This window comes from Eupeodes corollae, chromosome 2 (assembly GCF_945859685.1).
Source record: "Eupeodes corollae chromosome 2, idEupCoro1.1, whole genome shotgun sequence".
NCBI lineage: Eukaryota > Metazoa > Arthropoda > Insecta > Diptera > Syrphidae > Eupeodes > Eupeodes corollae.
In genome coordinates this window covers 128,049,470-129,100,662 of record NC_079148.1, presented here as the reverse complement: position 1 = coordinate 129,100,662, position 1,051,193 = coordinate 128,049,470, and the positions used below count along the sequence as shown (strand labels likewise).

Genomic DNA, 1,051,193 nt, shown 5'->3' with positions numbered 1-1,051,193 from the left:
TCAATGTCTAAAATGTATGAATGGTTATTTTATTTTTTTGTGTTACTAAAAATCAAAATAATGTACTGATCGATTGTAAATTAATTAATCGCAGTGTATTTCTTTGTTTGGAGGTTCATTTTCCTAAACTGTCAGAACAAATAGTTCGAAAGGATTTTAATAAGGAAAACTTTAATTCAATGATTGCTATAACTGACAAAATGTTCAAAATGTTGTCTCTGATGAAAAGCAATGGACAGGTTCAGACGACATAAGGGGTTTGAAAGTTAAGCAAGTTTCTACTATCTGATTGGCCAGCTGCCAAAAATTTACATTCCAACTAAGGCAACTTTAATGGAAAGTTGACTGGAAAGTTATTCAAGAAAAATCTCCCTAAATATCAAGTCAAGTCTACTTCTATCAATATGACAGTTGATCATGCTTTTTCTTTCAACTGAAAGCTGAACTTTATTACTCTATTTATTTATTTTCTGCACAACTTTATTTAATGCTTTCTGTAAAAGGGTTCCTTGTCAATTTGGAAAAGGAATAACTAATATTTCTTTACAATACAAAATAAAAATAAGAAGAAGACAGTAATTTTGTTGGTACTTTTTGTACTATGAACTTTAAGTAGAGATTTGCTAAGTAAAGTTCTGAGTTTGAAATTCATTACACTTGAAAAACTACCTAGTTACCTTGGTCAACATTTACGTTCAAAGAATGAAGATTGCTGTAAGTGAAGTCCCTTATGATGGCTGAACCTGCCCAATGATAGCTTCAACTTTCCCCTTGGTCAGTATTTCTGTATGTTAATGCCTGAATTCAATAGAATTAAATTTGTAAAGATAACATTTACTGAGGACTTTGAATAAACCCAGAAAATCATAGAAATCCTAAATATACTAATAATAATTAAATACTAATAAGCTCTAGAAAATTAGTTTAGTTGAGAGCAATAGACTCTTTTGACCTTGGACTAGTTTAATCATATTGTTATTTTATGTCATTCCTACTTATTGTTTCTAAAAATTAAAATTCAAAATGTCTTGAATATCATTTACAGAAAATTTACAGAAATCGAAATTGATGGTTTTTGTAGTTCACGAAATATTGTATTTTGAATGAATTACTTCAACTTATCTGAAAAATGTAACCAAAAAGTTCCATTAATTTTGTAATTTACAGAAATCTTTACCTGCATGTAATAGCACCATAAGCTGTAATGTAATCTGTTGCTGTCATAACAAAGGTTGTTTACATTTTTAAATCTCAATAGCCCGCGAAACGTGAACTTGTAAACTTTTTTAAAAATAAATAATTATTTGTATTTAAGAGAAGAATAATATCAAATAGAATAACAATGCGGCGTTCTAAGGCTCCATCAATGAAACCTTCACACTTAAGAGGAAACTCAGTTCGAGAAGTGGATGCGTCTCCCTTAGTTTCGTACAAACCTCCACAACACAATGAAATTTCTTCCTCGACTTCTTCTACAAAGGGTAAGGAAAATTTAAACACTCTTAAACATGACCCCGACAACAAAATTCTTTATAATATTGTTTGGCGGAAGATAACTACAAAAAAACACAAAAGTTGGGAAGGTGATGGGTCCCTCGAAGTAAAGAATAACATAGGTGTTCTTAAGAGCGAAACTGGTCAATTTTTGGGCACATCGAATGCAATCAAACTCGAAGAACTAATTGAAGGAGCGATTCTTGTTATCGGAGGTAAAGAAGTGGAAATCCAAGAAAAAGTTAAAGACCTCAAGGAGTTTTATGCAAATAGAAAGATGCTCAAGGGGGCTTCCGACGAATGGAATGAACCAGAGGAGAAGAAAAAGAAAACTCAGCATAGTGTCTTTTTCCCAATGTTGCACTTGACTGCACCTAAGATGTCAAAGAGAATACCTTCAACAACAAAACCACTGCCTGAGATAGATGTTGAGCCTTTGATTCTTCCCAGGCCGGAAGACGAAAAAAGGTTCAACAAACTTAATCGCCCGGTTTATGAAGTTCGAGTCACACCATTGCTGGTCCAGCATCTGCGTCGGCATCAGCGAGAAGGTGTTTGTTTCCTCTATGAGTGTGTAATGGGATTCAAGAATCCCGACTTCTTTGGAGCTATCCTCGCTGACGAGATGGGGTTGGGAAAAACTCTTCAATGTCTCGCACTCTGCCACACCCTCCTCAAACAAGGGCCCTTTGGTGGTGATAGAGTTCTGCAAAGAGTTCTCATTGTCTGTCCCAGTAGCCTAACGTCTAATTGGAACAATGAAATCAACAAATGGCTGAAGAACGAGCGTATGTATGCGTTTGTTGTGGATTTGAAACACAAACTACATCAGTTCTCTCATCAGAATCACATTCCCTTCGTAATTGTCTCCTACGAAATGTTCCTTGGCCATTCTGACGAATTCAAAGTTCTGGACTTTGATCTAGTCATCTGTGATGAAGGCCATCGGCTTAAAAACAGTGCCACAAAAGTTTCTATCGCTCTGCAAGCCATGAACATCCAAAGGAAGATCATTCTAACCGGCACACCAATTCAGAACGATCTGCAAGAGTTTTTTACTCTAGTAGACTTTGTGAACCCTGGAATTCTGGGTTCATATCAAGAATTCAGGAGAGAGTTCGAGAACCCCATCGTTCAAAGTCAAGCACAAGATGCCGACGAAGACGTTAAAATTATAGGCTATCAAAAGGCTGCAGAACTTAAGTCGATATCGAAAAGGTTCATTCTAAGAAGAACCCAATCTGTGAACCAAAAGTACCTACCAAAGAAAAGAGAATACGTGGTGTTTGTGAGGCCCTCTGAGTTACAACAATTTCTCTTGGTAAGGGCTCTAGAACTATGGGACTCCCAAAAAGAAGATTTACTCAAAAACATGAACACCCTTCAAATCATAACGATTTTGAAGAAGATATGCAATCATCCTTCATTGATTTCTCGCTGCAAATCTCCGAATCTTCTGACGAAGAGCTTGGGAAAGTTCCTTCCCGATTGGTCAGAGATGGGTCCCTTTGACTCGGGCAAGGTGGAGCTAGTCCAAAATTTCCTGACTGACATTGCATCTTTGGATGAACGAGTTGTTCTAGTATCGAATCACACGAAGACCCTAGATATGCTTCATGGGCTCTGTGATTTTCTTAATCTTGGGGTTTCTCGCCTTGATGGAAGCACCCCGGCGAGTGATCGAAACGCGATAGTTGCGAAATTCAATGCCGAAGACTCGACTTCGAGAGTTTTCCTGCTGAGTGCCAAAGCTGGTGGGGTGGGTTTGAATTTGTGTGGAGCATCTCGTTTAATCTTGTTCGACAACGATTGGAATCCGGCTACGGATCAACAAGCCATGTCAAGAATTTGGAGAGATGGACAGAAGAAGGATGTTAAGATCTATCGCCTGATCACTGTGGGAACAATAGAGGAGAAAATATTTCAAAGGCAAATTGCCAAAACCAGCCTTGGGGGATGTGCCTTGAAAAATGATGACAGTGCCGGTGGTGGTCAAGAGTTTGGTACAACGGATTCTATGAAATTCTCCACCGAGGAACTGACTGGTTTGTTTGGTCTGCCATTAGACTTCGGTGATTGCGCTACTCATGAAAATCTCTGCGATTGTGATGGAAGTGGTGGTACCAATAATTCCAGTTCTAACGTGACATCCAAGGACTCTCTTCAAATAAACGAATTGATGAAATGGCAACATTATGCCAATCCCTTTTCTGAAGAATTTCTGGATGTAAGTTTTATTTTTTTTTACTGTTTTAGTGAGCCAAATACTAATGTTGATTTGATCTTTTCAGGAAGCATGTCTTGGATCATCTTCTGAAAGTATCTCTTTCATTTTTTCTTGTCAGACAGAAGTAGACTCACAACTTGCTACATAAATGAGATCATACAAACTTATGAATAATAAATGTTTATACAAAAACCGAGAAGTTCCAAGGATTATTTTAACAATGCCTTCATCCATCCTCTCCACCGTGATGAGTCATAAATCAGTTCATTTTTCGATTCTAAGCGTTTGTTTTTTTTTTAAATTTTATTTTGGTTAATGAATATTATTCTTAAAAATTCCCAATAAATATAACGTGTGTATTAAATGTCATAAGAATGATCTGCGATTAATTCCTCTTGGTCCAAGAAAAGCAAAGATCTAATCATCGCTCTCCAGGGAAATGTTGCTTCCGAATCTCTGGTATAAATGGGCTTTCAGTTCGGCCATTTCCGCTTTGATTGCATTGGTTTGTTTCTCGATGTTTTTGACTTCTAATTGGATCTTCTCTTTAGCCTCAGCGAGAAGTTCCTTTTGTTTGAAATGAGACACAAAATAAATAAGTCACTAAACAATGAAGTATTTGGTAGGTATTATTACCTGGGTTTTCGAGAGATTTTGTGTTAAGAAGACTTCTCCGAATAAAAATGGAATCATTTCGTCTTCATCAAACAACTCAATTTCTTCGCAAGCCTCTTCCAGATTCTTTAATTCGCAATTTCTTTGTTCCAGCTCGGCTTTAAGGTCATCCATTCGGGCATTGTGCTTTGCAAAGCGATTAATTTTTTGTTGGTCCTCAAATGAGATGTGGACATCGTCCTGCAAGAATAAAAAAAGGAGGTTATTAAGCGAAATTATTTCTTTTTTAGGTAAACAAACGGCAACTATGAGAGAAAAGTTATATTTATATAAATAATTTATTTACAGCTTGAAGATTTGCAACTTTTGCGGCCATTATTTATTTAGTTATTCTAATAAATTTAATGAGAAAAAGGAGCAGATGATAGAATTTTACTTCGGACGGCGAGGAATTCTAGATTTGACTTGCAATTGAAGTTAGGAGAAATGTCAAAACAATACTCAGAGCTGCCAACATTTCGAAGAAGTATTCTCTCTTATGCATGGCAATGATGTATGGGGGCTTTGATAGAAAATGTGTTTGATTTTAAATTCGTGTTTCCTGTTTCCGATAACAATATTTTAATTTTAAAAATAGGCAGGAATTCTTAATTTTTTTTATTAATATGTATATACTGAAATACAAAAGTATAAAATGAGAGAAAAGTTGAATAATTTGTTAGGCTTATTTCTCGAATAACGTTTACAAATTTATTACCAAATTTGCAATTCCAAAATTATATTTAATCAATTGAATCTAATCTAAAAAAAAATAGTAAATCATTCTAGCTAAGGCTAGGTTAAAGTAGCTGTCAAAGATGGAAACGGACACACTTAGGCCAGTTTAATGGCCCATTGTGATGCCACATGAAACTTAAGGCTTCCTCCTAAGCTCAATGGAACCAGTTTGAGTCACTTACGAAACGTGAGAGGCTGATTATGCTTATATGATTTAGATCGTATTTAAGAATACGCCTAGTCGCGTTACGTGCTTTCCTATTAGACAGTGTCCGGTTACGACACCTATCATCGAGCTTATATGCGATCTGCTTAGAGATATCAAGATATCAATATCGATCAGCCGATATTGTGCCATCATCATCGCTCATGTCAATGAGGGCAACCACGACTTTGCCCTTCTTGACGTCACTGAAACTGACTTATTTCTTGATGGGATTGAGGGGAGCGCTGGTGTTGTGCACACGAGGCCGTTTTGTTGTCGGCATGACCCCCTCAAGACATCTTTAACGTTTAGACGTAGAGTCTTTATTGACGCTGTCAGCCCATTCGACACGAGCGATTTGCTGCGGTGTCCTTTCAGCCCCCAATGATACACAAGAGGCCTTTAGGATTTTTACAGCTTGCCGCCTTCGTCTATATAGGCGTTTTGAGAATTTCCCCTTTCCATTTCTGGACGTAGTAGTGGTAGGGCCATTTTTCACAACCCTCCCACTACTGGAATTAGGTATCGCTACCTTCCTACTCTCGTTGCTAACAACAGCAGAGGAGGGTCCATGGATTGCCACTACTCCCTTCTCTGTGTTGGCCTCAGGAGATACGGCAACAGGCTCTGACGCCAAACTGCCGCCCGGTCTTGAAAAGATACCGTTGTCATCATTCTTTTCATTTTTGTTTTTGTTCATATTTGGTTTCACGAGTTGCGAAGAAAAGAGAGACGGACGTCTGTACAAAGATTTGCATATACAGATAAGGCTAGTTAATCCGGAGGTCGTCACGTATCCGGATACTCCGTTAGAGACTGGGAGATTGGTCCCACAGCCAGGCTAATCATCGGCACGGGTCGTTTAACACCTTAGATCCAGCCCAATAAAGATAAGAGTTGATGTTAAGAACATCATTCGGATATGTGAGGAAAAGATTAGGATTTCCAACAATTCAGCTAGGTTACCTAGAGTGAGAAAGAGCATCGGAGAGAGGACGCTGTCTAGCTTTTTCGCCATTACATAGGATAGGATAGGGATAGGAGTTGGTGACATAAACGTTGGCTTGTATGCGCCTTGTTGATGTGGGAAGGCGTCATGATTATGGGAAGGTAGAAGGATAAGAACGTCCTTTAGTTTCAGGACTCATCTAAAGCAAATTCCCGAGAGTCATTGACCTTACTCAGCTTTTGCAACACAACAAGTTCGACGTTCAGATTGGAAGATTCTGGTCCTACATCAAGACCAAAAAAAATCGATAGGCTTTCCCAGGTGTATAAATTACCTTGATTCAAAATTTTCAAATTTATCAAGTATTTGCGATTTCTTTGCACACTATGTTGAATCTAACTACGCTAATTCGAATCTAAGTTCAGCATGGACCGCCGAATATTTGCCTTTTGAATGTAAGCCAGATATTGGTTGTTTAGAATTAAATATTTCAGGAATTAAAGATGGTCTCTTGAGTTTAAATGATGACAATAAACCAGGTCCAAACGAAATTTCACATGTTGTTCTTAAAAAATGTGCTGCTTCTCTTGCTGAACTGCTTTTCCCAATTTTTTAATAGCTCTTTAAAGAACGGCGAACCCTATAAGCAAATAAGGGTCTAAACAGCAAATATTCAACTACCGTCTGATTTGTAAATTGTCGTGTATTCCAAAACTTGATATATGAAAAACTAACATTTTTATTAACTTCCCATAGGAAGTTATTGTAATGGGTCCGATTTGTCAAATTGAAAATTTTGACATTTTTCGAAGTTTCAAGGTCCCTAGAGTCGAAATAAATGATTTTTAGAAAGATGTCTGTGCGTCCGTACTTTCGCGAGGTTTTTTTCGTCGTCCATAGCTCAAGAACCAGAAGAGATATCGACTTCAAATAAATTTTGTTATACAGATACTAGGGCAGAAAGATGCAGAAAGGGCTCTCAAGAAAATTGAGTGGGTGTTTTTTTTACCACATCAAAATCAAAATCAAAAAAAAACTAGAAAACAAATTTTTCACCTTGAAAATTGTATGAATACAAAATGATTTTATCTTCAAAACAATTTTGTACAACGAAAAATAATGTTTCTGGTAAAATTTTGAGAAAAATCGATTTGAACTAAAAAAAACATTATACTCAAAGTTTGTAAAAATTGAATTTCGACTCAAATATCGTTTTAAAATTTTGAGATTATGACTTCCAATTAATTTTAACTCATAAGAAATATTGTTTTCAACATTCAGAACAATTTTGAGAAAAATCTAATTGACAGTTTTCTTACAAAAAATAAAAACCTAAACAAAAAAATTAATAAAAGTTGGTGAAAATTGATTTTCGACTCAAATAACTTTTCAAAACTTTGAGGTATTGGCTTTAAACTAAAAATCGAATTGACAGTTTTTTTGCAACAAATAAAAGCCTAACAAAAACACAATGCTAAAACTTGGTACAAATTTACTTTCGACTCAAATAGCTTTCAAAAATTAAAAATATTGTCTTCAAACTTTTTTTTATTACCCAGAAAAAGTTGTTTTCGATATTGAGTAGATTTTTTATAAAAATCCAACAGTCCGTTTTTTCATAAAAAAAATAAAATTTACAAGAAATACGCAAATTTTGTAAAAATTGATGTTCGGTTCTTGATATCTCTCAAATTAATTTCATTCATCCAATTTGTAAAAATTTAAGAAATGCTACTAAAATTGGTAAACACATTTTTTCGACTAAACATCTATTATTGTTGGTAATGATACAATTTTGAAGAATAATTCAACTAACAACTTTTTTAACCTAACACGAAAACCTGCAAACTTTTAAGCAAGACAAATCGATTTATGGGAAGGGAAGTTATCAGTGTGGGTCGCATCCCAGCCTCTTTTTTAAGGAACACATTTCACCGCTCCAACATGGTGACGTTGCGGGAAGATCAATAACGACTAATCTTTCTATTTTCTCCAATTTAATTTTAAATAATCCCGAAGAAGGACATCAAATTGATAATTTATACCGATTTTTTAGAGGCATTTGATAGAAGAAATGCTTTTGAAATGCTTGGAATCTTATCTTCAGGGTCGAGTTGAATTTGTTTGTATTGACGAAGTTCTCTCAAAACCAATTTTGGTTTCATCTGGTGTGCCCCAAGGTAGCCATCTTGGACCCCTTCTTTTCCTAATTTTTATAAATGATTTACCTAGTATTTTCCTCAATTCTAGTCAACTTCATTTCGCCGATGACTTAAAGTTCGCATAAAATCTATTAATGACTGTCATTTCTTACAAGACCAACTTTCGAAACTTTCCCAATGGTGCACAAAAAAACAATTATAAATAAATGTCGTTAATGTCAATGTTTTTTTTTACCGCAACTTTTCAAATCATCTTTGACTACAAAATTGAGAATGAAGTTCTTGAAAGAGTAAGGGAGAAGACAAATCTTATTGTAGGTTTTAAACATAAACTTAATTTTGTTAAGCACATCGAATTTAGTGTGTCCAAAGCAAATTCTATGCTCGGTTTTATCAAATGCAATAGCATAGACCTTAAAGACCCTTTTGCTCTCAAATCGATTTATAACTCATATGTAAAACCAATCTCGCAATACTTTTGTGTAATTTAGAAACCTTTTTTATAACATTCAATCTAAGAGAATTGAAATTTTCCAACAAAAGTTCTCAAGATTCACTATTCAAAAATTTGGGTGGAACATCGAAACTCCATCATACAAGACTAGATGCTAACTTTAATGGCTGAATCACAAACACGCATCAGCTTCGTCTGCGTCATGGTGGGCCTGATTTGAGGTTGCTTTGAATGACATTTCTATTATTTCATCGCTCCAAAGAGCAAATGTGTAGTTTGTTGACACTTGTTTTTTTTTTTTTTTATATTATACGCGCACTCAAGGGGATATGAATACCCTTATCATGATAAATGACAGTGCGAGCAATTAAGAAGGGAGGATAGGATTAGAAAGGAGATACCGATGCACATTAGTTTTGAATGTCTGCATATTGTAATGAGTGGGAAACATTGAGTCGGTAAAGCATTCCTTATTCGTGTGGTGCGACTGAAGAAAGAATCTCTGTACTTTACAGTACGTCCGAAATTAGGCTCAAGGGTAAACTGATGAGCATTCCTAGAGGAACGGGTATTACGGTTGAATTTTATCAGAGGAGGAATGCACCTGGCTATTTTATTAGAGCATTGTTTATGAAAGTAGCGATAAAATAATGACAGGCATGAAACCTTACGACGGTGCTCGAGTGATACAAAAGTTTCAGTTAGACAACGGTCACCTATCATCTTTAGAGCTCTCTTTTGAATTCTGTCTAGGAGACTCAAGTAGGTTATAGGAGCATCTGCCCAGATATGGGAATTGTACTCGAGTTTCGGACGAATATAGGCTTTATAGATTATAGGCAAATCAGTAGGATTAAAAAAAAATTCTTGCACCTTCGAAGAAAACCTAAACACTTAGCAGCATTTTTGGCGATGTCAAATATGTGATCACTCCACAACAAGTGGTTTGTAATGCACATACCTAAGACTGAAAGCTGTTCGGTCTCCTCGATACAAGTACCACTCATGGATAGTGGCATAGGGGAAAGGATACGCTTTTGTGACAGTAGACAGCATTGAGTTTTCGAAGCATTAAATTCTACACCGTTTTTGATTCCCCATTGGACAATGCTGTCAAGATCAGAATTTAATGAGCTCATCATACGCTGCCATTGGTAGTCCACATCCGAAGAACAAGGATGAGAATCTAAAAACGAATATTGAAAGCTGAGGGTATTGTCATCAGCGAAACAATTTAGTGGGTTAGAAGTTTCAGACAAAAGATCATTTATAAAAATAAGGAAAAGTGTCGGAGACAAAACGGAGCCCTCAGGCACACCAGCGTTTATTTTGTGGATATCAGATTTGAGCCCGTCCAAGACTACTTGAATTGAACGGTCCGGAAGGTAATTTTTAACCCAAGCAAGAAGGGATTCATCAATACCAAATGCACGCATTTTCGATAAGAGAGCTTCGTGCCAAACTCTATAAAATGCTTTGGAAATATCAAGTGCAATAATCTTACTTTCTCCAAAACGATGTAAAGATTTGTTCCACTGTTCGGTGAGATAAACCATGAGATCACCAGTGGATCTATTGCAACGAAAGCTGTACTGTCGGTCATTAAGAAGCTTCCGTTCTTCTTCTATTTCTTAAGCTGAAAATTTATGAGTGTTTGCTTGACCTTGGAAAGAAGGGACGTAAGTGCAATTGGACGATAGTTAGATGGTGAGGAGGATTTGCCTTTTTTAGGGACAGGCTGGACAAATGCAGTTTTCCATCCACTCGGAAAGAGATCTGTTGCGTAGGACAGATGGAAAAGCTTACGCAGTGGTTTTGCCAGCGTTGAAGAACACCTCTTCAGAACAATAGCGGGGATACTATCCGGGCCATCGGATTTGTGAATGTCAAGATTTTTAAGTATTCTAGTAACTGAACGAGTGCGAAAGAAGATCCGTCCCATAGAATCGTTTACGCTTTCAAGTACAGGCGTAGTCATATCAGTCATTGGCAGCATCGAATTAACAGCAAACTGTGCTGTAAGCAAATTGGCTTTATCAATCGCGCTTACGTAGGGAATGTCATTGTAAACTAGCGTAGGAACTGACGATGACGTAGTGTTGCGCACATTTTTTACAAATGACTAGAAATTTTTACTACCATTGGGACATTGTAGTATTTTTTGCCGTAGTTTCTAATCATGCAATAATTTAATTCGTCGACAGCTGTTGAGCTGTCAGACAAAGCAAATGTTCAGATAATTGAACTAGAGCTTCCGTTTGGAGTCACATTATGTTCTTTTCCTTACGATTGTCAAACGAAACGTGAGGTCGAAGCTCTATTGTGATAGCATGCATTGAATTCCTATGGCTGAACTCGTAAACGTCAGGTGAAGAAATAGACGCTGTATGTTTTCTATGATATTTATAAACGATATCTTATCATGTCATCTTTATTAAATTTGTATGCTCCATCGCGCCAACTGCGAATACGTTGTTTGTTTCGAGAAGATGTACACAGAATTAATTACGCGAAAAATGAACCAATAACCCGCTTTGTCAAAGAAACAAACTTAATTTTATATTGTATTGATTTTGATTTCAATTAAGTAGATCTTCTTTGAAAAATAAACTATTATTGTTTTTTCTTTTCAATAAATTGAGTTGTCTCGTTATACATATGTATGTTAATAGAAATATGAGTTTCCAAAAGTAACTACATACTTAAATTACTTAAGACAGCAGTGTGTTACAAGGAACTCATTTCACATTTACCCACTGACATTATCACTGCTTCTTTTCCAGTTTACACTGTATTCTAGTTTTCTTTATGTATATTTATTTGAAAAGAAGTGAAAATGCAAATTCACGAAAGACAGGATTATAAAACTCGCAACTGGTTCAATAAAGTAACTTAAGCGTCCAAATAGTGAAAAAAGAATTATTTTATCACTGAGATTATTGCGTTTAAACACACAGATGCGACACTCTTCATTAAAAAAAAGAAATATGATATAAAATGCATGTATAGATATTGATTCAATTATTACAAAAAAAGTTATTTGAAAAACTTAGTAGTTGATGAAAGTAACATAAATACAATGACAAGAATTTTGACATGAAATTAGGTTTGTTCGTTAAACTTTACCCAAAGTTGACTAACTGTTATTTTGACAACCCAAAGAGCTTTCAAACAAACAAACAAATTTGTTTTTATTTTCAAAAAATTCCCAATAGATGTTATTTATATTAATGGCAATAAAAAAACTAAAAAGATATTAGTAGTTAGATATCAGTTAGTTTTCATCACGTTTCATTGAACCACTCATTGGAATTTTTTGACAGGTCGGTTAAATGATCACATTGAAAATGTCTGCCTTTTAACAAAATTCCTGATTGAAATCCACAGAAAAAAATGTCTGACAAAAGTCTGTCATTGTAATTGTGTGAAATTGAAACACAAATCAGTGCAATGACGGTTCGTTTCACTTTTTGACATAAAGAGCCTACTGGTTGCGTTCAATCTCAGACGCATATGGTATCCGGATTCCTTTTTGTTAGTGTTTTACGTGCTGATCAAAAACAGCTGATCTGGGGTATGTAGGTATCTGACAAAACAGCTGATTCAACACATGGTTAAATTTCAAGAAACTTGAAAATTGATTTCAGCTTTTTGTATTTGTCATAAACAAAAAGATACAAAATGTTAGTTGAAGTTGTACTTGAGGATGTTCTGTATATAATTGACTATGAAGAAGCTATTTGCCTCCGAATTTAAGAAGGTAATTGTGATCTATTTTTTTAAACTTTAAAATTGACTTATTTTGTTCTCGTTTTGTAGATGACCAATTTGCTAGATCTTTAACATTTAACATAGATTACAGTTTAAGATTATCTCTTATTTATTAAATTGTTGTGCACCTATCAATTCATCATCGTCCGACAAATCAGTTGAATTATCCATTAAATGTTTTAACTTGCAACAATTTTGACTTCGAAGCTTAAATGATTCTCTGTGAACAGCTGAAACTTGTTTGTATTTACTGACAGCTATCTCAATACAGCTATCCAACTCGTTCAACAAGGTATCTAAAAATCCACCTATCCAATATACCCTATCCAACACAAGATTGAACGCAGCCATTATAGCTGTCATTGGTTTTCAACATTGAAACCTATCATTCCAATGATTTTGACATGTCGGTCAGTGAAAATTTCTGACTTTGAAACAAAAATTTCTGAAATCAAGAACTTACTAATTGGAATGAAGAGTTTCAGATTAGAGTTTATCATTGAAAGTAAAACTGACAGATAGGAATATGAAAATTAAATAATGGGCTGTAGGGGCGAAAAAAGACAGACAATCAGACGGACGGAATCGGGGGACCCACTTTTTTGACTGCTCTACCATCGAAATGTTTTGTTTGTTTTAAATCTCGAGTTTGAAATTTTTTACGATTGCAAAACTGTGTATTCATTAAAACCATTCACTTTATGAAGACATTTCTAATCCTTACGCATCTTATACTTAAATGAAATACTTCAGTAATCCACGGTTGACTGAATAACAAGTAATAATGATGTGCAATCATGTTTTTGCGAGATAGATACACAGGTGATGATCATTTCACTTTTCTTTTGCATTTTATTTTTTCCATAGTGGAGTAATTTATCTTCGGTAAATGTTCGAAGATTCCACACTGCATTATGTTGGCAAGTAAAGCTAAAGATTCCTCAAGATTAGTAGTGCATTTCGCGCTCTGTAAATTTTCCATCAATATAATATCTTTTTGCACCTTCTATATACATCTCCATATAGATGAAATGGCACTCTTCCAGACACACTGCTTCAGTGAGCTGGAGTTTACGAAACAAATCGGAAATTCACGTTAAGATGATATTCCGCAAGAGATACAGCAATCATGTGCTACAACTTTGAACCGGGTGATAGTGCAGAAAGATCCAAAATACAATCCTTATTGGATTAGCTAAGCTATCTGGCGCTATATGGCTTTATTCGATTCGTATAACTAAAAGCTCCAGAAAACGATGCGGTGAGGCAAAGATAAATGCACCAACCATTTTATAAATTCGTTGGGTAACCTCTTTGAGGCTCTTGGCAACAATATCAACTGCAACACTTAAGACAGCTAAGAGATCGCAGCGCCATACGTCCATATAGTTAAGCTAAAGCAAAAAGAAGGAACATGAAATACGCGAGATCAATAAGAGACAAAACACGATTATTTGTGGTTCCGAGTCAGCATAAGTTTGTTGTCTCAGACCGAAAATGTGAACTTTACGCCGTCGAACATGAGGAATCACTGTGCTCTGTGCCGCCATCGCATATTGTACCTTGGTTATTTATATACCTTTTTCTATCTTCTGCTTCGTTGAAGTCTTATGGAAATTGAGTACACCAAAGACCAGAGTCGAGCACAACTTTCACCAATGCCAACATTCTCAAGATTAAAAATTTATATAGCTTGTATGCAGATGACACAGAGTGGAAGTGGAGTATATTTTACCGACCGTCACTTTTGTCTTTCTTTGAAATGTACTCGTATAATAGATCATTGTGTGTATAGCTTTAAGATGTGCATATTATGATCGACACAAGAGAAATGGTGTTAGTTTTCTTTGGCTTGGCATAAAGCTGAGGGTGCATCATTGTTCAAAAATATACAAATGAATACTAAAAGGTTAGATATGTCAACTTCGCACAATTGTGTTGTGTAGACTACACAGTTTGACAGTTTGTTGTCTTCTTGTTCAAAGACCTTTTCGAGATGATGATATGACGCTGCGGACGTGTGTGAATTGTTGACGCAAACAATACAAGTCCAAGTTCAAATATTGCGATGGCACGTATAAGCCTTTTAAAGTTAAACATCAAATCACTTGGATGGAACATGGAGTTTTATCTATGTCTCTTCTTGTTCTCTTGCTGATTATGCATACGAAATGGATGAGTTGTTTGTTGTATCTTGATTATGGATATAGTTTATGGGTATATTGACTTGAGAAAACATATTTTAAGTATATGTTTTTGCTAAAATGTTTTTGTTTGAGTCCGGTTTAGAAGACGAAAGTTGGCACCATGAATCTGTTTACATACTTTTTTTTAAAGATTCATACGTTGTATTTTGTATGTAAAATGTTTGGGATTTCTAGTATCAAGTCCCACCCGTTAGATTTTTGGTATATGAGACCTTTAAAAGGATTAGCGATATTTAATTACAAAAATCATACATCATTCCTTGTCTAAAAACAAGAGTTATGAAACTTTGACGTAAAGACTATCTGACAGAAAATGGCCGTTACACCACCCAATCAAAAGACGCTGTTGTTTTTGCAAATGGTGGCAAATGTCAATTCTGCTTTGACATTTGAAAAGTCAACTTATGAATACCAAACAACTCATTTAAATTGAAAGTTGCTATTTTAAGCCGTATTCCCATGATATTGGTTTTCAAAACTTTTTGTTAATTTTATACCTAAGTAAGACTCTTCTTAACATGACTCCATCGTGTTGTCCATGGACATAATTCATTAAAAATATCCCCATTCTCCATCATTTACTCATCAATTTTAAAAAGAATACCTTTAAACCACCTTCATCATGTTGTGAATATCTTTTGTTACCCAAATACCTGTATTTCATTATTTGTTACTGCATAGAAAGCGAAAGTTTTTCTTCGTCATCTTTGCAATTGATTACTGATGATAAATGTGAAGTTGGCGTTTCTATGTGTGTTTCTGTTGCGCGAGCAGTCGTTGCCCTTTTATGTACTAACAGAGTGTAACATTCATAAAAGTGCACCACAAACTTGCTACGGTGCTGTGCCTGTGCCTGTGCCTATGCCTATGTCATGTAGCTTGGTTGCATTATTCCCGAGCTAAAAATCCAGAGCCAGACAACAAGCCACGACATTATAATGGTATGACAATAACGCTGCCGCGCGTCGCCGCTGCGCAACGCTTCAAGGCACACACAAGTCTATGAAACCTACTGAGTTTACTATTTATTGCGTTCAAGGTGTAAGATGAAAGATTTCTATGGAAACCATTGTTTGGGGAGGTAGGTAAGGTACATATACATATAGTATGTTATGTGGTAAAATGTATACTAAAAAAGATGACACCTTCGAGAGGTTAACAAAAGTGTCATATTTGTATATGAAATCATTGAAAAATGACGGTGTGTGGTGAGTTCTGTCTGTTTTTATATGTATGACGACAAATTTCGAAATCATCTTTGGTAAAATGTTTGCTTTTTTTTATTTAGGTAGATTTTGTATATTCAGAGATTTTTGTTTGCAAAAAATAAGAAAAATTATCGTTTTATAATCAACACTTCCCCAGGCAGTCTGAATCTTATGTTGAATAATATTTCAAGTCAATATAGTTTGAGAAGATGTAAGATATGCGAATATTGAATGATAAATTGTTGAAACAGATATACAGTTTTTAATATTTGAGTGATTTAAATAATACAGACTCACTGACAGAGCAAATTCATTGACAAAAGTATTAGGAAGACACCAATTTTGACAGTGCTGATAATGACAGTTCTATTGTTTTTTGAAATCTTTACAGTCATACACACGAGAAATGTGACTTGTCAATCTTACTTGAACGAGTCTCGATAATATTGATCGTTCATAGGGCCATCAATTTTACGTTTCAAATTCTAGTTGTTAAATTCATTTATGAGTTGTTGGCGATAATTCAGTGCAATTTGTAAGTATTTGATGATGCAGTTCCAATCCTTTATTCCACTTAAGAGATCTATTATAAGGCGTATTTTATTGGTAAATTATATCTAGTGCAGTAATGGAAAGTAAGTGCAGTAATGAAAAGTGTGAATAAGACGTATGTTTACTATAATATGCACTCTTATTTTAAATCTCCAAGTTGGTATCTGTGCAATTATACTTATGTCAAAATCAGCTGTCAACAAAAAGAATAATTACTTAAAAGAAAAAAATTTAAATGGATAACGAAACAAAAAAGGTAAAAGTTTAATTTTAAACTTCTTGCCAAAAATATTTTTTTTTTAAATTTCAGATCTTATTAGAGTATTATTGGACGCATGATCACGCAGTGAAGAATGCAGTTTATCATCAGAGCTTGATCGCTTAATGAGCTCTGATGATTCTTCATCTGCTTAGAAGCAAGCAAGCGAATTTTATTGAAAACTATCGAGGATTATAGTGATCTCGATTTTAAATCCCACTTCAAGTTGTATCGCTTAACTGTAGAGAAATTGATAGGTAAACAACTTGTTCGTTCATCTAACATTTATTTAAAAATATAAAAACGTTTTCTATTTATTTTAAATACGTACTCAAGGGATGTGTTGAAAAAGTATTGTTGTTTTTATGTAAAGTTGAATAAGAGTTCAAGTTAATGTGTACATGCAGGTCCAGTCAGAATAAAGTTGAGTATGAATTAAAAGATTGAAATGACATAAGAGTGCCTATCTACATTAAATTTTTAATGTTAGGTGCAAGCAGTGAGACAGGTAGATTATATGTGAGCGAAAAAGAGAGAGATGGGTAGATTACCGCCCAAATGCAAACAATATTATTGGATTCAACATGAAAGATTTTGTATTGTATGAGTGAAAGATAGATAGATTTCAAGGGTGTGATATAGGGATGTGCACATTGATTTTCTCTTCATCGTATGGATACAACGAACATAATAAAACCCAGCATTAAACATGCAATGTAGAGAGGCACTAAAAGCCAAAAAAGCCAAAAGAATTGTGTGAGGGGAGATTTTGTCCTTCCCCGTAAGCCCGTCTTACCTACCAGTTCCCAGTTGCCAGCAACTCACTTTTTCTGTGTGCAAGGGGACAAATCAAAGTGAAATATTCAGCGCCACAATCAAACTTTCTCTTCTCAAAATAAACTTACAACCTTTAAGTACAAAATATTTCTGGAACTGGATGAAGTGTCATTCTATTCCGAGCATTCCAAAACTTTATCTGAACTATTTATATGCACTATTTTTATCGCCATATTTATTCGCACTATTTCCTTGTTGTTGTTTAGTGTGTAAGATTTTGCTGTGCTGCGTATACTAACTTTACCAATGAAAAACGCCTATAGTGTTCATATCAAGTAAACCACTTCCTAATGTCTCTCAGCGAATACTTCTTAAAATTGGGCAAGTTCCCACAAAATGTGCAAGGATCTCTTCTTCGTTTGAATTGCAGAGAATAAAGTTCAGATTTTCGTGTTCCATTGAGCATGATGAGCCCTGGTCTTGCTTTCAGTATCCAGTAGACATCCCAGTCATTGATCCGAGACGTAAACTTCACCAGGAGTATAATCAAGCAAATGGTATAAGCTGTGTGTTCTCGTTTGTTGTGCTCTTTGCAGAGACTCTAGGTGCTCAAGCTCGATTATTCTGCTACGCCATCCGCAACCAGCTTAAACAGAGTTTTGTTGGTCACGATCTCATCCAACTATTCTACATCTTCCCGATTGAGGCTATTTTTCCAACTTTTAAATTAGAAAATCTTCTTTTTAATTATCAGCTTGGATAAAAATGTTGGTAACCTTTTATTTATATGACATCTCATCGAGTATTTAAAGACAGGTTTCAACTGGCATTCAAGATTCAAGACATAGCTGGGGGTCACACTTGGTAGACCCAGTGCTTTTTTGCATCTTTTCCGCTTCATCATGTTGTAAGTCCCCCCATACTTGTGCTTCATAACCGAGAAGATATCGATCTTAGAAGTTAATTTGACATCTTTATTAGTGATAAACCTATTCCACGTAAAATTTAAGCTCTGTCTAGCTTGTTTAGATAGTTCTTTGAAGTGCTCCGTTAGGCTTAGTCCGGAAGTTAGCCATATACCAAGGTACTTGTATTAGCTAACAGCTTCAATGTTTGCTCCGTCGAGCTTCCAATTTTCTTGTTGGCTAAGTCTACCACTTCTTTTTCTAAATACCATCACTTTCAATTTCTCCAGGTTTATAACAAGAGTCCACCGTTGACAATATTTTGCCATCTTATTTATCATGCCTTGTAGTATGTCTGGCTTATCAGCTATTAGCACAATGCCATGCATATGTAAATATATTAGCAATCGAATTTGCATGAACTCATGGATATCATTTAAATAGAGTTCGAAAAATAGTGGACTTAGGAAGCAACCTTGTTTAGCACCCACCGTTGTTTCAAACCAGTCTGACAGTTGTTCCCCATCACATACCACAGCTGTTGTTTTATCCGAATGAGTTTCTCAGAAATCCCTTAGATTTGCAGTTTGTATAAAAGTGCTCTTCGGTCGATATAGTAAAACGCCGCTTTAAAGTCAATGAAGAAACAGTAAACTTTCTTGTTGTCATTCTTTTGAAGTTTTATGATATTGAAGAGGTTAAACAGATTATCAGCAGTGCTGTAGCCTTCTCGAAATCAAGCTTGGGACTCATTTAGGATACTATATTCCTTTTCCCATCGCTGTAGTCTTGTTAATAGAACTCTGGCAAAGCTTTTTGCAATAGTCTCCACTCCCATAAACGATATCTCTCTATAGTTTTGGACGATGTTCTGATCACCTTTTTTGTAAATTGGGAAAACAATAGTTTTTTTTTGAAATCTGGTTCCACTTTTCCACATTCAAGCATTCGATTGAATAGTTTAGCTAATATATATTTATTGCTGATTGTGGGGATTTGGTAAGGAACTCATATGATGGCACTCGGTCTTGACCTGTAGCATCAAGAAATATTCTTTAAAGTCTGCACTAGTCAAAGCATTTCCTTTCACAATTTACTAATGTACTAGTTGTGTTCCAGACATTTCTTGCACTAAAAGTTGATAAAATTTCTAATGTGAGGAGTGGAGATGAAATAATCATAGAAAGAAAGGAAACTGTCGAAATGTCTGGAACGGGTTTCGCACCAATTCGCAAGAGTTTGGACTACTTTTTTAACGTCAAAAAGTATACTCGAGGAGAGTTACCGAAGATCATTGATACATTTTAACCTACTTATTCATCAATAAGAATCCAATAAAATAAATATTAACAAAAGTAAAATTTTATTTATTTTAAATATAAATAAAATGATGCCTTCAATTATTAAACTTAGAAGAAACCAATCAAGAAGACAACTCCCAAGGATTTGGGTGTCGACACCACTCCGAGGATTGAGATCATTTCAGTTGAAGCCAGTCAAGCTGGTTCGGTAGTTCCTGATGTTGACAGTCTTGTTGCCAAGTTTAAGGAGGAAGGTTTTGTTAAGTAAAACAGCAGTAAGAACAAAGAAATATATAAGTATTGATAATTGAATATATTTTTTGTACTACAAATTTCTTCTTCGGTAAAAATTTTATAAAAAGATATACATACATCATATGAAAACTATTTTATTAATAAAAGCAAATAGAAAATATGAACAACATTCAAATTTACTAAAACCCTTAGTCAAAAGGCCAAACACGTTGTTTCTCTTTTGTCATTACTTGCAGTGAACGTCAAATCAAATTTGACAGCCAGCCCAGAAATCGCCAGAAGAAATTCCTGGAACTAAATCTGGCAAAAAGGGGAAAGTTTTTACTCTCCTGAACGCACTCTCTTTTGTAAAAATTAGCACAACTTTTGAAGTGTGGAACGACATCGAACTAAAAATGACTTAAACGGTCAGTCCAAAACTTTTACAAACTACATATGTGTGGAACATACTTACTGTCTGATTTTCGGGAATGATTGCGAGTTTTTTAAGTACATTTTTCAATTTATTGTACAAATACAAAGAAAGAATTAAAGAGTTAGTTAGTTAGTTTTAGCTGTTTCAAATAACAATTCCATAGATTTTATTTTTTTGATCTAGATTTTTAATTCGAGCGTCCATTTTATTGTCCGAACAGAAACAATATCATGACAACTTACTTAAATATGTTATTTGAATTTACCTCAATTAAAAACTGTTGTGATTGGTCAATTGAATTCCTTTCAGAATCAAGGTTGATACCCAATTCACGCTATATTGTCTTGTCAGAGTAAACATAATTGCATTAGGTGACAATTAACTTCAATATATGGAAAAATATCACAAAATCACATCATCAGCTTTATGAACAGTGAACACTTCCATAACACAAAGAGAATTCATTTGGTTTTGCCAAAAACCTAGATTATTCTTTTTTTATCCTATCACGCTATCTTAACAGAGTGCTGCTATATGTACTCTAGCACGTTCTTTTCATTAAGTAAGCGTCGTCGTCGTTGTCAGTGTTTGGTTTTCCTATCATTAACTTCCCAATGCTAATCTGACCTAGATCTCTCCCTTTTTGAACAAACCTATACAATATATGCAATCTAATTGCTATTTGCTTTGTACCTGTTAATAGATGTCTTATTCTTCGTTATACGGATTCTATCGTGCATTAAGTTCTGTTCTATGAATGGAATTTAAAACTAGACATACCTATAGATACCCGCATAAGAATGTACTAGATTTAAGAACTTATCGTTATATGAACGTCATTTTTTACAGTAATCACTGTAGCCTCTTCCTTTAACTTTTCACACCGTAAAGAGTTTGTATTGATAATACATTGTTGCATTTAAAGAAATACGAATCCATATATAATATATGATGCTTTTTTTAGAGTAAATAATAAAATGACTTAATAAAATGTGACAGTGACAGTTTTTTTTGAAGACTTACAGAAGCTGTGTTCACAAACTGAGAGTAGTATCATTAGCGTCTTTTATATTAGAGTCCTCCTGTATGAACAGGTGTAGTTATTTATTGCATAATTATATTTGTATTTACACCTGTCTAGGTTCATTTAATTAGTGGTTTCAAGTTGATTTCGCTGGCATTTGACATCTGTCAAACTCAGCTGTTATTGGATGTGTCAGTTAAATACTAAAGATTTTTGGTAATGGGTGGTACTACAAAAGTGGTGATTCCAATGCAGAAAAATGTGTACATCTATTTTATTTAAAATCAGTACAATTGTGGAGAGTTTTAGGGAGAGTCAAGATGTCATTACCGTATTGTAATATAAACGCTCGAAAAAGTGGTTAAAAACTACCTAACGAGAATCGAAATTTCCTTGATTGATATATTTTTTCTATCAATCGCTGTGTGTGATTTATTTAGCTTTACGTTCAAAACTAAGAAAAGAATGACCCTGTATATATTGTAAGACGAAGTTTTATGTGTACCTGTCTATTTTTTGAATATAGTAAGTTCGAGCTTAATGCATTGGCACCATAATCATGCAAAAAACGCCACTAAATGAGTAGCAATCTTTGACGTATTTAAAATTCTAATATTCTTATATTTCAATTCGCTAAGAGTAAAACGATATCTGCTATATAACATCTTATAATCTCCAGCAACTTAAAACCATCATTGTTCAATATCAATGACACTGGAATATAACACGCCATGTGATCATCGTTGGTTTTTCAAAGTTTACAAATAATACGTAATTACTTTTTCTGCAACGACTAATGAGGACAAAAAATAATAAAAAGAAGTTAAATTAATCAATCCTCCATAATTATTATTATAATATGACAACGAAGTAATAACACAGCAACATGTAGTAGCATTATAATTTTTAGCTATGTTCGTTATCGTTAGCTTAGTTCAATGATTTCTCCTCGCTCTAACCATGCATTACGAATTGCACTCTTGAGATTGAGATTGCGACTTTATCATATACCAGATACACTCCTTTACACTTGATTGGACAAGATATCCGTCCATAATCACAAAATTTGTTTTTACTTCATGGAATGCACTCACTTTTCACTAACAAAATGGATTATTATAAAAATATTAAGGTATAAAATTTAAATAAAAACACTTTACACTCTACTCAATCCAAATGCAATTCATTTAGGTTTGAATTATATTCTTGGAAATCATTAATTGTTTTCTTGAAAATCAGACAAACGTTTCTAAAATTTGAAGTAAATCTAATCTAAATTTTGTTGACTTTATGAGATTTTTTTCCAGGTCCTGTCAATTATGGTTTTGGGATTAAACTTGACAGATATATGAACTGAGTACAAAGAGAACAAAAACGAATTTAATGTAAATAGACAAACCTTGTACTTTTCAACATGCTTGATCTGTTCCGAAAACTGAAATCTTCAAAAAGTTCTGTTCTAATGAAGCATCATATTCAAACATAGTAATACATATGTATGTATGTATATTATTTTGTATAGAATTTTTCCGAAACCCATTTTGACGTTTTGTCATTTTATCACTTGATGATTGATGCATCATTCTTATGTTGTGTAATGTAATGAAATAAAATGATGGCGTCATCAGAGAAAGGAAACACATAGATTGAGGACGACCTATGTATATCAAGTTGCTGTGAGGAAATGGAGGTGGCTGGTCAGGGACAAAGGTGTTTAGAAACCCATATTAGTTTAGGCTATTACTTCCTAGATTTTAAGATCCATCAAAACAAAGAGGTAAAGAAATGAAATTCCAAACTTCAATCAATTTTCATATGTCTTGTTGATGTTTAGTTTGTATCACAATATTTCAAAAATAGAACTGACAATTTTTGACATTTTCTCAACATTATTGAGATTTATAAAGCTTTTTAAGCCTTTATCCATGTAATTTAGTTAATGCCTGTTACAGAAACCGTTAACAATTATTCTATTATTAATGATGACATGAAAATGTATACTTACAAAAGTGCATATGGGCTTAGTAATATCTCAAGATTTTAAAAGATATACAAAGTATTTTTGTTTTGTATTGGCTTTTTTATTTATTTAATGATTATTAACACATCAAAACATTAGATATTTCTTAATCAAGTGTCGAACTCTTAAGACTCAAGGTTACAAGTTTGTTATTAAATTAATATTAAAACTATTAATTAGAACATAAACTATTATATACATATTGTATTCTGATAACTCCGGATATGTGATTTAAAGATGTTTTTATTTGCCTGAAGAAAGCTCGTTAATATAGGTTGATTTTTTAAAGCTGAAAGTTTTTCAGAAAACAAACATAATAATTTAATGGTTAAAGATTATTTCATGCAAGCGTTGATCTTGACTGCACCTCAAATGGTCCAACCTCTTAGTCCAATTTTGGCATACTCTTTCAAACATTTCGGCCGGTGTCTCACGAATAAATGCTTCACTGTTGTCTTCCATAGCGTCAATTGTAGCGAGCTTGTCAGTATAGACATGAGCTTTAACATAGCCCCACAAAAAATAGTCTAAAGGCGTTAAATCGCACGATCAAGGCTGCCAATTGAACGGACCCGAACGTGAACTCCTTTAATAAGTCCATCCATTGTTGCGCTTGCTGTATGGCAGATGGCACCGTATTGTTGAAACCACATGCTATGCAAGTCCAGTCCTTGTATTTCGGGCAAACAAAAGTTGGACATCACCTCACGGAAGCGCTTACCATTCACAGTTACGTTATAATTACTTACTCACTTAAGGTGGCGCTACAGTCCGGGGCGGACCTGGGCCTCAACCAACATGCGTCTCCAGCCAGCTCGGTCTCTAGCTAGCTGTCTCCAGTTTTACACTCCAAGTTGGTTGAGTTCCTCTCCCACCTGGGTGCGCCACCTGAGTCGCGGTCTTCCTCTACTGCTCTGTCTCTCGGGATTGGATTCAAAGACCTTCCGGGCTGGAGCGTTGATGTCCATTCGCTCTACATGGCCCAGTCATCTAAGCCGTTGGACATTTATTCTGCTAACTAAGTCAGTGTCGATATACAGCCCGTACAGTTCGTCGTTATATCTTCTCCTCCATTCTCCATCTATGCGTACGGGACCAAAAATCACCCGAAGAATTTTTCTCTTGAAGCATCCTAAGACGCTCTCATCTTTCTTTGACAGGGTCCAAGCCTCAGCGCCATAAATGAGAACCGGGATGATGAGATGTGCTCGAGAGAGGACTTTACTTCTCAATTGCCTTCTAAGTCCAAAGAAGCAGCGATTTGCAAGAGTAATTCTTCGTTTGATTTCAGCGCTGGTGTCGTTGTCTGTATTAATGGCGGTGCCTAGGTAGACAAAGTCCGTAACTACCTCAAAGTTATAGCTGTCCATGGTGACGTTTTGTCCAAGTGTTCTTTTTTGGTGACAGCATATACTTGGTCTTGCCCCCATTGACCACTAAACCCATCTTCTTCGCTTCCGTCGCAATGCTCAAAAACGCTCCACTGACATCACGCTTTGATCTTCCAATTATGTCACTATCATCTGCGTAAACGAGTAATTGGATGGAACTTTGGAAGATTGTGCCTCTAGTGCTGACGGTTGAGTTTTGCACAATCCTTTCCAGAACGATGTTGAAGAAGTCACATGGCAGTGCATCACCTTGTCTAAAATCTGTTTTGACATCAAACGCATCGGTAAAATCTTTTCCAACCTTGATAGACCAGCGTGCATTCTCCATCGTCATTCTGCACAAACGGATAAGTTTGACAGGGATGCCAAAACTAGACATTGCTCTGTAGAGCTCTTCCCTATAGATGCTGTCATACGCGGCTTTAAAATCGATAAAGAGATGGTGGGTATCGATTTGAAGCTCCTGGGTTTTTTCCACGATCTGCCGTAGTGTGAATATTTGTTCGATAGTGGAATTTCCTGGTCTGAAGCCACACTGATAAGGACCTATCAGGTTGTTGACAAATGGCTTTAGACGTTCACAAAATACGGCAGAGAGGATCTTATACGCAATGTTAAAGAGACTGATGCCTCTGTAGTTGGCGCAGTTTAAAGGGTCTCCTTTCTTATGTATCGGGCACGCTACGCTAGGAATGAGAAGTGATTTTTTGATGGGCAGGAATTAGAAACAGTAAAGTCATATAAATACTTAGGAATAAATATCTGCTGCAACATGAATATGGAGCAAGAAGCTATCTTCATCCAAATCAGCTATAAGTGCCGCATGAAAAAGCTGTCTGGAAGATACAAATATACTCTTATCGATGAGAATCAAATACCAATTATTCCACGCAGTTTCCAAATCAATAATGCTATATGGAGCTCAAGTGTGGGGATACAAATCAAACGATACAGTAGAAAAACTGCTCCGATTTTTCTTAAAGCGAATTTTCAAGCTTCCACAATCCTCACCAAACCATAATTATGCTATTTGTTGAAACAGGAATCTCACCACTATTCATAGAAACATTGCGACTTGGAGAAAGGTTGATTAAACGAATAGCAAGTTACGTGATAGAGAAGAGAATATTGTTTTATGAACATTGGAAAGCACTCGCGGAGTTCGCTGGCCAGACTTTAAGGATTGCTATGGACAATATCCATCAATGGAAGGAAGAGTTCGATAATTGATTTAAGACGGTGGATGAAGAAATGCGAGCGGATAGCATTGAAAAAGCACTAATTTTAACCCATCGTGAAATATATGCCAGCTTAAACCATAATCTTTGAGAAACCAACTATTTTAATGAAAAATATTCAACTGACACAATATCTACTGTTTTTAAGGCCAGAGGAGAAATTATGAACGTAAACTTTGCACCCACAGAGAAGATTTGCAAATTGTCTGCACTATTTAAAAGGGAAAACATTTATCACTTCCTGAGAAGATGTCCTGTCTTAAAGGAGTTCAGGACTCATTTTTTTGGGAAACTAGAACTGGAGGAACCAGAAATGAAAATGATTTTAAATGGCACTGATCGGGAAAAACTGCACAACTATTATCTACAAGCATCGAAATATAGAAGAGCTATAATTGAAGAAAATGTTTAACATACCTTTTACAATAGTTTATTAAGTACATTTTGTTAAGCTCGGGCAGACGGCTTTTATAGTCATGTCTTAAAATTAAAGAATAATACTTTTTTGTAAACTTAAATTTGAAAAATAAATAAAAATAAAAAAAAATCTGTCTGATAATAAAATTCCACCATTTGCTAGCGTTGTTCCTTTGTTAGACTATTCATGGTTAAATTAAAGACCAAACTGAAGATGTTTGACAGTAAAACAAAACTGGAAACATGCGTCAGCTGTTCAAACCAGTGTTACCAAAAGGACAATAGCTAAAAAATCAACCTTCATAAAGGTAGAACAGTAAAGGTCCAAGAATAGAGCCTTGTGGAACACTTCGAAAAGTGAAAAGATAACTCAAGTGTTATCTATTACTAAGACATGAGAAAAGATAATTAGTAGATCAAGAGTTTTTGGTGAAGTGAATGGAAAATTAATTTCAAATACTATCAGAGTTTTGATGCTTAGGAGATAACGAGACTAAAGACCATAGTCTGATTTCCTTTGAATTTTTCAAGATTATCTGGTTTTTAATAAACATAAACAGCAGTTATCTATTTTCATTCAATGAAAATATTATGTTGCACTATCGATACCAATTTTAAACTTTCTCAAACTACATACTCGAGGCTACTTAAATTAAAACTCCTCAATTAAATCATTTCCTTCTCACAAGCTGCAACAATAAAAAAAAAGCTGAACGAATACCTCTTTAGCATAAGCAAACATTTTTGTACATCTTAAAGTTTAAAAATATAAAAGTTGCAACAAAAACAAAAAAAAAACATCAACCTCTTAAGTATTTCATAGATACTTTAAGCAACTAGCTAATGCTCCGTGCTTCCATCTCTAACAAGATTATAAGCCCTCCTCCATTCGAAAGCGAAAGTTTTTGGAAATTATATTCTTCGTCTCTATGTTAAACAACACTCATGAAATGTCCAAACGCCATCGCCACCAAGTCGCCATAATCTTCATCATTTTCAATTTCAGCTTCAACTAGCTGCTTCATAAGTCGAAGAATAGTTTACGATGCGATACTGTTGAAGTTGCCCAGTACCTATGTACCCCTCTCTCTATATTTACCGACCATATAACATTATGGTCCATACTCGCAACTCTCAGAAATCAAACAGGATTCCATGATTTGGCCATGTTGGCTTCGGCTAGTACCAGTTGACTTGGGTGGTGAATGCACATTTTTCTTTTCCTCAGTTTTTCCCATCGTTTTCAAGTTGCAGCCATTGTCGGTAAAAAAATAATTCAATATAAACAAAATATAAAAACACGCAAAGATTATTATAAAACCCGCACATCAAAGGAAAAAACATCATTTGGATAATCACTTTGCGACCAAACCGAAACCGAGGCATGCAACATTTGAGCACCATCAGGTATATGAAAATGTAAATAACGTTCAATGCAGATTGGATGAGTTAGCAGCGCAGCGGAGGAACTTTTTCTATGATTTATTGTCGAGTATGTATCTGCCTGCACATAGAGTTGGAAGCTTAAGCGGAATGAATGGCTTGATTACAAAGAAAGTGGCCATTGTGTTGGGTGGATTACAGACATTAAGCTTGGAAGCATTTCATCTGCTCCGAGAGTGCTTATACCTAGTATTTGCCATCATGGCATGGCACGCGGTCAACGAAATGTTGCAGCTTCATAGATGATTTATGCAAAAACAATTCATTTGCATACACAGATTTATGTTTGAACATTAAAGGCTTGGTTTTTTCGTTTTATTAGAAAAACTAATTAGCATAATTTCCAAATAGTTCATTGTTTGCCTAAGACGGACAGATAGTGAGAGGTCAATTCAATTGTCCAGAGTCTTTTAACTTATTACGATGAAACTTAAACCAAAAAAAACAATGTAATTAAAGGCTCTGAAAGTATAAATCAAAGACTATATCTTGTTGATTTACTGATGATAGGTATGAAATAGAAACATTTAAACACTCATTTTCGTTGTCCAAACAGTGGATAATAAACTTTGGAGAAATACGAAACAAACGCTTCCGTTTATAAAAATTGTGCTGAAGTAGCGAAAATAGTGTTTTTTCATTATATTAGCATCAATTTTTGAAGGTTTTAAAATTTGTGTGGTGGGAAACAATTGAGGAGATAAAGAAAAGACCTCGAATAACAGCTGGACGTCTTCACTAAGCAGATTTTTCGGACAATGTAATATATTGTTTAACTGACTCCTAATTTCGACAAATTTCTGAAAACAATACAAAAAAGAGACTGGGATGCGATCCACACTGATAGCTTGTCGATTTGTTTTGTTAAAAAAGGTTTGTAGGTTTTCGTGTGTTGTTAAAAGAGTTATCAGTTAAATTATTCTTACAAATTTTAAATTTACCAACAATATTTTTCAAATAAACAAATAGTTTAGTTTGAAAATCTAGTTTTGTTAAATAGATTTTTAGTGAAAACAAATTTTTACCAATTTTTTGTAGCATTTCTTAAATTTTTACAAATTGGATAATTGAAATTAATTTGAGAGATATCAAGAACCGAACATCAATATCAATACCATCAATACCAAAATTGCGTACTATTTTTTGTGGATTTTATTTTTTTAGAAAAAAACGGACTGTTGGATTTTTGTAAAAAAAAACTACTGAATATCACGAACAATATTTTCTGTGAAAATAAATAAGTTTGAAGCCAATATTTTTAATTTTTGAAAAGCTATTTGAGTCGAAAGTAAATTTTTACCAAGTTTTAGTATTAGGGTTTTATTTCTTATAAAAAACTGTCAATTCGATTTTTCTCAAAATTTGTTTGATTGTTGAAAACGATATTTCTTCTAAGTTAAAATTAATTGGAAGCCTCAAAGTTTTGAAAAGGTTTTTGAGTAGAAAATCAATTTTTACCTACTTTTGTTAAATTTTCTTTTAAGTTTTATTTTTTGTAAGAAATTTTTTGTTTGAAAAGATATTTGAGTCGAAATTCAATTTTTACCAACTTTGAGTAATGTTTTCTTTAGGTTTTTATTTTTTATAAAAAACTGTCAAATCGATTTTTATAAAAATTTTACCAAATGTTTAAAACGTTATTTTTCGTTGCACAAAATTGTGTTGAAAATAAAATCGTTTTTTATTCGTAGAATTTTCTAGGTGACAAATTTTTTTTCTTCAGTTTTTTTGATTTATAAAAGAAACCGTTGATTGGATTTTTTCTAAAAATATACTTGTTAGGTATCACATTACAATTTATGATATAAAATTTAATTCAAGTTTTTAGCGTCATTGGTTCTTGAGATATTTAGGGTTAACCAAAATTTTAACCTTTTTTTTAAACTACTTAGGTAAAAAAAAACACCAACGCAATTTTCTTGAGCGTCCTTTCTGCATTATTATCTGTAATACAAAATTTATTTGAAGTCGATGTATCTTCTGGTTCTTGAGCTATGGACGACGAAAAAAACGTCACGAACGTAAATACGTGCGAACGTACATACGTACGAACGTACGTACACACTCACGCACAGACATATTTTCAAAAATCTTTTATTTCGACTCTAGGGACCTTGAAAGTCGAGAAATTGCAACATTTTCATTTCGACAAACCGGACCCTTGACAATAATTTCTTATGGGAAGTAAATAAGACGATTTTGACAATACTTTCTGAAGACGTATTTTTACCGAGAAAACTACGATAAATTATTCAAAAAAATTAAAAAAATGGCCCAAAAATATAATTTTAAATTTTGTCAATCACTCGAAAGTTTTCGACTCTTTTATTATACTTTAATTGATTGTATCAAAAAAGTGTCATAGTTTGTTGTTATCACACGAATTACAATGTTTACTCCCAAATTTTCAAAAACATATATAATTCTCAAATAGTTGCAATAAAACTGCATTTCATTCCATTTCTCCACGCTCTACTCCAAATGTAGCCACTTTTAAAAAAGGTGCAGTGAAATAAGTCCATTAGAACTAAGTTCAATGAGGAACATTAGTAGTTAAAATGCTCCCAAAAATGACGCCAGGGGAGTCATTTCGTAATTTTCAAAACCATAATCGTCAAAACGATAACATGAACGGTGTTTTCAATAATTCGCTTCACGGTACTTTGTCACTATCGTCTCGTCTATCGTTTTTCGTATAAGATAACTGAAATGTCAAAACGAACTTAACGAAAGATAAAGCTTGTTCGATAACTTGAAAATGTTATTAAACTTGGCTTTTGTTTGTGCGAAATTGTGAAAATTTCTAACAAATTTCTTTTTAATAAACTTACCAACTATTTTGTGATATTTATTCTCACTGTAACTGTTTTTATTTTTTGCCGCTGACGACGTAACTAAAATGTCAACATATAAGTTATTTATGTCTGAAACTATTTTGGATAATGTGCTTTCGTGCAAGAGCATTGGGGTCCTCCGCCACTCAAAGTTTTTATAGTTACAGAAAGCCGCCTGGCAAATTTATTGCTTCCAATATCTTTATAAAGGCCTCTTTTGAAAAACTTTGAACAAAACTATGTTGGAAGAGATATAACGTCAGGTTTATCTCTTAACTGTCTTTATAACCGTAGTCATTTTTTCAGAGTTTTCATTTTCACTTTTTCAAAACTCAATTACGCCGAAACATTTTACTTCAATTTTCTTAGTTAGTATTTGGAAATTAATGACAGACAGACGATACCTATTTAGCTATCGTGCAAACGCTATCGTTTTGACGATATCACTTTGACGATTATCGTCTTATATGAAGTGAGACTATCGTCAAAACGCTATCGTTTGACGATAATCGTTTTACAGAATGACCCCCCAGGTTTTATAGAAAAGACCCCAGATATTTTGTTCTGCTTGACATTTTAAAAAAGGACCAAATTTTTGTATTTGAAGCTCGTTGTTTAACTACTATTGCTAGAAATAAGTTCCCTTTCATATTTTTTAGTGTGAAGTAATTACCCATAAGACAGTGAAGTTCGTTTCCACCTAGCTTTGGAAGTGAGGCCGGATAACTGCATATGATTTAGTTCAAACTGATTGCACGTGGAGACTTATTTCCATAAACCTTTAGAAAATATTAAGTTATTAAAGACGTACAAATTAGGCAAATCATGGATTTACTACAACAAAGATCATGAAATTTGACAATGTTAGTTTTTTACTTAGGAGCTTACGACACATAGAAACTATATGACAACTTTTGCATTCGTAAAAATGCATTACGTTACGATGGTAGAGAAGTAAAAAAAAGTTTGTCCCCCAATTTCGTCCGTCTGTATGTCTGTCTTTGGCCTACACCCCAAACCATTATGTCGATTAAGTTTAAACTTAGAAATTAGTTTTCCAGCTGATTCGCGTTAGGCACTTTCTTTTGTTTACATTAAGACTAAAAATAACAGTAGTTACAAATTCGTTGGTCAAAAATGTTTTTCAAAGACAAACTGATCAATTTTTATCAAATTTGCTCTAATTTTTATCTTCCCATAGGAAGTAATTGTAATGTGTCAAATTGAAATTTTTGACATTTCTCGACGTCGAAATAAAAGATTTTTAGAAAGATGTCTGTGCGTGCGTGTAAACGTACGTTCGTACGTCGTCCGTACGTCCGTACTTTTGCGACGTTTTTTTCGTCGTCCATATAGCTCAAGAACCAGAAGAGATATCGATACAGATAATAAGGCAGAAAGATGCAGAAAGGGCTCTCAAGAAAATTGCGCGAGTGTTTTTTTTACCATAGCAGTTTGAAAAAAAGGTTAAAATTTTGGTTAACCCTAAATATCTTACGAACCAAAAATGCAAAAGACTTGAATTAAATTTTATATAATATATTGTAACGTGATATCAAAGAAGTATATTTTTTAACATTTTTTTTTTATAAATCAAAAAAACTAAAAAAAAAATGTTTCACCTCCAAAATTTGACGTAAATATGATTTCTCCAAAACAATTTTGTGCAATGAAGAATAATGTTTTTGACATCTAATAAAATTTTGAGAAAAATCGAATTGACAGCTTTTTTTATAAAAAATAAAAACCTAATTAAAACATTACTCGAAGTTGGTAAAAATTGAATATCAATTCAAATATCTTTTCAAAAACTTGAAATTTAGGTTTCAAACTAATTTTATCTTATAAGAAATATTGTTTTCAACATTCTGAAAAATGTTGAGAAAAATCGAAGTGCCAATTTTTGTACAAAAAATTAAAAAATTAAAAAAAATTAACAAAAGTTGGTAAAAATTGACTTTCTACTCAAACATATTTTATAACTTTGAGATATTGGCTTTAATTTACTTTAATCTTTCAAAAAATTTTGTTGTTAACATTAAGTAAAATTTTTAAAAAATTTAATTGCCAGTTTTTTTTACAAAAAATTAAAAACCAACAAAAATTTAACAAAAGTTGATAAAAATAGATTTTCGACTAAAATATCTTTTCAAAAATTTGAAAAATTGGCTTTAAACTAATTTTATCTTATAAAAAAATTTGTTTTTAACATTCGATAAAATTTTGAAAAAAATCGAATCGACAGTTTTCTTACAAAAAAACTCTAAAAAAAACAATACTAAAACTTGGTAAAAATTTACTTTCGACTCAATAGCTTTTCAAAAATTAAAAATATTGCCTTCAAACTTATTTTATTTCACAAAAAAATATTGTTTTAGATATTCAGTAATTTTTATATAAAAATCAAATAGTCCGTTTTTTTATAAAAACGCAAAATTTGGTAAAAATTGAAACGAGTACATATAGACAAACTTTTAAGCAAGACAAATCGACAGGCGGGATGGGAATCACACATCCCAGTCTCTTTTTTTCTTAATTTGACTTCATTCAGTAAAAAAAATATTTGTACACTGCTCGAGAGGGGTACCCTCCATAGAACCGTTATTTTCTCTTTAAGCTTTTTTAAAGAAGTAATGAACCGACTTTTTTCTTTTTCTGCATATGCTCTTATATTATCTTTCTTAATAATATTTTATGATCGAATTTTAATTTCTGAAATAAGTATAAAAATATTACAATTTGTTTTTTAAATTTGATATCTCGAAAACGGGTCTATGTTTTGTATCGACAATTATATGTAAAACGTATATAAATAAGTTCTATGAAAATGCATACTGAAAATATTTATAAACTAAGATCGAAACATTACCCGTGTTTTGATGGAAAATCCATCAAAAGTATAGTAGGATTTTACACGAATAACAAAAAAAATATCCGCAGTATGAATACTACCGATAAAAGTTAGAGTAGAATCTTACTACGGATAGGTTTTTGACATTTATACGAGTCTCGAATGGATCTTATGTGATTTCATTCTAAAATGTTGGTATGATTGATTGATTGCATTCGTATCTCGATGGCAGTGTTCGTTGGGTAGTTGTACAATTGGAGTCATGTGTTTTCCATTGGGGAACAAATCAATCTGTTACTGTGGATGTTATTAAGTTTTGTTAATGAAAATGGACTAACTGGGATAATTTTGCAAGAAAAAAAAGATAATTAAGTTTTGCTTAGTTTCCACTAAAGTTTTATCTCAGTTTATATTAAATAAATGTTTTTGGTGTGTCCACAGCACAAGAAGATTTAAAAATGATAAAGTTTGACAGAACTTTCTAAAATGCAAATGCTGTTTCCATGTTTCTTATGAAGTGCAAGTAAGACTCATGTTAAACAATGAAGAACTGAATAGTTCAGTAACATATAAGAATCAAAAATAATTTGGTTAAAACAAAATTATATTTTTTGTACCCAAACATAAAAATAAACAGACCATAATGCATTCTCTGTAAAACAAACTCCTCCACACAGGTTTTTCTTCACAAATTTTCAAACGACTCCAATCCTTGACCGGAATCGATTCAAATCAAGCTTACTTATTACTTATATAAGGAATTGAGATGAGCTTCAAGCTCGCTTCAACATCACATGTTAATGTAGTAGTCTACGAACTAACCCCCTCTTGAAGTTTTTATTTTATGTCAAAGCTGCAGTTGTTAAATGAATTATTTTTATAAAATCTCAATTTCCAGATGTTTTCCTAAAATTTCTTCTTGAAAATTTTCCATTTTATTAGTTTTAGTTAGTCTTTTTTGCTGAAGTCAATTTAAACTTTTGATTTACACAAACATTTTTTTTTTTTGTTTTTATTTTTGTATTATTATTCTGACAGATTTTCTTTCAGTTGTACCAATTTTAAACTACAAAAATCTGGCTACTGCCAATGCGTGTTCTTGGGAATTTTCTACTATACTATTTATAGAATGCCAACAAAACACGGGTATTTTATATATACAAAATTTATTTAAAAAAAGCCGCTTGACCGATTTTCAAAAGAAATTTGATAAATTACATATTTTTGATTAAGTAAATGGCATTGAATTTTTTGATCACAAACGTATTTTTAAATATAAATTCTATTTGTAAACAAAATCTCTTGATACAAGATCAAGTCCGTACAATCCAGTCTTTCACTTTACTTTTCTGTGTTGTTACGCAAAAAAAAAAGATTTGAAGCAAATAATCTTCCAGACGCATTCTTCGATTCCTACAAATGCGGCCATTTATGAAAAGGTCCAATTATTAATGAAATTAAATACATGTATTCTGTGATTTTACTAAGCTTTACTTTTAAAATCGAAGAATGATTGAGTAGCTGTACAGGGTCTGGCAAAAGGATCTCCCATATTTCAAAAGGCAATGACAGATAAAAAAAAACAATTTAACAGAAATTTGTTTTGAATTTTTTAAAATGAAACCAGATTTGTTTGTGGTTCCTAGTAAACTGATTTAAGTTTGGTTGGAGGAAGGTCTCAATCATATGACAGTAGCGATCCACATTAACTGTAACTTTTTACCCATTTTCTTCGAAAAAAATACGGACCTGACACAACAAATTCAGCAACAGCACACCAAACTATCACATAAGGGCCACACCATTATGATTGCTAAAAACGGCACGTAAACCTCTATCTATCTATACCCGGAATACCATTTTCTCAATGAAAAGCTTTAAATATAAACGTCTAAAAATACGGGAGGTTTTTGTTGCCGGACCCTGTACATTAAAACACAACTCTCAAAACGTAGAACAACGCATCATTTGCAGCCAGTTCAGGAATCGAGCTAAAGATTGTATCTGATCAACTGACTCCAATACAAATATTCTATCTCGTGATAATAAATAAATTTGTAAGTATTCGTTCTTCTTAAACTAAAAACGAAAATCTAAAATTATCAACCGAGTCAACAATACAAGTCAACGAGACATGAACTATCCGAAGGCATACATGGCGTATGCGTAACATTTACCATTGCCATTGCACTTAAACTAAAACAAAAAAACGAACAAACGATTGAGTTAATGAATTAATTAAAAACAAATTTTCTAAGCAAACAATTACACCAACAATCGAACAAAAAAACTGCACAGACTGCATTTTCTTAAATGCCATTGACTATACAACAATTTAACACTTAAAAAGTATTCATTGCCATAACTTCCATACCAAATAAAACATGGAGTTGTGGCTTTTCGAGTATTGTGTATATATTAAATACATATAGAAACCATTATAATAATTGATAGCATGCAGGTACTAAACTTTAGCGTGAAATGAAATTGTTGAGCTTGACAGCAGCTATTGACTCCTCTAAACTGCAACAACAACCAGCATCATCAGTTAATAAGTTTATACTTGCTAATAAACAATTTACAATCTTATGTACTTATTTAATAATTTCTTATTTTACACTGCATGATTTTTTTTTTGATTTAAATTGATTGATTATCAAATATGAGTTATCATATACCAAAAGCAGGTTTCTGAATTTAAAAAAGTAAATTAAATACTTTGTAGAACTATGTATAACCTTTGTACCCGAAGTTATAATAAAATGCAATTTATTAATGTTAATAAATCGATTTTGATAATGTGAATAGAAAGTATTTACACGAGAAAGAGGTTTTGCTTGGAGTGGAAGAGTATCAGATATCTCATTGAGTAAATTATTACATCCCTCACTAAATTAATGCTTAAGCAGGGCCGTAGTAAAAACAAAATTATCATTTGGTGGGTCTTACTCACTCTTGATTTGTCACCCACATAAAGATATGTTTGGAGACATTTATATGATTTCTGACATACTCCAGGAAAGACTTACTACTAAGTGCAATAAAACAGGAGACCTTAATGGCTGAAACACAAACACGTTTCGTTGGGCCTGCTTCAAGGGCGCTTTGAATGACACTTCCAATATGACATTTGTTAAATAGCACTTCTGTCATTAGCAGCTGTTATTTTTTCTCAAAATAAAAGAAAAAAAGAGGCTGGGATGCAACCCACACTGATAACTTCCCATCCCGTCTGTCGATTTGTCTTGCTTAAAGGTTTGTCTATATGTATTTTTACCAAATTTGAGCACTATTTTTTGTAGATTTTATTTTTTATAAAAAAAACGGACTGTTGGATTTTTATATAAAAATTACTGAATATTGAAAACAATATTTTCTCTGAAATAAATAAGTTTGAAGCCAATATTTTTAATTTTTGAAAAGCTATTTGAGCCGAAAGTAAATTTTTACCAAGTTTTAGTAGGTATTGTTTTTTTTAGAGTTTTATTTTTTGTAAAAAAACTGTCAATTCGAATTTTTTAAAAATTTTACCAAATGTTGAAGACAATATTTCTTATAAGATAAAATTAGTTTGAAGCAAATACTTAAAATTTTTGAAGAGATATTTGAGTCGAAAATCAATTTTTACCAACTTTTATAAATTTTTTTTTGAGTTTTTATTTTTTTGTAAAAAAAACTGTTCATTCGATTTTTTTCAAACTTTATCTGAATGTTGACAACAAAATTTTTTGAAAGATAAAAGTAAATTAAAGCCAATATCTCAAAGTTTTGAAAAGATATTTGAGTCGAAAATCAATTTTTACCAACTTTTATAAATTTTTTTTTAGGTTTTTATTTTTTGTAAGAAAACTGTCAATTCGATTTTTCTCAAAATGTGTCCTAATGTTGAAAATAATATTTCTTATAAGAAAAAATTAGTTAGAACCTATTATCTCAAAGTTTTTAAAAGATATTTGAGTCGAAAATCATTTTTTACGCACTTTTGTTAATTTTTTTTTCGGTTTTTAATTTTTTGTACAAGAACTGTCAAATCGATTTTTTTCAAACATTAACTGAATGTTGACAACAAGATGTTTTGAAAGATAAAAATAAATTAAAGCCAATATCTCAAAGTTTTGAAATGATATTTGAGTCGAAAATTAATTTTTACCAACTTTTATACATTTGTTTTTTAGAGGTTTTTATTTTTTGTAAAAAAAACTGTGAATTAAATTTTTCTCAAAATTTTATCAGATGTCAAAAACATTATTCTTCGTTGCACGAAATTGTTTTAGAGATGAAATCATATTTCAGTCGTAAGATTTTTGAGGTGACAATTTTTTTTTCAGTTTTATTGATTTATAAAAAAACCGTTATATTGATTTTTTTCAAAAAGTATACCTGTTTGGTATCATGTTAAAATATATTATATAAAATTTAATTCAAGTCTCTAGCGTTTTTTGTTCGTAAGATATTTAGGGTTAACGAAAATTTTCACCTTTTTTTCAAACTGCTATGGTAAAAAAACCACACACGCAATTTTCTTGAGAGCCCTTTCTGCATCTTTCTGCCTTATTATCTGTGTAACAAAATTTATTTGAAGTCGATATCTCTTCTGGTTCTTGAGCTATGGACGACAAAAAAAACGTCGCGAACGTACGGACGTACAAACGTACGTACACACGCACGCACAGACATCTTTCTAAAAATCTTTTATTTCGACTCTAGGGACCTTGAAACGTCGAGAAATGTCAAAAATTTCAATTTGACAAATCGCACCCATTACAATAACTTCCTATGGGAAGTTAAAAATATGAGTTTTGAAATAGAAAAAAATTAAATTTATCGCGAAAAATAGCTTACACAGCCTATAATAACCAATGGGAATTCCTCCAAGGGCAAATGTATTTTGTTTGTTGACAGCTATAAAAAACAGCTGTTGAGCTGTCAGATAAAGCAAATGTTTAGCAAATTTGAATTAGAGTTTCCGTTCGGAGTTACATTATGTTATTTGTTTACGATTGTCAAATGAAACGTTAGGTCGAAGCTTCATTGTGATAGCATGCATTGAATTCCTATGGTTGAACTCGTAAACATCAGACGAGGCCGAAGCTGAAGCGTGTTTGTGTTTCAGCCATAAGGACCAATAAACCTTAAATCGACTTTAAACACGCAGTGTTCAAATTTTTATAGAGTAACAATTATAAATACAATTATTTTGCAAAACATAATGTTATTAGTTAACTTACGCAGGCTTAAAAATTCGTCACCCAAAATTATAATACCCGTACAGCTAGAAATGCCCATCAGTTTACCCTAGAGCCCAATTTCGGACTTACTGTTGAGTACAGAGATTTTTTCTTCAGCCGCACTACACAAATGTGAAATGCTTTACCAGGCTCAATATTTCCCACTCATTACGATGTGCAGACGTTTAAAGCCAATGTGCATCGGTTTCTCCCTTCTAATCCTATCCTTCTTTTCTAATTGCTCGTACTGTTTTCAATCATTATAAGGGTATTCATAACCCCTTCAGTGCGCACATAATATATAAAAAAAGAGACAAAAAAAAGAAGTTTGTTATATTTTAAATTTGTGTTAAAGATTTCTTTCAATTAAAAACTGAACTAAAACCAAATTCGAATAGACACGAGTTATTACAGAGTAGGCCCCCACAGATGATGATCCTTCTGCTTCATCTACGGCCTTGAATTTCTTTTGAAAATCTTGAAATGCAAAAATATACATAATGAAAAATCCAATAAGCATTAAAAGAAAATGTAATTATACTTGTAATTGCAGCATTATTTCCTTTTTATTTCTAACTGTGGGAATATAATTTAGTTTCCATTTCAATGGACTCTCACTGATAATATGAGGATTAGAGAGACTTAATGAGGGGGAACTATTACAATATATAAACCTTAAGAAAAGCTAAGCAAGACTCGTGATTTGGAAAATCACATCACTATTGCTGATGCCTATAGTCTATATGATGTGAAGGGAAATTGTTTATAAAGGTTGCGTTTAAATTTTTGTCATTTGATTATGAAAGTTGAGACTTTTAATGGAAATTGCGGAAGACGTTAATAGTGTTGTTGTCTGCAATTTTTGCATCTTCTGTATATTTATTATATGTACAGTGTACACTTCCACACCGGAACTGTTGTTTATGATGGCAAATGTTAGATATTGTATAAGTTATTATGTAAAAATTGCAATTAAAAAATTAACTCAGATGTTGATTTATGTTCAAAGTAAACATTTATGAGGAAACAAAATTAATAAAGTTTTTAGTACAACTTGGATAAGTAATCATACAGAAAATATCATTTGTCTTTAGCAAGGTTAAATGAGTTCCAAAAAAAGTCTTTCTGATAATATTCCTTGATCAGAATTTTTGTTTAATTTCAAAAAACATCATTTGGTATTTTGGCAGTGAAATTTAACTCATGACCATTAAGGGAAAAAAAATATTTTGATCCAAAGAGTATCTATAATTTAAGATGAAAAAATATGTACCTTTGCAAAATATGTTTGTCTTCAAAAATAGAAATACCATTTGTGGTCTTAAAAAAAAAACTTTTTTTTTTTTTGAAAATGGTTGGAGCGGTTTTTTTTCGTATTATTTTTTATATATAACATTTTTTCAATTTTGTTTAAAAATATTTTTGGTATGCAGTTATTTTTTGTTTTCAATTTTTTTTTTTTCAATATTTTTGTTATGTAGTTATTTAGAATGATGTTTAAATGGTAGACATGTGCATTCAAGAGGACACAAGGTTTTTTTCAAAGCCCACCTCTGTCTATCAACTCCTACACTCACCTCCCCACGGTGAACATCGTGTGCCTAGTACCTCAACTGGAGATTGGATTCTAACCCCAGTGGAAAGTTGTTGGTGGCAGCAAACAAGAGAAGGGGGAGAGACGTTTCTACTAACTCCTTATCCACACGGCAGCGGATGAATTCTCGAGATGGAATCAGCGGTGGCGTCTACAGTTCTAGTAAGGTTGAACTACTTAGTGAACACCTTATAGGGCTTCTTCGACTTAGTCGAAACCCAGGTCTGTAATGAGCGGTTTATCCGGCTCCCCGTCCTTGGAGTTATACTAAAGGATCTGGCCCTCCAGGTTGGGGGTTGTACTATCGGGGTGACTTCCTGGCCACGTAAAAATTTCATAATTGCGAAGCATTACCAAGCCTCGGATACGGACGGATTTACTGTTGACAACCTACGCAAACGAATTAATTACAACGAACTTCGATATGCATGTGGAATATTAGGTCCCTTAACAGACCACGTGTGGCGGAAGAATTAGCGGAGACCCTAGACTGCTATAAAGCAGACATCACGGCCATCTAGGAAATACGATGGGATGGACCGGGCAAAAAGAGGATGAAAAACTGCGATATTTACTATGGTGACTGCTACCGCGAAAACCAGCAGCACTTATATGAATGTGGCTTTGTCATTGGAAATAGACTTAGGCAAAAAGTTTTAAGCTATAGGTGCATCAACGAGCGCCTCATGACCATACGCAAAATTTGGGAACATTAGCCTGATATGCGCACATGGCGCCACATAAGAGAAAGATGACAATACCAAAGATAAACCATATGAGTAGTGTCCTAGCTACGATACGTCGACAACGTACGACAACGTCGAACGGCTACAATCGCCAGAGATCGCCAAATCCTTTTCCGACCGAGTTACAAGTAACCTCTCTCGAAGTTCTCTGCCGCCAACACAATGTATCGAAAACCAGTGGCAAGAGAAGCTGCCTCTGATGTGTTGGGTTTTAAACACCCACCAACAACCCCTGGTTTGATGAGGAATGTTGGCAGGCAAATGCAGCCAAACAACAAGCACGCAAAGCGGCGCTGCATATACGACGAGAGTTGCTCATGAGCTCTATGAGCAGAAGAGGCTCAGAAGGAAAAAGAGAGGGCATGAGAAGCGTGCGGTCGAAGATGGTGAGAGGTTTAAAAACAGGAATGAAGTTCGAAAGTTTTATGAACAGGTGAAATGAAATCACAGGTACATAAACCTAGAACCGAAGGCTGCAAAGACGAAAGTGGAAACATCATAGCGGAACCGCTGTCAATGCTGAGGATATGGAAGGACAACTTCTGCAGACTGTATAACGGCGACGACGAACTGAACTCCGCTGTAAGGCAGGATGATGATCCATTAAACATAGGCGACGAAAGCCAACACTCCCGTCCTCCCGACTTAGATGAAGTAAAGATTGCCATATCTAAGCTGAAGTCTAATAAAGCCGCTGGACGGATGGCTTGAATGCCGAGCTCTTTAAAGCAGCTGGAGATAAGTTGGTTAAGAGTATGCACCAACTTATCTGTAAGATATGGTCGGAAGAAAGCATTCCAGATGAATGGAACCTCAGTATTGTTTGCCTGATCCTGAAAAAAGAGACCCTCTAAACTGCACCAACTGTAGAGGAATCAGTCTACTTAACATCGCCTGAAAAATCTTCTCTGCCGTAATATGTGAACGTCTAAAGCCCATCGTCAACAACCTGATAGGTCCTTATCAGTGTGGTTTTAGACCAAGAAAGTCCACAGTTGATCAAATATTCACATTACGGCAGATTCTGGAAAAAACCCAAGAACACCAAATCGACACCCACCATCTTTTCATCGATTTCAAGGCCGCATATGACAGCATCTACAGCTACGAGCTATATAGAGCCATGTCTAGTTTTGGCATCACTGCCAAACTCGTATGTTTGTGCAGGATGACCATGGAGAATTTACGCTGCTCCATAAAGGTTGCAAACAACTTAACAGAACCTTTCGATGTTAAATAAAAAAGTTTTAGACAAGGTGATGCGCTGTCATGTGATTTTTTTAACATCGTGCTTGGAAGAATAGTGCAGAGCTCAAACGTCAACACTAGAGGCATTATCTTTCAAAAGTCTGTCCAATCACTAGCATATGCTGATGACATTGACATGATCGGAAGAACTCAGCGTGATGTCAATGGGGCTTTTGTGAGTATTTAGGCAAAGGCGGCAAAAATGGGTTTAACGGTTAATGAGAGCAAAACAAAGTGCATGCTGTCGTCAAAAAAAAACACCGACGTCTTGATCAAAACGTCACCATTGACAGACGTAACTTTGAGGTAGTCAAGGACATCGTCTACCTAGGCTCCACTGAAAACGCAGTTAACAACACCAGCGCTGAGATGAAACGCAGAAAAACTCTTGATAACCGCTCTTTCTTTGGGCTAAGAAAGCTATTGAGTGGTAAAGTTCTCTCTCGAGGGACCAAAGTGTCGCTATATAAGACTCGCAAATCTGTTTAAAACCTTAATTTCCAAGTTTGATCTAGCACACGGACCGAATCGGGGACCAACTTTTTCGATTTCTCTACCGTCATGTCAAAGATTGATTGAAATCATGAGTTTAAAATTTGTACGAATGCAAAAATTGCCATAATGTACTTCCAATGTGTCGCAAGTACAAAAATAATAATTAATTGAAATAGAGCTTCATGATGATGTAGTTGAATAATGCGCCAATTTTTGTTTGGCAGGACGTTTATTGCTATCATTAAAAATATCAGTCATTGAAAATAATTTCCTGATTGAAATCCACCGACAAATTTTTACTGACAGTAATCAGTATTTGACATTGTGTGCAATTGGAAGACAAATCAGTGGAATGATTCGTTTAACTTTTGAACATGCAAATATCAGCTGTTAAGGAAATGAATTTCTGTTCGGAAAATTGAATAATACATTTTTAGAGAAAAATAAATGCTTCATTACAATTTTGTTCTTTGTGTGATTTCCGATCGATTAATATATAATTTTCATTTCTAATCAAAGAGAAACACCATCAAATATCGATTAAAAAATTTGTCCGCATCGATTTCAATAATAGCTATAACTGGCCCGTAACAGAACAAAAAAAACAGGCAGTTGTAGTTAAAAGTAATCTAGAATGTTATTGATAAGATTTGTTTGTGATATAAAATAAAGGGAGTTCTCTTTTAATACATTATGCAACTATAAAACAAAATATATAAATTACAAAATAATTTGAATAGTCATTGTACTGACAATGCATAAATGTTATCAGTAAAGTTTTAGTGAAATACTTATCACTGAATATTCTGATTTGTTTCCATAAAGTTTAACATTTTAACGACGATTTAAAAAACATAAGTTTTGTTCAATGTCTACTTTTCTGTTCGGAACCCGCTCTACACTGATTTATTTAGCACATGCTTTGTCTATTTTATGTGGACTGTGCCTTATGCATGTGCTTAAAGCGACTTGTTTAGTTGCAAGTGAGACATTTAAAATTTTGAAAACAGCTTAATGTTATAAAATGTAGGTTTTTATTATCATTTTATGTTCATACGTTTGTAAAAACCACATACTGAATATTCAGTGGCATCATAATTACCACTGAGAAGTGTGCAAATAAAACTTAGTGGCAAGTTGTTAGAATGTTATGAAAACTCAAATTCCAATTTTAAATTATTCTCTTCATTTTGGCTGGCACATTATGTAAACTAGAGCCTGGGTAATCTATAGTACAGATCGTAAGTAAACGTTATCTTTAACGTAGCTTAAAAGAAAAAAGTCTAAGGGTATTAAATCACAAGATACACTGGTCAACAAGGCTTTCTTACTTTACCTTTTTAATGAGATTTGCAAGCCTTATTTAAATCCGACTTCAAAATTAGTGCATCACGTCTGGTTTTTGAGAAACCGGTTTCAAAAAAACACGTATGTATATAAGGCTTCTCGACGCAATTTAAATTTATGAAGTAGCTTTTTCCAATAAAATTCGTGCTGTTTTCCCAAAATTGTATCCTTTTCTTCAATATTCAGTTATATAGGGTCCACCATCTAACGTTCTTTTTGAAATAGTGCTTATTTTGTGAATGGTAAAACTTAGTTCATGTCTGATTTGACAGATAATTAGCTTGAACAACGCTGGGAAGAGCACTTAGAAAAGATTCCGATTTTTCCAAAAAAATCATCTTTTCAGATGAAACTCATTTTGATCTTAGCGGGTATGTAAACAAGCAAAATTGTCGCATTTGCGGTACAGAAAACCCGCAAAGCCGATACGACCAAAACGAGTCACTGTTTGGTGCGGATTTTGGTTCAGAGGCATAATTGGGCATTATCGGGCCAGGTTGATCGAATTTTTGATTACAGAAAGAGGAGGAGGATATTGGAAACATTTGGTTTCAACAGATCGATGGCGTTACGTGCCACACAGCCAAAGCTACACTCGATGTTTTTATTACATTTTCAAAAAAAAAAAGTTATTTGGTGGACCCTTCATTATTTCCTATTATATTCGAAAAACAAACTTGTTGTTATATTTCACATGTCTAACAAAATCTTAAAGAAACACCAAACCATTTTCGTGAAATAGGTTTTAACAGGAAAAGGCAAAAAGGTTTGAAAGTAAGTTTGGTTTTTTTAACGAATTTGTTGTCAAAACAATTCTATTATATCGAGTTTTTGAATGGATTGGTGATAATTTCCCCCAAAGGAAAATTCCCAAATCCATAATCCCCAAAACAACTCCCTAGCAAAAAAATTACCAAAGAGAGAATACCCAGGGCGAAAATCCCCCGGGCGATCTTTTTGGCGATCCTTTTGTGGCACGATAGAAGGAACTTCTGAAGCCCCTAGGTTACGGAAAATTCTTTCAACTAGTCCAGCGATGCCAAGCTGCTTGAAAAATGCAGAAGGCTCCTGGAAAAATTCAAGTAATGAATCGCTGAACTCACTATTGGACACTCACTTTCCTGGTAGTTCTCTTACCGAAACTTGCAACAATTATATACGTTCAAGTCCCAATACAACATATCCACAAGGTCTGATCATCAGGGACAAGCTCCAATGGGCTCTCAACAGCTTCAAACCATTTAAAGCTGCAGGACCAGATGAAATAATACCACCAGAGCTACAAAAGACTTCTGACATAATTGCACCAATCCTTGAGGTAATTTTTAGCAGCTGTCTTAACCTGGTCCATGTTCCTTCGGCATGGAGAGAAGTTAAAGTTGTTTTCATACCCAAAGGAGGTAAATGCTCCCAAGTCAATCCTAAAGATCTACAACCTATAAGTCTATCATCATTCCTTCTTAAGACCTTGAAAAGATTAATTGATATCCATTTAAGGGCACGTGGACACATCTGCACTAACATCTCTAAATGTAGAGACTTACTAGTAGAATAATTAACTCAAAACTGGGCAACTCTTCTAGTGGACGATTCGTTAGTAGAGGGACACCGCAAGGTGGTGTTCTATCCCCTCTCCTCTGGAACCTGGTAGTGAATGAAATCCTAACTGGTCTGGATGCGGAGGGCTTCAGAGTGATAGCTTTTGCGGACGACGTTGCTATAGCAGTTTCAGGAAAGCATCTTAACACCTTAAAAGAACTCTTACAAAATGCCTTAGACAGACTAAGGCTGATCGGTGTGGACTGGGTGTTAACCGACACAAAACCGATTTTGTCTTATCTTTGAGGAGATACAAAATTCCATTTGTCAACCCTTTCTGTATTAAAGGAGGCTAAATACCTGGGTCTTGTCTTAGATAAAAACCTAAATTGAAAAGGCAACGTACAGGAAAGAGTCAAAAAAGCTACTGTAGCTCTCTTTTCTTGCAAAAAAGCTATTGGTAATAAATGGGGTTTACAGCCCAGAATCACGCATTGGCTATACACATCGGTAATCAGCCCGATTTTAACGTACGGTGTGGCAGTATGGTGGACTGCTTTAGAGAAAGGTATAAACAGGGATAAGTTAAATAAAGTCCAACTTTCAGCCTGCCTATGTATAAGCGGATCGCTTCGCACGACCCCGTCTGCGGCAGTGGACACCTTGACATATCTAGCACACATATAGCTGCAAGCTCTGCTGTTCGCCTCAAAGCTTCGTCGCAGTGGACTAACAACAACTTTGGCCACTCCGTAATTTTTAGGTATTTAGAATCAATTCCAAAGCCCATAGACTACACCATCCCTTAACTGCAATTCGACAGAAATTTCCAGATTTCTGTACCTCCCAGATCTTTTTGGGAGGATAGGACATCCTTGGAGGATAAGTCAATCCATTTTTACACAGATTAGTCAAAAACAAAAGAAGAAGTTGGTAGAGGTGTGTACTCTGAACGACTGAAATTAAGTCTCTCATTCCGCCTTCCCAATCATTGTAGCGTGTTCCAGGCGGAATTTTCGGCGATTAAAGAAGTCTTGTCTTGGCTCAAAGAAAACGTGATATCAACATCTGATATCCGTATTTTCTCAGATAGTCAGGCTGCTATCAAATCCCTCGACTCGTCTCTACAAACTCTATAACAGTATTAAAGTTTGAATCCGAAATCAGCACTGAAAATTAAGTCCAAACTTATTTTCTAAAACTATTAAAGTACCAAATTAAAGTTTTTTTCGAAACTTTAGATAGATTCAAAAAAAGACTCAAATCTAATGAGAATTTACAGAAACTAAGTGAAATAATAAAATGCTTAAAATTATATCTAAAAGAGAAAGATTTGTACTTTTCACAATCATGATATTTAGAATTCTAACTTAGGCTTAAAAACCCCATTTTTTGTTGTCTTTAGCGTTTTTAAAGGGGTATTTTTTAAAATCCTGATGATGTAGTAGAAAAATGTAAAGGCGTAATTTCAATTTAAGACATCTTAATTCTTAAAAAAAAGTATTCTTTTGTTGTCCAACAGAAAAAAAACGAAATTTTGTCAACCAGTGATATCAATGGCTACATTTTCGATGAATAACATGTCATGAAACTTTTCTCTCGTTGATTTAATTTCAAATTTGAATGCACTGTTGAACAATGTATCGTTCATCTTTTAGCAATGATGTAATTTGACTTCCCAAATCTCTAAAAATGACAGCTTCAAAATTGACAGCTGCGAAAATATCTTACTATTCAAAATGAAACATCTTATTGGAAAACTTTTGTTGTTACACAAATAAATAGTTTCAGTTCTTAAAAAAATCTACACTCCTAGAAAATCTCTAAAGAAACTACAGAATGTTTGTTTAGTTAAGTAATATATTTTTTTTTCATTTTATTTACACACATATATGTATATGTATGTACATTTGTTTAAAAATCATTCACCAATATTTATGATGAATCTACTTGTTTATTTTTGTATGTTAAAAAAGAGTTAAATTATGCACACAAAACTTGTTTAGTCAGCTTAAAGCTTAGAAACATCGAATCTCAAATGACATTCCACTTATAACGTAAGTACCTACTCGTCTTCGTACACTGACACCTTGCTGTTGCATCTTTACAGAAAGGTCAACATGTATAATACCAACCCAAGACCTTTTAAAACCGAGCTCTTCTAATGCAATTGCATTTGCAACTTAGTAAACAAATTCGTAGGTCGGTCTTAGCATTTTATTCACCCACATCTTATAATCTCCAGACGACATAGAAATACTTAAGTTTATTATTTTGTATTTCAATTTGTCTTAAATAAATAATTTTCCCCTTTCATACGCAATTAGCGCACAAATCGTAAAATTTAAATCAAATCTAAAGTCGAGAAAATAAAATAAGTATAATATTTTTGCTTAATGTCAACTTCTTCTTCTATTTTCTATTTTATTTAAGTCGGTTTGGATTGGATTCCCCCTTTTCGGATCATCTTATAATAAGCTTAGAAAAAAAAAAACATTATTCAATCGTGAAATAGCCTCCAAGCCAATTGTTTCAAGCTCGATTTAAGTACCAGGTGCTTGCGTTGTACGCTTTATTTTTATGATGGTGCGACTTATTGGTGGTTTAAGTTGTAGAAGGGGGGGCATCCAGCAAACCACCTCCATATGCATAGCACAACTTCGTCGTCTTCGTCGTCGGTCGTGACGTCTCACTTATAGTTTGTTTTGTTACTTTATTTTGTGTGTTCAATTGTATACTCCCCCCTGCAACTATCAACTATAGCAGATTGGTCCAACAAACTTTTTCAAAGACCCAACTCTGTGTGGTTCCCGATTTTTTAAATAAATTAAAGGCAAGATGCAAGATTCATAGATAAAAATATAGTTTTTTTTAACAATTAGTTAACGAAGAAACAAAGCTTGTGAAAGTTGAATAAAAGTTAGATGCTGAATTTCAAAAAATGGCTGGCATGCGACCCACACTGATAACTTCCTACCTTGTCTGTCGATTTGATTCGCTTAAAAGTTTGAAGGTTTTCGTATTTTGTTAAAAAAGTTTTCGGTTAAATTATTCTAAAACAATTTAAAATAACCAACAGATATTTTGGATATGATGAAATAGATTTTAATTTCTTATGAAAAAACTGACGGTTAGACTTTTATACAAAAATTACTGAATATGGAAAAATTAATTTAAAGTATATCTATTTCTTAAATTTTTGAAAAGATATTTGCGTCGAAAATCAATTTTTACCAACTTTTATACATTTTTTTTACATCTTTATTTTTTATAAGAAAACTGTCAATTCGATTCTCCTCAATATTTTACTGAATTTTGACAACAATATTTTTTTTTAAATAAAATTAGTTTAAAGCAAACGTCTTAGAGTTTTGAAAAGTTATTAGAGTTGAAAATCAATTTTTACGAACTTTTAGCAATGCTTTTTTAGGTTTTTATTTTTTGTAAAAAAAAACTGTCAATTCGATTTTTCTCAAAATTTAACCAGATGTTAAAAAACCAAAATTGCACAAAATTGTTTTGGAAATAAAAAAAGTTTTTATTTGTAAAATGTTCAAGGTGACAAATATTTTTAGCTTTTTTGATCTATAAAAAAACCGTTAATTGGATTTATTCCAACAATATATTTATTTGGTATCATGTTACAATACATAATATAAAATTTAATTCAAGTCCTTAGCGTCAAAAAACCACCCACGCAATTTTCTTGAGAGCCCTTTCTACAACTTTCTGCATAATTATCTGTTACACACGCATGACTCTAAAGAACCTTAAAAGTCGAGAAATGTCAAAATTTTCAATTTGACAAATCGGAGCCATTACAATAACTTCCTATGGGAAGTTAATAGGGACTGATATGATATAACAGACGTTTATTAAAAATGTCCGGGTCATGTTTTGAACTTCGTTGTTAGTTAGACTAGAAATGTAAAAATTTAACTGTCAAATCCTGCTCATAAAATGACTGAGATCTTTCCGATCGTTAATTTTCTAAAAGAAGCTTTCTGTTCGAAAAATGAGCAATCTATTTTTGACTTAGCAATTTAACGATGGAGCTTTCAGGAACCCTTGGATCACCTCAAAAACAAAGTGACATATGTCAAAGCTTTTCTGTCATTTCAAAATCGATTCCGTATGTTATAAGATTAAATTTAAAATTATAGGATTTATTTATGGACATTTGATTTATAAATCATTGATTCGAAAACCCATAATTTTTGTCTGCAAGAAATTTAAACATGGGGATGCATTCTGAACCCGACAGATGGCAGTGGTTCATCAAGGAAAAAGATAAAATGAACTTAAATTTGAATTTAGAATCGATTCAGAAGCTACTTTTATTTATTTAGCTTAATTCAAGCTATCATAACTTAACTTAACTTAACACTAGCTTAACATTTTTTTTTTTTGCAGTTCTTGTTATCATGTTAGCATGTGTCAACATAAGCTGTCAAACAAAAAATCACCAGGGTACGATCTTATAACTGCTCAGGTTCAGAAATGCCTCTTATAGCCTTCAAGAAACTCCAATTTATAATAAACGCATGCCTTAAACTAAGATATGTGCCACATCATTGGAAAATTGCGGAAGTCATTGTTATACCTAAACAAGGTAAGCCACCAACAGAAGTTACATCTTACAAACCAATATCGCTTATACCAATCATGGCAAAAGTTTTTGAAAAACTGCTACTTAAAAGGCTTAACAAAATAATTGAAGAAAGAAGACTAATTCCGAGCCATCAGTTTGGATTTAGAAATAAACATTCCACGATAGACCAAGTGCATCGAATTACGGATGTTGTGGAAAAGGCACTTGAAGAAAAACAAGTATGCTCGTCTGTATTCTTAGATGTTGCTCAAGCTTTTGACAAGGTTTGGCACTTGGGACTTGAGTACAAACTGCATAGGGACTTCCCCAGGCAGTACTACGAAATACTGAAATCCTACATTACGAACTGACTCTTTAGAGTACGGTACGACCAAAATTACTCGGAACTTAAGAAAATTGAAGCCGGTGTACCACAAGGAAGTGTCCTAGGACCAACCCTGTATCTGTTATATACAAGGGATATTCCAGTGGACATCAACGCTATCATGGCCACCTTTGCTGATGATACTGCAATATTGGTGCCAGATAAATCCGTTACGAAGGCTACACAAAAATTGCAAAATGCAGTCGATAAAGTTAGTGATTGGACGCACAAATGGCGTATCAAATTAAACGAAACAAAATCGACGCATATAAACTTTACAAACAAAAACATAAACAATGTTCCAATTTTTATAAACAGTACAGAAGTACCTTACTCCAATACCGCCAAATACCTTGGAATGAATTTGGATGCAAAGCTTAAATGGAAAGAACACATAAAAAGAAAAGAGAAGAACTAAACTTGAAGTACAGAAAAATGTACTGGTTAATAGGAAAAAACTCTGACCTATCTATCCAGAACAAACTAATGTTATATAAGCAAGTATTGAAACCCGTTTGGACATATGGCATCCAACTATGGGGCTGTACAAAGAAAACAAATGCTGAACCCATCCAAAAATTCCAAAGCAAGGTCCTTCGTGGAATAATAAATGCCCCTTGGTATATAAGAAATAGCGATCTACATCGTGACCTTCAAATTGAAATGGTTACAGAAGTGGTTAAGAAACACGCTGTATCACACAATAAGCGGCTGCAAAGTCATACTAACTCTGAAATGGAGACCGTATTAAATGTACGAGACAATGTTCGGAGATTAAGAAGAACCAAGCCTCATGAGCTGATGGGCTAAAAGCTACGGGAAAGTGTTATAACCTTAAACTTCCCCCAATGCGATTTTAAAAATTAAGAAATAAAAATCATTTGTCGATCTTTCATAGATTGGTCCTGATTCACCGGTGGTTTTAGTGCGGTAAGAGTCCCACACTACTCGGTACCGATTCTTACCGAGTGTCTTTTGAAGATTTCCATCGGATATAAAAAAAAAAAAAAAAAAAAAAAAAAAAAAAAAAAAAGTTCTTGTTATCAGTTGTCAACATTAATTCATGTGGGCCCTAAGGCCCACATAAAAGCTCTTTATTGCACAAGAACTAACAATTTACAAGGGACGGGGAATTCGGGCTCAAAAAGGGAAAAAGTAAAGGGTATCTTTCAGATGGGATTTGGAAATGTTGAAATCGAAAACTACCATAGCAGCGTTGCAGTGACGAAGAATTCTGGACATTGGTTCAAAGTGCCCGTAATTAGTGTGGTGATGAGGGATATAAAAAAGGGAAACAGATCGCAGATTTCGAGGGTTAGTGTTAAGATGAATATCACTCAGGAGTGCCGGGGAATCTATATTGCACATTAACAACTGGTGAGCAAATAATATATCAGCTTTTTTGCGTCTAATATATAAGAGCTGCAAACCTATCAGTTTTAGTCGATCGGCATAAGTTGGATGTATCATCCCAGGGGAGGCCACGTAAGGCAAATCGAACGAAACGTCTTTGAACATTTTCAATTCTGAGTGAATGGTTTTCATAAAAGAGAGACCATACTTGGCATGCATATTCAAGATGAGGACGGACTAGGGAAATGTAAAGCGCTTTAGTTACATAGGGGTTGAAAAATTCTTTTGACCATCTCTTAATAAAACCGAGAGATCTATTAGCTTAATTAATAATTTGGTCAAAATGGGAATGGAAATTCAGGTGTTTGTCACACATAATACCAAGATCTCTAATAGAATCGACTACGTTGACGGCGTCATTAAGGAAGAAGTATACTCTATGAGATGGGATTTGTTTGCGCGAAAAGGGCATTTGTTTACATTCACCAACATTTAAGATATTAAGATCATTTTGTAAAAGTAAGGAATCAGATGGAGTAGAGATAATCTTAAAAATTTTCTTATCATCCGCAAACATTAGGATATCTGAGTTTTGTAACTAAGACAAATATTGTTAACAGATAAGACGAAGAAAAGGGGGCCAAGGTGACTACCTTGTGGGACTCCAGAAGTTGCATGTATCGGACTGAGTTACGAAAAAGGACTCTATAAGTTCTATTCGCAAGATAGGAGCTTATCTAGTTTATAAATATAGATGAAAGCCTAGAGCTCTTAGTTTGAGATAAATTATGTTATGGGATATTTTATCAAAGGCTTTGTTGTAATCAGTGTATACAACATCAACTTCTTTGCCATTCTCAAGAGCTGACAAAACTTTGGATATAAATTCAATTAAGTTAGTCGCAGTGGATCTACCTTTAAGAAAACCATGTTGAGCGGGGGAGAATAAAAGCTTGCAATGAAAATAAACGGAATCATAAACTAAGCTTTCAAAAAGTTTTGGAATGCATGAAAGTTTAGCAATAGGTCTATAATTGTTAATTTCAGTTTTATTGCCTTGTTTATGAATGGGAAATACAATCAAACATTTTAAAACTCCTTTTTTAAATGAAGCTAAATTTCACTTATCCAAAATGATTACAAATTTTAAAAAACCATTAGATATTGCGCGTGTTTTTTTTGCATTCCATAAATAGTATAGTAGAAAATTCAAAAGAAAACTAATCGGCAGTAGCCAAATTTTTGTATTTAAAAGTTGGTACAACTAAAAGAAGATCTGTCAGAATATTAAAAAAAAAAACATAAATTGAAGACATTTTTGTAAAAGTAAAGAGTTAAAATTAACTTAAGCAAAAAGACTAACTAAAACAAATAAAATTGACATTTTTCAACAAGAAATTTTAGGAAAACATCTGAAAATTGAGATTCTATAAAAAAAGTTCATTTAACAATTGCAGGTTTGACATAAAATAAAAACTTCAAGAAGAGGGTTTGTGGTATTGAAGTGAGCTTGAAGCTCGTCTTAATTCTTTATATGTATAACTGAATAGAATGAGCTTGATTCGGGGATCGGAGTCGATTTAAAATTTGTGAAAAAAAAATTGTGTGGAGGAGTTTGTTTTACAGATAATGCATTATGGTCTGTTTATTTGCATGTTTGTGTACAAAAAATATAGTTTTGTTTAAGTCAAATTATTTTTGATTCTTATATGTTGCTGAACTATTTAGTTCTTCATTGTTTAACGGGAATCAAACTATCTCACTTGCAATTCATAAGAAACATCAAAACACCGTTTGCATTTTAGAAAGTGCTGTCAAACTTAATCATTTTTAAATCTTCTTGTGCGGTGGAAACACCAAAAAGATTTATTTAATCTAAACTGAGATAAAATTTTAGTGAAAACATAGCAAAACTTAATTATCTTTTTTTTTCTTGCAAAATAATCCCAGTTAATCCATTTTCATTAACAAAACTTAATAACATCCACAGTAACAGATTGATTTTTTCCCCAATGGAAACACATGATTCCAATTGTACAACTACTCAACGAACACAGCCATCGAGATACGAATGCATTATCAATCGTATCAACATTTGAGAACGAAATCACATAAGATCCATTCGAAGCTCGTATAAATGTCAACAACTCTAACTTTTATCGGTGTTTTTCATACTATGGATATTGTTTTTGTTATTCGTGTAAAATCCTACTATAGATAGATAGATTTTCCAACAAAACGCGGGTATTTTTAAAAGACTACACTTGGATTATTTTAGCCTAGATTATCAACCAAAGAGTCCAAAATGTTAGGATTGACTTTCAGAAATTGAACAGAACCCAAATAAATTAAAGCTTTTTCTAAGAGTTCACAGTTCACCCAATGTCATTAAACCAAGGTACAGTTCTTTTTTGTACACAAAACACACTTTGTGATCTTTAACAATCATATTATCGGTGGTACCATCAAGTTTGCGCTACCCATTTGCGTGCTTTAATTTCAACCATTGGTACACCACAGTCGAACCGAGCAAAAGAAGCTTTTTCGGGTTTTGAATGTTGTAAATATTAGGGTGGTCATTAAAATAATATGGGCTTAGATTTATGTAGATTTTTGCTTGTGAGCTCAATCAACTCAATATTAGCTGAAAATCTAATTTACTTTAAATTTGTTAACTTAAAAACAGTGAAGTTTTATAAAAACATATTTATTTTTTGAAGAGGGGATTTTGTTAAGGAAAATTTGTGTTAAACTTTTGTATACAGAAGCAATTTGGAAAATTTTGTTTTAAGCTTGTTTCCATCTTAAAACATGGTTATCCAAGAAAATCAATCAGCATATGACCACCCTATTACAATAAACTTCGTAGATACATATTATTCGTATTATTATTATTTCTTATTTCTTTTATTGTTGGTTCGCGGTTGTTGCTGTTTTTTATTTTTTTTACTTTGTTGCTCGTCGGTGTTTATCCCCATCATCGAAATGCACGAATGTACAAACAACTTTTTCCGCAGTTGTTTAAAAATCTGGTAGAAAAATCTCTGAACGTTGACTGGCATTATCTCAGACGTCGAGTAGCAGTCGAAGTGTTAAGACGTGTTCTGCTTTTTTTCTGAAAATCACAAACCCTTTTTCGTTTTTTCTTCAGTTTCATTTATATTTTTGTGATATTTGTACTTTTATTTTTTTGCTAACTTAAAACAACAAGAGACGAAAAAAAGATACTTTTTTTAATTTCGGGAACCTTAGTTTAAAATTGGAACTATCCAGACGTGACCGTTATATAAGAAAATTTGGACTGTATTGTGATATTATTTTTTTGAAATTTTAACGCGGTGTGAATTTTTGTAACGAAAAGAAAAAAAGGACGTTGGTTTTTTTTCGTAAATTATTTTACTTTTTGTGGATAAATGAAGCCTATGGCAGAGAAGGACAACGATTCAATGGCTACTGTACAAATTAAGCCTGAATATGCTCCTAGTGAGGTTTATAGCACTGCTAGCGAACCGCCACCGGTAAGGAAGTATTTTGAGTGATTATTTTAATGTAAAATTGTTTCATATTATCTAAGTTCAATGAAATGATTAAATAAATTTAATCAGAATTGAAAAAACTGTGCTTGAAATAGTGTACACATCTTGATTTATTTAAATTTCATCTGCGGTTTTAACGAATTTACATATTTAAAAAAAAATGCATACATTCACTGTTAGTTAAAAAAATTAAAATTAAAAGAGTTTTAAATAATTCATCTATGAATTTAATTTGAATCTAAAAGTTTCCATTTATCTAAAAAAAATCCTTAACCAAAAGAGAACTAAAAATTGATAATTCTCAAAAAATCAATAAACCTATTTAAGTTTATTCAGAAAACCACAATAAATGTCTTATCTATTTCTGCTTAAAAATCTAATAATGATGTCAAATTATTCAAATTTTTACTCTAATTTTGTAAAAGTTTGCATAAACACAGAATTATTTTTTGTTGGCTTAATTTGTTAAGCTTGTTGGTTAAATTGAAGCTTTTTTTTGCTTGAGTTAGAAAACAGGAACTATACTCATGTCAAAAGGTTATAAAAAGCTTTTATTTTCTTGCCAAATTCGTCATAACTATGAACCTAGATTAAAAGTACAATAATCAATCTCAAAAATATGAAATTTTATATCTGAAGCTTTTTTTCAAACATAGCTTCAAAGTATAAAAATAATAAAATCGCAACCAATTTTATAAAGACTTTGTGTAGATTTTAAAATTTTGAACTTTCGGTCAGTACTTTAAAAAATCTTTTGGTGTTAATTGCATAAAAATCACATTGAAAAGTTTAAGGAAAATACGATATCGTCAGTTTTGATATTATAAAATGTATATATTGTGTATTGCGAGATCTTAAAAAAAAACTCTTTTCGGCGTTTTAAATGCAGGCAATCGAACGAAAAACTTTTTGAGATTAAGTACATCTGTCAGTCCTTTACAGAATTTTTTGGCACTAAAAAATGCTTGCAAAGCATTATTTGAAAGTTTTTTAGAAGCCAAAGAAAATCTATCCAAAGTATAGTAGGATTTTACAAAAATAACAAAAACGATATCCGTAGTATGAATACTACCGATAAAAGTTAAAGAAGAACCTCACTATGGATGGGTTTTTGACATCTATACGTTTCTCGAATGGATCTTATGTGATTTCGTTCTCAAATATACGATTGATATTGCATTTGTATCTCAATGGCTGTGTTCGTTGAGTAGTTGTGCATTTGGAATCATGTGTTTTCCATTGGGGAAAAAATCAATCTGTTACTGTTGATATTATTTAGTTTTGTTAATGAAAATGGACTAACTGGGATTATTTTGCAAGAAAAAAAATTTTAAAAATTAAGTTTTGCTATGTTTCCACCAAAGGTTTATCTCAGTTAAAATTAAATAAATCTTTTTGGTGTTTCCACCGCACAAGAAGATTCAAAAATGATTAAGTTTGACAGCACTTTCTAAAATGTAAATAGTGTTTCGATGTTTCTTATGAAGTGCAAGTGAGATTGATTCGTATTAAATAATGAAGAACTGAATAGTTCAGCATCATATATTGATTAAAACAAAACTATATTTTTTGTACACAATCATGCAAATAAACAGACCATAATGCATTATCTGTAAAACCAACTCCTCCTCACAGGTTTTTCTTCACAAATTTAAAATCGACTCCGATCCCCGACCGGAATCGAGTCAAATCAAGCTCATTTTAACTCGATTCAGTTATATAAAGAATTGAGACGAGCTTCAAGCTCGCTTCAACACCACATGTTAATGTTATAGCCTACGAACAAACCCCCTTCTTGAAGTTTTCATTTTATGTCAAAGCTGCAATTGTTAAATGAACTTTTCTTATAGAATCTCAATTTCCAGATGTTTTCTAGCCATTTCTTCTTGAAAATTGTCCATTTTATTAGTTTTAGATAGTTTTTTTTTGCTTAGTTAATTTTAACATTTGATTTTCATAAAATTTTCTTCTATTTGTGTGATTTTTTATTATTATTCTGACAGATCTTCTTTCAATAGTACCAATTTTTAAATACAAAAATCGTTTTGTTGGCAATTTCTCACTGTAATTTATTTGGATTACCAACAAATCTTACTATACGGATGGGTTTTTGCCATTAATACGATTCTCGAATGGTTTTTTTTGTGATTTATATTGCATTTCTATCTCTCTGGCTGTGTTCGTTGAATAGTTGTCAATTTGGAAACATGTGTTTTCCATTGGGGCAAAAAATCAATCTGTAACTGTTGATATCATTTAGTTTTGCTAATGAAAATGGACTAACTGGGGTTATCTTGAACTAAGTTAACAGATCTTGTTTTTAATTTTTGCTGATTTTTTAAAACTCTTTCAGCAATCAGAAGTAAAAAATGAGCTGTTAAACATTTTTTACCAAATTATAATTTGGACCAAGGAAATTTATGCAAACCATAGCAAAAACAAAAAATTACGCTGATAGATCAACAATAATTATATTTCCTTGTCCATTGCAGAGGATGTGTTCAGTAACCATTAATTTCTTTTCGAATTGAATTTTGTCACTATCCTAAATTTGACCTTTTTAAATCGATTATGAAAATATTTTTCTTTCGTAAACTATAATAACCCTTTGTCGAAAGCCTAGGACTTTACTTGAGAAAATGCTCCTACTCCCACTCAGCATCGAATTAAGCTTTACTTCAACAACAAAGCATTTAATGTAAACATTTTGTATTTATTTTGAATTACAAACCGGCTGCAAAATAGTACAACTTAACTTATATACAACTTTAAAATTGAATAAGATGCTTATGTAGGTTTAACTCTATACTTTGAAGCTTGAATAGGTTGTATGCAATGAATTTCTTCATCAAATAAGCACAGAAAGTAAAATCAATTGTTAAGTTCGATTTCATCAAACAATCAAAAAGCTTTGAGATCTTTCTGGAAAATTTTCAATCATGTGATTATGAATAAGAAAAGAAAAAAGAAGAAACTTAGAAACATGTTTTATAAATTAAGCAAGAAGTTTCAGATGCTAATTTAATTCAAAAAGAATTTTATTTTTATCAAATTTGAATTGGATTAGCGGTATATTAGCATCTTTTTAATTTATTTGTTTGTTTGTAAGTTTGAAATGTTGTGTTTTGATACTAAGTTATAAAGTTTTACTATTGACTTCATACAAACTCGCACTGTGTATAGTTTTAAGGTCAAACAAATGTCAAAGTTTATTCAAAACTCTATCACTGCAGTTTTTATATACTTACATACATAAAAATCTTCTCGCAACTACTTCAAAGAATAACAACTTCAATAAAAGTTTGAAAGAACCTTGAAGATATAAAATTAATTAACTATAAAGAAATACACCAAATACGAAAAAACGATAAAACAAAATTACAACAAAAAACAAAGTCCAAAGAATAATGTTGTGTATTGCGGTTACCATTTTTTCTTTTTTGTATATAAACAAGAAACCTGATTTATAAGAAAAATTTGTAAAGTTTTTTTTTCATACACATATTTCGTCATAAAAGCAGAAATAAAAACCTATCGACTGAAATTGAAGCTGAGGTTATTATAGCCACCAAAGCTGTACGTACAATATACAAGACGTATTAAGTCAATTTGAAAGCTTAGAAATGATTGAGGCTCTGGGTTTTGTATGCAGAAATTCAATACTTCCACTTCAGGTCTGTTTATAATTTTGTTGCTCTTTTTAGAAAAAAAGGTTTGTTTTTATGATGAAATTTCTTGAGCGTGTCTTACTTATCGATTGTGTATTGACTTTATGCAGATACTTAAATTGGTAATGGTTTTATTTATTTTTCATTTCTTGCGAAAAGATCAAGAATGGATGTTGGAAGCAAACAAGTATACCATTTTAATCATTTTTCGAAACAGAGACTTCAGACTCCAACAAAAAAGAGCTTTTCGTATAACTTTTTATACTGAAATAGAGTTTTTAAAATTCTTCTTCTTCTTAAGGAGACGCTAAAATCCGGGGCAGTCCTGGTCCTCAACCAACATGCGTCTCCAGCCAACTCGGTCCCTAGCTAGCTGTCTCCAGTTTCACACGCCAAGTTGGTTGAGGTCTTCACCCACCTGCGTGCGCCCCTGAGTCGCGGCCAATTTCCACTGCGCCGTCCCTCGGGATTGGTTTCGAAGATCTTTCGGGGCTGGCGTGTTGATGTCCATTCGCTCTACATAACCTAGCCATCCAAGCCGTTGGACTTAAATTCTGCTAACTAAATCAGTGCCGCTGTACAGCCCGTACAGTTCGTCGTTATATCTTCTTCTCCATTTTCCAACTATGCATACGGGACCAAAAATCACCCGAAGAATTTTTCTCTCGAAGCATCCTAAGATGCTCTCATCTTTCTTTGTCAGGGTCCAGGCATCAGCGCCATAAATGAGAACCGGGATGATGAGTGTCTTATAGATGGTAATTTTAGATGCTCGATAGAGGACCTTAATTTTTAATTGCCTTCTTAGTTCAAGCAGCGATTTGAAAGAGTTAGTCTTCGTTTGATTTCAGCGCTGGTGTCGTTGTCTGTATTAATGGCGGTGCCTAGGTAGACAAAGTCCTTAACTACCTCAAAGTTATAGCTGCATGGTGACGTTTTGTCCAAGACGTCATTGTTCAATGTCCATTTTTGATGATGGCATATACTTTGTCTTGCCCTCATTGACAACTAAACCCATCTTCTTCGCTTCCGTCGCAATCCTCAAAAACGCTCCACTGACATCATGCTTTGATCTTCCAATTATGTCAATATCATCTGCATATCCGAGTAATTGGAAGGACCTTTGGAAGATTGTGCCTCTAGTTTTGACGATAGACTTTTTTGACATCAAATGCATCGGTAAGATCTTTTCCGACCTTGATAGAGCAGCGTTCATTCTCCATCGTCATTCTGCACAAACGGATAAGTTTGACAGGGATGCCAAAACTAGACATTGCTCGGTAGAGCTCTTCCCGATAGATGCTGTCATACGCGGCTTTAAAATCGATAAAGAGATGGTGGGTATAGATTTGAAGTTCCTGGGTTTTTTCCAAGATCTGCCGTAATGTGAATATTTGGTCGATATTGGACTTTCCTGGTCTGAAGCCACACCGATAAGGACCAATTAGGTTGTTGACGAACGGCTTCAAACGCTCACATAATATGGCATAAAGGATATTATATGCAATGTTAAGGAGACTGATGCCTCTGTAACTGGTACAATTAGGAGGGTCTCCTTTCTTATATATCGGGCACGATATGCTGAGATTCCACTCATCGGACATGCTTTCTTTCGACCATATTTTGCAAATGACTTTGTGCATGCTCCCTACCAAGTCGTCGCCTGTTGCTTCAAATAGTTCAGCAGCGATGTTGTCAGCTCCAGCAGCTTTGTTTGACTTAAGTTTAGATATAGCTATCTTCACTTCGTCAAGGTCGGGTAGGCGGAATTGTTGATCTGCGTCGCTGAGGTTGAGTGGTTCTATCTCCCTTACAGCGGAATTCAGCTCGTCATCGCCGTTATATAATTTGGAGAAGTGATCTTTTCATATTCTCAGCATCGACTGCGGTTCTACTACGATGTTCCCCTGATCGTCTTTACGGGCTTCGGTTCGTGGCTGTTACCCTGGGGAGGTTTTTTTTACCTTTTGGTAAAATTTACGAACCTCATTCCTGTTGTGACATCCCTCTTTCTCCTCGATCACGCGCTTCTCATGCTCTCTTTTTTTCCATCTAAGAAGCCGGTGTTCCTCTCTCCTATTCTGCTCGTAAAGCTCACGAGCAGCTCTGGTCCTTCGCTGCGTACGCTTGTCGATGTTCGTCGTCAAACCAGGGATTTCACTGTTGTGGCCGTGTGAAACCTAGCATTTCAGAGGCGGCATCTCTGATAGCTGCAAGGCAATGTTGCCACTGGTTTGAAATGCTTAATGCAGGCAGCATAGGACTCCTTAAGAGCACTCGATCGGAAATGAACATTGCAGTCTCTACCGATTGTAGCCGTCAGTACTTCCTTGTGTTGGCTTGAATCGGGAAGTCCGTAGCCGTACCTTGGCTACAACGAGGTAGTGGTCTGAGTCAATGTTGGCCTTTCGGAAATTTCAGATATTTTGTGTGCTGGAGAAGTGTCGTGCGGCGATCGCAATGTGGTCAATCTGGTTGACAGTTAATTGATCAGGAGGTTTCCATGTACCCTTGTGGATATAAGAACGTCTCCCCCCGCAGCGAAATTGATCAGCCTGAATCCGTTGTCGAAGGTGGTGTCGTGCAGGCTGTATCTCCCGATTGTGCTACAAAAGTTTTCAAAATACAAGGTTTAATTTTGCTGCTATTTGAGCATCTACTGTAAAATTTTTACATTTTCCAATCAAAAACTACGTCAATACTAAAAACCGATTAATACACGGTTCAATAACCCATTGAAATAGTTAAAATTTACTACGGAAACGGCACGGGTGACGTGGCATAAAAGTTACAAAATAACCTCAATTTTGTAGAAAAATTGCCTCAGCAAGTAAGTTTTCGAAGAAGCGATCAAAATTTTCCACCAAAGTGTTGTGATTTAATACCTTTAGATATTTTTCTTTCGGGCTGGATAAAGGCTATGCCAATTGATTTACGAGTAAAAGGGTGAGGCTTAACTCAATAACAATTAACAATTTTGAACACTTTAATAGTTTAGGTGTGTAGCTTCTTAAAGACCAATAATTATCAAAACAAAAAATCAATTATAAATACCAAGGTGTAACAACATTTTACGTCACTTCGTGTATCAACAACGTCCGGCATGAGTGTTTGAAGTAAAATAAATCGTAATCCAAAAATAGATTCAACCCGGTATATGTAAAGTGCGATGATGGTTCTTGCAAACGCATTTCGCATTTTAATATCATGAAAGGATGAGGTAAAGGATATTAAGTACGCAGCTATATGTTAATTTTGTTGTGCTATCGCGCCGCCAGCCGCCGCGTATGACGAAAATATCAGTCTTTTATTTTATTTTCCAGTCAAACGAAAAAATATACCCGCAGTCATCGATCGCAAAACTCGACTCGCCTCAAAGTGGGTATTTTGGTTTTTCCTTGAAAATTTAATTTGTAGATACGTAGACTGCACAATTTAAATTTCATAAGTATCTACAATTTATATGCCTATAGACTTTTGTTTTAAATAAATTTCAAAATAAAAAAAGATCCAATAAAGTACACCTATCTCTGTGATTTAAATGTACATGCGATTGTTGTTTGATGATGGATCCGTGTGTGGATTGCGTTGTCGTCGTGCGTCGCGTCGGCGAGTGCGGTATGCAGGCGCATCCGCGTATTTATGCGAATATTTGGCTTTTTATTTATTTGGCCAATGACTATCGAGGTACAATTGTAGGCAGACACAATTGAACATATTTGCATTTAATTTGCTATTTGTATGTTACTTTTTTGTGTACTCTAAAATTTTTCAATTCTTTATTTTGTTTATGTTTTTTTTCAGTCTTATGTACGTCTTTATGAGAATGGTTGCAATAGAATATTAATTATTGTCAAGAAATAACTATGAACAATTTAAAAGGAATTCAAAATTATAAAAAGCTTAATGACAGTACTGGGAAATTTCTCTTCCCTCAATACACAATAAGTCAATTACGGACCGGAAAAACAAACATTTTATTCTCACGCACAGGTTTCATAATTTAAATTAAAAAGCGCCATCATTTCAATTCCTATTTGAAATACAAAGTAAGCGTAACACGCAATTTTAATTTCAAATTCAATAACAGATACAATTCCGTTTTACTAAAGCAATTGCCGTGGCGATCGTGATAACAAATTGGATGACACACGGGCCATTAGTCCATCACTGATCTGTGTTTCAAACATGCGACTTTCATTTAAACGCTTATGAATAATTAGCCTGCCTTGTTTACATTAGTTTTTTCCAAATCAAAATTTTGAATGCCGCAACTTTAATATTTTAAGTTTGACAGAATAAGTACACTGTACACATCATCACAGACGTCAGTCAAAATTGTCAGTCTTGATTGATAGTACAAAACCGTGTTTCAACTGTTATTCAATTAGAAGTTTAATTAGTATGACTTCAAGTCAGTCCAATATGCATTACGCACAGGTAAGATAAGTTGAAGTTATCAGTTCTTAATGGATTATAGCTTTCCTTGTCCCAATGGGGAGAACATTCCAAAATCTAGGGTTAAAGTCTGGGGTGCCAGCACGTAACTTGATACAACCGAGTTTAGTCGATACAATCAAACATTGGCAGCACGCATTTTGGTTCAATCGAGTGTCCTCGATTGTTTCGCAGATTTGGCAGTACACAAACTTCAAATTGACGTTTGAAACAAAAGTTTTCACTCGACAGGAATTAGTTATCGTCGGCAGTGATGTTTGTATGAGAAAAATGGAAAAACAAAATAATATGTCAATAAATATAAAACAGACTGAGATTTTGACCAATTTTATGAGTTCTCACGTTGATTTAGCGAGGGAAATTCTTAAAACTGCCCAAGGGAGGAAAAATAGCAATATGCTGTGGGTAAAACTGATTGAATCCCTAAACATAGAGGGTCCTCCTTTTGTTCTTAAAATAAGAGTACCATCAACTAAGCCCACTATTCCCGGAAGTTTAAATTTTCTATAATAATACTCCTTGCTGTCTCCAAATTGAGAGCTATCAAATTTAATCCTCAACGTTCGGCGAAAGAACTTGGAAACTTTTGTCTGTGCCATACTTAGCAACACATTTGTTCCAACATTGGTTTGGTAACTTTCACTGGCTAGAAGATTTAATGTTGTACAAAGCTGTAGAACTAGTGGAACTGCTGTTCTTCTTCTGTCTTCTGGAAGATCAACCGAGCTGTGTATCGTGTGAAAATATTCCTTGTTGAACTGCTGCATAAATCTAAAAAAAAATGTTTTACAAATGTTATACATGATTTTTCTTTTCTTTCACTCAATTCGAATGGGTTGCTATTATTTTTCAAATATCTGCTTGATTTTAGCGCAGAACACAAAAAAACTTAAAATTGAAACTAGAATGAAATGATCCGTACGTTCGTACGTTCGCTACGTTCTTTTTGTCGTCCATAGCTCAAGAACCAGAAAAGATATTGACTTCAAAAAACTTTTGTTATACAGATAATAATGCAGAAAGGGCTCTCAAGAAAATTTTTGAAAGGACTTTCAAAAATTTAAGATAATGGCTTTCAACTAATTTTATCTTATAAGAAATATTATTTTCAACATTCGGACAAATTTTGATGAAAATCGAATTGAACGTTTTTTTTACAAAAAATAAAAACCTAAACAAAAAAATTAATAAATGTTGTTAAAAATTGATTTTCGACTCAAATATCTTTTTAAAACTCTGAGATATTGGTTTTAAACTACTTTTAACTATTAAAAAAATTTTGTTGTCAATATTGAGTAAAATTTTGAGAAAAATCGAATTGACAGTATTTTTTACAAAAAAATAAAAAGTTAGAAGAAAATTTTAAGAAATTTGTTAAAAATTGATTTTCGACACAAATATCTTTTCAATACTTTAAGATTATGGCTTCCTACTAATTTTTACTTACAAGAAATACTGTTTTCAACAATTGGACAAGTCTTGAGAAAAATCGAACAGACATTTTTTTTAATAAATACCTAAACAAAAAAATTAATTAAAGTTGGTAAAAATTGATTTTCGATTTAAATATCTTTTCAAAAACTTGAGATTATGGCTTAAACATAATTTTTAATTATAAGAAATATTGTTTTCAACATTCCAAAAAAATGTTGAGAAAAATCGAATTGACCGTTTTTTGACAACAAATAAAAACAGAAAGAAGAAAATTTATAAAAGTTGGTAAAAATTGATTTTCGACTCAAATATCTTTTCAAAACTTTGAGATATTAGCTTTAAGATACTTTTATCTTTTAACAAATATTGTTGTCAATATTACGTACAATTTTGAGAAAAATCGAATTGACAGTTTTTTACAAAAAATAAAAACTTAAAAGAAAATTTAACAAAAGTTTGTAAAATTTGATTTTCGAATGAAGTATCTTTTCAAAACTTCGAGTTTTTGGCTTCCAATTAATTTTAACTTAAAAAAAATATTGTTTTCAATATTTTGAAAAATTTTGAGAAAAATAGAATTGACAGTTTTTTGACAAAAAAATAAAAACCTAAACAAAAAAATTATTAAAAGATATTAAACATTGATTTTCGATTCAAATATCTTTTAAAAACTTTGAGATATTGGCTTTAAACTACATTTATCTTTTGAAAAATATTGTTGTCAACATTTAGTAAAATTTAAAAAAAAAAATGGAGTTGATAGCTTTTTTACAAACAACTTAAAACCTAAAAACAAATTACTCAAAGTTGGTAAAAATGGATTGTCGGCTCTTATATCTTTTCAAAACTTCGAGATATTAGCATTTAACTAATTTTATCGTTTAATAAATATTGTTTTCAACATTTAATAAATTTTTTTTAAAAATCGGATTGACAGTATTTTTTACAAAAAAATAAAAACTTAAAAGAAAATTTAACAAAATTTGTTAAAAGTTTATTTTCGACACAAATATCTTTTCAAAAATTTGAGATATTGGCTTTAAAATACTTTTATCTCTTAAAAAATATTGTTGTTAAGATTGACTCAATTTTTTGGAAAAATCGAATTGACAGTTTCTTACGAAAAACTAAAAACTTAAAAGAAAATTTAACAAAAGTTGGTAAAAATTGATTTTCTACCCAAATATCTTTTTAAAACTTTGAGATATTCTATTTTAACTCCTTTTTTCTTTTAAAAAACATTGTTGTCAACATTTAGTAAAATATTTAAAAACAACCGAATTGACAGTTTTTTTACAAACAACTCAAAACCTAAAAAAATTACTCAAAGTTGGTAAAAATTGATTTTCGTACCAAATATCTTATCTTTAAGATATTGGCTTTTAACTCCTTTTTTCTTTTAAGAAATATTGTTGTCAACATTTAGGAATTTTTTTAAGAAAATCGAATTGACAGTATTTCTTAACAAAAAATAATAACTTAAATTAAAATTTGACAAAATTTGTTAAAAATTGATTTTCGACTCAAAAATCTTTTGAAAAATCTGAGATTATGGCTTGAAAACTTATTTTATCTTATAAAAAATATTCTCAAATAGCTTTTCAAAAATTAAAAATAATTTCTACAAGCTTTCCTTTTATTTCACAATTCAGTATTTTTTTTGTTTTAAATCCAACAGTATGTTTTTTTTTATAAAAAAAAATAAAATCTACAAAAAATAGTACGCAAATTTGGTAAAAATTGATGTTCGGTTCCAATGTTCCAATTTGTAAAAATTTAAGAAAAGCTACAAAAATTGGTAAAGATTTGTTTTCGATTAAAAATCTATTTAACAAAACTAGATTTCCAAACTAAACTATTTCTTTATATGAAAAATATTGGTGGTAATTTAAAATTTTATAAGAATAATTCAATTGACAACTTTTTTAACCCAACACGAAAACCTACAAACTTTTAAGGGAAGTTATCAGTGTGGGTCGCATCCTAGCTTTTTTAAATGTTTTTGTAACTTGGTATCAAGTGAAAGTGGAAACATATTTACAAATGTCGGATGAGCTAGTGTTACTGCATATTGCAATATCAAACATAATGGCAACAATTAATTCGAAATATAAAAACAGACCTTTTCAATTAATTTCCATCTAGTAGTTTTAACGTTCACAGTTGATATGGCTTAGGTAGTTGTAACTGTGTACCAGGTTGATTAAAGACCAAAAAACTTAACATAAAAGAAGCACACATTTTCACCTGGTGTTTGTATTTCATTCCACAATATATGCATGTATGTATGTTTGCAACTCGAGCATGACAAATATTTTCGCAAAAGCGGATGCATTACTCAACGCTCCAGTAAAATTTAGTTTTCCATCAGCCAACATAAGCCATCAGCCATCACTAATATTTCTGGTTTAGTTTTTGTCAAGCTGTTTTTTTTTCATTAAGTTCAAACACGATTTTTGTATTAATTTGTATTCTTTTGGAACGCAACTGATTGGAATAGCAAACGTTATGTTGTATACATATATATTTATATTTTTTTATGTTTTATTGATGTGAGAAATTGTAAAAGCTATCTAAGCCAACACCAAGATTTTTCTCTTTGTTGCACTTAATTACTGTAATCAATTGAATAAAGGTATAGAATTGTTAAGTTTAAGTTATAAAAATGTTGGCATTGAAATAAGATTTATTTCAAAGAAAAAAGAATGATGTGTGCATTTTTTGTCGCTCTATATAATGTTTCATTGGCAGCAATTAAATTGTTCAAAAAAAAATAATTGTTTAAATGGTTCGTGATGTTTTTTTGTGTATGGTTTTCATCAACGAACTCGAAATAAATCGTTTTGTCCTTGTTCTGTTTTTTTAATTTTTATTTTTACCTTTTTTTCCTTATTTTTAGTATATTTTTTTTTTGTTTTGTTATTTTTATGTGTATGTTTGTTGAATACTAAAATATTCCTTATTTTTTTCTTTTTTTTCTGTTCACCATGGTTGCAGATGGGAATGTTTAGCTACAATCAGGTTTGTCGCTCAAGTCTTTTGTTTCTGTAGTTTTGTATTTTTTCCTGCACTTTTTGGTTCTTTTTTTGTAATGGATATTTTGCACATTGCCAATTTTTTTGGTGACACTTTATCACTTGCATTCATCTTTTTTTTTATATTCATATATCTACCTACATTATTATTTCTTCTTTGTAGAATTTGTAATTTTTCGATTTCAATCTTACACAACTCGGTATGCATCAACTTCATTCGCAATTTCAAATTTAAATATTGCATAAATACACCGCCTATCTTCTTATACATATATTCTTCTTTATTTTCTTAACATTCTACATATAAATATTTTAGAACATTTTAAAGGTTGAAAAAGATTCAAATGATATGTTTTTATCACCGGATAATGTTTTATACAACAATTGGAATACAAATTTGCCGTCGGTGGTGCTGCTGCTCCTTAAATTGCTCACATTTATAGTTTCAGAAAAATGGGGGTGGATAAAATATGATGTTTGCTAAATTTTAAAACAAATTAAGAGTTCTGCGTAGTATGTGTACAATTTATGAGTTTCTTAAAGTAATTAATTGTGATTTAATGTTTTTTTTTTATAAAAAGTTCTTTACTATTAAGAACAAGGTGTGGTAAGCTGATGAGTAGGCAACAATGAATTAAGAAATTGAAAAAACAATGAAAAAATAAGAAATATGTTTTCCATAATTAATGATCCGATAAATAGATCCATATGTATATATTCATTATTTATAACTTTATTCATTTCAATTTTGATCCACGCTAGATCTGCCAAAGTAACGTTTTGAGAGAGGACAAACAAATGTAAGCAATCTTTCATTCTTGGGTGTAACTTAAATGGAAACCCTTTTTTCGAAGTCTAAATCTCATTAATTAGCAAAGTATATCGACTTTAAATATATTCTGTTGTACAAATAATAACAGAAATAATATTTTCAAAAATACGTTAAATCGTTTTGTCATAGCAATTTAAACAAAAAATAGTTTGTCCTCAAACATCTTACGTACAAATAATGTCAAAGACTTAAAAAACAACTTTTTTGTATAAATCAGCTCAAATGTACGAAAAGTTATATTTACCTACGAGTTATGAAGTAAATCAATCAAAAATGCTACCAATTTTATTTAAGGTCTCTTATCTCAAGTAACTCAAAAGAAAAAAGCTTAAACTTATATTTTTAATTGCATATTGTTTGAATAATGAAATGAAAATTTGGCTCATTACAAACAAATATCATTGGCAAATTTTTAAGGGTACCAATGGGAAATTTTTAGAATGATTTCCAGTCTCTTTTTTATAATTTGATTTAAAAAAAAATTATGATACATAATAAGTTGACTATAGTTGAATGAAACTAAAAATACATAACTAAATTCAAAACAACTTACGGTTACGGACAATTTTCTGAAAAAATTCTGCTAATGGTAATTGATAAATTAGAAGTCGATCGAGCTCTAACTCATTTCTTCGTCAAGTTTTCAAGCGTTAGAACTATGATTTTAATCTCAATCCGACATAAAATTTCGATTTAATAGACCCTCGAACTTGGGGATCTAGGATTTTAGAACTCGGTACATCAATGTCTTGACTTCTTCCAAAGAAATATTTGACTGTTAACAGTTGTTTTTTCCTGAACTCCGTTTATTTTAATAAATTTGATTTAAAATCACGAAAATAAATATAAACCAGCATAAAAGTGTTCCTATATGCATTTCACCCCGATGTAATAGTTGGGCTCATCAGAAGATGACCATAACACCTTGTCTTGGCGTATATCTTCCCGAATAAATCGAGATTCTATATAATGCGAGCTTAATAGAGCAACTGCATTGTCGATCGTCTCTTATGGAGATGGCTCAGCAATTTAACATTCACCTTTGTTGGGTGCCGGGCCACAGAGACATCATAGAAAATTGTAGAGCCGATGAACTCGCTAAAAATGTAACCGTCATGCCTATTTCACTTGAAAGGGATAAGATAGGTATACCGATAGCTACAAGTAAACTTCTACTAAAAGAAACAGCTCTTACGATTACAAACTCTAGGTGGCACAATTTACCAACATGCGCAGCCACAAAACTCATATGGCCTTCACTGGATCTAAAGCGCTCTAAAGACTTGTTATCTCAAAGCAGGTGTACTTACGTGACACTTTCTTATAGGCAGACACGCAATACGACTTGGTGCAGCCTCAAATGACTTCTGCTGGAGCTGTATAGTAGCTGACGCAAACTTCATCTGGGAGATTACTCTTTTGACAATCCCAGTGAACTAGCTAAAAAGTATATCAAAAATTTTCTTCGCTTTGTACAAAGCTCAAAATGGTTCGACTAGTGAGAAGTAATTCTCTAGATTAATGTGGTATTACAATGGGCCTTTTCTTTTAGCCTAAGTGTGTGGATTCTGTATCCGCAGCCACTTTAACCTAACCTCAACTATGGACGGACAAAATAACCAGATAAAAGTGTAGATACAAATGTTTCTAGAAGACAAGACGCCCGTTTTGACATTATATGCACCTGAAAAAATATTTAAAAATTCTTAACTCTTAACAAAATGTTTGCATTTTTCTTTTCCATCAACAACAATAATCTTAAAGCTGAATCTATTAAACAAACGACTTCGTGCAACTTTTCAATATAATAGTTTCCATCACTTTAAATGACATTCATCATATGATATTGCATAGAGATTGGAAGACTTAATACATATTAATGGTTCGAGTTTTCAAGAAAGTAAAGATGTTCAAAAAACAACAACTTTAAAGACACCAATCTTAAACAAAATCCATTGAAACACTAGAACACAATTTTTACTTTAAAAAGTGAGAATATCAAAATTAAATCCTAAAATAAGGCTAAGTTTATTAATGCAACAAAAATGCAGCAGTACTGCAAGATTTGCATTCATAAATGTAAATACACTACATTACTGCAGTCGGTAACTCTTTTCAAAAAAACAGTCTGACAGCTGAAATGCTATCAAATCAAACCTGCAGTCATTTTATTTCTGTTGCCGGAAAATGTCAGAACAAGAAGAGTAGGAATTGAATATTTATAAAATTTGTATTAATAAGTTTAAATATAATATTTATACTTCATAGAAATGAATGAATGAATGAATTTGTTCCATTCAAAACATTTAAAATAAGTCCTAATAAAACATTTTTATTGGATATTTTGAAAGAATTTCGTTAAAACACTAAAACACCAAAACCCGCGTAAGTCAAAGAAAAAACTTAATTATTTATATCATATTTTTTTATAGGCGCCTACCTTGATGACATTTATGAAATGGTTTTTGATATTGGCGCATTCTTGCAGTAGTTTTTCTGTCCATAAATGTATTGCATGAATTTTGACTTGTGCAACTAGTTGCATTTTTGAACTCAGCCTAAATGTCTGCTATAACGAAAACTGACAGATGTTTTGAATTTTGTTACTAAAGTGTCAAAATTTTGAGTTCAAAATAGGGTGTTACAAAAAAATTGCAAAAAGCATATAACAAGTCAGTTCCATTAAACTGAGATCTACAGATATTAGGTCCGTTCGCGTTTCCTCCTAACACAGTTCAATTTTACTAACAAAATACAAAATTTAACCAAATCCTGTTCGCGTACTAAAAAAATTCGTAGTTTTTTGTAAAAGAGAGTAAAACATTTCTCCAACCTTCGAATTTAGCCCAAGAAATTTCTTTGGGCTAATTTGTGAAAATTGTCAAATTTGATAGAAATTCAAATAAATTAAATATTTTGCTGTCAGTTATAAAATTAAAGAAAAAAACTTCAAAGAACAGCAGACAGTAATATTTTGTGAAAAAATTGTTAGTTTTCCGTTCGCTTACTTTTGTTTGTGTTTTATTTTTGGTGAGAGAATTTTACCCCCACTCCTTAAAATATCTCTTTTTACGAATTTTAGTGCAGAAAGTACGCGAACGGAGCTATTGTTATGTATATGTGAAGAAATGCCCAATTTCAAAAGATTTTTATAACGAAGTTCTAAAGAAAAACGGAGAATTACTAGATCGAGTTTAAAATTTATTTTATAACTTTTTCAAGAAATTGACCGTTAAAGTTTGCATAGTGGACACCGAATTTTCATCAAAGGATCATATTATATACCAAATATAACACCCAACAATGTAGTATAATGTTAGTTTGAAAAAAGGTATAGACCGTCACAGCAGTTAGCTTGGAGCAGAGTGCTGTTTACACATCATGTTAATTTTTCCAATTCAAATGAATTTAGAAATCTTCACAATCTTATCGATACTTTTTAAATCATTCAAAATGAGTATGTACATGAAATTAACTTTCACTAATTTCACAGTCAATTAAACAATCGGAACCCCATTGGTTTTGAGTTAAAAAAAAAAAACAATAACTTAATTGTTTTCGTTCTAAGAACTTGCTTAGAATAAAAAACAACAAACAAAATATTAGCACATCAATGCAGTTTCTGTATAACCTCTCTTATCATCATACAAAACATTATAATTTTAAAATAAAAATATACGCTTATAAAAGCTTGTCTGTTGATAACCTCTGCCATATGGTTTGATATTTTAAATGATCTTCAATCTTCAATGAGAATAAGGTGAAAAAAAACAAAACAACATCACCCAAACAATAATACATGTTTGTTTACTTTTATTATTTATTCTTAAAGTTAGTTTTATGTAGTTTTTTTTTCTTTCTTGGCCTTATTTTATTTGTCAGCACGTATTAAAAAGATACTAGAGCAAGCACGTACACAAACAATGCCATTTTCACCAAACAAAACTTTCTTTTAATAACAATAACAACAACAACTACGAAGACAGCACTGACATTGAAACAAATTTGCTTGGATCATTAAATTTGACACGAATTGTTTGTTTGCATTGATTTTGACATATCTTATGACACTTAGACTTAATGCATGGCCTATATCATTGCAATATTTTGTGTATGAAAATAAAATGTAATTGAGTCGGCTTTTGTATAAATATTATGCTTCAGCAAATAATTTGCTATTGAAACTCCCACCAATGCATTGGCGCTGCTAGTCGTAGTCTCCCACTCTGAAAACGCTATAAAATCTTTAAATTAAATCAGGTGAACCGACCTACGACAGACACTCTTTTTGCATCAACTTGTATAAAATTGCAAATAAATCTGACATTAGTATAAAAAATAAAAGCACACAGATGCCGCGTGTTGCAATTTCCATGAAATGCACTTTCTCAATTTGTTTGCATCACCAAAGGCTACGACAAATCAAACGCCATAATAAATGCAATATGCACTTAAATTGCAGTTGGTTATAGTTTACTATAATTTAAAAGTGTTCTTCTTTCACTAGCTGTCTCTTTCTAAACATACGTCCATGTTCACATTACGAGCAGTTTGACATTGAAACTGTGTTTTTTTTAATCATAAGCAAATTTAAACTATCACTTTTCTTTGATTGGCGTCGGTCTTGTCGGTTGAATGCAAATGTAAACTTGAGTTAGTGAAATAGAATGTGATGCTTTCTCAAATAACTTTCTGTTAGAAAATATTTACATATATATCAAGTGCTCAACTCTAATGGTCAAATGGGTTTATATTGCAAACGTGATCTTTGCTTCGATATACTATTCTAAAGTTCTGGCCATTTTGTTTAATAGGTGTGATGTGACTTTTTATGGCCAGTTCGAGTTCATGACAAAATGAGATCATATCACAATAAGTTGAGTGTATCACGTTTATTTTGTTATTTTAAATGATATACGTCCAAGTTCAATCAAGGCTTTAATGTAAAGTTCAGAAAGCTGTGTCTGGGCATTAATCACATGTTGTCACGAATATGGGAATTAGATTATAGAAACACTAGGAAATCTATAATAATATAATTATAATTAAATTAGAATTAAGTTATAGTGTTTTGTTGTTATTTTTTGTAAATATTTATTATTTCCTGAACAATTATGCAAATATGTTATTGTTCTCATTCTTGTATTTTATCTGTCAAACTTACATAATTCAGGTCTCTCAATGTTTATATCGAATTTTTCTACAAAAATATGTTAAGCACTACACACATGAAAGATAGTCCATTTTTATTTACGAAAATAGTTTCATGAGGATGGTTCTACAGGCAGAGGGCGCGAAGAAGTCATTATCCATTCAGAAGATGCTATAATTATGGCAAATGGAGGTAAAAACGCCAATTCTACTTTGACGTTTTTAAAGTGAACATATAAAAAACACTTTACAAGACAGAAATTGCTACACTCCAAAAGTGTTTGCGGACTTATTTGTCGGTGGGTAATAATTTTGTGCTCATGCCGCGACCGGATGACAGTTATAGGAACACCTTGTATACTATTTACATTTGTAGGAAGAGGAAATAATAGGCTTTAGAGAAAGAAATCTATTTGTCTGTTTCAATTACTTAAAAGTTAATAGAGCTTTATGTGTAAGAAAAGTGAAAGCAAAGTTGATACACACGACTATTTTGACATTATTAAAGACCAAACCAAAGTCTGTAAGTCCACCCACATATACTTTCTACCTTTAAAGTGTGGACATAATGCAAAGATAAAAAAGTGAGATTTCTTAATTTATTTAAGTAAATTACATTTAAATTGCAAGAAAATATACGTACAACTTTTTAACCATTTTCTTCTCAAACAAAAGTTGGAAGTAGATAAATTGCTTACTTAATTTCTGTTAATATCTGTACGCATACAATGTCCTCGTGCATAAGTAAACATTATTCAATGCTGTAAGCCAATCAGAAAAAAAAATCATCTATCACTATTTATCATAGGCCTGTGATGTTATCCAATCATAGTATATTTATTTTTTCTCAATTTTGCAAATTTATGCTTCTCAGCCAACTAACATACTTTTTACAATCAACTCTGTCAACTTGGCAGCATATTTGTCAATTACGTAAGACTAAACGTCTGTCTACAAATAACTGACAATATTTTATTGGGTAACTTTACAATGTTGTTGACTTCAGGTGATGATGGTAAAATGTCAACAATAAATTTAAAAGAAAAAACAGATACTATATTATTATATAGGGGCTATATGATTTATGTACATATATCTATATAAAGAAAACCGACCATTGGTCGGTGTAATGATGAGACTTACTACTTTTTTATATAATTTAACCCGATAAACGATACACACTATGACGGACGTTACAGACGAACGGGAAGACAGCGTTTGTTGAGTGTTATTTCGTAAGTTTTTCATTTATTTGAGTGCCAATTATATTTGTGTACTTTCAACTTTTAAGTAGGTAATCTATTCAAAGTGAAGTTGATTTTTCTTTTTTATTTAGCAAAACTGGTATTACGCAATCAATATAGCCGTTGAAATACTGTTAATATTTTTTTTTTAAAAAGATTATTATTATACTCCTTTTTGGAAATGTTTATATTTATGGAGTTGATAAAAATGAAGTTTTGATAAAGAATAAAATATGGTAAAATGACATTTCTGGCAGCTTGTACAATTTTCGAAAAATGTTTAAAATTTTACTGGTTTTAGTCATTTAGCCTTAGACGTGTGTACATAACCATTGAAAAATGTAGTTTGTTTATTATTCAGTTCCATAATTAACACAAAGATAAACATTATTGAAGATGATTTCCGATCCGATCTTGCGAAATTTGCGAAACTTTAAACTTAAAATAGGCCAGGCTTTCCAGGTTTTATGAATAGAATTCTTCTAGAAAAATATTTAAAGCATTACACACATGTAACATAGTCCATTTTAACATACAAAAATATTTTCATGAGGATGTTTCTACAGGTAGCGAGCGGTGGAGAAGTCAGTATCCATTCAGAAGATGCTATAATTATGGCAAATAAAACAAACTGATGTCTTAACTTGCCTTGTTTCGGTCCAAACGAAAAATTTGAAATGGGATTCAGAATAACTTAGTTTAACAATAAGATGTTTCAGTTTGATGTATACATAGTATTTTATTATAAAGAGGAAGTTTTTTAGTTAGTTTTTTATAGCTGCATATCCTTTTCATGAACAATTCTCACATCTCAAATTGTATGACCACGACCAACGACCAACGAATGAACGAATATTCGTCGATTTTGACATTTCTGAGAGTTTTTAATTTGTCGCGAATGAAGTTTGACAAGGAGCCACAGCCGAACACCATTCACCACCGAAACCAAAACAAGAATGAATTTTTTTAGGTTAAGTACGCGCAATTATTTTATTCGCTGCGGGTGTGGATAATGTTTGACAATTCGTATCAACTACAATTTTTTTGGCGACGAATAAATTTGTTTTCTTAAATCTATTAATATATGATATTGAAAAATAAAGTTATCATCATAAATCAAATAGAAACTATATTGCTATCGTTTTGTTATTAATTTGTGTGGAAATATGTCATCAAAAGTATATAAACTGACATTTTGTAATTAATTCGTCGTTCGTTGCGTTGGTCGCGCTCATGTGAATACTGCTTAAAGCATGTTGCTAATGAGCTATGAACTGCGAACTGTGGATGTTCGCATATTTTGACTTTTCTTTCACATGAGCTTTATTTCTATTCGCAGACACCTACGAATTGTAAATTTATAATTACCCTTTTCAAGAAACAAAACAAGAGCGCTATAATTTTGAGGTTAAGTTGAGCGCGAACAATTTATTCGTTGCAGTGTGGATGGTATGTGGAACGCGAATAGAGTTTGACAGTTCGTAGCAACCACACTGCAATTCGTTACTACACAATTGTTTCTACAAAATTGGGCAGGTTCAGGCAACAGAAGGGACTTCATTTACAGTCAACTTCATTCATTAAACGTAATTTTTGACTAAGGCAACTAATTAGTTTAGCAAGTGTCATGAATTTCAAATTCAGAACTTTACTTCACAAACGTTTACTTTAAGTTCATTGTACAAAAACTACCAAACACATCGTTGTCTACAAAACCCTCCTTAGATAAGCTACAAGTCCATTAAGATTTGTCTTTTTTATTGTAAAGAAACATTACTTATTTCTTTTTTAAATTTACGAGGAACCCTTTAACAGAAATCATTAAATGAAGTTATATGCAGAAAATAAATAAATCATAAAGTAATAAAGTTCAGCTTTCAATTTAATGAAAAAGCATGATCAACTGTCATTTTGACTTGACTTAATAGTTAGGGAGATTTTTCTTGACTCACTTTCCAGTCGACTTTTCATTAAAGTTGCCTTAATTGGATGGTAATTTTTTGGCAGCTGGCAATTCAGATACTAGAAACTTGGCTAACTTTCAAGTCCCTTATGTCGTCGGAACCTGCCCCTTGTCTTGTTTTAGAGAACAAATTTTATTAACGTTACATAAGTGTCAAATGGTATCTTATAATTAAAATGTCTTTATGTTTGAAATTGACTTTTTGAAATGTGTAAAATCACGTTTGTCTGTCCATTCGTTTATTCGTTGTTCCCTCTCATGTGCAAGGCCCTTAACTTCACGAATCGCATCAAGTTCCTTAATCAATTGCAAAGCATTGGTATAAACCGTATATTTTACGGTGATCTACCCCAGCTAAAAACTCTAAAGGGCCGGTTATAGCTATCAGTAAAATCCATCAGTAAAATTTGAAACAGGAGGAATCTGAAATGTTTTACTGATGAGCGTTTATAGCAATCAGTAAATTTACGTCATTAAATGTTGTTTTCTTTCGATCATAACATCGAGCTTCGTGTCTCATACATTTTTTGTATTGTTGCTTTTATCAGTACAATTGTTAATGATGTAATCGGAACAGTTTAAAATGTTTTTGTTGAGTTTTGACACTCAGCTGTTCAGTAAATGAAATTTCATCATTAAAAAAGGTAAAATAGATTTATAAATTAAATACAACTTTAAATGCATTGTTTCTTTTTGAAAAAATGCTTGAATATAGGATTTATCTTATTGCATCAATCTTTTGCTAGAATTATATCTGTAACATGTTTAAAAACTAAAATTTTACTGATAGCTATAACCGGCCATTAACGGTGTTAGATAACAAGATGTTTGTGGCTAATTGTGATTGCTTCTTCCAAAAACAACATGGACTTCAAAACGGAATAGCTTCCACCATTTTCTAGTTAATTTTTCATGGGCAAATCGTTCCCGTTTTAATAATGGTATAGTTTTTTCTTGCTGATTGTCCAAAGATGAAAGCTTCAAAAGTGACAGTTCGCAAAATAGTGAGTTATTAAAAATGGCATTTCCGGTCATTGAAATATTTCCTTGACTTCTATTGTCAAAATTGGAATTGGAATCTTTAATTTCTTAAAAAAGTGTATTTTCTTAGTTCGTGAGTTTATAAAGGTTCCTTTCTCCAGTCTCAAAACAATATTTGAATCATATTTGTTTACCTTGTATTTTAGTTAACTTTTTTAAAAACCAAATAACATCCATTCACTAATCTCGCATCCATCAAAATCCAAAACTTTTATAGTTAAATAAATGTAGGCCTGCGATGTTATAAATAATCATGTCCCATCTCAATTCCGTCCACTTTCAAAGTTATACAGTACAGTAGATTTGTATACCATCTGTGTATAATTTTTGCAACATTTCAATTTTATTTGAAACTCTAAATCGATGCATGAAATTTGGGTCAGATTAGAGAGGCATATCAGCTTTTTCTTCTTCATCTTAATGCGACTGCTACGACGCGACGAACGGCGCGGCGGGAGGTAGTGCCGGCGCGGCGTGTGCGGATCAGCAGCGGCGACGAGACGGTGTGACTCTGTCTGTTTTGTATAGGTGCTCTTCAGTCGTTGCACCGGAGATTGTCATTCACTTTATATATAGGAGGAGAAAAAATATTATTCAAACTGATATCTCTTTTGCATTTTTATATAGATGGGTTTTGGTTACTGACACTGTTCTGTTTTTTTTTTTTTTTCGTTCACATCAGCGCACCATCATTGTCACGTTGCGTTGAGTCGTTGGCGTTGTAGTTGTCATTTTCGTGTCGCGTCATTCGGGCGGATGATTCAAAAAGATTTCCATTTCACCATCATCATCACCGTAAACAATACGAACAAAAATTACACTGAAATGAATGGCGTTCTAGTAGCAGATGCAGAATTTAATACAAATGTAATTTAATTTCTCTTTTTTTCAAAAGAATGGAGTGAATGGGATTTTTGATGGGTAGACTGATTTCCATTCATTTCATTCTCACACCTTCAAAAAAACTCAGTCATTTGTCAGCGAATAATTAGAGAAACCCACAGTGTAAACGGAAGAGATGCTAATACTTTCTGCCAATTCATTTATTAAACAATATTTAGCTATCTGAGTTTTCACATACAATTGGGCAGGTTCAGACGCCTGATTGGCCAGCTGCCAAAAGAATTACCTTCCAATTAAGACAACTTTAATGGAAAGTTGACTGGAAAGTTAGTCAAGAAAAATCCCCCTAACCATTAAGTCAAGTCTACTTCTATCAAAATGACAGTTGATCATGCTTTTTCATTCAACTGAAAGCTGAACTTTATTACTCTATGATTTATTTATTTTCTGCACAACTTCATTTAATATTTTCTGTAAATGGGTTCCTTGTCACATTGGAAAAGAAATAAGTAATATTTCTTTACAAAACAAAATACAAAACGTGATGGACTTGAAGCTTTCCTGAGGAGTGTTTTTTAGACGATAATGTTTTCGGTAGTTTTTGTACTATGAACATAAATTAATAATTTGCGAAGTAAAGTTCTGAATTTGAAATTCATGACACTTGAAAAACTAACTAGTTGCCTTGGTCAAATTTTACGTTCAAAGAATGAAGTTGACTGCAAATGAAGTCCCTTATTTTATTTGAACCTGCCTATTAACAGACCCAAGCATTTAAATGCGAAATCTGTCATCTGAATTAACAAATGAGAACATTTAAAACATAATGAAATGACGATATAGTCATTGAACTTAAAACTACCAGCTTCACAAATTCATCAGAACGTTGAACGCGCTTTTATAGATTTCCTATTGGATATGACAAATGAACTCACCCTTCAGAATTGACAATATCACTTTATTCTTTTCATAGAATTGGCATCAAGTTCATTTAAATTAAACTATCATTAAAAAAAATAACTTTCTCTTTATAATGGCACTAAAAATATATTTACACAAAATCTACTATTTTATTTAAATCTTTTCAAATTACGTAATTTGGTTCAATTTCATATACAAATTTATCTAACCACTACTATTCATAATAATAATTTAGGACAGCACAAACAAATTATAATTATGTTAACCTATTATTTATTTTGTTTTTGATTTTTTATTACTAATTACTTAATTTTATTGTGTAACTTATTTTGTTTCTTTTTGTTTTGACCATTTTATAGGCCTACAAACGTCAATCGAGTTCAGTGAAAATTGCTAAAATTACAGCATTCACCATTATAGTATCGTCATTTATAATTGGATCTTTTATTTTGGCATCAACATATTTGCAAGCTCGAGTCTCATGCGATCAAGTTCAAGCTCTCGACTCTGTTCTCGAAAAAGAGCTGATGTTAGAGACCCTGCAGCAGGTGAATAAGGTGAGTAATATATTAAAAATCACATGAGTCTTTATTTTTAAATGCTTACATGGAAATCAGAAAGTAACGAACAAATAGTGTGATCTTTTAAACAATAGCCCCATTATCTGTACAAAAAAGAATAAAACACATGTATCTATTATTTTGCATTTAGTGTAATAGTTTGGAAGTATTCATAGTGAATAGGAAATTTTATTTAGTTAATGGTTTCGATTAATTTTATACAGAAAACAAAAAAATTGATAAACATTTAGATTTAAATAAATAACTTCCCCGACGAGGTCGTGTATTTTTTTTTTGTTGATAAGAAAAAGAGATTGGAATTGGAATTATGAGGTTCACTGAAGAAGTGTGCTATGAATAGCTGAGATTATATCAATTTATATTATTTTAATCGTTCTCGTTGTTCATTGAATGGAATTGATTATAATATTTATGTTATGTTTTAAATATATTTAGACGTCCATATGTTTGGTTTTGAAAGCAATTAAAAGTATATCATACCTATTTTTAACTTTATAGCAAGTGGTTAGGAATAATTTGAGCCAATAAATCAGCTTTAGGGATGTTTTACCTCACAAAACTTTATTTTCAAAACAACATCCTGTTCCAAATAGCCAATAGCCATATTTATCGAAAGTTTTTGAAAAAAATTATGAACACACAAATGCGGCAATATCTAAAACGTGACGACATGCTATGTCCCAATCAATCCGGTTTCCGTCCCAAACACAGTTGCACTACTACCCTTATAAATTTGGTCGAGGAAATAAGGGAAACTATAGATCCGAATGTTGTGTTCTCACTCTTTTGGATTTTTCCAAAGCCTTTGACACTGTTAACCGCCCTAATTTATGCATCAAATTAAGGGATCAGTTTCAATTTACGTCATCATCAGTGAAACTCATTTTCTCATATCTTAGTTCTAGACACCAAGCAGTAGTTGCTAACAACCAAACTTCAAGTTTTCTTCCGCTAACACGTGGTGTTCCCCAAGGGTCTATTTTGGGCCCATTACCTTTTACCATGTATGTTAATGAGCTCCCGTCTCTAAGCTTTAACTCATCCATACATATGTATGCCGCTTAGGTACAGTTGTCCACTGGGGTTGGTTGAAAATGGTATTTGGGAGATAAACGAAGATCTTAATAAGATTTTGCTCTGGTCTCAATCAAGCAGACTTTGTTTCAATCCCACTAAGTCAAAATGCTTAGTCATTTAAAAAGACTCTACAGACACATATTGCTTTTCTCCAATATTACTCAATGATAACCCTATTCAGTTTCAGACAAATCATATACAACTTATCATAGGTAGAGTGTGCGGAGGCTAACGTATGTTATGGACCACCCAAAGAATCACTCCAATAAATACAAGAATGATTCTTGCTAAGTCGCTGCTTATTCCGCTTTTATTATTCGGGTGTGAACTATTTAGTAATTGCGATTCCAAGCACAAAAGGAAACTTAATGTTGTCTATAATAGTGTGACAAGATATATTTTTGGACTACGGAAATATGTTCACATTTCCTCACATGCAAGATTAATATATGGTTTTTCTCTTGATAACCTTTTCTCGTTTAGGACCTTGATAATGCTCCACAATGTCATGCAAAACACGACAACCGACGTACCTTTACAACAGAATCATTTTTCCACACTCTAATCGAAGAAGCGATCTGATACCAATACGCTACTCCTACCTTGTTTCGAGCCGTCAATTTTTCGTTCTCGCGGTTCGGTTGTGGAATTCCCTACCTTAAACTATAAGGATGATAGGCTGCACTACTCGGTTTAGAATAAGACATAGACAGTATTTTGAGGCATTGCGATGATTTGAACTTTTGTTTTTTTTTTTGTATACTTTAAGTGTGTTTTATAAGGTATTATAATAAAGTCCATGGATCAAATCTTTTTCATTAATTAAATAGTATAAAGTAGTTTTGTTTATATTAATCTTTTTTCAAGTCAACTTGTTTAAAATGTAGAATTCATTCATCTTTGTATTACTTTTCGTACGATGCGACAAACAATTGATTTTGAGATATTAAACATATCTCCAACGCAGATTTGGAAAGATCCTGTGGCATGAAATCGTAAAATAATAAGCACTTGATTCAATGTACAGACGGCTTTAATTTGGTTAGTTTTTTGCTCCAAATGATGACCAAATAAACTCAACAACTGATTCACAGATGCTTTGGAAAAATGGAACCTCATTTTGAAGTCAAAAACATCGTAGTTTGAAAATGGATTCTTTTTAACACGGAATACTCTTGAACGGCGGTTAACTATGGAGATGACCAATCTAATATTCTAATTAAAAAATAAAATCATAAAAATGATGTTAAATTTGTTTACCTATTCATTCTGTATCTCCAAATATTGAAAATACAAATTTTACAAAACAAAACATCGGCGGCCAATCTGTCATTTTCATTTTTTAATGACAGTTTTAAAATTTAATGATCCTTTTAATTTTAAAAGGTGTTTAAAAGCTTGTTTACTTTAAAAACGCTTGGTGAAACCTAAATATCCTATTTTACAGTATAAAATCCTGTTTAATATATAAAAGTTGTTTATGAAATTGTGAATTACTATTTTTAATTAAATTAACTTCCTCAATTTTTGTCATAAGAAATTTTATGAGCACTATTACAAATAATGCACAAAGGTTCAAGTAATGCCATAGGTTATGGCAAGCTTCCGTTTTCTTTTTTTATTTGATAATAATAAAAATAATACTCAACGCCCACGTTTTAATGCTTAATTTTTTGTAAAATCATTATTTTTCTCCCATCAAACGTCATGTTTATTTCATGATTATTTTAATGAGCAAAAATCAAAACAGAATAATGACAATTTAATGAATACTTTACAGCAAGTCATGAATTTTGATTGTTGATACACCTTTAATATATCTGTCTTCATTATAATCAATTCAATAATTTGAATTAAATCAAAATCAAACAATACAGAAGTCTAAAATAAAGAATGAAAATTTTATTCTAAATTGGTTTTGGAAAAACCAACAATTAAAATAAACAGAGAAATAAATATTTCATATTCATAAAATCAACAATTTTATTTCATACAATGTTGCATTGTTTTCTTACGTAATTTACCTACTTATATAAATGCACATATTGAATGTGGACTGAAAAAACAGTTTTTGTTTTTTTTATTCGCAATACCTCACAAAAGTTGTTAATTACCTATCCAAATAAAATAATGTTTTCCGTTCGTGCTTGCATTCAAACTTTAAAAAACTTGGGAAAATTTGCTGTTTTCTTTAATTTAAAAAGAAATACAAAATGTACGTTTATCAAAACACAGAGGTCCTAACTATAAGTTCAAGGCATGAAGAAAAAACAAAAATACAAGGAATTTAATAAATTTTTATTGTTAAACGTTCACGCAAAGCAGTAAAATATTACAATTTTTCACAAAAATTACCGATTTTCCATTTTACTCAAATAACTACGAGTATAATTAGAACAAAATAAATTAATTAAACAAAAAACAAACAATTTTATTAAATAGTTTGTACTTTAAAGTTCTATTTTGTTAAAAACTCAGGCAGATGGTTTTTATCAAGCCATCTCTTGCGTCTACTCCACACACTTTTTTTGATGCTTCAGAAACGAGCTTTACACACCGTTCTACTGCTTGAGTTTGACAAGGAAAATCATCAAAATCAGGTGCCAGAGATGTGCCAAAACGTATCAGTTGTTTGATTTCTTCATCCGTGATCCTCCTGATCTGAAGTAACGAAATGTGTCCTCGGAGTGTTGAAATTTTGAATTGGCTTTCCCTTCATAAGCGATCGTGCTTTCAAAATTTGGCGCAACCCTAGTTCTCTGATGTATCTACTTTCATCAAATCATTGCAAGAAGCTATCTTTCAGGAGGAACGAAAAATTCGTTCCGCTCAATCACAGGGTCAATGACTTACAGCAAGTTTGGAGATAGATACAGTGATGTTCTGATGGTTTCAAAAACAGGATCACCGGTCACCAAATCTTCTGAAATAGTACCTGTATTGATGGCAACAGAAATGACAAGTAGGTACATTTGATCCTTGCTCAGGACTTTTCTGTCTATAATAGGTATGGGGTAATCCACAGGCTCAAATTCAAACCGCAGCTTTGGTGGGAGAGTGAAATAAGCGGTACTTAAACCATTACTAGTTTTCTTCAAAATTAAGCATAAAGTTGTAAAAACACCATGTTTTACACGATTTGCGAGGTCAGTTAACGTTGAAGAACTACTGATTTCAATTTTTTTTAGGTTTCTCATACGCTAAATTCAACATTAGGACCTATTGCGTTTTGATAATAGTGAATTTAGTTATTAAAAAAAAGTCAAAGACGAGCAAATTTTCACAACTTTTCTAAAGTTTGAATGGAATGCGTGAACGGAAGATATTTTTTTTATTTAGAAATCTTTTTCAGACATTTACTGGGATAGGCAATTTTTTTTTATTTATATCTTTATTATCGCGTAAATCAATTACAATGCTAATACTTTGCGAGCTTTAGCTACCATGACTAAATGCTCGGACTCATATAGGTAATTAATAACTTTTGTGGAGTATTTTTTTTTTGTTTGGTATTGCTAATCAAACTAAAAAAATTGTTTTTTTTTTCAGCCCACCCTAATGTACATATGTACACATGAAATAGATTTTAGGAAGTATAATATAAGTTTTCACATTTGAAAACCATATTAGAAGAATTAAAAAGGCTAGAAATACGCATTGAAAAAGTTTCAAACCAATGTACATTAATTTATATTGTTCCATTGTCAAAAAGCCACAATTCATAAATAAAATAACTTTGATTTCAATGCTTAACTACTTATGTATGTATTTATCAGTTAGAACGCTAATTTTGAAATCCAAAATAAAATTTTTACTTTAAGGAAGAGTTTGGTTCTCAACTTTTTCTTAAGTATTATAAAAATTGTATTAGTGCTATGGACTTATTGACTTCATAGAAAAGCTCATTAAAAAAATTCAAAACACCCCACCGGCACATGAAAAATAAATCCATGTTGCTAACTATATGGAAATGCTAAAGAAACATTCAGTGGGAGATAAAACAAGTAGTCTTTAAAAAAAAAAAGCTGATTTAACAAGCAATGTGCAATCAACGAACGAACAAACTCCATCTAAAGTGAAAGCAGTTAATGTAAAATAATATAACAACAAAAAAATTATATTTCTCGACAGCAAGATGCGGATTATAAAAAGCACTTGCAATGCAACAACCTATATGCCAAGCTAAAAAAATATAAAAATGTTAAAGATCACGAATGTTTCAGAGAGTGGAAATATAACCGACCGACACCATCAGATGGAGTTATGGTGGCGTGCGGTTAATGCGAATGAAACATCTCTAAGTCGAGAGTATGTTTTTTTTTTAATTTTTATATTTGCTTGTTTATTCATTTGGTACACACTCGTGCTTGGTACGAAAATTTACTTTACGGCATATATAATATAATGGCAAAGTGGTTTTGCACTCAGCTCTTTCGTTTTGGATGATTTCTACCATCAGTCGATTTGTGCGCCCCCTGTCACACAAACTACAACAAAAACTACAAAAAACTCGTCTCGTCAAGATGGTGACGTTAATGTTTAGCTTTCAGATTATGTAATTATTGTTTGTTTCAAATGAATCAACAAATATAGAAACGCCTAATTGATGTAAATGGTAAAAGATGCCATACTGCAAGTTTGATGGAACTTCTTTTATATTTTGTATTCATAAGGTATACGAAGTAGAGATTGTATTTAGACATTTTTTATTAAAAAATGCAGGTTGTGTGCATTTAAGTTATGTTGCAAAATATTTATGGTACGTATAAGAAATGATGGTATACGGGCCTTTTGAAATTAGTTAGATAATACGGTAATTGACAACAGGGATAATGGTGGAAAGAATGAAATAAAATATACTTTAATTGGTAAATGATATTTTTTTTATATACATCCATAAATACATATATACATACATAGGTAATTTAATTAATTTCAAAAACCATTTGTAATTAAAATTCGAATATTTTTGATGGAAGTTAGCAAAAATATGTACATAGATAAACATTAGATAGATAAGACAAAAATTGTTATTTATGCATAATTATTAATGACAGAAACGTTTAAACTTTTAATGAATATCAAAAATACAAATCACGAAATAACATTAATAAATTATAATTATTTTATATATTTTTTGACGTTTTTGATACTTCGTCGTAGTAGCAAAATTATTTTGCTACCAAATCGAAAGAACCATTAGTACAAATATGCTATTGAGTTAGATAATATCTTTCTGCAATGTGCTAAACTGTAGGTATTTTTGTTAAATATATTATTGTAAATTTATGTACCTATACATTTTCTTATATTTGTACATATCTCTAAAAGTAATGAGTTAAATCTCACTGTTAATTATCGTTCCTAGGCACGAACGGCACCGGTCTAACCAAACAATTACACAAAGCATCCGCCATGACCAAATGTTAATATAACCATACAATAAGTAGCTACCTATATTTGAAGTTTGTGTTTTGTTTTTTGTATATAATCGAATATATGTATCTTTCATCACGTCATATCATTATTATTATCGTTTCTTTTTTTTTTGTTGTGTTTGCCTGTTGTTTTTCCTTTGAGATAAGCATTTGATTGAGCCACACGTTAACCAGCCATAATGATAGTTATGGCTACTTTAATGATGATCAGTAAGCCTTGAAAAGATTTATTAAAAAAAAAAGTTCTCTACGAAAATTTTCAATGCCAGGTTTAAAAAAAAAAACTGAAGATTGATGTGAATTTGATAAACTTTAATTATGTAAAAAAATATTATTGGTACTTTAGTATCTATCAAGAGACGACGATGTGATTACTTTCAAATGCTCCTTTTTATAGAATGTTCTTACCTGCTTCTATTTGGCATATGAATACGAATCGCTACATGACTTCATGTAGGAAGATTAAGATACATAGTTTCATCTTCAACATACTCATGTTGTTATGTCATTTTTTGTCAACTTTGCAAAGCTAACCCCAAGAAAAAATTTAAATAAATAGCTCATCCATCAATAACAATTTCCTAGATAGAGTAACTCTATAGAAGTATATGTACAAGATCTTTTCAATAGCATAATGATTCTGAGCAAACATAAATTTCATTGTTGAACTTTAGCTGAAGCTGCGTGTGTACTTAATCATCGATTAACATTGAATAGAGAAGTAGAGGTAGCCTTCACATCTTTTTTAAAAATTGCATGCAAACAATAGAATTGTTGGCGTATACTTAGTATTTATTGCAAGTTTATTTAAATTTGAAAAAAAAAGAATCTTTTGCATATAACCTCCTTTTGCAATGGCATTGACTTCAAGATCGTATTATACCCTCTAGTCTCTATAGTCTTACATTGCAATAGTTAAACCTACATTTGTGTTTATAATATATGATGAAGATCTATATCATTTCGCATGGTTCAGTAGTTATAGTTTTGGTCGTATATATGAATGTTCAAGTACACTTTATGAACCTTAAAAAAGACCTCGTATAGTCTTAAAAGAGATGGGATTTTTGTGTATATATTCTCCAAATGGAATGGTTTTTTTGTTTTTTTTTTTTTGTTTTATACAACAAAGTAAATTGCAATATAAAAAAGGTTCATAAATTAAAGAGAGAAAGTTCAGAGAAATGTTTATTTGTTGTTTAATTTTATTTTTACAAGAAACAAATAAAAATTAATGACCCACCATATAGTAGGTGATGGTAAATACGACGCCCAACAATGCGAAAGAGTAAATTGGAAGTTTATGATGTTTCCTTTGAACAAAACGTAAAGTTTATTGGTAAAAGTTGAAAGTAAATGAAAACAAAAGTTAATTATTTTGTTTGCACTGTGACACTGTAGATTGAGAAACATTATTATGGCCTTTTTCTTGTGAACATTTGAACTCTCTTTTGTGAATTTGAAGGAATAAAAACAGTTTTTAAAATAGCTTACATCACATTATGTTAACTTTCCATTATTTCTGATTCCAGTCTTTATTTGGTATTATTAATAAACTGACTTAAATTTTTAATTTAGATTGCATATTATAGTCTGCTGAATTTGAAGTATTATTGCTACAAAATAAGTATATAGATAGATAGATTTGGATTTTATTGGATCAACATTTGAATTTAACAATAGAAACGTTTTTATATTTACATTTACAAAAATCATTATGACATGGCATTTGCCGTCTGCCAGATTGACAACTATAATATATTAATTTAATTACAAAGATATAACCGTTTTAAATAACATATGTGTTTAAAATAAGGAATTATATGGAAACCAATAAAATTTAAAATTCAAATAAGATACAGTTAAAGGTTTGTTTAATCAAAAATCTTCGTTAATTATTCTTGCTCTATATCTGAGCGCAATTACACAATATTCATAAAGTCTATTAACGTTCATTTGATTCAATTCGTCCAGGACTTGCTCTTCAGATAAAACATCGCTTCCAAGAACGCTTCTTCTGGTTTCTTTCAAAGTTGGGCATCTTCCCAAAAAGTGAATTACGTCTTCTCTTTCTTTCATGTTGCAAATGCTGCATTCTAATGGTAGATCAGGTCTGTGAGGCATGAAGTTCAGATTGATAAGCTCGCTGCGAAGTCTGACCATTGTAGCGATAACATTAACCTTATAAGAGTCATGAAAATAGTTTTTCTCTGCCAAATTGTGATTTAATCTACTGTAAACTGTTCTGTAGATGGAACTGGAGGCTTCAGCTATATATTCAGCTCTACATTTCTCATCCACCTTCGAGATTACATTGTAGAAGAGAGTCTTGCAACTACCAATGTTTTCCAGGTTTAAATCAAAGCTTAAATTGCATTCTTCAGCTAGTTTTGACCACTCTCTATAACAGCTGTTTCGTTCGTGTATGGCACTGATAGCTACCTTCTTGACTAATCTGGATTCTGATAAATTGAATATGTACTGAAGAAAATCGGCTTGCAACTTCAATGTCTTTATGTGTAAAGGTGATAGTCCTGTTTCGAGCATTACCACGTAATTTGGTGTGTTGACTGGTAAGCTAAATATCCTTTTAATATAGTGTGTCAAGAGTTTTTCCACCGTTTGAAATCTCATACATCCCCAAACTTGTGCGCCATATAAAAGTATGCTCTCCGATACTGCTTCAAATACCTTGTGTTTACTGCTATGCGCAATGTTTCTGTTCATGAAGCATCTTTTCCATGATATGTTAATGGCTGTTTTCGCCTTTTCTAACTTCACAGTTAAATGCTTCTGCATGCTCAAACTTCTCGTAAAAATTACCCCTAGGTATTTGTATTCGGTTACACACTCTAAGGCTTCTCCGTTAAATGACCATTTCTCGTTAGAAGCATTTCTTCCACCACCGTTTTTAAATATCATCACTTTAGACTTTTGCGTATTAACGATTAAGTTCCATAAGCAACAATAATTATATAACCTGTTTATCATGAGCTGTAACGCTTCCGGCGAATACGCAAACATGACAATATCATCTGCAAATAATAAGGCTTTCATATGTGTTCCTGCGAAATCCACGCCACCAGGAAGATAATCAATCAGGTCATTTATAAAAAGTGAGAACAAAGTGGGGCTCAATGTGCAGCCTTGCCTTACTCCGGATGAGGTCACAAACCAATCTGACAACTCTGCACCATTCCATACAGCCGCTCGTGTTCCTCTATAGAGATTCTCTAGCGCACGTCCAAATTTCATCGATAACCCCGCGTTATATAGCTTGTAGAATAAGGCACCTCTATTAATTGTATCGAATGCCGCTTGAAAGTCGATGAAAAATACATATAATTTCTTTTTCTGAGCGATAAAGCTTTCTGCAAGACTTCGGAGTACAAAAATATTGTCCATTGTAGAGTAGCCTGCTCTAAAACCTGCTTGAAACTCTTTCAGTATGTTCTGAGACTTAATCCACTTGTTGAGTCTTTTCTGCATCATCGTTGTAAGAATTTTATATGTTGCATTCAAGAAGGAAATGCCCCGATAGTTTGAAGCATCCGCGTATGATCCTTTCTTATGTATTGGGAATATAACAGCTTCTTGAAATTCATTCACTACCAAATTCCCCTCTATGACTTTATTGAACATCGTAAGAAGTCGATCATTAAGTGCAGAAGTGCCATATTTGTAAAATTCGGCTGGGATACCGTTTGCGCCTGCTGCTTTCCCATCTTTCAGAGTACATAACGCTTGCTCCAATTCTTGTGCAGTAAACTGCGAGTCCAATATTTCATTGGTTATACCAGGTGTTGCATATTGCCAGATCGATGGCATCATTTCTGGGTTGAGGAGTTTCCGAAAGTGTTCGGCTAGCATATTTGCACACAGATTTTTGTGTATTGGCGGTTTTTTACCATTTAGCTCCCACGCAAGTTTCCAAAACGTTGATGCATTATTACAGGAGGCCAACCTGGCCGCTTGTCGTTCCTCATACTCTCGCTTTTTGCTTTTGCACAGTTTTTTATATGTCGTATTAGCTTCGATGTATATGTTTCTAAATTGACCTTGAGGTGAGTTTCTGAAATTCCTGAGCCATGCGAATGAAATTCTGCGTGCCTTCTGGCATTCTTCGTCAAACCAAGGCTCTACCCTTATTTTGTTTCGTGTAGTACTAATCTGCTGCTGTGGATAAGATGCCTTAACAATTTGATCTAGCAAGCGAAAGTCCGTATTTTGGCGGTTGTGTAGATTCGTGTCCAAACGTTGTCTGTATAATGAGGCTTTTGAGAGTTTCCAGTTGAGTCTAGGAAGTAATTGGTCGATGTTATTTACCACAGTTGAATGCCCAGTCATCCGTAAGGTAACGACTATCGGCAGATGGTCTGAGTATGGAAGTTCTCGCACCTCGAAATCAGTCACAAAGGGTTCCCAATCTTCGCCTATCATTGAATAATCAATAGTTGATGAACCTTGACCACCAACAAAAGTAAAATCACCAGAAACGTCACTGGGCATTGTTCCATTTAGAATTCTCAATCCAAACGAGTCACACAGTTCAATTATTCGTTTTCCTCTTGTAAAATGTGTGTGGTCCCTAATCTCGCACTTGAAGGGTTGGCCGCGTTCCTTAATTGTGGTACAAATATACAGATACCCTAATTTGCAGGCGTAATATAAAATGTAAGCGTAAGCTTAAAAACGAATCGTACGATTCAACAAATAAGTATATATTTGTTTGGTGAAATCAATAGCCATCCATAAAATGATAAAAAAAGCTTTTTTTAAAATTCTTTAATCTTTTGATTTTTATAAAAAATTATTATTGATTTACATAGATAAAGTCATTAAATTATTGAAAGAAAAAAAAAGTTACAAAAACGTTTGGATTCATTTTCTAAAGTATATTTAAATAACAATTAAGTTCTATTAGACAAAATTGTTGAATGGTTTAAATTATTGTTGTTTTTCTTTGAATAAATTTGAAATAATAAATTTGTTTCCATAAAATGTAAATTACTTATTTGTAAGAAAATAAATAAAAATGACTTTAGATAAAGACACATTAATTTCTTACACTGACTTTGCATTTTAATTTGTATAGGTTTGTGGTAGGTCTTTTTTATTACCCGTGTTTTGTTGGGAAATCTATCCATAGTAAAGTAGAATTTTACACTAATAACAAAAACAATATCCATAGTGAGAATAACAACGATAAAAGTTAGAGTAGAATCTCACTATGGATAGGTGTTTGACATTTATACGAGTCTCGAATGGATCTTATGTGATTTCGTTCTCAAATGTTGGTACGATTGATATTGCATTTGGATCTCGATGGCTGTGTTCGTTGAGTAGTTGTGCATGTGGAATCATGTGTTTTTCATTGGAAAAAAATCAATCTGTTACTGTTGATATTATTAAGTTTTAATGAAAATGGACTAACTGGGCTGATTTTGTAAGAGAAAACAATAGAAAAGATAATTAAGTTATGCTACGTTTCCACCAAAGGTTTATCTCAGATAAGATTAAATAAATCTTTTTAGTGTTTCTAAAATGCAAATGGTGTTTCGATGTTTCTTATGAAGTACAAGTGAGATAGTTTGATTCGTATTAAACAATGAAGAACTGAATCCTTCAGCACCATATAAGAATATCCGACCTACTCCATGTGTCATTTTTTAATTTGATTAAAACAAAACTATAGTTTTTGTACATAAACATTGAAATAAATCGACCATAATGCATTACCTGTAAAACAAACTCCTCGACACAGGTTTTTCTTCACACATTTTGACTTGACTCCGATCCGCAACTGGAATCGAGTCGAATCAAGCTCATTTCAACTCGATTCAGGTAAATAAAGAATTAAGGCGAGCTTCAAGCTCGTTTTAACACCCCATGTTAATGTAGTAGTCTACGAACAAACCCCCTTCTTGAAGTTTTTATTTTATGTCAAATTGTTTCGTTAAATCTCTGAAATCGACTATCAAATTACACAGACGTATTTTCTTGATTTTGATAGTCAACTATTAAAAATCAGCTTACCCGATTTCATCCCTGGTTTGAATTTCGCTCTTTTTTGGAATTTTTTGATTAATAATTCTGGCAAATGTAGTACCCGTGGCATAATGGTAAGTGCGATGGACTGTCATGCGAGGGGTCTTGGGTTTCATGCCTGCCTATGCCAACTAAAGTTTTTTCACGGGTACTGCCTCTTGCGAGGAATTCACAAATTATCCAAGAGTAACTCTTGTCATGAAAAGTGCTTTCTCAAATTTGCCGTTCGCATTCGGCTTATAAACTGTAGGTCTCCTCCATTCCTGACAACATTACTCGCGCACAAGAATTGTTGAGAATTGTAAGTCACTAGGCCTTAGTTGTCAACGGACTGTTGCCTCACCCAATTTATTTTTGTTTCTTTCAGTAAGAAAAACATATTTTTGTATTACTCCGGAAAGGTACCGTTATTTTGTTTTTTAATTTTTTCAGCAATTTATGGACCGATTTCAGTAATTTTTTGAGCAAGCTCTTATATTGCCTCAACAATATTTGATTATCAAAAGTTGCACTTTTGACAAAAAGTTAAATTTTTTTTAAAATTCTATATCTCAAAACCGGTTCAACATTTTTTTACGAAATTCAAATGTTGAGCGTATATTTACAATCAAAACAAATGAATACCACAAATATTTTTGGAACAAAATTGAACAAATGTATTTATAAGAAAAATCAAGTTTTTTTGTATTTATGAAATGGAATTTAAATTTTAGCAGTATTATCTTAGTACCTTTGTGTATATGATTTCAAAATATTATTCTTTAAGAATTTGGTTGTTGCACACATATTTTACTTGCCTTTGCCTATTTAAAAGAATAAATACTATTCTTAGTACAAGTTAAAGAAACGGGCCATAAAGAGTATATGTATTTTCTATTACAACCACTTGTTTAACCTATACACATTATATTTACACAGGTATTACGTACAACCTCTACAACTACTACTTACGTGTTACTTCATAACTAAAATCATAAACGCACAAGAGCCTTTGCGTAACAATTCCATGTTTGCGCTGAAAACTTATAGGAAAGAAGGAGTGTGATTGGATTGTAGTAGGTACTTTCTACCTACCAATAACATTCTTTCACTATCATCATAAACATGTCATGATCTTTCTATCTGCATAAAGCTGAGCACCCCAAGTGAACTATTCATGTTCGTTTCAGGCACCTACATAACTAAACCACACAACCAATAGGCGATCGCTTTACAATTAAAACATACATGTTCTGCCTCTTTTTACTCTTCAGATAATTTATTTTCCATCCTTGTTCTTCTTATATTAAATTTTAAAAAAAACTATCCAAAGGAAAAAGCTTCGAACGAACTAGTTGAATACACAAACAATTGTTTTCGTTAAGTATGCTTACAAGTATTTTTCATTTCCGGGATGAGTTGTCCTAGGATGAGTTGTGCCTTGGGATGAAACTAGCTTACCGACAAAAAATGCTGTGTATTCGATAAGTTCATTCAAATACACAAACCATTTCTCTTAACATAATATTTTCCAAGGAATTCATATTTTAGTTTTAACAAATTATCAATTAATATTCGAATAGTCTACGAAAAATTCTCTTTGTTTTGGCACCTTATATGTTAAAATTAGTCCCGTATGAGAGCCGAAAAAAGGGGACATACTAACGAAATAATATATATGAAGATGATTCGTACAGACTTAATTTCTATTCAATCATTAAACAACTGCATAACAAAAATATTTTTAAGAAAAAATGGAAAATTAATTTAAATAAAACCGGTCTAACAATTTACAAACAAAAAAATTGAAAAATGGAAGTTTGACAAATAAAATGGCATTTATATCTTTGAAGTCAAACTTATTTTACAGGTATATTTTTAAATCTCATATAGGTAATTTTTTAAACAGGCTCTTTGCATAAAGGAGTAAGTTCGTGCGATCAATAATTTTGTAATTGCATGTGTGTGCTTCAGGTAGGACTGTTTAGACGAATAGTCCAATTTATAGATTTATTTAAACTTTATCTTGCTAATTCATTCTTGTTAAAATTCTTGTTTTAATATGTTAAAATATATCAAAGTCTCTATTTAATAATGAATAAAATAAACCCAATATGTGTTTGATTTTGAAAAAGAAGATGAAATTAACTTTTAAAATATAATAACAAAAATCAAAACAAAACAAATAAACAAAACATTTTTGAGAGGGTTCAGTGATTTTCCATAGTTAAAATTCAAAGTATCCGGTTTAGTGGCTGCAGATATTTTTTTATAGACATAGATACAAATCCAAACATACCTACACAACACAAACTCTTGAAAGTTAATTATAATAAAAGAGAATAAATCAAAGAGTTACGAAACCATTAGAGCTCTTTTGTATTGTTGTTATTGTGATCAATGGATCAACATCAACTCTACCATAAAGCAAGAATAAAAACTTAAATAAAGGGTGTTTCTTTTTAAATAATTGTCATATTTTATCATTTTGAATGTCGTAATCGAATTTTTTTCAGTTTCGATAGTTTATTTTTTAATGAATGAATTTTGTTCATTAATGTGCATTGAATTAAATTTTGCATATTGAAAATCAACACCTAATAAAACACCCACTTCACATTTTGTAACTATTTTTATAAATAATGTAAAAAATTATTTTAAGAAGAAGAAAAATCAACCACAATTAACGACTTTGCATATAAATGGGCTATAAAATGATTGAATTAGAGATTGTTTGCCAATTCAAAGCACGTATTGCAAATATTATACAACAGAAGTCATAGATATTTTTAAAGGAACATTTTTTAATTAATTTTCATTTTTATTATATACACAAGTACATATCTATGTACATTCACATAAATATTACGATTACTTTTTGATTTATGCTGAAAATGGAAAGTATGCACGTTTGTTTTATTTATGTTTATTGTTAAGGAAACGCTGTTAGATTATCACGTTTTATGCATTTTATATTAGTTTTCATTTTTAAATGATGATGAAATGAAAAAATTCCGAAACATAGAAAAACTGACAGGAGGTGTTTGAAATGTGACAGAGATTCAGCTTTTGATAGGTATGAGATGGTTTTCTTTAAGTGAGTCATAATCACGACATGGCACAGGTGGGAATTTGAATTCAAGCAGACACAGGAAGCGTTTGTATGATAAAGAGGGTGTTTTTTGATGTTTTATAATTTTTAGAAAAACGTTTTTTTTTTCCTTTAAAAAATTAAATTTATAAAGATTACAAGAGGATTAATTCGATAATTCAGCTTGTTTTAATAATCTTTACTTATTTTATCAATGAATCCAAAATAAACAAATTCGTTTTGAAAATAAACAATAAAAAGTAACAAACAAAATAAAAATTTACTTAATATAAATGTCTCTGGTCAATAAGTGAAAGTTTTTTTTATTTCACTGCAAATTCAACATCAACAAATTAATGTCTGTAATTAATCGTGAAGCAACCATTTGTTCAGATATAAAGTCACATTTTCAGAGAGAGAAATGAAATTTAATCAGCTGAAACATTGATTGCCTATAGCAGCAACAGCACTCCCCCTTGTGTAATAAAGACTTACAAAAGAATTAAGAAAAAAAAAATACTTCGGACCCTATATTAAATAAAAGATTACCTTAAAAGCTGCGAAAGCTATTTGTTCGTTTTATAATTAAATACCTACGTATTTTTCTTATTTAAAATAAGAAACTCCTCTAACTGCTGCACGCTTTGTTGGCTTTTGATTCGGAGTGTCTTTAACCGACTTTCCATATATGTCCACGGTAAACACGGAACGCGATTGCATAACGTTTTCCCATAACAGATTGCAAGTCCAACAAACAACACTATAACTTCCTCAAGCCATTGAACTCTTCCATATCGCCAACACGGTTATGTAATCGTGTACCATTAAGACATCATTATGGCTTGGCTAACTACCTAAGGTATGATGTTTTTCGCCGTCCGTTCCGTATCTCTATATCTTTAGATCATAAGCATAACCAATCAAGCCAACCATACAATCTTTTGTAATTTTATGTTTAAACTCTTCCTCTTATTGATTTGTTTTTTTTTTTTATTATTATTTTATTTTAACAGGAACTTCCACGTGCCGATGCATTGATTGGTATTGATTCCAACAATGATGAAATTGACTTGCAAAATCTGGACAAAGACGAACCAACAATGGTTAAGAAAGTGGAACAACCTAAAGAAACAGCTGCAGCACCAGTAGATTCTCGCAACGAACCAACAAATGAAAGTGAAACCGATTCATCTTTCTCGGACAGCGAAGAAGCCGATGATCTGCAAAAAATTTCAAATAAAGTTCCTCTTGAATTAGATTTAAGCGACTTGGCAGCAGCTCTTTTGCAAAATAACAAGAAGTACTATTTGCAGTTTTTTGTATTCTTCTTGACTTGAAACTAACTTCGATTTCGTTTTTTTTGTAGATCCCGCATGAATTGTGTAGTCGAACGTAAGCACGCCGAAGAAATCGTCGATAGCCCCTCAAAGACCGTTAACCTTCCTTTCGGAGTAAACCTTACAACTGACCCTAAGAAGGCACGCATCACCGGTGAACGTATTTCAATTTTCTGTGAAAGCGGAAACGAGGATAAGGAACAACAACCACGACCCAATTTGCGTGAGGAAGTCGATGATGTTGAAGCAATCCGCCCAATGTTCATCCCATACCAACGCGTTCCAATTCCATTCGGTCAGACTCCAAATCAATTCCCATTGACCCACATGCCACAACGCATGATGCCGCAACGCATGAACATGATGCCACCAATGCCCCAACAACAGCAACAACCCCCCATGATGGTCCGTCAAATGCCACCACCATTCCAACATATGCCAATGCCAACAATGGGAGGACGTCCACCAATGCCACCACAAATCATGCAGGCTCCACACCCAGAACCCATGCAGGAGCAACACGTACGCATTCATGTCCAACAGTTGCCATTCCGTGAAATTCATGTTAGCGATGAAATGCCCGTTCAAATCCCATCCGGAAACCAAGAATTGCCACACATTCAAGTCCAGAGGGTGCCATTGGGATTGGCTCTACAACGTGCCGGTATCACTGCTGAGGATTTAAGAAATATTCAACGTGCCGCTGAAGAGAGAATCACCGACGAATTGAGACGTCTGGCTGCTGAAGAAGCTGCTGAATCGAACTCTGAATCCGATAGTAATAGCTCCGAAGAAGATGACTCACAAACTCAATCAAACGAACAAATGCATAACCAAGAACAGCAACATCAACTACAACAACAGCAACAACAACAACAACAACAGCAACAACAACAGAGACAACAAGAAGAGGAACAATTGACAACTCAACAATTACCCATGGAACCACGTGACACCATGACTCCTCCTATGCCCGATCAACCACAAATTCTTCAAATCGGACGTAATGCTTATGGACGCAGCTTGATGAGCCCAGTTAACATTCCTATTCCAATGAATCAAGCTCAAGCCGATATGAATCAAGAAGCAATGGAACCAGAAAGGCCACACTGTAAGTTGGGAATGTTTTTTGTATTTTAAAAAAAAAAAGTTCTTGAATTTTGTTTGTTTTATTTTACTAATTCTATCTTTTTATCTTTGCAGATGTCCAACCTCGTTCCATCCGTAGCACAGACAATATTTTCAAATCAGAAAAACGTGTCAAGAAGTGCGCCTGTGATTGCAACTGTTAAATCAATGATTTTTCTTTAAACAATATGAAAAATCATAAACTAAAATAAATTTAACAGCCAGCCAATAATTTCTTTTTCAACAAAAATAAAATTAAAAAAAGATACAAAATTTCTTTTATTATTATGTATATTATGTTAATGTAAACAAAAACGATGAAAAAGAAAAAAACAAAAGATATTTGAAACAATAAATTCAGCAAATTGGTATTATTTTGAGATATTTAATCTTTTTAAAAGAGTATATATAATTTTTATTTTTTGAAAGAGGATACATAAAAAGTATATTTTCTTAAATGTATAGTATGAAACCAAATTGATGGAATAAAATTGTAAATAAAATTAGTTTTTATAAAAAAAAATATATCTGGTGTTATTTTACTTTAAAATTAAATAAATTATGACTATTTTTCTTTCAAACTTTTGCAGTTCGGCAGCTACACTAGCTGATATTTGATACCATAATAGAAAGCCTTAAGCCATTAGAGGCCGGATTTAGGTTTTATACATTAAGTTTGTAGTTTTGGTTTCGACTTGTTTAGAATTCAAAAGTAGTTTTGAGCATTGCTGCAGCTGTTTTGCTTTTACCCAAGGCCATCCTAGAGTAGAAGTTCATTTTGAGTCTTTCTTGCAGATGTACTCCTAGGTGTTTGATATTTTGATTCAAAGGGATTAGGTTTCCTTCAATGTTAAGTCCGAGGTTTTTGCTCTCGCGCACTGCAAGATGGTGGCCTCTACCAGAGGCATTTCTAAAGCAGATTAGTTCGCATTTGTTATATTTTAGGTGGATGCTCCATTTTTTGTAGAAAGCAATCACAGTATTTAGATGACTTTTTAGGTTATTGAGGGCTTCATGGTAGCTAAATAGTTTATAGTACAGTATCGTCTGCACAAAGTAGAGATTCAGAGTTGTTGAAAGTGTTTGGGAAATCGTATGGGTAGAGATTGAAGAGGAATGGTCCAAGGATCGAACCTTGAGGGACTCCTGACTGTATTGGAATAGGTGATGATTTTAAATTGCCAAAGTTAACGCATAGATATCTATTTGAAAGAAAGCTTTTAAATTGCCAAAGTTAACCGATAGATATCTATTTGAAAGAAAGCTTTTTGATAAAACAGGGAGGGAAATTAAGTAATTTTAATTTGTATAGTAGACTGTTGTGCCGAAATGCATCGAAAGAAAGGAGAGATATTGGATAGTTGGATAGAGTATGGCACTATTATTTTTTTTATGGGAATTAGATTTGCATTTTTCCAGGACAAAGGGAAGTAGCAGTTATTAATATAACGGAGTTATGCATTTAGCTAGAGTGTTTTTAGATTTTCTCAAGATAAATGTAGATTCCGTCAGGACCGGTTGACTTTTTGTTGTTTAAGCTGCTATTAAAGATTCGATAGTTGAAGCAAAAAATTCATTGGCAACAGAGTTAGATTTAGACTGTGATTTTGAGGTTCAATTTCCAAGAGGAAAATGCATTACAAAAGGTGTTTACTTCAAGTAGGTTCACCTCATCTGTTTCAGGTATTTTGAGCTAATAGAGTTCCGTGTAGAAAGTTTTAAACGCCTCTAGCTTTTCACTAGCTGTGCAGAAGATCGTGCCATTATGAGTTAAATTGAGAAGGAAGGAACCTTTGTTTTTGAGACAAGTAATCTGATTTATCACTCTGAAGATGTTAAATGCAGACTTAAGACTACTGAGTTTGAGTATAAACTGCTCGTTGATTTCCAATCTAACCCTATGTCATATAATTTTGCTGAGACAGCGTACACGTGACGATAACTCAGCGTATACATCTCCAGTACGGTCCCCAAATCTGTGGAAAATTCGTTTCAGCTTAACTTTCCAAGCTTTTCTGATTTTGAACAATCTCAGAGTTGCGGCAGAAATTCTTAGATGATTGTGATGCCTTGAATTATACTGGCTAAATGAGTCAGCACAATCAATTCAATTCTTGTGGTAGGAATGATTATGTCATCTAATTGAATGTTAAGATAACGGTTGAAGTTTACCCGATTTGTGTTTTTAAAGCTAACATACGGTTGAGGAATTGTGGAAAGAGTGGAATTATTTAGAAGTAATTTATTTAAGGTTAAACATCGGAAATTATTGTCAGATCTAAGATTAGAAGATATCATAAAGAATTCTATATGTGAACCAGAAGATGGGCGGGTGGGACCTGGGGCAGCAACTAGATCGAAATCCAAGAGGTGATTATCTAAGTATCATTGTGCAAAGTGGGAACTGTTAAGATTAATTTTTAAGTCACCCCAGAGGGTGTGCGCGAGTTAAAGTCACCACCTATGATGATATAATCGTATAATCGGGATGAGATTGGAGCCGATGTTGCAAGGGATGTAAATGGAAACGAGAGCAAGTTGTTTACATGTATTATGTAAATAAATGGGTATGAACGCTATTGTGGCTGAGATTACTTGACAGGAAAAGTAAATTTGTAAAGATTGGAATGAATTCTTCAAAAAGATTCCGGTTCCTCTTCCGTCGTTGTTTCTTATAAAGTCATAATGATCATTGAAACGCAATTTTGGTTTGTTTTTTGGTAAACAGGTTTCCTGTAAAGTATCTTTTCGAAGAAGAACGATTTCTAGTTGTTTGTCGTATGAAATAAAAGAGTTTATATTGTCTGTTAAATAAATAAATTAGGTGGCGCAACAGTCCGTAGAGAATCTGGGCCTAGTGACTTACAACTCACTAACCATCATGCCACGGATATTACTTATATATATATTGGCTGCTATAAGATTTAAATTCATGGTGAAGGAGTGGTGAGGGAAGCAATAAAACACAGGTAAGCACCTGGTTTTTTGTGTTCTTCTAGCTTTACATAATTAGACCAGACTTCTCTTATTTTGGAAATTAATTGGTGAATGGGTACACCAAACATTTTTACTTTGTATCCCCCAGGAAACATTGAAAAGGGTCTAGTGGAAATTAATTTTCTTTTGACCATTTGGTCTCGAATTTTTAACAATTAGATTAGGTGAGGGGTCCAACCTTAGGAGTTCTTCTTGAACTTCAAGAGGAGTGAAATTTCCTGATAACCCTCTCAAAATAACGTTGTGTTTTTCTAATTGCTTAGGCGTGAAGGAGAAAGCTTCAATCTTACACTCCGTGAAGTGTTTCATAAAAAAAGACCCAGGGAACTTTTCATTTAGCTCGCGGAGAGTTGACTAATAACTCTTGACATTCGATCTTTTTGAAAGTCACTCGCAAGTGGACACATGTGTTTACTACTATCCTAAATAAGCTCGTGGAATACCAACACAGTTCGTATTTTGCGAGTAGCTGTCGTTGGTAAACACGCCAAAACAGTGGACATTAGAGGAAACCAATCAACTCATTTAAAAATATGATTCAGTTGAATTATTGGGGAGAAATTGTACATACTGGAATCCGAAAAAGGTACTGAAGGCTACCGTATGACTCACCTACACAGATCATACAATTAACTTTTCGTTTTTCCTTCGAAAATGATTTGCGATTCATATGCTTACCGGATGCTACAAATCTAAGTGTTACCAGTATACGCTCGCGTACTGGTATGGCTTCCCTTAATTGGGTATCTTAACTCAATTTGACTAACTGACAAACGGCAACAATTTCAAAATTGTTGAGGATCTTTAATTTTAAGCTCTCTTGAAAGAGCAGAGAACTCGCCGATTTGGTAATCTACAGACGGTTTGACACAACATTTTTTTATTCTTTTTTCTTTTTTAAGAACAGTGGTCATAATTAAAGCAGCTGCAAAGCTCTGCTTATAAGAATACATGACCCACTCATAATATGCTTGCAGAAGAAATCCATCAAGTGGACACGATTATGAGAGAACCCTCAGCAAGAAAACTCTCAATATTCTAGCAGAGAGCTCGCGATACCAAAATGTCTTAAATTTGGCTCTCAAATGGACAGTCTCTTGAGAATTGCTCTCGAGAGTTTACTAGCAGAAGTACTCTCGAATGGACTTACTTACTTACTTAAGGTGGCGCTACAGTCCGGGGCGGACCTGTTCTTCAACCAACATGCGTCTCCAGCCAGCTCGGTCCCTCGCTAGCTGTCTCCATTTGCTCTACATGACCCAGCCATCCAACCCGTTGGACTTTTATTCTGCTAACTAGGTCAGTCTCGCTGTACAGCCCGTACAGTTCGTCGTTATATCTTCTCCTCCATTATCCATCTATGCGTACGGGACCAAAAATTACCCTAAGAATTTTTCTCTCGAAGCATCCTAAGACGCTCTAATCTTTCTTTGACAGGGTACAGGCCTCAGCGCCATAAATGAGAACCGGGATGATGATGAGTGTCTTATAGATGGTGATTTTAGATGCTCGAGAGAGGACTTTACTTCTCAATTGCCTTCTAAGTCCAATGATGCCTAGGTAGACAAAGTCCTTAACTACCTTAAAGTTATAGCTGTCCATGGTGATATAGCTGTCCTTTTTTGATGACAGCATATACTTGGTCTTGCCCTCATTGACCACTAAACCCATCTTCTTCGCTTCCGTCGCATTGCTCAAAAACGCTCCACAGACATCACTCTTTGATCTTCAAATTATGTCAAAATCATCTTAATTGAAGGTTGAGTTTTGCACAATTCTTTCCAGAACGATATTGAAGAAGTCGCATTACAGTGCATCGCCCTTTCTAAAACCTTTTTTGAGATTAAATGCATCAGTAAAATCTTTTCCGACCTTGATAGAGCAGCATGCATTCTCTACCGTCATTCTTCACAAACAGATAAGTTTGACAGGGATGCAAAAACCAGTCATTGCTCTGTAGAGCTCTTTCCTATGGATGCTGTCATTCCAAGATCTACCGTAGTGTGAATATTTGGTCGATAGCGCACTTTCTCCGGAAAGCAAAACCAAAATAATAAATTCTGAAAAATTAAAATTGTTAAGGTATTGGGTGTGTCAACAAAATTTGATAAAATGTCAATATTTGAAAATGTTTTCAGAGACAAAGAAAAAATAGGGAATGAAGTTAGAACCATTAAAGAATTACATTTTTAAGCAAATTAACCCATCTACTGTTCTTTCCTGTTTTAATTTAGCTTACTCCCAAGTTTGCTTTATTAAACCTAAGACTTGGGCTCAGCCAATCGCGCTTGCTACTTTTTAAATTCCAGGATTGAAGAAGTGAATCGTAGCGTATAACTGTTGTGCGTTTTCCTGTAATCAAAACAAACGTTATTTCTATTTATTAAAAACCACACCATTTCAAACTTCAAATCATTACTATTTTATCGTTTATTTAAAAATAACTTATCGCTAAAAACCAATATAAATCATAATCATACATACATAATTATTTAAATGTTTTACAAGTTTAAGATCTATGTATAATAATTAATCAACCGCAAATTTTCAAAGGCGTGCTACATTTTACATGTTATACTTCTCTGGCGTCTATTAGTTTTGTTTTCGTTTTTTTTTATAATTTTTGTTTTACAATAAAAACTTTGATTATTTATATCGATAATTTTCATTAATGAAAGCATTTTTTCATTTGATTTATTCCCTAACAATATTTACAAAAATTCGTTAATACAACAATAAATTAATCAAACGAAAAATTGTATGCAGAGCTCGTTTCTTTCGTACTAAATTGGATCTATTTAGTTCTACTACTAGCATGAGAGAGAATCGAATAAAGTTTATATTTAGTTATTAAGACTACCAGAAAGCAGGGAATCCCTCGATATAAAACAGGTCACAAATCTTAAGTAATAAAATACAAAAACTTATTTCACTACAATAGCAATTTACTCGTATAAACATAAAACACAATCAAATTTAGATACAACTGATTAAAATTAGTTTTCTTTGAGTATTACACATTTTTCACTCTTTTTCTTTTTCTTTATTTGTATTTTTATTTTTATTTTTATTTAAAAATAAATATTCTCTCAAATTTATGTAAATATAACAAAAATTCCAATTTAGCTTTCGGGTATTTTTGGTATTTTTAATAATAATTTTGTTGCGCTGGCATTGGAGAACCAGGCGCGGGCAAGGGCTCAGAGAGTCAACACAGTTCGCGGTAGTTGATAAGTTTTAGATAAGGTTAAGATTACTAGTTGCTTAGGTAGGTAGATGTTGATGCTCTGCATGAGGGCTCATCGAGTCAATTCGCACTTGATTCGATGATTGCGGGTGTTGTCTTCTATCCATTGTCGCACTGGTGACCCTCGCAATTGCCCCAAAAAATGCAATTTCCCACTCCACTGTAGCATATCAAGAATACGGCTGTGAGGAACACCAGACTACAGATGGTACAGGGCTTACGTTCGAGGAAGAAACCAATTAGATAGAGAACAATGAACATGACATGGGTTTGCATTAGAGCTGGATTCGTTGGTTTTGGAATCAGGAGCACTGGGATGAGGCATTGCAGGCAGTACATTTTTTACAAATAAAGAAGAGTCTACCAAGTCTTTAATAAATTTCAATGCCACAGGTATTGTTGGGTGTTGTTTTTATTGAACTGCAAGGCAGTTAATGTTAACAAACTATTTGGGTCGCCATTAATGTTAATTTTATTTATTTAAAATATGAAAAACAAAGCTTTTGATATTTTTCGCGATTCTCAAGCTCCAGAATGAAAAAATCATTCAACTGTTTGACAGCAGCAGGAAAATACACTTCACTTTAATTGCGGCAAATTCAATCACATATGTCAAATATTTTTTCCCAAACAGGGTGATAAGAACGCTTGCATGCCGCAAAAGGAAATAAACAAACCAGTAAAATATAATTTAAGAGATTTTTTTTTATAAAGCCCGGTGTTTTGGATTTATCTAGTTAAAATAAGCTAACTAAAATTATTGCATTACAATTGTCAACAGACATAGTTTCAGAGACAACTATTTTTTAACGGCATCAAAGATAAGAGCGCAAATTTTTAACCAACCTATTGTTAAAGGTTTAAAAATTTACGAGGTACTAATTATCTAAATATTTAGCAATTTTCTAAGGGATTTTAAAATTTTAAACCTTTATTTTCGTTTTGCTAGCTAGTAAATTACTTATTTTCTTTTATTAAAAAACAATCATGCAAATATTTCTATAAAGTGACAGCTCGTGAAAATAAACAAAGCAAATACGTTTAAACGGAACTTTTAAATGGAATTCCTAACCGTTGACTAGACCATTCCATCCACTGCTCTTATAAGAATAATTGTACAGATCTATTCAAGACCTTAAAGATAGAATCCGTTAATTTATTGAAGACAATTACAGCCCAAAATATACTATATGGTCATTTTAAATGGTATTAAAAGGATATATTGTGAAGTAGCCAAGTACAGTGATTCGTTCTTTAGCCGAACCATGATTTACCACCCTCTTTTTTTCCCTGTCATTGCAATATTCAGTAATTCAAAACTAATGTGCACCGACACCTCCTTTAAACCCCTCTCTCCCTTTCCTAGTGCTCGCACTGTGTCTTTACATAATAAGGATAGTAATATCCACTTGAGTGTGCGCTTATTATAATAAATAAATATCAGTTCATTCAAAAAATACTCCTTTTTTCATATCGAAAGAAAACCTCTCATTAGAAAACCTAATATTTCTGTGATTTTTGACAATCAGGAAGTTGTCAAGTTCACCCTTTTCTATGTATGTCAGTATCAAATCAAGTATATGACTTTATTTAAGTTAAGAAACGGTCTTAGTTCAAACAAGAATTTGAGTTCTATATAAAATATTACAATATCTCTCTTCTTTTTCCATTTCCAAAATGAAACACCAAATTATTTGGAAATTCATTATTTATTTTAAAATCAATTTTTTGTATATAATAGAACCCATAATTGCATTTTTAAATCTTAAATAATCATAAAAAATCACTAGCAACTAGTTTTTCTCTCGAGAGGAAGAACTTACGCAAATCTAAAACAGACATTTCATCACTACGAACAGGCCCAATAAACTAAACTGCCCCAATGTTTACTTTTTTGTCAACGAGTCTCGAAAGTCGGCAATCGCTATCAGCTATCGAGAATTTAATCTTTGCTCTTTCCTGACAGCTTGTTTTTATTATTTTTAAATTTTTATTTGAGGGCACTGGCACTTACATTTATGTACTTTAAAGAACGGCTAGAATTGCATTGAAGTCACTCTTATCATTGCATTTAATAATCTATCTGTTCCTAAACGCCTTTAACAGGAGGTCAAGTGTTATAAATTAATAATAAACATCGCATTTTCTTAGAAATAGAAAACACATTTGTTATCCGATCATGGCTCTTTCCAAACCAATGTACACAATCCTTGGTGCGTACTTAGAACAACTCTTCAACCACCCAGTTCGCACAAAATCCATTACTAGGTAAGTTGTTGACTCTTTGTTAAGGTCAATAGTTGAATAAATTAACAATTTTGTTTGTTTTTATGCTTTGTTTTTAATTCAAGTGCTGTATTGGCAACATCAGCCAACTACACTTCCCAGAAAATCGCTGGTAATAGAACAATCAGTCAGAAGGCATTGCTGGCTTATGGATCCTTTGGGTAAGTTATGTTTGACATTAGGTTGTGTTAAAGCAGCAAACCAATCAAGGAAGAATAGTTAATATTGAAAGATGGTAATTTTTTGACGTATTTGATTTCTAGACTTTTATTTGGAGGCACTGTGCCACACTTTTTCTATAAGCTTATTGATAAGATATTCCCCCATAAGATGCCCATGAGAAAGATTCTAGTTTTTATGGCAGAGAGACTTATATTTACACCCTTCTATCAAGCGCTTTCGTTGTATTTTCTTTCGAGATTTGAGGTGCGAACAATTATTCTTTAGGTGGTTATGTTTACCTTTTAATCATTCGTTACAGGGTAACACTCACGAGCATGCTGTTCAGAACTTTAAAAGACTTTATGAAAACCTTCTTCAAAAGAATTGGATGTTCTTATCGATTCCGGTCTTCCTTAACATGAACTACGTGCCTCCTATGGTAAGTTAAACAAATTTTGAATTCCTAAGAAACTCTCAGTTAGATTCTATTCTTAATTTTCTTAACTTTTTAATGACAACTTTAATCAAATAGGTTCGCACACTTACGTTCAACATGATATCGTTTATTTGGGTTATTTATTTGGCTGGGGTACGTAGACGAGCTGAAGCAAAAAAATCTGATGAATCATCTACTTCCAAAGGAACAAGCAATATTTCAAAATAATTTATTAATAAAATTTATAGCATTTTGGAAATTTGTTTAAGAAATATTTTGATAAAACAAAGATAATAAGGTTTTGTAATGAATGAAGGGTAGTTTGTAGGAATATTATCTTGGCACGTTGGTTCTTTAAATATTTAAGTATACATAGTTTTAAGCTTAACAAGTTGGTGATATGGTTTATAAACGTTTTTTTTTTTTGCATTCCACTTGATATCACTCTAATTTATAAGTTTCATTATTTCGAAAATAATATGAAAATATACTTTATTTTAATAATGCAATCATGTCTTTCAAATTAACATTTTTATCGTCGATCGTAAATAATTGATTTGCATGCAATCGGCAAAGGGAAAAGATCTACAAAAACAATGAAGGCGAAGAAGATTATTCACTTAATAGATTATAGGAATAAAATAAATGGCGAAAGCCACAATCTGGAAATCTTTATATTTATTCCTAGAGCCTTGAGCAAATGGTTTTGAGATTTTCCGGGTCAAGTGTTTAAGTAAATGCAATAGCAATGAAATATTTTTAATTAAATTAATTAATTTCAACTCACAAAGGAGGCACACCCGGAGCAGAGCCTGTTCATAAGTTCTACCCTTAGATAATTTTATGTATTTATTATTTTTATTTATAAATTATTTTTACAAAGGCATCGGGGTTGCCAGACTATATGATGCCGTTTTAATTGAAAGTGAAAAAAACAAAAAAAATGTATTTCATTAAATTTTTGGTGAGCGGATGTGGCATCTTTTATATACTGAATGGATCGTTCATCTGATGGATTCAAGATATCGGTTATGTTGTCTGGTGATACTTCAATTTGGCGAGATATAGGACATTCGACAAGGATATGCCAAACAGAGAGTATAGTTCCACAATTCGAACATTACTCAGGATCTCCAGCATTATAGTATGTTGAATGTTTAAAATAGCTTTGCCAACTCTTATTCGGAAGAGTTGTATGCTCTTCTCTGTTTAGAGACCGAATGTTTGGTATACCCGCGTAAGAAGGTTGATGTTTTTTAGAAAAGTTTCAGAGTCTTGCCAACTTTCGATGAGCTCTTTCTTATGATCCTGAATTAAAGTTCTGCGTAGGAACTTATACAATTTGCGATACTCTACAATGAATGGATAGTTTGTAGCAGTTTTGCTGCCTCAATTCCTTTGATTCCGGAATGTCCAGGTATCCATGTAAGAATAATATTTTTATTGGCGAATAAACATCTTCTTATAAGCTCCAGAGAAGGGTATTTATTTGTCTCATTTTCAAGACCCATGAGGATACCAAGATAATCGGTTACAATGAGCTATCGGTTAGAGTATTTTTGGGCAACAGATCTGCCTTTATAAATTGCTGTTAGCTCTGCAATGTAGCTGTTCGCAGATTCTGGTAGAAGAGCTTGGTGAATAATAGATGTTTCAGAATTTGGTTGTAATTGAATGACTGCGTATGAACACCAATTGTGTTCTTTGTACGAAGCGTCTGTGTATAGAAGATTCTATCAGCGTTATAGGCAGAGATCATTTCCTGGTGAAGCATTCTGAATATATCGTCAGTAGTATTTTCCTTTTTGTATTTAGCAAGATTAGTGTTAATGAGAAGTATATGTCTTTTCCAAGGTGGTAGATACCTCCTAATGTCTGCGTATTATTGAATAAAAAAGAGCTAAGATTGGGAACTATATATGTCATTTTTATAAAGGCAGATTTGGAATATTTCTTGATCGGTTTTGTAGCGTTAACCACATCTTCAGCAGCCTTGAAGAGCGGATGGACTGGATCTGTAAGTGTTTTGCTGATTAGGTTAGTTGCCCTCAAAGACAGAATTTGCTCTCTTTAATGACATTATATCGACTGGGACTTTTCCACACGACTGGAAAAGAGCAAAACTTAAGTTGATTCCGAAAACCTCGCGAAATCATCATGATTTCAATGAATATCGCCCAATTTCTTCCTATTCTCTCACAAATTTTTGAAAAAATTATTGCTAGACATATTGGTTGGTTAATGGAAGAGAAGGCTAACCCAGGACAGCATGGTTTCAGACCTAAAAGAGGAGTCTCAACTCTCCTTCATCTGCTAAAGCACACACTTGCTGGAAATTTATCGAACACCAAACACAGTGTTATCATGTCATCTGATTTGGAAAAAGCTTTTGATAGAGTTATGATAGTGCCAATTATTAAACAGCTTTATCAATGGGGCATTCCTAAAGAAATACTTGCAGTGATCATGTCATTTATTAGTGGTAGAACTTTTCGAGTTAATGTTGACGGCTAAAACTCCTTAACCATGAAAATGGACAATGGAACACCACAAGGATCTCCGCTCTGATTTAACGCATATATTGACTCGCTAATCGTAAAACTCTCCCAGCCGCTTCAAAATCTCGACTTTATTGAAGTACATGCTGACAATATTTACGTTGTTGCTTCTGGAGAACCTACTCACGTAAAAGATACTTTGGAAAAAGCTAATTTAACAATGTTTAATTGGGCTAAAGAAGTTGGTTAGATTATTCCTTCATAAAAAATTGAAGCGTTGCATCTATACCGAAATAGAAAATGCACCCCCATCCCACTTGCTTTACGGGAAACAACACATTCCTCTTAAAAGAGGAATAAAAATAATAGGAGTAGGTTAGGTTGGAGTGGCTGTCCAGATGTCATTGACACACGTAGACTTCAAGGGTCCATTGTGATACCACTAATGAGGTTACTCATGGGAGTAATGAATTTAAACAAACCATTTTGTACTTTTAATAAAGTTAGAGAGACGTTTTGTGTCAATCGTTGCCAGTTCACTGGTGTTATCGAAGAAGGGATTACCGAGAAAGTAATTCCTTCTAATGGAGAGCGCTGGACATGTACATAGAAGGTGTTGGACTGTATCCTCTTCCTCCTAGTCCATGCAGCTTTTTCAGAAGTCATTTGTGTAGACCCCTAGCCTCAGAACATGTCTTCCTATGAGGCAGTGTCCCGTTATTACTCCAATTGTAGAGCTTATACTTTGTCTGCTCAGTGATATCTAGCTATTTGACCGCTTTGCAATTTCCCGGAATGTCTCTGTGGCCCGGCACCCAAATGAGGTGAATGTTAAACTGTTCCGTCATCTTATTCAGAGATGATTGACAATCGTGGACTGTTTGAGAGTTTGTGGAGACAGACGCGAGAGATTTAAGAGCGGCTTGGCTGTCTGAGAAGGTTCGTATATCCTTACAAGATATAACGTTTTCTTTGAGCCAGGATAGTGCTTCTGCCTGGAATACACTACATTGATTGGGAAGTCTATAGGATAGACTGAGATTCAGTTGTTCTGAAAAGATACCACTCCGTGATCGGTCTTTGAACCGTCAGTATAGAAGTGTACCGCATCGTCTTCCAGGGGTCTCTCTTCTTCCCAGGAGGATCTTGAAGGGATGGACACATGGAAACTTTTACCAAATACCATTTTTGGGGTGGAATAGTCTAAGCGATCTGGGATAGATCTGAAATTGTCTAGAATAGTAGTATGTCCAGTATTGTTACTGGTCCATTGAAGGGTGGCTCTAAGCCTTACGCATGAGTTGGCAGCCACCTTTTTAGAGAAGATGTCAAGTGGTGTCAGGTTTAAAAGCACTTCCAGTGCTGCGGTTGATGTTGTGCGAAGTGCTCCTGTGATGCACATACCTGCTCACCGCTGGACTTTGATGAGCTTATTTAGATTTGCCATCTTGTCCAGTGCAGTCCACCATACGACGGCTCCATCGTATCGGCCTGATTACCTAAGTGTATAGCCAGTGGGTTATTTTTGGGGATAAGCCCCATTTTGATCGTATGGCCTTTTTACAAGTAAAAAGCGCTACAGTAGCCTTTTTGACTCTTTCATCAATATTTGCCTTCCAATTTAGTTTTTTGTCTAAAATGAGGCCCAAATATTTAGCTTGATCGGAAACCTTAATGGTATCCCTCTAATCTTGGGTGGGCTAATCTGAGGAATTTTATATCTTCTCGAAAAGAGTATTAATTCTGTTTTGTGTGGGTTGACGTCCAATCCACATTGCTTAGCCCATTTAGTTAGCCTGTTTAGGACATTTTGTAGGAGTTCCGAGAGAACTTGGGGGTGCTTCCCAGATACGGATATCGGAACGTCGTAACTTTTTCTGGAAATCTTAAATAGGACACACATGGAACAATGCTTTAAAAATGATCTGTTCAAAGCGAAAAGATCCACACCTTGAAACTGCACTGTAAATTGTAAAAACTCTAGTCTGTGGTACCCTCCAACACGGTGTAACTATTTATTATGTGGACCACGTTAAGAAATATTAGCAATATTGACTTAGCCATCATCGATTGTTTCCGAACACAAAAATAGAAGCCCTACCCTTAGATAATTATTGTATAATCCTAATTTTATAAAGTCTCTTAGCGTCATAATATCAAAAAGCTGCGAACCTTTCATTCATTCATGCAATTTTTTACAGAAAATAAATATTTTTTTATTCCTGCAGTTTCTTATCAGTTTATGTAATGAATCTATCTATTTATAAATAGATTAAACGCATTAATCACAACTTTAAATCTTATCAAGCAAATACCACAACAATAACCGTGATTAAACTTCCCACAGAGTGACAATGCAAATTAATTTGTTTCAATCAAATTTGATTATTATTTTGATTATTTCAAATATAAAAAAGACTCACCATGCATTTCCACAAAACACCTTCTAATCGATCTTAAAAAATATATATCACTTTTTACTTCCACCTCATATAGTTTGCTTTTTTGCATTATAATAAAATAGAACGGCCTTTATTTTCAAATAGGATTTTTTCTCAAAAAAAAAGAATAAGAAAAATGTAAAACAAAAATACAGAAGAATAAAATGTTTAAGTAAATTATTATCACTAACGAAAGCTAGTTTGCTAGCTAAGCAAAAGCTGACAAGGACATAACCGACGTGTTTCTCTCATCTCACAAGCATCTACATATCGCATCTACTCTAATCGTCGTCATCTCGATCCCCTCCTGCCACGAAGAGGATAAGCAATATCAAGTTAAGGAGCAAAATTGATTATCAGTTATTGTAGTTTTGTCTTCCGCCAAGTTCCAGAAGATATCTATCCGGATGATCCATCCAGTCTGCAGCTGTTAGTTTGACGGTGCGCTGGCGTTCGGCTTCTTTGATTTGCCATTTCTTGATATCGAGCTGAACTTCGCGGGAACTCTTATCACCACATCCCCAGATTTCGATGGAAGTCAGGACGGCGGCAATTCCTTTGCAATCGATGCTTTCGAAGTGCTCGTCCACAGCTAGAATAGGCTTCTTTGGGTCTGCCCCGGCTCGCAAACCCTTGGGGTAACCACGAACGCAGGTGTTTAAGTACAGTATGTTTGGTTTCTTTTCCAAAATTGCGAACTTGGGGAGCAGCTGTATCACAACACTGCCCTCTGCACCTGTGTACAAGTGTGTTTCCTTCCATTCGTTGGGAGAGCCGATGCAATAGGTCTGGTCGTCCTTTGTGTTCAGCAAGATGAGAGTAGGCCCACGGTAGCCTAACAGATGATGTAAGAAACGATTCGAGCCAAGTCCGTGTTCATTGGAGTCATAAAGTAGGGTCCAATGCGAGGGCAGCATCGACAGTTTGTCTTTGAAGATCTGTGCAGCCGAAGCTGATTTATTGGCACTTTGTGAGACCACGGACTGTGGCTTTGAATACAGCGGTGGTAGGGCTCCGGCAAGTAGCCAGGCCTGAGACAGAGGCATCAGTGTGTTTAGTTCTGAGTCGGATTGCTCGGGGAATGGAGTTCGTTGTTCTAATACTGGTGTGGACAATTCTATGCCCGATGATTGATCGGTCTGTTCAAGTCCGCGGTACGCTGTGGATAGCGTATGGAGACAGTACTTGTGCACCAGCAGCACCGATCGAATCAAATTGTCCTCGAACCATCGACAAACAAAACCTATGCTTAGGCTGTCCGACTGGTTGAAGAAGATTGACTTAAGCACAGAGTCAAAAGTTCGATTTATAGCAGGGCAGAGAACAGCGTTCCCCGAATGGTCCATTGCAATTGTGTAGCAAGTCAATAGTAGTCTAGTAACACCCTGTTTATTGATAAAATCAGGTCTATCAGCCTCGGCGTACATTCTAATGTAACACTCCAGGATTTTAACATCGTCAATTATGCCAAGAAAACGTTCACACTGTTGACGAAACGCCACTGTTCCAAGGTACTCGGTTTGTGCTCGTGAATTGTGATGCAAGTGTTTGAACAGGCGCTGCCCCAAATCGATATAACGCGGAAATACTTGACTCACAAAAACATCACCCACAATTCCATTGACATTGTATTTTAATGATTTTTCTTGCAGTTTCTGTGCCAACTTCTCCACAGGCACAAATTGGGTGAGATATTTTTCGCTTATTTCCGCTCCCGAAGCTGATCGGGACATTGTTGTTTTACTGTTGGTGCTTGTTGTAGCTGTTAGATGATGACCATTATTTGTGTTCTGACCCTCTGTATGATGTGTGCTGGACTTCGAGTCCGTAGAACGAGAATTCGAGTTCCCCATTTTAAAAAGGCGTAGTTGTGTGAATTAATTTTAATGATTGATGGTTGCACTTGAAAAAAAAAGTTTTTCTGCGATTTGTTTTTGCCAAGACGTCGCTGTCATGTGTCAAGTTCAGGTGATTAACTAAAAGTTAAGTCAAATAAATGGCTGCATTCAGATCAAAAGTGAAATGATATTCAGTGCTGTCTTCCTTTACTCTTTCTAGGTAAAGAAGTAAATACCTCAGGACTTGAATTCAGAATCGGTGAGAATAAACTCGATGACACTTCATTTTTTGGAGACAGATTTCTGTTAGAAACAAATTTCCAAACGAAATCCAATTGATTTTGTGCAATGGGTAATGGTCAGATCGCATAAAAGACTTCACTTGCAGCCTGATATTTTGTTTAGTGAAAATTAGATCAAATCAAGAGGATAATTTAACCCTTTTAAAAGAAATGTAAAGTAAAATTGTGCAGCATATACATACATAAATTAGTCACTGAATTATGAAGCTCAGCTTTCTGTTTAATAAATAAATATGATCAGCTCAAGTTTACATAAAAGTGTACTTGACTTTTTAGTAAGAGAGAAAGTTTTTCAGATACCATATGTATATCATAAACTCATATGTACATCATAAACTCAGATAGTTTTTCAGATGTCATATGTACATCATAAACTCAGAACTTTACTGTACTCACCTTTACATTCAATTTTTCGCAAAGAAAATATCAAACTATTATTATTTCCAAAAAATTGCACATACTTACTTAGTTAGGTCCTGAGACCTGTTAAGTCCGTTGGGAACCCTTTAAGGGGCATAGCGCATAGGGACTCTACTAAGCGTACGCGCCATCGTGTTCGGTTTCACGAGATGTGTTTCAGCTCCCTCCAACTCTTGCCTGGTGACGCTAATTCCGCCTCGACTGTCCCGCGACATGTGCTTCTCAGAAGTCCAGCTCTTCTTCCTTCAATGTGAGCGGATTCCACTGCATTGCTTGGCCTGCAATGCAGTCATTTCGTTTTCGAAGCGTATGTCCAATCCATTGCCACTTACGTCTTCGTATTATAGACTCTATAGGTTCCTGACCTGTCCTTCTATGAAGGACCTCATTTGATATACGATTTGGCCATCCTTAGGATATTACGAATGCATCTATTGACAAAGGTTTGCAGCTTTCTTGTTATGGCTGAAGTAACCTTCCAAGTGCTACACCCATAAAAAAGCACAGTTTCGACATTTGTGCGAAACAGTCGTAGCTTTGTTCTTATGCCGCAAATGACGTCTTGTTCGGTTCCGCCTTCGATGGGAACGATACTTTCAAGGTATTGAAAGCTCTCCACTTTTTCCACCGGTTGCCAGAAAATATTTATTTAAGAGGTTGGTCGGGTTCTTCACATGCACGCTAATAATCTATTATTTTTGTATGGTACTGAACAAGTACTTATTTATTTTCCAATTTGAAAAGGAATCTTTACAAAGTTATGCAAAGAAATTAATAACAAATGAAGTTACGCTTTAAATTAAATGAAAAAAAATGTGATAAGATGATGTTTTGACGCTAAAACACTTAATTTGAGTAACTTTCCAAATAGTTGCCTTGGAAGCACATTTTTAGGTAGCTGTCCAATCAGATACTAGAAACTTTTTGTCTTCTCAAAATGCCCAATAAAATCTATTACTGGCCTCACATAATTAGAAAGATCTGTTGAAATCGGTCCATAGTTTTTTCTTTTCATTGTCTTAAGTCCCAATCAAAAACGTCAAAGTTCCAGAATTGGGAAGCCTTTTAACTAATCTTTCTGCTTTTACTTTGATGTTTCTGTTTTCTTTTCTCAAAAAAATAAAGATTTGGCCAGTTTATATTTTATAGATTTCTAAGAATTTTTTTAGATGGGTACTGAAAATCAGAGTTTAAGTCTTAGGTAAAGAATGTCCACAAGAGGAAAAACAAAAAATAAAAAGGTTGCTATCATAATTAGTGAAAAATCGTTTTAAGCCTTCGTATGCCCAATAATATCGAACTCCTATTTTAGTACATTTTTGACAAGCGTAATTTTTGTAGCTAATCCTGCAAAATAAGTGTATAATAAATAAAATAAAACTTTAGTAATTAAATAATTAATATTTATTATTTTAACATTTACTTATTAAGCTAAGTGTTATAAATGGATTAAGCGTGCATGCAAATTTTAAATTTCTCTATTTTTTTAATAAAACAATTTTTAGTATAAACATTTTTTTGTTTTAAATTATAAGCAAGTAAATTTCTTAAAACTGAGAATATGAAAATTATCTTACATTTTATGTTTTTCTCTTGTGATTGGTCTACAATTTCAAGTATTTGTATCAAATTATAACTTTAAATTAATAATATCAACATTAATTTAATAATTTAAAGTATTTTAAAATAATGAGTGTTAATCTTATTATAGGACTAGAATACAAGATCATTATTAGACTAGAACTGCACAGGGTTTCCTTTTTCTATTTCTGTTTATTATGACTTACAAATATGTGTATAGGAATTCGGTTATAATTTTAAACTGGATTTATTGGACTTGGGGTGCGACTTCTTGTTGGAGAACGAAACGATGGTGGTGAGCTTCCTCGGCTATCAAAACTAGAGCAGGTCGATGCATCAGAAGGTGTTACCCGATGATATGGAATAGGTCGTTTTCGTGCACTAAGATTAGTTTGATTAGTATAATTTTATCAAAAATAATAATTTCATTTTTCATTTATAAAGATTGAAATAAACAGTTCAAAAAAAATAAGTAATGAAAAACAATAATCCAAAATAAAAACTTACCAAACAAAATAAACGTAAGAGGAAACTTTCTAAATAAAAATAAAATGAAACAATAAATCATCAAAATGTGAAATAAAAATATTAAAAAAAAGCAATTGTTTTGTGGATTTCTCTCCTCCTGTTTATTGCGAAACATAAAAATGTTCTCCAATTCAATTTTGAGGTATTTCTTCGTATAAATTGAAATGAAAATGAATATTTTTTTAACAATATATTACTACATGTTGCAGTATCTGATATATAAGAATAGTAATTAAAATAAAATGCAAATTATTATTAATCGCTGTGATCTAAAAGCGATAATTACTGTGATATATTCAAGCTCAAATTACTTATTCTCTTAACTAATTTTACAGTAATGATTCATTCTTTTTTTTTGTAAATTAAAATGATTTTAGAGTTCTATTACAAAAAAAATTATATAAACATAATTATTTATGTGGTGCCTATCTTCGATATCTGGGTTTGCTACAAAAAGAAAAGAAAATTATAGTTCTTTTTAGAAAATGGTTAAATAAAGTCTTCAAATAAAAAATAAATCAACATAAAAACAAATTAGAATATGTGTATTTTGATGAAGATAATAATGTAGTGCAGTTTCGTGGTGTGTTTTGCTGTAGACATCTAAAAGGGGCTGAAATATTACCTGGTTATCCTACGACGATCAAGGAAGCTGGGAGAACCACGGCGTCGGGGAATGGAAGGAGATCGATAGCGGGATCTGCTATGCGAATGTTTCGAGCTAGCACTGGAATTAATAAATCAAATCAGTTGAAAATCAATATTCCCATTTGGTAACAGAATTAATCTTACCTAGATGAACTTCTTGAGCTGCTCCTCGACGATCGGCTAGACCTAGAAGAGTGGCTTCGTGAACGTGACCTGGAACTTCCACTTTCACTGCTTGATGACGAATCATGCCTGTAGTAAAATAATTTTAATATAATAAAACAAATTTGAAATGAGTGAAAATTCCACAAAAAAAAAAACAACTCACGAAGATCTCGATTGGCTTGTGGACCTCCTGCCACTTTCATCACGTTCACTTCTACGTGAACGACTCCTGCTTCGTCTGGCTAGGCTTTCAGCTGCAGCTACAGTTGCATTCGAGACCTTCGCAACAATGGTATCCACTAGTGTGCTATCGCTCAACGCCGACACAATTGGCTGGGGGTCTTGAAGCTTAAAAGGTTTAATTACAATTTTTGGTTTAAAATAAGCTGCACTATGATGATGGTGGTGATGGTTATTTTTACTGTTATAATGATTGTTGTTAGTAGCAAGAATTATTTGATTGTTATTATTGTTAGTAGTAGTGACTGTCGTTATCTGCAAAGGCCTACTAGAAGACATAGACATCGAAGCTAACGTTGTCACAGCCGACGAAGAAATCAAACTTGAGAGATTTCGACGAAAGTCTCTCCTTCGGTTAGTGTTATTATTTAGTGAGTGATGGCTGTTTACTAAAGGCATTGGTGTCACAATTACAGTGGGAGGCTGCGGATATAGAAGCTTCCCCGCTGAATGTGGCGGTGGTGTAACACTTATTAAAGGGAGGGTTGATATTGTAGGACTATTATCCACTTGACCATTTGCTGTACTGAAAACAGGCGAGGCCAAGGGGAGGCTGTCCACGGTTAGGAGCGGATTATTTGCGGGCAACGGAGCAGCAGGGTAGATACAACCACTGCCTATGGCCGCTACCGTTGCAGCGTTATTAGCTAAGAATTTATTGAGAGAATTTGTACGCAACAAATCGCTCTTGGGACTTACTTCGTTGGCCATCTTCTCGATGGTTTTGATTTTCTCTTTTGCCTTCGCAGCTATGCCTGATTTAAGTAGTTCAAGCATTTCAATCTCCTTTAATTCGTCTTTGCGGTCATCTTGAGTTAGAGACTCAATAGAAGGTCCTCCATTTTCTTCGTTTTCGCTTTCACTTTGACTATGCAGCCGCACAACAGGCTGTGGTTTCTTTGTAGTTGATGAAGCGCGGGTATTTTTTGCTGTTACGCCGTATGATCGAGATCTCGAACGTTGCGATGAGGATTTTTCTCGTTTAAGATCTTTTGGCCTTTCCTTTCCTTTCTCCTTATCCTTTTCTTTTTCGAATAATTTTTCTTTTTCTTTCTCCTTTTCTCTTTCTTTCTGCTTTTCTTTATCTTTCTCTTTTTCCTTTGCTTTCTCCTTCTCCTTTTCTTTTTCTTTCCCCATTTCATTTTCTTTCTTCTTTTCATTCTCTTTTTCAATTTCTTTTTCCTCAGACTTTACATCATTTTTGTTTGCTTTATATTTGTCACGTTTTTCTTTTTTTATTTGATCAAGGATATCTTGGTAGCGTTCGGGATTGCGTCTAGCTGGTGAATAACTTAAATCAGAACCTGAATCATTATTACTGTCTGAGCTAGATGAACTAGATGGGCTTCGATCCGATCGACTAGTTCCTTTTGTTTTCGGAATCGACTGCGCATTTGACGGCCCCAATTTTTCGATAGGGTTTTGTTCTAATTTGGGTAAAATCAGAATGGGGGGCTCTTCTGTTCCAGGTGCAGGTGGTTCCTTTGAACTTCTTTCCGAGTTAGGCGGTGATTTTAGAAATTCTTTTCTCCGCGAAGTAGACTTCCGAAAACGAGTAGATCTACGGTCCGGGTAACTTCCACTTCTGCTTCGGGATGCCTTTCGACGACTTGTGTGAGGCCTTGGCGATCTTTGACCAGGGGAAGATGCTTTCTGTACCTGAGGTGCTGGTCGCGAATTTCGTCGGTTGCTACGTGAACGACTTTTGGTAAAGGATCGTGGGCGTCGAATCTTTTCACGTAACGGAGAACGTGAGCGCTTTATTTGTTTTCTAGGTGAAGGAGAACCCCTTTTTGTAGTTCTCCTAAGCGATCTCGATCGAGGTGATCGAGACCGTGATCGTCTTCTTTCCACTGATCGATTTCGTCGGCGAGATGATGAGCGACGAGCACCTCTTTGGGAAGGAGAAAGCTTACGATCTTTTGAGCGGAAAGATGGTGATCTCCGATTATAACGCGACCGTGAACGTGAGTTCGATCGACGGCGGTCTCGTGACCTTTGCAGCGATGATGATCTTTTAATACGGGATCTGTCATGGGAAACAGGTTGACGTCTTCTCCTCTCAGTAGTAGATGGTGACACAGACCTACGTCTTTCGCGTGATCTTGATGCAGAAGTCGAACGCTGACGTGACGGGGGAGACAGTTTTCTGTCTGCCAAGCGTCCTTTTGAAGTGCTCTTTATTGGTGATTTTGCCGATCTTGACCTTCTTCTTCTACGATCAACGTTTCTTGAACTTGACCTTCTTCGTGTTTTTAATGGAGAACGTTCCCTATTTTCCGAGCGTTTTCTCTCAATTTGTTCTCGAGAAATCGACCGTTTTCGAGATATTGATAGTTTTCTTTCGGATTTTCCACGCGATACTGATCGTTTTCTCCGAACCGGTTCCCGAGATATTGAACGTTTACGTGATGTTGGACGCTTTTGATAGGGGGATCTCTTTCTTTCATAAGAACTTCTCGATAAAGAGCGTTTCTCTTCTCGGGATTTCGAACGCTTGCGCGACAGGACTGTTTTTGTTCCTTTGGATGTCGATCGACGTCTGGTAGGACTTTTATTCGAAAGATATGTTCTTTCTTCCCGTGATACATCTTTTCCCCTAGAAAGTGAACGTTTTCTCTCTGATTGTTTTATAGATTGCTTTTCTGATTCATCTCTAAGGGGTTTTCCATCTTTGTTGGCTCTTGAACTAGATCTTCTCTCTTTTGATGGCAAATGTTTTGCCTCAGACCTAGACGGGGCTTCTTTCGATACCGAGCTACGTTTTACCTTCGAAACACTTTTCGAACGAGAACGTTTTCTATCGGTAATAGTTGAAGTTTTATGTCTATTTGCTTTTATATCCCTTGATGAAGAACGTGGGCGTTCAGAAACCTTGCTTCTCTCCGGACTTTTTGAAACAGATTTCTTTCTACGAGGTGATTCTCTACGCTTTTCCTGTTTAACAACATCTTCAGGGATTGATTTTTTTCCCTCGTTTCTATTTGCTAATTTCTTAATTTGAGTCGAAGGAGAACCTTTTCTCAATTCTTTCTCAGGCGATCTCAAAGATTTTTTAGTTGGTGGAGATGCAGATGATGAACTGCTTGAGGATACTGACGAAGATGACGATCGCGAGAATGAGCGAGAAATAGGTCTTCTGGGAACTGCTTCAGCAGCAGCGACAATTTTTGTCTCACCTGCTACAGCCATTTTAAAAGGGTTAACAAATTGCTTTTTTCGGGGAGTTGGGGAACGTTTGTCAGCCTTTGAAGAATCAATTCTCTTAGAGTGATCACCGTTTCTATCAACTCTACGAGGGGATTTCGATTGAGACCTTTCATTACGCTTTGCAACTTTGGGCAATGATTTTTCGTCGCGCCGATTCTTCGATCTATGGTCTGATGATCGAGATCTTGAGCGCTTACGACGCTTATCTGTTTGATATTCATCCCGCTTATGAACATCGTCTCGTTTGTGACTCTCACCCTTGTGGCTCTCTTTTTCTTTTTCGGGCGATGTCTTTCTCTTGCGATCACCTCGGTCAGTCGATTTGTCTTTTACCGGAGAAGAATCTCGTGTCCGAATTTTTTCAACATCCCTTTTAGATACTGGACTGGTTTTACGTTTGTCCTTACTGCTACAATTCTCAGATTCACGACGATCTCTACTTTTTGATAGTGGTGATAATCGGTCGTCACGCCGTGCTGGTTTAGATGAAGATGAAACTGGATCCCTACGCTCTCGGGATCGACTTCTAAATGGATTTCGATGTTTTGGGGGTTCCTGTATGTCAGACTTTTTCTTAGATGATGATTTTAGTTCTTTATCACGTCTTGGGGAGCTGAAATAAATATAAAATGCTTATTCACATCAAATGGTTTAATTCAGAGAAATTAACTTACCTCGATCTAGAATCAACAGACGATGCTCGATGCTTCTTCTTCTTCTTTTTCTACACAAGAATGAATCGAAAGAAAAAACAAAGAAAGTTTGAAGGTGGAAAATGCAATAAATCATCATAATATTATACTGAGAAAGAAAACTTATTTTCTTAAAATTGCTTTTGTTTTGCACCGCACAATATTTTTTTTATTAAATTCTTTTTTTTTAACGAAATTAAAATATATAGCATTTTTTTTGAAATATATATAAATATAGAGTGCTAAGTAATCGAAACAACGCAAAACCGATGAAAATTATAATTTGACAAAATGAAAGTACTTACAAAACTACAAGAGAGCCTTTCGATAGCTATCCTATTTAATGAAGCGCCAAGGGTTTTAAACAAAAAATATAATTTTTTTCTTTGATCTCTTAAGTTTTAAAATTAATATTTTTTTGTTTTTGTAATCGGTTAGGTTATATAGAAAATAAAATACAAAGAGATATTAATATCTCTCTCTGGGAGTTTTTACAAATCCACCTCAAGTTAAACAAAAAATTTAAGTTTTAAAGTAAAACACTTTTTATTTTTAAATGGATAAAATAAAAGTTCATAAAGAAACTATAAAGAACAACAACAACTAAACTTAAGGAAGACTTAACCATGATTGATAAAATTTACATAATTACTTATTACCTTCGTCGTTCGTGTGTATAGTGTTTGGGATTTTATTTTACGAAAAATGTTTAAGCAAAAATAGATTAGGATTTTGTCCATCATGATAATATTATTATTTTTTTCTTTTTTTTGTTAATAAAGTTTATCATGCGATTAAGGAGAGTAAAATTTTACGAATTATTTAATTGTTAGGTGAGGATGTGGGCTGCTTACCTTGTCTTTTTTCGATTTCTTGCGTTTTTTTACTTCTTTCTCGCTGTCAGATGAATCATCATCGGAATGGTGTTTCTCGGAGTCCGACGAATCACCGGATTCACTGAGTTTGCGTTTTCTGGATTTCTTCTTTTTAGATTTACTGAAATATAAGTAAACATGAATGAATAATAATGAGACAATGTTTTTTTTTATAAGATTATTGTTTGCAGAAAATTGAAGTGAATATAATGTTTTACGCAATCTTCAAATGTCTTTGATGAGGTAAAAATAAATTTAAAGCGATTTAATTTAATACTAAAAACACTATTGGTCTACGAAAGAAATAATTTAATGTGTTTTCGTTCTTTAAATTATTCAAAAATTCACTTCAATTTTCAATTCATACTCATTACCTAAGTCTATTGCTAATAAGTTATAATTTATTTTGTAAACTTCATACTGAATAGTATTGTGATATTAATCTAAATAATTTAAATCTTTTTTAAACACAGACATAATTTTGCACATTAGTTTTTGTTTAAATTTTTACCTTATTCAAAACTCATCATAATGGTCTGTTTTAGGGAAAAGAGAGATGAGAAAATATTTATTTTTTTTTGTTTTGTATAATTCGAAAATGTTCGCATATTTACGATGGTTAAAAAATTGTGTGAACAAAAAATAAAACACAAACTACTAATCAAACAAAATTTATAAAACATTTAAAAAAAAAACGACTCCATTTTTATCACTGCAATTTTTTTATGGACACAGTGAGGAACTAGGTTAGGTAGGGTTAGGTTACGTTAAAGTGGCTGCGGATTCAGAATCCACACACTTAGGCCAGAAGAAAAGGCCCATTGAGATACCACATGAATCTAGAGAATTACTTCTTACTAGTCGAACCCTTTTGAGCTTTTTATAAAGCGAAGAAGATATTTGATATCCTTTTTAGCTAGTTCATTGGGATTATCAAAAGAGAAGTCCCCCAGATGAAGTTTGCGTCTTAGTGAAAGAGCAGAGAAGGTGAGAGATTGTTTCCTCTTCTTCCTCGTCCATACAGCTCCTGCAGAATTCATTTAAGACTACACCAAGTCGTATTGCGTGTCTCCCTATAAGACAGTGTCCCGTAAGTACACCTATTAGGGAGCTAATAGATAACAAGTCTTTATAGCGCTTTAGGTCCAGTGAAGAACATATGAGTTTTGTGGCTGCGCATGTTAGTAAATTGTGCCACCTAGGGTTTGTAATCGCAAAAATCGTTTCTTTTAGGAGAAGCTTACATGTAGCTATCGGTATACCTATCTTCTCCCTTTCAGGTAAAATAGGTATGACGGTTCCATTTTTAGCGAGTTCATCGGCTCTACAATTTCCTGTGATGTCTCTGTGGCCCGGCACCCAACAGGGGTGAATGTTAAATTGTGCGCCATCTCCATAAGAGACGATCGACAATCGAGGGCCGTTTGAGATTTGGTTGAGACACCGTCAAGAGATTTAATAGCAGCCTGACTGTCAGAGAAGATGCGGATATCAGGAGTTGATATCACGTTTTCTCTTAGCCAGGAGAGAATATTTTTGATCGCTAAAATTTCCGCTTGGAAGACGCTATGATTAGGGAGGCGGAATGAGATGCTTAGATTAAGCTTTTCTGAGTACACACCACCACCAACTACCTCATTTGTCTTGGATCTATCTGTGTTAAAATTAATGCTTTTGTCATCCAGGAGTTTTTTGTCTTCCCATTCATCTCTGGATGGAATGGATACCTGGAAGTTTTTTTCCAAATTGGGGTTTCGTTGAGTCTTATAGCTGTACTCGCTGTCACTTGTTGGCGAGGAACTAAAATGTGTGTTTTTTTTAATAACCTGTTTGTAGTGATTCTTTTAAGAGTTTTTGGAGAACCAACAAATTATTTATACATGAACAAATTTTTTTTTTAAAGGAAGTTGCTACTTAGAATTAGATTTAATAAGAAAGGACACAGAAGCCAGAATATCGGGCTTATGGAATAAGAAGTTTAAATGGTTGTTGTCTATGGTTTGACAGTTGTGAATTTAAAATTGTGTTCTATTTGTAAGGTCTGTCAATTAATCAGTCATTTAACGATAGAATTGTGTTTAATGACATTTGTAGGCTTGCACATTATGAGTCCATAGGTATTCTTTTCGATATACAATGACGCTTAACTATCAATTTATTGCAAAATCCCTATGTTTGTGTGACTTAACGCCTTCCAAATACTTATTATCTGGCTCTATTATGACATTGTTTTATGATGACAAACCAGCGACTTCTGAAAGCGAGTATTCAAGCTACCATTCACTGAATACGGCCAGATTTATTGGAAAAAGTAGTGAGAAATTGGACTAATAAATGGAATATGTAAATTGTAACCGAACGGAATATATATTAGAAATCTTATTTAAAACAAATAATGCCATGCAATTAGGTTATATTAATACAAAATTCATTCACATAATATTTCTAATCTAGGAACCGAACTAAATGAAGAAGTTTGTTGGGTGAGGCCCTAGTTCACACAAGACTGTAGACTTAAAAACATTAGATATCTACATATATGTAAAACACAGAAATCGTAAATTTTATGTAAACTGGCTCCGAGACGTTAGAATCTGCATTTTAAATAACTAAAATACAAATATAATGTTTAAACATCAAATTATTTTCGTATTGAGTCGGTTAAACTATAAAATTAATATATATAACAAATTCACCGTGCTGAAAATCGCAAGGGAGAGAAATATGAAAAATCTTGCCTCATTCATGAATGTAAAATGATACAAATTCATACAACAACATAATCATCCTTTTGATTTAAACATTTCATTATTGTTCAACGTAAAATAAACAAGAAAAATATCAGTTATATCCTTTTAAGGGGGCAGTGATTTTAAATCCGTTTGCATTTGATTGTATTTTGTCTATTATTAAGGGGCTTAACTTAAACAAGGTTGCAACTCTATCAACAAGAATTTTTTTTTTATTCAATTAAGTCGAATACGAAAATTAATACAACAAAAAACAATAAAACAACTTTTTGCTCGATCAAACAAAATCAAAGAAAAACAAAAGATTTTTCAAAAAACATCACAACCATTTTACTTACCATTTTAAGCATCGTAAATATCGTTTGAAATTTTTGGTAATAATATTTTTGTTACCCAATAATTATTGAAATTATTACAATTGAACATTTTCTATTTTGAAAATTATTTGCTTTCATGTCTTATCCCTTATTTATGTATACATACATTATGGAATGTATATAATTTATTTTGTTAAGCACGAAGAAGAAAAAATTTAACTCTTTATTTTCATTTAAAAAAATATTTGGTTTTTTTTAGGACTTAACTTACTGTCAATAATAATTTGATAAAATTATTTTTCTTTAAAAATAAAGTCTTACCTTTCTTTCTTGTGTTTTTTGGATTTCTTCTTTTTATCCTTTTTATGTTCTGGACTCGCTGACCTAAAATTAAAAATAATAAAAAAAAGTTTAAATATTTGTATTAATTATTTAAAAATTATATAAACATACCCATCACGATTTTTCTTCTTTTTCTTCTTCTTAACTTTACCCCGAATTTCACCATCCTCTGCGACATTATCAGCTTTAGCTCCCTCTTTTTCTTTTGATGGAGTCCGAACTAAAGCATAGCGTTTGTTTTTTTCTTTTTCCGTGTCTTTTTGAGCATCTAGCTCTTTTTGCAATGCTGAACTCTTCGCCAGATCTTCTCTTGCTTTACGATCTGAATCAAAACTTGTTCCTTCAACAAAGTATTCAGAAATTCCGAATGCTTCACGGAGTTTGGCGTTTTTCTCCTGTTGAGCTTCCGCAATTTGATGAGTCTCACGAACACTGAAATCAAAATAAATACATTCTTTGTAGATACTTCAAATTCCCTCAAAAAAAATATACAAAATTGAAGATGCGTCGTGTATCGTGACGGTGACATAATAGCTACATTCTTATACTCAAGATTACAAATTTGCAAACGTCATTGAAAGTTATCAAAAAACAAACAAACATCATTTACCTCACAACACTTCTCAGCTCTTTTTGGCACACGCGATGCTGATGGTTGGCGTTGCCATAAAATGGGGTAGTGCTCAAAAATTCGATGGGAAATTGCTGCTGCAGGTTACTCATGCCACCAGCCCCTATCGGTATGGCAGAGATCCCGGCAAAATAGCGTACGTCATTGATATCAACACGCGGAGTTTTATTTCCTCTCATCGCACTACTACCACATCCACCTGCTGAGAGTGCAGAATTCAAGAGAATTCCATGCACATGGTTATTGTTGTGGTTACTGAGTGGAATCGTAGATTGACCGTTCCCTGCGCATGCACACTGAACTATATACATGGCTTGGGGTGGTGCGGGTTTTTTGCGGACTCGTTTCAAGGCGGCCACTGCCGGTTTCAGCGGCTTGAACTTTTTTCTCACCGTTTGGTAAGCCATTATTGAGACTGAACTTCGCGGTGATTTAGGAGTTGGCGTGACATTTGGGTCGCGATTATCATGCTCGAAATATTGTCGGCCTACTTTCTTTCGACGACGCCTTTTAGGTTTTGACGCTGGTTTTGTTGCTGCAGACAGAGTTGTTTGTTGCAACAATACACCACCATTTTGTGTTGAATACATTTGAGATGAAAACATGACGATATGAATTCAACCGGAAGACTTTTAGAATTTTACTTTAAACTAACTTATTTAACTAGGAAGACTTTTGATTTATGTATATAAATATTTTTTGTTTAAACTAACGCGCGAAATTAAAAAAAAAATAATACAATTTAAAAACGCGAACTACACTAACAGCTAGATGGTAACCAACTGTGGTTTTGGAAGACTTTTCAAGTGATTTTCACTTTGTTAAGAATTTTGTATTGTGCTCTACATTGTTATATCAATTAAATTTTCTTGGTTTTCTTTTTATTTTAATTTGCGTGTTCTGCTTGAGAAATAGGTTTCTTCTTAATCCGTTCGGATTATGATGGGGTTGATTTGTTGGGACATCGTCGTTATAACGATGACAGTTGAAACTACAAATCCCAATAGTTGATATCATATTACTTTTTGTCAGCTTCATAATACCACCTGTCCCACAAACACGGTGGTTGCACTATATAAGCAATTAGATTTCTTAAAATCTGTCTACATCCTCTTTTAGTTGTTATTTGTTTACACCGATTGCCAAGACGAGACACGGTTTCACATAATTTTTGTCGAGGATTATTGATTTTTCACATTTATATTTTCGCAAAATGGGTTGTTTTTTACTTGTTTGTTATTAGTTTACTTAAATAATATCCTTTTATAGAGCACAAATATCTTATTTTATTTTAGTTAAGTGTTTTATATAAATATTTTTCAATATTTTAGAATAATGTTGGTGTTTGTGGTGTAAAAAAAATATATCTAGAATGGCAAAACACAACCATTTTCGATGGAAGACTTATGGAAACTGAGTTAATACAGGGATGATATTGTTCATCTCAACCCTTATATTAAACGGTTATGCGCAGAAATGGAAGAAGCTATATATATTTATACAAAAATACAATTTTATGGAAGGAAGATTTATCTCCCAAATGATTATGAGGATGGAGGATTGGTGTTATTGATTAGATTAACTGAAAAGTTAACTATATTATATGATTTACACTATTGTTAAGTAAAACATGTTAATAATACTAGTTTGATAAAATGTATGGAAACATGTACTAAAATTCATCAACATTATGTTGCATGTTTACTCTCATAATTAAAAAAAGGTACAAAGTTAAGCATCCATTTTTAATGATTCTGTTAAATAATTTAACATGGAAAATGCAAAGCTCTGACTTTTTATTAAGCATTTTTACTTTTTAAATTGTTATACTTGCTCGTGAAAAATTTTCGTGTAGTTTTATTTTTATAAAACAGAGTATTTATAAGTATCATTGGTTATAGTTATAACCATTTGAACTGAATTAACAACAACTGGTGACAAAAACTGAACTGATAACTAACTCCAGGATCATTAAGGCGCTTTCAATAAATTCTTGCAAAAAGACTTTAAAGGTTCGTTCGAAGTAAAAGTGATAAAAGTTAATGTTAAAAACATTAGCACCGAACTTTGTTTTATTTTCTAAGGAATTTATTTGTGAAAATTGGTCCTTGCGCATTCTAATTCTTATGACCAAATTATAATAAATTTTACGAAAAGTTTTTTGTTTTAGAGAATCTTACGTTCTAAAAAACTTATTTACTCCTGAACAATGTTTGCAAATCGTGCAAATTTATTGCTAAAAATAATGCTTCGATTCCATACAGCCTAAAATGACCCTAACGTACGTCGTAATTTCATCACCATACTCTGCGTCAAAGCATCGAACATACAAAATGCTGGCTTATCGGTAGATGCTTTGCGGGGCCAAATTAAGAATGCTTACATGGAAGCTGGAACTGAAACTATACCCAGGCAAACAAGAGCTAGAGATTCCTGGATATCCCAAGACACCTGGAACAAAATCACATATCGATGAACACTTAAAATTAGAATTAATTCAGAAAGTGATGCTCAGCGGAAATTGATTTTACGAAACGAGTTTAGAGCATCTCATAAGACGTAACAAGAGGGTAAGGGTAGAAAATGCGGAAAATGCGGAACATGCTGCAGGAAGAGGGGACGCAAGGGAGCTGTATACAATCACTAAGGACGTTGTCGGACAGCGTAATACAACTAATACTAACCATCCCGTGTTATTTTTGAACGGCAACCTTTTACTGACGATAGAATATCAGCTACAAAGATGGAAGGAACACTTTTGTGCGCTGCTAAATCATTACCACAACGCAGAATTGAATCCACAATTGAACATCATGCGCAGATCTTCTAGAGAGTGCAGAGATAAACAATGTGATACATCTTCTAAAGAAAAACAAAGCGGCTGGACTTGGCGGTATTCCCGCAGAATTCCTTAAACCATACCCTGAGGCAGCTTTCCGTATTTTGCTTAAACTCGTGCAAGCTGTCAGGGAGAGGAAACCCTGAGAAAATTGTCGCTGTTATTAAAGAATCGTACAACAACGCAAGGTGTTTTTTGTTGCACAATGGACATCTTTCCGACTCCTTCGATGAGCGTCAAGGAGTGAGACAAGGAGATGTCTTGTCACCAATTCTGTTTTTTTTTTTTGACGATGTGCCAGGTGGGTACAAATGAAAGACACGGTATCCAATGGAGTCTGTTTAACAAGCTTAGCCACAAAGATTATGCTAACGATATATGTCTCATGGCTAACAACACGGCTAGCTTAAATCAGATGTGTCATTCACTGTAATTAAATGGAGAGGTGGCTGGCTTAAGGATTAAGACAAATAAGACCAAAGTAATGACCCCGGGCCAAAGCACACAAGTCATTCTAAGGCAGGGGACCATATAGGAGGTCGAGCAGTTTAATTATCTGAGGATTTTTATAGCTATCGATGTCGGAACGAACCTGGATGTTAACAGTAGGGTAAACAAAGCCCGTAGTGCATTTGGAATCCTTTCTCCTGTGTGGAACTTTAGCAAAATATCCCTACGCACCAAGTTGAAACTCTTCGAATCCAACGTCAAATCAGTGCTGTTATATGCTTCTGAAACATGGAAATGCTCTTCCAACATCTCTAGCAGAGTACAAGCTTTCGTTAACTGTTGTCTGCGCTCTATTCTGAACATCCGGTGGCCGCAAACCATTTCTAACGTTGAACTGTGGAATAGGACCGGGCAGAAAAAATTGGACGTAGACATCATGCAACGGAAATGGCGTTGGATAAGCCATACACTGAGGAAACCGGACGAGAATATAGCAAAACAATCCGTCCAATAGAATCCCCAGCGTACTAGACGCGTTGGAAGACCAAAGACAACTTGGAGGTCATCAGTTTTTAAGGAGGCTCGGTCTCAGAGTATTCAATCGTGGCCATAGCTGAGTTCAGTTGCAGGATAGGTTGAAGGATCTTGTTGCTGCTCTATGCTCCAGCGAGTTAAAACGCTGCTGTACTTGCAGCCGGACAATATATATTCCATACAGCCAAAGAAACAATCAATACATTGAAGGAAACTTGGTGAACGGCTTTGTGGAAATGTATGTGGGTGGCCTGCAAGATCGTGCGATTTAACAACGTTGGACCGTTTTTTGTGGGGTAACGTGAAGTAGCTTGCCTTGGAAGAGAATATTCGGAACATTATTGCTGACATACGGCCATAATTACTGAACAAATTTGGCTTCTCGAATATAATGTATTTCAGCCAGCCTCGGCGGCCAAATACTCTAAATCATTTTTAAAACGTAATGGAAAACCCTTATCTGAATAATTGAGTTCAATGTAAGAATCCAGACCATTCTTACATTGAATGGACGCAGAAAGTTTTAGGTTGCACAACTAAATAAAGTATTTTGAAATTTTACTCTCGTTTATACATTTTATTTATTTGGAATTAAATATATTTGAGCAATTTGAATACGTTTTATTTTGTTTTACTATTTAAACCCAAAAGTAATTATATATTTTTCCTTTAAACTTAATTTTATATTTAAAGAAAATTGATATGCGGTTTAAATAGACAAAAATGAGGGACATCAGAAAGTTCATTCTGATTAAAATCCCGAATATAATTTGGTAACAAGAAATTACCTATTTCTAGAATATAATTAATATCGCAATTTCAACGTACGATAAACAAATTCAGGTCACTTTTTACTAAATTTGTAGTGAATTTCTGATTTCGTGTAGGGCGGAGTTCTAACCAACCCATTGTAATTCACTTATAATTATGTACTACGATGTATAAACATTCCGTAAACGTGTTCACATCGTACTTCGTACTTCATGTTGTAGTTATGGTACGCCTATCTTTTTAAATCATTTTTAGATTTTATACAAAAATGAATGCTCAGCAAGGATGTAATGTACATATATATCTATAACTTCTTTGAGTTGAATAACAAACTAAATGCCGGATGATTCCTTCTAACCCAAATAACTATATAATTTTATTGCTTTGTGTTGAATAGAAAACTTTCATTCATTTCAAAAGGAATTACTGCTCCACAACACATAAAAAAAATGTTTTAACAAAAATCAATAAACCATTATAAAGAGACGCACATTTTCACTTTTTTCATTTTCCATTTTTAATCTCTGGAGTGCGCCAAAATAACAAAACAACTTATAGTAGATGTAAATAAGAGTATATAAAAAATAACTATTACGCAAGATACACACACAAAAATTGTATCGAATAAATTAAGATTCTTTAAATATACAAATAGAAGAAAAAAAACTTACACTATTCTTCCAAATTCGTCCTTAGTTTGGTCACTTTTTCCTTGTCCTGTCAATTTAAGTCGATACGAGTTAATCTTGACCGCAATCTCTTCCGCTGAGTATCTATAAGTTGATGACAAGAAAAAAAAATACAAAAATATAATAAGCCACAAAACAATTTGACCAAACTCGCGGGAGGATAAATCAATAAACGTACTTTCCCCTATTAAAAAAGGATCTTTTTTACTTCTTTTCTTTTTTTATAAAAACCGTAAAAGCCAATCCAAAAGACGAGACGGCAATTTTATGGGGAAAATGAAAATAAAATTGATTTTGTTTTCGCTTTTTTTCTTTAAGCAAACGTAAAAAAAGGTCGTAATCTTTTTGAAAGTGCAATGTTATTGGAATTTAGTCTGCATTTCTACGATTGCCTCTGCGACGACGGACTAAACAACACAATAAGCGAGGGTACTTTTGACGTGCTCTGCAACTGTGACAAAGCTTTAAGGAAGGAACATACAGCAGCAGCAACAACAACCACAAAAATTCACCCTCACTCGAGAGAGTGATGACGGCGAGTTGGTACTCTGTGACGTAGGAAATGAACACAGGAAATAGGGTGGCAATTAGGGGTTGTTGGGTTGGGAAAAGCAGGGAAGTGTTTACATATAAGTAGATATACATAAATGAGATATGACACAACCAGGACGACCACACGCAAGGCAAATCCAGAGCTCAACTCTCACCCTGATGGCGCATTGTAGATAAGAATCATGGAGTGCTTTCTAAATTGTACCTACATGTCCTTTTTCCTGATTGACTTTCATTTTAATTTTAAACTAATTATTAGATAGTAGATGATAGGTATTTATGTTTTATTAATAACTTACCCTTGTTTTTCAAGAATCTCTTCAAACTCAACACACTTGACTTCGATTTTGCGCTTGCGATCGTGATCAAGAATTTCCTGATTTGGTGGACGATTGATGGAGGCATCCAATTTTTTTATATCGTCCTCTGATTTGTAAGTCGGATTGTCCTTTTTTCCAGGTCGGACGAATGCCCAATTACGTTGTACATGGCCATTTGTGCCAGAACCACGAGGGGTCGTCAATCCAATGCCATTATACATTTTTGTGTTCTATTTTTTTAAATTTCAGTTTTGCTTAAAATATTTTTGCAATTTCAGTCAAGTTCATTTTTGTGAATATGTTAGATTTAACGCAAATGATTTCTGGGAAGAAAACCTGAAATATTTCAATTTTGCTCTGCCGGTTTTTGTGAACAAAATCAATAAGAAAATATATGAAATATTTTGTTTTACTTTTTTTAATTCAAGGATTGAATTGGAGTTTATAATTACATAATGTATCCTTTAGGCTGGTTTGTGTGTGTTAGATATAAAATATACTTTTATTTATATTTTTATGATTATTTAATTAGTTTTAATTAATGTTTTAAATAAATTAAATGACATTTTTGTTCGAAGCAAGCAAACAACACCCGCGATTTTATTATGGATGAAGATGAACGAACGTTTCGTATTCGTTTCTTCTTGATAACTTTTCCCTTTTTTCGCGTTTGACACATTTGACGCCATTTTTATTTTGAAATGGGATATTTTTTGCAAAGTGACTGAAAAGTGGTGCCAAGTGAACTTGAAATTAGTAGAAAGCACATTTTTTTAAATTATTAATGCTTCATGAATTAAAAGTGAAGTTTTCTGTGCTTATATGGATTTAGATCCAAAATTGACGATTTTTTGTGACAAAAAGGTCACAAAATAACAAGAATTCATCTTCTTTTCTCTTTTTTATTTGCGTTTGTATTAGTGGATTAAGAGCTAGCAGACATTTAACAATAAATAAATAACTTATGACAATAAAAAGATAAGAAATTATAGAAAGTTTAATAATTTATCAAAAGAAGAAGATAAATCGAGAGCTAAACTGCAAGCGAATATTGAACTCAGAATGTTTTTAGCAAATGTCACTTTTCTGTAGTATAGGGTAATTTATTTTTGGCTTCTTAAAAAAAGACATACGTTGATATATTTCTCTATGAGTAAAACTAAGGAAAACAGACAAAGAAATTGTTTTTTTTTATAAACAAAAATCATTTCATTATAAAGCTAGGACATTGGGCAGGTTCAGGTGACATAAGGGGCTTGAAAGTAATGCGAGTTTCTAGCATCTGATTGGCCAGCTGCCAAAAAATTGCCTCCAAATTAATGCAACTTTGTTGGAAAGTTAGTCAAGCAAAATTTACCTAACTATCAAGTTAAAATAACAGGTGGAAATGTTTTTTCATTCAACTGAAAGCTGAACTTTATTTATTTTCTGCAGAACTTCATTTAATGCTTTGCGTAAAATAGTTCGTTGTCAATTTTGAAAATAAATAACTTATTTTTCTTTACAATACAATATACAAATCGTGATGAAGTTGTAGCCTGCCTGAGGAGTGTTTTGTAGGCAATAATTGTGTTGGTACTTTTTGTAATATGAACTTAAAGTAGAAGTTAGCGAAGTAAAGTTCTGAATTTGAAATTCATGATACTTGAAAAACTAACTCGATGTTTTGGTCGAAATGTACGTTCAAAGAATGAAGTTGACCGCAAATGAAGTCCCTTGTATTGCCTGAACCTGCCCATTGTCATTAATAGTAAATACCTTATCTTTAATATTCCAATGGCTTTTTCTGGATTTTTTTGTCTAGGACATAAAGTCAGTAATTTTAGTTTTTGACGCGTTTAGAGTTCAGACATTTTTCTTTTTCGAATAGACTCAAATTGCATGCTTTTGGTGGCCATAACTGCACGACCAGGTAACTTTGAACGCAATGTAGTCTTAATTGATAAATGTCTATTTAAATGATGGTTTCAATCACCAACTGAAATAAAATCAGTTTAATTGCTGTAAAAACAATAAATAAGGATCATTATCGACATTTGCAGCAATATTTTTGACTGAGCCTGAATTAGCATGACACACATGTGTTAAGTCAATCTCTCCTCCAATTTTTTTTACCGGTTGTTGTGTAATCGGCCAACTGTGATGACCATAATAATCGCGTAAAGGGCGAAAAGTGGCTATGAAACTAATATCGTATCACTTCGAATAATAGCTCACTTAATTGTCAAAGATACCAGTTTGAAACCATGATTTGAATAAACTTGTGTGTGAGCAGCATTACCAGATTTGAGGTTTAAATCCCGAATAAGGAGCAGGTCCGAGATCGCAATCTTTGACCTTATTTTTTGTAGTTAAAAGGATGGATATCCACTTAAAGCAATGAGATCTTTTTTGTATTGCAAGCCCTACTTTTTATCCGATTTCATGAAGGCTTTTGAGTATAGTCAATGTGTTATGTGACCAAGTATATGCTGTCATCAAAAAAGGACACTGAACTACGACGTCTTGGACAAAACGTCACCATGGACAGCTATAACTTTGAGGTAGTTAAGGACTTTGTCTACCCAGGCACCGCTATTAATGCAGACAACGACACCAGCGCTGAAATCAAACGAAGAATAACTCTTGCAAATCGCTGCTTCTTTGGACTTAGAAGGCAATTGAGAAGTAAAGTGCTCTCTCGAGCATGTAAAATCACCATCTATAAGACACTCATCATCACGGTTCTCATTTATGGCGCTGAGGCCTGGACCCTGTCAAAGAAAGATGAGAGCGTCTTAGGATGCTTCGAGAGAAAAATTCTTCGGGTGATTTTTGGTCCCGTACGCATAGATGGAGAATGGAGGAGAAGATATAACGACGAACTGTACGGGCTGTACAGTGACACTGACCTAGTTAGCAGAATTAAAGTCCAACGGCTTAGATGGCTAGGTCATGTAGAGCGGATGGACATCAACGCTCCAGCCCGGAAGGTCTTCGAATCCAATCTCGAGGGACGGCGCAGTAGAGGAAGACCGCGACTCAGGTGGCGCACCCAGGTGGGAGAGGACCTCAACCAACTTGGCGTACGAAACTGGAGACAGCTAGCTAGGGACCGAGCTGGCTGGAGACGCTTGTTGGTTGAGGCCCAGGTCCGCCCCGGACTGTAGCGCCACCTTAAGTAAGTAAGTAAGTAAAGCAATGTGTTATTAAAAACTCAAGAACACCAAATCGACACCCACCATCTTTTCATCGATTTGAAGGCCGCATATGACGGCATCTACAGGGACGAGCTGTATAGAGCCATGTCTAGTTTTGGCATCCCTGCCAAACTCGTCCGTTTTGCAGGATAACCATGGAGAATACACGCTGCTCCATAAAGGTTGGGAACAAAAAACGTTTTAGACAAGGTGATGCGCTGTCATGCGATTTTTTTAACATCGTGCTTGGAAGAATAGTGCAGAGCTCACACGTCAACACTAGGGGCACTATCTTTCAGAAGTCTGTCCAATGACTAGCATATGCTGATGACATTAACATAATTGGAAGAACTCAGCGTGATGTCAATGGGGCTTATGTGAGTATTGAGGCAGAGGCGGCACAAATGGATTTAACGGTTAATGAGGGCAAAACAAAGTACATGCTGTCGTCAAGAACAACACCGGCGTCTTAGTCAAAACGTTTTCATCGACAGACGTAACTTTGAGGTAGTCAAGGACTTCGTCTACCTAGGCTCCACTGTAAACGCAGAAAACAACACCAGCGCTGAGATCAAACGCAGAATAACTCTTGCTAACCGCTGTTTCTTTGGACTAAGAAAGCAATTGAGTGATAAAGTCCTCTCTCGAAGGACCAAATTTTCGCTATATAAGACCCTTATCATTCCTGTCCTGCTATACGATGCAGAAGCATGGACTATGACAAAAGCGGATTAAAGCACCTTGGGTCGTTTCGAGAGAAAAATTCTTCGTGTGGTCTACGGTCCCGTATGCATCGAATAGGAGTGGAGGAGAAGATGGAACGACGAGCTGTACAGCGACTAAGATGGCTGGGTCACGTAGAGCACATGGAAACCAATGCTCCGGCCCGGAAAGTCTTCGAATCCGCACCCACAGGACAGCGCAGTAGAGGAAGACCGCGGATCAGGTGGCGCGCACAGTTGGAAAGTGACCTCAAAAAACTTGGAACGCGAAATTGGAGACATATAGCTAGGGACCGAGCTAGATGGAGAAGTTTGTTGGGTGAGGCCCTTGTTAAATTTTGCTGATATTTTTAAAGGTTCCTATTTTTAATGTGCAAACATTTATAAAACATATTTTGAAAAGTTTTTACGAATTTTATTTAAGTCTGGCGTATGGTAAAATAGTCAGGCTTATCAGGAATTCCGAAAACTGTATTACAAAATTTGTTCGTAGTGCAAAATTAAATGTTATTTACCACTACGAACGTACTTGGCAATAGTTTTTTCGGGATTCGTAAAATTTTTCGATCACGCTGGAATTCGTGATAGGACTAAGTAGGTCATAGGATTCCATTTGAAATAGGTGTAAACCATTTACATACTTACAAAAATAGAAAAGTATATTCTAGCTCTTGTATTAGGCCGTTTAGAGAAAATCCTGTAGAATACAAGTTTCGTGAAACAGGATATGAATCAATGGTTTTTTCTTTTTGGGTGGGAGTTTAGAGTTTTTCCTTGGTTCTAAATTCGAAAATTCATGTGCTATTGAATTTGTTAGTTAGTACACAGATAAAACGGACGCTTTAGGAATTAGGTCCGAAAAGCGACGCTATTCTGCTTCCCATTCAAATGAATATATCGATTTAGGTGCTTCAACAAATGTGACTCAAGTTCGTAACGTAAATTTTATGTCTTTCAGAAGTTAATTTATATCAGAGTTCTATTTTACTTTTTAATCCTCAAACCCTACCCAAGGTGCTGCATCACACTGTACCTTATTTGATTGATAATATTTGTGGAGGTCCTCAAATTAAATTGTGTACTAAATGTGTTAAATAGAAGTTTTAATAAAAGCTTTCTGATATTCTATTTAAATATTAATAAAAGTAAATAAAATAAGTATTAAAAATGTAAACGGACTTTTATTTAATTAAAAAAACAGGGTGCCAGGGACGGTAGGAAACGTCCATTCCAAATATGTGTAGGGTTCTAGTCTTAACATTGAGCAGAATATGGCTAATAAAACATTTTAACGTAGTTTTCCAGTGCCCTCTTGGTACAAGGTTAGTTTCGACGGTTAAATAGGACCAAAATTTCCTTCGTATAGCTAAATCCTATTCTTGGATTTGAGAAACAAGTTTTCTAATTGAAAACAATTTAATAAATTCAATTAAAATCCATTTGTCCTTATTTATCACAACGGTATCTTTTTCATCAGATTACTTCAACCTTTTCAAAGATATATAATTTCCATATCTTAAACTGTCTATTTTAGTTAAAAAACTTCAAAGACCACAAGCAAACTCTTTAGTTTAAAAGATATTCTTAAAAAAGCAAAAACATAAAATATTTGTGAAAATTAGTTTTTATTTCAATTAAAACATTTTTTTTTTTTCAAAATATTCTTAACTTTAAAAATTCGATAACGGCAACTGAACACCTGCAAAGAAAGAGATAAGTTTTATTACCAAAATGTAGTAAATATTTGGAATAAATTTAAGTTTTTTAATTTCAGTGGTAAAATTGTTTTCATAGTCATATAGACTCAATGAGATTCCTACTAAAAAATCATCATTCAAGTTTAAGCACTTCTAAAATTATTTTTGAAATAAGATTCTTACCTTAAGTTCAAGTACATCCAGTTGCTGAATAGAATACTCAAAAAATCCCTGCAAAGACGCAAAAACAAATAAGCTTTAGAAAAATGTTTCTGTAGTTAAAAAAACATTAGTATGCAATTTTCTAATCAGTAATAAAAATTGTTTTCAATGCTTAAGTAGCTCAATGAGATTCCTACTAAAAAATCATCACAATAAAAGCTAATAGATAGTTTAACAACTTGAATAAATTCTTACCTTTTTTTCGCAAAATGTCCAAGCATCTCATTTTAATCGCACCAAGCGCCCCCATTGTGACATTGTAATAAACCTAAAAAAGAGAGCTAAAGAAATTTCTAAAACAAACATTTGATTTTTTTCTTGTTTTTTATTTTAGTTCAGTTGTTGGAACGAACACTTGGACCACATCACTGTTAGCCCAAACAAACGCTATATCTACATATAAAAAATAACAGCAAAAACTGTTTATATGATGCCAATCTTGTTGGCAATGTCCAACGCATCGTAGTCCCTAGCCAATCGCACGTAAGCCTTCTTTTGTCCATCGGGCCTGATAAGGATGTTAACCTTGGCGACCTTGATGTCATAAAGTTTACGGACGGCAGCACGAATGTGGTTCTTGTTGGCCCTCAGATGGGTCAAGAATACCAAAGTGTTGTTGTCTTCGATCTTCTTCATTGCTGCTTCTGTGGTCAATGGATATTTGATGATGTTGTAGGCATCCATGCTAAAAATAGACAAGTACCACAATAAGTTATAGAATTATACACAACGGAGAATCTGTGAGTTCTTACCGGTTCCTGGTTGGGACAGACTTCCTTGGGTATTTTGGATTGCGGGGCAATTTCAAGGTCTTTGGTCTACGGAAGTGGACATTGGTGCGGATCTTCCTGGTACGTGTACCAAAAGCACCCTTAATGACCTAAAAATACAACAAAATTGATGATTAAAATGATGTTCAAGAGAGAAGCACCTTCCCAGGATTTTCTGGGAAGAATCAGTTGGTAAAGTTTTTTCATAGAATTCGCTCAATGAGATTCCTACATATAAAATCATCATTCAAAATAACTCACTAAATTTTTTTCCATTTTAGAATTACAAATTTGATCCTTACCTTGGTTTGAGCCTTCTTGGCCTTCAACAAAGCAACAGCCTTAGCCTTTGCGGTACCCTTTTGTACTTTTTGGCCTGGTTTGGTTGGTTTTCTGGCCTTGAGGAGAGCCTTAGCCTTGGCCTTGGCAGCCAGCTTAGCAACCATTGATTGTGGTTTGCCAGCGACCTTCTTGCCCTTGACATCCTTGCCCTTGGGCTTGGCGGCAGCCTTGGCTCCGACCTTCTTTGCTGGGGCAGCCTTCTTGGCAGCTCCTGCTGGTTTCTTGGCTGCAGCTGCTGGTTTCTTAGCTGGAGCCTTTTTGGCAGCACCAGCTGCGGCAGCTGGTTTCTTCTCAGCTGCTGGCTTCTTGGGAGCAGCAGCGGCGGGCTTAGCTGCTGGTTTGGCGGCAGCTGGCTTGGCAGCACCAGAACCAGAAGCTGCACCGGCTGCAGCAGCGGCGGCAGGTTTCTTCTCGGGTTTTTTGTCTCCCGACTTTGCTGTAAATAAATTCAATTCATTAGTTTATTTATCATCCAATGTGCACGGGAAAGAGTCGATGGAAGAAACTACGCGTGGTGTTTGATTTTGATTTTTGTCAACAAAAGAGGTTATGGTTAAAATCCACACATGATTTTCTAATAAATGCTTGAAATTCAATTTCTGTTATCGTTGTTCATCACAAAAACACATAAATATTGTGGAGAAATAAATTAAAATGACATTTACACCTCACTATCAAGTCTTGACAAAAACCACATGGCAAAATTTATTTCACGTTTTAGAACTTAAATTTAATCGAATTTAAGGAAAAAATTTCGATATAAATTTTGGCCACATTAAAACAATTCCACTTGTAGTTTATTTTAATAATTATTTTAACAGTTTTAATCTATTTTTCATAAAATTTTCCTCACCGGACTTCTCTGCTGGCTTTTTGGGTGCCATTTTTAACGAAAAAAGAAATAGAAAGGAAGGTTTTTTGTCTTTGTCAAATGCCGGAAAGGAGAAATTTCGAAAAATTCATATTCGAAAAGATGGCGGATGGTAATTTCGAAGGCAACGTTTGGAAAATGATTTGTACTCAGGGTGTGTTCAGAGTTGTTTGTTACTATTTATAAGTTGTATTTTTCAATGGTAGAGGGCGTTAAAATTTGTGAAGACAATTTTGTCGGTGTTTGACAATTTTTGATGCCAAGAGGACAGAAAATGTATGTTTTTTTCTTTTTGTAGCTATATTTTGTATATTTTGACGATAAGAACTAAACAAAAACCACCTTAAAAAATCATAATGAAGAAGCATCACTTGAATTTCTCCAAAAAACGGATGATAATAATCAAATTGGATTCTTTTTATTCGATTTATTTGCATGTCCTTTCATTTAACAGCGTTCTTATCGTTAAACTTTCCAAAAAAAAAATACGAACTATTGACAATTTCAACTTATTATAAAATATTTACTTCCAAATTGTATGACATTTAAAAATATAAAAAAAACGTAAACTAAATTTAACAATAACACAAACAAATCCTTATCAGCATAAACAAGTCCTGTTATTTGATATTCCACTACTCATGTTGCATTCAATACCACCGAGGAGACCTTTAAAAAAACCTTTAATAAAAATTGTATCATAAATGGCGACGATATTCAAAAAATCACTAAGATATTTTCCACTCACCAACTCTAACATGATGGTCCTTATGTTTTCCAAAGAAATTAGTTTCAACGATGCACTGTTTCATTGTCGAGTCAAATGATAAAGATGCAATTCTTTGAAAAAGTTCTACAATATTAAATCCTGTTCTTGCCGAAACCGACCAATATTCAGCTTTTATCACTCTAGCAAATTCATAGCCAAGTCTTTCCATCGAAATAAATTGTTCCTTTGTCTGGAAAAGTAAAAACAAATACAAATATTAGTATCTCCAGCTTACCACTCTTAAATTTCAAATAAGAAAGAAGAAGTGTGAACTTTGTACATAAAATCTATAGTATTATCATGAAACAACTAGTTCTAAAGTTCACAGTAGCTGCAATGTGGCGTTTGAGGTTTTATATAAAAAGGTAAATGACTTAATGTCACCGTCGAGACTAGAAGCCCCCATAGTAGAGTCTCTTGATGACAGTACCAGAGGTTTTATAAACAAAGGTGTGAACTCACCAGCAAATCTGATTTCGTTCCAACTAAGAACACTAAAGGTCTGTGAACACGATTTACTGCCAATGCACTCTCCAGCCATGTTGGTGTTTCATGAAGACTCTCTTCATTAGTCATGTCATAAACAATCACTATAACTTTTTAAATGAAACAAAAGAAAATGAGTAAACACAACATTTTTAAGGAAAGTAAAAATTAGTATGTCTTACTGTTAGCATTTCTATAGTATGCTTGGGCTATGCATTTAAATCTTTCTTGTCCAGCAGTGTCCCATCTGAAAGTAGAAGTTACATCAATTTAGACTGTCTTTTTAAATAAAAGGTCTGTTTCATAACTCAACATATGTGTGATTTTTGTTAGTGGTCACAGACATTCAGTTTAATTGAACAGACCTAGTAAAAAATGTGTATTTGACAGAACAGATATCAGATATTTGCCTGATGTTATAAATATACCTGATCATATGGTAAAATGGAATATAGCAACAAAACGTCACTCATATTATTATTTTAGTAGCCTCATATTTTAGCCGTCATATTTAACGTCACCTCATTCATGTTTCTTTTTAACTATTAAGTTGGAACAGTTTTAGATAAAAAGAATTTAAAATGAGTCTTGTTTACAAAAAAGAAACAGCTTAGAAAATAAAACAAGTGTGTTTGGTATCCTTTTTTCTCTAACAAGTGTCAAAATAATGACATTCCTTAATTATCGCTTTCCATAAGTACGCTTCTATTAACATTAGTATATTACTTGAATCTGTTTATCATGGATTCTCTTGACTATTGGTAATTTATTAAAATTGTGCACAATTCTTACATTTCACTGTCTACATAACTAAAATCAAATTTGCGAGCTTTTATACGAATTTTACTTTATAAAAAATACAGAATTTTTGTTATCCTTTTATTAGAATAATAATATTGTTTGCCCGATCCTGAAAAAAAGAAGACACTCTAAACTGCACCAACTACAGAGAAATCAGTCTACTTAACATCGCCTACAAAATCTTCTCTGCCGTAATATGTTAACGTCTAAAGCCCATCGTCAACAACCTGATAGGTCCCCATCAGTGTGGTTTTAGACCAGGAAAGTCCACAGTTGATCAAATGTTCACATTACGGCAAATCGTGGAAAAAACCCAAGAACACCAAATCGACACCCAAAATCTTTTTATCGATTTCAAGGCCGTATATGACAGCATCTACAGGGACGAGCTGTATAGAGTCATGTCTAGTTTTGGCATCCCTGCCAAACTCGTCCGTTTGTGCAGGATGACCATGGAGAATTCACGCTGCTCCATAAAGGTTGGAAACAACTTAACAGAACATTTCGATGTCAAAAAAGATTTTAGACAAGGTGATGCACATGTCATGCGATTTTCTTAACATCGTACTTGAAATAAAAGTGCTGAGCTCACACGTTAACACTAGAGGCACACTGCAAGCACCTTGGGTCGTTTCAAGCGAAAAGTTCTTCGTGTGATCTACGGTCCCGTATGCATCGAAGGGGAGTGGAGGAGAAGATGGAACGACGAGCTGTACGGGCTGTACAGCGACGTAGACTTAGCCAGAAGGGTAAAATTCCAACGACTAAGATGGCTGGGTCACGCAGAGCGCATAGAAACCAATGTTCTGGCCCGGAAAGTCTTCGAATCCACACCCAAGTGGCGCACAAAAGTGGAAAGTGACATCGCCCAATTTGGAGCGCGAAACTGAAGACATCTAGCTAGGGACCCAGCTAGATGGGGAAGTTTGTTGGGTGAGGCCCTAGTTCGCACAGGACTGTAGCGCCACCTTAAGTAAGTAAGTAAGTAAGATTAGAATAGCTAAACCCGCAATTAATAAATAAAAATGTTCCAACTTTACTCTTTTGATGAAATTCATCCATTTTGATGTCTCGTGATTTTGTCTCATTCTCACTTAATGTGTAAAAAAAACGTGAAACGTCAAAATGATCAAAATCCATTGTGAACACCATCAACGGCCTTATGAGTATAGATACTTACATTTGTAAACAATATTCATGACCAAGTATTCGAAAATTTTCAACTTCAAAATCCACTCCAATTGTAGCCTTATAAGTGTGCGGAAACTTGTCATAACAAAATCTGCAATAACAATTGAAACACAATGACATTACGTTAAATTGTTTAGCCATCATATCACTTACCTATTCACAATAGTTGTCTTTCCAACAGAAACGTCACCAATAAAAATAGCTTTACACGGTGACATCTTGATTGGTCTATTCAATGCCATGGCGTTTCTTACATCTTCCGAAAAATCAATCTGCGAATACGGTGAGCAGTATTCATCATATGCCAATGCAAATGAATCAATAATTCGACGATCTTGATTGACCTTTGGCATTGTCAAATTATAAGGGTCCATATTATCTGTCAATGGTGACAATTCCGAGGAAATAGGAAAAAATTGAAAACAAAACAAAATCACTCCGATCAACCGAATTTTATAATTCACCGGTCTTCACAAAATCTATTGCAATACTGATTTGCTTTTGATCTTTGTTTATTTAAATTTTTCCCCTTTTTTCGAGATTAACATTCACCACAGAAATAATGTTTTTTTGAACTTGAGGTATCAGATTACGGAGATCACTTGTTGTAGTGATATTTATTAAACCGCATGCAGAGGGCTTAAGATTATTCCCCGCGTCACGTCCGTCGTCGTGCGAAAATATTTATCGTTAAGATTGAAATAGCATAAACGTCACACACAATTGGAACGTAAATGAAATGAAACCCCCAGCAGTGTATATAAGAAACTAGACTTTCAAGCTTCGTTTGATTGATTGAAGGCATATGAGTTTTGTATCAGAGTAGCAGGAATAGATAATTTTGCTACCCTACATTTCAAGCGTTAATTTAAGTACCTTACTGATAAGAAAACTCCTGTGCACTACGAACTTTTTGGCTAATTGAAACAATCTTTATCAATGAATTGAGTATATTTCTGCATATAATTGACTTTGTTTTAAAAACAAATGTTTTCCATGACATACATCTGCACACGAGTAATTAAGAAAGTGTATTATCTGAATAAATAATTTTATAAATAAATGCATGGGAAACCTAAAAATAGTTAAAAGTTTTCATAGATAACAATAAAATAAATCCAGGTAAGCTTTCAAACATTGAGTTGCTTTCGTTCAGTCAACTTTTGGCAACTAAACAACTTGTCACTTATTGGACAATTAAAATAAACAACCTTATTTTAGTTACATAACATCTTGACAAGTCAAATTTTAAAAATTACAGCTCACTTCTATATATGTATCTGTTATGTTACCAACTTGAAGTAAGATAAAAAGGATGAGATGTCAAAAATATTCGCATTCAAAAATTCCAATGTGAACGCCACCCAAAGTTGTTCCCTCGAACAAAATTTGACATTTTTTCCACAAACCACACTCACGATTGAGTACCAAAATTCCCTTTTCTTTAATTTTCAATCTACATTTTTTTGACAGAAATTTACAGTTCCGTAAAATGTCAAAATATAAGTACTTCGGGAATCTCTGATTTTTTCGTTAATAAGGACTGTTTGTGTAAGTTCATTTTGACATTGTGACATTTAAACATTTTTAATGTTCTAATTTTGTCTCTTTCTTGTCGGCATGTAGGAGCAAGATAATATAATATGTTGTCAAAATGAGTTACCTTAAATGAGTCCAATGAGAACCCCTTCAAATGTTCTGCTAGAAAATTACAGTTTTATCATTTTTGACATTTTATGGAAAGAATTAGGCCTAATTATACTATAATTTTGTTCGGAAACTGTTAAATGTCATTTGTATATTTGAAAGGCGCATGTTTGCCATTAAGTGTGGAATATGACATAATTTTAATGCCCACCTCGGCTTCTTACGGTGGCACGGATCGGAGGAGGCTAAATTTGAATGACTCTTCAGCATAGATTCGGCTGAATTTGCAAAATGTCAATCGTGGCGTTTGCTGTGTGGCATGTAGTACCGTCCTGCTGGAACCACATGTCGTCTAGGTCCATATGGTTCAATATGGGCCATAAGAAATATGTTATCATCGTTATGTAGCGCTTGTTGTTGAAGGTGACCGCCACACTAAAGTCGATTTCAAAAAAGTACGGACAAATTACGCCATGTCGGCCCAAAATCCCAACCAAACGGTAACTGTTTGAGGATATCAACTGGTGAATCTCGCGTAGGTTGGTGTCGTCCCATATACTGCAATTCATCTAAAAATGCTCCTCGTTATAAAAGATGATTTTTCGGCCAAAATTGGACGTTGTCTATGGTCATGAACTTTGAGCTCTTGGGTCAGTTGGATCTTGTACGGGTGTATGCCCAAAACCTGACGAAAAAATCACCAAGATGAAGTCTTCCAAAGGCCTCGTTTTCTGCTCTACCCTTTTCACGGACTGCGGCTATGTTCTCAGCTGATCTTTCGTTTCTTGAACGTGCGAGTTACCACGTCTACCGTAAAATCGGTGCGATGCGGGCAAATTTTGCGTTAACAAACACTCATTTTGAAAATAAAGTTGTATTATCTAAACGAGCTGTTTAATCGTGTAACTTGTCATTATTTGTCATAAACAACTAAATGTTAAAAAAAAGATTTGACAGATGTCAACAAAACAAAATGGCCACCACGGGCGCCAAAATCTATTGATAAAGAATTTATAGCGATTGATATAGAATTTATTTTTCAAATTCTTATATTTGAATTTAGAAAATACACAGAAAGCAGATACATTAAAAAAGACTATATTTAGTTTTCATTAAATTGCATAGAATATCATAATTTAACATTTTGAAAATATAGGAAAATAATATTTAAACTAAAAAAAAAACATAAAATCAATGAAATTTTTTTTTCTTCGGATAGCCAAAATATCCGACGCTCTTAAACTCTGCACCTAAGTCTGGGTATGGCATCAAGGCATCAGAAATAGCTTTTTCCAATTCTTCATATTGAAAATGTGGTGGAAATGGCATATCTTCTAAGGCACACACAAAGGTAGCACCTTGTTCGTTTCCCACAGCAATCGAACGGCCACAATTTGAAAACCTTAAGGAATTATAAAAATAAATTATTAGTTTTTGTTAGTAAATAATTTAATTTTTAAGTTTATTTAAAAGTTGACAAACTTGGTCATTGTGTTATAAGGTCTTTCTAATCTTTTAGATGACATTGGCTTCAAAGTACTTCGTCTGATGTCCCAAATTTCTACGTATTTTCTATTTATCGACACAATTACAGTGGAGTGGGTCTTACTCCAGCAGGCACAATTTATCGGGCTAAAACTGTCCGTCAACGTTATGAGGGGTTTGAAAATTCCATCTATCCATATTCGAATGCACCTATGGAGAGACAAAAGTGGTTAATAAATTGAAAAGCTTTCACATGGCTAAAAACAAACCAATCATCACCACAAGTGAGAAATAATTTTGGTGACCAAGGTGAGAACTCCATGTAATAAACTGGTCCTTCGTGTGTTTGCCACAAGCTCAAATGTTGCTGCGGATAGTTTGTTGAGCATTTGTAAATAACACCCTCATTTGAGATCACATAAAATATATCTTCAACTAGAGGATCCAAAGTGATTCCCAATAATTGGGGTTGGCGAACAGCTTCCAAAGCGTTGGAAGGACGCTCCACTGGAATTCCCTCCGGAGAACCTTCGACTCGATTAAGCACTGCATGACAGTAGGAAAGTAGATGGGGACTGTTAATAATCCGATATTTCATCACGCTGCCATCTTGAGACACAGCAAGAAAAGGCTCAATTTCGGAGGTTTCTCCAGCGTCCAAAGGAATCCACTTAATATCAGTCACTGGTTGGTATCCGGGAGATGACTCTCTTTGTGAGATTGCAACGATACATTCGCGATTGATGGTTATGTCTCGAACTTCGACACGTCCATCATACAAGCCGATAGCTAAGAGTTGTGGTCTGAAAGGTGAAAATTCAACCGATACCACAGAGGATTTGTATTCGAAAAACTTCTCTGGATTTACTGGATTTTTGATGCTCCAAATGCAGACATAGCCTCGTTTTGGAGAATACTCCGGAGCACAACTGAAGACTCCATTGCCAACTGCCAAGATGTCTCCGTTTGAGGGACACCAGCTCATGCAACTCACTGCAAGTCGTTCTTTATCCTCCGATCTTGGCCATAATGTCCAAAGAACCTCGGCTCTATACAAGTATTTAACGTTCATTGACAATGGGTCAGGCATGTACATATTCCGGAAGCGGCGTTGTTGCTCTTTGAAGACATTCCCAGCCAAAATCCGCTGAGTCACCATCTGCGCAATATTAAACTCAGGCAACAGTCCTATCTGTTCACACGGATCAACACCACCTACTTTGTAGGTCATGACATCTAGCGATTTTGAGTCATCCATCTTGAGACTGGATTTGACCGGTTGAAACTGATGATATGTGTCAAACATGTCAAAGTTTGACACATATGATGCAGCATTGATTTTTCTAATCGTATCGGTATTAACATCTCTTGATTTGTAGAGAACATTTGTTGTCTGGGCTTCAGAATCTGCCTTACGCCGAAGACGACCCTTGCCTTTGGTGATGTAGTCGTAGGCTGTGTTTTCTTTTTCCACCCGTTCAGCATCCTCGGTACCAAAAGGCACTGTTGTGCTTCTTTGTTCGAAGAGTAGAATATCTTTGGTTTGTCTCAAGTAAATTTTGATGAATGGCGAGAATTTTTGCTTCTTCTCACCGAGTCCTTCAACTTCTCTCGGCTGATTCGATGATGACTGTGTTGAATTTTCATGCAATATAAAAAGGCCCTGAGATATCTAAGAAGACAAAAACAAAGCATTAAACTTTTAGGATTATAACATTTTGTGAAATTGTCTTACTCCATTAACAATTTCGTCCATGGAAACCCCTAAGGCTCCTCCCAAACTAGTTCGCTCCATTGCACCGAAGTCAGTAAAATCAAGTTTCTTAAGCATTATTGTTTTGAAAAATTCTTCAGCTTGTTCTTGAAGCTGCTGCAAACCTTTCTTACCTTTTTCATCAGATTCAATAAGTTTGGGGGTAACATCTTCACTGTAATCGATTACCTGCGCAGAATTTCAGAATAAACAAACTTTTATTGTCAGTTACCAAAGTATTTTATTTTTTTTTCTAATACTCTTAATTCTTTCCTGAGTTCTAGATCCTTAGCCACATCTTTTGCATATTGATCAGCTGAATCAATAGTTTGTTGGAAAATAGTTGAATTTGTTAAACGGTTTGAAAATTCATCTTCATTTTTATTGCTTTTGATAGTCTTTCTACCATCAGATTTTCGAGTTCCTTTTCGTAACGAACCGGTTGAAAATCCTGCCTTCATTTTATTTTTAAAATGTCTAATTCTTATGTTTTCTGAAACAAGAAAAAGCTAATTATGAAAAGAATTTATATATTTGAGTACATTTAAAACAGGTACAAGTATTTACTTTGCTATAAAGAAATTTGAATGATGTCTAAAACGGCTCAAAGTGTTTTTGAATTTCAAATTTATATTTTGGGACTGCATTGTTGGCAACAAGATTTCTATGATTTTCAGCCTATGACTTTTGTCTAGGTGCAAAAACTGCTTAAAACTTAAATTTGTATATGCTCCATTTGGTACGGATACGATACAGGGTTTTCCAATAACATATTTCATTTTGATATTAAAAACCAAGTATGTATATGTAAGGAAAATCATTGCACAATTATTCTATTTTAAAGAAGAAGGTATGCAATTAATATTGAAAATAAAATATCAGCCCTTTCATAAAATGTCCAATTGTCAATTTTAACGTTTACGTCAATACTAAGGGGTACATCACAACACGATTTCCTTTTTTCGAATCACGTATTTGTCCCAATAGAGTTATAAAAACCATTTTTGAAGTGAACTATAGCTATTCAAAGCATTGTTGAAGTATGCATTGTTCTAACTTTATTTATGGTGTAGCTTTCACTTGTCAAATGTCAACAGATGAAAGCTGCCCAAATAGCGGATTATTCAACATGATATCTCTTATTTAAAAACCTTTAACAATATGAGACAACAGTTAAGGGTTGAGATTCCTGGTGCCTAACACCTGAAAGATTGTGTGTAGAACAAATTAATTGGAGTAAATGCTGTATCCATTAAGGAGTAGTAGCTTCTCCATAGACCATTTGCTTGCTTGCTGATTAAAAAAGAATAGAAAGAGGCTGGGATGCGATCCACACTGATAACATCCCATCCCGTCTGTCGATTTGTCTTGCTTAAAAATTTGCAGGTTTTCGTGTTGGGTTAAAAAAGTTGTTAGTTGAATTATTCTTAAAAACAATATGCTTAACAACAATATTATACATATAAGGAAATAGTTTGTTTACATTTATGTATATCTCAAAGTTTTCAAAAGATATTTGAGTCGAAAATCAATTTTTATGAATTATTTTGTTTAGATTTTTATTTTTTGTAAAAAAACTGTCAATTCGATTTTTCTCAAAATTTTACCGAATATTGAAAACAATATTTCTTATAAGTTAAAATTAGTTAGAAGCCATAATCTCAAGTTTTTTTAAAAAACATGTTTTTGTCGAAAATCAATTTTTACCAACTTTGAGTAATGTTTTTTTTAGATTTTTATTTTTTAGCAAAAAACTGTCAATTTGATTTTTCTCGAAATCTTTTCGTGGCACAAAATTGTTTTGGAAATAAAATCATTTTGTATTCGTAAGCAAATTCGTGACGAATATTTTTTTTTCATCTTTTTTGATTTTCAAAAAAACCGTTAATTGGATTTTTTTCAAAAAACATACTTATTTGGTATAACGTTACAATAAATTATATAAAATTTAATTCATGTCTCTAGCGTTATTGGTCACGAACGTACGTACACACGCACGCACAGACATCTTTCATTAAATCTTTTACTTCGACTCTAGGGACCTTGAAACGTTCAATTTGACAAATCGGAGCCATTACAATAACTTCCTATGGGTAATTTAAAATGATAAGTGTATCTTATTTTTTCATGGGCTTTATTTAGTTAGTTCCGCAAATCACGACAATTGCAAAAACCTAATATAATAAAAAGTAGTTTTATTTATGAAGAATTTTATAAAAATCATGGCTTGAATACAAAAACTCAAAGATTTGTAATTAGAACAAGAACTCTAAATAACTTAAAAAAAAGTAGGGTTACTACAAATTAACTTACTAACTGGTGTTATTTTAGACGTGTGGTTTTGAATCTGGCAATACTTTTTTAAGAGTTGTTTTATTTTGACAGATGTCTTTTGATTTTGCCAAGTTTAGCTTCCCATTTTAGGTCCGTAAAGCTGGAAATATCACAATCGAATTTCGAAATTCTATTGATGCAGAAATGTAGGGGTCTTTTTGTGCTAATTTAGTGCTCTAATCCCATCTTGGTTCAAAAAACCCTTCCCCCTCAAACTTGTGTTGTTCCAAGCTTGACGTTAAGCTGGAAACACCACACCTTTAAATTCATAAATTTAAAAAACTGACAATGAGGGAATTTAGGGCTCTTTTTTGGCTCCTAAGTTAGTGAAACCCTTTACCCCCTTAAGGGGCCAGTCAAAGCTTTCATTAAAATCGGTCCCGAAAAATATTTGAACCGATATTTGACGGTGTTTCCTTTTGATTAGAAATGAAAATTATGTACACATATTTTCTATAAAAATGTATTTTTTTTATTTTCCGGACGGAAATTCATTTTCTTGAACAGCTGATACTTTTATGTTCAAAAGTGAAACGAATCGTTACACTGATTTGTGTTCCAATTTCAGACAATTTCAATGACAGATTTCTGTCAGTAAACATTTTTCGGTGGATTTCAATCAGGAATTTTTTTTATTGACAGAAATTTTGAATGATAGCTATAAACGATTTGTCAAAAAAAAATCCAATGTTTGTTTACAATGATGGAAACCAATGATAGCTGCAACTGGCGCCCAATCACGTCGTAAAGTTGAAATTTTTGGAGACTTTCTGAACCAAACAATGTTTTTAAAATCCTTTGATGGGGTAATTTAGGGCTCATTTTATGCTAGTTAAGTCCCCTTTCTTATTTCGGTTTCCTTAAAAAATTCCTTCCCGCTAAAAATTAATTTTAAAAGTTCAAACACTTTTTTATTGCATTATCCTGACGAAATTTCAACAATTTTTAAATTTGAAACTCAAAATAAAACTCCAGTGAAGAAATTCTCTACCCGACGTTTTAAAAAACTAAAAAAATCCATTCCATTAAAGATAAGATAATTAAACAAAAATACCAGTTTCGTGTTTTTATTACCACTGACTTGTGAATTACAGGGGAAAATTCAGTTTGTGATGACGTTACTCCCAGAAAACTGAACTCCACAGACTTAACTAATTTATATTTACTCTTATTTTATTTTGGAGATTTGTATATCAACCAATTATATTTAAACAAAACTGTTCAAACAATCAGATCAAGAATTTCTTTTTTGAAATCAAAGTAAACTTCATCGGAATTCAAAAAAATTTAAGTAATCAAATTTGGATTTACGCATATTGAGATATTCACGAAATGTGCACATATTTCAAATTTAAAATTTTAAATTTGTGGTCGGCTGAGAAAGTCTCCAAAAGTTTAAGCTTTAAGCCTAGTACATACTTCCTCGTGAAGTGAACGTTCGCCAGTGGAGAAAGTGAACTTTTGACATTGCTCACTGGTACACACTTGTGAGTACACGTTGTGAACATGAACAAACCAAATGTCAAAGCTTCACCAACAGTTCCCGTACATTTTGCACGTGAATTGCCCGTGAACGAAAACTCTCCACTTTGTTCTCCACTCAGCTTCACGAGCAAGTTCACGGGTGAACCAAAAACTGAAATTTGTATGGGTTCACGAGATGGTTCACAAGTATGTACTAGGCTTTACGACTTAAGTTTAGGGATATAGGCTTAAAAAAACAATTTGGAGAACTTCGAACTAAGAAGTCCAAAAATAGCACTTAATGACCCCATCATTAGTTCTTAAAAATGCTGTTGGTTTAGAAAGTCTTCACAAATTTCAACTTTGCGACTTAATTTAGGCGGTGCGGGGTGGAGATGCTAAGTTTTGCTAACTTAGAAGGCCAAAAAGATACCTAAAGTTCCTCATCACATTAAGCTTTTGAAATTATGAATTTAAAGGTGTGGTATTTCCACCTTGACGTCAAGTGGCGTGGTCTCCAAAATCACGCAAAAAATAACAAAACTAACATGACTTTAATTTTGTGTGTGGAGTTATGTAAAGTTGCTTGTCTACACAGATGAGACTTAGACGATTACCGTCTTGAAGGTTCGGCGCGTTATGCCTGAAACACAAACACGCTTCAGCTTTGGCTTTGCCTGACGTTTTTGAGTTCAGCCATAGGATTTCGATGCATGCCATCACAATGAAGCTTCGACCTCACGTTTCATTTGACAATCTTAAGGAAACGTAATGTTACGTAATGTGACTCGAAACGGAAGCTTTAGTTCAAATTTGCTGAACATTTGCTTTGTCTGACAGCTCAACAGCTGTACAAAAGTCGCCAAATAAAATAAAATATATTTGCTTTTGGAGGGATTTCCATTCAATTTTTGTTCGATTTCAAAACTCATATTTTGTGTATAGTATTTTGAGAAAAATAACAGCTGCTTATGACAGAAGTGCCATTTTAGAAATGTCATATTGGAAGTGTCATTCAAAGCAACCTCGAAACAGACCCAACGCAACGCAGACGAAGCCGAAGCTAAAGCGTGTTAGTGTTTTAGCCATTAGTGCCCACATACGGCTTCAAATTCTGCAAAAAGCAGTCTAAAGTTGGGAAGAATTTATTCGAGCCAGCCGAAATCATTCTTAAAACATATTTGTAAATCTTGTGTTTTACATTTTTGAACAATTTAGAACTTTATTTTCGGTAAAAGAAAAATTCAATTAGATGAATTTTTTTGTCAAGTATTTTTTTAATAATGAAAAAATGCATTTGAAGGTAAATTGTCTTCGTAAATACATTTTAAACATTTTGATGATAAAATTCAATTTTTACCGAACAGCTGACTGGAAAATACCAATAAATTTTTGTTTCGTTTTAGAGAGGTGCAAATCTGCAGGTTACTTGATAACTATGATTTAATGACTTAAATTAACTTATCAAATCCCTCCTGTTTCAATTTTTACTATTAGCTATGACAGGTCCCTAATAATCTTGGCCATAACATAAAATTATATGCGTGTTATTTCCTCTTGAAACCCATAAGTTTAAAAAGAAACGTCCTTGGTAAAATATTCTTACCAACCAGGAGTGGGTGGGGTTCAGAAAATTACAATTTATGTTTGTGATAAAAATACATACACCTACAACAGTTCGTCTAAACATTTGCTTAAAACTTTAACAAAGAAAAAAAAAAGACTTTTCGGCCCAACTTTAAAAACTTTAAAATATTATTTTCTTCATAATTATAAACTTCCTTGTAATAAAAATAATTTCTGCACTTTCAGATATGTGTACATTAATGCAACAAACTTATACATAATTTATTTAGAGCAATTGTTACAAATAATATTGTGTTCGCATATAGTAGCGAATTGAATATAATTTAAAACGCTTAAGACGATAGTGCACCGTATCGGACATGCAAGACATCGACTAATTTATTCCGGTTGCACTTCGCTGATTCGACTGAGCTGAGACTTAACTGACAGAAAAACGAAAAATATGTTATCTCCAACAGACACAACAGCGCGTAGCCCTCTGTGTCTATGTATCTAGCCCATTGTCTTCTTTGAGCCGTAGAACAATTTGTTGCTTCCCTGCTGAGTGCTGGTCTGATAGCTTAACTCTTCTCCTATAATATAGCGAGTTGGCTTTTCCGCGAATTTGTAAAGTTTGTAGTTCATTTTAAATTCACATCGTATATAAACTTCTTTGAATTTTTTTTCTTGAAGTTTTAGTTGAGTTGAAATACAAAATCTAAGTTGTTCTACTTTATGACTTCTTCTTTATGGGGGCTTAAATCACCGATGTATAAATAACTAATTTGAGCTCAGTTATTAGGATAATTATTATAAATAAAGGAATAAAACTAAGATGCCACAGATTAGGGTTTGCCATAAGTTTTTGTTTCAAGTTGTGTGTAGGTACCTTAAATTAAAGAAAAAAAACCCTAGGTGCATTCTTTTACAGTCTGAGAGACAAGAAAATATCTTAAAGAAAATGCTAAGTTATTTGCCAGGTAAAAAATATAGGCTCATGTGAACTATGGTGTAGTAAGTTTGATATTACGATTTTGGAAAATTCGTAGTTGTTTAACCGATGTTCAAGAATACAGTTGACTTTAAACTAGCTAACTTTAACTTCTAAATCAAGAAACAACAAGTTTTATTAAATGGTTTCAAAAAATTTACTCAAGATTTGCATTTGTCGTCATTTTGATTCAACTGTTTTTGGCGAATTAACTGAGGTTTCACCGAGGTTTAAGAATGTTGTTAACTTTATCCAGCTTAAAATAGGATTGAACTTAAGAAGATGCGACCCACGCTGATAACTTCCTATCCCGTCTGCCTTGCGAAATGTTGTCTTGCGAAAATGTTGTAGGTTTTCGTTTTGGGTTAAAAAAGTTGTCAGTTGAACTATTATTAAAAATTTTAAAATTACCAACATAATTTTTCATATAAAGAAGTAGTTGAGTTTGAAAATCTAGTTTTGTTAAATAGATTTTTAGTCAAAAACAAATTTTTACCAATTTTACTCGTAATCTTAAATTTTTATAAATTGGACGAATGCAATTAATTTGAGAGGTATCAAGAACCGAACATCAATTTTTAAGATTTCGGGTATTTTTTTGTAGATTTTATTTTTTTATAAATAAATGGACTGTTGAAAAAAAATACTGAACATCGAAAACAATATTTTCCGTGAAATAAAAAAAAGTTAAAAGACAATATTTTTGATTTTTGAAAAGCTTTTTGATTTGAAAGTAAATTTTTACCAAGTTTTACTCTAAGCTTTTTATTTTTTGTAAAAAATTGTCAATTAGATTTTTTCAAAATTTTACTGGATGTCGACAACAATATTTTTTAAAAGCTAAAAGTAGTTTCAAGCCAATATCTCAAAAGTTTCGAAAAGAGTCGAAAATCAATTTTTACCAACTTTTGTTAAATTTTGTTTAAGTTTTTGTATCTTGTAAAAAAAACTGTCTATTCGATTTTTTTCTAAATTTTACTGAATGTTGACAACAGTATTTTGTAAAAGAACAAATTAATTTAAAGCCAAAATCTCAAATTTTAGAAGAGATATTTAAGTCGAAAATCAATGTTTACCATCTTTTGTTGATTTTTTTGTAAGGTTTTTAATTTTTTGTAAAACAACTGTAAATTCAATTTTTCCCAAAATTTGTCCAAGTGTTGAAAACAATATTTCTTATAAGATAAAATAAGTTGGAAGCTCTAATTTCAAGTTTTTGAAAGGATGTTGTGTCAAAATTTAATTTTTACCAACTTTGTTTTTTTTTTTATAAAAAAAATTTCAATTTTATTTTTCTCAAAATTGTACCAGATGTTAAAAACGTTATTATTCGTTGCACAAAATTGTTTCGGAGATGAAATCGATTTTTACTCGTAAAATCTTTGAGGTGACTTATTTTTTTTTTCAAATGTTCACCTTTTTTTAAACTGCTATGGTTAAAAAAACCACCCACACAATTTTTTTGAGAGCCCTTTTTGCATCTTTCTGCCTTTTTATCTTTATAATAACATTTATTTGAAGTCGATACCTCTACTGGTTCTTGAGCTATGGAAGACGAAAAAACGTCGCGTTTGAACGTACGGACGTACGGACGAACATACACACGCACAGACATCTTTCTAAAAATCTTTTATTTCGACTTTAGGGACCTTGAATCGTCGAGAAATGTCAAAATTTTCAATTTGAAAAATCGGAGCCATTACAATAACTTCCTATGGGAAGTTAGTAAGTACCTACAAAAATAAATTAGGTGGCGCAACAATCCGTTGAGAATTAGGGCCTAGTGACTTATACAACTCTCAACCATTGCTGTGTACCAGTAATTGTGTCAGGGATAAAAGGGACCTTCAGTTTAAAGTCGAATCCATACGGCTAACTTAAGAAAATACTTTTCAGTACCCGTGAAAAAGCTTTAGATGACACAGGCAGGTATCGAACCCAAGACCTCTGAGAGTTCAACGCACTAACCATCATGCTACGGGTATTACGAACTTAAGATTTGTATTTGTTGCCATTTGTGTAGTAAAGTATTAGTAACTCTTAAGAACAATAATTTGACAGCTTGGACGTGTTGATGAACTTTTTTTCACGAAAAAGCAACGGAACTGAAATCACTTTGTTTCTTTGAGGAAAACTCTATTTTGTAATACCATTTAATTGACAGTTGTCAAATGATTTTTTGTAATTGGGGTCTTGGCAACACTTAATTATACAAATGGTGATTTTTCTTATTTCCATGTTCAAACATCTTTTACAAAAAAACAAACAACGTTCTGCTTTCTATTTTAATCTGACAACTGTCAATTTGAACAGACATCAAAAATTAGAATTCATAATGAATTATGTGTTGAAAATTAAACAAACATTAAGAAAAATGAGATATCTTTTTAAAATGTATTGAATTAGTTTGACAATAAAAAGCAACTAATGTTGAATAATATTCCAAACAAAATTAAAGTTTGACAGACAGTTCGAAAACTCGAGGACGGAGTATTTACTTCCTTAATTTTCAATATACGAGTAGCAATTAAAAATTCAAAAACTTGTTCAAAAATAGTTGTTTCTTTCTGTCGGTATCGACGAATTTCTTCTTCGTTGGATTAGAAATTTTCTTTCGAAATGCTGTCTTGCATCGTTTAAGCGAGATAAACCCTCTTTGATACTATCTATGAGTGGCACTTGCATCAACGAAACGAAAAATCTGGACATCCTCGGAATGTGCATCAGCAACCACCTTTTGTGGAGCGATCGCATACGCGATATTGCCAAAAATGCCGCAAGATGTTTAGGTTTTTTGAGACGTTGCAAGAAATTTTTCTCTCCGTCTGATCTGGCTACAATCTACAAAACCTATAAACGTCCGAAACTTGAATATAACTCTCATCTCTGGGCTGGTGCTCCAGTAACTTATTTAAGCCTCTTGGACAGTATTCAAAAAGGGCTTTTAAAATGATTGGTAATATTATAACATCATCAAATCGTTTACATCACTCGAACATCGACGCAAGGTTTCTTGCCTCTTGCCTCATCCTTTTTAACCGTTATTTTAACGGACTATGCTCTAGTGAAATAGCCATTTGCATTCCTCCCCTAAACAATTCAACCGTAATACCCGCGCTTCTAGGAATGCTCATCAGTTTACCCTTGAGTCCAACTTCGGCCGTACTATGAATTACAGAGATTATTTTTTTATCCGTACTTTTCGAATGTGGAACGCCTTGCCACGCTCTATCTTTCCCTGTCATTGCAATGTTCAGAAATTTAAAACCAAAGTACACCGACACCTCCTATCCAACCTTTCCCTCTTTTCTTAATGCTCACACAGTGTCTTTGGAATATTTTAGTGTTCGCTAATTATAAAAAAAGCCTTGTTTTTGCTTGCCATAAACTGAAAGCTGTCAGTGGTGTGATTTAAACATTAAATTACACAAATAATGGAAAATTCAAATATAAATAAAGGGTGTCCCAAAATTAACGCAAGATTTGAATTTGCCGCCATTTGTGGAGTGAAGTGCTGGTAACCCTGAAAAAAGCAATTTGACAGCTAACAGTATTACACGATAGAACTAGGTGTCTTCATTATTAAAGAATATTTCAAAAATAGTGAAAGCTTGTCGGCTGAAGTTCGAAAATTTCATACAAAATCAAGCAGTGACTGTTACTGGTTACTGGTGCTCGATATCACGACATGATTACACAGTTCTTTCTGCCAAAATTTAATGATATTGATGTGTCTAATATGTGGTTTCAACAAGACGGTGCCACATGTCATACAGCCCGTGAAACAATTCAATTACTGCATGAGACATTTCCAGGTCGTGTATACTCTCTCGTTTCGGTGATCAAAATTGGCGTCCTAGATCGTGTGATTTAACACCATTAGACTTCTTTTTATGGGGTTATTTGAAATCACAAGTCTATGTCAACAAGCCCACAACCACCCGTGCATTAAAGGAGGAGGTTCAACGCTGCATCAACGAAATTCAGAAACATTTATGCAGAATGGTCATGGAAAATTTCAACAAAAAAGTGCGCATGTGCATGCAAAGCCGTGGAGGCCATTTGTCCGATGTGTTATTCCATACATAACCCTATCCTATGTACTTTACGAGTCAATGAAAATATAACTATCAAAAGACTAAAAACGGCGTTTTCTATTTAACTCAAATCTTGCGTTAATTTTGGGACACCCTTTATATATTCCCTAAATTTGGAATATTTAAAAAAACCATAAAATGCTGCTTTTTTAGTTTGACAGCTGTCACTTTGAACTGGAGTTCAAATCATGATCTAAATTGAATCAAATCAAAGAAATTATATATTCCTCCAAACAACATCTTGACTTGTGAACTAGACTATAATTTCACCCACTGTATGCAACTTGTGAAGAAACTTTTCGCTTGGCTGCCCAAGGTGTTGTATTTTGTGTTTTTTTTTTCTGTTCTTACATTATTTTTGTTTATTAATTCCTTTAAAACGGCCAAAGACTTTTTAGTTGTTTCTCTCATGAATGGGTGGAGAAAAGAGTCGATTGAATGCCTAGTAGAAGACCCTATAGAAGACCACCATCCGCAGACAATACGAGGAGAGTGATAGTTGAAGCTTCTTCTATGTTTTATAGTTTTTTTTTTAAAACTTTATTTTTGTTGTTCAAAGCGCGTTTAGTTCGGTATAGCACGCTTTGCTGATTTCGTGTCGATTTTATTGTTTAATATGCAAAAGAAATTGTTGTACTTGCCCTCTGCTGATGATGATGATGGTGTGTTGTTGGTGCTTGTGGCGGTAGCATTAAGACTAACTTAAAGCGGCGCGGTCGGTGGCTTGTTGATGGTGGTACCTATTTTGTTTGTGCCATGGACACTTTACTGAGAGAGAATTCCCTCCTCCATATTAAAGGGATTGTTGAGTGTTGTCTATCTTGAAATATCTAACTAAGGTTCAAAACACACCACTGAAGCAGAAGAAGAAAAGATACAACGAAAACTACAACAAAATATAACAAAAAACTAACTACTAGCATTTTTATCTTTCCTCCAAGACTTAGTGAGGTTCACATCACACGTGTGAAATTGTATGAACCCTATGACGAAGTTAGTCGTGGTGGAATCACGGTGGCGGTGTTGGCATTCAGCTGATGTCTTATTACTCGATAATTATTCGTGAAGTCAAGTACGGCACGAGCTAAGACCGCAGAAGCTAAGTTACTCCCTCAGTCTTGCAAGTATCGTCTTTCACATCAAATCCAGTTCGAGTGCCTTGGTCATAGTGTGATTGATTTTTGTATAATATTTTTTTTCATTTGTTTATAAACACGTCGCTTGTCGTCCGGTTTGTGTCATTGATGTGTGCCTAATATCCGATGATAGAAATCAAGTATTAACGGAAGCCACGACCGGCAAAGAGATATCTCTTCTCAATTTCTAAAATTTACAAAATACATAAATAAAGTGTTATGTGCTAAAAGTTTAAATCTCAAATCTTTAAGATTGTTTTTTATCTTTTTGTGTGGGTATCTTTTAGTCTTAAAGTCTATCAGTGTCACGCAACTTGCGTAAAGAGAGTTCGATGATGTTTTTTCGGAAATTGTGTCGCAACAAAGGTATGCAGGTGCAGCAGCAGCAGCAGATGCCTGGTGCAGCAGGTCCACCATCAACTTCATCAGGTAAGCAAGAGGAGGTGTTGGTTTTGCACATACAAATCTCTTAAAATTGACGTGTCATCGATGCGGGTGGTGATGGTGATGGTTATTGCGGTGGGACATTTGTGTGGAAAAAAAGATTATAAAATGTATAAATATCACCAGATTGAATTTCATTTCAAACATAAATATTTGCTGAAAGTTGAATTTTTTTTTATTTGACAAGTGGACCTACTGACATCAATCTTTGGGTTAGTGAAGACTTGAGATAAATGCTTTTTACTTTGTGATGCTTTTTTACGGTTTTTATTTAATGTTGTTATGCAGAAGTTTACATTTTAGATTTATGTTTGAACTTATTGGTAAAAAGTTCTTGCAATCCAGTTTATGTCTTTCTAATTTTTTTTCATAGAATTTTTACAAAAAATATGTAGCTATGACATTTTTCATCTACATCATTGGTTATCCAATACCAGCTTACCTAGCAGAGTGCGAAGCGTTTTCTACATTCCGCTTTAGTGTCAAAAGCAAAGCATGAAACCCACATGAGTCTTCACTGACAGCTGTCAAGTGTCATAAAATTAGTAACTAATATTAATTAGTTTTATTAATAATGGAATAAAATTTGTCTTTTTAATTTATGAAATGTTCTTTCTGATGTACAATGTGGATATTTCCTTTTGGAATTGGATTTGTAAATCTGCAAAGTTTCAAAATCCAGAAAACACCCTGTAGTAAAAATGAATAAATTCATTATGAAATTATTATTTTTGCGTTTGATGTTAAAGCAACAAAATATTATGTGTACTAATAACTAGCATTTTAAACATATGTGAAATAGATTTTAAGTAGAACAAAAGTAAAGTAAAAAACTTTCCATAGTTTTGTATTGAAAAAAGGGAAATAAATGTAAGTGTAACGTCTTAGTCCAACGTTTTCACTACAACTGTCAGTTCAGATTTAAATGAACTATGAATTAATTGACTCGATAGTATTCGAAAATTGGATTTATTTTGTAATCCTACTATGTTCATATTTCTATTCTTTTGTTTGTTGAAATGAACCATTTTAACTAAATTTTGGTATTAACTTCCCATAGGAAGTTATTGTAATGGGTCCGATTTGTCAAATTGAAAATGTTGACATTTCTCGATGTTTCAAGGTCCCTAGAGTCAAAATAAAAGATTTTTAGAAAAATGTCTGTGCGAGCGTGTGTACGTACGTTCGCGCCTTCGGGAAGTGCTTTGGTCGTCTATAGCTCAAGAACCAGTAGAGATATCGACTTCAAATATATTTTGTTATACAGAAAATAGTGCAAAAAGATGCAGAAAGGGCTCTCAAAAAAATTGCGTAGGTAGTTTTTAACCATAGCAATTTACAAAAATGCTGAAAATTTTGGTTAACCCTAAATATCTCAGGAACCAATACCTCTAGAGACTTGAATTAAATTAAATTGTATATTATATGTTTTGGATATTTTGACATATATTTTCAATTTGAGTATTTTCTCTGGAATCTTTCCTGATGAACTTGAACACGCCATTGTGATACCCCTGTTTAAAAAGGGGAGTAAAAAAGACAAAAATAATTATTGGTCAATTTCTTTGTTGCCTTTTCAAAAATATTTGAAAAAGTAATTAAATGTAGGGTTTTGAACTTTCTCAAAAATTCTAATTTTCTTAGTTCAAAACAGTTTGGGTTTAGGAATAGGCTCAGAATTTCTAATATTCTAAGGTCAAAACAGTTTTTGTTTAGGACTCTCTACTGGGGATGCTTTGTTGGATTTTTGCTCTTTTAATCATAAAGGACAGGATGATAGAAGGTTTTGTAGTGGACTTTTTGTGGATATTACGAAATCCTTTGATATGGTAGACCATAATATTCTTTTGAACAAATTACATTATGTGGGCTTCCGTGCATTTATATATGAGTGGTTTGCATCTTATCTGAAAAACAGGGAACAAAAGGTCAAACTCGGCAGCTGTCTGAGTAACTCCAAGGGTATTAATCTTGGAGTTCCTCAGGGATCTGTTCTTGGTCCTATCCTTTTTCTAATATATATTAATTCTATTTTCGATGAACCGTTTGTTGGTGAAGTAAGGGCGTTTGCAGATGATTTGGCAATTGCATACATATTTGTTAGTTTATTGAAGCTAGTGGCTGATTTTAATCATGATGTGCACTTATTGAGAGTTTGATTTGATGCACATAAACTTTTGGTAAGCAACAAAACTAAACCTATGTTCTTTTCCCTTAGCTCAAACGTGACTCCAGACATTAATGTTATATTCCACTCATCAAACTGTGAAAGGTTTAATTTACACTTGAGATAATTTCAAATTTCGTATTACTATTTTAATGCTAATGTTTCTTGCGACGCGAACTGCTTTCAAATTGAAAATGTTGACTGATTTAAATACTTGGGTGTTCTCATCGATAGAAATTTGAGCTGGTCTGAACATATTTTAAGGCTTAAACAATATTTCCCTTCAAGAATCCGTTGTTTTTATCGCCTTAGAAAACTATTTACTATGGGATTTTTCATTCTTAAATGCAATATGGTATAAGCTGTTGGGGAGGTGCTTATCAGAACAAAATGAAGCCGCTTATTGTGCTGCAAAAATGCCCCGTCTCTCTCATTCCATGGAGCTTTTTAGGCGTATAAAGATTTTGCCTGTCAGACAGTTAACCTTTTACAAGGTTCTCAAGATTTTCTTTATAAGAGGCTGTTACTGGCAGAGTCCAATATGTGAAGGCTATATCTTACGCAGTAATTACTAATCCTTAGCTGCCATTCCATCTTTTCGTACTACAAGCTTTAAAAACTCGTATCATGTTGTCTCCTGCAAATTGTATAACCGCCTTCCAGCTAGCCTACGCAACCTAACAACTCTATTCGCCTTTTTGAAAAAAGTAAAACTGTGGCTTCTTGATTTCGATCATAATGAAATCGAAGTTTTGTTGAGCTATATGAATTTGAATTTGTTTTATTTTGTTTCTTTTGAAAATGCATTTTGATTTAATTCTTTTTAATTCTTTAACTTAACTTTCCTTTTAGTGTACACCCCACGCTGAATTTTTGTACTATGAAATGGCATTATCTCTATTTTTATGAAATACCAATGTCACTAACTATTCTGTCTTAAAATCACTATTGTAATTTTGTTAGAGCAATCTTAAGATTTATCAAATGTTACTAGTGATTAAGATGAGGATAATGATTAATACAAAAAAAAATATTTTGACGCGATACCAAACAAATATATTTAAAAAAAATCCGATTAACGGTCTTTTTTATTAAACAAAAATACTAAACAAAAATATTTGACACCTCGAAAATTGTATGAAACAATTTTGTGCAACAAAAAACAACGTTTTTAACATCTGGTAAAATTTTGAGAAAAATCAAATTGACAGTATTTTTTTCATAAATATAAAATCCTAAACAAAAATTAACAAAAGTTGGTAAAAGCTGATTTTCGACTCAAAAATCTTTTCAAAAATGGAAAATATTGACTCCAAACTAATTTTATCTTATAAGAAATATTGTTTTCAACATTCGATACAATTTTGAGAAAAATTGAATTGACAGTTTTCTTACAAAAAATAAAAACCGAATACTAAAACTTACTTTCGACTCAAGTAGCTTTTCAAAAACTAAACATATTGTCTTCAAACTTTTTTTATTCCACAGAAAATATTTTTTACGATATTCAGTAGTTTTTTTAATACAAATCCAACAGTTCATTTTTTCATAAAAAAATAAAATCTACAAAAAATAGTACGCAAATTCGGTAAAAATTGATGTTCGGTTCTTAATATCTCTTAAATTAATTTCATTCATCCAATTTGAAAAAAATTAAGAAATGCTACTTAAATTTTTAAAAATTTGTTTTCGACTTAAAATCTATTTAACAAAACAAGATTTTCAAACTAAACTATTTCTTTATATGAAAAATATTGTTGGTAATTTTAAAATTTTTAAGAATAATTCAACTGACAACTTTTTTTAAACCAACACGAAAACCTACAAACTTTTAAGCAAGACAAATCGACAGACCTCTTTTTATCATTTCCAATACGGCAGATTTGTTTATTGTCCTACGTGTTTATCAATTCAACCAAAAGTGGGCTTCATCGCTAAATTTGTTTATAATAATTGGGATAAACAGCAATTTTGTTTTGGATCCTGTGACTTTTTGGGCTTTTGTGTCCAACCAAAAACAATCCTCTTCTCTCCTTGGTGAACAAAACTTTAATTTATTCTATTACTTAATTTACAGTACAAAAATAAAGGAATTTAATTTAAAAATACAATTCTTTTTCTGGGATGTTCCAATGTGGTAAAGTGATGCGGTCTCAGTCGAAACCAGAATGCCAGCCTTTTTTTTCCGTCACAGACAGCTAACAAATAAAATAGATAATTTCTTACGGTGCTTTACTTTGGTTAGAAGAGTCACTTTGCATGACACTCTGGTCATTTCAATCTCTCCGAAAAATGTGTAAAAACTAAAATGCGTTCCGCGATTAAGTTAATTATTTTTATTGATGGTGTGTTAGCATGTGGAGGTCCGTCCGCCACAACTTCAATTCTTCAAATGCCAAACCAAACTAAAAATAAATTACTTGACAGCTTACAAAATGGCGGCCAGTTTAAACGGTGTTGCCAATTTAAGGTTTTAAATGCAAGTACTTAAATTGGCTTTGAATCAAGCCATCTACAGACGACGCATCTTGTTGAAAAACCGTATCAAGCTTATGTGAATCTTACATTTGTTTGAATTCTCATGACAATAAAATTTGATATCCCGAAGCGTTTATCATTGCTAAGTTATCAAACACACCTTTTGTTAAAAAAATCAGGTCTTGTTCAGCGCTGTTCTGGGTGCGAAAAGCTGAACGTCTTTTTAGCCCATTAAAGGTTTTTATTTTTTGGGCAAAAAAGTTCTTCCTATTTTTTTAAAAATTCAATTTAGTTACCAAACAGGCACTTAAAAATCTGGGAGAAAAACAGTTCTACTAACCTCTCCAAAATCAAATTTTCAGAATTTCTTTTTAAAGCATATTATTGAAGAAAAAGACATATGTAAGTCATTAGAATGAAAGGATTCTAGACTCTAGACAAGAACACTTTTGTAATTTTTCTACAAATCCATTGCCCGGCCTTTAAAAAACTTCCAGTGAAACTTAGTTTTTTCAACAAACATTCATTTATTTTTGTTCATATTCCAATCGATTGTTGAGTCCTTTATTCATTTCTATACTTTTGTAATATCGCTCAACCATTGAAGTTAGCAGAAAACAAACATTCTCTATTCTCCATCTCCTCATAGGTCGTATTTATAAGTAAGTTAAAAGCTGTGAAGAACTTTTTTTGCCTTTTTGTATTTCTAAATAATAAAATCCATCCCAGAATTCATCTCTGTTGTATTTCCTAAATAAGAGTGGGTTGATGAACATCCACAAAAGTTTAGTCACAAAGCGCAGCAGGTAATTGGACACGAGATAGAGCGAGTGGTTCATAATCCTTCCGCGTTTCGAAAAGTTCTCTATACCAGTGCTGGAGCTAGGACCAAAGCCAAAGCCATTGTCAAACAAAAATCGCACACTTTCACTCAAGGATGCAAGCGTGCCTTTAAATTTAATATTACAATATTAATCTAATGGCTTTGTTCCCATTTTGTTTGTATGTTTTTTCTGTTCCTTTTTTTGTCCTTTTTTGTTATGAACATACTCGTAGTAGACCAGCGTGTGTTTGAGACGAAAAGAATATTCACAATGGAAATCAACTTGTGCCAGGCATGTGGGGCAGGGGCCAGTAGCCAGGCCAGGGCATAGAATCCGAAGCTCAGCCAAAACCAGGACATGCATAGAATCTAAACAAAACAACAAGGACTTCACCAACCCCATTTTATGCCATCGTCATCGCCATTCCAATTTGAAGTTAGAGTTTATTTTATGTTTTCTCTCCAAAACAAACGCAGTTTTGGGACTTTTGTTTTAGTTCGCGAAAGCAATTGTGATTTTGCCAGTGAGAGAGCAAGTCGACTTTATATGACGATCCGGTTGGATGGGGGCTCAACACGAGGGTAGAACGAACCATGGAAGGGCTTGATATTTCGCTCGTCATAATATCGTTCTGTGAATTAAATTTTTTATGCATGTGAATTATTTTCTATTTTGGCGTGATGGTTTTTTTGCGTCTTTTCTAAAGCTATATTCTGTGATGCTTGTGGCCTGCTGGTGCAAGAAGCGGTCGGTCGCTTCAAAGGGCTCTTGCATTGAAAGTCAGATGGATAAGTTTTTGTTCATTCGTTGAAAGCGACAAAAAAGAAGGGATTTGTGAAACGGTGCAATGGACGCACCAAAATAATAATAATAAAAAAAATCCGTTTTTGTTTTTGTTTTAAATTTTTTTTGCATTGTTGTTGCTGTTGGTTTTTTTTGTGAAGTGAAGAGATTTTGTAAATGAAGCCTTGCGGAAGCTTTCTAAGAAAAGAATGTGTAGTAGACCTAGTTAGATATTTTTTTGTGTTATTTCATTCATTATGCTTAAAATGAGGTCTCTAGAGGCTTATCTTACTTTTTGAGTAGAAGACTGGAATGATAATTGTAGACTAGGAAGTTTTTTAATTGGGTGGTGATGTGGAGTTCTTTTTTTTTCGTCTGAGGTAAATAAGTAGGACTTTTGTGGGAAAAATATGAAGTAAGTAAGGATTTTGAAATTGTTGTTGTTATGTTTTAGGAAGATGTAGGTTTTGAAGTACTTAACCATATAAATTTAAACGTATGAAAGTTGGGTTTGGTTCAAGGAAATATATCCTGTTTTATATATGAAAAATAAGGTGAGATAGTTTAAATGGCGCCCAACAAAACAGACGAACGAGTTATCTAAATAACGATTTTTAATGCGAGGTATAGGAAGACGGTAGTTTCTTTGGACGCATAGAATTAGAGGCTCTTTTTTGTTTTATATTGTGCACTCACTAAAGGAGTTATGAATTCCCACATAATGATTAAAGACAGTGCGAGCAATTTGGAAAGGAGGATAGGATTAGAAAGGAGAAACCGTTGCACATTGGTTTTGAATGTTTTCACATTGTAATGAGTGGGAAATAATTGAGTTAGGTAAAGCATTCCACATTCTTGAAGTGCGGCTAAAGAAAGAATCTCTGTACTTAACAGTACATCTGAAATTGGGCTCGAGGGTAAATTGATGGGCATTCTTAATAATACGGGTATTACGTTTGAATTGTTTAAGGGGATGAATGCAACTGGCTATTTCGCTAGAGCATTGATTATAAAAATATCGATAAAACAATGACAGTCATGATACCTTGTGGCGGTGTTAAAGAGAAGAAAATGTCTCGGTAAGAAAACGATCTACTATCATTTTTAGAGCTCTTTTTTCAATTCATTCCAGAAGACTCAAGTACGTTATTGGGGCTTTAGCCCAAATATGAGAGTTATACTCGAGCTTAGGACGAATATAAGCTTTGTAAATTATAGCCAGATCAGAAGGTGTAGAAAACTTTTTGCATCATCGGAGGAAACCTAAACATCACTTAGCAGCATTTTTGGCAATGTCAAATATGTGATCACTCCACAGCAAGTGGTTTGTGATTCACATACCTAGGACTGATAGTTGTTCATTCTCCTCGATGCGAGTACCACCCATGGATAGTGGCATTAGGGGAGGGTTATGCTTTTGTGACAGTAGACAGGATTGAGTTTTCGAAGCATTAAATTCTACACGGTTTTTGATTCCCCATTGGACAATGCTGTCAAGATCAGAATTTAATGACCTTATCATACGCTATCGCTGATAGTCCACATCCGAAAAACAAGGATGAGAATCTAAACACTCAAATGAAAAGCAGAGATAACTGTTATCAGCGAAACAATGTAGTGGGTTCGAAGTTTCAGATCAAAAGATCATTTATGAATATAAGGAAGAGAGTCGGAGACTAAACGGAACCCTGTGGCACACCAGCGTTTCTAGTACTACTTGAATTGAACGGTCAACCCAACAAAGAAGAGATTCATCAATACCAAAAGCACGCATTTTCGATAAGAGAGCTTGATGCCAAACTTTATCAAATGCCTTTAAAATACCAAGTGCAATAATGTTACTTTCTCTAGATTAATTGTTTTAAACATGACATTTTATCATAGGAACATTATGTCTTAAGAAAAATATTTTAGTTAATATAGCTCCTTAAAATGTTGTTTTAACTCTCAAAAACCAACCAACCATTTTATCGGTAGAAGATTTTGTCAACCTTTTGCAAACTTATTTAAACTTTTTAAAAGGTTATTGTCAATCTCTCTTGAAATTTTGTGACGAAATTAATTACAAAAACGCTTTAAATAATGACAACTGCAGTCAAATTCAGTACATTGTATAAATAAACACATAAGCATTGAATAATTACAAATAGAAGTAGACACCGAACATTGCTCAAACGACCATGCGACTTATGAGCACCCAGTGAGTACTATTAGTAGCTTGAATATCATTTTCATGATATTGGTTTTTGTATATGCTAATTTAAATGCTCAAAAGGTTTTTGTATACAAAGTCAAAAGGGATTAAAAAAGTCCTTTTGGGATCTTTTTTGAAAAGGACACTTATATCAATGTGTACACGTTGAAAAAAAAACAATTTTAAGAATAGGCAAGGTATACCTACATCTTTGGAAGAAAAATGAATTATCAATCCAGACATATTATGTATGTTTGTATATGTATTTCATTTGTGTTTATCATATATGTAGATGACTTTTTGTTGTAAGTTTTTGTATTTTATTGAGTGCGGTTTTGTCTACGGGTCGATTGAAATTTGTAGTTAAATTAAAAATGTATTGTGATTATAAGGATTGTTTAAATAAAAAAAGTTCAGGTGTGCCGCGGTTTCGACTGCCACAAAACGAAGGTTACACAGTTGTTATTGTTGTTTTTTATTCTCTTTCTCGACAACAAATTGTGAGTAAATTTCCCATAAGAACCAAATCTGTTAAATTGGGTGTTGTATTTGATAGACTGAGATACAATAACTCGCCGGCGATACTAGCGACTTATGAGCATTTGAGAAATAAGTGTCGCCATCTAGAGCAGGATTTGCCCGGTGTCCCTTCTATTTGTAATTATTCAATGACATAAGGTAAGTGTTATTGTAATTGGTGCGATATTTCGAATTGAAAATGTTGACATTTCTTGACGTATAAAGGTCCCTAGATTCAAAATAAAAGATTTTTAGAAAGATGTCTGCGCGTGCGTATGGCACGTTTTTTCGTCGTCCATAGCTCAAGAACCAGAAGAGTTATCGACTTCAAATGAATTTTGTTATACAGAAAATATGGCAAAAAGATGCATAAAGGGCTCTCAAAGAAATTGCGTGGGTGGTTTTTTTTACCATAGCTGTTTATAAAAATGGTGACCATTTTGGTTAACCCGAAATATCTCACGAACCAATAACGCTATAGACTTGAATTAAATTGTATATTATGTATTGTAAAGTGATACCAATAAAAATATATTTTTGGAAACGTTTTGTGTATAAGTCAAACAAATTGAAAATCGAATGGACAGTTTTTTTTACAAAAAATAAAAATATAAATAAAAATTAACAAACGTTGGTAAAAATTGATTTTCAACACAACTATCTTTTCGAAAATTTGAGATTATCGCATCCAATTTATTTTATCTTATAGGAAATATTGTTTTCAACATTTGGAAAAAATTTTTAAAAAAATCCAATTGACAGTTTTTTTATAAAAAATAAAAACCTACACAAAAAATAACAAAAGTTCGTAAAAATTGATTTTCGACTCATAAAACTTTTGGAAATTGTCTTAAGTTGTTTTCAGTTTTTTAAAAAATATTTTTGTCAACATTCAGTAAAATTTTGAGAAAAATCGAATTTACAGGTTTTCTTACAAAAAATTAAAAACCTAAAAAAAATTAACAAAAGTTGGTAAAAATTGATTTTCGACTTAAATATCCTTTCAAAATTTTGAGATATAAACTTCAAATTAATGTTATTTTTTCAAACATATTGTTTTTAAAATTTAGTAATTTTTTATAAAAATCTATCAGTCGATTTTTTTTATAAGAAATTAAAATCTATAGAAAATAGTAAACAAAATTGGTAAAAATTGATCTTCGGTTTTCGATAAAACAATAAAAGACATTGACTTCAAAATCATTTCATTTCATTTGTATTTGTTTATATAAGAAATAAAAACTTTTAAGAAATGCTACAAAATAAAAAAATTGGTTAAGACATAAAAATCTCGTAAACAAAACTAGGTTTTGAAATAAAACTACTTCATCAAATGCAAAATATTGTTAGTTACTTTTAAGTTTTTTAGAATAATTTAACTGACAGCTATTTTAACAAAACACGAAAACCTACAAACCTTTCAAGCAAAACAAATCGACAGATGGGATGGGAAGTTATCGTCGTGGGTCGCATCCCAGCCTTTTTTTCTTTTTAAGATCAGAGCAGAATACGTCGACTACGTTTTGAGTAGAGTTTGATCATGACCTCTCTGATCATTATAGGCGTTTACCTTTTTTAACTTCAAAAAGAGTTCTTAACATAATCCAAACATATCGATCATAAACCCTCTGAACAAATCGAATTCCGAGCACTCAGAATTGTGTCGGAAACACACCTGAACACTTCGCTTTCACTGTTTGGTATTTTTCAATTTACTTTTTATTTTTACAGAAACAAAAACTAACATTCAAAACTTCAAGTGCAATGAATAAACTCATTATAGTTAAAAAATATCCAATTCATTTTCTGAAGAAAGGAAGGATGATGGTTCTGAAACTTACAACAAACTTTGTTTTAACAATTTCTACATGCGAATGCTTGTGTTCAGCATACAACTCGGTCTGTTCGGTTATTTTTTAATGAGCTCTGAACGAGTTTAGAAAAAGAAACACAAATTTGAGAATACAATATTTTTTATTTGACAGTTTAAGCTCTTCTCTGAATTTAAAAAAAAATAAACTTTACAAAACAAATTGGAAAACTGTACTGTTAAAATATTAAGAATTTTCGTATTTGTCATTTGTCTCTGTCATGGAACACGATAGCCGTGCTTTGGTTTTCATCATATTACTTACTTACTTAAGGTGGCGCTACAGTCTTGTCTGAAATAGGACCTCACCCAACAAACTTCTCCATCTAACTCAGTCCCTAGCTATATGTCACCAGTTTCGCACTCCAAGCTAGGTAAGGTTACTTTCTACTTGTGCGCACCACCTCATCCGCGGTCTTCCTCTACTGCGCTGTCCTGACTTTCCTTTTATTCCATTAGCTCTGCATTTTATTCAGCGACAAACAGCAAAAAAACTCGAGCGCTTTCATGCTTCGAAGCTAGAAAAGAGATATTTTTTTTGACAGCTCAGTTCTCTGTTTTAGTTTAAAAAGAAGAACACCGAAACTAGAAAATTAGTTCCAGCTGTATACTAAATGTCAGAATCTATGATATGTTTTCGAAATGTCAAAAATATTACAAATTTTTAATCTGTCAATATTTTGACATCTATTAAGGCGTGTTCAACTAGTGCATCTAAAGTTAGTACTCTGAATGCGTTCGATTTCATAATTTGATAAAAGCGTGCAACCAGGTTTAATGTGACGAAAGGAATAATGAGATCCAAAAGAAGGATATCAATATATTTTTTAAAACTCGTTAGGTTTGTTGAGATTTGTCTATTAAATCTTTATTTATAATTCAAAGAACCAGCTTAAAGAAAACCCATTTATTTCAGTCTATCCACTAATTTAAATCACATATAAGGGTAAATATACTACACATAAAATATGTTAAGTATACTCGTTTAAATATAAAATTTTGCATTTAAGGTTTCTATTTGAATAAGTATTATATTACATTTAGGGAAAAGGGCCCGTGTGCAGTTGAGAGAGAAAAGTGTTACTGTAACGTTAAACTTTCTTTAGTAAAAATTCAAGACAACAAAAAAAAAACTCTTTTGTCGTCATAAATAATTAATGAAAAGGAGTATAATAGCTTCCTTTGAAAGTACATAAATTCACTGTGTCGAATACGTGAATATGTTCATATATAAAATATGCAGTAAGAATGCTAAAAGCCTCAGTAACCACATTCTTAACAGCAGCGATATAAAATGACGTTTCCCTCTTCTTTTTTTGTTTTAATCTTTTCGGAACCCTCCCTAAAACACAAGTTGATTGTATGAAATTTTAAAAATGCAATCCTTGTTTTGCACATTATGAATAAAAAAATAAAACACAACTTTTCATATACTTATACGTACATTCAAACATATGCAGGCATATATTTTGATTTTGAAGGAAGCTTTTATTTACATAAAAGGGAGAAATTGGATATATGCATGGATTTGATATTTTTAATAAATCCTATATCCTATCGCTGCAACTGGCTGTGGAATTGTTGCCTCTAGCCCGAGGGATGAATTTGAAAATATACAAAAATAAATCGAATGCATTCCCCGAAGCAATGAAAGTAATGAATATGCGTTTTTGGCCACCCCAGGAAGAAAGACAATATTGATATTAAAACAATAAATCTGTTTCTTTTTTTTGTATTTTCAAACAAAACATACAAAAATGATTCATATATCGATAAAACGAGATTAATTATGTAGCAGATTGAGGGCTCTCAATGGATTCATTTGGGAGTAGTAGAGACCTATTCTCTATGCTCTTGACTTTTCACAATAAACCCTGTCACAAAAAGCCTATTCACTGCATGCGGATTGAAAAAGAAACAAATGTTTGGAGGCAAAATTTAATTTTATATATTGTTTTAAATAAATTGAGAATACAAACATTTTTTTTCGATTTGAAAGCAAAATAAAGTCATCGTCAGGTGTGTAGAATTGATTGGGATTAATTAAGGTAATACTTACTTACTTACTTACTTAAGGTGGCGCTACAGTCCTGTGTGAACTAGGGCCTCACCCAACAAACTTCTCCATCTAGCTCGGTCCCTAGCTAGATGTCTCCAGTTTCGCGCTCCAAGTTGGGTGAGGTCACCTTCCACTTGTGCGCGCCACCTGATCCGCGGTCTTCCTCTACTGCGCTGTCCTGTGGGTGCGGATTCGAAGACTTTCCGGGCCGGAGCATTGGTTTCCATGCGCTCTACGTGACCCAGCCATCTTAGTCGTTGGACTTTTACTTTTCTTGCTAAGTCTACGTCGCTGTACAGCCCGTACAGTTCGTCGTTCCATCTTCTCCTCCACTCCCCTTCGATGCATACGGGACCGTAGATCACACGAAGAACTTTTCTCTCGAAGCGACCCAAGGTGCTTTCATCCGCTTTTGTCATGGTCCATGCTTCTGCACCGTATAGCAGGACGGGGATGATAATGGTCTTATATAGCAACACTTTGGTCCCTCGAGAGAGGACATTACTACTCAATTGCTTTCTTAGTCCAAAGAAACAGCGGTTAGCAAGAGTTATTCTGCGTTTGATCTCAGCGCTGGTGTTGTTTTCTGCGTTTACAGCGGAGCCTAGGTAGACGAAGTCCTTGACTACCTCAAAGGTACGTCTGTCGATTGTGACGTTTTGACCAAAACGTCGGTGTTGTATGTCCTTTCTAGACGACAGCATGTACTTTGTTTTGCCCTCATTAACCGTTAAACCCATTTTTGCCGCCTCTGCCTCAATACTCACAAAAGCCCCATTGACATCACGCTGAGTTCTTCCGATTATGTCAATGTCATCAGCATATGCCAGTAATTGGACAGACTTTTGAAAGATAGTGCCTCTAGTGTTGACGTGTGAGCTCTGCACTATTCTTTCAAGCACGATGTTAAAAAAAATCGCATGACAGCGCATCACCTTGTCTAAAACCTTTTTTGACATCAAAAGGTTCTGTTAAGTTGTTTCCAACCTTTATGGAGCAGCGTGAATTCTCCATGGTCATCCTGCACAAACGGACGAGTTTGGCAGGGATGCCAAAACTAGACATGGCTCTATACAGCGCGTCCCTGTAGATGCTGTCATATGCGGCCTTAAAATCGATGAAAAGATGGTGGGTGTCGATTTGGTGCTCTTGAGTTTTTTCCAGGATCTGCCGTAATGTGAATATTTGATCAACTGTGGACTTTCCTGGTCTAAAACCACACTGATAAGGACCTATCAGGTTGTTGACGATGGGCTTTAGACGTTCACATATTATGGCAGAGAAGATTTTATAGTCGATGTTAAGTAGACTTATTCCTCTATAGTTGGTGCAGTTTAGAGGGTCTCCTTTTTTCAGGACGAATATTGCTGTCAAAATTTGGCATAAAGCAATATATTGGACGCCCTTATAAACCACAACAAAATGGAGCAGCAGAACGTGAAAACCGAACAATTGTATCGACAGCAAGTTGCCAAAATTACTGTGGGCTGAGGCATGTAATACAGCAGCATATGTATTGAACCGTACAGGACCGACAACAATCGAAAACAAGGTTCCATATGAATTATGGTATGGAAAAGAACTGCGAACTCTAAGCCATTTACGCAAATTTGGCACTGGATGTTATGTCCACATACCAAAGAAACTTCGAAAAAAATTTGATGAAAAGGCTATGTATGGATGCTGTTAGCCCTAGCAGCAACTAAAAGACTGAAAATTCAACAATTTGACGTCAAAACAGCATTTTTATATGGTACTTTTGAGGATTAAGTGTACTTAGAACAGCCCGAGACAGTTTGTATGATCTTAAACAAGGTCCACAATGTTGGCATAAACGATTTTTGCCCTTATTCAGAAAACAGGACTGAATAATAGCACAGCTGATCCATGTCTGTTATATCGAGGTAATAGTGAACATGTTCTCTATGTAGCGATTTATGTTGACGACAGACTAGTTCTTGGAAATAACGAAGATGAACTTCAAAATTTTATGTTTGAACTCAAAACTGAATTCTAAATTTCATTTGGAACTCTTGAAAATTGTCTCGGCATAAAGATAAAAATGAAAATGAAGGTTCAATTAAGGTAAGCCAAGATCGTTTCAGAATGGATGGATGTAATCCAGTTTTGACTGCAGCTGGTCGGGAGGAGGAAAATTCAAAATTTGAAGACTTGAAAGAACAAGTTCCATACCGTGAAGCTGTAGGGAGCTTGATCTATCTGGCAACAGCAACTCGATCAGATATCGCTTTTGTAGTAAGGTCTGCAGCCCGGAAGATGGAAAATCCTAGCAAAGATGACTGAAATAGTTTAAAAGAATTTTTCGTTATCTCCGTGGTACTACCGGCTTATCTTTAAGTTAATAAAGAAATAGCAAAGAAAAGTTAACAATTTACAGTGATGCTGATTATGCCGGCGATCTGAAATCCAGACGTTCAACTACTGGAATAACTTCATAGTTTGCTGGTGGTGCTGTATCATGGACGAGTCAGCTTCAAGAAACCGTGGCCTTATCAACTACGGAAGCAGAAATTATGGCTGCAAGTGAAGGAACCAAGGAAGCTATGTGTCTTAATTATATTTCGATAGTGCGAGTGCTTTAAAATTAGGAAAGAATCCCGAGTTCCACAAAAGAACAAAGCCTATTGAGGTTTGCCATTTTTATGTTCGTGAGCGTTTCCTGGAAGGTGATTTAAGATTGGAGCATATTGCAGGAGTTGACCAGTTAGCAGATTTATTGACAAAACGACTTGAACGCGTACAATATCAAAGAATTCTTTGAATTTTTTATAAATTATACTGGCAAATATTTAATTGTATCAACTTTCAAATATAAAAACCGCACTACTGCGGATCATTTTTTTATAAATTTCTCACTGGCTAATTTCTATTACCATCAGCAAATTTCAAAACTAAAGTAAAGTTTAAGTTTTTAAATTTGGCTTGGTTTAACTTAAATCTATTACGTGAGTTATGTGAGTTAAGATTCAAAAATTGGAAGGGTTTAAATTTTGTCAATTTTGTACAATTTTACTTAAAAATTTCAATTGTTGTTCAATAATGTTTTCCAAAAGATTATCAAAATTATTTATAAAAATTGCGATATATCTTTTTTCCTTTTTTTTTTGCTTTTAACCAAACATTATTGACCGCCCCTTAAAGTTAAGAGGCTTAAACTTCTACTTATGTTTTCTTCACAAGCTGCTCCTGTTAGGTTTATGAGTTCAACAGAAATAGAAATAGAACACCCATAAGGCTATTTCAAATGTTGTTTAATTTCTTGACTTATAGAGAAAAGAGAACCAACAACCGTTCCAACTGTTTGAACGAATATCAAAACATTATTTTTTATTGAAATTATGGAAACTAATATTATTTCAATAGGAAGAAAGGTTATATACAAACCTACACTAGCCATAAGGGTATTTGGGAATTCATAAGGAAAGGAGAAGAGGTGTGAACAGCAAGACTATCTAATAAAAAATAATGTATTTTATTTCGATGAGATGGTTGTGGATGGGTTGTTATGGGGTAGAAGCTATTCAGTATTCACACTATGCAATAGCTAGCCAAAAAAGGCGTTAATGAAAAATTGCAAATTACCTTAAATAAATCTTAAGAGATGCTATCTTCTGGGAATTTCTTTGAAACTTTTATACTTTACCTTAGTTGTGCGATTTGCTTACCAAAATAGGGAATAACATTAAATTTGTTAACACAAAATTTGTATTTAAGGATTAAAAAAGAGAAGAAGTTTGTTTAGCAAAATTTAAAGGCGTAAGGTAAAACAAGTTCGTCTGTACGTACCTAGAATTATTAAATTAGAAATCTTAATGAGAAAGTTTGTACAAAGCCAATTTTAAGCATTCCCTTGATCGTCACATTTAATTGAGAATTTTGAGACTTCCATATAGAAACGGTTAGAATAAGCTTTTAACTGCTTTTCATCTATTCACTTGACTGTAACCAGTTGAATGAATTCATTTGCTATTTTTATGAAATCGGTTTTTTCTGTCATGTGGTTTTTAAGAAGAAATAAAAAAAAAGCCAAACATTTAACTTTATTGTAAACATAAGGTTTTGGCATTATATTGCTTGAAAAATTATTTCGGGCGATTGGCTGCTGCAGCTGGATCAAATAATTTCCAGCCGAAACCATTAATTGTCAACCACTTTTTGCAGGAATGGGGGCTGTATGTCAGCAACAACTCACTGCATTTTCTCTTCCAAAGCGTCAATGGTCTCGAAGATATCTGCGTTGACAAGCTATTTTGCATAAGCCTATACAAAATAGTCTAGTGTGAAGTGTTAAATCGAACGATCTTGGAGGCCACCCCACATATCCACGACGGGAGATAAAGCGCTCACCAAAAGTTTTGTTGATATTTCAATGTAAATGGCAACCCAAATTGAGTATAAACGAAGTGACAGCTGCCAATAGATGTTTCCATGGGTGTTCCTCAAGGTAGCCATCTTGGACCACTTTAGTTTCTTATATTCATAAATGATCTATAATGATTTTCTCTTAAATTCCTTTTCCTTGATATTTGCCGATGATCTCAAATTTCTGAGATGCATTAAGGATCCGGTCGACTGTGTGCCTCTTCAAGAAGATCTTCAAAGCTTATTAACATGGTGTAAAATCAACAAATTCTCTAAATGTCAATGTTTTTCATTTTATCGCCGCTCATCTCCTTTTGTATATGATTATCATATTGAGAACAAAGTTTTCTATAGAGTCTCAACCAAAAAAGATCTGTGAGTCATTTTTGACTGTAAATTCAACTTCGCTAATAATTTAGAATTCATAGTTAATAAGGCCAACTCTATACTTGGATTTGTTTTCCGCAACTCTAAAGGTCTAAGTGATCCCTATACCTTAAAAACGCTTTACATTGCTTATATTACATCAGTTCTGGAGTACTGCTGTGTGGTATGGAATCCGTTTTACTCATTCTGTTAGAACTAAAAAAATTGACCTCGACGTCAACTTCTTGGCGTCCACACCTTAGAAAACTGCCGCAGAATATTTTCCATGATGTTTATTAAAGATATTTTATCCTATCATATTGACTATCCGTTTTTACTGTTTTATAAATTTGTATGCTCCAAATCGAGTGCTTAGAAATCGTTATTTATTCCATGAGGTACTTCATAGAGTAAATTATGCAGTTAATGATACAATATCTCGCTATGTCACAGAAATTAACCAAATATCTGATTTTAATAATTTTAATTTTCATTTGACTAGGAATACGTTTAAAAATATGCTCTGTCTATTCCTTTTGGTTAGAAGTTTGAGAAGCGAGTATTTTGTATGCCATTAACAATAGAAAATTATATCAACCAAAAGGCCAGCATGTCTACGATTTCAGCACCATATTATTTTAAAACCATTTTCCATAACCAATTCTCTAATTTACGAATGTACGTCTTTGATAACTAAACGAATTACATATTTTAGCTTTTTAATCGAGTGTGGAAAATTGGCATAAACCCTATCTATTATGTAAATGGGGGCAGCGAACTTTTTGCAAAAATTCGAACTTTGGCTGCAAATATTTCACCATTTCTATAGTGAATTTCTATAATTTCGTTCTATAATTGTTTCTCGAAGCGTGTTTCCATTTTTACTAATGACGAAGTTGTCAAAAGATGACAGTTTTGAAAAGTGGAAATAGGGAACCTTATTTAAAATTTAAACATCTATTAGAATTTGGAAATCCTTATATTATTTTATGTTGCTTATATCGGTCATTTCGGCATGATTCAAATTTTCCAAGCCTTGATTAACCAATGTGCCGTAGTTTACGCTAAAACAAAATTGATAGGCGGTGTAAGTCAAAAGTATTTTCCACATAGTTATCGATATGACTTCTTCCGTATTGCTTCGGTTTGTGCGAGGTTTGAGTTCTTCTTCCTTTGTCAAAAACATCAATCCTTTTGCTCGCTGAAATCCTCAATATTCAGGTGCTTCGTCTACATTCGCCTGCGAAGAAATCAGATTATTTTTAAGATCATTCAACTATTCGTTTATTACGTAAAGTAGAAAATATTTCACGTTTCACCAGTTCCTCTTATTGCAAACCTTTCGGGGAATCAAGTTGCTGTTTTTTTTTTGTTTTATTAAAAATTAATTCTTTTAATCAAAATTAATTTAAGGAGCTGCTTTTATTTCATATACCTCTTACTTAGCCTCATAAGTTCATTTAATTTTAGTAAATTTTGAAGAACTTTTAATTTTATTCAAGCCTCATAATTGTAAAATCGTAACCCTAGAGTGTGTAGGTTACGTAAAACCTGAGAGTCCTGTAGCTCCTCAACTTCATAACGTATAATATATGTACCTAGGTAGGTAGGATAATGGGAATGCAGCATTTATCTGTGCTCAAGTTTTTGTTTTACTGAAATACTATTCATAGTTTCTCTCCCTCACTCTGATGGTTATATACGTATGTACCTATAAATGCACTTACCTCATATAAACCCAGCAATAAACATCACTATCAAGGGCTGGTCCAAATTAACACCAGGGATTTATGTTTTTCTCGGCACATAAACATATCCACCAAATGCATTTATTCTCCAACGATTTCGATGATGCTGCTGCTGATGATGATGATGATGATGATGATGACGACGCGGACGGCCATGAAGATACGACATACCATATAAGCGAAACGCGATGCATGATTTAAAAAAAAAGGGAAAATCACATCAACCTGAAATACCTATGACCCTAGGGTCCTTCGTATATACTCGTATATGAAGTGAAGTGAAGTTGTCGAAGTTGGAAATAACTTGTATAACTATTACATTTCTTCCACCACAGCGAACGCTTTGCCATATCGTTCTCGCATTTGCACCCCTCACCACGCCCGCCACCTCCACCTCCATCAGACGGGAACTCGACCCGCAAAAGATAAATTATTTATGACTTTGCAGATCAACAAATTGACCAATAATTTCCATGATAAAAATTGGTTTAAGTATACCACAGCATCAGAGCTACAACCCAGATGCGTTTACAGAAGACGACCGGTGACGAGGGATAGGTGAGGCTGAGGTATTATCCGTCGTCAGCGTCGTCTTCGTCGTCGTCGTGACCCATCGTTGTCTTAATTTTTTTTGTTTTATTTTTGTTGCGTTGAACAATATTTCACAAAAATTTCAACATTCCAATGGGAAATTTCTATAAAATCCAAAATTACGACCAAAATGACTTTGTACCGTCCGCGTCCCTCAACGTCGCTCGCGTCGCATCACCATCATCAACAATATATCGACCATGATGAAGATGATGCCGGTTGTGAAAAGTGATGCATATACAAACGCTACGCATGCGGTATGGAATGATGGCAAGGTCCATATAGCACAATATGTGAGAGCAGGCGCAGTCTTACTTAGTTCCCTGCGCTCGCTCTTCCCTTCGACAATAAATTACAAAGAAAAATTGTTAAATTTATTGCACGATTTCTGTATAGTAGGTATGATAGTTTTTTGATAACCCACAAGATACAAAACCGAAATAACAAAAAAAAGGCCAGACAAGGAGTGATCGGGACTCCAAACGATGCACTACTCCATCCTATCCCGAATTAGATGGATGGATGAATTCTGGAAATCGCACGAAAGAATAAAAAAATTTTCAAACAAAAATAAAATAATATTTTTTTTATTTTACAGCAAATCAAGCGAAAAACGTTTAAACTTAAAAGTTTTATTCAGCCAACGGGCGTTAAGTGCCACTTTAGTGTTAAATTTATTATGACCGTTATTTAGTTGATGATTTATTGGTGAAATTAATGTGGCTATGAGGTGAAAATGGTATTTTAAACGTTGCTTATATTCATGACTGGATACGTAAGGGGAGAGGGGGGGGGCGTGGTTAATCACAAGAAAACTATTTTTACTTGTTTTTTCTGATTTTGATAAACCTCCGTTAACTTTTACTCAAACTTAACGTCTTAGTATTCATGTGGAACATTGTGGAACGTAGTGAAATCTTTTGGAAAGTCGTGAAATCTTTTGGAACGTATGAAAATGTTTTAAAGGCGAAATAAAACAAATTCCAATAAACAGGCATAGGTATCTACGTTATCAGAAGTTTATATAATTGATTCATACTCATTCATGCACTGCTCAAATAGGATCCACTAAGTTCCACAAGGCTGTTTAAACATGTTACAATGGGAGTAAAAAGTTGAATCTTAGTTTTTTGAAAAGCTATTGAAAAGTTCTTCAATTTGATTTCATATTTTTGGGGTAAAATTATTTGTAGGCCTTGAGAATAAGGGGTGGATTAATTATACTCCATTTTTGAGTGAATAAGAGCTGCATGCATTCATAAAGTAAGGGCTTAAAGACGCTTAAATACTGTCTTGAAAACTTTAAAGATTGAAAATGTGAAATGTCCATTCGTTTAAACATCATCCAACCACGGCCACCCCAATTTAACTCACTTTAGGATCTATGTTTTCCCGGTTTTTTCTTTGCAGATCTTGTATCTATAGAGTTGCTTATCTAGGTGAATGCGGCAATAGCTATTTTATAGGAGTTCATAAAACCCCCAGATAATGATCCAACTGATTTTTTTTCTTCTATTGCTTGCGTTTAGTTTGATTTGTTTATTGGAATTTAATTGAGTTCAGACTTTTGAAAAATATGCTACGCCATTAGGGTTTTGGTGTGGAATTGTTAATGTTGTATCAAATTTATTGAGGGTCGTTATAAATATAATTTACCGTTATGTGTTGATGATGTAATTGATATTTAAAAAACAAATTGCAACCTAACAAGTAAAGCTTATGTTAAAATCTTAAGTTTCTTTCTTTTTGTGTTTTTTCTTGTTTACCATACTCGTATATGCTCATTATGGAATTCACCGATGCGCATTAAAAACAAAACGGAAATCACGCAAGCATTTCAAAGTGTGAAGACACTTGTTCCAAGGTGTCAGTTTCCTGTCTGGCAGATGATGAGATGATATACAAGAAAAATAATATAACAAAAGAATAAAATACATATAAAAAGAATATGTGCTCCAATGATAACTTGGTTATGATGGGAATATGGAAAATAAGTTCATTCTATATGTAGCTATATAAATGGATATGCATATCTAAGGATAGATTTCTTTTTTAACACAAAAACGATATGATGGATTCATACAATGTCTCACAATATTTTTTTTATAAATTAGTTACTTAAATAATAATGATTGATAAAGTGAATGATACGATTGATTTTTTGTCCAAAATAAATGACTTGGATCTACTGTAGGAATATCAAGGACTCTTCACGTAATGCCAAAATACAAAATAGTATCATACATAAAGCCATTTTAGTCTTATTTTCACTAAAAACGACAATAATCTTAATAGTGCACCTAGGCGTATACGCAATTATTTTGCTTTCTTTTTTATTTGTTTGAAATTTTGTGTGTAAATTAAATTGTATGTCCATGTCTGTACATTAAAGTAGACACAGAGGCAGTTGCTAAGAGTAAAACCAAATTAAAACAACAACAGGCATTAGAAGTAGTTTTAACTGTTATCAAAAAAAAGTACGACTTTCTTATGCAAGGTAACATGGGTTTTATTTTGTTTGCTTGTTTGTTTGTTTGGAGATGAACCGTTTCTTAGGACTGTGTTTTTGGTGGACTTTAAAATGGAAACACATTGGAACACAGACCTTAATATTCAACTAGTATCAAAAATATTAGTTTTTTAATATTTGTTTATTTTTATGAAACAATATGTTCACTTTAGGAAGTAAATTCAAATTATTTTGATAATATTACAATTAATGGGCTTCATAAAGGAACTCATTACAGAGTTTACTAGAACCTGGACTATCTAGCCCTTCCTCTAACGCTTTGAACAGATCGCTAAAAATTGCTTGTCCACTTATACACATAAGAGGAAACCACAATGGTGGGCCTCAAAGCTTGACTCGCTCAGGAAGGAATGCAGGAAACTTTTCAACCGGGCCAAAGCTGCGAGACTAGCCTCTCATTGGGACTCCTACAAAGAATCCCTAAGAATCTACAAGAAGGCACTAAGGAAACCCTTCTGTGGCATTACAGAAGAAACTTCTGAAGCCTCTAGGTTACGGAAAATTCTTTCAACTAATCCAGTTATGCCAAGCTGCTTCAAAAATACAGACGGCTCCTGGACAAATTCAAGTAATGAATCGCTGAACTTACTATTGGAAACTCACTTTCCTGGTAGTTCTCTTACCGAAACTTGCAACAGTTTTATACGTTCAAGTTCAAATACAACATATCCACAAGGTATGATCACAAAGGATAAGCTACAATGGGCTCTCAACAGCTTCAAACAATTTAAAGCTGCAGGACCAGATGAAATAATACCACCAGAGCTACAAAAGACTTCTGAAATAATTGCACCAATCCTTGAGGAAATTTTTACCAGCTGTCTTTACCTGGTTCATGTTCCCTCGGCATGGAGAGAAGTTAAAGTTGTTTTTTTATACCTAAAGGCGGTAAATGCTCCCAAGTCAATCCCAAAGATCTACGACCTATAAGTCTATTATCATTTCTTCTAAAGACATGGAAAGATTGATTGATATCCATTTAAAGGCACGTATCGATACAAGACTTCTGTCTTCGTCTACTGTTAAGGTAAATCGGTGGAAACAGCGTTACACACTTTAGTACGCACCATCGAATATTCCCTCCATCATAAAGAGTTCACTTTGGTTGCTTTCCTTGGCATCGAAGGTGCCTTTAACAACGTGGACACATCTGCAATCACATCTGCACTGACATCTCTAAATGTAGAGGGTTTGCTTCGGGAGTTAATTCATTTAATGCTTACTAGCAGAATAATTAACTCAAAACTGGGCAACTCTTCTAGTAGACGATTCGTTAGTAGAGGGACACCGCAAGGTGGTGTTCTACCCCCTCCTCTCTGGAACCTAGTGGTGAATGAAATCCTAACTAGTCTGGATGCGGAGGGTTTCAGAGTGATAGCCTATGCGGACGACGTTGCTATAGCAGTTTTAGGAAAGCATCTTACAAAATTCCTTGGACAGACTAATACTTTGGGCTGATAGGTGTGGACTGGGTGTTAACCCACACAAAACCGATGTGGTCTTATTTTCGAGGAGAAAAACCCTCCCTATATTAAAGGAATCCAATTAAAATTCTCAGACGAGGCTAAATACCTGGGTCTTGTCCTAGACAAAAAACTAAATTGGAAACGCAACGTTCAGGAAAGAGTCAAACAAGCTGCTGTAGCTCTCTTTTCTTGCAAAAAAGCTATTGGTAATAAATGAATCAGAATCACGCATTGGCTATACACATCGGTAATCAGACCAATTTCAACGTACGGTGTGGCAGTATGGTGGACTGCTTTAGAGAAAGGTATTAACAGGGATAAGTTAAATAAAATCCAACGTTCAGCCTGCCTATGCATAAGCGGATCGCTTCGCACTACCTCGTCTGCGGCATTGGACACCTTGCTCTACCTTACACCTCTTGACATATTTAGCAAACAAATAGCTGCAAGCTCTGCTATTCGCCTCAATGCTTCGTCGAAGTGGACTAACAACAACATTGGCCACTCCGTAAGGTACTTAGAATCAATTCCAAAGCACACAGACTACACCATCCCCCAACTACAATTCGACAGATACTTCCAGATTTCTATACCTACAGATCTTTTTGGGGAGGATAGGACATTCTTGGAGGATGAGTCAATCCATTTTTACACAGATGGGTCAAAAACAAAAGAGGGGGTTGGTGGAGGTGTGTACTCTAGACGACTGAAATTAAGTCTCTCATTCCGCCTTCCCAATCATTGTAGCGTGTTCCAGGCGGATCTTTTGGCGATAAGAGAAGTCTTGTCTTGGCTCAAAGAAAACGTGATATCAACATCTGATATCCGCTATCAAATCTCTAGACTCTGTCTCTACAAACTCTATAACAGTCCATAACTGTCGATCATCTCTAATGAAGATGGCACAACAGTTTAATATGCACCTTTGCTGGGTGCCAGGCCATAGAGACATTACAGGTAACTGTAAGGCAGATGAACTCGACAGGAACGGTACAGTACAGCCCATCCTACCACGTTTGGCAAGTACTGGCATACCAATCGCTACTTGTAAACTGCTGCTAATGCAAAACGCTGTGAGGAGGGCAGGCACCAGGTGGAACAACATCACCACGTGTCAAGTCACAAAAAACATCTGGCCAACACTGTATTTAAAACGTTCAAGGTGCTTGCTCTCTCTAAGCAGATCGCATTTAAGCTCGATAATAGGTGTCATAACCAGACACTGTCTAATAGGAAAGCACGCCACGAGACTAGGCGTATTCTTAAGTAAATTACCTAAGAGAATTTTACTTTAACGATCTAAACGATCTAAATCATATCGGTATAATCAGCCTCTCAAGTTTCGTAAGGGACTCAAGCTGGTTCCATTGAGCTTAGTAGGAAGCCTCAAGATTCATGTGGTATCACAATGGGCCATTAAACTGGCCTAAGTGTGTCCGTTTCCATCTTGGACAGCCACTATAACCTAACCTAACCTAACCTACAATTAATTCTAAGGATAACATGGGCAGCGGTAAACATGGCATTTTGGATATACGAAGTGTTGGGAAATTTTTTAGGGATTAGCCAGAATAATGAGCAGATCTCTGAAGTTTATTGCAAAAGCAATTTGACCACCTACATCTAAAAAACCACATTGCCACATTGGTCATCTGTGACCAAATTTGGTCATTATTTTTCACTTGGTCAAATGGTCATTTTTTATTGCATTTTAGACTTCCGGATTGGACTTAAAGAACAGAAAGAATTATCTACCCTATACACAAGCCGCAAAAATTTTCAAAACCGGCCCTTACTACTTTAAATAAAATTATTGAAAAAAAACCCTTACATTTTTATTTAGAATTTTTTTAAATGATAGCTTCTAGTTTTTAAATTTATCAAAATTTATCGTGGACTGTTTGAGAGTTTGTGGAGACAGACGCGAGAGATTTAAGAGCGGCTGGGCTGTCTGAGAAGATTCGTATATCCTTACAAGATATACCGTTTTCTTTGAGCCAGGATAGTGCTTCTTTAATAGCCATTACTTCTGCCTGGAATACACTACATTGATTGGGAAATCTATAGGATAGACTGAGATTCAGTTGTTCTGAAAAGATACCACTTCCAACTCCGTGATCGGTCTTTGAACCTTCAGTATAGAAGTGTACCGCATCGTCTTCCATGGTCTCTCTTCTTCTTGAAGGGAAGGATACATAGAAGCTTTTACCGATTACCATTTTTGGGGTGGTATAGTCTAAGCGATCTGGGATAAATCTGAAACTGTCTAGAATAGTAGTATGTTAAGTATTGTTACTGTTCCATTGAGAGGTGGCTCTAAGCCTCACACATGAGTTGGCTGCCACCATTTTGGAGAAGATGTCAAGAGGTGTTAGGTTTAAAAGCACTTCCAATGCTGCGGTTGGTGTTGAGCGAAGTGTTCCTGTGATGCACATACCTGCTGACCGCTGGACTTTGACGAGCTTCTTTAGATTTACCATCTTGTCCAGTGCGGTCCACCATACGACAGCTCCATAAATGAGTATCGGTCTGATTACCGATGTGTATAGCCAATGGGTTATTTTTGGGGAGAAGCCCCATTTTGATCCTATGGCCTTTTTACAAGTAAAAAGCGCTACAGTAGCCTTTTTAACTCTTTCAGCAATATTTGCCTTCCAATTTAGTTTTTTGTCGGAAAAGCTTAATGGTATTCCTCTAATCTTGGGTGGGCTAATCTGAGGAATTTTATATCTTCTCGAAAAGAGTATTAATTCTGTTTTGTGTGGGTTGACGTCCAATCCACATTGCTTAGCCCATTTAGTTAGCCTGTTTAGACCATTTTGTAGGAGTTCTTGGGGGTGCTTTACAGATATGGATATCGCAACGTCGTCGTCAGCATAGACAATCACCTTGAAACCCTCTGCTTCCAATGCTGTTAGTAGGTCGTTTACTACCATGTTCCATAAAAGAGGCGAAAGGACTCCACCTTGGGGAGTCCGATCTGGTGGTAGTAAAACTTCTCATGTTAGAAATTATTGTCCTGCTTTTGAGCATGAGACTTATAAGATCTATGAGTGATATCTCTAATTCCAGCTTATCCATTGCTGTTGTGATCGACTGGTAACTGACGTTGTTGAAAGCTCCTTCAATATCTAGGAACGCTACTAAGTTATATTCTTTGTATTCGAGGGAATGTTCAATAATACGTACCAGCGAGTGAAGTGCTGATTCTACTGATTTTCCCTTAGAGTAAGCATGTTGAGCTGTGGAAATAAGACATGGTTTTAAATTATGTCTGATGTAAACTTAGAAGTGGTAGTTTTCAAATTTGGGCACAAACTTTTTTTAACCAAGCAAAACAACCCCAAGAGAAGACTGAAAGATAATTTGCACCACAACAAAAGATCCTTACAAGTCTTCAAGGGAAATAAAAAACAAACAACAGCTTACAATAACTTCCAGAACCGTTCGTAGAAGATTTGTTGAAGCTAACTTGCTCAGAAAGATCGCAAGAATAGTGCCCTTTCTAAGGAAAACAAAACATAACAACGCGGTTTAAGTTCGTCCAGGATCATTTTGACTGGAGTGGGCCAGAAGGAGGCAAAAAGTGGAGGAATGTTTTGTGGATGGACGAAACAAAGGTACCCGTGATGGCAGGCAAACCATTAGAAGGCTTAATTTGAAAAAACTGAATCCCAAATACATCCAGAAAACAGTCAAGAATGGTATTGGCAGTATCATATTTTGGGGTTAATCTTCTTGGGATTTCGTTGGACGAATACATTTTACTAAGGGTAAAATTAGTGAATATCATGGAGGATACGACGCTGCCTTATGCGGTCGAGAACCTGCCTCTGAAATGTGTTCTACAGCGAACCAACGACCCTTAAATTTACTAAGAAAATAAAGGAATGCTTGAAAAAAAAATCTTTTTAAGGGCGTCATCCCATGTGACGGCCTGTATTTTAAGGAATTTATAGGTTTTTATTTTTCAGGACCAGTAAATAGATACATTATCATTTATTAACATAGTTCGAATAATATAAAATTTGAATTACAAATATTTTAAAGAACACGAGTTACACCGGTGTGAACAACTCCACCTCGAAAAAATGGGCTCGCAATTTCCTCCACGATTCCGGCTGATTGGCTTATTTAAAACAAAAAAAGTAAACGGCGTTTTAATCTGTGAGCTTAAATGCATGGAATTCGCAATAATCAAATGAATATACCAACAATTGGACTTTTGGGAGACATTTAAAAAAAAAAGTCGCGAATTTTGCGTATTTTTGTTTGTTTTTTGCTATAAAAAAATTGAAATATTTTTGCTTGTCGATAGTTCGTTCCATGGGTTTATATGTGCTGAATCCAACCCATTAAATTTCAAGTGATTCGGTCAAACCGTTTTTGAGATACGATGGAGGAAAGTTTGAAAAACACAGTTTTGAGAAAAACTCGTTTAAGGTTTCAAGTCCTCTTAACTATGAAAATATCAACTTACCTTTCAATCGGCGATGGCTGGTCCATAGAGTATTCCTTCCTCTTTTTCTTGAAACTCTTTTAAAGAAGAATGGCTTGTTTAACCGCATCACTTACGTGCCGCTCAGAATGTGAGATTCGCTTTTTATCACGTCTCTCAACATAAGTATGGGCTTCGCGGCCTATAGTTCATCCCATAACCGACATTACTTTCGAATTACCTCCAAAACCTTGATTAAAGATGATAACTGATAAGTAGCTAGCAATTTCAACTATCTTGGAGCCATAATGGAGATGCTTAGGAGCAAAAGTCCAAATCATTGTGTTTCTGCTCCTAAACAACGAATTAAAAGTTCATCTTTCGATAAATCTTCGAAAACAGGTTTGATAGCTACTTGTACTTCTGGTATTAAAGGTGGTTTATCATGATGAAATTGGTCGAACTCATTTTTAGCTTCAGATTGACGCCATTTACACCAACTTTCTGCGCCTTCTGGACAAAATTATTGTTGAGGGTGTTCAACTGAGGAACATTTGTGATAATAAGTTGCCCAAACTTTCTTCTTCATATTTTCAAGCGGGTCTGGATTACGTCGAATAGCTAATCCGTAGAATTTCGTTATTTCCTGAATAACTTTATCAGTAAGTTTACCTGGTCCTTTTCCACCGATTCCTTTAATTGTTTTATCTTTTTTAACAGCCCGAAGTCGTGTTCCCATCGTGTTTTCTACGTGACTCACACATTTTTGTTTATTACTACAATATCTCCATACGGTTTAGCATCTAGGATCCCTTTGTAAGTTTTACTGTCACCATCGCCGATGTATGTAATATTCTTTACCCCATATTTTTCCATGGATTTCAAAAACATTTGCGTGATAGCACTTATTTCCATTTAACCGGAACTTCCGGTATGGTTTATGGTGCATTCATCTACATGCGTTTCATACCACATTTCGTACTCTTAAGGATCCGCTGTTTTTTTACTTTTCCACTTATTACATGCACCACAAAAACTACTCAAAACCATAACATCTAAGACTTTCCCGGTGTACTTTCCAATCAATGTAGAAGCTCCAAATAGAGATGAAAAGCCTCTTTTCTTCCAGGTACCAGATACAGTCAATTCATCCTTTGGTTTTCCTGCTTCTTCATTCAAAGTTTTTTCTTGCATGACAGCGAATGATAATAAAGTTTCACACAGTGAAGATGTGGCAATATGAATGTTTTTCAGTAGTGCAGTATAAGTTGAATTTCCACTTCCCGAACACATGTCCATGAAGCTGCAGAAAAGATTTATTCCTTCGTGATCAACTCCTAATAATCGCATCACAGATGCAAATCGGCGAATAGCTTCAAACGCATTCTCAATCAACGGGCCCGAGTTTATAACTGTCTGTTTTTCACACAATAATTTAATTTTGAAACCTAACCCTCGAAAACTTGATTGGGAAATAGATACATCGCTTTTACAAGTTTTGCATATAACCTTTTTAGAAATCGCAGCAAACACAGAAATTAACTCCAAAATGCAATACGCGTAATTCGAAGCGATGGGAACCTCCATGTTCATGCCATTTTTGAGTTTTTTTGCCGAAGCTGAAGTAAATTCCGTTTCATTTTGGGTGGTAAAACGGTTTCCACAAAAATTTATTTTTTTACTACGACTAGGATGAACATTTCCATTCGTACTTCCTTTACGTCTACTCATTATGAAAAAGAGTAATTTTGAGTTGTTGCACTCTTCGACGTTGAACCAAGACTAAAATAACTTAAAATATTTAATAACGGTAAAATATTTAACAACTATAGAAATTCCCGTTTAAGCCTATAGAAACTGTATGAACGTACATACATATATTCATATGGTATAAAGCCGACCGTACACAATGTCCACTGCCAACTCAGCGCTCTGAACAGCTGCTTATTCATACTTACTTACTTACTTACTTAAGGTGGCGCTACAGTCCGGGGCGGACCTGGGCCTCAACCAACAGGCGTCTCCAGCCAGCTCAGTCCCTAGCTAGCTGTCTCCAGTTTCGCACGCCAAGTTGGTTGAGGTCTTCTCCCACCTGGGTGCGCCACCTGAGTCCCGGTCTTCCTCTACTGCGCAGTCCCTCGGGATTAGATTCGAAGACCTTCCGGGCTGGAGCGTTGATGTCTATCCGCTGTACATGACCTAGCCATCAAAGCCGTTGGACTTTAATTCTGCTAACTAGGACAGTGTCACTGTACAGCCCGTACAGTTCGAGTTATATCTTCTCCTCCATTCTCCATCTATGCGTACGGGACCAAAAATCACCCGAAGAATTTTTCTCTCGAAGCATCCTAAGACGCTCTCATCTTTCTTTGACAGGGTCCAGGCTTCAGCGCCATAGATGAGAACCGGGATGATGAGTGTCTTATAGATGGTGATTTTATATGCTCGAGAGAGGACTTTACTTTTCAATTGCCTTCTAAGTCCAAAGAAGCAGCGAATTGCAAGAGTTATTCTTCGTTTGATTTCAGCGCTGGTGTCGTTGTCTGCATTAATAGCGGTGCCTAGGTAGACAAAGTCCTTAACTACCTCAAAGTTATAGCTGTCCATTTTGACGTTTTGTCCAAGACGTCGTCGTTCAGTGTCCTTTTTTGATGACAGCATATACTTGGTCTTGCCCCCATTGATCACTAAACCCATCTTCTTCGTTTCCGTCGCAATGCTCAAAAACGCTCCACTGACATCACGCTTCGATCTTCCAATTATGTCAATATCATCTGCGTATCCGAGTAATTGGATGGACCTTTGGAAAATTGTGCCTCTAGTGTTGACGGTTGAGTTTTGCACAATTCTTTCCAGAACGATGTTGAAGAAGTCGCATTACAGTGCATCGCCTTATTCATACTACTGTATCTGTAAAACGACTTCGAATTTTAAAAAATCCCTTTACTACCGTATTCTACACATATTAATCTAGCAATTTATGAAAAAAAATGGATTTTTTGAACCCATCACATGGGTCAGTAAAAAATTGAATTTTAAAAACTCTGTTTGGTGTTTCTATTTTAATGTCCATATCTGTAAGTATTGTACAAACTACATTGTTGATTGAAATTCTGATGGTGAAATAATGATCTTATGTTAATAACCACAAAAAAAGAATCCGACGAACTCAACATAACAAAATGTTTGCTTAAAAGTTTATTTTTTAATTGTTTTTTTTTTTTTTTCTTTTGTAACAACTATTTTATCGTCCACACTTTTGATAGAGATCTAAACACCTGCATAGGATCTATAGCTTCAAGGAAACTTTTTTAGAACTCCATTTTTGTCCACTTAAAAAAGTTCAATGTACTTTGTCTGCTAAAGTATCCTCTTAGACAAACATGTAGTTGGCAGGCATCCTCCATCTCCTAGGCATGTGGATGTGCAAATCCTTACGGGATGTACCTCTAGCATTTGCATAGTTTTAACGATTTTTTTTGTAAATTCGTTTTTTTTTTATGAAGGTAAACCTACTCAAGAGTACCTCCTAAAGTTTTTGTTTTTTAAATTCCAACACACACACAAAAAAAAATAGAAAACATTGTAACTTTTTAAGTGGAACACTTCCCAACTTGTTCCTTTAGGTTACCTTCCCTACCTATAGATATAGAAAAATAAATTGAAAATAATTTAAATTTCTGTTTTTTTTTTTTGCAAAACATTAATCGAATTCACTTGTTCAACTTAGTACAAAACATTCGTAAGGATGTTTGTTTTTGTATTTTTTAATTTTATAAATTTTTCTGTAACCCCTTTAAATTGTTTTTTTAATTTTTTTTTCTTACACATAATCAAATAAAAATTCATAGCTGCTTGAACATGAATTTTAAAGTAATTATTTCTACAATATTTTGTAGTAGGTTTCAGGATTCAACCATCCACATAGAGGGAAGAGAAGCCTACGCAACCGTAAAATTTAACGAAGAATTGTAGATGTGTCTATAAAACCAACCCTATAGGAGTGACTTACGTGTAATCATTAGGAACGTCAGATTTCACACAATGTAACTCAGTCTTTCATCTTCACTGACTCAGTACAAAAACAATATGAGCTTTATATATATGAACATACATCATGATGTTCATGATGATGATGATGGGACGAGCAACAGTGCCAAATGTTACAGTTCCCGACATACCCCCATCATATACGCCACATAGGTTGTGATCTTCCCGCATATACTCGTAGTAAACTCTCGAGCAAAGAAGCAATCACCTCTTTAAACCGAACCTTGTGCAACAAAAGGCAGTCAACCCTGAGCATCATATAGTCGGCACTGTGGCGGTGGTGGATGCCGCACGGTGGTGCGCGGCGGCCGGCGGTATCAGAGTCTCAGAGTATAGTGAGGGCAGAAAAATAAATACACAACAAAATACTTGAACTTTTATTTTACCTGTATCCAGGATAATTGTTTATCCAGGACTGAAAATCTATGAGAAGTACCTACCTACCTACCGTACCAACAACGCAACGACACATCACAACCCGCCTCTGCTTCCCGCATTGTGTAACAGGATGCTCTGATATCACGGAACTGCAAAAGGATGTTTTTATTGCCAACTGCTTTGGTTAAAGTATTTTTAAATTTCCATGAGTTCAAAAATTGTACAATTTTTCTAGAAATTTGTGAAAGATTCGTAAAAATATATTTTTGATTTTGAAGGGTTTTGGGATGTTTTTGAATCCTCATAAAGGGTGTCCCAAAATTAACGCAAGATTTGAATTAAATAGAACACGCCGTTTTTAGTCTTTTGATAGTTATATTTTTATTGACTCGTAAAGTACATAGGATAGGGTTATGTATGGAATAACACATCGGACAAATGGCCTCCACAGCTTTGCATGCACATGCGCACTCTTTTGTTGAAATTTTCCATGACCATTCTGCATAAATGTGGCTGAATTTCGTTGATGCAGCGTTGAATCTCCTCCTTTAATGCACGGGTGGTTGTGGGCTTGTTGACATAGACTTGTGATTTCAAATAACCCCATAAAAAGAAGTCTTATGGAGTTAAATCACACGATCTAGGAGGCCAATTTTGATCACCGAAACGAGAGAGTACACGACCTGGAAATGTCTCATGCAGTAATTGAATTGTTTCACGGACTGTATGACATGTGGCACCGTCTTGTTGAAACCACATATTGGACACATCAATATCATCCAATTTTGGCAGAAAGAACTGTGTAATCATGTCGCGATATCGAGCACCAGTAACAGTCACTGCTTGACCAGCATCATTTTAAAAAAAATATGGCCCAATTATGCCTCCAGCCCAAAATCCACACCATACAGTCACGCGTTGTAGATGCATTTGTTTTTCGACAGTCACATGTGGGTTCTCCGAACCGCAAATGCGGCAATTTTGGCGATTGACAAAGCCATCAAGATGAAAATGTGCTTCATCGCTTAGGATGATTTTGCTCGAAAAATCAGGGTCCATTTGTTGATGTTCAATAATCCATTCAACGAACTCTCTTCTCTGTCCATGGTCATTAGGCTTCAATTGTTGTGTTAATTGAATTTTGTAAGCATGAAGACACAGATCTTTGGTGAGTATACGCTGTAGAGAGGTTCTTGAAATTTGCAATTCTTGTCCACGACGTCGAATTGAGGTTCCTGGATTGTCAGGAAACTCTCACGCACTGCTTCGACATTCACATTTGAACGGCTTGTTTTTGGATGACCAGTGTATTTGGCGTATCCAACGGATCTATGAATTTTTCAATTAATCTCTTCACCGTTGACGAAGTAAAAACACTATTCCGACCATATTTTGTATGAAATTTTCGAACTGCAGCCGCCAAGCTTTCACTATTTTTGAAATATTCTTTAATAATGAAGACACGTTGTTCTATCGTGTAACGCTCCATTTTTAATAACCCTATACTGTTAGCTGTCAAATTGCTTTTTTTCAGGGTTGCCAACATTTCACTGCACAAATGGCGGCAAATTCAAATCTTGCGTTAATTTTGGGACACTCTTTAGTTTAATTCGATTATAATGGGTGTTTATTTAAGAGGCATAGAACTTTAAGTTGGCAACACAATTTCAATTGCCTAACCTTTTTTAATGCCAATCTGTGAGCTGTTAATTGATTTGTTTTTATTTGAAATAAAAACGCCCTTAATAGTTAATTTTCTTCGTTGAGAAAGTATTTTTAACTTCCCATACTAAGTTATAGTAATATGTCGGATTTGTCGAATACAAATAGTAAATTTTGAAATTTCTCGACGTTTCAAGGTCCCTAGAGTCTAAATAAAAGATTTTTAGAAAGATGTTTTTTTTTTATTTTATCAAAATCTTAAAGCTAACTTAAATCTAGACTACAATTTTTGAAAGAAACTAGCTTAAATTTCAAAAACTTACAAAATATCTTATTGGCCCTATGCGGGAGCTCTAAGTTAATCCATTATCTTATATTTACTGCCTTTTGACCTAAGAACAATTTTAATACTAAATGAGAAGAACTTAATCTACTTAAAACTAACCAAAACCAATAATACTACTAAAAAACTAGAACAGCCACAGTTATCTTTTGTTTTTGTTGTGTTTTTTTTTGTGTGTTTTTTTTTATATTATTTTTTTTGGTGCCACCCTGACTGTCCCTAACCTAATCCTCATACCTATGTAAGCCGGCCAAGACCAAACGCCCTAGATAACTTTAAATCAAAATCAAATGGGGTGGCGCAACAGTCCGTTGTGAACCAGGGCCTAGTGACTTACAACTCTCAACCATTCCTGTGTGCGAGTACTGTTGTCAGGAATGGAAGGGACCTACAATTTAAGGCCGAATCCGAACGGCTAATTTGAGAAAGCACTTTTTCATGACAAGAATTACTCTTGAAAGATTTGTCAATTCCTCGCAAGAGGCAGTACCCGCGAAAATTATTTTTTTTTTTTTTTAAATTAAGGTGGCACAGGCAGGGATTGAACCCAAGACCCCTTGCATGACAGTCCAACGCACTAACCATCATGCCACGGGTACTACTACTAGATAACTTTAAATGACATTCTCAATTTGAAGCCACGAAAACTGGTTCTCCTGCCTCACCCTATCTCTTCGGTCCCTATCGGAAACAGTCCTACTGAACCGAAGGCACTCGGTTCCGTCCAGTGCGAGGAAGTCTAGACTGTAAAGGAGTCGCGTATCTACAGTTTTACGGCTGACGTGGTAGATTAGCGGAACTGGCTCCCTATCCTCTATCAGCCCTCGATTGTCTAAATAGTGAAAAGCTTCGGACGGAATGTTGGCACTTAAACGTGCACTTTCGTAGAAGTCATTGTTGGGGTAGTAAGCCCCAAAAATTAATCTGTTAGTCGACGACATCGCTCTCGCAATGTCCTACCAAGCTTCAGCAGAAAATTATCAATTCTGTTTATGTTGGCTCTGTTGTATAGAACCTGGTTGGAATAGTAATGTTTGTACTCCGACTCTGGTGTTCTGGGTAATCCAAGGCAACGTCGCAGACATTGTCTCTCAAACACCCGATTCTTTTCCATTTGAGATGGGGCAAGGTTGAACCATACCGGGCACCGATAGTCAATCATCAGACGGATAAGGGCCATGTAACAAATCACCTTCACCCTGCTAACAAAACGGCTGCTAAAAAACAACCGTTTTGTCGGGGAAGAGGCTCCCCTAGCTCTGGCCAGAGCAGCACTCATAATATGTCTGTCGAAATACAAGTACTGATCCAACCAGATGCCAAGGTACTTTATTACACTTTTATTCGCCAGTGGCTGTCGATTTGGTCCAACGATCACTAGATTTTTCCAGTTTTTTCTCGTATCCCTTGAGGCTCCATAAAGCGGAGTCCTGAACAGAATAGTTTCGCATTTCTGAATGTTGATTTTCAACTTCCAGTCATCGCAATATTGCTGAATCTTGTCGAAGTCACCCTGCAAAAGCGTCTTGATAACCTCAATTCCTGGGGCCGTTCTGGACGCAATTAGGTCGTCGGCGTACGCTATTGCCTGAGTCAGACTTGCTATCAGAACACTGGTGTAAATGCTAAATAAGATCGGAGAGTTAACCGCTCCCTGTTGAAGACCATTTTTAATATCAAAGATTTTGGTAGATGTTACATTGCCAATTTTGACAGTAAACCATCTACCATTAAGCATGTCATAACGCATATACAACAGTGGCTTACTTATGCCGAGTCTGTTTAACTTTAGATACAGACCGAACTGATTATCCGGAATTATTTTGTTGTTCCTTACCTTACCGATACTTGGGAGCAGACTTATCGACCGGAGATTTGCCGAATTGGAGTTGTCCTTTCCCTTTTTCGGGAGAGGATGTACCACAGCGGTTTTCCAACGGACCGGATTATATGCATAATTCAGAACGTTGTATAAATGTCACAGCTTTCTGAGGTAAATGTCGTAGTACAATATTGGGTATACCATCGACACCTGCTGACTTATTTTTCTTTAATGAATCGAAGATGTGCTGGAGCTCTTTATTTGTGACTTAAAGGGTGTTAGCCCCGTTTTGCCCGGCGATGATGGCATTTGCCAAGTTTTCGTCATTTAACCTGTTAAAACCAAGGTTCTCGGATCGCTCCTGCGTTCTGTCGTTACGCAGGTAGAAGTGGTACTGCAGAACTATATTCTCCAAGTCGTGATTAGGGCGAATGCTAGGATTCACCTTGTAAACTTGCTGGAAAGTAGCCCCCACGGCCTCTGCAACAAAGTAGTCATCGTCCAAGATGGCGTCTCCTGGATCTATTCCTTCTGTCAGAAGTATGTCTCTGTTCTCTATCGTCCTCTGAAGCTTAAGACAAGGAAGGTCGTTTTGATCATTCCTCCTAAAGATCTTGTTAATTTGCGGAAACATACTCGGGTCACTAAAATTAATGGCTAGAATTTTCTCGTCCCAGTACAAATTAATGTTTAATCGATAATTTTCTTTGATTAATTGGTTTACGTTTTTTATCGACGACTTCAATGTCCTAACCTCCAGATTGTTTGGGTCAATAAATCTACGGTACAAACATTTAAGCCTTGTTAGAAGTCTACTTTTGTGTCTACGCAATGCGTTTGTAGTCGCGTTACGGTACAAGTTCGTAGTGTCTCATTTCCTTGTAAACAGGACTCAAATTTGGTAAAAATTGAATTTCGACTTAAATATCTTTCCAAAACTTTAGAAATAGGGCTTCCGACTAATTTTAACTCATAAAAAAATGTTGTTGATAATTTTGAAATTTTTAAGAATAATTCAACTGGCAACTTTTTTAACCCAACGCGAAAACCTACAAACTTTTAAGAAAGACAAATCGACAGACGAGCTTTGAAGTTGTCAGTGGGGGTCGCATCCAAGCCTCTTTTTCTAAATGGAACACAAAGCAGTTGGCAACAATAATTCATGTCATCAAACATTAGGATTGTCTTACAATTTCGCGTGGAGTTTGGGTGACGACACAATTATCGTCGTCGCCGTTTGTTGGATAGAGGTATACCAAGTTAGAGTATCTCTGATACTGGGGTATTATAACAAACCCTTATATCGCAGAAATCTCTTTACACACCCTTTACGTACATATGTACACTTTGACAGTACATCAGTTCGTCTACAAACAGTACATAATGTATTAAGGTATGTTGAATGTCAAGTACGGGTTTTGGTTACTGTTACAGTTTGAAGACCTTACCTTTGTTTGTAACGTATTTTCAATCTATATATATTGTATCCAGTAGTACTGAAGGGATGTTTGTACATATGTATATCCGAAACAATTTTTCGTATTGAAAATTTACAAGAATACAAAAGCTTCGAACGTTAAAACAAGGTACTCTAGAAAATGTAGGTACCTAGGCAAAACATAGAGTACCTAGTACTCATAGGTTGTGTGTATGTAACTTTTGGAGAAGAAAAGGAAACAAGGAGCCTATATCTACCTAACTACCTATTTATGCTATACCTAGTACATTTATACTCCCTTTCTACTTTGTTTACATTTCCATAGAATTTCTGTAATTAAATATCTTGAGGGTAAACAATTGGCATGCCAATGCCAAGGAATGAAAGTATAAGGATAAGTAGTATGAGGCTTTATTGTATATACACACATAGGTACGAGCACACAAGTTTACCCCTATAGCTACAGGTTTTCAAAATAATTTACTTTTGCATTCCATCCTGTTAAATTCTAAGAGAGCTTAGTTAAATTGCAAAATTTCTATAGAAAAAAAATACACCACACTTTTATCTACTTATTTAATACTTCTTTAAATTAAATGGGTTTTAAAGTTGTGGTTAAATAGCTTAACTTAAGTTTCTTTAGCCTCCCTATCACTAAGTGTTATCCTTATGCACACAAAAAAGAAAGAAGTTATCATATTATGGGGTAGAGGAAGGGACACTTAATGTGAAGCGGAAATTAAAAAGAAAAGTACTGAGGTCGAAATTAAATTGTTTTGAAAAAGAAAAATGCACATGGGGTCATTTGATGTTCTTAGTTTTCCTTTATTTTTGTTTCTCCAAATTTCTAAGGATTATTTTTGTAGGCCTGAACTACATACCTAGTAATATAGCCACATGTTGGTTTGAAGGGATTCATTTATTAATTGTACTCCTTTTTTTCTTTAAATTGCTTTTAATGATATCATTTAACTGTTAAGTGTTAAATTAATTGAAATATTCAAATTAACTTGATTATATACATTTGTTTAAAAGTTTCTACTATTTAAATTTTGTGCTTTTCTTTAGTACAAACATGAATTAATAAAAGCAGCTGATAATAATTTCCTTTTTTTTGTTTTTGTTTCAATTTCAAATGTAAGGAAATATCAGGTCCGTTTGCGTATCTTCCTAAAACAGTCTAATTTTACGAAACTTAACTAAATCCTTTTCGGGTACTCAAAATTTTCGTAGTTTCTCGTAAAGGAGAGCACTCACGAGTGAGTAAAATATTTCCCCAAACTACGAATTTTAGACAAAAAATTTCTTTGGGGTGATTTGAGAAAAATGTCAAATTCGATAAAACTTTAACTAAATTTAATAAATTGCTCGCCTTTGCTGTCAATTATAAAATAAAAAATTCTTTTCCCAAAGAACAAGATTGTAATTTTCAAGCTTTAATTTAATCAAGTTTTTTCATAAAAAAAAAACAATGGACCAGCATAATGTTGCTTGAAATTCTAGTTTTGTCTTTTTGTGAGAGAATTTTACCCACACTCTTTAAAATATATCTTTTCAGAATTTTAGTGCAGAAAGTAAGCGACGGTACCTTATCCGTAAACCCGCATGCTTTGCAACATTTTGATATCAATTAATCTAGTGTGTAGCTTTTTTCAATATTGCAGTTAATAGAACAAGTAACAAATTAGGTTAACCCCAAATATCTCAGGAACCAATACCAATATCAACTTCAATTGAATTTCAAGCAATATTCTGCTGATTTAGACAGTTGCGTTCAACCCTTAAACTATTTAGCCTTAATACTCGCATTTCTAGGAATGCTCATCAGTTTGCCCTTGATCTCAATTTCGGACATACTGTCAATTATAGAGATTAATGTGGAATGCTTTACCTAGCTCTGTTAAGACCAATGTACACCGGTATCTCCTTTTTAATTCTTCCATATTGTCCTTAACCTCGCACTATATTCAAACTTTTAACATGAGTTATCAAAAACCTCTTGATTGCCTGTTAATAACATAAAACATTGTGACGTAAAATCTAATTGATCTAAACTTTAAAAAGAACTCACAGTTTTTTATTTGAATCCAAAAAACTGGACACAAAATTTGTCACCTTGAATATTTTACACTCAAATATTCAATAACTTTATACAACGATAAAAATCGTTTTTGACAACTTAAGTAATTAAAAAAATTAAGTTGATAGTTTTTCATTGCAAAAATAAAATCCTACAAAAAACTTCTTAAAATTGTTTTGAACTGATTGTCAATTTAAATATCTTGCGAACGAATAAAGGTTTTGACTTCAAACTTATTGATATAAAATTAACAACAAATATTTATGAAATAAAAATGAATTGACATTTTTACAAACAAAAGAAAATTAGTTTAACGACCAATACCAGCTTAAGCTTTAAATATGTATTAATTACATAACTTTCAAAGTTCCTTAAATGACAAATTGACTTTTTGGAACATAATAACTATTTTTTTTCCTTATCCAATTTTGAAGTTTCGTAAAAAATAAATTTTGTGAAATAATGGATTTTCCAAATAGAGGTTTAAAGTCTTGAATTACTAAGCATTGTATTTTGATAAGCCTCAAAAAAAAATTACTAAGGTGTTAAATCCAAGATCTTGGTGGCCAATTGTTATCACGTCTTCGATACCTTACACCGTAAGGACACTTTTCTTGTACAAAAATTCTGCAAAATGTTCACCATTTTTGTAGTAACTTATTTAATTTAAATATTTTAATGCTTATTTTAGTAAATGAGCGGTTTTTACTTGTCCAATGTCAAAAGATGGCAGCTTCAAATTTTTTTAAGACTTAAAATAACAGCAGTCCCCATACAAATTTTGCGGTCGAAAATCCAAAATTCGCTTTTTCTCAAAAACAAACGGATAGATTTTTTAAGTTTTCTCAATTTTTTTTTTCTTAACTTGGCTTCTTTTAGAAAAAAAAGAGGCTGGGATGCGACCCATACTAATAACTTCCCATCTCTTCTGTCGATTTGTCTTGCTTAAAAGTTTGCAGGTTTTCGTGTTGGGTTAAAAAAGTTGTTATTTGAATTATTCTTACAAATTTTAAAATTACCAACAATATTTTACATATAAAGTTTTTTATTTTTTGTAGAACAAACTATCAATTCGATTTGTCTTAAAATTTTACTAAATATTGGCAACAGTATTTTTTAAAAAAGATAAAAGTAGTTTAAATCCAATATCCCAAAATTTTGAAAAAATAATATGAGTGGAAAATTAATTTTTATCAACTTGTATTCATTTTTTTAAGAATTGTATTTTTTGTAAAAATAAAACTGTCAATTAGATTTTTATTAAAATTTTCCGAATGCTGAAAACGATATTTCTAATAAGTAAAAATTAGTTGGTAGCGATAATCTAAAATTTTTTAACAGAAATTTCAGTCAAAAATAAATGTTTACCAACTTTTTTTAAATTTTTGTTTAGGTTTTTATTTTTTAGAAAAAAAATTGCCAATTCGATTTTTGAAGTTTTGAAAAGATATTTGAGTCGAAATTCAATTTTTACCAGCTTTGTTAAAAACGTTATTTTTCGATGCAGAAAATTATTTTGGAGATAAAATAATTTTGTATTCGTAAAATTTTTGAGGTGACACATTTTTTTTCAGTTTTTTTGATATATGTATAAAAAAACCGTTATTTGGAATTTTTCCAAAAAAATATTTTCTTGGTATCACGTTGCAATACATAATATAAAATTTAATTCAAGTCTCTAGCGTTATTGGTTCGTGAGATATTTAAGTTTAAGCAAAATGTTCACCTTTTTTTTAAGCTGTTATGGTAAGAAAGTCATCCTCGAAATTTTCTTGAGAGCCCTTTCTACATCTTTCTTCCTTTTTATTTTTACAACAAAATTAATTTGAATTTGATATCTCTACTTATTCTTGAATTATGGATGACGAAAAAAATTGCGAACGTACTAACGTTCGTACACACGCACGTACAGACGTCTCTCTAAAAATCTTCTATTTCGATTCTAGGGACCTTGAAACGTTGAAAAATGTCAAAACTTTCAATTTGGAAAATCGGACCCATTGCATAATAATTTTCAAGCGTTGTTCGTTTGTAAAACAATTCATGTTAACTTATGGACCAAACGGAAGATGTTTGACAATGAAACAAAACACGAAAAGTGCAGCAGCTGTTTAAACCAGTATTCCTAAAAAGATAATAGCTGAAAAGGCACCCTTTTATTAAGTTTTTTTTTTAATTTTTGAAGAATGGGAAAGTTAGTATTTCAATCTCCTTTTTGTACTACTTGCCTTTGGCTGCGCCTGCAACAAAACTCTGATCATCATCGAACAATTATGACAACTGCCTTTAAGGGACCAATTACATCAAGCTATTATTATTTTTCTTTCTTCCGTTAAAAATTTCTATCATTAGAAACACATTTAATGATTAGAATCAAGCATTTCCTGATTTAATTCAAGCATTTGAGGTTAGAGTTGATCACTTGAAGTTCAACTGACAGATGGAATCAAAGAAAATGGAACGCTTTCAGTGGAACGGTTACGTTCCAAAATGTCAGCTGTCCATTGACAACAGTTTAATGATGAAAAATTAAAAAATTAACTAATAGAAAAGTTTTTCGTTACATAGCAGACAATATCTTAAATTCATAAGCTTTATTTTGACACCAAACATAACATTAGATTTTAGCTTTAGCTTTAGCAATAACTAGCCACTAGCTAAGAATTTAAAACATTCGTTCGGGAACAAAATAAATTAGGGGATGTACAGTGGTAGGCCGAATTTGAACGGCTAATTGAACAAAGCACTTTTCATGACAAAAATTACTCTTAAGTGACTTGTCAATCAGCAGGGATTGAACCCAAAACCTTTGGAATGATAGTCCTACGGAATAACTAGAACACCTCGACTACTAGTTCGGAAATAATAGCTTTAATATATTAGAAAGGTCCAAATAACAATAATTCATGAAGTTTTATGATTGGTATCTACGAAGCAGTTTATCTTGAGTAGTATTTTTAAGAACTCCTATCGGTTTTTTTTTTTAAATAACACGCAGTTTAGTACGGAAGAATAAGGGGAGGTGCTAATATGACTATTTTGGTACAATATAAGCATATGACACATTATTTTAAGTAAGTTTTAAATTTTACGTCTAATGAAATAAATATCGAAAAAGATAGAAACAAATCTAAGAAAAGTTATAGCCCATTCTTCATCAAACAATTCAGCCGTAATATTTTCACTTCTGGGCAAGCTCATTACTTTGTCTTTAAACTCAATTTCAAACGTACTTTCAAGTATAGAGATTCTTTTTTAACCGCACATCAAGAATGTAGAATTACTCGACTCTGTTTACTGTTCTTATTTTTATATTAAAAAACTTTAAACATATTAACAGAAGTGAAAATTATTAAACAAAATGATAAGTACAATACTACGGAAAGGCTCTTTTTAATAATGTTAAGTTGTTCGCTTAAATTAAGAGCCAAAAGAGTCTAAACAAATATTTCACGTTCAAATGTATTTTTTGAGTGTTAGGGAAAGCTGCTTAACTTCTACCAGAAACGCGCTCCAAAAAATGGGATGTTTATGAAAGTTGGTCAAAATATTTTAGTATTCATGGAGTTTTTGTTGAATTTTTTAAAACAGAATTAAATTAAAGTTATGATAAACACATTCTAAAAATACTAAAAACAGACGAAGACTGTCAAAACAGCATCCATGATCCTTAAACGGTACCTTCTCCTGAGATGGGAACTTCAAAGAAAAAATCGATACAAAAAAGTTGTGTGCCTACGTTTTCAACTAAGAATCACTGGTCTACAGTCAGAAAGTATTCGGTATAATTTTAACTAATTTGGACTTGTCTTCCAATGCTAGATACAAGTTTATGAGTAAAAGTCATTTTTTAGATTAAGTTTTTGCAATACTTGCATTTTTCGGATTTAGTAATCTTTTCAGTGAATGGAGACTTTTCATAGATAGCTCCAAGTTAAGCTTTAAAGCTCTGTTGCTACGTTACCGAAATATTTTACCTTCGATTCCTATTGGTTACGCAGTTCATATGAAGGAGTGTTATGAAAATATAAAAATTACAAATCTGCGCGGATTTGAAAGTCGTAGCTCTGCTGTTTGATTTAGGCTACACGAAATTTTGTTGCTTCATTTATGAATGGGACAGTCGTAATAGAAAACAGCATTATATTAAATAGTTGTTACCTCATCGTCAGTCGCTTAAACCTGGCAGAAAAATGTCAAAAATGACCCTCTAATTTATCCACAAAAGGTGTTACTTCCACCCAAATCTAAGACTCATGAAAAACTTCTTAAAGGGAATGGACAGAGATTGAGCTACTTTTCAATACCTTTGCCAAAAATTACAAAGAATAAGTGAGGCTAAGGTCAAAGAAGATATATTCGTCGGTCCGCTGGTAAGAGATTTATTTAAAGATGTCAACTTTGACTTGATTCTAGACGGTAAGGAAAAAAAAGTCTGTGGTGATTTTCGCCTTGTAGCACAAAATTTTCTGGGAAATAAGAGGAGTTGTTGAAGGAGTATGTTGAACTTGTCGAAAATATCCTTTCGTTATAACAACAATTGGGTTGTAATATGTCTTTAAAAATCCACATTTTATATTCCCACTTGGAGTTCTTTCCGGATAATTGCGAAACTTTTAGCCATGAGCACGGTGAGCGCTTTCATTAGGACATCGCCAATATTGAAACGGTATCAAGGCCATTGGAACGCTTCAATGTTAGCGTTCTGCGACTTTTGTTGGACTATTTATAGAGATATCAACGACCCAAAATACAAGAAGGCCGCGAAAAAATCGCTTCACAGTTCTGTCGGGGATTAAAAAAAAAAAACAGAAAATCCTCTACATTTTTCAAAAAATTGTTTTTTTGTTTCATGTCAACCTAATTTTAATTAAAAGTAATTGTTTTTGTGTTAATTATATATAAATACATACAAAAATCAACTTTAAAGCCAACATTTATAGACCAGTGCAATCATTGTTGGCTTTTTAAAGTCTTTATTCCTTCTTTCAACCTTTCACAGCAGACCTTGACCATAACAACCTCTTCAACTCCGGCACAAGCTTCGCCCACATAATAATTCATTTTCGTACTCTCACCTATAGCGAAATATTTGTACTCCTCTCGTTTTCCTGATGGCATGTACGACTTAATGGTAACAATCCACTCCCTCACAATGAACGCTCTGTTGTCCGATACCGCATTAAAATAGAAAATAGAAGTTTGTTCCTTTCTCGAACCTCAAGTTCCACATCATCAGGTAGGTAAGCTCCTCATACATATCCCTTCATAAGACTAAAACGAAACTACGGAAAAAAAAACTCCATCATTATCATAAGAAAAGAACGAAACTAAACCAAAACCAATCCAATTTAGCCCCTCAGAGTTCAGAATTCAGACGTTCAAAGTCTCGGTGTTTATTTTGTTTTTCTTCTGTAAGTTTGTGTGTTAAGACCGACACCGTGTTTTTGCCTCTTATAATATCCTTTCTTGTTTCACGAACATAATATTGTTGGATGGCTTGACATTAGCCATATGTAATAGAGCGTAAATTTATTGCATTATTACGTCGATAGCTTATTACATGAATGTTATATGGTTGGTAGGTTAGGTATACATCCGCTCTCGGCCTGACGGGTTAGATGGTCTTCTGATCTGAACCCAATATAATGGTTGTTATATAAGTAAAATCCTACCATCACTTTATACGGCTACACGGACGTCGAGCGACGCGTTCTCAAACATCATAGGTCCACCATAGATACTTTAATGTTTGCCTTCGATTCGAAATCAATGATTTTCGATTCTTTATGGTTTCCTTTTTATTTTCGAGTTCTATACATACTTTAGCTTCTAATCCAACACCAACACACAAGTCAATGAGGTAATGGCAAAAGGCAAAGCGCGTACCTATTATTATTTTGTTTTGCTTTCTTTTTTCAGCAGGATATAATTTTTGTGGGGGATAAGTTATTTACAGCTGCAAGGAGTCTATCCATAAAGTTATCTATCTGCTGTTAAAATGGCCCCTGTTCGTTCATCGACGTCGTCGTTGGTCTCCGGTCGGCGGCACGGCGAGCGCGTAGTTCTTCCTCCGATAGTGCTATACTCATTTGGTGATGTCGGTACGATTGTGGATTGTTTTGAGCATTTCGGTAAAGTGTTAATAAATATCTTAAATGGATAAAGTTGGTTTTGGGGAAAATATATTATTTCAGCTAAGCAAATAAAGAAACTGATTTTCTCTCTCAACTCAAATATACTAATGGAAAAGAATGAATAAATGAGATAAAAAGGTGAAATTGATAACTATACACACAACACAGTATGTGATTTAGTTGGTTAGGGGCGCTTAAAAATGTGTCTTTAATATGTCCAATACTTTCAGAATCCTAAGCTGACCAATTAAAAATGATTTTAACGATTGTATATTGAATACAAATATTTTCTAATGCTTAGGCTTATGCTCTAGTAATGCATATAAATTAACGATTTTATGGTTTTATCAGGACAAATAAACGTACAGAAAAAAGATATAGATTTTTATAAATAGACCCAATAAAATCAATTAAAAGGGTATTTGTAACAGAATTCTCAATTGTTGCTTTATATCATTTGTGATTTACATTTTGCAATTTCTATTTTATTTGCAACGCTTGCTCCTGTATACAAAGAATCTGTTTAAAAATAGTACCAATATTTTAAAATGTACAAATATTCTTCCAAAGCAAATTTATTTTCCAAAAATGTAATGCCTTTTAAATTCTCAAAAACATTTTAATTTATTTAATTTAGTTTCAAAAATTGTTTGAGCGCTTTTTTTGACACATTAAAGTACCTATATAAGATCTAAAAATATACCTGTTAAATAAGTTTGTTTTCAAATATGTCAAAAAAACAGCGCGATTTATCCCAAGACACAACTCATCCTAGGGCATTTCATCCCGGAAATGAAAAATACTTGTAAGCATACTTTACAAAACCAATTGTTTGTGTATTAAAATTTTTGTTCTTGTTCTTTGAAAGCGTTTTCCTTTGGATAGCTTTATTTTAATTTCATATGGGAAGAAATAGGATGGAAAATAAATTATCTGAAGATAAGAAAGAGGAAGAACATGTGTGTTTAAATTGTAAATCGATCGCCTATTCGTTGTGTAGTTAGGTAGGTGTCTTAAACGAATAGGGAACAGTTCATTGGCGTGCTCAGCTTTATGCATGATAATGAAGGAGTGTTATTGGTAGGTAGAAGGTACTTACAACAATCCAATCACATTCCTTCTTTCCTACAAGTTTTCAGCGCAAACATGGAGTTATTACGTTCACTTTATTTGTTTCGTTAAATTTAAAAAGAAACAAGCATACGAATAACTACAAGAAATTGCTGTTCATGTGTTGTTTACAGTCAGGCTCTTATGCGTTTTGGATTTTAGCTATGAAGTGACACGTACGCAATAGTTCTAAAGGTTGCACGTAACACCTATACAGGTGTAATGTGTATATACGTTGAAAAAGTGATTTTAATATAAAATACATATAATCTTTCTGGCCCGTTTCTTAAACTTGTACTAAGTATTTATTCTTTTATATAGGCAAAGGCAAGCAAAATATGAGTGAAACAACTTTAAGAACAATACTTTAATATCACATATACAAAGGTACCAAGATAATACTTCTTGATAGACACTTTAAAATAGATTGATTAATTTGAATAAAAGATAGTTATGCAATTACAATCTTGTCAAAATAGTGCGCTCTTTTGGGTTCATGCAAATTTAAAATAATAAAAAAAAAATTAATTTTAGGATTCAATATTTTACCCGAAAAATAAGTTTGTCCTCAAAAATTTAAATGCCATTTTTTGAAAATCGTTAGAGTGTTTTTTTTTTTTAAATTAATTTTCTATATATAAAACTTTTCAATTTTGTTTTAAAAATATTTTTGGTATGCAGTTGCTTAGTGATTGTAAACATACGCTTTACGTTTGGATTTGTAAATAAATGTTAACCCGTTTTTAAGACATAGAATTTTGAAAAATAAAAAATTCAAAAAATAAAAAATTGCACTTCTGATAATCAAATATTGTTAAAGCAATATAAGAGCTTATTCATAAAAAAATATGAGAGAAAATTAAAAAACAAAATAACGATTTAATGAGTGGTACCTTTCCTGAGCAATAAAAAAATTTGTTTTTTCTTATTAAAAGGCGCCAAGTTAAAAAATAAAATCTTAGAGAAAATTAAAAAAAAATCTATCGGTTTGTTTTTCAGAAAATTCGAATTTTCGCTTTTTGACCAAAAAAAATTTATATGGACCACTGTTAGTTTTGAACTTTAAAAAAAAACTGAAAAAAAGACTAACGCGAATCTACTCAAAACCTTAACTTCCAATTCTGAAGTCAATCCCAATGGTTTAGGAGGTAGGAGCGTTGACAAAAATAAATTTAACGGTTTTTTTTTATTAAAAAAATCTGAAAAATCTGGTAAAATGTTGAGAAAAAGCAAATTGACAGTTTTTTTTTAATAAAAACCTAAGAAAATAGTACTCAAAATTGAATTTCGACTTAAATATCTTTTCAAAACTTTGTGATATTGGCTTTAAACTACTTTTATCTTTTAAAAAATATTATTTTTAACATTCGATAAAATTTTGAGAAAAATCGAATGAAGAAAAAAGTTGCTAAAAATTGATTTTCGGTTCAAATATCTTCTTAGAACTTTGAGATATTGGCTTCAAACACCTTTCATCTTTTAAATAATATTGTTTTCAACATTCGATAAAATTATGAGAAATATCGAATTGACAGTTTTTTTACAAAACATAAAAAAAATGTATAAAAGTTGGTGAAAATTGATTTTCGACTTAAATATCTTTTCAAAAATTGTAGATATTGGTTTTAAACTACTTTTATCTTTCAAAAAATATTGTTGTTAAATTTCAGTAAAATTTTAAAAAAAATCGAATTGATAGTTTTTGTACAAAAAATTAAAAACCTAAAAAAAATCTAACAAAAGTTGGTAAAAATTGATTTTCGACTCAAATATCTTTTCAAAAATTTGAAATATTAGCTTCAAACTAATTTTATCTTATAATAAATATTGTTTTCAACATTCGAAAAAATTAAAAAAAATCGAATTGACATTTTTTTTACAAAAAAACAAAACACTAAAAAAGCAATACTAAAACTTGGTAAAATTTTACTTTCACAAAAAATATTGTTTTCGATATTCAGTAATTTCTATATAAAAATCCAACAGTCCGTTTTTTCATAAAAAATAAAATCTATACAAAAAATAGTACCCAAATTGGGTAAAAACTGATACGAGTACATATAGACAAACTTTTAAGCAAGACAAATCGACTGACGGGATGGGAAGTTATCAGTGTGGGTCGCATCCCAGCCTCTTTTTTTAAGTAAAATTCCAACAGCATGTTTTTTCATAAAAAAATTAAAACCTACAATAAATAGTACGTTAATTTGGTAAAAATTTAATTCGGTTCTTGTATCTCTCAAATTAATTTCATTCATCCAATTTATAAAAATTTGAGAAATGCTTCTAAAATTTGTAAAAATTTGTTTTCGACTAAAAATCTATTAACCTAAACTAGATTTTTAATCTAAACAATTTCATTATATAAAAAACATTGTTGGTAATTCTGAAATTTGTAAGTATAATTCAACAGACAACTTTTTTAACCCAACACGAAAACCTACAAACTTTAGAGCACGACAAATCGATAGACGGGATGGGAAGTTATCTCATCCCAGCCTCTTTTTTGTATTTGCTTTTTGCTGAAGGAACTCATTCAAAAAATTGACGTTTGCTGCCATTTTAAAAAATTAAAGGACATCACCTTGTATGAAAAAGATATGTATGTACATAAGTTTATAAACTTCCCCCTGACCAAAAACTCGTCACTAAAATATTGGCAACGACAAATTTTTTAAGAAATCTTTTTCAGATTTGACGACTTTCAAAACCATATCCCACTGTTGAGATTTTCATTAAAGTTAGTATCAGAATATGTATAGGTTGTAAGTTTTCTCTTTTTGAAGTCTGATGGATTTGTTGAATATTGGAACTGACATAAGAAAGGCCAACTGTGATTATATGGTGTAGGTACACATGACTTCAAGTCAAGTAACACTCGAAAAGTCGTAATAAATCATTTTTATAAGATTACTTCCTACAAAACATTCTGTCAATCAAAATCACCTTCAACTATAATGACATAGACACACTTAACCTACATTATGTTACCTACTTGAAATGGACATTCCATTATTTTGTATGTTTCCTTAATAAAACACCCCAAAGGTTGCTTTCAACAAAATGTCCAAGTCTGTCAAAATGTTATTTTAACCAAAATAAAATTTACTTAAAATTAAACCCTCCTCAATTTCATGCTCCATTCAATCAAATTCTTTCTTTCTCTTGTTCTGGACGAAAAAAAAATACGTCAATTCAAGTCCTTTGGACAGACACAATAACAAAAATGAAAAAAAAAGAAATAGGCCTAAAGGCCTATAAGCAACAGTCATTTTCTTTGTTCTAAATGACGACGATTTCTTTTGCCAACAACATGCCAATAAAAATTAATACCAAAACCAAAAATTTATATTCATTATCCTTTTAAATCTCGGTGACTACGACTACGACGACCGTCGACGACGACAACGAAACGCACCACGCACGAAATCGCAGGATGTTGAGGGCGGGCGCGGGAGGTATAGCTGTGGCAAAAAGGTGGACTGGTGGACAGTATGTATGTTGCCGTAGTCGTCATGTCGCGTTGTTCGTCGTCGTTAGTCCTCATGCTTCTCCTCCTTTTCCTTCTCGTCCTCCAAAAACTAAAAACACCTGCTGCCAATTCATGAGGCAGGCAACAAAACTGTTGTATAACAACTTCAAACCATCGATTGTATAAGTTTGATTTGACACAGCTTGCGAGCGAAAACTTAAGGCGGTTACGGCAAATTAACCGAAAACGAAGTTCCTTTCATTCTTTCTTCAAAACAGCCATAGCGCGTCTCGGGCTCTTAAAAAGACCCAACGACCTATGACCGAGTTTTATGATAATTATCTGCGGCAAGGGACGTGCTTTATGGTCGTTGCTGGATCAACAGGGATCTCCACTTCAGTCCACTCAAGTCGCGGAATGCGTGGCGAAACTAATTAAATATGATGCCCTCAAAGATGGTGGAAGAATTTGGTCAAAGCAACAACAACAAAAAAAAAACATATCTGGGCGTTGCCAATACATTATACTGATAGGATGTTTTTCTTTTTTGGTTTTCTTTTATTAAAGATTCTTGAACAGGATACTGCGACTATGGTGTCCGAAATGGGTCACTCAGGCCACAGAGAGTTCCTTTTTCTATTGGGTTTCAAGCCGAGAACTTTAAGTTACTTAGGGATCCTACTTTAAGGAATGCAAAAGGTTCTACAACCAAAGAAACCTTGCCAATTATGCATGCCAGCTAATAACCGTTCCGAAGACGCCAATCATGACGGAATTCGCTGTAATCCTCCAAGAGTCCTTTATAATACCTAACTAAACTATACTCCTTAGGAGTTATATACCTTCGAGAGAATAGTTTATCCCGCACAATTGAACCAAAAGTGAACACAGTGTGATGTGAAGGAATCACAATCGCAAGGAGTGTGTTGGGTTGGGGTAAGGTACACATAACCCATCCATCTATGCATCCATAAGTCGCGGATGGATCTACACATACAGCACAGCTTCAGCATCAGCATCGAAGTCAAGTACGGAAACGCTGCCATTAAGGTGCTCTTTCCCATTTAAGAGGTGGGAATTTAATAGTTTGATCGTGAGATGCGTGACTTTGAACTGCGGTGGTTGTTAAATGAGTTTATATATGACGATGACGACGACGACTACGAGTACCTTACCTACATATCCTTTGAGCTCTCTTTAGCTGGCTGGCTGGCTGGTTGGATGGCTGACTACATGGAATGGGATGAAGTGCACTTTGGAAACTTTTATAGTTGTGTCTTCGTTAGTGTGTCTGAAAATTTGATATAGAAGGCAACTAAACATACGTACATTAGTATGTAGGCAGTTTGGTATTGTTTTAAATTTAAAATTGTTTCATTGGTTTTTTGTTTTTTGTTTTTTGATTTTGTTTTATTTTTAATCCAGAGAAACAACATAAGGTTTTTGGGTTTAAATTTTCCCACATAGTTTGAGGGATAGCAATTTTTATTATATTGGTTGGTCAGGACGAACGAAGTAATCAAACTTTTTTGTGTTTGTGGTTTGATTGTTAAAAATCGTGTAGTTTAAATTTTGTAGAAACAAGTCTTCTTACCTCGAGCCATTTACATTGGGCATGTGCTGTGCATTCCTGGGGCTGCTCTGCTCAGGGAAAGTATAGATTTATTACGTGTGAAAAAAAGTCATACTTTTAACTATCTCTGACAATGGAAATAGCAAGTGGTTTCATTAAGGAAGCTAGGCTCTAGCATAACCTTAGTTTATCATTAAATTTTGTGAACTTGTCGAAAAGCCTCTGTTAAAGAGAAATGGAAGGGTTTAAAAAAAGCGTTAGAAGCTCGAAATCAGACTCTAACAATTAACTGATTCTGTTACCACATTGATTAAATCAATAATTAGGTGGCGCAACAGTCCGTAGAGAACCAGGGCTTAGTGACTTACAACTCTCAACCTTTCCTGTGTGCGAGTAATTGCAGGGATGGGGGGACCTACAGTTTATATGCCGAATCCGAACGGCTAATTTGAGAAAGCACTTTTTCATGACAAGAATTACTCTTGGAGAATTTGTCAATTGCTCGCAAGAGGCAGTACCGTAAATAAAATTTTAGGTGGCACAGGCAGGGATCAAACCCAAAACCTCTCGCATGATAGTAAAACGCATTAACCATCATGCCAAATTGATTATTTTTACATTATTCTTGAGGACCGTAGACTAAGTAGAAGCGTTTCTGTGTAGTGCGTCGGCTTCGAGAGATAGCTTAGTTAAATGACCTCCCTTGATATTACAACTTCTACTTTGATATTGTTATCTCCAAACCTTCCTAAATATTCCAAAACCTCCCCAATAATTTTCAGTCCTCCCTTGAAATTTCAAAACCTCCTTAAGAATCTCAAAACCTCCTTTGATATTTCAAAACCTCCTTTGATATTTCAAAACCTCCTTTGATATTTCAAAAATTCCCTTGGCATTTTCAGGCCTTCCTTGCAATCTCCAGAGCTCCCTTGATATTTCAAAACCTACCTTGAAATGTCCATTCCATCCTCACAATCTCCAGACCGCCCTCGTTATTTCAAAACCTCCTTAGAATCTTAAGATATCCCTTAATATTTCGAGAACTTTCTTATTATTTCAAAATCTCCAGATCTCCCTTGATTTTTTTTATAATTAGCGTAATCTAAAAGGGTTTTGTATACCTTTAATATGCCAAAGACACAGTGTGAGCATTAGGAAAAGAGTAAAGGGTTGGATAGGAGATGTCGGTGTAGATTGATTTTGAATTCTGGAATATTGCAGACAGGGAAAGATAAAGCGTGGAAAAGAATTAAAGCATTACGGCTAAAAAATGAACTTCTGTATTTCATAGTACAGCGCGAGTATTACGTTGAAATTGCTTAAGTGGACGAATGCAATTGGCTATTTCAATAGAGCATAGTCCTTTAAAATAACGGTAAAAATGTGTGAGACAAGAACCTGATGCACATGCTGGGGATAACGATATTTTCAGTTTCGTTAATGCAAGTGCCACTCATAGGTAATGGCCAGGAGGGTGTATCTCGCTTTAACGATACAAAACAACATTGGTTTTTCGAAGCATTTAATTCCACACGGTTTCTTATTCCCCATCGACAATATAGCGTAGGTCATAATTAAATGGGCTTATCATATTTTGTTGTTGCAGTTTCACATCCGAAGAGGAGGGCTGTGAATCTAGAAAGCAATATGAAAAGCTAGGAACTGTATTTCAGCGAAACAATTAATTAGATTAGAAGTTGCAGATAGGAGATCATTTATAAAAATGGAGAAAAGAGTAGGAGGCAATACGGAGCCCTGAGGCACACCAATATTTATAATATGGGTTACAGACTTGACCCGTCCGAAACAACTTGTATTGAACGGTTTGGAAGTAAATTTATAATACAACGAAGGAATTTATAAACCAACATTTCATCGATATCAAAAGCATGCATTTTCGATAAGAAAGCCTGATGCCAGATTTTAAATGCCTTTGAAATATCAAGTGCAATAAACTTAATTTCTCTGAATCGGTTTAAAAATTTGTTCCACTGTTCGGTGAGATGTTAATTAGATCACTTGTGAAGCTTTTGCTAAGAAAGCCGTACTGCCGGTCATTAAAAAGATTTCGTCCCTCAAATATTTATTATGTTTATAATTAATCAGCGTTTCCATGACCTTAGAAAGAAGGGAAGTTAGCGCTCTTGGTCGATAACAAATACTGTTTTCTAACTTAAACTCCCTTGAAATCTCTAGATTCAAAACCTACCTAGGAATCTCCAGACCTCCTTTGGTATCTCCAGACTTCCCTTACTTACTTAGGTCCTCAGACCTGTTAAGTCCTTTGGGAAACCCTTAAGGGGCATAGGGCCTCTACTACTCCTATGCGCCATCGTGTTCGGTTTCCGGAGATGTGTTTCAGCTCCCTACAACTCTTGCCTAGTGATGCTGATTCCGCCTCCACTGTCTTGCGCCATGTGCTTCTCGTTCGTCCAGCTCTTCTTCCTTCTTCTGTGAGCGCATTCCACTGCAATGCAGTGGTTACCTTTTCGAAGCGTATGTCCATTGTCACCTACAAACGTTTTCGTTTTATAGATTCTATAGGTTCCTGACCTGTCTTTCTATGGAGGACCTCATTTGAAATACGGTTTGGCCAGAAAATCCTTAGGATGTTACGAAGACATCAATTTACGAAGGTTTGCAGCTTTCTTGTTATGGCTGAAGTAACCTTCCATAAAGAAGCACAGATTAGATATTTGTGCGAAACAGTCGTAGCTTTGTTCTTAAGCTGATAGAGTTATTCCTCTAAATTTTTGACAGCATACCGAACGCCGCTTTTGCTTTGCCAATGCGCCAGATGACGTCTTGTTCGGTTCCGCTTTCGATGGAAACGGTGCTTTTAAGGTATTGAAAGCTCTCCACTTTTTCCACCGGTTGTTGCGAGAAAATATTTATTTGAGAGGATGGTCAGGTTCCGAGGCTGATCATTTTTGTTTTGCTGGAATTAATTTTCAGCCCCACAACTTCTGCTTCTCTCTCCACACTCGTTGTCATTTGATGGAGATTTATGATCCTATGAGAGAGTTAATAGGATGTCAAAGTCCATTTGATCCCTCCGCTACCTAACAGAGCTGAGCGCAGTACATCGCTTATCACAAACAATATTGGCGATAAAATACATCCCTGTCTGACTCCACTTTGGATTTCAAAACCATCTGACAACCTACCATCGTGCAGAACATGACACTTGGATCCATCTTATGCTGGTTTAAAATTAGCAATTAGTATTTCTGGGACGGTAGGTAAAACGCAAATTCCTCTCAAGTTTTCGCACTTTGTAAGATTTGCATTTTTTGGGAGCTTGACTATAATTCCCTTCTTCGACTCATGGAGGATGCTTTCGATGGTTCAGGCTTCTTTTATGAGCGGATGAAGCAGTTCGCTCGATGACGTTGGCGCTACTTGTAAAAGCTCTGCGGGAATTCTTTCTGCTCCTCTGTTTTAATTGCGGCAACGATCTCATCTTTCCTGGGAGGTGCGGTGCGGATTCGAGGATTAGTTTCTTCAGGTGCTTGAGAAGGTATCGGCTGCACGTTGTTGTATTTTGAACTTCCAGAAAACAGCCGCAAGTAATGTAAATAATTTATTATACAAGCTTTTTCCTCCATACCTATTTTATAAAATCTTCAAAGTCAATAAGTGGCTACTAAAATATTTTATGGGAGTACCTACTTGCTTATAAGTTAAGAGGTGTAGGTTATTATTTTAACATAATTCTCCAACCATTAAAACTACACAAGGTTACCGAGAATAAAATATCAAAAATTCTGTACTTACATAAACATTAAGCGAGAGTGCACCCATTTTCCACCAACCCTTTTAATTATATACGAAACTTTCTACCCTTACATAATTTTTCAACAAGTACGAGTATTCTTACAAAACATCATGATGATGGTGTTTATTTTATTATAATTTTTATTTTTTTATTATTATTTTTATTATTTTGAAACTTTTTTTTTCTCTTTCAAGGTAACATTCCCACATTAATCTTTATTTAAATTTAACCATCCAGACCTGTGTAGACCAAAGTTTTATCCGTTCCACTGAGTGCTATTTCAACCCTAAATATGGGGAGTTATGTTAAAAATAGAAAAAAATAAAACACAAGAAAAAAAGGAAAACAAAACATGAATTTTCCAGTTGCAAGTTCAATTTCCCACTCTCAAAACAAGCAGGACATTCTCTCATTTTACATGTCCACGTTCGTTAATAGTTTGGGTAGAAAAAAAAAATATGTAGTTTAAAATTTAAGACTTTTTTGTTGTGTAATAATTCAATATGCTAAAAATGCTATGTAAGTAGTTAGAAGGAAGTCTTTAAAAACAACGAATGAAAACATATTTTTGAAATTTAAGTTGTGCATTTCATGCCACTTTTGGGAGTAAAACTTTCAACAAACATGTTACTGGCAGTTTTTGATAATAGGGTGACCATTTCTAGTATATTTGTTTTGACATATAAACCTACTTTGATACAAACTTTAGTTGTCATAAATATCTAATGGTCATAAGAGGTTAAATGTGTTTAATGCTTGAAGTGAATTTTCACAAATTTCAATACGTTATTTTTACTCATGTTAAATGCAACTTTCAAGCGATGACAACAATAAAAGTGACAGCTGTCCAAATTGCGGGCTTTTCAATATTAAACCTTTTACTGTTTCTTGAATTCAAACCGAATGTCATTTTCGTTAAATTTGAGTATATCCACTTTTCGATTCGACAAATTTTTAGTAAATATTTATAAAATCATTCGTCATACTGGAATTTAAAGAAAGTTCAAAAGGTCACTCTACTCCTACCTTAAAGTTCAACTAATTAGAGATGATGGGTTACGAGTCGAACGAACTAACAAACAAATAAAAAAAAACACAAATATTGGGAAATTTGTTGAGGTGGTTGGTTTTAGCTTTCCATGATGTGGGTTTTTCGGTTCGTTTTTTTCTTTTTTTTTCACTGGGGAGCAGTTAACTTCATCTTTATGAACCGAACTCTGTTGGGGGAATAGTTTTTGGGTTTGAATTTATTGTTATCAAACACAGAATACCTCTCTTGTATTTTTTCTTCCGAAAACAAAAAAAATATAGAAAATTCCAAACCATTATGGGCGTGAATTTTCAAACCTTAAACGTAAATTCATCGTTGGGGGTATAGGTAGAGATATATACCTTATAAATTTTATCCAAAAGAGACATCACCTTCTTTAAATCAATGGAAACCACAAAAACCTTCTTCATCCAACAAGATATGGGGAAGTTTTCTTTCTGCATCAATAGTTTTGAAACATATTTCTTCCCTTAAAAGAAAAATAAAACATAAACAAAAACAGATACAGATTCAAAAAACAAAACAGAATCAGAAACAAAAAACATTTACTAAACGGACCTTTCCTCAAGCGAATCAACCAACGTCAAATAAGATAGAAATACATCCATCTATTCATTCATCCGATAAACCAACGATCCGCAACACTGTGCGAAAAAATAACGACCAAAACAACCGTCAGACCAGACCACAAACTCTACAACTGTCCAGTCCACTCGGTCGTCTATGTTTTTATCTACGAGTAGATACTTTACCTCACCTATAGTATAGCGAAAAATGTTAAGGTTCTCTTTTTCGACGGCCAGGTCTATCTCTATACCTATAATGGTACTCCCCTGAATCCCATCATCCGTCAACAACGCCTTCCAGAGCAGGGAGTTGGTATAGTTGGCATATAGATGGGTTGTTTCTGTGCAGAACCGTGATTCCTCCATTTGTTTGGTGGTTTTGGGATAACTCGATGGATTTTTTTTTTATTTCGCACTCTTCCAAGGTCTGGATATGGACTTTTATATATGTGTAGTGTTGTATAGGACCTAGGGGTGGTGGAATATTTGTTGGTATGTATGTATTAGATAAAATGTGAATATAACTTAATATAGGTAACAAAACAAAAAGAGTTTAAAACCTCAGTTTTGTGTTGATGATGATTATCATTCTTTGGGTATTGAAACGCATCATTAGATAGAAAATATGTACAGTGTGTCAAACATTCTTTTAAACAAAAATTTTAAAAATCGCACGTTAAAAAAAATAAACATAGTAATTAGATGGCGCAACAGTCCGTAGATAACTAGGGCGTAGTGACTTACAACTCTTAACCATTCCTGTGTGAGAGTCATTTAAGGGACGGAGGGATTTACAGTCTTATGCCAAACTCGTACGTCTAATTTGAGAAGAAAAATTTTCATGACGAGAATTACACATGGAGGATTAATCAATTGCCCACAAGAGGCAGTACCCGGGAAAAAACTTTTAGGGGCCACAGGCAGGGATTGAATCCAAGACCTTCAAAATCGCACGTTAATTGGTTAAATTAAAAAAAAAATTAATCACTAAGTTTAGCCGTTTAGTATTTGTTTTTTTAACAGAATTAAAGTCCAACGGCTTAGATGGCTAGGTCATGCAGAGCAAATGGACATCAACGCTCCAGCCCAGAAGGTCTTCCAATCCAATCCCGAGGGACGGCTCAGTAGAGGAAGACTGCGACTCAGGTGGCACATTCAGGTGGGTGAAGACCTCAACCAACTCAGCGTGCGAAACTGGAGACAGCTAACTAGGGACCAAGCTGGCTTGAGACGCATGTTGGTTGAGCCCAGGTCCGCCCCGGACTGTAGCGCCACCTTAAGTAAGTATGTATTCATTTATTTTATACAAAAAAGGTAACGAGCTTTATAAAAAACACCAAAGGTATTTGAGACACTAAAGAAAAAACCCAAGCTTCCTCCGCCTTGATTTAAACATTGAGTTTGGACCGCTACAATCTAAGAAATAATTATCGCACACGGGTCAAACATATACCATTTTGTTTTAAACAATTCTAATTGCAGGTTGTTCTGAGAAAATTTTGTGGAAAATAAACTTTTTTGGTGTTATTTAATAAAATACAAACAAAATGTTTTTTTTCTTTGAGCTTGTGATGTTTCTATACCTAAAAATATTATTTAATTACATTTTTCGAACGTTTTTTAATCAAATTTTCCATCAACTTTACGAAAAAAGTGTATAGCCTTTTTTAGAATTATATGAACAACAATATATACCTTAAGGTGCTTCTTTTTGGGGACTACATATTTGTTTTCTTGATGCCCAGCTGGAAATTTGTATGCAAAAGCTAAGAAAATAATTCCCCAAAATATGAGAACTTAATTTTCTAATGCTTTGCAGAATTTTATATTATCATCTTGTCATATATTTAAATGCAAAACTAGATTACAAAAACACCTGCCAAATCAAGAAAACAGAGTTTCAAAGAATCACAGCAACCGCAATTTCGCAATGCAAGACTCGGCAACTCTGTAGAAAATGCTCAATAAAATGAATGGAAGAAAATTTAAAATTGGACTTAATATCAATGCAGCACAGATAAAAACATATTTTAGTAATATGCTGAATCCTCTCGATTCCTTACTTCAGCCTCGTTTTCAGTATGCAAGACCAGATGTACTAATTTGTACTAATTTGGATAAACCCATCACTCAAGCAGAAGTAAGAGGCTGGTTAGTAAAAAGTAAAGATCGGAAAGCACCAGGAACTGACGGCATTCCTATTGAATTTTCCAAATATGCCAATGTTGATTTATTAGAAATTCTTACCAAAGAACTAAATCGAATATTTGAAACTGGAGACGTGCCTATGGGTTCCAGCAGAGCGTAATATTTCCAATCCTTAAAAAAAGGAGACCCTAATCAGGCTGATAATTATAGAGGCATTTCATTTTAAAACTCAGCGCTAAAATTATTAATGGGGGTTATGGCAAATGGTTTTAAGAGTTGGACTTCACAAAACAGATGCTTAAGAGAATTTTGCAGGATTCCGTTCAAAACTTCATTCTGAATACAACAGCGCCGACATTTATTAGAGAAAAGAAAAAGCTCTATGAGTTTTTTGTGGACCTAAAAGCTGCATTTAATACGGTGGACAGAAGCGCACTTTTTTATAAATTGTACAATATAAGTCTATCAAAAAAATTTGGCAACTTGATTGAAAAATTGTATGAACAAACGACTTCTGCTGTTTGGGACGGTAACCAACTGTCAATTTTGTTTTAAACGGTTACAGATGTGAAACAAGGATGCAATTTAAGTCCGCAAACATTCATAATGTTTATAGACGACATTTCCGATTATTTATGTTATTTAAGAATTGGGGGAATCCTTATTAAAGTTTTGATGAATGCAGATGATTTGGTGCTCCTTGCGGACACACCAGAACGTTTACAGTGAATGATTAATCAGCTGAAAAAGTACTGTGATCAATGGAGCCTGAATATAACAATAAATAAATCCAAAACGATGATGTTTAGAAAAGGAGGTGGGTGTTACGCTAGGAAGTGTTTTTTTGATGGACAGGAATTAGAAACAGTAAAGTCATATAAATACTTGGGAATAAATATCTGCTGCAACATGAATATGGAGCAACACTTTCAGGAGAAGCTATCTTCATCTAAATCAGCTATAATTGCCGCATGGAAAAGCTGTCTGAAAGATAAACATATATCGATGAGAATCAAATACAAATTATTCCAGGCAGTTTCCGAATCAATAATGCTATATGGAGCTCAAGTGCGGTTACACAAATCATACGATACAATAGAAAAACTGCTCCGATTTTTCTTAAAGCGAATTTTCAAGCTTTGTTGTTGAAACAGGAATCTCACCACTGTTCATAGAAACATTGCGACTTCATTTCAACATCATTGCGAAAACTATGGTACTGAACGGAGAAAGGTTGACCAAACGAATAGCAAGTTACGTGATAGAGAAGAGAATATTGTTTTATGAACATTGGAAAGCAATCGCAGAGTTCGCTGGTCAGACTTTAAGGATTACTGTAGATAATATCCATCAATGGAAGGAAGAGTTCGACAGTTGATTTAAAGGGGCGGATGAAGAAATGCGAGCGGAAAGCATTGAAAAAGCACTAACTTTAACCCATCTCGAAATATATGCCAGCTTAAACCATAATCTTTGTGAAAACAAATATTTTAATGAAAAATACTCAACTGACACAATATCTACTGTAAGGCCAGAGGAGAAATTATGGACCTTAACTTTGTACCCACAGAGAAGATTTGCAAATTTTCTGTTCAATTTGAAAGGGAAAACTTTTATCACTTCCTGGGAAGATGTCCTGTCTTAAAGCAATTCAGGATTCATTTTTTTGGGAAACTAGAACTGGAAGAACCAGAAATGAAAATGATTTTAAATGGCGCTGACTGAGAAAAATTGCACAACTATTGTCAACAAGCATCGAAATATAGAAGAGCTATAATTGAAGAAAATTTTTAACATACCTTTTACAATACTTTATTATGTACATTTTGTTGAACTCTGGCAGACGGCTTTTATAGTCATGTCTTAAAATTACGTTCTGTTATACAGATAATAAAGCAGAAAGATGCGGTAGAACTCGAGTGCGTGTTTTGTTACCATAGCAATTTAAAAATGGTGAACATTTTGATTAACGCAAAATATCTAATGAACCATTAAAACTAGAGACTTGAATTAAATTTTAATTTATAAATTATAACCAAACTAGTATTTTTTTGGAAGAAATCCAATTACGCGTTTTTTTTCACAAATGAAAAAACTTAAAAAAATAATTGTCACCTCGAATATTTTACGAACAAAAAATGATTATATCTTCAAAATATGCAACGAAGAATAAACTTTTTGACATCCTTTAAAATTTTGAGAAAAATCGAATTGACAGTTTTGTAATTCCAAATAAACACCTAAAAAAAAACATTACTCAAAGTTGGTAAAAATATATTTTCGACTCAAATATCTTTTCAATAATATGAGATTATAGCTTTAAACTAATTTTGTCTTATAAGAAATGTTTTTTCAACATAAGGTAAAATTTTAAGAAAAATCAAATTGATAGTTTTCTTAGAAAAAATAAAAACCTAACAAAAAACAATATTAAAACTTACTAAAAATTTACTTTCGACTCAAATATCCTTGCAAAAGTTAAAAATATTGGCTTCAAACTAATATTATCTCACAGAAAATATTGTTTTCGAAATTCCATAAAATAAAAATCCAATACTCTGTTTTTACATAAAAAAATAAAATCTATAAAAAATAGTACGCAAAATTGGTAAAAATTGATGTTCGGTTCTCGATATCTCGTGAACAATAGGAGATATTGACTTCAAATTTCATTCATCCAATTTGTATTTGTTTGTATAAGAAATAAAACCCTTTTAAAAATGGTTCTAAAATTGGTAATCAAATTTTTCCGACTAAAAATCTCGGTAACATACAAAGAATTTTAAATCAAACTTTTTTATTATTTTCCAAACATTGTTGGTAGTTTTAAAATTTTTAAGAATAATTCAACTGGTAACTTTTTTAACAAAAACACAATACCCTACAAACTTTTAAGCAAGACAAATTGACAGACGGGATGGGTAGTTATCAGTGTGGGCTAGTTTCCAAATAAGCACTAAAGTTCAAAAAATCATTCTCCTCTGTTGCCTATAGATAAAATGATGTGATGACTATTTAGTTTTCCGATTTTAGATTTTGTAAGTTGTTTGTTAATTTTTTTTATAAACTTAATTTATACCTTTAATTTTCATTTAACAAAAACCTGTAAAGTTCTCAAATGCAGCTTGGTTTTCGAGTTACAACAAAAGGAAATAGAGTATTTTTGAAATGCAAATTTCGTTGATGTAAACTAGGCTTTATAACAAAAAAAAAATTGTTTACTTTTTAAATAAATATTCGCAACCTTATAAAGGGTTAATATTTTATAAAACGTTGCAACAACGTATGCCGTTTTCTATTTTATTTACATAAAACTTTTTATTGTATCTCCACTAATTTTGTTTGACTCACTGTATGTTCCTCCGTTATCAAAAACCTACGCAAAGAATGCAACCAACAAAAACTCTTTTTTTATAAAGAAAACAAATCTTCTTCAATGTAATTTAAACAACACACAACAAAATTGTATCATTTAATTTTCCACCTAAAGTTTCTAGTTTCTCTTGTGTATCGTATGTGGAACGTAAGTTAAGGTAACTTTGTATTTTCCCGCTTTAATGCTCCCAAAACCCCAACAGAGTAACTGTCTATAGAAATGGACTCATATTGTATACCGTATAGTAAGTTCCTAATCCTATGAATGGATGCCCAACACACTACATGCAACATCAAACCGCAACAAAAACCAAATGATGCTGCGTCTGATTGTATGAGATGGTTTGATGCTCAAAGCAGAGCAGGTTGTTAAATTTCAACAACCTCCATGGAAAGATAGATTTTCGCAAAGCCTTGCCTCGTATCGTTCGACGTTTAACGTTGTCGTGGTCGTGTCGTCATCGTCGTCGTCGTCGCCGCGTCAAGTATAGTTTTGATTTTGATACCAGTCAGCTCAGCCTCTCATAGCCTTGTGGGGGATGTGAAGAAAATTCAGTATCAACGAGTATCTTAACGCGGGTGGTTTGGTTTGCTCTTTGCTACACTTGAAATTTAAAACACAACCATAAAGCTCCTCTTGCATCAGGTTGTTGTACTATAGAGCAGGTACCTTCGTTTCTTCTTTAATATTTTTGATGGCCACTTTCAGTGTCAAGCTCAAGATAAAAATTCATAACACGCAGTGATATAATTTTTAAAAAAGTGAACCGGAAATTGGTGAATTCAACAAAATAAGGCGGTGAATTATACGAGTCGTGAAATACGCGCCAATTGTTTCGTGAAGTCGAAGTGAATCAAAGAACTCCACTTTGATGTGTGAAATTGAGCCAACACAATCTCAAGGCAGTTAATTTTCCATCAAGGTTGTTGTTTGGTGAATGCAAATTTTATTGAGACTTCGCGCTTAGTTTCAGTTTCTTTAGCCCGAAGTTTGAATTAAAAAAGAAAGAATACAAAAAACGGTATAGACAACATAATAATTCGTTGACTTTTGTATACGACGACGCGACAACAACAAAAACAACAACAAATGGCAATGTCAATAACGTCGTTTCGCTAAGTTTATTCATGAAAATAAATAATAAAAAACAACAACAACACAACTTTACCTTGGATCTTTAGGGTGAGTATTGTTTTACATTAATAGACACTCACACACTCCTCCGCTCTGCCACAATTAAGGAAATTCTCTATTAGAGTTTTCCGCTTTGAATCTCAATCAATATTTAACGAACTTTGATTGGAAAATGCAATGACGTGAGATAAAAAAAAAATTATACAAAATGTACACGAAATGTTGTTGTTTAAAAATAAAAAATAAAAATAAAAACAAAAAATAACGGTATAGTGGCGTATGGGTGGCGTGGCGTATGGGAATGGAAATGGGAATGGGAAGTGGGGTTGTTTTATTTATTGATGCCGAGTAAATCCTTGGTAATTGGGGGATTTTTGTTTGCTTGTTGTTTGTACTTTCCTTGTTATATGATTTATACGTGATTAACATACATACATATATACATTTGGATGTGTTATGCATATAACATATATTTTATTTTACTGAGGATCCGATTCTGTGGATCAGAATTTCGAACCCTTAAAATCGCCCCGAATTCTCACAGAGTCACAGAACAGAGGACGATGGCGAGGGCGAAAGGGAGTGTGAGATATTGATGTTGATGTTGGGAACTCATTAAATTTAAATATGTTGCCATATGAATGGTTATTATAATATCCTTGCCTTATTTCGAGAGTTCGATTTAACGGTTTTGATTTATGGTGGTGAAAAACGTTGGAGTAATTAAAAGAAAATGAAGGAGCATTTAATTAAAATCATCATGCAGATTATTTATTTTGAGTTGAGAGAATCAGTTTATTTTTTATTTATATTTTTTGTTTTTTGTTTTTTGTTTTTGTTTTTGGAAATGATGGAGTCAAAGTGGTTTATTATTGGTTTTTTTTTATTGTTGTATAATTTTACATCGCATATGTGCATATTTTTATTGCTTAAAATGTTTATGGAAGTTTAAAATTAATTAATTATTAAAGGATTTACTTTTTAATGTACCTACCTAACTAAATTATGGTTTATTTTTAATGAAGTTATTGGGCGCATTTATGAAATATTATATTAACTACATTAAATGGTAGGTTTTGAAACTTCCATTTTTGGCTTTTAGTGTTTTTTTTGTATTCTTTTATTGGTCCATTAAAAACCAACAAGTACAGTTTTTTCGGAGATGGAAAAATCTTAAATTTCATTAGGTTTTGATTTAAATTTTTAAAAAGAGGCGGGAATGAGACCCACGCTGATCCATTTCCGTCTGTTGATTTTTATAAAACTTTAAATAACAATGTTGTGGGAGACACAAGAAAATTAAGTCAATATCTTTATTTGTTCTCATAACAATTAAGTTGAACACCATCCTTTTTTTTGTTTTTGTGAGGTTTTGTGTTTTTTTATAAAAAAGTCGTCAAGTGAACTTTTCTTTGAAAAATTATTATTTTAAAATAGGTTCGATTTTTATATACATATGTATGTTTCTGTTAGCGACAGTCTTAGTGGAAAACCAATTTTTATCAATTTTAGCAGCATTTTTTGAAAGTTTATAATTTAATTCTTATAAAAAAAAGGGGCTGGGATGCGACCCACACTGATAACTTCCCATCCCGTCTGTCGATTTGTCTTAGTTAAAAGTTTGTAGGTTTTCGTGTTGGGTTAAAAAAGTTGTCAGTTGATTCTTCTTAAAAAATTTAAAATTACAAACAATATTTTCCATATTAAGAAATAGTTTAGTTCGAAAATCTTATTTTGTTAAATAGATTTGTAGTCGAAAACAAATGTTTACCAATTTTAGTAGAATTTCTTAAATTTTTACAAATTGGATGAATGAAATTTATTTGAGAGATGTCAAGAACCAAACATCTATTATTTTTGTAGTTTTTATTTTTTATTGAAGAAACAGACTGTTGGATTTTTATAGAAAAATCAATTGAATATCGAAAACAATATTTTCCGTGAAATGAAAAAAGTTTGAAGACAATATTTTTAATGTTTGAAAAGCTATTCGAGTCGAAAGTATACTTTGTACAAGTCTTAGTTTTTTTTTTAAGTTTTAATTTTTTGTAAACAACAGGATTTTTCTTAAAATTGTACTGAATGTTGAAAACAATATTTTCAAACTATAAAAGTACTTTAAAACCAACATCTCAAATTTTGGAAAAGACATTTGAGTCAAAAATCACTTTTTACCCTGTTAAATTTTTTAAGGTTTTTAATTTTTTGTAAAAAAAACTGTAAATTGGATTTTTCTCAAAATTTTACAGAATATTGACAACAATATTTTTTAAAATATAAAAGTGGTTTAAAGCCAATATCTTAAAGTTTTGAATAGATATTTGAGCCAAAAATCAATTTTTCCAACTTTTATTAATTTTTTTGTTTAGGTTTTTATTTTTTGTAAAAAAAACTGTCAATTAGATTTTTCTCAAAATTTTACTGAATGTTAACAACAATATTTTTTGAAAGATAAAAGTAGTTTAAAGCCAATATCTACAATTTTTGAAAAGATATTTGAGTAGAAAATCAATTTTTGCCAACTTTTATACATTTTTTTTTTAGGTTTTTATTTTTTGTAAGAAAAACTGTCAATTCGATTTTTCTCAAAATTTAACTGAATGTTGAAAACAATATTTCTTATATGGAAAAATTAGTCAGAAGCTATTATATAAATTTTTTAAAAAAATATTTGAGTCGAAAATCATTTTTTACCAACTTTCTTTAATTGTTTTTCGGTTTTCAATTTTTTGTAAATAAACTGTCAATCAATATTTCTTATAAGATAAAATAAGTTTGAAGCCTAAATTTCAAGTTTTTGAAAAGATATTTGAATGGATATTCATTTTTTACCAACTTTGAGCCTTGTTTTTTTTTAGGTTTTTATTTTTTATAAAAAAAACTGTCAATTCGATTTTTCTCAACATTTTACAAGATATTAAAAACATTATTTTTTGTTGCAAATATTTTGTTGGAGATACATAAAATTATATATAAAATAAATTTGTTTGGTATCACGTTACACTTATAATATACAATTTAATTTAAGTCTCTAGCGTTATTGGTTCGTTAGATATTTCGGGTTAACCAAAATGTTCACCTTTTTTTAAAATGCTTTGGCAAAAAAACCACCCACTGAATTTATTTGAGAGTGCTTTCTGCATATTTCTGAATTATTATCTCAATAACAAAATTTATATAAAGTCGATATCTCTACCGGTTCTTGAGCTTTGGGCGACGAAAAAAACGTAGCAAACGTACGGAAGTTCGTTCGACACCTTTCTAAAAATCTTTTATTTCGTCTCTAGGGGCCTTGAAACGTCGAGAAATGTCAACATTTTCAATTTGACAAATCGGACCTACAATCGCAAGAGACTGCCATGTCCTTTTCCAATCGAGTCTCTAATAACCTCTTAAGGAGTCCTATGCTGGCTGCATTAAGCATTGAAAACCAGTGGCAATATTGCCTTGCAGCCATCAGAGATGCAGCCTCTGAAGTGCTTGGTTTCACACGGCCAGCACAGCGAAACCCCTGGTTTGACGACGAATGCCGGCAAGCGCACGCAGCGAAACAAGAGGCATACAAAACGGCGCTGCATAAAAGGACTAGAACTGCTCGTGAGCTCTACGAGCAGAAGAGGAGAGAAGAACACCGGCTTTTTTGATGAAAAAAAGGGAACACGAGAAGCGTGCGATCGAGGAAATAGAGGAGATAGGCGATGGCGAACCAAATTCCGCTGTAAGGGAGATAGAACCACTCAACCTCGGCGACGCAGATCAACAATTCCGCCTGCCCGCCCTTGACGAAGTGAAGATAGCTATATCTAAACTAAAGTCAAACAAACCTGCTGGAAGTGACTGCATCGCTGCCGAACTATTCAAAGCAGCAGGCGATGACTTGGTACGGAGCATGCACCAACTCATCTGCAAAATATGATCGGAAGAAAACATGCCCGATGAGTGGAATCTCAGCATAGTGTGCCCGATACATAAAAAAGGAAACCCTTTAAACTGAGCCAACTACAGAGGCATCAGTCTCCTTAACATTGCGTATAAGATCCTCTCTGCCGTATTATGTGAACGTCTGAAGCTATTCGTCAACAACCTGATTGGTCCTCATCAGTGTGGCTTCAGTCCAGGAAAGTCCACTATCGACCAAATATTCACACTCCGGCAGATCTTGGAAAAAACCCTGGAACTTCAAATCGATACCCACCATCTCTTTATCGATTTTAAAGCCGCGTATGACAGCATCCATAGTGAAGAGCTCTACAGAACAATGTCTAGTTTTGGCATCCCTGTCAAACTTATCTACTACTCTATCAAGGTTGGAAAAGATCTCACTGATACACTTGATGTTAAAAAAGTTGAGCGTTTTTGAGCATTGCGACGGAAGAGAAGAAGATGGGTTTAGTGGTCAATGAGAGCAAGCCCAAGTATATGCTGTCATCAAAAAACCGACACTGAACAACGACGTCTTGGACAAAACGTCACCATGGACAGCTACAACTTTGAGGTAGTTAAGGACTTTGTATACCTAGGCACCGCTATTAACACAGACAATGACACCAGCGCTGAAATCACACGAAGAATAACTCTTGAAAATCGCTGCTTCTTTGGACTTAGAAGGCAATTGAAAAGTAAAGTCCTCTCTCGAGCATCTAAAATCACCATCTATAAGACACTCATCATCCCGGTTCTCATTTATGGCGCTGAGGCCTGGACCCTGTCAAAGAAAGATGAAAGCGTCTTAGGATGGTTCGAGAGAAAAATTATTCGGGTGATTTTTGGTCCCATACGCTTAGATGGAGAATGGAGGAGAAGATATAACGACAAACTGTACGGGCTGTATAGCGACACTGACCTAGTTAGCAGAATTAAAGTCCAACGACTTAGATGGCTAGGTCATGTAGAGCGGATGGACATCAACGCTCCAGCCCGGAAGTTCTTCCAATCCAATCCCGAGGGACGGCACAGTAGAGGAAGACCGCGACTCAGGTGGAGCACCCAGGTGGTCGAAGACCTTAACCAACTTGTTGTGAGAAACAGTGGTCAGCTAGCTAGGGACCGAGCTGGCTATAGACGCATGTTGGTTGAGGCCCAGGTCCGCCCCGGACTGTAGCGCCACCTTAAGTAAGTAATGTTGTTTTTGTGCATGTAAAACGTTGCTTCGATTTTTCGCAAAATTTGTCTAGATGTCTAAACCGTTATTCTTTGTTGCATAAAAGCATTCAATTAATACAAATTTCTGTTCGTTAATTATTGGAGGTGACATTTTTTTATTTATAATAAAACTCTAGTTAGTATATTTTTTTTTTATTTTTAATGTGGTATCATTTCCCGTAATATAATTTAAAATAATTTTAGTAAATTTGTACCTTTTTTAAAGATTGCTATCGTTGGAAAACCAACCAATCAATTTGTATGAAAGTAATTCCTGCATCTTTCGATGTTATTAAATGCAAAGCAAAATTTAGTTGATGACGAAAATTGGTATGCGGAAAGTCCGGACGTAGGAACTTGCGAAAAACCGCACACACAGACATCTCTAAAAATGTTTTAATTAATTAATTAAATGTGGAGAAATGTCAAAATTTTCAATTTGAATAATCAGACTGAGTTTGGGAATTAAAAATATTTTCTTATTGAAGTCAAAATTGATTCAAATATTTGATGTTTATTGAAAATTGGCTAAGAAACAATTTTTTTCCTTCCTATTCCTTTTAAAATGTTGACGAATTTTTAAGATATCGAAGTTTGAAACAAATTAATGTTTTTGAAAAATTCTAACAAAATTGGACAATTGGATTGTTGTTGTTCAGAAAAAAAAAATATATAAATCGGTTCATTAGTTCCTGAGAAAATTTAAAACAAAACAGTTCTTCTAGAGCAATTCAAAAATATGTTTTTTGTATCGGAAGAAACCAAGTTATGGATAAAGCCTAGATTATTATTAGCTTTTACCCGCAACTTCCTCCGCATTAGATAGTTTTTTTTGGATAGTAGTATGAAAAAAACCTGAGCTGTACTTTTTTGTACGTATGTTTGAATTGTGCCGAGATGGGATGAGGCCATAGTAAGGGTGATTGTCATAGGTTAGGTTTATACATTTTAAGAAGAAGATAGGTTACTGCAATACATTTTTTTATACCACGTTTTTTGTTTTTTCTTCCGTGGCCAGAACGTAAAAATTTTGTGAGTTTGAGACTCGTGAGCACGCTTCATATAATTGTTCACGGGAAAAACAATTTTTTTTCCAAATTTACACTTGCAACTCTTATATTGCAAATGCTGCTTTCAGAGGAAACTGCACTTTTTTAAACGGCCAATCGGTTGGAATTATCGAAATTTGTTGAATTAAAAATTGTTTTCCTTTTGCTATTCCAGTCTTGATTACAGCTTTTATAATATTTCTTCCTTGGTGAGTAATCTGTAGCCGTGTACCATTACATAACTTTGGTGCGTCAAGATTTCTCATTATTAGGACTGAACACCAACCTTCAATCTCAAGTTATAAGAAGGCACTCCTGAAATAACCAAAATCTGCGTCTTGAAACGCATCCCATGTATTACGTGTAAGGCAGTTCTTTTTTGTGCCTGACGTTCAGCGCTCAACGTACGGCTTCTTTGTCATTCATCATGTGGCTCTGACGCAATCAGTGATGAATGTCGCTCAGCTTCTAAAAGTCTTTCATCTTCAGTTTCAGTGGCTCTTTAGTTGCGTGACGCTCAGCATCTAAAGATGTACAAGTTTCACTCAGAACTTCAGTCTGAGGAGCTCTTTAAGCCCTATGTCGATCAGCATCGTAAAGACGTCGTGATTGACCCTGCTCTTTAGTCTCAGAAGCTCTATGAGCCCTATGGCTCTCAGCATCTAAAGCCAAACGGTTTTCCGTCTGTTCTTCGGACTCTTGGCTTCTAGCAATTTTCGCAGCTCGAGCTCTGCTAGAACTACGCTCTAGATTAATTTTACGTTTTCCAACAATATTAGCGTAATATCAAGCTAAACGTAAACGTAATTAGAAACGTAAACGAAACGGAGATTATTAAAAAGATTCTATTTAAATTAAGTAAATATTATAACGACTGCCTTAACTATTTACATTTTAGTTCAGGTAGACAGACTCAGTGATTTCTTCCCCCAGCGCCGAACTACCACCACCCAATATACCGCGTGCGACCCCTCTCGCGCACTCGCCCCGCGCCACAGTCGAAACAGAATTATCAGAAGTAGAAGACAGACCCAGTGAATTATTTGTTGTACCTACATGGCTCGTGTTTGGCGTGCAAGGTTGACTATAGCAAAGTTTAGGTTAAAAATTATTATTTGTGGAACTTGGTGGGAGCCACAGTTTGCGTCTAACGTTAAGGGCGCGTGAAGCCCGCGTTAATATAAGTGAATGATAAGTTTAACATGTTCGACAACTTATTTTCTAAGTGTTGGGAATGCGTTGTTTTCCCGTAATACCAATTTTATCCACATATTATTCAAATCTTTGTTAATTTATAAGTGAAAGCGATCAGATTCCCAGGAAAATAGTTTTTCCCATGGGAATGTGTTGTTTTCCCGACATAAAAAGCAACTCATGTCCTTTCTCAAGTCTCACACTATTTCCTTACCAAATTTCATTTAAATGTGTTTCAGTAGCTTAGGAGTAAAAGCGATCGGATCACTGGAATTTTCCCATGGGAATGCGTCATTTCCTGGCGTAAAATGTAGCTTATTTCTCGGGGTATCAAAACATCTCCATACCAAATTTCATGCAAATTGTTTCAGTAGTTTAGAAGTGATTGAGTAACAGACAGACAGACAGAGTTACTTTCGCACTTATAATATTACTATTTAGTATGGATTACGTTCAGAATTATTTTATACTGCGAAATATTATGTTTTGACCAACAGTAAATATCTTGAGAGAAGGGCATAATTCTTTAATTTTTTATTAAAAATCTTAAAAAGGCAATTTGACTTATTTAAACGAAACATCACTTGAACAATTTTAACAGCACAAATAAAAAGTTTTCAATGTAAAGGTATCTAAGTCCACAATTAAATTGTTTTTTTTTCGAATTAGGAATTACAAGGATTAGATTCCCGCTCTTTTGGTTGCGGCTGGCTGTGCGGTGGCTTGACAGTCAAAAACACGATAAATTTACACTTATCGTTATAAACTGTTTCCTTCTTTATAACTAAATATTCTTAATTCAACTACAATCATCATCAATCAAATCGATAAAACTTTCCATTTAAGAATTAAATTATTTCTGTTCTCGTCCTGTTATCAATAATCACCCTTCTTTCTTTTCGTCCTCCTCTTCCTTTTTATGTGATTCAAAAAAATGCTATCATATTGATCCCTATAGATGGCATTGTACAAAAAAAAACCAGAAACATCATCAAAACTAGTACCAGAACCATAGAAAAGACTTATAATTTTCCAAACAAGTGAATTCATTTGCACACCTAAACCATCATCATGATCCTTGGTGTTCAAAAGAAGTCGTCTCCTGATCTCCTCCTTCCATCAGGAACCTCCAACAGGATAATGATATAAATCCCAAACCATCAGCTTGTTTTATTATTATTTTCTTTTTGCTGTTTGCTTTTTATATCTATCCAAACCATTGATGATAAAGATAAACATAGAGTAAAGGTTTTGCTGTTTTGAGCTCAATTTTTTCACTTGCACCTGATGCAACTCTCACTCGGCGTCGTCGACGTTCAATCTTGGCATCTATACAAAAATAAAGAAAGAAAAAAAACAACGAAAAATAAAATGCTAGCTTGAAGATATCCTGGGGAAAATAAAAACACCACAAACCAAATGAAAATGCTAAGGGACGACATGGGACCTCGAGGACTAGCAATCCACTTAAGTACCTTCTTCCGTTTTACACGAATTTTCCATAACATGACGCCTCCTGTGTCATCGTTGACGTAGATAGTACGTATGTATATATGTAGATGTATAGTGTGGAACGATATCATCTCTATACACTACTGCTCTACTGCGATTTACCCTTCTTGGGCACTACTTTATGCACTGCATTGTCTTTGTGTGAAACAAGGATATGCATTTAAAGAGTCCTTATTAACATCGCATCGTACGAGTATGCTATCCAACGCAAATCACACCTTTTTTCAAAAACAGCATTGCCATTTTGTATTATCTTCATATGAAACTATTAATAAGTATAAGACCGTATTAAACGCTAGTGAACTGAAAAGTGTCAAAGTGTGATGAAGGCATTAGGTAAATTTTGGCAATATTCTAGTTGACATTTGGCGTTTTTCTTTTTTAGTTCAGAGCTCGAACTGTCAAAAAAATAATTGTGTTTCTTTTTTAGTTTGTAATCTGTGAGCTCAGAATAAAATAACAGCGTAAACGGAGTAAAAAGCTGAACACAAACAATTTGATATTTGAAAGCCGGGAAATTCAAAAAAATCATCGTCAAAACAATAAAAATTACGGAAGAGGCTAGTCGCTTTAGTGTAGAAGGAAAGATAATTTAGAAAAAAATAATTGCATATAGCATTTTTATGAATTAAATTTATTTCAGACTTCAAATGGACGAACGCTATGACTGCTTTTTTAATTAATTTGATTAAAGACAATTTTGAACGCCTTCAAACAGACGACATTTCAAATCATGAAAGTTTAGTGCTCAAGTTGTTTCATAATTAAATCAAGGAGCATACTCAGCTCAGAACTCTACTCTGTTCGCTCAGACTCTGCTCGGGCTCAGCTCAGAACTAAAAAAGAAAAACGCTAATTGTTGACATGTTCTTTTTTCAAAAATCCACTTTTGGAACAATTTTATTCGACCATTTCCCTTGAGTCATTTAATACGTAAGAACATAAAAGATGAAACTTTTGAAACAAAAGCCTAATTCTAACTTTTGATTTTCCGTAAAGATACTGGTAACTTATCTGAAATAAACTTTATTAAGTTTATTTTTCGATTTTAGACTAAACAAAATCCAGTTAGAACAATTGTGTCCTTATGTCTTATCTATTTATAAATGTGGACCTAATTTTTCACGGTTTTTATATTTATAATTTTGGGAATGAAAAACCTTTAACTTTCTTTGAGTTAAGAAAAATGGTATTGCATATCTTGTAACTTTTACCTATATTTTTAAACACTAAAAACACCAACCCTTGAATTTCTCGAAATACGCAAAAATTGATTTAAATCGAAGTGGGACATATAAATGAAATTTACACATTTCGTATGAAATTCAAAACTGTATACGAATTCACGTAAGTCCATGTTTTAAGTTTTCATAGCCATAGGAAGTGATTGTAATGGGCCCTATTTGTCAAGATTAACATTTTGACATTTTTTTACATTTCAAAATATCTAAAATTACTTAAATACTTAAAATAAAGTTGTTCTCGAATTGAACCTCACCTCATAATTTGTCCATTGGATCCAATTTTAAAAATTCGGAAGTCAACTAAAAACGATGTTTTTAAGGCTAAGATAAAACACATCATAGTTCTTAAGAGTATAAATTGTATTATGGTTTTGCAAAGTCCAAATTATTGTCTTCTAGACATTTTTGTATCTTACTAAGTTTCTAAAAATACTCATGAGTTATGTGTATTTATTTAACTCTAAATGAAGTTTTGAGAGACCTTGAAAACTAGACTTTTGTGGTTCGATATTGAAATTTTGTATTAACTATCTGCTCAAAAACACCAGTTTTCAAGGTTTTTTTATCATATTTTTGCCATATTCATATTTCAAAAATTAATGTTGTAGCCTTGTTAACAGGAGTAATTTGTTACAAAAACAAAAATCACTTTTAAATAGTTTTGTATATTGCTGTTGAAAACCGATTTACTAAAATGGTTCAGGGTTTCGTTAAGATTTATGTAAGACAGGTGAAATTTAACAACTTATGGAGAATTTTTGGAAAATTTTATGAAATACTATACAAATTTCATTTCAATATTAGAGCAAGAATTTGATCCAAGAAGAAGTTTAAAAATAGTACCTTTAATATTTCAGATTTTTAAATATATTTGTACAATATTTTTAGTATTCTTGTTAAAGAAGATATTAATAGACTTTTTATATTTGAAATGTTGAACCATTTTCGAGATTATAAATTAAAAAAATTAATATTTTTTTTTTCAATCGAAAAAATTTGTTTTGACATTTTTGATCTGTGGAAAAAAGAATATTGAAATCGGCTCATTAGTTCTTGAGAATATTTAAAAACAAAATAACGGTACTGAAGGAATATAGTCAAGTTAAGAGAAAATTCAATAAAAATCAGTTGTTTCGTTTCTTAGAAATTCGTAATTTTCGTATTTTGACCAACAAATTTGTATAGGGGCTTATGTTATTTTGAGTAATAAATAAAGCCTAACGCGACTCACCTCAAAACTTTAACTTCCAAGTTTAAACTTAATCGAGGCAATGGTTTGGTTTGTAGGGAACGGATATACAAAAAGGCAGGACGGCATCTCGGGACCCACTTTTTACGATTTCTTTATCATCGTTATGTCACGTTTGATTGAAATCTTTTGCGTTTTAATGACGTCGTAGTTAATGCGTAGCACTGTTTTGTCAGAGGTCTTGGGTTCTATCCCTGTCTGTGTCACATATAGGTTTTCCACGGGTACTGCCTACGAGAAATTGACAAATCCTCCAAGAGTTATTTTGGACATGGGAAATGCTTTCTCAAATTAGCGATTCGGATTCTTCACTAAATCCGTAGGTCCTCACACAGGTTCTCTACGAGCTGTTGCACATAACTTATTTTTTAATTTAATAAAGGGAAACATTTGGTTGACCCCCCATTTCTCAGGAACCAAAAATCCTTTTTAATTTAAATTTAATGTTATATTTAACATTGATACGTCATACCTAATATTTTCAAATAAAACAAAAAAATCTTGGGAAAAACAGTACTTGAATATATGATTAAATGTGTTGGCGAAAAATGTTTAACAACCTATTACTGGTTATTAATTTGTTAAATATTTAGCAATTTACTAAGAGAGTCTAAAATTTTGAAGCTCTCTTTTCGTTTTGCTAACTAGTGAATTGATTACTATCTTTTATTGAAAAACGAGCATCCGAACATGTCCAAAAAGTGAAAGTTCATGAAAATAAACAAAGCAAATACACTTAAACGGACCTATTTATTAAAATTCCCAAATGTTGACTGCAACATTGGGCAAGTTCAGATAAAATAACGGAATTCATTGAACATAAATTTTGACTTAGGCAGCTAGTTAGTTTTTCAAGTGTCACATATTTCAAACTTAGAACTTTACTTCGAAAACCTCTAACTTCAGTTTATCGTACAAAAACTATGAAAAACATTATTAATTAAGAAACACACCTGAGGCAAGCTTTGCATTTTGTATTGTAAAGAAATATTACTTATTGCTTTTCTAATTTAACAAGAAACCCTTCAACACAAAAGATTAAATGGAATTGTAAAGAAAATAAATAAATCATAAAGTAATAAAGTTCAGCTTTCAGCTAAATGAAAAATCATAATCAATTGTTATTTTGACATAAGTTAACTTGACTTAATAGTTAGGGAAATTGTTGTTGACTAACTTTCTAGTAACTTCCCAATAAAGATGCTTTAATTTTTTTGGCACCTGGCCAATCAGATACAAGAAACTTGCCTTACTTACAAGTCCCTTTTGTCCCCTGAACCTGCCCATTCCATCCACTGTTCTTTGAAGAATAATTGTAAAGATGTCATATGGGTATAAGAAATTGGTAAAAGTTAAAGTAGCCATTCCATGATTTTAATTTTAACAATTGTTAAAAATAGTAAGATGTTAAAATCGTTTAAAATAAGATAAAAATAGCTCAAAAATGGCGTTAACATTTTACTAAAGAATTTTGCACATGAGTTACGAACTACGAACTGTGGATGTTCGAATATTTTGACTTTTCTTTCACATGGGCTTTATTAGAATTCGCAGACAGCGACGAATTGTATTACCCTTTTCTCCTTATTTTCCTTAACCATGTTCTTAAAACAAGAGTGGTATAATTTTGAGGTTATGTTGCACGCGAACAATTTATTCGTTGCAGTGTGGATGGTATGTGGAACGCGAATAGAGTTTGACAGCTCGTAGCAACCTCAGTGCAATTCGTTACTACCAAATTATTTTTACAAAATTTTGTTATTTAGGAGAACAAAATGCAAATTTGACTATCCAAACATTAGTGCCAATTGGTTTCTTAAAATTTGAATATGTTTTTGCTTGAAATTGACTTTTTGAAATATGTAAAATCACGTTTGTTCGTCCATTCGTTGTTCGCTCTCATGTGCAAGGCCCTTCAATCGTTTAAAATTTTGCGTCATTGACTTTAAAACTTATATTACCTTTTACAAAATAATGTAGTTACATTTTAGTAAAATTGCGAAAAAAACATTGATTTATTTTTACAAACAAATTAAATCCGTTCCGAACGAAGTTTTGAAATATTTTTATTATTACTAATAATAATAATATAATAAATAATAAAATACTTTGAACCAGAGAGAAAAAAAACTCAGATTTGTTTCAGTTTCCAGAGTTTATCGACTTAATTTTGTCGATGCGAGAGTTGCAGGAAGATTGAGAGTTACAGATTGTAAAGATGGATCATGAAAATAAAACAACGCATTAACATTAGAAACATTTTTATAAACTCATCTCTTTTTTTCATTCCTATTTTTTTTGTGTGTACTCGTTGTTTATTTTCTTTTCATTACTCAAGACATATCCAAAATGCTGAAAATAAGTGATATGAGTAGAGACTAAATAAAAAGAAAATTTTCATTGCCTAAGATTTGTGAATTGGCCATAAGCAATTCTTACTGCTTTCCCCTAAGCTAGTGTGTTGGTTTTAAAGGCTTAACTACATAAGCCGAAAAGTACTTTTGTACAAAAGTAAAATTATTTGTATTCTCGCTAGGTCAATGGTTTTGTGAAAAGAATATACAAATTTGTTCTTCAACCAAAATTTAAGTCTTAAGCATCATTTTCATAAGTTTTCCAGTTCTAACTATTTATGTCTTATCTTTCAGTTATATAGCGACAAGTAAAAATCTGTGAGGCTAAGTTCTAACTACAGTTTTTCTGAAAGTGCATTGTGGCTTGTCCATAGATGTTTGCTAAACTTTTTAGGCTTTTAATAAATAAATGCAAATCTAAGTTAAGGGCTAAGCCTGAATAACTAAAAACATTGAAAATGCTGTGTTCAAGTAATTATTATCGCAGCCAAATTTCATAATTGATTTTTTTGGTGTGTAAAAAAGTTAACTTAAGTTTACACTAAGGTTCAAAAAATTTCGATTGATGCCGCAATTGCAGAAGATATGAATATTTTATATAAATATTTCCGGTAAACTGTAGAACTTTCTTATTTCCGCCATTAATAATTCAATGTAAAATAAGCAATGCAGTATATTTTAGATAATACAGTAGTTAAGTTATTAGTTAAGGTATTACTATTGAAATAAACATAACCTACATTAATAAAAAACATGTACTCGTTCATATTTACAAATTAAGTCTAGTCTAAGAAAACCTTAACCTTGTTACACACTATCCATCTATCCATCTATCTGTAACTCAGAGAAAGAGTAGGGAAAAACAAATTCACCACGATCTACCGTTATAGCGTTTACCGTAATTTATTGACAAACGAAAATTGTTTGCTAGAATTATGGCTGAAACACATACACGCTTCAGCTTCGGCTTCGCCTGACGTTTACGAGTTCAACCATAGGAATTCAATGCATGCTATCACAATGGAGCTTCGACCTCACGTTTCATTTGACAATCGTAAGGAAAAGAACGTAATGTAACGTAATGTGACTCCAAACGGAAGCTCTAGTTCAATTATCTGAACATTTGTTTTGTCTGACAGATCAGCAGCTGTAAAAAAATGTCAACAAATAAAATATTTGCTCTTTGGAGGGATGAAATAATAGAAATGTCATTCAAAGCAACCTCAAAGCAGGCCTATCGTAACGCAGACGAAGCCAAAGCTGAAGCGTGTTTGTGATTCAGCCATTAATTTGTGAAAACAAGAGAGAGATAGAAATATCAAATGTCTCAATCTCTCAACTGAAGTTTTTTCTCTCTCTCTCTGCTCTTCGAGGTGAAAACATGTATACACCGATACGAATTCAACACGCTCTAAAAACTGGATTTAAGTGGTTTCAAAGGGACGGAGGCGAGGAAATTTGGCTCTCTCCTCCGAATGTTCAATTTCTTGGAATCCAAGAAGACTGTCAACTCAATTCAACATCAAATTGTAGAGTGCCATTTTTGACATTGACAGATGTGTAAAATATTAATTTGATTATTTAAAAAGAAAATTATTTTCACCTGGCATTTCCTTAATACCACAATAAAACCAACCAACTAGCTATGATCCCTTTTGTAGGGCCATTAGCCAATGATTTTAGTTTGCTCATAAGATCTCGTGGTTTATTTTATATGTACCTATGTACATAAGTACATGTATTCAATCATACACCTATGTATGTATATACTATGTGGAACTCTTGAATGCTCCTGAAACAGGTAACTGGGCATTCTCTGATACTGGTACTGGCACAGGTACTGCTACTCGACACTGATGCTAACAGGGATGCATTTCTCCTCTGAACATCATCATTGCGATGAATAAGAAATGTCTATAGAGAGGAAGAGCTATCTGAGTTTCATGTGGACAGAAGATGCATTCAATTGAATTCAATGGAACTGAATTTGCGACACCCCACTCAACTTGAATTGGTTTAAACGGAGGATAATGTACCATAACCAACCTGCCTTTAGTACACGTGTATTCATGAGATCCAAATGATGCACGACTCTATATCGCCATATGAAGTCGTGGCATATAGTTTTTTGTTCTGGTTCTGATCCTTTTTTTGAATGAATTTTAACATAGTGGAGACTTTTAATCTGATGTAGTGACGCGTGTGAATGGTCCTGAGGGTACATCATCATCATCATACTCTTCCAAAGGCTTATCAACACCCAACGAACTATGGTATTAACATCACTATAGCGTCATCATCATCTCACCATCTGTGTTTGTTCATTATTCATTCTTTTCGATTAGTCCATTATCCGTTCTGTGAACCGTAATGGTTGGGCGTTGTTTATTGAACATTGTGGATCCTTTTGGTGGAAAAACGAACGACCCCAGCTCAACTAGCCATATTATCAGCTCAACACCCAAACGTTCCATAGAGACCTAAGCAAACAGCCCATCAATAAACGAATATACGACGACGAAGACTCAGAGAAGGTGAAAGAACTCGCGAATGAAAGATAACTACCTCTAACCTATAGTCAACTCCTTTATCCTATAAAAAGCTTTCACTGCTTTGAGAAAGTCCTAGTGTTTTGTGTAATCTTAAGGCATATCGTAAAGGTTAGGTTAAAGGAGATGATGGTTGGTGGTGGAGTTTTGTTTTATAAGACATGCAGTAAATTCTCATTATCTTGGCACTAAGGATTTTTTTGTTGTTTTTGTGTGCCTCTGCCTACCAATAAAGAAGGATAGTAAGATTTAGGCCTCAAAGGCAATAGATTATGGAGATGAAAAGAGATTTAACACCCGTTTTGTTTTTTGAAAGTGGTATAGAAGGAAGAATGAACACTAGTTCAATGATGAAGTGCATGACTCTGGAAAAGAAAGAATTTTCTTAACATTCATCGGAAGCAGGACTAGATGAAGGCGTTTGAATAGGCCCAAATCTAATTGAAGTTTTGAAGAGGGCCAATGAAGCTACTTTGTTTTAGAAGGAAGAATAAAAATTCCCTGTGAATTTTGACAATCTTCCAAAATTGGGAAAAAATATAATAAAGAAAGTCTCTTGATATCCGAACACACTTTTAATCCTTAGAACAGCTAAAAGGCAGTTTTTGAAGATAGGCCGCATGTGTGTTTCAGTGTATGCGACAAGTCGATAATTAGTTCTAGAAAATATCCTTTCAAGTTTGTTCTCGTACAAAAATTCAAAAACATAACTTTTCCACTGAAAATTTCCAAAAATTTATTAAAAAACAAACAAAAATTCACAATAAGAATGAAAGTTGTGGAATCTATGTGGATTGCATTTGTTTTCAAATAAATGAATCCATTCCAAACTACATTAAACAAATAAAATTAAAAATAAAATATTTTCAAATAGTTTAAGAAATCTTCAAGCTAAAATCGTTTTTTTCTCATTAAATTTTTCGGTTTCATTACTTTTCTGAGTGGAAGTTGTATTTTCTTGTATTTTTATTGGATCAGTTACATTTTTGATTGAGTCTGCTCCTGATTTCGGGTCCAATTTCAATGGTTCTACTCCAGAAGATTCAGCTTGAATTATAATAGTGTCTTGAGGCATTATTTTGCTAAACAAAGATTGAAATGATATAAATGGTATGAATTCTTCGAAAAAGGTTGTTTCCTCATTAAGTGCAATCTCTTGAGAAGTTTTATTGTTTAGGGTTTCATTAACTTTTGGCAAGACACCTGCTGGTGCAAATTCGAATAAAACACCATATTCTGATTCGATTTCGGATGAAATTGATGTTGTAGAGTTTTCGAACTTCTGGGTAGTTTTGAGTGTGTTTGGCGAGGGATGATGAATTGAGAAACATGTGCAATCTTCTTTTACAATTTGTACGGGCTTGCTGATAATATTCAAGATGGACATGGTTTCTGCAGGTTTAGATGAATTTGTGTCGTTGAGTTCTTGAGGATTTTCAGTTTGAAGGTTTTCTTCATCTGAGAAAGAAAAAGAATTATGATATTTCATAGTTTAACTTAATTTTTGAAGGATAATTCACCTTTGAGATCAGACTCGTTGGATTGATCAGTTTCTTCAACGAATGGATGAGATAATATTTCAGGTGCTTCTGTTAAGGGAATTAAACTCCAATTCTGTGTCATTGAATTCACTGCTATTGTTGTCTGTTCTGGGAGCCTTTCGCCTAAAGTTGTTGTTGTTTTTGGGGATTTTGGAGCCTCAAGGTTTGTTGCATTCAGCAAAACCTTAGTGTTTAGTTCCTTGTTTGAGATGTCCAATTGCCTTTTATGAATCTTATGACCACATATTTGGTGTATGCAAACTATGCTTACAAATATTAATATGCTAATTAATTTCTGTTGAAAATAAAAGAAAGTTTTCAATATGAAATTGTTTAAAAAAATATAATATTTTACCATTTTTATGTTGTAATTTGTTTAATTATACCGTGTGCCTCTCTTCCAAAACAAATTTCAATTGATTATGAGAATTTTTTTTTTTAATTATTTCTTTTTCCAGAGGTTGCTTTGTTTTTAAATATTTTAGCAAACTACAGTTGATTGTTGAGTTGTCTTTAAAGGTTTTTATTAAACTGTAGAGTTTTGTTTCACCTTTTTTTTTTGTTGGATGAACAAAGTTGAAAAACTTAATTGACTTTTATCATCGTTTCATTTTGTAATATTATCATCTACCAATTAATTTAGGTTAAAAAAAAACAATGTCCTTGTTTTTTTAATACTTGAAGAACTTAGCAAGGATAAACGGTGGTTAGGGAAGTAATCATTGATTTGTATACATTTATTGAACTTCAAACAGCTGTAGAACCATTGCAGTTATTGATTTAAAGTTTCTGAACCAAGCTAAACCACTTGGAATATGTAAATGGCTTTTTTACGATGATGAATTTTTTTGGAACGAATCCTTATATGAAACCAATTACCATTTATACACTTTCTGGCTACATTATTATGACTTATATTATAGAATTATATATAAACAAAACTTGGAGGAAACCAACACCACCAATGTGGTGAAAATTTTAGCGTAAAACCAAAAAAAAACTTAACAAAAATTAAATTTTATTCAATTCAATTTATTCAAAATTCAAAAAAAATAACAAAAATTTCCAAAAAAAAAAATTAACAACAAACAAAAGATTATTATGCAAACAATTTAGATAGACAGAATAACTTCATGATTATCAATGCTTCAATAAAATACTTCATATTAAATTCCAAATTAGAAGAAACTCCACTCGATTTAGGTTTATGTTTGCGTGGACCTTTGTCAGCTGATTTGGAAGAATCAGATCCTCCTGAATCATTTTTGTCGTCGGAGTCTGCCGTATCTGAATTTTTTTCATCAGACATGTCGGTTTTTTCTTTTGCATCATCTCGTTTAGAAATCTTATGTCCATGAACTGCATTTAAAAAAATCACACAAACAATGACCGAAATTTGAATGAATTTCTGTTAAAAGTGTTAAAAAAAATGTATGTTAATATTATTAATTATCCAGAGTTAAGAGTAACAATTTGGAAGAAAAGGAATAACTTACCATGATTGCAGTAAATAATATAGAAATAGTTTTGTTTTTTAAACTAATTTTTAAGCTGTGAGTTCCTTTGAAGAAATTTTCTGATTTATAATTGTGATAAAATTGAAAAATTTCGTAACGATAGTTTTCTTAAAAAAAAAAAAAAAATTAAATAAACGAACAAGTATGTACTGTACAGTAACTTTATGTTGACTGAATGATCTACAGATCTCTGGCTGCAGCCTGACGAATTGTCTAGCGACTAAAAGCGTAACAATCGGGGTCAAACTTCTAAGACTTATATTCTTTTCCAAAAAGGTCATCAATTCAATAGGCGGATGCAGGGGGGTGGGGATTGTAGGGGTCATGATCAACAACCTGCCGTAGGAATTCCCTTCACTTCAAAACTAATAGTATTGCATTTGTATTTGTATTTTACTTCCCTAAACATTATTGCTAAAAGTACTACTTTTACCTGAGGACCAAGAACATAATATGAATCGGAAATTAAGATCTATGCAACACAAATTAATCAATTTTCGACCAATGGACGATCCAGGAGGGGGGTCATATGAACCATAAAGCTAATACAGTTAAGTTGTATAAGTAAAGATGTCATCTAAAGATTTGTTAGTAAAAAACCACTGACATTTTTTTTTCATGCAATTTAGAATTTGGAAAATCTTTAGTAATTCTTTAAATTATATTCATAAATGTTGTTTCTAAGAAAAAGAGCAAATATCCAGGTTCTTAAAAAGAAACCTTGAATCTTATTTTTGTGAAGCACATAAATAGTGAACATTGAAGTGATTTCTGTTCTTAATTTGGCTTCTTTCGACAAGAAAAACATATTTTGGTACTGCTCCAGAAGGGTGCTGCTCATAAAACCATTATTTCGTTTTTAAGTTTTCTCAGCAACTAATGTACCGATTTCAATAATCTTCTCTTTCTGTGCAAGCTCTTTTCGATAAATCAAATCATCAAATTGATCAAAAATATTGAGAAATCACTTATTTTGCAGGTTCATTTTCAAATCTTAAAATATGACTTAATAATTTGAAACAGACTTTTTGGAAGAAATTCCTTAAATTAAAGAACTAAACATTTGTCTCTTTACAATTTTTAAGTTTTGTTGTCTCCTTTAAGATCAAAATGTTTACAAGCATCAGCTCCAATCTACTAGTAAGAAGACTGATAGCGATAGTAATAATTGATTTCGAAAAAATACGTCAAAAAATCCAGAAAATCCGAAATATCAGATTCTTTCTTATTTTCTGAGTTTTGGAATTTTGTAGCATAACTAGCGATGGTAACAAAAAAGAACATGTTATTTCACGTTACGTTTCAAAACAATTTTTTACATTTATGCGTAAGAGCAACAAAAATCCTCTAAACTTTTGTGTTTTAGCTCTTTAATATGATACATTAAGAAAATTGTTGGAATCTTGGAATGCTTTCATATGTATGTAGGAATTCGTTTAAATTAAATAGTAAGACTATACCCTCCTGAAAAACAATGTTCTAAAATAATTTAATAACTGAAGTGGTCACATTAGCCCTTGAAATGTGTAAATTTAAGGTTAACGGAACCGTTGATTACACCAAACATTTGTTTACTAGAGAGGACACTATGTTGAAAATAGAGCCTTCGAATTTCATGTAGTATCGGGCACTTAGCTTTGAAATGGTAAATGTCGTCACACTCATTTCTGTTACAGTAATTGCAAAGGAGAGGTAGATCTGACCGATGCGGAATACAATTCAAGTTCAACATTTCAACCCTTGCTCAGAAAATTGTTTCTATAGCTCTCGCAGAAATTCTATAATTGAAATAATTTATCGCATTAGTATTTAAGGAATGGCTTAGATTTCTTTAAATTTCTCTTGTTGACGATGATGATGCTCTATTAAGATGTTGAAGATATATATTTTCATCGACTTTTGAGCTCACATTTGAAAAGATATCTTCCCATTCCTTAAATGACTATGCTTCTGTTCGCAAAAGAACCTTCATGATAGATGCGTGAAGATTTGAACTTGGTTAACTTATCACTCTTGTTAGAAAATCTGCATGCAATTTCACATTTTTAACATAAATCGGCCCAATTCCAGACTCAATATGAATTGTATAGGTTGGGTTCGAACTAGGTAACCGAAATAATCTTTTGAAAAAGAGGCGTTGTATCAACTCAAATTCTTCGAAATAAGTGTGACCAAAAACTTGAATGCCATAAGTCAAGCAAGTGTTAATGGTTGCTCGGGAAACCTCGGTATTTAGATCCTTAGTCTATGTTTTTATTTGAGAAGAAAGCTGGCCACATTATTTTGCTACTTTAGCTTCTTTACTCTTTCGCTGAACATGTTTATTGAAGCTACCGTTAGCAGATGTCAACACTCCCAGATATTTGAATTCCTGTACTATTTCAATATGTTGAATGTTCTCCCAACCTTTTACAACTCCGTGGCTCAAATACTTATTATCTTTCATTGCTCTGAGTTTATTTTAGGGTCCCAGATATTGTAGTAGGTTTGGACCCAATTGATTTGTAGCTGGAGAGTAAACAGCTAAAGAAGTACTTTTATAAGGATATCAGAAAAACAAACTCCACCGGGTACATTATCTGAAATATCATCAATGTAAAGGGCAATCAAGATTGGGCTTAGGATACATCCTTGGGGAACACCTGCAGTCGTTTGAAACCAATCTGAAATTTCGGCCCCATCCCAAGTAGCATAAGTTTTACATACAAATTTTTCGAAGATATTTAGAAATTTTCCAGATACACCTCGTGAGGCCGTTTTGCAGCTTTTAAGTCGATAAAGCAAGCATACATATTCTTAATCTTTTGCATAAATTTGTTAGCAGTACTCGATAAAGCAAAGATATGGTCAACCGTTGAAAGGCCCTCACGGAAACCAGCTTGAAACCTACTTAAGCGATTGTTTGATTCTACCCATAACAAATACTTTTCTAATGGAATTTAATATTGAAATACCTCTGTAATTCTTAGATAAGCTAGCATCACCTTTATTAAATATTGAAAATAAAACGGCTTTATTAAAACCCGAGGGAACGCATGCGGAATCGTACACGTTGTTTTAAAAAGAAAGAAGATATTGCTTGTATTCTAAAGATGAGTTTTTAAGAAATTCAACGGAAATGCCATCAATTCCTGAGGACTTATTGTTTTTCATATGTAAAAGAGCAAGTTTTAGTTAATCTAGGACTATTACAGAATCAAGCAAATCATCAGCTGTGTCTGGGCAAGCTTAATGAAACGAGTGCAAGTCATCTTGACATGTTAAAATGGATCGGAAATGAGATGCCAGAACTTCAGCTTGTAATGCACTTGAAGACATACCATTGTTTCCACCCAACTTTTGTACATTATACAAACATTTTTATTAAATGCTTACACCTTTCTAAGCAAGTCGCTAAATTTAGCGTGCAATTTAACTTTTTAGCCCCGCAGACCTACTCGTATATTTTGTTAGCTTCGAGATATGCAGACTTAAAATGGTCGAAAACGAAAGATTTTTTCTGAGCCTCATACATTCGGAATCAAACCATTTATTGCTGGGTTGCACCTGCTTGGAACTATAGTACATGTGGTATGATAGTTAGTGCGTTGGACTGTCAAGCCAGAGGTCTTGGCTTCTATCCCTGCCTATGGCATCTAAAGTATTTTCACGGGTACTGCCTCTTGCGAGGAATTGACGAATTCTCCAAGAGTAACCCTTGTCATGAATAAGTGCTTTCTCAAATTAGCCGTTCGGATACGGCAATCTTCCATTTCTAACAACATTACTCGCACACAGGAATGGTTGAGAGTTGTAAGTCACTAGGCACTAGTTCTCAACAGACTGTTGCGTCACCCAATTTTATTTGTTAAGCTGCTTGTGACTACTAATACAAGAAGCAAATGATCCAACAATTTCGCTTATTTGGTCTCCTAATTGGTCAGGATAGGCTTGGGGTTGGCAGCGAACCAACGTGAAGGTTTAATCTTTATCATAGTCTCTCTCCCTCCCGAGGTATCCATTTTTAAGTCTTGGAATTTGTTTTAAGCATCGGCGATGTGTTTCATGCAAGTTGTTTGCGTTTTCCAAACTTAGGAAATGAGATGTAAAAGTTGTTAATAATACTTCAAAATCATTAACAGCCTGAAGCCAACCACCATTCACTGCACGCAGATCGATAACTGAACTTCCCTGCCCACCCACAAATGTCAGTTCACCACAAACATCACTTCAAGACCCAAAAACCGAGACTTTCAAGTATTTAAATTAACATTCTCCCGTTTCTATTTAGTGTTTCATCTTTAGAGTTTCTAGTTGAGAATAAACCCGTTTGAGTCTACAATTCTTCAATGCTTGAATTTTAAAAAAGCCCAATTCTGGGTTTGAAGTCACCGATCAACATTAAATTTTTGAATTCGAAATTATTTAAAAAATCGTACAATTCTTCATAATCGTTAACCCAATTATTACAGTTTAAATATATTAGGACAATAAAGTGAGTTTCGTGGGTTTCTAGAAAACTAATTTACTATCAACTGTTCTAAACTTTACAAAATAATTAATTTTATTTATTTTAATACCACACATACTAAGTTTTGAACGACTTTGTAGGCAAAAATGCCCCAAGTAAAAAACGAAATTGACATAGTTAAAGATTAAAAACTATTTTGTTTGCCAGAAGCCAAAAAGGACACAACAATGGTCACACAAAAAGCCATTTATCCATCAAGAGGGTATATGCCTTGAGTATTTAATCATCATCATGAGTTTACTTATCGACATTCAGAAATAAAGAGACACCCCGAAATTCGCATTCGAGCAAAAAAAGTCATAAAGCTATTAGGAACATAATGTACATAGTTATGGGGATATAAGGACTATTCGGTTAATTAGATAGACATCAAAAAGGTAAATATATGTGCATTGTATTGAGAAAGTATTTTCATTATGAAAAACCCAAACTTTTTGGTACTCTCAATCAAGATTAACAAAATCACCTTCTTACAGGTCCTTAGTTAATTAATTTACCAGCTACGTAATAATGTATTCTTATTAATACATAGAAGTCGAGAAAAAAAGAAATAATTTCCATTAATCCTTTGTTAACACAATGATTCTTAATTATCTCTCTTCGCCAAGACTGTTGTCTGTCTTTGAAGTCATCCACTCCAGAGTTCTTATTTTGTGTCTATTATACGAAGGTGTCTTCAACTTAGTGACTACTTAAAAGTATCCTATTGATTTACACCCTTTAAGACAAAGTTCCACTTATTTCGTGATGAACAACAACTCCAAAAAAAAAGTCAATAGTCTTATTGCTAAAAGACTAACTAGCAAATAATGAAAGATTAACTCTAAATAATTGAGTATTTTTCTTTTGCCACAAAGTAGAAAGTACCTAGAGCAAAGTTTCTGGATGATGATGATGATGCTGATGCCTTGAAATATCTTTTCTTCAACTAATTAATCATTACCTACTATATTATAACCGTCTCATCGTCACACCTCTCCTCCTTATACCCCCATCCAAACAAACACTACTATATTCAATATGGTGAAGTGATGCTTCGAAACTTTTTGGTCCTCTATACTCTTTTGGAAGCTCTTCGTTTTTAGGTATAGTTCCGAAGGACCAACTTATATATTCCCCACATTCTTTTTTTTTCTCATTCATTTTAAGAAGCTGAAACTTTGTTACTCGCTACATTAAGTTGTTTAAGTTTAAGCATCTTAATACTGAATTTTTTACAGAGGAAGAAATAGAAAAAAAAGGACTTAAGGAAACTTCTTCAGCTTCGACTTTTTGTTTCTGTTTGTGCGATCTTCGTAAAATGTCCGTTTTATTTAAAATTTTCTTCTCTAAAACTTCCTTTTCCGTCCTTGCCGCTGCTTCCTTGTGTCTTGTGCCTTGTGCCTCGTGCCGCCTGCTGCCTTGCCTGTGGGTATATCTCCCGTGTCCTGTGTGTAAGTTGTGTCAAATTAATAAATAGAAATAGAAAACTTTTTTTCCACACACCCTCTACGCTCGCAAACAAGAACATAATCTTTTAAGCATGGATAGAATATGTAGGTATGAAGCTCAGTGAACTTTATCTATTTCGTACATATCTCTATAGCTTGAGCCTTGCCTCCTTATTATCCCAAGAACTATAATACGAAACTTGCCTACTTTTTTTTTGTCTGTGGGCTCCTGGAACACCCTAGATCTAAAGAAGTGGGGTCATAACTTCTGTGTTGTGTTTCTTTAAGGGAAAATCCTTCCGCACTTTTCGTGTAGTACTTTGTTGTTGTTGTTGTTTCCTTCCTCCTCTACTATTTCCCCCTTGTTTTGTTTTTCCTTCACGGCTTCTTTACTGATTCTTGTCAAACTACATTGAAACTTTGTTGCATCATCGCCATCTTTATATTCCTACTACTGTAGTCTTCTTTCTTCGTTCTGGTTGTTATGTCTTGGTTTAGTTGTTGTTGTTGTTGATGTCATCATCTTAACTTAACCCACCTTATCCACCAAAAACATAACAAGGTAGCCAACTTGTAGACATGATGAGATACTTACAAACATATGTATATAGACCTGGGATGTAAAATCAAATAAAACGCAGGTGGATCTGGATATTGTTGGTGGTCATGGGCTTAGCTTAGCCGTTGGCATTTGGTTCCGAATGCAAGTTGAAGTCGTCTTTTAGTGGGAAATGTCAAAACACAGTGGAGTAAGCCAGGAATTTCAGTGGCTAGTAACAGGCTTAGTTGAAAGAAGCACTTGTTATTTTACAAAAAAAAACTATCAAATAAATGGCAGAAAGTTCTCAAGCCTTACAAAGTTTGAACTCCCTTTGCGACTGCTTAGTCTTATTTAAAGATAGTTAAGAAGGTTTTGCATTTAGCTTAGCTTTGGGATTCATACAAAAATCTGAATCTAATAAAATGTTTCAGCTTCCTGATTTGGATGACACTTGAGCGAGTTATCCACAACGAGTAGATAACTTTAACTACTTTGCAAATTACTCGCTTCTGCACTCGTTAATTAACCGGCTGCGAAAAAAAGTAGCGAGTGAAACAGTTTTAGTTATTACTATTATAAGCTTCTATTGCTTCAGTTTCATGATTATTAATTTACAATATAATTAACTAAATGTTTTAAAGCGTTGAAAGAAAAAGTAATGTTTTTTAAGTTTTAAGAATTTTAAAGAAAAAACTTACAATATTACAACTTTGCAAGTATAAATTTGAATATTGAATTAAAAAATAAATAGTTAGGTAAAGTTTTGAAAAGTTCAATCGCCGACCGGAATCAAGACAAATCAAGCTCATTGCAACTCAATTCAGGTATATAAAAATTCATGTTAATGTAATAGTCGACGAACAAACCAACTTTTTGAAGTTTTTATTTTATGTCAAATCTGCATTTGTTAAATGAACTTTTTTGTATAGAATCGCAATTTCCAGATGTTTTCTTAACATTTCTTCTTCAATATTGTTCATTTCATTAGTTTTTGTTTTTTTTTTTGCTGAAGTTACTTATAAATTTTGATTTTCACAAAACTTTCTTCTATTTGTATTTTTTATTATTATTCTGACAGGGGTTCTTTAAGTTGTACCAATTTTTAAATGCAAAAATCTGGCTACTGTCGATTGGTTTTCTTGGGAATAATTCTACAATACTGTTTATAGAATGCCAAAAAACACGGGTAATATTACAACTATGCAACTATAAATTTGAGTATTGAAAAAGAAAAAATTTAGTTAGGTAAAATTTTCAAAATTTAATAGTGTTGGTTATTGGCATAAGGGGAGGCTTTCCATGTGTCTCTATTTGTGGCTTCGTTGTACCAATTTGTGCTTATTTGTAATAGATCATCACTCCATCTTTTATTTGGTCGTTAATCTCCATTTTTTTTATATTTTTGTCCAGCTTTGCTCAGCTCCATTTCAGACTTCTTGTTCTATTTATAACGTGAATTACTCTGGTTTTATTGCGAATGTCTTCATTTCGTATCCTTTGACTTGGTCATATGTTCAGAATTTTTCTTCCCATTTTGGTCTGACACATCCTTGGGTGGTCAAATGTTTTTGCAGTCAAGCTCATTGTTTGTATTCCGTACGTAAAGATCGTTAGAATCACAGAGTCGAAGATATATTTCATTTGCACTTTCATTTTGGTCCAATTGTAAAATATGTTTAAGGCTCCAGAATTGTTTCCAGCTATTGGTGATGCGTCTGTTAATTTCTTTATTTTCTTGGTCCTTAAATGATATTAGCTATCCCAAATATATGTAATCTTCTACGTACTCAAGTTTTTCTTCGTCCAACGTTATATCGTTTTTTGTGTGATTTGTCATCATGACTTTATTTTTTGATTTGTTAATTTGAAGTCTATAATTTTTGCACAAGTTAGTTAGTTCCGTCAAAATGTCTTAAATGTATGTAGCTTTTGTAGAAATAAGAACTATAGATTGTCTGCAAATTTTTAATCGTTAAAAACTTGACAACATATCCTTATTCCATATTTTGTCTTCCAGTTAATTTTTTTAGAAAATGTCTTCCAGAAATTAACTTTTAGTTTCAGTTACTTGCTGTCGATTATTCGCTTGTTCGATGTCCTGTGTAACTAAAAAACAATGTTAATACATAGTTCTGAAAGATTCATCGTTATCTAGAACTCGTTAGTGCGGCCTGTCAGTGTAGCTGTCACACAAAAATAAAAAAAAAAGACGCTGGAATGAAAACCATCCTGATGACTTTCTATTTCTGCCCTTTAAAATAATTATTTTTCAATGTTAACCAATTTATAGAACAATTTTCTATGTTTTAAACTGTCAATTCCACGTATTAGAACTCGTTAGTGTGGCCTGTCAGTGTAGCTGTCACACAAAAATGAAAGAAAGAGCCTGGAATAAAAACCACCCTGATGACTTTCTATTTCTGCACTTTAAAATAATTATTTTTCAATGTTTACCAATTTATAGAACAATTTTCTATGTTTTAAACTGTCAATTCCACGTATCGATTTACGCAAACACACAAATCTCTCTAAAACCCATTGATTTTGATTTTAGGAAGTGGGAACCTTCAAACGTAGAAAAATTCTCAATTTAACAAATCTTACATGAAATTTCCATGTTTGTTTTACCTTGAAAAAATAAAAAAAATCACCGCAATCAATCAATCAAGTCAATCTAGTAGCGAATAGGTAAGTTGACAAGTTCTAGCTCGTTTGTTTGCAACAAATCGATTAGTTTGATCTCGAAGTAAAATATTGCTTTTAGCACGTTGATCAAAGTCTATTCTCAACCTTTTCCGAACGTTTTGAAATGCATTGGAGAATTTAAAAATCCTGGAATTGGCATTATAAAATACTCAAATATTGAACAATTTATTTTCTTTTGGAGAACAACTATCTCCTTCCACAATTTTCATTGTTTTTAGAATTTTGTTCAGATCAGGGTTTTTATTGAGAACACTCTGGCTAATTTTATCCAAGCTCTTTCATCGTCATCTGAACGAAAAAAGTAATCAACATTGGAAGCTCTAAACCAGTGTTTCTCAACCTTTTATCTGCTATGTCGCACCGGAACCTTAACAAAATTTGTACGTCCTCCTTACATTATATATATAGACCTCAAAAATTTGGAACATACAAACATCAGAAATGTTGAATAAAGAAAGCCATAGAAAATAAGTAAACACAGTAAGATTGTTTTCAAAACATGTATTCTAAAACTGAATTTCAAGTAGTATTGTTTAAAATTAGTGAAATCCTTGCGGTTGTATTTGATGTTAATTTCAAGTTTAGATAGCTTCAGTCTTAAGTATCCTCGTTTTGAGAAGTTATATCAAGACGATTTCTTTTTTTTTTGGTATCAGCAAGCCATTTATGACACTAAATCAACATTCCGTTCTTTAAGCCTACTAAATATACGAGTATCTTTGGCAGTAGTGATTTTTTGTAAAGATTTGCAGAACAGCATTTCTTTATGAAAATCAAATTTATCAATATATCTTGCATAAGTTAAAAGTATGGCCTCAGTCTGTCTTAAAGTGGATTCATCCATTTGCAACGAGATATTTCTTGTTTTTAGTTTTTCAACGAATTGCATTTCAATTCAATATCCTCATTCACAGTAAGTGGCATATTTTGAACGTTGTTTCGCCAATAAGTTAAAATAAAAGACGATCCTTTCTGTGTAACGTTAAAAAGAAAGAATATTTATTTTTCTTAGATATTATTGACATAAAGTAAGTAGAATGGTAAGTTCAACAATTAAAATGAAACATTATTAGCTAAATTGAACTTGACATTTACAATTGAGTTGTTAAGGATGCCGTTCTGTTTCTCTGCTCAACAAACGTCTGTGTCATCTTTTTCAGAACTGTCTTAAGAAATGTTGATATTGATGGTTTGATTAAATTCTCTCCTATGGTATGACTTTTTCCAGATTTAGCGATGAGTAAAGAAATTTGGTAACTTGCCTCAAAGGTACGATTGATATTTCCATGTTGAGTATTAAGGGACTTAACTGTTCTTCTTTTTCCAAAATTTGTGTTTATAGTTTTGGAAGTAATTCAAATTTGAATTTACATATATGGGCTTTTTGTTTCGCCTTCAAATGTGCCTAAAGACCTTATTTCAGCAAGCATTGTTGGCATAAAAAAAATAAGTGGAACGTTCGTCATGAACAGTAGGTATGAAACCATATTTTAAGTATTCCTCCGAATTCTTCCATTTTTTCTCTCATTTCAATATGATCTATGGATCGAGGAAAGGAAATAAAATATTATATGAATAAAATAAAAACGTTGATGTTTAAACCTATCTGTGGGGAATTTCCAGGGGGGTCATTCCGTAAAACGATAATCGCTAGACGATATCGTTTCGACGATAGTCTCACTTCACGTTAGACGATAATAAATTGATATCGTCAAAACGATAGCGTTTGCACGATAGCTAAGTATGTATCGTCTTCTATTAATTTCCATTGACAACTAAGCAAATTGAAGCAAAAAAGTTTCGTTGTAGTTTAGTTTTGTTATAAAATAAAAATAAAAACTCAAAAAAATACAAGGAATTCGGTTACTCTTTTTTTATATACAAAACATTAGTAATCTCTCTTGATTGTTGTTAAATAAATAAAACAATTGTAGTTCTGGATTTGCAAAAGAGGACTTTATAATGATATTATAAACAATAAATTTGTCAGACGGTTGTCGTTCTACATTCATAATGTATATACATTCAATATTAAACTTTGTTGTAACTATTGAAACTTTGGGGCGTAGGAACATTGGTATATCCGACAGGCATTTTTGTATCGCTCTTGCACAAAGCACTAATCCAAATTAGTTTTGGAAACATTAAATATTTTTGAAGCCAAGTTATGTTCCCTGTGGATAAAATGAAGTCTTCACTTCCTTCCCTTTTACCAAATTGGGTTTATTACTGCAGCTGATTTACAAAAATATAAGACATTGAACAAACATTTTCATATTATTGTTTTATTCTCGGCGGCAACAAATGAAAACACAAAAAGTGACAATAGCAACAAACATCACAAAATAATTGGGATGTTTATTAACAATAAGTTTTTTTTTAAATTTTCAAAATTTCCCATAGTGGAAAACCAAGTTTAATAACATTTTCAAGTTATTGAACAAGCATTATCTTTCGTTGAGTTCATTTTGACATTTGTTATATACTCAACGAACTTATACTGAAAACGATTGAACGAGACGATAGTGATAAAGTTACGTGAAGCAAATTATTGACGATATCGTTAATGATAATCGTTTTGACGATTATCGTTTCGGAAATTACGGAACGACACCCCAGGCTGATAAATCAAAGTGACAGAAAACTACCGATTCATATTTGACGAAAAGTGTCATTAATTAAAGTAAAGTTGGTAACAGTTAAGCATAATTTTCAATTGCTCCACGTTGGTAAACAATGCTCTATACACTCTGAACAGAGAAGGAAACACAATTTTGGGTTTGACAGTTCCGGATCTGTTAGTATACAAAAAAAAGCTAAAACAAAACTGAGCATAAATTTAGTTGACAGCTCATTTGACAAAAAAATTGAAAATAAAGACAATAATAATAATAAATAAGACAAAACCAATAAATAGAAAATATAATATAATGATTCACTTTACGTTACACGTAATGTTTTTTGTTTTGGAAAACATTCAAATAAAAGTTAAATTAATTAATTCGTTTAAAAAAGAAAACAGACAATAAGAAACTTCAAAAACTTGTAAGGAATATGATACTGTTCCAGAATTTCTTTTCTCTTATCTTTCTCTTGTTTTTTTAATGAATTTTTGACAATAATAAAAATTCGATGTTTTTTTAAACAAAAGAACAGACCTAATGTTAAAAAGTACACCGGTGCACGTGTCTGCAGATGAATTGGGCTAGTTTGATAATTTTGAGTACTTTTCATATTTCAATATTACAAACCAACATTTTCCAGTTTTAAATGTGATTTGAACGAGCTTCAATTTCTTTAAAAAAAAATATACTTTATCTTTTGAAAAATCTGTTTTTTACAATGAAAGTTTTCTAACATCTTTTAGTTTGTAAACCAGAAACGAGTTGAAAGGATTTGTCTTCTTTGTGTGAATATTCAAAAGATTTTAAAAGATTTGGAATAGTAAAGTCTTCAACAATTATTTTCCCGCGTCAAAGGCGAAAAAATGTTTCTAAATTTGCCAAAAAAATTATACGCATTACACTTACTGCTTTTAAATAAGGTTTTTGTAGGGAAAGTGCAAAAGTCTCGAGATGCTGTGTGTTCTTCAAAGGCTTTTTGTGTTAGTAATTGCTTAAAGAAAGAAACATCCACAAAGGCAGCACTGTGTTATTCAAGAAAAATTATTTGGCATTTATATTCAAGTTGAAGGAATAATGCGACCAGGTGAAAAAATAAAGTCTTAAGGTTTTCTTCCTTATACATACTTTGGTGTTGTAAACCTTTATTCTCCCTTTTTGGGCCCAGCATAAACATAGTTATATATTGTTATATATGAATGTGCCTGCCAACCTATGTAGGTCGTCATGCTCCTTAGAGTCTTTGGTAGAGGATAGAAACTCTGTTTTTTCTGTCCCAGAGTATAGATCTTCATTTTCTTCTTTATTTTTTTTTTTTATATTCTGTATGGTGGCCTGAACTCTTTGGGAGCATCTTTTTCTTGAGTTCCGATGTCATGTCATGTATGAACAAACTTTATTTGGTTTCTTAAAAGATAATATCTTGGAACTTGGAAGTGGAACCTTCTTCTTCAAAGGAACCACTAGCTACCAAGGTATATAGCTTTTGTGTGCCATGAACCCAACATTTTGTAAAATAGAAGACTTCTTGCTGTTTGCCCTTCCTTTGGGTTTACCATACATATATCTTTTCCTATTTTTATTTTTTTTTGTTGTGTGCGTATATATTTGTTGTGGAACCTAATACATAAAATTACTTTAATCAAGATGTTTCCTTATGGTTTTGTAGAGGAGGCAAGGAACGAGGACAGAAGTAAGAACGTTTCAATTTATATTTGCAATTTTGGGGTTAGCTCGAGTGAGGATGCGGAAGGGAACACTGGCCTGGCATAAGGCATCAGAGGCACAACAATGTTTCTAATTGAGTGAACTAAATAATATGAATACTTCCCATATAAGGATCTAAATATGTGTAAACTTTTATAGAGCTTTTATTATGATTATTATATTTTTGTATTTATTTTTAATCAAACATTAATTGAATTACAAGCTTGAAGAACCAACCTTTAAGAGGAGGTCAAGAAATTGATGTTTAGAATTTAACTTAATTTATAAATGATTCCTATTGAGTTGAAATTTATTGTGATTGAAGTCTCTGATGATTATTGGAGGATAAACTTCCAATTAGTTTTATTAGAACTGATTAGGGAGTAGGAATTGTTGGCTTGGAATACTATAAGTGTATCCATTGTGTGGTTTTTCTTCAATTTTTGATTCAACAACAACAACTTGCTGAGGTGGTAGGGAAGGTTGAACGGTGATTTGCTGTTGCTGAGGAAGTTGAACTGGAGCTGGAAGAGGAGCTTGAATCGGGATCTGTAGAGCCGGAAGAGCTGTTTGAAGCGGGGTCTGTGGAACTGGAAGTGGTGTTTGAATTGGGACCTGTGGAATTTGAACAGGAGCTTCAACCGGGAGTTGTGGGATTTGAACAGGAGCTTGAATCGGGAACTGTGAAACTGGCAGAAGAGTTTGGGCTGAGAGCTGTGGAATTGTAGGAAGACCTTGAATTGGAAGTTGTGGAATGGAAATAGGAACGTTGGGAATAGCTGGAAGCTGTGGAAGAGGCAGATTTGGTAGATTTTGTCCAGGATTATTGAAAACACCAAGATTATTAAAGAAGTCAGGATATAGGTTCAAAAGTAGAATTGGTTTTTGGCGTTGGTCTGGAATTGATACTTGGCCAGTTCCAATGTTATTGTTTCCATTCCAGACTGGAGCTTGAGAAGCTAATTGGATCGGTGCTGCTTCAATAGATGGAGGAGCAGGTTTATTGTATTCATAACCAATTTTAGAATCTTCACTTATTTGAATTGGTGCTGGAGTAACAGGTGCTTCAGGGAGTGCTGGGATTTCGACAATGGCTAAATTTGCTGGCTGAATTTGTTGAGTTTGCTGAATTTGATTATTCACTTCAGGGTTTGATGGAAGTTCCGGAATTTGAACCAAAGTTGGTTTTTGTTCTTCAACAAAAACAACATTTGAGGCTGGAACGACTGGAGCTGCTGGAAGGGCTGGAAGTCCTGATGGTAAAAGTGGAAGTTCTGGTTGAGCTTGAATTGGGATAGTAACTGGAACTTGTGGAGCTGCTGGTAGAGAAGGAAGTCCAGGTTGAAGGAGAGGAAGCTCTGGCTTAGGTGGCAAGTAGGTGTTCATTAATTCGGGTTGATAAGTTTGAGAAGGTTGTTCAATGATGATAGAATTAACTGGAACGACTGGAGCTTCTGGGAGGGCTGGTAGTCCTGGTGGTAAAAGTGGTTGTTCTGGTTGAGCTTGAATTGGGACAGTTAGCTGAACTTGTGGTGCTGCTGGCAGAGATGGAAGTCCAGGTTGAAGCAGAGGAAGCTCTGGTTGAGGTGGCAAGTAAGTGTTCGTTAATTGGGGTTGAGCTTGGGAAGGTTGTTCAATGGCGATCGAGCTTACGGGCACAACTGGAGCTTCTGGTAGAGAGGGAAGTCCCGGTGGTAAGATAGGAAGTGATTGTTGAACTTGAATAGGGCTAGAAAATGAAACTTGTGGAGCTGCTGGTAACGATGGAAGACCAGGTTGAAGGGGAATCACTTCCGCTCTTGGTGGCAGATATGCATCAGAAATATGCTGGGAACTTTGGATTGGTTGAGGAACTGATAGAGGGCTTAATGATGGAAGTGATGGAGGAACCGAGCTAAGCCCATATGGGAATAAAGGTCTTGGAGCCAGCAAGGCGTCTGACAACTGGCCACCAGCTTGAATCACTTGTAAAATAGGAAGCGACCCAATTGGAGCTGCTGGTTGAATTTGTTGAGTAAATTGAAGTATTGGTAGTTTTTGTTTCGAAAGAGAATCGCTGTTAGAAACTTCATGAGTTGCTGGTGGCAAATAAGAGTTCGATGGCACAACTACTTCAGCTTGAACTGTAGGTTCCTCTTGTATCTTAACTGGAATAATTGGTGCGTTTGGTAATGATGGAAGTCCTGGTTGAAGTAGAGGAAGTTCTGGTTTTTGTGTTATCGGTTCATTAATGGCAACTGCCCCAAAGTTCACAGCACTATCAATCAAAGGAAGATGATCAATAAAGGGTCTCGAAGTTGTTGGTTCTTGGTTGTTGATTATTATATCATCATTTGGTTTTTTGATTTCTTCAGCCTGATGATGATTTCTATCATCAGAGCTAAGCAACGGAACACCATATTGTTGATGAGGAACTGCAACTGAAAGTCCACGAAGACTACCTCCTTGGGTTTGCCCAACAAGTGCAATGCACAGGAATAATGCGGCAATGAGGAATTTCTATAAAATTTTACAAACAAATTAAAAAAGTAAATTTTGAAGAAATATTTTCTTTTTTTCTTGTATGACTTACCATCTTGGAGTTTGAGTGCTGTTTGATACTTTTTCAAATAATGTTTGACCTATTTATACTAACGAAAGTTAAATGTAGAATGTGCAGGTATGTAGGCCAAATGGAATTAGGGAAGCACCTTTAATTGCAAGGGAAGTTAAACAGGTTCCGACTTTTGGTGATAGTATGATCAATGCTAATTACCTGGATTTTGTATGAGTTAAGGAATGTGCTTCTAATGACATTTCAAGTGCAGTTTAATGGAATGTCTTGCAAATGTTATGTGCGTATTATCTGAAAATATTTGCTTTTTCCATTAATGTCAAATAAGATTATGAGATAAAAGTAATTTTTGGATCTTTAGACCGGAAGTAGTCTAAAATTTTGGTTTATTCGTCAATATTATGCGTTTGAGAAATTCTTAAATAAAGTTATGTTGGTTACAAAAATTAAAATTTTTTCAGCAAAGTAACTGATCTTAAAACTATAAAAAAAACTTTATAAGTGCTAAGCAATTATTTATTTATAACAGGAATAAAAATTAAGCAGTTTAGTTTTATCTGAAGAATAATTTTTAAGTGATGTTTAAATTAGTGTTGAAACATTCCGAACTCAGGAAACATAAATTAAGATACAATTTTCAAACCCTGAGACAGATTTTGGAATTTTAATTTGAAATCTCTTTCTAACAAATCATGGTTAAACCACACTCCTCAAAATATTTAATTTGGAAAAAGGTAAACTTATTTTTGCGAAATCTAAAATGTGTTTCTTTTTTTTCAAAACTTTAAGGATTTCTTCTTTAGGGAAAAACCTAATAAGCTCCAGGTTCAATTAAAATTACTTCATTGGATTATTTAAGTAGATTTTGGTTACAATCACCAAACAGAAAGGCAGATTTTGTACCCTTTTTGTGTTCTTTATTACTAATTTAGCTTGTTTAATGATTTTTTAATGTTTAATATATAAATAAACATACAAAAAAAAGGGTTTCTGTTGATTTTAGTTGTAGTATGTTTTTTTCTCTGTCGTTCAATACTTACAACTTAAGTATTAAGCATTTGTTAAATATTGTATTAATTTAGTCTTAAGACAGAAAAATTTATATTTATTTTAATATTAAGGTCTCAAGTTTATTAAGTCTGTGTAAATAATTTCTAGTTTTGGGCCCTTTTGACTAATGTCAAAAAATTTGATGTTGCGAAACAGAACTGCTAAGCTTTTGAGAAAAATCAACTTCACAGTCTTTTTTACAAATATTTAAATTTGCAGAAATCCTCTTAAACTAAATGTAAAAAAGAGGTTGGTAACTGATAACTTCCCATCCCGTCTGTCGACTTGCCTTGCTTAAAAGTTTGTAGGTTTTCGTGTTGGGTTAAAAAAGTTGTCAGTTGAATTATTCTTAAAAATTAAAAAATTGCCAAATGCAGTTTTGTTAAATAAATTTTTAGTCGAAAACAAATTTTTACCAATTTTAGTAGCATTTCTTAAAATTTTATAAATTGCAATTAATTTGAGAGATATCAAAAAATTAACATCAATTTTTACCAAGTTTGCCAACTATTTTTTGTAGAAAAAGCTGTCAATTCGATTTTTCTTAAAATGTTACTAAATGTTGACAACAAAATTTTTTAAAAGATGAAATTAGTTTAAAGACAATATCTCAAGGTTTTGAAAAGATATTTGAGTCAAAAATCAATTTTTACCAACTTTTGTTAAATTTTCTTTTAAGTTTTTAATTTTTTGTAAGATTTTTCTTAAAATGTTAATAAATGTTGACAAAAATATTTTTCAAAAGATAAAAGTATTTGAAAGCGATAATCTCAAGGTTTTGAAAAGATATTTGAGTCGAAACTCAATTTGTACCAACTTTTGTTAAATTTTCTTTTAAGTTTTTATTTTTTGTAAGAAAACTGTCAGTTTGATTTTTTTCAAAATGTTACTGAATGTTGACAACAATATTTTTTAAAAGATAAAAGTAGTTTAAATACAATATCTCAAGGTTTTGAAAAGATATTTGAGTCGAAACTCAATTTTTACCAACTTTTGTTAAATTTTCTTTTAAGTTTTAATTTTTTGTGAAAAAAACTGTCAATTCAATTTTTTTTTAAATCTTACCATGTAATAAAAACGTTATTTTTTGTTGCACAAAATTGTTTTGGAGATAAAATCATTTTATATTCGTAAAATTTTCGAGGTGACAAATTTTTTTTTAAGCTTTTTTGATTTATAAAAAAACCGTTGAGGGATGTTTTTCAAAAATTATTATTTTACTTATATATTATTTTATTTACTATACATAATTTTATTCAAATCTCTAGAGTTTTTGGTTCATAAGATATTTAGTGTTTACCAATTTTTAAACTGCTATGGTAAAAAAACCACCCACGCAATTTTCTTGAAAGTCCTTTCAGCATATTTTTGCATTATTATTTGTATAAAAAATGTAGTTAATGCCGATATCTCGTCAGGTTCTGTTCTTGAGCTATGGACGACGAAAAAACGTAGCGAACACACGTACACACGTATACACAGACATCTTTCTAAAAATCTTTTATTTCAACTCTAGGGGCCTTGAAACGTCGAGAAATTTCAACATTTTCAATTCGACAAATCGGACCGATTACACCTACTTCCTATGTGAAGTTCAAATTACAATCTTGAAATTTTTTGTATATGCAATTTCCTGAACTCTAACTTTCTTATCAACAGCTGCCTTAGCCAATTCGTTTGGAATTTTTTACTGAAACTGTAATAATGGTACATTTTTCATACATAGAAAACTTAACTCAATTCAAAAAGTCTTAAAATATGACCAATATAAACATTTTCTTACAATTGTAAAATTGAATTAAGAAGAATTGCGGGTTTCAAGCACCCTTCAACATAACCCAGGATTTGTTTGAATTCATGGACATTAACTTTTAATAACTGTTTAATAGAAATAGCTTTTATGCTAATTAGCAACATCTTTAGATTAGATACAATCTTTTATATCCTTATATTTTTGCTTAGAAAGAAATCTGGAGAGATTAAAATCGGCTTTTATTTGCGGTATCTCGAATTGAAAGTCAGTTGCAATCAATTTTTCCGCATCTCAATTCAGTAAACTAAGCTCATAGAAGAGTGCATGCAGAAGTAATATTATTCTGCCAGCATAGATATTTCCATACATCTTTTACTTGGTCAAACATTATAAATTTTCAATATTTCAATATTATGGTCAATTCGTCTATACAGACTTGGTATCATATCATCTCTACATTCGACTCGTATACAGATATAAATTTTCAATCAATCGCAAACAAATTCCCTTTAAGCCTGTAATTGCCAACCAAAAACAACATCCACCAGTTATGAAGGTATGCTCACTCCACAAAGTATACAGATTCAAAACCATCAGCCATCATAATCATAATCATCATCATTATCATCATCATCGAGGAGATTGAAGATTCAAATTCCTGTTTGCATATTGCATGTGCATCCGTCAAATTCATTTCGGATCAAAATAAACGTTTCATCGTAAATATACAGAGCTTGCTTTGCATTGAATATGTACTTGTACTCAAAACTCATACCCGTACTAGCTACATGAGAGTATATCCCCGTCATCAGCCCTGATTTTCTGCCATCATCATCATCATCACATATCGAATTCCTGAGATAAGCCATAATTCAACCACAAGCATGCGTTCGTCTGTCATACCATCAAGCCTTACGCATCATAGACCACAATGATGATGGCACAAAACGGCACTCCATATCCACACTCCATCTAAATCTACATCTCCATCTTTTAGAACATATCCAGATCCATCCAACACACCATATGGCTATATTCCCATCAACTCTCAAACTCAAAATGATTCCCTTTGCTCTTTATCCCTTATGTCGAATACATATACAAGAATTAGCCCGAGATTTGATTCAGGGAAGATATCCAGCTTTTTGTTTGCATTACCTGACGCCTTATGATGGTTTATGATGATGCGAGATGATCTTGATGAGCATCAAAAGATGATAATTCATGGACGAGTCCGCATGCCAGAGCATAAATATGATATGACTTGATGCATGCATAGCTTTCCCTGCCACAGCCACATATCAACTTTTAGGGATATTTTAGACAGAAAACAAAAGTCTTAGATTTTGAAAAAGAGAAGAACTGAAATAGAAATCATAAATGGCACCTTAGACTAACGCTATTGGTGCCGTGCCTTGTCAGTGTCGGTGCCGTAAAAGTAAAAAGAAATCATCAAATCAAAGTCCATAATTTTCTTGCCCCTAAAGGAATTCCTTCGTGCGCACATGCTTCATGGCAATTACGTGCTTTTTACGATTTTATTAAGATAGATTCAATTTTTATCGTCCCCCAGTGATACTGGATGATGGTCCTGGTCCAGGTCAACAATTCAAACACCAATTGCGCTAAATTGAGATGTGGTCGGACATCATCAACTCGACCCATGGAAGGGGCCTTGCTTCCAATTAAATTGCTATCGTACTTGCAATAAAAATGGAAGAAAGAACAAAGTTTTATTACGAACGCAAATATGAAGACGACTTTACCTAGGATGGTCATTCAGACATACAGACAAGGACAGGGACATGAATCCCGTTTGGGAAACTCTATAGGTCTCTACTCGTACTACAAAGCGAAACGACAGAACGCTATGAAGATGCACATCGTAATCATCATCAAGGCCAGGGCCAGGGACACTTGATGGCACGTACCATTAAAGATCTATTAGTGCGATTTTATCTAGAATCAAGTCATAGCTACATTTCCTTATATTACTTCTTTTTTTCTTAAATTTATTGTCACTTTTTTCTTGTGGATTTTTTGAGTCGTCCTCGTCCTCTAAGGACTTTGTTTAGGTTGTAAAAATTCAGAAGATTTCCATCGTTTCGTCTGCCGCTCGAGCCGTTCGTATAGAAAAATAACCTGACTTTACTCGTATATTCTCTTAAGTGGGTTATGAAGGGTGTTACGTGAGTTGCATGCTGACTTTAGTCTTACATCTTACCTCTCGGTACAGAGTATAAAAATACAGGGAACCTTATAAGATGGGTGCGCTCTTGTGGACATGTTTCTCTATTTTCAATGGTTATGGTCCTTTTGTAATTGAATTGTAAAAATTATCAACAAATGTCAAGGCAAAAGAAAAGGGCGAATACGATGAAGTGCAGAAAGTCGACATTTCTAAAAAAAATTGTCACTTCTTTGACGATAACTTGATGTTGTCTAGGAAGATTCTGTTTTAAATAATTTACACTTGGGGTATAAGAAGTGACGAAAATAGCTTGTTGAAAAAAACCTTAATTTGGTAACATAGACAACACGGGAAAATATCAAACCGCTGAATTTCTTCACACTTTTAAATTAAGGTTTTGCATGATTTTCGTAAAAAGAGACATTTAAATATCAAGTTCAGGAAAAAATGGAATCTTATTTATCTCGGAAAATATTTCAACAATAATGAAAATAAAGAAATGAAGTTAAAGCAATGGGTCCGATTTGTCAAATTGAAATTTTTGACATTTCTCGTCCATAGCTCAAGAACTAGAAGAGATATCGACTTCAAATACATTTTGTTATACAGATAATAAGAGCCAGAAAGATGCAAAAAGGGCTCCCAAGAAAATTGCGTTTGTGTTTTTTTTTAACCCAAAGCAGTTTAAAAAATATAAAAATTTTAACATGATACCAACACATATATTTTTTGAAAAAAATCCAATCAACGGTTTTCTTTATAAATCAAAAAAAAAGTGAAAACAAACATTTGTCACCTCAAAAATTTTACGAATACAAAATGATTTTATCACCAACACAATTTTGTGCAAAGAAAAATAAAGTTTTCAATAACTGGTAAAATTTTGAGAAAAATTGAATTGACAGTTTTTTTATAAGAAATAAAATCTTAAGAAAAGTATCACTCAAAGTTATTAAAAATTGAATATCGACTGATATATCTTTTCAAAAATTTAAGATTATGACTTCCAACTTATTTTAGCTTATAAGAAATATTGTTTTCATCATTCTGAAAAATGTTGAGAAAAATCTAATTGACAGTTTTTTGAAAAAAAAAAAAAAAAACTTTACAAAAAATCAACACTAAAACTTGGTGAAAATGTACTTAGTTTTTAACTTCAAATAGGAAGTTATTGTAATGGGTCCGATTTGTCAAATTGAAAATTTTGACATTTCTGGACGTTTCAAGGTCCCTAGAGTCGAAATAAAAGATTTTTCGAAAGATGTTTGTGCGCGCGTGTGTACGTACGTTCGTACGTCCGTACGATCGCGACGATTTTTCGTCGTCCATAGCTCAAGAACCAAAAGAGATATCGATTTCAAATAAATTTTTGTATACAGATAATAAGGCAGAAAGGGCTCTCAAGAAAATTGAGGAAGTGGTTTTTTACCATAGCAGTTTGAAAAAAAGGTGAACATTTTTGTAAACCCTAAATATCTTACGAACCAAAAACGCTAGAGACTTGAATTAAATTTTATATAATATATTAACGTAACGTGTTATCAAAAAAGTATTTTTTTTTGAAAAAAAATCCATTTAACGGTTTTTTTTTTATAAATAAAAAAAAAACTGAAATCTAAAAAAACTCAAAGTTGGTAAAAATTGAATATCGATTCAAAAATCTTTTCAAAAACTTTAAATTTAGGCTTCAAACTTATTTTTCAATATAAGAAATATTGTTTTTAACATTCTGAAAAATATAGGAAAAAATAGAATTGACAGTTTTTTTTTACAAAAAATAAAAACCTACAAAAAAATAATAAAAGTTGGTAAAAATTTATTTTGGAGTCAAATATCTTTTCAAAAATTTGAAATAGGGGCTTCAAACTAATTTTATCTTATAGAAAACATTGTTTTCGATGTTCAGTAGTCAGACCGTTTGTCCATACAAAATAATATCTACAAAAAATAGTACGCAAATTTATTAAAAATTGATTTTCGGTTCTCCCAAGTTAATTGCATTCATGCGATTTATAAAAATTTAAGGAATGCTACTAAAATTGGTAAAAATTTGATTTCGACTAAAAATCTATTTTACAAAACTAGGTTTTCAAACTAAACTGTTTCCTTATTATTGTTGGTAATTTTAAAATTTTTATGAATAATTCAACTGACAACTTCTTTAACCCAACACGAAAACTTACAAACTTTTAAGCAAGACGAATCGACAGAAGTAAACGGAAGTTATCAGTGTGGGTCGCATCTCAGCCTTTTTGTTTGAAAATAATATATTGCTCAAAAATGGAAAGTTAAAATTTTCTCAAAAACTACTCATCTCATAAATTGTTCTAAAATTAAATAATTTTTTTCCGAAAAAGCTCTTATCAGCTTCTAATATTTTTTGTGAATTTTCAAAAAAAATATTTTTGTTTTTTAAAAATTAAATCTTTTAAAAAGGGGTCAAAAAAATCCAAAAATTTTTACAAGCGTTTATTTACAATGCAAAACATTTTAATACAATAAATTGGAAAATTAATTAAAAAGGCGAGTTTTAAAATCCCGTCTTCTAAATACCGATTTTTTAAAATCCTGCTTATTCAAAATCCGGATCAATTACAATCCCGGTTTTTAAAATCCCGACAATCCGTTTTTTTTTGTTACAAAAAACGTACCCTAAAAGAAATAACAATAGGAGTCAAATGTTTTTATGTTAAATTACTTGACTTAAATATAATAATATCGTAGGTTGTTTTGTTTTTACTGTTCACAAACAATCAGTTTTGTTTATAATATTTATTCTTGCAAAACAATATGCATCCTACAGCAAGTCACGATAACTGTTTTATCGCAATCGTCTACTTTGTTTGATTTGAGTAAGCTTTTAAAGAATACTACTTTACTTTATATTCATATTTGTTGCTAAGTTGTAGTTGTTCAAGGTTATAATACAATCTCTCTAGAAAAATATCTTATTTTAAATTTGTTTAAATTTTTTTCTAACTTCAAAACTAGTTGTTGAGTTTAAAAAAATTGACCTATCTTTAAAAATTTAACAACTCGTTTTGATTGCAAAACCGGGATTATAAAAATCGGGATTACAAAAAGTAGGATTATAAAAAATCGGGACTATAAAAAGCAGGATTATAAAACACAGGATTTTGAAATCGGGATCTTAAGAAACGGGAATATAAAAACCGGGATATCGAACCCAACTCATTAAGAAATAAAAACGCTCCAATGATAATGGAAAAAAAAATAATAAACTAAAGCTTTTCCAAAAAATTAAATGGCATTTAAATTTTTAAAGATACGTAAGCATATTTCGCGATCTAGTGATGCACTTTATTTTGTGTGAATTTAAGCTATATTTTTTAAAAAAGCTAAACAAAAAGTATGCCCTTAAACCTTAAAAAAGATTAAAAAATTCGATAAATCAAAAACATTTTTTAGAAAGGATCTTTATAAAAGATATCAAGCAAGGGGAAAAGTGGAAAATTCAGTTGACTCCGCTGATTTATTATCAGTAATGGAATATCAAGAAATATGTCGAAGATCGAAAGCCTCTTAATGACCGACAATACGGCTTTCGCAGCAATAGGTTTACTGGTGATCTCAAAGTTCATCTCACCGGAGAAAATCTTTACATCACTTTGAAGAAAGTAAGATTATTGCACTTGATATTTCAAAAGTATTTGAAAGAGTTTGGCATAAGGCTCTCTTATCGAAAATGCGTGCTTTCGCTTTTCAAGCATCCTTCCTTTACTTTCAAAGCGTTCAATACCAACAATTTTACCTTAAGAACGATGCAATAATTTTTTCACCAATCGTTTTACTCCAAAAATTTGGGATTTCATGTATTCTTTACATTCATTTAAACTGTTTGCATTCACTTGTGTTCCTGAGTTAAACTTTACTTCACACTTTTGAAATCATTATTTTAATATCTTTAATCTAAAATCGGTGTCGAGAATTGGTGTTTGAGGCGTTTGGGCCATTTAAGAATATTTTGTGTAGCGAAATATCTCTTGAGAATGCAAAATCTTTTAGTGAATGCAAAGACTTCTCAAATGGTTGCAATCAATTGAATACTGTCAAATGATTTGAGAACAAATTATTGCATTTGTTTAAAGAATAAATGATTTGTGATTTGTAAAATTTGAAGTCCCAATCTTTAGATAAAATCAATGAATGCAATCTTTAAGTTAAATTCAATAAATGAATTATAATGATTGCATTCCCAAAAGCTTGCATTGTTTTATAAGTCGCCTACCTGTACATCTTGACAATATCTCTGCTGATTGCTGATATGTGGAGGACTTAAAAAGATATACTTAACCGACATCTTATTTTAGGTTCCTGGGATGTTTAAAATTTGAAAAATTTTAAAAATGCAATTTTACTAATCAATCAAATTACGTTAACTTTCAGTAGAAAGTTAACAACGCCCAAAGATAAAAATGACTGTCTCGAAAAATGCTGCAAAAATAATGATGTTCAAAATTTCAAGTGAAACAAGATTCAGAAAAATATGATAAGAATAGTTTCAAAAATGTGCATAATGCTTATTTTTTTTTAAAAGATCGAATCCAATTCTCTGTCGAATATTAACGCCTCAAATAAGTGGTGCAATTATTTATTTCTTAGAGTACTCAGTTTGCTGTAAAAAAAAACAATAATTTATAGATTTCTGCTTAAAGATTGGAATGATTATTTCACAGTTATTAAAATCCAAAATATTGACTGACCTAAAATATTTGTTTTGTCTGGCTATTAAAAAAAGGACGTTGTTTTCTTAAATCGGGAGATTTTTTAAATTTTTGTTTCCGAAGATTTTGTTTCGCAAACTTATAATTGTCAATTTATTATCTAATGTTTCGTTAGTTAATTTAATAGAAACCTTTTACGGACTTATACAAATTATGCAAAATAATAAACAATGTAGCTAGTCGTAAACAATGATTTGTGAAGTATTATAATGAATACAAGGGAAATGAAAGATTAAAATTGTAATATAAACATAACAAGATGGGAGTCTCAGACTGACATTTCGGTTGGCCTAAAAGTTACTGATGAATAAATGTGAGAAAGTGTGCGTGAAATGATGCAAAAACCAAACACATTCTCACATTTAGTCTTCAGGCCCATCTAAATGCTTCATTTTGAATGTTTCATGCCCTTCGTTCAAAAACGAAACAATCCTTACCAACAGAACCTGAAGTGCTGACATGGTCTTAAATTGGAAGATTTGAAAAGCTTTTAATTTTCAATCCAAATAAATGTTGTTAATGTATATTAAATAAAATAAAATTGACCAAATACATATTTAATGATTTATTAGTGCTGTATTTTGTTTACTTAAATTATTTGCAACTAGTTAAGTATAATTGGAAATGGACAAGAGTGTACCTTATTGCTTTGTAAAACAACAAAACAGACACTTTTTTCAGCTGTAGTTTGCTTAGAGCATTTGGCGAGGTTTGAAGTTCAGGTAGAAACAACAGGTGGGTGTCTCCCTAATTGTTTGTACAGACAATGCTACGTGAAGCATACTTGCCAACTTTAGCTAGTTCAGATTTAAAAATAAGTTGCTTTGTGTAAAGCATCTTTAAGGAATAGAAATAGGCAATACAGTTACACACAATACCAACTAAATGAGTGCAATAAATAGATTTAAGAAACTTTTTTTATTCCAGTATGTGGAAACCGAACACCCAATGGAATGCATACTTTTTGACTAAACAATACCCGTGTTTTGTTGGGAAATCTATCCATAGTAAAGTAGGATTTTACACAAATAACAAAAACAATATCCATAGTGAGAATAACACCGATAAAAGTTAGAGTAGAATCTCACTATGGATAGGTTTTTGACATTTGTAAGAGCATCGAATGGATCTTATGTGATTTCGTCTCAAATGTTGGTACGATTGATATTGCATTTGTATCTCGATGGCTGTGTTCGTTGAGTAGTTCTGCATTTGGAATCATGTGTGTTTCCCATTGCGGAAAAAACGAATCTATTACTGTTGATATTATTTAGTTTTGTTAGTGAAAACGGACTAACTGCATTTATTTCGCAAGAAAAAACAATAGAAAAGAGATTTATGTTTTGCTATGTTTCCAAAAAAGGTTTATCTCAGTTTAGAATAGATAAATCTCAACTCGATTCAGGTATATAAAGAATTGAGGCGTGCTTCAAGCTCGCTTCAACACCACATGTTAATGTAGTAGTCTACGAACAAACCCCATTTTTGAAGTTTTTTATTATTATTTTGACAGATCTTCTTTCAGTTGTACCAATTTTTAAATACAAAAATCTGGCCACTGCGGATCGTTTTGTTGGGAATTTCTTACTTTACTATATATGAAATGCGAACAAAACGCACGTAATGTTGTCTTCTATGCTATGGAAGTATTAATTATATTAAGAAAAATAAAATCATGTAGGTAAAACTCATTCATTTGTCTCATTATTAGCAGCACTTACTAAACATACCCTTCAAACAATAATAAATAAACTTGAATTTTGGTAACTAAACATTTTTAAGGAATGAATACAAATTATATTTTGCGTTAAACTGTGGGAATTCAGTAAAAAATACTTTACGCGATATTATTGAATGAGTTGTGCATGAATTCAGAACGATTTTAAGACGTTTTCATTTTATGTTATATGCCAAAATTTGCATTTTATTTGCTCAGCATTTATTCAACAAGTTCGCTTTAATCGTTCTGATTATTTTTTTAAAACATTGGTGTTCCTTTGATGCATAGTTTTTTTTTTTTTAGCAAATACTTGTATGCTTCTATCAATCAAGAATGTTATGGATAAGGTATTTTTCTAACTCTTTTTTTTTTTAAATTTAATATTTAGTAATCAAAATGGTATTGAAAAATAGTTGCAGGCTTAAATCATTAAAAACAAACTATAAATATACTTTGATAAATTTAATTTGAAACCGATTTTAATTACTTGCAAAAAAAACTTTTGGGCCGTTAACGAAAATTTATTAGAATTCAATAAATTGCGCTCACACCCTTAACTTTATGGTTCTTCGAACGCATCTTTGATACAATAATCCGAGATTAATTATGAAATTTAAAGAATTTCGTATTGATTACTGCAAATTAGTGAATTAATTAAAATAAACTGATGTTGAACATGCTTTTTTCAAGGCAAAAATGTGCTTTGGTTTGCTATCAACAAAATGACTGCAAAATTAAAGCTTAAAACTGAATTTTTCAGCGAAACCCCCCATTTTCATCTATTCATGGACTAATTGTCAAAACTACGAATACAACAATGTAAACAAACAGGTTTCGGAGAGTGAAACGGACGAAAGATTCCTATCTTGATAACAGGAGTATTTTTGATATAAACCTTGCGAAATAATAATTTTTCGCAATAATTATTTTTCAAAATAAAAATATTTACTCAGCATAAAATAAATTTATAATTTTAAGGATAGTGTTGCTATACATTAAAAAGTCAATAAGTAAATTTTTATTTCAAAATACAGTATTTCGAGAATCGAAAAACATACTCTTGAAATATAAATCAGTTTCCTAGGTCTCTTTACCAGTCTGCGCTCTAGCAAGAATTTTCGAATGTTTTAACTAGCTTTCCTGACACTCTTAGTTGGGATTTGTAAATTGTATAGAGAATAAATTCACAGCTTAAATTCATGAGTTAAGAATGATGTAACTTATCCGACTTTTCTTAAGTGAAGAGTTGTGTTTTTTTGTGTAACGTTTTATCATAATCTTAGTATTATCTGAGGATGATGGGATTTTGAGTAGTTAAATTATAAATTTAGAACATCGAAACACCTCGCCTTAATTTATTCTAAGAACCTGTAATTCTTTTTTCATTTAGCTTCTTAAAGTGTCACCATTTTAAAGCAAACTTAATTCAGTATTTAATCTTGGAATTCTCCCAACATGCCTATATGTATGTATTCTTAAAGCTCCCTTTATTATAGTTAAATACAAATTATATCTAACAATTTATTGCTATAAACCTATCCAGGTAACAGCAGAAATTAATTATATCATTAAGAAGCTTAAAATGCTCTCGCATTTAGTTCAGTGTTATAAATAGGACCAAACATTATTTCGCAATTAAATTTCTTTCGTGGTATTTTTTTTTGTTTGTATCCTCGATCCTTTATAGTTAATTCATCCCATAGTGTGCCATTAGACATTAAAGGAAGGTACCTTATCATATAACAATATGGGTGTATTTCTGTGTTGAATGTCGAAAGGAGCTAAAAGATTCTTTTTAAATTCACTTAATCCAAAAGTAAAAAGTCTTTTTAGAAAATTCCTCTTGTCACTTTAAGTCTTCTTTTTCTTTTGAATTTCTTTAAATTTATAAATTCGTTGATAAGCCTTCCGTAATATCTCTCAATGACTTCGCACCACATTCTATTAAGACAACATTAACATTCTCTTACGCACCAACATCATCCTGGCTAAAAGTTTTTCCAATTAAAAGAAAATTTCTTAATTACGTTTACGTTTACGCAAGTGGATAAGGATTCCCCCTTTGAAACTTTTCCCACCAGGCGATATGATGGTGGCTGCTGTTGGGTGCTGAAGTTCTGATACTGATGGCTATTTTCCCTCATCCCGAGGACATTCCCGGAAGCCATTTACTACGGCTTATATTATTCGCACCCCAAAGATGAAGAAACAAAAAAGCGTAAGAATAAAAAAGAACAGCATCCCGAACCAGCAACAACTCTGGAAACCCAGTCATGTTCGAGTGTGTAGTTATATTGCTGTAACTGGGTATAGTTCGAAAGCAAGTGAATATTTATGTTCTAAGGTCTACAAATTCTTTAAAGAGAATCCTTGTTGAACATTGACACCGAGTCGAGATCCCAGAGGCAGGAAAAATTGTAATTACTGTTTAACTGGTGCCCTTAATGTTGTATCGTTCCACAAGCAAGACAACCGACCGAAAACGACGCGATGGCGATGAGGATGAGGATGACGATGTCGATGGCGATGAGACAGAGTTACATCTAATTAAAATACCATCAAGTCAAGGCAGCTAAACTAACCGAACCGAGCCAAACCAAATTGAAGCCAAAAGATAAAAAGGCAATATTCACCTCTGATGGCGTCTGGCGAGAGGAGTCGCTGAATGAATGACACATGAATTCCTACATAAATACGTGAACCTTACACGGGAGTCATGTATGTCATGTTGAACATAAGTTTATTTGCCCAGATGTCTGTGATCCGTCTCTAGGTGAATATTGATTTTCCATAACCCCCTCTACCTACATCAAAGTAAGCTCCATCATGATGGACTTGACTCCTATATAAAGGTTGAGGATTGTCCTCATTTTGAAAACCCGGCAGAGTTATTTTGGAAAAAAAAAAACAATTTCTCCATCTGCTTCTGGTGTACTACATATATATTCACTTTATTGACATATTTCCGTGAAGTCTAAATGAATGGAATCCAATCAATCTTCCACTCTGCCTCCGTTTATAGGCCTTATTTGACGGATTTATAGGATGCGATGCGACGCGACGTCTCGAAGCACACCAAAATACAAATATTGATACAATTTAAGTTGATTGTTTACACTCTTGTCTGCTTATTCATTCCATTTGATTCGGTCTCAAGTTGTCTCACCACCAATCCCAACCCAATTCCAGTCTCAGTCCAGACCTCTCTGTCTGTGGATAGTGGATACCCCCACGATAAAGGCCTTAAAGTGGTCATCATTTTTGGTCAGCCAAATGAGAGTGATTCGCGTTAGTATCATAAAGTCTTTTCCACTAAGAAAACACAGCTTCGAAATGTGTTTCCAGTCAATAAAAGAGTAATTTTTGGCAACAATGTTGCTTCGTAATGTAATTCTACACCAAGATGCTGAAGCTGATGTTTATATTTTTGTTGTTGTTTGCTTTGCTTGGCTTGGCCAAAAAGCAAGTCGTCCGTCTTTCAGACGATAATTTGCGAATACAAACCTTTTTTTTTGTTTGGTTTGTTTAAGTCCTTTTTTTGGATCCATTTTCTTTCCTTTTTATCAAAATATAGCAACTTTGTATAGCTTTTGATGTTGGGAAGAATGAAGCCAGAAGGACACACTGAAGAGGAATAAGAAGCAGATGAAGGTGTCTGGGAATGATGGTATCTTTGTAGGAAGTTATCGCAGCTGTGATATTATTGTCAATGGATATAAACTTAAAGGTTTTTTTTTATCAAACTAACGTCCAACACACGCTTTTATAAAAGCGAAGAACAAATTGCGATTCTCCGTGTGAAGGCTTTGGGTTTTTCTTATTTTGGTTTGTTGTTGTTTATTTTTGACAAAAAGTCTTTGGAAGTTTATGAGTTTCAAGGTATAATTTATGAGAAACTCATATAAGTCAAACGATTTTAGTATATGTGGCAATGTTGTTAAGTTGGGATATATTGGTATTTTATTTTCAGTAATAACAATAACATAAGAAAAAGGAAGCATTTTATTGATTTAAACGTGACAAATGGCAAGTGTTTCGAGGAGTTGGAGTCGTTAAATTTTCTTAGTTTACAACTTTTATTTACTAAAAAGTTTCACTGTTGGAATTTTTATTCGTTGAAATAAAACTTACCACGAAACGAAATATAAGGCGAGACTTTCGCTAGTGTCGAGGTCTCGACAAAACCATAAATACTTGTGTGTTCTGTGTTTAAGTGTCGGTCTTGTGTTTTTGTCGTGAAATGTTTAAATTTAGATCTTTTTAAGTCTGGTCATCATTTTTTAACAAAAAAAACTATAGATTTTTGGTTATATCTTAATGAAATATACGATTTGACAGATAGAAATGATATCATGATTATAGATTTTCAAAACATAACTTAGTAATAGATTAATACTGTACATTTTTGCATAAAATCATGTTCTGTCGATTTAATTTTGTACATTTCCGAAAGAATGTTTAGATTTTACCGTGATTAAATTTACCCACATTAATTCTTTATAGACTCAAAAATAGCTATATTTTTAAAATATAAAGGGTTCTTAAATCTTGGCGCGTTTAGATTTTGGCTCGTTTAGATTTTGGCGCCCCGTAGCGGGCATTTCATTTTGGCGACATCTGTCAAATGTTTTGTTTATTATTCAGTTGTTTATGCCAAATCATCATGGCAAGTTACATGAGTGAAAAACACCTTCAAATGATAAAACTTTATTATCATCCATTGCACCCATTTTACGGTAGACGGTGGTCCTTCACAGTTGAATCTTCAAAGTTTGGTGTCAAAATTTGAGACGGCCGCAAGATCGGCCAAGAACATCGCCGCAAGTGTACAGCAAAACCCGAGGCAGTCTATTTCTCTGCGTGCACAAGAACTGGCCCAAATTAAACTATATGGACCTAGACGACATGTGGTCCTAGCAAGACTGCGCTACGTGCCACACAGCGAAAGTCATGATTGACATCTTGCATGAACGATTTATGGGTAATGTTATCTCTCGCAGCACTCCTGTTAATTGGCCACCAAGGTGATGCGTTTTGACCCCCCTAGACTTTTTCCTTGGGGTTGCTAAAAGTCGCAGATCTATGCAAATAAACCACGACTGCCTGATGCCCTAAAGGTGAACATAACACAGGGCATCGCTCAAATTCAGCGGGATCCAAGCGGAATAGGCATTGAGAATTGGACCACTCGGATCCGTGCCACCGTAAGAAGCCGAAGCGGGCATTTAAATGCGATGTCATGTTCCACACTTAATGGCATACATTAACCTTTCAAATAAAAAATAATGTTGTTAATACCTTACACACAAAATGTTTTAACATCTACCCGGACTTATTGAAAAGCCCTTAAGCAATCCCTGCCTGTGTCACCTTACTTTTTTCACGGGTACTGCCTCTTGCGAGGAATTGAAATTGGTATTTTGGATTCGGCATATAAACTGTAAGTCCCTTCCATCTCTGACAACATAATCGCACACAGCAATGGTTGAGATTTATAAGTCACTAGGCCCTGGTTCTCTACGGACTTTCGCGCCACCTAATTTATTTATTTTATAACTGTTAAGCTTTTTGTACTCTCAAAACATAATTTGAGAAATTCGTTCGTTTACTTCATACTCTTATGAGCTATGAATCACACAAACTCAAAGTAAAGTAACAGACAGAATGTCTGCTTAAAAAGCAGGACAATATTTATAATTTGACAGCTAAGCAGCATTGCCATATTCATTTTTTTTTAATGAAAATAACTCTTATTTTTTAATAAAAAGAGATCTACAGAAACAATATTATCTAGATTGAGGTTTCAACTTTGATTTTGACTAAATTGTATGATTTCTTTCAAAATATATTGTTATTGATGTGTCATTTATTTGTAGTTTTAAGTTCGCAGAGCTGACATTTGTTACCTGTCAAACTCAGCTATCATTTGAAGGATCATAATATTAGTTAAATATTTAACAATCGAACTTAGTTTGATGATTCAAACGTATCTACTTTTCGCTAATTATGGTTGTCATACTCATGAAAGCGTTACTGATGTCTTAAAACATGTGCATCATCGTAATGCAGGCTTTGTAGAAAATATTACAGCTTTAATTTCAAGTGTGATGATCGTGTGTCAATACTTGGACGTGGTTCCAACTATACCGATAACAAGTGGTTCCAACTATACCGATAACAAGCCCCACAACAAGAACAAACAATTATGGCTTTATTGCCTAAAAAGTTTGCTCATCTCAAAGTTTCAAGTTTAGGGAAAGTTTATTCGCCAGATCATGTGATTTGTGAACTTAAGATTTTTGTAAGTAGAGCTTAGCAAAAGGCCGTGCTTGTTTTCATTGATATTGTTTCTTACACGTATTTATTTTTCTTTTTATTGAGACATATTCAATCAGTTTTCAGCTACAATAATATTCAGTTTTGATTAAATTTTTTATATTTTAAATTTATAGTAAAACGATTTCTTAATCTAGAAATATATTGCTCTAGTTTTAGTTGCTAGCTTCCAACAACTATAGCTGCTTTGCTATATACTTACAGACTAGGACTAAAACGAAGCTTACAACTAAATAAAACAAAACCGTGATAGATTAAGGTACCGACAAGAAACCCAGTATAATCTTCTGATTACCCCGAGTTCAGCAGTTGACTGAGCCTTGGCCCACTTCCGGTTAAGAATAAGACTAGTCCTATCTATTACCTTATTATAGAATACTATGATAATTAAAATATAAGGTTTTGTGTTAATAAAATTTGTGCATGTAACTTTTTAAAATCAGGTCTATAAATCAAAGGAGACGCCTTTTCATACAACGTAATTCGGCCCAAATTTGTATCTGGTCTTAAAAGAGCGATTGACCCCTCGTTGAGGGGTCGGTAAAAAGTAAAAGTTATTATTAACACTGTCAGTGGTTTCGATGCTATTAAGGATCCTTTGAGTGGGTTTGAATGAGAGATTGTTTTGTTGGAATACCATTTTATTTGTTTTTATAAGTAGTCCGCAGGATAGTCGCAGGATCTGTCGTTCAAATTTCTCAAATTCTTTGGCAACTTTTGGTGATATATAAGTGCAGGATTTTTGCGTAAGAATGGGTCTTATTAATTATACAATAGAGTTTTGATGTTTTTTGCATGAATTTTGAGTTAAATAGTATTTTCAATAAACCAGCTGCCGTTTTGCCTTTTTTATTTAGCATCCTACCATGTTTATTAGAAAAGGAATCGGGTTTTGAAAATTGACGCCAAGATACTTTGTTTCTGAACGTAACGGTATTTTAAAATTATTTATTGTAAGGTTAAGGGTTTTACTCTCTTTAAATGCAAGGTAATGTCCTTTTCCGTTTGCATTTCTAAAGAAGGTCATTCCATATTTTCTAAGGGTAATTTTTAGTCTCCATTTTTTAAAATAATTTTCCACAAGTGGTAGTCTTTGCTTTATTTTGTGAAATAAAGTGAATAGAACTGGGTTCATCCGATGTAAGATATTAAAGAGGGAAATTATGCAAAAAAATATTAAACAAAAGTGGGCCTAAAATAGACCCTTGAGCGGCGCCTGTATTAACGTTGATAAAGGGGTTCTGTTAGTGCAAAAGTTTAATATCACCTAAATGGCCAGTTTGGAAAATTAAGTTGGATGAGTTTAAAAATAAAACAAAGTGCCAAAGCGAATCGAACGCTTTTTCAAGGTCAATATCCAATCACACTGTACACTTTTCATTCCTATGATTGTTAACTAATTTACCTAAGAAAAGAAGCAATGCATGTTCAGTGGAGTTGTCTTTTTTAAAACTAAATTGGTTTCTTGGAATGATATTTTTATCTTCACAGAACGTGTTTAAGGGACTAGCCAGTACCCGTTAAAAAAGCTTACCGATGTTTAAGGCAAGCGAGATCGATCGAAAGCTGTCAACCTCTCGACTTGCCTTTATCTTTGATATTGGTAATATATTTTACTGTTTCCATGATTTCAGAAAGTAACCATTATTAAAGAACTGGTTAAAAACAATTGATAACACAGTGTCCAGAGAGAACGGGAATTTTTTTAAAATAAAATTTGAAATGTTATCAATGTCTGATGACTTTTTGCTATTGAGCGATGATCTATAGACATTGACAATGTTTGGGGAAGTGAACGTTTATGCTCATGGAGAACAGGTGATATTATTTGATGAAAATGTTGACAAAGTTATAGAATTGGTTTCTCTAAACAAATTTACCTTGAAGATCAGTTCATTTTCAAAATTAGGGTCATCTGTTGCTGTTTAGGAATATTTAGTTGAGAAAAAGTCCTTAAACGCATTAAACTTGGACTGTGTGTCGACAAGTTCTTCCCCGTTAACGTATACCTTATCTTATAAGTAACTCCAAAAAAAGAAATCCAACGGTGTCGAATAACATGATCTTGGCGGCCAATTGACATCACTACCACGTGAGACAACACTGCCATTAAAATGTTCGTAATTGTTGTGCACGATGACGAGTTAAGGAGGACGGTTCTTCAGCAGCACTATCACGAAAAGCAGCAATATTGTCTACAGAATGAATGAGCTGTACGAGTATGTACTGTTTACAATTCCTACCGACCCGCTTTCCTCAAATTTGTACACGATTTTTTCCGATTATACGCAGATTAGAATTATTAAATTCACCTTAACCATTCTTTAAAATAAAATATTAATGTATATTTTTTGAAACTGAAAAATTAATGACCCTTTATGATTTGATTTATACGTCACTCGTTTATTTGAAAAATAAATTCGAATGAAAAAAGTGTTTTGTTTAATTCTAATTGAATTGCGAAGCCCCTGTTAGCACAGAACTCAGATGTAATCCTAAAGCCATGTGACCTAACTTTTGACGGTTGGCTCTCGACCCATTGACAGATATCAAGTTAGAAAAATCCTGGAATTATTTATCGATCAACACCGTGTAGTGTACTATACTGTAGCAAATGAAGAAAGTTTTAAAAAATTGTTTAACCTATACGAATTCACTAAGTTTAATTATGATTTGCTTTGTACTTCCATGTTTAAACTTCTCAATTTTTCCTTAAAGAAAAATTGTGGGAATACCTTGATTTTAGCACGTAAACTGGTATATTCAAATTTGCATTGCTTTTCCTATAATTTTGTGTGTCTTTCACACTTCATTAATGTAAAATCAACTTCTACTTTTTCTTAACAACAATTTTCTTCAAGTCTATCAAATTTCATTAGATTTAACAGATTCATAGGCGGAACGTTCAGTTATTTCATGTTGAAAGCAATGATACTGTCATCAAATTTCCGCGAATAAACCTTCACACTGCATCTTAGTTACGACTTGCAAGTAGTTAAATATATATACATACATATATGCGCCTCAATTACATCTGTCTTTCAATGTTTAATCACTTTGATCAGACGTTAGACCTGCTGAGACATCTTATTTAACCATAAAAAAAATAGAAGTTGAACATCACTCTGAGTCGCACCTACTTGTTTTTAAAAACTTTACATTGGCTATCGAAATAAAAGCAAACAAATTGATAAACGTGATATCGTTAATATTTTAACTTGAATAGCCTATAGCCTAACCAGCAGAGTAGAGCAACGAGTAATCCGATTAGGAGTATGTGCCACCATCTCGCTATCTACCAATTACTCGGTCTTCTGACCGAATAACAGACTTGTAAGCTTTCCTTCCTTTTTTCAAGTACCCATGTTAGACATTAACATTATACTTAAAAAAAATGAGTACTTACTAAAATTTTTCAAGTATTTGAGTAGAACTCTGAAGTCCATTGAGAAATGATGTTTTAACTTTAAGGACATTTTTAAAATTAGTGTGTTCAATATTTTATCAGAAATTGAAAATCCTTTAACAAATACTCGGAATTGCTTTAGTATTAAAGTAACTAATACTTGGATTTTGCAGTAAATTAATGAACTGTATTGGCACTTTCCATTCTCAATTGTAAATATTAGTGTTCTGAAAAACAAATCAAGTAATCAAAGGTGTCAAAAATGTTTTTCATCGATGTTTTCTTTGTCATTGTTCATTGTAGTTTTTATTTGTGACTCCAAAACATATTCCTTTAACATAGTTCTTCCTCTTTTGGAAGTTAAAAGTGCAAGCAATTCCATTGAAACACAAAAAAAAGAAAACTAATTTCACACTTTAAACTACAAATGCAGACTTGGTCTACATGGAAATCTCAAGGAAACAACAAAGCTCCCTCTTTATATATGTACATAGACAGAAAAGAAAGACAGCGTAAAAATAACAATAAAAACCAACTAAAACAACAACAAAAGAAGCCCCTCTGCTAGCTGGAGCTGGATCATCTCCTATGCTTGTCCATCTCCCTTTCGCCCCCTTAACATTGTGTTGGGGTTCAGGTATTGAGAGGTATTTCCTTGTTTACCTACCTGTCCAAAGGCGAAAACCACAATGCGCGTTCATTTATTGGTAATAGCCAGATAATAGCCGGGCAGACTCATTCGATCCCCATAACAGAAATCACCATCAGCCTATAGTGCAGTGTCAGCGCAGCCTTGTGAAACAACATAACATAGAGACAGAGACCTGATGAACCGGCAAACGCACGCGCACGTTACGGAGCACACATTCCGTACCACAATCTAGACCAACAATGGGGAATACCACAGAAAAGCTAGAAATCTGATTCCAGCAAAAAAGAAGGCCAGCGTTAGGTTGCATGGCTGGCAGAGCCTGAGATTCTGTGTCTGTATAGTTCCAGCTTCAGCTTCAGCTTCATCTTAGTGGTGTATAGATTTCTTAGCAGCATCCGAGCAAATTCTCTTGCCTATACGTGCCAAGATTGATGATGTGCTTGAATGCAAAGGGGCATATAACATGCCTTCAAGAATAAGTTGTATAATGCTCAAAGAACCGATCATCATCAATGCATTGCACTTATGTATATCCATGTGTACATTAAAGAATAGGTTCTTTACGGATGACTGACGGAATCGTGGCGTGAACCAGATGCGGAATTATTGCGTCTGTTTTATCTATTGAACTCATAATTATTTAACAATAATTCTTTTGCGCCAATTATGGGAATAACTAATCTATGGAATCCACGAGGGAAATTTAAAAAACGTTAAAGAAATAACAACAATAAAACAAAAAAAAAAACAGAAGAAAAAGTGTTTATATACTGGAGCAATATGAAAAACATAAAGGTCTAATAGACAGTGCTGTCGATTTTACACTTTAGTTTGTAGTGAATTGATAAAATTGAATGCACATTATTCTGATTATTTGAAGTATATTTGACAAGATTTGTTAATTCTAAAAGTTAATACTTTTTTAACCAAAAGAATTTGACTTAAGCGGCATTAAGTCTTTTTGCCCAAAACCATATCGGAAAAACTAAAATCGTTATAGTGCCCAAAACAATTTTGTTTAACATTTTATTGTTTTACGATTTAGGCAACATTAATAAATCTTCGGGCTTATGAAATTTCAACAAAAAGAAAGCGTTCAATCTTACTGCCCAAAAAGACACCGCTAAGATATTTAAAAGGTCATATCGCCCAAAAATTGCTCTATCACCCAAAAACTTTTCCAGAAGAAAATGCAACAAAGCCCAAAATCAATGTCCTGTTTCCCAAATCAATTTTAAAATAGCATAACGCCCAAATTACTAATTAAGTTCATTAACATTTGGGCGTTCTTGTATATTTCGGACACTAGAATACGAGTATTTTGAGTTTTTAATTGTATGGCCCATATGCAAATCAAACGAAAAAAAATATCAGATCGTCTAAAAACTCTGAACGTTAATAAAATGTAACAAATATGCTTTATTTAACTATCATAAAATCATAAAATCTATGTTTAAAACTAAAAATTCTTTTGGGCAAAATAAGTTCTTTTATTTGAAATGTATTTAGGCGTTATGGCTTTTTTGTCGATTTTTTTCAACTTTTTAGGGTTTGTTGTCAATTTTGCTTGAAAAACCTAACACCGGCTTAATCAGTTTTTTTAATTATCTATTCTGACAATTAAACGTCAACATTTTATGAGCTACTATTACGAACGTTGATGAAATGTCAAATGTCAATTTCCTTTTCAGCTAAAAATTATGCTTACTAACTAAGGAACTTATTGTAACGGGTCCAATTTGTCAAATTTAAAATTTTGACATTTCTTGACGTTTCAAGGTCCCTAGAGTCGAAATAAAAGTTTTTAAGAAAGATGTCTGTGTATGCGTGTGTACGTACGTTTGTACGTACGAACGTCTGCACGTTCGAGACGTTTTTTGTCGTCCATAGCTCAAGAAACAGAAGAGATATCGACTTAGATATCGTGGGTGCTTTTTTTACCATAGCGGTTTAAAAAAAAGGTGAAAATTTTGGTTAACTCTAAATACCATGAACCAAAAACGGTAGAAACTTGAATTAAATTTTAAACAACGGTAACGTGATACCAAACAAGTATATTCTTTGATAAAAATCGAATAAACGGTAAACGGGAATTTTACGAATGAAAATTATTTAATTTCCGAAACAATTTTAAGCAATGAAAAACAACGTTTTTAACATTTGGTAAAATGTTGAGAAAAATCGAACTGACAGTTTTTTTTTATAAAAAATGAAGACCTAAAAAAAACATTACTCAAAGTTGGTAAAAATTGAATATCGACTCAAATATCTTTTCAAATCTTGGAGATTATAGCTTTCAACGTGTTTTATCTTATAAGAAATATAGTTTTCAACATTCTTAAAAAACATTCTTAAAAAATTATGGCTTTTAACTAATTTCAACTTATAAGAAATATTGTTTTCAACATTGGGAAATATTTTGAGAAAAATCGAATTGACAGTTTCTTACAAAAAAAAAAACTTAGAAAAAAATGAAAGAAAGTTTTTAAATATTGATTTTCGAATCAAATATCTTTTCAAAACTTCGAGATATTGGTTTTAAACTGCTTTTATTTTTAAAAATATAGTTTTTAGCATTCAGTGAAATTTTGAGAAAAATCGAACTGACAATACTAAACTTAGTAAAAATTTACTTTCGACTCAAATAGCTTTTCAAAAATACTTAACTCTGCTGAACTACATGTGGCAATGAGGGAAAATTCCGCTGATAATTTTGTGTTACAAAACATTATTTTGTCAAAAATAGTTAAGTTTTTCGTTTGTAAAATTTCGAGATGACATTTGTACGTCAAAACAAATTTTGAAATAAATTCAACAAACATTTCTGTAGCGAGTTCATTAAAAATATTTTGCTATTTTTTACCAAATAATGTGTGATTTTTTAGAGGTAAAGATTTTTGAGTTGGCAACACTATTTTAACTGGTGGTCATTTTGTCAGCTGTCAAGTAATTTATTTGAAGGTAGGTTTGGCATTTTCACATGAATTTACTGACCCGTTTTGACTTTTTTGGTTGCAAAAACTGTGTCTCCTAAACAAATACAGATATTGCTTCATTTTTTTTTATCTTGAAGGAAATTTCCAAGGCTATAAAAACAGTGACTTTAAAAAAAAAATATTAATAAGGTGTGTCAGAAATTTCTGTTAAAATTAGAAATTTTAACAAAGGTCATAAACATAGCGGTATTTTATGCAATCGTCAAAATCAATTTTTTGAAACAGTAGAGCAAAAAGAGAAAGGGCCAATTCGAGTGAAAAAGTTTTTAAAAACTTTAATGATTTTTTTTTATTTTCTAGTATTCAAGAGGACATAATGTATTTTGGTGATATATCAAAAGTCAAACAATGAAAAAGGAAATAAAGACAAAACAAATTAATATGTAAACACTAAACTTCTTGAAAACTATCACCTAAGTCCGGGCAAATGTGCTATAAACTTATAATTTCTGGAGAGTATCGTTCTTTCAGATCTTTTTGACTTCTCACATGCCTTAAGGCAGAAATAAGTGTATCCAAAGAGGTTGCAAACATGTTAAATAGGTCCTCATTCTGCCGAATCCTTGAAACTTTACACGTATTCTGATATCGATATTTCTTGTAGTCTTATTTTTTGCATTCTTGGGCTTCTTCTGACAGTTCTCCAAGTGGTAGTGATTGATATTCAATGATATTTTGACTATGAACCAATATTTTGCGTAAAGGGTGTGAGTAGTTTTTCGGGATACTTATAAGTTTTAAAAGCTCAGCCGTTTTCTTAGTATACTGCCCAAATTTAACTGCATTCACTAATTCTCTGCAATTAAAAACGTTCAATATTACTTTGAGCCTCATTATAACTTCTTCATTGACTCCAGTTATTCGAGCGGTTGCATCTGATTGTTCGAAAAATCTTCTTGCAGTTTTTCCGTCATAAGTGTTTCCAAATCCTTGCTTTGGTTTATCCACATCAAGGCCAAGCTCATCGCGAAAACACCTTTGGATCTCTTGTTTTCTTCTTTTTTCCGATTGCTTGGTACCAATCGATTCATCAGTACCTTCTCCTTCTTGTCAAAGAGTATACAATACACAAGCTTCAAAATAAGTTCCATGCATCTGATTCTAGCGTGCAATGGAGAAATTCCATATTCGTAATTTTGTTCGTCCTCATTCCTCAATTGATTCAACTTAATTGAAGTTCTTTTGTGTCCTTTTGTATGTCGGACATGACCGCGTAGACTTTGTATCCGTTAATTCGTTCCTCCGATGCAAAATGACGCAGTTGATCATTTGGATTTATGTTAAGAAATATATAAGAATTCTGAATCAGTTGAGGTCTTAGCACCACTGGTTGGACCTTTTTTTTTTCTATACAATTTGAAGTAGAAAAAGTGTGCAAGAAGTAGTGTTTCCAAAAACATTAAATTAAACAATTAAAAAATATTTTTGTTTAATTATCGATCAAAATAATGGCACAGCATATTATGAAAAAAAGGAAAGCGTTTCGAAGCACTATTTCTAGTTTTTACATTTAAAGTTAAGAAAAAAAATGATCATCGTAAAAAATCTTCAACTTAAGCCTGCACACCAATAATCCAAATTGAATTATTTTTTCGATTACTCGAGCTAAAAGTATTTGTGAATCCAGTTAACTTAAAAGCTTTGCTTTATAGACCCACTCGAAAAGTGAATATTGCAAGCAGTTTTGCTTCTTTTTTTCATAAATAAATTTGGTTTAACGGTAAAGCTAATTTTTAGTTGAATGTCTACGCCAAAATATAAAACTTTTAGAGTACCTATGATCCTCAAGTATATTTTGAGACACTGTTACATCCACAAAAACTGAAAACTGGGTTGATGGAATAAGTACTTTTTTAAAAACAATGATGGCAAGAAAGTTACTTATTGGTTTGTGGCTTCAACAAGACACATAGTTTGTTCCAAAATTAATTAATTGAAAGAAAGATTTGGGAACCGCAGGTTACGGACCTGTGAATTGGTCTTCAAAATCGTGCGATCTAAGCAACTAAGATATTTTTTGTGGGGATATGTTAAGTCGCTTTTCTACTCCGATTAGCCCGAAACGATTGACCATTTGGAGGGAAAAACTCGCCGCGTTATCAACGATAATAATTGATTGAAAACACAGTTTAACGAATATATGCTTTTTTAAAAGCCTATAACCCCTCTCTCTTTAATTTGACTACATTTTCAAATCCACTTAGCAATCATTTCTAAAATGTTTCAACTGCAAATCCTTCTTACTATCCCCATATTCTGAGATGATGTCGAGAGTAGAAAAAAGAGTTATAAGACCATCGAATAGTTACAAATTGGATGATTGATGCCTACTGATACCTTCTTTGAAAAAAAAAAATAAACTACCAATATTCATATTTGATTCTTCATGGGATAAGCTAACCCTAACCAAAAGCGAGCACGTTTTCTTTTTTTTGAAAATCGGAGGTAATTTGCCTTTACAATGTATCCTTAATTATCCTCTACCAGAAACATGTCTAACCTATTTGGAAGAAGTCTTTGCATGTTGTGAATATTGGCTATATCTAATAATTCCATTGATGATATACCTCCGTCAAGTTCAAAGCTATTTACACCTTTAACAGCAGCACATCAGTTCATTCGTCGTCGTCATCGTCTTCGTCTTCGTGGTCATGGTCATGGTCGTCGCGTCTTCGATTTTGCAACATTGTAACAAAAATTCACAACATTGAATAGGAACACCACAGCATTCAACATCAACAGACACTGTGAATATTATTATATTGAAAGATTCATTGAACGCTGATGCTGAATGTTGCGCGAGTTGAGGGTAATTTATACGCGCTCTCTGGGCACGATTTTCCAATCACAATTTACTCAGCGATTTCTTCTGAGAAATAATATCCTCCCCATCCTCGAATTCACATCAAAATCACTTTAATTCCAAATCCTCGAATCTTCTGATACGTACGTATGTATGTTTGCATGAACATGAAGGACGACATGACGTGAGACGCGACGCAATGATGATTTGACTTGAGGTTGAGAATCTATCGATAGGCATTTCGATATTTTTGAAAAAATCATATCGTGCAATGGTGGAACGTTAATAATACCCGTCAATAAATTCCAACTGCTTAATTGAATAAGGAATGATTTTTGCAGTTTCCAGGATCCACCTTTCGCCGTCATCTTCGTCGGTTCCTTCGTCTATATCATCGTCGTTATCTTTGTTTCTTGAGGGTTTTTTACTTGACGTTGTTGTTGTTTTGTTAATGTTTATGATTTGAATCTTGGCTTCTTTATACGCGGTTGCAAGAATATTATATATTTCAATAATGCGATTCTTTTCGCATCCAGTATGCATAGCTTTCATTTTTCTAGCTTCCTGTTTGGGTGGTCTTAGAGTGCTTATGATGATTTTAAACTTGCTGCTCAGAGGTAAGGCCATTTAATTTGGTTAAGATGAGATGGTTGCAAGACTTTTACGAGTATATGGAATATGGCTGAGACTTTCATATGCAATATTTTTCTATATGTAAAAGTGGGAGCTACCAAAGATGTAAAGATTTTGATTTGGCAACGTGCATCAAAGAATATTAAAATTTGCTACTATTTTTATTGCTGCCTTAAGGCGATATAACAATCAATAAGGTAGCAATCAGCCTTGTATTGTTTTTCTTCTTCTTTGTAATGCGGAACTCTATTGCAAGAAAAAATTATACACATTAGTAAACGTATTTTGTATTTTTTCAAGGACTGTAAGAATTAGTTGAATGCGTTGCGACACTAAATTTGATGGTTATGAAGGACAATTTGGACTTTTATGATTTTTTTTTTAATTTTTGCATTCGTAAGATATTTAGAATTCGCGATTTTAATCAAACATGGCAATATAACTTAAGAAAAATCGGAAAAAGTGCTGGGTCCTGAAATTCCACACGTTTGTCTGCCAAAGGCCATTGGGTCAAATAGTTTTAAACTTAGAAATAAAGGTTTCAATCTCTAATTAGGATTTTTACAAATTATTACACGCAGAATAACAGTAGTCAACATACACATTTTTTGGTAAAAAATTGAAAACTCGTAATTACTGGAAAACGGCACGTTATATTTTTTTTAAAACTTTCTCTACATTCTTTTTCTACTCAAATATCCTTTCAAATATTAATTAAATTGGCTCTGAATCAGATATATATTTTATTTGCATCGTTCTTTCAATCAAATTTCTTAACCAATCCAAGTTTACTCTGAGATTGACATTAATATCACAGCTATTACTGATATTGGTACAATGGCCTTATCAGAAAATGAAATTCTCGCTACCGCGGTCAATTTAGACAATAACTTGAGTTTGCCTCCTGATAACATATCTGCGATATTTTTTTAAAAACTAAAGATTTAGTTTATCAAAACCACTTAAAAAATGTTCAATTAACCGCTTAGTTATGGTCTTTTTCTTGATGTTTGGAAGAATTCGTACATTAACCCCGTTCATAAATCAGGATCAAAACAAGCAATTGAAAACTACAGGCCGATTGCGAAAATTCAATTGATCCCTAAAGTTTTTGAATCTTTGGTAAAAACTAAAATGTATGATGCAGTTAAAAACCATATCTCACCCTTTCAACATGGATTTGTTAGTGGAAAATCCACTGCTACAAATCATACGTTGTTTACAAATTTTTGTATAAACGCAATTGAAAAAAGAAGCCAAGTGGATGTCATTTATACTGACTTTTCAAAGGCATTTGATTATTATTTGTTTATTAAAGGGCATGAATTATTATTGAATAAACTGAAATAGCAATAGGTTTTCATTCTCAGATGTTTGACTGGATTAAGAGTTATATGTTAAATAGAACTCAAATCATTAAAATCGGTTCCATGAAATCAGTGCTATTTTTAAATTACTCCGGAGTTCCCCAAGGTAGTCACCTGGGTCCTCTATTGTTTTTACTTTTCAAAATTTATTACTGAAGTTTATTTTAGATTCACAATGTTTGATTTTCGCAGATGACGTAAAGATATACAGGCTGTAAACAGCTCCAAGACGATTTAAAACAACTATCTAAATGGTGCCTTTTAAATGATTTTGGATTGAATATCAATAAATGTTGTGTTCTCATGCTTACTAGATCTTTCAATCCTGTTATCTTTGACTATAGTTTATCTGCGAGTGTCCTGCAAAGAGTTTCTAATCATAAGGATTTGGGAGTTGTATTCGATTCCAAACTGGATTTTAAAATGCATTCTAGCGAATTTAAATGTCCTAAGTCTCTTTTTATCCGTTTTGTTCGACCTATTCTGGAATATTGTTTGGTAGTTTGGTCTCCCTACTACAAAAACGCTTCCAATAGAATAGAAAGGATTCAAAAAAGGTTTACGAAGTAATCTCTTATGAAGCTTCATTGGACCCTGCCCTTACTAGCATATACATCTCGGTGCGCGTTGATAGATATAAAACATCTTGAGATTAGGAGAACCTTTTGCTTGATTTCACTTGCAAGAGACATTTTAATTGGTCATATTGATTGTACGGAATTACGTGAACTATTTACCAAACATACTCTAGCACGTTGTTTAAGGGTTCATCATTTTTTCTATACATCCCAACACTCGACTAATTACGGACTTAATGAGCTTATTACAAACGCTTGCCTACTTTTTAACAAATATGCCGATATATTCGAACTTGAAGTTCCAAAACATGTATTCAAACAAAAAGTTATCAATTATATTAAAATTAATTGAATTAATTTTGTAAATATTAGTAGATATTATGTATTCTTCAAAAACTATCAATATTATAGTTACTCTTTTTTATTATTATTTTTATCATTAGGGAAATGTGTCTAAGAAAGTAGCTTGTACTTATAGACGAATAAATAAATAAATAAACCGATTTCATCTTATACTAAATATTGTATTGTTTTAAACATTTAGTAACATTAAAAAAAAAAAACATTCAATTTTCAGTTCATAAAAATAAAATCTTTAAAATAAACTAGACAAAATTGGTGAAAATTGAAGTTAAATATCACGTGAATAAATGAAGGTATTGACTTCAAAATGATTTCATCCTGTGATAAATTTTGTAGTTAACGGAAGATATTTTTTTTAAAACTAATCTGTATTGAAATAAAAAAAATGCTACTAAAATTAGTTTTCAAGTCAAAATCTCGGGAATAAAAATAGTTTTTAAGCCCTTACTTATTTTATCATATGCAAAATATTGTTGCTAACTTTTAGTTAATTTTTAAAAAAAATTCAATTGACAACTTTTTTTTGTGGCTCAAATTTGATATATTAAAAATATGTAACTATTTTCTGACAAAATTAAAATTTATGACTTATATTTATAAACATTTAAAAGTTGCATTTAAAAAATATATCGAAAAAGCCAATTTCTGATAACTTCCCATCCGTGCCCGTCTGTCTATTTTTTTTTAAACATAACCAAAATATTAATCACAATATTTTTTGTGATTAAGAAAATTTTAAGTGATTAATTTATTTGTTTTCATAATACTTGAATCGAATACCCTTTCTTATCACATATTTTGTTTTGTAAGAAAGCTGTCAATTAATATTGTCTAAAAAATTACTGAAATTACTAAAAATTAAAATTAATGTCAGCAACAATATTTTGAACATGACAAAATAAGTTTGATTTTGTTGGAATCAACTTGTCAATACGGCAACACCGTTTATTTTTCCTTATTTATTTACAACTGTCATCACGTTCACGTCGTTCATTTATTTTAACAGATTTCAATAATTGTTTTTGTTCTTGACATTTTTAGTCTAAAACTAATGTTTATCAATCTTAGCAGCAATTTTTTGAAAGCTTTTATTTAAAAAAAAAAGAAATACTAGTTGGATTTTTCATCTATTCTCGAGAAATTCGAATCAAGCGTCAGTTTTTGGCGTCCAACTGACTGTTGGATTTTTCTAAACATTTTAATAGATGTCAAAAACAATATTTTCTATTAGATAAAGTTAATATCTTTAGTTCGTGTCGAAACTCAATTTTTACTAACTTTTTCATTTCTTTAAAAAAATAATGTTACTTCGATTTTTTTTCCAAAATTGTATCACATGTTAAAAACGTTATTTTTCATTCCATGCAATTTTTCTAGAGTTAATATCATTTTTTGTTTGTAAAACATTCAAGGTGACAAATATTTTTTCAGTTTTTTTATTAGTTTTTTTTATTAACCGTCAATTAATTTTTAAAATTTAAATGATACTATTTTGGAAATACGTCACATTATATAATATGAAATTTAACTGAAGTTGTTAGCGTTATTGGTTCGTGGGATATTTAAGGTCAAGCTAAATTTTCACTTTTTTCATAAATATAAAGTAGTGGACAAATGTGGTTGCCCCGAAACCGTTCTCTCAATTTTTGAAAACTGAAAATAACAGTAGTCCAGACACAGATTCCTTCCTTAAAGATCTAAAATTCAATTGTCTCAAAAACGAACCGATTGATTTTTATACATTTGTCAGGTTTCTGAAGAATTAATCGACCGATTTAATTCTGCACAAGCTTTTATAATGTCTCAATAATATTTGATTATCAAATGGATGAAATTCTATATTTCGAAAATGGGTTGTTAATTTAACAAAAATATTGAAATGTAAAACGTCTACAAATAAGACATTTTTAAACTAAAATTAAAAATAAATAAAAGTTTTGAAAGTTAATTTTTTTCAAACAAACTTTTTCTGCACTTCAATTTTTAAATTTAAAATACTGGAAATATTTTTAAACATATACTATTTTTATACATGAGTCGTACATTTTAATTTGTTCGATGCTATTATCTGTAAATAAAAATGTATTGGAAGTCTACACATCGACTGCCGGTTCATGAAATATGGAGATATGAAACACGAAAAATTGTATACTGAACCTACGGACGTACCAAAGTCATATGTAAAAATTATTTAATTTATAATTTCATGTAGAGTCTAAGGACGTTGAAATGTCGAGAAATGTTAACATTTTTAATTCGACGAATTGGACATTTTTCAACAACTTCCTATGGGAACTTTCTTACGTTTTTCGAAACAAATAATTTAATATAAAGGATAATCCATTTTGAGGTTTCTAACGTAAATAATACACGCATAAAATATTTTTTTTTCATTTCCTTTTTAATATAAATTTTGAACATTGACATTGTATGTGAAACAATACATCATTTAAATGACCAATATGCGAATTGTTGCAAGCATCGATTCTTTTGAGATAATTTTCGACGACTTCTTGACACAAATTGGATGATATCTCAGCCATTACTTCAATTTGAGGAATGCTGGTTTTTAAATACTCAAGAGTTAAAAAATTATCTGCATGGACACAGTCTTTTTTTGGTAGCCCCACAAAATAACTCCAGCGGTGTCGAATCCCATGATCTTGGTGGCCAGTTGATATTGCCACGACGAGAAATGACGCAGCTAGAAAATGTCTCCTGCAATAAAGCCATTTACCGTCTTGTTGAAACCACATATTATTCAAGTCGTATTCTCCAATAGCAAGGAATAAAAAAGTCGGTTATCATAATGACCATAACGGCCCGAATTGATGGTGACAATCGTTTCATCTTCGTTTTCCAAGAAGAAAGGTCCATACACACTTCCCGACAAATGAGCGCACTAAACAATGACTTTTTGCAGATGTAATGGATTTTAGGATTTTCAGAAGCCCAAATATTAAAATTTTCTTTATTAACATACCCAACGAGTGAGAAATGTGCTTCGTCGCTGAAGAAAATTTCGAAAAATCGCTGTCCCCCGCCCTTGTTCAAGCACCCATTCGACGAATCTACGACGTTGTGAACGGCCAGCTGCCTTCAGTTGTTGTGTGAGCTGGACATTATATGAATGTAGGTGTTGATCCAAATCTGGTCTTCGGTAACTGTTAAGTTCTACTTTTTTATGAAATAAAACTTAAACTTCGAATTATTTTTTCGTTTATTCATATAATAATAGTTAGCTTAGGAATAGGTATGTATATAAGTATAATTAGAAGGTTAATGAGATACTTATTTAGAGGCGTGTGATCGGCTTGACTTACTGATGAAGAAGAGATTCACTTTAAGCTTTTTCAAGCTGATCCCAGCCATAGTGATAAGAGAAAGGAAGAAAAGGAAAGAAACCATTTTATAACACTTCACTTTTGTTAACAAAACAGGGTTGGCTTAAGGCCGTTTATAACAGTAAGAAAATCTCCTCTTAAAGCACGATATATGGCTGTGACAGCATTACCATTTTTGTAGTAGTTTAGATGAGAGATACATTTTCGTAAATGTCAGACTTTTAACTGAAAAAAATTGGTTTAACAACTAAGTTTGACAGATGTCGAATTCCAGCCCTATACTTTTGAAACCGCAAAATTAATAATCCGTTATTGAATTTTTTGGAACGTATCTTTATTTTGCAGGCATATTTATAATCTTAAAATGAGCGTAGTATTTTTCAACATTGGTACTCTTTGGATTAAAGAGCAAGTTCATGCGGCCCATTAGTGTATTTTATTTTTCATTTGGAACTTTAATGCCCAGTAGAAATACCAATATATTTTTACATACTCCGTGTTTCGACGTATTACAAAATTTTACATATTTAGTAAGTTATGCTAAAATTAAAAATATATTTCGTAAGTATTAAATCATTTATTGCTTAAATTGTTCTCACAATTTGGACGTTGATGACGAGAGAGATATTCCAGTAAGGTAACAGTGTTCACTATAATGAATTTTTGAACGACACTTTATATTATTTTACTCCTACTTTATGTCGGAATGCTTAAAATAAAACTAAATTTTTGTTTCCTTATGAGACCAAAAACGAACTGAAATCGTGTTTTTTATGTAATGATGATTCTGCCAGTGACGTGGACATGAAGCCTGCAAAAAAAACATCAGTTAACAAGTAATAAAGCTTTTTAAAGGACAAGTCCTATAAAAGATAAAATTAGCTGCCAATACACCACACAAAAAACCTCAGGCTTTTTATAAAAAGAAAATGCATGAAGGATGATGCTATTTACTTTTTTCCTTAAATGGATATTAGCTATTAAAACCGTTTTACGAGCTACCACTACACCACTTGGGAAATAAGCTTTCCGCTTTTCTGATTATAAATTTCCGCTCTTCCGCCTTCGTCTATTTATTTTGTACTCTCTTGTACTCCATCATCATCGTACAAACCAACTTATATCTCTTGTAAATCCACTTTATATCTTTAGGTTCTTTCAACAGATGTTTAATGAACCAGCAATCGTAAAACCAACCAAAAATCCCTTAAGGTTAAAATTACTTGATTGACATTTGGTCGTCAAAACAGAAAATTTTGAACAAAAAACCGCACAACAAAAAAAAAGAATGTTTTTCTTTACATTTCTGTTTAATCGAGGGATATCTGATGTTTGAAAAAATAATAAAAAATAAACAACAAGCCCAAAAATAAAGGCCAAGCCAATACCTTTTACTTCAAAATGACGTAAAAGATGCTCTTTCTTAAATTAGATTTCTTTTTCTTTTAGGAGTATTTTGTGTGTGTAAATTGTAAGGCACTTGTCTTTTTATTGCTTTTTCTGCGTAAACATGGCTTTGTCTAAAACTCAAAACGAAGAGAAGAACAAACCCCCTGTATACATACTTACTCAAACCAAACCTAGGAATCCCATAAAAAAGTCCTAAAAAGACTGAAATACGACAATGTTCAAAGGACCTTGTTCTTGTAAGTAAGTAATATAAGTATGACGCGACGATGAAGACGACGCACGGGTAGGTAGGAGTGTAAGCCAATATGATGGCGAAGAAGAGCCCCTACCTTATGTACCTACATCTGATGCCACTTATATGTTGTATGCGTTCCACCAAGCACCGACCAGCCGCCATCCATATCCCCCTCCACGATTCTCGTCAGTGACTGTCATTGCCAAGACGCGATTGTATTAGGGGTTTCTTACATTCCATACAGCTTTTGTAATAAAACAATGCCCCAAAGGGACATTTTTGTATTCAAGGAATTCTAATATTAGCTTTGTGTACAGCTATAGACTTCGTTTTTAATTTCATGTGCGACTTAAGTTGTTTTTTTTTTTATTCTACGTCTGAAGGTACGAGTAGGGTAATTTGCCTCTTCGGTCCTTTTACTTACATATTTAATTTTCAGATAGGTACAAGAGATGTCGAAAACATTCACTTTCCTTTGATGTGTTTTACAACACTCTGCTGCCAACCTCCTCTTTGTGTGTCAAAATAAAAAAGGATGTTGTAGATGTACCTACTTATAATTGTGCCTTCATAAGAAAATGATGAAGGCTGAAAGATTAAGAAGAATACGTATTATCGTATCGTGCTTATTTTCATTTTTATTTTATTTTTCAATACGAATATTTTTTTTTTTCAAAGTTAGTGGAAAGGACATGATGATGGCTATACGATTAATTATGCAAAGGAAATGAGGGGCATTTAAAAGGATTTGTAATATTACATTTCGTATTTGAATAAAACATAATTTATTCAGTATTCAGGATATTCGAGAATATAACGGGAACAAGAGAGTGCTCGCCTTTCAAATATGTATTACGACGAATATTTGAGTATAGAAATATGTATGCAAGTTTGATTGTAGTCAATTTCATGTTTTTAGAAAGTAACCCTCGAGCCTCTCGAGAGTCAAGAATGGAATGGATTTGTTGTTTATTGACAAAGCTTATTGACTTCGGGGCTTGGATTTTTTTTTTCTACAACTCAAGGATATGGATGAAAAAAAAAAACACCAAGAAGATGGTTTTTGAATAATTGAAATATATTTCCTTTAAGAAGAGAACTTTGTATACCTAACCTAGTACGAGTGGGTATAAGAAGTCTAGAGGGACGAATTGAGTGGAATAAGTTGTTTACGAAAGGTGTTTTTTATTTTTTATTTTTTTTTTATTAAAAAAAGAACACCTTTTTAGGTGTAGGTGATGATTCAGGATGGGGTGAGGGGTGAGTTAATGGTGAACTTCCTTTAGACTTTTTTTATTGAGCTGATAAGAATGTACCTATTTCTAGGAAGAAATGTTATTGCACATGAATTTATATTTTTGCAAGGGAGAACATTTTAGTCAAAATATTTGTTTTATGTTAATTTTGTTTTAGGGGAATATTAAATTTCATTTGAAACAAATTATTACTTACAAGGGGCGGTCTTATTTTAATTTAACATTTTATTTCGTTCACAGAAAATTGAAAATAAAAAATAAATGACAAATTTTAAAAGAAGGCACAAACTGTCATAATTGAGTATTATTACAAATTTGTGTATGTGCTTCAAAAAAACTTTTAATTTTGTTGTATTGAAACTGGGTTTTATTTTTCAAATAAAAAGTTTTATTTTAATACTTTAAAAAACGAGTATTTCTTAAGTTAAATTAATAGAAATTTATTTTATTGTAAGGAGTATTAATTTAAGTATCCCTACAAAACTGACGCGACTTATCAGGATGACGTTGGAAAATGATCGTTGCTGCGTCAAAATTAGAAGAGACTCAACCGATACCTTCGAAACCAACAGAGGACTTCGATAAGGCGATGAGCTGTCATGTAGCTGCTTCGATATTGCTCTCGAAAGAGTGGTGCGCAACACCAACGTTAATACAAGTGGAACCATCTTTCAAAAATTCAAAAAGTATCTTGGATATGCAGATGACATCCACATTATGGGAAGAACCTTCTCTTGTATCGAGTCTGAGGCGAAGAAAATGGGTCTTGACAATAACGAGGACAAAACAAAGTATTTACTGTCATCAAATAGAGAAGCATCACACCGTGACAATTGACAGGTATAACTTCGAGGTGGTAAACGAATTTGTTTACCTGGGCACTGCTGTTAATTTATCAAATAACATCAGCGCGGAGATCAAACGTAGCAAGCAGTTGAGGAATAAGGCACTATCGTGAAGTACCAAAGAGATACTTTACAGGACTTTAATCATCCCAGTCTTGCTGTATGGTGCAGAAGCATGGACCTTCTCCAAGGTGGATGAATGATCTCTTGGTATATTCGAGAAATAGATGCTGCGTATGTTCTATGGTCCCGTTTGTGTTGAAAGGCAAAGTAACATCCGGCGGAGAAGATATAATCATGAGTTATCCGAGCTGTATAGCGACTTGCGACTGGTCCAAAAACTGCGTGTTCAACGCTAAAGATGACTAGGGCATGTCAAGCGAATGAACATCGAAGCTCCAGCCAGAAAGGCATCAACTAAACGGTGATTTTTTAAGAGCTTGAGAACTTTTAAAAACAAAAAAAAACGCATACAATTTGCAAAATCTCATCGATTCTTTATTTGAAACGTTAGATTGGTCCATGACATTTACTTTTTGAAGATAATTTCATTTAAATGTTGACCGCGGCTGCGTCTTAGGTGGTCCATTCGGAAAGTCCAATTTTGGGTAACTTTTTCGAGCATTTCGGCCGGAATAGCCCGAATTTCTTCGGAAATGTTGTCTTCAAAAGCTGGAATAGTTGCTGGCTTATTTGTGTAGACTTTAGACTTGACGTAGCCCCACAAAAAATAGTCTAAAGGCGTCAAATCGCATGATCTTGGTGGCCAACTTACCGGTCCATTCCTTGAGATGAATTGTTCTCCGAAGTTTTCCCTCAAAATGGCCATAGAATCGCGAGCTGTGTGGCATGTAGCGCCATCTTGTTGAAACCACATGTCAACCAAGTTCAGTTCTTCCATTTTTGGTAACAAAAAGTTTGTTAGCATTGAACGATAGCGATCGCCATTCACCGTAACGTTGCGTCCAACAGCATCTTTGAAAAAATACGGTCCAACGATTCCACCAGCGTACAAACCACACCAAACAGTGCATGTTTCGGGATGCATGGGCAATTCTTGAACGGCTTCTGGTTGCTCTTCACTCCAAATGCGGCAATTTTGCTTATTTACGTAGCCATTCAACCAGAAATGAGCCTCATCGCTGAACAAAATTTGTCGATAAAAAAGCGGATTTTCTGCCAACTTTTCTAGGGCCCATTCACTGAAAATTCGACGTTGTGGCAGATCGTTCGGCTTCAGTTCTTGCACGAGCTGTATTTTATACGGTTTTACACCAAGATCTTTGCGTAAAATCTTCCATGTGGTCGAATAACACAAACCCAATTGCTGCGAACGGCGACGAATCGACATTTCACGGTCTTCAGCAACACTCTCAGAAACAGACGCAATATTCTCTTCTGTACGCACTGTACGCATTCGTGTGGTTAGTTTAATGTCCAATAAAGTAAACTGAGTGCGAAACTTGGTCACAATCGCATTAATTGTTTGCTCACTTGGTCGATTATGTAGACCATAAATCGGACGTAAAGCGCGAAACACATTTCGAACCGAACACTGATTTTGGTAATAAAATTCAATGATTTGCAAGCGTTGCTCGTTAGTAAGTCTATTCATGATGAAATGTCAAAGCATACTGAGCATCTTTCTCTTTGACACCATGTCTGAAATCCCGCGTGATCTGTCAAATACTAATGCATGAAAATCCTAACCTCAAAAAAATCACCCTTTATAAGCCAATGGGAACAAGAAGCATAGGCTTAATTACGTCGAATTTATAGCTGTTCATGGTGATGTTTTGTCCAAAACGTCGTTGTTCAGTGTCCTTTTTTGATGACACCATATACTTGGTCTTGCCCTCATTGACCACTAAACCCATCTTCTTCGCTTTCATCGCAATGTTCAAAAACGCTCCACTGACATCACGCTTTGATCTTCCAATTATGTCAATATCATCTGCGTATCCGAGTAATTGGATGGATTTTTGAAAGATTGTGCCTCTAGTGTTTACGGTTGAGTTTTGCAATTTTTTCCAGAACGATGTTGAAGAAGTCGCATGACAGTGCATCGCCTTGTCTAAAACCTTTTTTGACATCAAATGCATCGGTAAGATCTTTTCCGACCTTGATAGAGCAGCGTGCATTCTCCATCGTCATTCTGCAAACGGATAAGTTTGACAGGGATGCTAAAACTAGACATTACTCTGTAAAGCTCTTTACTATAGATGCTGTCATATGTGGCTTTAAAGCCGATAAAGAGATGGTGGGTATCGATTTGAAGCTCCTGGGTTTTTTTCAAGATCTGAAATAGTGTGAACATTTGGTCGATAGTGGACTTCCTTGATCTGAAGCCACACTGATAGGGATCAATCAGGTTTTTGACGAATGGCTTCAGACGTTCACATAATACGGCAGAAAGGATCTTATATCCAATGTTAAGGAAACTGATGCCTCTGTAGTTGGCGCAATTAAGAGGGTCTCCTTTCTTATCTATATATGGTGCATGCTCCCTACCAAGTCATCGCTTGCTGCTTTGAATAGTTCGGCAGCGATGCCGTCAGTTTGACTTCAGTTTAAATATAGCTACCTTCACTTCAGCGAGGTCGGGTCGGCGGAATTGTTGATCTGCGTCGCCTAGGTTGAGTGGTTCTATCTCCCTTACAGCGTAAATTAGTTCGCCGTTATATAATTTGGAGAAGTTGTCTTGCGGTTCTACTATGATGTTCCCCTGATCGTCCTTACAGTTAAAAATTAGGACATTTTGTATACTGGAGAAGTGTTTGACAGTTGATTGAACAGTAGATTTCCATGTCGTCTTTTTGATATTAAGATGAGTGAACTGAGTACTAGCTTAAGGAACTTCTCGCCCCGCAGCAAAATCTCTGAGCCTGAATCCGTCGTTGGAAGTGTTGTCGTTTTGAAATCAAACTATTTCATCATATGCAAAATATTATAAATAATTTTAAAATTTTTTAGAATAATTCAATTGACAACTTTTTTTTAACAAAACACGAAAACCTACAAACCTTTTAAGCAAGACAAATCGACAGACAGAATGGGAAGTTATCAGTGTGGGTCGCATCCCAGCCTCTTTTTTTTTAATGATTGGATTTGAATGTTGTTAAATATTCGTATATAAGTGTATCTTAATATAACAAAGGCAAAATATTCTTTGATCGTTGATTTTGATCTTATATTAAATGAGAATGTTTTAAAACGATAATTAGAATTATTTTCCTAACACACATAAAGTCGTAAATTTCCTCTGTCATCGTTTATTTCAAATAAATTCCTTCCTACAGATTCTCGTACTTAGTCCGGTCGAAAAAAGCAATAAAATTTCCTAATCAACTAATGTGACTTCGAACCAAGCAACTGCGAATTGCAGCAATAAAATGCTTCCCATAACTATCCTATCCGATTAGAACTCTTCCTTTATATGCTACGCACTTCTCCTCGCTTGTCTCTGACTAAAAGGATGTCGAAGTGAATATAAGCCACATCACGGTGGGTCGTCCTAATAGCATAGCTATACAATAACTTTACTTACACAAATTAGTCATAAAACTGCTCTTTCCTAATCAAATTATCTCTGAACGATATTGACCACGATCAAAAAGCATAATTGAATTAAGAAACACTTAAGTTAGAGTTAGAGCTCAACTTAAGTGCCATAGCGCGCTAATCCTTTATCAGTTTCCATAATGAGTATAGGAATCGAATATACAGAACCAAATCAAACCAATTCATAGGACAGATATTCTTCCTTGCTCTTCGGGTGGAAATAAAAATTCAAAAATTATGTTGCCTATAAATTCAATGACTTAAGTGGAAGACTTCTCTGGGGCACACACCGCACACATTGGGGTGCTATGTTGCGTTGGTGTCACCGTCACCGTAATCGTCGTCGTCACCGTCACAGAACTTTCAAATCCAAGATTGTTCCTGATTTTACGACCATGTTCGCAATGATTTCTCAAAACCTTTATTGATTCGGATAGAGAAAGGCAATGTGTGTGGTCTTGAGCGCCGCCGGCCGTGCCGCTCCGCAGTGCGATGCTGCCGTCTTGCATTGATCCTACATACGGTGATTGTGCGGATTCGAAATCGGAATCGTTATTGTTAGTTAATAGCAAGCTTAATAGCAATTTACTATCGTTTTAAGTGCTTTCCTGCAGGATGACGATGATGATGACGACGACGATGATGATGATAGTTATGATGATTTCCAACTTGGTTTGGGAGTGGTTTTCTTGTGGGTTTTATTGCCGAAGCTCTTTATAACCAATTCAGCTGCTGCTGCTACTTAGGTATGTCCTGGATGGTTGGTGTGAATTTATATTTTTGTCCAAGCCAACACAACACGTACGACGACGACGACGAAGAAGTCATACGTCGTCGACGACGTAGTCGTACATATGGTTGCGTGCAGGATTTTACGATGCACAGCAGAGCCGTACATTTAAGACCGAGAAGTGGATTATTAAAATTGTGGTTTATTGGTTGTGGCACTTGTATTTAGAGCTTAGAGAAAAAAGAGCCTATATGGATTTGTGCCCACAGAAGTGTCGGCATCATCGTCAGTATTGTAAATTCAATACTTGACAGTTGTCATAAGGTTCATAGTTTATTATGGTGGAAAATTTTAGAATACGAAAACTGTCTGATAAATGGAATGGATGTATAGATTTCAACTTTTTTTTATCATAAATGAGCTAAAGTTGGAATTTATCATTTACATAAAGAGACTAAGAGCGAGTATAGTGTAGTGTATAAAAATATATACATATACATACATATGTAGGAATTTTTGGGTTCGAAAGAGGAAACCATCATCAAGAAATCAACATATTGATTAGGACCGATAGGTAGAAGAGGCAGACACACATGTGAATGGGATTTAGTTTGAAGAAATAAAATGTGCTTTTTCAAATATTTTTTTTAGATTTTTATTTGCAATACATTTAAGCTAATTTTGAATTAATAGAACTTAAGTGAAAATAAATTCATTGATTAATAAGATAAATTGTTTGAAACAATGAATTTTGTAATACATTTTTATTTATTTAATAATTAATGTATTTTTACTTTTGAAAATTTTGTAAAATACTAATTGAATTGAAACTCATATAATATTTTTTGTACCTATTAAAAAAATTCAGTTTAATTCATAAAATAAATTCATATAAATTAAGAAAAAGGTATTTTACTTGTAGACCAATATTTCTTTTCTGAATTTTCTTGCAAACTTCCTGGCAAAATCTAAGCAAAGATGAGTTCAATATTGCATATATTCATTTTCGAAATTGGTTTTGAAAAAGTTTTCTTAAAAATTTTATTGAAATTGATCACATAATTCTTGAAATGGGCAAAAAATAGGATATTTATGACTGCATGTATGTCGTTTTTCTTATCGGGTTTTTTCAATAAGAGCGCCACAATTTGTTAAAAATAAAACAAAAACGGTTTTGGATATCAATTAAATCCTTTTTTCCTGTGAAAGTACATTTGCTGTCATTTGTATGGCCACTATGGCCACACTTGCAGAAGTCCAGACGATGAATCCATTGGAGTACGTTTGAATTGATGTCTCAGCAATACCGCATATTTTGTTTATTGACGAAGCCATTAAGCCATCAGCCAGAATGGAGCCTCATCGCTCAAGATGAGGCCAAGAGTTTTTCGTAAAATTCGCATACAACGACGACGTCGCAGAGATGCTTAACGCTTGAGAACGACGTGTAAGAGACACATTTGGGCTTTCTGCAACTGAAGTCTCAGCGGCAGCAGTATTCCCGTCACAACGGGCACTTCTTTGTATGACTAGCATGGGAACATTTTGTACTGTGCCTGTGGATTAAAATTTTCCCACTAGACGCTTAATTGTTGACAATTATGACGAGCACAAATTAGACGTAGCGCTCTCACTGACTCTGAATTTCGTTATTAAATTTTAATAATTTCGACTCGTTGTTGGCTCGTTCATCTTTCCATCATAACATGGCGAACCTTACTGAAGAGAAATGTGAAAAAAGTGGCAAGAAATATGTGGTCGTTGGATGTCCCGGTCGCTCTACTTTTGTAGCGTCCCCGTAGAAAAACCCTGTACAAAACACACTTTAGAGGTGTAAAAAGAAGGCTTGTTTGGGATTTAGTTTTCAAAAATACTACAAAATAAATGGGTTTTGAAATATAATACGAATCAGTGACTAATAAAAAAGATGTTTACACAATTAATTTCGAAATGGTGACTGTACGACGTTTTTCCGAAAACTCCTCTGTTTTTAAGGTTCCACCTCTTTAGTGCTATTATATTCAAATTCCAAATCAAACGTTAGAGAATTGTTTGCGTTATTAGCCCTGCCAGTTTGAAAAATGTATTAAATCAGAAATAATTTTGCAAAACCTTTAATTTTTAAATTCAATACTCGAGTATTTGAATGGTTTCCCGTGCATAATATTCTAGGATGGGATTATACCTTAAATAAAAGTGGTTCATAGAAAATGTGAAGTACTGACTCAAAACATGAAGTTCTTGGTGCTTTGTTGTAGGAAAAATCTAAAATTGATTTTTAACTTCCCATAGGAAGTTATTGTAATGGGTCCATAGCTCAAGAACCAGTTGATATATTGACTTCAAATAAATGTTGTTATGCAGATAGTAATGCTGAAAGATCCAGAAAGGGCTCCCAAGTAAAATGCGTGAGGGGCTTTTTTTACCATAGCAGTCTAAAAATAGGTGAATACTGTGGTTGACCCTAAATATCTCACGAACTAATGACGCTTCAGACTTGAGTTAAGTTGTATATTATATATTGTAATGAGATACCAAACAAACGTATTTTTTGAAAAAAAATGCAATTAACGGTTTTTTTTACAAATCAAAAAAAACTGAAAACAAAAATTTGTCACCTCGAAAAATGTACCAACAAAAAATGATTTTATCTCCAAAACAATTTTGTGCAACGAAAAATAACGTTGTTAAGATCTGAAAAGATTTTTAGAAAATTCGAACGGACAGTTTTTTTTACAAAAAATTCAAAACCTTAAAACTAATTAACAAAAGTGGGTAAAAATTGATTTTCGACTTGAATATCTTTTTCAAAACTTTAAGATTTTGGCTCAAATCTAATTTTGTCTTATGAGAAATATTGTTTTGAACATTCGTTTAAAATTTTTGAAAAATTTAAAGTTTTTTAACAAAAAATAAAAACCTAAAAAAAAGCATTTCTAAAAGTTCGTAAAAATTGATTTTCGACTCAAATATTTGTTCATGAATTAAAAATATTAGTTTCAAACGTATTTTATCTCACATAAAATATTGTTTTCGATATTCAGTGAATTTTTGATAAAAATTCAACAGTCCGGTTTTCATAAAAAAAAAAATAAAATATACAAAAAACAGTGAGAACATGTGGTAAAAATGATGTATGGTTCTCGATATCACGTGAACAATATAAGGTTCAAATTAATTGCTTTCATCCAATTTGAATTTGTTTATATAAGAAATAAAAACTTTTAAGAAATGTTACTGAAATTGGTAAAAAAAATTTAAACGACTAAAGATCTCATTAACAAAAATATATTTTGAAATCAAAGGTGTCCAACGATGACGCGACGTAAGATAACGTTAGCTATGTGGCAAATGGCACCGTCCTGTTGAAATAACTAACGTCCACATCCATATCTTCCAATTTGATCCATAAAAAGTTTGTTATCATCTCACGAGTCACGATATCAAACATCATTCACAGTTACTGCCTTACCGGCCTCATTTAAAAAAAAATACAAGCCGATGATGCCACCTTTAGCCCATAAACCGCACCAAACAGTCACTTTTTGTGGGCGATTGATGAATGCATTAAGGTGAAAATGTGTCTCATCACTGAAGGTGAGTCGAAATAAAAGATTTTTAGAAAGATGTCTGTGCGTGCGTGTGTACGTACGGTCAGCTCCAAAATTTTAAGACTAAAATATCATTTCATTTCCAAAACAATTGTGCAACGAAGAATAATGTTTTTGACTTCTGATAAAATTTTGAAAAAATCGAATTAACAGTTTTTTTTTTACAAAAAATAAAACCCTAAAAAAAATTAATAAAAGTTGGTAAAAAATGATTTTCGACTTAAATATCTTTTCAAAAATTTGAGATAATAGCTTCTTAACAATTTTTACTAAAAAGAAATATTGTTTTCAACATTAGGACAAAGTTTGAGAAAAATCGAATTTACAGTTTTTTTACCAAAAATAAAAACCTAAAAAAAAATGTATAAAAGTTGGTAAAAATTGATTTTCGACTCAAATATCTTTTCAAAAATTGTAGGTATTGGCTTCAAACTAATTTTATCTTATAAGAAATATTGTTTTCAACATTCATTAAAATTTTGAAAAAAATCGAATATACAGTCTTTGTACAAAAAATTAAAAACCTAAAAAAAAATTAACAAAAGTTGGTAAAAATTGATTTTCAACTGAAATATCTTTTCAAAAATTTGAAATATTGGCTTCAAACTTATTTTATCTTATAAGAAATATTGTTTTCAATATTCGATAAAATTTTGAAAAAAATCGAATTGAAAGTTTTTCTTACAAAAAATAAAACTCTAAAAAAAACAATACTAAAACTTGGTAAAAATTTACTTTCGACTCAAATATCTTTTCAAAAATTTAAAATATTGGCTTCAAACTTATTTTATTTCACAGAAAATATTGTTTTCGATATTCAGTAATTTTTATATAAAAATCCAACAATCTGTTTTTTTTTAAATAAAATCTACAAAAAATAGTGCGCAAATTTGGTAAAAATACATATAGACAAACTTTTAAGCAAGACAAATCGACAGATGGGATGGGAAGTTATCAGTGTGGGTCGCATCCCAGCCTCTTTTTCATAATATTTTGTACACGATGAAATAAATTTTAAGTTAATATCTCAATATATTTGTGTCGAAAATTAACTTTTATCAATTTTGCAAACTCCTTTCTTTTGAATGTTATATAATTTTTTTTGTTGTCTGAACATTTGCGCTAAGGAACCATTTCTGTCAGTTTTTTAATTAAATACAATAAAAGTTGGTTGATTTTTTAAGAATCTTTATAACACCAATTCCATAACATAAAAATTATAATTTTTTTAAATTGCTTAAAAACCACCTTTCTATAGACCTCTATACATACTACAACATGTAAACGAATTTTATTTTAAATCAGTATTTTCTTCTTCTATAATGTTGATACTTCGCTTATTGGGTAATTAAAAAATCTGTTTCGAAAACCTTGTTTTAAATTTTAAAAAATAACACAATGGGTTTTATTTTATTTTTTAAACAAAAAACGTAATTGTTTAATAAAGCGATCACTGTTTTAATTTAAAGTGATTATATGTTCGTTAGAAATATTTTATTTAATAATTGACAAAACAAATATCAAAAACAAATTAATAGTTAAACCTTTTAATTTGTTTTAATTTCCTTCACTTTTGTTTAACCTCCTTTTACACGATTACGTTATACTATATTACGTTTTAAATGTGTGTATGTGTATTAAATTAAAAACAAAATAAAAACCATTAAAACTTTTCGCAATGAATTACTTATCAATTTTTTTTATATGCGTATAAACAATCCATTAAAAAAATAATGTTGTTTTTATTTTTGCTTTCTTTTTACACAAATGAGCCTCAAATGTGTAAGCAAAAGCAATATAAAAGATATAATTTTGAAGTGGTATGACAATAAAATATATATTTACATACATATATAGAAAAAAAAAAAAACAGAATATTCAAATAGAATCCTTTTTTACAACCCATAAAATACTATAGATGAATATTCATATAAATATGGAAGGAAATTTTTATTGATTGTTTTATATTTTATGAATATTTTTTTTATTACCTTATGTGTGCATAAAATAATGTAATTCAATTGGGCAGGAATAAAAAAAAGGTACCTATACATATATTTACATATATACTTAAAAAAACATACAATATTGTTATATGAGTTTTTAGGTAGGTACAATTGAACAAAATATGTTCTAAAGCCTTACAGGGTGATTCTAATTTTATTTTATTTAATTTATTTTTTCGTCTTTCAAGTAACATGACTTTATGGAGACTTCATTTTAATAATAAGATTTATAATACATGTTTTCAATATAATTATCTTTAAATAATAAAGTTTATGACAAATTTAATAAGTTTCTCTTAATACCTTACCTACTATTATTAAAATCAATTAAAAAATCAAATTCATTAAAAGCAATACAGGAATCTGTAATTGGCAAATTTTGTACTATGAAAAGGAGTATGAACAAAATTACCATCTCTAGGTCTTAAACTACGAGAAGGTACGTACATATTAAAAATTGATAGCAAAGTAGAACAATCAATATTTAAATTCAAAACATCGAAAGCATTGAATATAGCCTACTCTTATAAGATCGAATATCTAAATTTCGATAAACCTTACGTAAAGCAAATTTGTTAAATCTTTTCTGAACTTTTTTAATCTTAAGGTCCATATTATTCAACAAAGGTCTGACAAGGGATAAATAAAGTTTTTTTAGAGATATGGATCTTCAAAATACTTAGAAATTAAAAAGCCTAGAAATAAAAGCCAACATCACGTTAGCTTTAGAAATAACGTGGTCAAACATGTTTAACAAATTTTGTTCCAACGACCAAACATCCTTTTAGATACTGAAAAGTTGCACTGAACTATTATTTAGATTCGTGGAAATATATTTCTATATCTAATTTCGATATAAGGGCATCTTAATTTCTATCAGTCCTTATAATGTGTTCATAAATAAAGTATTTGTCGCTTCATTAAAGGAGACCAAAGACCAACTTGATATTGGTTCTAGTCATACATTTCTTAAATCGTTGAAAACACCGAAATAGTTTATTTCTATCGGAATTTTTTTTTTCATACACTTTCAGGAAATACATTTTAAAATATGTACATAAATGTTGCAAAGTTCAAATTAAAAACAATTATTTTAGTTTTATCTTCTAAAAAATTGAACGATTCCGAAATGATACCGTCGGTTTTAACTGCAACAAAAAATATTTATATAATGTCTTGTTTCAAACTTTAACAAAATATTTATAAGAATATTTCGAATATTTTTTTATCAGTTTTTTGTAGGTTTTCGTGTTTTTTTTTAAATTTTTTAGTTGAATTTTTCTAAAAGATTAACCAAAAATTACCAACAATATTTTGCATATGATGAAATAGTTTCATTCCAAAATCGGACCACCAATTTTTAGAATTTTTAGTAGCATTTCTTCAAAGTTTTTATTTATTATATAAACAAATATAGACTGGATTTTTCTAAGAACAATATCTTACGTTTACAACAAAATTTAGCATAGAATTCCATTATTTTAAATTCAATATCTTCACGATATAGCAAGAATCAATGTCTCAGTTTTTACCAATTTCGAGTAGAATTTTGTATAGATGTTAAATTAAATGAAAAAACTATCAAGTGGATTTTTATAAAAATTTAACAGGAAGCCAAAAACACTTTTTTGTATGAGATGAAACTAGTTTGAAGTGAATATTTTTAATTTTTGGAAAGATATTTGAGTCGAAATCAATTTTAATCAAGTTTTAGTGAAGTTTTGTATATGTTTTTTAATTTTTTTTAAAAAAAAATTCTAAATTCGATGTTTCCCAAAATTGAACTGATTGTTGAAAACTATATTTTTTATTGAAGCCAACATCCTCAATTGTTAAAAATACATCTAAGTCGAAAATAAATTGTGGAAAAAACTTTCAATCCGATCATAAATTTTACGAGATGTCAAAAACGTTATTCTACGTTGAACACAATTTTTTAGGATATAAAATCATATTGTTTCCAAAATATTCGAGGTGAAAATTATTTTGTTCCCTTTTTTGATATACAAAACAAACCGTTAGTTGAATTTTTCTCAAAAATATATCACTTTGGTATGACGTCAAATAATTTTTTTGAGAGTTATTACTGCATCTTTTTGTGTTACTATCTGTATAATAAAATGTATTTGAAGCCGATATCTTTACTGATTTTTGAACCATAGGCGAAGAAAACAGCTTCTCGAACGTACGGAGGTTCAAACCTACGTAAACACAGCCACACACACAAACATATCTCTAAAATTCTTGGATTAAGTAAAAATTTTCAATTTGACAAATTGGACTAATTACAATAACTTTCTCTGGGAAATTTAAAAGAATCTGGCTGCTGGCAACTTCCTATTTTATAACTTAAAAAGTTGGAAATGATTTTTGAATAACTTTAAGAAAATGTCGTGCAGGTCCAGGCTTACGAGATAATAAAGCAAATTGATATTTGTTTGTTATTTGGACTCTCATTGTAAAAAAATATATTCAACTTTTTTTTGCCCTTGACTTGCATGACATGTGGTTTCAACAAGACGGTGTCACAAGTCACACAGCACGCACAACAATGGGCTTATTGAGAGGCGAGTTCGGTAAACATTGAGCGATTTAAAGCCTTTAGAGTATTTTTTGTGTGGCTCATGTCTATACAGGCAAGCCCGTTTTAATTGACGCATTGAAAGACAAGATTGAAGCATTAATTCGTGACGGACCATTTGCGGCGCAGTTAAGGTCAACATTTGCATGAAATAATCTTCAAACATTAAATAATATGAACCGTATTATCGATTTAAATAAAGAGTTCATGCATTTTTATAAATTGTATGTGTTTTTTTATTTAGAATACTTTCCTATAGCTTTTAAAAAATCACCCTCTATATTTACGTTGAAACTAGTTATTTTATTAGTTTCTAAGGATTTGAGTTGAAAATCAATGTTTACCAATTTTACGTAGTCTTTTTTTAATTGTTTGTTAAAAAAGCATAGTAGTGGAATTTTCTTTAAATTTTCCTAACTCATTGTAGTGTAAACTTATTTTCAATGAAATATTTCTTTTACATAGCTTTTTTGACTTAAAACAAAATATGAATTTGAAAATACGTTAAAACATTAATACATGTTTAAAATATTATTGAAATAAAAAAAAGACTTTGAAGATAATTTAAATAATGAATTTTGTTGATAATTTTTTTTTGTAAACTAATATTTTTCTGGGAAATAAATAACATTTCAGTTGTTGATATTAAGTTTAGTCCCAATTTTCGTGTTTTATTAGTTTAAATTCGGATCTAATTTTCTGATGAGTTTCGAAACCTTTTTGCATAAATTATTTATTAAAAGAATATTATTTAAAAAAAAAGAAAAAAATACTGGCCCTCGATGCTACCTTTGAGGAACACCGACTGTTGTTGAAATGTTCTGTAGTAGAACTAAATAACTATTAAGAGACAAAATTTAGACCACCCTGTATTTAACTTTATTTTTATTTTTATTCGAAAATCCATTGAAATATATTTTGATACTACGACAAAAAAAAACACTGACAATTCTAGTCTGCAACGTCAAAGCTTATGTCTTGATGGTTTCAATGATTCCTTATACATTATACGTTATGTATTATCAATGTATGTATATGGATCTTTATATACATAATATCCATCAATTAAGAAACCTTAAAACAAAGCCACAAAGATAAAGATAATACGAGAGTATATAAAAACGTTCATCGTCTACCAATCTAGCTAATCTGGAGGACAATGTGAAAATTAAACCCTAATCCAAACCAAACCATCCGTCCACCCATAAAAGATACTTAATTTCAATTCATTCGAGATTTCTTTCCGTTTCTAGTTCGAGGTTTCACCCGCGTCCCCTCTTTTTTGCAACAAAACCAACCAATAACCTGATTCTTTGGAAGGGCAGGATTTGGGGATGGAATTAGTTAGATTATGAGAGAGGTGTTTTTTTTGTGTTAGGTTCTTAGGCACCAAACCAACCAACATACGTAGACTTACCTTACCTACCTAAAGAACCATTAGAGGAGGACAAGGATCTCGTATATAGGGTTTATATAGAGGGCAAAGAGTCTTTTGTTTTTATCGTCCAGTCCATCCATATAGTGGATGTGTTGAAGGAAAGAAAGAACATCTGCTAAATTTCTATCTTTTAGTCTTCATTTTTGTTTCTTCGTTTTGGTTAGATAAATCCACTGGCTTCACCATCATCATGGGTCTTCTTCATCTTCATCGTCATCATCATCATTTTGTCTTAGATGCGGTTTCAAAGTTTTTTAGTTCCTGTTTTTTTTTGTTTAACTTAGGTCTGAGGAATTTTTGGTCTTAGAATATAAAACAAAAAAATGAAAACAAAAATAAATATCGTCTGGGTGGGAGATATGAATTTGGATGACCTAATCTTAATTGCGATCTGTTTGCTTGATGCTCGGTTGAATCTTTTATGAGCGCGTACATTTTATAATTCGCGTTCCAAGATTAGAGGTATGCTATACGTGTATAACTCTATAAAGTCTATATATATTCTGGACCTCTTATAGCCATTAACTATTACCGCATAGAGTGAGATCTGAGAGATCAAATGAAAATAGCGCTTGAAGCGTTATGCTCATGATTAGAAATTGGTTTTGGCTCTTGTCTCTGGACTCTGAGCTCAAGTCTCTCTGGTGGTGGTGTAGATGTGCTTCTCTGTTTAATTGACCTAAATTGGAAATCGGTGCATGCGGGCACACACCTCCGTACCGGTAGGCTTTAAAAAAAAGACATAATAAACACACACACGAGGGCTTGAAAAAAATAAGTTTGGAATTTACTCGATCTTATGGAATAAACATACAATTTTAGGATACCAGTTGCTGCCACCCACCCAGAAAGAACTTGCTTGCTCTCTATTTATCCCGATATACCTTTAATATAAATCTACCGCAAGTACAGTGGGGTCAAGGTGTTTTCCATGCTTTCTTAATTGTTTAACTGCCGAAAATTAATTCAGGTAATATATTTAGATCACAGAAAGAAAACTACATTTTGCTCTTAAAAGGGTACACTTTCTTAGGAGGTTACAAATTTTGCTTCTATACTTGACTCCTGATTTTGAACATAGGGAAGTTCTACTTTAAGATAGTGATTTCCAACCTTATGTTTACATCAAATCATCGACATTTAAAGTACTTTTCTCCTTCTCAAGTCATAAGATTTGATCAATCAGCATAAAATTCAAGGTCCCTTCCACTCCATCCATTGCCATCACAAGGGTTAAGTTTTGATAGTTGCTATTCCCTTGTTTTAGTCTGTACTGTTGGTCTATTATTTTCTTTAAATTTTTAAAATATCCATCCAGGCGTATACGCAGTTTTTTGTAAATTCTTTTAATTTTTGGATATTTCGTTGTAGGATTATTTTTTAACACTACAATCTTGAAAAAATTTGACAACTAAAAACTCACATTTTCAAGACTCGTATAAACATTTTCTTCAAACATTTTTGTCGGCATTCAGTGAGTCTTAACTTAAGATCAAAAATATATTTAAAAAACTCTTTCTTTTTTTTTAAATTCAATTCTGTACGTTAACTTTTGAATGCTACTATTTTTTTAAAACACTGATATTAAGACCGCCACCTCTTATTTGAACCTATCATCTCAATCCCACCTTCATAGCAATTCCAATCCAAGTTCCAGTCTCAATCCGCAGCCTATGCTCTAGTCGAGCCGACATGCATGAAAACGTGACGGTATTTCAAATTCGTTAGCCGTCATTTCAGTTTGATCGAACACATCAGCATCAGTGGTAGAGAAGCCCATAGAGACAGCCAGAAAGGCCGACCAACTCTCCTGCCACCAATAATCATTCCGTCTGTCTGTCTCTTAAAACAGCGCAGATGCGAATTTGTTTTTGTTTTGTTTCATCTTTGCGTGAATTAAATTTTTTCAAGACTTGTGCTATATGTGTTTTTTGGATTGTTGTGGGTTGTGTCTTGGCTATAAGACACAAAGCATTTAAGCTTGGGCTTGCGTCGCGTTCTTTAATTTGAAATTTACAAAATATACAACCGAAGTGAATTCGAAGACGAAGTTGAAGTTAAAGTCGAAGTCTTGATGCAAGCAGTAATTTAGTGATCCCTCACGTATTACATAAGTGCATACGTCATGTAACGCGAAGTGATCTTACCCTACATGATGATCACCTAATCGCACCATACCGTCTACATATATTTTCTGCCAAGAGGTTCTTAGTTTGGTCCTTTCAAGTTAATATGTAACCTCCCCTGTAGGTTCATGTGGAGGAAAACCTTTTTCTCGATTGTAGGATGATAGTTCTTGTTGGAAAAAGGTATAGAGTTTGATTGTAAATACATTTTGTTAGACGTAAATGAAGCCTTTATAATACGAGTATATTTATATATGTAGACTTCGTGTTAAGAAGTTGTAGTTTTATAGAACCATTCGGGAGAGAAGAAGGTAATGAAAATGTTTCGCTTTGCTTTTAACAATCTAATGGAATTTACGTGAGGAGGAGTCTATGTAATAATAATTGCTGGATTTGTAATGTTTGGCGGAAAGAATGACAAGAAAAAGTTTGCTCAATACTAAGAGGGTTTGAAATTTAGTCGAAGTTCGAATAAGATTGAATGATGATTGTTTTAAGCAGTAAATTAGTTGATAGACAATGAAAATTATTAAAAACAACAACAAAACAATTTTGTTTATAATTATTGGGCACTCAAGAGGTTATTCATACCCTTTACATATTTGGAGCTTAAATACAGTGCGAGATTACGAAAATAAGGAATGGTTAAAGAAAAGTTTTGAATATCAAAACGATAAAGAAAAACAGAGTTTGGTAAGGCATTCCACATTCACAATGTGCGGTTAAAATCACAATCTCTATACTTGACAGTACGTCTAAAATTGAGCTCAAGTTTAAACTGATGAGCATTCCTAAAAGTGCAAGTACTACAGCGAAATTGTTTGAGAGGGGGGGGGGGGGGAATTCAACTGGCTTATTCGACAGAATACTGTTTGTAAATTATAAAATAACGGTAAAACAACGAAAGGCATCAAACATTATGGAGGATGCAAGTGCCAATCATGGATAGTGGTATCGAGGAGAGGTTACGCTTTAACAACAGGAGACAGCATTAAGATTTTGAAGCATTAAATTCTACACGGTTAATAATTCCCCATTGGACAATGGTGTCGAGATCGGAATGTAATGAACTTAACATACACTACCATTGAAGTTCCACATCCGAAGGACAAGAATGTGAATCTAGAAACGAATATGAAAAGCTAAGAGTACTGTACTCAGCGAAACACTTTAACCTATTAGAAGTGAAAGACAAAAGATCGTAAGGAAGAGCGTCGGATATAAAACGGAGCCCTGGGGCACACCAGAGTTTATTTTGTGGATATCAGATTTAAGCTTATCTAATATTACTTGGATTAAACGGTTCGAAAGGTAATTTCCAACCAAACAATGAAGAAATTTATCAAAACCAAAAACACACATTTTTGATAAGAGAGCTTGGTGTGAAATGCTTTTGAAATATCAAGTGCAATGATCTTACTCTCTCTAAAACGATGTAAAAAGTTGTTTCAATGTTCGGTTAGATAAACCAATCACCAGTGGACTATTGCTACTCACTTTTTTTAAATACTTTTCTTGGAAGAAATGATCTTGGAGGGATTGTCGATTCCTAGCAAGAAGTACTATTCGTAAAAAAAAAATGCTGTTTGGTGTAACAGGCAGGGCACCCAAGCAACTGGTTCTATTAAGGAAGACTAATATACAGAATTTTTACACTGCCATTGTCTTAGTGCATTTGTTGAAGTACTGCATTTTTGTTAAAAATACTAGTATTGATAAATCGAAAATCTGTCAAAGACTCACGTTTTGTTCTCTCTTGTTGTTTTTTTTTTTTAAATTCTAGATTCCATTATAAACTTGCCTTAGGATGTTATTGTAATGGGTCCGATTTGTCAAATTGAAAATTTTGACATTTCTCAACGTTTCAAGGTCCCTAGAGTCAAAATAAAAGATTTTTAGGAAGATGGCTGTGCGTGCTTTTGTACGTACGTTCATACGTTCGGGAAGTTTTTTTCGTCATACACAGCTCAAGAACTAGAAAAGATATCGACTTCAAATAAATTTTGTTATACAGATAATAATGCGGAAAGATGCAGAAAGGACTCTCAACAAAATTGCGTGCTTTGTTTTTGTACCATAGCAGTTTAAAAAAAAGTGAACATTTTGGTTGGTTGAATTTCGACTTAAATATCTTTTAAAAAATTTGAGATTATCATTTTTAACTAATTTTCTCTTATAAAAAATATTGTTTTCAACATTCAGTAAAATTTTGAGAAAAATCGAATTGATATTTTTTTTTACAAAAAATTAAAACCTAAACAAAAAAGTAATAATCGTTGGTAAAAATTGATTTTCGACTCAAATATCTTTTCAAAACTTTGAGATATTAGCTTTAAAATACTTTCATCTTTTAAAAAATATTGTTGTCAATATTGAGTAAAATTTTGAAAAATCGAATTGACAGTTTTTTCCAAAAGATAAAAACCTAACAAAAAAAAAAACAATACTAAAACTTGGTAAAAATGTACTTTCGACTGAAATAGCTTTTCAAAAATTAAAAATATTGTCTTCAAACTTCTTTTATTTCACAGAAAATATTATTTTTATACACAATATCATTTGGAAAGTCATTGAGTTTTCTAAAAAAATACATGTACAAAATTTTACAGGCAAACTTTAAAGATTTAGTTTTTCCAAAAGATTTAAGTTTTACGATAACATTTCTGCAATTGTTAAGATGGTAATAAAAAAATTCAGAAAAGCAAACAGTGATTCTAATTTTGAAATATTAACGTCGTATTCATACATTTCAGAAAAAACAACGATTTTGTCAGCGGTAGGCAACCTTTCATCATTTAAAATATTGTTCAAAAATTAAAGCCTATTTTTCATCTATAGCGTTTTTCAATAGGGACGGGTAGATGTTGTGACGTTTGGTGTGTGGCACGTACCGCCATCCTGCTGGAACCACATGTCCTCTAGGTCCAAATGGTTCAATTTTGGCCATAAGGTAATAGTAATAATCGTTATGTAGCGCTCGCTGTTCACGGTAACAGCCTCACTAACGTCGTTTTCAAAAAAAATACGGACCAATTAAGCCATTCATCATCTTGTTACTAAAGACGCTTTTTCGCCCAGAGTTCGAAGCCTAGTCAGCGAACAAACATCGTTGTCTAGGGTCATGAACTTTAAGCTCCTGGGTCAGTTGGATCTTGCACGGCGAGGAATAGACTGTCTGGGATTCTGATGCATTCTTTAACTGTCCGTTCGATGTTCTCAGCCGATCTTGAGTTCCTGGAACGTAGAGGTGTTGGTTGATTGTTTACGGAACCGGTCATCTCAAATTTTGCCACAAAACGTTAAAGAGTCGACTGTGAAGGGCCACCGACGTGGTGACCGTAAAATCTGCTTTTGCTTGCATTAACGAACACTCTATATAGTTCTCCTATAGTTCATGGAGCTAAATAAATATATCACTTCAAATGAAGAATCCTTAATCAACTTCTTATAGTACTTTCAATCAACAATTAACAGTTTATTAAAAAAAAAAAACCAATCCTCAAAACACTTATCCCTAACTCTGATCTTTCATTTTCCATTCTTATATTCCCCCTTTAGGTTAATTGGAATAGAAAACACTTTACAAATGCTTTGTGATATTTATTTCTCTTTTATTTCCTTCTTCCTATTGATTGGCCCAATTTGTGAGAAAAACACCTTTTTCCATAACTGCAAAAATAAAAGAAAAATAAAGTAAGATGAAAATACCTATCCGCTTTTTATGCATTTTCCTTGTGCTAAGTGAACCAAAGGAAAATCGCTCAAAAAGGAACAACAACAACGACAACAAAAAAATAGATAAAGACCAAAGAAAACTCTCTTCAATACTTCAACTTCAACAAGTCGTATACGTAGCTTTGAAGTAGGTAAAGGTACACATCACGTTACTTCGACTTGGAAGTTTATTTTTGAAAAATGGCAGCATCACATGGGTACTTGTGAACATCCTTTTTCTAAATGACTATATTGACATATTTTATTTTATTTTTGTTAAGACTCCGACTCCGACACCAACTTGACTCACGTTTCACGAATAGGATAGCGCACGTTTTAGTATTTTTACGCACCTTTGACAAATATATATAGAATATGAAGAAAGGTCCTATTCCTACTCCAGCTTTTTTTTTAATGGGAATCCTGGTAGCAATTTAAAAAGTTATTCCTTGATTTATTTTTGTCTAACACCATATAGAATCCTAGGTACTCTTATACAACAACAACAGTCCTGGTGTCAAGTGCAACTTTTTACTACGGAAAGGGTTTTCCTGTTTAACAGCAGTTGCTTGGTTTCTGTTTCTGGTTCTGGTTCTGTTTTTTTATTTTTATTTTTGCAATTCAGCAAAAGGTGGAAATATTTTTATGACTTTTAAGGATTCGCCCAAGCTTGGAATTTAAGTGCATCCTTCGATAGACACAGAATCGGGAAAACGGGGAAGTTTCACATAAAAAAAAAAACAAATAGCCAAGAAGGAACTCAGAGAATTTGAAAAAGTACTTTAATGGTGGGTTAAGTTGGGTATATATTTCATATTTTTCATTATTTCTGTTATAAATAAAGGGTTATTTTGTCAGGTATATTTTACCTTAATTTAATGAATATAAGTCTGGATAAGGAAACTGAAGCTTATCATCCTTCTCAGGTGGAGCGTGATGTTATTTGGGGTTTTATGGTTCATGCTTTTATTATATATTTATGTTAAAAATTTACTAATTAGCAAGATGAAAATAAACTATTTATTTATTAGTATTAGATAGTTTGATATTCTAAGACAGTTGATAAGTTAGACAATTCAGAAAAAAATAATAGAGAAGTTGAAGAATCTCCAATTATCAATAAATTAAGATGGATGGATAACAAGGCTATTGTGCATAGACAAAACTTAAGTCAACTTATACGCTATGCTGGTGGTCGCTTATCAGAAAGTATAGAATCTGTAAAAGTTACTATTTTTGAACTAATAAGATAAAGCAACGCAAAAATTTTGTCCAAAATCGAAGTGGTATGACGATAAATAAATAAATAAATTGGGTGGCGCGACAGTCCGTTGAGAACCAAGGCCTAGTGACTTACAACTCTCAACCATTTCTGTGTGCGAGTAATGTTGTCAGGAATGGAGGGGACCTACAGTTTATATGCCGACTCCGAACGGCTAATTTTGAGAAAGCACTTTTTCATGACAATAGTTACTCTTGGAGAATTTGTCACTTCCTCGCAAGAGGCAGTACCCGTGAAAAGACTTTAGATGGCATAGGCAGGGATCGAACCCAAGACCTCTAGCATGACAGTCCAACGCACTAACCATCATATGACGATAAATATAAATGGGAAAAGTCTTTCGCTTACCTAAAATCTAACAGCGAAACAAACAGGGGAAATTACACTGTATAGAATAAAATATATAAATATTTGTGTAGACGTAAAAAGCAATTATATTTAATCAAAGCGGCTAGGAAACTTGTAGACTGTAAGGACTCAAATTCATTCTGGTACAATGTACGGATTTTGGGAGGTCGCAGCAAGTCATTGCCTTTAAGTATTAGTATTGACAACCTGGCCACTATGAAGGCTTACTCCTGCCAGATCCTGGACAGAATTCCAACAGTTTTGCCCTGCAAAATGTTTCAATCGATGAGCTAGACTCTCATTTTTTCATGGTTGAGAAGAAGCAGAAAGAAAAATAACAAAGCAGCGGGTTTGGATGGCATTCCTATCGAATTCTATAAGAATTCAACTCCTGAATTTCTCGAGCGTGTGTTGGGGTTATTAAACAAAATGTTTACAGAAGAGAAATTTCCGAGCTACTTTCATTTGGCTACAATATTTCCTATATTTAAAAAGGGTAACCCGAGTTCACCAGAAATTTATAAACGCATTTCAGTTCTGACCTTGCTAAGAAAACTGTTTGCATAAATGTTGTATGTTAGGCTTGTGAATCGGATTGAAAGAAATAATTTGATAAGTCGATATCAGGCTGGTTTCCGGGCGGGATTTTCAACGATTGATCAAATTTTCGCTCTTACGAGCGTCGCCAGGCGTTTTATCGACAAAAGGAAGACACTATACACTTTTTTCGTCTATCACTTTTATATAAGCTAGCAGTTATTGGTCTTTCAACCAAATTTATTCTGATTTATAAACAACTTTTATTAAACACGTCTGCAATGGTTTGTAATGGTATATCTATGTCAAAATCCTTTAATACCGAAACAGGTTTTTCACAAGGCTGTATATTGAGTCCACTGATGTTCGCTCATTTTATCAATGACAATGAACATAAATTACCGTGAAGCGTCAACTATGGCGATTTATCTTTGAAGATTTTGCTCTATGCTGATGACCTGGTGGTGTTCTCTGATAACCCACTGACATTGCAGCTTCAAATAAATAAACTTAAACAATATAGCGATTCGAATTTATGATTTTTACACCTCAAAACCTTTCAGATAATAATGGTGGAAATTGGACATTAGATGGTACCACTATTGAAGTTTTCATCAAGTATAAATATCAAAAATCATATTAAAGAGAAACTGGTACTAGCGAAATCAGCTATAAGCTCGATGTGGTCACATTTTTTTTCAAGAAGCTTTGCTGACTCTACATCGAAATTTAAGTTTTTTGAGGCTACCGTGAACAGTTGCTTTTGTTATGGGAACCAAGTGTATGGATACCAATTTCTAAAGGACATGGAAGTTATTCAAAGATACTTTTTCAAAAGAATCTGCCAGCTGTCGCGTAGCATGCCTAATTACGCAATATATGTTGAGTCCGGGCTTCCGCAAATATATGTTAGAAATTTAAAGGCCAACGCAGACTATCTTATTAAAGTTATGCATAGACCTGATAGTAGTCTGCACAAGCAAATCCAGCTTATATCACTTCATTGTGGATTTTCTCCTTTTAGAAATTGGCATGCTCTTGCCACAGCACATAATTTATCAATGAATCTAAATGCATATAGAACAAAGAAGAATGGAGAAATACTTTTACAACTGTAATTCAATAGTTAATAAGGAAATGTACAAAACTAATCTCAAAAGGGCTAGGGAATCCCCTATAGCTGATCTTAATTTAACTTTGGGTGATTATAATTATTTCTGCTTTTGATATAAGTTTGATATTCAAAATACGGACTGAAACTCTTGAGCTAGACTACAGGCCACATAGAACTGACATAGACACAATTTGTTCACTCTACAACTCAAACCAAAACGAAGATGTTTACTATTTTTTAGCAACTTGTCCTATTTTACAAGAAATCCGTAGACTTCATTTTGATAAAAGCTTCTTTTCGTCGGAAGAATGTTTACGTGTTTTGAACGGGGAGTATGGTTGGAAATTGCTGGTAAGCTATGTCTCTTTTGAGTCTGTTTTGAAGTATCTACTTAAATAAAAAAATAAAAAAGTTTTGTTTTAGCTAAACTAAAAGCCCCAATATTCCATAACTTAAACCTCTTAGAGTTCTGTATTTGTTTACATGAGAAACATAAACTTTCAATAAAATTGTTTTAAACTGGTTTTCGACTAAAAATGGATTTTGAAAAAAATTCAACTGAGAACTTTTTAAACAAAACCCCTACAAAAACAACAAAAAACCGATTAGAAATGGTTTCGACTCAAGTTTTAAGAAAACAAGGAAAAGTATTGACTTTAAAATATTTATCCCATGCAAAATATTGTTATGAACATTTTGTTTAAGTTTTAAGCTAGACAAATCGAAAGACGCGTGTTGTTGGTCGCATCCACTCCTCTTTTTGTTAAATGTCACCGTAATTAAGATTTATGATGGAAGGCTTGATACATTTTTTTTTAAATACAAATCTGTCAAAACATAAAAAGGTTAGATTACTTTTGCACGAAAACTGATTTTTGAATAAAATTATTGTGAAAATGGACTTTTCAATATTTGTTTGTTTTATTAATTCAGACTAACGAAATTGATCTCAGATCAAAAAATACTAACTTTTGTTAATAATTCAATCTATCCTCAAAGTTGCTTTCTCAATCGATCTGAAACTGGAGTTGACAGAAATGAAATTGACAGGTGTCAGTTTAACATCAAATTTTGTCTTCATTTATTTATAAAGGGTGTTCCGTATTAAAGGTAGATTGATTTTGAAATTCAATTAAACAAGTTTTATATGACATATCACTAAGGTTTTATCCATATTATGGCGTTATGTGTAGAATATAAAATCGTTTAAATGGCCGCTGCCGGCCGTGGCTTTGCTGGATGCATTAAAAAGGTCCAGTTTTCAACTGTTTTGGAGCATAAATCCATCTGAATTTGAACGATTGCATCGTTAATGTTGTCAAAATTGATTAAATTACACGATTTTGGTGGCCTATTCACGTTGCTTCACAGTGAATATCCATTGTGTCTTTAGCAGCATGGCACACGTACCGCCATCAAGTTTCCAGAAGTATGGACCGATATCTTTTCCAGCCCGAAATTCACAACAAAAAGTAATTTTGTTTAGATGAGTTAGCAGCCTGTGAATCTCGAGTGGATTGGTATCGTTCTATATCCCACAATTTTGCTTATTGACGTACCCTATCATCCAAAAATGGGCCTCATAGCTAAAGGTAATTTTGCGATCAAAATTAGGATCAATTTATAATTGCTCTAGAATTCAATTAACTAACCCATAACGTTGAGTTTGGTTTCAGTTCCACGGGCAAATATATATTGTATGGATGCAGGCTTAAATCAAGACGTGAAGTTCGACATGTTGTGATCTCAGACACCCAAGTTCAGATATTGTGTTTGGTCGACGTACGAGTGTTGGCTAATTGTTTACTAAGTTTGAATTTGACCACCAAACTTTGAATAGTCAACTTGGATGAAAACCATGTAACCCATTACCTTATTTTTACGGTTTTTTCAACTTGTCATTTGAGTGACTGTTGTTTGTTGGACTGTCATGCCAGAGGTCTTGGGTTTAAAACCTTGCTTGTGTCATTTAAAGTTTTTTTTACGGGTAATGCCTCTTGCGAGGAATTAACAAATCCTCCAAGAGTAATTCTTATCGTAAAAAGTGCTCTCTCAAATTAGCCGTTCAGATTCGGCATAAAACTGTAGGTCCCCACCATTCCTGACAGCATCACTCGCACACAGGAATGGTCGAGAGTTGTAAGTCACTAGACCATAGTTCGCAAAGGACTGTTGCGCCACCTTATTTATTTATTAAACTTGTCATTTTAATTTATATTAAGTGGCTCACTAAGAGAAGATATTTTGACAGAAAAGTAGCAATACGGCCAACATGAGCTGTCAAAATCAACCCGTCTCTATTGAAAAACACTTTATAAATAAAGTTGATTTATTCTGTCAAAGGAAAACCACATAAATTATAAATTTAAATAAATTAATTTATTAAATTAAAATCGAATAAAAGAAAGAAGATGTTTTTGAACTGACATTTTAATTGAAATATAATTTGTGGCATTTGATTACCACGGCTAACTCAGTTGTAGTATAGTCTGGGGGTCCAATTTTAAATGACTTCTTCCAAAATTTGTGTCCGTAAATCGGCTATAACGAGGCGAATGTATTCCTCCAAATGATCAGCCCTTTCAAGCTTATCGGCGTAGAGACTTCAGATATTCCCACAGAAATAGTGAAGCGACGTTAAATTTTTTCCTTCAATGAACGTGGCACGAGCTATATGATACTCGTAAGTTGCGCCGTTTTGTTGAAACTACAGCTCCTGCACATCATGGTTGTTCAATTGTTGAACGAAGTCAGTAACGATCTCTCTTCAGGGGGCACCATTGACATTGGTTTTTAAAGAAGTACGGAACAATTATTACACCTATCTATTCAACCAAAAGTGAGCTTAATCCCTTAACAAAATTAGCTTATGAAAATTTCAAACAGAACCATGATTTTCAAAATAAAATTTCCACAAAACCAACTATAAATAAATCATTTGACACTTCACAAAATGGCCGCTAGTAAAAAAGTGTTGACAGCTTAATTTTCTAAACTTCATTCAAAAGTCATGAAAGTTCAGTTAGAAATACTTTTCAACTTTTTTATTAACACTTACTTGTCTTATGCTATTTTAATTTTTGATCTTTAAACTTATTATTCTCATCTCAACATCTGTCAGTCTTAAAAAGTTCAATGGATCCATTGAGATTTGATTGAGGTTATAATTAAAATGAAACTGCCTTTTTTGACTCGTCAAAACAAAAACAAATTATCTGTTCAACCAAAAATGAAAATCGTAACCAACTTCAAGACTAATAAGTACCATTATTACCCATATCAACAAGTTCTCATGACACTTCATTCAAAAAAAGGCAATTACTATGATTCCAAAATTTATCATGAATTCCAAGTACATAATGGAAGACATTATTTTTTATTTTTATTAAACCTCACGTCATCATTAACTCGTTAGGTTTTCCGTTTCCGTTTTGTTTTTCAAATATTCTCTAACAACCAAATAGACGGGTGTTAAATTTTCATGAAAGTGTGGAATTTCCTCCTTCTTCCAAAAAGAAAAATATAAAACCTTTTTTCCTATTTAACCCTCATAATGGTGACTAATTAGGCAATCAACTTTATACAACTTCATACTTTCCAAAGAATTTTTTTTTCTTACAACCTTTAATACTTTTTCCACTGTGTATAAAACAGTGGGAAGAATGAGGGAGGAAAATTAAAGAATTGTCTTCTAATTGGCAACAAAATGAAAATGATCTTTTTTTTTCTACAGACTTGCTTCCCTCCCAAAAACAAAGACTATGTTTGTTGATTGAATTCTAGAATGCGGATTTTAAGGATGTCATTATAAGTCCTCCCAATTAGAAAAAAAATAAGTCTTAATTTCGAAAGATTTTAACGGGACAAAGGACAATTAAAATGTTTTACTTGACTAATTTTTGTTTTTTTTCTTTACCTATACTTTCAGAACGAAACTGTTCTCGCCAACCATCAAATCCTTTAGAAATCACAAGACGTCCAACTGCTGGGGAAGTACTTTCGGTCAATTTTAGTACAGTGCCACCATTTAGGGACTATAACCCATTACCATCGACACCTCCACCATCATACACTCCAAGGAAGCCCGAGTATCAGGACCTTAACCGGTCAGAAGTAATACACAGTAATGGATATAATGCCAGGACATTGCCGCCTAGACCAGAATTGAGACGGACAGAGGCACAACTAGCTGCAGCTGGAGGCAACAATCGATGTAGAAGACATAATGAGTCCGAAAGTAGTGACAGCAGTAGGAGTCGTAGCAGAAGCAGTACAAGTAGCAGCAGTAGCACAACCAACAACAACAGCAACATCAACAACAACAACAATAGCAGCGACGAGGACGATGACATTAACAATGGACTCTCAAGGAGGAATGCTGCTCTTCGAGTAAATGGTAAGGACTAACAAAAAGAGAGCTAGTAGCATTATTATTTGTGCAGGGGGGGGGGGGGGGTTAGATGGTTAAAGATAAATCTACACAGATGATGATACTTAGAATGCAAATTGTAGGAATCTACTTTTGGAGAAAATTTTATTGTTTGTTGGATGTAAGAAGCTTTTGTCGTAGGTAGAAAATATAAGGGAAAATAAATCTGTGTAATGTTAGTTTCAAGTGTTGAACCTCTGGCTACTTGACACAGTTTAGTGCCGAAGCTTCTTCTTCTTCTTTTTCTTCTGGATTTTCCTCAGTTATATCTTTTTTTCTTCAACAGAAGAGTCTTTGAAATGATTAATAGGACATTGTTTGATGGTTGCGACAGTCCTTAAAGGGCATACAACTATATTAAAGAATAAAAGAGGAAAACTGTTCTAATGTTGGCGGTTTAAGGACTTATGATGTCCCTAGAACTGAGAAGTACCTAGGAAGTCTTAAGAGCCCTTTTGTTTCGTTTAATTTTGCTACTTAGTTGTTTTCCATGGAAATTAAGTATTGGCATTGAATTGTTCGGTAACATTGTGTGAATCAAATAAACATGAAAATACACCATTTGGTCTCTAAATGACACGATTTTTGATTCCAAATAATATTCGAAGTAAAAGAAAACTACGCAGTTGATAAAAAGCCACAAGATAACTTATCATTCAATATAGATTCTGTCCGTCATGTCGTCTCACCAAACTAACATAAACTTTTTCCATTTCTCATTTCAGGTGCTTATTGTCCAGATCTTTTATACGCCTGTTCATTAATACTGCCTTCCCAAGAGAGTGATTCATCACCTGAACGCCAAAGTACAAGTCGAACAAGACGCAGAAGAAGTCAATTCAAACGCCATCAAGTTCCATTTCAACGGCCTTCATCGTCGTCGGCAACGACATCAGCAGCAGTAGTAATTACAGAATATTCATCATCAGATTACGCTGAAATCGATGAAATTTCCCAAAATATCAACCCCCGAAGTAATGTACTCACTCCAGCAAAAAGTACTCCCACACTATATCACCAAAGAAGATCGATCAATGAAGGATGTGTAACGATATCGAATACAGCACAACAGCTGAATCAAATGGGTCAGAATTTAAGCCTACGTAGGCCACGTATATCATTGACTTGGGTTCTCAGAGAGCAACAGAATCAACATCAACCACAACCGGATCAACAACAGCTGCAAAGTAACGACCAAGATGGTGAATATCAAAATAACAATAATCCGTCGACCATCAGGCTTGATGGTAAACCGAATTTATCGGCAGGTCTGGAGTTCAAGAAAAAACTCAAAGCAAAGCAAAATAATAAGGAACAGGATAAGCTGTTCCCGGAGAAGTATGTTAGCAATCACAATTTGCAGCAGCAATTGCAGGAGAAACGAGAACCGTCCAAGGATCTCATGTTTGTGTGCACACCATCGAGGCAACCTATGTCCCTCAAGTCCGGCGATACCACGACCGCACCGGACTCGACCTTACGACGAAGGTTTGTTATTGGCGAGACGAAGAAAGTTCCCGAGAAGAAATGCTTCAAAGTCAGTGACGGAAATGTTTTAGAAAAATGCGAGAAAGAAGAAACCTGCAAGTCCCTCAAAGGCACCTACTCCGAGCCTAGTCTAATAGCTGCCAGTGAAGGCCATCATCGTCGACACAGGCACAGGAAACGTCGAGACCGGAATCGAGTTCAGAAATTCGGTTACGAAATTCGAAATGTAGATGAGTTCCTGTCGAAATGCTCACTAGCGTCTCCGGGCAATATTCCAGTGGTATTGTCATCCTCCAGCACGCTCTACCAAACCCGCCCTGGAGGTTATCAGATAGAGATTCCTCTTCCACTAGGCATGGTGGTAAACGCTGTTTTCAAAAACCAGAACTGGCTCTATGTGCAAACTCCTCATGCTGAAGAGGGTTATGTGGGATATAATGCTTGCTTGCCACTTGGCATTTTACCTCCAGCAGCACGTGGGAATTCCACTTCAAAACCAACTCCCTGCTGGGATACTAACGGCGATGTCTTTCCACGTCCCTGTGGAAACATGACAGATAGCGAAAAAGAGATACGCCTTCGGGGTGGCACAAGATCGGATGGAGCTCGAACCCCACGTCTTAAACGGATTCCACCGACCGGTACTCTTGAACACCACGTAGACAAGTTGTACCTCCGAGCTGCAAGCCAACCAAAACTCACTGAAAAAGCTTACGCCCAGTTAAAGTCAACGAATATGTATAAGAAACAAGCTGCAGCTGCCGCCGCGGCCGCAGCCGCAGCCGCTGCTGTTGCAGGTAAAGTGCTAATAACAGCTCAAACCCCTACAGCCTCTCCAGCAATAGTCAATTCATGTAATGCCTCTGTCCGCACCACAAACAACGAGTACCTACATCAACACAAGACAAAGTTACTCCAAAAACAACAAAGTTTGATGAGCCAAAAAGCTGTTTCAACAGCTTCATCGGAAAATAGAAGCCTCCGACAAACTCTCGTCGCTATCATGATGGATTATGCCACGCAGAGTATCACACTAAAAAAGGGGGAAATCGTCACTCTATGTGAATGTCGTGAGTCCAAAGATCGTCGTCAGTGGTTCTATGTAAGAACTCGAGATGGACGTGAAGGATACATTCCAGCTGAAGTGGCCGGACATGGATTTTTATAAAATATAGTTGAAGAACAAAAAAAACTTAATGTATAGCTCAAGGCTTTTAATCGGTTTTTTTTTGTCTCTATAGATATTGTAATTTTTTAAGGATGTTATATTTTATTATTATTATTACTATTATTAAATATATGGCTCTTAATATTAAACCTACCAAATGTTCGTAAATGTAACTTGAAACGATTACGATAAACAAATTACAATTTAAAGAAATAAAAGAAATGTTTTAAGTAATTCGGTGTATTTGATAAGAAAATGTGTAATTATTATAAGTATTGTATAAAATAAGAAACAAACAAAAAAATACACACACACAAAATAAAAATAATGCTAATTTATTAAATACAAATATTTAAGAGTGTTTTTTTGATTTTGGTTTCATATATATACGAAGTTGGTGATTCAAATGATGTATAATAATAAAAATTGCGTTTTCTGGAAAGTTCAATAAATATCAGGTGTAGTAAAATTTTGAATCTTGGTAGGAATTCTAACCTCTGGAACCTTGTAGCCAATGAAATGTTGACTAGTCTGGATACGGAAGGCTTAAGAGTGATTGTTTATGCGGATGACGTTGCTATATAAGTTTCAGGAAGAGGCTTGCAACCTCAAACAACGCATTGATAAGCAGACCGATTCTACAGTACGATGTGGCCATATAGTGGACAGCTTAATCCAATGGCGCACCTTTGTATACCCTACTCCATCTGACACCTCTAGTCTTAATATGCTAAGCAAACAAAAAGCACAGTGGACATTATAATAGCATTCATTCCATAATTCTTAATTATTAAGAAACAATCCTAAAGTATAGTCTGAGTGCTTTGTGTACCATAACATAACTACAGTTCGACAGAAACTTGCAGATCTTTCTTTATAATGACTTTATTTTAAATACTGAAGCCGACAAAACAAAAAACAACCCAAAAAACTTTTGGAGCTATGTTAAAAGTAAGGGAAATACTGACGGGTATCCAAACTGCATGTCATTCAAATTTTTTTTGTTTTTTCAAAGATACTTTCGAAGTAGCGTACTCCTGTCAAACGGCTGAGTCATTTGGTCCTCTCACAAAATTTCCCTTATTTGAATTCAATTAGTCTTTGGATCTCTGAAGATGAAACCGTTCGCGAAGCTTCAGAACTTGACGTTTGTTATATCCTTGGTCCAGATGGTGTACCTTCTTATATTTAAAAAAAATTGCGCATCCTATGTATTCTATCCTCTTTATATTCTTTCTACTGAATCGCTGAAATCTTCAATTTTTCCTGAAATTTGAAAGAGTTCGTCGATAACAGTTTTGTTCAAAATAAGTCAACAGTTACTAACCTCTTTCATTTCAGTTCTTTTTGTTTAGATTCGTTTGAAAAACGGAAACAAGTTGACTGTGTCTTCACAGACTTCAGTAAGGCCTTTGATAAATTGTGCCATAAAACATTAACTTTTAAACTTAAATCCCAAGGCTTTCGATAAATTTGTTAGTTGGGTTTCGTCGTACTTATAAACATATGAGCGGTCATCATATTTGTATACCAACTATGGTTTACCACAAGGTAGCCACTTAGGACCTTTACTGTTTATTTTGTACGTTAACGAAATACCTTCTATTACAAAACACTCATCTGTTTTAATTTACGCTGATGACATTTAAATGTTTAAACGTATTGACTCACTTGACGACTGTTTACTCCTACAAGATGATCTAAACAGTTTTCGCGAATGGTGTTTTATAAATAAGCTTTAACTAAACATAGACAAATGTAAATAAATGTGTTTTACACGCAAACAAAATGTTTTAACTTTCAATTATCAATTAGACTCTTCTTATTTGACTAAACTCTCTACTTTTTTTGACCTAGGTATTATTCTTGACTCAAAATTAACTTTAACAAATCATTTTGACTATATTATTAAAAAGGCAAATAAGACACTCGGATTTATAAAACGGTTTCCACAAAATTTTCGCGATCCTTATATTCTTAAACATCTTTATATATCATTTGTAAGACCAATATTGGAATATGGCTTCATAATATGGTCTCCCTTTTATTTAGTCAATATACAAATAATAGGCTTCTACCTCTGTTTTTTCCGACGGTCCAATATGCTCGAACTTTCTCCTTACACTCATAGTCTCACGCTCATAAATCTTCCATCGCTTTCTAAACCCAGAGAGAACATTCAGCTGTGCTTTATTATAAAATTAATCAATGGGTCAGTCATATCACAATCAATTTTGGAACAATTAAACTTTATTTATAGCCGTCAAGTATTAGAAGTCAAGTTCCTTTACTTCGTGTATCAAGCAGAATTGATTTCAATTTACAACAAGTATCGATGATTTTAAAAAGAAAACATTTAAAGTAAATTTGTTCAATACTTCAGTTTAGCTTTTTTTGCAAATTTCTTAAAGCATTGTAAATCTATAATCTAAGAATAAATGTAATATTAGTCGAATTACTATCGATAGTCTCTAATGGAGATGTCTCATCAGTTTAACATTCACCTTTGAAAATTGTAAAGCAGATAAACTCGCCAACAATACAGTACTACCAATTCTCTGACGTTTAGCTGGCATACCAATCGCTACGTGTAAGGTTTTGCTGAAAGAAGACGATATTAAGAAAACCATAATTAGGCGGAATAACATTACCACTTGTAAGTCGAATAAAAATATCTGGCCCTTGATATTTCTAAGCAGATTGCAAATAAGCTCTATAATTGATGTCAGAATCAAACATTGCACAATACAAAAGCACGGCACGCGATTTAGCGTTTTCTCGAATAACTTTAGCAGAAATTGAATGAACGAAAAAGAGGAAAAAACAATCCTTTAAATCTTTTTACATGTTCTGTTCTAGCTCAAAAACGTAGGGAATTCTTCTATAACGATCTCAAACACACTAACATAATTTGTCTTTCATAACTCAAAAGCAACTCAAAAATTGGTTTCATTTAGCTCAAAAAAAGGTATCAATATTTATGTGGCAATGGGCCTAAGTTACGGAAAACCACTTCAGTCTAACCTAACCTAACCTAGGCGTTCGATCTGATGCACAAGGATTTGAAAGATTCATTCAACTATAATGTTTTTGGAAGCTTCAAAATAAACCTTACATGATTCCTAAAATTGTTTCGGACCATGTATTTGCGCCATGGTTAACTGTCGCTGTGTGTCTTTCTCTCCATCCCAACTTCTCCCATGTTTTATAATTTCATTTTTAGCCCGTTGTCCTCAAGGGCCATGAGAGCAGCCCTTAGAGGACGACAAATTTAGGTAAACCCCGTTTGGAGATCGTGCTGAGCCAGCGGACGAGCTGGGGACTCACACGACAAATCGTTTGAAAGAGCGAGGAGCGCTCCCGAACACCATGGCAGTGGAGCCCAACAACCTTTTCCAACAAATGGCTAATATGCCCAGCATTTGAGAAAAAATGGAAAACGAGCGCAACACATTACTTAAGTATGGCCCTTGGGTCCACCATAACTTTCTTAATTAATTCTTAAATTACGTACAACCGAAATTGAATGTAGCGCTAAGTGTTCATCCCTAATATCCTCAATCTATAAGTCCAAACGAATTTAAGGTTATAAATTAATTTGAGTGTGCGTGAGGAGGCCTAAAAACTGGCATGATTAATCACTTTTTGGTTGGTCTCCAAGTTTAAAAGAATCAAAAAAGAAAAAATTTGAATATCGAAAAGGAAAATAGAGGAGACTAAATAGAAAAGTTAAAGTCGGAATAGATAGTGAATTTATAAGAGAAAAAACAATTAAAGATAGAAAAGAGTGAAGTTTGTGGAAGGAGTAAGAAGAAAAAAAGGATCTTAGGAGAAATCGCCAGAACGGGGAGATCTTATAAGGAAAAATTCCCACAGGATAAGTAGATTTGTATTGAAATCTGTTTCTTGCGTTCGATACCAAAATTTGTGGGAGGCGCGTTTTAACTTTCTTTTAACTCTTGTCTTTCTTTCTTGACCGAATAAAAGCAGTGCATTCAATCGGTTCCGGTACATTTGGGTTTGCATTGTTCTTTTCACTGTCTGTTTAAATTGCTTTTTTACCTTTTTACTTTCCATTGTTTAATTGTCATTTAATTTCTTTAAAAAGATTCCTAGGTTTTTATCCGAAGCCTTCTTAGACGGTTTCCTATGATTTTTTTTTAAACAAATACAATTATCAAACTCCCCATCAGGTATTTAAAACTTTTCGTTTCTTTTAAAATTTTGAAGAAACATTTTCAAGGCCCTTTGAAAAGTTTCCTGACGCCCACCTTATATTCAAGTAAGCCCCTGTACTTTTATTTAACTCAATTCAATCCGATTAATATTATTTTAATCGATTTGAATTTGTTTGATAACATCCATTTAATTCGTCATTCGTTTCCAATTTAATTCGTTTAACCTACGCCCAACTGAGCTAGTCGGTGAGCTGCACAGGTGTTGCAGTGTATTCTCTAGTCTCTTTATCCATAGTTCGCGGTTTCGGATCTTCTTTAAGTGAAAAACACTGCAATAAATTGACTAACGAATTCATAAAAATAAAATTATGCAATATGGGATTTCAGAATGTCAATGGTGTTTTTTTTTGTCAATTTGTAAGTCCATACTTATTACAACTTTAAGACAAAATAAGAAGCTTAGAACCGAAAAACTGAATATTTTGTATGTAAATATGTTTTATTTAAAAATATGAAGGTAAATACGAACTTTTTTTGTCAATACAATTCAATTTTTGTTTGTAATATTTTGTTTTTGTAAATTTTATCAATTACCTACAATAATTAATAATTATAATATGATTTCAATTTTGAAAATAAAATTTATTTATTTAAGAATAATTTCTTGCACAACTTCCCTAAGGGACTTGACTTTAATTTTGTTTTTGTATATCAAATATATATATATAAATATATTTTTTCAATTGTTATACATATTTATTTCAAAAATCGCTTAAATTTCGAACACTTATATATTTTTTTAAAACTAATTTCTTATGACCTATGATTACAATGGAGTCAGTAATTAATTTATTATTTTCATTATTTTTGAGTTGAAGTTGTATGTTCTGTGTGAGTGTGATTGGAGTGAGTAATATAATTATGATATATGTATATTTGCTTTTATGCTTTTATGACAATGTGAAAATAAATTGAATATTAAATCGATTTAAGCTATGAAATAATTCAATTTTTAATTATTTTAATTGAATATTGAAAAAGGTCTGTAATATGTATGTTTTTTTTATTATGTTTATTGTAATTATTATATCTACTTCGTACTCCTAATAATGTTACAAAAATTTATTTATTTTTTTAAATTAAACAAAAATAACAAAACTTCAAACAAAAGCAATATTTACAAAAGATTATGAGATACTTAACTAGTTAAAATAGGTTCTTATACATGTATATTGTTTTTTAAATTTGTTTTTATTATATAAACAACGGAAAGTTATAATTGAACAAGAATCAATCTTTCAGTCATATAGTTTACATTCATTTTAGCTTGAGCAAAGCAAATCACTTATTTAAACACAATTTTGGCCTCTTTATTATATACTCTAAACTACGGATTCAGCAGAAAAAAAATTATAATTATTATTGAATTTTAATATGGTTTTCATTTGAATGCCGCCGAAATTAAGAATCATTTTTTAATGAAAGGTTATCTAGAAGAAGCATAACTTAATTTTAAATATCAAGCTAACTGCCTATTTCTTAAACTGTTGGCTGTCTCGTGTTTTGTTTAAACAAATTCAAAATATAATTAACCTTTTGTAGGATACTTGACTTATTTGATTAAAGGAACAAAAGTATTATATATTTAATAATTATATAAAACAGATATTTGATAAAAACAAAAAGCGTTGATAATTTCTTTTCTATTGAATAATCTACAACTTCCTGATGGGATTTTCAGCTTTTTATGAATCGGAAATTGTTTACTTTTTACTATTAACATAACATTTAGATGAAACTGCAATGATTTTGGCTCTATACATTTTTTGTTTAACTAAAAATAAAACATAATACAGAATATGTTTTTAGATTTTGAATAAATAGACAATTTTAATATAATTTTCAGTTACATATGATTTCTAAACGTTGAATTGAAAATTAACAGATTATTGCATAAAACAGTTTTCTAAATCTGAAAACCCTTGGTGATTGATTAAGTATTTATTTTCCGATATACGGACGCGAGTATAAATCTGAGAACATGTTTTAATGATTTATTTATTTTAAAAATCTATATAAAAAAATAAGAGGTGCAGTTTTTTTTTAGAACTTTAAAATCTGTTTCATTTTATCAAACAAATTTTATAAACATAATATAAGAAAATGTAAAATTTTAAAACACAATTGACAACATCTGACATAAGTTTAAAACAAAAAAAAATTAAAATGTGACTTTAAATTATTTAAAATTTTACAGCACAATAGTTTACTTTTTCTTTTCTAAAAATAAAACATAAATAAATTATAACTCTCTTTGCTCTACTCTTTCCGTCTAACCTATTATATAATTAAAATACAATAAAAAAACATATTTAAACATACACTACATAATTCAACTTTAGTATTCGGCATCTTAGCGCGTATACAATTCACTAAAATCTACAATTAAACGACATACTTTATAAAAATTATGTTGCTTTCACTCATTTTTTTTTTCAATTTTGTTTTTCAAAACGGATATGCCTTTCTTTCCATTTCTTCACAAATCGTTGTTTTTTGTTTTTTTTTTTTGAAATAAATTCACACTAAGTTTTTACTTTTTTGGAGAAATACTTGATGAACTTGCCGATGCAGTTGATACATCCATATTATCACAAATGCTCTCATCACAACCAGCCCCTTCACTATCAGTGTCTGTTGGTTTGTCCAAAAGAACTGATATAGCCTTCAAATTACTTGGTTTCTCTTCGTCGCTATTGATGTTTAAAATGGTGTTGTCGTTCATGCGATGATAATGTGGTTTGAATGAAGTACTGGGCCGTGAATAGTCCAAGTGGTCGTACTCTCCTGGGGGAGGAAAAATATCAATTCCTGATTTTAAAAAATATGTTTGAAAACCATAATAGTACAAAAAAAGAGAATAAAGACAACGTGTTTTTTTTTTAAAGTCACATCTTACCGTCGGGGAATAGTTTCTTGCGATATTCCTTAACTGAAGATGCAATAGGTAAAAATAAGTGATCGAAATAAAGTTTTAGATAAATATTCATGCAGAAATAGACCAATACACAAATTTAAAAAAAAAATCAATATGAACAATAAAATAAAAGTTTCGCTTTAGAAATACAAAAAAAAATGGGTGACTACAGAACAAATATTACACAAAAGTTCAGGAGCAGAAAATATTTGGGCTTTGGTCAAAATTTAAACCCCTACAGTTTAGCGATCTCAATAGTAACAAACGAAGTTTCAAATATGATAAGACAGGTATTGAACATAGAACATACAATTATCTGCTGATGCGTTAAAAGGTTTAAGAAAAAACTGGCACTTTTTTCATCTCTGTTTTTGAGACCTGATGCCGCCCTGAACTCATCATAAGCTAAATCTAGGATTTGTTTGCTGGTATAAGGTAAGGCAGCTAATAAACATTAAATTTATATGTCCTTAATTATGATATACATTTTTTATGATTCGTTCCAATTTTAGTATATGTTCTGCAGACATAAATCACCCTGTTTATTCTGCTTCACAAGAAGTTCAACACAGACCAAAACAAAACAGGAAGAATTCAATATCTTCCCTTAGCAAAATAATAAGCCTTGTTTCAGCTCATGGAAGTATGCCTTTAGAAACGTCTTTGAAGCTCAACTATTCGTCCTCCCCTCCATGGAAAAGACACTTACTGCCAATCGACACCAGCCTCTTTAGTCACAAGAAAGAAAACACTCCAAATGAACTCTTCCTTATGCTTCACCGTAAGCTGATCGAATACATCAAACCAGTGAAAATGTTGTACACAGATGGATCCTATAGCGATAAAACCTCAACATATGCAGTCATCGAGCTCAAAGCGAACCACGAAGAAATTATCACCTTTCAAGGTCTCCTTCCAGACGAGGCTGGCAGCTATCTAGCAGAATTAACATCAATAATGAAAGCACTATCCGTGGCAAAAACCTGAAAAGAAAGGACATTGATACTCACTGACAGCTTAAGTATCCTTTCCGGAGTTGGAAAAACTTTGTTTACGAGTCGCCATTTCTTCACAAACGATCCCCCAGAGGAATGCGAAAATTGTAAAGAAGTTCTCTCAATTTGGCATATTTTTGCAGAATGTCCGATTTCTCGCCTAATCAAAAATACCAACTCATTGGAGGACAAGCAGAAACAGATGGGCGAAATACTAAACCCATCTGACATTAATACTTATCAACGCATAAGATCAACAACAACCCTACAGAACAAATTTAAAGATATTTGAACTTTAATATTAGTAACTTTTTTTTGTAAATAAATAACATAACATAACTTCATATTTTTCTTTTCGTAAATTATTAATATTTTTACTTAAAAAAAAAAAAAAAATTAAATACGACATCTATGGTCTTGCCACCCTGATGTCTTCAATATAAATAATCTTATATATTTTAGGTAATTTTTTGATAAATAAATAAATATTTTTTTTATGATTCTATTCTACTGCTAGAAAAGAATAGAATAGAATAGAATAGAATAGAATAGAATAGAATAGAATAGAATAGAATAGAATAGAATAGAATAGAATAGAATAGAATAGAATAGAATAGAATAGAATAGAATAGAATAGAATAGAATAGAATAGAATAGAATAGAATAGAATAGAATAGAATAGAATAGAATAGAATAGAATAGAAATTTTTGTTTGCAAGTTATAGACATTTGGAAATTGATGGATAATAATGCAAGTTAGAGCCTGATTTAAAATTTTGGAGTCCCAAACGTCCCGAAAAGTTCATACAATGAGGTATAATAATATAAATAACAAATCCAAAAACTTCGCAATCCTAATTACAAAAAATGTGAGCCTGACAACCTTTTCTTTTTAATGTCTCTGAGGGTGTCAAGAGAATCTAATGCCAATTTCGGTTAAACTCCCTTGAACTTTGGATCAAATTGTATGTAAAAAAGATTCATTAAAAAAAACCATTAGTTTTAACTTAAAAGTTAAAACGCAAAACAAAAAATTACCAAAAGCTTGAAATATATATGGAAGAAAGAAACAAGCTTAACTAAAGTCTTTGACTTGCTGATCTACATATGTATGTATGTGAAAATAATTAAAATGTATATAATTATTTTTGTGTTATATTCATTAATTGCAATCTTATCTTCACACAAAACTTAACAACTACTTTGTGCCTTCTTACCAGGATCTTTATATCCCTCTTTCTGTTTAATCTCATCATAAACATGCTCCTCTTTGAGTGGATCTTCAATACTATTATAAACATTAGGATTTGTGAGATCAGCATTAAGATTTTTCTGCAACATATCACTATTATAGTTGACCGAGTAAGTGGCAGCTGAAAAAAAAAAATCAAAAATATAAATATTTTTATATCAAGTTTAACCGGAGTCATTCTAAAGAAAACTTTTAAGACTTACCTCTACTACTTGCATTCGAATCATCTCCATATTCCGAATTGCTACGATCTAAATTATTCATTTTAGGACGTAAATTATTAAGCAATCTTGTATCGGGACCTTGAAATCCATAAACTGGATTATCGAAATTATGACGATCGGGATAAGTTCCATGAGGATCGGTTATATATTGAACATGGGCAATTTCAGTTTTAAGATTTGATACACGACGACGATAATAGAACACAATTGCAACAACAATTCCAACAAATAGAATTGCCAACACAAGACCCCAAGCCAAACCGGCACGACTAGCTGTTAAACAAAAAAAAAAAAGAAACGAAAGAAGTACGTTAGAAAGTTTGAAATGTATTCAAGCTAATATATTAAAACTTACATTCAATAACAACTTCTTGAACTCTCTGTTCAGCTGCTGGAATATCACAATTTTCACCCTTATATCCTCGACGACATACACATCCTTGTGTAATGTGACATTGGAAGTTTTGACTGGGACAGTCACATACGTGTTTGCAATGTTCTCCATAGAATCCTTCGGGACATACTGAAATATTCAAAGTGAATTTTAATTAAATCGAAGAATTAGAATCTTAAGAGAGGGATTTGTCAAAAAAATATAAGTTATGCAAAATATTTCAAAAAATTAACTTAAATACAAATATTTGCGCATGCAACATGCCAGTAAAAGATAATTAACTAAAACTGTCATTTTAATTTGAAAAAGTAACGAATGTTTATTAAATTAGAATCTTGATAACAATGTGGGAGGCATTTATTATTTTTGTCACCTAAAAAATATATACAACATACAGAAACGTATTTAAAAAAGAGCTAACGTCGAAAACTCCATTGGGATCAAAAAATTCCGTAATAAGAAGAGAATTCAAGATACCCTTAGGTTAAAAATTGATCTTTTGTGGCGAATGGATCACGATTTTAAAGAACGAGCAAGTGACTAAGACTTGCAATGAGTAAGTTACATTATCAGAGACGTTCTGAGATGAGGCAGACCATTGAGATTAATAAAAAGTTTTTCTAATTATTATGTTACACATTTTAAAAATATTTGTATTTTTTATTTTTAACCGATAATTAAATCTTTCTTAATTCTTCAGCGATAATTTAATTAATAATATTTTAATTTTTAGTCACTCCTGTCTTCAAACTAACGATATCAATCAATCGATTGAAGTTCTGTTTTCAAAACTTAAACAAATACAAACCTTCATCACATCTTGTTCCTGTATAACCTGGCAGGCAAATGCAATATCCATCGTTTTTCCTGCATTTTTCAGCAAATGCACATTGACACCGATGAGCACAATTCAAACCATAGAAACCCTCCGGACAAGATTCATTGCAATTTGCACCAGTCCAACCGGGCAAACATTGACAATGTCCATTTATGTGATTACATTCACTTCCGTATTTGCAATTACATTTCAAACTACATCCTGGTCCATATAAACCTAAGGGACAAGGATGCTCACAAGTCATACCTACATACCCAGGTCGGCAAACGTATTCTCCAGTTATATGATCACAACTTTTGTTACCTTTTGAAGAAAATTTTTAAAACATTCATTAGTGATGTTTTGCTAAAAGATAACACAACTCCGTATTTTTCACCATGAATAATGTCAGGACATTTTTCCTTGCATCCAGCTCCATAGAAACCCTTTTGACATGGCTTCGAACAATCATCGCCAGTCCAACCCTTGGAGCAGATACATTTGCCAGTTTCAGCATCACACGAGGAATTATTCATACATCTGCAAGCTTGTTCACAATTTTCGCCATAATAACCAGGTGGACATTGGGTCTCACAATGGACTCCTACACAACGTCCGTGTTTGTACGCGGTTGTTAAGGGAACCCCACCAACAACATTAACACGACCAACAAAACATTAATACAAAAAAAAAACAAAAAACAAAAACGAAACGAAACGAAAAACAATGCAAATAAAAATATTAAATCAATGTTAAATTATTATTTAATTCAATTGTTGTTGAATGGATGTTGTGATATGTTATGTAAGTGAAAATGTGTTGTGAGAATGTGAAAATTGTTTGTGAGTTATAAATAAATCATGATCATGCATTGTGGGGTTAATTTAAACTTAAAAGCTTATTTCTTAAATTCGAGGTAAATGAGTTTTATAAAACTACAATCATACAATCTCTTTAAATATATTATTTGTACATGCTTATTTAAATATGAAAATCCTTTTTTCCTTCATCCAAGCAAACAATCCGGTAAAGCGAAATATAGGAATGTACATAATTTTGTAGTTCAAGCCAAGCTCAAGCAAAAATATCTACAGTGGATCTTCGTGCATAAAAAATGAGATTAAAAGGCATTTCAAACCAGCCTCAATAACCAAATAGATAGTGAAAAGAATTTTCAACGAAAGTAGGAAGTTTAATTAACCTGTAATTAGGTAATCAATACAAAATTAAGTAAGTAAGAATCAAATTTCACTTTGTCTATAAACGTAGTCTTTAATGTTCATAATACTTTATTTTGAGACCTACAATATATTGGGTACGTTCAAATAACGTAAATGATGTTTCTAGTCTCTGATTGGTTAGCTGTCATAATAATACTATTTTGTGTAAAGTTGGTCAAGAAAAACTAGCAGTAATGGCTGCTTTCAACATTTTTTTTTCTATCCTAGATGGATTTTACTGAACTAGTTGGATAGCTGTCAAAAAATATAAACAACTCTCAGCTGTTCCCAAAAAGCAGAAAAACATTTAGATTTCAATTTCTAAAATTATTGTTAGACATGATTTTCAAATCATAATTTAAATCATACATATAATTTCTTGGTTTCTTCCAATTCGTAGAATACGCTCTTTTGTCAGATAGCCTCTTATACAGGGTCCGGCAAATAGATCTCCCATATTTTAAAAGGCAATGACAAATAAATAAACAATTTTACAGACAAAATTTATTGAATTTTTTAAATTGGAACCAGACTTTTTTTTGGTTCCTAGTAAACTGATTTTAGTTTGGTTGGAGGAAGGTCTCAATCATGTGACAGTAGCGATCAGCATTAACTGTAACTTTTTGCCCATTTTCTTCGAAAAAATACGGACCTAACACACCAAATTTAGCAACAGCACACCAAACTGTCACATAAGAGCCACGCCATTATGATTACTAAAAACGGCACGTAGATTTCTATCTATCTTTACCCGGGATACAATTTAATCTATAAATAGCTTTAAATATAAACGTCTAAAAATACGGGAGGTGTTTTTGCCGGACCCTGTATAAGACATTCTTGGATTTCTTTTTTGATAACCCACTTCTATAATATCAGCTGTTCTTGTACACGCAAAACACGTATAATACATTTTTTTTAGCTGTCAAATGCAATTAAGCGACTAACGACTTTAACCGTTTATCTAAAATTTTATCGAAACTTAACGAAAAGTATTATCTTTCTTTAAATAGGTTGTGTGTTTTCTTTGGTTCACTTATGAGTGCATAAGTGAGCTTGTTTCTATAAAAGTTGGGTCTAAAGCGTAAAAAATATTAGTAATTGCTTTCCGATTTGGCATGTAACTCTTTTACACAAACATTAAATGGCGCTGTGTAGAAAATAAATAAACAGATAGGGTATCCGGATACCTTTTTGTTAAGGTTTTACGTGTAAAATAACAGCTGATCAAAAACAGCTGAGATGTCAAAAAAGAAATCCAAAGGTATCCAAGAATTTATGGGGTATGTAGGTTTCTGACAGAACAGCTGATTAAACACATGGTTGAGCTTCAAGAAACTTAAAAATTGATTTCAGCTTTTTTTGTTGGAAAACAAAAAGTATTTGAGGATATTCTGTGCATAATAGAGAATGAAAAAACTATTTGCCTACGAATTTTATCTATGATGATCTATTTTTTTAAACTTCAAATTTGACTTATTTTGTAGATGACCAATCCTATGAATCAGTTGAATTATCCATTAAATGTTTTTTGACAGCTATCCAACTCGTTCAACAAGGGGCAGGTTCAGACAACATAAGGGAATCATTTGCAGTCAACTTTTTTCTTTGTCCAAGTGTCATGAATTTCAAATTTAGAACTTTACTTAACAAACCTCTCCTTTAAGTTCATAGTACAAGAACTACCAAACAAAATAATGTCTATAAAACACTCCTCAGACAAGCTACAAGTCCATTACGATTTGTCTTTTGTATTGTCAAGAAACATTACTAATTTCATTTTTAAATTGACGAGGAACCCTTTAACAGAAAGCATTAAATGAAGTTTTGCAGAAAATAAATAAATCATAAAGTAATAAAGCTGTCATTTTGATAGAAGTAGACTTTACTTAATAGTTAGGGAGATTTTTCTTGACTAACTTTCTAGTCGACTTTCCATTCCAAGTTGGCCAATCAGATACTAGAAACAAGCCTTGCTTTCAAGTCCTTTATATCGTCTGAACCTTCCCAAGGTATCTAAAAATCCACCTATCCAAGATAGGTACGCTATCCAACACGAGATTGAACGCAGCCAATCAAAGAGTAATAAAATTCAGCATTCAGTTGAAGGAAAGAACATGACCAACTGTCATTTTGACATAAATAGACTTGACTTGATAGTTAGGTAGTTTTTTCTCTTAAATAACTTTCTAGTCAACTTTCCAATAAAGTTGCCTTAATTGGAAGGTAATTTTTTGGAAGCTACCTTGCCTTACTTTTAAGTCCCTTATGTCGTCTAAACCTACCAATCTGCCCAATCCTTCGGTTATTCATTTTGATTACTTTCTGTTCATTACATTACTAGAAATAATCCCTAAAATCAAATAAATTATAATCAAATAGCTTAAACAATTGAAGTAAGCTCTTGCTTATAGAACTTATGCACCCATTAAATGGTTATTATTGCATCAAATGCGGCAGAATTTGTGCGTTCGTCAACTCTCAGAAGAAAAGAAAAATAATCCAATCACCAATAGTGACTTAATCAAAGCGTTATAAAAGTTTTTTCTAATTATGTAAATGAGCTTAAGAAAAAATGATTTCAATGAATGTAAATGACAATGCTACTATGTATGTATTGTTATAATGTGTAATAAATGATTGTAGTTTATGATCGAATGAGTTAAGTCTTTTTTTTCTCGTATGCAAGGCACGTACCTCCCCATTCTGATTTGCAAATACATCGCCCATCTACAGCATCGCATGCAATTGTATTATTAAAATCACAATCACACTTCTGTTCACAGCCATGTCCAAAGGTTCCGAAATCACATTTGTGTTCGCATTTTTTCCCAGTGAAACCCGCCGCACAAGTACACGCTCCTTTTTATTTTTATGAATTAATCAAAATATGTTTTATTTTGTTGGTCTAAACTTTTTTTTTAAAAAAAATAAATACCATTTTCTGGATTACAAGATGCGTTATTTTTGCAGTCACACACTCCACGGCAATCTTTTCCATAGTGATTCTCTTCGCAGGGTCGATCACATTTGATGTTCTTCCAGCCAGGAGTGCAGAAGCATTGTCCAGTTTCGGGGGAGCATTTGGCTCCGTTCTGGCAATCACAGGTCTGAGAGCAGTCCTGTCCGTATTTGCCCTCTTCACAAGTCTCTCCACATTTAGGCCCTCTGTAGCCGGGGGCACACAAACAGGTTCCATTTATTGGTGAGCACTTGGCGTTGTTCTTGCACTCGCATGCTAACTCACAATTTTTGCCATACTTAAGATAAGTACATGGACGGTTGCACTCATAGCTACTCCATCCGACGGCACAATCACATTTTCCAGTCCATGGATGGCACATTTCGGTGTGTTCCATTTCACAATCGCATGTGGCATTGCAATCAAGGCCATATTTGTCATCGGGACAAGTTCGGTTGCTGCAATCTAAGCCAGTCCATCCTGGCTGGCAGTTGCATGTCCCATTTGCTGGGTTGCAAATGGCATCGTTCATACATGTGCAATCTTCAGTGCAATTAAGACCAAATTTATTGCTTGGACATTGGTCGAAACACTTTTCACCCATAAAACCAGGTGGACATTCACACTTGCCGGTGATATGATGACACGATGCATCACCAAAGCACTCACAATTCAGTTCACAGTTTTGACCGTACGTTCCTTTGGGGCATCGATTGGCACACACTAAACCAATCCAACCCGGCGTACATTGGCACTCCCCACTGTGTGGATCACATCTGCCATCATTCTGACAGCGACAGTCTTGTTTACATTGATCACCATGTTTACCATCCGGACATTGATCTTGGCATCTTTGTAAAAGAATGTGAACGTGTAGTTTCCAGGAAGGACAAACAAAATAGAAAAGAAACAAAATTCTGAATAAACTTACAAGGGTCCAGTGTAGCCGGGTGCACATGTGCATTCACCAGATACATGGTGACAGCTGCCACCATTTTCACAGCGACACTCTTCCAAACAATTAGCACCATATCGATCAGCCGGACAGAATTCTTCACACTTTGTACCCACATAACCCTTGGCACACTCACATGCACCGGTGTAGGCTTCACATGTGCCTTTATTCATGCACTGACATTCATTTTCGCAGTTTTGACCCCAACGTCCAGGAGGACAGTCTAGAAATTCGATTTGGAAAAGGGGTAGGAGTTGAGTTTTAGTTCAAAGGTCAAAATCAATTTGGAAAACAAAAAAAAAACATAATGTTTGTTAGATGACCAAACTATTTATAAATACCCAAAGACCCGGTGTTATTACATATGAACTATTTTCCACTTTTTTTGTTTTGGTAACAGGGGTTAGTGAAGACGTCAAAAGACACACATTGTGAAGTGTTAGTTGGGGGATGGATAATTAGTGTAAAGTCCATTATTCTAAGGGGGTGTAAATATTTTAGATGTATACCTAGCTTTCTAATGACAATGAGTTTTTTTTACCTGAAAGTCTCTTAAAGGATTTTGGACGAAATACTTATAAAGAAAATTAAAGAACTATTATTATTAGGTACTTGATAAGTTTTAATAATAAATAAGATACAATAATAATTATGTGGAAGTTTTGAAAATTTACTTAAAATGACAAAAAGAAAACAGATTTGAATAATTAAAAAAAGCTGTGAAAAAATGCAAGAAACTAAAAACGAAAAACAGCATAAGAGAGTAACTTTTGGGCCCTATTGAATCGGAGAAGCATGCTCAAGCCCATTCATTAAATTCCATTTAAGATTTACTTCTTGGTGATTCTTAAATATTATGTGTCTTAATTTTATTTAGCGTTTTTGGAAAGAGAGTTGTCGTCATGTCTTTCCACCTCATCGAATAAAATTTAACAAGTTTATCAGCAACGTAAGCTTAGAGCCGCAATCCCGTCTTATGGACAAGTTATTATGATGATAATTGTCAAGTTAAAAAAGATAAAGGAATTATTCAGGACATCTTTAATGAAGGTTTTGAAGGTAATTTAAAGGTAATGTCAGTTATCTGATGCCCTATATGCCGCGAAGACCATACTTATGTTTAGAAACGTGATGATTAGCGAATCTCACGTTTTGAGCGGCGCGTAAGTGATGCCTTTTAACAAGCCAGAATTGATTCAAGAGCTGAAAAATCTGTTTTGAAAGAGTTTCAAGAAGAAGAGAAAGGAATGCTCTATGGACTAGGTATCGCCGAGGACTTAAAACTTTAAACGAGTTTTTCTCCAAACTGTGTTCTTCAAACTTTCCTCCATCATTTATTAGCTATGACTTCTTTTTTTTTAAGGCCAAATGACTTTTCTTCTTCTTAAAGAATATTTTTCTGGTTTTTATTATTGAAAGCTTGAAATGTTAAATGTTCAAAAATGTTTTTGAATTCTATTTAGTTCAACAAAATAATATCGAATCTTTGAAAAGACCGGTTTTGGTCCATATTAGGCGTTTTAAAGAATTTCATTAAGATCGTATGTTATGGAATGCAGGTTTTATATTTGTTAAACTGTTAAACAGAGCAAACTTAATGTATGAATCCAATTTTGTTTTTGAAACTTAAATTTAAAAGACTTTAAAAAGCATTCTTAAAAATTAGGTTTTGGATTTCCGGAAACAAATAAGATTCTACTTTGATATATAATTGACTCAGAATAAGAAGTAATTTATAACTAAGCAATAAATAAAGCCTCTACGAAAAAGCACTGCAGACATTTCTAATAATCGTACTTGAGGAAAATTCAAATGAGTGTCGTGTACATTTCTAACTTTTAAATGATGAATGTGCAGAAGAACATCTAAAAAAGCAGTGTGAAACATTTAAATTTAACAAAAAAGCATTTAACAAAACCTTAAAAAACTACGAAGCAACAAAAAGAACTCTTTAAAAAAACAATTAAAAGCAAATACACAAATTAAATATTAGTAACATTGGAAACTATTTTTTTCTTTAGGGAAAACCCATTCTTTTTTTTTGTGTACAATAACACGAACATTGGGTTGGAGAAAACCATTTTGATAAATAATTTGTATAGGTACTTACTTATATCACATGAGGGTCCACCAAAACCATGTTCACATTTGCACTTGTCGGGGGCAACACATGAACCATGTTGACATTTTGTTTTGCATACTGGTATGCAACTGTTACCTTCTGGGTTCAAGGTGTAGCCATCTAAGGAAAAATAAATCAAGAATTCAGTTTAATTCGGTTTTTATAAAAAAAAGTTATAAAGTATTTAAATTCTAACCACAACAATCCTTAACAATTCGAGATTTGGATAGGTTTTGAGTTTTGTTGACTTTTTTAGTTTTTAATCGGTATGTCGAACAACGTGGTGGTACATTCCAACACCAAATCGATACGCGTTCTTGGAACGATTGCATTTCTGTTGTTGTAACTTCAACATTGTAACTAAAAGAAAGAAATTTGTTATCAGTTAAATTCTTTGGAATCAATTTTTGTACTTACTTTTCAGTTTTCTTGCAAACATGGGGACCTTCTAATTCAGTTTCTTCAGAATCTAATACTTCAGCATTGACACTACAAATCGCAGTGCATAGACCTAGTGCCAGCACTAGGTAAATAAATTTAATCATATTTGTATTCATGATTCCATTAAATGATCCTCTTTTAGATTCGGAATGAATGATTTTATTTATTTGAATCTCCTAAATTTATTTTAAGGTATATTCGTGGAGATTGGAGGGATATTTAAGTGTACCTCAAATGCAAAAGTTAATTCGAATTCCAAAGTGGCAGTGTCGAATTTTTATATTTTAAATATTATTCGTTTAACATTTTTGTTGCCTTCAAAACTTGTGGGTGTTTTGCTGAGCAATCTTAAAATTGCATGCGTGAATCTGAAAAAAAAAACAAAATTGTTAAAATGTGATTTTTATAAGTAAGTGCTCAGTTTTGATTCTACAGGAATTTTAGAGTTTGAGATGGGTTGATAACCTTTTAAATTTCATTTTTAATTTATCAGTGGACATATATTTTAAGTTGAATTCTTCGTTAAGTTTCATTATACGGAACTAAAATCTTTAACCCAAAAAAATTATTGTTTAAAAACAAATTCATGATGATTGTTGCTTACTTTATTATTTCTCAGATAGTAGACCTAAATCGCATGTGTAAGGATCGTAGATCAGTTGTTTTTGAATACTATATGGGTCTTGGTTAATCTATTTCATAAAGCATCTTGCACATGAGTTTTTCACATATTTTGACTTTTCTTTCACATGAGCTTTATTTCTATACGCAGAGAGCGACAAATAATTACCCTTTTCTCCATATTTTCCTCAGCCATGATCTTTCAAATAAAAAACAAAACAAGATTGGTATAATTTTGAGATTAAATTGCGCGCGAACAATTTATTCTTTGAAGTGTGGATAGAGGTGTTTCCACTAAGGCACCTCACCTTATCCAGACGGCAGCGGAGGAATTCAACAGTGGCGTCTACAGTTCCAGTAAGGTTGAACTACTTAGTGAACACCTTATAGGGCTTCTTCAACTTATTCGGAGCCCAGGCCTATAAGGAGCGGTTTTATCCAGCTCCCCATTCTTAGAGTTATACTTAGGATCTGGCTCTCCATGTTGGGGGTTGTGCCGTCGGGGTGACTTCCTGGCCACATAAAAGCTTTCATAGTTGCGAAGCACCACAAGCCTCGGAAACGGATGGATTTACTGTTGACAACCAACGCCAACGAATAAAGGACAACGAACTTCGGATATGCACGTGGAATGTTAGGTCCCTTAGCAGACCACATGCGGCCGAAGAACTAGCTCACGCCCTAGACTAGCAGACATCACCGCCATCGAGGAAATACGATGGGATGGGCCGAGCAAAGAGAGGATGAAAAACTGTGATATTAACTATGGTGACTTCTACCACGAAAACCAACAGCGCTTATTTGGATGCGGCTTCGTCATTGGAGCCAGACTTAGGCAAGAAATCTTGAGCTATAGATGAGCGCCTCATGACCATATGCATCAAGGCTAAATTCGGCAACATTAGCCTGATATGCGCGCACGCCCCCACAGAAGAGAAAGACGACAACACCAAAGATATGTTCTTCGAGCTCCTAGATAAACCATATGAGCAGTGCCCTAGCTACGATATTTAAATAGTCCTGGGCGATTTTAATGCCAAGCTAGAAAGGGAAGACATCTTTGGTGGAACCACTACCTCGTTGTAGCCAGACCCAAGGCAAAACAGGGAGGTGCTGGGAGAAGATACAACGTCGAACGGCTACAATTGCCAGAGATCGCCAAATCCTTTTCCGACCGAGTTACAAGTAACCTCTTTCGAAGTTCTCTGCCGCCAACACAATGTATCGAAAACCAGTGGCAACATTGCCAAGATGCAATCAGAGAAGCCGCCTCTGATATGCTAGGTTTCAAACAGCCACCAACAAGGAACCCCTGGTTTGAAGAGGCACGCAAAGCGGCGCTGCATAAAAGGACGAGAGCTGCTCGTGAGCTCTATGAGCAGAAGAGGCGAGAGGAACGCCGACTTCTCAGAAGGAAAAGGAGAGGGTATGAGAAGCGTGCGGTCGAAGATGTTGAGAGGTATAAAAGCAGGAATGAGGTTCGAATGTTTTATGAACAGGTGAAACGAAATTTACAGGTACATAAACCTAGAGCCGAAGGCTGCAAATAATGCTGACGATATGGAAGGAACACTTCTGCAGACTGTATAACGGCAACGACGAACTGAATTCCGCTGTCAGGCAGGATGATCCATTTAACATAGACGAGGAAAGCCAACAATCCCGTCCTCCCGACTTAGACGAAGTAAAGACTGCCGTATCTAAGCTGAAGTCTAATAAAGCCGCTGGAGCGGTTGGCTTGAATGCCGAGCTCTTTAAAGCAGCTGGAGATAAGTTAGTTAGGAGCATGCACCAACTTATCTGTAATATATGGTCGGAAGAAAGCATGCCCGATGAATGGAACCTCAGTATTGTTTGACCGATCCTGTAAAAAGGAGACTTTCTAAACTGCACTAACTATAGAGGAATCAATCTACTTAACATTGCCTAGAAAATCTTCTCTGCCGTAATATGTGAACGTCTAAAGCCCATCGTCAACAACCTGAAAAGTCCTTATTAGTGTGGTTTTAGACCAGGAATTTCCACAGTTGATCAAATATTCACATTACGGCAGACTCTGGAAAAAACTCAAGAACACCAAATCGACACCCACCATCTTTTCATCGATTTCAAGTCCATATATGACAGCATCTACAGGGAGGAGCGTTTTGGCATCTCTGCCAAACTCGTCCGTTTGTGCAGGATGACCATGGAGAATTCACGCTACTCCATAAAGGTTGGAAACAACTTAACAAAACCTTTCGATGTCAAAAAAGGTTTTAGACAAGGTGATACGCTGTCATGGCAATTTTTTAACATCGTGCTTGAAAGAATCGTGCAGAGCTCACACGTCTAGAGGCACTATTTTGCAAAAGTCTGTCAAATTACTGGAATATGCTGACATAATCGGATGAACTCAGCGTGATGTCAATAGGGCTTTTGTGAGTATTGAGGCAGAGGCGGCAAAAATGGGTTTAACGGTTAATGAGGGCAAAACAAAGTACATGCTGTCGTCTAGAAAGGACATACAACAACGACGTCTTGGTCAAAACGTCACCATCGACAGACGTAACTTTGAGGTAGTCAAGGACTTCGTCTACCTAGGGTCCGCTGTAAACGCAGAAAACAACACCAGCGCTGAGATCAAACGCAGAATAACTCTTGCTAACCGCTGTTTCTTTGGACTAAGAAAGCAATTGATTGGTAAAGTCCTCTTTTGAGGGACCAAAGTGTTGCTATATAAGACCCTTATCATCCCCGTCCTGCTATACGGTGCAGAAGCATGGACTATGACAAAAGCGCATAAAAGCAATTTGGGTCGCTTCGAGAGAAAAGTTCTTCGTGTGATCTACGGTCCCGTATGCATCGGGAGGAGGAGGGGAGTGGAGGAGAAGATGGAACGACAAGCTGTATGGGCTGTACAGCGACGTAGACTTAGCCAGAAGGGTAACAGTCCAACGACTAAGATGGCTGGGTCACGTAGAGCGCATGGAAACCAATGCTCCGGCCCGGAAAGTCTTCGAATCCACACCCACAGGACAGGGCAGTAGAGGAAGACCGCGAATCAGGTGGCACGCACAAGTGGAAGGTGACCTCACCCAACTTGGAGCGCGAAACTGGAGACATCTAACTAGGGACCGAGCTAGATGGAGAAGTTTGTTGGGTGAGGCCCTAGTTCACACAGGACTGTAGCGCCACCTTAAGTAAGTAAGTAAGATGTGGAACGCGAATAGAGTTTCACAGTTCGTAGGAACCACACTTCAATTTGTTACTACCTAATCTTTTTTACAAAATTTTCTTGTTTTTTGAGAACAAAATGCAAATTTTATTATCCTAATATTATTGTCAATTGTTTTCTTATAAATGTAAAATATAATTATTTTTTTGTTTAAAATTGGCTGCGTTTAATTGCACAACAAGTCAATCCGGAACTGTCATATTACTGACAAATGCAAATAGATAAAATAAAACCAATTTTAGATATGGTAACTTTTAAATAGTACCCGTGGCATGATAGTTAGTGCGTTGGACTGTCATGCAAGGGGCCTTGGGTTCAATCCCTGCCTGTGCCACCTTAATTTCAAAAAAAATTCGCGGGTACCGCCTCTTGCGAGGAATTGACAAATCCTTCAAGAGTAATTCTTGTCATGAAAAAGTGCTTTTTCAAACTAGCCGTTCGGATTCGGCCTTAAATTGTAGGTCCCTTCCATTCCTGACAACAGTACTCGCACACAGGAATGGTTGAGAGCTGTAAGTCACTAGGCCCTGGTTCACAACGGACTGTTGCGCCACCCCATTTGATTTGATTTGAACTTTTAAATAATTGTTTTTGTTTTAAAATATAAGGCACAATTTTAGTGATTTATATTTGTATTTAATTACTGAACGATTAATTTAATTTTAAATTTGTATGCCCTTATCGATCAGCTGATCCTCAAACGTCAAAATCAGTGTGCACTAACTTTGTAGCTGACAAATTCAACTCATTTTTTAGTTGCATTTATGCAATCAGAATGTCTTGACTGCGTAGCCACTTAATGAATGTCCTCATTATCAGTCAAAAAAATGAAAAGTTCTTTAGTAAAATTCGAAAAACATTTGACATTTTGGGTGAATTCTTTTACATGGATCGCTAACGGTAATGTTTAAACTTACATCTGAGAAAATGTATTGGAATTCTTAAGTAAATATAGTAGGGACATAACAGATACTGTTGCAAATAAACAATAACGTCATTCATGCTTCAGTTGGTTACTAAGTTAAAACATTTTAGTGAAGTTAAAATTACAAAATGGCAGATTATTAGTCCGTAAAGTCAAAACCTAAAAATAATTTCAGAAATTATTCAAATTTAAATTTAACTTTCAAAACCTTATAGGGTCAAATTGAATTTGAGGTAATTGGCTTTTTCAAATAATTATATGACTTTTAAAAAGACTCAACTTTTGTTTTAATTTTTTTTTAATTTTAAAGTCAAACGACATAAAAAAAAGCTAAAGTAATGACTTTACCGAAGTTACGCAACGCTAAATCGATACTTTAAATTTACAATTTTGACAAACTTATCTGACATTTAAGGTTCGTTTACTTTTTTTTTGTTTTTTTCAGGAAATGTCATAGATCCAGAATATTTAACTTAAGGGTATTAATATTTTAAGAATTAACTAATATTTGGAAAATCTAATAAATTGCCAAATTGCTTAACCCTGTTTAAAGTTTGTTGCTTAAAATAAATATTAATATACGGATTTCATAATATTTAGAATGACTCATTGGAAAACACAATAAGAAACAATTGTGTGACTGCAACTAAATAGATATGTTCGTGAAGATAAAACGGAATGTTCTATTTCGCTTACAATAACAATTTTCTAACCTATAATTTCCAGACACACTAATTTCCACAACATGAAATTAACCGAACCATACACAATTAAGATTTATTCACCTAACACGCAAGAGTTTATGATTCTCGTTCCTGACAAAGGCATTCTGTCTGCCTTTATAGTTTTAGGGTCCAAAAGTCACCCAAACAAAAAAAAAAAATAATACAAGAATGCCAAGGTTGCCAGAGGTAATTACATTTATAATTATTTAAAAATATTTAAAATAAGAAACACACAACAAAATCTTCGTAAAATTAACTAATTAAATTAACAATTTCATAGGAACTTCGAAAACATATATAATAACAATATCCAAATATAAACATTACAACTAAAGAACCACTTATTGGTGCTAAATTATGCCTTAAATAATTAATCCAATAATAAAGATAAAATCTTTTACAATGAACAAATTTCAAAACCCGCTTGGCAATATCAAATGATGATAAAACTATTAAAGCAGTTATGAATATAAGAATTGTGTTAATTTGAATAAGTTTTTGATAGAAGGTACTTTTTAAAATAACATTTGATAATGTCGGTGATAGCTCATAGAGAAATAGACGATTTCTTAAAGTCTCCAAAGTATTGGAAGGTTCATCGAAACGAGTTAAATTAGTGTATTCTTCATCGGAATCAGAACAATAACTACTCAAGGAGGAATAATTGATTTTTCTTGGTGACGATGTATAAGGACCTCGAAACATTGTAATGTCACCTTCATAGTTTCCAAAATAATAATTCGATGGAGCCGTAAACGTTCTAAAAATACAAAAAAAAAAGAATGGTAAAACATTCCGAAATTGTAAAATATAAAAAGATGATAACCTGTTCAAAACTCTTCTAGGAAATCCTTGAGGGTGAGACAAGTTCGATTCATTTTTCGACATATTGGTTTATTTAAAATTGGTTGAATATAAATGTATATTTAAGTTTTGCTTTTTATTTTTGTGATTTTATTGTTTTTTTTTCTTACGGAAAACGATACGAAATTTAAGTTTCAGTGAACAAAGTATTTAATGATGAAAAATTAAATTCGCCTTCCAAGTTCAGTTGATATGGCGATTAAAAAGGACCCGCGAAAATGAAAATTCTTTGCACTCATGTAATTTACCAAAAAGGAGACTGATTTTCACGGTAGAAAATTGCTTAGAGATGGGTCTTCCCATTTGAAAAAAAGCTATTCATTTTAATAGGTGATGTTTTATCTGTTATCTTTTTGGCAACACTGGTTTAAACAGCTGACACACGTTTTGTTTCACTGTCAAACATCTTCAGTTTGGTCTATATTTTAACCATCAAAATGCCTGCTTTGTTAAGAAAGTTCATAGCCTTCTTCCCTTTTATGGTTAGGTCAGCGACGAAGCTCATTTTTGACTCAACGGGTACGAAAATAAGCAGAATTGTCAATTTTGGAGTGAATATCAGCCAAAAGCATTGCAAGAGCTAAAAAAAGCATCCAGAAAGTCACTGTTTGGTGCGGTTTATGGGCTGGTGGCATCATTGGACCGTACTTCTTCAAAGAAGATGGGAATCGTAACGTAACTGTGAATGGTGAGCGCTGCCGTGTGATGGTATCCAATTTATTTTGCCCAAAAGGGCATGACTTGCATGACATGTGGTTTCAACAAAACGATGCCAAATGCCACACAGCACGCGCAACAATTGACTTATTGAGAGGCGATCTCGGTTCGGGATTGGTCAATTGGCCGCCTAGTTCGTGCGATTCCTGAATTCCTGAAAGCTGATCCCGCCACAGCAGCTAGAATCTTGCATCCGCTTATACAAACTGTTTGGGAAAACGAAACCTATCCCAGGGAATGGAAGGATGGAGTGATTGTTAGGGTGCCAAAAAAAGGTGATCTCAAGAACTGCAACGATTGGCGTGGTATTACCGTTTTGTCGGTTTTCCCAAAGCTTATGGCAACTTTAATCCTCGAACGGATAAAGGCTAGAATTGAGACTACACTTAAGAGGAATCAGGCTGGCTTTCCGCAGCGGTCGGTCGGATTTTGAGAAGGCCTTTGACCGAGTTAACCGAGAATGTTTATGGAGGTCACTTCTTGGGAAAGGAAGTCCTACAACAATGCAAGTTGTTTCGTGTTGCATAATGGGCAGCTATCCGACTCATTCGACGTGCGTCAGGGTGTGAGAAAAGGGGATGTTTTATCGCCAATTCTTTTCTGCTGGCGATAGATGATGTTCTGACGGCCGTCGGTACAACTTAGAGGTAAGGTATTCAATGGAGAACGTTTGAAAGGCTTAGCCATTTAGACTATGCCGACGATATATGTCTCATGGCAAATAACGTCAGTGGGCTGAACGAGATGTGTCAAACTTTACGGCTAAAAGGAGAATCGTGCGGTCTTAAAATAAATAGCAAAAAGACAAAAATAATGCTAACAGGCCCCCCAACACAACATCGTATTATTCTGCATGGCACGTCTGTTGAAGAAGCAATTAAAAATCCAGTCAAGTCTCCTTGCGCACTAAACTGAGATTCTTCGAATCCATTGTGAAATCCGTGCTATTATATGCTTGTGAAACATGGAAAGTCTCGGCCACTATCTCGAGAAAATCGCAGACTTTTGTGAAACGCTGTCTGCGTCACATCCTTCGCTGGCCCCACAAACAATATCTAACCAGGAATTGTGGCGTAGGACGGGTCAGAGGCGCTTGAACATCGACATCAGAAAGCGCAAATAGCAATGGATTGGTAACACACTGAGGAAACCAAACGATGATATTGCGAAGCAGTCCTTTGAATGAAATCCTCAGGGGTCACGGCGGGTTGGAAGACCAAGAACAACATGGAAATCTACAGTGCTATCGCAAGCTAACTCCCAGAGAAAGACGTGGCCACAGTTAAGGTATCTAGCTGAAGATCGAGAAGGATGGAGACGTTTTGTTGACGCCCTATGCCCCCTACGGGGTTAGACGACCTGATGATGATGATGCTAAAGCTCATGTCTATACGGACAAGACTGCTTCAATTGGAAGACAGCATTGAAGCATTTATTCGTGAGATACCGGCCGAAATTTTGGAAAGAGTATGCCAAAGTAGTCTTAGCGGATGGACCATTTGAGGAGCAGTAAAGGTCAACATTTGCATGAAATAATCTTCAAACATTAAATTATATGGACCGTTCTATTGATTCAAATAAAGTTTTTATGCATTTTTCTGAATTGTATGTGTTTTTTTTTGTAACTTTCCTATAGCTTTTAAAAAATGTCCCTATACATTTACACCTCATAGAAATGTTACAATATATTAAAAAGAACGTGACAGCGAGATAAAATGATGAACTGTCAAACTGAGTCCTACAAAATAAATGTGTTGTAAACACAGCCTTGTATTAATTTAGCCCTTCTGAAGCGAACACCAAACAAAATTCATATTAAAGTCTGCTTATCAATTACATAAGTAATTGTTATTAATTTTGAAGTTTAAAAATTGCGTCCCACTGAAAAGAGGTCCTCTAATGTGAACACTACCTTAACGACATTACCAATAATAAAAAAACACTTACTGGCTTACGGAAGTAATAAGAATAATGTGTTTTATTTTTTTACTCTTTTGAGATTATTACATCAGATTTTCACAGACGAAAAAGTCCAGCTATTGTATTCTACGAATTGACACTTAAGTAAGTTGTAAGTCGATATGACCAGACACATTTTTTTGACACAGAAATTTTCACAGAAATTAAACACTTAAAAAAATTATAAGTTGCAAATGTGTGTGTTGTTTTACACCCGCATTTGAAGGGTATACTTTATCATCATATATCAGCGCACGCAGCTTTCAAAACAGCTGAGACCCTCATATTTCTTGTGGAAAAAAGACATTTGTATCTTCATTGTTTCATTTTCCAAATTGGTCACTATAAATTTCAAAATATAAGCGATTTAAGATTTCAAGTCGTATAGGGTTGGAAGTTGATAATTTTGTATCTAGTTTGCTTGGATTTTTAAAAAGAATATTCCAAAGACGCCCCAGAAAACTCAAATCTCTTTTTATTTAAATAAGTCCTCTTAAAATGTAACATGTAAACATTATGTACTTAAGTCAGAACTTAATCTCATAATCATACAAAATACTTAATCTTTAAGATAACAAAAAACTGGAATACCTGTGACCTGATGTGAATAGCGATAACCTAAATAAAGGGTGTTTTTTTAGAGACATAGAACTTTGAACTGAAATAAAACAAAGATGATATTTTTCAATTGAAATCAAATTTACTTTTTTCGAAAGACATGGCTGGCTCGGACGTAGTCTTACCTGCAGGTCTAATTTTCAACAACTTATTCCAACATTTATGGCCGTCAAGAAAGCTGTGAACGTTTTCCTCCTGTTGATGAACGAAGAAGATAGAAATCATGGATTACAACTGTCATTAATGACACACCAAACCATCAGTTTTTTTTTAGATGTTAGGATGTCTTAACATACACTTGAGTATTAACATTACTTTAAATATAGTAGTTTTGTTTATTGACGTATTCATTCAACCAAAAGTTAGCTTCATCGCTTATGTTCATAATTCGTGTTGGAATCATGAATTTCAAAATCGATTGGCACAATTTGAAAGCGTTGTTCAGGCGTCAGTCTATTCGTGTTGAAATGTCAAATCAAATTAAAAACAAACCACTTGACAGCTGTCAGACCAAATGGCCACCACTTGAAATAGTGTTGCCAACTTAAAGTTTTATGTCAATGAAAAAAAAAACACCTGTTAGCTAAAGCCTCAATAAATTGGCTTCTATCATAAGTCCATATTAATCAAGAATATCATTTAAAAAGAACAACCCTCTTTTCTCAGTCCATACCAACCAACCCAATCGCCATACCGCCGCCGCAGTCGTTTAGCATGAATCAACATTATAATAGGTAAGGTATTGCCTTCTTCATACAATTTGTTCTCTTCGTCTTCTTTATATACTTTAGGAAGTTCTCATTGATGGCTTCTCTTACAAGTAGTCAATTAGAGCCGTTGTAACAATTGCATTAGCCTGTTCCGTTCGCATATTCTTCCCAAGACTCTATTTAGTTATTCAAATTGTATAGAAGTAGGTACGGTACCTAAATAATGTGTACTCTGCGTCGTTGAGTTTTTTTTTACACTAACTGTACACTCTGTCACGCGTTGCAATGACCTGATTTCCTGTGACTGTGACGACTACGAAGCGCACGAAGAATGATGACAGAACGATGCGATGCATGTAAAAAGAGTGTTTTTCACCACGACTCGACTGCATAGAAAAGTACGAGTATTGTATCGTGTTGACGTTGTCACTCGTCACTGTAAAGTGTTGTTGGATGGGAACAATAAATGTCAAGACTTGAAAAATGGAATATGAAACTTATGCTAGAAATATGATGTTTCTTCTTCTCCCTTGAAGCCATTCGACCGACCGAAGACGACGAAGGCGACATGGGAAATAAAAGAAAAACAAAGGAGATTATATGATGATACTTTTTATGAGAGGTAATTATGTTAAGTTCAGAATTTCAAAGTTTAATTTGTGGATCGAGGGCGTCTTCAATTCAGATGTATGCCAATAGATTCTTCTTCAAAAACTATACCTACTTTTATCTTCTCTCAAAATGGCGCTCATGAAATTTGTGACTACATAAATCGTTTTTTTTCTACTTTGACATTTAAAGTTGACATTAGCCACAATTAGAATAAAAGAAACAGATCTATCTGCCTAGAACGTGTCATATTACACACACTTTTTTTATCATTTAATTTTTTTATATTATTATTCTCTGTTCCAATAAAATTATCAGCAGCATTCAAAAACAAAAACAAACAAACCTGTTTATGACCGCAAAGATTTAGCGTTATCGTCAGCAAAAATAATAATTGAAGAGATATCACCATTAATGCGAACAAACCTAACAAAGCATTACTCATTTTACAACATGGGGGGCAGACATCAAATAATCACACAAACTATTATAACAGTAACGATGATATCAATGACATTTTGCAGTGACAGTGACAGTTAAGCGAAAAATTGTGTTGTACCGCTGGCTGCTGCTTCTGTTCTGCTTTGTTTATATTTATGATTAAGAATTTTTATGAAGTGAATGCGAACGCGGGATACTAATGCGTGACATACGTGAGTATGGTTGTTTGTATATGAAGGAGTGCGGAAGTTAGCAATAAAATTGATAAAATATAACGTTTCGTACTTCTTTCACAGCAAGCGTTAAATGTCTGAAACAAAAAAAAACGCTTGTGTGTGAATTATTTGAAGGGTGGTGATGCTGAAGATCGCTTACAAAAATCAAATCAAAACAAACTTTAATTTTATTATTACTGATGAAACTGAAAGACAACATTGTTATGTTCACTTTGAGACAGGTTGTTTATTTTAAGTCATCGAAAATTTTTATATGTACATAACACACACTATTATATATGTACGTATAATGAAGTCTACGTTTTATTGTTTGCTTTTGATACGGATATTTTTATGATCTGATAGCAGTATTTTGACAGTTTGAAAATGATTTCGGTATAATTATATTCATACAGAAATCTATGAGTTTTTATTGCGTTAAGTTGTCAAAATGTTTGATAGTTTCAGCCATATAAAATTGAATATTATTGTGACTACTTGTCATGATTATGGCAGTAAAAATTGTATTTTTTCAAAAGTTGCAGATAAACATACCTATATGTGGGTGATCCACGGAATGAAACATAACTAAGGCATTTAAATCAGTTCGCGTTCTGTAAGTAATATTAGTTCTGTTTGTTTACTTTTTAATATTGATCATTTTTTCACATTTTTTTTTTTAATTTCCTAAACTTTTTACACACGTTTATAATATACAAGAACATCTGTCCAGTTTTGATTGGTTGCGAAGAAGAAATATGCGTATTTTTACAAGACAGATCTTCGTTTTGACACAAGAGAATTGCTCTGAATTAAATTGATGTGATTTTTTTCAAAATTACTTACTGTCAAACCTGAAGCATCCAGGTTGAGCAAAATCCTCCCCAAAAATCCAATCATGCCAAGCTGCTTGAAAAACGCATCTGTCCTCTGAACCAATTCAAGCGAAGAATCACTCAACTTGCTACTAGACGTTCACTTTCCTGGTAGCTCTTATATTGTTAATAACATTGAACCAAAAAGTTGTGACAATACATTATATCCCCCACAAGGCCTAGTCACTATGGAATAACTCAAATGGGTTATTAACAGCTTTAAGCCATATAAATCTGCAGTTCCGGATGGTATGATTCCAGCTGAACTGCAAGTTTTCTAATACCCATCCTAGAAAATATCTTCAAGGAATGCTTTAAATTGGCATACATCCCGATGTCTTGGAGACAAGTTAAAGTCGTTTTTATTCCAAAAGCTGAAAAATCCAGCCACGTTACCCCTAAAGACCTAAGACCTATCAGCTTATCATCATTTCTTCACAAAACTTTTGAACGTTTGATCGATATCCACTTAAGGGCCAGTATTGATAAGTCCCTCTTTTCAAAGGCTCAACAGGCCTACAACAAAGGGAAATCAGTTGAAACGGCTCTACACGGTATAGTACGTACGATCGAATATTCCCTCCATCATAAAGAGTACACCTTCTTAAATATAGAAGGTGCATTTAACAATGTCGACACATCTGCAATTGTACGTGTATTGACATCACTGAAGGTAGATAAGTCGATCAAAAAAAAAATCAAATGGGGTGGCGCAACAGTCCGTTGTGAACCAGGGCCTAGTGACTTACAACTCTCAACCATTCCTGTGTGCGAGTACTGTTGTCAGGAATGGAAGGGACCTACAATTTAAGGCTGAATCCGAACGGCTAGTTTGAGAAAGCACTTTTTCACGACAAGAATTACTCTTGAAGGATTTGTCAATTCCTTGCAAGAGGCGGTTCCCGCGAATTTTTTTTTTTTTTAATTAAGGTGGCACAGACAGGGATTGAACTCAAGGCCCCTTGCATGACAGTCCAACGCACTAACCATCATGCCACGGGTACTACTAGATAAGTCGATCAGCGAACTGATTAATCAGATGCTGATAAGCAGGATTATCAATTCAAAACTGGGCGATTTTTCTGCACAAAGGGATGTCAGCAGAGGTACGCCACAAGGTGGTGTCCTATTCCCCCTCCTCTGGAACTTAGTAATAAATGAATTACTAGTTACTCTAGAAAGAGAGGGATACAGAGTGTTTGCTTATGAGGACGATGTTTCTATTGCAGTAACGGGTAAACATCCCAATATACTAAAAGAACTCTTACAAAACGCTTTAAATAAGCTCACCAGATGGGCAAATCGGTGTGGACTAGGCGGTAACCCACAAAAAACCGACCTTGTCCTCTTTACAAGGAAATACAAAGTCCCACTCATTGACCCCCCCCTCATAAACGGTGTACCACTTAAATTCTCTGAACAAGCAAAATACTTGGGTCTCATTTTGGATAAGAAATTAAGTTGGAAACCTAATATTCAAGAGAGAATAAACAAGGCCACAGTAGCCTATCATGGCTTAGAGAAAACGTTATATCAACTAATGATATACGCATCTTCTCGGAAAGCCAAGCTGCGTTAAAGTCTCTAGACTCTGTCTCCACTAATCACTAACAGCCCTAAATTTTCGATCACCTCTTACGGAGATGAGTACACAGTTCAACATTCACCTTTTCTGGGTGCCGGCCATAGAGACATTCCAGGAAATTGCAAAGCTGACGAACTTTAAAAAGCGGAACAACTTTACCTCTGCTGGCTCAAAATGCCATCATAGGTATTCCCTTAGCTACATGTAAACTCATGCTAAAGCAAGATACCATAGAGAAAACAAACAAGCTGCAAAATTAATTTGGACTAATCTTAGTGCCAGGTGCTCAAAACAATAAATCTCTTTGAGTAGATTGCACATTAGCTACGTTATAGGTGTCCTGACTGGGCACTGCTTAATAGGAAGGCATGCTATTCGACTTGGAGCCCTTGCAAATGATTTTTGTAGGAGTTGCATGGAAAATCTCTCATCTTCTGTGCACATACCCTGCCTTATCAAAAAGACATAGAATCCACCTTGGAGACTACTACTTCAACGATACCAGCGATCTACAAAATTCTGACATTATTTGTCTCCTACGCTTCATTCGGAGCTCCAATTGGTTCGACGAGTTAAGCTGATCAACTGATACATGTGGTATCACAACGGTCCATACTTTGTTCTAAGTGTGTTGGACTTCCCAACCAACAGCCACTATAACCTAACCTAACCTACTGTCAATTTAATTTTGTTTTATAGAACTTGACAGGATTTTGGATTAAATAAAAAAGGAAGTGACAGAAACTGAAAGCAAAGAAACAGACCTTATACAACAAATGAAATGTCAATATGTAGTTCAGTGAAATGAAAACCGGTAAATACAACTTAAAAGCGTTTTATTGTTATTTATTTTACAGGTTTTCTTATCAAAAAAACGCCATTACACATTTCATTTCTGCATTTCAAAGTTCTTATTAAATAATCTGGATTGTCAAAGTCATAATGCACCGAAATTGATGGTTTCCTTAAACTTGTTCCAACAGATGATTATATATTTAAATATCATGTTTTCATGCTGGTTTCATAATTGTCAGGCAAATAAAAATCCATTATTTGGAAAATACCCGCGTTTTTCAAACTAGTTCCTCTTCTATGTACATTATGTATGTGTTCAATATTTGAAAGTCATTAAACTATACAATGCAACTTATTTTCTTTGAAGACTTCAATATGTGTAAATGTGCAGAAATACGTATGCACATGTACTGTAAATGCAATCCTAAAAGTTAATGGGAAAATGAAGTTGATGATTCTTTACACATGGCGGATTTTCTAATTACATTATGTACTTATGTATATATGTAGCTATGTACATAGAAAACATCAAACGTTAGGGAATTCTGAATTTTATAAAATAGAATTTCTTAATGAGGGTGGTATAATTTGTTCTGCTAAATGATGATTTTTGTTTGTGCTTTTTGTCATTCGACTTTTAATTCGATGAGGATTTTCTTCATGGTAATTAGTTCGGGTATGACAAATCTAATGACAGAACTTCCACATATAATGCTTCATAGTGGAGATTTACCTTCACATGTGTTACTGTTCTTTAAACTACGGAATTAATTGGTAGCAGAAATACTTCAAACGCAAGGATTTCCCTACATGAGATATGGTATTTCCGGTACGTTTGAATATTCAAAGCACAACAAAGAATTAAGTGGAGTAAGCAGTATTTTAATCATCTCCAAAACAATTTTGTGGAACGAAGTATAATGTTTTTAACATCTGATGAAATTTTGAGAAAAATCGAATTGACAGTTTTTTTTATAAAAAATAAAAATATAAAAAAAACATTACTCAAAGTTGGTAAAAATTGAATATCGATTCAAATATCTTTCCAAAAACTTGAAATTTAGGCTTCAAGCTTATTTTATTTTATAAGAAATATTGTTTTCAACATTCTGAAAAATGCTGAGAAAAATCGAAAAATAAAAACCTAAAAAAAAATTAATAAAAGTTGGTAAAAATTGATTTTCGACTCAAATATCTTTTCAAAAATTGTAGATATTGGGTTTAAACTATTTTTATCTTTCAAAAAATATTGTTGGTAACATTCAGTAAAATTTTGAAAAAAATCGAATTGACAGTTTTTTTTACAAAAAATTAAAAACCTAAAAAAAAAATTAACAAAAGTTGGTAAAAATTGACTATCGACTCAAATATCTTTTCAAAAATTGTAGATATTGGGTTTAAACTACTTTTATCTTTCAAAAAATATTGTTGTTAACATTCAGTGAAATTTTGAATAAAATCGAATTGACAGTTTTTGTACAAAAAATTAAAAACCGAAAAAAATTAACAAAAGTTGGTAAAAATTGATTTTCGACTCAAATATCTTTTCAAAAATTGTAGAAATTGGCTTTAAACTACTTTTATCTTTCAAACAATATTGTTGTTAACATTCAGAAAAACTTTGAATAAATTCGAATTGACAGTTTTTGTACAAAAAATTAAAAACCTAAAAAAATTAACAAAAGTTGGTAAAAATTGATTTTTGACTCAAATATCTTTTTAAAAATTCGAAATATTGGCTTCAAACTAATTTTAACTCATAAGAAATATTGTTTTAAATATTCGATAAAATTTAAAAAAAGAATCGAAATGACAGTTTTTTTTACAAAAAATAAAACTCTATAAAAAACAATCTTGGTAAAAATTTACTTTCGACTCAAACAGCTTTTCAAAAAATAAAAATATTGGCTTTAAACTTTTTATTTCACAGAAAACATTGTTTTTGATATTTAGTAATTTTTATATAAAAATCCAACAGTCCGTTTTTTCATATAAAATAAAATCTACAAAAAAAAGTACGCAAATTTGGTAAAAATTGATACGAGTATATATAGACAAACTTTAAAGCAAGACAAATCGACAAACGGGATGGGAAGTTATCAGTTTGGGTCGCATCCCAGTCTCTTTTTTAGTTTTTATAAAACTTGACAGGACTTTGGATTAAATAAAAAAGAAAGTGACAGAAGCTAAAAGCAAAGGAACAGACCTAATAACACAATAAAATGTCAATAGTTCAGTGATATGAAAACTTACTAATACAAATTTTAAAGCTGATGGTATGTTTTACTGCCTTATGAATCAAAAACGTTTTCACTTATTCGAAGTTTGTACACAATTTTTCGAAACGAGTTGGTATAAAATGTTTGTACGCTTCGTTGGTTGGTCTATGGTTAAGTAAATAAAATAGTAGCTTACTCAAGTTTCATGACCTTTTGGTTTCAACTTTATAAAAAGTTTACGTACAAAAATGTCAACAGACGTGACTCTAACTGAATACTCTCATTTTTCATGGGCTACAGAATTAAAATAAGAAACCGCATAAAAAAGGGTAAACTACAAGTTTTTTCGACACATTTCGCCATTATTTATGCGTACTTTTCTAAGAAGTGCTTGTCAACCCTTTCTTAGTTTTGTTCAAAGAACCATAATTGATAGGGGTTAACCTAATCCTTTTGAAGGGAAATTTTTGTAATCGATCTCATACACCCACAGCCATTTTTATATTTTACCGGCTAAACAAATGTCTCCGTTGTTTTTTGCAAAACTTAAAAGGTCACGTGAAATCGATTGTTTGCTGCCATAACTTAATGCGACACATTGAATTTCTTATCAAATTTAATAATGCAATATTTTTCGAGAAAACTGTCAGCATATTGCAATTAAATTTTTTCGTACATACTCGTATAAAAATACAAAACAAAACATCTAAATTCCTATTAATTAACTATTTAATTATTTATACCTGCTCGGTTTTATAAGGATATGAATTATTAATACATTTTTTTTGTCGGTAACAGATGTTTAATTTTAGGAAATTTTCTCAAGCTAAATATGGAATTCACAACTTTTTAACTTCTAAGAGAATGAGTATAATATAAGTCTAAGTTTAAGCATGATGACAATTGGTCATGACACAATGAAGAAAAAACAAAGACTTTTATAACGTCATTTTGACGTTTCAATTTCAGTATTTTATCGCATTCCGGATGATTTTTTAAAAAATTTCAAAATGTCTGCCTCGCTTCCATAATTAATTTTAGCCATCAAGTGTAAACAAACAAAATGATTTATACTTCAAAATGAGTTGCCATACAAACACACAATTGAACTGTTATTTAATCGTTTTTATCTTATTAACCTTTTAAATAGTTTTAAATCAATTTTTGTAAGAATCTTCAAGATGGTTAAAATTTTGAACAACTTTTTTGGAATACTCGAAATAAATCGTAAGTAAACGTCAATGTCATTGTCACAAAACTGTCATCGTCTGATGTAGATGTAGCTATCATATCGTTACTTGGTTAACCTCCATTTTCTTACAAACGTTCTTGACATTTTATCGATTTTTTTCTATGCGGAGCTGCGCAGCTAAGAAAAGTTATCGAAAATATTACTTTTGCAAACTGTGTTATCGAAAACAATGTGTTTGCATTAAAATTTCCTTGTGAGTTTTCAAATAGAGGAAATTAACAGTTTGCATTTAATTACTTCATATGGTTGCATTTTTGACGAAAATGATTTTTAATTTTTGTCAGATTAATAATATCAAGATTTTTAGTAAATTCTTCCAAATCGATACAAACAACTGTTGAAATTGTAAAACTACATAAGGCGCCATCTTGATCTCATTAGAGGAAACCTAATTTCAAAGTGACGGATGCATAGGTTTCAATATTTTTGTTTCAACTTTGAATTTAACTTAATCTTCCACTGAGAAAACATAACTGTCCTTTTAAAATATTATTGAATGGCTTCAATTTCCATCTTTAAATAAAATAGATTGCTGAAATGTTTTTGAATTTAAATGAAATTCAAAAAAATTAAATTAATTTAAAATATGTTGATATTTACCGCCCTTAAACATCATAATTGGCATTGAAGTAGTCATTTTCTTTTTTTCTTTAAATGGATCCATTGCATTTTCATTTGAGATATCAATTACACAAAAACATGCCTTTAAACATATTATGGATTTTAGAGTATATATAATTTTACACTGCACCTCGGATGTGTTCTACTTTTTTCTGCTAAATGACTGACAACTGTCAAGTGTGTTTCTTTTTTTGTTTTAGCTAAAAATGGTGTCATTTAAATTATGTTACTGTTTTGTCTTTCTACGAGGTGACATTCATAATACTTTCGTCTCACTGTCTCTACTCTATCAAAGCCAACCGTGACAACTTTACAACCCAAAAACACTATGCACATCAATGAATTGTTATTGTTTATTATTTTTATGAATGTAGGTACATAATATATGTATGTATGTATATACATGGCCTTGTGTTTATATTTCCATGAAAAATTAAATCAATTGACATAATTTGTTTGTTAAAAAAAAAATGCATCCAATAAGAGAAAATTGATCTGTCAAATTTGTTATAATTTGAATCAAAATGACGGTAGATGGCGTGTAGTTATACTATGGAAATACTACGAAGGTCAATGACAGCTCGACCTAGAACATCTATAATTTGAAGTTTTAAATAATTTTTGTTTGTAAATAAATAAACAAAATATGTTGGTTTTCTTTTTATTAGATTATAAATACTCAGCCTTGATAAAAACGACATTGGTTATACTATTTCTATGAAAGAAATGTGATAGCGATAAGCTAAACTTCTTAGCTATGAGTTTTAAGATAAAGCAGAAATTACAATTTCCGGAAAAGGGTTTGGCGTTTTAAAATGTCAAACATAAACATGCATTATTTACAAATAATAAATATATAATTGAGTGGGAAGATAAGAAAAAACACCTTTTGAAGTATTACAAATTTTCAACATGGGTTTATTTTTTTTGTTAAAAGTCAATCACACTTCTACTTTGTTTAAAATACATTTTAAACATAACACACAGTTGGTTTCTGGTGACTCTGTCCTTGAAGAACCTTCCCTAAACGTTCCCAAATGTTTTTAATAAATATTGTCAAAACCAAATAAACTGCGACGTATTTTTTCAAACCGGAAATTCTTTTTAACTTGAAGTAGCTTTGTTAAATTTGCTTTAATATGGATGGATTAAAACATATGTTCCCTTTGGGAGTGTTAAATATTCTCATAATAAATAGGGTGCAGTCTGGCTTTTTTCATATCATTTTGATATTTGTTTTAAATTTCGTGTTGTGACCAAGGAACTGTATAATAATTTTGCAATGCACAAAACATTCATCAAAAAGTAGATACAACACGAACATGAACACTCCTATTCATGGAAAAATATGTGTTCAGTGATTCGGAAACAGTCAAATCGTTGAATTCGAATGCATCCAGCAAAAATTACTTTATAAAATGGATTTGAATGAAACATTCATTACATTTATCGATAAGCAAAGAATCATCTAGCTGGAGAGGATATGCATTGAGTGGATTTATTTTTAATTTTCTTGTTTGTAATCAACTTGGTGTAGGTCAATATTCTACTAAGTAGATACATTGGAGAAGATTTTGAAAAACAAATTCTGACTCACACAAAATTTTGGTGAACATTTTTATTGTCTAGTGGCGTCTATGAAAAATGGTTCATTTAAAAATAGATTATTATTCATCAGGCAATTTAAAAGGTGATCAGCTTTTTTTCCAGGTTTGCTGCTGATGTGAAAAATATCATCTCAAAAATATTACGCACGATCAAAAAAATTACGAAAATGTTTTTCTGCTTCTGATTCTGATGCAGGAATTTAGAATGAAATTTGCATTTGTTAATTTACTCAATAAAAAGCAGGAGTAAGAAAAATTACTTTTATTGACTTGAAATGTCAATGGAGGTTAGTTTGTTCTCAGGCGTGTTCAGTTACTTTTAAGTAGACAGTTTACAATTGTTGGATATTAGAGATCTCTGGATTCTACGCCTTCTAAGTATAAAATAAGGTTTGTATTCTATTGTTGTGCTCTGACTGACGACTTTATTTTGACATCACATAATTGTATTTTCTTCTCATTCGAAAAAAATACAAAAAAGTGATAAAGAAACGTTTTTTTCGACGAAGTGCAAGCAAGATATAATGTCAAAATACATCAGACAGTGTAAACACCGTCTTAGAAAAATAAACCAAAGTTCAACGCCAATTAAGAGCTTTAACGAAAAATTTTCCGTCAGAATTTCTATATTTAAACAATTTTAACTCCACATGTTTTATTTTTTGTTTAATGATGTTTAGTGTTGTTGAATACTAATCTATTTTTTAGATTTTAAAACTCTTTGTTCTTTTTGCAATCACTTTTATTGGTGGAATGATAACGACAATTTTATTGCTGCACACGTCGCAAAAAAATTTTATTGCGCTAGCTTACAATTTTAAAACCTTTTTCCTTGCACCTTTGGCAGTGATAAGAGCTACAGTTATACGATTAATTATTTATTGATACAACATTCGTACATATTCAAGCGTTCGAAAATATTAAAGAAAGAAACACAATTGGAGCTATTTTAAGAATTCTATATTCGAAATTTTCAACAACTACTGTCTAAAAAAGAATCTTTGTACTTGACAGTTGCATAAATGTGTACGTCTGAATTTTGCACTAAATAGTAAATAATTTGCATTCCTAGACGTGCGAGTATTATGGTTGAGTTGATTTAGAATATATATAGAAATTCAATTGACGCTTAAGTGCTGTGTTTTAGATACAGCAGCGTTTATTTATAAAAATAGCGATAGCAAAGTGCAACTATGTTAAGAGTTCTATAGCTTATCTATATACTTTCGGAAAATAATGTATAATCATGTGAAGTGTAAGGAGATAATAAAAGATATAACACTTCAGATAAATGTATTCAAATGCATTTACTCACAATTTCCGACCATTTAAATATTTCTTAACAGCCGATTTGCATTTATGGACATAAAATTTATGAAGTGTTGAAAGCGGAACTAGAACACAGTGCTGTCGCTTTAAAAAATTGAATGGGAAAAATGCTTAATTTCTTTATTGTATGTAAAAGATTTGTCAAATAGATTTTTTTTTAAAATGCAAAAAACGGTTCTGGGAATTCGGAACACTTCCTAAAAAGTAGTTAGGGCGGGTGAAATACTGTTTTACAAACATTTCTAGGAAGCTATAAGTTTTTTTGTTATTCTGCACAAATGTTTGACACTTTTCTCGACAAATTGATATATTTAAAGAAAAAAAAACGGTCGACAACATAGACAAAGAACTGTCTACAATGCGACTCACAATGATACCACCGCACCAGTCTTCTGATTTTTCTAAAACGTTAATAAAATATTAATAACAATATTTTGTGCCAGATTGCAAAAAATTAAGTCAATATCTTTCTTTGTTTTCATAATAGTTGAGTCGAATATAATTTTTTGTACTGTTTTTGTGTTTTGTAAAAAAGTTGTCAATTGATTTTTCCAAAACAAATTAACTTAAAGTCAGCAACAATTTCTTCATATGATAAAATAAGTTTAATTTCAATATCTGTTTTTTTTTTACCCGACGTTGATTTTTATAAAAATCTAATCGGTATACGTTAACAACAAAATTTTGCATAGAATAATATATAGCGTTATTCTTATTGTTTATTATAATAATTCGTAAAATACTAACGTTAACAATTCTTATCAATATAATATATACTTAAAATCTAAAACTTAAACTAGACTGTTGAAAAATATAATTTTGCAATTTATACTTTTTATATTATCATTTGGTGAATAAATCCAAGAGTGACATATATTATAGATTTCAATTAATTGATTTAAGGGGCTATGTACACCATAGTTTGATTTGCTAAAATTTGTAGTCTTATACTTGAACGACTAAAACTAAAGTTTAAACTACTAAGAACTGATGGTGATGAAATTTGTCCGTTTATTATTCCAACAATAAAACAAACCTGCAAGTACATCCTATGATTTGTCAAAGAGGGAAGATTTAGAAGAGAAAGTCTTTGTGAATAAGGCGACAACGTTTGAATATCATGAAACCACAGAAGGGATCGTAGACAAAAACGCAAAAATCTTTTCTGAATGGCTTCGAGTCTTGTGACGTGTACGACATAGTAAGGTGACCAAACAAATGAAACAAAAACTAATTTTAAAACATATGGATCACGGAAATCACGGCCAAATCTCTTAATAAAACCCAAAACTTTATTTGCTTTTTTAACTATGCAGTTAATATGTTTAATAAATGTTAGTTTAGAATGTAAGAAAACACCCAAGTCAGAAAATACATACATATACTCTACTTAAAGGACAGGTATCAAACATATAACTAAAAACGAATGAAACCTTTTTGCGTGTAAAACTCATGGTTTTACATTTGTCAACATTTTAAACAAGACGATTATTATTTCAAAATTCCCTGAATAATATTAAGTCTTCTTGCAGAAGTAGACATTCGGATGTAGAGTTAATTTTCTTAAAAATTTGAATGTCATCAGTAGGACAGACGAATTTTGTATGATGGAAACCAAGTCATTTATAAATAAAACAAATAGAATAGGACAAAGGTGGCTACCCTAGGGGACACCAGAATTCATAACAAATAAACTATAACGCTCATTACGAAATTTAACACTAAACGTCTATCATGCAATTATGAGGAGATCTAGTTTATAAAATATTCGTTAAAACCTTGATGTGATAGTTTTAAAAGTAATGTTTTATGACACAATTTGTGAAAGGCCTTGCTGAAATCAGTAAAGATACAATCTTTACTGATTTTACGTTTTTCAAAAACATCTAAACAAAAGGACGTAATGTGAAACAGATTAGTAACAGTTGAACGCTTTTTAATAAAACCATGCTGGTTATCACAGATAATTGAACTACAGTGAAAAGAAAGGACGCTACATACGATTGACTCAAAAATAGTTTAGTTATCACAGATAGTTCAGCAATACGTTGGTAGTTCATTATTTCGTTGTTAGGATCTTTTTGTGTACTGAAATTATGAAGGAGCGCTTTCAGATAAAAGGAAACAGCGAGTTACTTAAAGACGTGTTAACAAGAACACATAACGAATTTCGTCGGGACCAGGACTAAAACATTCGTCAATTTGTAGGATACTATTAAAGACAGTATCTTTGCTTACAACGAAATTGATAGAATTTAAGCGGTAGATGTGTTTGGAAAACGAATAGTACTATGATGTACAAAAGCATTTTTGAAGCAGTTTGCAAACATGTTCGCAATTATACTCGGCTCATTACTATTTGGTATCGAATCAGACATTAAGTTAGGGTACCCTAAGGTTTTCTTCCTACGATTAACGAATTTCCAAAAACAATCAGGATTGTTTTTAAGGTTTAATTCAATGTTCAACTTTCTTGAAATCAATATATAATCTGCTGGTTTTTGAGATGCGGACGAAGAAAAATGATATCCTGAAAGTACGAACGTCGTGCTTAAAAAAAAGCACGCACAGATATCTTTCTAAAAAATCTTTGATTTAAGTTTTAGGGACCTTGAAACGTGGAGAAATGTCAAAATTTTCGATTTTATAAATCACACTGATTACACTAACTCCCTATGTTAAGTTAAAAATTGTAGAAAAATATTTTCTGTTGTGGTGCGAAGTTTTGATTTTAGGGTATTTTATTTTGTCCGGTATTTTTTTTTAAAGACGTTTAAGGGAAACTCCTTAGTTTAAGTTTAACTTTGTCGGTTTTTATTGAAAGTGAATCTCTTATTTTCCTATATTACACATACACAGGTGGTCGAAAAAATAGGTATTATCTAATTAGCGGTTGTTTTGAATGCAAGCAATGCAACCAAATTTTTTTAAAAGAAAGAACAGTTATTTTCTCTATGAGGATGCTAAATTTTTTGCATTTAAGTAATGTAATGCTAAGCAGATAAGTTATTTGTGTTGGAATAAGATTCTGTGTGTTCTAGAAGTTGGCCATACAAATAGGTTTGCTCCAAATAAAATCCAAGCTTCTTATAATATTCTTTATTTTATGGTATAAACTCTTGAGGTGGGTTGTTTAAAATCATTTTATTAGCTTCAAACAAAAGTCTTTCATTCATTACTGTTTGAATATGGGTCGTAAAGTCCACTGCTCGCCAGACGAAAGGAAATTAGCTCGTCCACCTAGAGATTAATGCAACACCTACAAATTTAATAACAAATGCTTTCAAGCCCAGAGGAATACGCGAAAATAGAGGCCGGCCGAAAAAACATGAGCTACCACTGACCGCCTCATACTATTTCGAGCTAAATCTAATTCTTTTATTTCGTCAAGGACTATAGGTGCTCAAATTGATAATGCGGTCAGTGCACGCACGATCTGAAGAAGGCTTCGGAGCTCGAATATGCCAGGAAGAATCATCGGAAAATTTCCATTCCTTAGAGCAAGCAATATAAGGTCCAGAAAATTATTTGCCTTAAACCATGCTAATTGGAACGAACCAGAGAGCGTACAAAAATGGCGAAATGTCTTGTGGAGTACCAAAAGGTAGGGACTATCACCCCTGCTGTACACCGAAAATTATTAAACACGCAGGAGGGAATATAATGGCGTAGGGCTATTTTTTTTTTGGTACGGTGTAGGTCCTATATTCCGTTTGAATAACATCTTAATAAAATACGGATAAAGTGATATTTCGGAAGGTGTAATGTTGCCCCTGTGTTGCCACTTTCACCAAGACAACAATCCTAAACATACCGCCTGACTTGTGAAAGATTGGTTTCGAGAGAACAAGTATCCGTTGTCCCATGACCAAGTCAATCACATGATTTCAATCTTATTGAGAACTTGTGGAAAGAGCTTAAGCGTTAGTTAGTGGGTCAATATTTCACTAATGGAAACCAATTGTGGGAAGCGGTTCAAAGAGTATAATATTCCATACCCCAGCAAACATGCCGAAAGTTAATAGAGTGAATGCAGTGACGACTTTAAAAAGTTTTGAATAATAATATAGGATACTCAATTTATTAAAGTAAGTACAAAAAATTGTGATAAGATACGGAAATTATTGTTTAAAACGATAATATTACTAATTTAGGAAGAGTTGTTCAAGTGAAAAAACCTCCATCTGTAGTTTTGGGGCTATATTATCTATAATTGTAATGTATTTCAAAGACTTAAAGTGTTTTTTAATTAATTATAAGAAGAGCTTTAAAAATATCTACGTAAAATTAATATTTAATATAAAAAAGGAATAAACAATGAATTAATATAAAAATTAATTACTACACCAATTTTTTTGACCAACTGTTTATATACTTATACTTAAAAATTGAAAATGAAATGGTTTAAAATAATATTTTAATTTGGATTCTTTTTTCAAAATATATTAATTTAAACTTATTTTTCTTTTGTTAACTCTTTGTTTTATTTAATAAAATGTTTTAAATAATTCAGCAGAAATAAAATATTTTCAAAAATAATTCACACGTTATAAATTTTTCAATTTCTACATTTTTTTAAATTAAAACTTATGGTGTTACTAAAAAAAATGTATCACAGTTTTCAAAAAATACTAACAAAAAGTGCATATACGCTTAAATGTACAATATATTTATATATACCAGAAAGTAGTATTTAACAGATTATGTTAAAATGTAAATATTCTTTGTTCTGTACAACTTCAATACCTAAAGTGTTAGCAACTTTTTAAGTAGTAGTAATTGATTGTAATTTAGTCACTCGACAAGAATTTTAATCAATTAAAAGTATTTTGTATTTTTTAAGTAAATCTTAATGTAATAAGTAGATTAATTAAAATTCTCAGAAACAACAAAATACTCCATAAAAATCAATTTTCATTCATAAATCATGAGATACATAGTACATTCGTAAATTGTATTTGAACAATCATCATTTGATTCCTAGAATTATTTTCCTATACCGGCATCATTCAAGGTGACTTGGGAGATTTTTCTCAATGAAAATTATACCTCATTATATATGAACAACGTTACATCGTTAAATATAAACAAAAATATGTGAACTATCACTGTCATATGGAATGATAGAAAATCGAATAACTATAGGTACAGTTTTTCAATGTTTCCATGAATTTTGAAGAAAATATTTTATGACTAATCGTGTTTGTTTGGAATTAGCACGTTTAGGCGACGAGTAAAAAATTTATTACGGAATGGACTATGGACAATGGACAGACAGATAGTTTGTTGTTTTAATCTGTTCCTATATGAATTATTTTTATAGCACAAATAAATTATTAGCACATGACAAAGTTGTTAAACTTTTGACATTCATAATGAATTATATATCTTTGTGTATTTCTCTATAGGGTGACTATGATGTTAAGAATTCATAACAAATTCTCAAATATATAACTTATAATTTAAATTAAGATATATTTTAATTCTTTTTATTCTATTATGTATTTACAAAATGTGATGATAATATAATCTATCGACTGGAATTTATATTATTTTAGTTGAATGGCTTTTATTTATACTTGAAGAAAAGAACACCCTGTGTTACTATCTATTATCTACTCTTTGTGTATATCTCTTGAAAGAAATGAATGGAAAATATAATTTTCATCTTTTAACGTTTGGTTGTGGGGTAGAATTCTTGGAATCTTTTATGAGTCTACGAGAAGTTAATTCGATAATTGGAATACAGTATCGTGTCGTCAGATTTGTTATTGTCTGGCAAATTATTTTTTTAAATTTGTATTTCTCTTTTTTTTATATAATAAATCCACCACTCAACCATGACAAGAAGAAAAAAAAAAGTAAATTTATGATATGTATCTTGTATCTTTGTACGATGTGAATTCATGCGAGGAAATATGCTTTAAAACGTTTGATAGTTCCACATCAAAGTTTGACGGATGATTGAAGAGCTTTACACATGTGGAATGGCATTGTGAATAGGGTGATGAGGAAAATATCATATATCTTTATTTATTATTGTTCATGTACGAGTAAATGTGTCAAATTATCCAGGAAGTAGAATTAACTTTTTAAAAACAAAATATAAATTGTTTAAGGTAACATTCTACTTTCACTTTACATCCATTCACCAAAAGTAATCAACCAAACAACCAAAAGTAAAAAAGTATCAAATTATCAAATTTCAACTCTCACTTAAATACAATTTGAGACACTACAAAAATTCTCCAAATATGTCTGTGATATTAATAACATTAAAATTTGAATTATGTTGTAAAAATGTTGCTACATATATCATTTTTATGTTAACCGGAAAAAAAATTAAAACATCTAGAACTCAAAACAGCGCCTGCGATATTGGACACGAGTGGTGTCGTCTTTCTCATTATTTTCAAGAACTTTCTTCATAGTATTTTATCGTAATTTTTGCGATTTAACCCAAATTAACTTAAAATTTCTGCAGACCAAAAAAGATACAAAAAAAAAAGAAATAAGAAAAAAAACTGCGGTTAAAAAATTAATGAGAAACAAAAATGGACAAAAGAAGAATATCCAAACAAAACAAAAAATTAAACCCACAAGACAGAAATATCCATAATGAGTATGTTCATACTGCGACAAGAAAATATAGTGGGCTTTTTGATAGCAAAAGTTGATAGAAAACTATTAAGCGCAGAGACATAAACCATACTTAAATAATTGTAAGTTAAATTAAATTTTATACCTTTAACATTATTTAATCAGTTCACCAAAATGTATTTAAGTAAAAAGACCTTTTGCTTTTCTGTTTTAAATAAACCTTAAATGAGGCAAGTTAGTTACTTTAAGTGACACAGGACTCTATTACTAAGTGAAAATTCACAAAATTTCGATTTTACACAAATGATGTCCTGAAAGTTTACATAAAAGTTGAATTCTGTATTTTTTTCGTCGAAAATATTTTTTTTTGTTGAAAATGATTTGTTTTCCCGCAAACATAAAATTTTAATGTTTTTTAAATGTTAATTTTTTAATAAATTCATGAACGATTTTAGATTATCAGTTTTTATTTTTTTGTAGGTTTTTGCATTTTATAAAAAAAGTTACAGTTAGACTTCCTGTAGCAAATTTGCACGGGACGACCAGAAAATTCGTTACACAGAATTTTATTGTTTTTAATTTTATTTAAAGAGTGATTTTAAATTTGGATTACATCCTTCCTTGGATTTGGATTACATGCTTGGATTTCGAACGGTTTGGTTTCCTCTCGTCCATTTATGGCAATAGGTTCGTGAAAATACGTTTTCAGTAATGTTGTTTTAAGTTCTTGATAATGCCGAAGCAAAGAGGAAAATAGGAAAGCTCACTGTTTTCCAATTATTTTTTTACATTCTTAGGATGCACCGTGCAGTTATCAACAAAAAAAAGAACCTTTCTCTTTTGCGAAGAAATTTTGTATCCAATTTTAAAAACCACTTTGTAAAAATTTCACTTTTTTGTCGAACTCATAATCTACATATAGAGATTTTATTTCTTTTAAACATATTGGATTTTTGGCCTTCCCTTTAACAATCGCTTTAAGCTATTGTCATATTGCTTGCTACAAGGACAGTAATTCTCTCTTTGCTCTCTTTCCCACCAAAACATTTCTTATTTTTAAATGCCAGCGTTTTATTTGGTAAGCATTTGAAAAACAAACCAGTCTCATCACCATTAGGAACATGACATTTTTGCTAAAATGTTTTACCAATCGTGGCAAAACATTTATAACAAACATTTATAACAAAATTAACACGATCCTGTGAGTTGACATCTGCATTTTTCCCCATATGGTTTTTTGAAGAATTCCGTGCGTTTCTAAAACTTGCCCAACTATCCTCTACTTCGAATTCTTCGCGCCCGTTGCATTGGCGAATTCCTTGGATTTTTGTCTCATCAGTGGTCCAAAGATAGGATGATTCCTACCACGAGCGGCGGTTATCCATTTCAGCATTACTTCATCAATGTCCTCAAAAAGAAATGTTCAGAGTCTTTTGTGTTTAGTGCTTAATTCCTCATCTTCTACATTTTTTAAAATCGCTGCTTTGTTTTTTTTAAATATCTATTTGTTTTAGTCAATCCTTCTTCAACTTTATTAATTATCAACAACTTTTTCTCAAGAGTAATGCAACTTCGAGACATTTTCAGTTTTATTGCTTTATAAAAAAAATCATTAATTGATTTTTTTGTTCAAATTATACTGCTTTGGTATCTTTTCACATTATATATTGGTATAAAATTTAATTGGAGTTTCTAACATTATTGGTTTTTAAGATTTTTTGGTTCAACTAAAATGTTCACTTTTTTTAATTGGTATGGGTAGTAAAAAAAACACACCTACTCAATTGTTTTTAAAGTCTTTTCTGCATCATTCTGTATTATTATTAAATATTAAATTCGACAAATCGGACCAATGATAATACATTTCTATGGGAAGTTTAAAATACCAAAAAGATGGGATAATATTTAAAAAAAAAAACTGCATTCATATTCTATTATTTGATTTCTTACAATTAGTGACTTTTCCAATTGAACTGAAGAACAGTCCAGCGAAAGTAAAAATCATTCATATTATTTAAAAAAGTACTAGATTTACGAAAATGAAAATATTTCATTTATTCGTTTTAGTCAATATTTTTGTTCAACTACCCCAATATCAAGAAACAAACAAAATATCCATTATGAGCAATTTTTTGTGCGCCAATCGAAGTGGCACACTTTCTTCATTTTATTGTATTGAATTTGTTTGGAAACATTAAAAATATAAATATATTTATATGTATTTTGCAACCATTAAAATTTATTAAGAACGAACGGTTTGTTGAACTTGCCTACCATGGCTTTGCATAGTGACCATCACTCATTGGTATCATTGCGGATATTGACATTTTAATGCACAATAATTGATTTTTTTTGTTTTCAAGATATCGGGATATTATTTTGATATTAATGATTTTATTTGATTATAATTATTTGAATTTTTTAAACTTTGAAAAAATGAGGAACCGTGTAATTAAAGATTTAACTGAAATAAAATAAATAACATTTCGTAAGACACACTTTTCTTTTTATTTGAAAAATCAAAAAACGTCCATGAATCACAACAATTCAAGACATAAAGTATTAAAATAAGGAAAAGGTACGTAGAATATAAAGCAATTGAAAATAAAGACAATTTAAACTTTCCTCGAACCAAAGAAGTATCTATTTTTAGTAACGATTGAAACATTTCCATTTAGAATTCCTAAACATCAAAACGGAAATAATTAAGGGAGTCCATATTGAGATGAACTAAAATTCTGATGTTTAGAAAATATGCTTTAGGGAAAACAAACACACACAATGTGAGAGTTTTACTTGGTTTTAATATTGTATTTGAAAATACTGATGATAAAGGAAAACTACGAGTATGATGTTGAAAGATACGTAGGCAGACATCTGGCATACAAAAGTTGATTTTTCCTTAGGGGAAAAAGTACCAACGTTTTGTTTATCAAAATGAAAGCAATTTGCAGTAACAATGACATTAATTAAGACAAAGTAATTTGATTTGTAAACAAAAATAGATACGATTTTATTTAACTTAGCTGTGTGTTACTAAAGAAAATTCATTGTATGAATTATGATAAAGAAATGGAGCAATAATTTTACATTTTTGCTACATTTAATGATATTTCTGTAATTCTACTCTGAATGTTTTTTGTCTGACATAAAATAATCTCCTTTCTAGGGTTTTTGACAACTCTAGTTTAAATTATACTTTAAAATTCAGCTGTGGCGTTAGGTTTTTAATATTTATCACAGTTTAAGCTTTAAAAAAAAAAGTGTAATGATTTTGTATTAGACTTTTTAAGACAAATGTATACAAATTAACAAGAATTAGTCAAATTTTATAAGTGTAACATCTTAAAATTTTACCTTAGTTGCTTGCATTGTGTTCATCATAAAAGAATTTGATTCAAAGTTTATCGAACAATTTCGGAAATTAAGTGGGATAACGAAGAAATCTAGAATATGAAAATTGTCACCTTAATTGATCAACCTAATCTTCAAAAAAACAATATTATACGCTTTTGTCAAGATTTAAGACTTAATGTCTCGAAGACGAATTTCTTTAATATTTGTATATTATATCGATAAATGTAAACAAAATTTTGAATTCTATTGTTTTTAACATCTCAACGAATTCATTTCACTCACTGTAGTTGATATTGTAATGGAAGTAAACTTGTTCGCCTTCACTTTTTACATGTATACATAATCGTACATATACAATAATGTTTTAAACTAATGTCTTCTAACAGTCTACCCATATTAAAACTATATAGCATTCCAACTATGCAGCTGTGTAGATTCTAAATGTAATTATATATGATATATCAAGCCTTATAGGTGTATAGCTGAGTTAACCAGTGACGATAAAAAGTCTAGAATGCATGGAGATGATTAAGAGTTAAGACTTGACTTAAGATCTCTGATGAATGCAATTTACACACCGCAGTTCAATTGATTAGGCATAATTGAATGGATAAATGATCTTGTTTTAAGAATAGAAATGATTACATTGGTGTACAGTTTAAACAGTCTAGTAAAATATTAAAGCCATTTCCGGAAACGACCAAGTTCAAAAAATAATAGTGGTAATTTTAAACGATTTTAGCATACAACTATCTTTTAAACCATCATTGACCATCATTGGTTTCAAGTCGTTAAGTCGTTTATAGCGATCGTCAAAAATGTCTGTAAGCAAATAAAAATTTAGAGGCCAGTTATAGCTATCATTGAAATCGATTCGGACACATTTTTGAATCGATATTTGACGATGATTCCCTTTGATTAGAAACGAAAATTATATACTAATCGCTCGGAAATGACATAAAGAATTTTTTTAAGAAAAAAAGTGTACTTTTCTATTTTCCGGAGAGAAATTCATTTTCCTGAACAGCTGATACTTTTATGTTCAAAAGTGAAAAGAATCGTTCCACTGATTTGTGTTCCAGTTTCACACAATTCCATTGACAGATTTCTGTCAGTAAATATTTTTGGGTTAGGCGCCAGTTATAGCTTTAATTGGTTTTCATCATTGAAAATAATCATTGGAATTTTTTGGCAGGTAGTTTATAGCTTTCATCAAAAATTTTTGTCATTGAAAAACATTTTATGATTGAAAGCCACCGAAAAATTTGTACTGACACAAATCTGTCATTGAAATGGTGCGAAATTGGAACACAAATCAGTGGAACGATTCGTTTCACTTTTGAACATAAAAGTATCAGCTGTTCAGAAAAATGAATGAATGCGTTTCGTTTTCTGTCAAAATAAATCAGCTGCCCAGAAAAGTGAATTTTCGCAGGAAAGGTGTCAGTTATAGCTATCATTGGTTTTGTTTTCATCATTTAAATCAATAATTGGAATTTGCTTTGACATTAATAAATAAAATTTCCGTACTGGAATTAACATTTGAAGTTAGAGGTAATTATTAAAAGTAAAAATTACATTTGGAAATATAAAGCAAAAAAACGCTTTTAGTGCGACAAATTTGTTCTGAAATTTAAAATACAAAATTAGCTATCCATTGAAAACGATTTAATAATTGAAAACTTGTAAATGAACTCAGAGAAAATGTCTGAATTAAATAAAGTATTTTTACAAAACAAATTCATTAGTTTTCATCATTGAAACCATAATTATCGAAATTTTTTGTTTAATATGTCGTTTATAGCGGTCGTCAAAAATGTCTGTACATTTTTGAATCGATATTTGACGTTGACTTCCTTTGATAAGAAATGAAAATTATATACTAATCGATCGGAAATCACACAAAGATTTTTTTTTTTTTGAGAAAAAAATTGTAGTTGCGCTATTATTTTTCTCTAAAAATGTATTTTTCTATTTACCGGACGGAAATTTATTTTCCTGAACAGCTGACACTTTTATTTTTACACAATTCCAAGGACTGATTTCTGTCAGTAAACATTTTTCGGTTCATTTCAAACAGGAATTTTTTTTTAATGACAGAAATTTTTAAGGATAGCTTTAAGCGACCTGTCAAAAAATTTCTAAATTTTGTTTTCAATGATGGTAACCAATGGTAGCTATAACTGGCACCTAAATAGGTTGATTATAGCGGTCGTCAAAAATGTTTGTAATTGAACAAAATTTAGGGTCCAGTTATAGCTATCATTGAAATCGATCCGGAAACATTTTTGAATCGATGTTTGACGGTGATTCCATTTGTTTCAATGAAAATTATTTACTGATCAATCGGAAATCACACAAAGATTTTTTTTTAAGAAAAAAAATCATGTAACTGCGCATTTATTCTTTGATAAAAATGTACTTTCCTATTTTCGGACGGAAATTCATTTTCCTGAACAGCTGATACTTTTATGTTCAATTCCAATGACAGATTTCTGTCAGTAGAAAAGTGAATTTTCGTAGGGAAGGTGCCAGTTATAGCTATCATTGGTTTTGTTTTCATCATTGAAATCAATCATTGGAATTTGCTTTGACATTAATAAATAAAATTTCCGTATTGGAATTAACATTTGAAGTTAGAGGTAATTATTAAAAGTAAAAATGACATTTAGGAATATAAAGCAAAAAAACGCTTTCAGTGCGATAAATTTGTTCTGAAATTTAAAATACAAAAATAGCCATTCATTGAAAACGATTTAATAATTGAAAAATTGTAAATGAACTCAGAGAAAATGTCTGAATTAAATAAAGTATTTTTACAAAACAAATTCATTAGTTTTCATCATTGAAACCATAATCATCGAAATTTTTTGTTTAATATGTCGTTTATAGCGGTCGTCAAAAATGTCTGTAAATTTTTGAATCGATATTTGACGTTGACTTCCTTTGATAAGAAATGAAAATTATATACTGATCGATCGGAAATCACACAAAAATTTTTTTTTCAGAAAAAAAGTGTAGTTGCGATATTATTTTTCTCTAAAAATGTATTTTTCTATTTTCCGGACGGAAATTTATTTTCCTGAACAGCTGATACTTTTATTTTTACACAATTCCAAGGACTGATTTCTGTCAGTAAACATTTTTCGGTTCATTTCAAACAGGAATTTTTTTTTAATGACAGAAATTTTTAAGGATAGCTTTAAGCGACCTGTCAAAAAATTTCTAAATTTTGTTTTCAATGATGGTAACCAATGGTAGCTATAACTGGCACCTAAATAGGTTGATTATAGCGGTCGTCAAAAATGTTTGTAATTGAACAAAATTTAGGGTCCAGTTATAGCTATCATTGAAATCGATCCGGAAACATTTTTGAATCGATGTTTGACGGTGATTCCATTTGTTTCAATGAAAATTATTTACTGATCAATCGGAAATCACACAAAGATTTTTTTTTAAGAAAAAAAATCATGTAACTGCGCATTTATTCTTTGATAAAAATGTACTTTCCTATTTTCGGACGGAAATTCATTTTCCTGAACAGCTGATACTTTTATGTTCAATTCCAATGACAGATTTCTGTCAGTAGAAAAGTGAATTTTCGTAGGGAAGGTGCCAGTTATAGCTATCATTGGTTTTGTTTTCATCATTGAAATCAATCATTGGAATTTGCTTTGACATTAATAAATAAAATTTCCGTATTGGAATTAACATTTGAAGTTAGAGGTAATTATTAAAAGTAAAAATGACATTTAGGAATATAAAGCAAAAAAACGCTTTCAGTGCGATAAATTTGTTCTGAAATTTAAAATACAAAAATAGCCATTCATTGAAAACGATTTAATAATTGAAAAATTGTAAATGAACTCAGAGAAAATGTCTGAATTAAATAAAGTATTTTTACAAAACAAATTCATTAGTTTTCATCATTGAAACCATAATCATCGAAATTTTTTGTTTAATATGTCGTTTATAGCGGTCGTCAAAAATGTCTGTAAATTTTTGAATCGATATTTGACGTTGACTTCCTTTGATAAGAAATGAAAATTATATACTGATCGATCGGAAATCACACAAAAATTTTTTTTTCAGAAAAAAAGTGTAGTTGCGATATTATTTTTCTCTAAAAATGTATTTTTCTATTTTCCGGACGGAAATTTATTTTCCTGAACAGCTGATACTTTTATTTTTACACAATTCCAAGGACTGATTTCTGTCAGTAAACATTTTTCGGTTCATTTCAAACAGGAAATTTTTTTCAATGACAGAAATTTTTAAGGATAGCTTTAAGAGGACCTGTCAAAAAATTTCTAAATTTTGTTTTCAATGATGGAAACCAATGGTAGCTATAACTGGCACCTAAATAGGTTGATTATAGCGATCGTCAAAAATGTTTGTAATTGAACAAAATTTAGGGTCCAGTTATAGCTATCATTGAAATCTATCCGGAAACATTTTTGAATCGATATTTGACGGTGATTCCATTTGTTTCAATGAAAATTATTTACTGATCAATCGGAAATCACACAAAGATTTTTTTTTAAGAAAAAAAATCGTGTAACTGCGCATTTATTCTTTGATAAAAATGTACTTTCCTATTTTCGGACGGAAATTCATTTTCCTGAACAGCTGATACTTTTATGTTCAATTCCAATGACAGATTTCTGTCAGTAGAAAAGTGAATTTTCGTAGGGAAGGTGCCAGTTATAGCTATCATTGGTTTTGTTTTCATCATTGAAATCAATCATTGGAATTTGCTTTGACATTAATAAATAAAATTTCCGTATTGGAATTAACATTTGAAGTTAGAGGTAATTATTAAAAGTAAAAATGACATTTAGGAATATAAAGCAAAAAAACGCTTTCAGTGCGATAAATTTGTTCTGAAATTTAAAATACAAAAATAGCCATTCATTGAAAACGATTTAATAATTGAAAAATTGTAAATGAACTCAGAGAAAATGTCTGAATTAAATAAAGTATTTTTACAAAACAAATTCATTAGTTTTCATCATTGAAACCATAATCATCGAAATTTTTTGTTTAATATGTCGTTTATAGCGGTCGTCAAAAATGTCTGTAAATTTTTGAATCGATATTTGACGTTGACTTCCTTTGATAAGAAATGAAAATTATATACTGATCGATCGGAAATCACACAAAAATTTTTTTTTCAGAAAAAAAGTGTAGTTGCGATATTATTTTTCTCTAAAAATGTATTTTTCTATTTTCCGGACGGAAATTTATTTTCCTGAACAGCTGATACTTTTATTTTTACACAATTCCAAGGACTGATTTCTGTCAGTAAACATTTTTCGGTTCATTTCAAACAGGAAATTTTTTTCAATGACAGAAATTTTTAAGGATAGCTTTAAGAGGACCTGTCAAAAAATTTCTAAATTTTGTTTTCAATGATGGAAACCAATGGTAGCTATAACTGGCACCTAAATAGGTTGATTATAGCGATCGTCAAAAATGTTTGTAATTGAACAAAATTTAGGGTCCAGTTATAGCTATCATTGAAATCTATCCGGAAACATTTTTGAATCGATATTTGACGGTGATTCCATTTGTTTCAATGAAAATTATTTACTGATCAATCGGAAATCACACAAAGATTTTTTTTTAAGAAAAAAAATCGTGTAACTGCGCATTTATTCTTTGATAAAAATGTACTTTCCTATTTTCGGACGGAAATTCATTTTCCTGAACAGCTGATACTTTTATGTTCAATTCCAATGACAGATTTCTGTCAGTAGAAAAGTGAATTTTCGTAGGGAAGGTGCCAGTTATAGATATCATTGGATTTCATCATTGAAACGAATAATTGGAATTTGCTTTCAATGAACATTTCAATCATTGAAATAAAATATCTATACTGGAATCAAGTATTTCCTGATTGGAATCAAGCAATTGAGGCTAGAGGTAACTATTAAAAGTAAAACTGACAGGTGGCAATATAAAGCAAATAAAACGCGTTCAATGCGACAATTTTTTTTTTCGAAATTTGAAAAATGAGAGAGAGAAAATGACTGGATTAAATTAAGTTTTTTACAAAGCAAATTCTACAACTCATTATGTTTATTTTAATTTCTAAAATAACATAGTTGTCTTTTCTAATCGCTTTTAAAACTCAAAACTGAATTTTCAATTGTTAAAATCAATGATAGTTATAGTCGGCACAAAAATAGAAAAATTCATTTTAAGCAATGAATAATTGTTAAATCGATCTATAAACAGCTTGTATTTCTATTCAGAAGTAAACACAGACAAATATCAATTGAATTATTTTTGCGTATTGATTTCAATTATAGCAAAAAATAGCTTAAAACGCTAACTTAAATAATTTTATTTAAACAAACAATTTATTTCCAATAAACGCTATAATCGCTAAAAATAACCAAAGATCAAAACAAATGATAGTTACGAGAAATAAATAAATAAATATAAGTTATTTAGTTTTAATTTTTAATGTTACAACTTAAGTTTAAATACTTACTTTTATATTCTAAATTTACGACGCATTTCGGAGATGCTTCTCGCATCGTAGATTTAGAATATAATAGTAAAAATTAAAACTTAAGTTGTAACATTAAAAATTAAAATAAAAAACTAATCAACTTATATTTATTTATTTATATCTCGTAAATATAAACTACAACTTGGAGACAAGTAAACTACAATCATGTACAAACTGGTTTCTTAATAACTTGCCAAACGCACTTTTTAGTTTCTGACATTTCACATTAATAGGTCAGTTTTACAAAATAAGGTTTGTTTGATTTTTTTTTATGAACTGTCCCTATTTAGATTTGTTCATCTGCACAGTCTTTAATAAAAGATTAAAATGTCAGTAGCAGACACAATTTTTCAAGAACTCTAGTTATTTTCTAATTAATTATAAAATTGTAAGTTAGTAAAATGCTAGGTTGTTTAAAATTTGGCTTCATTTAGTTAAGATATGCGTATCCATCAAAATCGATTTAGTATTGAGAAACCAACATTCTTGACAGATGTCAAATTAGGAACGTTGAAAATGTTCGTCTAATATGAAATGGTCTAATATTTTAGGTTAGGTAAATATTCAGGTTTTATTTTAATTGTGTCTAACAATGTGAACCAAAGTGTATCTCTGAAGTTGCTTTGACTTTACCATAAAATTGTTGGTAATGCATAAAACTTGATTTTCTGGATTTTCAAAATAAAAAAATATTTACTACAACAACAAGTACACTCACAGTGACACCCTTGCAAGTTGATATTTTGCTCATGCTCATGGAGGTCTTTTATTTTGATGAGTGGTCGTTTTATAAGATTACAATAGGGAACTTTTATTTTTTTATTTGTATATAATTTCTTTATAATATTCTTCTTCTCTTCTGGAATTAAATTGCAGAACAATTTGCGGTTTTATTGAAATAGATATATAATTTTTTCTTTAACTTTTCTGATTATTCTTTATCATTGTCATTCTGTTTTTTTTTTTAAGTTTTTGTAATTCATGAAAAAGAAAATAAACACATAATAAATCTTGAAAAGCGGTGTAGACTTTGTTATTGTTTTTTGTTGATATTCTTTTATCTATCCATCATTTTTCTTCTTTCTTCCGTTATTCTTCTTTAACAAGAGTATTAATTACCAACAAGTTTCTTCTTTCCTATTTTTCGTTCGTTTAAAATCCTTTTTCTATCTTTTTCCTTTGTTTGAACGCAACAAGGATTAATGCTGAGGCTCGCTACTCTGACTAAAACAATGAATGTCCTCTTCGTTGACAGTTTACCAGCAAGTTGGCTTTGTAGTTTAAAAACAAGAAGCATCTAGGATTTGCTTTAAAAAAAAAAACATAAAACAAGGACTTTTTCTCATTTCTCTTTTGCCTGACAACAACAACTCACCCTGCAACTGCAATGAATGATATTTAATTTTTTTCATGCGGAATTAATTAAAGTGGAAGCCATTGAAACGAATCCTATGCTATACCTAGGTTTTGATGTTGTGTCGAAAGAAAGAATTCCGATGTGCTCTGCTGTCTACAGGCTGCTGGATAGGTTTATTTTTATTTGTACCACCTCCTGATGATGATGAGATGATAATGATGGTATAAAAAAAATGGAAAGGATCTTGACTTGAAGTGTAAAAAATCAGTGCGGAAGGGCGGTTCTTGTACCTAAGTCCTTAACTCACAATATGAAAAACTTGGGGTGTTTAGTGTTAACATTGTCACTGGTATGGTGTTTTATTGATTTTTTTAAAAGCGCAGGTATTTAGTCTTGTATGTTACGTAGAAGTACATTATTTAGACATGCATTGTAAAAGGGCGTTTTAGAGTGTTAAATAAAGAAAGGGTTGACTTTTTTCTTTCAATTTTAATTAGACAAATAGGCAATACTTTTGAACATGTATTTCGATATGAAATATTAATTTTTTTTCTATGCCTAATTACCTTTTTAAATTGAATGTTCAGGTACTTTTCCTGTACATCCATCCGTGAGTGGTGATTTACTTAGACGTTCCCATAGTATATAACAACCGGGTTTCGTGTTCAATTGTTCATTGTTTGCCAATCAATTATACAATATTTTATAAAATAAAATTAATACATATTTTTCACATCGTGTTGACGACAACAATATTGCAATTAAGCATGCAAGTTGAAAATGAATGTAACTGCGTAACAAATGTGCAGAATCAGAAAATTGGTGTGAATAATAAGTTTTGTGGTGCACTATCGAAAGTTATGGGTTTTTCGTGACATGAGCTTCCAGTGTTTGGAGGTGTGCTTGAATATTACAAGTTTATTTATTTTTGTATTTCAAAACTTTACACAATCTACTCAAAATGTTCGTAAAACAAACTCCAAGTTCGTTTAAAATTCTTAAACTTTGGTAAAGCAAAAAAACATAGCTTTAACTATTCCTCACACAAGGTACCAATCCACTATTAGAGTTAAAATTTGTATGATAGTAAAATAGTTTGTACTTATTATTCATTTCCAAATTAAAATTATCCAAGAAAATAATTAAATAAAAGAGTAATAAAGTTCAGCTTTCAGTTGAATAAGAAATTGTGATCTGCTGCTATTTTGACATAGCTAAGTAGCCTCGACTTGATACTTTAATAGGAAGGCAATTTTTTACAGCTGGTCAATCAGATACTAAAACTAGCCACTGAGGTCTCTTATGTCATTTTACCCGTCTCAATGATAGAAATTGTCAAATGTCACAAAAAATGAAGTACAATTAAAATTTCTAGTAATATTTGGACAGTTTATATTTCTGATAATTTTGTCGGTCAGATTGACAGAGCAGGAAAATAAAATGTTAAAAAAATGTACTATTTTTTCCGAAGTAACAATCAAATAAGCTTTTAATTTATTTTCGAATTGTGCGAGAATACACGAGAACACGAATTATAAAAGTTTGACAGCAGAAACGATAAGTTTTCTATGAGAAATTTTGTTTAAAAGTATCATATCGGGTTTTCTAATAGAAAATCGAGAACTTTGAATTTAATTTGTGATCACACCCATATACTAATCATCGAACTGTCATTGTCTATTTATTCAGTAAACTTAACATTTTCATCATAAAAAAGCAACGTCTTCAAACTATTAAATTGGTCTACCTAAATTTGGAGTCGGTGAGCGCAACTTTAAGGCGCTAGTTAAATTGATTTTTATCATTGAAAACAAACATTGGAATTTGTTTTGACAGGTCGTTTATGGATATCATTAAAAATTTCTGTCATTGAAAACAATTTCCACCGAAAAATGTTTATTGACAGAAATATGTCATTGGAATTGAGTGAAATTGGAATACAATTTGTGGAACGATTCGTTTGACTTTTGAACATAAAAGTATCAGCTGTTCAGGAAAATGAATTTTTAGAGAAAAATAAATGCACAATTACACTTTTTTTCCTCAAAAATAATTCTTTGTGTGATTTCCGATCGATCGGTATACAATTTTCATTTCTAATCAAAGGGAAACATTGTCAAATATCAATTCAAAAATTTTCCGGATCGATTTCAATGATAGCTATAATTGGCCCTTGAGAGCCCTAACTCCAATATTCGGTCGTAATTCTTGCTCTAGTAGATAGGCAATAACAAGTTTATTGTAAACATTTAAGTCTTAACATTCGTTTGGACTATGGATCAATAAAACAAAAGGTTGGTCGAAAATATCGCTGAAATTTTAGCGTCAATAGCAAGCGATCTAAATAAATCAATTCCACGGCAGAGTTCTCATAGAATTGGGCATCGCCCAGACCGAAATGATCTTGGTTTGAGAACTATGGACCTTTAAAGTTGTACGTTTTCCACTTTGGACCTTTTAAATTGTACGTTCTCTGATTGGGCAAGTTTTACGGAAAAACCCTTTATCTGTGGGAGTACAGACATTTTTGAGATCTCAGAAATATAAACCGGACAATCTTCATAAGATTGTAAGACTTCTGAGATAATTTCCTTTATTGACAGATCTGTCATTCACCTGCACTTATTTTTATGCATTTGGCTAGTTTATATTTCTAAATTATTACAACATTTCTGATACAAATTTCACACTTTTATTGTCGCAGATTTGAGAAAAGAAGTGGCCAATTGTATATTATTTAAACTTGAAACGTCATTTCTTGTATCATAAGGCAGTAGACACACTGTATTTTTTTAAAGCGACTCATTTTGACGCTGTGTCATTTTATCTCTCTTTCTCTCTCTTATTGGACTTTGTATGCGCAAAGTGAATTTAAAATCAATTTACAGGGGTACATTTGCATTTTTCAATAGAATAATTAAAAAGTCAAAAACTTTTAGACAAAAATAATTGAATTTTAGAGAACATTTGCACAAAAAAAAAAGATTTTACAATAAATACACATGTAAATACATACATACGTATATGTATGTACAATTGTACATTAAAGTGCATTCAAGGAAAATAAGCTTTATTAATAAATATAAACGTTAATAAATAACGCGCGCTGAATGTGTTGTTTTATTTGTTTGATTAATATAAACTAATTGAAGCCTATTCAATTTAAAAAATACAAAATCAAGCAAAAAAAACATTGTTTAAACTATACTACAGCAACTCGTTTACACATTGAACTTTTGCGTTGTGTTAAGTTGGATATTGTTTGACAACAAAACTGTCATTTTTTCAATTATTTGCTTCATTGTCAGCAATCATGACGATTCATTGGTGTTCGCTAAATTGCAGACAAAAATCTTAAATTAATCGTGATTATGATGGACAAACGTAGGGTTTTATAAGAACTTTAGAAGTTGAAAGTGCGATAAGTTAAAAAGACTTCAGTTCTAATAAACACTGGAATATGGCCAAATTTTTGAGATTGGCCCAAGTGCTATTTTATTTTTCAAATGTCAAACAAGCACACTCAGATAGCTTTCAGGAGATCCTGATCTTTAACTGAGTTTTTGAAAATTTGGATATACACCTGACGGAATAGTTAGTTCAGTTTTTTGGTGTAACACCCTTTAATGAACATATTTTTTCAATTGCAATGCATATATACGCAAAATAAACCAGAAGTACAACAACTGATAAATGTATATTTAAAAAAATAAATGATAATAATGCGCATGAATAGAATATCTGCTTTATCTCTACACCAATTGAATTTATAATGACAACATTCAGTTTAATGACACAGCCTGCGCCTCCTGTCACTGATTATTTTTATTGAAAGCATTTTTACAACATCTATAGAAATGCGTTTATATAGATCACTTTGGGAAAATTTATTCGCAAACAAAAATCAAGCATAACAAAGCTTTTTTTTTTTTAATTTTACGACAGCCTTTGTGTCTTCAATTGATTTAATGTCACATTATCGCTGAATACTTACTTCGTAGACTTACCGGACCGACAGTTGATATTGATATTATTTAAAATTACTTACGTATTTGTCCAGGTGCATGTATCCGTTCCCCGTGAATTGCATTTTTATTTAATTTTAAATATTTGAAATATTCAAATGTTATGAAAAGTTTAATGATGTCATTTAAGAATTTTTGATTATTTTAATGACAATTTGAATTTGGAAATGAAAAGTAAATTGTACTCCAAATTTGTTGTTGTCAAGTAAAACAAAAATTGCTTTTATATTCATTATTTTCGTTGTAGTATAAACAAAATATAAACAGCTGAGTTGATTTATCAACAAAATTTCAATTCAATAATATATTTTTAAAGTTGAAAAAAAAAAAAAAATACTGAAGTAGGTACCTACGTGACTTTTTAACGAATCACGAAACAAAAATGAAATAATTATTTTTTTATTACGTTTTATCTAAAATGGTGAAAAATAACTAAATTCACACTTAAAAATTTATATTTTATAAATAAAAGATGTCGACGTTGAGAATATGTGAAAAATAAAATGAAAAAATTATAGTAATCTTAAAGGGGTAGCAAGGTCAAGAATAATTTATCCATTTTTGGTTTAGGAAGTTACGCAACATTAACAGCTTAAGGCAGCTTAAAAATATGAAAACAATAAGAAATGTTTGAAGTTTTTGAGGGGATTTCCCTTTTTTAATCATTTCCAATCGAATGCTGATAAGAATAGAAGTAAAGTATTAAAACATCTGTCATAGACAAGCAACTATCTGGAAAAAGCCATTTTGAAAGATAAAAAGAAAATAAACTGAACTAAACAAATTGTTTGTAATCCGAACTAGCCTAATTTTTTCATTCCTAATTCAATTCAAACTTTGAAACAAACTAGATTAAAAAATATCTTTCATTCTGACATATATCCTACGTTTACAAATGGAATCTGGGGTTCGAGTTGAAATAAGGTCGGATTTTCGACCCATGGTTTTCATCATTTAAAGTTAAGAGCTCAAATTGGAGTTGAGTTGAAATGATAGTTAACGCACTATTGGCGTTTTTCTTTTCTAGTTCAGAGCTGAGCACTGAACAGAGTCTGAACGAACAGAGTAGAGTAGAGTTCTGAGCAGAGTATGTTCACAGCTCTTTGATTTAATTATGAAACAACTTGAGCACTAAACTGCCATGATTTACAATGTCGTCTGTTTGAAGGCGTTAAAAATGTTCATAGAGTTGGTCCATTTGAAGCCTAAAATGAATTTGATTCATAAAAATTAGTTTTCTCTAAATTTTCTTTCCTTCTGCACTAAAGCGACCAGCCACCTCCGCCATTTTTATTGTTTCGACAATGATTTTTTAATTTATCGGCTTTCAAATATCAAATTGTTTGTGTTCAACGTTTTACTCCATTTACTCTGTTATTTTCCTCTGAGCACACAGAGCGCGCTCTGAACATGTTCAGAACTAAAAAAGAAACACGAATTTGAAGCTCTGAACGATCAGAGCTCAAAAAGAAACACAACTATTTTTTTGACAGTTCGAGCTCTGCCCTGAACAAAAAAAAAGGAAAACGCCATATGCAAAAACACTCCATATAAAGATATAAATCCTCGGTAGACATCTTGGTTTGCCCACAAGCTAAACCGGATATTAGCCTCATAAACTTTTTCATAGTAAGCGTGTAATTTCTCCTCTAATTTATTAAATTTCCCCAAAAAACTCAGTAAGTGTTTCTATGTATGCGTGAAAACACGTCAATATTTCTCGTTGAATTCTTCCACATCACAAATACAACAATGTAAACAAATGGGTTTTGGAGGGTGATACGTACAAAAGATTTATATCTTTTTATAGAGTGTTTTTGGCCATATGTTCAAAAACCTAATATGTCTGTTCCAGACATTTCTCGCATCTAAAGTTGGTCAAATGTCAATTTTGAGGAGTGGGGATGAAATGCTCTCAGACTGAATGCAAACTGTCAAAATGTCTGGAAGGGTTTTTCGAACCAATTTGCAGGGGTTCGGGCTTCTTTTTTAACGTCAAAACAAAAAATAAACACACGAGCAGAGTTACAAAAGACCAATGATTAATTTTGATCAACTTAATCATGAATAAGAATCCATTCAAAAAAATATCAACAAAAGTAAATTTATACTTATTTTAAATTAAAATAAAATTATTTCCTTAAATTATGAAACTTAAATACGTTCTTTTCTCAAAGAATCACTACAATTTTCAATAAATATTTGTTTGTACTTAAAATTTTTCTTCAGTAACAGTTTTATAAGAAGATATATACTTTTTGAAAATTATTTGATTAATTAAAGAAAAAAGAAAATATGAACAATAAAAGAATTACTTTGGCAACCCTTAGTTAATAATTTTTAACTTCCCATAGCAAGTTATTGTAAAGGGTCCGATTTGTCAAATTGAAAATTTTGACATTTCTCGACGTTTTAAGGTCCCTAGAGTCGAAATAAAAGATTTTTAGAAAGATGTCTGTGCGTGCGTGTGTACGTACGTTTGTACGTCCGTACGTCCGTACGTTCGCGACGTTTTTTTCGTCGTCCATAGCTCAAGAACCAGAAGAGATATCGACTTCAAATAAATTTTGTTATACAGATAATAAGGCAGAAAGATGCAGAAAGGGCTCTCAAGAAAATTGCGTGGGTGGTTTTTTTACCATAGCAGTTTGAAAAAAGGTGAAAATTTTGGTTAACCCTAAATATCTTACGAACCAAAAATGCTAGAGACTTGAATTAAATTTTATATAATATACTGTAACGTGATACCCAACAAGTATATTTTTTGAAAAAAAAAATAATATAACGTTTTTTTTTATAAATCAATAAAACTGAAAAAAAAATTGTGACTTATAAAATTTTACGACTGAAATATGATTTCATCTCTAAAACAATTTGGCGCAACGAAGAATAATGTTTTTGACATCTGATAAAATTTTGAAAAAAATCTAATTGATAGTTTTTTTATAAAAAATAAAAATCTAAAAAATACATTACTCAAAGTTGGTAAAAATTGAATATTGATCCAAAAACTTGAAATTTAGGTTTCAAGCTTATTTTATCTTATAAGAAATATTGTTTTTAACATTTTCAAAAATTTTGTAAAAAATCGAATTGACAGTTTTTTTTACAAAAAATTAAAACATAAAAAAAATGGATTAAAGTTGGTAAAAATTAATTTTCGACTCAAATATCTTTTCAAAACTTTGAGATATTGGCTTCAAAAAATATTGTTGTCAACATTCAGATAAAGTTTAAAAAAATCGAATTGACAGTTTTTATACAAAAAATTAAAAACCGAAAAAAAATTTAACAAAAGTTGGTAAAAATTGATTTTCGACTCAAATATCTCTTCAAAAATTTGAAATATTGGCTTCAAACTAATTTTATCTTATAAGAAATATTGTTTTCAACATTTGGTAAATTTTTTTAAAAATTCGAATTGACAGTTTTTTTTACAAAAAATAAAACTCTAAAAAAAACAACACTAAAACTTGGTCAAAATTTACTTTCGGCTCAAATAGTTTTTCAAAAATGAAAAATATTAGCTTCAAACTTATTTTATTTCACAGAAAATATTGTTTTCAATATTCGGTCATTTTTATATAAAAATCTAACAGTCCGTTTTTTCATAAAAAATAAAATCTACAAAAAATAGTACACAAATTTGGTAAAAATTGATACGAGTACATATAGACAAACTTTTAAGCAAGACAAATCGACAGACGGGATGGGAAGTTATCAGTGTGGGTCGCATCCCAGCCTCTTTTGTTCTTCTGTCATCAGTTGCCGTGAACGTAAAACGAATTTGACCCAGAAATAGTCAGAAGAAATTTCTCGGACTAAATCTGCCAAGAATCTCTTTTGTAAGAGTTAGCACAACGACTTTGGACTAAAACTGACCAAAACGTTCATTATGAAAATGTTTGAAATTAGGTGTGGAACACACTGAATATAAGAGACTTAATTTTCGAACAATTGCATTCATATTATTTCATTTAGACCATAGCAAAAAGTTTGTATTTCAGACGTTATTACCTTCAAACTTTACTTCATTAATCTCTGCCTTCAGTTGATCCATTAAAAAATACTGAAACCCTTATTGCCAGAAAAAAACTCCAAACGCAAGCTACAAGCCCATTAAGAGTTGTTTTTACCTTTTCTAATTCTAAAGAGGAAAACCTTTTACACAAAGCCTTAAATGGGATTCTGCAAAAAATGAATAAATCACGGAATAATAAAGTCCAGCTTTTAATTGAATGAAAAAACTTGATCAGTTGTCATTTTGCAACAAGTAAGAAAGATTATTTTTGACTAAATTTCTAGTAATTTTTCTAACAAAGTTGCCTCAATTCAAAGGAATTTTGTAGGCAGCTTAACAAAATACAGATTCAAACTAAATAAGGGACCTCATTTGAACTCAAATTAATTCTTCGAACGTACATTTTGAGTAGTTAGTTTTTCAAGTGTCATAAATTTCAAACTTAGAACTTTACGTTACCAACCTCTGCCTTCGGTTCATTGTGAAAAAACTACCAACTTCATTACTGTCCATACAACACTCTTCAGGAAAATAAAGAAATATAACTTATTTTTTGTCCAATTTGCCAAGGAACCATTTTAAACAACAAATTAAATGAAGTATGCAGAAAATAAATAATTCTTAGGGAAATAAAGTTCAGCTTTCAGTTGATCAACTGTCATTCTGACATAATTAGACTTGACTTTATAGGTAGGGAGATTTTTCTTGCTTAACTTTCCAATAAAGTTGCCTTAATTGGAAGGCAATTTTTTTGACAGCTGTTCAATCAGATACCTACTAGAAACTAGGCTTACTTTCAAGTCCTTTATGTCGACTAAACATTTCCGATTAAAAACAAGAAACTTAACTTACCTTCAAGTTGGTTGTGTCGTTTTAACAAAATTTACACTGTGTCAGAATAACATTTGCTGCCTATCTAGAACCGAATGTTTCAGATGAAGCAGATTTAGAATCTTAACCCACATTTTCATCTTTTCAGTTAAGAACTTGAATTGGATTTGAGTTTAAATGGGTGTTGTTGATTTGATTGCATTCAGATATTATCAGAACATTGATTTATTTGACAACGTTGCCAGACATGAAAATCGTCTGTATTTAGCTTGAATTCTTTCATTCTTTCTGATTTTTAAGAATCAGAAACAAAATGTTTCAAAGTGAATTATTTCAAAAGAGTCGAAAAAGCTTCCGGATTGCTCAAAAAACTATATACAAACAAATATCTATTTTGTTGATTGTTAAATGAATTTTAGTTAAATTTTTTAAATATAAATATTTTTCTTTAGGTAAATCAAAAATAATGCTAGCATTTTATTTCATAAATTAACAACAATACAAGTTTTTAGACTTTTGTTATTACTTTTTAAAGCTTCATGGGCAATAGAATATTAAAACTGTAAAACGCACTATAAGCACATTAATAAAAACAACAAAAGCTCATAAGTTATATATTCTGTGTGCGATAGACAAAACAAATTGAAATTAATTAAACTTCGGACCTTATGTAGTTTGTTTTTCAAATCAAGAAATAAATCAGTACCTAGGTAAGTGAAAGCATGAATCTAGCAAAAGCAAGCACGTATTTATATGTGCTATACCTTTAGTTAATTGTTAATGCGAATTTTTAAACATTGTTGAAAGACACTGACTCGACCTATCCGGCCGACAGTGGAGAATTTCTAAACACTTTCTATTCTCAAGCTATTCGTGGAAAATTGTCTTGAATTTTCAATATGATGGTTGAATCTATGCTAAAATTGAATTCATCAAATTAAAATATAATTTTGATAAAATAGATCATAGACTTAAATAGGAACCTAATAATTTTGTGAGGAAAAATATCTGCTTATGTACATGAAGGATGGGAATTCTCACGTTGAGGTAAAATTTATTTTTAGAAATCGATCGTGAAGCACATTAGCTGACATGTGCGATAATGATCTATATTGTGAAATTAACGTACGATACACGCTAGTACTGACTCTTGGTTAATACGTAATGTAAAATATACGAGTATATGAACCTACAAATGTTCCTTCGATAAATTGTATCAACAAAGTGAGAACTTTCAAGTATTATGACTTTTAATAAGGCGTTGAATGCAGGGTGTTTCAACTGCCTATAGTTTCTAAAAACAAATGCAATATAATCTCGATTTGTTTGTATTACTCGACACTTTATCAAAACTCTTTTAAATTTTGTTCGTATAGAAAAGTTTCTCATCATTATTTAGGAAATGCAAAAGGAACAAGCCTGGAAGAAAAATAATAGATTCCAGATTAAAGCCTAGTACGCTGCTGATGCGAAACGAAAATTCCCATGCAAAAATGACATGAGGAAATCATAAACGAAAAATTTCGCTGTGCTTTTCGTTTTTCAGTACGCTGCTGAACGACGAAATGTGTCATTTTAGTGGATAGCTGTACTAGATTTCTTAGTACTGCAATGTTTTCGTTCTCAATTTAATTGCCCGGCATATTAATTGCTTGCGAAATTTTGACGTTTAATTTATGTTATTAAAAAAAAAATGTTTACTCTTGACTTTTGGTGTTTTGACTTTGATTTATGTTCGATTTAAAATTTAAAATAAAATGGATTTGTCTATTGTGTTCCAACAATACTTGAATCGGAAACTCAGGATGTTGAAGATGTTATTGGTGATGTGCAAGAAGTGATGAAGACGAGCAGTGAACTTCAACTTCCAAAAAATAAACCGAAGAAAAAAATGGATTTCTCTTGGTCGAAGCCAGTGAAGCTATTTGGCAGTTAGAGCATAGGCTTCACAAAAATAATTCAGCCGTTGATAGCCTCTGGTAATAGTAATAAAGCTGCAGAAATGAAAAAACCATGAACTAACTGCTCAACAAAATGTTAATAAATTAATTTTTTTTCACTTCTGTTTACCAGCAGCTGACTGTCTGAACTTGTCAATTGTTTTTGACAGCTGACAGAACTCTCCACAAATATTTTTCTGCTGTGGTTTTCGTTTTCATTTTCCCCTGCACTTGGAGATCGCCGACAAAATTCGTTTCACTGCTGCGTACTAGGCTTAAGCTTCTTGCTAAAATTTTAATAGTTCTGTCCTAAAGTTGAACATACACGGCCGAGCCAATTAGCTCGTCTAATAAGACATACATTTTGACAGATTGATTATTTTTATATTTTTTAATAAGTTAAGTTTTTTCTTTGAGTTAGGATGGTTTTGGTTTTTTAGTGTCCTAACAAAATTGTTTTCAAAATGTCCAATAAATTAATGTTTTATGAGGACTTATTTTAAATGTTTTTAATGGAACAAATTTATTCATTTCTATGATGTATAAATTTTATATTTCAACTTATTAATAACAAATCATTTTATTTTTTTTTGCCCAAAATTGAATAAATAATCAATTATTTAACCGATTCATCTTGTTCTGACATTTTCTTGCAGAACAGAAACAGAAATAAAATGGCTGCAGGTTTGACCGCATTTCAGCTGTCAAACTGTTTTTCTTTGAACAGAGTTACCGACTGTAGTAATGAAGTGTATTTACATTTATGAACGCAAATCTTGCATTACTGCTGTATTTTTACATTAATAAACTCACCCTTCCAGGATATGTGGATTTATAGATACGTTATTGAACGAGTTGGATACTTTCAGTTGTTCACAAAAATCCATACGTTAAATCAGCTGTCAAAAGCCATACCAGCAATTCTTGGATAAGTTAGTATTCCGTTTTTGACGAACCTGCTGCTTTGGATCAGCTGTTCTTTTACAAGTAAAACAGTAACAAAAAGGTATCCGGATACAATATCTGATTGAGATTTTTGGCATTGAACGCAGCCAATGAACAGGTTCAGACAACATAAGGGATTTCATTTGAAGTCAACTTTATTTTTTGAACCTATACAAGTTCATTTATCAAGTGTCATGAATTTCAAATTCAGAACATTACTTCATAAAATTCTAACTTCAATTCATAGTACAAAAACTACTAAAAACATTAGGTCCGTTCGCATATTTTCTGCACTAAAATTCGTAAAAAGAGATATTTTAAAGAGTGGTGGTAAAATTCTCTCACTAAAAAAGAAAACTGCGAACGGGAAAACAACACAACCATTTACAGGACCCTTAAATAAAGTTGTGCAGTACAGAGTAATAAAGTTCAGCTCTTAGTTGAATGGAAAAACATGATCAACTGTCATTTTGACATAAGTAGACTTATCTTGATATTTAGGAAGATTTTTCTTGACTAATATTCCAGTCAACTTCCCATTGGACAAAAACATAAGGGACTTGAAAGTCAGGCTAGTTTCTATTATCCGAATGACCAGCTGCCAAAAAATTGCCTTTCAAATATGACATCTTTATTGGAAAATAAGCCAAGAAAAATCTCCCTAAGTATCAAGTCAAGTCAACTTATGTTAAAATGACAATTGAACTTTATTTTCTTTATAGGTCTGTTCGCGTACTTTCTGCACTGAAATTAGTAAAAAGCTTTATTTTAGTGAGGAAAAAATTCTCTCTCAAAAAGACAAAACTACAAAAAAGTAAACGAACGGGAAAACAACAAATTTTTCCAAAACTTCACTTTCAAGTTTTGAAACATCATCGTTTAAAAAACTGATTAAATTGAAACTTGAAAATTTGGAATTTTGTTGCTGTTCTTTGGAAAAGAATTTTTATTTTTATAAGTGACAGCAAATAAATTGAATTTATTTGAAGTTCTATAAAATTTGACACTTTTCACAAATCAGCCCAAAGAAATTTCTTGGGCTTTAATTCGTAGTTTGGGGAAATGTTTTACTCTGTCTTGAGCGCTCTCTTTTACGAAAAACTACGAAATGTTTGAGTACGCGAACAGGATTTACTTAAATTATGTAATTTTCGTAAAATTGGACTGTTTTAGTAAGGTACGCGAATGGACGTAATGATTTATTAATTTTTTGAAAAATTCCATTTAATATTTTGTTTAAAAGAGTTTCATTTTGAAAAGAAAATAAGTAATATTTCATTACATTACAAAATGCAAATAGTTTTTATAGTTTTTGTTCGATGAATTCAAGGTAGAGGATAGACAGTAAAGATCCAAGTTTGAAATTTGTGACATTTGAAAAACTTACTTGCTGGCTTAGTCAAAATTTACCTGCAAAGAATGCAGTCGAGCAAATGAATTCCCTTATGATGTCTGAACCAGCCCAATGTAAGATTTTTTAATATTTGAAAAAGTCCTCTTATTTGGACATATGTCATTTTTGAAGCTGTCACCTTTTGACATTTAACAAGTTAAAACGTCATTATTGGCTGCGTTCAATCTTTTTGTTAGTTTTACGTGTAAAATAACAGCTGATCAAAAACAGTTGAGATGTCAAAAAAGGTATCCAAGAATTTCTGGGTATGTGGTTGTATCTGACATAACAGCTGATTCAAAACATTGTTGAATTTCAAGAAACTTCAAAATTGATTTCAGCTTTTTGTATTTGTTGGTTAACAAAAAGGTACAAAATGTTAGTTTAAGTCGTATTTGAGGATGTTCTGTACATAATAGACGATGGAGAAGCTATTTGCCTACGAATTTTATCGATGATGATCTATTTTTGTAAACTTCATATGATCTATTTTTTTAAACTTCAAAATTGACTTATTTTGTTCTCGTTTTGTAGATGACCAATCCGATGAATCAGTTGAATTATCCATTAAATGTTTTATCTTACAACAATTTTGAATTCGAAGCTTAAATGTTTCTCTGCTTTTGTGAACAGTTGAAATTTGTTTTTATTTTTTGACAGCTATCTCAATACAGCTATCCAACTCGTTCAATATAATATATAAAAATCGACCTATACAAGATACCCTATTCAACACGAGATTGAACGTAGCCATTTATTACTTAAAGCCATACGCGCTCCAACAACGCATTTAAATTTATAAAACTTCCTACAAAAATAGGGAATATTTTGCACACTTCGCAGTTCTGCCAGAAAAGTTTCCTTCTTGTCTTCAAACGCTTGAACAGCGAGTTACCTAAAATTAAGTTCAAAAACTTGCTATTAATGAAACAAAATGCCTTATTTTAAATCTCTTGGCAATTTTTTAGTTCTTATGATATGGTATAGAAAATATGACCCTAAATTTTATAATAAAGATTACCACATTTGAGAAATGAGTAAATTGACTTAACTTAAAGAATCAGGTTACCCTACACATGAAATAATACTTGATTCACTGTACATACGTACTTAATAAGTAAATTCTACTTGTCTATATCTTCAAGCTAACTACGCTATCTATAAAAAGCCAATTTGAGGCTTAACCACTTCAAAAAAGAATTGAAGAAAATGAAAACAAGTCTACGAAAGATGTAAAAAGAAGAATAAATAAAACCCAATCGCTTTTATTTTAAGTCGAATGCAATAAAAGAATATTCATTTATTTCATTTTCTGCGTCGTCGTTTTACATTTTGGAGAAATAAAGAAACTGTTCGTTTCAGAATCAAAATATTGTGAGGAACGAAAATAAACCCAATAAATAAAACACACACAAAAATGTAGCTGCGTAGCAGCAGGTCTGGGATTGGGTCTTTAATATTAATTCTGTTATGGGACACAGAATAGAGTAACACGAAAACGAATTTAAAATCAAAACAAAATTCCTCCAATTAGAAAAAGAATTTTAATGAGAAAAATGAAAATCCTAAACGCTAGGTACACAAACTTACGCCCAACAAGAAACGCTTTTAATCCACAGAAAATGAACCAAGAAACACACAAATCCTGTTTTATGTCGAGATGATGGTGGTCATCAAAGATCAAAGTGGTTACAGCATCTGCTTCTGTGCTCCGTGTGTTGGTCCATCCAAGTAATGAACGATGTGGGTCTGTAATTTCAATCGCCTGTACTGTGAGCACTGCAAATTTTTCTTTTTTTTTTTTCTTCTTAATTTAAACAATTTTTTCGATAAAAATAAAACAAACAATAAGACAATTTCACACTCAACTACACTACGAATTATTCAAGCTTTTATTTATTTACTTTTGCACCATGTATTTACAACATTTATGTATTTTTCATTTTTAAAAACTTCACTTGATTTCGATTCTTTTATATTTGTGTTGTTTTATTGACTTGGCACAGAAATTTTGTAGGAAACCACTTGTGATGTGATGATGAGGGGATTGGGTGTTTATTTAAATAACATATGAGCTGTATTTTATTGCTACTAGAATAAAATTGATAGAAAATATTTAAATTTGAGAATTATGAGAATATTTGAGGAAAATTGCCCGAACGCCCACAGCCAATTAAACAAAATCGCACGATACTTTTTTATTTAGTCCGAGAGCAGCGTTTTCTATCGACTACTTCACAAGGCCGAACTCAATTCGAAAATGAAATGAAAAATGACGGCCGAAAATTAGAATGAGAGAAAGCGAGTGATTTTCTTTTGTGACGTTGACGTTTTGTGTGATGTTCCGATTTTCATTTTGTTCCGTTAATTAGGGGTTTTCCCAAACATCTATGGATTACAACAGGGATGTTATTGAAGAATTGAGTACGGAATTCTGACAGTGTGATATTAGGTGTGTTCCAAGGAAAATTTTAGAGAATATAAAATAATGGAATATTTATGCTGCAGAAAATTATACATGATTAAACAATAGAACAGTATCTGAATATGAGAATGAATATTAATAAATGTGTTTGTTTTAAGTTTTCCCGTTTCCACTGTTTTGTTTAAATATTTAATTTCTATTGTTTCGTTAGTAGTATTTTAAATTTAATGTCAATAGGGGAATTTATATACAAATGTATGTCAGAAGAAACCAACTGTCAAAACTTGTATGGGATATTATGTCGGCAGATTAAGTTATATTACGAATTTGACGCGAAAATTTAAAACCGATGAACTTAGAAAAAAAACTTTAATATTAAAGCAACATTTAATAACAAAAGAAAAAGTAAATTAAGAAAAGGAAAGAAATGAAAACAAAATTAAAATTAAGAGCAAAATAAAAGGAAATTTTATCTCTTTGTATGAATATAATTACATTCAAATAAATAAAAGCGAAACATTAATACCCGTATTTATAAAGACAACATAGTTAAAATTAATTATTTCAGATGCCGTGTTTACGAAAACTACACAACTAAATACAAATATTCTGGATTTAAATGGAACGGTGGGCAACTGCTTTTAGGTTGAGTTCGGAAAATTTTTATTGCATTGTGTAGTTTTCCTAAACACGGGAGCTGAAATAACTAATTTTATGTATATCTTCTTTTTAAATACGAGGGGAAGTCTTTTCAATTGGACTACCTCCAAAATGTTACTAAAACAAAACAAACAATCACAAAAATGTTAAATTAGCTAAAACACCAAACAAGATAGTTTAGTTAAGAAATAAACAACAATTTGACAAATATATTTTTAACATGAACCAAATGTTAATGTTAAATATTCTGAAAGTAATAAGTGAGAAAGTGATTACCATTTCCAACTTTAAAATCCACGAAAACTTCGACTTCTAAAGTCTTGTGAAATACATTACAATGTCAACAGCATAAAAACTAATTTTATAAGATGCTTTTAAAATGTCAAAACTATAATAAATGAAAGAAACAGGGCCGCATTTAGAGGTCCAGAGGCCTCGGGGTAACATAGAAGCAGAGGCCCCCTCGCCCCTAATTATTTTTAAAATAAAGTAAACCATTTTTTTTCACTCGAGTTTTTTAATAAATAATAATTTATTGTGAAACCAAGTAGATTCCATTAGTATTGGACAAACACATATAAATATAAAGGGAAAAAAGAATTATCTAAAATTAAATTTTAGGGCTAACGAACGGAACCTTATGATTTTTTTTTTCGCCGAAAAATCTTTGATGAATTAGTTGAAATCCAATGCTCGGAGTAAATCGCTTTCAATACTCAGGAGAGAACGCTTTGATAGACCGTTTTGTCCAATCGTGATTCGAAGCCTATTTTTTTAGTTTTCATTTTTGAAAATTATCGCTCTCCAGTGCAATTTGTTACCATCAAAACTAAACATATTCTCAATGCATTTTCGAGGGTTGGGAATGTAGCTCTAAAATTTTGATTTTCGAGAATTTGGTAGCAAAATAGTTCCGGCGATTGATCGATTCCATAGTCCTTTTCCTTTTTGTATGAGTCAATCAAAGACACAAATTGAACCAACTCATTATCAAGACAAGGCTCTAAATCATCTGGGTATACTTTCATCAATGCCTCTGTTGTAGCGTGCAATCTTTCAGGATCCATCTTGTCGATGTGATTCAGGAATACAGATCTCGAATGTACAGCGTCATAGGCATGCAATCTTTTAGTAAAAGAAACGGATAGCTGGTCAATCACTGGGATAATGGCGGATACTTTGTATTTTGCCTTAGGTGACAGATTTGCGTGTTGTGCTTTCCCGTAATCGAGCGGATTCAACCTCACATTTCTAGTTCTGGTGCGGGTGCGTGATTGTGCATATTCATCAGTATGGGATATTTTTTGGCTGCATCCTCGTATTTATCAAAATCATTTCGTTTGGATTCAACGAATGATTTCAATGGTTCTAGTGCACGCATTGCCGATTCAAGAATCATTTTCCGGGTCTTGCAACATCTTGTTTGTAGCATTCAATCGCTCCAAGATATCGTTCCAAATTGTTGCATCTTTTATAGAAGGTGCGTTGCTTCATTCCTCACGATGTTTTTTAGATCTTTATTTGAAGATATGCTGGTTAGAGCTTCTTCGATTTCCGAATAGCCGTTGACTAAGGCTTTAGTAGATTCAGCTCGGCAAGACCAACGAGTGTCGCTGAGCTTTTTCAAGACTAAAAACTTTTCTTCCCAAATGATCAATTAGAATTCGGTGCCGCTCTGTACTGGCTGTGAAAAACGTGTACAAATTCTTACAATACAATTGAACAGCCGATGGACAAATTATGTACAAATTAGTTAATAATAATTTATTTTCCAAGATTTGAAGAACACCGATTCTTCATAGCAACAAAAAAAATATACAAAAAAAAAATATCAAAGGAAAATATGTTTAATAGTGATTATTAGTTGGAATTAGAAACAATATTTTTCCGAAGTTTCTATTGTGGGGGCACCCCGTTTGTGGAGGCCCCGGTGCTTCCACCCGATTGCCCTCCCCTAAATGCGGCCCTGGGAAGAAACAAAAAGATGGTTGTCACATTTTGGATTTGGTGTTGACAATCCTGAAAAATGTCGTCTTAAAAGTGATGTGATTTGCACAGGTCTAACACCTATATCAATGTTGCTTTTTTAACATATTCAAATTGATTTAAAAACAACAGGCCTTAAAAGTGAGGAGGTTGTCAAAGTTGCTGTGTCTGTTTCTCAGCATATCATTTTTCGTTCGATAAATTTCGAGCAGAGAATTATTATTCGTTTTTTTTTTTTTTATTTTATTAATAAAACAATAGACAGTTTTATATCTTCATATTAAGTTGAATAAAATTTAATTGAAGTGAGAGATTTTCGGATACCCAAATTTTTCACGTTTTTCTTAAAATTATTTGGAAAAATGTATTGAAAGTCTCTACAGGTTCTTGAGCTTTGGTAGGAAAAAGAATAATTTCTTCCAACAAATTCTGTTAACTGAATTCTTTCAAAGATAATTCTGACCAAGGAAATTAATTAATTTTTCAAGTGTCATAAATTTCGGATCTTACTTCACTAACCTCTACCTTCAGATAATTATGTCAAAGCCTACAAAACAATTCTAAGGCAAGTAACAAGTCAATCAGGACTTGTATTTTGTATTGTAAAGAAATATTACTTATTTCTTTTCTAGTTTAACAAGGGACCCTTAACACAAAGCATTAAATAGAATAGTGAAGAAAATAAATAAATTATAGAGGCTATCAGACCATGAAAAAACATGGTCAACTTTCAATTTTAAATAAGCAGACTGGACTTAATAGTTAGGGAGAATTTTCTTGACTAACTTTTGAGTAAACTTTCCAATAATTTTGCCATTATTGGAAGGCAATTTTTTGGCAGCTGGCCAATCAGACACTAGAAATGTACTTTACTTTCAAGTCACTTAAGTTGTCTTAACTCTGGCCAATCTATGGACTTTAAAACGTCAAGAAATGTCAATTTGACATATCTAACCCATTGCATTAGCTTTCAAAGAATTTCTGATAAAGTTGAAAAAAACTCACGAAATTGTTCACTTTTTATTTAATTTAAACATTAAGTGCGTTTTTTGGTATTAAAATCCGCAGTAGACAGATCCTTGTATTTAAAAATTGGTACAACTGAAAGAAGATCTGATAACTATAACACTGATAACTTCCCATCCCGTCTGTCGATTTGTCTTGCTTAAAAGTTTGTCTATATGTACTCGTATCAATTTTACCAAATTTGCGTACTATTTTTTGTAGATTTTATTTTTTATGAAAAAACGGACTGTTGGATTTTTATATAAAAATCACTGAGTATCGAAAACAATATTTTCCGTCAAATAAAATAAGTTTGAAGCCAATATTTTAAATTTTTGAAAAGCTATTTCAGTCGAAAGTAAATTTTTACCAAGTTTTAGTATTGTTTTTTTTTTTAGAGTTTTATTTTTTGTTAAAAACTGTCAATTCGATTTTCTTCAAAACTCTATCGAATGTTGAAAACAATATTTCTTATAAGATAAATTTAGTTTGAAGCCAATATTTCAAATTTTTGATAAGATATTTAAGTCGAAAATCAATTTTTACCAACTTTTGTTAAATTATTTTTTATGTTTTTAATTTTTTGTACAAAAACTATCAATTCGATTTTTTTCAAAATTTTACTAAATGTTAACAACAATATTTTTTGAAAGATAAAAGTAGCTTAAAGCCAATATCTACAATTTTTGAAAAGATATTTGAGTCGAAAATCAATTTTTACCAACTTTTGTTAATTTTTTTTCGGTTTTTAATTTTTTGTAAGAAAAATGTTTATTCGATTTTGTTGAAAATTGTACTGAATGTTGACAACAATATTTTTTGAAATATAAAAGTAAATTAAAGAAAATATCTTAAAGTTTTGTAAAGAAATTTGAGTCGAAAATAAATGTTTACCAACTTTTATGCATTCTTTTTTAGGTTTTTATTTTTTGTAAAAAAACTGTCAATGCGATTTTTCTCAAAATTTTATCAGATTTCAAAAACATTATTCTCCGTTGCTCAAAATTATTTTGGAGATGAAATCATATTTTAGTCATTAAATTTTGGAGGTGACAAATTTTTTTTCAGTTTTTTTGATTTATAAAAACCCTGTTTGATATAATTTTTTTTAAAAAATATACTTCTTTGAGATCACGTTCCAGTATATTATATAAAATTTAATTCAAGTCTCTAGCTTTTTTGGTTCGTAAGATATTTAGGGCTAACCAACATTTTCATCTTTTTTTAAAACTGCTATGGTAAAAAACCACCCACGCAATTTTCTTGAGAGCCCTTTCTGCAACTTTCTGCCTTATTATCTGTATTACAAAATTTATTTGAAGTCGATATCTCTTCTGGTTCTTGAGCTATGGAAGACGAAAAACGCGTCACGAACGTGACTTCCTATGGGAAGTTAATAAAACACACAAAAAGAACAAAGTTTTGTGAAAATCAAATGTTTAAATTAACTTAGAAAAAAAAGTAACTAAAACTAATAAAATTTACAATTTTCAAGAAGAAAAGGTAAAGCAAACATCCGAAAATTGAGATTCTATAAAAAAATCATTTAACAATTGCTCTAAGGAGTGGGTTTGTTCGTAGACTAGAGTCAAATTTTGAGAAGAAAAACCTATGTGGCTTAACAGATAATGCATTATGGTCTGTTTAATTGCATGTTTGTGTACTAAAAATATAGTTTTGTTTTAATCAAACTACGAAAAAAAAGTTCCACATAGAGTAGGTAGCATATTCTTATATGGTGCAGAACTAATCAGTTCTTCATTGTTTAACACGAATCATAGTATCTCACTTGCACTTCACACATCGAAAATATCGGAACACCATCTGCATTTTAGAAAGCACTGTCATACTTAATCATTTTTAAATCTTCTTGCGAGGTGAGGTGGAAACACCAAAAAGATTTTTTTTAATCTAAATTGAGATAAACCTTTAGTGGAAACATAGCTAAACTAGACTATCTTTTCTATTGTTTTATCTTGCAAAATAAGCCAGTTAGTCCATTTTCATTAAGAAAACTAAATAGAATCGACAGTAACAGATTGGTTATTTCCCAAATGGAAAACACATTCATAATTCCAAATTCACAACTACTCAACAAACACAGCCATTGAAATACAAACGAAATCACATAAGATCCATTCGAGACTCGTATAAATGTCAAAAACCCATCCATGGTAAGATTCTACTCTAACTTTTATCGGTGATATTCATACTATGGATATTGTTTTTGTTATTCATTAGTAACTTTTAAATAAATTGATACAAGATCGATTTTGATAAATCACGTTAGCTTTATCTTTCTTGATTTTTCATTGTGGTTCCGATCAAAAGAAAATAACTACTGACATTTATAATTCATGACACAGGGTTGTTCTTTTGAAGTTATCGGGGTTGAAAAAAGTACAAGCTTAAAATTGTCCATGTTTTTTTTTTAAATGAAACACGTATTTTTAGTTTTTTTTTGATTTTAGAAAAGTTTTTCGTTTAACTTTATTCATATCTCTTACATTTTGTATGCAGATGTTTTGTTTAAACTTATTTTATATGAATTAAAATATTATATTCATATAAACTTAAGATATTTTTTTCTTGTTAAATAATTAACAACTTAAAACTGTGTATTTTAAATACAAACTTAATAATTTCGAAAAAATTATACATTATAAAAAATGCTTCATAAGGAAACATTTTATTCGTTAAATGATGCTGATTAATTTTTATTTTGTTAAAATTAAATTAATAAATTTTTCTGTTTTGAATAAATCTATCTTATGTTGTTGTTGTTGTATCTTTCACAAAATCAGTTTTGTTTTTCTTAAACATTAACCATTCTATCCAAAAATATTTTTCTTTTTTTAATTAAGAAGATTTTTGACAAAAAATATTAAGGATAGCTGGTTTAACATAATTTTCACTTTTGTTTTTTGTTTTATTTTTAGTTATAAGTAGGTAGTAAGATTTGTAAACTAATTAAAAAAAATCACAATGTTACGACAGAAAATAATAATAATAATATATCATATACTTAACAGGTACTGTACATTAAATATGTTGTGTTAAAACTTAAAATAGTTCTTTTTTATGTTTTGTTTTTTGTTTAAATAATTTTAATTTTTTACACAATGCTCGATGTAAGAATTTATATGAGTTTTTATTTGTATGTTTTGAAAGCTGTTAGAAGTAAGGCACCATAATTTTCTATTTTAAGTCATTACATTTTATTCTGCAAACTATTTTGTATTGTATTTGTTTAAATTTAAGATGAAACAAAATTACAATCTACTACATTTTTGTCAAAATTTACAAAAAAAAATAATAATAATGAACTTGATTAGATTCTTCTTAGAACCAGTCTAAGAAAATTCAAGTAAATTTTTCGCTTTTAAAAATTGTTCCACTTTTGTAAAATGTTTTTTAAGTTGTTGTTTTAAAGTAAAGAAAATGTTTAAGAAAAAAATATATGTTTTTATGTGTGATGTACCACGCCTATCGAAATAAAATTCTATTACTATTGGGCGTGGTGATTTTTGAAAGTACTATTCCTTGTATTTCAGCATCATCTTCGCTGTCACTGCTGCGAATTTCGATAAAATTGTTTTTTTTTTTTGGATTTTTTGTTTTTGAATGAGTGCGAGTGTTTTGTGATCGTGACAAAAAATTTCATAAAATTAAAAAAAAATATGTATATAAATAAAATTACTTAAAAAAATCACATATAAAATAATTTACATGAAGAAAAAAAGTATAGAAGAAGAAAGTAAAATAAAATACGTAACTACATAACAAAGACTTTTACAAAAAATAAAATCAGGCAAAACAACACAATATTATCGTTTTTTTCTTTTTTAAACAATAAAACTTATAATTATAAACAGAAACATTGCAAGCAATGCTATAATGCATCTTTTTTACCCCAATATTCAATATAACTGAATATTGATTATTTGTTTTCTTTTTTTCTGTATAAGTATTTGAATGGGTGTTTTGATGCGTTATATTTTGTTTTATAAATCATTCAATTTAATGCTGTCACGGACACATCAGGCATAACGGAGATGACTTTTTACGGTCTACAAATAAATAAAAAAATGGAAATAATATGATTTTGATTTTTTAATAAAACAACATTTAAAATTTAAAACAAAACAAACACAAAAAAGTAAAGCAAATCAAACGAAATATACAAAATAAAAATAAACAAAGAAAAACAAAACAAAATTTTGACAATATTAGTTTAACAAATTTTTCTATTTTTAGACAGTTTGTATCTGTCAAATTTTTTAGAAATAAATTGTTTGACTAGTACGTAGACAGAGTAAGGCTCCTGGATAATTGTATAGGAAGCTTTGGCAACAGCCCTGATCTATTAGAGATCGAAAAGTACTAAATAGTTCTCATATTTTCTCCAAAGGTCAGTTTAATAATAAATGTTGGACGTTGCAGCTAATCATCCTCAAAATCATTGATTAATATTAATAAATAACCTTTTATTCAATATTATTATAATTTTCAATAAAAATGGAATTTTTTTGTCTTTTCTCAAATTATTGGTTTTAAATTTATTTTTTATGGCTAAGAGGTGTCATTTATTTGACTACTTTAAATAAAAACAATTAACCATTAAGGATTTTTTTAATCTATTTTTTGAGATAAAAACAACATCCATCAAAAATAAAATTTAATATGGGAGCTATTGTGAATATAATTTCCCTAAAAATGTGTTTTATTTTAAAAAATTGACAACGTGAATAACTTTTCAGAACTCTTATAAAATTTCACGAATTAATTTCTGGGACTTTGGCTTTAGTTTCGTTAGACCGTAGAAAAAATTTTAATGACAAGATATTGACGTTAAAAAATCATGTCAATAGGGAAAATTCAGAGGGAAATTGTATTAACCACAGTAGATAAAATAACAAAAACGATTAGTATGAAAAGTTTATAAACGTGCAAACCAAAAATTGTTTCAAGAACAAACTCAAAAATATTTAAAAACAAAAATAAATGAAAAAAAATAAAATTTCTGAGAAATATAAATTCTCTATTGTAATTTGTTATTGTGATCTAAAAATTCAGTATAAACTGAGTTAATTTTTACTTAATTCACAATAGATATCCCTGTTTGTACTTTAAATCAGTTTTCCATAAAAATGTTAATTATCGTCATCTAAAAACTTTATTAAGTTTAATCTGTGACTTTATGTCAATTTAGTAGAAAGACTTATCTTTCAACCGTCAATTTTAAACTAAAATTTCAAATTAAATACCGTTAGTTTTGAATGAATTTAAATTAGCACAAACTAAGTTGGTACTAACTCAACCAACGGAAAACATTTTACTAAAATTAGGTTAGTGGTAACAAAAAAAGCTGAGCATGTACTATATTTAGAAATGCAATGATTTTCATCTTAAATTTAAACTTATTATGTGAGTATTTTTTATCTATATCTTTTTGTATCAATATAATTTTTAAAACCGTTAATTTTTCAGTGAAAAATGTTTATGGTGCATTCACAATGGACTTTTTCGTTTTTTTTTTTTTCTTATTTGTCATTACGTATTTGTTACAATTTTATTTTTCAAAATGACGTTTACAAAAACTGAAAAAATATCTTTTATTTCATATCATCGTAATGGAGCAGTATCCATTTTTGTTTTGAAGTTTTAGGAATCATCAATGTCAGCCATTTTTATTTGTTTATGTATGTAATATTTACAAACAGTTACATTAAGAAGCTTTTTTTTAGCGATAGATGGGGATGATGTTGTGGTGAACTATTTATATAAATATTCAAACTACAAATGAACTAAGTATAGTAGAATGTATACAAAAAAATTAATGTTAAATGTGCAATTTATCGTTTAGGTGGGATGAAAAGGCGCGCGCACAGACAGCATATAGGGCGTTTGTTTATTTTTTTTAAATTTTTGTTTAAAATAAGACAACATATTAAAATAATATGTATGTAAAAAAACAGACTCATAATATTAAAATTATGGCATAGTAATAAAAGGCATTTAAGCCAAATATTGCTTACTTTTTCATGAGCGACCGGACTTTTTTCAAAGTCCGATTGAAGAGGGTTTTCTGACTATTTGAACTTTTACCGGTGTCCTTTGAGCCGGTACTGTAATTCGATTGGGTATCTTCACGGTCATCTTCGGCCGAGCTGATGCCTTCGGGGCTTTGACGGGACACTGTGCGTTCTGGTGTAACGGATTGTGAGTCTCTGGTCGAGGACGATTGTTTGGCCAAAGTCTTCGATGGTTGTGGTGATGATGGTGACGATGATTCCGTATGTTCCAGGCACCCATTTAATTCGGGTGTTCCTGGTGTGGCAAGATTGTGCATACTTTGAGTGCCTTCGGTTATGCCAGGAACTGTTAGTGGAAAATCATCCAACAGTTGGTCTAGACTGCGAGATTTACGGTTTTGTGTATTAAGCATTGTATTGGACTTGTCTCTCTTGAGGACGACAGAATCGCAGCTTGCTTCTATGGGGGTGTCTTCTGCGTTGCTGCCATTGGCTCCAACAGTCTCGTCGTCTCCAGACCCTCCGTCTAGCAGACCACCTAGACTGTGACTCCTAAAACTCGGTGTAGGTGAATGGGGAGATGCATTTGTGATGGCCACAGCCGAACTGCGACGCCCTGATCTGTAGGGAGATACTGGCACTGAGGTTCCACTGCCGTTATATCCCGTATTTGAAGCATTTCCATTCACTGTTCTGGCAGAGATGGGACTTGTTCGATAGGGCGGAAAAAGTAGATTTCTTTTTGATCCACCACGACCACCATACGGACCAATGCCGCCGATCGAACCCGCACCAGAGATCACACCGCTACCACCGTGGTGCCCATTGCCACCAAAATATGTGCGGCCCGGACTGGATGATTTACGGTATCTATTTGCCGGATGATTAGCTGCTAGTTTGTGATTAGTATTAAATTTATCATTATTATTATTATTATTATTATTAATTAAATTAGTGTACGTAGACTTGGGGAGATCGTGTCAACAATCAGGACCTGATCGCCCCGTTGTTGTTGTGTTCGTAGGCCCACCTTGTCCGCCGTTTGTTCCTTGACAGCTGCCCGAACCGTTGCTGTTACCACTGCCCGCACTGCATCCGCCATTTGTGCCAACTGTACTGCCTCCACAACTACTCACGCCTGTCTGATAGTCAGAATCGTTGCTGTGCATTCTTTGGTAGTTCACCGAAGCAGATCCCGGTGTACTTGGAGCCATTCCAATTCGATCGGGATTCTTTTCACCACGCATGAATCTTAACAACAAAAATGAAACCAAAATAAGTACAAACTCCTTCAAAAATGTCAAAGTGACTTTTTACCTTTCTAGTTTATCGATGCAAGCGTCCTGGTAGTCATGTATCCATGTGACTCCATTGAAATGGCAAACACTGCGCATGTCTTCTGGAAGCATTTCGGCTTCTGGCCAACGGAAATTGTCTATAATTGGGATAATGTTGCAATTTGAGTTGAGAGCTGCAACAATTTCCTAGAAAATTAGACATTTTTATGAATTCAATCTTTGATGTAATTTTGATATTTTCTCATACTCTGTGCACCCAATCTTTTCCCTCGTAGTCTTCAACGCACCTCTCCAGTGCATTTGGAGTTAATACTAAAATAAAATGTTTAGCCTGTTTGATGCTGTTCAACAGACCATTATCAAACTTTCCAGCTTCAAGTCGTTCGACGTCAATAAACACCGAGAACCCTCTCAATTGTAAATGGACCTAAAATGCGACAGAAAGTTAGAAGCACATCTCTTACTTTTAAAGATAAAAAAACTCACTTTAAGAAGACTTGCCAATTGTGATCCATTCGATCGCCGATAGCTTACGAATACATCCAGAGTCTTGGCCATATTCTCTTCGGAGACGCTCTGTAACGAATTCTCAAGCGATTTGACTGCATTTAGAATTCTGAATCTGTGAATCGAGTTTTGGATGCCACAATCAGCGAGCAACATATCTTCATTCAATTGCCTCAGCGAGGACTTGTCAATTCCGGCATTCAACATGGCATAGGTGTAGGTACAGTACTCAGGTCCGATTTCGTTCAAGAACTGACACATTTTTGCGCAGTCCTTCGATGAATAGTCGGCCATCTTTTTTAAGTTTTGAAGTTCTCGTGCGAAACGCTTTCTAAGAATTCCATTCGAAATACCAATATCTTCCCGAAGGTTTTCTTCGTTAAGTTTAAGTAACAGATCGCCATCTACCTGTGACTCGGCGAACTGACGCTCAAAGGCGGCAAAGCCAATCTGTTTCACCCATTCTTGGACATCTTCCACTGACCACAATGGGACTTGTTGGGAGAGCTTGTGAGGAACCGTTTCACCAATAAGTCGCAATGCCTGAGCGGCAAATTTGGAAGCAATAGCATTCGGGCAGCTTGCGACGGTTTTCAATGGCTCTATGGCACCGATTTCCCGGAAAATCTCAGTGTTTCCTTGTTCTTTCTTGATGCCAGCTTCCATACAGAAATGGAAAGCCGCCAAGTTTCGAGCTTCTTCGCGGTTCGAACTTAAGACCGGTACCAATCGCTCAAGCCAGTGTTTGCTCTGACCATGTGCATGGGCCAAATTTGACTTAGCGAACTCGGAGGGATCATGAGAGGTTACAAATGGCTCTACCAAGTCCAGAGTTCCAGACTTCAGAACCTCTGCTTCGATTTCTTTATTAGCGACCAGCACAGCAATGGCCAAACAAGCATAATACTTAATGTTGTCATCATGATGGAAGGCCAAGGGGAACAGCCACATGGGCACCTTCCTGTTGATCATGGCTTCTTGATTCTCGGCACCACCATAAAGGGACAGATTTGCTAAGGCACTAGCACAGTGTCGTAGGGTTTCCACGTCGTTGGTTCGGCATTCGAATAGAACTGCGTCTAAACCACCCAGCCGAATCACATCATAACACGTTCCTTCACTGTGTTTGAACAGATGCTCCAGGATGCCTGTTCCAACTCTCGAGTGTTGAGTGTCGGTGTTTTTTGTGCAAACACACGCTACTTTCACCACCTTATCGAGCCCGTTGTCCACTACGTGTGTCCTGTTCTCTGTAGTCAAACACTGCTCCAGTAGTCGTGCCGATGAGAACTGTACAGCTTGATCGTTTTGCTCACAGTTCTCCATCAGCATATCCAACCCTCCACTTACTCGCAACGAATTGCACAAACTATAACCAAGCTCATGACCATGCGTCGGAACAGCCCAGGCATTTTGTATGACTTTGTTTATGGTATCCAAGTAGACAGGCTTCTCGTGGGGATTTGTTTCGTGCAGACTATTCACAAAGTTCTTGAGAAAGGTTGAATATTTACTCTTGGCATTTTCAATGTCACGCAACGAACTGCCCGATGTCAGAGATTTCAAATCGTCAAATTTCACATCAAGCCTTATGTGATGGCCATTCGAGGACATTTGTGATGATGAAGAGATTGTGTTTGTAGCTGAACTAGAAACACCTCTCGTTGTGATGGTATAATTTGATTGTGATGCTGAAGACACTTGTTTCTCCTGATTTATAATGCCACCATTTGTTGTCATTGTTTGACTTTTTTGTTCTTGGGAGATTGCCTTGCGTTCAGCACTAAAGTTGTCACTTTGGACTTTTATACTAGCCGCAGCTACATTATTGAAACTTTGTTGAGTAACATCGCCGGTGCGCAAAGACAAGGCTTCCTGAAAATGAAGACAAAACTCAAATTAATATCACAATTAAAAAAAAAAAAAAAGTACCCTTAAGTTATGATAAGTCTTGGACCAGATTAGGGAAAAAATATATACAAGACGTAAGTACATAAGAACTTGAAGAGCGAGAAACCCCCTTAATATAATAAAGGCGAGAGAAAAACAGTCATTCAAATTGTGCAATCAGAAATATCAGGGCAAAATGCACATTCAACTTTTGAGAGTATTTCAATTCCTACTAACCATTCACATGTTGCAAACAAAAACAATTTTAAATTATCACGTTCTATTTTTCACACCGCTGCGCTGCACTCCTTAAAAATGTCTATAGGCAAATATTCTGAATCATAGAAAAACCATATGGTCCGAATCGTTATCTTGAGCCAAAAATGAGTCACTTTTTAAATGTTATAACGTTTCGGTTAAAGAAAAGATTATAGGAGACTTTGAGGAACTTTTCAATTCTTTAAATAAATGTTTATAAAAATCGTCTGATATTAAGCACTCTCTGGAAAGCTTTTAAATTAAAATTATGAATATGAAGATGAGTATCGGTGATTAAAACTTGGAAAATTGAAAAAGAATTTCAGAAAAGTTAATAAATAAAATGAATGCATCATTTCTATATGTTTATGTGAAAAAAAAAACATTTTACATCTACAGATAATAGGAAGGGGGTAATTTCAGAGTAATTGTAAAGTGAATTTAAGAGAATTGAAACGTAAATTGATTACAGCAAGAGGTAAATCTACATAAATGTAAGGTTCAAGAGGTAACAATGGTCCTGATACCACACAAGTTTTGCAATTTTACGTGTATTATTATAAATTGAAAAAAGAGGCTGGGATGCGAATCACACTGATAACTTCCCATCCCGTCTGTCGATTTGTCTTGCTTAAAAGTTTGTCTATATGTACTCGTATCAATTTTTGCAAAATTTGCGTACCATTTTTGTAGATTCTATTTTGTATGAAAAAACAGAATGTTGGATTTTAATATAAAAATTACTGAATATCGAAAACAATATTTTCTGTGAAATGAAATAAGTTTCAAGCCAATATTTTTAATTTTTGAAAAGCTATTTGAGTCGAAAGTCAATTTTTACCAAGTTTTAGTATTGTTTTTCTTTAAGAGTTTGATTCATTGTAAAAAAAACTTTCAATTCGTTTATTTTCAAAATTTTATCGAATGTTGAAAACAATAATTCTTATACGATACGATGAAGCGAATATTTTAAATTTTTGAAAAGATGTTTGAGTCAAAAATCAATTTTTACCAACTTTTGTTAATTTTTTTTAGGTTTTTAATTTTTTGTACAAAAACTGTCAATTCGATTTTTTCAAAATTTGACTGAATGTTGAAAACAATATTTCTTATAAGATAAAACTAGTTTGAAGCCAATACCTACAATTTTTGAAAAGATATTTGAGTCGAAAATCAATTTTTATACATTTTTTTTATATATTTTTATTTTTTGTAAAAAAACTGTCAATTCGATTTTTCTCAAACTTTGTCCTAATGTTGAAAACAATATTTCTTATAAGTAAAAATTAATAAGAAGCTATTATCAAAATTTTACTGAAAGTTCACAACAATATTTTTTGAAAGATAAAAGGAAATTAAAGCCAATATCTCAAAGTTTTGAAAAGATATTTGAGTCGAAAATCAATTTTTACCAACTTTTATTAATTTTTGTTTAGGTTTTTATTTTTTGTAAGAAAACTGTCCATTCGATTTTTCTCAAAATTTTACTGAATGTTAAAAACAATATTTTTTATAAGATAACATAAGATTGAAGCCCAAATTTCAAGTTTTTGAAAAGATATTTGAATCGATATTCAATTTTTACCAACTTTGAGTAATGTTTTTTTTAGATTTTTATTTTTTTATAAAAAACTCTCAATTCGATTTTTTTAAAAATTTTATCAGATGTCAAAAACATTATTCTTCGTTCCACAAAATTGGTTTTAGTCGTAAAATTTTGGAGGTGACACTTTTTTTTCAGTTTTTTGATTTATAAAAAAAACCGTTATATGGAATTTTTCCAAAAAATATACTTGTTTGGTATCACGTTACAGTTCAATATATAAAATTTAATTCAAGTCTCTAGCGTTTTTGGTTTAGGTATTAGATATTTAGGGTTAACCAAAATTTTCACATTTTTTTTCAAACTGCTATGGTAAAAAAAACCACCCACGCAATTTTCTTGAGAGCCCTTTCTGCATCTTTCTGCCTTATTATCTTATAAACAAAATTTATTTGAAATTGATATCTCTTCTGGTTCTTGAGCTACGGAGGACGAAAAAAACGTCTGGAACGTACGGACATACGAACGTACGTACACACGCACGCACAGACATCTTTCTAAAAATCTTTTATTTCGACTCTAGGGACTTTGAAACGTCGAGAAATGTCAAAAATTTCAATTTGACAAATCGGACCCATTACAATAACTTCCTATGGGAAGTTAAAAAAACAATATACGTATACTAAAATAAATAAGTTAAACAATAGAAAAAACTTGATTAGCAATCATTAACAATTTTGATATGATTTGAAACATACAAAAAATCAATTTGAAAGTGATTTGAAACACAAAATTAAAAAGTTTTAAATAATGGTAACTGGCCGAATGATTAAACTTTACGTTGGGAAACTATTTCGAAAATGTAGGGCGTGCTTCAGAAATAATATAGGGTGAAGTAGGAAGAGAGTAACATTGTCGGTTTAAGCGAGATTTATAGAGTTGAACATTTTCTCATTCCAATTTAATTTCAAAAATTTGTTTGAGTTACTTTGTGAAACATTATTGATGAACTGAGATTCAATTACTATAAGCAAGTGCGCTGAACTAATTCACTAATTCCACTTTGATATCTGTAATTGTATTCCGCCAATCTCCCGCTATTGCTCCCTTGTCAATCACGGATTGTCCTTGACCACTGATAAAGATGTGACGTATCACTTCTAGATATTCCATTCAACACAGACAATCCAAAGTTTTCAAAAAAACATCTGTTAGAAGTTTACCATTGCGATTAAATATATATTCTTTGAAGTTTCTAATTTCATTAAATAAAATCGCTGTCTCTCGCAAATGCCTGTTATTAACAGAAGAATTTTGATAACAGCCAATTCGGACATTTAAATTGCCAATAATCATTAAATTTTCCAAGTCACCATTATTATCAAAATCAACTAAACTTTCAAAATCATTTTGCCATTTATACTGTTGCTTAAAATTTTAAATATAAGTCTGTTATGCATAAAACAAAGTTTGACAAAACCTAAAGTTTTGTTTACCCCACATAAAATTCTACCACTAGCCCTGCCATGTAAATAAGATCTAGAAACATGCTCAAACATTGTACACAAATTTTTAAAATACTTAAGATAATTATTTTCTTTTTGTTCTTTTAAAAAAGTTTCTAAAAGAATAATTATATCGAAATTATTTATAAAGTTAAAAAAATCAGGTTGTAAAAGTTTACTTTTAGACCTGTAATGTTGTAAGAGCAAATGTTTAGGTTTTGATAATTACTCATACTATGGCAGTTATACCCATGTCATGGCGGTTAATGAGTTGGACTGTCATGCCAGAGGTCTTGGGTTAGATCCCTGTTTATGCCATCTAAAGTTACGGGTACTGCCTCTTGCGAGAAATTGACAAATTCTCCAAGAGTTATTCTTGAATTCATGAAAAGTGCTTTCTCAAGTTAGCCATCCCTGACAGAAGTACTTGCACAAAGGAATGGTTGAGAGTTGTAAGTCATTAGGCTCTAGTTCTCAATGAACTGTTGCGCCACGGATTTTTTTTAATGGGAAGTTATTTTACTTAAGACATATAGGACTATGTGTTTTGTAATCTTAAAAAAGTTCTAACTCGAGATTTTGATCAAACCATCAATTTTGTAATTGTTCTCACCCGTACAACCTATAAGCATTAGGTCAACTGAGCTTAAATTTGGAAATTAAGATTTTGAGAAGAAAACTAAAGTTCGAATTTTCCTTAACTACAGGAGACATAAGTCTTCTTTTAGTATACGAAATACACTTTTCAGTTGCTCAAGAAATCTTTCCCTGCAGAACCGTTATTTTGTTTAACATTTCCTCAGAAACTAACAAACCGGTTTAATTATTTTTTTGTACAAACTCTTATATTGTCTAAATAGCTAATACTTGACGATTAAAATGTATAAAAATGTAATGTTTGATTCTTAAAATATGTATGCATTTTTTTTTTTTTCAAAATTCGGTATCTCAAAACTTCATGTTACGAAATTGAAATGAAAGAAGTGTATTGATAAGCACTAAATAAGAATTATTTTAATTTTTGTATGTAAACAAAAAATAAGCTTTTACATTTATCAAACAAATAAATATCCCCACTGGGTTGCACGAAATTGCTCCTGTATCCAAAGACCCTATTTATTAATAGTACAAATATTTTTAAAATTTACCTAAAATATAAGTTTTTCGTTAAATATATAAATGCCTGGGTTTTTTGTTTTGTTTTTCGAAAATCATTTGCCGTTTTTTTTTTAAATAAATTTTGTCTACATACAATTTTTAAATTTCGTCTTAAACAAATTAGTAAAATCGGTTTATTAATTCTCGAGAAAATTAACTGTACCCTTCTGGAGCAAAACAAAAATATGTTTTTGTTTGTTGAAAGAAGCCAAGTCATAAAAATTAGACAAAATTTAATAGAAATCTACGGTTCGTTTTTTGAGAAAATTCGACTTTTCGATGTTTGGCCAAATGTTAACTTTTTTTTAAATAGACTCTTTGGATACAAGAGCAAGTTTATTTTATCAGCTGTCACTTTTGAAGGTGTCATCTTTTCATACTTGAAAAAACAAAACTACTTTATTTTTTTAAAGTGATATACGCTTCAATACTTTTCAAAACATTTAAAACTCACTACACAAATTATTTAAATTCTACAGTTAAAGTTAGCGTTTCGCAGTTTAGTTAATTTATTCTTTCGATATGCTATGCACATAAAGATACAATATCTTATTTATTGTGATAGCCTTAACTTGCATATAATTACTAACCGAAAAAGAGTTGAAAATAATATTTGTATTTAGTTCAATGATTTTATTAATTGTATTAATGGTAAAAATTGCATTAAAGACAAAAAAAGTACAGTTTGTATTTGTTTTGAAAAATGTGAGCATCAACAAGTCTCCTTATATCATTTGTTAAGGAGTTCCATAGGCGTATTGCGATGATAAAAAGTGGTAATTCAATGTCTTTTAAGACCATACATAAATCTTAAAGTGCTATTTAGGGCTACTGTTTGTTTTCTTTTCCTCTCCGAATCGCAGTTACAAAAAACACAAGAATAGGAATAATCATAGTTTTGGCCAACATGATTCGGATTTCTGACAGAAACGGAGGTTTCCATAAACTTTAATAACAAATGAATTTAAATGATTTTCCCAGGTTAAGGAGCTGTTAAAGATCACTCCGATATTTTTGGCTGATTCTACATAATCAATATGTGTTATTAAGAAATAAGCGATGGAAATAAGTTAGATTAAGTGGCTTTTCAGAAATAACGCAACATTTAGTATTTAAAGGATTTAAAACAGCTCATTTTGCTGGGACTAAATATAGATGCTTGGAAGATCCTGATTAATATAATGAACGTAGTTTTACAATAAAAGTTTTGTGAGTAAACACCTTTTTTTTTGCCAAGGGGTGACAAATAAGATTTATGACAAATGCTTAACAATTGGGGCCTTAAAGTTAGTATTGTTTTCTATTGTTATATACATATGTTTGTAGTAAAATAAGTGTTTATCGATTTCCCTTGAAAATATTTTTTGTTTTCAAAATGAAACTTGTTATTGGAAAAACTTTTTTATTCAACATTTGTTTATTTAAATCGAAAGAACTGCTTTTAGTTATAACGCATCAAGCTATATGTTTTTTTGTTTAACTACTAATTTAATCACATCATTACACACATTGAACTGTTCCATGAACTGGTCAAAAATATTTGACTTTCAAATTGCTTTATTTAAAACAAAATTGATTGATATAGGCAACATTAAAAGCACGTTTAATTTAAAAAAAAAGACAACACGCACCTTATACTGATGGAGGACACTAAAAAAAACTTAATTTTATTACTCCCCAAAAACGATTTTACGACAAGAAGTGTAAGTTATTTGCATTTAAATACACTTGGTTTTTAGGGTGATAGCTCTGTGAGATTTTTATTAAGATTCAAATTAAGAGATTCTAGTCACAAATGTTTTATACTCATAAGCTCTACACAAAGCCACACAGTAAAACACATTTGTAATTTCAACGTTTAATTCACAAAAATTATTGAATGGAAAACTGTGTACAAGTATTCGCAAAATTAAGTATTTTATCTCAAATAAGTAAATATTTATTATTTTTTAACTTTCAATTTTGAATGGCTCTCAAAAAAATAAGTAAACTAAATATACTAAACGTAACACTATGTCCAGCTTAAAATCTAAACGAAGACTAAATATTGCTTCTTCTATATTTATTTAAAAACTTTACTACAACGAAACAACAGTAAACATTTTTCTGATGAATGACATACTACTCGTAAATTTGTATATTATACTCTTGTTTATATAGATATTTATACAATGTGTATAATTAAGAGACAATAAGTTTAAGATTCTTGATTAATTTATTAATTTAAATTTCTTAAGTGCTCTTATAAAGTTGTATATTTGCATAGTTTTTGAATGAAGTTTCATTTAATAATATTTAAAAAAAAAGCTTTTTTGTTGAGGTTATGTCATTGAAACAATCAAAGAATCTTGTTTATTCAGCTTATAAATTGATAACGAGACTTGAAACTTGATGTATAAAAATAATAACAAATATTGACTTTTCGAAACAAAAAACGAAATTATTGATAACCGTATCAACAAACAAATCACAGCACAAATTACAAGAATATTGCAAGTTTCTTTTATTATTATTATTTATTTATATTTAAAGTGGAATAAAACTTTTTCCTAAGAAGTGGTCTTAAGTTCATATTTTTGAAAAAAAAAAAAAAAAAATGGAAACATTTAGTAACAAAACTTTACCGATTGTTGTTCAACTTCAATTGGAATATCTCGTACGTTAAGTTTCCTCATATTGCTATTGTTACTTCCTGTAGACAATGGCGGCGATGAAGAATGCTTCCTACCGCTATGCGACGAAACTGAAGATGGCGGCGATGGTGAATCGCCCGGTGTAAATGGACTTTCAACAATTGTCACACGCGGACTAAATGGACTTCCGCGATCGCTTTCATAGCGTGACCTTGAGCTGTTGCTACTACTAAAATCAGATCCGGATAATGGCGGCGGTGAGAGTGGCATCTCAACAATGGGACTAGGTGAACGCGTCGGAATGAAATCAGATTGCCCGCTCGATCGAAAAATACCTTTTCGAATACCCCACGGAGCATTTGCTGACATTTTTCAACTGGGTGTATGTTTTTCGAAGTTTATTTTTTTGAAAAACACAAACAACAAAAAAACTAATCAAAAAACTCAAGATAAGATCTCAGAGTAAATTTTATCGGAGGTAGAAGAAAAATGATAGACACAAATAATAATTATTATAAGAATCAGGCAAACCGCACAGTATCACTGTATCCACTATATGTATATTTATTCGTTTAAACACAATTATTTAAATTTAGCATCTGTGTGAATTTTATTTTTAAACAAATTATCTAATGTTGATAAAATTTTGTTCTCGAATCGAAGAACCACCAAGAAATTAAAAATTTTTTATAAGCACCGACACACCGTTTCTCGACACTGTGAAGCTTGCAAATAACAATATTCCACTATAGTTACGACTGACAGTCGGTGTCTAGATCAGACGTTCAGAGAGTATAAGAAAAAAAGTTGTATTTTTTATTTCAACCGTACACGCAGAATAGTTCACTGCGCATAAAATATGCAGCTACAAATCTACGAAGCGATAAAATTAACATACACAGGTTTTTTTGTTGTTCTTTATTTAAGTTGTAATCGAAAATTTCTAATTAACAAATGCTTCCTAGAAGAGAAACTACACAATGCAATGCAAAATGCACACGGAGCAATAGAAATGTCAAAAGGTTTTATATTTTTATACGAGTCACACACTTGTTTGACAGTTTTCGACCATTTAAATATACCATTAATTTGGTGTTGCACTTTTGAATTAACTTAAATATGTTTGAAACGAGTATATAGAAGATGTTATTCGAAAAAATATGCAATTCACTTTTGAAGCTTATATTGTATTGTAAATGTCGTTTATTTCGTTATTTTCATATGGTTCTTTTGACGTCTCCTCTTTAGAAGGTCGAATCGTATATATTCTATTATTAAATTAACAAGTAAAGTCCGTCAAAAATGATTTTTCTTTTTATTGTTGAAGCGCGCTAAAAGCAAACACAAACGCTTTGAAGAACAACACTCGAATGGAAATAAAAATGAAAATGCCAAAAAAACATGCTCTTCGAAAAATTGTGAGATTTTGTATTTCGTTTTTATTTTTTGTTTGTTTTCAAAATAATGGTGTGTGTTTTTTTCTGTCTATTTCTCTTTTTGAAATAAATCGAGTATAGTCAAAAATAGATTAGAGAATAGAAACGAAAAATGTTTGAAAAGCTTGATCAATAATATTAAAATCGACATTTTATCAGATCAGAGGGAATTTTCGAAGAAGAGTGTACACAAGTTTTATGTATTCGATTTTGTTTAAATAAACATACATTTTTTTATTTTAATGATGGGAAAAAATACTTAAGTAAATAATTGTAGTTCTACTTGTTTAAAAGTAGGAATTGAGTGATTGAAAAATTAAACAAATTTGGCAGGAAACAGAAAAACATGTTTCAAAAACAAATATTTAGAAGAAAACCCGAAATTTTGCAATGTCGTTTGCTTAAAGTTGTTGTGACTTAGGAAAGAAATAACTTTAAAAAGTTCATTACGCAGAAAACCAATTTTTTAAATTTTGATAAAAATTAGAAAAATTGATTTTGATCCATTAAATTATTTGTTTAATGATTCCTATCTCATTATCAAAATATTTAACCAAAACTTAAGGGGAAAAAATAATTTAAAAATAATGTTTGTATTCTCTAAGCCCATTATGAGTTTTGAAGTGTGAAGTAAGTTAAGAATGTTTGTCAAGTTAAAAAATCAAATTTTGTAGGTTGACGTTGTATAGCCTGAATATAGTTTCTTATTACATTCATTGCGGATAGCTAAGAAAAATACACCGTTTCTATAAGCGGACATTTTTGGGACCAAAATTGTTGCTTATTTTTGATAGCAAAACACGAATACAATTTTATTTACAGACGTTAAAAGGTTTTTATCAAAAAGAAGTTCGGTTTGCATTTTAGTTTCTGTTTTATTTTTAACACGTTTGTTAAGCCATAGAAAATCTCCAATATCCGGATGTGCAGCCCTGATCACTGGACATAAAGTTTATTAGGGTATTTCGCCAGTTAGTTAGAAAATTTGATATTTTATCCTATGAATTTGAGGTGGTGCATGAAGTTACTAAAGGCAGCGGTTTTGGTCCCATGTTATTTAAATTTTACTAGCAAATTTAAGATATGTTTAGGGTCTTTGTTTTCTCGGAAAAAGCTTAAATTATGGCTATTTTCGTCACATTAACACTTTTCAGTAAGAAAATTGTGAATATTCTGGTGATTTCTATTTGGATCGTAGCTATCCTTCAAAAGCGTGATTTTAGTTATACATATTTCAGTTTGAAATATTAAGTTTCGCCTTGGTCTCGTCTCGAATGTGTTAAAGACAGAATACCGACATAAAACAAAAATTATTAAAATATTTATAATATACCCTAGCTTTTACCCGCAACTTGGTGCGCATTAGTTAGTTAGCTTTTTTGACATGTTTGAATTGTGCCGAGATGGTATGAGGCTATACTAAGTGTGATTGTCATTGGTTAGAATAGGTTAGGTTAATACATTTTAGGTTACTGCAATTCATTTTTATATACGAGGTTTTTTGTTTTTCCTTCCTTGGTCATAACGTAAAGATTTTGTGGGTTTGAGACTCGTGAGCACGCTACACCTGCAACTTTCAGCTTTTGCTCCTGAGCTTTATTTATTGTTATTGCAAATTCTGCTTTCAGAGGAAACTGCACTCTTTAAAACTGAAACTGCAAATCGGTTGGAATTATTGGAATGCGGGGAATTAAAACATATTTACCATTTGCTATTCCAGTCATGATTATAGCTTTTATAATATTTCGTCCTAGGTCAGTAATCTGTAGCCGTGTGCGTGAAGATTTCTCATTAACAGGACTGGACTGGACGATATTTCCCTCCACGTCCGAATAATTTGTTCGTTTATCTACTATCTTATTAGTTGGAGCTAAAATTAGCCTCTCACACAACCACTGCCGATTGCCCATATTTATATGCAGGTTTGGATAGACATTATTTTTTAATTCATCTGTGCTACCGACAATTTGAAAGAACTCATGACTCAACGTAATCAAGCCTTTACAGTCTGTTGGCATGCAATCTTCTCCGATTTTTAGAAGAGCAGCTGCATATTCGTAGTCAGACAAAACTTTTGTACATATACCCATAACACAGATGATTTTAAACATGCGTTTATTTCATCTGCCGGTGTACCTCTAAGAAAACTACCTCCCTCCCATGATAGCCCCGTTTTTCTTGATTTCTTTCAGTGTACCATCTAGTGCTCCAATTGCTTTTATGTGGGACATTGTACATTCATCCCAAACCAACAATTTACACTGCTGTTAAATTCTTCCACGCTCACTATAATTGCTGATATTACATACTGGCGTTTCCTCATGAGCTAAGTTCAACGGCAGTTTCAAAATAGAGTGCGGTGTCTGTATACTAATAAGCAGCATAGCTGCTATTCCTAAGGAAGCTACAGCTAAAGCAACTCCAATGTTCTTCCGAATTCGAGCTGACAATAGATTCAAAAGAAAAGTTTTGCCTGTGCCTCCTGGAGCATCGAAAAATAGGGAAACACCTTCTCCACTCGAAATTTTGTGTATAACCGTATGAAAAACTTGATTTTTGTTCTGAATTTAAAGGTTGAACATCCTCTGTTATTCTCTGCTCTAAAGCGACAGTATCATAATTTAATTCTCGAACTAAATCCCTGATGATTTGACAGTCCACATGTTGCTACTAATATAGCAAAAATCTCTCGCACTTTGGGAGCAGATTTGCATTGAGAGGTCTCTTCTTCGTACTGGTTGTCATTTTCTAATAACCCCCTGGCCTCACACGTCTCTAGAAATGTTGTAAATTCTTGTTTATTATGCTTTTTTGGATCATTAAAAGTAGTTGGTCCACGCATATGATGTAACAGAATTCTCAAACAGAAACATTCCATGTTACTAACATGTACCTTGTATACTCGCCCTAAGGCATCTCCAAATTTGACACCAGACCAATTTTGATCGGCACTCCTTCAACGCGACTTTTCCATTCTTTTCGTGTTGCATTCCAGGTGTAATACCTAGGTACCTCAATGTAAGAAAGTGTAGTGAAAGCGATCAGGTTCTCCGGAAAGCAATTTATGCGTTATTTTCCCGAGGCCAAAAGCAACTCATGTCCTTTCTTCAGTCTCAAATTATCTCCTTACCAAATTTCATTTAAATCTGTTCAGTAGTTGAGGTGTAAAAGCGATCGACCCACCTGAATTTTCCAACGGGAATGCGTCATTTTCCCGGGGTAAAAAGAAGCCTATGTCCTTTCTCGGGTATCAAAATATCTCCATACCAAATTTCATGCAAATTGGTTCAGTAGTTTAGGCGTGATTGAGGAACAGACAGACAGATAGAGTTACTTTCGTATTGATAATATTAGTATGGAAGTATGGATAATTGTATTTACGCTTGTTGATGAAATTTAGAAAAAATAGAATAAAACCCAAATATACAAAAAATATTAAAGTCTTTTCTATTGTGATTTGTTTTTGAACAATTTTATGAGTTTTTTGTCTGAGCAAAAGCTACTCATCTTAATGGAATGTTGACGTAATTGTTATCATGAAGCTTAAAACAAAAATTTGAGTTGAAACATGAACTAAGAGTTCATCAAAACACCCTATGAAAAACGTCACTTAAATGACACAATATTAAATTAAAAAAACGTGTTTTTTAGTATTGTTTAATCATAAAACAACTTATGCATAAACATGCACACAAATGATTCATGTAAACATTTTGAAAAGTTCTCACGCTAAAAAATGTCGAAAACAAAATGCTTTTGCTTTATTAAACGAAAGTCCTAAGAAAAACTCATCAAATATTTGTTGATGAATTTAAAGCTAGAAACGAATCAACCCGAAATACCTCAATTTAATTAAAATATTTTCGGTTTTTTTTCAACCGGTAGACAGATATTTTTGTGTGTGTTTATTTTTGTTAATTAAAATAGTAACAGTAATAATCTAATAAAAGACATGACATGTTTTTGTCAAATTTCTTAACATTTTTGTTTGGCCCTCTGCCAAAATAACAAAAAGCTTGGGAAATCATGAAATATTTAAAATAAACTAGGTTTAAGTGATTTTTTGGAGCTTTACGTCATTAATATGCATCAATGACGTGCCTATTGATTCTTCCACACGTGTTGAACTTGAAAAAGAAAAACAAAGAAATTTCTTGACTTTTTTATGAGTTAAACAGAAATATTTTAACTAGCCAAAATTGTTGTCAAAAAATGGTTGACAAGGATAAAAATAACAAGATGTCACTTATTTATTTTTGTATTGACAGACAAAATATTGTTTTAAAAATAAATCAACAATTTTGTATTTTCAACATTTTATATTTACCGATATTTTTTGAAAAATTGATTTACTACGTTTTCCTTTTTGCTGCACACTCGAAGTCGAAGGTAGAAATCTCACAGACGACGACGTCGCCGCCGGAAAACACTTGGACAATAACATTGTGTCTTAAGTCAATAATTATTTTAAACTGATGAAGAACTTTATAAAATTTCACACACACACTTTATGCAGGTAAATTAATTAAACATTTTGCGTAAAATCAATAAATTAAGAAGCTTTTGTTTGCAAAAAAAAAACAAGCAGACTAAAAAATACTCCATTTTTTGTATTTGTTGAAAAGTAAACGTGCTTGTATTGCCATCTTCATGAAACAAATAAGAGGTCATAAAGTCTCTGCAGTAGGCCTTGCCGCCGCTACCGCCACCGAATAACTTTTCAACACAGACAAAAAATCCCCATACAAAATGAAAGTGAAAGTTGTGGTTGAATATTATCTCCTTGCATGAAACATAGGGAAATCACAAGAAGGTTTAGGGGAGTTTTTTGTTCGTTACTACATAAAAGCTAAATATGTTTATAAAGCTATGTGGGGTTTGGATTTGCGCAAAATGATTTCTCTGTTAAGGACACAACACTCCTTAAAGTCTTTAAGACTATATGTTTTTAAGCACGAAGAAAGAGAGCTTCAAGTTCATGTAGAAGGTTTTTCCAGAAGCTTTTTTTGTGAGTGATTTAGGAGCTTAATGTTAAATTCCCATGGCAAGCGCGTGTTGTTATTTCATTAGATCTAAACAAAGATATAAAGTGGAAATGTTTTCTTTTTCTAAGAATCAAGGACTTTTTTCAAATGTTTAATGCATTTGTTATAACAACTATTGCAAATTACTTTAGATTTCTACAAACTGAAAAATCAATAGAATTACATAGAAAAAAAGTGTTACTCATACGCCCCATGGTACATTCAAGGTTTTTCTTGCGAAATTCCCTTCTTCTTTATGAAGTGGCGCCACTAAAATGTTATCAAACTTCTTTCTACTCATTTTAATGTCTAGCCTTGTGAGAAAAGCATTAAGAAGTCATGAAAATTAGATTTTATTTGGGCAAATGATGGGTTGTTGACATTTGAAACGATTAATTATGTAAATTTAGTGACGCAACAACATTCCAAATAACTATAGTGACTTTAAGAAAAGATGGTAACTGACAGTCCTTAGCACTAACTTCGATGCCATAATACAAAGGATTTCTTTGAATTGAAAGCATTTATGGAAAATGACAGTTACACTCTTCATATAAATTGATAGTTGTGAATTTTAAATATCACAAAAACAAACTTGTTTAAATTTCTTAAATTAATTTAGAGTCCTTGACATAGGTATAAAAGTACTTAAAATGATGCATACCTGAACAACAGCAGCATTTTCTTCTGTCTTAACTCCATCAACTTCCAGTCTATTTCTCATTGCAGATGCTGCTTTTGCCTCTTTATAATCAATATCACCGGCCTGAAGACGTTTGCTTAAGGCCATATTACTAGTAGCTTGTTCCGAACTAAATCCATCGGTAATAACTTTAGTTTTCGATTCGGTTTTTGTTCGTTTCTCTTCAAATTTCACTGTATCGACTGTTTTTGAAGATCCACTTAAACCATTTGTCAATGCATTTTTCGAAGCACCAACTAAATCCATTTTTAAATCATGATGATCATCTTCGCTGTCGGGAAATGTTACCAATGGTTCACCACTTGGACTATCAACAAGGTTTTCAATGGAGGAACGTATTCTAAAAACAAAGGAAGGTTAAAAGAGTTTTAGAATGTGTGCAAAAGCTTTTAGAAAAAACTTACTTCTTTTGAATTTGATCGAGTGTTGCTGAACTATTCATTTTCAAATCGTTTAATTTCTGTGTTGCTGTACAGCTCATTGCAAGATCATTTATTTCAGACATTGAATTTTTGATTTCACTTAAATCACGTTTAAGGGCGGTCGCTTTCATTTCAGACGTTGATGATGATGAAGACGATGAGGATGAGGATGTTACTTGATGTAAACGTTGGGATTTCTTTTCAACACGTGTTGTTGTGCTGCTGCTATTAACAACCTATAAATTGTAAAAACAAAAAGTAATAATTAATAATGAGTTTTTTGATCTTAAATAATAAACAAAAATAGAATAATTATAGTTTTGCCATCGGATGAAAGAAGACTTATTTATAAACAATGATAATGTGAAGATTGTTTTGACTGACTCACTTAAGGTTTAAATATTCTTAATGTTATTCTTATAACATCCCAAATTAATTGAAAACATATAAATTTCTTATCTAATATTTACAAGAAATAAACATTTATATTTTAATTTATTTTAAAAAAGGTAACCATCACCTTCATAATGGCTTAATAATCTGATCTGTTTTCATCAAAACAATTGGCCATGACCATAATTAGAATATTCTATTTTTAAACATGAGATTTTTAGAAATTTAAGATTGAATGGAAATTTTTCTACAGGATCTATTTAATTTTATTCATATAAGAAAATAAAAAACAAACATTTATAAAATAATATCAATTTAATTTAATGGATAGTAAAAATTAATTACTTATTATATTATTTTCGAAGAGAAAAATTACCATATAAATTGTTGCTGAAGATTTTGTTTGTTTAAATGAACGTAAAATAGATGAATTTTTATAAACTTATTAATTAAAAATGAATCGCAGAAATTTATTCAAAAGATCTAAAGCAGATATCCAGTTTTTCATTTTTTAAAAACAATTTAAACAATACCAGCTTAACAACTTAAAAAACTTAAAAACATATGTTATGTAGAAATGATTGTGATAACGATTTATGTCTTAAAGAAGTTCAAATCAAATAATTTAGGTGAGCTTTTTTGAATTTAATCAAGAACAACTATTAGTACTTATTGTTAATTCAAAGAGTTTGGTCAAGATTTTAAAAGTGATTGTTTTTAAATCTTTTTTCAAAGTTTATAATTTTTTATAAATATGCAAGTTATTTATTTTTGCATCCCATAAATTTGATCAGTCCAAATAGTATATATTTACATTTGTTGTCCCTTTAAACTGGAAAGAATTACATTTTCTTGCAAAAAAAGACCGGACCCGGCAAACATAACCGATGTTATATTTTTGGAACCAGAAAAATGCGTGGTCAAAATGAATCACCAAGTCATATGTCCATAATAGTTTTGACTTCCTTAGAAGTAGTTGCATGGGCGTTCTTAATATAAGTTATCTACATTTATTCCTCTGAACTATTAAACCCATTTATGATTAAAAAAAAATGTCAGGGCGTAGTGGTTAGCAACAAGTCATATCAAATCAATTTTAACAAACACCAAATAACGATTAAGTGTTTTCTGGATAGTACTATTTTTAAAAACTATTATTCATTCGTTGTTGAGAAAAATAATATTATCCAGAAAGCACTTAAGCTCGAAGCAAGGACACATTTTAAGGTTTTAAGTCAAATCCTTCCAGTTTATTCTTCCAACATTGCATCTACCACAGTCTTATCGGTTATGAACTATATTTATATGTTTTTAAGTTGTTCGTTTATTATAACTATAAATAAGTTTTAAAAAATAACAAGCTGCTTTTCATGCTTCGACGACACTATTTTAAGATGACATTAGTCATTTTGGAATATCAGAAACTCAAGTTTTTGTGAATCCTGTAATTTAAGTCTTAAATTTGAGGCCAGCAACAGCCGACAATTTGTAAAGGACATTTTGTTTGTATTTTTAAGAATAAGGAAACACTTAATTTTAATCGAAGACCTATAACTTTATGATTCGAGTTTTAAATTTAACATTCTGAAACCAATTGGTTAAAAGGTGATAAGTTCATAATTATGGTGTTTATAATTAAAGAGTTATTTATAAGCACGTGTTGAGGTAATTACTCACTTCACTACTACGTAAAATTTATCGACTGCTCTGCCTTCAGTGTGTCCCGGAAGCAATTGAAACTGCTGAGAGTTAACTTTTTGTAAGAATCATTATTTATTATTATTTTCATTTGTGACATATAGAAACTAAAAGACAAGTTTTGGATTTGTAAAAAAATTCAAAACCGAGATTTTTATCAGACATGACATAACGATGGTAGAAATGTCGAAAAAAGTAGGTTCTTCGACTTCGTCCGTCTGTATGTCCTGGCCCTTACAACCAAAACTATTTGATCGATTGTTTTAAATTTGAAATTAAGGTTTAAGGCTAAAACGCTTAAGGCTTTTTTTGAATTTTTTTCAAGGCAAAAATAAATCGAATTTTCTTAAAAATAAAGCTATAGATTTGTTTTAATTTTCTCTAAAAATTGTTTGGATTGATACAAAAGGGTACCCCCCATAGAAATGTTATTTTGATTTTAAGGTTTCTCAAGAACTTATGAAACGATTTCAACAAATTTAATTTCTTATACTGTCTCAACAATATTTTATGATCCAAAATGTCATTGCTTTTATTTCTGATTTTAAAAAAAATACCAACAAATTTTTTTCGAAATTGAAATGTAAAACTTTTATTGCAATTTAAAGATTGAAATGTTAAACTTATATTAATAAGCTCTAAATAACTGGACACTAAAAATATTTTTAAACTCTTATTACAAAAAACGTGCATTTAAAAATTCATTAAAAAAAACCGCTCCAAAGATTTTCAAATACAAGTTTTCAAAAATTATTTTTTTTTTTTGAGAAATGAGTGGAATTTAAATGTTTGAAGAAAATAAACTTTTTTGCAGGTATGTACATTTTTTTATCTTAAAATACAGGAAATATTTTTAAACACAATGTTTGGATACATAAGCAGTTTGTGCTGCCCAGTCCTGCATTTTATTGTTATTTAGGGCTATCTTTAATTGTTATGTTAAATGTTATGTAAGAATTAATTGATTGCAACAAAAATTATGTCATATAAATATAAATATATAAACAAATATTTTCAATACAATTAAAGTTCAGAACTTAATTTAAAAAGAGGCTGGAATGCGAAACACACTGATAACTTCCCATCGAGTCTGTCGATTTGTCTTGCTTAAAAGTTTGTAGGTTTTCGTGTTGGGTTAAAAAAGTTGCTAGCTGAATTATTCTTAAAAATTTTTAAATTACCAACAATATTTTCCATATAAAGAAATAGTTTAGTTTGAAAATCTAGTTTTCTTTAACTGATTTTTAGTCGAAAACAATTTTTTACGAATTTAAGTAGCATTTCTTAAATTTCTATGAATTGAATGAATGAAATTAATTTGAGAGAACCGATGATCAATTTTTACCAAACTTGCGTTCTAGTTTTTGTAGACTTTTTTTTATGAAAAACGGACTGTTAGATTAAAAAAAAAAACGACTGAATATCGAAAACAATACTTTATGTGAAAAAAAAGGAGTTTGAAGACAATATTTTTAATTTTTTAAAGCTTTTTGAGTCGTAAATAATTTTTTACCAAGTTTTAGTATTTTTTCTCTGTTCGGTTTTTATTTTTTTGGTAAAAAAAAACATTTATTTAGATTTTTATCAAAATTTTACTGAATGTTGGAAACAGTATTTTTTAAAAGATAAATGTAGTTTAAATCCAATATCTCAAAGTTTTTAAAAGATATTTGAGTCGAAAATCAATTTTTACCAACTTTTATAAATTTTTTTGTTCAGGGTTTTTTTTTTTGTAAAGAACCTGTCAATTTGATTTTTCTCAAAATTTTATCGAATATTGAAAATAATATTTCTTTAAAGTTAAAATTAGTTTAAAGCTATAATCTAAAATTTTTGAAAAGATATTTTAGTCGAAAATCAATTTTTACCAACTTTTGTTAAATTTTCTTTTAATTGGCTTTAAACTACTTTAATCTTTCAAAAAATATTGTAGTTAACATTCAGTACATTTTTTGAAAAAAATCGAATTGATAGTTTTTGTACAAATAATCAAAAACCTACAAAAATTTAACAAAAGTGGGTAAAAATTGATTTTCGACTCAAATATCTTTTCAAAAATTTGAAATATTGGCTTCAAACTAATTTTATCATATAAGAAACATTGTTTTCAACATTCGATAAAATTTTGAAAAAAATCGAATTGACAGTTTTTTTTTTACAAAAAATAAAACTCAAAAAAAAAACAATAATAAAACTTGGTAAAAATTTACTTTCGACTCAAAATTTAAAAATATTGGCTTCAAACTTAATTTATTTCACATAATAAGTAATTTTTATATAAAAATCCAATAGTCCGTTTTTACATGCAAAATAAAATCTACAAAAAATAGTACGCAAATTTGGTACAAAATGATACGAGTACATATAGACAAACTTTTAAGCAAGAAAAATCGACAGACAGGGAAGCCTTTTTTTTATTTTTTTTTTTTGATTTATAAAAAAAACAGTAATTGAATTTTTTCAAAAATATATTTGTTTGGTATTATGTTACAAGATATAATATAAAATTTAATGCTTTGGTAAAAAAAATCACCCGCGCAATTTTCTTGAGAGTCCTTTCTGCATCTTTCTGCATTATTATCTGTATAACAAATTTATTTGAAGTCAATAAATCTACTGGCTTTGGTTTGTAAATTGCTATTATAAAATGTATTTTTATATCTTATTAAATTATCATTATCTGCAAATCACAATGTATTTGAAATCAACATTTATAAAGGTTTGAAAGGTACGAACGAGCGTATCTGTTTAGTGTTCGTGTGTGTAACAAAGATATCTCTCTAAAAACAATACATTTAAATTTTTAGAAACATTAATAGTTTTCAATCAAAATAATAAGGCCTATTGCAATAACTTCTAATGGATAATTAACTGTAAGAAGTTACTTAGTTTATAAAAATTATGCATACAAGTTTATGTTATGTTCTTCAATAATCGAGTTTTCTTTGTAGGTAAAATTACACGCATTTGAAAATAAAAACAAAAGTAAAGCAAATATTAATTGTAGAATACTTTTTGTTACAAATCACTGCATGCCGGTTAAAGAATTTCAACAAATAAAGATTATAAATTAAGGGCATATGTTTTATCTTCAAAAGCAGTTTTGATTTTGCATAAAGGAAAATATAACTTAGAAGTTGATCAGATATCAAGGAATTTCATTACGAAGCAAGAGACACCCGGACGCCTGTTCCGTACAAAATGTAAATATTACAATATGAGATCTTGTTGATTCCAATAAAAACAACACATTTATTTGTGCATAATCAATAAAAGTACATTTATTGTAAATGACTACGAGTAGAGTATGTTACGTATCTTCAACAAGCTCACTTCTCTGATTAATCTAATCATTTTAAGTATAAAAATAATTGTATATTATGTATGAACAGTAACATATGAATAAGATACGTATAGAGTTCATCACGTTTTTCTAGATTGTTTGCTTTAAACAAGTGAATATACCTAGAACGCAAAAGATCGCCCCCTTTCTCCTTGCATTTATTTCTGAAGCAACATAATTGACATTGTATTATAATTAATCAGTCAAGCATGCATCACTTATCGAAGGAATGTTTATTTTAGAAACAAATTAAAAAAACAAACTATACAATAATTTTTTTTGAAACAAAAATACAATTACGAGAAATTTACTTTGATCTAAGAAAAACAAAACGTTGCAAAATTTACAAGTAAAAGTAAATTAAAATAAAACTAACGTGTACTGTGTATCTATTTTTGTATAAATGACTAGGTAAGTACTTTTTATAGAAGAAGACTTAAAATCAATGGGGGCTCATGAGTAAAATACTTAACAAAATATATAATATAATATTTGAATTTGTTGCAATAAATGGACAATATACAAAATATGATGATATAAAAGCCTAGAAAATTCTTCTCGTGTATCAAGATCAACCTACGTATTTGAAGATGGGACTTGTACAACTATGAAATATGAAGATTCTGTGTGTTGAACTTGATTTATAGCAATTTTACTAACCTCTTGCTTAAAGCCTTATTTAGTTTAAGTGGGCAAAGATATATTTGTACTTCTTTAAATCTCAACTTCCGGTTGGTGAATATCACTGAGTTTTTTTGTCTTTTTGTATATTTTTATAAAACTTACAAATGTCTTTTTATAGTAATAATACTTTCTTTTAAAATATTTTTAATGTTAATTTAAATTATTCGTTCGTTTTTTTTAAACTTATTTATTAATTCGTTTTTGGTTTTGACTGATCGTGTTGGAGAGCGCAAAGACAATTATTATTATAATTATTATTGAATACAATTTAAAAGATTTAATAAATAAAAATATCTACGCGCGCAACAAAAGATAGTCTTCGTTCGTTTGACTGATTGACTGAAATGAAATGAGCTTTTTCTAGTTCCATTACCATAGCTACAGCCTACAAGGGTTTGTGTAGATATTACGTTTTGTAAAAGAACGGAATGAGCTTTATTCTATTTAAATTCGCGGTGGTGGAGGTGAACTCAGCGTTTTTTCTAGGAATTCGTTTTGGCTCCATTAATTTTTTGTTTCTGCATTTTTTTCTTCTCTTCTCAAATATTTGTTTTGATTTTGATTCTGTTTTGCAGCATGTTTCATGATTCTCAAACGTGGTGATAGAGTTTAAAAATAAGCTGTTTTTGTTTCACGTTGCCATTTTCGTACACTTAATACTTCACTTATCGTAAATTATTATTGTTTAAAGTGTTTATATTTTATTTATTGTTTAATTCCAATCTTCCACACTTATAGGCGCGTGTTTCTAGAATAATATGAATGTGTTCGTTGAGGGGAATTAAACAAAGTAAACACCTACACGATCACAATTTCGATCAGGTGATAAGAAAATTGTGGTGAATTATTGTTCGAAGTTGATTTTGAAAGGGTGGTTTATTTCAGCTTAAAGCTTAGATAGGTTATAAATCATTGTTGCCGGCTTTTTATCTTGATAGGTATACAAATATAATGTCAACACGATTATCATTTTTTTTTTAATTTAATTTTTGGCCAAGTCATGCGTCGTCGGATTGATTGATGTTTGAAAATGGAATAATTTGTTTGAAATGAAAATTTTGCACATGGAATTTCAAGTGCTTCATTATGCTTCAATTATTTTTTGTATTTTTTTAAGGTTTTAAGAATAATAAATTATTGAACCCATAAATAAATTTAAAAAAGTATTTTTAGTTTTTTTTGTTTGGTTTTGATTTGAAAACAAGGTGCAAATAATTGCCTGTGAAAACAAGCCATTAAGGAATGTTTTAAATAGGCATAATGATCTACCATGATTTCCAAATGATGTGCGTCATAGGCATTTAAGTTGCTTCAATAGACCATAATAGAAGCACATTATATACCCTGTTAGAACTGTTTTAACGAAATTCAATTTTGCAAGTATTTGAATTCTATTAAAAATTGGGATACCTTATTTGTTGTGGGCTGAATTTAAGGAAATTAAAAATGACATGTAACTGTAAGTTTCATATACAAACATGATGTTGAATCAATTTCTATATTTAAAAATGTGACTGGTGATGGTGGACATTATTTTAATATAGGGAAAAGCTTTTTGATTATTTCTATTGAGCCAATTTATAAAATAAATTAAAATTCCAAGAATTTTAATATGACAAAAAAGATTCACTTAATACACAGATAAATTTCTGCATTTTTGCAAATCTTGTAGTTGTAAATAATTACGAGGAAAAAAAGAAATTGAATAATTAAGCATCATTTATTTCTACTTATTAAAAATGTTGAAGAAGAAAATTTTAATTGTATTCCAAGAAAAAATGTTGTCGAAAAAATATACCCAAAATTTAGAGTAATTATTTGTTGCTTATCTTACTTAAGAGTTTTTGTAGGTAAAACGTGTTTACTTACAATTTGAAATGTAGATTATTAATTATTAAGAAAAATGGGACTGACATATAACCAGAAATACAATTTTTGTTTATAAATTTGACACCTTTCAAACTAAAACAACCTTAAAGTTTCATAGCTAAATTAAATGCATGATTGAACTGAAAATCAATAAATCACAAAATTTCCTTTAAGTTTTATATTATGAAAATTCAATTAAAAACTCAGAAACTACATTTGATAAGAAATACTGAGTTTTTTGACAGCTGTCAAACCAGAACAAGTGAACTAAATTGTAATTTCCTTTATTTCTATTATTAAACTGCAGTTAAAATCAATGCTCAAAAACTGCTTTTTAAACAGAAATACTTTGAAATTTCGACAGATGTCAAACTGAATTGTCATCAAATTTTTGATACATCTGATAAAGTCAAATATAAATCTTCATTAATATTGTTAACTTCCCATAGGAAGTTATTGTAATCGGTTCGATTTGTCGAATTCAAAATTTTGACAGTTCTCGACGTTTCAAGGTCTCTAGAGTCCAAATTAAATATTTTGATGTCTGTGCGTGCGTATGCACGTTCATACGTCAGTTTTTTCGTCGTCCATAGCTAAAGAACCAGTAGAAATATCGACTTCTAATACATTTTGTTATAAAGATTCTACTGCAGAAAGATGCAAGAAGGGCTTTAAAAAAAATGTATTTTGTGTTTTTTATGGCAATTTAAAAAAAGCTGAAAATTTTGTTTAACCCAAAACATCTCACGAATGAATTAATAACGCCTGAGACTTGAATTGAATTTTTTATTATATATTGTAACGTCATACCATTTTTGGAAAAAATATCCAATTAACGATTTTTTATAAATACAAAAAAAAACTGATAAAAAAAATATTTGTCAACTCGAAAAATATACGAACCAAAAATTATTTTATATGAAAAACAATTTTGTGCAACGAATTAGAACGTTTTGAACATCTGGTAAAATCTTAAGAAAATTCGAGTTGACAGTTCTTTTATAAACAAATAAAAATCTAAACAAAATTAATAAAATAGATTTTCGACCCAAATATCTTTTTAAACCTTTAAGATGTTTGCTTTAAACTAATTTTACGTATAAGAAATATTGTTGTTAACATTCAGTAAAATTTTAAGAAAAATCGAATTAACAGTTTTTTTACAAAAAATAAAAACCTAAAAAAACAATACTAAAAATTTATCTTCGATTTATATATCTTTTCAAAAATTGAAAATATTGGTTTCAAACTTTTTTTTATTTTATCTCACAGAAAATATTGTTCTAGACATTCAGTAATTTTTTATAGGAATTCAAAAGTCCGTTTTTTCATAAAAAATTAAATCTACAAAAAATAGTGCTCAAAGTTAGTAAACATTGATGTTCGGTTGTCGATATCTCTCAAATCAATTTCATTCATCCAATTTGTAAATATTTATAAAAAAATTGGTTTTCGGCTAAAAATCTCGTCAACAAAAATAGATTTTGAAATCAAACTATTTCATCATATGCAAAATATTGTTGGTAATTTTTATTTTTTTTAGAATAATTTAACTGGCAGCTTTTTTAACAAAACACGAAAACCTACAAACCTTCTAAGCAAGACAAATCGACAGACAGATGGGAAGTTATCAGCGTGGGTCGCATCCCAGCCTCTTTTTTTTTATTTAAAATTTTGATTATACATATAATGAGCGGGAGATGATGTTAAAGAAATATTAACAATCTGTCAAGCCGTAATGTCATGAAACTTGTTATTCGGATTTTAAATTGATAATTTTTGAAAGAAGCAGATTTTTTTCAAAAAAATGGTTGTCTTACAATGCCAAATCTTTATCGTCATATGTAGTATTTGGTTTTCAAGATTGTAGGCAATAAAAAGTCGTTGGGTTAGAAAGAAATGAAGGATTAGAAGCAACACCAAAATTACCTTTTTTAGATCGAAGACATTTATAGAAGTTTTTTAATTTAATACACGTATGTTAATATATACGCATACATGTTTGTATGCTAAACAAAATCGAACCACATAAATTGCCAGAAAATACCAACTAAATAATTATCAATTAATTAACTTGCAATCATATAATAAATACGATAAAGCTTAATAAAATGTGGATATTTATCAACATGACGATGTTGTCTTTTATCTAATTTACATATATTACGGCTCTTGAAAAAAATACACATATTAAAATAATTGCTATATAAAAAAATACTTAAGTACTTCTCTTGAAAGCATATAATTCATAAAGATAAGATATAGCCTATATTTATCGAACTTCACATCAACAAGCAACAAGTATCAGCATTTTTCAAATTTTGTTTGAGTTTTTTTTGCAAAAGTCCTTGAGTTAATTTTGTTTATTTATCGATGTGGGAGACCTGTCTGATATACATTAAGACAAATGACTAAGTGGATTTCCCTTAAGCTTTCTATATAAACCGAGTAATCTTACAAATAGCCTATCTACATTTGTATATGAGAAATCGGTCCTCCATCATCTGTCAGATCTAGGCCCACACTAAACTTATCGAAAATGAATCATAAACTTTTAAAATTTCAGGAACTGAAAAAGTGAATACGACTTTTTGACAAATATTAAATGTACATAAGCTTTTTTCTCATACACCTTGTGTTTTCAGCTGTTCAAACATAGAATAAAAATCACCTGTTCGAGAATTTTATTCCAAAGAGAAGACAAAAACTGAAACGAATTTGAAATTATCATGAATTGAAAATTTTCAGAATAAAATAATAATTATTATTGACAACAAATTTTCGAAGAAAATTGGCTTTGATTCAAAAGTAGACATTCGAAGAAATTGTACATTCAATTTTATCATCGATATAAGTTCAGAAACATTCTGATTAATACTCTGAATGATAAAAAAGTATAAAAGTGACTGACTAGAATATTTCTTTAGAAAATAAAATATGAACAATAAAACTGTTATCGCTTCTTATAAAAAGTATTCCTAAATGGCTTTGTTGACAGAAATAACACAAAGAATTATTACGTGTAGATATGTACTTATGAATATTTAAGTACATATATTCACAGAAAGGGATTTTTCAAGTCTTTTGAAAAGCCAACAACCTGAGAAAATGTGAAGTGGTAATTGAATATTCTTTTATTTTTAGCCGCAAATACAAATAATATTTATGTACATCTTGTACAGTGGTTTTGTTTACTCTATGACTAACCAATAACAAGAAATACAAATATGATACTAAATTTAAATGTGGTTTTTAATCTTTGTTAAGTTGTAGCTTTTTAATTTTTCTGGCTCTTAATAATAGTAGATTAAAACTTTTAGATTCCACTGTGAATGCACCCTTAAACTAAATATCAATCTGTCAACTGTCACAGTATTTTCATTTTTATGAAGTATGTATGAATAGAAATAAAAAGTTATTAACAAAATTCAGAATAAATAACTTCAACTAGCCAAAACGGATTTGGTCTCATCATTTGGTTAAAGGAATGTCATACATGCTTTTACATAGATGTTTTCAAATCAATATCAGTTTTCGTTTAACTAAATGGAAAATTAGTTAATTTAATAAAATTGTCTTTAGGAAAATAAATACTCTTTGAAGCGATAAAATAACTGCTTTCATTTAAAACTAACTTGACGAATAGTTTTAATCGTTGTGTTATAGAGTTTAATTCACAATCGATTCTTGTCGCAAAATATCTAATCGAACGTTTAAAAAATATAACCTATTGTGAATACGTACAAAACTTAACGAATATATCATGCAATGCACATATTTATTTTTTTTTCTACACGTTCTTATTATTTTATTTTAAGTAAATTACTTTTATAGTTTATAGTTTAGTTTGTAAAAAAATGTAGAATATATAATTCTAGTGAAAGTGAAAACCAAACTGTCAGAAATCAATGAATATGCATTTTATAATCTCATTTAAAATGTCAAATAAAACTACATAAATAAGACCGCAATCGTGTTTGCTGATGGAATGAATGATAAAGAACAAACAAAAAAAAAGAAAACACTCCCATTTCTTATAACTAAAACTAGACACAAGGTGACGCAAAAGTTATCACTACCGGCTTATTATTTCCCAAGAAAATGTTTGTGAATATGACGTTTAACTTTTTGTGAATATTCTGTTTCATGTTTTGTTGACGTTTGTGTTTATTCTTCACACATTTTATCACTAATGTCAAAGTGACATAAGTAAAAATTGAATTTGTTTTTAATAAAATATACAATGCATCAATTTCCCGCAGGCAAAATTCAGTATACAATACCTTAAAAAATTGTATAAAGCGAATCATTTCTAAAATGATTTTAAAATTAAAATAATATTTTGACTTATGTCACTTTGATTTTCCAGCGACAACATGTCAAAATGGAATAGACATTAGCAACTTCCTATTGCAGTAAGTGACAGCTTTTGCGCCATTTTTGTTTGTTTGTTTATAAATACATAAATATCGTTTAAACTTACCTGTTGTGATGTGGATGAGGTTTCCTTAAGACTACTACTAGAACTAGAACTTGTATTGATTAAATTTTGTCTGGTATTTGATGACAGTGCACTGAGTGAACCAGTCGTTCCGCCAGTTAATGACGTTGGAGTACTTGATCCACCACTGCCACCGATACCACCATTTCCAACTGAAATGGCGGCACTGGCACTACTTGGACCAATTGTACCATTTTTCTTATGGAAATTTTCGATTAAAGATGCTGCTGCCGGGCTTACGTGCTGTGTTGAATCCGAAAAGTCAGACATCTGTAAAGGAAAAAAAAAGATTATATATAAGTTATAAGCATCGAAATCTGGTTTTTAAAACTGATTTTATGTAAAGAAATGTTAATATGAAAAATAAACTCATAAAAAGTGTTACTTCCTTATGCAAATGATATTGCTTTTATATTTTTAAATAAAATTGTGTTTGAATAAAAAGTATTTGCACTAATGAATAAATTGCAAATTTTAACAATTACTTTTTTTTTCAATACACACATAATATAAATAAAACTCCTAATTCCAAGAAACTCTTTTTAAAGGGTGTCTCAGAATCTACAAATGTTTCGAACATACCATAACAGTAACTTTAATTGTTTTTTCTTATCAAGATTTACATAAATAAACTTAGACACTTAGACCTCTTGCGTCCTCGCAAAAATAATTGGTTTAATAATCAAAAATACATAACAAGTTTTTTGAGAAATATCTGATTTATTTCTGATACTCAAAAATCAAATTAAATTCATAATCTATCAAATAATAAACTGGTGTTCCACAAGGGAGTCCTCTAAGGCCTATTATATTCTTTTATTAATTAAGAAAAATGTGTTAAATTGAATGACCTACATTTTTAATTCGAATTTTCTCATAATTACAAATTAGCCAAATGTTATTAACAATAGAACACCCTTTTAAGTAAGTTTATCTCTACCTATTCACAAAACAGAACAAAGTCTTTTATTTGCATTACAATTTAGAACGCCAGACGTGCACGCCTCGTTTGCATGCAGCTAATTACATTTTGCACCTTTATGTAAAATAAAAAAAATTGTGATAGTGCGATGGCGGCTATAAATTAGACGACAATGTTCACCACACAACACCTTTTCTATCTTTTCAAAAACGATGTAGGTACACTCTATACACCCTGAACGAAAAATAATTTCTCTGATTCTAAATCTATAAAATGTTGCAAATAGGATTGGTTGCGATTGCGACTTGTGATTGTAATGCGTAAATCAATTAAGAGGCATATTCAAGCTTTACATACCGAGCGCTGCTAGTGGTGGATCGTAGTGGCGGAAAAGTAAATGAATCCGCTCTTAAGAAATTATACAACAAACCAAAAATGATTGTCGATTTCAAACGCACATAAGACCTATTAAGTCCCAGCTGGAGAATCACAACTTACAAAAACAACAACAAATATAAACAAATACAAAAAATTTAAAAAAAGAACAAAAACGTGATTTGAATGTACTTTGGTATGATTCATTTAGTATTTTAAACAAGTCACGTGGTGGTCAGGAAATGCCAAGGCGTTTACACTCAGTAACTTAAAGAAAAATTAAAATTAAAAAAAAACACTGTTAAGTTGAACGTTTTAAATTTATTATTATGGTGAATCTCATCAACATCACCAGTGAAGTGCAAAGCAACAAATAAAAGATACAAAGTTGACTGCAATTTGAATAAATTAATAAAATTTCATAGACAAAGCCAGGCCTATTTCTATTTTCGCGCCGTAGACCATTTATTTCATTCGGTGACACTGCAAGTGATGTATAAAGTTTCAGCGAACTATTAAGTAGTCTCGAGCAAGGTACAAACGTACATTTTTGTAATTATTTGCATTTACATTACAAGTAGGTATAGCTTGAAAATGTTTTGAAGAAAAGTTGAAAACGTGGTGTTATTTATCACTGGGATAGTTTTCCCGTTGTGGAAAGATTATAAATTAAGTTTGTGGCACATTTTTGTTGATAAAAAGCAATTTTTGAAGACAGTCATGTAACGAGTTAAATTGAATGATGTAAATTTGTGTTTTGTTTTGAAGAGTTGTACCTATTGTTGAGACTGTATTTGAAAAGGGTATTTGTGGATTGGATTTATTGTTTTCCCAAATGGAATGTAGTTAAAGTCACCAATGACAACTAGCTGTCAAAATATTATGTACAAATTTGCATTTCATCGCGTAAATCGTGTCACGCTTGCTGAACGTGTAGAATTTATTTAAAATTTAGTATCGAAATTCCAGATCAGTTGTAAAATAAACAAAATTGAATTTTACAATGAGTTTGGTTACCATTCATTTATTTGTTTATTTATTTATTTAATATCAATTAAAGTTTCTCAAATAGACTACCGATATTTTAAAAATATTCATTGAATAATAAATAATAAAATTAAAGCTATATTCAAAAAAAAAAATTAGAATTATTTTTGCATTATTTAATTTGTTAAAAAATATAAGTTTAACATATTTTTGAATGAGTTTCTTGTCAAATGAAAACTAAAATCTATATTATGTGATACATTATTAATCTCCCTAACACTGCCAGTTATAGGTTCATTAAACGCATAGTTTACTCTATGAACGTTTTCCCGGAATAAGTAGGGGTCCCTAAGACCAAACGAATTACAAAAACTAAAACCCAACATAGCTTTGGCTGTGTTTACCAATAATTCTGTATGCTGTACAAAGTTTGGCTTATAATCAAAAATTACTCCAAGGTCTTTATTAATAGAAACTCTATCAAGGACATGATTTTGCATATTGTTATCATAAACGATAGGTAACAAACGACGGATAAACGAAAAACATTGACATTTGGATATTTTTAGGGCTAGTTGGTTTAATTGCACCAGATGATAAGATTGTTTACATCATTTTGGAGCAGCGTACAGTCTGTTAAGTTTTTCACAAGTTTAAAAAATTTTAAATTAATTTTAAATCACAAACATATGACGCATTGAGTTTGTAAGGACATCAGGTAGGCCATTAATAAAAATAAGAAACAGCAGTGAGGTAATCGAATCAATTGAAACAAGCTGACTGCGCCCTGTAAGATAAGCCATTTTAGTATGTTGGTATGAAAACCTATGTTCTCTAATTTTTTAAATAAAATAGAATAGGAGTAACAAAGGACGTTTTCCATTGTGGCAAAAATACACCATAAGTTAACGAACTATTAAACACAAAACTCTAGACAGAGCGACAGAACATATTTTTAAAACAATAGGTGGAATTTCATCTATACCAGAATTATTAACATTACTATAATCGATATAATTTGACTTGAAATATTTAGCAAAGGCATCGGAGATAGATGGTAGACTTGTTAAAGTCTTTTATTATATATCGATGGTTAGGTAGTACCCGTAGCATGATGGTTAGTGCGTTAGACTGAATGGTCATCGCTGATCTTCACGGAGCGAGCAAAAGTGTAGTGAAGTATCTCGGTATCTGGTTAGATCAGTATTTGTATTTCGACAGACATATAAATGCTACTCTTACCAGTGCCAGAGGACCTTCGCTATGACGAAACTGATTTTTTAGCAGTCGGCTTGACCCCAGAGTAAAAGTAATTTGCTACTTGGCCCTCATACGGCCAATGATCGTTTATGGTTGTCCTGTGTGGTTCAACGTTGCCATTTCCCAGATGGAGAATTTTGGGATGTTCAAACGGCAGTGTTTACGACGCTATACCGGCTTATATCGAACATTACTTTTCAACGAGGTCCTTTACAACGGGGCTCGAATCAACAGAATTGACAATTTCGTGATAAAACTCGTTCGAGATCACATTGCAAGAGCTATGTCTTCGACCAACAATTTAAGTTTCGGGGCGTTCTATCCGAACGACGAGTATTTAGAGAGTGCACGCTTGAGCGGCTGCATTCCACCAGAGGCATTCCTCTTTTTAGACAAATGCGGTCTGATACAGGATAGATTAGCAGTTCCGTTAATCTACCACGTCAGACGAAGGACCGTGGATAGGCGACTCCCATGCAATCGGGACGTCATGGCACAAGGCGGAGCAGAGCTCCTTCGGTTCAGTAGGGCTGTGCCCGAATGGGACCGAACTGATAGTGTGAAGCAGACGAACCAGTTTTGGTGGCTTCAATCGGAACTTGATAGTGGGTAGCCATGATGGGGTTTTAAGCCTTGGACGGCTTACATACTTGTTTTATAGTTTTAAGGTTTAGTTTTAAGTAGAATAGGCATGTTGGCACAAAACAAAAATACAAAAAAAAATTCAAAAATAAAAAACTTGGAAAATAAAAAAAAAAGAAAACAAAATTAAAAAAAACATAAAAAAAAACACAATAAAATATAAAAACAAAAAACGTTATATTTACTGATGTGGTTGTTCTAGTTTTAAGTAGTTTATAGGTAGAATATATAGTTTAAGTTAGCTTTAAGTTTTATATAAAGGACCTTTTTTAAGTAGTTTTTAAGTAAAAATTAAAAAGGATCTTGATATTAGTTTTTTTTTTCAAAATTTTCTAATAAATACAAAAATAAATGAAATTTAAATTGAAGTGAATTAGATCTTTGGGCCGAAAGGCATTAGTAGTTAGTGTTATAGTTTAACTTAGAGTGTCGGTATGGGACCATTAAGTTAGTTGTAAGTGATGGATAATTAGGCTAGTTTTATGAATTTTTGTCTAGCTTCAAGATAGGTTTAAGAATGAACTAATAAAAAGAATTGAAAAAAAAGAGGCTGGGATGCGACCCACACTGATAACTTCCGATCCCGTCTGACGATTTGTCTTGCTTTAAAGTTTGTCTATATGTACTCGTATCAATTTTACCAAATTTGCGTAGGTACAATTTTTTGTAGATTTTGTTTTTTATGAAAAAACGGACTGTTTTTAATTTTTATCGAATGTTGAAAACAATATTTGTTTTAAGATAAAATAAGTTCGAAGCCTAAATTTCAAGTTTTTGAAAAGATATTTGAATCGATATTCAATTTTTACCAACTTTGAGTAATGTTTTTTTAGATTTTTATTTTTTTTTTTAAAATACTGTCAATTCGATTTTACTCAAAACTTTATCAGATTGCAAAAACATTATTCTTCGTTGCACAAAATTGTTTTGGAGATGAAATCATATTTTAGTCGTTAAATTTTGGAGGTGACAATTTTTTTTCAGTTTTTTTGATTTATAAAAAAAAACCGTTAGATATATTTTTTTCTAAAAATATATTTCTTTGAGATCACGTTACAGTTTATCATATAAAATTTAATTCAAGTCTCTAGCGTTTTTGGTTCGTAACATATTTAGGGTTAACCAAAATTTTCACATTTTTTTCAAACTGCTGTGGTAAAAAACCCACGCAATTTTTTTGAGAGCCCTTTCTGCATCTTTCTGCCTTATTATCTGTATAACAAAATTTATTTGAAGTCGATATCTCTTCTGGTTCTTGAGCTATGGACGACGAAAAAAACATCGCGAACGTACGGACGTACGGACGTACGGACGTACGGACGTACAAACGTACGTACACACGCACGCACAGACATCTTTCTTAAAATCTTTTATTTCGACTCTAGGGACCTTGAAACGTCGAGAAATGTCAAAATTTTCAATTTGACAAATCGGACCCATTGCAATAACTTCCTATGGGAAGTTAATAAGATGCACCACAGGATCGCACGAAATTTCTTCTTGTGGTATCCAAAAAGTCACTTTAAAAATAGTAACTATAATTGAAGATTTAAAAATATAGCGGCAACATAAGTTGCTTTTAAGCAATTTAAATGACATTCGATTTAAAAAAAAATTGTTTAGAATTTTTAGAGTGTTTTGTTTTTCAATTTTTTTTATATATACATTTTTTCAATGTTTGTTTAAAATTTTTTGTTGGTATGGACTTATTTAGAATATGTTAATATTCATTTAATTTTAGATTTTTATACAAAACTGTTGAAAAGGGGTTTTCAAGTTATCGAATTTTGAGAGAAAAATTTAATATTTTTTTTAACTCCAAAATAAAAATGTTGACACTTTGATCATCAAATATGAGAGCTCATGCACAGAAAAAAACTACTGAAATCGTTTATAAGAACTTGAGAAAATTAAAAACAAAATAACGTGCTTATGATAGTCACCCTTCCGAAGCAATACAAACATATTTTTTTCTATTGATAGAAAGCTAAGCTAGGGAAAGAAATGCCTGAGAAAATTTTATAAAAATCGATCGATTTGTTTTTGAGAAAAATAGAATTTTCGATTTTCGACCAAAAAATTTGTATGGGGGTTATTGTTATTTTTGATCTTAGGGTCGAGAACAGACATCGCGGAATCCACTTTTGTCGACTTCTCTACCATCGTAATGTCATGTTTGTCATCTCTATTAGAAAAAAAGATGTGTTAAGGTAGGTTGAAGTTCAATGTTTTTCTAAAAGAAAGCGTTGATAGGTAATTACGCTGTTCTTGTGATTTTCAAATAACTTTGACATACCCTGAATACTACATACACTTCTCGTCAACTGAAACAGTGGTGGTTATATTATGCCATCTGTCGATGGTAACTATTCCCTTAAGATGTTAAGCAAATAATCCCGAAAGAATTATCCAAAAACAACCGTGAATTTTTCTTCAACCACTTGCAAAGTGTTTTATATGTAAAGGAGTTTTTTTTAGTCAACTGAATAGGTACAACTCCATTTTCTTTGTTGTTTATTAGTTTTTTGGAGTGCTTGACAGTTTAAATTAACGATTTTAGTGTTTTCAGTAAATTCCAAATTTTAAGAAAAATGGGTGTCTTAACAGTGTTGAAAAAGCTAAAATCGATTTACTTAGAGACCAAGGCCTAACTGGACGATAAAGTTGGCCGAAGTTTTAATGTAGTTTATTCGTACTTTAAAAATAAAGATGCATACGGCAAAAACATAAAGGGAGGTAAGAAAACAGCAACAACAGCAGCTGAGAGACGAAGAATTTTAAGATGTGCATTAAATTCTTCTGATACTTGTCAAAAATAAAACAAAAAGTCGGCGTAAACGCAAGTTGCTCAACAGTTTTAAAAGTAATCAACAACTCAAGCCATCTTAAATGAATAAAACTTAAGAAAAAACCACCTCTTCACGAGAGACGGAAAATGTTGCGATTAGATTTTTCAAGACTTCACATGAGTTGGAAAAAAGAATGGTATCACGTGTTTTTTTTCAGATTAAAAAAAAGTTTAATTTCGATGGCCCTGATGGGTTCAACTTCTATTTTCACGACTTAAAAAAAGAAAAAAGATTTTTAAAGCGCCATCATAGTCGTGAATGGGGACCCTCAGTTATTATGGAACAGTTGAGCTCGAGGTTGTAACATCAAAAATGACAGCAGCTGGGTATAAAGTAATTTTGGAAAGAAATGTTCCTAAATTTTCTAACATCTTTGGACCCATAAACTGGGCCTACCAACATGATAATGCGCCTATTCACTTAGCGCGCATAATAATAAAAACATGGATAGAGGAGCAACAAGTGCAGTTGCTTCCATGGCCGCCGGCCGTACTTACCTATAAGTAAGTTTTTGGTATTCAAAATCCAGATTTTTTAGATTTTTTAAAGACAAATGCCGAAAATGCAAAAAACAATGCGATTTTTGACATTCTGAAGATTTTCTTTAATTAATTGCTTAGTTTCGGAAAACTGAAAACTTAATTTCTTATAAATATTTTGTTCAATTAGAAAGTTTGTTCAACACAATTTTTGTATAAATATTATTAAACTTAAAAAATCTAAAATATCTCTAAAAAACGTAAACTTTCAAAGTTTTGTGAAAAGAATTAGAAAAAGTTCTATTTTGTAAGAAAGAATTTTCGTGTGAGTAGTGCGAATTTCGAAAAGCAGATTTAATATAAAATCAGACTTTTAATTCAATTTTTTCATTTTTCTTACGAACTGTCAACAATCAGTATTTCTTAAAAAAAAACACAACAACAAATGTTACTTTTAAGTCACTCAAAATGTCTTAGCTTAAACGTAATTTTAATTGATTGCTTTGAAAAATACCAATTTAAAAGCCTCTTGAAATAAATTCTTCACAAAGGTATTTAATAATTGTTTTTAAATTGTTTATCTATTGGAATTTTTAACACGAGCAAGCTACCAATGAATTCACTGTTTGATATGTCTTTATCTTGTTTTCATTTTTTTTTTTGAATTTTATCTTCTCATGTTTTGAATGTTTTTCCTATCGATGAAATAATTTTAAGTTTTCAATAGTTAAAGTTTTTTTTTTTATTTTGCTCTTACTGGGAATCCCCCACCGTGAGGTGCTCTAAATATTTTGTTTGTTTATGATTGATTTTTTATCGAATTTTTTAGCATTTTATTTAGAGATTTTAAATTTAGATAAAACATCATGTTTTCCATTGAAATTTTGTTTTTTCCTTTTATTTTATGAACATTTAATTCCTATATTGGAATGAGAATAACCAATGTGGGGATTAATTTCAAAATTCTTAGAAAAAAAAACAAGTTATGTTTTATTTAATTTTTCTTGTATATTAATTTATTATAAAAAAACTTCACGACAGACACAATATCACATTAGTTGTCTGTTTTTTTTATATATTTGAATACATAAAAATTGATAAAGTGATCTGTCAAAGAAAATCATTTTAATGGTCATTTGAGTTTAAAATATCATTTGTAGTTGACAGATTGTTATGAATTGATTTCGTTTTCAATTTGCATGCAGATGTCTTTTACTTATAGGTTTTTGTCTGTATGTTTTTTAATTCGAATTACCCATTGGGGTTTTTCTGTGGTTTTAAATTATTTCCAAGGACATTGCTAGCTACCGTTTCATTTTATTTGATGATTTTGCATTGAATATTGATCAAAATTAATCATAAAACTCTCGTTTTACTGGATCTTGAGATAGTTTTTTTTATGTTAAACAATTTCTGAAAAATCGGGAATTAATTCCAAAATAATAAAAACAATTTCTGGATTTAATTTCGCTCACATTTAATTTCTTGCAGGCGTACTTTACTAAACAAAAATTAAAATGAAGAGAAGTTAGATTGAAAAAAGATCAATTTTTCTTTTACGAAAAAAAGTTATTCGATCTTTAATGGTGAGATCTTTGTTACAATTTATACAGGTCGTAATTTAACAGCTTTAATCAACCAATTTGTATCCATTAAGAAAAATACAAAGTGTCAATTTTTGTGTTGTACATGTAAAACCCTTCTAAAGATTTTTTTTTTAACTTAAGTGATCTCACACGTAACGTCAAATATGAGACAAATAAGTTTGCTATTCCTTTTTATCTCAATTTATTGTCTTGATCTTTTTTAAAAGCTTATAAGATGATAATTTAAGTCACAGAAATAAGTAGTAATCAACTAAACTCAACTCCTACGTCCTACACTAAAACAAAGTACATAATATAAATAAACTAAGTTGTAAAGTCACAAAGTACCTTAACTTAGGTAATTTATTGCAGCTCATAGTTACACGTAGCTATACAATTCATATATAAGAATATTTTTTTATATCTTGAACAATATTATTGTGATTATAATAAATAACGTATAAAGTGCGATGATGTCGCCATTTATCTTAACAGCTTCAGATCTTGAAGTTGAACTTATAAAATCAAATTTAAATGCAGATTTTTATTTCTATTTAATTTTGCAATTTTGCATTTGCATTTATTTTCCATTTCAATCTATATTTATATAAAATCTAATAGATTGATGTGTGGGTTTGATGTTTACAATAATTTATAATGCTTTAACTTGAGTAATTGATTGAAGTCGAATTTGAAGTATGAGTGCTTCTATTTGTTTAACTTTTGTGGAATCAATAAATGAAGTATATCTAAGTTTGTGAAGGAAAAACTGTCAATTAATAAATCAAATCATTGTTAATGCATAAATTGCTATGAATTAACTTTGTAAAAAGAGCTTGTAAGTAAAGACAAATGTTGAGTGAGAAGTACAATTTTGCGATAAGTTGGCTTTAAGTGGGCGAATGCAAAAAAAAATAGGTAATGTTATGTAAATTGGTTGACTTTTTGTTTTTAATAAATAAACAAACAATTCATTTGAAACATGACTTAGTAGATTTGTTATAATGAACAAAATAAACGCAATTAAAATTTAACCAATACAACCGCTGTTCAAGGAATAATTTCACAATTTTAATACAAAAGCTGTGATATTATTTTTCATTCACTATTTTATATCAGCAACACTTTTGTACTTACTAATTAAAAGAATTGTTTATATTTTTTTTATTTTTCAATTGATTTATGTTTAATATTTACTTTTTTCAATAAAATTTTTGATTAGCTAACGGGTGTTTTTCTTAGACGCATGATTTTCAATCTGGCAATAATGTTTTTAGAATAGGTCTCTTTGACAGCTGACACTTGATTTATGTTTTTCATAATAAACTGCGTTTGCAAATTTTGTTAATTTTTCACAAAATATTGGTTCAGTTCGTTTGAGCAACAAAACAATAATTTATATTACGTAGGGTTTGTGTGGTACAGTGTTGCTTCCATGATCGTGGGATTAAGCATCCATGGATTATTTGTATGGTTAAATCGCTAGCCTGTGCAGATAACCCCGAGACGATTGAAGCCTTTGATTAGAATTTTCGAAAGCGATATTGCTGGCATACTGACCCAATTAATGCAAAAACAAGTCGAAAATTGGGACTCTCAGCTGGAATTTATTCCTGGAAATTGGTTAGCCACTTACCTAAAATCATTTTAAAAGTACAATGGTAAAACCGTATCTTTATTAGAAAGCAAAATTTGGGCCATACTAGTAAATAATATGCATTTCTTTTCTTTGCAAGATTTTAAGTTTGCCTATTTACCGTAGAAAGTATTTTATATGTTCTGGATTTGAAAAAAATCGAATTTACTCAATTATTGAGAGCTACACAAAAAATTCAAAAAAAAAAAGAGGCTGGGATGCGACCCACACTGATAACTTCCCATCCCGTCTGTTTATTTGTCTTGCTTAAAAGTTTGTAGGGTTGGGTTAAAAGAATATTTATTTGAATTATTCTTAAAAAATTTAAAATTACCAACAATATTTTTCATATAAAGGAAAACAATAGTTGTAAAACTCTTGTTTTGTTTAATAAATTTTTAGTCAAAAACAAGTTTTTACCAATTTAAGAAGCATTTCTTAAATTTTTACAAATTGGATGAACGAAATTAATTTGAAAGATATCAAAAACTGAACATCAATTTTTACCATATTTGCGAACTATTCTTTGTAGACTGTATTTTTTTATGAAAAAACGGACTGTTGGGTTTTTATTAAAAATATAAAAAAAAATGCTATTGAAGATAATATTTCTAATTTTTGAAAAGCTATTTGAATCGAAAATAAATGTTTACCAAGTTTTAGTATTGGTTTTTTGTTAAATTATTATTTTTTGTAAAAAAAACTATCAATTCGTTTTTTCTCCAAATTTTCCACATTTTGAAAAAGTGTTTCACCTTTTTTTTAAACCACTATGGTAAAAAACCTCCACGCAATTTTCTTGAGAGCCCTTTCAACATCTTTCTGCATTAATATCTGTATAACAAAATTTATTTGAAGTCGAAAACAATATTTTCTGTGAAATAAAATTAGTTTGAAGCCAATATTTCAAATTTTTGAAAAGATATTTGAGTCGAAAATAACTTATTACCAACTTTTGTTAATTTTTGTTTAGGTTTTTAATTTTTTGTACAAAAACTGTCCATTCTATTTTTTCAAAATTTTACTGAATGTTAACAACAATTTTTTTTGAAAGATAAAAGCAGTTTAAAGCCAATATCTACAGTTTTTGAAAAGATATTTGAGTCGAAAATCAATTTTTACCAACTTTTATACATTTTTTTTAGGTTTTTATTTTTTGTAAAAAACTGTTAATTAGATTTTTCTCAAAATTTGTTCTAATGTTGAAAACAATATTTTTTAAAAGATTAAATTAGTTTGAAGCCAATATTTCAAAGTTTTAAAAAGATATTTGAGTCTTAAATCATTTTTTACCAACTTTTGTTATTTTTTTGTAAAAAAAACTGTCTATTCGTTTTTTTTTTCAAAATTTTACTGAATTTTAAGAACAATATTTTTTGGAAGATAAAAGTACATTAAAGCCAATATCTCCATGTTTCGAAAAGATATTTGTGTGGAAAATCAATTTTTACCAACTTTTATTATTTTTTTTTTAGGTTTTTATTTTTTGTTAAAAAAATGTCAATTCGATTTTTCTCAACATTTTTCAGAATGTTAAAAACAGTATTTCTTATAAGATAAAATATATGTGAAGCCTAAATTTTAAGTTTTTGGAAAGATATTTAAATCGATATTCATTTTTACCAACTTTGAGTAATGTTTTTTTTTTAGATTTTTATTTTTTATAAAAAAAAACTGTCCATTCGATTTTTCTCAAAATTTTATCAGATGTCAAAAACATTATTCTTCGTTGCATAAAATTGTTTTGGAGATAGAATCATTTTGAATTCGTAAAATTTAGGAGGTGACAAATTTTTGAAAAAATTGTTTTGATTTACATATAAAAAATCGTTAGTTCCACAGCGAAAAAAAAAACGTTGCGAACGTACGGACGTACGGATGTAAGACCACAAATTGTATGAAAATATTAAACAAAAATCACATTTTTGAAAAATGGGATTAGGTTGATTTTCAGATTTTCAAAATGATTTTTAAAGCAAAAATTATTAAAATATAATTAGTTGCTTAAAAAGTATTAAAGCCAACATCCTTTTTTAAAAACAGATGATGAAAGTTTTTATTGTTAAAATAATGATATTTTGTTATCAATACCGGTAAAATAATTGAAGTTTTAATTAAGACAAAGTTAAATTTTTGAATACTTCTAAACAATCATCTAAATTTTGATAAAAACATTTAGTGCGGTGAAAAATGCAGTTTTATCTAAATAACTCTTAAGCTAATGTTTTTCTTTTTGAAAATAGATGTGGGAAATTTTATACATTATTCATACATTAAACATTATTCTTCGTTGCATAAAATTGTTTTGGAGATAGAATCATTTTGAATTCGTAAAATTTAGGAGGTGACAAATTTTTGAAAAAATTGTTTTGATTTACATATAAAAAATCGTTAGTTCCACAGCGAAAAAAAAAACGTTGCGAACGTACGGACGTACGGATGTAAGACCACAAATTGTATGAAAATATTAAACAAAAATCACATTTTTGAAAAATGGGATTAGGTTGATTTTCAGATTTTCAAAATGATTTTTAAAGCAAAAATTATTAAAATATAATTAGTTGCTTAAAAAGTATTAAAGCCAACATCCTTTTTTAAAAACAGATGATGAAAGTTTTTATTGTTAAAATAATGATATTTTGTTATCAATACCGGTAAAATAATTGAAGTTTTAATTAAGACAAAGTTAAATTTTTGAATACTTCTAAACAATCATCTAAATTTTGATAAAAACATTTAGTGCGGTGAAAAATGCAGTTTTATCTAAATAACTCTTAAGCTAATGTTTTTCTTTTTGAAAATAGATGTGGGAAATTTTATACAAAACACATTATTGCACTTTTTCAAACAATTTAATTTAAGTCCGCAAATTTATAAAATATTTTTAAAACAAATTTTAAATAAATTTCGGACATTTGCGGAAACGAAATTTAAATTGTTTTCTAACCAAACTTTGCGATTAATTTTGATACTTAAAATTCTAATAATCTTATTTTTTTTCAACCTTTAATAACACAAATGCATCTATATACATATGTGCCCTTAACAAATCGGAATCAGGTTCATATTTCTTAGACGACTTATTGTATAGATAGATCAGTTCTGAAAAAATAAGAGTATGTGCCTCCGACTAAGTCGTTTATTTAATTTATTTTCAATAGATTAATGCGTCTATGACATATTTTTTGACGATTAAATTTATCAAAATACTTTGAATTTTTTTTCCGACAAAGTAAAGTCTTTGATTTAATACCGCTAGCTAAGCAGGCTTGCCTCCAAATAATAAATTAATAATGAATAAACAAAGTTTATTTATATTTTATTTATTATTCACTTTTGACACACAACGTTCCAATGAACAAAGTGTGTTGGTAAGTATATTTAACTTAGTGATAAGAAGTATTAAACAAGATAAGAATTTGCAAAATTTCCATCAAATGAATAATAACAATTATACTTAAAATTAATGGCAATTTGGAAGACTTTCTTTGTCTTGTTTTTCTTTAAGCCATACAAATATACATTTGAATGTAAAAGAATTAAAAAAAGGATTAATTTGTATTGTGTTTCAAAAAGGAACAGAAATGCAAGAAAAAGTATACAAAAGTATTAAAAAATAGTTTATTAAATAATGTGTAATAGTTTTTGAATGCCTTTACAAATATTGTATTTTTCAGAACAAAAAAGGCAAGCATTTTTAAATTAAAACTTTTTGATATTCATTGAATTTAGACTTGTTTTTCAACAAATATATTGGATCTTAAACAAAATCAAAACGAAGAACATGATTTTGAACTTAAAGTTACTAAATATCAACAGTTTAACTGTTGAGCTTTTTCTTCGAGTATTGAAAAGACAGACCACATTTTTCAGGGGCTTGTCCATTAAAGACAAACTATAAACTACCTTTATATCTTTGCCAAACCCTTTTTATAGTTAAAAAATACACACACAAATCGCTAACCTACAATTTCTATCTAGACCTTAATTATATCCACAAATCAAAAAGAACTACAAACACGTACCTTTAAAGATCCTACAACGACGTTAAAAAAACAACTTTACTCAAGTCAAGGTTCGAAAACTCTATCGAAGGGCATTAGCCTTACTTGAAATTGTGTTTTTTTTTTCTTCTGATGTTTTTAGCGAGTTTCAAGGTGAATGTTTACAACAAACAAAGTGATTGCGTGATTTGAGGACATTTATTTTTCTATCATGGATAACAGTTAACCATGTAATAGTACATACATGAGCGTCGAATGGATAAAGTAAGGCATGGCAGGCTTCACGAAAAGAACAACAAAAATAAAATAAAAACTAAGTTAATGTTTTGACCTGATTAAAACTAATTTCAAGCAATCTGCAAAAAAAACACATTCAGGATTTTAACCAGCGCAGCAGGTGGGGAGTCAAATGCGAATCTTTTGCGCAAAATTTTAATGAAAATATTGTTGAAGATCAAATATTTTTCTTTTTAGTTGCTAAAAACAATTTTCTAGATATTCCATAATTTAAATCCTTTGCAAACCAGAAACTGAACACGTCTAGACAGTGACAGTTCGCGATGACAGTTGTGATTTAAATCCTTTGCAAACCAGAAACTGAACACGTCTAGACAGTGACAGTTCGCGATGACAGTTGTGATTTAGTGAAACTTTAGTGAAACTTAGAGATGGTAAAATCGTTAACGACTGAACTTAGGTAAATGAAGAAATCAGTTATTTAAAAATATAGTTGAGTTTTATCAAATATACAAAGTTCTGAACAATTCATCTTAATGATAAATTTTCTTTAAAACAAATATTTACAAACAAAAAATTATTGCAAGTATTCTTTTCAATTACCGCACTAACTAATTAACTCACCAACAAGAGATGTGTTTCATTCTTTTTGTTGAAAATTAAAACGAAAAATATTAAAAACAAGCTACGCCGCCGCTGCCGGCCGCCAATTAACGTGTATTCTGTACTTTATCAATTTGTATTTTGAGTGCTTTTGCCATCCCCAAACCGCACTGTTTCCATTTGGCATGCTGCAGTTTAACAATAATTTTTCAATTTTCCACTTGACGCCATGTTGGAGATTTTCTTGCTAGCCTCCTATGGATCGCGACCATCAGTGAGCCGCCTGACAAAGAAGCCGTCTGTCTCGAGTTAAGTACTTATGGCTGAACAAGTACATCATTTAAAAAATAAAGAAAAGATTGAAATGAAAAAAAATAAACTTCAAGATTTTTCAACTGGGAGAAAAAAAGTAGAATAATACAAAATACCAACAACCAACCAACAAATATGTTTTTGTAATGCCTCTCTAGAAGCAAAACCAAAGTCCAAGATTTTTTAGTGCTCTTATGTCTCATGGGGTTATTTTTTTTACGGAAACTTTTATAAATACTTCGATAAATAAACAAATCAGGGACCAAGTGTACTGAAATCCATTTAGCAGCAAAAATAAATTAAAAGAAAAAAATACTTCAATGCATAAATATATACGGGATTGATTTTGACAGCTTCTGGCATTAGATACGCGGAATGTTCTATACGTGCCTATTTGCAAAAGTACTCAATACTCGATAAATTCCCGAAACTTATTTTAAATTCTATATGAGTGAAAAAAATCTGTCTAATTGTAATTGCAAAGCACAAGCTACAGTAAATTTTTAGATTGAGATTCAGTATAGCAAAAGCTAAAGTTTGAACTATGTAGATAAAGCAGCTGCCAGATGAGATGAACTTGACAGCTAAAAGTTGCGTTGCGTTGTTATTGTTATGGTTGGTCATTCATCTTCATATACGTTGACATACAACACACATGTTCCGATTCGTTTGGTTTATTTTGATACAAAAAAAATCAGAACAGATGGCGTTGATTGACACATATTGAATAATAAGAACATTATTTTTTACTTTCTGTTGATACTGCATAAGTGATATCCGTATCTATGCTTTGCCATTTTTGATAAATGTCAAAAAGAATATGTACATAAAATTAATTTATTACCTTTTGCCAGACGTAGATAATGTGTGAATGGAATGTGATATCGTTAGATATCGATTTTTTTGTATGATAAATGAGTCTGGAGTTTGATTTTTAAAGGTTTTATTATTTATGAAATTTTTTTTTGAAGAAGCGTAGTAAACATTCTTCTGTCATTTATTTTGTTGATTGATTGAATGTAAGCGGATCTTAATAGAATTTGAATCTTGTTTGAAGATTCAATTGGTGCAACGTAATTCTATCTTAGCTTTAAGATAAGCTTCTAGGAATGCTAGGATGCTAGGAATGCGGTCGTACTATCAAGTACAGAGATATAGTCTTTAGCCGTACTACGCGAATGTGAAATGTCATGAGACACTCTGTCTTTCCGAATTAAAGCAAAATTCAGGAATTCAAAAATATGATGCACCGACAACTCATTTCATAGAAAATGGATCTAAAAAAGCGCTTCAACAATTTTCAAATACGAATTTTATTTTTGAGAAAATAAATGTCAAAACAAACAAACTTTTTTGCCGGTGCATTTTTTGAATCTTAAAATACAGGAAATGTTTTTAAATAGACTCTTTGAGTAAAAATAGGTTCGTGGGACCCAGTGGGCATTTTATATATATTAAGTTAAAATACTGAATTTAAAACCTTGTCGAAAATTTATTTTACTGTTAAAAATGTCCAATAGATTTAATATTACCATTATACGTTCAAAGTTTAAAAACAGCGTAAAAGTACAGAAAATTGAGAAGGATTTAATAGGAGATATCAGTTCAATGGAAGGAAAACATAGAATAAGATAAAAACATTTTACATTCTTGATGTGCTGCAGACAAAACAAATCTCTAAACTTTACACCTCAAAGTTAAAATGATGTCTAAGTATTACAACTAAATTTTTTTGGTGGGGAGGGAGGTTTTAAGCATATATAAAAATTAACAGTAAGACAGCGAAGTACATAAAACAGTGTGAAAGAGAGTTAAAGTATCATATTGTTAACTTCCCATAGGAAGTTATTGTAATGGGTCCGATTTGTCAAATTGAAAATTTTGACATTTCTCGACTTTTGAAGGTCCCTAGAGTTGACATAAAAGATTTTTAGAAAGATGTCTGTGCGTGCGTGTATACGTACGTTCCAACGTTCGACGTTATTTTGCCGTCCATAGCTCAAGAACCAGAAGAGATATCGATTTCAAATAAATTTTGTAATACAGATAATAAGACAGAAAGATGCAGAAAGGGCTCTCAAGAAAATTGCGTGGTTTTTTTTTACCATAGCAGTTTGGAAAAAAAAGTGAAAATGTTGGTTAACCCTAAATATCTTACGAATTAAAAACGCTAGAGACTTGAATTAAATTTTATAAAGAAGTATATTTTTTGAAAAAAATTAATTTAACTGTTTTTTTATAAACCAAAACTACTGAAAAAAAAAAATTTCATCTCCAAAATTTTACGACTGAAATATGATTTAATCTCCAAAAAAATTTTGTGCAACGAAGAATAATGTTTTTGACATCTGATAAAATTTTTATAAAAATCGAATTGACAGTTTTTTTTACAAAAAATTAAAAACCGAAAAAAAAATAAACAAAAGTTGGTAAAAATTGATTTTCGACTCAAATATCTTTTCAAAAACTGTAGATATTGGCTTTAAACTTCTTTTATCTTTCAAAAAATATTGTTGGTAACATTCAGTAAAATTTTGAAAAAAATCGAATTGACAGTTTTTGTACAAAAAATTAAAAACCTAAACAAAAATTAACAAAAGTTGGTAAAAAGTTATTTTCGACTCAAATATCTTTTCGAGAATTTGAAATATTGGCTTCAAACTATTTTTTTCTTCTTAGAAATATTGTTTTCAACATCCGATACAATTTTAAAAACAATCGAATTGACAGTTTTTTTACAAAAAATAAAAAAATAAAAACAATACTAAAACTTGGTAAAAATTTAGTTTCGACTCAAATAGCTTTTCAAAAATTAAAAAATTTGGCTTCAAACTTATTTTATTTCACAGAAAATACTGTTTTCGAAATTCAGTAATTTGTATATAAAAATCCAACAATCAAATTTGGTAAAAATTGATACGAGTACATATAGACAAACTTTTAAGCAAGACAAACCGAAAGACGGGACGGGAAGTTATCAGTGTGGGTCGCATCCCAGCCTCTTTTTTGTATAGCTGTCTGACAAGATTAATATAAGTAAACCTGCAAATTTTATCAATCTAATCGGAGAAACCCTTAACAGTGGTGGTCTGCAAATAACGAATCCTGAAAATGGATTACTTTTTAAAATCATCCATAAGACTTTAAAAAATTAACATTTTCAAAATAATTCTTTTTTTTGTACCAAGGGTTAAGAAAATAAACGCATTTAAAAGTCTAAATTTGTAAGATGTGGGTTTTTCTCGTAAAATGTTTTGGAGGATAATTTTATCGAAAACATGGGATATACTGTTTTTTGAGCATCATTCTGAAGGGTAAAATCGTTTGTTTTTTTTTATCAATTTGTTTTTTTTTTTTTGTGAGTTTTAAGAAAAAGAAATGTTTGTGATGAAAAGTGCTATCTCAAATTAGGTGCTCGGATTCGTCAAAAAACTGTAGGTCGCATCCAAATAGTAAAGAGTTGTAAGTCACTAAGCTCTAGTTTTGTATGGACTGTTGCTACACCTAATTTATTTTGTAGAGTATAAAAATACACACAAGTTTTAAAAACTGAATAAAACATCAAAAAAGCCGGTTTTCATTTTTACTCTTTAACAGTGATGTGTTCGAATTAAGGTGTTGTCTCGTTTTAGAGGTATTTATATTTTATGTAAGACATTTTAAGTTCAATTGCTAAGTTAAGAGTTATTGTCACTTTCAAAAACTTGCAATTTTCATTTATCTGCGCACTTTACAATCATCTACTAAATTTAATTTCTCCTAGACAAAGAATTGCCAGACAAAGAATTTATATCACAAAGTTTGAGTAACAATTTTATATAATGAAAGTTTTTTTGTATAAATTCAAATTCACTAAAAAAAACCTTAAAATGCCGGGCATTCTCCACCTTGAATTATAGCAAAAATCAACCATAACACAATCAACACATATGTTTTCGACAGCTGACTTTTTCTTTGGTAGGTAGATACGAACTCGTGAATGTTTAATTTTAAACCACGTCAATCAATTAAAATGTTTATTTTTATCATCATATCATTATATTTTTGCATTTGAAGCAAACACATTTGCACAATTTAAGTACCAAAAATACATCAAATGGTTTGTAACAAATGTTTTTGCTTTTTTTCTTTTTAATTTTATTTTCTATCAAAAGTGTTCTTCTTAGTTTTAGCTATATTCAGGTAAAAATTGGCATTCAACCAAAATGCCTTCGTTTTTTTCTAAGAATTTTTCAAAATTAAATTTAAGAGTAAATGTAAGGAAGCTTTGTAGCAGTGTCGTTCGCCTTCAAGTATTTATTCGCTTCGCTGATTATTTTATAAAAACATAAAATTTCTAATAAAAATTTAAGTTTTCCTCAATTTATCTAATAAATTCAAATAAACCTAAACCGATGAGGATGGTTTAAAATAAGTTGCACTTTATTGTGATATATTATTTGTAAAGTTCTATTCCTCAAAAATGCTATGCGACATTGATTTTGACAAAAGAAAAAATTACCTTAAACTAAGAACAATGCCAAGATAAAATAACAAAAAAGAAAACACAAAGTTTTTGGCAAAGACGCATGCTACACGAGACGACACACGGCAGTATTTTTTCAAGGCTTTTGAAGTTTATAAAAAAAAAAAAAACAGACTTCCTAACACCTAAGGGAAAGATAATAAATCATTTAATGGCTGAAGCTTTTTTGTACCTATTGTTATTAACTTTGAACAAATGAGGTGTTAATTTCAGATCAACATTTTTGAGATATTTTCAAAAAATCAGATGGATTTTTAAAACATACCTACACCGACCTAAGTTATTAAATAAATACGTATTTTCTTTTTACATTATGATAATTTCGTCGGAATCTTAAATTGGAAGAGAAGTAGACTCAAATTAATTAATTATGCATACAAATTTACAGCAAACAAAAAATAAACAAAATTTATGTTTCAAGAAGGTGAATTTGATTGCAAATTTGATTTTTGTAAAGCAGCGAATTGACGTTTTAATTCATGCGATTAATTTAAATTTGTATGGTTATCTTTTAAGAAGAGTTACTAAAATAGGATTTAAATACATGCATCTATTAATAATTTTTTGTTATGCAAATTGTATGATATTCTTTGTTAGATTTGATAAAATTGTCATTTCTTTGTTCATAAAAAGGGAAAAGGGTGTTTTACCTTACAGATAGTTTTTCTTTAGATGTTGGATTTTAGATGACTTTTTTTCATTTGAAAGTTAAATTAAGGAAAAAACACCCATTTAATTGCTCTTGAACTCTAAGATAAGTTTCATTGATGTATGTATTGAAAGGGACAGTATAATTTTAAGTTTTAAAAGCCTCATAGATATTTTAAAGGCTTTTAACACTGAAATTTCATTGGAATCAACGGGCTTATAAAAAGTTCCTGTGACAAAAAGATTTGTGTGGTACGAACAAGATTGCTGTGATCCCATTTTAAAGGTTGAAATCAACAGAAATGGCTTAAAATGGACTTTTCTGATTGTATGAATTTTAAGGATTTTTAAAGTCATGTTGACTTTATCGAAATTAGTTTTTTATAGTTATAAGTACGTACATTAATCGCAAATATCACATTGAGTAGTTTAACCCATATTAATAAACGCAAATTAAACAACAATTAGGTTAAAGACAAATGTAATTAAGGAGACACAATTATTAAAAATATAAGAAATAAAATTAAAGTTCAACACAAGTCCACAAAAATACAAATTTGATTTTAGAGTAAGCCCTTCATTAAAATATTTTATTAAAAAACTTAAAGTTCAGTTTGAATATTTTGTTGGGAACATAATAAGGAAGGTAAGATATTATTTCTGTATGGGCTATACAAATTTTTTAATATAACATTTGGATTCTTATAATTTTATGGCTTGTCGTAAATGTCTTAAAAAACATTTTACAACATTTTTGTTGACGTTTTTAATGTTATTTATAAATCATAAATTTTGCTTATCCAAAATAAAAATTAAATAACAATTAAGTAAATCTTAAGTTGAATACAAAATTCCTGTTTTAAATTAGACACAAAAAGTAACCAGTGTCATTTTGTGTATTTTTATTGGGTATTTAGAAAATATATCTAGAAAACACAAGAGAACTGCCTAAACCGTTTAGCCATATACTTATGTTTTTGTATAATAAACAAGAAATTAATTGTATTGACAAAATATTTTAACTGCCAAAATTTTACGAAATAAAAAGCTGGAAAGATTTAATCCAATTAATTTCATGGCCTTTGTTTTTGAATGTTACTTATAAAAGATCAATTTATACCAAAAAACTTTGATTTTACAAAAAAACAAGTATTATAAGAGTTAACGCCCGGGCGCCATTTAAGAATTTCTTCCTATGTCATGCAAATAATTCTTTTTGAAATAGAATTCTTTTTGTATTGAATACTTTCATATCTTTTTATCTGCCAAGTTTTATTTAAAAACTTAACTCAGAAGAAAAAACACAAACAGACTTTTTTATTATTTCAAGTTGGAAATTCTATTTTTAGAACGCATAAAACTCTCAATCGTCCCACTTCTCAATTTTCATTGCAAGCTACCCATACCTTTTTAAATATGTTTCTTAAGAAATTTCATAAGTCAATAAGTAAACAAAGGAGAGTTTTGCAATAGTCACGTATTTTTAATTTTAAGCCCACCTTTTAAAAGCCGCCACACAATTCCTGGTAATAAGTTGTGTAGGTTTTAAAATGTAAATACCTTCTGTCAGCTTCTATATCCAATTCAATTCATACAGGTTTAAGTACTGTATTGTTTAATTAGCAAGTATATTATTTATTTTTAAAACATTTTTATCACTTTTATAAAAATAACTCCATTGTGACCTTTTGAAATTGAAACGGAAACATAGTTTACGTAGTGACTTATACACAACACACACCTTCTTTTTGGTTTTGCATTCACAATTAACTCGTTTAAATAATTTTTGTTCCCGTTTTTTTTTTTAAATAAAAGGTTGCTAAACAAATATAAGCTTTGCTAATTTTTAATGACAAAACATTCAGCAAAAAACTATAGAAAAGAAGAATTCTTGTGTAAATACCTGCACACACTTTAAGAAAACACGTTTGTTGAATATTTAATTATATGTACGTACACCGCACAAGATGATTATTTTACGGGGAACAAGGGGAAAGAATATGCACGGATGCACATTAAACTGGAAATCTTTAACCACAATACAACACACCACACAACTCGGTCAAGCACTTCTCGTTCTCACCATAAAATTAAAAAATACAATATGACTCGGGACTTGATGGCGACACACTCAATATATAATATTGACTATATTATAATGACGACAACAAAGATTGTGATGGGCTTTATTGGCGCGCCTCCAATTTTCAATTCAATCAAAATATAATCAGCAGATACAAGGAAGTAATTTTGATGAAACACAAAGATAGCACCTTTAATTTTCTTTTTCTTTAATCATTGATGCAACAACAAAAAAAAGAACAATTAAGATTTAAGCTTTTAAGAAAAGACAATTTTTGCACTTAAAAAAACATATTGAACCGTAAGTCAATATATTTTGCCACTTGCACTTAAAAAACTCACTTAATCTATTGTGAACAATCTTCAGTAACAAAAGTCAAAAATGTTTAACCGACATCTTCTCTACTTTCGTTTAGGTAAATGAAGAACGTGTTCACTGTAGTGAAGTAAGCCCGAAACTGATACTGAATTCACCACACCACAGCATGAAATTGAAATCGACTTCGACTGAACGAAGTTCATTTTTGTTTTGTGTTTTGTTTTGAAAACTGATTTATTCAGTATTTAGTACCATTTTAGAAATATAATTCACATTCTCGAATATCATTGACAGCGGCGCCACATATTCACCTCACCTTAGTGCTAAAGTGCCAAATATCAACACAAAAGAAGCAAAGTGAAATAGAAACTTAGGGGAAATAAACTAAACAATGCATATTTCAAAGGAGGAATAATAATAATAGAAGTCTCTCTTTATTAAAAGATATTATAAATTTGTTTCAAGTTTAAACCATGATAAGCAGGAAGAGAAAAAGAGATGGAAAATTGTGAGTAAAAGATACAAAACAACGTGTTTAAGATTGAGATAAAGTCCCTTCGTTTGCACCGATTCTCTTGTCAAGGTATTCGCAATTCAAATAACACTAAATAAATTCACAGTCTTTACAAAAAAAACTGAATAATAATCCTTTTTGCGTACCTGTTGTAAAATTAGGGTAAATAATAAATGACAACAACGCACTGATGAATTTTATCTCAATGGTGAATTCTATAAACTTTTATCGAACGACACAAATGACAGTTAAAAAAGCAATTCGACGCATGCGTTCGGAAAATGTCAAACTATAGTGGTGTCTATGAATTAAATGTCATTTAAAGTTGTGATAGCTCGTAAATATGTATTGTTCATGTGTAAGGCAACAAATGAGCATGAGCATAATGTAGAAAAGCCGGTTTTGTTTTTTCTGTCGTTTGTTTTTGCCTCTTTTCTTATTATTCTTTGAACATTTATTTGGTAAATTTAAACAATGGAAATAACATTATTCACCTCACTAAGTAGAAAATGAAAGAAATGATGAATTGACATAAGGTATAATATCGTGGTGAATTTGTTACCAGCTGTCATTTTTTGAGAAATTGTATACTTTTAGGTGCACATTAAATTTAATGTGTCTGCTATTTGCTTGTGTGTTTTTGTAAATACGTATCAGAGTATATAAATAAAGCTCTTTTATGTCTTTTGTTAGGTACTTTGATTTTTGAAGTTTTTCAATACTTTTCGGAGACAATTTTAAAGGTGTGTTTGGAAACTAACCATATTATAAGGCGCATCTTTGCGTGTTACAAAAATAAACCTGTGTGTTACTTTAAAGTGCTGTATGCAATGAAGTTTTAAAATATTTAATATTAACGAAGAAGAAAAAGGTAAGGTCAGGTCAAATTAAAAGCTACCAATAAGATCTTGTCATTGCAACTTAATAACTAAGTTTTCTCGTTAACGTGACCAAAGTTTGTCTATTTCCTTCGTTTTTTTTGTATTTAAAAAAGTAAGCAAACGTTTTTCAACAACGTGTTTTACAACACAAAAATAGATATTTCTTTTAACGCCCGATCATGTGTTTTTATTTGTGATTTTGACGTCAGTAAATTTAAGCATGAACCTTACCTGCCAAGGAAAAATCTCTGTTGCAAAGAAGACAAAAATAAGAATTGATAAATTATATTTTTTGGCTTGGTCTTACCCCTCTGAATTAATTTAATTTGATAAAAATTGTCTGTTAATTCTATTTTCGTTGATTTTAAAGGGTGTTTTTATTTATGTTGTTTACCACGGATACCTACATTTCAGGCGAATTAAACTAAAGGTTGAAAAAATGTCAAAAGTTAAATTGATTAATAAAAAGACCACTTTTATTCACATGGATTGTGTCAAAACTTGACAATGATAAAAAATTTAAAGAACTATGACACATACAAATTTGTCCTTTCATTAAATTTCGTAATATGAGATTGTCAATATTTTAAAAATAAACGTCAAGTGATTTATTTCTAATGTTCACATCGCAGATAAAGTTAAATAAACTCATATTCCTTATCAATATTTGGCTTTCAATTATTTTTAAGAAGAGAATTATAAAAAAATAGTCATTGACAAAGATTTCGGCGGATGTCTCTGTCAAATTAATAGAACATTAATCGATTATTTGTTGATGACATTTCCGTTGGTAAGATCAATTTATGTCTTAATTAAATCTGTCAAAACGACGAATTCAAACAGTTTCGAAAACGTTTATGAATTATTTAAGTACATCGAGATCGTTGTGTTCTTTAAAGAAAGTCAATAAAAAAAATTGAATAAATTTGACAGTTTCATCGACAAATAAGAAAAACAATAAAATCAATTTTATTGTTGAAATCCAACCAGCGCATAAAGCGAATACAAAAAGTAAGGTGGAGTGAACAAATTTATATTTGAAGCTTGATGCATTTTTCTAACGAAAGATTCGTAAAATTTTAATTCTTGTTTGACATTTGAAAAGTAAAGATACGAAATGCAGCATTCATGCAACTTTTTTGACATCTTTCAGAAAATCTGAACTATCACATGGTGTAGGCAAGAGAAAGGAAGGCCGATTTACAGGCAAAATTTTGTACAATAGCAAAATTTATTAAAAATTCTTGAAGCTGCCCGAAAAAAACACCCTTTATTTTCGCTGTTTGATTCAGACAACTATGTACATATATTGCAAGCTATTTTCGTCTGAGATACAAATCATAAAAATACATTTGCTTGAACATGCGTAGGCCCACTATTTTGCTCGTCTACGTCGTCGTAGATTTAAAATTGTGATAACTACGAGAAATGAAGTATATTTTTGCTAGAACTGACCCCATAGAGGGTTGATCTGCACTTTCTCGTACATCGACACTCTATTTTATCACATCAATCATCAGTTTATCCCAAAGACAAGTAAAGAAACGAGATCACTTAATCAAATCGTACGATCGTACTAAATCAATCTTAATTAAAATAAAGTTTGCCAATTACGAAAAAACTTATAGTGTTGTGTTTTTCCAGCTCAAAATCGTCTGCAGTATATGGCATATGCATATTTTTGATAAAAGACTGGAATGTGCATCAACTAATTCAATCTTTGTGGTTAATTGACACTTTGGCTTCTGAATTGCACTTGCAGCACATGGAAGCGGCAAATATTGTTGTGTTTGATTAAAAATTAAAAACAAAAAACCACAACAACTTATAATGGGTGCAATGTGCAGTCTTGAGATAAATTTTATTGCAATGTAGGTATTATCGTACTCTGCAAAATTAGAAACATAAATTGTACATTAATTGTCAGAGTGGAACATTGTTTAATTAGTTATTTAAACATTATTGGTGGACATGAGTTAGGGTTATGATGGGGGTAAATAAATGGGTGTTGTATATTATGATGCCAAAGACTCACATGTTTGCTAAGCAATAAAAGTGTCAACATTTGTAAAATGTATTTATAAAACTATAGCGAAAGTAAAGATTGTTTAATTATGAGAAATATTAATAAAAGAGAAACATTAAGAAAAATTGAAAGTGATAAATAAGTTAGCCAAATGTAGTTTTGAGTTTAAATGGTTTGAGCTCTTATGGGGGATGCAGTATTTTTTTTAAATCTAGGTTAGGCAGAAATAGTATCAACAAATTCAAATGAATAGTTGGCCTATTGTCTAACTTTTAGAACTAAGAGCACGGTTGCCACTTGAAAAATAGTGCATGACCAAAGCAAAATAAAAATAACCAATCGCATCAAAAGGACCAAAATAATTTGTTAAAATTGTTTTTAACTTCCCATAGAAATTATTGTAATCGGTCCGATCTGTTTAACGGAAAATTTGTAAATTTGGCTTTCGACTAAAAACCTCGTTAACAAGAATAGTTTTTGAAATCAAACTATTTCATCATACTCAAAATATTGTTGGTCCATTTTAATTTTTTTTTAAATAACTCAACGTAAAACTTTTTTTAAAATCACGAACGTCTATAAACCTTGACAAATCGGTAGACGGGTAGGGAAGTTATCAGTGTGGGTCGCACCCTAGCCTCTTTCTTTAAGATAACAATATGTTAACATTATGTCAGGGGATCGAATACTATCGCTAAATAAAATTCATATACAAATAATTTTGAAAAATGTTTGCAGACCAAACGCTATGGTCATTTTTGTCATATTGACGCTCTATACAAATTAAGTCTGCCTTTCGTTTTTAGCAAACTTAATTCAAGAAATTTTCCTCTCAGTAGCAGCTGACTGTGAGGAAGTACGAGTAACATCGTAACATCAAGTTATAAAGGAACTATAAAATATTCATTTAAACCGTTTTTATGATAATTGACCTTTTCCCAACATTCTGACATATCCATTTTATCCGTAAGATTATGATCTTAAGATGTGATGACTTGGAGATGTTGAGCCATCTGTCAATAAATTGTGAAATAAATAAATGTTTACATTAGATGAAAAGAACTTTAGGTATGCATTTTATTTTTGAGAATATGAAAGAAATAGAGTCGAATTATTTTCTTCAATTTCTTAAAAAAGGACCAAATGGAATACAAAATGACCATGCGACCATGTGAAAAATAATGACCAAATTTGGTCGTAAATGACCAAACTGGAAACCGTAACTGAGAAATTATATTTGGCCACATTTGTTATAATGTTTTATTTCCTAAGATTTGTGTTTTAAACACTGTAAACTAAGATTACTGTAAACCAAAATGTATCTCAAGATTTTGTATCACTTAATGATTTTGATTCATTCTGTATTTTAACTATCGATAGAAAAAAGAGAGCACTTAAAAAAATGCATTGTGTTCTTAAAAAACCACAACAAACTTTGTATTAGAATTCAATAAAATGTCATATAGCAGATGATAAATACAATAAAACTTCTAAATGAAACGAAATATCAAACTTTCGATTTATTCAGAAAAAAAGTCATTAAAACTTGAAAACTAACATTTTTTTAGGAAATCAAAAAATAAGTGTTACCTCAATCATCCCCGATATTACTTGGAAGTAGGAATGTTTGAGAGTTGTGAATCACAAGGCCCTGGTTTTCTACGAGCTGTTGCACTACTTTAGATATTTTAATTGAACCAAAAATGTTACTATCTTACAATTTGTTGCTACATTATTCTCAAAAATGTTTTGTTTTGAAATGCTGTAAATAGGTTAAAAAAGAATTTTGATCAATCAGAATTTTGTAATCCAAAATTTTATTACATTACCCTAACTCAGTACAAATATTTTAAGGAACATTAAGAGCCTAAGCAAACCTTCTTTGCAATTTTATACGGAATAAATGGAATAATTGTCTTGAAATTTGCTACAGGGTCAAGTCCACAAGAGCCAAACAATCTTATTATACCTGTCGGAGAAAAGGAAGTGTATTTATAGAGTTAATTTTTGCTGAAGAAATGCCGCAATATTCTGTCGTAACAATACTTGAAATCAGTGAGTCATTGCGTCAAATTCCAGTGGACTTGAAGTGGTTTACCTCTCTGTTTTTTTTTCCAAAGAGTTCTACTTTTGTACAACTTGTCTTACTAGGAAAAGTTGCCACTATGTGCTGGCAGAGGAGCGTGTTTATGATCATCTTCAATAAGACAGACATCAGCTGGATTTCTTTGACTCAAAAATTCAGCTCTCAGCTCTTCGAATAGTTCATAAGAGTTTGTGGATAGTTCATACACATTTGTTGGTTTTCAAGAACATTTCTGGTTTTTAAGAATGGATCTAGTAGAACGGCGAGAGACGAGCAATGAAATATGGCGAAAAAACTCTCGACGTTGTTAAGTCTTATGTTTATTTAAGAACGGAGTTCATTTTCAATTTAAAATTAGAAAAACATCTCAAAAGCAAACTATAAATAAGGCTAAATGGGCAATATGTGTAAATTGGAAAAGAATCTATGATAACAAGCTTTAAGCGGCTGACTTAAAATATAAAGTGTTTAATGCTACTGCCCAACCTATCTTTTTTAATGGTGCCTATTACGTTTTTTCTTAACGAATATATTATTTCTGCTGGTAAATGCCCCAAAAAATATGTTTTATTTGGAAACTAGAATATTGACTACACTGTGAGAGTACTAAATATGGAGGAGCATAGGCTACCAAAAAAAAAAAACGGTTGAAGAAGATTGGAACTTGTTAGCTGAAGACGGTGGCTTGACCCTGAGTTGCAGTATGAATGCAGTTCAATTGAAGAATATGCTTTATCCGCAATAATATCCGTCACTGATGAGAATGAAAGGTATGTGCATATTGGAAAAGCTCGCTCATCAACTTGAAGGCAATATTATTCAAAGTTCTTTCTTAATCTCAATGGCAGAAACTATTTCACCACTAAATATAACAATTCTATCATTGGATCCATATTTAAGATAAGAAGAGAACTGATCAGACAAAACTTTAGGCCCCATCGTAACGAGGTTATCGATCTTTGCACCCTCTGTAATCAGCATGAGAGAGAGGATGTATTACACTTCTTAGGTGCTTGTCTAATGCTGACGGAGATAAGGCTTTGAAAAAGGCTTTCTGCAAGTTGAAGAGGTTATGAACTACTGAATGGTGCGAACTGGATGCGCCTTTATGAATTCTATAAAGAAGCAATAAAATACAGAGCCCGAATCATCGATGAACATTTTTGATTCAAATTCAAACCCATAACAGGCATAAGAATCCGTTTACCGAATACATTTTTGTTTTGATTTGACTAATCTAAAAATCCCTAATAATAATTTTAACTATATTGAAAACCCTCTCAAATTCTGTCCTAACTTCGATTAAATTCATTGGAATTAAATAAAATTACATAAAATATTTTGATTTAACTAATCCAAAAGTCATGAAAACAGATGGATGAAACAATTTCTTAGAAACTTGAAACAAAACCATTTATTTTTTTTTTTAATTTTTCTAAGCTTCCGCTTTACGTTTTCTAAGAATTAATTTGATTTCGATACAAAATTCCTCTAAAATTATATCACAAGTTTAAACCAGAAAATGTATAAAATTTTCTTTAAGGATACAAAATTTCCCTTCAAAAATTAAAAAAAAATCATTATAGAATTATCAACCTATTCAAGAATTGAAAAAAAAAAACAAGAGGAAAAACTAATTCTTGAAATATTTACCTGATGACTTCTTGGAAATATCAGCCTTGATGATCTTGTTGGCGGCATTGGATTTCTTGCCGATGTTACAACCATTTTATGACTTTTCTTTAAATCTGATGCTATTCGTTGTTGCTTATGAATTTTTAAATAATCACGATGATCTAAATCGTTAAATTTTAAAGAAGCCAGGATTACCACTTTAAATAACTACGTATTTTTTGTTGTTGTTAATTTCACAATATTATGTATATTACTCTGCTTTTTTTTTATTTCTGAACACTTTAATTTTTATTTTTTGAGAATTCACTTTATTTCACTGAAAATATTTTAAAATAAGTTTAAGATTTTTGTGGTACACTGAAAATGACACTGCAGAAAAAGCCGATGGAAGAAGACTACCATTCCTTGAGATTCTAATAACCCCAGTCACCCAGTTAAATTATTATCCCAAAAGTCAATTCTGTTCTAACGTATCCGTATGTACGAGTATAAAATGCTATTAGAAGAACCAGTCTTTAAGTGCATGACCATAATTACAATTTTATAATCCGTTAACAAACAAAATCTATACAAACTAATTTTGTTTTACGTAGCAATAAAATATAGCCGGTAACTTACTGCTCTGTCATAAATCTCGTCTTACCAATTATGGCAATTTGTTTTTTGTTTTTCTTTTTCAATCAAACCAATTTGAAGCCAATCTTGTTTATAAGACCTCATCTAAGTTGACATTATTTTTCTGACCAAAATGAAAACTAGTTAGGTGAGTTGCACATTTCGTGGAAGAAATAAATAAAAGAACTTCAATAAAAATCCAAATACACAGTGGCGTCATATCTACCCACCCAACTGTTAATAGTGTAGACTTCAGATAGATAGATAGACAGATAAAGTAGAGGTTTGTATTTCACAAGGCATGAGTATTGGGTATACTTTGCGCGTCTAAATACGCGGAAAGGTGCGTGGGTTTTTTTGTCGTCTTTATTTTTCTTCTGGAAAAATCGTGTGTCGACACACGACATAGTATCACATGGTACAATGCAGGGAAGTAAAGAGAAGAGAGACAGAGATGGTGTAGATTTAAACCTTTGCCCACCTTAAAGAAGTCACTTTATTAATCCTATGCCTACCTATATATGACTTTGGCGGAACATCTATCGCAAGAACGGAAACACGCTTGTACACACGATTAGTGTGGTGCTGGTAGAGGAAGTTAAATTCAAGAAGTTGCGGCCAGCAAAGGTATAATAATGAAGTATTATTTTATTCATTTTTGTTTTATTTTTTGTTAAATAAATTTACATCCATAAAATACTTTTAAGGTGACTCTTCCATTTGTAATTTACGTGAGTTTAATGTTCGATTAAATAAGACAGACGCACGGTCGATTGGTGCTGCGGATATGTGACGAGGAGGAAATCGTTGAATGTAGGTTGTCTTGACAACTTATACGAGTACTAATGTCAAAGAAGAAGGTTCAAAACAAGATTTTGTTTTTGTTTTAGACTTAATAGTTTTTATATTTCTATAAAATCGAAGAAGACAGTCGTGAAATGAAATAGAATATATGCAGATAGTTATTGGTGTAAATGAGTGGAAGTAGCTGTTAACTTCATGCACTTTTAACTTCGAGAAAGCTGCAGAAGTGGAGACTGAGACATAAGCAAGTACATAGGCAAATGTGGAGGTTGTGTAATATGTTCGGAAATGACATAGCAGGATGTTATGGTGCTGCTGCATCCGCCTTTTCAATCGTATGAGTAACGATAATAATGCGGACATTTTTTCGTTTCTTCTTGAAAAATTCGTTATATGGAAGAATGGAGTTTTTCACTAAGTGAGAATACAACTTTTAGAAAAGTTAAGCAATTCGAAGATGTTAGAAAATATCAATATATTAATGACATCAATTTTGACAAGGGAGTGTCTCAATTATCAGTTAAACATTGTTGAGTTCTAATCTGATATTCGTAAAATTGGTTCTGATTATTTTTTCTTTCAACTTGGTTGAATTAACTGAACCAGACTTAAGAAGAGGAAATTTCTAACTATTCAGAAGTTACATTTCATGCATTTTGCCCCCTTTTCCCCCGATTTTTTCGTGTATTGATTAATATCGGGTTGTTTGAAAAAAACGGTTTATGGGAAACGTCAGTTTTTTTAAACCTTGAAGCTGAAATATTATTGAAACTAGTAGAGCATAAGCATAAAGCCCAATGATACTTATTAGAAACTTTTCACAACTCCAAAATAAAGTAAATAAAAATAAAGAAATTCGAGTATTAAGGTGACAAAAAAAGACAAAATAGTTAACTTAGTATAGATAAAAATGAAGATCTGAGCTGTCAAAAACCTTGTATTTCTTTTCTAGATTACACTTTCTTTTAGAGTTTAAAATACTCAGCTTGTATTTTTTGTTAAATCTTAAGTAAAAAAATTAAGTAAATTTGTTGAGCACTTAAACACGTCAAAATACTATATGTTACAATTTGACAATTCTATGCCCAAAAGACACTTATTGAAAAACCGAATATTACCTATTTCTTTAATAAATTGTTATTGAATAATTCAAAACATGGGATGAAAATCCTGTGACGTTTAGTATATGAAAAATACACCTACATGAATTAAGAAACTGGATTCAGAAGTAATAGGCTTTTCACACCAAGTCCAAAAACCGGTTTTAGAGGAATTATTGGTTTTGGCCGAAAACCGTCACCGAAAACTCAAGTTTTCCCCTACATTATTGGTAAACTACAAGTTTTATATAAAACCTCCCAAAAACTAGTAGTATATCAAAGTTGAACTAAACAAAAAAACCTTTCGAAACATTCAGCGCTCAAATTATTAAAAACAAAACAGCTGATGGCTGCTGTCAAAACAAATATTTAATTTTGAAATAAATTCGTCGTAGGTAATATTATTTATACAATTTTATAACAATATAAGAATGATTGCTTTTTTTATTTACAAAACATGGAAGAGAAAAAAAGGAAACTTTGGGAGAGCTACGTGGCAGCAAAAACACGTCAAGAATAAAAGCCCGTGATTATTTGTGGCAGTGTTCTTTTATGATCCTCCGGAGTTTCAAACGATCTTTGTTAAGCGAGGAACCGGAACTCACTATGACTACTGGCGTGACGACCCCAAGGACGAGGAAGACTTGCTCATAGTTAGTAATAACGTTTCCAAGGTGTCTTCGAACTCGTCGCCACAAATATGTTCGACGGTTCCGCTTACTACCTAGAAAAAGACTTTCCGGTAACTCCGTTCAATTACAAGGGTTTGGGAGATATGAGAAAGGCGATAAGTTCCTTTGTGGAGGAGGATAATTATTAAAGTATTAAATCGTAGCGGAATAGGAAAATTTGTGCCAAAACATTCCACAATGCGGGAATCGTTGTTCCAGTAAATAAAACCACAACAATGGGCTATCACCCCTTGATGCACAGCGATGCTAACATCAAGAAGAACCTCGGTACTTTGGACAAGCTGGGCGAGTCCTCAAAGGAAGAAACCAAAACCCATCATAACAGCTTCAGTGATCGCTTTGAATGAGTGTGATTTTGGTACAAATCTGGAACTAGGAATTAACCTTTTCTTATCCGGCCATTAGGACCTAAACGAAATCGTTCAGAATCTTCTCAACCCTGCCTATAAGTTGCTCGGACGGCCACAATATATGGAGATTCTGAAGGGACATTTGGCCAACAGAGATAATAGTCATAGGCTCAGTATTTTGGATTGAATTTGTTGTGAAAGAAGATAGCTGCAGCCAAGCGAGCTTGTAGTGTTGGTTCATGTCGTGAGCTCAATTAACCCGTCCACAGAACTTCAGTTGAAACTCTTCTTCGAGACGAGCTAGTGTTACGTTAAAATCAATTTGAATTGGTTGCAATTCATTTTATTTTCACAAATAGTTTGAGAAGAACAAAACTTTTTACTCACAAATGTTTGTATCAATACAAACCGGGTTTTCGAAAACTTTTTGCCAAAAACCCGATTTTGGGTTTGGTTTGTTTCTCTTCACTGTTTCACCACCTTCAAAAAAACGTAAACAATTAACATTTATACAACATTTAAATCCTACAAATTAATGCAATTGACGTACGGTCCAATAATCAAGACCAAACATTGGCATAAGCCGGCCACACTAAGGATGAAATTACAGTTATCCATTGATCTAATAATATATCGATAGATTTAACAAAATATCGATAGATTTGATCATAAATTGAAATAATGAATGAAATTTTATAGCTTAGCGCAATTCCATTGAAACTGAAGAATTAAGAGGTACATTGGTTGTTTAGAAAATGTATGATTTAAATTAAATATACAAATTTTTCAAATTGCAAACATTGAAATCACGTCAGAAAAAATAAGTGCTATCGGAACTAACTCAAGGTTTCCTTGTCAAACTACAAGAACAAAAATATTAAATTTAACAAAACGTCAACTAAACATCCGAAAAAGTTAGCATGCCTCCTTTCATTAAACAAATGAAAAACAGAAGAAGATTTTGTGACAACTTTTAATTAAAAAAAAAAAACAAACAAGCGGATTGTGTCACACATTGACACGCAATAATATTTCAATGCAATTAATCTTATTTCTCTTGGTTTTCGAAAATTATTTTTGAATCTAGGTCAAGAAAAGTCAAAAACATTTAGGCATTTCACGAAAAAATAAAATAAAATGTGGTTGCTCTTTACCTCCATTAATTTATTCTAGAAGTAAAAATCGCACTACACTTTAATAATTTCAATGAAGACTTTTTTTTGTGTGTGTATTTCAAATATTATTATTTCTATTATCTTTTTTAATCAATCAAACTTGATAAAAAGGTCTTAAAGTCTTAAACTGTGGAGGTAGATTGGTAGGTGTGGACTTTTAATCAATAAATTTCAGAATAAAAATAAACAAATAAAAAAAGAAAAACAATATTTCTGTGAAGCAAGTTCAATGCCGGTCAAGTGTACCTTTGTACAGGTTTCTACAAAACCAAAGGTAACAATTTATTAGAACAACAAAAAAACTGTATTATTGTAATATTTTCCATGTAAACAATAAAACAATAATAATTCACAATATTTATTGTGTTTTCACGAAACGACACTACTACGCAACGGATGATAGATGATCTTCCTTCGGCACAATAATTTTAAAATCACAAGTCACAATAAGAAAATACACAAACTACGAGTAGTGTAATTTATAACGTCGAGGAATTCGGAGAATTTTTTTAAGTTTTTAAAAATAACTCAATAATTTGAAGAAGATTTTTTTTTTTATCAAAAGGATAATTTTTTCTTTTGTTAAAAAGGATCACAAAATAATTCACAATACGTCTTAAAGATATTTTTATCTTTAGTATTCACAATGCTAACTTGATAAAAGTAATATTTTTACCTTTTAATTTATTTATCAAACTAAACAACAAATTAAAAAAAAAATTGCTATCGGATATGATGGATGTTTTCCAAGAAATATTAATTTAAATCGCTCGAGATCAAACGATCACTTGATTTTTTTTTTAAATTTCTATTTTGATTTAAAGGCACAAAATACACAATTTATTTTTGTTTTCAAATTATTTCGGTTTTTAGATTAAATTATTTTAGGTTTCTATGCGCGAATTATGGAGAATTATTATTTTTCTTCTATATGTAAGATACACCGCTCGCTTGTGCTCATTCGTCTGAGATACTCGAAGTGCAACTAAATTTAGTCGCTTTGTACGTTGCGTCGTCGTTGTTGGCGTCGTCGTCGTCGTGAGTCGTTTGGATACGTTAACGAAACGTTCGTTTCCATTGAGAGTTCGAAAATGGACTGAGAGGCGCGCAGAGACCTTTGAATGAAATTCAACGGCTGCGGTCGAAAACGACGTCTACGTCTACGACGTCTCCGCTATACGATCGACAATCGACGAAAAACGAAGAACGACGACGACGCGCAAAGTGTGAGCGTATCTTTGAAGGCATATTATAAAATATATCGATAAACTCACTCACCACAGCAGCGGCTTTCAGAGATACACGTTTTTTCTAGATTGTTTTTTATTTATTTTTTCCTCTCCTTTGTGCCATTTCGTATGTGGTTTACTTATGTGGGGATCATTTGGGGTATGGAGGATGGGGTAGAGCTGATATGAGGGAGGTGTGGCGGGCGTGTGGCAAACTCAAGACCTGTTCGCCTAAATAAGAAAACCAAACATAAAATAAAAAGAATAAAGTCAAACTGTTGGGTGTATGACTTATGGATGAGAGATAGAGCAACAACGAACGTTACGAACGTCGACGAAGACGCGACGTCAAGCAAGACTAATGCACGCACGTACAGCATGCAATATTGACGCGAACGCGTATTGTGTATCGTCGTTGTTGTCGCTTCATCGTCGTCGTCGTCGTCGTGCCGCACCTTCCTTACTTATTATGTTTTTTTTTTTAACATGGCGGCTGGTGCAGTTAGCAGCAGCGTTTGCCTTAAATAAGGCCCTCTTGGGTGGATCCATGAAAATGGAAGTATAAATAAATATTATCGTCTATGGTGGGTTTTTCCTAAAAAGCGAGATATTTTAGTTTTTCATTTGTTTCTAGAGATGGGTAGAAGTTTCTGAATTGTCATTTTGTCTTGACTCTGACAAGATAACTGTAGTAGTTACGGCTGGAATGTGATGTAGGTAGTTAAAGATGATATATAGTCCAAATTTTGGAATCATATAATTTATAGGTACAAGTGTTTTTGTTTTTCTCTCAAAGACAGTTTTCAATTCTATGTACTTGATTGATGAAAATAGATAAAAAGATTAATCAAATTTTCCAGGTAGCCACATACATAAATATTGTTTTGACAAGGGTTATCTTTTCATAATAGTGTGATTTCTTTTTTATTTAAAGAAAACGTGTCAGAAAATCTTTCATGCGTCATTTTAAAGTTTTAAATTGAATTTCTAGAATTGTGTACTCTTTTTATTCAGTAAATTGGTAAAGTTAAGTTCACTGTAACACCACAATAAAAATGATTTTTATTCAACTCATATTTTTATAGAATACGTTCATGGATTTATTTTAAAAATGAACTCTTCATTACAGTATTTTTCAAATCGAAACAGTAGTTCCTGAGATAAAGCGATAAAACAAACAAACTCTTTAGCCTTATAATACTAGTAAAAGAAATAAATTTAGTTTGATAAGGCGTATACGCACTTTTTTCTTTTGTAAAATTTTTTGAGTTTAATATTTAAATGACATATTTAATCAACACTAATATTATTTTTGTATGTAGCGAATAAACTCAAAAAGTACTGGACCGATTTTAATAATTCTTTTTTCATTAGAAACCTACATTATCACCGAGGAACATAGGCTATATTTAGTACTAGACTACTATAGAAATCATAACAGTAGTCAACTATTTTTTTTTAGACGCGCCCGGTGGCACGGGTAAAACCTTTCTTGCCAACTTAGTATTGTCAATAGTACAATTATCCGGAAGAAAAGCTCACTCTACGTTTAAATTACCGTTGGCTGTTTCTTTAGATCAACAGTCTGTATGTTCAATCCGTTAAAATGGTCCACTGGGAGAGCTCTTAGAGGACACGTCGCTGATTATTTGGGATGAGTGCAACATGAGCCATAGAGCTCATGTAGAAGCAGTGGACTGCACATTAAAAGATATAAGAAACTCATGCAATATGATGGGTGACGTAACTTTTGTTTTTGATCGAGACTTTCGCCAAACTCTACCAAGTGTAACAAATGGGTGCCGACGTTATTAAAGCGTGCCTCAAATCATCACCTTTGTGGCTATCAATTAAAATTCTCAATTTGCTCACTAATATGAGAGCATTTTTATGCAATAACCGCGGCGGTAGTTTCTCAGAAAATATAATTATTTTACGAGACGGAAAATTTACTACTCCAATTGCAAACAGCTCCCAAGTACTGTTGGATATTGAATTAGCTTAACCTGTTCACAGCCTAGAAATTCTTATAGACACAATTCACCCCGACATCAACAATCTTACAATAAGAAATTTCCATTGGCTCTGTTCGAGAGCGATATTGTCACCCAGAAACGACTTAGTAAATGAGATAAACAAAATTATTAATGAAAAAGTACCAGGTGATTTTAAATGGAACAAATCTGTTGGCACAGTGTGCAATATTGAAGATACAGTGCACTACCCACAGGAATTTTTATATTCCCTAAATCCTGCTGGCTTGCCACCTCATGAACTAAAATAAAAATAGGTACGCCTGTTATGCTTTTAAGAAAATTAAGTGTAATGGAACAAGACTATTGATCAAAGAATTAAAAGATAATGTGAGTGTAACAACTATCATTACGGGTCCCGCGGCCGATCAGCTCGCACATGTTCGGCGGATCCCGATGATACCAACTGATTTGTTCATATCTTTTAAAAGGTTACAGTGCCCTTTAAAAATATCCTTTGCCCTAACAATAAATACATCTCAGGGACAAACTTTTTTCATTGTTGGTATAGATTTAAGGAAAGCGTGCTTTCCCCACGGACTGTATGTGGCACTTACTCGAGTAGGATTTCCTGAAAATCAATACGTTTTGTTGCCACCTACAAATACCACAGCCAACGTAATGCACATTGAGGCTTTAAGATAAGCATACAATTTTTTCTAATTTAGTGATTCATAGTCGTTTTAATTAGCATGTTTATAACTTAAATATCTGTACCTATCTATGTCTACCCGTGTGAAGCCGGGACGGGCAGCTAGTTTTGATATAAAATAGAGTAGTACCAGTGGCATGATGGTTAGTGCGTTGAACTGTCATGCCAGTGGTCTTGGGTTCTATCTAAAGTTTTTTTTCCACGGTTAACGCCTCTTGCGAAGAATTAACAAATGCTCCAAGATTAATTCTTGTCATAAAAAGTGCTTTCTTAAATTAACCGTTCGTATTGGGCTTATAACTATGGGTCCCCACCATCCGTGACAACATTACTCGCACATAGGAAAGGTTGAAAGTTGTAAGTCACTACGTTTTAGTTCTCAATGGACTGTTGCGCTACCTTATTAATTAAACTAACAAAACCAAGGCATCGCATCGTCTCAAACAATCAATGTGTATACTTATCATAACAAGAATTTACTTGAAGTTTTGAAGGTTAAACGATTTCAAATTGATTTTGGAAATAAGTTTATTTAATTGCTTAGTGGAAAGTATGCCATTTACAATAGAAAACTATCACTTCACGACAAAACCAGAAAATGTGTTAGGCTAATTGTGAGAACCTTCGAGAAATAACACGGTCAGAAAACTTTCAATGTAAAATTGGTACCGAATAGCCAAATATTTAAAACTCAACCTCTTTGCATTCATATGCAGAATTTAAATTGCATACAAGAGTTACTCTAATGGCCAGCTTCGGCTTTGCCAGAGGTTTACGAGTTCAGCCATATTAATACAATGCATGCTATGTTTATCCGGAGCTTTCGACTGCGCTTGACCTGTTCATCTCACTCGCAAGTTCTAATTACAAACATTCCTAAACGCGATAGATCGCCTGACACCAGGGACAATCGTTTGTCCTTGGATAAAAAACTTCGCTCCACTATGTTTCCAACAAGTGGGCTTAGTAAAAACCCTTATTATAATAAATTCACTCCCTTGCAATGCCATCCAGATACAGATAATTCTGAAATGGATGAAACTGACTTGCCAGTAATCAGGAAAGTGTATGTGCCACCAATCAAAGTGCTACAAAAATCACCAGAATATGTGCATAATCTCATGAAAAACCTACAAATATCTAATTACTCAATAAAAAAAATAACAATTGGTATCAAATTAATGATCGAATCTATTGAAGCATTTAATATTGTGTTAGAAAAACTAAAAGAAGATAACTGTCAATATTTTTCCCATGATCTTAAAAGTGCTAAAACATTCAAAGTTATGTTGTATGGTCTGGACGATATAAAAACTAATGAACTCAAAGCTGAACTCATTTCACTTGGCTTAAAATGTGTTGATGTTAAGAAAATTGAAAAAAAATATGATCAATTTACTGACTTTTTCTACCTCATCTACCTTGAAAATGGAACAATTAAATTAAGTGAACTTAAAAAAAATGTTCGTTCTATTTTTCACACACAAGTGAATTGGAACTTCCAAAGAAAAATAAAAGGTAAGCTGACACAATGCATTAATTGTCAAATGTTTGGGCACGGTGAGAGAAATTGCCACATAAAAACATATTGCGCTATCTGCGCCGGTTCACACAAAACAAGCGAATGTAACAATTCTTCCGTCAATAAATGTGCCAACTGCAACGGCAATCATAAAGCTACTGACATTTCATGCCCCAGTAGATCTAAATATTTAGAAGTTAAAGAAAGATCATCTGGAAGAAAAGCTCTTCTTCAGCCAAAAGCTCTTCTTCAGCCAAAAGCTCATTTCGAGCCAACAACTCAAATTTCTACGCATCAAGCTTGCGAAAAACCGATTTCGTTTGCTTCTTTGAGTGATTTCCCATCGCTCCCACAACCGCAGCGAGGACTGATCAATGCTCCAAAGAAAAGCTTTCCAAATTCAAGCACGGAATCTCAAACTTTACCGTCAACAATGAATACGTGGGAAAATGACTTGCGCGGCGCTTCTTCATCAAACAATAAGAACAATTCATCGCTCTTCACAATCGAGGAACTAAATTCATTGTGCATGGAAATGATTTCAAATTTATCTGTTTGTAAAACTAGAATAGAACAATTTAACGTGATCGCTCATTTAGCTACTAAGTTTTTATACACTAATAATGTTAAGTAAAATGGCAGAAACACAAATAAAAATAATAACTTGGAATGCTAAAGGCATACGCAATAAATTTCATGAATTTTTAAACTTTTTGAATAGCTATACAGTTGATGTTGCGTTAATAACAGAAACTTGGCTCGATGTTGATATAGGGCTCCCATCATCCGACTTCAAATGCTATCGTGTCGATAGAATAGATCAAATGGGTGGTGGAGTTGCGATTCTTATTAGAAAATCAATTCAACATTCGCTTTTACCTATAATTCCAACAAGACTTGTTGAAAATGTAGGTGTTATGATTAAATTAAAAAACCAAAAGACTGTAAAAATCTATTCTCTTTATTTCCCTGGTGGATCTTCATCGGATATTAAAAGGAAGTGGTTAAAGCAAGACTTCAAAAAGTTATTTACAATGAATGGTGAATATCTATTAGGTGGCGATTTTAACTGCCGACACAGAGATTGGGGGTGTGTAAGAGCAAATGCTTGGGGCAATATACTGGCTGCTCTTTCATTGGCACTACCGATTAATATTTTTTATCCACCTTGTCCAACTTATTTTCCCGCAGGTTCTCGTGGCGTCCCTTCTGTCCTCGATTTGTTTGTGTCAAATGTCCCAGGTCTTATATCAGAACCCGTTTCGTTTAGTGCTCTTAGTTCAGACCATAATCCAGTATTTTGCAATCTTTCTTGGTTAGGTGAGAGACAAACTCAATATTTCCTAGACATAAAAAACGCTAATTGGAAATCATTCAAATCAAAAATTAAAAGGAGCCTTCAGAATAGTACCACAAACCTTGAAAGCGTGACTTGTAAAGGTGATGTCGATCTTATTGTACAAAACTTTACGCAAGCTATCACTTCTTCGGTTGATGAAACTATTCCCAAGAAAGAAAAAAAAGATGTATTTAAAAAACTTCCAACACATATCTTGGAACTTATTAAAGTTAGAAATATTCATCGGAAAAATTGGCAAAATTACCGTCAACCCTTCTCTCGATCAATGGTTTCCCATTTTAATAAACGTATCGCTGAACAGATACAAATCCATCGTAATAAAGAATGGAACACAAAACTGAGCGTTTTGGATAAAAATGCAAAACCATTCTGGAACATAGTAAAATTAATTAAGAACAAAAACCGTAAAATACCATTTTTGAAGAATTCTTCTACAACTTTTGTTACAGGTTTTGAGATAGCAAATCTATTTTGTACAAGTTTTTCAAAAAATCACTTAGTTTCTCAGCATTTGGGGGACTTTGTAACTAATGAACTTGTCAGTAAAACAATTGAAAGATTCGATACTACAAACGGAATAACTCCTCTTAATGCATTTGTAGAAGAAGATAATGTAAAAAATGTAATCAAAATGTTGCAAACTCGAAAGAAAGGAGGTCTGGACAAAGTAAAAAATAGTTATTTAAAACAACTGCCTTACGTTGGAATTAAGTATTTAACATTTATAATTAATGCATGCTTTAAATTGCAATACTTCCCTCAATGTTGGAAAAAATCAATGGTTGTCCCTGTGCTTAAAGCTGGAAAACCTCCAGATAATCCTGAAAGCTACAGACCAATCAGTTTACTGAGCAACATTAGTAAAGTTTTTGAAAAAATACTGAAACAACATATTTTAAAATTTATTTCAGATAAAGACATTCTCCCCGATATACAATTTGGTTTCCGGAAATCTCACAGCACATCTCATCAGATTAAAAGAATTTGCAATCATGTTCTAGACCATCGTTCCCGTGGTCAATCAACGGGCATGATATTGTTAGACATCGAAAAGGCTTTTGATTCTGTATGGCACAATGGCATTATATATAAAATGATGCAATTCGACTTTCCTCTGTATTTGTGTAAAATTGTTCAGAGTTTCTTATCCGGTAGATGTTATCAAGTTCATGTCAATTGTGATGTTTCTAGGTTGTTATTTGTCGATATCGGCGTCCCCCAAGGCTCAGTACTTGGTCCTGCCTTGTATAATATTTATACTTCAGATTTTCCAAGTCTACCGCAATGTGAATCAGCTATTTTCGCTGATGACACTGCAGTATTTTCATCACATGAATTTTCTCTCAACATTGAGACAAATCTTAAACATGCGATAGAAATACTTGAAAAATATTATACTAAATGGAAAATAAAGCTGAATGTTGGGAAAACGCAAGCCATCTTTTTTACACGAAAAAGGAAACCTTGCTATCTTCCCAGCAATCAGCTAGATGTAAGTGGTACCACAATTAAATGGGAGCAGTCTGTTAAGTACCTAGGTGTTCATCTCGATTCAAAACTAACTTTTAACCAACATATTCAAAATACTCTTAAAAAAATGAGTATTGCTATTAAGATGCTTTACCCTTTTATTAACCGACAATCTCTACTCACAAATGAAAATAAGATTATCATTCACAAGGTTATATTCCAAGCAATACTGTTATATGGGTGTCCAGTATGGGGTAACGCTGCCAGATGCCATTTAAAGAAGTTACAGGTATCACAAAACAGGGTTTTAAAAATGATGCTTAACCTTCCTTGGCATTACTCAACTTTAAGTCTCCATAGAAAAGCGAATGTTGAACTGATTTCTGATAGAATTTGTAAGCTTACAAATAATTTTAATATCAGCTGCGAAAGTTCTGAGAGTTTTCTCATAAACCAACTTCTTGCATAATCTGTGATATAGCTATTTTAAGTAAAACTATTGTGTTTTTTTTTCTTTTTGGTTTATGTTAATGGTTTTTTATCTGTTTTGTTAATTTATTTATTTGTTTAATTATTTGTATGTTTATTTATTTATTTCTTAATTAATTTATTTTAGAATTAATTTATTGCTTATTTAATTAGGTGTTAATTTATTTTTGTTTGTTTGATAATTTATTGTTAATTTGCTTATTTGTTAAATTATTTATTTTTTAATTTATTTATGTGTTAATTTATTTAATATTTTTTTTATTTATTTATTTATTTATTCTTAATTTATTTATGCATGTATTAATTTCTATTATTATTATAATTATTATTATTATTATTATTATTGTTATTATTATTATTGTTATTATTATTATTAGTATTATTATTATTATTATTACTATTTTTTATTTATTTATTTGTTTATTTTTTTTAATTTATTATGTGTTAATTTATTTATTAATTCTTGATTATGCTTATATTTAATAATTTGCTTGTTAAATTATATAATTTTTCATTAATTTATTTGCCATTTTCTTGTATATATTTATTTATTTAGCTTATTCATTATGCTTTTACATTATAATTATTCATTATTATTCTCTAATTGCTTTATGTAAATTAAATTTACTTTTTCTGGTTTTGCTTATTGTAATATTTTTTTTTGTAATATTTTGAATGAAGGTTTTTTTCGTATTTTCCTTCGATTTTCTTCTTAACTATTTATTATATTTTTTTTTTTTTCTCCCAAGATAATGTTTCAGTTGTAAGATATAATTATCAAATCTCTGAATTGTAAAATGAGCGGTCCAAGACTTTTTTGAAAATATTTTTTACGTAATAAAGAAACAATGCATGCTATCACAATGGAGCTTCGACCTCACGTTTTGTTTGACAATCGTAAGGAAAATAACGTAATGTAACGCAATGTGACTCCAAACGGAAGCTCTAGTTCAATCATCTGAACATTTGCTTTGGCTCAGCTCAACAGCTGCACAAAAATGTCGACAAACAAAATATTTGCTCTTTGGAGGGATGAAATAATAGAAATGTCATTCAAAGCAACCTCGAATCAGGCTAAACGTAACGCAGACGAAGCCGAAACTGGAGCGTGTTTGTGTTTCAGCCATAACTGAACTTGTTAGAGAAACTAATGACTTCTAAAATCAAACTACAAATTTTGATCCAATCTTACATTCTAATGATTCAAAAGAAACAAAGTTGTTTTAAAAATTCAGAATTTTTTTTTTTAAATACAACTTGTTTTTCAATAATTGAATCCTTGGTTGATAAATTAAAGTAGCTTATCATTATTTTTTTTTGGATTAAGAACAAAACTTAGATAGAAAAGCTCTTTACTTCAAATTAAACCAACTGGAAATTTCGACAAAAGTGTTTAATTAAAGAACTTTACAACGGATCTAAGTCAGCAGTCATCAGGAATGGAACAAAAGCATCAGAATGGTTTGAAACTAAAACTGGATTAAAACAAGGATGTTTATTGAGCGCCATGTTGTTTGTCCTTTTCATTTTTATAGATGATGTGACATCTTATTTACCTGCCGAAACAAACATAGTACGAGTAGTACAGTAACAAAATCTCTTCTTTACGATGATGATTTGATACTACTTTCCGAATCACCTTAAAGCTTACAGTTGATGATTAATAAGTTGAAGGAATATTGTAATGTTTGGAATCTTATTTTCAACATAGACAAATCTAAGGTTATGATAGCGGGATATACGAGAGGAGGTGTTCACAAGGAGAGAAATGGTATTACGGTAGAGAAAATGTTGAAGTCGTCAAAAGTTAAAAATACCTTGGAATAGATTAACTCCATTCTTCAATATGAAACAACATCTTGCATCAAAACTTGTCACAACAAAAAATGCAATTAATGTTAGTTGGAATCTACTATTAAAAAAGAAAGAGGTACCGAATTCAGCCAAATACAAAGTTTATGAGGGGGTACTACGTTCAATGGTGTGCTATGGAGCCCAGGTCAAAAGTCAAAAAGCTTCAAAGATTCTTCTTTAAAAAGATATTTCAGCTAGCTAAAAATACACCAAACTACATGATTCATCTTGAATCTGGATTGGCCGCACTCTACATATACACACTAAAACTCCATGTTGACTACATTATAAAAGTTATCTCAACCTATAGTCAAGAAAGATTACAACACATTCTAGGACTGTACGCTGTTGAAAGGAACCACTTCTTTATACAAAAATGGAAAGATATAGCGGAGTCAGTTGCCTCTCCTTTGGCTATAAACCTTGAAAGACCTTTAGAACTAAAAAATCAAATGTATGCAATAATAAGAGAAATAGATATAAAACGAAAACACGTTTCATTTCATAGGTATTTGCCCAATATTGACAAACTGGAGGATTAAGTATTTTGAAAAACCAACATTAACTTTAGAAGAACTTAAATAATTACTTAATGGTCCGAATTGGGACGTTATTTATAAATACTGCGAATCAGCTTTGCACTACCGAAAACTAATTATTTCAGAATTTAATTTAATCACTTAAAATATCAAAGTATATGTTACTCACTCTGACAGACGGCTATTTGGCCATTGTCATCTCTTTTTCATTTAAAGCATTGCAACACGATCATGTAAAATATTTAAAAACTATTTAATAAATGAATCTATCTAATGTCTAATGTCTGTATTATAAAATTAGAAGTGCAAATAAAAACTTACGAAAAAGTCCGAATTTCATAAAACTTACCTGTAAAAAAAAATACAATAGAATTGTCTAAATTTATGTTGTGGAAAAGAAATACATAAAGTAATATTTTTATTTGTTTCAATCATATAATTTGTCTTAATAAATGTTGTATTAAATAAGAATTTTATTAAAATATTGGTCGATGATTAAAAAGTATGTTACTTTTATTATTATTTTATTCATCACCTCAAAAACGAATATGTTTCAAAAATTTAAAATGCATTCAAAAAAATTGTGATAATAAATTTTGTACCGCTTTATGAAATAAAATCAGTTTGATGGACTATTTGATGGTAAGAGTGGGAAAATTCAAAACCATAAAATTTCAATCTGTTATAAAAGAATATAATATAGAATTTTATTCAAGAAAACTACTTCTTCATTATTGCCAGCCCAGACAGATTAATATTTTATTGAGTAGTAGAAAAGAACATTTTTTTTTTTTTTTTTATTTATTTTCACTCCTTGTTTTTAGTCATAAATCATGAAATTAATAAATTGTATTCTCTCTCGTTAAAAAAGGTCGTAAAATCTTTTGCATAATTTTTTTTTTAATTTTTATTCGGTTTTCGTTGTCTTCCTCAACATAATCTTTTTTTTTCTCGGAAACCAACCTCAAAACCACATCCATATTGCATATACAAATTTCGAATCAAAACAAAACAAAATATTAAAATTTATTTTCCTTAAAAAGAAGAAAAGACTAATCATTTATAAATAACTTTATTTTATGAGTACGTAGGTAGTTGCAAAACATGAATGTTTTAAGGAAAAGATATAAATATTAAGACATAAGACAGTGAGGCAACAGATTGTCTTGTTGCAGGCAGTTTTGTATGAGACTTTGCAGCAGTTGCATCACAAGGTCAATGACAAGAAAGTATATTTTTTGGATGATAATTTGTTTACAATCCCTACCGGGACAAGGACAGGAATTGTTAAAATAATATACTTTAATAAAAACTGATTAATGTTAAAAAGAAAATTTGAGCCTGTTTTGAACGAACGGGTTCTTCTGATAGTTCATGATTGTTGTAGACGTTATTTATAAAATTACCTTTCTACCTGTTTTTTAATTCATACTTCTAAAATAATTGTACTCCAAGTTGAATTGGTCTTTTGTAGCTAAATTAACTTACAAAAACATTTTAAAGAATTATAAAAATAGCCACGAAAAATAAGTAATAAAAAAAACTACCGTCGCATTTAAAAAATCACTTTGAATATTTACCCACCCGGGCGCCATTTAGTGATTTCTTCTTAAAGTGACTTTTGAACTATTTAACCCAAAATTTTATAATTTTTAACTCACAGGGGTTCTTCTTATTTCTTTTTTTTTAAATAAAAAATTGTTATTGTTAATTAATGCTATAAAATATTATGTTTTTTTGGAAATACAAAACAAATATTTACCAATTTTTTAATTTGGCAATACAATTTAATTTAATTTTTGTTTTCATGTCTCTTCATAATTGTTTTTTTTTTTTATATATATACTGTAGGTGAATAATATACAAACAGTTTTTATTTATAAATCTTTAAAGTTCTAATTTTTTTATAGAACGCACGAACTTTTGCTTCTGTATTTTCGCATCTACTTAAGATTCTTCATTTTATTTGGCATTTTGATTATTCACAGCTGTTTACTTTTGCTATAAAAATGATTTGTTAATTTTGCTTTCATCAACTAGTGCTAATTTTTTTCATTTAAAATGTATGTATGTAAACAAACAAATAAACAAACAAAAAATTAAGGAAAAAAAACAACTTTGCCAAGAAAAATTTATTAGTTCCTGGAAAAGCCTTAAATCGTGTCTATTTTTCTTCTCTTTTGCATTCATTCATTTTTGAGAATAAATATTTAACAACTCTTGGTGGGTGAATCCTAAATTGTTTACTTTGTGAAAAAAAATTTAAATAAAATGTATTTCCATATTGTTCTTCATTTTCTAGAAGCAGGAGAAGAGTATGAAGTGTATTTTAAGAAAACACGAGTAAATTTTAATTGTTCATTTAAATTCTAAAATTTAAAGAAATAATTTCTATTCAAAATTTTATTTTCTTCTTAAAATTGTAATAAGTCTGATTTAAGAAAAAAAAACTCATTTTAAAATGGAGTACCTCAAGGTTGTATTTATGGGTCTATTATATTTCTTTAAAATTTTAATTATCAATTTAAAGTGAACAAAAGTCAATAATCCGACTTCCTGTATTGAAAACCACAAGAATTTAAATTACTTATGCTCCATGATGTCTATCATCATCCAGTCTGCCAGTTCATTACCACTGGCGACTAATTACTCTTTAAAAATATCGTAAAAAGGGAATGATTATCAACCATGCCATGTGGTCAATTGTACATTGTTCTTTTAGAATCTTTGGTTTTTGTGTGTGTCTTTCCTGGTGCGGTTGCAACATTCCCCAATCCAGCTTAATCTAGCTTAGGATTGATGCCACATTAATCTATATTTGAGTTCTGTAAGCACAGACGAAAAAAAAACAGAAAAAATCACTTCTGGAGACGATGGCGATGATGATGGTGAGACGTGAGACGTGACTCGTGAGATGTTTTATGTAATTTTCATTCCATGCCATTCGTCATGTCAGGAATGGTATTTTACTGTGGTTAAAAAAAGGGAGACATTTGTTTTTTTTTTTGTCAGTACTTTGTTTTTGGTTCTCCTAACTGCTCCCGCTGAGAGGGATTTATGAATTGCTGGATCTGAATTCACCAGCAGTCGAGTTTGATATTGAGTGAGCATCAAGAACATTAAGTGCTCCCGAGTGGAACGAAAATGAACAACCAACGACCAACATCCAACAACAATAACGACAACGAAGCACGCATTTGGTGTGTTTAAGACTGATGCAGAGACTTTTTGTGGTGCAAAGCAATATGGCGCCAATTGACAGTCACTTTTGGTGTGAATGACAACGAGTTCATATTTAATGTCAATTTAGAGGATATTTTTGGAAGCAAAACATTAAAAAAAAATCAAATTGCAAAAATAGTTATTTTAAGAACCATTGAAAGTAAAGGAAGAAGACTTCTAACAGGAAATTGTTGAGCTGTTGGGATTTTTTCTTGGTTATACTCTTGTGAAAATAAAAGAAAAGTGAAGATTAAAGGTTAATGAACACATGTTGGTTTAAATGTGTCAATTTTTCTTTTATATTTGCAGGACATTTTTAAAGAATGAAGTATTATTGGACATAAATAAAATTAGACCTAAAATGGATAAGAGCTTCTTTAAATACTGAAGAGTTAAAGCTCTTAAGTTTCTAGTTTTGTGTTTTAAAATTTGAACTTATATTGGAGTTCACCTGTTGAAAGCGAAAATTTTATGAACAATTCTTTGACATTAGGTAAAATGGTCTTAAGTTAATAAATTGCGTTTTAGGTATCTTTTTTTCCTTTTCTGTTTAATACTAACAACTTGATTCTAGAACAACTGTTAATTATCGTAATAATCTTGACTTCAGGCAATAAGACAGACAAATTAATTTAATACATTTTAAGTTTATTGAGTCTGTATGACTAGTTTGTGATTTAAGCTTTTTTTGCCTAACGTCAAAGAATTAATCTTTTACTTAGGAACTATCAAAGGTCCAAAAATTCGACCCAAGTTGTAAAGCTTAAAATTAAAAATGAAGTTAGACAGAGTTCACCATCTTTATGCATTATGCTTCAACATATAATAAATTAGCCGCTTTTAGACCATGGTCTCGCCATATACATTAGGATATTGATATTGCTTATCAGCTTTTACCACAATATAATCTTTGCACCAATTCCTTTTTTAATTATGTGTGGCTTAAATTTTCCGTAAATAAGCAAATCATTCACTATTGCTTCCTTTATCGAAGCCCAAATTTAGACAGGGTATCAACTTCTCGTGAATTTGATGCGTTGTCTGATTCCATCCAAAGATTTGTTTCGTAATATCCTCGCACTGAAATCGTTTTTAAGGGCGGTGTCAATGTACACAAGTCTTCAGGTATCAACATTCAGGCTAGACAAAACCAGATGTTGTGTATGCTGAAATATTCGCTGAGTTTAACCACTTATCTCAGATGGTCAACGAGCACACCCGAATATTGGACGTGAAAGATCGAGCAGAAAACACTCTTGACTTGTTTCTTACCTCTGACCCTGATAAGTACACTGTTAGTGTTCTAACTCCTCTAGGCACATCTGACCATTGTGTTATATCCTCAAATTTTATGTGTCAAAACTGTCCAGTTTAAGAAAAAGCTCCAAAGAGAACCGTTTGGCCATACGAGAAAGCCAACTGGGACGGTGTCAATAAATACTTCAGGATCTTTAACTGGTCACTATGCTTCCTCGATAGTGACGTTGATGCCAGCGCAGATATGATCACAAGTTTGATTCTCGTGGGAATGAGAACTTTTATCTCGAATAGGGTTAAAAGCAGCAGACTCAAGGAAAACGCATGGTTCGATGTGAGCTGTAAACAGGTTATTAGGGAAAACGAAGTAAGTTTCCGTTGCTTTAAAGCCAACCATACTGAAGAAAGCCGGAAAAACTTTAAACAAGCCAGAAAGGCCTGTAACGACGGACCAAATTTGTACATGACCAAAAATTACGGCAAAAAATACTGCAATGTCTCAAAGGCAATACAAATTTTTGGGCATTTGTAAAAAACATGAAGAATTCTTCCTCTTCATCAGTTTCTACGCTTGTTGTCAATGAAACTCCTTTTGTTAGATCTTTAGAGAAAGCTTATATCTTTGCTAGGCCGTTCACCGCCAATTCTACGCTGACAGTAGAAGACTCCGCCTATACTTGAGCGAGTAAGTGATTCTATGGGACCAATCTTTTTTCTCCTTAGAGATCTACAAACACCTAAATCCGCTATTATTCTGAAGAGGTTTTCTTCAACGCTGGCAAAACCACTGCGTAAGCTTTTTCATATGTCCTACTCCTCAGGATGGAAAACTGCATTTGTCCAGCCCATTCCCAAAAAAGGCGAATCTTCCTCACCCTCTAATTATTATCAACCGATTACACTAAAACCCTATTTTCCAAGGTCTTGGAAACGCTGATTAATTTTCAGCCCAAGAAATATCTTAAAGATCGAAAGTTTCTTAATGACCGTCAGTACGGCTTTCGAAGCAAAAGCTCAAATGGTGATCTCATGGTTCATCTAACCGAACAGTGGAGTAAATTTTTACATCGCTTTGGAGAAAGTAACATTATTGCACTAGATATTTCAAAAGCATTTGATAGGATTTAGCATCAGGTTCTCTTATCGAAAATGCGTGGTTTCGGTTTTCATGAATCCCTGCTTCATTGGATTAGTAATTACCTTTCGAATCGTTCAATACAAGTAGTATTAGATGGATTCAAGCCTGAAAACCATAAAATAAATGCTGGTGTGACCCAGGGCTCTGTTCTATCTCCAACACTCTTTCTCGTTTTTATTAATGATCTCCTGTCTGCAATATCTAAGCAAATACATTGTTTCGCTGACGATAGTACTCTTAGCTTTTCATATTCGTTTTCAGATTCACATCCCTCTTCTTCGGATGTGGAACTGCAACGACAAAATATTATAAGCTCATTAAATGCCGACCTAAACAGCATTTTTCAATGGGGACTAAAAAACCGCGTTGTATTTAATTCTTCGAAAACCCAATGCTGTCTTGTATCGTTAAAGCGAGATATACCCCCATTGCCATAATTCATGGATGCCATAATCATCAATGATACTGAACACCTCGATATTTTCGGTATGTGTGTCACCAACCACCTCTTGTGGAATGATTACATACGCGATGTCGCCAAAAATGTCGCAAGTTGTTTGGGTTTCCTTAGGAGATGGAAGAAATATTTCACTCTATCTAATCTGGCTGTTATCTACAAGACTTATATACGTCCAAAGCTTGAGTAGGTATAACTCCCATCTCTGGGATTTTGCTCCTTCAACTTATTTAAGCTCCTTGGATAGTATTGAACGTAGAGCATTTAAATTGATAGACGATAATATCATCATAAGTTCATTTACTTCGCTTGAACATCGTCGGAAGGTTTCTTGCCTTACCCTTTTTTACCGTTATTTTATCGGTTTATGCTTAAGTGAAAAAGCCAGCTGCATTCCTCTCCTTAAACAGTTCAACCGTAATACTCGCGCTTCTAGGAATGTTCATCAATATGCCCTCGAGCCCATTTTCGGCCATACTGTCAAATGCAGAGATTCGTTCTTTAGCCAAACTACGCGAATGTGGAATGCCTTACCACACTCTGTCTTTCCTAGTCATTGCAATTTCCGGGAATTCAAAACTAATGTCTAAAAAAAAGGAGATAAACATAATTCTGAAACGTCATCCAGTGAATTTTTTGACAGATAAACACGATAATGGCTCGTCGAAAGAATACACTGGAATCGTAGTGATTTACATTGAAAACTACGAATGAACTTGAAAACTCAGTTTGTTCATCGTACACAGTATTTATTTGAGTTCTAGTCGACAACAACACACCAGGTTTATTTTTACGACAGTGTCCCGGACACTCCAATAAAATAGTTTTAGTTTTTAAAAAATTACTCATGTAACCGATAACTTGAATATGTCCTTATTTATGCACTTTTTTCTTTTTAGGCTCACTGCATTCCACGGAAAAAAGTCTTAAAAAACTTCTAGTTTTGACAAGACGTCGGGCGTACTTTGGTACACCCCAACCGCTACGAACAAGTTTTTTTAAAGCAAATTTCCAAGACACGTTGTATAAAAAAAGGAAGATCTGTAGAAGCCTAGTCGTTCTTCCGATTAAACGGTAACAGGTTTAAAAAGTAAAGTTTATGCCAGCAAGCTCAAGAACATTGACGAACTCCAAGCTCATATACAAGGTAAAAAGCTCCTATAACGTGTGAAATGCTGACCAATGTTGGGCAATGTGCCCGCAAAAAATAATTACTCAAAACAGCGAACTTTGTCTTGAAAATTGGCTTAGAAATGATGAAATGGAGAACTGTTTTATTCTATGGGCAACTTCTACCTGAGCGTCGAACTTGTCGAGTTGTAGAAGCTGAGTAAGGTCAATGATTCTCGGGAATTATTTCCCCAGAAGAGCCCTGAAACTAAAGGTCGCTCGCCCCTCCCCTTCCCAATCCTTACCAACTCCTACATCGGCTTTGTGCTACTATGCTGGCTGATGGCTCCTTATTCCCTGACTGTATAGTGCATCACTGTCTGTCAATACCCTGTTTCCTTCCTGAGACGCTTATGGCTCAATTGCTGTTCGTCTCTCCTTTTCCAATACATATCCCTCCCTTCAACTTCCCAATTGGGCTGGATCTAAGGTGTTATACGACCCGTGCCGATGATCAGCCAGGCTAAGGGGCCCAATTTTCTAAAAATAGCTCAGTCGATAACGGAGTATCCGGATACCAGGCGACCTCCGGATTAGCTAGCCTTATCTGTGTAAGCGAATCTCTGCACAGATGGACCCCCCTTTTACTTCGCCTACTCGTGGGAATCCAAATGTACAAACTAAAACAAAAACTAAAACAAAAACAAAAAACAAACCCAAAACAAAATCGTCAAACCGGTGCCGGTACTCCAGCTACACCGGGCGGCAGTTCGGCGGCAACGTTGGCTGTCGTTGCACCTGTGCCTAACATCGGAGAAGGGATTGTGCCTAGTCACTGCCCTTCTTCGTGTGCAGTACAGGTTCTATCCACACCGGGCGGCAGTTCGGCGGCAACGTCGGCTGTCGTTACTCCTGTGCCTGACACCGGAAAAGGGCTTGTGCCAAGTCACTGCCCTTTTTCCGGTATGGCAAAGGATGTATCAACGACTAAAACTCTTTCTCAAGTCGGTAGTGGAAAGTTCGTGAAAAATGATCCTTCCACTACCAAAGAGAGTAAACCTCTCCAGAATGCTCCTAGGAGCTCCTATAAACAACGGCGCTATGCGATGAGGATTCTAAAATCCTCTGGTTCATCACTGGGGGATGGAAGTAATCCCATCCTTAGCAAGAGGCAGGAGTGGGCTAAATCCATTCTGGATAAAACCAGTCACCATGACTCCACGTCAAAACGACAAAGATCTTTGGAGGAGCCCACTCCCGTCCCTAAAAAGCCCAAAGTGCAAAACACCAGCACTCCTAACATGGCCAGAGTACCACTCACTAAACCTTTCAGTGATGTACTCAAAGAGCCTAAAAAGATCATAGTAGCGGTCATTGATAGGAGCAATATTGATGGCACGATTACTTCTGACCGTTGGCAGATGGTGAAACTGGGGCTCTCGGCTGGCTTTCTCAAAGTCATGAGAGAGCATCCGGGTCCACCACCAGTAACAAGCGATTGGGGTTGGCATCAAGGTCATGTCAAACTCATCGCTTGTAACGATCAGAGGTCGCGCGATCTATATACGCTTGCTGTCGGCATGCTGGGCGAAGTCTGGCCAGGCGCAAAACTCGAGGTCGTTGCAAAGGAAGATATTCCTTGCAGGCCGAGAGCTCGCGCATGGATCCCGATAGAACCCTCTTGTCCAGATGACATTAGCGCAATGATCAGGATCAGCAACCCGAACCTCCCTTGTCACGACTGGAAGATCGCGAAACTGGAGGAGCCAAAGGGTCTTTATAGAAGTGCGATTATCGTAATCAATAAAGACTCTGTGGCTTCTCTGGCGCGAGATAAGGGCGTGATAAGATACGGTTTCGAGTCAGTCACGCTCCGCGTATATAAAAAAGATGAGGCAGACGCTTCATGCGAGCCTCCACAACCTCCTTCGAAGGCTGTGTCGCAAGACGTAGTAAGTCCCATTGCTGCTATCACCTTCCCATCCTTGGATGTTGTTGATGATCTACCTGGGCCCTCTTCTGTCGCAGTACAGTCTTCTTCCGAAGCTGTGCAGCAAGACGTGGTGGGTCCCAGTGCTATTATCACCCTCCCATTCTTGGATGTGGATAAAAATGTGGCGGGCCCCTCTTCTGTCGCAGCACAGTCTTCTCCCAAAAACGTCAAAGGTTTATCCCTAATGGAGACCGACGACTCAATCGACAAAGCTCTTCCCAGTGAGGAAGAAGATGAACTATTAGGTTCCTCTTCGTCTGATCTGGATGAGCTGGATTTAACAGTGGTGGAGGTTGATCTGCCTATTTGTAGCCAAAATGCTGCAAATACTACAGATTAACCTCCAACACTCTAAAACGGCTTCGGCCTCCCTTCTTCTCCGCCTGACAAAAACTGGAGAAGATGTCGTTCTCATCCAAGAACCTTGGATTGTGAAATCCCTAGTTCGAGGATTGAGAACTCCTGGCTACTACATACTATATGTAACAGGAAAAGGTAACCCAAGGTCCTGCATACTAGTAAAACGTAATCTAAATGTATTTTTACTCCCCCATTTCAGTGATAAAGACGTCACCACAGCCAGTATGGTAATAGACAACCATACCTACTGGCTGGTATCAGCATATTTGGGCCACGACCACCAGGGTCCACTGCCTGGTACCATTCTTGAGAAGACGGTCGCTGAATCAACAAGACAGAAAACAAACCTAATTATCGGTTGTGATGCCAATGCGCACCATACTACATGGGGTAGTACCGATATTAATAACAGAGGTGAGTCTCTTTTTGATTATATTCTAACAAGTAATCTGGTAGTAAGTAATGTAGGTAGTGAACCAACCTTCGTCACAAAAAATCGACAAGAAGTTTTAGATCTAACTCTTGTCTCGTTAAATCTCTCAAATAAAATATTGAATTGGAGAGTATCAAAGGAGAACTCGTTCTCCGACCATAGATACATCCAATTCTCACTTATTGAAGAGACCCCAAAACCGATCCAATTCCGAAACTATAGGAAAACAGATTGGCCAAAATATAGGGCGACTTTGAAAAATCTGATTAAACCAGAACTTTCGGATCCGCCCTTGTGCGCTCCTGAACTCGATCAAAAGGTCGATGAACTTACAGCAGCCCTCAATAAAGCCATGGAAACTGCCTGCCCCCTCACAACAGTGCGAGGAAAGAAGAAACCATATTGGTGGGCTGCTGAACTAGATATACTCAGGAGAGGTTGTAGAAGGCTTTTCAATCAAGCGAAAAAGACTAGACATCCCCAAGATTGGGATTCCTATAAAGAATCTCTCAAAAAGTATAAACTAGAATTGAGAATAGCCAAAAGATCCTTATGGAGATCCTTCTGTAACTCAATAGAAGAATCCGCGGAGGCATCAAGGATAAGGAAGATTCTCTCCACAAGTCCAACCATGCCTAGTTGTCTTAAAAAATCAGATGGTACATGGACTAACTCTTGCGAAGAAACGCTAAACCTGCTACTAGACACCCACTTCCCAGATAGCTCCCAATCCGTTAATACAACATACAGTCCTGGGTCGGGTATTAACTTAATTTTTCCTCAAGGTCTGGTTACAAAAGAAAAATTGACATGGGCTCTGAATAGTTTCAAACCTTACAAATCTCCAGGTCCAGATCAAATCATACCAGCTGAGCTACAATATACCATTGATATAACTTCGCCCATCATTGAGATGATCTTTAAAAGTTGTATAGATCTGGTCTATATACCTCGGCGCTGGAGAGATGTAAAGGTAGTTTTCATTCCCAAGGCGGGAAAATGCTCTCATGTCAACCCTAAGGACCTAAGACCTATTAGCCTATCATCTTTCATTCTCAAAACTCTGGAACGATTGATCGATATCCATATACGTAACAACATTGAGAAGAGACTATCAATGTCTCAGCATGCTTACTGCAAAGGGAAATCGGTAGAAACAGCCTTGCACACTCTGGTAAGAACTATCGAATACTCCCTAGATAAAAAGGAATACACTATGGTGGCCTTCTTGGATATTGAGGGCGCTTTCAACAACGTTGACACATCTGCTATCACTTCTGCTATGACGACCTTAAACGTCGAATACTCAATCTGTGAGTTGATTAATCTAATGCTAAAAAGCAGGATCATCAACTCCAGTTTGGGAGATTTTTGCACAAAAAGGTCTGTCAGTAGAGGCACTCCGCAAGGAGGTGTTCTGTCCCCTCTCCTGTGGAACATAGTGGTTAACCAACTACTAATATCCCTTGAGCGGGATGGCTACAGAGTGGTTGCGTATGCCGATGATGTTGCTATCGCTGTCACAGGGGAACATCCTAATACACTGAGAGACCTCCTCCAAAATGCACTCAATATGCTCACTAGATGGGCTGATAACTGCGGACTTAGTATTAATCCTCAAAAAACAGACCTCGTCCTTTTCACACGGAAATACAAGATCCCAGTAATTGTACCTCCTTCGATAAAAGGTATACCACTAATTTTTACCAATGAAGCCAAATACCTTGGTCTGATATTGGACAAAAAATTAAGTTGGAAATCCAATATAAAGGAAAGAGTTAAAAAAGCTACAGTAGCTCTTTTCCTTTGCAAGAAAGCTATAGGAAGCAAATGGGGTTTTCAACCTCGCATAACCTACTGGCTATACACATCGGTCATCCGACCAATACTTATGTACGGGGTTGCAGTATGGTGGACTGCACTGGAGAAAGTCACATACTGCGACATACTCAGCAGAGTTCAGCGCACTGCATGTCTCTGCATAAGCGGGGCATTGAGAACCACACCCTCAGCAGCGTTAGACACTCTCCTCCATCTGACACCCCTCGACATCTTCAGTAAACAAGTGGCAGCGAGTACAGCGATAAGACTCGACGCCTCATCTCAATGGACCAACAACAATGTGGGACACTCTATCATTTTGAACCTCTTTGGTTCTATACCAAAGTACATAGACTACACTATACCTAAACCCCTATTTGGAAAAAACTTCCAGATATCCATTCCATCCAGAGATGAATGGGAGGACAAAAAACTCCTGGATAACAAAAGTATTCATTTTTATACAGATGGATCTAAGACAAATGAGGGAGTTGGTGGTGGCGTGTACTCAGAAAAGCTTAATCTAAGCATCTCATTCCGCCTCCCTAATCATTGTAGCGTTTTTCAAGCGGAAATTTTGGCGATCAAAGAGGTTCTCTCCTGGCTAAGAGAAAACGTGATATCAACTTCTGATATCCGCATCTTCTCTGACAGTCAAGCTGCTATCAAATCCCTTGACGGTGTCTCGACCAAATCTTTGACGGCCCTCGATTGTCGATCGTCTCTTATGGAGATGGCGCAGCAATTTAACATTCACCTCTGTTGGGTGCCGGGCCACAGAGACATCACAGGTAATTGTAGAGCCGATGAACTCGCTAATAATGGAACCGTCAAACCTATTTCACCTGAAAGGGAGAAGATAGGTATACCGATAGCTACATGTAAACTTATGCTAAAAGAAACAGCTTTTGCGATAGCAAATTCTAGGTGGCACAACTTACCAACATGCGCAGCCACAAAACTCATATGGCCTTCACTGGACCTAAAGCGCTCTAAAGACTTGTTATCTCAAAGCAGACTTCATATTAGCTCCCTAATAGGTGTCCTTACAGGACACTGTCTTATAGGCAGACACGCAATACGACTAGGCGTAGCCTCAAATGACTTCTGTAGGAGCTGCATGGACGAAGAAGAAGAGGAAACAATCTCTCATCTCTTATGCACCTGCCCTGCTCTTTCAATCAAGCGCAAACTTCATCTGGGGGACTACTCTTTTGATAATCCCAGCGAACTAGCTAAAAAGGATATTAAATATCTTCTTCGCTTTATAAAAAGCTCAAAATGGTTCTACTAGTTAGAAGTAATTCTCTAGATTCATGTGGTATCACAATGGGCCTTTCTCTTGGCCTAAGTGTGTGGATTATAAATCCGCAGCCACGTTAACCTAACCTAACCTAACCTATGGGCAGACTTATGGACTTTCTATTGTTAGAAATAAGAACTGTTTTAAGAACCTTTGTTTTTTTTTCAAAAAATATTGGACATAAAAATGAAAAAGTTAGTTTCTTTACATTATTTTAACCATAAGAATTTCTTCACATCAAAACTTCAATCTTCTTACCAAAAGCTCTAAGTTTAAATTTGATTCCAAGTTATAATTTTCGTCTCAATTCTTCTTGTGAAATTGAATCAGGGTTGACTCATAATCTATTTGGTTGTATTTTAATTTCCATTTTTAATACTTTTTTTCGATAAAACTTCCAGCTTTGCTATAGATAGTTTCTATTTCTGGGAATTTTAGTTGTTTTATAATTAAATTCCTATTTCAATATATGAGTGCAACCTCAAGTATCCAAGCCAAATAGATGTGACGTTAACTGGTAGAAGTAGACGTTAACCTTTTAACAACTACCTTCTGTAGATTTGCAATAATTAAAACCGTAAAGTATTGTAAAAGACTCTTAAAATTCCAAACGCTGAATCATTCAGCCAAAGCCAGACGGATCCGGTAATTCATCTCCATTAAAGTGACCCCCATCATCGTTCGTGTCGTCGTGTTTTTTTTAAATTTTTTAAACAAACTATAGAAAGTTCAAGTGATCGTGAATAAAAGAGTTGATAAGAAAACACTGTCAACGGCACGTCGAATACGTCGCGGTCGGTCGCCAATAAGTGAAAAGGAGAGAGAAAAATGGAATTTATGGTGAATGTGGTGCCTATTGAAGAATTCGCATTGCTCCAGCAATTGGCAGATGACTAAACATAGAGACATTTTTCTCACGGTACCCCTAAGGCAGAGTTGCATCCTGCACAGCACATTGCACAACCGTGAGAGATCCCAGAATCAAGGCTATCTTTTTTCTCTCTTTTTTACCTTGAATACGTTTCTTTTAAAAGATTTATCTTACCAACACCTTGATTTGCTTCGAGTGGTAGAGGTAAGACGTCTCAGCATTACCATCGTCAATCATTTTTGGATTCAGGATGACTAAGAGAGTTTATTTTTTCTTTGGATTTTGTTTTTAGGAGAAATTTAGATTTAACCATTTTTGGTCAATAGTTTGAGAATATTTTTTTGGATGATCTGATCGCGTAGGTTGAAAAAGACAGGTAGTAAAATAATGTGTTATGCGTCACGGATTCCCTGAACTTGAGATCAAGTATATTACTTTTGTTGGTTCTTGTTTTGGTTAATCGGATTTTAAATTAATGAAGATGTTTGTTTAATTGAAAATGAATCTAACAAGATTTGTATTGTTTTTAATTATGATATCAAAACAGTGTCATAAATTTTGGCAACAAACATTTAACTTTATGGTTATAGCTTTGAAACTGGAAAAAAACTCACAATGGAAATTTTGGAATTTAGAAATAAATTGGAACTGTAGCTTAGTCTGAAATTTTTTAAACTAATTCTTTGAGTATTGATTATTGTTTTCCAAGGAGTAGAAAACGATGAATATGTCCGTCTAATGTCACTTTCTCCACTTAATTATCTTCCCAAAGGAATTCATTGTAATGGGTCCGATTTGTTTAATTGAAAATATTGACATTTTTCGACGTTTCAAGTTCACTAGAGTCGAATTATTTTTTTTAGGAAGATTCCTGCGTGTGGGTGTGTACGTACGTTAGTACGTCCGCTCGTCTGAACGCTGGGTAGTTTTTTTTTTTGTCTACCATAGCTCAAGAACCAGGAGAGATATCGACTTGAAATAAATTTTGTTATACCGATAATGATGCAGAATTATGCAGAAAGGGCTCTCAAGAAAATTGCGTGGACGGTTCTTTTAATAGCAGTTTAAAAAAATGCAAATTTTAGTTAAATCTAACTCACGAACCAACGACGCTAGAGAATTGAATTAAATTTTATATTACATATTTTACCGTGATACGAAAAAAAATCCACTTTAAGATTTTTTTTTTAAATAAAAACATCTGAAAAAAAATTTGTCACCTCGAAAATTTTACGAATAAAAAATGATTTTATCTCCAAAACAATTTTGAGCAACGAAAATTAACGTTTTTAACATCTGGTTAAATTTTTAGGAAAATCGACTAACCATTTTTTTTATAAAAAATAAAACCCGAATTTCGACTCAAATATCTTTTCAAAAATTTAAGATTCGAAACAATTTTGAGAAAAATCGATTTGACAGTTTTTTTACAAAAAATAAAAACTTAAGAAAAAAATTAATAAAAGTTGGTAAAAATCGATTTTCGGCAAAATTATCTTTTCAAAAATTTGAGATATTTGGCTTCCAATGAATTTTATTTGTTATGAAATATCGTTTTAAACATTCGGACAAAATTTGAGCAAAATCGAATTGACGGTTTGTTTACAAAAAATAAAACCTTCAAACTCTTTAACTTCTTTTTTTTTTATAAATATCCAACAGTCTGTTTTTTCATATAAAAATAAAATCTACAAAAAATATTACGTAAATTTGGTAAAAATTGGTGTTCGGTTCTCGATATCTCTCAAACTAATTTCACTCATCCAATTTGTAAAAATTTATGAAACGCTACTAAAATTGGTAAAAATTCTTTTTCTACTAAAAATCTATTTAACAAAACTAGATTTTCAAACTAAACTACTTTTTATATGAAAAATGTTGTTGGTAATTTTCAAATTTTTAAGAATAATTCAACTGACAACTTTTTTAACAAAACACGAAACCTACATACTTTTAAGCAAGACAAATAACAGACGGGATGGGAAGTTATCAGTTTTGGTCACATCCCAGCCTCTTTTTTATATCTTGTGTTTCAACCGTATTTACATAGCTAACATCGGCCACACTTTTAATAACAAAGATTGGTTCTTTAGCCGAACAACGTGAATGTGGAAACCAAATACAAAAACCTTTGAAAAGTAAATTTTTTCTTTCCGCTGGTCATCTTCTTCGTGGAAATGTTTGAGCTTGAGTACGAATTGAGATCACAAGACAGAGATTGGTGGAAAATGAAAAACGTTTTGAGTTTTATTTTAAATAACCCGCTATTGTAACAGCTGTCATTTTTCAAAATTTCGTTTTGAACAAAAAATGCTTCAGCAATGAATTGGAATGTTCCTAATTCTCCAAACAAATAGCGAATATTTGGCACTCACTGCTTGCAAATTCTTCGTTTTTCGAGAAAATGTTTCGGACCCTGTTATTTCAGCAATTGATGATGACAATTGGCCGCCATGATCTTGTGACCTGATACTTTTAGACTTTTTTCGTTATATAATTTAGTTTGAATAGGATATGCTGCAACTATAGCCGTGGCATATGAATGATATTGTATCCTATTGTTAACAGCATACTTTTCCTTTTATAATAAAATGAACATTCATTGATTTCTCCTTTCCAAACATCGTAGTAGCTGCAATTCTATATATTTAGCATCAAAACGCTGCATACATTGTAGGTGACGAGGTAAATATTGCTTGTGACCTGCATTTAACTTGCTAAAGAAAACTCAGAAATGTCGATTTGCTGTCAATAAGTTGAGTTTTACATTGACAGTAGTCAACCTGGTTTAATTTAAGATTTACTTTGGTCTCTCATCCATATTAGAGCAAGTTCTGAAATCATTTGTCTTTTGAAAATTTCCTGAATTTTTGGCATTGGAAATGTTGACCAGATTCAGTTTTTAGCCAACAATTGATCGAAGATAACGACAATTTTAAACTCAGAAAAAATGATCATTCTTGGAACATCTAATTCAAAAATTTAAAATAAGGGAGCAGTTAACGACATCACAGTTTCATAGGAGCTAGTTTCTTTTAAAGAGGAGGGACAGAACATTGATCATCACAGTTTTGTGATAAGGATTTGACCATAAAATCAATTTCATTTCTGACTTTCCAACATTTCAACAAAAAGCCTACATCAATGTAAGCAGTAGGTTTTAAAACTCGATTTTGTTGTATAATACTACTTCCATTATTTGATCTTAAGCAACACCATTGCACCTTTGTATATAAATAATGAAATTTTCAAAATTGTTCACATTCCAATTTTATCTTACTTCATCATTATAAGGCAGTGATATCATCAAAATAAGACAGAGTAAAATTTTGTTGACACTTTTAATATAAGCTCATCTTTTCCATAAAATTTCTTAGAAAATTTCACATTCATTTCATCGCTTCGCTTTGCTCGTCGTAGTCGTTATCATAGCAATAAAGTCATAAGATACACTTTATTGTTCAAATAAACTTTAGCTTGTGTTGTTAACAAGTTCATTCTCACTTCATTTGATTATTCATTTAATTATACTGAGCTATATAACCAATTGGTATTTAATCTGGTGTTCAATTTTCACAACCACACAATATATACAAAAATACATAAAATTCTATAACCAAAAATTTGACATTTTCAGGTCGTGGACATTTAAGTACCGTTATAATATAGATAAAATTAATATTTTTGACAATATAGGAGTATTTTATCTTTGAAGTTCTAAAATTTGAAACACTTAACCAAAATTGCAATTATAAGATAAACAAAAATAAAAATTGCAATAAAAACTTGATTCATTCTTAATTAAAATTTATGTTAAGACTTTATGTGTCTGTTTTATGGGAAATGTGACAAGTCTTAAGATAATATTTTATATAGCTTGAAGGCTCGGTTAGATAATTTGTGTTTCTTATTTTGGATTTGCTTGATTGTACGAGTTCTTTAGTTACCTACTTAGCATGCTATTTTATTAATTAATGACAGTGAGGTGTCGTTTTCAGCGGAAATCTCTGTGTGCATTTAGATTTTTTGTTGGAATATTCTTAATGTTTCTTTTATTATTAGTATTATAAATAGATTTGTATGAGGTTTTGCGGGGTTGACCTTTATTTGTATTTCATATTTCCAAACAAAAATATTGACCATCAGTTTGATCATTGAGTGGTTGCTTTGGCAGACATAAGTGGGTGTGACAAAAAAGTTGGAAGTTAAAGTGTAAACAAATATGATTAATGTTATATTCGTTTTTTAAACACATGTAGGTTTGCACTTTGATTCGAATAACAAGCATCATCAGAGTGTGGTTAAAATATTGCTGTTATTCATAATTTAATCAACTAAATGGGGAAGTAGGAGCATTAATATAAAACAAAACGTAATTCAACTACAACTAATAAACTCTGGTGTTATTCCACAATCATGGAAAATTGCAACCCTTATTTCCATTCCCAACCAAAAACAAAACCCTTTTTTTACTAATAGTTATAGACCTATATCGCTTCTAACGTGCACGAGTAAATTGTTTCAAAGATACTATTTTGGTTAAAAGAGAAAAACAATTTCATTGCTCTCAATCAAGTCGCGTTTAAACACGGCCGTAGTAGAATTAACCCATCACTACACATTGACATCCCAATCTTATCCACTGATTTTGCAAAAGCCTTCGACCGTATAAGCATCCGTATTGTGTTGAACAAAATAACATAAAGGAAAATTGGCCAAATACATTCAATATTGTAAAATCCTTTTTCACGAATCGTAAATAAGACCAGACATCTACAATAGGGTGATTCATTTCCGCAAAAAAATTTTTTTTCTCGGCGCTCAAGCAAAATATTAATCTACCTGTAGAAAAAAAAATTTTCACCAAGGTAGAGCTCTTAATATCAATTTTAAGTACTTGCAGTTTAAATTTAAAGTTTTCCCATTTAAAATACATGTAAAAAAATATTTTTTTTTTTTTCAAATTTCTAATGCTCGCCCGCTTTTTACAATATTGTGAATCGGTTTTATGGACCTTATAGGAAATTTTACGCTCTTTAAAATTGTCCTTATGTTTTTTTGTGTAACTCGTAGTGGTTCGCCAGTAGGAGTCATCAAAGTTCAATTTTTTGAATGAACATTTTTTTTTTGCAATTTTTTTCAACAATTCGCAAAAAATAGTGAAAAAAAGAGCTGAATCGTAAAAAAAGTCTTTTAACAAATATTTGATGAATTTACGGCCATTTTTATAATTAGATACACTGAAAAATATTAAGAACAATTAAAACACGACACTATTAAACACAAGTAACGGCAGAAATTTTATATTATGATAGTAATTTGAATAAAGTTTATTAAAAACTTGGTTTATTTTGTTAGAATATTAGCGTTACTTTGTTGTCGGACTAATCACTTAATACAACAAACAATAAATTTTGGGGTTAAGTATAACATAAAGCATCAAACCCGTTTACAAAGACAATAGAGTCGCTAACGTCATACTAATTAACTAGAGCAATCATAAAATTGTAACAAATGCTTTCCCAATCAAATAATTATCATTATTTTTTTACTTTTGTTAAAATATGCCATCACAATATTATTTAATGCAATTATTCAAATAGCAATTTCTACTTATACAACATTGAAGCAAATAAAGTTGACAATAAAAACAATTTACTTTTTCGTTAATTTAAGAATTTTGCTCAAAAAATTGAATAACCTTCATTTATATTTGTTGCTATATTACGGAAATGTTGAAAAATTGCAGAATCTAAGTTGCAATTGTATATTTGTTGTTTTTTTATAAACTAATGTGTTTTTTTTTTATATTTAGTATAAGTCAAAAATCATTATAACTCTGGAAAAGTTTTTGTTGTAGAGAATTATATCGATAGTATACTATTATAAATAAGAAAAATTAATTTAAATAGCATAATTGGTTAATATTTATCAATTACTTACGTTTTAAGATATAAAAATGGCCGTAAATTCATCACATATTTGTTAAAAGAATTTTTTTACGATTCAGCTCTTTTTTTCACTATTTTTTGCGAATTGTTGAAAAAAATTGCAAAAAAAAATGTTCATTCAAAAAATTGAACTTTGATGACTCCTACTGGCGAACTACTAAGAGTTATACAAAAAAACATAAGGACAATTTTAAAGAGCGTAAAATTTCCTATAAAGTCCATAAAACCGATTCACAATATTGTAAAAAGCGGGCGAGCATTAGAAATTTGAAAAAAAAAAATATTTTTTTACATGTATTTTGAATGGGAAAACTTTAACTTTAAACTGCAAGTACTTAAAATTGATATTAAGAGCTCTACCTTGGTGAAAATTTTTTTTTCTACAGGTAGATTAATATTTTGCTTGAGCGCCGAGAAAAATTTTTTTTTTGCGGAAATGAATCACCCTAATCTACAACCTGAGTAGTGGTATACCTCAAGGATCACCTCTATCTGTTGATTTCTTTATTATAGCCTGCAATGATAAAAGTTATATAATTTTGCAATCCACGAACATTGATCACATCCTGTACGCTGACGATCCCTAAATTCTTTCAAAGTTTAAAGAAAACTTTCGAACGAAAATTCCTTCAAAGCAATACTTGGACGAATAAACGCCTGGTGCGTCCAATCTAGTTCTAAAGTTTCTTTGAACCAAAGCAAACACTTACACATTTGTAGAAAACATACATGTTGTTGTCTTATTACTAACATAAAAAATATTATTATTCCTTCTGTTAATAAATTAAGTATATTAGGTATTGTATTTGATTGTTATATATAATATAATAAGATATTTAGCATCAACAAATATTTTGACTAATACGAACTCAATGATCAATATTAAAAACGTCATAATATAATCAAAAATTGATTATGGTATTGTTCAAATGTGCAAAATCTAACATCCAACCTGTTTAATCAGCATATCACGTCGCAATCAGAGCCTCAAAGCTTTTCAAACAACTCCTTTAAAAAAGATCTTAGCTGAGGGAAGAAAGAAAAAAAGCCTTTCATTAAGACTTGAAGGAAAAATACTTGAATCCTTTTTGACTCTACAAAAATCCTTAAACGCTCAAAGACAACAAAAAAACATCAGCCCTATACATAAATTTGATGTTTACAAAAAAATCTGCATTTAACCAAAAATTTAAAAAGAGGCTGTGATGCGACCCACACTAGTAACTGGTAAAGTGAGCAGGTTTTCCTGTTGGGTTGAAAAAGTTGTGAAATGAATTATTCTTACAAATTTTAAAATAACCAAAAATATTTTTCATATCAAGAAACAGTTAAGTTTGAAAATCTAGTTTTGTTAAATAGATTTTTTACAAATTGGATGAGTGAAATTAATTTGAGAGATATCAAGAACCGAACATCAATTTATACCAATTTTACTTACTATTTTGTAGATGTAGATTTTATTTTTTCTGAAAAAACCGACTGTTGGATTTTTATAAAAAACTACTGAATATCGAAAACAATATTTTCTGTGAAACAAAAAAGTTTAAAGACAACATTTTTAATTTTTGAAAAGCATTTGAGTCGAAAATCAATTTTTACCAACTTTCGTAATTTGTTTTTTAAAGTTTTTATTTTTTAGAAAACAAACTATCCATTCAGTTTTTCTCAAAATTTTACCGGATGTTGAAAACAATATATCTTATAAGATAAAATAAGTTTGAAGCCATAATCTCAAGTTTTTGAAGAGTCGAAATTCAATTTTTACCAACTTTGAGTAATGTTTTTTTAGGTTTTTATTTTTTATAAAAAAAACTGTTAATTCGATTTTTCTCAAAATTCTACCAGACGTCGAAAACGTTATTTTCGTTGCACAAAATTGTTTTGGAGATAAAATCCTTTTGTATTGGTATAATATGAGGTGAAACATTTTTTTGTCAGTTGTTTTGATTTATAAAAAAACCGTTGATTTGATTTTTTTTTAAACATGTACTTGTTTGGTATCACGTTTCAATATATAATATAAAATTTAATTCAAATCTCTAGCGTCATTGCTAAGTGAGATATTTAGGGTTAATACAAATTTGCACTTTTTTTTAAACCGCTATGGTAAAAAAATTATCTGTATACAAAATATATTTGGATATCTCTTTTTGTTCTTGAGCTATGGACGAAGAAAAAAACGTGGACAACGAACGTACGTACACAGGCACACACAGACATCTTTCTAAAAATCTTTTATTTCGACTCTAGGGACCTTGAAACGTCGATAAATGTCAAAATTTTCAATTTGAAAAATCGGACCCATTACAATAACTTCCTTCCCTTCTTGTTTATTAACGAAGGAATCCATCGACCCTGCTTCGCTAGATTTAAAATTGATTCAACTCCAAAAGAGATATATCTTTATCCATTTTCTTGAATTATTGAATCCTTTCATCCGTCACAATTGGAATATCCTTTTTACCGATGGTTCTTAGTTTGAGGAAGGTACCTCTTTCGCAATCGTTGACTCAAACAATAATCTAATTTCTTCAGGAAAGCTACCGCCGTTTTTCTTTGCATTCTCAGCCGAAGCCTAAGCTGTTTTAAAAGGCACGCAATTCGCCTGCAAATCTAAGAAAAAAATAGTGATATGCACGGAAAGTCTTTGAACGTCAAAAACGCCAACAATCATTCATCCTACATCGACAAAATAAGATATTTGTAATAAACTTAAAATCTTCTTTTGGTTCCTTCTGAACAAAACATACAAAATATTTTTAAAATTTTAAATCTTTTAAATAAAAATATATTAGAGTTTATTAAAAATCTACTCGAGGAAGGTCGGAATAAGTCAGACTACTTTTATCATTTCAGCTAGAAGCCTTGGTAGTTACTAGCTGTTAAGTATTGTTGTGTACATTTATGTATAGTTCAATAAATAATAATATAAAACAGGAAAAGATGACTTAAGAATTTTACTACACCTGTGTTGCTCATTGTTTGAAGCATTATTTCCATGTTTAGAATGTAACGAAGACTTAAATGTTAAAAAGTTCTTTTTTACTTTTGTATGTATTTTTTGTTCAAAGTGCAACTTAATTAAATTTCTTTTTCTAAGGATAAACTGTTGTTAAATCTTTCACAATTAGCGCCTGCTCCTTCCAAGACACAGACAAATTCTGTCGTTCTCTTGCACACTTTATAAATATATTTTTTTCACGTAGATTTTCTTCCATATTTTGGATTCCGGTTTTTGAAAGTATGATGGACGGTCTTTCTACTGAACAAGAATGGGGCTGCTAAAGCCATGTGTGTTAAACTCAAGTCACTAATATCAACTCATCATCGATATCAACATCTCAAAATTTTACAATTTATAGCCCGAAAATAATTCGGCACAAAGATCTCAAACAATTCAATTACAAGGTCCAATTGATTTAGGAAGTAAAGGCAGGTAATAATAATACTGTATTGAGCCTTGGAACAGCTGTAAGTGGACAAGGTATGTGAATAATGATTTTTTCTGTGCTTTTTATACGTCTTCGTTGAGTAACTAAATTACCACAATGTAAGCTGGGAAACTCTACACGTTTATATCAAATAGCCATTGCATCCAGTGAGAGCTGTATGAAATAACATTTTGGTCAATTATAGGTGTATGAAAAGTTTTTAAGAACCGAACTTTAAGCCCATAATTTTGCAAAAATATTTAGAACCTGATACAAATTCGACTGTAGCCCTTTCGATTCTAGTATTTTCACTTGGATTTTTTGTTTTATGTACATATAGCAAGAAACTTATATTGATTGTGATCCAACATAAAAACCATTAATAGAACAAGTTTTTGTACTTATGTATGTACTTTCACAAACAACATCCTAATTTTACAATAAATAATAACAAATTATTACATAAACCTAATTAAAAGTTTTTCAGTGGATAATTAGATACTGCTTCCACGGATACAAATTAAAAAAATCTATTAACAAGAAGAATCGCCATTTTCAAAGTTAACATTTGTAAGCCTTTGTTTATGTCTAGAAAATTGGCTATTAGAACGAGATAGAAAATAATTCTGTGCTCTTTTCTATTTGTTTTGTTATATTATCACCGTTGAGTAACAATTCTCTCTCATTATTTTTAAAATAACAATGAATCAAATTTGAGCTGCAAAATAAACTGATTTGTTAAATCCACACCGACAAAATACAAAACGAGGTCAACAGAAAACCAATTTAACGGTATTGCGAGTATAATGACACTCATCATCGTCATCAGTCAAGGTCAAATAAAAACACCGGATTCAAATGTCGTATTACACAGACACTCTATTTGTCACTACCTACCTAATTTTTATGTACCTCCATTGATATAAATTATAGATAGTAATCAATCCAATTTGATTAATGATTCAAAATCAGCATCACATCAAATTATTAATAACAAGCAATAAAACAGTAGGCGAAAAATGGTTTGAAAATAAAAATAAAAGTTTTTCTCACCTTGTGCTTTGAATGTTCATTGACTTCTGGCACAGTCTCGACTTGAACTGATCTTATAACTTCCGCTTTACCACCACCATTTGATTCGTTTCTTTTGTCTTTTGATGATATAGTTAATGTTTTTTTACACCACAACCCATGCATGTTTCCCATGCTATTGAAATTTATAAAAATTAAATTACTTATGATTTAACAATATTAAGCGAAACAAATTTAAAACACATTTTTTTGTGCGCCCATAACTTCAAAACTACCAACGACAAACGAAACAAACAAAATATCAACAACGGCAGCCAGCAGCGGTGTCGAAAGTTGATGTCATCATGAAAATTTAGCCCGCACCCAAAGCCTGTTTGAATTAGACGGAATACTAAATGGTATTATAGATGGATAAAATATGTAAACCTCAACTGAGGACGCTATATCAATATTATAGACTCTCAAAGCTTAACTTTGAGCTTAAACGTGACACGACCGAAACCGATGCGACAACGTTAAGTAAATCGACCAAGTCACGCTATTATATCAAAAGAATTTCAAAAACTGTTTTTCCATCCCCCAAACACCTTCAAATACAACTCAACAGCTACTGACTGAATTCAAATTAAAATTAAAATTAAAAGCCATAGATAGATACTTTGTCTTTTTTACATTTTCATAGATAGATAGACGTGGATAAATATTTCTGCGGTTTAGTTTAATTCAAAAATTGATTTATCCATTAGAAGAGTGGAAAAAATACTAATAACTTTATTTTCATTTAAAAAATTTAGCTATACACGAATTGGCATGTGGAGAGATGTCAAGAGAGGGTGAGGCCAAGTTATCGTGTCTTGTTTTAAGCTTGTTGTGCTATATGAAGATGTCTATCTAGACTTCTTTTTCTAATGTTCTGAAATTTGTTGTATTTAATTTTGTCTTGAAAAAATAAAAAAGACAACAAACCAACAGAGCCGGCATTCTGACTGAACGTTAATGGAATTTGTGTTGTGACTGACGGAATTCCTTCATACAAAAATGATATCCATGATGGTTTATATACGTAAAAGAATCATATACAAAATGAAGACAGCACGCTTTTAAAATGCTTGGGATTTTTGTTTTAGCCTTCATAATGAAGAATCGATTAATTTTTAGCAGAAATAATCTTTGCAATGTGTGATTTTAAAATAGATTCAATTAATTTCTTAAAATATAATAATAATTTAATTCAATCTGCAAAGGAATTAGAATATTATTATTGAAAAATTGTATATTTATGTATAGAAGTAAAAACCAGTTTGATTTGTTGAATGAACTAATTGAATAGCAGATATTCATTTAATTCAAGATGATTCTAGAAGATAATGTTGTCCTCTTAGATGTTTCGTTATTAAATAATGCGTGTTGAATTCTATTTAAATTTTTAAATTTCAAAGAAAAAATATTTTTCTGTTGGTCTGGTATAATTCTAAAGGGTGTCCCAAAATAAGCTCGATAATTGAACTTACTCGAGAAGCAACACTCATATAAGAAATACTATAGCTCATGAGAAACTCAAAGAAAATATTTCCGAAGTTTTAAAAACAAATAAAAAATAAGTTTCTTGAAATTCAACTTTCTTGCATCGTACCGGTGTTGCACTGTACGTAATTTTGACAGCTGACAGATTATGGTTAGTACACAGATAGTGTTATTACTCATGTACACTTTGATTCCAATAACATGCATCATCAGAGTGTGGTGAAAATATTGCTTCTATTCACAATTTTCATTCAAAACTATGCAATGAACGTTACAACACCTTAATCAACTAAATGAGGAAATAAGAACATTAGTATAAAACAGTAAAAGATGATTTGAGAATTTTAACTACACTGTCAACTTTTTTACTTGCGACATATAGGAACTATATAGCAATTTTTGCATTCGTAAATAAATTCGAACTCGATATTTTAATCAACATGATATTATGATGGCATTCCATGTGGTCTGTCCTGTCTGTTGGCCCACGTCCCTACAGCCTAAATCATTGGTTCGATTGAGTTCAAACTTGGAAGTTAAGGTTTATCTATCTATCTTTATTCGTTTTAGACACTTACCTAACTTCACAACCAATAGACTTTCGCTTTACAATTTAAACTAACATGCTTTTCCTCTTTTCCATCCTGGTTCTTCCCAAGGAAAAAGCTTTAAACGAACTAGGTAAATACACAAACAATTGTTTTAGTTAATTATGCTTACAAGTATTTTTCATTTCCGGTATGAGTTGTCCTAGGATAAGTTTTGTCTTGGGATGAAACTATCTTACCGACAAAAAATGGTGTGTATTCGATAAGTTCATTCCAATACACAAACCATTCCCCTTAACATAATATTTCCCGAGTATTTCATGTTTTTGTTATAATAAAAAGTTAAGTTTGTTCAACAAATTATAAATTAATATTCAATAAAATACAATTTGCATAGTCTACGGAAAATTTTCTTTGTTTTGACACCCTATTTGTTTAAATGATGTATATGATCATGATTTCTATGATAGATCGGGCTATCTACTGGACAAGGATGGGTCTTAGCTAAAGTATTACACAAATAACGTTGTTCTTTTCATTTCATCGAAAAAGTTAAGACGCATGAATGTGTGAAAGCCATCAGTTAGAAATTCAAGGCCAGAATATAGATTGATAGATATAAGTAATACAAGTCAACTGAATCAATTGGTGATAATTTAAATAGTAGATTTCAAAAACAAGCCGTTTAAAGGTTTATTTTAAAGAATTGATTTGTAAGTATTTTGGAGAGTTGTTCGGAACAGTGACGGCGAAAATTTGACTTCTTTTGGTATATTTTATTCAATGAACAATGAAAAAAAAAAATGTATTGTAAAATTTTTTGAATAATTTATTCCATATGCAATAAAACTTGTCTGTCAGCTGTGAAATTTTTTTTCCAAATCATTAACAAAACTGGGTTTTGAAGTCATTAACAAAACTGTTATTTTAATATTATTATCTTTCGTTCTTAATGGCTGCGTTTAATCTCGTGTTAGATAGGATATCTTGGATAGGTGTATTTTTAGATACCTTATTGAACGAGTTGGATAGCTTAATTGAGATAGCTGTCAAAAAATAAAAATAATGTTCAGCTGTTTATAAAATGCAGAGAAACATTTAAGCTTCGAAGTCAAAATTGTAGTAAGATAAAACATTTAATGGATAATTTAACTGATTCGTCAGACGATGATGAATTGATAGGTGCGTAACAATTAAATAAATATGTTAAATTTACTCTTAGCTCAATTGGAATTTTATACGATTAATAATTTACTTGCGAAATCTCAGGTTTTAAACGGCTAATATTTAACATAAAACTACCCTAACAGAAAATAGATCATAACTACCTTCTCAAATTCAGAGGCAAATAAATTCTTCGTTTATTATGTATAAAATATCCTCAAAAACAACTTCAACTAACATCTTTTATCTTTTTGTTTACCAACAAATACAAAAAGCTGAAATCAATTTTCAAGTTTCTTGAAATTGAACCATGTGTTGATTCAGCTGTTCTGTGAGATACCTACATACCCCAGAAATTCTGGATACCTTTGGATTCCTTTTTTGACATCACAGCTGTTTTTGATCAGCTGTTATTTTACACGTAAAATAATTTCAACAAGGTATCAGGATACACTATCTGTCTGAGATTGAACGCAGCCAATAATATGACAATGCCAAAAGTGACATTCAACAAATTGAAAAAGTCACGTCTCTTTCTGAACTTTTTGGTGATGCTTTTTTATACAAAGTCAGTAGACATGACGACATTATTTTTGTTTAAAAAAGTCAAAATAAAATTATAATGGATTATATTAATCGTAAATCAATCTCAAAACTATATGAAGTTACCGTGAAACTAGCTGTAATCGTGTTCTTCATTTCAAAAGCAAACAAACGAAACTAAAGATAGTAAATTAAGCTGAAAAGTTAATATGGATTTTAATATCTGTGTTCTAAAAGGGATCAAAATTCAAGCCTAACGTTGAAATTAAATTCATACCTTTTGAAATAAATGTATCTTACTTGTTTTGTTATACAATGAATTTAAACTATTATCGTACTTACATTGTCTAACGCATAACTCCTGATGGATGATGGACTCAAGCTAAAAAGACGATTAAATGTTGGTGAACTTGAGCTTGTTGATGGGGATATCGATGATGCCAATTCGGAAAATATCGGTGAATCCTCTGAAATATACAGATCATTTCTTTGAAAAACAAATATTTTCTTAATAATAAAATAATTAAAAATACTTAAAAAATATTATTTTTAAATACATAGTTTACATAAGCAAAGTTTTAAGGCAAGACAAACTAATCATGGAAAAAACTTTCATTTTTAAAAAATGTTTAGTTACTGAATTTTTGAAGAACTAATAATGAAGTTTTTCATTCGTAAAATTGGATAATTATTAAAATTAATATTTACATAACAGAATTCATAAGGTGTCAAATTTAATACCTTTAAAAATTGTTCGATGTGAACACCGTCAAACAATTCACATACCAAATTTCAAAAGTGACAGCTAAAAATTTGATTGATGTTAAGGTTAAAGAGATTTGTATCAAAAAAGAATGAAAGGGTGTCCTACTCTATGCCAGACAGTCACTTCAATTTAACAACAAATAAATAGATTTATTTTAATAAATGGAAAGTTCATATTAAGGGTTTGCCAATAGGGACGGGTTGATTTTGACAGCTCATGGCTATCACATTGTTTACTTCAGTTTTTCTTAAAATATCATGTCAAGTTACAGCATCGAGCAACTCGTGCAAATGATAAAGCTTTATTATCAAGGGCATCGCGCCCTTTTTATGGGGTACATGGTCGTCCTTCAAAGCCAACGTTTACTGCAAAATCAGCCAACACACGTACTTTAAAAAAATCTTAAGATATGCCGTAAACATCGGTCTTCATGAAAATGCTTGTCCTAAATATACAAACAAAATTTAATTGAACCAGGGTCTGAAAACAAACAACTTCACACAGCGTAAAATCGGTTTGGAGCAGGTTTAATTTGATCCCAATTTTTGGTGGAAATATAATTTTAAGCGATGACGGTCATTTTTTGATGGCACGTGAATAAAGTTACTGTTTTTTTTTTTTTGAATTTTCGGCTGTTGTTGTCCTCGATCCGTATTTCTTCAAAAATGTTGGCGGCTGCTGGCTAAGCCATCACCGCCAAAGGCGATTGCCATAGATCGCTGATCACCAACTTCTTATGGCCTGAATTAAATGATATGGACATTGAAGAAATATTATTTTAACAGGATAGCGTTACGTGCCAGACAGCTCAACAACTAGCCTATGTGTGTTATACTCTATCCCGGACAGTGACTTTAACCTTATCTCAAATAATCTGATCTATTTTAATAAATGGAAAACTCATATAAAGGTTTTTTCAATAGGGACGGGTTGATTTTGACAGCTGGGCGCCATATTGGTTTTTTGGCCGCCATATTGGTTCTTTTCTAAAGAAAAGGAAAAACTGTTTGTGAAAGTGTGTATATTATCCGTGTTTTGTTCTAAAATCTATCAATAGTATAGTAGGATTTTACACGAATAACAAAAACAATATCCGAAGTATGAATAACACCGATACAAGTTAAAGAACAATCTTACTACGAATGGGTTTTTGATATTTATACGAGTCTCGAATTGGTGTTATGTGATCTCGTTCTCAAATGTTGATACGATTGAAATTGCTTTTGTATCTCGATAGCTGTGTTCATTAAGTAGTTGTGCATTTGGAATCATGTGTTTTCCATTGGGGAAAAAATCAATCTGTTACTTTTAATATTATTTAGTTTTTGCTAATGAAAATGGACTAACTGGGCTTATTTTGCAAGAGAAAACAATAGAAAAGATAATTAAGTTTTTCTATAATTCCACAAAAGGTTTATTTCAGTTTAGATTAAATAAATCTTCATGGTATTTCCATAGCACAAGAAGATTTAACTTTGACAGCATTTCCTTAAATGATGCAAATGGTGTTTCGATTCAGGCATATAAAGAATTGAGGCTCCCTTCAAGATCGCTTCAACACCTCATGCTAATGTAGTAGTCTACAAACAAACCCCCTCGTTGAAGCAATTGTTAAATTAACTTTTTCTTATATAATCTCAATTTTCTGATTATTTCTTAACATTTCTTTTTGAAAATTGTCCATTTTATTGGCTTTTAATTTTCACAAAACGTTCTTCTATTTGTGTGTTGTTGTTATTATTATTCTGACAGATCTTCTTTCAGCTCTACCGATACATTTTCTTGGGAATTTTCTACTTGGGAATTTTCGATCATATATAGAATCCTAAAAAAAACACGGGTATATTTTCCCAATTTTTGGGAAAAAAATTATCTTAAACGATAAGAACAATTTTTGGATGATTAGGTAAGTGAATAAAGTTACTTTTTGGAGTAGGTTTTGGGCTGTTTTTGTCATGGCTAGGCCATCACTCGAAAGCCGATTGCTGTGGTTCTATGATCACCAATTTCTGGTGGCCTGATTTTAATGATATGGACATCGAAGACATATAGTTTCAACTGAATGGCGCTACGTGCCACACAGCTCAAGACACAATCTTTATTCTGCGCGAGCGGTTTCATAACATGGTTATCTCATACCAAGGCGACGTGAATTGTAAACCAAAATCGTGTGATTTGACAACCTTAGATTTTTTTGAGGGACTTTCTTATGTAACAAATCTCTGGGAAATAAGCCGCAAACCACCGAATCCCTCAAAGACAACACAATCCATGCCATCGGTCAAATTCAGCTTGATTTATGCGCAAAAGGTATCAAAAACTGGATCTTTCAAATGCGCCACCCAACAAGGCTTCGGCAGCCATTTAAACGATTTTATTTCACAATAATTCATTGATATGGCTCTCAAATAAAGATAGAAACTCATTGATATCTTACATACAACTTGTTTTATTCAATTTTAATATCGACTCGGCTTTAATGAAAAACCTTTCAGTTCATATGACAAGCCACAATAGCTTTTAACACAGCAATAATTTTTGAACATTGTAAATACCAAACAGAACAACGTCTGTTAAAAAGAATCTTAGATTTCAAGACCCTCACAGTTCAACCCGAACTCTAGGTCCTTAACATCAGTTTAAAATTGAAAACAAATCAATTTGCCCGACCAAGAGAACACAAAAATGGTTTCTGAGAAAGAAATTGGTTTGTTTACCTATCCATCAAAGTTGTATCAAACATAAAAAGGAACCGTTAAAAACTCACCACTTAAATGATCCACCGGTGAACAATCCTTGGCAAAAGCAAACATTTCGTTGTTATTTGTAGCATCCGCCGAACTCAGTGTAATGCTAGGTTTTCTGACGCCCAAAAACTTTCCATTCATGGAGTTGCAAGTTGCAGTCGCCAAATCTCGTATGGGTGATGTTTTTTGAATTCCATTCATAGTGATTATCGGCGCCGAAGGTGGTTTTCCATGATGGTGCAATCCGTTTGCCGACGACCGATAGTAATTCGACGTCGGATGCTGTATCTGCGGCGGAGACACATGTGGTTGATATCTGCCACTAGTACTGTGAATTGACAAACCATTGCCATTGGTGTTGCCATTGTAACCACTCCCGAAAGTGCTATCACATTGGTACTTTGGTATTGCCAGACGCAGAGTATGACGTGAAGCTAGTCTACGTGCAGGCGCATATTTATTTCCCGCCGCAACCGAGTGAAGCGAGTCATTCACCGATGAAGCGTGGTGATGGTGAGTATGTGGTGAGTTCATTTTGAAAAGATTACGATCTTCTCTTTGAAGTTGAAACGGGAGCTTTTTTAAAAATTTCTCTTTGAATGTTTGTGTTTTTAAGTGTGTTTATTTTTTCTTTGTTTTCGTTTGGAAAGCCAAAGCCGACGCAACTTTCAAAAATACGATTATAGCGAGCCTCTCTGTTTCTGTTTTGTTTTTAAATTGTTTATGGTGAGTGCGCACTGGCACATGATGCGCTTCACTTAGGTCGTGGAATTTTTTTTTCTTATTTGCTTTTTTTTTGTTGTAATTTCCTATCGGGAAGTTCAAAAATAGACCCAACTACGATAACAAAGACACGAACTTTTGTGCAATCAGACACCGAATCAGACGTAATTTATGACTGCGGGAAATGAGAAAATAAATAATTGTTGTTGTTGTTATTTTTATGTGAAATCGTTCACAATAATTTTGAATTAAAATTCAGCAATGAAAAAAAAACGCGTAACGAAGCCGAGTGTTTTATTAAAGTGTTCATCAGTTGTTGAGTAGTGACGTTTTTCTGTATTTTTAATATAGATGGCGTTCTTAACAGCTGTGACCCATATTAGCGGTTTGTTTGTAGGTTTGGTCTTTGATGTGCTTGTTTGTCTGTACAAACATATCTCTAACGTGGGAGATCATCATCTGAGGATGTTGACGGAGTAAATGAACATAATTAGAATTTCCACAGCATGATAATTGGCCAATGGCTTTGATACCGGAAGGTTATCGTTGTTTCCTTCTTGTCTGGCCTGTAATAAAAGTGAAAACAAAAAATATTTATTAATTGAAGCTAGAAGTTATGTAGGTATAATTTTAACTTGTTTTATGCGTTTTTAAGGAAGGTAATAAAACAAAACTATCGTATAGTTAAAAGAGTCACAGACATTATCATGCTCGCGTGAGTGTGAAGGTCGTGTAGGTAGGTTAGGTATGTACGAGATTTGAGTTTTTCGTGGGTTGAAAGATTGTATTTTGTTGAAATCATGAACATGATCATGAACATCAAGTAGAGTAGGAAGAAAATAGGCTCGCGTGTTCTTTTATTAACTAACTAGATTTTATGTTATAGAAATTTACTGACACAATTATTTGATGTATGATACCTTTTAAAAGTTAACTTTTAAGTGAATTGGAATCAAAAAAAAGTTAAGTGTGTCACGTGTTTTTCAAGCGAAACATACATAAATCATAAAAACAACGAGTGCTGCCACTGGAGGTATGAATTATATTTGAATGATTTAGTTTCGTAACGATTATGTTGATTTTGAAAGAAGGTTTATGCGTGTTTTTTAGTTATTTTTAAATTTCATCTAAGATTGAATTGTAAACCTACGTTTTTAAACGCATGAGTTTCAAAGCTTATAATTAAGTTGTCATTTCAGTCTTTTGAAATTTAAGGCCTAGCTTGAGGCTTAATATGCTTTAAAAATGCAACTAGTTTTTTGAATATCATTGATGTTGTTTATTTTCGTAAGCAATGATATTAACTAAAAATACGTAACAATTTCAAAAATGAAATACAGGGACATAAACATGGCTGCTATGGTTATGCTCAGTTTACATCATGGAGCAGACATACAAGTACATATTGAAAAATGACATTTCTTCCAAATTGTCTCATTTGTGTCACATTGTCATTTCTGATGAATTATTTTGACTATCAATAGTTATTTATAAATAAACAGCTGTAGAGAGGGTGAAATTAAACGATGAAACGTCAAAACAAAATTAATACAATATATGAACGACCATAAAAATATGTCTAATCTTTGACAGTTCTTGGAAAATCCTTAAACTTTATAGCTCTTGCAACGCTTTTTTATACATTTTAAAGAAATAAAACATTCATCTGTCAAAACAATCATCCACTGTAATCGTACCTTAAGAATGGTTTTTACACTCACTAAGCACCAAGTTAAATTCTTGTTATCCAACTGCCAATAAGTCAATTATATACTCAAAATCTGGTGAATTAAATGTTATGTAAAAAAATGTTCAAGTATAATAATGTAAATATGTATCAAATTTCATTAATGCCTGCCATGTGACACATGTCAAAAGACATTAAGAAAACACAACTTTTTTTTTTTAAAAGTCCATTATAATTACCTACTTACATATTGTTGGTATATTTAATCTCAATTTGTTCATTGAAAATAAACATAAAACATGACTGTCAATTAGTCTTAAAGTTAATGAATCAAAATTACATACAGCATAAAATGTCCGAGATTGGAGTAATACCCGAACCCGTGCATATACCTTATTTTGTCATTGGACAGGTTATGTTGGTAATTTAAAATGAAACTTAAATATTTACATTGGGGATTAGACTTTTTGAATTTGAAATTCATACTTGTAATAAGAAAATTAAGTTTTATGGCAATTTACTTACATAAACTTAAAATATTACCAATGGTTAGTTTGTGGTTTTAAGTTTAAGTTCTTATAAACTTGATCGCATAAACCATAATAAACGCAACACGCATGAAAGCTTGTCAAGGTTAAAGTATTTTTCTTCTAGTAGATGGGATATCTTTATAAAAATCTGAGATTTAAGCAATAATATACTTGTTTTGAATGTTTAATTATTGTATGTGAAAATTAAATGAGTTCATAAAAATTTGATTAAATGGACGATTTACGTGAAAAATTACTTAAGCCAGTAATTGGGCTAAAATATGCATAACCTGCAAAGGTATTGGTTGACAATTTGCCATTGGAGAAAATGAAATTCATAAATTTTGATATTGTTTTAATAAATTAGTTTAATTTCGAAAAATGTGTGCTACACAATTATTTCAAAAAGTGAATAATGGGATAATTCTATTATTTATTGGAGTTGGTTGTTAATGTTCAAAGAACCTAATTAGCATTGTATATATTAATATGTAATGTCAATTAACATCTGTCATACGATTCATATACCAATAGTATCAGTAAAGTGCATTGAACGGTTACTAATTTTGACATATCATTAGCATATGACAGCTATGGGTCATTGAAATACAAAGATGTTACATTTCGAATTTGAGAATGATTTCAAACTCCTTTGGTTTACATATTGAACAGCAAAATTTTGATTTGTAGGTTTTTATGATATTTGATATTCTAGATCCCACAAATTGACAGTTCTTCTTTTTGACAGAAGTAACGTAATACTTGTGTTAAATTGCAGGTAAAATTTTCACTTATAAATTTAAAGCAAGACTAAGACTTCAATTAAATTATGGTTGTGCTTCCAACAGTTAATTTAAAACACAAATCTTATAAATAAGTCTGCAAATGGCCAAATCTTCAAAATCTTGGAAAATAGCATATAATGGTATACCACATCCACTTTAAAGAATACATATGAGCTAATTTAAAAAGAGAAACAAAAATAAAGAAGCATTTACATCACGAACTATTCAATAACTATGGACATTCACACGATGCAGTCATCATCAAGTCCACAAAAGTCGTGCTGCTAGTCAGAGGTTACAAAGTTTTTGTTGTTAATGTTGTGGTCAACAACAAATCAATTTTCAAAATCAGCCATGTCTGCAGAGTTTGGAAATAAACTTGAAAGTCTCATTCTTATATTTACCCTAAATCTGTTATCCAATCAAATCACGCACCATCGCATTGTTTAGCTTGACTTCAAAGCAAACCTACTTCAAGATAGGCATAAAGCGGATCTACAATCGGACATGCCATGCGGGAAATTACTCACGAACGCAAATACACACTAAATGAAATCCCGCACTGTCACAAAAGTTGTTTCTTTATTTGCATTTTGATTTGACAATGGTGCCAATTGTAATAGTCAACTTATAACTACTTTTCTTAAATTGGTAACTCTGCCTATAAAAGTGCATAATTCAAAGAAAACTTAACAGGAGGTTTATATTTGCTGAATGAGGTCATGAAATTGGACCTTACAATATTCCCAGCTTTATCTTTACACTGTCATCCACACGCTCAAAGTTCAAAGAAGAGTATAGTTGCTAGTGCAACAATGAATCACTTTTTATCTTCTTCTTTTTTTGCTCAAACATATGGCGTGTGAAGCCGAATCGCAAGCACCTAAAGGAGATAGACAGATAGGATTGCACGAGTCCGTAAAATCCGTATGGGGAACCCTGAGACCCTGACCAACCAAAGTGAAATTTCACGAAAATGAATAAAAAAAATCAAAAATTTGCGACTTATTGTGAGCTTGTGACTTGGTATGTAAAAGTCTGTCTGCATGTGCAGACAGCAGACACAACGACCGTCAAATATGGGCAAAGTTGTCAAGTTGTAATTTATTTTTATTGTTATTACCTTTTTGTTTGGCTCCAAAAGCTGGTTTTTAGTCATTTTTGTTAAACAGCGATGATATGGCGGTAGCGTGGTGGTGACATAGCGTATTTTTTAGCGTGGGTGAAGAAACCACAGAAAGACAAAAAATAAAATCGACGGCCAAACACGCTGTCAAGCGGCATCAACAAAAAAAATCAAGTACAACTTTTGTAAGTTGTGTCCATAAAGAGTTCTTACGAAACATCAAGACGCATTTCATCGCATCAAGCAAAAAGCCATAACAATTCTTCCCAAAAAGGTACATAAAATACTTTCACAAAACGGGACTAAAAATCAAAAAGAAACAAAACATTGATTTACAACACAATCACTTGGCCCATCAGAATGCTTCATAATAATTATCAGCGCACTCAAAACGGATGACATGTGACATCTGCCATGAATGCATAACGATTTTACGAACGAGTGTAATGATGGTAATGTCAGCAATTTTTGGCTTGCATTTTTTTCGTGGAAGAGAAAGATTGTTGTTTATCTTACAATAACTACACAGCTGTATGCATATCTAAACGAGCAGTAATAAAATTCAGATTAAATTATATAAAAATTGAAAAATGGGAGCATTAAAATGCGCAATGAAAATAAAAAACAAAATAAAAAAGTTATTAATATTATTGGCCTGGTAAGCTGATGGTAACGAGGTGACACGATTATTGCGAATTTATTTTTATAATTGAAGTCTGAAGTATAAGTTCGTGTATGTAAATCGAGCGGTAGTCAGTAAGTTGTAAAGAAAATAACAATAACAATATGAGCATTGCTTTATTGGGCACAAATCAGGTGTTTGTTTACATTTTGTATTTCTTGGGAAATTTGGATTAATATGTCATTTTCTTTTACTATGCCAACGGTTTTTTTCTTTGATGAAAATATGGAGTATAGTAAATTATGTTTATGGGTCAAGTTTTAATACAGTTTTACATGAAGATATATGGAGGTATAATAAATTCTTTATTTCCTCTGTGTTAGCGATCGATTCGATCGATCACATCAATAGCTGCAAGTTCTTTTATTCGCCTCAAATTTTCATCGCAGTGGGTTAACAACAACATTACCCACTCACTAATTTTTAAATATTAATACTTAATTCCAAAGCACACTTACTACACCATCCCCAAACTGCAATTCGTCAGAAACTTCAAGATTTCTATACCTTCCAGATCTTTATGGGACGATAAGGCATTCCTGGAAGACGGAAATTAAGTCTCCCATTCTACATTCTCAATCATTGTAGTTTCTTCCAGGTGGAACTTTTGGCGCTCAAAGAAGAATAATTGTCCTGACAATATGAGAACGTGATAGCAACATCTGATATCCGTATTTTCTCAGATAGTCAGGCCGCTATCAAATATCAAGACTCTGTCAATCCAAATTCTATAACAGTCTATAACTGTCTATCATATCTAATGGAGATGGCACAACAGTTTAATACTCACCTTTGCTGGATGCTGGATCATAAAGACATTCCTTGAAATTCTAAGACAAATTAACTCGTCAGAAATGGTACGGTACAATTTCTGCAACATTTCTGCTAATGCAAGACGTTATGAAGAAAGCAAACATCAGGTGGAATAACATCAGCTAGGCGTATTCTCAAATGACTTTTGCAGAAGCTGTATGGATGAGGAAGAAGAGGAAACAGTTCTTCACCTAGTCTGTTCATTGAGAATTCACACTTAATCAGTCTTTTACGTTTCGTAAGGGGCTTAAACTAATTTCACTGAGCTCAGAAGAAAGCATCAAGATCAATGTGGTGTTACGATGGGCACACAACTGTCCTAAATGTGTCCTGCTCTATCACAGACAACCACTTTAATATAACCTACATATTTGACTAGAAGTTTTTAAAAGGCAATAAGTTTGATATAGGAAATAGAAATTACATGTAAAGGGTCATCTATTGGAATTCGAAATTTGTCAAACTAAGTTCTTAAACTGTTGTTGTTGAAAATCTGATATTTTGATAAGACCTACTATAAAAATGGTGATTCTGCCACAGCCACATATCATGCTTTAAGAGTAAATTAGGGTTTACATAATCGTCCAACTACGCATCTAAGTGGCGAAATTGTGAAGAAATTTGATTGGATTGGTTACAAGTATTGTAAGGCCTGTGCATCATCGTTTCGCTCGTAAAACTGAAAATATCGCTGTTCAAAGTGAAAGTGTAGCTGAAGACCCGAACGTGTCTATTCCTTGTGCCTCGTTCTCAGTATTTAGGACTGTCCAACGGAACATTATGGCGTATTTTGCGTTTGGATCCACACCTACATCCATCACACAACAACTGAAGTCAGCTCAACATTCGCAATGTCGTAGAAAAGTCTAATAGGTGCTTGAAAACCGATTTTTCGAACAAAATTTTCTTCAGCGACGAAGTACATTTCTCACTCGGTGTGTATGTTTATATACAAAATTGTCGTATTTGGGGTTGTGAGAATCCTAAAATAATTGAAAAGAGCCCATTGTATCCAGACAAAAACACTATTTGGTGTGCTCTTTGGTCCTAAGGTTTCTTTGAAAATAAGATGGAACGACTGTCACAGTCAATTCCGAGCGTTATGGTCTTATGATAACTGACTGTTTTTGCCTGCTATTGAAGAATACGACTTAGAGAATATTTGGTTTTAATAAAACCGTGCTCTATGTCACAAAACCCGAGCGAATACGACTTTATGGTAAGAGACATTTCCTGGACGCTTAATATCTCGTCGTTCCATATCAACTGGCCACCAAGATCATGACTTTTTTTGTGCTGCTTGCCGAAAGAGCGTGTTTATGCAGAAAAACCGTTTGTATGCACTTAAAAACCAACATTCGTCAAGTTATGGCTGAGATACTGCCCAATATGTGTCAAAAAGTGGTTTAAATTTATCTCAAAAGATTCAATGCTTGCAACAATTCACGTGGTGATCATTTGAATGATGTAGTGAAATATCATGAAAAAAATGTGTGAGATGTGTTTTATTTGCTTTTACTTTTGAAATCACAAAAAGGATAACTATGTACATTTTGTACATCAATGAATTTCAAAAAAATTAATATTCTATAAATATATAGAATGAAAGTAACCACAGGGTTGTAGATACCATTTTAAAGTCAGCTTATTGTGAAATCAAAAGGAACGGGAATGTTGAGTAAGATCAGTTTAAGTTTTGATATCCCAAACTGGCCAAAAGTTAAGAAATAAATAAGTTTTTAAATTTAAATTTAACTTAGAGTTAAAGTTCTTATTAAAACACCAATTTATTAGTTTTTGTTGTGTAAATTGTAAGGCCACACGCAACCTATTTGATATTTACAATAAATGTCGGTTAAAAAACAAATTAACAAAAATTATTTTTTAAGTAGACAATATCAGTAATGGCTGCGTTCAAAGTTCTTTCCAATTTTGTTTGACTGTCAAAAGTGTTTGTTATTTACACATTTGTTTTATTATAACGATTGAATGATTTTTGTTAAAGTTGTTTACTGTCAAAATTTTAGTTTGAACAATTTTTGTATAGCTTAAAAGTTTCTATGTACTTAATTTTCAAAAAAAATATTTGTACAAATGTACAAATGTCAACAATAATTATTTACATGTAAAAGATCACACCTGAGGTTAATGTCAGTAAATTCGTGCTACCGAAATACATAATAGCAATCAAAATAATTAAATATTATACAAAAAGGTATATTTTTCTAATTCTCAATGAACTCTCTCTTAATACGGAGATCTTAAACGTTTTAGGATTTTTGAGAAAAACTTTTTTATTTATTGCTAGTTTATTTAAAAGTTTGTTTGTTTACTTAAATGAAGTAAAGATTGCCATATATAAGCTGAAGTCTAATAAAGCTGCTGGAGCGGATGGATTTAATGCCGAGCTCTTTAAAGCAGCTCGAGATAAGTTGGTAAGGAGCATGCACCAAGTTATCTGTAAGATATGGTCAGAAGAAAGCATGTCCGATGAATAGAACCTCAGTATTGTTTGCCCGATCATGAAAAAAGGAGACCCTCTATCAGCCTACTTATCATCGCCTATTAAATCTTCTCTGCCATAATATGTGAACGTCTAAAGCCCATCGTCAACAACCTGATAGGTCCTTATCATTGTGGTTTTAGACCAGGAAAGTCCACAGTTGATCAAATATTCACATTACGGCAGATCCTGGAAAAAACTCAAGAATACCAAATCGACACCCACCATTTTTTCATCGATTTCAAGGCCGCTTATGACAGCATCTACAAGGACGAGTTGAGTATTTAGGCAGAGGCGGAAAAATGGGTTCAACAGTTAATGAGGGCAAAACAAAGTACATGCTGTCGTCAAGAAAGGACTTACAACTCCGTCGTCTTGGTCAAAATGTCACCATCGACAGATGTAACCTTGAGGTAGTCAAGGACTTCGTCTAAATAACCACTGTAAACACAGAAAACAACACCAGCACTTAGAAGGTTTTTGGGTGAGGCTCTAGCTCACATATTACTGTATCATCAACTTAAGTAAGTAAGTAAGTTCGTTTACTTCTGAAATGTCAAAAATTGGCGCCCATTTTTTTAAAATGCTCGGTTTAAATAATTAAGTAAATATGGGTAATTTTTATATCGTTAGTAATTCTGTTAAATGCTCCTTCATGAAATTTTGTAGAAAATTTCATTAAAAAATTCTGTGTTTATACATATAGAATTTGTCACCTTAACAGTTGTCGTCAGCTAAGTAAAAATACTTATAAGATGAGTTTTATAGGGAAAAACCCTTAAAATATTGGGCCTTAAAAAGAATATCTATACGGGTTAGAAAACCAAGCGAGATATACTTATTCTGGTTTCACGTTTTATTAGAACATAAGGAAAAAAGTTTTTAAAGTTCTTGTAAATATTTGTTTAAGACCGTTACTTATAAACAATTTACCATGAACATTTTTAATTTGAAATACAGTTTAGTTTTTTAGTTGAAAACTGTCCTGTGTGCCCAATTTCTCTTAGAAATTCATAGGAAAATATAAGAAAAACCTTTGAAATCTTACATTTTTCGAAAAATTTATTTCTTAACAAATATTTTTGAAATAATGAAATTCCAATAATGTTAATTTTCATGATACTTTTTTTTTAAATTGCTTACCTTGATAGACAGATAAAAGATGTATTGGATTTTAAAATAACTTTACCATTGTTTTATATTCCAATTATTTATTTGTTTTTTTGTTGTGAAAAGTGGAAAACAATTTAATTTGTTTTCATCGTGCAGTAGTCCATCAAAAAAGATCCATTAAAATTTAAATGCTTGACTTGCACATTCCAAGAAAATGTGTGTTCAAAAAAAATATAATTTGAATTATTGTATTTGCCAAAATATACACATTTTTCTTCAATCTTCAATCTATTAAACACAAAATTAATATATGCAAGTAGAATTCAAGGTAAATTCAATTTTAATGGTTAATTATTTTTTGTATTTTTGATTACTCGTTTCGTGAAAAATTCTACATTTCATATAAGAGTGAAATATTTGACATGTTTAATTTTTCCAAAATTTGTTATAAGTAAAACAAAACTAATATTTGACACCAAACATTTTGAAGAGAGACTTTTAATTGTTAATTTAAGGATAACATTAATAAGATTAAATTAATTTAATTTTTTAAGAACATTGAATAAAAATTTAAAGAAAATGTAGGTTAGGTTAACGTGGCTGCGGATATAGAATCTACACACTTAGGCCAAAAGAATAGGCCCGTTGTAATACCACATGAATCTAGAGAATTACTTTTCACTAGTCGAACTATTTTGAGCTTTTTAAAAAGCGAAGAAAATATTTGATATCCTTTTTCGCTAGTTCACTAGGATTATCAAAAGAGTATTCTCCCAGATGAAGTTTGCCTCTTAGTGAAAGGGAAGGGCAAGTGCAGAGAAGGTGAGAGATTGTTTTCTCTTCTTCTTCGTCCATACAGCTCCTGCAGAAGTCATTTGAGGCTACACCAAGTCGTATTGCGTGTCTGCCTATAAGACAGTTTCCCGTAAGGACACCTATTAGGGAGCTAATATGATGTCCGCGGTTAAGGTGCAGGGAAGGCTATATGAGTTTTGTGGCTTCGAATGTTAGTAAATTGTGCGACCTAGCTGTTTCTTTTAGCATAAGGTTACATGTAGCTATCGGTATACCTACCTACTCACTTTCAGGTGAAAAAGGCGAGTTCATCGACTCTACAATTTTTCGTGATGTCTCTGTGGCCCAGCACCCAACATAAGAGAATGTTAAATTGCTGCGCCATCTCCATAAGAGACGATCAAAAATCAAGGGCCGTTCGAGATTTGGTTGAGACACCGTCAAGAGATTTAATAGCAGCCTGATTGTCAGAGAAGATGAGGATATCAGAAGTTGATATCACGTTTTCTCTTAGCCAGGAGAGAACCTCCTTGATCACTAAAATGTCTGCTTGCAAACATTGCAATTAATCCGAAGAAAATCCAAAAATTTAAATTTGCCAAAAACTTTTAAAAAATACTAAACTCTTTTATATAGGAAACAAATTATTTGTTAAACTGATTTAAAGTAACTTTTTTACAATAGAGTCAACTAAGGTTGTCTGCTACTTTTGACTTTAGATAAGTATCAGTTCAAATAAATCAATTAATTTTGTATCACTAAAATAAAAAAGCTAGAGTTTCTTACAGAATAACTTTTATTTTTTTTTAATCCAGCTGCAGTTTCTTCTAAATTATATTCAACTCTTAATTTTTTTAACTCAATAAGAACTAAGTAGATAAGAACAATCGTGGTTTGATTAAAACTCTAATTAAATCTGACTACGGAATTTTAAATATGTCTTCTATATGATCAAGTTTAATTTGACATTGACAGACATCTACAAGCCACTTGTTTCTATAGATTTCTTTTTGCAAAAAATTTAAATGCTTATTTCTCGAAACAAATATCTTTAAAACATTTCTTTTATCCACAAAAGGATAGATATGTACATTAATTTTAATCAAATCAAAGTTGTTCTGATTTATTCAAATTATAAGAATAAACATTAAATATTCATTGAGTTACAATATAAAGTCGTTTTTAATGCCAAATCCATCAATTTCTTCCCAGACAGAAGGTAGGTTGTATTCTGTTTGGAATTTTCCTGATTTAATATCATTATCTTTTCTTTGTATTTACTTTTTCTGCATATTATTTGTTGTATTTTTGATCGTAAAAGATCAATTGTTTATGCCAATATTATTAACGCAAATTATCTTGAGAATTTCAGCAAAACAACGAAACAAATGCAAAGTAATTTCTTTATGGCATTAACCAATTGCGCTATAACCCGTGATGCGGTTATAATTCAAATAAGTCTATAATTAGGTATATATATATATTAGGTATATACAAGAAGATCTATACCTTACCTAAGTAGATGAGAATGAAAAGTTCAGAAATTTACACTATTTATTAGGAATTAATAGATCTTGCATCTGTTTTGTTTTTATTATTTCGCTTCCTGAGACCTGGGGGTGGTAATGAAAGCGAGTAAAGATATATCGGACATAAACAAAGCCATCCTCCACATGAGTTCTAATATAAAGAAGAATATTCTAGTAATGGAACAGCCAACGCTTAGTTTGGCCTAAACAAAGCACATCGTTTTTGAGGGTCACTGATCACACGCGATCATTCCACTTTTGATTTTGTTTTTTGCACAATTTAAGATTTTTCGGCCTAATTAGAATAAACAAAAAACATGTGTTTGTTTGTACATTTAATTGAGACGTAGTTATGATTGTTTTAACTTTTTTACTTTGTGCGTAGATAACAACCAAATCGATTAACTCACATTTATGGGAAAATAATTTAGAAAAAACAACGATTTTTTGAATATGTATATATTTTTAGAATTTATTTAAAATTATTCAGCCTACGCTATGAAAACTTAAAAAATTCTTGGTAGATATTTACAAAAAAAGAAAATTGTATGACGATGAAGGGCGCAAGCAGGAAGAAATGAAAATGTAGACCAAAAGCTATAAAAAGAAACCGCAGATGAGAAGAAGCAACGAAACGAACATCAGTTGGATCACTTTTGTTTGGTATACATTTAACGTTGCTATTTTAGCCCCAACAGTCCAATGCTTTTGCAATAAATTCCTCACAGTCATTTTGAAGAATCTAGAAGACATGAAAATTTTATTTTAACAAAATTCTGCAATGAAATGCAATTTTTGTTTTTGTTTTTATACATTTTACAGAAGAATTTTGTGTTTAGGGGGAATTCCATAAGAATGTTCCGTGTAATATAATTTCTTTATCAATTCGAAATGTAGTTTTTGGTTAACAAAGCATCTCTTAGAAGAAAGAATTTGTCTGACAATTAATTATGAATAATAATTGCAATACTACGTTGCGCTGCATTCCTTGTGTAAATTTGATTAATATTTCCAACATTTGTGAATAGAATAATTTTTCAACCTTTGATTTTTCAAAACAAAAAAGTTATTTTATGTGGGGAGTCTTAAAGACAGAAAATAATTTAAAAATTTTGCTCCACTGCTCATAATAGAGTGTGAGAATTCTTGATATTAACTTTTTCAGAAACAAAAAATGTGCGTATACGCCCGAGTGTACAATTTTAATTGTATCGTTTGTTTTGCTCAAACAAAACTATAACTAATTTTTAAACTATGTAATATTAGTGTGAATAGATTGCAAAAGTGTAAAAAAACACACTTTGGCAACTTATCACGATTGCCAATTTAATTTCAATGAAAGTTCAAAAGGAGGTTGGGATGCGACCCACACTGGTAACTACTTATCCATCCTGACGATTTGTCTTGCTTACAACTTTAAAGGTTTTCGTTTTTTGTTAAAAAAACGTTGTCAGTGGAATTATTATATTTAAATATTTTGTATAGATTTTTTTCTTATGAGAAAAAAGACCGTTGGTTTTCTTTGAGATAAAATAAATTTGAAGGCGATACCTCAAATTTTTAAAAAAGATTGAGATTGAGTCGAAAATCAATTTTACCAACTTTTGGTAATGTTTTTTTAGGTTTTCATTTTTTATTAAAAAACTTTAACTTTACCGAATATTGGAAACAATATTTTGTATAAGGCGAAATTAGTTTGAAGCCATAATATTAAATTTTTGAAAACATAATTCAGTCGAAAATCAATTTTTACAAAGTTTTGGTATTGCTTTAATATTTTTTATAATACCAATTTCTCAAATTTTTGAAAATATTTTTTGAGTCGAAAATTAATTTTTAATAACTTTTTTTTTTTATTAAAAAATTGTCTCTTCGATTTTTCTCAAAATTGTACCTGAACTAAAAACCATTATTCTTCGTTTTACAAAATTATTTTCAAGATAAAATCATTTTTTTTTTCGGAAACTATTCGAGTTGAAAATTGTTTTTTTATTTGTTTTAATTATAAAAAACCGTTTAAATTTAATTCAAGCGTCTAGCGTTAAGATATTAGGGTTAACCAACAGTTTTATCAAAATTTAGTCCGATTTCTGTAGAAATATTCAAAAAATTTTACGAATTCGAAATTTTTTGGGGATATTTTTGGCAAAAAAAATAGTCAATTTAATTTATTAACTTCCTATAGGAAGTTATTATAATGGGTCCAATTTATCAAATTGGAAATTTTGACATTTCTCGACGTTTCAAGGTCCTTAGAGTCGAAATTAAAGACTTTTAGAATGATGCCTGTGCGTGTATATGTACGTTGGGGAAAGTTTTTTTTTCGTCATCCATAGCTCAAGAACCAGAAGGTATATCGACTTTAAATAAATTTTACTATACAGGAAAATGCAGCAAGGGCTCTCAACAAAATTACAAAGGTGGTTTTTTTTTACATTTTGTTTAACCCTAAATATCTCGCAAACAAAAAACGCTTGAGTTTTGAATTAAATTTTATTTAATATTTTGTAACGTGATACCAATCATGTACATTTTTGAAACAAATAAACAATTAACTTTTTTTTAAATCAAAAAAAACTGACAAAAATAATGTGTCACCTCGAAAATTTTACGAATAAAAAGTGATTATCTCTTAAACAATTTTGTGCAACAAAAAATAACGTTTTTAACATCTGGTAAAATTTTGGGAAAATTCAAATTAACAGTTTTTCCATAAGTAATACAAACCTAAAAAAACATGATTTAACGTTGGTAAAAATATAATTTCGACTCATTTATTTTTTCAAAAATTTTAGAACTTATTGTATCTTATAAAAAATATTTTTTTTAGCATTCGGTAAAATGTTGAGAAAAATCAAAATGACAGTTTTTTAACAAAAAATAAAAACTTTAAAAAAATTAATAAAAATTGATTTTTGACTTAAATAACTTTTTAAACCTTTGAGACATTAGATTTAAACTAATTTATTTTTAAAAAATATTGTTGTCAAAATTGAGTACCATTTTAGAAAAATCAAACTGACATTTTTTGTACAAAAAATTAAAAACTTAAAAAATAAGTAACAAAAATAGGTGGACATAGATTTTCGAGTTAAATATCTTTTTTGGCTTGAATCTTTTTTTTATCTTATGAGAAAATTCGTTTTGAACATTCGATAGAATTTAAAAAAAAATCGAATTGAAAGTTTTTTTTTACAAAAAATAAAACCTTTAAAAAAAAGCATTTCTAAGTTCGTAAAAATTGAATTTCGACTCAAATGTCTTTTCAAAAATTAAAAATATTGGTTTCAAAAATAGTTTATCCCACATAAAATATTGTTTTCGACATTTAGTGAATTTTAGATAAGATGCAACATTCCGTTTTTTCATAAAAAATCTACAAAAAACAGTACGAACGTTAGGTAAAAATGATGATTGGTTCTCGATATCACGTGAACAATAGAAGGTATTGACTTCAAATTAATTTAATTCATCCCATTTGCATTTGCTTATATAAGAAATAAAAACTTTTAAGAAATTCTATTTAAATTGGTAAAAATTGGTTAACTACTAAATAATCTCATTAACGAAAATAGATTTTGAATTCAAACTATTTCATCGTATGCAAAATATTGTTATTAATTTTGAATTTTTTTAACATAATTCAATTGACAACTTTTAAACAAAACACGAAAAATTACAAACCTTTTAAGCAAGAAAAATCTACAAACAGGATTTGAAGTTATAAGTGTGGGTCGCATCACAGCCTCATTTTTTAAATTGAATTTAAGGTTTCCAAAAATATTTTGTACTCGTACATGGTAAAAAATTTAATATCATTTTTGCTCTAACAATGTTTGAATCCAAAATCAATCATTTTTGTTTTTAACTATTATTTTTTCTTGGTTTTAATTCTTTGAAAAAAAATATCCATTTGTTGTTGTTTACAATTATTTAGTAGGTAAAATATTATGGCTGGACAATTTTCTTTTAGTTTTTGAGCTTTTTAGTTACTGTGAGTTTAAATTCAAACAAATTTTGTTGACGTATAGTAAAAATGTTAATTTAATATTATTTATTGGCTTTTTTATAGAATTTTGGATACCTTTAATATGACAGAGACCCAGTGTGAGCTATTGTTTTTTTATTTAGACTATAAAGAAACTTTAAAACGTGGAGAAATGTCAACATTTTAAGTTTGGCCAACGCACAGTTTTTGTAGTTATTGGTTATAATCTTAGCCGATTGTGAACTACTTTATATTTTTTCATTATCCTTCATTTAAAAAATATTTTGGAAAATTTGGTATTTTTAAACAGTTTTGTTAAGATTTCAGCCAGTCTTTATTACAAAATACATTCTAGAGTGAAGACAGACAATTTTGGAAAAGAATGTGGTATTCTTCTGAGAGCAAAAGAAACACAACTAAACGTTGACATGTGCTAATGATAGAAAATTGTGTTTCAATCTTACTTTAAAACATTACTTGAATATTGCATGGTTCCAAAAATGTTAAGCTTTTTTTCATTTTCGAAAAATCAAGAATAACTTTTTACAAGTTTAACTGTACGAAATTCGCATCTATAACAACTCAATGTTTTCAAGACCAATAAGCTTCTATTAAAAATTCATAATTCTAAGATGGAAAATTAAAAACAACACATTTGGCTTTAAACAATTAATTATTCTTAAACTGCAAATATCATTTAAAAGTCATAATCTACAGAAACAAGGAAATACAACTTTTAAATAAGTATTATGAAATATCTCATTGATAAAGTTCTTATCATGATAAATAGAAGTTAGAAATAAAATCACTTGACTTTCCAGTAATAACATTAAAGTATGTTAAGTTCAAGTGCAGAATTGAGATAAAAATGCAAACTTAAGAATCATACCCAAGAATTTTAATAATTCATTAAAAGCAAATTAAAGAATACATTATATATTCAAAATTATTAAACTTTTGAGGGAAATGGCTGTTGACAACTTGTCATCAAAATTAATCCTAATCATAATATGTGTTAAAATAAAACATATGAAGGTAATTATTTAAAATAAAATTACTATAAATTCCCCACAATGAGATTTAAAATACTTAAGTAATTAGTAATTAACGACTTTTAATTTCAACTACCTGATGACACAAAATGTCTTGTTTCCAAAAAAAAATGTAAAAAAAAAACAAAAAAACGTGCTTATAATACCTGAAATCACACGAAGACCATTAAATTAATTAAAAACGAAATCTCGAAGAAAACGATAAACATTAATTAACAACAAAATAACAAAGTAAAGAAAAGCAACGGAAACTCACAGATCTACCACAAAAGACCGGTTGTTGTTTGGATTGTACCAAATATGGTCAAACAAAAAAAAATGCATTCAATAAATGAAAAAAAATCAAACCGTGTCAAAAGATAAAGAAACCGAACAAAAGACGCAGTGTTATAAATATATTTATACAAATTTTTGACTTTTAAAGATTCAAAAAGTAACTCTTTTTCTAAATATAAACTTTCTACCTACCTTAGAACGGCTGTTCCTCTTTTTTTTTTCAAAAACACGTCAGCTGTTTATTCTATCTGTTGTAGATATTATTATTTGTTTATTCTTTAGAGAGATAGGTATTTCTTTTTTTTTATTTTTAATTCACCAGCAACGAGAATTGAAGTTCATGTAAATATTATTTCTCATTTAAAATATGATCGAAAGCAACGTGGTGAGAAATTTTCTCACATTCTCATCGTTATAGATAAAAATAAATATGTACATACATATGTACGAGTATTTATAAATATAACTTTGTTTATATAAAAACAAGATTTTTTTTTGTATTCACAAATAACCGAGTTCACTTTTATTACTGGCGATACGTGAGACTGCATACGATAATTACGGTTAGATTTTTCTGTTTTATTAACATTTTTATTATGACGGTGGCATTAAAAGATATTTCGCACACTTCACGTTCTCAAAGATAACAATTTTTTGAAAATACAACAAAATAAACTGCATTAGATTAACAAATTTCATGTAACATATTTGATCAACCACTCATCTTTCCACCCACAATTATTGATCTACACCACCTACTGTCGAAAAAGCGAATCGAACCGAAATAAGATACAAAATGTATCCATAAAATACGTCAAGAACTGATCAGAGATACACACCACAAATTACGAGCTATTTATGGAATCACCTTTGAAACTTCAGACACGATCGATCGACCCGAAATGACATGAAGTTTTTTTCCTCAAATAAAAATCAATATACAAAAAAATGTATAAGTAGATGCAGTATCTTTTTTGTACACTCTTAAAAAGATACTTTCAACCGAACCGTTTCGATTTCCAATGTTTACTGAACGTAGCCTGATGTGCCAAAACATTGAAGAGCTAACAACAACGCCACTACTCGTATATTTGTTGAATACTCTGTCTCTGAAAAATAAATGCTTAAGTGAAGGCTTGAGGCTTCTGGTGTTGCTTTGGTGGTTTTGGCTTGAAAAATTATTATTATTTGTGGTTTGGTTCTTTTCCATCGTTCACCGAAAGAGAGAATTTTTGTGTTTATTTTGTTGTTTTTGTTGGATTACCCTTTCCAATAATTTTTATAAATTTTTCTCTCTCTTTTTTGTTGTTGTTGTTGCTGTATTGAAATATCATTAAAATATCTTTAGTTTACTAATTGGAATTGAGATTGTTTATGTTTTTAAAGCTTTTTTTCCAATTTGAAAACAGTTGAGCTTTCTTGAATGTTTTTCCTTATTTTCGAAACGAATGAATGAAGTTTTAAATGGAATGAATTGATCTTAAGAATATTTACATATACATTATATATCTTTAAGTTATAATGAATGAATTGACTTTTAACACCTGCTGGGTGGATACAAGAGTTGGTAGATTTTTATTATCATTTACATATCGATTAGAATGAAAATGTATATATTTGTTAACATTATTTATGATGACATGTAAAATAAATCAATTAATACGATCGTAGATAAAAATATTTCCACCTTTTTTTTTTGTTTGTTAATTTTGAATATATTTGTGTCAAATGTTTTTTATTTGTTTTTTTTTTTTTCTAAATTCATGTGTAGAACTTGAAAAGTCGCTTGAAAATCCGTTTGAATACAATCAATGATTAAATTGTAGGACAGATGTAATCTTAAGATCAACAATTAAATAATATTGAGTTTAGCAAACAAATATCTTATTCAGTTTGAAGGTTCGAAATAATGGTGTAAAACTGAGTTGTTTTGGTTTTTATTAAGATTTAGTTTCAATATTGTAAAAAGTTCCAACATTTGGGAAAGGGAATGTCTTAATATCAGACAATGTTGAATAATGTCACAAAGCTTTGCTTAGTGATAAAATCAACACAAAAAAAATACAATTAAAATCTTTTTGCATAACATAGTCTAATTATTAGAATTGTGAAGCTTCAATTTATAAAACTTGTCCAAGTTACTTGTTTGCCAACATTTTAACGACAATATTTGCGGCATTATTACTAAGAACTTAAAGTCATTTAATGGCCTTTATCTATCTGGTTAGACATCACTTAAACTTTTCTTTTCAAATCCTCATTAATTAAACCTTTATGTCTTGGGTTCGATCCCTGCATGTGCCATCTAAAGTTTTTTTAACGGGTACTGACTGGAATTGACAAATCCTCTAAAAGTAATTCTTGTCATAAAAAAAACTTCCTCAAATTAACCGTTTGGATTCGGCTTGAAACTGTAGGTCCCCTCCATCACTGAAAAGCAGTAGACGCACACAGCAATGGGTGATAGTCTTAAGTCACTAGGCCCTAGTTCTCAACGGACTGTTGCACCACCAAATTTATTTTATTTTGTATTAACCTGGAACAGTATTATAGTAATAAATATCAACATTTCATTGGTTTATATTTTGTTTTATAATTCTTCAAACCTAAGTTTTAACTTCCCATAGGAAGTTATTGTAATGGGTATGATTTGTCCAATTGAACATTTTGACATTTCTCGACGTTTCAAGGTCCATAGAGCCGAAATAAAAGATTTTTAGAAAGATGTCTGAACGTGAGTGTGTACGTTTGTTCGTACGTCCGTATGTTCGCGACGTTTTTTTCGTCGTCCATAGCTCAAGAACCAGAAGAGATAACGACTTCAAATAAATTTTTTACGGAGATAATAAGGAAGAAAAATGTAAAAAGGAATCTCAAGAAAATTGCGTAGGTAGTTTTTTTACCATTGCAGTTTAAAAAAAGGTGAACATTTTGATTAACCCTAATATCTTACAAACCAAAAACGCTAAAGACTTGAATTAAATTTTATATTACATATTGTACCGTGATACCAAACAAGTATATTTTTGTAAAAAATCCTGGAATGCGTCCCACACTGATAACTTTCCATCCCGTCTAACGATTTGTCTTGCTTAAAAGTTTGTCGATATGTACTCGTATCAATTTTTACCAAATTTGCGTACTATTTTTTGTAGATTTTATTTTTTATGAAAAAACGGACTGTTGGATTTTTATATAAAAATTACTGAATATCGAAAACAATCTAATCTGTGAAATAAAATAAGTTTGAACCCAATATTTAAAATTTTTGAAAAGATATTTGAGTCGAAAATCAATTTTACCAACTTTTATTAATTTTTTGTAGGTATTTATTTTTTTGTAAAAAACTGTCAATTCGATTTTTCTCAAAATTTTATTAGATGTCAACATTATTCTTCGTTGCACAAAATCGTTTTGGAGATAAAATCATATTTAAGTCGTAAAATGCAGGTGACACATTTTTTTTCACTTTTTTTTATTTATAAAAAAAACCGTTAAATGGATTTTCTTCAAAAAATAAACTTCTTTGATATCACGTTACAATATATTATATTAAATTTAATTCAAGTCTCTAGCGTTTTTGGTTCGTAAGATATTTAGGGTTAACCAAAATTTTCACCTTTTTTTCAAACTGCTATTGTTAAAAAACTACAGACCTTTCTTCATCTGTCTGCCTTATTATCTGTATAACAAAATTTATTTGAAGTCGCTATCTCTTCTGATTCTTGATCTTTGGACGACGAAAAAAACGTCGCACACGTACGGACGTATGAATTTACGTACACACGCACGCACAGACATCTTTCTAAAAATCTTTTATTTCGACTCTAGGGACCTTGAAACGTCGAGAAATGTCAAAATTTTCAATTTGACAAAGCGGACCCATTACAATAACTTCCTATGGGAAGATAACAATTGTATGCAACAAAACTTTCTTGATATCTCGTAAAATTTTGAGGAAAATCAAATTGACAGTTTTTTTTATAAAAAAAATAATAACCTACAAAAAAATCACTCAAAGTTGGTAAAAGTTGATTTTCGAGTTAAATATCTTATCAAAAACTTGGGATTAGAATTTCAAACTTACTTTATCTCATAAGAAATTATGTTTTCATCATTCCGTAAAATTTTGAGAAAAATCGAATTGACAGTTAGTTTTACAAAAAATAAAAGCTTAAACAAAATTTAACAAAAGTTATTAAAAATTGATTTTGGACACAAACATCTTTTCAAAAATTTGAGACATTGCCGTTAAACTAATTTAAAAAAAAAAAAAACATTGTTTTTAAAATTGAGTACAAAACCTACAAAATAATTAACAAAAGCAATTAAAAATTGATTTACGACTTAAATATCTTTCCAAAACTTTGAGATTTTGGCTTAGATCTAATTTTATTTTACGATAAATATTAATTTAAACATTCGACAAAATATTTTGAAAAATCGAATTGAAAGTTTTTTAACAAAAAAAAAAAAAAAAGCCATTTTTAAAAGTTTGTAAAAATTGATTTTCGGCTCAAATGTCTTTTCAAAAATAAAAAATATTTGTGTAAAACTTATTTTTTCTGATTGTGTTTGTGATTAAAATTGAATAGTCCGTTTTTTCATACAAAAATAAAATCTACAAAAAACAGTACGAACATTTGGTAAAAATAAAGTTTGGTTCTCGATATCATGTGAACAATAGAAGGTATTGACTTTAAATTAATTTCATTCATCCAATTTTTATATGTTCCTAGATTTGAATTTGTCAATTTTGTCATCAATATAATTTAAGTAATTCAAACAATTTCTAGTAATTTTCACACATAACGCCATCTTCACTACTTTAAAGAAGACCTTAAACAGAAGCCTAAAAGTCTTAAGCAAAATAGATTTTCTAAGATTGAATAACACCGCAAATCTACACGAAGTATAAAAGAAATATGGCTTTAATTTTCGGGCCCTGCGTTAATTGCGTCATTGGTCTTAATACTTCTTCCAAAATGAAGATGTTTTTCTCAATCAGTGGGTTTATGTTTTCCACACCTAGAGTGTGACCTGAAATACCTTTGGATACAATTTTTGGTGTTTACTGAAATTCCTAACTGCATAGAACACTTGTATGATTTCAAAAGCGTTTTCACAGATTTTATATTAATTACTTTCAAGTTTAAAAGAACAGGACCTAAGTGCCTGCCGTTTGGAAATCCAAAAAGTTTTGATATTAAGGTTACCTTGATTACTTTTTAACTTGTTTAGAAATAACTAAAATACTTCAATAAAAAGAAAGTCAAATGCTTAAAAATGTTCAAAATTAGTTTCTTGCTAAAATTCTTTGAAACCAGTGTTTATTTTTATCTAAAAAAAACAGTAGCAATTTATATTAATTCCTTCTTAATCTTAAAAAAATATTTATAAATAATGATTATTTGATGGTCAAACCAATGGAAAATAAAATTCTTCTTATAGATTATTGGTCCAACTATAGAAATTAAGCTCTGGTTAATACTTTGCTTCTTAATTTTTCATTTACACATTTAAATTTGCAAAAAAACAGTGTGAGTTCAACTTCACTGCTAATTGGACTCATAAAAACATAATCCAGTAGCTTACGCACCTTCCAAAGAAAAAAACATGAAATCTTAATTGAAATTTCATGTAAATTATTTTGTTTTCTAATAATCTTACACATTTTAATCCTTTAATTAATGTTTTTCGTCTACTGAATAAACAAAAATCATACAAAATTTAACAGCTTAAAGAAAAAGATAATGATTTTCTCAGCTTAAGCTAACTTAATCCTCAAAAAGGTATAAATCTACTCGATCTACTGGCGTTTAAAACCTTTCGGATGTTGACCAATATCTTACTGCCTAAAACAAATAACCTTGCCCATATGAAAATACTACTATCTAACTTATACCGACGTTCATTCATATTTGCATTTGAATTGAAATTAATATTAGAATTAAATTAAACTGATTGTTACACCTAATCGATCATGTGCACGAAGCACCTCCAAATGTCGGAAATGTCAATTTTCATTTACAACCACAATCAGCTGTTATTTGATACATAATGGATAATGGTGGCGGACTATAATCTGCATAATTTACAATCTTTTCAAAAAATCTATTGTTTATGTCATTAGTTTTATCTGCATATTAACAAAATCCAAAAATTAATATAAAAAACAAATTAAGAACCCAAACGTATATTTGCTGAAGGCCCAAAAACACTTCTTCTCTTATGACAGCATCTCTAACTGTCAGAGTCTCCAGACGCGACACCTTATCTGCATAATCTGACTGAATGCGCGCATTGCCTCAGAGGCATTCGTTCACACGCAGGGGAAATGTTACAGCGAGAAACCATAAACATTTTTCTATAATGCTTGCCGCCATCTCTAACACCATAGCCACCGCCACCGCCTGCCGTAGCCGCCAACATTAAGGCACTAAAAAGCCACAAATTTTCGCAATTGATCTGCGCGGCCTGTCTGTCAGTCAATAAATCAATTTTTCTGTGGCATTCCCCAGCTCTAGAGACCGCATCAGACAACGCACGGCTCACGGTGGCGGCGGCGGCGCGGTGGTGGGTTGAGACTGCAGAGGTTATGGGGAATAAAACGTCTTCTCGCATCACAATCTTCTGTAAGATAGTGTGACTTTGTCAATTGCTGCAAGCTGTAAATGCTCATAAATTGTCAGACATCAGCAGCGCAGTGTAGAGCCACCACTCCATCACCACACCAAGTCGTAACTATGCTGCCCGCGTCGCGTCAATTGAAAACAGTGTTAAACACTTAAGATAGCGATCTTTCGCTCTCCAATATAAGATATGCCATCAGAAAAGATGCATGCTTAAAGTTAGGCTACAGTTTGATGCTATAACCATTGACAGCTTTTTTCTATGCCCGTGGTGTTGTAGGTCAGCGAGCGACTTGCATCAATTACAATCCAAAGCGGACCACCATCATTAGTTTCACATTGCAGCTTGACTGTGCACTGGCGCGAGCTGTGACTGTGACTGTGTCAAGTGATCAAGAGTGTGGATCTAGGACAAAAACACTTTGGAATAGCTTTTGTTGCATTGGAAATCTAACTTCATGGTATGCGGGGGCCAACTCGGTGCTCACATTAGGATGCCCATTAATGGGTTGTGTAAATGAAGACAAGCATTTTTTGCCCCCAGAGGGAGTTGGTATACGTCTATGAGAAAATTCTGCGTGTGATGCTGTTTCCAGCTCTCTTGCAATTATTATTATTATTTTGTTTAAAATACATGCCGCCAGCCATTATGACGGCTGTCAATGAAAATTACTGTCATGGCAATAAATGTCAAACTGAAATTTGTTGCAGTTTACATGCATTTATGACAGACGCTTAACAAATGACATATGGATTCTGAACTAAAGTCTAGTACCGCATATAGAACACTGCATCAGAGAGAGTTAAGATATGATGGTGATCGATGACTGTGACCTAAATTTATTTGCTAAGACAGTAATAATATGACTTGGCAGTATACATACAATTCTATGAGACATTACAATGTGTTGAATATTATTGTTTTATTAGAAAAGACAACAAAAATTACAAGACACTTTGACTTTGCCAGACACAATTGATTAAAAAAAAATTTTAAGCTCGAGGCTCCTTAAAGTCAATTGGCTTCTAGACAATTGTAATGTGCTTATTACGTCGCGTCATTGGTAGTTAAAGCTGTAATTGATCCATCGTACATATTGTTGCATTTAAGACACTGAATAAATTCAATGAAAAATATTCAAGTTATCTTATATAAGTCACAAAAGAAGAGTTAACAGACCAGAAAACACAAAAATGTTTAAATAACTCACCAAAATAGTCATTTTATTTACTTTCGTTAAGTTTGCCTGGTTTTATAGGAACTATTTTTGACAGCTGTGGAAAAACGTCAAAACTAATTTAAATGTCAAATTTGAAACCCATTTCTTCTTGGTGACAGAGCAATTACTTTAGCATTACATTTAAAGTTAAACAGTTATTTAATTTATTGAAAACTATTTTACCAATAGCTTCGTTCAGTTTTGTTAATTCGTTTTCGTTGGTGGAAATCGGTTACAAATGGAAAAACTGTGTTAACTCACTTAAGTTAACTTAAGCTTAGAAAGGTATCGAAACTTAACGAAACTCAACGAAACAGGAATTATAGTTTGAGTAATGTCATATAAAAGATTTTTTATTTGTACCATTGATTTTGTTTAGTTGAAGTTATAAGAATTAGGTTTAAGGCTTAATGAAGAACTGAACTGAAGCAGTCAGTGAATTTTAATTCAAAACAGTTCCTGTCGTTAAGAAAAAGATAAAATCATTCAAAATTGAAAACTTGCAAAGTAACGGATGTATTGAATCATTCAGTGACAACATTTTTATCTAAAGCTTGGATGCCATAGATATCAGTCACCAATAATAATTCGTCATCAAAGGCAAGCCCACATAAAAACAATTCTTCATCAGTCATAATATCATGACAAATTTGTATATATGCCTTGAATGCCAACCAAGGTGAAAACTTGCAGAGGCAGACTAACAAAATACATAATGATGTTGATTAACTCTCACAAGTCTGCGATTTTATCTGTAAAACTTTTATGAAATTTACCTTACGTCAAAAAATCAAAAGTAAAATTCATCTGCTGAGCTTTGTCTGACATTGAATATCTTAGTTTTTAGTAGTCAGCCAGTTAACCTCGTTGGTTCTTTAAAGAATTTAAACTTTTTAATCATGAAATTAGGGTTAATAGAAAAGAAATACCTGCACAAGAAATAAATAACAATAAATACGAATACGAAAGGAGAATAAACCGAGTTGGCCTTCGAAAAGTTCAATAGCTTCTTATTTTTTGCAAATCAAAAAGTCTACACGGTTGCCGTTTAGCATTCATATACAAAGAGAGTAGTTTGTCTCTTTGGAAAAGACGAGGCTTTACAAAAGAAACAAACAAACAACAACAAAAAATAAAAGAAACTACAAAAGCTTACGATCTTTTCTGAACTTGATTTAGATAATTCTTATTTAATCTTCGAGTATGGATCAATGTGTCTGGATGGTAGAAGATGGATAAGGCACTTAAGCTTACTCTTTAAGCTGTTAACGCTGGTTTAACTTTTGATTTCATAATCTTCCAAGTTTCTAAGCTTAAATTATGTATTAAATTGAGAAGAACTGTATTGTTTAATGACGATAATTTATACACAATATGAAATGATAGATTGGGGTAGAATACGGAAATGTGGCAACAAATAATTTGTTTGAGGTTATGTTATTTAAAGCTTTTGGTGTTCTCTTTGTTGTAATTGGGATAAGGAAATGCTTGTGTTAACCTCTCAATTAATTTCTAATATTAGTTTGACCGATTAGTTTTTGCTTTTTTATAGAAGTTAATTTTGGATAAAAATGCAACAACTGCAGCAACTCATCAGGTCTTTTAAAGAATATGAAGCAACAACACAAAAATCAATTAAATCCTGAAAAAGACTTTTTTGTTTCGTCCTATTAATTAAAAGATTCGTTCCTTGCCTGCACTTCGAGAATGTGAAGCATTTAGAATAAGTTGTTTTTTCCTTGTATTTGTATATTTTCGCACGTAAACTTTTTCTTCGAATTTAATATTTTAAACCTTGGGTCTTATTAATTTCTCGAAGTTTTGATCAAACATCGTTTTTGTAAGAATCCTGAAATTGCCCTATAAAGTACCCACATAAATGTATAAAAGAAAAAAAATGTGAAACTTTAAAAACACCGACTTAAAATAAAATCCTTGATCTATTTAACTGTTGACACTTTATATAAATCAACAATTTATCAGAAACACATAATTTTGTACTTTATCTGATCTGAAAAAAAAAAGATAGAATATTGTGTATGTACTTTTTTGTTCTATTTTAATGTCCGACTTTAAAATTATACAAAACACATAAGTCACAATATTTTAACCACTCACTAACAATCAAATCTTACAACAATAATGAAGTTTGCTTGAGGCATTATTGTTTCGTGTCGTGACAGACAAGTGAGAATTTTCTTCTATTCCATCACATCAATCATAATGTAAAAAGTTGTTCCATACACTTTAAAAAAAACGACAGAGTTTCATAAGACAAAACAAAAATGAATAGTTAATTGAAATAAACAATACTTAATAAAATAAAATTAATTTTAGTATTGTTTATTTTAAATATAAAATTACTTACTTATTTTATTAAGGTGGCGCTAAAGTCCGGGACGGAACTCAACCAGAATTGATCTCCAGTCCAGTTGTTTGAGGGTGCCCCCCCCCCCATTTGCGTGCGCTACCTGAGTAGCGGTCTTACTCTGCTGACCTGATCCTCCCTTCCAGCTGGAACGTTGATGTACATTCAATTTATATAACTCAACCATTTAAGTGGTCGGACTTTTATTTTTTTAACTAGGTCAGTGTCGCTGTAAAGCCCGTACAGTTCGTCGTTGTATATTTTCCTCCACTCAGCATCTATGCAGATGGGACCAAAAATTACCCGAAGTATTATATAAGACGCTTTCATTTTTCTTTGCAGGGGTTCGGGCTTCAGCTCCATAAAAGAGAACCGGGATTATGAGTGTCTTATAAATGGTGATTTTAGATGCTCGAGAGAGGACCCTACTACTCAATAAGACCAAAGAAGCAGTGATTTGCAACAATTATTAGTGCTGGTGTCTATGTCTCAATTTATAGCGGTGCGTAGGTAGACAAAGTTCTTAGCTACCTCAAAGTTATAGCGCTGTCCATGGTGAGATTCAAGATCATTGTCATTCAATGTCCTTTTTTAATGACAGAAGATTACGAACAGCTACAGTTAGAAGATCAAACGGAACAACACGAACCCCAAGTTCAACATCGCCAGACTAAAGGATCCCACGACCCGTCAACAATTTAGGGACCACCTGTCAGACGAAATGAGAACAATCAGCAGCACAGTTTATGACGAAATCGAACAACATTGGAACGCTGTGAAAAATGTTTTCATTTCATAGTCGAAAGAATAGTCGAACAACACTTGGCTTTCAAAAGAATCTTGGACAAGGATCAACGAACACAAACAGCTAAGGGCTCGAATAACTGCTGCACAAGAGGAAGAAAGAAACTAGCTGGAGTCCTCGTATCTGCTTCATCCGCTCATAAAAGAAGTTTGGACCAACGAAGCTTCCCCCATTAGTGGATGAAGGGAATAATCGTCAAGCACCCAAAAAAAGAAGATCGTGCAAAGTGCGAAAACTGGAGAGGAATTTGCGTTCTACCAGGCGTTGCCAAAATAGTAGCAAAAATTATACTGGAACGCATCAGAGAATACCTTGAGGCCACACTCGATGCCGAACAATCAGGATTCCGTGCTGGATTCTCCTGTATTGATCATATTAACACCCGGCGGATCATTATTAAACAGTGCGTTGAATATCGTTCACCACTACACCTGCTGTTCATCGAATTCGAGAAGGCCTTTGATAGCGTTAACAGGGAGTATATCTGGTTAGCTTTTCGGAGGAGAGGCATCCCAGAAAAACTAATTGCTATTATTAAAGCAGCATAAGATGGATCCAAGTGTCATGTTCTGCACGATGGTAGGTTGTCAGATGATTTTGAAATTCGAAGCGGAGTCAGACAGGGATGTATTTTATCGCCAATATTGTTGGTGATAAGCGATGTACTGCGCTCAGCTCTGTCAGGTAGCGGAGGGATCCAATGGACTTTAACATCCTATTTAAAGCATTTGGATTACGTGGACGATGCTTGCTTACTCTCTCATAGGACCATGGATCTCCATCAAATGACAACAAGTATGGGGAGAGAATCAGAAGTTGTGGGACTGAAAATTAATTCCGGCAAAAAAAAAATAATCAGCCTCGGAAACCGACTATCCTCTCACATAAATATTTTCTCGCAACAACCGGTGGAAAAAGTCGACAGCTTTTAATACCTTCGAAGCATCTTTTTCATCGAAGGCGGAACCGAACAAGACGTCATCTGCCGCATCGGCAATGCAAAAGTGGGTTTCGGTATGCTATCAAAAATTTGGAGGAATAACTCTATCAGCTTAAGAACAAAGCTACGACTGTTTCACACAAAAGTTGAATCTGTGCTTCTTTATGGGTGCAGCACTTGGAAGGTTACTTCAGCAATAACAAGAAAGCTGCAAACCTTCGAAAATAGATGTCTTCTTAACATCCTAAGGATTTCCTGGCCATACCGTATTTCAATTGAGGTCCTTCATAGAAGGACAGGTCAGGAACCTAGAGGCCCTATGCCCTCTACTATGGGGTCCTCAACGGGCTTAACAGGTCCGACGACCTAAGTAAGTAAGTAAATATATAATTGGTCTTGCTTTCATTCTTCTCCGCTTTCTTCGCAGGGCTCAAACACTCCACTGGCACCCCGCTTTGATCTTATAATTATGTCTATATCAGCGGCGTTTCCAGGTAATTGGATGGACCTTTTTGAAGATTGTGCCTCTAGTTTTGACGATTTTGCACAATTCTTGAAGAAGTCGGCTTGTAGGTGGCATCTTTTCCGACCTTGATATAGCAGCGCGCATTCCCCATCGTCATTCTTCACCGATAAGTTTGACAGCGATGCCAAAATTTAACATTACTCTGTAGAGCTCTTCCCTTAAGAAGCTGTCACACGCGACTTATCGATTTATAGATGGTGGGTATCGATTTGAAGTTCCTGGTTTTTTCCAAGATCTGCCGTAATGTGAATATTTGGTCAATGATAAACTTTGCTGGCCTTTTAGGTTATTGTGAAACGGCTTCAGACGTTCGCATAATACGGCAGAAAGGATCTTATATTAAATGTTCAGGGTACTGATGCCTCTGTTGTTGGCGCAATTTCATCGTCGTTACCCTTATATAATTTGGAGAAGTGGTCTTTCCATATTCTCAACATAGACTGCGGTTCTTCTACGATTTTCCCCTGATCGTAATTACAGGCTCCCTTCGTGGCTGGTACCCTTGGAAGGTTTTTTTTACCTTTAGGTAAAATTTATCTCTATCTCTCTCTCTCTCTATCTCCTTGATTGCACGCTTCTTATCCATGTGTCCTCTTCTCCTCGTAGAGCTCGCGAGCAGCTCTGGTCCTTCTGTGCAGCGGAGGCGTTTTGTACGAATATTGCTCAGATGCGCGAGCTTGCAGGCATTGTCGTCAAACCACGGGTATTGCTGTGGTGACAGTGTGAAACCTAGCACTTTAGAGGCGGCATCTTCGATGGCTCCAAGGCAATGTTGCCACTGGTTTTCAATGCTTAATGCAGGTTAAGAGGTTTTTAGAGACTAGATCAGAAAAAGACATGGCAGTCTCTTGCGATTGTAGCCATCTAACGTCGAATCTTCTCACAGTACTTCCTTGTTTTGGCTTGGACCGGGATATCCTAAGACGTGCCTTGGATACAATAAGTTAGTAGTCCGAATCAATGTTGGCCCCTCCGAGTGTTCGGACATCCTTTACTATGAAAAAGTGTCGTGCTTCGATCGCAATGTGATCAATCTGTGAATATCAATATGTGTGGACTGCATACTAGCTTCCAGAAGCCAAAACGCCTCGCCCCGCAGGGAAATTGATCAGCCTGAATCCGTTGTCATAGGTGGTGTTGTGCAGGCTGTATCTTCCGATTGTGACACCAAAGATGTCTTCTCTTCCTATAGCTCCGTGCTAAGATCTCCTAGGACAATTTTAATCTCGTAGCCATGGAACTGCATATAAGTCTTATGCAAGAGCTGTGAAGAATGTCTTTGGTGTCTTCATATTTCTTCTCTGTTGGTACATAAGCGCATATTAGGCCTATTTTGTCGAATTTAGCATTGATGCGGATTGTTGTGATGTGCTTTCTCACACTGTTGAAATTCAAGACTTTTTGCCAGAGTTTAGTTCCAACAACAAATCCACACCTAAAAGACGCTACCTTTCTTTTCGGTAGGAGTCACGTAGTTTACATTGTAGTCTTTTAGTTTGCGTTTGCCACTTCTTGGATGGCTATAAATATATGCTTTGCAGCAGTTTAGAGCGACATGAGTGAGGTCTTTTCCGACCTTGATAGAGCAGAGTGCATTATCCATCATCATCTGTACAAACGGTCAAGTTTGACAGCAAAACGATTGATTTTCAAAATGACCGCAAACATTTTGATTTTTTTAAAATCTTTCTGTAATTTATAATTTTTTTAAAAGTTGTGAACATTACTAAAATTAATAGAAAAAAAGAATATACGAAAAGGAAAATAGTTTTTCTAACTTCCGGTGCCATTTGAATTAATTTTGACCTTAAACGTTTTTATTTTGTTATCTCAAATATACAATTTAGTAAAATAAATTATGTAAAAATTTTAATCCTCACGGTCTTAAAGAGATCAAAAGTCAAAACTTCACGCCCTATCAACACTTTTTAGTTTTTTGCCTTTGTTACACCATTTTATTTGATTATTATAATTAATTTGTTCGGTGAAAACTATCAAAAGAAATTCGCCCCTAATTAATCCAATTTAATCTTAACTAAGCATTATTTCTTTTAAACAACTTAATTGTCTAATTTTTCATTTTAGACATCATAAACTCATCGTCTTCCATTGCCAGTATGTCTCGGGATTTAATATAATCAATTTCAATTTTAAAACAAGAACAACAACAAAAACAACAAAACTATCAGACAGCATTTGGAAATATATTTTTTATGAAATCAAAGCTTCGCTGATGACAAAGTGTAATACGATCATGAAATTCATTTAAAATTATTATTAATTTGTCATCGTGGTGTTTGTGGTCCGACTTAGTCTAAACTTGGCCATGCCCCTTCACGTGCCTCCATATGAATTAAAAACATCACAAGAAACATCACAAGTGGCAAAAGATAGTGAAAATAAATTTGCATACTTTACAACTTAAAGTTTTTGTTTTTCAATTCTATAAAGTTCAAATGGAAGGCAGAATTAAGCAGTCAGCTGCTGTGGAGGCTGGTACTGGAGCAAGCAAAAAAATGGGAACAACCAATTAACTTCACATGGCTTGAGAGGCTTTCTGTGGGTGGGCCACGAGCCATAGGTTCGTTGTTTTACCATAATTTATAACTTGTAATTGTAGGGATTGTTGTTAAATTGTTGTGTTAAAATTGAGTAGAGAACAGCAGACTCAATAAATTGACATTAATCGCACTTGTTTGATTGTTTTGTTGCAATATATATATTTTTGTATTGCTTGCCACCATCTGTAGACAAATATGGTTTTATTGCTTTTTAATAATTGCCTTGTTAACTTAAGATACAAGTTAGATAGGTAGATATTTTACTTATGCTTTAATGTGCTTTGCTGGTAAATAGCAACAATGTTGCATTTCTGTTGTTGATAGATTAAGGTACATAATAACTAGACACAAATAAAAGTTTTATGAAGGTTTTAAATGTTTAATGGTCATAATAAAAAAGGATAGACTTATTTGAATGTATGATTGTCTATTTAGAAGGTTTATGATATGTTTTTAAACTATAATTATGTTTTATGTCTCTTTTGAATTGTTTTTGAGTAAAAGTTGATTGCAATCAAAATTTCTTGTTAACGTCTGTTTTTAAACTATAAATAAATTTAAATTTTATTGTTTTTAAACATCGTAAAAAAATGTTGTTCAAAATCTCTTTAGAAATATAGATTTGCGACTTAAGTAAGTAAATAGGAAGTTTCTTTTTAATAGACCGCCATTTGGGTGCGCAGTTGTGAATTTTAAAACTGTCATCTTTTGACTTTTGAAAAGTAAAAAAACTGCGCCATTCCCAAAGGTTGAACTATAAAATGTCTTAATCACGCATAGTTTGTTTAAATTTACTACGAAAACGGCTAAAAAAAGCAACGAAATACTCACAATTTTGCAAGAAAAGTTTTTTGACAGCTGACTGCCAATATCTTGTGATTTAACTCCTTTAGAGTGACGTATACCTGACAATGCTTCACAATCGATTTAAGACCTTAAGTGGTCAGTTTTAGCTACCATATGGTTTCCATCATTGAAGCCATTCATTAAACATTTTTTTACAGAACGATTACAGCGATTATTGAAAATGTCTGTCATTAAAACGAATTTGTCTGCTTGAAATCAATCAATTTGAGGTTAGAGTCGTTAATTCAACCAAAACTGGCAGAAGGAAAAAACTAAAAATCTTGCAGTGGAACGATTATGACACCAATTATGAAATCGAAAATAAGCTTTTCATTGAAATTGATTTCATCCTTAAACTATCAAAATTGAACTTAAAAAATGTTCAGGGTTAAATAAAGTATTTTTCTTTGTAAACAAAAAGTCTAGAAATAATTACCTTCATATTAAACACCAAATATTACATATTTGCTTTTAAATATCGAAATTAAATGTTCTATATTAAAAACCAATGACATACCTATAACTGGCCCTTAAGGATGAAATTCAACAACTTATCAAGGACCAACAACCTTAAATGTGCGATTTAGTCATGGGAAATTTCACTAAAAGGATATAGTGGTGCAACCGTAGTCGTGGCTGACATTTTGCTGTCCGTTATTAAATCCCTTTCTACTTTAAAATAATCCAAGCATCTAACTAAATCTAAAAACAGATATCGTATATGTGCCTGAAAACTAGTTTCAACCAGGCATATGTGATGATTTTTATAGTTTGAAGGGTTTCAAAATTTTCCAAACCGATAGAAAGTTCAGTTGTGGGGAAGGTGCCGCTTTGTTTGTGTGTGACGGGATAAGTTGTAAATTAATATGCAAATCTGATGACGACTGTCCTTTTGAATATATATTTGTCAGTAGCATTTGTAACACTGAAATTGTTTAAGTTGTATTAGTTTACACACCATACAACCATATTAGCATAATACTATTGGTTACGACGTTAGAGACATTTTCTTCTGTTGGATAAGTATTCAGCTGAAAATGTATTCAAGGCGCTGAATCTGAGTCCCGTTAACTGTTCCACTGCTACCCACTTCACCAAAGAGTCTAGTTCGCTACTAGATCTGTATCGGTATTAGTAAGGTTATGCTTTAAAGCCAGCTTTCAGCACCTGGTTTTTGCAAGCACTATCTATTTAATTTTTGTATGATTGGATTTAGTTTTTCAGGTTGATCAACAATTTTTTCAATACCGAGACTTCAAAAACTTAAACACATCTGACTTAGTGCGTGATTTTGACTGCGTAGAATGGAACTCACCGTACCATATGCTTAATGTAAATGATCAAGTCAGGTTTTTACGGCATAACGTCAATCATTTTTTTGAGAGGCGATTTTCTATTAAAACCCTTTTCATTAGGCATACGGCTCCACCTTGCATGAATAGCGACATCACTGCTCTGATGTCACGACGGGATGCCGCCTACAGTCAATGGAGACGTTACAAACTGGAGCACTTCCACAAATTGTATTGCAGACTGCGTAATCAAGTTGTCGTAATGATCAGAACGGCAAAAAGACTTTACTATGAAAAAAAACCTGGTTCCGGCAAAAAATTATGGAAAAACCTGCGTGAAATCGATATTGGAAAACAATCTAAAAAGCCTGTTGGTGACATCTATGATAATGTTCTCAACACAAAGTTTACGTCCATGCCCTTAAACGTTGCCTCACCGCACCCGTTTCCCTTACTGAGGAGCAACCAATTGCTTTCAACAGCTCTCTGAGTTTTATAAGAATACAAGAGGAAGACATTGAAAGGCAATAATATCGATTAAATCTAATACTACTGGCCTGAAAGAAAAGGACCCTTAGTTCTTAATACTACAGCTTCCATATATACTGTGCTATATAGCCTACATATTTAACAGTATATTGACTACTTCCGAGCTTTCTTTAGAATGGAAATAGGTGTTTGAAAAAACTATTCTTTTGCAGATCCAAAAATATCTTAAAATCAACAACCTGTTTAGTACCTGTCAGTCTGGTTTTCGACCTAAGAACAGCTGCAAATCCGCCTTACTTTTTGTAACTGATGAAATAAGAATGGCAATGGACAGTGATCATGTAACGTTGCCAACACTGTTAAAAATTATTCAAAAGCTTTTGTTACTGTTAACCACTCAATTTTTTTTTGAAAGCTGCAAATTAACTTTGGGGTTTCTTAAGAGTCCTGTAAATTGTTCTTTCGTATCTCAGCGGAAGGCAACAATGCGTAGTGGCCAATGGATGCTTTTCCATCAACGTTTTGAGTGGAGTGCCACAGGGATCTATCCTTGGACCAATCCTCTTCTCACTTTACATAAATGAGTTACCACAAGTTGCTAAAAATTGTTTAATTCATCTTTATGCTGATAATGTGCAGATGATAAGTCGACTGTTTTTAGCTAAAAATGATGCCGTAACTTTGATGAACGAGAACCTGCTCCGCATTTCACAGTGGTAAAAAAAGAACCATCTCCGCCTTAACCCTGTCAAATCAATATCCCTCCCCATCTATCGCAAAAACTTCGATATATCGGGTTTAAGCTTGTTGAAACTTGACGACGAAACCATTGAATATGTCAGCACTGCTAGAAACCTAGGAGTAGTATTCAATCGCACTCTCACCTTAACAGTTTCATTGGTAAAGTCTATACAAGTCTCCGCCTTCTTCAAGTCACTCGAAATTTTATCCCGATCAAAACTAAACTTTTACTTGCTAAGGCCATTATACTACCAATTGTGCTGTATGGGTGTGAAATCTTTTGTAAACTAGACTGTGTGACTAGCCGCAAATTGAATGTTGCTTATAATATTATTGCCAGCTGTATTTATAATCTACGACGTTATGATCACATATCCATTTTTGCGGTACAGATTTCTGGTTGTATTCTAGACAGCTTAATAAACTTTCGCTCTCTAAATTACCTGGATGAAATCATCCAAGTACAACAACCTGATTATATATACGGTAAGCTGAATTTCGCTCATTCAACAAGGTCCTTTGCTTTAATAATACCCTTATACAATTTTAAGCCTTTGGAACTCTGAGCCCATCGCTATGAGAAGAATAAGTAGATTTAAATTTGTACTTTACCCTATTTGGCAAATAATTGATGTTATATTTCCTTTTCTTTATATAAATATGTAAATAGAAGTCGTAGGTATATCATTTTTATTCGAATTCTGAAATTGATGCAAAGGCTTGCAACACTTTTTAAGACTCATGCCATATCTTGTAAGCAATCTTTGAAATAAATAAAATACAAAATAAAAATAACTATGCTAACATTTAATAAGGTTAAAATCTTTTAGTAATTTAATAAATCCATATACTTCTGAGTTTCTGACATTTTCAAATAAAAGAACCGCTCTTTAAAATTAGGTTTGTTTGCTAAGTTGTTAACTTCCCATAGGAAGTTATTGTAATGGGTCCGATTTGTCAAATTGAAAATTTTGAAATTTCTCGACGTTTCAAGGTCCCTAGAGTCGAAATAAAAGATTTTTAGAAAGATGTCTGTGCATGCGTGTGTACGTACGTTCGTACGTTCGTACGTCCGTACGTCCGTACGTCTGTACGTCCGTACGTCCGTACGTCCGTACGTCCGTACGTTCGCGACGTTTTTTTCGTCGTCCATAGCTCAAGAACCAGAAGAGATATCGATTTCAAATAAATTTTGTTATACAGATAATAAGGCAGAAAGATGCAGAAAGGGCTCTCAAGAAAATTGCGTGGGTGGTTTTTTTACCATAGCAGTTTAAAAAAAAGGTGAAAATTTTGGTTAACCCTAAATATCTTACGAACCAAAAACGCTAGAGACTTGAATTAAATTTTATATAATAAACTGTAACATGATCTCAAAGAAGTATATTTTTTAAAAAAAACCTATCTAACAGTTTTTTTCTAAATCAAAAAAACTGAAAAAAAAAATTTTTTCACCTCCAAAATTTTACGACTGAAATATGATTTCATTTCCAAAACAATTTTGAGCAACGGAGAATAATGTTTTTGAGATCTGATAAAATTTTGAGAAAAATCGAATTGACAGTTTTTTTTATAAAAAATAAAAATCTAAAAAAAAACATTACTCAAAATTCGTAAAAATTAAATATCGATTCAAATATCTTTTCAAAAACTTGAAATTTAGGCTTCAAACTTATTTTATCTTATAAGAAATATTGTTTTCAACATTCAGTAAAATTTTGCGAAAAATCGAATTGACAGTTTTTGTACAAAAAATAAAAATTAAAAAAAAAAATTAATAAAAGTTGGTAAAAATTGATTTTCGACTCAAATATCTTTTCAAAACTTTGAGATATTGTCTTTAATTTACTTTTATCTTTCAAAAAATATTGTTGTCAACATTCAGTAAAATTTTGAACAAAATCGAATTGACAGTTTTTTATAAAAAATTAAAAACCGAACAAAAATTAACAAAAGTTGGTAAAAATTAAATATGGATTCAAATATCTTTTTAAAAACTTGAAAGTTAGACTTCAAACTTATTTTATCTTATAAGAAATGTTGTTTTAAGCATTCTGAAAGATGTTGAGAAAAATCGAATTGACAGTTTTTTTACAAAAAATAAAAACCTTACAAAAAATTTATAAAAGTTGGTAAAAATTGATTTTCGACTCAAATATCTTTTCAAAACTATAAAATATTATCTTCAAACTAATTTTATCTTATAGAAAATATTGTTTTCAACATTCGATAGAATTTTGAAGAAAATCGAATTGACGGTTTTTTACAAAAAATAAAACTCTAAAAAAAACAATACTAAAACCTGGTAAAAATTTACTTTCGACTCAAATAGCTTTTCAAAAATTAAAAATATTGGCTTCAAACTTATTTTATTTTACAGAAAATATTGTTTTCGATATTCAATGATTTTTATATAAAAATCCAACAGTCCTTTTTTTCATAAAAAATAAAATCTATAAAAAATAGTACACGCAAATTTGGTAAAATTGATACTAGTACATATAGACAAACTTTTAAGCAAGACAAATCGACAGACGGGATGGGAAGTTATCAGTGTGGGTCGCATCCCAGCCTCTTTTTTTTTTTAGTAACTATCACTTTTATTATTTAGACGTGATCAGATGCATAATCTTTAATGAAATTAATATTTCACTATGATTAGCAAAAGACTTCAAATTTTAGAATAGATACTGAATTTCAAAATCTTTACAAGTAAAAAATGCTGACCAAAAATGTTCGCCATTAAACAATAAACATTGTTTTCATCGTTTTAAATATAATTGGTTTTGTGCTATTCGCATGTTTTGAAGTTTCTATGCAGTTTTTTTGAATTGCAATGACAGAATTATATAAAAATAATAATGCCCCGGGTGAGGCTCGAACTCACGACCTTAAGATTATGAGACTTACGCGCTGCCTACTGCGCCACCGAGGCTATACCTAGAACCATTCTAATAACCATTTTATCCATATCTATATTTGTTTACAGTTATTTTAGAATTAAAGCTTAGGAAGCTTTAGAATAAATTATAATGTCAAAATAAAAAAAATCTTTTAAGTTTCCTATTACAGAAAAAATTACTGCGTAGACATAAAATTTAGGCTAAAGTTAGCTTTTTTTCGAAAAATTCTTAAAAGCTTATAAGTTTGATGTTCAGATAAAAAAGTATCCAAATGTTATACCTACATGGCCAATAAATATTTGTATTGGTTTAATTTAATCTTTTTATTTTTATTTTTATAAGCTTTGCTTTGTCATCTTTTTGAGATGCTATTGTTAAGATACACTCATAAAACAAATCTTACGTTTTCAGTGTGGAATTTTGAAGTACTTTCAATAAGATTTTGATGTTGAATCAGTGGAAAGCCCCAAACTTGAACTTTTTTAAGGTGAAAGAAATTGAATGTGAGTCATAGTCTTTGAAAAAAGCCTAAAATTTACTTTGAGGCATCGAAATTCCCTTCATCAATTTACTCGTATATCCATCAGTTCTTTGTTAATAAAACATAAGCTTTTTCTAATTTTCTAATTTATAAATAAAAATACGAAACAAAAATTTAATCTGATTTATCGTATTTTGAAAGCTTAAAACTTAGTTTGAAAAAACAAAACAAGAATAAAATGTTTTTAAGATGCGTATTGAACAACATGTTCAATAAAAACATGTTTTTCATGCTAAAACATTTAAACGAGTTCAACTCAAAAAGCTTCAAATGATCGTCCTTTTAAGAAGCATTAATAATTAATTTAACGCCAAGATCATTTTGTAAAATAAAAACAAGTTATGAACAAAATATTGAATAATCAATATCTATATTTCTGAAATCAATATCTAACCCACTTCCTTACACAGAAATTAAAAAGAAAACAAAAAAACAAGCTTTCACTTTTATAAGCCCTTTCTAACGAACACTTTTAGATCGCGAAGCACTATTATTAGTGCTTTTCGAGTGAACTTTTCAAACATCCAGGAAAAAATCATTAGGGGCGCTCTCGTTCGTTGCTCCTATTTGGTCGGATGACACTCATAGCCATACAACGGATAGCTTTCGTTTCATTTCGTTTGTTTGGCTCGATAGTGTCGGCTTGTAAAGGTATCTTACAATCTTTTTTTCGTTTTAAAACAACAACTCACACAAAAAGGATATTTCGGTTAAAATCTAATTCGAGTTTAATTCAATTCAAGTTAATCCATAAAATCGTACATAAAATTAATTGCGTATTTAATACTATAACTATTTATTAATTTCGACTAAAACAGGCGTGCTAAATCCAATAATAACAATACAAAAAAAATATATTATTAAGCTTTTTTTCATATATTTTTTGGGCTTTGTCTGAATGTACTGAAAGTTCATAAAAAAAGTTTAATTTGAAAAAATCAAACAAGAGAGAACAAAAGCTGAGCTTATAAATCTAAAAGCTGACCGCTTTAAATTTCTCTCAAATTCTCTAATTTTGTTGTTGTAAACAATTCATTACAAGAATGAGTGAGAGCAATGGAGATAGCCCCGGCGGCTGTGGAAGCGGCGATGGCAACAATTCTCAACATACCACCAACAGCTTGGAGAAAAGTTCTGATTCCATAGACGATGTTAAGGACAACAAGAAGAAATCAAGCCGACGCTGCATGTTTGGATGCACAGATGGATCGTCAACGCTTTGCCGCTTCCCCATACACGATGCTCAGAGGTGAGTAAAGCTCTTCAGTTTGTTTATAAAAAGTTTTTCTCTTTTCACTATGTGTAAAACTCAGCTTTGAGAGGAGAATTTTTGTAAAGTTCTTTACCGATAGAGGGAAAAAAAGTTTTGTTTTGATGGCTATTTTTGTTGGTACTTTCTCATCGAGCATAAAATACCAATTGTTTATGTTTGGACTCAGATACAAATTTCGAACAGCTGTTGAACTTTTCGATTTCCCCTTCTTTTCTTCGTAATTTTAGTAAGGGTAACTGAACCTTAAGCAAAAATAAAAGAGAGAAAGACAAGAATAAGCACATGATATACAAACTCGAATCAAGTTCTAAGCAAATCGTTGCATTTCATGGTTCCCATTGATTGTAAGGTATTTATATGCTTTAGGGTCATGTATTGGTTTGGTGTGAAACCGAAATTTTTGTTCGTAAATAGAGGGAACAAATACAATTGTTTCAATAATTTGTATATTAAAAAGCGGGTAATTTGGAAGAGAAATTTACAAATGTTTATTTCATTTTAATGGGAAAATTATCATACACAGCTGTCTACTCTCCAACATGTTCTTTTAATGAAATTTCAAATTACTAATAAGCACATTTGTTGCTGCTCGTCCCCAATTACTTCACGAATTCCATCTTTAAGGTTTGGCGTTGATAGTGCAGCATTGGCAACAATCTAATCTCTCACATGACGTCAAAAACCAAGTCTAAAGATGATAAATTACAAGACCTCTATGACTACCTGTAGATAAATAACACAGACAGGAAAATTCTTGCAAAACTGTATCATTTCATCTAAAAAAAAGGTTTAGGACGCGACCATCAGTAATCTTTTCGATATTTTTCTACAATTTTAACACAATATCAATAACAGCATTTACTATCAGATAAAAAACTTTTGAAATTCTTTATTCTCAAGATAATTGATTCAAAACTATTTCTTATCAATGTTTCGATTTTTGTTACAGTAAGTTGTCAATTGAATTATTCTAAAAAAATAACTAAACTTTAACAACAATATTTGTCCAATGACAAAATAAGGTTGATGTCAATATCTGTTTTTGTTTTCAGAAATTTTGGTCGAAAACAAATTTTCAACTAAAGCAGCACTTTTTTAAATTTTATGTTTCATATAAAAAATACCATTTGGATTTTTCTAAAAACACTATCTTAATTTATTTAATTTACTTTTGAAAGTAATACCTTAATCTTTCGAAATATTTGAATTGAGCATAAGTTTTTACCAATTGTGCGTAGTATTTTTAGTAGATTTGTATTTTTTATTAAAAAACTGCTTTGGATATTTCTCAATATTTTGTGTAAAACAAAACAAATTTTACTGCAATATCTTTAATTTTTGCCACGAAACTAGAGTAGAAATCAATTTTAGTAGTTTTTGTTCAGGTTTTTATGGTAGCCATAATAGTGGGAAAAAGAAATACAACCTTTTAAGGAAAGCCTATATATTAAATGTCACCTTAAATCGTTTTGAAGAAAGTAAGATTATTGCACTTGATATTTCAAAAGCATTTGATAGCATTTGGCATAAGGCCCTTTTATCGAAAATGTGTGCTTTCGGTTTTCACGAATCCCTTCTCATTGGATTAGAATTACCTTTCGAATCGTTCAAAACAAGATGAATTGAATGGATTCAAGACTGAAAACCACAGAATAAATGATGGCGCCTCCATAGCTCCGTTTTATCTCCAACACTCTTTCTCATTTTTATTAACGATCTCCTGTCTGCAAATTCTAATCCAATACATTGCTTTGCTTACGATAGTATCTACTCTTAGCTTTTCATATTCGTTTTCAGAATCACATCCCTCACCTTCGAATGTGGAACTGCAACCACAAAATATGATAAGCTCAATAAATTTTGATCTAAACAGTATTGTACAATATAGAATAAAAAAAAGGCGTGGAATTTAATACTGACCATCTCGATATTCTTGGTGTGTGTACCACCAACCATCTCTTGTGGAATGATCACATACGTGATATCGCCAAAAATGCCGCAAGATGTTTGGATTTTCTAAGGCAATGCAAGAAGTTTTTCTCCCCCTCTGATCTGGCTGTTATTTACCAGACTTATAAACATCCAAAGCTTGAGTATAACTCCCATATCTGGGCTGGTACTCCTGCAACTTACTTAAGCCTCTTTGACAGTATCGAACGTAGAGCATTTATATTGATTGGTGATAATATCATCATAAAATCGTTTACGTCGCTCGAACACCGTTTAAAAGTTTCCTGTCTCACCCTCTTTTACCGTTATTTTAACGGTTTATCGGTATACCCTTGAGCCCAACTTCGGTCGTACCGTCAAGTACAGAGATTTGTTCTTTAGCCGTACTACGCGAATGTGGAATTCCTTACCACACTCTGTCTTTCCCAGCCATTGCAATATTCAGGAATTCAAATAAATAAATAAACACCTCCTTTCAACCCCTCTAAACCTTTCCTAGTGCTCACACTGTGTCTTTGCATAATAATGGTATTAATATCCCCTTTGGTTTGTAGCAGTTATGTGACATTAAAAGTTTACTGAGAAATAAATATAAATTAAAAAAGAAAAAACGTGTGCATGTTTTTCCTCAAATTGGAGTTTTAATGAAAACAAGATGTTCAGGTTTTTTTAACCTGGCGAGTCATTTCGTTATTTTCGAAACGGTTATCATTAACGTTATGGTCAATAATTTGTTTTACAGAACTTTATTGTCTCGTCAATCTTTTTTATTAGAATATTGTTTATTACTTTGATAATATCACTTAAATGTCAAAACGAAAGTTGATTCCACTTCGATAAATTGAAAATCTAACCAGGTTCCCAAACTTGTTATTTTGTCTATGGGAAATTGTGAAAATTTTAAAGAAATTTCCTGCTACCAAACATATCAACTATTTTTTGCTTTTATAGTCAAAATTTCAAAATATTATCCATTTCCATTTGTCTGATATTATAGTAAATTAATAAATTTAATTATTATATAACATATGAATAGGCCAATAACACAAAATAAGTATCAAGTATACATACAATTTATGGATGATCACCGTTTCTTGGCTAATGGGTATAAACCCAATTCCGTCCATGGGAAAAATAACTATTTTTTCTCGTTTTGAATATTTTTGATAAAACCATTGCTTTATTTCTGACTTTTCCTAGAATATTGTTGTTTACGAAACTATTTGGGATAATGAAAAACCAATTCAAAAATCATTGGCTGTCAACCATTGGTACTCTTTGCCACCTAACGTTTCAATAGTTACAGTACGTCTTAATATTGGAGATTTATCTGGAGAACGACAAGTTTAATGTCTCCAATATCAGTAAAAAGGCTTTATTTAAAACTCAAAAACGTTGATAAAATCTATAATTGTTAAAATTATTAACTTCTCATAGGAAGTTATTGTAATGGGTCCGATTTGTCAAATTAAAAATTTTAAAATTTCTTAACGTTTCACTAATAGTCGAAATAAAAGATTTTTAGAAAGATGTCTGTGCGTGCATGTGTATGTACGTTCGTACGTTCGCGACGTTTTTTTTCATCCATAGCTCAAGAACCAAAATAGATATCGACTTCGAATGAATTTTGATATACAGATAATAAGGCAGAAAGATGCAGAAAGGGCCAACAAATGTTTTAATCAAAAAAAAAAAATCAAATGGGGTGGCGCAACAGTCCGTTGTGAACCAGGGCCTAGTGACTTACAACTCTCAACCATTCCTGTGTGCGAGTACTGTTGTCAGGAATGGAAGGGACCTACAATTTTAGGCCGAATCCGAACGGCTAGTTTGAGAAAGCACTTTTTCATGACAAGAATTACTCTTGAAGGATTTGTCAATTCCTCGTAAGAGGCAGTACCCGCGAAAATTATTTTTTTTTAAATTAAGGTGGCACAGGCAGGGATTGAACCCAAGACCCCTTGCATGACAGTCCAACGCACTAACCATCATGCCACGGGTACTACAAATGTTTTAATAAATCACAAAAAAGCTGAAAAAAATTGTCACCCCATTAAATTTTACGAATAAAAAATGATTTCATCTCCAAAACAATTTTGTGCACTAGATTTTCAAACTTACCTATTTCCTTATATTAAAAATATTGTTGGTAATTTTAAAATGTTTAAGAATAATTGAATTAACAACTTTTTTAACCCAACACGAAAACCTACAAACTTTTAAGCAAGACAAATCGAAGTTATCAGTGTGGGTCGCATCCCAGCCTCTTTTCTTACAACAATTAGTAAAAAGGATTACTTATGTACATACATATTTATGAATTATTCTTTTATTTAAAAAAAATGCTTACATATTGATTCATATCTTAATTTTCTTAGTAACCGTATTAACTGTTGTTTCTTTAGTCTTAATTTTCAATTTGTAACAAATTAAAATTACGATAATTTGGAAGCTTATGACAGACAAAACCTATTTAACTATTGTGCAAACGCTATCGTTTTACAATCACTCTGACGATTTTCGTCTTACGTGAACTGAGATTATCGCCCAAATACAATCGTCTAACGATAATAGTTTTACGGAACGACTCCCTTGTTTTCTAACTTTGATATTTATCCTTCCCATGAAGTCTTAAAAATATCAAACAAAATATTTCCATTTTAAACCATAAAATCAACTTCATACAACTCATACATGTCCCTAAGTAATTTTATGTTTTTAGAAGAAAACGAATTTCATTGTTTATAGGGTGTGAAGTGAGGGGAATAACTAGAAGGGTAATTTTGGGACTTAAAATTTCATATAGGAAATTCATCCACCATCCACGTGTATTTATTATATGATGCTTCTATGCCACACTATGTAAATACATTTGTATATGGAATAGAACAAACATTAGAGTAACCAAAAATGCTTACCTAACTAAACTACTAAAGATCTGAGATCATTGTAAAACAAATTTCATTCCTAAGCCAAAAGGGATGTTTATTGTTTATGTCTCATAGATCCTGTTTGAGTGAATTTGTTTATATTGAATTCATACAGTTATTGATTAAAGTATATAATATTCTATTGCCATATAATGTACATGCGCCGGCAGCAAATTTATGTTGTGTTGTGTGTTTGTTCTTTGGTCGCTGTCGCTGCGTAGGTATACATAAAAGATACAAGATACAAAATAAGTTAGGTTACGTATCTACCTTTCATTGCAAGGGCATTGGAAAATTGTTTTTTTTTGTTGTTCCTTAGGTCGGTAGATAGGTTTATGTATTTTTAGATGCATTTTCCGTTTGGTGTCTTTTCGTTTTCAGTTTACATTTGAATTGAGGAGGTGTAGGAAGGGGAATGAATTTTTCTTTGTTCAATCCATTGGAAGGAAGTTACTTGAGTTGAGTTTTAGTTTAGTTATTCTCGTTCTCCGCTTCAGTTATTGTTTTTTCTGTTAAGTGCTATGAATTATATTTTTATTTTAAACGTTAAATTATTTAAATAAAGAAAGCCGGCTTATAAATTTAAGCAGGTATGATTTAAAATATACCTATAACATAAATAAAATTTCTGATCAGTGGAAAGTGGAAGCATAAGATCAAATTGTATCCATGAAATGCAATTTTCGTGCTTGTTATCTACCTTTATGTATCTATACTTGTTTTTCGTCTTCTTTTCAAGTGCATAGATAATTAAACTACTAGGAGGCACCTAGACCTACCTTATGAAGGTATACCTAGTGGTTCAATGGCTTTTGTGTTTATGTTTTGTTTTTGTTTACATTCAAGTGATTACCTATATCTTGTGGATACCTTAACTATGAGTTTTATTTGAATTTTTGTACCTATTCCTGTGTATAGGTATAAAAGATAGTTACAGGTTTTGTTTTGATGATAAAATTCAAGTTTTGAGAGGAATTTTGTGTACCTACATGGGTAACTATATAGCTTAAATTGGTTGGGTGTCAAAGCGAAATGATATTTTGCATACCTATAAATTTAAATTTTGGTAAAATTAGTGTTGTTAATAATATTTCCAATTATTTTTAATGTAACAAGCTATCTAAACATGTTTCTAAAATGCATCTCATGAAAGTTTGATTGGATTTATTTAGAATAAAAGATGAGGGTTAAGAGACCAATAGTTTCTTTCTTCTATTGTTTTGTGAAGGGGTAGAGACATTTTAGCGGTTGCTTACTTAAAGTACTGTACAAAACATTTCATGCAAATTGGTAGGTAGGTATTTTTAATATCTACATGAAGTTTTAATAGACTTTTAAGTTATCGACTCTCAAAATAATTGATTAAGTTGGCACAACAATAAAATAAATATAATATAAATACTTCAGAGTCATTTAAGTTCTTTTCAATTTATTGACCCATTAACAATGTGTTACTGTTTCTTTTTCCACAACTAATTAGAATGGAAGCAATTATTGCGAAAGTGTCTGATTGTCCAGTTCAAAAATTATAACGTATAGGTATTAATTATTATATAATGTATATATTAATGGAAGTTGTTTGCTCTTTGTACATATTACGCTGTACATAAAGGCTGTGGTATTTTCTGAGAAATATTTATGTTGTATTGTTGTATAAACGCATGGACTTAGACTAAATAACAATATTGGTTTAAACACCATAAAGGACATAAGGAAAGGTTAAGCACCATGAAGGACTTCATTCGTTAACAGCATTTTTTGAATGTAAAGTAGATAATTAATTTCTTTAAATTTCAACTTGGAGCATTACTTGAATATCTTATAATTTCAGAAAGTATAAACAACTCATTATTTTAAATAAACTTCTTCAACAGGCTACAAGTTTATCACAAGTTCAGTATTGAAAAAATTCTTTATTCCTTTTCAAATACCATATAGAACTCTTTTCCATTAAATTTTTAAATACAACTGTGCTCTAACTTAATAATAAAACGAATTATGAAGTTCAGCTTTCACTTAAATGAAAAAATGAGACTTGTTGGCATTTGACACAAGTGCACTTGACTTGAAAGTAATGGATATTTTTCTTGACAGTCTTAAATTAAAGGTTTCTTAATTCGAAAGTATTTTTTTTCTACAGCTGGCCAATGAAATGCTAAGCACTTGCCTTATATTCAAGTCTCTTATGTTGTCTGAACGATTAATTTTTAGTTCATAGTTGACTCCATTACAAATAGCCATCAGAGGTAATGATTTGAAAATCATATAATAACACTGGTCGACAAATTTTTTTTTTGCATACACTTTTTTAAAAGATTAAGATGTCCTGAATTCGAATTTCCTTTTAAAAAACAAATTGTATGATGATTTTAAGAGCTAAAAATCTTCTTTTTTTTAAGATATCTAAATTTAAAATAATTTTAGTATCTTACATAGTTTCTGGAAAGTCTCCTAAGTTATGAGGCTTTATTAACTTCCCATAGGAAGTTATTCTAATGGGTCCGATTTGTCAAATTGAAAATTTTGACATTTTTCGACGTTTCAAGGTCCCTAGAGTCGAAATAAAAGATTTTTAGAAAGATGTCTGTGCGTGCGTGTGTACGTAAGTTCGTACGTCCGTACGTTCGCGACGTTTTTTTCGTCGTCCACAGGTCAAGAACCAGAAGAGATATCGATTTCAAATAAATTTTGTTATACAGATATTAAAGCAGAAAGATGCAGAAAGGGCTCTCAAGAAAATTGCGTGGGTGTTTTTTTTACCATAGCAGTTTGAAAAAAAGTTGAAAATTTTGGTTAACCCTAAATATCTTACGTACCAAAAACGCTAGAGACTTGAATTAAATTGTATATAATATATTGTAACGTGATACCAAACAGGTATATTTTTTGATTAAAAATCAATAAAACGGTTTTTTTTTATAAATCAATAAATATGAAAAAAAAAATTTGTCACCTCCAAAATTTTACGACTGAAATATGATTTCATCTCTAAAACAATATTGCGCAACGAAAAATAATGTTTTTGACATCTGATAAAATTTTGAGAAAAATCGAATTGACAGTTTTTTTTACAAAAAATAAAAATCTAAAAAAAACATTACTCAAAGTTGGTAAAAATAGAATATCGATTCAAATATCATTTCAAAAACTTGAAATTTAGGCTTCAAACTTATTTTATCTAATAAGAAATATTGTTTTCAACATTAGGACAAGTTTTGAGAAAAATCGAATTGACAGTTTTTTTTACAAAAAATAAAAACCTAAAAAAAAAAGTATAAAAGCTGGTAAAAATTGATTTTCGACTCAAATATCTTTCAAAAATTGTAGATATTGGCTTTAAACTACTTTTATCTTTCAAAAAATATTGTTGTTAACATTCAGTAAAATTTTGAAAAAATCAAATTGACAGTTTTTGTACAAAAAACTTAAAACCTAAAAAAAATTTAACAACAGTTGGTAAAAATTGATTTTGGACTCAAATATCTTCTCAAAAATTTGAATTATTGGCTTTAAACTAATTTTATCTTATATGATAACATTCGATAAAAAATCGAATTGACAGTTTTTTTTTTACAAAAAAAGAAACTCTAAAAAAAACAATACTAAAACTTGGTTTTAAAAAATTAAAAATATTGGCTTCAAACTTATTTTATTTCACAGAAAATATTGTTTTTGATATTCAGTAATTTTTATATAAAAATCCAACAGTCCGTTTTTTCATAAAAAATAAAATCTACAAAATGTAGTACGCAAATATGGTAAAAATTATTACGAGTAAATAAAGACAAACTTTTAAGCAAGACAAATCGTTAGACGGGATGGGAAGTTATCAGTGTGGGTCGCATCCCAGCCTCTTTTTTTTATTTTGTATTAAGCTTTGAGCAAACCTTGAATTTCATACTTCGCAGCTCTGAAAAAGACGTGTTGAATTTCATTTTTAGTGCTGATTTCGATTTCTAGCTTTGCTTTTAACTATACGTGTCTTAAAAATACTCCTTTTCAACATTTTTTTAAATTTTTTTTAATATACAGATATGGACATTAAAATAGAAACACCAAACAGAGTTTTAAAAATGCAATTTTTATTGACTTAAAAAGATTTGTTTTTCAAATTTGGTCTTCAGTTTCTTATTTTTTTTTTCTTTAAAACTAAAAGTACCCATTATTTGTAGTAAAATTATAACATAAAATATTTTAAATTCATAATTGTAAAAAAAGGAACAAATATCGCCTACACTAAAGTAGATACAAATATTTAAAAAATTAAATGAAAAGCTATTCTGGATTTAAAAATTATTTTTATATCTGGTAGCCTATCCCTTAGCTTTAATTACAGTGTGACATCTGTTGGACATTGAGTCAAATAATCGGTGGCATCTGTCAATTAAAATATTGTACAACTCCTGTTGAACCATCCTTCACAGGGCGGTTTAATTTTTTGTTAAATGTTTCCCAACCTCACATTTTAAATCTCCCCGAAATGTTCTATGAGATTTAAGTCAAGCAATTAGGATGGCCACTCCAATACGCTGATAACTTGGTCCTTAAAATACTTTTAGGCAGATTTCGATGTGTGCTAAGGGTCATTGTTCTGCGGTAGAACACATTTGAGAGGCAGGTTCTTGTCCGCATCGTATCCTTCATGATATTGACCTCCATAATTTGATCAATTTTACCTTCAATAAAATGTATTAGTCCAACGCCATACAAAGAAAATAACCCTAAAGTTCACAGTTGAGATTGAGTTCTTTCAAATTAAGCCTCTAATTCGTATATTCTAGCCCACTCCAATCAAAATGATCGTGGGCGAATTTAAAACGCGTTGTTATATTTTGTTTTCCTTCGAAAGAGCACCATTCTTGCGATCCTTCTGAGCAAGTTAGATTCAACAATTCTTTTACGAACAGTTCTGGAGATTTTTTTAAGCTGTAGTTTGTTTTTATTTAACTTGAAGACTTGTAAGGATCCTTTTTTGAGCTGCAAATTATCTTACAGTCTTCTATTGGCGTTATTTTGTTGGGTTTCCCCTCTGTTTTTTGACTCTAAGCGGTCAAATTGCTTTTGCAATCAACTTTAAATATTTGCTCATTATTCTGGCTATTTCCCTCAAAAATGTTCCCCCACTTCGTAGAACTAAAATTACAGCTTTCTCTTCTCGGGAACAATGCTAACAGCGACCCATATTTTCCTTAGAATTAATTGTAATATTATTAAAATAATTTGAATTTACTTCCTAAAGTGAACTTATTGTCTTATAAAAATAAAAAAGAATATTTAAAACTAATATTTTTGATACTAGTTAAATATTAAGGTCTGTTTTTCAATGTATTTTTATTTTAATGTCCACCAAAAACGCAGTCTCACCTAAAGAACGGTTAATCTCCAAATAATCAACAAGCAAACAAAAAATAAAACAATAAAATATTTTGCATAAGAAAGTCTAACATTTGTTGTTTTATTTAGTTTAACTTTTAGCAACTGTCTCTGTGTCTAGTTTAATGTCCATGTATGTATGTAGTTTAAAAACTTGACATGAAAGAATTTATAAGACTACTGATTCGTTACAAGAGCAAAAATTACTTTAAATTCGTTTTGTCTTTTTTTTTTTGAAACCGTTTTAGCACAAATGGTTCATTGTTTTTTGATTTTTTTGAGACACGCGAGAACTTATAAACATTTTTCATTCTATGAAAAATTATAACTATTTTAACTGAATATAGGTATTAGGTTCTTAAAACCAACACGAACTTATTCAAATAAAAGTCTTCATGAATTCAGATAGGTACCTACATATATTTTTTTGTTAAACAAAATTATATGAACTTAATGTTAAACCCTTTTATACCTAATGACAAATTCAATACATTAAATTCATAGTTACATTTCTTAAAGTCAGAAAACTGAAATTAATTAAACCCCTACAATTTCATGAAAGGTACCTTTAATCTTTATCTTAAATCTCAAAAATCTGTAACTAAAAGCAATGATGCAACGCCCCGAAAACACTTTCTAAATAGCATAACTTATTAAAGCTTTGTAAATACGTAAGTTATTCACGCGAATGTCAACAAAAACAAAGTTAGGTATTTATCGCATGTTTTAAAGCTAAAAAGTTTTGTGTTTATCAACAATTTTGCCTTCTTTATAAAAATGTTCAGTATTCAGTACATCAGTACAGTACCCATAAAATATAGCATATTATCATGAATACGCAACTTATTGTTCGATAAATCAGAGTCATTGCTTTTAAATCCTCTATAAATAACACCCAACTTCTGTCTCTTCTTACCTTTTTTTTCAGTCCACTTTTAAAGCGTTGAACCATCATAATTGTGTTCGTTTTAAAATAAAATTAAAAAAACAAAATTTCAGAAGAAAATCTAAAATAGATGAAAGAAACTTAATTTCAAAGCTGTAAAAAGACTTTTTTAATTTTTTTTGTTTTGCAGTTTATAACTTAGGTTATTATAGCTTTTGAGATAGTTTCCCCTTTTAGCTTTTTTCTGTTAATATTTTTTCTTCTTTTACTTAATCTCTGTGTGGTAACCTAAATAAAGAAGCCCAATTTTCTTTCAATTCAAAACAGATGCCAAGATTGGGTGGATTTCTTTCAAGTCAGCGACGAGCACATTCGCAATAATAGCTTAGTTAATTTGCGTGTTTGTATGAAACATTTCAAGGAAAAAGTTACAATGATTAACGGTAAAGTAACTCGTCATCCTTCTCAAGACAGTATAAATTCAAATCAATCATCAAAAGGAACAAAGGTAAAAACAGTTCAATATCATAAATATACAATTTTTTAAATTAATTTGAATTTATTTTTTTAGCGTTCAAGACATAGTTCGACAAGTGGATGGAATGTTGACGCCAGCAGTAGAGCATCATCCGTTCATAGTGACTGCACTTCAGATTCTGAAACAAAATCCAAGCGCAGCAGCAATGACTCATTGAAAAAGCTTCCGCTCGAAATGATAAACGGTGGCAATCGTAAGCTTTTTGTTATCACTCCTAGCGATAGCAACGCAGTACCGGGACAGAAAAGTAAAATGTTTTTGATTCTCGAAAACGGCGATGACAATGACGACACAAAACGACACCAGAAAATCACTCTTATCGCTGACAAATCAGATGCTCAAACTGCTGAGAAAATTGAACAACTTTTACCACAGCTTATTGAGAAGATTCAAAGTGCCAATGATGCTAAATATGCGGCTAAGGATGCAGTTCTCCTGATCGATTCAGAGGAAGAAGAGGTAGGTGATGAGGAGGAGGAGCATGAGGAAGAGAATGAAGCTTTTCAATCAGAAGAAGCAAAGCAACAAGACACACCAGATGAGCTCCCCATCAAAATACAACGTGTTGAAACACTAGCAAAACTTCAGCCTCCATCAAAACCATCACCAGCCCAAACTTCAGCTAAAGCCTCAACAAAACCCAAGACTAACGCTGTGAATCTATCACCAGATTTTCTGTTCCTTATGAAAATGGTGCCGAAATTGGAAGCTATTGCAGATCCTCTTAAGACACATATCAAAAACCGAATTGAAAGTATGTTGAATGAACCGTTACATGAGATTACTTTCGAAGATTCGTATGAACCGATTATGAGTGCCACAACAACAACTGCTAACGGCCTAAGCAGAACGTGATGCATTGTCGGAGCTCGGTAGTAATATTTAGTTTAAGGTTTTTTTTGTATGTCGAATAAAGGATTATTTTTGTAAGTATTGAAGAAGAAAAACAAGAATCTTTCAATGGAACGTATAGTTCTGAACTGTGTATATGGAATCAAGAAAAATTCGAATTGAATTTTAGTTATTCGAATTAGTAAATAGAAGTCTCATTTCTGCTAAAGATACTCTCGAATATCAGTAATAAGTAAGACTTTTATAATGGACGTCAAAGAATGAGAACCACTGAACGGATTTTTAAGTAATTTTAGGTCTGTTTTCGGAAAATTATTTTTAAAGGTGAACTTTTCAGGAATGTTTATTTGGAAGCTTGAATATATTTCTTTTGGATTTTATTGATTGTATTTCTTAAATTCAACTAAACAGTGATTTTTTAAGAGCTTTAGAACTTTTAAAAAAAAAAAAACGCATAAAATTTGCAAAATCTCATCGATTCTTTATTTGAAACGTTAGATTGGTCCATGACATTTACTTTTTGAAGATAATTTCATTTAAATGTTGACCGCGGCTGCGTCTTAGGTGGTCCATTCGGAAAGTCCAATTTTGGGTAACTTTTTCGAGCATTTCGGCCGGAATAGCCCGAATTTCTTCGGAAATGTTGTCTTCCAAAGCTAGAATAGTTGCTGGCTTATTTATGTAGACTTTAGACTTGACGTAGCCCCACAAAAAATAGTCTAAAGGCGTCAAATCGCATGATCTTGGTGGCCAACTTACCGGTCCATTCCTTGAGATGAATTGTTCTCCGAAGTTTTCCCTCAAAATTGCCATAGAATCGCGAGCTGTGTGGCATGTAGCGCCATCTTGTTGAAACCACATGTCAACCAAGTTCAGTTCTTCCATTTTTGGCAACAAAAAGTTTGTTAGCATTGAACGATAGCGACCGCCATTCACCGTAACGTTGCGTCCAACAGCATCTTTGAAAAAATACGGTCCAATGATTCCACCAGCGTACAAACCACACCAAACAGTGCATTTTTCGGGATGCATGGGCAGTTCTTGAACGGCTTCTGGTTGCTCTTCACTCCAAATGCGGCAATTTTGCTTATTTACGTAGCCATTCAACCAGAAATGAGCCTCATCGCTGAACAAAATTTGTCGATAAAAAAGTGGATTTTCTGCAAACTTTTCTAGGGCCCATTCACTTCGACGTTGCTCGTTAGTAAGTCTATTCATGATGAAATGTCAAAGCATACTGAGCATCTTTTTTTTTGACACCATGTCTGAAATCCCGCGTGATCTGTCAAATACTAATGCATGAAAATCCTAACCTCAAAAAAATCACCCTTTATAAATAGGGAATTTGAAATATTTATTTTATCAAAATGTGTTTAAGCTTCCTTTCTAAGAAAAGTTTGAACATTTATGAATATCGCCTGAACTAATGTTTGCTAGCCAATACTTTGGAAGGAATCATACAAATAATAAGATATGTTGGTAGAGCAGAAAATCAAAGTGAAAACAAGTCAATTTCATATCGAACTGATTTTCTAATTTCTGACCATATTATTAGACGCACTTTAGATTTTATGCAATATCTTAATTTCCAGCTATTCTAATCAGGTTTTCAAATATTGTAATGCATTTAAATTATTTTGAATGCAGAATATAAATTTCTGCCTAGAAATAAAGCAAAATATTTGAAATTATTTTTTAAATTAATATTTTCAGTTCTGTTGTTGATATTTTTGTAATTTTGTTTCAATATTTTGTTGAACCTCCTGATTTAATAAGAGCCTCAATTCTGCGCGGCATACTGTTAATGCATGATTTGACTGTTTCCTGTATTTGTGGGTGGTGATTCCACACGTGAATTACTCTTTCAATAAGTGACCGCATCTTTAGCTACTTCCCTCTTCATCAGCTCCCACACGTTTTCAATTGGGTTCATATCAGAGCTGTTTCCCGGCCAGTCCAACAGAGGGATGTTTTCTTCCCTCAAATAAGTTTTTAAGGACCGAGCTGTGTATCAAGGAGCTCCATCTTGCATAAAATGTAACCATACATCCATTCTTGAACGTTAAAAATATTGCATATAAATAATAATTCTGCAGTGCGTCTAATAATATGGCCAGAAACTGTATATTACAATAAGTTGTAAAAAAACTCGTATTTTTAGAAAAAACCTTTGTATTTTGACAGTTTATTTCATTTTAAATTTGAAATGGTCGTTAGCCGTTTTATGTTTGGGTTTAATTTTTTTTATTTCTAAAAAAGCTTTTGAAAGCTTTCAAAATAGCTCTCCATTGGGTATGTTCATAAAGTATTTGCCTAAGTTTGAATACAATTTTATTTAAATCTTATTGGAAGTATCTCATTTTAAAATTTCAATTGTTTCAAATTATCAGTGTTAGTGTTTTGGTAGAAACATTTTTTAAACTACTTCTCTTATAGAAATAGGAATCTTTTTAATACTTTTGTTTTTTTTTTATTTATTGTTTATTTTTTAAGCAAGATTACTTAAATAAAATGTATTGACTTTAATAAAAAAAACACATAATCCACATTTAAATATATCAGTTTATTTTTATTTTATATTTATATATATATTTATATCTTTATATCATTAAAATAACTTTATTTCTCATAATAATTTATTTTTATAATTATTTTTTATTTGTTTTTCTTTTTTTGTATTTTAACTAAAATTGATATGGTGTTTTTTTACAGTTTTCAGATGCAATAGCGCGGTAGTAAAACTATACAAACTACCAGAGCGTATATTTTATATTTTTAAATTAAAAATATACTTGATAATAATTTTAAATAATTTGTATTGTATAATTTTTTGTTTGCCTAGAGAGAAGCAATATAATTATATTTTTAATTTTAGTTTGTATGAAGTAAAATTTATAAAAGAGAACTTAAAAAAATTAAAAAAATATGAGAAAAAACTCAAAAATTGATTAAAACCGCTGTCTACTCTAAACAAAAGATTCAACAAAAATGTAAACAGAGAAATATTAAACCACCACCGCAATATGAAGTAAAAAATAAGATTAGGCACTGATTAGTCCCTAATTATTCAGATATTTATATTGAAAAATAAATCATATTAAAAATGAATGTAAAACTTTCAAAATACAAAAAAATTCTTAATTTTATAATTTTGTTTTTAAACATAACGGACATTCATCCAACAAGTTTGCACAACCATTTTCAGTTTTTTTTTTGAGTAACTTTTTTTGTAAATTTTATTTTTTTCTTATGTTTTACTTTGTGGCGATATTAATTCACCGACCATACCCCGTAAATTCGGCTCTTCTTTTTTTTTTAAAGTGTGTCCTTATATAGTCGCTGTTAATGCAGATATAAATAACTTAATTATATAAACTTTGTTTGTTTTATATTTTTATAATGATATACAACGTTACAAACATAATGCGTGTATATATTATATAAGTATCTAGTAATCACAACTATTGTTATATTTAAATATTTATTAATTAATTTTATTTAAATAAGTATTTGTAATTTTTTTTTCAAAGTTTTCTGATAGATGTTTTGCAAGAGAATTAATTGAGTCTGAACTCAAAGCGTAATATTTTCCAATAGAAAAATGTTCATTGTTATTTTTTAAAGTATATTCATTTATTTTGTAACTTCTTTAATTGTTTTATTATTTTAAAAGTTTCATTTTCTTGTAAGTAGATTGTCTTCAAAGATGAGTGCAAGATATTGATTCAAGTAATTTATAGAAAAAAACACAAAAATAAAAGATAAAAACAAATAAAATACACCTGTAATATTAGATAAAATAACTAAGCTTAATTCTTATGCATATTTTCTTTTTCTTTTATTTATAAACTTGATATTTTTTTCCACAAATTATACTTTTTATATATATTTTTTTTTTCATAGAATTGTTTCAATTGAAACCATTTTATTAACAAGGAAAAGTATTTTTTTCTTAGTTTTTTGTTTGTTAAAAGATTAAGAAAGTGAAGAACTATCTACGTTTTTGTGTTTTTTTGTTGTTATTTTTTGAAGTAAGAAAAATACATATTTTAACTATATATTTATGTATAAATATGCTGTAGAAGATAGCAAAATTTTTCGTTTGAGTTTTGTTCTTGTTTTTTTTTTTTGTTTAAAAATAATTTTATTTAAAATAATTAATATTCATCAGTCATTCCAATATTCCAAAATGGTAGAATCCCTAAATTTTCTACTTATAGTGCTCAGATTGTGAGACTTTTTTTTTGTATGTCTTTTCAAAACATTTTGTATACAAGCTTGCATTTTAAGTGCTGCATTAAGGAACATAGCATTTTTGTTTTAAATATTTGTTTTTTTTTTTTTAATTTTTGTATGCTTTTTAAGCTTGTATAGCTGATAATGTTTTATTTATATTTTCAGTTTCATCAGAAGATTGTCATTATTTTTATGATTTTATACATAATAATATATACTATATTTCACAACAAATATTGAGAGATACATATAATAGCTTATTATTATGTACCATTGATTATTTTAGTTATATTTTTAGCCCTTTTTTGTCTGCTGATTTTAATACAAATTCATTATTTTTTGATTTTTTTAATGACATAGTGTCCATGAATTTAAGTTCTATGGAACTTAATACCAGTTCATGGAGATTATGACCTGTTAGTCATTGCGTCTGTTTGAAAAAAAGACTAAATGTTCGTTAATTTGGACTTATTGTCTGTTAAAGAATGTCAGAATGCTAAAAAGACTGTACTTATGTCCAATTCATAGAACAAAAGGACATAATACCCAAATGAAAAAAAAGCTGTGTTAGATAGGACATTTTATCCCATTGTGTTTTTTTTTTTGTGGGAATAGTCATAATATCCATTTTTAGACAAAAAAATTAAGATCGGCGATTGTCTTCCCTAAGCGAACAAATTTTTACAAATTGAATAATACAAGATTGTTATTATTGTAAATAAATTCTCATGGCGTTTCCTCGATTCGGCATAACTTTTAAGCTACGGTTTTTATTTGTATAAAAAAAGCATCTTATTTTTTTTTTAAATCAATATCCAATAAGTTTTGGTCGCTTAACTAATATAATTTACTTTAGAAAATGACTTCTAGATAGAAAACCGTACCTTAAGAGTTCTTTCAGAATTTTATTAATTTATTAAATAAAAAAATCGGTATTAATTCAATTTGTTGAGCCCGTTTCATTCGCTTAGGGTCCTTCAATATGGGAATAGTTATTATAAAGTTTAAGGGAAATTCATTGTTTTTGTTTATCAATAAAATTAAAAAATACCTTATTCAATTTCTTAAAACAAAAGAGTGCATAATACGAACAAATGAATGCTTTTTTTCGATTTTTCTATAAAAATATAAATAAACTTATATAAAAATTTGTTGTTTGACAAAATTTACTATACAAAAAATTATTTAACAATACGTATAATTAATTTTTACTTAGTAACTTGTTAATAGACAAATATGACAAACATAACTTTGAAATATTCTTGCATATTTCTTTTTGTGCATAACTTAACTTATTTTCAGTATTTTTTGTTAATTATATTATTTTACTTTATTCTTTTTTATTTTAATTTAAATTTAATAAACAGGAATTTGTTGTTGTTTTATAATTATTTGTTCATGTTGTAAACTTAAATTATTATAAGAACATTCCATCATGCATAAATTATTAGTATTTTTATTATTCGATGAAATTTTATGTGGCAAATTAGTGATCGGTCAAGGAGAATTATCCGAATCGGAACCACCAAATGAGTGCATTGGAAATAATGGATACCAACCGCCAATGTGTTGTGCTAAATTTATTTTATCCAAATTAACTTCGGTACCGCCAAGTCCTTGATTGTGTTCAAAGCCGACACAACGTTGCCAGACCATAATCACTATGTTACGACCAAAGACATCAGAACTCTAAAAGAAGAATTTTAAATATTTGATTTAGAATACTGTCTCTAAAACGCTTTAGAAACAAATTTATTTTTTAAATGTAGTTATTAGTTCTTTAACAATATCCAAAAATTTCAAAAGTTTTGAATATCCAGATAAACTTATCTTCTCGGTTCTTACAACAAAGTAGCGGAGTATTCTAACTTGGATTCGGGACTGTTTCGGGTGTCCTTAATATTCGAATACCTTTAAGCACTTTAGGTACTTTAAATATTTTCTTAGTTTTTAAGTTAAGTTTTAACTCTTTAACTTGTTAAGTATCACCTGAATTTTGTATAATTTATATAAATTTACCTGATATTTAATTATTTGTTTGTAAATTGGCTCAGCAGAATGTCGAATAACTCTTGTCTTCTTCTTATGCCTCAGTCTGTCACCATCCTTGATATAACACTTTACATAAGTATCTGGTGGTGTTTCACAATCAACCGGTACAATATTTCTAGCACAGATTACCTGTATACAAATCCACAAATTATATAAACAATTAATCAAAACATCCAAAAAACAACCTTATTTAATTAAACTAATTAAAACTTAAGTATAAAACTATAGAATATTGATATCTTACCTCAACTTCAACAGTTCCTTTTATTTTCAAAAAGCCCATCTTCAATTCACCATAACGACCGGATGTCAATCGATATCCCTTGGGGTGTACTTGGCCCGGTCCTAGTTTAAGGTAGGGCTCTGACTGGCTTATGTTAGCAGCAGCTGACGTCATTATTGACGTCTTTTCCGGACCGATTTTATTTACATTCGATACAGACGAAGCTTGTTTAAGTATAGATATGGATTGTTTGCGCATCGGTGTAAAACCACCCGAACCCTTCCAACGGGGTACTTGTATCTTTTTACTTTCATCATCGGATGGGGGACTTGTTGCATTTGTGCCAATACCAATTGGTAAAATCTCAGGAATCTCCATGACGCTATCCTTCCTAGTTCGACTCGCTCCTGATGGGATTGTTGAATTGTAAAATTGAGTGGGTGCGCCGAGCGTGATGGAATTCAAAAGATATACAAAAAAGGATTACCACACACATAAACGCACAGAAAATATACATATATAAGTGGAAGAGATATCCCTTTTTTGAAATGGACAACACATAACACTCGCAATCAATAGACAAATTGGTGGTAAATTTAGGTAGGTCTAGAATCAAAGTAAGTGCTTACGAATGTATCACTGCTAGGATTGACACAATGTTGTTGGTGATTGAGTGGGTTGTATGTTTCGTTTGTTTGATTTTACTTTTTTTTTTTTAATTCAACCACAAATTGAAATGCGAGAAGAATGAAAAAATCTAAAATGCTTTGTTGCAAAAGGAGAATAAAAATAGACGTCATACATAAAGGAGGACGTTTGAAGTGCTTGGAGCACAATTTGGACATTCGTTACATCGACACAATTAATCGATAATTTATTTTATAAAATCTGACGTGTAACTATGTAAATTATAAGAGCTTTAGGTTTGAATTACTTTTGCATTTCTTCCCATTTATGATTCCAAAGTTTGACTTTAGAATTGACATTTTTAGTTGCTGCTTTTTTCCGACTGTCGGAAATTATGTACGTCAGAATTTTGTTGGTACAAATTTGAAATAAAAAAAATCAATTGGATTTCAATTATGAAAAATGGAAACTAAACCTACATTACACAGAGTCCAAATTTCAAGGTATAGCCATTGAAAGTTTTCTGGCGCGGAATACCCGTTTTTCACAAAAAAAGGAAACTTAATGAAGACTTTTAACAAGACAAGTTTTAGAAGTCATTTCAAGCCTTTTGTACGTTAAGCTCATAAAACGTTTGCGTAATTTTAACGCGTAGTGACGCTTTAAAATTAAATCATAAGCATGTGTAGCTTTAACTTTGTATCAAAATATCAAATATTTTTGGTTTACTTAGGATCACTTTTTTAGTTCAAAATAGTTCTCATTTTGAATTTAATCCTATACTAACTTCCAATTTCCAGTGAATTTAGAAATCTAGTAAACGTTTAGTCAAAATATCGGGTAATTTTAATTCAAATAGGTTATATATTTTTAGCAAGTTTTAGTAAAAATTTATACAAATTTTCATCATTTACATAGAAAAAAAAAATTTAGAATTTAATTGGTCAAAGATATTCTTCCACTAAAAAGATTCTTTTTGGTAAACTTATTTGTACACTTGATTTAGTTACACTTGTTATTTGAAAACTGGTTTCGAAACTAGGAAATAAAATTGTTCAATTCATTGTTTTAATACAACTTCTTTCCTAAATGTATGACCTTCTATTTTTTTTAATATTTTGTAAGGACTACTTCTTTTCCAAGTAAGATAAAAAACGAAGACCTAAATTCAGTTTTATCCTGCCTCAAAAAAACTTTCCAATAGGACTTCTTGAAATCCTTCGTCTGTTCCGATATTGCATTAATAGTTAAAATTATTCTTTCTTTGCTTGAATTAAGGTTTTAATAACTGTTTCGAATGTTTAAGAAGAAAACAACATAAAAAATGTATATTCTCTAAACCCAAAAACACGTTCAAATTGTATACATTTGTATTTAAGAAAAGTTTGATTTTTTTAAGGTTGATGATCTTGTGTTTGTTAAAGAGAAAAATATAATTTGCAAGAAGTTATTTATTCTCCTCGTATTATTATTAACAAAAAATAGCTCCTTAACTTTTCCACCTTGTTACATTCGAAATGATGGTAATTGATAAATTGACACGTAATCAATCTTAAACTGGTGTATTTTCTCCTCATATAAACCAAGTGTATCCTTCAAAGCATAAAATACGTACACTTTTTGACGAAAAAGCACTTCATTAACAATATTATGTACTCGACTCGTGTATATTGTGCTTATGACTCGAAAAGAAACAACATAAGGGTAGAAAACCATAACATCAGAAAACAAAAAAAAAAACCTTTTTGGTTGAAAGAAGGACAATGTTTTATTACTGCAGCAAGCCGGCAATATTATGGCAACGACATGCGATTGTTGATGATGATGATTACCCTCAGCGAATAAGCGAATTGTACCAGCCAAATGGTGTCTTAACCATTAAGCTTAGGTATATATATAAAAATGGCGATGGCGAAGAAAGTCTGCTGAAACTTCAACCAAAGTTATAAGGTTCTTTTTTTATCACTAAACCAAATCACGCAATTTATATGTAACATTTTTTGTTTTTGTTATGCTTTGTTTCACGGGGTAAGATACATTTTTGTGGTTGGTAAAAGAAATGAAAGAAATAAGAATTAAGAATTATTGCGTGTTGAAAGTTAGTTATTTATTTTATTTCTAAAACAATAAAAAGTATCCGGTACACTGTTGCTGACAGAAAAAAAAATACAACACTCCTAATAATTAATCGAATTGGAATGATATGGTGTTGCTTACATCGTGGGCGGGGTAGCCCGTTAGCGGTGGCGTCTTATAGCTCGTCGTCAATATCCATAACTTCAATTAGGTTTCATTTCTCACACTTTTGAAATTATCATCATTATTTAATAATAATGAAAATGATTGATTACGTGCGATATTTTGTTGGGAACTTATTTGGGGAACGTAAAGTTAATCAAATGATTGAAAATGTTTGCGGACTAAGCAATATCTTTTTAAACTAATGTTTCAGTTTTCTGAGGAGCAAAATTCAAAAATAACTTCAGCAACTTGTTTGAAATAATACTTTATAAACACGTTTTTTTTAATAAGTATTAACCCACCCCCAGTCTTATACGAAGAAGTTATAAACTTTTCTTAAAGTGAATGAATAATAATGATTCCATTTCAAAATAAAAACATTTTTGAAGTCCATCGCTAAGTTTTATGACAAATTCAAGCTTAGCATATTTGCTTAGCGATAATTTCAAAAACGATGTTTTGAAAAATCTACAGCAACAATAATTTGACTTTCGTTAAAAAAAAAACTATTATTTAGTAGAAAGGGAGTGATTTAATAAACTAAATAAATCGCTTTAGGCTTGAAAAACGTTGAAAGTATTAAAAAATTGTTTCGAAAGTGAGTGCTGTGAAGCCAGAACGCTGCATTTTTTTGAAAAGAGATTTTGATCGGCTTGAGCACAAATTGTGCCTAATATTTGGGTTTTAGAGCAATTTGAATTCCAAATGATTTTGAGTGAAAAATCATCTTTCATTCACATTTTTTATTATGATAATCGAGAAGCCAAATGGTTGTATTAGAGATGCCAATTTGACTTCTTTAGACTTTTTTTGTTGATGGAACGGGCAAGGATCCGAAAAGAGCACTAAGGTCAATATTATCCGATCTTCAAGCTACTGACCGCAACCATTAAAAAAAAGTATGGGAAACTTGACACGATAGAATAAGCTTCTGTGAAGCCAGCCAAAGAATCCACTATTATTTGACCTACTGATAAGGACCAAAAATATGGAAATTTAATTCATGTATGATATATTTGGTCCAGCCTTTATTTCCATCAAAACTTTTTACTTAGAAAACATAAAATGGGGTAGCTAAGGGTTGAATTTAAAGAAGACTTTTTGCTGACAGAAAAAGATAACCGAAAAATGGGTGGAAGATCAAAAAAGCTTAACATTAAAAAACTTAGACGTCATTAAAAATTGAGCAAGTTATTGCAAAAAAGACCAATATAATTTTCATGTTAAGTTCGTCTCTTAGAAATGTATTCAAGGCGTTATAACAATTTCATAATTTTTGTGTAACTAAAATATTTGGAGCTTTAGAATTATGTTCATATTTTGGGTACAATTTTCCATTAAATTTAAGTTTTCAGAATTGTAGGATACTTGAGTAGTTTTTTTTTTTCAAGTTTTTAAAATCACAGAAATCAATATGCAAAAACGCCTGTCACATTCACAACGTTTTGATTTTATAAAGATACGTTATTTAAAACACTTAACAATAAAAACAGTTGATACATATAATACTTAAATAACTTTAAGAAATTCCAATTTAAATTAGAGAACATGAAACATAAAAAACAGGTTTAACAGAATTCTATTTTAGTTTAAATATGTATTTAAAATGTTTTTAATATGTCTGTCTACTCTAATAAAAGTGTAAATTTGTCAAAAAAGAAATAATTAAAAATGAACAATAATATCAAATAAGGTTTTGTCTTAAAAAGTTAAGAAGAAGAAGATATAAAAACAAATCCTAAAAGTTGTCTAACTCTGTCAAATACAAATATTTAAGAGCTTGTTTTTAGTTTAATCCTTGAAATGAGAAAAAAAACTCTTCTGCTTTAAAGTTTGCATTTTTTAATTGAGTTCTCAAACTTTAATAGCTTTTTAAATTCTAGAACATATTTTTTTAATTAAAAAAATACTTTTTAAGACAAAAACACAAATATAACTGTAACTGCAACAAGTGCATCAACAAAATGCAGTACAGTAACGTTAAAAAACTATAATTAAAACAATCATAATCTTTAATTTTCCAATTCATTATAAACAATTAATTTAAGAATAATATTGAATTTTTCAATTTCAAATGAATTTTTACTTTAAATTAATTAAAATTTTAAAAATAACTTTGAATTAATTTTAAAAAATTAGAACGTGTAAAATTTAACAAAACTCAAATAATTTATGTATGAAAACACAAATCTTACCGTGAATTTTGAGCAAAATAAGGCAAGTTGTTTGTTTATATTTTGTTTAATTTTTTAATTATTTTTTTTCGGTCTGATTGTGGTGGAGAGGTATGGTTTGTGCATTTATTTTTATTTTGTTTTTTAACTTTATACATTTTTGTTTTAATTTAATATTTTTATTTATGATGTAAAATTATTTCTGTAATTAAGTGCTTCATATTTTTTTGACATCCAGGGGTGTGATAAGTCTAAGCTTTGATTTTGTGACACATAAATCGGCGGTGCTTGAGGTTTTCATTTTAATATTTTGTTTTTGTGGATTTTAAGTGAAACAGAAAAATAAAATAAAAACATTCAACAGAAAGATAAAGTGAAAAGAAGGAAATAAGTTTATTTCAAAGCCATGTAGCCATATAGAGAAAAAGAATTAAGAGATGAATTGATAAAAATGTGAACTTACGTCTTGAGCCCATTCGTTTCGGTTCAGTGTTCAAGCTCATGGCTCGTCCGAGTTCACCACGGACAGCTTTAAGGGATTTCAATATCTCGTCCGGATCTCGACGAGCAACTGATGATCTTCGTCTTCCAGTCATATACGATGGCGAAGGTGGAACCATCTCTTCTTCTTTATTCTCTCGGTCTTGGAAAGAAGACCTTCTCGACCCAGGCAGAGATCTTGAGAAATCTTTACCCAACTGATAGACTTCAACTTCTAAGGTTTCCGATTGTGAAGAACCGCGTCGTGATCCAGCAACCCATGCATGATCAGGATGTAGGAGGGAAGTTCCATCACCGATGGAATCAACATCGTCCGACATGGAACGCTGTACATTGTAGTCTCGGCGAATAAGTCGAGTCAAATCACCTCCACCAATTGAGCCACGTGGAGAAACACTTGGAGACTTAGACATACTAATACCTCTCAAACCCTTCGGATCATCTAATCGACACCATAAAGCTCGATCTTCAAGAAACGCTTGTTGCATTTCAATGTTACATTCGCCTAAAAAAATCGACTCCGTATGAGGAACCAAATCCCAGAGTTGTATCTCAATATAACGATCCATAAGACTCTCAGCCTTGACGTGTCCGAATGTGAGTGTTGCATTCCAAATGGGATTTTGTGATGGTCGGCTTACTTCGGTTTGTTGGACACAACCATCTCCACTGAAAATCAGATAACTCTTAACTAAGTTTTTAAGAAAAAATATCAAATTCACTCACGTTTTCGGTAGAATCCTGACTTTGGCATACGCCTCCGGAAGAACTCCATGTCCATAGGCTTCATCTCTAAGTGCCAGATCATCAGCTGCCATTAATGAAACCACAAGTTCTGTTCGTTCCGCATGATACCACACTTGAATCTGAACTCGTCCGGTAACCTGCTTCTCGCGGGCAATTTGTTCCTATTTTCACAAACAGAAAAATGGGGTGGACATAATAGGAATTATGGTGTCATTTCATTGGATTACCAGAGGAACAAGGATATCATTTGTTTAAATTCATTTTTTTTCTTGAGTTTTTATTTGTGTTGGTGATTGTGGTGAACATAATTAAATATGTTAAAGCAAGCATGCAAACACTAATTAGTCTATCAGACTTTCATCTTAACACTCCCTGTGAAATTATTGTTTAAAATTTTTTTAACACAAACAAGAACAATTGTTAAATATGATAAGAACAAATTTATTATACGGTCATTATACCCAAGGGTAAATTTTAAAGTCCAAATTAGGTGTCATACAATATTTTATACCATAAAAAGAAAAACAATATGTGCGGGATTTTAATGAGGGTTTAATTTATGAGATAACATGGCAATTTTGTAAACAAAGAACTCCTGAAATTCAATTGAACGTCGGCAATGTAGTTAAAGGTAAGGTTTAAAAGTTAGAAAATTAGCTTAAACTCTCAAAAACTTAAGTGAAAAATTATGGTGTAGTTTTAATTTGATTGATGATGTTCTTAAAAGCATGAAAGAGATTATCAACAAATTATTGCAAACTCTGACAATTAGAGTACCACAAGGCTGTGTCTTAGGACCTGTTTTTGTTACATCAATGCATACACTGGACTGACTGGATTAATTGTATATGGCAGTAGTAAAATAGAAGACTATTCTGGTTTGTAATATAAACTATAATTATTATTTTAATAAATGTTAATAGAGAAAACATTTAATTTTTGAAGTCGCATTCAAAAACTTTAGAAGGAATGTCCAAAAACAGAAATGTTAAATGTATGTAAGCTTTGAACTTAAGAAAGTGAAATGAACAGACCTTTAAAATTTTTTTGGAATATTGGAATAAGAATATGTGAAATGTGAACGAACTATTTTTGTGAAACAGACTTATTTATTCAAAATGAGAGAAACTCACAACTTATGCGACTTTCAAACGAAGTCCTTAAAGTTGAAAAAGAGCAATATCAAAATTTGTACCTTAATTTTTTACTTTATTTGGAAATACCATTTTTAACGAAAGTAAAACAATTGTGTGCAATTACTCGCACACAGTAATGGTTGAGAGTTGTAAGTCACTAGGCTCTGGTTCTCAACGGACTGTTGCGCCACCTTGTTATTTAAAAAGACTATAAATGATGAAAAATTATCTTGAAGTTCTTAACCAGACAGCTTTAACATCAAAACCACTTTCATTCGTTAGGGTGAACGTGACAACCCTTTAAGAAGTATCACTTTATATTTCAGGTGGTGGTATTACTGGCCTGATTTTTCATTGATATAATCACCGTCACGTTACAGTTTGTAAAAGTAATTAATTTCAAGATATCTTAAATTGTTTGTGTAAAGAAAAAACTAACTTGTGCTTTGCTCAATTAGAATGTAAAAAAATCCTCATTAAACCTTGAAAATAGCCAACTACTTCACTTAACCTTCTTTCACTTATTACTATACAAATCGGAAGTCATCATAATTTAAATGGCTTTAGAAGTTCTATAGGTACCTATCCGATAATAATCTCTTTTCAAATTTAATGGCTAGAGGTAGGTCCTTTATATTTCTTTTTTTCTTTTCATCCTTAATAATGTGCGGTTGATATTTTCATGTTGATAACGCTCAGTCGAATGCTGGGCAATAAACGTAATTTTTAAAGTAGTTAATAAAACTTTTTCCATCTTGATGTCGATAACGATGATGATGATGATGACGATGACGAGAGAGGCTTTTGAGATACTGTCAAGGACACAGACAAAAACAACAACCAACAACTTGATAACTACTACCAAGTGCTTTTTGCAGGTTTAACTTTCTTGATTGTGTTCGGAAAAGTCAGAAGTTTCAATATTGCCAAGACATCAATATCAGCTTCACTTCAGACATCCCATAAAGTTAATATTCAATGTTTTTTTTCTCTTAGAAATAGAATTATAGGCATATACAAATATGCTCTTAGATTGAAAGTTAATTTATACCTCTAGAACTCTTCTTATTATTATTGGAAAATAAAGGATATAAAGTGATTTAGAAGGACTATTTCTATAATCACATTCATTTTCAAGTTGACAGATTTTCTTTAATAATATTTTCCGAAATCCAAAGCTAATGATGATTTATTGTTTATTAGTAAAAGTTTTATTTTTTGGCAAATAGCTAAGTTTTACTGAATTTAACTATCTAATGAGTTAAAATTAAAACATCAGAATCCTTTCATAAAACAACAACTTCTGAGAAGTTAAAAAAAAATTCAATGAACAAATTAAAGAAAATATGATTTCTAAACTTTCAAAACTGTGTTCTTTTAAAGGTGAAACGAATTTATTTTCCATTCATATTCCTGTTGCTTTATAAATTTCTTTCTCCATAAATCTTTTATGCACAATTTTCTTGTCAATTTGTCCTCCTTTTTTTTACCTTGTCGTCCTGATAAATATTTTTATAACCCTTTTTGTGTGATTTTGTATTTTGTGTTGCTGTTGTTGTTAAAAGTTTCCTGAGCGAAAAAAAGCTTGTTTTTCACAATTCATTAGTGCTACCTAGTAATTTCCGCACTCTGACAAAATCTTTCATCTATCCATAACTTTTTATGATCAAACTATAAGGGTTGTACATAAAAACTAGTTCTTAACTTCTTATAAGCCATGTCATCAGGAAAAAGACAGGAATCTATCGAGTCGATATTTTTATGGGGGTGTTTCCATGTCTTTTCTTTGTAAGGATCCTTTATTTTTATTATTTTATTTTTTTCAGGAGAGAGGAAAACATTTCTTATTTTATATAATGAGAGAACAAGAAAATAGGAGGATTACAAGGCTCTTTGACAGAAAAACATAGAACTATAAAAATTGTAAGAAAAATGTGATATAATCAAAAGGCTCTCTCTATTATTCAGGCAGCCGTAAGAAGTCCAGAAGGATATTTTTATGTGCCATTATGTGTTCGATTATATGGACGTATCTATACCAACTTAAAAGAAAAAAAAAAGTAATAATAAAATGTTTTTACTTGCGGCCTTCAACAATAACCTTATTTCGCAACTCGCCTTCATCTAAAGCTCCTACTTATACTCATCCTTTTGGTATCCTTGGTCGTCTGGACCGAAGGGATATTTTAGGTATATTACATTACAGTGGATAAAAAGAATTAAAAAGAACGAACAAAATAAAACTCACGAAGGTATTTGAATGGCATGGCATCTAGTAGAATGACAATACCATGGAGAGTTAATTTCGAAATGGGGGCAAAACCAACGTGTTATCTTTCCTAAGAGTAAACGTCCAACTTTCAGGGGATGCACAATACCCTAGGGGCTGAGATTGTTCCATTAATTGCTTATTTGATTGCTTTTTTGTTCGGGGGTTAAATCGAAAAACAGTGACTCTTAGAGAATTGTTACCCTAGAAAAAAACAGAAGATAGAAAAAGATGGAAAAAAGGACAGAAATCATATCGCTCACGGATACTCATTGATATTAAAGGATTCTTTAAATACAAGCTTGTGGTAAAATTCAGAAGTAATTCTTCTATTTCCAAAATTAATAATTATCTCTTATCGAAAGTTTAAAGTTGTCGAGTCGTAATGTAAAAACAGATCTTGTTAAATTAGTTGTTTAAACAAATTTATCAAAGGAAATCAAACAAAAATAATTAATTATATCGAAGATTTGCATTCCTATCCCAAGATATCTCTTAATTGGAACAGTTAGAATATTTCGAATGCTGTCAGTATTTCGTTAAATTAATGCAATAATTTCACAGTTTAGTGATAAAATAAAATTGTCTAAAACATACTAACATCCCTCTTAGTGCAAATTGCTAATTGCAAACTTAGACACAAAAAGAAACTAAAAGTAGCAAATAATAAAATTTTATAATGCTAATAATAAAAATACAAATCAAAGACACACATTTTTATATAGGTAAAGTATAGTAGTATGTATACTTTTATAACTATAATACATTTATTTATTGTTTTATAAAATAAATATTGAACAATAATTACGTTAAAAGTTTTGAACACAACATTGATTACATCGCTAGACATTAGCATTTCATTCTCAATGCAAAATAAAAATAAATAAATATTCAAATAATTAAAGGATCACAAAAAATAATAAATATATAGATAAACAAAAAGATTGATATTTGTGTACATTTAAATATTAATAAGAACTTCTATATTAATCAATTTTTTTTTGAAATTTTTTCATCACATTCCTTTTATTTTAAAGAGTATTCTCTAAAAAAAAAACAATAAAATAAAAAAGGTAGATATATAAAAATGTTAGTATGTAAGAGGTAACCTATACATAATTGTAAATTATATATTTAATTGCAATTTTATATTTATATGCTTAGCTACAAAGGTACATTATGCATTTGTTTTTAAACATTGTATATTTTGTTTATTAATAATTGTTTTGTTTTATTTTTTAATATAGCGAAACTATTTTTTAACGTATATTACATTTTCATTTCATCACAGAACTAAATTCAAATATGCAAAAAATATTTAATAATAATTTCATAGCATAACTCGTGCCGGCTGGGATTACTTTATTTTGTTTTTAATTGATTATGTAGAAATTAAATAAAACTAAATTTCATATAGCAGAGGACAATAATTAAAAAAAAAAAACATGGAAAAAAACTTATTAAGAAAATTATAAAATTAAAAAATTAAAAAAAGATTTAAAATTTGTCATGATTTTCTGTGATTTTTATTATTTTATTGAAGATTGTGAATTGTAAAGCTGTTATAAAAAACCTTATGTAGACTTTAGTACAGTGGAATCAAAAAATTGGGAATATCTCGAGTGCCTGAGTTTTAAATTAGTAATTTTATTATTTCATGGTTATTTTTTAAATTTAATTGAAAACATTCACCAGAATCGGAAATCAGAAACTGTTTTCTGAATTTGTTTTACTAAACTATCAAATTTAAATTTTGTAAAAAATATGAACCTACATGTACGGGTATTTAAAAGTTTTAGAAGTGAATATTTTAAACAGTTCACATTGTTCGCTTCGAACAACTTAAATTTAAGACACACATCGTATAATATTAAATATTGAAAAAGCTGTTGCATTGGTGCCCTAATTGATTGAAAAGAATCTCGGTTATAAATCGAGCATTTGAATATAGTTCGTTGCCTGAACTTAATTTTTATATACATTTCTCTCTAAAAAAAATAAATATTTGTTTGAAAAAATAGATAAATAATCAAATAAGCAAAATATTATGTTATATGTACAGTACAGTCAAATACAATAAAATTTAAAACAAAAAATAATTAAAAGCAAATAATTTTTTGAAATGTAAACGATTAATGGATAAATGAAATTAAATTAAAAATGCATTGAGACTCAAAACTTATTGATTTTTAAAGAATTAAAATAAAGGATTTATTTAGACTATATAGAAATAAAATGTATCCTTTAAACATTCCCATTCCAAAACTCTTTATTATTATAATTAGTTTTTTGTTTTATTTGTGTAGGCAAAGTAAATTACTTTATATGTTTAGGCTATAAGAATTAAAGGGATAAAAAGTAGTTTACCATTATTTTTAATTTGAAAAATAGTTCCTAGCTGCATTGTAGTTCCACACAAATATGTTTATACACATATTAGAGAGAGAGAGCATCCCTATATTTATGTCCCAATTATATGCAATGATATTTAATTTTTAATCGAACAAAACAGCAACAAAATAAAAGTTAAACCACCAACAAAACAAAAAATATAATAAAACAAAGAAATAAAAAGACAATACTCATATTTTTACAACTGTTACTTGAAATAATATTTTTATTTATGTATTTTAAATTTTCACAATTGAGTGTAACATTTTTTTTTGTTTTGTTTAATATAATTTTAAAATATTTTTTTTTTTAATTTTTTGATCATTAAACTTGGTCGCATATTATTATTTTTCATATATATATTTTAGTATATAATAATTGTATGTATAGTGTAGAATAATATGTTATGTAGAGTAGGTTATAATGTAAATAGACGACTTTTTCTTTTTGTTTTTGATATTTTTTTTTTAATTTTCCAAATATGTTTCAGTTTAGTGTGTTAGTTCTAGCGTAAAATTTGTCCCCATGTTTTTAATTTTTTTAAAGTTTAGAAAAAAAGATTCTTTTAATTTAAATATTTATTTCGGAAATAAATATTAAAACAGAAAATAAAATAATAAGAAATTAAACAAAAATATAGATCACCCATCTGACAGGAGTTATGAAAATATTTGTATATTTTAAATTTTTTATAAATATGCATGTAGTTAGTTAATTATTATTTAATTTTAGTTTAGATTTAAGTATGTATTTTATTTTTTATTTTTTGTATATGAAATTGGTGGGTATATTATTTAGAACTACGATGGTTTTTGTTTTTTTTTTTTTTCAAAAAGAGAACATTTATTCAATAGTTTAATAATTTTGTTTTTTTGTTTTTTCTAATAAATTACTCTGTAACAACGTTATTTGGCTTAGCCTATATAATATAATAATTTATTTTGTTCGCTACTTTTTATTCTACTTAAATTTATATATATTTTTTTAAATTATTAAATTAAATCAAATATTATTGTACTAAATTCGAAGACATGATTTAGTTGAAATAATCCATAGATTTTAGATTCTACATAGGATATTTTTAAACATTTTTGTTTTGTTTTTGTTTTTATTAAAATAAATTATATGCACTTTTAAGATCGATTACTAAAAAGTTTGAATCGAATAAAATTATTTTTTAGATACAAATTTTATGTTGGAATGATAAAAAGTTTATAAACGCAGTAGATATTTGGAAAATTGGTGGGATTTCACTGGGTAAAGACTCTTTGTCCGTGAGTATTTTGTAATTGTATTGAAGGCTTGAACTCTATTAATAAGCTCAAGTTAAATCAAATAAGTAAAATAAAACCAATCAATAACTTGTAAGGGTATTAAATATTCCTCACAAACAACTATGTATCTTTTATTGCCCCTGCAAATTTGTCAATCTGTATTTTTTGTAGAAAGCCAAATTCTTATTTTAAAAACAAAATATAAACCTTTTTTTCTGTCAAGATATTCGAGACGTTCAATCACTTAAGATTGAAATGTTTGTCGATTGGGTTCCCATTAACAATTTTACCAAATATTGAAACCAACATTTTGTAACATTTTAAGTATTTTATTGTAATTTTTTTTGAACTCAATATATTTTTGCTGAAACAACTTCAATAACTTTGAGTAGTTTATTTGTTTTTGAAAAATCTGTCAATTGATTTTTTTTTCAAAAATATAACAACATACGAAAACGCTGTTCTTTGTAGAAAAAAAATAGTTTAAAGATAATGTCATTTTTTGTTGGTGAGATATTCATGCTAAAAATACTTTTTTTCAGTTATTTAGTTAATAAAAAAGCCGTTCTTAATTGTTTCTTACATCGTACTAATTGTTTATGACATTTTAATGAAATAAAACTTAACTATGAAATTGGTTTTATAATTGATTAGTGAGATATTTTGGGGCCGACAACTCCTTTTTAAAAAATGTCCTTGCAGACCATTTTGGTGTTATTATACGAATAGTTTCAAGAGCATGCACTTTAAGTTTAGATCTCGTTTTTTTTGAGATATGGAGGAAGAAAAAATGTATTTCGGATATACAAATGTACCAAAGAAAAAGTTTTTGTTTTCAAATCACAAGCTTTTTTTGGATTCTAGTTCACAAACTAATTTAAATAACATTCAAAAATAACCGTAAAGTTGAAAAATTACATTTCAAAAAGTGTTTATTCAAATGTGACATTTGTATCGAGAATTCCAAAAAAATTATTCGCGTTATATTTGTGTTTTTGATCCCTCAGAATAAGGCCGATATAAGAACCACAAACATTTTGGAATAACCTAACTTCTACAACACAAAAAATATTTGGTTTTTTCGTTTAACTTTTGACATTTTTGGTTTTGACAACGTAATATAAAATAGTTCCCAAAGTTCGGTAAGATTGAAATTTCGTTATTGGTCAGTTAGGACAAAGGTAACAAAATAATAAATTAATCCTTGCCTTACCCTTTTTGTGAGAAGTTATTCATATTTTTTAAAATTATTTAAAGGAATTAATAAAAGCAAGAAAGTTTTGTATAACTGATTTTTATCATTCCAAACATCATTATTTTTCTTTTGTATTTAAGATTTTATAAAGATTTTTTTTTGTGTGTGTAAATATAGATATTAATTTAGTTATAGATACAGATTTTTCCCTAGACATTTAAATTTTCTTATATAATTGATTCTGGTGTTTGGCTCTTACTGTGTTCGAAATGTTATTTTCTTTATATAAGTTTAAACATTATGTATATTTACAGAGATAAAGACAAAAAATTGAAGTAACTTAAAACTTTTAATTAAACTTTAAAGATAAAATCAAGTACAAAATAATTAAATTAAAAGAAAATTTAATTAAAAAAGTTTTTACATTTTCAAAAATGATTTTTATTTTTAAAACAATAAAAAAAAAAACAAGTCAAACCAAATCAAATCCAAACTTCTTCTTAGAATTATTTTCAGTGTTCTTGACAACTTCACAGTTTTTATTTCTGGTTTTAGTTTTGTTTTTCTTATCTTTTACCCCGACCAATTTAACCCCAAAAAAACAAAAAATCAGTTCAACTTTTTCACAACTGAGTTTACCGTACAGGACTGTGTAGTGCAGTACATACTTAACGAAGACCTAACCTCCAAAGCTACCAACATAAATGTTATCAATGATGAAACTTTAATATAAATCAAAGAATAAAGAGTGTCAGGTTCAGGAATGATGGTTCCTAATTGCAAAGCAATCAAACACAATTCTACGAAAGGTATATACCTAAATATACTTTTCCTGTTTCAGACAAGTTTTATGTAGTGGTATTGTATTTATGTACATAGGAACGTTTGTTCTTAGAAATTGTTAGAATAATTTTATAATGCAATTTAATAATTTATTATATTTTATAACAATTTGCTTTCATAGAAAGAGGAAAGCAAATTGTAGAACTCTCATAACTTGGAGTTTGTGGATAATTTAAATGAAGAGTCCACTTGAGATTTGTTTTGAATATAAGGAATTTTTGAAGTTTTGAGAGTTTATTCTAAATTTTTGGAGAAGGAACAATAAATTGTATAATTAAATTGAAATCTCTAAGTGTCTTAATATAGACTTTGCTTCACTGAAGGGTTTAAACAAAAGTAAAAAATAAAACAGAGATTATGTAGATTTACTGAGAAACTACACAAATATTACATTTAATGAAAGTCTTTTTCTCAAGGGTTCTGGATTTCTTCAACACACAATTTTAGAACTGTTCAAACTTGGCCATGAATTATTCATGTAATCGGAGTTGTCATAATGTTATGTTTAAGTAGATTTCTTTGAACTGTAAGGTCTTTTGAGAGATATGTATATATTTTAAATTGGACTAGAAGAGAAAAGTTCCGATTATTCTGGAATAAAGTAAACCGCAAATATATTGATTTTGTTTTCTATGAAAATGAGAGTTAATTTCAAGGTTTATCTTAAAGAGACGGATATTAAAGTAGCTGTCACTTCTCAAGCAGTCACATTTTGATGAGTAAAGACTACGCCATTTCTAAATACACTTTTATAACTCATTGTTTTTTTTAAATTCACTAGAAAAATGGTGAACATTTTGCAGTTACAGTTCAAAAACTAAACAAGTTTCGGGTCGATGTGAAAAATAAAAAAATGTTTGTTGTTAGAACTATTTAAAACTGGTTAAAAATCAACAAATGTGTTTCTTTATCAAGAACAAATAAAAACATTACTGTTTTATTCCGTATTGTTGACCAAAACCCGGGTTTGTCAATTCCTCGTTGATCTTTCGAATAAGGCATTCTATAAACGGAATCAAACCATATTTTCTGTAAAGGACAAATTTATCAGGCTATGGTAAAAGCATGAAGATCATAGTTAATTATCAATGTTCCACCGAGATTTTAATATTTACCCCAAAAAAGATAACCTACGTCGAATTGACGTATAAATCATGTGTATCTCTTATGGTCTATGAAATATGGTTATCTTTCTAGGGTTAATATCTTTTTACCTTTTTCTGTGGGACCACGTATAAAATAAGTACCATGCTAATGTTTCACAATCGCACCATAAATATGGAATTTGCAAAGCAATCAGAACATATCCCTACAAATATTGAGTTAGTTCGATTTTTTCTGACATCATTTTCCATTATTAACTTAAAACATATTTCTTATCATCCATTGATTTATCTTGAAAAGTACGCCCTACTTGTACTTATTTTTATTAATATCAAAATATCAAATTTGAGACCAAAAAAATATGTCTCTATTACTTTGTAGAGAAATGCTTAAAATTTCAGTGACATTGAAAGCGCAGAGACTTAAGTAAATTGTTTCTTTTGAATTTTGTGTGTACATTCGTTCTTGTTGATTCTCATTTTCCCAATAATTAAATATGGGATTATAGTCGAAAATGAAATATACATGACTGACCAAGTAGGTACATATGTAAGTGCGACGTATTAACAGTGAGGTTTTGTAGGGAAGGCATGATGTACCCTCTAACCTCCTTGTTTGGCACACCAAAAGATTTTGGGTTGGTGGAAGAGAAAATCAGATTGCGGGATGTCTCACCTATATAGCACATATTCCCAAATTGTAAAATTTTGTGTGTCTTCCAGAATGTTCAATTGCTATTTATAACATCTGGTAAAGTTAAAATAAATATTTACATTTACGAAATGACGTAGTAACTTTGGAAATATTAAACTTAGTTACAAACAAAAAAAACAGTGATAATCAAGCATGAATCAAATCTAGTTGAACTTTGAAGTCAAAAATAGTTATACGAATTTTAAAACTTTCAAATAAATAACATAATAATAATAACATACAAAATTACAATTAATTTAATTTAAATAATAATAAGATAAGATACAGAATATTTATTCATTGTACAAATTTCAGTAAATAATGTTTTTTTTTGCTAGTTCTAATTTTTTTTTCAAAGTTAACTATGTGGATTTTGTACATTATTATGTACAGAAAAGGACCAATTCTGCTATAAAATAATTGTGTTATTTTCTTTCATTCTGTTTATTAGATGTTATGTTTTTTTTTTGTTGGAAAGATAGACATAGTACAAACTATATAAAATGATTATCCACTTAAGAAAGACTTATTTTCTTCCCATTTTCAAAGACATTAATTAATGTGTTTATGTTTTTTATTATTTTAAATATTTTGGCAAAATCATTTGATAGAAAAAAGGGCACTCTGTAAAAATTAAGCCTTATTTTTTTTATCGAAGATATACAAAAAGAGTAAAAGAATATATAGACAGTCATATAGTTCTCTCCGATATAGATTTATTATTTTTTTTGTTTCTTTAATTTATTTTTATGTTTTGTTTTATTTCATTGTTTGTTTGAAAAGAATAACAAATAGGTACATATAGGAAAACAAGAGCTTCACAAAGTATGAAAATAAAAGAAGAATATTTGATAAGTTTTTACTTATTTTTTTTCTGAAAATTTGTTGAAGAAGGAAAACTTTGACATTTAAAGTTGTTTTTGTTTTTGTTTTAACTAAACAATTAAAGCGATTAAAATAACACATTATACAATAGACAAAATTTAAATTTCATACTTTTTTTCTCAGGCTAAATTTATATAATTTAAACAACATTTTAATCGCTGAAAGTAAATTATTGTAGTTTTTTTTTCTCTCGAAGAAATAGAAGAAGAATTATAGAAGTAAAAAAGATTACCGACATTAAATCTACCAAAAATTATTATTTTATATTAACAAATAACAAGAATACAAAATTAAACTAAAAGAACAAACGAAAAAATGTAAGAAAAAATATTCATGAATAAGCGTAAAATAAAATAATTCCACTGTTTCCTGATTTTCGTTTTTTGTTTTTACTAATTAAAATTTAATTTTATGTTAAAAATTAACGAGTTATGCAACAATATTGTGATTTTTGTTTAGAAAAAAAAAAACACAAAGAAAAAATAACATTTTTTTCTTTTAAAAAAATTTTTATATTTATTTATACCGGAGTTTTGGGTAGTTTCCGTCTTGTTGGTGATGCCGGAGATTTGTCTGTAGTTTCAGGGTCTATTTTTAAATTCAGAAAAATAAAACAAACAAAAAACAAACGAATTGTTTGTCGTTGTAAAAAATAAAAACCAACACTTATAATTTAAAAAGATAAAATAACAGCAACACATACAAAAAATAACAACAAAACTTACCAGCAACAAGACCCAGTCCAACAGGTCCATCACCTGATTTACGTGGCCCGCTTTGATTGCCACCACTGTTGCCAGGCGGTAAATTTTCATCAAACAAATCACACATACGGAAATCTGTTGCATGTTCAACAAGTAACTCTACAATATCTCCAGTGCGATCCATTATCGAGCAGACTTCTTCGAAACTGCGATCGATAAGAGACATGCTGTTCCATTCAAGAATCTAGAAATTGAATTAAAATTTTAACTTTCATACATTTTATGAAATTACAAATAGAGAAGTTTTTAGAATTCATATAAAACAACGAGTTATTTGGTTTTCTCAAGAAATGAGACAATTCATTGCTCGAATTTTCTTTTAACAATTTTTGAACACATATCTCGATTTGATTTCATTAAACTTTATAGAATGTAGGTTTTGGGTTAAGAGACAAACAAATTCGCTTATCTAAAAACAACATTTTTAAAATATCTCGTAATTTCTAATATCTCGTATGCCACGTAAAAATTATCTTAAATTGATAAATAACAAAAAACATTTCTGTTGGCTAACATACATCCAAAAAATTCATATTTAACTAAGTCATAACATTTCTGTTGGTTAACATATATCCGAAAACTCATACTCAATCTCAACTAATAACTTAGAAACATTGAAAATATCGTTTAAGTTGGCAATATCTCCATTTTAAATACGAATGAAGCAATCAGGCACAAAGTATATTCACTGCTTGGATAAATAAACCCTGTCAACTATAAAGTCCTAATATCTTGTTAAAAGAGATTTTGTATGTCAAAACATAATTAGATATTTTGAGTTACGATATATTAGATCAATAGATCTTTAACATCCCTATTAACTCCCCCACCTTGAATGAATTTGTCAATATCTCCACGATAAACAGGGATGAAGCAATAGACACAAAATATACCAACGCTTAGATTAACAAATCCTGTCAACTTCAAGGTCCTGATTTCTCAATTACGTAATTAGATTTTTTGAGTTACGAGATATAAGAGCAATACCGTGTAAACATCTTTACACCTCCACCTGGGCTCAATTCTCTTAGTCCAGAGCTAGAGCATTTTTTTTTTCAAACCACTTGAAAGTGTCTCTGGTAATCTTCTTCATAATAAATAATATAAAGACAAATTGATTGAAGTAGGTGGTTTTTGAAAAACCATTAACATGGGTTTCCAAACAGTTAATTCAATAGTTATTTGCCATGTCGTAATTCATCTTCTATCAACACTCAATGCAAAGTCCCTATTTACTCTATCTCTTCTTCTATGCCATCCAAGGGAGGATTACAACAACAACACAAAACAAGAATTTTGATTAAATTGATTCTTTATTGTGTCACCAGGTTGTTGTCAAGCTTCGAGGGTATTGCTCGATGGAAAAAAAAGAAAAAAAACTGCGCGTGTTTTGTACTTTTCTTTTAAGACTAGGGGTGTATTCAATTCAAACAAATATTACCTTATCACCCTGTTGTAATCCATTCTTTTCAGCTGGTCCCCCAGGCACTGTCCAAACAATGTAAGCAAAGAGTCTTCCATCAGCCCCGGTCTTGCCACCAACAACTCGCATTCCAAAGCCTCGCGCTGTAAGGACAAACAAACAAGACAATGAGAGAGAGAGAGATTGAGAAAAAAGGAAAAACAAAATGAAATATAACAAAATACATTTAAACTCATTTATTCTAACGGTGACGAGGCGTAGAGAAATTGAAGTAGCTCAAGAAGTGGCCATTGGCATTGTGTGTAAACGTGAGGGCTATCAACTTAAAGGGTTTTTCTTCATACATATATCCAAGGGACATTCAGAGTCAGAGTCAGAGGCCAGGTTAGCCAGGCGAGCAGAGGTTGAAAATATGTATTAAGAGCAAAGTCGTGCGAAAAGTTATGGTTCTCATCTCCATTTTATTGATATATTTTCAGCTCGAGAAATGATATTATACACGAGTTTATGAAATGAATGGCTTTAGAGGGGGTTTGGGGAAGGTTGAATACGGTTATTGAGGATAAGGACTAAGGACAGGATGGATATTGAGACAAGACTATGTTAAAGGGGAAAGAAAATTCGATTTCTTGTATATTTTTCTTCTTCTTCTTAATGCCATTAGCTCTTGGTGCATGTGGCACGATGATATTCAAGGGATAATATTTTCTTTTTCTTTTACTTTTATTTTTTTCTTTCTCTGTGATAATATGCAGAGAGAAAAGGTTGCTAAGAGTTATAGATAGGTATGTATGTATGTGTATATGGATTTAACGGAAAAGATGATGGTGATTTCAGTTCAATAAATATTTTTATGAAGGTGATTTGTTTTTTTATTTTGATGATGATAAAAAGACACACGTTCAAGGACTAAGGAAAAACATACAACATCATCTCAAATGGAAAAATTATGTTTATTTTTATACTCCTATAGGTATTACCTACCTTTTCTCTTTTAGTCAAAAAAAAAAAACAAACAAAATGAGAACTTAAAGCACCATGAGAAATGGTTGTATTTAATGGTATAAATGTAGCTTAGGCTATTTTATTCTTTCTTAAATCGATTTCAACAGATGAATTACGATGATTTTCTTTTTTATAAATGGCGACATAAATTTTAATACAAATCTACGTGTTGTAATTTTTAGAACTTTTTTTGAATGGTTTTGTTGAACGTATTTAGGTAGACGGATGTGAATTTTTACACAGATAGAGAGTTCAAGGGATTCAAATTTTCAAAAGACATATTTATTGAGTTCAGGGAAATTTTATTTGCGATTTAAATATTAAGGTATGGTAGATACTGAATGTAGGTTATACCTTACCAAAAGTTGTTAATTTTTCATTCGAACATATGTATATTTTTTATTGGTGTAATTATTTCTTTTGCGAAGCAATAGATCTTGGTTTTTTATTATATTGCAATATTAAAACACGTCTACTCAAATTTGTTAAGATCTCTTTTGACGTTTTTATTTTGTCTGTTATATCAGGGAAAACATTTTAACCGATTAAGTAAAATGTTCAAACCATTTTAATGAGGTAAAAATATTGCTTTGCTAATTTTAAACGATTTTGAAATAATTCACAATTGACGTTACAATAGTGGCTACTTTAAATTGATTGAAATTGATATAACTAAAAACATTTTTAGTAACATGAAAAATAATCATTTGCGCGATCTGCCAATATTTATAGTTTTTTGATTGCTAGCTCCTTGTTTTGTGCTTTAGTTTTAAATCGTGTATCTTTGAGTTCATAGTAAAATTTATTAAATAGAGTTTTAACTTATATTGATTTTGTAAACATAATTGAAGTTTTATGGTCAATATCCAGGCTAATGTTTTATGCTATAAATAAAATAATTTCCCGTTGAGAAATAAGGCCTAGTAACTTAGAACTCTCAACCATTCCTGTGTGCGAGTACTGTTGTCAGGAATGGAGTAAACCTACAGTTTTAACCCAAATCCGAACCGCTAATTTGAGAAAGCACTTTTCTTGACAAGAATTACTCTCGGAGAATTTGTCAATTCTTCGCAAGAGGCAGTACCCGTAAAAAACTTTAAATAACATAGACAGGGATCGAACCCAAGACCTCTGGCATTACACTCCCACACACTTTTTTTTTTAAATTAATTTTTATTCATTAATTCTTAAAACTATTTTAAAGATACACAAAAATTCATAAAACTAACCTAATAAACCATAACTTACAACTATTTTACTGGTCCCATAAGGACACTCTTAGTAAAAATATAACACTTAATACTAATGTATTTCGGCCTTAAGATCTATTTTACTGTAATTTATTTAATTTATTTTTGTTTATTAGAAAATAAAAAAAAATAATTTGAGTATCGATTTTTATTTTTAATTAAAAAATACTTAAAAATAGGTCCTTAAAATAAAACTTAAAACTATCTTAAACTACCTATTCTACCTATAAACTACTTCAAACTAGAACGACCACAGCAGAAAATCTAACTATCTAACATTTTTTGTTTTTCATATTTTGTTGTCCTTTTTTTCCATTCTTTTTTATTTTAATTATTATTTATGTTGTTAATACTTTTTATTTACTATTTTTTGTTTGTGCCATCATGCCTATTCTACTTAAAACTTAACCCTTAAACTATAAATTAAGTATGTAAGCCGGCCAAAGCTTAAAATTCAATCCCGATTACCCACTATCAAGTTCCGATTGTAGCCACCAAAACTGGTTCTCCACAGCCGTTTCGTCAGATCGAAGGCTTCTCTGGCTCTGTTCAAACCATCTTGAGCCAATTCTTGAACGTATCCCTCGTGGCTCCAGCCAACGGAGTCCAAAACAGAATTGCCTCCGACTTCTGGAATCTTGTCGAAATCACGCTGCAAGATAATTCTAATAACCTCAACTTTTCGAGCCGTTCTGTACGCAATAAGATCATCGGCGGATCTAACTATACGGTGTCAAAGGCCTTTTCCAAATCAAACCAGAACAGCAACTGTGCATTGTTGATTTGATTTATTCCATTGGATATAAGAAACCAGTTAAAACGCAGCATGAATTGTGTCATGACCTGCCTTGAACCCGAACTGTTTATCCGGAATTATTTTGTTGTCCGCAGTCCTCTTAGTCAGAGCCCTATTGATGATCTCTTCGAAAACTTCGCTGTCCTTTCCCCTTTTCGGGAGAGAATGAACCACAGCGGTCTATGTCATTTTGAAGGTAAAAGCTCTATTTTAAAGGTCGTGGTTGGGGCGAATGCTAACATTCACCATGTACACTTCCTGGAAAGCAGCACCCACCGCCTCCACTTTTTCCTTTGAATCTTCGTCAAAGATGGTTTCTTCTGAATCTATTTGCGCTGTCCTGAGTACGTCTCTATTCTTTGCAGTTCTTTGGGGATTGAGACATGGAAGGTCATTATCGTTCTTTTCCTGAATATCTTGTTGATTATAGGAAACATACTTGGGTCACTGGAATAACTGACCGGATCTTGCGGTCCTAGCACTTGTTAATTGATAACCTGTAGTTTTCCTTAATCAACAGATTGACATTTTTAATTGACAACTTCAGTGCCCTTACCTCCAAGTCGTGTGGTCACCTGTACATGTTTTTGAGTCTTGTCAGTAAGACACTCTTAAGCTTATGTAGTGCGTCAATAGTCGCCATTTGGTCCTGTTCGTTGTACTTTGGTATTGTCTGTTCGATCGTTCGCTTTATTATTTCGTCCATCTGTTGTAAATGTTGGTCAATTTATGTATTTGTCAGGTTTCTGTTGTTTGGTGGGGCTATGTCACTCGAACGAAGTTCTCTCTCTTAGGCGTTGGTAAACCGAGGCCAGCGCACAGTCCAACGCACTAACCATCACACTACCGGTACTACTAATGTGTTATGTTAGTATTTTTAATTTAAAAAAATTCAAAAATTGACCAAACCATTTTTTTAATTTTCAAAAATTGGTTGTGTTTGCCTTTTAGGGACAGTGTATACCTTCAAGAATATTCTATAATTTTAAAGCTCTTATACTCTCTGAACAGTAGCCTTCTAAAGAGCGACTAATCAAAGGTATCAATTCCTTAAACACGATTTGTTCGAAATAAGAGTTTCCAATTTTGCTGACAGCGTTATGATCTAATAGATTTAAAGCTTGAATATACATATATTTTCTACTTTACATTGACTAAGAATCTTTTTCACTGGCTGAAAGCTAAGAAATTAGCATTAAAAAGAAATCTATTTCAAATGCAGCAACACAAAATTAGATAAATTCGTCAATTTATTAGATACTAATATTTTCTTAAGGTGTTAAGTTATTACAAAGTTTAACGAAATTTGTATCTAAGTTCGGAATCATGTCGTCATTGAAGAAGATTTTTGTTGCCCCTCCGAAGGCAGTGCATAAGTCGCATATACATGCATATCGGAATTTTTGGCTGAACGAAATATGGAAAAGACGCTTCAAAGAATAATATTTATTTAAAATTGTTCATAAAATTAGATAAGTACTTTTCTTACATCAATTTTTTTTGAAAAACACACAAATTTCTTTCGATCACAATGGCATAGGCACTTAATAAAATCATTAGATTTCCAATTTTTGTATAAACCCCAGCAGTGCATAGGTACAGAAAAGCTCATTGGTGCTATAGAATCGTGTATTTTGTTAAAAATGTGGAATAAATTCAGTTAAAACCTGAAGTGCGAACTTAGGCGTATACGTACTTTTTTAAAATTTGAATTTATTTAATTTTGCCTATATTTATATAGGTTAAAACTCGTATTTAAATAATTTCTTAAGTCATTAAGTTACTTAACGCTCTTTGGTTACAAAGTTTTCTGCCTTATCCAAATTTTTGAAAAGTGAGAAAAGTTTGTTTATGAAATTTCTTATATTTCAATTATACTTTTTTTATATTTTTTTCAAATTAAGCTTCTTAAAAAAATAAACTCTAGGGAGAATTTGTTCAAGTTATAAACTCCAAACTTCAAGTGAAATAAAAACAGTCCTTGCATGTTTAAGTTTATTAAAGGTTATTTTGTCTTCCTGTTTGTTATATTTAAAAACTGCTCTTTGTGAGTTTACTATTATTAGTGGGATGTATTTTACTTTCCCTTATAAATATTATATTTTTTAATTTATTTATTTCTTCAACCAATTATTGTGACAGTGGCACACTAACTTACTACCGTTTCCTTTGCTTTTAAAATCAAATTAAAATTAAAACGTTCTTTGTTTGTAAGTTCTCCATAAATCAGTTTTGTTTGTTGCAAACAAAAAAATTATATGCCATTTTAAAATGTGATAAAAATAAATGATTACTTTTCAGTTGTACGCGCGTATCTCAATATTATGCGATCCTTAAAAAATGTTCATTAAAATTTTAATTACTTAAATACACAAAATAAAAAAACATAAACATCTGTTAATTTATCTATAACCAGAATCTTCTCTGAGTTATAAAATATTTTAATTATCTAACAAAATGCCCGTAACACTTTACCTATTTCTATTGTACTTGTACACACATATTTTTGGTAATTAATTCTTTGTTACTTCTTCTTCTACTTTAAGATTAATTAAATTATTTGTTAAAGCAAATCATTTATATACAACCGGAAATAAATGCTACAGTAGAATTTTATTATATCAATTCGAATTGCAAGGGAGGAGTAGAAAATTATTACACAGATATTCTTAAAATGCCCTAAGGAAAGTTACACGTAATTTATTCTATATAAATAGGGATTTATAAGAGGTGGTGGCGATTTATGTAAGAGATATAATTTCGAGAGTTTTATTGCTAGACACATCTTTTTTCTGGAAAACTGCAAAAAAACATAAGATATATTTTCCTACAGAAAAAAGCTCTACTTAAGGATATTTTTCCAATAAGTAAGTTATTTTAAATGAATAAGGGAATTTATTTTACCTTTACCTTAATAAAAATAAAGATTTGCAAGTTATAGCAAGAATTCTTACGACCTCGCTTAATAAAGTTTGATAGAAAAAATTACAACCGATACTTGGAATAAATAAAAAGAATAATAAAAACGTAGATGAATGTATTTTACAATCCTTTTATGTATTTTTAAGGAATTATGGGGGTAAATACAAAGAAGGTTGGTGGAAATATATGTTTTCAACTAACTTTATACATATTTAAATTGAACTTAAATTGAGAAGACTTATAAGTGAAGGATATTTGATTTTGTTTTACTTGAACAAATACTTTCTTTGGTTTATTAAATGCTATTTCCAGGAAAATGTATATTTAAGTTAAATAACAATTACTGCATAAGGAAGACATCACACACTTAATTTCAATCTTATTTTTTGTTACTATGCATTACGAGACTCAATGAGTTGAAGGACAAATATTACCTTATTTATCCGGAAACTGGTTCCAAGGATTGGTATGAAAAGAAAATCACTTAAACCATTAATTTTTCTGAGAAAAATAAGTATTATAGAAAAAGTTATTAACAACCAATTACTCAAATATATCGAGCTAAATAAACTTTCAAGCACAATACAATATGGTTTCCGGAAAAAATCAGACACAGAAACAGTACTGGTAGACATGATATCACACCTTCAAAGGAATAAAGACAATCGCAACCTTACAAGCTCGCTTTTCATAGGCTTGTCAAAAGCATTGGGCACCGTCAACCATAAAATCCTGCTACGAAAGCTTTTTACTCTAAGAGTTTTCATTTAATTCGTCCAAATCTTACCTCGAACATCGATGGGGTACCACAAGGTAGTGTACTTGGACCGACACTTTTTTGCCTATACTCGTATATCCAAGATTTGTATTACTAGCATGATGGTTAGTGCGTTGGACTGTCATGCCAGAGGTCTTGGATTCGATCTCTGCCTATGCCATCTAGTCTTTTCACAGGTACTGCCTCTTGTGAGGAATTGACAAATTTTCCAAGAGCAATTCTTGTCATGAAAAAGTGCTTTCTCAAATTAGCATTTCAGATTCGGCATATAAACTGTAGGTCCCCTCCATTCCTGACAACATTACTCGAACAAAGGAATGGTTGATAGTTGTAAGTCATAAGGCCCAAGTTCTCAACGGATTGTTGCGCCACCCAATTTATTTTATTTTTATCATAGAACTTACAAATTTGATTACAAATGGACATCCAGTATAACTTGCAGATGACTTCAGTCTTATGTATTCTTCCCAAACTGCTACTGAATTCGAAGAACAGATGAATATTGATCTTGATAAGATTCAATATTTGATGAATGCCCAAAAGTTATGTTTTAACGCCAAAAAAACCAAATATATCGTCTTCAGCAAATTTAATACAGCTCTTAACATTATCTACCAAGGCTCAACCGTGAAACAAGTTAGTCGGTTTAAATATCTTGGACTTTGGGTGGACTCATCACTGAACTGGAAACACCACTAACAAAACTTTAGAAAAAACTTTCATCCCTAACTGGCGTTTTCGGTCTAATTCGTAGTAACGTAGCTGAAGGTCTTAAAACAAAAATGTACTTTGCCCTTTTTCATAGTCATTTGACATACGGAATCAATGTATGGGGTACAGCAGTTCAAAGCTTGATTCAAAGTTTACAAGTTGCATAAAATAAAGCATTACAAAATTTATTCAAATTTGGATGGAATACAATAACTCGTTGGATTTATAACCAGCTACAAATTCTAATGGTTAAGGATGAAGCAGAAATGGACATTTTTCTCCACATTCAAAAAATTAAACATTCAACAGTATTCTCTAACACCGAACTATCTTCATGAAGTAGCTATCATAACCAACAAATGAGAAGTCGAAACAACATCCATCAAGCCACAACCCGCACGAAAAATTTCGATATTAGATCTACACTATATCAGATATCATTTGATTCAGTATTACAATAGATAACCTAACAAAATCAAACAAAATAGTGATATCGTAAAATTTAAAGCCAATGTAAAAAGAAAGCTTCTTAGCAAATACAATTCAGAAAAAGAGGCTGGGAGGCGACCCACACTGATAACTTCCCGTCCCGTCTGTCGATTTGTCTTGCTTAAAAGTTTGTCTATATGTACTCGTATCAATTTTTACCATACTTGGGTACTATTTGTTGTAGATTTTATTTTTTATGAAAAAACGGACTGTTGGATTTTTATGTAAAAATGACTGAAGTTTGAATATTTTTAATTTTTGAAAAGATATTTGAGTCGAAAATCAATTTTTACCAACTTTTATACATTTTTTTTGTTTAGGTTTTAATTTTTTGTACAAAAACTGTCAATTCGATTTTTTTCAAAATTTTACTGAATATTAACAACAGTATTTTTAGAAAGATAAAAGTAGTTTAAAGCCAATATCTACAATTTTTTAAAAGAGATTTGAGTCGAAAATAAATTTTTACCAACTTTTATTAATTTTTTTTTAGGTTTTTATTTTTTGTAAATAAACTGTTAATTCGGTTTTTCTCAACAATATTTCTTATAAGATTAAATAAGTTTGAAGCCAAAATTTCAAGTTTTTGAAAAGATATTTGAATCAATATTCAATTTTTACCAACTTTGTGTAATGTTTTTTATTTTTTATAATAAAAAACTGTCAATTCGATTTTGCTCAACATTTTATCAGATGTCAAAAACATTATTTTTCGTTGTACAAACTTGTTTTGGAGATGAAATCATATTTTAGTCGTACAATTTTGGAGGTGACAAATTTTTTTTTCACTTTTTTTGATTTATAAAAAAAACCGTTAAATGGATTTTTTTTTGGGTTGAACTGCCAAATGTGATTCTTCATCTCTTTGTAGTTGGCTTAAACATTATTTGCACACAAATAGTTTAGAGTCTTAAGTCACTAGGATCTGTAACTTTTGAGCCACAAAATATATTATTTATTTAATTAAATTTGTCTCAGTCTCTTGGCCAGTGCCTACACATAGTCCAAAAATCTCCATATAGCAGTATTCTTTTTGTTGATTAGAAATAAAATATTTACTAAAACAATTTATTAAAAACGGGTTTTTGAAAATAACAATCACAATTTTTTTATTTTTGGTAAAAAGGTGAAAGTGAAAACTAACTTTTTTTCAATGTTACCCACTTTGGTTTTTGTATTTATTCTTAGTACTCTTTTAAAAAAAAAAAAAAACACGTAAATTAGGCTGCTGTAAGGAGACTTTTTGGACTAAGTGTATGTTCGTGCAGAAAACCAAGTATTAGTTCTTTAAGAATTGTGACTGTTGTTTCACATTACGGTAGTAATTTAAAAATAAAATTGTATTTTAAAAATAATGCTATTTTCTTACAATTAAAATTAGACAACTCTTTTGACAGTAAACTGGTTTCTAATGTTTTTCTGCAAAACAAATAAACTTCTATCTGTGGTTGAAATTCGGTAGAAATTCTTGGGTCAACCCCCATTTGTACCAATTAACAACTTGTCTTTAATGGTTGAAAATGATTTCCTCTGTTTTCCAACATAACAAAAGTCTCTATCCTAATCTAGTGAAATTAAGTTCTTTTGGTGGAAAAGTAAAGAAGACATCGGATCAAGTTTCAAAAACCACAAATATTTCTTTGGTTGTTTCATTTCCACATCCTTTACAAAACTTTCTTAAAATAACCACTTTATGTAAACCTTGAACCGTTGAAATCTAGTTAGAGAGATTTAATTCCATTCCTGATTTGAGTTAAGTAAATATTTTATTTTAATATTCTCATTTCACAGCATTTATTCCAAATATACATAATTAATAATATGTAATTATCTCAAGCCATTATCTATATCTTTCCGTGAATTTATGTTTCATACAAATTCTTCAGTTAATCATCGACAAATAAACTCTTTGGTTCTATGATGTGATGTTATTTCCCTTGTCCTTTCTAAATAGCAGAAATTTAATTGTTAAACCTCCCATTTTAACTACCTACGCATCATTTAGATCTTCCTTATTAACTTTGATGGAAATTTGTATTCAAAGAAATCCCAATTTCCGTTTTCTAATTTTAATCAGAATTCAACTGTACTATATGTGTGTGATTATCCTGTACAAATCCTTTTAAGATATAAATCATCTGAAAGTTGTCGTGATCGAATTCCAAATAAAATCTTTGTACTTACAAAAGGATATTTACATACATAGATATATGAGAGGACTCTGTACGAGTATAGTGGCTTCATTAATTTCTAGACATATAGTAAAATGTGCTCTTAGGGGAAAATTCAAGCACTGATTGGGGGTAACTTTCTCAGCAGTAAGTGATATGTACACTTTGCTTTTATGTAAGTATGTTAAATTACACCAAAATTTACATCTCTATGTATATCTTCTACAGCATAAAGAAGAAAAAAAGAGCTTCTAATATCCCTCGAGAGAAAGAGAAGAAGTCTAAGAGAAAATAAAAATAAAGAATTCCTTTCGGCAAGGATACGATTATACAACCACACTAGAATGTTTCCTCACAATCAACAGGTCGTCCGTCTTCGACTTAATCGCTAGAGGTTTACTTTTTGTATAGCTGATGGCAGGCGGCATCCTTGAAATAAATTGCTTTTCAGCTCTTGTTTTCCTGTCATGCCTTCTGATAGTCTCTACTTGCACTCACTGATGTGTGTAACACTCCAACCTCCTCAATTCAAATTCCAACCCCAAACCCCTCTGCCTTTAAGGCACAAGAATGTCTGCAACTTATATCCACGATATATCTCCGTGAATCTGATTTTAATATCAGAAAATAAGGAAACTCCGCGTTAGCTGTCGTCGTCGAGAACGTTGGCGTCGCGCATATCTAACCTATATATACATTCACAAATGTGATAAATAGCATATATATATGTATATTACTGTGTAGGTTTAGGTATAAAATAGCGAATAAAAATGTGAATAGAAAAAAAAACATAACCGAAAGAATGAAAAGTGTGCGCGTTAGCTTTATTTTAAGGCTTGCAAGGAATTCACATTCGAGTTTAGTTAACAATTTCAAGGAAAATGCCTTGATATCCTTGAATGGCACATATAATTCCGTATACATATTTTAAGTCTTTTCCTTTTTTTATTCCGATGTTATCCTGAGCAGCAAGGACGCTAGAGGTTGACATTTCACTTAAAACATGCAAACGAGAGTTTCATACCGTCATGGGACTGAAACTGAGACGCCATCGTAACCGCAACCAAAACTCACGCCTTGACTCAACCAAAACTTGTTGCTCGATATTGAGTTGATGAACGTCCTCATTTATTTCATCATCGTCCTTAAATATACTATATTTAGGGAGGTCTATGTACTACTGATGGTCGGGGGGTGGAATTGAGATTTTAAACATTTTGATGGCATCAACATAAATAATTTTGAGTAGACACCCATCAAATAGCCTCTATCCGTGTTGATATTAATAATTTACTTGGTGCTTCAATTAGTTGCATGAGTGCATCAGTGCACAGAATGAATTCAGAGAACTCAGAATCAGAGTGCGAAGTATGTATGTGTTGGCAATAATATAGACTAGGCTATCTACAGAATAACAATGTAAATGCAAATAAGGTTTAAGTCCTTATTAATGAATGATGGACACTTTAAAATTACGAAGTACCTATAGGTTGCAGGTATTTTCCTCCATTTTCTGGTATAAATGTTTTGGCTTGTTCTCCAAAAGTGTCACAATAAATTTAACTGTGAAGTATGCTGATGTCACAGTGGGTGGTCACAAAACTGAGTTTTGTCACAAAACTGAGTTTTGAAATTGAACAGTAAATAAATTGTATAAAATAGATACAACTGTCCAAAAACATATGCCTTCAAATATTTTAAACATAATCCAATTTTTTGTTTTAGAACTTGATGCATATTTTAAAAAATGTCTAAGGTATTTTGAAAATGAATTAAGTGCTCAAAATTCTTTAAATTGTTTAAGAAGCTTTACAAATATTATTTAAAGTTCTTTATTATAAAAAGATATTTAAACTCTTAAAAAAAGAGTTCTTCGTTGTTCTTATAAGCAAATTAATTTTTTTAAAAGAAAACTTAACATATTAAAATTACGAATGAGAATGAAAAAGAAAATGGTAAATATTCAACAAAAAGATGTGAATTGAATTCTAATTTAACCTCTTTTTGAAATGTCGATTCTCCGTAAAAAGAAGCCACATGGTAAAAAAGCATTCCATAATAAAATATTTAAACATCATTTTCCAGTTTTGACCTTAAATATTTTTAGTTTGGAAATAGAATCATGAAAATGGCATTTTTCAAAGAAATTATGTGCTTTTTAACTTAATAAAAAAAAGCTAAGAAAAAAACCCCACTATCTGGAAAGCTGTTTTCAAACCCAATTATCTGTCAACCATACCGGACCCACTTTAGTAGAATACATTGTTTGAGTAAAATTATATTGATTACAAAAATAGAACCGAATAGAAAAATTTATATCTTCTTTATTTTCTACTTTCATAATATTTACCCCAAGAACTTAAATTTTGTCCATAATGTCCCAAATGTTTACTCTCCTTTTTCAAACCAATTTTCTAATTTTTTTAAAACAGAATAGCAAATAAGGAAAAACTAAATGAAAATCTTGTTCTTTTTGAGAAAATTTAAATTTTCGAATATTTGACCAACAAATTTGTATGGGGACTACGGTTATTTTTAGTCTTAAAAAATGAAAAAAACAAACATATTATGGGAATCGGCTTAAAATATTTCCAAATTGGAAGTCAATCAATAAAACCGTTTCGTCGGCAGGGACAGACAGATAGACGACCGGAATATTGGAAGACACACTTTTTTTTTTAATTTTCTTCCATGTTTGATTAAAAGCTCGAGTTCAAAATTTTTAACGAATGCAATACTTGCATTAAAGTATAGTAGTACCCGTGGAGTAATGGTTAGTGCATAGGACTGTCTTGCGAAAGGTCTTGGGTTTAATCCCTGCCTTTGGCATCAACAAGTTTTTTCACGGATACTGCTTCCTGCAAGGAGTAATTCTTGATTTCTCAAATTAGCAGTTGGGATTCGACTTAAAACTGTAGGTCCCTTCTATCCCTGAGAACATTACTCGCACACAGGAATGGTTAAGAGGTTTAAGTTACTAGGCCTTAATTCTCAACAGCCTACTGCACCACCTAATAAATAATAAGACTTATAAATAGGTACATGCCAATACTTCCCCATTGATTCAAGATCTTAAAGATGGAATTCGTGAAGTTATCGAGGACACATAGCCGAAAATGTGCAAATTGGTTATGGAACATTTTATGAAAAAAAAATATGGAGCTGCAACCGTAACCTTGGTTGGTATTTGCCTGTTATTGTTTGGATTTAAATGGCATACCTTTCCCCTCAAAATAACGTCTATTGAATTCTCAAAAGAATACTTTTTTTTTTAAATATTATAATGAAACCTCTTACTGGAAAACTCAAATTAAAAAACTGATTCAAATTTGCATCCATTTCAATTTAAAATTTCACTTGTTCTTTAAAAATAAGTTAACGAATGAAAAAAACTTAATTTATGTTTACGAAAACTCTAATTCAATCATAGAATTTATGTAAAATACATTTTTCGAGTAGTCAAAATTCAAACAATTTTATTAGACGTTACATCTAGAGTGTTCTATTATTCTACAAGCCATCTAAAATATGAGGGTAGGTAACCGTTTTTCTGGAATTAATTTATATTGATAAATCAAATTTGACTTGCAGCCATTTGGGACCAAAAAAAAAGCGAAAAACTTACAAAAAAACCTTTAACGTTTTATGTTAAGATGCCATTAACGTAATTGTTAAAAGTAGTTCAGTTTTATGATCCGCAAGTAAAAGGTCATTTTTAGTATGATAACTGTTTTGAGATCAAAAATGTATTTCCAAATTGAATTTATAATTCTATGCAAATCTCATAACTCATAGTTTTAGAACTTTCTGAGTTGGTGGAAACAACATTCAAGAACGAAGATGCCAGCTGAAATTGTTTTTTCAAAAAAATATGGTTTGGATTTACCAGGCAATATTATGCACTCCAAAAAACATACTCAAAAATTCTATCAATTTTTAGAAAAAACGATATCACCAGTTGATCGGTCCGATTTGTCGAATTGAAAATTTGACATTTCTCGACGTTTCCAGGTCCCTAGAGTCGAAATATAAGATTTTTAGAGAGATGTCTGATGGTACGTTTTTTTCGTAGTCCAAAGCTCAAGAACTTGTAGAGATATCGACTTCAAATAAATTTTGTTAAACAGATAATAATTAGGAAAGATGAGAAAAGGACTCTCAAAAAAATTGTGTTGATGGTTTTTTTTTAAAAAGCAATTTAGAAAAAGGTGAGCAATTTAACCCTAAATATCTCACGAACCAAAAACGCTAGAGGCTTGAATTAAATTTTATATTATATATTGCAACGCGATACCAAACAAATATATTTTTGGAAAAAAATCAAATGAATGTTTTTTTATAAATCAAAGAAATTGAGAAAAAAATTATGTCACCTAGAAAATTGTATGAACAAAAACGATTTTTTCTCCAAAACAATTTTCTGCAACGGAGAATACCGTTTCAACATTCGGTAAAATTTTGAGAAAAATTAAATTTTTTTTTACAAAAAATTAAAACCTAAAAATAAAACAATACCACAACTTAGTAAAAATTTACTTTCGTCTAAAATATCTTTTTAAAACTTAAAAATAAGCAAGAAATGCTACTTAAATTAGTTAAAGTAAAATCTCGTTAACAAAAATAGATTTTGAAATCAAACAATTTCATTATATGTAAAATATTGTTGGCAATTTTGAAAAATAATTCAACTGACTTCTTTTTTAATGAAACATGCAAACCTACAAGCTTTAAGCAAGACAAATTGACAGATTCTTTTGACTATGATAATTGTCTTAGGATCAAAAATGTTCTGTGGATCTATAACTCATAGTTTAAGAACTTTCTGACATAGTGGATACAAATTTTACGAACGATGCCAGCGGATTTTTTTCTAAAAAATTAAGATTAGGTTTAACAGGCAATATTATGCATTTTAAAAAAATAATCAAAAGTTCTATCAGCTTTTAAAAAAATAAATTAATCAGTTAATTTTTCATTTAAAATGTAATTCTAGGTTAATTTTTATCTTGTGGCATTATTACCAAAATATTTTGCTATAAAAGAAAATCTAAAGCTTTTGACCAAGCCACGGAATTATTTTATTTAAACTCAATGCTCTTGGGTTTCTACCATTTTTCTTAGATTGGATCAAATCATACCTTGAAAACAGATCCTATGAGCTTAAATTTAGAAATTGCCTTTCAGAGCCTTTTGTTGCTCAATCTGGTGTTCCCCATAGAAGCTATCTAAGCACTTTCCTGTTCATCCTGTCTATTAACGACGTTTCGTCATGTCTACGCTCAAGTGGAATTCTCATTTTTGCTGATGACATGAACATTTCTATGATTATAAAGTCCACGCATGATCGTATCCTTTTACAAGCCGACATTGATAGTTTCACATTTTGGTGAGGGAAAAATAGCCTGGCCTCAACCCTTTAAAATGCCAGACGATAACTTTTACTAAATAAAATGCACGACTGGGTCGCACGAACTTGCTCCTGTATGTTAAGAGTCTGTTTAAAAAAGTACTTATATAAAATTTGAAAATATACCTGTAAAATAAGTTTGTCTTCAAAGATATAAATGCCATTTGATTTGTCAAAAAAACCTTGTGATCTTTGTATATGACAACCATAGTACTCTCATGAGCATAAACTTTTAGGGCGGAGAAATGCCGAGTCTTTGACGTAAGTATCGAAAGCGGTGAAATTCAGCGGGAGCGAGAAGACAATATTATTTTCATTCCCTTAAGCAGCCAGCAGAATAAGGGAGATAAGATAATCCACCCAAAAAGTCAACACAATTTCCTTCATTTTATTTGAGTCTATCCTTGTATATGTTTTCACATAAAGAGCTTCCATATGATGGTTGATGAATTTGTTGTTGTTTTTTATATCAATGCACTTTATATACCTAAAAAAAGGAAAAGTAAAACAAAATGGCTTAATATTGTATCTAATAAGGGGATGAAAGACACTTTTGCATGCTTACGACAGCTGTTTAGGATCTTTTACCGATATTTGTTTTTATTTACATTCATAAGTCTGCTTTTACTTGAGTACGATCTTTGTATATGAAAAATGGTTTCTTTTATGTATAAAGCTACGATGGGATTCATATAGATTCAACTAGTTCCTTCGAAGCTTTTTTCCTTTTGATAGCTTTATTGTAATTTCATATTAGAAGAACCAGGATGGAAAATAATAAGATAAGAAAGAGTCAGACCATGAATGTTTAAATTGTAAAGCGATCGCCTATTGGTTGTGTAGTTAGGTAGCAGGCATATAGTTCATTGGCGTGCTTAGCTTTATGCAGATAGATAGATAAGGACATGTTTATGATGATAATGAAGGAATGTTATTGGTAGCTAAAAGGTACATACTATACATTCCTTCTTTACTATAAGTTTTCAGCGCTAACATGGAGTTTTTACGTTCAGTTTATTTATTTTGTTAAACTTTAAAAAAAACAACAAGCATACGAACAGGTACAAGAAATTGCTATTCATGTGTTGTTTACAGTCAGGATGTTGTGCGTTTTGGATTTTAGTTATGAAGTGACACGTAAGCAGTAGTTGTAGAAGTTGTACGTAATACCTTTATAAATGGGTATAATGTGTATACGTTGAAAAAGTGATTCTAAGAGAAAATACATATACTCTTTCTGGCCCGTTTCTTTAACTTGTAGGTACTAAGTATTTATTCTTTTATATAGTCGAAGGCAAGTAAATCATGTGTGAAACAACGTTATTCGTAAAGAATAATATTTAAAAATCACATATACAAAGTTACCAAGATAATACTTCTTGATAGACACTTTAAAATAGATTGTTGATTAAATATATCATATAAATGTGTACCAAATGCATTAATTTGGATTAAAGATATGAATTCAATTACAACTTCGTCAAAATAATGCGCTCTTTCGGGCTCATGCATAGTGAAAATATTAAAAAAAAATATTTTAATATTCAAAATTTCACCCGAAAAAAAAGTTTGTCTTCAAAAATTTAAATGCCATTTTATAAATAAAAAAACCTTTGATTTTTCAAATTTTTTTTTTGAAAATCGTTAGAGCGGTTTTTTTTTAAATTAATTTTTTATATATAAAATTTTTAAATTTTGTTCTAAAAATATTTTTGGTATGCAGTTGTATAGTGATTGTAAATACACGCTATTCATTTGAGTTTCGTTAAAAAATGTTGAACCGTTTTTGACCTATAGAATTTTGAAAAAAAAAAATTCAATATTTTCTTAAAAATCCAAACAATACAAAATTGCACTTTTGTAAATCAGATATTGTTAAGGCAGTATAAGAGCTTATTCAGAAAAAAAATTATTGAAATCGGTTTATAAGTTGCTGAGAAAATTAAAAAACAAAATAACGGTTCTATGAGCGGTACCTTTCCTGAGCAATACAAAAATATGTTTTTATTTTTAAAAGAATCCAAATAAAAAAATAAAATTTTAGAGGAAATTTAAAAAAAATCTATCGGTTTGTTTTTGAGAAAATTCGAATTTTCGTTTTTCGACCAAAAAAATTGTATGGGGGCCACTGTTAATTTTGATCTTAAAAAAAAAATGAAAAAAACGCCTAACGCGAATCTGCTCAAAACCTTAACTTCCAAGTTTGAACTCAATCGACCCAATGGTTTAGGCTGTAGGAGCGTGGACAGACAGACAAAACTGACCGGACGGAATCGCGGGACCCACTTTTTTCGACTTCTCTACCATCGTAATATCATGTTTGATTAAAATCTCGAGTTCGAAATTTTGCACGAATGCAAAACTTGCCATATAGTTCCTATATGTCGCAAGTAAAAACGAATCGTTAATGTATTTGATTATTGTATATCACAGCAAAAACTCTGTCGCTTCTCCACATTTAAAGATTTAGGTGTTTATTTCAGTTCCAACTTAGAGTTTAAACATCACATTAATTTTATTGTCAATAAGGCAAGTTCTATGCTTGGTTTTATAAAACGCTGGGCAAAGGAGTTCAATGATCCCTATGTTACTCTTTCTTTGTACAATTGCCATGTTCGTCCTCATCTTGAATATGCATCGCAAGTATGGACTCATTATTACGAAATTTATAGAAAACGTATTGAATCAATTCAACCTAATTTCATTCACTTTTCCCTAAAGGGTCTTCCTTGGGAAGATCCTTATTATCTGCCTGCCTATGAACATCGTATTCAGCTTCTTTAATTGCAATCTCTCCATCAAAGACTTGTTAATAATGATTTTATATTTCGTCATCAACTGATTAACGGTGAAATTGATGCACCTCATTTGCTATCTTGTGTACATTTGAATTGCAGAGGCGGAACTCATCACCTACGTTCTTTTGATTTTATACATATTGACTTCCATAGAATTAACTATGGGAAAAATGAAGCTGTCGAATGAGCATTTTATATAACTTAAACTGTTCATCGATAGATTTAAATTTAAAGAAGGTGGGATTAAAATCATTGTTTAGAACCAGTGCTCCATATCATAAACGTCTTTATTTTATCTTTTGTTGTTCTGTATTAATTCATGTTAAATGTTAATTATGTTTTGTATTTTGTGCGTGTGTTAGGCTTTAATTGTATTATTATCTTACTAATAACTAACACATGCACTTATGGTGAGCCTCTGATCGTAGTTCGAAGCTTGCTACAAGTTAACTACTTTCTGAAATTCTGAAGTGTAAAAAAAATGCGGAATATAGCAAAAACAGAATATACTTAACTAAATAATGACCAATTTTAAACTTGCACAAGAACTTTAATACAACCTACAGAATATGTATGTCGGTTTAAGTCTAATGCTTAGCCTAATCCATGAGAGTGGCTGAAAAATTCACATCATTAAATTTACTTTTAATTAAGTAAATGCTGCATAATCAAGAAAATCTTTTCAATTATACAAAATCTGCTTTCGTGGAAATAAAATTAAAGTTCATAAAATTTTCCACTTGAATTAATGGATCGAAAATTATTTTTCTCACTCTCTAACTGAATTCGTTCGTATAATCTCAACATTTTTCTAATAATGAAATCCATCCAATTGCAAAAATATCTATGCGTTAAGTAAAATCCTTTAATCTCAATTTTCTATATATTACTCCTATAGATAGATAGTAACTTGTATTCAGCAAAAAATCCTTTTGTACATAACGAAAACATACCGCACAGGATGCTCCAGAACACTTATGTAAGTATGTACATGTACATATTCTCGTAAGAATGAATTGAACATAATATATTCAATCCTCTTTCATTTATATGCAACAAAAGATAATTTTGTGCGGCATTGCATTTTGCTGATATGCTCTCGCCTTCAATTTCTGCTTTTACTTTTTTGCAATCGGATTTGCTTCGTTAACTCTAAGCACTTGAAGGCAAAACGAGCTAACTCTCATTTTTCTCCCTCTAGATCAACCCTTTCCAACTAAGTACCCCAAGGTACTCCCATCCAACAGTAAAGCTCGACACGTATATCGACAAGACAACCTACAACTACTAGTACCACACGACTCACGTTGGGCCAATATTATTCCTTCTTTATTATGCATGATGATGATGATGATGATGATGACGGGATGGAATGGTAGAAGTGGAGGTTTTGAGGCGGATTGAGGAAGCTTTCACTTCGTGTCTAGTAAAAGTGGAATAATATCCGTGTAGAGAGTGCTATAGCGTAATTTTATTCATTTAGCTATCCAGGAGATGGAAAAACTATGACGACGACGACGAGACTAGCGACGCACGGCATCGACGACGAAGGCACCGGCAATGGCAACGGCAAAGTCGACGGCCTATAAGAGTACTATTCCTGCTAAGACCAATTTAATCCTTGTGCACTTCGACTACACCTCATGACGCCTGCCAGTTATAATTGTGGGCAAAAGTGTGCTCTCTGATAGAGTTTTGCAAAATTTTCCTAGAAGAAAAGAGGTTTTGAAATTTCGTATCTGCAACTATAGAGATACATTCTCGTACATGTGTAGTTTAGATGAAGGAGGAAATTATAGTGAAGGTTGTTTTGATTTTAACAATATGTAAGAGGGGAGATGAACTTTGAATATGTGATGTGCAGTTTAGTAGACTTAATTTTCCGTAATTTATTTTTATAAGAGTTTAGAATCATCTGGGAAAGTTGATTCCCATGGAAAATGATTTGAATTTCACGACTGAGTATGCTTGGGAGGTCTTAAGGATGCGAGTGATATAAATTCCAAACAGTTTTCAAATCAAATTAAATTTCTCCATTTTTCTCTTTACTTGTAGATAGACTGTGGGTTTAGAATGAAGAAAAAACCGATAAATCTATTTCAATAAGGAAGCTTAAAATTAAATCTACCAATATTTTTCTTCTTTAAAAAGTCTTACCGTTCTTTTTAATTACTAAGCAATTCTTTTTTTTCTTATATTTTTCGTTTTTTTCATTTACACTTCCTGAAGCTTAAATAAGATGAAGACGACGAACGGTGGAACATTTTATTTAGAAACCGCTTACCTAGCTTCTCGTTTCACTCAATTCTTCATAATACAAAAATCTTAAATACTCTTAAAAGTTTTTTTGTTGAAGGTTTTCTTTATAATATTTCTACCTTTGTCTTTTTCGTTGTTGTTGTTTTTATTTTATGCTCACTAAACCTCTCAATATCCTTCAAAAGGAAGTCTTTGTCATTGTGATGTTGACGTAGAAAGACTTCGTCGTCGGTGAAGGAACAACAAAAATCCAGGACCGAAACAAAAATTTCCACTTTTAACATTATTTAGCCGCTGGAAGCAATTTTTAAACTAACTTCTACACCCAACTCCAACCTCCTCGCAAAATACATCATTCTCAGTCCTTTATTTTCTTTTCTAATACAAAATGCGTCCTTTGTTTTGCTTTTAACAAAAATCTTTTTCAGAAATCGCTGACAGGACACACGATATTGTTTCAAGGATAAACGACCAAAAACGACAAAAGGAAGAAAACAAAAATCGATTGAACAATCGTCGAGGTGTATTAACTTAGCCAAATAAAAGTATATGAGGCTCTGCTTATACTTTCTTGCCATCATCAGGTGAGCTCAGATAAAAAAAGACGTTTCATTTCCTGAAGAATTAGAAAATGGGAAGGAAGACCAACAAAAAAGAAATATTGAAAAAAGTAAACGACTTTTGGAAGATTTCATTGTTAAGAGTCATATCAGGATCCAAGCAGAAATTAGGTAGGTAACAAAATTGTATTCTCTTGCGTCCTGAACCCTCCCCAAGAAGTTGGATAGCCATATTGATTGAAGTGGAAGAAATTCTCGATTTTTTTTTCTTACTGTGTGAATGAATATAAATGAATATGTAGGTGTTTTTAACTTAACTTTGGAATTTTCAATTTCCATTTCAAAGATTTCACGAAAGAAAAAACACATTTTTTTTAACCACATCATTATTTTGTTGGAAGCTAATTTCACTTAATTTTATACTGACTTTAAGATTACATTAAAGAAGTTTATTCTTGTTTTTGGACATGTTGTGTTTTAAGGAAGTTTATTGATAAGTTTTAGCCCCCTTTAAAAGTTTTTTCAAATTGAAAAAAAAAAAAAAATACTTTTTATTATCCTGCTTATGTAAGAAAAACTCACAAGTGAGTGTGATGCCTGTCAGTAAGTCAATTTGTACTTTTTTGTAAGTTAATGAAACTCCTGTTAAAAAAGTTGTATTTAAGGAGATTACCTACATGCATCGTAGAAAGTCAAGGTTATAAATACCAAAAATATAAACCCTCAATATCGAAGGAAAGTGTTTGTAGATAGGGAAACAAGAAAAATCAATTCAATTTTTGTTGTACTATCAAAAAGTTTGTGCTTCATTTTTTTTTCAGCTAGAGCCTGATGTTTAAAGATCATTAAGTCTTTTAAAAATAGCTTTAAAATAACCTGAAAAACTTGTAACAAATATTATTTAGACGATATTTAACTTTTTTTTATCGGAAACCGAAATTTTTAAAATGCATTAACATTTTAGGTACATAGGAAGGTACAAGCTAAGGTAAGTTTACTTGAACTTGTAATATGGAAAATCTAATTTTCTCCACAAGGAACATATAGTCCAGAAAAATTAGGTAAAGAAATGGACTTACATCGAAAAACTTTGAAATAAGCTGGTGGACAGATGTAATTATACGTCCATAAAGCTCAATAAAAAATACATTTTAGGGAAGTTGAATACGGATTAATTACAATGTTTTCCAAATTACTCTAAAGCTATAGGTAACGGGTTATCCATTTCGAGGTTTCAAATTTCAAACCTCGACATCTGTCAAACTAAATTGTTGAATCAGTTTTTTTGTCAGTTGAAAGTCTGACATTTACGAAAATGGATCGCTTAACTATCGCACAACGCATAAAACATGTTCAAATTTACTAAAAATGGTAATCCTGTCCTCGAATGTGACGATTTCCTTGTCGTTTTTAGGACTGTCTTACATTATGGAGTATTTTGCATTTGAATATACACCAACATCCATATAAAGTCCAGGTCACACAACAACTTAAGATAGCAGCCCATTCCCAACGTTTCATAGATACGTCTAAAAAGTGCTTGAACATAACAGTCGGTGGACGACGATTTTCCGAACAACATTTTTTTCAGCGACGAAGCATTTTTCTTACTTGGTGGACATGCTAACTAAACAAAATTGTCGTTTTTAAATAAATTGGGTAATGCAACAGTCAGTTGAAAACTAGGGCCTAGTAACGTACAGCTATCAACCATTCCTGTGTGCGAGTACTGTTGTCAGGGATGGAGGGGACCTAGAGTTTTACGCCGGATCCGAACGGCTAATATGAAAAAGCATTTTCATGACAAGAACTACTCTTGGAGAATTTGTCAATTCCTCGCAAGAGGCAGTGCCCGTCAAAAAAACTTTAGATGGCATAGGCAGGGTTCGAACCCAAGACCTCTAGTATATATGACAGTCCAACGCACTAACAATCATGTCACGGGTACCACGAAGAAATGCCATTACATCGACAAAAAATCACTCTTTGGTCTGGAGGTGTGATTAGACCTCACTTCTTCAAAAACGACGTTAGAACGACTGCCACATTCAATTCGGAGCGTTATGGTCATATGATAGCCGACTTTTTTGCTTGAGCGAATATGCCTTTATATCAAGAGACATTTTCTGAATGCGTAATTTCTCGTCGTGGCTATATCAGCTGGCCACCAAGATCATGCGATTTGAAATTGCTGGACTTTTTTTTTGTGGGGCTATGTAAAACACCGTGTTTATACAGATAAACCTTTACCTCTTGAGCACTTTTAAAGCAATATACGTTAAGTTATTGCTAATATGCTGCCCTATATGTCAATAAGTGTTCAAAAATTATAAATCAATAGAATCGATGCTTGCAACTATTCGCATGGTGGTCATTTAATTTTGTAACCGCAAAATGAATAACTCTGTATTTTAAAAAAAGTAATATGTGATCTTATCTAATTCTAAGACTATGACGATTTCTTGTACTATTAAAAATTTGGAGAATACGGTCGCATATTAAATCAAATTTTTGGAAGAAGACGTTTATTTTTTGTTTCAAAACGTGTACTTTGCAGTTAAATCTCAAAATCCTATGGCTTGTTTCAGAAAACGCTTATAAACTTTTGTTAGTGCTTTTAAGAAACTTTGATATATCATTTAAAGTATAAAAAAGTGTGAAAATCAAAGAGCTTTCTATTTTCCCACTCGTTTTCGAAGGTTAACGTAGACTGTAATTAGGTTGAAACTGTTGAAAAAATTGCGAAATATTGTCCTTCCTGATTAAAATTTAATAGTGAATAAATATTTCTTAAAATACATCCTGCTCTTTTACTTCCGAAAAAAATGATTATTTTTCGAAGAACTTAATTTCTAGAAGAAGCCTCGGAACCCAACCATCCAACCAGCTTTCAATACCTTGGAAGAATCGTCTCCATCGAATTCGGAACCAAACAACACGTCATCTGCCACATTGGGAAAGTAAAGGCGGCGTTCGGTATGCTGTCGAAAATTTGGAGGAATAACTCTTTTAGCTTAAGTGTACAGCACCGGGAGGTTACAGCCATAACAAGAAAGCTACAAAACTTCGTGAACAGACGTCTTCGCAACATCCAAAGGATTTTCTGGCCAAACCGAAAATCCAATGAGGTTCTTCATATAAGGACAGGTCAGGAATAGACTCTATTAAACCAAGGCTTAAGTAGCAATAGATTGGGTATTCGCTACGAAAAGTTAACGACTGCATTGCAGGCCAAGCAATGCAGTGGAATCCCCTCAAACAAGAAGGAAGAAGAGCTGAACGGTCAAAAAGCACAGGGTGCAATACAGTCGAGGAGGTATCAGCGTCACTAGGCAAAAGTTGGAAGGGTTGAAACATATCTCCGCAAACTACACACGATGGCGCATAGGCGTAGTAGAGGCATTAAACCCCTTAAGAAGTTTCCAACGGACTTAATAGGTTTGAGGAACTATGTTAGTAAGTAAGTAAATAAAATTTGAAATCAAAACAAATTTTGATGGAAGAAAATTTGGCTCTTAAACAACGAAATTTTGGAACAGAACTTTAAGTAATTTATTATACACTTCTAAATGCTTTTAGATTTATAACGATAAAATAATGCAGCTCTTTGAAATTTATATTTTGGGCAATAAGTACCTTAATTTGTAGCTCGCTAATGTCTAAGACTCAAAAAAGATAAGCTCACTTATACATATATGCCTACATATTTTTTGTTTATTATAAAGGTTAGAAAAATGTATGAAGAAAATGTGTAAGGTTGTGAAAAAAAATTGTAGTTCCGTAATTCCCTCTAAATGAGTCAGTTGAATTTAATAATCAATGCTTTCTTAGAATTTTAAGCTATTTTCATTCACATTTATATATTTTAAATTCAAGAGTTTTTCAGCTAAATTCACTAACCTCATTTCGATTCTACTACCGCAAGTGTATGTTCAGTTTAAGTTACTAGGTTTTTTGTTTTATAATTAAATTAATCCCCATTCTCTAACTTTTCTACTAATCTCATAAATATCATTATAGAATTTCAACTTTGAGGAAGGCTTATAGGATAGCCAAATCAAAATAGTATTAAATCGTTCATTGGTAAAAAAACTTTCTCATTAATATTTAATATTGCTTAAAGCCTATGGTTCATCCATATGTTAGTCATCATGCCCCAAATTTCCACACCCCATGTCCCTAGCTTAAATGTGGTAAGCTTAACGAAAAGCTAAATCCGAATTGCAGAGTCCTCTAAAAATATCACAAAAGCCTTTTTAATAAATAAATTAATGAAGTTTGGATTAAGTTAACCATTTGAAAACGAAAAACCCCGCAACTTCGAAGCTGCTCAGGGAATATCTAATACAAAAAATTAAGGCTAACATATATCGTCTGTGATGTGGATATGGATGTAGATGGACAAAAAAAAAAACTTACTTCTATGAGCCTTGTCTGTGGGATCCTTGCGGAGGACGATGCGTCGCTTCGATGAGCATATTGGTCCCGAGTCGACATCATGAATAACAATCTTAATTGCCTCTCCGTCCATCGATGTTTGCCGTCGTGGAGCTTCTAGGTCTTCAAGGTTTGGTCCAGTAAACGATGCCATCGGTGGTGGGATAGCAGCTGCCAGACTAGGTGGAAGAGCACCACGGTCACGTAGCGCTGCCAAATCGGGTCTATATACATTTTGGTACGTGAAAACGATAAATTGAAAAAAGAAAAAAAAATAGAAATAATGAAAGTACTTCCAATATACGAGTAGTCGGCAGGAGTATAAGGACTTAAGGTGTTGGTTTTTATTTTAGTGATATTTTCACAAACACGTACAATTGGGATCCTCTTCGACGCATCCGCCTGTCATCGTCGATGCCTAATGTTGGAGAGCCTTTATCGGGACTGCTTGGCGAATCGTCGTTTGTTGGTATATCCATTTCGGATGGATGTGGCACTCGGAAAGATGGTCGTCTTGATCCAGGTTGGGCAATGTGTGGAGTAACTCCCTCGGCAGGGGATCTAGCGAGGGCTGATTGAGCAGCTGCCTGAAGAATTCCAGGAGCAAAGACGTCATATGCTGATTTTCTACACAAATTAAGAAACATTTTAAAATTAATGAAAGAAATATCAGATGAAAACTGCATGACTTACCTTCGTGGCATTGAAGCTGGTAGTCCAAGACCCAAGTCAGCACCTCCAACGCCTCCTGCACCTATGGCACCACCTACAAGACCGTCCTTCATGTCATCGTCGTAGCTGTGTTGTCGTGCGATGCGAGAACCCCTCCTCGAAGCCATTCGAGTCATTGGTGGTCCAAGTGCAACTTCCATATCACCTTGTCGTGGAGGGCTCGACGACCGACTAGGCGCTACGCTGCGACCACCTTTTCGCCAGTCTCCATCTCCACCAGGAGTTTTGGCACCTTTGAGCTATAAGAGAATATTTTAAATGATCGATATTTTTAGAAATCGAGGTTTTCAAAGGCCCTTTCAATTAAGTACCTTTTCCAATTCCTTTAACGAAGCTGGTGATACATCTGAATGCCTTCGCAATTCCGGACTTCGTGGTGGTGCGAGGGCAGCACCGTTACTCGGTGCCAATGTCTGTGTACTCGAACCTAATTTGGCATCGGAGTGTCGTCGTTGAAGTGCTTCTAAAACCGGAACGTCCAACATTGAATCCGTAGAGTCCTGCTGTATACAAACACGTGAGGCCATTTTTCGACGACAAACACTGCAGCGCCACATGCTCTGTGGAAAACAATGATGGTATTTTAACATCCTGTCGATAATTTCAACAATTAAGTGACACATATACGAGTACGACAACTGCAACGGCGGTAGTTCGCATAATTATTGCCTCCCAAAAAAAAAAGCCTTGAAGAAATAAACACAAACCCGCACTCTAGCTAATGACGAACAGACTCTGGTGTTTCCAATTATTAAAAGACCAGTTTTCTGGCCCACAACATGCAATATGGCGCTTGTATACATTCATTTAACAAAAAGGCTCTTCCTCTACATAGCATGCTGCAACCAGCTAGCAACAGTTAGCCATAGCCATAGCTTCATCGGCCTTAATCAGCCAACCAAGGCCCCGATCACATCATACCAGGAAAACGCCAAGCCCCACGCTAATGGATGTGGACAAGAACTATATTGAAGTTTTGGATTGGATGGGTAAGTGGAAGTGGGCCTGGAAATTGGGGTTGGAGTGTTTGGTCGAGTAATTAATATCTTGACTGTAGGCCAGGCATCAATTACCGAAAATGGTGGGGGGTTTGGTGGTGGTCATAGCGAAGCAGTTCGTGCATAATGCATGAGCTTAATGAACACACTAAAGTGGTATTCAATATATCTACCCGGACTGTACGTGAGGAATGGTATGTCAAGGGTGGATATAGCTCTTCTGCCATCATCATCATAAAGCTTCCGAGCTGGCAAGCAAACATAATTTGTGAAACATAAATGGAATATTTTTGAAACTTTCCTCAAGTTATGTGGCAAAGGAAGCCACAGGCATTAGTGGCTGGCAACTCACAGCTCGTAGCTATAGAAACTCACGGCTCGTAACTCATATAGCAGTGCGTTTAGTGTGCCCCGCGGTGAGGTGAGTTAAACAGGGGAATCAATAATAATACGGAAAAGAAAATTTGAGGTTCTATTCATAATTAAATTTGTGAAGTAATCGATTAATTGGCTATATTTATGTTTTATGGTTGTAGCTTGTAGGCATCAGGGGCTGACGGTTAATTTGTATAGGGAAGGATGGTTCTTTGAAAGCATGTCTTTATGAAACCGCATGATTGTTTTTCCTTTGAACGTGCCGTGTTTGTGGCATTATAATGTTCAAAAACAGAAGAGCTTTGCTTTTTGAGGGGATTTCATAAAAAGCATACATTTAATAAAGAGGAAAGAGTCAGGGTATTTGATATTCAAAGCTTCAGGTTGTTTTTGATATCTAAAAAAAGAATGAACGGTTTTGTATTGATTTTAAAAGCAGAGCAAAATACCAGAAGGTCAAACACATGTCCACATTCAATCAATTACTCAGGGGATGAGTCGGAAAAAAACACCTGGCCTCTACAACTTGGTCCAACTTCAAGGAAATTCGGTAAATGTAATTTTGACAGATGATACGAGTTATAGTACATTTTCAAATTGAAAAAGAAAAATCATCCACTCAGAAAATGTGTGACAATCTTTATATATGATACTGGGAATGGGCTGACAAAACCGATATGTCCTGACCACGAGTATGCACTTGTATTGACGGAAAAACTGGAGCATTTTTTTTGGCTTGAAAGTCCTTCGCACTTACAATCAAAATATTATTCATCTTAAATGTCCGTCAAAACCTTTTATTTAGTTTCTGAAAAACTGATGTATAATGGTCAAATTAGTCTTACTTTTGCAGTGGTAGGTTAGGGTATCCACCGGTATCTACTCTTAAATTAGAGATATGTATTTGCAACATACAAAGTTACAGAGTTTAAACAAATCCCAATCAATCTAATTTCGCTGGAGTAAGAAGACCTCAATAAACAAAAATTCAATTAACTCGTTAGTTCCTCAAAGGCTTCGATGTGATTACAGTAATTTGATTCGAGTAGACATTTTACCCAAAAGCTGCCAAACAATTTCCAAACCATACATACATTGAATGCAATGCATTTCTAAATGAAAACCCCATCAAAGACAAAGTACAATAGAAATGTTGAATACCTTTCTATGTCGTCAGGAGTGTGGAAGGGAGATTTATTACAAAACCCAATTGTATTCCGCCCAGCGAGTACACCTTTTACTAACCCCTTTGGCAATAGAAAATAAAACTGAGATAAAATTCAATTGGACGGGTGGTTTTAAAACCAGAATAGCACACAACCACACATACGCTATATCCGGTCAACCATTGCTTTAAAATCGATTATGTAATTCAAAAGGACCGACGCGAGACGCCCGGACTACTCCTAATATAGAAAGAGAGGACTTCATTTAAACCTCCACTTTTCATCTCCTCTGATGCTTTCGAAGTTAATTCCCCGAACACTATTGTGAAAAAATACTATTTCCGTTTTTCAAACTTACCGGATCCTCACTCTCATCCAGCTTACTATAGCTTGCACAATCCTCACAGACTCGTTGTTGGCACTCGTAACATGTTTTGCTGTAGTCTTCTGGCTTAAAGGACTTTAAACATACGCGGCACGCACCAGCACGACTTGGCGGCTTGCCCGGCTCGGCTTTGTTGATGTTATTATTGTTGTTATTGTTATTGAGTTGGTTTGTTGATTGCTGTTGTTGTTGTTGTTGCAAAGGACTGCCACCAGTTGATTCTTGAAATGAGCTCAAGGCATCTGTGTCCATTGGCACCAATGATGGACGTGGTGACATTTTATTTACTGCAAATACATTTTTTAAATTAAAAAAGAGAAAAGGGTGAGTAAGTAAAATGTAAGAAAAAATAGAAAACTAAAAGTGGATACTTTGAAAATTAAAAACAAAAAAACTAGTGCATCCACTTTAAAACACATTGTCAGTAACGGAATTGTGGTTTTCTTTTTCAATTTTCACTAACAGGGCAAATGTGTTTTACTAAAATTTTGAGAGTTATTGTAACTCCCAATGGAGGGAGGTGTCCTAGGGATTATGACCCTCCCCCTGTGAGATATTTTCTGTGTATTTTTTTTTAGAAATTACCTTCACTTCAAAACTAATCGTATCGAGTTAATGGATATGACCCCCATTATATTTTGAATCATTTATTTTTTATTTTTCATATAAACACAAACAATGTATTTTACTTCCTACAACTTTGTTGCCAAAAGTAACTGAGGAATGGACTAAGAACATTATGTGAATCGGAAATTCAGCCCTATTCCTAAAACTTAGCACAGATTCATAAAATATTGACCAATGAACGCGGTAACGTCATATGAGCCGTAAAGCTTATACAGTTAAGTTGTATAGGTAAAGACTTCATCGTAAGATTTGTTAGTAATTTAACGACATTTACCAAAAAGTGGTTTGCTGTCAAAGACAACTTAAATTGTTGTTAATAATTTTCATAATATTGTTTTCTTAGAAAAAGAGCAAATATTTAAGTATTTAAGATGAAACCTTAAATAAGAAATCATCAATTTTTAATATTAAGTTGCCTTTAAAGATTCTGAAACTAACCTTTATTTCCATCTTATTTTTTGATGCATATTCAAGTAATTTTTACTTGCGACATATAGGAACTATATGGCAAGTGTTGCATTCGTAAAAAATATCTAATGAAACATGACATTACGATGATAAAAAAGTCGAAAAATGTGGTTCCCCTAAATTCCCCCAGAGCCTTAGCCATTGTGCCGATTGTAATTAAGGTCTTCAGATGATTAGCTTAAGGTTTTTTTTCCTTTTTTTGACAATCTTTTTGGTTTAAAATCGAAAATTCGATTTTTTTTCAAAAATGAACCGATGGATTTTTTAAAATCTTTCTCTATTTTTTTTCTTCATACGGCTTCTTTATAAAAGGAAAATACATTTTGGTATTGCTTAGAAGGGTGCCCCTCCCCATGAAACATTATTTTTTTAAGTTTTCTTAAGAACTAATCGATCGATTTCAATAATCTTCTCTTTTTTTAGATTGATGATGATTTTTGATGATGAAAAATGACAGAAAGGGGTGAACATTTTTTACGAAACGAAATTTAAAAGTAAAATAAGCACTAAATGACTGCATACAAAAAATATCTTAAAGAACAAATTTAAAAAAAATTGTATTTATACAAATTAATTAAAAAAAATCCTAATCTAATGATTTTCGAAATAAAATTAAATTAATCTTGTTTTTTTTGAGAAGTAAAACGGCATTTAAATTTTTGAGGAAAACTTATTTTACAGGTATATTTTTAAATCTTAAAATATAGAAAATATTTTTTAAACTGAATTTTTTGAAGAAATTAGTATGTTCTAGCGACCCAGTCGTGCATTACAGTGGTGGTCAAGAATTTAGCACACTTGTTAAAGAAAATAAAAACCTTTTAATTTTCAATTTGTTTTCTTATTATGAAATTACTTTTTATCAAATATGTTTAACATCAGTAAGAAGAAAAAAGTATGGAATGTAGAAACATCAATTTTTCGCCTGAACATGAATTTAGCACATTCAACAGTTTCTAGATAAAATTTTACTTATTATTCGGTAGGGAAACCTTTATTTCGCAGTACAGAAGCAATTCTTCTTGGCAAACTTCCAACCAAAGGCTCACATCGTGACTTTGGAATTGCATACCAAGCATTTTGAATCGCCTGCCAAAATTGGTTGTTTTTTTTTTGCTCAATGTGATGTTCAACATCATTCCACAAATTCTCGATCGGGTTAAGATTGGGTGATTGTGCTGGCCTCTTTAAAAAGTCGATTTTATTCACCTCTAAAGCACACTTCACTAACTTTAAAGTGTGTTTAGAATCGTTGTCGTGCATGAAGCGCCATAATAACGGCAAATTGTCTTCTGCGTAGGGTATCATATGATCCAACAGGATAGCTCTGTACACGTTCTGGTACATTTTGGTTTTAATTTTTACGATGGAGCCAACGCGCCGTGCCATGAAAAAGCAGCCCAGACCATAACGTTGCCTCCACCGTGTTTCACCGTCTTAATGGTGTACGTTGGATCATATTCCTTGTTTTCTTGGACGCCATACATATTTTTTCCCATCCAATCCGAACAGGCAGAATTTGGATTCATTGCTCCAGAACACGTTTTTCCAAAAAACTAATTGGTTTGTCTAGGTGAGCTTTGAAAAACTGTAACCTAGATATCAGATTGTTTTTGATACAAGCGGTTTTCTCCGAGCAATACACCCAGATAGATTGTTTTCATTTAATCGGCGTCTTATGGTCCTTGAAGAAACATTTACTCCATAGTTCGTTGAAAGTTCCCTTCGAATGGCACTGGAGGTCTTAAACGGATCCTTGGTCGATAACCTATAAATAATTCTATCTTCATTTGTTTTTGTCTTTCTAGCCTGGGGGTTTTGTTTAACGTCTTTAATCACTATAAACTTTTTGAAATGACGAAAGGCGTTATAAACCAGCTTCCTGGAGCATTCTAACAACTTAGAAATATCTGTTACCGTCCGCCCTTTTGACTTCATTTTCAAGATCACACTTCTATTTTCTTTGAGCATCATTTTCCTTTTGCATGATTATTTATTTTTTAATTTTTTTTTAATATAGATCATTAAGGGAATATTTAAATACCTAAAAAATTATTATTTTCTTTTTAAAGAAACACAAAAATTATAAACATACTCTTTGATTGCAAAACGGGCTAAAGTTATGTCATTTCTGTCTAAAAACAACGCAAATCACAAACAGTCTTCATTTTTCGCAAAACGGTATTTTACTTTTCAATCATTTACACATTTTTATTACCATATAAGGTAGTAATAGTAACAACATAAAAATGAACCGTTACTTGCAAGTAATAAAGAATTGAAAGTAGAAAAATACTTGTACTCTTTTCAATGTTCTAAATTCGTGTCCACCACTGTATATGTATGTGTTTCAAAATTGATGTTCTGGTAAATAAAACTTTGAAGATCTTAAAATTAAGGAATTTCAAGAATATAAATGTCCCTAAAACAGCAAAAGTGACATTTTTGTCAACTTATGTATTAAAAGCTTTGAATATCTTGATAACTGAAGAGAAAAGAGATCCTGAAACATGTAATTTGTGACTTCTACACAAAAGTTTCTTTCCAACTTATCTGTTTACCTTAATATGTTTTTATTTTATATTCAGAGAAATTGTGTACTTAAATGCACCTATTTCCTTAAATTCAAGAACCAAACATTTTTCCCTCCACTATTTTAAAGTTTTGTTGACTCCTTTATAATCAAAATATTTTTTTCCAACTACGAATATGCAGATTGATAGCGATAGTAAAATAGACTCCAGGAAATTGGTCTCATATAGTTTATATTTAGAAAACTGTATGAATCTTTGAATGCTTCCATACGTAGAGAGTCGACCAAATTAAATAGTTAGACTATACCTTGCTGAACAACAGCATTATAAAATAATTTAATAATTAATGCTGTCACTTTAGGCCTTGAAATGTGTACATTTAAGGTTAAGATACACATTCTCTCACTTAAATTTTGTTAGCCTCCTTTACAGAATAATAAAGAACATTTTTAAGCGGTTAGTAAAAACTCGTCTATATGTTAAGCGTGTGACCATCCCAGTCTGGATCCGCCCTTGGTAACTTCTTTTTAGTTTGTTACCCGGAAACTAGTCATAATAGTTCTTTTTTTGATTTTCTAATTTGAACCTCTTCCCTATTTTCTTGACATTTAAACTGTGTTTTGAATATTTGGAGTAATCACAACTCTATAAAAGTACATTGTGAGCGGAATTTACTATTAAAAGTTCGAAAAGAACCGTTTTACTTACTCCTGTGTGCGAGTAATGTCATGAATGGAAGGGACCTGCAATTTGTATTTCAAATCCAATGGGTTAGTTTAAGAAAGTAGTTTTCTTGATAAACAATAATTACTCCTGGAGGAATCGTCAATTCTGCACAAGGAACCCAAGACCTCTTGTGTGACACCATGAGCAGAGCACTATTCATCATGCCACGGGTATTTGTCAAAAACCAATTGTCCTTAAATTGATTCAATGCCCATCATTTGTCCTTCTCCTTAAAGCTTTTTTCTATCTTTGAAGACTCTGTACAGTATTAAACATAGTTTGAGTAAATATAGTAAGTAAGAAGACTTACTTAATGCAAAAGAAATGTTTCACACTTTTGTCAAATATCAACAGAATCATTGAAATAGAAAGCATTGAAAAATGTATTTTTAAATGGACCTTGGTCGTAAGGATTTTCAGATTTTTCAGAATTTTCTAGTTCTCTTATCGTTTTAAAAACCTTGAGAGTAATCACAACTCCCAAAGTGCATTAGAAACTCGAATATTCGTCTCGAAATGAAATTTTAATTCTTTTCGTCAAAAATCAACAGAAAATCACTGAATTTCCTTGTTGATCTTTGTCTAAGGAATAAAAGACTCAAATCCTATTCAAAGAGCATTTCACTAAAGTTTGAAAAAGTTATCGATGCTTAAATGGAATTTACATATAGGGTTGGTATATCTGTAGCTTCCTTCATAATGTCAAGTAGTGATTTCTATTTTTTTCTACTTTTTTTTTAAACCATTTTCCGTCTTCTGGTTTTTTTTTGATACTGGAAGTTAATCTAACTCCCACTTTGTACCTTACCTCGTTTTGTTGAAATAAGTAAAAATCCATATCATAAGGAAATTTTAATTCATTTTTTCATTAAAGAACAATAGAATTATTAAAATTCGATTGGACTGTTGTTTAAATATGAGAAAACCCTTATATCTTAAAAAACGAATGAAAACTTAAAACCATTTCAACGAGCATCAATAAAAGTTGAAAAATTTAACGATGCTAAATGGCTCTGGCACGTATGGTTGTTGCTATAAAGAATACCATCCCAAATACAAAGAAAAAAAATATATAGAAAATTGATGAAATACTCATACGCCTCAGTGCACCGTTTTTTATTACTGCACCTGCATCAGAGATAATATCCTTGAATCGTTCATTGCTGTGGAACTGAAAGCCCCCATAGCAATTCAAGCATATGTCTTTACCACCAAGACCAATTTATTCTTCAAAAAGACACCAGAAACGATGTGGCAAGAGGTGGTGTGTGTTGTGTACATAGTAGAATATAGTTTACTATATATGCAACTTTGCTATATGAGAGTGTTCATGTGGCAACTATAACTTGGCCCTTCGTTTCCACAAGTTTCCCAAGTGCTAGTGCTGGTGATGGTGATAGTGCTGGAGCTTGAGCTAGTGCTAGGTTCTAGTAGGTATAGCAAGTATCCAAGGTCTGCCACTCCATTGGTTCTCCTTCATATTTTATTAATAACCTCTTTTAAAATTTCTTCGTGTTGCTGCTGCTGCAGTTGAATATGAAGAGTTATAGTTAAGGACGAAAAATGTTGCTCTAAATTTGTATAGCTATAGGTAGGTAGTATAGGTGCTTTTCCACAGAGCATGTAACTATCGTATAAATTTATAGCTCCCATAGCCACCATAATCATCCTCTGTGTTTTCCTTTCTCTCTCTCCTAAGATAGACACTATCGATTTTGTTCTTTTTTAAATTCCCTGGGATGTGAAACATGTTGCTGATGGTTAGTTGTTATGGCTCCATCGTCAAGGAAAGCGAATTTACAAAGTTCTTCTGCATTAAGCATGCGGAAATGCATTATTATCACTATGTGTACAAGTAGTTGGTTTCCCTAACACAAGAGACAGAGAAAGAGGAAGAGAAGCAACGTGATAAAGGAAAGGGAAATGGAAAATGTGACTGTGCGGCTTTGTATAAGAAAACTTATATCCTTAGAAAAAATATAAAATTTAAGTACTTTATCTTTTGTGTTGGAAGATACCTACCGGTAACGAAAAAGTATACAAAAAACAAACTCTCAAGACATACCTAGACCGATACTGAATACTGATACCTTTGCAGGAGTATCTTTATTTTTCAAGGTAAATTTACCTCAGATTTTAACCATCGGCATCGTCAGGTTACTGGTTTTTGTGTGCGTCTATTCCACTGCATATCCTCGAGTCTGGTTATAATGTTAAAGAAATATTTCGAGATAATTACAACGAGAGAACATTAAAAGACTCCTTTCTCCACACAGAATTAAGAAAGAAATATTCCAAGCTTTGGTTTGAGACTTTATAAACCCATTTCAGAAGTACCAAAAATGAATGCCATGAAAGTATTCATTTTTATGACCTTTAATGACTTTTTTTGAGACTTAAGTTTATCTGATGAGAATATAGAAAGAAAAAAACAATACATGACTTGATTCTAAAAACTTGGTCGTATAGTTCAAGAATTTAAAGTACTCGTGCATAGCTGATGGTTTTAATGATAAAATCTTGATTTGAGAGTTTTGTATAATTTGAGTGTTATGATTTTTAATAGCTCTGGGCTGTTCAAAACTAGTGTATGTTTAATGCTCATAAGCACATCGGAGCACCTTCTATTTATTTTGTTTTAAATTAAATTAAGGTATGAGGGAGCTATAGGTACATATTCGATAAAAGCAAAAGGAATTTTTTAAATCGTGATGTCAGTTGCAACATTACATATAGTCCAGTTAATAAAGGTTTTCACCTCAACAAAAATCGAACAGTTTTGATACCTGGCACACTTACTAAGGGATGTCTGGTGATGACCCAAAAAAAGTCACCAGGAATCCAACGTAAGCTCTAGCGGCAGTTAAGAGAAACATGGAGATTATTTCAGTTTTCCACTTTCATCTCAAAAACTATTTGTCGTATCAAAAAATGTTGTTCCACAAAATTAAAGCTCATTAAATTTTATAAAAAAAAAGATTTCATGATTTTTTTTGGTATTTGTTATAGTTTATAAAATAACTCCAGCGGCAGTGAAGAGAAACATAAGGTTTTTTCGGTTCTTCGGGTTTATCTTAAAAACTATTTGTCGTATCAAAAAATAATCTTCTACAAAATTAAAGCTTATTGAATTTCCTAAAAAAATATGATATTAATTTGTTTGTACTTGTTTTAGTTTGTAAAATAACTTTACATGGATTTAAGAAAAACATGTGTTTTTACACAAAAAGAAAGCTTATTTAATTTCCTAAAAAAATATCGTTTGCATTTTTTCGTGGCTGTAATTGTCCATAAAAAAAACTGTAGTATTCAATTTGTATTTCTCTTCTTACTTCTGAAACTCGTTGGCCCACTATATTGCTCATTGCCTGCATTCCTAGAGAATAAGGATTGTAGCAAGTTACTCCATCATTTCCAGCAATGCCACTAGCTATTGACATTATTTCATTTGTAACTGGAAATGGAGGATGACTTTGGAACCAATTTGGCAGCTTTGCAATGTCTGTATTATCTCTTATTTAACGTACCTCCCAAAATCTTCATGTTGCTCTCTAGTAGAAAAAAGAACGCCAGTGAATTCTTCGAGAAATGAGAAAATTGCATGAGTTGTTGTCAAGCTACTCATACTCTTCAATCCACGCATTAGAGTTTGTTCAATTGTCTGCTCCGACCATACCCCTATCCAATATCGGTCAGTTCTTCTCACAGTAAAATAACCCTGTTGCACAAAGTTTTTAAATTCATCTTGGGTCATCACAGAAGACAGTTTTATAATGTCCTGCAAATACAGGTGACATGATTTGGCGTACGAGAAGTGTCCAGCTTCATGGAAATATGGAATCATATTTTTCACACAGTTAATGTGGGCATTCCAATCGCCAGACCGCTAAGCGTGAATAAAATCATTAATCAATGTAATCATATTAAACAACTGAATCCATAAGTCCGCTGTTGGCCCATTACATTTGAGTTTTTTGAGATTTGTTTGTAGTTTCTCACTATTAGATCAAATGATAAAATCTAGTGCACATAAAGTAGGGTTCTCAAGATAATTTTTGATGGCGTTTTGGATTTCCTCTAATTCAAGTTGACTTATGTCGACTTGTTCCATTATTACATTAGCTAAAGATGTTTGTATTAGTATTAAAACACGAACTGTTCTAGTGAAAGCTTTTCCTTGCAGCATCTTTTCTGTATATAAATAAGGCAAAGTTGCTTAGTATTGGAGACATGAATGATCTGGGACGTACAACTGATATAATGCTATGCCCTGTTGCGATGCATTTCCTTTTTATATTTTCCATATCCGTTTTCTTTATTGTAAGAGTTTCCAGAAACGTCATCAACGTGATCGAATAAAATCATCACATGTTTTTTTACATGCCTATAGAGTTATTTAACAAACTAAAATAAGTACAAACAAATTAACATCATATTTTTTTAGAACATTAAATAAACCTTAATTTTGTAGAAGATTATTTTTGATACGACAAAAAGTTTTCAAGATAATCCTGTAAAACTTAAAAAACCGTATGATTCTTATCCATGCATCTAGAGTTATTTTACAAACTATAACAAATACCAAAAAAATCATAAGATCTTTATTTTATAAAACTTAATGAGCTTTAATTTTGTAGAACAACATTTTTTGATACGACAAATAGCTTTCGATATAAACGTGAAAAACTGAAACAAACACCATGTTTCTCTTAACTGCCGCTAGAGCTAATGTCGGATTCCTGGTTACTTTTTTTTGAGTCATCACCAGACATCCCTTAGTAAGTGTGCCAGGTTTCAAAACTTTTGGATTTTTTTCTAAGGTGAAGGCAATTTTTTTCGTTCATTGACTGGACTGGACTGGACTAGGTTTATTTAACGTTTGTCCATGTCCATTAATTCATAATACGTATTATTTGGCTATTACTTTTACAATATTTTTAATATTTGTAGGGTTTATCATTTCTGATTCTCGGGAATATCAATTATGATGATACTTACTTGGCAGTACGCCAAGACAAATGAGGTTTACAACTGTATTCTACTTTAGAAAAGAATGTGGCTTGCAGAAATCTTACATGTTTGAAATAATTTTAAATTTAGAAGATAAAAATCCAGCGAAAAATTATCATTGAAAACGGAATAAATTTACTATTTACTGCAATAAAAAAAAACACTTCAATTGAATTGTGAATTTCAATATTTCAAATAACAACACAAAATTTCTAAACATAATAATTTTAAAGTTTAAGATGTCCTGAATTTGAATCTCAACTTTAAATTCTTCTATCACATCAGGTATTTAAAACAAAAACATGTACAAAAACAGGGTTTTTAAGGCTAAATGAAAACACAATATACATATGTATCCCTTGGGATCTTTGTTAACTTCCCAAAGGAAGATATTGTAATCGGTCCGATCTGTTTAATTGGAAAAAATAAATTTCTCAAAGTTGGTAGAAATTGATTTTCGATCAAATAGCTTTTTAAAGTTTTAAGATATTGGCTTAAAGTTAATTTTTTTTTATAAAAAAATATTGTTTTCAAAATTTAGAAAAATTGAATTGACAGTTTTTTTAGAAAAAATAAAAACCTAAACAAAATTAACAAAAGCTGTTAAAAAATGATTTTGACTCAAATATCTTTTCCAAACCTTCAGATTATGGCTTCCAACTTATTTTAACGGGATGTTAAGTTATTAGTGTGGGTTGCATCCCATCCTTTTTTTTATATAAGTTCATAAGTCATGAGTTTTTACATGACTTTAAAAAAATTGAGTCTTGGAGTTAATTTTCATTGCTGAATCCTGACTTTGATTTAAAATACCTGCTCCATTTTAAAAAAATAACTTTTTTCAACATTATTTTAATAAAAGAATTGTTTGAATAGCGGATTTGTGGCAAGCACACAAATTAATTGCAAATCAATTCATCTTTTTCTGTGAAAAAAGTTTTAGAAAAATACTTCAGCGTTTCTTTAAAATTATTTGAGATACGTGAAGCCTAACTAGTTATGAATTTTTTTTCTAAAATAGTTCAAAATACTAAAAATATTTCGTGTGAAGAAATGTATTGTGGATTTGGAAAATCATCACCAATTTTAAGGTAAGTAAATCTACTTCATGAATATAGATAGCCTCCAAATCAGTTAGAAATGACAAATTTTATTAACAGCATCAAAACCATGTCAACCAATATAATTTGGTGTTTAAATTGGACACACAATTTATCGTTAAAGAACTTCGAATTTGCGTTTTAGACAGTAAAAATCCATTATCAATGTTATTAACATTGATAGTGGATTTTTGAAAAATGAAATTTGTTTATTGTGGCCGTGAAAAAAATCTTTAATAATCGGTTTTAGAATTTTATTTTTACAAGTATTGCATTTTTTTTTATATTATCTACTAGAAAAAAAATTCAAACGTCAATTTCTCAGAAACGCAGACTCATATTATTTTTTCAACCGATTGACTTGACACTATATAGCAGCAAAAATTCTACGTCTTTTTAAAGCAGTTATTTTAATATATTTGAAATTCTAAAAAATCATTGGCTTATTATGATTCCACCCTTTTTCCTTAAACAAAAGGAGAAGTCATCGCAAAAGTGCTGAGCAACTATCATTTTAAAAAATAGTAAATATTTTCTAAAAAATGATTGCAAGCAGTCACTGAAACTTTTAGAATTAATTATTTTAATATTAAAAGCAACTTCAGAAACTAATCAAGACTTTCGGTCGTAGCACAAAATATTGTATTGACAAATTTACTGTTCTATTAAGATTACGTTTTCTTTTCAAATTCGTTTAGGTTTGAAATAAGTCAACTTTATTTAATTTACTAATCAATCATATTACATTATACTTTATGTAACTTATTGCTCATTCAAAATTTGTATTCCACTACCTCAAAATATGTTGAATGCACATTTGTAGTTTGACAAACTAAAAATAAAGGAAACATTTTTCTGCACGCTGAATTTCGTAAATTTCATTTATCAACAAATTTTTGGAAAAAATAACAAACCACCTTTTTTCGCCTCACTAGGGTGAACAGAAAGAGGATACAAGATTGTTTTTTTAAATATTTCTATTGGAAAATATTAACGTTAAATAACAGAACAAAATCATTCGCAAAAAAAAAATACTACAATTTAAAAATGTTTTTTACTTTTATCATATTTGTTTTTTTCTGTGGAAAGCTTTAAAATGGCTGCCATTGAATTCATTAAAATGACAATTGTTTTTTCCATTATTCATTGATCAAATATTAATATAAAAATAAATTAAAAAAAAAAGTGTAAAATTTTGCTTACAGTCATTTATAAAAATGGATATTCATGTAAAGTCAATGTTATGTTCAAATTTAACATGTGATGTGAAAAAATAAATTTCAGCTTTTATTGACTTTACTATTTTTGTTTTAATTTAAACTAAAAGCTTTTTCTATAGTTTTGTTTCAAGTTAGCAAAAAAAACAATAATTTTAAATTCCTGCATTTTTTATTTATAGTTACCTTTATCTTGTGCAGTTAGCAGGGATGACGATAAAGTTTGTTTTAATTTCCCAAAAGTTCCTCCTGTGTCAGGAGCATTTTGTGTTTGTGCTTCATCCTGTGCCACCATCTAAAAACGAGATAATGTAATGAGAGTTGGTTTAGATATTACGACACTAACTGTTTTCAAACAAAAACAAAAAACAGAATAAATAAAAGAAAATAAAACAATTAAAAAATATAGTCAAATCAGTTAGTGAAACAAAAAATTGAATTAATATCCAGGCAGATGGAAGAAAAACAAGTATTGTTTTATGTCTAATTTGGCTTTAATTGCATTAAAAAAAGGACACTAAATTTTAAGGTTTTTCATTAAAAATTAAATGACTCGATTTAACGGTTTTTTTCACAGTAAGTTGACTTTCATATTTCATTATGGTTACCAAATCGTCGTTCGAGAATATTCTAACTAAGCAGATATTTGGAAAGCTGTCACATTCACTGCAGTGATCTTTTAACATTTTATGAGTAAATACTTAACTAAAAATAAAGCAATATATGTAAGCTTCAATAATACATTTAAAGATCTACAATCATAGTTCAAAAAACTAAAAATGTAAAGAACTACAACCGTGTCCTTCGCTCATAAAAAGGAATGCTGCTATAGGCTGCAGTGTTGATAAAAATCCAGGTTTGTTGATCTTTATTATTTCATATCTTTTAAAGATTAATAATTGTAGATGAACAACAAGCTCCAGAACAAAGAACTCCAACTATTTTGAACTTATAACAACTATTTCGATGAGAAACTGAAATAAAATAACCTGTCAAAAAAAGAAACTGAAATTTTTTGTAGTATCAATGAGTTTAAAAACAGTCTACTAAGTGGATTTTTAAAAAGTCTAATGACAGGTGCTTCTACCGAATATTCACCAATGAAAGCTTCCGCGTTCAGCAACCCAATAAAATTTTAAGATGGTAAATGGATCGGAAACCCGAAACAAAAAAGATGATTTCTTTGCTCTACATATTGCAAATGTCTTACTCCATTATTAGCAAATACAACTATAGATTCTTAAGAGTTTGTTGATATAAAAGAAAAATTTGAAAATCCTTTTTAGCACTCTTAACTACATAATGTTTCTGATAAGAAATCATCAGGGTACAATCCTTCAATAGTTTCCAAAACAAAAATGAAATTTAAAAATAAACTTTCTATGATAGACTAAGAACATTTAATATTGGATGTCTATTAAAGGCACTTAAAATAAGTGAGTATGCTCAGTTACATTCTTAAATGTTACCCAAGCTTTACAAGGTTTGTCACTTGGGACTTGAGCAAAAACCTTTTTAGGCAGTACTACGAAGTACTAAAATCATATGTTATTACTGAAGCTTGAGAGTACGGTATAACCAAAATTACTCAGCACTGATAAAAATTGAAACCAGTGTACCACAAAACTGTATACTAGGACCCAATTTTTTTTTGAAATAATTGTATATCAAGCTTATCAAAACAGAATCGAGACTTGGAAATTTTATAAAAAATGAGCCAATTTCTTTAAACAAGTAAGAAGACCTTACTCCAAAAGTACAAATATCAAGGAAATGCTTTGAATGCAAAGCTTAAATGAATAGTGTTCATCAAAAAAGAGAAAAGATAATCTTGAAGTACCACCGATTCTTACCTAGTGTCTTTTGAAGATTACCTCAAATAGACAAAAAAAAGTTAACACTTCCTTTAAATACATTAAAATGTTGGGATTTTTCATCAAAAAACAATCTTCTGTTTTAATTCCCACTTTCAACTCGGAGGATAAGTTGAAAGCAATATTTAAGCACTTGAGGCTTGCAAAATACAAGAACGATTGTTGAAAAGCCCCTAACGTCCATAATGTGTCATTTTTAATGTACTTTTTGGACTGGTAATGGCTTAATTATTTAAAAAGTAAGGCATCGATTCTTTTGAGGTAAATTTTGACACATATAGTAACTTCACTTACATAATTTAATATGCTATACAGATAGTCGTCTGAGAATATATTATAAAATATTCATGTTTAATAGACCGCTTATAGCTGTCACTTTTGAAGCTTTCATCTTTTGACGTCTGACACGTCAAAACTTAACTTAAAATTGAACAATACTCGCTTCGAAAGCTCATTTTTCAATTTAACCTATTTTTAAAAAAAGGTGAAATTGGTCAAGAATTGCTGTACAAAATTTTCTAATAAATCTGTTGTCACAAATTCTATACGTACGACTTACAAATTGGATAGAACAAAATAATTTGATAAGTTGTTATTAAGCTGATAGTCGTTCAAATCTGTCACTTCTGATAAGATCCTTGTTAAAAAAATGACTATATGCTTTTTTCTTTGATTTGAAAACTGCAGGTAAACAGGAAATCCCTAGTATATAAGCTTTCAGTGATCATTTTATCAACCATATTCAAAAGGTTCTACGAAAAGTTGCTAAAAAATGTTTGTGCAGCAGTCAATAACGGTCCAAAAAAATCAATTCCTTTTGCTGTTTACCCTGTTTATGTACTATGTCGAAAATCACATCACAGGGGGAGTAAAGATCGGTGATGAAACTGTCAAAATTTGTCTTTACATCGACGATCTAGTTATCTAAGCTGATTACCCACTTACTCTACAACTACTTATAGAAAGTTTTGAAAATACTGTCATACGTGCGGCACAAAAATGAAAAGCTCAAAATTGAAAATTATGGTTTTTAGGTCCCGTAAAAATTCAATCGGTTATTAGTCGTGACTGGACTCTCAAGTTCGATGCTAATGAAGCTTTTGACGAATTTAAATACCTTTGTTATTTATTAAATCATAATTTGAACGAAAAGAAAACGAAAGTGGCCTAAATAGATTTAAACAACATGTAGGTTAATATGTTCAATAAAAATTCCGTTGATCCAGCATTAAAATTAAGTATACATATAACGCTACAATCAATAGTTGCTTTTGCTATAGCATTGAAGTATATATCATGTAGATACGTGAAATTAGAAGCACTGTAAAATATTACGGGGTATTATTTGACAATAAATTTTATACTGTCAAAGAACACGTCAAGTTATTTCAACCAAATAACTTCTTTTTTTTTGAATTGTTATAAAAACATATAGTGTAGCTTCGGCTGCTTGGCACGTAGTGACGTCTTGTTTAAACCAAATGTTGCCACTATCCTCTTCTTCAATGTTTGTGAACAAACATTCGTTCAACAGGCGCGATAACGATTGCCATTGACTGTAACTGCCACTCCTTGCTTACTTTCCAAGAAAAATGGTCCAATTATGTCTCTGGACCAAAATCCGCAACAAACCATGACTCGTTTTGGGTGTATCAGTTTTTTCATATCCGTTTATCAGAAAGATAAAACTAATTATCTTCCAAATCAGACATGAACTAAATGTTACCATTCACGAAATAAGCAGTATTTGAAAAAAAAGTTAAATGGCGGACCCGGTATTTTAAAAAAACCTGAAGTCTGCCGCAATTATGTGAATGTCAAAAGCCCATCGTCAACAACCTGATAGGTCCTTACCAGTTTGGTTTTAGGCAGAAAAGTCCACAGTCGATCAAATGTTCACAGTACGGCAGATCCTGGACAAAAACCCAAGAACACCAAATCGACCACCCACTATTTTTCATCGATTTCAAGGCCGCATATAACAGCAGAATAGAGCCATTGCAAGTTTTTGGCATCCCTGCCAAACTTGTCCGTTTGTGCAGGATGACCATGAAGATCTCACGAGGTTGGAAACAACTTAAAAGAACCTTTCGATGTCAGAAAGGGTTTTAGGCAAGGTGATGCGCTTTCATGCGATTTTTTTAACATTGTACTTGATAGAATAAGCTCAACTATTAACGCAGAAAATAACACCTGCGCTGAGATCAAACGAAGTCTTACTCTTGCTAACCGCTGTTTCTTTGCGCTAAGAAATCAATTGAGCAGCAAAGTCCTCTCTCGAAGGACCAAAGTGTTGCTATATAAAACCCTCATTATCCCCGTCCTGCTATACGGTGCAGAAGCATGGACTATTCCTTGGGATTCATATATTTCAAAAGTCAATTTGAGTGACGCAAATGAAACTTTTTTATTCATTATTAATGAAGTTGTACGTAGATTTGTTCCACTCAAAAAATCTAAATCCAGTTGAAATCCAGCTTGGTTTAGTAAGTGACTAATTAATTTAAAAAAAAAGGAAAAATAAAGCATTTAAACTTTTTAAAAAGAATCACGAAAGTATTGAAATTCGGTCGAGATATTTAAATTGCCAAAAGGAATTTATGACACTCAATAAATTTTTGTCGATCCCATGTGTTTACTATAGAATCTAATATAAATAAATAATAGATGAAGCTTTTGGAATTTTATTAATTCTAATTAATTAATGGTTATCCAAGCTGTATGAAGTACTCAAATACATCAACAAGTGACTTGAATGAGATTTGCAATTTTTTGCTGTCTACTTTCAGTCTGTTTATTCGCTAAACTCACCTTCCAATCTCGAATTTTCACAGATTCCAGTATCTCTTAATATTGGTTCAATGAAATTACAGGTTTCAGAAGTTATGACAGCCCTGCTTGACTTAGATAGAACCAAAAAAGGAGGTCCTGATGGGATTCCACCCAATTTATTATTTAAATGCACATCTCCCTTAGCCAGGCCTTTGACAACCATCTTTAATTTGTCTCTTTCTCAGGGTCAGTTCTTAGAGTGTTGGAAATTGTCTTTAATAACACCTGTATTTAAGTCAGGATCTTATAAGGTTGGTACTAACTATAGACCAATCTGTAAAATTTCAGCTTTGCCAAAGTTATTTGAAAAGATAGTCTTTGTTTACCTATCATTTCAAACAAAAGACATTGTTTCAGTACATCAACATGGTTTAATATCTGGAAGAAATATGGTAACTAATCTATTATTAATGGGTAGTTATATAATCAACAATTTTGAATCAAATTTCCAAACGAATATTATATTTACTGATTTCGCCAAAGCTTTCGATCGCGTAAATCATAAGGTTCTTTTGAATAAACTTTTGCAGTTTGGTTTTTATTCTAACCTTATCGATTGGTTAAAATCCTATTTTTCGGAACGGATCTTGGTGCCATATGGTGTCCCTCAGGGCAGTCATTTGGGACCACTATTATTCCTATTATTTATCAATGACATTCCTGATATATTCAAAAATTCATCATGCGTCTATTAAATCCATTCAAGATTGTTCTTTGTTGAAAGATGATTTAAATAAATTGGTTGATAGGTGTGACAAACATTTTCAAACGGGTGGTTCAGAAAAAAATCTAGGAGTTGTACTAGCTACAAAACTTTCCTTCTTACCGCACATAGATTACATAATTAATAAATCCAATCAAATGCTAGGGTTCATTAAGAGAAACACTAAAGAATTTAATTCTTTTTTAATTCTTTGGTTAGATCAGTGCTTGAGTACTGCAGTACGGTTTGGAATCCAACTTAATAACTCGTGTGAGCGGATAGAAAAAGTACAAGAGAAATTTACAAGATACGCATTTTTTAAATTAAATTGGAGGATTGATACTCCACCTTATAAAACCAGGTGCAAGTTATTTGGAATACAAAGCCTGGAAAGTCATCGTACATATTTTGGAATAATGTTTATTAGGGACACAGTCTCACACTATGTTAAATGTCCTAGATTACTTTCTTCAATATGTATACGCGTTCTTAGAAGTAATTCTCGTGATTTCATTTTGTTTCATGAGCGTTTTCATAGAAAAAACTATGGTCGTAATGAACCAATATCTCGTTGCATCAGGGAAGCTAATTTTGTTTGCAACAGATTAGACTTTTTTGGTAGTTGCAATAGAGATACTTTTAAGCTATATGTGTGTAACTTATTAAATCTGCCTTGATTTAAACAATGAAATTTTATAATTATTTATATTTAATATAAAATGATAATTTTATTTTATTGCTAGTTTAGTTGTTAAGAACTAATGTATTAGTCTATAACTGAAAATGTTCTCTGATTGATGAAATAAATAAATAAATAAGAGGATAAAACCACCTTGGGTCGTTTCGAGAGAAAAGTTCTTCGTGTGAACTACGGTTCCGTATGCATAGAAGGGGAGTCGAAGAGAAGATGGAAGGACAAACTGTACGGCCTGTAAAGCGACTTAGACTTAGCCAGTAGGGTAAAAGTTCAACGACTAAGATGGCTAGGTCACGTAGAGCGCATGGAAACCAATACTCCAGCCTGGAAAGTCTTCGAATCCACAGGACAGTGCAGTAGTGGAAGGTGACCTCACCTAACTTGCACCTGGAGCATGCTCCCTATGCAACCTTAGTCAGGACGATAATATTTTATACTTTACAGCGTTATGTCTAATCCTAAAGGAACTCCGAAAACTCTATTTTTTCAAAAGTTTCCTTTGATTAGATAAATGCATTAATTTTTTTAATTGTATGCCTAGGCTGGAAGTCACTTACAGGACATATCTCTCATGCAAAAATAAATTCGAAGACATATGTATGAAGGCTTTGAGAGCTCAAATAACAAAATATTTCAAATCTTTCACCTTCAGTCACTGAATTTTTTAAATGCATCAAAATGATCTTCGTTTTCATCGAAAAATAATCTTCATCGATGAGGCCCATTTTCACCTTGTAGAATTAGTTGATAACCAAAATTGTAGTATTTGAGGCTTAAAAAATCTAAGAATGATTGTTTAACAGCCTTTCCGTCCCCAAAGTGTTATTTTCTTGGTCTGACTTTTATTCTGGCTATGGCATGGAAAAATTGGAATACATTTTGATCAAGTTCCATCAGAATTAAGAGGAAGACAGAATTTATATAAACAATTAGTAACTTGTTTACAATCACAAAACTTATTTGAAAATTGGGCTGGTGCCACAGTTACATTGCATGCATAACGATTTCGAAATGTCATTAATTGATGATTTCTTATGGCCAAAATTGGAATTTTTTCACAAGAGACAATTTGCCATCCACACCTTGCAACCTAACAAATTTAAGCTTTGGTTTCGTGAAATATAATATAAGGCCTCATGCTAAGACTCCACACCCAATTCAAGACCTTAAACATGAAGTTCATTAAGAAAAAATATTGTCCAATTGGGCGTGCAAAAATTCTATCACAAGTATTAAAAGTCATGTATTAAAACATTCTTCACAAATTGTCCCCATAAAATCGAAATAGAATTTATTTCGCGTAAATTTTACGGCTGAACAAACTTTCAGTAACTGACATGTTATTTTGCAAAAGGTGTAATTTGTCTTACGTCTTTCATTTTTTCACCTAACGCTATCACATGTGATATAAAACAAACTTCCTTAATAAGAACTTACAGTGAATGGTTTTTTTACGGCCTTCTACCTGTACTAAACATTTAGATGAACGATAAAAATAAAACTTTAATTTTTTATATTTTCTGTTATGTGTTTATGGTCATTTTTATCAACCATAAGACAACCAATACCCTTTCCTAGCTTCGAAGGTAAGAAAAGTGTTGTATAGGCTTTCTTCTGGTAGTAGATTGACATAAATGATAGCAAAAGGTGACATGGGTAAAAATTCAACCTCTATTATAAGGACTCTCTAAAGGCGAAATTTTCTCAGGAAGTAATAAATTTCTATTTTTACCTTAAATACCGTCTTCAATTTTTTTGTTGTGTGCTATGTTGACCATCATCCCAAGAAAAAAGTGGACAGAAAAAAATAAACTTGAGGAAAGGCTTATGTAGTGGAAATGAGTTCATAAAATAAAGATTAATCAAAAACATGTGAACATGAACACAAAATTAAGACTCACAGTGGGGAATTTATTTGGTAATGTTGGAGTAACTTCAAAAATTCATCAGGTGAAATTTTTTGTTTTGACAGCTGTCACATATTTATTTCAAGTCATTTAATTTTCCATCTTACACATTGAATACTTGTTTAAATGTGCTCTAAAAACTTTTTTCGAATAATAGAACCAAAAACACATGATCTTGAATATCAATCTTAATTGTTCCAACATTTAAGATATATACATATGTATGCATACATAAGAATAGGTATTATTCTAACACATAAATAGCACTGAAATTGCTTTTATGCACCTTCAAGAGTGACCTTGTAAACTATTGAGCAACTTTCTTCCAATTTCTTTATTATTGTGAGAACTTTGCAAATTATTTCAAAAGGTTTCTAACTTTTGCGGTTAATTTAATTCCCCTTTTACACCCTTTATTGTCCCACTGTTTGTAACTTTGGTCGGTCTTCCTATGAATGGCGATATACCGTTTAATTATGTTTGCTCCATATATAAAGTTCCTTATTTTATAAGTGAATGTGCCATAATCAACGTCGTTCGTCGTCGTCGTTATCGTTATCGGTCGTTGCTATGATGTGCGGGTAGGGTATTATATACAGTGAAAACCCCTCTTTCATAAAATAATAATGTTCAAGAAGGTCCTTCTTGTATGAACTTATGTATGTATGTGTAAAGAGCTCTATCTTCACTTTTGCTTGAAGAGGAAATTACAATTCATTTTCCATCTTATATAGACTCTACTTGATCGAGAGTACACTTCTTGTGGAGGGATTACAACGGAAATAGTTATGTATGCCATTCACATATCATCATGGTAATGAGTTAGAGGAATATTGGAAAATACTTGGGGAAATCGATTTTCTTAAACTATTTTAATAGTTTAATAAATTTTCAAAAAAAAAGATGTAATTCAATTAATTTCCATGATGAGCTTAAGATTAAGTCATTTAAAAACAGATTAAAGTTGACCTTAATAAACAGAAGATTAAAACATTTTGAATTTTTTTATTAAAGATTTTATTTTCCTGCATGAAGTCGAAGTCGCTTATTTTCCCAGGGAGTAAAAAGAATCACAGCGAATTTGAAAGTTCAAAGTGGCAAATTTAGTTTCTAACTAAAATTGGAAAAAAAGAAGTTAGAATGTGACCCACACTGATAACTTCCCAACCTATCTGTCGATTTGTCTTTCTTAAAAGTTTGTAGGTTTTCGTGTTGGGTTAAAAAAGTTGTCAGTAGAATTATTCTTAAAATACTTAAATTGCCAACAATATTTTGCATATAATGAAATACTTTCATTTCAAAATCTATTTTTGTAAACGGGATTTTTAGTAGAAAACCAGTTTTTACCAATTTAAGTAGCTTTTCTTAAAAGTTTTTATGCAAATACAAATTGGAAGAATTAAATTAATTTGAAGTCAATATATTTTATTGTTCAAGAGATATAATGAACCGAACATCAATTTTTACCAAATTTTCGTACTATTCTTTTTTTTATCGAAAACAATATTTTCTGTAATATATTTAAGTTTTAATACTTACATTTTTCATTTTTTTAGGTTTTTAATTTTTTGTAAAAAAAATATTCGATTTTTCAATATTCCACTTATGTTCATTAGAGGTAAGAGGAAACCACAATGGCGGGCCCAGAGCTTGACTCGCTCAGAATTGAATGCAGCCGTAAGTCTTCTTACAAAGAATCCCTAAGAAGGCACTAGGGAAATCTAAGCGATCTTCTGTGGCACGATAGAAGATACTTCTGAAGCCTCCAGGTTACGGACAATAATTCAGCAATGCCAAGCTGCTTGAAAAATGCAGATGGCTCGTGGACAAATTCAAGTAATGAATCGCTGAACTTACTACTGGACACTCACTTTCCTGGTAGTTCTCTTACCAAAATTTGCAACAATAATATACATTCAAGGCCTAATACAACAAATGCACATGGTCTGATCACAAGGAACAAACTACAATGTGCTCTTAACAGCTTCAAACCATTTAAATCTGCAGGACCAGATGGAATAATACCAGCCGAGCTACAAAAGACTTCTGACATAATTGCACCAATCCTTGAGGCAATTTTTACAAGCTGTCTTTACCTGTTAATGAGTAAGAGGAATATTGGAGAGAACCCTCGGTATGGAGAGAAATTAAAGTTGTTTAAACTCCCAAAGCAATAAAATGCTTGCAAGTCAATCCTAAAGATCTACGACCCATAAGTCTTTTATCATTCCTTCTTAAGACCTTGGAAAGATTGATTGATATCGATTTATGGGCAAATATTGAGACCAGACTTCAGTCTTCGTCTCAACATGCCTACTGTAAAGGTAAATCGGTGCAAACAGCGTTACACACCCTAGTACGCACTGTCGAATATTCCCTATATCATAAAGAGTTCACTGGTTGCATTCCTTGACATCGAAGGTGCCTTTAATAATGTTTACACATCTGCTCTAAAATCTCTAAATTTAGAGAGTTCAATTCGGGAGTTAATTCATTTAATGCTGACTAGCAGAATAATTAACTCAAAACAGGGCAACTCTTCTGGCAGACGATTTGTTAGTAAAGCTACACCGCAAGGAGGTGCTCTATCCCTTCTCCTCTGGAACCTAGTAGTAAATAAAATACTAACTAGTCTGGATACGGAGAGTTTCAGCGTGAAAGCCTATGCGGACGACGTTGCTATGGCAGCTTCAGGAAAGCGTCTTATCACCTTAACTTAATTGGAAACACAATGCACAGGAAAGAGTAAAAACGCTACTGTAGCTCTTTTTTTTTGCAAAAAAGCTATTGGTAATAAATGGAGTTTACAACCTAGAATTACGCATTGGCTATAGACATCGGTAATTATACCAATTTTAATATGTGGCAGTATGGTGGAATGCTTTAGAGAAAGCTATAAACCGCGACAAAAGAAATAAAGTCTAACGTTCAGCTGCCTATGTATAAGCGGATCGCTCCGCACGACCCCATCTGAGGCACTGGACACCTTACTCTACCTAACACCTCTTGACATTTTCAGCAAACAAATAGCTGAAAACTCTGCTATTCGCCTCAAAGCTTGGCGCAGTGGATTAACAACAACATTGGCCACTCCATAATTTGTAGGTGTTTAGAATCAATTCCAAAGCACACAGACTACATCGTCCCCCAACTACAATTCGACAGAAACTTCCAGATTTCTATGCCTTCCAGATCTTTCTGGGATAATAGGGACTTTCTTGGAAGAGGATTCAATCCATTTTTATACAGAGGTTCAAAAACAAAAGAATGGGTTGGTTAAAGTGTGTACTCTGAACGACTGAAATTATGTAAGTCTCTCATTCTGCATCATTGTAGCGTATTCCAGGCGGAACAAGGAGTCTTGTCCTGTCTTAAAGAAAATATGATATCAACATCTGATATCCGTATTTTCTCTGATAGCCAGGCCGCAATCAAATCTCTGGACTCTGTCCCTGAAAACTCTTTAAAAATCCATAACTGTCGATCAAATCTAATGGAGATGTGGCTAACGTTTCTTAAATGACTCGACCTGGTTCCATTGAGCTTAGGAGAAAGCCTCAAGATTCATGTGGTATCACAATAGGCCATTAAACTGGCCTTATTGTGTCCGTTTCCATCATGAACAGCCACTTTAACCTAACCTAAGCTGACAACAATATTTGTTAAAAAGGTAATATAACAAAATATTTTCTGTAAGATAAAATAAATTCAAGCCAATATCTCAAAGTTTTGAAAAGATAATTTGAGTCGAAAATCAATTTTTACCAACTTTTGTTAGTTTTTTTTTAGGTTTTTAATTGTTTGTGAAAAAATGTCACTTCGGGATTTCTCAAAATTTTACCAGATGTTAAAAACGTTATTCTTCGTTGCACAAAACTATTTAAAATATAAAATCATTTATTGTTCGTAAAATTTCCGAAGTGACAAATATTTTTTCAGTTTATTTGATTTATAAAAAAGAGGCTGGGATGCGACCCACACTGATAACTTCCCATCCCGTCTGTCGATTTGTCTTGCTTAAAAGTTTGTCTATATGTACTCGTATCAATTTTACCAAATTTGCGTACTATTTTTTATAAATTTTATTTTTTATGAAAAAACGGACTGTTGGATTCTTGTATAAAAATCACTAAATATCGAAAACAATATTTTCTGTAAAATAAAATAAGCTTGAAGCCAATATTTTTAATTTTTGAAAAGCTTTTTGAGTCGAAAGTAAATTTTTACTAAGTTTTAGTATTGTTTTTTTTAGAGATTTATTTTTTGTAAAAAAACTGTCAATTCGAATTTTTTACAAAATTCTACAGAATGTTGAAAACAATATTTCTTATAAGATGAAATTAGTTTGAAGCCAATATTTCAAATTTTTAAAAAGATATTTGAGTCGAAAATCAATTTTTACAAACTTTTGTTAATTTTTTTTTAGGTTTTTAATTTTTTGTACAAAAACTGTCAATTCGATTTTTTTTCAAAATTTTACCGATTGTTGAAAAAAATTTTTCTTATAAGATTAAATAAGTTTAAAGCCTAAATTTTAAGTTTTTGAAAAGATATTTGAATCGATATTCAATTTTTACCAACTTTGAGTAATGCTTTTTTAAATTTTTATTTTTTATAAAAAAAACTGTCAATTCGATTTTTCTCAAAATTTTATCAGATTTCAAAAACATTACATTCCGTTGCTCAAAATTGTTTTGGAGATGAAATCATATTTTAGTCGTTAAATTTTGGAGGTGAACATTTTTTTTTTCAGTTTTTTTTGATTTATAAAAAAAACTGTTATGTTGATTTTTTTCAAAAAAATATACTTCTTTGAGATCACATTACAGTGTATTACATAAAATTTAATTCAAGTCTCTAGCGTTTTTGGTTCGTAAGATATTTAGGGTTAACCAAAATTTTCACCTTTTTTTTAAACTGCTATGGTAAAAAAAACCACCCACGCAATTTTCTTGAGAGCCCTTTTTGCATCTTTCTGCCATATTATCTGTATAACAAAATTTATTTGAAGTCGATATCTCTTCTGGTTTTTGAGCTATGGACGACGAAAAAAACGTCGCGAACGTACGGACGTACGAAACATTCAGCGCCATTCAAATTAATGCCAACAAAACAGCTGATGGCTGCTGTCAATACAAATAATTCATTTTGAAATAAATTTGGACTTGGTAAGTAATATTATTTGTACAATTTTCTTACAAAATGAGAATTGTTGTTTTTGTTTTTTTTATTTACAGAATATGGAAGAGAAAAAAAAACAAAAAAAAGAAAACTATGGTGGAGCTGCGTGGACAAGAATAAAAGCCCCGGTGACTATTTGCGGCACTGGCGATTCTTTTATGATCCTACAGAGTTTAAAACGCTCTTTGTTAAGCGAAGAACCGGAATTCACTATGGCTACTGGCTGACGACCCTAAGGTCGAGGAAGACTTGCTTATAGTTCGTTATCACGTTTCCATCTTCGACCTCGTCGCCACAAATATGTTCGAAGCTTTCGTTTACTACCTGGAGAAAGACTTTGCGGTGACTCCGTTTAATCACAAGGATTTGGTAGAAATGAGAAATGCGATAAGTTAATTTGTTGAGGAAAATAAGTATGAAAGAAAATCTCTGGTCGACGCTAGGTCGCAGCGGACTATTAAAATTAGTGCCAAAACATTCCACAATGTGGGCATCGTTGTTCCAGTAGGCTATCACCCCTTAATGGACAGCGGTTTCATTTACTGGAGAATTCATTTGAGTAAACAAATGCTCAACGATATCAAGCACAAGAAATGTCGACACCAAAAATTCATAGATTTAGAACAATATTTAATAACTCCCGTGATGTCCTTGAAATGGAAAGGTTTTCGAAGAAAATAATTATTATTAAAAACTTATTGTGAACCATTAATTATCGAAAACCTTAAGATCATAATTTTACTAAATACCATATCCCCTAATGGATTTTCTGCATGACTGATTTTTGAGGGAACTTAATACTTGTGGTATTGTTTGTTTCTTAAAGTTATCTGATACCTTAATCAATCCTAATTTAATAATTGTCTTTTACTCAAATAGTTTGTGTTCATTCTGTCAGAAATAATAATTGGATTTCATTACATTTTCACTAAAGAATGAAAGTGTGATAAAGTTAATTATTTTCCAAAAATAATTTTATCTAAACCTAAAAACCATATGAAGATTGAAGATGTGTGTGAAAAGTTTTCCACCAATAAATTTAACTCCCACCACTTTTGTTTATTTCATTTGCTACTCCAGCAAAAGGACTTCCACCAAACCTAATTTAGAAGCTAAAAAGTGGATAGGTATTTCACATCCGCGTAGGTATAAACTTTGTTTTCTGATTTTTTTTAATGAATGATTTTACCAGAAAAATCCATTAACGCTTGAATTCCTGCTCAATGAATTAGATGGAGAATCCTATTTTTTCTGCATCACAAAAATAATTCACATGGACTTTATTTTTCGTTTGTTTTTGGAACTCCCACTTCAAAAACATAGCCATAAATAAAGGAACGAAATTTTTGTAGGATATTCATGGAGCGCAAACGAAAAATCAAGTTTAGTTTTAGCTTTTAGATTTTAGCTATTTTAATCTGATTATAAAGAGCGCATTCGGTTATTGTCAGTGACTGTAGCTGTGACTGAGCTGAGTTGATATCCTGATGCAAGGAACCAACATTTTTGAAAATAAGAAAAAAAAGGATTCGTTGTTTATAAGGATTTTCATTTTTTTCTTCTTTTGATTTATAAAACTCAGGAGAAAGTGGAAAAAAAGTTTTAATTAAAATCAATGGAAAACAAGATTTTTTTTTCTTCTTCGTATTCCACTGTTTGTTCAATTCATCGTCCTTTCTGGCAGAATGAATCCTTCTATATTTGAAATGAACAAAACTAAAAAAAAATTCAAACTTTTTACTAAAAATGATTGAATATTGTGAAGGTATGGATGTGGATTGTTTTTACTTTGTTTGCGTTGTTTTATTATATTTTTTTTTTTCAATTTTGTATGCTATTCAATCAAATTCTTTCTCGCCTCTCATGACAGAGGAGATATTTTTGTTTTTGTATTTTTCTTTTTAGGTTTACCTTTTTTCTCGACTGACACAGTAATTTATCATTTTCACTCCCTTACTCGGATTAGACGTTACCAATTTTCCAGGGAAAATTAATTGTATCTATAGTGATTTAAAATAGGGTTTTATTTGCTAAAACTGTAGAAAGACATGAAATTGTGCTGGAATAATTTTTTTTCTGGAATTATACAAAAAATAGAAAAACTTCAGCTTTTAAAATTTATTTTACAAATGGAATAAGGACGATAATTGTTCAAATTAACATGAGTTTCTAAAATTTAGTGAAAAATCCTCCAATAAGTGGTTTTAAGTTAGTAGTTGGTTGGAATTTGAAACTTTTAAAACTTAGCTGTCAAAATGTCAGTTGAATGTTTGCCATTTACAATTTCGGAACGCTTGAAAAACAAACAACGCTTCAAAGTTTTTGAATCTTACAATAAAAATGTTAAAATAAATGTTAACGAAATAAATGTTAACAACAGTGAAGTTTTAAAGAAATTTTAAAACATTAGAAGTGTAACAAATGTTGCAAGTAAAGGGTATTTAAATGTTAAGGGTCTTTGTTGAATGCAAACCACTCCTAAATGTCATTTTCTTTTCTGCGTTTTATTAAACACTTTTCAACTAAAAAATAAAATAGATACATAATCAAGCAACACCTTTAAGTTCTTCAGGGTTATTATGAGGGCTTTCAAATCAAAATGCATTACTTGATATTTTCGGTCATAGGGGATTTTATTTACACGCTTACAAGGTGTAATTGACTAAAAAACTAAATTCTTTTGACCATTTCAGGCTTTGTCAATAGTCAGATTGGTTGCAAAAAATGTAATAAGACATATTTTGACCTCAGTGGATTAGTCAATGAACAGATTTGCCAAACACCAATGCACCAACAAGGAGTGACACTCCATTAGTTAGCTCTATGGATAAAGTCAACTTATTTGCAGGGCAGTTCGCCAAAAATTCCACCTTACGTTTTTGAACGTGTAAGGGACTCCACCGGACCAATCTTTTTTGTACTCGAACTGTGGCGAGAGTTCTTAAGATCACAAGATTTATAAATCCGATGGCCCAGATGGTACCCCCGTTATTATTCTGAAGAGGTGTTCTTCCACGCTAGCAAATCCACTGAGTAAGCTTTTAAATTCATCCTTTTCCTCTAGGTTTTTTCCGAGTAGTGGGAAAACTGCATTTGTTCAGCCAATCCTAAAAAATGGCGTATCTTTTTCTCTCACAAAATTTTCGACGAAAGCACCAACGTCCCTTCTTTCTTAGGTCACAGAAACGCTGATTAATATCAGCTTAAGAAATATCTTGAGAAACAGAAGCTTATTAATCACAGGCAATACGGCTTTCGAAGCAAAAGGTAAACTGGTGATCACATGGTTCATCTCACCGAACAGTGGAGCCAATCTTTACATCGGTTTGGAGAAAGTATGAAAATTGCGATTGATATTTCAAAGGCATTTGATAAAGTCTGGCATCTTCCTCTTTTATTGAAATTGCGTGCTTTTGGTATTGACGAATCTCTTCTTCGCTGGATTAGTAATTTTCTTTCGAACCGTTCAATACAAGTTGTTTTGGACGGATTCAAGTCTGATGCCCATAAAATAAATGCTAGTGTGCGCTAGGGCTCCGTTTTGTCTTCGACCCTTTTCCTCATTTTTCTAAATGATCTGCTGCCTGTTACTTCTAATCGAATATATTGTTTCGCTGGCGATAGCACTCTTAGCTTTTCATATTTGTTTCCAGACTTACAACTCTCCTCTTCGGATGTAGAACTGTAATGGAAATTTATGAAAAACTCATCGAATATGAGTAGCACTTGCATCAACGAAACTGTAAATCTTGACATCCTCGAAATGTGCATCAGCAACTTCCTTTTGTGGAGCAATCATACATGCGATGTCGTCAAAAATGACGCAAGATGTTTAGGTTTTTTGAGAAGATGCAATAAATGTTTCTCTCGGTCTGATCTGGCTACACTCTACAAAACCTATATACAAAACCTCGTACGTCCGAAACTTGATTATAACTCTCATCTCTGGGCTGGTGCTCGAGGAACTTACTTAGGCCTTTTGGACAATATTCAAAGAAGAGCTTTTGATTGATGACATTCATCAACTCGTTTATGTCACTTGAACATTGACAAAAAGTTTCTTGCCTCACCCTTTTGTACCGTTATTTTAATAAACTATGCTTTAGTGAAACAGCCAGTGGCATTCGCCCCTAAACAATTTAACCGTAATAATAGCGCTTCTAGGAATGCCCATATTTATTTACAATTGAGCCCAACTTCGGCCTTACTATGAAATACAGAGATTCATTTTTAGCCGTACTACGCGAATGTGGAATGCCTTGCCACGCTCAATCTTTCCCTGTCATTGCTATGTTCAGGAATTTAAAATCAATGTATACCGACACTTCCTATCCAACCCATCCCTCTTTTCCTAATACTCACAATGTATCTTTAGCATATTAAGGTATACATGATGGTTAATGCGTTGGACTGTCATGCGAGAGGTCTTGGGTTCAATCACTGCCTGTGCCACCTGAAGTTTTATTCACGGTTACTTCCTCTAGCGAGGAATTGAGAAACTCTCCAAGAGTAATTCTTTTCATGAAAAAGTGCATTCTCAAATTAGCCGTTCGGATTCGGCATATAAACTGTAGGTATCCTCCATCCCTGCAATTACTCGCACTCAGGAATGGTTGAGAGTTGTAAGTCACTAGACCCTGGTTATCTACGGACTGTGGAGCCTCCTAATTTATTTTGTATTTCGTTGTTCGCTTATTATAAAAAAAAACTGGTACGTTTTATGGGCTGGTGGCATCATCGGGACGTATTTTTTCTAAAATAAGGCCAGTCAAGCAGTTTATGTAAATAATGTTCGCTTTCGTGAGGTAATGAATTAAAAGTCATGGCCCAGAAGATATGAGTGTGGACAATATGTGTGCCATTTGCGACTCATCTAACGAAACAATGGCTATTTTGCCCAAAAAATATAATAGCCGGTTTATCTTATTTGGTGGCGATGTCAATTGGTTCCAAGATTATGTAAATTGATACTGTTGGACGTTTTTCATTGGGATAGTGTAAAAAAAAGTGTCGTCGATAAACCAGCAAGAGCTAAAAGATGAGATATTTTTGCTCATCAATGGCACATAACATCAATTATGCCTCAGAGTCATCGAAAATTCGAGTCATCGGGTGGAATTGTGCCGCCGAAGACACGGCTGCTATTTTGTCCAATAATTTCTAAAATAAATTTTGTTTTATTAAAAAAAACACAATTGGCCCTGAAAGTTTAATCACCCTTTTCAAGTGTTGCTAATGATTCGAATTTACGGAACGAACTTAAGATGCATTACACAAATCAACATAACCCAAGATATTACTGAATTACAGGAAAGTCCACTATCGACCAAATATTCAAACTAACGCAGATCTTGGAAAAAAAACCCAGGAACTTCAAATCGATATTAAAACCGCGTAGGTCTAGTTTTGGTATCCCTTTCAAACCTATCCATTTGTGCAAAATGACGATGGAGAATGCACGCTGCTCTATCAAGGTCGGAAAAGATCTCACCGATGCATTTGATGTCAAAAAAGGTTTTAGACAAGGCGATCCACTGTCATGGGACTTCTTCAACATCGTTGTGGAAGGAATTGTGCAAAACTCAACCGTCAACATAAGAGGCACAATCTTCCAAAGGTCCATCCAATTACTCGGATACGCAAATGATATTGCGACGGAAGCGAAGAAGATGGGTTTAGTGGTAAATGAGGGCAAGACTAAGTAAGGTAGTTAAGGAGAGAAAAATTCTTCGGGTGATTTTCGGTTACGTACGCATAGATGGAAAATGAAGGAGAAGATATAACGACGAACTGTACGAGCTGTACAGCGACACTGACCTAGTTAGTAGAATTAAAGTCCAACGGCTTAGATGGCTAGGTCATGTAGAGCGAATGGACATCAACGCTCCAGCCCGGAACGTATTCGAATCCAATCCCGAGGGACGGTGCAGTAGAGAAAGACTGCGACTCAGGTGGCGCACCCAGGTGGGAGATGACTTCAACCAACTTGGCGTGCGAAACTGGAGACAGCTAGCTAGAGACCGAGCTGGCTTGAGACGCATGTTGGTTGAGGCTCAGGTCCGCCCGGACTGTTGTGCCACCTTAAGTAAGTAAATATGTTTAGGATAAATTAGCAAGAGCTAAAAGGTGAGATAATTCGGCGCATTAATGGCATAGAGCATCAATCATTATCAATTATCAATTATCGCCTAAGTTACGTTAGCCATTTGGCCCACATTTTTAACCATAACAATATTACTATCATAAAAAGATATTCAAATAATTTCTTTAATAATTTGTTTTTTATTAAAAAGAAACAACATCGTTCCTTAAAGTTTAACAACCTTTTTAAAGTAATTGACGAAATATAAGATTTATTTTATCTTATAGAAAATGTTATTATTAACTTTTAGCAAAATTTAAATGCTTGTTGTTATATAAAAATAAAATAAAATCCCAACAAAAATACCATTAATTTGTTTAATGACAAGAGTGTTTTGAATGCATTAATTATGAGCCACACAGATAATTTAAGACTTTATTTTATGGTGATTTCTTAAAATTGATAATAGTAATATACACTTCTAAAGTATTTCTAAAGTATTGTCACGGTTGTCTTAGAAAAAAAAAGTTTTTGTTTTCAGTACTAGAGAATTACTGTAAAATACACACTGTAATTTAATCCTTAACTTTTCTTTTACTCACTGTACGTAAAGGATCTTAGTCAAAAATAATAAAATTAGTTGTTTGTAGAAGAAACGCAACAGCGATCCCACTTGATTTATACGTATACTCATCCAAACTCTAATTTGATAACTTTTTATACTGTTAAAAAGTCACACTTCCCTTCTTGTAATATAATTGATTAACGTCTATTATCTTCAACTGTCATTTAGTTTGAAACTAAATGTAGAATTATTTTTGTAACATCTTTTATGTCAGACTGTTACCAAATTACATCTGCTATCTCATACTATAATTTATTTAAGTCAGAAAAATTTGACTGTAATCCATTGATTTCGTTAATCTTAGACTACATTTTTTAACATTGTTATCCCAGGCTAGTGCCTTGTAATAAATCAATAAGTGACAAGTGTTACCTCACCATTCATTACATTTTACAAGTTGTAAACTTACACTATAATCAAGTGACATTTGCGATCTTTAACTGTAATTGTGTCACGTCTTTTATCGGAAATACTTTAGGGATCATAATACTGTATTCAAAATAATGTATTTTAAAATACTTTTTGTACAAAATACTGCATGATCAAAATTCTGTATCTCAAAATCCTGTATTTCAAAATGTTGTAAATAAAAATCCTTTTTTTTTAAGAAAACATCATAATAATTGTTCATAAGCATATGATAATTCATAATTCTTTGAAATAATAAAAACAAAAATAATATAAATGGTATCTTTTATTTATTTTCCCTTTCTTGTTTTCTTTACCTAAGTTATTTGTGTCTCTTTTCAACAATTGCACCAATCTAATTGATCTGTCAACATTTTCAATATTATACAGTATAAGGAGATACAGTATTTTGACAATACAGCATTTTGAGACACAGACACACAGTATTTTAAATGTACAGTCATTGAAATATAGAATATTAACAATACTGTATTATGACCGTACAGTGTCGTACAGTATCATACAGAATTTTGAACTAACAGTATTTTAAAATACAGCATTTAAGACACATTTGTTGTAACACACTGTAATTGAGTGAGATGATATGAGCTACACCAATGTTTATAAAATTTAATACACTTTTATTTTTATGTTAAACTGTAATTTATTCATATTTAATTTCATACTGTGAGGTTTTTGCCTGTTTTTTGTTTTGTACAGTAATTAAGTGACATTTAAAAAAGCGTATTTCAGCCTAATAAGCATGTTAACTATAAAAACACATTAAACATTAATTATCGATTGTATACGTTTCAAAGTTTATTAAATTCACAGTTTGACTTATTGCAAATTACAAGAAAATAATTATTTTATTGCAACAACTCCACCACTTTTAAAAATGCATGTTTTTCATGTAATTTAATTACCTCACCACCCACAAATATAAAACGCCATCTTCTTATCGATATATTTGATTGTTTTCTTTTCAAATTCTATCCTGTCCTATTCCTGAGTAATTCACTTTCACCTTCGCCACCTTCTCTTTTTTCTTGCATTATTTTATGAACATTTAAATCTCTCTCTTTCCTGAGCCATATGCGCATGCGCTGCGTTGAGCTTTGTCATTTTCATTTAATCTCTACTTTTAGTGAGAACAACAGAAGTAAGTAAGGAGATTAAGAGAATATTAAAAGGAGACAGCGCAGCTCAGCTCAGCTCAGCTCAGTCATTATCTTGTCTGTGCATGTTCGGTTGTGTTTATGTTTAGAATTGTTTGCTGCGTTTATTGTGAAAAAAAAAATAAAAATAATATTAGGAAGTGTAATTAAAATATTAAATTAATTTTAAGTAAAAGTGAAAATTAAAATAAAGTGTTTTAAAATACTTATTAAAAATAAAATAAAATTATAACAATAAATCAAAGTGGAGTGTGGAAAAATAAAAAAAAAAAACAAAGTAAAATGGTAAGCCATTTGCATTTTGAATATGGTAAGTGATTTTTAATATTTTTATAAAAATAAAAAGTCCAAAAATGAAATTTATGTATTTTGTTGGCTTAGAATATTTGTTGCTGTAGAATATTGTGACGCAAAACAAAATTATTATGAACTTGCTTTGATATTCAAAGTAATTATTCAAAAAGGAACCTATAATTTAAGATTAAAAAATATACCTCTTAAGTAAATTTCCCTTCAATTTTTTTTTTTTTTTTCAAAAAATAAAACTTTAGAAAATTTTTCTAAACTAATTTTGTATATATAAATACATACAATTTTTTAATTTTTGTGTTAAAATATTTTTAGTATGCAGTTATTTATGATCAATTGGTAAACATAAATATTACATTTGATTTTCGTAAAAAATGTTGATTCGTTTTCAAGATATTGAATTTTGGAAGAAAAATTAATATTTTTAACTTTCCATAGGAAGTTATTGTAATCGGTCCGATTTGTCAAATTGAAAATTTTAACATTGTTCGTGTGTACTCAAAAACTAGTAACGATATCGACTTCAAATAAATTTTGTTGTACAGATAATAATGCAGAAAGGGTGTTTTTTCACCAAAGCAATTTAAAAGAAAGGTGAAAATTTTGGTAAACCCTTAATATCTCCTGAACCAATAAGGCTAGAGACTTGAATTAAATTTTAAACTATATACTATACCGTGATACCGAACAAATATATTAAAAAAAATTCAATGAACTGCTTTTTTTATAAATCAAAATATGTAACTGGTAAGAAAATATGTGTCACCTCAAAAATTTAACGAACAAAAAATGATTTTATCTTTAAAATAGTTTTGTGCAACGAAGAATGACGTTTTTGACACCTGGTAATATTTTGAGAAAAATAGAATTGACATAACTAAGTTCGTAAAACTTGATTTTTGACTCAAAAGTAAACTAATTTTTTCTTATAAGAAATATTTTCAACATTCGGCAAAAATTTAAGAAAAATTAAATGGACAGTTTTTTGTACAAAACATTAAAAACATAAAAAAACAATACTAAAACTTCGTAAAAATTTACTCAAATATCTTTTCAAAAATTGTCTTCAAAATAATTTCGTCTAACATAGAATATTTTGTTTTCGACATTCAGTAAATTTTTTGTTTTTTCATATAAAAATTAAATCAACAAAAGATTTGCTAAAAATTGATGTGCTGTTCTCGATATCTCGTGAACATTGGAATGTATTGACTTCAAATTAATAATCGACAGACGGGATTTGAAGTTATCAGTGTGTTTCGCATCCTAGCCTCTTTTTTTTAATCCAAAGCAAAAATGTTGACAGTAAGATCATCAAACGTTATCTGTTAGTTTTTTGACTTTCCCATTTGTATAGAGACTACCTTACTTTTAGTCTTAAAAAAAGTTTACAAAAAGCCTAACGATAATCTCCTTGAAACCTTAATTTCCAAAAAATTCAATCCAAACCAGACAGACTCACGGAATCGGGGGACCTACGTGTTTTAATGTCATGTTTGATTGAATTCTCCAGTTCGAAATTTTTACGAATGCATAACTTGAGGTACATATATGTATGAATACATAGTTCCTATACGGCGGCGCAAATAAAAAATATAACAAATATATTATTTCTCCTCCTTACAAAAATGATAGAAATTGTAAAAATACGACTAAAAATTACGTTTTCAATATCTATTGAAATTTTTAAAAATCAAATTGACATTTTTTTATAAAAACCAAAAAATCCACAACTAACTATTGAAATTGAAAACCATTAATTTATGACTCAAGTATCATGGGAACAAAGATGTAAAATAAATAACAAGACTTTAACAACCTATTTCATCTAATGTTTCTAAGTACTTAAAAAAACAAATTTATTCTGTTTCTTAAATATTTAAAAATCCTGCTAAAAATGTTACAAAGTATGATTTCTGGTCGCAAAATAGCTTGGGCTTTAATTTTAGTTTGCATTATTTTTGAAGTATTGATTAGAAAATACACCCACTGAGACACAAAATAGTTTTTATGTTTTTTTGCTTGCTGGAATGACCTTCGAATCCATTGTTATTTCTTAACAAATAAAAAGTTTTCGTTTTACGGTTCACTTTTGTAAAGTTTGCCACTTACAATTTTGCAATTTCTTCCAAGTTTATTGGAAAGTCATCTAGGGTTATTTATTAAACTTTTAGATTTTGGTTGAGAATCTGTTTTTAGTACTTCATCTATGATTTTTTGAAAACCACTCTGATAATATCATGCCAGAGTTCTTGGGTTCAATCCCTCCCTGTACCATCTAAAGTTTGTCTTTTTTCACGGGTACTGCCTCTTTATAGGTAGTGACAAATCCTCCAAGAGTATTTCTTGTCATAGGTTAGGTTAGGTTTATGGGCTGACAATTGATGTCTTTACCATCACACTTAGATCAATACAGATCCATTGTGATACCCGTGAGTATTGCTACTCAAGCTAATAAGAAAAACCCATGTGTTCAGTTAGTCAAGCCATTAAGAATCTTTGACGAAGTTCAGAATGTTTGTACCTGGCGTACTAGAGAGTTCTATTAAATCCCCGAAGAAATAGTTGCCAAGCTGTTTCTTTCTTTGACGGCATCCTCTGCTTAGATCATTTTTCATCTTTTTCATATGTTAACCTAACAGTCCGGTCACAAGAGATCGAAGTGATCCCTTGCGTAGCTGCATAATTCTTTCCGTTCTTTGTTTCTTGAAACAGGGCCAGATCTTTCTTATAGTGCCGCAGGTGTAAAGAAGGTTCCACCTTTCATCGGCCTTGATAGTTATTCTTTTTGAAATGTCCTGTTCTAAAAACAGGTAGGGGTGCTAACCAGCTGAGCTTGCTAATTCATCGCTATGGCATGAGACCCAGCAGAGTCTAATGTTATGATGTGCGCCAAGAACCTTAAGCTCTTCGTGGCAGCATGAGACAAACTTTGATTTTACCTCAGTTGCAGTGATCGCTTTTATTGCCACTTGGCTGTCAATGTAAAAGGTGATATCAGCTCGTGGAATCCCTATCATTGATACCTTTTAAGCAGCTATTGTCACTGCCAGGACCTCCGCTTGGAAGACACTAGTGTAGTTTGGAAGCCTAAGCGATGCGGTTAACTTGAGAACTTCAGAATAGAAGCCTGCCCCTACACCAGTGTCCATTTTAGAGCCATCGGTATAGATAGCTATTGACGACTCACTGGAGTATGGTATATTATCTATCCATTCCTATCTCCTTGGGAGGGCAGCCTGGAATGGTTTATGAAAATCAAGTTCGTTTATTTTATAGTCTGTTGTAGTACTATGACCCATAACTTTAATCTTCGTTTATTTTATAGTCTGTTGTAGTACTATGACCCATATCTTTAATCTGGGCATGTCTATGGAACTGTTTATCCAGACTTTAGTTTGACAAGTCTCAGGGCACTTTTGGCCACAGATTCTTGAACAAGGAGGTCTAGGGAAATTAGATTGAGAACCTGAGGGGTGCCCCTGAATGTGGTTAATCTCACCCTTTCTTCCGCTTACTCAGAGTTAATTTGTCTCTTTCTGAGTATACACATTATCTACTGTGTTATTGCCTTTTCGACTTTGTGGTAGTCCAAAGCTTGCAAGGGTGTATTCCTTGTCATTCAGTGATTTTTCTATGACGCTGACAACACTGTGCAATGCTGTTTCAACGATTTTTCCTTTAATTTAGGTATGTTTCAGGGTGCTTTTGATGAGTAGCCTTTCAAAAGTTTTCAAAATAAACGATGTTAGACAAATGGGCCTATAGTCTTTGGCCTCCGTATGGCTAGGTCTACCAGTCTAAGTGATGAAAACTATCTTTACCTCACGCCACGATAAGGGAACATACCCCCAATTAAGGCTATTATTGAAAATGCTAGCTAGGTGTGGGATGATAAGGTTTATGCTCTTCTGAAGCATCATAGGGATGATGCCGTCTAGACCAGGGGATTCATGCGGGGAAAAGGAGTGAATTTCTTGTCATGAAAAGTGCTTTATCAATTTATCCGTTCGTATTTGACTTAAAACTATAAGTCCTTTTCGTCCCTGACTGTAGAATTCGCACACAGGAATGGTTGAGAGTTGTAAGAAAGAAAAGGCTTTAAATATGCGGAAGAGTTATACGATTTTATTGAATAGTGGAAATTTTCTCTAAAACTCGTTTAAAATTTCAGAGTCTTTTTTGACGCGGAATCATATAAAACTGGGCCAAATTTTTTTGATTGTTTGATTTTCAAATAAAATAAACGAATGTCGCAAAGAAGCCGAAATTTCAGCCAAAAAAAAAACAGCCTTATGAATTGGGGCTAAGTTGAAGAAATATGAAGACTTAAGTTTAAAGCCGTAAAGATGGTTTGGGCATTTCGTCGCAGCGCTTTCTTGGAAAGAGTAAAAGTAAGCATGCCATTTTTCTGATGACCTAAAGCCTACACCCAAGAGTTTACAGACTTGACGAAATTTGGCTGAAAATACTTACGTTGATACCGTCCTTGCCGGCCCTTAAGTCGTGATCAGCGTGTGCACCTCCAAATATGAATTTAAGCTCACGTCTTCATATAGTTTTAACTTATTTTTGATTTAATGTGGGTTTGTTTTTTTTTCCTTAAAGACGAATTCTTTTTATTTTTGAACTAATTTTTTTCGGGCAAATTTGATTCGTTTTTAAGTTTTTATCAATAAAAATGCAGTTTTTTGTGCTGTAAGTTTAAAACGCGTTCATAATTTTATGTTGAACGGTTTTTTAATACTTTTTTCTTAAATTCTAACAAAGTTTAGTCTTGAATCTGAGAAAATTAAAGAAAATGTTCACTAAAAATCGTATAGACTCTTGGGAATGAGTATCTTAAGTTGTCAAACTCTTATAGGAGGTTACAAATTTGGTTATATAGACTCAAACAGAGATAGAACTTCGTAAAGTGTTTGTTTTTTTTTGAATTTCATTGTGACAAAATCAATGGGTACCGAAAACTCAAAAAAAAGACTTGAGTGACTTGGTTAAAATAAACTATGCAGAAGTTCAATTGTTGTGGCTCAAAAGCCAGGTATAGTAATATCATAGGTGTTTAAGCATGCATCTATGATACTAAACCGTAGTCGACAGTATCAGTATTTCAAGATAACCAAATGCAACAAAAGTTGTTCGTGCTCGAAACAGTTCCTATCAAAGAGCTTGTTTTTTTTTACAAGAAGTGGACTTTTAGGCAATACTCCATTTGAGAATTTCAAAACGACCTATTCGAAACACTTTTCAGGCGTACAAAAAACTAACAAAAGACGTCAGACAATTCTTACTCATGTGAACGCCAAGAAGTAAAACACTGATTTTTTGAAAACGTACGGACCATTATCAAAAATCAATTTCTAGACAAAAATTGTTTTCGCCAAATGAAGCTAGAATCATGTTTAGGAGACCTTTCATGCAGAGTGAAATTTGGAAACTTAAAGAAAACACATGGAAACAAGTATCGATGAACTTCTAGAATGTGGTGCAACAAAACCATTTGGAAATTATTAATATTCCATCGTATCAATAAACACTCCATAGAATACGAGTATCATACATTTTTGATGAAGACCAAAACTTATTTACACTTGGAACGTTTATAGCAAAAAGTTTTTCCTATATGCATGTCAACTTAATATTTCAATTACACTATCTATCGAACATCGGAATTTTTATCACATCGACTGAACTTTCATCCAATATCCATTAACTGATGGTGCAACATTGAGTTTCAATTAACCATAATAAAAGTCGTTATCGTATCAAAACTCATCTTCACATATTCCATTTTGTTCTCTATTTTCTACCTCTTTCCATCATAATTATCGTGATATAGGCCAATCATAAAAGAGTAAATATCTACCTATTCCAACTTGTACTATACATTTTTCGAAACTTTGTCCCAACATACCTTTATGCCATCGTAGATACATTCATAGTAAAAAAAGGACTAAAAAAAAAGGAAACACTGTAGCAAAAAGAATGTCAATGATGAAAGTTATCAAAAAAGGTTCATATGTGCGTTGTGCATACATAGTATAATATGGACACTTCAAAGCCTTCATTCCTAGAAACGCATCCTTTCGTTCTGAGAAATGAAAAAAAAACGAACTAACCCTCACCTCATAGGTAAGTAATGAAGGTGAATATGGAATGGTTTTGAGGCAAAAAAGGTTTCTTTTTTTTTATTCGATTTCATAACGATAAGGATCTCAAAAAGGGTTCAGTTTCGATTTTTCCTTTATGGGGATATTTTTTTGTTTATTGACAATTTTTCCTTTGACATAAGAAAAATGAGAAAATACCTGAACCCTTTTGTGTTGAACCGAAAATTGCCCGAAATTATTCTGATGTTCTATGGCTATGGGTCACTTTTCTATATGAATATAGATTGAATTTGTTCGAGGGGATGTCAAACTTTTTGTCATTGTTAAATTTTTTTGTCGCTTGTGTAAAATGGAGATTCAAACTATAAAGCGTTTAGCAATGTGAAATATGTAAGGGTCTTTATTAAACTTTTAGAAATTCGATTTTTCACTTATTGCAAATTAGATACCTAGAACTTATAATCAAGGAAAGTTATTGAAAAAAATTCGATAAAGCAAAATTATGAAATGGGATCAAATACCACTCTTTGCAAATTACTCGAAAAGTAGAGTTTCTTTTCGAAAAAAGTTGTAGGTACGTCGCCAAGTATTCAAATCCTAGATCTTTTAAAACTTGCTCACTTTTTTGGAAGTTGACCAATATTTTAAAATCAAACGAAACTTGATATTCATGATTAATGGCTTTCTTTTAAGGTTGTTAATTGCACAGGCAAGGGTAATAACTTACTTACTTAGGGTGGCGCTACAGTTCTGTGTGAACTAGGGCCTCATACAACAAACTTCTCCATCTAGATCGGCCCCTAGCTAGATGTCTCCAGTTACGAGCTCCAAGTTGGGTGTGGTCACTTTCCACTTGTGCGCGCCACCTGATCCGCGGTCTTCCTCTACTGCGCTGTCCTGTGGGTGTGGATTCGAAGACTTTCCGGGCCGAAGAATTGGTTTCCATAGGCTCTACTTAACCCAGTCAACTTAGTAGTTGTACTTTAACTCTTCTGGCTAAGTCTACGTCACGTCGCTCGTTACATCTTCTCCTCCACACCCCTTCTATGCGTATGGGACCGTAGATCACACGAAGAACTTTTCTCTCAAACCGACCCAAGGTTCTTTCATCCGCTTTTGTCATAGTCCGTGCTTCTGCACCGTATGGCAGGACGGAGATGCTGAGGGTCTTATATAGCGACAATTTGATCCCTCGAAAAAGAACTTTACCACTCAATGGCTTTCTTGAGTCAAAGAAACAGTGGTTAGCAAGAGTTATTCTGCGTTTGATCTCAGCCTCGGTGTTATAATAAGCTTTTTAAAAAAAACCATAGGTTTTTGAGATACCACAAAAAGTACAAGTCTTCCGACCCCCATATTAAAGAAAAAATTAAGTTTGAACAGTTACAATTGATCATATCATCTATATATCATTTTATAGTTAACACTGGTCGACAAAATTTGACAAAAGTTACAATACTTTTTAAAGGGTAAGATAAAGGTTAAAGTGGATGTCGATAATGGAATAGGACACACTTAGGCCAGTTAAATGACCCATTGTGATACTACATGAATCTTGGAGCATTCTTCTTACCTCAATGAAAACAGTTTGAGTCCTTTACGATACGTGATAGGCTGATATAATTAAGATCCATTAGATCGTTAAAAAAGAATTCTCCTAGGTAATTCTTGCATTTTTGAGCTAGTACAGGGCATGTACAGAGATGATGAAGAACAGTTTCCTCCTCTTTCTCAAAAATATGGATATTAGATAGTGATGTTACGTTTTCTTTAAGCCAGGGCAAGACTTCTTTTATCGCCAAAAGTTTCGCCTGGAACACGCTGCTTAGATTAGGAAGGCGGAATGGGAGACTTAATTTCAGTAGGCATGTTGAGACGTAGACAGAAGTCTTGTATCAATACTTGCCCTTAAATGGACATCAATCAATCTTTCTACGGTCTTAAAAAGGAATGATGATAGACTTATAGGTCGTAGATCTTTAGGATTGACTTAAAAATATTAACCTGCTTTGGGTATACAAACAACTTTAACTTCTCTCCATGCCGAGGGAATATCAACCAGATATAGACAGCTGGTAAAAATGACCTTAAAAGGGTTAAGTTATCCTTGGTTCGAATTTTGCTTCAAAGTTTTTCTATCAGATTTTTAAGCTATGCTCTTTTAAAAATTCTACAGAAAGCTAAATTGTGTCTTCAATTAATACACAAAACCTTTGATGATAATCTATTTTGTGAAAGAAGAAAACTCAAAATATTCAGAAAATGTTTTAATTTTGTTTACTAAATTTATATTTTTTGCAAAAAGTCTGTCCTTAATTTAATGCTGAATGAAGGGGAAAGGAGTCTCATATTTATTTATAACTTTTCTTTATGTGCTTAAATTTAAAAAAAAAAAAACATTTTGAGCATTATTTAAAAAAAAAATTCAATATAAGTATTTCAAAAACTTGATGTTGTAGGCATTTTTAGAAGACCGATTCGTAACATAAAAGAGAGGGTGGGATGCGACCAACAATGATAATTTCAAATCACGTCTGCCGATTTGGCTTGCTTAAAAGGTCTGTAGAATTTCGTGTTTTGTTAAAAAAGTTGTCAGTTGAATTATTCTAAAAGATTTGAAATTACCAACAATATTTTGCATTTGATGAAATAGTTTTATTTCAAACTATAGGGAGATGCTACGAATAAGTAACAGAAATCACCTCGAAATCATTGAAAATTTTGAGCCAGTCACCTTTGGATAAGCAGTATTCAATTACAGAACAATCCTGACTAGAAATGTAAAACTGCCAGTGGGATCACTTTTGGAAACCCCGTTTACAATATAAATCCCAAAATCCTCAACCATCTCAATCAAATAGTTGCCATTTGAATTTGTGCATTTATCAACCGATTTTCTTTGGAATGCAAATTGTTCAAAATTTAAAAACGAAGAATTTTGGAAAACTCCTATTCGACAATTTTAATCAATTTAGAATATTTTCATTAGTTTGGTTCACCAGAAAATTTTACAAACTTACAAATTCAACTTTAAAATTACTAAAATTAAGGTAAATTATGTATTATCAAATAATGTTTTCCGTTGAAGACACAGTCAATGTTTTCACTATTTTTAGATTGTATGTTTTTGTTAGCAATATTTAATTTAATTCCGCATAGAATACCACCGCTGGGACGACTAATCTAAAATTTCTGACGGCGGGTATCCATTTGAGATTATAGCCTTCGAAATATTTTGTATGTTGAAGCTCTTTACCTTCCTCTACAAAAGTTTCAAGTAATATAAATACATCATATTTTGACACTAATTTCAAAAAATCTGGCATTAATAATTTACTTTTTAATCCTGTTACATTATAGCAAAAAATGCTACAGTTAAAAACTTGAAAGGAATTCGGCAAATTTGAAAAATGAAAATGGTTATAAGAATGTCAGACGGCAACTCTATCCTCTGTTGAGTGTTGGAATCTAGCAGAAGTCGGACCCGAACCATATTGTTTACTTATAAGTCGTCATTTAGAGGGCTCTTGACTCGTAATGAGGTTGTTGTAGTTTCTGATCTTAATATCAAAAAAGCACGTTGAATCCTCACCAAAAGTTGTTTTGACCAATGCAAGTTGTTCGATTAGTCATAAGAAAATGTGAAATCGGAAATTCTTAGCTTCGCTCCTCTAATGAGAATTTGCGCGTTCCGTTTTTCTTCGATGAGTTGCGATTTTATTTCGAATAATGCTTTTAGTTTTTCCATTTATAGAAGAGATTGTTCTCTATGCACTAGAACTCCAGTACCTTTTAGCTTTGGTGCAGCCTTCACAATTTGTTGTGCAATGCATTTTTCAGTGAAGTTTAACACCATAGTGGTTTTGTTGTTGTGCCGGTTAACAAGTTCTCGTGATTTTAGATCGAGAAGGCTACGGCAAGTTTGTTTTGATTTATGATCCATGTCTGTTTTCTCATCTGGGGGCAAATGTAAAACAACGAAATGTTCTTGTGTTTCATCGTGTAAAAACTCTAACTGCTTTTCAAGTGACTCGCAGTAGCTCTCAACAGCGGCTAAACGTCCCGTGAGTTGTTCGTTTTGAGACCGTAACTGCTGTATTTCCATAGATATGGCGCTTTTGACAGCCTTAGTCGCAATGTCCTTTAGATGTTCTTGAAGACAACTATCTACAATTAACTTTATCTGGCTCATTTGAGATGACGATGACGATGACGAATTCATGTTTGCGCTTTGATAAAATATGGAATTTTGTTGAGTTGGTGATATTTCCCCCAATTTTCTTTTTGGTATCATATATCGCTTTCATAAACAGGGAGAGAAGCTGCCACTGCCACAATATTCGTTGCTTTTAAAAAAATTTACCTTCAGAGTTAATGTACTTACGTCCTTTTTAGATTATTTTTCACTTAAAGACTACTTTTATTTAAAATAAATATTTTTTCAATTTTAAAATTAAAATTAAACAAAAGGGAGCACTTGAAAATATTGACTTCACTTTACTCTCTCTCTAATTTTAGTAGCATTTCTTAAAAGTTTTTATTTCTTATAAAAGCAAATACAAATTAGATGAATGAAATTAATTTTAAGTCAATATTTTTCGTAGATCTTATTTTTTATGATGAAATGGACAGTTGAATTTTTATAAAAATTAAAAAAATGTCGAAAACAAAATTTTTTGTGAAAAACCAAGTTTAAAGCAAATATTTTTAATTTTCGAAAAGATATTTGAATCGAAAGTACATTTTCACTAAGTTTTAATATTGCTTTTTTTTTGGTACTAATAACAAATAAGAAAACAGTCAATTAAATTTTTCTGAATAAATTACCAAATGTTGACAACAACATTTTTTAAAAGACAAAATTAGTTTCAACTCAGAACCTCAAATTTCTTAAAAGATATTTGAGTCGAAAACCAATTTATACCAACTTTTTTTAAAACGTTTTAGCTTTTTTATTTTTTGTAAAAAAACTGTCAATTCGATCAATGTAAAAGTCAATATCTGGGTCTTTTTTTAGATAAAAAACTAAACTGGAAACACAATGTACAGAAAAAGGTCAAAGACGCTACTGTAGCTCTCTTTTCTTGCAAAAAAGCTATTGGTAATAAATTGGGCTTACAACCCACAATCACGCATAGGCTATACTATACATATAATGTATGGTGTGGCAGTATAGTGGACTTTAGAGAAACCTGTAAACCGCGAAAGAAATGAATAAAGTCTAACATTCAGCTTGCCTATGTATAAGCGGATCGCTTAGCACGACCCCATCTGAGGCACTAGACAATTTACTCTACCTAACACCTCTTGACATATTTAGCAAACAAATAGCTGCAAGCTCTGCTATTACGCTGAAAGCTTCGTCGCAGTGGACTTACAACAACATTGGAAACTCCGTAATTCCTGGGTATTTAGAATCAATTCGAAAACACACAGACTACACTATCCCCCAACTGCAATTCCACAGAAATTTCAAGACTTCTATATCTCCAGATCTTTCTGGGAAAATATTACATTCCTGGAAGATGGGTGGATCCATTTTTATACAGATGGTTCAAAAACAAGAAAGGGGGTTGGTGAAGGTTTGTACTCTGAACGACTGAAATTAAGTATCTCATTCCGCCTTCCCAATCATTGTAGCGTGTTGGAGGCGGAACTATTGGCGTTAAAGGGAGTCTTGCCCTAGCTTAAAGAAAAGGTGATATCAACATCTGATATCCGTATTTTCTCAGATAGTTAGGTCGCTATAAAATCTCTGAACTCTGTCTCTACAAATTCTATAACAGTCCATAAACGTCGATCATTTCTAATGGAGATGGCACAGCAGTTAAATATTCACCTTTGTTGGATGCCTGGCCATAAAGACATTCCAGGTAACTGTAAGGCAGATGAACTCACCAGGAACGGTTCAGTACAACCCATTCTACCACGTTTGGTAATGTTGGGATGCCAATCGCGACTTGTAAACTATTGCTAATGTGGGACGTTATGAAGAAGGCTGGTGCTTTACCAGGTGGAACAACAACATCACCAAGAGTCAGGTCACAAAACATGGCCAACACAAGTTTTACAGCGATCAAGGTGTTTGCTATATCTAGGCAGGTCGCATATAAGCTTGATAATTGGAGCCATAACCGGACACTGTCTAATAGGAAAGCACGCCACTTGGCTAGGTACTCTCAAATGACTTTTGCAAAAACTGTATGGACGAGGAAGCGGAGGAAACCGTTCTTCACCATCTCTGCACATGCCCTGCTCTAGCTCAAAACGCAGGAATTACCTAGGAGAATTCTTCCATAACGATCTAAATCATATTAGCATAATCAGCCTCTCACATTTCGTAAGAGATTCAAACTGGTTCCATTGAGCTTTGAAAGAGTCTTCAAGATTCATGAGGTATCACAATGGGCCCGTTTCCATCTTGGACAGCCAGTTTAACCTTACCTAAGTTTATGAAAAAAACGTTAATTGTTTGGTATCTCGTTACCATATGTACATAATATGAAATTTACTTCAAGTCTCTAGTGTTATTGGTTCGTAAGATATTTTAGGTTAACCAAAATGTTTACCTTTTTTTGAAATTGCATGGTAAAAAATCCACTTACGCAATTTTTTTGAGAGTCCTTTTTGCATCTTTCTGCATTATTATCTGTAAAGCAAAATTTATTTGAAGTCGATATCTCCACTGGTTCTTGAGCTATGAACGCCGAAAAAACGCCGCGATAGTACGTTCACACGCACGCACAGACATCTTTCTAAAAATCTTCTATTTCGATTCTAGGGGCCTTGAAACGTAGAGAAATGTCAAAACTTTTAATTCGACAAATCGGACCGATAACAATAACTTCCTATTTGAAGTTCACAAAGAAACTTTGTAGTTGGATTTGAATTAAAGCCATAGAAGTCCACCGTTAAAGTACAATTTCATTGTAAAGAACCAAACTTTGTGAAGAAGTCTAATTCTATCTGCATGTTGTTATCAGATCATTGTGAAGAAATAACTTCCCATCCAAAAATACGACAACCGCTGATTTGTACTTTATCCCCTTTCACCCCTCTTAAAACTGCTTTCTTTCTCCAAAAATTAATACAAAATTTCAGGGAACGCTCGGGTCGTATAATTAAACCTCTCAACCAAAATTACACTTTGTTTGAATTTTTACGAAGTGAATATTTGATTTTCCTAGACTTTTATGCGAACTAAGAAAACTTAAGGCGAACAGATAACAGATTCAAATAATATACAGTTTTTGGAAAACATTGTGCTTTTGTGTGCTAACATTTGCCTTCTCATAACTTTTTGTTTTTCCATTTCAAACTTACAACCAAAAACTCAGGTATTCTATACACAATTATGCAAAACTGAGGTAGCTAAAACAAACATCTCATACACAACACATGTTTCTTTGCTCCTTGAATATATAAGATTGACTATAAACTATAAAAATGAAAACAACTTTAAACTATACGAATCCGAGTATGTTCTAATTTACATTTTATTGATTTAGTTGGTCTACTCTCTGATGCTAAAGTTCAAAAACCAGCATCTCAAAAATAGGTATACACCACAATAAATACAAAAAACACAAGTCTTACATAGTATGATGGTTTCAATAACACAAGAAAGTTCAAAGGAACGAATATAAGGGACAAGTTTATTCGAAACGAAATTCCTTGATGTGTGATGCAGGTATGTGAGATTGTATGTGTTTGGATGTTCCCAGTTCGTGTGAGGATGAAGGACTAAAGGTTGAGAAATTTCAGGTCAAAGTGCAATTACAAACATTTGAATTAAATTCTTAGAAACAATTTAATTGGAAAATTACTTAATACCTACATATTGGAACTCTACTTCTGCTATGCGAGTAAAGGTACTTCTAAGATCGATATTCTAGAGAAAATTACATACAATTTTAAATTGCATATTGTAATTGTAGTGAAAATTGTGTGTAGTCTATATATACATAGACAGAAATACACTCACCACATTGTCTATATTCGCTTGTTGAATGTGGTAACAGATATGGTTTATTAAGTGCTTCAATATAGTTGGCTGAAAGATGATATTATAGACGGAGAACGATAAAAGGTCAATAGGGCAAGTATTGCTATTGAGGTTTGAGTTTCTGAATCAGTCAGAGAGTCTGTACTTTTTCAGGCTATCTGTCCATCTGTGAATTAACCAGGAGTTTGTAGGCTGAACTTTGATGAAGAACGATTATCAAGAGATAGTTAACAGTCAAAACTTAAATACATCTCAAGGGGCAAAGGTCCTCTTTAAAATTAGTTTTGATAAACAATGCTTAACTTTGTAGATCTATGAAAATATAGAGTCCTAATTTCTAAAGGATCTGCAAAGCACATGATCAAGCTGACTAGTGACAGAAGAATTATAAATCAAACAAACACTTTCCTGAAGTACTTCTAATAGTAGATGATAATAAAAAGAAAAGAGATAAAAATGGAAGCAGCTGTATTACTTTAATGAAACCCATCAAAACCGATGGGCTAAGGGTCCTAATAAAATACAGATGGCGATATTATTTGTTATTATATATGTCCCCTCTGAAAATATAGACTATACCGTAATAAAACCACTTAAAATGATCATAACGTTCGGACTGATTTCCAAAAAAGCTCAAAAGTCCAAGGTTATAAATTCCCTACCAAAGTGGAAACCGACAAACGAGATGAAATATCAAGCAAGGCTTGATATCTCGCTGCTGGCTGAGACAAAAAATTGTGATCTATACAATCTGGATAAAATAATCAAGGAGTCGTATCCAACTGTAGCTGCAAACCGCAAAGCCCGGGAGTACTTCATAGAGCCATTTTTTGAAGTAGACTGAAGAAAGGCACGGGAATTATTGTTTAGCTGGCTTACAGCAAACAGAAATTCGAATGACGGCTACTTAAAAAAATCAATATTTGTTAGCTAATAGTTCTTTCAAGGTTATATGTAAGCTAAATAAGGCAGTATTCTTCGAAGCTGGGTCCAAGAGATTAGTGACTTGTAAAAGCGGAAAGGAGTTTTGAAACCTGGAAAAACAGTTCAACGGACAAATCTTTCAATCCATTTTAGTGTGGGTTCTGATCAGCTGGCAGAGCAATTTCAGAATTGGTTGAATCCAACAGAAGTAACACTTGTTTTTCAATACGCTACTCCGGGATTTTAAAATGAAACTCTTGATGCTTCAATAAGACACTAAGAAGTGATTTCAACTGTAATGGAACTTAAAGATGGGAAAGCATGGGGACCGAATGGCATATCAGCAGAATTTTATAAGTATGGCTCAGCAGAGTCAATCAACCGACTGACAACTATATATAACAATGTCAAGAAAACCAAAATGATACCACTAGAATTCGAGAAGCCCTTCATTTTCCCGATTCCTAGGAAAGGGAGCTTAGCTGAGGTGTCTAATTATAGATGAATATGCTTTCTAAATGTTTCATATAAAATATTCACGCTGGTTTGCAAAAATGTTTCAAGAAATGGATAGAACACAACAAGCCTTTAAAGCAGTTTCAAACAGGCCTTAGGACAGGTTATATCACAGAAACATTCCTGAATAAAGGCAAGAAGCTATATACGTTTTTCGTTGACTTTAAATCTGCATTTGATATGATCGAGAGACATGCGCTCATCTACAAGCTGTATAGCAACGGAATGTCGTGGAAGTTCGGTAGAGTTGTTCAGGATCTATATGCAGGTACAATTTCTAACGTATGGAGTGGATAAGTGTTATCGAACTGAACTTGGTTGACATGTGGTTTCAACAAGGTGGCGCTACATGCCACACAGCTCGCGATTCTATGGCCATTTTGAGGGAAAACTTTGGAGAACAATTCATCTCAAGGAATGGACCGGTAAGTTGGCCCCCAAGATCATGCGATTTGACGCCTTTAGACTATTTTTTGTGGGGCTACGTCAAATCTAAAGTCTACACAAATAAGCCAGCAACTATTCCAGCTTTGGAAGACAACATTTCCGAAGAAATTCGGGCTATTCCGGCCGAAATGCTCGAAAAAGTTACCCAAAATTGGACTTTCCGAATGGACCACCTAAACGCAGCCGCGGTCAATATTTAAATGAAATTATCTTCAAAAAGTAAATGTCATGGACCAATCTAACGTTTTAAATAAAGAATCGATGAGATTTTGCAAATTTTATGCGTTTTTTTTTTAAAAAGTTCTCAAGCTCTTAAAAAATCACCGTTTAGTTAAGGTTTTACTAAGTTACTGTCTATAACATCAAATGCTGACTGAACAAATATGTAAATAGTTTAAAACTTTCTAAAAGTCGTTTACGATACAATTTCTTTTTGAGCTTACGATAACTAGGCGGATAGGGATAGATAAGATCCTGGATAATAATTGACGTTGCGAAAACGTGGATTAGCTTGATCAAAAAACTTTACAAGCAATAAGGTTATAATTTGTAGTGTTATCAGTTTTGGTAACACCTTCTTTTAATACCGTCTTAGTCGATTTCGGTTAACATCTATAAACTAAATCGCATCGAATTGACTTCAAGATAATTCGGAAAAATTACACTTTTCGACAATTTTAGACTGAGCATGCATAACGAAGATGAACATTACACAGATCTTACGACATTGGTAAAGTTTCCATTTTCATCAGATTTCTTCACAATTTTACCGATTGGTTGCACGAAATGCGCAAAATATGGCTAAGTTCAAATTACAACTTTTGTAGCACATTTAAATAACGTTTGTTGCATCATCATAAAGGGAAAGATTAAACCAGTATTATAACACTTTATATGACGGAAAAGTTTGGCAGGTGTCAAATGCCAATGCTATCAACTTGAACCTGTAACAGACAACAGTACTACCAGTATTTATATATTGAACCAATATTTAGTACTCCAAATTGTCAAGTGCGTTTGAACTAAAAGTCTTGAAAGGAAGCATTATGTTCCTAAGCCGATATTGCGTGTGCGTGACAATATTTGAGGGTTAAGTGCATTGATAGCAAATTGTCTCCAAAAATCGTTCACCTCTAGTGGCTCGCTGCCTAATAACGAGGACCAACTTTGTCTACAACAACTTCATTGCATATTGATGAACACTCTTAAAAATTTCTTCGAAGTGATAATTTTTAAAATACAAAAAATGTATCCCAAGGGTAACAATGTGAAATATGTGAAGCAACTAGTGTGGGTTACCACCCGTTCTCATTTTTGTATTCAGTTCTTTCTTTCTTAATAATCCCCGCGTCGTATTGAATAAATCAGCACGATATAAATATATTTTGCAAGTGATTTCAAAATTGGAGGAAACATCCTTGCCCTTAGCCTGCATTAAACCTCCATCGTACTCAGAACTCAAGCATTCACCCACCATCATCATTATCATCATCATCATCCAGTGCCATATGGTAATCGAATTTATTTCTTGAACACCCAAAAGCTCCATCCAAATCGATAACGATTCCATCAGTTAATAATCCCGATACGCTTCCGAGATTTTCTCTTTGAAAAATCAAGATGTACATATTTTCAATTATTTACTGTCAGATGTGCGCCAAACGAAAAAGAGTAATACAGAAAAAAAAACCATCGATTTATCAAATATCAAATGTACGGGAGTACCACCAAGTATCTACACAAAAATATTCGAAAAAGTAAAGTACACAAAACGACAATATCATCTTATTCTGAAAATATACGTGGTACAGGAGGCGTATGCCAAATGTTGTATGTTCCAGATCCTTTATTTGTCACTGTGTGCAATCATACAAAACGCACGAACAAAAACAACAAAAATCGGAAAAAATCAACAAAACATTTTATCTCATTTTTCTTCGTATTTTTTCGTCCTGGTTGAACTTTGTGGAAGAAAAAAAATCCTCTCTGATTTGATTGCCCTACAGGCTTCCGATTGGAGAAGGTTGATTCTTTAGGCGTGGGTCATGTGTTACAAAAAATTGAAAAAAAAATACCAAAATTCAAAAGGATTTTGTGTTGCCAAAAATTTTATTCAATGAAGTGCCTTTGTATTATTGTTCTCTCATCTGAACAACAAAATGTATAGTTTTGTCACAATAAAAGGATCCTTTTTATATATTTATTTTTGTTCTATTTTGTTGTTGTTGTTTCCTTTTGGAAGCTTACCAAAATGTACAACATATCTACATATGTATATGTACATATGTATTTATATGGGGCCGGGAGGCAAAAATTCCAGCACGAAATTCAAATTTAACCAACAGAAGCCACAACAGAAAATTTATAAAATGGGCATTTGGGAGGATACAATGTTCTGCGTTTGAGTATATATTCATGGCTCCTTGACTAAGTACATTAAAGCTGGGACTTGACTTCACATTCATCGAGTTCTTATCGAATAGATTGTATGCTATGCTGTTTGGTCAAAGGGAGTTGCCAATTTTAAAAGAAATATGTATCGAGTACCGAAGAACGGGTTTTGATTAGTTTAAAATTTGACCTTTTGTTTAAAGAGAATTGTTACTTTTTGAGATTTATTTCTGGTGCATGGGAACATTTTGGTTTGAAGCTGCGATCAATTCTATTGTGTCCATCATCTTTAGACAAAAATATATTGTTTATGTCAAATGATGACCGACTTATTCCAGATAATGACTTCAACGTCAGATCCTATAAATTGCAACACTTTTTATTCTAATGAAAACTTGCAAAAATACTAAAATACTTTTTATTTTCTAAACATCTGGCAATGCTATGTGGTCAACAATTTAGCTATACTATATACTCCCCTATATCTATGTTGTATATTCCACATTGTATTCTAGAACAAAAATATTATATTTAAAGCATTTTGCGGGTTTGACATTTTAAGTGAATTAAATGAAATGGCCAACACTTAAGGGGGTAAATGATGCTTCAGTTTCGGTTTTTATTTGTGGATGGAGCTTTAATGAAAATGACGTAATTTTTGCACGCAACACTTAGCAATCTATTTTTTGTTTCTTGTTTTGTTTTTTTTTTTACTTTTTGTACCATTTCAGTTAAATCGTTTTGAATGAGGTTTTTTTAGGTATAGATGTATATTTACACAAAAATAAAAGTCACTCTTTTGAGAGAATAGACAATAATAGGGATTTTTTGGTGTCAAATGGACTTAAAATATTATAGTTGTTAGTTGGTTGTGAATTTTTGTGATTTCATATTTAAAATACTGACAAGAATGGGACTTACACTGATAAAGTTCCATTGTGGTGTTTTAAAATGACATTTTTGGGAAAATGCAAGCCATTTGTCAGATAAAAAAACTTCGAAACCTATGAAGTCAATGGTTGCAGTTTTAGTTGTGTTTTTTATTGAAAAACTGTTAACTAGAATTAAAAAAAATACACCAAATGATATCAAAAATATTTTCTATTAAAAAGTTTTCCAACTACTTTTAAAGCAGAAATTTAAAGTTTTGAAAATTCCGTAATATTTGTTAAAAAGTCTCTCCATTCCTAATTTTAATTTTTAATAAGCTTAAAACTTAATTTCTATGCAAATGCATTAGAAATAAGGTCTGATCCAATACGCCACTATCGAGTCAATAGCAAAAAGATTAAAAAAGTAAAGATTCTTCTTAAATTTTTATTTAATAATTAGAGAACACGAAAATGGTTTTGTATACCTTTAATATGCCAAAGACACAGTGTGAGCATTAGGGTAAGAGGGAAGTGTTGAATGGGAGGTGTCTAAGTTCATTGATTTTGAATTCCTGAACATTGCAATGATAGGGAAAGATAGAGCATGGCAAGGCATAACATACATACATAAATGTCTGTACTTCATAGTACGACCGAAGTTGGGGTCAAGGGTACTCTGATGGACAATCCTAGAAACGCGGGTATTACGGTTAAATTGTTTGAGGGAAGAAATGCAACTAACTATTTTACTAGAGCATAAACCATTAAAATATCGGTAAAAATGGGTGAGACAAGAAACTTTTCGTCGATGTTCAAGTGACGTAAACGAGTTGATGATATTAATATTACCATTTATTTTAAAAGTTACTGAAGGACCAGCCTAGAAATGAGAGCTAAATTCAAGTTTCAGACGTATATAGGTTTTGTAAAGTGTAGCCAGAAGACGGAGGAACAAATTTCTTGCATCTTTTTAAAAAACCTAAACATCTTGCTGTTTTATTGGCGACATCGAGTATGTGATCGCTCCACAAAAAGTGGTTGCAGATGCAGAGTCAAAGGATGTCAAGATTTTCAGTTTCGGTGATGCATGTTCCACTTATGATAGTGGCAAAGAGGGTATATCTGACTTAAACGATAGAAGACACACGGTTCTTTATTCAAAATAGTACAGTACTGTGTAGATCGGAATTAAATGAGCGTATCATAAATTACCGTTACTGTGTAGATCGGAATTAAATGAGCGTATCATAAATTACCGTAACAGTTCCACATTCGAAGAGGAGGGTTGTAAGTCTAGAAACAAATATGAAAAGCTAAGAGTGCTATATTTAGCGAAACAATGTATTGGATTAGAAGTAACTGACAGGAGATCATTTAGAAAAATGAGGAAAAGGGTCGGAGACAAAATGAAGCTCTAGGACACACCAGCATTTATTTTATGACTATCAGACTTGAACCCGTGCATTGGACTGTCATGCGAGAGGTCTTGGTTTCGATCCCTGCATATGCCACCTAAAGTTTTTTTACGGGTACTGCCTCTTGGAATTGACAAATTCTCCAAGAGTAATTCTTGTCACGAAAAGTGCTTTCTCAAATTTACCGTTCGGATTCGGCTTAGAACTGTAGATCCCTTCCATCCCTGGCAACTGTACCCACACACAGGAATGGTTGTAAGTTGTCAGTCACTAGGCCCTAATTCTCAAACGGACTGTTGTTGTTATTTATTTTTTTATCAGACGTGAATTCGTCCAAAACAAATCATATTCAACGGTTCGATAGAAAATTTCTAATCCAACGAAGAAGAAATTCGGCAATACCAAAAGCACTCATTTTTAATAAAAGTGCAAGATGCCAGACTTTATCAAATACCTTTGAAATATCAAGTGCAATAATCTTACTTTCTCTAAAACGATGAATCATGAGTTCACCAGTGGACCTATTGCTGTGAAAGCCGTATTGCCGATCATTAAAAAGCTTCCGTTCCGCAAGATATTTCTTAAGCTGATAATTAATCATCGTTTCCATGACCTTAAAAAGAAGGGATGTTAGTGGTTTCGGTCGATAATTCTGCGGGGGAAGAAGATTCGCCTGTTTTTGGGATTGGCTGAACAAATGTATTTTTCATCAACTATTTGGAAAGAGTCCAGAAGAATAAGATAGATTTAGAAGCTTTCGCAGTGATTTTGCTAGCGTGGAAGAACACCTCCTTAGAATAATAGCGGGGATACCATCTGGACCAGCGGACTTATGAATGTTATGAAGATTCACCTTTTTTTAGGATTGGCTGAACAAATGTAGTTTTCATCAACTATTTGGAAAGAGCAAAGAAGAATAAGATAGATTTAGAAGCTTTTGCAGTGATTTTGCTAGCGTGGAAGAACACCTCCTAAGAATAATAGCGGGGATACCATCTGGACCAGCGGACTTATGAATGTTATGAAGATTCGCCTTTTTTTGGGATTGCCTGAACAAATGTAGTTTTCATCAACTATTTGGAAAGAGCAAAGAAGAATAAGATAGATTTAGAAGCTTTAGCAGTGATTTTGCTAGCGTCGAAGAACACCTCTTTAGAATAATAGCGGGGATACCATCTGTACCATCGGACTTATGAATCTTTAGATCTTGACGAACCCTCGACACAGTACTAGTACGAAAATAGATTGGTCCCATAGAATCATTTACGCGTTCAAGAACTGGGGAAGTCATGACACTATCTGGTGATGTGGAACGGCGAACTGCCTTGCAAATAAGTTAGCTTTATCAATATAGCTATTTAAATAATTGTTAATGACAACAAACGTAGGAATCGAGGAAAAGGAAGTATTTCTCATGTTTTTTACAAATGACCAACAATTCTTACTGCCTTTGGGACCTTGCAGTATTTTTTGCCATAATTTTTTGTCATGCAAAAGTTTGATCCTTTGAATTTGGTTTTACTCAGTTGAGTTGGCTCTAAAACACCTTAAGCTCACCTCGGTCTCCTTGATAACCTTTATGGAGCTCGAATCGAACCATGATTTAACCTTGGGTTTAATACTTTAAACCCTATCCGGGATAAAGGTTTTCATTCAAAGATGAATCATACTAGTAATCATATCTGCACTATAGAAACGTCGCTACCGAGGAAGCATAGTGACCAGTTAAAGATCTTGAAGTAATTATTGAGACCGTCCTAGTTGGCTTTCTCGTACTGTCGAACGGCTCTCTATGGAGCTCTTTCTCAAACTGGATTTGTTTGACACGAGAAATTAGCAGATATGACACTCTGGTCCGATGTGCCTAGAGGCGTCAATACACTGATTATGTATTTATCAGGATCAGAAGTGAGGAACAAGTCAAGTGTATTTTCCTGAGAAGTCGAAACTCTATCCAGGTTTGGGCTCTGATAAAAAAAGCTTCCTTGTTTATTGTAAAAAACATAGCTTTTACCTTTCTCTTGAAAAACTACTTGGTTTTCTTAATATCAAAATGGAACTTCTTAAGGGAAAGAAAATGATGAGAAAATCTCAAGTTAACTGAGTTTGTTTAGGACCCTTTCGTTTTATATTTGCTATGAAATTGGTGTGGCTCCAAAAATCTGAAACTATATCTATATACAAATCTATGCTAAACCTTATATTTTGTATTACCAGACAAAAAAATATCTACAAAACTTTTATTAAAAATTAACCCCGTTTCGATTTGTATCTACATCACACTCTCATAATCTGTCACATTTGATCCAAACGAACCTTTGCATAATTTGACAAGTAAAACGACCACACGAAGTTTAATAATAACACAATAATTATTTCTATTGATTTTAGTTTATTTTCTACTCTTCATAGTGTACTGTGGCGTATACGCAATTATTTTTTTGTATTTTCATATGAAATGAATTTCTTCATAGGAGTTTGTCAACATGTATTTAGGTACCTATGTAATTTCCTTAGCAAGTGTAAGACGTCTCACATCAATTTTAATAAAGTTTGCAATTAACTTAATTACACATAAGCCTCGCTCGCATGTCCAACGCAAATACAATAAGACGCCTACACATACAATACTGTAAGCATGGGCGACCCTACCATTTATGAATCTGCAACATTGCTAGGTTTTAGGTATACACAAGTAGGTTAGAGGTAATCAAAATTGCTTGTGTATATACCTAAAGAATATCCTTGGCATGTGCCGGAAATTCACAAAATATTCTGAGAAACTTTGTGAGTATATTTTGTGGGTAAGTGTAGTTGGTAATTCTTTATAATAAAAGTCAATTATTAATTCTGAAGCAAATTAATCAAACGATATAATAAATATTTTAAATGAAAACGTTGAGAGAATCTGGTTAAGAAAATTAAATAATTAGCTTTTTAACGTATCCATCCATGTATTTGTGTACGAACTTATATATTACTTATAAGTACATTAAAATGGAAAATTATAGTCGTCCAAACCAACTCAGGTGCATATATGATAAATGATCGCCACCATAACTTACCTTCTTCATAAATGACATCACGTTCGTCGGCAACATGTTGACTATAAATTTTTCTTCTTCTCACTATACGAACAGGACTCTATGTTATGTGTTATGTGATGTGAAAATGTGATGGTGAAAAATATGTTGTTGAAGTCCTTCCAATACCGATTAGAGTGCCAGGTAGGTAAGTTTATGTATTCCAACTTGCTAGAGCAAGAATTTTTTGTTCGTCTTCTTTCTATATCACGTTGCACGTGTGATGCAACGTTATGCAACCAAACGGAAGTTTCGATTCATTTAAAAATACAATTCTATTTGCGGTAACGCGTAGCAAGAACACCGCAAACTATCCATCACATGGCCGTCATCATCATCGCAAATTAAATCAGCAACGCAAAGGCCAAGCTGTCTGGAATGAATGTCCTTTTTGTGTTACTCTCTCGTCCCCTTTGGGAAGGTTGATGGTAGAGGTTCTCTGTGACAAAGTGCTTAAGTCACTTTTATTCTTTTTGTGGACTTCATTTTTTGTTTTTTTTTTTTTTTGGATAAAAGAACAAACAAACTCACTCACGACTCACGAGTCATTTTTCGTCAAGGGAATAAAGACCATGTGTTGTTTTTATTTTTGTGCTTTTTTTTATTCAAATAGGTATGCGGTAGGTGCTCTACTAGGATCTGTATCCGCCTGTGAAGTGGGTATTTTTATCCTTTTCAGGTCCTTGTTGGGAAATTTATTCAAATTACTATATGGACCTACATGCAGTACACTCGTATACATATAGTCTCAAACTGGGGCTTGCCACATAGGGGAGAGTGCATTAAAATACCATAGTGATGCCATTGCTGCTTCAAAATGCACATTTTACATACATCTACTCCTACATTTGCAAGGATCTACATTTGCTATTGGTTGTTTTTGGTTAGGGAAGCTTTATGTTTGTTTGGTGAGTTTTCTTCTTATGCTCTTAACAGACGAGCGGTGGCATTGGTCTCGGCGAGAGATTGCTTAAGTAATTCAAATTGGTCTCTGGAGCTCGAGGATGTTCATCCAACGTTATGTGTATGTGGTTTGGATGGTTATGCAAACAAAAATATTTCATCCAAATGAATATCTGCAAATAAAGCAAAATTTAAAGAAATAATTGTTAAACCATTTGTTTTCATTTTATTTCATGGATATGTTATGATTAAGGGATATTTCAAATCATTGAGACATTTTGAAATTTTAAAAGCTTAGTTTAGTTGTTAATAGAAACTTTGCATTAATGGTTTAAAGAAAACTTTTATATATTACGTTCAATTCCGAGGATTGCAATTTTGGTAAACAAATAACAGTTTGGGTTGATAAAATTAAAACTGCAAAATGTATTGACAATACCATTCAATATATTATTTTTTCCTTGTAAACATTTTTAGAGATTTTCAATAAAATTCTTGATTCAATAAAAATTGTTAGTTTAAGAAGAACAACATTTCATCAAAGTTCATGATCTTGCTGTTATATGGTTGTTAAGATAGCTTGAAGCTGAGTTCAGAAATACTGATTGATGTTCGTAGTTTATTTCATTTCAATTATAAGTAATTAGTATTTGATCTTTTCTCAATTAAAAATTACAAGTAATTTTCATTAAATAAAACACATACTTATTTATAAATGTTGTTGAAAAAATAAATATTTCAATTACTTTTAATTGTATTGGAAAAATTAGACTAGTTACAATCTTGAAGGAAAGAAATTTTAAATTATTTATTTATCAAATCAAAGCAACAAAAATAAAAGAAAAATACATTTCAGGAATTCTTTTCGTACTAATATCGCGTCAAATGTAATTACTTTTGTTTTCAATTGAATTAAAGTGAGTAAATTGGAAGTAATTAAGACAAACATACAATTAGTAATTGAAATTACATTACATCAATTACATTTCACACATCAAGTGTATGGAGATTTTATATTAGAAGTAATTATAATTTAATTGTTTTTGTAATAATTTTCTCCCAACTCTGGCTTGGATTAGACCTATATGCAGTCGTGGTCATGCAATTAAGCCACAAAACGATTGTACCATATTTTCTTCAATAAAGCTTTCCTGTATCACTTTGTGTCTGTTTTTTTTTTAACCGTTAACAACTAACATTATCTCAATATGAAAACCGTATGTCACCTACGACTCACAGATGCTTTGCTTTTAAACAAAGCTCTTTATTTGTTGTTAAGTCGCAGTGTAGGTGGTCACATAATTAACTAAGCCATTACATTTGACACAGGTACTTTTTTATTATTCTATGTAGATATTTTATCAAAATGTATTTAAGCTGTTTTATTATTAAGGAAATGTAGTATTAAAAATTATATGTAAATATTTAATTGATTACAATAGTACCCGTAGCATGAAAGTTAATGCGTTTGAGGTCTTGGATTCGATCCCTGCCTATGCCATCTAAAGTTTTTTAACGGGTACTGCCTCTTGCGAGGAATTGAAAAATTCTCCAAGAGTAAACTGTAGGTCCCCTTCATTCCTGACAACATTATTCGCACACAGGAATGGTTGCGAGTTGTAAGTCACTAGGCCCTAGTTCTTAACGGACTGTTGCGTCACCCAGTTAAACTGATTACAGTTATGGGAAAAAATAAAACCTCTACTCCATGTGAAAGAAAAATTATTATAAAATGCTTCAAAAAGTACAAACATTTTATGAAAGTAAGCAAATTACTACGATTTGCTAGAGGTTTAGTTAGGAACGTAGTTCAATATTTAAAAAAAACACCAAACATTTGAGAACCTTCCTCGAAAAAAGCCACGAAAAACGTCTCCGATCCGACTTGGATCCATTTTTAACATCCGTTCAATTAAGAGCCCAAATGGAGGAGAACTATGATAAAAAAATATTGTTCGAAGAATGAGGTTTGCTAAAGAACACCTTTATAAAAGTCCAAATTTTTGGAATTTTTTCGTGTGGAGGGACGAATCCAAGTTTAACGTTTTTGGCAGTGACGGAAGACAGTATGTGAGGCGTCCACCATTAAAATAATTGGACCCGAAATACACAAAAAAAAATCATTTAGGATTTTCCGTGATGGTTTGGGAATGTTTAACATCATCAGGAGTTGGTCCATTGGTGCAAATTCATGCAAATATGATAGGAAAAATGTACAGGGACATTTTGGACAGTCGCTAAAAAGAAATCTGGTGTTTAACAGGTGGAACAACATCACCAAGTGTCAGGTCCCAAAAACATCTGGCCAACACTAAATTTAAAGCAATCAAGGTGCTTGCTATCTCTAAGCAGATCGCAAATAAGTTCGATAATAGGTGCCATAACCGGACACTGTCTAAACGGCTAGGCAAATTCTTAATTGAGGAAGCCTCAAGATCCATTAAACTGGCCTAAGTGTGTCCCATTCCATAATGGACAGCAACTTAAACCTAACCTAACCTAGCTTGGATTTATTTGTTTGGCATAATAAGCAGAGACATCATTACAAATCAAAATCTTTTTTTTCGAGATGTTTAACAATCTTCAAGAAAGTATATGAAACATCGTCAAATTAACTTTATACCACTTTATTCAACAATTTAAAAAAAATTAGGTAGGTAGGTAGAAATAGCGATCTCTAGGCAACCTAGTCTTAGATCCAATTAGCGCTATAGTGCGCCTTTTTGATACCAAAAACTCGTTTGACCTGTGATAGAAAGGGTAAGATTTATAGAGTAGCTTTATAACGATTATGTTAGAGCCATTTTTTTGGATTGAGAAAAAAGATTAGGTCTCTAATCTTAGTCTCAGATAGCTCATCAAGTTCGTGAAAGACGGCGTTTCCAAAGTATTTCATTCTAGTGTTTGCCAAAGCAGGGCATTTGCAGAGGAAATGGATTATCGTTTCACTTTCTTTTTGGCCACTACAACTACGGCAAAAGGTGTTGTAAGAGATAACCAACTTCTCCGCATGAACTCCTATGGGCCAATGTCCGGTACAAACCGCAGCAATCCTGGCTATGTCTTGCCTTGGCCTGCATAGAAGATCGTTTGTACGGGTTTTATTATAGGTAGGCCATATCTTCCTAGATATAATGCAGTTGGGTAAATTGCTCCACCTTCGGTTTGATTCAGTTTGGTAGATAGAAAAGATTGTATCATAGCACCAAGAGGAATGTTAACCATTTCCGCAAGTGAGCTATGAAGGGCCGATCCTTGCCTGGCTAGCTCGTCAGCCCGTTCATTTTCCACGATACCACTATGGCCCGGAACCCAGATCAGGGGGACACCGAGGTTAATATTCAGGCTCGCAGGCTCATCGCGACATTGCTGGACCAATTTAGATGAGGATGTGGCCGAGTTAATGGCTTTGACAGCTGCCTGACTGTCTGTAAAGATTGCCGCATTTCGGTTTTGGTTTGGGTTTTGTTTAAGTATCTTATATGCCTCCCTTATTGCCAGCAGTTTAGCCTTAGAAACGCTAGAAAAGTAAGGAAGCCTAAAGGATTTAGCTACATTTAGGGACTCAAAAAAGTTCCCAGAACCAACTCCGCACTCCATCTTTAAACTGTCAGTAAAGATGGTGTGTCGAAACCTATGGTTGAATCAATTTCGTGGTGTCGTTGTGACAACCAGCTATTTGATTCCTTCAGCCTAATAGCGCTGCAGGAAACTATGTATTTAATAAAAAGGTTGATTTGTAGAAGATCCAAAATAACGTTTAAGGCGTCCGTTGGGCAAGTACGCATGGCCCCTGTGGTGCAAGCTGTTCTCTAAACCTTCTTTAGCTTATCAATATTATAGGCTTTGCTAAGAGCAGGCCACCATCGACCCATATGTTAAGATTTGACGTACTACGGCTGTGTACGTCCATAAAATCATCTTCGACTGAAGTCCCCACTTTTTGACGAAAGTTTTGCTGCAGGCGTAGAAGGCAACACAGGCCTTCTTAACCCGTACTTCAATACTTAGTTTCCAGTTTAGTTTAGGGTCGAGTGTAACTCCCAAATATTTTGCACTGGAAGACAATGATAGAATTTGACCGTTGAGTCGAGGTAGCGTGAAGGGCGGTACTTTAGTTTTGGTGGTAAAGAGCAACAGTTTAGTTTTACTTTGGTTAACTCCTATTCCTTACTCACGTGTTTTGTTGCAATTGTATTGCGTAGAGTGGCTCAAATCTTCCTACCATTGAGCATGGAAATAATCCATTCTCGAATGAAGTCTTCTACACCGAACTTAACGAGCGATTCTTCTATGGATTCGGTAAGGACGTTGTTAAAAGCACCTTCTCTGTCTAGGAAGGGGGCAAGAGTAATTTCTTTATAATGGATGTTTTTTTTCTACAGTGCGCACTACCTCATGGAGGGCAGTCTCCGTAGATTTGCCCTTAAGATAAGCATGCTGAGCTCTTTTGAGAGGTCGTCCAACTAGGATTTCTCTAATATGGTAATCAAGAATGCGCTCCAAGGTTTTAAGCACAAAAGATGTTAAGCTTATTGGTCTGAAATCCTTCGCGGATTCGTGACCTCGCCTACCCACTTTCGGGATAAAAACTACTTTGACCTGTCTCCACGACATGGGCACTTGTTTGGGAAAGAGGCATTCTTTGAAAATTTGTTCCAGCCATGGAGCCGCCACATCATACAACTTTTGAAGCATAACTGGCAGTATGCCATCCATGCCTGGGGATTTATATGGAGAAAAAGTATTGATGGCCCACAAAATATTTTTTCTGGTTAAAACGGAATTGACTTGCTCCACATGAGCTACGTTTAGCTCTGTGGTTTCAAGCGGCTTGGGGTTATTACTCTCGCAACCCGGAAAGTCAGTCTTCATCAGTAGCTCAAGAGATTCGGCTGGAGAGGCTATCCAGGTTCTATCAGGGTTTTTTAGAAATGAAGGATTGCAATGTTCCTTAAAGAAAATTACTTGAGATGTTTTGGGCTGTACATCTTTACAGGCAAAATTGCTGGAGCACTTTTTTCTGATTCAAATCCTGAAATTAATTTTGTCATCGAAGTGAAAGCTCGTCCTTTTCTTGCTTTTAATGATTTTATACCTGAATTGAATGAATTTATATATATAAATTATATTATATTTATATTTATATTTGTATTTATATTTATATTTATATTTATATTTATATTTATATTTATATTTATATTTATATTTATATTTATATTTATATTTATATTTATATTTATATTTATATTTATATTTATATTTATATTTATATTTATATTTATATTTATATTTATATTTATATTTATATTTATATTTATATTTATATTTATATTTATATTTATATTTATATTTATATTTATATTTATATTTATATTTATATTTATATTTATAATTATAATTATAATTATATTTATTTTTATAATTATATTTATATTTTTACTTTATTTTTAATAGAATTTTAAAGTGAATTTATACACTACATACTTTTTAATATAATTTTAAAAATGTTTTTTGAAATGTTACAGAAATTAAATTGATTTCAAGTATTTTTTGAACCAATGTTTTCTATTTTTTTCTATTGTTAACAAAACAAAATGCTTTTTCTATATCGATCTACAATAAAACATTCGAAAAAGTCAATTTTTTAAACTGTTTTGTAACACGAATCTAATTAATTAACTGCATCGCTGAATCAAATTTTCGTACGAGTTCTTAGTTCAATATATTTATCAAGTTCCTAAAATATTAGAAAAATCATGAAGTTCTTAATGCATTTAACCAGATTTAATTTTCAGTCGATTCTGATTTCAAGCTATCTATAGTAAGGAATGATAACCTTTACTTTATAATTATAATTTATAACTTTTCCAATTGTCGTTGCAATGAAATTCAGGAAAGTTATTAGTGTCCACAAAAACATGTAGGTAAAAGTTTACATTTCTAGAAAATTTCTAATAAAGCTTTTATTTTTCACAAATTTTGAAAAGTTTTTCTAATTTGACGTACGCTCGTTTTGCCTTAAATGGCAAGTCTAACTTTCTATCACGTTGATATTTAAAAAACAAAAATGTTCTATTATTTAATCAAAGAGAAATCAAAAAAAGAGAAAACAATTATAAATTCTATAACATAATAAATTTATTTAAAAACCACTTACTAACAAATACAAAAAAAGGTAAATACTTGCCAAGGTTTTCAAAAGGACAGAATATTATTCTAAACCGTCAAAAAGTCAACTAAAACAAAAGTCATTTCCGTTCGCAAAACTACACAAGAAGTCATATACATTTTTCATTTGGACACGACTGCCACGGTAACTACCACCGCTGCGCCGCAACAGTGGACTGAGTTAATCGCTTTAAAAAATAAAAATTAGAAAAAACGAATTCAAAGTTGTCTCGTTGTCGTCGTTCCTGAGATGTAGTTGAGGTAGGTTCCGAAACAATTCCCACTATGTCCAATGCCCACTTCTGAATAAACCACAAAAAATAGTTGTAACTAACCTACCCTACTAACCCAGCCACACCTCTTGTAAATGCAATTTATACTATGCAATTACTCTTGTCCGTCCTTGAGAAGCCGCGGTAGTGTAGGAGGCTTCGCAGTAAGTCAAACGTCGTGGTCGTCGGTCGTTCGAGTCAAGGATTGGAAAGGATAATGCGATATAAAAAGACACTTTAGCCTCGACGCTTAAGGCTTTTTTTTGTGTTTTTTTTTTTGTTTTTGCTTCGAAAGAATAAACTTTTCTTTTTAATTTCTTATGCCAAATGCAGATACAGGAAGGTTATGGTTAAGTACATTGTGGACCTACACATACAACGACAAAAGATGGCAACGGCAACCGAAAATGAAAACGAAAATGAAAACTCAAGCGAAAAGGAAACTTGGGAAGGATTTTAAGTCAAATCAAAGTTTATCTGCTCGCAGGAGAGCTGCAGACTTCATGGTTTGAGTGATTTCACCTGCGCCTTCATCGTGAAATAAATTTGAAACATTTTTTTATTTTATAAGTTTTACTTTCAATTTTTCTTTAGAATTCCTTTTAAAAAAAGAATTCCAACAAAAAAGCTAAAAGCTGGAAAGATTTTTTCCTATGTATGTTTTTCCTTTATTTTAAAAAAATGAAAAATAAAAAAGAAAACACAGTGAAAGAAATTGCCTGCGAAGTGGAAATAAGTCACCGTGATAAATTTGGAAAATAAACTTTGTCGCACATGAGAATTGAATTTATTTGTCCTCGAGTTCTTCAAGAGTCAGAGTCAGAGTCCGCACCAGAGCATGAGGCTAAAGGAGGTAAATTTGTCAAAAGCAAATTTGCTGCTTTTGTGCTAGCAACCAAACGGAACATTCTTTTTTTTAAGTCGTAAGTGAATTCTTATTTTTTTTTGGATTTTCAAATTGAAAACAAGGTATACCTTACAGTTTGGTTTTGAAAGAAAAAAATAATAATATTTCAAGGAGCTTTAGGGTGCGCTCAGTGTAAGAGTTAGAATGTTCAAAAGTCAAAAGATTCCGTTTTGGGGTGTTAAGTGGGTCAGGTAGGGACGTTGATAAAGTATAAATATTTTTAATCCTGTGTTATTAGTCATTTGCCAATGCAAGGTAAATTACACATAATTTTTCGATATTAGCAATAGAAATATTATAAGAATTATTCAACATTTTTGTCGGTTTGTTTCTGCAAGGCACTTTAAAAATACATCTTTTTTAAATTTTGTTTAAAGCAAAGATATGGTGTGGTACGCGGAATTAGATGATTCAATATATTACCTTGTTTATTAACGTTCACCAACAATTTCTTTCCAAACAAAATATTCAAAACTATTTTGGTTGAACATTTAACTATTTAATTTTTGAAGGCTTCATTTTGCTGGTTTAAAAAAAAAAAACAGTTTTCCTCAAGACTAGCATTGGGATATTCTTACAAAAGGTTTCAGTTTTCGAGAATATTTTGAAAATAATGTGATTTGTTTTTTTTTTTCGAAAATTGTGTTTAATTTTAAGGTTGCTTCCACATATTCTACCCTTTTATTGTGTTACACAAAAAATTATTATTTATTTTTTAAATAAAATAATAAAAACTTAAATCGATGAGATTTTACAATGCAATATAATTTATTTTATTACTCCGTAGTATTTTTTATAACAAAATGAAAAAAGTTAGGAAAGAAACAGGAAATTGAATGACTTGTAAAAAATTAATAGCTGAAACCATTCTTCTTCTCGGAATCATTAAAATTATTTCCCTTCGAAAATAAAAGGTTCGATGACGTTGTTTATAAGTTTTTGTTTTTTCACTGAAAGTCTGAAATTATTACAAAAAAGACATAACTGTCAAAAGTGTTTTATATTACAAAGTAATATCGGTACCTATTATTGAAACACAAACTTTTAATTGAATACTTAATGGGAACTGGTGCTTTTTAATTTCTAGAACTTTAAATTAAAAAAAAATGTTGAATAATCCAGGGAGTTTCGCATGGATTAAAGCTCTTTTCTTTAATTTTTGACAGTACTTAAAAACCTGTCATTCATTGTGTTGACTAAAATTTAATCAAAAAACTAGGAACAGGGACAAAGATGTTTTTAAAGTCAATTTTCTTTGTATTTCTTTTTTATCTCAATGTTGGAGTTATTGGATAACAAGTGTGAAAGGTGTCCTTGAAAATCACTTTGATAAAATCTACAGTTCATCGCCTAGTGTTCTGTCAATATTTTCAAAATGCATGTACAAGAATATTTTAAACTGTCCAAACTAAGCCACTTTGTAAAAATAGTTACAAATTTCAAATTATTTTCGCAACAGAATTTAAATCAAATTTAAACAACAACATCAACATGGGAAAACGTCGGAATAATATCTTAAAATTTAATAAAAATATATCATCTAAGAACTGTTTAACGTCATATAAGATGACATTATGATAAGTTGGTATGTGTGATTGTTAAAAAGAAATAATTCCATTTCTGACCAAATTTTATTATTTTGTCAATGTTCTCATATTGTGTTTGCACAAGTTAAGACGAAAGCTAATAGAAAATTTTCTCCCTCTTGACAATCATAATTTGGACGTTCAATTACTGGACGTATGTAAAAACTATCTTTAACTTTTACTTACTAGCTTGCCAGAAATAATCAAAAGCGGTTACATTTCACTGAAATGACAAGACTGTTTTAGTGATTTGCAAACGAAGAAATTCGAATTTTCATTTGTGTTATTCAAAAAAAATCTTTGGCAACAAAAATTGTGTACCTTGATCAAAATTTAAAAAAGAGGCTGGGATGCGACCCACACTGATAACTTCCCATCCCGTCTATCGATTTGTCTTACTTTAAAGTTTGTAGGTTTTCGTGTTTTGTTAAAAAAGTTGTCAGTTAAATTATTCTTAAAAATTTTAAAATTAGTAACAATATTTTGCATATGATGAAATAGTTTTATTTAAAAATTTATTTTTGTTAACGAAAATTTTAGTTGAAAACCAATTTTTACCAATTTAAGTAGCATTTCTTAAAAGCTTTTATTAACTTCCCATAGGAAGTTTTTGGGTCCGTTTTTCGAATTGAAAATTTTTGACATTTATCGAGATTTCAAGGTCCCAAGAGTAGAAATAAAAGATTTTTAGAAAGATGTTTCTTTTTTTAAAGAATTCTTAAAGAACTAGCGTACATTTCAAAAACTTAAAAAATATCTTACTGACCCTATTCGGGTGCTCTAAGTTAATCCATTATCTTATAACTACTGCCTTTCAGCCAAAGTACAATTTTAATACTAAATAACAAGAACATAATCTTTAACCAAGAAAATAAAAAAAAAACTTAGTATTTTTATCATTATTTTTTATTTTATGTAAAACTTAAAACTAAATAAAAAAAACTGAAACCCATTTTAATACTTAAGCTGCTTACAATTAACAAAAATCAGAAAATACCACTTAAAAGTACTTAAAAGTACTAACAAACTAGACCAGTTTTTCTTTAATAATTTTTTTTGGTGCCACCCTGACTGTCCCTAACGTAATCCTTAAAACTATGAAAACCGGCTAAGACCAAATGCGCTAGAAAACTTTAAATGATTTTAATTTGAAGCCACCAAAATTGGTTCTCCTGCCTTACTCTATCTCTTTGGTCCCTATCGGAAACAGTCCTACTGAACCGAAGGCGCGTCAAGTGGGAGGACGTCTCGACTGTAAAGGAGTCACATATCTACAGTTTTACGGCTGACGTGGTAGATTAGAGAAACCGCCTTCCTATCCTGTATCAACCCTCGATTGTCTAAATAGAGAAAAGCTTCGGGCTGAATGCTGCCACTTAAACGTGCACTTTCGTAGTACTCATTGTTGGGGTAAGCCCCAAAATTAAGCTGTAAGTCGACAACATCGCTCTCGTAATATGAGCCCTACCAAGATTCATCAAGAAATTATCTTTTCTGTTAATGTTGGCTCTGTTTTATAGAAACTGGTGGGAGAAGTAATGTTTGCACTCCGACTCTGGTGTTCTGTGTAGTCTAAGGCAACGTCGCAAACATTAACTCCCAAACATTCGAATCTTTTCTATTTAAGATGGGTTAGCGTTGAACGATACCGGGCACCCATAGGCAGTAATCGGCCGGATAAGAGCCATGTAGCAAATCACCTTCACCCTACTGTCAAGGCGACTGCTAAAAAACAACCTTTTTGTCAGGGCAAAGGCTCCTCTAGCTCTGGCCAAAGCAGCACTCATATGTCTGTCGAAATACAAGTACCTTTTCAATCACATGCCAAGGTACTTTACTACACTTTTATTTGCCAGTGGCTGTCGATTTGGTCCTACTAGATCACTAGATTTTTCCAATTCTTACTCGTATCCCTTGAGGCTCCATACAGCAGAGTCCTGAATAGACTAGTTTCGCATTTTTGAAATTTGATTTTCAACTTCCAGTCATGGAAATATTGCTGAATCGTGTCGAAGTCACCATGCAAAAGTGTGATAAGATCGGCGAGGCAACCACTCCTTGTTGAAGACCATTTTTAATGTCAAAGATTTTCGTAGACGTTTTGACAAAAACCCGTTTACCATTAAGCATGTCATAAAGGATATACAACAATGGTTTACTTATGCCAAGTCTGTCGGTGTCGAAAGCCTTCTCCAAGACAAGCCCCGTATATTGCATTTTAGATTTGTTCCACTGGATATCAGAAGCAATCTTAGACGCAGCATAGTATCATTTCCCGCCTTAAAGCTGAATTGATTATCCGGAATTATTTTGTTGTTCTCAGCTTCGCGAACGTACGGACGTCCGTACGTACTGTACGTACATATATACGCATGCACAGACATCTTTCTAAAAATCTTTTATTTCGACTCTAGGAACCTTGAAACGTCGAAAAATGTCAAAATTTACAATAACTTCCTGTGTGAAGTTAATAAGAAAAATGTTTATAGAAAGTTTTAAAAGTTTGTAATATAAAAATTAAGACATATGGACACATAATTGCAAACCCTCATCATTGCTTGAACCATAAAACTATGAGATCAGGTTCATTAGATTTTTTTTAATACCTTTCTTTTGTTTTCCTAAAATCAACCTTAATTTCGCTTTTCTCTGCCATTTCTGAAATTACATTTGGAATTGTTTTTGTAAAAAGATTTATATTTAACGCACAAACTTTTTTAACTGTGAACTAAATTATGAAAACCAGATTTGAAATTGAATATATTCCAGAATTTTATTTCCACAAAAAGTTTTGTAATTCCAACAATATGAAACTGGTTGCAATTAACAAAGCTCTCATTCGTCAAAAACTTCAATATAAGGCGCATATTTTGGCAGGTTCCTCTAAAACAAGTTTAAGTGTTTTTCAAAAAAGAGCTTCAAAAATGATAGGCAATGGAACCATCAACAAAACTTTTCCATTACTTGAACTCCGCCGCAATGTCATTTGCCTCTTGGTGTTTAACAGATATTTTAACAAACAATTTTTCGTCGAATTACACAGTTGTATTCCCTCCCTTAAGGAATTCAGCTAAAATAATCCCGCTTCTAAAAATGCTCATCAGTTTACCATTAAGCTTAATTTCGGACGTACTGTAAAATATGGAGATTCTTTTTTAACCGCACATCAAGAATGTGAAATGCCTTACCCAACTCTGTTTCTCACTCTCATGTTGTTATTCAAAACTTTGAGACCAATGTGCACCAGTATCTCCTCTTTAATCCTTCTCAAAAACTAGCACTGTATTCAAACTAAAACAACTTAAGGGTACTAATAACCTCTTGAGTACACAGGCAGGGTTTGAACCCAAGACCTCTGGCATAACATTCCAACGCAAAATAACGTGCATATACAAATTCCAAAAATTTAGGTCAATTTAGTTCCAAATAATTTAACTGACTTTAAGAAATTAAATGGAAATAATATTTCCCTAAAAATATCCTCGATTAATTTAATCTTTAACTCTTCAAAATTTAACTCATACTCTTCATACTTTCCTATTAAACCAAAATTTTGCATAACTTTGGCACAGATATTCTTCTCCGAATATTAATCAAAATGTCACACGAAGAAAAGGAAATAATTTCAGAGTTAGATATCCTTCAAGGATGAAATGTGGGAAATAACATTCTTATGTGCTAAAGCTGATCCTGATGACTGCCGACGACAAGACAAAATTAGATTAGAAATGAAAGGAAGTCAGGAAATTTGTTGAGCAAATTCCTTTATTAGATAAACAATACGCAAGTTTGTACATATTCAGCTATATGTGTATAACAATTAAAAACAATAAATAATGAGCTTAACTTCTTTGTTTTCCTTATGCAAATATATAAAACATCCTTTTACATTGAATTATATGCATTTATAAAATATACAAAAACAACATTTCATCAGCTTATAAAATGAAGATAAAAATAGAACTTGAGCCATGTACCAGTAACTATAGGAGAAAGGTAATCAAAAGCAGTCATATCATTTTCTTGTTTAATTTCATTTACCAAGAATAAACTCAGCTTTAATCCAAATCTGATTAAAGACACGTAAAGTTAAATCAGTGCTTTTCTGCATCATACGAAAATATTTTATTTCCTCAGCTCAGATTAAAGTAATTATGAAGGTAGGATAACAGAAAGCGTTCTGTAGAATTCTGTACCTTCATATAGAAGTAAGATATAATGTAATATGTGTCCTACCAATGGTTGCAGCGCATGATGCAGAAGTTTAACAATTTTTCATACCTTTATAGATACCTTCTGAGTTTAATTGAACTACAAAGTATACATATTAATTACTTAACATTAAAAAGCTTCCTCACGTGAATAATAATAATTTTCCATTGCTGTTAAAGTCTTTGACATTTTTGCTATAAATTAAGGTAAGGTAGTCAATTTATTGTAGTTATGTACTTTTTTCTTGCAGGTCTTTCGTTCTTCCTTTTTTTTACGGAAAAAGTAACTTTTCTCATTTGTATGCAACATAAATCCTGTTGGGGTATTCATTACCTCAATTAAGGAAAAGAAACTTATGCGCTATATGCACAGTAAAAGAAAGAAACTAAACAAACAAAATAGCAACAAACAACCCTAACGATGTTTTTATGTGAATTTAATTAAAGCTAAAAGGAATACGAGAGAGAGAAATTAAAAAAGAAAGCAATTGGATGAAACATTTAGTATAGCTTCAGGTTTTGACATCGCATTTAACCAAGTTTTAGAAATCGTTTTTTTTTTGTTTTTTATTTGTATTTGCTTAGATTTTTATTTTTTTATTTTTATTTCCATTCATTTTGATTTATCTCTATTTTATTAAAGAATGTTTTTATTTTGGAGACAAAACATTGTGACGGTTGCTTCATTACCAACATCATGCACCACCAAATATATTGAATTATTTTGTACTACCACCGCACCCATCTCCACACAACAAATTCAATTTATTAAAATTGTTCATTTTGGTTATAAAATAAAATGGTTTCTTGTGACTGCTTTCAGAAACACGCAATATCTCCTACCCACGATTTTTAAAAGTCTATACAGTCTACAAACAAAGTCTACACAACAATGACACATAATAATAAACATTCACATATTCCAAAGAATCTTATTTAGATGTCGAAAACTGTTCGACTCCACTCGTGCGTCGTCATCGTCGTCGGTATCACCTATCGCCACCACCATCGCCACCGAACCATTGCCACCGCAGCTTCAGCCAGCCGCCATCTTCTTCATCGTCGTCGTCGTCGCCGGATATCCTATTTAACCTGACCTGAATACCGTTATTGCATCCTTACATCACCATATTTATAAGCAAGCAGCACAAATGTTGTATATTTGGTTGTGAATGTTGTTTATGCACAAACAATTGAATTTGTAAGGCGGGTGGTGGGTTGTAAGGCGGCTGCGGAGGCGGTACAGGCTGGTGTGGTACTGTATGGTGTGGTTAGATGGTATTGATGATGGTTTAGATGGTAACGGAAGTTTGGAGGATCTTTCTATATGGATATCGTTTGAAAATGAGTCCTTCAAATTGTTCGATGTTTTTGTGCTCATGTCTTCTCAAGTATACCCTCTATACAGTATAATCTAGTGCCTAGTGCTACTTGGAATATTGTTGATGATGGCATTTTTGAAATGCTCATTCCTCGGAATTTATTTTTGTTTGTTTTTTGAAAGAAAATGCTTGACAAGGTTTTGATTTTTTTTCTGTTTGAAATCAATAGTTGGATGGATATGAAAATGAAAATTTGAAGGATAAAGCAGTTTTTGTCTTTGAAAAAAGATGTTTTCAATATTTGTGCGGAAGCAGGCCTCGAAAATCATTTAGTTACAAAATTCTTTTTAATTTAATATCACATTTTTGAAAACTAATCTGAATTTGACAATTTTGCTCTCACTACTTCTGTAGCAAAATAGATTTTCTATTGAATTGAATAGTTTTAAGAAAATGTCAGTAAGCAGAGATTGAAGAAGTTAGTGTGATAAATACAAAAATGTTGTTAATCTAAAACTTAATAATTTTCCTACATACACTTTGTTTTTATTGTTTTAAAGGTGTATTTCAACATTCTATCTCTATTGAATTTTTCATTTGCATCTAAAGTGCGACTATCCAAACATTAATGACTACTAATGGATTTTGAAAAAAGAATTGGAGTCAAAAGTAAGACCTGTGGGATACCAGAACGCTTTTCAAGATTGCTTCTTCATCAATTGAAATCTCTTTTTGTTCAAAAGGGTATCTATAATATTTCAATGTACAATTTAAAAGATCACTAGTCCCAATTAAAAAATTGTATTAACATTACATGTTTGAATTGTAGACATGTAAATTCAAGAGAACACAAGCGTTCACAGGTTTTTCTCAAAACCCACCTCAGTCTATCAACTCCTCCTCTCATCTCCCGCGGTGAACATCGGGTGAAAAGTAACTCAACTGGAGATTAGGTTCAAACCCCAGAGGAAAGTTGTTGGGTTCAGAAAACTAGAGAAGGGGGAAAGGTGTTTCCACTAAGGCACCTCTCCTTATCCAAACGGCAGCGGACGAATTCTCGAGATAGAATCAATGGTGGTGAACACCTTATAGGGCTTGTTCGACATATTCAGAGCCAAGGCTTGTAAGGAGCGATTTATCCGGCTCTCCTTCCTTGGAGTTATTCTAAAGATCTGGCCCTCCAGGTTGGGGGTTGTGCCGTCGGGGTGACTTCCTGGCCACGTACAAAATACCTTTAGTTGTGAAGCACCAACAAGCCTCGAGTAAGGACGGATTCACTGTTGACAACCCACGCAAACAAAATAAGGAAAACAAACTTCGGATATGTACGTGGAATGTAAGGTCCCTTATCAGACCACGTGCAGCCGAACAATTAGCGGAAGCCCTAAACTGCTGCAAGGAAGATATTACCGCCATCCAAGAAATGCAATGGGATGGACCGGCAAACGCAAACTAAAAGACTGCGATATATACTACGGTGACTGCTATCGTGAACAAAGACAGCGTCTATTTGGGTGTGGATTTGTTGTTGGAACTAGACTTAGGCAAAAAGTCTTGAGTTTCAACAGTGTGAGCGTGCGCATTACAACAACACCACCTCCGACAACGAATTCAGGCTGATCGATTTTGCTGGGGGGCAACACGTGTTGGTAGCTAGTATGCAGTTCACACATCTTAATATCCACAAGGGGAAATTTCCTGATCAATCAACTATCAACCAGATTGACCACATTGCGATATACGCATGACACTTCTCCAGTATACAGGATATCCGAACATTGACTCGGTCCACTACCTCGTTGTAGTCAAGGTACGGCTACGGATATCCTGGTCCAAGCCAAAACAAGGAAGTATTGTGAGAAGAAGAAGAAGCTACAATCACAAGAGACTGCCATGTCCTTATCCGATCGAGTCTCTAGTAACCTCTTAAGGAGTCCTATTCTGCCTGGATTAAGCATTGAAAACCAGTGGCAACATTACCTTGTAGACATCAGCGATGCCGTCGGGTTAACATCATAGTAGAACCACAGCCTATGTTGAGAATATGGATAGAAAACTTCACAAAATTATATAACGGCGATGACAAACCAAATTCCTCTGTAAGGGAGGTAGAACCACTCAACCTAGGCGACGCAGATCAACAATTCCGCCTACCCGACCTTGACGAAGTGAAGATAGCTATATTTAAACGAGTCAAACAAAGCTGCTGGAGCTGACGGCATCGCTGCTGAACTATTTAAACAGCAGGCGATGACTTAGTAGGAAGCATGCACCACCTCATCTGAAAAATATGGTCGCAAGAAAACGTGCCCGATGAGTGGAATTTCACCGTAATTTGCCCGATACATAAGAAAGAAGACCCTCTAAACTGCGCCAACTACAGAGGCATCAGTCTCCTTAACATTGCGTATAAGATTCTCTCTGCTAGATTATGTGAACGTGTAAAGCCATTCGTCAAAAACCAGATAGGTCTTTATCAGTGTGGCTTCAAACAGGAAAGTCCACTATCGACCAATATTCACACTACGGCAGATCTTGGAAAAAACATAGGAGCTTCAAATCGATAGCCACCATCTCTTTATCGATTTTAAAGCCGCGTATGACAGCATCTATAGGGAAGAGCTCTACCGAGCAATGTCTAGTTTTGGCATCCCTGTCAAACTTATCCGTTTGTGCAGAATGACGATGGAGAATGCACGCTTCTCTATCAAGGTTGGAAAGTTGTCACCGATCATTTGATGTCAAAAAGTACAGACAAGGCAATTCACTGTGCACTGTGCGACTTCTTCAACATCGTAAAACTCAACCTTGAACACTAGAGGCACAATCTTCCAAAGGTCCATCTAGTTACTCGGATACGCAGATTACGTTTACATAGCCCGGAAACTGGAGACAGCTACCTAGGGACCGAGCTGACTGGAGACGCATGGTGGTTGAGGCCCAGGTCTGCCCCGGACTGTAGCGCCACCTTAAGTAAGTAAGTATTAAAATAAAAAATGTTAGTCTAGTAATGGAACCATGGGGATCACTAATAACAGTAGGAAGTGTTTTGGGGTGTGGCTCTTCGAAACCATTTTTGTACGAAAATAAGGCTCCAAACTATGTTCTGATCAACGGTTTTACAGAATTGAAATACATTAATTTGGACAGCCTCTGGTTAATTTGAAATAGCGATGAATTGATCTTTTGAACACCTAATTCTAAAATCGTGTTAGTACGCCGCGCCTTGGCAATGAAACTTGGCTGTCTTTGAGCTGCAATTTGACTTTTTTGGACTATTTTATAGGCAAGCGTGAAGAATCGTTGTTGATTCAAAAACGAGAAAACGATTTAGGAACTTTACGGAAATATCATCCATTTAAATATTATTGCAATCTTTCTTCGTTGTAGTGTAGTACCCCTGGCATGATGTTTAGTGCGTCGAACTGTCATGCGAGAGATCTTGGGTTCAATCCCTACCTGTGCGATCTAAAAGTTTTATTCACTGGTACTCCCTTTGCGAGGAATTGACACATTCTCCAAGAGTAATTCTTGTCATGAAAAGTGCTTTCTCAAATTAGCCATTCCTGACAACAGTACTCGCACACAGGAATGGTTGAGAGTTGTAATCTACTAGGCCCTGGTTCTCTACGGACTGTTGCGCCACCTAATTTTATTTTATTTATTTAAGAATAATATTTCAATGTGAAATTTAAAAGCTAACAAGTATTAACCAATGTTTTGATTAACGGTTTAACAGAATTTAAAGATATTAATTTGAACAACTTCTGGTTAATGCGAAATGGTGATGAATCGATCTTTTGATCACCAAATTTCCAAAATCATGTTATTAACCGTCTTGACGTTTAAATTGCTTGCCTTTGAGTTCCAATTTGACTTTTTTTATAGGCAAAGTTGTGTCAAAAGTCCGAAAACTATTGAAAAATTTGAGGAAAATATCATCCATTTGAATATTGTTGCAATACTTAAATGTTATGTCATCATTTTACTGTTACAACTTTTCAAGTGTTTTCCCATAGATTATTTTATTAATTTCGCATTTAAGAACTTTTCATCTGAATAACACATGAAGTTCTTTGACTCTATAGACGTTTTGAGTTACCGACGTATTGAGTGACAGACGAATGCAAGTAGGTAACGTATTCAGACTGACATTTTGAGTGACAGACATTATCTATAGATACACATAGATAAATGACACACAACTTGATCGCAATTATCGCCGATATAATATTTCCATTACTCTTAACTGCATCATTAAGAGGCCTAACCTAAGCTTTTAAATATATAACTTTGGCTTATAATTCATGCAAAACAATTTGCATCTTATCCTTGCCTATGTTGCCACAAACAAAAAACACAAATCCGTCGCGTCTCATTTTGTTCCCACCGCATCTTCATCTCATTGTTTGCAATTTTCCAAGTGATGCCTCATCAACCACAATGAATGACTCCATTATGCGACTTTGTCTTTGCCATGTCACGCTACTGCCATCTAATATTTCACCTCGACTCTATGCAAGTGTCTTCATACATTAATATGAAGATCCTTGTATACTTGTACTTGAAGCGCAGCAGACAAAACATCCTGATACCTCCTCGCAACTATTTGTATAAGGACTCCGAGGAGGGCGAACACATCAGTCGGTCGTAGTCATAGCTAACGACGACGATGGCGTCATGTTGGTTTGCGCGAACTCATCATAAATGATGGCATCACTCCTTAACACTTGTTTGCACAAACACTGTATAGAGCCTTGTGTATGAGTATGTGTCATCATGTAAAGTGAAAATTAGTAACAATCTATGTGTGGCTCTCTACTAGTAGCGGACAAACAATCACTTTTGTTATCAGCAGCATCGCACTTTGGTCCTGATTCACTCGTAGTAGCCCAATGGCTTTAGCCGGACAGGACGAGGTAGGCCATACTTGTATAGTTATTATGTTGTATGATGATGATGCGATGACACATTATTACCACACCGCACCACATCCCAAACTTAGCCCCACTTCAATGACCCGTAGATCTGAATAAAGGTGCACCTTGAGGTTTGAGTTTAATTCCGTAAATTACATAATAGAGAGCCTTATTGATGTGGTTTGGTTACCTCCATATGAGGCATTAGTATCTTCATCTTTTGGTCACTGACAACGATAACGACGATATTGATGCTCGTAATAATTCAATACAAATGGAAGCATTTATGCATGATTAACTTTTCCCCGATACACGATATACGATATGTTCAAAGGATCACCTTCAGTTCATTGTGCAGAAGATGAAAACTAAGAACGTCTAATGTGGTTTAGCTTAATGGGACATCAAAGATTGTGGTTTAATTTGATAATTGAGTTAATGTTGATCATCATCGTCAGTATTGGAAAAGAGATTTACTCAATTATCAGTCCTTAAGACTCTGAAATTCTCCATATCTCTTTTCATGGATTAAAAACGACGAAGTCTTAACTCGATTTTTCTCATTTTATTATTTTACCTTAAAGGTAAGAATTTTTATGATTAAGAACAAGTATTTAATTTGTTTATAATTTGTCTTGAAAGCCTTTGTCTTTTGTCTTGAAACTTTATTGAACTTTTTGAAACTATTTACTTCAATTTAATCATATGCAAGTTGTTTCCTTGCGTGAGAATGTATTAAATACAAAACAAAAACCATATAATTTTCTCTCTCAAGGACAAATGATTCGTCATCATATCCACATACCAAATCGACATCCTTTATATACAATACACATTTATACATAAATCTATAAAACATGGAATTCTCTTGTCACCCTCAAAACCTTTTTAATTGGAAGACATGACGACGATGATGCTTTCTCCGTTAGTCGAATTGAAGAAATATTTGAGAACGATAGAGAAATTATAGGAATTTCAATGTCAAATACCATTCGGCGTCAATGACGAAGATGACGACTACAACGACGGATAACCATTGCAGAAAACCCCTTTCTACCCACTCGTGTATACATATTTTACCAACAGCCTTTATGTGCTGCTCTAAGGCATAACAAAGCATCAGGTACCTTAAGTAACCGCAGCAAAAACAGAAACACCCAAGACCCAACTCCAAGCTTCAGCTCCTAACCCAACCTAACCCAACCCAAACAAAACCAATGAATGGAGTGTACTAATGGAATTTTTTCAAATTTATGGAATGTCAAGATAGTAATAAAAGGACTCTTATAACACACAATACATACCCAGACCCACCGTCATCAAGGGAATCGTGTCCTTTGAGGGCAACCTATATATATTCAAAAATATTTTCACAACCATACGAAATAACATTCAAACCTACATAATGTCTGTATATATCTACGTACATATGTATGTATATGTATTATGTACCTAACCCATACTATAAGGGAGCAAAGGGATTCATTGATTTCGAATTTATAAATCAGTACAATTTTTTTGCTGTCGAGAAGTTGGGAATGTTTAAGAGGTTTTAAATTGTAACAAACACATAGAAAAAAAAAATACATTTTTGCATTCATTTTTAAATATTAATTAAAATGTTAAATTTTGAAAATAATGTAATACATTAAGAGAAAATTTGTATTTACTCAAAATACAAATATTACTTTTAAGGGAAAGCAAGCAGTGTACATATACATATGCTTAAGGTACGTTTAACAATTTCAAAATATTTGTAAAATATGAATAAAATGAGTTTTTTTGCCATATGAGTCTGAGTGAAGTCGTAAATGAACTGGAATAACCTGAAGGTCTTTAAAGAAATGGAGATACTAGAGAAATAATACGATCGTAAAATTTACTTTCAACATAGCGAACTGTGACTAATATATTTTCACAGTTTTTGTAGTGGATACAAACAATTTTATTTTAATACGTTTTTGAAGCGTATACCATTCAGTTATTAGTTTCTTAGTTTTACAAATGTCATATGTCAAAAAAGAAAATTTCAAAATAAAACCTCTTATTGAAAAGCCCTGTATGTAATTGACCCGACGGAATTTATGTTGCTCTTTTGTGGAAGTAATGATTGGATTCTTTTAAAACATCCTCAAAAATATTAAATGGCAGTTTTCAAAATATTAATTAAAATAGTAATAAGTGCGTATACGCCCCCTGTATCGTTTTTAAAAAGAGTGCACGTAATTATGAATTCCAAGCAGAAAAAAATATTAAATTTTTCTGTTATTCAACGCAGGGACTAATCCAACCAAGAATAGATAACATTATCGACGACTAAGGAACTATATGGCAAGTATTGAATTTGTAAAAGAAATTGAACTCTAGACTTTGAACAAAGAGAAGTTGGGTCCCCCGATTCCATTAGTCTGTCTGTCTGTCCCACGCCCAAACCATTGGTTCGATCAAATTCAAACTTTAAATTTAAGCCCATTTACCCAAGTCTTTATTTCGATTTTTTAAGACTTAAAATAAAAGTAGTACCCGAACAAATTGCTTGGCCAAAGATAAAAAATCAAAAATTTCTCAAAACTAAACCGATAGGTTTTTAATAAATTTTCTCTAAAAAAATGTTCTCAACTTTCAAAAAATCACAAATATTTTTCAATTGCTACAGAAGGGTACCATCCATAGAACCGTTTTTTTGTTTTTAAGTATTCTTAAGAACTAATGTATCACCACAAGTACGATTACTTGGGCACCAAGGTTCGGGGTTTTGTAGAAGGGTCAAAAACAAGCACTTTTTAATATAGGACGGTAGGTTTTTCTTTCCCTGTTTAGGAAGTAAGGGCACTTTTGGAAAAAAATTAATTAAAAATGGCAACACTTACACTATAGTTCTATACTTTATTTGAAAGCCAGCAGTTGTTTCTACAATCCTGCATTAAATAAAATTACTCATGTAAATGGTTTTGAGAAATTTGCCTTCAAAGTGAAAATTTGGATTAAAAAAAAGTGACAAAAAAGTTAAGACCGATTGTCGAATTGAAAATTTTAACATATCTCGACGTTTAAAGGTCCTTAGAGTAGAACGAAATAAAAGATTTTTAGTGAGATTTCCGTGCGTACGTTTGTACGGAAGTTAGTTCGTCCGTCAAAAACAAATTTTTCACCAATTTTAGAAGCATTTCTTAAATTTTTACAAATTGGATGAATGAAATTAATTTGAGAGATATCAAGAACCGAACATCAATTTTTACCAAATTTGCGTAATATTTTTTGTTGATATTATTTTTTTATGAAAAAACGGACAATTGGATTTTTATAAAAAAAAAACTAATGAACATACTTTCTGTGAAATAAAAAAAAAATAAAGACAATATATTTTGTAAAAAACTGTCAATAAGAATTTTCTCAAAATGTTACTAAGTTAATAACAATATTTTTTTTTTAAAGACAAAAATAGTTTAAAGACAACGTATCAAAGTTTTGAAAAGATATTCGAGCCCAAAATTCATTTTTAAAAACTTTTATTCATTTTTTTGTTGAGGTTTTTATTTTTTGTTAAAAAACTATAAATTCAATTTTACTCAAAATTATACCGAATTTTAAAACAATATTTGTCAATCAATTTTTACCAACTTTTCTTAAATTTTCTTTCAAGTTTTTATTTTTTGTAAAAAAACTGTCAATTTCATGTTCTCAAAATTTTACAGAATGTTGAAAACAAAATTTTTTAAAAGATAAAAGTAGTTAAAAGCCATCATCTCGAAGTTTTAAAAAAATATTTGAGTCGTACATCAATTTTTAATAACCTTAATTCTTTTGTTTAGGAGTTTATTTTTTGTAAAAAAAAACTGTTATTTTTAAAATTTTTCAGAATGTTGAAAACAATATTTCTTATGATTTAAAATTATTTGGAGGCCATAATTAAAATTTTTTTAAAAGATATTTGAGTCGAAATTCAATTTTTACCAACTTTGAGTAATATTTTTTTAGGTTTTTATTTTTTATAAAAAAACTGTCGATTCGATTTTTCTCAAAATTTTACTAGATGTTACAAACGTTCTTTTTCATTCCACAAAACTGTTTTGAAGATAAAATCATTTTGTATGCGAAAAATTTTCTAGGTCAAAATTTTTTTTTCTCAGTTTTTTGATTTATAAAAAAAAAACCGTAAGTTGGATTTTTTTTTCAAAAAAAAATATACTTGTTTTGTATGACATATATAAAATTTAATTCAAGTCTCTAGCGCCATTGGTTCTAAAGATGTTTAGGTTTAATCAAAATTTTTAAATTTTTTCTAAACTGCTATGATAAAAAATGCACCCACGCAATTTTCTTCAGTGCCCTTTCTGCAAACGTACATACGGACGTACGAACGTAGTACGCACACACGCACGCACAGACATCTTTCTAACTATTGACCTTGAAACGTCGAGAAATGTCAAAATTTTCAATTTGACAAATCGGACATATTACAATAACTTCCTATGAGAAGTTAAAAAAGGTGAACATTTTGTTTAACCCAAAATGTCTCTTAAAGTAATAATGCTGGAGACTTAAATTGAATTTTAAAATATATATTGTAACGTGATAGTAAAAAAAGTAAATTTATCGAAAAAAATCTAATCAGCGGTGTTTTCATAAATCAACAAAAACTGAAATATCTGTCACCTCGAATATTTTACGCACAAAAAATTATTTTATCTCGAAAACAATTTGTGCAAAGGAGAATGACGTTTTTTACATCTGGTAAAATCTTGAGAAAAATTGAATTGACAGTTTTTATCTATACTTCTATAATTACTTACTTACTTATTTAGTTACTAATATTATAAATGCGAATGTAAGTTTGTTTGTTACGCTTTCACGCTAAAACTACTTAACCGATCACCATGAAACTTTGCACATACACTCTTGAAGGTATTAGAAGTAACATAGGATACTTTTTATTAAAACAAATTACGAAAAATAAGAAAATTGTTTGTCAAAATATCATCAAATTAAGCTACTTCAACGCCGTCTAGCATCATAGTAATGAAGTTTCAACCCTGAATACTGTAATACCAACCCACTGTATTACCGACGGTGACGACAATATCTAATTCAATATCTAATTAAATTGAATATAGTTTCAACTGTTTCTATTTTTTCTATATTTACCGTACATGTTACGAATTTTGAATGCTTTTGTCTGCGCATATTATTGCATCATGTTAGAGGTCCAATTAGCTTTACAGAACTTTAAATTGTCAATGGTCAGGAATGTCAAACCTACCGAGAAGCATGTGAAGCTCGTCGACTGTTACAAAATGACAATCATTGGGATGAAACTATGGAGGAAGCTGTACAATGCCGATCGCCAGATAAAATCAAGGAACTTTACGCTACGCTTTTATCTTCTTGCGGTCTTTCTTACCCTCAAACTCTTTGGAATAAGTACAAAGAATACATGGCTGAAGATATTTTACATCAACTGGCAGCAAATACACACAGACATTACTTTTAATGAACATTTCTACAATAAAACGCTAATTATAATCGAAAACAAGGTTTTTACGATGGTTAGAAAAAATTTAGATGATTTTGGAATGTCCAGCCCTCGAAGAGACAATGTGGATGATTTTGATAATGAAAATGCACGAAAGCTACATTATGATTTCATAGCACTGCAACATCAAGTGGCAGAATTAGTCCCTCAATTACTTCCAGAGCAAAATCAAGTTTTCCATCAAGTTTTTTGTAAAATAGACTCCGGCAGTGGTGGGCTCTTCTTTCTTTAGAATTCAGAATTATTTATTTTTGTTACGGTGAAATATATTTTAACATTTATTGTTTCATTTCAATAAGCATATATTATGGTGTTGAAACTTCATTGTCTGTAGTAATTTTTAAAAATTGGAAAACTCAGCCAAGCAATAAAATTTAGTTATTATATAGACTCATTTCTATTATATACCCTTACCCTTTATCTCTCATACTTATTTAATTTCTCCACTGCGGGCGAAGCCGCGGGTAAAAAGCTAGTAAGGATATATTTTGAAATCAAGCAATTTTATCATATGCAAAATATTGTTTATAATTTTAATTTTTTTTGGAATAATTCAACTGACAACTTTCTTAACAAAACACGAACTATACAAACATAAACTAGGCAAATCGGCAGACGGGATGTGAAGTTATCAGTGTGGGTCGCTTTCCAGCCTCTTTTTTCAAAATTTATTATTTCCAAAATATTTTTAATTTATTTTTAAGAAAAAATTGAAAAAAAAAATGTTTTAAAACAAATTTTTGAGCACCTTGATCAAATGTATTAAATAAAATGTTTTTTAAGTTTATGTCTCTGATGTGTCAAAACTTTAACAATTGATATTTATTAAAACTAATTGAAAATATTTAAATAATTTTTCTTACAGTTAAAAAAATTAAAGAGAATGTTTGGATTTAATACAAAATATTTTAGTTTGAAGAAGAATAACATATATAAAAACGTTTATAAGATGTCAAGCTAGCTCTGGATTGTCGAACAATATTGTGAGTGATTTTAGAGTAGGAACTCAGAATTTCTCTGATCACATGCCGCTTAAAATTACTCTTACAATATTGCGCACAGAAACACTAACCAGCGCAAAAAAGTTAAACTTTATCCCGAAAATGCGCTGGAATGAAAGATATAAGAGCAAGTTCCAAGAAAACAAGAGTAAAGAAATTAGAGAACTTTAAGAACTAAACGAACTCGTAGGTATATCGGTTTAAACGCAGATCATCAAAACCAACAAGCATAACAAAAAAACAATTATAAGCAAAAGTGATTTGATTCTGAATGCTTAAAAGCTAAAGATCCATCATTCAAATTTGTAAAGCTATTCCGGTTACGAAACTTGCCTGTTTTAAAAAAACTGTGCTCCAAGGCAAATATTGAATTCAAAAGAATATGTGCAATAAAAAAATTTACCTTTGAGCAATAAACAGTATCGGTTATCAATCGCACCGTAGCTATGGCGAATTCTGAAAGGTTGTGGTCAAAGGCGGAACTATCTTTGAAGGAACTACCATACCCGTCTTCTTTGCAGAGACGGTAGATGAACTTTGAATGATGAAAAATAGGCTAAACGGCTATTGTAATCGCCGGAATAAAGACATAAACCTATCAAAATCCAAGATAATGATAATTAGAGCGGGTGGCGGCAGGACTGCAAGAAACGAAAAGTGGACATTCAATAACGAGGCAGTCAAAATTGTTTGAGAGTATAAATATCTGGGAGTTCTATTTACTTCGAATCTAAATATGAAAAAACATCTAGAACTGAAACTAACGGAGGCAAAACGTGCAATTCCAACTGTGTGGAAACGCTGCAAAAGTGACTACATTGAACATAGTACAAAACACTAACTTTTCCGCTCCACATTTCCATCGATTTTTTTGCATGGAGTTCAGGTTTGTGGTTACTGTTCTTTTGAAGCAATCGAAAAGTTTCTCCGATACTTTATTAAAAGAATCTTCCAGCTTTCAAGGAAAACCACAAACTACATGCTGTATATGGAAACAGGGCTGCTCCCATGATATTGGAAACGCATTTCAACTATATTGTCAAAGTCTTGAATGATGCAAGAATAACCAAAATCATACTGAAGTGTTCAATTATGGCGGCAGGACATATGGCGACGGAATGGGAAAGTTTGGAGGATACCTGCAGTATGAATCTGATGGTAACTCAAAATGAACTTTTAGAAAAATATGGTCACATCTTGTAGGACAGAAACGCATCTGAGGCCCGTTCGTCGCTTTTTAAATGTTATTATAACCGATTAAACTTCTGCCTTATAATACATACCTTCTTAACACCATGCCATTAAATGAAATAAGCACTATTTTTAAAACGAGAGGAGAATTATATAAACTTCACTTCATGCCACATCGCCCAGATTTACCTTTACTTTTCAGTTCAAGTTCAGGGTGAGATATTTAGCAAAAAATTGCCTTAATGAAACCGAGCTTATTGCCATACTAAACTGAAATGTCGGGTGGAATGCCCTATACAATTATAATGTCGCTGCTCTTCGTTATAGGAATTGTATAATAAATGACGATTTTAAAGATACAAATCTAGACATTTATGTATTTTTTTGTTGCTATAATATTGTATTTAAACTCAAATATTTCAGTCTGGTAGACGGCCATAGGCCAAACCATATAGATTCAAGTAAGTTTTTTATTATATATCTAAATTGAATATGTACAAAAATGTTATTAGTTATCTAATGAAATAAAGACTCAACTAAAACTAAACTAAACATTGACATTTTTGAACTTATGAACAAAATTTTTACTACTCATTGATCTGAAGTATCACATTCTGGTTATATATAAAGTTCTCGGATATAATTAATTAAGGAAATATTTATTTTTGTTTAAACTTTTGTTTACAAATTTCTATGTATCTTCATTTTTAAATTAAAACCTTTAACATCAACTTTAAACATAAACGTAGTTCCTTGGTCCCTTTACCCTTTGCTAAAAAAAGTCCTTTTTATCCTTTTTTAAATAAATGTATTAACCAAGTTAAACATGTGTACAGTTCCTTCTTAATAAAAAAACTAAGAAAATTTGTCCATAACATTTATCATTAATTACTATGTCGGTACCTTCTCTTTATATTGTCATTCTGCGTCAGCCCTGTACGGTACGTATGTTTTATAGTTACTGATGGGTGATTTGATCAAAAAATCAAGAGGAAAACTTAATTCAACGTCCTCGTTGTAGTCCGTCGATGTACAAAAGACAAACTACACAGACGCTCGAAAAACAAACTTGTCTGAAAGTTGAGTGATAAAGAGTAATTGGGTACAAAAGTAGTATTTAATTACACCATTCTATCAAAATTATATGCATACAAATTTTGTACAGTTTTAGAAAAGGATAATTGCCTTTCATAAAGTTTTCTTCCCTTAAAAATCCTACATAATGTTTTCATTCTGCATAGGGTCTTATTATGTTATAATAAATACCCTTATAGTTAAATTTGTAAAAATAAACATTTTTGTACGGTACGAGGTTTCTCGAATGTGAGTAAAATTGAGACTTACCAGTAATTAAAGTTGTAATATAATGTTCTCCCTTTAAAACAACATCGCACAACTTAAACTCCAACTCATCTTGATGCAGAATGAACCTAGAGCATGGTAGAATCCTTCCAAAGAAAAGCCTCATGCTGTGTGTTTATGTTTGTGTTGTAAAGATACACAGCCTCATGACTTGACTTGGTTTTCAGACCAGTAACCAAGTCTTAGCAGGAATAACAAACATAAAACAACAACACAAAAAACATTTATAACATCCTCTCACGGAATGGGATGCATCCGCAGGGATAACGCGCTTGGTAATGAATAATAAATAAATGTTTCGGGAATAAGCAGCTATCTAACATGGCTCAGACAAAGGTAGGGTATCCTAAACATAATAAACCCTATTCAACCCGTGCGCCAGGTTCCTAATACATATCTTTTGCTAAAGGATTCTTTTGTTTATAATGCGATACAGGATCAGATTGGATAAAAAAAAATATTTTGAGGTGTAATGGCAGAATGGCACACCACGACCTTAAAAAACAGACTGACTCACTCAACAAGGACTATAATTTTGCAGAATATCCTCGAAGCTCAGATACCTACCCTACACGTGAACCTATACGTACTTTCTGTTTTTTGTTGTTTTATTTTTCTACAATCTCGTTTTCGAGGTTGTTTAGTGGCTAAGAATGTAATCCTTGTTTATCCTTTGGCAACCAGAAACCATCAGACCAACCGTCATCGGATATCCTTCTGGGGAACAAGAGATTTACCAAATTGCCGTTGGATTTTGGTTGTTACTTTGATGATGTCGAATGAAACAACTTTGCGGTCATTTCTCTAACAGCATCAACATGGCTCAGCTTCATTTAAATTAGTCTCGATTTTACCAAAAACACACAAAGGATACTCGTACGTTTAGATGATGATGATGATAAACAAATTGCAGACATTGTGCAAAGAGTATGAAATTTTTGCGTATTTCCTTCAAAAAGTTAGGATAATTTCTTTTTTTTTAGATGTTCCTCAGAGATAAAAATTATAATATAATCGACTTTGGATATTCAAAACCCCAGCACGTAATTTTGACATAAAATCTAATTTTAATATTTTTTCTAAGTTTATGCGCTAGAGATGCGGGCGAGAGCAAATAAGGACCTAATGAAGTGTGAATTGGTTGTGAGATCCAACACAAAAAAAGGCAAATTTCTTACAGTACAATCCTATAGGCTTTATAAGTAGGAATAATGGTGTATGAAAATAAAATTATCCCTAAAAAAAAAGAGGAAAAAGTTTTTATGTTAATAAGGATAATTGTGATTTAAAAGAGCTATTTTCGGGTGACAAATTTGAGAAAAAAGTTTTGGGTTTTATTTTTTCTCGTTGAGAAACTTGTTTAAGGCAGAATTTGAAATCAAACAAAATATGCGAATTTGATTTCATGGTTTAATAGTTTTTTATGGTTTAATCTTGGGTAAATTATTAACCACCCTCAAGCTTATTAGGCTAAACACAAAAATACCAGACTTTTATAGTTTTTGAAAGATTATTAGAATATTTTTTATTAAATACATTGGTTTATTTTTATAAACCATATAAACTGGCTACTAACGTGGATATTTAGAATATTTAGGATATTTATTTTAATGCACTGGAACAAATCTTAACATCGTTTTGGATAAAGTAAGATTATTGCAGTATTGCGTGCTTTTGGTAGTGATGAATCTTTTCATCTTTGGATCAGTAAGTTGTATTGGATGGTTTTAGTTTTGAAACTCATATAAACTCAGATAAATGCTGGTGTCACCCAGGGCTCCGTTTTATTTGTCTCAGACTCTCTTCCTTATTCATAAACGATTAATTGTCTCTTACTTCTAATTCATTAAACTGTTTCGCTAAGGACAGTACCATCAGCTTTTCATATTCGTTTCCAGATTCACATCCTTGTCTTTCGGATGTGGAACTTAAAGTTTAACCCACCCCCGATGCCGCTGTCCATGAGCAGCACTTGCATCCAGGAAATTAATCAACTTTCAGTACTCGGTATTTATATCACAGATCACCTCTTATGGAATGATCACATATTCGATATAGCCAAAAACTCTGCTAATGTGCTTAGGATTCCTACGACGGTGCAAGAAATGTTTCACCAATTCTGATTTGGCTGTACGAGGCCTTCATTCGCCCAAAACTTGAATTTACCTCACCTTTTTGGGCAGGTGCCCGTTAAAGTCTTTTAGACAGGATAGAATTGAAAAAAGAGCTTTGAAAATGATAGGCGATAGAACTATAACCAAAACATTTACATCTCTCGAACACCTCCGCAAAGTTTCAAGCCTTTCGTTACTTTAAATATATTTTTAAAAACAATGTTCTGTCGAATTATCCAGTTGCATTCCCCTCTCCAAAAAATTCTGCCGTAATGCTCGTACTTCCAGGAATGTTTACAAGTTTACTCTTGAGCTAAGTTTTAGACATACTGTTAAATATAGAGATTTTTTTTCAAACCACTCATCGAAAATGTGGAATGCTTTACCAAACTCTGTTTTTCCCTCCTATTTTAATATTCAACATTTTAAGACGAATGTGCACCGGCCATTTGGATTCGTCTTAAAATCACGTAGGTCCCTACTATCTCTAACAACAGTACTGGCACACAGTAATGGTTGAGAGTACGCCCTAGTTCTCAACGAACTGTTGGGGCACCCAATTTTATTTATTTTTATGTTAAGGGTATTAATAACCCCTTGAGTGAATTTAATACCTTTTTACTTGAATTGTAGTTATTGTAATAGAGACTTTACACTTCTTAAAAACTTCTTTTCTGAGTTCACATCCACCAATTTCATTCTCGGAGGGGATTTCAATGTGAGAATAGCCACTAAAGAAATAGTGGACTGCAACTTGATTCCTACATCGTCGATTATGAAAAGAAGATATTCAAAAGATTCTATACCTGTGACATTTACTGCGCCAAATTTATTAAATTTCTTGATGATATTGGTGCATTTATTCTTAATGGCACAGGGTTTAGTGACAAAAATGGTGAATATACTTTTGTTAGCTGTAGAGGTTCTTCAGTGATTGACTACTGTTGCCCTTCGTACGCAATCACTAATTTGATTGAAGATTTTAGTGTAGATTGCGTAACCTTCTCAGATCACATTTCATTAATTTGTTCCCTACAATCTTCAGCAACAGCAGAAAATACCAACCAAAGAGGTATCTCTAGAATAAAATGGTATGACCAAAGAGGTGTTGCTTATAAAAATAAGCTCGAGTCTCTTGTACCCTTCATCAAATTACCGACAGAATTAATTGAAGTACGATGCAAAGCAATCAAAAGCTGTATTTATGAAGAAAACAGAGCATGCAACTAAATGTTAAGTTTGAGCCAAAAAATCGCCAGGAAAAGTGGTCTTAAATGCCTTAAATCTTTCAGAAAACTGAACCTGACAACATGTCGTGAAAGCTACTGCCAACCAAAAATATAGGATTTAATGTAGAACTAAAAAACAAGCTTATTTCGTTAGCCTTACTAGGAGTCTTCAATCTGTTCATTCAGCCCGAGAGTAGTTAAAGATTGCTAACAAATACGCGGACAGTCGATTAAAACCACAACGTCAAATAAAGTAAATAAATTTAAAATGAATTTTGAAAGCTTACTCTCGCAATCAAATGATTCAGCTAGTATCTCGTACTCTTCCCCACCAACATGTACTAGAGTTAGATCACCCCATTGAACTGCACAAGATATATTCTGCTATATTTTCATCAAAAGATTTGAAAACTCCTGATTTCTATGAAATACCGTATGAATTTTATAACAATGCATGTCCATCTCTTATCGAAGTAATACAGAACTTATTCACTGAGATTCTTGGAACTGCAACGCTACCATCATCTTTCAGAAAATCCATTATATACCTACCCACTGTTCAAGAAAGGAGATACAAATGTTGTATCAAACTATAGATGACTTTTATTTCTGCCAGAAGCATTGCAAGAGCTATTGGCTGGCCGAAACATTTCGTCAAATATGATGCAAATAGTAACGTTTACTGTGAATGGAAGACTTTTACTGTGAATGGAAGACTTTTCATGTATCCTTTTAATTTAAACCATAACTCCTGGACGAACTTTTACTAATTTTTTATGCATTGGAATCTGAGTTACAAAAAAATTAAGTTTTTAAAGCTTATCTGAATTTTGGATCAAATTTTGTATAGAGAAGGTTTTGCAAAATTTTTGTTGTGGAAAAGTGTTAAAACTTGTTTCAAAGTATTATCGGCTTTATAGTTTTGAACAAATCGATAATATTGAAACATATACATTGTAATGAAAAAATTACTGAACTAGTTTTTAAAACGGATAAACAAACTAACAAAAGTTAAAGAATGACAGTAATCGACTTTACTAGTCGATACAAAAAACATCGAATTCTCTTACCAGCAACCTGTTTCCTATCAATTCAAAAATGTTTTCCTTTGGGCATACAAACTTTTAAAAATGAAAAATAAAAAATCTATTTGACTTTATCAAAATATATCAAAGATATGTGAAGTCAATTTTTTTAGAATTTATGAACCTCAATTCAACCAAAATTTTAAAACTCTTGAGAGTTCGAAAAAGTTTAAACAATCTGCCATCTGCAAATTTTTATTTTAAAATCCCCCTGATGTTTTTTTCGGTTTTTAATATTCTTTTTTTTTTAAAGCAAGACAAAAAAGAAGATACGAAACTTTCAAAAAGGTTAATAATTTCATCACAGCCCCCTATTGACACAATAATTCCCACAGCGCAACTGAACCCATCAGATAAAAAGTAAACTTCCTTGACAAAATCAACATCAGAGCCCCTGTGTCACTAATTTACAAATTCTGCTTCTTTTTTTGTGAGTACCTATGCCTTCCTTCTGTAATTTTTTTTATAACACCTTCATCCCCTTCAGTGCTTCTTTACCTATCCCAAATCAAAAAATAAAAAAAGGAAAGAAAAAGTTGAACTTCCAAAGTAAATAAAAATACCACCCACCCATAATAATTTACTACCCCCCAACCACCATCAGAATATGTGCCTAAACCTTAAAATTGAAATGAACCTACCAACAAGTTGGGTAAATATACAAAATACCTTCCTTCATACATATAGAAGACCTATATAAGGTAGGTATATGAAGACGAACTGAGAACAGACCCTTTTTTGAGTGTCACTCTCACTATACCTACCTATAGCTATATCTGGGGAAATGCTAATTAGTGCCGCATAGGGACTATGCGGGAATGTGAAAGGAATGCGCCATGTCGTACACCCTTTTCCATTTATAATTAGTGCAAACAAACCCTAAAAACTGTGTACGAATATATCTGATGTGACTATGGGTTTGTATGTTTTCATCATCAGAAAAGGATGTGTTCTGTTCGTTTTCATTTCACTTTTTACTCTCGCTTTTTTTATGTTTCACAAGAAATTATAATAAAAGTTGGTGTCTAGAGTCCCATTTTTTGATCTCGCAGATGAAAAACAACAACTGAACTCTACTCAACTCGATTTGAACAGGTCCTAGATATATGAATATTCAACTTTTGGAATCATTTAATCCTTAAATTATATTTTGTTTACATGTTGTTGTGGGTTATAGGGTATTAGGGTGTTTATAATTTAAATGTATAAAAGGTGAATTGGACTATTGACAGTGTTAATTGAAATTTAAGAGAATTAATTTATTTATGCACAATCTAAAAAGGATACCTACAAAAAGCTTTAAAATTTAAACAACAACAAAAAAAAACATGTGAAAAAGGTGTTGTTAATTTCGGTTTGTGGTGTTCATAGGGGTCAACAATTCAAATTGTATAAGTTGTTTCGATAAATATTAATTTATTAGAATTGTTAAAAACCACATAAATAACTTAATGTGGACAGAGCTAGAATTTTGGATAAATTATTCAACTTTAAAACCTGTAAATATATAGAATATTATACCATTGGATTATAAACTGATAACATTACTGAATGGATTTATCAACATGGGTAAACGTCGTAAATCTTACTTTGTTTGATTAAATGGTATTAAATACACAGTGTACTGATATTAAAGAAGGTTATTCAAATAAGGCCCAAAGGTAGCCATGATTGCAGCAACTTATTCCTTCAAAGATATGTTTAATTTGTGCACATGTCCACAATTAAAACACATGAATTCAATTTTTATGTCATGAATAACTTTCGTGTAAGTAAAGCATAATCACCCTAAAAGTACAAAAACCACACTTAAAATTGGTAGGTAGAAGATGGAAAGGCTTTTCAACAACTTGAATGCATTTCAAGAACAGAATTCGTGAAAATACGAAGTTGTTGGTGCTTATCCACCACTGAGTTACTAAGTCCTAATGCGTTATACTGTGACATATAGTTTGTGGAAAACCTATTTCTAAAGATCCACTACGAATCGACAAACTTGCCTTTTTTCAACGCTATGGACTTCAACAGAACTTTATTCCCTGTTGCTCTTGAGCAACACACACGGTTTTGATTTTTCATAAATACAAACTTTTTAAAACAGCTAAAATGTTTTCAAAAGGTTTTGACAGGTTTTCACATCTAAAACAGGATTGGGGTCAAAATACTGTATGGATCATAATGATCATAATAATTTAATTCAGAATTCATTAAGGAGCGATGACGACCCGAATTCCTCTGTAAGGGAAATAGAACCACTCAACCTAGGCGACGCAGATCAAAAATTCCGGCTACCCGACCTCGACGAAGTGAAGATAGCTTTATCTTAATATAAGTCAAATAAACCTGATGGAGCTGACGGCATCGCTGTCGAACTGTTTAAAGCAGCAGGCGATGATTTGCTTAATAGCATGAACCAACTTATCTGCAAAATATGGTCGCAAGAAAACATTCCCGATGAGTGGAAGTTCAGCATAGTTTGCCCAATACATAAGAAAAGAGACCCTCTAAATTGCGCCATATACAGAGGCATCAGTCTCATTATCATTCCATATAAGATCCTCTCTGCCGTATTATCTGAACTTCTGAAGCCGTTCAGACCAGGAAAGTCCACTATCGACCAAATATTCATACTACGGCAGATCTTGGAAAAAAACCCAGGAGCTTCAAATCGATACCCACCATCTCTTTATCGATTTTAAAGCCGCGTATGACAGCATCCATAGGGAACAGTTCTACAGAGCAATGTCTAGTTTAGGCATCCCTGTCAAACTTATCCGTTTGTGCAGAATGACGCTTGAGAATAGACGCTGCTCTTTCCAATGGCGGATCCAGGGGGGGAGGGGGTCGTAGGGGTCATGACCCCCCCCCCTGGGAGATAATTTGTTTGCTTTTTCGTAGGAATTCCCTTCAATTCAAAACCAATCATATTTCGGTAATGGATATGACCCGCATTATATTTTGAATTATTTATTTTTTGTATATGAAAACAACATTTTTATTTTACTTTCTTAAACTTTGTTGCTAAAAGTACTACTTTTGACTGGAGATTGGACCAGGAACATAATATGAATCGGATATTCAGCCCTATTCCAAAAACACAGCACAAATTCATCAACTTTTGACCAATTGACGATCCAGGGGGGGTCATATGAGCCAAAAAGCTTATACAGTTAAGTTGTAGAAGTAAAGATTTTATTTAAAGATTTATTAGTAATTTAACGAAATTCACCAAAAAGTGGTTTGCTGTCAAAAACAACCTAAATTTAGATTTTCGATCAATTTAGAACTTGCAAAAACTTTAGTCATGCTTTATTTTATTTATTTTCATAAAAATTGTTTCTATGAAAAAGAGCAAATATTCAAGTTCTTAAGAAGAAACCTTGAATAAGAGATCATCAATTTTATATTAAGTTGTCTTTGAATTCCTTAAACTAGCCTTCAATTTTATTACTACATTTTTTTGACACACATAAAAAGTGATTATTGAAGTGATTTTACTGCGACATATAGGAACTATATACCAAGTTTTGCGTTAGTAAACAACTTCAAACTAGAGTTTTTAATCAAATAAGACATTACGACGGTAGAGAAGTCGAAAAAAGTTTGTATCTCGATTCCTTCCGTCTGTCTGTCTTTTCTGGCCCCTACAGTCCAAAAAATTGTTCTGATTGCAATTAAGATTTTCAGCTGATTAGTGTTGTTTATCATTTTATTAATACAAAAAATAACAGCAGTCCCCACACAAATTTTTTGGTTCAAACATGTGAATTTTCTAAAACTTTCTCAGAATTTTCTATTCTTAATTTTCACTGTTTCTACAACAAAAACATATTTTCGTATTGCTCTAGAAGGGTGCCCCTCAAAAAAATCTTTATTTTATTTTTAAGTTTTCTCAAGAACTAATGGAACGATTTCAAAATTCTTCCCTTTCTGTGCAAGCTCTTGTCAATTATCAAATTTATTATGATTTTTTTTGATCAATTTTTTTTTTTTATTTTTTATAAAATACTAATTTTGTTTACAAAACTCGATATCTCAGAATGGGGACAACATTTTTTTACGTAATTTAAATGTAAAATGCTCATATATTTATAAGCTCTTTATTTAGACAAATATTTTTAAGACAAAATTTAAAATGATTTTCGAAAAAAATAGGTTAATCTACATTTTTTGACAAATAAAATCACATTTCCATTTTCGAGAAAAACTTATTTTGGAGGTATGTATGTACATTTTTAAATCTTAAAATATAAGCAATATTTCTAAACAGACTTTTTGGAAGAAATTATCAAGTTCTTGCAACCCAGTCGTGCATTTCATTTCTTTTAAAATTGGTTTTCTTTTGAATACAAAAGATCTTAAAAAGTAAATAAATCTACTTTTGAAGTAAATTTGCTTTGGATGCTCTAGAACTGAGATTCAAACATGAATTTCAATAATACAAATGTCCCAAAAAATCAAGTGACACTTTTGTAAAACTAATGGCTAAGTGAAAAACATAATAAACGTTTCATATCTATTGATATAAAAGCTTTGAAACGTGTTATTTGTGAGTGCTGCAAAACTTTTCTTCCCAACTTATTTGTTTACTTACCTTACTTTCTTTTAATTTAATTTTTTTAGATAGATTATGTTCTTAAATACAACTATTTCCTTGAATTCAAGAACCAAACCTTTTTGTCTCTACAATTTTTAAGTTTTGTTGACGCCTTTATAAGATCCAAATACGTGTAAGCAGATTGATAACGATAGTAATAAGAGATTCCCGGAAATTGAGTTCGAAAAAACTACGTCAAAAAAAGCCCGACATTTTTACATTCAGATCCTCACTCATTTTCTGGATTTTTAAATGTTTGCATCGTTCTTCGCATTAATAGAAATGAAAAAAAGAAAAGTGTGTTTTGTTTTTGGAAAAAAGCAACGTTTTAAACCAATTTCCTACATTTCGGCGCGAAATGCACCAAAAACCCTCTAAGTTATTGTATTTTAGCTCTTAAATATGGCATATTTAGACAAGTGTTCGAATCTTGCAATGCTTTCATATGAGTGTTCTAAATAATTTGATAACTAAAGTTGGCATTTTAGCACTTATTAAATATTGTTATCAAAAAAAAAAAAAATCAAATGGGGTGGCGCAACAGTCCGTTGTGAACCAGGGCCTAGTGACTTATACAACTCTCAACCATTCCTGTGTGCGAGTACTGTTGTGAGGAATGGAAGGGACCTACAATTTAAGGCCGAATCCGAACGGCTAATTTGAGAAAGCACTTTTTCATGACAAGAATTACTCTTGAAGAAATTGTCAATTCCTCGCAAGAGGCAGTACCCACGAAAATTAATTTTTTAAATTAAGGTGGCACAGGCAGGGATTGAACCCAAGACCCCTTGCATGACAGTCCAACGCACTAACCATCATGCCACGGGAACTTTGTTATCATCCTTTACAAAACATTAGAGAACATTTTTAAGCGGTGAGTAAAAACTCATCTAAGTGTGTGACCCCCCCCCCCCCTGATGAAAAATCTGGATCCGCCCTTGGCTCTATCAAGGTCGGAAAAGATCTCAACGATGCATTTGATGTCAAAAAAGGTTTTAAACAAGGCGATGCACTGTCATGCGACTTCTTCAATAATGTTCTCGAAAGAATTGTGCAAAACTCAACCTTCAACACCAGAGGCACAATCTTCCAAAGGTCTATCCAATTACTCGGAAACGCGGATGATATTGACATTGGACATTGAAAGATCAAAGCGTGATGTCAACGGAGCTTTTTTGAGCATTGCTTCAGAAGCGAAGAATATGGGTTTAGTGGTCAATGAGGGCAAGACCAAGGATATGCTGTCAAAAAGGGACATTGAACAACGACGTTTTGGACAAAATGTCACCATGGACAGCTATAACTTTGAGGTAGTTAAGGACTTTGCCTACCTAGGCAACGCTATAAACTCAGACAACGACACGAAACGAAGAATAACTCTTGCAAATCGCTGCTTCCTTGGACTAAGGAGGTAATTGAGGAGTAAAGTCCTCACTCGATCATCTAAAATCACCGTCTTTAAGACACTTAGTCCTGGATCCTGTCAAAAAAAGTTGAGAGCGTCTTAGGATGCTTCGAGAGAAAAATTCTTCGGGTGATTTTTGGTGCCTTTTTAAGGAACGACGAACTGTACGGGCTGTACAACGACACTGACCAAGTTAACAGAATTAAAGTCCAACGGCTTGGATGGCTAGGTCATGTAGAGCAGATGGACATCAACGCTCTTGCTCGGAAGGTCTTCGAATTCAATCCCGAGGGACGGTGCAGTAGAGGAAGACTGTGACTCAGGTGGCGCACCCAGGTGGGAGAGGACCTCAACCAACTTGGCGTGCGAAACTGGAGACAGTTACCTAGGGACCGCTCTGCTGGCAGGAGACTCATGTTGGTTAAGGCACTGGTCCGCCCGGACTCAAGCGCCACCTTAAGTATTTTAGTATGTAAGTATCTCAAAATACTCTATGTACAAAATACTGTATAAAAAAAATTCTGTACGATGTATATACTGCATCTCATAATTCTGTATTTTAAAATTCTGTATATCAACAACATAAAAAGTACCTTCTTCTAATTGTCTCTTTCTCATTTTCTTCTTCTTTAGTTATTTCTTACAGTTTCATTTTTTACATGAATTGTTCCTTTCGTAATCAACAATTGCCTAAACAATTGCACCAAGCTAATTGATCCGTCAAAACTTTCAGTACAGTATTATGAGAAACAGTATTTTGACAATACAGTATTTTGTTAGACAGTATTTTAAATTTTCTGTAATTTAAAACACAGGTTATTAACCATACAGTATTATGACCATACAGTATCGTACAGTATCAAACAGAATTTTGACCATACTGTATTTAAAAATACAGTTTTTCGACCCACTGCCGTAAAAAAAGCGCACTGTTTCAATATGAACAGTATTTTCAAATGCAAAATATTAGCCATACAGTATTTTAAAATGCATCATTTTGACCCACTCCCCTGAAATAAAAAAAACAGACCATTTTTAACAGCGATCTGGTTAGAATACTTTTTTTCGGAATATGGTTTAATACAGTTTAGTCATAATGCTGTATGTCTCAAATTCTGTATTTCAAAACACTGTAAGCTTAGAATACTGTATACCAAAATAAGTTGATGAAAAATTGTTATTATACTTTATTAAAACTTATAGAAAGTTATCAGAGTGGTTGTTGGTTATTTTATATTATACATTTTCTTTGTAAAAATAGATTACTAAAAATTGAGCTTTTCAATACAACAGTATCTATAGTTTTCAAATTAAAATGTTTTATTCGTATTATTGAAAAAACACTCAAAAATCAATTTTTTTATAAAATTTTTTAACCTCTTACAACTTTATACCCTCTAATTTTTTCGAAACAATCATCGTCTGAAGGAATCACATTATTTCATTTCACAAGTTTTAGGTATGACTTTTTCCGAAACGACGAAAGCTTGATATTTTTGTTTTCCTAGATCGACAAGGAATCGACGAATCTAGATTTTTGTCAACTCGAAGTCTGCAATAGAAATATGCATAGTTACACACGTGGTTTCCATTCTTTGTAACCACGAACTTGTAATCAAGAAAAATGCGATACTCGCTTCGAAAAACTTAATTTGGGTAGAGCACTTCATCTGTACGTTTGAAAAGGGCTCAAGTTAACTAAGAAAGTTCTGGGTCCACTTTGTAGATCTCCCATTCTACACAAAAGAACATTTTTACAACCTTTTTTTCGTCAAGTTAAATTTGTATGCTTTGTTTGATAACTCAATAGCTTGGATGGTGCTCAAAATTTTGTTTGTAGTGCAGTGTACAACTTTTTCAAATCAGCCCTATATCGCGAATACCCAAAAATGACACGGCTAGAAGATCTATGTTGTTGGAAACAGTTTGAAGTAAAATTTTGCAAGTTATTTAAGTGAAAACTAAACTTATAACAAGCACTAATAGAACATGTTTAGTCTGGTAGCATCCCAGCTTCTTATAACTTGTTTATGTTTGATCGAAATCTTTTTCTTAAAGAAATAGGTTGCTAGAACATTTGGATTTCAATAGAATATTTTTTCAAAACTTCTTTAAATTACAAATAAAGAGGTTTTTACTCGTATTATTAAACAAACCAAAAAAACACACACCAATTAAATCAAAAGAGGGTTGTTTCAAACAATTTTTGTTTCACTTTCAAGTTTAAACCCTCGAACTAGTTCGAAACAATCATCGCCCGAACCACACTTATCTTCCAAGTTAAACATTATTTCATTACACAAGTTTTGGGCATGGGTTTCCGTTTCCGAGCAAATTACTATTCTATTCCCATCCAATATTTTTCGTTTTTTGTTGTATTTTCTTTTTCATGTCTTAGACAAAAAGGGGAAGACTTTGGCCTAAAACTTAATGCCAAATATAATATAAATATAGGGAAGGACTTTTTGCTTTTGTATCCTTGGGCATTATTATTTCCTTGTTCTCTCATCTTAACAATATCGATACAAGAGTTTTTGATTATATTTTCTTCAATGAAGTAAAGTTATATTATTAAATGATAATAATTCGAAATATAACTTTGGGCAAATTCTTATAGACTAAGATATATATCTATACGTTCAGAGATATATATTTTTGTAGGTCCAGATGTTATTATTTGATTTGAAATTGATTGGATTCACAAATTAAATTTTCAATATGATTCGACAATAAGTTTTAAGACTTATGAACACAATTTATATAATATATAGAAACTACTTTATATCTTATCTTAAGCTAAAGTCTTAGCTTTCGGCTATAAAATTGTGGTAAAAGTCAATGGTTCTGATTTGATTAGATTAATTATGTTTTGAAGGAATTTCGTGTAAAATATTTTTGAAGATAATTCAAGAAAAAAGGAATTAAAATAGAACCGAAAATCATTGAATTTTCCACAATGTGTCTTGATGTATAGATAAAGTTTGTTGGATGCCTAAAAGTATACAAATTTGTATGTGTTCATTAATATTCAAATTTAGTTTTTAAGAAAATATGACATACATGTATTTTTAAATAAATTCTTAAAATACCAAAAGGCTATTTATACCTAAATACACCCAAAAGTTCGTTATCACATTTTGAGCATCCGGTCAAGAGGTATTCAAAGGTATACCCTTTTAAGAAAATCTTTAAATAAAAGTAAAGATTTATGAAACTGAATTGGATTAATAAAATTTGAATTTTTAAATTAAACAAAAGTTGCAAAATTAAATTTTCTGTAGTTTTGTGATAATTTTTTGAATTAATTAAATTCAATGGATTTTTATAATTACTTTTTTAAGCTTTCCATTTCGTCTGTTTGCAATGAGGATTTAATTTTAGATTAAAATTAATGTATTCATTTGTTTGTCTGGCCTAGAGATACTTATATTAAGTAGATAGGTTATAGATGCTCTTAAGCTATCTATAACCTAAGTATTAACCCAAATATCTTAATATCATTGCCTTATACCCAAATCAAATCTTTAAAGTGCCAAAAGGGACAAATTGAAATTCTGTGTGACATTGTAGTTAATTATTCTATTTCATCTTTAATGGATTAAAACCCTTTAGCTTTCGTCTCTTAAGATTTAATGAGCCATTTTCAAAATTGAATCTGTTAAGTATATCCTAAAATAGAAATATTAAAATTTTGACAAGTTTTATGTATTGATATCTTTACTATGAAATCGGGTTTCTAATAAAAGGTTTCATTTTCAACAGTCCGATATTTAAGCTGACATTTTGAAACTATCATTTTTGCTATTTGTCAAATCTACATCATTATTAAAAATGTACATTAACAATTTTAATTTATCAAAGGCAACTAAAATAGTCTTAGTTAAATCTCAACTTATCCCTTAACAATAAATTGAAGGATGTTTTTTTTTTTTCAATTTACAAATCTTTGTTTTCTATAGACATATTTGAAATCATTTTTGTACCTTTTCTGAAAATTCTAATTAGTTATGAGTGTTTATTGGACTCTTAATGAAAATTTGTGGCAAACGTTAAATTAATAATGCATTAGCTTTGAAAATACGTTTTGCAGTTAATTTCGATTTCAGAGTTTGATTTTAACTATCTGTTTGAGTTTTCAAAATACCCGTTTTCAACATTATTTTCATGTATTTTAATATATTTCTAAGACTTGATATGATAGAATGGTTTTTCAATAGGGGTGCTACAAAAGTATCAGTGACAAAAACAGAAAAAGACGCCATATTTCTTGTCGCTCTTTTGACATTTCTCTTCAGTAAGGTTTACCATTTCAACGAGTCGAAATTTTTAAGATTTACTGCCGGAATTCGGAGTCAGTTGCGTCAATATTAAGAGGTCTCGTCTAATTAATGGTCATCATAATCGTTCTAATAGATCAACAATTGAGCGTCAAGTTTAAAAATTTGAACCAAAGAAGTAACCGTACTTTCGAAAATATTGCTGCCACTGAGGTTTCAGTAGCAGAAAGTCCAAATGTGTCTCTCACACGTCGTTCCTAAGCGTTGGACATCTCTGTGACGGCTCCCTGAAATTACGCCATAGGAAATTACGCTAAAAACTGTTTTGGAAAAAAAGCCCAAACAATTTTGGCGTAAAAAAATAGGAAAAAGCGCCCAAAAACAAAAAGGAAAATACGCCAAAAAGTGTGGAAATTACGCCAAACTTTTGGAAAAAGAGCCAAAATACTAAAATGGAAAAAACGCCAAAAAAAATTTAGAACTTTTTGGTGTAATTTCCAAATTAGTATTGGAAATTAAGCCTTTAAAGAATGGACAGAGCTTTTGGAATTAAAGCCCAAAAAGTCTATAAAAGAATCTGAACGTACGATGTAACATGGTGGCGCGGTGCAACCCGCGTGGCGAGGCGGCGCCGCGCGCGTCGCGCCGCAACGTCGAACGCGACGCGTACGCGCTGCCTCCCCCGCCGTTGATTATATCATAGGTACTTGTGCATTTGTTTTGTAGAACACATTTTCTTATACCTTTACCTTTATTTCAATTTGTCAATTTTTGTATAGGTATTACATACAAAAATTACATGTAAACCTGAAGGACATCTGCCATATTTTTCCGACAACACGGACATTGGTCAACGAAGTTCTTTGCTTTTACACACAATCCATCACTTTTTACTTTCATCTTAGCACCACAATTGTTAATATAACAAATGTAAAGAACATCTTCTTTATACACACATTTTTTTTTATAATATATCATAATCAAAACTTTCCATTTTGTCCATCGCTTTATCAAAATGCTCTTCAAAATTCGTGAAAAACATGTAAAATACTGTTATTTGCCGTTATATATTTCTGTATACCATATGAATACATTCGACTAACATGTACTTTTTTGATTTTGAACAACGAACGGTTAATTTTCTGGCTTTTTTTCCTTATTCGATTAGGAAAAAAAGCCAAAAAGTTTGTTTTGTGGCGTTTTTTGCTTTAAGATTTGGAAAATCTTATTTGGGCTTTTTTTCCTTTTTTGTTTGGAAAAAAAGTCCAAAAGCAAATTTTTGGCGTTTTTTCCAAACAAACATTTTTTTGGCTTTTTTCATTATTCTAAAAGGAAAAAACGCCAAGAAATTTTCGGAAAAAATAGCCAAAAAATCCGGAATTAACACCAAACTCTTTAGGTTCTTTTTCCTAGGAAAAAAAGTCAAAAAATTGTATGGAGAATTTTTGGCGTTTTTTCCATTTTATTTTTTTTTGGCGTAATTTCCTATGGCGTAATTTCAGGGAGCCCTCTGTGACGTCGTTGTCACGAACGAAACGATCTTGGCCTACATCCTTAAATGATTAAATTGACGCAATAACTGAAGTCGCTTGACCACCAGAAGTATCGTGTGTTCGCGAATTGGGCTGAGCAACAACTTGAAAATAATTCGAATTTTCATCGAAAAATCATCTTGAAGGATGAGGCTCATTTCTGACTGAATGCTTTCATCAATAAACAAAATATGCGGTATTGGTCAGGCAACAGTCTACACGCACTCCATGAGTCATCTTTGCATTCCAAAAAAATGACGGTTTGGTGTGGTTTTTAGGCTGGCGGCGTCATTGGGCCGTACTTCTTCCATGATGATCAAGACTGACACGTTACTGTGAATGGGTATCGCTACCGTTCAATGTTAACCGAATATTTTTAGATAATATGGACTTTGGAGGACATGTGGTTCACAAACCACACAGCGAATGCACAGTAAATTTATCGAAAACCATGTTTGGGTAAGTGTTTCTCTCGAAATGGTCCAGTCACTTGGCCGAATCTGTAGTGCGATTTGAAGGCGTTACACTATTTCCTGTGAGGCTATTTCAAGTCTATGTTCCATTCAAACAAGCCAGCGACGATTAATAAACTTCGTACGAATATCGATTGTGAAACTGCAAAAGAATCGGCCGATTTATTCTTGAAAACCGTTAAAAATTGGGTTCAACGTCTGGACTTCTGCAAGCGTGCCCGTGGTAGCCATGCAAAAGAAATCGAGCTCCGCACATAATGTCTTCAAACGTTTTTTGACAGAAATGAAGAATTTCGTTGATATCCAAGACGGTTTTTGTTTTATATTAAATCTTTTGTAGCGCTCTTATTGAAAAAACCAATTAAAAAATTGTTTCCAGTAAAAGAGCTTTTCTTTTCGTCATACTAAATTTTTCAGTGGGTTTGTTCTTTTTCATCTACCATGAACTAGAAACCTTGTAGTTGAAGTGTCTATTTGTTTGTCCTTCACAGTTATAGGCAAATGAAAATATTTGATACCACTTATCCATCAAATCAAGTACTTATCTACGTTTGCCACCCTCTTGAAATTTCAATATTAAATCGATTATTTGACTGTCACTTCTTATTAAGATTAATTGAATGAACTGATTTGCCACCCCTATTCAATTTTTACTCCTATATAGACAGTTTTTACACCATACCAGAATTATGCAAAAAGTTAAATGAATTTTGATCAAACAATGAATAATCTTAAAATTTTAAATTGATTTTTTAAACAAATATTTTTCAACGTAAAATTATCACGATTTCACTTTAAAGTTGTAACTTTTGCTGTATGTTTAAATCTTTGAAAAGATTTTCATTTTAGCCTTGATTAAAGCGAATGGATAAATCTAGGTTCCAGGAAGCTTGAAAATAAGCCTTATCCTAGTAAAATAATACTAGTAATTAGTAAGAAAATTCCTTGGCAAAATTACTTTATCTGCCAAACCCCACTTATTATTTGAGACACCAAAAATGTTGACGTCTATAAAAAGGCTTTATTTATAGTTTTTGTCTACAATTCTGTTTCTTCTGTAGTTTAAATATCTACGAGCGGACTTAATTATTTGTTATTCAGGCCAGTTTCATATATTTTTATCTTTAGAAATAAAGCTAATTACTGTTTTCGAAACAGAAACAGCGTTTTCGATCTTTACAAACCTGATGTCTTTAGCATTTATTTTAATATCGCAAACCCCTTAAATTTAATTTTTATATTTAAAATGGGAAATTCCCGACATTAATGTATTTTCCATTTGCATTTATTGTAAATTAAAATAAATGAAGAATGAACAAATGCGACTTCCATAAATAGTTTTATGACAGGATTAAATCATCTTTAAAAATTTGTTTTGAAAAGGATAAATTTAAATTGAAAAAGAAATACTTCATAAAAAATCCTTTATTAATTAAAATTCAAAAAATAGGGACTCAATCCATAAAAAAAAGACGAAACCATAAAACATGAAATTAATAACAAAATTAAAACCAAAAGCAGCTTATGGCCCGCCTACAGGACAAATTTAAAGACAGTCCTGGTTTTTGGAATGAAAGGATTTGTTGGTTATTATTGTACATAGATATAACCCTAAAATAGGTTTATATAACTCTTTGTTCTTATTAATTATATGACGCGACCAGTGTAATTACTTTGGCACGAAACTGAAGAGACTTAATGAAAACCACAGAGACACCAGTAATAGGCGCCAAATTTGATACTCTCACTCGCGCTGATGTTCGTCTGATGGTCTTATGAAAAAGTAACATCGTGTTACAATATGCGGTTGCTGTTGCTGGATTCTATAGATATGTATATAGGAATAAAGATGTTAATAGAAAATGTAATTTGATGTTCATACTTTATTTTTTAATTAAGTCGAACAACTAGAACTATAAAGGACACGTTTTAAGGTACTTTGTTATTTTGCTTGGGTATTAGTAAAACCTAATTTTCTATGTTCTATAAGGATTGCGTTTAATAGAATACAATACCTAGAAGTTGGATTTATTATAATGGAAGGGGCTTATACTAAGCGTCAGCCTCAACATCAGGTATGTCAGAGGGACATTCTTCTATGTAAGATATTTATTTAAGTACTACCTAATGAAATTTTTATTTTTAAGACATCAGGGGATCTGTTACTATAATTACAATACAAGGTAAGTGACCTTAAATGAGCTTTTAAATTGAAGAAGTTTATTTTTTAAATTGAATGAAATAAGGGGTTTGAAGTGACATTTAGTGTAGAATATGACAGTTGTTGAATGCTGGAAAACCGAACAGTTCAAATGAAGGTTTTGTTTAACATATCATTGGATTTTTTTGTAGACACAATGTGAACACTAGCAAAGGGAGAGAGGGGTTGAAAGAAGGTGTCGGTGCCCATTGGTTTTGAATTCCTGAACATTACAAAGGCTGGGAACGACAGAGTGTGACAAAGCATTCCATATTCGCGTAGTACGGCTAAAGAACAAATCTTTGTATTTGCCAGTTCGACCGAAGCGCGAGTATTACGGTTGAACTGTTTAAGGAGAGGAATACAACTGTTTTTTTTCTAGAGCATAAACCATTAAAATAACGGTAAAAGAGGGTGACGATTTTCAAGCAACGTAAATGATCTTATGATGGTAGTATCACCAATCAATCTAAATTCTCTACGTTCAATAATGTCCAAGAGGCTAAAGAAGTTGCGGGAGTACCAGCCCAGGTATGGGAGTTATACTCAAGCTTTGGACGTATATAAATCTTCTAGTTTGTAGATAAAATCCAGATCAGAGGGTTAGTAAAACTTCTTGCATTTGAGATGTTCAGTCTCCTCGATTCAAATGCCATCTATAGATAATAGCAGAGGGGTATATTATCTCCCTTTAACGATACAAAACAGCATTAGGTCTAAGAAGCATTAGATTCCATGCGATTTTTTTTTCCTTGCAGTTCCACATCCGAAGAAGAGGGATGTAAATCTTCAAACGAATATGAAAAGCTAAGAATATCGTCAGCGAAACAATGTATTGGATTAGAAGTTGCAGACAGAAGATCATTAATAAAAAAGAGAAAGAGTGGTGGACATAGAACAGAGCCCTGGGACACAGCAGCATTTATTTTGTGGTTTTCAGACATAAATCCATACAATACAACTTGTATTGATTGATTGAAAAGGTTATTACTAATCCAATGAAGGAAGGATTCATGAAAACCGAAAGCACGCTTTTTCGATAATATAGTTGATACCAAACCCTATCAAATGCTTTTGAAATATCAAGTGCAATAATCTTACTTTCTCCAAAGCGATGTAAGGATTTGCTCCTATGTTCGGTGAGATGAACCATAAGATCACCAGTGAACCTATTGCTACGAAGGCCGTTATTCAGGTCATTAAGAAGCTCTCAATCTTCGAGATATTTCTTGAGCTAATAATTAATCAGCGTTTCCATGGCCTTGGAAAGAAGGGACGTAAGTGAAATCGGTCGGTAATTAGACGGTGAAGAAAATCGACTTTTTTGAGAATAGGCTGAACAAATGCGGTTTTCCATCCCCTCGGAACGAGACCTGAGGAATAGGACAGATAAAAAAGCTTACGCAGTGGTTTTGCCAGCATTAAAGAACACCTGTTTAGAACAATAGCAGGGACACCATACGGACCAGTAGATTTATGTACGTTAAGATCTTTTAGGACTCTCGCCACACTACGAGTACGAAAAAAGATTGGCTTGGCCTCAAAGAATCACTAACGCGCTCGGTGACAGGTGGAGTCATAACACTCGCTGGCAGCTTAGAATTTCCGGAAAACTGCCTAACAAAGAAATGAGCTTTCTCTTAAGAGCTAAGAAATGGAGTGTCATTTTTACTGGCTTTGTGACGTTGCAGTATTTTTTGCCGTAATTGTTGGTCATGAAAAATTTGGTCCGTCGAATATGGCCGTTGCAGGAAATACCATCCAATGATATTCAGTCCTCATGGAACCTCGATTTTTTTTCAAACCAATATCAGCAGCTTGTGTAGTACCCGTGGCATGATGATGGTTAGTGCGTTGGACTGTCATGCAAGGGGTCTTGGCTTCAATCCCTGCATGTGCCACCTTAATTTAAAAAAAAAAAAATAATTTTCGCGGGTACTGCCTCTTGCGAGGAATTGACAAATCCTTCAAGAGTAATTCTTGTCATGAAAAAGTGCTTTCTCAAATTCGCCGTTCGGATTCGGCCCAAAATTGTAGGTCCCTTCCATTCCTGACAACAGTACTCGCACACAGGAATGGTTGAGAGTTGTAAGTCACTAGGCCCTGGTTCACAACGGACTGTTGCGCCACCCAATTTAATTTAATTTAATCAGCAGCTTGTATTCTGATATAACTCCTTTGATTAATTTTAAACTACTGACTTTTTTAGAACAGGATATTTTGGATAGCTTAAAAGAAATTGATGTTTCAAAAAAACCTGGCTTTAATATGATTCCTCCTATTCTTTTGTCAAAATGCTCGTATTATGTTTTTAACACTTATTTTTATAAATCGTTACAAACTGGTGTTTTTCTTAATGAATGGTAAATATCTTATATAGATCCCATTTATAAGAGTGGTCTTAAGCACTCAGTGGAGAACTATAGACCAATATCAAAACTTTCAGTTATTCCCGATCTTTTTGAAAAAAAAATGGTAACCCAAAGACTTTATTTAGCTGTAAAGAATTTCTTGTCTCAAAAACAACATGGTTTTGTAAGGGGTAGATCAACGTGTACTAATTAAATGCTTTTTGCAAATTATTGTTATAATCATGTTGAAAACGGTGGAAAAGTTGATGTCCTGTATACTGATATTGGTAAGGCCTTTGACCGCGTGCATCATGGTCTTCTCATACAAAAGCTTAAGATGTTAGGATTGATTGCTTTTTTAACAGTGGTTAGATCCATACCTTTCTGATAGAAAACAAGCTGTTAAAATAGATTATTGTGTTTCAAATCTTATAGAGGTGGTGTATGCTCTTCCACACGGCAGTCATTTGGGTCCACTTCTTTTTATAATCTTTAAAAAAGGTTAACATTCTGTGTTCAAATTGTTTAACTGTTTGATGCACGCCGATGATGTGAAAGTATTCTCAGCAACATCTTAACTTGAAGATTGCTTATTAAAGCATTTGTATATAAACAATTTTCTTAAATGGTGCGACTACAATCATCTTCAGCTGAATTACTCAAAGTGTACAATTTTTAGTGTATCTAAATCTTCATCCCTTTTTTTCATCATTGAATTTGAATATAAATTCTATGATGTTAGTCTTCTGTGGTAATTAAAGTAAATGACCTCGAGGTAATTTTTGATTCAAAGATTGACTTTAGTTTTCATGTTGATTACATTGGATCTAGAAGTAATTCACTTCAAGGCGGTAGTGGCAATTTAAAAAAATATGTACGTTAAATGGAAACAAATTATTTAAAAAATATTGGTAATGCTAAAAACTAATATTAATACATTTTTTTAAAGCCAAAACTTTTGCCTATTAGCTTAGAAAAAATTGTTTTAAACTCAAAAGTTGTGTTAAAAAGTTAAAAAACAGGTTTAAAATGTAATTTTTCAAAACTTTAAGATTATCTAATATTGTGTTTTTTTAGAATTCATTGCTCATTGAAAACTGAAAAGTTTATTTTTTGAGAAAATTGAAAATTTTCAATATCCCATTTCTCAAGGACCAGTAGAGATATCGACTTCAAATAAGCTTTGTTATACAGATAATAACAGGGAAAGATGTAGAAAGGACTCTCAAAAAATGAATTTGTGGTTTTTTCTTTACTATAGCAATTAAAAATTTTAGTTAGCCGAAAATACGTCACGAACTAATAACTCTAGGTAGATACAATAAAATATGACATGATACCAAACTAATATTAATTTGAAAAAAATCAACTAAAGGCTTTATTCTAAATCAAAATATTTAACATTGAACATTTTACAGCCAAAAACTACAAAATATTTATATACAACGAAGAATAACGTTTTTGAAATCTCAAATTGACAGTTTATTTTACATAAAGTAAAAACGTAAAAAAAACATCACTAAAAATTGATTTTCGGCTAAAATATATATTTTCAAAATAGAAAATTTATAGATAAAAACATACAAATTAAAATTTACCAAAAATAGTACTCAAATTTAATTGGTAAAAATTTATATTCGATTCTCGAAATTTCGCGAATAGTTGAAGGTATTGACTTCAAAATGATTTCATTCTTTGCTAAAATTCTTTTAGAAGAATCCCTGCATTCGTTTATTTAATAAATAAAAACTTTCAAAAAATGCTACTAAAATTGTTTTTTAACTAAAAATCTCGTTAACAAAAGCCGGTATAAAAATCAAACTATTTAATCAAATACAAAATATTGTTGGTAATTTTAAGTTAATACTTTAGAAAAATTCAACTGACACCTTTTTTGTCAAAACACAGAACAACAGAAACTGTTAAGAAATGATTTTCGAGAGGAGACTAAAAATATATTGAATTCAAACTATTTATTTCAAATAAAATATTGTTCTGAATGTTTTGTTAAAGTTGCAAATCGAAAAACGGTATGGAAAGTTATCAGTGTAGGTCGCATCCTGGCCTTACTTTGTACTTGTGTTATTATTACATTGTGTGTTTCAAATATTAAAAAAAGATTCAGCACCTTAGAAATTCTCTTCTTAAAGTTTTGAATTTAATTTATATTCACAAAATCTTTTAAACAAAAGTGGGTTCTTAGGCTCAAAAATACTTGTTTAAATTTTACTAAAAAAAAATAAAGATTCGAATATGATCATACTTCCTCTTGATCACACTTTGTTTAAATGCTTGTGGACAAAAATCCAGAAGGGTTATTTAGAAGACTTTTGACAAGCTACTAAAGGAAGCAAATTAATACAAATATGAGTGTGGAAATATGTATGTATAAGTTCCTTTTTTAAATCCAGTTTCTAGGTTGATTTAAAGATTACTTTTCAATACTGAATTCTCAGGAATAATTTGGTTATTCAGTATGCATTATGCCTTCAACCAGAAATATCTACTTCATCATTCCTATCAAAAAAACTGTTTCAATACAAAAATTTTGTATCTTTTCACTTGATTGCCTTTGGTTTTTCTGATACTTTCAATTCCATAAATTTAAAAAATTCAATATTCAAGTATCATCATTTATACAAAAGAAAAATAAATAACTTTGTCATCGAAACTATTGCCCGCCTACAAAAATCATAAAATAATCTACTTGATGTTATCTGTTGTCGTGCGGTCCGCTGAAAAATCCACTGTTCTTCATTCAACTGTGAATGTCCTCAAAGGAAAATGATATGGTTTTCAATTATTTCAGAATATGCAAAGCCCATACTAACCAAGAATTTAACCGACATATCTATACAGTAGATAGTATATATGTTTGCTTTGTGAGACAGAAATAATACACAAAACGTTTTCAATAAAAAATCCTTATCTTTTTTGAAAGCGTTAAAGCGAAAATGTGGCTTGCATTTTCGAAAACCATAAAGCGAGTAAATTGTCTGTTCATTTCATTTTGTAGAAGAATGCATCCATCTACTCGTATATTGCTTTTAATTTATTTTTATATCCTTTGAATGAACATTGATAGTGGTGGTTAGTAAGGTATGCATGTCAGTGATTGTAGCCGTGGATAAGGATTTTTGTATTTATAGAATTGGTACACATTTATCAGGAACACCATAATTTCCATGGTATAGCCATCAATCAAGGCCTAATGAAATTCCAATCCTCGACATCCTTAAATTATTGGGTGCTCGTATTGTGAATATTATACGTACCAATAGCACATAAAAATATTAAAATAGTTCACAATTCATTATCCTCTCTGCCAGGGACGTTCTTTGAAATCATATTTTTTCTTTATATATGAAAATTCAATGTAAGTAATAAATCAATCAAGTCCTTAATCGTTTCAAAAATAGTTTGAATTAAAAGAATTGTAGATCAAAAACTTACAAATTAAAGGCCTACGTATTGCAAACTTGTCCTTATCAGTGTGGCTTCAGACCAGGAAAGTCCACTATCGACCAAATATTCACACTACGGCAGATCTTGGAAAAAACCCAGGAACTTCAAATGGATACCCACCATGTCTTTATCGATTTTAAGGCCGCGTATGACAACATCTATAGGGAAGAGCTCTACAAAGCAATATCTAGTTTTGGCATCCCTGTCAAACTTATCCGTCTGTGCTGCAGAATGACGATGGAGAATACACAATGCTCTATCAAGGTCGGAAAAGATCTTACCGATGCATTTGATTTCAAAAAAGGTTTTAGACAAGGCAATGCACTGTTATGCGGCTTCTTCAATATCGTTCTGGAAATAATTGTGCAAAACTCAGCCGTCAACACTAGAGGCACAATCTTCCAAAGGTCCATCCAATTACTAGGATACGCAGATAATATTGACATAATTGGAAGATCAAAGCGTGATATCAGTGGAGCGTTTTTGAGCATTGCGACGGAAGCGAAGAAGATGGGTTTAGTGGTCAATGAGGGCAAGACCAAGTATATGCTGTCATCAAAAAAGGACACTGAACGACGACTTCTTGGACAAAACGTCACCATGGACAGCTATAACTTTGAGGTAGTTAAGGACTTTGTCTACCTAGACACCGCTATTAATGCAGACAACGACACCAGCGCTGAAATCAAACGAAGAATAACTCTTGCAAATCGCTGCTTCTTTGGACTTAGAAGGCAATTCAGAAGTAAAGTCCTCTCTTGAGCATCTAAAATCACCACCTATAAGACACTTACATCCCGGTTCTCATTTATGGCGCTGATGCCTGGACCCTGTCAAAGAAAGATGAGAGCGTGTTAGGATGCTTCAAAAGAAAATTCTTCGGGTGATTTTTGGTCCAGTACGCAAAGATGGAGAATGGAGGAAAAGATATAACGACGAACTGTACGGGTTGTACAGCGACACTGATCTAGTTAGCAGAATTAAAGTCCAACGGCTTAAATGGCTAGGTCATGTAGATCGAATGGACATCAACGCTCCAGCCTGGAAGGTCTTCGAATCCAATCCCGAGAAACGGCACAGTAGAGGAAGACCGCACCCAGGTGGGAGAGGACCTCAACCAACTTGGCTTGCGAAATTGAAGACAGCTAGATAGGGACCGAGCTGGCTGGAGACGCTTGTTGTTTGAGGCCCAGGTTCTACCCGGACTGTAGCACCTCCTTAAGTAAGTAAGTACTGCAACAAAAATTGAAAAACTCTCCTTCAAGATGCCAGATGTCTAGCTCGTTAAATAAAGATTAGAAAATATCTCCCTTCCGCCTTTTTGTCTTTTGAATTTGACGGCTACGTCCAAAGCCCTACAAAGCTCGTATCTGACAATACAAAACATCATTTGAAAGGTCTTGACATAACCTACAAAACGACGATATGCATAGCAAAGTTAATTTGGATATTGCTTTCAACAGTTATAGAGGTGTAAACATGGAGTTTACTAACGCCGAAATTCACGCTATTTTTAAGTTTTCCCTCGTTAAATACAAATCCGCTAGAAAAACGTTCCTTGAGATTGTACTTTGGAGGATGGTACTCTATCACTTCGATGCACGGAGGGTTTCGACGATTTAGAACCGGTGAAAACGACACCATGGATGAGCCAGCCGGCGGCGACGGCCGTGGTGTCGGAAGACCGGTGGCGACGAATACCGATCAAATCATGGAAAAGTCGTGTTACACCGGCATTTGGCATCTCTTAACATCGCCCAGGAAATCGGAGATAGTTACCAAACCATTTTAAACCATCATGAAGGCAGGATACAAAGAAAGCTTCATGTTTGGGTGCCGCATGATTTGACACAAGAACAACCTTCAGGACCGAATCAAAGGCTGCGATACGCTGGTGAAATGGAACAACTCAACCCATTTTTGAAGCTGATCGTTACTGGCGATTAACAATTGGTCACATACGACAATATCAAGGGAAAACGGTCATATTCGAAGGCCGGTGAATCTTACCAAACAGTGGCTAATCTAGGATTGACGGTCAAAAGGGTTTTGCTTTGTGTTTGTTGGGATTGGAAGATAACCATCCACTATGACCTGTTCTCACGTGGCCAGACGGTTAATTCTGCCATCTACTGTGAACAACCACCAGAAGTTTCCAAAATTGGCCAACAGGATGAGTGTAGGGTTCCACCAGGACAACGCCAGCCCATACGCTTCGTTGATGGCTCTTCAGAAGCTACGGTAGCTCGGATTGAAGGTTTTATCGCATGCACCATATAGCCCATACATAGCGCCAAGTGATGACTACCTCAAACTCAAAAGAGGCTTGTGAAAAGTGGCTGTCCGAGTTCTTCGCAAATAAGGAGAGGGGCTTCTACGGAGGGAGTATTATCAAGTTTTCGTCTAGATGGAAACAGATTATCGAGCAAATCGGCACATGCTTGAACTATATCCAATTACTGTAACACTGTTTAAAAATCATTGAGTGAAGATCAAAAAACTTTACTTCAACCTAACATAAAGGTGCACTCCAACGTATACATTTCCATAGTCCAGAGATGAGATCTTAGCTCCCTGTAATTGTACTCAAAAGCGAATATTTGAATAGTTTTTGTCACATTAAATAAAAAGTGGGAAGTCAAGCTAAAAAAAGGCAACTTTAACTCCTCTAGGACGAAAAAATATATGCAAATTTTACCACAAAGCTAAAAATATTTTTTAATCACTTCGGCCGAATCCAACCCTGATGTTTTTGTGTTCCCACACGAGATTTTATTCAAACAAAAATAAAAGGCGTATGTATTCGGTATAAAATGTTATTTTCGCGGTTATAAATTTATAATCATAAAACGTGCGGTTGCGGGGATAGCCCGACCACGCTTTGTGGACTTGAAATAGTATATTTTCAATTTCAGCGCGTGAATTGGCTTGAAAATGAGCCAACAAAAAAATAATAAACTACATCTGATGTGCTGTGCATTGTATAATATACGTTTCCAAAAGAAGCACCAGAACGTCATCAGCAGTGAGCAGTGAGCAGTGCAACCGGAAAAACTAAACCGAATTATTTTCGTGGGTGACATTACCATAAAATTCGCGTAGCAGCAATTGTCATTGTGGCGGATGCAATTGAGTGCAGGACGTTGATGAGTCGAGAGTATGCAGTTGTATTATGCAAAGGTTGATATATAGCGACATCTAGTTGGGAGCCTTGTTGTGTTGTGTAGTTGGGGGTGAACATTGAACAGAACATGTGTGTGGTTAATGTGACTTTGGAAGCCAAACACCAGTAACATGAGTAACTCCTGGCTTTCGTATCCTTTTTTTGCTGTAAATTGTGGGAGGATATTGATTTCTATCATTCAAGGGAAAAAAAAACAAGGATAAGACTTCGACAGTATTGAGAGGGTTGAGTTGTTTAATTGCGGATTATAAATGTAGTTTGCCATTTGGTCAGTGTGCTTCAAATAGATTATTGGATTAGATGAATATTGAACATTTGTAGCTTTTAAATTCAAACAAATGACACAAATATTGTTTGAATTTACGACTAAATTTATGGTATTAGAAAATTCTTTTTAGTAGGTATCTATGTACATATGTCTATACTTACATAAAAAATAAAGGATTTTAACGCCTAAAAGGATTAATTAATTGAATTTTAAAACTCATTTACAAAACTACTATAATGTCTATATCTAATATATGTGCCAATGAAAATAACAAAATAATTTTATATTTTCTATGGCTTATTTGATTTTTAGATACATTTATGAAGCTTTTATATTGGGTATGATTTTAATTACATTTATTATTTTAGAATTTAATTACATTTGGATTATACTGAATTTTCAAAGTTTGTATATATCCATTTGTATGTTTTGAGGTAAGTATAATACATCATTTTTGTACTCGTGAATCGAGAAAATTCATTCACTTTTTTCACTTGAAGTTAATGGAACCATTTTCACGTAAAAATTCATAAATTCTTTGAATTCGATAACAATATCACATAAAGAGGTAATTACATCGCCCAGAAAAAGTCTTCATAAAATTCCAATTCATTGTTGAATTATGATTGTTTTGGCCTTGTAGTTATGGCTCAATTCAAGGTTTAATGAGTATTGTCTTAATTGCTATTGATATTGATTACCAAATGAATCACTAAAAATTTTCGAAATCAAATCCATATTTTTAAGTGAAAATAGTTAAATAAACGTGTTAACGGATTTAATTAAATTCATTTTTTTTATTTCGCCAAACTCTCCGTTTATAAAAAAGATATGAAATAACGAAATTTTTATTTATACACACAAAAAATATCGAGTGGATTAAGGACGATTTGTCGTTAACGACACAATTTTTGTTAGCACTTACGTTTATTTGGATAAAACGGCTCAATACGTTTGTCTTCTTACAAATCAATAAATAAATAATTTAACATTTTTAATAAAGAGTCAAACATTTAAAACTTTATCGCAAAAAAAATGTATGGGACCATTTATTTAGTGGTAGCACCGACCTAATAATATTTAAATTGTTTACATTTACTGTAAACTCTCTTTTAACAATGAAAAAAAAAACGTCAAAATTTAAACTAGTTACAAAGAAGGTGATTCAAACGTATTCAACTTTTGCCCATTTTGCAAAAATCGATTTCATGGTAATAAACTAAAGAATGCGGAAGTTTATCTGATGTAAAAAGGCTTGCGTTCAAAATTGTAGTGAACCTTTAATCAAAAATATTGCTGCTGCAAACGCAAGTGTTTGAATGAAATTGTATTTCAACCTGAAAGTTAAAATCCAAATTTTATGACAGAATAACTTTTTATAAAAACCGTTGTCGAAAATGTTGATATTTTTCGATGTTTCAAGGGGTTTAAAATCTGAATCAATGAGTTTTAGAGAAATGTCTGTGTTTATGTATGAGATACTATTTTTTTCATGGTTTATATCTCAAAAACCAGAAGGGATGTCAACTTTTGCCTTCAAAATAATTGTATGTACCAAATAATAACAGTTCTGAAACTCATACAATTTTTGAAAAAGAAGCTGATAAGCGACCCGCACTGATAATTTCCCATCCGTCTGTCATTTGTCTTGCTTATAATTTTTGTAGATTTTCATGTTTTGTTAAAAAAAGTTGTCAGTTGAATTATTTTAAAATTATAAACAGTATTTTGGATTTCAAAATCTGTTTTTGTTAACGAGATTTTTTAGTCGTAAATTAATTTGTACCAATTTGAGTAGCATTTCTTAAAAATATTATTTCTTATTTAATCAAATACATATTGGATGAATGAAATTAATTGGAAGTCAATACCTTCTATAGTTCACGTAATATCGAGAACCGAACATCATTTTTACCAAATGTTCATGCTGCTTTTTGTAGATTGTATTTGTTTATGAAAAAACGGACTGTTGAATTTTTATCAAAAATTCACTGAATGTCAAAAATAATATCTTAGCTTAGTTTAAAATTTAATTTTAAGTTTTGAAAATCCATTTGAGTTTAAAATCAGTTCATACTTACTTTTCGAAATGCTTTTTTTAGATTTTTATTTTTTGTTAAAAAAGTTCCAATTCGATTTTTCAAAAAAAATTTGTCGAATGCTTAAATCAGTATTTCTCATAAGATAAAATTATATTCAAGCCAAAACCTCAAATTCTTTTAAACTTATTTTAGTCGAAATCAAATTTTACCAACTTTTGTTAATTATTTTTAGGTTTTTATTTTTTTATGAAAAACTGGCAATTCGATTTTTTTTTCAAAATGTTACTCAGTTTTGACAACAATATTTGAAAAAAAAATAAGGTTTTTATTTTTTGCAAAAAAACTGCCAATTTGTTTTTTTTTTTCAAAATTTTACCGAATGATGAAAACAATATTTATTATAAAATAAAAAAAGAGGCTGGGATGCGACCCACACTGATAACTTCCCATCCCGTCTGTCGATTTGTCTTGCTTAAAATTTTATATGTATTTTTACCAAATTTGCGCACTATTTTTTGTAGATTTTATTTTGTATGAAAAAACGGACTGTTGGATTTTTATATACAAATTACTGAAAACAATATTTTCTGTGGAATAAAATAAGTTTAAAGCCAATATTTTTCATTTTTAAAAAGCTTTTTGAGCCGGAAGTAAATTTTTACCAAGTTTTAGTATTGTTTTTTTCTTTAGAGTTTTTATTTTTGTAAAAAACTGTCAATTCAAATTTTTAAAAATTTGACTGAATGTTGAAAACAATATTTCTTATAAGAATAAATTAGTAAGAACAAATTATCTCAAAGTTTTTAAAAGATATTTGAGTCGAAAATCATTTTTTACGAACTTTTGTTAATTTTTTTTTTGGTTTTTAATATTTTGTACAAAAACTGTCAATTCGATTTTTTTCAAACTTAAACTGAATGTTGACAACAAGATTTTTTGAAAGATAAAAGTAAATTGAAGCCAATATCTCAAAGTTTTGAAAAGATATTTGAGTCGAAAATCAATGTTTATCAACTTTTATACATGTTTTGTTAGGTTTTTATTTTGTGTAAAAAAACTATCAATTCGATTTTTCTCAAAATTTTACCAGAAGTTAAAATGTTGCACAGAATTGGTTTGGAGATAAAATTTGTTTTGTTCGTAAAAACTTCAAGGTGACACATTTTTTCAGGCAAATCTAAAAATATTGGTTCAACCATTTTTATTTTATGAACGCATACAATCTTGGAAATAATGATAAGGACTAACACAAAATACGATTTAAAAACTAATTTTACTTTAAGTAACTTAACAACTAAACCTTATAAGAAAAAAAAAAAACAAATATGAAAAATTAGATTTTACTTTACAATTTTGATACGGATTATTTTTTTTCAGAACGAAATAATGTTAAGGTCGATTTTTAAAAGCAATTCTAGGTTTGATCCTTTGTTGACATCGTGGTATTAAAATTATTAATGATTTTATTTGACACACATTAATTTTGGGTCACTCTTCTTGGACAACTCTTGTCAAATAATTTATAGTGTAAAATTAATGTCTAATTTTATAAACGTTTGTATTAAAATTGCCCAAACGATTTCAATCAGGTTCGGGTTTTGAATCATAAATAGCCGAGTTGTTCTTGTAAAAGATAAATTCCGTATATTATTAGGAATTTATTTTGGTAAAAACGTACCACCTTCAAAATATCGAGCATTTCTGTGCTGCTTTTCGGTTTGTTTATTATGTCGGAATTTTTGACTTCACTTTGGGCCTACTTAATTTTGTCTCATTCGAAAAAATTAATACTTTTCAGCTTAAGTCAATCTGTTCGGTTTTTGACGAGATTTAAGCTTTGGTTTCGGGACGCGTTTCAAAGAGTCAATATTTGTTCACCTTTCAAAACTTGTTCCTTCCACCTTGGTGATACATTGAGGTTTAAAAAATTAAAAATTTTCGAACAGCTTATTAACTCATTAAAGTAGGCATTTAATTTCTCCCTAGGTTAATTTAGATTCTTGCCTGAACTTCGAATAACCCTATAGTTTTAAGTCAGCTTTTAAAAAAATATCTATTGCAGTTTTACTTCTTAAAAGTATGCCACTGATTTGACTAGGTGTCTTCCTCTATTTTAGGTGATCAGCAACAAGCTTTCAGGAGGCATTATAGTTATAAAGTCATAACGAAGTGTTTATTCTAATAAATTCAATCTATTTACGTGATTTAAAAGTATTTATAACTAACAAACCTTTGCTATCTGAAGTTTTTCTTAGTTTTGGTACTTTTTATTAGCGATTCTTATATACAATCACTTGTCCTTATACATTTTTTTGTACTGCAATAAAGATCGATAAATCATTGTAAGACTAACTGTACAAGAGAAAGAAATTTAGTTAAACCGTTATAAAAATATAAAATCAAACAAAAGGGTTGCCATTCCTTGATAGTAATTTAAACTTACATAATGATCTTCAGAAAAAGACACGGAAGATACGCTAGTTATGAAAAATGGAAGTAAAAGGATCAGGAAGTTCAAGTTGTTAAGGAACAAAATATATCAAGTTAAAACTTCAGGAGGCGAAGGCTGCCCCTGTGCTTCCTGGAAAAAATGCGTTGCAAATAAATCCATCCACCACTCAGTAAAATATAAACTGGTTCAAGCTGTTGCAAAATCTATTACACTTTAATCCTCGCAAGTGTGGGGCTACAAATAATATGAGGATGTGGAAAAATTATTACGTTTCTTTTTGAAGCAAGTCTTTGCTCTCCCATCAACAATGCCTAATTAATTATTTGCTTCATTTTGGAACAGGTTTGCCACCGTTGTTCATCTGCACGCTCAAGATTTATTTCGATTACGTTATCAAAATGCTCCGATTGGATTCATTTAAACTTGTTTATAGAATATTTAAATTTATCATCACAAATCGGCTTAATTTTGTACAAACTTGGATCGATCGTTCACGGGTTTATCGATCGAATTTGATTGGGCAATCTAACGGTTTTAAAGGAAGTTTTTACTCCCTTGTTGCGAAATCGCATGAGATATATTGGCAAAATTTCATCAACCAGGCCAAAGCAAAGAGACTTCTATAGTAAGTTGGAGTTTAACCTTGGACCATCATACTACTACGACGCACGGCAAGAACTCAACGGATATGATTTCTTTAATTCTACGAGCCAGAGTTGAGATACTTTTTCTGAACTACATACCCCACAGACCAGACCTGCCTATCGAGTGCCAACTCTGCAACATCCATGAGAGAGAGAATATCGGACACTTTTTAGGATTTTGTCCAATTATCCAAAAAATTCGTCAAGACATTTTTGGGAAGAACCAATTTGAAGGTGAAGATTTAATCTAAACCTTTAATAGGGGAAAATGCTGGGATAAGATTTACAAATTCCTCCAATGCAGAAAAGCTTAACAGAAAAAGAACTCTTAAAGAGAGCTTTTAATTTTCCCAGTGCATTTAAATTTATTTGTTTAAAATTAATTTCTAGTAATCTAATTTTATTAATCCATTTAATATCACTTTTTATCGTATTTTTTTTTGTTTGCGCTATCGGAATTTATAAGTTGTCAATATGACCGACGGTTTTAAAAGTATGTTTTTAAAAGACTTATCATTTATTGTATAACTAAATTGTATACACAAATAAAGTCATTTCTATTTAATTCATAATTTTTCAGAGTGTAGGTGTCAACATTGCGTAAAATTTTTCTTTAAAATGCCAGTTACAGTTTTGTTTATAAAACTACACTACACATAAAAAAAATTCACTCATAAGTTCGTTATTAAGGAACAAAAAAAAATGGCGATATTAATGTCACACAAAATAACTAAACACTAGTTAAAATTGATTTTCTAGTCACCAGCCTCCTGTCTTATCTTTAATTTCAAAACTGAAAAATTAAAAGATCTATATCTTAGCCAAAAATCCATTTACTGTAACATTGTGAACACTTTTATAAACGGAAAAATACTTGTCTTCTGATACCACCGGTATCATCTCTATCCTGGAAAAAATCCTTACTGCAACCACACAGAAATTGTTTTCAAGTTCATTATTCACTCTATAGACATTTTAAATCTAGGAGCATTAAGATTTAAGATTCACTCCTTTAAGCCCTTTTTCATTTGTATGCCTCTCAATTCTCTTATAGATATACTGTGTCAATACATTTAAAAGGTTTAAAAAAAAGTTTTTTAATTGAAGTTTTCTTTTCTACTCAGATAAAATCAGTCTCATTTAGTTATATAAAAGAATAGAATTGAATTGATCAACAATAACAAAAATAAAATACCACCACTTTCTCAATTGACCGGACCGCGTGTTCCGAATTCAAAGTTTTTCGATACCATCTACAAAAACTCTTCACTATATATCTGACAGTTTTGTTCATTATTCAGACACATTTTACTTACCTACTTGAACTTTTTGGATAGAATGTCTTTAAAAGTTTAAAAAAGACCAAAAACAAAAAACTGAAAAAAAAGGAAAAACAATCCTAACAATTTCTGACAACTTAAAATAATCCTATGTGTATAATGTCGGCATCAATACCAAGAATGGTGGAAAGACTAATTCACTCCCGAAACAAATTTATTTTGGCCAAGATAACTGTCTTAATTTAAGTCAATCTTACTCTCAGTCGATTAAGCCAATCGTTTCAAAACCAAACTGAGCATTATAGAACGAACACACCATCGAAATCGAATAATCGTCTTTATCCACAAAGTGCGATATATCCGTTTTGATATAGGTTTTTTTTGTCCGTCTATTTCTTTTCTACGAAGAAAACTTTTCCCTTGACTTTGCAGTGCCATTATCGAAAGAGGATTCTCTCAAACCCCATCCATATTACATAGAAATACCCATTCTGTGAATTTCCATCAAACACCAAACACACTCCTGCACATGCTGTGAAAATTTCATTAAGAAGATTTAGTGAACTAATTTTAATGGAGCACCCAGGACCCATTGCCATCAGGGATGATGGTGATGGGTTTAAGCTCTATATAAACAGAAAAAAAGGGGGAAGAGCAGAAGAATTCTGGAAGGGTTAAATACCACCTACACCTATAGCTACACCTTATATCTGTGGTTTAAAGAATGGAAGTCCTTTTTCGGTTGATTACGCGTAAAACTTATCTATCCTGCATTATAGAACGTATACATTGGGGTTTGGAGGTGGGAAGAATCACGTAACAGAAGTCCGATGAGCGACGCACATGCAGGATGTTAGGATCTCTTTTCGGGTTCGTTTTACGTCTAACATTATCCGAGCACGTATTTGAATCACATGTCAAACGAAGCTATAGGAAGAATGAATGTAATTCTATAGTTTTGGGGTTTTATTAGGTTGGTATGGTTTGTGTGTTTTGTTGGATTTCAAGGGATGCCAAAGGTTCCCAGTATTTTGCTAACTATATCAATTCTTCTTTTGGTCTTTGGTGAATGTTTTTCAGGGAAGATATTTGTCACAGTCGAAATTCTCATAAACAAAAACAACATCTTCTAAAAACTTGAAAACGGTTTGAAAACGCACAGACATATTCTAAAAATCTTTTATTTCGACTCTAGCGACCTTGGAACGTCGAGAAATGTAAAAATGTTCAATTTGACAAACCGGACCCATTAAAATAACTTCCTATGGGAAGTAAATAAATCACATGATAACTGACAGGAGTCACTTTTGACATTTGACAATTAAAACTGTGTCAATCCTAAAAATGGAATAATACATGCTTGAAAAAGCACTGATATTTTTTCAAAACATTCCAAAAGAGTAAACATTTTGTAATCTTGCAAGAAAATGTGTGTATGGAAGAATTTATCATATGTGGCCACCGAGACCTTTTTAGTAAAAACTTTTTAAAAAAAGGCGCGACCTAAAACCCTCCTGTGGAATTTTCTCGTATTTTCTAACCAAAAAATAAATTATGGTAACCCTGACACTATTACTTATGTTTGCCGTCTCTTAAACTAACAGGCGAGGCTAAAGGCAATACCACCTGTCGGTAATGTATCCCATTGTGTGTGGGGCTGCATAAATCCCGAGGATATACAATTTCGCCTTAATGAATATTCCTGATGCTGCCAAATTTAAGGTGAATTTGACCAACTTAATATCCTTGTCTTTACCAATATTGATAAAATACTCTTTATCAGAAAGCAACACTAAGCTCAAGCTTGATTTTCAAAAGAAAAAAAGCCTAACAATTTATCATTGGTGAATTTCAGCTTTCGTTTATATTGTTTTTAGGCAACATCTTTTTGGAGACGATGATGATAGTTTGAAGAAACAAAGAAAGGTAAGGTTGTAGGTTGTAGTTTTTGGCAAGAGATTTAACCTTTAACACTGACATATAGTTTGTAATATATTCAGATTACCATCGGCAACAGCACCAGTATCTATAACAACCCATGCCAGCATAAGCCTTTATGGCAAAGGACACATTTTTTGTGAGAAAGGCCATCTTGACACTCCGTTTTACCTTTATAGAAGACATTTTCGAAATGTTAATATGTAGTTCGAAATTTTCGTCACGTGCGCTTTCTATAAAACATCTGTGCCCAAGCCATTTATAGAAGACAGGTACTACTATATGAATGTATCTCTAATGCTTTAAGACTCTTATTGTAAGTTATAACTCCTCATACCTTTATACCTTTCTTTTGACAGGAGGCGTGTGTTTGCGCAGAAAATGAAGGTATCCTTTTGAATTTATACTTCTTTAGATACCGTGCCAAGTAATTTGATCAAAAAAAAGAAAGAAAGAAAATTATAAGATGGAATTTTTGCTTTTCTTAGAATTTGATATCCGAGCAACGAAATTGAGATTTGATTATACAACCATATTCGTAAGGTTCTTATAATCATGTGTGCGTTTTGAATGCTTTTGTTTAAGTTTTTGGAAAACCCTTAAAATCTTTATCAGTTCTTTCAAAATGAAACGAATTTAAGAAAAGATAACGGTAGATTTATGGGAAATATTCACAACACAAAACATATAGTCAAAAGCATATATACAATATTGCAAGGATTCAAAAAGGTTTAAAGGATATGAGGCAATCACAAAATTGTGAGTTAGGTTATAATGGAGATATAAAGATATGGAATGAGGAATAGACGAGACGTGACATAATTGATGAACTTGAAAGGAAAGTTTGGTTCGTGTCTGGATGTAATTTTAAGTATTTATTTGTATGGTTGGAAAATTACCAACTATGAAAAAGGAGTGTCTGGAAAATTCTTATGTTTTTTTTATAGTAATTATTATTTAACTTTACTTTTGGGTATTTGAACACACACATTAGAAAATAACTAAAACGTTTGAAATAAACGAGTCATGTGTGGTTTTAATATCTGAACGAGTGTATGAAGTTTTCAGACAGTTTTTGGTTAATTAGATTAAAGAAATAAATGTTTACATAATTGTTTATTAAAACAACATTATGGGGTTATTTTTTGTAGTAATTGAGGAAACATGACTGTTGTTGTAGGAACTCGTATGTGATGGAAGGTTAAACTTGTTTAATTTTAGTGGTTATGGTTTTGTATGAATTATCAGCGTCAAAATAATTACAAAACATTGTACCCTCTACTTTCTGCGATTTTAAAATTGGAATTAAAACAAAACTTTTAGATAATGACCGATGAAAAAAGTAGATTTAATGGAAACAATTTATAAGAAAATGTTTTTAGTTATATACTTTGTCCTAATTAGCACAAAAATGCTGAATGAAAATCTTATTGATTGAATATTTATTCTTTTTAAAAAATTGAAGATACAATGAAGAAAATCTTAGTTACTAACTTATAACATTGGAATTGTTATCAGTATACTTAATTTTTCCGCCCTATATTTAATTTTTCTTTAATAAGGATTTTTGACACTTTCCTTTGAACCAATTGTTTAGAGAATCATGTCATTATATCGGAAAAGGGAAGTATTGAAATTGTCGGATTTTTGTATTACATTTTTGAAAGCGAAAAGTTTTGTAAAACAAATGCAAACAATATTTTTTTATTTTTTACATTCCATATAAACTGAACTTGATTGTTTTATAAAAATTACACTTTGGCTGGCCATGAGACAAGTCAAGACCCCAAGAGACTTTTGTTAGTCTCGTCCCAGCCTCGTCAAAATTGGAACAAATATAATCTCTCTTGGTATTGGTCTCGTATAGCTAAGTCTCGTCAAGCTCTTACTCTCACTCTCACTTTTTTCTCGTCAGTTTTTTTATTTGTTGTTCCGTCTGGTCTAACCAAATCTTGTTTACATGTCTATTTTAATGACTGAATGATTTGATTAGGATGCCTAAAGACAGTTTTTAGAAGTTTCTTTATACATCGAAATCTAATAGTTAAATGGTTTTATTAGTTATCCAATCCGGAAAAAAGAGGCTGGGATGCGACCCACACTGATAACGTCGATTTGTCTTGCTTAAAAGTTTGTCTATAAGTACTCGTGTCAATTTTTAACAAATTTGCGTACTATTTTTTGTAGATTTTATTTTTTGTGAAAAAAACGGACTGTTGGATTTTTATATAAAAATTACTGAATATCAAAAACAATATTTTCTGTGAAATAAAATAAGTTTGAAGCTAATATTTTTAATTTTTGAAAATCTATTTGAGTCGAAAGTAAATTTTAACTAAGTTTTAGTATTGTTTTTTTAGAGTTTTATTTTTTGTAAAAAAACTGTCAATTCGATTCTTTTCAAAATTTGTATCGAATGTTGAAAACAATATTTCTTATAAGATAAAATTAGTTTGTAGCCAATATCTCAAAGTTTTGAAAAGATATTTGAGTCGAAAATCAATTTTTATCAACATTTTTTAGAATGTTGAAAACAGTATTTCTTGAAGCCTAAATTTCAAGTTTTTGAAAAGATATTTGAATAGATATTCAATTTTTACCAACTTTATGTACAATTTTTTTTTATATTTTTATTTTTTATACTAAAACTGTCAGTTCGATTTATCTTCTTTTTTTTGAAATTTTCTCTAAATTTGCTTTTTTTGTTGGTCTGAAAAACATTTATGATCGAAAATGTCTAATATTGTTCTTAGATTCTTAAAAAATAGTTTTAATATTTTCAACTAAATTCCTACAATTTTTCAAAAAAAAAATTGAAACATGATCGAAAAAGTGAAGCATTTGATTCTACATCAATTCTATACCACTTCTTATTGAATGAACGTCAGAATTGTAAAAACGCATTCTTAACTGATTTTTGATCAAATTTTTGAGACCAAAAATAGGCAGTTCAAAATTTATACATATTTTACCCACAATACATTTTTTTCTTTGACTAAAATTAGTATTTGTTTTCAATTACACAAAATTACATTTAAGCCCGAGTCGAAATTTTCCCAAAATTCAGGTTCTCTGAGGTTCAAAGAGATTCAAAAGAGGATCACTTTCTGTTAAAATTTTGCTCCTCATTTGAACTTAATAGTGGCAGTTATCGGAAAAAATACGATATTAAGGATCAAGTGAGGAAGACAGCTTAAAAGCTTAACATGAACCTTTTCCATCTTCAACATAGCTTTTTTCTTTGTTCATTTACTTTCTTTCTTTCTTTTTCTTTCTCTGTTACTACTTTATTATAATTTTTTTACTTTCTTTTTTATTTTCTTTTTTCTTTCTTTTTCCTAACTGCTTTTGCTCTTTCTCTTCACTCTTTTACATTTTATTTATTAGGATTGTAATTTATATTTTATAAACATTAGTGATTAATTTAAAAGTTCTTCGTCGAAATCGTCTTCTTCGTCGTCGTTGTCATTGTTGTCCTCAACGTCGGTATCATCGACTTAACCAGCTCCATCGTTACTATTTACACTATTGCTGGCTCTATCCTTGTAATTGTCATCACAAAAGTGAAAAAACGACCAGTTAAGTATGAAAAAAGGACGATATCTATTTTTAATGTTGATAAACCTTCATTTAGGACGATATGAGGTTTACAAAATATGCGTAGAAAATCGGAAAAAAATCCTTAAGATTCATGTAGGACGAAATGAGGACGATTAAAACTCGTTTAGGATGATATGAGGCTCATGTTTCTGTATGTAGGAGCAAATGAGGAGAAAAGATGATTTTAAGGACCATAATAGCGCCAAAATTTCGACTCGGAAAATCAAAAATTTAACATGAACTTAAAAATGTTTGAATTTATAAATATATTTAAGGCAGAACACCAATTTAAATTTATTTTCTGCATTGACAATTTTCAACCATTCCTAAACGGCTAATTTTAAAAAGCAATTTTCATGACAAGAATTACTCTAAGACGATTTGCCAATTCCTCGCAAGAGTCAGTATCCGTGAAATAAAAACTTTAGGTAGCATAGGCAGTGATTGAAATCAAAACTTCTAGCATGACAGTCCTAAGCCTATAACCACCACACCACGGGTACTTATATTTTTGAAAATTATTTGTGCTCGGTATTAAGTTATTTGTTTTAAATGTAATTGCGTGATTATTTTAATGTCCTTACCCAAAGTTGCCGCAAAAAACCAAACCATTTTTTATGTAATTGTCTTCTTCAAATTATATAATAAAATCAATTACATAAAATTAAATTCATATGACAACATTTTTGGTTAACCCTTACAGAATATATAAACTATGTAACTTCAAAAAGTTTACTTTTGAAATCTCAATCTGATAAAGCACAAAATCCGAATAAAAAGGATAAGATAGAGAAAAGTCTCATTTAAGATAGAAAAAAAAGAACAAACAAAGTGCATCTGTCTTGTACAAAGTTGTTAGGCAAATACTACAGAGTATAGCATCCATAGTTTTTGCTTGCATCCAATAAGTTCGATATTTATCTTCAACTTGTGCAAATATTCATCTATTCAATTCAGCTTTGAATAACAGTTTATAAAGATTCATCTATAACAACTTGAGTATGTACATAATATTTAGATTCTTTATTTACTTTGCTTTGATCAAACTTTCTCGATTTCATACATAGTTTTCTTTATGTAAAAAGCAATGTCAACAAATCTAAGCACACATTAGCAATTGGCTTTAGATAAGATTGAATTGTATAAATATATCATTCTCATCATTATCTTTTTAATAAAAAAAGGAAATAAACTATACCACATTGAACCCTCAAAGGAAATTAAATAAATTATTAAAATTAAAACCTTAAAGCAACAACTTCGAGACGAGGTCAATGTCGCAATTTAATTCAAAGTAATGATGATGGAATTTTTCATAAAAATAAAAATGCTACTTAAGGGATTGGACAGAAGGACAAATGCGAACGAGTTAAATTATTACACGCCCAAATTCGAGTATGAGGAATTTTATGTGCCAGACATCAAAATAGCCTATAAAATAATTTTTAGTAACTGTTGCGGTTGCCAAAAATTGTCAACTGATAAAGAATTTTTGAAGGACAAATGTATTTAAAGATTGTCTTTCCTGACCACACTGAGAGTGTTCGTGTTATGAGTTCTTCCGAATACATTTTATGTTAAGTATTTAGATTTTATGAATTGATTAAGATTAAGAAGGAATCTAGGATGAAACTTCAGCGTGAAATGGAAATGAACCCATTTAAAAATTTAAGACTTTTTAAACAAAATGTATGAATCTTACTCTCATTTAAAAATACTAAAAAAAGAATAGAATTACTACTTCACTATAAAATAAAATGCATGGCTTGCTCATGTATCCAAAGAGCTGGTTTAAAAATATTTACTGTATTTTAAAATTTAAATAAGTTTTCGTCTCCAATTCAAAAGCCAATTGTTTTCTCAATAAAACTTTAGTTTTTCAAAAACTTCTATTGTTGTTTTTGAAACAATTTCTTATGTAAAAAAATTTTCAATTTTTGTTTTGAGAGCTCATTATTAAACATTTTGCATTTTAATTTCCTTAAAAAATGATGACCCAATTTTGAGATATTGAATTTCAAAAAAAAGTTCGACATTTTATACGAATTCAAAATATGGCATACAGTTGCTATAATATCGCAAGTAATAATTGAAGTATAGGTTGTGTCTTGTTTTTGAAGAATTTTTAAAAACTCAGAAATATTAATTATTTGGTACCCCTTAGCGTCCATTTTGTTTTATTAAAATTTGTCAAATCTTTTCTTTATGATTCAGTTGTTTATGCCAAATTATTATTATAAAACTTTTGTATCAAAATGAGTGTTCGTTAACGCAAACTTTGGGCGCATTGCTCTTATTTTATGGTAAACGATGTGGTCAGTAAACAATCAGCCAACACCCGTAATTTCAAGGAACGTAAGGTCAGCCGAGAACATCGCTGTGGTCCGTCAAAGTGTACATCAGAACCAGAGGCAGTCTATTCCTCGCCGTGCACAAGAACTCGACCTTTCGCACACTTCAACTTAGCGAATTTTGCGTCGGGACCTGGAGCTATACCCATACACAATCCAACTGACCCAGAAGCTCAAAGTTCATGATCCATAGACAACACAGTTTGTTCGCTGACTGGGCTTCAAATCGTTTGGAAGAGGACCCCAATTTTGGTCGAAAAATCATCTTTAGTGAAAAGGCGCATTTTTAGATTAATGGTTGCGGTAACAAGTAAAATTGCCATTTATGGCAGGACACCAACTAACACGTGGTTTACCAAATGATAATGTATCCTCAAAAAGTTACCGTAATTGTTCCGTATTTTTTTGAAAAGGACATAAGTGAGGCTGTCACCGTCAACAGCGAGCGCTACATAACGATGATAACTATTTTCTTATGAGCCAAATTGAACCATATGGATCTAGACGGCATGTGGTTACAGCAGGATGACGCTACGTGCCACAGACAGTTAACGCCACGAGATCTACACACAACATCTACCCGCCTTTATTGAAAAAAAGTTATATAAATTTGTATGTTTTCTTTTACTTTTTGAGTGACTTTTGATATATTATCCTTGTAAAAAAGGCCTAATGAAACACATAATCGTGTATAACAGGGAGCTTCCTTTAGACAACGAAACTGTGTTTCCTTGAAAGACTTTGAGTGGTTTAGCTGTAACCTTCTTAATCAATATTGCTATTCCGTCTACAAATCGAAATTTTAAAGATAACATTTTTATGAAAACCTTATTTTCAATAATTTTAAACTTTTACTGAATAACATTAAAAGTGTTAGCATTATCTTAGGTGATGTGTGTCTAAATAGCTTTCATACGTTCTATTTGTTTGGTAAGCCATTTAGAGCCCTTGAGTCGAAAATATTTTATCGTTAAATGAAACGAAGTAGAAAGATTCCTGTCAAATAGTCCACTATTTGGGACGCTATCATCTTTTGCCATTTGACAATTAAACTCTTCGCCATTATTTATTATTAATAATGCAAGTTTCAAAAAGTGAACATTTCTCGAAGACCTGGTCAAAATTGGATACAGAGACTTATTGATTTAACACGCTTAGACTTCATTCTTTGGGACCACATAAAAGATCATGTAGAGTTTCCTCAGTTGTCATAAATACAGCCGAACATGAGAATTGGTAATGGAAAATTTTATGAAAAGAATATTGTCCTGCAACCGTAACTGAGACTGCCATATGATGATACCATTTTACTTGCGACATATACGATCTATATGGCAGGTTTTGCATCGTGCAAAGTTTCGAACTCGGAATTTTAATCAAACATGATAATACGAGGGTAGAGAAGTCGAAAAAGGGGGTCCCGCGATTCCGCCCATCTGTCCTGTCTGCCTGTCTATTGCGTAGATTGTAATTTAAGGTTTTCAGCACCTGTTCGTATCATTGTTTCTTTACAACTTTAACAAACAAAATAAATATAATAAATCTTTGTTTGCACTGAAAACTTGCAGGAAATAAGGAATGTGATTGTATTGTAGTAAGTACCTTCTACCTACCAATAACATTCATTCATTATCCTTATCTATATATCTGCTTAAAGCTAAGCATGCCAATGAACTATTCTTTATCCGTTTTAGAAACCTACCTAACTTCACAACCAATAGGCTATCCCTTTAAATATACATTTTCTGCCTCTTTCTTATCTTCATATAATTTATTTTCCATCCTGGTTCTTCTACTAATATGAAATTAAAATAAAGCTATCCAAAGGAAAAAGCTTTGAGCGAACTAGTTTAATACATAAACAATTGTTCTCGTTGCTTACAAGTATTTTTCATTTCCGGGATGAGTTGTTCTAGGACGAGTTGTGTCTTGGGATGAAACTAGCTTATCGACAATAAATGGTGTGTATTTGATAAGTTCATTCAAATACACAAAGCATTTCCCTTAGCATAACATTTTTCGAGTATTTCATATTTTCATTATAGTAAAAAGTTAAGGTTTTTCAACAAATTATAAATTAATATTTAATAAAATGCATTTTGCATCGTCTACAAAAAATTCTCTTTGCTTTGACACCTTATTTGTTAAAATTAGTTCCGTATGAGAGCCGAAAAAGGGAGACATGCTAACGAAATAATATATGTTATGATAAATCGTCCAGACTAAATTTCTATTCAATCATTAATCAACTGCATAACAAAAATATTTTTAAGAAAAAATGCAAAATTTGAATATATAAAAAAATTAATTTAAAGAAAACCGGTCTAAAGATTTTCAACCGAAAACATTAAAAAATTGGGGTTTTTTAGACAAATCAAATGGAGTTTATATCTTTGAAGGCAAATATATTTCACAAGTATGTTTTTGAATCTTATATAGGTACTTTATTAAACAGACGCTATGAATACAGAAGCAAGTTCGTGCGATCCATTCGTGCATTTTATTTTATTAAAAACCTTACTTTTTTACAGAAATTTAAACTTCAATTTATTTTTGTTTAAAGTGTTTAATATTAAAATCAAACCTTTTCTTGAAAAACAAAATATAGTTCTATGTGCAAAACTTGACTATCATATTTAGTAAAAAGTCATGTTTAAGGGGGTATTCTGGTCTAGAGACATGAATTTTAGGTAATTTTTGAAGTGCTGTAGAAAAAAGCAAGCAAAAACACCATCAATTTTTGTATACATTATTTATTCACATTAGAAGCATAAAAAAAAAATTAAACCGTTAGTTATCAGCTGATGGAGTGGTGCGTCTCAAAAATTTGGTGCGTGACCATACCCACGATTTTAACTCTCCTAGAAATCTGAAATCAAAAACTAAAAAAGATTATTAATCTACAATAATGTCGCAATGTCTGGAACTACGGAAAAGTTCCAAACATTTTTTTTTTACAAAATGGCGACTGCCTAAAAAAAAAAAAAAATTGACCACTCTTTTGAACATTCTTCGATTTGTTAAAAATAGTAAAAATGAAAATTTGGGGATGGCCGTAATTTCGGACGTAGACAAGTCCCTAAAGAAGACTCTCTTAAAATTTCAAGTAAATCGGTTCGGCAGAACCTGAGAAATCGTGGGTATCAGATTCAAAAAGATAGTTCTGAGAAAAATGCGTTTAAAGTACCCCATCATGTCTTTTGTTCTATTAGTTTCAGCCCAACCGATTTGGATGGCTGCTCAGCAAAATAATTATTTCTCCGAAAATAATTTGAATTTGGGAAAATCCTCTCGTAGACATATTCTTAAATAGTTAAACTATGAAAATATGAAAAGAAAAAAAATCAATTTTTTTTTATTTCTAGGCCAGAATACCCCCTTAAGAACAAAAACAAGACATGCTTTTGAGTCTCTATATTCAATGAGTTCCAATTTCTGAATAAAAGCAATAGTATCACTAATGACCACGACTGACGCAAGTTAACACATGAAAAACAGAACTCATAAGACTTTCAACAACCACTTAAATTATGCACCCCTCAGTAGTCCATATACTGTAGATTTTCAAGTTCTTTTAAAATCCATTGTTTATATAAAATTAAATACAATTAAAATGTGAGTACAATTTTTAATAAAAAAAGAATAACCAGTAGCTTTTCAAGTGGTTTTCATTTTATTAAGTGGCTTTATTATTAAACATTTATTAAATAATTATTTTTAATTATAAAAATCAAATCAATTAAAAGAACAAACAAAATATCTCAATGAGTACATTATAGATATACAAAAATATATAAGTACTTTTTTTTCAGGTTCAAGAAGTCCTTAAAGTCAGACATTTTAATTTTAAATTCTTAAAATTTTATAACACTTTTGTTTTACCAAGAAATCATTCAACAAAAAAAGTACATATCAATAAAAAGAACACAACAAATATTCAAGCTTAACTTAAACGGTCTTATTTAGAAACCCATATTCATTTAAATCTTTAAAATTTCAAGCTCTTTAGCCTTTAAATAGGTCAGTCCTCATACATACTTACTAAGTCAAATACATAATGAATCCTTGCCCAGGGTTAAATTTAAAACATAAAAATCTGAATTTAAATACTTAAAAAAGGCTCTACGAAATCTGAGAACAAAAAGAAACCAACTGTCAAGTTTTCAAGAGCAAGAAAGCTAAGGATTTCTTTAAGTACTCATCGTCATGGTCATGGTAGCGGTAGGTTGAATGGTACACCCTTCTGTGTATATTATAATCCTTAAGCCACCTTTCACTTTTTCGTTTTCTTAACCAATTTTTACGCAACAAAGGAACCGTAAACAAACAACAACAAAAAAAATAAGAGAAAAAGGTATAATTAAACGATTTCTTCTCTTATATACTTAGTCAGTATTTGAGTTCATGTACTTATATAGGTACAGTACAGAGGGACAAGGCGTAGTAAGACAGAGGCACGATTTCATCTTCCCAACTCCACAATTGATGCAAATTAACGCCAAAAGGGTTTTATTCATCCTTTCTAGACACTTTTTTCAGTTGTTGTTTTTCTTTTTTTTTAATTAAATGCTAAAACGAAAATCTTGTTATTCCTCTTCTTCCTTATGAAAGGACATAACTTTAAAAATGGCCGTTGTCTTTGGATTTAATTCTGCCACTCATTTTATATCTACCCGAATTCAGTTCTGTTTTAGATATACAATAATTGCACGAACAAATTTTAGAAAAGAGGAAGAGGGGTTGAAGGTTGGATTTTTTGGACGAGGTTTAATACAATTTTGCTATCCTTGTGACAATTTAGTGAAAATCAGAATTTATTACTTTGGGATGTAATGGTTATATCAACAAAAAAAATAGAAGGCAAGAACGGTTTTTCTTTTTTCTTTCTTACACTTAAATAAATGTTATTTTTATTTTTGTCTGTGGGAGTAGCTTATGAAAGACTTTTATTTTAAGATCTAAAAATATCCACCGAGTAATTATGATTTTATGAAGTTTGATTTATATTTTTGAAGATTTCATTTGTCTTCGTTTTGAGTTAAAATCTAAGCCACTCGAATGTCTATTGATTTTAATTGAAATAATTCTTACGTAAGATGAACGAAAAAGATTTATTAAATGTGATTGATTTATGAAAGCTCATAGCGATATTACGAGTAGATATTGATTACAAAATTTGAGTACAGTGAAAAATTTAGCCCAATGGTCGACAGTTTGTGGTTCCATTGCAAGACGAGTAATTTAGAGTTGTGTTCTTTAAAATCCAAAGCTATTCCAAAATATTAGTAACGTATGAAAAAATAATGCTTAGAAAATGCTGTTTGATAAATAAGCAAAAAACATTATAATTTGTTACAGACAATATAATTATAATAAAAAGAAAGAAAAAAGAAATTAAAACAGGCTAGAAAACTAATAATTTTTGTCTAGTTTGTAATTCCATCTGGCAGTATTAAAACAACCAGAATTTGAAATGAAGAATTTTTTAACTTTTATTTCTAATTTTAAATTTTCAAAACTAAAAACTTAACATTTTTGTAGGTGGCTCTGTGAATTTCTCGCATTTAAATAAGTTTAATATCTCTTTTTCAAAACCTTATAAAGAAGGTTAAATTCAAACTTTACTTATAAAACTCCTTGGTCTGCTTTAAAATTATACAGAGTTATCCATTTTTTAGTTTCAAAAGTAAACGTTTAAAAATACATAAAATATTTAAATGCTATTTCTCTTTATTAAAAACTTTAAACATTGACATTATGTGTGAAATACTACATCATTTAAATTATTGGTTGATAATTTGACCACTTTTTGGCACATATTGGGCGGGATGTCAGTCATATATAGACAAATTTTGGTTTAAGGTTTATCTGCATAAATACGGCCCCACAAAAAAATCTAGCAGTGCCAAATCGCATGATATTGATGGGCAATTAATATCCCACGGCGACAAATTACGCGGTCAGGAAATGTCTCTAGCAATAAATTTATATTCGCTCAAGTTGTGTGGCATGTGGTACCTTCTTGTTAAAACCACATCATCTCCAAGTCGGATTCTTCAATAGCAGCTCCGAATTGACGGTGACCGTCATTCCATTGTCGTTTTCGAGGAAGTAAGGTCCAATCACACCTCCGAACCAAAAAGCCCATCAAACAGTGACTTTTTGTGGTTGTAATGGCTTCTCTTAAATTACTTGAGGAATCTCAGAACACTAAATACGACATTTCTGTTTATTAAAATACCCACCGATTGAGAAATGTGCATAGTCGCTCAAGAAATGTTTGTTTGAAAAATCGTGAAAAACCATAATCTCCTCTTGAAGTGCGATATGTGGTTGTGGCAGAATCCCCAATTTTGAAGTAGGTTTTAACAATTAATATGAGTTGTGCGATACTTAAGCGATCCATTTTCCTAAACGTACAACTTCCAACTGAAGAAAAAATTGGTTTAACAACGTGCTGAAGAAATAGACTTGAAAGCAAAGGACATTTCAGGTTTAATTCCAGAACGGCCAGCTTATACAATCTAAGAATGACCACGATTGGTAATAACTACTAAAAATTAATAAAACTAGTATCATATATTTTAATTTTATGTTTCTAAATTTGTATTTCTAGAAATAAGCAAAAAACAATAAAAAAAAAAAGAGGCTGGGATGCGACCCACACTGATAACTTCCCATCGCGTCTGTCGCTTTGGCTTGCTTAAAAGTTTGTCTATTTGTACTCGTTTCAATTTTTACCAAGTTTGCGTACTATTTTTTGTAGATTTTATTTTTTATGAAAAAAGAGATTGTTGGATTTTTATATAAAAATTATTGAATATCGAAAACAATATTTTCTCTCAAATAAAATAAGTTTGAAGCCAATATTTTTAATTTTTCAAAAGCTATTTGAGTCGAAAGTAAATTTTTACCAAGTTTTAGTACCTATTGTTTTTTTTAGAGTTTTATTTTTTGTAACTAAACTGTCAATTCGATTTTTTTTCAAAATTTTATCGAATGTTGGAAACAATATTACTTATAAGATAAAATTAGTTTGAAGCCAATATTTCAAATTTTTGAAACGATATTTGAGTCGAAAATCAATTTGTACCAACTTTTGTTAAATTATTTTTAGGTTTTTAATTTTTTGTACAAAAACTGTCAATTCGATTTTTTTGAAAATTTTACTGAATGTTAACATTAATATTTTTTGGAAGATAAAAGTAGTTTAAAGCCAATATCTACAATTTTTGAAAAGATATTTAAGTCGAAAATCAATTTTTACAAACTTTTATACATTTTTTTTTTATGTTTTTATTTTTTGTAAGAAAACTGTCAATTCCATGTTTTTCAACATATGTCCTAATGTTGAAAACAATAAGCAAAAATTAGTTTGAAGCTATTATCCCAAATTTTTGAAAAGGTATTTGAGTCGAAAATCATTTCTTACCAACTTTTGTTATTTTTTTCCCGTATTTAATTTTTTGTAAAAAAACTGTCAATTCGATTTTATTCAAAATTTTACTGAATGTTGACAACAATATTTTTTGAAAGATAAAAGTAAATTAAAGCCAATATCTCAAAGTTTTGAAAAGATATTCGAGTCGAAATTCAATTTTTACCAACTTTATCGTAAGATATTTAGGGTTAACGAAAATTTGCATCTTGTTTTCAAACTGCTATGGTAAAAAAACCACCCACGCAATTTTGTTGAGAGCCCTTTCTGCATCTTTCTGCCTTATTATGTGTATAACAAAATTTATTTGAAGTCGATATTTCTTCTGGTTCTTGAGCTATGGAGGAAGAAAAAAACGTCGCGAACGTACGGACGCACGCACGCACAGACATCTTTCTAAAAATCTTTTATTTCGACTCTAGGGACCTTGAAACGTCGGGAAATGTCAAAATTTTCAATTTAACAAATCGGACCCATTACAATAACTTCCTATGGGAAGTTAATAAACTGTTATGTAAAGAACGTTTTCAATACAATTAAGCATTTTCAAAACTTCGGGACTGCTGAAAATCGTTCAAAACGGGCCCGTAAGAAAAGCTGCTTAATGGATGGAGCTATTAGTAGGCTGGCCAAAAAAGACCCAAAAATAAGTTCTACAGATATACAACGCCAACTCTCGGTTGCATTGGATGTCCCGATAGGCTTACGCACAATAAGAAGAAGATTGGTGGAAGTTGGGTTACATGGTCGTGTTTTTCGAAAGAAACCATTAGTAACCGCAAGGCAACGTAAACTAAGAATAGAGTTCCCAAGATCACACGCCAACTGGACAACAAACGAATGGAAGTACATAGTGTGGAGTGACGAAACTAAAATAAACGTTATGTCCGAAAACCAAAAGGAACAGCGTTCAACCATAAATATGTTTTGCCAGTAATTAAGCATGCAGGCGGCTCGCTCAACTTTTGGGGTTGTTTCTCGTGGTTTTGAGTTGGCCCAATCCATCTAATCGATGGAATGCTGACAGCCGTTAAATACATTGAAATTCTTAAGGAACGATTAGTGGATTGGGCCGATGAAAACATGCCAGTGATATTGCAGTTTCAGCAAGACAACGACCCCAAGCACACTGCTGGAATTTCGAAATAGTTCTTGAGGGACCAATCGATAACAGTTCTGGAATGGGAATCATCAAGTGCAGACCTAAATCCGATAGCTGTTGCTATCAAAAATAACACCAACAATGATGTTCTTTTTACGAATATCAAAGCTGCTTGGAAGACTATACCCGTAGAGCGGTGCAGGCGGCTTATTTCATCAATGGAACGAAGATGTCGGGAAGTTTTGAAGCAAAACGGCTTCGCAACAAGGTATTAAAGATAAATGATATTATAAAGTTATAAATTTTATAATAAGATATGATTTTTCTCTCTTAGTTGTCCACCAAAAAAAGCTGTGTTTTTCGCAGAAACTGCCATATGAAGTAATTGTTATGTTTGGAAACATTGTTTTAAGTTAAACAAATATATTTTGAACAAAAAGATAATACAAATACTGCTTTAAAAGTGAATTCAATTTGTGTTTCTTAGCTGTTCACAGCTGTATGTGGCAGAATTTGTGTACTATGTTTTTATAATTCTTATGCAATGTGCGATCCATTTTCGTAAATTTCAGACTTTCAACTGTCAAACATAACTGGTTTAACAACTTTGTTTGACAGATGTCAAATTCCAGCCCTATACTTTTAATATTCCGTTATTTTTGTTTATAAGTCAATATATATTATCGATATAAGAATAAAAATTGAAGTCCAATACGTTTTTTGCAAAAATAATCGAGACGTTTAAATGCGATTTTTTGGTAGCATCAAATCTATTCTGGACTTATTTTCCAAAGTAATAAGAAAAAAATAACAACTATTTTTATTCTTTTCGACTTCTGTCGTTTTATAAAGTACAGATATTCATTGCTAAGCCGTACTACGTGAATGTAGAATAACTTACCAAACTCTGTCTTTCCTGTCATTGCAATGTTCTAGAATTAAAAACCAATGTACACCAACATCTAAGTTTACAACCTTTCGTTCTTTTTCGAATGCACATACATGTGTCTTTGGAATATAAAACGTATTTAAGACCTTTCGAGTGTCGCTAATTATAAAAAAAAACTGAGATACGGCCCAGAATCATAAATCCTGGCTCGTCTTTCGATTTTTCTAAAACCGTATCACAATATTTTGTCTGATATAGCAAAATTATATGTCAATATCTTTCTTTTTTACTTGCGACATATAGGAACTATATGGCAAGTTTTGCATTCGTGCAAAATTTCGAACTCGAGATTTTAATCAAACATGATATTACGATGGTAGACAAGTCGAAAAAAGTGGGTCCCGCGATTCCGTCCGGTCGGTTTTGTCTGTCTGTCCACGCTCCTACAGCCTAAACCATTGGGTCGATTGAGTTCAAACTTGGAAGTTAAGGTTTTGAGCAGATTCGCGTTAGGCGTTTTTTTCATTTTTTTTTTAAGATCAAAACTAACAGTGGCCACCATACAATATTTTTGGACAAAAAACGAAAATTCGAATTTTCTCAAAAACAAACCGATAGATTTTCTTTAAATTTTTTCTAAAATTTTATTTTCAAACTTGGCTTCTTTTAATAAGAAAAACAAATTTTTGTATTGCTCAGGAAAGGTACCGCCCATAGAACCATTATTTTGTTTTTTAATTTTCTCAGTAATTTATAAACCGATTTCAATAATTTTTTTTCTGAATAAGCTCTTATATTGCCTTAACAATATTTGATTATCAAAAGTGCAATTTTTTATTGTTTGGATTTTTAAAAAAATATTGAATTTTATTTTTTCAAAATTCGATATCTCAAAAACGTTTCAACATTTTTTTACGAAATTCAAACGTATAGCGTATATTAACAATATCTAAGCAACTGCGTACCAAAAATATTTTTAGAAGAAAATTGAAAAATTTTATATATAAAAAATTAATTTAAAAAAAAACCGCTCTAACGATTTTCATAAAAAAAATTTGAAAAATAAAATGTTTTTTTATTTATAAAATGGCATTTAAATTTTTGAAGACAAACTTATTTTTCGGGCGAAATTTTGAATATTAAAATATTTTTTGTTTAATATTTTAACTGTGCAAATTGTAATTACATTCCTAGCTTTTATCTAAATTAGTGCATTTGGTACATATGTATTTATGTATTTTTATAACTAAAATTATTGTAAATACCAACAATGACCGCCCATGTAGCGCAACTGTATCGGATTAACGAATATGATATATTTAATCAACAATCTATTTTAAAGTGTCTATCAAGAAGTATTATTTTGGTAACTTTGTATATGAGATTTTAAAATATTATTCCTTACGACTAAGGTTGTTTCACACATGATTTACTGGCCTTCGCCTATATAAAAAAATAAATACTTAGTACCTACAAGTTAAAGAAACGGGCCAGAAAGAGTATTTGTATTTTCTCTTAGAATCACTTTTTTAACGTATACACATTATACCCATTTATAAAGGTATTACGTACAACTTCTACAACTACTGCTTACGTGTCACTTCATAGCTAAAATCCAAAACGCACAAAAGCCCGACTGCAAACAACACATGAATAACAATTTCTGGTACCTGTTCGTATGCTTGTTATTTTTTTTAAACTTTAACAATATAAATAAACTGAACGTAAAAACTCCATGTTAGCGCTGAAAAGTTATAGTAAAGAAGGAATGTATAGTATGTATCTTTTAGCTACCAATAACATTCCTTCATTATCATCATAAACATGTCCTTATCTATCTATCTGCATAAAGCTAAGCACGCCAAGTGAACTATTCTATGGTCGTTTTAGACATCTACCTGCTACCTAACTACACAACCAATAGGCGATCGCCTTACAATTTAAACATTCATGGTCTGCCTCTTTCTTATCTTATTTATTTTCCATCCTAGTTCTCCTAATATGAAATTACAATAAAGCTATCTAAAGGAAAAAAGCTTTTAAGGAACAAGTTAAATCTATTAGAATCGCATTGTAGCTTTATAGGTAATAAAACCATTTTTCATATACAAAGATCGTACACAAGTGAAACAAGACTTATGAATGTAAATAAAAACAAATATCGGTAAAAGATCCTAAACAGCTGACTTAAGCATGCAAAAGTTTGTTTCATCCCCTTATTAGATACAATATTAAGCCATTTTGAGGATAGACTCAAATAAAATGAAGGAAATTGTGTTGACTTTTTGGCTGGATTATCTTATCTCCCTTATTCTGCCGGCTGCTTAAGGGAATGAAAATAATATTGTCTTCTCGCTCCCGCTGAATTTCACCGCTTTCGATACTTACGTCAAAGACTCCGCATTTCTCCGCCCTAAAAGTTTATGCTCATGAGAGTACTATGGTTGTCATATACAAAGATCGCACGGTTTTTTTGACAAATCAAATGGCATTTATATCTTTGAAGACAAACTTATTTTACAGGTATATTTTCAAATTTTAAAAAGTACTTTTTTAAACAGACTCTTAACATACAGGAGCAAGTTCGTGCGACCCAGTCGTGCATTTTATTCTCCTAATATTTGAGTCGGAAATCATTTATCATTATCAGTTTTCTTTCTTTCTGTTGGTTTTTATGTTTTAAAAAAAAGTTGTCAATCATTTTTTTCTAAAAAATTAGCTTAAAGTTAGCAACAAGATTTTGTAATATAAAATAAATTTGATTTCTTTATTTAATTTCCTTTATAACATTTTTAGTCGAAAACCAATTTAAGTAATATTTTTTGAAAGCTTTTATTTCTTATTTAAGAAAAGTACAGATTTAATTTTTTTAAGAACATTATCTTACGCTTTCAACAAAATTTTGCATAAGAAATCACCAAATATAATTTTTTTTTAAACTCCGTCAATGTATGTGTGTTGGTTTTCATCATTTGAGTGTACTTTTTGTAGTTAAGCAAAAGTTCGAAGGATAACTTTACTTCTGGTTAAAACCAAAGAAAATTTGTTGATACCCAAGTTTTAGTCCGTTGTCGATTGTCTAAAAAATAAGTTTTCTCGCACACAAAATACTGTAAAAGCCTGGCATCGCCGCCTCAAGTGTATTGTAGGGATACAAAACTCAGGATTATAAGCACTAATAAGAGATTTATCAAAGAAATGATAGATTAGTTACCACAATTGAGAAAATAAGCAGAGTTGAAAAACGTTTTTCTTATTTTTGAAAAACATAGTCAGTATTAATAACTTTTGTTTTTGTTCAGTACAATTGTATAAATAATATTAAAAAGTGAATATAAAGAAAAACACACCTTACCTTTGTTCTGAATTAATTTAATATATTTCGAGTATATCTAACAAATTATGTTTGGCACCAAACAAATAAAATAGTTGGACTATATCTCAGAAGTCAATCATAACTTCCAATAAATTAAAGCTTAGATATTACATTCCTTCCTTAAAGCTTAGATATTTCATATCTTACTTAAACGCTTCTCTTCTATGATATATTTATTAAGAAATACCTAGGTACAGGATAAGAAATTCACAGCAGCACGATTGCAAAAACAATAAATTCAATCAAATCCTTTGGAAAATAAAATTAGGCTTATAAATATTGCCTTGATGTTCTTTATTCTTCGTAGAAGATAAAACAAATATTTGTTCACGTACCAGCCTTGGCTATACATTCATGCAATTCCAAATCACATGTTCGCCATTTTTATAGAACATATCTACAATCTGCAACATTTACAATTTCTATTTTTATTATTTTTTGATATTGTTGCTTTTCCGATTGAATTTATTTCTAAAACGTTAAGAATTTACGATGAGCTTAGCCGAAAACAACCAATTCAAAAGATACAATATCAAATATTTTGCAATCTTTTTTTGTTGTTGCCCAAACCCCAAATCCTCCCCCCACACTTGATCAAAATATTTTGCCAATAACATTTTTTCAACCGGTAAAAATAAAATAAAAATAAAAATGTGAAGCAAATTCAATGAAAATAAATTTAATATATTTTTTTTATTTTATTGTTGTTAAGGCTTGTTAGTTCGAGTTGGTAGGTTAGATACATCTACTTGTAAGCTGGCAGGTATCTATATAATTTTCTATACTTTTGAAATATCGCAATCATGTTCCATTCAACAACCACTGAAAATATTGAATTTTATGTTTTTTGTATACGATGTTCGACGTACGTATGAATGTATGCTTGTATGTATGGATGTTCATTGTATGTTTGTAGAATTAATATTTTATGATATGGTGGACTAAATTGTAGCCCCAGCAAATCCACCACATTGATGTAAGGATTACATTCGGAATTTTTTTAATACTCCTATTCAACGACAATATACAAAAACAAACTTGCCTGCATACATATCGCATTGCAAGTTTTTAATATCCCATATTTATGTTGGTAGGACACAAAATTGAATGGTACCGTTTCGTTCTTGGTCGTCGCTAGATGGAGTTTAAAAAACAAAATACATGTATAACTGCTTATGTACATATATCTAAATAAAATATGTATTATGAAATATAATGGAAACACAGATTCAGATTACAAATTACCTGAAAGCAATTTAATGTTTTGGGACATGAGAGTTCCACTGCAAGCTGCGGGATGTTTGGTTTTGTTAGTCCTGAAAAAGTAAAAATTATATGTTATTGATTTTTTTTCATTTGTTTGATTTGTGTTTTGATTTGAAAGGTATGCAAATTATACCTTATTTAATACATATACACATAATAGATGTTAAAAGGATTTTCCAATATTCCCTCTTAACCGAATGACTTAAACTGTCCATGTCAAAAAGCTGTATATGTTTTACCATATTGAAATTTATGAATAAACAACCAGATCACGTCTAAATGGTGTTTCTTAAAATTCGAGAATACTTAGAACTAAATATTTCAATCGGAAAAAAAAGTGCTAGGCTTACAAATTTATTGGTCAAAAATTAAAAATACAAAATTTTCCCAAAAACTGTCACGATAGTTTTCTTTTCTTTACTTTTTTTTAAGCTATGTGAAAACAACATTTTTAACTTTTTTAATAGTAATACCAATTTTTTCTTCAAAATTCGGTATTTTAAAAACGGGTCCACATTTTTAAAGAAATTCAAATTTAAAAAGTATAAGTTACTATAAGTTAAGGATTGTTAAAGATTAAATAGTATTTAAATTTTTAAATTCAAACCTACTTTCAGAAAAAAAGAGACTGAGATGCGACCCACACTGATAACTTTCCATCCCATCTGTCCCATTCTCTTGCTTAAAAGTTTGAAGGTTTTCGTGTTGGGTAAAAAAATAGTCAGTTGAATTTTTCTTCAAAATTTCAAAACTACCAACAATATTTTTCATATAAAGAAAAAGTTTAGTTTGAAAATCTAGTTTGGTAAATAGATTTAAAGTGGAACACTAATTTTTACCAATTTTAGTAGCATTTCTTAAATTTTTACAAATTGGACAAATGAAATTAATTTGAGAGATATAAAGAACAGAACATCAATTTTTACCAAATTTGCGTACTATTTCTTGTAGGTTTTATTTTTTTTTATGAAAAAACGAACTGTTGGATTTTAATAAAAAAAAACTAATGCATATCGAAAACAATATTTTCTGTGAAATAAAAAAGTATGAAGACAATATTTTTAACTTCCCATAGGAAGTTTTTGTAATCTATCCGATTTATCCCATTTAACGGTTTTTATAAATCAAAAAAACTGAAAAAAATGTATCACCTCCAAAATTTTACGAGTAAAATATGATTTCATCTCCAAAACAATTTTGTGCAACGAAAAATAATGTTTTTTGACATTTGATAAAATTTTGAGAAAAATCGAATTGATAATTTTTTTTATAAAAAATAAAAATCTAAAAAAACATTACTCAAAGTTGTTAAAAATTGAATATCGATTCAAAAATCTTTTCAAAATCTTAAAATTTAGGCTTTAAACTTACTTAATCTTATAAGAAATATTTTTTTCAACATTCTGAAAAATGTTGAGAAAAACCAAATTGACAGTTTTTAAAAAAAATCGAATTGACGGGTTTTTTATAAAAAAAATAAAAAACCGAAAAAAAAATTAACAAAAGTTGGTAAAAATTGATTTTCGACTCAAATATCTTTTCAAAAATTTGAGATAATAGCTTCTTACTAATTTTTACTTATAAGAAATATTGTTTTTAACATTAGGACAAATTTTGAGAAAAATCGAATTGACAGTTTCTTTACAAAAAATAAAAACCTAAACAAAAAATGTATAAAAGTTGGTAAACATTGATTTTCGACTCAAACATCATTTCAAAAATCGTAGATATTGGCTTTAAACTACTTTCATCTTTCAAAAAATATTTTTGTTAACATTCGATAAAATCTTGAAAAAAAATCAAATTTACAAAAAATAAAAATATTGTTTTCGTTATTCAGTAATTTTTATATAAAAATCCAACACTCCGTTTTTTCATAAAAATCTACAAAAAATAGTACGCAAATTTGGTAAAAAATGATACGAGTACGAGATAGACAAAAGGAATATGAAGTTATCAGTGTGATTCGCACCCCAACCTCTTTTTTTATTTAATTTGTATCTTTAATTCAATTGCAAATTAAAGAATAAAATATTTTTTGTCGAGAAATTCAAGACGTTAAAACAATCATAAGTATATACAGTTTTGGAAATAATAATACAAACAAGTGTCGTCATCATTTTCGATACACAATATTTTTGTTAGCGATTAACTCTTTTGTCGTTAATGTTTCTATACTTTAATCGTACCTAACAATGCTCTCAAATGGCAAAATGTTTATGTGGACACAACTTTTTGTGTTCGCTTAGCGGTAAAAAATTCAAGACCAATGATGACTTCGTATGAAAAAAAAATAATAGATACAACCTAATTTAACTATTATTCTAACGTAAGGATCAATTTTTTTTTTGTATGCAAATAGGCGTTTTGAGTTTGTTTATTAGTTTGTGAAATGTTTTATATTCGATAATCAACAAAATGTTTAAAAGTCATCTATAATTTTAATAAATATGGGAAGTAATGAAAAAAGTGAAACAAACTGGAAAAACGATGGTTGAAATTTAAAAAAAGTTAAACTGTTCTAAGAAAAAATTATTTGAAACTTTAAATTCACGCCTAAAGAAGAAACAAGATGAAAAAAATGTAAAATTCTTCGCGTTTGGCTACACTATTGATAAGAATATGTAAGAAGAAACCATTTTGTTCTTTAAGAGGACCCAAAAATGAATTAAACGGATCAGTGACAACTAAAAAAATAAGAAACCAATTTATAGAAGCAAGTCTTCCTGGTAGAAGTGCACGAAAACTGTCATTTTTTAACCAAGCAAAACAATATACAAAGACTTCCCTTTGCAAACAAACACTTGCACCGTTCTTATTGAAATAATTTTGTATGTGAGAAGTCCAAAAAACAAGAAGTGTAACTCAATATACACAAAGAAAACAGTGAAGCAATGTGTTGGGGAACTAAATTAAGTTATGCCACCTTTAATTGAAGAGGAGGTGCCAATCAAATAGGAGTTCATGCAGTATAATGACGCGAAGCTCCCCTCTAAATTGGCTAACAAATACCTACAACAAAACGAAATCAATGTTATGAAATGGACATGACAATCGCCCGGCTTAAACCCAACTGAGCACTTATGGAGCATCCTAAAGCTAAGGAATGGAGATTGTAAAACCAAACAGAAAGACGAGTTGTGGTCGAAAATTTAAAAAGAATGGTACTACATACCCTTAGTGACATAAAGTGAATCAAAAGAGAAATCGGACATAAGCATTCTTTTTCAAAAAGCCATCAAAAAGGTCCATCGATTGTTTTGTAAACATGCGTTCGTATAGTTCATATACTCGTATAACCAAAATCAAATGATTCATTTTAAATTTTCTCTCAAATTATTATTAAAAATAATAACAATTTTATAATCAAAAAAGAAATTGGACAAAATAAGAACAATCACAATATTGTTATAAAAAGCAAAGAATGGAAAGCTAGTACTTCGTTGGTTAACTCTCTTTAAAAAAGTAGGAATTTTCTAACATTCGAAATAAATAAAATTTACTCTCGTCAGAGAAAAAAACAGAATTCCAAAATGACAAATCCTTTCTTCAAATACGCCATTTTTAAACCTTCATCAAATTTATTTCGTGATATAAGGAGCAAAAAGATGTGTGTCCTCATTCTTTTTTGATCAATTGTATGCCGAATTAATGAATTAAATGTGGCAAACAGTGGAGGCAGTTATTAATAGAAAGAGTGCTACTAAAAAATACTTAAAGAATTTGAAATACTTTCACCGTTAAGTTACTTATTCTTACAAAAAAAGTGCCTTTAAGCAATAAATTATTAAAAATCTATTTGTATAGTTTTTATTTTCCTACACTTCACAAATACATTTTTATGTGTTAAAAAGAATGAAAACAAAGATTGTTTCTATTATTTTTTCCAGCACCGTAGTTTTGTGTTAATTTTTTGTAAGGAAAATTATTACAATTGAATGTTTCAAAACAACTGTCAAAAACATTTATATCTTTACGTATTTTTTTAAGATGATTTTACTCAAAAATCACTTTTTAACAGTTTTTAGAAATATGTATTTTGGATTTTTCCAAAAACTCTACCAAATTTTAGCAACGACATTTTTTAGAAAGCCAATCAATATTAAAGACAATGAGTAATATGCAAAAAGATGAGTTCAAGCTCTTTACTCACTTTTCTGAAAACTTTCTTAGAGTGGTATGTAAAAAAAATACATAGACCAAGATCTATATCAAGCTGTGAGTTTGAACTCAGTGTAGAGATCGATCTCTCGACGAAAGCTCTATGTGAAAAAGTTCTAGTTTTGATATGCAAAAAGATGAGCAAACGATCGATTGCATGAGATTAATCTCACAAATTGTTAATGGTGGGTTTTATCTTACTCAGTTGATAAACAACTATCAGAATGGCCGAGTTTCTGAATAATTTTGTTACAATACGTGTTTATAAAAATAGAAGATGTCCAATTAGTTAAGATTTTTAAAAATTGTATCGATTTTGTGAAACAGGTGTGCAATTATTGACAGATGAGTTTTTAGGCCAAACCCTGGTAGTGCTTTGACTCATCAAGAAAAAGTGAGGATTTTTTTGCGATATGTAGGAGATCCTGGATTTCAAAGCGTTGTTGGTTAAGACATTGGTGTCAATCAATTACCGATATTTAGGGTGGTACAACAAGTCGCAACAGAAATTGCAAGCCTTGTAACACTTCTGAAGAAATAGAAGAAGCACAAAGGTTACGGAGCAGTAAGCAGGAGTTTGCTTACGCCATTTTTTTTGTCTTGCTTTTAAATTTGGTAACTGTGACTCCTACAGTAAAACTTTATATAGTTTCAGTTCTTTTACTAGAAATTCAATAAGATGGTCAGCATTATTGTTTATAATTACACTTTCATTCGATTTCAGAAGACAGAACTGTAGAGACTGAACTTGTTTTTTTGCATATGAATTTGATTCCAAGTCCGAGTCTGCTCGATCGATCTCACATGCGAGTTCAAGCTCGTCACCTCTGACTCTGAGAACTTTCTCATCTTTTAGCATATGACCCAATAAATGTATTTGTTTGTTTTGTTAAAAAGAATGTTCGTAGGATTTTTTGTTATTAGCACATTTTTTTAATTACTACTAAAAGTAGGTAAACATTGATTTTAGACTCGAATATCTTAACAAAAATTAAAAATAATGCCTTCAAGCTAATTTCATATAATAAAAAATATTGTTATCATTAATACATCATTAAATACATTTTTTGAAAAAAAAATCCAACATTCAGCTTTTGGATAAAACAATAAGAATCTATACAGAAAATAAAATCAGGTTTAAGATAATTCATTTTTATTTCATTATGTTCAATTTTTTTAAATTGTATATGTTAAAAAAATATTTTTTTTTAAACATACTAAAGAAAAACACAAACTAAATTTAATAAGAATCCTTTTTGCACTTTCTCAACATTATTATCTATAAAATACAATTTATTTTATCTTTTCCAATGGAAGCTTAAACTTGAGTTATTTAACAGTTTTTGAGAGGAAGCTTAAGAGGTTCAAAAAATAAATCATCCTAAGAATTACCTAAACCAGTCTAAGCTCAACTTTATCTTGAACCTTATACAAAAAAATATAAGATGAACCAATAATAATCATTATCGATAAGTGGATCCAAACATGAAGTTAATTTATTTAAAACTTGACTTTATGTTTCCTCCTTTCACTTCTCTTTAAATCCAAAAGAATGAACAATGAAACGTGAAACGGAAAAATGAAATATGGCTAAGATACAAATATAAATCAAATGTAGCGCGACCCAAGCTATTATAATATTCGCTTAGAATAGACATCCATATTATAAGTGGGTCAAATTGGAGAAAATTCTTTTTTCTTGTTTTATTTTTCGTTTGAAATATAATGGATCCTTAGAGGCAGTTCATTTTTCAATCTCATTTATAAAATATGCTCAACACTTGAGAATTGGGGGAGAGTATCTACAACAAGTCTAATGTTCGATTGGATAGGCAACCGTAATTAATCTTCGACACCCTAGATTTTCCTATAAGCTTGCAATAGCACAAGACAAAATCCCTTTTATCGAGAGTTGCCGAAGTTGGTTTCTGACTCTCCAACCACTTTTCCTTAAAATCCACGTAATCGTTTGAGAGTTTTTGAAAGACGAATATATAATGAATATTCAAAATTGTTTTGTTTTGGTTATACAGATGAAGGATTCTTGACTTTATTAATCGCTTAAAATTGTATCCTTCCATGAAATGACTAACTTTTGTACATTTGAATGATGCCTTAACTTAACTTTACTGAATTTTTGAAATATATTAAATACCATCATTTGGCAACCCTATATATTTGCTCATATATCTTAACGTATCACATTCGATTTTATGGGTATTTCCTTCCTTATTTTTTTGTTCTTGTGTAGGACGTTGCCATATACGCAACAAGTGGAATTTTATTACATTCTTGTGTCCTGTATCTTAAGCTTTTCTTAGAATAGAATAAAATAAAATAAAATAAAATAGAATGAAATTTAAGCTAGCTCGTGTGTAGACAGACACTACATAACAAAGAACAAAAAATAACAAAAATAAAATAAAGGACCAAAAGGATATATTGTATATTTAACCAAAGTACAGAGTGTAGGCGATGATGTTGCTTTTGACTATGAAAAGAAAAGATACATCGTTAGTAAAGAAATAAATTGCAAGTAAAGCACGAGGAGATCTGAGTTTTGAAATAAAATATATATCTATATGCACTGTGAATGTGTATGTATGTATTTACCTATATATGCACTTACTTAAGACTCTGACTTTTGTATATATGAAGGTTAAGAAAGTAATTCCACATTGAATGCAAGAAAATATAATATAAAGAACTCGATTTATGTCCTGCAAGATGACGTCAGAAAGATGAAGCAACATGTTTTCTTTTATAATCCATGATGAATAGAAATTGCTTAAATTAAAAAGTATATCTTTACATTTTATATACAAAAATCATATTTCATAAAAAACTATTACTTTACAGTACGAGTCAAATTATTATAGTTCAAATATAAGGGTTTTACTTTTATACAAAAAAGATAGGTTTACATCTTCAAAATATTTTTTTTGTGAGTCTGATATCAATTTTTACATAAAAAGAAAGCTGTAAGAGATTAGTGAAAAAATTGCTGCAAGGTCAAATAATTAAAATGTATTAAAAAATATCAATTTTGATGAATTGTTTTTTAAATATTTACGAGCGATTTTTATTATATTTTAAGAACAGTGTCATGTTAAATAATACACACTTAGTTCTTAAGTTTTTTAGAATATTAATAGTTTTTAACAGCAAAATAAAAGTAAAGTATCGAAAATGTTAGCTTACATTTTAGTATTTTAAAGGAAAATATATTTGAAAATAGTTGAATATACAGGGTTTTTCAACCAGGGACAACAAACGACGCCATATTTCCTGCTGCTCTTTTGAAATTTCTCCTTAATAAAGTTCGCCATTTCGAGATGGAAAGATATACGAGCCAACAACGAGTCGAAATTATTAAAAGTTACTACCGAAATTTGGAGTCAGTGGCAACGTTAAGTGCACTACGTCCAATTTATTATCGTCATAATCGTTTTAGCAGATCAACAATTCAGCGTCTAGTGGAAATATTTGAATCCACAGGCAGAGTACAAAATATTCCTGTATCAATAAGCCAAAGAAGTGCCTGTAGTGTCGAAATTATTGCTGCCGCTGAAGCTTCAGTTCAGTGTCGAATTTTATTGAACGATCTTGGCCCTTCAACCTTACAAATTCTAATTGGCGCAAGAACTGAAGTAGATTGACCACCAGAAGGGTTCTATGTTTGTGAATTGCGATGAGCTGCTGAATGGCTTCGTCAATAAAAAAAAAAGCCGTATTGGTCAGGCAGCAATCCTCGCGTACTCCATGAGTCATCATTGCATTCTGAAAAATATACGGTTTAGTGTCGTTTATGAGCCGTCAGCGTCATTTAGCCGTACTTCTTCCATGATGATCAAGACCGGCACGTTACTGTGAATGGGAATATCTACCGTTCAATGTTAACCGAATATTTGTGTTCCCAATTGGATGATATGAACTTGGAAAACACAATCAGTTTGTTGGAAACCCAGTTTAGAGAACGTGTTATCTCGTGAAATGGTCCAGTTACTTGGCCGCTTCGATCGTGCGATTTTACGCCGTTACACTATTTCCTGTGTGGCTACTTCGTACGAATATCGAACTTGAAATTGCAGCAGTATCGGCCGATTTATGCTTTAAAACTGTAGAACATTAGGTTCAGCATCTGGACTTCTGCAAGCGTGTCCGTGGTGACCATGCAAAAGAAATTTAGTTCCATGCATAATGGCATCGAACGAATTTTTACAGATATATAGAGAATTTCATTGATATCCGAAACTGTTTTTGTTTTATTAAACAAAATTTGGTAGCGCCCTTATTAAAAAACCGGATACAATTATTTCATTCTTTGTTTTTTGACTGGCCAATATTTTGCGTTTGATGAAAGTTATATAAAAATAAGTTCAAAAAGAAATTTTGAAGCTATTTTCCTTTAAGAAAACATCCTACTATTTTTTTAAGTATTAAATACGATTTTTATAATATGCAGACATATTTTTCTTTAATGATCAGAAAACATAATTAAATGATTCTTTTTTAAAATTTAAAATATCAAAAATACCGTTTTGTCTTCCTTAATTTTAACAGAATGGAAAGGTATATGAAAAAAAAACTTTGCTCAGTTTAAATCTAAAACTTCTTCCTTCACATATAATCCAAACAGACTTTTTTGGATCCTAGTGCTGAGTTAGGAGTTATTGGCTATTTAAAATATCGCAGACACAAAAAAGTCAGGTATGCGACCCACACTGATAACTTTTTACTGGTTTTAAAGTAATTATTCAATAAGTAAAGCTAAACTATTTTCAGTATACATTTTTAGAAAAAATTGTCAATAAATTGTTGTTACCGCACCAAAAAAATTAAGACAATATTTAATGAAAGATGAAATAAAGGGCTTTACAAAAGGAACGGGTCAGATTTTGATATGCCGTGGCGACCATGTTGTTTCTTTTACTTTCAATCAAAACAGTTTCATTTAATCAATAAAGACAAATCATCAGGGCAAGTAACAGGGTCGAGCAACACGTGCAAATGGCCAAACCAAACGTCGTCAGGTCGAAGAATCATTTTAGCGTTGAGGTCCATTTTGGGATAATTGGGTACGTGAATAAGCAAAATTGCAGAGGTGACATACAGATGGGTACTCAGACGTCTCTCTGAAAACCACTTATTTAGATTCCAGGCACCTTAAAACGGAAATAATTGTCAACATTTTTAATTTAATGGCTTATTTATCAGAAGCACTCTTGGCTTTTCATTTTCGTTTCCGGGCTTACAACCCTCCTCTTCGGATGTGAAACTGAAACGGAAAAATATGATTAGCTTATTAGATTCAAACAGCATTTTACAATAGATAATAAAAAAACCGTGTGGAATTTAATGTTCTTGTCTCACACTTTTTTAATGTTATTTAAACGGACTATACCCTAGTAGAATAGCCAATTGCATTCCTCACCTTAAACAATTTAAACGTAAGACCCCCGCTTCTAGAAATGCTCATCAGTTAACCCTTGAGACCAAATTCGATCGTACTATGAAGTACAGAGATTCATTTTTCTGCCGTACTACGCGAATGTGGAATGCCTTGCCACGCTCTATCTTTCCTTATCATTGCAATTCAAAATCAATGTACACACACACCTCCCATGCAACCCTTCCCTCTTTCCTAATTCTCACACTGTGTCTTGGGCATATTAAAGGTCTACACAAATCTTTTAGTGTTCACATATCATAAAAAAAATATGATACTTATTTATCTACTATACTATTCTTACTTCTACATCTAAAAACGATATGACACGTGTAACTTTGAGAGCACACCTATTCCGCCCATAACTATGTTTCTGTGTAGCTCTTCCAATTTTTAAGTAATTTATCCTGCCCTGCCCTAACTCTAAAGTCTTTTTTTGAGAAATATATCAAATTATAGGACTGGGCACTGATCAAACCACTCACAATCAAAGGAATGAATTAGTATGCCTGTATAAGTTAATTATGACCTGTTGTTCCAGTTATTAGCTATGCCCCAATGCAATCAAACCCACACCTTAAAAACAATATTAATCCTTAGAACATCTGCCTATATAAGATCCTATAATCTTTTTATTCTAAGAAATTATTATTTTACTTGTTGACTTTTTGATAATTCGCATAGCAAAATATTATTATTATCTTCTATACGGTCTAAGGTTTGTTGAATAATACGTTTCGTTTACTTGTATTATGCAAATAACTTAGTTTTGAGCACCCATCCAGAGCATAGTGATTCTATCGTCCTCGTGCCGTATTCAAATTATTTCCACTGAAATCATATTATAAACGCCTACTTAAACATGCCAAAAGCTTCGTCTTCATTTTCTTCTTCTTCTGCACATACAGAGAGGCAGAATGAGATTGAGCATAGGATGAGGGAGGGGCGTGGTGGGGGCGAGGATGGAGGTAGGTAAAATGTTTATCACCTTTTCATAAACATCCTTAATGAAAAGACAAACACCTTAAATAGCTATATCTGTGTAGTAGACAAATGTAAATAACATGAATCTCAAAATTATTTAATTTATCCTGTTTTCTTGTACATTGTACATTTTACACTTGTACTGCTACAGTACAATTTCTTGATTATACAACCAACCATAAGTCCTTTTGCATTGTTTTGGATTCGGGCTAATTCCAATCTGGGCATCTATTGTCTTTAGGAGGTGTGGTGAGCCAATATCCATAACCAAAGATAGTGTCTTGGTTTTCATTTATGGAAATATGAATTTAATTTACGTAGAACATAAATTCTTACATTGCGCGTGCATGTGTATTTCTGTTTTCATATCCTTGACAATATTCTTAATAATATATATGTTTTGTGTGTGAGAGTGTGTGTGTTTGGCTCATGTGTTGTAATAATTTCTCGTAACCTGTGCACATAATTCACATAATAAAAAAGAAAAACACTCGACACATTCAAAGGACACACTATCCTGGATAGATCCTAGGGCCAAGGTACCTTAAATACCAAAAAGAGGAAAACTGTATGTATATTGTTTCACTACCATAACAACCAACCATCTACCTTGACAAATTTATCTCGCCTTTTTGGATGAGATTATGGCGTGTACGGTGGTACTTATGCCTTCATACGCAAAACAGGATACACACTACACACTAAAATGTGACTGAGAGGAGTAAGTTATAAGCTCGTGCATTGTATACCATCATATGAGTCCTTTTTGCCTAAACACGAAATTTATTACATATACAATGCCATGTTTATTAAAGGTTATGTCTATCCTCATATAATTGGCAACTTATTAGACAAGCTCTCTAGGTTTTGGTTTTTGTTAGAATATTTTATGACCTCCTCTTACTGGAAATGAATCCTGATACGGTGTACTTTTACTCAGCTCTTTCAAAAACATGAAATTCATGAAAGACAATTTATACAAATACTAAAGATTGTTGAAAACTAAACACTTCAACATATTACTAGTAATGGTAAACTATACCTGTTCCTGTCACTTTTGTATATTTTTGTGGTTTTTGTATGCAGTTTTCCTGGAAATATCGAAAATCATCACGTCACATGCAAGAATCCCAGCAACACAACAACACATGCGTCATTCGTCATTCTATTTTCAAAAAGTATCTTTTTGTTATTAAATTCTATGTAATTGAAATTTCTGAAAATTTTAGTTTATCGTTAAATTTTTGCATAACATGATCAACATCAGAAAGAGGAATTAACAAAGTTCACAGAAACACAAAAAACAATAAATCCCCCTACTTATAAGTTTAATTCCCAAAAATTATACCTGCCTAGTGCCTACCAGCATTTTGGAAAAAAATCAATATGGATATAAATAAACTATAAATAGTGATGCATAAATAAAAAAAACGTTAATTACGCTTTTGTTAATCTTAAGCTACGGGAATTAAAAGTATTGGTGAATAAATGAATTGCAATAAAATTAAATTATTATAGGGGAATGTGGTGCTAAATCACAAAAAGATTCTGTTTAATTTCGAAATTCAATTAAAAGCCTAAAGCTGTCTATGGTAACCTGCTTCCTCTCATATTATTTTTCACATAAGAAGTTTTATTCCTTGAAAATTACAATTTTCCTGATATAAAATTAGCGATGCTACATCGCTGACAAAAAAAGCTTAGATTGGTAAATTAAGTAGGGAGAGTATGGGAGTCCCTCTTTTTAAAATCTCGCTTTCAAAAAAAAAAACCAAAACGGTTTTAAAATCCCGTCTTCTAAAATACCGATTTTTAAAATCCCGTCTTTTAAAATCGCGCGATTTTTTAAAATCAAACAACTTGTTTAGATTTTGATCAGGATAATCAAAAACGGGATTGTAAGAAACGGGATTACAAAAAGAGGGATTATTAAAAATCGGGATTATAAAAAGCATGATTTTAAAAAACGATATTTTAAAATCGGGATTTTACGGCACGTTAATATAAAAACCGAGATATCGAACCCAACCCAAATAAATAGTTATTAGAACATTAGCATCAGTTAAACATAAGTTTTTTAAGGTAAATCATCGATTTCTTAAACCAATTTTTGAGAAACAACTTTTTTCCAGTTAAATCCATTATTGATTAAGACCTTATAATGGTAAATCTTGGGTTAATTGGTTTTCCCACAAAAATGTTTAAATTTCGGATTTTTGGAGTTTTTCTGATAATTTTTTGAAGATATCCATAAAATATCAAAAGAATTTTTCTGAATCAAAACTATTTTTTCACAAAAGGGCTTACCTTTTTTATAAAACTTTCAGTGGTTCTGGTTCAAGTTCAATGGGTTGTTATAACTTGTTCTAAAATTAACGACTCAAACTATGTATTTCTCTTTTATCATTTTAGGTCACATGCGTTTTTGAAAATTAAGGAGCTGTAAAAATCATCGATTGAAGATGCCTCAAACTCAAATAAACAATTCCTTCTAGCTCTAATCGGTAAGTCATAGTTTAAGCATATGGTTAACCTCCTAAATTGTAAGAAATTGAATATTTTTCAATACTTTAAAGTACTCCCTTAAGTTTCTGGATAATCTTTGTTGACCGAAATACGCTTTGGCCAAGATAAAACTTAAATCTCTAGTTAATATTGATTTTAGTCTAAATTATCATAGATTTGTTTGGTAAATATCATTTTATTAAAGACTCAGTTCTTGAAACTTCGAGGAAATTCCTGAAATTTTGTAGCAGACATTATGAAAAGAAAGTCTTGTAATTTGTGGGCAGATCTGCAGGTTTTAAAATTTAAATGGTGCTTAGGACATTTCAAGGAAGATGTGAATTCTGGAGATTATAAGGTATTTATCTTGAAACTACCAATGGGGGGCTTAAAATATCGAGATAGACCGATAGGTGGAATGGCAAAAAAACAAATTTTTGATTTCTGCGTTTTTCATCAGAGTTTCTTTGCGTTATTCAAACAAATTCAAAATTCTCAGCACTTGAAATCATATTTCTTGAGAAAATAAAATGTTCGACTGGCTTGTACGAACTTACTCATGTATCGAAAGAGTCTGTTTTATAATATTTCTTGTATTTTAAGATTTAAAAATGTACCTGAAAAAAAAGTTTTTTTTTTACTTACCATAGGATATTATTGTAATGGGTCCGATTTGTCAAATTAAAAATTTTAACATTTCTTGACGTTTCAAGGTCCCTAGAGTCGAAATAAAAGATTTTTAAAAAGATGTAGGTATGTCCGTACATCCGTACGTTCGTGACGTTTTTTTCGTCTTCCATAGCTCAAGACCCAGGAGAGATATCGACTTCAAATAAATTTGTTATACAGATAATAAGGCAGAAAGATGCGAAAAGGGCTCTCAAAAAAATTGAGTGCGTGGTTGTTTTACCATAGCAGTTTAAAAAAAAGGTGAAAAATTTTGGTTAACCCTAAATATCTTCCGAACCAATGACGCTAGAGACTTGAATTAAATTTTACATTATAAATTGTAACGTTATTCCAAATCAGTATATTTTTGGAAAAAAATCTAATCAACAGTTTTTTTTATAAATCAAAAAAACGAAAAAAAAACTGTCACCTCCAAAATTTTACGAATACAAAATGATTTTATCTCCAAAACAGTTTTGTGCAACGAAAAAAAACGTTTTGAACATTAGGTAACATTTTGAGAAAAATCGAATTGACAGTTTTTTTTATAAAAAATAAAAATCTAAGAAAGTTGGTAAAAATTGGATTTCGACTCAAATATCTTTGCAAACTTTGAGATATTGGCTTTAAGCTAACTTTATCTTTAAAAAAATATTGTTTTCAACATTCAATAAAATTTTAAGAAAAATCGAATTGACAGTTTTTTTACAAAAAAAAACCTAACAAAAAAACAGTACTAAAACTTAGTAAAAATATACTTTCGACTCAAATAGCTTTTCAAAAATTAAAAATATTGTCTTCAAAACTTTTTTATTTCACAGAAAATATTGTCTTCGATATTGAGTAGTTTTTTTTTTTTTATAAAAATTCAACAGCCTACAAAAAATAGAACTCAAATTTGTTAAAAATTGATGTTCGGTTTTTGACATCTCTCAAATTAATTTCATTCTTCTATTCATTGGTAAAAATTTTATTTTTAAAATTTTTAAGAATTATTTAACTGACAACTTTTCAACCCAACACAAAAACCAACAAACTTTTAAGCAAGACAAATTGATAGACGGGATGGGAAGTTATTAGTGTGGGTCTGTTTATTAGTTCTCGAATAAAATCAAAAACAAAATAACGGTTCTATGACGGTACCCTTTTGGAGAAATACAAAAAAGATATTATTTTGAAAAAGGCCAATTAAGAAAAAAAAATTAGAGATGTTTAAAAAAAATCCAACGGTTGGTTGTTGAGAAAATCGAATTTTCGATTTTTCGATTTTTGGCCAAAAAGTTTGAATGGAGACTGCTTTCAATGTTAGTCTCAATAACCACCTAATGCGAATCGGTTCAAAACCAAATTTCCAAATATGAAGTCAATCGACTTAATGGCTTGAACTGTAGGAGGCCGGACAGACAGACAGATGGGCGGATTTGGGAGACCTACTTTTACCGACTTTTCTTTTATCGTAGTGTCATGTTTGATTAAAGTCTCGAGATCAAAATTTTTTAGGATTGCAAGACTTGCAATATTGTTCCTATAAATTTGTCAAATTTGCTACAGTTTGTGCAAAAATGTCAAACAAAAATGTTTATAAAGGAACATAAACATAAAACATTATCTACCATGGCATCGTAAGATCGTCTAAAATAGTGTAGAAATATTAATTTAATTTTAGCGGAGTTTTCGGAATTTCTCTTGTTTGCCCGGAAACCAGTTCGAAAGGGTGCTAATGTTTAAAATCGGTATAGATGTTCTGAACCTATAATTTTTCTAACTTTTAAATATAGTTTTATATTTTTGTAACTAAGTTAACTATCGTTTAATCGAAGATTAACAATGGAGCTATAGAACCATGACTAACCCTTGATAACATAATGGTCATGTTTTTAAGTCATAGATGAAACATCTCTTAAACTTAGATTTCAAACTTTTCAAACATTTAATAAATTCTAAATCTCAAGATAATATTGGTATATCACATATTTTTCTAAAAGATCATAAATTTGCTCAGAAAATCTTGACTATTTCTGAAAAATCCCTTAAAATTAAAAAGTTCGTCTAATAAAGTAAGATCACAATATAGAAGACCAAACTTTTAAACCATGACACTTCTTTTCGTCAAGTTCTTGCTAATATATTAAAATTTAGTTTTAAACCTTTTTCTGTGTGTTGTTAATTTTATAAAAAAGTTTTAAAAGTAGCTTAAATACATTAAGGTTTTGTAATTCAATTATTAAACATTACAAATTTCTTTTAACTTTCTTATTTTCACACAACGTTCTTTAAAATAGTTAAAATATCGATATTTTCCTCTTAATTTAATAAATTTAAACAAAATATTTCAAAGAGACTAAAACTGCTGTACTTTTTAGTTTTTTGTCATGTTTGATGCTATGAAATATGTATGTACAATCAATAATTGTCTTTGTGCAGAAATCTATTTAAAAAAGAGGCTGGGATGCGACCCACACTGATAACTTCCCATTCCGTCTGTCGATTTGTCTTCCTTAAAAGTTTGTCTATATGTATTTTTACAAAATTTGCGCACTATTTTTTGTAGATTTTATTTTTTATGAAAAAAACGGACTGTTGGATTTTTATATAAAAATTACTGAATATTGAAAACAATATTTTCTATGAAATAAAATAAGTTTGAAGGAAATACTTTTAATTTTTGAAAAGCTATTTGAGCCGAAAGTAAATTTTTACCAAGTTTTAGTATTGTTTTTTTTTAGAGTTTTATTTTTTGTACAAAAACTGCCAATTCGAATTTTTTCAAAAATTTACCAAATGTTGAAAACAATATTTCTTATAAGATAAAATTAGTTTGAAGCCCATACTTAAAATTTTTGAAGAGATATTTGAGTCGAAAATCAATTTTTACCAACTTTTATACATTTTTTTTCAGGTTTTTATTTTTTGTAACAAAACTGTCAATTCGATTTTTCTCAAAATTTGTCCTAATGTGGAAAACAATATTTCTTATAAGAAAAAATTAGTTAGAACCTATTATCTCAAAGTTTTTAAAAGATATTTGAGTCGAAAATCATTTTTTACGAACTTTTGTTAATTTTTTTTTCGGTTTTTAATTTTTTGTACAAAAACTGTCAAATCGATTTTTTTCAAACTTTAACTGAATATTGACAACAAGATGTTTTGAAAGATAAAAATAAATTAAAGCCAATATCTCAAAGTTTTGAAAAGATATTTGAGTCATCAAATTTCAATTTTTTTCAATTTTTACCAACTTTTATAATTTTTTTTTAGGTTTTTATTTTTTGTAAAAAAAACTGTCAATTAGATTTTTCTCAAAATTTTATCAGATGTCAAAAAGATTATTCTTCGTTGCACAAAATAGTTTTAGAGATGAAATCATTTTTGAGTCGTAAAATTTTGGAGGTGACAAATTTTTTTTTTCAGTTTTATTGATTTATAAAAAAAACCGTTATATTGATTTTTTTCAAAAAATATACCTGTTTGGTATCACGTTACAATATATTATATAAAATTTAATTCAAGTCTCTAGCGTTTTTGGTTCGTAAGATATTTAAGGTTAACCAAAATTTTCACCTTTTTTTCAAACTGCTATGGTGAAAAAACCATCCACGCAATTTTCCTGAGAGCCCTTTCTGCATCTTTCTGCCTTATTATCTGTACAACAAAATTTATTTGAAGTCAATATCTCTTCTGGTTCTTGAGCTATGGACGACGAAAAAAACGTCGCGAACGTACGGACGTACGGACGTACGGACGTACGGACGTACAAACGTACGTACACACGCACGCACAGACATCTTTCTAAAAATCTTTTATTTCGACTCTAGGGACCTTGAAACGTCGAGAAATGTCAAAATTTTCAATTTGACAAATCGGACCCATTACAATAACTTCCTATGGGAAGTTAATAAACCGAGGTTCCCACAAACTGCTCTCAAGATTATTTTATCCTTCCTTGACGACAAAAACCTATGACATTTCGTGTTCAGATGCCTTGAAGTATCCAATTCGTACAAAATTTTATAAAATAATAACATCAACTTCATATGACCTTCCTGTTGTATTAATTTTTGTTTTCCACAAAATCCTTAAAGTAGCCCCCAAATACTTTTCTCCACTTGCCACAATTCGTCGTCGTCATCGTCACCATAACCACACCATACAATAGGTACAAATAGGTACATAGGTAACGTAGGAAGAAGGTACACCTACACTCCATCTCAATCATCATAATAATGAACAATAGGCACGTTTGCGAGCTCCCACTTGTATGGTTCATTATTATTCATTGTTCCGTTACCAGGACATAAATTGTCCTTTATTACATGTGTTCATAAATTCTGAAAATTTTTCTTTCAAAGAACTCAAAAAAAACACAAAACAACAATTTTTCCTTTTTTCATTTTGTGAAATACAAAAACAAATTAAATAACAAAATTTCTGAGTGATAATTAAATTAAGCCAATTGAAAGCATTCATTTTCCCAAATCGCTTATTATACTCAAAAAACCACGGAACCATTTATACAAAAAAAAAACAGAAATCCTTAAATGAAGGAACACAATTACAAGGCAAAGCAAGTACACATATTATTATTTTATCCATCGACAATTAAGTCCAATTAATTGAAGGGAATCGTCAGTTAAGTATTTGGGAGAAAAATAAATGAAATAATTTATATTTATTTTTATATTGATACTTATTAATCATATCGATTGGTATTTTTTTCTTCTTATCCTTGCAGTCACCGTAATATAGTCAAGTCATATATTACCTATACATATGCAGATAGAATGATGTATGTAGGTTTGTATATTAATACAAAAAACCACACATATTATAATTTGGTTTTATTTAACCGTCAGTAGCTGTTGTTGGTTTGCTGGTAGCTTTATTCAGAAATATTTTTCAATTTCAATTATTTTATCGATTCTACGGCAGAACCGCGGCCTGAAAAGGTAGTCATATGTTAAAGAAGGACGCACGAGGAGGAAGAGTTGAAATAATATATTGCAAAAAAGGTATTCCGTTCGGGTAATACATTGTTTTTTTTTTTTGTGTAGCGTTTTAATTTTAATGAAAGGACTCAAGGATTTTATACCTTTTTCATAATAAAGACTAAAAATATAATAATGAATGTTTGAAAACTGTCTGTTTTGTTAATGATTTTATAATAATAATTAAAAGTTCAATTGGAATCGACATAGACGTAAAGTTATGTGGGTGGACAATAGAAGTATCACAATATCAAGAGGAAAATAATGTAAAATGTTCATAAAAAATTAAACATAATTGAAACAATGGCGTTAAATGTAATTATTATTCTAAAATAATATTTAATATTAGTATAAAAATAATTTCATTAATTTATAATGTTCGACATTATTCATAGATATAAGCTAATAAGTGGAAAGGTATAATATAAATTAATTTTATGAATTAATTATTTACTATTATTATAGGACTCATGTAGATTGGTATATATTTTATTTGCTTAGTAAATATTTTGAATAAATTATAAGTGTTATTTACATAAAACAACAACGATGTGAGGTGTAAATTAATTACTTTTTTAGTTTTTCTTAAAACAATATTTATATCATTTGAAAGAATAGTGCAGAGCTCAACGTCAACACTAGAGGCACTTTCTTTCAGAAGTCTGTCCAATCACTAGCAAATGCTGATGACATTGACATAATCGGAAAAACTCAACAGGGAGTGGTTAACTCGCCGATCTTATTCAGAATTTACCCCAGTGATCTGATAGCAAGTCTGACTCTGGCAATAGTGTACAGAACGGCTCCAAAAATTGGGGTTATCAAGACACTTTAGCAGGGTCACTTTGACAAGATTCAGAAATATCAGTACTTGTATTTCGACAGACTTATGAGTGCTGATCTGGCCAGAGCTGGGGGAGCTTTTACCCTGACAAAACGGTTGTTTTTTAGCAACCGTCTTGATAGAAGGGTGAAGGTGATTTGCTACATGGCCCTTATCCGATTGATGATTGCCAATGGGTGCCCGGTGTGGTTCAACGTTGCCCCATCTCAAATGGAAAAGATTCGGGTGTTTGAGAGACAATGTCCTTGGACTACACAAAATACCAGAGTCGAAGTATAAACATTACTATTCCAACCAGGTTATTTAATGGCTATAAACGCCAACAGAGCCAAAATAAACAGAATAGATAACTTCTTGCTGAAGCTTGGTTGGGGTCACATTGCGAGAGCGATGTCGTCGACTAACAGCTTAATTTTTACCCCAACAATGAGTACTACGAAAGTGCACGTTTAAGTGGCAACATTCGGCCCGAAGCTTTTCTCTATTAAGACAATCGAGGGTTGATACAGGATAGGGAGGCGGTTCCGCTAATCTACCACGTCAGCCGTAAGACTGTAGATAGGCGACTCCTTTGAAGTCGAGACGTCCTCTCAATGGACGGAGCCGAGTGCCTTCGGTTCAGTAGGAATGTTTCCGATAGGGACCGAAAAGATAGGGTGAGGCAGGAGAACCAGTTTTGGTGGCTTCAAATTGAGAATGTCATTTAAAGTTGTCTAGGGCGTTGTTCTTAGACCGAAAGGCAGTAGATATAAGATAATGGAATAACTTAGAGCACCCGCAGAGGGCCAGTAAGATATTTTGTAAGTTTTTGAAATTTAAGCTGTTTTTTTTAAAAGAATTTTTGCCTAGCTTTAAGTTAGCTTTAATATTTTGATTTAAAAAAAAAAAGAACTCAGCGTGATATCTATGGGTTTTTTGTGAGTATTGAGGCAGAGGGCAACAATGGGTTTAACCCAAAACGTCACCATCGACAGACGTGAATTTAAGGAAGTTAGGACTTCGTCTTCCTAGCCTCCGCTATGAACGCCAGCGCTGAGATCAAACGATGAATGACTCCTGCTAACCGCTGTTTCTTTGAGCTAAGAAAGAAACTAAATAGCAAAACGCATAGAAGGAGAGTGGATGAGAAGATGGAACGACGAGGTGTACCACAAACGTAGACCTATACAAAAGGGCAAAAGTACAACGACTAAGATAGCTGGGTCATGTAGAGCGCATGGAAACCAATGCTTCGGACCGGAAAGTCTTCGAATCTACACCTACAGGATAGAGCAGTAGAGGAAGACTACAAATAAGGTGGCGCGCACAAATGGAAAGTAAACTTACCCAACTTCGAGCGCGAATCTGGAGAAATCTAGTTAGGGAACGAGCTAGATGGAGAGGCTTGTTGGGTGAGGCCTTCACACAGGACTGTAGCGCTACCCTAATTAAGTAATTAAGTTACATCATTTCATGTACCTTTTACTTTACTGATGGTATTTTAAGCAGTTGTCAGTAAAGTTTTTAATTACTTGGCACTTTTTGCTTAGCAAACTTCGACTTTTATGTTTCAAATCGTCCAATATTTTTATTGCTAGTTTAAATCAATTAAATAATATTTCCCAAAAAGAAAATAGATGTTGTCAAGTCACATGAACAATATCTATCTGGAGGTAACGTCTGTAAAATGTCTAATTCATACTTTCGTATACACAGCTCGAACCATAGCTCGAAAAAATGTATGTCATCGATCTTTAGTTAAGAAAATCGGTTAACACAACTCCATAGATTTGACAAGACCTGCAAACTAATTATATTTATACAATTTTACTCAAGTGTCCATATCAATGAATTGGAAGTCACAATTCGATAATGTTAAAAGAGGTGGATAAATGTTAAATGTCGGGATAACTAAGTAATGTGAATAACAACAGAGAATAATCCTACATGCCGCATTGTTTACCAAACCCCAGGATTTACAATTTCTTTGATCTTTCGATTTAGGCATTCTAAAATCAACACAGCACCGGATTTTACTAAACGACTTAGTTTTTATTGATTTCAATTTTTAGTCAACACAAAAATTTCAGCTGGTCGATCGAGATACGGATTTTCATGGGCTACTATTAAAAACCTTTTAGGACTAAGAAAATCCGAGAATGATAGTTGAAAAGGGTTTTAGACTGGGGAAAATAAACAATCATAATTTTGCGAAAAAAAATGTCCTAATCGTTTTATTTCTCGGAGAGGTGATTGTAATTGGCCGTCAAAGTTCCGTGATATAACACCTTTTGAATGTTTGCTTCAAGGCCACGTTTAACATGCCTCGTGGACATTCCTCTATTACACTACACTGAAACAAACACCAATTGAAAGAAATAGTCCGTTTTAGTCATCAAAGAAAATTCTCATATTGGAAGATGCTAATGGCGTAGGACTGTCATGTATGTTAGAGGTCTTGTGTTTAAGCATTCTGCCTCTTGCAAGAAATTGACAAATTATTCTTCATGAAAGAGCTTTCTAAAATTAGGCAATCGAATTTAGCATAAGAACTGTATGAGTTGAAAGTCTCTAGGCCCATGATTTTATGCGAGCTGTTACGCCAACTAGTAGTACCCGTGGCCTGATGGTTAGTGCGTTGGACTGTCATGCAAGGGGCCTAAGGTTCAATCCCTGCCTGTGCCACCTTAATTTAAAAAAAAAAAATAATTTTCGCGGGTACTGCCTCTTGCGAGGAATTGACAAATACTTCAAGAGTAATTCTTGTCATGAAAAAGTGCTTTCTCAAAATAGCCGTTAGGATTCGGCCTTAAATTGTAGGTCCCTTCCATTCCTGACAACAGTACTCGCACACAGGAATGGTTGAGAGTTGTAAGTCACTAGGCCCTGGTTCACAACGGACAGTTGCGCCACCCCATTTGATTTGATTTGTTACGCCAACTAATCTTGTTTAGTAATAAATAAGTTGAATGAAAAAATATCAATATATTTTAATAAATCTAATCAATATTACTCAATGACATCCATGCCATAAACCCTTCCAAAAAGTCAATATTTATTCAAAAATGGTGGGTATGTTGTGGGTGTGTTGTTTTTTGAGACTATAAACTAAAAATTGAACCTAATACAAAAACACTCAATCAATAAACATATCTCATCATGAAGTCTTCGAAGGTCAATCTTATTGAATGATAGTACCTTATCAACCATATTAGACATCATGACAGTTATTGTTGGAGGTTTAAGGTCCAAACTGTTTCAAAGCTGTATGAAGAACAACTTGTGCACTGACACCACCATTGAGATCGACCATAGGATAAAATTCACTTTCCAAGTTTTCAATTCAATATTTTTTCAATAATTCAATAATTTTCACCGATGATGTACGATAAAATTGAAAACTTTATTAAATATTTTGACAATTTTATGTCAGAGATATACCTATGTCAGCCGCTGATCACGTTTTATTCAGATTTAAAATTAATTTAAAGAAAATACAAGTGTGATAGTTTAGTTTAGTTTTTGTAATTCATTCACAAGTACTTTCATTAACTATGTCAAAAATCTTAAAATGCTCTTTAGTCAATGTAAAAGTACTTAAGCTTCTCGGTGGTGGGAGGATCATTCTGATTGCCTTTTTTTTCTAAACATCACTGTCAAACACACTTAAGCCCGCACTTATGTCAAACTCGAACTCTTTGAAGGAATTCACATCACATAAATATTTAACACGCGGAAATGACATTCATTGGCTTTTTATGAGAAGTCTGTTCGTTCGTGTAATTGTCCTACTTACAACAAGCAAATCTCAGGATTCCAGGATTCAAAACAAATATAAGAACATAGCACCAGGTGCACACGAGTAATATGAGTATGTAGGACGTAGGCATATACAAAAGAAAAATTTTGTCTTTTTAGCCTATCTAAATTCCTTCAACTAACATGAGTTAAAGGAGGCATACATATGTGTATGTACCTATGTATTCAAAAGGATAAAGCTCCTACAATGAGACTACTGACTGACAGCGTAAATCTTTAGTAACTTTGAAAAAAAAGTCCTTTGACAATAAAAAAAGAAAAACGTTTCGAAGAATTTTCAAATTTATTTCTAAATTACCCGCAGGTTTAACTTTCACACAACAAAAGAAATATAAATCCTTTTTATAAAACAACAAAAAAAAAATTCACATTTACTCGTACATGTAAACCATCATCTGCGCCTATGTAAATATAGATATATATGTATGAATGAATATATGTAAAATTATATTATCAGCTGGTTTGCTGATGCGGAAAAGCCCATATACGAGTATGTACGAGGTATGGTAAGGACCTATGTGCGCTTTATGCCTACACGAGTGTATAAGATAATGAGCTCATTTTCATTTGGTTTATTTCAAATGGAACATTAGTTTACATATATATATGTATGCAGGAGCAGAGCAAGGATGACAGAGCAGAGATATGAAAGCCTAAATGAAATGCGTATTTACAAGGAAACCAAATGAGAATAAAAAGGAAATAGGCATGTTGCAATAAAAAAAATTAAGGAAGGGAAAATGTCATATCTTTCATAAAAGGTAAATTTATGTAAATAAGAAAGCATCACAGACAGTGTTTTAAGAATTCAGTTAAAGTTTTGCATATATTCGGGGAATCAAGGAAGGCTCTATCTACATATATATCGATTTTGGCTTTTTTTACTCTACCAAACTCAAAATATTTGGCAACTTAAAAATACCATTGTTTTAGGTAGGAATAGCTTCAGATACCTTTCCACCTATTATGGCATTGGTGTTATCTGGAGTGAAAAAGAATATCTCTCGAATATGGTAGACTTTTAAAAATCAACAACTTCAAATGTACGTGATCCTCAAAATGCTATTTTTAGCTTAATGATAAACTTTTGTTCTCTTATCTTGAAATAAAAATCTATTATGAATATATTAGTGGTATTAAAACGGAATTTTGTGTTCCTTAAAGAATTTTTAATCGCTTTCATATACATATTATAAGACATCATAGGTCACATTACAAGCTTAAATAAATAATCAATAATTTCCCTTTGGGTATTGTTCGTAATAAGCCAATATTTCAACTTTAAAATATATGCAAGCTCAAGCTTTCTATTGAGATATCTGGTTTAGTTTTTTATTTTCTGCAAAAAATCTTTTTTTAATAATTTAAAAGTTATTAATAATTCTATTTTTCATGAAGTTCTTGAAGATAACTAAGCTGCAAAACAGTTTTTACAAAATTTTTAAAAGGCTATTTATCAGTTTTCAACAACCTTCATATAATTCGTCGTGTGAGAACGGAATAAGTCCACTTTTTTCGAATTTGACTTTTTGATGCAGATGTTATCTTTAGACGTAGACAATTCTTCTAAGTCGAAAAAACAAAAAAATTATTTTGGTTGTCGAAGTTACAGGAGGTGATGAGTCATAAGTTTGAACTTATTAAATTTCGTGTACATTTTTTAGTTATAGATTATTCAAGATTTTCTCGGAATTATTTCTTGTAATGGAAAACTAATTATTTTTAATTCAGCTTTGACAGGTCACTAGGAAAGCGTTTTGGAATTTCCCCAATTTCTGTTAATGTAAGATTTTACTTCTTTTAAGGCGAAGTTGCGTTATTTATACTTAACCCTATTAAAAGGGTAATAAAACCCTTCTATTGGATACATAATTTTTTTTTTCAGAGAATTGTTTATTTTTACCAAAAAGTAAATATTTGGCAAACAGGGAGTCATAAACATATTGGGGTCATTAGGAAAACCCACTAACTTTATGAAAGTAAAAAAAAGGTATGTGTTTTACAACTGTGCGAAAAAGTGTGCGGAGCGCGAAAAACTTGTGCTATAAATATCAATTTTGTTTGGTTTGGTCTTTAATATTAGAGAGTAAACTATTTTGAGTCTTAAAGTGACGTGGATTTTTTCTAACAAAATTTTCTTTTAGGAAAGAAATTTGTAATTTCTCCCAGAAATTTTTAGTGACACCAGCAACAGTGATGTACCATCTGCAATTAAGGGAGCAAGAAATAAGGAGAAAACAATTATATAAGCAAGAAGCCCAAAGGTTACACCGCTTACGCTGTAAGCCCTATGGGGTAATGGATGCAAAATCTAATACTGGCCGTCATTGTTCTTGCAAGCTAAGTTATACGAGAAACATAGACACAGAACAAAAAAAAGAAATACTGCAGAATGTTTAGAATGGTCGGCCAAAGAATGAGCAGGGCACAAATCTTATGGGACTTATAGAATGCATACCAGTGGATCGAAGACGGCCTCGGTCAGGCACTGAAAACCCAGCAGCACGACTACATTCCTTTGGTTACAACATAAATGGTGTCAAATATTGTTAAAACATCATCACTTGTGGGTGCAGGCAGAACACCTGTAGATCAGCGTGGGCAACATGATGTCCATGCAAACAGGTTACCGAACAGTGTGCTTGTTGCCACGAATGATCACATACGATCCTTCCCCTTAAAAGAATCACACTACAGCAGCAATCATATTCAGTATTTGGAGGCATCACTGAATAGCAAGATAATGTATGAACTTTTCTGCACCAAGTATCCTGAACACACCGATGTCGTGGAGTAGGTACGATTTTTATTGGAAGCACTTCCATACTAATTTCTCGTACAGATTTGGGAAGCCACAGATTGACGTCTGTTCAAAATGCGAGGAACTAAGTAACTGCTAAACGTGAGGTGGCCGTAGAGAAAATGATTCAGCCCAGGCGAGCAAAAAAGTTTAACAATAAACAACAAAAAAATGCTGGCTTTATGTGTTTATTGTTTTTGACTACATGCAGAACCTGCCTTTTCAGAAGATTCCAGTGCAAGAAATGTTTTATTATATTTTGCGTCCATGATATGAAGACGAACATTGAGGACTACGTACCATGAAGGCATAGCAAAGCGAGGACCTGATGTCGTTTGGAGTCTGCTGCAAAGGGTATTCAAAATGTATTTAGTGATGCGTGTGGAGGTCAAAACAACACGCTAGTAAGATTCTTCCTGCTACTAGTTTCATTGGGCTGTTTTAAGGTTATTCATCAGTATTTCCTGTACGGGGTCACAATGACACTGCTCATCAAATATTACCGAGGCAGCATAAGACCTTGTTTTGCTGAATGGCAATTTTTACTTGCGACATATAGGAACTATATGGCAAGTTTTGCATTCGTAAAAAATTTCGAACTCAATGTTTTAATCAAACATGATATTACGATGGTAAAGAAGTCGAAAAAATAAGGGTCCCGCGATTCCGTCCGGTCGGTTTTGTCTGTCTGTCCACGCTCCTACATTCTAAAGCATTGGGTCGATTGAGTTCAAACTTTTAAGTTAAGGTTTTGAGCAGATTCGCGTTAGGCGTTTTTTTCCTTTTTTTATTTAAGATCAAAACTAACAGACCATACAATTTTCTTGGTCAAAAAACGAAAATTAAAATTTTCCCAAAAAGAAACCGATAGATTTTTTTTTAATTTTCTCTAAAACCTTATTTTTAATTTTTTCTTCCTTTAGTAAGAAAAACATATTTTTGTATTGCTCCGAAAAGGTAAAGCTCATAGAACCGTTATTTTGTTTTTTTTTAATTTTCTCAGCAACTTATAAACTGATTTCAATAAATTTTTTTTAATAAGCTCTTATATTGCCTTAATAATGTTTGATCATCAAAAATGCAATTTTTTATTGTTTGTTTTTCAAAAAAAAAAATTGAAAAATCAGGGGTTTTTTGATTTATAAAATGGCATTTAAATATTTGAAAACAATCTTATTTTTCGGTTAAAATGTTGAATCTTAAAATAGTGTAAAATGTATTTTCTAAAAGAACCACATTTTCAACTTATGTATACACAGTATACATGTATAGGTGTTACGTACAACCTCTACAACCATTGCTTACATACTTATCACTTCATAACCAAAATCCAAAACGTAGAAGAGCCTGACTGTAAACGACACATGAATAGCAATTTCTTGTACTTTAACGAAAAAAATATACTGAACGTAATAACTCCATGTCTGCGCTAAAAACTTGTAGGAAAGAAGGAATGTGATTGGATTGTAGTAAGTACATTCTACCTACTAATAACATTCCTTCATTATCATCATAAACATAGCTGAGCATGCCAATGAACTGTTCTTTATTCGTTTTACACACCAACCTAACTACACAGTACACAACCAATAGGCGATCAACTTACAATCTAAACACACGTGTTTTGCCTCTTTCTTTTCTTCAGATAATATATTTTCCATCCTGGTTCTTCTAATATGAAATTAAAATAAAATCATCCAAGGGAAAAAGCTTTGAACGAACTAGTTGAATTCACAAACAATTGTGTTCGTTAAGTATGCTTACAAGTATTTTTCGTTTCCGGGGATGAGTTGTCCTAGGATAAGTTGTGTCTTGGGATGAATCGCGGGTTTTTTTTTGACAAATCAAATGCCATTTATATCTTCGAAGACAAACTTATTTTACAGGTATATTTTAAAATCTTATATATGTAGGTACTTTTTTAAACAGACTTTGGCATACAGGAGCAAGTTCGTGCGACCCAATCGTGCATTTTATTTTTTTTACAAATTTTAAGTTAGTAATATAGTTTTTAATTTTGTATAAATTAATTTACTTCAAAAGGAGATTAAATGAATACATATTGTTATTATAAAATGATTTAATGTTTGCATTTGTCATTTTTCGTTAAATCAATGTCAAATTTGCTTGGAAAAACAAAAGACTTCTTAAGTTCAAACGAGATATTCTAAATTAAGACTTGGAAATGTTCATATTTAAACAACCAAAGTTATCGAAACAAATTAAGGAAATCAACGCGAAAATAAAATTTATATCAAAAGTCTTAAAGTAGAATTTTTTGGTGATCTCTTTTCTGACGAAATCAACTTATTTTTGTTTTCACCATTTTTACCTCGATCCAATCAATAGTTTTTTGCTCAAAATGATTCGCTTTCATATAAACTCCTTATGTTTATATAATTATTATTATTGATTTTATTGAGTTTAATAATTTATGATAATTGTTAATGTGGTCAAATTTGTGGTGGTATAGTGACGTTTCCATTTTTCTAATGACTTCTCCACATGCCAAGAGAATCGGACCGAACGGCCGGCATCTTAAATATTGTAATTTGGAGCTATTGAGACAGAATACATTATAACTAAATATTTATATTCAAATATGTGTGTGTATATCCTGTGTGCGTTCTTCTAAGCCATTTGTATATGTGCTATATGGTTGAAAACATATTTTTCTTGGAAAATTCTGATTAATGGATCCATTTATATCCTGGAAATTGTGTTTTCTTGTCATTTGTTTTTTTTTTGTGTTTATATTTTCGTGGAAGAAGGCGTGTCACATCAGTTGAATAAAAATAAGAAATAAATAAATATTTATCAACTTTTTAGAAGAGAGTTAAATATTTTATACAACAAAATATACCATGGGAATATAATGGAGCTACCAAAATTAATGGAATTCCTAAAGTTTATGTTTTTCTTCATTTTTCGATTAAAATAAAAGCTAAATGTCACCATGGACCTTTTTTCGTTTCGTAGCAACATATAGAAAAAATAATAAAAACTTGTTAATGGAAATCCCCTAAAAAAACAACCTATGAAATAACAGAGTCATTATAAATAGACATTCAAAAAAAAGGTCAAGAAAAAAATATTCAAAAAAATTGAATGTCAACAATGTACTTAAATATGTTTTTGTTTTTGTGTTGGTAATAATTATTTATTTACTCTCTCATCAAAGTTAAAGGTAGGTGAACATAAAAAAAGCACCTCAATTAAAAACGAGTTGATTTATAGCCACATTTTTTCTTTAATTATTTACTCCGCATCAGCTATACACATACTACACAGTACTCAGAACAGAACAGAACACTGTCAGGGGCTTCAGAGCATCATCATCATCGTTCTTTGAAAAATGCGTATAATAATCAACTACCCTTGGAGACATAAAAAAGGATGAAACATGACTATGACTAAGGGTTTTTCGGGCTTTGAATTTAATACTTTCAGGTATTTATGTGGGTTGTTCTGGAATTTAGTTGGTTATGAACAAAAAACAAAAAATTTAAAAAAAATGTACGTTAATACCACCGCAGCCTTTGCCATATTTTATATTTTTCTATGCGCTGTTTTTCTCGTTTTCTGTCTTTGCTTTTTGTTTGGGTCTGAACCCTTTCTCTGAATTATTAACATAACCTCGAACAAAAAATCAAGTCAAAAAAGGGGTTAAAAAAGACGGTATTTTTTTGCGAAATTAAAGACGCAATATTAAGTTAAGAGGTTAAGCGAATTAAGTCGTATACCGTATAGTCAGTCAGTGGGGGGTGTTGACAAAGTTAAAATTCATTCTTGATGTTTTATGACTCCTATGCCACCACCACCACCACCACGACTACCGCATGTATATTTGCTTACGCAATAAGATAATTTACTGTTAATGATAAATAGGACACAGGATACATATTTTTGCCATCACTTAGGAATGCAAAAGGGATTATTTGTATATGAGGATGAGATTAAAAGGAAGTAGGTATATAAACATATTTTGGGGGAAAATATTTTAATAGGGTATAACGCCTGAACTGATTTTCCACTAATTAGATGTAAATATTTTAACGCACGTTTGAGCAGCATCATACTTAAGAAAGTTATTAATAGATAAAATTGTTAATAAAATAAAATGCAGGAATGGGTGGCAAGTACGTACTTCATCTTCCAGTTGTTCAAAGTCCTTAATGTTGTTGTATGGTTAAGAAGATCTGATTTTAATTATAAATACACAAAAAAAATCGAAAGGTTTAAATAAAACTAATGATATCGACAAATATTCAAAAAAAATCAGTAAGGTTTCAATAGGAAATGTTTTTCTTTAAATGTTTTCAACAATTTGATACATACACTTCGTATCACATGAACAGGGACTTTTTTCTTTTTTTATTTCCCGATATTTATGAAACCCTTTAGTTTTTGAGAAAAACCCAAATGTGAAATGAATGAGGTATGTTTTGAGTTTATATTGGAAAAACAAATTTTTCATTAAATTAATAACCACAATCTTTTGTCAGTTTTTCCGAAAAAGGTCATAAAAAGCACCTATCTAAATTTATCTATTAACGTCTTTTAAATCAGATAAGACTGTTAAGAAGCTTAGTTCGAGTATTAATTTGATAATATCAAACGCTACGCATGCGATTCTGGAAAAAGGAGACCCTCTAAACTGCACCAACTAAAGACGAATCAGTCTACTTAAAATCACATATAAAATCTTTTTTGCATTAATATGTGAACGTCTAAATCCCATCGTCAACAACCTGATAGGTCATTAACAGCGTGGTTTTAGACCAGGAAAGTAAACAGATCAAATATTCACATTAAGGCAGATCTTGGAAAGAACCCAAGAATACCAAATCGACACCCACCATCTTTTCATAGATTTCAAGGCCGCATATGGCAGCATATACAGGGACGAGCTGTATAAAGCCATGTCTAGTTTTGGCATTTCTGCTTAACTCGTCCGTTTCTGCAGGATGACCATTGAGAATTCAGGCTGCTCCATAAAGTTTGGAAACAACCTTTCGATGTTAAAAAAGGCTTTAGACAAGGTAATGCACTGTCATGCGATTTTTAAAAACATCGTACTTTAAGAATAGTGCAGAGCTCCCATGTCAACACTAGAGGCACAATCTTTTAAAAGTCTGTTCAATTAATAGCATATGCTGAAAACATTGACATAATCGGAAGGACTCAGCGTGAATGCAATGGGGCTTTTGTGAGTATTGAGACAGAGGCGGCAAAAATGGTCCTAACGGTCAGTGAGGGTAAAAGAAAGTTCATGGTGTTGTCAAGAAAGGACTTTCAACGTCTCGGTCAAAACGTCACCATCGACAGACGTAACTTTGAGTTAGTCAAAGACTTCGTCTACCTAGGCTCCGCTATAAACACAGAAAACACGACCAGCGCTGAGATCAAACGAAAAATAACTCTTGCTAACCGCTGTTTCTTTTAGGCTAAGAAAGAAACTTAGTAACAAATCCCTCTCTCGAGGGTCCAAAGTGTCTCTATATAAGACCCTCATCATCTATGACAAAAACCGATCAAAGCATCTTGAGTCGTTTCGTGAGAAAAGTTCTTCATTTGATCTACGGTCTCGTATGCATAGAATTGAAGTGGAGAAGAAGATGGAACGACGAGCTGTACAGCGAGGTAAACTTAGTCAGAAGTGTAAAAGTCCAACGACTAAGATGGTCATGTAGAGCGCATGGAAATCAATGCTCCGGTCAGAAAAGTCTTCGAATCCATACCCAATGGACAGCGTAGTAGAGGAAGACCGCGAATCAGGTGGTGCGCACAAGTGAAAAGTGATCTCACCCTACATCGAGTGCGAAACTGGAGACATATATTGACCGAGCTTAATGGAGAAGTTTGTTGCGTGAGGCCCTAGTTCGCACAAGACTGTAGCACTACCTTAAGTAAGTAAGTAAGTGTAGTGATAAGGGTCTAAGGTCAAGGAGGTAATAGTTCAAATGTTGTATACAACTACCTCGAAAACCTAGAGAGGTATGGAAAAAACCACAGAGTTAGAATCAAGAAAGGAACATCATTTCAGGAAAACCGGGTGATAGTGAGAATTGTTTCAAATTCATGGCTCTCCATTAGTAAAATCAAGGCATAAGCTTTTTTTTATAACAAGCTCACACTCAAGAGGATATTTCTACCCTTATTATGTAAGGACAGTGTAAGCACTAGGAAATGAAGAGAGGGTTTGAAAGAAGGTTTCAGTAAACAATGGTCTTAAATTCCCGAATATTGCAATACCTTGGAAAGACAGAGTATGGTAAGGAATTCCACATTCAAATAGTACGTCTAAAGAACGAATATCTGTACTTGACAGTACGACCAAAATTGGGCCCGAGCGTATACTGATGAGCATTTATAAAAGCACGAGTATTATGTTTGAACTTTCTCTAGAGCATAAACCGTTAATATAACGATTAAAGGGGGTGAGACGTAAATGATTCACCAATAAATCCTAAAGCTCAGAGTTCAATACCGTCCAAGAGGGTTAAGTAAGTTGCAGGGGCACTAGCTCAGATATGGGAGTTATACCCAAGCTTTGGACTTATATAAGTCTTTTAGATAACAGCCAGACAAAAAGGGGAGAAAAAATGCCAGCATTTTTGGCAATATCGTTTATGTGTTCGTTCCACAAGAGGTGGTTGGTGGCAAACATACCCAGAATATCAAGATGTTCAGTCTCGTTGATCCAAGTGCCATCCATGTATTATGGCACTATATTCCACGTGGTTTTTTATTTCCCATTGTACAATGGTGCTTATGTCGGAATTTAATGAGTTTGTTATATTTTGTCGTTGCAGTTGATGTTATTCTGAAAACGAATACGAAAAAATTAGAGTACTATGTATTGAAATCATTATTAATCATCATTAATAAAAATGAGAAAGAGTATTTGGCGATAAAACAGAGCCCAAGGGCACACCGGCATTCATTCCGTGGTTTTCATAATTGAACCCTCCAATACTACATGAATTGAACGATCCGAAACATAATTACCAATCCAATGAAGAAGGGATTCATGAAAGCCGAAAGCACGCATTTTCGATTAGAGAGCCTGATGCCAATCCCTATCAAATGTTCTCGATATATCAAGAGCAATAATCTTACTTTCTCCAAAAAGATTTAAAGATTTGCACCACTGTTCGGTGAGAACAACCATGAGATCACCAGTTGACCTATTGATGCGAGAGCCGTGTTGTCGGCCATTAAGAAGTTTTCGATCTTCAAGATGTTTCTTGAGCTGATAATTAATCAGCGTTTCCCAGACCAAGAAGGGACAAAAGTGCAATCGGTCGATAATTAGAGATTAAAGAAGATTCGCCTTTTTTGGGAATGAGATGAACAAATGCTGCTTTCCATCCAGTTAAAACTAGAACTGAGGAGTAGGACAGATGAAAAAGCTCACTCAGTGGTTTTGGTAGCGTTGAAGAACACCACTTCAGAACAACAGCGGGAATACACTTCGGACCAGTAGATTTATCTATGTTAAGAAATTTTAGGACTCTTGCCACAGTACTGAAGTAAATGCTAGTAGATCAACTGTTGCTCGGAAAAATCAACTAAAAATCAGAAGATTGAAGAAAAACGGTGACGTAATTGCGGAGAAGTTTCAGTTATACAAAATGCATTATCCTACTCATAGAACAATTTACGTTTTTCGAAATTAAGGTTACTAGAAAAAATACCAAAACTTGTTTATTTTTTGTGTTTTCCTCTCTTTTTTGAAATAAAAAAAAACTTCATTATCTAGAGAAATATCAAAAAATGTGTATTTCATTTCAAACATTACAAGTTATTTAGAGTTTAACAACACATTATGTTGGTGCTGTACATTTAGACAAAAATATGGACAATCGACAATTTTGACAATTTTTTTTTCTGGAAAATACAAAGCAGTAAAGTTTTGTATATTTGTGAACAAAAAATTATTGTAATGTCATATTTTTAGACGTAATTATTACAACAAAAGATTTTACAATTATGACAGGTTATGAAAATACATTTTATTTTATTTTCTGACCAAAAACAAAATTTGTTGGTTTACAAGACAAAAATTTCACCCGAAATTTTCAAGGAACTGAAAATCCTAGGTGAAAACCAGTATCGCAAATTTTTTAATATTATTTCTAATAAATTTTGTCACAAAACCCTTTTCCACAAGTCGCATAAAAGTTTCAGACTACAGTTTGTTTTCTATTGAATACGTCTTAAAAATATCCTTTTTTCATTCATAAAGATTTTTAATTCTTCCATTATTTTACATAGAAAATATTTTTCAACAAATCCTCTTGAATTCTTAAATTCTGCTTAATTTTTGATGTACAAATACAAAAAAACATTAAAAACTTATCAGTTTGACAGTTTGTTTATTCAGAAAATACAATTTATTAATGTCTTAGTTTAATTCTCCTTAGGTACAACCGAAAAATTGTTACTTGATTTTTTAACTCAAAAGTATTCATAAATGCTTTTCGAAATTCCATACGTTTCATAAGCCCATTTCATCGAAAGCCTCATACATATTTTTCTTGTAGTCGAACAACATAACATCCAATTTTTTTTCATTAAATCCAAATACAAGTCATTTCTGGGAAATCATTTAAAAAGCAATAACATTTCAAAACCAGGCAATTTGAGTCCCTTGGCTAGGTTTGAATTTGAAGCTGTTTTTTTCTTCTTACACTCGTTTCATTCTTTTTATTATTACAAATGTAATTGCTTCTCATACCAGCTATGAAAATAAAATGTGCGACAATGCTATATTCCCTCTTAGCACACAATTAAAAAAAAGCCGCCCGCCATTGCCATCATCGTAACGTATAAAGTAGGTACATACGTACATATATACCAATTCCAAACTCGATGTGGAAAATATAAAATAAAAAATTCAGAGTCCTTATACGTTGTGTTGTTGGGGGTGTTCGCATGGACCCGGCTATATGGATTTGGAAAAGTTCTGAATTCAGAAAAGCAAATACCACCCAACCCCATCCCCGTCCATCGACATTAAGGTTTATGATTTCGCTTAGCAATTTGTTGTTTTATAAGTCCTGTAGGGATATTAAAACAAAACCACAGCTACTAATACCAAAAACGTTCCATTATTACGGAATTACCCTAAGTCCTTAGAACTTGGTTGAACCGAAATAAAGAGCGCGGGGGGAAAGAGGCCCAATATGGCTCCATCAATTTCAAGCACACATACAGCCAATGTTATAGGATAGGAGTTAGGAAATGGAAATGGAAATACTCAAACACATTCACTCAGTTTAAGGAGTTCGATTATTAATTTATATTCCGTTCGCCTTGCCTATTGTTTGGCAAAAGGACTAAAGATCCTTTGTTTTGTGATATTTGTATTGGAATTTCATCAAACGTTAAACTCTTAATCGTAACACAGCGCAATTAAATATTCATAAAGCAAAGCACGTAATTTTCTTCTTGTTTTTTTTTTTCTTAATTTTTTTTTTGGAAAATTTTTGCTTGTTCGTCCTTTTGTTTTCTTAGAAACTGATATTTTATATAAAAGGCGGGGAATTTATAAATTGAAAAATTGAAATATTGAAAATGTTTTTACACGCTTTGTTTCGTGAGTATTATGTTTTTGTTGTTATCTCTATGGGAATTTATATATATATGCTTCTACAACAAAGTGAAAATTTTATTGAATATTAATCAAATTGGAAAGTGTTTTCTTGTGAAGCTGTAAGAAAAAAAAATAACACGAACAGAAAAGCAAATTATTATTATCCTATTTATCTTGCTTGTTTAATTTGTATACTCATAAATCCATTTTCACAGACTATACTCTGTTCATGACATTTTCTTTTGTTGTAAATCCTTGAGGAACACAAAATAACTGAGAAAAAAAAACTCTTGAATTTTTAAAAGATTTATCTGAAATGTAGGGACATAATGGTTCATCAGTAATAATTCATACAACATTACTGGATTAACTTTTTTAGATGCGGCCGTTAAGATGTAAAAAAATAATACAAAAAAATCATTTTCCATAGAATCTTAGAAGTTTAATAGGCAATAGGGTGGTACACAGTGTTTTGGTACTAAGTCCATTTGGTTGGCTTCACATCAGGACATCAATAATTTTGTGTTTTGGCAAACAAATTAATTCATCTTCTTAGAACAGAAATGTAGAATCGAATTGACAGGTAATTATTATTGACCCCAAATAAAAATAAACGTTTTGTTTCAAAGAAAATACATACAAAATAAGAAATGAGAAACATGTTTTCTTTTACATCAGAAGCATATTGAAGGTCAGTATTTACTTTAATAGTTTTTAACTGTGTTTCTTAAATGGAAATTTGTTGTTTTTTATGTAAAGTGCTAATTATTCAATTTATCAACTTTTATCCTATATAAAGCTTTCAAAAAATAATGTTCCAGTGTACTTCGCTTAACTTTAATTAAATGCAAAACACATGGATTATCACACATATTTGCAACTAAATGCCATTGAATTTGGCAAAAAAACAGGCTGGGGTGCGACTCACACTGATAACTTCTCATCACCTCTGTTGATTAGTCTTGATTAAAGGTAGTTTTTTGTATTTTATTGAAAAAGTTTTTGGTTGAAAAATGAAGTAAAAATTTAAATATAATATTTTGCGTATGATGAACAAGTTTGATTTCAAAATCTTTTTTGTTAACAAGATTTTTAGTCGAAAACCATTTTTCATCAATTTTAGTAGAATTTTTTAAAGTTCTTAGTTCTTTTATAAACAAATACAGATTTTTTTAAGAAAATTTATCATAAAATGGAATTATTTTGAAGTCAATACCTTCATTTATTCACAAGATATCGAGAACCGAACATATATTTTTACCAATTTTGCGTAATATTTTTTAAAGATTTTAATTTTTATGAACAAAAACTGACTGTTGGATTTTTATAAAAATTTAACTGAGTGTCAATAACAATATATGTATATCATGAGATGAAATAATTTTGACTCCAAAAACTTAAATTTAAGAAAAGATATTTGAGTCGGAAGTAAATTTTTTCCAAGTTTTACTATTCTTTTTTGTTTAGGTTTTTATGTTTCGTAAGAAAAGTCCGTTCGATTTTTCTCAAAATTTTACCGAATGTTGAAAACAATATTTCTTATTAGATTAAATACGATGGAAGTCATAATCTCAATTTTTTGAGAATATATTTGAGTCGAAAACAATTTTTTCTAACTCTTGGTAATTTCGAAATAAAAGATTTGTAGAAAGATGTCTGTGCGTGCATTATACGTACGTTCGTATACGTCCTACGTTCGCGACGTTTTTTTCGCAGTCCATAGCTCAAGAACCAGAAGAGATATCGACTTCAAATAAATTTTGTTATACAGATAATAATGCAGAAAGATGTACTCGTAGAAAGACCTCTCAAGAAAATTGCTTGGGTGGTCTTTTTTACCATAGTAGTTAAAAAAATAGTTGAACATATTGGCTAACCCTAAATATATCATGAACCAAAAACGCTAGAGACTTGAATTAGATTTAATATAAAATATTGTAACGTGATACCAACCAATTATATAAAAACAAAATACAATTTAAAAAAAAAAATGTTCACCTCGAAAATTTTACGAATACAAAATGATTTTCCCTTGAAAACAATCTTGTGCAAAGAAAAATAATGTTTCTAACATCTGATAAGTTTTTGAGAGAAATCGAATTGACAGCTTTCTTTCAAAAAATAAAAACCTAAAAAACGTTACTCAAAGTTGGTGAAAATTGATTTTCGACTCAAATATTTTTTCAAAACTTTGAGATATTGGCTTTAAACTACTTTTGTCTTTTTAAATATATTGTTGTCAACATTTAGTAACATTTTTTGAAAAATCGAATTGACATTTTTTTTTACAAAAAATAAACACTTAAAAGACAATTTTACAAAAGTTGGTAAAAATTGATTTTCGCCTCAAATATCTATTAACAAATTAAAGCTTCCCACTAATTTTCATTTATAAGAAATATTGTTTCCAGCATTCGAAAAAAATTTGAGAAATATCAATTTGACAGCTTTCTTTCAAAAAATAAAAGCCTGAAAAAAACAATACTAAAACTTGGTAAAAATTTACTTTCGACTCAAATAGACTTTCAAAAACTAAAAACGTTGTCTAAAAACTTTTTTTATTTCAAAGAAAATATTGTTTTCGATATTCAATAGTTTTTTTTTAGAAAAATCCAACTGTCCGTTTTTTCATAAAAAAAATTAAATCTACAAGACATAGAACCCAAATTTGGTAAAAAATTGATGGTCGGTTCTTGATATCTCTCAAATTAATTTCATTCTTCCAATTTGTAAAAATTTAAGGAATGATACTAAAATTGGTAACAATTTGTTTTCGACTAAAAGTATATTTAACAAAACTATCCCGACAGAAGAGATGGGAAGTTATCAGTTTGGGTCGCATCCCAGCCTCTTTTTATGTATGAAATTCTTTCCAAAAATATTCTAGTTTGGTATCACGCCAAAATTTAATTCAACGTGAGATACCGAAATGTTCAACGTTTTTTTTAAATGTCTATGATAAAAAACCACCCACTGAATTTTTTGAGAGTCCTTTCTGCATTATTATCTGTATACAAAATTAATTTGAAGTCGATTTTTCTCCTGGTTTTTTGAGCTATAGACGACGAAAAAAACTTCCAGACATACGGACGTACAAATGTACGTATAAGAGTACGGCTCTAGAGACTTTCAAGCGTCGAGAAATGCAAAATTTTCAATTCGACAAATCGGACCAATTACAATAACTTTCTATAGAAAGTTAAAAAAGCCGATTGGACTTTTCTTAGAAAATTGTTAATGCAAATGCTTCTCGAGATTTTTGAGTCGGATCAGTTTTAACGAATTTTGGGCAGTTTTTTTTTGTAGATTTTAATTTATTTTAAAATACTGTTAGTTGGAGTTTTGGTAAAATCTTAATAAATGTTAAATGTAAATTTGTATAAGATAAAATTATCTTGAAGCCAATGTCTTATTATTGACAAGATTATAGAGTTGAACATCAATTCTTTGGTGTAAGATAAAAAATGTATTAAGTCAACTTTCAAGTCATCAATTCTTTGGTGTAAGATAAAAAAGGTCTTTAGTCAACATTTTAGGTTTTGATTTGGTTAAACGGATTTTTTTTCTCTAATGATAATGTTCTCTAAATACATACCTAAATCTGACAAAGCTGTTAAATATCGTATTTATTAGACGTCAAAAAATTGCATATTAACGTTTAAAGTTAATTAAAGTCGTTGAGACCAGTTTCTGATTTAAGTCCTTTTCGCTTCAACTTTTAGGAGTATTTTTTTTATTTTTTGTAAAAAAAATTGTCACACATCGGTTTGTTTGAAAATTGTCCAAATGTCAAAAACGTTGTTCTTCGATCCATACAATTGTTTTGGAGGTAATTTTTGTCCAATTAATCGAGGTGTCAAATATATTTTTGATTTATAAAAAAAGTCGGACCAAGTCTTATTTTACCAAAAAATAAGTCGAAATGAAACATTTTTCTTTGTAAGTTGAAAATTTCTATAACAAACATTTTTAGGAAGGTGCTTGAAGTTCGACTTTCAATTAAATTTTAAATGAAAAAATTGTATATTTTCAAAAAAGACTTGAGCAACAAAATTAAGGTATTTACAATATATGTTGGCTTATGAAATGATGTTATTTCTGTCAATATTCTGTTATCATCAAGGCAGCGGACTGAAAATTAAAAAAAAAATATCACATTTCAAAACTCACCATTTTGTACGTCAGACAAATACGAGCTTTTTTCAATCAAAATTGTTTTTCTTTACTATTTTTCTTTCAAGTCGGTTATCGTGGACACCTTATCTAAATAGAAGGTCGAAATTTCTCACAAAATCATATAGATCATATCGTTTCATCTATCGAGAACTTTGTTCTCAATATGGTAATCATATACAAAAGGAGATGAGCGGCGGAAAAATGAAAAACATTGACATTAAGAGATATTGAAGTTTAATTTGTTGATTTTACACTATGTTAATAGGCTTTGAAGATCCTTTTGAAGAAGCACACAGTCAACCGGATCTTTAATGCATCTCTGAAATTTGAGATCATCAGCAAACATCAAGGAAAAGGAATTTAAGAGAAAATGAGGTAGATCATTTATGAATATAAGAAACAAAAGTGGTCTAAGATGGCTACCTCAAGTCCAATCGATGAAACATCTATTGGACTTGAGACGACCGAATTAATACGGACATATTGAATGCGTCGTGTGAGATATGAACACAACCAATTAAGCAAGATATAATGTATACCTAGGTTTTCCAGTTTATGAATTAAAATTTTATGGTGAACTCTGTCTGCTTTGACATCGACTTAATATGCTTTTTTTAGATTATTTAAAAAAGTCAAAGAAAATTGTAAGATTTGTAGAAGTTGATCTCCGGGATACAAATCCGTCTTGAAATGGGGATATAGTCTCTTTTAATAAAAACGAAAGCTTATCGCAAACAATTTTTTTTAAAAAGTTTTGGAACAACGGATAACTTGCAAATCGGGCGGTAGTTGGATATGTCCTGTTTTGTACCACTTTTATGAATAGGGGTTATAAAAGATGTTTTCCATTCGGAAATAAATATACCTTTCTCAAATGACCTGTTAAAAAAAAAACATAGTATTCGAGATAGGGAAGGCGCACAATTCTTTAAAATAATGGGAGGAATTTCGTCTGGACCGGCATTCTTATCGTCATTCAATCCCGATAAAACTTTCTCAACTCAGTTATGTTGAAACTTAACTGACCAATGTTAACCGTATTATTAGATGGCACCAAAGAGAAAGCATTATTGTTATTTGAAACTAAATAATTCGAATTGAAAAATTTGGCAAAATTATTGAAAATTCTGGTTAGTTCAGTGTACGTACATATATCCCAAATACTCCATACACTTTGGAATTCCATTATTATTTTTTTATTTTTAATAAAAGTCCAAAAATACTTCATATTGCTTTTAATTTAGATTCCATTGAACTAATGTAGTTTTTATAAAGAAATTTATTTAACAAGTTGAAGCTCTTTTCAAGAGCAAAGTATTCAACTTTTAAATTGGCATCAGACGAAAAAACCCGCAACAGTTTATAAACCTTGTTATTTTAATTTTTAAGTTTATGAGTCTTTTTTTACTACTTACTTAGAAAGTCACTATAGAAGTAAGATAAATCAATATTATTATTAAAATCATTGGGCAAAACTAAACGATCCAAATAATTCGCTATGTCAATGTTAAATTCATTATTATTATTCAGTCTACTGTTCTTAGTTCTTTAGATTCAAAAGTTGTTTGAAAGGTATTTTTACTTTAAAACAAAATTATAGCATTGTATGTTATACAAAAGTGGTAATTGGTCATGGAGAATTTCATGACAAAGATATAGTGCGCAAACGTAGTGTTTCATTTGGCTGAAATCAATTTCCAAAGTTAATGACATATTTTCATTTATGTTATAAAATACTAAGCACCCATTAAACTTAATCCGAGGAAAGACTCCATTTTATTCACATGCTCAAAAAATGGTCTCGATTTTCAATAATTTAGAACATGGTTCAAAATATAAGTCACAGGAACCAATTTGGCCACGAAAAAAAGTTGTGGTGCAGTTTATGTCTCAAGATATAGTTAATAAAGCAAAAGAATAATTTTAGACTCAAAAGTTAAGCACCTCAATGTATTTGAATAATTAAATAAGAAACATCTGCAATGTATTAGAAATTTCTCTTTTTAAATTTTAAATCTCAATCTTAATTTTCAATTAAACACATGAACCATAAAATTCTTCTAAATTAAGCGAATTGAACCTTTGAATTTTCTTACCGATAAACTGTCTGACTGACTTTTGCAAAATCTGAATTTCTTATTTTGTCTTTTGTGAAACTATTTTCCGTAAATCCAAATTAAAAGCTATTTAATTCTCTTCAAAGATGTTATCCAAAAGGTCAATTCACAAATTACACAACATCGCAATAACCCTGTACAGCACATGGGACAAGATTAATTAAAGAGAAGGAGATAAATGTCGTCCTTTTTTTTATATTCTCTTGGGTCAATCTATACTAAAGGCTACGACTTTACAAAAGCTAAACGTAGCAATTCAATACGAAACTAAACCTCTCGCTGCTGGTTGACGACATTTCCAAATCCTCAAGTGTATCAATTAAATGAATAGTTTTATTTTTCATTCTACGTTTTCATTTCTCCTGAGGACACATTTTACACCGACTTTCTGTATTTCTGATCCAAATAATTGTCCTTGGTATGTGAAAGGATAATGTTACAGCTAAAGGGCAAGGATTTTATTTCTTTTATTCATTTTTATCTTTCAAATTTAGGAGAGAAAGTTTTGTGATTCATTTTATAAAATTGAACCCCATTTTTAAGAATTATATTTTTTTTCACAAAATATTGCTTATTGGTTTTTTCTTTTTTGAAAATTTTGAAAAATAATTAAGAAATCTCTAAAATAATGTTATCTGATTGTGTTTTATGAGTAATTAACTCAAGCAAACAATTTTGTTTTTATTTTTGTTTTGTCAAGGAACATCTTAATTAAGAAATCCAATTTTTGTAAACATAATCCTTTCAAACTTCGAGGCACGTGATACCCATAGGTACCTGCACCTAACCTACACTAAATAAAAAAAATATGAACTCATTTTTCATTTAATAATTTCTTCTGGAAGGATCAAAAAAGTAATTAGAATAACACAGCTCGCTCTTCACTCAAAATGGTGAAAAACGGAAAAAGGTTAGATAACAAAAACAACAACACCAACATCAGCATCAGCAACCTAACAACAACAAAAACAAAACTTTAACATTAAAATAGACCCAAGGTTAAAATATGAGGAGAATAATTTCGTCGAAAATCAAGGTAGGTACCTACTATATCCTTTTTCCTCCTCACAATTAGAATACTCTATCTCTTCCCCCATTTCCTTAAAATATCTATACCTTTCAACAAAAAATATATATGTATATGCATGTTACGTAGGGTAGGATTATGTGCGGAAAATCAGAACGCTTCGCTTACACTAACGTATCCTTTTTCTTGATATTGATGCAGTGAATAAAAGTAATCTTCGCCAAGCAATACAATTAAATAAGGCCGCAGGATTAATATATATATATATATTTATGTGTATGTAAGATGATAGAGTTCATGCAAAGGATTCAAGCTTTCGGTAAACACAAAGTCAACTTCATAATTGGTTTTACTCAAAAACAAAAAAAAAAATAATGGCAAGTATAAACGTGCGTGTATGTAGGTGTGTATTTATGGGTATCCTTATGTGCATATGTATATATTTTCGTAAGGTATATTTTCAAAGGACATTTACATAAAGTCAGATCAATTGTTTAAGAGGATAAAACATTTTAAAGTCGACCCCGCCATTATTTTGAAGCTTTTATGTATAACATTAAAGGCTAATTAAGTTTTAGCTTTGAATTTTCAAATGATTTGTTTTCTTTTGATTTCGATTTTCTAATGAAAGTTTTCTCTTTTTTCTGTTGTCTTTGATTAAATTATTAAGAAAAGGAAATGAAAGAAAAAGAATATCAATTTTTTGGATATTAAAGGGAAAATTCAATTAGAGATTTTCACGTTTTTCTTTTATATACCCACATAAATTTGTATTAAATTTGAAGCTAGTGTGCTTTGGAAATTCGCGAAACAAGCTTGTATTTGAGCAGTTTGGTGGAAATTCATTGTTGTTTCAATCAGTGAAGATAAAAATATAACATAATAATAATTAATCCTTTAACATGTTGTAGGTGTTCGGGAACACGGCAAGAAAAGTTAATACAAAAAAGTGCGTATACGCCTAAGTGAACTATTTAATTTTTACAATTCTTTAAAAGAAAATACTTTCATGGTAAGTTTGTAATTTAATTTAAGAAGTCCTTAAACAGAAAAGTCAACAGATTCCTTGAGTTCTTCACTTTTGATTAATTCGCTTGTAAAATAATGTAGATACATAAATACAATGTTTATACAAATATACTGAATGTTCAATTTACAAAAACAATTCACATGAATAATTCTTTGGTTCTTTGACAAACGAAATTAAGTTTAAAATGAATTTCAATCTAAGAGAATTAAAAAATGTATAAACATAATTTCCAGTTAAAATGTAATCTATAAAATGAATATCCTTATTTCGTTCGGAAAATATATCAAATTTCTTTTTAGTTCTATAAATGGTTTTTGTTAGATGATTTTTTTTAAATATTTTGTAAATACTTAATATTTTGAATGAACTATTCCACATTTATTTTTTGAATTTAAGTTCTTTAAAATTTTCAACAAAAATCCCTCCTTCATAGAATCGTTTTTTTTTTCCTACATAAATAAAATAAGCCCTTTCAGACTTTTGACAGATAAAATAATTGTATCATCCATTTGGGAAAACAATAACTGGAATGGAATATAAACAAAAAAGAAAAACAAAACCTAAATGATAAATAAATGCTTTCTAAGTGCCACCAGAGAGTTGTGAGAGACATAGAGTTCAGATAACTTGGTTTTGCAACGCAAAAGAAATAAAACACAAGACCGGACACCTGAGAGCCTGTGGGGAGACAAGAAAATCAAAAATCTTTCAAACTTTGTTTTTGAACAAATACATATACAAAAAATAACTCTTCTCAAAAACTCTCCACAAAAACATGTTATTTATTTCTAAAACTACTATTTGCGCAGCAATAAATAGAAATATTTTCAAAGAAGATATACGAGTATATATAAACAATTTCAAAAAAGGATACAAAACGAAGTAAAAACATCAAAAGTCAACATTTTGTGGATGTAGAGATAAATCACAGTTGTTACTTCATATAAATCCTCAAAACGTACCACAAAATTACCTCGAGATTCTCACTGCACTGCACTGCACTGCAAACTGCACCCTACACTGCACATTTACTGTGGCAGGAAGTGTGGGTAAAAAGTTTATTTTTTTCCAAACCAACCAACCAACGAGCCCACGGCAACCAAACCAACCTACAAACTCTTCAACTAAAAAAGGATTCATGTAACTGAATAACGAGTTGTTTATTCATTCATTTGTCATAAATTTTACATGAAGTGTGGGGGTGTGGAGGGGTGAAACAGGGTGTTCAGATGTAATTTATAATGAATGACTTTTAGTTAATTATGAAACATTTCTTAAAAAAAAAAAAAACAATTATTATTTAAAACATTGAAAAGAAGGTTTAACTTATCTAGAAACAATTAAATATAATTTATAGCACAATGTTCTTGGAGTAAACACACAGAAGTAGTATAGGGTGAGTGATAAAAAAAATAATTTAACACAAAAACTCCATTAACTGATTTGAGTGTACCATGTATATCGTCAGAAGGCAATAAAATTACAGGCACCTTAATTCTTTAGAGTTGGGTGGAGTTGAAAATAAAATTTTACGGAAATTTTGAAAAACTCTACACAAGTTTTGTTTTTCGGATAGTTTTGTGTTAAAGAAATATTGACATTTTTTTCCAAAAAATTTAAAATATATCGGCTTTGTTTTAACTTTTCATTGGAAGTTTCTGTAATCGATTCAATTTGTCAAATTGAAAATGTTGACATAATGTATCTCGAAATCATGAGGTCTAAAATCTTCAATCCATGCTTTTTTTGATTGACACACAGTGTTGGACAAAATAACAGAAACAATCTTTGCCTGCAACTTAAATTGCAATTTGAAGAGGTAGATATGGGAAGAGAATACAAAAATACTTGGATGGAATTAAAAGTTGCTAGGTCATTTTTGAAAACAAGATTGTTAAGATATATTGAAAAAAATCATGTCAGACGAACTTCAAATTCCTCTCCAAATACATGCAGAAAACAGTTAAAGATTTTGGTGAAAACACTCTGATTTTATTCTTGTTTTTTTCAGCTTTGAAAGATGTGCCAATTTGTTAGTTCAGGGAAAATATTTGCTGTTGACTACAATCGGACTCAAAGCATACAAATGAAACATCAGAGTAAACCATTTCAAACAATTTATGTTTGACAAACAAATATTCAGAAAAGACTTTAAAAAAAACCAATGTGTGGTTTCAAAAAATTTAAGTTGGCCCTAAATGACTCACGAAACGAAAACCTATCGACTTTTATTAGATTGTATTTTGTTTATCGTCCTGCCGAATTAAACTTAAAAAAAATCAAATCAAAATATAAGAAAAAGTTGAAACAAATAATTGCCAACAATAAACTTTTACAAACAACAAGTGATAGAATAGTTTTGAATCCAAAAGTCAATTTTTTTTCATGTTTTCATAGTTTAACTATTTAAGAATATGTCTACTAGAGGATTTTTCCAAATTCAAATTATTTTCGGAGAAATAAGTATTTTGTTAAGCAGCCATCCAAATCGGTTGGGCTGCAACTAATCGAACAAAAGACATAATGGGGTACTTTAAACGCGTTTTTCTCATAACTGTCTTTTTGAATCTGATACCAACGATTTCTCAGGTTTTGCCAAGCCGATTTACTTGAAATTTAAGAGAGTCTTCTTTAAGGACTAGTCTACGTCCGGAACTACGGCCATCCCCAAATTTCATTTTTACTATTTTTAACAAATCGAAGAATGTTCAAAAAAGTGGTACAATTTTTTTGTTTCTTTAGGCATTTTGTAAAAAAAAATGTTTCGTAGTTCCAGACATTGCGACATTATTGTAGATTAATAATCTTTTTAAGTTTTTGATTTCAGATTTCTAGGAGAGTTAAAATCGTGGGTATGGTCACGCACCAAATTTTTGAGACGCACCACTACATCAGCTGATAACTAACAGAATTTTGATTTTTTACTTTTTTATTTTTTGTGTATGCTTCTAATGTGAATGAATAATGTATAAAAAAATTGATGGTAAAATTGGTGCTTTCTTTTTTTTAAAGCACTTCAAAAATTACCTAAAAATCATGTCTCTAGACCAGAATACCCCCTTAAGAAAACAAAAATGATAAGGCATAACATTATGTATGTATAAAAGTTCTATACCTGCCCAGGCCACTAGTGACGTCTTTATTCAGTTAGCAGTCAGCTAGTTAGAAAAATGCAATGAAGTCAGTAATGATTTTTGCATTCGTAAAAATATTTGGACTCGAGATTTTAATCAAACATGACATTACGATAGTAGAGAAGTTGAAAAGGGGGGGTCCTCCGCTTCCGTCCGTCTGTCTCTCATGGCCTCTAAAGCTCAAAGCATCGTGTCGATTGACTTCAAACTTGGAAATAAAAAATTATTTTAAAATTGAAAAGCATTAACAGTGTAGTCCCCATATAAAATGTTTGGTCAATAATCGAAAATTCGAATCTTCTCAAGAACAAACTAATAGATTTTTTAAAAATATTCGATAATTTTTTTTTTATATATTTTGTTTTTGATATAAAATCAATATTTTTGTATTTCTCCAGAAGGGAAGCCCCCATAGAACCCTTGTTTTGGTTTTAAGTTTTCTTAACAATTAATCAAACGATTTCAATAATAACAATTGATAAACAAACATTTCTAGTAATGTAGGTTTGTTTGAATCTATATGAGATTTTGAGAAAACCTTGAATTTAATACTTTTATAGTTAATTTTTAGTGCTGAATTTGAATACAATCTATAATTTGAACTATTTGCTCAAATTAAAAAATCGTTTACAACATGATTTGTATATATGTATTTTAATATATTTCAAGAATTTGGTATAATATAATTGTTAAGGCAGGAACAAAACTTACCTTTAAACGGTTTTGCCTTTTTCCTTCAGATTTTTGCAAGACATTCAGCTCTATCATGAAGAAACTGTATCATGAAATCCGATCGTAATGTAAAATTGTATGACCTTTTCAACTACGAACGGATTTTGTAATCCATTTTTTGAGACTCGGCGCAAATTTCCGATTACGATGGAATTCATGATAGGGCTGATGAAATAATTGTAAATAAATATTGAAGAAAAGAATTTGGAAAACTATCACGAATTTTAAAAAAAAAGTTAATTAATAAATTTAAATATCCTCAAAAAGCTGAATGCACGTGTTTTTTCGATTTTTCTTAAAGTAATATTTCAAATATCTGATGTCATAAATTGGTTTTGAAATCAGATATAAAATAAAGCCACCAATACCCATTGAAAAAGTGTAATTTTAATGCTAGTAACGATCAATCTCGTTAGCAATAAAAAAAAAATCTCTTTTTGAGTCAATATCTTTCCCAAAACATTTTTTCCCGAACGTATGGACACGTATGTTGATTTGTTAAAAGTTCTGATAAAACTGAATTTTGTAAAATCGTTAAAAACGGAATGGAAATTCCATAAGCCTGTTTTTTTTGTAACATTTTAACAATAATTTAAGGTTCATTTTATTTTTAACCAGAATTTAAAGTTCGATTTCAAAGCCACAGATTTTTTTCTTGAATTAAAAAAACAACATTTCGAAACGGTCTAGAATTTTTAATAAAGGACTTTATATCCTTTTTTTGGATATGTTATTTAGTTTTGTTTTTCATTTAATTCGACAAAAATCGAAAACAAAATTTTGCAAAGTATTAATCTTTCACTTCTAACCTAAAAATTTCAAACTCTACAAAACAAGACGACGAAGTAATTTATTGTCTACACTAAATAAAAAAGCAATCATCTTTTTACCTCAATTGCATCCAATTTGTTTTAAGTTTATTTTGTGTTTAATTAAGAGAAGAAGAAATTGTTTTAAGTTTTTTTTTTTTTTTAATAATAATTGTTTCCCGAAATTCGAATCTTATTGGGTTATAATATTTTAAGAAATTGAAATGTAGTACGTTTGTTAATAACTTCTTAATAATTGCATACTACAAATATTTTTAAATTAAAATTCAATAATTTTATATAGAAAAACTTGATTTAAAAACCGTAGTGACAATTTTCAAATACATTTTTTTTTTTAGTTTTTTTTTTTGAGAAATCAAACGATATTTTAACAAAATAAATTAGGTGGCGCAACAGTCCATGTAGAACCTAGGCCTAGTGACTTAAAACTCTCAACCATTTCTGTGTGCGAGTAATGTTGTCAGAGATAGAAGGGACCTACATTTTATATGCCGAATCCGAACGGCTAATTTGATAAAGCACTTTTTCATGACAAGAATTACTCTTTGAGGATTTGTCAATTCCTTGCAAGAGGCAGTACCCGTAAAAAACTAAGGTGGCACAGGCAGGGATTGAACCCAAGACCACTTGCATGACAGTCCAACGCATTCACCATCCCGCTACGGGTACTACCGATATTTAATTTAAAATAAAACACAAATTTTTGCAGGTGCATTTCTAAAATCTTAAAATGCACAAATATTTTTAAACAGACTTAGACACATTCATAAGCAAGTTTCATTTTAGCGAGCAAGTTTCATTTTCCGTAAACTTAATCTATAATATTGCGATGAATTTAATTTGAGGTAAAAGGACCTTAAAAACCGTCATGAGTTTACTACGTGTGAATTTTGTTTATCAAAAAAACTTTAAAGCACTATTTTTTTTATTGTATCTAAAAGGCGAAGGAATCAAACAGCTGGTTGTCAAAACCTTATGGTCACAGCAACACAACGAAATTGATGCCCTCAGATATTATCTCGATAGACACTGACTACTGCACTCCTACTTTGAGCCTTAGTAAGGGTTTTAAGGTTATTTTCCCATCCAGAGAAGATTGGTAGGATGACATCGTGTCGATAGGTTTCGACACAATCATCTTTACTGACGGCTCACAGATGGAGTACGGAGTTGGTTCTGGGATCTTTTCTGAGTGCTTAAATGTAGCTAAATCCTTTATGCTTCCTGACTTTTTCAAGCTGAACTGCTGGCAATAAGGGAGGCATGTAAGATACTTAAACAATACCAGAACCAAAACCGAAATGTGGCTTTCTTTACAAACAGTCAGGCAGCTGTCAAAGCCATTAACTCGGCCACATCCTCATCTAAATTGGTCCACCAATGTCACGATGAGCTTGCGAGCCTGAATATTAACCTCGGTGTCACCCTGATCTGGGTTCCGGGCCATAATGTTAAATGGACGGGCTGACGAGCTAGCCAGGCAAGTATCGGCCCCTCGAAGCTCACTTCCGGAAATGGTTAACATTCCTCTTGGTGCTATGAAGGGTAAAATCTTTTCTATCAACCAAACTGAGTCAAACCAAAGGTGGAGCAATTTACTTAACTGCATTATATATCTAGGAAGATATGGCCCACCTATAATAAAACCCATACAAACGATCTTCTGTGCAGGCCAAGGCAAGACATAGCCAGGATTGTTGCGGTTTGTACCGGACATTGGCCTATAGGAGTTCGGAGAAGTTGGGTATCTCCTACAATACCTTTTGCCGTAGTTGAAGTGACCAAAGAGAAAGTGAAACGATAATCCATTTCCTCTGCAAATGTCCTGCTTTGGCAAACAATAGAATGAAATACTTTGGAAAAGTATTCTTTCACGAACTTAATGAGCTATCTGAGACAAAGATTAGAGACCTAATCTTTTTTCTCAATGCGACAAAATGGCTCTAACATAATCGCTATAAAGCTTCTCTTTCAATCTTTCCCTTTATATCACAGGTCAAACGAGTTTTTGGTATCAAAACGGGGCACTACAGCGCTCATTGGATCTCAGACTAGGTTGCCTTGAGATCGCCGTTTCAATTATATTGCACACCGAAGTTTTTCAAAAATCTTAAAAATGATTTTGAAAACATTTTTTAAATTAAAAATGATTTTGAAAACATTTTTTAAATTAAAAATGATTTTGAAAACATTTTTTAAATTAAAAATGCTAAAATAAAAGAATCTTAAAAGCAGTGTATTAAAGAGTAATAAACAGATTTGAGAAAGTAGTTTGAAGTGAATAGTTTTGGAATATGGAGGTATCGAAAGTAAAAATATTTTACAATATTTTGTAACTACATTATTAAACCAATTTTAATATTTTGGAAATTTGCCAGACTTTTAAACCGTTTTCCTTGCCTAAGTTTTTAACAGGGTTACATCTTTGATTTAAACCTAGAATTTATTTTACCATGTAAAAACCACTTTTAAAATTTTGGTTTTTCTACAATTTCCACAAAAGAATATCGTTTTTCCTATTTTCTTACAGTTAGTTTCACGTACAAAAAAAAAAATTTTAAAATTTTCGAGGTGTATACAATGACAGTACAGTTCCCGAATATATCCGTATACTCACTCAAACAAGACAACAACATAACAAGAAATATAAATTTCACAATTGAAAATTGTTAGCAGTTCTATGATTTCCGATATTATCATGTTGGAAAGCTCCTAGAAATATATCCATCTTTCGATTCTTCCGGCTTTGGAAACCCATCAATTTCACTATCTCTCAAACCAAAAGCAAAAAGTTTGACATTTTGATACAAAATCATCAAGAATTTATATCACACAAAAAGATACATAATAGGGTGAAGGTGGGTTTAAAACCCCCTACCCAACTCCACAATGTTCATATTTTATGTTGTGGAGGAATTGGATAAAAAGACCTTGACTCCTCAACGTGTATTCGAAGGTGATATAGCAAAAGGATGATGATGATGGGGTTAGGGGTAACTTTAAAGTTTTCCCTTGAAAAACGTGTGTGTTCATCATAAATCATACAAAATAAAACGTAATATCGTACATACTTCAAACTCGATATGCGATGTATAACTTTTATAACAAAAAGAACAAACCAAATATGAAAAAGAAAAACTGAAAGAAAAGTTTCTCCTTTCGTTCTTTGGAGTCATAGCTTCGGTTCGTTAGGATCAAATAGCGTAAATAATAGTAATTGAATGGCTTCCCAGTTGAAAATTCAGTACTAAACGAATGTCATTTGGGTTTACGACGATGATGACGAACGACTAACAACAACCGACTAACGACGACGCCGACGAAGACGACGAGTATTTTCAAAATGATTGATGGAAATTGATGGAGATAGTTGATGTATTTGTAGAAAATGAGTGGCATTAAGAGAATTATAATGTATTTTAGTTTTCCTTTTTTTCAAAAACACACTACCTACACACTTTCACCCACTTCAAAGAATGATGTACGCTGACACATTTTTGAGAAGAAAAAACAAAGTTTTGAAAATTCTCTATCGGAAATTGACAATCTCCATCAACAAGGATGTATTATCCTTATGTTTACGGCTAATACCTTAATGTGTATTTAAAGTTAGTTAAGGGTGACAAAATAATTTGAAAAATTAATCACTGTGAAATGGTTTCTTACAGTTCAAAAATTATTTTTGTTTCTTTTTAAATTTATGTATGGATGTAGCACTATAGGTTTTCATTTTGTTGTTGTATAGAAAAGTAATTGACAAATTACTTGTTTTTTTGACATTTAACAAAATGACAAATGGAAATGTGAAAGAGTGTAATAGTCAAAGAAAAAGGATGTCTTTGAATTGACAAACAGTATTTTTCAAAGGAAGAAAATAGAAATGACAGACAAGTGGATGGAAATAACTCAATTGACAAAAGGAAGTATCACTTTGCTTTTTAACTGACAGAGAACATTTTTGTCCAACATGTTTTTACCCTTTGTCAGTGAAAGACACATATTGACAGGTAGATCTTTCTTAAAAGGGGTGGTCTGTTCGGCAATCATTTTTTGTTTGCTCATTTTTTGAATCGAAACAAGTTGCTATAAAATAAGAAGGACAGTTTGTTTCCTTTATAGTGTGCCAAGATTGTATTTTGAAATAAAAATAAAAGTGTTTGATAGTTAAACAGTTCTCTTACATTTAACGGTATCAAATGTTTATCAAATCCATTCCAAAACACTGTCCAACCAAGTGGAAAAATATTCCACTTAAATGAAAATTAACCAAAAGCGCTTTAAATTTAAATCATATCTTTTTGCCATTTCGAAAGAGAATTCTAGGGAAGCAGGTAACGATTTCTGGCTTAAACTTCTCGCCCAAGGATACAATTTGTGTTTATGAAAGTATGAGTTGTTCGACTTCTGAGTGGGTTTAAAGAAAATGATAAAGGATTGTTTTATCTTTCCATTCGCCCTGAGTTGAACCATACATCTCTTAAGCATGCATGTTAAATACTAATTGGATAGCAAAAAGTCACTAAAGCTGTTCGCTTGGTACCTGAACATCAAAGTACATGATGTCATATTTGATATTGATTTTAGGATTATAATTTATGAGCTTGTTATGTCTTTCATCATCATTTGCATTTCGATGGGCAGGTACCAGAAAACTTACTCAATTGTATCGATACCCTTGACAATTTTATGACAATTTCCCCATATAAGCTTTCCAAACAAACAAAGCCTTATGGTAAGGATTTCTTGGAAATGAGATTCTCTTTCAATTAAGTTGTATCAGTAATAAATTTCAAAATTTTGATCTCAAAACGAAATTCAAAATGGTGACACAATTAAAATAAAATTGGAAGGTAAAAGAACTTCATAATAAAGAAGACTTTGACCATTTGAAAAATTGAAGGGGTTTTTATATATTTTTCCAAGAGAGGTTCAAAAAAATATTAGTCCAAAAATGTACTAGAACACGAGACGAAGCAAAAACCTTAGAGAGGGGTATGAAATTTAACAGAAAAAAGTACAGTAAAAAAAGTACAGAAGAAAGTACAGTACAAAAAAATAAAATTGGGTGTCGCAACAGTCCGTTTGAGAACTAGTGCGAGTACTGTTGTCAGGGATGGAAGGGACCTTCAGTTTTAAGCCGAATCCAAACGGCAAATTTGAGAAAGCACTTTTCATGACAAGAATTACTCTTGGAAAATTTGTCAATTCGTCGCAAGAGGCAGTACCCGTGAAAAAAACATTTAGGTGGCATAGGCAGGGATCGAACACAAGGTCTCTCGCTTGAAAGTCCATCGCACTTTTTTTTTAAATTTTTTCTTTTGTTTTTTTTTTTATATTCCATGCTTTTTTTTATTTGTTTCTTTTTTTAATTTTGTTTTGTATTTTTTGTTTGCATTTTTTTTGTGCCACCATATTCTACTTAAAACTAAACCCTAAAACTATAAAACAAGTATGTAAGCCGGCCAACGCCTAAAACCCCATCCCGACTACCCACTATCAAGTGCCGATAGAAGCCACCAAAACTGGTTCTCCTGCTTCACCCTATCAGTTCGGTCCAGTTCGGACACAGCCCTACTGAACCGGAGGAGCTCTGCTCCGCCTTGTGCTATGACGTCCCGATTGTACAGGAGTCGATTATCCACGGTTATTCGTCTGATGTGGTAGATTAGCGGAGCTGCGAATCTATCCTGTATCAGACCGCATCTATCTTAAAAGGGGAATACCTCTGGTGGAATAAAGCCACTCAAGCGTGCACTTTCAAATATCCGTCGTTCGGATAGAACGCCCCGAAAATTAAATTGTTGGTCGAAAACATAGCTCTTACAATGTGACCTCGAACGAGTTTTATCACGAAATTGTCAATTCTGTTGATTCGAGCCCCGTTGTATAGGACCTCGTTGAAATAGTAATGCACGTAAGAAGATTCGGCTTTTCGATTTAAGCCGGTTCGTAGATATTGCCGCTCGAACACCCTTAACTTCTCCATCTGGGAAGGGGCAACGTTGAGCCACACAGGAAAACCATAAACGATCATCGGACGTATGAGGGCCATGTAGCAAATTATCTTTACGCTGAGGTCAAGCCTACTGCTGTTAAACAGCCGTTTCCATCGCACTTACCATCATGCCACGGTTACTACGCAAGTACAGTAAAGCCCGGATAAATTCCTCACCTTAAATGCCCCGCTATAATGAAAATACAAATTGGATGAATGGAATTAATTTTAACTCAATATCTTCTCTTCTACTGTTCTCGAGATATCAAGAACCGAACATCAATTTTTACCTCCTTTTTTTATAAAAAAACGGACAGTAAAATTTGTATGCAAAATTTAATGAATGTCGAAAACTATAAATATTATCTGTGGGATAAAATTAGTTTTAAGCCAATTTGTTTAGTTTTTGAAAAGATATTTGAGTCGAAAGTACATTTTTACCAATATTTAGTATTGTTTTTTCAAGTTTTTATTTTTTTTTTAAATGCAATTCGATTTTTTTCAACATTGTATCTAATGTTAAAAATAATATTTTTATTGAGAAAAATTAATTTGAAGCCAATATCTCAAATTTGTGAAAAGATATTTGAAAATCAATTTTTACGAACTTTTATTAATTTTTTAAAGGTTTGTATTTATTTTTAAAAAACAGTCAATTCGATTTTTCTCAAAATTTGATCATATATCAAAAACGTTATTTTTCGTTATTTTAAATTATTTGTTAAGGTTAATCATACATTTTTCATAAAATTTTCGATGTGACAATAATTTTATAAAATATTTATAAAAGAAATTGTTGATTGGATTTATTTCCAAAACATATTTGTTTGTTATCACGATACATTACATAATATAAAAGTTAATTCAATTCGGTAGCGTTATTGGTTTGTGAGATATTTTGGGTTAAACAAACTTTTCACAGTTTTTTTGAAATTGCTTTGATAGAAAAACCACCAACTCAATTTTTTGAATATCCTTTCTGTATTTATATCTGTATTACAACATTTATTTGAAGTCGATATCTCTACTGGTTCTTGAGCTATGGACGACGAAAAAACTTCGCGAACGTGTGTACACACTCACGCACAGACATCTCTCTAAAACTCTTTTATTTTGACTATAGGGAAATTGAAATGCCGAGAAATATCAACATTTTTAATTCAACAAATCGGACTGAATACAATAACTTATTAACTATGGGAAATTAACAAAACGTAGTTAAGGGTGAAATATGAGTTTTATGTGTCGAAATCCTTAAAACGAATGTTTTCAAAAATAGAAGGAATTTAAGCAAAAGGTTTTTATTAAGTTTTGACTGTAGTTTCAGTTTCCCTTAGGATCTTTTTTATCAACTGATTAATATTGTACTAATTTCTTCTTTAGAGAATAAGACAGAAAAATTCATATTTGTTTTGATATTAACGTCTTAGGTTCATTGAGTCCATGTGATCAGTTTCTGACCTTAGTAAGACTAAGGCTTACCGTAACAAAAATTTTCGGTTAACTAAAATTGGACGAAGAACCACAATTCCTTTTGGCAAACAAACCAGACATTTCAGAAATTTTAAAATACAGAACAGACTATTGGAATCAAAAGGTTTAAGAAAATCAGAGATTTTGTACGGCCTTTTCGTCATTTCTGTTAACAGAAAATATGTCGAAAAATTTAAAAAAAAAGTATGAAAATTTACAATAACTTTTTATATTTCTTTCTATGCAAACATTAAATAAATTTCACACTTCTTTTCTTCTTCTCTTTGGAATTAATTAAAATGTTAATTAAAAATAAAATGTAATCTTCATGAATGCAGATATTTGCTACGACACTAAAATCAAAACAGAAGAAGTAATTAAAAACATCTCCGCTGGATCTTGAAATAGGATCGGATCTACCGTAGTTGAGCTTTACAAATTATATATTGCAATTGAATATCAAAAGTTTTTTGAATAAAAAATAACGCCCAGGTTTTTTTTGGCTATACACTGTTTCAAGAGGTATTTCGGATACGACGTATAAATGAATAATAATTTTTGGTGACTATATTTAAAAACAAACGATTTTCACAACCCCAAGCTGACACTTCATCTAAATCATACTGAAGTGTATGACAAACTAATTCAAATTTAATTGACCTAAAGCTTAAGATCATCTGCAAAAAGCAAACAGTTAGAATTCAGGAATTCTAGGAAGATCATTAATAAGTAGTATGAATAGCAGATGTCCTAAATGGTCCTGAGGAACACCAAAATAATTAAGAATCTTCTTTGATACAACTGTTCCAATTTCTACATTTAGCTAACGATTAGTCAAATAATTTATAAACCACTTAAGAGTGTTTTTTTTTGCCGAATATCGTGTTGAACTCTGTCAAATGCTTTAAACAAATATATATAAATAGCACTGACATACTTTCCGCGTTCAATTCATTTAATACAATAGCAAATAAGGCTAGATTTGCTACTGTCCATTTGCTACTAACGAAACCATGTTGATCTACTGATATACTTGAACTTACTTCGACATAAATGCACTATGTCAATATCGCTTCAAAAACATTCGTTATTAATTTCAGTTTTGAAATGAGTCTTAAATTAACAACCTTTTGTTTTGAGCCCGATTTATATATTAGACTTATAAACGACAATTTGTATCCATCCAAAAAGTCTCCGGTTAAAAGTGATAAGTTGAAAAGACTATTAAGAGGGATTGCAAGACTCAGAGAACACATTTTGAGCATAGGCGAACAAAAGCTATCACGGGAAAGCTTAAAATTAGACTTCAAAGATGAAAGCTGAAGTAAAACTTGATCCACTGACAAACTTAAGCTTCCAAGATTAGTGAAAATTTCACCACATCCAATGTAGCGAAATGTTTCCCACCGTCGCGTCTTTAGGATTGTTTATAATATAATTTCTCAATCACTTTTAAATTGTCCAAAAGTAGATACCTGTCATATTTAAACCTCTTTGAAAAAAAAACTTGAGTTAGAAACCACTCAAGAATATGAAAAAAGGTAATTTAAAACCAATTGCACAAAACCCTTCGAAAAAAAGAAGTCGTAGTATTTTAAAAAAAAAACGTTTACTCAACCTAAAAATGACATTTTTAAACTCATAAGATTTAGATACGTATAACCATGAGACACTGACATTCACATGAAGTTGACAAGGTGCGCTTTAGAAAACAAACAATAATAAAATTCAAAAAAACACACAAGCAATATTTTACTCGTTTTGTATCATTAAAACATTAATTTCGAATTATATTTCATAAAATGTTTATAAGATTTTCGCTATAAAAAAAATAATCTCCATCCAAATGGCCTCATAACTCCATTTAAACGAATAAAGAGAAAATTATATAAAATCACCCTGTATACGTATCCACTTAAACGTGCTTCTGGTTGTTGCACCTTTTGGTCCTTTATTATGGTTATATTCCCATATTTCAGAACCAGCAAACCACCATCAAAAGAGCATACATTAGGGTCTTTAATGACATTTCGTGGGCACTTTATTGTCATCGGGATTTACTGCTTCTTTCAATATCATCATCATCATCAGTTATGCTCGCATATACCAATATGAACATAAATTCGGGACTTTTCTGCTATCACAGGTCACACAGCCAAGCCCCCGACTAAACCATTATGTCCGCAACATAACTGACTTTGTGGTACTCCTGATGTCGATGTATCTTTCCTGTTTGGTTTATCGCATCGGTATAACCTTTTTTTACTTTATGAATCATGTAGCCCCCAACCCTCTCATACAACATAAGGCGAAGGCAAAAGAAGTGACAAGGTAAGCGAGAAAGGTGATTTAGAACTTTTAAGGCCCGAAAATAATTGTTGTACTTTATATTCTATTAAAATTTTACTTAAACTCAACGGATACGGAATAAGTCCGATTTTATGAACCGCATTACCAAAGGTCTTCCTATCTATCCATGGTTATGATATACCTATGCTTAAATGCATGGAAAGGTATAAGAAAAACTATAAAGCTGTTTCATTTGAGTTCCTCGTTCCTCCATCAACCATCAACAAAAAATATCTCACCATCTTGGAAGTTTGTGTATATTTTGATCAAAATGTAGGTAGATATTTTGGTTTATACGATACACCTGTTTCAATGCGGTATTTTGGTATCCTTCTTCGTCCCTATTGTTCACCTGGGAGACATGAAGATGGGTTGTAAATCGTTTTGAGTATTTTTACTTCCATGTTCCATCCAACTATTTGTACTCACATAAAAAAAAGAGTAATGGCCGCTATACTTTATACAAAACATAAATAATGGAAAAAATAACAAAATTCATCTAAGGATCCAGGACTCTTGGTGAACAAACACAACAACAACAACACAAAAAAGGAGTCTAGATTTTTTTTGATAAGTATACTACGCACTGCTGGGCACAAATACGCTCTTTACAATGTTTTGGTTTGGTTGGTGGGAGTTTTATCGTTGGCAAAGGCACAGGCATAGGACTGCAGGTAAAGGTATATAAAGGGTACAAGGATATAGGTACGTTTGCGTGTATTTGAACCTTTTTGATCACTGGAACAAAAGCTTAAGTAAGTTCTGTTTAAGTTTTTTTTTTCATTTTTATTTGGTTCGTATAGCCTTAATGGTTTGATGGCTATAATGGAGAGAGTTGAGTTGTTAGATGGGAGATGAAAGATGGAAATGAATGCGGGACTAAAAGGTTTTTGATTGTTTTTGTTTCATACTATAGATATGGATTAAAACTGCAGGTGTACGGTACAAGTAGTCAGAATATTAGAATTTTAATTTTTTTTTAAATACTTACCAATAAACAGGACGTACCACATACCGTTTAGACATTTTGAGATATAATGGCTTTGTTTTATTTATTGTTAATGTATAAATGCATGGCTAGTGGCTGAATGTTTGTTTTGTATATTTCTAATTTGATGAAGAATTATTGATTTAGAAGTTTATTTATTTTTTCAGAATATGCAAACCTCAACCTATTTTAAGAAATCAATTATGAATTGAGAAAATAATGAAATAAAATAAACGCTGACATTCTTTTTGCTAAAAATATTTTTATCAATTCTCAGAACATTTTTCTTGAATTTCGTACCATACATTTCCTTTTAATTATCAGTGAAAACTCTTTGCCATAAACTCAAAGGACCACCAAAATTGATAAATGCAATTTGGCGATAGATAAGCACAACCCACATCTTTTAATTAGTTGAAACAATTGAAGTTCTGAAAATAATTCTGGGAATCGATGTCAGTTGTAATTTTCATACAAGTTGATAATTGAAAATTTCAAATTTTAATCATGAAATAAAGGAGAGTCTGTGGTTTTTGTTATCCTTTGAGGGATATTTGTTATAGCACTATTAAAGCCAATTGAAGGACTATATTTTTTACAATTTCTTTGATTAATTGTAGCTAGATCTCCACTTCAAAGTTTCACTGTGTAGGAGTTGATTGTTTTAAAAATTAATACTTTAAGTCTGGTTCATTTTTCATGCGGAGTAATTGTAATCAGTCTGGTTCGTCTAATTGAAAATTTTGAAATTTCTGAACGTTCTAATATACGAATTCTTATATCAGAAATAAGCCGAGATATCAACATAAACAATTGAAAATAAAATTGAAACAAAATATTTGTCTTTCTAAATATTTTACGAACAAAAGATTATGTCTTTTACACTTTATTTATACAACATAGAAGATCTTTTTGACATCTAGTAAGATACAATTTTTTAAAAATTGAATTGACGTTTACGTTTAAATTTATAAAAATAAACCTAGAAAAATCACAAAAATTTAGTTTATTTTTGAAAATCAAAGAACAAAAATTGATTTAAATACGTTTTCGAATATCTTGAGAAGATATTTGCATATCGACTCACAATTATTTTAATTAAATAAACCGGCGATCTTACCTTCAGTTGTAAATAATGCTGTGGCATGCCTGGTAAATCTGAGTTCAAAAAACTTAGTTAGATAGTTTACAGCTTCGGTAACATCATAAACTGTAACAATAGGTTTGTATAACACCAAGTCTCCTTTTAACAAATGTTGTATCTTGAGATTTAATTCGTTGACATCCACAAATTTTTGCTGCTAAAATCGATCTTTCTGACAGCCACTCATGAAAGAGAACATCTTGTGAATCAATAATCATACAGAAATCGACGGGTAATTTTATGCTTCCAGTTTCATCTGCAGTAACTTTTCCGACGCCTATGTCTAACAATTGTTTTAAGAATGTTTGAGCGGATGGATCTTGAAGCAATTGAACACGCATATTTATTTCCAGTTGTACTTTTTCAACATTACGCCACAGTGGCGATGATTTTAAGCACGCGTTGATCTCATTACCGTACGTTGAACGTGGAATAACGGGAAGTGTTTGTCTGGAATCACCTGAAAGGAGTAACAGAGTGCCGCCAAATAGTCTGTCCTTTTTTTATACCTTTCAATGTCCTGTTCAAAGCTTCAAGCATTTGTGAGCCAAGTGCATTCATCCCAGATGATAATTTTACAATGTTTCAGCATTGTGGCAATGGATGATTGGTTTTTATATTGCACACCACGTCTGGGTTATTTTGAATATTTATAGTTTCAGTTTAAATACTGAATGAGCTGTTCTGCTTCCTTCTAATAAAGTTGCAGCAATGCCAGAAGATGCAACAGCCAATGTGATACCATTATTTTATCGTATTCTAGCAAAAATTAGCGAAATAAGCAATGTTTTTCTAGTTCAACGATGGTGCTTCCAAAAAAAAGAATCCACCTTGTGCTGCCGAAACTGCGAGCATCATGTGGTCATAAATGGTTCTTTAATCTTTATTCATTAGAGGGACATTGTAAGCAACAATCGCTGCCATTTCCACAGTATTGTATTGTAGTTCACGTTTCAATTCAGTGTCTATTAAATCAGATGCATTTCCATTTGGCATACCGAAGTTGGAAATGAGAATGCAAAGATCCTCAATAGCAATCAATCCTTCATTGTACATAGCATCACTGATTCTATCGTAAATCGTTGCACCGTGTACGATGTTGATGCAATTCAACCGTACCACTTAGGAATATAAAAAATAGATAAAAACCTTTTCTCAAACATACCGAATGTATGTACGAAATTTCATTGAAATTGGTTAAGCCATTTCGGAGGAATATGGCAACTAACACAATGATAGGAGAATTTCATATATTAGATATAGAGTCCGCCATCTAACGTTTTTTTTTCAACAAGTGCTTATTTCGTGAATGGTAACACTAAACTCATGTCAGATTTGACAGATAATTAGTTTTATTCTTCCCCTAAGCAAATATGGTTGTGTATACGCTTTAACAACGCTGGGAAATATGACAAGCGATCGACTTAGAGAAGATTCCGATCTTTTCAGATCAAGAACATTTTGATCTTGGCGGGTATGTAAACAAGAAAAAATTGTGGCATTTGGGGCACAAAAAACCCGCACGCATACATTGAAAAGCCGATTTACCCAAAACGAGTCACTGTTTGGTGCGGGTTTTGGTCCAGACGCATAATTGGGCCATTTTTAGAAAATGAGCAAGGAGTGATCGCTACAGTCGAAGGCGATCGTTATCGGGCCATATTGAACGAATTTTGAAATTGGAGAGGAGAATATTGACAACATCTGGTTTCAACAGGACGAGCGATCTTTTCAGGGCGTCACATGCCACACAGCCGAAGCTACACTCTTAAAAAAAAAGTTATTTGGCGCACCCTTTATACAAAATTTTGTTTATAGGACTTGGTGAAATTTTTAAAAACATCGAAGAAACAGTTGAAAAAAGAAAACAATAAATTCGTTAAAATAAAATCAATAAATTAGGTGGCGCAACAGTCGGGAGAGAACCAGGGCCTAGTGACTTACAACTCTCAACCATTCCTGTGTGCGAGTAATTGCAGTAATCGTTCCAAAAACTAAGCTTAAATTTTAAATTGCATATTTTTAAAAGTTCTTTGAATGACGTCTTTACTTATATATGTACAAAAAGTAATCATTTTGGAAATACGATTTTTCATTGATTCAGAAAAAAAACAGTAATGTAAAGTTATTTAAAAATCTATGCATAAGGTTATTGTTTATACTCATAAATTATATGAACTTCATGGCTCACAAAACACCGCCTTCTCTATCCCACTGAGCAGCCAATAAGTACAGATGAGGATTTTTTCGAAAATATTAAAAAATTACTAGAATAGGTTCGAAATATCGTACAATTTATTGAACTTTGTGAACTTCTTCGAATTTGGTGAGACTTAATAAAGAAGCCTTGCAACCCACACTGATTTGGTCATATAGCAAATAAACAGTTCAAGTTTCAAAACGCAAAACAGTATCTTAGATGCCAAGTTTCGTCATGTTCAAAACATTTTATTTTATGATATAAACACTAAGCATTTAACTATCAGCTAACATCTAAAGCGGTTTTTACTAAAAGCTTTCATTTTGAAGAGCCCAATATTTGGAAAACTGTCACTTTTGTTATTCTTTCACATTCGAAAACTGCTGTATTACACCATTAGTTTGGTACAAAAACGAACAACGATACAATCGCTATTATACCCAAAAACTTCATCACCGTGTTTTTCCTCGAAAAAGTGATTACAATTATCCACAAAGATCGTGTGATTTGACGCCTTGAGCTTTTAGTAATCTTCAATGGATTTAATATCTTAAAGACGGTATTTTTACAAATTGGCCAAATGTGAGAGTTGTAAAATTCCATCAATCGATTATGGTGCTGCAACAATAGTCTTGACGTCGATTTGGCTGAAGTCGTATTTCATTGTTAATCATACACTTTCTACTTCACAACTAAACAAAAATTTATTGGATGCTCTTTGAAAAATACTCGTTTCTTTTTGTACAAAAACTCTTTGGAAAAGAGTGTATACATGTACATATTTGATTTGTTTGGTTTGCTAACATTTTACTCTAAAAATGGAGAAAAATTTATATCGTTTGTAAATTTTGGGATATCCTCCTTTATTTTTTTTAACTTAATTCTGTTAGTATTGATAATTTGTGTTCATGATTCAAAACCACCGCAATGTATACATAAGGACATACATACACACATATCATAACCATAAATATACCATATGTGGCATGTGCGTCCTTCGTCATCATTCAAATATCTTCATTTTCGTATAAGCCTCTTATAAACTTAAGTTCTTTTGAAAAAAAAAACAAACGATTTTTCTCTGCTCGTGTTGCTTAGCATTGTTTTTCTTCTCATGTTTTGTTTTAAATTTTAAATATTCATTTTAAGATTGTTTTTTTTTTATTTCAAAACAAAAGCGCAAAGTCAATAATTCCTTTTTTTTTATTTCCACAGTCAGACTTTTTAATCTACTTCTGTGTGACACGTTACTTAAGCAAAGTATACTGATTTGCAAAAAAAAGAAATGATTCTCGTCCTTTTTAAATTCAGATTTTCATCAAAAAGGACTAAGAAGAGAATTAGATTAAAAAAAAGCGTAAAAAATTGTCTTTTTTTTAAGGTGGAATACAAAAACAACATTTTTATATACACCATTTGGATTTGTCTAAGCGTAGTAAAGAAAAGTCCTATCGATTTATTCATTCGTTTTGCTTTAAGTAGGATTAGTTTTGTAGTATTTGAATAAAGAACCAACCAAAAAAAAGGTCAAGCTTCACAAATATACGCTTGCAAGGGTAAAATAAGTAAGTGAATATTGAAATAAAAACAGAAAATAAGATTTAGACAAAGATATAAAAACAATTGAAAAAAAACTGATGATGAAGAGGGAATGATAAGAAAAGGGCTAAGACAAAAAATATGTTACAGAGTCAAAAGTATAGGTAAGATTTTAACAGATAAGAAGACTAACAAGTGTTTAAAAAAAAGGCTATGGTTTTAAGTAAGGAAAGGGTTGGAAGGTTAGAAAATAGGTTAAATGGGAAATTTGTACAGCATTTAAACATTTTACATTCATTTGTATTGTAAATATTAAAATTTAAATATGTGATGTTCATTTTAATGCAAAGGAAAATAAAATCTCTTACCAACTTTCTGTTTCGTTACTTTTAAAATTTTTATAAAAGTTGGAATTTCTAAAAAGACGATTACCATTTTTTAATAATAATAACTGAAGGACATTTAGAAACATTGAAATTCGTTCCTTGAGTTAAGTCCTGAGATTAAGATTATTAACCACAGAACAACGTCTTAAGGATATCGAAATAAGTGTATTTTTCAAAAATTATAAGTTTTTGTCGATATTTTTAAAAGGAAGCTAAAAAGTTAAACAACTAGTTAAGAGTTTTTATGGAATTTGAAATCAAGTTTTAGAATTTGATTTTATTTTATTGTGAGGCACGAGTTTCTAGGCCAAAAAATCGTATTTATCAAGTCACTACTTACACATTAAAACTAAATTTAAAAAAGAGGCTAGTATGGGACCCACTTTCATAACTTCCCATCCCGTCTGTCGATTTGTCTCTTGCTTAAAAGCTTGTGTGTTTTCGTATTTTGTTAAAAAAAAGTTGTCATTTGAATTATTCTTAAAAAATTAAAAACTAACAACGATATTTTGCATATAATGAAATAGTTTGATTTCAAAATCTAATTTTGCTAACAAGATTTTTAGTCGATAACCAATTTTTACCAATTTTAGTAGCATTTCTTAAAAGTTTTATTTTTTATTTAAACAAATAGAAATTAGATGAATCTTTTCATTTCATTTTTAATGTCAATATTTTTTATTGTTCTCGAGATATTGAGAACCGAACATCAATTTTTATTTGCGTTTTTTTATGCAAAAACAAACTGTTGGATTCTCATAAAAAGATTACTGAATGTCAAAATGTGAGACAAAATAAGTTTGAAGCCAATATTTTTATTTTTGAAAAGATTTTTGAGCCGAAAGTAAACTTTTACCAAGTCTTAATACTGTTTTTATTTTTTGTAAGAAGAACTCAATTCGAATTTTCTCAAAATTTTATCGAAAATATTGACAACAATATTTTATAAAAGATAAAATTAGTTTAAAGCTAATATCTCACAGTTTTGAAAATATATTTAAGTCGAAAATGAATTTTTACCAGCTTTTGTTAATTTTTGTTAAGGTTTTAAATTTGTTTGTAAAAAAAACTGTCGATTCGATATTTTTCAAAATTTGACTGGATGTTGGAAACGTTATTTTTCGATGCACAAAATTGTTTTTTAATTTTTTTTTTGATTTATAAATAAATCGTTAATTTTAATTTTTCCAAAACTATATTTGTTTGGAATCACATTGCAATATATAATTTAAAATTTAATTCAAATCTCTAGCGTTATTGGTTCGTGAGGGTTAAGCAAAATGTTCACCTTTTTTTCAAATTGCTGTTAAACAACATTTTTGAAGTCGATATCTCTATTGGTTCTTAAGCTATGGACAACGAAAAAAACGTCGCGAACGTACGGCCGTACGTTAACACGCATGTACAGACCACTCTCTAAAAAATTTTATTTCGACTCTGGGGACCTTAAAAGGTCGAGAAATGTCAAAATTTTCAATTGGAAAAATCAGATGGATTACAATAACAATAACTTCAACAAATTTTTCAAAATTAAACTTTCTGAGTATTCTTTAGTATTATTTTAGATTCCTAGCGCACATCAAAAGCTTGGGCTTTTTGAAATTCAAAAATTGAATCACCCGAAAATGTTCGGACGTCGTATCTTTTTAAAAACATTTTAGAAAAATATCAAGACCGTATCTCCAATATTCTCCTAAACCAACTCCGTCAACCTTTATATTTTTCTTGTCGTTACCAACTCTCCAGCAAATGTGGAGCATTTACATTATGTTGGAACACCCTTTTTCATGTAGAGATCGGGCAGTTTGCTTCTATAGAAAAACCAAACCACTTATCAACTTTTAAAAGTTTCTACTAAGCTATATAACTTGTGGTCGTTGAAGCCTCATTAGCAAACTTCAGCTCACTTTTGTTAACACAACCGTGTCAAAGTTTTATAAACTTAAAAATAATATTTCTTTGACTTTTCAATTCAACATGTTTATGGTGAGAAAGCTTTGAATAAAATTACAACTTGAAAAATAGTGAACATTGTAAATAGGGTTCTTTGAGCGTAAAGTAAAATGTTTACATAAAGTTACCACCATATTATTTTATAAGTTTTTACCTTCTCTTGTAGTATGAACGTGTATAAGCAAACAAAGAACAACATAAGAGCCATTGATGATGGGCTTAATAGATGGAATGTGGAAAAAATATAAAATTCGTCTAAATTGTTGCCATGACACCTCTCTTGTCCTTGTTGTCATCCTTATAGTTTTTTTTCCTTTCTTTTCTCGAATGTGTGTTTTCTATTACTGCAAAGCAATCACTTCTTTTTTCCTCGTCTTCTTCCTCTTCTTTGAATGTGAAATACTTACATGTTGTGTATATAATATACTCGAAACTATACCGGTACAAACAAATGAAAAAGTTTCATTCACCATTTTCATATAGCAACTTGACGGTTTTCTTCTTTGCTTCATAATATAATATCCTTTGTAAGGATGTTTCTTTTTTTTCTAACGTAGGTACATAGGTATGTATCTAGAGTATGTTGGACGTCGATATTGATGTCGACGTCTTCGTCGTAGTCGTCAACGAGCGTCTTTGACAACTTTTCAAGGAAATAGAATAGAAAAAAATGAATGTCAATACTATTTCTTGGCTTTTATGATTATTTGACGAGGGTTTCTTCCTCTTCGTTTATACATTTTTAGGGGTACTACAGGAAGTACATATATATTTACATATGTTGAGTTGAAAGACTCCACAGTATCAACAAAAAGTAAGAAAAAATACTCTTTTTTTGGTTAACATTTATAAGAACACAAATAATGTAGTGTTTGCTCATTATATTTTTTTTTTCGTACATACTTGGGAATGACAGAGGTAAACCACTTAGGCGGATCTCTTGTGATAGACATCAATGTTGTAGAGGGTTAGGGTTTGATGTGTGGTAACTTCATTCTATAAGCTTATAACTTTGTCAATAAAAGAAGAAAGAGATTGTGGGGGAATACCATGTGCTTAACTGTTTACGCCATCAGACAGACCAAACTAGGAGTTTTATTGTTAAGTAAGACTGTCAAAATTTACCCAAATGCTGACAATTTCACGCTACGAAACGATTAATTTTATTTGTCTGGTACATTGAATTATAAATCTAAGATAACCATGAATTTATACTGGTAGGCAAAATTGATACCGAAGTTTATACTATACCTAATCTTTAGATGTTGATAAAGACGTATAAGTTGGTAAAAAATATAAACACGAAACGTAGAAAATTCTCTGGAAACAAAATAAATTGCATGTCCCCCATGAATTTTCTGGATGGGGTCTTACTCCAACACCCTTAAATATTGTACTTGATAGTTACTTGGCACGCATAGTAAGGATCGATACAAACGTCTGCTTATTTTTTTTTAAGATTAAAGACATACATTCGTATACCTCAAATAAATAGCAGGTAGGTACAAAAAAGAAGAACCTCCCAACTCGTTTGAAACTATGAAAGTTTTACACGAGTGTACCTAGTTGAAAACATTATAAATAATTAAATATTTCAACACCCAAAGTAAAATTACAAATTCTAATTCATGATAAATGGACTTTTAAGGACTTGTCAATTTATATGTTTTTAGAATTGATTTGTAAAGGTGTAATATATATATACACGTGTATTTAAGTTTTAAACAGTTTGTACTCTTTTATTAGGGAAACTTGTTAATTTAAGTGGTGCTTTTGTATTCAATTGAAAAACAAACAGTTAAATGGGAAATCAATGTTTTTTTTCCCATCAAAGGTAGAATTTTCGACGTCTTGATGGTTACAGTTTTTTTTTGTATTTCGTTAAAAAAAAGCAGTAAATTAAGAAGGTTTTGTGTCTTAACTTTTAAGAAATTTCTTCAACTGGCGAAAGGTTTAGAAAATTTGAACATAAAAAGTGTTTTTTTTTTTCCCGATCTTGAAATTAAATTATTTTTTAAAATAAATAAAATAGTCCGTTAAGAACTAGGGACCCGTGGTGTAATGGTTAGCGCGTAGGAACATAGAATTAAAAAAAAATTAACAAAAAAGACAAGAAAATATGAAAAACAAAAAATGTTAGATAGTTAGATTTGCTGCTTTGGTTGTTCTAGTTTTAAATAGTTTATAGGCAGAATAGTCAGCTTAAGATAGCTTTAAGTTTTATATTAAGGACATTATTTTAAGTAGTTTTGAGTAAAAATAAAAAAGGATCAAGATATTAGTTGTTTTTCAAATTTTCGAATGAATACAAATATGAATAAAATTTAAACTGAAGAAAAATAGATCTTAGGGCCGAAAGGCATTAGTATTAAGTGTTATAGTTTAACTTAGAGTGTCCGTATAGGACCATTAAGTTAGTTGTAAGTTATGGTTATTTAGGCTAGTGGTATGAACTTTTGTCAAGCTTTAAAATATTGAATTAATAAATATTTTTATATTTAGGAATGTAAAACCAGAGCTCTTCGGTTCAATCACTGACTGCCCTATTTACATTTTTTTATTTTTTTTCATGAACTGCCCCTTGCGAGGAATTGACAAATCGTCCTAGAGTAATACTCGTCATGAAAAGTGCTTTCTTGAATTAATACTGAAAAATTGGTTGGCATGTGACAAAATTTTTAATAAATGTGCGTATTATATTTGTAGATTTTATTTTTTTTTATGAAAAAAACGGACTGTTGGATATTTATAAATTTTGTATTTATTAAATGTGGAAAACAATATTTTCTGTAAGATAAAATTAGTTTGAAGGCATTTTTTTTATTTTTGAAAAGATATTTGAGTCGAAAATCAATTTTAACCAACTTTTAATAATGTTTTTGTTTGTTTTTTTATTAAAAAAAACTGTCATGTCAATTTTTCTCAAAGTTTAACCAGATGCAAAAAACGTTGTTTTTCTTTGAACAAAATTATTTCAGATATGAAATCGTTTTTGTTCTTAAAATATTTGAGATGAAAATAAAAAAGATTATTAAAAAAAAACGGTTAATTGGATTTTTTCCAAACATTAACGTTAACGTTACAATATATAATATACAATTTTATTTAAGTCTCTAGACTTCTTGGTTCGTAAGATTTTTTTTTTTGGTGAACCAAAATATTCATTTTTTTTTAAATTGTAAGAAAATCACTATCTCAATTTTTTTGACAGTCCTTTCTGCACCTTTCTGTATTGTTATCTGTATAAAAAAAATTATTTGAAGTCAATATCTCTACTGGTTCTTGAGCTTTGGACGACAAAAAAAATTCCCGAACGTACACACGCACTCACACACATCTCTCTAAAAATCTTTTATTTCGACTCTAGGGACCTTGAAACGTCGAGCAATGTCAAAATTTTCAATTTGACGAATCGGACCCATTACAATAACTTCCTTTATGAAGTTGATAAACAATAACTGTTGTACTTTCAAAGGATGGGCTACAATTATTTTAAGTTTAATTTTGGAAGACTATTTTTTTATAATTGAAAGTTGCTCAAGGGGTTTCATCACCCTTTATATTAGATTTAAATAAAAAAACAAATAAAGTAGATGGCGCAACAGTCTGTTGGAAACAAGGGCCTAGTGACATAAAATTCTCAACCACTCCTGTGTGCGAGTACTATTGTCAGGGATGGAGAGGACCTACAGATTAAAGCCGAATCCAAACGGCTAATTTTCATGACAAGTGAAAAACTTTAGATGGCATAGGCAGAGTTATCGAACCCAGTACCTCTGGCATGACAGTCCAGCGCAGTATCCATCATGTGACGGGTACTGCATTTGGAAAATATAGAAGGATTTAAGAGGAGATACCGGTGCGCATTGGTCTTAAAGTTCTGAACATCTAAGTGGGAGGCAATTACAGAGTTGACCAAAGCATGTAGATGTGTGATTTAAGAAAGAATCTCTATACTTGAAAATACGCCCAAATAGAGCTCAAGGGTACACTGATGATGAATCCTGGAAGTGCGAATATTGTGGCTGAATCGTTTTATTATTATATAATTAAGTTTCTTTAAAACTAGTTTAAAAAGTGTTTTAAATTTGTATAAACTCAGTTATTAAAATATTGACTGATCTTCTAAATAATAATGTATCCGAAAAGTCTAACAAATGTGCCAACTTAATATTTTATTCACCAACAGAAGAGCCATTTTCAGAAATGTTAAGCAAATCTTCTGACACTAAATTTGTTAGATTTTGAGATAGTTAAAAATAATTAATATTATTTTTTGTCCACTGTTATTCATGGCAACCAAATGAGTTTTTATGGGCTTTCTTCAAATTCAACTTCAAAATTTCTATTTCACGTAATATTATTTAAATATTATTATTCAAAATTCAAAAAAAAAAAAAAAAAATATATTAGGTTTTTGGGAGACTGTCTAAATTTCTGAAGTAGCGTTTTTTCAATAAAATTCATGTTGGTTTTCGAACTCTAAATACCTTTCTTCAATACTCAGTTAAAAAATTTATAGTATTGCATACAATTTTTGAAATATTCTTTATAAGTTGTTACATTCCATCACTCTAACATAAATCTTAAAGTCACATTTATACTAAAAAGGCAAACCGTTTCAATCCAATTTTCGTTCTTATAAAGAATCCGTCATCAAAGTATTTTAATCTTATTCATATAAAAAATATGTAAGTTCCTAAAAACATTCAAACTTCATCTAAAAGAAAAAAGATTTGTACAGGGATATCTACAGTTTTAGCTTTAAAAAGCCATTTTTTTGTTGTCTTTAGCACTATTGAAGAGGTATATTTCAGAAACCTGATATGATACAGACATTTTTAGGCAAGATTCGAATTCAAAACAACTCAATCCTTTGAAAAAGTTAATACAACAGAAACCTTTTTTTTGACCAGTGAATTCAACATTCTTAAGTATTTGGCATCTCAATTTACATTGACAGTCACAGATCTTATAACAACATTTTTGGAATTTTGGGCATTTTGGGATATGTAGATACTCATTCATTTGTTTTGGAAAATTTCAAATATATTATTTTTCTATTGAAAATTGCGTTCCAAAAAACGCCTCCATTGCAGTTATCAGTCCGGACAAAATAGTAGAAACTAGAAAAAATCGTTTAACTGGAAAGTGTTTTTTTTAATGAAAACAGATTTTTTAGTTTTTTTTTTTAAATGTCTTCACAATAAAAATAAAGTTTTATTGTTTTTTCGTATTTTGTATTCAATAAAATCTTAAGTCTATAAGATAGTTGCTCTTTTAAGTAATATGTCTATAAAAAATTGAAGAATTTCATTTAGAATAAAACAGGACAAAACGTACCTACGAATATTTTTAAAAAAAATTCAATGGTAAGGTCATTTAACTGACTAAAAATCGAAATTTTAAATGCTCTGCACTTCAAAGTAAATTATCAATATAATTTTGGTAGTTGCATAGAAAGTTTTTAATTTAAGAAAATTTTATTTGTGTGTTATTCGAAAGGGAAAAAAACCTTAGCACCACAAAAGTAAAATAAATTAAGAACTTAATTTGTGCCTTATTATTCTTATCTTATTTTTATAAGGTTATATTTTGATTTAATTATAACAGAAGCAATTTAAGATATTTTTTATTTAAAAGCATTTAATTTCTAGTTAAATATAAACAATGCAACAAATTTTAAACAACAATTTTGAGGAACAATATCCATAGGGATCCAAATTTTTAAAAATTAAAGAATTTCTTTTATACACAAATTGGTTTTAAAAAAAATTTAAAACCTCGTTATACAATTGCTTTTAAATGTAAAAATAAATGTTTTCTCTCTTTTATTTTTTTAACATTTTTCATTTATTTCCAATTAAAACATGAAATTCCTTAGAATGATTGCATTTAAAACTAATTTTGAAAATTCCTCTTAAGCACACCATAAAAAGATAAAAAGCACAAAATATTAAAGAATTTTCTTCCCTTTAACTATGCGTCATCATTTTCTAGCTACTTAGACTGATATTTTTCATCGTTTACGGCACAAATACACCATAAACCATCGTAAACATGCGAAAACCACCCTAAACACATAATCCCCAGGTAGTAACAATAACATTAAAGTGAATTATTTTTCAATTTAACACAAAGAGAATTGAGCAGCCATAAAAAATGAAAAATTGAAAAACTGTAAAGATGTAAAAAAAAATAATAAAAAAAAAAAAAAGCAAACACATCCATCAGAGAACATACTTTGAAAAACATTATTACCATCATCATAGTAGGAAAGGAATTTTGCAATTTTGACTTTATCGATTGTGTATCAAAATAAAGGTAAAAAGTTACCTTTACCTTGCTGTTTCCATACCTCCATTTTATATTCAAAAATATCTCTCTGTACCTCTATCTATATACCTACTTGTACATGAAATGGCGAAACAAAAACATTTACAAAACACACCATCAACCTCCTACCCCTCCTTCAATGTAACGACTGAGTACCTATACCAGCTTTAGAAAAAACAAATTTCAATTTCGCATCAGTATTTCATTTTCGGCATTCGTTTTGCCCCTGCCATCCATATTTCGCATAACTTTCCCAAACAACCATCCCCCCTTCACTCCCTCCCGCTTCTTCGCCTTACCTGTTGCCAATCAGGAATTTCAAGAATGGTGATATTTGCTTTTCGAATTGAAGTTTCTGCTTCACTCGTTCCGAAAACAGATATTTTGATTTAAAAGCACAATAACAAAAGCCACAAAGTTGAATTTTACTACAATGGTGCACTGTGGCGTAAACGTAATATTTTTTTTATTTTTATTTAAAACATTTTTTATATTTTAATTTCACTTGAAAACAATACACGAATCTCACTCCGTGTGTACACAAAAAGTAGTGCTAACTTTTTATTTTATTTATATTTTTATTTACACTTCAATTATGCATTTAAAAAGTGTATTTTACAGTCATATAGCTGCCAAAAGGATAATGTGTTCGCTGCTAATGACACTGAAACCACCTTTCGCCGTGAAAAAGGATTAAATCAGTTACGTACTGTATTGCTGAATAAACACAGGACCTTTACTATTTGCTGACTATGGTCTTTTTCAGTTTTTGCCTTTCTTGTCGTCCTGTTGCTGCTTATTCTCGGTGTGTGTTCTTTCACGAGCTATCTTTAATTACCGTGTAGTTTTTGTGCAGGTGCGGCACGGCAGCAGTGAAATGAATTTTGTATGTCCTGTGTTTCCTTTGGTGTGTTTTTAATTGTGTTTTTTGTTCTTTTAATTTTTGATAAAAACCTTTGAAGGCTTGATTGTATGTGTCAGATCTTAAATTAACACGCATCCCCAGACACCAACATCACCTTCACCCGTCTTCATCATCATCATCGTCACCATCAAGGCTAATGATATCCTGCGAAAAATGATTTCACTTTTTTATCACTGCCTTGAAAATCACTGGTTGCTCCGGTTCGGTGCGATGATGGTGGCAAAAAAGGAAAGGATATTTATTTTTCTTTTACTCTGAAAGTATCCTTTGGGTTGTAAAATGTTTAGCAAGGGTTTTCACATTGATATTAAAAATTTCAAATGACGATCTAAAAAACGAAAGATTTATACGGATAAAACTGAAAAGTTTTCTTTTGATTATTTATGAGATCGATCCTTTTTTCTGAGTCATTAATTCCTCTCGTTTTGCCTAATATGCGAATATTTGTATCCTATTTTTTGCACGTTTATACAATTTCTCACTGTACTTACATCTAGGATGTTTTTTTTTTCCTAAATATTTTGTGCAGAAATGGTATAGAAAGAAAAAAACGGCTGAATGTTGAACACGCACCGGAAAAGGATATGCGATCCTTTGAATTGCTCGACTCGAACTGGGGCTTTTCGATAGTCAATAGGAGCAGCAGGCAGCACTTTACCATCCAACCCTGGGCAATATAGTCCTCATAGCAGCTCTCTGGAATTTTTCGTAGGCCCCATATCACGCTCTTTGAAGTCGTACCGCACCGTATACTGCTGCTGCTGGTGCTCGTACTGGTGCTGGTGCTGGTGCTGGTGCCTGAAACTCAGTAATGTTTTGAGTGTATTTGTGTATGGTAATACGGGAGAAGGATATCCTTGTAATCGGAATTTTCCCTGGCATTGATAATGAGCGCAACAATCAGTTACAGAGCGAACGAGACAGAATGATTTGAAGTGCCGTTTAAATGGGAAGTGTATAAGATAAAGGTAAAACATAGAATTTGGGAAGGCTTCCAATGTACGCCAAAGGACATGCGCTCATCTCTCACTGGAAAGCTCCACAAAACAGAATCTCTCTTGCTCAACACTTTCAAATAAAAATCACCCATCTCCCCCAAAACTCTATCTAAAGCGCAACAGGGATATAAATTCTATGAAAACATGTGTTTCGCGCCCCACTTGAGCGTCACTGACGTCGACAACAACGGGAAAAAAGGATAATAATTGGATATTCAACTGGTTGGCAATGGATGGCGATGTCGATGTCGATGTTGTTGTAGTTGTATAGTATTGGGGGGCCAAGCCATACAAACATGTTGCACATGAGGAAATATCCTTGGGATTTCTGTTCTGAATTTTGTCTTCTGTCTCCTGTCTGCTATTCTTCTCCCCTTGTATGTCTGAGTGGAATCTATAGTCTCAGTCTCAGCAGGCAGTATCTACATTCAAAGAGTATATCAACAGGAGAAAAAACATCGCATTTCGAATAAGTGTTATTCTATAAGCGGGTTATTCTCGTAAACATTGATTTGGATCAAACTAAAAACAACACTGAGCTAAGAAATTATTTATCCCAAAGAAAAGGTGGAAAAACGTTTTTTTAGTATGTTTCGTCCTCGTACCCTCCCACATACAGCAAGATGTGAAATGTGAGAGCGAGAGAATGAAAAAAGGAGCAGTTAATGATACTCTTACAGGTGATTACTTTGGCTCACGGAAAGTGTTAGGGTTTGGAGGCAGCAGACTTGGCACCATCGAGCAAAATATATATGAGTAAGGTTCAAGCCAGAGCTCAGGAGCAATAACTATGTTCAACGTTCATGCCGACATATATTGGAAATACAATTTAGAGAGAATTGAAACTAATATGAGTTTTTTTTTATGTTTTGCTTAGCGTTTTTCACCTTTTGTTTTGTATTGCGATGTAGTTGTTGATATTGTTGTTGCTTTGGAAAATTGTAGATAGTTACATGTCCTTTTAAGACAAGGACATTGGAGCATGTATAGAGGTGGTTCTATAATGATTTAACAGAAAATATACACAGAGATTACACCTAGCTCCGTGAAATCGATTGATTGTGGAAAAAAAGATGTATCATTTCATTTCATCTCAATCTTTATATCTTCTTTTTTCTGGTCGATTTGTAAAGAAGTGTTTTTGAAGAATAAACATCAGAACGGCAGAAAATATATCCAGGAAGCAGTATTTATGTTTGTTTGATAGAAAAATAAACTGAACGCAATTCGTTTAGATTGAGGGATCAAGATTGAGGTGTTCCTCTTAAGTGATATTAAATGCGAAGGAGGGATGGAAGAAAAGCTAAGGAAAAAGTTATTTTTGTTTCTAATCAAGGGTTGTTCAACTCGTAGTTGTTTAGAAATAGCGATATACATTTTTTTCTCATTCCACTTTAATACAAGAAAAAAATAATTCAAATCCCCTAAGCTCTGGACAGGTCATTTGTCATGGTTTTTATTTTGTTTTAGTCGTCTTTTGGTAAGCAATATTCCTTCAAAATTATTATCTTTCATTTGTCAGGAAATATGGTAAACAATGTTTTGGTTTTTATCCTGCATAAAATTTGTATAATTTTTTTTTCTTTCAAACGACCAGGAAGATTAAACTTGTGTTAACTTTCTTTAAGTCTTGAAATTATTCGATGAAAAATCACAAACCATAAAAAAAGAATACGGAGTGCTTATACAAAAAGAAATGTATGTGTTATGTGTACAGGAAATGATTAATTATATAAATTAATCTGAATTTTTGGTCAGAAGAAAGTGATGGTTTGAAAAAGTTAGTTTCTTTTGATTAAGGAAGTCCGAAAATATTTTCTCCAAGACTTTAACTTGTCGACAAAGGATAATGCAAAGAATTGGGTCAAATTAAAGATACAGAAAATTAAATTACAGAAAATTAGAAACAAGTAAAGTAAAAAAAGTAGGCCATACGATTCCTTTGAAAGATGAACACACAAATATGACATAGTTACAATAAAATAAAATTGGTAATGTTATGTTAATGGTATTAAAGATTACATTGGTGTTTATTTTGTTCAATTGTTCTTAGTGTCAATTGTATGGCAAACACTGCGAGCGTTAAGGAATAAAGAAGGGTTTTTGTATAAATTCATTTTGAATACATTTCACACACAAAAAAGCAAGGAAAACATGGAAGTTATTGCATTAAAGAATTAAGAACAAGGCTGCGATGAGACCCACACTGATAATTTCCCATCTGTCGATTTGTAGTGCTTAAGAGTTTGTAGTTTCGTGTTGGGTTGAAAAATTTCTAAGTTGAGTTATTCTTAAAAATTTTAAAATTACCAACAACATTTTTTATATAAAGAAAAAGTTTAGTTTAAAAAACTCTAGTTTTATTAAATAGATTTTTAGCCAAAAACAAATTTTTATCAGTTTTAGTAGCATTTCTGAAATTTTTACAAGTTGGATGAATGTTATTAATATGATAAATAATTTTTTACCGAATTTTCGTACTATTTTTTGTAGATTTTATTTAAAAAAAAGATTTGTTGGATTTTTATAAAAAAAACTACTAAATATTGAAACAAATTTTTTGTAAAAAACTGTCAATTTGATTTTTCTCAAAAGGTTATGGAATGTTGAAAACACTATTTCATATACGATAAAATTGATTGGAAGCCATAATCTCAAAGTTTTGTAAAGATATTTTTGTCGAAAATCTATTTTTACTAACTTTGAATAATGTTTTTTTTAGGTTTCTATTTTTTATAAGTAAACCGTCAATTTGATTTTTCTCAAAATTTTACCAGATACTAAAAACTTAATTTTTCGTGACACTAAAATTTTTGGAGACGAAATCATTTTTTATTCGTTATAATTTTTGAGGTGACAAATTTGTGTTGATTTATAAAAAAGACCGTTAATTGTTTTTTTTTTTAAATATACTGTTTTGGTATCACGTTACAATATAGAATATAAAATTTAATTCAAATCTCTAGCGTTATTGGTTCGTGAGATATTAAGGGTTGACCAAAATGTTCACCTTCTTTAAACTGCTATGGTCAAAAAACCACCCATGCAATTTTATTGAAAGACCTTTCTTAATCTTTCTGCACCACTATCTGTAGGTATAAGAAAATTAATTTGAAGTCAATATCTCTTCTGGTTCTTGAGCTATGGACTACGAAAAAAACGTCGCGAAATAAGGCGATGCAAGAAATTTGTCTCTCCTTCTGATCCGATTGTTATCTACAAGACTTATACACTTCCAAAGCTTGAGTGTAACTCCCTTCTCTGTTGTGGTGTTACTGTTACTTACCAAAGCCTCTTGAACAATATTAAGAGTAGGGCATTCAACTTAAAAAAAAAAATGGATTGCGCAACAGTACGTTGAGAACTAGGGCCTAGTGACTTACAACTCTCAACCTTTTCTGTGTGCGAGTAGTAATGTTGTCAGAGATGGAAGGGACCTACAGTTTATATGCCGAATCTGAACGGCTAATTTGAGCAGCACTTTTTCATGACAAGAGTTAGTCTTGGAGAATTTGTCAATTCCTCGCAAGAGGCAGTACCCGTGAAAAGACTTAAGATGGTATAGGCAGGGATCAAACCCAAGACCTCTGGCATGACAGTCCAACGCACTAACCATCATGCCACGGGGCATTCAAAATGATTGGTGATAATATTATCATTAGATCATTTACATCGCTTTAACATTGTCGTAAATTTCTGCTCTAAGGAAATAGCCAGCTGCATTCCTCCCCTTAAGCAGCTCAACCGTTATAATCGCGCTTCTTGGAATGCCAATAAGTATTTCCTCAAGCCAAACTTCGGTCGTACTGTCAAACACAGAGATTCGTTCTTAAGCCGTACTACGTGAATGTGGAATGCCTTACCACGCTCTTTTTGTTCCAAATCATTGCAGTATAAAATAATTCAAAACCAATGTGCACCAACATCTCCTTTAAAACTATCTCTCCTAGTTTCCTAGTGTTCACACTTTGTATCTATATATTAAGAGTAGTAATATTCCCTTGAGAGTGCGCTTATTAGAAAAAAATAAGGATAACCATATGTGTTTTAAAATTGATGATTGAATGAGAAATCATAAACATTATGTATGGCACATCGGAAACTTATCAAATTAAAATCGAATCGATCAAAATAGACGGCTCTTTACACTCCAAAGTTTTGAAAAATAAATAGATATAAATGAACACTTATTTTAAAAACTCATTTTGAAATTTGATAATGGAAAGATAAATAAATTAATAAATTTAGAGGTTTAAGCATCAAAAAATATTGTAAAATTAAAAGCGAAACCTGCAAAAAAAAATTCCGTTGCACTCGATCTTTCAATGATTTCAATTTAAAATGTTTTTGTAAAATATAAAACATTATATTTTCGTTTATTTTAAGTCTGCATTTGACACGGTGAATAGGCAAGCTCTTTTTTTTAAGCTCTTAGGTATGAGCATGTCGTTAAAATTTGAAAGAGTCCTGCAAAACATGTATATGGATACTAATGCAGCAGTTTAGAATGGTACAGAAAGGTCGGATTAGTTCAGAACTGAATCAGGCATTAGACAAGGGTGTACGATGAGTCCAAGCCTGTTAGCTCTATTTAAAGAAGACATAGTCGTTTTCTTACCTGCTGGTATCGAACACTACAACTTATGATAAACCGGATTTTTGAGTATACTGTAAAATATGGAACCTAATAGTAAACATGAAAAAGTCCAAAATCATGATTTTCAAGAACGGAGGAAGTAGAAACTGCCTTAATGAAAAATGGAACTACAATGGTGAAAATATAGAGATTACAAAAGAGACCAAATACCTTGGAGTGATTTTGACAAACAAATTAAATATGGAAACGCATCTCAAAAAGAAAAGCTTGCAAATTTCTCAAACAAAAATATCGCACACAGCAATAAGTAAGCTGTTTTTAAGGCAGTAGCAGAATCGATCTTGTTCTATGCAGCTCAAGTATGGGAGCGAAGCAATATGAAGATGTGGAAACATTGTTGCGCTCCTACGTTAAAAGGATACTAGCGAGAGATCATGATGGTATGCAGAATGGATGAAACTTTCTAGGGAGAGTGACATGGACCTTGACATAGATAACTTTGACTTCAATCAATGGAAAAAATCACTGAAGCACCTAATTGCAAAAGTGGATGATATGTTATATGGAAAATGCTTATTGAAGCAACTGGTTCTCTGCACAGAGCAATTTACAGTCAGCTCAATCTCAATTTGGAGGTGAAGAACTATTTTCGGCATGAATACAGCGTAGAGGAGATTTTGATTATGGTAAAGTTGCGTGGTCAACTCGTTACTCTTAATTAACTTCATTCCACATAGTGAGGATTTACCAATATTATGCTCCTTATGTAATCTACAAGTGAGAGAAGATGTATTTCACTTCATCGGTAAATGTCCAATTCTTAAAGACATCAGGAGAAATGTTCTTGGACCGGGTTTTTTGAATGAAAATGAAATTGGATCATTGTTGAACGCAGTCGACATTAAAAAGCTGTATATGTACTGCAAACTGGCTCTAAATTATAGGGGGATAATTGTTAATAATAGTTTCTGAAGATAATATTTAAGTTTCCAATTTATGTTTTGTCAACAAGGTAGATGGCAGAATGCCATGCTTTTTTTGATTTTTGTAAGCAATGTACATTATTTAAGACGAGCAATAAAAATCCATCTATCTATCAATTTTCAACAAGTCGTAAGGAATGCTTTTGACAACTTTTGTTGCTTCTGTCATTATAATATTTAAAACCTCTTCTTCACCATCTCCGTTTCCATAGCATAAATACTCTTTTTTTATAAAAAAATGGACTTTAAATAATTTTAACTTTATCGAAATCATACTTCCTTAAAAACTGGGTTGATATTTAAATGTAAAATTTCTTAATATTCATTTAATAAATTGCTTCTAAAAAATAAAATGCACGACTGGGTCGCACGAACTTGCTCCTATATGCAAAGAGTCTGTTTAAAAAAGTACTTATATGACATTTAAAAATATACCTGTAAAATAAGTTTGGCTTCAAAGATATAAATGCCATTTGAATTGTCAAAAAACCGCACGATCTTTGTAGGTATATGAAAACAATAGTATCTACTCTCATGAGCAGAAACTTTTAGGGCGACCAGATGCAGAGTCGTTGGCGTGGCGTTAGTATCGAAAGTGGAGAAATTCAGCGGGAGCGAGAGAAAAACATTATTCCCATTCCCATAAGCAGCCAGCAGAATAAGGGAGATAATTAATTTTCGACCCAAAAAGTCTACAAAATTACCTTCATTCTATTTGAGTCTATCCTTGTATATGTCTTCACATAAAGAGCTTCCATATGAAGGTTGATGAATTTGTTTTTGTTTTATTTATAATAACGCACTTTATATAACAAATAAAATGGCTTAATATTGTATCTAATAAGGGGATGAAACAAACTTTTGCATGCAAACGTCAGCTGTTTAGGATCTTTTACCGATATTTGTTTTTATTTCCATTCATAAGTCTGCTTTTACTTGTGTACGATCTTGTATATGAAAAATGGATTGTATTATGTATAAAGCTACGATGCGATTCATATAGATTCAACTTGTTCCTTAAAAGCTTTTTTCCTTTAGATAGCTTTATTGTAATTTCATATTAGAAGAACTAGGATGGAAAATAAATAAGATAGAAAAGAGGCAGACCATGAATGTTTAAATTGTAAGGCGATCGCCTATTGGTTGTGTAGTTAGGTAGCAGGTAGATGTCTAAAACGAATAAAGAATAGTTCATTGGCGAGCTTAGCTTTATGCAGATAGAATAAGGACATGTTTATTATGATAACGAAGGAATTTTATTGGTAACTAGAAGGTAGATACTACATTCCTTCATTACTACAAGTGTTCAGCGCAAACATGGAGTTTTTACGTTCAGTTTATTTATTTTGTTAAAGTTTAAATAAATAATAAGCATACGAACAGGTACCAGAAATTTGTATTAATGTGTTGTTTACAGTCAGGCTTTTGTGCGTTTTGGATTTTAGTTAAGAAGTGACACGTGAGCAGCAGTTGTAGAAGTTGTACGTAATACCTTTCAAAATAGGTATAATATGTGTACCTACGTTGAAAAAGTGATTCTAATAGAAATTACATATACTCTTTCTGGCCCGTTTCTTTAACTTGTACTAAGTTTATATAGGCAAAGGAAAGTAAATCATGTGTGAAACAACCTTATTCGTAAAGAATAATATTTTAAAATCACATATACAAAGTAACCAAGATATTACTTCTTGATAGACACTTTAAAATAGAATGTTGATTAAATATATCATATAAATGTGTACCAAATGCATTAATTTGGATAAAAGATAGGAATGTATTTACAATTTGGCAAAATAATGCGCTCTTTCGGGCTCATGCACAGTTAATAATTTAAAAAAAAAATATTTTAAGATTCAAAATTTTACCTGAAAAATAAGTTTGTCTTCAAAAATTTAAATGCCATTTTATTAATAAAAAAACCGTTGATTTTTCAAATTTTTATTTTGAAAATCGTTAGAAAAAAAATTATTAAAATCAGTTCATAAGTAGCTGAGAAAATTAAAAAACAAAATAACGGTTCTATGAGCGGTACCTTTCCTGAGCAATACAAAAATATGATTTTCTTATTAAAAGAAGCCAAGTTAAAAAATAAAATTTTAGAGAAAATTAAAAAAAAATCTATCGGTTTGTTTTTGAGAAAATTCGAATTTTCGTTTTTTGACCAAAAAAATTGTATGGGTGCCACTGTTAGTTTTGATCTTAAAAAAAAAATGAAAAAAACGCCTAACGCGAATTTGCTCAAAACCTTAACTTCCAAGTTTGAACTCAATCGACCCAATGGTTTAGGCTGTAGGAGCGTGGACAGACAGACAAAACCGACCGGACGGAATCGCGGGACCCACTTTTTTCGACTTCTCTAACATCGTAATATCATGTTTGATTAAAATCTCGAGTTCGAAATTTTGCACGAATGCAAAACTTGCCATATAGTTCCTATATGTCGCAAGTAAAAAACTTTCTTTCCTGAGAACATTGTGTAAGTATTGGCAGGATGAGAGTAGTTGTCTCAAACAAGTTAACTTGACATTCTACATTTATATAAAGATTTAATCCTGATTGTTCGCGTATATATTTAATTTCCTTCAAACATTATTGAAGTGGTCCGGACATTCAACGTCCGTGGATTCAAAATCAATGATTTCTTAAAGAAATGCCTGTGAGTTCCTCCGTACCTACGCTCAGAATACCTTCTTCGTCTGCATATCTCAAGAACAAGCGGAGTTATCAACTTAAATTAAATTTTATATTTCAGTGATAATAACATCAAAAGACTCAAAAACGATTTTAAGAAAAATTCAGTGGGTGGCTTTGGTTGATCTCAAATATCTTCCGAAATAAATTAATAATAATTTTACTTTTTGCTTACATCGTGACGTATGCCATCAATATTTATCAATTTAAAAAAATATATCAATAAGTTTTCTTAAATCAAACAGAAACAAAATTTGGCACTCTGAATATTTTACGAACAAGAAATGATATTTCATTCAGAATAAATTTTTACATTGAAGAAGGACTTTTCGAATTTTGTAAAACTTTTAAGAAAATCTAAATTACAGTTTTCTTACGTGAAATACAATTCTACAAAGATCATAACTAAAAATTGTTCAATATTAATTTCTGATAAAATATGGTCAAAATCAAGAAAAAATTTGTCTTAATATTTATTTATTTTATATTTACTTAAAATTTATATAATTACAAACAAAATATAGTTTGTTAAAAATTCGTAAAATTAGAAATTATTTTCAGACCAAAATTAATACTGACCTCAAATTTTGTTTGTCCTATTCAAATTATAAAATATTTCTTAGGATATATTTATTTTGTTTGTATAAATTAAGGTCCTACTGAAAATTTGGCTTCCAAAAATGTATTATTAGCAAATTTTTAAGGGCATCAACGGAAGTAATCAGTGTTTCATTTTGTAATTTTTGTATTTCGTACTTTAAATCCACTTTGTTGATGGTTTGACCAACTATTCCTCGTACAACTAACACCACCATGAACTTTATGTTTCTTTGATAAGTGTGCAATTATTTCAATTTCTATGCCAATATAGAACTAGTTCATTTCTATACACGGTACTTTGTTCGTTGAATTGAGAGCATTATTAAACATCACTTAAGTCAAATCACCATCTCCCATATATAAGCTTTCGAACTAAATGTAGTATCATAAGGACATAAAATGTTCATAAAAGAAAATCATATCCTCGTTTATCAATTTTAATGGGTGACATTTCTCTGACAATATATTTTCCTAATAAAAGATTATTATCGACAAATTATTTGTATACCTATTGAATTTCAAACAACAACAACAAAATATGTAAACTATAGAAACTATATACAAAGGAACAAAAGCGTCCATAGATAAATGACCACGCATTGCCACATGATATCGATATCATCAATCAAATAAAAAACAAACAAAAACAAATCAAACCAACAAAAAGAAAACCACAACAACTTAATACATATGTAAATACATAAAGGTACACATCAACATATGTATAAACAAAATCATATACTTTTGCATACAGCATAACTCCTATACATACATACCTGATGAAAGGCCTTGGTGGTTTGTTGATTTATTTCCTTGAGTCTTACTTACTTAGGGACAGACGTAAGGACTCTATAAATATAGGTAGTATATGTAAACCTTAGAAACTTATAAATATTCCCTATACGCACCCACATAGGAAAACATTACGACACATACACTTCATTTATTATCCTTTTATAGGGACCTGGTAAATTTACTATACAATATTTTATTCATTTCATATGCAGTGTTGTGCTTTTCTATTTAATTTAATTAGACACACACAATAACAAACTAAATATAGTACAAAGTCTTAAATTTTATCCTTCTTTTAATTTATGGTACCTTTACCTACACCTGCATATACAAAAATATGTACATATGTAAAAAGATTTACTTTTATGAGATAGCCTGATGTGCAAACTAAAATGTCCTTTCTCGAATTGAATACGGTTCATTTGAATTCATAACCAACAAAATGTTCAGTCGTCCTCTCGGTCCATGTCCTTGTCCATCCATAAAGATTTACCAAAATATGATGAAGGCTATAAGAGCTGTTTTTGGCCAATGGCCATCTTTCTAAGAAAATGAAGCATTATTGTCGTCTATCTGTGCTGTTGTGTATGTGCAGTCTGTGTGACTGTGTGAACTGGTTTATTCAATTGATGTTTTGTGATCCCATTAAAATTGAGCCTTGTCCCTTTTATACGAGTATCGTATCCTTTTGCAGGTTTCCTTCTTTATTGAATAATACCCGTCTACCGCATCGAATACTTCAGTAACCATCTTCATTGTCCTGAGCTCTAGCATCAGCTTCCAGCTTCAATAATGTTCTATGTATTTGCGAAAGGAACTTCCAACGTTCAAACAAAAATGCATCTTGGTTAAGGACGTTCAAAGTAAACATGGTAACCTATATATACATATAATAGTATATTCTTCACAGGATGTGGATATGAATGGGAATGGACAGAAAAAAAAGGATGAACATGCTACTGGTGGTGTTGTCATCGGAAATACATGGACCGGACCATCATCAAATCTTGTATTTTGTGTGATGCTGTTGTGTTTTCTTTTCATTTTTTTTTATATCTTGATGATAAAGTCACTCCCTCCTGTGTGTGCAACTTTTGCTAAGTTCTACTATCACTTCAAAGATGGTTAGGGATGGACTGGAGTTGAGATGGAAGAGAATGATGATTATGTCCTTCTGTTCGACCCAATGCACAATTGGAAGTACTAATTTAAGTTTTGGTTCTTGTGTTGAAGAGTGAATTTGGTCAGAATAAAGTTGATGCAAGTTGTGTGTAGTTTAAGCTCTACTCGAAGCTATAGGTATATATCCAAATGTGCAGGGTGGTTGTGGCAAGGAGTAAGACAGAAGATATATGGATTTGCATAAAAGTGCGGTTGGAAGCAGTTGTGGGCTCCATCAAAGAGCTCTTTGGGGATTATTTTTCGAATATTTTAGTGATGATGAAAAAACTATGGACAACGTAATCTCTGCTTAGTAATAATTATAAGATTTATTGTGGCGAAAATGTTTAGAGAAAAGCCAATGGATTTAAGAATTTAGAAGTGTTTTGATACAAATTTTTGAATTTATTATTTTATGTTTCAAACACCAAGGGATTTGTAAAGGATGTCTCAAAATGTTCAAATTGTGAATAAGAGTGTTAGCAACTCTATGCTAACGATAAGATTAGAATTTGCAGTAGTTTGTGAAGTACAATTTTGGCAACCCTTAAAATATAAAAAGGTTTAAATCGGCCACTATTTATGAAGTGAAGAAGTGTGTTATGAAAAAGGGGGTCATAGTATTCTTCACAATTATAAACTTCCTTTCTTGCGTTATATGTATACATATTTTGTTTTCAAGCTTCAAAGATTCAAGTTAAAGGTTTTTCTCTGTTGAAGTATTCAAGGACTATTATTTTCGGAAAGATATTCAGTTTTGTAAAAAAAATCCATTTGAACTTTTAACAAATGTTAGAACAAAACTTTTGAGTATACTACTACTACTTGGTATAGTAAAAAGCATCAACCACTAAGTTTTTTTTAAATTCCCTTCTTAAGTTTGGAGTCGATATCACTGCTAGTGTCTTACTTTGAAATGTCAACATTTTCAGTTCGAAAATAGAATAATTTTCTAATGTGAAGTTAATAACTTCAACTCAGCAGCACACTTCCTTCCGATGGCCTAAATTTTCGATGAAGCTGAGGCGTAATTGAGTTTCTATGCAGATAATTTGCCAAATTATCTTATTCCTTAGCTCTTGAATTATTGCTGAAATATCGACGAAGAATTTTAACAGTGTCAAATTATATGATCTTGGCGGCAAATTAATATCGACAGCACCTGAGATAGACGGTTAAAATTGAACCGACCTTTATAAAAGGTTTTTCAATAAAGACAGGCAGATGTTGAAATGGAATACAACAAGCTGTGTGTGAGGTATTAACAAAATTATTTTTATTTGAAAGGTGTAAGTATGCCATTAAGTGTGGAATAGGACACCATTCAAATGCCCACCTTGGGTTCTCGGTGGCACGGATCTGAGTTATCCAATTTTAAATGACTCTTCCACATAGATCCGGCTGAAATGTGCTATGTTCACCTTAAGGGCATCGGTCGATTGTGGTTAATTTGCATAGACTTGCGACTTCAAGAAATACCACAGGAAAAAGTCTAGCGGGGTCAAATCGCATGATTTGGTGGCCAATTCATATCACAACTTCTGGAGCTAACCTTTCAAAATTTCAATCGCGCGTTTACTGTGTGGCATGTATCGCCACGCCACCGCCGCCGTCTTGCTGGAACCTCATGTCGTCTAGGTTCATATGGTTCAATTTGGGTCATACAAAATTAGTTATCATCGTTATGTCACGCTCACTAACGTCGTTTCCAAGAAAAGTACGGACCAATTACGCCGCCCGTGCCGGCCGGTCCAAAATCCACACCAAACGGTAAACTTTTGAGGATGCATTAACACCTGGTGAGCCTCGTGTGGGTTGGTGTAGTCCACAGCCAATTATCCAAAACTCATTTATCCAAAAATGCTCCTTACCAGTAAAGATGACATTTCGGCCAAAATTGGAGTCGTCTGCTTTGTCTATGTTCATGTACTTTGGGTTTCTGGGTCAGTTGGATCTTATACGGGTATAGGCTCAAATCCTGACGTTAAATTCACCAAGTCTGCGAAAGGCCGAATTCTTGTACACGGTGAGGAATACACTGTCTCGGGTTCTAGGCTACGTTTGCGTTAACGAGCATTAATTTTGATAATAAAGTTTTATCACTTAAACATGCTGTTCAATCGTATGTGGGGCTCAAACTGACTTCCATGTAGATGTAGGGATGTTATATGCTTGTCTACAATCTGGAAGGAAGAAGCGCTAACTTGCCACTCCACGAGGTGGCCCCCGGGCACAAGTTAAAGAAATCAATACAGTTTGATGATGAATGATACTGATCAATTCATAGTTATTGAAAAAGACACTACTTAGAATTGCTTTGAGTTCACACAGGATTGTACACCTTAAGAAAGTGAATTCTCAGCTTGTGAGCTAACGCAAGAAGCTATGGTTTACTTCCTTCCTAAGATTAAATCTTGGCGAAAGATGGTTAACACCGTACTGTCGTCCTTCCGCTGGGGTTGCATCCTACAAGAAGCCGGTCGACCACTTCTAGGCCTATCTTCCCTAGATATCACTTCATCAGAGACTAAATTAACATACCACTGAAGATGTCGTAAAACGGGATATGTTGAAGCCCCTGGGTAATTCCACGAACATGTGTGGGATCGCCTCCTTGTGAGAGCATCGTGGTGGTTGTTGTTTATCCTATATGCATATAGGGTATTGGTTTTTTATTACTGAAAAAAATCAATATATAAATAGACTAAGCCAATACCAAAGGTTAATAAAGAGGTGAATTTGTTATGTCTTTGTAGCTTTGAAAGAGGAACTAACTCGAAGCATTTCGCCGAATAAGAGAGAGTAAATCTTTGCATAAATCCTTTTGGTTACTTTCAAAAGCGATCAAAAAATGCCTGTGGCAACAAGTGTAAGAACTTTCCATCAAATTAAGGCTCATTGCCAGGTGTTGATGTTGTAAGCAATTATTCTCTGTTCAAGTGATGATGATTACCAAGATGATTAGGCATAAACAACTGAATAAACAAAAAAATTGACAGATGTCACCAAAACGAAATGGCCGTCAGGGGCACCAAAATCTACCCCCGCCAATTGAAAAACCTTTAGTATGGGCTTTAAGCAAAACCATTTTCAAAATTTTGTCTATGATTATATTAAAATAACAGAATCACATATTATTCGAAATGGAAGAAAAGTGTGCTTGATCTAGTTTGCTTGATTTTTTTACTACACTTGAATTTAATCTAATATTCTAACCAATATTCCTATAAACATTGGAATTTGGTCAGCAAAATTTTATTTGAGGTTTTTGTGAATAAAATGATTCTGCCTGATTTTTCCAAAGACTAAATTTGAAAACTCTTTACTTTTCACTCTTCCTTTTATCGTAATAAAGTCAAAGCAACATTATTCGAGATCCCATCATTCTTCGGCGTTAAAAAACATATTGAGGGAAATTTTAATAACTTACATTTGTTTGTCAATAACATATTCAACTAGCAATGAACTAATATCTAAAAATCTTAAACTGTCATCAGTCAAGTTGTTTTTTTAATGTTAAAAATACTTTTCCAAAAATGGCAGAAAAGTAAGTCTTTGACTTATTTTGTGACATCCTTTTAAATATATTTTTTCATAGATTATTTCTTTGAGTTAGACTAGACTTAGAATTTCAACATCTTCTAAAAAACTTAAATTTTAAAAGCAAAAGTTATTCATTTTAGGCCTCACCATCAACAATCATTAAATCCAGTATCTTTGGTTCACAAAAGAAAAAAATCCAACCACTAAAATTTTATGAATCCATAATAATTTCGCATTGAAAAAGCTCTTTCGTCTTTTCAATTTTAATAGAGCTCAATTCGAGTGCTAATTAAAATTTATAAACGAAAGCAGAAACGGAAGGTGATTTGGAAAATTTGAATAAAACGCTGATACTAAAAAAAAAGTTACCGTCGTAATAAAAACAGACAATATGTTAAGCCTCTTTACAAATTTGCTTTGAATATTTTGAAGCTATTAAATGATGAATAAAAAATAATCATAATTATTATCATCAAGAGACTGATGATTACGATATGACCCCCAAAAAAAAAAAAAAAAAACAAATTATACGGTGGGTGTTCTCTACTCAAGAAGCCATGAAATGACATTTTGATTAAATCGAGTGTCAATTAGGAAAGTTAATCGATTTTTTGTCACAAAAGAGTCGTCGTGCATCGTTGTTGGTGTGAATAGGTGCTTTTACCTAACCTACGTCATAACAAGAAAAATTCGTATTTTTACCTCCGTATATTATTATTTTTTTAAACCTTCACACGCCTACGACAATAACAACAACAACACCAGCACCATATTCCAACAGCAGTACTACATAAATTGTTTTCAAACTTTCATTTTTGCTGACGTGTAATATTACCCTCGTCAAAATGATGAAGTTTTTAGCAGGTTTTTGAGAAAGGGGGTGAGGTAGTGTAGAGGGAAACAGGAACAACTCTCTTATTGGATGGAATTAATAAATAGACAAGGGCAAAACAAAATTTCTTCCCTTATCTCTTAGATACCTAAACCTAACCTAAACCTCAGTAGGTTTGCAGATACCTTAATGTAAAATGGATATGATTGTGAAGAATTTTTCAATTATTCAGTTTCAAACTTAACTAAAAAAAACAACAACAACAACCAAGAACTATAATCCATATCCGTACTTTATGCTTTTAACCTTTCTAACTTTTTGCCGGACCCACAAAAAACAGAAAAAAAAACAAACAAAGTTCTAAACTTCATAAATATTATATTAATAAAATTTAAATTTTCCTATGTTTTTGTAAATCAAAAAGTTAAAATAAAAAAACAAACGAGGGAAAATAACAATTTTGACACAATTCCTGGAATTTTAATATATATGTACATATGGAGGTAGTGTTAGTAGATACCTACGCACATAATTTGATATTAGAGCCAGGTGGATATGATTGAGTGAAAATTGAAATTTAAATGGTTTTGGCATGTCATTTCAATATAGAGTGATTTTTTAATTAAAGTTTGATAGAGGTGGGGTCTACAATATTAGAATTTTGTTGATATGTTTGTGTTAACATGGGTTTGAAATAAATAATGTAACTTTTTTGCATTATTTTAAGTTAATGTGATCAGCTCCTAGTTTTCTTATAAGGACAAGTGTTATAGGTAAAAATTTGGGGTTGTATTTTTAAATTGATATTAAGATAAAAAAAATAGGTAAAATAAGATCAGCTACTATAGAAATAGAGAAGGGAAGGTATTAAGTGAATACTGACAGAACTCAAAAACTGCAATGGAAAAGTTGTTTTAGAATACTACATCATCAATCTAGGGCAAGCGATTTTTCGATGGTCTAAAGCCCTAAAGGTACCCGTGGCATTATGGTTAGTGCGTTGGACTGTCATGCTAGAGGTCTTGGGTTCGATCCCTGCCTATGCCATCTAAAGTTTTTCCACGGGTACTGCCTCTTGCGAGGAATTGACAAATTCTCCAAGAGTAACTTTTGTCATGAAAAAGTGCTTTCTCAAAATTAGCCGTTCGGAGTCGGCATATAAACTGTAAGTCCCCTCCATTCCTGACAACACTACTCGCACACAGGAATGGTTGAGAGTTGTAAGTCACTAGGCCTTGGTTCTCAACGGACTGTCGCGCCACCCAATTTTTTTTTTAAGCCCTAAAGAGTTTTACAAATAACTTTGAATTCAGTGAAAAAACAATAAATTGGTCCTTAAAATTAAGTTTTACTTGTCAGTTTCGCTAACAAAACAATACTTTTTTAAATAATTAAGTTTTAAGGATGAATTCGAATTACCCCTTACAATTTTTCTATGACGCCAGGTTTTTAAAATATGCCTTGAATAATGTTTTTATTGCTTTGAAGAACTATCGTAATTTAAGTCACGAATGGTAATTTAAATTTTATGCATTAATATGTAGAGGTGTAGTTTTTTTTTTATCAATAAACGACTTTTATCGTTAGTCGAACACCGAAAATACATTTTGGTATTGCGAAACTCTATTAAGAATACAAATTTTTGACTAGCTTGTCGATCTTTATCGGCTACATTTTTCTGTTCGACTTAGAACAACTCTTATAATTTTCTGGACAAAAGTGTAATGTTTTTTAATTTATTGAACTATTATTTCCAAAATAATATAATTTGAACCAAAGGGCAGAAGTTGTGAGCTGTAAAAAATAATTAGATATTAGATTATCATCAAGTGTATTCGCGAAAAACTTTGCCTGTTTGATAACTTTCGGTATTGCACCAACAACTGAAAAAATTAGGACTTTGATAAACGGACGGGATTCAAAAATCTGTGATATATAATATTTTAGCAAATAATATGTATTTTAAATCATTAATCAACAAATTTTCTTGAAGCTCCAGAGGATTGGAAGCATCCCTTAATAGCCTCCTATTTCTGGTAACCATAATGATGTCGTCGTGGTTGGTTTCATCATCGAATCCTCAAAATTCGATATTCACAGTTAGAGATATCTGTGTCGATTGAGATAGACAGTACCAAAAACAAAACACAAGGGCTAATGCCTTGAAATCGATGTCAATAAAAAAGCGTTTTGCTTCTAAAAATTACATTCCAACTTTCAGGCGCCTGCTGCTTTTTTTTTAAATTTTGTTTTAGGCGATTTGTTTCTGTTGACAAATAATAGAAGAGGTTTTCCTCAAAATTCTATTACTAACAATCAAATTTAAAAAAATCGCTATATTTATCGATTAGCTTTCGATTGCGATATGTTTTATATTATGTATATCCTGCAACTTATTTAAGCCTCTTGAACAGTATTAAACCTAGAGAATTTAGATTGATTGGTTATAATACCATCATAGGATCATTTACGTCCCTAGAACATCGTCATAAAGTTTCTTGTGTCACCCTCTTTTACCGTTATTTTAATGGTTTATACTCTAGAGAAATAGCCAGCTGCATTCCCCCCTTAAACAGTTCAACCGTAATACTCGCGTTTGTAGGAATGCACATCAGTATACTCTCGAGCCCAACTTCGGTCGTCCTGTCAAGTACAGAGATTCGTCCTTTAGCCGTACTACGCGAATGTGAAATTCCTTACCACACTCTGTCTTTTTCAGCCATTAATATTCAATATTTAGTAATTTAAAACTAATGTGCACTTACACCTCTTTTCAATCCCTCTTACCCTTTCCTAGTGCGCGCACTATGTCTCTACATAGCATATAGGTAGTAATATCCCCTTAAGTGTGCGCTTATTATGGAATCGGCTAAAGTGATTGTTAATAATTGACAATCAAAATGATCGAATTTGATCTACGTAAGGTGATAGTCAAATTGATACCTAAAAAGCTGTTTCAAACAAATATGTTTATTCCGAATAGAGCTGCCAGACGCTTACACAAACGACTTGAACATTTTTTTAGGGCACTTTGTTTCTTTAAAAAAATACAATTCTGTGACCGACAAAGCTTACAACATTCAAAAAAAGCAAGAAAAGTAATAATTTTATTAAAAATCAGCCAAATTGATTCTTTTATTTAGATATTTTATAAGAATTAATTTAAAATTTCCCCAAGGCAACAACGAGTTTTGACAATTTGAATCTGAAATTGTTCAATCGAATTGAATTGAGTTAAATCATCTTACACAGATGGAATGAAAATGAAAGTCAATTTGACAATCAAAAAAATGATAGTCAATTATCACCTTAGCCGATTTCACCCCTGTTATCAAAAGACTTGCTTAAAAAACCTGTGATTTTAATCGCGTCTGCGGAATACGGCCATTTACACATCTGTCAGGAACATATTTGAAATCTGGAAGTCGACGGCTTTTGATTGCGACCAATCTCAAGTGGTTTTTCCAAAAGTCCAAAAACGCAACAAAAAAACGCATTTTAGACGATCTCTGTACGATACATACTGCCACCTACAGATCTGTCGAAAAAATATTGCTTCCTATTTCAATTTGTACTTTTGATGCACTTGAACTTTTTCTTCGAAACGTGGCCACTACATGCCAGTGGACGAACGTTTCTATTATTACTTTTACTAAGACTACCTCCAACTTTAACACCAACTGGTTTATTCTACGCAAAAAATTAGCCCTCAGCACTAGGGGTAAAAAAGTTCAACATTTTTTTTAAAGACACGTGAAATCTAATAACTTTTGGAAAATTTTATAAAAAAATATAAATATTTAAACTAAATATTAAAGACAGTTAGTTAACATTCAGAAAACCATCCCGAATTAAAACAAATGAAATTACGAGATCCAAAAAAACTGTTATATGTGTTTTCTTCAAATTCGAAAAAGTAATAACTTAAAAACCTAACATGATAGATTGTTTTTTAAGCCGGCTTTGAATTAAGGTCATTAAAGCCTATCGTAAAAAATCAAACTGATTACCAGGAACAAGACCTTGGTTAAAAATTTTACTAGATGTCAAAAACGGTCTATTCTTTGCAAAAATTGGTCTGGGAGTATTATTACGTTCTGTTCATGAGGTGTTTGGGTTGAAAAATATGTTTTTTGATTAATAAAGTCTGACGAAAAATAATAAATCATAATAATTAATATAAATCAATTTATATTTTTTCATTATTTTGTTTCTTGTTAAGTTTAAATACATTTACAATTCTGTCTGATTTTTGGAAAAATCACACTTCAAAGTCTACGTGTTGTCAACAACTTTATAAAGGGTGATTTTTAAAAATCTATAGGAAAGTTTTTGAGAAAAAAAACATAGAACTCAGAAAAATGCATGAAATCTTTATTTAAATTGATAGTACGGTTCATTTAATTTAATGTTTGAAGATTATTTCATACGAATGTTGACCTTGACTGCGCCTAAAATGGTCCATCCGCTTAGTCCAATTTTGGCATACTCTTTCTAACATCTCGGCCAGAATCTAACGAATAAATGCTTCAATATTGTCTTTCACGTCAATTGAAGCGGGCTTGTCTGTATAGACATGAACTTTAACATAGCCAGACAAAAAATAGTCTAAAGGCGTTAAATCGCACGATCTAGGCTACCAATTGACCGGTCCCGAACGTGAAATAAAATGTTCACCGAACTCGCTTCTCCATAAGTCCATTAGTGCACTTGCTGTGTGGCATGTGGGACTGCCTTGCCGAAACCACATGTAAAACAAAACAATCGACATCATCTCGCGGTAGCAATCACAATTCACCGTTACGTTACGGTTCATCTTTTAAAAAGTATGGCTATTGCAATGCTTCTGGCTGATATTCACTCCAAAATCGATAATTCTGCTTATTTACGTACCCATTGAGCCAAAAATGAGTTTCGTTGCTTAACACAATTTTTTGGTAATAAAGTGGATTCCAAACTTTCTTAACAGAGCACGCATTTTGATAATAAAATTCAATAATTTGCAATCGTTGTTCGTTTATAAGACAATTCATGGTTAAATTATAGTTCAAACTTAAGATGTTTGATAGTAAAACAAAACACGAAATGTTCTTCAGCTGTTTAAACCAGTGTTGCCAAAAAGATAATAGCTAAAAATCACCCTTTATCATACCATGTTTGCTTATTTTGTGATTGTTTTTTTAAATGTGCACATAAAATGAAAATTTTCGAATACCGAAAAAAACTATCACAATATGAAATTTACCACTTTTTCGTAATAGGGTTGAATACAAATTCCTATAAACTCTGAAGTGAGAAGTTTAATGAAATTAACTGCACTTGAAAGATAGAAACTCGTACCTTGCACATTTTGGTAGCTGCCTTTAAAATTCTTTCTAAATGAAAATATTTCGAGATCCTATGTTTTGGAGAAATAATATGCGTACATTTTGTTCAAATGCTGGAAAATTGTATTTTAGACTCCTCCACTTTAAGACACTATTTTCATTTTGAAATTAGTTAAAAGTAACCAACATCTAATTACTCTTCAATAATCTCAATGAATAGCATTTTGTAAGACATTACGGTGTCAGCAAAGAAAAAACAAAGTGCACCCTCTAAAAGACTTCAGTTCTATTGTTCAATAGTAAATCAATCATTTCTTAGTATTTTTCGCTCTTAACCAAAACCGACTTTAAATTAATGTTTTTTTTAGTTATTTTTGGGATAAGTCGATAATCATTTGTTTTTTGTTCATCTTCTTCTCATTTATGCTGCTTCCAATCAAAAACTAAATTGCTTTTTCAATCTTCATCCCTGGTACAGCGCTAACTGATAGCTGATTATCATTTCAATTGGCATACCCATCCAATGATTTTAAAGATCATTGATGTCACTCCCTTGCTCCTGGCGGCAACATGTGGCTATATCATTTTGTTTTTCCTTTGCTTTTATTATTATTATTTTCTTTTGACCCTCCTTGGAGAGCTTTTGACTGATATTAAAACATCCAACTCCCCCTTTTCAGCTTTTTTTATGGTCTTGTTTTTGTCATTAAAAAAAATGAAAATCTAAGCGCTCAAGTTTCAAATCGTATTCATAAATGTCCAACAGCACACCCTAGAAAACCTGGATCTGGTTCAGTTCAGTTCAGTTTCAGTTTCAATATAGAGAAGACGAAGAGGTGTAGAAAACTGCTATTATACCAAGCGGGTGGTCCATTTGGTCCTTATGGTCCTGGTTTGTACTTCTTAAGTCATGAATCCTCCTTGGGTGTAAAAGTAGATATATAGATTATACAATAGAACACAACAAAAACAAATAAAAACTAGGGAAGAAACCATCTGTTGAAGTGGATTCTTTTCGCTGCCGTTTGACTCCCATCGGTATTTTCTTAAGATTTCATTTCCAAGAGCTCATGCTGGGGCCAAAAGGAAATAGAAAAAAAAGAACACCCCCATCGCACTACCATCACCATTAACATCAGCACCAGCAATGAATCCATGATTGGACGAAGGCACAAGGATGAAAAGCTGGTAAATATGAGCACCCCACTTTTAAGTGAGTTGAATTTTACCAAATTTGTTTTTGAACAACTTTTGAATACATATTTTTTTAAAGCTTATATTGTTTTTTTTTTCTATTTCCGATGGGATATATTGTCCAAATTGGCTTTCAAAATGGGCATTGAGGTAATTTTTGTTAAGTTAGGTTTTTAACCTCCATCAAACTGTAAGAGAGAATAAAGTGAAACAACAAACTATACTTTTTGTAAAATCCACCTTAAAAAGTGTTTTTCTGGATTGCTTGTTGCCACCCTCCTCCACCCCTTCCATCTCATATCCTTTCCTCATGGTCTTCGTCAACTTGTTGCCATAGCCGCGACATTGTGTCGTACAAATTATCGAATGTATTTTATTCTATTTTGTTTGCTCTATTACACAATCTAGGTATGTATGTATGTGCGTTTGTGTTTTTGAAGCCCGTGCTCTAGATTGAGGTTATGAACACACCGCCTACACACTGCTTCAAGGGACTAACTTTATTTTGATTTTTTTTCTTTCTACATATATTTGTATCCCTGATGTTTAGGTTGGGTCGACGACGGAGTAGGTACATGCGTTTGTTGTCTTGACTTGGATTTCCAACAATTTGACACAAATATTGTGGTCGACTTTGACTAGCATGAGCAGAGCATCGCATCCCTGTTGTCATCATAATAATCATCTTTATCGTCGTCTTCGTCGACATCTTCGTTGTCCTTGTCAATGTTTTTATTTTATTTTTGAATAAGAAAGCATCCAGGACAAAAGGACAAGTATGAGTTTGAGAGAAGCGGTAGATAATTTGGCATTTACAGCGCCACAAACAACAAACTCTCATGTTGGCGCTGTTTGATGAGTTTGCTTGTATAATCCTGATTATGCCATTGATTATCCTATTTTGTTAAGCATAAGATTCAAGAAAGAAGGACATAGAAGACAGGAAAGTGATTGTCCCTTGCTAGGAAAAGAGGAAAAAAAGCACACGCCTCCATACTCCTACCAAACTCACTATTTTACTTGAATAATTCATTAACGTTTACAATAACAGGATAACGAAAACCAAGTTTCTATCATGGAGCAAGGACTTACAACAACAACAGTGCCACGCCAACACCGACGGACGACTTGTAATTTCATTATTACAGAAACGAAAAGGAGAAAACACCCACGATCTACCACGAGCCTATGACGATGATGACGATGACGACAATCCCTGCCATTCCAAACCTGAATGTTTTATCCATGAGGGTTCGGAATGTCACTTAATTTATCTGCACCATAATCTCCAAACAAAAGCCGTTTTTCTGGTCAAAAATAATGAAATTATTTATAATCAATGGTGTTTTCTTCTACTTTCTAAGTACTACCTACTTAAACAAAAACAAACACAATTACATATACATACATACATAGATATATGGTACATCTATATATAAATAAATATTTTTGAAACACCAGGTGTGTAAATGTGTTGGTATAAAAGAGAATTAGTTTCCAAGGCAATTGAGATAAATGCCAGGACTTTTCTTATTTCATTAATTTGCGGCTATACACCAGCAATTATTTTCTCAAATGTAAGTAATTTATTCCTAAAGTGAATATAAATTATTAATTTTTCTTTCTAAATTTAAGAATTAATTTCTGGGATAATATTATCGTTTATATTTTATATTTTAAAAACCCAAATGTGGAATGAGTGTTTATATTGAAAAAAAAATGTTGCATTCAGTTGAGGAAGGTCATAAAAAGAATCTGTTTTTCTTCTGTCACTGTCACATGAATAAGGACAAGATCAAATTGTACCTATTAGCGTATTTTGAACAAACAGACAAACAAAATACGATGCCAAAAAGTTGAAGAAAATAACACCATTTAATACGAGCCAACGCTTTAATTTTGCAACAAATCACATCAGGTGGACTTGGAATTCTATCGTCTTTTGCAATGAAAAAAAGGCCCTCACTGATAACTTCCCACCCCGTCTGTCGACTTGTCTTTCTTAAAAGTTTGTAGGTTTTCGAGTTGGGTTGAGAAAGTTTTCAGTTGACGTATTCTTAAAATTAAAAAATTACTAACAATATTTTTTATATAAAGAAATAGTTTAATTTGAAAATCTAATTGCTAAATAGATTTTTAGTCGAAAACAAATTTTTACCAATTTAAGTAGCATTTCTTAAATTTTTATAAATTAGATGAAAGAAATTAATTTGAGAGATACCAAGAATAGAACTTCAATTTTTACTAAATTTGCGTACTATTTTTTGAAGATTTTATTTTCTTATGAAAAAACGGACTGTTGTATAAGAAAAAAACTACTGAATATCGAAAACAATATGTTTTGTCAAATAAAACAATTTGAAGACAATATTTTTAATGCTTGAAAAGCTATTTGAGTCGAAAGTAAATATATACCAAGTTTTAGTGTTTTTTTTTTTAGGTTTTTATTTTTTGTAAAAAAAACTTTCAATTAGATCTTTCTTAAATTTTTTCTGAATGTTGGCAACAATATTTCTTACAAGATTCCATAAGTTTGAAGCCATACTCTCAAGTTTTTGAAAAGATATTTGAGTCAAAAATCAATTTTTACCAACTTTTATTAATTTTTAACTTCCCATAGGAAGTATTGTAATGGGTCCGATTTGTCAAATTGAAAATTTTGACATTTCTCGACGTTTCAAGGTCCCTAGAGTCGAAATAAAAGATTTTTAAACAGATGCCTGTGCGTGCGTGTGTACGTACGTTTGTACGTCCGTACGTCCGTACGTTCGCGACGTTTTTTTCGTTGTCCATAGCTCAAGAACCAGAAGAGATATCGACTTCAAATTAATTTTGTTATACACATAATAAGGCAGAAAGATGCAGAAAGGGCTCTCAAGAAAATTGCGTGGGTGGTTTGTTTACCAAAGCAGTTTGAAAAAAAAGTGAAAATTTTGGTTAACCCTAAATATCTCACGAACCAAAAACACTAGAGACTTGAATTAAATTTTATATAAAAAATTGTAACGCGATACCAAAAAAGTATATTTTTTAAAAAAAAATCAATATAACGGTTTTTATTATAAATCAATAAAACTGGAAAAAAAAAATGTTCACCTCCAAAATTTTACGACTGAAATATGATTTCATCTCTAAAACAATCGTGTGCAACGAAGAATAATGTTTTTGACGTCTGATAAAATTTTAAGAAAATCTAATTGACAGTTTTTATTATAAAAAATAAAAACCTAAAACAAAATGTATAAAAGTTGGTAAAAATTGATTTTCGACTCAAATATCTTTTCAAAACTTTGAGATACTGCCTTTAATTTACTTTTATCTTTCAAAAAATTTTGTTGTCAACATTCAGTTAAAGTTTGAAAAAAATCGAATTGACAGTTTTTGTACAAAAAATTAAAAACCGAAAAAAAAATTAACAAAAGTGCGTAAAAAATGATTTTCGACTCAAATATCTTTTAAAAACTTTGAGATAATAGGTTCTTAATAATTTTTTCTTATAAGAAATATTGTTTTCAACATTAAGAAAAATTTTGAGAAAAATCGAATTGACAGTTTTTTTTACAAAAAATAAAAACCTAAAAAAATGTATAAAAGTTGGTAAAAAATGATTTTCGACTCAAATATCTCTTAAAAAATTTTAAATATTGGCTTCAAACTAATTTTATCTTATAAGAAATATTGTTTTCAACATTTGGTAAAATTTTTAAAAAAATCGAATTGACAATTTTTTTACAAAAAATAAAACTCTAAAAAAAAACAATACTAAACTTGGTAAAAATTTACTTTCGGCTCAAATAGCTTTCCAAAAATTAAAAATATTGGCTTCAAACTTATTTTATTTCACAGAAAATATTGTTTGCAATATTCAGTAATTAAAAAATAAAATCTATAAAAAATAGTGCGCAAATTTGGTAAAAAACATATAGACAAACTTTTAAGCAAGACAAATCGACAGACGGGATGGGAAGTTATCAGTGTGGGTCGCATCCCAGGCTCTTTTTTTGTTTATGTTTTGTAAGAAAACTGTCAATTCGATTTTTCTCAAAATTTGAAGAAATGTTGTTAACAATATTTCTTATAAGATTAAATAAGTTGAAAGATATAATTTTAAATTCTTGAAAAAATATTTGAGTCGAAATTCAATTTTTTCAAATTTGAGTAATGTTTTTTTAGGTTTTTATTTTTTGTAAAAATCTATCAATTTGACTTTTCTCTAAATTTTACCAGATATGAAAAACGTTATTTTTCGTTGCACAAAATAGTTTTGGAGATGAAATCATATTTAAGTCGTAAAATTTTCGAGGTGACACATTTTTTTTATTTGTTTCGGTTCATAAAAAAAATCGTTATTTGGATTTTTTTTAAAAAAATATACTGGTTTTGTATCACGTTAGAACATGTAATATACAATTTAATTCAAGTCTCTAGCATCACTGGTTCGTGAGATATTTAGGGTTAACCAAAATGTTCACCCTTTTTTAAGTTGCTTTGGTAAAAAACCCACACACTCAATTTTCGTGAGATTCCTTTCTGCACCTTCCTGCATTATTATCTGTGTACAAAAATTTATTTGAAGTTGATATCTCTCCTGGTTCTTGAACTATGGGCGACGCACGCACAGACATCTTTCTAAAAATCTTTTATTTCGACTCTAGGGACCCATTACAATAACTTCCGATGGGAAGTTAAAAATTGAAGAAAAGCCACCAATAAATGCTGCACACAAAAGCCAAGCCTTTAATTTTGCAACAAATCACATCAGGTGGACTCGAGCTTGGCATTCCGTCTTCTTTTCCAATAATAAAAAAAATGGACGGAACTGATGGATATAGCTGATATTTCCATGATTTAGGAAAGGAAGAAATCTATCTTGAAAAGCGGCACAGTAAAGGAGGTAGTGTATTAGTCTGGGGAACTATCACCTTTTACGAGAACGTGAAGCTGGTTTTTCAAAGCTCTAAAATGACGGTTATCACTTACAAATCAATTCTGGAACGAGCTTTTCTGAAGTTTTCTAAATTATTTAGTGGGCAACGATGAACTTTCCAACAAGATATGCACCAATACATATCACACGGACCTATTACTATAGTCCCTATATTGTCTTGACCTGAACATCATTGAAAACGTGTGAGTATAGCTTTCAAAAAAATTCTACGAAGGAGGAGGGCAATACCAAAAAAGCCGAAGAGGTTATTGAAGCCATAAAACTGTCCTGGGCCCAAATTTCGCTCAATTATCCCACAGCACTCTTTGAATCCATAAACCACAGGTTACTTGAAGTAATTAAGAAATCAGGATGCAGCACACATTAATAAAAATTATTTTAATCCTTTGAATATTGAAATGAACCATAAAACTTGTACTTATCAACTTAATCCCACAAACGCAAGGGTTTTGAAAAATATCGTCAAATAAAAAGCGAACAAAACTTGTCCCAATTCATGTGACACAAAGTGTATAGTGAAAAGACTTAGAACATTGATATCAGAAGTCGAGAAAAGACCTGAAGCATCCTGCTTGATCGATTATAAATCTTAAATAGATCTTTCCAATATATAAATAAAAAGAAACTCATAACATTTTTTTTTGTTGGAAAAATGATTTTTATTTAATATTTTTTTATAGTATATTTTTTGTTGATATCACTTTGTTATAATATAGTAGTAGTAGTAATTGTTATATTTATGTAATTTCATTAATAATATAATTATTTTAGTTAAAACTTATTTTATTTATTTTTATTTTCATAGCAATCGTAACCATTTTCAACTTTAAGCAAAAATTAGCTTTTGCACTCTTGATTCTTAAAAAAATAATTGTATGTATTTTATTGAAATTAAATATTGAGTGTTTCTTTTATTTGTTTATAATTTTCATATTTTTTTTTATTTATGTTTATTCTTTGTTTTCTATATTATTATGTATTATGCCAAGCACTTGGTAAATTAATTGGTAAGTTAATATCATTAATATTTTAGCACTAGTTTAACTTATTTACAGGAAAGTTAATTTAAAAAGAAAATATTAGACTAAACAAAATATATAGAACAAAAATTAAAAGAAAGAAAAAAAAACGGTTAGAACAAATTGTTATTAATATTATTATTGTTTTAATATATATATTTATATTTATATTTATAACGAATATTTTAAATTTATAATTAAATTTTAATTGCTTTAAATGATTTCTTAATTTTTAAAATTAAATATATTTACATTTTGTTTTTCTTTTTGTTTATATGTGATATGATCTTAAAATTATTTAATAACAATGTTTTGTTTTTCTTTTTATTTTATTTTTATTGAGAACAAGCAATAATTAAGTACATTTCTTTGTTGTATTTTTTTGTTCATTTAAACATATTTTTTGCGCAAGAAATATTTGTGTTTTTTTATTTCTTTTTAATTCAACAAAATTGGAAATATTTTTGTTTCTTCTAAAATTATTTTAATTATTATAAAATCAGACAAAAACACAACTCACAAATTCTAATAATTTATTAAATTTTCATTTTCATTTTTTTTTCTTCTTCTGTTTTTCTCTTTTCTTTTATAATGCACCTAAACATTTTTCTTTTCATTTAATAAACATTCATATCAGAGGATATAATTTTATTTTTATATTTTTCTAGTATAACTTTTATTTTTATTCAAATATCGGAATAGCGAGAATAACATTTTCGCTTAAATATATATAAATATTTTTTTATTTTTAAATAATTTTTTAGTTTAATAAAAATTAAATTTAAAACGAAAACAAATAATATTGAAACAAATTTTGTTCACTTAATTAAAGGCGTTTTCTTTCCTTTGAGGAAATACTTGTATTTTTTTTGTTGTTTTTGTTTTTTTTTGTTTTGTTTTTTGATAAAAGTTTTAAGCTAATATAAGTAGGTATATATTTTAATTTAATTTATTTAATTTTTGTTTGTTTTTCTTTTGCTTTGCTATATTTTTTTTGTTTAATTTGGTGTCCATTTCAAAATTAAAAGGATGGTTTTGAGTTTTTAATCGTAAGAATTTTAAGCAGTTAAAAAATTTGAAATTTTATTTTTTTTAAATTTTATTTTCTTAAAAAAAAAGTGTAAGAAAAACAATTTGGCCTGGTGGACTTATCTTGCAGAAATATGAAAATTTCTTTACAGTGCCAGTTTCAGTAGGGAACAAAGGGCATCATGGGTGTCTTTTAGTAGGACTTTTTTTTTGTCTCAATAAACTTTTGAAGTCTCAAAGTTAAGGCCAATAACCAAAAGTTTAATGATTAGGCTAAAATAGACTTCGGCAGGCATTTCTAAATAAGGTAACAAGTCTTGAAAGAACTCGAAACAAAATATAAAACTTTTGAGTTCACAACTTAAATTTAAATAAATACAAAATCAATAAGAATTTCAAAAAACTTTTCTCAAAACCAATGAAAATGATTACAAAACCAACCTTTCACTCTAAAACGCATCCCTTAACAAAAATGTCCTATTTATTTATAAAGAAAGAAGCTTCTATAAGCTTTGCAACTAAAAAACAAAAGACGCAAGCAGCTTGATATTATTTTGTTTGTTGTTTTTTAAGAATTTCATTGGAATGGTCTAATTTTACGTTTTATTTTTGTTGTTTAAATTCTTTTACTGACATAACTGACACTTTCTTAATTTTTTTTTTTGATTTTTTTAATGTTTTCAAATATAAACCACACATTCTTAGTTTTAAAAAAAGAAGATTATTAAAGGAGTAAAACCTCCTTTGCTCCAGGGGTTAATCGCGTTCACACATCATTTATATAATAATAAATGCACGTCTATCTCTCCTTTCGTCTCAGAGGGACAGACACAATTTGATGGTGATGGTGTGTTTCGTCTAGGTTCTTTTTTGTTTGTGTTTTTCAAGCCATCATCTTAGACAGCAAAGTCTCCTTCGCCCCAGGACATCTTGTAATCGTCAATATTGAAGAGATCCAAAATGTTGTCCTGATTTATTGGTGACAAATGACTGTCCCCGAAACCATCAGAGTTATCCATCATTGAAGCACCTTGATTTTGGCCACCAATATTGTTGCCACACACTGACATTTGTTCCAGAATCGAATTATTGTGTGCCGCGGGCGACGAGGATGAGTGGGATGATGACATGAGACCACAACTATTGTTGCCACCGGCACTTCCACCATTGCCACTGCCATTGCCATTGCCACCATTTCGATTACCACCAACGGATATAATACCACCCTCTTCGCCAAATGGATGTGGCGGAGTGTTTATATTCGAGTCCGGTGACAGTTGTGAACTGAAACTGAAGCCAGCCAAAGGATTGTCGAAGTCATCGCACACGTCCATTGGAGTCGATGAGAAATTATTGTTTGACGAAGCAAAACTGGACGAGGACGATTCGCCGGGATTATTGTTGACATTGTGATGTTGCAATTGATGCTGCTGTTGTTGGTTTTGTTGCTGTTGTTGTTGTTGCTGTTGTGGATGATGATGCAGGTGATGGAGGTGCTGATGGTGCACTAGGCCATTGGTCATGGGGAGGTTGGAATTATTGTTGCTGTTGGAAGTGCTTTGCTGCTGGATGAGCTCACTGATGGATGGTTGGAGCGAGGGATTCATGTCACGTCGCATTGGCGGTGTGATTGATTGTTTATTTTGAGATGCGTCCTGATGCGATTGCTGCTGCTGTTGATGTTGTTGCAGTTCTGGGAAGCTGTGACAATTTTCATCGCCTCCAATATCCATTTCCAATTGTTGACTCATGAGCTCCAGTAATTCGAACTCATCGAAGTGATTTAATTTGTTTTCGCGATCGTCAGGCGATGATTTCTCCTGGTGCATTGTGGGCGAGGACTGCTGGTGCTGCTGCTCTAGGAATATGTCCAACGTCTTGGCCGGGTCGATGTGGCAATTGGATTGGGATTGCAATGTCGAGGACATATCTATGTTCTCCAGCAGAAGTGATGGCTGGGGGGATTGTAGCGTTGGAGCTGGTGGCGGCGGAGGTGGTGGCGGAGCTGGAGTGTTTAGAAGTTGGAAAGATGGAGATGTTGTTGCTGCAAGTGTTGTGTCCATTGTCACTGTGACTGGAGGTGGGGCAGGCGAAAAGATTAGATTGCCACTCATGTCGGTCATGATGCTGCTTCCGCCGGGCGTGAGTGGAGTTATGGGAGTGAGTGGTTCTCTAGCACTCTCTGGCAACTCGCCCTGGTTGATAAGAATATCCAGGACATCGGTTAGTTTCTCTGACTTGACATGTTGCTTGCGTTTGGAGGAAGGAGCTGTGTGCGGAGTTGGAACAATGCCATTTCTTTGTGGTGGCGGAGGCTGCTCTATGAGTTCTTCCTTGATTTTGACTGTGCACAGTTGCTTGGTTGCCTCTTCGTATAGTGGTGGTGGGGGAAGATTTTGAGGCTTTATGTCAACCTGAATCCTAGGTTGCATTTGTTGTCGCTTGGCCTCGATTATTTGCTGCTCTGCCGGAGTTATGGGGAAGACAATGCTAGGCAGGGATGTGGTTCTGTGATGGCCATTGATTAGTTTCTTTCCATTATCCTGGGGCGGTAATCCAACAAGGAAAATGGTCTGATTGCCATCGTTCCACATTAAACCCACATTATTTTGGCCCTTATGATGGTGTGCTCCGGCTATAGAGGATGCCGGGGCAGTAGCTATGATTGTCTTCTGGTCATCCAGTTTGGGGATGATAACTGTGTGATGTGTCGGAGTTGACATAGCCTTCTGCATGCGAATGAGATTTTGAGCCTGAGCTTGAGCTTGTGCCTGTGCTTGAGCCTGTAGTTGTGCCTGAGCTTGAGCTTGCGCTGCTGCAGCAGCTGCTTGCTTCTGTTTTTGAATCTTAGCCTCGAGCTGCTGTTTTACGACCATTTTCTGAGTAAGCGGGGCAGGAGGAGCCGAAGACGCCTTTGCCTGGTGTGTGCTCGAAACTACTGGTTGCTGTTGCATAGGCTGCTGTTGTATCTTAATAACCTGTTGTTGCTGTTGTTGTTGCTGCTGCTGCTGTTGATGTTGTTGCTGAGGAACCATGATCTCCTTTGGAGTTGTGGTTATCAGTGTAATTTGCTGGTGGGGTGCTTGTCCGAGCTGCTTTTGGCGGATTTGTTGCAGTTCCTGTTGGCTGAGCTGCAGCTGCCTTTGGAGTTCATCGATCTTGCGCTGTTGTTCCCGCAGGAGATCTTCATTGGATAGTGTCAAAAATGTCGTGGTTTGTGTTTGCGGTTGCACCTGCAAGGCAACAGGTCTTGGTGAATCCATTTGTTGCATCACTTCCATGTGCTCTTGGGGCTGCTCGTTGACTGCATCTGGAGACATGGATTGACGCGGCGAGTTCACAATCATGGCCACAGTTGTATCTGGAGCGTCACATGTCTCATTGCTCACAACAGAGGCTGTTACTTCGGGATTTGATGCTGGGGTACAATCCATCGAGTCGAAAGGCAAATATGGTCTGAGACGTTCAATGAGCTGTGGTTTTGGTCCCGAAACAGGCAAATTTCGTCGCTTTAGATGCATTTTCAGATCGGAGACCTTCATTTTTTCCAGTCGCGTATTTTCGCTCAAGGAGCAAGTAGACTCAGCATAGCTAGTAGCTGGACTCGGTGGAATCGATGAGCTCACAGAGAGTGCTGGTGATGGCAATGGCGGCGGACGTGGAGTTCCAGCCGACATTGACATTGAACTCGACGTGCTGACATCGCTGCTGCTTACTGTTGACTGCTGAGTGGTCATCGTAGCTAATTTGGGGGTAGAAGCACCAGTGGTAGATGGGATTATTGACTGATTTTTATTGAGATGTTCCAAGAATTTTAACAAGCAGTTCTGCTGTTCCAACATAAGTTGATAAGACGTCTCTTCTGTGGCACTGGATTCCGATGATGATGAAATCTTCTGAGCACTCGGCGGTCCCTTGTACTCGTGGAATTTGATTGTTCTCGCCTTAGAAACTGGCTTTGATTTGTTTTTCTTGCGATTCTTGTCCTTCCCGGGAGCATCGGATTTTTGCGACTGTTGCAGCGATAACGCAGGAGATGCTATAGTTGGCCTCGGAGTTATCGAGTGCGGCGGAGAAGCCACCGAAGACAGAGGACTCAGCGTTGAAGCACTTGACCCAAAAGACAGCGGTGAATGAGCCAATGGTAGATAACCGGGACTCGGACTAGGTCCGGCTACCGACTGGCAAAGCTCTTCGAACAGATTTGCTGTATCCTGCTTTACTCGTGACGGCAATGGCGGTGGAGGAGGAACATAGGGTGCCAGTGTGGTGTGGAATTTGGTCTGAAGAATCGGTGCCGATGTCACTACTACCTGTCCACCACTTGTCGGAATTGTTAGAGCCACCGTAACAATACCCGCCGAAGCGGCAGCTGCCTCCAAAACATCGGTCGTCGTCCGTGGCGGAGTGTTACGCGTATCACTTTCCGAACTCTGGGAGTCATCTTCGAATGTTATATAACTATTAGGATGTTGTGGCCGTGTTAGCAAACCTTCGCTTGTCGCCTTAAATGACACCAAACCCTCCTTGACGATTTTCTCGATTGGCTTCTCAGTGTGCAGTATATTCTTCTTGATCAACTCCAAGGGACCCGGTCGATGTTGAATTTGAGAATTCAGCTGATCGGCTAACCGGGCTTTCTTGAGCATTCGCTGCTTCTCAGCCAGACTCGGATCGATGTGACATTCATCTTCCTCCAAGATATGACGACGCTCGAGTTCTTCGCGATTTGGACGCTGTTGGATTTTTGCTTTGAGTAGATCTCCAGTTTTGGCACGTTCGAGTTGCTTGCATTGTTCATGTATAGCTGGTGAAGTTTTGAGCGCTAAAATAAAGGAGAGACAAACAAATGGAATTGATTAATAAATGAAGTAAAACATGGAGAATAAATCAAAAACACTATTTAAAATGGAATCAGAAAGAAAACAAGCTTATTTCAGATAGCCAGACAAGATTGAATCAAGTCCAACACAGATTGGACTATAAACTTGGATCTCTGAATTTTTGATGATTTACCTCATATCAACTCAATCAATCTTTTTTGAAATTTCCCCAATCTCCATAAAAAGTCCAACCCTTCAAAATAAACATAAAAAAGACAAGCATCCTCTTCATCTATTGATTTGAATCTCAAAAACACTACAGCTCCTGTCTACAAATAGATGAGATGTCAAGCCTCAACCTAGGATTCCAATGTTTTCAGTGGTACTTTGGTGGTAAAGTTATTCCCATAAATCCAATAATTTGTTAATCAATAAATTCCTCTCCATCATGCCATAAATAAGTCCTCAAAACCCATGCCATCTTATTATCATATATATAGCCAGGAAAGCAACAGAGTTTCTATACCTCAGCAGGTAGATTAGATTAGATTAGATTATAGAGACATAAGGAAGAGGATGCGGAATCGCGTCTTCCTGTTTTTCCATTCATAAGACGAACGTATATCCGATATTTTTGGAATATCTCTATTTTCTTTAGTCCCTCCAGTTTTTTCTTTCGATTTATTTAATTTTATTTTTTTCTTCATAAAATATTCACTAGGCATAAACCTCCCCCGACCCCAATATCGAAATAACCGTAAAGGACTATGCGGCTATGGCTGTGGCGTTGGCGATGACGATGGCAATGGCAGCGAACGGTGCGTGGTAGTGATCCAGAACCAGAAATGAGACGAGATGAGATGAGGCCATCATCAGCATGGCATGGATGATTTTTCCTTTTTGCCATTTTCTTATCGATTGGTATAAACAAGGATACAAGTAGACGAAAAATATATTGTTTTGGTTCTATTTTTGGGTTAACAGGGGAAAAACTTTTTCGTACCAAAAAAAAGAAGGAAAAGAAACCATGAAATGGTTTTGGCAAAATACGCCGCCGTATTTAGGGAAATCGACGCAACGATGGAAAATTTGAATGTAAATTACCTCACAATTTACGAACGTCAAACTAAATTCCAAGTAAGGTGGCCATCGTGGGCAGTTTTTATTATTTGTATTTTTTACTTTTTTAATCAAAACGCTTGAGGTCTTCTTAGTTTTATTTTTACGGTGTGATTTGACGAAGGACCATAATTGCCTAACACTGAAAGATTTACATTTTTTTCGGTTCGTTTTGTTTTTTGGGGTTTAAGCAACAAAGATTCATATTTGACTATAGTTTTTGTTTTGGTTTAATTTATTCTAGCACGCTTTATGATTTTATACAGATTTTGAAGCAAGCTATAAGTCAAAAAGTTATATCCGTGATTTTAGTGTGAATTTATTTTCATGTGGATAAAGATTCAAATAAGATTTCTTGATGTACGAGAAGACGAGTAATTTAATTTGAATTTATGGTGGAAATATAGACATTTTTCAAAAAAGGAGATTTAGCTAGAAAATAGTGGTTGTTTTTAATGGCTACTAATGCCGCCAGCCGAAACTCTATGGTTTTGAACAAAAATGCTGATGTTTACTAATTTCTCATACTCATAGTTTTCTTTTTGAATTGAAAGCAAAAAAGGATTTTTTTGGGAATGTTTTATTTGGAATTCCTGGGGCCAATACAAGAATAGAAATGATTACGACAAGACAAGCGTACTTGTACAAAAAAAAGGTCTTTTAGGGTATTATTTTGCATAAAGACGATATTTTTAATTTAATGCGCCAAGTCATTTAAAAATTGTATGAAACTTTAATCAAACCAAAAAAATCCAATAACCGAGCAAAAATTTAGTAACGTTTCGGCACTTCGGAAGTTTAAAAAGAAATCATGTTCTGTTTTAAAACTGGGTAGGGACGCATTATTTTAAAAATGTGTTGGGGACTAACTCTTTTTAAAAAGATATCAATCTTATTTCAACCAGATAGACCATATTGCAATCGAAGCCAGTTACGCTTCCAGCTTCATGAATGTCCAAACTTTCCGAGGAGCTAACATCGACTGGGACTACTACCTCGTTGTAGCCAAGGTAGCACTTACGGTTTTAAGACCCAAGGCAAAACAGGGAGAAGCTGGGAGAAGGTACAAGGTCAAACGGCTTCAATCGCAAGAGATTGCCAAATCCTTTTCCGACTGAGTTACAAGTAACCTCTCTAGAAGTTCTCTGCCGCCAACACAATGTATCGAAAATCAGTGGCAACATTGCCAAGATCCAATCAGAGAAGCCGCCTCTGACGTGCTGGGTTTCAAGCAACCACTAACAAGGAACCCCTGGTTTGATGAGGAATGTCGGCAGGCAAATGCAGCCAAACAACAGACACATAGCGGCGGTGCATTGTGCACTGCTGCAGACAGTATAACGGCCGCTGGAGCGGTTGGCCTGAATGCCGAGCACCTTAAAGCAGCTGGAGATAAGTTGGTTAAGAGCATGCACCAACTTATCTGTAAGATATGGAGGGAAGAAAGGGTGCCCGGTGATAGAAGCTGCGTACTGTTTGCCCCACATTTTGAAAAAAAGAGACCCTCTAAACTGCACCATCTATAGAGGAATCAGTCTACTTAACATCGCTTACAAAATCTTCTCTGCCGTAATATGTGAACGTCTAAAGCCCATCGTCAACAACCTGATAGGTCCTTATGAGTGTGGTTTTAGACGAGGAAAGTCCACAGTTGATTAAATATTCAAATTACGGCAGGTCCTGGAAAAAACCCAAGAACACCAAATCGACACCCACCATCTTTTTATCGATTTCAATGCCGCATATGACAGCATCTACAGGGACGAGCTGTATAGAGCCATGTCTAGTTTTGGCATCCCTCCCAAACTCGTCCGTTTGTGCAGGATGAAAATGGAGAATATACGCTGCTCCATAGAAACAACTTAACAGAACCTTTCGATGTCAAAAAAGGTTTTAGACAAGGTGATGCGCTGTCATGCGATTTTTTTAACATCGTACTTGAAAGAATAGTGCGGAGCTCACACGTCAACACTAGAGGCACTATCTTTCAAAAGCCTGTCCAATTACTAGCATATGCTTAAGATATTGACATCATCGGAAGGACTCAGCGTGATATCAATAGGTCAATTCGACAGACGTAACTTTGAGGTAGTCAAGGACTTCGTCTACCTAGGCCCCGCTGTAAACGCAGAAAACATCTTGCTAACCGCTGTTTCTTTGGGCTAAGATAGCAATTGAGTAGTAAAGCCCTCTCTTGAGGGACCAGAGTGTCGCTAAATAAGACTCTCATCATCCCTCTCCTGCTATACGGTGCAGAAGCAGACTATGACAAAAGAGAATGTAAGCTCCTTGGTTCGTTTCGAGACAAATGTTCTTCGTGTGATCAACGGTCCCGTTTGCATAGAAAGGGAGTAAGGAAGAAGATGGAACGACAAGCTGTACGAGTTGTACAGCGATGTAGACTTAGCCAGAAGGGTAAAAGTCTAAGTTCGCTGGGTCACGTAGAGCGCATGGAAACCAATGCTCCGGCCAGAAAGGTCTTCGAATCCACACCCACAGGACCGCGCCTAATGGATTTTGCTAAGAAGAAAGACAAATTTAAAACTTTCAGTTTTTGAAAGCTATTTCAAGATACGTTTTGAATTCTTGAACAGATGCTGTGTTTTCCCTTAAGTTATTCCATATTCGTGTAGTTCGGCTTAAGAACGAATATCTGTACTTTACCGTGCTGTCGAAGTTGGACTTAAGGGTAAACTGATGGACGATCCCAGAAGTGCCAGTATTACGGTGTTAAATGGTTAAAGGTAGGAATACAACAATAAAGTTTCGTGTTAACAAAAAAAATAAATAAGTTTTTAGTGATTTTGTGAAAATTTTTCAGTGCGATATTTGTGAGTTTTTAAAACTTAAGGCTTTATTCCAAAAGTAAGAAAAAAACGTTGTGGCTATTTAAATATCGGTGGAACAAAACCAAACTAATATTTAGAACAAAATTTCAAAATTCATCAACATTAAAAGACAAATATACAAATGTTCATATTTATATCATTAAAATTTTAACAAAATATAGTTGGAAGCACGTAATAAAAGGATCTGTCATTCACTGAATTTCAAAATTCCAATGCCCTTATATGCTTCCTATACGCTTTATGACTCATGCCACTATATTTCCTAAATAGAATTACAATGAAGGAAAGTTTAATAAGGATCGTTTCAGTATTGACCCTGGGGAGAAATGAAAACCCACGTAGATTTTTGTGCTTCAAAACTTAATTATCTAAATATATGTATGTATATGTGAAGTGCATAGTTACCACTGGATCTAGGTCCCATAAAACGTTAAATCACATGTTTAGGTACGTACGTGAAACAAAATAACCTAAAAGCATTCTATTATTACGTTATGTGGTATTCAGGAAATTCTAAGAATATACAAGTATTATTTTATGTTGCTATTCGAATTCCACGAAATACCTTTCAAATAATATTATGAACACAATAGAAGTTTTCCAACATTATTTAATCGTTACTTGTATAAAACGGTGGTGTTTCAGAACAAAAACATTTCCACACGAATTTCAGTTCTTGCCCTAAACAATATAATTCCAGGAAGCATCTCTACTCTGATTTAATCTTGAAACAACTTTTTTTTTTGCAAATGGTCAAACAGGGAGATTCCTCTTAAACTGAGTATTGAAGAAATATTTTTGCTATAAATTCTCGTGTTTAAAATACTTTTCTTATTTTCTAATGCGCTTACAGAGTTTTAAATGCAAGGATATTCAAAAACCTGTCAAAAAACACTTCTGTCAAATTCAGTTTCAGCAAATTAAAGGTGGAGAAAAAGTTAATGCCCTTTGCAATAGTTCAGATGTTGCCGGAAGATGCTTTAATTTTCCCTTAAATTGCTACAGGAGTCAGTTAATTGTAATTTGACATTTGTGAAGTTAAAAAATACAATATACAAGTCAAGGACTTGCACATGATGAAAACTGTTGCACCAACCAATAAACTTGTTACTCAAAATCTGTCAATGCCATCTTTTTTCAAAATATCTTAATTTCATAAATTCTCTTATCAAACCACACGGTATTTAAAATTGAGTCATATTTGTAAGCATTTCCGTCGAATTCTGCTAAAATTAGTTTGTTTTTTCCAATCTTTCATAGTCTGGGCGTTTCTAACCTTTAATGTTTTTGAAAACATAACAAAAATATTCATTCGTACAATGCCAGAATTGAAAGGAAAACAAAATGAATCGTTAAATAGAAAATTTTACGTTCCATCATCAGCAAAGTTGGATCACGGTATTGTTTATTTGTTTATATGCTGCAACTAGCAACTATTTTTCTTTTTGGCACACTCCCACTTCCCTCCCACTTCAGTTCTTGGTATTCAACTTTTTGGTTATTATCTCTGTTGGTATACACGAGAGATGGTTTATGTGAAACTGATGTTATATTTTTTCTTAAAATAGCATTTTTTCAATATTTTTTTGATTCTTAAAATTTTTGCAAAATTCTACTACTTAAAGTTACACTGACAGTAAAATAACAACAACAAAAACAACGAAACAGTTTTTGCAAAAATGTGGAATAAAAATACCAAAAGGAGAAAAAGGTCCTTCAAATTTTAAAATTCATTTGTGACTTTTTTGAAATCCATTCTTTAAAATAATTTGGTTTAAAAGGGGTCCATACAAAAAAATAATGAAGCAATTGCAAAATGTCAAATATTTTACAAACAGAGGCTTAGGACAACTCAATTTTGACATATGTCAAAAAAAAAAGAACAAGAATTTATGTGAAAAAGAAACCATTGACTTCGATAATATAGAAATAGTGCGATCTTATACCGGTATTTAGATTTTTAAAGTTTAAATGACAAATGACAGATCAGTGCTCTTTTGTACCAAAGTTCTCAGCTGATGATATTTGATTTTATTCCAAATTTACCATCTATCTTGCTCCACAGTACACAGTAGTTTGTATGATGTTTTTGTCGTCGTCGTTCATAGTCTACCAAATGGGGTTGATGATGCCACAACTTAGCTATGCCAGTGGGGGTTGATTATTATCATTATTATTGTTTACGTGTGTGTTATTATACAAGTAATGACGTCATTAAGTGACGATAAACTGAGAGCCAAAAACAAAAAATCCCATGCAATAAACCACAGGCGGTGGTGGTTTTTATTTTTTTGTGGCTAAAATATAGAACGAGACACAAAACTGTGAGGGAAGTTTTCAAAACCAAAACACACAAAAATAAAAATATGTAGGAAAGTATATTTTTTGTTTTTATATAAAACAAAAATGTATTCCAAGAAAGTTTGATGTTTATTTTTGGGTGTAAAATACCTACATGGTTGTTTGATTCGAAAATAAAAATAATATGATTAAATATGACTTTGTTTTTTTTTTTTGTTTTTTCTTGTTGTGTCTTATGATTTTTTTTTCTATTTTTATTTTGTATAAAATTATAAGGTAGATATATAGGTGGTATACTTACGTGGAATAATTCCTTGCTCCATCAGTTGGGTGATGGGCCTTCGCACCATTAACTTGACTTTGAGCGCTGTAATAAAAAATAAGAAAATAACAAATAAATAAATGAAAATGAAAATAAAATAAAATATAAAAATACAAGAAGAGATGAGTTTATTACGAAAAATTAAAGAATTTATGGCCAACAAAGTTTATACAGGTATACCAAATACCTAAGGTGATGTTGTTGAGAGAAGGAAGAGACATAAATTATTATTGTTTTAAGAGATTCGCTTGTCAAATGAAAATTTTACAGTAGTAAAAATTATATTTCATTGAGGTGTAAATACTGCCAAAAAATGTGGTATTAAATGTGTTTACCACACATCGTAAAACACCAAAAATAATGTCGGACTGACTTAGATGAACATCTTGGATTTATTAACTTACGTAAGCAATTAACCGAATTTAAAAATGTCAGGTAGCATTGTTAGATTAAAGGCGACAAATTATTTTTTTTGTTGATTTGGGTGTTTAACATTTATAAAATGGTGGGTAAATTATTTTGATAATAACAGCGGTTTCCCTTTTGCGATCTTGACAGAATGTCAGTATCATACATCTTTTGAACAACGTTGGGAAACACTGAAATCTTATGTGACAAAATATAGCCCAAACAGTGCGTTTTTACAACGAAGTCTTAGCAGACACAAAGAATCCAAGCAAGTCTGGCTCAAGTTTGCTCGAAAAGACTTGAACAATTAGAGACAATACTCATTGCCCTTGTGTCGGGTCTGCTGGAGCCAAGAGTGTAAGTCTTACTGCATAAACATCAACTTATCATTGATCAAAATTTCAAGAACTAGCTTGACCAGAGGTCTGCATACAAATCTCGGATTATTTACAATTGAAAACGCACGACCATTCGCTGAAGGCAGTGTGTTTAGTCAACGATTTTGGGTGAAAAATAATCTTTTTCTGACGAGGTGCATTTTAATTATGATCAATAAAAATGTTAAAGCTTAATTCCAGAAAAACCGTACCTTGGGAAACCAATGCGTTACAATACTATTTTAACCAATTTATTTGTACTTAAATTCAAAACTTCTGAAGCGATTCCACCGCTTATCATAAAAAGAGGCTGCGATGCGACCCACACTGATAACTCCCCATTCCGTCTGTCAATTTTTCTTGCTCAAAAGTTTGTAGGTTTTCGTGTTTTGTTAACAAAAGTTATCAGTTGAATAATTCTTAAAATTTTAAAAATTACCAACAATATTTTGTATATAATGAAATAGTTTGATTTCAAAATCTATTTTTTCGAACGAGATTTAAAGTTAAAAACCAATTTTTACCAATTTTAGTAACATTTATTAAAAGTTTTTATTTCTTATATAAACAAATACAAATTGGATGAATGAAATCAATTCAAAGTCAATATCTTCTATTGTTCATGAGATATCGAAAACCGAATATCAGTTTTTACCAAATTTGCGTACTATTTTTTGTAGATTTTATTTTTTTATGACAAACGGACAGTTGAATTCTTATTCAAAATTAACTGAATTTCGAAAACAATATTTTCTGTGAGATAAAGTGTTTTAAATTTTTAGAATGATAGTTGAGTAGAAAATAAGTTTTTACCAACTTTCAGTAATGTTTTGTTTAGGTTACGGAATGTTAAAAAACAATATTGTCAAAATTTTAAAAAGATAGTTAAGTCAAAAATCAAATTTTACCAACCTTTAGTAATTTCAATTCGATTTTCTTCTAAATTTTACTTCCTGAATGTTAAAAACAGTATTTTCCATTAGATAAAATAAATCTGAAGTCAATATCTCAAAGTTTTAAAAAGATATCTGAGACAACAATCAATTTTTACCAATTTTTAGTAATGTCAATTCGATTTTTCTCAAAATTTTACAAAATGTTAAAAACAATATTTATTATAAGACAAAGTTAGTTTGAAGCCATAATTTTAAATTTTTGAAATGATATTTGAGTCGACAACCAATTTTTACCAACTGATGCCTATACGATTTGGAAAAGATATCGACTAACAGAGCTGCGTCGTATGTTTTGCTCACTCCTTAACAGAGTTGTAGCTATGATACGCGAGGCTATATACCAATATTTTTCTCAATAGCTTAGCACAAGTTCAAATGGTCGTCAGCTCTGGAAAAATCTATGCAAAATCGGAATCAGAAAGACAAAATTCCGTGCTGTTGAGGACATTGATGGCAATAAACTCAATGAAAAATTCATTTCTTCTCCACCGCCAAAGGTCCCACAAATTTGGCCTTCAATTTCTTGAATTTTTTTTACAGACCAACGATACAGTATTGAGCCTGGTTTTGAATTTTCTGCAGTAGATTGTGCTGATGTAGTCGAAAGTGTTCTTTCTGTTAAGTTAAAAGCTGTTGGGCTCGATGATATTAGTCCTAGTTGTTTTGCCATATATCACTTTTGCTTTCAATACTATTTTGACGTTCTCGATATACCCTGAGTTATGGTTGCTTAAATCATTTCACTTCCCAAAAACGCTAAAAGAGATGAATTTAGACCTATTTCGGTGCAGCCATTTTTGTCGAAAGTTTTTGAAAGGATCCTTCAAAAGCAAATTAACGTTTTTCTATCTAAAAACTTATTGCTGAGCCTTTATCAATCCGGTTTTCGGAGGAAACACAGCTGTGTTACCCCACTTTTAAATGTTACTGTTGACATTGGAAAAGCATTAGATAAAGACGAGGTTACGTTTCTAGTTTTGTTGGATTTGTCGAAGGCTTTCGATTCCGTTAATCGTGTCAATCTATGTAGAAAGCTCACGCAAAATTTTAATTTTTCATCTAGTGCAAGTAAATTAGCAAGCAGTGCAAGTTGGTGACACCCTGTCATATTTTTTGCCAAATGCCACTAGTGTACCACAAGGTTCCATACTGGGACCTCTCTTGTTTTTGCTTATGTAAATGAACTTCCATCTTCATTAGTTAATTGAATTAGAGATGACGTTCAGCTTTACTTCAGCTGTCCACTTGGCCTTATAGAACATTGAGCTTTCTGCGTCAATGAAGACCTGAAGAGAGTGGCAAATTGGTCTTTGTCAAACGGACTCTCTTGACCTTTCTTATTTTCCACCGAACAATACTCCAATCGAATATGTGGTTACAGCAAAGAATCTTGGTGTGACTTTTAAACGTATTTTGACTTGGGAAGATCATATAAATAGACTCGTTGGTAAGGTTTACGGAGTACTTCGTACGTTATGAGTTACACAATCTTTCACTTCATTTAAAACGCGTTTGCTTCTCGCTAAAATCTTGGAATTTCCCATCCTGGTTTATGGTTGTGAAATCTATTATAACTGTAATTTCACGAGCAGGCGAAAACTTAATGTAGCTTTCAACGCAATCGTTCGTTATGTTTTTGGATTATGAATTTCGAATTTCGACGATTCGTTTTAAGTTTCTGAGGAGATTGAAAATCTCACATATTGACGAAATCTCCTGAAATTTAATAATTGAAAAATTTATAATTGCTTTTCAGTCACCCTATAAATGCAATCGATTTTATTCATTAAATAAAATTGAATTTTTGAATATATACGCATCTAATTAAAATCCTACTAAATTGAATTTTAATTAAATCATCTAACTTTTGTTTATATGCAAAAAATACACACACACAAACATTATATATGTTATGTGTGTTAGAAAGGTCATACACATATTTAATTGGCTACAATTTACATTAAATGGCCATCAAAACAAAAATCTAATATCCTATTCCGTCTTAAAATTGAATTAGCCAAAAATCGACATAAACTTCCGCCTTCTATGCATAGCAGCTTATATTATTTACCTGCTTGCTTTACTTCAAGTACATACTAGTGCAAAAACGAATTTTAATTTACATTTGTTGATGTGATGATAATGATAATGATGATGCTGTTGATGATGATTTTTCTAAAGGAAGAAGGCATACAAGAAAAAGCACACCATCATCTAATCTAAAAATGTAGATATACGCATGAGAAATAAAATTGTTTAAACAAATTCCTGTGTAAACATAAACTTTACAGTTTAATGCTTTGAAAACATATTTAAATATTTAATAGCTTGTGTCTGACGGATAAATATTTATTCGCAATGCATATTATTATCAGATGAAATAAGAAATAAAAATAAAATGAACATAATAATAAGAAAAACAATATTAGCAGAAATGAAAAACAGGGCCTTCAGAAACTGTTTCTATCACAAAATGCACGTTAGAAAAATTCAGGAGACAGAAATGGAAAGATAGTTGAAGGTGTTCATTTAATTTTCAGTCTTGAATCGAAAGAATGAGACTGCAATAAAGTGAGATATCTTTGAATATATATGGATGCACTAGGGCGTATACGTACTATTTTTTTAAAATAGGATATTTTGACGAAAATGGGCTGGGCACTGTTTTCCAATATTCTTTCAGAGTTCCTGTATTGATGTTGGCTTCTTGGCATATACCATTAATATAAATTAAACTTTCGTGCGACCATGAGAGACGTCTGATGTTTTTCCTTAGCCAAATAAGTTATTTTATCTACTTACGATGTACCAGTAAATTATTGTGGTCTACAAAATACCAGCTTAATAAATGAGTTCTGCAAAAAACTTGACTTATGAAAACTCCTTTGAGCAAATTTGACAATATAAAGCTTTTACTCTCAATTTAATTCGTGGGAAAATTTTGTAAGTACAAAAAAGAGAGTTAAAAAATGCAAGGTCTAATAAAAAATGTAATTTGTATTTTTTGTCAATTTTCAATAATTGCCTACAACTCTTGTAAAATTCAATTTGAGAAAATTTGATTTACTGGTCCAAATATGACATGATAAGAAACCAATAGAAAATAAATCATCACAAAAGGACACAAAAATATTTCACTTTCATTACTGCTTCAGGCACAAATGTACTATAAATATTGTCAATTGGATGATAAGTTTATTTAGCTTCATGGCAAAAACACACCACTTGATCCCACGATTTCAATGTCTGGGTTTTCCAAAAAAAAAAATAAAGCTCTCCCTTAACCCATCCCCCAAAAAAATGGATCAACAAACGTACGAGTTTCTTCAAACACCCTAAACACTGACCTTCAGAAACCAAAGCGCATTCATGTACTCTTTTTGTGTACATCCAAAAACAGCACATAGTCAACAAAAAAAATATAAGACAGAATTTTTGGTATCTGTCCTTCTAACATTTTCGTTTATATATATTTTGCATTTGGAAGAAAACTCTAAGGATGTTTGGCAATGAATGGAGAACGACATAACAACATTGCCTTCGTTCTAATGCAAACAACTTATACTATAGCAGAACAAAAAATAGAAGACTGAATTTATTCAAAAGGATGTTATTTTTCTCAAACCTCTTTTTCAAAAAAAAATAATTTTCTCTTTTATTTCTTCTTCATTTTTTTTTTTTGTTGTTTAATTTTATTTTTTCAGTTTTATGATTTAGTACGCTTGCTTTGTTTTTTGATCCGCTTTTAAGAATTGACGTTCCGAATAAAAAGGAATTTGCATCTTTTAACTTAAGAACACAAAAAAAAATTATATTAAAAAAAAAACAAATGGTTTGAGATATATCAACTTTATCTGTGCATACATTTTGGGCAGACAATTATATGATGAAATGTTTATTTGCATAGATTTACAAACATAAAACTGTGTGTATGTATTTAAACAAAAGAAAAAATAACACAATATGTGATTTAATGTTTTTTCTGTTATGGATTCGAATTTGAATAATCTTCAGCTTAAAATATTAACAAAAGAATATTATCAAAAGTTTGAAAAAGGATTAAAAAGTTTAATTCCTTTCAACAAGAATATCACTGATAATATGTTTTTATTTTTTTTTGAAAGAAAAAGTATTGGTTTCGGATAATTTGGAAAATGGAGACACAATTAAAATGTTTGTTCTTTTCAGCACTCAACAATTTTCTGCACTTTTAGAGCTACAAAATGTAACCTTAAATAAATATTCAATGACAAACTTTTGTATTCATTGTTTTTTGAACTAATTTACTTACTTACTTACGTCCTCAGACCTGTTAAGTCCGTTGTGAACATTTAAGGGGCATAGGGCCTCTACTACGCCTACGCGCCATTGCATTGTGTACGGTTTCCGGAGATGTGTTTCAGCTCCGTCCAACTCTTGCATATTGACGGTGATTCCACCTCGACTGTAGTGCGGCATGTCCTTTTCGGTCATCCAGCTCTTCTACCTTCTTGTGTGAGCTGATTCCACTGCATTGCTTGGCTTGCAATACAGTCGTTGACTTTCCGAAGCGTATGTCCAATGCATTGCCACTTACGCCTTCTTATTATAGATTCTATAGGTCCCCTACCTGTCCTTCTATAAAGGACCTCATTTGATATACGGTTTGGCCAGAAAATCCTTAAGATGTTACGAAGACATCTATTCAGGAAGGTTTGTAGCTTTTTTGTTATGGCTGAAGTAACCTCACAAGTGCTGCACCCATAAAGAAGCATAGATTCGACATTTGTGCGAAACAGTCTTAGCTTTGTTCATGAGCTAATAGAGTTATTCCTTGAAATTTTCGAGAGCATACCGACCGCCGCTTTTGCTTGCCGATGAGGCAGATGACGTCTCATGAGCCTATGAGAGAGTGAGCAAACATCTTCCGCGTAATCTAAGTGCTTTAAATAGGATGTCGAAGTAAATTGGATCCCTCCGGTACCTGACAGAGCTGAGCGCAGTACATCGCTTATCACCAACAAAAACAGTATTGGCGACAGAATACAGCCCTGTCTGACCCCGCTTCTGGTTTGAAAATCATCTGACAACCTATTATCGTGCAGGAAGTTGCACTTGGAGCCATCATATGCTGCTTTAATAATAGCAATTAATTTTTCTGGGATGCCTCTCCTTCGCAAACCTAACCAGATATACTCCCTGTTAACGCTATCACAGGCCTTCTCGAAGCTGATAAACAGCAGGTGTAGTGGTGATCGATATTCAACGCACTGTTCAATAATGATCCGCAGGGTGTTAATATGATTAAAACAGGAGGATCCAGGACGGAATCCTGCTTGCCCGGCATCGAGTGTGGTCTCATGGTGTTCTCTGATACGTTCCAGTATGACTTTTGCTACTATTTGGGCAACTGCAGGTAGAACTCAAATTCCTCTCCAGTTTTTGCACTTTGTAAGATCTCCTTTTTATTCTTCCACTCATGGGAACTTTCTTGAACTAACAAATGATATAATTTCTCGGAGAATTAAAACAATTAGAAGTGTTCACTGTGGCATATACGTAATAGTTTAAAAATAAATTCATAGAATTTTGAACTGGGACAACTTTGATCTTAAACTACAAGTTCATCCTTACGGAAATTAAATAATTGTCAATTTCATTGTGATTGTTAAAAAAAAACAGTGAAAACACTTTTGTATCAAGGTTCTGTTCATGAACGAAGAACAAAATAAAAACAATTAGTACTTAGTACTTTAAGATTTAACTATTGAAATTCTATAAAGTGTGTGGTGATAAATTAAAAATATATAGAGCAAGTTTATTCGACCTGAATTGTGCATTTTATTTTTGTTGGTTTTATTTTTATTCAGATATGTTTACACGCGTTTAATGTCGAAAAATTCTGATGAATAACATTAATTTCATGAAAAATATTTATTTATTTAGCTCCTGTTTAAGATGCACATATGTGTACTGTACATGTATGTATTCATGCATATGTAGGATATTTCTTAATTTGCAATTTTTCAAAAAACAAATTTAAGTGTCGCTAATTTACGCATGGATTACTTTGTGCAAGGTTTATGAGCTAATTAAAAGATTTAGTCATTATTCTATGTTGATGTTTCATTCTTATTTTATTATATTTTTGGTAAATAAAATAATTTTGTTGTTGATAAAACATACAAAAAATATTTGTTTGTATATATATTTAAAATAAAGCAATGATTCTTGGACATTAAAGCAGAGAGATGTTTTGCAATGGACGAGTGTAACAATTTCAAGCCAAAATTCAAACGAAATTAATAAAACTTTAACCAAGCTAAACTATCGTGTAGAATATATCAGTTTTTTTGTTTTTATTTGAATTCTGTCCTCAACTACTTGAAATTTAAATTTATTATTCAAAGTGTTACTATCAAGAACATTAAATGCCCAAAATAAAATAACATTTAATAATAGACCGGCACTAATTGGGTTACTATTCGGTTTTAGAGCTCATTACCATCATTTTCTAACTATCCACTAAGACGGATTTTTACAAACAATGGCTGCTTTTTATTCACTTGATTTTTGAGTATGTATTAATTATGACATTCATTTAAAACTAGAATAAAATTTAAATTTTCAACTGCAAACATTTGCAATTTTATTAAAATTAGATACATTCACTTTTTTAAACCTTAAAACTAAAGACATTTAAATGATTTCTTGAAAATTCATTTAAAGTCTGTTAAAATTGTATTATTATGCAACTTGCTGTGAAGTGAACGGTCGTTTTTTTATTCTGCTAAGTTTAATAAAATCATTATTTTAAATTCATTAAATTTAAAAAATATTATTGAAAAATTAATAAAATATCCACAAACAATATTTTAAAAATACGAATTTGAAAATTAAGAAATGGGTTGGTAAATATCGCCCTTCCGTATTTTTGTCTTTCAATTTCGTGGCTATGTACAAAGTGCTATAGAGCTCGTATCGGGCAATACCATACACCATTTTAAAGGTCTTGAGATAACCTACAAAACGATGGTATGCATGATTTGATAGTCGATATTGCGTTCAACCGTTATAGACGTTGAAAGATGGAGTTTACTAGCTCTGAAATTCGCGCTATTTTAAGGTTTTCCCTCGTTAAAAGCAAGTCCGCTAGAGAAACGTACCGTAATTTAATTATCTATCACTTCGAACCGCGGAAGAATGGTTTCAACGATTCAGAGCTTGCGAGAGACCGGTGACGACGAATACTGATCAAATCATGGAATACATCGACTTAGACATGACACATCGTGACATCGATCAGAAGATAGAAATTAGTCACCAAACCATTTTAAACCATCTGCAGAAAGCCCGATACAGCTTGATGTTTGGGTGCCGCACGGACATCTTCTATATGTTGCTGAAATGGAACGGCGACAAAAAATGGATCACATACGACAATTTCAAGCGAAAAAGGTCGTGGTCAGACGCCGGTGAACCTTTCCAAACAGTGGCCAAGCTAGAGGAAGGTTTTGCTGTGTGTTTAGTGGGTTGGAAGGCAATCATCCACTAAGAGCTGCTCCCATATGGCCAAACTCTTAATTCTACCATCTACTTCGAACAACTGGGCCACTTGAAGCAGGGGATCGACTAGAAGCGTCCAGACTTGGGCAACAGGAAGGGTGTAGTGTTCCACCAGGACAACGCCAGACCACACAGTTCGTTGATGACTCGTCAGAAGTTTCGGCAGCTCGGATTGGAGGATCGTATCCACCATATGGCCCAGACATAGCGTCAAGCGATTACCACCTGTTCCTCTCCATGGCAAACGCCCTTGGTGGTGAAAAGTTGAACTCAAAAGACGCATGTGAAAAGTGGATGTCCGAGTTTTTCCCAATTAGGAGGGGGATTCTACGAGTGGGGTATTATAAAGTTTTTGTTTAGATGGAAAGAGATTATCGACCAAAACGGCGCATACTTGAACTAAATCCGATCACTGTAACAATTTTTATTAATCATTGAATAAAGACTTTTAAAGCAATTAACAAACAAAAATGTTAAACTAAAATCCTTTGCCATCATTTACACTTTATTTCTGAACTAACAGTTTGTTTTTATAAATTTTCACTTAGAATATTTTAACTACAAAATATGATTTTAACTTCAGGTTCATTTGAAGCTAAAGATGACATTTTGATGCATGGTATTTTTCTGAAACCAAAATACAACAAACCGCAAATATCTTCTCTGTTAAAAAAAATGTTAGGGCTGTAAACAGACATTTATCAGTGTAAGTCACATTTTTTTTTATCAGTTTAATTTAATATTCCGGATCTTAGACTTAAGTATTCTAAAAATGAATAATTTCCCTTTTTATATTCTTCTAAATTCAAATCACTCAAATGAAAATAACAAATACACCTTTCAAGTTGTAAATTTTATTTAAAACAAACAAAACTCCCATTAATTGCATTTTTGTACATATTTTTTATTACAACTCAAATCTTATAATCCACCAACTTTTAATAAAAGTTTTGACTGATATCCCATTACAAAGGATTTAGGCAATAACTTTTTATTGTTTTTATTTGTTTCTTTATGAATTGTTTGAACATAACTATGAGTCTATATTTCTTAGCTTTTTAAGCTCCTGACAACTGTCCATTTCCTATCAAAAAACAAAACAACAAAAAGAACAACAACAAAAACAAATAAATTTAATAACATTCTAAGTCCATTTCATTACACCCAACAACTTAGCGCATTTTGAAATCGTTTTCGTAGAAATAAAAACCCATCTAACTGAATAAATCCCTATACATATACTAAATAGCACACCACCACCACCATCGACGCCGGCACCTCCAACCAACAACGCCTCCAGCCATTTTGAACATATAAACAGAATAATCCAACAGTCAATTACAATGAAAAAGATATTCTATCCAATAATAAACACGAATAAAGTATCTCACATTAAACAGAAAAAAAAAGAATAAAATAAAACAATCCCCTTTCCCACAAACCCTCAACTGACTTTATACTTATACATAAGTAGCAAAGCACTTAAACACATACATATATATGTATATACCAAGTTCGTTTACTATAGGCGAGAAAATCCAATAAAATGTGTAAATGTCATAATAAACAATCGAAAGGAAAATCTTATTTTCACTTTTACATAATAATATAAGGGTTGGAGAATGTAGATGGCGCTGCACGAGTTTATATCTGTTGTTGCTGTTATTTTTTTTTGGGATATCACTGATATCACGTTTAACTGACATCAGGGCAAGAAGTTGACATGATTTCTAAGAAAAAATAAAATAGCCAGGACCCGGACCGGGAGCCAGAAGGACTCTTCTAATTGAATTTGCTGCGCTTGAAGTTACTTTTCGGGGAGCTAGCTATAAACAGACAGACCCACCCATTGGGCTGATAGTGTATTTTACAGTGTAATAATATGAATGTGAATGGAATGAAGTCTAAATCGGATTTCATAATTTATGTTGACGTCTGTTCACGCGAATTTAATTTGAAAAGAAATTTCGCAGAAATTCTTCAACCGAAAGAAATTACGACAAGGACGATGACGACCGACGATGCGACGACGGTGGCAAAAGCACAAAGTGAATGAAATTGTTTTTTTTTTTATTTTTTTTTTTGGAAATACGAAATAATAGAAGGGGTTTAAAATCAGCAGCTAAATAACTGTCATTTAGTTATTCACGCTCTGTTGGCTGCGCTAATTTTTACTATTCACAACACTGACTCTATTCGTCCTTTAAGAGGATTGATTGTTATTGTAGGAGTCACCAATAAACAATAAGGAGAAAAGTATAGTCAGGAAATTTATATTCCCTTTGATGGTTGATTTATGAGAGTTAAAAATAATCTCAAAGTCGAAATTGTCATAATTTTCAGTGAAGTGTCAGTAATTAGATATACAGTGATGTCCAAATTGGAAGATTTTTACGAAGGTTAGGACGATTTCATTTCTTAAGGTGGAGTTTTTCGGTAGAAGAAACTTTGATCGACTTTTTCTGTGATTGATTTGTTTGCAAATGGAGGTGAAACAAAGAAATTGATAATGATTTCTCAAAACACTAAACTCATCATCTAAAATCTTGAAAAACATTGTTTTTAGTTGTAAGGTTCATGACCTATTAAGTACTTGAAATAGATCATCAAAAATCTATTTCTGTCATTTTACAATCATATTAAGTCATTTTTTAAAAATATTTTCAAACTGAACACAATTTACGTCATCTGTGTGTTTCAGGTTTTGAAAGGTTTTCTTGTTTTTATTCTACACCACAAAGCACACATAACATCAATTTTGTTTGACAAATTGTTGCACTCACATTTTTCAAGGCCATGGCTTTTAAGCAAAAACATTTCCCATAAATTTGTCAACACAAATTAAAATTAAACCACATCCTTTTATTTCCAGTGAGATTATGTTCTTAGAAATTAAAAAAAAAAAAAAAAAAAAAAACAAGAACAAAAATTGATGATAATTGTTGACATTTTTATTTATTTTACGTGGGCAATTAACAACAACAAAAAAAAAACGAAAAAGTTGTTCTTTTTGTTCAAACTTTTTTTTCTATTCTTTGCAACATGTGAATAACAACCACACCCACTTTTTATAAAAATTATACAAAAAAAGTAAAAGTACTTTGAAACAGAAGAAATTTTTCGCTTTGGAATTTCAAGTATTTTTCAGAACGAAACAAAAGAAAAAAAAAAACAAAAGGACCAACTTTTTAGTTCCAAGAATTATTAATACTTCTAATTGCAATGAAGGAATTTAATGGAACACGTTTCGTTTAAGCTTTAAATTTTCACAAAGTTTATAAAAATAAAAACAAAACATTGATATCGCTTCGGATACAAATTTAATTCGCATATTTTCAACAAATTAAAGTTTATTATTGTTTTGATGCTATAGACATCTGTTAACAATTTTATGATTTGGAGTGGGTAAAATTTTGATTTGCTTTAAATTGCACTGAAAAAATTGGCGGTATGAAGGATTTGTAGATTTAAAAATCAAAGTTTTACTACAAAAGCTTAGTTAAATTTAATTTTAGATTGATTACACACAAAACTGTGCTTTAAAACAAGTTTTTAATTTATCTCTGGAAAAATCTGTATCGCCACTTATTTATGGTTTTTAAGTTCATTGCTTCTTTTAACATCGAAAGTTTTGATATGTTAAAAGCATAACTCAAAAACGAATTATTTTATTGTTTAGAGCAACTTTAAATTAAATTGTAGGTTAAAACATCAAAGATAAAATATAAAATGTCAAACCAAATCTTAAGGAGTCACTTCTTAGGTTCAAGTTTGTTTGTTCTTCTAATAAGAGGAATAGTTTGTTTTTGGAAAGCTCTCACTTTTGACTTTTGATGCTGTCATCTTTTGACATTTGAGAAATAAGAACTACCACACTACTTAAGGGTTTTTCAATTGGCGTGGGTAGATTTTGGCGTCCCGAGGCGGCCATTTTGTTTTGGTGACATCTGTAAAATATTTTGTTTACTATTCAGTTGGATATTCCAAATCATTATTGCAAGTTACACGATTGAACAGCGCATTCAAATGATAAAACTTTACTATCAAAATGAGTGTTCGTTAACGCAAACGTTGTGCGCATTGCTCCCATTTTATGGTAGACGTGGCGGCCCTTCACAGTCGACTCTTCAACGTTTGGTGGGCAAATTTGCGATGACCGGTTCAGCAAACAATCAACCAACATCCGTAAGTTCAAGGAACGCAAGATCGACGCGGTCCGTTACAGCAGACCCGAGGCAGTCTATTCCTCGCCATGCACAAGAATTTGGCCTTTCGCTGACTTGGGCCAACACCCGTACAAGATTCAACTCACCCAGAAGCTCAAAAGTTCATGACTATAGAGAACTCTGTTTGTTCGCTGACTGGACTTCGAATCATTTGGAAGAGGATCCCAGTTTTGGCCGAAAAATCATCTTTAGTGAATAGGGGGATTTTTGGATGAACGGCTGTGTAAACAAGCAAAACTACCGCAAATGGGACGACACCAACCCATGCGAGGCTAATTGGTCCGACTACTTTTTTGAAAACGACGTTAATGAGGCGGTCACCCCCAATAACGATGTATAACGATGATAACTAATTTGTTATGGCCCAAATTGAACCATATGGACCTAGACGACATGTGGTTCCAGCAAGTCGGTGGTTTGTGTCACACAGCAAACACCACGATTGACATTTTTCATGTACAATTTGAGGGTAAGGCTATCTCTCGCGGAGGTGATGTGAATTGGCCACCAAGGCCATGCGATTTGACCCCGCTAGACTTTTTCCTTTGGGGTTTCTTGATGTTGCAGGTCTATGCAAATAAACCACAATCGACCGATGCCCTAAAGGTGAACATAACATAGGCCATCGCTCAAATTTAGACGGATCTATGCGGAATAGGTTGAACCACTCGTATCCGTGCCACCGTAGGAAGCCGAGGCGGGCATTTGAATTATTTGATATTCCACACAGGCTTACATATGCCTTCCAAATAAAAAACTAATGGCTGAAACACAAACGCGCTTCAGCTTTGGCTTCGCCTGACGTTTACGAGTTCAGCCATAGGAATTCAATGCATGCTATCACAATGGAGCTTCGACCTCACGTTTCGTTTGACAATAGTTAGGAAAAGAACGTAATGTAACATAATGTAACGTAATGTGACTCCAAGCGGAAGGTCTAGTTCAATTATCTGAACATTTGCTTTGTCTGACAGCTCAACAGCTATACAAAGATATCAACAAACAAAATATTTGCTCTTTGGAGAGATGAAATAATAGAAATGTCATTCAAAGCAACCTCGAAGCAGGTCCACCCTAACGCAGACGAAGCTAAAGCGTGTTTGTGATTCAGCCATAATCTCGTTAATACCGCACGCACTGCTTGTTTTATTTCATTTCAACATTTACCCACCCTCATTGAAAAACCCTTTATTCATAAAATTCAGTACACACTACGCAGTTCTTAAAAATTTTTAAGCCACAGTTTGCAAATTTAAAGCAATTTTGAATTGTACGTGAAGCACGTTCTTTGCAAGTGTGAAATTGGTAGAAATCTGTGGGTTGTTGGGACAAGAAAGTGAAGTGAAAAATCGATTCCTCTTCGATCTTTGAAAAAGACACTACACCATATTTGGCATAAAAACTCAAGTCATAAGGATAACTCAAGGCAGTTGACCTTTAGAAATGTCGTATTTTCGTTGATTGGGTTCTTCAAATACATCAAAAAGATTTGGATTTCTCTAAAACATTTTCCAAACGTAAAATTTTGCAAGAAAAGTTTGCTAAGCGTGTGATTTCTCCAGGTAACCACAAGTGGCCACCGAAATCTTGCGATATAAAACTTTAATATTTTTTTCTTTGTGCCACATGAAAGATATGGTCTGTATAAATTTTCCACCATCGGTACAAGCACTTAAAAAATCAGAATTCATGAAGTTGTCGACGTTATACAGAAGCTTATTGGTATGAATTGGTCATGGAAAATTTTATGAAAAGGTTCTGCCATTTGACTGATGTCTTTTTTTAATTTCATTGTTTGTTATGTTTCCTTTTTGAAAATCAAAGTACAATTTCTTATTTGAAAAAAAAAACGTAGCTGGTGTTTTAATTGAGGCTTCACAACTTTTGACTTTATTTGTAAACGCACCATTTCACAAATCATCGAACTATCACTGTAAAGTTATTCACTAAACTAACCATTTTCATCTTGGTAAAGTAAGCGTGCGAGTAACTTCTGCAAGTTATAAACATTTTCTACCGAATTTCGGAATCGGTGGCCGCAGCTTTAAGAACGTTAACACAAATTTTTGCGCGTAATTTTTGAACTAGTTCACAGGCAATAACAAGCTTAGAGCAAACTTTTAAGTCTTCATATTCGTTGTGTGATGATGCAGTATGAATAAGCCAACGGATTGGCCAAAGTGTACGAAATATCGCTACCGTTTAGAACTTTTAAAAAATGTACCAAATAAGAAAAATCTACAGAATTGAGCACTTCTCAGACAACATTATGGTGTATTTTGCGTAAGGATTTGATAACTTACACCTGTACAAAAATAACTCAAGTATTGAAGCCAATGGACTATTTGAAACAAAGCGACGCAACATACGTTCTCTTATTGGACAAATCGTCAAGTCTTTATTTTAAATCCGTTTAGTTTGAATATTTGATTTTAAAAATAAAAACATTAATTTTTTAAACAACTCTTTTTAAATTCGCTTATGTAAACTTTGTTTTTGACTTAACAAAAATAAATTTAAATAAGTTTTCATCTTCAAAGGAAAAGGATTGATAGTTGAAAAAGTTCAACAAATAACCTCATTGATGTATATGTCTTAGAACAAATGATAACCATGAATTTTAAGCCACTCTATTAACAGATGATGTTTAAATAACTATACTCCTTTATAGAAGTTGAAATGCTAAGTATTTTGTGAATATCTTAAGCAAACTATTTGCAAAATGCCTCAGGGTTTAACATAGATGAAGACTCAGCAAAACAATTTACTTTTAACACATTTTTCTTAGAATTCCAAAGTTTTCAATTTACAAAAACAGGACTCAAAATTTAGCAAGGATGTCTTTTCCTATTCAGTGATTTCGTTAATTTTGCTTGAATTTATAATCCATAATATTTGTGTCCCATTTTAAAGGGTGATTTTTTAGCTATTATCTTTTTGGCAACACTGGTTTGAAGTGCTGACGGACGTTTCGTGTTTTTTGAGCTTGACTTGCATGGAATGTGGTTTCAACAAGACGGTACCACATGGCTCAAAGCACGCGCAACAATGAACTTATTGAGATGGAAGACAACGTTAAAACATTTATTCGTAGGATACCGATTGAAATGTTGGAAAGATTATGCCAAAACTGGACTAAGCGGATGGACCATTTAAGGTCAAGGTCAGCATTTGTATGAAATAATCTTCAAACATAAAATTTTATGGATCGTACTAATGATTCAAATAAAGATTTCATGGAATTTTCTGAATTGTATGTGTTTTATTTAAAAAAAAATCATATAGCTTTTAAAAAATCACTCTTTATAATTTTCCACTTTATCCTAGGTAAATGACAACAAAAAACACCTGCTCAAAACAACACTAAAATTCCAATAAATTTGTCATAAATTTTTTTATCTTTACTCTTTAAACATCTAGGTAAACCTACTAATTACCCTTCCATCATTTTGTTGAGTCAATAAAACAACAAAATTATTGCTGATGACATAAAGACAATAATGCATATTGTAAAAATGTATTCTTATTCAACAACGTAAAAAAAACATGTTTCTTTTTAATTATTACATCGTAACGTTGTTAATCACAAAACACTCATTAATCACTCAATTCGTGAATATCTTGAGGAATATTTTGAATAAACAAAATTTACATTCCTATATAATTCCATTCCAAACAACCTACATGTCTAAAACTTACAATGACGACGATAAAAGTGACTTCGATGGATAGACAAGTCGGCCTTTCATGGAGACCTACTGCCGTTCCATTTTCCATGACGTGAAAACAATTTGACGAAAAAATGTGTGTTGTGTTTTTTTTTCAATTTTTTGAATATTCAAATATAAATGATACACTTTTTTGAAATTGTTGTGGAATCGAAAAAAAGTTAAGTGAGTGTGAATAGATATTTCTAAGCAGCAATGGCAACGAGATGTCATTCGCAACTCAGCTTCTACCCACTCGCATTCAAAACATCATGCCAGGTGGAAATATTTATATTCATCATTTTGATATAAAAATAATTTAATTTATGTATTTTTTTTATGAAACCATATGTAAATAAATAGAACAAACTACGTAAATAAATACGAACACTCACATTCTTTATTTTTGTCCATCGCTGGTTGCAATGGACTGGAATCAACGATCGCTTTTGGCGGTGATTGTCTTGAATCATAGAAATCAGAATTTGTACCATCATCACTTCCAAACAGTGACGGATTGCATAGGCGATCACCTGAAAATCATTTTTTTAAACAAAATTTTATAAAAATAAAATTAAATTCAACTCAATCAAATATCAATGATTGTGATTCTTACCTTCTGACATATCGTCAAATGTGTCGTGTAATAGGATTGAATCCTGCAAATATGATCTATCGATATTTTTCGATAAATGTTCCAATAGACCGTTACAAGATGAATCTGACGTTATATCGGCCAATGACAGTTCCGTTAATTTATTATGTTTATTGTAATTATTCTTTGAGATATTATTGTTGCACTTGTTGATTAAGGCCGATGATAGGGTCTTCTTGGAGAATTTTGTCGCTTTTGTCACACAGGAGGAAGACAATGACGAAGGTGACGATGATGACGATGAAGACGACGACGATGAAGATGATGATGAAGATGGTGATGATTTTACAGAACAAGATGGCGAAGATTCAGACGATGATGATGAACCTGTTGATGATGTTGGTGATGATGATGCTGATAATGATGACGTTGATGATGATACAGAATTATCAACTATGGTTGTTGTCGTTGTTATTGGATGATGATGATTATGATGATGATTGTTGTTGCTGTTGTTGATTAAATTATTATTTATGTTGATATTATTGTTGTTGTTTATGTTGATATTGTTATTGTTGTTGTTGTTGTTTGTAAACCAACTTGGAAAACTCCCCTTTAGCGTGTCGAAAAGATCCTGATCGAGCGTTAGACGCCACGATACAGGCCCGTCCACGCCGTGCGTAGACTCTGTAAAGAACAGCAAAAAAAACATAAATTAGACTTTAACAAGAAGTGACAAGAATTTTGAAAAAAAAAATATGAGAAAATATCAAAAATAAAAATAATAATTTGTTTTTGGTTAAAAATACATTTTCTGTAAATAGAAATAGATTTTTGAATTTTGTTCTTATTTTTTTTTTCAAAACGAATGAATTTCTATTAGTCATTAAATCTATTATAGAAATAAAAGCTAATTGTACTTTATAGAAAACGTTCTTAAAAAAGTTAGTTCCTTCCTTTTAGTTAAAAATGTTGGTATTAAGCAAATTGTAAAACTAGAAAAGCGTCAATCTTGTAAACATCATTTTTCATTCTTATCTCGGTCTTGCTGCTGTTTTATTTTGGAAATGTCCTAAATTGGTATTGTGCTGGTTTTGTCTATAGGTCTTGTGTCTTGTCGGTATTTTTTAGCAACTAGTTTCAGTCTTATTTCAATCTTACTTTGGTCAAGTCCCCGTCAGCTTAACCAAAAAACTTAATGAAGTCAAAGAGACAATACTGCATTAAAAGCATCCTAGACAGAAATCAAGACAGGACAGCAACAAACATTGACAATATTTTAACGTTTCAATAAAAATCAATTTTTTTTTCTTTAAACGGTAGAAAATACTTGTTGAAAATGATGTTATTTAATTTTATTATTATTGTTAATTTTTCTTTTTAATAAAACACATTCATATTGTTTTTTTTTGCAAATAATATTGATTTTTAAGAATCTTTTTTGTGACTTATTTAAATCACCTGTTTTGTAATATTGACAATTTTGAAATTTATCGACGTTTCAAAGTACCTAAGTAATGAATTCATGGATTTTTCATACGCTTAACAGATAATTTTTGTACAGATAATGTTATTCAGATGTTCAAAAAGAACTTTCAAAAACAAACTCAGCTCGTATTTTTTCTAATTGCATACACTAAAAAAAAAGTGAAAAATTTGGCCTTCCTTAATATATCTTAGGTTCCAATTATGTTATCGACTCAAATAGAAGTTATTACCTTCCCATAGGAAGGTATTGTAATCGGTCCGATTTGTCAAATTGAAAATTCTGACTTTTATCGACGTTTCAAAATCCCTAGTCTAAATAAAATATGTTTAAGAATAAATGTTGTTATACTGATAATAATGCAGAAAAATACAGAAACGACTTTCAAAAAAATTGAGTGGGTGGTTTTTTCACCATAGCAATTTGAAAAAAGGTCAACATTTTGATTATTTTAACTTATAAGATATATTGATTCAACATTCGGAAAAAATTGGAGAAAAATCGAATAAACAATTTTTTCACAAAAAATAAAAACCTAACAAAAATAGCTTTTAAAAATTCAAAATATTGTCTTCAAACTCTTTTGATTTCACAGAAAATATTGTTTTCGATCTTCAGTAGTTTTTTTTTTAATAAAAATCCAACAGTCCGTTTTTTCATAAAAAAAAAATAAAATCTACAAGAAATGGTACGCAAATTTGGTAAAAATTGATGATCGGTTCTTGATATCTCTCAAAATTATTTCATGCTTCCAATTTGTACAAATTTAAGTAATGTTGCTTTAATTGGTAAGAATTTCTTTTCGACTTAAAATTTTAAAACTAAATTATTTTTGTATATAAATAATATTGTTGGTAATTTTAAAATTTTACAGAACTATTCAATTGACAACTTTTTTAACCCAACACGAAAACCTACAAACTTTTAAGCAAGACAAATCGACAGACGAAATGGGAAGTTATCAATGTGGGTCACATCCCAGATTTTTTTTTATTTTAAAAATAGTATTTTAAAACGGGAAGTTATCACTGTGTTATAACGTAGGATTGTCATGCTAGAGGTTTTGCTTTCAATCCCTAACTGTGCCACCTAAAGTTTTTTTTTACTGGTACTGGCTCTTGCGAGAAATTGACAAATCCCCTAAGAGTAATTCTTGACATGAAAATTACTTTCTCAAATTAGCTGTCCGGATTCTGCATAAAAACTATAGGTCCCCTCCATTCCTGAAATGACTCACGGGAATGGTTTGGATATGTATGTCATTAATCCCTAGTTCTCTACGGACTGTTGCGCCACCTAATTTAAGGTGAAATCAATAATTATGAATGAACAAAACTTTACTTTCTCCAAAACAACATATTGTGTGAAAAAGCAAGTCTCGAATTTCAGTGAAAACCCGTTTTCCTAATCCCAATGACTTTTCGAAGTATATGCCGTCTAAATATCACATCACATTTTCTTACGAAGGTTAAACTTCTATGTATTTCTTATTTTTTTAAGTTTCTTTTGGATTTTCTCATAGTTTCCATTTAAACCAAGTTTACAGCTAAAACCTTTTAACATTCATTTCTTATTAATAGAATAATAAACTGCAATAAAAATTCAACGAAAATATAATGCCTGTCATAATCATCGTCATCATCATCATCATGAACCATCAACATCATCAACATCGCTGTCATCTTTGTCATTGTTATCAACGGGTTCATTATCCGTCATTCTTTCCTGTGTTGCAAATATCAGATTCTCAAATTGGAAGTTGTCACAATTGCTATATAGGGATATGTATGATGATGCACGTCAACAGTGAACAGTAAAAAAAAAAGAACAAATTCAATAGCAACTTGCAACATACTCGTACTCGTACTCGTGTACTGAATGGCATAGAGTCTACCTTCAACAAAGTACGAAATTTCAAAAATGGAAAAAATACGAAACGTGAAAAGGATTATGAAACACTCACGCGTCACAAAAATAGACTGCAGTCAGTAAACCCACCTACCTACCAGAACAGGTACAAAATTGAAATAATATACTTGCTTCTCTGAAGTCTGGCGCAGGAAGCTTGTAAGAGTACCATGGATGCGGCAGCGGCGGCGGCGGCGGCGACTGAGTACCTACTCAAACCTATACTCTTCTATGTTTGTTATTTTTGAAGAATAGAGAATTTTTGTATTCACCGGATGAAGTTGCCTCAACATGGAACACGCATGATGCATTAAAATCTGTCCACGTAGACAATTCTCTTCAATTCGGATATACAGAGACAGGACAGACAGACAGACACAGTATCGCCACAATCATTGGGGACAACGCCAACGTTATGGTTATGGGACAAATACAGGAGTGAATTTTTCAAGTAGAGAAAGTGTGTGCTGGACAAAGGCGCTAGGAAAATTTGATGGGGCCCAAAGGGAAAAATGTCATTTATTTATACAATAAATGAAGAAACGCACTAATTCTTAGGTATTTTATTGTTGTAGACCAAAAAATGGCTATATTTTAAAAACAAAAAAGTCAGACATCTTCATTTTTTAGATATAAACTTGTGATCTTAAAAATGTGTCAACCTTTTTTAAAACTTAAACAAGAGTTAAAGTGTTTGTCCACATTGAAAATATTAATTAATATTAAATGTCTGTATACTAAAACAGATTTTCGGATGTCTTAAATCTTAGAAACCACTCAATAGATTTCGAAAAAAAAACTTTCCACTAACTTTATTATAAGGACAGTGTATTCGGTTTCTTTTTCTTAAAACTAGAACAGGATTTCATTGAATCGAAGAGTTATCAAGAATATTTGGCCTTTGCTTGAAATGTCATAATTGATCTAGGTTTTCATTTTTATTTAACTAAGTTTTGACAGTCTTAATTACTGGATGAAGCTTCTGCCATATTTCTTTTAAGGTCCGTTCAAACGACTAACATTGAATGGGCTTATTGCAAATCCCATAAAACAGGCCCTTAACTTAACAAATTTGAATTTAGGCGAAACTCAATATCCAGTCAGGCCTGTTCTCATTTACAAGTTAACCCACTGCAACAGTTGAATGGACGGGCTACCGACGCGACGGACGTAGACAAGGTTTTTTAAAGCATAATAATTTGAATAATACTATCCACTTTTGGGACTGATGATATTGGCGACTTTTATGACCAACTGACACTTGTCGTATGTTCTTTTTTTCTTCGCCTTAACATATCCCATCAGAATAAATGAAAACACCAAAGCAATATCATGTTTTGGATATTAATATAAATTGTAAGAGATTATTTTTGGAAATTGATGTTTTTTTGTTTGCACTTTTATTTTTTGAAAAACATAAGTTTGGGATGATATCCTTTATAATAAAAATAAAGTAGGCTTTTTTGTGCTAAGATCTTTTATTCGAGTTGGGTTTGGCTTTTTATGCGTCTGGATATGGTTGTGCTATTTTTTGTGAAGTCATTTTCTCAAAAGAAATGAAAAAATAACAAACAAATAAAAATAAAAAAAAAAACGTAAAGAAACGAAAAAAAGATAGTCACGTTCTAAATTGAAATCATCTCATCTTGCTAAGAGGGTGTGTGTTATGGTTTTGGTCTTAGCTCAGGACATTATCTACTTGTCATGGAGGAAATTGAAAATGAAAATCCTTTTTTTTTCCTTTCATTTTTTTAAGAGTTAAGAATCCACTATACTTGGAGTATAACCCCAAATCAAATAGGAATGATTGGATAAGTATACTTGAAACCAACAGGTATTAAAAGGCCTTTGTATTTAAGGAAAATAAAAAAGGTTCAATATATTAAGGTTAGGGATGTATTTTTATTTAACAACATACTACTATACATATGAAAGGATTTTTAAATTGATTAAAGTTTGGGCAAGAAACTCCAAAAAAGGAAGGAAACATTTAAAGTTTTATATCCAATTTAATGGTTTATGGGTGTTTTGATAGAATTTTTAAATGAAAAATGGTATTTTAAGATGGGTTGATGGCGATGTCGATTTGACACATGCTATTGATTTTTTTATAACCGAAATATATTTTCGAAGCTTATTTGAAAAAAGGAAGTTTTTAAATAAATTATTTATGAATCAAGTTTGTATGATTTTATGAACAATCAACAAGTATTTTAAATAATTCAGAATAGTGAAACATACAAATCTGCATGACTTAAATTTTGTAACTTAAATTTGAGTTTTTTAAAACTTATTCGACAATTTTTTAATACGAAATTTCAAATTTATGAAAAACGTACAAACCTATACTCTGTATTAACTCATAAATGATTTTTTATTGTCTTAAGTTTTTTCACCAAAATTTTGAAGGATATAGTTTTTTGGAACATAATCCTCTTTAAAGGGGTTAATAAGCATTGTTGAGTGATCATACAGTATTTTCCAAAACATTAACTACTAAACTACCTCCGTCTTTATGTTATTCAAAAATTCATAGCTATAAATAATCGTGTTAATTTTTTTTTCTAAAATTTAATATATAATGTATATTCTTCTGAATAGACCACAAGAGAAAAAAGTTTTCAAAACGGTTTATTAAATATGACATAAGTAGGACAGTAAACTTATTTTTTGTCTAAAACAAAATCAACTTTTTATTGCTATCTCTCTTTTAATTATCACTAGAGAAAGTTAGTCCGTTTACTTCAAAATCTATAACTCATATTAAAGGTTTTGACAAACAAATGCAGTTTAATATATTTATAAGGTGTTATTCAGTTCACGGCCAAGTTAATCATGCCTATCACGCACGAGCTACGTTGTAATAGAAAAAAGACTATGAATCCCAAAAAAGTTCCCTTCGTAGTGGAAAATCTGGTACGAAAATCGAAATTCGAAGAGTCTGGTATCACCAGCAGCTAAAAAACTTGAAAAATGATGTCCTTTTCTACGACAGGTTTTTTCTTTCGTAGACTAACAATTTTCGGTAGTAAAATTGGTAGTTTCATTTAATATTTTCAATCAAATTTACGTTACAAGTTCATAAGAACCTATTCTAGTCGCAAAAAGTGCGATTATTTTCCAAAATAAAAAAGGTTAAAAAATGATTTTGGGGAAATTTGAGGGATTTTTTTTAACTTTAGTGATTTTAGTTTATGGTCTGTTGATTACTTTTTTGACTTAAACAGCTAATTTTGAAAATGGACGCTGATTTTCTTGAATCAGGCAATGCTTTTTTCAAATCCCTTCGGATCTTCTGATTGTTTTTTTTTCGTGATTCGTAGCAGAATTTTTCATTCGGGGATTTCTCCGAAGGGATGTTGTGAAAGGCATGAATCACTGTTTTTTTTAACTAACTTTTGTAAAATTGTTGGGAACAAATACTCTAACGAAATAAAAGAAAAATCAGTGACTTGCAAATCCAAAAAGTCATTCCAAACCGTTTATAGAGTCAGCTGACCAAGAAAAACCAACAACATCGAGACAAAAAATCAATTAAAAAAAGACCCTTTTATTACATCTAGAGAAATAAGAACCCAACTCTATCTAAACGCAAGCACGAAAACAATTCGGAGACAAGATTTTGATAGCGGACTAAAACTTTCAGAGCTGTTAAAAAACCTTTTATTTCCTAACCAAAAACAAGTTGGCGAGATTAAAATTTGATCATGGCCAAATCAAGTGAACCATTAGAAAATAGAGGATCGTACTCTTTTCGGACGAGTCCAAATTCAATTTCAAGGGTTGATATGGTTTTACTCGTGTTTGCAGACCACCAAAAAGGCACTTAATCCACGTCACACCAAAGCTACTGAGAAACACGGAGGAGATAAGGTTATAGTGTGTGAGTGTTTCTTAGGGTACAAGGGATACACGCTGAGGATCAGTTGCCTCTGAAATGAATATTTCAGGAGGACAACGACCCAAAGCACGCACGTTCAATACGGTTAAGATGTTCTTTCAAGAAAACCTAATTTACGTGTTGTAATGGCCAGCACAGTCCCCAGATCTCAACCCCATTCAAATTCTATTGGAAATTGTATATCGAGAAGTTGCAAGCACTAATTGCAAAAATAAAAATGATCTGCTTGATCAAATTAAAATGGCTTGGGAAAAAACGGAGCTCTCATTAAATTTTGGAATCATGTTCGTTCTACTGGAGTTCAGTCATTTCAAAATGAGTGTCATAAAAGAAAAACTATGTACGTCAATTTCTGCAAGAATCTTTTACTTGATAAAAATATAACCATGAAGAAAACGCTTTAAAAGTATGTAAGCATCTGACCATCTATGCCCACATACTAATTAGAAGGTATTTCTATTCTGTACACTCGCAGGTATCTTTAACATTTTTTCTTAATTGTTAGCTATAAAAGAATAATTATTTTTTTGTTCTTTTTTTTCTTCTTCTTTAGCATATAAAGATGCACGATAAAGTTATCAAGAAGAAGAAGTTGTTGAGTTCTATTTTTATCTCCCATAAGTATCTTTTACATTATTCTTGAGAAAAAGTTTCTTAGTTCGTTAGGAAAAGTATAAATGATCTGACAAAACTTTTCTTACCATCTTCTGTTTCTTCCCTTTTTGATAATTATCTCTTGATTTTTCTTGGATTATATTTTCTTGCACGTTCAATCGTTAATTGACACTTTTTTTTCTACTTTTGCTCAATAAAAAAAATATTTCAAAAAGTATTACACAATACGACAGCAATAAGAAAAGAAAAGGCAATTATTTGTTTCTTTTTGAAAAAAAAAATTAAAGGAATAAAACAAAAGGACATTTTAAATAAAACCCTTTTCCAATTTTGTTGTAAGGGAACCAATTTGTAGTGTGAGAAAAAAAGTTGTCAACGAGTTCAAAATCAACAAGCTTAGGGTCTGCAATAATGTGTTGTACAAGAATTATGAAATCCATATTATTTGAAACAAAAATAACCCAAGTATTTGTTTTTTTTTTTGTTTTTATTTCTTTTTTATTTTTAATAAAACATGGATACAATTGTTTTTAAAATCAGTGGGATTAAGCTCTTTGGAAGTATTCTAGTAGAAATCCAATTAGGCTTTGGCTTACTTGGCTCTTGAATAAAAGATACAAATATACGAAGAATGAAAAATGTATGTAGAACAAAAAATAAATTCTATGATATGTTTGGTTTTTGACAAAATGTAAAGGTTAAAAGAACTTGTTCAATTTTAGATAATGAATGTTAATACAAACAATCAATGTCAATTGATTATGCATTAAAAAAAAAAAAAAACAGTTTTATAACGTGCGACTTAATGGAAATATCTTTGTTTATATAAAAGAACAAACATTTTTAAATTAACGTTTTTAAATAACTAACATTTTTGTATTCATTTTTTATTTAATATTTATTTACAAATATTTGTTCTATGCAGTTATTTTGTACTTATAAATACACGCTTTACATTTGAACTTATAAAGAAATGTGGAACCGTTTTTGAAATATCAAATTTTGAAAAAAACAAATCTCAAAAAAAAAACTTAGCTTCTCCAGAAATAAAAAACTTTATATCAAAAATATAAATCTTTGGTTTTATATTGAAAGAAACCAAGTTAAGAAAAACTGTTGTGGACAAAAACTGAAAAAAATAAGAATTTTCGATACCAATTAATGTTATTTTTGATGTTCTAAAAAGAAATAATAAAAACCTTCAAACACGAATTTGCTCCAAACCTTTATTTCTAAGTCTGAACTTTACCGACCTATTGCTTTAGGCTGGAGAGGTGAAGATAGACGAACGCAATTCCCAGAGCCTTTTTTGCCGACTTCTCTACCGTTGAAATGTCGAAAGTACAAAATAATGGGGACAACATTGTGACATTTTCTTTGTTTTTGGCAGCAATTTTTAAGAACCATGTTTTTTTTTAATTGTGATGTTGAGATAAATTTAAAACGTTTCGAAATATTTCAAATAAGTAGCCGGCAAAAAAATAAAATTCAGGACTGGATCGCACGAACTTTCTCTTGTATGCTAAGAGTATGTTTAAAAATAGTACATGAACTTTGAGATTTAAAAATATACTTTCAAAACTTAAATGCTTGTCATTTTTTAGAAAAACATCAATTTATTACATTTCTTTTCTAAAATACTTATACGACTTAGTTTAATTTCTTTGAATCAAAATAATGAACCATTTTGGAAATATCACCTTTGAAACAAAAAATTAAGATCCAAAAAAAGACAGTTTTGATCATCGAATATTATTTGGACAAAACAAGAGTAATTCCAAAACAAATATTATTTAAATCGATTCCACAAAAAAACTAAAAACAAAATAAATTCCAAAATACATTTTTTATATTGAAAGAAGCAAAGTTAAGTGCAAACAAAATAAGATTCCATTTCATACAAATCTGTCGGTCCATTTTTAGAAAATTCGAATGTCAGATTTTTGACTAACAAAATTTACATGGGGGCTGTGATTTTGGTCTTACACTTAACCGACTCAATGGCTGTAGTTGTTTCCACATTTTCTCTTATACTTTTTTATTAATCCTTTAAAGTGTCAGTAAACAGCACGAGACAAAAATTATGAAATATATTTTTTTTTTTTTGAGAAATCAAATTTTGAAATTTTTAACTTTTGACGAAACATTTAAAAATGTTGTTTCCTTAATTTTTTATTCTTAAGCTACAAAATGGTAATTCCTCTTTTTAATTTTCAAAAATTCATAAAAAAGGAAAACACTGCAAAGCATTTCATATTATGCGTTTTTGTTTTTGATTTTTTGAACGAATACTTAGGCGTTTCAAAACTAGCTTAAAAAGCATATTGGCTGCCCCTCATGAAGTCTCTTACATTTTGAAATATTGTTCAATGAAAAAATAAGTGTTTTTTTATGTTAAACTCAAGTTTGTTAGGAGTGCCAAATTAACTGTTTTTAATTGTTTTCATTTGCTACAAAAATGAAAGAAAACTCAAAAATCTTTGGCTAATTTTTGGACACCCTCTTTGACCATTAAAAAAAACATGATGTCTCTGCTACAGTTATGTTTCGGTAGAAAAATCAATTTAAAAAAAAACTATCTCATCGATTCACAGTGTAAGTATCCAAATCAAGATTCATGATGATAAAAAAAAACAAACCGTCATCATCATCTTCAAGATACGAATTTTCCGGAACATCAAATTGGATCAATAGATAAATATCTAACAGAAGAAAAAAATAAGCATACATTTTGGAAGAGTATAGGTACATACCTAGACCTAGTATCAACCAATAAAAATACCAACAACAACAGCAGCAAAAATATGTATCTTTTGCGTTTATTCGCAACCTCTATCTACCTATGTATGTAAGATATTCGTTAAATGTCTTATTCTGGTGAATAAGATGATTGTATGGGGATTTTATTTTTAAGTTTACCCATAGGGAAAGAAGTTCAAAAGCATAGAGCCAAGAGAGGTTGAGAAAAGGAAGTATAAAAAAAAAAATAAAAACAAAGAATGAGATGAAAATAAATAAAAACCGAATATTGATCTAAAGAACTCTAGAGCCATCTCTCGACATCAATCCATCCGTGGTACTGGAACTGGAGCTATAGCTTTAGCTGTAGCTGGAGCTGAAGCTGGAGCCTCTTTGCGTTTTGGGCTCTTAGTCATACGTAGGTACATCGTATATGTATTTTTGTTGATTGTTAGATATATGGAGGTACCTATGCTCCAACATGGATGAATGTTATAGGTTAGGAGCACCCAAGCTTCGAGGTGGGGCCTTGAATGAATGGTAATTTGTTTTTTGCATGATCTACCTCGGAAGTGGATTAATTGGATTTGAGCATAGTAAATTGAAAAGGAATATTGATTGTGGAGGTTGTGTCCGTAATTTAATTTTTTTTTTCGTTTTGTTTACTATTGTTGTTTTTGTTTTTCGTTTATTTTATATTTTTTTCTTTTACTTCTTCCTTTTTTTATTCATCCTATTTTTCTGTGTTGTTGTTTTTTTTTAAGTTGGGGTAGGGTGGTATTTCTGCTTGAGCGAAACGAAGAGGCGGTTTCCAAACAATTAAGCAAGTCATTGGATTGAAGGATTGTTAATCGAAATTTATTGTTCTATTCAAAAGGGAACAATTTTTCACTCATTCACTGTTGTTGTTTTTGTTGTTGTTTCATATAGACGTACCTATAGTTGTTATTGATGTTGTTCAACATCAACGAGTATTTTTCAGGGATTCAAAGTCACATTGAATTTTTGATTGAAGATTTAGATTCAACAATTGGATTTTTTTTCGAGTGAGAACGAACGTGTTTCGTGGCAATATTGAGGTAATATGTTTCAATCTAAAATTTGAGAACAGATTCGAAATGCAAGCTAAGCAAAAGGGGATTTTCAAAAACACTATATACGCCGGAAACTTTTGATTGAAACATCAATCTCGTATATGGCAAGTGTAGATTGTAGGTATTGTATTGTGTACCAGAGCATGTGAAGTAAAGCCTTTTTTTTTCATTCAATTTGATTTAGGATACAAAATGTAGGTAGTATTTTTGAAAATAATGTGAATCAAAGTAAAAAAAATAACAAGACAGGTTTTTGAGAGTGAGTTAAGAAAGTAAAAGATCTTATGATTTGTTTTTGAATCTTATTTTTTTGTCAGTGAAGAATATACAAAGGAATCTTTTTTAAGATTTAACTTATAAAACTTCTGTGACAAAAACTATTAAACTATTAAAAAGGATGTTAAATCATTTATTTTAATCCTCCTTAAGCCACCCTAGAACCAATTTATATGAATACTTATAGGTAATAGCGATTTAATCTAATTTTCATCTCATAAATGTATATCGTTAACTCAACCAACCAAAGGACATAAAATATCCAGCAACAGCAGTGCCAGCAGCAAAAAAAGTAGAAATCACTAGCTCCCTATAAAAATATATAATCATTTATCGACCTTCAACCCTCATTATCTCCACCCTCTCATATGCCCTCATTCTTCGCCTTATTAAAGTGGCTTTTTATCGACAATCTAATGAATTACTGTTGTGGTGTTTTATCGTAATTGTCGATTAATGCACAAATTACAACACCGCCATCTACCACCGCCTTCGCTGGCTGCCATCGTCGTCGTCGTCGACTTCATCGTGTCGCTCGTATACCGCCATTTCACATACAAAGTGTAAAATCTAATTTTGAATGATGTGGTTCACGACCATGATCTGGTGTCCCTATTTTTAGGAAAACAACAACTTTTATATACATACCGACATATGTACATACATATGAAGAAGATACTCTTAACTCAAAAAACAAAAATATCTACTCCTGATGTTGGGTGTATCTCAGAAAAAGAACATGTGAGTTAATTATAGTAAAAACTTTTCTGATGACAGACGTTTGTTGTTGTGTATCATGTGCAGTGCAAATGTCAACATCATAATATTATTGTTGATATTTTTGTTTGCAATTTTTTATTGTTTGCGATTTTCATTATGTATGTTTTCAGATACTTTTTTTTAAAGTACTCGAAAATAGATTAAACTGCATTGATATACAAAACAAGAAACGTAAAAATCGAACTCGTTGCTATTTTTTATAAATTTATTTTGACAATTTCTAAAGAAGTTCTGCAAATTAAAGTAAGGCAACATTAAATACCCAGGAATTTTAGAATAATCAGATTATGGATGTTATAGTAAAGGGTTTTTCAATTGGCGCCGGTAGATTTTGGCAAAACTTTATTATCAAATGAGTGTTCGTTAACGCAAGCGTTGCGCGCATTGCACCAATTTCTTCACAGTCGATTCTTCACCGTTTGGTGGCCAAATTCAAGACGACCGGTTCAGTAAAAAACTCGGCCTTTCACAATCTTCAACTCGGCGAATTTTGCGTCGGGACTTGGGCCTACACCCGTACAACATCCAACTGACCCAGGAGCTCAAAGTTCATGCCCATAGACAACGCCATATGTTCGCTGACTGGGCTTTGAATCGTGGCGCATTTTTGGATGAATGGATGTGTTAACAAAACTGTCTGTATATGGGACTACACCAACCCAAGCGAGGTTCACCAGTTGACAATGCATCCTCAAAAAGTTAGCGTTTGGTTTTTATTATGGGCCGGCGCGGCGAGGCGGAGTAATTGTTCCTTCCTTTTTCGAAAACGGCTTCACTGTCAACAGCAAGCGCTACATAACAATTCTTACGGTTCAAATTGAAGCATATGGACCTAGACGACATGTAGTTTCAGCAGGACGACGCGCCGTGTCGCGACGGCGCTACGTGCGACATAGTAAACTCCACGATTGACATTTTACATGAACGATTTACATGCGATTGGATCCCGCTAGACTTTTTCCTGTGTGGTTTCTTGAAGTCGCAGGTTTATGCAAATAAATCACAATCGACCGGTGCCCTAAATGTGAACATAACACATAACGTGCGTCGTAGCTCAAATTCAGCCGGATCTATGTAGAACAGTCATTAAAAATTGGACCACTCGGATCCACGCCACCATAAGATATCGAAGAATGCATTTGAATAATGTCATATTCCACACTTAATGGCTTACATAGGAATTCCAAATTAAAAAAAAATTAAAACCTTAGATACAGCTTGTTTTATTCCATTTGAACATCAACCCGCCCTTATTGAAAAATCTTTTGGTAAAACACTCAAAACAGGAATTGATTTATAAAAATGAACATAAAAAACACTAAAACAATAAAATAAGCAATAATAACGTCGGTTTACAATTTTGTTTACTTATTTTTCGGATTTTTTTAAATTCCAAATATTTTACTGAACATCTCAAAACTTTGTTTTCGATAAATAGACCAAAATTTAATATGAATATTTTTAGTCCAAAAAAAACAGAAGCAAAGATTTAAACTTTCAAAATCTGAAAGTATATCAGTTTTACGCTTTGCAAATATCAAGGCTTATAATGTCGTAGTTTTTAAACAAAAAATGTAAGCTCAACATTGAACACGTTTAAATGGAATTTGAAGTTTATGAACAATATTTCAGAACCATGATATTGAGATATAACATTTGTCTTAAAAATTATTTAACCTTGAATTTTGAAAAAAAATGTTCAAAATTTTGTGTGATTAATAAATTAATAAAAATTTGTGTAGTATTATTTAAAATTTGTCAAAATTATATGAATATATATTGTTTTCGGAAGACAGTTTCGAGGGACTTTGTGTTTCTTATACTTAGTTCTAAAACAATTCATTTAACCATAATCTTTTGTCTACGATAAATCATGTTTTTAATTAAAGTTATTCTTATTTATTTATTTCTGTTCAAGCTTCTTTTTTAAACAAATCAAAGAACAATATTTTTTCAACAAAAAAATCCCCTCTCAATTAAAGTTGTTATAAGGAAAATTACTTCTAAATAAAATCTAAGCAAATTATCACACTAAAAACATGAAAGCACATTGTAAAAACATATAAATTAAGTTTCATCTAATTAATAACTATAAGCCGCCATGTTTAAAATTTTCTTCTTTTAATTAATGATTAAGTTTTGAAAAAAAATTATATATGTATATCTACAATTTCTTCGGTCCAACATAAAACCAAAGAAATTATTTCAAAATCCTTGGCGACAAAAATCATAAAGCGAAAGAAAAAAACAAAAATTATTATAATCTCTAAACGACTTGAAAAGCGGGTGCTGATAAAATTTATAGCATGGATGTGGGGGCGACATGGTGCGTGGATTAAAAAATTGTTTTTTTTTTTATTCTTGTTTTTTTTTTCTCTTTTTTATTTGTTTTCTGGCTGATAAACGAGTGATTCAACGAATTTGACATAATGAAAAGATGCTAAATTTAAAATCATTGCTTTTTGGTTTTGATTTGAATATTGAGACTGCTGCGTTTCGATTCGGTTCGGGGATTGTCACACGAATTTTTTATAGTGCCATGGTCTGAAAGAGTGACATCTACTGGCGCGCCGCGCCCACAACATTGGTCAGAGTCATGTTTGTTCTGTTTTTCTCTATTTTTTGTTGACTTAATGCTGTTTTTAATTTGAATTTTTTCAAACAACCAAATGCGCACATAAATATTAAACAATTGCTGCTATAAAAATTAACGGTTATCTCAAAATATTATAACAAAATGACATTTTGAAAAAATTAAAAAAATAAAGTTTGGCAACAATCATTTTTTTTTAATGTTAATAGAGTCACATCACAAATTTAAGTGTTAAATAATTAAATTTAAATTTTTTCATTTTTTTTATTTCTAAAAAAAAGAAATCGTTTTTTTTAAGTTAATTTAAGAGAATTTATAGGTACCAAAAAAATTCAATGTCATTGGCCAATTTTCTATTCTTGAAACATTCTTTTCTTATTTTAGATTAAAAAAAAACAGCAAAAAAGAGAAGCAGAAGTAAACAGTTGATGATCTATAAGAAAATTGGTACGTCAATTTTGAAAAAGATTGACTAAACAAAGAATATATAGAATTTTTGGTAGATACGTTCAGTTACTATTTTTGTTAGGAGTTATCTTAAAATAAATCAAATTAATCTTCTTACTCCTATGTACTTCATATTGAAAGCAACTTAAATTTGGTTGAAAATAAAAACAACTGCTATTTTTTTGTTGAAAAACTTAACAATTTAATAACCAAACAGAGACAAATACTGTATTTTGTTTTAAAATTTTAAAGATTTTGTTCACTCTCAATTTTGACTCTAAAACTAAAGAATGGTGTTTATAAAAGAAGAATTGTCGTTAACGAGTGACGGATTATGTCTAAAAATGTAAACGTTTCTAAGTTTTCAAGGGTAAAACTATTTTAAAATATGGTTAATCCACAACCTTACTTACTACAAGAGAAAGTACGAAACATGGTTTTGCAAAACAAAGAAAAAGGCTGCGTACGACTCACACTGATAACTTCCCTCTCGTCTGTCGATTTATCTTGCTAAGAACCTTATAGGCTTTTCACACCAAGTACAAAAACCCGCAAAATTATCAGTTTTGCTGCGTGGCAACAGAAAAAATTGCGGGAAAATTTGCCAACGTCGAGAAAAAAAGCCCCGGTGACTATTTACGGCACTGGCGGTTTTTTTATGATCCTCCAGAATTTCAAACGTTCTTTGTTAAGCGAGGAACCGGAATTGAAAATGGCTACTGGCGTAACGACCCCATGGAACAGGAGGACTTGATCATAATTCGTAATGACGTCTTCGAACTCGTCGCCACTTTCGCTTATTACCTGGGGAAAGACTCCGGTAACTCCGTTCAATCACAAGGGTTTGGGAGATATGAAAAAGGCGATAATTTCATTTGTGGAGGAGAATAAGTATGAAAGAAAATATCTGGTGGAGGTTAAGTTGCAGGGGCTAAGGAAAATTTGTGCCAAAACATTCAACAATGTGGGAATCGTTGTTCCAGTGAATAAAACCACAACAGTGGGCTATCGCCCCTTGATGGACAGCCATGCCAACATCAAGAAGATCCTCAGTGCTTTGGACAAGCCAAGCTTGTCGATTACGATTTTCAATTGCATCAATTAAAACTTTTCTTACGAAGTTCCAGGATTTGCAAAAGAAAACGACTTTTTTATGAAAGAGAGATAAAAAAAAAAGTTTAACGAAATCTTCATATTTTGTTCAACTTTCTTTTTATGTATTAAAATCAATTTAAATTGGTTTGAATTAATTTTATTTTCGCAAATAATTTGAGAAGAACAAAACATTTTGCTCACAAATTTTCAAAAATACAAAATTTGACAGCCGGTGTTAAACAAATATGAATGTCAAATGAAAACGTGTAAATGTTCGGTTTGAACGATTTTCGGGTTTTCGAAAATTTTTTACCGAAGACCCGGTTTTAGGTTTTGGTGTAAAAGGCTATTAATAAAATACATAACAATTTTCTTTGTGAGGCAAATAATTTGAAGTCAATATTAATCTTTGTTCTCTTAATACTTAATACATTTATCTAGTTTTTGTTGGTTTTGTAGGTTTTTGTGTTTTGTTAAAGAAGTTATCAGTTGAATTTTTCAAAGAAATTAACTGAAAATTACCAACAATATTATTATTTATTATCAATATAGTTTGATTTCAAAATCAATTCTTGCTAACGAGATTTTTTGTCGAAAACCAATTTTAGTTGGACTTCTTGAAAGTTTATTTCTTAAGAAAAATACAGACTGGATTTTTCTCAAACAATTAAATTTAGCAAGGAATTAAATAATTTTGTAGTCAATATCTTCATTTATTTACGAGATATCGAGAATCAAACAACAATTTTTACCAATTTTGCGTACTAGTCGGATTTTTATAAAAAATTCACTGAATGTTGAACACAATATGAAGAACCAGGGTCTAGTGACTTAAAAATCTCAACCATTCCTGTGTGCGAGTAATGTTGTCAGAGATGGAAGGGACCTACAGTTTATATGCAGATTCCGAAAAGCAAATTTGAGAAAGCACTTCTCATGACAAGAATTACTCTTGGAGGATTTGTCAATTCCTCGCAAGTGAAAAAAGTTAGGTGGCACAGGCAGGGATAGATCCCCAGACCCTTTGCATGACAGTCCAACGCACTAACCATCACGTTACGGGTGCAAGCAATAACTTATTTTGGGAAGTTAAAAAGTTAAGGGCAATATTTTTCTTCGGAAAAGTTTAAAAATGTGGCAATACTTTGTTACCTTAAAAAATTGTATGTTTATCAATTTTAAATGTTTTTTTTTTACTTTAGAAATTATTATACGATATAAAATTAAATTTTTATTATTCACCTTAGACCTAATCTTACATTTACAGGAAAATATACAAAAATATTGGTAATAATTTGTAAACTTGTATATGTAACCAGTTTTTTGTGAATCAAAAAACATTCTCATTCAGAAATGATTCAAAAGTGAAAATAAAATTGACAATTTTCAAAATTTAGTTGTTGCCAGTTTTACATCATTAGTTCAATATCCAAAAAAAGTAATTTTCTTTAATTAAAATACGCAACTTAAATACTTTCCGAAATAATAGTGTTAACAATTACTAATTTCCAAAATTTTAGGCTTCAAAAAGTCTCTTAGTTTTGTATTTGTTGCTGTTAAAAAAATTGAGTTTAATAAAAATTTGGCTGAATTTTAACATTTTCCATATTTCTAACAATGACATTTTTAAAATGTTTGTACTACTAAGTAAAAATTTAAACAAAGAGAAAAAATACAACTGTTCGTCTTTCTCGTAAAAACAGATTAAGATATTAATTCGACATTGTTTAAAATATGGTTAATGAACAAGTATTATAAATGTTCAGAATTGTTTTGTGTTAAATACTGAATAAGACAAACTGCTTAACGATGGATTAATTTCAGAACACTTAGACCATATTATTAAGTTTCTTTTAAACTAGTGTAAGGAAAAAAACTAGTTTAAAAAGGGTTTTCGAGTTTAAGGATTTCAGAAATTTGTGTTGAATGTCAACAAAAATGATTTTTATTCAAGCACTATTTCGAGTTCGTTGAAATGTATGAACATCTAATTTTTTAAAAACTAAAAACTCGAAATTCTTCTTTTTAGTTTTGACGTAAAACTAGTTTCAAAGAAACTCAGTAAATAATATGTGTATTCTATTTTTCGATATTTAAAAACCCATTTTTTTAGAAGTTTAAACATGCAGGACATAACTGCCCAAATTTGGTATAGATTATTTCCTGTGGATCGGAGAGTATTGATGTATTGATTATGACCGTTTCTTTCTTTTAAGGAAATCCAGTTTTCTATTCAAACTCATCATTAGTTAAAAAACTAGTAAATTCTAATACTTTCTTAGTAGTGGCATTAGATCATTGAGATAATTTTTAAAGAGCAGATCTCAGGAGCCAAAGGCAATAAATGTTCGTCTGATTTGAAGGAGTAACAAAGGAGTAACAAAGTCAAAAATGACCAAGCTCGAGTTCTTTTGTCGAACCAAATTAATTTTACTTCTACCAACATTGACTTTTTGAAGATACTTAAAGAAAAAACTACCTTTCTGTTTTTGAAGTTTAAAGAAGTTTCAAATACTTTAGAATAAGAAATAAAAACAGTACAACAAAATTTATAAGAAAATCCAACTATTCACTGAAATTAAGTAAAAAATAGCGAAACAAATTTATTTCCATTTTTTTTTAATAACAAAAAATAAAAACTTATTCAATTCAAATACAAATATTTTTGTCGTCTATTGACAACAAACAAATGCTTTTCTTTTTGCTTCTCATTCAAATAAATATAGTTTGTAATCCTGATGTAAACAACTCAATACGAAACAAAAACAACACCCTCTCCTATTGCAAGAAATAATATTAAATTGTTGACAGCGTATCTTGTCCGTTCCAAACCGCACGTAAGCATTATTATTATAGATTCATAATAATAGATAAAATATATTCTTTTATATAAAAATAAGCTATATTAAGCTATTAACCAACTGTTCCGCTCCACCCAGCCCGCTCGCCAATCGAAAACTGCCTCCTGTTGTCAACCACCCAACACCAACCCAGCCGGCCTCTTAAATACACTTGATGTGCGTTTAAGAATCAATCTCATCGTTGTAGAAGGGAACTAGGTTATCTGGTGAACACTAAACAACATCACACTCGAGGGCACTATTTTTACTACCTATTTTTTGAATTTTGAAAATTTCAAGTTTCCCCCCATATTGTTCAATACTCAGTGCTCCAAGGTTAAAATAATGTTTTCAAAATAATAAAGAAAAACTGAAGAAAACAAACAAAATTTTAAATTGTTTTTAGTTTTTCATCTCCTCCTTTACCACCACCTCTCGCAAACTCAAAAACTATTTGGGTAGTTGGGGTGGTGTGTCTTATAAGAATCTAGTCCAATCGTCTTGCTAGATAGGTATAACGCATCGTCCTCAATTTTATGAAGACGAAAAAAAAAGAAGAAGAAGTTAACGCGTGGGTTGATATGCCACAGGCAGGCAGGGGCCATATAACAAACAACATCAGCAGCGAATGGTGGCATGGCGGCGCTGTCGAACGCATTAAGTCGATTTACGCATCATCATCAGGAGGTGAAAAATGAAACAAGAACAAAACCATAAAAAGGGGGTGTGGAGGGTCTGTTGGGGTGGCAGCAGCTGTGTATGTTGTTTGTGACAAGAAAATGGAAAATATTGAGAACATAGACAGACGAATAATAAGAAAAACTATATTTGTTTTTGTTTTTTGCAGACTTGAAAGTGAAATTCTGATAGTGAGAGTCTGATGGCTTATGGATGGATTATGGCTTGTGGCAATGGCATAACCTCTCCGCCCCCATCAGCCGTATTTAGCATTTGAATGGATGAATGGCAATGATTGATGAATCGTTATTTGGACTCGACGTCTAATCGGTCCCTTTTCTTTTACACTATATTATATACTTTGGGCATAATGTTCGGGTATAAGTGTGTTATGTAGGTGGATTTAAGGAACATCTTTAGATGGCATTAGGACAAAGTAAATTTTGTCATAACGAAAACAATTTTGAATTTTTTTTTAGTTGGCATAATTTATTAACACTCTGAATCACTTGATTGAGGTCATTCAAATGGTGATGATGAAGATGATTATAATAAAGCAGTTGAAAGTTGTTTTTTTGTGTGTTTTAAAAATATTTATTACATGAGACTGAAAAATTATGTAGTTGCCCTAGATAAACAATTTATAAAAAAAAGTTAATGACTTACGAAGAATTGTAAGCGTGTTGTTTAATTTTATTGATGTTCAAAGACATTCAGGATTTTTTTTAGAAACAGATCACGGTGAAGTATTCAGGTTCGACTTTAAAATGGGAGATATGTATAACACTTATTTATATAAAATTTGTAAAAAAAAATTAAATGTACAGGAATGTAACTAAAATTTGTAAAAAAAAAATGAAATGTACAGGAAAAAACTACGTACCTTAAAAATTATTTATTTTGTACTTGTTTTTGTTTCTCAAAATTAAACGCCAGTGCAACTCAATAGTTCTATTTATAAAGTTCGCTTTTTTAACCATGGGAGAATAAAACATTTTTTTATCAAAACTTTAACACACTCAGATTGTTGAAAGGAGTAATATGGAAATTAATAAAATTGGGTGGCGCAACAGTCCGTTGGGAACCAGGGCCTAGTGACTTACAACCCTCAACAATTCTCGAATCCGGAAAATTTGGGAAAGCACTTTTCATGACAAGAATTACTCTTGGAGAATTTGGCAATTCCTCGCGAAGCAGTACCCGTGAAAAAAAACTTTAGGTGGCATTGGCAGGGATCGAACACAAGATTTCTCGCATGACAGTCCATCGCACTAACCATCTTGCCACGGGTAATAATATGGGAAGTAATATGGGTCTTTAGAAAAGAAATTCTTTTGCCACGCCTACTTTTAAGAAATTAATAACTGTTCATTGAAAATTAAAAAGTTGAAAGGTAGGCTCTGTAAACTTTGTGGCATACTACGTATAATATTAAACATTTTTAATATTTACCCTGCACTGCCGCAACCACTGAGCAATAAATAAGAGTTTTTTTTATTAATTGTCTTAAGAGAGCTAACAATTAGTAAAAGAAAAGAAATACAGTCAAAGTTTTTTAATTACCTTCGGATACTTCAAATTGTTTTGCGCTTTAAAATTATAATTGATATGACCTAATAGAGGTTGTACGAGTAGCTATGATCGTGTAGATTACAATGTTCAACAAGGTAATGTAGGTTTATAATTTGTATAAAGTCTTTTAAGTTCGAATCCGACTTCAAATTCACTCGATCACAATTTTATAATTAAAAAAAAATCATAATTAGGCTTTTTGCACATATGTTAGTTCTGAAGCTTAGAATACGTAATGATTTTCCAAATTTACAATTTCTTACTTCAATATTCCGTTTAAAATTTTTTATTATTTTTCAAAAAATTCGCGTTATTTGTAAGTCTTTACTTGCAATACATTGTACTTGGAAAAACACTGAAGCATTTATGCTAAAAAGGTCCTTAACAGAAGACCAAAAATGCTTTAAAAACAGTTTTTGATCTTATTACGAATGGGATTGTAAAATCAAGTGTTTGGAAAATATGAAAAAAATATTGAAAACGGGTATGTTTGAGTTTGAGCACATATTGCTTACATCGGAGTTTTGATTTAAAATCAGCAATACAAATTAACATTAAAAATAATTCAAAAACAAAAATGAATTACTTTCGAAATTTGTTCAAACTTCAGAAAGAGTCAAACGTAGTCATCAAATAGCTTATCAAAAATTAAAGAAACTACATGAGATACTCAAATGATTTAAAATGTATCTAGAAGATGAAGATTTGCACTTTACAAAATCATCTTACAATTTATTTAGGGACATGTTGTGTGTGTTGTGTTGCAACTTAGCTCTAAAACTCTGTTTTTAATGATTTCATCTCCAAAACAATTTCGTAAAACGAAAAATAACATTTTTAACATCTGGTAAAATTTTGAGAAAAATCAAATTGAGTTTTTTTTAAACTTAAAAAAAATTACTCAAAGTTGGTAAAAATTGAATTTCGACTCAAATATTTTTTCAAAAAATTGAGATTATGGCTTCCAACGTATTTTATCTTATAAAAAATATTGTTTTTAACATTCGGTAAAATTTTGAGAAAAATGGAATTGACGTTTTTTTTATAAAAAAAAACCTAAACAAAAAAATCAATAGAAGTTATTAGAAATTATGTTGTCAACATTCAGTAAAATTTTGAGAAAAATAGAAATGACAGTTTTTTTTGCAAATTTAAAAGAAAATTTAGCTAAAGTTGGTAAAAATTGATTTTCGACTAAAATATCTTTTCAATGTTTTGAGATTATGGCTTCCAACTAATTTCAAGTTATAAGAAATATTGTTTTCAATATTCGGTAAAATTTTGAGAAAAATGAAATTGACAGTTTTTTTACAAAAAATAAAAACATACAAAAAATTAACAAAAGTTGGTAAAAACTGATCTTCGACTTAAATATCTTTTTAAAACTTTGAGATATTGGCTTTAAATTAATTTTATTTTATAAGAAATATTGTTTTCTACATACAGTAACTTTTTTTTATAAAAATCCAACAGTCAGTTTTTTCATTAAAAATCCAAATCTACATTTTTACCTTTTGAAATGTGTAATGTACAGTTTAAAAAAAAAATATTGATTTCATATAATTAATAGAATTGTGTAAATTTCATTTGCATTTTTCTAAGCCGTTTCTTTTCTAAAAACCGTTTAGAAAATGTGTCTAATTTTTACAGCGATATTTACAAACTAGCTACAAGTTAATTATCACTACAGCACATTGTTCCTATTTTTATTAAATGTTTTTATCTTTTCTTTAATAAGTTTCAAAGTTAAAATTGACTAATAGGTGGCATTATTTTGTGTTTGTTTTTTAATAGACATCAATCAAGTGACACAAAGTGTTTTACATAAAATTAAGCTAAAAATAAAAACCCTTATTTGATTTTATCATTGTTAATGCTTCATCAAGTAACATTCCGCAGCCCACACGATTTAATTCCCAATAAAACACGAATCTCAATAAACTACCTAAGATTTGCTTGATTATATCCAATATACATATAAACATCCCCTTTACCCCCCCCCCCCAATTATAAGAAACATAGAAGGGGGACTTCTTTCAATTTTTGTTTTTGTTTATGGTTCAAACGATGACATATGTATGTATAAATAGATATGTGAGTATGTATAGGAAGGTAAATAGAAGATTTATTGCTTGATCTTTAAGGACATTGATTTTCATTTTTATTGACTTTAACCCTCTGATTGCTTTGAACAGATAACAGCAACAACAACAACAAAACCAAAACCGAAACCGAAAAAAAAATGGTCGCTTATTTGAAGTTTATGTACTCGTTAAGGGAATAATCTAATCGTTGTTATTTTATCGGTTTATATATTATCCGGTTGAGGGGAATTGATTCGTGGTTCAAAAAAAGAAGGAAATTTGTACAAGAGAAATTGATTCATTTTGACGAAAAAAAATAACATACATATAATAAAGTTTGTCGTTCTAATTTTATGGGTTAGCAATAATGCCAAGGATAAAAGAGAGAAGGAGGAAGACGGGGACTAAAAGCGATGGAGGGCATGAAAAATGTTATTGATGTGGTTTGCTTGCTAAATTGTTGTTAAATTTTGTTGTCTATATAAATTTGAAGTAAAATCAATACCTTTTTTGTAGTGATACTAGAGTGACTGGACTTACGTTGCTTGAATAATTTTTTTTTTTAATTTATAACAACATGAAAAAAATTACCAAGAAAACGTGTCAAAAACACTCCCTCGAAGAAAACAACAAAAACAACCAATAATTGTTACGTAAGTAACATATAATAAAATAAATCAAATTCTACTATCCTACTAAATAATAGATTAATTTGTTTTCCACTTCCTGATGTTCTGTATTTGATATGCACCCTTGTCAGAAAAAAACAACAACAGCAGCAAAAACAGAAGAATCTGTTTCAATTATATACAGAGCACATATCAATCAACAGTCATTAGTTCATTAGACACTCATTATAATAGAGACGAAAAAAAAATACAAAAATATCCTACCAAAAATAAACAACTTAATGTCCCATTAGGTTCAGTTTTTTTTTTTTGACTTCTGAGTGTGTCTCGAAGAGTCTTTTTATATCTATAAAAAGCCATCAGTTGAAGTTACATAATAAGAGCATAACATTTAAAAGCCAAGAAATATATGTATTTACACCCAACAGTCAAAAAAAAAAACAAGACCACTAAATAACTTGTCCTAAATTATTCTTGATATGTCCCATCACCCTTGTTGCTGCAATAACTTGCCGAAATTCGTTTGAGTCGTTCGCCACTAGCATAAAGACCAATCTTATGTTGCTGCTACAAAAATGCACGTTGTTACTATTTTCATCAAATCAACAACAACAAAAATTTAACAAAATAAAAATATCACCGACATGGGTCTTCCGATCTGATGCAGTTCTTCATCTTGCTTGACAGCACTCTATGTGACTGTGACGAACTTGCCAAACGTCGGTGGCGGCGGCAGCTAGCAGTTGGAACCCTTACACGATTTAGCAAAACAAGAACCAACAAGCGGCAAGCATCACATTCCTAAGACTCCCCCGATAAAAATTCTGCAGATGATGATGCAACATAGAAAAGAACTCTGTGAAAACAGAGAGGAAGTGAAAGAAAAAAAAAACAAAAAAAAAGAAAATTGGAAAGCTTTACTGTCGCCAACGCCATTCCTATGGCCATACATGTGTTGTCCCTTGGTCTATTTTTTTTGTAACTGACACTGAGATGTATTGTGTAATATCATCAGTTTCTTATAATAAAACAAATAATTTTTGAGACTCCAAGTCTTTAGTAAAAATAAGTAAACAAAGGTTTTTAAAGGACTCCCTCAATACTGAAGAAACCAATGTTCTGTCCCGCGCCATCAGATCGACCCGTAAATATATTCAATCAGATAAAAATTTCTCATAACGAGAGTGGTACGAACAGAAAGTCTCTTTGGACACATTGCAAAATGCAAACGTGGCATCTTAAGAAAAAAAAGCAGGGTTGTTATATAAATTAAATGCATCAGAATATTTGAATTACACAGAAACTAGTTTCAAAATTCGAAACTGGTTTTGTTTCACTGTAGCTTTGTTGATGATTGAAAAACGTTTGAGATTTTGAATACAGAAAAACGGTTGATTTATCATTTTGAAAATATCGAGACAAGATCAATTTAAACCTATTAACAGAAGATTTTTAAAAGGGAGATGTTGGTAACCATAGCCCAAGAAGTTTTTACTTTAAAATACAAAATTGCTTTAGAAACACTCAAACATATTAAAACGATTTGAACAAAATTTGTAAAAGCTTTAAAATGTTTTTGGATTTAATTCGTACCTTGCACTTTGGACAAATACAGCTTTCAAAGAAAAAAAATGGACAACCTGTTTAATATTCTCGCGCTGGGTTTTAAAGACATTCTAGGAAACTGAAAGGCTGACGAACTTGCAAATACATCCCACGCCAGTATACCATTAGCTATACATGTAAACCTATCCTAAGCTACGACGTCATAAAGAATACTCCTAGCTGTCAAAAAACAAGTCTGGCCAAAATTTGATACTAAACGCCTAAAACAACTCATACCTCTGGGAAGATTGCACATGAGCTTAATAGGGAGGCATGCTTTTTCCACTTCAAACTTCCGCTAATGATTTCTGCAGTTAAGCGTTATGGATGTTCCAAACGGACTTAACGGGTCTGAGGAACCAAGTAAGTAAGTTATGGGTGTGAAAGATGCAATTTTTATAGCAACCCCAATGATCTTAAAAAATTCCGATATTTATTATCTTAAACACTTCTTAATAAGATCTAAATGGTTTAACGAATGGTGTAGATTCAAGGATTCTCTTGGTATCGCAATGGACCAACTGTTGGGTAAGTGTGCTGGTTTTCTTTCAGCTAGCTAATACTTAAGTTAACTTGGTTTTTTTAATGCTCTTTTTTCTTTTTGTGCTTCTCAAGCTCTTCATAAGTAACTTTTGCCAATAGTCTATCAAATTGATGTACATGACCAAAGTCTCCAGGGATATTGTCGCGTGACTATTTGGTCGTAAAAATTAAAACGTTTATGGATTTTAACACGATTGTCTGTCCATACAAATTATCATATTATTAATTAGCGACAATTAAAAGGTTGACGTTTTATCAATGAAAATTTGAAAATTACAGCTATCAATTAAACGAAAAATTAGAAGACTTTTATCTACTGAGCGATTTTTTTGTGTCACTATATTGAACTGATTGAAGTTGGATAAAATATTTGCGTGACAGAGAACTGCAAGTGATTGCATGATAGAAATATGTTGAAAGCACGATGGTTTTAATCGCAAAGAAGACCAAGCTCGTAAGTTAAGGACTGTAATTTGTAGTGAATAAAATATCCTTCAGAATTTTTCGCATCGATATTATTTGGAAAGTCTAAAATAATTCCTACTGTTCCTCTTGAGCTTGAGTTTTGTCCTTTAAAAAGAGCATACACTAATTATGTCCAGATAAAAAAATTACAAGCCCGAAAGTAACAAATGCATTAGATTTTCGAAACTATTTATGACTAAAATTATTTTGTATTACGAAAAAAAAAATCACAAATGTGTTTATAGCCTTAATTTTAGTTTGGCAGTAATGTTAATGACAGTTGCTCGTTTTCTTATATAATAAGCGCACACTCAAGGGAATATTACTAACGTTATTATGCAGAGGCACAGTGTGAGCACTAGGAAGAGGAAAGAGGGTTTGAAAGGAGAGTCGGTGCACATTGGCTTTTGAATTCCCGAATATTGCAATGACTTGGAAGAACAGGGTGTGGTAAGGCATTCCACATTCACGTAGTACGGCTAAATATCGAATCTCTGTACTTGACAGGACGACCGAAGTTGGACTAGAGGATATACTGATGAGAATTCCTAGATGAGCCAGTATTACGGTTGAACTGTTTAAGGGGAGGAATGCAGCTGGCTATTTCACAAGAGGATAAGCCATTAAATTAAGGGTAAAAAGGGTCAATCAAGAAACCTTACCACGATGTTTAAGCGAAATAAATAAATTAACTTTTGATGATATTATATCCAATCAATTTAAATGCTGTACATTCAATACTATCCAATAGGCTTCCGTAAGTTGCAGGAGCACCAGCCCAGAAATGAGAGTTATACTCAAGCTTCAGACGTATATAAGTCTTGTAGATAACAGCCAGATCAGAAGGGGTGACATTTTTATTGCATCGCCTGTGAAAACCCAAACACCTTGCCGAATTTTTGGCAACATCGCGTATATGATCGTTCCACAAGAGGTGGTTGGTGACACACATACCGAGAATATCGAGATGTTCTGTCTCATTGATGCAAATTCATGGATAATGGCAAAGGGGTATATCTCGCTTTAACGATAGAAGACAGCATTGGGGTTACGAAGCATTAAATTCCACGCAGTTTTTTATTCCCCATTGTACAATGCTGTTTAAGTCGGAATTTAATGAGCTTATCATAGAAGAGGGATGTGAGCCTGAAAACGAGTATGAAAAGCTAAGAGTACTATCGTCAGCGAAACAATGTATTGGATTAGATTTTGCAGGAGATCATTAATAACAATGAGAAAGAGTGTTGGAGAGAGATCAGAGCCCTGGGGCACACCATCATTTATTTTGAAGTTTTCAGACTTGAATCCATTTAATACTGCTTGTATTGAACGATCCAATGAAGCAGGGATTAATGAAAACCGAAAGCACGCATTTTCGATTAGAGAACTTGATGCCAAACCCTATCAAATGCTTTTGAAATATCAAGTGCAATAATCTTACTTTCTCCAAAGCAATGTAAAGATTTACTCCACTGTTCGGTGAGATGAATCATAAGATCACCAGTGGACCTATTGCTTCGAAAGCCGTACCGGTTATTACGAAGCTTTCACTCTTCAAGATATTTCTTGAGCTGATAATTAATCAGCGTTTCCACGTGACGTGAGTTCAATCGGTCCGTAATTAGAGGGAAAGGAAAATTCGCCTTTTTTTGGGAATGGGCTGGACAAATGCAGTTTTCCATCCGCCCGGAACGAGACCTGAGGAGTAGGACAGATGAATTAGCTCAAAAGCTGACTTGATTTATTTTAGTGGGAAATTTTGTATCCGTTTTATTAGCAAGAGGCAGTACCATACCAAAAAAACTTGAAGATGGGATAAGCACGAATTGATTGCAGGACCTTTTGCAAGACATTCCTATGCACTAACCATAAAGGCACTGATACACTGATACATCAGCAATTAAAGCAATTCAACTAAATTAATTTGTCAATCTAAACACAAACTATAAAACAACCCTGCTTCAACATCAAAACAGATGTAACATTCCTATACCCTTATTTTCGAAGACATAATACACCCTATACCATAACCAATAATGTTAATGCCAACATATAGCCAATTGACCACCTCACTATAGCTTTAGCCAAAACCACCCAGCAGCAGCATGCTGTCTTCAGAAAGAAAAAAAAACAACAACAAACCAAACCAAACCGAATCAAACCAAACAACCAACCCCACAATTGTCAATTATTTAATGCACAAAGTGTGGTTTTAATTTTGGCCAACACACTTTGGTATTCAGACAGTGTCGTCTCCTCTGATGGTTGACGAGGGTTAAAAATACACCTTCTCTGCCAAACAATTAGAAGATAAAATAAATTGAAAATAATCGAGCTTGAACTATCTAAAATTAAATTAAATGTATATCAGCGGGCTAGCAGTGTGATTTTTTACATACATATGTATCTATGTACATTGCATAGCACATAAAATAGACACGTATTTACATTACATAGATACAGTTTATTCCTGCTTAAATTTAAAAATCTACGAGTACCTTTACCTATAGTTGTACCGCTCGAAGGGGTGATGTTTGTATAGACAAGTGAATGTCAATAATTTAATTTTGTTATTTTATTTGATTTTATTTTTTTGGTTGGATGAAACTCTTATTTTTTATGCGCTTCTTGAAAGGCCGCGCCGATGATATAACTTAACATGTACCATGTGGCGGCTATCTTTCAACGCTGTCAATATTTTTGCTAAATAGTATCAGATCAGCGAATAACTACATATGTATATAGATACATAGTCTGTTGTGTGCTTTGAGTGGTTAATGTGCAGGATAGTTGCATTCCTCTATAGACAAGCTAAAATGAGATTTTGTATCTTATGCAAGTTTGTTTCAGATAAATAGATGGATACGAGTAAATAGAATCATCATCATCATCAACAGCATCATGATTGTTGGCGCGTTTTCTTTCGCATGCAGTTTGATTTGTTTATGATGAAATAAAATCAAACGCGTGGGATAGATTAAAAACACAAACTCACATAATATTTAGTGTCCTTGAAGTAGGATGTAGGATAAAATTGTACACTGATGGCTGCTTAGTTGAATTCGAACAGAATTAAACTTTAAAGTTAAGCGAAGGTGTAAGGATGTTGCACTTGTTTAAGAGAAACATGTTTTCAGCTGCCAATATTTTTTGTGAATAAATTAATTTTTATTTTAACGCGTTTATGGGCGTCAAATGAGGAATAACCCAAAGAAAGGTCATTGAAAAGAAAGAGATTTCTCTATTCGACATTTTTTTTTTTCTTTTTGTTGAGGGTCATTTTTTAAGATGATATGGTTTGTAATGTTTGACAAAATCTTCAAGTAATACTCACTCCTTTTCTTTGGAGCTTTAAGTTCAATATTAATAAAGGTGGTGCTTACCTGAAAAAAAGAATAAAATATATGGTTAATATCAGATAAAAAAAATTGATTTCAAAGTATAAAATGTAGCGTTTTCCAATAAGAGGATTCATTTTGAATAGATGGTGATTTTGGGCAATTTTGTCTCTCAAAGATCTCATTTTTTGACATTTGACAAGTAAAAGCTTAACCATAAATAAAAATGTACCGATATATACTGCAACAACGCATTGAAATTGAAAATGGTGGAATTTTAGTAAAACTAAAACGCGCCGTAAAGCTTTTTCTTTAAACCGTGTGTGTCGCTTAAGACCTACATAGATTTTTGTATAATAAGCGCACACTCTAGGGGATATTACTACCTTTGCTATGTAAAGACACAGCACTACCAAGGGGATAGAGGAATTGAAAGGAGACAAACATTAATTTTGAATTCCTGAATATTCCACATTCACGTAGTACGGCTAAAGAACGAATCTCTGTACTTGACAGTACTACTGATGTTGGACTTGAGGGTATACTGACGAGCGTTTCTAGAAGCATGAGTATTATTATTATTTATGTGATTAATGGAAGGAATGCAGCTGCCTATTTCTCTAGAGCATAAACAGTTAAAATAACGGTAAAAAAGGGTGAGAAAGGAAACTTTACGACTATGTTCAAGCGACGAAAATGATCCTATGATGCCATTATTACCAATCAATCTGAATGCTCTACATTCAATACTGTCTAAGAGTAAGCCAGACATGGAAGTTATACTCAAGCTTTAGAAGTATATACGTCTTCTAGATAACAGCTACATCAGAGGGGGAGAAAAACTTCTTGCATTGTCCTAGAAAACCCAAACATCTTGCGGCATTTTTAGCGACATCGCGTATGTTATCCTTCCACCCTGTGGTGGTTCGTGATACACATACCGAGAATATCGATATGTTCAGTCTCCTCGATGAATGTGCCATCTATGGATAATGGCAAGAGTGGTACATATCGCTTTAACAAATTTGTTCGGTAAGATGAACCATGAGATCAACAGTGGACCTATTGAAAGCCTTATTAGGGGTCATTAAGAAGCTTTTGATCTTCGAGATATTTTTGGAGCTGGTAATTTATCAGCGTTTTCATGATCTTGGAAAGAAGGGACATAAGTGCTATTGGACGACAGTTGGAGTGGAAGTGTTGATACACTGTGTTTAGAGGCTGGACAAACGCTGTTTCCATCCACTCGGAAAGAGATCTATAGATCAGGAATAATAGCGAGGATACATTGGGGACCTGCAGATTTATGAACATTGAGATCTTTTAGGACTCTCGAAACAATACAAGTGCGAAAAAAGGTTGGATCCATAGAATCAATAACGCGTTCAATGACAGACGAAGTCATAACACAGAACCGATAAGGAGAAAGAATTCTTCATGTTTTTAGGAACGAAAAAATTATTTAATGCACAAAGTGTGGATGGACGAAATAATTTGTTGACTTAATTTCTGGTCACGTAAAAATTCGTCCGTCCGGTTTTTCTCAGTTGTATTGGCTGTAAAACAACGGAAACTTACTATCTTAACCCTAATAACTTTTTTACAGCTCGACGCAAGCCATGCGTTTTCCTTACGTCTGATGCTTTAAACCCTGTTCGGGATAAAAGTTCTCATTTCCAAGAGAATCAAACTTGAAATCATTTCGGCGCTGGTATCAACGTCACTATAGAGGAAGCATACTGACCTGTTAAATATCCTAAAATAATTATTGAGATGTAAATAATGCTGTTGCAGCTTGTAGTGTTGACGAAAACGCAGGTTAGTAGATCGTATCTTTTATAAAACTTAGTTAACACGAGATTTCAAGACGTACAATCACTAGCAACATTGTACCTCTACTTATTAGGTTTTTATCAAAATATATGGATTTTATCAACAAATTATCTCTAGTGATGAGACCCATTTTCAAATCAAATTTGAGAATCGGAAAAGCCAAGAATGATTGTCCAAGGATTCACTGATTGGTGGTAAGTTTTGGACTGGCACTGTAATTTGACATTTTCCATTTGAAAATGAGGCTCTGTTGCGATGAATAAACTGGACTAGAAAGAGAGATATTGATGTGGAAGAAGAAATTTTGTGCCACATAAAAAATAACAATTTTAAAATAAGAGTTTTCAAGTCACTAAAAAATCGATTTAAGATTTTAACTATGAAATTGATAATGTTATCGATTACTTAAAGTAGCAAATGTGTGAGTTGGTTTTGATAAGCTTCCTGAATTGCAACCTTAGCCGTGTCGACTATTTTGGCTAATATTATCTTCCATTGTTTATGACATACTTTCATCTTTAATATAAAATAAGCATTGAATGATTTTTCTTAAGACACATTCGTTTTTGTTTAATGTCAAAATGAAACCTCTTAAAGTAAAGAAAGTATATTAATTGGAAATGAAGATAAAAAGATAATTTTTTTCAGAACTGTCCAATCAATTTCCTTGCATTTCTGAGAAACTTATTTCTCTCAGAATTATACAAGAAACATAAAAAGGTGCAGCTGTATATGATGCATAGTCGGATCGGAACCTTCCCTTAAAGAAGTTCATAAACCTCATTCTCAATATAGAAGAAGAAAACCTCACCCATAATAATTATTATTAGAGTTCATAAAGCATCTTATCTTTCTATTTATAAACTTGTCAAATCGTTTATTTTTCTACGTGACAAAAGTCTCGATTGAAAACCGATTAAATTAATAAAAAAAAGAAAAGCAAACACTTAAATTAAATACGATTATATGGTTCTGTCTGTAAAAGGCAAGAACCGACAAATTATAAAAAAACTTACAACTAAATGCAAAGAAAAATTTTCATAAGAAAAAAATAAATCACCAATTACAAGTAATCTTTGCACAATTCAACTCAAGAAAAAGACATTAATTGTAAGGTTGGACATAAGAGCGAAAAAAAAGTTCCAAAGAGTATAGGTATAGAATATCTGTGAAGTGAAAAAGAATTTAAAATTTTCACCATTAACGAGATTACTTTGGACTTTATGAATATTTAATTTCATATAGGAATTGTGTCATAATTGTGGTTCATTGCATTTGGTCAAACTTTGAACTTTGCCCGAAAAAGAAACTACAGAAAACACTCTTTTTGAAATGTAGGTATTATTATGGGTATTGGGCAACTTGCTCTACAATATATATATGTACATACAAACTTGTATTGTGTGTTTTATTGTAAAGTTCAATTGGGATTTGTTTTGAGAGTAAAAATAGGTTGTTTTAGGGGTGTGAAAACTTGAATAAATGCTAAGGCATAAAGTAGGTTTAATAGAGTTTTTAAAACAAAAATAAAAATAGTAGGATTTTAAGCTTTTAAGAGGAAGACTTGTATATGGAAATGACCCACTTTTTTATATCGGATATTAGGAAATTATATTATATTTCATATTGGAATTTTAGAAGACTTTGGTGGGTGTTGATTCAATTGCGATTTGGACTTTATTTTTTATGCCATACTAATGGGGTGAGGTTGAGTTTTGATGTTTTTTTTAAGTTTTTTTCTTAAGCAATTTTCGTGTAAACTTAAAGAAACTTTTTTCACAACTACGGATTTTTAAATGGACACAACCAAAACTTAATTTCCGTTAACACCTTTGTTGCTATCAGCAGCATAGGTCCCGAAAGGAGCTAGATCTTACTAGAATATAAGTAAACAATACTTATTTTTTAAGAAATACCCTTTAACAAAGGATTCAGGGAAAATTTGACTATTTTTCTAGTATCTTTCTTGATAAGAAGCAAGTGTACCTTCAGGTTATGTTATGTTTGTTTATGTTTTAAAATTTTAAATTTACTAATAGAATATTTTTTCGTAAGAAGGATTAAAGTAATTTCTTCGAAAACCTTACTCCAAACAATTTGTTATCTTAATGAGATCAATTTTTTTTTTTTAAAGAATTTTTGTTTTTAGATTATAGATACCATTGATATAGGGTTAGCCATTTCAAACATAGACGTTAATAAAACACATACAAAATTTTAATTATAAAGTTCGAACCTTTGTCATTACGCGAATTGTTGCAAGCATGGATTCTTTTGGGGTAATTTTCGATCACTGTTTTACACATATTGGGCAGTATCTCAGTCATATCTTGACGAATGTTGGTTTTAATTGCTCAAGAGTTAAAGGTTTATCTGCATAAAAGCATAAAAACGGTCTTTCACGTAGCCCCACAAAAAAAGTCCAGCAGTGTCAAATCGCATGATCTTGATGGTCAGTGGATATCGCCAGTACGAAAAATTACGCGACCAGGAAATGTCTCTTGCAATAAAGCCATATCCGCTCGAGTTATGTGACATGTGGTACCGTCTTGTTGAAACCACATACTTCCCAAGTTCCATGCTCGAATTGACGGTAACAGTCGGTCGATCGTTGTTTTCGAAGAAGTTAGGTGCAATTACACCTCCGGACCAAAAAGCTCATCAAACAGTGACTTTTTGTGCCTCTCTTCAATTACTTAAGGATTCTCAGAACCCCAAATACGACAATTTCCATTCTTTACATACCCACCGAGTGAGAAATGTACTTGGTCACTGAAACCGCACAATGGATAACCCGTTGTTATAATAAATGTCATAAACGCCTTATTTAAAACCTTTTACAATGGCGCAACTACTCTTTGTTTTGATGAAATGTTAGCATCCCCAATGAAATTGATTCGCTTCAAAAACTCAAGTTGCTCAATGAAAAATAATGACTCATTGTAGGAAAACACAAACTTATAAACTGTTTTTACTATATTCGGTGTATGACAATTCGACAGTTATATATTTAAATGTAAGCCCGAGAAACTGATTTTTAAAATTCAATTTAAAAAGCACGTATACGCCCAAGTGAACACAAAATAAAAATTATCAAATGTAATTTTTTATTGAGAAAAAAAAAGAATATACTCGTGTTTTTTATAATTTACGTAATTTTGATTGAAGCCAACTTTCAATACAGTCATATTTAGTCAAAAAAAAACCAGTGCTGTCAAGTTTAATAAGCCAGAAAATGGACTACTTCTATCGGATTAAAACCGTCATTTGAGATACATTAAAAACGTTTAAAGTGTTTTGACTTTATTCGATTGTTTCGAATGACGTGTTAAGCTCCTAGTCTAATCTTAACAGAAAATTGCATGAAAAACCACTTGTACCTGTGTATCTACTTAAGAATTTTACATTAAAAACTCTTCACAATTTACTGATAAAATTTTACTTAAAGTAGTCGATATCAATTAAATCACCAACTCATTAACTTATCAACTTATCAAAAAAAAAAAAAGCAAAATACTTACCAAACATTTATCAATTGTTATCATGAAGGAAAAGCTCATTCAATAGAATCTTTTTTCGATGAATCATTTAAAGTCACTCACGATTCATTTTCTACATTTATTCACGCTCGACCTCTGAGTCGTCGTCGTCGTACTAACTTATTGTATTGTATTGAAAAGTAATAATTTATCAAAGTTCAATGTTATACTCGTTTTCCACAACGATACAAACAATATTGTAGAAAAAAAATTCTATCTCACGCCATCAATAACTCACGAATCGATTATAACAAAACAACAAAATAAAAATATAAGAAATATTAATGAAAACTCCGTGTTTTTTTTGAGATTTTTTGTTTTGTTTAGCAAATGAAGGAAGAAAAAAAACTTGTTTATCCAACAGCTGTGTTCTGGTATGACGTAATGTAAACAACACTAAGTTCTCATGTTTTTCACCCTCCTTCTCACATCCAAACTCTTGGTCGTAGGAACGTCTAAATTATTCGAATTACTAAAACACCAACAATATAGCAACAAAAAAATTAAATTTTTAAATTGAAATCAATCTTTATCGAACCTACATACATATATTGTATATCTATAAAACTCGTATACAACACAAATTTATCTTTTTTTTCTATTAAATTGTTGCAAGAAATTAATTAAACAACGAGTAAATTCTTTTTCATCATCTGTTTCACAAAATGTGCATGAGCATAATTTCGCGGAATTATTAGAAAATTTCAGAAATAATATTTAATTGTTTGAGATCATTTTTGGAACTTATAAACAACATTATATATATATTTGTTTTTTTTTTTTGATTTTGGTAATTTTAATAGAAATTTTAATCAAATCACTGGATCTGCACACACATCACGTCACGTCAATTCCTATAGATTTCGGAAGTGAAGGTAAACAAAAAGTTCACCCGATAACGCCACTGCCATCGTCGACGACGGAGCGGATGCCGCGCCACACCAGCCGGTTCGCAAAAGATAATCGATTTTTAGAATAAAAACAAAACAAAAAATGACGACAAGCAACGATTTATGTTCAATTATCAAATAAATCGAAGATTTATACGCACAATTTGGTCAAAATCTATAATTTGCAGGTTTTTCATTGAATAAATTGCAAGGTAAATGGAACACCATCTCGTCAAATGGACAGATACAGGTTAAGCAACTAGAACAAAACTGCACACCTCATAGGAGAGGTGGAAGTGAAAGGAGAGGTATGGTGCTTGAAGAGGGGGGATACGCCACACAGAGTTTTGAAAAGAAGACGAAAAAAAGCACAATCACAGACAACACCAACCAAAAAAAAAAAATAAAGGAAACTTGTTTTTTGCACCAATTTGATGTCAATAGATACATTTGTATCTTTTTTAATACGAAATTTTACCGGCTGTTAATCGGTGGACGGCCGTTATAAACTAGTTTTTCTTTCACGCGTTTTGTTTTATCTTTCAATATCTTCGGTTCGGACACATAACCGTTCAACTAAAACTGTAAAAACATTCTGCGCATCTTTGAAATTCGCGATTTAATCGCTAATACACTTCAACGATATTGGAAAAGATTGAAATTCTAAAGAAAATTTGATATATTGATAGTCGACACTTATAAAAGATTTATTATATCTTATCGATCAAAAGTAGTATGAGTATAGATACTTAGAAATAATAACAACAACATTAAACCACTCGAAATCAAAAGACTGCGATTTGGTGAACAAGCTCAACAGTTGTGACTATGAAATATGGGATTGATATTTTCGTTACACCACCGACCGCAAAGAACGAGAAAAGGAGTTGAATTGTGTCTTGTGTGTGTCATTGCTGTGGAAAGACGTTTAAAGTGAATTTTCTTCTTTTTTCTTCTTCGTCTTCGTTTTCGTTGTTGTCTGCTTGCTTGACCATTTTTTTTTATTTTTTTGTATTTCATGTTTTTATTATTTATTTTATCATTTTTTCTTTTAATACTCGTATTTCTGGCCGGCCGGCAGTGGTTATAAATCAGAGCCGTAGCTTAAATAAATTTTGCATAAGGGTTGATTGCTAAGGGCGCAACTTTTTAAGAACAGAGGCACATTCCTGAAAATATGAATCGAAGCAGAGTTAAAAACTAAGATTATTGATATAGAACTCTATTTTGATTCAAAAATTCACATATTTTCAAATTATAAATTATTTTAGAAACTAAGGAATAAACCTGAGCTTTAGTTTTGTTTTTCAGTTTGTCGAAATAAAAGATTCTTAGACAGATGTCTGTACGTGCGTGTGGACGTATGTTCTTACGCCCGTACGTTCTTGACATTTTTTTCGTCGTCCATAGCTCAAGAATTAGTAGAGATATCGACTTCAAATACATTTTTTAATACCTATAATAATGCAGTAAGATGCAGAAAGGACTCTTAAACAAATTGAGTGGGTGGTTTTCTAACAATAATAATTTAAAAAAAGGTGAACATTTTGGTTAACCCTAAATAACTCACGAACCAATAACGCTAGAGACTTGAATTAAATTAAACATTATGTATTGTAGCGTGATACCAAACAAATAGGTTTTTGGAAAAAAATCAATTAACGTTTTTTTATAGATCAAAAAGACTGAACAAAAAATATTTGTCAGCTCGAAAATTTTATGAACGAAAAATGATTTTATTTCCAAAAAATTGTGTGCAACGAAGAATAACATTTTTTACATCTGTATAATTATACATTAATAAAAGTTGGTAAAAAATTGAATTTCGACTCAAATGTCTTTTCAAAAATTAAAAATATTAGCTTCAAACTAATTTTATCGTATGAGAAATATTCTCTTCAACATGCGATAGAATTTTAAGAAAAATCGGATTGACAGGCTTTAAAAAAAAGCATTACCAAAAGTTCGTTCAAATTGATTTTCCACTCAAATATCTTTTCAAAAATTTGAGACGTAGGTTTCAAATTAATTTTATATTAGAAATTCTACAAAATATATTGTTTTTAACATTCAATAAAATTGTAAAAAAAAATCGAACTGACAGGTTTTTAACAAAAACCAAAACTTAAAAAAAGAAATACTAAAAGTTCGTAAAAAATTTATTTTCGACTTTAATATATTTTCAAATATTAAAGATATTTGCTTTTAACTAATTTAATTTTATAAAAAATATAGTTTTCAACGTTTAGTAAAGTTTTGTTAAAGATCGATTTAACAGTTTCCCTACAAAAAATAAAACTTAAAACATTACTAAGATCTGGTAAAAATTGATTACGACTCAAGCATCTTTTCAAAAATTTGAGATTCAAATTAATTTTCTCTTATCAAAAAAATTGCTTTCACAATTCAGTAAAATTTTCAGAAAAATCGATTTGACAGTAAAAAAAAAACCCTGACAAAATAACATTACTAAAACTTGGTAAAAATTTACTTTTGACTCAAATGTCTTTTCAAAAAAGAAAAACATCGGCCTCAAATTTATTTTATCTCACAGAAAATATTGTTTTCGACATTCAGTAACTTTTTTATAAAAATCCAACAGTCAATTTTTTTAATCTACTACAATTGGTAAAAATTGCTTAGCGACTAAAAAATTAGCAAGAGTAAATTTGGAAATCAAACTATTTCATTATATGGAAAATATTGTTGGTTATTTTTTTAATTTTGTATAATGTATAATGTATAAATGCAAGTTAAAAATAATAGTCCAAATAATGATAAAGCTAAAAGCTCAAGCCTAGTAAAAGGGCCCAAAGGTAAAATAGCTACGGGTCTGTTTATAATTTTGTATTTATTTTTATTTATTATTTTTAGTTGTTTTGTTTATCTCTGTTTTTTTATTTTGTTTTTGTTATTATTTGCTTTTCCTTTAAGTTGACAGCCGTTTCTTACAGCTGTTCGAGCAAAAACTAAAATGAATAATACTACATATACTTAAGGATGTATTTGTTTATTTGCAATGTAGTTATAAACTGTGTTCGTGTGTGTGTTTTTTGGTTGTATATACTTCTTAAAGAAATTTACGAACAAAAAACTGAGATTACAGAAAATGTCTATAGTATAATGATAATAATTATAAGTTTTGTCTGTTGAGATACTGGACTTGATACAAACGATATAATATATACATACATAGTTATATACAAAATACAAATGTCAGTATAAAAAAGATTAATATAAAGATTATTAATAAACGTAAATCATCATCAGCAGCAAAAGCGTGTTATTTCTTTTTGTACCAACATAAAAGACAACAGAGAAACAAAACGATAACTTTTTGTCAGGGATTTGCCGGTGATAATGACCGCTTAAGATGGTCATAATAACAAGATGGGAAGCAAGTTTTATTATCTTTTAATTTCTCACCCAGTTTTTGAAAATTCACACACATTTATATGGGATTTGGAACTTGTTGAACAAGTTAAACATTTTGTGTTAAGGTTTATGCACTTAAAGATAGCATTAGTGGATAAATAGGAACTCTTTTTTCTACAGTAATTTTTAAATTATAAATTCTGATTTTTGAAAAACGAAAATGACTGTTGTTACCAAGCTTAAGATATTAGTACATTCCATTTTGTGACGAATTTTGACAGCATAATTGGTATTTTATGACTTTTTCAACTCAGCAAATAAAGTGAATGAGATATCAAAACCTTATGTTTCATATGAAAAATCACACAGAATCAATACAAAAATTTTTATTCATACAAGTCAAAACAAAAATATGTTTTGAAAGAAAAGCAAAACTCTTAAACTAGGAACATCAACATTGCGGTTCTTGAAAAACAAAGTTACAATTACGATCAAATCTTTTATTTGGAGTTTTTAAGCAATCAAATGAAACAAAGTATGTGTGTATGTTTTTCTTGCGTTTTCAACCTTTTCTATTTATGTTACAACTGCAAAAGCAACTATTTTCATTATTTATTTCTACCACATTGCTTTTTTATCTATAACTAAACATTTGTTTCAATTTACAAAACATGATTGAGATGAGGGTTTTTTAAGTAATTATAAGAAAAATACAATTTTCTCTGCAACTAAAAATAAAATACGCCAAAAGTTTATCAAGTCAGTGTTATTTTATGTAGATTAGAATTCTTCTAAAATTGTATTTATTCTTCATTGTGGAGTTTGATGGTTTCAAACAATCCATTCCTGAAGTAATACAGAAAGTATCATCAGAGGATTATAAAAAAGACTAGGTACAGTACAAAATCTATAATTCTAAGAAAAGAAAACCAACACTAACAAAAAAAGGAGATACTTCTCGTAGTTGAGAAAAACGTGATCAAACTTTAAGATGACGATACTATTGTTTTGTTTAAAAAGCGTTAAAGTATATCTGCAGCAAGGATCAATAAAAGTAACTAAGACTTTTGTATGTGGAAATTAAATATATACGAATAGGTATTCATGATATAAGGGTACGTACCTTACGGAACAAATACAACAAAATAAAGAATGCATTGAATATTAAATTAGATCCATTAGGTTTATTTTTTAAATAAATGTATTGTCGAGAGTATAGGGTATGAAGAAATCGAAATTGAAGATTTCAATTGAGTTTTCTGGTATATTTGAATTTTTAGCCAAACAATACAGAAGAAAAAGTATGAGACTTAAATAAAAATGAATTCGATTGAATTGGAATGGAATAGCAAAAAGCTCAAGGAAATGGAATAATATAAGTAGGTTATGCTAGATTTTATATTTACATATATTATTTTTTGAAGGCAATATAGTCAAAGACAAGAGACAAAAAGATGAAATTTAAGAATTGGTGCATGTCTTTGCATAAATTAAATTTCATTATTTTTAAAGTACTTAAATATTGATTATACCAAATGTTAGAAAACACACAGTCAATTTAAAAAGTTTATACGATGAAATTAAAAGAAAAATAAAACATTCATTTAGAGTTTCAGAACGTAAGTTCTCATAGTTTTCTAGTTAATTAGGATATCAAGCAGGTCATTTTAAAAATGATAGGAAAATGGCACCAAAACACCAGCTTTACAATATCCGAATTTATCTTAAAATTTATCCCTTACCATTGCAAATATTTTATACATCGATATATTTTTTTACAAGTTACGTTTTTTGTCTTACCAGTCGACAATATTATTTTTATTTTTATAAAATAACCAAACCAATACTTTTTTAAAGGATTAAAATGTCCCAAATTCAAATTTTTAAATATTTCCTTTGAAAAAAATGCTGAAAACAACCAAACTCGGGGTTTTTAAGGTTGAGATAAGAATTAACTATAAATTGTTAATAATTAAAATTATTTCGAGTCCAAACCATAATTTTAAGTATTCGGAAAAACCATCACGATTTTTTTTTCGAAAAGAGCTAATTTATAAATTTACGTAGCCACAAATGTCTCCAAATTTTAAGAAGACATATTTCAACAACTGACTTGAAACATTAACTTTGACATTGGAATTCAATTGAATATACAATTTCAAAAAGGGCACATCTCTGAAAATTTAAAATGTTTAGGAATTGAAAAAAACTTGTAATTTTTTAAACAAGTGCATATATTTTTTTTAATGTACACGCGATGACGTTTATAGTAGAATTAACACCAAAGATTTGCTGTCTTCGAAATTAATGGGTGTAGACAAGCATTTACGTTACATTACAAGTGCAATATTATTGTCAGTAACAAAACTTTGTCAACCAGTGTAATTTGCTTAATTTTGAGCGTATTTAGAATTGATATTTTTTAAAGCGCATACATTCATTTTTTTTTGGTTGTTACAGTCAAACTCCCCTATAATGAACTTCTACATAACGAAGAACTCTCTACGAATTGATTTTGAGTACACATCTTTTTGGTTACTTTTTTGGTTTGTTTTGATTTTCTTATAACGACTTTTCTTACATTTTTCTACACAACTAAAAAATTTTGTTGCTCGAAATTCAAATTTCAAACTTTTTCACATAACGATTTTTTCAAATAATTTTCTGTTAAAAACAACAGCATGCAGAGAAATAAAACCTTGCAAGAAAATTTCCCCAAGATTTTAAATGAAAACATTCTACGTTCAGGCTTTAGTGAATATAATTGAAAATGTCTAGAAGTAGCATTTCTCTTGAGAAAAAGTTGTTATTAATTAATAAAGTTGAAGAACGATTGACTAAAAAACAGATATTAGTATTAACGTGTTTCGAACCTTTCTGGAGATGAAGAGAAAAGTACCAACTAATTTATTTGAATCTCTCAATTTATTAGACTATTTTGTTGAGAAAGAAAAATTGAAGAATGTTATTCAAACGAAAATCATTGACTTCTTTAAATAAAAGTAAAAAGAAAAAATTTCTGTATAACGAATTTTCTATATAACGAAATAATTCCCCGTGCAAATTCGCTATAGGGAAGTTTGCCTATAAAAAGAAAAATGCAATATGAATATATTACACATTGTAAAAGCTGAAACAAATATTTATATAAGAAAAATGTATTTCCGTTTTAAATAAAAAATACAATTTTACAAGTTTTTATTGTTAAGTAAACTTTTATGTATTAAAAAACAAAGAAACCACTACATTTAAAACTAGGGAATTTTAAACCGATAACATTCAAGACAACTTTAACAAAAACGAAACATCGTCACATGTTTTCAAGAACACACTAATTTACTTGATTAAATTTTTTGTATTTCTACGTTAAAAGCCTTTACCTTTGGTATGTATTTAAAACGGGTATTTTGTGACGATTTTTTGCTTTTTAACAGTCACTGTTTAATGTTGATAATATGATCAAAATTATAAAGTTCAAGAAGTCTCAAACATATGTTCAAAGTTGACTGTGTATTTAGTCACGGAATTATTTAATTTAAAAATAAAGCTCTTTATTTCCCACCATTTTTCTTAGCTTGGATCATACCTTGAAAACAGATCCAATGAGGTAAAATTTAGAAATTGTCATTCAGAACCTTTTTTGCGCAATCTGGTGTTCCCCAGGGAAGCCATCTTGGTCCTCTTCTGTTCATTCTGTCTATTAACGACGCTCAAGTGAAGTTCTCATTTTTGCTGATGAAAATTTTTATTGATGAAATTTTTTAAAATAATAAAGTACACAAATACAAGATCGTATTCTTTTACATTGATAGTTTTACATGTTGGTGTGGGAAAAATAGACTTTTCCTCAACCCTTTAAAATGTCAGACGGTAACTTTTACTAAAAACTAATTTGATTATTGTATATCAAAGCAAAAACTCTGTCGCGTCTTCACATTTAAAGATTTAGGTGTTCTTTTCTGTTAAAACTTGGAATTTACATATCACTTCAATTTTTTGTCAATGAGGCAATTTCATTCGCTTTTCCCCAAAGGGTCTTGATCCTTATGACCTGCCACTCTATAAACTTCGTATTCAGCTTCTTCAAATGCAATCTCTCTATAAAAGGTGTTTTAATAATAATGACTTAATATTTCTACATCAGCTCATTAATGGTGGAATTGATGTACCTTATTTGCTATTTTGTGTCGATTTAAACTACCGAGACAGAACTCATTAACGGCATTCATTTGATTTTATACATAATGACTTCCATAGAACTTACTATGGGAAGAATGAAACTTTTAGTCAAATGAACATTTTATATAACTTAAACTGTTCATCGATCGATTTAAATCTAACTGTTTTGAATAAATGCTCCACTATAGTAAACGTCTTTATTTTATTTAATATTAATATTAAATGTTAATTATGTTTGGTATTTTGAGCGTTTGTTAGGCTATAATATTGTATTAATTTCTTACTTACAACTAACACATGCACTTAGAGTGAACCTTTAATCGTAGTTCGACGGTTGCTATAAGCTAACTACTTTCTAAAAATTATGAAGTGTAAAAAATTTACTTTTTGAAATTGAATATAAAAAAAGATTCATTTATGCTTCCAATATTTCCGGCCATGGAAAAATTTAGTATTTTAGGTGTTTTTTTTTTATTTTCTGCTACAAAGATTTTCATTTTTGAGGATTTCTATCCTCAGACCGTTTTGGTATTTAAGCCGGATTTATTTTGCTCCACAAGTTGAAAGTTTTTCTTCATCAAAAAATAGTATCAATCAGAGATCATTATTATTAAAAGAGATGTTTTAGGACCTTAGAAGTGGATTTTGAATTCATGTTTAGTTTTAAAGCTCCATTCTATAGATTTGTTTAATTTCAAGACGAACCAAATCCCACAAAATTTGTTCGTTCTCGAAGCAATTTCAAACTGATCGGGACATGCGGGTGTGGCAACCATACTAATCAAGAAATGTAGAAACGGTCAATTCGCTTTACAATTAATTTTTGATCGAACTCTTTTGTTAAATATGGAAACCTCATAAAAGACATCAAACAACTGAATTTTTTAAGACTCAAAGCATCCATAGATTTTTCATCTTGACGGAATCGACATCTTGTTCCATCTAAACATCCAAAATAGATTTCCTGAAGAATATAAGATCATTTTATAAAGGTATCTCAAGCGGAGTCAAAAAATGAGCAAAAAATTAATAAAAAAAGATTTGATGATTTTAAAGAAAATGTTAGAAAAAAAAATAATAAAGGTCATCAAGTTCTTTCAATTTTCTATCCCTGCTTATAACTTTATTGCACACGGTGCACGTCATTTTCCTGCCTACCTCCATACCTTAAAAACACAACAAAACAACACAAACATCAACATCAGGAGCTAATTAAGTTACAATTAATTTTTCTGAGGGTGTCATCGAAGAGAAAATGCTTTTGGTGACCACACGAAGCACGATGACACCACCGCATAAAAAACAGAAACAGAACATAGACCAAGCAACCATAACCAATCAACCAATATAATTTGTTATTTGGGCCAAAAATAAAGGGCATATCTAGGGTGTCATAAAAACCAATGTAAACTTTTGATATATCTCTAGAATTGTGCCCAGGGGTGGATTTGTCAAGTGACAAAATCAATAGCAACTGTTAAGGGCTCCAAATAAAAAAACATAAGCATGCAAATATGTATATAAATTGCAAAACAGCTTTAAGGGGGTATTCTGGTCTAGAAATTAAAAAAATCGATTTTTTTTTCTTTTCATATTTTCATAGTTTAATTATTTAAGAATATGTCTACGAGAGGATTTTCCCAAATTCAAATTATTTTCGGAGAAATAAGTATTTTGCTGAGCAGCCATCCAAATCGGTTGGGCTGCAACTAATAGAACAAAAGACATAATGGGGTACTTTAAACGCGTTTTTCTCAGAACTGTCTTTTTGAATCTGATACCCACGATTTCTCAGGTTCTGCCGAACCGATTTACTTGAAATTTTAAGAGATTCTTCTTTAGGGACTTGTCTACGTCCGGAACTACGGCCATCCCCAAATTTTCATTTTTAATATTTTTAACAAATCGAAGAATGTTCAAAAAAATGGTAAATTTTTTATATTTTTCTTTAGACAGCCGCCATTTTGTAAAAAGAAATGTTTGTAACTTTTACGTAGTTCCAGACATTGCGACATTATTGTAGATTAATAATCTTTTTTAGTTTTTGATTTCAGATTTCTAGGAGAGTTAAAATCGTGGGTATGGTCACGCACCAAATTTTTGAGACGCACCACTCCATGAACTGATAACTAACGGAATTTTGATTTTTTTTTTACTTTTTTATTTTTTTTTGTATGCTTCTAATGTGAATAAATAATGTATAAAAAAATGTATGGTAAAATTGTTGCTTGCTTTTTTCTACAGCACTTCAAAAATTACCTAAAATTCATGTCTCTAGACCAGAATACCCCCTTAAGCTCATTTTCTTGACTTCAAAGAGTGAGAAATTTTCAAAGGCAGATCTTTTAATACTTTTTTGGGTTGAAGAAGGTACAAAGATATCTATAGATCCCCTACTGTACTATCGAGGTTGTATACATAAAATCGATGTTGTTTGTTGATGGCCCAAGAACCGATTGCTCGGTTAATTGCTTCTTCAGTGTATTTTTTTATGTTGATTTTTGTGTGCTCTTATTTAATTCCCTGAATCGACGACGCACAACGTCAAACGACCTAACCTCCTGACGAAGCACGACGACGCGATGCGACGAACAGACACGATGCGCGAAGTTTTGTTTATATTGTGGTCATCAATCTGTTTTGCTTTTGGGGTTTTATGTTTGCTTAGTGGCCACCATTTACAACCCCTTTGAGTAACAAAAATTCAGGGATTTTTCAATCAAATAGCGCGTTGATCGAGGTGTGTTCGATATAATGCAAACATCATACAAATCCCAAAAATAAAGAACACCGTTCGGGAGGGGGTGGGGGTGAAAGAGGATATCTCGCGAACTTTGAAAAATAAAAGAAAAACAAATTCCTCTGACCATCGTTATGGGATGAGACAAACAACAAAAAAATCACATTAAAATGTGTCCTCAATTAAATTTAATTAATTTTTCTATACGCTCAATAAAAATTCAATTTCAGATTATCAGAGAAAGAGGGAGATTCCGTTATAATTAAATATTAGCATTTTATGTCCTAGATTCTCATCAAACCAAAACCCAAAGCAAATAATAATAAAAACAAACAAAAACAACCAGGAGGGTTTTTTCGCCTGTTGCCTGTTGCACACATGTCGAGTCGAGTTGAGTCGATTTTGGGTCTTTCCTCTTTTTGTGTATAGTTTTTGAGTATTTTGGGGGAGTGTGTTTTCTGGCGTTAAATGTTGCAACATTTTAGCAAAATCCGATGCTTTTAGAGGAGACTCACAAAACACACAACGTTTAGTATGTGTGTGTATTTGAATTTAGAAAAATCAAATTAATTACTAATTTGTTTATATTTCGTTGCGCGTTGCATGATTTGTTTTTGCTACAAAATGAAAAATACAAATTAAAGTTTCTTATTTTTGTTGTTGTTGTTGTTTTTTGTATCGTAAACATTTTAATATCTATTAGGAAGCCATGTTTTGAGAATTTTTCCAATTTTACGGCTAATAAAACATACGTACATATGTTTTCTACTTTAAGGGGTTTTTTTCAGTTCTTGTTTTTTTTTTTTGTGGCTTATAGATAGTTTTTGAAGACACATCATATTGATTTTGGGTAGATTCGTGTCAAAAATGTCAATCAATCTTTCTGTCTATCGTGTTTCTCTATTTCTGTCTGGATATTTGGATTGTTACTATGATGTTGTATGTAGAAATATTGATATCGAAATAGGTTTTATGATGACAAGGTCATTCAATAGAACAATAAAATGATGGATGCGGAGGCGCTAGATTGAAAATTAGAAAACCTATCAATATGGAACATTGAAGATATTTATGAAGATTTTTGTATGATTGTTCTTCACAGTTCTTGTTGTTGATAGCGGTATGAGTTCTTTTCTCTTGCACATACAGGAATAATATAAATAATGCGAATGAATATGTTTTATTTATAAAAGAAATTATTATTTCTTGAGGTAAACATTTTGCATGGAAAATACATACTTGTGTATATTTTAGTTTGAAAAGTTCGAAGTTCGTTAAATATAGAGAAACGTGTACGTACGTGTATTGTACGTAAATCATGTCCAAATGTGATGGATTTATTTTCTTGATATGTTGGATAGGTTTATATTTTAGATGAGGGAATAAACATTAAAAGATTGAATATCAAGGTTATGCTTTAAAACTTTTATGCAGAATTGTGTGGATTTAAAGAAGTCTGTAAAAGAAACTTGTTTGGTTTGATTAATAGAATACAAGTTTTGAAGTTCTATGACTGACACTTTTCTGGGGAAATTTTAGTCCAAATATCATTAAAATAAGACAAGTATTGGTACATATTTTGGAAAACAGTTTTACTTGAGACTTATAGAAAGTATATGGCTTGTATTGCATCCGTTAAAAATGTCCAAAGGTTTTGATCAAACTTGATATTAAGATTGTTGAAAAGTGAAAAAAGTGAGTACGGTGATTCCGTCCGAACGTCTATGTGCCCTCGCCCTACAGCCTACAAACCAGTTGGTTGATTAAGTTCAAACTTGGAAATTAAGAATTTAAGAAGGTTTGCTTTAGGCATTTTTATTAACATCATATAATAATAATACAGTTCCAATTTTCTCAAAAACGGCCCGATAGATTTGCATTTAATTTTCTGGAAAAATGTAATCAATATGAAAAACATATTTTTTAAATTGCTTGAGAAGGGTTATTTTCGTTAAATTATTCTGATGAAAATCGAGAATGTCTAATCTCTATCTCAAAGTCAGGCCAACATTGTTTAAGGAAATTCAAATTTAAAACGTCTATTCATAGGCACTAATTAACTTCATACAAAAAATACTCATAAAGATAAATAAATATTTTCCAAAATAAATAAAAACAACTCTGTCGGGTTTCAAATAAAATGTATTAAATAAGGTTTTTTGAATAATTAAATGGCATTTTAATTTTTGAAGATAAACTTATTTTGCAGGTATATTTTTAAATCGTAAAATTAAGGAATTATTTTTAAACAGACTCTTTGGTTACATCAGCAAATTCCTGCAACTCAGTTGGGCTATAAATTTGTTAATGTTAAAAATTAAGTGCACAACATTTAGATGCACAAAGTGTTCGCAAATATTAGAAAAATAAAATGCACGACTCGATCGCACGAACTTGTTCATGCAAAAAGTCTGTTTAAAAAAGGACCTATATATTATATAAGATTTAAAAATATACCTGTAAAATAAGTCTGTCTTCAAAAATATAAATGCCACCTCTATTTTTCAATTTTTTGTTTAAAAATCGTTAGAACGGTTTTATTTAAATTATTTTTTTTTATATATACAAATTTTAAATTTTTTATTAAAAATATTTTTGTTATGAAGTTGTTTAGTGATTGAATGGAAATTTAGTTTGGACCAATCATCACCATATATATTATTTCATCTTCGCCTCTTATACGGAACCCATTTTAACAAATAAGTTTTCAAAACAAAGAGAATTTTCCGTAGACTATGCGAAATGCATTTTATTGAATATTAATTAATAATTTGTTGAAAAAACTTTACTTTTTATTACAAAAAAAAATATATGAAATACTGGGAAAATATTATGTTAGGGGATATGGTTTGTGTATTTGAATAAACTTATCGAATACACACTATTTACTGTCGGTAAGGTAGTTTCATCCCAAGACACAACTTATCCTAGGACAACTCATCCCGGAAATTAAAATTACAGGTAAGCATACCTAACGAAAACAATAGTTTGTGCATTCAACTAGTTCGTTCAAAGCTTTTTCCTTTGGGTAGCTTTATTTTAATTTCATATTAGAAGAAAGAAGATGGAATATGAATTTTCTGAAGATAAGAAAGAGGCAGAACATGAATGTTTAAATTGGTAGGTGTCTAAAACGGATAAATAATAGTTCATTGGCGTGCTCAGCTTTATGCAGATAGATTTTTTGGTGGTAGAAGGTACTTGTGCGTCAGGCAGGCTCTTGTGCGTTTTAGGTGGAGCTACAAGGTCATCGTTGGTATTAACAATAGTAATAGTTATAAAAATAAATAAATATATACCACATGCAATAATTTGGATAAAAGATACTAATGTAATTATAACTGTATCACAATACATAACGCGCGCTTTCGGGCTTATGCACAGGATTTGATCTGGTGAGATTGGAGGGGTTTATACTTACTACAGTTAAATTAATTAAAAAAAAAAAAAACATTTTAAGATTCAAAATTTTACCTTAAAAATAAGTTGGTTTTTTAGAAAAATTAAATGCCATTTTATAAATTAAAAAACCCTTGATTTTTCAATTCTTTTTTAAAAATCTTTTGATAAGACATAATTGATTGAATCGGAGTGTTTAGTTGTTTGTTTTTAAAAGAATCATATTTGGAAGGTTATGAGATTAACTTTTAATTTCGGTTAAGTTTTTAAAAAATAACGAAAAATTAAACATTTGGTACAAAATTATTTTACAACGGTAATATCCATTAGCAAAACTTTTCAAAAAAATTATACTGAAATTAGCTTTTTGGCGCTTTTATTTACAATAATCATTTAAGAGAAGTTCTTAAAGTAGGAAACTCATATCTGGTACGAGTATTCGAGACGTTAAAGCAATTTTATAGCATTTTTTTCCAAAAATGTTTTCTTAAAGAAATTGTTGTTTAGAAAAAAATGTTTCCAAAATTCTAGAAGTTGGTGTTTTTGTAGATTTTAATTGTGTCTGCCAATTCGTCTAAAAAAAAACCTTTAACAGATGTCGGAAAGGTATTTTTTAAGAAATAATACTTTTCTTAACTTCATAACACTTTTAGTTTTAGAGCTGAAAAATACCCTCTAAAACAGAAATCGAAAAAATAGGACATACAATATTATATTCGATAAATTAGAACAATAACTTCTAATAGGAAGTAAAATATTATTTATAGTTTTTTTATTTATTTTTATAAAAATTCATAAACATTTCTAAAATGAGGATTACTATTTGCTAAATATTAAGCAAATTTTAAGATGACTTTTTGACAGGTTTTCAAAAGTAAAAACTTCCGCACACAAATCACGTTTTTTAATTATTTCGCAGAAAAAAATTAAATTGAACGTAAAAAAATTCTACTGCGCATCAAAGCCTTCAGACTAAACGTCGACGACGCTAAAAAACTGTCTAGTTTATTTTTTTTTTAACTTTTTTCTTTTTTAAAAACAAAAAATCAATTTTTTATTATCAATTTGAAACAATTGCATCATTTTGTGCCAAGACAAATAGAAGTCTCGTGGGTGTTTTTAACCTAGTTGCTCCAAAAACGTTCTCATTTATTTTCAAAAAAGAAGAAAAAAACAAAATCATCATCTATTTTTCATCCAAAAACATGGCATGGAAACAAACACATACGAGTACATATTTGCTTAAGAATATTTGGCAACAATCATTATGATACCATAAAATACAAAATATTAAGCTTACTTTTCAAAATAAATTTTTATAAAATGTTGGATATAAAATCAAATACATAAAAAGAAAAAATCAAAATCAAAATCAAAAAGAAAAAAGCAAAAAGCAAAAAAACCAACAAAAACAAAAACTCTTTTGATATAAATTTAATGTTTGAAATATTTTCAAGTGTCTTTCAGTGCTGACATTTTTTAAACAAATGTGAATACATAAAAATTAATAACATCAAGATTATAAAGGTATTTACAAGAAACAAAATGAAACAACAAAAAAGCTAAAACAATAAATAAAATGATTTATGTTGTCTTTTATTTGTTGTTATTAATGTTTTTGTAGGCTTATAAATTATTTTAAATAAAATAAAATAAAATAAAATAAAGAAACGTGAAATATTACTTAATTGTTTATTTTTTTTTAGCTTGAAAATTAAATCATTCAATTTTCGTTTGAAATCACCACCATAAAAGTTTGATAGATTTAACTATGGGTCACCCTATAAACTTAGAACAACAAAATTCCCCTATTGTAAAATATTTATTTGTTAAAATTTTTAATGGCTTAATTCTGTAAACGATAAAATTAATAAATAAAAAAAAATATTTTAAAATTTTCATTTCATAGATGTTTCAAAAGTAATTTAAAAGTCATAAAATATGTCAGAGATTAGCAATTAAATGCTGCAACTCATTTTAATTTTATTTCAAAACCTGTACAAAAAGGAATAGAACTGGGGAATGCAATTTGTCGGAAAGTATTTTCATGTTGATTCAAACTAGTAAGATAACAAAAATTTGACATATGAAAAACAAATAAGCTTAGAATAATAAAGATTTGGCAACATTTACACGGTTATATGTTACAATGTACCTTTGTAAATTATGTTTTTTGTGAACGTGTGATTTTTAATAGAAAAAATAAGACACACATCATTTAATGTTAAAACCAAAAAATTCACTTAACTATAAAGATAAGGGTTATGTTTCAAATATGACCGCTGTCAAAAAGAGCAACTCCGAAAAAAGTATTGCCAGATTAAAACATCATGCGTCTAAAAAACTTATTTTGTATTTTATTGTTGTATGCATAAAGAACCACTTTAGTAATTGAATCTTTTTTTTGGGGCGAAAGGAGTCCTTTTTAACTTGCTTTAAAAGCAAATATTGGTTTAATGTCAGTAAAGATTCAGTGTAGGTCCACTGTAAGGCAAAAAATGTGTGGACCAATTTGTTTCAAATTTGGCACAAACAATTTGTATGTAATTTTTAAAACAAGCACTTTTGAGGTTTGGTTTTGCCACATCAGGAACTATTAGTTTTATACAGTGTTTTCCAATAAAAGGTTTCATTTCGACATTAGAAAACCCAATATTTCTTAATGGACGTTGATTTAAAATAACACATTGGAACAGACCTGATCTTCACTAGGTCAAAAGAAAAATTATAAAGGTGTTAAACCCCAAGATTTATGTTGAAAATTGTGATCACTTCTTCGAGAAACAACATTGTTTGTTGTTTTGTTGTTTTTAGTGGCATTTCCACCATTTTGGTAGTAAATTTTAACTACATATTTCAATATGTTGGTGAAGCAAGTATCGTTCCATTTTTGACAATAGCGACGTTTTACTTGCCAAATGTCAAAATATGTCAGCTTTAAAAAAGACAACTTGGAAATAGCGGGCTAATAAAAACCCTATGTTTTTATTTGTTGAACATCACTTTTACAATAATTTGTGCCAATATTGTTTTAAATTATTTAGCTTATGTTTTGTTTAAAACAAAGTTACAATTTATGGATACTTACAAATTTGATACAATATTAAAAACGTAATACACAAATGATGAGCAAACATTTTAAAACTCATAAAAAAGTATCCAAAACTAACGCAAGTTTTTAATTTAGTAACATGGTGCAGTGTTGTTACCTTAAAAAGGAAGAAAAACAATTTGACAGCTGACAGATCTAAAAACAATCAATCAATATTATTGAGCGTTTGACAGCCACAACCAATTCTACACGAATTTTTCAGTATTTCCAATATATTAAAATCATATAGAGTACTAAAAGATCTTGACATTCACAAATCCGCTGGCTCGGACGCTGGCAAAACCACTGCGTAAGCTTTTCTATCTGTCGTATTCTACTGGTCTCTTTCCGAGTGTATGGAAAACTGAATTTGTCCAGCCTGTCGCTAAAAAAAGGCGAATTCTCCTTCCCCTCTAACCAGCGTCCATTCTCACTTACATCCCTTCTTTCCTAGGTCATGGAAACGCTGATCAATTTTCAGCTTAAGAAATATCTTGAAGAACGGAAGCTTCTCAATGACCGATAGTATGGCTTTGTTTGCAATAGGTCCACTGGTGATCTTATGGTTTATCTCACCGAACAGTGTAACAGATCTAAACATCGTTTTGGAGAAAGTAAGATTACTGCACTTGATATTTCAAAGGAATTTGATAGAGTTTGGTATCAAGATCTCTTATCAAAAATACGAGCTTTTGATATTGATGAATTTCTTCTTTGTTGGGTTAGAAATTACCTTTAGGACCTTTCAATTCAAGTAGAATTGGACGGGTTCAAATCTGATATCCACAATATAAACGATGGTGTGCCTCAGGGGTCCGTTTTGTCTCCAACTCTCTTCCTTATATTCTTAAATAATCCTTTGTCTGAAACTTCTTACCCACTACATTGTTTTGCTGATGGCAGTGCCCTGTGCTTTTTATGTTCGTCTTTAGATTCTCATCCATGTCCTTTAGGATGTGGACTACCAACGGCAGCGAATGATAAGCTCATTAAATTCTGATCTTGAGAGCATTGTTCAATGGGGATTCAAAAACCGTGTAGAATTTAATGCTTCGAAAACTTCTGTCTACTGTCACAAAAGCGTAACCCTTCCCCAATGCCACTATCCATGCGTGGTACTTGCTTGGAGGAGATTGGACAACTATCAGTCCTAAGTATGTACATGACAAACCACTTGTTGTGGGGTGATCACATATTTGACATCGCCAAAAATGCTGCTAAGTGTTTAGGTTTTCTCCGACGATGCAAGAAGTTTTTTACCCCTTCTGATCTGGCTATAATTAACAAAGCTTATATTCGTCCAAAACTTGAGTATAACTCTCATATTCGGGATAGTGCTCCAATAACGTACTCGAAACTTCTGGATAGGATTAAAAAAAGAAGAGATTGTTCTCTCATCGACACATTTGCTTCTCTTGAACACCGCCGTTCTTTGTATAAACAATGCTCTATTAAGATATTCAGTTGCATTCCTCCCCTTAAACAATTCAACCGTAATACCCACACTGCTAGGAATGCCCATCAGTTTACCCTGGAGCCCAATTTCGGTAATGTTAAGTACAGAGATTCTTTCTTTAGCCGCACTACAAGAATGTGGAATGCTTTACCAGGCTCAATATTTCCCAATCATTACAATTTGCAGACATTTAAAACCAATGTGCATCGGTTTCTCCTTTCGAATCCTATCCTCCTTTCCTAATTGCTCGCATTGTGCTTAATCATTATAAGGGTATTTATAACCCTTTTAGTGCGCGAAAAAAATAAAAGAAAATAGGTTAATCTTGAGACACCCTTTATGACTTTCTGAATGGAGCTTGCGTATGGTGAAATGATAAAAGTAAGCCACTTTGACTTTATTTTCAATAAAACCTTCTTTCTCGTGCAATGTCACTTTTAATAAAATAGTACTTCCTAAGGATTTCGAAATATGTACTCAGGAGTCAGCTAGAATTGGAAGATCCCCCGCCAACACATGGAAAAGAAAATAAGTTAATAATAAGTTATTAGCCCCTAGTTTTCCAAGCTGTCAAAAACTCTTTATTTCATGCACAAGAATCAAAAACGTTCACCAAAAAAAACTCAACACGTGTGACGGAGCCTAATGCCAGTCACATATGCTTTCATTAAAATTCTATACTTTGTAACCTAATTTTCGGTGTGTGAATAAAATTAAAATATCAACTTGTAATTCTTACGAATACATTGATTTAATGCAATAAATATTAATTAATATCTTAATTTGCAAGAAAATCATCAACATTTTTAATATAATTAACCCATTTGCATCAATTTGTTGACACTATACTAGTACTATGAGTCGCAGAATCACATCATCATGGAGATTACTCATTTACTATTAATCATTAAAGTAAAAAAAAAACGAACAAAATTATCAAGTTTATTTTAAAATTGTATTTTCAAGTGAATAAAAATGAAATTAGAAAAACTATTTTACCCCCTATCGAGAATTCTACTAATACTAATTTAGTCAGCCTGTAAATGTTATTATTTTTTTTTCTAAAGTGAACACACCCCCGAAACGCCCACACAAAATATTTTTCAACAAACAAAAACACCAAACCAAAATCAAAATCATTTTAAATAAAATTATTACTATTATTATAATAATTAAAAAATATGAAAAACGGGCCTCCATAAAGTTTTTGATTTCAAAAACCAAAAAAAAAAACTAATGTTAAAAATGTGTTGTTTTTTTTTCGCTGTTGGTAAGTAAAACATTTTTATTCGCCTTGCTGCTAAAATAGCATTCCTTTGAGCATCGCAACGTGCCTATGTCTATGCCTATTCCTATATAGAATAGTGCATGCTTTCGCTATTACGCTCTGCATCCCCTTCTCCGCCACCACCATCGTCGTCGTCGTTTGGTCGGTCGCAATGTTGAGAATCAGCCCGCTCGTTTATGGCGGCGGTTTTTGGTTCTTTTGCGGTCGGTCTGCTGCAATTTGACATGTGTCTGCAATGCCTGCTGAATATTTACCTAATTTATATGAATTAAGTGCCAAAAATATGAACATTTTCGATTTCTGCTTCTGCTGTTGGTTTTTCAGCTTTTTTTTCTTATAGTAGAGCTCCTTCTTATGATCAAGCCCCAAAACGCATTCGCGGGTGAATGCTGCAATGATGCGATGACGGTGAGGATCTTCAGTTAGTGGGAGGAAGGGATGCGGTGATGGGGGTTGGGGGGATATTGAATTGGTAGATTGTGGATGAAGCTGAGAGTGATACGGTCTCCGAACGTGAGTCATGTGTATAAAAGCGGCACCGCACATGCAATGGATTTGATGTGGAAAGTGTGTCGTTTGGTGAAAGTGGGCTATTTAACAGTAGGTGCTAAAAACATTGATCTATGCTGAGGTTAATTTTGGTGCGCATCATCAAGGATGTCAGCTTTTATATTCGTATATATGGGAGCAGGTGCACTGTTTAACAATTGATGGGTGACATCACTCTGCGTCATTTGCTTTAAGGTACAAAAAGAATGGACGTCTTTGAAAAAGAGAATTTCTAGTTTCTTTTTTTTTTAAGTCGATATATATTTTTTTTTAAACATCGGTTCATCTCACCAAACAAATGTACGGGAATAAGATTTGGAATACTAATTACTATAAGGTTAGAAGTTTCATTCGAAGATGACCTAAACAAAATCAGAAGTTTGGGAATTTTGCATTCAAAAATGACCTAAAATGTCTCAGTCAATGAGATCGAAATACATAATTTTAAAAAAAGCACATTTCAATTTTGTAAATGCATTTTTAACTGGGACATTTTTAGATGGAAGTTATTAACTTGGCACCAATAATCAAAAATTAATTCCCCCACAAGCCGAAGTTTAAAAATTTAAAAAAAAAAACTAACGATGGAGGTATTAAGTGATATTCCACAATTAGTGAAAAAAATGTACCTCACTATTTGTACTTGAAAATTAAATTGACCATACTTAAGTTTTGGATACTTTCTAAATCCAAAAATATAAGAAAATGTATGATGTTAGAATCTAGAACTCCTTAGGTGTGGAACTCAATATTGATTAAAGCGAAAATATTGGTTTCGGGGGTAATGAAATAAGGAAGTAATGGGAATATCTGTTAGAAAGTTCCGCCAAATATATTGCACAAAAATAGCATTAAATTCAAACACCATTGACAACATCTGCGTCCTGCTATACGGTGCAGAAGCATGGACAAAAGCGGATTAAAGTACCTTGGATCGTTTCGAGAGAAAAATTCTTCGTTTGATCTACGATCCCGTATGCATAGAAGGGGAGTGCAAGAGAAGATGGAACGACGAGCTGAACGGGCTGTACAGTGACGTAGACTTAGCCAGAAGGGTAAAAGTCCAACGACTGATATGGCTGGGTCACGTAGAGCGCATGGAAACTAATGCTCCGGCCCGGAAAGTCTTCGAATCCACACCCACAGGACAGTGCAGAAGAGGAAGACCGATCAGGTGGGGCGCACAAGTTGAAAATGACCCCATCCAACTTGAAGCGCGAAATTGGAGACATCTAGCTTGGGACCGAGCTAGATGAAGAAGTTTGTTTGGTGAGGCCCTAGTTTACACATTACTGTAGCGCCACCTTAAGTAAGTAAGTAACTAGCAATAGAGGTCTTAATTGAACAGGGTAGATTCTGTAGATACCAAGAGATCCCTACATTTGAAAAGGATAGGGACAAAAAAGGTCCAACAAATTAATTTATGTAAAACCGACGCAGAGTCCAAAGTCCTCTTAATAAGTCAAAGTCCTTTCAATAGTTTTAATATGCATTTAAAAACTGCAAACAAATATAGAACAAGATTTTATAATAATTTTGTATCTAAAACAACTTAAGTTAAGTCATGCAGTTTTTTTTTTAAATGAAAGAGGATATTACGGAGCAGGTTTAAGGCATAAATAAGAGCGTCCATTTTGAAGTATCGCGAAACAAAGCTCACTGGCTAAAGTGCTTAAAGAAATGACGTTTATTGTGTGAAACGAATCGACTTTGGTAAATAAAGGTGGGTCTGAAGCTCTGGATGGTACACTTAGAGATTTCAGAGCTGATGAACGTCCGCCGATGGGAGGTGTTGTGATACTGTTCTCTGGTGATTTTCGGCAAATATTGCCAGTTTTGCCAAGAGTTACAAAAAGTGATGAAATAAATGCTTGCCTAAAATCGTCGTTTCTGTGGGCTTCTGTCAAACTTTTAAGATTGACCACAAATATGCTTGTATATTTGGGTGATAATAGTAATGCAGCACAATTTTCAAGAACTTTTTGGGATATAGGACAATATGTTAAATAATGATGGTGAAGTACTAATAGAACCAACATTTGCAACTAGCGTCACTGGACAAGACAAATTAATAGCTAAAGTTTACCCGCAAGTGCCCAAATTTCAGAGAAATTACGCGAACGAGCTATTTTAGTACCTAAAAACGATTCTGTTACAGGCCCATCAACAAACTTATTGATAAACTGATTGATCAAGATAATACTATTGATATTCCAATTGAATTTTTGAATTCTTTGAATCCATCAGGACTTCCTCCGCATAAACTGGACTTGAAAATTGAGGCTCCAATAATACTTATGATTACTTAAAATACACCGACAATATACAATAATATTAAATTACGGATTGTAACTATGGAGAGTAATGTTATTGAAGCTTAAGTTCTTTCCGGTTCAGCCCCAAAGTCAAGCTGTTTTCATTCCAGGATACCGATGATTACTATTGAATACCCGTTTGAATTTAAACGAGTACAATTTACTAAAAACCTTTGTTTTTCTTAGTCTATAAATAAGGCACAGGGACAGACACTGAAGGTTGAAGGCTTTGATATTACAAATCCCTGTTTTACCCACGGATTTTATGTTCCTTGGTCCCGTTTCAGCTCAGCAAGAAATCTATATGTGAATGCGACTCACCAAAGAACAAAAAATATTGTTTACAAAGAAGTATTATAACCTTTTAAAAAAATATGTACAGATATAATTTATAAATTAATAAATAAAAAAGGTACAATATAAGAAAATAGTAGTAATTTCTTCCTCATTTTGTTTATATAAAATAGTTGAATACCTACCGGATGAAGCCGCGTAAAAGATTACAAGTTGAAAATTCACTTTCTCCAAAACTATAGAAAATTACTTAAGGGCTTTTACCTTTTTAACATAGCTTTTTCATTTGATAGCTGATTCTTTTGCATTTTCTGGCAAACAATGAAGCTTTAACTTAAAGAGCATTGATATACAATTTTAAACTTATATGTTTTCATTTATTTTAAAATTATAAAGAAAAATAATGTTTTAGATAATATCAGTTGATTTTCTTGAAGTTGTTCGAATTAAACAAGTTTTAATGGATCTTTCAACCAAATTAAAGATCACCATTATCAGCGTCTCACTATTAAAACAACATGACTCTGAAGTGTGTTGTCAAAAAATCATTTGAGTTTCTAGATTCAACTTCGTTGACCTATTATTGAACAAATTTACACAAAACTATCGACACTAAGTCGTCAGCGATCTTTGAGTTTTTTTTTTCTTACACGCAAAAGTAATCAAGAATTGAACTAAAAACCTCATCTGAATTTGTATATCTTCATTTTTTTGGAACCAAAATAGAAATTCTAAAACCATGTCCAGTCCAAGAATACATTTAACACGTACAACGAACGTACATTCAACAAAAAATAAAATTATATCATATTTAACTCAAATTGAATGCATTAAAAATTTACTTAAAAATGTTAATTTATTTAATTACTTAATTATTGCTTGATGTTAAATATTTTCACATAGACTGTTTTTGAAATAAATTTCCATATCTATTCATATGGGTATTTATTTATGTTAAATTATGAGTCGTTCAAAATATATGTTTTCGAGTATATTGCATATGATGTGGAGACATTTCCTTTTTGTATCTTTTCATTTTTTGCTTTTTTTTTGTAGATTTGGGAATGTCACAGTCGAGTTGATGTTCCTCCGTCTTTGGTTTATAATTAAAAATTGCAAATATTCAGAAAACTGAAAAGCATCATTAACTGGATGAGATATGTGAGTTGATTTTTCATTTTCATTTCTATATTTCTTTTTTTGAAAAATAGAAATATATGTCATCCTGTTGCTGTCGTTTGAGTTGGCATACTTTCGTTTTTAGTTTTTTTTTACCTTGTTTTGCGTCTTCGTTTTTCAAAAACTTACGCTTGAATTATATAGTTAGTAAGGGGTAGTTGTAGTTTTTAAATGGAGCGTTTTGTTTCTTGATGTTTTAATCGGCTTGGTCGTTTTCATCGTGATGATTATGGTGACGATATTACTTTTGGGGGTGTGAAAAATGAAAATTGAATAACAATTCAATTATATTAGTTTGTCAGTTCATTGACATGATTTTTCGTTTCGTTAAATTTATTTTTTCGATTCATTTTTCTTTTTGGAAATATTATTTAAACGAGACACGTTCGAAATAAAGACATTTTTGGACACCATGTCAAAATAGCCGTCTTGCGACAGTATAGCTTAAAATGTTTTATCATTTCAAGTTAAATATTTAAAACAAGATCCAAGTTCAATGTTTGATGATTTTTAGAATTCTTAAATATGTAAATTGTGTGTTAAATGTAGGTACATTTTTTAAACTACGATACACTTAAATATAACGAACTAAAGGAGGGTAATAAATGCCTTATTCATGTGAAGTTGCACAAATATTTTTAAAAACAACTGCCACACTTAATAGTCTAAGTTTTTAATATTATTCGAATGGCCCCGAATTTAGACAGGTGGGTACAGAGATAAATTAGAGCAAGTATGAAAGAGCTGTGCAACAGGATTTTTTTTTAACTCAACCCAAACTGTCAATTTTTAAGCACATCATTTTAAAAGCAACAATTGAAAAAACAAGAAAAGAAATTTCAAAAAAAAATCTTTTATTTATTTATTATTATAGTTCGACAAGCTACAAGAAAAAACCATTATATGATACTAAAAATTGCACATAAACCCAAAGGCGATATAAACAAAATATCTTATTTCAGAGATTAAAAATTAGCTCATTATCAGAATAAGAACATCTTCTAAAAAAAATTATCTTGCTAATTATAAATTACAAGCTTAAATTGCTTAACTTAAGCCTGACTGTCGAATAATGCTTTGGCAAGTTTAGCATTATAGAGAAAAGTTCTTCGTGTGATCTACGGTCCAGTATGCATCGGAGGGGAGTGGAGAAGAAGATGGAACGACGAGCTGTAAGTTCTGTATAGCGACGTAGACTTAGCCAAAAGGGTAAAAGTCCAACGACTAAGATGGCTGGGTCAAGTAGAGCGCATGGAAACCAATGCTCCGGCCGGGAAAGTCTTCGAGTCCACACCCACAGGACAGCGCAGTAGAGGAAGGCCGCGAATCAGGTGGCGCGAACAAGTGGAAAGTGACCTCACCCAACTTGTAGCGCAAAACTGGAGACATCTAGCTAGGGACCGTGCTACAAGGAGAAGATTGTTGGGTGAGGCCCTAGTTCCCTTAAGTAAGTAAGTCTAGCATGAATTTTATTGTTCTGCTTTGCACTGGTTGAAGCTTTTTTTAGAAAGGTTTCAGGTCAAACGATACGGGGGAACCTTAAGCAAATATGGACTGGAAAATTGTTTTGAATATCAGCATTTTATAATGCACACCAAAGCCTGATTTGCGGTTTATGAACAGGTATACAATTCTTATTAAAAAATTAGTTTGTTTGTCAAAAGTCAGTTTCTTGCCAAGTGTTACCCATAGTTATTCCAGTTTTCAGACCAAGTGATATCGACAGAGTTTAGCTGTAATGAAATTTGTGGGAAAAATGTGATTTCCTTCGCCGAGAAAACCATATAGCTTGCGATTTTTTGGGCATTAACCTTGATTTTCCACTTATAAAAATAGTTTTGTAAAGCTATTAAGTGAGCATTGTAGACTACTGAGAGCATATTGAGGCCATAGGCTAGAGTAGAAAAGTGTTGTGTCGTCAGCAAACATAGCAAATTTAGTGTTTGCGTCCAAAGATGGCAGGTCGGACACATAAACGTTGAAAAGTATGGGTCCCAGCATAGACCCCTGTGGAACTCGACTAACTATAACATAATGAATAGAGTTTACATTGCCTACGTATACAGCAAATTTTCTGTTTTGTAACTTTTTATTAATTTAATTATATATATCGGAAAACCAAACACCATTACTTTGTAAATTTACCCTTCGTGCCACACAGTGGCAAAGGTTTTTTCAATGTCCAAAAGTACCAGACCAGTCGATAATGTAAAATTAAGCTTTAATTTCAAATTATTTTCAAAAATGTTAAAACTTAAAACAGAAACTTTAATTTGAAAAAAAATCCAATACAAACATAGTGGGAAAAATTATATAAATACAAATTTGAAAATTTGAAAATTAAACAGAATTTTGAAATAAATCCTGTAGAAATAAAAGCATTTTTGAGAAAAATAAGTCTTGGCAAGAAATTGTACTTTAAAAAAACTTAATAGAAAAAAAACAACAATAAATTGAATTTTGAAAGCTTGAATTAAATAAGAAGAAAAAAACGTTATGAAAAAATAAATGGTATAGAAATAATAATAAAGAAAAGACATAGAAACTTAAAAAATAAATTTAGTTTTGAAAACTAAAAATTAATAATTCTGAGAAAATGGAATTTTGCAACCTAAAAATAGTTTTAGAATGAAAATGAGAAAATTTAGAATTTTTAGGTCATACACAATGGAATAATTTTAAACAAAACAAAAATAATTTTTAACAAAAAATTAAACTTCACAAATAATGGGATTTTGAAAAACAAAATTATTTTTGGAAAAAATGTAAGTACGAAGTATGAAAATTTATTTATTGAAGGTAATTTTAACAAATGAATAAAAATTAACTTACTTTATTTGGGAAAAAAAAATCAAAAAAATTGAAATTCTGGACGGATTGGAGTTGTGTACAAGTTAAAATTGTTGAAAAATTCAAATTATCAAAAATAAATATTTTGTAAGGACTTAAGAATTGTATATGCGTTATAATAGTAGAGATTAAAAGAAATAGATAAAAATACTCTAAGTAATTTTTCTTATTGTTTGCTTTCTAAAATGCGTTGTTTTGTTTTAAAAAAATCAGCCCTATCATGATTTCCATCGCAATCGAAAATGTGCTCCGAATCCCGAAAAATCGATCACAAAATTAATTCGTAGTGGAATCTGCTACGAATTTCGAGGTTCGTGAAACTTGGTATCACTCAATCCGAAGGAAACGGAAATATTGCTTATTTTTCTAATACAAGTAATTTGTGTCGGAATCGTTGGGAAACAGTTGCGTTTTTTATAAATATGTAATTATTTACCAATTTGCTTTTCTTTTAATAATATTTGTTGCTTTAAAAGGGCAAAACCAAAAATAAGGCTCAATATGAAAGGCAATTATTAAATGAGAAACCGGGCAGCTCAAGAAAATACTAAAGCTCCAAAAGAAGATGTGACGCTGTTCTGGGAAAAAGTTAAATCGGAACTGAATGCTCTTGGGCCACCTTCCAAAGCTTCAGTTTGAAGAAAAGTATGTAAAAGATTTTCCTAAAAAAATGTTTTTTCAAATCTTTCTGAATGCTCTTAGCTTTGGTAAGATTGAAAAAAAAAGAAACTTGTCGACAACAAAAAAGAGATAAATGCAACTGGTGGCGGAGAGTGCCTGCAAGATTCTTTCCAAAGCTGGAGCAAGGAGTCATTCACCTGGCAGGACTACAAACTTCGGGTTTGGAATCTCGGCTGAGAATGGGAGAATTTTAAAACAGTATACGAAACTGAAAATGTGGGTCCTGGTCTTGATGACCAACCTGTAATTGTGTTCATGTTATCCGATCGTGGCACGTATCGGAAAAATCAGTCTTCAAATGCCTTAAATGCAGATGATACTGCGAACCTCTTAAGAAAGCAAATTGAATTGCAAACAAAATTGTATTCAAAAACAGAGAAATATTACGAGGAACAAATAAAAAATAGACAAGACTGTGCGACATGAAAAAAACACAAATGGAAAACACTAAGACACAACAAAATACAAGAAGAGCTTCTGCAAAAAGAAAAATATTGAAATAAGACTTAAATGGAAGAGGAGAAGCTAAACCGCCACAACCTAGATTAGTTTAAAGTTTTTTAAAAACGGAATTCGATCCATTTTTAAAAAAAAGTTCATATTGCCATGATATGAAAGCTTTAAAATAAGATTCGATTTAAGATTCTGTGGACTGTGAAAGTAATTTTTTATCTCCAAAAAAATTCCTTTTTTATACAAATGTGTTCCGAATATTATCCATCATTGCGTTTGCAATATTTTGGTAACTTTTTGAATCATCAATGCCAAAAGCCACTGAATCCATTTTTAAGCACTTTATATTTAATTTGTTAACACTTTAAAAACTTATTTAAAAAACTGGAAATTGATTCAAAATTTATTCGGGTAATCTTCACAAATGACAATGTTTGACACGAAACAGCTGATTGAATTCCATTCGGATTTTCTGATGTAAACTTTTCGTAATTCGTAGCGTAGATTTTGTTCGGAGATTTTCTACGAATAGGTTTTGTTTTGTTGCTCTTAAATAGCTAAATACACAAATAACTTCCTTGAAACTAGACTGTTTCTAAGTTAATACAAAAATTACATTTTGGAATTCCAAAGCAAATAGATTTCAAGCAGACCAACACATTAGATAACTTTCTGTTTTATTTATTTGAACTCATCTTGTTTCGTAATCTTATAATTTTGAAACGATGCTTTTAACATTTTCTTATATCAGAACAATTTCAGAAATTGCTACAAAATTAAACAAAACACGAAAATGATTCTTAAATTCGAATTGAGTATCTATTAATATTTGCATACCAACATTTTTAGAGATATTAATATTAATAACCTTCTTCTGATTGTAATATTTTCCAAGAATCAAAAATAATATTATAAAAACGCAGAAGAAAAAAAAAGAAAATCAATTTCAACGAAAATAGAAGCTTCATAATGTCACCTTAAATATTAATAATGTACAATGTACATAAATATTCTTATTGTGTGATAGACAAGATACAAGTAACATCAATTTTCTATGCGTATTCCATGGTGACACATTTTCAGGAATTTTTCTGTTTATTTTCTTTTTCTTGTTTTGTATTATTTAATTTCTTCTTTTTTTTTGTGTAACACCGTAATAAGTATGGAAGTATGTAAATTGTAGATATTTATAAACAAATTTAACATAAAATATTCCGAAATAACAAATGACAAGTAAAAAAATCCATTTTCAAAAAAGCAAAAAAAAGAAAAGTTAATCCTGATTCACACAGAAAATAACAATAAAAATGTATAAATACAAATCCTAGACTTTTGAGTTTGTCATTCTGTGTAGAAATACACGACACGTGTATTTTTGTATCGGTAAAGCCTAAGAAAGTCAGAGAAAATGTATTTTTCTAAAATTTGACGACGATGTCTGATGGGGCGGTTGTGACAAAGAAAATAAAAAAAAAACGATATGGCCCAGATTCGAGTGTTTTAAAAAGTTTATTTTTTCTGAAAGTAAATTACTTTTTTTTTGTAAATAGTTTGTTTTTCAGGAAATTGATTGATTTTTCAAAAACAAAACATAAAAATAAAATAAAACAAAAACAAAGAAGGTTAAGCGACGAAAATGGTACACAATGTCTGATGTCCTACATTGCAGACACCAGGCAGAGGATACAGTTGATTTGACGTTAAACGATTGTGACATTGATGAAGTTTGACGCGTTGAACTGTCCTCCCTCACCATCGCATTGCCTCCGAGCCGGCCTGAAAGTTTATTGGAACATTTATTTTGTTTAAGAGACTTAACCTTTGCAAAAACGAAAAGTTAACTCTTGTCTGTTGACGAACCATCATCTATGTTGCATGCTTTTAGCTGATGACGTGATGATGGTTTTTGAATTTCTATCTGGTACTGTGCAAAATTTCTCTGGAATCATGTCTTCATTAATATATAAAACAAAATCCTTATTTTTAGCACGAGACAGCTTGTCAAAGGATTTTGATATTAAAAGCAAAACATTTTATTTGAATTTGAAGGAGTTGGCATTCAAATAAAATGCCAACACCATTTCGGGAAAAAATCAGAATATTGCCAAGAGGATGGTGGAATAAATTTGTAGCAGGATGAGTATTGGGAATTTTTGCTGTGATGGTGACAGGTGGCGAAATTTTTAGTTTAGATTTGTGATTTGTTTGGAATTTTTAATAAAAGAAAACAAGCAACAACTAGGAAATGACAAATTTTGTGTTTTTTGAATCAGGCCTACCGGAATTTCCTGATTTAGAATAAAGGGTGCAGATTTAAGACGAATTTCATATTGGAAAAGAATAAGGAACAATGTAGGATTGATGATTAACAGCGCCTTGAGCACGAATTTTTTAGATTTGAACTTCGGAATCTTAATGGATTGACCGTAATTTATTTTAAACTTTTATGCTACCAAAAAAACCATGAGTGTGAGCTCATTTTTAATAGAAATTTCAAAATATTGTTATAAATAAAAAATATCAAAATATCGAATGATTTCTCAATTACGAAAAATGTCGAAAATTTTAAATATTTGGCACCAAACAACTAACAAGAAACTCAATTTTCACTTTTGTATTTATAACGAAATGACAGTCTTCTAACATTATGACATTTTTTAATGAAAGTGAAGTTTTATCCTAAAGGTCTCTTTTCATTTTTCAAAATGCTGTGTATATACTCGTATTTTTCTATTTTAATATTTTTCTATTATTTTTCTTAAAGCTGCTTAGTGTATTTTTTTTAACTTCGAATACCACCGACCGCTCCTGTTTCACAATTAATTTATATGAAAATTCGAAAAAAAATAATACGTATATTTTATTAAATAATAATTAAAGCTTCGTCTGATTTTTTGGAATGAATTCTATGCACGAGATACTCACATTTCTATAGACTTTGAAAAACGTAAAAGCTCTTCGAGTACGAGAGTACGAAGGAGTAGTCTGGTTTTGAATATTTGTATGTAGAAAAAAACCTCAACGAAAAACAGAATATTGTAGATTTATAATCGCCTGTGGAGATGTGCATCATCATATACCTAAGATAAATGAAGTACACGTTTTTACCATCCACAAATATTTTATACATGACTGCAGGGGTGAGAAATTCTAAAACAAGTTCGAAAATTTCCAAGTGGCAAGTTCATTACCCCAAAAATAATAACCCAAAATCTTATGTGAACTTTATAGGTTAAGTGTTGAGTAAACATTCAAAAAATTGTGCTTAAAAAGTTTTGAGAAGCAATTGTGATACATGTAAAGCTATTACGAAAGGTTGATATTATAAAATCTCCCTTTTCATTGGAGCACAAGCCCAAATATCGGTATTGATACTTACAATTCTCAGTTATCGCGTAAGCAGATACAGTCCCGAAATTTGTTTCAAGAATTCTTTAGAAGCCAACTGCAGTTGTCATTGGTTTTCAACATTGACAATTTTGTACACAAAGGCTTTTTTGACATGGGACACACTTGTCTTTTAAACGATTAGGAAACAATGATGTCTAACAACGTTACCTAAACAGCAACGTTAAAATTCTAATTTTAATATTCAAAATGGAACACGATTTCAGATTGATTTTTTTGTTCTACATGGTTTTTGACTACAAATCTTGTCACAAGGCTGTACAATTCGGAGACTGATCTTTATATGTCTACCCTTCGTTAGTTGAAGTATTTAAGTTATATTGCTGTTGTTTTTGATAGTTCCTATCCACAGATTGTTTGAGATACGACTATACTTATTGAAATTCGAAAGATTTGTACAAAAAATTAATTTAAGTGAAATGATTCAAGCTAAATCTGGTTACCTGAAAAATATTCTATAGAATAAAGAGCCGAAAGACTTTGTTGCCGCTACTTTTATAAGCAATATAATAAAAGTTTAAATTGTATAGTAACTGTAAGATCCTAGCATAACGATAACGCATTTGATTCTTCACGACCTTCGCCAAAATATCGAAATTCGTGGGCGTCTTCCGAAATCGGTTATTGAGCAAAAACAATAGATGCTGGACAATTCAGTAATACAAGATCATCAATTCACAGTGATATACCGGGAGATTAGAACTGCTTCAAATATTATGACTAGAATTAATAAGGGATGCCAGACGTCCCGCTACGCGCGAGACTGTCCCGGAACACCGTCTTGGTACCGCAGCAAAGTTTCGTCCCGCCGAGAAGATAAATGTCTCCGTAACCCTGCGAAAATACCCTTAATTTTTTCCTGTTCAATACTTTTATTTTTCATTTTGAATACGTGAAACATGACCTTTAAATTTTCATAAAGTCGAACCTTTTCCCATTCGGTTCACTGAACTATTGTTCGATATTTGAGAGTCGAAATTCTTAGTGAGAGAGGCAGCGAATATTTGTCTACTTTTTACTTTTCCATTGTTTTTGTTAAAAATTACAAGTTTTTCTTTCGTCAGCTTGTCGCGTTTTTTGTCGTGTTCTGTTTATAATTTGTTGGTTGTGAAAAAAGGATCCTCCAATTCAAATTATGAATCATTAAATGCGTATTTCTTTTTGCTTAATGTATACTTTCAGATAAATAATGAGTTCTTCAGAATCCGAAAGCATTGTGGATGTGGATAGTATTTCTAATGACGACAAGATTTGTCCAGATAGTCCAGAAGACAAGATCAAGAAAGCACCAAGAAAACAATTCAGGAGAAAAGTGAATTACAACAATAAATGGGAAAACAAATACGACTGAACAAAAACAAAAGCTCAGCACAATTTGCAGAGTTCAAGGTTTGTATTTGTAAATTCACCATATATCATGGAGGAGAGAATGACTTTAAGCGACATCAACAAACGCAACGCCATACAAATTCCATTTTAATGAGTGCAACCCCCAAAACATACTTTGTCTCAAATTTTGTTTGCAAAGATACTAAAGAAAAAAGGGATGCGAGTGTAGTTGAGACTGTAAAACACTTACACAGCTATAAGTTGGCCGATTTTACCTTCAAACTTATGCCGTGTTTATTCAGCGATTCCAAGGTAGCATAGCAAATATCGTGCGGGAGGACAAAATGTACTAAAATTGCACCAAATATCTTGGCCCCTGTTTTCAAAAAGATGATTTATTTTTGGATTTGACGAAAGACTTAAATACACCATATTTGATTGGCACTGATGCGTCCAATAAAGAAAACATTAAAATATTTCCGTTAATGGTAAGATATTTTAAAAGTAGTCATGGTGTCTCCACCAAGTTACTAAACTTTTATAATTTGATTCTGAAAAATCAAAAGATATCGCAGAATCTCTCAAAAGAGCAATTATATCATCCAGTTTATGGGTTCAAAATATAACAGCATTTTCAGCTGATAACGCAAATGTAAATTTTGGCAAAAAGCAATCCATTTTCACTGAATTCAAAACAGAAAATATTTTTATTGCGATGAAGAATGGTCCGAGTTTTTGAGACATGTTTCTGCCTTCGACAGGCTTCTCAAAACAAAAAAAAGTTCGACCATATTTATAGAAGTTTTTTGAATTTAAACTAGCTGAAGCTTATTTAGTTTTTATATCCAAAGTTGGTGGAATTTTTAATACTGCAATAAAAGTTCTTGAGAGCGAACACACATCTATTGTTAATTAATATGAGGTAATGAATGATTTAAGAAATTTACTAAAAAAAGAAAGAGAACATAAGTTTTTTAGAACCTTAGCTCGCTCTGCGTTACTGAAACATAACAAAGATCAAATTATAAGACAATTTGTCAAAGAAATGTATGCATTTTATGAGATTGCTATCGAATATTTAGAAAACAAATTTCAAATTTGAATTTTAAAAACAAAACCGATTTTTATAATTACTTAAAAATTGTTCACTACTTTAAACTGAAAAATATAGACGGTTGCTTTTTCAGGAATTCGTTAGTCTAGAAAATTTTAAAGAAAAAGAATACGAAAATGATGTTAATAGTATTTAAAAATCCATCCATACTCGGGTAGACTTTTTTAAGAAAAACAAGGGCCCAAAATTTGAAAAAATATGTAATATTGTCTTTTCTGAAAAAAATCTGAAAGAATTTTCAGTTTAATGAAAAATTCTTGGCGGAAAGAAAGAAATAAAATTTCAACGCCTGTGTTAGAAAGCAGAGCTTATGATAAAGCCACATTTCGATTTGTAAAGAATCGATTTTAAAGAATTTAAAGAATTCTGTTTAACGAAATAAATCAGCCCAAAAATATGTTTAAATTGTTTATTTTTTTATATTTTATAGTTTTACGTAACTGTTTTTTTTTTTGAAGAATGAAAGTTTCTATTATTTATTTAATAACACTAAAGAAGTAAATCAATGTATGTTGAAATAAAAAAATTTTTTAAACTAAAGAACAATTTTGTTGTTCATTTACTTAAATATGTTTTTGTTCCCCGCAGACATTTTTTAAATCTGGCATCCCTAAATTGCATAAACACTTATTTTAAAATTTTTGACGTTTGAATCCCCTATTACAATACTCGCTGAAAAAAGGACTAGTGACGCTAGAAACGCTAGAAATTCTATGACGGTGGCCAAAAGTCGAGTACAATATTGACAGTGCATTGAACCATATATTTATGTCAATGAGCTTATAAACTACACAGCAGGCAATGGTATGGGTGTTTCAATATTAACCAAATCCAAAAAATGTGATCGAAGCCCTTACAAGGAAATGGTCGTTTTTTTCTTGAAACAAAAGAATTTTTGAAAAGAAATATCATGGTATTATTATTGTTTGGCGGAATTTTTAAAATCCAAATCGCATATTTGAATGACGACCATTTTTGATTTTAAAATATTAACATCATGATATTTTAAGGACAGTAATTTTCTTTAATGTCGAAAAGTAGCAAATTTTTGAATTCAATCAGAAATATTTTGCATACAATTTCAAATATTCAGAATAAAGGAATTGACTAAGAGTTTTGGCTTATTTGAGATTTTGTTTCATTCAGAGATCAACATTTTTTCTTCAAACAATGTTGCTGCACAAAAGATGACAGTGACAAACTCATTTGTCATCTTACATTGTCATTCAAAATAATTTGACAAAATCAACAATGCCTCACACGATCGCTATACACCTGGTTTGTGTTAACAAGGTCAGTTCTTATAATATTGTTTTATAATTTCCTGAGATTTTATTTTCATTTCATAGACAAAATTGAAATTAAGATAAAATTATTATTTCTCGTTTGAAGTGAAAAAGTGTCACACAAATATAATTTTAATCAATTTTGGCAAACTAAATTAATATTTTGACCGACATTTTATATCTCAAAAAAAACACAATGTAACAATATTAAAATTGTTATATTATACAAATTCATAGCACTTCTTCTTTTGCACTTCATTACATTTGATTATTTTAAATAAAATATTTTTCCTTTTAAAATAATAAATTTATGCACACATAAATATTCATAAGAGTATTAGGGAACATATAATAAATACATATGTATGAATTTTCTGTGCCCAAAAAGAATATTTTTAATCAAAATTCATCATACAATGTAAAATTATGATTTTTCGATTCACTTTGTTGAGAAAGATATATTTAAATAATTTAAAAAAAATAAAAAAAAATTGAAACGAGGTGCTGCCGAAATGTAGAGAAAAGATTGCGTTTGGTCTAGGTTAATTATGGACTTGATTAGTTGAGTTTGATAAGTGTTGCGTTTCTTTTAAGTTTTAAAATTGTCAGGTGGATTTGGGAGAAGTTTTTTGATTTTAAAATTTATAAAAAAAAGGATAATATCAACTGTGAACCTAGAATATGCGACGCATCTTGGACTTATTGGATGTAGTTTAACATAACTTAAGACAATATCGAGGTTTGAAAATTATGAATACATGACGACTGCATTGATCATAGAGCTTTTGGCAAGTTATAGCTGTCAATGTTTCATTGAAAATTTCTGTCATTAGACGCAAGTTTCATAATAATACAAGCATTTAAATTTAAAGTTTATCACTGAAAGGAAAACTAACAGGTGGAAAGAGAGCTTGCAGTGGAATTATTTCCAAATTATGAAACAATATGTCGAATGGTTATTGAAAACGATTTCACCATTGGAAAATTAAAATTGAGCTAAAAGAAAAGTGCTACAAGTGATAACCTTCATTTTAACAACAAATATAACAAATTTGACTCTTTTAACCATTTTTAAACCTCGAAACAAATGTTTCAATAATAAAAACCAATGACAGCTATAAGTGGTACCTTAAAACCACTCCTCAACTAGTGGAATCAGTTGAATACGTGGCAGTAACCGGTCTACTGAAGTTGACGGATTAGACGGATAGGGATATTTTATATTTTCTATGTAATTTTTTCATTTCTTTTAATGAATTGTTTCTTGAACATTTAAAAAAATTACTTTTCAATACTTGTGTCCTTTAAACAAAAAGCTTACAATATCTCTTTATGGTGTTCGCGTTACAGACTTTCTTTCAAAAATGTAACTTTGTTTAAATTCTATTATGACATCTTATAATAAAAACAAAAAATCAAAATCAAAAGAATTTATTAGTAGTTTCCGGCAGATGTAAAACATCGTATTTTTTGCAATTATTTTTGGAATTCCAATTTCGTATAAAATTATAATTATATACTGACGTCTTTAAAAACAAATAACAAAAAGTAAGCAAACAAAATATACACAAACCACAAAAGAGTACGTAAGAACATATAGTTTTTATTTATTTATTTCTTTTTGCTGAAGAAGATGAGCCAATTTATTCCTATTTTGACTTCAATTTTAAATATCGGATAGTCTGTTAAATAGCATTGTGACAGTTTGGAAACCAAAATTTAATTTAGAATTTTAATTTTACTTTAGAGATAATCATAGAAATTTTTTTAGTTGTGGTGTTTATATAAAAGGAATTAATTATGAAGAATTGATTATATTATGTAGATAATAACGCAATGTCAGAAAAGTGTATCAAGGCTTTATTTGCGACAATTTTATTGATATGTCAAATGAGATCCATTTCTGCAGAATGTTTGCAAAATAGAAGTGTGAACAACTTCAGAAAAAAAACTATTTTGACAGCTAGCAGCTTTTCAGTTAATTGCTTTGGAAAATGGAAAAATACGTGAGGAGTACTTTTCTTGTTGAACAAGACGTTGTTCTACTCATTTAATCTCGCTTAATAATTTTTTAAAAGATTATCGATCGACAAATGTAATAAAAAGTTAGCCACATTCGAGCTTTCAAAAAATAAGAAGGTAATTCAAAAAAATCAAAAAAAAATCAAATGGGGTGGCGCAACAGTCCGTTGTGAACCAGGGCCTAGTGACTTACAACTCTCAATCATTCCTGTGTGCGAGTACTGTTGTCAGGAATGGAAGGGACCTACAATTTCAGGCCGAATCCGAACGGCTAGTTTGAGAAAGCACTTTTTCATGACAAGAATTACTCTTGAAGGATTTGTCAATTCCTCGCAAGAGGTAGTACCCGCGAAAATTAATTTTTTTTTTAAATTAAGGTGGCACAGGCAGGGATTGAACCCAAGTCCCCTTGCATGACAGTCCAACGCACTAACCATCATGCCACGGGTACTTTGGTAATTCATCAATGATAATATTCGACACTAAATGAACTACTTTGCAGACGGTTTCTTTGCGTGATAGGCTTAATTCCCAGTCCAATGTAATGTACACAAAAGTTGTAGCAAGGGACTTAAGCACATATTGCTTTGGCTTTTGAACTGTATTTTATTTAAAATTTTAGACAACACAATTTATATGGTACATTTCGTTAACCGAAAACACTCTTTTATCGAAAAATCATTTTCGATATCCAAGTATATTTTCTACTCTTTGTTCACTATTATTATCGTTTTCAAAATATTCCTCATTTTCTTATAAATTATCTTACAACAGCATTTAAAAAAAAACGTTTTTTGCTATAGTCAAATTCCATTAAAGTATTGCCACGATTTCGATGGATTTAAAAACCTCTATAAAATCAAACATTTTTGAAATTGAGATAAATCGACGCGACAGTTCAAACTTCATATTCTTTGGTAAATTCGTCAAAATTAAAAAAAAATAGGTCTATTAACTTCTTAACTATGATTTAATTCTTCATTATCAAAACGGTTCCTATTTGTTTGTACTTGTTTTCGATAACTTTTAAAAACAAATTCTTATTTGCAAATGAAAACTTATTTTCCCATAATACTGAAAAACTTATTAATGATTCGGTGAAAGGTGGTATTGATATAAGAGGAAAGAATATTCCAGGACTGATGTTCGCGGACGATATCCCTAGTCTTCCTAGCTGACTCTATAGACAGAATGCATCTAATGATAAATAGGCTTCAACTTTATTTTAAAACAGGGAATCTGGAAGTAAATATTTCTAAATCAAAAATTATGATATTTAGAAACGGTGGTGCGATATATTCCAGGAGGGATAAGTGGACGTCTGACGAGGAACCGATAGAAATAGTAAAGGAATTCAAGTATCTGGGAGTTTTGAATGCATCTAACTTGAATCTAGAAAAACATTTCCAATCCAAATTATCGAAAGCAAAGCGTGCTATGTGTTCTGTGTGTATTCTATGAAATAGCATTTCGCACATAGCTTTACACAAAGTATTTCGAGCTATCGCAATTGCAATACTCTTTTACGTAGCGTAAGTATGGGGGTATCGATCGTTTGAATCTGTGGAAAAAATCCTCCGTTTTTGTATTAAAAGTACTTTCGTTGCCAAGTACGACGACGCAAAACTATATCTTACATCTTGAAACAGGAATAGAACCCTTCTTTTTAGACACACTTAAATAACATTTCAACTACGTGTCAAGACTTTTGGCGATGGGTGACGAAAGAATTTCCCGAATTGTACTCACACAAGCTATCAAAAGTTTTGTGTGTTAAAGAGTGGAAGAAGCTGGCAAATGAATGCTCAACTACTTTTTCAATATCAGCAGACGAAAGTATGGAGGTGCGTTGAATTTTGATGACTTATTGAAAAAAGTCGGCAACATGGTGTACGATGAGTTTATGAGTGAAGCTGAAGCATCTATTTACAGATCTTACTACAGTAAAGTTAACCATTTCTTGAACCACAACATCTACTTCTTGGCCAAAAACAGTACACAAAAAATCAGCTTGTTATTTAAAGTAAGAGGTGAACTCATCAATTTGAACTACATTCCTCACCGTCCGGATTTTCCAATATTCTGCGATTTATACAATCGCAAAGAACGCGAAGATGTACTTCATTTCCTGGGAGATTGTCCAATACTCAAGGAGTTCCGAAAGCGCTATTTTGCGATAGATATACTCGGTTTATAAGAAACGATCAACATCTTGAATAGGGAACTAGGGTGGGACCTTCTGTTTGAACACTCATTGAACGCTATTTGCTATAGAACCAAACTGGTTGAGCAAAATTTTTAAGGTGTTAAAGTTTGAAAATTATAAAGATTATTTTATTCAATTGTATCTAATTAGCTTTTTTTCGTATACACACATTTAAAAAAATAATGTCAGTCTGGTAGACAATTTAAAGACTTGTGTAATCTTACAATTAAGAATATAATGTTTTGTTCTTGTATCTTTTGAAGTCAATAAAACTAACTAACTAACTACTGAGAAACTTTTCAAAATTGTGAAAATAATTTGCAAAGCTTATTGTTTGGTGAAACAATTAAAGTTTGGTAAAACGTTTTTTTTTTTTCAAAGAGAAAAACTTTTCAATTCAATAATTTCCTCTTTGCAAATTTGAAATGATTTCAGATTTAATATAAGGTCGACCTCATATGCAGATCTCTTAAGTCCACATTAAAAATTATATTTAAAATCCAATTTCTAGAAAATGTTATTGATTGTTCTTCTATTATTTAGCATATTTTTTTTTAATACTAAACTAACTCCATAAGTCCAAGTGTTCGAATTTAAAAAATAATACAAATGTTTCTGAATAGGAACTGTGCTTTTTTTGGTGAATTTTGCAATTTGTGAGCAACGAGGTTTGTTCATGAGGTCGACGATATGGAGTGTTTTCTTGTAAAACTAAATACTTCCAATGTCAAAAAGTTACTTTACTACAAGTTAAGTTAGGAACTGTCAAATTTGTATTAAAAGACTTCAGGATGTTTCTGTCAAACTCAGAACTGTTGATATATATACGCGTATTTGACGGCATTTGATTAACAAAATCGAATTAGGGTTTGAAAGATTGGAAACTAATTTAATTTAAGTTTAGACTTTTTTTTATTGACATACTGCATGAAACTTAAAAATGGCTGCCATCTAGAGTCCAATTTATGTCCACCAAATTTTGTATTGAACTATTTAAATCGATTTAGCTCACATTCTTGAATAAGATCCAGAAATCCTTTTTCAATTCAATCCAGAGTTAGAGGAGAATTCAATTCGGACTAAAATTATCATTTTAATACGTTAACAAAAAAGGAAACATTTGAAAAAGCAACCAATTCTAAACAAGAAATGCAACAATCAATCTACAGAATTTTCGAAAACATCCTATTTGATCAATCTCACCAAAGATTTCACGTGTTTACAAAGGTATGACACAGGTTTTTCAGCTGTCAATATAAAGAATCTAAAATTGAATTTAGTTAATTTAGAACAAAACGTCCAAATCGATTAATTCATATATCATTATAGAAAGATTAGTCAATAAAACTAATTTTAATCTATTTTTTTTTGTTTTATAATTGGCACACAAATCTAATATAATACATGTGTATGTATGTGCATATAAATTTTGTTTATAAAAATACAAAATAACCAAATAAGTCATTCAAACGCCTCCTCTCTAAAACAACCGGATGCCAATGAATTCACATCAATGAGTTTTATAAATAAAAATTCTATTACCTATCATCTGTATCTATTTTTCAAAAAAAAAAAACAAGAACAACATTCTCACATCGTTTCTGTAAGTAAGTATGCATGTATGTACATATGTTTGTATATATGTCGAATATTTCCTTTGGGGACTAAAAATTCCACAGCTAATAGCTTCAATGAATCTCACCTCAGCCATCATTTGAATGGGTTTTCACTCTCTCTCTGACGACACCTCGCGCCCCTATCATCAGCAGCCGGACCAGAACGTTAAAAAGAATCTTTTTTGAAAGCTCCTAGAGAAGATACATGTGTATATTTGTATCTTTTACATATAATATCTTATCCACAAACAACGAATTCATCGAAATGTGGCAGATGATTGAGTCTTTTGTAAAAGGTCATTTTTTGAAATCAATTCTCGTTTTCGCACATCCTTTCTCATAGATACACAAGAACATAGATGCCCATAGATACATTCTTAAAAGTGCTCTCTGTCAAAAGACAAATGGCCAAAGCGCCAGGCAGAAAACATGAGCACAAAATCTATATACCCAAACTCGTATGTATATCTTCTATACACAAAATCTTGTTTATTATTTTATTTTTATTTTTAAATTTTTAATTTCTAAATTTTTAGTTTTGATTATTATTTTTGTTTTTCGGTTCGAAAATAAGAATTATTATTCATGTTTGAAAAATGCTCGAAAGTTTGTATAGATGTACCAAGAACAGCAACAGCAACAACAACTGACATCAAAATATCTCGGACTTTTACGGTTGACACTCAAGCGCAATGCTTTTGATAATTAGCAATATCCTTACCAAAAATATCTCAAGAAGTGACAACGAATTTTTTTGGTACATATTAGGGAGCGTCGTGCCATATAAAAATAAATTCAAATACTTGTAGCCTTGTTTTTATGCAATAGCCCAAACTATGCTGCCGTCATAGTCAAAATATAAGCGTCAGCGCGACACGACAAAAAGTAAACAATTAGTCATTTTGTTGAGAATGGCAGGTCAGTCGGTGTGAATCTTGAATCTCTGAAATATCTGAATGTATTAACTAAAAATAAAATCAATTATTACCAATATAAGTGCCTATTAATAAATATATGTATTTCCATCGCTTTAACTTGAAGTCTAGTCTCCTCCCAAAATTGCAATCATATGGCACATCCTGTATTGCAGAAGCAGAAGCAACAACTATGATGGCTTCTTGTAGAAATGTGTCAATTTTTGGGCGACCAATCGACTGCCCATGAGGCCCACCCGACGACGGGCGCGACGACCGACACAAACGTCTGACGGCAATTCAAATTCAATGGTGGTGAAAATATTTTCATGAATGAAAATTTATTTTCATTTGCACACATAATTTGTTTTGTTGGATGTACAGAGAATCAAATCAGATGAAAATGTAGAACTGTAGTAGTTGCAGAATTACATTCTGCAGTCATAGATAGATATAATCTACTGCACGGATGAATGCAGGCAGGCAGGCAAGCCCAGGAAGGTGGTGCGAGTTGCGAGTTTCCTTGGGATTTTGGCGGGCGGCGTGATTATTTTTTTTTTGTTTTCGACGTTCGTGGTTCATTAGGTTCTTTGTTTACTTTTGTCGTCTTGGATTCTAGTTCATTACAATCACTTTTGTAAAATTTGTATTAATGAAAAACGAAAATCTAAATTTTCTTCTATACGAATTATGAACTTGATGAACAAGAATATAACATACAACAAAATTTATATAAATAAAAAGATGGAAAATTAGAATGTTTTTGTTTTGTTTACAGTTCTCTGGTTGTGTGTTACTTTTTGAACAAAATGTATTGCTTTGATTTATTTGATATGATGATACCAAAAGTCTAAAATACGGATGCAAATACAATGTAAGAAAAATTATATTGAAAACAAAATTAGCAAATTTTTTGATAGTGGTGGATTTTAGTTCACTAAGTCAATATTAAATGTCAAATTGTTCAAAAGCCTTATTAACAAATTATTTATTGTGACATTTGTTTGGGGTATTATGAAGTTTAAAATTTGAATCAACGACGTCATAACGCCCAACACCGGATAAAAAGGACGCCTGTAGTATCGACAGCCAACTGAGTCACACCATAATCACGTAATCTGACCATACAGCGAATTGAATACAGTTTTGACTATTGAATATTGTCTTTCCTGTAATTTTCCATTTTAACAATTCTTAAAATTGTTATTTCTTTTAAATGATGCCAAAATTTTGTTACTATTTTAAGAAATGGTGGTATATTCAAATCTTACGTTAACCTTTGTTTTTTTTTATATTGTGAGCGCACTTCAGGGGTTATGAATACCCTTATATTGATTAAACACATTGTGAGCAATTAGGAAAGAAAGATAGGAATAGAAAGGAGAAACCGATGCACATTGGTTTTGAATGTCTGCACATTGTAATGAGTGGGAAATATTGAGTCAGGTAAAGCATTCCACATTCTTGTAGTGCGGCTAAAGAAAGAATCGCTGTGCTAACAGTTCCGAAATTGGGCTCTAGGGTAAATTGATGGGCATTCCTAGCAATACGGGTATTACGGTTGAATTGTTTAAGGGGAGGAATGCAACTGGCTTTTTCGCTAGAGCATTGTTTATAAAAATAAATATAAAAACAATGACCGGCATGAGACCTTTCGGCGGTGTTCAAGAGAAGCAAAGGTTTCGGTGAGAGAACGATCTCCTATCATTTTTAGAAGTCTTTTTTTAATTCTTTCCAGAAGACTCAAGTACGTTGTTTGGGCTCCAGCCCAAATATGTGGGTTACACTCGAGTTTAGGTCGAATAAAAGCTTTGTAAGTTATAGCCAGGTCAGAAGGAGTAAAAAACGTCTTGCATCACTGAAAGTAAATCCTCCGAAACTTTGGTATACTTTGTATACTTTTATTATGATATTCCCGAATTTGGGAAACATTTCAATTCTATTTAGGATTTTTCCCATTTTTTGGGAGAGATTCCGAAGATATTAACTTTTTTCCTTTAAACGTCATAAAACCAAGCGATGGAATTTAAAAACGAACAAAGTCCATACTGTCGAAACCTTTTTTTTCAAAACCTTAATACTTTAAATTAAATATCCTAACCTATTTAGGAGGTTCCGGGTAAATTGTATGTTTTGTAGTTTTTGAATCTTAGACTTCAAAATATGTCGTGTTAATCTCTAACAATTTAAATTAAATTGTCCTTCACACTAAGGAAAAAGTTATTTTTTTAATGTAAAATTTCAAAAAAATTCTTTAAAAATATAGAAGGGTTTTTGATTTTGTACTACTCATGCTTTAAAATACTTTTATAAGTATTTGAAACATTTGTCGAATAGCCTTCGCCACAAAATTAAACCTTAAGAAAAACCTTAGTAGGAAATTCTCTAGTTTTCAATGTATACTTCGTGTCAATTGGATAGGAACAAGCTTTTTTCGTTTTTTATTTGACGTTCTTTTTCAAACCTTTAGGTTTTTTTCGAAAAGAAAAAAATTGGAATAAATGAGGTATGTATTAAGTTTATATTGCAAAAAAAATATGTTGGATTAAGTTCTCAATACAAGATTTATGAAGGTTTTTCCAAAGAAGGTCATAAAATGTACCTTTTTTTTGTTTGTGCCAAGGGATAGAGAAAAGATCTAAATTAACCTATTAGCGTGTTTTAAGTCAGATAAATGGAAACTCCGATTGTTTGGCAGCTTTGTACGAGTATTAATTTAATAGAATCAAGAAGTTTGGATAGAGGTAAGGGTCGACCCTTGCTCAGCGATACAAAAGGCAGACCAAATACGGCACCAACAAATTAAGAAAAAAACACCATTGAATGCTGAACGCATGAGCCAAGGCTTTAATTTTGCAACAAAACACATCGAGCTCAGCATACCATCGTTTTCCAAAACAAAAATTCAATGTGAACGGGCCTGATGGATATAATTGCTATTACCACGATATAAGAAACGAAGAATTCTATCTTGACAAAAGGCGGACAACAAAAGTCTGGATTCAGGGGCAAAATGTGAACATATTACCATGGTTCCCATCTCCTGACTTAAACATCATGGAAAACGTGTGGAGATGGCTTTCAAAGAAAATTCTACGAAGGAGAACGACAATACTTCAAAACCGAGAGATTATTAAAGCCATAAAACGGTCCTGGGGCCAAATTTCTCTCAATTATCTGATAGCACTCTATGAATCAATACACCACAGGTTTATTTCAAGTAATTCAGAAATCAGGAGGCAGTACACATAACTAAAAATTATTTAAATCGATTCAATAAAAGTAATATTAACCTGAACTTTAAGATTTTTTGTTATTTTTTTTACCTTAAAGGCTCTTAAAGATAAATTTAGATCTTGTCTCTATTCATGTGCCATAAAAAAACAGGTACTTTTTATGACTTTCTTTGGAAAAATCGCCATTACACTTTTTAAAGTTTATTTGCCAATGTGTTTTCAAGAATTAAAAAAAAACGTATATTACAACACAACACAAAAAAGTTAAAACCTCATTAAAAGTCGTGTGTATGTTGGTTTGTGCTTTTGTTCTTTAGTGTGATGTGTATGCAATGTCTTGGGATTGTTTAAGTTTTTTTAATGGCATGAAATTTTAGTTTTGAAAAAGGTTTTTTTTTTATAATAAGCGCACACTCAAAGGTATAACACTACCCTTATTATGTAGACACAGTGTGAGCACTAGGAAAGGGAGAGAGGGGTGGAAAGGAGGTTTTGAATTCCTGAAAATTGCAATGGCTGGGAAAGACAGAGTGTGGCAAGGCATTCCCGATTCGCATTATACGGCTAAAGAACGAATCTCTGTACTTAAAAGTACGACTGAAGTTGGGCCGAGGGTATATTGATGAGCATTCCTAGAAGCGGGAGTATTACGGTTAAACTGTTTAAGGGGAGGAATGCAACTGGCTATTTCTCTAGCGCATAAAGCATTAAAATAACGGTAAAAGAGGGTGAGACAAGAAACATTTCGACGATGTTCAAGCGACGTAAATGATCTTATGATGGTAATATCACCAGTCAATCTAAATGCTCTACGTTCAATACTGTCCAAGAGGCTAAGTAAGTTGCAGGAGTACCAGCCCAGATATGGGAGTTATACTCAAGATTTGGACGTATATAAGTCTCGTCAATAACGGCAGATCAGAGGGGGAGAAAAACTTCTTGCATCGCCTTAGAAAACCTTAAACATCTTGCGGCATTTTTGGCAACACCGCGTATCGCATCGATGGTAAGGTCCATCTACGAAGGTAAGATTAATCCCCACATCCGGCGAGCTTAGCTGAGCATGCCACCGCCGCCTTCGTAGTTGTAATCCTATCCTAACTCCCGAACCCCTTATTCCCATCCTAGTTCTGGCCTAACCTTATGTGATGGTCATTGAATCCTCTGTGCTCCTAACCTATCCTCAATCCTAAATTCCTTTCACTTTCTCAACCTTATTGCCTCATTTCAAATAACTTAACAAATAACAAGAATCAAAAAATACTCAAACCAAATATGCTTAAACAAAAACTGTCTTCAAAAACGAATTATTTTCTATCTTTTCTCAAAATTCAAACTTTAATTTTAAGTCAGTTTAAATTTAAAAATTTTTGAGTTTTGGCATTTTTTTGGTTATTAGTCAAAAAAATATTTTTTTATTTAAAAAAACTTAAAAGATTGATAACATTTTTAGGGTGCGTTTATCATCTTAATTTTGATGCCTTTAAAACAAAATTGAGTTAATAGAAGAGCTTTAAATATGTTAACGTCCATCTAAAAATATATTGACTATATTTTCAAGATTAAACAGGCTTAAAAAAATACCCTTTAGCCTTTAATGAAAGTCTGTTCTTTTTTTTTGTTTATGTTTCTCATGAATATTCAAACATTTTAGCCAACTTTAAAAAAAACATCCAAATATGGTATTTGTATGGTATGGCTTTCTAGAAGATGTTCAACAGCTTTCCTTGCCGCTTAAAAAACACCTTTTACATGAGATAATTTTATAGATTTTCTATTTTTTTATAATAAGACAAAATTTAACAGATATTTTAAGTTTTATCAATTTAAAATTGTTTAGGAATTTGTCAACAATTTTTTAGTTTACTTTACTTAAAAAAAAACATCGATACTTCATATACAACTTTTGAACATTTTTCAGAGTTATCCACTGTTTTATTTCATTTCACATACAATCAAAAACTATTCTAAGAAAATCATGTCATTTACCCATGTTAAACCAAACTCAATATTCCTTCTCATACTCTTGAACGTTTTAAATACGTCTGGACAATAAGACAATAGGGGATTTTAGGAGACTTTGCACACGATAAACGGGGTTAACCGCTCCGTCGATTTTCACTATACATTAATTATGTGCACTTTCTTGTTATATTTCAATTATTATCCCAGAACTATTTGTTTTAAAATTAACTTTAAGTTTAAATTTTCAATAATTTTTTTTTTTCCAAAAATTTTAGACTTTTAGAGTCAGATAAAGCTGAAAGTCGTGATTAATTTCATACTCATTAAAAATCATAAAAATATATACTACTGACATTTTAAAATTAATTTATATAAATACAAATTAAGTGATGATTCCATTTTGTCTATAAGATTGAATTTGTTGATTTCAATCTTGAAAGATTTGCACCTTCCTTACATAATGACTCTCTCAATCAGCTATCCAACTTTTCACCACAAATTTCTCTTCATTATGGGTGTCATTAGTCATAAATCATTAATGTAACATATATGTAACCCAAAAACATCAACAAACAAAAAATATAAAAATTACCACAAAGATGATTGACATTAACATCCTCATCGACAAATCCACAAAAGTTTTTTCGTATATGCTTACCTGAAAAGAAAAATGAAAAGAAAAATACCATAATTAATTTACTATAGTTCTATTTAAGAAAATTTTTAAATTTTTATTTTTATATTTTTTATTATTTTTCAACAAAAAATTCGTATTGACGACTCAAAGGGTGTGACATATTACCCCACACTCCCACTAAACTAAACTCATACCTACTGAGCTACTCACCGACCGACCGACCCTAAAAATCCTTCAAAAGAAGTGTGACATACAAGTTATACTTAGCGGAGCGCACATAAGCGCTTTTCTTTATACATACATACATACATTTATTTTCTCAAGAAAGATCAAACAAAAAACTTTTGCTTGGCTGTCTGCCTGTCGGCCTATTCAGACAGATGCCATTAACTTCCGAAATGGTGAAACTATCTGTCTATGAATAGAGTCACAAATATCTTTCTTCTATTTTTCAAGTATATACTAACTGTATCTATGCCATAATGGCAATTGACTGTTTTGTTGGTTGATGTTGCGTTGCGATGCTTATGTTGAAGTTGCCGTTTCTCGTTTCTCGTTTCTGTTGTCGTTGCCATATTGCCGCATGACTAAGGACCAATGATGATGATTATTCAAATGGCGTGTATGAGTTTGATGTGCGTTAGGACTAAGAGTGTGCCTTGGGCCAAGCCAACACAGCATTTATAATATATAGCACAGATTGTCAGACAGATTGCCCTTATTTCGCTAGGGAAAGCGAAAGAGAGGAAGGAGGATGACAAAACCATACCTGCCCAGCCCACCGAGCGATGATTCGAAACCCCCCAATTTCAACCTCCTCCCACAAAGTCTCATCAATTCACCTCACCTCCCTCCCCCCTCCCGGCCGGATGGGGAAAAGTGCCAGTTAGAAAATCCAATTACTAGGAATTTACATATAAATTTGTATTCTTGTATATATGTATGTATATTATTGGCATATAGCGGAATCAATGTGTTACAAATACCATGTAGGCAATTGAAAAACAAATAAATATTAAAGTAACAACAGTTTTCATTCGTTTTTCATTTTTCCTTTTTTTGTTGATTATTTTCTTTTTTGTGTTTTTTAACGTTTTAAGTATGTTATTTGCCAAAGGGAATAATAATAATATGAAAGGAAGAAAAAGAAGACATAAGAATGCTGTAAGAAGTTCTTTGAGATCTATGGAAATATACTTTTTGAATTAGTGGTAAATGGTTTCATTTATTTATCTTAAATAATTTTTAAAAACAATATAAAAGTTTTTTTCTTTTCTTTTTCTTTTGAAAACGATTTAAGTTTGTAGTTTATGTTCTTTGGTAAGAAATTAGGTTGTAAAAGTTTGTCATAAGGTAATTTCATTCAAAATTAAGTGAAATGAGTGGGCGAAAATATTTCTTTTATGATGAACTTACATATACCCATACTTGTATATGGAATATTTGAAATTTTCATTGGGGTAAAAATTAAAATGTGATAATTTGGTAGAAATAGAAATAATTATAAAAAGTCAAAGAAGTTTTTCATTGGAAATAATTTAAACTAATTGAGAAAAACTGGAAATAATATAAGCTTTTTAAGAGTAATTTCACGGCTAATTTTGTTGTTATTTTAAGTAACCAATTAGGTCGTTCACCTTTGTCGTTGGTCACAGAATAGCTTCTTAACCACCTGGACGCATGTCCTTGAAGGTATTTAAATTTTGGACCTTGCTTTTGATCTTGTATTTCTTTTAAATTTAGTAGTAGTAGTAATTGAATCATTTAAGATGAGTCTTGCATTAATTGACCAATATTTTGGAGCTTATATTATTTTTAAAACTTTTACGAAGGCTTCAGTTCATTATCTTGTGTAAACTCCAATTTAATTGACATATCCTCTTTGGTAATCCGCATCAATTTCAAAAAATTAGTCCAGCTTCAGATACTGAACAAATTGCCAGCAAAAATAGTGCTTCCAACAAAGTCTTTAAATGTCTTCTTTAAGTATTTGGGATTGAGTTTAAAGTTCTTTGATCGTCTAGCATAATTCTTACACAATATAGAAATAAATGTATCTTATTTTTCTAAACATAAATATTTATTTATATTATTATTATTCAATTTGAAAAGTGCAAATGTTTGATTGCAAAAGTTAACCTCTCTTGAATATTTTTACTCGGGATGTGATGTATAGGAACTATGTGAATGGCAAGTATTGCGATCGTAAAAAAATTCGAACTCGAGATTTTAATGAAAATTGACATTACGATGGTGCAGAAGTCGAAAAAAGTGAAAACCATTGGTTTGATTGTGTTGAAACTTGGGAATTGAGGTTTTAAGCTGATTTCTTAGGCGCTTTTTTTCATTTGTTTTAAGACTTTAAATAACAGAAGTCCAAATTTGTTGGGCAAAAATAGAAATTCGAATTTTCTCAAAATCGAACAGCTAGATTTTTATTAAATTTTCTCAAGATTATGTATTCTTAACATGGTTTCTTTTAATGAAAAATAAATATTTTTGTATTGCTCTAGAAAGCTACATAGAACCGTTATTTTGTTTTTATGCTTTTCAAGCTCATATATTGTGTAAATTATATTAAGGATCCAAAAACGTTAGTTTTATTTTAAGTCTAAAAATAACAGAAGTCCAAATTTTTTGCTCAAAAATAAAAAAATCAAATTTTCTGAAAATCGAACAGATAGATTTTTATTTAATTTTTAACAAATTTTTGACAAAATTCTAAAGAAAAATGTTAATTAATGAGCATTATAAAGCTGAATACCAAAAATATTTTTAAGAACAAATTGAAAAATGGGGTGTCCCCCAGGGTAGTCACCTTGGTCCTATTCTATTTGTTCTACTTATAAATGACATAAATCACATACAATTTGTCTGTCCTAAAATATGCTGATGACATTAAAATGTAAAAAAAAAATTAACTCTACATCTCTGACAGTCTTTTTTTGCAAGAAGACTTTATATTATTCAGGGAATGGTCTTGTTTTAAATGTTGAAAAATGTAGAACTATCAGTTTTACACGCAACAAAGTTCCAATCGTTTTTAGTTACATGTTTGATTCTTGTCCTTTAAGTAGAGTATGTGTATTTTCTGACTTGTGTGTAGTCTTATATTCTAAATTTAAAATTTAGTTAGAGTTCTGGGTTTCATTAAGAGATTTGGTCGTTATTTCCGTGACACAAATGTTTTAAAATTACTTTTTTTTCATTTGTGAGACCAGTCCTGGAATATGCCTGTACAGTATGGTCACCTTAATACACCGTACACGCCATAAGATTTGATGCCATTCAGAAAAGATTTTTGCGTTTTTGTCTACGATAGCTCCTGTGGTTGCCTTATTCACAAAGATTTTCTCTCATAAATCTTCCTTATTTGATAAATCATAGGCTGTACTTGCAGTTTGGTTTTATTGTTGGAATAATAAACGGACAAATTTCATCACCATCAGTTCTTGGTACTTTAAACTTTAGTTTTAGTCGTTCAAATATAAGACTTCAAAAGCCTTTGAATACTAATTTTAGCAGATCAAACTATGGTGTACATAGCCCCTTAAATCAATTAATTGAATTCTATAGTAAATGTCACTCCATGCCTCTTTGATAGCAGCAGTAAGTGATTCTTTGTCATCATACTGTCGTCCAGAGTCCTACACTCTACGAACCATCCATCCCCATACGTTTTCTATAATATTTATGTCCGGGTAGTACGGTGGCCATTAAAGTAAGGTAACATTTTTCTCGGCTATCCAACTTTTAATGATCCGTTGTGGATTGGCGCGTTGTCTTGTTGAAAAGTCCATGGTATTAGTCCAAATACATTGGTTACCTTAGGGAAAGCTTCTTGCAATATTTGCTTTTTGGAGTTTGCCGTCATTTTCAACGTGGGAAACTCCAGATCAACTGTTGCAAACCAGGAAATTGATCCCCACACCATTACACCACCTTCTCGGCTATGGTGGCGCTCCAAAAATCTTGGTTCCTTTCTCATGTCATGAAATAGAAATTATACCCGTCCGGGCCATCTTAATTAATTTTTTTTCGTCAGAAAATACCGCTTTTGTCCACTCTTCCTTCCACGTCATATTCCTTCTGCAAAAATCTATTCTATTTTGTCGTCGTATTGGATTTAATGGTGGTTTTTTCTTCAATTTAAGGCGCTTTAAATGTTGTGACCTACCAGTGACACGTCTATTGTTAAGACTAGCTGCAATACCACTCTTCGCCTTGATTTTAGCAGCAGAGTCGCTTGAATTGGAGGCCAGACAAATAAACTTTCTTCTGTCTGCTTCTATTGTGGCTCTTGTTTGACTGCCCTTCATATTTGTTCCATAGCTGTCTTTATTTCTAAGGTACGATTAAACAATTTTCACGCTTCTTTCTATTTTGTTGGCAATTGTGAGTAGGGGAAGCTTGTTTTCCACGTATACTTCTATTTTCTGCAAGGTTTAATGGGTTTCCGCAGCTCATTTTTTCTTTGATCGAACAATTAATGCTTTTAATCTAAATTTCTATTACTAAAATAAGAATTTTTGTCGTAACCGTAACCAATAGAAACAAAACGCACACTGTTTCTATTCAAGTGGCGCAAAAAACAGTGTTTTTTAATGAAGCAATAAGAAAAGTGGTAAGAAATAACCTAATGGTATTTTCCTGAAATATTCTGACCATGCAGTTCAATTTGCAATAGATTCCTCTTATAGGATATAAAACAAAGAGATGAATTCATAAATTTTCCAAAGTGCTACACGTTCTGATAGTAAGAAAAAAGTTTGTTTTTATTCAAGTGGAGCGGAGTGTACTTGTAAACAGTCTTTAAATTCAGAAGCAAGTTCGTTAACTTTCATTTGGTCTGATTTGATTCATTGATTGGGTTTGGATTTTCGTTTTTTAAAAAAGAGCACTCTTTAAAATTTAAAAGTAGGTATTGGACGAAGGAAATAAATTTTCTCTTAAAGTCGCGCTAGCAATTAATCAAAATGCAGAACTGTTTTTGTTTTAACTTCTCTTCTCAGCTCTAGACCCTAAATAAAGGGCTGTAGACACTTATTTTTAAATTTTAAGAAATTTGGTATGTTTTCAAATATTTTTCTATCTGCTATTAATTTTTATTAAGTTACATTTATCCATCATTTTCTTAATAGTAATTATAAATTATTTATTTAAAAATGTTAAATATAATTAGAATAAATTGAAAAAAAATAATTCTGAGTGATTGGTCACACTGAAAATTATCATTTATAATATGTTAATTTTTATTAAACATTCGATTTTTTTTAATTTTGATTATGAATTGTTTTACAAATACAAAAATTGTCAATACCATTTTAAAAGTGATAACTTCCCATCCCGTCTGTCGATTTGTCTTGCTTAAAATTTTGAAGGTTTTCGTGTTGGGTTAAAAAAGTTGTCAGTTCGATTATTCTTAAACATTTTAAAATTAATAACAATATTTTTCATATAAAGCATTTCTTAAATGTTTACAAATTGAATGAATGAAATTAATTTGAGAGATATTAACAACCAAACATCAATTTTTACCAAAATTGCGTACTATTTCTTGTAGGTTTTATTTTTTAATGAAAAAACGGACTGTTGGATTTTTATAAAAAAAAATTACTTAATATCGTAATCAATATTTTCTGTAAAAAGAAAAGAGTTTGAAGACAATATTTTTAATTTTTGAAAAGCTATTTGAGTCGTAAGTAAATTTTTACCAAGTTTAAGTACTTTTTTTAGTTTCTTTTTTTGTACAAAACTTTGTCAATTAGATTTTTCTCAAAATTTAAAATTTAATATATTTGAGTCAAAATTCAATTTTTACCAACTCTGAGTAAGGGTTTCTTACGTTTTTTTATTTTTTATAAAAAAAAACGTTGAAAACGTTCTTTTTCGTTGCACAAAATTGTTTTGGTGATAAAATCATTTTGTATTCCTAAAATTTTCTAGGTGACAAATTTTTTTTTCAGTTTTTTTGATTTATAAAAAAAAACCTTTAATTGGATTTTTTTCAAAAAATATACTTGTTGGAATTACGTTAAAGCGTTTTTGGTTCGTAAGATATTTAGGGTTAACCAAAATGTTCACCTTTTTTTAAAACTGCTATGCCTTATTATCTGTTTAACGAAATTTATTTGAAGTCGATATCTCTTCTGGTTCTTCAGCTATGGACGACGAAAAAAATGTCACAAACGTTCGCACGTACTAAAAAATCTAAATCTTTTATTTCGACTCTAGCGACCTTGAAACGTCGTGAATTGTCAAAATTTCTATTCGGTTTGGTTTTAGAGCTATAGCAAAAATATTGAACGTATTTGTTTTTATTAAATCATAGAAAACCATCGGCAGTAAAGTTCCTAGTCTTTCGTTTTATTTACAAGATTAACATTTTAAAACACTTAAAACATGACAGAGTTTTTTGATAACTTCTTATTTGAAAAATTTGCATGTTTTTCAAAAAATAAATTTAAAGGCTTAACATACAACTTCCATTTTTAAAATGCAACTTTTCATCCAAACAACTAAACGCCTGATTTAAACACTTTTTCAAAATCTTATAGAATCTTTAAAACTGCGTAAGTTGTGTTAAGTTGTAACATAGTTTTCTTTTCTTCTCCTAAACTTTTCTGCAATCCTGAATGAAAATAAGAAACATTTTTCTTCGAATGAAGAATAACATCCAATTTTTTTATACCTGTTTTTGTATTTTTGTCTATGTTTCTATTTGATTTTCATTGAACACCTTGCCAATCATCTGTCGATTGGAAAGCACCAAATACAAGAGAAAATAGAAAATTCAACTATTTTCAATTAAAATTCCACTACATTGAGTCATGAGTGTAAACAACAAATAGAAAATAGCAATATAGGCAAATAAAATCGAATATATACTAAGCTAAAGTTTGACACAGATTTTTACTTTAACATTCTAAGGAAGCCATTCTGTTTTTTTTCTCTCTCTCTTTCTCCTTTTATTTATCCCTCTTTTCATCTCTTTTGTTTTATTTAATCTAAAACGTAAATTTAAGTGCCGTGGGCTTGTTTAAATTTCTTTTTTTTTTTTATTTCAAAAAGAAGACGAAAAAAATAAAACAAAAAACCTCGAGCACACGCCCCTCTTTACATTGTTTCGAAGGCAAAATGCAAATAAAATCAATTGATTTATCTCTCAGGTGTGCCAAATTATTTTAATTATTCTTTTATTTTTTTTTGCAGCTGATCTACGCGCACGTAACGTCGAAAACGTCTATATTTAAGTCCAAACACACTTTTATTTAAAACCGAGAAGAAAAAAAAGAGGATTGTAAATTGGTGGTGCGATTTTTTAGAGTTACATTGATGGCACCGTTTTAGAATTCTCAGAAGAGGAGCGTATTTAAAAATGCGTAAAGTCATTAAGATTTTCAGATTAGACTTAAAGAACTTCATCCGTTTATTGGTTGCAACTTTGTGTAAAGTCTTTGACCATACGATAGGACATGAAGCTTTGAATTTCCAGCTATTTTTAAGAATTAGGTAGAAAAAGTTTAAAATATCATCTGGCGCGATTATCACACAAATCAAGCAAATTATTCTCTACACATTCATTATTTACAAAAATTCCTTTTTTTTATATTTGAACGAACTTATGAAAGCCTAAAGCTACAAAATAGAAAGCATCTGCGAAACTTCCACATTATTTTTGTTTTGTTTCCCTTAAAATTTAGCACCAGGTGTCGAATCATGCCTCCCTTTTAAATAAAAACCTACCTATCTGAAAAAAGGTGGAAATTTGAAGTGATAAAATCACCGAGAGGTTCAAAAATGACACCCACACAAAAGAACACAAAAGTTAACGATGAACATTTAAAACAAAAATACAAACACGTAAAAAAGAAAAGGAAATAACAACAACATTGTATTTCGATGCATATAAAAACAAATGACATTTTGCACGCATTCCGTTTAATGTGTCATTTAAATATCAACAAATATTTTCTAAATATTTTTTGTTTTAATTTAAAATTTTAACTTAAAATAACCAAAAGAATGAAAAGTACACTGAGGCGTATGAGTACTTTTTTTTTAAGAAAAAAAAAACTAAGTTTTCACTTTCAGTGGGAAAATTAAATGAAAGAAAATTAAAAAAAAAATGATAACTTATTTAACTTTGTGGTCTAACGCAAAAGTGTCACAGAAATACTCGTAGAAGAAATATTGGTGACTGGGCGTCTCTTCGCGGTCTAGTATTTCGCTATATTAGCATTAGCAAATGTAATTATGCGTAAAAGTGTGTCTTCGCACATAAAATTTCGCAGCTGAGAAGTTTTCCGGATTTTATATATTTTTTTTTTGTATTTATGTAAATTATAATTTTTATTTTTGTTTGTTTTGTTAAGGCAGATAAAATTGAGATTTTTGTTAGCAGATTAAAAATATCTATTCAGAGAGGTGCTGCGTATGAATAGTATTATTTTAAGAGAATGATAAATGGATGAACTAAGACTAAGTTGGTTTATTTTATGTTTGTAAACAAAATAATACAACAATTGAAATACATACATTGCTGATGAGTCTTTGCAACAAATTAAACAGTTATGTAACAATTTAGACTTCAGCAGGCAAAAAATAAGCTAGGAGAAAAAATGATTGTTATTTTATAGGATTTTATGGCATAATGACACAACGCCAGGTTTCTGGGGTCAATTAAAAGAATGAAAACGGTTTGATTATAAGCAACGGACTTAAATTTTTTTATATGCTACCTATATAGAAAAAAAGCAGCATAAAACCCTGAAAATAACGGATTATCCATTTTGCAGTTTCCAAAGTATAAGGCTTTAATTCAACATCTGCCAAACTAAGTTTTTAAAACAATTTTCTGAAAATATCGCAGCTGTAAGTAAAAGTGTAGTCAAAGACCCGCTCTACATGGCCTAGCCATCTAAGCCCAAGACTTTAATTCTGTTAACTAGTTCAGTGTCGTACAGTTCGTCGTTATATCTTCTCTTCCATTCTCCATCTATGCATACGGGACCAAAAATCACCCGAATATTTTTATTTCGAAGCAACCTTATACGCTCCCATCTTTCTTTGACGGGGTCCAGGCCTCAGCGCCATAAATGAGAGCCGGGATGATGAGTGTTTAATAGATGGTGATTTTAGATGCTCAAGAGAGGTTTTTACTTCTCAATTGCCTTCTAAGTCCAAAGAAGCAGCGATTTGCAAGAGTTATCCTTCGTTTGATTTCAGCGCTGGTGTCGTTGTCTGCATTTATAGCGGTGCCTAGGTATACAAAGTCCTTAACTACTTCAAAGTTATAGCTTTCCATGGTGACGTTTTGTGCAAGCCTTCGTTGTTCAGTGTCCTTTTTTGATGACAGCATATACTTGGTCTTGCCCTCATTGACCAATAAACCCAAATTCTTCGCTTCCATCGCAATGCTCAGAAACGCTTCACTGACATCACGCTTTGTTCTTCCAAATATGCCAATATTATCTGTGTATCCGAGTTAATGGATGGAGCTTTGGAAGATTGTGCCTCTTATGTTGATGGTTGTGTTTTGCACAGTTCTTTCCAAAAATATATTGAAGAAGTCGCATGACAGCGGCTTGCCTATAACCTTTTTTGACATTGAATGCATCGTTGAGATCTTTTCTGACCTTGATAGAGCAGCGTGCATTCTCCATCTTCATTCTGCACATGCCGATAAGTTTGACAGGGATGCCACAACTAGACATTGCGGCTTTAAAATCGATAAAGTGGGTATCGATTTGAAGCTCCTTTGTTTTTGCCAAGATCTGCCGTAGTGTGAATATTTGGTCGATAGTGGACTTTCCTGGACTGAAGCCACACTGATAAGAGCCTATCAGGTTGTTGACGAACGGCTTCAGACGTTCACATAATACGGCAGAGATTCTTATATTCAATGTTAAGGAGACCGATGTCTCTGTAGTTGGCTCAATTTAGAGGGTCTCCTTTCTTATGTATTGAGCAAACTATACTGAGATTGCACTCATCGGGCATACTTTCTTCCGACCATATTTTGCAGATAAGTTGGTGCATGCCACCTACCAAGTCATCGCCAGCTCTTTACATAGTTCGGCAGCGATGCCGTCAGCTCCAGGAGCTTTGTTTGACTTTTGACTCAGTTTAGATATCGCTATCTTCACTTCGTCGAGGTCGGGTTGGCGGAATTTTTGGCCTGCGTCGCCTAGGTTAAGTGGTTCTATCTCCGTTACAGCGGAATTCGGTTCGTCATCGCCCTTATATAATTTAGAGAAGTGGTCCATATTCCATATTCTAAACCTACATCCTTATAAAGTCTAGCTCACACAACAACTGAGTAATCTGACTATTCACACAACGTCGTAAATACGTCAAATACGTCAAAAACAAGCGGTGGACGGCGATTTTTCGCAAGATCATGCTATTTGACACCGCTGGACTTTTTTAGTTAGGCTACCGAAAGACCATGTCTATACAGATAAACATTTAACTCTTGAGCACTTAAAAACCAACATTCGTCAAGTAATGGCTGAGATACCACCGAATATGTGTCAAAAAGTGGTCGAAAATTACTTCAAAAAAATCAATTCTTGCAACAATTCGCGTGGTAGTTATTGAAATGATGAAGTGTTAACATAATGTTAACGTTCAAACGTTATTATAAAAATGAAATATCTTTAAAAAACATTATTTTATATGTGTTTTTTTTTACGTTTACTTTTGAAACCGAAAATTGATAACCTTCTATTATATGACAAATTTTAAAGCTTTTTTCGATAACTTCACAAATTTTTAAAGTCTTTGATAGACATTATTATCATTTAACAAGGAAAAAGCTGTTTAAAGCTGTTAAATCACAAGATCTCGAATTCTGATCACCTCTCGAGAAATAACACGGTGAGAAACCTTTTCTAACAAAATAGCGTCTGTTGCATTGCTTATTGAAAAACAAACATCATGCATGTTAATGTCTTATAATTATACTCATAGAAGTCATTAATTAAAGCTTGGCCTCAAAGTGGACAATTCTGCACTTCTTATAAGTTAAAATGATGATTTTTCGAAGAAATTCGGGATCGTTTAAATGCATTTCCAATACCCGATACAATGTTCCTACTTCGTTTTCATGTTAACTAGACATTAAGAGTCTTAAGACTTAACTCTTTATGCAAAATAAGGTGTAAAGCCGTTTGCTGAATGCCTTATTCCAAAGTTCGACAAGGAATCGACAAAACTGAGTTTTTGTTAACTCTACTGGCGATTTCTTTTTTTCAAATCACTGACTTGTCCCAACAGAAAATTTCACTGTTTTTCAAAATGTTCACCATTTCAACACTGCGTGCGTTTTGTTCGCATTTCATATATAGTAAAGTGAGAAATTCCCAACATAACGATCCGCAGTGGCCAGATTTTTGTATTTAAAAATTGGTACAGCTGAAAGAAGATCTGTCAAAATAATAATAAAAAACTTCAAAAAGGGGGTTTGTTCGTAGACTACTACATTAACATGTGGTGTTGAAGCGAGCTTGAAGCTCGCCTCAATTCTTTATATACCTGAACCGAGTTGAGATTTATCTATTCTAAACTAAGGTAAACCTTTTTTGGAAACATAGCAAAGCATAAATATCTTTTCTATTGTTTTTTCTTTCAAAATAAGCCCAGTTAGTCCATTTTCACTAACAAAACTAAAGAATATCAACAGTAATAAATTCGTTATTTCCGCAATGGAAAACACACATGATTCCAAATGCTGAACTACTCGACGAACACAGCCATCGAGATACAAATGCAATATCAACCGTAAGAACATTTGAGAACGAAATCACATAAGATCCATTCAAGGCTCGTATAAATGCCAAAAACCTATCCACAGTGAGATTCTACTCTAACTTTTAAAGGAATATTCTCACTATGGATATTGTTTTTGTTATTCGTGTAAAATCCTACTTTACTATGGATAGATTTCCCAACAAAACACGGGTAATTCGTCGTTGAAGCTTGTATCGTTCTATTTGGAGTATTTGGTGAAGTTTTTTCTTGCCAATTTACAAAAGTTGACAGTTTGAGAAATTTTAAAAGTTGATTTTTTTTGTAAACCACCATAGTTAAACAAATTTTTAAAATTGCCTAAAAGCTGTTACACTTTTGACTATTTTTGAGTTCAGCAAAGTTAAAAGGTTTATACAATTTTGTAAGCTTGACAAAGTTTATTATTTAATAAAATACTGGAATTTAAATAAGCTTATAATCTACTCTACGCTTTTTCCAACTTCATTGCAAACAACATTTATTTTTATATTTTTTATCATTCAACAATTAAAAAATAATTGACATTTTGTTGGAGGATTAAATGAGTGGTTTAGCTTACAAAATTTGGTTATATTCTAACTAATACTCAAACATTACCATTATTAATCTATAAATCCAACATCAAGAACTAATTACCTCCATTTGGCAAACCTAACTAAACCAAACTAAATTAATATTAATTAATCACCAAGAGTTCACATTCCTCTAAATCCCTCTATCAACATTTCGTTTATAAATACATACTTATTCGTATAATAATACATATAACATAGTTTAACATAGCTTAGTCAATTAAATACACAATTCTCCTCCACCCTTCTTGAATAACCATGAACAACCCTTATGCTCTTAGATCGATTTCTAAATTATGCCAACAAATTTCACTCCCACTCGCACTCCATTTAACCCGACCTACCTCCCCCAACGCAATCTCCTTCTTCTTCTAAAAATAACTTATAATCTATAACATAAGCGCGTTTAGGTCACTCGTTAATCGTTTCTCCTCAATTAAAGTAGCACTTAACAAATTAGCAATTAGCAAAGAAAAAGAGATTTCCCCCAACCAAACAACAAAAAAAAAATAAAAAAAAAAGGGAAAAGAAATAAAAATTTAGAAATCAAATTTTTAAACACAACAAAAAAAATCAAAATCAAAATGTTGCCGGATCCAACACCCCCTGAGACATCGGTACGGTGGCCTATCTTGAGAAAGATTTGGCATTAACAAAAACCCCCAAAGAGTATAAAAAAATTTGAAATCAGTCAATGTATCCCATTCATTCCAAATATTTGTTCGAAATGCCGAAATTGTATTAAATTTTTGTTTTTCGTATTTTCATTTATTCCCCTCATTTGGCATTTTTCCAAGGAAACAGAAGAAATGTTTATTTTTTTCTTTTGTTAATAACTTAGGGCTGTCTGGTATGAGATTCAAGAATTAAATGTAAAAAAACTGTCACATAAATTGTAAACAATACATTTTGTTTTTTTTTCTTATTTATTTATTTTGAAAATTGTTTTTATTAGTTTTTTTATTCATAGTTTTATAGAATTAAGATAGAATTTAATTTAAGCTTTTGATAATGTGTACTAAGGTGGGTCGATTTTGTATGGGAAAAAATAAAAGTGATTTTATCATATTCTAATAGTGCTCGTAATATTATGTTGTGTATAGTCCAAACAAATAAAAACTGCTGGCGTGCCTCAAGAATTCGTTCTTGAATTACTAGATACAGTTTTTACTGCTGACTTTCCTGTTTTGCAAAACTGATTCACTTATGTTCGATACTGAAACCAATTTCCAATCTTCTTTTAATGTACTTCAACAATATTTAAGCAATTGGAAGATTACGATAAATGCTTCAAAAACACAAAAAGCACTCGAAAAAAAAGAAAGTTCAATAAAAGAACAAAAGTTGATCGGAAAAAGAGTTTGAAAAAGAGCAGTAAACGCAGTTTGTATTTCTTTATTACTTTAAAGGCAGATTTGTTTTTTTAGCAATTATTAAGGATCTTATCAAAATTCGAACTGCTTCTCCAATATTAGAAAATGCTAATGTATCAGCAATTCCCCAAATTGTAAAAACTTCAGACAACAACTGGAAATTATCTCTTCTGATATGAAAATTATATAAGCAATCAAGGAATTACTGTGTTTAGTAAGGTGATTACTTAAGTCACGAAAAATGTTCAAGGGGGGGGGGGGGGGGCTTGATTTTTATCAATGTTAGTTATCACCGATCTATATTCTACAACAAGAGTGCTAATAGCGTCACAAGATAATACTAAATCGAGGATTCGATTTATGAGTACAACTTTAATACAACTTGTTTGTAAGCCAGGAAGAAGAAATTTAACGAGAAAAGATAGTTCCATTTGTGAAGAAGAGAGAGAGGATTTGGAGCAAGATTCGCCTTTAGATGGAATCCAGTCAATGTGTGGTAAATTTAAATCACCTAGAAGTAAAGTATAGGTGTCACAGCAGTACAAACTGATAAGAAAGTCTAATGCCAAGGAGAGTTCGCTATAAACGGACTCTAATCTTTTTTGAGGAATATACACGTTTAAAATGAAAATAGTCTTAGCCTGTATAATTATCTTTACATAGCTCAGTTTAATTGATAATTCAAATGGAAAAGATACAGTAGAAGAGAAACGTGTATTTTTTAGCGCTATAAGAACACCACCGCCTAAATCTTTTGCATTATCAACATGACGATCATTTCTGTAAACTTCGAACTCTTCACTGAAAGTTATGTGTTGAAAAAGCTTGAATTAAGAAAAGTTTCTGTCAAAACGAATACGTTTTTTGAGAATTTATGGGATTTAAGAAAAATGTCAGCAGTACGTTTAAGTAAAAAAGGGCAAGTCTGATAAGTTTATGGTTTTCAAAGAAACGCCTCGTTTCTAACTTTGTGTAAATTCTTTGACCAAAGTTCGCGGGCCATATATTTGAATTGCAAATGGAATCGAAGAACGTGGCGTTACTAATTTGAAAGAGGAAATAAAGCTATTTGGTTTACTCATCTTAGCACACCTAGTGGATGAGCTATACAAGGTATGCTATTGGTAAAATAAGTGAGAAATATATCTTCTGGAGTTGTTACTGGGTCCAGACGAGATATAAACATGATTTTTGGTTTCAAGAAAGCTTTGATAGTGATGGAATCGTTTATTACTGTCCCTGTAACGATGACTTCTTGCAAACAAATTGTCGTATACTATTCAGAATTGACCGACTTGCGTTGCTCTAACGCTACTGTCGCCACATGACCGGTAATGCCGAAGAAACAGGCAACCATTTGCTTCGATATGCTTCTTCCGCGAACAACTTTTGTTGAGTTTGGCTCATATTGTATTGTATTGACTCATACAGTCGATTGCTGTTTTGTTTCGGGCTCATACGCATAGATCCATGATTCGTCACCTGTGTAGATAATTTACACAGCCTTTGATGCACCTTAACTGTATTTTTTCACCATTTCCTTGCACCAATCGACACAAGCCTTCATTTGAGCGTTTGCCAGATTAAACGGGATCCAACGCGAACAAATCTTTTTCACGGCCAAATGTTTATGTAATATCTTATTGATGCTAGTCATACTAAAGTCTTAAGATGACTCTATCTTACGATATGTAACATGTCGATCTGGCTTTATCAGTTCATGCACTGCATCTATATTTTGTGGCATAAAACTGATTTTCAACAACCTTCACGGAATTCTTCCTGGAGCGAACGACGACCATGATTAAATTCGTTATGCCAGTTTTTTACAGTGCTATAGGATGGTGCTTTATCGCTGTAGAAAGAATTAAATTCATCGCTGCACACTTGTCTTAATAATTCACGTCGAAAGTTATGAAAAATAGTGATCGTTCCTTCGCAACTCAGAGCCATCAATTCATCTTTCTTACAGTTGTGTGATAAAAGAAGCTTGGTAATTGATGCTTCAATACGTTTGACAGTTCCTGCATCAAGGGTAGGAACATAAAGTCTCGTTACGCGGGCTCATACACTGAAAATAATTGACTAATATTTTAGGTGTGTGCAATTGAGAAAAAGCACAACATAATTTCAATATTAAAAATTAATTTGACAACAAAATTTAAATCGTTCCACCTTAATGTGTACCTACGCATTTTTAATAAAGTTTCATTTGATTTTTATGAGATTACAAATCACCAAAGGGACGTTGTTTGTTACCACACCACAAAGACGAGCGTGCGGGGTGTTAAAGTTTTAAGCCCACCCAATAATTCATACAAATAAAAGGAAATGCTATATATTTTTTTTCCACCCACAAAATCAAAATGAGTGTTTACTTTAGGATAAAAAATCTTATATTTCTCGTTGTTTTGTTCACCTTTTCAAATTTCTATTGTTCATTCTTCCGGCTGTATTAGATCTGCAATCATATTTTTTTATCTAAACTGTGTTAAATGCGTATTTCAAGAAATAAAATAAAAACCAAAAAAGAAAACAAAAAAAATCCAACCCAAATTAAAATTAATTGATTGCAGTAAAGACTTTTGGTTTTTTATTCCTCATTTTTAACATTAAATAGAAAATTAAGAAATAACAGAAAAACCAATTTGTTGTTTTTAGTTTGATTTTTAACATTTTTTCTTCTTGGAAAAACCATAAAAATGCATTTTTTTATGATCACTATGACCATGAGAGAAAAAATATTAAAATTTTTGTCTGCTAATTTAGCAAACCAAACAGTGTGAAAAATTGACGAAATAAAAAATATATATTTCAAGACAAATCCAATTCATATAAAGATGTTTATGAATTTTGTTATTTTTTCAAAATTTATTTTTTTTTCTTAAACATAAAGTTTTCATTGTCATCATCATCACCACACGGTTTTTTCTTTTTCATTTGATAAGAAACAATTTAAAAAAAATATCAAACAATATTTATTTTTATTTTTTGATAAAATATCTGTCAAAGAATTTCTTTTTTTTTTTGTATAAATTTATCTTATAAATAAAATGAATTTATACAAAACAATATACGCATATGTATTTTTATCTAAATGAAATATATGTATTTTTGACCTTCAAAATAATAGCGTGACGACAATATATTGTTGAATTTCGCGTGGAATTTCAAAGTTTAAGAAAAGAAAAAAAGTTCAGGGCAGTTCGAATTTGAAAAACTCGTTGATTATGATTTTTTTTGTTTTGTTTTTAGTAAAATTTATGTTGCGGCATTTTAATTCTGACATTGTTTTAAATATTATTTAGGTAATTTATTAATATTATCATTATGATTGTTTGGAGATTTATTTATGAGTTTGCAATTTTAAATAAATAAATATTTTTGAGGCAACAAAATTAAGCGTTTAGAAAAAATAATTGCGTTAGTCTTTTAAGTTGAGGGGTCTTAAACACACTAAGAAATGATAACACATCGCTGAATTTAAATTTAATGATACTCTGATATTATTTTAAATCAATGTTCAATATTCTTTGAAAAAAAAATTAAAATTCCAATTTTTTCCAATGATATTTTTCATTTTGAATAGAATAGCCTACTATTTGTGAAACAGTCACTTTTGAGTATTTAATCTTTTAATATTTGACTTTAAAAACTACGACGCATTGAGATGGTTTGAAATTCACCACAAAAATGTTGTTTCGTATAGCAAAAACGTTTTTGCAGCCAAATTTTCTGACAGTGTTATTTCAGGAAGATGTGATCACAATTCTTTCAGTACTTTAAAAATGTAAAGGTGTATCCAAGGTAGAATTCCCAAATCTTTAAATAAGGACAAACTTTTAGTCAATCGAGAATTGTTGCAAATGATTCTAATTAGATGTTTTTGAGCAATTAACAATAGTCTTAAGGTGCTAGAAAAATCATATGGTATTTTAGAGAGTGCAAACCTGTAACTGAACTTTTCAGTTAAGGTTAAAATCAATTGTAACTCATAGATATTTAAAATTGTACACTGAGTCCATTTTGAAACAAGAATCGGAACAAGAACCAACAGCTTAAAAATTGAGTCTATCAGAACCATGTTAAGGAAAGGTGAGCTGTCTACAATTCGACGACCTATGAAATAAAAAATTGTCGTTGCAAAGCTGATGACTAGAAGTTTAAAATGACATTTTTTAGTTTCACTAAGGATTAACTTAAAAACAGAGAACCTTAAAATTTAGAGATCTTCTTCAATTTGAATGTTACAATTATGTTCTGAATTTGACTGGTAGGTAAACGATATATCTGCAAAATCCGTAGGAAGGCCATTCAACTGCAACCTAAGGAGATAGTTAAGTTAAACTAGAAAAAGCAAGGGGTAGAGTACGGAACCCTGAGGTACTCCAGATTTTAGATATCGAGTTTCACTCTTTCTTTAAAATATGACTTCAGTCATTGAAAAATAACTTCTCATAATCCTAAATTATATAAATTACTTAGCAGTAAATCACGATCAAAGGGTTTAGTTATATCAATTAAAAGAGCCATAGTCGGTTTATCATGATACAAGCTGCCATAGAGTTGACTGTAAAGTCGAATTTGAGATTTCATAGAAAAGATGCGCCCGTTTAGTTTTATTTTTTAATAACATAAACTAATATTTGCAATGAGATGAACATCAATTCTTCTCTTGAAAAAACTCTCTTCTTAATACATATACAAATTAAATTTCTTTTTAAAAAACACTTATTTTATATATTTACTTAAAAAAAAAAGTGTGCAAGAGTGCTTAAATATAAAATATAAAAGACTAATTGATTCAAATTATAAAATTTTTGTATTTATATTTTTTATAAATAATAATGATTGATTTCCAAATATATTTGTATATTAATAAATTTTTTTTTACTAAAATTTCAACATTTAACTGGATTGAAAATTTAATTTACTGGTTCGTTTATTGGTCTTTTAAATTTAAAGTAGCCTAAACAAGTGATAAATGTCATTTTAAAAAATTCAGTGAAGTCATAAAATTTTCTAAAAAATAAAAACATAAGAGAATTTTTAATACTTAAATGATTGAAATTTAAGTGTTAATGCACTTAATTCTGTTATAAAGTTTTTATTGTACGTATATATTTATAATATATATTTTATTTATTTATATTTATTGCTAAGACACTTATGGCAAAAATATCAGTAAATTAAAAAAAGAGGTAATTTATTAAGTGATTTTTATATCTTTGATGCAGTAAATTAACTCGTACTGCAAATAGACCATCGGAAATAAAATGTGTGGGTCTTAATTTTTGCAAGATAAAAAAGTGCAAGAAAAATAAAATACCTATGCATAAATGTCTTAATTTTGAAAAATTTAGAAAGCAAAGATCCTTGTTTCTACGTTCTTAAGGTGTTACACCAGTGTAAAATTTTCCAACAAAACAATTATTTTGTCAGTAACATAATTTGGATGAAGTTTGTTTAAGAATATTTTGTGAAAATTTCAAGGCTTTAGCTCTAATAATCTCGAAATATATCAGCTTTCTAAGGACCCATCACTCATAGGTATAAAATCCTCTGTTTCTGTGTATTAAAACGTGTCTTAAAATGGGATTTTTAAATTTTGCTTACATTACATGCGTTTTGTTGGAAAATCTATCAAATGTTTAGTAGGATTTTACACGAAAAACAAAGACAATATCCGTAGTATGAATACTACCGATAAAAGTTAAAGTAGAATCTTACTACGGATGGGTTTTTGACATTTATACGAGTCTCGAATGGATCTCATGTGATTTCTATTCTCAAATGTGTGTACGATTGATATTGCATTTGTATCTCGATGGCTGTGTTCGTTGAATAGTTGTGCATTTGGAAACATGTGTTTTCCATTGGGGAACAAAATCAATCTGTTACTGTTTATATGATTTAGTTTTGTTAATGAAAATGAACTACCTGGGCTTATTTTGCAAGAGAAAACAATAGAAAAGAAAATTAAGTTTTGCTAGGTTTCTACCAAAGGTTTATCTAAGTTTATATTAAATAAATCTTTTTTGTGTTTCAGAAGAAGATTGAAAAATGATTAAGTTTGACAGCACTTTCTAAAATGCAAAAATGCTGTAAAACCAACCCCTCCACACATGTTTTTCTTCACAAATTTTGACTTGACTCCGATTCCTGACCGGAATCGAGTCGAATAAAGCTCATTTCATCTCGATTCAGGTATATAAAGAATTGAGGTGAGCGTTAAGCCCTTTTAAACACCACATGTTAATGTAGTAGTCTACGAACAAACCCCCTTCTTGAAGTTTTTATTTTATGTCAAAGCTGCAATTGTTAAATTAACTCTTTTTTTAAAGAATCTCAATTTCCAGATGTTTTCTTATTTCTTCTTGAAAATTGTCAATTTTATTAGTTTTAGTTAGTTTTTTATTTTTGCTGAAGTTAATTTTAACTTTCAATTTTTCACAAAACTTTCCGCTATTTGTGTTTTTTTTATTATTATTCTGACAGATCTACTTTCAGCTGTACCAATTTTCACGAATAAAAATCTGGTTACTGCTGATGCGTTTTCTTGGGAATTTTCTACTACACTATTTATAGATTGCCAAAAAAACACGGGTATTGTAAATCAAGGAACAATTAGCGGATTGACTTAAGAATTGAGTATCCTTGAATATATGAATATATTTGCTCTACGATAACGTAGGTTAATTTTGATTGATGAAACATGAAGGTTTGGCATAGAAAATCCAACTTTTTATATTTTACAAGACAGAATTTTTTCCTAAAGCCACCATTTTGTTAGATATTAATATTTTTCTAAAATCTTAGCTTATTGCCAAAAAAATTCCTTTCAGTTTAACAAAAAAAAATATAATGATATGGAGACTCTTTTTGGCTGAAAAACATTAAGGAATATGCGTTTCATTTAGCCAAAATTGACTACTTTTTTCAAAAGCAAATTTAAAAAATCACGCACGGGGAGTTCAAATTGATATGGTTTTTTTTATACACTTCCTAAAATAATTGGAAATTTTGAGAGGAGGTGAGAGGAGTGAGAGAAGTGCAGTTAAATCCAAGTTCTTCGAAAACACATTTAAATTTATAAACTTCTCTGATCTTCATATTCATTGAAGGTATATGAGATTCGACAAACAGAAATCAAAGTTTTCTAACAGCCATTTTGACAGACAAAAATAAAGGACACTAAAAAATGTATTAAAAATCTATCGGTTCGTTTTTGAGTAAATTCGAATTTTCGACCAACAATTTTGTATGACGACTACTGCAATTTTTAGTCTTGAGCAAATAGAGGCGGGCAGAGACCGATAATGGGGACCGAATGGGGGACCCACTTTTATCGGCTTCTCTACTTATGTCATGTTTAATTAAAATTTACATTTTTCAAAAACTTGATATCATAAGCTTTAGACTACGAAATCGTAATAAGAACAAAAAATGTTTTATTCTGTTTTGCAATTTTAAGAACTGTTTTACGAGTACCATAAATGCTTCAACGTTCTTTTAAATTTGATATAGGGCAGGTGAAAACTTTCAACTAATGAGGATTGAATATGAAACAAAATATTTAAGCGATTATAGATTTAAAAAATCTTTACAATTCATATCAAGAAAAAGTACATACTTAGAAATTTAACAATTATAAAAGGATAAATCTCAAAAAGTTAAGGTGTTAGATTGATTTTGAAGTCGGATTTGAACGAAGGCTATCAGTAACCTATAAACTATAATCATTATTTGATTGTTTGCTATATAACCTTTTTCTATATTATGCGCGCACTAAAGGGGTTATGAATACCCTTATAATGATTAAACACAGTGCGAGCAACTAGAAGAGGATAGAATTAGAAGGGAGAAACCGATGAACATTGGGAAATATTGAGCCTGGTAAAGCATTTTATATTCGTGTAGTGCGGCTGAAGAAAGAATCTCTGTACTTAACAGTACGTCCAAAATTGTGCTCTAGGGTAAACTGATGGGCATTCCTAGCAGTACGAGTATTACGGTTACATTGTTTGAGTAGAGGAATGCAGCTGACTATTTCAACAGAGCATTTATAAAATAACGACAAACCTATGACAGGTATGAGACCTTGCAGCGTTGTTCAAGAAAAGCAAATGTCTCGGTAAGAGACCGATCTCCAATAATTTTTAGAGTTTTTTTTTAATTCTATCCAGAAGACTCATGTACGGTATTGAAGCACCAGTCCAAATATGACAGTTATACTCAAGTTTTGGACGAAAAAAAGCTTTGTAAACTATAGCCAGATCAGAAGGGGTTGAAAAACTTCTTGCATCGTCGGAGAAAACCTAAGCACTTAGCAGCATTTTTGGCGATGTCAGATATGTGATCATTCCACAACAAGTGGTTTGTGATGCACATACCTAGAACTGATAGTTGCTCAATCTCCTCGATGCAAGTACCACCCATGGATAGTAGCATTGGAAAGGGTTACGCTTTTGTGACAGTAGACAGCATTGAGTTTTCGAAGTATTAAATTCTACACGGTTTTTGAATCAAGATCAGAATTTAATAGCTTATCCTGCCGTTGGTAGTCCACATCCCAAAGGACAAGGATCAGAATCTAAAAACGAATATGAAAAGCAGAGGGGACTGCCATCAGCGAAACAATGTAGTGGGTTAGAATTTTCAGACAAAAAATCATTTATGATTATAAGGAAGAGAGTTGGAGACAAAACGGACCACTGAGGCACTAGAGCGTTTATACTGTGGATACCAGATTTGAACCCATCCAATACTACTTGAATTGAACGGTGTGAAAGGTAATTTTTAACCCAACAAAGAAGAGGATCATCAATATCAAAAGCACGCATTTTCGATAAGAGAGCTTGGTGTCAAACTCTATCAAATGCCTTTGAAATATCAAGTGGAATAATTTTTGCTCCACTGTGTGGAGACGAACGAAAGCCATACTGCCGGTCATTAAGAAGCTTGTTGAAAGTGCAATTCTTCCAATGCAGAGGAATTTAACATTTTTTAATTTCAAGTTTAACAGAAATTTTGGCTTAAAATTTCAGGCATTTTTCTGCAACATACAAAATCAAAACATTTTTCCAAAAAAAATAACTTTTATGAAATGCTTATGAAACACAAGAAATTCCGTTTATTCACTTCTTATTATAAAAAAGCCAAAACAATCCCTTATAGCAATAACTCGGTTATTAAAAGTTATTCATAGTTTCATAAATTACCCATTATACCTACTGACTCCTAAAACTCAAGAAATATGCTTCAACAAAGTGTAATTATAAAAACAAAAAAAAATGTCCCGACGCGACACTTTATGGGTTAATGCTCTCCCCAAATATAAGTATGTACATCGCATGTCAACTATATAGACCGACAGCTTTCCTGTCAGCCTTCTTCAATGTGTCATCATAAAATGGAATTTTCTACCCAACAAAAAAAAAAGTCCAAAAATATTTTACCTACCATACAAAGTTGTGAGGAGTAAAATATACATTTTGCTTCCTTAATTATCTCAGCATGGTTCGGTCGGTCGGTCACAGACTGACTAAAAATCAAACATTAAAAATATCAAAAAACTTCTCTCGTAGTATCGTGGAGTTTGCTGGCAGCAGTGTCTTCTTCTTTAGGCGGAATTCACGCTTAAAACAGAGATAGCGAGGCACCATCAGAACATCAGCAAAGCAATTACGCATCGAAATTTGGTTATTTTTTGCCTCATATGCATCATAAACATGGACATGGAAGCAAAAACGCTGCCAAAATAAGATCTTCGCCAACAGCTGTTCGAAAGCGTATGTATTTGAATTCTAAAAAACCAGAGCAAATTCTAAGGAAAATAAACTCAAAATTCAAAAAACCCCAGGATAGATATTTCGAACGAGGCTATGTTAGGATTACTTGGCGTTCCTCTCTGCCCCTCCTCACACCCTCTCCTTAGTGTTTTTCTAAAGTAAAAATGGGGGAGGAAATTGAAGGTAGAAGCAGAAGCAGACGATGTGTATATAATAAACTAGACCACAACTATAAAGTTTCTGTTTTTGGTCTTTTTTGGATGAGTTTTTTGGCCGACTCACGAGACGACGACACGACGATTTGAACGTTTTGATATAGTCAAGTTTTTATTTTTAGGGTGCGTAACGAAACATTATGGAGTAATATTCAAGCAGACGACTTCAAGCGGACCCGACCGACGACGACGACAAAGTTGTTTTGCAAAATATGGATATGAAAAAGACAAAGTTTCTAAGGTAAAGTAGGAAAGGGGAAGATTTGGACGCATTTTGTGCTGTTGGAAATGATGGAGTCGGTTGTCATTAAAACTGGCATGCGGTAGTAGAATGACTTGGTGGTTTGCTGATCTATAAAAAGGATCACAGAATATGGTGCAATGGGGTGAATCGTTTTTGGTATTTCTTTTTGTTTGTCCATAATTTGGGTGTGTGTAAAAATGTTTTGTATAAAATTGGGTTTGCTTTAGGAAGTTTCATTTTGGTGTTGAAAAAACGAATATTTTGACAAAATTGCCGCCAGTTAAAATGACGTTGGCAACTAATAGTTTTATTCCTAAGTAAAAAAAAAAACACCTGTTAAGTATTCATCTACTTCAGTGTATTTGAAAACAGTTTTGGCGTCCATTTAGAAAGATGAATTTTCAGTCTAATATCGGTCTAGTGAAGTAAGTTAAAATGAATTTAATTGCACTGTGTATATTGTCAGCATTAAGATCATAATTCAACATTTTTATCTATCATTCAAAACCAGCACCAAAATCTTTTGAAATCAAAAAGCTTTGTGGACTGATCTTTAGGCGCCACCATAAAACCGCTTAACATTCACATCACCTTTTTGTTAAAAGCTTTTATCTTTTATTGATAGACACACATATGTATCTTCTTTATTATAAGAGTTCATTACTTCTGTCAAAAATGAACATTTCTTCCAATCATCTTACATAAATCTCGACAGCAAAAAAAAACTAAAATACATTCTGTTCAACACCCATCAGCCGCCCGCATCTTTTCACATAATAATTTGCAAAAACAAAACAACAAAAACGACGAACGACCAAACACCCATCCGTGCGTCGCTCGTCGTCTAAAATATGATCTCACGTTTATCCCAACCAAAGCCATAGCCTTTATATAGGTGAGACTTAATGGCTTCAAATCGTCAGCAGATTAATACCATATGGAGCATCATGAGTTGAGTATCCCTCCAAATAATTTATTTCTTTCACTTAAAGCCCCCCCAGAAAATATGCTATTAGCCAATTCTGTATTTACACAACACAACACATAAGTTTCGTTCCACAGCCCCTCTTTGAATAGTCTTGCCTTTACATCTTCCTAGCCATCATCGTTGCTATAATGGATGTTTCTCATCAAAAACATAAGGTTTTCGATAGTTAATGTCGAAATTGTAGACTTGCTGTTGTTGTTATTGTTTATCATACCTATTTTATTGATATGAGTGTTTCTGAGTCTATAACTTGGCTATTAATGTCAATGTGCTAAATTTATATATTTGCGATTATCGAGTTCAAAATCAAGGTCAACTATTATACTTCCTTTTTCCTTAAGGATATTCTTCCCGTTTCTTCAGCATCATAACGAGGACAAAAATGAGAGGAATTCCTTATATTTTTTTCTTTTGGGGTAAATTTTATGGTCGGCTGGAAAGTATTCATTTTTTCTCTCCTTGTAAGTTTGCTCTTAAACAAATTAATAATGTAGGCTTTTTTTTATTCATTCTTGTTGGTGTAAATGTATATTATCGTGGGATTGCACGCGATGTAAAAACAAAGCTAAATTCATGTGTACTTGTATCCATGTTAAGTAAACAAAATTTTCAGATGCAAACTTTGAGAAACGTTTCAAATTCCTCACATATCCCCTTTTAGTTTTATATTTTCAACTTTCTTTAATGGGTACGTATTGGATTGGGATTAAAACAACGTCTAACTCTTGAAACTCATACGATAAATCAACAATTTTCAGAAATATTCGTATTCTTCAGTTTTTAAATTAAGAGTACTAAAATCGACTTTTAAATTTCTGACGATAACTTACAATAGATCATACCTAACAACAGGGCTTTCACATTTTTATGTTGTCCATAAGTCCTAGTCACAAACTCATAGTTTTTAGCTCAAAGAGTTCCCAAACAAAGTTATAATCAATGTTTAGAACAGCTAAGATCTAAAAAAGTACTAACATTCATATTTGAGCTTATTGGAGCAAGTTGATGCGATCAACTTGTGTATTTAAACTTTTTATTTTTATTTTTTGTATTATTTCTTACATTTTTGGTGTGTTTTATAACATTAGGACTGCGGCGTGCGTTGATAAAATAGGAGCTAGAGGTGTTTTTATTGGATAATTTATGTTTACAGTTTCGATGATTTGTGGCGCACTTAGCAAGCGGGGACTTCGTTTGCATTGTGTCTGGGCGATTTGGTTTTCTTTTTTTTTCTCGTTTTTTTCTTTTTGAAACAAATGATGCAATGGGAAATGGAGAATGGTAGGTATTTGCAACAGACGGAGAATTTTAGCTTTTTATTTTGCAGCATAATATTTCATTTGAATAAGAAAAAATTTTGGCGATGGCGGTTTTTTAATGGATCTTTTTTTTTCTTCTGTGTATAGCCAAAAGATGAGGAATGCTTTGTTGGAATATTGTTGAGATTTTAGAGTCATGTCATTAAAAATGGTGCAGCAATATCATTAAAACAAATTAATAAAATAAAAAAAACATTTCAACTTTATCGCTTTTCTTTATGATATATTACTTTATTCCAAGTCTTTCAAATAAAATTCAAGTTAAGTATATTTAATTGCAAGTCTCATTTACTCTTTATTTGGAACGTGGGTTTCGGAAGTGTGATTTAAGAGCTACTAACATCCTTAAACTTTTTATGGGACTTCATTAAATCACTCAGAATTTTAAGTGCATGCCAAAAATAAGCAAATAAAGAACGGGGTGTAGAACTGTAGAGGCTTTACGTAAAGTTTTCGACTGTTCTTCAAAACGATAGTAAAAGTTTATTTTAAAATTTAACAAAGGTTTTTTAATGCAAAACTATGTTTAAGGGTAAATGTAGATATCATTTTTTGAGAAGTCAGAAAACCTTAAATTTGTTGACGTTTTCTTGAATTTTTTCACAATTTTTTCGAGCAAAATTACATACTATGTAAAATTGCGCAGATTTTTGTTCAAAGCTTTAAAACAACCACAAATACAAATAATGATTTTTGTTATGACTTCATTGAGTCTAGATACAATAGCGATAGGATGTTTACCTACTTGTAAACTTCAACAATGTCAGAATGTTGTTCCTTTAAATGGAATCTTTTATTTGATTTTTTTTCTTAACGTCGTCATCATTGTAAACAACGAAACATGCAAAGCATCAGAGACCACATAATCAATTTTATAAATCGATTGCGTCAAACACAACTTGCGAAGCTTGTTATGAGTCTTTTATAGTTAGATATACATACATAGATAGGGTTAAGAAATAAAATGGAATAAATATTAGACAACAAACAACACATGTTACTTATCTTATAGGTTTTTCTTTTTTTCATGGAACATGGAAAATATTGAAAAGAAAAATATTATTTTTGCTCGGTTTGGTAATTTTTTTTATTTGGTTTTGGAAAGCATGGTTTTGAACGAGGTATTGTTGTTTTTTTTTTTTGGACAACGTGTTACTTTATGTAGGTTAGACATGGGATATATTTAGTTTGGTGGTGTAAAAGTGTAAATATTGTGTAAAACTGGTTTCTGTACAAGTGTCAAAGATTGTTGAACATATTTTTAAAAATTGCCTTAGTAACTTTCGTATCAAGCATTGGATTTTATTTTTTGTATCTCCTGATTACGAACTATCAAAGATAAAAGAAGAATTTAGTCGATTGTTTTAAGAGCCTTATTTTGAATACATAAGAAATATGAACTTAGAATCATTAAGATGGATTTCTTGAGTTGGACAAGCTTTAACAATGAGAATAAGGTATTTCAAGAAAATGCAATTTTTGTATGACTTTAAAAATAACACTGCTCATTCATCAGATCAAGTTTTTTAAAAAAGTTTATTTATTCATTTTTTAGTATATTTCAAAAGTTTTATGTGATAATCTTGTTCAGACGACAAATTCATAATAGGATCAAAACAATCACTTTTATACCGTCTAATCTTTTTCTGTTTCAACAGTTAGCACCGTTTTACATGTAAGACATGTGATAACTAATAACCAATTAAGATTTTTTGCAAATTAAATAACATTGGGATTATAGTTTTGCAAAATGATAGCAAATTTTATTTAAAAAAATTATCAAAATCTCACAAAGCTAAATATAAGACTTTATTTAAGAATTTGTATGGATAGAGACAGATGATTTCGGCTTAGGTTGTGGCTGCCCATGATGGTGTAGGAAACACTTAAGCCAGTTCAATGGCAGATTGTGATCCCACATAAATCTTGAGGCTTTCTTCTAAACTTAATGAAACCAATTCGAGTCCCTTACGAAACGTGAGATGCTGATTACGTTAATATGGTTTAGATCGTTTAGATTGTTGTAAAAGAATTATCTCAGGGAATTTTTGCGTTTTTGAGCTAGAGCAGGGCACGTAGAGAGAAGGTCAAGAACTGCTTTCTCCTCTTCCTAATACGTGCAGCTTCTGCAGAAGTCATGTGAGAATACGCCTAGTCGCGTGGCGTGCTTTTCTTTTAGACAGTGCTCGGTTATGACACTGATTATCGAGCTTATGTGTGATATGCTTAGAGACAGGAAGCACCTTGGGGGCTTTAAATCTAGTAAAGGCCAGATGTTTCTTATTAGCTGGTGTTTGCCTTCTTAATATAGTCTTCGACAAGCAATAGTTTACATGTAGCGATTGGTATGCCAGTATTTGCCACTTGTACATTTTACCATTCCTGGCTGGATCATCTGCCTTAGAGTCTGGAATGTCTCTATGGACCGGCACCCAGCAAAGTTTAACATTAAACTTATGTGCCATCTCCATTAGAGATGATCGACAGTTATAGACTGTTATTGAGTTTGAAGAGACAGAGTGTGGAGATTTGATAGCGGCCTGACTATCTGAGAAAATACGGATATCAGATGTTGATATCATGTATTCTTTAAGCCAGGACCTTATATTCTTCTCTGCCAAATTCAATGTTGATATTGCTGTGAATTCAGCCAATACCCTACATGTCGAAGAAGACCGACATCACCCAGCATAGGACCTATCTTTTAATTTAAATGTATGTAATGTTTCTAATTGCTCCAAAGAAAATCTTGAATTTAACTTTAAAAAATGCAGACATAATGAACTTTTCAACCTGTTATGCAATGTTAACTGGAATCATTTGTTTGAGAACTGTGATATTAATGCTATGTGCTCTAAATTCTACTGTGTTCTCTTTAACTTTTTTTATGAGACCACACCATTGAGAAAACCGCTCGATATTTCTAAATCTCCTTCATGGTTTGGCTCTGGCCTAAAAAAATTGAAAAATAAAGGAAAAAAGGCCTGGATTAAATATAATAAAACAAAAGCTGATAACGACTTTATTTTAAATACTAAAACCGACATAAAAAACATGCCAAAAAACTTTTGGAGCTAAGTTAATAGTAAGAGAAATACTGACGGGTATCCAAACTGCATGTCTTTTAACAACGAACTTAGCCATGACTCTGAAAAAATCAATATTGAACTTTCTTATAGCCCTGGTCTAGATGGTGTACCTTCTTATATATTGAAAAAAATGCGCATTCTATTTATCCTATCCTCTTCATATTCTCTTTAAAGAATCGCTCAAATTTTCATTTTTTCCTAAAATTTGATACATACGATAAGGGTACTAAAAATGAGTCCATCATTTGTAAAGTCATATCGTTTAATTTTAAGTCTATAATTTGTGACAGTCAACATGGTTTTGTTCAAAATAAATCAACAGTTACTAACCTCTTTCATTTCAGTTCTTTTTGTTTAGATTCGTTTGAAAAACGGAAACAAGTTAACTATGTCTTCACAGACTTCAGTAAGGCCTTTGATAAATTGTGCCATAAAGCATTACCTTCCAAACTTAAATCCCCAGGCTTTAACTATAAATTCGTTAGTTGGGTTTCGTCGTACTTATATAATAGATCATACAGCGTAGTTTTTAGGAAAGAGCGGTTATTATATTTGTATACCAACTCTGGCGTACCACAAGGTAGCCACTTAGGACATTTACTGTTTATTATGATTCCTAATTTTATTTGTAGCCGTACAAGTATTAGAAGACAAGTTCCCCTACGTCCTATATCAAGCAGATCGAACTATGACAAAAACAGCCTCCTCAACCAATTGATTTCAGTATTACTTTTTCGTATATTCCGTAAGCGATGATTTTAAAAGTAAAATATTTAAAGTCAATTTTTTTAATACTTCAGTTTAGGTTATTTTTTTGCAAATTGCTTAAAGCATTCTAAGTCTATAAATCTAAGAATAAATGTAATATTAGTCTTAAGTTCTTATGTTAGTTTATTTAACGAATTCAATAAATCAAAATCGAAGGACAAGACTTCTTTAATCGCCAAAAGTTCCGTCTAGAACACGCTACCTTGATTGGGAAGACGAAATGAGAGACTTAATTTTAGTCGTTCAAAGTTCACACCTCCATCAACCCTTTCTTTTGTTTTTGATCCATCTGTATAAAAGTACTGACTCGTCTTCCAGAAATGCCCTATTCTCCCACAAAGATCTGGAAGGTATAGAGATATGAAAGTTTCTGTTGAGTCGCAGTTGGGGGATGGTGTAGCCTGTGTGCTTTGGAATTGATTCTAAATACGAAAGAAGTACGGAATGGTCAATGTTATAGTTATTCCACTGCGACGAAGCTCTGGTAAAGTTGGGTGTCCAGTTCCACAGATAGGGTCGTGTGAAGCTATCGGCTTATAAATAAGCAAGTTGAAAATGGACTTAATTTATTTTGTCACAGTTTATAGCTTTTTCTAAAGCAGTCCACCATTTTGCCACGCCGTATATTAAAATCTGTCTGATTTGGGGTTGCAAGAGCCATTTATTACCAATAGCTTTTTGCAAGAATAGCCCTCTTTTCTTAGCTTTTTTGGCTCTTTCTTGTATATTGCGTTTTTCAATTTAGTTTTTTGCCTTAAATAAGACCCACATGCTTGGCCTCAGCTGAGAACTTTAATTGGATTTGATTTAATATAGAAACGGTTAAAAAATGGAATTTTGTATTTCCTCAAAAATAGGAGTAATTCGGTTTTGTCTGGGCTAAAGTATTAATCTGTCTAAGGCATTTTGTAAAAATTCTTTTAGGGCGTTAAGATGCTTTCCTGAAACCGCTAAAGCAACGTCATCTGCATAGGCAATCCTCTGAAACCCTTCACATCCAAAACCAAAAGCATTTGAAATAAAATAATTTAAGATCCTATTACAAAACTTTGTTGGCCAATGTAGGAATTTGAAAGTTATTATGTAAATTATTTTTACTTAAACCAACTTAAATGATGCTTAAAGTTAATTGCATTCAAGAACACGTATTTCATTTTTGTTTTTTGCTCTGACATCTTTTCTAGTTCTCGAAATGCAAACAGTTTTTCTTCTTATAAAAATGACAAAAGACTCTTTTCTTCGAAAATTAAATTTTGTTTAAACTGAATGACAGTTTTGATGTGAAGTTATAAGAAAAAGAACCCATTATTGGATTTTAAAAAACACACATTCATCTTGCACACAATGCAAGTAGAATTTTCATAAAACATAATGACATTTCCAAATCTTGAGAAACAAAAAGTGAAATTTGGAAATTTCTCAAAGAAAAACAATATTACCAACAAAAACCTTAAATTGGGTACACATAAGTATTGCATGCCTTTTGACGCACAAACAAAGAATGACGCATACATACAATGTTACATTTGTGCCAATCTTCTTCTTTTTTTTTTTTTGGTTGAAATACAATTTCTATTTCAATTTCAAATTATTTAGAATGAAGCTTAAAAGTCTTGGTATTTTAAAATTATTTGAAAAATGAAACAAATAAACGAAAAAACAATTTGAATTGCGTACATTTGAAAAACAAAAATTCACCATTTAAAACCAAATTCGGACCAAAAGCCATTTCTAAACTGAACCAAAAGTGCCAATTAAATTCAAAAACAAAAACAAACTCAAAAACGACTTATTTCTTTTTTTTTGCTGCTTTGAATTTTGTTAAGAGAAAATGCAACGTTTTAAGGTTTTTTTAGGTCGTCCTTCTGCAAAAGACGACCGCTGATGGCAACGAAGACGACGTGCGACGCGACGTTGGCGGCGCGGCCGTTCGCATCTCACATCTCACTGCGTTGACAACGTACGGATGCGTTTCAGATACAGATACAGATACTTTGTGTTTTTTTTTTTTTGGTTTAAATTTAAGTGCCTTGCAGCACATGAGAAATATAATGAAATGAGAATAGAAATGTCTATAATTCTATTAAGCATGCATCTAACTGAAAGTGTGCGTATACGTATGTATTTTATGGCGTACCTCTTTTACCTATCTACCTATATATACGATCTATAGATAAATAGATAGATAGTTTTTTTGTTTTTGTCTGTTTGGTTGTTTTTGGTTGATTTTAGCCTTCGAGAAAGGCAAATCCCCCAGAAAGAAAAGCAAACCAAATAAAAAGAAAGATGGTTCTACTTTTGCTTACGTGCGTATCTATATCTTTATATGCATGTATCTATGAATTTTTGTATCTTAGGTTGTGTATATGTACATTTATACTATTTGATGTGATGCTAATGCGAACGCATTTATAAAAGTAGAAAATTTCTATCCAAATAGGCCCCAAACGGCCGATGAAATAACTTGGCACGAATATTCAATTCTAATGCATTCCTTAAGATATATTTTATGCCATTTTCTGTGCGTTTTTTTTTGGCTTTGGTGTTTTAGGCTTTAGAAGATCTCATCGGGTGTAGTTGGTCGGTAAGTTAGTTGGTTTGTTAGATATGTGTACGGTGTGTTTGTTTTACGTATCTTGTGATGCTATGTGATTTGTGTTATGCCCATTTTTTGCCAATGATGTGTAGAAATAAAAGAATTAAGAAACCATCAAAGATATGTCTATCTTTACAACAACCCCAACAATAAAAAATAAAGTACAAAAAAAGGAAGATTAAGAAAAGAGACTGATGGCGAAATTCCTGGCAATAGTTTGACAACGTACGACACAGTTGATAGGTTTCAACTTTTGCTTTATTTTTTGTTAAGTCTATAGAGAACAATTTCATTTTAATAATAAAAAATGCTCCCTTTTAACTTTAAAGCTTTAAAGCCCAAACACATAGAATGCACTGGATCAATTAAAAGTTTAATTTCTTTTCAACAATACCATGTTCCCAAATTTATCGATGTAAAAAAAAGGTCATGGTCATCGAAGTTATCACTGGAACAGCCTACCACCAAAGTTTACCACTGTCAAGCTTTTCATTAAATTTTAAATGGACTGGAAAAAATTAAATGATTGACTAATCTGTGGTTTTTGAAAGGATTGTAAAACTTTGGAAACATTAACGACTTAGCTTCTATAAGAGTTTTTAATAACAAATGGATGTCCGAACTTTTCTTGATGAGTTCAAATTCCTGCCGGCTTTTCAATAAGAATTGGATGACTTGAAAATTGTATTATTGATTTAAAGATGGTAATATTGGAAACTGATCGAAGTTTTGTTCTTCAAAATTCTGTATGATGAAAATGTTTTAAGGTGACAGGCCTCTCAAAAAGTTTTGAAAAATCGACTTTGACTTTTACTTTTCAATTAGGCAATTCAAGATTGTGTGTAGGGTTTAAGCTCAAAATTGGAAGTATTTCCGGAGAGATATGGATATTCAGTCAGCCGCTTAAGATAGGAGGATGAATGAAGATAACGATTTTATGAAACTTTCTTATTTATATATACTTTGTACACATTACAAACAATGATGCAATTTGGTCAGTAATGTGTCCAGTCATCACCAGTTTTATGATTTCTTCTGAATTGACGGCGTATTCTAGTGGTAAGGATTTCCAGATCCGACGAATTTCGTAAGACAACTGCTTCAAAGTGTATGTGCGTTTTCCGCGAAGCTTCTGTTTAATATATGGCCACACATTTTCGATAGGGTTTGCATCGGGCGACTGCGACGGCCAATTCAATGTAACGATGCCAGATTGACACTTCCACTGAGTAAAGAGCTTGCTGCGGTGTTTAGGATTGTCGTCCTCCTGCAGAATCCAATCTTCATTTTTTGTGATGAGCAATCGTTTGGCCGATGGCAGTAAAGCTTTTTTTGTAGATTTGTATTATTTTCTCGGCATTTAGGTTATCAGTAAACAGATACAAAGTGCCCAATCCCTGCTTTGAGTAGCAACCCCAAAGATGCACCTTTATTCCATGTTTTACGGTCCGCTGAACAAGTCTATTGGTGGAAGTTAACCAGGCTAGCGTGAGGACAGAACGTGCCCAAATACCCGAGTCAAAATTTTGGCCCTATTCTGATCCTGAAAAGGATCTTTTCTATTCATTTGCTCATACATACAAAAAAATGATCCCTAACGATCTTTTATAGTTCTTATTTCATCCTACATGAATCTTTAGAATTTTTTGTCCTCATATCATCCTAAATGAAAGTTTATCAACACCGAAAATAGATATCGCCCTTTTCTCATACTTAATAAGGCTCCTTAGTCATGTCAATAGCGATAACAACAGTGACAATGACAATTACGACGACGCCGACGACGAAGAAGACGATTTTGATGAAGAACAAGATGACTAGGATATTTAGATTAAGAACCAATAAGTGTGCTCTTTGTATTACTTTTAAATTAAAGTTAAAAATAATATTTTTTTTATTTAATAAATAAAAAAGATTAAAATATAAATTTTATAATTTAATAAAAAAAAAGCTTTCTAATAAATAAAATGAAGAGAGCGAGAGAGAGTCTAATAAACTAGAATCAGAGAAAGAGAAATAGAAAGAAAGAGAGACAGTGAATGAACAAAGAAAAAAGCTATGGTCAAGATGAAAAAGGTTCATTTGAGGCTTTTTGCTGTCGTCCTCATTTGGACCTAAACATCGTATTTTTTCCGATAACTGCCACTTTTGTGAGAAAATGAGGAGCAACATTTTAACAGAAAGTGATCCTCTTTTGAATCTATTTGAACCTCAGAGAACCTGAATTTTGGGGACGAAAATAGGGCCAAAATTTCGACTCGGGTGCATAGAACATTTATCAGTAAAAACGACATTTTCAAAATCTCTACCAATAGTGTCATGCGCCCAAGCGAGTCGCTTTGTCACATGTTTTTCAATCAACAATCATGAGTATGAAGAAGGGTTCGGATAGTTTCGACAACGACAACTGAACCTTTGTTGACAATGCATCAAGGGCAAAGCGTCCCTCTATCGGCTCGCGAAGGAATTCGAGCGAAATCTTTCATTAACTATCGGTAAAGTCGACCACTCTCTTACTTGACAGACTGTATTTGCATTTTAGAATCAATGTTCTTTGTTTTAGAAGGTGTATGTTGGTTCGTGTGTCAAAGTGGACATGTTTTTGGAGACCAGTAGCATTTCAAATTTCAGACCTTACTAGTGAGTCATGGTTTTCCACTTTACAGAAAAATAAACGAAAGAACGAAATGCTACTTTATGTAAACAATGGATTTTTAAAAATTCGGATTTTTACTTCCTTTTGTATCAACAATTTATTAAAAAATTTAACTTTTTTATCATAATTTGTGTCTAAAATTTGAAGTCTTTATAATTCACATAGAACAAAAATATGCCAAACAAACAAAACAAACAAAATTGTTGCTTTTAGTTCAAAATATCGACCTAAAAAAGAAAGTCGTGAGCACTTTTTTAGATGAAATAAGGTTTTTTTCCAGCCTATTTACAGCATTTTGATACAAATAAATTTGGCTAGCCAGAACTTTGGAATACAGAATGTTGACAATACAGCATTTCTTCATACAGAATTTTTTGTAATACGGAATATTGAACGATACTGTATTGTAACCAAAACCCGATGATGATACCATCAAGATAACCACGGGAATTTTTGTAGCAATCGATTAGAGGGATTATGATCTAGGAATCATTCCCTTTCTATTGATGTGGCTATCTTTGAATAAGACCAATTTTACAACAAGTTATGAGCAAAAATCCATGTTCAAACTTAAAATGCGAATATCTCGCTTAAAATCCGTCCTAAACCGACAAAAGTTGGCACATAGAGGACAATTTTTGAACTCCATTATATCTTGATCTAGAACATCTGTACCAATCTTTGAATAAGACCAATTTTACAACAAGTTATGGGCTATTTTAACGAAAACGTTTGGTATCTCTAGGTCTATTGGCACTGGACTCTTCTAATAATGACGCCTGGAGCCCCATCAAAAAATCTATGAAGGTCTTAAGACACAAGTAAGAAGAACAATCGAGCTGTGTTTCTAATAAATAAAGTAGATTTGGTTTGGGCCAAGATAAGTTATAGAAGAACTGTAAATAAAGATGTAGAAAATATAGCCGCACAACGCTAAATAAACCCGAAACTTTTAGACCGCTCAAACATTGAGACACCCCTCCCCCTTCAAACAATTCAGCTGTAATATTCACACCTCTATGATTTCCCATGAGTTTAATATAGGGCTCAATTTCAGATTTACCATCAATTATAGATTCTTTGTCTAACCGCACAACAAGAATGTGAAGCGTTTTTACTTCTATTTTGATATTCAAAAATCTAACACAAATGTGCACCTTCATCTCTTCCCTAAGTTTCCTAACTCTCTCACAATGTTTAAACTCTAAACTTGATAAGGGTAGGAATAACCCCTTTAATGTGTCTAAATTATAAGCAAGAAAAAACAATCAACATAAAATTTTGACAGATCTTTAGATAGTTTGAAGGCATAAAACTGCATAGAATTTAAATTTTTTGAAATTTTCTCACCGACAGAATAAAAAAACGCAATTTTCCTAATTTTGTTTTTATTTTTGTAAATATTTATATTTTGGCAAAAGATACAATGTTTTTTTGGATGACAAATTCTATTGTCCACTATTATGGCAGGACTGAAATAAATCAAAAACATTCATAAGGCAGGGATTTGTAAAGTGATTTTATTCTATAGCAAAACAAAAGACTAATGTAAAATTTCTGGCCACCTGATTGGCTTTTTGGGTGTAGACAACTTTGAAAAATGCAACGGCGGCACTCGGTCCTGTGTGGTCAGGGAAGTTTATTAATTTTTGATTTTATTATTTTTTTCTGCCCGACCTGTTATCATATATGTCATCGTCTTTTGCGAATTTAACAAGGATTTATTTATTATCTAGTAGGCAATTAATCTAGAAGAAGTGAGTGTTAAAATATAAGTAAATCATGGCGGTTTGGTTGTTGTTGGTTGGATGTAGGATGATGTTATGAGTGCTGCGCGCCACCATCCGCGCGTGAAAACATTACAAGCGCGTGCAGGTGACTTATGTATAAATATGTTGTGTTTGTTAATTTGGCACTATTGCAACATTTTGATGTTGTAGACAGTTTATAATAATTTATTTTCTATTTTTAACAATGTTATAAAAATAATTTGTTTTGCGCAAATAATATTTAAATATTTTCATGGTTAACGCCTTTATCAATAAATTAGAAAAAAAAAAAGAAAAAACTAAGGCCTACAAATTTGCTGTTTGTCGAAATTTTGTATGGAGAAGGTGTAAGATAAGTGAAAAACAAAACAAGTCAATAAATTCGACAAGGCCAGACGTCAAAAATAATAGAAACATGTGCCTAGTTCAATGATCTAAACCATTCGATGGATTTTAATGAAATTTTTGCAAACTCTAAGGAAATGACGACGGAAATGGATAAATTGATTTTTTTTAAATATTTTTATTTTTAATTTAGTTAGCTTAATTTGTTTTTTAAATTTCTGCCAAAAATTTGTAGTTCTAGTTCTGGCATGGGCGGCTTAAAAAAAAGTAAAAAAAAAAGAAACAATAGGTTATTGCACGATGAATATAACAAAAAAAGAATCTTTTGGAGGTCACAACTTTATTTGACATTTTAAGTAAAATTTAAGAAAAAAAATACAAAAATTAAAACTAAGTGCTTGAGGCCTTGAAAATATAAAAAATCAAAAAACAAAAACTTAAATGCAAAAAAAAAGAAAACAGAAACATATTTGACGACAAATTAACGAAAACAATTTGTGTATATTTATTTTAGCATTTATTATTGTTTTTTTTCGCATCACATGCAAACAAATTAAATTTAAATATTTTTTCTTATTTTTTGTTTTCAAAAATTTCTAGGTGGCGGCGCTAAAATTTTATTTTCTATTTTTTGATTTTTAATTTTTTTCGAGTGGGTAACAGAAAATGTGATGAGTTGGAAATGATAAACCACACACATAATGCAGCAGTGCGTTAAGCAGCACAAATGAATATAAATTAAATTTAAAATTAAAAAAAAAAAACAATTCCATCTTAAATAATCCTTACTCGATTTTCATAATCTCCACAGTCGACTTGATTTCTATTTCTGGCATGAATGCATTTTCAAATGATTCTCTAAATCGGTCGATGATTGTAAATTATTTCGTTTTTTTTTGTTCAAAAGCGTCTCTAGCAACAAGCGTTACAGCGGTGTTATGTTTAATGCATGATTAAAACCATTTAAGGGCGCCACAATTTAGGGGGCGAACAGTAGTTATTTTTTAAATTCGACAACGTTTTATAACTGAAAATGCAAATTCTAATTGATTTTAATGGCCTTAATAAAAAATCCGACTTCAAAATGAATTTATCACGTCAGGTTCTTGAGATATTCAGTTTTACAATTCGAAAAAACACGTGTATAAGAATTTTGTATGCTATCTTAATCTATAATCTCTTTTTCAATATTCAGTTTGAATAATTATATTACTTCATATATTATTATTATTATTTATTGAACTATACAAAACAATCCTTAAAAGCTTAAAGCTACCAAGGCTTCTAGCTGAATAATGAGTTGGCAGAAGTGGCAAATGGGTGGGGGATCTTTGTTGAGTAGGTGACTGTGAGTGAGCTGGGCGTGTCCAAACCTCAACCTGGTGAAGCATTTGTTCAAAATTGCAGACGTAGATGTGGGGTAGATAACTTTGCTGCAATTTTGGTTGATGGAAGAATAGTGGTGATGATAACGAGACAAATCTACTATTTTTTGATTATGTAAAATGGTGCAAGCCAATTTTAAAATACAGTGTTTGGTATTTCAATATTGCTAAGTTTTTGTTCCTAGCGGTTATTTTGGCTTCGTTGCCTGCGTGCTCATTGACTTTTACACCGATGTGATCTGGCGCCAAAAAATCTTTAACGCTTTTCCAAGTTTGATGATGTTGTTTCTGATTTGATGATCGATTGTTGATTGCGTGGCTTTTAAGACCGCTAAGGCTTTGGCTGAGAAAATAGAGAAGAATGGTGGTAACTTTTCTGTAGAAATTAGATTGTGGTTTAAACCAACAATTACGAAAGAGGAACCTTCCTCACATTTTGAATCATCGGTAAAGAGAATATTCCAATTATTTCTGATGAAAGGATTCATCAATTCCTGAAAATACTGAAAATATACCTCTTTCGGAGTTGAATCTTTTTTAAATTGAGTGAGTGTAGTGTTGATGGATTCCTTCGGATATAGCCAAGGAGGACTTTACTCGATATCTTTTTTTATTAATTTTTGGTTGAATGCCGATTTTTTTCGCAAGTACAGTCCAAAAGAATTGGAGAGTCATAGGATTCAAGTACTTTTCCTACAAGTCTTGTTGTAAGGGCTTCTTTTCTTTTTGTGATCGACGAAAAACCTCCCTCAGCTAACATATTTTTTAAAGCACTTGCCTTAAAAGCTTTGAGGCTAGCTCTGAATACGGCGTGATATGCTGATTGAACAGGCTGGATGTAGGATTTTGCACATATATAACAAGACCATAATCAATTTTTGATAGTATTAGGACTTTTGTAACATTGATCAATAAATTCGTATAAATACCTTATAATGTTAAGCCTAATAGCCAAGTTAGTCCTTAAAGCTCATCAATGTTCCTTAAAGCTAAAATTAAAATCAAATACAATACCTATACCTAGTATACTTAATTTATAAACAGAAGGAATAATAATATCATTTATGTTAATAACAGAACAAGAACATGTATGCTTCCTACAAATGAGTTTGATTTTCGTTCAAAGAAATTTGACCATCAGGATATCTTTGAAGGTATTGGAATTTTCTCTAGGAGAGTTTTCTTTAAACTTTAAAAGAATGTAGAGGTCGTCAGCGTACAGGGTGTGATCGATGTACTTGGATTGCAAAATTATTTCACTTATATCGTTGTAGGCTATGATAAAGATAACAACAGATAGAGGCGATCCCTGAGGTATACCATTATTCAGGTTGTAGATGTCTGAAAAGGTGTTATTTACTTTAACTCTAAACTTAAGGTTCGTTTAAACGGATTTTATAAAAATTGAATATCTTTGGCCCAATTTTCCATTATTTTAGTTTGTTCAACACAACATGGATGCCTATACGGCCGAAGGCTTTTACAAAATCAATGAATAAGATTGAAATGTGATTTTTTGACGAAATTTCTGTAGAGACAAATTCGTCAATATGTAGTAAGGAGTCAATGGTACTACAATGAAATTATTTTTTTCAATAAACCAAAGTAGTCTCTTTGAAACAAGTTTGTCTATCAATTTACTTATGCATGATAGAAGGGATATAGGTCTGTAAGTATCAATAGAGTTTTGTTTTTGTTTGGGGATGGGAATTAGGGTTGCAGTTTTCCATGATTTTGGAATAACACTATTATAAAGTTTTATTACGTGTTGTTTTACAGCAGTTGGGGAATTATGAATCATTGGGTAAGAGTCATATAATATTCGAAAGTTGTTAGATTTCACTTGACTTATAAAAATTTGAAAGCAAGACAATATATGCACAGGAAAAGGAAAAATGGTTTAAAAGTCAATTTTCTTCTTGTTTTTCAAAAAATACATTAACAAATATGATGAAAACGATTATTTTTAAAACTTAAGCAAATAGTTCGAATGAAAGCTTGTATTCGAAAAAGGCACTAAAAATTAACTCGAAAACGTATTTTTAAAAATTATAACAAGTATTAAATTGAAAATGATTTAAATTGTATCTACAAGAAAACAAGTATATAATTTTCAAAATAATCACACAATTTATTGTTGAAAGATACTTTGACATTTTTATCTTAGCGTTTAAACCCCGTTTTTGATTGTTTTTAGCATTTTTAAAAGGGCCTACTTTAAAAACCAGATGTGATAGAAAAGTTTTAAGGCGAGATTCAATGTTGGAAATCTTAACCTTTTAAAAATTATTGCTTAATTTGTGCGTATTGAATGTCATTTTTTCTTTGAAGCTTGTCAAAAAGATATGAGCCATTATACAACTGGTCGTGGCGTTAATTTGTCGCTGGTAACAACCTTTGCGCTAGGTGACAACTTTAACACGAATTATTAAAAGAATAAAAGTTAACATAACATTAAATAATAATTTTAAGTACTTGTTTGACCTCTAATACAATCTGGGAAACTATTTCTAAGGTCTGCTTTAATTTGCAACTACATTAATTAACCTAGTTTTTTTTTGTTTAACTAAATTCAAGGTGCATTATTGCTGCTAGTACAAAAACCTGGTAACTCATCTAAGTATAAACATCGAAAACAACTCAAATTTGTTTTATTTGACTCGATTTTATTTTCTAAAAAATATAACATTAGAAATATTTCTTAATAATATTAACACAACAATTTCAATCTTGCTCTTAGCAACTAAACCAATTTTGTTTTTGAAATATAACCTTAAAAATGTCGTAAAGATCATGAGCGCCAAATGTCTATAATTGTTTTTCTCTCTCGTTAGAAAGGGAGACAATTATACTTATGACATGACAGTTAGAATGTTGCCATTTAAAAGTTTTATTTTAAAAAATAAATCTCGATGACATGCATCTTAATTTGTAACGAAAATTTCGGTCGTTTGGCGCTAAAAATACGTGGAAAATAAGTAGATGATATTTTTAAAGGTTTGTAAAATAAATAGCGCAGCTTAATTGACACGCCTACCTTTTAATAACAAAAAGGCTATAAAAGTAGAATTTTAGTTCTTTAAAAGGAAATAAGTACGATTTTTAACCAATTTATGAGAAATCCCCTTTAATTTCTTAGCAATTTCTTATTTTACTGACAGTTGATGTTGTTTCACCTTGCTGTCAAAATAATTAAAAAAATGATTGTGTATGAAAAAATTGACAGTTTACCAACAAAATAAATGTTGAAATTTGACAATTCAATGATATCCGCCATTTTCTTTCGATTTTGACAGATGAGCTATTGATAGATGTTGTCAACTTTTTAGAAAGTCATCTGATATTAAAAATAAGTAAATCCACCCCTTTGTAAAGTAATCGACAGAAAAACACAATAATTCTTTAACTAAACTGTCGCTTATGATGCTCCGGCAAAAGGTGAAAACAACAACAACAACAAAACTTGCCTACTTCTCTATTTTAGGATGAACAAATAAAAAAAAATGTTAGAAAGACATTCTTAAATTATTTGTTGCGCTTCTTCTATGGAACTCTACACACAGCAGAATGGTTAAGATATGGAAGAAACAACAAGAAGAATGACAAAGAAAAACCAACATGACTTGAAAAAAAAAAAATATTGGAGGAAAATTTATGTCAACTAAAGTATTAAAGCAATAAACTTGAGATGCAAAGTATCGCAAACAGATGAAACAGCAGCAAACGAACGCTGGAGTGCTATAGAATGCATTTCGTTTATATGAAAATATACAAACTATAGATACGAGTACAGATACAAACGTACGTCGTATAGATAAGTTTGTATCTTATAAAACCAACAACAAGGAGGGTGGAAATCTAGGTGAAATGAGGTCTCTCACGTTCAGCGTTTTCTTTCTATTTTTAAGATTTTCAATTCCAGGTGACGTAAGCTTTGATAAACAAGACACACACAAAAAAAAACAACAAATTCAATTTACATTTTCATACATATATATCGATGGAGGCGAGAATGGTGGTGCATGATGAACGCGGCATGGAAGTGGTGGATGACAACATGGAGAAGGCACGCTACCCATTCAGGAAAATTAATTACTTTTCAAAAAGAAAATTCAACAAAAAAAAAGAAGAAGACTTTCGAAGATATGTACAATATTGGTGAAGTATTAATCAAGTCAAAATTAGCACATTCAAGACTGACATATGTCAAAAAAAAAAGAGCTTACATTCTAAGCACAGATCTTTTCTTTTTTCTTCATTTTTCTTAAAACATTCTGTCGACAGCATTATGATTAAATTTCACTTAAGATTTGTTCAATTTTTTCACTTTTTTTCCTCCTTGCTTAGCTTTCGATTTATTTCTCTCACTCTTCCTGTGATTTGTTGGAATGAACACGTAATATTTTAAAATGCATATGCCTTTCGCAATAATATGGATATTGATAGAAAAGTTCAAGTTCAAAAACCCCTCTCGAAAAATGAAAACATTGACACGCGTTTTACATCAAATTGAAAACGGAACAACAACCGACCGCCGCCGCCGCCCTGCCGCAAACGTATCTATATACTTTGCGTTCTATAACCATCACACGGTTCATACACAATTTATTTCGCGTTTATAAATCTGTTTTTAAAAAAGTTTCACGCTAAAATTGTGATGCTTTTTGAGGTTGTTTCTAAGATTAATTTTAGGTTTTTTTTTGTTTTTCATTACTTTTTTTCTTTAATTTGGTATTTGAGAGGGTATTGAACTCAATTTGAACTCAATCAGTGCGGCAGGCTACATAAATTAGTCACAAATGAGGTAATTTGTGTAGCTAATTTTCTATACCAACAACAACAACAAAAAAAGAAATAAAGTAAAATCCTAATTTGAACCAAAATACGTCTTTTTTCGTTTTTGTCTTAAGTTAAGTCAAGTCGAGGCTTTTGTAGACAACCATCAGCAATGGGCAAACCAAACCATGCCAGACAGAACCTAAAGGAGAAAGTGAAGATGGTAAAATTAGCCGGTAAATGCTAGAAATGGTATTTGTTTTGGTTTTCTTCTTCTTTTGGATTGCGTGCAGAATTATCTGTATTAATTAATTACCTATAGAAAATGAAGTAGACAATATTATTTGTGTGAACTGCGTAAGGGAAAAACTACCCTGTTTGTGGCTAAGGCAACATAAGACGTTTAATAATTCAAATAAAATGATTAAATTGCACGAATTTGGTTTGTCTGAATGTCTAAGGCCTCTTCTAATCAGCAAATACGTAAATTGACCTTGGGCTAGATTTTCAAACACAAATTTGTCTTAAATCAAAGATTATAGGCTTATACACCTGAGATTATTTTAAGGGATGCATTAAGTTACACTTTTATTTTAATTCGGGTAACTATAATTTCATCTTTAATGTACGCCGTGCACTCAATTAGAAACGCTTTTCAGGTCAAACTTCAACTTCCGGTTATTATGTGTTCTTTAAATAAATGCGGCCATCTTTTTTTTCTTTTACATTGAAATCTAGCCAACTTCACTATAAAATCATAATAGTAGCAAGAAATGAAAAAGCATATAACCACAAAATCGATCGTGCACATAATTAGAAAAGAACCTTTTTTTGAGACTTTCGAGATTAAAAAGTTATTTTTGGGCATTGTAAGTTACACTTTTGTATCTAGTTAGGTCATTAAAATGGAGAAAAACATGTGACGTAAAGACTCGACGTGAAATATTGAGCCATCATAAAGAAGGATAATCTAATAGGAAGATTTCTAACATTTTAAAATGTTCAAAGAAGATGGTATTCAATGCTGTTAATTATTCAAAAACAAAAAATAACACAATAGAAAAAATACCACGAAAGCCGAGACCAAAGTCAACCTCTCATAGAGGAGATGCACTAATGGTTCGTGAAAGCAAAAAAAGCCTTTTGCAACTGCGAGGGAAATTAGGAGGGCATTGTTTGGTGAAGCAGATAGCTGGCCGTCTGAAGACACTGTCAAAAGAAGGTTGCAGAATTGAGGGTCATATGGACAGGATTCAATATTGCAGAATCCTTGAGAATGTTATGCTGCCGTAAGCGGAAGAAAACCTACCCATAGTGTGGAAACTTCAACAAGACAACGATCCAAAGCGCACGACCAGTTACACTAAAAAATGGTTCGAAGTCAACTCCATCGCTCTTTTGGACTGGCCGTTCGTGCAACCCGCATCTTAACTCATAGAAAACCTATGGCAGCATCTAAAAATAAAAATGAGCTACAAAAAATTGGAAATGTTTCTAACTTATTCCAAGAAATTCAGGATGTTTGGAAATCGATTCCAAAAAATTTGTTTTCATCTTTTTTATAAATTAAAAAAAAAAATATTTAATAAATAGATACGAAAACAAATTTCCAGCAAAAAGAAAATTAAAAAATATTAAAGAAGAAAGTAAGACAGGCAAAACAAAATGAATATGAAAAATCGTTTCTAATTATTTGCACGCCACTTTATAAAGAATGCTTTCCAATAAGAAGTCTCATTTTGATACGTATTTCATTAACAATGGAAAACGATATTCTAATGACCGCCAAGACTGCAATCGGACCACCTTATCCAATTTGTGAAATTTTCTATGACTGCTGCGAAATTTACAGCTACATCGCTTTGATAACTTCACAACTTCCATATTGAAGGTCTTGAATCGATTGAGGAGCATAGCACTTATATATGACATGACTCTAAGGAAAAAAGATTAAGCGTATTAAATTACAAGATCTCGGTTGTCTTAAACTTTCTTATACGAAATTGCTAACTATTCGTTACTTTTATGGCATGTAGAACCGTTTTATTAAAAATCATTTTAATATCTTTTGATTCCGACCAATAAAAATCATTTATCATAGCTCCGTAGCAGAATTCATTCACCGTAACAGTAACACCGAATTCAGCAAAATAAGGTGATGCTTCTAATTCCCCTGCAGAACAAATGACGCCACCTACGCGTTTGTCGAAACCATATTAGAGATCAGCAAGTCGTAGGTTTCAATATCCAATGCATTTGAAGTGGTTTCCTTTTCTATTTCAATTTTCAAAAGGTTGTACTACGCACTCTTCGATTCTTAACATCACTTATTTTTCCAAACAACTCATTTTTTTCCAAAAAAGTTGCTTCACGACGACCAAAATATGTTAGTAAACGTCCACATTGTGTCTAATAAATTATATCGTCTATTTGCGGTGATGGTGATTTGTTAACTTGTTAAATGTTTAAATACAACACCTCTGAATTAAACGTTGTTTAAATAGCTTAATATTTAAAATGAAACCTCTTATTGGAGTACCCTTTATCGTTATTAAAGAAATACATAAAAAACAATGGTTTTAAAATTTAAGTGTGCAAGTGAAAGACCCACTCTCAAAATACTATCTTTTAAGTCGAATCAAATGAGTAGCAAGAGAAATATAAGGATGGTGCACTATGGCGTATACTTAACTTTTTTTTTTAATTCTTTATAATTGTTATAAATGCTCCTGCATTTTCTTTCCAAGATGAAGTTAAAAAAGATAAGAAATAAAGGAAAACAGATAATTTGAATTCTAGCTATGTAAATCTTAAGCTTTTGCGTATTGATGCTAAGTCTTTTGAGATCAGATATGGTTAAATATAAAGCGCCAACGAAAATGTAATTTTAAATGTTCAAAAACCACTCGCGTTTGTTTTATAAACTTATACTCCTCTTTTAGCTTAAAATTTAAAAAAAAAAACTTTCCAAAAATACCTAGACAAATGTGTTATTGTTGTTGTTTTAAAAACACCATAAAAAGAATTTTGAATATTTCCCTATAAAACCATAATGCCTAGTGGCAGGAATTCCAAATTTTGATCGCCCTCTTAAAGAACAAACACGATTCTCTGTTGTTTTAGAATATTCTTCCTTCAAAACAATCTAACACTCACTTTAGGATCTCAAAATCTTAAAATATTTTTAATTATAAACCTGAAAAATGTTAAAATATAACAACTTTAAATTGAACGCTGCCAAATAAAACATCTTATTGGAAAACCCTTTATCGTCCTTAAAGAAATGTGATACAAAACAATGGTTTTAAAATATAAGTCTAGGACCCTTTGGCCTTGCTTCTTAAAATACTGCCTTTTAAGTCGAATCAAACGAGCAGCAATAGAAATATAAGAATGGTTCACTATGGCGTATACTTACTTTTTTTTTATTAATTCTTTTAAATTATTATAAATTCTCCTGCATTGTCATTTTTAGGTGAAGTTAACAAAGATAAAAAGTTAACAAATAACAAATGACTTGAGTTTAAGCTAAATATTAGGCTTTTGCTCATTAATTTAAGTCTATTGAGATCAGCTATGGTTAAATATAAAGCGCCAACGAAAATTTAATTTCAAATGTTCAAAAACCACTCGCTTTTGTTTTATAAACTGAAAACCTCCTCCAGAGCATAATTTTCAAAAACACTTTCCAAAAATTCCTAGAAACAAGTTGTTATTATTGTGGTTTTAAAACACCATAAAAAGAATTTTGAATATTTCCCTATAAACACTATAATGCCTGGTGGCAGGAATTCCAATTTTGATTGCCCTCTTAACGAACAAAAAAAAAAAAGAAAAAAAAGATTTTCAGTTGTATTAGAATATTTTACAACCAGAACTTAAGTTTTCTTCCTTCAAAACAATCTCACACTCACCTTAGGATCTCAAAAACTAAAAATATCTTCACTTCGAAAACTATTATTGTTAAGAACTGTTATGTTGTTAGTTTAACCTGCTCAGAAGATTTTATACCACCACACATGTTTTTTTTTTTTGTTTCAATTTGTTTACATTTGTTGATTTTTTAAAGTAAAGTTTAAGTATCCAGCTGATAGTTTTGTATAGGGAATAAAGTATTAAGGTAATAAGGGGTACTTAAAATGTACGTTTCTATTTTTCTATTAAAAAAATAAATTAAACTAAAACAAGAAGAACCAAAAAAAAAGAAAAAACAGAAGATCCAAAAATATCTGGCCGCGCTCTAGACTTTGTTTATCAATAAAAATAAAAATTGACACAAGGTGAAAGCCAATTGTTTTATATTTATGTTTTTTTAAGTAAATAAACAATTTTATTTTTATTGTAAATTTTCGTGTAAAATCAACGAATTGCAAGGCAAATTAATTTGAATGTTATAATTTGATCGTACCTAATTTATTTATCCATACACTCCGGTGGAGTTGGTTAGATTCACTTTCACAAAATTCTATAATTATTTAAGAAAACAATTATTTCAGGTAAAATAGACTTCGTTGTAAGTTTTTTAATTTACTTCTAATATTTAATTATTTTTTAATCTTATTGAGTTAAGTACATCAAACCAAATGAACTGAAGTGTAAAATTGATAAAATGCCAAAATAAGCGTAGCCTTTACATCAGAAAACGCACATTAGAAAGATTTTGGCAAATAAACAAACAGCCAAAATATACATCGCATCGAAAACCAGGTGAGCTACTTCGAGCGGTACCTATACTATGTGGCGCGATTCTATATTATGGTGGCGTGTCATGTTGGTCGGTCGTGTGGAATTTCATTTACACCGACCGAAAAAAATGGCGTGTGCTCTATTATACTCGTATATCTACAACATCAAAAGAAATAAGATGTAAAATGACAAGTGCTCGATTACGCCACAAATCATCCATAGTCTGTTGGTTCCTGATTTATCCCATCGGAATATTATTTGACCGAGTTTTTAGCAACATGATCATCATTATTGACCGCTTCACCGATCACCCGTTGCGGCCACCACACCGACCACAAACGTAGTCTACGCGACGAAGCAAAGCCGGACAGATGACGAAAAGGCGAAGACGATGGATGGATGCTCGATTGCTGTTCGTCAGTCTTTCGTTGGAGGAGGAATCAGTTCAAGTGTGACTTTTTAAAAGGAACATTTTAAGGAAAACCAAACCAAAACAGAAAATTAAAAGAAAAGAAAAAAAGTTGACGCTGGCTAAGAGTTAATGGCTAGGTTTCAAGAATTTTGTTGTTTTTCGTCTAAAGAGAACATATCTCTAACAATTTGACATTCAATTCTTTAATGTTTTTAGTTGGTTAATGAAAATAGTTTATTTTGTCTGTTTTTGTTTTCTTTTTTTGTATTTTGTATGTTGAAGGCTGTTTGACATCCAACTAAAATTGAATTACTTTCAAAATAACTAAATAAATGGATTTTGTTTTTAAAAAATACGGATTTGACATCGACGATAGTTGTTTTTGTTTTTTTTTTTTTTATCACACAAGGCTTTTAAAATTAAAACGTCGACGAAATATTTAGTAGGTTTATTATAATTAGACTTCTTGTTTTTAAACAAAAAAAAATCATTACAAGGCTGTTTGTTTTAATTTCACATAAAAACGCGTGTGTGGGATCAAATAGGTCAAGTGACGTTTTTATTTTTCATATACTTTAAGTAAAAACCAAAATGGAGAATTGTTGTTTTGAAGGGACCTACCCAAACTATATGTGAATTAGGCCACATTAATTAATTTAATAGTTCTCATTATTTTTAATGGTCACACCTGCCATAAAATTTTATGGGAATTGCATAGTTTTTCAAGGAGTTTACGTTGCTGGCTTTGATTTTCATAAATTAGATTTTTTTTCCATAAAAACCTTGTATCAAAGTAGTAAGAGGCATTGTTTTGATCGACCATCTTTCTGTCAATTATCACTTTTAAATTTTTTATTTTTTTAAATTGGACAAGCAACAGCTTACTTTAAATAGAACGCTTTAATAACGCGTTGAAATTGTAAAAATTTACTTCTAAAATGGTGAAAGTTTTGCAGTCACAGTTCACAAAACTAAACCACTTTCTAGTCATTGTAAAGCACTTTCTTAAAGTGTAGTAGTAAACCGTGTGGACGAATTTGAGTCGTTTTGATAAGTCAACAAAACTGAGAATATTGGAATAGTGATTTAGCCCGCAGTATTGAAAAAAACAAGTTTGTAGATTCTTATTTAATTTTTGGAACTATGAATTCCAACGTATTTTGCATAAAGATTTAGGTCTTAATGTTTTTAAAGTTAAGTTAACACAAGAACTGAAGCCAGTTGATTACCAGCAACATCCTTTGCTTGATGAGCCCTTTGAATGAATCAATATGATTCGGATTTACTTCTAAAAAGCATTTTTAGTGATAAGACTCACTTTAATCCCGAGATTGCATAAGTAAACAAAATTGAATAATTTTTGAAAAACACTCTCGATTCTTTGAATTAGCGGATTTTGAATTAGCTGCGTAAATGGACAATACTCATTCAAAAATGAGGCTAGTGCAACGGTTACTGGTTTAATGGACGATTAATGCATTGTTACAGAGCTTTGATTGATGATTTTTTGTGAGAATTCATGGATTCAAAATTGTAAAAACATACTACTAAAATAGTGAAGTCCCAGTTCACAAAACTAAACCACTTTCGGGTCATCGTAAAGCAACTTCTTGGTGTGCAATAATGAAGGGTGTGGAACAATTTGAGTCGTTTTGATAAGTCAGTGATTTGAAGAACCGAAACAATAGAGAACATTGATGACCTTGCTCGTCAATTGGGTTGGAGTCGAAATACTACATCTCAAGATACTGTATTTCAAAATACTGTATGTACAAAATGCTGCATGATTAAAATGCTGAGCCTCAATATTCTGCATTTCAAAATTCTGTATAAGCAAATTTTGTGTTTCAAAATGCTGTAAATAAGGCTAATCCTATATTCGCTGATTGGCTCTTTTAACTGTTTCAAAATGGTCTGGATTTTCATTAAAAATTCATCCTCAGTAAAGAGTCCCATTTAGGTCTTAAGACTACGTCAGTAAATAAAATTAAATGATTATTGAAAATGATTGTTGAGGTTCTTAGGCTGGCTTCGTAATTTGATATTTCTTATTCGAAAATTAGCCGGTAGACTTCAACTTCAACTATCTTTGATTGTGATGAGCTAAATACTAATTTTACATCTCTATCATCATTTGAGTTCAATGATAGCGCAGGCTTTTCTGGATATTTAGAAACCGATAAACCCTTTTCTCCAAAGGGCTTTAGCTTCTCAGCAATTGATGATGAAGTTGTTCTAAAACCCTGTTTATCTATTAAACCAAACTCTATAGCATTTGACGAAATCCATCCCGTGTTTGTGAAGATAACTCTACCGATTACATTGAGATACATAACACATCTTTTAATCTCTATTCTCATTACTGGAGTTTTTCCTACCGTCTGGAAAGGTGTTAGAATTGTTCTTGTTTCAAAAAACCGAAATGAGTATTGCCATATTTATCAAAAGTTTTTGAAAAAATGATGAACACACAAATGTGTCAATATCTAAAACGTAACGACATGATATATTCCAATCAATTCGGTTTCCGTCAAAAGCACGGTTGCACTACTGCCCTTATAAATTTGGTGGAAGAAATAACGAGAAAGTAGATAAGAATTTCGTGTTTTTTCTCACTCTTTTGGAATTTTCCAAAGCGTTTTACACTGTCAACAACCGTAATTTATGCATCAAATTAAGGGATGAGTTTTAATTTACGTGATCATCAGTGAGACTCATTTTCTCATATCCTAGTTCTAGACACCAAGCAGTAGTTGCTAACAACCAAACTTCAAGTTTTCTTCTGGTAACACGAGGTGTTCCCCAAGGGTCTATTTTGGGTCCATTACTTTTTACTATGAGCTCCCGTCCCTAAGCTTTAAATCATCTATACATATGTATGTCGATGTTTTGCAGCTGAGGTACAGTTGTCCACTGGGGTTGTTTGAAAATGGTATTTGCGAGATAAACGAAGATCTTAATAAGATATTGCTGTGATCTCAATCAAACGGACTTTGTTTAAATCCTACTAAGTCAAAATGCTTAGTCATTTCAAATGACCCTATAGACACATCTTGCTCTATTCCAATATAACTCAATGGTAACCCTATTCAGTTTGATGACTCCGCCACGAATCTTAGAGTAGTTTTTAATAAGACTTGGACAAATCATATACAACTTATCATAGATAGAGGGTACCGAGGCTTACGTATGTTATGGACCACGCAAAGAATCACTCCAATAAAAACTAGAATGATACTTTCTAAGACGCTGCTGATTCCACTTTTATTATTTGGGTGTGAACTATTTAGTAATTGTGATTCCAAGCACTAAAGGAAACTTAATAGTGTGACAAGGTATGCAAGATTAATATATGGTTTTTCTCTTGATAACCTTTTCTCGTTTAGGACCTTAATAATGCTCCACAATGTCATGCAAACTCGACAACCGACGTACCTTTACAATATAATCCTTTTTCTACGCTCTAATCGAAGCAGAGATCGCTACTCCTATCTTGTTTCGAGCCGTCAATTTTTCGTTCACGCGGTTAGGCTGTGGAATTCTCTTCCTCAAACTATAAGGACGATAGGCTGCACTACTCGAATTAGAATAAGATTTAGACAGTATTTTGAGGCATTGCGATGATTTTAACTTTTGTTTCTTTTGCATACTTTAAAGGTTTTTTATGATGTATTAGAATAAAGTCCATTGATCAAATCTTTTTTATTAATTTAATAGTATAGAGTAGTTTTGTTCATATTAATGTTTTTTTTTCAAGTCATCTTGTTTAAAATTTAGTATTTTATTCATTTCATGTAAACCAATTGTAAAACTGAAGACTAAATAATATTTAATAAATAAAATAAAAATAAATACAGGTGATGCAACGGTTACTATAAGAGCATTGCTACCAAGCTTTGGTTGATGATGGATTATTGAAAGATGTGGATTACGTTTCTTTTCAGCAAAAGTATTACGTTCCACTTAAACAACAATCACAATTCAGCAAGAAAAGTTTGCTGATCGTTTAATTTCTCCAAGAAGTGATCATAATTGAATGCCGTGACCCATTTCCTTTGTGGTTACGTTTAGGCTTAATCGTAATCGTGAGGTTATCGATTACATACAGAGTAGCATATTTTGCTCTTTAGAATACAGTATTGTGCAAAACTTTTGTTACTATCACCGCCTATCAAAAAAACGCACATTCTTGTTTATAGAAATTGTTACAATCAAATTATTTGTATGGCTCTAGACTTTTTTATGTGTCACCTTATTGTTTATAATCTTAAAGCACTGATCCAGAGGCATATTCTACAAATGCACTGCTTTACAAAAATAATAATGATTTCAGCTGTGCAAAATATTTGCAACTAGTTGCCATTTCTCTTTTCGTCTCATTTTGATGAAGGTTAATATGATTTATTTTGAGGTTGGTAAGTTTATGCGTGTAGCTTGATTTGTTTAGTTAGTGTTAGCCGTGACTTTCATCGATAAAACGGTTTTTAATATAATAATTTTTTTTTTTTGAAATTGGAAAGAAAAAAAAAATGTTTTAAAAATGGCGGGAAATAAATATTAATCGGATATAAAACCCAGAATTTTGAGTGATTTCAAAAAAGGAGCTTCACGAAAGGACATTCCATTCAAAGCTCAACTATTTGTAGAATCATCAAAAGTCATAGAGAAGGAAGGCCTTGAAGCACCACAGAAAAAGATGATTGAAAAATTCAGAAGAACACCCACGGAATCATCCAGGGAAGCAAAAATTGAACTTAGGTTACCCATTGACCCATCAACTATCAGACGCTGCTCACTGCAGGCCGGATTGCGTTGTTTTAGGAAACAAAAGAGCTTTTTATTAAAAAAAAAAAAAAAAAAGGGAAAGCTCGTTTGACTTTTGCAAAAACTCATCTCAATTGGAGTCCCCAAAAATGGGAAACGGTCTTGTTTTCTGACGAATCAAAGTTCAATATGCACGGACGGGTGGTAAACAACATATCAGAATCAGAAGGCCAAGAGGTAAGAATCTAAATCCAAAATACACTAAACATGGAGGTAGTTCACTTTTGGTATTTTGGTACTTCTTTGACCAAGAAATCAAGCCAATTCGACAAGTGGAGGGCATAACGAAGTCTGTAGACATCCTGTGTAACACCATGCTGCCTTATGCCCATTGGGAAATGGACGTTTCAACACGACAATGATCCCAAACCCAAGTCGAAGTTAGCCACAAAGTGGATTGCAGGAAAAAAAGAATGAGACAAGCCCAATAGCGAACCTGTGGGAAATTGTGAAAAGAAGAATTGGAATTCAGAGGCAGTGGAATGACATTCGAAAAACGGTTATTAATAACCCTATAGCTTCGATGTCCAGAAGATATACAGCTTTTATAAAAAATAAAGGGTATGCAATTAAATATCAAAATTTCCTTGCCTTGAAGTAAGAAAATAGTTTGAAATTTAGTTGTAAGAACTAAGTTGCAAATGTTTTGCAAAGCAATTTTTCCAACTATGAAAGTATTTAGTTATTTATTTTTTGTTTAAGTAAAATGTAATAATTTTGGTTCCAACAATTTTCTAACTCAAAAGAGTTTAGAAAACTTAAAAAGTAATTTTGGTGTTTGATTTGCTAAACAATTTTTTTTTTTTTTTTGAAAAATGGTGGAGGTTTTAGTTGCAAATGTTTTGCACAGTACTGTATATCAACTGGTTTCTACTTAAAAAAAAAAAACACTTATAAGAAAATCATATTTAAAAAAGTAAAGGTGAAAGTTAAAGTGAAAAAAGTGGAAACGAAAATGATAACTTTAAAACTTAAAAAAAGAGAATTTTCGAGAAAAAAAAAACGTTTTCCAAGAAAAGAATGGTCTCAAAAAAAAACCACAAAAAAGCACATTTTCAAAAAAATTTATATTTTTACAATTTAATTTAAAAAATATTAATTACATTTGTTTAAAAAAAATCCTCACACAAAAGAACATTTGTTTAAAACTTTATTTTTAAATGAAAAAGTTTATTTCGAAATCAGGAAAACATGTTTTTGGGATAGAATACTTTTTATAACCATTTATGGCGCTCAAATGATCTAAATTTAGTACAAATCAATTGACGTCATTAAGAAATAAAAAGATATGTTGTCGAAAAGACGTCAACTGTTTAAGTTTTGGTTTCACCTGATTTTGTATTTCGTAAACTTAAAGGGATGAAATAACTTTTCTATATCAAAGTCAAAGATCGTGTTGTTTGGTAACAATAAATTATTTTTCGTAATCAAAGGTGTGAGCATATAAGACCGCAAAGTTTATTTCGAATGAAAACAAAAGCAGAGTTCAAGAAAATCGAAAAAACACCACAGGTGCTAATTTGAAAAATATTGCTGAACTTCTTTTTCTTGTAAAGTTACAAACAAACTCACTGAAAAACAGGAAAAAGAAGTCATTCATTTCTACAACTTTTTCGAGCAAATAAAAGGGGAAAAAAAACAAAATATTTACATGGGAAATCCAATTTCAAAATTAAGAAAACCGACAATTAAGGTGGTTGATAAAAATCACAGAAAAGTTCTTGAATTGGTCCAATTAATTCTACAAAATTCTCCTCATTGAGAAGTGATGCTCTGTGGGTCAATGAGTAAATATTCACAAAATATACATCATATTGTGTTCTTTTTTTTTTTTTTTTAAACAAAAAATTCAACTTGTGAACGCTCGCTTCAAAACGTCATTATTCATTTAAAATAAGTACATATATCATCGAAAACCAATTTTTTATCATCAACCAAAAAACAATAAATAAACGTCAAAATCTTAAGAAAATAAACAAAAATCCAACGCAAATCAACCGCAAGTTTTTCTTTTTTAATGAAAATGAATTTTTAAGTTCGAAGGAGAAGAAAATGAAGAGAAAAAAAAGAATATAGGTAACAACACCGCAGCGTACAACTTTTTTTTTAAACAAATACAATTTTTTGAATATTTTTAAAAAATAAATTTCCGCATTTTTTGTGAGTTTTCTTTTTAATAATTTTTTTTTTCAAATCTAAAAATAGTGTTTTTGGTATTTAAAAAATTGATTTCCTCTAAATCAAGAAGAAAATGAGAATAAAACAAACTTAAGAAAAATTAAATAAACATTAAAATTCACATCCTACCCTCACAGAATTTGCAACATTTTGCTGGCGGCTCGTCAGAATCAGCAATGACCGGCATGGTCCTCTTACGGCCCAACTAAATTGCACTAGTGATAGTAAACATAACCCTTTTCCAACCAAAGGGATATACAATTTATAAAATTGCTTAATATAGGTTTTGTTTATTTTTACTAAACTTTAATTCTTTTGTTTTGTTAATATATTTTTTTATATTTATTTTCTTCTTGTAGAATGCACATGAATTTTTTTTTTTCACAATTATTAATTTTTTGTAAGGTTTGCACTTTGGAAAATTTTATTTATTTATTTTTTTATTTTTGTATGTGGAATGATTTAAGAATATTATTAATTTTATTTATTCATCAAGCATAACACGACGACAAATTTACCACAAATACCACGCGAATTCGCTCTCTCTTCACTTATTCAAATTAAATTTTTTTTTTATTTTTCAAAATTTCCATCAGCAGCAACAGCAGCACACTTCAACAATAAATATAATAATTTTATTTATTTTTTCCATAAATTTACATGTTTTTCCATTAATATTTATTGATATTTGGAAAAATCAAAAACAATAATAAATTAAAAAATATTTCTCATATCTCTCGAAAACCGCGCACACTTACTTTCTAAATGCACTAAAATCTCAATTATTCTAAATTTTGCATAAGGGGACAAAAAATGCTTTGGTATTTCTTATAAAAATATTCACTAATCGCGAATTCATTTTCGATTTTTTTATCTTCTTGTCGTTTATATTTTTTTTTTAAATTTATACGTAAATTACGGTTTTTGAAATATTTATTCCAAATAAAATTCGTTAATTCATTACAAAACAAATCCCCTTTTGATTAGAAGAAATTTGACAAATAAAAAATAAAATAAAACTCAAGCAACACATCGAAATGCGTTTTTCTTATAAATATCGATCATAACGTCAAAACTCCGTGGAGACCACTGAGTTGAAAACGGTTCTCGCTGTCGAATTTTCTTCTGGCTGAAGGAAAAAGTTTTTCGAAACTGTTCAAAAAACGTATGGTGTATAAATTCGGACTATATCGAAAACGTTGTTTTAGCTTTTTTTATTATTTATTTTATTTTGTTTTCGTTTTGAGAGAGAGAACGAAAAGTTTTAAGAACGAGCGACAACGCACGGAGGATTCAAAACCGGACCACTCTGCTAGACACAAACGAAGACGGTCGTTGGTTGTCGGCATTGATTCTAGTGAGACGAAAGTCTAGAGAATCGAAAAAATTTCTTCTCAAAACACCGAAAACACACAATTTCCCTCCTCGATTAGAATCAATGTTGTTAGCGTTTAATGCTCTCACAGGTACACGCAGGTCTGGCGCGCGAGATAACGGAGTTTCGAAAATAGAATTGTTTCGAAAAGAAAGCAGAACGCATCGTCCGCAGTGGAGTGGAGTGGACATGGACATCATCAGTGCTGAATCTCGAATGGAGATCGTGAGAGGATCTACTCCCCTCTTTCTCTCACTCTGATCACAGTGGATAATCGGTCTCTCTTTTTGAATTGCATTTTTAGTTTATCCCAGTTTTCAAAAACTATTATTTGAAAAGTGTTTCTAACTCTAAAAAGAGAACGAGGAATTGTTTATTTTCGAAACAAAAATAATTATAATCAAATCAAACATTTTCTTACACTGAGAGAGTGTAAGAGAGTAAAAAAGAAAGTGAGAGAGAGAAAGCTTTTCTAAACATCACCTACCGAAAACAGAGCTTCTAAAACTGTCCGTCTTTCTTTTCGATCTTTTTGATTTTGGTGAATTAGAATTATCCGTTATGTACCGCCATATTGGATGTGAGAAACTTCTGATACCACCTGCTTGCGGTTGTTTATACATAATGCAAATAAAAAACAACGGCGGAAGAATGACTAATTTTATTTAAACAGTCATTGTAGTTGTTTTAAAATTAGGATTTTAATTTTAATTTAATCAACAAAAATAATTATTTAGATTTTTCTACAGGTAATTAAAATAAAAAGAGCTTTATTGTTGTTTTTCTTTTTTAGAATGTACAAAAAAAAATCACCCTGTTGGGAAGGATACCAACGTATTTGTTCTTATTTGCCGGTGATATAGTTTAGATAGAATATAATTATATGTATGTATTTAGAGAAGAGGTGTTGGCGGCTAGTGGTGGCGTCTGTGCTTGCGCTTGTTAGGCGATCGTGAGTTGTGACTTGTGAGAAATCATCTATTTTTGGAGCACGTTTTTATGTTCTCTTCAAATAAATGAATCACACGGAGTAAAATTATTATGCCCCGTGGACGCTATTAATGAAAAGCTCGAGTAAAAATTTTTGTAAAGTATTATAGTACCTATCTATAGATGAAACGATGATGTGCATATATTTTGATATAGAAGAAAAAAAAGTTAAAGAAAGCAAAACAGTTAGCTGACCGCTCAATTTTATAAGCTTTTTCTTTAATGTTTTCAATTTTTACGGGTGTGATTGGAAATTTTAAACTTAATTTACTTTAATAATTAAATAAATTTTTAAAGTAAATTTAGTAAGCTTATTAACCAAAAAAGGTGATTATGCTTATTGTTAAAGATTTTATCATCTCGCTGTATCTTAAAATGTTGCTAAGGTTTAAAATACAAAATGGAAACTTAAAGTTTTAGTAATTACTGAATTAATATGACTATGTTTCTAACCTACCCTACTTGATTAAGGTTTGTTTGCTTTGCTTTTTTTTCAATAACTGTCTCTCTTTAGAGGTGTTCGGAGCAGGGTTGTTGCGGATGTACAAATTTTGACACCCGCGGAAGCCGATGCGGATGGGGATTTTTTGAGATTCACATCCGCGGATGTGGATGCGGATGCGGGTTTTAGATTTTATTAAATAAAAACAATTTTAAGTCAGTAAATAAAGGAAAATTTTATTGATTATCTATGCGTTTTATAATTAAATTTAAAAATGGGTGAGTTTTATTTAATAAAAAGGAAGATTGCAGCGTTCTCAGATTGTAATCTGTTTCTTAGTGGATCGTATATTAATCCATCTCCAATAAATAGTTGTTGAATTTGTC

General features: G+C 32.0%; 19 protein-coding genes, 1 long non-coding RNA gene and 3 other non-coding genes across 43 annotated transcripts; 5 read left to right on the top strand and 18 right to left on the bottom strand.

The window, feature by feature from the left end:
- Positions 1-1,160: 1,160 nt before the first annotated feature.
- LOC129947931 (DNA repair and recombination protein RAD54B-like) lies at positions 1,161-4,009 on the top strand. Its single transcript, XM_056058701.1, has 2 exons — positions 1,161-3,721; positions 3,786-4,009. The coding sequence occupies exons 1-2, from the start codon at positions 1,343-1,345 to the stop codon at positions 3,867-3,869; spliced, it is 2,463 nt and encodes an 820-aa protein (XP_055914676.1). The 5' UTR covers positions 1,161-1,342; the 3' UTR covers positions 3,870-4,009.
- On the bottom strand, positions 3,997-4,839 carry LOC129947932 (probable prefoldin subunit 4). The gene is made up of 3 exons (XM_056058702.1): positions 4,683-4,839; positions 4,358-4,576; positions 3,997-4,288 (listed from the first exon to the last, which is right to left on the bottom strand). The coding sequence occupies exons 1-3, from the start codon at positions 4,710-4,712 to the stop codon at positions 4,139-4,141; spliced, it is 399 nt and encodes a 132-aa protein (XP_055914677.1). The 5' UTR covers positions 4,713-4,839; the 3' UTR covers positions 3,997-4,138.
- Positions 4,840-55,336: 50,497 nt separating this feature from the next.
- Positions 55,337-99,607, top strand: LOC129948306 (putative mediator of RNA polymerase II transcription subunit 12). 2 transcript variants are annotated; one of them, XM_056059260.1, is made up of 6 exons: positions 55,337-55,795; positions 68,371-68,394; positions 80,763-80,960; positions 97,631-97,917; positions 97,984-99,065; positions 99,158-99,607. In XM_056059260.1, the coding sequence occupies exons 1-6, from the start codon at positions 55,691-55,693 to the stop codon at positions 99,244-99,246; spliced, it is 1,785 nt and encodes a 594-aa protein (XP_055915235.1). In that variant the 5' UTR covers positions 55,337-55,690; the 3' UTR covers positions 99,247-99,607. The 2 variants fall into 2 exon arrangements, with proteins under 2 accessions (XP_055915235.1, XP_055915236.1); XM_056059261.1 differs by lacking the exon at positions 68,371-68,394 and having other exon boundaries at positions 55,338-55,795.
- Positions 99,608-104,477: 4,870 nt separating this feature from the next.
- Positions 104,478-105,890, bottom strand: LOC129946512 (bladder cancer-associated protein). The gene has a single exon (XM_056056725.1). It carries the CDS (start codon positions 105,663-105,665, stop codon positions 105,426-105,428), a length of 240 nt encoding a protein of 79 aa, XP_055912700.1. The 5' UTR covers positions 105,666-105,890; the 3' UTR covers positions 104,478-105,425.
- Positions 105,891-107,268: 1,378 nt separating this feature from the next.
- LOC129946511 (peroxisomal membrane protein 2) lies at positions 107,269-108,719 on the top strand. The gene is made up of 5 exons (XM_056056724.1): positions 107,269-107,594; positions 107,678-107,773; positions 107,876-108,038; positions 108,094-108,213; positions 108,307-108,719. The coding sequence occupies exons 1-5, from the start codon at positions 107,506-107,508 to the stop codon at positions 108,436-108,438; spliced, it is 600 nt and encodes a 199-aa protein (XP_055912699.1). The 5' UTR covers positions 107,269-107,505; the 3' UTR covers positions 108,439-108,719.
- Positions 108,720-113,361: 4,642 nt separating this feature from the next.
- Positions 113,362-115,112, bottom strand: LOC129946633 (uncharacterized). The gene has a single exon (XM_056056884.1). The coding sequence runs from the start codon at positions 115,000-115,002 to the stop codon at positions 113,506-113,508; it is 1,497 nt and encodes a 498-aa protein (XP_055912859.1). The 5' UTR covers positions 115,003-115,112; the 3' UTR covers positions 113,362-113,505.
- A 1,986-nt stretch (positions 115,113-117,098) lies between these two features.
- Positions 117,099-134,495, bottom strand: LOC129944160 (serine/arginine repetitive matrix protein 2). Of its 8 annotated transcripts, XM_056053371.1 has the most exons (11): positions 134,296-134,493; positions 133,823-134,200; positions 132,954-133,055; positions 127,169-127,489; positions 127,037-127,099; positions 123,628-123,769; positions 122,756-122,805; positions 118,795-122,694; positions 118,611-118,718; positions 118,444-118,545; positions 117,099-117,671 (listed from the first exon to the last, which is right to left on the bottom strand). In XM_056053371.1, exons 2-11 carry the CDS (start codon positions 134,062-134,064, stop codon positions 117,527-117,529), a joined length of 5,175 nt encoding a protein of 1,724 aa, XP_055909346.1. In that variant the 5' UTR covers positions 134,065-134,200; positions 134,296-134,493; the 3' UTR covers positions 117,099-117,526. The 8 variants fall into 8 exon arrangements, 7 of the variants coding, with proteins under 7 accessions (XP_055909346.1, XP_055909347.1, XP_055909344.1 ...); XM_056053372.1 differs by lacking the exons at positions 132,954-133,055; positions 133,823-134,200; positions 134,296-134,493 and adding an exon at positions 127,668-129,009 and having other exon boundaries at positions 118,795-118,979; positions 119,571-122,694; XM_056053369.1 differs by lacking the exons at positions 132,954-133,055; positions 133,823-134,200; positions 134,296-134,493 and adding an exon at positions 127,668-129,020.
- A 5,012-nt stretch (positions 134,496-139,507) lies between these two features.
- LOC129948661 (small nucleolar RNA Me28S-Am2634) lies at positions 139,508-139,589 on the bottom strand. The gene has a single exon (XR_008781947.1). It is a non-coding gene; the product is annotated as a small nucleolar RNA Me28S-Am2634 (small nucleolar RNA).
- A 150-nt stretch (positions 139,590-139,739) lies between these two features.
- LOC129948660 (small nucleolar RNA Me28S-Am2634) lies at positions 139,740-139,825 on the bottom strand. The gene has a single exon (XR_008781946.1). It is a non-coding gene; the product is annotated as a small nucleolar RNA Me28S-Am2634 (small nucleolar RNA).
- Positions 139,826-139,968: 143 nt separating this feature from the next.
- Positions 139,969-141,766, bottom strand: LOC129946856 (60S ribosomal protein L23a). Its single transcript, XM_056057221.1, has 4 exons — positions 141,629-141,766; positions 140,736-141,211; positions 140,416-140,543; positions 139,969-140,348 (listed from the first exon to the last, which is right to left on the bottom strand). The coding sequence occupies exons 1-4, from the start codon at positions 141,657-141,659 to the stop codon at positions 140,087-140,089; spliced, it is 897 nt and encodes a 298-aa protein (XP_055913196.1). The 5' UTR covers positions 141,660-141,766; the 3' UTR covers positions 139,969-140,086.
- Positions 141,767-142,058: 292 nt separating this feature from the next.
- Positions 142,059-145,597, bottom strand: LOC129946770 (ras-related protein Rab-34). Of its 2 annotated transcripts, none has more exons than XM_056057087.1 (6): positions 145,047-145,597; positions 144,883-144,984; positions 143,084-143,148; positions 142,878-143,011; positions 142,395-142,605; positions 142,059-142,315 (listed from the first exon to the last, which is right to left on the bottom strand). In XM_056057087.1, exons 1-6 carry the CDS (start codon positions 145,265-145,267, stop codon positions 142,248-142,250), a joined length of 801 nt encoding a protein of 266 aa, XP_055913062.1. In that variant the 5' UTR covers positions 145,268-145,597; the 3' UTR covers positions 142,059-142,247. The 2 variants fall into 2 exon arrangements, with proteins under 2 accessions (XP_055913062.1, XP_055913061.1); XM_056057086.1 differs by having other exon boundaries at positions 142,059-142,327; positions 145,047-145,594.
- A 2,022-nt stretch (positions 145,598-147,619) lies between these two features.
- LOC129948421 (dynein axonemal intermediate chain 4) lies at positions 147,620-150,281 on the bottom strand. Its single transcript, XM_056059424.1, has 5 exons — positions 150,039-150,281; positions 149,761-149,967; positions 148,295-149,697; positions 148,023-148,235; positions 147,620-147,942 (listed from the first exon to the last, which is right to left on the bottom strand). The coding sequence occupies exons 1-5, from the start codon at positions 150,237-150,239 to the stop codon at positions 147,732-147,734; spliced, it is 2,235 nt and encodes a 744-aa protein (XP_055915399.1). The 5' UTR covers positions 150,240-150,281; the 3' UTR covers positions 147,620-147,731.
- Positions 150,282-243,348: 93,067 nt separating this feature from the next.
- LOC129947010 (uncharacterized) lies at positions 243,349-244,678 on the bottom strand. The gene is made up of 3 exons (XM_056057409.1): positions 244,534-244,678; positions 244,158-244,473; positions 243,349-244,095 (listed from the first exon to the last, which is right to left on the bottom strand). The coding sequence occupies exons 1-3, from the start codon at positions 244,534-244,536 to the stop codon at positions 243,524-243,526; spliced, it is 891 nt and encodes a 296-aa protein (XP_055913384.1). The 5' UTR covers positions 244,537-244,678; the 3' UTR covers positions 243,349-243,523.
- A 511-nt stretch (positions 244,679-245,189) lies between these two features.
- On the bottom strand, positions 245,190-246,206 carry LOC129947011 (uncharacterized). Its single transcript, XR_008781675.1, has 2 exons — positions 245,675-246,206; positions 245,190-245,586 (listed from the first exon to the last, which is right to left on the bottom strand). It is a non-coding gene; the product is annotated as an uncharacterized LOC129947011 (long non-coding RNA).
- A 13,144-nt stretch (positions 246,207-259,350) lies between these two features.
- On the bottom strand, positions 259,351-261,792 carry LOC129947009 (serine/threonine-protein kinase WNK2-like). The gene is made up of 2 exons (XM_056057408.1): positions 261,783-261,792; positions 259,351-261,709 (listed from the first exon to the last, which is right to left on the bottom strand). The coding sequence occupies exons 1-2, from the start codon at positions 261,783-261,785 to the stop codon at positions 259,577-259,579; spliced, it is 2,136 nt and encodes a 711-aa protein (XP_055913383.1). The 5' UTR covers positions 261,786-261,792; the 3' UTR covers positions 259,351-259,576.
- A 37,324-nt stretch (positions 261,793-299,116) lies between these two features.
- LOC129945235 (histone-lysine N-methyltransferase, H3 lysine-79 specific) lies at positions 299,117-329,905 on the top strand. Its single transcript, XM_056054896.1, has 3 exons — positions 299,117-299,288; positions 326,424-326,891; positions 327,650-329,905. The coding sequence occupies exons 1-3, from the start codon at positions 299,117-299,119 to the stop codon at positions 329,578-329,580; spliced, it is 2,571 nt and encodes an 856-aa protein (XP_055910871.1). The 3' UTR covers positions 329,581-329,905.
- A 5,065-nt stretch (positions 329,906-334,970) lies between these two features.
- Positions 334,971-403,270, bottom strand: LOC129944197 (protein draper). Of its 5 annotated transcripts, none has more exons than XM_056053454.1 (14): positions 402,601-403,270; positions 348,094-348,485; positions 347,873-348,036; positions 347,665-347,796; positions 345,531-345,777; positions 344,576-345,450; positions 344,335-344,499; positions 340,815-341,021; positions 340,409-340,741; positions 339,562-339,729; positions 339,186-339,479; positions 338,948-339,103; positions 336,718-336,750; positions 334,971-336,629 (listed from the first exon to the last, which is right to left on the bottom strand). In XM_056053454.1, exons 2-14 carry the CDS (start codon positions 348,231-348,233, stop codon positions 336,352-336,354), a joined length of 3,192 nt encoding a protein of 1,063 aa, XP_055909429.1. In that variant the 5' UTR covers positions 348,234-348,485; positions 402,601-403,270; the 3' UTR covers positions 334,971-336,351. The 5 variants fall into 5 exon arrangements, with proteins under 5 accessions (XP_055909429.1, XP_055909430.1, XP_055909431.1 ...); XM_056053455.1 differs by having other exon boundaries at positions 334,971-336,605; positions 402,601-403,269; XM_056053456.1 differs by lacking the exon at positions 336,718-336,750 and having other exon boundaries at positions 334,971-336,605; positions 402,601-403,269.
- LOC129945234 (uncharacterized) lies at positions 353,858-354,781 on the bottom strand. Its single transcript, XM_056054895.1, has 2 exons — positions 354,432-354,781; positions 353,858-354,365 (listed from the first exon to the last, which is right to left on the bottom strand). Exons 1-2 carry the CDS (start codon positions 354,491-354,493, stop codon positions 353,858-353,860), a joined length of 570 nt encoding a protein of 189 aa, XP_055910870.1. The 5' UTR covers positions 354,494-354,781.
- Positions 403,271-410,382: 7,112 nt separating the features above from the next.
- Positions 410,383-540,716, bottom strand: LOC129946829 (NAD(+) hydrolase sarm1). Of its 6 annotated transcripts, none has more exons than XM_056057173.1 (12): positions 539,944-540,202; positions 522,170-523,438; positions 518,979-519,103; positions 443,969-444,256; positions 431,481-431,734; positions 431,038-431,416; positions 414,906-416,801; positions 414,667-414,846; positions 414,439-414,605; positions 414,152-414,372; positions 413,125-414,013; positions 410,383-411,156 (listed from the first exon to the last, which is right to left on the bottom strand). In XM_056057173.1, exons 2-12 carry the CDS (start codon positions 522,681-522,683, stop codon positions 411,150-411,152), a joined length of 4,920 nt encoding a protein of 1,639 aa, XP_055913148.1. In that variant the 5' UTR covers positions 522,684-523,438; positions 539,944-540,202; the 3' UTR covers positions 410,383-411,149. The 6 variants fall into 6 exon arrangements, with proteins under 6 accessions (XP_055913148.1, XP_055913149.1, XP_055913152.1 ...); XM_056057174.1 differs by having other exon boundaries at positions 413,125-414,010; positions 539,944-540,196; XM_056057177.1 differs by lacking the exon at positions 413,125-414,013 and having other exon boundaries at positions 539,944-540,716.
- A 20,317-nt stretch (positions 540,717-561,033) lies between these two features.
- Positions 561,034-561,106, bottom strand: Trnam-cau (transfer RNA methionine (anticodon CAU)). Its single transcript has one exon. It is a non-coding gene; the product is annotated as a tRNA-Met (tRNA).
- A 1,064-nt stretch (positions 561,107-562,170) lies between these two features.
- On the top strand, positions 562,171-575,524 carry LOC129947768 (uncharacterized). Its single transcript, XM_056058450.1, has 3 exons — positions 562,171-562,864; positions 574,355-574,535; positions 574,599-575,524. The coding sequence occupies exons 1-3, from the start codon at positions 562,659-562,661 to the stop codon at positions 575,418-575,420; spliced, it is 1,209 nt and encodes a 402-aa protein (XP_055914425.1). The 5' UTR covers positions 562,171-562,658; the 3' UTR covers positions 575,421-575,524.
- Positions 575,525-577,961: 2,437 nt separating this feature from the next.
- Positions 577,962-849,492, bottom strand: LOC129944137 (regulating synaptic membrane exocytosis protein 1). Of its 2 annotated transcripts, XM_056053333.1 has the most exons (17): positions 848,116-849,491; positions 774,591-774,661; positions 688,658-689,751; positions 643,303-643,411; positions 631,408-631,721; positions 628,822-629,070; positions 628,472-628,749; positions 628,154-628,405; positions 627,761-628,002; positions 602,214-602,338; positions 600,734-600,956; positions 600,535-600,596; positions 588,198-588,379; positions 587,434-588,140; positions 581,950-582,335; positions 581,673-581,834; positions 577,962-581,342 (listed from the first exon to the last, which is right to left on the bottom strand). In XM_056053333.1, the coding sequence occupies exons 3-17, from the start codon at positions 688,691-688,693 to the stop codon at positions 581,151-581,153; spliced, it is 3,519 nt and encodes a 1,172-aa protein (XP_055909308.1). In that variant the 5' UTR covers positions 688,694-689,751; positions 774,591-774,661; positions 848,116-849,491; the 3' UTR covers positions 577,962-581,150. The 2 variants fall into 2 exon arrangements, with proteins under 2 accessions (XP_055909308.1, XP_055909309.1); XM_056053334.1 differs by lacking the exons at positions 577,962-581,342; positions 581,673-581,834; positions 581,950-582,335; positions 587,434-588,140; positions 588,198-588,379 and having other exon boundaries at positions 600,529-600,596; positions 848,116-849,492.
- Positions 849,493-877,587: 28,095 nt separating this feature from the next.
- Positions 877,588-1,049,550, bottom strand: LOC129948190 (myocardin-related transcription factor B). 2 transcript variants are annotated; one of them, XM_056059070.1, is made up of 5 exons: positions 1,048,130-1,049,550; positions 907,711-908,376; positions 907,490-907,627; positions 889,855-889,920; positions 877,588-883,286 (listed from the first exon to the last, which is right to left on the bottom strand). In XM_056059070.1, exons 1-5 carry the CDS (start codon positions 1,048,185-1,048,187, stop codon positions 879,358-879,360), a joined length of 4,857 nt encoding a protein of 1,618 aa, XP_055915045.1. In that variant the 5' UTR covers positions 1,048,188-1,049,550; the 3' UTR covers positions 877,588-879,357. The 2 variants fall into 2 exon arrangements, with proteins under 2 accessions (XP_055915045.1, XP_055915046.1); XM_056059071.1 differs by lacking the exon at positions 1,048,130-1,049,550 and adding an exon at positions 943,732-944,499.
- Between the last annotated feature and the right edge of the window lie 1,643 nt (positions 1,049,551-1,051,193).

What these genes read in the sequence shown, in the direction of transcription:
- LOC129947931 (XM_056058701.1), top strand. Translation starts at nt 1,343, where the DNA reads ATGCGGCGTTCTAAGGCTCCATCAATGAAACCTTCACACTTAAGAGGA. An exon ending in TTTCTGAAGAATTTCTGGAT is followed by an intron (nt 3,722 to 3,785) that starts GTAAGTTTTATT and finishes TGATCTTTTCAG; the next exon opens with GAAGCATGTCTTGGATCATC.
- LOC129947932 (XM_056058702.1), bottom strand. Translation starts at nt 4,712, where the DNA reads ATGGCCGCAAAAGTTGCAAATCTTCAAGCT. An exon ending in AAGTTGCAAATCTTCAAGCT is followed by an intron (nt 4,577 to 4,682) that starts GTAAATAAATTA and finishes TTATTCTTGCAG; the next exon opens with GACGATGTCCACATCTCATT. An exon ending in AAAATCTCTCGAAAACCCAG is followed by an intron (nt 4,289 to 4,357) that starts GTAATAATACCT and finishes TTCAAACAAAAG; the next exon opens with GAACTTCTCGCTGAGGCTAA.
- LOC129948306 (XM_056059260.1), top strand. Translation starts at nt 55,691, where the DNA reads ATGAAGCCTATGGCAGAGAAGGACAACGATTCAATGGCTACTGTACAA. An exon ending in GAATGTTTAGCTACAATCAG is followed by an intron (nt 68,395 to 80,762) that starts GTTTGTCGCTCA and finishes ACCATTTTATAG; the next exon opens with GCCTACAAACGTCAATCGAG. An exon ending in GGAACCAGAAAGGCCACACT is followed by an intron (nt 99,066 to 99,157) that starts GTAAGTTGGGAA and finishes TTATCTTTGCAG; the next exon opens with ATGTCCAACCTCGTTCCATC.
- LOC129946512 (XM_056056725.1), bottom strand. Translation starts at nt 105,665, where the DNA reads ATGTACTGCCTGCAATGCCTCATCCCAGTGCTCCTGATTCCAAAACCA.
- LOC129946511 (XM_056056724.1), top strand. Translation starts at nt 107,506, where the DNA reads ATGGCTCTTTCCAAACCAATGTACACAATCCTTGGTGCGTACTTAGAA. An exon ending in CGCACAAAATCCATTACTAG is followed by an intron (nt 107,595 to 107,677) that starts GTAAGTTGTTGA and finishes TTTTAATTCAAG; the next exon opens with TGCTGTATTGGCAACATCAG. An exon ending in TGAACTACGTGCCTCCTATG is followed by an intron (nt 108,214 to 108,306) that starts GTAAGTTAAACA and finishes TTAATCAAATAG; the next exon opens with GTTCGCACACTTACGTTCAA.
- LOC129946633 (XM_056056884.1), bottom strand. Translation starts at nt 115,002, where the DNA reads ATGGGGAACTCGAATTCTCGTTCTACGGACTCGAAGTCCAGCACACAT.
- LOC129944160 (XM_056053369.1), bottom strand. Translation starts at nt 128,293, where the DNA reads ATGTTTTCATCTCAAATGTATTCAACACAAAATGGTGGTGTATTGTTG. An exon ending in AGAAATCGAAAAAAGACAAG is followed by an intron (nt 122,806 to 123,627) that starts GTAAGCAGCCCA and finishes ATTCTTGTGTAG; the next exon opens with AAAAAGAAGAAGAAGAAGCA. An exon ending in AGCTCAAGAAGTTCATCTAG is followed by an intron (nt 118,546 to 118,610) that starts GTAAGATTAATT and finishes TATTAATTCCAG; the next exon opens with TGCTAGCTCGAAACATTCGC.
- LOC129946856 (XM_056057221.1), bottom strand. Translation starts at nt 141,659, where the DNA reads ATGGCACCCAAAAAGCCAGCAGAGAAGTCCG. An exon ending in AAAGCCAGCAGAGAAGTCCG is followed by an intron (nt 141,212 to 141,628) that starts GTGAGGAAAATT and finishes ATTTATTTACAG; the next exon opens with CAAAGTCGGGAGACAAAAAA. An exon ending in CCAAGAAGGCTCAAACCAAG is followed by an intron (nt 140,544 to 140,735) that starts GTAAGGATCAAA and finishes TTGTATTTTTAG; the next exon opens with GTCATTAAGGGTGCTTTTGG.
- LOC129946770 (XM_056057086.1), bottom strand. Translation starts at nt 145,267, where the DNA reads ATGGACCCTTATAATTTGACAATGCCAAAGGTCAATCAAGATCGTCGA. An exon ending in ATACTATAGAAATGCTAACA is followed by an intron (nt 143,012 to 143,083) that starts GTAAGACATACT and finishes TCATTTAAAAAG; the next exon opens with TTATAGTGATTGTTTATGAC. An exon ending in GAACGAAATCAGATTTGCTG is followed by an intron (nt 142,606 to 142,877) that starts GTGAGTTCACAC and finishes TTACTTTTCCAG; the next exon opens with ACAAAGGAACAATTTATTTC.
- LOC129948421 (XM_056059424.1), bottom strand. Translation starts at nt 150,239, where the DNA reads ATGAAGGCAGGATTTTCAACCGGTTCGTTACGAAAAGGAACTCGAAAA. An exon ending in CTCACTTGTGGTGATGATTG is followed by an intron (nt 148,236 to 148,294) that starts GTTTGTTTTTAG and finishes GTCTCTCCATAG; the next exon opens with GTGCATTCGAATATGGATAG. An exon ending in CCTTATAACACAATGACCAA is followed by an intron (nt 147,943 to 148,022) that starts GTTTGTCAACTT and finishes TAATTCCTTAAG; the next exon opens with GTTTTCAAATTGTGGCCGTT.
- LOC129947010 (XM_056057409.1), bottom strand. An exon ending in CAACGAGTCTGATCTCAAAG is followed by an intron (nt 244,096 to 244,157) that starts GTGAATTATCCT and finishes TTTCTTTCTCAG; the next exon opens with ATGAAGAAAACCTTCAAACT.
- LOC129945235 (XM_056054896.1), top strand. Translation starts at nt 299,117, where the DNA reads ATGATCGTTGCTGCGTCAAAATTAGAAGAGACTCAACCGATACCTTCG. An exon ending in ATCTTTCAAAAATTCAAAAA is followed by an intron (nt 299,289 to 326,423) that starts GTATCTTGGATA and finishes CTATACTTTCAG; the next exon opens with AACGAAACTGTTCTCGCCAA. An exon ending in TGCTGCTCTTCGAGTAAATG is followed by an intron (nt 326,892 to 327,649) that starts GTAAGGACTAAC and finishes TTCTCATTTCAG; the next exon opens with GTGCTTATTGTCCAGATCTT.
- LOC129944197 (XM_056053454.1), bottom strand. Translation starts at nt 348,233, where the DNA reads ATGAATACAAATATGATTAAATTTATTTACCTAGTGCTGGCACTAGGT. An exon ending in AGGAACAAGATGTGATGAAG is followed by an intron (nt 339,730 to 340,408) that starts GTTTGTATTTGT and finishes TGAATATTTCAG; the next exon opens with TATGTCCCGAAGGATTCTAT. An exon ending in TCAAGAAGTTGTTATTGAAT is followed by an intron (nt 339,480 to 339,561) that starts GTAAGTTTTAAT and finishes TTTGTTTAACAG; the next exon opens with CTAGTCGTGCCGGTTTGGCT.
- LOC129945234 (XM_056054895.1), bottom strand. Translation starts at nt 354,493, where the DNA reads ATGTCGAAAAATGAATCGAACTTGTCTCACCCTCAAGGATTTCCTAGA. An exon ending in CCTAGAAGAGTTTTGAACAG is followed by an intron (nt 354,366 to 354,431) that starts GTTATCATCTTT and finishes TTGTATTTTTAG; the next exon opens with AACGTTTACGGCTCCATCGA.
- LOC129946829 (XM_056057173.1), bottom strand. Translation starts at nt 522,683, where the DNA reads ATGAACTCACCACATACTCACCATCACCACGCTTCATCGGTGAATGAC. An exon ending in ACCGGTGGATCATTTAAGTG is followed by an intron (nt 519,104 to 522,169) that starts GTGAGTTTTTAA and finishes TGTATATTTCAG; the next exon opens with AGGATTCACCGATATTTTCC. An exon ending in CTCGATCAAATTCAAAAGAA is followed by an intron (nt 431,417 to 431,480) that starts GTAAGTTTTTTC and finishes CTTTGTTTTTAG; the next exon opens with AATACGTTCCTCCATTGAAA.
- LOC129947768 (XM_056058450.1), top strand. Translation starts at nt 562,659, where the DNA reads ATGAGTGAGAGCAATGGAGATAGCCCCGGCGGCTGTGGAAGCGGCGAT. An exon ending in CCCATACACGATGCTCAGAG is followed by an intron (nt 562,865 to 574,354) that starts GTGAGTAAAGCT and finishes AATTCAAAACAG; the next exon opens with ATGCCAAGATTGGGTGGATT. An exon ending in AATCATCAAAAGGAACAAAG is followed by an intron (nt 574,536 to 574,598) that starts GTAAAAACAGTT and finishes TTATTTTTTTAG; the next exon opens with CGTTCAAGACATAGTTCGAC.
- LOC129944137 (XM_056053333.1), bottom strand. Translation starts at nt 688,693, where the DNA reads ATGTTGCCGACGAACGTGATGTCATTTATGAAGAAG. An exon ending in CCAGCTTCAATGCCACGAAG is followed by an intron (nt 628,406 to 628,471) that starts GTAAGTCATGCA and finishes TAATTTGTGTAG; the next exon opens with AAAATCAGCATATGACGTCT. An exon ending in GAAACGAATGGGCTCAAGAC is followed by an intron (nt 582,336 to 587,433) that starts GTAAGTTCACAT and finishes CAATCCCATCAG; the next exon opens with GAGCGAGTCGAACTAGGAAG.
- LOC129948190 (XM_056059070.1), bottom strand. Translation starts at nt 1,048,187, where the DNA reads ATGCCGGTCATTGCTGATTCTGACGAGCCGCCAGCAAAATGTTGCAAA. An exon ending in ATGTTGCAAATTCTGTGAGG is followed by an intron (nt 908,377 to 1,048,129) that starts GTAGGATGTGAA and finishes TGTTCTTTACAG; the next exon opens with AGTCTACGCACGGCGTGGAC. An exon ending in ATTTGACGATATGTCAGAAG is followed by an intron (nt 907,628 to 907,710) that starts GTAAGAATCACA and finishes AATGATTTTCAG; the next exon opens with GTGATCGCCTATGCAATCCG.